General features: G+C 39.5%; 5 protein-coding genes, 2 non-coding genes and 1 pseudogene across 11 annotated transcripts; 4 read left to right on the top strand and 4 right to left on the bottom strand.

Moving 5' to 3' along the window:
* Positions 1-94280: 94280 nt before the first annotated feature.
* DOCK4 (dedicator of cytokinesis 4) lies at positions 94281-570918 on the bottom strand. Of its 2 annotated transcripts, XM_060305397.1 has the most exons (53): positions 570576-570918; positions 366771-366854; positions 364177-364217; positions 362123-362178; positions 358078-358174; positions 352223-352371; positions 343832-343916; positions 336658-336809; positions 313378-313459; positions 312789-312849; positions 308688-308820; positions 304790-304878; positions 271581-271706; positions 262263-262387; positions 261296-261458; positions 255115-255221; positions 232857-233013; positions 227469-227566; positions 227277-227360; positions 227000-227100; positions 224839-224920; positions 223633-223803; positions 216448-216640; positions 202211-202338; positions 199803-199937; positions 187753-187851; positions 176446-176540; positions 165806-165881; positions 163794-163894; positions 162989-163047; positions 155087-155235; positions 153311-153396; positions 148349-148375; positions 148109-148204; positions 147186-147246; positions 142755-142848; positions 135566-135714; positions 133212-133298; positions 131298-131402; positions 125951-126092; positions 124412-124578; positions 121585-121671; positions 113042-113218; positions 112200-112283; positions 109003-109122; positions 108523-108644; positions 108075-108195; positions 107006-107087; positions 106748-106857; positions 104765-104837; positions 102910-103023; positions 100136-100197; positions 94281-96903 (listed from the first exon to the last, which is right to left on the bottom strand). In XM_060305397.1, exons 1-53 carry the CDS (start codon positions 570610-570612, stop codon positions 96469-96471), a joined length of 5916 nt encoding a protein of 1971 aa, XP_060161380.1. In that variant the 5' UTR covers positions 570613-570918; the 3' UTR covers positions 94281-96468. The 2 variants fall into 2 exon arrangements, with proteins under 2 accessions (XP_060161380.1, XP_030713440.1); XM_030857580.2 differs by lacking the exon at positions 148349-148375.
* On the bottom strand, positions 288528-288634 carry LOC115853952 (U6 spliceosomal RNA). The gene has a single exon (XR_004039796.1). It is a non-coding gene; the product is annotated as a U6 spliceosomal RNA (small nuclear RNA).
* A 267-nt stretch (positions 570919-571185) lies between the features above and the next one.
* On the top strand, positions 571186-687060 carry ZNF277 (zinc finger protein 277). Of its 3 annotated transcripts, XM_060305396.2 has the most exons (13): positions 571222-571297; positions 616059-616113; positions 632400-632601; positions 640285-640373; positions 640636-640718; positions 661051-661142; positions 665413-665523; positions 667539-667671; positions 680461-680528; positions 682737-682833; positions 684424-684466; positions 685481-685655; positions 686426-687060. In XM_060305396.2, exons 1-13 carry the CDS (start codon positions 571259-571261, stop codon positions 686610-686612), a joined length of 1374 nt encoding a protein of 457 aa, XP_060161379.1. In that variant the 5' UTR covers positions 571222-571258; the 3' UTR covers positions 686613-687060. The 3 variants fall into 3 exon arrangements, with proteins under 3 accessions (XP_030713446.1, XP_030713441.1, XP_060161379.1); XM_030857586.3 differs by lacking the exon at positions 616059-616113 and having other exon boundaries at positions 571186-571297; positions 632404-632601; XM_030857581.3 differs by lacking the exon at positions 616059-616113 and having other exon boundaries at positions 571189-571297.
* Positions 687061-770905: 83845 nt separating this feature from the next.
* Positions 770906-771106, top strand: LOC132597870 (uncharacterized). Its single transcript, XM_060305395.2, has one exon. It carries the CDS (start codon positions 770951-770953, stop codon positions 771104-771106), a length of 156 nt encoding a protein of 51 aa, XP_060161378.1. The 5' UTR covers positions 770906-770950.
* IFRD1 (interferon related developmental regulator 1) lies at positions 771102-796090 on the top strand. 2 transcript variants are annotated; one of them, XM_030857587.2, is made up of 12 exons: positions 771102-771240; positions 775813-775917; positions 776061-776145; positions 776910-777034; positions 779023-779180; positions 782277-782327; positions 782410-782588; positions 782678-782786; positions 792386-792520; positions 793019-793147; positions 793590-793685; positions 795768-796090. In XM_030857587.2, the coding sequence occupies exons 1-12, from the start codon at positions 771150-771152 to the stop codon at positions 795855-795857; spliced, it is 1353 nt and encodes a 450-aa protein (XP_030713447.1). In that variant the 5' UTR covers positions 771102-771149; the 3' UTR covers positions 795858-796090. The 2 variants fall into 2 exon arrangements, with proteins under 2 accessions (XP_030713447.1, XP_060161377.2); XM_060305394.2 differs by lacking the exon at positions 771102-771240 and adding an exon at positions 772945-772965.
* Positions 787526-787632, bottom strand: LOC115853946 (U6 spliceosomal RNA). Its single transcript, XR_004039791.1, has one exon. It is a non-coding gene; the product is annotated as a U6 spliceosomal RNA (small nuclear RNA).
* An 8406-nt stretch (positions 796091-804496) lies between the features above and the next one.
* LSMEM1 (leucine rich single-pass membrane protein 1) lies at positions 804497-810942 on the top strand. The gene is made up of 3 exons (XM_030857589.2): positions 804497-804623; positions 806981-807109; positions 810812-810942. Exons 1-3 carry the CDS (start codon positions 804497-804499, stop codon positions 810940-810942), a joined length of 387 nt encoding a protein of 128 aa, XP_030713449.1.
* A 69217-nt stretch (positions 810943-880159) lies between these two features.
* On the bottom strand, positions 880160-881403 carry LOC115853535 (vacuolar protein sorting-associated protein 37A pseudogene; annotated as a pseudogene).
* Positions 881404-1007458: the final 126055 nt, after the last annotated feature.

The following is a 1007458-nucleotide window of genomic DNA, read 5'->3' as shown; positions in this document are numbered from 1 at the left end:
CTGTCTGTGGAGTGTGTTTCTCTCTAAATAAATCCACTTCTTACATATCACTTTGTCTCTCACTGAATTCTGTCTGTGATGAGACATCAAGAACCTGAGCTTCATTAAGTCCTAAAACCAGATGTGTGATCTCAGTTGGAAGACTGTGGGTTTTGGCCGAGTCCCGGCCACATGGATTCAAGTCCCAATGTGGGTTTTGGCTGGGTTCGAGTCCTGGCACGTGGGTTCAAGTCCCAATCTGAGGTGCACGGTTTCAGCTGGCAACCACGAGGGGACAGTGATAAGGTAAGAAAATGTTGAGAGTTCGGTCTTGGTCCTAAAGAGGCCCGTGGGATGCCATGAGCCAGGTATACTGGGGAAGACGCTCTGCCGATGTCTGCTCATTTTTGACCAGCGGGTCAACCCCGTATACTTATGCACATCCAACAGTAAGTCCAGGACAGAATTATTAATCTCTATACTCTTCAATTTGACTCTGAGGTTTTTCTCCTACATTCTTGTATTCTTGTTCATTCCTGCTCTATTTCTTTCTTCTATTAACCCCAGAAGACCTGTGTGACTACCAAGGTGTACTTTTTATTGCTTTTACTCCCCTTCCTCTGACCCTTACAAGTGCTGACCCTTTATTCCCAACTTATAGCTAGACCAACTCCAGCTCATCATCAACACCATTGGGGATGTCTTCTGTGCCATTTCTTTGCAACTCTTGGGGCACTAAAACCTGGTTGGGAGACTACCTTGGAAGGGATAGCATCTAAAATCGTAAGTGCAAATCTTGACTAAATTGCACGGTGGATTTTGACTTGAGAGTAGAACTTTTGATAGCCCGGGAGTTAGAGATGTCACCTCAGGCTTGTCTGAAGTGGGTCAGGCTGCATCAATCCCAACCAATACCCTTCTGGGCCATATACACCAGGGTTGGGAAAGATTTGGACAACAAGAATTAAAAGGAAAGAACTTAGTAGGTTATGTAATCAGGTTTGGCCACAATATGAGTTAGGAAATTTAAAATGGAGTTAAGTACCTTATGTTCAAATTTTCATGGCCTTCTATCTAGACAATGGAACCCAAAAGGAATTTAAGGCATGTGTAGTTCGGGAGAGATAACTCTGAAAAGGACACAGCAGACATTAACTGACCCACCCTACAGGGCCATGGATCACAAACGAATGTGGATCCCTCCTCCCCCAAGGTACAGGCCCTTTTGGCTTTGCATTTCATAGCCCGGTCTGCCCCAGATTTCAGGTGCAAAATTCAGAAAGCAACTGCTAGTCCTCAGAGTCCAATGAATGATTTGTTCCAACTGGCTGCTTTGGTTTGCAGTAATAGGGATATGACGAAAAAGGCTGAACACACCCAGAGAAATATGCAGAATGGCCAAATGATTGCAGTGTCTGTGTCCGCTCAGAGACGACCCAAATGGCAGCCAGCTTTTCTGGGCCAATCTGGCCCTGGCAGACCACAAGGCCCATGGTTACCCATACAAGGCTAGTGGACCCTGTGTGGACAAAAGGGGCACTGCTGGGAGGATTGTGATCCATGTGTCCCTTGCAAACAGCCAGGTCACTGGAAGAGGGAATGCCCCAGATGCCAGAGAGCAATGCCGGCCCCTCGGCCATTGATGGTTTTGCAATCAGAAGACTGAAGGGACCCAAGGCCTAGAGATACCATCTACATAACTAATGTTGAGCCTCGGGTGGTCATTGATGTGGCAAATCAATGTGATAGAATTTCTTACAGACACTGGTGCAACCTTCTCGGTCTTCACCCAAAGGATTGGAAACCTTAGCAATCATAAGGAATATGTAATGGGGTTGTCAGGGAAGAGACATGGGCACACTTTCCTGGAACCCTTTTTATGCAAGGTCAATGGCCAGCTGTTTTTACATTCCTTCCTGTTTGTGCCTGACTGTCCCATCCCTTTAATGGGAAGTGATTTATTAACTAAGTTAGGGGCCACTCTGTTTCTCGAGGGGCAGGGGAACCACTCTCATCACCAAATGGTTCTAACAAAAAGCAAAAAGGAACAGATAAAGTCTGAAGCTAAAATAGAAGCCTTAGTAGACCCTGGAATGTGGAATATCGAGGTTCCGGGCTTGGCCAAAGATATCCAGCCGGTGATTATTAAATAAAAAGGATTATATAGTGTCTAAATGTAACGTACAAATTTCTTAAACGTAGGGAAGATCCTTAAAAATGTTTGTAAGTAGATTATCAAAATAGGAGGTCACTGGTCTGCGTAAACTGACCATAGCTCATATTCAGAGCCTGGTAGGAATTTTGGAAGAGGCCTTCTCCCCTAAGCTAAATGAGGAAAAGTAAAACTTTCCAACATAGGTGAATGAATATGTCAGTCCTTCAATATCATTGAGGTAACCACCCAATTCTTTGAAAAAGAAAACAAAACTGTCCTTGTTTTACAAATGTAGTCTATATAGGACCAGAGGTGTGGCTCCAAAAATAATCCCAAACCCACCAATCCTTTTACCACTCCCCAGACCTTCCCTATTTATCTTAAGAGCCCTGTAAATATTAAACAAAGGGGAAACAGAGTCATCCTAGGAGGAACTTGCCTGTAACTTCGAGATGCAAATGTCCTATCTGGTCTTCTCAGGAACGCATATCTCTGCCATCTTTTTAAATGCAAATTTTAAAGTAAATTTAGAACTTGACTTGTCAAGGATCAATAGAAATCTTAAGTATCCTTTCTGTAAAAACTAGTAAAAAGGGTTTAGCCATCTAGGTAGGTGACCTTGATTTGTTCCACCTCCTAGAAGCCCAATTTGAATCCAACCCCTTGTAAATGATAGCTTTTATGTTGTACCTGACTCAGGGCTGAATTTTGGAATGGGAACTGTGTGGCCTCTGTGTTTGTTTGTGTGTTCATATGTATCTATATGTGCGTTGTAGTTGTATGGTATTGCCAAAAATTATTTTGTAAAAGAGTTCTACTTAATTGGCTTTTAAAAATTTAAGCGCTTATATAAATACTCAGAAATAAAAAGCAATCTGGCCAGAATGAATTTCAGGTTCATGTCATCTGGAAAATATTCAGTACTAAACTGATATCTGGTATTGAACGTGGCTTAAGCTTGTTGGTTTGATTAATATGGACATGTTAGAGTCATCCATGTTAAGTATAATACTTCTGTTGTACCTAGGTTTATCAGAGGTCAAATAAGACCTTATTCTGTTACAAATTTGTCAACAAGAAAAGTAACACAGTGTGAAAAAAACTTTTTTTTTTGGGGTGTTAGGGAATTCCTTTTTTTTTTTACATCTTTATTGGAGTATAATTGCTTTACAATGGTGTGTTAGTTTCTGCTCTATAACAAAGTGAATCAGTTACACATATATATATGTTCCCATATCTCTTCCCTCTTGTGTCTCCCTCCCTCCCACCCTCCCTAACCCACCCCTCCAGGCGGTCACAAAGCACCGAGCTGATCTCCCTGTGCTATGTGGCTGCTTCCCACTAGCTAGCTACCTTACGTTTGGTGGTGTATATATGAAAAAAACTTTTAAGAGAAGTACGATATGTATTTTTAGTAAAAAAAAAAAAAAAAAAAGGTGTGAAGAATGAAAAATACTGAAAAGAGTTATGCATTATCAGGATTTTCTAGGACTGGATTGAATTTAGTTGGGTAAATGGATTTTGTTTGGAATGGGCTAGAACGAGACTGGATTTGGTTTCTCCCTCCAGAGTATTATTGAAATGATGCTTTTGACAACAGATTTTCTTTGCCTCTAAGTGACTTGTATTTGCTTTTGGTTAACTTTGGTTAAGGAATAAGTATTGTCTCACAGTAACCTATGATCTTATTTGACCAAGTGTTTCAAACTTTTTTGACAAACTTCGCAAATATCAAATTTCAATTAAGTTTCTTTTGATTTCCAGCTAACTTTGGGGTACTTTAGAGGTCCCCTGAGGTACCTTAAAGAGAAATATTTAACTAGGATTATTTGGTATGTTCAATGTAATCGTTCGTAATTGTGGTTATTGTAACCAAGTTTCTTTATCGATTACACTGTAATCAGAGGTTTAACCATGCCTTTTAAGTCTTTTGTCATTTATGGATATTTTTGTACTCTGATGCTGTTATAAAAAGTGCTTCATCTTCAGAGAGATTCATAGAAAGGCAATGGAAACAATTACAACAGTTCTACAACAAGATGATGGCTATGCGAGGATTCCAGCCCATACTGACTTAAAACAGGGATCTGCCCTGCCCCTGGGGCCCCTAGATCAGGCATCCAGAGATTTTTACTCCCTGACAGGCAGGGTCGACTCCCCTACTCTGCCTTGAAGCAGTTACAGAAGACAGACCATCACCCTTCTGCTTCCCATGACAATATGGGAGTAAAATCTCTGAGGGGTAATGAAACAGGAGGGAGAGAGGCAGGGCACAACCTTTGAAAGAATGACATAGCCCGAGGACATGACATAAACTAATTAGAATCAAATGGGTCCAAGATGGCGGACAAGTCGACTTCCGCTAGACCTTGAGCCTCAGTATATGCTCACGTCAGCAACCTAAATGACACACCCACAGGCTCCATGACAGTTCCATCAGGATCAAAAAGTGGGTGGTGGCCCAATTCCTAGAAATCCCCACCCCTTCCTAAAATAGCTGGAATACTCCTCCCACTCTTTAGCCTATGAAATTACCCACCACTATAAAAACTGACAACGCCACACCCTTGTGCCTTTTCTCACGTTCTGAGATGGCGCACACTCTGTGGAGGGTGTTTCTCTCTAAATGAATCCACTTCTTACCTATCACTATGTCTCTCACTGAATTCTGTCTGTGATGAGACATCAAGAACCTGAGTTTCATTAAGTCTTGAAACCAGGTGTGTGATCTCAGTTGGAAGACTGTGGATTTGGGCTGGGTTTAAGTCCCGGCTGTGTGGATTCAAGTCCCCAGTCTGGGTTTTGGCCGGGTTCAAGTCCCAGCCTTGTGGGTTCAAGTTCCAATCTGAGGTACGTGGTTTCACTTCCACTCCTCTCCCTCACACTTTGCTTTTCTCTGGTCATACTCCATTCCTAGGTACATATCAGTGTATTGGCTGGAACTCTCCAAATTGTACCTCTACTCTAGGAAGAGCTATTCTTAGGGCTATAATCTGGAGCTCATTGTTGTGTGGGTTGTGGCAGGGGTTTTGTTTGTTTTTGGCTTTTTTCTCTTGTTAGGAAAGACTAGTCTATTGTGTGAGTCCATATTTGATGGCTAACTCCACCTATTCAGGTTGATGTGAGGGGGTAGGCATTTGCCTCTTACTAAATGGAAAAGTGCCATGTTGGCCTCCCTGTGCTATCCTAATTCCTAGCATTGAAATCAATTCTTTTTTTTTTTTTTTTTTTTTTTTTGGCGGTACGCGGGCCTCTCACTGCTGTGGCCCCTCCCGCCACGGAGCACAGGCTCCGGAAGCGCAGGCTCAGCGGCCATGGCTCACGGGCCCAGCCGCTCCGCGGCATGCGGGATCTTCCCGGACCGGGGCACGAACCCGTGTTCCCTGCATCGGCAGGCGGACTCTCAACCACTGCGCCACCAGGGAAGCCCAAATCAATTCTATTTTTAAAACGTAATCCTGTTTTAAATAAAATGGATTCCACTTTGGACACACTTTAGTATAAATTCATTGATTAATAACAAGCCCCAGTTACTTTCGTGAGGTCACAGGGCTTTGTTTCTGACTCTACACAAGTCCTCCACACAAGGCAATCATCACGACTCTTGTTCCCTTCACTAATTTTCAGTGGGGACTAGCAGTAGAAGCCAGGGATACCCCTCCCCCAGCATGCGCATGGAAACACATCTTTTGCGGTGTGTGTGTGTGTGATGGATGTGATTCAAAAAACTGCTGTCTCCCCAATCTGATATGCCTTGCTAGAAAGTGAATCCCACTCTTAAGAATTTCTAATCTATGAGAATAAAACCTGAGAGAGGAGCATATAAAATTGAGGAGGTGGGAGGGACTTCCCTGGTGGTCCAGTGGTAAAGAATCCACCTTACAATGCAGGGGATGCGGGTTCAGCCTCTGGTCAGGGAACTAAGATCCCACATGCTGTGGGGCAACTAAGCCCATGCACAACAACTAGAGAGAGAAAACCCACATGCCACGACTAGAGAGAAGCCCATGCGTCGCAACGAAAAATCCCACATGCCACACCTAAGACCCAACGCAGCCAAAAGTAAATTAAATGAATAAATAATAAATAAATCTTTTTTAAAAAAAGAATTGAGGGGGTGGGAAAGGTGAGAAGAGAGGGAAAGGGTATAAAGATGGAGTGTTGCTCAGAGAGGTTAAGCCTGGACAGGACATCAAAACGAGGGGCCTCGATGGACACCGGAACCTGGGAGGGGGAGGTGCATGTGGCAGGAGAAGACCTGCCGAGCACCCAAAACATATTTAGCCCACTTTACACTTTTAGCCAGGGCCAAGTTCATCCACCCTCAGGAGAGTCTCAGCCTGGGGAAGAACAGTTCTGTGAATTTACATGGGAAAATAATCGGTATCTCCCTGCATCTGAAAGTTTTCCCGAAAAGGAGAGTCTGTAGCCTTCACAGCATGCCAAAGGGATCAGTGGCTCAAAAAATAGTTTAAGAACCTGAGTCTCAGCCATTTTCTCATTACCGTGTTCCTTCTCATTACTATGCTCTTGCAATGCCATTTTCTTTTCTTATCAACCTCCTCTCTAAAAACGTTACCAATTTATTCTTTTGAGAAAACTTTATATCTTTGTGGATGTCTGATACTGCCCTTAGATGAACTTCTTATGAAATCTGTCCTGGTTTGTGGGGACTTGGAAAGAATGGGCTACCTGGTGAAAAATATTCACAGACTAAGGTGCAGCTAAGGACAAGAGCCCTACTTCAGTTTAGAGCACGGTGGAGGACTTGTTGACAGTATCGATGGTACATTTAAAATCTGCAAAATATTTTACTAACACATCCACCAGGTTTTTCCCAAATGCCAAAGAAGAAAGGAAAAGAACAGACAAAATACCTTTAACAGGAAGACATTACAAGCACGATGGTGTTCAGCTCTGCTGCCATGTATCTCAGGCTGTTCAATGCTAACCTCAATTCATCTTCTCCCGGGAAGGAGTGTTTGTAAATTGCATCAAAATGATTCCAGACTATCAGGCAGGCTGGTTGGCCTGGACTCCTGGAAGCAGATAAAGAAGCTCTCATTTGTAATGTCATGTTGGTTTCTTATTATTTAATGTCAGCCAAGGGGAGAAAATGCCCAGATATTTCTGCTCACAGCAGTATGTGATCACATCTCTTCTTGTAGGAAGGATTTTAAGGGCTTCCCTGGTGGCCCAGTGATTGAGAGTCCGCCTGCCGATGCAGGGGACACAGGTTCGTGCCCCGGTCCAGGAAGATCCCACATGCCGCGGAGCGGCTGGGCCCGTGAGCCATGGCCGCTGAGCCTGGGCGTCCGGAGCCTGTGCTCCGCAACGGGAGAGGCCACAACAGTGAGAGGCCCGCGTACCGCAAAAAAAAAAAAAAAAAAAAAAAAAAAAAAGGATTTTAATAGGGAGATGACTACCTTGAAGTGCTTGATTGTAAGAAATAGGTGCATATCTGTCATTGGTAGCTCATAACAGAGTTTTTGGTTAACTTTCTGCTGCAGATGTTTTTTAAGCATTCTACTCCACATTATTCCAGCTGTGTAGTTTCAGATTTTAATGGAAACAACACAGTTCAAAACACATTCAAAGTATCTTAGTGATTAGAGAGCAACTTTAAATTCTGTTTACCTAAGCATTTTAGAAATGCTAGAAAAAAAGTAATTATTCTCTGAAAGACTGTTTCACACTCTGTCAAGAATATTCAAGAGGAAAGAACACAGTTTCTGTTTCTAAACAATCAAATAATAACTGTTCACTTATTTTGTTATCTAATATATATATGTGTGTATATATATATATAGTATTATACAAAAGTATACATAAGGCTAAAAAATGTCAATGCAAAATGCTTTTAGATATATCTACCATTTTTCATATTTTCTTAAACCTTTTCATATTTAATTAACAATGTATGTCATCAGACATAAATCTTGCTTGTGAATATAACAAATCTCCATTATTTAGGTTCTTTAGCCTGTTGATATCTTTGCTTTATTTATTGACAGGTTGCTACAATTTGAAGAACATTTAAGAATCTAAGACACCTGTAGATGAGAGGCAATTAAGTTTTTGCTCTCTAGTATTACACTAACTCTTTCAGGCTATAAGAATCCCATTTTCTAGATTACCTTTTCTAATAGACTTCCCAGTACCCTAGAACCAAGGTTAGTGACATTTCAGGGAGTGATTGGGATGGGAACACCAAAGAGCATTGTTAGAAGCCTAAAAATCAATCAAGAAATCACTCACTTATGAGTTTTCAGGTTCAAAAGACATTTGAGTTCAGCCCGAGCTTGCTGGTAAGAAGCCAGTAAATTGCTCTCTTTTGAGAAGGGTATGATTTTTTTTCCAGGACAATTTGAACTGGTATAGTAAATTACTTTATTTAAAAAAGTAGAACTCCTCAACTAGAGTTCCTTTGAGTAACATTCTAACAGTGAAGTTAATGACCTTCTAGACACCCCCTATCTACCTTCAAAGGGGACCCCTGTATGGACCCTGCCCAGAGTTGATGAGACTCTGAAGAATTTTCTAATAAACTGCCACATTATTCCCTTAAACAGCCAAGGGACTCTTAAATCAAAATTAATGAAAAACCATAGCCTGCAGAAGGCTCTGGGAAAACTGGCAGAAGCCAGCAAAAGTAAGAATTCTTACCAGAGCAAGTTCTCCCAAATCTCTGTCTGTAATGCCCAGTTGTGAGAGGGAAATAAAATTTCACACTGTCCCTCCCTTTCCAAATCCAAACCCATTGTTTATTGATCCTTTCTCTCCTAGGGATAGTTATTGCCTTCTTGCTTGTCTTGTTTTACATCCTAAGTACCTGGACTTGGCTTTCTGCCTGCCTGGGCCATGCAAGTTGTCAGTTCTTTCTTTTGGCTACCTTTGGGAGTGACTCTAGATCTTGCAAAGACAATGTGTTTTGCACCCTTTTGGGAGACACCTCTTGAGTCCAAGAGGTTGTTTAATATTGCCAGAAATAACCATTGCTTGTCCCAGCTGAGACCTGACAAGATATTTAAAAGGATTTCATAACTTTATAACCAGAATTCTGGCCAAATTGAAAACTGATATTCAGAGGCTGAAAGAAAAAAATTTTGTGACCATCTCCTCTTAGCTAAATGTAACCAGAGAGAAATATTCCAACATAGGTGGGTGGGTGTGTCAGCCCTTTAGCACCCAGGCTACAACCCAGTTCTTTGAGGAACTGAGATCAATTCTCCTTATCTTATAAAACTTTACATAACTAGAAATATAGCTCTAGGAAAGAAAAAGGGAAAAGGGGACTATTATGAAATATGAACTGCTATAGAAGCACCCTCGCACAAAAACCTAATTCAAGGAAAATATTAAAACAAAAACTATAAGATCTCTGTTTACCTTTGTCTGTATGTTCATTTGTGTCTATAAACGTGTTGTAGATGTGTGGTATTTTTCTACCTTCAGATGATACTGATAAAATAAATTTGTAAGGAGCTCTATTTAATTGGTTGAACAAATTAAGAGCTTTTATAAATTTAGTATTAAAACTAACTCAAATGCTTTTCAAGTTTACGTGATCTGGGATAAACTTTAGTAAAAAAAAAAAAGCTAGTTTAACTTTGTTGGTTTAATTAAAGGGGGTATGTTTTTAGAGTTGCCAACATTGAATATAATGCAGGCATACAACTTTTTATTCTACCTGATTTGGTAGTCAAATAAGTTCACGTTATCTCTTACAAAATTTTCTGCCAGAAAAATAACCTAGAATGATAACTGACTTTGTCTAATGTCTCATGAAGTTTTGTGTGTGGTCTAAACATAATTTTTGAGAATAATTAAATGGGTGTAAGGGAGACAAAAGTTTCTAGGTGAACTTTTGAAACTAGTTTTCCTAAATCCTTTTGGTACGCTGAAACCTTAAAGTTTTGCTAAATTAACTTAAATGATGGATAGTCGTTGAATATCCAGATCACTTCCAAATAAGATAAAATACTGAAACATCAATTACTGAACATAGGTTTAGTCATGTTTTACTTCCTTTTACAGAGGAATTAAAGATATTTTGGTCTATTAGCAAACATGTTTAATGTCATGCCGAGAAGCATGTTTCTAGAAACTATAAAAGTATAAGTCTGCCAATCCGCAGAATGCTAATGTAAAAGTTCATAATTGATTACTTCTTAGTTTTCACTAGAAACTAAAGGTTTCTAAGGATTAATAATTCTAATATATGTCATTAAAATTACTAGAAATAATAAGGAAAAGAAATTTTATGTGTGGTGAGGACTGGATAAGATTGGAATAAATTTAATTAAGTAAATGAGTTTTAATATCAAAAGTTATCTGATGGGGACTTCCCTGGTGGCTCAGTGGTTAAGAATCCGCCTGCCAGTGCAGGGTACATGGGTTTGACCCCTGGTCCGGGAAGATTCCACATGCCGTGGAGGATCTAAGCCCGTGCGCCACAATTACTGAGCCTGTGCTCTAGAGCCTGTGCGCCACAACTACTGAAGCGCGCACGCTCTGGGGCCTGCGTGCTGTGAATAGTGAGCCCGTGTGCTGCAACTACTGAAGCCCACACACCTAGAGCCGGTGCAACAAGAGAAGCCATCGCAATGAGAAGCCTGCACACCGCAACAAAGAGTAGCCCCCACTTGCCACAACTAGAGAAATCTCACGTGCAGCAACGAAGACCCAACACAGCCAAAAAATATATTAAAAAAAAAAGTCATCTGATACAAAATTGGAATTTGTTTTTCTCTCTGTTAAAAGGACAAAGTTTCTTTTTTTCTTTTTTTTTCTTTTTTAAACTCTTCTCTTGATAATAGGATCTTATGGAAGATTTTTCTTTACCTTTAAGTAATCTGCCTAGAAAAAAAAAAGATCTTGTGTCTAATCAAAATAATCACCTATGTTTTATGTTGTTTTTATTAGATCTTGTATTACTTGAATTTACCCAATCCTCTTAATATTAAAAGAGCTAGGTTTTGCTCAGTACTGTGTAAGCTTTTAAATTTGCTATGAAGTCTTTAACTGTTATTTTAGTTGAAGAGATAACTAAGTATTGTTTCACAGTAACCTATGATCCTATTTGATCAAGTGTTATAAAACTTTTTTGACATTTTTGACACCCTTCCCACAAATCAAATTCTAAATGAAATCTTTTTGACCTTAAATTAACTTTGAAAATTTCCAGAAGACCCCTGGAAGATTTTAAAAGATTTGTTCTCCCTCTTTATAAAAAAGAGAGATATTAAACTAATTAGACTTATTTGATATGTTAAATTACATGGGAAGCATTGCCTAATGAGAAGTACTACAAATCCTTCTTCATGTTGTATTTATATAGGTATATGTTATAAGTATTTCAGAAACTATGAAATTCCTAGAAATCTGATATGTCCTGGTATAATGTTGCCAGATGTAATTCCAGTTATTATCTAAAAACATTGTGTGTCACATAAATAAATAAATTTCCTTGTCAATTCCATCAGATCTTTAATAATGGGTATTTTAGGTATTTTGTCATTTAGAGAGAGTTATTATTCTACTCTGATTCTTTGGAAAAGTGTTCCTACAAAGGTGTTTCATCTTCAGAGAAATGCAAGAAATAGACTTTTTGACAGGTACAAGTCTGATAATTTTAAGATCGTAAAACTGAACTGGCAAGAGCAAACACTGCCCTTGAATCTCCTTGGAAAGGACTACACCATATTCTCCTCACCACCCAGATGGCAGTCAAACTTCTGGGATTCGAGCTTTGGGTACACAGTTCACAGCTAAAGAAGAGTCCTCTTGAAATCTGGTCACATCTAAATGCTGGAGACCTAGTCAATCAAATTGACTAGGAAGAGAAGAATCTGACATCAAGGTAGACTGCTTCCTCCCAAGACATCAGATCAAGACTTGATACTTCAACCAAACATGAAACATTCTCTTCTCTTTCTTTTCTTTACTCTGGCGTTGGCCTGGAAAGATAATGCCATTGTTCATATCTCCCAGGCCATTGCTAAGGGGAGTAACCTTCCATACTGCTAGACTTGTCATTAGAAACTATGATCTGTTCATGACGCTAGAGACCCCCTGTTCTGTTTCCCTGTCTCTGCTTAACACCCCAAACTTGGGAAAAGAAAGGAACACAAGGCAAAAGTAACCCAAATAAAACTACCTCCATGGCTGTCATCTTTCCAGTCCTGAGCCACAGATTCAAACAGAAATTATCAGGAGGCATTCATGATGCAAAATTAGCTTCCTTTGACAGATCCCTAATTCCTTGGTTAGGAGTAAATGTAAATAAGGCTATGATCAGGAATCTATTGTTAACTCTTGAAAACATTCCAGAATCTGCTGCTAAAGCAATAACTGTCCCCCCAAAATCCTTAGACTCTCTGGTGAAAGCTGTTATTAATAATAGGATAGACTTCCGGGAGGATGGCGGAGGAGTGGGACGCGGAGGTCGCCTTCCTCCCCACAGATACACCAGAGGTGCATCTACGCGTGGAACGGCTCCTACGGAGCACCTGCTGGACGCTGGCAGAAGACCTCAGACCTCCTGGGGGGCAGGGAACCCCCCACGTACCTGGTTAGGGCAAAAGAAAAAACTAAACAGAGACAGGGGGATGGGGACGGGTCCTGCGCCAGCGGGAGGGAGCTGTGAAGTAGGAGAAGTGTCCACACACTGGGAAGCCCCTTCGCGGGTGGAGACTTCGGGGGGCGGAGTGGGGGAGCTTGGGAGCCGCGGAGGAGAGCACAGCGGCAGGGGTGCGGAGGGCAGAGCGGACAGATTCCAGCGCAGAGGGTCGGGCTGACCGGAACTCACCAGCCGAGGGGCTTGTCTGCTCGCCCGCCGGGGCGGGCGGGGCTGGGAGCTGAGGTTCCGGCTTTTGTCGGAGCGCCGGGAGAGGACTGAGGTTGGCGACGTGAACACAGCCTGCAGGGCGTTGGTGCGCCGCGGCTGGCCGGGAGAGAGTCCGGCGGGGGGTGGGTCTGGACCTGCCGAAGAGGCAAGAGACTTTTACGTCCCTCTTTGTTCCCTGGTGCACTAGGAGAGGGGATTAAGAACGCTGCTTGAGAGAGCTCCAGGGACGGGCGCGGGCTGCGGCTGAAGGTGCGGGGCCCAGAGACAGACATGGGACGCTAGGGCCGCTGCTGCGGCCACCGGGAGGCCTGTGTGCGAACACAGGTCATTGGCCACGCGCCCTTCCGGGGAGCCTGTGCAGCCCGCCACTGCCAGGGTCCCGGGATCCAGGGACAACTCCCCCGGGAGAACGCACAGCGCGCCTCAGGCTGCAACGTCACGCCGGCCTCTGCCGCTGCAGGCCCGCCCCACACTCCGTGACCCTCCCTACCCCCCGGCCTGAGTGAGCCAGAGCCTCCGAATCAGCGGCTCCTTTAACCCCGTCCAGTCTGAGCAAAGAACAGACGCCCTCCAGCGACCTACACGCACAGGCGGGGCCAAATCCAAAGCTGAGCCCCTGGGAGCTGTGAGAACAAAGAAGAGAAAGGGAAATCTCTCCCAGCAGCCTCAGAAGCAGCGGATTAAAGCTCCACAATCAACTTGATATACCCTGCATCTGTGGAATACCTGAATAGACAACGAATCATCCCAAATTAAGGAGCCCTGTGGATGAAAGGCTCTTGGTGCTGCAGCCAGGAGTCAGTGCTGTGCCTCTGAGGTGGGAGAGCCAACTTCAGGACACTGGTCCACAAGAGGCCTCCCAGCTGCACATAATATCAAACAGCAAAAATCTCCGAGAGATCTCCATCTCAACGCCAGCACCCAGCTTCACTCAACGACCAGCAAGCTACAGTGCTGGACATCCTATGCCAAACAACTAGCAAGACAGGAACACAACCCCACCCATTAGCAGAGAGGCTGCCCAAAATCATAATAAGTCTACAGACAAACCAAAACACACCACCAGACGTGAACCTGCCCACCAGAAAGACAAGTACTAGCCTCATCCACCAGAACACAGGCACTAGTACCCTCCACCAGGAAGCCTACACAACCCACTGAACCAACCTTAGCCACTGGGGACAGACACAAAAAACAACAGGAACTATGAACCTTCAGCCTGCAAAAAAGGAGACCCCAAACACAGTAAGATAAGCAAAATGAAAAGACAGAAAAACACACAGCAGATGAAGGAGCAAGATAAAAACCCACCAGACGTAACAAATGAAGAGGAAATAGGCAGTCTACCTGAAAAAGAATTCAGAACAATGATAGTAAATATGATCCGAAATCTTGGAGATAGAATGGACAATAGAATGGACAAAATGCAAGAATCAGTTAACAAGGACCTAGAAGAACTAAAGATGAAACAAGCAACCATGAACAACACAATAAATGAAATTAAAAGTACTCTAGATAGGATCAATAGCAGAATAACTGAGGCAGAAGAACGGATAAGTGACCTGGAAGATAAAATAGTGGAAATAACTACTGCAGAGCAGAATAAAGAAAAAAGAATGAAAAGAACTGAGGACAGTCTCAGAGACCTCTGGGACAACATTAAACGCACCAACATTCGAATTATAGGGGTTCCAGAAGAAGAAGAGAAAAAGAAAGGGACTGAGAAAATATTTGAAGAGATTATAGTTGAAAACTTCCCTAATATGGGAAAGGAAATAGTTAATCAAGTCCAGGAAGCACAGAGAGTCCCATACAGGATAAATCCAAGGAGAAATACGCCAAGACACATATTAATCAAACTGTCAAAAATTAAATACAAAGAAAACATATTAAAAGCAGCAAGGGAAAAACAACAAATAACACACAAGGGAATCCCCATAAGGTTAACAGCTGATCTTTCAGCAGAAACTCTGCAAGCCAGAAGGGAGTGGCAGGACATATTGAAAGTGTTGAAGGAGAAAAACCTGCAACCAAGATTACTCTACCCAGCAAGGATCTCATTCAGATTTGATGGAGAAATTAAAACCTTTACAGACAAGCAAAAGCTGAGAGAGTTCAGCACCACCAAACCAGCTCTACAACAACTGCTAAAGGAACTTCTCCAGGCAAGAAACACAAAAGAAGGAAAAGACCTACAATAACTAACCCAAAACAATTAAGAAAATGGGAATGGGAACACACATATCGATAATTACCTTAAATGTAAATGGACTAAATGCTCCCACCAAAAGACACAGATTGGCTGAATGGATACAAAAACAAGACCCATATATTTGCTGTCTACAAGAGACCCACTTCAGATCTAGAGACACATACAGACTGAAAGTAAGGGGATGGAAAAAGGTATTTCATGCAAGTGGAAACCAAAAGAAAGCTGGAGTAGCAATTCTCATATCAGACAAAATAGACTTTAAAACAAAGACTATTAGAAGAGACAAAGAAGGACACTACATAATGATCAAGGGATCGATCCAAGAGGAAGATATAACAATTGTAAATATTTATGCACCCAACATAGGTGCACCTCAATACATAAGGCAAATACTGACAACCATAAAAGGGGAAATCGACAGTAACACATTCATAGTAGGGGACTTTAACACCCCACTTTCACCAATGGACAGATCATCCAAAATGAAAATAAATAAGGAAACACAAGCTTTAAATGATACATTAAACAAGATGGACTTAATTGATATTTATAGGACATTCCATCCAAAAACAACAGAATACACATTTTTCTCAAGTGCTCATGGAACATTCTCCAGGATAGATCATATCTTGGGTCACAAATCAAGCCTTGGTAAATTTAAGAAAATTGAAATTGTATCAAGTATCTTTTCCGACCACAACGCTATGAGACTCGATATCAATTACAGCAGAAGATCTGTAAAAAATACAAACACATGGAGGCTAAACAATACACTACTTAATAACGAAGTGATCACTGAAGAAATCAAAGAGGAAATCAAAAAATACCTAGAAACAAATGACAATGGAGACACAACGACTCAAAATCTATGGGATGCAGCAAAAGCAGTTCTAAGAGGGAAGTTTATAGCAATACAATCTTACCTTAAGAATCAGGAAACATCTCGAATAAACAACCTAACCTTGCACCTAAAGCAATTAGAGAAAGAAGAACAAAAAAACCCCAAAGTTAGCAGGAGGAAAGAAATCATAAAAATCAGATCAGAAATAAATGAAAAAGAAATGAAGGAAACGATAGCAAAGATCAATAAAACTAAAAGCTGGTTCTTTGAAAGGATAAACAAAATTGATAAACCATTAGCCAGACTCATCAAGAAAAAAAGGGAGAAGACTCAAATCAATAGAATTAGAAATGAAAAAGGAGAAGTAACAACTGACACTGCAGAAATACAAAAGATCATGAGAGATTACTACAAGCAACTCTATGCCAATAAAATGGACAACCTGGAAGACATGGACAAATTCTTAGAAAGGCACAACCTGCCAAGACTGAATCAGGAAGAAATAGAAAATATGAACAGACCAATCACAAGCGCTGAAATTGAAACTGTGATTAAAAATCTTCCAACAAGCAAAAGCCCAGGACCAGATGGCTTCACAGGCGAATTCTATCAAACATTTAGAGAAGAACTAACACCTATCCTTCTCAGACTCTTCCAAAATATAGCAGAGGGAGGAACACTCCCCAACTCATTCTACGAGGCCACCATCATCTTGATACCAAAACCAGACAAGGATGTCACAAAGAAAGAAAACTACAGGCCAATATCACTGATGAACATAGATGCAAAGATCCTCAACAAAATACTAGCAAACAGAATCCAACAGCACATTAAACGGATCATACACCATGATCAAGTGGGGTTTATTCCAGGAATGCAAGGATTCTTCAATATACGCAAATCAATCAACGTGATACACCATATTAACAAATTGAAGGAGAAAAACCATATGATCATCTCAATAGACGCAGAGAAAGCTTTTGACAAAATTCAACACCCATTTATGATAAAAACCCTGCAGAAAGTAGGCATAGAGGGAACTTTCCTCACCATAATAAAGGCCATATATGACAAACCCACAGCCAACATCGTCCTCAATGGTGAAAAACTGAAAGCATTTCCACTAAGATCAGGAACAAGACAAGGTTGCCCACTCTCACCACTCTTATTCAACATAGTTTTGGAAGTTTTAGCCACAGCAATCAGAGAAGAAAAGGAAATAAAAGGAATCCAAATCAGAAAAGAAGAAGTAAAGCTGTCACTGTTTGCAGATGACATGATACTATACATAGAGAATCCTAAAGATGCTACCAGAAAACTACTAGAGCTAATCAATGAATTTGGTAAAGTAGCAGGATACAAAATTAATGCACAGAAATCTCTGGCATTCCTATACACTAAGGATGAAAAATCTGAAAGTGAAATCAAGAAAACACTCCCATTTACCATTGCAACAAAAAGAATAAAATACCTAGGAATAAACCTACCTAAGGAGACAAAAGACCTGTATGCAGAAAACTATAAGACACTGATGAAAGAAATTAAAGATGATACAAATAGATGGAGAGATATACCATGTTCTTGGATTGGAAGAATCAACATTGTGAAAATGACTCTACTACCCAAAGCAATCTACAGATTCAATGCAATCCCTATGAAACTACCACTGGCATTTTTCACAGAACTAGAACCAAAAATTTCACAATTTGTTTGGAAACACAAAAGACCCCGAATAGCCACAGCAATATTGAGAACGAAAAATGGAGCTGGAGGAATCAGGCTTCCTGACTTCAGACTATACTACAAAGCTACAGTAATCAAGACAGTATGGTACTGGCACAAAAACAGAAATATAGATCAATGGAACAGGATAGAAAGCCCAGAGATAAACCCACGCACTTATGGTCACCTTATCTTTGACAAAGGAGGCAGAAAGGTACAGTGGAGAAAGGACAGCCTATTCAATAAGTGGTGCTGGGAAAACTGGACAGCTACATGTAAAAGTATGAGATTAGATCACTCCCTAACACCATACACAAAAATAAGCTCAAAATGGATTAAAGACCTAAATGTAAGGCCAGAAACTATCAAACTCTTAGAGGAAAACATAGGCAGAACACTCTATGACATAAATCACAGCAAGGTCCTTTTTGACCCACCTCCTAGGGAAATGGAAATAAAAACAAAAGTAAACAAATGGGACCTAATGAAACTTAAAAGCTTTTGCGCAGCAAAGGAAACCATAAAGAAGACCAAAAGACAACCCTCAGAATGGGAGAAAATATTTGCAAATGAAGCAACTGACAAAGGATTAATCTCCAAAATTTATAAGCAGCTCATGTAGCTTAATAACAAAAAAACAAACAACCCAATCCAAAAATGGGCAGAAGACCTAAAGAGACATTTCTCCAAAGAAGATATACAGAGTGCCAACAAACACATGAAAGAATGCTCAACATCACTAATCATTAGAGAAATGCAAATCAAAACTACAATGAGATATCATCTCACACCAGTCAGAATGGCCATCATCAAAAAATCTAGAAACAATAAATGCTGGAGAGGGTGTGGAGAAAAGGGAACCCTCTTACACTGTTGGTGGGAATGTAAATTGATACAGCCACTGTGGAGAACAGTTTGGAGGTTCCTTAAAAAGCTACAAATATAACTACCATATGACCCAGCAATCCCACTACTGGGCATATACCCTGAGAAAACCATAATTCAAAAAGAGTCATGTACCACAATGTTCATTGCAGCTCTATTTACAACAGCCAGGACATGGAAGCAACCTAAGTGTCCATCATCGGATGAATGGATAAAGAAGATGTGGCACATATATACAATGGAATATTACTCAGCCATAAAAAGAGACGAAATTGAGCTATTTGTAATGAGGTGGATAGACCTAGAGTCTGTCATACAGAGTGAAGTAAGTCAGAAAGAGAGAGACAAATACCGTATGCTAACACATATATATGGAATTTAAGAAAAAAAAAATGTCATGAAAAACCTAGGGGTGAAACAGGAATAAAGACACAGACTTACTAGAGAATGGACTTGAGGCTATGGGGAGGGGGAAGGGTAAACGGTGACAAAGCGATAAAGAGGCATGGACATATATACACTACCAAACGTAAGGCAGATAGCTAGTGGGAAGCAGCCGCATAGCACAGGGAGATCAGCTCGGTGCTTTGTGACCGTCTGGAGGGGTGGGATAGGGAGGGTGGGAGGGAGGGAGACGCAAGCAGGAAGAGATATGGGAACATATGTATATATATAACTGATTCATTTTGTTGTGAAGCTGAAACTAACATACCATTGTAAAGCAATTATACTCCAATAAAGATGTTTAAAAAATAATAATAATAATATGATAGCACTTGATTATCTTCTAGTGGATAAGGAGGTATCTGTGCTGTGGCCAACACCACCTACTGCACCTGGATTAACGCTCCTTGGAAAGTGAAATGCAATTACATAAGGTCACTAAGTAAGCCAATTGGCTTAAAAAGTGACTCCTTCAATGAGGTCTTTCTTTGACTTATTTGATTTTTTTGATTGGTTTCATTCTTGGGGACGTGGCTCCAGAGTGCACTGCAAACATTGGGAATTATCCTGCTTATTATAATCATAATAATCTCCCTGGTGCATTGTATTCTCTCAACAGCTTTAAATGTGTGTTCACAGCCACTAACTACCAAGCAATGATCTCTTCAATACTGGAATGTAGAAAAGGAATGAAGAAATTGACCAGCTTAAAGGCTGAACCTGAAGCCATGACCTGTGAATATCACAGGGATTAAGCAAAAACATCATGACCTGCGAATACCACACAAGGGAAAACAAAGCTGAACTTAAGAGCAGTAGCTGAGAGTGGCGTGAAAGCCTTAAGTTTTGATTACATCTCTCAGTTAAGATGAGAGTCTGATCAAAGGGGGGAAATTGTTAACAAAGAAACAACAGGCCCCAAATGGATTCACTTGTGCTGAAATCAAGACTGAATACCTAACTTAACTGCAGTTACAACCTTCCTCAGGAATGTAATCCTAATTGGTCAGTTGGTGTGGAAATTTCTGGTCAGCTCTAATGAAGCAATCTGTCACATGGGCCCTCTCCATTCCCCAAAGGATGATGAGGTAATCTTCCACATTCACCCTTTCCATCCCCTGTAGGTAGGTTACCTAAGCCTGAAATAAACATTTCTGTTTATGGCTTCCTTGCCTTGCCTTTAAAAATCTCTCCCTTTCCGTAGAGTCCCTCTGTTCACTAGATGGGGTGCTGCCCAATACATGAATCATTCAATAAATCCAATTAGATCTTTAAAATTTGCTCAGTTTAATTTTTGTTTTTTAACACTACCAACTGACTTTAGGGCTTGAAATTTCCATCTTAGTTCAATCTTTGGATTAAGGAAACAAAGGGTTCCTGTTACAATGCAATTCAGCTACTGGTACTTTTATGCATATCGTTTATCAGATTGGTCCAAATCTCTAGTAGAGTTAACATTTGATGAGGAAACCAAGATTCTTCCCAGGCAGAGCTCTTTGTTGAGGGCAGCCTCGGGTAAGGCACCACTAAAAGGGATCCCAGGCAGCTGTGGAAAAAAAAAAAAGGTTGGAATGCCCTGAAAAAGAGGTGGCTTGTGCCCCTTTTTTGTTTATAGCTATGACATTTGAGCAATGCCTTGAAGGATCAACTGGGTTATATGTGGCAGACTTTTCCGCTTGTCCCCAGGCCTCCAAAATATGTCATCAGAGATGGAATTAAGTGGAACTAGCTGATCAGGATTTACAACTCGCTCTAAATCTGCCTGGCTCTTCTTTGTGCTGTCCGCTGTGTTTTGCTAAGTCAGTTTTCTGGCAGACGTGAAGCATGAGAGGCTGACTTCTATGTTTGCCAGCATATATCCTGTCTTCCTTTTGACCACAGGACTTACAAACATTCTCCAGGCCAGAGAAATGGCAAACACAGTATGAATCATAATGCAGAGAATCGACTCAGGCCCTCCCCGGAGTCTTGTGTATCCCACTTCACATAGTAACACATTTTGAAAAGTTTGAAGAAAACCACACTCTTATAAATCAAATTATATTCTGCCATTGATTTTTCATTTTCTAAGGTATATATTCCCTCACAGCATAAATCTTAACTTCAAAAACATTGTGAAAGATTCATATTTTAAACTGAAAAATAAAACTTTATAATAAAATAATAGCATTAAATAAACATGATTTTAAATATAACTGCTGTCCTAATGAAAAAGTGGTTGTTGTCAGTGAAGAATAGGAAAGAACACTAAGCCTTTTTTAAAGGTTCTCAAAGAACAGTTTTTCTCAGAGTACGCTTTCTCATCTCAGTTTTTAAAAATAGGTTGGTTTCCTTCCAGTAATCTTTAAACTAAAATTAATAACGGCCGACAAAAATAACAACAAAACCCCCAAACCAAACCAAACGACAGATAGCTCCCAACCCCAATAAGCATTTGCTGTGTGCAAAGCACTGTACTAAGAGATCTACATGGACTCTCTAATTTTATCCTCACAGCAACGTACTATTATCATTACTGCTGGTGAAGATATCCAAGACCTGCAGAGGTATGAACGTGAAGTATCAATTAGTTGCTCTGCGGTATTTCTCAAAGTATATTGCTCAGACTACCTGTACCAGAATCACCTGAGACGCCATTAAAAATTCATTTTTTTAGGCTCCCAACATGCAGAGGTTTTAACTCAGAGGTTTGAGGTAGTAATCTGGAATTTGCTTTGTAATAAGCACTTCAGGTGATTCTGGTGCACAATAAAGTTTATCACTTGAGAATATTCATTTTTAATGTAATGTTCATACATATTTTAATAGAGACACAAAAGCAAGTAAAAATGGCCCATAATTCTACTCTTGTTATAAAAATTAAAATGTGCATTAAATAATTCCAGTAAAATAGAAAGTTAGAGGTAAAATCCCCCTCTGTACCACACCCTTCATCACCAACATCCCCCCAACACACGTGTAAACACTCCTGCTCCTCTAAATAACCACTCTCAAGTTTCTTGTTACCCCCAGAAAAATGTTACCATATATATGCATATACCTTGTATTGTGCCCAGAAAGTGAATCATACTATGTTTACTGTTCTCCATCTTTTTAATGTATCACTCAAACTCTCTATACTGTATATAGGGCTCTACCTCATTCTTTTAAACTGCCGCACTGTATTTCATTAAATATATGCACTAAAGTTTAATACATTTTTATCTATCCAGTTTTTATTATTATAAACAATATTGCCCTGAATATTATATATGATATATATTTATATAATATGTTGACTGTGCTATTTCAAACTGTAAATCTGGTATTAAAATTACCCAGGTAGAGACTTCTATGTTTTCTAGAAGATTTAGATCCCTCTTTTAATCTCATTTCTGTTAGAATGAAAAGAAAGATTCTTAGTAAGCATGGTTCATATTAAAGAAGTGAGTGTTTTATTTGAGTTAAACTTAATTACACATAATTGTAGAAGCACATAATCCTATCATTTATTAAATTAATGGGACCACAAATGCAAAAGAAAGAATCAACTAAATTGGAATATGGCAAAATGGAAGAAAACAGAGCAAACTTAGCAAAACTGTAAGAAGGCAGGATTAAAAGAGACCCAGAAAAGAAAACTTAACGCAATAAGAGTTATTAAAAGGAAGACTATTCAAGCAGTGGTGATTATTTCAAACATACATAATAACATTTCAGTGAAAGTTAAATGTATTCATTTGTTCATTCATTCATTTATTCAATAAACATTTATTGTTAGGCACTGTGCTGAGTTTGAGGCTGTATGGAGGGAAAGATATAGATAGGTCTTACCCTCAATGAGTTTACTGTCTATAGCAATACAGATACAAAATACATACACAGATCAATACAGGGCAATTGCTTTTAAAAAACAATTTTAAAAAATTGCTTTTAGAAAAAGTCAGGGATATTTTTAGAGAAGGGGTTTCCAGGCGGCATAGAGGAAGTAACATGTGAAGTCACTGAGGATTATAAGAGCAGGCAGGTTAGAAATCAAAGTGTAATTCATGTTGCTGGAGTGGAAACTGCAAGGTGAGAACTGGAGGAACAAGAGATGAGACTAGATAGATGACACTAGATAGGGAGATGGGGTAATATCATGAAATGTCTTACTTGTCACGCTCACAAGCTGAGTATTTATACTATGTGCAATAGGGAATGGCCAAGAATTTTCAATGGGAATATCACGTAATCAGATCCTCAGGAAATTGGATGGAGTTGAAATAATCTAGTTCACAGATAACGAGACCCTGGTGAGCTACAGCAATTGTGGTGGTAGGGCTGGAGATGACAGGACTCTTCATGGGTAGAACCAACAAGTCTTAGCAATGAATCATCTGAAGAGAGGAGGCAGAAGGAAGAATTTATGATGTTGCCAAAATTTCTGGCTTGGGCAAATAGGTGTCTGGTATTCTTTGAAATGGAAATTAATGAAAGGGGAACAGATCTTTCCAGAATCTCTTTCAGATGTTCTCAGTTTATCAAGACCCAACACACTTGTTTTACAGTAAAAAAAATTTTTAATATCCCCTGCATACACTGAAAATTTATGGATAATATAACCTACTTATATAGAGCATTCTTAAACTTTTAACATAATGGCCCAACAGTAAGATAAAGTATAAACTAAAGGAAAGTAATTGAGGACAAAATATCTATATCAACATGCAAATGTTCAGGCATGGCTATGAAAAACCATTAAGAAGTAGTCAGAGGTTTAGACCTATTTGTGAAGTCACTGTCAGTGACACAGCCACACACATAGATCAACACACTCCACTGTACTTCCCACTACACCACCATGTTCCAGAATGTTAGAGGAGAGTTCATCTTGGCTGCAGTATTGGAGAGGGCTTCATAATGCTGGTGGCATTTCAGTTTGGCTTTAAAAAGAAGAATAGAATTTTGAAATGGAGAACTAGAAGAAGAAGAAAAAGGCATTCCCAATACAGAGAACAGTACAAAGTGGGAATAAAAAAGGGAAATACAGGACGATCTTTGGCTTTGGCTGTGGCAGAAGCTACATGGAGTTGGCTTATGAAGCTGAAGAAGTATGTTCTGGTTAATTCAGAGAGAACCTTGAGAGTCTACCAAAGAGTTGAACTTGAAGCTTGCTTTGGTAAGTTATTTGCATTAATCAGCAGCTGGAATAATTTTATTTTCCCATAAATATTGAACAGATCATCTTTAAGCTAACCCTGCCCAAATTATCTCATATTCCAAGGTGATGAAGTACAAATGAATGAGATTTTATTGTCCAAATTGATAAAGCTACATTAAAGAGAGTTTGAAGGTAATGAGTGGATATAAAAATAGATTGCTTGTCTTTTCTTTTAATGTCAGACTTGGAAGGATCAAATGAGGTATTTTGTACTTTTTCTTCTGGATAATAATCTGGGAAGCGGACATTTATGACCTCTGCTGGCAGTGATGTCAAGAGTAAAAATCACATAGGGGATAAGCGCCAGCTTGAGAGAAGAGAATGAATTCTGTTAAATAACTTCCTAAGAGAGGGCCCATGTTAACATTCTATCATTGAAATCACAGTTTTCTTTTTAAAATATAAAGATGTGCTACATAATAATATCTAACAGTTCTAAGAGGTTTGTTAATTATCCTTGCTAGAAGACAATAAAAGTTCTATTCAAACAATATTCTTCTGAGAAAAATTAATCTCTCTCTTTTTATTATTTTTAAATTTTATTTTATTTTAATTTTTGCCTGAAATGTCCCATTAGGTTTTCAAAGCCTTATCTACCTACCTTCTCTTCAAACATCCATTTGAATAAGGAGTCAGCCCACAGAAATCAGGAATAGGACCGTTAAACTACTTCCACACATTTTAAATCTCATAAATAATTGAGATAAAATGGATGGTTGCTAGGCTGCAGTTGATTTCATCCTATCCCATTGTAATGTAATTTATCTTTATTGGTGGTTTTTTTTTTCTTGTTTGTAAACCTACAGGGAAAAGCTTTTGGTGATTGAACTGCTATATATGTAATAGTACCTATTCTAAGGCAATGACTTTGAGCTATTCATGTCATTTCTTCTCATATCTTTGAAAAAAGAATGTAAAGAAATCCAATGCTAGCCCCAGCAATGTCAAAGTTAGAGAATGAGTAAAGCCTGAAACTTGCTCTCCTTGGTCCCAAAGTGACTTTTAACTTCAAGACACTCAGAGCAGAGGGCCCCAAACTAAGGTAAATCAGCTCCTCAGGTGGAAATCAACACGTGAAAGGAGTCAACACTTAAATGTTGTAGCATCCTGTACTTCAGCCCAGGAACAGCAGGTGGGTCCCATCTTCAGACGGCAACTCTGATTGGTGGTAGGTATTTAGAGCAGGCACCTGCAAACGACAGCCAGTAAACCACAGGACTATAACCCATAGGCCAAATCCAGCCAGTCTTTTGTTTGTAAATAATGCTTTGTTGGAACACAGCCAGGCTCATTCATTCCTTATTGTCCGTGGCTGCTTTCACCCTACAGGGGCGGAGTTGAGTAGCTGCAACAAAAAACTGTATGGTCCGCAAAGCCTAAAATATTTACTGTCTAGTTTGTTATGGAAAATGTTTGCTGATTCCTGGTCTAGAATATTATGTTGGGAAGACTGCTGTGGCCTCCGCTAGTCTTAGAAGGAAAGAATGCTAAGATTTATTTTTTTTTTATGTCTGCTATGTTCACAGAGGAAGAGTGTCGTATATTTATCAGGCCTGCTCTGTGCCCTGCCCAGAAGTCAGAACAGCGTGACGGGAGGTATGAGATGGAAAAGAGTAGCTTCAGTGTCAAATCCAACACCTAATGATCTCCACCAGAAATGCGAGGATGTTGAATAGGAAGTCAAAAAAGTTGGTAACAAGGAGGGGGGGAGTGATGTCACAGAAAAGAGATGACTTGTCGGTGGGGATGATAGAAAACATAAAACCAAGTCTATCATTCCAAATAGAAGTGCATTAAGTTTAGTTTTCTATTCTGTGGATTGAATTATACTCATTGGCGATATAGAAAATTTGGAGGAAAAATCTTTCTGAGTTTGTTTAAGGGAAGAAAGCAAGGCATCGTGGTAAGAAAGAATTCACCTTTCCTTGAAAAAGGATGGCTCTTTTTCCTCCGTACCATCCTTCGTGTGCACACACATACACTCACATGCTCAGTCCTCCTCATCTCACAAAACTGGCTGATTTCATACAAATAAGAACTCTTCTTGGTCCTGCGATATTGCAGTCAGAACTGGACAACGCTTCTCTAGTGGCCAGTACTTATTTTTTTGAAATGACCTTAAATACAGGACTTGTGAATGGACAGAGGGAATATTTTCACTACTCCCTGGATCCTAAGGGCTTATTCCTATACCTCATAGAATCAGAATAGAAATTTAATGAAAGACAGTCTGAAAGTGTCCAGAGATTTTTAGAACATGGTGTTAGGGATGCTTGCAGTTGTCATGCAAAAACCTCAACTTGTGGCAAGATACAAACAATCCATTGACTGGTAAATTAACAAAATAAGAGGTGTTGAGTAGTCACCTACATATCTTTAGGAAGGAACCAGCCAAGGAAGTTTAATTTCTTTCTTTGACACACTGACAAAGGAGAAGTAAGAGATATAATATATCCAGACTTCAGTAAGGCTTTTGGTACCATTTCACATGACATTTCTTTTCAACAAGCTGGTAATACATAGCTTAGATCACTGGGCTGTCAAGTGGCTGAAGAGTTGCAATCAAAGAGGAGCTATCAGTGACTTCTTGTCATCCTGAGGACATTTATCCGGGGGTGTCCATCCATAATGGCTGGTTGAGGGCCAGAGTCATCCACAGGGTGATGGAAGTGAGCATAAGTTCAATAAATTTGCTGATAACACCAATCTGGAGCAGCCTCTTACACCTGGCAAGATGGGGATAGTTTTCAATGACCTTGATTAAGTCGGGCTGGTAGAGTAGAACAATCTCGAAGCCAGGATGCCAGGCCAAGACACAGTGGGCAGATTTCCTATTCAGGAGGGCTTACGGCATGTTGCAGTGTAACGCGGCAGTGCTTTATTTCGAAAATTTTCTGAGGCACTGTAATTAATTAACAACTCTCCATGATGCCAGTGGTTTAGAGCTACTTTTATTGTACCAGTTTTCTAATTTGCAAAATAGAAACTCAAAGACATGTCTCACCATATTCTTTTAAAATTTAAATAACTCCTTGAAAATGCCTGACAGATATTGGATGCTAAATGTTAGTTTCCTTCCTCCTCCCTGTTTTCCCACACTTGTTATAGTGGAACCAGCCCCAGGAAGGGAAAGCCCTGAATTCAATATAGAAATTCAAAAGGAAAAAAGGATCTTCCAAGAAACAAAAATACTGGTATTGAACCTTAAAGCACCCTCTGGCACATCAAAATGTTACCCCTTAATAATATTTTAACGATCAAGTAGAATACTTTTTCAAGGATGAGCAGTTATATGAGTAGTTATAAGAATTTTAAGAAATTTACCTTCAGCAGTTGAGTCAGAGAATTATTGCTTCTTTTACTTCACGGATCTTATAAAAAATTAGTCCCATGCATACAGTGAGTACTCAACAGGTACTTGTTTTATTTTCTTTGTAAGTTGTCAGGAGAAATGAGTTTTTAAAAATGAGTGCTTAGTAATAACTCCAAAGCAGGTGTTCTTAACTCCTTTGGGGATTAGACTTTCATTTGAGAACAAGGAACAAGTAGCAAGAGCCAGTGCAGCACCTGTAACAAGTTTTACTCATAAATTCTTTTTTTTCCATTTTAAAATTTATTTTATTCAAGTATAGCTGATTTACAGTGTTGTGTTAATTTCTACTGTGCAGCACAGTGAGTCAGTTACACATACGTATATACTCTTTTTCATATTCTTTTCCATTATGGTTTATCCCAGGATATTGAATCTAGTTCCCTGTGCTATGCAGTAGGACCTTCTTGTTTATATGTTCTATACATAATAGTTTTCATCTGCTAATCCCAAACTCCCAATCCATCCCTCCCCCAACCCTCCTCCACCTTGGCAACCAGTCTGTTCTCTATGTTTGTGAGTCTGTTTCATAGAGAAGTTCATTTGTGTCATATTTTAGATTCCACATATAAGTGATATCATATGGTGTTTGTCTCTTTTTGACTTAATTCACTTAGTATGATAATCTCTAGGTCCATCCATGTTGCTGCAAATGGAATTATTTCATTCTTTTTTATGGCTGAGTAGTATTCCATTGTATATATATATACCATATCTTCTTTATCCATTCATCTGTCAATGGACATTTAGGTTGTTTCCATGTCTTGGCTATTGTGAATAGTGCTGCTATATTTCCCTCTTTATTGCTAGAAAATGATAGCCTGCTGGAATTTCATAAAGACATATCAGTGACACACTGTGTATGTTTCCAGGGCAGAGTGGGCACATCTCTGGTCAACACGTATACTAAATGACAGTCGTGCTCAAAGGCTCAGACCTTACTTGAGCAAAAAAGTTATTATTCATCAGAAAGGTACTGCTAACAGGACCACTCATAAATTCTTATCTAGGTTGAGATAGAAAAAGTCAAGTTTGTATTCCCATTAGTAATGACACCGGACAGACCCTGGGGCTTGGAACAGTGAAAGCCAGGTTAGGCAATGAGAAAGCTGGCAGGTGTTCTTGGTCAATCTCTTTCCAAAGTAAACTCAAAGATGTTCTCAACTGTAAACACCTTCTGCTTGTAAAGGATTAGATAAAAAGTCTCCTTCTCCCAATTCCTTAAATTCAACTACGGAAAATAGAGAACCACTGCCAGAAAAGAAAGTTTCTGGCATTTAACATCTCTCCACTTATCTTCTTTCTCGGCTTACCACTTTTATTTCACTGAAATAAATTGGCCAGTTAAAGGAGAGCTTCCCCACACTTCCACCACCAAATCTACCAGCCTCTCTGCATCTTTGCCTCTTTCCCTATCTAATCCAACCTTGTGCACTGATTCTATTCCTTTTCACCCCTGCCTTATCAGTTGCCCCCTGCCCCCCCACCCTGATCATCCCCATTAGGTTATATGCTTGTTGTTAAGTCTCTAACCTAAAAAATTAAAAATCCAAAAAACATTTTTAAAAAAACCCTCCCTAGATCCCTCTCCAGTTAACATTTCCAGAACTCCATTCTCTGTTCCCTTTTAACTCTTTGTTGAAAAGAGTTGTCTATATTTTTGTCTATACTCTTCTCCTCTAAGTCACTCTTGAATTAGACTCTGATTAGGCTTTTGTTTCCTCTACTGTACTCAAATTCCTGTTAACAAGATTCTGATAAACCTCCACATTGATAAATCCAGTGTTTAAGTCTCTGTCCTCATTATACTTGACCTGTCGATCACTTTGCTTTATTTGAAACACTTCCTTCACTTGTCCTCCAAGACCTCACTTTCTCTGAGGTTTTCTTCTACATCATTGGCCGCTCCTCCTCAGTCTCCTTGCCTTGACGGAGCTCTTCTTCTGACCTCTAAACACTGGAGTGTCCCAAGACTTTGTCCTCAGACTTTTCAATTTCTGTATTTATCTTCAGGGGCATTTCATCCAATCTCATGGCCTTTATAAACCACCTAAACACTGACAATTCCCAAATATATATCTTGGGCTGAGACCTCACCCCTGAACTCCACACTCATGTACCTAACTATCTTCTTGACACTTGTACTTCATTGCCTAATTGACGTCTCAAATGCAACATGTCCAAAACCAGATCCTTAATGCATTCTCCTGTGCCTCCACTCACACCCCTCCCCCGCATTGTTCCTCTCCCAGACGTTTCGGTCTCAATAAAGTCAACGCCATTCTTCTAGTTGTTCAAGTCAAAAAACATGAAGTCATCCTTGACTCCTCTCTTTCTTTTTCAGTTCTGTCAGCTCTACCTTTGAAATATACCCAACTCTACTGTTCCATTATCATCATTTCCTGGTAGGATTATTGGCATCGTCTCCAACTAGTCCCCTTCATCCACCATTTCTCTCTCTAACCTTTGCAAATGCTCTACATACACACGTACTCTGTTCTCCAGAGTAGCTTAAGGGAGCCTGCTAAAGCTTAAGTTCAATTATGTAAAGCGTCTGCTCAAAACATTCCCTTTGTTTTCCAGCTAATTCCAAACAAAATCCTAAGTCATCTCCATGACCCACAAGGCCCTACATGATCAAGTCCTGGGAACTTCTCTGGCTTCATCTCCTATCACGCTCCCTTGCTCACTCCTCTCCAGACACACTGCCCTCCTTGTGTTTCTCTAATACCCTGGACACATTTCTGCCCACAGCGCTTGCCCTTGATGCGCTCTGTGCTGGGATCTCTTCCCACTCATCAATCTGCATGACTCTCTTTCACTTCATTTAGATCTCTGCTAAAATGTCACTTACTGGGCTTCCCTGGTGGCGCAGTGGTTGAGAGTCCACCTGCCGATGCAGGGGACACAGGTTCGTGCCCCAGTTCAGGAAGATCCCACATGCCACGGAGTGGCTGGGCCCGTGGGCCATGGCCGCTGAGCCTGTGCATCCGGAGCCTGTGCTCTGCAATGGGAGAGGCCACAGCAGTGAGAGGCCTGCATACAGCAAAAAAAAAAAAAAAAAAAAAAAAAGGCACTTACTCCAAACACTCCATATAAAATCCTACAAACACACCTTATCTCATCACTCTCCAGCCTAAAGCAGGGTAACTATTTTAGTTCAATTCTCTGTACTTATCACCACCTGACTAATATAAATTTGTTTCCTTTCTATCTCCTTCCATTAGGATATGAACTCCATGAAAGCAGGGATTTTGGTCTCTTTATCCTCTGCTTTATCCTCAACATTTAGAACAGTGCTTTGCATGAAATAGGTATTCCAAAAATATTTGTCGCATAAGTACTGCCAATGAAATGGCTCATAGCTGCAACCTTTGCTTCAGAAGATTGAGCTGAAGCTAGGATTAGTTAGAATACTTTAAAAACCAATATATAACACCCAAATTTTTCTCTAGAATAATTCTTCAAAGTAAGTGTGAATTCTAGGCCAAGACTTTTGTTGTGGGTGTTACTTCTACTAAAATATAAAAATGGCTTTGGTAGTATATTCATTAGGGTTATCCAAAGAAACAGAACCAACTGTGTGTGTGTGTGTGTGTGTGTGTGTGTGTGTGTGTGTGTGTGTATGGAGAGAGGGAGAGAGAGAGAGATTGATTTCAAGGAATTGGCTCATGTGATTGTGGAGGTTTGGCAAGTCTGATGGGGGAGGCCAGTAGGCTGGAGACTCAGGGAAGAGTGTAGTTTGAGTCCCAAGGCAGTCTGCTGGCAGAATTCCTTCTTGCTCAGGAGAGGTCAGTCATTGTTCTATTAAGACTCAACTTTTTGGATGAGGCCCTCCCACACTATGGAGGGTAATGTTCTTTACTTGAAGTCTACCAGTTTAAACGTTAATCTCACCCCCCAAAAAAAAACACCTTCACAGAAACATTTGGAATAACATTTGACCAAAATCTAGTCACTGTGGCTCAGAAAAGTTGACACATAAAATTAGACATCACAGATAGGTTATTCTGAATATATATATATACATATAGGCTTTGCCTGCTTTGTCTCTTCACTTATTTATAAGCTCCCTGGGCACACTGGTTTTCAGGAGAACAGGTGATTGATAGATGTGAGGTGACTTTCATATAATGAGGTCAAGGAAACATGGTGAATGACAATGAAAAATTTACTTTCACCATGAGGGGTCTCCATCATGTTGGGGAAACGCTTGCTAAATTGCTCAGTCAGTTGTTTTTCCAAACAAGATCATATTTGATCATTTATATCCTTTCACAAGCTAAGAGGTGAGTATGGAAAATCTTCCAACATCAACACTTCCACTGGAGGTGGCCCAACAGAGTCTGGGTTCTTTAATTGACAGTGGCCTAGAACATCAATGTTACATACAGCTCTTTTTCGCTTGGACGAAAATGTGAAGCCGTAAGCCCAGGGCAAAAGTCTTAAGCCACACAAAATGTCCACAAAGAGGCTATGATCGTTGCAAACTGCAAAAGCTTAGCAACCGTTATGATCAATGCAAACTACATGGCTTTGGAGATCATTGTAAAACATGTTGATTCAGAAAATAAGAGGATGTGTGTGTGGGTGTGTGTATGTTTGTGTGTATGCTGTGCATGTGTCTTTTTATTTTATTGAAAAGAGTGTTCTTGAAGAGTGAACACTGATGCCATGTGGTATTTTGTAGTTGACCTCTAAAAGGTGATCTGTCACAGAATAAGGCAATGGTTTGTATTCATTCAATGTGCCAGCATAGATTTGGAAGTCAATAGATGCTTGACAGTAAACAACTAATTAAATAAACCATTTTAAAGCCTTCATGTGTGTAAATCTAATGCCATGAACTGCATTTTCCCCGCTGTTGGTACAGTGTTTCAGCAATGGCTGTCTCTTATCAAAGAAAAAATTTGAGTGATCTTTTAACAGACTTGAAGCTCTTACTCTCTGTTTAGTATGGATTCAGCAAGAACTACCAAAATATGGGTTCCAGAAAATACTAACAATAAGAATACAGCTCTCTCAACATAGACACCAGTAGCTCTAATTTCATATTTCTATTTTTTTCACTTGGATCCCTGATAAATTGTAATTCAGATATCAGCTGAGGTCATCCTGCCCTTTCAGATTTAAATAAAATTGGTCTAAGTCTTTTTGTTCTGCCCTGTGGGAAGTCTAATGCTTTCCCTGATATTTTCACAAAGATCTTAGAACTCACATTTCTATGGACGTATCTGCTCTGAGTTCCCACTTCTGCTGAACTCTTAGTGTCACTTTTGTCTGGTCCCCACCCTCACTCCTACTCCACTTTTTTCTGCTGAGTGCTGACCCAGATGTGGACAACTGCCCCATTTCCTTCTTGAGAAAATCTCACAGGTGAGGAATTTGAGTGTGTAGCAGTCTTTATCGATGATTTGGGGAATTGGTGGTTAAACCACAGCAACAAGGCACGCAACTTTAACTTTTTCCAGCTCTAGCCATCTAACATGGCTTTTTCCTCTTGTATCTCCTAACCCCACCTTTGCTTCCTTCCCTTCTCTGCTTTCCCTCACCACCAAATTTCTGTTATTTCTTATTCAGAGCAGTTCAGTCTTCTTATAGATCACACCCTCAGGGCCTTATCTTCCTCTGAGGGTGATCTTTCAGTGTGTAGTCTTAAACCAACAATAGCAACACTGCCTAAATGGTCTGGTGCCAGCTGTTAAATTAGTTTTTCCATCTATATCTGAAAAGGTGACATGAGAAGCTCCAATTCCAAATCTACCTGTCTCTGAACTTGTTTCTTTTTTTTTAAATTTATTTTTACTTTTGGCTGTGTTGGGTCTTCATTGCTGCGCACGGGCTTTCTCTAGTTGTGGGGAGCAGGGGTTACTCTTCGTTGCTGTGCGTGGGCTTCTCACTGTGGTGGTTTCTCTTGTTGTGGAGCACAGGCTCTAGGTGCACAGGCTTTGATAGATGTGGCATGCGGGCTCAGTAGTTGTGGCTCGTGGGCTCTAGAGCACAGGCTCAGTAGTTGTGGCACACGGGCTTAGTTGCTCCACGGCATGTGGGATCTTCCTGGACCAGGGCTTGAACCCCTGTCCCTTGCATTGGCAGGCGGATTCTTAACCACTGTGCCACCAGGGAAGCCCTGAACTTGTTTCTTTATGCACCAAAATACTAAAGACTTGCTGTAGTTTTTTGCAATTTCGTCCTTCTCCTGATTCCATGATAAGCATCGCCTTGTAAATGTTGAGTGTGCTTTTAAAAATTCTACCTTTATATTCCTATACTTATAAGCAGATCATGATGTAAACTCTTTGTAAGCTGAGAAGCAGCTAATGCATCTGAACTGACTTATAGACGGACTTTCATTAGAAATATTACCTATTCTACCATCACAGTTCTCTGCTTACATTATTTAAATCATTCTATATCCAGAAAACTAGAAAGCAGAATCTCAGTGTCATACTAGAAAATTTCGGAAGCATCAAGTTATAAAGTAAAGATGCTTGAATTTGAACGTCCCTCAGTTAGTAGGTGGGGACTGTTTGGGTACCTCCAGCAACATCACTAGCAATTGTTTATTGGTAAATCCAAAGACCTTAGTTTAATAGTTGCTCAAAATAACTTTTTCATTGGAGCAAAAAGTGCATTTTAAGAAATAACTTGGTGGAATATTTGGATCCAAATGGAACTTGCAGTTCCTCAGAGGATCCATTTCCTTTGTTTTGGCAAAAAAATACATTTAAATGTTTACTATGTGCCAAAGACTGTGTTAAGATGTATATGAATTAAATAATTCAGTCATCATCACTGCCCCATGAGGTAGCTATTTTTATCTCCATTTCAGATATGAAATACTGAGGTTTGAGAAGGTTAAGTAACGTGTCCAAGATCATGAGATGCTGGCGCCCCAGGTGTATCAGACAGGGCTCTGGCCAGACAAGGTTGGCACACCTAAACCGGATAATGGAGGAGAGTTTAATGAAGGAAGTGCTTGTCGAGGTGTGGGCAGGGACAGGCAGGATCAGCAATGGGAGCCATGACAACTCCTAGGCCTCCAAGGCCAAGGGCAGGGAACAGGAGAGGGGATTCCCAATAGACCCTGACATCTTGGGGAGAGGAAAGCGGACACCGCCCAACTGAGCCCCAAAGGGGTGGAGAGTGACAGAATATATTCCTCGAGCTCTCATCAAACCCTCTGATCTGCCAGTGCATCCCATTGTCCAAACTCAACCCTGAGGCAGAAGACAGAGGCACCTGTGAGATACAGCTCGTAAAGGTGAGACTTTTTTAAGAGTAGAAACGTAATGAATGTAAACTCCTCTTCCTCTTGGATTGTGCATCGTGTGTTTCTCAACACATGATCTAAAAAGCCCCAAATTTTACTGTTGAGAGAAGGGCCACAGCTTTGTCACCAAGGCAACAGGGCTTTCATCAGGCTGTGCGTGATTTGGAATGTAAATCTCCAACAGTAACAGCTGATGAGAGTAGACTGCAGTCATCCTGTAAGCTCTCAATTACCTGTGTTTTGGTAAAACAGGAGCACTAGGAGGTCGTTATGGTGCTATGAACTGAATGTTTGTGTTCCCACACATTTATGCTTTGAGATCCTAACCCCCCCGTGTGATGATATTAAGAGGGGAGCCTTTGGGAGGTAATTAGTTCATGAGGGTGAAGTCCTCATGAATGGGATTAGTACGCTTATGAAAAGACAGGAGAGAGCTTTGCTTCCTCTCTCTCTCTGCTCTTCACCATGTAAGGATATAAGAAATTGGCAGTCTGCAGCCCAGGAGAGGGCTCTCACTAGACTCTGACCAGGCTGGCGCTGCTATCTCAGACTTCCAGCCTCCAGAACAGTGAGAAATATGTTTCTGCTGTTTACCAGCTACTCAGTCTATGACACTTTGTTATAGCAGTCCGGGCAAACTAAGACACATGGTGTATGCAATGAGCCTGGCATGCTTCTGTATAAAGGCCTGTGGTAGGCAGCATAAATGCCCCCTAAAGATGCCCACATCTTACTCCCTGGAACCTTTGAATTTTTCTTACATGGCAACAGTGACTTTGCAGGAATTGTTAACGTTAAAGATCTGGAGAAGGTGGGAGTAGTCTGGATTTGCAGGTGGAACCAATCTACTCGCATGAGTCTTTAAAAGCAGAGAACCACTCTCAGCTGCTGAGAACCGGAGGGCGTGAGTGGAACCCATTTTGCTGGTTTTGAAAATGGAGGAAGGAGGCCGTGAGCTGAGGAACGTGGGAAGTCTCAGGAAGCTGGAAAAATAAGGTAACCAATTCTATTCGGGAGCCTCCAGAAAGGAATGCAGTCCTCCCAACACCTTGATTTTAGCCCAGTGACCATTATATCGGATTTCTGACCTACAGAACTATAAGGTAATAAGTTTGTATTGTTTTACGCTGCTGCAGTTGTTTGTTAGGGCAGAAATAGAAAAGTAATACAAGGCTCTTCATCTTTTTGTTTCGGGTTAGAAAGCAAGCCTCTCGGTATATACATTTCTGGATGTGTGACGACTGACATCAAGGTGTTCAATAAGCGCCAAGCATCAGTCTTTAAGCATCGGATCTATGCAGATTCTAGGGTAGAAGCTGTTTTCAATTGCATACCAGTGTCCCTTGAGAGTAGGCTGATGCTTCACACTGTTGTTTTTTTAAATATCTACCTCATCGTTAGAAAAAGTTTTGTTTTGGGTGTCAGCAAAACAATCAGGGAGAGTAGCCTTTGAAAAACAGTCCCAGAACTAGTAGCCTAACTCCTGGCCGTGTGTAAGTAGAAGAACCAAAACTCTTTAAAAAAACACCAACTGGGGCTTCCCTGGTGGCACAGTGGTTGAGAGTCTGCCTGCCGATGCAGGGAACACGGGTTCGTGCCCCGGTCCGGGAAGATCCCACATGCCGCGGAGCGGCTGGGCCCGTGAGCCATGGCCGCTGGGCCTGCGCGTCCAGAGCCTGTGCTCCGCAACGGGAGAGGCCACAGCAGTGAGAGGCCCGCGTACCGCAAAAAAAAAAAAAAAAGAAAACAGCAAGTGGATCACAAGGCCGTCAGTATACAGCACACCATTTCTACAACAAAGTCATTGTTGGTTTGCATACACTCATGCCTGTGGGGTTCCTGATCAATCTGTGTTCACCACGGAGGAAATAAAATGCCAATGCTCCTCAGGTACCAGGGACGCTAATGGTTTTATGGAGCCACATAGGAAGTGTAAACCGAGTTAAGCCCTAAGCCACCTGTGCCTGAGGGGTAAGAAGGGTAAGAAGGGTTTGCGAAGACCTGAGTTATCCAGGTATGAACCTTAATTCTTCTCCTCTTGATGTATATGTGAATATAGACCTCAGACCTTCCGGTGTACTGAGAGGTAACTGCCACAAGAAGCACGTTCTGGTGTTTTAGCAACTGCAGAACACGGAAAGCACAATTCACTCCACAAAACGAAGCTCATTTCCAGATTCTTCCCTCTGTTTTGCAAGTGGAACCACCTGAAAGGATGAGAATCTGTCTTGATATTAAGCTCCATCTGCTATTTTTGCTTCAGACACAATTTCTGAGTTTGAAGTCCCAGGATTTTAGATGAAAAGAATTCTTGAATTAGTTAAGGGGTGGGGGGAGAGTCACTGCATGAGAACACCTGTTTCCAATCTCACAGAGTGACCACACGCTGAGGGCCTGATTAGACAAAGGCCACAGAAGGAAAACAAGAAAAACCATCGGGAAGGAGGATCAGAGTTTCACTGTGGTTGAAGCCTATTTATTTTGTGTTTGTAATCAGTTTCTCAAGGGAGAAAGGGGAAATGTGTCACTCTTATCCCAACATTGTTGCAGACCGGTCAGGGCAAAATGCAGGAGTATCCTGCAGAGAAATGGGGCAGGGACACAAAATGTCACCCTCTGTACCTGTGCATCTGGCTGTTCATCTGTATCCTTTATCATATCCTTTATAATAAGCCAGTAATTGTAAGTCAGTGTTTCCTTTGAGTTGTGTGAATCATTATAACAAATTATTGAACCTGAGGAGGGGGTCATAGGAAACACCAATTTGTAGGCAACCTGGGAACTGAGTACTTGGCATTGGCATCTGAAGGAGGGAGCAGTTTTAGGAGACTGAACCCTTAACCTGTGGGGTCGTGTAATTCCCTGTGCATAATTGAATTGTAGGACACCTAATTGGTACCCAGTCAGTTGGAGAATTGGTTGGGGTCGGGAAGAACCCCAAGCACTGGGTGTCAGAAGTGTTGTTGAGAAGAGAGGAAAAGCGAGTTTTCCCTCACTTTTTTTTTTTTTTTTTTTTTTTTTTTGCAGTACGCGGGCCTCTCACTGTTGTGGCCTCTCCCGTTGCGGAGCACAGGCTCAACCACTGCGCCACCAGGGAAGCCCCCCTCACTTTCTTTTAACTTGAAATCATGCATGTGTGCGCGTGTGCACGTAGTTCTATGCAGTTTTATCCCATGTATAGGTTTGTGTAATCATTACCAGAATTAAGGTAGAGAAATTTTCATCACCACAAAAGAACTCCCTCTTGCTATCGCTGTATATTTTCACCCAATCCCTCTCCCCATCCCCTGACAAGCATTAATCCATTCTCCATATCTATGGTTTTGTTATTTCAAGACTGTTACATAAATGGGATCACACTGAGTAAACCTATTAAGATTGGTTTTTTTTCACTCAGCATAATGACCTTGAGGTCCATCCAGGTTTTTGCAGTAGCTCATTCCTTTTTATTACTGAGTAGTATTCCATTGTATGGATATAAACCTTGTTTGACTGTTTATCTGTTGAAGGTCATCTGAGTTGTTTCCAGTTTGGGGCTATTAAAAATAATGCTGTTGTGAACACTGATGTACAGACTTTTGCAGGACATAAATTTTCATTACTCTGGGATAAATTCCAAGAGTGATCTTGCTACGAAGTATACTCTTTGATTCAATTCAATGTCTAATATCACAAAAATGCAAAACTTAAAAAAAACTTCATTTTCTGCAAAAAGATATGATTATTTAGTTTGTTTTTACACAGAAGTTTTTCTCCATGTTTACTGAGGTATATTTCACAAATAAAATAGTAGGGTTTTTAAAGTATACAATGTGATGATTTGATATATTTGATAAATGTATATACATTGTGAAAGAATTCCCCTGTCAAGTTAATTAATACATCCATCAAGTCACATATTCACTTTTTATTTGTTTGTTTTGATGTTTGTTTTTTTGAATTTTATTTTTTCTTTATACATCAGGTTCTTATTACTTATCTATTTTATACATATTAGTGTATATATGTCAATCCAAATTTCCCAATTCATCCCACCCCCACCCATGCTTTCCCTCCTTGGTGTCCATACATTTCTTCTCTACATCTGTGTCTCTATTTCTGCCTTGCAAACAGGTTCATCTGTACCATTTTCCTAGATTCCACATATATGCATCAATATACGATATTTTTCTCTGACTTAATTGACTCTGTATGACAGTCTCTAGGTCCAGCCACACCTCTACAAATGACCCAGTTTCGTTCCTTTTTATGGCTGAGTAATATTCCATTGTGTATATGTACCACATCTTCTATATCCATTCGTCTGTCAGTGGGCATTTAGGTTGCTTCCATGACCTGGCTATTGTATATAGTGCTGCAATGAACATTGGGGTGCATGTGTCTTTTGAATTATGGTTTTCTCTGGGTATATGCCCAGTAGTGGGATTGCTGGGTCATATGGTAATTCTATATTTAGTTTTTTAAGGAACCTCCGTACTGTTCTCCATAGTGGCTGTATCAATTTACATTCCCACCAACAGTGCAAGAGGGTTCCCTTTTCTCCACACCGTCTCCAGCATTTGTTGTTCGTAGATTTTCTGATGATGCCCATTCTAACTGGTGTGAGGTGATACCTCATTGTAGTTTTGATTTGCATTTTCCTAATAATTAGAGATGTTGAGCACATTTTCATGTGCCTCTTGGCCATCTGTATGTCAACTTTGGAGAAATGTCTATTTAGGTCATCTGCCGATTTTTTGATTGGGTGGTTTGTTTTTTTAATATTGAACTGCATGAGCTGTTTATATATTTTGGAGATTAATCCTTTGTATATTGATTTGTTTGCAAATATTTTCTCCCGTTCTGAGGGTTGTCTTTTTTTTTTTTTTTCTCGGTACGTGGGCCTCTCACTGTTGTGGCCTCTCCAGTTGCGGAGCACAGGCTCCAGACACGCAGGCTCAGTGGCCATGGCTCATGGGCCTAGCCGCTCCACGGCATGTGGGATCTTCCCGGACTGGGGCACGAACCCGTGTCCCCTGCATCGGCAGGCTGACTCTCAACCACTGAGCCACCAGGGAAGCCCAAGGGTTGTCTTTTTGTCTTGTTTATGGTTTCCTTTGCTGTGCAAAAGATTTGAAGTTTCATTAGGTCCCATTTGTTTATTTTTGTTTTTATTTCCATTTCTCTAGGAGGTGGGTCAAAAAAGATCTTGCTGTGATTAATGTCAAAGAGTGTTCTTCCTATGTTTTCCCCTAAGAGTTTTATAGTGTCCGGTCTTACATTTAGGTCTCTAATCCATTTTGAGTTTATTTTTGTGTATGGTGTTAGGGAGTGTTCTAATTCTATTCTTTTACATGTAGTTGTCCAGTTTTCCCGGCACCACTTACTGAAGAGACTGTCTTTTCTCCACTGTATATCCTTGCCTCCTTTGTCATGGATTAGTTGACCATAGGTGCGTGGGTTTATCTCTGGGCTTTCTATCCTGTTCCATTGATCTATATTTCTGTTTTTGTGCCAGTACCATATTGTCTTGATTACTGTAGCTTTGTAGTGTGAAGTCAGGTGAGTCTCATTCCTCCACTCCGTTTTTTTCCCTCAAGACTGCTTTAGCTGTTCGGGGTCTTTGTTGTCACCATACAAATTTTAAGATTTTTTTGTTCTAGTTCTGTTAAAAAAAAAAAAAATGCCATTGGTAATTTGATAGGGATTGCATTGAATCTGTAGATTGCTTTGTGTAGTATAGTCATTTTCGCAATATTGATTCTTCCAATCCAAGAACATGGTATATCTCTCCATCTGTTGGTATCATCTTTAATTTCTTTCAGCAGTGTCTTATAGTTTTCTGCATACAGGTCTTTTGTCTCCCTAGGTAGGCTTATTCCTAGGTATTTTATTCTTTTTGTTGCAATGGTAAATGGGCATGTTTCCTTAATTTCTCTTTCAGATTTTTCATCATTAGTGTATAGGAATGCAAGGGATTTCTGTGCCTAAATTTTGTAACCTGCAACTTTACCAAATGCATTGATTAGGTCTAGTAGTTTTTTGGTGGCATTTTTAACATTCTTTATGTATAGTATCATGGCATCTGCAAACAGTGACAGTTTTACTTCTTTTCCAATTTGTATTCCTTTTACTTCTTTTTCTTCTCTGATTGTTGTGGCTAGGACTTTCAAAACTATGTTGAATAATAGTGGCAAGTGTGGACATCTTTGTCTTGTTCCTGATCTTAGAGGAAATGCTTTCAGTTTTTCACCATTGACAATGATGTTTGTTGTGGGTTTGTCGTATATGACCTTTATTATGTTGAGGTAGGTTCCCTCTATGCCCACTTTCTGGAGAGTTTTTTTTATCATAAATGGGTGTTGAATTTCGTCAAAAGCTTTTTCTGCATCTATTGAGATGATCATATGGTTTTTCTTCTTCAATTTGTTAATATGGTGTATCACACTGATTGATTGGCATATATTGAAGAATCCTTGCAACCCTGGGATAAATCCCACTTGATCATGGTGTATGATCCTTTGTTTGCTAGTATTTTGTTGAGGATTTTTGCATCTATATTCATCAGTGATATTGGTCTGTAATTTTCTCTTTTTGTAGTATCTTTGTCTGGTTTTGGTATCAGGGTGATGGTGGCCTCATAGAATGAGTTTGGGAGTGTTCCTTCCTCTGAAAATTTTTGGAAGAGTTTGAGAAGGATGGGTGTTAGCTCTTCTCTAAATGTTTGATAGAATTCAGCTGTGAAGCCATCTGGTGCTGGACTTTTGTTTGTTGGAAGATTTTTAATCGTAGTTTCAATTTCATTATTTGTGATTGTTCTGTTCATATTTTCTGTTTCTTCCTGGTTCAGTCTTGGAAGGTTATACCTTTCTAAGAATTTGTCCGTTTCTTCCAGGTTATCCATTTTATTGGCATTGAGTTGCTTGTAGTAGTCTCTTAGGATGCTTTGTATTTCTGCAGTGGCTGTTGTGACTTCTCCTTTTTCATTTCTAATTTTATGGATTTGAGTCTTCTCCCTCTTTTTTTGATGAGTCTGGCTAGTGGCTTATCAATTTAGTTTATCTTCTCAAAGAACCAGCTTTTGGTTTTATTGATCTTTGCAGTTGTTTTCTTTGTTTCTATTTCATTTATTTCTGCTCTGATCTTTATGATTTCTTTCCTTCTACTAACTTTGGGTTTTGTTTGTTCTTCTTTCTCTAGTTCCTTTAGGTGTAAGGTTACATTGTTTGAGATTTTTCTTGTTTCTTGAGGTAGGCTTGTATAGCTATGAACTTCTCTCTTAGAACTGCTTTTGCTGCATCGCATAAGTTTTGGATCGTCGTGTTTTTGTTGTCATTTGTCTCTAGGTATTTTCTGATTTCCTGTTTGATTTTGTCAGTGAACTCTTGGTTATTTAGTAACATTGTTTAATCTCCATGTGTTTGTGTTTTTTACAGTTTTTTTCCCTGTAACTGCTTTCTAACCTCATAGTATTGTGGTCAGAAAAGATGCCTGATACGATTTAAGTTTTCTTAAATTTACTGAGGCTTGATTTGTGACCCAAGTTGTGACGTATCCTGGAGAATGTTCCGTGTGCACTTGAAAAGAAAATGTAATCTGCTATTTTTGGATGGAATGTCCTATAAATATCAATTAAATCGACCTGGTCTATTGTGTCACTTAAAGCTTGTGTTTCGTTATTAATTTTCTGTCTGGCTAATCTGTCCATTGGTGTAACTGAGCTGTTAAAGTCCCCCACTATTATTGTGTTCCTGTCAATTTCCTCTTTCATAGCTGTTAGCAGTTGCCTATATATTGAGGTGCTCCTATGTTGGGTGCATATCTATTTATAATTGTTATATCTTCTTCTTGGATTGATTCCCTAGATCATTATGTAGTGTCCTTCCTTGTCTCTTGTAGCATTCTTTATTTAAAGTCTATTTTATCTGATATGAGTATTGCTACTCCAGCTTTCTTTTAATTTCCATTTGCATGGAATATCTTTCTTCATCCCCTCACTTTCAGTCTCTATGTGACCCTAGGTCTGAAGTGGATCTCTAGTAGACAGCATATAGATGAGTCTTGTTTCTGTATCCATTCAGCCAGTCTATGTCTTTTGGTTGGATCATTTAATCCATTCACATTTAAGGTAATTATCGATATGTACGTTCCTATTACCATTTTCTTTATTGTTTTGGGTTTTTTTTTTGTAAGTCCTCTACTTCTCTTTTGTTTCCCACTTAGAGAAGTTCCTTTAGCATTTGTTATACAGCTCATTTGGTGGTGCTGAATTCTCTTAGCTTTTGCTTGTCTGTAAAGCTTTTGATTTCTCCATCAAATCTGAATGAGATCCTTGCCAAGTAGAATAATCTTGGTTGTAGATTCTTCCCTTTCATCACTTTAAATATATCATCCCACTCCCTACTGGAATGTAGAGTTTCTGCCGAGAAATCAGCTGTTAACCGTATGGGAGTTTCCTTGTATGTTATTTGTCATTTTTCCCTTGTTGCTTTTAATAATTTTTTTTGTCTTTAATTTTTGTCAGCTTGATTACTATGTGTCTCAGCATGTTTCTCCTTGGGTTTATCCTGCCTGACACTCTCTGTGCATCCTGGACTTGGGTGGCTATTTCCTTTCCCACATTAGGGAAGTTTTCGACTATAATCTCTTCACATATTTTCTCAGGTCCTTTCTCTTTCTCTTCTCCCTCTGGGACCCCTGTAATGCGAATGCTGTTGCATTTAATGTTGTCCCAGAGGTCTCTTAGGCTGTCTTCATTTCTTTTCATTCTTTTTTCTTTATTCTGTTCCACAGCAGTGAATCTCACCTTTCTGTCTTCCAGGTCACTTACCCATTCTTCTGTCTCAGTTATTCTCCTATTGGTTCCTTCTTGTGTATTTTATATTTCAGTTATTGTATTGTTCATCTCTGTTTGTTTGTTCTTTAATTCTTTCTAGGTGTTTGATCTTTAATTCTTTTATGTCTTTGTTAAACATTTCTTGCATCTTCTCGATCTTTGCCTCTATACTTTATCCGAGGTCCTGGATTATCTTCACTATCATTATTCTGAATTCTTTTTCTGGAAGGTTGCCTATCTCCACTTCATTTAGTTGTTTTTCTGGAGTTTTATCTTGTTCCTTCATCTGGTACATAGCCGTCTGCCTTTTCATCTTGTCTGTCTTTCTGTGAATGTGGTTTTTGTTCCACAGGCTGCAGGATTGTAATTCTTCTTGCTTCTGGTCTCTGCCCTCTGGTGGATGAGGCTATCTAAGGGCTTGTGCAAGCTTCCTGATGGGAGGGACTGGTGGTGGGTAGAGCTGGGTGTTGCTGTGGTGGGTAGAGCTCAGTTAAACTTTAGTCCCCTTGTCTGCTGGTGGGTGGGGCTGTGTTCCCTCCCTGTTGGTTGTTTGTCCTTAGGAGACTCAGCACTGGAGCCTAGAGGCTCTTTGGTGGGGCTAATGGCCGACTCTGGGAGGGCTCGCACCAAGGAGTACTTCCCAGAACTTCTGCTCCCAGTGTCCTTGTCCCCATGGTGAGCCACAGCCAACCCCCGCCTCTGCAGGAAACCCTCCAACACTAGCAGGTAGGTCTGGTTCAGTCTCCTATGGGGTCACTGCTCCTTCCCCTGGGTCCTCATGTGCACACTACTTTATGTGTGCCCTCCAAGAGTGGAGTCTCTGTTTCCCTCAGTCCTGTTGAAGTCCTGCAATCAAGTCCTGCTAGCTTTCAAAGTCTGATTCTCTGGCAATTCTTCTTCCTGTTGCCTGATCCCCAGGTTGGGAAGCCTGACATGAGGCTCAGAACCTTCACTCCAGTGGGTGGACTTCTGTTATAATTGTTCTCCAGTTGGTGATTCACCCACCCAACAGTAATGAGATTTGATTTTAATGTAATTTCACCCCTCCTACCATCTCATTGTGACTTCTCGTTTGTCTTTGGATGTGGGGTGTCTTTTTTAGTGAGTTCCAGTGTCTTCCTGTGGATGATTGTTCAGCAGTTAGTTGTGATTCCGGTGGTCTCGCAAGAGGGAGTGAGTGCATGTCCGTCTACTCTGCCATCTTGAACCAATTTCCACTAGTGAGAATAGTGAGAATATTTAAGTTCTACTTAAATATTTCTAGTGAGAATATTTTCTCTAGTGAGAATATTTAAGTTCTACTCGCTTAGAAAAGTTCAATTATATAATAGTGTTATCAGTTATAGTCACCGTGTGATATATTAGATCCTCAGACCTTATTTGTTTTATAACTGTATAACTGAAAATTTGTACCTTTTCACAAACATCTCCCTATTTCTCCCATCCACCAGCCCCTGGCAACCACTTTTCTACCATTTCCATGAGTTTGACCACATTTTTTCCCCCCATATATCATATTTTCTTTATCCATTCATTTGTTGCCAGACACTTAGGTTGTTTTCATACCTTGCCTATTGTGAATAATGCTGCTATGAATATGAAGGTGCAGATAGTTTTCCGAGATGATTTCATTTCTTTGGGATATATACCCAGAAGTGAAATTGTTGGATCATATGGTACTTCTAGATAAAATTTCTTCAGGAAACTCTATACTCTTTTCCATAGTGGCTGTACCAGTTTACATTCCTACCAACAGCGTACAAGTGTTCCCCTTTCTCCACATCCTTGCCTTGTTATCTTTTTTAAAATAATAGACATCCTAACAAGTATAAGGTGGTAGCTCATTGTGGTTTTATTCTGCATTTCCCTGATGATTAGTGATGTCAAGCACCTTTCCATGTACCTATTGACTATTTGTATGTTTTCTCTAGAAAAATGTCTAGTCAGATCCTTTGTCCATTTTTAAATTGATTTATTTGCTTTTTTTTGCTATTGAGTTGTATTCCTTATATATTTTGGATGTTAACCACTTATCAGATGTGGTTTGGAAATATTTTCTTCCATTTCTTGGTTGCCTTTTAATTTTGTTAATTGTTTCCTTTGCTGGGCAGAAGCTTTTAAGTCTGATAGAGTCCTACTTGGTTATTTTGCTTCTGTTGCCTTTGCTTTTGGTGTCAAATCCAAAACATCATTGCCAAGGCTGATGTAAAGGAGCTTACTCTGTTTTCTTATCTCTCTGTGTGATACCTCCAGGTTTAGTTCCTCATTCTCATGATCCCTTAGGCAATTCAGGTTCTTTTGTGGTTCCATACAAATTTTAGGATTGTTTTGTCTATTTCTGTGAAAAATACTACTGAAATTTTGATAGGGATTCCACTGAATCTGTAGATGGTTTTGAGTAGTATGGATATTTTTGCAGTATTAATTATTCCAATCTATCAGCACAGAATATCTTTCCATTTATTTGTGTTATTCAATTTCTTTTATGAATGTTTTATAGTTTTAGGAATACAGATATTTTACCTCCTTGCTTAAATTTATTTGTAGGTATTGCTTTTGATGATATTGTAAATGGAATTATTTGCTTCTCTTTCTGTTAGTTTGGTGGTGGTATATAGAAATGTGAATAATGTTATATTGATTTGGTAGCCTGCAGCTTTACTAAATTCATTTATTAGTTCTAACAGTTTTTTTGGGGGGGGTATTGTCTTTTGAGCTTTCTATATTAAATGTCACGTAATCTGCAGATAGAGGCATTTTACTTTTTCTTTTGCCATTTGAATGCCTTTTACTTTCTTTTCTTGCTTAATTGCTCTGGCTAGGACTGCCAGTACTGTGTTGAATAAAAGTTGTGAGAGTGGTTACCCTGATTTTCTTCCTTATCTTAGAGGAAAAACTTTCAGCACTTTAGCATTGAGTATGATGTTAGCCGTGGACTTAACTATATATGGCCTTTACTATGTTGTGGTAAGTTTCCTCAATACCCAGTTTGTTGAGAGTTTTTATCATCAATGGATGTTGAATTTTGTCAAATGCTTTTTCTGCCTCTATTGAGAGGATCATGTTACTTTTATCCTTCATTGTACAGTATTAACATGATATATCACATTTATTGATTCGTGCATGTTGAATCACCCTTGCAACTTTGGAATCCCACTTGATCATGGTATATGATCTTTTTAATCTGTTGTTGAATTCAGTTTGCCAGTATTTGTTGGATTTTTGCATGGTCAAATATGACACTATTAAGGGCTTCTACTTGAAAACAAAGTTAGGGATAGGTGTGCATGATACATCTAAGGTGCATTTAAATTTAAAGTATTAATTGCTTTTTAAAAGTTAGACCTGATGCTTTTTACATTTGTCCTAGGATCAAGCTGGCAATGATATTTGTTTTAAAAACATGATCCCCTCTTAAAAAAGGTGGTGGTGAGATTCTTTTCAGCTAAAGTTATATATCCCCTTCACAATTTTTGCTATGTATGTGTGCTAACTCTATTATTATCTCTTTAAATCAACTCATATTTGCTTAAATGTAATTTATGAAGCTCTAAATCACTACTGTAAACTGGATAACGGTATTGCTTGTCATGAGGAAAAGATAAATACACATAAAAACTGTTCTTAAATTCCAGCTGGTTACCACTGCTTCCTAAATTTTTTGTTAGAAAGAGATATTATCAGTACCAGAAAGATGTTACAGACTTAGTAACACCAAACTGAGTCTTCCACCTTGGGAAATCAGAAGGTAGAATTAAAAGAATTTTGAATATTAAGAAAACTGAAAAAGAATAGAAAAAATTATAATTCAACATATACATAATGCCATTTCAGTGGCACCACCTAAAACCAAAAGGAGTATCAAACAGCTGTGAAGCAAAATGTCCCCTCTTTTTCACAACTAATATTGTACATCTTCCTCCATTAAAATTCATGTAGAAAATCTGACTTATCAAAAGATTTATGTAGGGGATAGGAGTAAAAAATGTCTTACTTCACTAAAAGCTAATCTAGGTAACATTTTTGGGATCATCCCAGCTGACCTGTTTTGCAATATTTCTGCAAACTGTATTTATAGTGTGTATCCCTTGACCCATTGACCTATATTACCACAGCATCTGCCTTCTGCTCTTCAAAGCTAAGTTCATTCCCCTCTGCAATACTCCTTTGGCTCAACAAGGGCTCTAGGCACCCAAGCCTGGAATATCATCATGGGGGTGGCCGACAAAGCCTGAGATGGGCACTAGGCAATGCCCCAAGGATTATACATCAGCAGGAACATAACTTGACCTCAAAGGTGAGAACAGATTCAGCCCAGGCAGTCCTTCCCTACTACTGGCCAATGTTTCAAGCCAACAGCCAGGTACTTACAACATGAGAAAGATGGAAATTGTAAAAGGCAGCATGACAAGCACAAAGACTTTAAAAGGTTTTAACAGCAGACCTTTCTGAGAATTGGTCACATAGTCATTATCCTGCAGGGGAAGCTTAGCAGCTTCATCTGATTCCTGGGAAGCTCCACAGTTGCCCCCCAAGGGGCATTAACCACGGCTGCAGGTATCAATCACCTGGGGACATTTAAAATGCCCACAGCCAGCCTCATTCTTAGAGACTGTGTTTTAATTGGTGGGGAGTAGGTACAGAAGTATTTTCAAAGAGCTCCCCAAGAGGTTATGAGGTACAGTCAAGGTTGAGAGCCAAGAAGTCATCATACTTAACAGACTGTGTCCACTGCTGGGGCTTTAACAGCAGTCAAGGACCCCAGCCTGGATTGGGGATGGGAAGGTGAAGCAGGCTCCTCCAGGGTTAGATGCCAAGACTGTGCTGGTAGCTTGATTAGGCCAGCTGTGTTGTCTGTCTCCTGAGAAACAGGCAGCCTAGATTCCTGGGCCAGGGGTGACCACCGTAATAACTGGTAAAATAACATTGGAAAGAAAGCTAAAAAAGAATTCCCATGTAAATTTTAACTTAGCTAAACAAATTAAGGATCTAGTTGTTTAAGCATCTTGATCTCTCCAGTTCACATCTCATGGCTAGAGAAGGGTCATCGACTTATCCAGTTAGTACCTTCTTTTCTTCATTTCTCCATGTGCCTGTTTTTTTTTGGTGTTTGTTTGTTTGTTGTTTTTTTGCTTTGCTTTGTTTATTTTTCTTTTTTATATTTATTTTTTAATTGAAGTATAGAATCTCTCTTTTTCAGATTCTTTCCCCATATAGGTTATTACAAAATATTGAGTATAGTTCCCTGTGCTATACAGTTGATCCTTGTTGTTTAAGTGCCTGTTGTTCTTAAGCTAAGGTTATATATGTACCTTCAAAGGTGGGATGAGATCCATGTGTATCTAAACGCAGACACTTCTCTCTATGCTCTGTGTAATTTCTCATTATCAAATGGTTGGTTGCATAAAATTTAAAGTGGTGCTACTGAAACAATATATATGAATAGAACAGTATAGGTAGAACATTGAATTTCAGCTGATTTCAAAACATTAATGAAAAATCAGATCAGTTATAATCCTAGATAAAAATAAATCTTTATAAAAGTGAAATGATTTAATAGGAAAAGTCACCCCATCTTCCCGTTGGAGCCAGCAGAGGCATCATAGTGTCATTTGTAATTCTGGCAGAATCAGCACATCCTCTCCTCGCACAGGTTAGAGCTCCATGTGCTGATTCTGAGTGACAGGAACAAATGTCATTCCAATCACCCTCTCTGCAGGAGGAGGACTCCTGGGTATGATGCTGGTCTTCTTCCTTGCTGGGGTACTGCAAAGCTTGATTAATGTTTGCAAAACACTTGGAGGACCTTATATAGAATTACTATGTAATTGCAAAAGATTACTGTGAGGGAAAATGTTAGTAAATCTTACTAGGAGAGGAAGAGGGTTTAATTGGTAAACCTTATGCTTTACTTTGAAAATTATATCAGACAGAAGTGCATTGATGTTATAAGCACCCAGGAATAAAGGGAGTTATCTTAAGAATAATGGTCTATAAATCCAAAGTATTGTCTCATGGCTCTGTTTAATTTTGTTTAAACTCAAGTATTAGTACAAACCTAACCACCTACATTAAAACCATTTGTTACAGAGATTAAGATCTGCTGTTTATATGATATCTGTCTCCTAAAAACATGCTTGTGCATAAGGATATTTAGTTTTCTATGAATTTGAACCAGAAAACATACCCCAGCCACCAAGATCGTAATTGGATTTACTTTGAGGTCTTTCTTTCTCCACATATCTTTTGGATGTCTGTCAGAGCTGCATATTGTGTTTGTTGGATTATTTCTTGGCAAACTTCAGCAACATCAGAAGTGACTTGCATTTTATTAGTTTTGGGTTTTTTTGAAGCAGAACATCTGAGCTGAACTTGTTTGTCTGATAACACAATTTCATAACCATGTAACTTGTAGTGGTTTCCCCACCCCCCAGACCATTTTATGGTTCAATGTTAATCTTATCTGTTGATTCTCACTTCAGGGCTAATGGATTAAGTAGACTCATTATTCAAGCCAATTCATAGAAACCAAGGTTTGCAAACCCCAGTTACTGTGTGGCTCAGGGCTCGAATGGCTGGGAGTTGAGCAACCCAACTCAAACGGTGCTTTCTCTTGGGTCCAAAGACACTTCTGCTTACACACCAACCTACAGGAGCTGGAGTCTAGATCCCAAGAGCCAGCCCTTGCCCAGTCTGTGGGACAATGCCCCCAACTGTTGGGAGAGCAGCTGGGTTGCTGCAGCAATGCAGGATTTGCCAATAACTTTCTTTACCCAGGAAGGGCTGTTGATCCAAGACATTCCTGGAATGGATTAGAAGCTCTGGCCAGGTGTGAGACGGAGGGGAGTGAAAAGATAATGTTCTCTAAGAGAACAGGCCAAAATATGGTGGTGATTTTGTTAGGCATTGAAGTTTCAGGTGTGTGCAAGTCTCAGGGCAAGAGGTAGGAACTAGAGACCCCTGGTCATCAAACTAAGACATGTTGCTTGGAGTGGAATCCAGAGAACCCAGAGATGATGTCAAAGACAAAAGTGTTGCTGAATTGAACTTGGTTCTGCTCTCCTGCCTTGTTGTGAAGCCAATTTATTGACACCTGGCTGTAGTGAAGGCAAATACAGCGTTATTGCAGGCTCCAAACGAGAACAGGCAGCTTATGTTCAAAAGACCTGAGATCCACTGTGGCTTTCCGGGAAGGATTTTTAAAGGCAAACTTAGGGGTGAGGACTGCCAGGTCCATGGCTTTCTTCTGATCCGTTGGTAGTGAGGTAACAGAGTGATGTTTCGGGAATCTTAATAATCAACCTTCTGGTTCCAACCAGTCTGGGGTCACCATCTTCTACCTGGACCAGCATCTTTAGTTTCTCAGAACAACTCAAAGATATGAGTCAGATTTTTAGCTATATTCCTTGAGGAGGAACTAGGATTGTTTTATTGCTGAACTATTATCATTACTTCTCTTGATAGAGAGGTTAATCTTAAACTTTGCAGGGGAGCTCAGTTTTAGGGGAACTCAGTTTCAAAAGCAAGGAACAGGGGCCAAAGGCAAGTTTTTCTGATGGGGCAAGTAATGGCAGCTGGGTTGCTTGTACTGTTGCTCTACAGCACTCACATGATTAGGTCTCCCTCCTGCTTACAAACCTTGAGTACCTTGAATATCCTCTGTGGTACAACCAGGCTCAAATCTGACAGTCCTGAACTCTGTCTGGGTTCCATGCTACCCAAGGCAGCAGCGGTAGAGAAACCACCCTCCTATCCTTGTGATCCTTCTGTGTTCTGAGAAAAGACTCACTGAAGGACTAACCTGGGCTCGCATGGTCCCAGATAAGACCCACCTCCACCTTTCCTCAGGGACTTGCCTATTTTATAAAACCTTGTTTTCTCCCTCTCTGAGACCGTCCTCATTAATGAATATTCTCTCTATTGAAATTGCCTGAGTAAAATCATTTCCTTAACTGTTGGATGCATTTTCTTTCACAAGTCCAAACTCTTTAGCATTTCACAGAAGGCCCTTCATGGTCCAAGTCCAGGCTCCTCTTCTGCTGCTCTTCCAACAAACCCTGTGCTCAGCCCCATGGTCTATTCACATCTTACAATTAGCACCACGTTCTCCTGGGTCTCTCTGCATTTACACAAGCTACACCAACTGGGCAGAACTCCTTGCCCACTTCATCTTTCCAGCTAGTCCCAAATCATCCCTCAAGACTAAACAGAGCTATCCCCTCCCTTCTGGAAGCCTTCCTCAATCCCCTCCACAACTCATAGCACGTTGTTTACCTACATCAGAGTACTTACCACACTAGTTTGGGCATATTGTGTTATAAGTCTCGCATTTACTTACCTTGAAACAGATAAAACCCTATTAGACTCCAAGGTAATGTGGTATGTGGTGAGAAAGTACTTAATAAATGTTTGCTGGAAAAAAATCTGCCTGATTAATGATCATAGGGTTAAAGTGGATGGGCTATGGCAATAACCACCTTTGTGCTGTTTATGTGGGAATGAGCATTGCTGCTGTTCTGATTTGATTGATAGCTCTCACCCTTTACAGATGAGAAGCCCTAATTAAATGTCAAAAGAGACTAAATTGTAAAGCATGAATTGTCTCGTAATTAAAGAGAGAAAGCAATTGCATTATATGATCTGGTAATCGTTTAAAGTGACCATGCTGAATTCTTAGATTCATCCTCAGTTTCTTTCCGGCCTCAGCTCCAGATTAGAGCTGGGGGACAGGCATTGCAATGTCAAAAACAGGGCCCCGAGAAGGAAACCTTGGGCTACCTAAATGAGGGTCTCCCTCCCTACATTCTTTTCTCTTTTGCCTTCCTCTTTTTTCTCTTTCACATTTTAGTTCACTCTTGGCCAAATTTTAGTCATTACCACAGAGGATACTTCTAAAATTTCTGCCAATTTTACGTCCCATTTATATTTTTATGTGGCTCATGTCTTATTTTCTCATTTTCTCAATGCACACAAAAGGCAAACTTGATGTGACTACCTTAAACAGTAACCAGTATTGCTTGTCATGACCCAAAAGTCACCCCCAAACTATATAACATATCCTAGGTTTCTAGCCTGCCAGGAAATCTCCACCCTGATGGAGCAGAAAAATTCCAAAGGGGCCCCTCCCTAGGATCCTGGTTACCTCTAGAGGATTCTCTGCTTTGCATGAGCTGAAAGGCTGTGTTTAAAATTACCATTCAGGGCCTACCTAAAGCCAGGTAGCTTACAAGTCATCATTTTAAGCCAAGGCAAGAAAAATTTAAACAAAATTTTTCCTTGCCTGTTCTCTCCCTCCCCTCTAGTGTGCCTTGTGCATCTGCATTATGTGTTAACCAGACCTCCTCAATGGCAGAAATACCTGCTCAACCATGAAGATCAGTTTTTCTCCTTCTGGTGCCAGCCATGTAACTCCTTAGATGATAATATTCCTTTCTAAATTCTGTAAGGGGTTACAATGACCCAGCACTCACCTTAAATATGCAGACATCTTTGGTAAACTTTATGTAAAATGCCAATATATCATTGCCCTTAGAGATAGCAACTGGTGCAGAACAGACTGGTTAGATGACCTAAGGAGGTACGAGGCCTCACCTAATGTAAGTTCTTAGCTTAAATACTTAATTATGACCTATTCATGTCAGTAGCTATATTACTGGCATTCTGCCTATTTTACAAGATTGTTTCTTGCATTACCAAATGTGTGACTGAGCCTCAGATACAATTAATGATTAGGTGACTTGAAACAATTGACCAAATATATAGTTCTATAAGATCAATGATTGTAATAGTGTAACTTTCGATATAGGAAGAAGCAACTAGATGGAAACCATTTCCTGGACCATAAATGACTAGTAAGACAGGTGATTGAGAGGCTTTTGGCTACTGTTAACAGGACCTAGTCCAGTAATAGCACATTGAGTGGCCCATCAATGAAATCCTTGCCTTACCTGGGAATGAGCATTCCCAGCACCATGGGACAAATTGGTCACGAGACGCTTCCCAAATTTGGTTGAAATTAAGATAGAAAGGGAAGGGATTGTGGAATAATGTTGCCCACCATTCAGTTCTACAAGAATCGAGCCATTAGCCACTACAATCGTTGACTTACAATACACACTGAAAGGAATTCAGGGCAAAGATCAGGATGAAGCACTCTGTGCTCTAGGAAAACTGGCAGAACAGGGCTTCGGATAGTTAGATATTTTCAGGAGCTACTTTTTATGAACCTGGATTCTTGCATCTTAGAAAGCACTAAACCTTTAAGCTATCTGTTCCTAGTGGCAGCAGCAATCTTCTCCTGAGATTGCATGTACTCCTTTGCCAAAATCACATAGATACTGACCTCCCCCTTTATCTTTTTGTACCAGTTCTCAGAACTCTCTGAGAGACTCTCTCCCAGGTTATAATCCTGTTTGGTTCGAATAAAAATTCCCATTTTTTCTTTAGATCGACCATTGATTAATTTTTTCATTGCCATCAGTGGTGTCACGGACCACTGCTGATACATGTACCATACTTTGGATGACATTGCTGGAGTTTTCAGTCTCAAAATAGTTGAAAACCTTGTTACTATCTGTGTCGAGTAGTACAGATATTTTTCACTTATGTGCCACAAACAATTCTGATTACTTTAACATCTTCCCTATTTTACTTTCCATCCCTTTTAACCACTTCAGATGTGTTGCTCTGGGCCTCCCTCCATGTCCCTTTAAAAATTGTGCAGTTAGAATTTGGAACTGACGTTTAGCAAGCACCTATTTTAAGGTAATTTACATGGTCTGTCTCTATTAATCCTCATAACAAACTTGAGAAATAGGTATCATGATCCCTACTTCACAGATGATGTGAAAATTCAGCTGATCAATACAGAGCTAGGATTTAACTGGCCCATTTGTTCACCCCTGCTCAGTGCTGCCTCTGAGAATGAGCTGAAGTTTTTTCAGTAGTCAAGTCATGGCTGAGGATCGCGGTAGCCCTGCCTCGAGGTTCCTACTTGCTATATTCCAAGTGATAAAATCAAATCAGTATGCCCATGACTCATTTTCAGTTTGGGATCACTATGACCATTTCATTCAGAGATGACAGATAGGTTTCATCTGAATGTCAATGCCAAACAACAGGCAGAAACTACCTAGGGCTCTGCATTGGGAGACTGTTTCAGGGTTTCTCAGGAAAGGATGATTAATTAGAGATGTCTCCCACAGGCTCTGGAGCAGGGAGTGGCAGCATGAGTACTATGCATTTGCTATGCTTACTGTAATCTTTTCTGGAAATACATATGTGCTTGGTCATTTCCCAGTTAGCATTTACATGCTTTCAATTTTCTCCCCTTATTTATAATGTAGCAGTTGTCTTTTTGGTTTCACATTACTTCTTGGGCTACCCAAGTATGAAATTTAAATTCAGTTTTGTGAAGGTGCTAGCAAACCTCATTACTTCTCTTCTTCACGTAACCCAATATTATCTACCTACCTAAGGTGATATAGCATAAACTAATACAGGTACCTGAGAGGGAGAGCAGCATACGCCACTCCAAAATGTACCACTTTGGCACGTGGACTCTTTTGAGCTAAAGGCAATTAAGACCAAGCAGACTCAGGAAAAGTCTCTTTGCCTCTCTCTTAACTGCCTAAAAGAATTTAGATAGAGGGCCTGTACCAGGAGAAAGCTAGTACCAAAGATAACTTTTTATATCAGAAAGACTCATCGGCATGGCTGGGCATACATTTGTTTCCCAAACATCTGCTCTTGTCATCTGCCTCTGATTTGTCTTCTTTCCCTTTGAAGCCCCAGAGCCCTCTTCCATTTTTTAGCTCAGGATGGCACATAAGCATCAATTGCCTGACTGCCTTTGAGTCTGATATTTTTATGGGACTTCAGCATTTACAAAGTTTTTTTTTCTCCTTCAATCTGTATTATGTCAAATTAATTATTAGGCCAGCCAAATAACCTAGAAGGTGTCAGAAAGGGAGAAATTATCCTCTACACTTCTAGGTTCTTCTGGTCTATGAATTAAATTGACATGAGACAGATTAACAGGAGAAAACCAAACTAAAGTTTAATGACACGTATACATGGGAGAGACTCAGGAAAACTGAGTAACTCACTAAAATGACTGAAACCCTCACATTAAATACCATCCTCAGCTACAGACAAAAGAGGATGTTGAGAATGGGGAGTCAGTTAGGGAGGTTACCAGGAAAAGCACAGTAAATGAGGGTAAGTTTGTTACTCTGATGTAAGTCCTGGCCTTCTCCATTGTTAAGTTCCTGGAGGTTCAGTTCTCCTCCTCTTCCAGGAACAGGGAGGGAGATACCCTTACAAATGGAGATTTCTCTTATAAGTGTTTCTTACAAAATGGTAACTCCTACCTGGTTATCAGTTTTTCCCATGTCTGTTGTTTCTTAGAAAATAACCAGCTTAAAATAATTAATATGTCAAAGAAACATATTTTGGGATGGCAAATTTTGCTCCCCTACAAAGGGAAGAAGGGAAAGTTTTCCTGCCTTACGTATTTCACAGAAACAGCCACTAGAACTGTATGCCTCCATGAGATTTTATAATCTGTTAAAAATAAATTTCACAAAATACACGATAAGGTTTTGCCAATTTTTGTGCTTGTGATTCCTTAATCCAAAATTGTTTGCCTCTGACTGCACAAGTCCAAAATAAAATGGATTACATAATTCATTTCCAATTTCATATATCATATTTTTCCAAGTTTGAAGACCAGTTTAAAGGTTCAAAAACAGCTTTGGTCTTTTAAGAATTTTACCATTTAATTTGTTAACTGGAATTCAGTAAAAGTGATTTTGAAAATTTATCTATGGTTTTTAAAGCACCAAATCACCATTTTTCTTCCCTTTTAAATGTAAGTAGTCCCCAGATAACCAGTTTGGAAATAGATTTCCAGTGAGTATCTAAGAACGTCTTATTTTCTAATATTCATACAGAGAAAATAAAATTCTTTTCCCTGATATAATTTTTTGATATAAGTATGGAATATATATGAAAGGGAGTAAAAACATACACATATTATGGTTGAATTTAAAATTCTTGTAGGGAATTTTAGGGAGTAGGGAAAACATAGTAACTTTTTCCCTACAAAAACCATCTTACTCATAATTTAAGAGGATGAAGTTCTAAGAACTATTTCATCTTTGTGAGTTATTCATAATTAGAATATTCTAAGCTTTGTATTTGCATACTGATTCTTAGTAAAAAAAAATAAAATAAAATAAAAAATGTTGGTCCTGGCAACTAAAATTACCTGCTCCAAATTGTAGTCTTTTCTCTGAGAGTTTTGCTTTTCTGTTACCCCAACCAAAGGCAAATGAAATAAGAGACAGCACAGTCATGTGGCAGTCTAAAGAGAAAATTCATTTTAATTGCATTGATCTTACTTCATAAGGTTAAATACAATTGTTCCCCAAGTCGTATATCATTTTTATTGAGGTTAATGTTGAGTCAAGATCTAATTTCAGCAGCTCCTTAAAGTTATTTGAACTGTTTCCTCCAGCTACATGATGATACTTATTGTTCATCTGAAATTCCAATTCATGACATCTTATTCTATTCATAAGTAGTTGGATATGATTTTAGTAAATTGTGTTTAAAAATAAGAGTATGTGCTAGTCAAGTAAAGAAACTTAAGAAGACTTCAATTTCTGAACTATGGTAAACATGATAACATAAAATAAGCTTGTGGTTGTTTAGAAAGCTTTTACAATATGGCCTCACATTCTTTGAATCTCCTCCCATTAAGAGGTGAAGTATATACCCCTCCCATTGAATTTGTGTAGGTTTTGAAGATTTCAACGATATAGTTCAGCAGCGACATTAAATGATCTATGAAAACCTGAAACTTGTTTGCTGGCAAACTTGCTCTTGGAGCCCTAAGCCACATGTAAGAAGTTCAGCTACCTGGAGGGCATCATGCTTCAGAAGCTCCCTGTTAAGTTTTCTAGCTGACAGTTCTGGTTGAGTCCAGCCTTCCTGCCATCTGCACAAAGCCTCCAGACATGAGTAAAGATGTCTCCATAGAACTCTGGTCCCCAGTCCTTTGAATCACCTCCAGCTATTTACATCTCCGCAGCTTGAGGTCCCAGACATCACGAAACAGAGACAATCCATCCTCACCATGCTCTGTATGAATTCATCACTTACAGAATCCATGAGCACAATAAAATGCCTCTGAGTTCTAGGGTTTTTTGTTATTCAGTAATAGTAACTGGAAGGTAGCTTGGTACCTGAAAATGGGGGACTATCATAATAAAACCTAAAAATGTTATATTGGTTTTGGGGCCAGGGAGCAGATGGAAGCTTGATGGACATTGGGGGACTGAGGGGAAATATTGAAGGAAATTGAGAGAGATGTTTTGGGAAGTTGAAGGAAAGAGGATCCTTGTTACTCTTAGTGGAAAGTTTGGTAACACTGTCACCTGTGGTAATATAGAAAATGGAAAATATACCTAATGAACTCAGTGATCTAGCTGAAGAGCGTTCTGTGCAGAATATCAAAGGTATCTCCTGGCTTCATCTATCTGCCTGTTTAAAAATGTGATAAAAGAAGGATACACTAAAGAGTAGAGTTTGGAAAAAAATGAAAAAGACACAAGTGAGTTTTCCCAGCTAGTAAGTAGTAGTGTTCTCAAAGTAAGAAAGGACCTCAGAAGAAAGATCAGATCCTAGCTGCTGTCAGGAAAATGGGAACATGGGGAAAAGACAGTACTCAGGGTGTGATTTATAAACCTGTGTTTAAAACTCACAAAAATTTAAGGTGGGACCTCACAGACTCTTTCCCAAAAAAACCCCAAATATTCTAGGGATCTTAAAGGTGTGCCTTACAGACATTCTCCATTAAACATAGGCTTTCTAAGAAGAACAGCTGAATGTAATGATAGACAAACCTAAGAACCTTAAAGGCATTGTTCCACAGCAGGCTCAGAGGAGGCCCAAAGTAGAGAAAGGCTTCCTAGCAGAGATTTCTAGGTATGTCTAATGAAATATAAATGGATAAACAGGAAACATAATTTTTAAAGAAATTATATGTGCTTGGAATAAAAGGGACAGAAATAATATAAAATGAAAGGAGGGCTTTGAACCCATGAACTTCTATGGGCATGAAGCAAATTGAGAATACTTAACAGATGCAAAATTGGATGATTTATTTTGGGAAAAGAAGGATGACATAGAAAGTGAAACCATGAACCCAAAGTATGGAACCTAGAATCATGATGATCCACTTCCAAGAAGACCCTGATCAAGGAACTGGCAACATGGGCTTGACTGGTTTCAGAATTGCTATGGGCCAGTGACTGCTGTGTGCCTCTGGTTCTCCCCACCACCCCCTTTTTTTAATTGACGTGTGGTTGACTTATAACATTATATTAGTTTCAGGTGTACAACATAGTGATTCAATATTTTTAAAGATTATACTACATTTAAAGTTATTACAAAATAATGGCTATGTTTCCCTGTGCTGTACAATATACACTTGTTTATTTATTGGTTCCCTTCTTTTTCTTTTTTCTTTTTGGTTCCCCTATTTTTGATCAAGAGTATCACAGTAATTCTAGACCTGTCCTGCCTCTGTATGTTTGCTATATAGGGGGCAGATAACTTGTCCCTTTAGTTCACAGGTTTTTTTTTTTTTAATTAATTTATTTAATTTATTTATTTTTGGCTGCGTTGGGTCTTCATTGCTGTGCATGAACTTTCTCTAGTTGCAGCGAGCAGGGGTTACTGTTCGTTGCGGTGCACAGGCTTCTCATTGTGGTGGCTTCTCTTTGTTGTGGAGCACAGGCTCTAGGCTCACAGGCTTCAGTAGTTGTGGCTCGCAGGCTCTAGAGCACAGACTCAGTAGTTGTGGCGCATGGGCTTAGTTGCTCCACAGCATGTGGGATCTTCCTGGACTGGGGCTTGAATCCATGTCCCCTGCATTGGCAGGCAGATTCTTAACCACTGTGCCACCAGGGAAGCCCCAGTTCACAGGTTTTTAAACCAGGAAAAATCATATCTGAGGACCCCAGGGGTCTCATCCACATCTGGACCTGATTTAGATAACAACATCCTAGACCTCAATCCTGAACTTAATATTGTAGAATCATGGGACTTTTGTGAGTTCTTGACAGAGAGTATGTTTTGTATGTGGGAGGAATGTAAATACTTATGGCCACTGGGCCAATTGTGGCAGTTTAATAACGTGGCCACAAATTCTTTGACACTTTTCTTTCTTTTTTTTTTTTTTTTTACATCTTTATTGGAGTATAATTGCTTTACAATGGTGTGTTAGTTTCTGCTTTATAACAAAGTGAATCAGTTATACATATACATATGTTCCCATATCTCTTCCCTCTTGCGTCTCCCTCCCTCCCACCCTCCCTATCCCACCCCTCCAGGCGGTCACAAAGCACCGAGCTGATCTCCCTGTGCTATGCGGCTGCTTCCCACTAGCTATCTACCTTACGTTTGGTAGTGTATATATGTCCATGCCTCTCTCTCACTTGACACTTTTCTCTTTAAAAGGCGAGGTGCCATAGACTTCCAATCCATGAACACAAATATCTTTTCATTTATTTGTGTCTTCTTCAGTTTCTTTCATTAATGTCTTATAGTTTTCAGTGTATAGATCTTTCACCTCATTGGATAAATTTATCCCTAAGTATTTTATTATTTTGATGCTATTGTAAGTGGAATTGCTTTTTTATTTCTTCTTTGGATAATTTATTGCTAATGTATAGAAACACAACTGATTTTTATATATCGATTTTGAAACCTGCAACTTTGCTAAATTGGTTTATTAGTTCTCAGTTTTTTGGTGGAGGCTTTAGGATATTCTGTATAAGATTATTTCATATGTAGATAGAGAAAATTTTACTTCTTCCTGATTGTTTGGATGCCTTTTATTTATTTATTTTTTCCTTGCTTGATTGCTCTGGCTGGAACTTCCAGCACTATTCTTTTTTTTTTTTTTGCGGTACACGGGCCTCTCACTGCTGTGGCCTCTCCCGTTGAGGAGCACAGGCTCCGGACACGCAGGCTCGGCGGCCATGGCTCATGGGCCCAGCCGCTCCGCGGCATGTGGGATCTTCCCAGACCGGGGCATGAACCCGTGTCCCCTACATTGGCAGGCGGACTCTCAACCACTGCGCCACCAGGGAAGCCCCCAGCACTATTCTTAATAGGAGTGGTGAGAGTGGGCACCCTTGCTTTGTTCCTGATCTTAAGGGAAAAGCTTTTAATCTTTCACTATTGAGTATAACGTTCTAGCCATAGATCATAGAACATCTGGTATAATGTAGGCTTGTCATATATAGACTTTATTATGTTGAAGTATGATCTTTGTATACCCAGTTTGAGAGTTTTTATCATAAATGGATATTTAATTTTGTTAAATGTTTTTTCTGCATCTATTGAGATGATTGTGATTTTTATCTTTCATTTTATTAAGTGATGCATCACACTGATTGAGTTGCACATGTTGAACCCTCCTTGTATCCCGGGGTGAATCCCACTTGATCACAGTGTATGATAATTTTAATGTGCTGTTGAATTGGGTTTGCTAGTATCCTGTTGAGAATTTTTACATCTAATTGATCAGAAATATTGGTCTATAGTTTTCTTTTCTTGCAGTGTTGTTATCTGTCTTTGGTATCAAGGTAATGTCAGCCTCATAAAATGAGTTTGGGAGTGTTTCCTCCTCTTAGATTTTTTTTGAGGAGTTTGAGAAAGATTATATTTATTTCTTCTATAATTGTTGGATAGAATTCACCAATGAAGCAATTTTGTCCTGGGTGTCCTTCTATGATTGGCTTATTTCACTTAGCGTAATATCCTCAAGCTTCATCCATGTCGTAGCATATGACAGAATTTCCTTTCTTGTGTAATTACATATAATTTCCATTAATATAAATACCACATGATTCCACTTATATAAGGTATCTAAAATAGTTGAACTCAGAGAAACATAAAATAGAATGGTGGTTGCAAGGGCTGGGAGAAGGAGGAAATGGGAAGTTGCCGTTCAATGGGTTTAGAGTTTCAGTCATATAAGATGAAAAAGTTCTAGACGTCTGCTGTACAACACTGAGCTTATAGTTAATATACTGTACTGTACACTGAAATTTTTGTTAAGTGTAGATCTCATGTCACTTATTTTACCACAATAAAAATAAACACATAACTAAAATAAAATCAGTACATCAAAAAAAAATGGTTAAGGCACTCAAAAGCTGCATATATGTCTGGAATTCAGGTTATTGTAAATAATGGTCTCTCTTAAAATGTGCCTAACTGTATATGATATTCCAGATCCTCTCAGAGCACACCAGAACCTCACTTCGGTTCTGAGCACACTGTGGAGGAGATGACGTTAGAGCTTGTCTCAGAGTACTAAGGGGTCCTGGATCCATGGCACACAGAATGTTTGAAGGAATATATAGTCTGGCACCCAGCCAACTAAGTTGTATTCAAACACATGAAGAGTTGTCCTTGGGCAGAGAGAGACTGGTTTGCCAAAGAGTTAGACTTTAGTGGGCTAATGTTGCAGCAAGAAAGCCTTTTGTTCTGTCAAAGTGCCCCAAAGCTCCTCAGGGAGAGAATGCAATTTCTCATGAGGGGGTGAGTTGAGTCAAGTAGAGGCTGGGTGGCCATCTGCTAGGGAAATTATAGGAAAGTCCCTTCAGGTTCTGAAACTCATTGACTAAATGACAACACTTATCAATTAAATTAACAAATTATTCTGTGTTAAGCACTGAAGGTTCAACAAGGACTCATTCTCTGCTCAGTGATGAATATTAGTTGTGACTCAGAACTTGAAAAAAAAATGTTGAAACCCTCTTTAGAGACATCTGTGTGCATTGACATAGTGTCCTGACACTCAGGCTTTCTGGCCGCTGCAGTTGGGGCGATGTAACCTCCTGCTTGGAGAATCGGGCTCTTGTGTCTGCGAATCAAAGAAATTTACTTCAAACCAGCATAGGAAAAATGTGGAATTTTTCTTAAGTTGTTTTTTTATTTGTTTGTTTTTATACTGCAGGTTCTTATTAGTCATCAATTTTATACACATCAGTGTAAACATGTCAATCCCAATCACCCAATTCAGCACACCACCATCCCCACCCCACTGTGGTTTTCCTCCCTTGGTGTCCATACGTTTGTTCTCTACATCTGTGTCTCAACTTCTGCTCTGCAAACCGGTTCATCAGTACCATTTTTCTAGGTTCCACATACATGCATTAATATATGATATTTGTTTTACTCTTTATGACTTACTTCACTCTGTATGACAGTCTCTAGATCCATCCAGGTCTCAACAAATGACACAATTTCGTTCCTTTTCGTGGCTGAGTAATATTCCATTGTATATATGTACCACATCTTCTTTATCCATTTGTATGTCGATGGGCATTTAGGTTGCTTCCATGACCTGGCTATTGTAAATAGTGCTGCAATGAACATTGGGGTGCATGTGTCTTTTTGAACTATGGTTTTCTCTGGGTATATGCCCAGTAATGGGATTGCTGGGTCATATGGTAATTCTATTTTTAGTTTTTTAAGGAACCTCCATACTGTTCTCCATAGTGGCTGTATCAATTTACATTCCCACCAACAGTGCAAGAGGGTTCCCTTTTCTCCATATCCTCTCCAGCATTTGTTATTTGTAGATTTTCTGATGATGCCCATTCTAACTGGTGTGAGATGATACCTCATTGTAGTTTTGATTTGCATTTCTCTAATAATTAGTGATGTTGAGCAACTTTTCATGTGCCTCTTGGCCATTTGTATGTCTTCTTTGGAGAAATATCTATTTAGGTCTTCTGCCCATTTTTGGATTGGGTTGTTTGTTTCTTTGATATTGAGCTGCATGAGCTGTTTATATATTTTGGAGATTAATCCTTTGTCCATTGATTTGTTTGCAAATATTTTCTCCCATTCTGAGAGTTGTCTTTTCGTCTTGTTTATGGTTTCCTTTGCTGTGCAAAAGCTTTGAAGTTTCACTAGGTCCCATTTGTTTATTTTAATTTTTATTTCCATTACTCTAGGAGGTGGATCAAAAAATATCTTGCTGTGACTTATGTCAAAGAGTGTTCTTCCTATGCTTTCTCCTAAGAATTTTATAGTGTCTGGTCTCACATTTAGGTCTCTAATCCATTTTGAGTTTATTTTTGTGTATGGTGTTAGGGAGTGTTCTAATTTTATTCTTTTACATGTAGCTGTCCAGTTTTCCCAGCACCACTTATTGAAGAGACTCTTTTCTCCATTGTATATCTTTGCCTTCTTTATCATAGATTAGTTGACAATAGGTGCATGGGTTTATCTCTGGGCTTTCTATCTTGTTCCATTGATCTATGTTTCTGTTTTTGTGCCAGTACCATATTGGCTTGATTACTGTAGCTTTGTCCTATAGTGTGAAGTCAGGGAGTCTGATTCCTCCAGCTCCGTATTTTTCCCCTCAAGACTGCTTTGGCTATTCGGGGTCTTTTTTATCTCCATACAAATTTTAAAATGATTTGTTCTAGTTCCGTTAAAAAATGCCATTGGTACTTTGATAGGGATTGCATTGAATCTGTACATTGCTTTGGGTAGTACAGTCATTTTCACAATATTGATTCTTCCAATCCAAGAACATGGTATATCTCTCCATCTGTTGGTATCATCTTTAATTTCTTTCATCAGTGTCTTATAGTTTTCTGCATACAGGTGTTTTGTCTCCCTAGGTAGGTTTATTCCTAGGTATTTTATTCTTTTTGTTGCAATGGTAAATGGGAATGTTTCCATAATTTCTCTTTCAGATTTTTCATCATTAGTGTATAGGAATGAAAGAGATTTCTGTGCATTAATTTTGTATCCTGCAAGTTTACCAAATTCATTGATTAGCTCTAGTAGTTTTCTGGTGGCATTTTTAGGATTCTCTATGTATAGTATCATGTCATCTGCAAACAGTGACAGTTTTACTTCTTCTTTTCCAATTCGTATTCCTTTTATTTCTTTTTCTTCTCTGAATGCCGTGGCTAGGACTTCCAAAACTATGTAGAATAATAGTGGTGAGAGTGGACATCCTTGTCTTGTTCCTGATCTTAGAGGAAATGCTTTCAGTTTTTCACCATTAAGAATGATGTTTGCTGTGGGTTTGTCATATATGACCTTTATTATGTTGAGGTAAGTTCCCTCTATGCCTGCTTTCTGGAGAGTTTTTATCATAAATGGGTGTTGAATTTTGTCAAAAGTCTTTCTGCATCTGTTGAGATGATCATATGGTTTTTCTTCTTCAATTTGTTAATGTGATGTATCACATTGATTGATTTGCATATATTGAAGAATCCTTGCACCCCTGGGATAAATCCCACTTGATCATGGTGTATGATCCTTTTAATGTGTTGTTGGATTCTGTTTGCTAGTATTTTGTTGAGGATTTTTGCATCTATATTCATCAGTGATATTGGTCTGTAATTATCTTTTTTTTGTAGTATCTTTGTTTGGTTTTGGTATCAGGGTGATGGTGGCCTCATAGAATGAGTTTGGGAGTGTTCCTTCCTCTGCAAGTTTTTGGAAGAGTTTGAGAAGGATGGGTGTTAGCTCTTCTCTAAATGTTTGATAGAATTCACCTGTGAAGCCATCCGGTCCTGGACTTTGTTTGTTGGAAGATTTTTAATTGTAGTTTCAATTTCATTATTTGTGATTGTTCTGTTCATATTTTCTGTTTCTTCCTGGTTCAGTCTTGGAAGGTTATACCTTTCTAAGAATTTGTCCGTTTCTTCCAGGTTGTCCATTTTATTGGCATAGAGTTGCTTGTAGTAGTCTCTTAGGATGCTTTGTATTTCTGCAGTGACTGTTGTAAGTTCTCCTTTTTCATTTCTAATGTTATTGATTTGAGTCCTCTCCCTCTTTTTCTTGATGAGTCTGGCTAATTGTTTATCAATTTTGTTTATCTTCTCAAAGAACCTGCTTTTAGTTTTATTGATCTTTGCAGTTGTTTTCTTTGTTTCTATTTCATTTATTTCTGCTCTGATCTTTATGAATTCTTTCCTTCTGCTAACTTTGGGTTTTGTTTGTTCTTCTTTCTCTAGTTCCTTTAGGTGTAACGTTAGATTGTTTACTTGAGATTTTTCTTGTTTCTTGAGGTAGGCATGTATAGCTCTAAACTTCCTTCTTAGAACTGCTTTTGCTGTATCCCATGGGTTTTGGATCATCATGTTTTCATTGTCATTTGTCTCTAGGTATTTTCTTATTTCTTCAGTGAACTGTTGGTTACTTAGTAACATATTATTTAGCCTCCATGTGTTTGTGTTTTTTACGTATTTTTCCCTGTAATTCATTTCTAATCTCATAGCGTTGTGGTCAGAAAAGATGCTTGATATGATTTCAATTTTCTTAAATTTACTGAGGCTTGATTTGTGACCCAAGATGTGATGTATCCTGGAGAATGTTCCATGTGCACTTGAGAAGAAAGTGTAATCTGCTGTTTTTGGATGGAATGTCCTATAAAGATCAGTTAAATCTATCTGGTCTATTGTGTCATTTAAAGCTTCTGTTTCCTTATTTATTTTCATTTTGGATGATCTGTCCATTGGTGTAAGTGAGCTGTTAAAATCCCCCACTATTATTGTGTTACTGTCGATTTCCTCTTTTATAGCTGTTGGCAGTTGCCTTATGTATTGAGGTGCTCCTATGTTGGGTGCATAAATATCATGGTGCCCTGACACTCAGGCTTTCTGGCCTCTGCAGTTGGGGCCATGTAACCTCCTGCTTGGAGAATCGGGCTCTTGTGTCTGTGAATCAAAGACATTTACTTCAAACCAGCATAGGAAAAATGTGAAATTTTTCTTAAGTTTTAACAGAGGTATTTCACAAAATACAAGGCAGGAAGTACAGTCATGTATGATGGAATCCAGACTGGGAGAGCCATCAGGCAGCCACTGTTTCTCTCCATGTCTGTCTCTCTGTATATCTTGAACACTGTGGCCACGTGGTCTTTTTATACCTGTAATCAGCCCATTAGCTTCATTCTTCTGTCGGCAGATGAGCTATCTTGGCTTTTCCACACACAGTGCTGCCTCACAGTTCTACATGCAAGCTTAAAGCCATTTCCAAATTTCTAAATTTCTTGCAAAGATTTTTGATTGGCTGAGTTTGGATAAGGTATGCATACCTGCTCTGGATGGTCAGTGGTGTGTGGCATAAATGTGGTCTTGGGGTTTGTCTCTATAGGTAGAAGTTAGATCTCAGAGAAAGAGAGCAGTTAATGAACAGAGAAGATACCTAGGTGATAGGAAGTTTTATCACAGTACTTGATACATAGTAATTGCTAAATAAATGTTAGATTTAGATTAATTACAATTAATTAATTATAATTGTATAATTACAATTATGTAGAACATAATAACAATTACAGAGGACAAAAATGTTGACCTGAGATAGGGATTCTGCATGGGGTGAACTAGGCTCGTATATTAGTTAGGTGACTGGAAGTTCATGGAATTCAAATTTGTGTCTTAGCCATAGAGAACAGACTTGGTTGCCGAGGCGGGAGGGGGAGGGATGGATTAAGAGTTTGGGTTTAGCAGATGCAAATTAGTATATATACAGGATGGATAAACATCAAGGTCCTGCTGTATAGTACAGGGAACTATATTCAATATCCTGTGACAAACCATAATGGAAAAGAATATAAAAAAGAATGTATGGGGCTTCCCTGGTGGCTCATTGGTTAAGAATCCACCTGCCAATGCAGGGGACATGGGTTCAAGCCCTGGTCCGGGAAGATCCCACATGCCGCGGAGTAACTAAGTCTGTGCACCACAACTACTGAGCCTGCACGCCACAACTACTGAAGCCCACATGCCTAGAGCCTGTGCTCCACAACAACGAGTAGCCCCCACTCAACACAACTAGAGAAAAGCCCACGCACAGCAACAAAGACCCAACACAGCCAAAAATAAAATAAAATTTTAAAAAAACGAAAAAATAAGAACGTGTGTGTGTGTGTGTGTGTGTATATATATATATATATATATAAAACTGAATCACTTTGCTGTACAGCAGAAATGAACACAACATTGTAAATCAACTACAATAAAAAAAATTGTCTTAACAAAGTTCCAATTTATAATATCGCAAACTTGCAAGATCACTATTAATAAGTCAAGTTGGATTTTTAAATTCAGTAATGTCAGAGATATAATTCTCTCCTAAACACATCCAACTTATAAAAAAGAAAAAGAGCCAAGAGTTCAATAGGCAGTTCCTAATATGTAACATTGATTTTTGGTCAAATAAGATAGAGCTAAGCTACTTCCTTGAACATTTCAAGTTTGTTCCCACATAATGACCAAAAAAATAATTTAAAAGCAACAAGAAGAATTGTTGAGTATGTTACATCTTTGAAGTCATTTTTGGAAAGTATTAGGTAAACTTCAATATTTTACTTACAATCATCCATCACTTCTCAGTAAAACTTTCACTGGGAATATTGAAACCATCCCAATGGGGTTAAAACAGGCCCAGAGGCTCAGAAATTTGCTTTATAGGAAAATATAATCTACAGAGCTCTAAGGTCTGAGTTGGTGTGATTTTTTTTATATGACAAAGCCAATTATAGACGTATTTACTTTCTACTTACTGAGAGCTAATTTAAGCTAACATCATTTCATATAATATTCCTTGGGAACTAAGTCCTTTGTTTTGTAGGTAAGTAAAATTGTTTTTGACTTCAAAAGGAGTTTTGCCCATCTTAGAAACCAGATCATGTTTCTAGGCATATTACCCTTACGTGATCTCCCATTTCTCTTTACTTCTTTTTAGTTCCTTGATGTTTGAAAATTCTGGTGGACTGTGTATTAATGGATAGGTACAGCTCCCGTGATAGTTTGCATTAATGTCTCTCCTCTTTGCTTCAACTGCATAGATTTTAAGAAAAATTCTTTTGGCGTACTCCTGACAAATTGCACATTGTAATACATATAATAATAAAAATATACCAGCATGTATTTAAAATACTAGGGTATGTGTTTTATAAACAGCTGTACAGTCCACAGCATTGGCAGAATGCACAGATAAGATACATGTGTTCTGTTTTTGCTCTGTTGCACTAGTAAATTGCTTTTGAAATGCAGGTATGGGTCATGTAAGAGGGTAGAGAAGCTATACCAAAGGGTTGAATTTTACCAATTATTTGATATCTAAGAATTGATGGGGCTTCCCTGGTGGCACAGTGGTTAAGAATCCTCCTGCCGATGCAGGGGACACGGGTTCGATGCCTGATTAGGGAATATCCCACATACCGTGGAGCAACTAAGCCTGTGTGCCACAACTACTGAGCCTGCTCTCTACAGCCCGTGAGTCACAGCTACTGAGCCCACATGCTGCAACTACTGAAGCCTGTGCGCCTAGAGCCTGTGCTCAGCAACAAGAGAAGCCACCATGATGAGAAGCCCACGCACCGCAAGAAGAGTAGCCTCCGCTCGCCACAACAAAAGAAAGCTGGCATGCAGCAACGAATACCCAACACAGCCGAAATTAATTTATTAATTTTAAAAAAATCAACTGATTAAAAAAAAATTGATGAGGGACTTCCCTGGTGACACAGTGGTTAAGAATCCACCTGCCAGCTCAATATCAAAAAAACAAACAACCCAATCCATAAATGGGCAGAAGACCTAAATAGACATTTCTCCAAAGAAGATATACACATTGCCAACAAACACATGAAAAGGTGCTCAACATCGCTAATCATTAGAGGAATGCAAATCAAAACTACAATGAGGTATCACCTCATACCGGTCAGAATGTCCATCATCAAAAAATCTACAAACAGTAAATTTTCTCCACCCTGGAGAGGGGTGGAGAAACAGTAAATTTTTGGTAAAAAATCTACAAACAGTAAATTTTCTCCACCCTGGAGAGGGTGTGGAGAAAAGGGAACTCTCTTGCACTATTGGTGGGAATATAAATTGATACAGCCACTGTGGAAAACAGTATGGAGGTTCCTTAAAAAACTAAAAATAGAACTACCATATGACCCAGCAATCCCACTACTGGGCATATACCCTGAGAAAACCATAATTCAAAAAGAGTCATGTACCACAATGTTCATTGCAGCACTATTTACAATAGCCAGGACATGGAAGCAACCTGAGTGTCCGTCGACAGATGAATGGATAAAGAAGATGTGGCACATATATACAATGGAATATTACTCAGCCATAAAAAGAAACTAAACTGAGTTATTTGTTGAGACCTGGATGGATCTAGAGACTGTCATACAGAGTGAAGTAAGTCAGAAAGAGAAAAACAAATACCGTATGCTAACACATATATATGGAATCTAAAAAAAAAAAAAGGATATGAAGAACCTAGGGGCAGGACAGGAATAAAGACACAGGCATAGAGAATGGACTTGAGGACACGGGGAGGGGGAAGTGTAACATGGGATGAAGTGAGAGAGTGGCATGGACATATATACACTACCAAATGTAAAATAGATAGCTAGTGGGAAGCAGCTGCATAGCACAGGGAGATGAGCTCTGTGCTTTGTGACCACCTGGAGGGGTGGGATAAGGAGGGTGGTAGTGAGATGCAAGAGGGAGGGGATATGGGGATATATGTATACATATAGCTGATTCACTTTGTTATACAGCAGAAACTAACACACCATTGTAAAGCAATTATACTCCAATAAAGATGTTAAAAAAAAAGAATCCACCTGCCAATGCAGGGGACACGGGTTTGATCCCTGGTCCTGGAAGATCCCACGGGCTGCAGAGCAACTAAGCCTGTGTGCCACAACTACTGAGCCTGTTCTCTAGAGCCTGTGAGCCACAACTACTGAGCCCACACGCCACAACTACTGAAGCCCACACACCTAGAGCCTGCACTCCGCAACAAGAGAAACCACCTCAATGCGCCACAACAAAGAGTAGCCCCTGCTCACTGCAACTAGAGAAAGCGTGTGTGCAGCAACGAAGACCCAATGCAGCCAAAAATAAATTAATTAATTAAAAAAAGAAAAAGAATTGATGAAATACATTCCATTGATGCTTGGAATTCCTTTCAAATGAAAATGCATAATCAGTCTTCCTTGCTTCTCTGAAGAGAGAGCAGGTATCAAGGTTTCTCTCTTGACAAGTCAAGGCTAATTTCACTAGATGGATTTATGCAAATTGATATTTTAGATGAAGATATCTAAAGTCAAGGTCAAGACCACACCCTGAACTGCATTTGGTTTCAGAGGGCAAATGGGAACTCCAGAATCATTTGTTTTCATCATTATTTTGCTGCCCCCACAATACACGTCATAATCAAATTCAGTCTCAGCAGAGAAGGTTGACCATAGCTCCCTGATTTGTAATGGTACCTGGCTCTAGAATCAAGGTATATCCATATGACAAACATGCTCCGTCCCGTCCCCCTCCTTGCTGTCAGTCATCACTTCATTCCTGTTCAGGAAAGTAATGCCAAGCTCAGTTTTTTGAGTTGTTTTCTTAATTAATTGAGGTTATGTGATCATAAAGATTTTGGCAGCAGTGGCTAGAACAGACTTAGTAATGATGATCTATTATGACCAGGTGGACTCTTTGACAGCTGATTTTTACCTGACAATGTGTGTAAAGCCTTTAATTAGATAAATATAGCTAACAAGCTGACCTCACCATCTGCTGTCATTTCTCTTCCTGGGTAGAGCATATTATGCTCTATGAAATGTTAACGCTGTTTAGTGCAGGCCCCTTCAAGCAGCCCTGCACAGAACTTACAGTTCATCTATCAGTATAATCCAAGGTTGCCTACGTCTCAACTTATTTATGGCCCCCTAACCAGAAAACAATTTTCCAAAATCAGTTGGTGGAGATCTAAACAATTCCATTCTTGCTCCAAACCCAAGGAAGTAAATTAAGCCCTTTTCTCTTTTATCCAGTCAATGAATCGCTGCACATCAAAGAATTCTGAAGCTTGAAGTGCTTGCTTTGCTGTGATAACTGGCTCCAGCTATGGTGACATAGCATAATAATGGTAGTGAGGCAGTGAGACAACAGGCAGAGTAGTGAAGCTGCTGTACCTGACTCGGGTCCTTTTCAGGACTAAGCTGTTCATTTCCCCAGCTGCTGGGAGTCTGGGCAGGGATGGCTCACAGATGTGCTCTCCCACCTCCCCCAGGAACTGCCCTTAGTCAAAGGCAAATGCCTGTCTCTGTTACATGACCTCTGCTACAGAGGTCCCCATGGGATCAGTTCAGGCTCTTTGGCAAGATTATCTCAGCTCAACTTCTCCCTCTGCCTAATCTTGCTTCCCTTACCCCTTACAACATTGTTCCTGAGTTCCCCAATAAAATCCTGCACCCAAATCTCTTTCCCAGAGGCTGTTTCCTGGACACCCAAGCTATAACATACAGTTAGGTCACAAGGCCTTGCTTGCAGAAAAATGTTGGACTTGTACCAGGCTGATTTTGTTTGTTTGCCGTAAGACTTTCTCCACATTTTTCTGTCTCCTCCCTGTGGGTAAGAGAGATTGTGGCTTTATTATGTGCTTCATTATGGATAGAGTATGGTGAGGGCTATATCTTATCTGGATTCACACACACTCTCCCAATGCATAAGTCGTATCAGATACAACTAAAGCACTTGTGCATTCAGTCAAGGATTTCAAGGGCACAAATTGACCTTGGAATGTCTCCTGTCTACATCTTGTCCGTTTTTATGGTGCATCCCTCTATTTTCTCCCTCCCCAGTGGTCACCTACTCAAATTCCTAGCAGCTCTCCTAAGCTATAGTTTTGCTCCCAGTAGAGTTTGTGTATTTCGTGTGCTTCAAGAGTTCGGTTTTTGGCAAACTAAACCTAAGATGCTTCTAAGATATTCAAGAAGAGATTTCAAGTAGGCTATTTGATCAAGCAATCGTGAACTTGGAAAAGAAATGCTGATGTTAGTATAAAAGTGCTATATGAAACCATGGGAACGGGTTGAGGATATTCTAGGGAGAGAGGAAAGACAGAGAAGAGAAATTAGGATGAGCTTGAAATCTCCTTTTAGAGACCTGGCAGAGAATGTAGGGCATGCAAAGGAGACTGAGGAAGAACAGCCACATAGAGAAAATTAGGAGGTGGTGGTATGCTGGGAGCCAGAGTGCTTCAGGAGGGCTGGGGTGGTCAACTGAGGGTTTTTTTTAATAACAGCTTTATTGAGAAATAATTCACATACCATAAAGTTTACCATTTTAAAGTACACAATTCAGACACTTGAGCATCCATTATCACTATCTAATTCCAGAATATTTTTATCCCACCAAAATATCAATTGACCTATTCTGGACATTTCATGTCAATGGAATCATACAATATGCAGTCCTTTATGATTAACTTCTTTCACATACGTTTTCAAGATTCATCGTGTTTTAGCATTATTGATACCTTCTTCCTGTTTATTGCCAAATAACATTTTATCACATAAGTATACCACACTTTATTTATCTGTTATTAATCCGTTGATGAACATTTGAGTTGTTTGACTTTATGGCTATTACAAATAATGCTGCTAGGAACATTAATATATAAGTTTTTGTGTGGATACGTGTTTTCAGATCTCTCGGGTATATTTGGAAGTGGAATTGTTGGGTCATACAGTAGCTCTAGTTTAACTGTTTGAGGAACGGGTAGACTGTTTTCCAAAATGGCTTCACTATTTTATTATTTACACTATTTTACTCTCCCCAGCAGCAGTGAACAAGGGCCCCAGTTTCTCCACAACCTCATCAACATTTGTTATTGTCTGTCTTTTTGATTATGGCTATCCTAGTCTATGTGAAGTGGCTTTGATTTGCATTTCTCTGAGGATTACTGATGTCGGGTATATTTTCACGTGTTAATCGGCCATTTGTCAATCTTCTTTGGAGAGATCCTTTGGCAGCTTTTTAATTGGGGTATTTGTCTTTTATTATTGTAAGAATTCTTACAGTCTCTTACCAGATATATAATTTGCAAATATTTTATCTCATTCTGTGGGTTGTCTTTTCACGTTCTTAGTGATGCACTTTGAAGTATAAAAGTTTTTAATTTTGACGAAGTCCAACTTAACTGTTTTTAATTTGGTTGCTCGTGCTTTTGGTGTCATGGTCAACTGTGCTTTGCCCGCTGGGAGAGATCAGGTAAAGCAAAGACAGAGAAATAGCCACAGGTTTGGCAACAGGAAGTCATTTGTGACCTTGGAAGAAGGTTTATAAAATGCTGAGGTTGGACTCCTGCTGGAGTAAATTGTGAAGGACTAAGGAGAACACCTAAGCCAAGTCCTGGTCCAGAAGTCCATGGGGTATAAGAGAAAACAGCCTCCACTTGACAGGGCTGTAACTTGCAAGGGCGATGTCCTGAGGTGTCAACTTTTTACTTAAGAGAGAGAGTCAAGGGAATATTCAGGAAACAGGTTAAAAACATAAGACAGTCTGTTGATCAGTGTTGGAAAGTTAGAGAAGGCACAGGAAAGGGTTATGGGGCTGTGGTATGACTGGTAGATTGGGCCACTTTGAAAGCAAGCCTGAATGAATTCTAAATGTATCCTTTGTCTTTGTGTCACAAGACCAAGACTCAAAATTCTGAGACGATCCATCCAGTTAAAGAGACCTCTTTCTTCCAGGGAGCAGAGAGAAATAAGGTCTAGCACTCTTGGCTTATATAGTGGGAAACTGAGTACTACCTCCTACCAATACTACCCACAATGGAGGCGTCCACAATTGGGAATGGAAATTGGATTCTGGGTTGCTATTCCTCCCCAAACAAAAAATACATAGACTATTTGTTAAATTTTTGTGTCTACTTTAAAAGAATGCTTTAGATAAAATTCTCTTGGCTAAGTGACAGAGATTCAATATAAGTCAAATTCACATATAAATATCTGATTTGCTGTCACTTGTAACTATAGGCTTAGTCTAGATGGTTTGAGGTATGAATTAGATCAGCCTAGATTGTGGGGGGAGAGTGTAATCTTCAAAAGTATTTTTAAGGCATCATATGTTCCTGGAGTTAAAGTATTTTCAACCCATGCATCCACATATAAAGAAGATTCATTGAAAATAATCTTTCCTGTATATGTAAAAATATGCTAGGCATCTGCTTTGATTTTTCCCATTCTACCTATGGCTGCTTGCCGCAGTATAAAAATCCAACAAGAAGCGCTTGGCAAACACGGTTTAATTTTACTGACACACTTGCATCAATTCTCTAATTTAAATTCTACATGTGCTGGTTAGGGTTTAGCCTAAGCTGCTTAAGTTCTGTGGATTAAATTGGATGTTTTTTTTTCCTTTCTCCCCACATAATAATCCAAATATTCAAGGATGGGTAAATGGCTCTGCTCCATACTAGTAATCTTTGCTCTCAGTGTGTGGTTTCCATCTCCAGACCCAAGGCCACTGCTATAGCTCATCCCATTTCCAACTGGCAGTAAGGAGGAAAGGCTGTGGTCCAGGGCAAGCAACTTGTCTTTACATTAGAGTTGCCCCAGAATTTGCATTTGCCCCAGAATTTACATCACTTATGATCACATCCCATTGCCCTGAATTTAGTCACATGGCTACTCCTAGCTGAAAAGGAGGCTGAGAAATGTCTTTGCCATGAGCCCAGCTAAAAGAAACAAGTTCTAGTCCTCAAGGAAGAAGGAAAAAATGGATACTAGTTTAGCAACCTTCACCAAATCAGGGGACAGCTAATGTGTGAAAGTTTACCAGTTTTTCCACAGTTAACTCAATTCTTGTTACAATAAAGTGCAGAGAAGAATGTCCTATTGAACAAGGAAACTCTTCCTGTCTGCTCTTTAGAGGAAAGAAACAATTGAACATTAGAGTCAAGAGCATGGGAAATCTCTGGGTTGATAATTCAAGTTTTGTTATGTACTGGCTCTGAGACTTTGAGTAAATGACTTCACTTTTTTGTGCTTTATTTCCTCATAAGGATGATAGAAATGAAAAATGCTTGGAACGGTGCCTGGGTTATTGCAAGCATTCAGTTGATACTAGTTTATATCCTAGCAGCCACTGGGGGTAATTAATTGCTTTTTAGCTAACATTTTTAATTATTAAAATATCCTGAAACTGCTGTTTGTATTAATATGAACATATACTGGGCTCCTAATAATTGTGAATGAATGGATAATAAGTCACTAAGACCAGGGAAACCCAGAGGTCAAAGTAAAAACAGGGCTTTATTTTCAGAGTCTGTCTTCTGAACAGCTTCAGGGAGTGTGGTCTGGTTGTAATTGATAAGGAAAATAGGAGTCTTTAATTCTTTCCAGTGCTGTCTTGTCTGATTAACACCATGATTTATGGCTGTAGTTCCATGGGGGAAAAATGATCTCAGCATTTAAGCTAGTGATTCCAAATGTGACACAGATGATCTGGACACCTCATGGTAGAAAATAGGAAAGAAGCTTAATGTAAAATCCAATCTTTGAGGCCTTTTGTGGTCACCTCTGCTACTCAGAATCCACTCAGGCCTTATGGGCACCACATCCTGGGTTTAATGCATGTATCTGGTTGATCAGATGTTTCTGGGATCATTATATCTCATGGGGTTCCCAAGGCTCTGAAACTAAGCTGCTTTGGGCTTTTTTTTTTTTTTTTAATAAGGAGAGGAAACAAACATTTTCATCTTCCTATTGCTGTTTTTAGTGGAATATCAACATTCTGGGGGGTCATATTTGAAGTGATGACTAGTCAGTAAGAAAGCACTGGAGCATGAAGAAATGCATAAGAAAAGATGGTACAAAGAAATAGCAAATTGTCATCTAGAGACTAAAAATATAGGTGGAGGGGCTCACTTAGGACCAGTTCATGAAGAGAGATACCTCTGAGATTGTACCTCCATGGGCTTGAGTCAATAAAAGTTCATTGGATTCACTGTCAGGTCTTTGGAGATAGAAATGTTTGAAAACTTGGCTCATTTCCACTGAAGAAGAGTTTTTCAGCAATTCCAAACAAGGGTCCCAGAGTCCAAAACTTCCTGTGATGAATCTATCAAGGTGTTATAAAGAAACTTCCCAAATGTAGGTTAAGGTCTGAAGAAGTCTACAGTGTGTATCAGTGAGTGAGCCAGGAAACTCCACCTCATTCTCCCCGCCACTCCCGCCTCCCAGAAATTCTGACTCTACAGAATAGGAGGAATAATTGAGTATTCTGACCAATGGAAAATAAAAGCTCTCTAAAGACATGAGCAATAGTATATTTGGGGTAGGAAATTGTATTAGTCTTCAAATAATAAAACATCAAAAGTAAAGTATTCCAAGAAAGACTGCATCAAGGGCCATTACAGCAATCTACATTAGAACAAACATTAGTGTTATATATTGTGCTGTGTTTTGATTTCTGACTTTCACTTCTCCTTAACATCAACCACTCCCTTCCACTGCATCCTATGGACTGCTGATCCCCCAGAACTGCTCTGAAATAATCCCCAATACTCTACCCTTGGCCCACCACTTCCTCTCCTTCCAGTTCTCACTCCTTCCACATCCTCTCTTTGGCTTTATCTAAACCTCCAGTCACATTCCTCCAAGTCTGTTAGACCTCCACAAGTTTTTACTTCCTTCCCTGCCTGGCCTAGCCCAATGACCCTTTGCTTTACATGTGTCTTTGGGCTTTGGTCTTTCATGCCCTACTAATCCTCAACTATGATGAACCAGGATAAAGGCAACTTTCATCCGCCTTCCTGGGAGCTAGACCTTGGCCACTGAATGCCCTTGGAGAAAGTTACAAAATTGCACCAACTGGTGCTATCACAAAATCAGGATCTCTAATTTCAGTGGGCCCTCCACTGCCTGGTGATTCTTATAGGTTTTAAGCATCACTGACTCTAACAAATTTGGCCAAAACTTCGCAACTCTCCTCAGGCCTACTTTACCAACTCACTGTCCTTACTCTCAGTAAATAAGTCTCTTCATGCTACATGGATAAAAGAGGGCCACTAGTAGTAAACTGTATAAACTCCTGCTACATCTCTACTGTTCTATATTCAGCATCAAGAGTTCGAGATGAATAGGCATCCCTCCTTTTCATCCACCCTCTGGATTCCTTCTCATCCTCAGGAACATCTTCACCTGCCCTATAGGCCAAAGATTTCTCTCTCAGATGTATTCTGTTGCAGACAGATCTGTTCTGTTTGTCCTTCCTGCTTCTCCACAACTCTGCCTTAGGTCAGTCTGACCTTCCTGCAAACCCCCAAAGGAGCCCCTAGCTGGTCTTCCAGCCTCCTCCATTCTTTGCTTCTTCCAGTCTATCCTCCTCACCACTGTGAGTAATCTTGCACAGCAATCTTTCTAAAACATAAGTCTGAGCATGCTTTCCTCCTGCTTGAAATCATTTAAACGCTCCTCATCACCACTAGAAAAAATGTCCCAAGATCCCTGGCATGACAAACCATGCTTTTCATAATCTGTCCCTGCCCACCTCTTTAGCTCCATCTCTCTACTCTTGGTTTGCTACCAGGTGCTCCTGCAGTCAGAGTCCACTTAGCATCCCCTAAACACTACATGCTTGCTCCCAGGTCTCTGTTGTGCAGGTTTCTCTTCCTGGAATGTCTTTTCCCTGTCATGTCATTCCTGGTGGCTCTTCAAGTCTTTGATCAAGAGCTACCACCTCTGTGATGTCTGCTCTGTCCCACTTTACCCCAGTACCCCCTCACTCTAGGTTAAATGCCTCAAAACTACCATAGCATCTTCCTCATGATTCTTTTATAGGCCTCATCATGCCTTATCATTTATTCATCATTTTAGCTAGTTAGTTTTTACAGAAGTAAATCAATCATAGAAAAATGTAAAATACATATAAGCAAAAAGAGAAAAACCCAAACCTAAAATTCCTCTACCTAGATTTAATCAATACTAACTTTTGGGCATATACTCTAGAATATATTTCCAAGTATGTATGTGTAAATAATTATTTGATAATGGGCTTATATTGTATATATTATACTACACTTTTTTTAAAAAACGTATTTATTTATTTATTTATGGCTGTGTTGGGTCTTCATTGCTGCTCGGGCTTTCTCTAGTTGTGGCGAGCAGGGCTACTCTTTGTTGTGGTGCATGGGCGTCTCATTGCAGTGGCTTCTTTTGTCGTGGAGCACAGGCTCTAGGCACGTGGGCTTCCGTAGTTGTGGCGCACAGGCTCAGTAGTTGTGGCTCGCGGGCTCTAGAGTGCAGGCTCAGTAGTTGTGGCACACAGGCTTAGTTGCTCCGTGGCATGTGGGATGTGGGATTTTCCCTGACCAGGTATCAAACCTGCGTCCCCTGCATTGGCAGGCGGATTCTTAACCACTGCGCCACCAGAGAAGTCCCTGTACTACCCTTTAAAAATAAACATTTTATATCATAGTTTTTGAGTTAGCAGTGTTATAAATATATTACCATGTCAAAAAAAATACATACATATCATAATTTTTAATAACTGCTGAGAATTAGTGTATACATATTTTATTAAAGCTATTCCCTACAGTTAGCCATTTAGAATATTTCAAGTTTTTATTATAATCAGTGTTGCAATGATATGCATAAATATTTGTGTACATTTCTGATAAGCGTATTTTCTTAGAATAAATTTTTAGAAGTTCAATTTCTGGATCAAGGAGAATTTTAGAGAGTGCTGGTAGTTATTTGCCCAATAGGAAAATCATCTTTTGTTTAAAGATTGGTCTATTTCTCTTCCTTCCCATCAGGGTAGAGACTCCTACAAGCTGGACACATTGTCTTGTTATTTTCCGTGTCCCCAGGACCATACTTGGGAGTATCACTGCCTCACATCAAGCATGTCAGATTCATGCCATTTGGCTGATCGCCCTTTTCTAGGAATAAGAAAACACAAAACAGGTCAAGATCATTAGCCCTAGACAAACTTAGTTCCAGTGTTTTCATGGAAATAAATCAACACCACAGTCTGATAAACAGGGTATTTGAACATATGTTTTTTTTGTTTTTTTTTTTTGCGGTACACGGGCCTCTCACTGTTGTGGCCTCTCTCCTTGCGGAGCACAGGCTCCAGACGCAGGCTCAGCAACCATGGCTCACGGGTGCAGCCGCTCCGCAGCATGTGGGATCTTCCCGGACTGGGGCACGAACCCGTGTCCCCCGCATCGGCAGGCACACTCTCAACCACTGCGCCACCAAGGAAGCCCTGAACCTATGTTTTGAATGGGATATATATCATGTAAATTCTGCATCTATGGGCCTTGCCACTCCTTTGGTGATTAATCACTTGTGCATGCTCTCCATGGCACTTCTTGTGATTTTTTTTTTTACTAGTTAACATACATACCTCCATTTTTTCTCAATTAAGAATAAATTCCTGGAAGACGCGGATGATTATACTTCTTTGTATGCGTGTAAGTTTGTGCCCTCAGTAGGCCCTCAATAAATATTTTTTAATTACCCCAATACATCTAATCTTGATCATGAAACTGCTAGGGGGAGGGACATGGGCCTCATTCTGCTAATGTTTTCACCCCTCATAAAGGGCCAAATAAGAGAATTAGCTGCCTTTCACAGTGAGCCCTCAGCATCCTCATTAAATATAGTTGGAACTGACTGCTCAGCGTCACTCACGGGTGGTAATGAGTGGATGGTCTTGCCTGAGGCAGCTGGTGGGCATTGCTAGGAGTCACATAGGAGGTCAAGGACAATTTCAGCACCTCAAAATAAATGCATAGTTACTGTTGTCACCCAGCCCCCACCCTTCAGCCCACTAGTTTCTTCACTATGTTCCTAATACATATATATATATATATATACATATATATATATATTTTATTTATGGCTGGGTTGGGTCTTTGTTGCTACGCATGCGCTTTCTCCAGTTGTGCTGAGCGGGGATGCTCTTCACTGCGGTGCATGGGCTTCTCACTGTGGTGGCTTCTCTTGTTGCAGAGCACGGGCTCTAGGCACATGGGCTTCAGTAGTTGTGGCACGTGGGCTCAGTAGTTGTGGCTCGCGGGCTCTAGAGCACAGGCTCAGTAGTTGTGGCGCATGGGCTTAGTTGCTCCGCAGCATGTGGGAATCTTCCCTGACCAGGGCTCAAACCCGTGTCTCCTGCATTGGCAGGCATATTCTTAACCACTGTGCCACCAGTGTTCCTAATATTTTATGCGTCTGACTTGAACAAATTTTCTGAATAACACACAGCCTTCCACCAATTTAAAGAATATGGGAATGTTCTTTAAAAGCCAGTAGCAGGAATATGGGAGCCATTACCCCCTCAACAGGTTGCTCAAGTGCTTTTGACTTGAAATCTGCAGCAATCAAGCACTCAAGGTTCAAAATGAACCCCACGATCTTAGTCTAGAAAGTCTTTGAAATCACAGCTGAGCATGATGAGGTAGAGAGGAAGAAGTAAAACAGGTTGAAACTTACTAAATAACATAAAATTACTATTAAGAGGCTACATCTCACTAAATACATGAGGTCAAGGTGATAACTAATCAGCTCATTTCTGAAATTTTGACTTTTATTTTTTAAATTTTTTAATTGAAGTATATAGTTGATTTATGATGTGTTAATTTCTGCTGTACAGCAAAGTGATTCAGCTACACACATGTATATATCTATATATATAGATAGATACATTCTTTTTAAATATTCTTTTCCATTGTGGTTTATCATAGGATGTTGAATATAGTTCTCTGTGCTGTACAGTACGACACTGTTTATGCATTCTATATATAAAAGCTCACATCTGCTAACCCCAACCTCCCACTCTATCTCTCCCCCACCTCCCTCCCACTTGGCAACCACCAGTCTGTTCTCTTTGTCCGCGATTCTGTTTCTGTTTCATAGATAAGTTCACTTGAGTCATATTTTAGATTCCACATATAAGTGATATCATATGGTAATTTTAGATTCCACGTATAAGTGATATCATATGGTATTTGTCTTTCTCTTTCTGACTTACTTCACTTAGTATGGTAATTTCTAGTTGCGTCCTTTTGACTCTTGGATTAGGAGTATTAAAAGTAGTTTCTGGGGACTTCTCTGGCAGTCCAGTGGTTAAGACTCTGAGCTTCCAATGCAGGGGGGATGCAGGTTTGATCCCTGCTCGGGGAACTAAGATCCCACATGCCATGCGTCCAAGAAGAAAATAAAAAAAGGTATTTTCTGCATCTGTCCCATCTTATTTCATCAAGAGTAATGGAAGCCCCAGCCCCTAGTCACCTACCCACACCCAAACAATGCTCCACTCAGAGAACTGGGCTACCACCTCCACTCCTCTTACCCTACTTCTCAGCCTTTGAGGTTTCATGAAGCAGTACAACAACAAAAAAATGGGGGGACAGTGATAAGGTTGTTACCTTTTAATTGTGCAAGTAAAGATATTGCGGGGAAAATACCTCATCTACTACCACTAACAGTTCAAAAACAGAATACTGTAATACCCTAGATAAAGAAGATCCCACAAAGAAAAGTTCTTCGCAAGTTAAGACAATTGGAAATTTAAGCCAGTATATAAGCCAAATATATTTTTCTCATTTTACAAAAAATGTGTGAAAACTTCATAGTGGAGCAACATTGGCGTTTGAGGAGCTCCATTAGTCTGCGCTGGTTTGCTTGTCACTTTTCCCAACCACACTCCTTTCTTTCTGTTTCCAGTCTATTGTTCTGGGCCACCACTCTCCTGCTCCCCTCCCCAAGTACTTCTCCTCCTCTGCTTACACATCTTTTTTCTTGAAGCCCGTGGTGCACTGATTCTATTGTGGGCCAGTACCCCTTTTTCTTGCCTCTTAACTCTATTTCTCCCCAGTCATCTCCTTTAAGTTGCATCCCAGATATCCTGATTACACCCCATTGCCAGGGGACCCCAGCATTACTGAGTAGGAGGAATCAGTCTATCCCACTCACTTCTGGGAGATTGATGAACTTGACCAGATCCAGGCCTGAGGCTGCTCCTGCTTCTCCTGATCCAGAATTTACCCATTTCTAGATGATACTCTAAGTTGGTTGTTCCTTGGCTTTCTCGTCTAATTCCATTGAAACTTAAAAATATATATAAATAACTATTTGTTCATAAATTTAGAAAATTCAAAATAAAGACGTCACCCATAATTTCACTCCTTAAAACAACTATTACTAGTATCACTTTGGTGTATTTTTTAAGTATGCATCTTTGAAAACACTGCTGTAATCATAGTTTGCATATACTTTTATTTATTTATATCTTCGTTAATCAATTATACTCCAATATAAATAATGTTGTGTTAATCTCCTGTGTACAGCAGAGTGGTTCAGTTATACATATATATGTATCTATTCTTTTTCAAATTCTTTTCCCATTTAGATGATTACAGAGTATTTAGCAGAGTTCCCTGTGCTATACACACACACTTTCACTCCTGTGGGACAACTTCTGTTGTATAATTGTTTTCCAGTTTGTGGGTTGCCCACCTGGCATATATGAAATTTGATTTTATCGCGATTGTGACTCTCCTACTGTCTTGTTGTGGCTTCTTCTTTGTCTTTGGATGTAGGGTATCTTTTTTGATAGGTTCCAGCACTTTTTTGTCACTGGTTGTTCAGCAATTGTGATTTTGGTGTTTCTGTAAGAAGGGGTGAACTCACATCCTTCTACTCTGCCATCTTATCTCCTTCTCCTATACCACCAGTGTGCATATACTTTAAATCTTGCTTTTTTTCATTTCAAACACTATTAGTTTTTCCTTCTTGTTCCTATTCCTTAAATACATTTTTCAAATTAGCATATACCATTCCTTTTTTTAAAAACATCTTTATTGGATTATAATTGCCTTACAGTGTTGTGTTAGTTTCTGCTGTATAACAACGTGAATCAGCTATATGCATACTTATATCCCCATATCTCTTCCCTCTAGCGTTTCCCTCCGACCCTCCTTATCCCACCCCTTTAGATGGTCACAAAGCACTAAGCTGATCTCCCTGTGCCATGCAGCTGCTTCCCATTAGCTATCTATTTTACATTTGGTAGTGTGTATATGTCCATGCCACTCTCTCACTTTGTCCCATGTTACACTTCCCCCTCCCCGTGTCCTCAAGTCCATTCTCTATGTCTGTGTCTTTATTCCTGTCCTGCCCGTAGGTTCTTCATAATCTTTTTTTCCCCTTAGGTTCCATATATGTGTTAGCATACAGTATTTGTTTTTCTCTTTCTGACTTACTTCACTCTGTATGACAGACTCTAGATCCATCCACCTCACTACAAATAACTCAGTTTCATTCCTTTTTATGGCTGAGTAATATTCCACTGTATATATGTGCCACATCTTCTTTATCCATTCATCTGTCGATGGACACTTAGGTTGCTTCCATGTCCTGGCTATTGTAAATAGAGCTGCAGTGAACATTGTGGTACACGTCTCTTTTTGAATTATGTTTCTCATGGTATATGCCCAATAGTGGGATTGCTGGGTCGTATGGTAGTTCTCTTTTTAGTTTTTTAAGGAAACTGCATACTGTTCTCCATAGTGGCTGTTTCAATTTAGATTCCCACCAACAGTGCAGGAGTGTTCCCTTTTCTCCACACCCTCTCCAGCATTTATTGTTTCTAGATTTTTTGATGATGGCCATTCTGACTGGTGTGAGATGATATCTCATTGTAGTTTTGATTTGCATTTCTCTAATGATTAATGATGTTGAGCATTCTTTCATGTGTTTGTTGGCAATCTGTATGTTTTCTTTGGAGAAATGTCTATTCAGATCTTCCCATTTTTGGATTGGGTTCTTTGTTTTTTTGTTATTGAGCTGGATGAGCTGCTTGTAAATTTTGGAGATTAATCCTTTGTCAGTTGCTTCATTTGCAAATATTTTCCCCCATTCTGAGGGTTGTCTTTCGGTCTTATTTATGTTTTCCTTTGCTGTGCAAAAGCTTTTAAGTTTCGTTAGGTCCCATTTGTTTATTTGTGTTTTTATTTCCATTTCTCTAGGAGGTGGGTCAAAAGGATCTTGCTGTGATTTATGTCAGAGTGTTCTTCGTATGTTTTCCTCTAAGAATTTTATATATAGAGTCTGACCTTACATTTAGGTCTTTAATCCATTTTGAGTTTATTATTGTATGGTGTTAGGGAGTGTTCTAATTTCATTCTTTTACATGTAGCTGTCCAGTTTTCCCAACACCACTTATTGAAGAGGCTGTCTTTTCTCCATTGTATATTCTTCCCTCCTTTATAAAAGATAAGGTCACCATATGTGTGTGGGTTTATCACTGGGCTTTCTATCCTGTTCCATTGATCTATATTTCTGTTTTTGTGCCAGTACCATACTGTCTTGATTACTGTATCTTTGTAGTATAGTCTGAAGTCAGGGAGTCTGATTCTTCCAGCTCCATTTTTCTTTCTCAAGATTGCTTTGGCTATTTGGTGTCTTTTGTGTTTCCATACAAATTGTGCAATTTTTTTGTTTTAGTTCTGTGAAACATGCCATTGGTAGTTTGATAGGGATTGCATTGAATCTGTAGATTGCTTTGGGTAGTATAGTCATTTTCACAATGTTGATTCTTCCAATCCAAGACATGGTATATCTCTCCATCTGTTTATTTAATTTATTTAATTTCTTTCATCAGTGTCTTAAAGTTTTCTGCATACAGGTCTTTGGTCTCCTTAGGTAGGTTTATTCCTAGGTATTTTATTCTTTTTGTTGCAATGGTAAATGGGAGTGTTTCCTTAATTTCTCTTTCAGATTTTGATCATTAGTATATAAGAATGCAAGAGACTTCTGTGCATTAATTTTGTATCCTGCTACTTTACCAAATTCATTGATTAGCTCTAGTAGTTTTCTGGTAGCATCTTTAGGATTCTCTATGTATAGTATCATGTCATCTGCAAACAGTGACAGTTTTTTGTCTTCTTTTCTGATTTGGATTCCTTTTATTTCTTTTCTTCTCTGATTATTATGGCTAAAACTGCCAAAACTATGTTGAATAACAGTGGTGAGAGTGGGCAACCTTGTCTTGTTCCTGATCTTAGAGGAAATGGTTTCAGTTTTTCACCATTGAGAATGATGTTGGCTGTGGGTTTGTCATATATGGCCTTTATTATGTTGAGGTAGGGTCTCTATATGCCTACTTTCTGGAGAGTTTTTATCATAAATTGGTGATGAATTTTGTCAAAAGCTTTTTCTGCATCTGTTGAGATGATCATATGGTTTTTATCCTTCAATTTGTTAATATGGTGTATCACATTGATTGATTTGCGTATACTGAAGAATCCTTGCATCAACTTGATCATCGTGTATGATCCTTTTAATGTGCTGTTGGATTCTGTTTGCTAGTATTTTGTTGAGGATTTTTCCATCTATGTTCATCAGAGATATTGGCCTGTAGTTTTCTTTTTTTGTGACATCTTTGTCTGGTTTTGGTATCAGGGTTATGATGGCCTCGTAGAATGAGTTTGGGAGTGTTCCTCCCTCTGCTACGTTTTGGAAGAGTTTGAGAAGGATAGGTGTTAGCTCTTCTCTACATGTTTGATAGAATTCGTTTGTGAAGACATCTGGTCCTGGGCTTTTGTTTGTAGGAAAATTTTTAATTACAGTTTCTATTTCAGTGCTTGTGATTGGTCTGTTTATATTTTCTATTTCTTCCTGGTTCAGTCTCAGAAGTTTTTGCATTTTTAAAAATTTGTCTATTTCTTCCAGGTTGTCCATTTTATTGGTGTATAGTTGCTTGTAGTATTATCTCATGATCCTTTGTATTTCTGCAGTGTCAGTTGTTACTTCTCCTTTTTAATTTCTAATCCTGTTGAGTCTTCTGCCTTTTTTTCTTGATGAGTCTGGCTAATGGTTTATCAATTTTGTTTATCTTCTCAAAGAACCAACTTTTAGAGTTACTGATCTTTGCTATTGTTTCTTTCATTTCTTTTACGTTTGTTTCTGATCTGATATTTATGATTTCTTTCCTTCTGCTAACTTTGGGGTTTATTTGTTCTTCTTTCTCTAATTGGTTTAGGTGTAAGGTTAGGTTGTTTGAGATGTTTCTTGTTTCTTGAGGTAAGAGTGTATTGCTATAAACTTCCCTCTTAGAACTGCTTTAGCTGTATCCCATAGGTTTTAGGTTATTGTGTTTTCATTTTTATTTGTATCTGGTATTTTTTGATTTCCTCTTTGATTTCCTCAGTGATCTCTTGGTTATTTAGTAGCATATTGTTTAGCCTCCATGTGTTTGTATTTTTTACAGTTTTTTCCTGTAATTGTTATCTAGTCTCATAGGGTTGTGTTCGGAAAAGATACCTGATATGACTTCAATTTTCTTAAATTTACCAGGGCTTGATATGTGACCCAAGATATGGTCTGTTCTGGAGAATGTTCTATGAGCACTTGAGAAGAAAGTGTATTCTGTTGGTTTTGGATGGAGTGTCCTGTAAATATCAATTAGGTCCATCTTGTTTAATGTGTCATTCAAAGATTGTGTTTCCTTATTTATTTTCATTTTGGATCATCTGTCCATTGGTGAAAGTGGGGTGTTAAAGTCCCCTAGTATTATATTGTTACTGTTGATTTTCCCTCTTATGGCTGTTAGCATTTGCCTTATGTATTGAGGTGTTCCTATGTTGGGTGCATAAATATTTACAATTGTTATATCTTCTTCCTGGATTGATCCCTTGATCATTGTGTAGTGTCTTTCTTTGTCTCTTGTAATAGTCTTTATTTTAAAGTCTATATGAGAATTGCTATATCCGATATGAGACTTGCTATACCAGTTTTCTTTTGATTTCCATTTGCATGGAATATCTTTTTCCATCCCCTCACTTTCAGTCTGTGTGTTTCCCTAGGTCTGAAGTGGGTCTCTTGTAGACAGTCTGTAGACCAGTCTTGTTTTTGTATCCATTCAGCCAGTCTATGTCTTTTGGTTGGAGCATTTAATCCATTTATGTTTAAGGTAATTATTGATATGTATGTTCCTACTACCTTTTTCTTAATCGTTTTGGGTTTGTTATTGTAGGTCTTTTCCTTCTCTTGTGTTTCCTGTCTAGAGAAGTTCCTTTAGCATTTGTTGTAAAGCTGGTTTGGTTGTGCTGAGTTCTCTTAGCTTTTGCTTGTCTGTAAAGGTTTTAATTTTTCCGTTGAATCTGAATGAGATCCTTGCTGGGTAGAGTAATCTTGGTTGTAGGTTTTTCCTTTCATCACTTTAAATATGTCCTGCCACTCCCTTCTGGCTTGCAGAGTTTCTGCTGAAAAATCAGCTGTTAACCTTATGGGGATTCCCTTGTATGTTATTTGTTGCTTTTCCCTTGCTGCTTTCAATATTTTTTCTTTGTTTAATGATTTTTGATAGTTTGATTAATATGTCTTGGCATGTTTCTCTTTGTGTTTATCCTTTATGGTACTCTCAGTGCTTCCTGGACTTGATTGACTATTTCCTATCACATGTTAGGGAAGTTTTCAACTATAATCTCTTCAAATATTTTCTCAGACCCTTTCTTTTTCTCTTCTTCTTCTGGGACCCCTATAATTCGAATGTTGGTGCATTTAATATTGTCCCAGAGGTCTCTGAGACTGTCCTCAATTCTTTTCATTTTCATTCTTTTTTCTTTTTTCTGCTCCCTGGCAGTTATTTCCACCATTTTATCTTCCAGGTCACTTATCCGTTCTTCTATCTGAGTTATTCTGTTACTGATTCCTTCTAGAGTATTTTTAATTTCAGTAATTGTGTTGTTCATCACTGTTTGCTCTTTAATTCTTCTATATCCTTGTTAAATGTTTCTTGTATTTTCTCCATATTGTTTCTGAGATTTTGGATCATCTTTGCTATCAGTACTCTGAATTCTTTTTCAGGTAGGTTGCTTATTTCATCTTCATTTGGTCTTGTAGGTTTTTACCTTGCTCCTTTTTCTGTAACAAACTTCTTGTTGTTTCTTTTTTTTTTTTTTTGATGGATGGTGCTGTATTCCTGTCTTACTGGTTGTTTGGCCTGAGACATCCAGCACTGCAGTTTGCAGGCAGTTGGATAGAGCTGGGTCCTGGTGCTGAGAGGAGGACCTCTGGTAGGCCTTACTCCTATTGATATTCCCTGGTTTCTGAGGTTCTCTGTTAGTCCAGCGGTTTGGACTCAGAGCTCCCACCACAGGAGCTCAGGCCCAACCTCTGGCTTGGGAACCAAGATCCCGCAAGCTTTGTGGTGCAGTAAAAAAAAAAAACAAAATGGAAGAAAGGAAAAAAGGAGCAGTACAACATCAAAGAATAAAAAACAAAATAAAATTAGATAAAAAATACATTAGGAAAAATAAAAGTATAATTGAAACAATTGCAACAAGGTAAAATAGAACCACAACAGAAAAAAGAAAGAAAAAAAAGGCGGGGGGAGAACAAGCCAAAGGAGAGATCACTAACAAAGTATAAAGAATAAAATAAAATTAGAAAAATAAGCTTATTAGGAAAAAGAAAAATATAAAAGAATCAACAACAATGAATCAACAAGGTAAAATATAACCTCAATCTAAAAGAGGAATAAAGAGAAGAAAAAAAAGAAGAAAAGCCTTGGTTATGGGGGCAGAGTTTAGGTGGGGGTTGGAACTTAAGCAAGGCCCGTGTTTTGGGTGGGGTGGAACCTAGGTGGGTTGGAGGGTGACGTTTGAGCATGGGGTGGGGCCTCTGCTTAGGACCTGCGCAGAATGGGAGAGGCAGCACCTTGAAAGGAGGGCCTCTGGACAGTGGGTTTCTGGAGTTTGGAGGTAGGGCTCTGAGTGAGGGTGTGTAGGTGGGGTTTAGGCCCAGCTTGTTGGAGGGTGTCTCTGAGTGTAGAAGTAGGGTCCTGGGAGGGGGTGTAAGAGCGGGATTTGGGCTCTGTGCAGCAGGAGGGAGGCTCCGAGGGCAGAGGATTAGGCCCAGGAGCCCAACAGGCTTCCCAGTGCCTAAGTGGACAGGCCCCATTCCCTTCCATTCCTTCATTCCCTCCCCCACTGTCTCCCCCAGGGTCTCCCCCATCACCACTGGACCCCTAACCATGGGTGGTAGGTGTAGGAACTCCTTCCCTCCCCCAACCACCCTTCAGGGGTCCTGGTCTGGAGGTCTGGCCTTTACTTTTGCTCCCCCTTCCTTCCCTCCCACTCCCTTAGGACCCACATGGATGGAGGGGGCCTCGGTGGGCAGAGGATCAGGCCCGGGATCTCAACAGGTTCCTGGGTGTCCAAGTGGACAGGGGAAACATGGCCATGGTGCCTTTTGATCCTCTGACCTCCCAATGGTTCCCCAATTTCCCCCTTTGGGCGTGGGATCCCTTCCCCTCCCCCACCCACCCCTCAGGGGCACCAGTCCCATCCCGCCTCCGCTTCTCCTCCCTCTTCACTCTCCCCACGCCCCACGTCCTACCCAGTCGCTGGGGCTTCCTCCCGTCCCCTTAGGGGTCCGTGGTCCCCCACCGGTGCCCTAGTTGTGAGGAGATGTGAATTCTGCATCCTCCTAGTACGCCATCTTGACTCCACCCCCCCATTCTTTTGATTGGATGTTATATTTTATGTAGCCATCTCCATACTAACGTTTCTATGACTTTAAATTTTTGCCTGTTGTTTCTCCATATACCCATGTTGCATTTTGAATTATTTTCTTCTCATAGATTTCCAGTCATGAGTTACAGCTCAAAGGACATGACCATTTTTTAGATTCTGGATCCATACTGCCAAATTGCATTTCAAAAAGGTTATCCTAATTTAGTGCCACCAGCTAGATCAATGAGGACAACTTATCACCATACTCTTCCCAGAATTGGGTGCTGTCATTTTATACATATAGCTAATTTCATAAGTAACAAATGTTACTTTATTGTTGTTTTCATTTGTTTTTCTTTGATTAGTAGTTCAGTTAGTTATTTTACTGTTTGTTTATGGTTCATTTTTTGTAAATTATTTATTTGCCTATTAGCATATTTTCTCCCTTCCTTTCCAATACTTATGTCTCTTAACAGTCTTAATTATTATTTTGAAAAATCAATTTAGGTGAATTCTTCATAAGGATATTAACATTGTCATATATGGTGCAAATGTTTTTTTAGTCTGTTTGCTCTTTCATCTTGGCTATATTCTTCTCTTACATAAGTTTTGAAATTTCATGCCAACTTGTAAATTCTTAAGCTCAAGACAGTTGCGTTACCAAGAGGAATAAAAAAGGGAGAAAAGAAAAGTTAACTGAAGTTGGTAAACATTTAGTTATATTTGTTCTTGTCTTCAGGCCCAGCCATCAGATCAGTTGCATTAATTCGATCAAAAGTCACAGCCAGATTCCCCCTCATAGATTCCTCATAGATATGGAAGGATTCAGAGGGAGGTGAGGTGGGGTCAACTCATGGGTAGAGAGCATAATCCTGATGAGGGGAGCCCCTTCTTCTGGGTTTGGAACAAGGACTTGGGTAAGTTGTAGGTGGTGAGGCAAGAGGTTGAGGTACAGTGAGGGGAGGGATGATGGATGTACCAGGAGACCCTCTGCCAAGTTTCATTACAGGCTTGAAGTTCTTTTAATGCTGTGTATTTACCTTTTTTAAAAGAATTAATTATTTTCTAATAAGCTAATTTTCTCCCTCTTGGAGGGAAATAATGTGGGACTGTCGCCTCTTGTTCCCAAGTCAGTCACGCTAAGACCTGTGTGTGCTTTTTTCAGGATGAGAAAATTCACATTATTGACACAAATGGAACTTGTAAACTGGGGATATGTGCAGAATTCTTTTCAGACCTGTCTAAAAGTTGTTTCTATTGGCTGCTTAGTGCTGCTGCTAACGAACAAAGAGGAGCCAGCCCCTTAAACCTATTGCAAATGACTTAACAGATGGGCTTTACTCATGAATGGAATTAAAATTTGCTTGTATTACTGCCAACCACTTCTCCCAGAGGAGTTTCATATAGGATCAGAAACTCCTCCCCTTCACTTCCTACTATCTGCCACATCCATGCCTTTGAAGTAGAAATCTCCTGGCAAACTCTGCATGTGCTTCGCAAAGAGCTCCAAATCCACATCTGTTTTGGATTTGGAGGGGAAAAAAAATAAGTGAAACCAGTGTAGTGGTATCTGAATGAATGTTGTAGAAATCATTTTTAAAAATCTCTTAAAATAAATCAGTCAAATACGCATACAGTTGTTTAAACCATTGTGAAAAACAGGAGTTTCCTGCAACATTCCTGTCCTGCAGCCATTTTCACTCCAGAGGGGCCATCATTTTCAAGTTATTTCTTAACTTTTGCTCTTTTATCTAAATTAAAGTATATTAAATTGCTACTTTTTGCTTGTATTTAAATTTTAGGCATTACTGATTGACATCCCTATATGGAAGATGAGAATTTGTTATTCTCCACATACACAGATTCCTTCCTTACCCTCATCCTTCCAATATAATTTGGAGTTAGACCAATATATATTTTGCATTTCCATGACTATGTAAATATTACGTATAGCTGACCCCCATGGTATACTATAATTACGTTACTTATCTAAACTTTTTTTTTTTTGTTTTTTCTGGAGTTCATTTTTTCCCCCTTGACTTGCATAGCTTGCCAGGTACCTCTCTTATCCATCCCTCAACTATCTTACAAAAGTATAATCTCCTCTCGGTAAATTGAAACACATCAAGCATTTCATTAGCCTCATCTTCTTTGGGACATTGCACTCTGGCATTTATTATGGTTGCTCAGGTCAGTGCCCTCACTTCTAGGTTTTTGGCTTCTTCACTGATTGTGAATGACAGGGGTAAACTGGATAAGTGAGATGGTACTTGTGTTCAGAATGTTGGGGATTTTCTAGTATTCTATACAAATAGAGAATCTAAAATGCCTTCCTAGCAAGCTCTTCTCTGAGATGAAGTATTTTCAGTAGACGCTATACTGTTAGTGCCTGTTACTTTAATGTTGTCTCATTTCTCCTTTTCATTTTCTTTGTAGGGTATCAACTTCCTTACACACAATTCTGTAAAATACTTACCTGGTTTAGTAACATTTTCTCAAAGTTTAGGTAAGGCAGCAATATTTTCTTCCCACACGGCAAAAAATCACTCCATCAATATCCAATCTTGGAAAAATATTGCTGGTGGCACTAAAATTGGTACAACTCTTTTGGGAAATAATTTGCCAGTATGCAAGGTAATACAAAAATCATCCTTCCCTTGCCTTTGCAATTTTAGTCTAGGACTCCATGCTAAAGAAGTAAACCAAAACATGGAAAAAGCTGTATGTCAGAAGAGTCCCAGTGGTATTATTTGTAGTAGTGAAAAAGTGGAAACGATATCATGTCCATTAATAGGGGAATGGCTAATTAAATGGTGGGAATATATACTTCGCTTTTTATGTACATGTAATAACATGAAAATACTTACTGTAACGTTAAACAAAAAATAAGAGTAGTCCATCCAGGTACACCGTGATTAGCACTATGTAAAATACACATGTTGAAAACTGAAACCATCTACTCTATACAGCTTATGTCTACATGAACATGACCTCACTATTCCAATGTTTGCTGGCATAACTTTACTCTTCCAGGAGTCTCTCTGCCAGGTAAATAAGTTTATTTTTCATAACGTAATTTCTCAACAGACCCATCAAATTGTCAATAGAAAGTATCAGTTAACAGAACCCCTCAAACCTGCTGTTTCTAACCAACCCTCAACAATTATATCATGATCTTTACCCAATCTTAAGGTCTGCTCATTGAAAGATCTACCTTAAACAAAACTCCAGAATTTCAATAAAATCTGCTTTTGCCCTTGCCTCTCTAAGACACTGCCAAAGCTCTGTTGAGGTGGTGCTCCCCCTTATGGCAGTGGGCAGTGATCTCAGCCCTGTATTATCATTAGATTGTGTTGGGATACGTGGGAAACCAGCACTCAGCAAAGGAGGAAAACTATGCCATATATGCATAAAGAAAAAGACAAAAGGAATATGTAAAAATAATAGTTATGTTGGGGGATTGGTATTCTGTCAAATTTTCAAGTCTTTTGAACGGTATCCTTATGTAATGAGGACAAAGTTTATTTCATTCAGTAACTAAGAATTTATTTATTCTGATGATAAAGCCATCTTTTAATGTGTAAAGATCAAATAAAGGCAAAGCTGTGTAACTTGTTATGTTCTTTGTTGTTTTGTAGAGAAAATATCAATCTGAAGAGAAGACTACTAAGGTAGGAAAAGAAGCTATTCATATTGTAATGAGGCTTGTAGAATCGAAAGACTCGTGGGTTCAGTGGTAATGAAAATGATCCCCAAATGCTCTAAAAATCACTTAATGTTGAGAAATAATCAGGAAGACATGGACATGACCTTTAAATGGGTTTTGGTATTTAATGGAACAGAGGCTTTAGACAGGGGCTTGCTTAGCACTGAGTGACATAAATGTTGTAAATCTAACATAGCATTGACGCATCTCACAAAATTAAAAGCCGGGGTTTATTAACAGACGTGGTAGTCAGTGGATTTTGCAGTATTAAATGTATTTCCTATCAATCAGTCATTTTATGAAAATCAGGAGGAAAGCAGGCAGGCAGATAGTTTGCCCAACTGGCAAAAGCAGCACTCAACTAACTATTCCTTTTGTACACTGGGCAGTTATTTACACAGCTTCTGTTCCAGGTAAAGATATGCTGATGACAGGAATAAACACAAATGTCAAGATTAATCAGGTAATTTTATTTAATATTTACCATTCAGCAGCAACCAACATGAACATCTAGGCTAACAGAATCTCTTGAAATGTTCTGCTATATAGCTGCTTCAGAAATACATACACATGATCAACTGTTCATTGCCAAAAAAAAAAATTTTTTTTAAATGGCTTCAAGAGCAAATAACACTGATTTATACTGTGCCCAAGCACTAGTCAAGGAATCTATTAAATTACAGAGGAAAAGGAAATCAAAGAAGCTTTGTTATCTTATGCATGTCACCTTATTTAAATGGAAGGAAGTCTTCTTTAAAGCAACAGAAATACGGATCTTCATATATATATATATATATTTTTAAGGATGTGATTACAAACACAAAGTGTTATCATCAAAAGCAAAAGCTAGTTCAAGAAATTTTCAACCGAAAAACTTGCAAGATACAAAGCTAAAATTCATGTTCCTTTTCTCTATTATGAATAATTTCACTAAACATAAATATTTTAACATATATTAATTTTCTGACATTCAAAATTGTAAAGTCAATATGGCAGAATTATTGTTAGAAGCACATATGTACAAATATTTTTTTTCTGTACATAAAGTATTTGGCATAATTATAACAATCATACTGCATCCACAACAGTTTGCTTTTATTTTTACTTTTTTTTACACATAATGGTATCTCTTATTAAAATTAACCAGTTATGTACAAAAATACTTGAACATTTATTATAGAAAACCTCTATAACCAGCCTCAACAGCGTATACCTGCTGAATGGTTTCATTAAGGGAATATAAAAAAGTTGTCACTGCCTTCCAGGTAAGCTATCAACAAAAACATACACAGTTAAACTAAATTGAGCTTCCCAACAAAAGAGGGAAAATATTCAACAGTATGATTTAAAATACAGTTCATATCTATTGTCAGTTGAGTGTTATAAACAGTCAGTAAAGAAAACAAAGATACAAAATACGTTACCACATACAAGGTGCTTTTTTCACACTCCTATGACTGTGGCATGAGCGTCCCTATCTAGATCTAAGATGCTGTGTTTCAGTATTCAAGCTAGAGTGGTCTACGGCCATCCTCCTTCAACAAAAGGACAACAGGATTAGCTAAGAAGACAAGCTCCATCAGTAATCATGGAGAGTTGTGAGGAATTCCTTATTTTGTGCAGGATTGAAAGTTAATGCCCTTGCCTTTTCAAAGTCCTTTTGCCATTTAATCATGCTAATATGTTTTCTCTCTGTTTCTTCATTTACTCTATTAATTTACTGCTGTCCTGTATTGATTCCTGAATTCTTGTTAATGGGACACATTAATTTGTGCCTACTTAACACATGAACATCTGTTCTTCTTTAGTGACAAATTTGGTAGAGGAAACTATCAAGTGAGGAAGCACAAAATTCAAGTAAACATTTCTCCTAGGGTCTTCTGCTTCATCTACCCGATTGGAACTCTGGAAGTAAATTGTACCTTGAAAAGAAATACAGTAGATACCATGGTGCCAGGGTACTAAAGGGTTTACCAACCCATTGGTAAAGTAGCGTTTTAAGAATGTAGACATCAGCCAAGGTCAAAAGCAACCTTAAAGAAGTATTTTGCTTCAAGAACAAAACCGCTTCCAGTCCCAATCCTTGCAACCCCTTAAGTTTACTGTCTCACTAGCTTGCTTTAACTTTTAATTCTGAAGATGTGCACTTATCAATCTGTTCATAGAAAGAGCCAGAAATCTCACCTTATTTACAGAAGTCTTCTAAAATAAGGACTATTGTGTTTGTTAGGATGTACATAGACTTAATAAGCTTTCTTGAAGTATCAAGTATTCAGTAAAAAGTATACAACATTATCACGCTTCGTATTGTTCGACAATATTCTATTGGTTTTAAGATTAAACTATGTAAAAAAAGTGAACATAAAAAGATACAAAAGAAGGCTTTATTACTATTTATCACTTCCAAATGAGAAACGCTGTAATGAAAATTCAGCCATACTTGGAACACCTGGCGTTTGAGATCAGTAACTTTTAATATTGTGCAACATTCTATTAACAAGTGAGTTTTAATTCCATTCATCTAAAGACAAATCTGAGTAAGTTATTAAAGTGCCTACACTAAATGTCTTCTCACCATACCTCTTATTTCTTGTAAACGGCAGAGAATTCATGGCAGGGAAATAGAAAAGGGACTTCTTATAACTGGGAGACTTTCCGGGGCAGGGGTCTGGGCCGCGGGCCGGGGTCCGTCCTCCTGGTCCCATTCTCCAGGTGTCCCGATCGCGCCGCCAGAGGCTTGGGGGGCAAGGCGGGCGGTTCCGCCGTGATGGGGATGGACAGGCTGTGAGGTAGCGGGACCGGGCGCCGCAGAGTCCGCTCGTACACGCTGTACGGCGGCGGCGTCTTGCTCTCCTTGCGCACCAGCTCTTCAGACCCACTGTGGCCTGACCCCGACCCCGGCGCCACCGACTGTTCGTTCACCTGATTTTCAAAGCCTGAGGTTTCCGACGTGCTACACCGGCTGAGGGACGAAATCCCACTGCTGTAGCTGCCGGACAGGACGGGGGAGTTGGAGATGAGTCCTGGGGAGTGATACTCCACCGGAGAGGGGGTGAAAGACTGCATGGATCCCTGTGCGGAGTGGAAAGGGAGGGGTGGGGGAGACACAGCAGAGAGTCACTGACAGACACTGTGATGAGCTCAACTGTGTCCCCCACCCATCCTTAGGTTGAAGCCCTATCCCCTGACCCCCACCCCCCACCCCATGTGCCTACATTTGGAGATACAGCCTTTAAAGAACGAGTAAGTGAAATTGAGGCCCTCAGGATGGACCCCAACCCAATCTGGTATCCTTTTAGGAAAAAAAATTGGACACAAAGAGACACCAAAGACGCATGCACACGGAGAAAAGACCCTGAGGACATAGGGAGAAGGTGGCCGTCTGCAAGTCAAGGAGAGAGGCTGCAGGAGAAACCGAGAATGGTGGCACCTTGATCTTGGACCTGTAGGCTCCAGAACCGTGAGAAAATACATTTCTGTTGTTGAAGCCCTCCCAGTCCATGGGGTTTTGCTCTGCCGGCCCTGGAAAACTCATGCAGACACCCAGACTCAAATCTGAGTGCTGGCGTGCCTCAGAACCGCACATATACATCAGGCATTTATCTGCCAGGGCCGCCAGTCCATTCGGTTCACCTCACTGCCCACTTTACTCTTTATCATGGTCAGGACAGAAAGAGGATAAAAGTACTCAGGGAGAAAATGCAGAGGCATATCATTAGTCCCATGGTTTGAAGGATAGGAAACTGGCAAAAACCAAAACAAAACCAAACCCGTTGGAGATACCATTTCCCTTTCTAGCTCAGCAGAACCACTGGAAGTTCTAGCAACAACTGCTCACTTTCTCTTACTAGAGATATTATTTTGAAGCTGAGCAGGGCTGTCCCCTTTGGATGGGGCATGAATTCTTCACTTTCCCACCATTCCCACCCCAACACATTGAAGCCTCCTGGCCTCCTTCACTCATTTGTTCGCTGTCTAGCCCCGCTGGCATTGGAATGTGCTACTTCCCTAAGGGTTCCACCGGGAAATACTGCCCCCTACATACTCCTTGAGTCCATTCAAAGCATATTAGCTTCTTAAGGTCTTATAATAAAGCAACCTAAATGACTTTGTTCAGCCCAGTGTTTCCTAAACTTATTTGACCATAGACCATTTTTTTTCATGTATCACATAAACGGCCTATAAAACCAAGAAATGTTACCCTAGACTAACTTTACCTTGGTCTCTCTTTTGAAACAAAAACAATGCTAGTAGACACAAATCCTTTCATTTAGCAGGAGCCTAAAGTTAAGCATGGCTAGTTAAGAGATCCAAATTCACTGCAATTTTTTGTTAAAAATTAGACACTAAGTTCAAAATAAGGCAGGTAAGCTGAGTCTTCACAGGGTTAATTCCGTCATTTATTTGCTGATAAAACTATCAGTCAAGGAGTTTTCTGCATTCTAAGCACAGCAAAGCTTGTAACTTGGTAGCACTACGCCCTCTAATGTAACCCAGGAGTTACAACACAAATGTTCCACCCATTTTCTCTTCAAACCTATTTTGTAAAAATACGGCTACGAAGCTACCTATGGCCGGTAAGAACATAGGCAGGTCTGTGGAGAGACAGTATACACCACTTTGCTAACTATTTGGTGACTACCTGAACATTTTCAGCCCTTCGATTCTTTCTATTTTTTAAGAATCAATTCCTAGTCTTATTACTACTCTACACAATCAAGTTAAAAAATGCATGTGTGAATTCCATAGCAACACGAGGGGCTCTTTGCAAGCAAGGGGAAGTGTAACGATGCGGAAACACCATGTTGCTTTTGTTCCCATCACATCAAGATGACAGTCAATGGCTCAGGGTGAATGCAGTCCCATGTACTTTACAATTAATAGCTGCTCTACAGAATGACAACCAAACTAGCAAATAATTTGCACCCACCAGCAAATTTTGACATCAGCAATGTTGGCAATGCGAACAAAATCACACTTCTTTGCAATTTTCTCCGTTTGGGGGGGGTTTCCTTCCCGATTCTCAATTTCTACCAGCAACAATCCTTAGCACCACAAATGTATGGGATCACAATGTGATCCCATGTGTTTGTAGAAGCTAATTTGTCCTTTTATTTTACATTAGTTAGAAATGTCTCATCAACAAAAAGGACATGGAATGTGTAAATCCTAAGTCATTCAGGTACAAAATCATTCTTTCAACACTCACTTCAACCTCATAGTAGCCTCTGGCATAGCAGCTCTGAACACCTACCTCTGAATGGACTGACAATCCTTGCAGCCAGTCTGATTCAATTTGGATACAGACTAAATATTCTTTTTTTAAAAATTAATTTTAAAAATTTTCGGCTGCATTGGGTCTTCGTTGCTGCGCGTGGGCTTTCTCTAGTTGTGGCGAGTGGGGGCTACTCTTCGTTGCGGTATGTGGGCTTCTCATTGTAGTGGCTTCTCTTGTTGTGGAGCATGGGCTCTAGGCGCACGGGCTTCAGCAGTTGTGGCACGCGGGCTCAGGAGTTGTGGCTCACGGTCTCCAGAGCACAGGCTCAGCAGTTGTGGCACACGGGCTTAGTTGCTCCGCGGCATGTGGGATCTTCCCAGGCCAGGGATCAAACCCGTGTCCCCTGCATTGGCAGGCGGATTCTTAACCACTGCGCCACCAGGGAAATCCCTAAATATTATTCTTTACCTTCGTGAGGGATTCTGTATGTTTAGAGATGTTAAGAAGCCTATGTCTACGTATCAAATCAAATGTCTGACCTTTAAACCTTTCCAGTTTGTTTCCCAGAAATTTTAAAATTCATTTTACTGCCTTGTTTTTCATGATCAAGTATGTATCTCTAATGTAAACGGAAACCTTGGTGTAAAATATTACAAGAGGAAAAGTTGGCTTTGGCGTTTTCAAAATGGGTGAGGCTGATGAAAAAGGCACTGGAGAATAGTTAGTAGATCTTGATGATTGTTTTTCAATATACGTGTTTGTTTTTGATGTCCCTTAAACCAAAAGACCAGGCTGAAAATGCCCTAGGAGATACATGGGGACCATTTCTTTCTGAATTCAGTGTATATTCTCACTCTAGTTTGTACATTCTCTTGCCACCATTTGGAGAAAAAGCCTAATAATCTGAAAACAAATGGCAGGCTCCCCAAAGGGAAAGCCTAGTGCTGTTTTCTTACCCATCTTCCTCTCCCCCTTCTTTATAGGTTCTTTGCCTGGTCTGTGCAGATGAAAGCACCTCATTGATGTACCAGGGAAAAAAGTAACGTGGGGCCAATCTCTAGCCTCAATCTAAACAAGAGCCTGTACCTTCAATGGAGATCGCCCAGCAGGCGATGGGGATACCGACGTCGTGTGTCTTGCTGGTGAAGCTGTAAAGACAGAGAGATAATTTCAATTCAGAAAACCATACAGCTGACTACCTGCAAAAGCCCTCTGTGTGTACATACCCATATAGATGATCTAGTGCACAAGGGTCTAGGCAAGGGGGTGGGGAGCGACTAAATGGTGCCCACCCAAAACAGATTCTTCACAAAGGATGGCAGCTCCAAGACATGGGGTAATTAGTGAAAAGTCACCAGTGTATACATGATGCTTTAACCACAGTGACAGGACCCCAAGCTGGTCCAAAGTCCTTCCCGCTTCCTCAAAGTCCAGATGCTTCTCTGCTGCTTGGTCTATTTCAAAAGGTGCTTTTAGGTGTGAGGTGCCAGGGAGCAGACTTCGGGAAATAACTGCTGACTTTGGCCCTGAGCAGGAACGGGAAGACCCAAGTCATCCAGACAGCTTAAAATAGGTCCCAGGAATATACTGACATCAGCCTCCCCTTCCATCCCCCAATATTCCTGAAATGGACAGGAAAGCCTTGGCCATATCATACAAGAGGTAAGAAGTTTTCCATTTTTCTCCCTAATGTTTGTCCTCGGGTCTTCCCTTTATCTCTGGGAGGTGGTAGCCTATGGATTTTATCATCAAGGCCAAGAAGAACCCTCTCTTTGTTTCTCCCACCAGATTTTCAAGCCCTACACCCGGGACACAGCTTGTTTGATGGTACTGCTCTGTGTGTGCGCTTGTGGGTCAAATCCAGCTCTCTAAAGCATAACCACACATACTAAAAGCCTGCCGTGACACCGTCAACATGGTGCGTATAAGCCAGATTTCCCAATTCTGCCTACAGACGTTTCAATGAGCTCAGAGTTTGCTGCTCTGTGATGAGCTGCCATTCTCCCAGATGTCACAGTGAGGGCTGTAACTCATAAGAAAACTACAGAAAGGCTGAAGGGAAGAGAGACAGTTACAGATCCCCCCAACAGTGACCACACATGATGACATGAGGACAGACCATGACAGCAATCAGTGCAGAAGGGAAGGCAGCCCTGCCAAGTTAACTGGGAAGAGGTACGGTCGTCCGTGTACTCTGAGCCTAAGGGACCAGGAAGAGTGGCCGGTCCCCACACTGTGGGGTTGTGTGGCCTCCATCTTACACGCTAGGGCATGCTGTCAGCGTGTGCCATGTTCCATCACCACTGTTAGTTCTCCTACGGCATCAATTGTGGGTGATGAGTATGGAAGAAAAACATGCACGTATAGAGAAGCAGATCTTGATTGGGACTGGTATGTCTGGCAGAAGTCAAGGTTTACCATTACTTGGGACCCTCTTCCTCTCAACTTAGGCATTCCCCGGTACCGTCACTGTGGGATGCGCAGTAGCCCCTGTGCGTACTGCATGTTTACAGTGATGTTTCTCTGGAAAGACCTAAAGTAGTTCTATCAGTGTCCTTGTCTACAAGTCTGAATCAGCAGGAACCTAGATACCATGAATATTGCTGTTCCTTAGAAAACGCTTTTTGAGTTCCCAACTTTAGGTACACGCCAGGTTTAAATTGGAGGTTGCCTGAAAATATGGACATCATGAATAAAATACCAATTACTGGTTGATGAGTTTTAAACTCTCATGGTCACACTGACCTACTTATGCAGAGTATCAATTAAGGCTAAAGTTATTTCTTTTTCTGTTTGGAGATCTCACATGTCTTTCCAAATCTATTGGTGACTTTTTGCTTTGGCGAGTATAAAACAAACTGGGCAGCACATAGTTTATTTTAAAAAGAGAGTCATTTTTCTTAGTGAAAAAAGAAACTAGAAAGATGAGATGCTAAAATACAGCAAATGAAACATGGACAATCAAGCCAGAAAAATCCATGAAAAACACAGTGTCATATTTTCTCTTGCCTTTAGGCTGTTGTATTTGTAAAGCTTCAAAACTACTCTAAATATATGTTAAGTGTTGAAAAGTCTCTCCCCATCACCAGGATAGGATAAGTAAAGCAGGGCAGCCCCTCTTAAAAACCGCCCCCATATGCAGGTCACCAAGCAACGGCTTGTTCAGGAGGAAAGGGGAACTAGTATTGTTATAAACTCACGAAGGAAGTTTCTTAAGCATAATTTTCAGTGGTTCTCAAGTCTAGAAAGGTGTGGTAAAATACAGATTCTAAGGTCTTGGCCCAGAAATAGTAAAATTCTGATTCAGTAGGTCTGAGGTTAAGCCCAAGAATTTTGCTTCTTAAACCAACACCCTAGGGGATTCAGTGCCTTGAATGAACCCTTTGAGAAATATGACCTTTGAATACAGACGTGTCTAAGCAGCAGATAACTACGGATGCACTGTTTTCCATAAGCCTATCCAAATCACAGTTAGTCAATCCTATTTAGGGGCTACTGGAAACTGGGGCATCAGTCCTGACGAAAGTGGCTAGACTTAGTAAAGGTTGATAAAAATGAGGTGACTCAGGATAGCATAGAAAAAAATGCTAGTGTCTCAGCAAGGTTAGGGTACCCCCTAAATTCTGAGGATGGCATGTAGGAAAAGAACATTCTACAAAATCTGTGGGGTTTATTAGGAATGGTGCACTGCTTGACTTAGTGTAACAGGAGTTCAGGAAAGAGGGGGAACACTACAAACAAATTATATAGCTACTACTAAGGACACCAAATGCCTACCTTTTTGAGGAATTCAGGACAAGCTGGAGTAGTCAATAAAAGTTATTTTATGAAAGTGATTGTTAAGTGCTTCAAATACCCACCAGTCTGTGTGGGTCTTGGAGGGACAGGGGGAGAGATAAGTTTCCCACCGTCTGACATGTTCTTGGCTTCCTTCCCACTGTCCAGGCTCCAGCTGCTAGGGGTGGGATTCACAGCTGGAAGGGAAAAACACAGCTAAAAACACATGGTCTACTTGGCCCTGTAAACACTCTAAATCTTAGAAGAAAGTCAGAATTATCCAGAATGAAAAAATCAACTGGATTAAAAAAAACCAACGAACTTCCTAAATACCGAACTTTTACTTAATTGCCTACCTCACAGTTATAGTTGATATTTAATTGGGTGATAGCAGGTCTCTTTCTTTCCCTCAAGCAGTCGAACAGAACTGTACATCTCTACACGAGAGTGTGGAAACTTGTTGAGAATTATAGATCTGTTTAGATGCTGGATAACAGATGGAAGGTGTAGTCACTAGACTATTGTAAAACTTGATTTTTAGTAGAAATTTCTGGACTAGTGGCACCCTGAAAGGGGGAAGGCAGTGGCACGCTAATATCTCCACTGTCTGGCAGAATTAGTGGCAAGAAACAGCCACGCCACACCATCCTGTTGGCCCTTGTTTCTAAAGTCAATGGGCTATAGTGAAGAATGTCCTAAAAAAGTAATTTGGAGTACTGACGGTATCATTCCTTTTTTGTAATCTGCCTGCTCCATGCTTCAGCAAGATGCAGAAATATGGAACAAACCCGTTAGGAACCAGGGCAAGACACACAAGGTTATAAGTAGCCGCTCTGTGATGAGGTTTACGACATCAAGCCTTTAGAGATTTCCAGTAGCTTGCTGCCTGAACAGACACTGCCACCTGATGGACATATCTAGAATTTCAACATTTTACCATTCTTTATATTACCACTTTCATCGGATGGAACTACCACTCGTAAAATACTTTTCCTCCGGTCCTTTTAAATGTGCTTTGTGGTTTTCTTTGGCATAAAAGGTGAGAAAAAGACCACGTTCCTAAATTCTCCCGACAAAGATCAATATCTGACTTGTAACTTTAAAGCAAAATGTGTGTTTTAAAATAACTGGCTACAGTTCCGCTGATTTCTATTTCGCAAGGAAAGTTTTAATGTATCGGTGTACTCAAATGATGATGCAGTCGAGCTCTTAATAAAGACAGTTACAATGCGCTTTACAAGGATATTTCGTTAGTGACTTAATTCACTGGCCCGGGGACTGCTCTGATTTTTTGAGGCCTGACCCTGGGAGGTGAGCGGGTGCCTTGCTGCCAGCCCTGCCCCCCCTGGCTGAGGAAGTCGCATTTCATCTGCTCTTCCTCTGCTGTGTTGCACAGACCGATGCTAACTGGCTATGAACTGCTAGGCATGTGTTTGTTTCTCATTTTTTCAGGTGACCTTGAGGCAGGGCACACTCCATCATGCCCGGGATTGCAATTCTTAAAGAGCATCTGAGTCCCCGCAAACGACAGATGAGCTGGCAGAATGAACTCTGTAAGGCAGACACAAAGTGGGACCAGGGAATCGATCTGAGAAGGTGCTTTCTTTCATTGCGCTGAACAAGTAGCCTAATTGGCCACTTTGTTTCAGGTAGCGCAGGCCTTGCCTCGGTGACTCACTGAATGACACCAAAAGTCATTAAACAGAGGAGTCCCTACCTTGCTCAGATTCTGCTGTTAAATCCTACAAGAACACAGTTTGTGAAGAACGCATCAGAAATAACTGTCTTTCATTCATCTCCTAAAGAGCAAATTAGTCCAGATCGTTAAAGGTCTGGAGATCTGCCTTCCGCACAGACACACGGGAGACTGGAGGAAATGAGGACAAAACAAACCATTACACATTCCAGGACTGATGAAGGGGCTGGCTTTATACCTACCTTTCTCAGGCGCAGAAAGATTTGGGTCACTGCGTGGCAAGGCCCCGTCTCCAATATGATTAAACAGCAGCCTCTGGAAAGGCACAAGAATCTATTTTTATGATGCAATATGCTAACATGTGAGACCTTCCAGAAAATAAGATGATTATCTTATTACTGAACCTTTTCATTGAAAAAAATGTTTTTATATGCTGTGATGAGGCTAGAAACAAAGAATTCAATTATATTTAAGGGAAAAAGGGCAGAGACCCTTAGGGCTCAAACAGTGTTTTAAAAGTCTATACTAGGGCTTCCCTGGTGGCGCAGTGGTTGAGGGTCTGCCTGCCGATGCAGGGGACACGGGTTTGTGCCCCGGTCTGGGAAGATCCCACATGCCGCGGAGCAGCTGGGCCCGTGAGCCATGGCCACTGGGCCTGCGTGTCCGGAGCCTGTGCTCCGCAACGGGAGAGGCCACAGCGGTGAGAGGCCCGCGTACCACACACACACACAAAAAGTCTATACTAGATTTCAAATATAAATGGCAAATAGGTTTTGTAATAAAATGCAAGGAAAAAATAAACAGTAAGCAGTTAAGTTATGGTGCTCTTTGTAAATACAAATGCTAGACTGGCAATACGAAATGCAAGTAAGAATTAAAGGAGGACTATTAGCTCAAAAAATCTCTAGTGAATGGACCTTACATTTTAAATCCTAGATTAGGTTAAAACATATGAAATGGTCAATATGTTACAATTTTTAACCCACAAAAATGCCAGTTTTACATGGTTCTACCTAACATATTAAACAAAAAGGCGCAAAGTCCTTAAACGTAGACGCACCAGAGCAATGTGTATTATTGAAATTTTGGCAACATGCACACTGTTTCAAATTTGACCCAAAGCAGAAAATTCGAGAGGCTAACCAGCAAGTCTTTCATGCTAACCAGCATGCTGGTGACATGCTCTCCAGGAGCAGATGGAACAAACGCAACATCAAGTGACAAAGGGAAATTAAACCAGTTAGCTGGTCCAGCCAAATGCACGCAGATATAATTTCTGCGAGACATCAGTGTCGTGTGGATGAGGTATCCTGGAACTTTGGGGAAGATCACACAATCAGCAAAGATAAACCCATCAAGCCAAACCCCACTCACTCTCATCCCTTTCCAGATGTAGCTACAGACTTCTGCCAGGATGGCATAGAAAAACAGAGAAACGAGCTGGAGGATAAATAACTATTATCCTCTGCTCCCAAGTTTTCCCCAAATAATCGGTAAAACTCAGGGCTCCACATGAATCTTATCTTTGAAACCCTCCTTCAAAGCGCTTGAAGGGCCCAGAGGGTCAAAACCTTGGCCCTGCTCTCACTCGGACTAACAGAGATCACTGCAAAACCAAGTCTGGGGTGGGTGGTGAGGGCCACGTGCCTTATTCCTGAGGGCTGCAGGGGAGGCCCTAGGATTCAGCTTCCTCCTCAGTGCATCAAAGAAGAATGGCAAAGGTAAAAAGACATGTTCCTCACTCTTGGGTACCTCAGCAAGGAATCCATGGCAGCTCTCTCGAGTTAGGTAGAGGCAAAAAGAAACGCGGCTGGGCAGCCATGCGTCTCCTCAAGGGTCTTTGGCTAATGTAAGAAGTTCCTCCAAATTTCTGTTACAGACACATGCAGACAGACACCCCCCAACTCATTTACCCAATCAATCACCCCTCCTAATGTTCAAGTAGCAGCAACGAAATTAGTCTGATCAAGGTGGGTAAAATCATTTCCCATTTCCCTATCAGCTTTCCTGCTCAGGCAATTACCCACGTATCCACATCAGACACATGGCTCACACAGAAATTCCTAACAACAGGCGCAGGGCAGAGGTGTGCTCTTCACCCAGCTGGACCCGTCAACACAGCCTATCTGGTGGCCTCTGGCAGCTACCGTGAGGTTCTGCAGAGAGACGTACGCAACAAGCAGACGTTTCCTCGTTTTCTAGAATTTCCATCCCACAAGAACTACCTGAGAAGGTTCCACAGGTGTCGGGTAGATGGCACTGCATGGCCGCTCTCTCGGGGACAGGCAAGAGTTTTCTCTGGAATGTTTGTGTTTGTCAGACAACAAAGGAGAAGCTGGCAAGAGAAGGAGAGAAAGGCTCATCAGGGTGGTGGGCTGGGCCCGTTTGGAGGAGAGAGCCTGAGCATGCGGGGGCCACCACAGCTCCTGGGGGCTGGAAGGTTCTCTGGGCACCCTTAGTCCACCCCACACCCTGGCGCTGACCTCTGGCACTCGACGGAGCAGAACTTGTCACATTAGGCGAGGCAGAGTGAGTAGAACTCAAGCTTGAGGTAGATGGACTTGGCTGGAAAACATGGGAGCTGTTATCAAACATGGCTTAGAGGCTGCAGAAAACGCTGACACATTTGAAACAAAATCATCAGTTCTTTCTTCAAATTAGAAAAAAAAAAAAGTCCAGTAAGAAACATGGAAAAAATCTCCCTAACTCAGACTGATGAAGATGCCTCTGAATTCATCAAGAATCTGCGATTTTGACTCCTGCCAAAGGACTGCATTTGTGTTCATTTCAGCTACATACATCCTATGACTGAGGAGCAGTTAGCAGCGGCTCCCTGACTAAAGCACAAGCACAAAGACTCCCAGCCTCGGGCAGGTCAATAGGTGAGCGCTTCTAAAAGGCAGAGAACACACCTTTGCATTTTCTCCAATGTAATGTGTTCAAAGCATGAATTTGGCAATACGTATTATGCCCCTTTTCCAAAGACAGTGGTGAGGAAAATTTCCGCTGAATCTTACTGAGTTACTATCAACACCTATCAGCCAAATCTAAATACAAATTTTGGTTGCAAGAGTTACACTGACGCTAAAATCCCTAAAATCTATGTTTTTTATTTTGTAAAAAATGTGTTATTATGGGAAATTTCCAACATGTACCTAAGTGGAGAGATCTTACAATGGGCCCCTAAACCATATCTTCTTAAAAGGAAAAAAACAAAACACTTAGAAATGCTAAGAGGTCAGTGGTGACAAGCTCCAGGAGTCCTAACTGAAGACCCGACTCAGAGGCAGAGCTCAAAGTGCCCCCCTTCACGGCCTGCCCGGGCTTTCCCATGGCTCGCTCAGGTCTTCTTACAGTGGATGGGGGAGCTTTGAGAGAATCATCTTTGTAGACTCCAGAGACCAATAAGGCAACAGGAGTGTTTAAAGGTTTGTCCTTAAGTCAAGTGCTCGCTCATAGGTCTGTTCCTAAGCACAGCAGAGTGAACGGAAACACTCATGATTGAGACAGAAAGGGAATAAACAGGACCAGACAAAAAAGCTAATCAAGTACCTGCATGTTAAAGACTTCATCAGAGCTTTCTGATTGCCCTGTAATATTGCTTACTTCAGCAGAAGCTTGTGAGGACAGTGAGGAAGAAGAATATCGGTTGACAGCTGGGTAACTTAATGGGCTGTTTTGGGGGGAAAAAAAATGGTTGTTAACTCAGTCTCTGAATTGTACTTTATCACATGCTGGCATGGTATAAAACCAAAGGGGAAAAAAATATGCACATCCCATTTTGTTGTCTCCTGTTTGCCTCGATATGATCCAATGTCTGAGTTTATTTCTCATGCTGTTGCTGTTTTACCAGTGGCAGATGTCTGCAGCTGCCTCGAGGGTTAATTATTTCATTAAGAAATTGCGTATTTGACAAATTGTGCCGCAAAGAACAAGAGAATCATTCCAGATCATCTTGTGGGGATGCCAGAGTGTCAAGATAATTCAGAATATGACTTACCTGCGTCTAGGAATTACCCTGGTACCATCTGGGCTCATAGAAGCAGGTGCTGAGTTTCTACACACGCGAGGGCTTCCATTAGGAAAATGGACTGGACTGGCTTGTATACAAGCAGAGAATTCCTAAAGAGGCAGTAAAGAAAATATTTCAGAATAGTAATTACAAGGGCAAAAATCACTCGTGAGGTATTTCGCTGCACTAGATGTGCATTGTAATTGTCATGAAGTCTTTCTATAGGGAACTTATAAAGGTAAGTTTCATTATTATTAAGCTTTCTCTCATTTACTTTTTTGTTTTCATAAAGGTTGAGAGTGACAAACAGAAGTTAATGCAATTTTAGTATTTGAGGGCTCTCTGGTAAAATGGTGCAGTTTGGTAGAAAAACCAAAAGATGTCACTATTGGATATTTCACAGTCCCTCTACCAAAAAGCAAATGGCAGAGGTCAGACTGCCCCCCCATGGACACTTTGTGTACTTACCTGTATTCCTAAACTGGACTTCATCACAAAGAACTGGTCGACCAGCTTTTTGTGAAGCGGTCTCATATCTTGAGGTACAAACTTCTCATGCACGGCCAAGCCAAATTCCAAAATCTGTGCCTTGATAGTAACAGAAGGAGAAAATCCACATCAGTGGGTACCTCCTCTAAGTGCCTGCTAGGGGATTCAAGCACGGTACCATGCATTTTGCATGCAATATTGCTAGTCTCTCAATCTGACAAGATAGCAACAATCCTTAGTTTACCGGGGAGGACACCGAGGATCAGAAAATTCTGCATGTACTATAAAATTCTGCATGTACTAAAATCCTGCATGTACTAAAATTCTGCATGTACTACAGGACAAATGAGGATTTGAACTTAGGTCTCTCTGATTCCAAAGACTTGATTTTCCTACTACCTCAAGTTTCTTTCCCATGATTTTCGACCTATAACAACCACCATTTTAAAACAGTTAAGTGTTTCTTTGGCCCCTTCCTGCACTTCTCAGGATGGGGCAGGGAATGGGGGTTCCCTGTTAGGAGGGGCAGGTGGGTCTCCCCCAGGGACCTCTTTTCTGGATGGCGCCCTCTCTGCCACGTTTCCCTTCTCTCTCCCATCAGGTTCTTCTCCCTCCCTCTCTCAGATTTTCAAAATCTGTCAGGGAGGAAGGGACAAGTGAACGGAAATTCCCTAACAGTTGCAATGCTTCTTGTTTTTGTTAAAAAAAAATAGTATTCTTGTTCACTTATTCTAATGCAAAAAGGAACAGCTCCTATCTTTAAAAAAGTTTTCCTGCTGTGAGAACCTAAACCAAGATGAATATAAACATGCAAGTTTTCTCTGTACAGGTATCAAAAGTGCTTAATTCCTTTGATTTGAGTAGCAGCTGTCTTTTACATTTTTCAAAAATTCCCCATGCTATAGTGGTCAAAAGAACAAATTCCAGAGGCTGAGAGGAAAACAAATCACATGTCACCACAATGGCACTTTATCTTTACAGCCCGTGAAGGTTCAAGTTTGAAAGCCAGGGCAGACAGTACTGACTCTGGGGGGTGAGAGCATCCAGCACCTTCCAAAGGGGTCAGAACTGCGGTAACTTCTGCTCTGGATGCCCATCTGCCACCAGCACATTTGCATAAAGATAAAAATACCTTGAAATAAACATCAAGGACAGCTTGAAAGGAACAGCTTGAGTGGAGCGTATGTCTGAGGCATAAAGGGCGAGCTCGGTCTCTGTGGGGAGGGTAGGAGGGATGGAGGAGCTGAGCCTAAGTGTAGATGCCTCAGTCCTTTGCATCTTAGACACTAGCTGGGAGGGGCCCTCCCTTTTGTGCAGATAACGTCGCAGGTTGGGTTCTCCCAGAAGTAGGCTCCAGCATGGAGATTAGGCTGTTTACTGGGGTGTATCCTTGAGATCACTGCCTGTGGGAGGGAGGGAGGGAGGGGCAGAAGTGGGACTTGACCAAAAAAGGAACTGAACTGGATGGCAGCCTGGCAGCCTTCTGCCAACCCCAGGGGAGCTCTGGACCTTTAACAGTCTGTCACAGTTGTACTATGTTGGGCCCAAATGGCCAGGCTCTGTCTCTCCTCCCCAGTCACTGGACGCAGGTCATCTAGGAAGGTGGAGATCTTAGGCTACGTGGCTCTCTGCAGCAGAGGCAACGCCGGAGGACCTGAGAGCCTAAGGTGTCTTCTAGCAGGTAGGGCCACAACTCCCTTCCAGAAGGGGCACTGAGGCAGTGCATCTCCATGTCTACTAGACAGTTCTCTGAACTACCTCACAGAGGTCCAGAGGACGGTGCCCAACCCCCTTCCTATGGTCCCACAAAGACATGTGACTTGCCCAAGGTCACATGGCAGTCACTTGCACTACACGGCCTATGATAGGATCTAATGCTTCCTAGGCCATAGCTCTTTCCACAAGGCCTCATGAACACAATCAGGCAGAATGTGGAGGAAACCAAGGTCCCTCAATTTTTATTTTTCTTGAGAGACTTCTTAACCCTTTTGATTTTAACTCGAGGGAAAGAATTCAGTCAGACTGAATACAGCAGGAAAGTATCCTGGGGTGAGGCAAATCACTCATAAGAGACTGCTGGTAAAATACAGACTTTTAAAAATCAAAAAAGGCTAAAGTCGTTCCGTAATCCTCAGTACCGGATAACCTAAGCTGCTCACTTCATTTCGAGAATCTACGTCACCCCCAGGGCCACAATGAGAATTTAACTTATTCTATATTTCCTTGCAGGTCAACTGTAAGTAATTCCTCTCTCTTTTTCAGAATCTGTACAACTGACCCTCTTCCAGCCATGGCCCTTGTCCATGGCCACTTCTCTCCCTTCAGTATTAAGTTTTGTGGACTACGCCTTCAGAGCATAAAATATGGACTAAAACCAGATACAACCTCATCATTTCTTAATTCCAAACAGCATGTTTTATTTGTTTTTTAATTTGGTATTATCAAGTGGAGAGAGATGCTTTTGTCACATTTTATCGTACATATTCCATTTTTCACGGGTATAAAATTTCCTATTGAACCCAGCCTCCCAACCATAATGTCGCCCACCTCAGAGGTTTTCAAACCATTTTCAGGCCAAGAGCTATCAAAAGGGGCACAGCAGGCAACAGATTTTTCACTCTGGTTCTTTGTACTTGATGGAACCAAAGAAGTAAAAACCAACTATGCTTCCGTAATGTTGAAAATGATGAGGTTGTATCTAGTTTTGTCCATATCATATAATCTATAGGCTTAGTCTGCACAACGGGATACTTCTAAAGCAAAGGGTATTGACTGCCCACTTCCTTATTCTAATATTTAAGTAAGAATCTCATTCATTCATTTATTTATTCATTTTGAGTTAGCCTGAACTTATTTGATCCCAAAATCTTGAGTGAAAAGTTGGCATCAAGTCTTTGGGGAGACTATTCAAATAACGTTCCAAGAGATGACGTGAGGTTGTTTGTTGTAAGGGGCTGCCATAGTCTACTCATTGGTTTTTGGTTTTGTTTTGCATTAAAGTGGGAAGAAAACGTAGAAATTAGCAAGTTAGGATACATTACAAGTGAATCTGTAACCCCTGACTGCTAGCTTCAGTTAGATCACTGATGTTGAAAACCATGTAGATGGGTCTCCAGTTAAGCAAGTATGTATCTACGCAGAAGAGGGGGAAGGTGATGGGCTTCTGCTCCCCTTACCTGCTCAAGCATCAGCTCTCTTAACCGTGCAATTTTCTCTCCATCTTCAGGGTGACTTAAGATATATTCTTTGACAAAGAATGCCTAGTAAGAGAAGGGATAGTCAGTTTACTTCAGGAGAGTTACAAAGGAAGTGAAAGACACCGTTGTTGTTTTTTAAAGTCATCTTTAAAGAAATGATACCATTATACACCACTTTTGGGGGACAGACAGTGATTCTGAGTACGGTTAGCTGGTCAGATGGGAATATAAGGAAATGATTGTTAACAGGAGATCAGAGATTGTATAAACTTTGTACCTTTGGTAAAACAAATAGCAAATCCAAATCAATAAGCTTTATGACATTACATCTTAAAATAAATTGCCTTAAGACTCAGAATGATCAAGATGGTGGCCTCACCTTCCAAGCTACTGTACCCTTCTGTTTAAAACTAAGACAGCAGATGAAAAATCCACTTAAAATATCTTCTAAACAAGATCAAATTTTTTTATGTCCAAGAACCACTCTTTGCTCAGGGAAATGGGTTTAGGTAGACATTCATTAAACAATCCCGATACCCTCACTTCTTTTATTCATCCAAGAAAACACACACACACACACACACACACACACACACACACACACACACACTTTTATCCTCAAAATATCACATTTTGGGAAACAGAGTAAGTGTGCATCACAAATTACTGTATTTTGCTCTATCTAACAAAGAAATCTGGTTGTGTTAATTGTAGCCCTATGATAGCAGGCTGATGTGATGTGTGCATATTTTGAAAAAAGATTTCTGAAACCTTAAGAAATCACATATGAAAACTTTCAAATGACAATATCTAATCCTCACCTCTTGATACCTGGAAACTCCACCATTAACCGCAGCATCTATAACTCCATTCAGGCACATGGTCAGGGGATTAATATTCTGCATCTGTCTTGTCTGACACTGACTAATCAGAGTCTTCAGCTGCTGATTCTTATTTTCCAATACTTCAGTTGCATTTTCAAGAGGACTCATTTCTACCTGAGAACAAATGAGCATAAATATATATTGGATTTTGTGACATTCAGGAAGAAAGACAAGGGACTTCCCTGGAGGTCCAGTGGTTAAGACTTCATGCTTCCAGTGCAGGGGGCACAGGTTCGATCCCTTGTCAGGGAACTAAGATCCTGCATCCCGCATGCCGTGAAGTATGGCCAAAAAAAAAAAAAAAAAAAAGAAAGAAAGAAAGAAAGAAAAGAAAAAAAAAGAAAGACAAAGTAGATTATCCGTGTTCTGAATTATCTGTGCTCCCCCTTGGCTCCCATCAATATCTCTACCAGGGGCCATAGTAGAATAGACAAGGATGTGGAAGACAAATTAGCTGTTTGTAAGGTCTGGGAAGAGAAGGTGATTCTATTCATTGGTTGAAATGTGGTTTGGATAATCAGCACTAATCAACTACATATTAGCAATGCAACAATCAATTTAAACCTTAAAAGAAAATTCAAGCATGTCTTTTAAAACTTGTTTTTCTTTTCTTTTGAAGGCTAAGTGTTCAAGGGCCCTGCATATTATAACGTCTTTCTAGATACTAAATGCAAAGTACCACAGGAGATACAAAGATGCATTTACAGATCCTCTGATGTCAAGGAGATTTCAGCCTGGTTGGGAAGATGGAACATATGCCCATATGAACCCCATATGCATATATAACAGCACCATAAGGTGGCACAGGATGCCACACAGTTGGGAGTTATAGAAAATAAGATACTCATATATGCCGCAGGATTTATTTGTTGAAGGAGAGCCAAATAGAATCATAATGACTTAACAATTCTCGGTTATGGGAGGCCTAATTGTGAAAATGATGAAAGTGCTCTTCAAATGTATAGCACTGTGACTGTTATTGTCACTGACGTTCTCTTTGAAGAGAAGGCCTGCTAAGCTCTCAGCTGTACAATAATTCAAGCTTACTGTAAGCACATTTCAATACTGGTTCTTTCAGTTAAGGAACGTTTTTAAAGGTCACTTAGATCATCTTAAACCAACACTGAAAAGTACTAGAATAATTTGACTATGTCAAAATTAAGAATATATATTCATCAAAAGACACAATAAAGGAGAAGGAAAGATAAACCAGAAAGTAGAAGATATCTGTAACATGTAAAACCGTCAAAGAGCCTATGTCCAGAATATATAAAGAACCCTTATAAACCATTTAAGAGAAAGGCAAACAGCTGAATTAAAAATGGGCAAAGAAGTAGCCACTTTACAAAGGAAGAAACCCAAATGACCAGTAAACATATGAAAAGTGTTGAACCTCATCTGTGATCAAAGAAGTGAAAAATAATACCACAATGACATACTATTAAGCACTCATCAGTATGGCAAAAATAAATATGACACTAGCAAATGAGAGTGAGAATGTGAGCAACTGAATCTCTCAGTTTCTGCTGTTGGAAGTTCAAATTGGTTCAATCACTTTGGAAAACAGTTTGGGATTCTGTATTAAAGATGAAGATATCTATATATTATATTTTATGATCCAGCAATTCTACTCCTAGACATATATCTGAGGAAAAGTATGTGTAGCAGGAAACATGTACAAAAGTGTTCATAATCATCTCCAAAACCTGTATGTCCATCAAGAATAGAATGCATAAGCATATTGTAGGATACAATGGAATACTTTACAGCAATGAAAACAAACAAGTCACATATAATAACATGGACTAATGTTACAAATAATACTGAGTGACAGATGCAAATTACAATAGAATATATATAGTATGACACTGTTATACAGGCATACCTCATTTTATTGTACTTTGCTTTATTGTGCTTCACAGATGCTGTGTTGTTTTACAAATTGAGGGTTCACGGAACCCTCTGTTGAATAAGGCTACTGGCCTCGTTTTTTTCAACAGCATTTGCTCACTTCATGTCTCTGTGTCACATTTTGATAATTCTCACAATATTTCAAACTTTTTCATTATTATATTTGTTATGGTGATCTGTGATCAGTGGTCTTTGATGTTGCTATTGTAATTGCTTTGGCATTCTTTTAGCAATACAGTATTTTTAAACTAAGGTATGTACATTTTTTCTTAGACATAATGCTATTACACACAAAACACTGCAGTATAGTATAAACATCACTTTTATATGCACTGGGACACCAACAAATCTGTGTGACTTGCTTTATTGTGGTGGTCTAGAACTGAACCAGCACCATCTCCAAGGTATGCCTGTTCAAAACCAGGCAAAACTAAACTGACTTGTTTAAAGAGGCATATATAGGTAATAAACGAAGCAAGAGAATGGATACCATAAAAATTATGATAGGGAGGGAGTAGCAATTGGGAAAGGATACATGGGAGGCCTATAGGGTGCTACTGTCAATGTTCTGTTTCTTTACCTGAGTGGTGGTAAACAGGATTTTATTTTCCAATTATTTAGGACATTAAACTTTTGTTTTATGATCACAAAAGCTAAATCATAAAGAAGAAGTCTGAGAGCTCTGATGAACTGAAAGTTAAAAAGTGAACAAAACATTTTAGAAACAGAAAGTAGAACAGTGGTTGCCAGGTGCTGGGGGGAGGGGGAAAGGGAAATTGTTGTTCAATGCATGGTGCACAACAACGTGCTGTAGTTAATACCACTGTGCTATACATTTAAAAATGATTATGATGGTGACTTTTATGTATTTTTGACCATAGCTAAAAAAATTCATGCTCAACATTATAGATTCGAATGCTATTAATATGAAGAAATTTAAAAAATAAACAAGATACAATAAACACAGACAAAAAACAAATAATAACTTCTGAAAATATTTCCAACATATATTTCAGCTGAATTATTAATATATCTCAAATACTGAAGAAAACTACACGAAGAATATAATCAGTAAATTCGCAAAAAAAGAGTCAATAAATATATGAAAACATATCGTCTCCACTAGCACTCAACAAATGCCAAAAAAAATCAACCCTACTGTGATCATTTTTGATCTATTATTTGGAACTTTTAAAATAATATTCAACAGGGCTTCCCTGGTGGCGCAGTGGTTGAGAGTCCACCTGCTGATGCAGGGGACACGGGTTTGTGACCTGGTCCGGGAAGATCCCACGTGCCGCGGAGCAGCTGGGCCCGTGAGCCATGGCCGCTGAGCCTGCGCGTCCGGAGCCTGTGCTCCGCAGCGGGAGAGGCCACAGCGCTGAGAGGCCCGCGTACTGCAAAAAATAAAAATAAAATAAAATAAAAAAATAATAATATTCAACAGCCAGTGCTGAAGAGAATGCTGGGAAAATGGTTATTCCCAAGAACAGCTATATACTCCAGACAGGGCATAAACTGATACATGCCATTGCTGATCAATGAATCAAAGGTTATACTGTGGACCCTTTGATAGCTCAATTCACTTCTAGGGAAATTATTCTAAGGAGATGATTAAAGAAGTGTGCAAAGAATAATGTGTAAAAATGTTCTTCAAGGAATTATTTTCCTTTATTCCCAGTTTGTGATCCTTAATTCCCATTTACCACTAAAAAGAATCAGGAGTCATTGGAGAAATGGTTGCTTTCGGGTCTGGGGCAGGATTGTACAAGTGAGCCTGGACTACCCAGCCATACCAGTAAGCAAGGAAGGCAGCTGGAGGAAGGCATTAGAGCAGCTGGCCTGTGGTCCATTCACTCTCTTTACTGGAGGGATGTCCTTTGGGAACAGAAAAGAAAGCAGGTGACCTGGTCTTATCTCCTTGTCAATTGAACCTTCAAATAAAAAGACTAACTGCTAGGAGGAAGAAGTGGTATCTATGGAATGCCCTTAGCGGGAAGTCCCCAGCTAAAGGATTGCTTACAGTAAATAAACCCAGAGTCCATAAGGCACACGTCCCTAGAGAATGTCCCAGAGAAGCTTGACAACTCTCTGGAGTATAAAATGGAATATTTCACAATTTAAGTTTCATAATTGAAACGTGCCCTTTGTATGAGGAACTCTGTGAACTTCACTTGGACACTCTGTCTCTTAATCAGGATTATTACTGACGTGGAGAAGAAGGACGTGGAGGACAAGACTTGAGGTCTCAGATGTCTCTCTGCTTCATCTGAGCCTCCTGATTGCCTAAAAGTTATTAGTAAAGCTTGATGCTGATTCCTATGCTTGATTTGACAAACCGGTCCTGTGTGTTAGCTCAGTAACAAAGACAACTTGGATACTGTCAAAAAGACTGAGGAACCAATTTGAAGAGGCTCCCAATGGGCAAAATGGAACAATTTGAAAAATGATGAGTCATAATTGCAATGGATTGAAACAAAACAAACACGTTTAAATCCATGAGTTACTACTGATACTAAAACCCAAACTAACCAAACAAAAGCCTCTTTGGTCACTTTTAAAGGGCGTTAGGGAACCAAATTATTATTTTGAAAACTGGCAGGGCAATTCCATGGTGGGCCGGTGGTTAGGATTCTGCACTTTCACTGCTGAGGGTGCCCTCTGTGTGAGGAACCAGGGTTCAATCCCTGGTCGGGGAACTAAGATCCCACAAGCTTCGTGGTGTGGGAAAAAAAAAAGAAACCATGAAAACTGGTAAATAAAAGGAAAGAATAGAGCATTATCCTTCCTTTCCTATACCTTAGGGTAATCAAATCGGTGATGAGGGCATGTTTCTCTTTACAGAAGTATTCCAATCAACAAACAAAGAAAGAACGATAAAATACCACCATTTTGTAACCCTTAAGAGATGACTGGATGGGGGCAACGAGCGTCACTGGCTGCCAACCAGAGCATATAACACAACCCATGAAGTAGTCTTGCAAAAAATGAAAAGATAAAAAATAAAAACAAAATAACATCTTATCAAGCTTCTAGATCTAACTGCTAATTTACAAAAAAAAAAAATAGGAAGAAACATGTTAAATGATCCCACTGATTCACAGTCTGCAAAATCCATACTTAAGGAAACACTTCAGGATAAACAACCTGGATTCTTCAACCAAAAAACTTCAAGGAAAATAAATTAATTCGGGGGAACCTACAGATCAAATAGGATCTAGGAGGTATTTCAACCAATTTCAATGTGTGGCCCTTATTTGGGTCCAGATTCAAACAACAGATGACAAAAACAAACAAAAACCTATAAAATAAAGACTTGGAGAACTGTGAATAAACTGGATATTTTATGATCAAGGAATTATTGTTAAAATTTTTAGATGGAATAATGGTATTACGGTTATGTTTTTGGTTAATATACAGACTAAAATATTCTTACATAGCTGAAATGATGTCTGAGATTTACTTCAAAATAATCCAGTGTGAAAGGGAATGGAGGGAGGTGTAGATGGAACAAAATTGGCCTTTTTGATAGCTGGTGAAATAAAATGATGGGTAAACCAGGTTCGTTATATATTTTCTCTATTTTTATTTGATATAACTTTAGATTAAAAAGGACACTGGGGCTGTGTACAGAAGTGATTGCAGCAGGGGGAGGGCAGAAGGGCACAAGGTGACCTCTTATACTACTGCAGAAATCGGGCACTAGATGGCACTATCAGTAGGGAGGTGAGGGGTGGTCGGATCCTGGGTAATTTTGAAAGTACCATAGAGCCACACGATTTTCTGATGGATATGATGTGAAGTGTGATGATATTGTCATTATCTTTAGAGTTCAAAAAATCATTATTTGTACATTCTATTTTATAGCTTTTTCATCGTGTTTAAAAATTTTTAAATAAGCTTACTTTTTAATCAAAAAAATAAAGATCCTGTTTGTTTTGAAAACAATAAAAACAATTACTGAGGAAACAATTGTTCAAAGGCATTATCATCTTTGAAAGAATGGGAGAATATGTTCAATAATATGTTCTGGGGTTACGATTTAGAGAATAAAGGCCCGCAGTCTCATCTGAAATCTCTGCTGCTACATGTTTTCAGAACTCAGAATATTTCTGATTTTAGAAAGGTAACATAGGGTGCATATAGTATATTATGTAATCCTCAAGATGTGAAAACATCTTTTGGTATTCAGAATCCTTCAGATTCTGGCATGGCACATAAGGAATTTCAATTCAGTGTGGCATATATGTATTGAGTACCCACTCTGTGCCCAGATCTTCAGGACCTTCCACACTAGGAATTAAAGCAGTAAACCAGCTTTAATAGAAGGTGGGGACATGCCAGGCAGTGGGAATAAGCGAAAGACATGAGGTTGTCAGAAGTGGGCTGTGTTCAGGGAACAGAATAGCCCAGTTGGGTTTGTTCTGTTTGACAGAATATAAGATTGCATATTCGAATGAAGTAGGCAGCTGACGTTTGAAAGGCTGTGTTTAGTGATTCTCCTTTAATCGTTATCAGCACGCTGCTTTTTATTAGCGGGGTGTATGTGTGTGTGTATATAATATTTCCAAGGTTAGGAACATTGGTGAGTGTCACAGAATTTAATGCTCTCGGTAGCAAGCAGCTGACAAAGCTCTCTGAATCATTAATGCAGCATGGATGACTAAGAACATCTCTGTGGGTTGGGCCCATGCCATTCAGCAGGAAGCAAAACAATAAGACTTTCTGAGCACTGATGTCAGCAGCCTCTCCTCTTCCGCGAAGGCTGCAGGGTCCACCATGTAAGCAACCAGCTTTGTGGACCCTTGACTCAGACCTGACAAGAACACAACCACACTGATGTAATCTGCTGGACTGAGTTCAATTTGTTAAGGGAGCTGTATGAATTTTTCCACCCAGCAAAATGAAGATGCCATTAAATCCTTAGTGTGATTGAATAGGATAAGCTGAGGGTGGTTTCAATGCTTAGAGAGATTTCAGGTAGGATAAGCCATTCTTGGAAGACAATTTGGGCAAGAACTGCTCTTTCTTGTTCATTGACAGAGTGGACTTGTTACTTAAAAAAAGGAAGGGGTTAAATGGTGTTTTCACAATTGGCACATTTTCTATTAGCCAGAGGACAGTGGCTGGCCCGAGACATGATGGATATACCAAGGGTGGGAGAAGGGATGCTTGAGATTGCAGGGCTGTGGCTGACAGCAAGGTGCTGGCAGCTTGAAGAGCAGCCCAAGCACGGGGCGGGGTCTCAGTCCGGATGTGGCTACCTTCGGCAACTGCTCTCTCTGTTTCCACAACTGGGGACTGGAGCTGGGAGGCGTGCTTTACAACCCGAAGGCTTCTTGGCTGCTGTGGTTTCCAGGTTCTATAATGACACCCGCTGATTTCTCCACTGGTGCCCAAGGAGACTAACACAGCAGCATCCCTTCTACTGTGAACTGTGACAGCATGGACGTACTGTGTGTCAAATACTGTGCCGGGGCTTGACACTGGCTTCGTGTTGCCTTATAAGGCTAGAAGTGATAAACATAGCTGGCTTTGGAGTCAGAAAAATCTGGGTTCGAGTTTATCTTTTTTCAATATCTTGCTATGGAACCTCTGGCAAAGGCTTTTAACCTCTTGTCAAAACTTGTGAAAATGGGGATAAGAATACATACCTCAGATATGGAGAAATGAGAACCCTAGTCCACTGCTGGTGGGAATGTAAACTGCTTCAATCACCTTGGAAAATAGTATGGAGGTTCCTCAAAAAACTAAAAGCAGAACCACCATATGATCCAGCAATGCCACTCCTAGCTATATAGCCAAAGAAAATGAAAATACTAATTCAAAAAGATACATGCACCTCAATGTTCCTAGCAGCATTGTGTACAATAGCCAAGATATACAAGCAATCTGAGGGTCCAGCCACAGATGAATGGAGAGAGAAGATTTGAGATATATATATATATCTACACACACACACACACACACACACACACACACACACACACACACACACCGGAATATTACTGAGCCATAGAAAAGAATGAAATTCTGCCATTTGCAACAATGTGGATGGACCTAGAGGGTATTATACTTAGTGAAATAAGTCAGACAGAGAAAGACAAATACTCTGCTACCACTTATATGGGGAATCCGAAAGTAAAATAAATGTGTATAACAAAACAAACAAAAAAGAATACATACCTTGTAGCTTTAGTATGGTGATTAAATTAGTTAATGTAGATAACTTTCTTCCAGTGGCCTGGCACTGAAGGTAAGCAGTGAAGGTCACATAGCTAGAGTAGTTAGGAGAGCTGGAATTTCAGTTCTTCTAACTCAAGGGCCCGAGGTGTTGACATGCTGCAGTCATTGCTATTTTTGAGGAATCCCTCTGGCTGGCTGGGCTAGGTCAATGGTAATGTTCCCCTTCCAGCTTTGGTCACAGTGGTCAATAAATATCACAAACATTCACTAACTTACTATGAGTGTTTCCAGGGACTTCGAGTCCCAAGCAGAAGCAATAAATATACAGACTGACACCTGATGAGGTGATGAGAAAGTTCTTGAGAATAAGCTCTGATCCTTACCACTTCACGCTTCTCCACTTCAAACCAGCGGGAAATTCCGGGTAAACTCTGCACCAAGTATAATGATGTTCTCTCCACCCAGAGACTCTACGAAATACAAAACAAATTAAGTCCCCAAGTTACCTTTTTTCTAGTTACTGAGCTATGACTAATGTTTGCCGTTCAGTTTTATCAAGTTTTCGGTTTTGTCAGCTTTTCTTTAGTATTCATTCCAGTACTTCATCAACCCCTTTGCACTCAGAAAGCTATCACAGTAAGACACACTGAAGCTTATGTAAAGTTCATTGTATATCATCTGAAACTTTTTTCTGTGTAGAATAAATCATCTACTCCAGACAGCATGCTTAAAAATATAAAAACAGGTCATCACATTATTTTTTTTACTATTTCCTCTAAGTTTCTAATTTAAACTCTCTCTACTCTGCAAGGGGTCTAGCCATTTTTATTTGGAAGAGGTAAGTAGTAGTATCAGCTATTCGACACGGGATTAGAATCACAGAATCCTCAAGGAGGAAAGGGCTTTAGGAATCACACAGCCTGATCTTTCTGTTTTAAAGATGACAACACTAAGTCTTCAAGAGGCATGTGACCTGCTCAAAGCTACCTTCCCATCACCTGTAGAGCTGCCCCTAGGACCCCTGCACTAGAACTTCCGACTTCTCCGTTGCTACAGGCACTGTGCCACGTTTTCTCGTGCCGATATTCACTGCTGTGATCCAGGAGGATCTGTATGTAAGAGCCAGGGCTCCCCTGGCCAGGATGAGCACCCTCGTGACACGTGAAACCATGGCTGCCTTTGGTAAGAGCTGCTGTTGATGACGACTTTCTCTTTTGTCAACCAGGCTTCTGGAGGCTTCTGCATCTCTGCCTCATGTTTCTTACTTAAACAAAGCGTATTCCTGCGTGGATAATAAACTTGACAAAATCCCTGAAATAGTGCCATTTATTCAACAACAACAACAAATGGAAGTATTTCTTTGTGCCAGCCAAGACCTACTGCAATGAATAGGGCAGAGGCCTGGTGACAGGGGCCCCGCGTGCTCTGCTGGTGACAGGGGGGTAAGCAGATCCAGAAGGGTTCAGGGAGAGGAGAAAGGAATGCTCCAGGTGCTGGGGGAAAACAGAGGAGAAAGCAGGCGTGCCCAGCACCCTGTGGGAGGAGGACAGCGCTTCTCAGAGAAGGTGACACGTGAGCGGAATTTTGAAGAGCGAGTAGGAGTTTGCCAGGCAGAGAGCGGGGGAGACAGTGCAGGCAGCAGGAAGCAGCAGGCGCAGAGATGCGAGCGGCTTGTGAAAGGGCGGCTTGTGAAAGGGCATGGCAGGAGATGGAGGGAGAAGCTCGGTGCTGCAGGAGCTGACAGGGAGGGTGGGTGAGTGCAAGGGCAGTTTGGAGCCAGATGCTGAGGGCTGTGAGCACAGGAGTGAGGAGCCAGATTTATTTATTTATTTTAGGAGGGTTGCTACAACACTGATAAATATTTAACGTGATGGCCAAGGGGAAATGTGGTGCAGCGGAAAAAGCAATGGAGATGGCATCAGAAGGTGCGGGTTCTAGTGCAGGGTCCGGGGTAATTAGAACGCCACTCTGAGCAAGTCATCTGTCCAACTCTGGTGGATCTTGGACTTTTTACCTACTGGAAACTTGCAATGAAAACTCTATTACACATTAATGATCTTTAATTGGTTTTGGAAGGGCAAAAGAAAAATTAAGGTATCCAAAAGGATTAGAAAATGGTCATGGATCTTTTCAATAACATCCTAGTGCTATTTTCCAGTGGTTTCCTGGCCTTGATATTTAACCCATCAACCTCCTTGCCCAAAGGACTATGCTTTGCTCAGTCCCATCATAACAGTGCAAAACAATCCAGCTTTCCCTCTGATCACTTGGCTGTGAGTAACTCCTGCAGTTGCTGCTGGGAGCACTGGGGACTGACACTTAGGCAGGGGTGACAAGGCAAGTTCACATCAGACAATCACAGCTGATAGGAGAACATCTCCCAGCTTAAGTAGAGACGCTGTGATGAAAGAAGCTAAGCCAAGTCACCCACAATCCTACATTCATTTTACATTCTCTGTTTAGAGGGAAATACTGACTAACTGAGGATCTGTGTGGTTTCACTTTGTCCCTGTTAACAAGGAAAGAGCAGATTATAATTTATCGGTGGAACAATCTTGCCCCTTTCCCCCAGGGTGGCTGTGAGAAACCTTGCCCTTTCCGGCTGAGAGAGAATTAGCAAGGCATATCGGAACTACTGAGGATGGAGGACTCAACCCGTGCAAACAGTCTATGGTTTGTTTTTATTCTGGGTCCTCTCAGAAGTTCTAGTTACACACCATTCTAATAAGAAAATGCAGCAAAAGATAGCACAGAACTCTCCCACTGCACCAGCAGGCTCCCCAGTGGTTCTGTCTCAGAATCCCCTGTTCCTTCAGTATCCTTTACTCACGGCAGTCTCTTGTAACTGAGAATAAATATCCTGAGGTTCCCACAGTTGGTTAAACGTGAATGAATGAGAGGACTGAGATGAATCATGAGAGCTCAAAAACTGGACCGAGGACCACTGCCATTAGAATCGTCATAAACGTCAGGGCTTCCTCTATGACCCAATGAGTCAGAATTCCTGGGCTAAGAAATCTGCTTGATGAGAAAGCACCCCATGTCACCCTGATACACGGTAGAGTTTGAGAACAACTAGACCACATGATTTCTGGTCCCTTCCAGCTTTATCACTTGACTCTATTCTGAGTAAATATTTATCAAGCATTTTGCCCCCAGGAGTTCACAGTCTACCTGAGGAAACCGCGTGTCATAAGAACGACCTAGTACCTTGAATTCATTCTCTTTATCTTTAGTGCCTTTGTGAAATGGTCTGTCGTAGCGGAATTTCCAGATGTGATTCACTTTATAGAAACTTTTGATGTTGTCCGGGACACCCTCTCTCTGCAGGACCTCTTGGCTGTCCGGGATGGGAGTCACGGCATATATCTGCAAATCTAGGATTCAAGAGTCAAGGAGGGAACCTGACTTGGCAAACTCTGTGGCAGTCTGGCTCGAGCTGAGCTGTGGCAGAGAGAAGAGGCTGGGGAACAATCTGGTGTTTCTATCTGGAGCCAAGTCAAAACTGCCAAGAAGGCGCCAAGAACTCGGTTCATAGCAAATCACCTCTCAAACTACAAGCCTTCAAGTAGTTTTACATAGGTGATTCTGACAAAGTATCAGTTTGAAATTTCTATGTCCTGTGAATTTATTTATCATTGACTTTTTTTTCTCTTTGGTTGGGGGTGGGTGGGAATGGCTTGGATCTCACATACTCAAGATTGGTTTAATTTTAATCCTGGGTCATGAGACACTCTGATCTTTAGTGCATGTATGGTCTTTTTAAAATTTGTTTGTTTGTAAAACAATGTACAAATACCCATGCAACCAAAGACAGTAACCAGTACTGATAGTAACGCATATGCTCCTGTCTCCAGCCTTCCCACATTTGTGGTATCCGCTCTCTCAAGTCTTGTATTGACAAGCAGAGTGTTTAGTTGTAGTTGATACTTTTAAAAACTACTTTAAAGGCTATCGTATTTACTTGTATGTTTACCTTCTTCTCTTCTCATTCAAAGAAGGATAGCAAAATGTTTTCCTTACATAACTTCTTGCTTCTGGTGCATTTAAGTTTCTACTTTGAAATGGCATCTGTAATTTTCAGGGGGAGTTTCTGGTCTTCTTTAAGATCATCAGTTTCAGAAAAAGACAGAGGAATTCAGAAAAGAGTGCTGGGGTGAATTCCCTTTGCCTCTAATGCCTGTGTAATTTCAGTTGAGTTGTTCATGTTTAGACAATGGGAGTGTCAATTATACGGCAATTATTAAATGATGAAGTGCTGTCCAGGATGCCATGGCTAAGAGTCCCTGGAAGATACGGGGCGGGGGGGGGGGACTCTCTCCCCTTCCATCCAGAATAAAAATAGCAAGGGAAAACGGGGTAATGATATGTCCCAATAAACATACTGCTATCATTTCCTTGAACTGAATTCAAGTAGTTTCTACAGGGGATGCCAGAGGAAAATTATTCTAAGGGAAATCCCTAAAAAGGAGCTTTAAAAGCAGGGCTGAGATACAGAAAAGTGGTAACTAAAAGGAGGAAAATTCTTTAACAGAATCCTTAAGGGATTTCTTTTCAACTAAATCATGAGAATAACTATCATAATTCTGTCTGGAAGGAGCTAACCTAAAATTAAGACGATGAGAAAGAGGGAGCGTAAGAACAGAGCTACTGAAAAGGGATCGGTAGTTGAACCACCTGCATGAAAATGCTCTGCAGCTAAAGGCCCGTGTGATCTAACTGGAATCCAGCCCTTCTAGGTGTGGATACACTGAGCTTCTGCCTGGAAGATGGTCTCGTCGGGCTGGTTGGCATGCTGCATGGCGATGGCGTGGGGGAACTCGTTCAGCATTCTCTGCTGGAAGGCCTCCAGCCTTTCGTAGTCATGCCCTCGACACACAAACTCTTTATTCTGGAGGTGAAATCAGAAAAAAAAAAAATTAGGACCATATAATTGGGTGTTTTAATTACAGAGAGAAGCCAAAATAAATGACACTGGCGGTAACTAAGCATAGGCCCAACATCAACAGACTATAACCAAAAAAATACACTGGAACAGTCTAAAGAATTTACCCAAATATTAAAAATGCTAAGCAAAGGTCATGAGCATAACTCTCTATTGCTTTTAATAAGTTCCAGTAGCATGCCTCACTCTTCTGGGTTCACCTGCATGAGGTGCAAAGGGGCGTCTGATTCTCAGAGCACCGAAGCGCAAAACAAAGCAATCCTGTTCCCTCCAATGTTAGCGAACACATGTGTTACAGATTATTTTCATAAACTGGATATCAAGTTAAGTGGATAAATTTTCAATCTGGAAGAAAGCAAACTGAGTGCAATCTCTAAAAATACATTTTACTGCACTCTTTCTACAAAGGTCACTGAGATCGCCCTTAACACGTTCATTCCTAGATCCTTCCGTATAAAGGAAGACTAGGCCTGTCTACATTCCAGTTCTCAACAGGGCTGGCACCGGATGCTTCCCTGCCATCCCCAACTCAGCTCAGCCTTCTGTAGCCAGGAATCCTGTTAACTGGCTGAAGCTAAGATTTGGGACTTTTAAGGTCTTGCTAAATTTTTGTCTGTTTTTGGTTTTGTTCTTACAATATGTATAAACATTCTGTGGTTAGGACTCTCTCTCACTGAGGAAAGAATGGTGAAGGTCATCCTTGATGGAGGCTACAGAGCTGGAAAGATGGGCACGTTTCTAACAAGTGCCTTTATGATTCGGTTATCGATAAGGAGGAACTCTTTCTGACAGTTTAATGATAATGAAATTATAATTGTTGAGCACAATCATTGACTAGGCTCTCTGCACATACCTTATTTAACTCAAATAAACTTGAGAGGTTGTTACCTCCGCCCCCCATTTTATAATTGAGAACCGAGGATCAAAATGGTTACATACTTTGTATGAGATTTAAGCTCAGGTCTGAGTCCAAGGCCTGAGCTCTCTCTGTTCTGAATGTGGCCTGGTACATCCAGGAAAAACTCCTAGGAGCTACTGAGACCAAGAAAGATTGTGGGATAACGTGCCTTGCAGATCTTTAAGAAATACAGTGATTTGTGGTCTGGGGAGTTAAGGCCCAAGGGTCTCAGTGTTTCTCAGCTCTGTGAGGTTTCTGTGATTGCGTCTGTGATTGTGTCAAATGCCCCAAGGAAGAAGTCTGGGCCAAAGTGAGGAAGTTAAAAACCACCCGTGGGCAGAGGGCTCGGGGTTGCAGCTGAGAAAAAGCAGCTGCAGGCACGCAGAGGAAACAACAGCAGGACTGGGTGCTGAGAACCTGCCACAATTCCCCACAAGCCTCTCACTAAATCACGACCCTTTGAAAAACACAAGCTAAGACAGACTCCCTAGAAATTAAGACCCCCCCCCAAACAATCCTATATTTAAAACTTTCTTGATAGAAGTTATACCTTCTGATGCTGTATTATTTGTTTTTTTTCTACTCAAAAGATAATCAACAAGGACCTACTGTATAGCACAGGGAACTCTACTCAATACTCTTTAATAACCTGTATGGGAAAAGAATCTGAAAAAGAATAGATGTATGTATATGTATAACTGAATCACTTTGCTGTACACCTGAAACTAATACAACATTGTAAATCAACTATACTCCAATATAAAATAAACTTTTTAAAAAAGATAATAAATTTGCTTGATAAAATAAGATAATACATACCTTCCTGCATCTTACAGAAGTCCCCAAATAAATATCTGAATACTCAAAAAACTGAAACAGTTCTTAAAAAATGCTTATACATCACAACAATTTGTAAAATCAGGGGAGTTCCTCTAAGTGTAAAGTCATTCAGTGGTATTAAGAAATCATTTTGGAATAAACATAAATTTTGTGTCTGATTTTTGAGTTTCTGAGAAATAAAGAGGAATTAAGCATTTCCTCCATCAATGCTTTTTTTTTTTAAACCACAGCTTTACTGAGATGCAGTTCACATACCATAAAATTCACGCTTTTGAAGTATGCAATTCAGTTGCTTTTAGTATATTCACAGAGTTGTGCAACAATCAGCATTATCTAATTTCAGATTATTTTCATTACCTCAAAAAGGAACTCATGCCCATTAGCAGTCACTCCCTAGTTCCCCTCCCCTCAGTCCTTGGCAACCACTAATCTATTTTCTGTTTCCATAGATTTGCCTATTCTGGACATTTCATATAAATGGAATTACATAACACGTAGCCTTTTGTGACTGGCTTCTTTCACTTATAATATTCTCAAGGTTCAACCGTTTTGTAGCATATATCATTATCTCATCCCTTTCTTATTGCTGAATATTCCATTGTATAGCTGTACCATATTTTGTTTATCCATTCATCAGTGGATGGACATTTGGACAATTTCCTTGTTTTGGCAATTATGAATAATGCTGCTATGAATACTCGTGTACATGTCTTTGTGTGGCTCTATGTTTTCAATTCTCTTGATTATACATACCTAGGAGTGGAATTGCTGGGTCATATTTATTATTAATACTTACTTTTTTTTAATCGTCTTTTTTTTTTTTTAAAGGAAATACATACCTGTGGTATAAAGAATTCCCAAATAGCACAGGGCATACAATAAAAAGTAAATCTTTTTCCCATCCTTGACCTCAGTCATTCTCCTTAGACAAATCATTATTCAAACATATTCTATGCATATAAAACATTGTCAGTAAAGAACCCATTTTCCATGAGGGTAAAAAAACCCTACTTTGATCATACAATCATATAAATATATTAATTTATTTGAGCTTTAAACATTTTCTGGAAATTGATCAAACAATGAAAGGAAATTTTTAATGTTGACATTTGTTTGTTTTTAAATCAAAGAACAGACTAGAATCTGATTTCCTAAAAAAAGGTCTAGCCTCATGATTCCAAAGGGTACAGTGCTCTTTAGAAACCAATAGAGGGTGACCCTTCTCTTTCATTTGGAAGGAAATGCCATTTATTTCTAGAAAAACTGTTTCGAAAGAACAGTGATACAGAGATTGATTTATTCCAATGGACTTTTCAACAAAATTCATTTTATTAGCCGATGCAGTCCTCTAATTTGCTAAATTCCCTTTAAAATTATGGCTCCTAAACTGCTTCTGATTTTACACTATTAATTAACACTAATTGCACATACTAGATAGACATCTAGGATACTTCATAATACACTTGCAAGCTGAATTCAGAATTTGATCAGGGCTACAACACTTTTGTGGGCTGCTTTCTCTATAAAAAATATTAAAAATCATATTGTATGACTCATTTGGTATAAAGACAAATAGATGAATAATAATCTAATGTATAATATACATTATAATATATACTATAACATTTTCTTTAACCTAAAAGTTCACTTTTTTCTGGGACTTTCCGGGCAGTCCAGTGGTTAGGACTTCACCTTCCAATGCAAGGGGTGTGGGCTCCATCCCTGGTTGGGGAGCTGAGATCCCACATGCCTCATGGCCAAAACACCAAAACATTAAAAAAAAACAGAAGCAATATTTTAATAAATTCAATAAAGACTTTAAAAATAGTCCACATCAAAAAAAAATCAAAAAAAAAGTTTACTTTTTTCTTCTGATTTTTAAAAGAAATTAAAACAGTTTTATGGGCCATCTAAGAATAATATGGTCTCTAAACACTGTAGGTACTGTGCATAATGGATTAGGTAGCCCTGAGTACGATAAGAAAACATCATCTTTGCATGATTTTGAACCAAGAGAGGAAGGGGATCTGCAGCAGCAGAGTCATGTCTGGACCCTCCTGTGGGGTCTCGGCCCTTTGTGCTCCTCACAGCTCTAGAACGTCCTTCCTTCCCCTCAGAACTTGGACCCAGGCCCTGTGTACTCTGTGGGGAGTGGCTGATCACAGCCTAGGACCAGCATGTCCATTTTCAAGATGTAGTCTTTCAAATTCAGCATGTGTTCTGAGTTTGCCACTATTTTTTATTTGGAATCAAGTTTTCCTTTGTCTTCAGGCAGGTCCATCTCCTGAGCCAACAATGTGACCGGGTACGTCACGTGGCTCCTCTTTAATCCAACAAAGAGATTTTACTTATGTCTGCGTGGCACCCAAATACACGGTCATTTCAATCAGCTAAAGATGACTGATTTGTTATTTGAGCATTCGTTCTACGTAATACTAAATCAATCTTTGCCTATGGTGTTTGGGTATTTTATATATATGTATGAATAAAGGTTTTATATATATTAAACCTTTATTCTGAAAGGCAGGTAAGTTAATGATTATTAAAGAAAAAATGAAGTCAAACCTTTCTTCTCTCTGTTCGCCTTCAAGTACCCCCATCCTGTATCTATCCATAGGTACTGACAGTTAAAGCAAGGTATTTAGGGCAACACAAATACCAAAATATTTGTATATTGAGATTTAAAGTTTGTAATGAATTCACTCAGTGTTACAAAATTATCCTAGATACTTCTCCTTAGTTGCCTGGGGAGGTGAATTCCCTCTCCCAACCAATGCTTTTAGGCAAGCAAGTGTAAGTGGGATGTTACTTATCGAAATGTTATATAAGTATTCAAGCACCTAAGAGACTACTCGGTACAGTGTGTACAACGGTGAGAATGGAATCAAGTATTTTACTATCCAGTAGGTACCTTAGAGAGTCTGGAAAATTTTCCTTTGTAGAAATAGTTTCTACTAGCAATAAACTGCATCTCTTTGCTGGGTGCCATTTAGCTTTTCACAGAATCGACTAGGCCAAACAATGCTCTTCACGTGATTCTGGAGGAAGAGTTTGCATATAATGTGAAACTGCTATGTTTTCTGCAACTCCAGCCACTTCTCTTGAATGTTAACTCTACGGAAACCGCATTCTGAAGAGAGGCTCTCTATCACACAGGGGAAGCAACTGTAATTGCCAGAGACCGCTCATGAGGTATAGTAAGCTTAGAAACTTAAGAAGAAAAATCAAACGATTGTTTGGAATCTTGGGAAATTACTAGATGAGTGTGTTTGCAAACTACAAAGTTAAAAGAAAATCTCATGACGTTATTTTACCCTGTCTTAAAAGGATAAAATGTCATTCAGATCTTAGTTTGCTTGATTGGGATATCTATATTGGAAGTATAAAAGCAAATTAAATAGTATATTACTTACTCTTAAGAAAAATGGAAATTTCTTCCCATAAAATCCAACTCTGAAGAACTCTGGCTCAAGACGTTGCTGGTCCATAATTTTGTCATACAAAGAGGCTTCCATCATCTAGCAAAGAACAGGGGAAATTTTAATCATTTTATCTCATCTTTTAGCTCTACCACTTTATAGAAGAGGATATTTCTTCTACAAAAAGGAGAACATCATTTAGTTCAGTTTGCAGAAAAGAAGGTTTGACTCCCTTTCTGTGCTTTAAGGCAGGGATCAGCAAACTTACTCTGTAAATGACCAGGCGATAAATATTTTAGACTTTGCAGGCCACATGGTCCCTGTCACAATTACTCAATTCTGCGAAGCACAGAGGCTGCAGTTTCCCAACCCCTGCTTTAAAGGATCAAGTATGTTATTATATGTTCTTACCAGAGAGAATGATTTCTACGCACCTGGTCTATCGAGGACATATTTTCTTCACAGTAAGATAAAAATTAACATGAACTGTTAGAGGCAAATTCTGGAGAATTCTCGTACGCACCTGTGGATTTGGTTTTCCTGGGTCATGGTAATTTGGGACATTTGGAAGGTGCAACCTTGTACAGGTTGGACAGGGATAAACCAATAAACCAAACCAAAGGGGGCCCATAGTGCAAAGTGCTGTCTGGGCTGAAAGCTCTTAAATGTGTCTTTGACAAGGTTGGAACTACGAAGTACATAAAGCTTATGGTTCCCCATTCATGGTATTATCATCCCCAGGGTTTCCACAGAAAGACTAATAATTCACTTGAAAACATTCCCCCTTCCCCCGCCCCCAGTAACAGCCCCCCAAAGAGCAGTTGGCATGAAGTGCAATGCTTTGCGTTTATAAAAATCTTAGTGACTATGGCACCCAAGGGCTCTAATGGGTAAACACTGTAACCTCGATTCTATTCCAGGGACAGGATGCCAAGAGAAGCACAACAACATTTTTATATAAAACTGCAGTGCCTGCCAGCGCCCGCATGATGAACTGAAGTTAAAACAAGGTTTTTCCTCCTTGGTTTTGATGTTAGGAGAAATATCGATGAACTGCTGACATGAAATACTACGCCCAAAGTACAGGGCCAGCTCCCGCCAGCTGAAAAAGTTACTGGTGGTATAAGGGATTTTGAGCTGTTAAAGGTTTACGAGATCATCTCTTAAATTGCTACCTCAGAATTAAAAGGAAACATCATCATCTTTTTAAAAAATGTATATATAAAGGCTGATGATCCTGTTTTAGAAACCCTGAAGAGCTTAAGTGTTACAAGATGACACCAAATGTTCATGACTTTAAAGAATAGGACTTGGAGTACCAGAGGGACTTGCATGAATTTGAAATAAAAGAAGGTATAAAACATTTGTTCAGGGACACAAAATATTAAACTCCTTGGGCTCTTGGGTACTAAGACCTTGGTTTCCGTTTAGCAAATAAAAACATATTTCTGAAGTGAAAAAGATTTGACACCTATAGAAGTTAACCCCCAAATAGTTAAAAACGTGTCAGCTAGTCATTTTTACTATTTTGCTGCGCAGATTATGGGACTAAGAATGGTACATTGTTACAGAGATTTGTGTGCAAGTGGCAAGCTCTTCTAATAGTGTGGAGAGTTTCCTCAACAAACTGAAAGTATTTATCTTGGGTTAAATTTTATATTTCATATGTCAGATGTGTTTAGAATAGATCAAGGGCTCCCTTTTTGTATATTAATCAGAAAAATCACACAGATCAACATGCTATTTCTCTGTATAAATAGAGGAGTATGCTTCAGAGGAAAGGCATCTTTAAAAAGCTTTCTGCAAGACATATCAAGACTATCACAAAGCTAATTTCATAGCGCCATGTTGGAAAGCTAAGCAAAAAAGAATTCCGTAACCCGATTAGGATGCATCCAGGTACCTTACCCTCATCTTGCTCAGGTTTCTATAATCATAATAACTTTCGTACTGCTCTGCAATCTTCCGGCACAAGATGATGCCATTCTCCCAACACTGTGGACAAGTGAATGACATAAATGTTCATGATCTCACAACATTTACTAACTCCCACCCAGAGGTCAGGAGGTGACTGCTTTCAGATGATCAAGCCTTACTTCTTAACCTTTATAACCTACCCTTAAGGTACCACTGCAATTTTATGCATGAAAACAGCATGTAATTAATGTGTTAACTATTAAAAATCTTTAGAGAGTGGGAAATGATTACCCACCACAAGTCATTAACATATGGCACAAAAACAACATTTCCTGGCATCATTTCAAAATTATCATGTTGAAGATGTGGTGTGTATATATATATATATACATACATACATACATACAATGGAATATTACTCAGCCATCAAAAATAATGAAATAGTGTCATTTGTAGCAACACAGATGAACCTAGAGATTATCACTAAAGCAAAGTAAGTCAGGCAGAGAAAGACAAATACCATATGATATCACTTGTATGTGGGATCTAAAATACAACACAAATCAACATAGCTACGAAACAAAGAAAGACTCACAGACACAGAAAACAGACGTGGTTGCCAAGGGTGTGGGGGTGGGAGAGGGATGGAGTGGGAGTTTGGGTTTAGCAGATGCAAACTAGTATATATAGGATGGATAAACAACAAGGTCCTACTGCATAGCACAGGGAACTATATCCAATAGCCTGTGACAAACCATAATGGAAAAGAATATGAAAAAAAATATATATGTACAACTGAGTCACTTTGCTGTACCAAAGAAATTAACACAACATTGTAAATCAACTCTACTTCAATCAAAATTTTTTTTAAAAGTAATAATTTATAGGTAAAAAACAAAGAAACAAAATTATCATCTTGAAATAACTGCTGTTCCACAATGGTCAAGGAGACGAATAAACAGGCCCTCAACGCTGGGGTGGGGGGAACTGCCACTGACCCCTAAGGCCCAATTATCCACAACTGGCACAGTGGATTCCTTGTTTGGCCCAATTTCACTTGGAAATTGTGAGGGTTTAACCCAGCTGGTTACTCTAAGGAGAAATGCAGAAATCCTTTGATCTAGCTCAGGTATCGGCAAATTTATTCACCAAACAGTAAATACTTTAGGTTTTGTGGACCATACAGCCTTTGTCACAACCACTCAACTGCTGTTAAATCATGAAAACACATCCGTATAGACACACATGAGCTTGTCTGGGTTCCAATAAAACTTTACAGACAATGAAAAGGGAACTTCATGTAATTTTCTCATGTCAAATCATTCTTCTTTTGATTTTGTTCAACCAATTAAAAATGTCAAAGTGATTCTTAGATTGTGGGTCAAACAGAAACAGTCAGTGAACCATTTGACCCATGGGCCGTAGTCTCCAAGCCCTGATCCAGCACAAGCTCCTGAGAATGGGCCAAGAGATGCAGCCAGAGGTTTTGTAACAGCTTATCTTAAGGGTGGAAACTTCACTGCAGGAGGGCACAGAGGCATTTCTTTGCTATTAACGTAACGAACGATATGTCAGTGTAGTTTGATAAATAATAGAAGAGGATAGGAAAGAAGCAATTCCCTTTCATCAAATTTTTAGGTGTACCCAATTATGTCTTATAAGAGAATGACAGCCACTGGTTGTATTTTAATTTCCTGTTTAACCTTGGCACTTTGGAAGATATACGTAAATCTAAGACACATATCACCAAAGCATCCACGTGTTCAAATCAACTGGGGTCAGATTCACAATTATTTTTCTTCAAGAGCACTGCAAACCCTTGAAGAGGGAGCAGGGGGCAGGGAGGTGATGTGCTGAATTGCCTTATTAGCTCAGGGAGGTTTTCAGCACCCCATGGCAACTCTCAGTATATGACAGGATGCCATAAAATGCTGTAAACAAATTTAGTTTCATTTATTTTACCTTAAAAAGAAAGTGGAAGGAGGCATATTACTACATGCCAATCTGGGGAGCTGAGTGAGGTGTGATAACGGTTTTTCAGAAAATAAAATGCCTGGGTGTCAAAACCTCTAGATCAGTGTTTCTCAAGGTGGGGTCCCATGTTCATACACATTGGAAATTCCTGGAGTCCTTGTTAAAATTGCAGAATCCCTTGCCTCAAGCCAGACTTACTTAATCAGAATGTCCAGGAGTAGGGCCTGGGAATCTTAATTTCAATAAACTCTTTGGAGTCTTTAATGCACATTGAAATTCGAGGGCCCCTGCTTGAAGAGGTGAACATCAATGAACTAAAGGAAATGTGACAATCACCTTGCGAGATGCCACGGGTGGGCGGGGCCACCTACCTTGCCTCTGTCAAAGTTCTGGATGATGGCGAGGTGCAGGTGCTCCTTGCGCTGCCATTCTGTCTGCATGGGGTAGGTCAGGAACTCCCGGAGGGGCCGATCAGACCATTCCAGCAGCTCATCATATAACAGGAGAGTATACGCGGCCTCTGAAATTCAAGTGGGAAGGTGATGATCGAGACAGGACCCCAAAGAACCTCCCTTCAAACGGGGCTGGTTTGGGACAAACTGGAGAAAATAACTATTTTCTGAATGTCATGATACTAAAGAAAAAAATGTCCAGAATATATGCAACAGAAGGTTAATGAATGATGAGTTCCCCTGGGAGATGGAATTATCAGAGATTTGTGTTTGATCTTTTGGTTCTCTTTATTCTCTCTTTCTCTCCTTCCCTCCTTTTTTTTCCCCCATAACGTTCATATGCTACCAGCATATGATAATAAAAATAAAAATGTTTAAGGGTATCTCTGTAGCTGGTTCAAAGATGTAGGCAGGGGAGACATGCCTTTGTTTGCTCGGAAGTTCACGGGTAAATCCCTTGGAGTGGGACTATGGGCATCTTCCAAAGGGCATGCTTAGGAAGCAAAAAATGATAGCTAAATTCTCCTGGATAATAAAAGCTGAAAAATCTGAGAGTGGTGTGTGTGTGTGTGTGCGTGTGTGTGTGTGTGTGTGTGTTGGGGGGGGTCGGGGTACAGGCAGAATTTGGGAGGGGCAAAGCTAGAGAGGACCCGAGCTCAGAGAAGAAAAATTTTTGAAATCTAGCAACAGAGGAAGGACAAGAAAGAGTAAAAGTATTGGATAAACAGTGTGTGTGTGTGTGTGTGTGTGTGTGTGTGTGTGTGTGTGAGAGACAGAGAGGGAAAACAAACTGCGGGGGCTGTGTGCTATGACCCCCATGGTTAGTCCCAACAAATCTTCAGTAATGGCTACTGAAGTCATGACATGTTTGGTGTGGTTGGAATTTCTTGGGGAAACATGAAAAGAGATGACATTCTATACACATGTGTGAAAATGGTGACCCACAGGCTTAAGCATAGTTGACAGGTAGTGTATTTAACAGAATACTTGCTATTCGGCAGGTCTCTTCTTTTCCTGAACCATAAATATGGCCAAATACATCAAGAATAGGAACCAGAATTCACTGTCACCGATGAAGGACTATAATAATAATCATTGAACACTATAACAGCCAACTCATTTACTGCATTGAATAAAATGAACAAACCCTTATGTTATTTATCTATTTAACTACCACCTCCACACACGTCTCAAAAGACACAGTAGGAGCTTTTGCCACAATATCCATAAACGGTTAATTCTTTTTTTCACTTATTTGCTTGAAGGGTAACTACACATAAAGCTCTTAAATAACATGTTAAGTTCTAGTACTATGATTTGGCTATCTCAATGTATCACATAGAGTTGCGATACAGAGCTAGATTCCTATCACTTTTCTCTTTTCTCCCAAGTGTAGAAGTCCTGTAAGGCACAGGCTCTGGCGGTTCTTCCTCTTTAATTACCTTTGGTGAGCTCAGTCCTGCAGCTTCAATGACTGTAGCAAAAGCTTTCATCACCCGCCAGCGGTCTTCTATCCCCCAGCATTCAGTTTTGTGCACTGTTACCAATATGACTTTCCTTCACTGCAAATGATCACATTGCTCCCCTGATTAAAACTAGCCAATGACTCTAAGTAACTAACAGAACAAATTTATATTTCCTAAAGTGACAGAGAAGGCTGCCCATGATATGGTCCCTCCGCTCACATATTCCCACTGTTCCTCCACTTATTGCAGGTAAGAAGGAGCCCACCACTGTCTCTCCTAAGAAGCCTCCAGCCCCCTTGACCCCATTATCAGCTTTTGCTGAATGAAACAAGATGCATCCTGACCCAGAGGCAGCTGCCCACCAGGGACAGAGGTGGCTTCTCTTGCTTGGGCACTGGACAAACCCTTTCTTGTGGTGAGATGGAGAGAGGGAATATCCGCTAAAGGGTGTTGGTTAATAAGTGGATGCAGAAACAGCTGAATTGCCACAACGTAGGTTGCCATGGAAGACTGCTTTACAGAGGACAAGAATGGCGATGATAATAACCAGATCATCAGAGCTGTGCTGTATTTGAATAGCCTTCTACTTTTCTCTGAGGCCTCCTGAGATAATTTCCTAATCTTTAATTACCCACATATTCTTATCATGCCAAGCACCTAAGAAAACCCCACGTGTTCTTTGTTTTTCCATCCACACTCTTTGCTCCTGTTATCCGAACAAACTAAGGTTCCCCTCACTTATCACACCAGCTGACACCTATGGTCCTTCACAGCCTGTTCCTTCAAGCCTTTCCGCTTTAACTACTAAATAACTCCTATTTTCTCTTAGTGATGCAGCTCAGGAATTATCATCTTTGTCTCTCAAATTTCTTGTGTGTCTCCCTGAGCACTCAAAAAATACCCTTAAGACTAACCATGTCACAGTGAAAAGGGGGAGGGGTGAGGACTGAGGGTCCTCACTCCCCACAGTTGAAGCCTGCAGCTGACCACAGGGTGGTACCTAAAAGGCAATGAAGGTCAAATTCACAGAGACAGAAAGTAGAGTGGTGGTTCCCAGGGACTGGGGGAGGGGAAAATGAGAAGTTATTGTTTAATGGGTACAGGGTTTCAGATTGGACAGGTGAAAAAGTTCTGGAGACAGATGGTGGTGACGGTTGCACAACAATGTGAATGTACTTAATGCCACCGAACTGTACACTGAAAAATAGGTAAGATGGTAAATTTTATGTTATGTATATTTTACCACAATAAAAAAGGGGGAGCAATGAAGAGTTTCTAATCCCTAAACTGCTTTCCAAATCATGTTTGCCCTGGGAAGGTCCAGGGGATGGCTGGAAGGTCACGTGTGGGTGACTTGCCCCTGGGAAGTGTGGAAAAACAAGTAAGCATTGGTGTGCCAGCAGAGGAAGCTGAAAAATGACGGAATGGTGACATGGGAAAGGTGTGAAAACAAATTACACCTGTTTTAGAATTTGATTCGGGAAAATCATGATGAATACCTGAGGTAAACAGTGTGTGTAAAGGAAGCATTAAAGGAAACATGTATGCCTTTGAGGTGTTAACAACAGACTACTAAGGTTGTTTGAATACATTAACAAATTGTAAATGTTTTATTATATGTTGTATACTTATTCCTCTATATCTTTAGAAGACAATACTACATATTGAAAAGAGAAGGATGAATCACATCCAGAATTTCCAATAGACAATGTTTTTAAAAGTGTTTATAATTCTGAACAAAAGGCATCATCACATAATTAAATATGGGCTATCTCATTCCATCGTTTTGAGATGTGTACAATGAGGACACCAATATGCAAAACGAAATAACACAGGAGAAGAGTGGAGATGAATCAAGTAATGGAGGGCACTGTCACAGAGGGCTGGAAAGGGTTAAGCCATTTAAACTGCATCCTATAAAGATAGAGAAGTTTTTCCATCAATTTCCCTTTCTCCAAGGACACACAAAAATGAGGACAGAAGAGAAATAAGAAAAATGTTATATAGGAAAAGAAGTTATTTCTTATGACTTTGGGGAACATAAAAACTGCAAGCTGAGTAAACAAATTAAAGAAAAAAATTTATTCGTTTCCAAAATAGACAGATTTGGATTTTCAGAAAACGAAAATGTATCTGTTACATATCTGCAAGAGCTTGCCCTCACTTCCCTCTCTCATTTCTTTTTTTTATGGACTTTAAAATAAAAGAAGTCTACTAGGTTGTTTTCAAAGATAGATAAACTAGGTTCACCATTTCTCTCAAAAATTGGCTACAAACTACTTTAAAATGACCACTTAAACTCCCAGACAACAGAGTTAGCTCAAAAATCTTAGTTTATTTCATCAAAACTATCAGCACATCTGTGTGAAGAGATACTGGGGCTTCCTCAGTGATTAAGGAATTAGCAATATTGAAAGAGAGAAATCTGCTCTCAGGGTATTAAAATCTCATTGAGTGCATTCATTAGTAATGCAATTATTTAAGTCTCACACTGCTAGGCACTAGTCAAAGAACTGGGAAGACTAAGAAGAAAACATCATTTCTGTCCTCAAGGAACTTATCCTTCAACTAAAGATCTCTCTACTACCTACCTATGTACCTATTAACACACACACACACACATACATACACCTTATATAACTATGAATAAAAACAACATGATAAATGTTTTAATGGAAATCTGAAAAAATTGCAGTGGGAAAAGAGTTGGAAATATCAACTCAGCCCATGGCAGGGAGTGCTGAGTCATAGAGTTGATGAGGGAAGTGAAGGAAGGTAAACACGCGCGTCCGGAGCCTGTGCCCCGCAATGGGAGAGGCCACAACAGTGAGAGGCCAGCGTACCGCAAAAAAAAAAAAAAAAAAAAGTGAACAGTGATGCTCTTAAGTGATACAGTGGAACTGTAGCTAGAGGCATATTTAAATTCTGGGAACAAGAGCACCACTTCAGAAAGGTTCCTTTACTCTTTTAGAGCTGAGGGAGGAACCATGATTCAGGAGTTCTTTGGAAGAACAGTGTGGCAAAAGACTAAGATTTGTAGTTCCTAAATCCAATTAAAGGGTGCTCATTCTCGTTAAGATGTAGTAAGCACATTCTCGTGTATCTTTCCCACTGATTCAACTAAAAACCCCAGACAAAATATGTAAAGCAACTATTGGAGAATTCTGAACAGTAAATGAGAAGGTAGACAGGACAGTAAAATCAATACTCAAAAGAAGGACCACAGAGTGGTGAGTTCCTTGTTTTTATTTTTTGCCTTTTCTATCTCCTGGCTTAGCCTTCCCTGCCTCCTGGAACTGCAAATGGAAACAGACAGAAAAAGCTCCAAGAAAAGCTCCTCTAGTCAGAGGACTGGGAAGAGGACCTTCTGTGGGATGGAGTACTTTTTTTTTTTGCGGTATGCGGGCCTCTCACTGTTGTGGCCTCTCCCGTTGCGGAGCACAGGCTCCAGACGCGCAGGCTCAGTGACCATGGCTCACGGGACTAGCTGCTCCGCGGCATGTGGGATCTTCCCGGACCGGGGAACGAACCCGTGTCCCCTGCATCGGCAGGCGGACTCTCAACCACTGCGCCACCAGGGAAGCCCGGATGGAGTACTTTTGACTCTTCTGGTCCACTCTGAGTCCCAGGGACAAAGCTGTAAACCTGAAGTGTGACAATAGGGGCAATCACAGTGGCAGCAGCAACAGCTTCCATTTTTCTCTTTTCTTTCACTGCTTTGTCCCCAGGGAGACCAACTGTACATAGTACATCATAGTGTGGAGGATCAAGCCTTGGCTCTGAGTGCTTTGGCTTGGATCAAGTGAGAGTGCTAGGAAAAGGAGCCCCTGGGAGATGGGAAGAGTGAGAAATATCAGAGAGAGGAAGGAGATGGAGGAAGGAATTTTTAAATTCTGTGTATGACTTCCTTGGGCTCACCCCCAAGCTGCACATGTGCAGAATGAACTAGAATCAACATAACAAAGATTTTGATAAATGAATTATGGTATAGATAAATGTCCATGTCCCAGACTCTCCCTGGGTGACATACATGCAGGAAAGACCAGGAATGTGCTGCAAAGGCTTTGATAACTAAACTGACCTTCAAAAGGTGGCTCAGGACTTGAGGTCCGAAACTAACTGATTTTCTGCTAAAATAAAAATAGTCAATATTCTCCAGAAGATGAACTCTCATAATATTCAAAATGCCCAGGATATAATCCAAAATTACTTGACATTCAAAGAACCAGGAAAACTAAACAAATCTCAAAGGGAAAAGGCCATAACAGATGCCAATTCCAAGATGATTCAGTTGTTGAAATTATAGGCAAATACTAAGAAATAGCTATTACAACCATGCTACTTGAAGAAAAAGTGAACACTAGTGAAATAAATAGAAAGATACATGTTCTTTGCAAAGAAATTGCAGCTATTAAAAAAACAGCCAAATAAGAATTTTAGAATTATATAATAAAAATAACAAAAACTAAAATTTCACTGGAAGGGCTCAATAGTTGAATGGAAATGATAGAGGAGAAGCAAAGGACTTGAAAATGGATGAAGCGAAATGATCCAATCTGAAAAACAGAAAGAAGAAAAATTGAAAAAAAAAAAACCTCAAAAAACAAACCAGGGTCTGAGAAACTTATAGAATGATACCAAAAGGTCATAAAACTGGCCATCCATAAAACTGGAGTCCCAAAAGAGAGAATCAGTGCAGAAAATATATTTGAAGAAATAATGCCTGAAAACTTCCCAAATTTGGTGAAGGAAATAAGTTTATAGATCCAAGAAACTCAGCAAACCCAACCAGGATAAACTTAAAGAAAACCATGCCCATATATGTCATAACTGAACTGCTGAAAAACGAAGAGAAAATCTTGAAAGCAACCAGAGACAATTACACATTACATACAGGGGAACAATTTAAATGACTACAGATCTCTCATCAGAAACAATGGAGGCCAGAAGAAAGTAAAACAACATTTTTAAAGTACTGGAACAAAGATACTGTCCAAACAAAGACACCATCCAGCAAACATTTCCTTCAGGGATGAAGGTAAAATAAAGATGAAGGAAAACTAAGAATTCTTCACTATTAGATCTGCTCTAAAAGAAATACTAAAACAAGTTCTTTAGGTTGAATGAAAATGTTAACAGAGGAAAATTGAGAATTTCAGGAATGAAGAAAGACCAACAGAAATGGTAAATATCTGAGTAAATATAATAGATTATTTTTAACCTCTTAAATTCTTTAAAATAGATATGACTTAAAAATTATGACATTATCCGATGGAGTTTTCAATGTACCTAGATGTAATACCTATGACACTACAATGTAAAGTGGGGAGGTGGTAAAGTTCCTATATTTAACTTGAAGTGGTGAAATACTCACTTTAAGTAGACCATGAAAAGTTGCTTTTTATAATTCCAAAAGCAACCTCTAAAAAACTACACAAAGAGATATAGTAAAAAAAAAAAAAAAAAAAAAGCCAATATATTAAAAACATAGACTACTTAGAAACATAAATCTAATTAAAAATAAATTCCACTTTTAAAGGAGAAATGCTTGAGTCCTCAGCTCTAATTCAAAAAACAGAGGAGTTTTTAATATACCAGTGACCTGCCCACTTCCCCCAACCTGAGCCAAAAGACACAATTACCTGTGAAGTTCTGTGCTTTGAGGTGCAGATCGTAGAGTTTGTGGATATAGCGTATATACATCTCTTCCTTGTTCAGTTCAGTCTTATAGAAGTTCTATAAAAAAGAGTACAAGCATGGATAATTCCTCAACAATTAGGTTGTCAAGTATCTGCCTTTTACTCTGCTTGAAGTTTGATATCTTGAACCAAGAGAACAGATGAATTTTTCTGTATAAATGTCTTTAAAAAATTAAGTAAGGAGACCCAGTGACATATTTTTAACTCAGCACTGTCTGTATTAAACATTACTTATCATTTATTGAATAGGCTGGTAATTCCTGGAGGGATGTTATTACCACTGATTCACATTTCATTTGTTACTTTCTGTTGTTTTTTTTTTTTTTTGCGGTACGCGGGCCTCTCACTGTTGTGGCCTCTCCCGTTGCGGAGCACAGGCTCCGGACGCGCAGGCTCAGCGGCCATGGCTCACGGGCCTAGCTGCTCCGCGGCATGTGGGGTCTTCCCGGACCGGGGCACGAACCCGTGTCCCCTGCATCGGCAGGCGGACTCTCAACCACTGCGCCACCAGGGAAGCTTAGTTTAACTGCCAGTGGACAATCAGCCTATTCAACTAAAAATATTAAAAATATGTAAGAGATTAACCTGTTTATTAAATTTGATCATGGATAGTCAAAGGATAATTTCTTTAATTTTAAACTTATTTTAAAGGTTTCCAGTTTATGACTACAACATAAAGGGATTAATAAGAGATTTTATTTCAAATTACTGTTACAGGGCTATGCTTATTGAAAATATTTGGTTTATTAAAAAAAGGTATTTGGATCTTATTAAACTTCTCTAAAATGTTTTAACATTTGTCACCAAAAAGTCAACTCTGACTTACCTGGACACATTACATTGCCATTCTAAAGGTACACTTTATAGGCATCCACATACACTCCTTTTCCACATCAGACAGTACATTAGTCCTCACTGAACTTAGTAAACATACGAGCAAAAGTGTAAGAAGTTGGAGTCCAGCAAAAGCATGATGCTGTGAGACTCTACATAAGGCAATTTTAGAAAGCAGATCATTGTACATTTTGAAATCCCTGCTAAAGCCATCTGAACTGCTATCATAACTACTGCTGTTGTTATTTATTTTATTTTACTTTTTTGCTGTTGTTATTTTGACAGATGTTACTTGGTGTGTAGAAGAAGGGAAAATGAATAGTGATGGGGGATAAATCTGCTGACTTGAAGCAGTGACAGGCTTTTCTAGCGGGGGAAAGTCCAGGAATTCTAAACGTTTTTGAATTTGATTAGCTAGAGAGGTGCTTTGGTAATGGACCAACTAGCCAATGTGGCTGCTTAAATTGTACTTGGGCTCAAAGCCTGAGGAACTTCTGTCAATGTACTTTCTGGCCACTACCTAACAGGTGTCCATTCTTCAGTATGAGGACTCTTCTAACCTTGAGACACTGACATTTAGTTGAACGCATCATAAAAAATATTTTTTCCAATTTATACCATTATCCTTCCCCTTTTCGTCTTGTGCCTTGTAGATCTTGGCATTCTTTAAAAAGCTAAGTAAACAATGCTCTTCATATCTCTACTATAACCAAAATCATTTTAATTAGCAAGAATTGTTGTACCATAAACATAAATTTAGCAACCTCATAGCAGGCTTTTATGTTATTAAAGGATAATTTGTTCTAATAGCTCTCTGGTAAGAAGCGTATTTCTTTGGGAACCAAATAAGTGATCACTCTGTAAATGAACAGTTCTTGAAAAAAAAGCAAAGCTCTCTCCAGTCAGCAGATGAGAATCTTTCACATGTGTCTGGCAAAACTAGTGACACAAAGAACAAAACAATAATTACATTTCCTTGTATTAGTCATGTCAAAGATTACCCATTTTTACCAGCCTAATACTACAGTTTAACTCTGATCTTGTAAAGAAAGCCAGAGCTCTCCCGAAGACAATCTGGAATTGATCTTTCCAAAAAGTTAAGAAAAATCTCTAGGAGGGAGGGAGTGGTTAAAAAGAACTATATTGCAGCTAGAAATCAAAAACTTCCCATATGGAGTAGAAGCTAAAAAGATTAGCTTCAAAGTTATATATTTTGTCCTTTAATAATAAGTAGTCGGGTGCTGGTTGAAATTAGAACAGCTTTCAAAGCGTTAGCATTTTCTATACGGATATTCTTTTTTTAAAAAATAAATTTATTTATTTTTGGCTGTGCTGGTTCTTTGTTGCTGTGCGCGGGCTTTCTCCAGTTGCGGCGAGCGGGGGCTACTCTTTGTTGCGGTGCTCAGGCTTCTCATTGCGGTGGCTTCTCTTGTTGCGGAGCACAGGCTCTAGGGCACGTGGGCTTCAGTAGTTGTGGCACACGGGCTCAGTAGTTGTGGCTCGCGGGCTCTAGAGTGCAGGCTCAGTAGTTGTGGTGCATGGACTTGTGGTGCATGCTCCATGGCATGTGGGATCTCCCAGGACCAGGGCTCAAACCCATGTCCCCCCTGCATTGGCTGATGGACTCTTAACCACTGCGCCACCAGGGAAGTCTGATAAGGACTATTCTTGGTCAGTGAAAAACTAGCAAGATAAATTCATTGTCTCAGGTGGATATTGACGGGGCCACTGATTTTATTTATTAAGTCTCTGGCTTATTCCTACTGGGAAACTAGAATAAACACATTTAGGTGGAAGTATTCATTCTTTCATCCGAGGAAATGATCTCTCCTGTTATACCGGTTGAGGAAATGAACCTAGGGTCTACATTTATTCGTGTACCTCTAAACAGAGGACGCTGTGAAAGGAGATGGAGACAATGGAAGACGATTCCTTTGGGAAAAGGTAAAGGCTTTCCTTTGAGGCTATTTATGAGACTTTGTGTTTGGAGTTGGGGTAGAGCCAAGATTAAGGAGATAAACTGAGAAAACCTGAAGCTGACAGAGCACTTGGCTTTTCTCCCCAGTTACTGATGTACAAGCAGGGACGTGGAAGGAGATCAGGCTGAGGACCTTGACCCTGGTGAAAGGCCCGCAAAAAGCTGGGAAAGCACAGAAAGGAAATTTAAAAGTGGAAATGACTGTGCTCAAGGTTAGAAATAAGTGCTAAGAGTAGAGATAATGGGTTGACCCAGTGAGCTTGGCCTGATGGCCTGCAGGTTACTGTTGGGTCTGATGATACAAATTACAGAAGAAACTGCATAACAAGAGGTAGCCTGATAGAGGATGATCAGGTCTTACTATTTTTAGCAACTGATATTGGAGGTGGAGGTGTAACAATTAAATGCAAAAATGAAGAGGAAGTGGTAGGCGTGGTAAAAAAGGATAAAGTCATATACTCAGAGATGTAGTACAGTGAGAAAACAAATTAGTGAAACAGATTAAAAAGACAGTCATAAGAAAGCAAAAAATCCTGAGCTCTGAAGTGGGGCTGTGAGGGGAATAAACAAAACAAAACAAAAAAACCTGAAATCGATGAGCTAAGACAGGACAGAATCAGAATGGGGGACAAAACAAATTTTAAGGTGCAGACAAATAGAGAAAAAAAGGCATGTGACAGACTCATGTGCATCAGAGTAAGAGTTAGAATTCTGTCTGTGCAAGTACTTAGAATAGATGGTGAGGTTTCATCTATTCTACAAAACAAGAAAAACAAACCATGATATTCACTAATTTAGAACCAAAGCAGTCACAACGCATTCCTGTATTTTAAATCTGATTAAGGTAAATTATCAAAAGCATCAATTTATACTATATTAAAATTTGAAAAAGGAATGTGAATGTATAATCCTTCTTTTGCTCTGTAGTGAGAATACCATTCTATTTGATAATTAGTTATGAGACATTTCAGTACAAATTTTGTGTTCCTAGAACTGTTCTGGTGTAGCCTATTATCCTTACCCAATATTTATTTTTATTCTCAAAAACGTCTTGTTTGGGTGAGAAATTATGTGGTCATCCTAGTTATAATCCACAACTTAACAACAGCAGTATTATGGATTTAATTTGCAAAGAAGCTAGAGAGTGAAAATTCAGGTGCTAAATAGGAAACTGTCATTTGTTCAGAAAAGAACATTAATATTTATTGAAACCTAGAATACATATAAGAAGGGCAGAAAGAAACTGTCTACACAAAAGTGAAAAGACTTTTCTCCAGGGACATCATGCTTTTCCCTAGGAGAGCAACAAAAGACTCCAGGGCAGAGGAGCGATGCAACAGGAGAAGCCTGGCGTCACTCTGGGATTTTACAGTGGGAACATTCTGCAGTGTTCGAAGCTCAGAATTTTCTGGCATTTAATTCAACCTGAAGCAAAAACATATCTAAACTCTTTTAAGAAACACCCGGATAAAGACACATGGTAGCTGATAAACAAAACATAGTATTTCTGTGAAAAAGCAAACGTTAGGATATAAGGAGGAAAAGGGAAATTGTTTACGAACCAGGAGGCTCACGGTGCAGCCAATCTTTTTGCCATCTACCTCGCCCATTTTCATGCAGTCCCTAAAAACAAAAAGCAAGAGTCAGAACACAGAACTTCCTTCCTAGGGGTGAACACAGTTTGTTCTTTTAGGAAGAAAAAATAAAAAAGGATCTGTCAGAGACTAGAGGCATTTGCAAGTTGCTGTTCAGATGAGGCTCAGCAGAATAGAGGCAGTGCCCCAGGAAGCGTGAGCTTGGGAGGGGGGCGGTCAGACCCTGCTGAGCACCAGTGTCGCTGAGAATTTCACTGCCAGGTGGACTGTGCTCCCTCTCAATAGACGGGGGCTCCAGGAAGGGGAGGAGTGAAGGTGTGTTATTACACACCTCTTACTTGGGGTGAGAAGGATCTGCTAAGCCTGGCCATCAGCAGTGAGAATGAAGCGTTTATTCTTAAAACACCATGCCTTTAAGTGGGATGAACTGCTTCAACAGTTTAGATCATTTCCAAATCAAAAAATGACTCTGAAAGCTAACGGTGTGAGTTTCATCCCCCCTCTCCTTTTCTAAGAAAGCAGCATGGTTGTACAATTGTTGGTTTCACTGTCGTCACCCTAAGACGAATGGATCTACTGGTTCTAATGGGTGAGTCTAAACATCAAGAAAAAAGATTTCTTTAATAACAGGACTGTCTCAATTCACTGAGACTTTAAAAGAACTGTCAAAACCCGTACAACAAAACATAAAAAAGGAAAAGCAAAGAAAAAACTCAGAACCAGCTAGTTAGAGGTCTGTTATTTTACTGCTCAAGGTTCCACGGTCTGATTATCAATTCTTTGAGTGATTAACCCAAGGGCAATATCGACTGTATTCTAACTCTCAGACTTTCTAAGGGGAGCGCGGCATATCTGGAAAACCGGGAGGGCGGGGGGTGGGCTCGGCTTACCTGTAATCTAACAACCTCTCCATTAGACGAGTTACAGTGGCGATTAACGAAACACCACTCTCCCTCCATGTTTCCCGCTCAATTTTCTTTAGTAGACTGGAAAAGAAAGAACCCAGGGCATTTTCAACATTTATTTTTATCAGTCACCATGACAACCATTTTACTTTCATCAATACCTTAAATGCCTTAGCAACCACTGCAACATCTCACAAGTAGCACAATTTGCAAACAATGTCTTACCTAGGATAGGGACCAAATAGTGGAATTCTAATCCAGGAAGCATTGACAAAGCAAATTGATTTTCATTATCCAAGTCATCAAATACGAACACATGCATATAAATCATATTTTCAAAATATGCAAGCACCTCACAGCTCAAAGACATTGTTTCCTAGCTTCTCTCTTCCACTAACAGAGGCTTGCACCTCACCACACCAAACCACACTGCGAAAAGCGAAAACAGGAGTGCCTCTAAGTTTACTTTTAAGTAAGATCTTGCTTTATTCACATAAAAATGTTTTCCTACCTCTCAGTGGAATGCATCTTCATCCAAGCAATTTTACTGCAATGCAACTGCTACAGGAAAATCCTTGTACAGACGGTATGACGTTTTGCGTTTTTTCCTTTCACTTAACATTTGCCCACTCAATACATATTGTACTATCTGTGCACTCACTCAACAGTTTCATTCATTTTGTCATTAATCACAGAGGATTTTCTATGCGGTTGTTACAGCAGATTGATGACAAGTACCGAACCACATCTCTCCTCCTACGTTTTCCCTAATCTTAAGCACCTTGGAGCAGAGGCACTGCTATGTAAACACAAAACAATAACAATCATAATAATTAGACTCTGTTTTACTTTGACTCCCACCTCTCGGCAAATTAACCATATACTTGGCAAAAACCTTTACGACTGAACTTTCCCCAAAAGAAAAAAGTAAGAACATAGGCATGACAATATGAGGATACTTTGCCCTCCTGAATTTAATGATCATTATTTCTAAAATGTTGTTCCCCTTTCATCTTGGTTTCAGGAATAACATAGAGAGAAACCATTTCGTACAAGTACCATCTCAGCCTCTCCTATACTGTGCTTCGTAGAAAAAAAGCTATTTTATCAAAGCTGTTTTTTTTGCTCTGTGGCTACGTTCTCTCTCAATCTTCCTTCCCACTCCCCACTGCTTCTTGCTATTACCATTCCAGTGCCCAGCCCTCTGTCTTATCTCCTCATCTGGTGTCTATGCATCCCTGATCATTTGTTTTTCTGGTTTATTCCGAACTGTTTCCTAGATTAAGGAGGGGAAGATGGGAAGAAATAGCACACGAAGGGATGGAACTCGCCCTGACTAATCCCCCAGGGAAAGGTCCCCTAGTTTGTTCTAAACGTGTTTTCTTTTAAAAAGCCTCTGAGAAGCACCTGTTTCAAGCTTAAATGCCAAACTGGTATTGAACCAAGTACTCAAATGAAAATCTGCCTGCCAAAGCAATGCAGGATGATGGAGAAATCTTCCCAAGTGACAGCCCACACCTCATATACTTTAGAGGCTGAAAAACAAAGAACTCAAGTTAGGTAATAATTCTAAAAATATAGAGAGACTTCTTTTATAGGCATGAGTTTCATTAATTTGCACAGTCTCTGGCTGCAGGAAGAAATCTGAGCTACAGAATCCTCTTGTAAAAAGAGGCACAGCTCTGCACAGCCTGTTCCCTTGACTAACACAAGACCCAAATATCAGGACCAAGCCTAGAACCCAGTTCATCTGCTTTCTCGGCCAGGCTAGTTCTTTCTGTGGGGACGCTTGCCCTCCCAGTTTACCTGATACACATTGATAGGGAGAAGCTATCGGACAAGAAGAGAAGAGTCTCTCTAGATAACTTGGGTGACACTGATCTATAATTTGGTATATTTCTATTTGGTCTATAATCAGGCTGATGTGCCCATGGTGAGCACACAGGGAACTCATCTAATCACAGTGAAAGGTGATTTCTTCTTTTCTTTTTCTGAGGCACTAAAATGATGAATGGTTGCTACATGAACTAATGCACTAGACTTTACATACATGTCAAAAGAGCATTAACTATGCATCGTTCTTTTCTAATGTTTTTAAACCATTTTTAAAAACTGAAGTATAGCTGATTTACAATGTTGTATTAGTCTCAGGTGTACAGCAAAGTGATTCAGTTATATATATATATATATATATACATATATATGTATATATATTCATTCTCAGATTATTTTTCATTATAGGTTATTACAAGACATTGAATATAGTTCCCTGTGCTATATAGTAGGTCCTTGTTTCTATTTCATATACAGAAGTATGTCTATTAGGATAAATTAGGATAAACTCCTAATTTATCTCCCCCCCCCACTCCAAGGTGATTTCTTATTGCTAATTGATAGGCAATGGGACTCCATAACATTGAACAGCAGGATAAGCCACGGTCCTGCAGGATGACACCCTGCCCAACAGGCTTTTACTCTGTGAAGGAATATGAAGGGTGTAGAATTTGACCCTCAGTCTACCTCTCTCTGTAGCCTAACAGGATTGTGTGGAGGCCAACACTTATATGAAACACCTGTGTCGGTGCACACTCTTCTTAATCCAAAGAGAAGAGTTAGATACCTAAGTATGTGCTACACAGCGAATCCTCTGTCTGCAAACTATAATTAAATGTGTGATCACATTTAAGCAAAGATCTATGAAATGATTTGGAGTCTTTGGAGTCTACTGAATTATTTAGAGCAACACACGATAGAGCACAGTAAAGGACTGAGGTGGAGGTTACCTCTTCCGGAAAGCCCCTTTAGAACCCCCAAGGCTACTGGTACCCCCACTGTGTGCTCCTACAGCGCAGTCACTGCTGCATCTTCAGCCTTAGAAGAGCGCCTAGCACAGGGAGATGCTCAATAAATGAAGCTGAATGAGTGAATGAAGTGGATCCAGGGAAGCAGAATTTCATTCTGATACCTTATTCTGAATATCACATGGACGGCAATGATCCACAATTTCAGCATTATCAAAAACAATCAATCCTGACCCCTATTTATTTCAAAAAGATGTAGCGTGGGTAAATGCAGATAACGTGAGGGTCAGCGAAAGATGAGTTCTTAGGAAGGAAGTTACTATATAAATTTACAGTCTCATTCTAAGGAGGCTACTTTGGCAAGTACATACTACATTTTCAGGAAGCAGTGAGCTCCTTTCAGCTTCTGAACAAATTTTAAGAAGTTTTAGACATGAAATACAGAGAACAAATGAGAATCTGTACCATAGTGGCATGTGTTCCTAATTCATAATGTGTGCAGTGACTCACTGTGATTATACTAATTCATTGTGATTTCTATTGCCAGAAAAGCATTTTATTGTTTCCTGAAATATAGTTGGATTTTCACTTTCTTTTCTGAGCCCAGGTAGTAATGAAAGAAAAATATTTCTAGCAATATTTCTAGTAATATGTTAAAAATCAACAAAAGAATAAAAATCTCCATGGAATGAATCAGGCACCTTAAAATAGTCCTAATTATAGAGGCTTAATATTGTAATTATTGGTTTGATTTTAACGTCAAGGTACATCTTCTATTTCAAAGCCATATTTACACACAAGCAATCCAAACTGCATGCTATCAGGCCTTTATTAAAGTTGATAAGAGGCACTATGGAGCTATGTGAGTGTTTATTAATCTTGTGAATTTATCATAAATAATTAATCACAAATCTCAAGAGATTCATTTTACTGAGTGCTTTCTCATTTTAGTTCTTTGTTCAAACCAAGGACTAGTAACTGAACTGAGAGTGGTTTTCAAAAGCAATTTATTATATTGGATGAGGTTTTAATCAGAATTCTTGCTAAACTCCAGCTGTCACGAAAGACAGATGCTTTGTACACTAGAATGAACGAGGGCTTGGTGAATAATTATTAAAAGTTCCAGTTTAATTACAGTATCAGAGGAAAATGGCGTTGTTCAGGACTCAGTACAAAGAATGTATTTTATCATCCACCACTACCACAAGAAATCTGTGTACCCCTTCTTGGCTTTTCCTTTCAATATAATTTTCTTAAAAGCTTCAAGAATGATTTTGAATCAGGCAAGTTGAAATCTATCAGTCACTAGTAATACTTTTCAATATATATTAAAATATATTATATATTTTACTATATATATATTTTACTATATATTAATGTATCCACTGCCCTAAATTTATGATCATAAAACGAATTACAGAATTTTGTATTTGGCTATCAGTACTAAAGCATTAATATTTAGTTTTAGGTGACACTTGGGTGTAAATATAAGTAAAAGCGTATTTTGTGATAGAAAAATGTATTGCTAAATTGTTTTTGCACTTATGAAAGAACTGCAAACATTTCCCAAGCACAAAGAACTGGTTCTTCCTTCAAAAAGAAACACTTCATAAGTATAAAAGGTTTGAAAATGACTAAGATCCATAGAAAGCTGTAGAGGAAACAAGTGCTAGAATTAAAATCCTAAAGCACTAGAACCTTCTTATGTATCCTCTCTGGCCATTTCACACAGTGGATGAATACTTGGTATAAGCACTTCATCTTATGATAGTGATCACATTCTTTCCTTAGTAAGATAACCTCAAAGTCTCCTTACAATATTATTTCTCTATCCTCCATACAAATCCTAATCACAGAATTTACTAAAAACGACTTGCTTCTGTGATATTCTAATAAGAAACATTTAGGAAGAAATTAATAATGCTGAATGAGCAATAAGTATCGATGAATTAAATCAATTGTTGAAGAACAGATGCAAACTAGGTTAATTTTCCCAACAGCAAATCAACCAAGGATATCTCGTTTCGGAAAGCACTGTGCACAAATACAACAATCACACCACTATTGTGTCTTTTCCTCTCTCACTCTTGACCCTATTTAAAATCATTATCTTGCAGCCCCAGTTTAAAAATTACTAGGCACGAAAAGAGTGGAATTTGTTATATAACACTTGCAACCTGCCCTAATCAGAGATTAATACAAGGAGATATGTCTAATCATCAACATAACAAGATCCATTCACCAGTTAAGCAATTATCCTTTATTTCACACTCCACAAAGACAAAGCACTCCTGTGAGACCCAAGCTGTCTTTGTAGCTCTCAGCTGCTTAGCACTGACACCAAATCCCCGGAACAGAATCCACTTGAGATAAACATGTTACTCACATACTGTTGAAGAGCTCACGGTATGTTTCATCACCTTTGCCTTCTGACATCAGGCTGTCCAGTTTGTCAATGAGCTTGGCTTCCACCTGAAACAGACCCAAATGTTACTCTCTTTCCTCCCTTTCACAAGTAGGATTTTCTAGGCATATTGAAACATATTTATTTCTGCACAGGAAAAAGCCATAGTAAATTTTGTGAAAGCGACATTATCAGCTGTGGTTAACAGGAGACACCCCCTTGGAATTCTAGGGGGCCAATTCAGATGCAGGCACGTACTTCAAACTCCCGGTAGGGTAGCATGTGCTGTCGCCAAAGACTTCTATTTGTTGATTCAAACACAAATGCCTGCAGCCCAGCTTAAATGTTTGAATTCTTTATTTAGGAGCTGTAAAAACTGGCAAGTCTCATTTTTTTTTTAATCATGATATATATAAGAACATCAGCAAACTACCATATCCACAAACATTCATTTAAATCTTTGATGTGTTTTGTATCTATTTTCTTTCTCAAAACAGCTCGAGGTCGCACTAAATCTTTGCTAAAGTTGAGAATTTGTCCTAACCATGTACAGATGGTAGATCCATAGACATATTCTAAGTCAGCAATAGGCAGCATGAGAGAGAAAGGACATATTTCCTGAAAACTGTAGTCAAAACATTTATATTTTCAAGAACATAAATCCTTTAGGACTTCAGTATCAGGAAGGCAGAAATAAATATCCCTCATCTGTCGGAGGCAACAGAGGAGACAAAAAATGAAGAATCTCTGCCTGGCCAGAGAGAGTTAAACAACTAGGGGTAGGGAGGGATATTTGACTTTGGCAAGGGACTAAACACAATTATTCCCTTTGAATCAAATTTCAATAAGGGGATAAAGAGAAAAGGGAAGAAAAGTGGGTCTTCCCCAATACAATTTTTAAATAGCCTTTCATTCAGGTATTAGCTTTATTGAAAGTAAATGTAGATATTGATACAGATGAAATGCCATGCTCTTGGCAACAGGAGGGTCCTATGTATGCATTCAGCTTGCTTGTACAGTTGACAATCATTTCTAAGACTTGAGAAGGCCTTCATCTGGAGAAGCAAGAAAGATCCTTCACACAGGAGAGTGCACATAGGTGAGTGCAATGACTGTGTGAAGAGATAGTAGGTCTGCTGTCTCCAATAGGAGTGACTTGGCATGGCAAAAGCAGTTGATTTCTGCTATGAGAACTGGTTTTGGAATAAGAACGTCTGTCTTTCCAAAACTGGAGCAGAGCTATTAGATTCTATGTCAAAGAGAAATGTTAAGCTCATCTCCTCAGAATTTCCTTTACAACAATTTCTACTGCTTTTCCCTTTAAATTAATTCTCAATGCTTCAAGCAAAGAGCAATAAAACATACTGTGCATCAAATGTTCAAAGCTAAGCCATTCACCAAATGCAATGGGCAGACAACTGAGAGGTCAACGATTTTAAGAATCATTAACCTTCTGATTCCTCCGTGTTGTGTCCAGCTGGGAGCAAATAACGTCTCTGCCAGTTCTTAAACACAGACCTAGGAAATCACAGGATTTTTTAGCTGAAAGGGAATGAAATGTTTTTTTAGGGCTTCTCGGAGACCCAGTGAAACACACTACCAGAGAGGTGTCCGAGGCTACGCAGCTTGGGAGTAGGCAGCCCAGGCTGAAATCTGGTTCGGTGCTCATTCCGCAACTCAGAGTTGAATGCAGTGGCTCAGAGATGCTCAAAGAGAACTGAAACTCTTCCAGCTGCTCCGAGGAGCACATCCGCCTACCTGTTTAAAATTGCCACTTCGCCTCTGCTCCCAGTCCATCATATCGTGAAAAATAGGAATCATGACATTCCGGAGATCTGGCTGGGGTATCAAGGTCACTTCCAGGAAGGGGCCAATCAGGGCAGGGATGAAATGAAGCTTGTGTTCTCCTAAATTGAATACAATATTTATGTTTCAGTATATTTAGTTTGAATAAGATTTCAGAAAATTAGTATTATACAGTTTGTTTAAAACTGTCGTCACAAGAATACATTCAATTACAGTTGTATCCTCAAGCAAGAAAATATTCCCCTAAACAGATATATAAACAGTACATTTCCATATGTTAATATTTCTTCATTATTTTTAATTAAAAAACTAGGGATTTACCCTTTTCACAGTTTAAAAAAAGCCATAAGATACAATTAAACATTACATAAATCATTGGGAATTGGTTATGTATACTATTGTACATTCACACATTAAAATTCTTATGCAATCATTAAAAATGAGGTTGAAGAATAACACAAGTTTTTCAATATAATTAACTGAAAAAGCAAGGTACTATACAGTATGCACAGGTACATCTTTCATTTAAAATGAAAATATATATAAGAGTCTAGAAGATTATATCCCCTAATACTAACCACAGTGGTTATCTCTGGGTGATGATATTACTGGTGATTTTTATATATGAAGAAAGGTGGTTCCTATCTGTATTATATAATTTTCTTGCTTTTTTATATAATAAACATACAGCCTAAATAAACATTTAAATGTTGGTGCAAACAAAAAATAAACAATTTTCTGAAAAGACTACAATGTGATAATAGTGAGCTCAAAATGGTGTTTAGCAAGTGCTCCAAGGTATGGTATCAATAATTCAGAGGAAAGGAAGGTGGAGGGTGGGCTGGACGTAGATGATTTTGTCTAGCATATGAGTGTTGAGTTCAGTCCATTATCCTAGTCATCCATGTTAAATCTCAAGAGTTTCTATTTTTTTTTTTTTTGCGGTACGCGGGCCTCTCACTGTTGTGGCCTCTTCCGTTGCGGAGCACAGGCTCCGGACACGCAGGCTCAGCGGCCATGGCTCACGGGCCTAGCCGCTCCACAGCATGTGGGATCTTCCTGGGCCGGGGCACGAACCCGTGTCCCCTGCATTGGCAGGCGGACTCTCAACCACTGCGCCACTAGGGAAGCCCCGGATCTTTGTTTTTAATCTTTCCTGAGTCTGGCATCCCTTGACCTCTCTAACAAAGAACATCATTAGCATGCACTTATTTTATTTACCACTATTTCACTGAGTATTGTTGAATCTCCTTTTAAAAACTGTTTTCCATTTATAGACATTTTACAATGTGATTTTCTTCTTCTAAAAATTTTTTACTATGAAAAATCTCAAATGTACACAAAATTACAAAGATTAGTAAAATAAATCCCCACATAACCATCATCTAGCTTCAATAATTATCAAAATTTTTTTGCTAACCTTGTTTCACCTATCAACCCAACTATTTTTTTCCCTGAGAAATTTTAAACCAAGTCAGAGACATCATAACATTCTACTTGTACAAACATCAGTAAGCATCTTTAACAGGTAGGTCATTTTATAAATATAGAATCATAGTGCCTTTAACACTCCTTCAAAAAAGGCAAACAGTAATTCCTCAAATTAATCTAAAACCAGCCTATATTAAAATTTTCCTGATTGTCTTAAAACATGTCATTTACAGTTGGCTTGTTTCAATCATAATGCAAACAAAATTCATATGCTCTATTTTGTAGCCTGATTTTCTAGGACAGTAGAGAAGCCATACCCACATTTAAATCATTGTACAGGAATGTATGAGGCTAGCCTTCTTTACTGAAAACAGTTTGGGAACAAAGAATCTGTGCAACCCGTACAAGCCTTCCACCATAGAAAATTTTACTCTTATCCAATCCGCAAAGCAAAATCTTGAGCTATGTATAGCAATGGTAAAATAAACTTCATTTAGATTATTTCTTTTTAAATCACAGATTTAGTATACTTTTCCCATCTCTAATTGTCAGCCACATGGTCTTGTTTTGAAGTATTTAGGGCACCTGCTACTTGGGCTGTTGTATATTTATTCACACAGAGCAGCCTGTTAGGGAAGTATTGATTTTTCTACAGCAGTTACAAGACACTGTGTTTGCAAATGTGGAAGAGAAGCCCACTTTATATTTAGTAAGAATGTTAGTTCAACTAAAAATAGAAAGAAAAAACTTAACCTTGCAGCATGATGAATGGCAAAGGTGGGACACAGCAGTAAAGAATAACCTCTTTCTTTGTAGACTATCCTTGCAAGTATAAGTACAAACATATAAATTTGGGGGAGAAAATTCATGCCTTCCCCCCTCTCGTTTTTTATTGAGGTAACAGTGGTTTATAACATTATATGAATTTTGGGCGTACAACATTATATTTTGACTTCTGTATATGCTACAGCAAGCTCACCACCAGAAGTTTAGTTTGCATCCATCACCATACAGTTGACTCCCTTTACACATTTCACCCTCCCCCACCTCTCTTCCTGTTTGGTAACCATTAATCCATTCTCTGTATCTATGTGTTTGTTTTTGTTTCATTTTGTTTGTTCATTTATTTACTTTTAATATTCTGCATTAATGAAATCATATGGTCTGACTTATTTCACTTAGCATAATATCCTCAAGGTTGTCACAAATGGCAAGATTTCACATTTCTTATGACTGAGTAGTATTCCATTGTATGTACACACAGTATCTTCTTGATCTATTCATCTGTTGATGGACACTTAGGTTGTTTCCATATCTTGGCTATTGTAAATAATGCTGTAATGAACATAGGGGTGCATATATCTTCTCAAATTAGTGTTTTTTTTTTTTTTTTTGGTATTCTTTGGATAAATACCCAGAAGTAGCATTACTAGGTTATATGGTAGATCTAATCTTAATTTTTTGAGCAATCTCCATACTATTTTCCATAGTGGCTGCACCAATTTACATTCCCACCAACAGTATAAGAGCATTCCCTTTCCTTCGCATCCTGTCCAGCACTGCTATTTCTTGTCTTTTTGATGACAGCCATTCTAATGGGCGTAAGGTGATAGCTCATTGTGGTTTTGATAGGAACTTCCCTAATAATTAGTGATGCTGAATATCTTTTCATGTGCCTGTCGGCCATCTACATATCTTCCTTGAAAAAGATGTCTATTCAGATCCTCTGCCCATTTTTTAATTGTTTTTTGTTGTTGTTGTTGGGTTGTATGAGTTATTTATATATTCGGATATTAACCCATTATTGGATGTATGACTTGCAAATATCTTCTCCCATTTGGTAGGTTGTCTTTTTGTTCTGTTGATTGTTTCTTTTGCTGTGCAGATACTTTTTAGTTTTATGTAGTCCCATTTGTTTATTTTTGCTTTTGTTTCCCTTGCCTAAGTAGACATATCCAGGAAGATATTGCTAAGACTGACGTCAAAGAGTGTACTGTCTATGTTTTTTTCTCAGAATTCTATTGTTTCAGGTCTTACATTCAAGTCTTTAATCCATTTTTAGTTAATTTTTGTGTATGGTATAAGATGGTGGTCTAGTTTCATTCTTTTGCTGTCCAGTTTACCCAGCACCATTTATTAGAGACTGTAGTTTCTCCATTTATGTTCTTTGCTCTCTTATAGTAAATTAATTGTCCATACATGTGTGGGTTTATGTCTGGGTTCTCGGTCCTGTTCCATTGATCTGTGTTTCTGTTTTTATGCCAATACCTTGCTGTTCTGACTACTACAGCTTTCTAGTTTAATTTGAAATCAGGGAGTGTGCTACCTCCAGCTTTGTTCTTTTTCTTAGGATTATTTTGGTTATTCAGGGTCTTTTGTGGTTCTATACAAATTTTAGGATTGTTTGTTCTATTTCTGTGAAAAATGTCATTGGGATTTTGAGAGAGATTGCATTGAATTTGTAGATTGCTTTAAGTAATATGGACATATTAACAATGTTAATTCTTCCATGAGCATGGGATAATTTTCCATTTCTTTATGCCACCTTCAATTTCTTTCAACAATGTCTTACTGTTTTCAGTGTACACGTCTTTCACCTCTGGTTAAATTTATTCCTAGGTATTTTATCCTCTACTCCCCTCCCACTGCAACAGAATATTTTTTAGTCCTTCAACTAATAAATTGAAAATACTGAGGAATAACACACCTAAGAAAAGGTGTTCACTTATCATTATTTGTTTTATTCTTCAAAAATAAATTGTTTTATCAAAACCACAATGAGATACCACCTCACAGCCATTAGGGAGGCTACTGTAAAAAAAAAACAAAAAACAAGACGAGAACAAACAAAAAAAACAGGACGTAAGTGCTGGCAAGGACGTGGAGAAACTGGAACCCTGTGCCCTGTTAGTAGGAATGGAAAATGGTACAGTTGTTATGGAAAACATTATGGTGATTCCTCAAAACTTAAAAACAGAATTACCATATGAACCACTGCTCACAGGTAAATCTAGGAGCTATAATGATCAGATTTGAAAATCCTAAAGCTTTATGTTTTGTCTATAAATTTCTGTATGCAAACTTGTATGTATAGTGCAATATTTATATTATGTATCGATGATATATGAACTCTTGATATACATGTTGTATCAAAAAAAAAGCTTTATGTTTAAAAGTAGACTAGTCCCTAAATTATATATGCCCCTTTTTTCCTTGTCCTCAGCAGAACGCAAAAACTAACTTATTTCTAGCATATGGAAGCGTTTCCACACTTCTGAGGTAAACACCAATGACCAAAATCTGATTTTCATATATTGTCCAGTAAAATTTGTGTTTCTAAATGAGACCAACTGGAAAGTTTCAACTAATTGTGTATTTAGTGACTCTGGGAATTTCCTCTACTCAATTTATTTTCCAAAACTTAGTGCTTTTTGTATCTACTAAAAACTATTGGGGATTTTAAATTATGAAATCATAACAGTTTACTTGCTTTACGAAAACATGGTGAATATGTCTTTATCAAGCTTTTTACTGCTCCACACAAACTGGACAAAAAGTTTAAAATATCAGATTTAAAAACTAAGCTTTTAATAGGCATGGACCATTTTTTCTTTTATCCCTCAAAATAACTTGCACATGGCCAGTGCTTTATGGATTATGTTAAATTGAATCTATCGGCCTGTTCCATTAAAAATGAAAATCTATAATTATCTGAATAAATTTTCCTTTAGCATTCAAAATACTCAATATGACATATTTATAGGTAAACCAAATTATAACTAATGTATTTTGATATTCTTACGTAACAAGCTGACTTAAGCTCTACAAAGGTGTCAAAATACCCTGAATACTTAATTTTTATTATCATATCATATTTATAAAAATATATGTTGGAAAAGAGGTTTTAACATTTCTAAACATTCTCCAATTCCAGTTGTTGTATAGTAGCAATGACCTTTAAAATTCACCTGATGTTTTGGAAGTCTCAGACCGCAACTCTAGGGAAATAATGCAGAAAGGAATGAAGTGAAGATGTACACTCACCCTATCCTTGAACTATGTCATGCTGGGAATCTGTACTTGAGTATAATAAGTCTTTTCTAACACAGTGCTAGAGCTAGCCTTTAGGGCTGGAAAAACAAAGGAAGGGGAGAGCGTTGTCTAAAGCAGTGCCTTTTAATCTTTAGCCAAGTGCATAAGAATCACCTGGAGAACTTGTAAAAACTCAGACTGCTCTGCCCGTCTCAGAGATTCTCAGAGATTCTATTCCAGTGGGTCTGGGGAGGAGTTAGAGAGTTTGCATTTCTTACAAGCTTCCAGGTGATGCTGTCTACTGAGTATCACTGTTCTAAGAGCACTGACCTCATAACGTGTTATGGGGACCAGTATGCTCCAGACATTTTTCACATTCTATAGATTTCTGATGAAAACTAAGACATAACATAAAACCCAGAGGGGTAGAAATATTTTTGTTAAAGACAAAACAGAGGAGAAGAGTTCATGAAGTACACAATGACTTCTTTAGTGAGACAAAAGGTGCCAGCTTTATTCAGCAAGCCATGGGTCATGGGCCTAAGGGAACAAGTATGACGGCTTGAAGAAAGATTTATGTGGAAATAACCATACAGGGCAATGCTGAGATTTATCTAGAAGAGGTTAACCTGCCATGTTTTCTAACATTCTGTCAACTTAAACGAATCTGTCCTGGCCTTATCATTCTGTTTTTTTTTGCGGTACGCGGGCCTTTCACTGTTGCGGCCTCTCCCGTAGCGGAGCATAGGCTCCGGACGCGCAGGCTCAGCGGCCATGGCTCACGGGCCCAGCCACTCCACGGCGTGTGGGATCCTCCCTTACCAGGGCACGAACCCGTGTCCTCTGCATCGGCAGGCGGACTCTCAACCACTGCACCACCAGGGAAGCCTGTCCTGGTCTTATCATTTGAGCTCCAACAAGAGCCTAAACCACAACAGCATTTCAATGTAGCATTCTTTGGAAAACACTTTGCTAAATTAATGCCAAATGCAATAGGGACATTCCAAGGGTCTTGATCTGTTTTTGAAAAACAAACACATAAAGAATCAATGAAATATGAAGACTGAGAGGAGTGTTCTTCAAATAAGACAAACTGATTTTTTTTTTTTTTTGTGGTACGCGGGCCTCTCACCGCTGTGACCTCTCCCGTTGAGGAGCACAGGCTCTGGACGTGCAGGCCCAGCGGCCATGGCTCACGGGCCCAGCTGCTCCGCGGCACGTGGGATCCTCCCGGACCGGGGCACGAACCCGCGTCCCCTCCATCGGCAGGCGGACTCCCAACCACTGCGCCACGAGGGAAGCCCTGATGTTATTTTTGAGCTGAATCTAAAGATACCTCCTAGGCTTCTTCTGGCTGGTTTTAGACAGTTGGAGGTTACTTTCAAAGATGCTAACTCGCTTTTTTTTCCCTGAAATTATCAGCAAGCATTGAACACTGGGCTCAGTTATATATAACAAGGCTTCCTCAAATTGCCTTGTATATATTGTACATTTGAGGGATATCCTGGTCAAAAATCACTCTGTAACATGAATTGAAGTAAAATGATAATGGTTCTATTTTCACTTACAGAAAACAAATCCTGCCATCTCCAAGTTGTGCTTGGATGAGCCCAAGAGGAAAGATATAATACTTTCAGGTCATTATATATTCAATTCAAATAGGTCCATCACTTTAATAAATCACAAGGAGGAACTACAATGCAGTAACAGCAAATGAATACTATAAACTTGCACAGTTAACATACCAAATTAAATACGTTATGACTTTCAATAAAGAAACCCTATGTCAATGAGATTTTAAAACAGTTTATCTTCTAAATATTGTTGTTTTCTACGCAACCAATTTGCTAGATAATATGCTCTATCTGCTGTGGCAGATTAACACAATTGGATCTAATTGTTTCTTAGCAACTGCAGATGCTTTAAAATCCTTTGGCTATACTCTTCATGATATAGGTCATTGGTTTTTAAGTTTCTAAGAGTACAGATGTTCAAGTCAATGTTTCATAAAGTTTATTCTAAATTTATTGTCATTCAGAGCCTCAATTCAGAGTTCTAGAAATTTTGAGCTGCTACAATTCCAAACTCTGAAAGGTTAGCTCATTGCTAGAATAGCATGCATTATTGGAACAATGTTAGATTATAAAATTTGTCATTCAGTAATAATGAAACACACAAAAGAAAGGTGATTTTTCAGACAGACACCAATTTACAGAATTAGTTGTAACCTTATTCAATGCCAAAGTGTCAGTTAGTCTCTATATAGATTTCTCTATTGATTTAGACATTTGGTTTCAAATGCTGTCATTGGTAAATTGGCCTTCTTCATTTGTTCACTTAAAAGGACAGTGATAAGCTAAAAATCGAGGTGCTTCTTTTTTCATCACTCACCTAGGTTCTGCCACATGCTGAAAATTTCACAACCCATCGTTACCCGCATGTCACCATACCTGAAATAGAACAAAAATCAAACCTGTGAAAAAGATTCCAGAACAAAGAAGTTATCTGTGTCTCTTTAGGACACAATCTATCATTCTGAATTAAAAGGCAATATGTTTTTAATTGAAGATGTTTAATGCAGGTGACTTTTCATTGAGGTATAACTGATATAACATCATATTGGTTTTAGGTGTATAATGTAACAATTTGAATATCTGTATATATTGCAAAATGGTCACCACAATAAGTCCAGTTAATATGCATCACCATAACTAGTTACAAATTTTTTTTCTTTTGATGAAAACTTTCAAGATTCACTCTCCTAGCTACTTTCAAATATGCAATACAGTATTATTAACTATAGTCACCATGCTGTATCCATGCTGTACCCACCATGCTGTTCCCACCATCCCCATGACTTATTCATTTTATAACTGGAACTTTGTACAATGTACATGTCTGATGCCTCTAATTCAAATCCTCATATAACTCCTTTAGTAAAACAGATTTGTCTCATAATTTTTTGCTTCTATGGTAATTTTGAATCCTGAAAGATTGAGGACAAAAATGTTTAAATAAGGTCAAAATAGTGAAATTTCCAGAAAGGACTGCTTGTTGTCCTCTTGGTCAATGCCTCTCCACTGTGATTTCTAGTTATGGAGATCTGATTTATGAATCACTTGAACTAAAATACTCTTTAAAAGGCACCACATTTTATTTGCCTCATATTCTTACCCGATTATACACTGGTACTTACTTTTCTAACACCTTTTTCTTTTTGGAAGGTGTAAACATCTCTAACTGCAGACACAACTGGTTTATAAAAATGACTGCAAGGTAAAAGTAGGAATCCCAGATCTAAAACGAGAATGAGATATTTAAATACTATGGGGTTACAAAAATATTTACAGGTGAAGTGACATGATACCTTGGATTTGCTTCAAAAGTGGTAAGTGAATGGGGGGTATAGTTGCAATAAGATTGGCCATGAGTTAGTAATAGTTGAAGCTGGGTATGGGTACACGAGGGATTCATCATACTATACTCTTTACTTTTATATATGTGTGAAATTTTCTATAACAAAGAAGTAAACTAACTAAATAAATACTATCTATTATTGTATTGCTTCAATGTTGTATCCCAAGCTTCATGAGCTCTCTGGTACATGCTAAATGGCAGATGTTTTGTTTCTCTTATAACACGTCTGCGTGTCTCCAAGGAGGCTGAGGTATAAGTTGGATTACTTTACTCCTGTGTGATTTCATTTTTGGAACCCCTTTTCATGTAGAACTGAAAAAAAAGATACGCACACTCTTTTGGATATGCTAATTGCTTTAAATTCAGAGAGTATATAAAAATTCCCTACCAAGACAAATCTTCTACGTTCTCTTATACTAAAAACAGCATCAGAAAGAGATCAGAATAAAATTTCCAAAAATAAACCTAACCAAAAACATGGAGGACATCATGGAAGGAAACTACTTTTCTACTGACACCATGTAAAATTAAAGATAAATAGGAGAAATATTATAAAGAGTTAGTATCTTTTATACATAAAGAGCTCTCACAAATAAAAAAGAATATAACACTCCAAGCAAAATAATGAACAAAAATCAAGAACATATTCTTTACAAAATACGAATTTTAGTCAATAATTATTCAATACTAATAACTAGTTAATAACTAATAACTAATGAATAATAACATAACTAGTAAGAAATGTAAATTAAAGCAAAAAAAAATTGTTCCCTTTATCAAATTGCCCCCCTAAATTGTCTCTTCTAGTGTTGGCGTATATATAGGCAATCAAATATAATTGGTACAGTCTTTAACAATATTATCACTTACAAATATTTATCCAAAGGAATAACTAGGAATATATGCCAACTTTTATTTTGTAAGAATACACATAAAAAGAGTAATTTATAAGAATAAAACAGTAGAAACAACTTGAATATTACAAAGTAGCACTGTGATTATGAAATTTTGATACTTTATTGTAAAGTATAAAGACATATTATGGAACCATTAAAATTTCACTGGTTTCTATTGTACTTTTTGTATTTCCTAGTTACCTGATAAGGACATTTTATTAAATGTTTAATATAAAAGAGGTTATTTTTAAAAGAATAAGAAACAAAGATGTAAAAAACATAAAACACCACTAAGAAGGGAAACCAGGATAGGCACTGCCCATTTTTATTTATCATTTCCCATTTTAAAAATGGTGTATCGAGAATTCTTAGAGACCCATGCATATCACATTACATTGCAGACTTACATAGAGATCTGTCTTAAAGAATCTTACTAATCTTTCATTTTTTATTTCTTTTCACTAATTCATTCTAAAAAATGGGAAGAAGGAGAAGTAAAGGAACTAAAGGGTTTACTTTGTAAATACATTCTTCACATAAACTCTATTTTAAAAGATGTCTTAAAAACATTATGCTCGAAGTTCTTTTTGTCATGCATGCATAGGGATCAAAAAGAATAAGAATTAAAATTTACAGTAACAATAAAGAACTTTCTCTCCTCTTAAGCACTATGATTTCCACCAGGTTGATAAACATATTTATAGACCTAACTTGTTCAAAAATGTAATGAAAAACTCTTCTAACATTATTCATAAACTAATAGGGCCCAAGATTAATTTGAGGCAGACAGAATAACTTTCTCTACTACTAAGAGAAAAATACTTGAGGTAATTTCCTGAGGGACAATGTGAAACCTTTTAGCCCAAGTAGGATAGTCATCTAAATGGATACTCACCTTATAATCAAAGTTTTCGTTTAAGAAGTTCTTACGAAGTGCATCTGACAGGTACAGAACTGTTGTAATAATAACGCTAGTGATAAAAGAGAATACATTTTAAGTTGGAAACCACGTTAGTGAAAATCATTTATCAGGCAAGAATAAAGTAACTAAGAAGAAAACCTTCAGTAAGCCTGTGGAACTATACTAGATAATTCATATTTGAAATAAAAAAGAGAACAGATGCCCAGGAAAAAAAAAGAAGGAAAAGAAATCCATCACTGATATGCAGAAAAATCTATGAATTCATATGACTCAGAATTATATTAATATCTTCATGTTTTGTAATTTGTAAATTTCCAAAGCAAAAATGATTTAATAAACCTATAATATTCTATATTTTATTAACATGGAAGAAAGTCAGACTTTTAAAAAATACAGAAAAAGAGATGGAGCCCAAAGATGAAATGGATAGGATAAAACGACAGACCATATTGAGTATTTATTAGATATCTTCTCCTGCTCTCTCCCGTTTAAGGTGTTAGGGGGCATGTAAGAGCTATGGAAGTCAGATTCCTTCTCTCATGGTGACAGGATTGCCACTAAAGAAACCATTACAGACTGTGAAATTGTCTATAACCCAGTACTAAGCTATGTGAAACTGACAGTGAGTGTTACAGCAATTTAGAGAATGGGGCATCTCTGAGCTGGAGAAATTAGGGAAAGCCTGTCAGAGGTGGCATATACAGTCATATGTATTTTGTTAGGGAGATTAAAAAAGGAAGATTTGGTGAGTATTCTTGGTTAACTCTTGAGTTATCCATTTTGTTCAAAATCTGCTCCTTTTTACAGCTACAAGAGTATATATTCAAAATTGAATGTATTTCCAATTGGTTCATTTAATGTTAGATATAGCATTATATTGAAACAAGATAGGTCACTCCCCAAACCACTCAAAACCAAGCACCAACGTATAAATGATTGATATTTAAAATGTCTTTGGCCTTTTTTAAGACGCATGCATAAGTAAGTGCTTGTGATGTGATGAGACCCCAGCTCTCGTTACGGGATTTGTAACTGAAGGATATAGCCGTCTGACCCTACAGGTAAAACAACATGAAACAAAACAAAACTCCCCCACCAACCTCACACCTTGGTTGTCCTACTAGTAAAATATAGATTAGAAGAGCATTTACTAATTACAAGAATATTTATAGTCTCTGAAGAACTTAAATGTTCATTATTGTAATCTGCTGGAAAACTCACTATTAGAGTCTCCTTGTGGGGCAGGAGAGGATTAGCGAGGCTAAGGAGTTGGATCGTTGAATGTGGAAGCTCAAGGTAAGAAGAGGAAAGAGAAGAAAATCACCATTTTCATGGGCACTTGCTCTACCATGAGCAAGCACTGTGTTACATACATGTGCCTTTTATATGTCATTTACATCTTTCAGTGAATCATCCTATGAAAATTAAGTATAAGTAAAGCCTATGAGATTGAGAAGTCCTGTGGTTTCTTCTCCCCTCTCAAATGGCAGATATCAACAGTGAATTTCCTATCAAAGAGACAAATCACCTGCAAGTAACAGGTGTGTAAAGTGGCAATTGTCCAGACACTGGTGAAATCAATAATGCTAAGTTTCCCAAGTAGTTAATTCAAATCTTACTATATGAAACTAAAGCTTACTTGTCAGAAAATGAAATGCTATCAGGAAAGGAAGGGACTCTTTGCCCAGCATCTAGTAGATTGTGGGGCTTCTATTTATTTATTTATTTACATTAAAAAAATTTATTTTATATTGGAGCCTAGTTGAGTAAAAATGTTGTGTTAGCTTCTAAGTTTAAAAAAGAAAAATTTGCATCCTTAACAAACGTTCTGCTTTGACATCCAATGGAGAAACACACACAGTCCCACCACATCTGAGTTTTACATCAAAAACCACCTTCTGGCCCACAACTCTAGCTTGGATTGTTGTTCAGAAACAATAACCTCTAATGTTAGTGAAACATGACATATCTGGGATTTGGGTTATTGTGCCCAATGCTCCGGAAACGAACCACCAAACTCAATCTTCCAAGTGAGAGAGATTATTCCATGGCAAAGATTACTCACTTGTTACTTATATGCTGGGTCCCAAACACATATACAAAATCCACGGCTTCGGGCTTCCCTGGTGGCGCAGTGGTTGAGAGTCCGCCTGCCGATGCAGGGGACGCGGGTTCATGCCCCAGTCCAGGAGGATCCCACATGCCGCGGAGCGGCTGGGCCCGTGAGCCATGGCCGCTGAGCCTGCGCGTCCGGAGCCTGTGCTCCGCAACGGGAGAGGCCACAGCAGTGAGAGGCCCGCGTACCGCAAAAAAAAAAAAAAAAAAAAAAAAAAAAAAATCCACGGCTTCTTGAACTGTGCTTGCTGGTAAACAATATGGAGCCTCTCTGGCTTTACGAAGGACCCGTGAGTCTCAAGCTGGCCGCTCACTGGAATCACTTGGGAGCTTTAAAAACACAGATGTCAGGATCACACCCCCAGAGATTTAATAACTGGGCTGGGGTGCGACCTGGACATCAGGATTGGTAAAGCTCCCCGAAGAGTCTATGTACACCCAAAACTGAGAAACACTGCTCTAGTCTTTTAAAAGTTAGACAAACTTTCATGGGTACCTGGTAATCTAGTTAAGATGCAGACTATGACTCAGCAGGCCTGGGATAGGGCCTGAGGTTCTGCATTCCTAACAAGCTCCAGGAGATGTTAATGTTGTTGATTCACGATCCACCCCTTGAAGAGTAAGGCTCTAGAGAGGTAGGTCTGAGTCAGAAGCACATTCCAAACAACACTGCTTCACATTCTCCTGCCTTCTAGAATTTTAGGCCAATGACTACTGTGGTTCTTTAATGGGTCTTGCATCCTTGCTCTGGATTGAACACCTCACCCTCTTATCTTATCAAGGCTGCTTTATCATCAGGCACAAGAGGTACAGGGCGCAGGGCCTTTGGAAAATCTTGAGCCCTGAAAAAGTGTTATGGAATCAAAAACTAAAACTGCAAAATAAAAACTAAAAGAAGGTTCATAACATGTCCACAGAATGCAACATTATCATTTTCATTAATTGTCTAATTTAATATTCATGCAACTTCTTTCATATTGAAAAAACTAGAGGTTACTTTTTATAACTTAACAAGAATTCCTAAGTAAACAGAAGTGCTGAGAAATCACAGGTAAATGGAATTAAATGATTTACTCCATAGGCCAATAATTTAAAAAGCAAACTGTAGAAATTGCTTTTCATTTTGGCATGTGGCATGTGGGTCTATTTAATGTTTGATATGATGAAAGGTAAGACCTCCAAAAATAAGACTCCTCAGGGCTAGAAAGATCTTAAAATGACTCTACTTCAATTGCTTTTAATTTATGCTCATAACATTCAGCCCAAGTCACAGAGGCAGCTCCCAAAGCTTTTTATGTCTCAGCACTAAGACAGTTTCCTGGCACACAGGTCTCCAAGCCAGCTAAAGGCATATATACATTATTACTCCTTCACTGTAGTGGATACCTGTAGCGTTTAAGGATTTTTCTTTACTTGTTCTAATTTATCCAAAACCGTGTGGCTCCTTTGGTTTTATTCTTTTACTCATGACTCAGTTTCTGAATATGGGAACATTTTAAATCTCAGCACTCCAACTCAACAGCTAAGAAAGCCCTTGCAATCTTTTACTACAAACGGTCAAAATACTGATGTCTGCTACAGAAATGCAGGCATAAGGATCACTTTTGACAACCCTAATCTATGGCACAGCATGATAAATGTATACATAAAAGAGAAACTGGTGCAAAGAAATCAAAGCTTTCTTCAAGTTTTCCAGTTGCCACTTCATTCCTGGCATTTAGAAAGTAATTTTTAAGCAACGCTATGCCTCCTATAGAAACTTCATCTCCTATAAACTGTCCTTTTGAAAACTACTCCAACCTAATAATCTGCTGAAGCAAAAGCCCATCTCCATAAATTATAAATGGATTGAGAGAAGCACCTTTTGGATAAACTTGGCATCAACAAGGCTGATGTTTGCGCACTGAAAAGCTATGGAGATCTAAATTTGGAGTATGACAATTTCCCTACAACCTGGCAGGTTAAGAGGGCAGAAGAAATCACCACAAAGACATTGAGGGCAGATAAAAATCCTGGACAGCCATCAGGGAAACTGATCTGAGCTAGTGGTCCTCAAATGTCAGTACATGAGCAACACCTGAAGGACACATAAGACTTTAGGGCCTCACCAGTGCCTACGGCTTGGTGAGATCGCACCGGGGCCCAGCCAGGTGATTCTGATGCATGTGACAGTTCATTCTGAGGTCTGGTGTTACAGATGGAAGAGAAGACAAACAAGGGTTGGAACTTGGAGAGCAATGACATTTGGGGAATTTGTCCTTGTTAAACACTGCATCACCAAGGGCCTAGCCCAGTGTTTGTTGAATGACTATAGCCTCAAACCTGTATTTAAATGTATGCTTTGTAATAATTACTTGCTGTACTAGATAATTCTAAAATGTAAAGCTTGTAGAACTTTTTATACTTTTCTATAGATATTTTGAAGAAGAGACTGAAATTAAGACAGGTAAAGCTGATGGAGAAAGGCACTCCAAGTGGAGAGCACAGAATCTGCCAAAATGGGGAAGAAGTTAAAGGATCAGTAATTTTGCTTTCGGTGAAGGAAGCATGCAGTGAGGGTGAGGTAAAAAGAAAGAACAAGAATTGAAATGGAAGAATTTTTTAAAATTCCTTGACCTCCTCCTCCAGGCAGTATTGGCAAAAAATCACTCATGTCACAAAAGCCTCAGTTTTTCTGACCTATTAGGCTTAAACCTTAATGTATTCTTGCCTTTCCTCATGTATTCATTCTCTCTACCAGCTCCTCACAACTCACCTGGAGATGCAGTGTGCAGGCAATTCTTGTGTAAATATTTGCTATAACTATCAAAGTTTTTGGTACATTCATCTCAGTAATATATAGTTTTGATAAAAATCACTATCTTTCCTCCTGGACAGTAAAAGCGTTTAAAGATAATTACCCTAATAGAAAAACACCACCATCAACAAAAAACAATAGTACAATGGGTGTTCAACAGATCAGCTACTCTAACATAAAACTTTTCATGGTCAGTGTCACATACTCTGTCTTCCTTCCTGTTACTATGGAAAAAGTATCAATGCTCCTAGCTAAGGCCAAGCTTCCTTGTGTGCACTAGATCAGTGCTACTCTGAGTGTGGTGAGCTTCCTTCATTGAGAAGTCTCACCACAAAAAAACAACGTCAGATGAACTAAACTGCATGCTTACACAGTTGATTTAGTTTCCAGTGCAAGTCGATGGTGGACAGGTGCCACCCCTTAGGAAAGCTGACAGACAGGCACAATGAGAAATACTTGCTCTCATCCCTACTTGCCTATCCAAGGACACCGTTCCTTCACTTGGGCCTGATTTCTTTAGCACCATCAATATTTCTCTTTTCTGTGCCCTTCCTATCAGTGAACCAACATGCATAATATTCCAAATTTAGAAATGAATCCTAGTACTCATATCTCCTTCCAGATATAGCCCCATTTCTCTGCTCCCTTTTACAGCAAAATCTTCTAAAGAGCTGATAATTATTGCTTTCACTTTCTCAATTCCCATCTGTTCGCAAATTCACTCTAATGAGACTTTCATCTCCAACACTCCATGAAACAGCACTTGTCAAGGTCACCAATATCTACACCGCACTGCCAAATCCCAGGGATAATTGTCAGTCTTCATCCTCCAACCTCCCAGCAGCTCTTGATACTCCTTCCTTCATGAAATATTTTCCTCATACGGTATTATACCCTTCTGGTTCTCATCTTTCATCACAGGCTACTCCTTTTCAGTCTCTGTTGCTAGTTGCTTCTCAACATTCTGGCCTTTGAATGGTTGGCATGTTCTAGGGCCCAGGCTTAAGTAGTCTTCTCTTTTCAATCTATACTTTCTTCTAGGGTGCTCTCATTCAGTTTGATGGCTTCAAATACTACCCAATGCTAGTGACCCTCAAATGTATGTTTCTAGCCTTGACTTCTTCTCTGAGCTCCATACAAGCATGTCCAGCTGCTTCTCCTACATCTCCACTTGGGTATCTAGGAGCATCTCAAACTTCTGTTCAATACAGGATTCCTCACCTCTCCCACCCCTAACGCTACTCCTCTCTCAGCATCTTCCATCTAAGTGAAAGGCACCATCATTTGTCCTTCTGTTCAGGCCAAAATTCTAAGAGCTATCTTCAAATTTTTTTCTCTCTTGCCCACAGCCAGTCATCTGCAAGTCTTATCATCTCTGTCTTCAGAATTGATCTTCTCACTACCTTCATTGCAATCTACCTATTCAAGCCATCATCATCTCTTACCTGGACTGCTGTATTAAGCTCCTAACTGGTCCTTCCTGGTTTCTCTCTTGTCTCTCTACCCCCTAATATCTGGACCCTGTCTTCTTCCAACCTCATTTTTACTTGTTCCTTCCCTCCTGACATTTCTGCCACACAGTCTTTCAGCTCCTTGAATGTGCCATCTTCACTCTGACCACAGGGCCTTTGTATATGCTATTCCTGCTGATAAGAACAGTCTTCCTTTGCTATCTGCCTGTTAACTCCTGCTTTAGATTTCAGCTTCAGTCTCACTCCTTCAAAAAAACTCCTCCTATCCTAGTCCAGAACAAAGTTCCTTTCATAACCCCTCTCATAGAACTGTGCTTTTTATCTCTATGACATTTATTTTTACACGTTAGACACTGGAAAATATGTACTGAATGAATAGGTCAATGAATGAATGGATGACCTTCCTTAAAAATCTTTGATTCAATAAATCACTTATTTGCTACACAGATCTCATTTGAACGCTAAACTGGTGAAGGCAGTAATCAGCTAAACAATTCAGTGTTTGGTGGGAAAAAAACACACACAAAAAAGTATATGTTTGAAGCCAAATGCACACAAGATAAACAAAATAAGGGCCTGCAATTTCAGCTGCAGGGCCAGGGAGTTTTTACTCTTCTCTGTAAGTAAGTCTGTTACAAGATTTATCTCCTTGAAAATATGTATAAAGCTGTAACTTTATTTTTGTACTGTATTTTGCAATGTGTATGGAAGGGGGTGGAGAGAAGCTTGTCTCAAAGTGTCCTGTATTTTTGGTACTTAATTTTCATCTCCCTTATGTTCTCTTTCTCAGATTGAGCAGTTGTCCTCATCCTACCAAGAAATTACAGTGGACAGGCACAATAGAGCTTTGCAAGCAGGCAGAAGTCAAGTTTCTTATCCTTGTGAAATTTAGCCTGGACGCACTTACTACGTTACACAATGTGAGACATTCAGGTAGAAATAAACAAAAGACCATACTAATCGCCAGGTGTCTGTAGTCACAGCTTTCGGCAGGACTTCACATAAAGCAGGGAAGCTACAGGATTTGGGACAGCACAGTTGATGGAAGAAAGTTAAGGGCATTTAACTGACTTGAAAACACAGGAAGAAAGGACCAGCACATAACATAACATATTTTGCAGGATGAGCTATTCAGTTGAGTTCAAGTGTGGGGCAATGATGACTTCTCGGCCAGTTACTATAAATTTGACACGTATTAAGCAAACAAGTGGGTAGTAAAAGTGGGAGTTCAGGTTGAAATGCCTCTTTGAGGGGCCCTTATCAAATATTTGTCTAAGAAAGTTAGTATCATGGAAGAAAAGGTGGTCAACTTCAGGGACCTAGATCTAGCTTCTGCAACTTGCTTCTATACAGTTTAACAAAGTAAAAACTTTTTCCTTCTGGTGTGTGCTCTTTAACATATTTAAAATATCCTTAACATCTTTCAGAAATTTATTTTTCTACCAATATTACTGAGGTTAATATTTTTTGCAGATAAGGCACAAACAGCCAAAGGCTCATCTCTGAACTACACTGCATTTAGAGCACAAGAAAGATCCCACAGGCTTTCATAATTTGAATGGGAAATGGCAGTTAAATGAGGAGAGGAGAGGGAAACTGAACAGCAAAGAGCAGGTGGTCTGTTCCAACCTGGCAGGTGCTTTACCAGGCCCTGGGGTCCTGGTCTGTGAATCAGGTTGGATCTGCCACAGCCCTTCATCGCCAGTGGAAACGTAGTGCCAGATTCCTATCGGCACTGACTTGGGTGGCAATGGAATGATGTTATTGCATTCAGCAAACGCTTATGGCCTTTTTTCTTGGGTTTGCTATGGGACTAATCTTCTGTTTAAATGCATTACACAGAGCTCATCTCTAACAAAATCATGTTCCTATTTGGTTAACATTATAGATGAAACTCTTGAACATCATATGTTTACTTAAAAACAGAATCTAGACTTCCAAGTCTTCTACCCACTCATGTGACAATAAAGTCTTCCTAAATGGAGTAGAGATTTTTAGGTGGGGCAGAGCGTGATGGCATCTCATATCAAAAGCCACATGGTTGCCATGGTTTTCAGAAGCTCAAGCACCGCCTTTGTACAAAAGGAACAAAATGTTAAATTTACTTTCAGTTTGAATTTTTGCCACTGAGAATTCTTTTTTTTTTTTAATAACAGCTGCTGGTTTTCTTTCAATTTAATTAATTAATTAACTTATTGGCTATGCTGGGTCTTTGTTGCTGCGCGTGGGCTTTCTCTAGTTGCAGCGAGGGGGGGTACTCTTCATTGCGGTGCGCGGGCTTCTCATTGCGGTGGCTTCTGTTGTTGTGGAGCACGGGCTCTAGGTGTGTGGGCTTCAGTAGTTGTGGCTCACGGGCTCTAGAGCACAGGCTCAGCAGTTGTGGCTTGCGGGCTCTAGAGAGCAGGCTCGGTAGTTGTGGAGCACAGGCTTAGTTGCTCCGCAGCATGTGGGATCTTCCCGGAACAGGGCTCGAACCCTTGTCCCCTGCATTGGCAGGCGGATTCTTAACCACTGCACCACCAGGGAAGTCCCCCACTGAAAATTCTAATTCAACTCAAAATATCCCTCTGCACACAGGGCAGGCAGAATGGCCAAATGATGATGCTGTATGATGATGATGTCAGCAGCCTGGACCCCTTCCCATGTGGCTCCCTGGACCACTCCATAGCCCTTGCCAGGTACCCGGAATACTTGCTCTTTGGTAATAAGGGCAGATCCATGACCAACGGCTCCCACTTAAATCTGTAGCATCTGGACATCCAGATGAAGAGATATTTGATTCTACTCACAGATATCAAACTAAATATGCTAAACTCTAAAGAGAGCTATTTCAGGAGTCTCAATTAGTCTTCAAAATGGAAAAGCTGTTTCTGTACTTATGTAAAATATAATATGCCATATTATACTGTTTGTTACTTCACCAAGTTTTTAACACAGCATTTTAACACCTCCCCGTTTATAAATGTATACTGCAGCAGAAGCCATATTAGGCATATCTAATCAAAATCAAACCCTATTTTCCTGAGGCTGTTACCACCATCATATCTGGGCATCTGGGGAGGACATACAGCATCCTTGGCCTATGAATAGATACCTGGAGAATCTAACCTTCATCCTAAGCATGGGAGTGCTGGGGATGGGAGAAAAGGAAGAAGGAGAGGCAGGCATATGTGGGCTTGAAGGAAAGAATGCTTATGAAATAGGGTAAACTACAAGTGTGGAGATCAGGCCACTTTCCTAAAACAACTTCATCTTCATTTTGTATCCTGAGATACTAGAGGCAAGAAGGGTGACAGCAGATAAATCCATGACACTGTGCCCTCCAGGAACAGCTCCTGCCATTCTGACCATCCCCTACTCTCCTTTCCTGACTCCTATTCATCCAAGTATTGACCTCAGATCATTCTACCTCCCCCGCCCCCCGATATACTTAATACAAGCTAATCTAATCAACTCTCAGAGATTCACTTTTACATCAATAACTTCCCATATGTCTGTATCTAGTTCTGAACTTCCTTCAGAGCACTATTTCAGCCTTCTGCTGGTCACATTTCTCAGGTGTATAACAGGATCTTCAATCTTCATGTGTCCCACTCAAGGGTCATATCTTATTCCCAGTGCTCAGTACATGGGAGATGCTTAATGGATTCTGCTGAGTTAAAATGAATTAAGAAAGATCAGAAACGACTCAAGTGTCCAGCAACAGGGCTGGTTAAATAAACTATGGTACGTCTAGTTAATAGAATATTATACAGCTACAAAAGAAAAAGAAACCATAAATGAATGAGGAACTTTCTATGTGTTGATTCGGAAAGACTGCCAGGATTTAAGTGAAAGAGAGATGTGCAAGGGAGTTTATCTATTGTGCTACCTGCTAGGCTCTGCATAAAGGAACAATGGAAGGACATGTTAGAAACTAATAAAAGTGGTTACTTCAGGCTGGGGGTAGGTGATAAATAAGGTAATGGGAGGGGGACTTCTCAAGGCATACTCTGTTATATTGTTTGATTTTGAACTATGTTAATATATTACCTATTTAAAACAAATAGTAATCATTAAAAATAAACAAGCAAAAAACCAAAAAATGAGTGAGAAATTAATTCAGAGGCAAAGAAAAAGAACTCCAGGATTTGGAGGTTTCAAACTTGAGACCAAAGTGAAAAGACTGTTTTGCAGTCTCCTCTCCCCCATGCAATGAGCTGCAGTTATTATCAACGTAAATGTCTTACTTGTTAGCCACCAAGCGCATGACAGTCCAGTCCTTTGGGAACATCTCTGGGCGTATCAATATTCGGAACACAGTAAATATCTGCAGCAGGAAATCCTTGGATAAGGAGGAAAGAGACAATTTTACTGAGTTATTATAACTGTCAACACACACACACACACACACACACACACACACACACACACACACACACAGTGCTGTTGTTACCATTTCCAAAGCAATTACAGAGAAGGGAGCCCTATTTCAATAGTTTACCCAGGAGAGGGAATCATTACCCTTCCCATTCTTAGCACCCAGCTGGTTTGCTACCCTTCCCAAATGTTCCTTTTTCCTTCTCTTTCTCATGCACAGTGGAAATGACTTTTGGTTTTTCTTCACAAGCTCCAAAAATGTAGGTTTTAGAAATAAAATGGAAAACTAGTTAACAGAAGATTAGCAGGGAAATGTATTTTCTTTCTTCTATTACAGTGTCCTAAACTTCAGAACTTTTCAACTCAAGAGAACTGTAAATGGTCCTGGTTCGATTTTGCTTTCCTTTAAGTGGGTGTCAAAATTGAGAAATGTTTTGCTTAAGATGATTTTATGTTCATTAAAAAGCATCTTAAGCAAAAATCCCATATTTCTTAGAGGGCATTCTGAAGATGCAGTATTAATGGGATGCATGCAGTTTTATAGAATCTGAGGGTCCTATGCAGAATAAATAGAAATAATGGATGTACGCTAAGCTGAGCCCAGTGACAAGTCCTTAGAAGCTAAGAGAGTGTCAAGGTATTCTTCACAGAGATGCCATACCAGGGGGAGTGGTATTTACGGAGATGTTATCTTTAAACAGATCACCTGGAAACACTCTTGACAAGAAGCTATTGTCAGGCATGGAAATATTTCTTAAAACGTTACAAGAGATAGGTTCAAAGTGCTGGAGCACATTATATTTAACAAGGAATCAAGAAGATAACACACCGTAGGTAATGAATAAAATGGAGCTTGCCCTACTCCAAAAGAGATTGGCTCAATCTAGCTATCATTTAGATTTATTAACTAGAAAACTTAAAAAATTTTTTTGTAACTTAAGTACTGCTAGGAAAATATATTTAACAATCTGATTGAAGGCAACAGTATGGTTTTGCTTAGAAAAAACACCCCAAACACATGAGTTTTATTTATCAAACCCAACAATACATTATGTTAAGCACGTAAGCTGCTTGAACATAAGATTACGATTGTCACTCATACCATCAGAAGACAGAAAGATAGAAACTAGAAAACTAAGAAACAGGTGGGAGCTGTGTGTGTGTGTTTACATATTCTAACAGCTTTGATCAAACCCATAAATATTTTGACAAGAATTTATTTTAGCTTCTTTGGCTTCAGCACACATATGTTGATGTGTAGTACGTGCCATGTGCAAACATGCCCAATAGGTCATCTTTCTTTAAATGGCCAGACAGATCCTCCCTGTGTTGTCAGAATCACCAGTTTCCCAAATGTATTCTACTACGGGGTCAGATAATTTTGGGAAACACCTCCCATTCTAGCCCTCCCTTGGGATAGGAGGTCATTAGCTCACTAAAACTGTGAGAAGCCCTTTTTAATGCATTTCTAAAACTTATTCCAAATGGTTTTCTGGTTGACTCTTTTGAGTTTCCCAGACATGAACACATATAATCCCTGAGAAAAATGATGTTTGCATTTACCTTTCAAAGTGTTACAGCTCACTTTAGTTTCCTGTCTTGTTGCATTTGCTTAGATAGATATTAAAGAAAAAATCATGAAGGTGGTGAGTTGCTTGTTTTTTCACAGTCTACAAGTACTTAGGAATAGTTTAAATAAATTCTAAAATACTGATGTTTCATCTTTTCTCCTCCAATCTTTTAACGGAATTGGAAATTGGAGGCAGCACCCTTTGCGGGGGGAAATAGGAGAGTGTGATGTCCATTGCACTGAGAAAAAAACTGGCTGAAAAATTGGCGGCAGGAAGCAAGATATCTATCTTCTGGGCTAGCAACTTGGATCATTTTTTCGTAGTGCAGGGGACAAAGGTGACGTTATTCCAGGTATAGGAGCGGAGACAGACAACCTGTTTCTGTACCGTCTCATTTTTTTATTCCCACTTATCTCACAAAATATAATAAAAGGCGTGCCAGCATGGGACCTTGTGCCAATGCTTATGTATTGACATCAACCTTTATTTCCCTGAAGAAAACTTTTCAGTGTCTCAAGTAGGTTTCCAAGCTTTATCTACCTTTACAGAACCAAGGACATTCATTTGTAGAAACCTTACAATGAAAATAAAAGAACATTATACTGAGAATCAGGAAATCTAGATTGTAATCCTGCCTCGGTCATTAACTGGCTCAGTGACCTTGTTAATTTATTTAACCTCTCTGGAACTGAGCTCTGAGGAGAAGATTAAAAATAATTAATATGATCACGTATCTATTCATGCAGTATGCAAACATGTTTCTTATTTCTCAACTGTAGGCTAACGTTTTAGCAGATGGTAACACAAACACCCTCCACTGTGGTACTTACATGTAATTTAGTTCAGCAAGTATTTCTTGTCAGCTGCCGTGCGACAGGTTACATTTCAAACTCAGTTCCAGTGTTTTAAAGCACTAAGACCTGAACGCTAGATTCAGCATCCCCTCCCTTCCCTCCCCCAATACAATGGTATTTCCTTGTCTGTTCTGAGTACTTTTCAGCTCTGATTATTTCACTAAACAAGAACTTCTGCATAGATATGTGAAATTATTTTGCACACATAACGATAACTGAATAACAGATTTTTTTATAATCTAGAAAAAGAATACTGGTGTGATAATACTCCTGTTTGGACAGCACACAGAAATAAGTGTTTCATATGCCATCACTTCAAAATTGGCCGCCTGGGAGCAGTTTCTTTTCTGTTTGTTTACTTCAAATAGCACAACATGGTTACTTAACTGTATTCCGGTAATTATTCAAATAAGGGTTCAAAATAAAAAAAGACAAACAGGGAGGTGTTACTTTACAGAAACACTTTTTCTGCAGTGTAAAAGGTTCAAGTAAGAACGTTCATATGAAAACCTTCAAAAACAATAAAAAGTCTCACATTCAAATAGAAAAGAAAGCCGGAGCAGTTGTTATGATGTTACATTATCATTAACACTTATTCATTTATAAATATCGGGTCCTTTAATATGTGCCGGGCGCTGTGTAAGATGCTGGGGACACCTAGTGGGGTAAAATATACTCTTTCATTTATTCATGCAATAATATTTATGGAATGCCTGCAACATGCCACACCAGAGTTAAGTTAGTTGAATGTGACCTTTGCCTTCCTGGAGCTCAGAGTTTTGTGGGAGAGACAAATGCTAATCTATTTATGCACGTGGTACAAACCAGGATACATCTGAGGGCCAGGTATTCCACACAGAGGGAAGGGCACCTCCAAGCCTCAGACTCAAGACAGAGGTTGCCCAGGCTGCAAAGGGGAGTGGCAAGAAATGGGGCTGGTAGGTAAGTAGGGATAAATAAAAGATGGATAGGGACTTCCCTGGCCATCCAGTGGTTAAGACTCATGCATTCCAATGCAGGGGGAGGGGGTTTGATACCTGGGTGGGGAACTAAGATCCCACATGCCTTGCGGCACGGCCAAAAATTAAAAAAAAAAAAATTAAAAAAAAGATGGATAAATAGAAAGATAATGATAAATAGGGACCAATCAAAGGTAAATAAATAAATACAAGGTAAATAAATCTCATACCTTTTCCCTGGTAAGCAGTTTGGAAATTTATCCCAAGGGCGATGTGGAGACACTGAGGGGCTTTATGCAGACATGTAAGAGGATCAAATTCTGGTTTTACAAAGATTTTCTGACTACAATATATAACACATTGTTTTGTGTTTACATGTACTATAGTATCAGAATAGCACAGACAGAAATCAGGTGTATGAAACAGAACTGGGGAGGCACAGAAGGAGGCCTTTTGAGATCATGAAACTTGAGTTAAGGGATTTGGGAAAAAAGCATCATGAGGTACATAGACAGCCTGCAACACTGTCTCCTTATGTCAAGAGCAATGAATGGGACAGAGCCTTCTAGATACACATTTCCTTTACTTATGATTTAGACTATAGTCAATCTTATTTTAAAATTTTGCCAAATATTTCAAATGTGTAACACCCTTGATGCAAGGTCTGAATTCAATTAAAGAGTGTTAATAATCGTTATCACATTGAAACTAATATCCTTAAAATTGACTATTTAAGTACATCATGCAAAAATAACTCTCAAATGGTCCTCAATCCTCAAGAACTATAGAACTATTTTTCTGTAATAAAATAAAGACTATAAGTTGAAATAACTGTATGGAAAAAGATGGCTTCTGAAGCAGGCAGACATTTATTATGAGGGTTGATTCATTCAACAAAGATTTAATGTTCCAGGCTCTGTGCTTAGGACACAAAGACAGAGCCCCTACTCTCAGAGAGCCCACAGTCATCAAGAATACAAGGAAACAACAAATAATAACATGTATTGTTGCACATGCTGTCACAGAGGGGGACTGCAGTCTATGAAGGCTTCATTTAAAAAAAGTGATACCTGGGCCGGATTTTACTGCAGGAGCTGAAATCAGGGAAGGGATTAACGGGGTACAAATTAGGCAATGGACGTGAGGTGTGGTGGAATAGGCATTTCAGGTAGACAAAAAAAAAAAAAAAAAGACCCAGAGGAATTAAAAATTATCTATATGGTTTGTTAGGAATATACAAGTAATCGTAGTAATCTTAAGTGACTGGAATGAAAGGTATTTGGAAAGGGATGGAGGACAACGAGGATGGAAGGTAGACTGAAGTTAAGGAAGACTTGACGAAAAGACTGGACTTTGTCCTGCAGTTAATGTAAAGTCCTCAGAGTTTTAAAGTTGGCCTGAGACTTGATCAGATATGATTGTTGAAAGCTAGTGGGCCAGTATAAGGGAGACAATGAAAGGTAATAATAATGTTGTACATAACTTCCAGAACATGTACACTGTCAGGCTTAGAGCAAGATCACCACAGTTCTATATGAAGTCACAATCAACATAAAACAGGAGTCTTACTGCTCTCTATATGCATAAAATGCCAGGAATATGGCCCCAGTAGAAGGTAGGTGTATAATAAAACATTACTGACTACAGAAGAAGGAAAAAAAAACCCCAATCACTGCTTAGTTTTTGCTTTTGTTCATTTCTAAAATAATGGCATGTTCTAGAGAAGGAAGGAAACAATGCAGAGGACCAGCGCTCAGGTCCGCGCTCCTACACACTTCAGGCGACGCTGTGACTCACAAGTACTTGAGGACCAAGGAGAAGAAATGGCCTACTGTTCACAATGCTGGAAGCCACTCCAACAGTAACCCTGGAGACACCCAGGTTCTCCAAGCAAGAATGAAGTTTAAAACTGCACTAGGCTTAGCAGATACTTGAGAATTACACACTTTCAACCTTCATTTTGACTTAGAGACCCATGGGGAAACGCTAGGCCAAATCTCTCTTTGAATTGATAAGAAGAGAAAAAAAGCAGTGATGCTAGGCATAAAGAACAACCAAAAAAAGATTCATTTGAAAATCTCAATATATAATTTGTCAGTATCAATTAAGATTAAAATGTATATATCCCATGATCCAACAGTTCTACTTCCAGAAATTCATGCTACAGCAATAAGGGCACAAATCCATAGAGATATATGTATCAAGATGTACACCACAGGATCCTTTCTAATGGCAAAAATCAGAAACATCCTGAATGCCCACTAAAAGGGAAATAATTATGGATCATCATATAATGAGATTCAGAAGAATGAATAATGTACTGGGCTATATAATGTCCATGGTATATTACTGTGTGAAAAGACGTGCAACCAGTATGATTCCATTAAAAAATGCGCGTGAGGATACAGCATAGAAAATAGTCTATGAGGATACACCCCTATGTGTTAACAGCAACTATCTCTGGGGAACAGAATCATGTGTGTGGAGGAAAAGAGGACATACGCTTTATTACTTTAAACCAATAGGGTTATGTGGGATTTTTAGTGTCTAATCCCAATAACAGTTATCATTTTTCATTAATATCACTCTATTAAGTTGTACCTTTCCTTACTGATCATTCCCTTATTTACTCAATTTCTAACCTAAATGTAGATACAAAAAAATCTGCCCCCCCAAATCCCAAACTCTCCCTCTGCCAATTTAGCCTTTTTAGACGTCCTCACTTCATGACTAGAACTACCTCATTACTTTTAAAGAGCTGACAAAGCAAATGTTATACAATTTGATAGCAAAGATTTTCGTTTAGGGAAGTTTATTGAAGTGTAGGCAAAAGCTGAGTTTAGCTGCCTGAGCAAAGAACTGAGACGTTAATAGAATTCCTAGCCCTCGCAATTACTTGGGAATGATGATAGTATCAATCTTCATCGCAAGGGGTAGTGAAATGAGATGCTGCAAGAAAAGAGTTTAGCGCTGCATCTGCTTCATGGCTGAGGGAGTGGGGCTGGGGAGGTACTACGTAACTGTTAGCCATTATCACTCTTGTTGCTTATACATATCACACTCATTTACAACTTATGATTTAGATGCCCCGATAACATTAAGGCATTAACAGAGATCGGTTTATTAGTCTTGATATTCCCAACATCTAGCCAAGGTGCTCAACAAATGTTTACTGAGTCAAGCAACTGACATAATAAAATAATAATAATAGTGCTTACCTCATGGGGTTCTTTTCAGGATTAAATGAGTTAATATTAATCAGCCTCTTAGAACAGTGCCTTACATGTACTAAGTTCTATATAAATGTTTGCTGTTTGAGGTCGTCAGTTCCTTTACCACAATACCCAAACCCCACAGTCCTCTAAGATTTTTGGTTTTATAATACATTTGGCAGCAAAACCTTACCCAAACTACTCATAGTCTTTATTTATCCCACCTAGAGCGAATATTTTATTTAGCTGCAGAAATACTGAGATGTTTGATTATACAGTTGACCCTTGAACAACATGGGTTTGGACTGTGCAGGTTCACTTATACAAATATTTTTTTCAATAGTAAATACTACAGTACTACACGATCTGCAGTTGGTTGAATCCGTGGATGCAGAGCCATGGATGTGGAGGAAACATGGATAGAGAGGAACCACGTGTACAGAGGGCTGACGCTAGGCTATATGTGGATTTTCAACTACACATAGTTCAAGGGTCAGCTGTAGTTGCTACCCCCAATTCTACTGGAGGTGCTATATGATACTATACAGTATATGTGCCATATTATCTTTCTGAAATCTCAAAAATTCTGATTTCTGCAATACATTTGGTAGAAGGACTTCAGACAAGGGACTAGAGATCAGTGCTATCATCTTCAGAAAATCTTGTAACATAGATTTCAGTACCATAAATATGGATACTTGACTTTGAAGAAAATTGAGAACAGGAAAACTTTACTTGTTAAAAGGTGGTATCTGAACTTTTAAAATACAGATTAAAACCAGCTGACTAATTAGCCTTTAGTAAAATAAATGCCCTCCAGTCTGCCTTCACTCCAGTTATCCCCCTTCCATTCTTACACTGGGGAAGGTGTCCTTCCTCCCAGTCAGTCCTTCCTCCCAGTCAAGGCTAATTAGGTCCCTCCTGCTGCTTTCTTAGAGACCTCCCCCTGTGAGTTAGGACCTCTTTTATCTTCAGTGTCTCCCTCTCCACCAGCTCTGATCATTTTTATTTAAATATGTTTAAGTCTCCTCCATGATAAATATTCCTCTGACATCCCAAGTTCTCCTTCAGTAGATACCTTATACTCCTCTTCTTGAAACACTGTCTACATCCATTATATCTTTTTCTTTTTTTTTTTAAAATTCCTCAGTCCATGACATCTTGGCTTCTACCCTCACCAATGCATTGAAAATGCTCAAGTTCACCAAACATTCGATAATTCAATAGTGCAACCAGATAGGTCTTTCTTAACACAAATGTGATCATGTCTGTCCCTTCTTAAAACCCTCCATAGTTTTCCAATGTCCTCAAAATAAAGTCTATGCACATTCACAGAGCCTTATGTCTTACATCTCTCTTCCTCACACTGTACAGTCGGTCTATCAATCTACAAATGTTGCCTGAATGCCTACAGCATGCTAGGCAAGTTCTGCGATCTGAGGATACAGCAGTGAACCAGCTGTCGTTTCAGACATCAAGAAGTTTATAACCTAGTAGCTAGGAGTTGGGGATACAGATAAACAAATAAACAAAAATATTCCAGATTCGAATAACCGTTATAAAGGTGGAATGGCAACTGTGGTATGTCAGTTAAGGATATTCAGGTGATGTTTTAGTTGAGAGATCTGAATGTCTCAGCCAAAGATGGACAGCACACGCCCACCCAGCTCTCAGCTGAGACCTCCCTTGGGGAGTTTTCCTCTAGCCTTGAATTGGGGCTGGCAGCAATTCCTAGATGCTCCAAAGCACTGTGTGCTTACTCTGTGTCTTCACCACTCTCATTTGCCTATGTTACCGCCCATTACCAGTTTGACTCTTCCCCCTATAGGAACTGGCCTTTTTGTTTCTGGTTACATAATAATGCTGGTAGCACTTGGTACATCGGAATTGCTCAATCTGAAGGACAGATAGAGTAATTAATATTGTTAAAAAAATTTCCTTGGCCTGAAGGCCCAGGTTTTTTTCTTATTTTTTTTTAGGCCCGGCTACTTTGAAGTGGGAAACATGTGTCCCTTGAAAAGGTGTGTGGCTGACTGAAATGAGGGAAAGCCACATAAAACACTTTATTCATTACTTTCATTCGCTTTATTATTGTTAATATGACTATTAAAGCATAAAACTCAATAGCTAGATTAAACAAATCATGTTTTTCAACTTATGCTTTTCTACTATTTTTTTCTCATTCCCAGGACCTGTGAAAATATGTAATTTTTCCTATGTGAAATTTTGAAATACGAAGTCATAGACTTCTTGAGTAAAACCTAATGGTTCCTCAGCTGTGTTAAATATTCAACTTGTGATGAAAATTAATAACTGCACGATTATTTTCCTTTTTAACCATATGGGTTTCTGTATGTAAGTGGGTAAGTTCTAAGATCTTTATCCATTTTTAATTCTAAACTCAAGATTAAATATAAGCACGAAAACCATGATATTTTCAGGCTTGGGCACATGCTAATCAACTGTCAGATAGATTACATCTGCCCAAACCTATTCTTTGTTTCATATGACTCAGCTTGTCAACTGATCCAAGGTAACTGAAAGATTCTTCTGAGATGATACAACAGTTAAAAGTCAAAGATAAGTGATCCCTATGCGTTATCTATATTGAAAAAAATCTAGAAATCTTCCTCTAAGGCACTATGAAGGCTTGTAATCATGCAAACGTTACACCTATAACCTATAGGTGCCTATAACCACTGTCTTATAATTCTCCATCCCCAAGTGATAGGGATAGAGTAGGATAATTAAATAGTTTGTTTAGCAATCCCACTAGGGAAGGGAATTTTAAGGAAGTCTGGGAGACTGTTGTAAGCTAATGACCACTCAACAAAATAATCCAGTAACCTAGCAACAATCTATACTACCTTTTAGGAAGAGCAGGTGCATTCAAGGGCCAGGCACACTCAAGCCACAAGTCCTGATAGTTAAAACACAAGAGAGTAGGTATGGGATCTGAATCATGTTACACGAAGTCAGGGAATTAATGGTCCTTGAAGACTAGCATTCTGCATGTAGCCAAGACAGGAATATAGGTGAAAGGGGAAAGAAACCAGGTGAAGGGGGACATTATACCAAAATCTGAGATGAACTACCATATTTAAGTATATGTTAATACACTTTTGCTAATACACATATGATTTAAATAGCGCCATGACAGTCCCGGTTAGACCATAGGGGGTCAAAGGAGGAACTAATGATGTAAGCCTTGACATCTACCCAAAAATGAGGAAGAAGGTCGTCTTCTCCCCTCCCCACTTTTTCTTTGATTATAAAAGTGTAGCCCTCTTTGTTCTTGGGGCCATGCTCCCTTGCTGGCCAGCTTCTATCTCTCACAAGCATCCTATGCTAATAAACTCACTCTTTGCCTATAGCTTTGCCTCATGCTGACTTCTTTCTCTTCTGAGACAAAAGAACCTGAGCTTCAGTAGGTCCTGATACCAGGTGAGTAGTTTCAATTAAAAGACAGTGGGTTCAAATGTAAAATAGATAGCTAGTGGGAAGCAGCCGCATAGCACAGGGAGATCAGCTGGGTGCTTTGTGACCACCTAGAGGGGTGGGATAGGGAGGGTGGGAGGGAGACACAAGAGGGAGGAGATATGGGGAGATATGTATATGTATAGCTGAATCACTTTGTTACAAAGCAGAAACTAACACACCATTGTAAAGCAATTATACTCCAATAAAGTTGTTAAAAAGAAAAAAGACAGTGGGTTCAAGTCCCCTCCTAGGTCAGAGACGGTGCGTTTAAGTCCCAATCTGCGGGTGACTTGGGTTCAAGTCCCAGACCGTGGGTTCGAGTCTCAATCTGAGTTTTGGCTGGGTTCAAGTCCCATCCGAGAAAGAGTATGGTTTCAACAGCACTTAAGTGACCCTTCCATTTTGATGGTTTATGTATGAAGCTGTCTAGAAACTGAAGCGATGGAAGAGAAATAAAAGTAAATACGGACAGAAGATAGGTCATTCCTGTGACTGAGGACAATCAGCTTCTAAGGTTTTAGTGAACACCATGAAGGAAGTGTTAAAGTCACCTAAATCTTAGCAAGGATTGGATTTTTACAAACCCAGCATCAATATCTTCCATTTAATGTCACTGTCAGAGTAGCACAGCATATTGATTAGACCAAAGCCCACAGAGAATGGCAAATACAGCTCTGCCTCCCTAGTCAGAATGTTGTAGCCAGAACTTCTCACTGTGTTTTTAGAGGGATGAAATCAGCTAATATTGTAATACATACTCCCTTATCTGCTATTAAGGCAATATTTCTAAGTCCACTTAACTAGACTCAGTCTATTTGCTTTTGTCTCATTAGTTCTGTTATTCTGTTTCTAGGTTACTGGACTTTGATGGCAGGCATTTCAAATCCTATATGCTTGTCCAAAGTAAGAATTAATTGCTTGGCTTGAGTACAGAAATTTTAAAGAATCAAGACAGAAGAGCAAATCTGTGCATAAATCTGATAAAAAACAGAATTGAATGGAATCAGGTAAAGCAATTGTCAAAAACCCATCTGAACCATGATGAATAAGAACAAGAGAAACTAAAAAGATATATTAGACACTTTAAAAAATGCCACTTACCCTTAGTTCCTCTTTCGTATTGAAACTATCAAGAAGCTGTTGATAATGTCTATCTGTCATTTGCCGTAACAGGGACAGGAGACAAGCAACAAACTCCCCCTAAGAGAAAAAAAAGGAAGCATGTTTTTTACTAAGTACATAAAAAAACATCAGTAACTTACCTTCAACTGATCTCAAATAGAACACTTGAAAAGAAAACCCACTATGATCCAAATTTACCCTATGATGTTGTCTTAATCTAAATTAACCATAATATTACAGTAAAATTTCTCCCTGTAATGATTACCATTTACTTGGTACACATGCATTTTACAATTTAGAGTGGGGACTTCCCTGGTGGCACAGTGGTTAAGAATCCACCTGCCAATGCAGGGGACACGGGTTCAATCCCTGGTCCAGGAAGAGCCCACATGCCGTGGAGCAACTAAGCCCGTGTGCCACAACTACTGTGCCGCAACTGAGCCTGCAAGCCACAACTACTGAGCCCATGTGCCACAACTACTGAAGCCCGCATGCCAAAAGTACTGAGCCCGTGCGCCTAGAGCCCATGCTCTGCAACAAGAGAAGCCACTGCAATGAGAAGCCCGCGCAACACAATGAAGAGTAGCCTCCGCTCACCACTACTAGAGAAAGTCCGCACGCAGCAACAAAGACCCAACGCAGCCAAAAATAAATAAATAAATAAATAATGAAAAAATAAAATTTAGAGTGGATTTTTTTTTAACTTGGGTGGAAGCTTTTCAGTAGGGAAGTAACTCCACACACTTAAAGAAGATAATGTACTGAGGCTCCTGACCATTTATTAAGCATTTACTATGTCTTCACTCATTATACTGTTTGAGCCTCATATCAGTGTTATAAGGTAGGGGGTATAATATTAATTTTTCTTTTTATTGAAGTATAGCTGATTTACAATATTGTGTTAATTTCTGCTGTACAACACAGGGAATGCTAATTTAAAGAAAGTAAAATGTAGGTTTGGTGGGCTAAAAGACTTGCCCAAAGTCACACAGCTAGAAACTGGCAGAGCTGCAGTTATTCCTGCGGTTTTCTACTCCAAAGCTCTTCCTGTACCTTCATGCTCCATTTTTGAACTCACATGACCTTCTCCAGCTCATCAGTGTTCATCTGCTGACTTGTTGGGTGTCAAAAAAGCCATACATTGCATAATGTTTGTTTCAATCTCCTTTTAAGAACAGTTTAGTTATTTTTTTAAATTTATTTTATTAAAGTCTAGCTGATTTACAATGTTGTGTTAATTTCTGCTGTACAGTAAAATGATTCTGTAATACAGAACATATATGTACACACTTTTTCTTATTCTTTTCCATTATGGTTTATCATAGGATATTGAATATAGTGCTATATGGTAGGACCTTGTTTATCCATCCTGTATAAACTAGTTTGCATCTGCTAACCCTAAACTCCCAACCCACCCCTCCCCCATCTCCCCTCCCCCTTGGCAATCACAAGTCTAAGAACAGTTTAAGTTAACTGTGATTCTTTTGTGCTTGGGTGCTACGTGATTGACTCCTACAAAGTCCAAATCTTAAAAATTAATAATGAAAAAGAAAAAATATATATAGCATCCATAGATTTGAAGACTTATAAAATTGCTATCACTTGTATTTCCTGATGCATTTCTAACTTAAAATATATGTTTTCAATGCAAACTTTTTTGCTCAGCAAAGAATTTATCTACTTTTAGTTACATTTAAAACAATACAAGCACAACAGGAGAAGTAATCAGTGGTAATTGACTGTGCATTTAGAGAAATTCAGTTTAATTGGGAACTGGTTTCTTTGAGTTTACATGGAAAAAGATTACAGGCTCACATGTAAAATCTGAGACTAAAAGCCCTGAGTAATCGGATTTACCAAGAGAGGCAGCTAAGTCAGGACAGTCAAACGTATCCCCACCAAGGCCATGGGAGGCCTGAGGATGCTACTTAATGGCCATGTCAGGGTAACCAGAGATGCAAGCTGGCTCCTTGCATGTGGATAATCATCTGCAACACACAGATATGACAAGTAATTATCCCTACATACTTTTTAGGGCAAATATTTAAGAACTAACCAGTATGGGCTAGCAGAAATACCCTCTAAGCTCAACATATTACTTTGTTAATGCACAAAGGAATCCTTGATACTTAACACAAGAAATAGAAAATTTAAGGGCACAATCATGAATATTTTAGTGTATGTGTATGAAGAAATAACCCAAGGCTAGGAAGAAACTACTTGAAAGGACTGGGAGCTCATACATGACTGGTGCTCATATATGACTGAGAATAGTGTTTATTCTCACCAGTCAGACTGAAAAATCCTCACTACTAATAGGGCATCAGGGCATCAGTTAGAGTACTAAAAGTACTCTTTTCCTCAGTAGTGGGGAAAAATTACTCCTAGAATAAATGCTGCTCTGATCCTACCTAAAAAAGTTCAAAAGCAAGACCTGGAACAATCTAACGTCCCCAAGAAACTGCCATCCTCATCCCACAGCAAAGGTCAAAGATAGTTTTTGGAATTAAAAAAAAATTCACCTCCCAACAAGGTAAAATTTACAATGTCTGGCGTTCAATAAAAAATTACTAGGCTTACACAGAAATAGGAAAAAAAATGATGAAACAAATGAGAAGAGAAAATAATCAATCAATAGAAACAGACCAGAAATGACACACATAATAGAATTAGCAGTCAAGGACATTAAAATAGTTTTTAGTACTGTATTCTATATATTCAGGAAGCTTGAGGAAAGACTGAACATGTTAATTAGAGGCATGTAAGATTTCAAAAGGAACCAAATTAAACTTCTAGAGATGAAGATTGTCATGTATGAGATGAAAATTCACTGAATGGGACTAATGTCAGATTAGACTGTGGACAAAGAACGTCACCTGCCGTTTCAGTAAACAAAGGCTGTTGAGTCATCATCTACTACAGCCACCCCTGATGGTGCACCCTGAGGGGAATTCAGGATGGAGAAAACAGGATACTGGTCCTAGATAGTTAAGATGGATATCAAAGGAATAATTTCAATAAGCCCAGACTCTTGAATCTTCTCATACATAGAAAAGCACTAAAATCATTTACTTGAGATGTCTGTTTTTTGTGATTAGCAATAATCTTTCGATGTTCGACTACATTTTTTTTTTTTTTTCAGTAAAAACTCCTATATATCCTGGTTCCTCCCTTACCTCTTTGGGACAGTCCCTCAGAACTATCTGAGAGGCTGCCATCTGGGGCTATACTCCTCAGTAAGTCCACTAAATAAAACATAATTCTCAACTTTTAGGTTGTGCATTTTTTTTCAGTCAACAGACAATATAGAAGAAGACAGCATAATAGATATCCTCCAAAATGAAACAGAGGGAAAAAAAAAAAACTAAAAGAGAAGAAAAAAGCACAGTGAACTCTAGGACAACTTCAAGTAGCAAAATATATACGTAATTGCAGACCTCAAAGAGAAGGGGTCAGAAAAAGTAGTTGAAGAAATAAGGGGAAAAAATTTCAGATTCTTTGAAAAGCATAAACCTATATATCAAAGAATTTCAACAAACCCTAAGCATACAAAGCATGAAAAAAATTACATCAAAGCACAACATAGTAAAATTGCTGATAGCCAGTGATAAAGAGAAAATCTTAACACCAGTGAGAGGAAAAAAAAGACACATTATATCCAGAGGAAGAAAGATAAGGATGAGAGATTTCTCACTGGAAACAATACAAACTAAAGATAAATATGAGAGATTTCTCACTGGAAACAATACAAGCTAGAAAACAGTGGAGCAACATCTTTAGAGTACTGAAAGAAAACAACTATCAACTAAGAATTTGTTACCCAGTAAAATTCTTTCAAAAACAAAGACAAAATAAAGACTTTTCAGACATCCCAAGACTTGAACAGTTCACCACTTCTACTCAACATTATAGTGAAGGTTCTAGTAAGTGCAATAAAGCAAGAACAAGAAATAAAGAAATACAGATTGGAAAGGAATTTTAAAAAAGCTGTCTTTATTCACAGACAACATATTTGTGTACAAAGAAAATGCTACAGCATCTACAATGAGCTACTAGAACTACTTAAGTGAGTTAATCAATGTTTAAGAATACAAGTTCAGTGTACAAAAATCAATTTTCTGCATAATGAAAATGAACAATTAGAAATTGAAATTTAAAATAATATAATTTATAATACCATTAAAATATGAACTACTTAGTGATATATATGACAGAATATATGTAAGATCTGCTGAACACTACAAAACCTTGATGAGAGCAATTAAAGATGACCTAAATAAATAGAGAGATATACTATGTTCATAGACTGCGATTCAATATTGTTAAGATGTTAACTCACTCCAAATTGATATATAAATTCAATGCAATCCCACTCCATATCATAGCAGGTATTTTGGGGGGCAGAAAGTGACAAGCTGATTTTAAAATTCATATGGAAGTGCAAAGGACCTGGAATAGTGAAAACAACTATGAAAAAGAACAAACTTAAAGGTCTTAGACTACCTGACTTCGAGACTAAACTATAACACTAAGGTAATCAGGATACTGTGTTACTGATGTCCAAACAGAAAAATAGATAAATAGAACAGAAAGCCCAAACCAGAAACAATCCAAACGCTCACGAACAGGTGAATGAATAAACAAATTATAGCATATCCATATAATAAAATACTATTCAGCATTAAAAAGAAATGAACTACTGATAAACAGAGTAACACTGATGAAACTCAAATAATTATATTGAAGAAGTCAAAATGCCCTCCTCCTTCACCATTCCCCCAAAAAACCACCAACAATAACCACATACTGTATGATTCCATTCATATAAAAATCTAGAAAATGCAAACTTATCTATGGTAACAGAAAGTAGGTCAGTGGTTGCCTGGGGATGAGGTAATGAAGAGGGGCAAGAGGGAGGGAATACAAACAAGCACAAAGAAACTTGCAAGAGTAATAGACATGTTCATTATCTGGATGGTGATGAAGGTTCACAGGTATGTATATTATGTCAAAATTTTATCAAACTGTAGACTTTAAACACATGCAATTTTTTGCATGTCAATTATATCTCTAAACTTTAAAAAAATAAGACATTATGACAATATTATCATTTATGGAACTATGTGTAAGTTGCTGTATTTTGATTATATTATCAAGTTTATCCCTCACTAGAGCCTTGTTGGGTGGACACTATTAACTTAACGTTACAGTGAGATCTATTAAAGTTAATAACATATTTATCCCACGTTCCACAGTCAGAAAATGGTGAAGCTGGGGTGTTAACCTAGGTATCTCTGGCTCTTCTTCCTGCTGCTCAGACTGATTTATTTTATTGAGGAAATATAACTGAGCTTGGGGGTTATATTTCAAATACAAATAGGTATATAAGAATCTGTCTGTTGATAACCAATGTCTGTACCTTTTAGCCTGTCTTATGTCTTGACATGAAAATGTAAATCTAGTTGGTAGAAATGCATTCAATGTTTCATCTCTTAGTTTTTCTACATCCTATCTACACTGTCTCCAATGCAGCTACTAGATCAATATTCTTATTTATTTCAACATACATTCTGTGAATAGTGAAATATCTTAAATGACATTATTTTTAATAATTTTAGCAATAATAAAAATTATTCAAAAGTGAATAGACTTTCATTAAATCTTTACAGTCACCATACCTAGGAGAATACCTCTTTGAATCCATATCCTATTTATATCTGTCACATCTGGTTTACGCCTAATGCAAACAACTTGTCATCCTGATATCTAATCTTGGCACAATTAAGACATGTTGTCAATCCCAATATTTACTGTACAATGTCATTTTATTTATTCACTTCATCAATTTAGGAACTCCAAGCACATTTAACCCTGTTAAGAGGCCTAGACGTCCAATATTTTTTACCCGTAATGTAACTTTGTTTCTAAGAGATTTTTAAGTGTCTACATGAAAACCCTAGACTCACAATTTATTAAAAAGAATAAATAAAAAACCGCTGTTGGCCAAGATTCACTTCATTTTAGTGCTGGAACTTTTTAATGTACAAATCACCATCAGAAAGAACTCTACGCTATAGTGGCTTGCATCCATTTTACAACTAGATGGAGCACACTGGGCATTTCCACCAATAACTGTGAAGAAGATTATTAGATGGATACAACAGTCTTCAAGAAACCTTCTATTATACATACCCACAATTTTCCCCAGAAACATCTCACAGAATTCTCCTGCCTTCTTCTCCTTCCCCCAACCACAGCCCATGGTGCGCAAAAACTTTCAATAAATGCAGAGTATATCTTAGACGTGGCTCCTGCTGAACTGAGTCACCCGCACTATAAATGGTGCTGAACAGAATTATGGGCAAAGAAAAGAAGCATTTATCACTTGTAAGGAACTGTGGAGTCCAATTAGTTTGAGGGTGTGAACAAACAGCCATGTATGCCCCTTTATAAAATCTGCTTCCACATACAATTAGATGTTTGAAAGGAACCGATTACAATGGTGCTGCTTTTTTTTTTTTTTCCAGCTAGAGAGAGTATTTTAAACCTAAAAGAGCAGTTGGTAGAAGAACAAAAAGTACAATCCTTTTAGATAGTAAAAATAAGGCTACTATTATCTGGAATTATGACAAGAGTGGAAGCCGGTCATCCTGTTGGTGTTACTGGGAGGCAGGGTGACAGCCGTGGTACTCACAGAGAGCTGAAACACTTCACCACGACACACTGTGGGACCAACTTTTACCTACATTATGTCTGCTTACTGTGGGCACCTTTTCTGTAAAGACTGAAAGGTGCTCAGGGTAGGACTGCCATGTAAAGACTCCCTATTCAGAAAGCCTGTTCTCTACATAAGAGAAAATGATGAAGAAATTAGACAGGTCTTCAGTGCCCAGAGAAATGACCTTGTCAATGACCAGAACATATTTCTCACCATAGAATTCATTATAATGCAAGCGCTCTTTACAGGAAACTGCCCTGTTTGCTATAAGAGCAGGAAGCCCCTTTTCTTGTCACTTTAGCAAAGCTATATTGTAACTAACTTTTAAACCAGGGACCTCCATGCTCTACTCATCTCCAGCCCAAGCACACATTTCAAATCTTTTAATCACACAATACCTTGCCTAACTTGTCAGTTCTTTCCGTACATCAAAGAAGTAGAAATGAAGAATAAGTAATTAACAGATGACCAGATCTCTTCCCTAGCTTTCCCTTCAGTAATCTCCCGAACAGAATGTGTGACCACACTGTATGAACAAGATAACATCCAGAGGAAGATCACAAGGGAGTTGACAAGCCTGCACACATTGGGGATGGCAATGACTCTGACCCGCATCTCAGTGATGAACTGAGATTACTACCCTGTTTCCCTTTAAACCCTTTCATGGCTGAGCAGAATCTTCAGAGGTGGTTTTTGAGGGATGCTGAGTCCACCATCTCCCCAGATTGCCGGCATTCTGATTAAAGCCACCTTTCTTTTCTATATTTGTGAGTATGTAATTGATTTTGGTTAATTGGGTAACAATAACAACAACAACACAGGTATTACTTCTGTGATAATAATAATAATATTACGGACCACTGTTGCTACCACAATTACTAACGGCTAAAATGTACTGATATTGTTTAAACACTTTTACAGATTTGATGAAACCCTCACACTAACTTTGAGATAAGTAAAATTATTTTCTCTATTTTAAAGGCAAAGAAACAGAGGCTAAAGATACTAGGTAACTTGCCCAAGAGCATGCGTAGTTAATCAAAGGGAAGAGTAGGATTCAAACCAGGTCTGCCTGAGGACTCAAAAAAAAAAAAAAGAGCCTTAAAGCATAAAACTAAGGTGCCAAACAATTTAAGTGCATGTTTTCTCGCAAACTTCATCCCACATACCTAGAGTGAGCTTGGTTTTTCACACAGCAAGGGGCACAACAGAGCTACGTGGGGGAAGGTTTCACTTTATGTGATTTTCCTAAAATTGTAGCACACCGGACGATCAAGCTGCCTGCCCAAATCCATCCACGAGCTTCATGCATTGCCTTCTCAAGTCTCTTAATTTGCACTGATTATTACACTGTGAAGCCCTACAGGCCATGCATGTCCCAGAGAAATTTGGTAGTTTCAACCCTGCCTATGGATACAAAGCAGTTTGAAAAAGTGTTCTAGCTTTTTACCTCAGGCAGTCTTTGACCACATGGAGCATTTCCTATGATTTTGTTTGCTCTGCCATTATAATTTTAGAATTGTGTTCGAGCTGTATTGCCAGGAAGCAGTTGAAATGTTACCATCAAAACCAAAATGAAGGAGCCTTTCTTCTGCTTTTGGGAAGGTGGAGTATATATGTTTTTCCCAATTCCTCCTGCCAAGTACAACTAAAACCCCTCCATTATATATAAAACAAACAGAATACAACTCTGGAAGGTGGAAAGAAAAGACTGGCTAGAGACTCTGGACCCAAGGAAGGACACAGTGCTGAGTTCTCTGGGTTTTCTTTTTGCCTCATATATCCCACCCCTGGAGCCGAAGAAGCTGGCCGTCTTGAAACACCAACTACTGCAAAGAAAATTCCCCCCAAAAGCCTATTCTCTTGGGCCAAAGGATCAGGAAATGGGCAGTTTAAGAAGAAAAAACTTTTAGCAGTCATTGCTCTACTGCAGCTGAATTCTACAAAACACTTTGGCCTTTCTCACACCTGCAAAAGCCAAATGGGGAGCCAGGACTTCCATCCTCACAAGGCTGTGATGAGGCACCCAACATCTCTCTCCAGAGCGGACAGCAAGATAGGGAGCAGGGACTTTCATGACAACTGGTCTGTGTCAGTGAAGACAATGCGAGGAACCTGGACTTCTACCTCCATCTGGCCATAATGAATTGGCACCCAACCCCTTACCCTGCCAAGTCACGTGACATAAGGCCACCTGAAACAGGTGTAAATAAGATCCAGAGTCTTATAATACAAAAATGTCCAGATTTCAATTGAAAATCACTCATCATACCCAAAATCAAGATATAAAATTGAATGAAAAAAGACAAGAGATGTCAACACTGAGGTGATAGAGATGTTAAAATTATCTGACATAACTAATACAAAAATCAACTTAAAATGGTTCATGGACTTAAACGTAATATAGAAAACTCTAACACTTTTTAGGAAAAAAGAACTAGGAGAGAGCCTTCACGATACAGGGCTAGACAAAAAGAGTTCTTCAGCTTGACATCAAAAGCATGACCTGTAAAAGGAAAAATTGATAAATTGGGCTTCATTGAAATGAAAAATTTTTGCTCTACAAAAGACCTGTTAAAAGGATGAAAAAAACAAGCTACAGAGTGGGAGAAAATATTTGTAAACCACATATTCAATGAAGGACAAGGATCTAGAATATATAAAGAACTCTCAAAACTCAAGAGTAAAAAGCAATCCAATCAGAAAATGGGAAAATGACATAAAAAGACATCCCACTGAAGGGGATATATAGATGGCAAATATGTGAAAGATGTTCAGCATCATCAGCCATTAGGGAAATGCAAATCAAAATCATGATAAGATGTCACTACCTACCTATCAGAACGCCCCCATCCCCTCTCCACTCTTCAAAGTGAAAACACCAAGTGCTGACTATGGTGTTGAGAAATTGGATCATTCATCATACACTGTGTATATGAGAATGTAAAGTGATACACCCACTAGGGAAAACAGTTAGGCCATTTATTACAAAACTAAATATGCAACAACCATACAATTCAGCAGTCATACTCTTGGGAGTATTTAACCTGGAGAAACGAAGATTTATGGTTAGATAAAAACTTGCACACAAATGTTTATAGTAGCTTTGTTAGTAACAGCCAAATTCTGGAAACAACCAAGATGGCCTTCAACGGGGATAGTTAAACACACTGTGGTACATCCATACCATGAAAACTACTGACTAAGGAAAAGGAACAAATTATATATAGATACACACACACAATGACCTGGATGAATCTCTAGAGGATTATGCTGACTTAAAAAAAAAAAAAAGCCAATCACAAAAGGTTATATACTGTATGATTCTATTTGTACAACATTTTTTTTTTTTTAAAGAAGATGTTGGGGGTAGGAGTTTTATTAATTAATTAATTTATTTTTGCTGTGTTGGGTCTTCGTTTCTGTGCGAGGGCTTTCTCTAGTTGTGGCAAACGGGGGCCACTCTTCATCGCGGTGCACGGGCCTCTCACTATCATGGCCTCTCTTGTTGCGGAGCACAGGCTCCAGACGCGCAGGCTCAGTAGTTGTGGCTCACGGGCCTAGTCGCTCTGCGGCATGCGGGATCCTCCCAGACCAGGGCTCGAACCCGTGTCCCCTGCATTAGCAGGCAGATTCTCAACCACTGCGCCACCAGGGAAGCCCACGTACAATATTTTTTTAATTAATTTTTTTAATCGAAGTAGAGTTGATTTACATTGTTGTGCCAATCTCTGCCGTACAGTGAAGTGACTCAAATACAACATTCTTAAAATGACAAAACTATAGAAATGGAGAATAGATTTTGTGGTTGTCAGGCTTAAGAAGGAGGTGAAGATGGGAGGGAAGTGAGTTTGGCTGTAAAAGGGCAAGATGGGGGATTCCTGGGGTGATGGAAATATTCTGCATCTTGATTAATGTCAATAGCCTAGTTGTGATACTGTTCTATAGTTCGATAAGAGGTTACCACTGGGGAGACTGGAGAAAAGGCACGTGGAATATCTATGTTATTTTTTGCAACTGCACGTGACTCTACAATTATTGCAAAATAAAAAGTTCAGAAAAACATGAAAAGACAGAACAAAAAAATTCAAAACAAAACCCCCCAAACTTTCAAACCCATAATGAACTCCAGTGGTTTTCAGGAAAAAACGACGTTTTGAGCATTTACTATGAACCAAATAATAGCTAAATACACAAAGCCAACCCTATGAGGTAGGCAGCATTTTACACATGAAATTCCATCAGACCATGAGAAATTAACTGCTTGCTCTTCTTTTCTTTTAATGAGGCAGTACAGCTATTACACATATTAGGAAGTTTTTTCATACTCTCTTTAACCTTAGTTTGTTAAAAGAAAGAATTTAACTTTACTTCCCAAACCCAGGGCTTGGCAGGAGGAATCAGGTAAATCTTAGCTCTGAAAGCAGAGAAAATAAAATTCAATGCAAGATGGCCATCCTTAAGCATTCAACTCTGGCAGGAGAGCCAGGGTGGACTTTTTATTTTTTTAAGTAAAAACAAAAATTATTTTCATCAGGGGCTAGGCAAACATTCTTAAGACAGGGGTTCTCTAATGCACAATTTGTAAAAATAATGGCAAAATGCTGACATTTTTGTAAATAATCTATATGTGAAAACTATAGCATCTACTGCCATTTTTGCAAATGGTATTTGGAAGAATGTTCTTAATCAGACCTAAAAAAAAAAAGTTTGATCAATTGAATGTGAGTTTTAAATGGAAATCAATTTATGTACCAATCCATCCATCTACGTATCTCTCTCTCGCGCTCTCCACACACACGTATAAATATATACACAAATGAACTATCACATAAATTATGTCTTAATATTTCTTATAAATCCTGTTATATTAGATTCATAATAGTGGAGCTTGAAGACATCTTAGAAGTTACCAAGTCAAACTTTCTCAATTCGTAGCTGAGGAAACTGAGCCCCCCTCACCCTACCCCAAATTAAGATTCTTACTAGTCATAGTGAAAAATTCAGAATCAGAACTCAGGACCCCCAGCTGCTATTGCTCTATTTCACTATTCTCACTTCCCCAAGCAATTTGATAGATGAAAAAAAAGAATGAAAAGTTATCAAGAAGACTGGGGATTTAGAACCAGGTTAACTTAAATTGGGCAAAGTGAAAATAAACTGTGCCAATTTGGCCTTTCTGTAATTAAAAATATCTTATATTAAAAATACCCTATATGCTGTTTATAAACAGCAACCCAGCCTCAAAGCAACTGAGGCTTTAACAAGCACAACTATGCTGTTTGGTGTGCCATTTGCTTTACGGCCTTACCGTGACATCCTGGAACTGGAGACGCATGGTGGAGCCGGATGGCTGTGGTCGACTGGTGATCTCCAATATGGTCCTCAGCAGGATGTCCAGCAGGCTGGCCACTATCACATCTATTTCCTCCAGCACAGATTTTTCCTTAAGAAAAAAAATAATGTGTTCAGGAAATTGTGGCTTAAAGTATATATTAACCTCTCTTTACTGGAAAAGGGGAAAAAGCACATTTCCAAATATAGAATCAAAGAGTCAGAGAACTCGAGAGCTTGACAGACCTGGACCTCTCCTAACACACCTAAGTGAATGACCTTTGTTTACAGATAACAAAGGGCACGGAGATGTTAACAGCTTATCCAAGAGCATGCAACTCCACTGTGCAGTGGGTACCTGAGATACAAGATACACCTGAGTGATGTTCTGGAAAGCACCCCAGACTAATTCAGAACACCAGCTATGTCACTAACATGGTGTGTGTCCCTGTGCAAGTCAGTTTGCCTTTCTGGGCCTGATTCTTCACTAAACGTCCCTCTTGGTTTTAAGAGTCCATAATTTTTTGATTTCAGTTTGTGCTTACATTTACTCTTCTCATTACTGGAGTTGCACAGGTCATTTTCCAAAACTCTATTTTAAGTGCAAATGACTATTTCTATAAAAATGATTTTTTAAAATCCCTACATGTAAAGGTTAGCAAACAGCATTCAGTCTGGGTGAATAGTTAGTTACAGACTGGACTTAATGTCATTGGTCATGGTGGGACTGCTTCCCCAAAGCAAAATTAGTACTATCTAAGCCCCCAGGACTTGAGTGAGAAATGCAAATTGCTCTGCACTGACTGTATGTAGTGGATTTGAGTTATTATACCTGCACCAGACGAAGCACTATGATTATAAATACTTTGTACCAAGGAGATTGCCTTTGCAAAGAAAACTTTTAGAAAGTATGAGTTTAAAAGAGCTTTTTGGCTAGGATTTTATGATAAACTTTCTTACACTTGTAAGAAAACTACTAAGGATTTTCCCCCAGAGCAGAGTTTCTGCTCTGAATTCCTTATCAGATAAGTACAAAAATTGACTGCAACTTTAACAATGGGAGAAAAAAAAAAAATCACCTCTACTATCACCTGATGTTTTCAGTTTTCTGCAGTGAACTTTTGAACTTACTTTTAACTCTCAGCAGTTAAGAGTTAGCAAAAACATTCTAACTAGGCCCAGCGTAGCTATGCTTTATTCAATTGGGTGTGTAAAAAGCAATGGTCCTTCCCATGCAGGTGTCTTATACCATACTTTTATTTATTTTTTTCAATTAATTTTTATTGGAGTATAGTTGCTTTACAATGTTGTGTTAGTTTCTACTGTATAGCAAAACGAATCAGTTATACATATATCCCCTCTTTTTTAGATTTCCTTCCCATTTAGTTCACCACAGTGTATTAAGTAGAGTTCCCTGTGCTATCGTACTACACTTTTAGACACAGAGCTTCTGGCCTTTTTCTCTCAAGGGCCAACTCTGTTCCCACAGCACTGGGGCCCTATCTCCACCACCACTGGAAGTCCATGTCAGCTGACTGCTGAGCTCTTCAGAAGGTCATAAGTCAGAGGAACAAAAATGGGGAAACTGTAGCATAGCAGTAAAAGGGAGACAGAGAAATGAATCTTAGCACTCACTGCCAAACCCTGCTTTGTAAAGCTTGTTACAGATGAGGCTCCTTAGTGAACAGATGCAGATTGACAGAACTGAATAGGGCATACTTCATATGTTGACTTCACATCAGAGCCCTGAGCCATGAACATGCATACTCCGAGTTGTCCCTGTTTATAAGCAAGCATGTGGTTTTTCTCTATTGACATTGCATTGTCTAGTGCAATTGTATTGCCTCCAGAGTCAGGAACACGACAGGAATTCCTAAAGCCATAACAATTGAATGATTACTGTCAGGTGAGTAACAGTTGTGGTGCAAGATACCCCCAGGCTCCTAAGGCTCTCCTTTGCTTTCTCTATCTCCAGGGGGCTGGGCCCAAGGCTCACGGCCAAGCTTGGACCATCATCATGCAATCTTTCACATAATGGGCCCAAACAGGCTGTCTTTGCAAGCAATAATTTATTCTCGCCACAGAGCATTCATCAAGATTAAAGACACATGTGGGAGGCTTTGAGATTTCTAATTTTTCTCATTGGGTATTCAGTTCTTTCTTGAAATACAAGTTTAGGAAACCCAGGTTATTTGGGGTTACAGCGATGCCACAAGGTTAAAAAAACATTCCTTTAGAAGAAAAGTAAAAAGTCCAAAGCAGCTGGAAATAAAAGTGAGAGTCTCAAAGGATGACTCTTTGGTGTGGTTTATCTGAAGACTTTTAAAATTTTATTTCCAGAAGCCATTTGATGGGAACTACATCTTATAACCTGTATTTACTTACTGAGCTATTTTTCTTGATGAGACAAAATACGTTGCTAAGGATCCGAGCGCACATGATCAGGTCCTTCTGTTCTTGCAAGTGCATGTGGAGGTGATGTAACACGACAGGTAAGAGAATATACCGGGAATCTGGAAGGAGAAGAAGCATTAGTGTCACATGGAAGAGTCCCGTGCAAACCTCGTGCAAATCCTTATCTACTCTTTAATCTAATTTTAATTGCTAAATTATTAATACATGTAGTTAGAAAGGTACTAGCTCTACAAGGTTGATATTGAAAAACAGTAGTCTGTTCCCCAACCCATGATTCCTGCACTTGAGAGACCTTTGACTCTTTTATTGAAATAGGTGTTTTTTCGGGTTTTTTGTTTTTTCTTACTTCCCAATACCTAAACGGCACACTTCTCTTGCTATTTCCAAATTTTTCATTGAGATGGATCATCGACTGACTTCCTAATATGGTAGATGAGAATTTAGTTTTTTCACCCCCTTTTCTTCTCCCAGCCTCTCAAAAGAGCTGTTACAATTTCTGGCTAAATGAACACTTTGCGTTTGCTGTTATGGTGACTTCCAACCCTTTGTCCAAGATCAGATTTTTGTTGTATTTTTGTTTTTCTCTCTCTGAAAGCTTTCAGGAAATTATTCTTGGTAATTGAAACTTTCATGACTATATGACTTGCCTTGACTCTTTAACTCTATAAACCCATGTCCTTCAGAGCTGGGAACTTGCCTTGAATTATTTCTAGGATTATTTCTTTCCCGCTATTTCTTCTGTCCTCTGTCTGGAACTCTGACTACATTCACGTCATGAATCTCTTCAGCTGTCTTCTACTTTTCTTGAATATTTTTTTCATCTTTTGTCTAAAATTCTGGGCAATTTCCTTACTTTACCTTCCAACCCCTCTATTCAATTTTCTTATTTACACTATCATATATTTAATCTCCAAGTGTCCTTCCCATTTCCAAGTCCAGTGTTGTGGCCATACAACCTGTGCAGTCACACAGATCCCTGTGCCCACAAAGGCCCCGCGCTTGTGTGGATGAAAAATTGTTTCTCGCCATCTGCCTCTACAAGGATGAAGCCACTAGCCACTGCAGTCGCTGACCCTCAACACACCCTGAAAGGAGTTCAGGGTGGAAATCAGGAATGAAGCACTCTGTGCTCTGGGAAAAACTGGCAGAACAGGCCTTCAGATAGTTAGATATTTTTCACAAGATTTTATGAACCCAATTTCTTACATCTTCTCATATCTAGAAAAGCACTAAAATCATTAACAGAGACATGTGCTTAGCAGCCACCTCCTACCAAAACGTGTGCTTGACTGCACATATCCCCCTTCGCCCGCCAAAATCACATATATACTGACCTCCCCTGCTACCTTCAGAGCAGTTCCTCAGAGCTATCTGGGAGGCTGTCTCCTGGGCTATGGTCCTCATTTTGCTCCAAATAAAACTTAACTCACAGCTCTGGGGTTGTGCGTTTTTTTGTTTGTTTGTTTGTTTGTTTTTTTGTTTTTCAGTCGACACTTGGTGTAATGTTCTGCTGCAGCCATCATGAAATTCTTAATAACTTTCAAACAAGAGGTGTTGCATTTTCATTATGCAGCCATTCATCTTTATTTCTCTGAATGATCTCTTTATAGCTTCCCATTCTTGTTTCATGGATACACTATCTTCTCTCTCTGGGGAAATCAGAGACAACTTTTTGATTTTTTTTCTCCCTTAATTATCTTTGTCTTTCAAGTTCTTTTTGTTTGTTTGTTTCATCCTTTTGGCCTCTGCCTTTCACATTAGAGGTTTTTCTCCAGTATTTGGTGATCTTTTATTGTCCCTTCATCTTTTCAAGGGAGGTACTGAAATGCTAACTGGGAAAAAAAAAAAAAACCTGTGTGCCTAGGTAAGCTTGTGGACTGATGAGGCTTCACCACAAGGAGGCGAGACATGCAGATGGGGGACCCCATCATCAGGGGACCCCCAAATTTCAGAATCTGAGATGTCTGCTCTTGGGCTGGTCAGTTTCTCCAGAGAGAAATCTGCTAATCTCCTCTCTGGGGAGCATGAACCCATCATTTTCTGGGTAATGTGGAATCAAGACGGTAAGTGGCCAGTGGGGAAGTGGCTGGTAGGGGTCCCTCTGTTTAATCTGCTTACAGTGTGGAGCCTCAACCCCCAAATTTAGCATTGTCTGATTCTTCTGAATCCAGGCATGTCTCATTGACTTACTCTAGAGAGTAAACTTTCCATTTCTTGCTAAAATAGAGGAGGGATTGAGGTAGGGTGGATGGGATACTAAATATTCCTTCTAAAGATTTAAAAAATTTCTAGCACCCTTAATCTTCAGCGATACCTCATATTTTCAATTCCTGATCCTTTCTGATACCATCCTGAGTTTTCTGCAATTCTGTGCTATAAACTAGTTTGTTCCTTGGCTCTGCTCCAACTCCATAAACCTGTCTGTGTTTCAGCCTTCTCTTGTCTGCTGTCAGACTTTGTAAAACTGTTGATATCTCTTATGTGTTGCCATCTCCTCTCCCACTCTCCTGAACTTGTGAGATTCCATATTTTTTAAAAATTCCTTTACTGACCATAGATACGAAACCACAATTCAAAAGTTTAGCAAATCAATGCCAGCAATATATAAAATAAGTATTACTTCAGGACCAGATGAGGTTTATCTTAAAAGCAAGGTTTGTTTAACATCTAAAGCTCATATTCATATTCACTTTCATCAGGGAAGAAAGATACATAGAGTTGATCTCCTCTTACGCATGGTAGTTCGTTCCTAAAAAGTCACTGGGAACAGTGAAATGGCGAAAAGGGAATCATTTCTCCTAGGAGAAATATATAGGTACTTGTGTATACCTCACAGAGATTACAATCTGAAATCCTAAAATCAACTCATCAAGGTAGATTCTATTTTCTTTATTTTACAAAAGAGAAAACGAGGTTCAGAAGTGTGAAGTGACCTGCCTGAGGGAGCCCCACTAACAGGGATAAGAGTTGGGAATTAAACTGGCCCCAGAGCTAGAGCTTCCTGCCCTCTGCTGCCTCTGCCCTCTGCTCATCCCCACGTGAGTGGAAACGGAAGCAGAGCATCGCCTTGCTGGACCTCAGCTGGGAATGTGTGCATCCCGGAACTCAAAGTGCTCACTACTCTGTGCATGCCCGTGAATGAACATAAAAGTGCCACAGTACTGATTCGGGGGCTACAAATAAGTTTCAGTGAGTCAGTCTGTGAATAATAAACACATGTGTCAATCCTCCCTTAAATGGAAGTCTTATCTCGATCTCTAACTTGGCATTAGTATTTGAAATAGTAAGGTAACAGTAATCTAAAAATTGACTTATGCAGTATATATTTCAATCTTTTGAAAAAGTAACAGTGAATACGCTTATTGTCCTGAAGGTTTATTTTTCAACATGATGTCATGAGCACAAAATTAGTGCCTACCGGGGGCCAATAATGGGCATATTATTTACGAGATGTGTACTTACAAATGCCCCAGCCCCTGTCCTGCTCTGCTTGATTTTCTAAAAGATGTCATCTGTGCAACAATTCAAATGGATTAATTTTGGTTTATAAAAAACCATGTGTCTTATAAAGAGTTTGCAATAAATTATAATTCCACTTCACTCATTCAAGGAAAAGTGGATAATCTAAATAACTCTATACCTATTAAAGAAACTGAACTTGCTGTTAAGAGCCTACAAGGAGAATTCTAGACTCAGGTGGCTTCTATGAATTCTATGAAGCAGTTATTGGAAGAAAGAGTATCAAGTCTGCACAAATCCTCCCAGAAAATAGAATAAACAGGGGATACAACTAACTCATTTTATGAGGCCAGCACTATCTATGCCGAAATTAGCCAAAGACATTACAAAACTACAGATTTGACATTTCTCATCAACACAGATGCAAAAATCCTTATAAAATTTTAACATAACACACACACACACACACACACACAATGATTAAATAGGATTTATCCTGGGAATGCAAATTGATTTAACATTTGAAAGTCAATCAATCAATGTAATTCACCATATTAGCAGTAGATGTAGGAAAAATGCAAAATTCAGCATCCATTAATGATAAAAGCTGTCAGGAAGATAAGAACAGAAGGTAATTTTCTCAAATTGATAAAGGGCATTAATGAAATGCCTGCCATTAGCTAACATAATAATAGTAGAAGACTGGATGAATGCTTTCTCCTTAAGATCAAAAATAAGACAAGGATGGCCAATTTCACCCACTCAGTTTAACCATGCACTGGATTCCTAGACAATAAAATAAGGTATATCCATAGGTGAAAAAGTATATGACCCTGTATCCTAATGAAAATCGTAAGAAATGCAAACAAAGTGTTCATGATTCGGAAAGGGCCTTCAGCAGCGTTTGCCTGACTTCTCTTACTGTCTTCTTTATTTCTTTTAGGAGTGAGGTTAGAAGTCTCATATTTCTTTTAACACCTGCCACCAGGCTACCAGCACAAGGAGGTATGGCCTTAGGTTCACCATCAAAACAAAACACATAAGGCACAGGCACACTTCACTTTAAGAAAACGAACGCGGAGTATTAAACCCAAACTTGTAAAATAATTCATTGCAGGCTTCCTTTCAACAGGAAGCGTGATCAGGGAACTTAAATACTTATTTACAAATCAATTACTTGAGAAAAAGAACCAAGAAAAGGAAACTGAAAGCTTAAATGACAGGAGTCACTGTCTAGTGATGCTTAATTAGAAAGGAAGATAAAGCTTATCTGATATGTTCTTGCAGCCAGTGGGATTTGATGTCTAAAAATTCAATTTGCAGCCAACTGTTAAGAAAATCTCTACTGCCAAAAAAGTAAGTAAGGTAGACAAATAATTCATGTGTGGTGTGTAGATTTGCTGCTTCTCCATTAGTAGGGCAGTATCAGCCAATGCACAGGATAGAATGGATGGGTAAATGCCCAACAAGCTGACTGGTTAAAATGCTAACGCTTACCTTTAAAAGAAAATACCTGGATTCATCAAGAAGGCTCAAAGGAAAAAGAAGGGACTTCCCTGGTGGAGCAGTGGTTAAGAATCCGCCTTCCAATGCAGGGGACACGGGTTTGAGCCCTGGTCTGGGAAGATCCCACATGCCATGGAGTGCCAAGGCCCGTGCGCCACAACTACAGAGCCCATGTTCCTAGAGCCCGTGCTCCACAACAAGAGAAGCCACCGCAATGAGAAGCCAGCACACTACATTGAAGAGTAGCCCCGGCTCGCTGCAACTAGAGAAAGCCCGAGTGCAGCAACGAAGACCCAATGCAGCCCCCCAAAATTAATTAATTAATTAAAAAAAGAAAAAAGGAAACCCATAGTTGAACAAACACTAACTTCCTAAACATTTAAACACAGTATCCGTTATACAGCTCCTATCCTTGAAAGGGTCAAAACATTCATATTATGTATCTCATATAAAGCTCACTGTATTGTGTCTCACTTTCTGTTTTGCCTGTACACACTTGAGTGGATAAAGCCAGCTCCTGATAGCAATTTCCAGTGGGCGTGGGGCTAGGAAGGAGGAGAAGCAGCTAAAAAATGCTGATGAATTTCCTCCTTGTGGTTGATTTCGAGGAAAGTCGTCATCTTTGCCTCCTCTATCAACAAAGCTTTAGACAACAATCCCTGTAGCCGTCTGTCCCCACGGGAGTGAGGTCTGTGAGTCCTGTGGTGGCATGCAGGGTTGCTGGCCACTCTCCACAAACTGTCCCAGCGTGGGCTGGACATCAGCAAGGACACCTAAGCAGCTGCTCTGTGGCAGCCTCAGGACGGGGAGATGGTAAATCAGGTGGGCAAGGGGTCCAGCTGGGGCACAGCTTTGCATGTAGCAGAGCTGCTGGCTGCAGGGAAGCACCAGCCGCACAGGAAGCCCTGAAATCAGAGCTGGGTTAGGTCTTTGTCATCAAAGCCACCAGGAATTGAACTGCCAATGTTACAGCAACAGAACCTGCAAACAAGCCCTTCAGACATTAGAGGACAGACAACATTCAGAATGGAAAGGATCACAGATGACTTAGGGGCTACATGCCATGCAGACAAAGTCAGGATCACAGAAGAAAACAAAATACAGGGCTAAGGATGATCTCTCTGTGTTGTTCTTACCCAGTGGATTCAATCCCCTCCCACACCCCGCACCTAAAGCAAAATCCTAAGGAATGCAAAGTATCCATCAGTGGGAAAGTGCCTTTATCTGTGTTTGCCTGTCTTCTCTTAGTGATTTCTTGATCTCTTTTGGGAGTGAGGTTAGAAGTCTCGTATTTCTTTTAATGCCTGCCACAGGGCTACCAGCACAAGGAGGTCTGGCCTTAGGTGTACTTTTTACTTTTGTCAACTGTGCTCTGCTCCTGGTCTGGGACTCCAGCACTGAACACTGTTCTGTTGTCATGTTCATGCTCAACCTTAGCTCAAAAGTTGCTTCTGTAATAAAACTTTCCTTCTTTAATGCACATCATTTATTCAATAGCTATTGCTGCTCCATCCTGATCCCTAGCCATGACCCAGTACCTAGTATTCACGAAACGTTTACCAAGCAACTATTATGTACCAGGCACTGTTACAGAAGCTAAGATAAAACTGTCATCAAGATAAATATAGCCCCTGCTCTCTGAGGCTTTCCTTCTGGGATGAGGGTAGGAGACGGACATTAAACAACTAAATCACCAATTCTTTAGTTATTACAGATGTGTTAGGTTATCCAAGAAGTAAAAAGCCAAAGAATGAGAGTAATAATGGGGTGGGTGAGACAGATAGAAGATTTCTGGAGAAATGAGAGTTCAACTGAGCCCTGAAGGGTGCATGGGGGTCAACTAGGTTCAGAAAGGAAGAGGAGAAAGTGGGTTCCAAGCAGAGTGAAGAAATATGGAGATGGGACCAGGCAGGTGGGCCGGGCCAGATCACAAGGCCTGGAGTGTGCCCCCAAAACAGAATAAAACAACTGGGATGTGAATAAAGGAACTGGGTGGGAGTGACATCATCTGGTATGAGTTTCTGAAAGGGAACTATGGCTACACAGATGGACAGGAGAAAGGAGATATGGGGAAAAAGTATAGAAACCACTGAGGCAGGTCAGAGCAGGTGGCAGTCTGTATGGAGAGGTGGGAGCTGGGGAGGGGAGAAATGGCTGGGCATGCAAGACGCTGTGGAGGCCCAAGAGCAGTGGTGGTGGTAGGTGGAGACGAAGGGCAAAGGGAGAAGAGGGCTTCAGGAACGACTCTGAGGTCTCTAGGTGGAGAGCGTTGCCACATAGACTGTATTGTAATTTGCTACATTACTTGTAACCTAATACCTGGAATGGAGTCTGCTCACAATAAACATTTGTTGAATGAATGAATGAGCTACACCATGAGTTCTACTGGATCTGACAGGCAACTGAAATGGACCTGACATTTCTGTGTTCATGTTTTAACCCAGCTTAAATGGGAAATAAGTAGGTTGCACATCACATTATCACAGTCCAGTTTGCAGCAACTCCATGGGCTGGCACTCGCCCTGGGCGCCCAGGAGAAAGCAGCTATTCCTAACACCATACTTCAACGCAAACCAAGGCAGCTGCTTGTGGCATTGGAAACAAGACACACATCCCGGCTCTACTCCCCCACCCCCCGGAAATCTGTGCATATGTGATTGAGTGACAGATAAGAAATGAAAAGATAGGGGTCCCCCCTTTCTCCAGAAACGTGCTTGCTCATTCAATCAGTATTGAAGAGATCAGAAACAAGGTCAGAGAACAAAGTTGAAATTGGATGGTGAGTAGCCCAAAATATGTACATTTACCTTTATTTTCAAACGCCACAGATAAAACTTAGGGTTGGCTACGATTTTGGCGATGCATATTTTTCACCTTAAGTTCTATGTTCAGAGTGGCGCATTACCTAAAACTCCTAATTTTATCGTTTTCTCTTCTAGGGAAAGATGTGGAAATTCTTTTCCAAACAAGCCCCTTTCTAAGTACTTCTTTAAGAACCTGCACTTTAACATGGTTTTAACTAATATATACACCTTAAAAATTTTATGTGTGCCAATCTTTAATAAAAGCCAAGAATAGAGATTGAACAACTATGAAAACTATGAAACTCTCAGCAAGTGCTTTCAGAGCTCCCTGATGGTGGAGGCCACCCAGAAAGGCCTTCGCTCCTAAGTTTTTCCACTTTGAGCAAGGGGACCTGGGGGAAAACACAGATAAGGGCAGCGAGCAGGGAGTGGATGAAGGAATTGAGACTAGAGGGGGCAAAACACTAAGGATATTTTAACAAAGGCTTTCTTGAGGTCTCAGGGGATTTAAAAAAAACCCCAAAAAAACTATTTTTATATTGGCTAACCAACATGAAATCTACATTAAAAAAACTAAGGTCTTTACACTTCTTCCAGTGGTCCTGCATTATCATTCTACTTCTAGGGAAAAAGTGCAGCCCTTATTCATGCAGCTCTGCTCATCTTTGTAAGGCGCATCTACTACAGTGCAAGCTCTGGCTAATAGAAAAGCTTTAAGCAAATGGCATTTTCAAAAGTGAAAGAAATTTAATCACTTGCAGTGCCAGAGAAGTCAATACTCAATTACGCTTTAACTATAGTTCTAAGAAATAAAAGCTACCAGGCACCCGTCAACTGTAGTAATATTTCCCTCTTAAAGTTGTCAAATTAACAGATAAACCATCACACATCCTTCCTTTATATTATGGCCTAAAATGGGAGGTGGAATGGGGAGGTGGAGGCATTCATTCCCAGAATAAACTGTAAAAATAGTCTAATAGTCCACCTTCCTCCCTCTCTCCTTTACTTTCATTGCAGCCTTGTATCAAACCCACAAAAGAGCTAACAGGGACCGAGGAGTTTCTGGTGAAAAGGAAAAAAAATGACTTTTGGATGCTTTCTTAAGAAATCCCTACCCTAAGAAATCTGATTCTTTATTTTGTAGGAAAAGAAAGTACCACTGTCATGTGTCTCGTCATTACACACTCAGTGCACTTATGCTCACCTCTATTATCTGCGCTGAGGTTTTCCTGATAAACTGCTCAATTATCCCAAAGCAGAAATGTATATGACTTTTTCTTAGCAAGCAAATAGCTCAGCAATGACTACAGACCTCTGCTGAACAATTCAAGTGACAAGCAACGGAGCCCAGTGCAAATCTGATGCAAAACCACGGTCTCCCAGAGCCTGACCTTGCTGTCTGAGAAGACTCAGCACCTGCCCTCTCACCCCCATTGTTCAAACCATCCCTCTGCTCCCGCTCTCCACACTTCCCTGCCCCAACCTCTATACTTCAAATCTACTCTTTTTGCCATTGCTAAAGCTGTCTTCTCTAACATCATTGAGACCTTTTCCTGGCCTTCAAAAAACAGGAAGAATAGAATTGTGGGGAAAAAGGGAAAAGTCAGTTGTTCAACTTTTATACCTTAAGTACGTCTGACTGGACCCCACATGATTTAGACATCAAATAACAACCTGCTTAAATTCCAAATCTGAGCTAAGTCTTTCAGGTCTGGCCAGATGCCCTAGACTCTCACCTTGAGGGTACAGCTCAAAGGGGTTGACTCAGTCCTGCCTGGCTGTGGAATGCCTCCAGCCCTGAGGCTGCCCCTTGGCCCTTAACTCAAGATGGCTTGAACCTTCCTATCGCTTTTTTCATTCCCTTTTGTGGTGCTGACCTTGTATTCTGTATGTATTAATTTCTAATCTAAGCTCAACTAGAGGTATTCTGCAACCATGCTGCTTCCTTTGTGTGTCTCCTCCACTTTTTTTCTCCTTGGGATTTGTAATGGTTACTTTTATATGTCAATTTGACTGTGCCATGAGAGCCCAGATATTTGGTTAAACATTATCTTGGGTGTGTCTGTGTGAGTGTTTCTGGATGAGAATAACATGTGATTTGGTAGACAAAGTAAAGCAGATTGTCCTCCCCAATGTGGGTGGGCCTCATCTAATCCGCTGAAGCCCTGCATACAAGAAAAGGTGGAGTAAGGGAGGGTTTACTCTCTCTGCCTGTCATTCAGCTAAGAAGTCCATCCTCTCCTGCTTTCAGATTTAGACTGGAATTTATACAATCACCTCTCCTGGTTTTCAGGCCTTGGGACTCAGACTGGAATGACACCATCTGCTTTCTTGAGTCTCCAGCTTGCCAACTGCAGACCTTGGAACTTCTCAGCCTCCATAAGCACATGGGGCAATGCCTTATAATAAATCTCCTTACACACACATACACACACATACACACACGCACACAAACATACACTATTGGGTCTGCTTCTCTGCAGAACCCTAATATAGGATTCTAGTACTAAGCCAACTTTCAGAACTTTCTCTCTTTCCTAGGGGCTTGTAACATCTACAGTTTTGTTCTCCAAAATGTTTTGAAATTTATTTTCTTAACGTGTGGGCCAATTGTGCTCCACATTCCTTTCTAGCTAATATGAACCCCCAGAAAATGAGGTCACTTTCTCAGATTCTTCTCACTTCTCTATCACTAACCAGTTCATCTTTGCTAATCAGAATTCAGCTCAGAGTAGCAATTATCTTTGCCATACACCATGTCCTGAGAAATGGAACTGTCATTACGGCAGTCAAGAATTAAGTACTTTGTCTTCAGCTGAATACATAGCCAGTTGATACCCTGTAACATACTTATCCCTACTTTATTTTGCCCTGTTCAGATTTATAATTTTAATCAGAAAAGTGTCATTTGTAACTTCCATCTGGCCAAGATGTGTGTACTTACATGAATGCAGTACTTCGTGTTCCATTTATTTTACTTTCAATAAGTAAATAAAATTCATAGACTTCTGAGTGTTTTTGACCTTCTACACCATCACACTGCTTCTGAACTGTTTGTTTTACCCATATGTAGTAGGCAGAATAAACGGCTGCCCCCAAAGATATCTACATCTTAATTCTCAGAACCTGTGAATATGTTATGTGAAAAGAATACGTTAGATGAAAGAGATTTTGCAGAAATGATTAAATTAAGTATGTAGAGATAGGCAGTTTATCCAGGTGGGCACCATGTAAACATAGGGGTCCTTACAAGTGAAAGCAGCTAGACAGAGTCAGAGGGAGATGTGAAGATGCTACACTACTGGCTTTAAAGATGAAGGAGGGGGCCACAAACCAAGGAATGCAGGTGGCCTCTAGAAGCTGTAAAAGGCAAGAAAACGAATTGTCCTCTAGACACTATACAAAGGAACGTCACTCTGTTGACACCCTGATTTTAGCCCAGTGAGAAGCATTTTGGACTTCTGCCCTACAGACATGTAACATAAGAAATTTGAGTTACATTAATCCACTAAGTTTGTGGTAGTTGTTGTAGCATCAATAGGAAACTAAGAGGCCAAAACTATATGTAAAACACGAGTCTGATTTCACCATATTTTGGTGATGTTATTCTTTTTTTTGGTTATGCTTCCTAGGTAATATTTACCCATTCTCTGTCATTTGGTTATAGGTATTTTGGGGGAAATAAGACAAAACTGGGGCAACCAAATTCCAAACTCCCTTTATAAAAACTCCTTTCCTTGTTTTAAGAAGTGTGTGTACTTTTTTTTTTTTTTAAGTAGAGGTCAAATGTATTAGACTTAATCCCTTTACCTGCTGTTCTCTACCAGAGCCTCTCTTACTATGGTTCTCTGCACCCACACAATGCCCTTAGTTACAGTTTTATATTGTCCCTTTTCTTCTTCCAATTAGACAGAATCTGCTCATTTTTGTGAGATTTGCCATGGCCCTTGTAGGGTTCACACTCTCCTCTTAACCACCAGCCAAGACCTCCTACCTGATTCTTTGACACGGTCTACGGAGCCAATGATTTGAACTGCACATCTTTGCCTCCAGTATCTCATCTTTCAACTGGACTACACAGATGTGCTCCATCTATCCCCCAAGTCCACAGTTTCTGACTTAGAATTTCAGAGTCACTAGAAGTACTTTCTAGGTTTGCTAACACTATTGCTGGGTCCCATGTGATTTAAATAGAGGGTAGTTTGAGCCTTGGAAGGCTCTCAGAAATGCCTGCTGTTTTTCTCCATGAAGATGGCCTCCTTCCAGATGCGCCCTGCCATTTATACATGACGACAGTCTATCTTCCTCAGTAGTGAGTCACTAAACAGCAAGCTAATTCTATCTTCCTGGGGCACTGACAGAAGTCGACCCTCTTACTAACATCTGCACATGCTTCTAAGTGTTCCATTGATCGGGAGCTGCTTTGCTTCCCAAAAGTTTATGCTTCTCCATAATTATCCTCCATGGTGACTGTCCCACATATCATGAGAGGTAGGTTCCCCCACCTCCCCCTCCTCCTCCACACCAGTGTCACCATCACTAAAGCCCAGCACTGGCTCTGAGTCTCTCCTCCAGATCACAAGCACGGACCCTCCAGGGTCCACACATCCTTGGTCTCTTGAGTCCCTCTATCCTGGCCCCCTAAATAATCTCATCACCTCCCACAGAGAGCTGGTATCTTTTCTTCCGGCTTGTAGCAGCTACTTTTTGTTTCTCCTAAGTTCTGATTTCTCTACCACCTCCTGAGCATCAGTAATCAATAAGAAACTGAGCCCACAGACAGAACACATCTCCCAGGGGCAATTAATGAACACAATCCCCCCAAATAATTTCCGTATATTTGAAAACCGTTTTCAACATGTTTTCATGTTGCTCTTTTGGTGTCAGATTTTAACCTAACAAAGAATTATCTGGCCTGTGAGGGAGAAATATGGTAAAAGTCATCTATTCTTCTGAGAGGGGAATGAACTCTTCTCAGTTCGGTAAAAAAAAATTGAAAGTCTAGTCAAATTGGGATGCCTGGTCTGGACCTTAACCCTTCCACTTCACACCACCTTTCCTTAACCCTGGAGGAAGGCCTAACCACTGAAGCAGAACCTCTAGGGCTCTCAGGGACAGAGTTTGAAAACTACCATGAGAAACATCTCTTTTCCAGGATGAGATGTATTTTTATGTGGAAAAATCAGAAGGTTGAACTTTCTCTCATGTTGATTCAAGCATTGTTTATTTCAGGAAAAAAATCAGAAACATACTAACAGTCTATCAACAGGAGAAAAAATAAATTAACCATTATACACACACACACACACACACACACACACACACACACTCAGTGGAATACTATACAAGAGTAAAAAAGAACTGCAGCTATATCTAATAGCATGGATAAATATAAAAGTGTAATATTAGTCAAAAAGACGCACTCTACTTAATGACATTCAACATAATGTCATCATATAAGACTAAAAGATGAAAATATTTTCAAGAGGTTAAAAAAATATGTTTTTATAGCTACAGAATAAAGGCATAGAAAATAGAAATGGAATCTCTGATAGTGGAAACTTCTATGAAGGAAGCAAATATATACAAGAGGGCCTGAATATTTCTATAATGACAAATCTCTTAAAAGACCTAGAGCAAATATCTGATATTGCTGAGATTTACTCATATTATGCTCTATTCTTCTTTGTATGTTTAAAATGTTTTACAATAAAATAATGTAAAAAAGGTTTATTAAATATATTTTAAACACCATTTAAAAAATACTGCACTATACACACATATCTGCATTCATGTGAAAACATAATTCTCAGAAGAATTTCTAAAAGTTTTTGATTCAGTGATAATGACAGAAACTTCTTAAACTTTAAAATGAGACTGGTATTTTATTATTTTTTTCAGAAAAAAAACCAGAAGAAACAAGAGGCAATGGGATTTAATAATAGATATTATGACAAAATCAGTTTAGTAATTAGTCACTTGCTATTAGGATAAAATAAAAAACGACAATACACTGAAACTTTCACCCAGTTTCAGAACACAAATTGATGGAAAACTTTTAAGGACAAAAGAGACAAATAAACAAAGATCATAGCAGGTCCCTGTAAGCATCTCTGAAAGAAAAATGTTAAATTTTGTTGAATGTTAAAAAAAAAATCTAAAGCAAGGAAAAAAAGCATGCCCTATACTACAACTTGTTATGATTAGAATTAATAATTTGATCATTAGAGTTTTCATTCTTTCTAGAAATAAAGTTTGAAGAGCCATACTTTTGTATCTGACTATTTAATAAACTTATTCTACCATCCAAATAAACAATGCTTTTGAGAAAGTAGTTTTTAGTTTCTTTTTTTAATTGCTTCTGCTGACCTATAACGACAAAATGTAAATAATGGCTTTCTAGAGACACTGTTTCATCCAAGAGACCCAGCACCTTACCTGGGTTTGTATACAGCTGGCTTTCCACGGTTTTGCCGATGCACTGCAGTTTAACAGCTTGCAGGGCGTCATCCACGTGCACGATGGTCGGCAGACTGCCCAGGGTGTCCTGTACCAAGTTGGCCACTTCCCGGACATCAAAGAGCTTCAACAGCTCTGAGTACACAGCTGGGAAGGAGCTCAGAAACACAGCCTTAAAGAGATGAAATTTAAATCAATTCCCAGATACGACCTGAGAAATCAGCTATAAAATGTCAGTGAGTTTAAGATTGTGACAAATATTTTTGAATGCTAGAAAAATGAATGTAAAATGTTTCTGGTACTGAAACTAAAAAGACTAAAAAGGTTAAAAGGCAAAATTTAGAAAAAAAAAAAGTGTACCAAAATAGAGCAACTTTTCAAAATATGCAAAGGTACAACAGAGTAAAAACTGGGAAATTCTGTAAAACTACTGACATTAGCAAGATGATGGACAATATGCCCAGAGAATCAGCAGAATGCAGCATGATCAAATGGAAAGAATGCTCAACCAATCACAAGCACTGAAACTGAAACTATGATTAAAAATCTTCCAACAAACAAAAGCCCCAGACCTGATGGATTCACAGGAGAATTCTAATAAACATTTAGAGAAGAGATAAAACCTATCCTTCTCAGACTCTTCCAAAATATAGCAGAGGGAGGAATACTCCCAAACTCATTCCATGAGGCCACCATCACCCTGATACCAAAACCAGACAAAGATGTCACAAAAAAAAAAAACTACAGGCCAATATCACTGATGAGCATAGATGCAAAAATCCTCAACAAAATACTAGTAAACAGAATCCAACAGCACATTAAAAGGATCATACACCATGATCAAGCGGGGTTTATCCCAGGAATGCAAGGATTCTTCAATATACACAAATCAACCAACGCTATACACCCTCTTAAAATGAAGGATAAAAACCATATGATCATCTCAATAGATGCAGAAAAAGCTTTTCACAAAATTCAATACCCATGTATGATAAAAACTCTCCAGAAAGTAGGCATAGAAGGAACTTATCTCAACAAAATAAAGGTCATATATGAGAAACCCACAGCCAACATCATTCTCAATGGTGAAAAACTGAAACCATTTCCACTATCAGGAACAAGACAAGGTTGCTGACTCTCACCACTATTATTCAACATAGTTTTGGAAGTTTTAACCACAGCAATCAGAGAAGAAAAGAAATAAAAGGAATCCAAATCGGAAAAGAAGATGTAAAACTGTCACTGTTTGCAGATGACATGATATTATATGTAGAGAATCCTAAAGATGCTACCAGAAAACTACTAGAGCTAATCAATGAATTTGGTAAAGTAGCAGAATACAAAATAAATGCACAGAAATCTCTTGTACTCCTATACACTAATGATGAAAAATCTGAAAGAGAAATTAAGGAAACACTCCCATTTACCACGCAACAAATGAATAAAATACCTAGGAATAAACCTACCTAAGGAGACAAAAGACCTGTATGCAGAAAACTATAAGACACTGATCAAAGAAATTAAAGATGATACAAACAGATGGAGAGATATACCATATTCTTGGATAGGAAGAATCAACACTGAAAATGACTCTACTACCCAAAGCAATCTACAGATTCAATGTAAGCCTGTCAAACTACCAATGGCATTTTTCACAGAACTAGAACAAAAAACGTCACAATTTGTATGGAAACACAAAAGACCCCAAATAGCCAAAGTGATCTTGAGAAAGAAAAATGGAGCTGGAGGAATCAGGCTCCCTGACTTCAGACTATACTCCAAAGCTACAGTAATCAAGACATATAGTAGTTGCACAAAAACAGCAATATAGATCAATGGAACAAGATAGAAAGACCAGAGATAAACCCACGCACATATAGTCACCTTATCTTTGATAAAGGAAGCAAGAATATACAATGGAGAAAAGACAGCCTCTTCAATAAGTGGTGTTGGGAAAACTGGACAGCTACATGTAAAAGAATGACATTAGAACACTCCCTAACACCATACACAATAATAAACTCAAAATGGATTAAAGACCTAAATGTAAGGCCAGAAACTATATATAAAATTCTTAGAGGAAAATATAGGCAGAACACTCTATGACATAAATCACAGCAAGATCCTTTTTGGCCCACCTCTTAGAGAAATGGAAGTAAAAACAAAAATAAACAAATGGGACCTACTGAAACTTAAAAGCTTTTGCACAGCAATGGAAATCATAAACAAGACAAAAAGACCACCCTTAGAATGGGAGAAAATATTTGCAAACAAAGCAGCTGACAAAGGATTAATCTCCAAAATATACAAGCAGCTCATGCAGCTCAATATCAAAAAAACAAACAACCCAATCCAAAAACGGGCAGAAGATCTAAATAGACATTTCTCCAAAGAAGATATACAGATTGCCAACAAACACGTGAAAGTATGCTCAACATTACTAATCATTAGAGAAATGCAAATCAAAACTAAAATGAGGTATCACCTTACACCAGTCAGAATGGCCATCATAAAAAGCTACAAACAATAAATGCTGGAGAGGGTGTGGAGAAAAGGGAACCCTCTTGCTCTGTTGGTGGGAATGTAAATTGATACAAGCACTATGGAGAACAGTATGGAGGTTCCTTAAAAAACTAAAAATAGAGCTACCATATGACCCAGCAATCCCACTACTGGGCATATACCCTGAGAAAACCATAATTCAAAAAGAGTCATGTACCACAATGTTCATTTCAGCACTATTTACAATAGCCAGGACATGGAAGCAACCTAAGTGTCCATCGACAGATGAATGGATAAAGAAGATGTGGCACATATATACAATGTTATATTACTCAGCCATAAAAAGGAATGAAATTGAGTTATTTGTAGTTAGGTGGATGAACCTAGAGTCTGTCAAAGAGTGAAGTAAGTCAGGAAGAGAAAAACAAATACCGTATGCTAACACATATATATGGAATCTAAAAGAAAAAAAAATGGTTCTGAAGAACCTAGGGGCAGGACAGGAATAAAGATGCAGACGTTGAGAATGGACTTGTGGACATGGGGAGAGGGAAGGGTAAGCTGGGATGAAGTGAGAGAGTGGCATGGACATATATACACTACCAAATGTAAAACAGATAGCTAATGGGAAGCAGCCGCATAGCACAGGGAGATCAGCCTGGTGCTTTGTGACCACCTAGAGGGGTGGGATAGGGAGGGTGGGAGGGAGATGAAAGAGGGAGGGGATATGGGGATATATATGTATACGTGTAGCTGATTTACTTTGTTATACAGCAGCAACTCACACAACAATGTAAAGCAATTATACTCCAGTAAAGATATTAAAAAGATAAATAAAGTAAACAAAATAAAATACACTTAGCCCCACTTTATATCACAAATATTTTAAAAATACTGAATAATCAATTTTTAAACAAATTCATTGCATTTGTGATGTACCAGGAATTCAGAATAGTCAAATAAAGCAACGATTAAGTCTCTGAAAAAAAAATAAATAAAAATTAAAAAGAAAAAAAACTGGTCTAGGATTGTACATCTAAACAAACTCAGCCTTTTAAAATTCCACAAAAGGAGGGCAGTGGAAGGAAAAGTCGATCAGCCTCAAACACCTGGTGAAGGAAGGTATTACATTTTGTAATATGAGATTCAAGGGCTGGTGGGTTTACCATTGAGATCTGACACCAGGGGAAGGTAGGTCAAGTCTACAAGTGCTGATGATTCAAACACAGAACTAAATTCAAATTCATGGAGTTTGGTATTTACCTGTATAGCAGCAGCAGAAATTGTAGAAGAGCCAAGACCTGTGTTTGATGCCAGAATCATCAGAATGCTTAAGGTGCTGGGGTCAACAGCTATGTTTTCCCCTTGACTCTTAAAAATTATAGATTTTCTTGAATGTACTTAAAATTAATAAATTCCCTGGTAAAGACTATATTTATATAGCCTACATTTCACTCTGCAAAGAGCTGAGTCATACAGATGAAATGTAAAAAAATTAAAATAAAATGAGCCCAGCTTTCTGGTCACTAAAGTCACCTAAGTTGACTTTCCTCAGGAATCCCTTAATTTATCCATCAATTCTTTATTTATACCTCTTTATTTCAAAAAGGTATTTGAATGTGCTTGCAGTGTAAGATACAATTATTAAAAAGGATAAAGGAACAAGGACGTTGTGATGAGGGCAGAAAGACAGCTGTAATAGCTATCTAAGCTAAAGATTTTTACTGAAAATAAAAATAAAAACATGATTTTGTTTTGACCTTCTTGGTAGCCAAGGCAAATAGAGAAAGATAATTAATAGGAACTTGGGGCAGGGTCTTGGGCCTCAACTCCTTCCGCCATTCCTCTTTTCTTGGGGTTTCCAAGGTAGAGACCTGTCCTTGGAATGGGAAACCAAGATCCACTGTATATAGCTGACTAAGCCTTCAGTCCTGCCCAGGGCAGGGCTCCTAAGGACAGAGTCATTAACAGGCTGGGCTTAGGCCAGGAGTACTAAATGAACGTCCTAGTACCAGGATGGCCAGATCTGTAGAGCAGCCATCCATTGATCCAACCTGAAGGATTGCTGGGATGGCTATTCTACCTCCAGGAGATGGAATTTGCTCTGAGTTGTAGCTCACATGGAAAAAATGCAAAATGGAGCAAGGATACTGGGTTTTTGTCTTTCAGGCAAGAATCTTTAAGGACCAGTGGGTAACCTTGGCTCTGGACATGGTAGGCAGAGTTCTAAGATGATCTCCATGAACTTTGTCCCCTGATGCTGTTCCCATGCAGAAGTTTTCTCTGGCTCGTGGTGGGGGAACTCAGAGATTTGAAGCATGAGAAGGATTTGACAAACTGTGCCTGGCTTCGAGGATGGAGGGGCCACACACCAAGGAATGCAAGTGGCCTCTAGGAGCTGAGAGCACCCAGATCCTCCTCCCACCCCTGGGTGACAGCCAGCATGGAAATGGGAATCTCACTCACAAGGAAACTGATGCCTGTCAAAAGCCTGAAAGATCTAGAAAGTGAATTCCTCCCCAGAGCCTCCAGATAAGCCAACACCTTGATTTTGGCTGTAGGACCAAGACCTGACCAAGCCTTCCAACCTACAGAACTTGAGCTAATAAATGGGTGTTATCTAAAGCCACGGTGGTCATTTGTTATGCAGCAACAGAAACCTAACTGTTGGATCAATCAGATTAGTGACACCTTCCTTCTCGGAAGAGAGAGCTAAGAAAGTGTGGGGTCAAAGGGGGACTTGGAATGGGAAGAAGTGTTTAGCATTCTCCCAAAACATAAAGGAACAAAGTCCTCATTGCTTAATGAAGAAAACTAACTGCTTCATTATTTTGTATAAATTTTCTCTTAGCATTAAACTAAATAAAATTATCATTTCAAAATTTTCAAGTATAGGATACTGCATAAAATAATAGAGAACGACTTCAGTAGAGTTTATGAAGATATTTAGAAACTATTATATATTTTATATATCATCTCTTGATAAAAAGCTAAGGGCCAAAAAAGAAGAATCAAATATGATTCTTTGAAGGTGCTAAAGTTGTTTTACTATCTTGATGGAGGGGTAGAACTCAGAGAATCAAGAGCAGTTGGAGTTCAGTATGTTAAACAAAGAAAAGGAGGCTGCTCTATATTGTGGTTGTACCTCAGCAGCCGAAATCATCTCAGGGTGACTGCTAGGGTTCGGTGGAAACACAACTAAGGTAAAAGAATATTTCTCCAAGGTTAAAGAAGAGAAAAATCTCTTGAGTCCCTACAAAGGCATCTCATTAAGAAACCATGACTTAAAGTTACTCTTAAGAGTAAGAGAATATTTTTCAGTTATGGATTAAGTAAGTTTTATCCCTGTAACTTATAAAGGTTTGTTTTGTTTCAGAAAAATCTCAAAATGAAAACTCAACTTTTCAATAGCTTTTGTAAAAGTAGTGAACTTCTGAGAACTTTCGTCTAAAGGAATATATGTTAACCTGTTACAGTATCCTTTTCAAATATCAATGGCTGATAAGTAGGGTCTGGTTAGTGGGCAACTTGACACTGAGGCTTCTGGCAAGTTTCCTAACGTGCAGTGATTGTACTGTTGACAAGAGAAGACAAAATGACATTAAAAGAGCCTGTATCCTTAACCAGATGGAAGATGAGTCCACCTCTGCAAAGAAGAAAGTAACAAGAATAGCCCCCAAACAGTCAGAAAAACATGGCTCTATTATTGGGGGGGGTGGTACATTTCTAGTGTTTTGCCATTATATATAACGCCTTCCAAATGTCAAATGACACCAAATTACAACAATACTCTTAGGGATCTAGTTTTGTCTCCTAATCTCCCATTTTATATCCCAACTCTCAGTGATTATAAGTCTCAAGTCTCCAGGGGATGGTGGTAAAGAGGTTGCTTCTCCATCTGACAAGTTATTAAACCAAGTTATTAGAATTAAACATGTACAAGAAGGATTAAGAAAGTGTAGAGAAAGATATTCAGAATTATCTCTCGGCACATATTCAAGGCCACGCTATTTGGAAAGTGCATAGATCCTGTTCTTAAACAAAACACGGGCAGCTACTCCTGGTCATAGAATTTGGCAGCAACCGCTCAGCACTGGTCATAGCAGATCAGTCCCAGGACGATTAGCGTCAAGTTAAATAAGACAAAACAACACGCAATTTAGCTGAGACCAATATAATGAGTCTCAAGTCCACAGATTAAAATGCAGTACAAGGGAGTTCTCTGGTGGTCCAGTGGTTAGGACTTGGCGCTCTCACTGCCGGGGCTCGGGTTCCATCCCTGGTCGGGGAACTAAAAAAAGAAGCAGCACAAGGCCTGGGGAAAACAACTGCAGCAGATTGGCTAGAGCGAAATTCCTTCTCCTTGGCTGACGGTGTGACAGGGTGTCTCTATCAGTATGTGTTCTAGAAACTGGAATGGAGGCTGGTGCAAACCAACAGGCTCTCCATTCAGAGCGAGAACAGTCCGAGGAAAGACAACCTAACTTCTGCTCTGCTGGCGTTCGGAAGCTGAGGGACTTTTTAGAAGTCTCAGTTAAGCTACAAATATAAGCTGGAGCTACAGGTTGCTGATGGAGAAAATATTCACTTATGCGGTTGTGTAAAAATAAATAAATTGGACTCATTTTTCCTCTCTTCAGCAGAGATGAAAAAAAAAATTACCTGTGATTGAGATAATGCTCCAGACCCTTTGCTTTCTTGTGAAAGAAAAAAACGGACTGACATGAGGAGCTCCTGAATGCAGCGGCGAAATTCTTCCTCATTCTGTCCGCCGGTGGCGAGGGAAAACAGCCTTCGAGACTGAACGATATACTTAAAAATATATTCTTGGGCCTTAAAACAAAAGTTTTAAAACATTAGTTTCAAAGGAAACCAAAGGTATTTATTTGACAAAGACACAGCACAAAAACCATAGCACAACATTAGACTTTTAAAATATTGACTTAAATACTAAGGCCCCGTGAGATTTCTGAACAGTATTTACTTGTAGGGAAAGAGCCATTTTTCTCTGATGCCTAATGAGAGAAAACGTATAGATAATTTTTAAATTCTATGTAATTCTTGAGAGGTATGAACATTAAATGTTTCTGATCCTCAGATGATTTTTTAAATTTAATCAACAAATCTGTTTTTCAAAAATTATTTTGCTTTGCTGGTTGGTACTCTTGCCACTTGCATTTTACCTTCAATTGGTCCAAAATGACAAATTTATAATGAGTAAAGTGCTTGTTTTTTAAAATGTACACCTGTTTACTTTTATCTACTGACATCAAATAGGGTATACTCAATTATAGAAATCAAAAGACTGCCAGAGCTGTTATGGGCAATCCTTTTAAGAATCTATATTCTTTACGAACATGTTTGCAGGTAAGGTATCAACATCTCCATATATACTGAGCACACAGGGCCCAGAGATATGGGCAGTGTTAAACCATGATAGCCAGTAAAACCTCAGGTTTCCTCACTGTGATCCCTGCTAAGCCATCCTATTATCCTCTCTTAAGACAAATGGCCCTCAGATGGTCTCTGTCAGGGTGGTGGAAGCAAGAGCCAGGAACTTCTAAGCTTAACTGCCCATCTGCAGTCTTCTTTTCAACCCTTCCTCCTGCCAATCCTAGACTTCAAGTGTTCAGAGCCCAGAGGAGTAAGGATTCAATGCCAGGCAGGTTCCAGTGGGCAAGCTTGGCAAAGTCCCTTTCAAATTTCATCAGCTCTGGAGTAGCCATAAACTGATTAAGATCCTTGAATTGGAATGTCAGTAATACATCATCACCAGTTACTGTCTGTGTAGAGGAAACCAATTCGTTTAGGTATCACCACGCAACAGCACTGTTAGACGGTGATCTGTTTTTGACAGCGTGTCATTACCTTCAACACCTCCTGGATGTGCTCTTGTCTCTCCGCTTCTGTGATCCTGTCCACATACCACTTGAGCACTTTGATGAGATCTCTAAAATACAAGGAGACGTGCAGAAGGTAGAATTGCTCTCATTCTCAATTAAATGCCAACAAATCAAGTGCTTATGTTTATCATGAGGAAGCTTCATTTCCCAACAGTTCTCACATTTTTCTGTCAAACTGCCATAACATAATAATTTTACAAAGTCTGCCTATCAACATCACTACCCCTTTTTTGAAGCTGAAGAGAGAAACAACGCTTCCTCCCAGCAAGATTCCTTTCAATCTGGACATATTCCATCAGCCCTGCTGTTTCTGGCAGTGCTTCCAATGGGTGAACACAAATATCTGAGAAAAGGACTCCGGCCAAGGGAGTGCCTAAATATGACTGTCATGGTCAATCTCGGACAACTGCTAATTGGGATTTCCTCCCCAGCGACTACGTAAACAGTTGGATGAAATATTCTGCTGGAGGCAAAAGAGGGTGTGGGGAGGGATGAAGGTAATACCTCTCCATTTTAAAGCACACCCCCATGGAGTTATCAAGCCAATTCTCTGACCTGTGGGAAGAATGAGGCTTACTGTCAAAGTATGCCTTAGTAATTTCCAGAAAACGCGTCTCATTGTTTTAAGAAACAAAAATTGAATTAACCTCCACCCCCCCAAATTCTCAAGATTGCAGTTGTGTGACCGTTAACACTGGTCAGTTCTTGGTTTCTAGGAAACAGAGCAGTTTTTAAAAATGCTCCTCTTTTCTGTCGGGAGAGAATCTATGGATGTGCCAGTAGGCAGATGCTGCTGGGAGTGCTATTTTGAAGATGATCTGTCGGTGAGTTTCTGGCCACCCATAGCTCAAGACGATTCCACAGGCCTTATCTGTCTTATTAGGACTTATTAGCTGCCTTCCTGGCCAACCTGAAATTTAGAAATTACACCCTCTTTCTCTACCTTCCAAGGATAGTCTCAGTTGGAGGCGGTGACCACCTCACACCAGAGCCCAAATTGTTAGGCCAAGGGGCAAAGTCGGGCCAACATTTCAAAACTATCCCTGTTGTTACATTTCACCCTCTGAAAAACTCATGTTGGCAGAGGGTCGAGTCTTGCAAAAATGACTCCATTCATTTAAACGTCAGAGGCGTAAATCTTACCAGGCCATGGTGGGGAATACCCAAAGGAACGGGATCAAACGCTTAATTGATTACCTACTATCTTTTATACAATACATAGATGGGGAAAATCCTGATTCCATGTTCTTTAAACACACCTCTGGGAACAGATGATTGTGCATGTACATACCCATAGGTGCTTAAAGTATAAGGTAAAAACTTTGGCAGAATAGCAATGACAAGAGTGTAATGGGGAGATAGAACTTTGGGGTACATTTCAGGGCTGTATTTAAGCAAGGCCCCAAACCGGGAAGATGTCATGATAGGACAGAAAGAGGGACATTGCCACCTTCTGGCAACTATCACCTGGGCTACGTGGAGGCAGGAACCAGCTAAAGCATGTCATTATTCATTCACTTGTAGCCTGCTTGCCTTATCTGAGCTGACAGGAACGCACCAGCAGTTAAAATGGCAGCTGGTAACGAAGGGCAGAGTCCAATGACTGAACTGCTTGCAGCCAGGGACCAGGTCTTCATATGATCAGCACAAAGCATAGTGCCTGGTATGCAGTAGGCACTCAGTAAATATTAACAGATGAATGAACAAATGACTTTAAAATGGTATGATGGCAAAGATCCTTTTCCCATCATATTTCTTTCTTAAAGACATCTAGAATCATCAAGGAGTCTGGTGATTAAATGGGGCTCTTGACAGCCAAAGTGAAATAACCAGATATTTTAGACTAAAGAATATCAAATGAAACAGAGACAAGAAGAAAATACCTTACATTTTAGGTTTCAGGAATAGAATTCAGGAAGTTCTTTTTTTTCCCCTTTTACTCAAAAGAAGTTCCAGCCATTAAAAGAAGGTGTGTGAGAAAGGAGGAAACTGTCTCAAGAGACACTTCAGTGGTTGTGCTTCACTTCTTCCTACACTCCCTTTTAAATTTTCCTATATAGTTGGTTCTGCTTTAAAAAGCTCAAAAGAAACTGCTTCTACACCAATTACAAGATAAAGGGCCTTACCTGTATGCAAGTGCCCCAGCAAAATGACTCTCAATATAAGTGTCCATTACAGGTTTAAAATGATGAAATTTGCTATCTTGCAGCAAATTTATTATGTGAACCTAAAAAAAAAAAAAAAATGGAGCTTTATAAAACGGAACACAAAGCAAGATTTTTTTTTTGGTAGAGGGGAGGGGGACGGCTTCTTTGCAAGTAAGCTCATGCTATTATGTGCACGTTTATGAACAGCTTCAGGAAAGTCAAAATTAAGAGACAATTAAAGTGAATTTAAACTCACCAAAGAATCAAACACTTTAGACCCATATTTTTGGGAATTTTCATCTAAAATTCCAAACAAGGTATCCAGTGTATCTTGCAGAAACTGTTGGATAAAGAAGTAAAAGCATAAATAAAATATCCTCTGTCCTTCCCCTCTAAATATTCTTTAACCCATGAATTTCCAAGAGAGGGATAACAAAACAGCACATACCTTTACTATCTCTGAGCCGTCAATTTCTTTTAATTTAGAGAGACAGCCTGTGATCTTGTCTGGGTGGGTTCTCCATTTCAAAAGATCAAGCATATCACCTTTCCAAACAGAAAAGGAAAATTAGTTGCCTTGATAGAGAACACGAAAGTGTTCTACTGTAAACGCTGAATTCTTACACACATTGCCTCTTGGTCACCCAAGTTGCAGGCTCCCAGGCCCTCCCACTAGCCCTCTGAATGGCATTTATTACAGTGTATTCTAATTATTTCTCCCTTCCCAATGCCCTTGACTTACAAACTCCTACTTATCCTTCAGTTCTCAGGCTAGCTATCTGTCTTTGCCCCCACTAGACTGCAAATTCCAGCAGAACAAGAGAGTGTGCGAGTTTGGCCCTAACATAGTGCCAGCATCTGGAACAGGGCAGGCACATAGCAGGCACTTGGTAAATACTGGCTGAATGATTTTCTGCCTCCTCCCATTAAAGTGGGAGATTCTTGAGGGCTGGGAACCCACTTTATTCATATTTGTGCCCCCAGCATATAGCACTCTGCCTAGCAACAAATTCCACTCGGCAATGAAGGTCTTCTTGACAATGTGGCCCAAACCTGGCATGACTAGAAGGTCCCTGCACAGTGATGACAAAGCCAGTCAATTGTCAGACCATCTAGTGAGCCTTTGGACCTGAGAGGGCCAGTTCCTGGACTCCATGATCATCTTCCATCCTAGACTCTGGCCCAGCTCTTCAATTTCCTCCTTTCCCTGAACTGATAACACGTGGGTCCTGAGTCTAGCAGGGCCCTCAGGAAACCTCTTCACCTCGTGAGGGAATAAATCCTTCCCTCATCCTTCCTGGGCAGAAGGTCCTGAACATGGTGTCCAGCTTCACTGGTCTCCAAAGGGATCAGGGAGATGGTGGTGTCTGGAGGCCAATGAAAGCAGTGAGAACTGACAAGGCACGTGCGAGCAGGATGTGCCCCGGGCAGGGGAACCTGGCAGGGCTGGTCTCCTGGTACTCAGTGGGGCTGAGAGACTAGAACGGCCAAGAGAGAAGCCAGGAGGGGTTTTCTACTTCAAAGCACTTGTTTCAAGAAAAACCCAAATGGGACTTGCTGAGAGACAGAAAGACCGATGTGGAAACAAGAAACCAACCAAACAAACACAATCCAAGAGATCAAGGAAGAGTAGTTATGATGAGAAAGAAAATATGATGTAGTGAATAAAGATGTGAAAAAAGCATAAGAATCTCAAGAGGAAATAGAAGCAACTTCTACCAAAGTCAGATTCAAAAGAAAAACTTTACAAACAACTTAAAAGAAAGAAATTTGGTACTAAATGAAAATATTTGCCTATAACAAATAGGGGTAAGAGGAGGAGGCGGATTCAGAACGAGAAAAATGAGGGAATTTTTTTTCAATATTGACAGTGAAAAAGAGATTTATGACTATTTTCATAACAGAAAATCCTGAAAATGTTAAATATTCATGTCTAACTCGGATACCCTGGAGGTATGATTGAAACCTTTTAAAAAATGATTGGTCAGAGCTTCCCTGGTGGCGCAGTGGTTGAGAGTCCGCCTGCCGATGCAGGGCATGCGGGTTCGTTCCCCGGTCCGGGAAGATCCCAGATACCGCGGAGTGGCTAGGTCTGTGAGCCATGGCTGCTAAGCCTGCGCGTCCAGAGCCTGTGCTCCGCAAAGGGAGAGGCCACAGCAGTGAGAGGCCCGCTTACCGCAAAAACAAAAACAAAACAAAACAAAGATCTGTTGTGTGATGAAACATTTTTTTTTCCTTAGCAAAATGTCATTGTTACAGAATTAAAATAAAAAAATTAAATACTTAAAAAAAACCTCATGTATGCCAAGAACTCAGAATCAAGTCAAAATTGTCATCTCTTAGGCCTCTATTTTAGCCATTTGAAGATATATTAGTTGCAAATTTGGAGCTAGGACCTACTTCTGAAAAACGTGAATTTTATAAATTCCATTCAATTATCATTTACATGTATACTGACTGTATGCCTAATCTACCAAGAGCTATAAAATAGGTAGATGGCATGATCCCTACTTTTGTTTTTTTTAAATCACAATCTCAGGAAGAGACTGAATAAACCACCCACCACTGGGGGTAGGAAAGGGACGTAGGGCAGTCAGTACCTGCACAAATGTTAGACTTAATTTAAGCACTGTTTTTATTTTCTCATAACTTTTTAAACAGTTGTGTTTAGCAGTCCAAGGAAGCTGACAAACAGTAAAGTAATTCCTTTTCTGATCCCCACTTTTAAGAAGCTTAAAATATCTACTTGATTTAGCAATCACAGACGTCTAGCTGAGTGCTCTGGCCTCGGTATGCTATCTAAGAATGACATTGGAACACAGAGAGTGTGCAGACACACTTTAGAAACCCTGAAATGCAAATCTGCTCTAGGAAACTGTTCCTAGAGACCACATCACTTACTAAATGCCCAATTGTAATGGTAATGGGATCTGTAAACTTTCCAAGTCAAGTAAAATGAATACAAAGCAATTTAATTCCAATTTGGAACTGGATTACTTCTACACAGAGACATGTGTCTAGCATGTAAATTTCAGAAAGCTCAACTAACTTCCTTCCTCCTTCCCATGTCTGAAACACACTATTCATTTCCTGCTTCATTTTGAGCTGTCTTACACTGACAAGGTTAATCAATGTCAAAATGATAATCAAGCACTTATTAGTCTTCAACAATGAGTCAAGCATTGCCTTCCATATAGTGAGATGTTTAATATAATGGTTTCATGAATAGTTTATTTACCTGAAAATGTTCTCTGCTTTTACAAAGTAGCAGCTTCTAATTATCAGGATTTTGTTCCCTCTGTCTTATGTTCACAATTCTAATATCCTAAACCCTAGAACTAGAAAAAGTGAAGGATGCAGGGCTGAATATTCTGACAGCAGATAATCTATTGTTAGATTTGTGTCATTGGCAGAATAATGGTCCCCAAAGGTGTCCGTATTCTAATCCCTGGAACCTGTGAATATGTTTATCTTGGCATGGCAAAAGAGATTTTACAGGTGTGATTAAGTTAAAGATCTTTTTTTTTTTTTTTTCCGGTACGTGGGCCTCTCACTGTTGCGGCCTCTCCCGTTGCGGAGCACAGGCTCCGGCCGTGCAGGCTCAGTGGCCATGGCTCATGGGCCTAGCCACTCCGCAGCATGTGGGATCTTCCCGGACCGGGGCACAAACCTGTGTCCCCTGCATTGGCAGGTGGACTCTCAACCACTGCGCCACCAGGGAACCCCAAAGATCTTTTAAATAGGGGTATTATCCTGGATGATTTGGTGGGCCCACTCTAATCACAGGGGTTCCTAAAAGATGGAAGATGGTTAGAGTCAGAGAGATTTGAAGATGCTATGCTGCTGGCTTTGAAGATGGAGAAAGGGGCCAGGAGCCAAGGAATACAGGTGGTTCCTAGAAACTAGAAAAGGTAAGTAAAAGGATTCTCTCCAAGAGATTTCAGAGGGAATGTGGCCCGGCCGACACCTTGATTTAGGCCCCATGAAACTGACTGCAGACTTTTGACCTCCAAAATCGTAAGATAATAAATTATTGTTGCTTTAAGCCAATAAGTTTACAGTAATCACTACAGCAGCAACAGATAACTAATACAAGCTGAAATAGTCTAATGGAGACAATCAATTAAATGTGAACTTAGACTCTATAACAGACACACAACTAATCCACATGGGATGAATAAAAATTCCACTGAAGGGAGTCACTAACATGTTGATTTTATTATCTTCATAACCTCCATGGAGTTACACTGTTCCCACAAAAAATGCCTGAGGTAAATGCTTTATAGTCATTATAGAGATCTGTCAATGAAGGTTTTATTTAAGTAAAATCATTAACCACTGAATACTGATAAAGTCTGGTATAATGACATGACTTGGCAATAGCTACTTTCAATCAGATTTACTAAAAATGAATTACGTAGTTGATTTTTAAAAATATTTCCCAAAAATACTTTTGGAAGGGGAGAAACAAAACCCAAGATAAATGTGAAAGAATCATTTGCAATTTGCCAACTTCTACATAAATACAGTAGCAATGCATGACAAATTGAGGGGTATCTTAAAAGTGGTCATTATAACAATGCCACAATTTGCTTCTTTTCTCATTCCATGTTCTAAGAAAAGAAATATATTTCTTACTATGTGACACAGAAGAAAGAATTAATAACACAAAAGTTTAAGCACAGGAGCATTTTTTGACACAATACAGGGCCCTGACTTAGGATGGTTTGACTTAAGATTTTTTGACTTTACATGGGTGTGAAAGTGATATGAAATCATTTAGAAACCATACTTCGAATTTTGAGTTTTGCTCTTTTCCTGGGTTAGCCACATGCTAACACAGGTCCAATACCCTCTTGCGATGCTGGGCATTGAGCCCCAGCTCCCAGACAGCCACGTGATCTCGAAGGTAAACAACCAACACCAGTTACAACCATTCTGTACCTGTACAACCATTCTGTCTTTCACTTTCAGGACAGTATCCAATAAATTACATGAGATATCCAACACTATGATAAAATAGGCTTTGTGTTAGATAATTTTGCCCAGTTGTAAGCTAATGGAAGTGTTCTGGGCATGTTTAATGTAGGCTAGGCTAAGCTATGATGTTTTGTAGGTTAGGTGTAATAAATGCATATTCTACTTACCTTATTCAGGTTACCATGGGTTTATCGGGACGTAACCCAATCCTAAGTCAAGGAAGAGCTGTGCCTTATTATGAAGTGATTCTCTTCAACATAATGAATCTGATTTTATTAATATGGCATTCAGGATGCTTTCCAGAAGGCTTACATGGCAACCATGAAGAACTCAAAAATGTTTAATTTGCTTCCTTCATTATAGACAATGTTTTCACGACAGTTTGCCAAGGAGAAGAGCTTGCTTTATTAATCATAACTTGCTAAACAATCACTGACATAAAAAGTAATGCTAGAATAGAAAGCAATATCCACCTAATTAAACAAAAAACAGCCTTCACTCTAAAGTCTGCAATTAGCACTGTCTATGGAGCTATAAAGCAAGAGAAATTAAGGTGGTGGTAATCCTGGTCTTTTTTTTTTTTTTTTTAAAGTAGCTGGGTTTGACGGTTTATTTTGAAGAGTTGTGTACTTGGGTTCCAATACTGGGATAATTCTATAGTCCTTAAACTACATGCATTTAAGAGATCATTGGGTCACAACTGTTTTCACATTATTGGAAATCACAAACAGAAAGATCAACATTTTTTCTAGTGCAAAGTTATTATACATAACATTGACGTTTATTGAATATCCTATCAAAATTCACATGACTACTTAAATACAAGGGCTTTCAAATAAAACAGTATTATAATTACCGTTTTGTGTGAGTTTTGTGGAACAGAGAAAAGATGTTATCCAAAAAGACTCCTTTGTGGCCTTCATGGCTTGATTATTATTCCCAAGGAGAATGCCCTTGGAAAAAGGAAGTTTGAGGTAGCGGGCAGTATCCTGAAGATTTGTGTTTTCTTCACACTGCAAAAAATATTTTAAAAAATGGGATAGGGGAGAGAAGAGACCTCATGAGAATTATTAAGCATGATATCCATCTCTAGTGTTTATGAACTGGGAAATATTCCAAATATTATTACAAATAGAATTTGGCTTTTAAGTAAAATGCAACAAAAATGTCTAAGAGGAATTACGCACGGATTTTGGACTCAGACCCATTTGGGTTTGAATCCTATCTCTGTTACTTCCCACACAAGTAACTGTATCAAGTTGTTTAACCTCTTGTGATTTCCATTTTCTCTCTCTATAACCTCATTGTGCCGTCATGAGAATTAGATTACATAAGGCTTTTATCATAGAGCCTGAAACATTGGAAGTGCTCAAGAAATCATACTGCAGTGACCATCGCATTTAAAAAAAGTGCTTACATTCTTCCCACATCTCCTCTGAGGCGGATATTAAACAACTCCTTACTTTGAAAACTGGCAATTAAAGGACTCTGTATTTCAGGATAATCTAATAGCTCCACTATGTTGAGAAGTCTCTACAGAAAATGCCAGCCAACAAATGTAAAAGGAATTATAGGTTTTAAAAAATACAGTTTCATATTCCTAGTGTAATTCTTATTTTAGTCAATGATTGTCGCTAAGTGCTAAAACCAGCAGGAAAACTGTTGATGGGGAAATGAACATTCTTATGATGCCACACAGGTTACCTCCTACTGGCCAGACGACAGACAGATGTCTGTCACGACAGATGTCTGTCAGGACAGATGCCCGTGGGGGGACTGGATTGTCAGCCCTCAAACGCAGGGCAATGCAAAGAAACACATCATCATCTGCAATGTGTTCTTACAAAGCTGTGGAACCTGAATCTGTTACACCTACAGGTTCAACTTCTACTTCACAGGAAATACGAGGGACAGAGCAACATGCTGAATGTTAGGGGGAAGCAACCAGACAAAGCCAGAGGCAGCACTTTCTGTAGGATGCTTGGCTTTGTACCTTCAAGTCAAGTTTTGTGAAAAAAAGGATTGTTCTAGACTTAAGAGATAGATAGCCAGATACAATGTAATGGTCCTGGATTTGGACAAACTTGCTGAAAAGGATTTTTTTTTTTGAAATGTATACATTGACTAAGTTCTAGATGAGATTAAAGAAAAATTAATGATTGGAAAAGTCATTAACTGAAAAAAGGAAATTAAAAAAATATATATAATGAAGCAATCTAGATATCCTTCAGTACATGAACAGATAAACTGTGGTACAACCAGAAAATGGAATACCATTCAGTGCTAAAAAGAAGTGAGCTACGAAGCCATGAAAAGACATGGAGGAACCTTGATGCATATCACTAAGTGAAAGAAGCCAATCTGAAAAGGCTACATACTGTATGATTCCAACTATGTGACATTCTAGAAAGGGCAAAACTACGGAGACAGTAAAAAAGATCAGTGGTTGCCAGGGGTTTTGGGAGTAGGAGAAAGGATGAACAGGCAGAGCACAGATTTTTCTAAGGCAGTATGATATTATCATGATGGATACATGTCACTATACATTTGTCCAAACCCACAGAATATACAAAACCAAGAGTGAACCCTACGGTAAACTATGGACTTTGGGTGATGATGATGTGTCAGTGTAGGTTCACCCTTGGTAAAAAATGTACCATTCTGGTGAGTGATGTTGCTAATGGGGGAGGCTCCGTATGTGTGGAGGCAATGGGTGGAAGGGAAATCTCTGTACTTTACTCTCAACTTTACTGTACACTAAAACTGCTCTTTAAAAAAGTCTATTAAAAATATGTATCATTTGGGTAAACGAAGTCCATACAGAAAAACATTCAGAAAGATATACACTAAGGGGTGAACAGTTGACATTGTTTGGGTAATGACAGTCTGGTGTTTTTATTTTATTTATCTATATACTGCTTTTATAATGAAGGTGATTTTATATTAAAATTCTGAGAAAAAATATTGTAACAGATACAGAGATGGTATAGCTTAGCTTATTTTGAGTATAAACATAGGAACCTTATTTCTTTAAATATTTTCAAGGCTAGTGTCTTGGGAACAGGTAGGAAATTAAGCACAGAATCCCTCTGGTTTTCTAGACTACTCTGTGTGAGTTACAAAAAAATTTTAATAATAAATCTTTAAGAAAGACCTCTCTAACAAGTTGAGAGAAACAGAATCAGAATATTACACGATGTTCTTCCCAGCACACCTGTCCAGTAACGGGAGGACCAACACACACAATAAACAGCCTCCATAACTCTCTTCTCATGTTATGACTCCAAATGCTTTCTTTTATTACTGCAAGATATTTCATTTAGACAGAAGAATGCATATATAGTTTAAAGAATAATTATAAAGTGAACACTTCAGATGCTTTCCTGAGAAAAAGTGCTTAGGGAAAGTAATGTTCTGGAACTTGGGGTCACCGTCCCCTCTCCTCAATCCTGTTCTTGGTATCAGGGCTTGGAGCACAGCAAGCTATAACGTGAGTCACAGCAACCCATACTGGACCTATTTCCTGCCTGGATCTGGTCTATGGGGTCAGAAACATGCTCTGGTCTGCCATCCCCAGCCTGACTTATGCTCCATTTGTCGAACCATACCTCCTATTGGGACTGAAGTCTCATGCAAACCCAGTCTAGACACTGTCTAGCTATTTCCAGACCTCCTCCCCAGAAGCTGGAGTATGCCCTGGCCTGGTATGCTCCATTTGTTTACAGAAATCCTGCCCCTATAGATAGATCTCTTAGCTCCCTTCCCTCCAGCTAACTAGCTGCCTGCTCTTGAGCACTTCTGGAAGCCCCTTAGAATTCCTGCTTGCTGAGCTCATGTAGTTCAACTGGCAGTCAGGGACCAGTCACTGCTGTGTCGTGTCCATAGCGGGCAACGTGAATAGAAGCCTTGGCTGCCTTCACTGGGGCCAGTCACTGTGGCCAGGTCAGTGTCACCTTTTCTAGTTCACTGCACTTCTCTCCCAGCCTGGGGGACCAAGACCTCAGCATCGGAGTCTCTCTGATTCCGAGATGTGACACCTTGAGAGCTTCTTACAGCTAAACTCTATCACCCTTACTCAATGCAAAACACAGTAACTAATACAAACATTACTCTGGACACAAAAGTTATCTGAAGACCTTGCACCAACAATACTGGTGTGCATATGTGTGTGCTGTGTGTTGCTGTTGGTGTGGGGAGCAAGTGGGGGGTGGGTGGGTAGGAATTCTACCCTTAAATTCAGTAAAGAAAAGTACATAATTACCCTTTGGTCTCTGTGAACCCTTTACTATAATATTTACCAGGAGTTCAGAGCTGGTTTTTTTGTCCAGTAAGAGTCAAGGCCATACGCTAGGTATGGGGTTAGAGTTTTAATCTATTTCCAAAGAACTTAAGTGGCCTGCAGAGAAAATCTCATGGCCTATCTTTTCTTGTCCTCTGAGGTTTTCAGCATGCACCCATAACACATCACACAACACTGCAGCTTTTAAAGGCAATCCAAGCAACCACCATTTAGGCTAAGCACTCTGTGTGTATTTTCTTATTCTGATAATAATCCTATGAGGCTGGACATTGTAACCTGGGGAGCTTATGTGATTTCCTCAATATCACAGTATTAGTAACTATCAGAGCCAGGATCTGCACCAAAGTTTGTGCTTACAACTACTATACGACACAGTAGTTATGACAACAATGACTCTTCCAATGACTCTTGTTTTAACCAGGTTTTGAGTTTTGCTATAACAAATTTAAAATGTATCAATTTATAGATAACATACTGAATGGTGGGTATGTCTAAGAAAGACCCCCCCCCAAAAGTTCATTTTTCAAAAAACATGTATGTTTGTGGAAGACACCCTGGGAGAGAGCTTAGAGTGGTCTGTGGATCTGAAATAGTTTCATACATGAAATGGCTATGAGTCCTACAGTGAAATGGCTAGTTCACGTTCTGAAACCACTCAGGGAGCAAAAGGGATCACGTGATCCGGATGCAGTGGGGAAGAGGGGCAGGTAAGAGCAGAGAAGGCATGACATGGGAGACTGGAAACACAACAGGTGAGATAGAGATCGTTCGTTCAGTCACTTGATGAGAGAGAATTTATGGAAGAGAAATGAGGTTGAAGATCAGTGAAGAATAGAAATGGGTTCCAGAAGATGGGCCTGTAAGGCAGGGGCAGTGGTCAGCAAGGGTTTAAGCCAAAAAGGTTGTCCAGACTCTTAAGAGGAAATACACAGCTCACCAGCAGAAGCCAGGGAATGAGCAAGAGTCAGCAGTGAATCCCTCGATTCTTCTGCCGGGTGGGAGAAGGGTCTGCACTGTGAGAACCACAGCATGGACGGGAGAAAACAAACAGGAATGAGCAATCTCCTTCCAGCTGAAGGGCTAAGAGTTAATGAAATCAAGGAAATGGAGCTGGTAAAGGACAGCATGGCGCTGCCTGTGTTTTAATTGGAAAAACAGTACAAAGGAGTTGTGGCTGGGTGTCTGAAGGCCTGCGAATCTGAGCAATGTAGGCTCGACAGCAAGAAACTGCAGTTTTGCACAAAATTACACTGCATGTAGTTGATAGATGGTTTTGTCACTGCAGTGGAATCCAGTCACACCCCTAAACTACATGGAGGGTTAAATGTGGATCACTTGCATTCCGGGGAACACTTGGAACACAACTGATTTGGTGTTGGCATAGGGACGATTTTTTTCATCAAATCCAGTGCAGGCATGGAACAAGGCAATATGGATATGAGAATAAGGACTGTCCTCCCTGTCCTCTTGCGACAGACACAGACACAGCTGAAGTCTTCCTGGCGTTATGGTAGATGTATGATGACAGAGAGATGAGGGAACGATTCACTGAGCCATTCTTTCTAGGAGAGACAAGGCGACATGACCACAGCCTCTTGAGGCTGCTACTGGATTGTGGGAACAAAACAATGTCATTGTCGTAGGAAAGGACAATTCTCTGTGTTTGCTTTGAAAGGCTGGGATCTGTGCAAGTCATTTTAAAATGGCATGAAGTTAATTTATTACAAATTAGAGAAGAGGGAGAATAAAGCCAGCCCTTTGCTTTACTCGACATGAATCAGATCTGACAGGAGGGATGTGTTCCCTCAGATTCTTACAGAAGAGTTAAAATGCAGGCTATGTGGCAGCAGGAGTAGCCTCTGTCTTCTGTGAGATTATATAGCATGGTCACAGTCTATTTCTTTGTCCAGAATTAAAATCAGTTGGTACAGCATTAAATGTTGCATCACACCCCAGGCTACTTTTTGACCACTGTCCTAGGCACAAGAAAGAGATGCAATGGTCAGTCATAGACACTCTTCCAGAAATGTGGTATCTGCAATAATGCAAGCTATGTGATTGAGAGAAATAAATTAAAAATTTCTTCAGAAATACACTGGTACAGAGATTCATAGTATATTAATCAAATTAAGGGGCCTGTAATTTGCAGGAAGTAGAGAATTAAATTAAAAATGATAGCAATTTAGACAATCCAGTTGAAACGATATATTGCCAGTTAATCGAACCAGTTGTGGCAGCAAAATACCTTCTTCTGGGGATACTTTCAATATGATTCGTCATCCTTAATATCACTACTAAACATTTATTAAAGTCCTACTATTCGACAGTCCTTTAATTCGGTATAAGGAATGTAACAAGGAAATAAACACAGTCCCTGTCTGTGAGGGCATTCCATGCCTGACCTCTGCATTCATCTGTTAATACTGATTACAAAGCTGTGATAAAGATCCCTGGATTCCAGCTCTGCCAGGGAAGGGAAGGGAAACCTTATGGGAAAGAGGCTATCTGACCTCAGTCGCAAAGAGTAAGGCTCGCCAGGCAGGTAAGGGAGAGAAAGGCAGGTTATGTGGAAGAAACGATACATAGAAAGACACCGGAGGAAAACCGTACATATATAAGACTATGGAGATATGGCAACTCAATGCAATGTGGGATCCTGGATTAGATCCTAGACTAGAAAAATAACATTACTGGAAAAACTTGTGAAATCTAAATAAGTTTTGTGTTAACAGTATTATACCAAGGTTAATTTAGTTTCAATAAATGTGCTATGGTTATGTAAGATGTTAACATAAGGAGAAGTTGGGTGAAGGGTATATGGGAATTTTCTGTACTATTTTTGCAACTCTTCTGTGAGTCTAAAATAACTTAAAAAACAAGTGTTTTAGAAAGTACAGGTGTAGTCAGACAGCTATATGTAGTTTAGTGTGGCTAAAGGCCGTGATTCTTTTCAGTAGCAAAAAAGCCTTGGGACTACCGTAAACATCTTAAATAAAAACTCAAGGTGATTCTGACACCTGGTTTAAATTCCCTAGATTAAACTACTACCAAGGAGGGCTTCCCTGGTGGTGCAGTGGTTGAGAATCTGCGTGCCGATGCAGGGGACACGGGTTCGTGCCCTGGTCCGGGAGGATCCCACATGCCGCGGAGCGGCTGGGCCCGTGAGCCATGGCCGCTGAGCCTGCGCGTCCGGAGCCTGTGCTCCACAACGGGAGAGGCCACAACAGTGAGAGGCCCGTGTACCGCAAAAAAAAAAAAAAAGTACTACCAAGGAGGGGAGGTGGCACTGACTGGTCGTGAAACCAAGCATTTAGATATGGGGATGAGTGTGAGAAGTCAAGAAAAACTGCAGGGTTCTGTTCACCGCAGGAGACGATGGAGATGGCATAAAGAACTTAGTTTTGGACAAGCTGAGTTTGAGGCATCTCTCGTGAACCGAACTGAAGATGTTCAGTAGGCTGGTAAAAGTTCTGGGCTACAAGCCCATAGCTGGCTGTCAGCAGCAGAGATGCGGCAGGTTAATCCACAGAAGTGCATGAGATGGTGTCCAAGGATTAAATCCACGATAGCACCAACATTTAAGATGCAGATAAGATATAAACTAATATATATATAGGATGGATACACAACAAGGTCCTACTGTATAACACAGGGAACTATATTCAATATCCTGTGATAAACCATAATAGAAAAGAACATGAAAAAGACTGCGTGTATAGCTGGGTCACTATGCTGTACAGCAGAAATTAATACAACATTGTGAATCAATTATACTTCAGTAAAATTAAAAAAAAAGATGCAGATAAGAGAGAAGAGTACTCAAAGGAGAAGAAGGATGAAACTAAGGTGAACACTGGAATACGGGATTTTCAAGAAGGGTAATCAATAGTGTTTCATGCTACAGGGAAGTCAAATAAGGAAAGATTTAGAAAGGGTCCAATAGTGTTGGCCCCCGCGTTAATGTTAGTGACCTCAAGGGAGAAACTTCATTTGAGCTGCGGGGACAGAAATAGCCTGAGGAACAAATGGAAGAGAGTGGCGGGAAGTAGAGACAGTGAGTGAAGACTGGCCTTTCCTGCAGGTGGCTGAGATGGGAAGGGAAAAGGCAGTGTGGTAGCTATTACAATTTTGTTTGTCTTTAAAGAAAGAGGCTTGAGCATGTTAAAAAATCTGAGACTACTGCCAGAAGACAGGAAACATAGCTGCAGGAGCAAAAGCAGACATTGAGAGGAGCAAGGTCCCAGGGGACTCGGGAGGGAGGAAGATCCTGAGGGAAGCAGGTGGAAGAATCAGCCTTGGAGGGAAGGAGTCTTGCCCCATCCCCTGAGACAGGAAGCAGGAAGGAAGGGAAGGATGCAGATTAGTTTGCAGACGGCAGAGGAGAGAACACAGGAAGTTAAGGAAGTTCCTGTCTGATGGCTTCTGTTTTCTCTGTTAAGGACACGGGAAGCGGTGAGGTAGGCAGAATGGCACAATCTTGTCGATAGCTCTTGTGGGGACTGAGAGGGGGAGCTGATTAGTTGGCCTGCAGTGTGGATGGTCCTGCCTCTATACCCATCAGGCTGATGCTAACCTATAGGAACTGTATAATTCCCTCCACTAATTAATGTGTAACCACCTAAGGAGGAGTAGAGGAGGGGGCAATGTTGACAGACTGATCTAGGGCTGGGTTTTACTTCCCATGCAGGTACAGCAGAACTAAAGATTAAGGGATAGTCTGAATAATAAAAAGAAGAAAGTGAAGTCAGGGGGGGTTTATTGGAGCAGAATAAGACTGAAAAATAGGTAGAGTATTAATAGAAAATTGGAAGGTTGAAAGGTTGTGGTCAGGAGATCAAGAATTTACGATTTTTGATTAGAAGTGGCTCTGGATGACCTCATTCATCCGTGCGTGCATCCGTCCGTGCACCCACGCATGCACGCATCCAGTATTTATTTAGCACACATGGGAGGTCCTGCTGGCTGGGGATGAAGGATGGCCAAGAGAGACCACAGTGAAGCAGAACACAAATGAAGGTCGCTGGAGTGGAAGTGACCAAGAAATAAGAGGAGAGGGCACTGGACAGGTCAACCAAAAGGAGGAGACAACTTTGAACTAGGGGCTAGGCTGACTGTAGGAAAGGGAACAGCCACCCACCACCCCATCCTCCCCTCTTCTTTGCTGGCCAGGAATATCTATACAGGTAGAAGGCAGTAACTAGGACAGGTAGAAAGTTGCAGCACTGTATGGAATGAGCCTTATGGAGGGCAGGGAAGCTCTTTACAAGAGGGTGGAAAACCAGTATCTTTAAAGGCACTGGGGCATTTAGAGACGTCCAGACACTAGACACAAGGCTTCAGAAGATGAGCCCTCTACTCCAGAGGCCACACAGGAAGCTCTCTCGGCAGGAGAGCCAAGGGTTCAGTTGAGACAGAATGAAAGGGCTTCCTGCACGTCACATTAATAGCCTTCAGTGTTAAGACCAAGTCCACTTATGAAATTATCTTAGACTTTTTTTTTTTTGGCTTTGCTGGGCGGCATGTGGGATCTCAGTTCCCCGGCCAGGGATCAAACCTATGCCCCCTGCAGTGGAAGTGCAGAGTCCTAACCACTGGACCACCAGGGAATTCCCCCATCTTAGCCTTTTTTAGCCTTTTTTTTTTTTTTTCCTGTTCAGCTTCTGTGTTCAGTTTGGCATGCTTTCATGCTAAACTTACCAGGTTATCTACTTTTTCATTTAATTTTGCAGGTGTTTACTATTTAATTTCTCTCACAGTGCATAATAAAACAAGGGTTATATGACCGATTCTCCTATGCCCAAGCCCACGGTGGACAGATGTGTTTCAGGCTTGTCTAAGATCTACTGATCATGGTTACAGAGGCGTCTCTTTCAGAATAGTTGGAGCAGCATGCAGAGTTCTCTGGAGAGCAAGATGTCCTATCAGTCTATCTGAATTTTTCAGATTCCTCTCATGTTTTTCATTTTACTTATAAATATAAACATATTCTAGGAAAGGGTAAGTGGAGAGCAACTCAATCTGAGAAATCTACCTCAAAGACGGTAACAAGTGCAGAGGGGCTGTGCTGGACTTCCATGGACTAGGTGAGGAACTGGGATGTAGCATAAGAAAATGAAAAGTTGCAGGGAAAAAATATGAGCCACAAAGTGTTTATGAACAAACTTTTAGGGAGCAAAAGTGAAATAAACAAACACATAAAAGACTCTTGCAATCTAGGCCATACATTAACTTAATCCCTTTCCAACCAGGAAACATGATCATCCTCTATTTAGCTGACTTCTTATCTGGCCCTTCTCTTGCTCAGAAGCAATAGATCCCACTCTAAGGGATCAGATTCTCTACCGAGCAAAACCCCAGGCTGGCTAAGTTGGGTCACTTGAGCCATAGTGGTGTTAATCAACAGTAATGAATTTGCAAAACTCCAATTTCTTTAAAGGTAGATTGTATTATTATTATTACTTGTTTATGCATCCATCCTAGACCTGACAGTATTTTATTTTATTTTTAATTAATTAATGAATTTATTTATTTTTGGCCACATTGGGTCTTCGTTGCTGCGCAAGGGCTTTCTCTCCTTGCGCCAAGTGGGGGCTACTCTTGGTTGTGGTGCACGGGCTTCTCATTGCAGTGGCTTCTCTTGCTGCGGAGCACAGGCTCTAGAGCGCAGGCTCAGTAGTTGTGGCGCACGGGCTTAGTTGCTCCGTGGCATCTCGGATCTTCCTGGACCAGGGCTCGAACCCGTGTCCCCTGCATTGGTAGGCAGATGCTTAACCACTGAGCCACCAGGGAAGCCCCTGACGGTATTTTAGAACGTACTTCTAAGAACTAAAAATCCTTCACTGGAGTAAGTCAGAATGGAGACTTGAGTGCACAGCTATTAACTTTCTACCCTCCTTCTTTGGATTCTCACACTATTCTCCTTAAGAGACTTGACTTCCAGAAAATGAATTATCTTAAGCTCATTATTTCAATGAGCTTAACTTGCTTTTCTTAACTTTAACTTTTCTTAACGTGCTTTCCAGCAGGTAGCTGGCGGGGGGGTAGCCAAAAATATCCCTACAAAGTTAAGGAAGACAACAATCCTACCGGAATGCAGCAAAATAACAGAACTTAGTAAGATTAGATACTGTTACTAGCAGGTTAGCAATTCCAAAGACAGGTTTTGGGTTTAGCCATCAAACACCTGGATATATTACTGATGTTCTGAGAGCTGAAACGGGACTCTGGAAGCACAAAATCTTTAATGCTGACTAATCAAGTTCTTTCACTTACCTTCCTAAAGCTGTAACATTCAGATTTTTGTAGATTTCAGAGTTTATCTCCATTGAACACTCCTCCAAACTTATTATCAATCATGTAAAGGTGAAAACGACCTTGAAACGGAGCTTTGCCCTTAGAATTCTTTAGCTCTTGCCATAAAGGATGAGTCCAGGTCCTTGCCACACTACTGACTGTTAACTCTGTGAGAACCATTTCCTTAAAACACACTCAGAAGAGGAGTCCAGCCATTGTCACAGAGGGAGACTATCTCAGGCCCAAATTAAGCTATTAAACAGTCTTCAACACAGCAGCTTTTTTTCTTGGCTCACCACAGGATTGAGTCTTTCAAACTAATACCTTACACAAGGAGCAAGTAGATTTTAAATCTAAATAGCCTACTATGAGCCACAGTTATTCTCTGTGTCATATCTACAAGGAGTTAAGGACACTTTATTTAAAAGCATTTTTTTCCGTCTTTCATCAACCTTAGATTTCATAGACAGTATCTGTCAATGAATGACATGGAATATGGTTTATAAAGATCTGAGACAATTAATGTTTCTTCAAAACCTTCCCATTAACAATACTGTCAAGATTTTATGACAGAAGAATGGCCTTTAGTTAGATCAATCTCCATAATTAAATGGTATAAAACAAAGCTAAGTACAACTTTCTGTCTCTTCTCATTTTTACTTTTTCAAAATGAAGATTTTAATGTCTTTAAATGATATGTGCCCACTAATAAAACCTTTAAGAAATGTAAAAATACTTTTGTGCCCAGGAGTCCCACTGGGTCCTGCTTGGTTTCAGTAAGGGCTCGAAGCCAGGCATTTTGCATGCACTTATTCTCCCAGCAAAACTGAGTGCTAATCCTGACTGTTCTGAAGACAGGGAATAGGTTCAGAGAGGTCACTGGGGCTGAAGCCAGGCAGGATTTGGGGGGCACTCAGGATCCTTCTGATGGAGCTCTGCATGTGAAGCCTGGATGCAGGAATTTTCAGAAGAGGATGGTGCTGTGCATGACGGCTCTTTGGCTTGACAGACAGACCCCTGAGTCACAAAGGACACTCTGATGTCACCCATGGATTTCCCCATATACTGCACTGACACATGGCACGGTGTCCTACTTTTCAGAGAGGAGACTGCAGAGGATTCCTCTCTTGCTGCCATTGCTGAGATTTTAGAGGCCACTGCTTTCAAGTAGACTGAAGCTGGGGGCGCCTTCAAGATGGCGAAGGAGTAAGACATGGAGATCACCTTCCTCCCCACAAATACATCAAAACTACATCTACGTGTGGAACAACTCCTACAGAACACCTACTGAATGCTGGCAGAAGACCTCAGACCTCCCAAAAGATGCCCTCAGGAGACCTACACTCAGAGGCGGCACCAAATCCAAAGCTGAACCCCGGCAGCTGTGTGAACAAAGAAGAGAAAGGGAAATCTCTTCCAGCAGCCTCAGGAGCAGCGGATTAAATCTCCACAATCAACTTGATGTACCCTGCATCTGTGGAATACCTGAATAGAAAACGAATCATCCCAAATTGAGGAGGTGGACTTTGGGAGCAACTGTAGACTTGGAGTTTGCTTTCTGCATCTAATTTGCTCCTGGTTTTATGTTTATCTTAGTTTAGTATTTAGAGCTTATTATCACTGGTAGATTTGTTTACTGATTTGGCTGCTCTCGTCCTTTTTTAATTTTATATATATATATAATTTTTTTTTCCTTTTTCTCTTTTTGTGAGTGTGTATGTGTATGCTTCTTTCTGTGATTTGTCTCTATAGCACTGCTTTTGCCATTTGTCCTAGGGTTCTGACTGTCCGTTTTTTCTTTTTGTTTTTTTTTTTATTATAGTTTTTAGCACTTGTTATCATTGGAGGATTTGTTTTTTGGTTTCGCTGCTCTCTTCATTCTTTCTCCTTTTTTTATTACCTTTTTTATTTTTAATAATTTTTTTCTATTTTAATAACTTTATTTTATTTATTTATTTATTTCCCTCCCTCCCTCCCTTTTCTTCTGAGCTGTGTGGCTGACAGGGTCTTGGTGCTCTGGCTGGCTGTCAGGCCTCAGCCTCTGAGATGGAAGAGCCAAGCTGAGGACACTGGACCACCAGAGACCTCCTGGCCCCGCATTATATCAATTGGCGAGAGTTCTCCCAGAGATCTCTGTCTCAACACTAAGACCCAGTTCCAGTCAACGACCACCAAGCTACAATGCTGCACACCCCATGCCAAACAACTAGCAAGACAGGAACACAAAACCACCCATTAGTAGAGAGGCTGCCTAAAATCATAATAAGTTCAGAGACACCCCAAAACACACCACAGGGTGTGGTCCTGCCCACCAAAAACACAAGACCCAGACTTATCCACCTGAACACAGGCACCACTTCCCTGCACCAAGAAGCCTACACAACTCACTGAACCAACCTTAACCACTGGGAGCAGACACCAAAAACAATGGGAACTCCGAACCTACAGCCTGTGAAACGAAGACCCCAAACACAGTACGTTAAACAAAATGAGAAGACAGAGAAATACACAGCAGATGAAGAAGTAAGGTAAAAACCCACCAGACCAAACAAATGAAGAGGAAATAGGCAGTCTACCTGACAAAGAATTCAGAGTAATGATAGTAAAGATAATACAAATTCTTGGACAGAGAATGGAGAAAATACTAGAAATGTTTAACAAGGACCAAGAAGAACTAAAGGGCAAACAAACAATGATGAAGAACACAATAAATGAAATTAAAATTCTCTAGAAGGAATCAATAGCAGAATAATGGAGGCAGAAGAATGGATAAGTGACCTGGAAGATAAAATAGTGGAAATAACTACTGCAGAGCAGAATAAACAAAAGAGAATGAAAAGAATTGAGGACAATCTCGGAGACCTCTGGCACAACATTAAATGCACCAACATTTGAATTATAGGGGTACCAGAAGAAGTAGAGGAAAAAAAAGGGACTGAGAAAATACTTGAAGAGATTATAGTTGAAAACTTCCCTAATATGGGTAAGGAAATATTCAATCAAGTCCAGGAAGCACAGAGAGTCCCATATAGGATAAATCCAAGGAGAAACACCCCAAGACACATATTAATCAAACTATCAAAAATTAAATACAAAGAAAAAATATTAAAAGCAGCGAGGGAAAAGCAACAATTAACATACAAGGGAATGCCCAGAAGGTTAACAGCTCATCTTTCAGAGAAAGTCTGCAAGCCTGAAGGGAGTGGCAGGACATATTTAAAGTGATGAAAGGAAAAAACCTACAACCAAGACTACTCTACCCAGTAAGGATCTCATTCAGACTCGATGGAGAAATTAAAACCTTTAGAGATAAGCAAAAGCTAAGAGAATTCAGCACCACCAAAAAAGCTTTACAACAAAAGCTAAAGGAACTTCTCTAGGCAGGAAACACAAGAGAAGGAAAAGACTTACAATAACAAACCCAAAACAATTAAGAAAATGGTAATAGGAACATACATATCGATAACTACCGTAAATGTACATGGATTAAATGCTCCAACCAAAAGACAAAGACTGGCTGAATGGATACAAAAACAAGACCCGTACATATGCTGTCTGCAAGAGACCCACTTCAGACCTAGGGACACATACAGACTGAATGTAAGGGGATGGAAAAAGATATTCCATGCAAATGCAAATCAAAAGAAAGCTGGAGTAGCAGGTCTCATATGAGAAAAAATAGATTTTAAAATAAAGATTATTACAAGAGACAAAGAAGAACACTACATAATGACCAAGGGATCAATCCAAGAAGAAGATATAAAAATTGTAAATATTTATGCACCCAATACAGGAGCATTTCAATACACAAGACAAATGCTAACAATGATAAAAGGGGAAATCAACAGTAACACAATAATAGTAGGGAACTTTAACACCCCACTTTCACCAATGGACAGATCAACCAAAATGAAAATAAATAAGGAATTACAGCTTTAAATGATACATTAAAAAACATGGACTTAATTGATAGTTATAGGACATTCCATCCAAAACAACAGAATGCACTTTTTTCTCAAGTACTCATGGAACATTCTTGATTTGTGACCCATGCTATGATCTAGCTTGGGTCACAAATCAAGCCTTGGTAAATTTAAGAAAATTGAAGTCGTATCAAGTATCTTTTCTGGTTACAATGCTATGAGACTGGATATCAATTATAGGAAAAGAGCTGTAAAAAGTACAAACACATGGCGGCTAAATAATACACTACTAAATAACCAAGAGATCACTGAAGAAATCAAAGAGGAAATCAAAAAATACCTAGAAACAAATGACAATGAAAACACGATGACCCAAAACCTGTGGGATACAGTTAAAAGCAGTTCAAAGAGGGCCGTTTATAACAATACAGTCCTACCTCAAGAACCAAGAAACATCTTAAATAAACAACCTAAGCTTACAACTAAAGCAATAGGAGAAAGAACAAAAAAACCCCAAAGTTAGCAGAAGGAAAGAAATCATAAAGATCACATCAGAAATAAATGAAAAAGAAATGAAGGAAACAATAGCATAGATCAATAAAACCAAAAGCTGGTTCTTTGAGAAGATAAACAAAATTGATAAACCCCTAGCCAGACTCATCAAGAAAATAAGGGACAAGACTCAAATCAATAGAATTAGAAAGGAAAAAGGAGAAGTAACAACTGACACCACAGAAATACAAAAGACATGAGAGATTACTACAAGCAACTCTATGCCAAGAAAATGGACAACCTGGAAGAAATGGACAAATTCTTAGAAAAGCACAACCTTCCGAGACTGAACCAGGAAGAAATAGAAAATATAAACAGACCAATCACAAGCACTGAAATTGAAACTGTGATTAAAAATCTTCCAACAAACAAAAGCCCAGGACCAGATGGCTTCACAGGCGAATTCTATCAAACATTTAGAGAAGAGCTAACATCTATCCTTCTCAAACTCTTCAAAAATATAGCAGAGGGAGGAACATTTCCAAACTCATTCTGAGGCCATCATCACCCTGATACCAAAACCAGACAAAGATGTCACAAAGAAAACTACCGGCCAATATCACTGATGAGCATAGATGCAAAAATCCTCAACAAAATACTAGCAAACAGAATCCAACAGCACATTAAAAGGATCATACACTATGATCAAGTAGGGTTTATCCCAGGAATGCAAGGATTCTTCAATATACGCAAATCAATCAATGTGATACACCATATTAACAAATTGAAGGAAAAAAACCATATGATCATCTCAATAGATGCAGAAAAAGCTTTTGACAAAATTCAATACCCGTTTATGATAAAAACCCTCCAGAAAGTAGTCATAGAGGGAACTTACCTCCACATAATAAAGGCCATATATGACAAACCCACAGCCAATATCATTCTCAATGGCGAAAAACTGAAACCATTTCCACTAAGATCAGGAACAAGACAAGGTTGCCCTTGCCCACTCTCACCACTATTATTCAACATAGTTTTGGAAGTTTTAACCACAGCAGTCAGAGTAGAAAAAGAGATAAAAGGAATCCAAATCAGAAAGGAAGTAAAACTGTCACTGTTTGCAGATGACATGATACTATACATAGAGAATCCTAAAGATGCTACCAGAAAACTACTAGAGCTAATCAATGAATTTGGTAAAGTAGCAGAATACAAAATAAATGCACAGCAATCTCTTGCACTCCTATACACTAATGATGAAAAATCTGAAAGAGAAATTAAGGAAACACTCTCATTTACCATTGCAACAAAAAGAATAAAATACCTAGGAATAAACCTTCCTAAAGAGACAAAAGACCTCTATGCAGAAAACTATAAGACACTGATGAAAGAAATTAAAGATGATAGAAACAGATGGAGAGATATACCATGTTCTTGGATAGGAAGAATCAACACTGTGAAAATGACTCTACTACCCAAAGCAATCTACAGATTCAATGCAATCCCTATCAAACTACCACTGGCATTTTTCACACAACTAGAACAAAAAAATTGCACAATTTGTATGGAAACACAAGACCCCGAATAGCCAACGCAATCTTGAGAAAGAAAAACGGAGCTGGAGGAATCAGGCTCTCTGACTTCAGACTATACTATAAAGCTACAGTAAATAAGACAGTATGGTACCAGCACAGAAACAGAAATATAGATCAGTGGAACAGGATAGAAAGCCCAGAGATAAACTCACACACACATAGTCACCTTATCTTTGATAAAGGAAGCAAGAATATACAATGGAGAAAAGACAGCCTCTTCAATAAGTGGTGCTGGGAAAACTGGAGAGCTACATGTAAAAGAATGAAATTAGAACACTCCCTAACATCATACACAAAAATAAACTCAAAATGGATTAAAGACTTAAATGTAAGGCCAGACACTGTAACGCTCTTGGAGGAAAACACAGGCAGAACACTCTATGACAGAAATCACAGCAAGATCCTTTTTGATCCACCTCCTAGAGAAATGGAAATAAAAACAAAAATAAACAAATGGAACCTAATGAAATTTAAAAGTTTTTGCACAGCAAAGGAAACCATAAATAAGATGAAAAGACAACCCTCAGAATGGAAGAAAATATTTGCAAATGAAGCAACTGACAAAGGATTAATCTCCAAAATATACTAGCAGCTCATGCAGCTCAATATCAAAAAACAAACAACCCAGTCCAGAAACGGGCAGAAAACCTAAATAGACATTTCTCCAAAGAAGATATACAGATTGCCAAGAAACACATGAATGTATGCTCAACGTCACTAATCATTAGGGAAATGCAAATCAAAACTACAATGAGGTATCACCTCACACCAGTCAGAATGGCCATCATCAAAAAATCTATAAACAATAAATGCTGGAGAGGGTGTGGAGAAAAGGAAACCCTCTTGCTCTGTTGGTGGGAATGTAAACTGATACAGCCACTATGGAGAACAGTATGGAGGTTCCTTAAAAAACTAAAAACAGAGCTACCATATGACCCAGCAATCCCACTACTGGGCATATACCCTGAGAAAACCATAATTCAAAAAGAGTCATGTACCACAATCTTCACTGCAGCTCTATTTACAATAGCCAGGACATGGAAGCAACATAATTGTCCATCAACAGATGAATGGATAAAGAAGATGTGGCACATATATACAATAGAATATTACTCTGCCATAAAAAGAAATGAAATTGAGTTATTTGTAAAGAGGTGGATGGACCTATAGACTGTCATACAGAGTGAAGTAAGTCAGGAAGAGAAAAACAAATACTGTATGGTAACACATATATATGGAATCTAAAAAACAAACAAACAAAAAAAACGTTCTGAAGAACCTAGGGGCAGGACAGGAATAAAGACACAGACATAGAATTGGACTTGAGGACACGTGGAGGAGGAAGGGTAAGCTGGGATGAAGTGAGAGAGTGGTATGGACATATATATACTACCAAATGTAAAATAGATAGCTAGTGGGAAGCAGCTGCATAGCACAGGGAGATCAGCTCGGTGCTTTGTGTCCACCTAGAGGGGTGGGATAGGGAGGCTGGGAGGGAGATGCAAGAGGAGGAGATATGGGGATGTATGTATATGTACAGCTGATTCACTTTGTTATACACCAGAAACTAACACGATTGTAAAGCAATTATACTCCAATAAAGATGTAAAAAAAAAAAAAAAAAAGAGAAAACTTTCGTGTGAACCACTGAAAAGGAAGAAAAAAAAGAAAGAAATGTAAAAATAAAGTCGTTGTTAATATTTTAGGACATCCTTCCAAGCATTGCTATGCACACATATACATGTGGACATGCAGTTAAATAATTTTATAAAAATGGTCTTACACTAAATGTATGCATATATAAAATGCTGTTTATCAATATATTATAAACATTTTTCTATGCACATAAAAATTTCCACTAGACATTATTTCAATAACTATGTAGTATTTCATTCATTATATGGATATAACTAACTCATGTATCTAACCAGACCTATGTTATTCGTAATTTAGTTTACTTTCAAGTTTTTCCATATTTTAAGGAATCTGTATTGATCATCGTTGAATCATGTTTGCTTACCTTATCTGATTATCTTCTCCCAATAAATACCAAGATGTGGAATGGCTGAGCCAAAGGATATACACATTTAAAATATTGTATTGCCAAACTGTCCTACAGAAAGACAATACTATTCACATTTCCCTCTATGAATGAAAGAGAGTGTTCGTTTCCCTTTAGTCTTCTTTGCCAATTCTCAGTTTTAAAAGTCTTTACCAACCTAATAGGCCAAAAGATTTCCCATTCTTTATTTAACTTACATTTCTTTGATTATTCATATATTTATCTTATATTCTTGCGTTTATTATTTTTGAATAGCTTGTTTGTAACATTTAGCAAATTTTTTCTTTTTTTTTTTAACTTATTTATGATAACTTCTGGTAAACTGGGAATAGTCCCCCTTGGTAAGCTGTGTTGCAACCATGTTTCAGTTTATCATGTGTCTTTTAGCCTTGATTATGATGATTTTATCAATAAAAAGGTTTTAAACTTTATTTAGACAAAGTTACACATTTTTTTGTACCTGATTTGTAACATTTGAGAGGCATCATTAGAAAGGCCCTCTTTACCTAAACTTTCTAAAAATGTTCACTCATAGTATGTAGGCTCTTACAGATTTATTTTTTACATATAATCTGGAAATTGCTTTGGTATAAGAAGCAAGGTAATGATCCAGCTCTTTATTTTTCCCTCTAACATGCACTGTGGTCATCTCAACACCACTTATTAGATGGGCTATATTTTTTACCCAGTAATTTGAAATCCACTCGTCTCCCTAACTTTGTTTTTTTCGTTCAATTTTTCTTTAATTAATAAATTCCAGGCTGCAATCATCAGGAGGCTGTGCTCCTTCCTTCCATGGCAGAGGAAGGGTAAGCATTATGCTCATAATATGGGTTTATAATCATAACCTGCAAGTGGCCTTAAGCTGAAACTGAACTTCTTGGCTCAGTGCTATGAAAAAGAAAACCATGGCATCAACTAAACGAAAAACGTAAGATGTTATGCTTGGCAGGTATTCCATACCTCTTTAAGCAACAATAACCCTAATCATAAGACAACTCAGCTACTTAGGGTTTTTCTGTGGAGCTAATGCTTCCTGATGGATCTACAGAATGTAGGTCTGCCTCAAATTAGATGATCTACAGATACCATCCTCAGCCTCCTTTGTGATGGAGAAAGATCATTGGGAACCTGCCGTTTAAATTGTTGACGCTCAAATAAATTTTCATAATGCTTTATGGATTGTAATTCTGAGTATTCAGTGAAAATTTGTGGAAGGGCTTGAGATGATTCAAAGCTCTACTTCTGAGAAAAATGGCCCCTGGTAACGGAGTAGAATGATTGTCTGGGAATCAATACCAGTTGGACTCCTAAATGCTCACATGGAGAAGGAAGCTCTGCTACTTGTCCTCCCGGCATTTTAAGTATATGGGTATCTCTAATTAGCAAATAAGAATCTTGGTGTTATTCATACCAGTTTAGAGGAAGTCAACCTGAACTTGACTGGAAACTTAGCACCTGCCCAAAAAACACCCTCTGACCCACAGGTGAGAGAGCCCACATGGTGAAATGCCATAAAGAAGTGATTTATTCTTCTAAATATTATTAGGAAGCTAATGATAACCTTAGCTCTTGCCTTTTCTGTGTGAAGATTTAATGGTATGCAGAGGCAAGATCACAAACATTCATATCAAGTACCATTAATGTCTTTTGGAAAACTGTAGCTGAAGACATTGGCTGTCATGTTACCCGTATCACATAAAGGGGCCTCAGACCTAAAGGTGATATAAATAGATTCTCAGGTGTCTAGTGCATTGAGCTCCTCTGTTTGCTTTAGTGGTTACTCTGTTTTAAAATATTTTTTCTTTGTATTTTAACACTGTGAGCTCCTTTAAGCCACTTTTGAAGTCTAGAGCATGTAAGTGTCAGCAATGGAGGGACTTTAACTGTTTTGTTTGCCACTATATTCCCAGTCACTAGAAGAGGGCCTGCCCTGCGGTTTGCAGTCAATGTGTTGAACAAACAATTAGAAAATAAACGATTCAAGAAATATACACATACACATACATACACAAACAAAAACTGCCAGGTGTGTTGTGCAGGGACACTGATTTTACTAGCAATAATCCAAAGGTAAAGAAAGTTTTTGTTTGTAATCTCCTTCATTCATTCAGTATATCTTCACTGCGTATCTGCCGCATGCCAGACCCCCTCTGACACAGCTGTTGCTCCTGAAGGGCTCATATATCTACCAGAGTTAAGTCAAGGGATCACCAGACAATCATGGGACAATGTAATGAGGACAATGGTAAGAGGTGTGTGCAGATATCCAGGGAACACATGGGAGCGCACTTAGCCAGCTGGAAATCCAGGGAGCAGGGGGCTGCGGCGTGGGGACCATTCTCCTGAATAAAGGTTCTGGCCAAGGTGCGCCTCTGTGGATGAAGAAGTGTCAGCTGTGGGGAGACAGGGGGCGGCAGGTGTGCCAGGAGTGCCAGGTGGAGCAGGGGGAACCAGCAGGCAGGAGGTGAGGAACCAGAAAGAGCTGATGTGGCTATGGCATTAGGTAGACGACCGGAAGTGCTGAGAGGTGAAGCAATAGGGAAGAGGCAGCCTGACACATGCTAAAAGCCTGCAATTTTCCCTCTTGGCAATGGGGAGCTTTTCAGTGGGTTTATATCAGAAAGGGGCCTGGTGAGATCTGCACCTTAGATGGGTCGCCCTGGCTGGCTGGAAAAAGGACTAGAGGGAGATAAGGTGCAGGTCGGCAGGACTAGTTAGCCCAGGTGAGAGCTGACAAGAGCTTGGAATAGCATGTGCTTACAGAAACAGAGAAACGCAAAGGAGAAATATTTTGGAGAAGATCATGTACTTTAATTCTCTCTTTCATAGTTGCTAGTGTTTTTATTCTATACTTCATTATTACTGGTATTCTCCGATAACTTCTAAGGATCTCTTGTTTTGTGAGTTTTCTTTTTGTTGCCTCCTACACTATCCTTTATTCCAAATGCTTTTAATGACAATTCTTGATGCAAAAAATAGAAAGTAACAACCACTAAAGTTGTCACGACAAAGAACAGCCATTTCTCTGCTTGCTTAGCGAGAGCAGCAGACAAGAAAAATGTAAAGCTGACCTTGCTTAATTTGCTTCCGGGGGTATACAGATCTTCAGATAAGAAAGCAGGTATTGGGAGTATTTAAAAATTTCTTTGTAAGGTTTATCTAATCCTATCACAGCAAGAGAAAGGACTTTAATGTCACCCTATAGACTTACCCAAATACCTACACTTCAATTAAGATGAAAAAATAAATCATCCTTAAAATAGGTGTTAGAATATGACAGAGTATAGAGACAATATTCTCAAAAGTCACTCTCCCTGTCAGCAATCTTCCAGAAGAGTATCTTTGCAGTCATTTTTTTCTCTTTTCCACAGTGAGGATAAGACAGTGAGCTAATAATTCAGCCCTGTTTTTCACAGCTGCCCCCAGCATCTGACTGACGTTACCTTATGCACAATGAGCTCGTGAGTGCCATCTGGAAGAGTCCTACCATCTTCCTGCATCAGGGGGACAAAGGAGAAGCCAAACAACTTCTTCTCTCCTTTCTCCTTTGCTGTAGGGGAAAAAAAATTAGTCAATTTTTTTGAATTAATTGAAGTATAGTTGATTTACAATGTTGTGTTAGTTTCAGGTGTACGGCAAAGTGATTGTCATATATATATATATTTTTTCAGATTCTTTTCCCTTATAGGTTATTACAAGATACTGAGTATAATTCCCTGTGAAAATCAGTCAATTATTTAAGTGTATGCTTATACAACTGTGTTCAGATACATAGACTGTGACGATGCGTGATCATCAAGAAATATACCCCCCGACACACACACACACGCCAGCTCCTTTTACACAATGAAGAGCAGCTTTTATGATGGGACCTCTATGTACAGTAGTCACCCTCTAACCCCATATTCCTGCCTTATAATCTGCAAGTTACACTCCTTGACTAATTTGCTTCATGGGATTCACTATCTGAAATTATGGTGTTTTTTTGTTTTTTTTTTTTAATTTGTGGATTTCCTGTTTCTTCTCCTCACAACCTACCCTCCACTCCTGAACATAAGCACCATGGAGGGCAGGATTCTTGTCTAATTAAGTTATTCTACGCTTGGTCTCTCAAAGAATGCCAAGAACATAGTAGGTTCTCAGTAAACGTACAGTAAACAAATGAACGAGTGAATGAATGAATGTGAAATGCAATATTTTGCTTACTCCTCCTGGAAAGGGAGGCTCTCAGCTCTGCTTTGGTCCATGACAGAACTCTCCCTACAGCCACATGTGCAAACACAGAGCCCTACGGAAGCCACCTCCTTGGAATAAGGCATGCTGAAAGACATAAACAGCATTCTATAGTTTGATAAGAGCTTACTGCAGTAGTATTCTGGAAGTCAGAAATGAGGCAATGAGGTTTTCAGAGGCCTAATTGTGAATTACAACAGCTAGAAATGTCAAGGGTCATTGGCAATTGTTTATAGAGAAGGAAATTGAGATCTTACAATGTCAGGTAACCTGTTCTAGATCTCTTCAGTACCACTGCAGTTCTTTCCACACACCTTCCTTTTCTCCAAGAATGGAGAAAGCATGGAAAGAACCTGGTTTGTTCAACTGGACCCTCTCCTTGTATTTAGACGTGTAGGGAAGAGTTGCAGGGCTGGCAGCCATTATGGGCTGGACAGTTATTCTCTCCCACACAAGTGCGTAAGTAGAGGTTATACTTGATAGAGAAGTCCAGCTTTGGGATGCAGTAAGACCCTCACTAGAGGTGTCAGATATGGTGATCCTGAGGATTAGACAAGAGGCTCTAGCAACAAACATGCTGCTTCTGGCATTTAACCACAGGGACATGGAACCCTGCACAGAGAGTAGTAATTCTGGCTGGCTAGCTTAGGCCCCTAGCACGAGGACATCCCTGAAAATGTGATTATAGCAACGGTTCTTCTTTTTAAATCATTGATTTCAACCCCAGAGGTAAACTGGGGAAATATCAGTACTCTTTAAAGTTAAACAAAAGTCACAGCAAAGATCTCTGGGAAGAGATTTCTATGTCAATGAGCATGCTGGGTATGGAACTTATGATTTAGGGAAGACTTATTTACAAATAATTTTCTAAGTTGATTTGACTGTCATTTTGGTGTGGTTTTTGGTATTCAATTCAGAAAGATAAAAAGAATCCAAGATGCATAAAATTAGCAAAGATAAGGAACAAAGCAACAGTTTCCCCCAATTTGCCTTCTGCTATAAAATAAAAATAAATACCAAACAAAGTTTGAAGTGCATGGCCTTTTGTCCTGAGCTATTAGATCAGGATTAATAAACTGAATGGACTGTTATGTATAATATGCATAATACGATCCCCTTTTACTAATAAAAACCCTGAGTTCATGGATTCTACCTCCTAACTTTTCAATTCATTCTTTCTTGTACCTCAACTCCAACAGTTCTGCCCCCTGGGACCCCCAGTTTATTGACCCATCCCTCCATCCCCTCCACTCCAACTTCCCATTTCTGTGGTCCATCATTCTAATCACTTCCTTGAAAATACCCTCAACCCCTCCCCCTTCCACACTTCCACTAATAACACTGCACCCTTGTAAAATCCAATTTGTGGCTCATTCCATGCCTACACTAATCTAAGTTTAATTAATGTGCACTAACCACAGAAGCACCCCGGGATAGGCAAACTTCCTACATTTACCTAATAAACTCACTCTTCTACTTTTCCAGACAATAATTTCATCCAGTCTCCTCTCCTCTCAAGCCTCCAATACCTCGACACTTCCCTCACTTTCAGCTCATGTAGAGAGAATTCCCACATGCCCTAGCATCCACCTATTACCCACCTGCATCTGTCTTCCTGTACTAGGTCTAAACTGCTCTTACCCAAGGCGAATTCTTAACCTTGCGCACCGGGTCCCCTGCTCCTTCCCCAACTCAAGGACACTGCTCCTACAGCTGTCCCCACTCTTCTACATCAGTTTCTCCTCTCTACTGAATGATTTCTCTCTAACAAACATGCTTTAAATGCTTCATCTTAAAAAAGAACACCACCAAAAAACCAATTTCTGGTGACCCACTTTTTTTTATAGCTACTATCCCATTTCTCTGCTCACCTGTATTCTTTATAGCAAAGTTTCTCAAAAGATTTGTCTATACTCACTGCCTGCCCTTCCTTTTCTCCAGCTTATTCTTTGACTCACACCAGCCAGGCTTTCAACAGCACAAATCTACTAGAACAACTTGTCAGGTTCAGTGACCTCCATGATGCCAAATCAGGTGATAATTTCTCTGTCCTTATCTTATTTATCACTGGCACCTGACACATCTGATCAATTCCCTCTTGAAAAACTTTCTTCATTTAGTCTCCTGGATTCTATTCTTCCTCGATTCTCCTTCAACCTCACTGGCTATTCCTTCTTAATCCACATAATGGCTACTTTACATTCTCCCCAAATCTAAAGGTGTCAGTGCCCCAGGGATCCATCCTTGGACTTCCCTTGCTATCTAAACTTACTTAGACATCTCACCAGTCTCATGGCTTTGAAAATCTTCGACGTCTGTGATGTGCTGGAGCTGGCCTGTACTGGCTCACAAGAGCTGGCAGTGTACATCTTTCCCCAACTCCAAGATCAGTGACGTCATGTTGGCAGCTTGAAATTGACCATGGTGGGAGTATTTACCCCATGGAATCAGCAAATGCTATAATTTAGGGCTTCCCCTCCCCTCTCCATCACCCTGAGTGCTGGTTAAATATTTACAGCACACCACTGAACTATATGTTCTCATTGTCAAGTGTAAGTCTTCAGCTTGGATCTCATTCAACTGCCTACTTGATACGTTGAACGTCTAATAGACTTCTCAGCCTTAACATATTTAAAATGGAATGTTTGATTTTTGCTCTCCAAACAGATTCTTCCTGTTGTCTTCCCCACTTCATTAAATGACCACTTCATAATGAGGCCAAAATCTTGGGGTCAACCTTGAATTTTCTCCTTCTTTCACATCCAATCTGTCAATAAATCTGTAGACAAGAATCAAACCATTTAAATCTCTTACTTTGAGGACTGCATAAGCCCCCTAAATGGCCTGTTCCCATCTGGCCCACCTACAATCTATCATCCATATAGCAGCCAGACTTATCTCCAAACTAAAGCCTCTAATGCCTCTTCTCACTCCAAATAAAGTCCAAAGTCCTTCCCATGACCTAAAAGACAACAGGGGATCTGGCTGCCCTGCTACCTCTCTGGTTCTCACCTCCAAACTCTCTCACGTGCTCATTCTGGCCTCCTTGTTATTCCTTGACAGTGCCAACCATGTTTCATGCCAACCATGTTTCAACCTCAAGTGTTTTATACTTACGGTTCTATATGCCTGAAATATTTTTTCCCCAGATACCCAAAGGCTCACACCTTCACTTCTTTTATGTTGTTGTTGACACACCTCTTTATCAGAGAGCTCTATCCTGACTGCCCTATGTAAAACAGCAACATAGCACCACTGCGTTCTAGCACCTGACTCCAGTTTAGTCTTCTTCACTGTATTTAACCCTACTCGATATATTATAGATTTATTTGCTCAAGTGTTGTCTGTCTTCCCTCTTTAGAGTGAAAGATCTATGAGAGGAGGTATTTTGTTGTGTTCACTGACGTATTTCCAACGCCCAGTAAAATGGTTGACATACAGCAGGTATTTAATAAATATTTGTTTCATGAACAAATATTTTAAAATAAATACATGCACACACAAAGAACACTTGGAAGTTCATGTGATAAAATGACTACACTGATTGTTTGTAGGGACTTTCTTTCTTCTTTACATGTTGCTGTTTCTTCTGAATTTTAACAACAAACATTAAAAACAAAACAAAACAAAACCCTGTGGACAAGGTTTGAAGTACAAGGACAAGATGGCAGAGATCTAACAGGTTCTACTGAAAATCACCTTTAGTCCAGTTTCCAAGTTCTGAGTTATAGTAACTTTCTCCAAATGTTCTTCCTCCTTTTTCTCCCATTTCACTTTTATTTTCCTCTTCTTCTTCCTTAAAGCTCAAAGCTCATCTTAGGCCCAAGTGAGAATTTATAACAAAGATTGGTGGAAGGAATGGTGTGGCACCATGGAAAGTCCTTTATTTTTTCTCACTTTAAATCCTACCCATGAAACTCTTCCAGGAATTTGGAAGAATGGTAAGACCCTGCTAGCCATCTCCCTATATTCTGAAACATCCACAAAAGCATAACTTGTGGAGCTTCTGAGCTAATTCCAAAACATTCCAAAGTCCCAACAACAAGACAAAGTCCTTCTCCTCTCCCTGAATCTTGGGCGAGTTACATAGCACTCAGGCGATGTAACAGGCACATATCTACTGGCAATGCCTCCATTCCTTTCAGACTGGAGAGGAGCCTGCTGCTTCCCCAATAATGTGGTTCTTCTCTATCTCTTGATTTTATTTATTTATTTATCTATCTATCTATTTATTTATTTATTTATGGCTGTGTTGGGTCTTTGTTGCTGCACATGGGCTTTCTCTAGTTGCAGCAAGAGGGGGCTACTCTTTGTTGCAGTGCGTGGGTTTCTCATTGCAGTGGCTTCTCTTGTTGTGGAGCATGGGCTCTAGGCGTGCGGGCTTCAGTAGTTGTGGCGCACAGGCTTAGTTGCTCCACGGCATGTGGGATCTTCCCAGACCAGGGCTCGAACCCACGTCCCCTGCATTGGCAGGTGGATTCTTAACCACTGTGCCACCAGGGAAGTCCCTCTCTTGATTATTATACTGCTCTTGAAGCAAGATTCACCAGAACCTTCTCTGGTCACAATGTACACTACCAGAAGTGCACACTTCTGGGGCACAGGGAAAACCAGAATATCCCTAGACTGGGGGCTGGTGGAGGCAGGGAGTGGGGGCTTCAGAGGGTGGTAATGAATGCAAAAGAATTAAAATAGAGACAACAGGAAATGATAACTTTATGGATAAGTAATGTCCACATGAATAAATCCTGTAACGTCTGTACGTCTTGGGTTTTTTAGATCTATAAAATGGGGAAATTACTTCACATCATCTCTAAGACCTGTTTGAGTTGACATTACTTGATCCTCATTTGAATACTGTTTGAGGATGCATGGTGATGTAGATATATGCAAATCAATATGAATTGGAGCCAATCAGAGGCTTTTCTAGTGACTTCACATGCCTAGGAAAGTCCCCGAGGGTTCCCCTGAGTTGTCTGAGAGCTGGATCAGCTCTTGGCTGGAGAGACAGCAGATGGGTCAGGACTGCCTAAAACCACCTGAGCCAGTCAGGTCTTTACTGCTGCATCTTCTCTTTCTATCTAGTCTTTCCAGACTGTGAGAGTGATGGACTGGGTTTTATGAAAGTGACCAACTTAAGAAGAACCCTGTAGATTTCCATAGGTATTCTGTTTCCTTCCCCTCTTGCATCTATGTTTCCACAGAGGTTATTGGTTCTTCGAGAAGTGAGCCCGTTCACTTCCCAGGAGTTCACTCACCTTCGTTTCTCTCTTGTGCAGGTCTCTGGTTTGTCACACACTTTCTACAGATTAGCCCACACTGTTGTTTCAGCTCAGTTAGCAGACTACCCAGCACAACAAAGCCATGGAGACAATCCTGCCAGACACTTACTGGAACAATGCCGGAACTCGAAGCGGATGTGCGCTCCCCTGAATTTATCCACAGGGATAGGAAGTTTCAGTAGCTCAGACCACCTGGGACTGTTGTTATGATAAAGCACAAAGGAGTGGTACTCGCTAGCTGGTGGCTCTCCAGAGCCAAAGGAGATAAAATCCTAATAAAGGAAATATGCAGGTTAAAGACAGCTTCATTTCAAGATGATGTGGGGAGGAGCAGAGCAATTGCTCTGCTGTATCTGCCTGCTCCCCAAATAGCATTTCAGGTGAAATTATCTCCTCAGTTCTTTACGGGCCTGTTTCTACACTTGCTTCTGCTGACAGGCTGTGTCTGTTTCATCCTGAGGCTGGTCTCCCAGGGTCTACTCGGCTAAGGGAGGACCTCAGTGACATGAGTGAGATGGGCCACTGTGTGCCCAATTTGGAGTCAACGACATGATGAAATTCTCAACCTGCTACAGCCAAAAGCCTGTTCTGTGCCTTCTTGTAAAACTCACTACGCCCTGGGCTCACATGAAACACTTCTTCCATAAAGGAACCTGATATTATAACCCCAATTAGTAAGAGCTTAATCCTCATGCCCTATTTTGGTTAAAATGAAAATACATAGGATGACCTATGATTTTTGCTTTGTTTTACCAATTGCCAAAAGCAAAAGTATGCATCTTCAAAACTATGACAGATGAAAGGGGAAAAATGAAATGGCATAAAAATGCTGCATTTAAGGAATAGCTGTTAGGAGGACATTGCTGACACAAACAAACTGTAAAAGCCTTTTTTTTTTTTTTTCTACTTTCTTTTCTAAAAGGCATTTTCATAATTTAAGAAAAAACTACACAGGGGTGGAAAAGAAAAATAAGATTGGAAATAATGCAAATCAGAAATTAACTGATCGCATTAAAGATGAACCCAAAGCAAGGATGTGGAATTGTTTTACCAAAAAGAATCCAGCATTAACGTACCTTCAAGGTCTGGCCGCTACTCTCTACAATGAACATCGTAACTTCCACATTTCTGGCCACACTCTTTCCTCCTTTCTCAAATTCTCCCCTTTCTATAGTGATGTATAAATCATTCCGCATTTCACCTAGTAGGAGAGGAAAATTGAAACCATGTTATATATAGTAAAAAGTGTAATAAAGTACTCTATCAAGAAAAACTTCAGTTCATAAAAATAGTGTTATAGCATACATATAAAAGTAAAATATACAATATTTATACTTTTATAAAAAGGTCCCCACCCTTACTACCAACATCCAAGAAAAGCAAAGGGCAGCTTCTGCTAGTCTGAGTTAGCAATAGAGTTGCTAGTCTGAGTTAGCAATAGAGTTGCTAGCCTGAGTTAGCAATAGAGTTGCTAGTCTGAGTTAGCAATAGAGTTGCTAGTCTGAGTTCGCAATAGAGTTGCTAGTCTGAGTTAGCAATAGAGTTGCTAGTCTGAGTTAGCAATAGTTAGAAGATGCACATTTAGGAAGGACAGTACTGGGCCTGGGTAGGAAGGTGTTGTCAAATTTCACCATTTTTCAATATTTCCCTCATTTCATTTATGAGGTGCGATTACAAAATGACAGCCTAGCAGGGGTGGCTCAAAGAAACTAGTCTTAATACGTTATAGTCACAGCATTTAGAGAAGAAGAAATACCTAAGTGGAAGAAAATGATCGGACTGCGAAGGGTACAGTTACAATTTAAATCTTTCCCAAAATTCGTGGATGAAATGACCTCACTACTGGAAGAATCCAGAGTAGTGTTTATGAACAGATGTAGAATAAGTCAGTCATACAGACACACTTGGCTTAATATTTCTTGCCATCAAGCTATAAAACAAATGAGAAGGGCCCCGGATTCAAACTGACATAGTCTATGTACACATATATCATCTATTTTTGTTTCTCCGTTAGCTATTTATAAACTTGAATGCTGTTTCATCTTGCCCCCCTTTCTTATTCCTGCAAGAAAAAAACAGAATATAATGCCAGCTAGCAGCGTGAGGCGAACACGCTCGGCAGCACGCTTTGATCTCTCCTTTGAGAATTAAATTAGGGGTAAGCAGTGAGTGGATACGGACATGAGAAGTAAGTAAACCAAGTGTGGCTAGAAAGTCTTTGAAGGTAAATGTTGGTGAGGTTGGCAAGGTTGAGTTTACTTAACATAGCTTTCCAACATTTGAAGGCCCAAACGCAATATATCTTTTTGCTAATAAAAAATCTCTCCTTAAGAAAGTAAATCACCGGAAGGAACAATAACCATACAAATATGCCCACACCTGGGAAATTTCTCAAACTTCCTGACCAAAGTGTTTCTAAGAAAGTACCCTAGCTTTCAAAAACATGGAGGAATACAGGTGTGCCTGGTCACCTTCCTACATAAAGACCAACTTTTAATGAGAACATCATTTGCAAATGACTTTGGCGGAACAGGAAACAGATGGGCCATAAAAGAGAGAAACTGAATAAGTTCTAAAAGGGATGACGTCTCACCCACCCTTTACAAAGAGTATATAAGGAATACATTAGTGGAAACAACTAATACAGTGGTCTCTGTCTTATGAATTTCTCAGTACTCTCACACAACTCATACAAATCAACCTGGAAAGGCAATGAACTTGGAATTCCAGGAGAAAAGCAACGTATTTCAACACATGTAAAAGTATATGTGTATGCTTTGAAGGTTTTTTGTTTTAACCATATCCATTAAAAAAAAATTTTAAGAGAAAATGGTCCAGTAAATTTTACAAGTTTTCTAGTTTTTTTATAACTCAGTTCATCTAATTACTATAAAGTTATCATTTTATATATATGTATTCATACATACATAACACACATTCTCAATGCTATTTATTTTAACAATTACATTATAGAATAAATAAGCTCACAAACTTTGTCCTCTGAAGCCATCAATTTCAACTCAAAACAGGTCTGCAACGCTAATGGTCTGCACACGTGCTATTTCAACAATCCGAGAGGAAATTCTTGACAATAGTTTTCCCGCGAACAGACTCGGCAGGTAAAAACACAACACAAAAATCAAGGTACTTCAGAGAAAAAGATGTTAGTTAACAGTAGTAAAATTCCTTTGCTTCTTGGAGGAGGTGACACATGATGAGTGGCCGTGCTTACACACAGACTATAAAACACACACTGATTAATGGGAAGTACAGCTACAGGAGTTTTTACCTTAGAAATTTCTCGTAATGAGTGATTAGCTTGTCCAAGCTACATGGGGATTAACTGTCACGCAAAATGGAGAGGAAGTGTTTCTTGGGAGGGGGACTTCCAACTCTCAGCTGTTGGAAGGACCGGCAACTCTGACTTAAGCAAAGACGGGGGGTGGGGAGCGGGGGTGGTGAGGGAGGTTTGCAAGGCAACCTGTCTCCCCCCCCTCTGTGTGCAGGCTGGCCCTACAGAAGAACAGGGGTGGGGGGACAGTAACATACTGCCAGTGCCAGGAAATTCTTTCTTCGTGTATTCATTCAGCAAATATACCGTGAGCACCTACTATGTGCCAGATATTATTCTAGGCCCAGTACATTCAGCAGTGAACAAAGCAAAAATGGCTTCCCTGTGGAGGGATTCTAGTAGGAGTAGGTCTTGAACAAAGAAGTAAAACACAGAGCACACTGAATAATGCTAAGTGCCATGGATAAAAGTAAGAGGAGACGGGGTGTTGAATGGAGGAGAGGGGGTGTCACATGAGAGAGGCCCTCACTAAGAGGATGAGACATCTGTGGAAGCTATGGTGTGTTCCAAAGGGACCAAAGTTAAAAATGGCCTTTGCTTCCCAAATGGACCCCTAGAGCTGGTTTAGCTTATAACTTTGCTGGATTCTTCTCTCTCTTCTGAATTCAAATAAGCCTAAAAAAAGGTAGGGTCACAGGAAGACTGGAATAAGGAGATCTGGATTCAAGTCTTTCTCTGCTACCGTCTATTTTCTGTGACATTAGTCTAGACAGGGTAAGATAAACCCTGGGGCCTCAAGTTTCTGTGTTATGAAAGTGGGGAAGGGGTAAAGGCAGAGAGGTAGGGATGGGAGAGGCAGTAGGAGGGCCGAGACTATTATGTCATGCTTGCTGTTTCTGTGACTTACAAAAGAAGTTCTGGACTGTAACACACTCATAAATTAAAACACCTTATACATATGTTTTAGTTTTCTGTTCTTTAACTGTCACTGTCCCTGTCCCTGTAACCCTCTTTATCTTTTGCAAAACTTTTAGACTAAAATAAGATTTCTTTGAAAAGAGAATACATGACAAGAACATTTCTCCTGAATGCCATTCTGCCTGTGTCCCCCCAGGAATCTGCAGCTTGTTATGTTCTAATACTGCAAGGTGCCACATTTTGCCAAAATACGCAGAAGGATAAAGTTGAAACAAGTGCTAATTAAAGTCAATACACTTGAGGTTGGCTCTGGAGAAAACTAATAAGCCCAAATGGTGTTAAGAAAGCACCTTGGGTAATTAGGAGAGAAATCATAAACTAAGTATGAAATGGAGTCATAGCACCAATCGTGAAAAGCTACTTGCCTGACAATGTTTATTAATACCTTGCACATCTTAAATTTACTGCTCTGTAAATTTGATGTGCTTGACACTTCTCTCTGTTTCACAGGCCCACTGACTGCGAAGCCTTTACACATGTGAAGGCTTCTCAAAACATCACTGTAGACGAGATAGACATAAGGCCACAGCAATAGGAACAAACTCAAAAAGAGTTCAGTGACTACAATCAAATGAGGTTGATTTATGGCTTGATCTCAACAGGCAAGAGGTTTTTATCAGTAGCTGAAAACCTGATCCTTGATTCTGTCCTATGAATGAACTGGATAAAGGCATAGAGGACATGCTCATCACGTCAAGTAAACCACTGTCCCCAGCCACAGGGGCTAGTCCAGTGCCTTTTCTGTGCTAGATATTTGCTGTTATTCTTGGAACTGGAAAAGAAAAGTTCCTGTCCTTCTTAAAAACAAAAGAACATACATAAAAGACTCCGGGTTTTTGTGAACTTAGATGATGATGATGATGACGATGATGTTTAGTAGTAGATAGTAGCAGATAGACAGTAGTCAGGTACTTATAGCCAAGTGCTACAAGTAGAATATCTCATTAAATCCTCATATTAACCTTATAGAAAGGCCCTATTATTTCCATTTTACAGATGAGGAAACTGAACTATAGAGATTAAGAATCATGCCCAATGTACTATCCGTATCTCTGCTTTACCCATGAAAATGTAATTCAATAGGATGAGAACATCCATCAAATAAGCTAGTGCAATTCAGCTTTTGTCTCCAAAAGACTAGTGCCTTGAGCAAGGAAGGTAACAGTCCCACCCTGACTGGTCAGACCAATTATGAAGCACTGATTTCATTTCTAGGACAGAGACAGACAGAAACGGTATCATCCAGACCATAAATGATATGGAGAAGGGACCCATCAGAGGAGAGATGAGGGAGACGAGAGTTAACTGAATTTTAAAATGTTGAGGTTAAAAGCAGAGAAACTCAACCCAATGGATAGAAGGTAGAGGGAGACGAGTTCAACATGAAAGAGGTCATTTTGAGAGAAGATGTAAGATGTGATGGTGTGATCTTGGCCATTATTAATACTCAAGTACAAGCCGGAAAACCATCCTCAGGGACCTCAGGAGGACATTCAGGCACTGGACACATGGTTGAGCTGGATGGCCCTTCATGTGTGTAGCAGGCACCCCGTTACCTCCCCAAAGATGTCCAGGTCCTAATCCTGGGAACCTGTGAATAGATTACTTTACACGGCAAAAGGGACTTCACAGATGTGATTAAGCTGACAATCTTGAGATGGGGAGATTTTCTTTGATTATCAGGGTGGACTCAATATAATTACAAAGGTCCTTATAAGAGGGAGGCAGAAGGTCAGGGTCAGAGAAGGGGATATGATGAGAGAAGCAGAGGTTGAATGATGTTGGGCCATAAGCCAAAGAGTACAGGGAGTCTCCAGAAGCTGGCAAAGACAAGAAAAGGCATTCTCCTTTAGAGAATGCATCAGAAGAAATGCAGCCCTGCTGACACCCTGATATTAGCCCAGTGAGACTCACGCAAACTTCTCATCTCCGGAACTGTAAAATAGTACATTTGCATTGTTTTAAGCCACCCCATTTGTGACGATTTGTTACAGTAGCCATAGGAAACTAATATAATATGCCATTCACACCTAGGCTTCTACTACTTCAGGATACCTTCAGGGCAGCGGTGGAGGGGGGGAGGGGCAGGGTAAGGGATAGGGGCAAGATTCACAAGTAACAGGAAATCAAGGCAGACCACACACAGGGAAAACTTATGCATGGGATGAAAAATTAACCTTGGATTTCTCACATAGAGTACACTTCAGTAAAACATATCTGTTCTCGTTTTTGTTTTGCTTTATTTTAAAAGAATACTCTGAGATGTTAAGCTTTCGAGGGGGTAGCTTTTTAATTTCTGTTTATGACTATCAAGCAAATGATACAACAGCAGCCATGAAGGACTTTCCAGACAGTGGTGCACAAAGACAGGAGCAGGGATGGGCTGCCCTTCATACTCTAGGACAACGCATGCATTTCTGGTAGTGTCTGTTGGGGAAACCCTACACCCTTGGGCAAGTGGGGCATGTAAGCTTTATAATTTGGGGGCAGCAGCCTCTTCCCCAATGTGATCTGGGGCTGGGATCCAACCTCAGGGTGACACGCCTCCCCCTCTCTTTGGTCACTGTGGCATTCCTTGGGTGAAAGACCACCACTCCTTGGTGACATGATCAGGGGTTCAGATCTAAGCAGAGTAGTTGCACCTATATGATATGGAGGTCCAGTGACTTGGACTGGGGCGTGGTGACCTTTGGTTAGATTTACGATATATTTTTAGGGAACATCAAATAAAGCAGGGTCCCACTTGCTTTCTCCAAAAGAAGGATTATTTGAGGCAATTCCATCTGGTGATGTACATGTCTCTATCAGTAAGTGGTAAATAATAATAATAATATATATATTTAAAAGAGGAAAATTATATATCTTCTTAAATGGGAGGCAAACATCTCTACAACATTCTTCTTACCCCAGTCTTATAAATCACTATCTAGTCAACTTTAACCAAATAGAAATTTGACTTATTTGAACTACTGCCTAAAGACCAAAGGAAAAGGAGGCTTACTCTGGAAAATACTTGTAAAATAAACTTAAACAAATCTGGAAATCACTATCACAGCTACTACTGCTGGCAACCATTTGAAACATAGGCTCTGTTCATCGTTTTCAGTGTGAGCCTCTAGCCTCCAAATCTCAACCCTTCCCTCCCCTATCAGTCCACCACTTTTCCTTAATTCTTTTTAGGATTAGGAACTGCCAAGATGTATTAAAAGTGAATGCAATGGAAGGTATTAATTAAGTGTTCCTTAACAAAGAGGGATAGTTTTACCAGTTGATATGTGACAAGTCTCCAGGAGAGAGGGTACAGGTAGGGAAGATAAAGTAGGGAGACCATGATGATTGCCTAGAAAGAAGCATCAACTCAGAATAAGAATGGACCCTTAGGGTGGGAGGAGGACACCGCCTCACCTCCCATGACATTCCTGACACATCAGCCAGCTTTGTTCCAAAGCGTCTGGTGGATGGAAACTTAGTCCTTCCTGATATTCAGCAACGGCTCGAGCTCTGCTTTGTACAGTCTGTTAAGACATTTAAAGCTTGGCTGTCCAATCCCATAACGACTGCCACATGTGGCAACTGAGTCCTTGAAATGTGACTTGGCTGGAAAGAGATGTGCTGTAATGTATAGTAGTTACCAGCCTTCAAAGACTTAGGTTGAAATAGTGTAAAATAACTCATTATGAATTTTTTATATGGATTACCTATTAAAACGATATTTTGGATGCATTGGGTTAAATAAAATATATTGTTAAAATTAATTTCATCTCTTTCTTCCTACTTTTTTAAAAATGGTTACTAGAAAAGTTAAAATTACATTTGTGGCTCGCACTGTATTTCAACTGGAGAGCATTGACTGAAACATTTTCACTGCCCTCCCTCTCATGGGCTCAGAGGCCAGACCATGGAACTTTCTGTAGAGTTATTTGGTTCGTAGGTGGCAGTGATGGAGCTTCACAGAGGGTAACTTTTCTTCTTTGGAAACTGGGTACTCTAAGAAATAAAGTGCTGAATGACTGACCCTTAGCAACAGGAAGGGTTCGGAGGACTTCATGACAGGCCGAAAGCACATGGGCAGGTAGTCTCCTTATACCAGGTGACATTCCCGAGACCAGCCCATGCAAAAGCCAGACCAAGGGGAGAATCTCTGTTTACACGGTTTTCCCATCCCAAATAGAGTTTGGCATTGATGACATTCTGTGATCCTCAAGAAGAGTTTTGTGTACGTTCCTGTTAGTGTCAGGACCACAGATAATTCATTCTGCAGAAAGGCAGTAACTAAGTTAATGAAGGTCCTGTAGGTATAAACACGTGCTTCACCCATCCTGACCCCTATTCACAATACTAACTCTGAAGGACAAGTCTAGAAAAACAAAAGGAAAACAAACAAAAAACCCCATCATCCTAGCAGACTGTCAATATAACACTGGGATCAGAAATGCTGTTCACATATATTTTCTTATTGAAAACTCAGCTCAAGTTTTCATCAGAGCCACCAGTGAGAATTAACTGACAAGTCAAAATTCTAAAAAATAACAAAGGAAAACAAAACAATGGCTGTTATGTTTGCCAATGTAAAACATTCCATTGAGTTGTAAAGTTGCTTTCAGCTGTTTAAGTTAATACACACATCCTTCCCTTCTCCATCTAATTTGAAAGACTCAAAAGCCAAAGAAGAAAAAATGAGAGAAGAAAAAGAAGAAAGTGCTTTAAAAAAAATCTCTTGCAGTCTTGGGCACTGCAGACATGTGTCTAGGAGGATGATTCCCTGGTCAGCATGAACCTCGCCATAACGTGGTATGAGAAAGGGACAGAAGTGAAACTTATTCCACAGAAAGCTCATTTTCATCATTAAAGCCAGACAAGAGCTGCATGAGCACAGCACACCCCAGACAATTATTCAGCCAGTGAAGTGTCATGTTGCTTAATATTTTTCCATTTCTCAATGATGCGGCTCAGAGACCAAGCTGAGGAATTCTTTTAGCAGCTGGCTGCATTCTGTTCTAAAATATGCTTTTTATATTAGATTTACCCATCAATTTGCTTCCCAGTGGGATGAAATTTTTTTCTTTTTTGTTAAAGAGGAAATACCGGCTATTTATAGCAACTGAAGGAAATAATGAATGGTTGCAAGAGCCACTGAATAACATGCCACCAAGTAAACAGTGCTGTAAACAGTCATTTTCGACAATAGTTAACAGAAGATGCTCAGGCAGACTGGGTCCCTAAGCTAGGTCAGGCCACCTCAGGAAACTTTCCAGGCTGTTCTCTTAGGCTTTCCTGCATGAATGCATTTCCGTCAGGAGATCACAAAATGCTGCGACAGTCAATGCCAGTCAGTTTCTGCATCATGTTAGGTCTTTATGGACAACAGTCCTACCATCAGTCTCATAACTGCGCCAGAGGCCTGTCAGATGCAACTTCCATTGCTTGCTTTTTACACATGGGATTTAAACAGTGATTTAAAGGATCTCATTTCTAAAACTACTGTCGACAATTTGAGACTATTTGGTCTATTTTTTTTTTTTCTTGGTTGTGGAAAGTAGGATGTAGAGCCCTGAGAAAGACTTACTTGGCATTTACTTTGTTGGTGTGAATCTCCTTAACTTCTACCATTTCCACTCAGAAACAAACACTTTTTTGGAGTCTCTTTTGGTTGCTAATATAGATCTGATTTATATATACAAATAGAAAGAGGAGATGTATAGAAATGCATATAGCGTCTGCATATGGCTGCTGATTTATATACACACATACACACATATCTCTGGCGGAAAAAGCCTCCAAAAAAGGCTAACCATTGCTTAATAACCATTCTTGCCAAAACCTGTAAGGATTTCCCCTAAGTGACTTCAATAACACTTCCCACCAGAGGGTAAAATATTTTCTGTATTCAACTTCAGTTTTCCTATTATGGCCATAATGAAATGCAACCATGACCCCCACAAGTTATCCACCCTAATATAATAAAAATGTAAAGATTTTTTTAAAAAGGAATTAAATATCTCATTTTATCCTTAAGCATGGCCCATTTGAACTCTTTGAAGCTGACAATTTGAAAAATTTCTCAAGCGTCAAAAGCAGACAAAGTAGCCATATTTCATCATGGAGTGCATCCCAAGTCACTTACCAGGCATAATAATATTAGAAAAACCCAACTTCCGGGTGATGGATACTCCATGAGAAAATACTGATGAGTATTCCCTTCTGATTTGTTCAATGTCTCCATGCAAGAGTTGTAGGGAAACTGCTAAACCTAAAACAAAGGAGACCAGAGTTAAAAAAAGGACAGAAACAGCATGAACAGAAACTGAAATTGTTTCAACAAGCCCAAATCTATGGTATCATTGTTTTAAACTGAAGATTAATATTCAGACAAAATTAATGGAATCTATAAGACAAACATCTAGAGAACACTTTTCCAACTTGACTACCTGAGTTTTTCCACTTACAAAGAAGGTTCCAAGAAGCTAGAAAAAAACCTGAACAGAACACTAAGAAGAGGAAGTCTGGCTTCCAGTCCCATCACCCGCTTCTCCAGCACCCTGCCAGACAGAAACACCCCTGCACCAACCTCAGCCTAGCAAATGGCAGGGGCTATCCAGCCCTGGAAGATATTGATCTTAAAAAGGGAGTTCTAATTTCTTTAAAACTCTATAAGGCCTGTGAATAATTACTAATCAAATGTCATAAACATGAACACAAAGCTAAACACATAAAAATTCAAGGATCTTAAGGATATTCAGAGATTTTTAAAAAAAAAATTTAAGAAAGGCGATTGTAATAAAACCAACATTATATTCTTAATATTATATACAGTAGAAACTCATAATCACATTATTTTCTACTGAGCAGAATTGAGCAGGATGCAGGCCACTTTGATAAACAAGAGGGAATTTAGTCAGTAAAATAGTAAAATTACATTTTTTTGTTACCCCAATTATACTGACATTACCACAGCGGGATATACTGAGGACATTGAATGATACGTTTTTCATACCTTATTCTCCCAACTCTAGCTATAGGAAAAAATTAATGCCCTATCTTTTTGAATACTTATGTTTGCCTATTTCCAACATGCTGTTTCTCTTTCAGTCTTTTAATTCCCTGTTCCTTTTCTCTTCTATTATTTTAAAACAAAAAAGACAAAAAAAAAAAAAAGTCCCTCACTTACGTTAGTGATAGAAAATGAAACCAGTCAAAGGTGACTTATTTTTTTAAAAACTTTCAATCATCATTAACCTGAATTCAATTTTAAAATGAATTTGGATGGTGGATCAAGAGAATGATAAATCTGTACTCCAAAGATCCTCCATCTACATCATTACTTATCACCCTTTTCACTCAGTTACATACATACAATTGTGGAAGTAGTCACTCCCAATTCCTAATGCACAGCACTACAATGTTATCTGCAAACATACACCATAAGCATGGCAACAATCATGCTGGGATGCAACAGAAATGCAAGACATTTGCCATGCATCTAGATTGGAATCTTCCTTTCACTTGTCTTCAGTAAAATGAAGAAACAAACAACAACAAAAGTAGTGTGTTGTTGGTTTGTTTGCTTGCTTTTCAATTGAGTGGGTAAAACATCAGGAAAATTTGTTTTTATAAAAAAGTACTAGGTTCGGAAAGAAGATGGAGCCTTTCCTGGGGTTCAAATCTGACCTAGATGAGGCATACCCAAAAAGGCAATGACATAAGAAAAGAAGGGCAGGATGTGGCTGCATCACTGTGTCCTCTGGTGTGTGGATCTAATAGAATGCTGGTGTAAGAAAGTTGTGAGAATTAGATTAAATCTGGCAGGCACTCAGGAACTTTAATTAAATCTCCATCCTATTTTCACCTAACTATCCTTTAGCTCCCTCCCTGCCCCCAGCCCACACGAGATGGATGACTGAGGGTGATAGAGTGGAGGAGTGTCAGTCCTCTGATAGCCACATGGAATGAAACAGGGGAGAATGAGTCATCTGGATGGTTGGATGCGGACAACTTGGATGTGGTACTACTGGTTCCTTTTAAAACCCAGAGGCTGGTGACTGAAGATAAACTAACACATGTTATAATCCATCTGTCCCAGCAGCTATTTCTTCCTGATTCACGCTCTCCCGGTACCCCCACCTCATTACTGGTGTCTCTGTTCTCCTCCTACTTCTGTCCTTTTGCCTTCAAAACACTCACCCACACTGTCATCATCATTATGAACATCAGCAGAAGCTGATATCTGTAGAATAGCAGTGTGTGCCAGACACAGTATATAATAACCATCCCTCCTGCTGGGTAGAACACTGTTCTAGTACCCCAGGACACTATAAGCAATGCTTTCACATAGAGAATCACAAGCACTAAACAAAATTCTTGAGGTCCTGTGATGTTTTGCAAGGACAGATCATTTTACTAGAACTTCTCATCAAAGGACCTGATCAGAGATACTAGCAACCTTATGTGGTATGTACAATGTAAGAAAAAAACTAAACAGTAATGAAAAAACAAAGAGATCATGCTATTCAGGGTAGAGACTGGAGGAAGGAAATTGACCAGAATTCTTGTTTTGCTCTATTGGAGCCAGAATTCATTTAACCATCAGTGATTTATTTTATTTTATTTTTTACATAAGTTGAACGCAGAGGATATGACAATGAGAAAAGAAAGGCATTCTGTCAATGTGGATTCTAAAGACAATTAAAGATAGGAAATAGAGAAAAAATAAGTTTTGTGGAAAGACAGATAGATGTAAGCATGAACAAAGAAATGCATCAATGTTCTCGAGATAGCCAGAGCCATTGAGATGAGAGAAGGCAAGAGGATAGAGAGGACCCAAGTAGAAGACAACAGACAGAAAGGAGCCAGCTAATGGATAAGGGAAGGCAATGAGGAAGTGACAGGGGGAAAACAGACAAAATAGTAGAGGGGAAAGAGGAAAATTAGGCATTCAACAGTTGAATGTATTCTAAAATTCAGTTAGAAGATATGGTAGTTTTCAATCTGAAGGTTTAGAAAGATATAGATGAAAGCCCCAGGCATAATGATTTCATTTGTCTGGCCTACTGATATCAATTTGGAGGGGAAGGTATTATTGAGGTGACCCAATTTCTTCAGAATGAAGAACTCACCGAGAATCAAGAACTGGAAAGGTCAAGTGGGCCAAGGGCTTGACCACAATGTACTTGGCTCTTCCCAAATCATCAATTCAATTTCCATTAAAAAACCACAACACTTAACAAAGAAACATCAAAGAGGGGGTGTACTTTCAGGAAGACAAAGAAACATGACATAGTAGTGAATCTACAGGGACCAGCCCACCAAGAGCCACTGCAATACTATTTATTTTTCCATCAGGGAAACTCCTGATCCTGTTTTTATAGTGGTTCTTAAATATCTCGACTAAAATGAACAGGTTGGCTAAATGACTCACTAGACAATAACAAATAATGTATGAAGACAAAGAAACTATTCTTCACTACAAAGGGGAGACTTATCAAATATTCGCCCATTCCAATTACCTGAGATTTAGTCCTATCCTTTCAGGAGTGTAGCTTATGATACAAGGTATGTTCACAGTGCAGTATTTTTCTTCCTATTCTCTTTCTTGTCATACTTCACTGTCCTCGCCTTACCTGTTACATCTGGGGCTGGAGCAACTTCTAAAATTTTATCTGCACACTTTAACTTACTCCTTCCGCAATTCAAACTGCCCACTTTGGGCCAGGCAGTAACCTCCCGCTTGAGTGGAAGGTGGAGGGTGAGAAATAAGGGTGTACACAATAGGGTCTCTGATCCAAAGAAGCTGATCATCCAATAATGAAAGTAAGACACACACACGTAAGTAGAATATGAAGCAGCAAGGGTTAAGTGCATGATAGGAATATTAAAATAAGGAAAAATTATGACTGATTGAGGGAATTTGAAAGTGCAGGGAAGATTTTTTTTTTAAACTGGGAGTTATGACAACCAATAAGCTAAAAATTACGTTAAATTTTTAATTTCACAAAATAGATCAATAATGTCCCACAATCAATTTTTTTTCTGGCTGTTAATATAAATCCCCAAAAATGAAATGGCTAAGGGGGAAATGTTCCTCTTATTAGAAGAAACAACCACGAAACAAAACTTTTAAAAATCAGTCTAGATGTTTAAGACCCAATTACAAAGATTTGATATCTAATTTTAAACAGAGGCATAGTCATTAATTAATCTAGAGTCACAAAACAGTTTTTCATGATTAAACTCAGCTTACGGAGCAGAACTACAGGAAAGAAAGGCTTGGTATCTGTTAAACCAAATGTGGTTGATTTTTTGGTAACTCTAATTTCTTAGGAATCGGAGCTAACTCACTCTATAAGATGATTCTTTTGAAATTCATGAAATTCTGCACTTTTACATAAAAAAAGGCAAGCACAGCATGCTTTATTAAGTAGCAGGCAAAATTAAGTTTAGACTAGATCCGCCATTTTGCCACCAATGAACCAACTAACACCTAACTGCAAATGTACAGCAACACAAAAATGGAAAATAGTGACAAATATATTTGATAAACACATGTTGTGATTAAGTGTGCCGTTTAAGAAGTCTATCATACAGCATCATGACCCCGTCTCAGCATTAACTTCTCTGTGCTTTGGTTTCCACATCTTTAAAATAAAGATGATAATGATACCGACGCCATAAAATACTTTGGGCAATACCTGGTATAAAGGAAGTGCTCAAAACTGTTAGCAGCTGCTACTACACTACCACTGCCACTGCTGTTCTATCACATTATTCTCTCTCTTTTCAGTTTGTGCTCATTTGGTATTTAAGCAGTGCACTAATTTTCCTTAAAAACAATTTTAGAAATTCTATTTAGTTCTTTCTAACCACTAGAAGCTAAGCACCAAGAGGACAAAGATTTGTCTTTGCTTTCCTAAATGCTGTATTACTAGTGCCTTGAATAATGCAGACATACAGATGTTCAATATTTTTTTGATGCATGAATTTGAAACTCTCCTTGTTCATTTTTTCATGTTTTCTTTTTCACTATGAACCTATTTTTCTACCTTTTATTTAGTCTTTTCCTGATAGTTTATTATCTGAACTTCTAGGAGATACAGCTTAGAGAATATACAAGTAATGCTTAGAAGTAAGTCCTCTAATACTGGGCTTGAAAGAACTGTTCTCTGTTTTAAAAAGGTGATGAGGGTACATGATTCTCTGGTGAGATAGAAACTCCAAGCTTAAGCTAAATTAACTCAGTAGTTTGGAAAAATCCATAGCTATAAAATCCAAGGTAAGTAACTGGTCCCAGTTGAGTAGCCTGAAAACAGTAAATGTATAATCACTCCATACTGTCACTTTCACACCCACGGTGCATAGGATTCCTATGAAAAAAAGCAACACCCACTGAAGTTGAGTCACAACAAAATGATAGTAAAAACAACAATCAATCGTGAAATAATCAGCAATGAGGGAGAGGGAGCAGATATAACAAATCATGTCTTGACTTCCATGAGACATTTAAAACTTAAGCCCCCAGTCATCAGGGCCTATATTCACACCCCCCTTTCCTGCTGGAGTGCCTATTTGAGTGTTTACACTTCTGGTATGGAGCTCCCTCTTAACGTCAGCAAGATGTCCCTTCCTTTCTTTGAAGCTTCATTTTCTATTTCTTACCACGTCTTAGTTGTAATTTATCCAGCATTTTTATGTGTTTGAAGGGGAGATTACAAGAGTCAGTCTACCATGTTTCAAAAGCCAATTTATTTTAAAATCCTTGAAATCCCTATTGTTTTACAATAACACAAGCAGTCTTTGAAGAATATATACTAGTGTGTCTTCAGTGTACAATTAAATTGTAATTGTAAATGGGTAAATTAATTAACTGAGCAAAAATTTACTCTACTTATATAGTATTTAAGAACTATCAATCTCGTCAATATTTAATTCAAAAACTGTCCTTTGTTTCAAAAAATTTGCAAATGTGCCAAATTAAAGTATAAAATAAAGTCACAATATTGATTAAATAACTGACTTAAATGTAAAAAGTACTTAACATTACACAATTACATTTTTCTTTTTAATTCTCCTGAGTTTCTATACAAGTATAGAAGAAAAATCGTAGAATATTAAAGTATATGTTCTAAAAATACATGTGTTAAGAACATCTGAGCTAAGAATAGATGTGCTAATAGTGCAAAAATATTTTCACAAGTGGGATATCCAAAGGTCACATTATAAACCCAAACTAATAACAAACAAATCCCTGAAGTGACGTATGGGGGAGGAAACAAAGAATACAGTTGGCATATATCTATTAATCCTTACTCATTTAATTTTCTCAATCAGAATTTTCATGAAGTTTGATGATCAAACTGAAATGGGCTTTTCTTTCCATTTTCAGCATTTAAAAATATCCACATGCTAAGAAAAGACCAAAAAAATTGCTTCATTTACTTTTTCTCAAAATAAAGTGTCAAATAGAGAACGCTGAATTAGGCTCTTTATCTCAACTCAGCCAGAATATTCTAAAGTTTAAGAAAACTCATTTTAGAAAATGGGAGTATTTGAACAAGACTAAAAAGATTCGAAAAAAAATCATCATATATAACATGGCAAAATCTAAATGAAAAAAGGCAGGGAATAACTTATCAAAGAAGGTCATTTTTTTAAAGAACAGAGTACGGAGAGGACACACAAAATACAGCATGGAGTTGTGAGCAAAGACAGAAACACATAGAATAGGTAAAAGAAATGTCTTTGCCCTGTTTTGTTTTGAAATCACTGAGATCTTCTGATTCCTAGTAAAATTATTGAAGGCTGTATCACTAGTTCGATTTCTAATAAAACTGTCATAAAGGCATTCACTTCTGGGGTATGAACATTTATAGTATCACAACTCTGTGTGGCTACTAATACCACAATCCAAAGAGGGTTATGTTGGGCTGAAGGCAGAATGTAGGGAGAGGCAATGAAAGGGAGACTGGGCCAGATTTTGGAAGCTTGCCTTGCAACACCACAGGAAGGGGCCAAGCTGGCATCACAAGTTGATGAATCAATAAAACTTGAAATGGGGCGTGAGATGAAGAACAGATTTTTATTTGGGAAAGAGGATTCTGGCAGTACAACAGAGGAAGATTTGGCAGGATACATATTACGGATACATTTAACAGTATAGGTGAGAATTAGAGAGGGATTAAACTTAATATCATAGGTAATTATAGAGCATGAGAACTTCAGCAATTATCGTGAGCACACAGAGACTGTGAAAGTAAACCTACATTCTAAAACCAGTCTCTTCCACTCAATCCCCAAACAATTTCTTCATCTTTTTCCCACTTTTATTAATTAATACTGAAGTTCTGAATCTACAGGTTCCAAACCTTCGAAAAATCTTGATATCTTTCTTTGATGTCCTCAATAAACTGTCTCAAGTTTTATTCCAAAATGACAATCTCAGCTGCTTTTTATTTTGTTAATGTGGCAAAATTCATTAAGAAGCTCACATTCTCCCTTAATAATCCCATTTCTAAGGCTTTTAAAAAAATTTTTATTGTAGTTGATTTACAATGTTGTGTTAATTTCAGGTGTACAGCAAAGTGAATCAGTTATACATATACATATATCCACTCACTTTTTAGACTCTTCTCCCATATAGGCCATTAAGAGTATTCAGTAGAATTCCCTGTGCTATATAGTAGGTTCTTATTAGTTACCTATTTTATATACAGTAGCGTGTATATGCCAATCCCAATCTCCCAATTTATCCCTCCCCCACTCTAAGGTTTTACTTTAAAGACATATTCCAAAATACAGCAGACGTTCCACACATTATTACTTATAAATGTGAAAAACTCCAAAGCATTTAAGAGTCCAACAGTGAGGGTTGGACACATAAATTAGGGCCTTAAATCTCAAAGCTAGGAAAATAATGCAACCTCCTTACGACACAGTAAATTGTTTTACCTTCTAATTTTTTTTTTCCTATTTGGTACTAGGAAACCAAAGAAACAAACTTGAGGCAAACAACTGATAATTGTGTTTTTTATTCATTTGTGAAACAGATACTGAGTGTCTGATAAACACTGGGCAATTTTAAATTTAACTAAATGTAAAAAAATTTTTTTAAGTAGTACATGCATACATACAAAAGGTTCTATTATGGAGGAAAATGTACTTCCCTACCTCAGTTACTGAGTTCTGTTTACTAGAATTAATCAATGTTTACAACTTCTTGAGTATCCTACCACAGTTTTCCTCTTTTAATTGTGCTAACTGTTATAAAGAAGATAAACAAGAGACTGAGATAAAAATAATAAAGGCAAAGTGGTTATAGAAGGCATTTCTGAGAGAGTAACATTCAAGCTTGGAAACAGAAAAAAATGGCAATGCAAAAGATGGGGAGACGGGAGAGGGGAAAGATAGCAGAAGAGTTAGACATGGAGATCACCTTCCTCCCCACAGATACATCAGAAATACATCTACACGTGGAACAACGCCTACAGAACACCTACTGAACGCTGGCAGAAGACCTCAGACCTCCCAAAAGGCAAGAAACTCCCCACGTACCAGAGTAGGGCAAAAAAAGAAAAACAGAGACAAAAGAATAGGGATGGGACCTGAACCAGTGGGAAGAAGCCATGAAGGAGGAAAGGTTTCCACACACTAGAAGCCCCTTCGCGGGCGGAGACTGCAGGTGGTGGAGGGGGGAAGCTTAAGAGCCGCGGAGGACAGCACAGTCAAAGGGGAGCGGAGGGCAAAGAGGAGAGATTCCCGCACAGAGGATCGGTGCTGACCAGCACTCACCAGCCCGAGAGGCTTGTCTGCTCACAGGCCGGGGTGGGTGGGGCTGGGAGCTGATGCTCCGGCTTCGGTCAGAGCGCAGGGAGAGGACTGGCGGCGTGAGCACAGCCTACAGGGGGTTAGTGCACCACGGCTAGCCAGGAGGGAGTCCGGGGAAAAGTATGGACCTGCCAAAGAGGCAAGAGACTTTTTCTTCCCTCTTTGTTTCCTGGTGCGAGAGGAGGGGATTAAGAGCGCTGCTTAAAGGAGCTCCAGAAACGGGCGCGAGCCGTGGCTAACAGCGCGAACCCCAGAGACGGGCATGAGATGCTAAGGCTGCTGCTGCCACCACCAAGAAGCCTGTGTGCGAGCATAGGTCACTCTCCACACCTCCCTTCTGGAGAGGCTGTACAGCCCGCCACTGCCAGGGTCCCGGGATCCAGGGACAACTCCTCCGGGAGAACGCACGGCGCGCCTCAGGTTGGTGCAATGTCATGCCGGCCTCTGCCGCCGCAGGCTCGCCCCGCACTCCGTGGCCCTCCCTCCCCGCGGCCTGAGTGACCCACAGTCCCCGAAGCAGCTGCTCCTTTAACCACGTCCTGTCTGAGCGAAGAACAAACTCCCTCTGACGACCTACACGCAGAGGCGGCGCCAAATCCAAAGCTGAACCCCGGGAGCTGTGCGAACAAAGAAGAGAAAGGGATATCTCTCCCAGCAGCCTCAGGAGCAGCGGATTAAATCTCCACAATCAACTTGATGTACCCTGCATCTGTGGAATACCTGAATAGACAACGAATCATCCCAAATTGAGGAGGTGGACACTGAGAGCAAGATTTATTATTTTTCCCCCTTTTCCTCTTTTTGTGAGTGTGTATGTGTATGCTTCTGTGTGAGATTTTGTCTGTATAGCTGTGCTTTCACCATTTGTTGTAGGGTTCTATCCGTCCGCTTTTTTTTGTTGTTGTAGTTGTTTTTTTTACTTAAAAAAATTTTTTTTCTTAATAATTATTTTTTAATTTTAATAACTTTATTTTACCTTACTTATTTTATTTTCTTTTATCCTCTTTCTTTCTTTCCTTCTTCCTTCCTTCCTTTCTTTCTTTCCTTCTTTCTTTCTACTTTTTCTCCCTTTTATTCTGAGCCGTGTGGATGAAAGGCTCTTGGTGCTGCAGCCAGGAGTCAGTGCTGTGCCTCTGAGGTGGGAGAGCCAACTTCAAGACACTGGTCCACAAGAGACCTCCCAGCTCCACGTAATATCAGACGGTGAAAATCTCCCAGAGATTTCCATCTCAACACCAGCACCCAGCTTTACTGAACAACCAGCAAGCTACAGTGCTGGACACCCTATGCCAAAAAACTAGCAAGACAGGAACACAAAGCCACCCATTAGCAGAGAGGCTGCCTAAAATCATAGTAAGTCCACAGACACCCCAAAACACACGACCAGACGTGGACCTGCCCACCAGAAAGACAAAATCCAGCCTCATGCACCAGAACACAGGCATTAGTCCCCTCCACCAGGAACCCTACACAACCCACTGAACCAACTTTAGCCACTGGGGACAGACACCAAAAACAACGGGAACAACGAACCTGCAGCCTGCAAAAAGGAGACCCCAAACACAGTAAGATAAGCAAAATGAGAAGACAGAAAAACACACAGCAGATGAAGGAGCAAGATAAAAACCCACCAGACCTAACAAATGTAGAGGAAATAGGCAGTCTACCTGAAAAAGAATTCAGAACAATGATAGTAAATATGATCCCAAATCTTGGAAATACAATAGAGAAAATACAAGAAACATTTAACAAGGACCTAGAAGAACTAAAGATGAAACAAGCATGATGAACAACACAATAAATGAAATTAAAAATACTCTAGAAGGGATCAACAGCAGAATAACTGAGGCAGAAGAACGGATAAGTGACCTGGAAGATAAAATAGTGGAAATAACTACTGCAGAGCAGAATAAAGAAAAAAGAATGAAAAGAACTGAGGACAGTCTCAGAGACCTCTGGGACAGCATTAAATGCACCAACATTCGAATTATAGGGGTTCCAGAAGAAGAAGAGAAAAAGAAAGGGACTGAGAAAATATTTGAAGAGATTATAGTGGAAAACTTCCCTAATATGGGAAAGGAAATAGTTAATTAAGTCCAGTAAGCACAGAGAGTCCCATACAGGATAAATCCAAGGAGAAACACAGCAAGACACATATTAATCAAACTGTCAAAAATTAAATACAAAGAAAACATATTAAAAGCAGCAACAAATAACACACAAGGGAATAAATAACACACAAGGGAAAAACAACAAATAACACACAAGGGAATCCCCATAAGGTTAACAGCTGATCTTTCAGCAGAAACTCTGCAAGCCAGAAGGGACTGGCAGGACATATTTAAAATGATGAAGGAGAAAAACTTACCACCACGATTACTCTACCCAGCAAGGATATCATTCAGATTTGATGGAGAAATTAAAACCTTTACAGACAAGCAAAAGCTGAGAGAGTTCAGCACTACCAAAGCAGCTTTACAACAAATGCTAAAGGATCTTCCCTAGGCAAGAAACACAAGAGAAGGAAAGGGCCTATAATATCAAACCCAAAACAATTAAGAAAATGGGAAGAGGAACATACATATCAATAATAACCTTAAATGTAAATGGATTAAATGCCCCCACAAAAAGACACAGACTGGCTGAATGGATACAAAAACAAGACCCATATATTTGCTGTCTACAAGAGACCCACTTCAGACCTAGAGACACATACAGACTGAAAGTGAGGGGATGGAAAAAGATATTCCATGCAAAAGGAAACCAAAAGAAAGCTGGAGTAGCAATTCTCATATCAGACAAAATAGACGTTAAAATAAAGACTATTAGAAGAGACAAAGAAGGACACTACATAATGATCAAGGGATCAATCCAAGAAGAAGATATAACAATAGTAAATATTTATGCACCTAACATAGGAGCACCTCAATACATAAGGCAAATACTAACAGCCATAAAAGGGGAAATCAACAGTAACACATTCATAGTAGGGGACTTTAACGCCCCACTTTCACCAATGGACAGATCATCCAAAATGAAAATAAATAAGGAAACACGAGCTTTAAATGATACATTAAACAAGATGGACTTAATTGATATTTATAGGACATTCCATCCAAACACAAGAGAATACACATTTTTCTCAAGTGCTCATGGAACATTCCCCAGGACAGATCATATCTTGGGTCACAAATCAAGCCTTGGTAAATTTAAGAAAACTGAAATTGTATCAAGTATCTTTTCCAACAACAATGCTATGAGACTAGATATCAATTACAGGAAAAGATCTGTAAAAAATACAAACACATGGAGGCTAAACAATACACTACTTATTAACGAAGTGATCACTGAAGAAATCAAACAGGAAATCAAAAAATACCTAGAAACAAATGACAATGGAGACACGACGATCCAAAACCTATGGGATGCAGAAAAAGCAGTTCTAAGAGGGAAGTTTATATCAATACAATCTTACCTTAAGTAACAGGAAACAGCTTGAATAAATAACCTAACCTTGCACCTAAAGCAATTAGAGAAAGAAGAAGAAAAAAACCCCAAAGTTAGCAGAAGGAAAGAAATCATAAAGATCAGATCAGAAATAAATGAAAAAGAAATGAAGGAAACGATAGCAAAGATCAATAAAACTAAAAGCTGGTTCTTTGAGAAGATAAGCAAAATTGATAAACCATTAGCCAGACTCATCAAGAAAAAAAGGGAGAAGACCCAAATCAATAGAATTAGAAACGAAAAAGGAGAAGTAACAACTGACACAGCAGAAATACAAAAGATCATGAGAGATTACTACAAGCAACTCTATGCCAAGAAAATGGACAACCTGGAAGAAATGGACAAATTCTTAGAAATGCACAACCTGCCAAGACTGAATCAGGAAGAAATAGAAAATATGAACAGACCAATCAGAAGCACTGAAATTGAAACTGTGATTAAAAATCTTCCAACAAACAAAAGCCCAGGACCACATGGCTTCACAGGCGAATTCTATCAAACATTTAGAGAAGAGTTAACACCTATCCTTCTCAAATTCTTCCAAAATATAGCAGAGGGAGGAACACTCCCAAACTCATTCTATGAGGCCACCATCACCCTGATACCAAAACCAGACAAGGATGTCACAAAGAAAGAAAACTACGGGCCAATATCACTGATGAACATAGATGCAAAAATCCTCAACAAAATACTAGCAAACAGAATCCAACAGCACATTAAAAGGATCATACACCATGATCAAGTGGGGTTTTTTCCAGGAATGCAAGGATTCTTCAATATACGCAAATCAATCAATGTGATACACCAAATTAACAAACTGAAGCAGAAAAACCATATGGTCATCTCAATAGATGCAGAGAAAGCTTTAGACAAAATTCAACACCCATTTATGCTAAAAACCCTCCAGAAAGTAGGCATAGAGGGAACTTTCCTTAACATAATAAAGGCCATATATGACAAACCCACAGCCAACATGGTCCTCAATGGTGAAAAACTGAAAGCATTTCCACTAAGATCAGGAACAAAACAAGGTTGCCCACTCTTACCACTATTATTCAATATAGTTTTGGAAGTTTAGCCACAGCAATCAGAGAAGAAAAGGAAATAAAAGGAATCCAAATCAGAAAAGAACAAGTAAAGCTGTCACCGTTTACAGATGACATGATACTATACATAGAGAATCCTAAAGATCTTACCAGAAAACTACTAGAGCTAATCAATGAATTTGGTAAAGTTGCAGGATACAAAATTAATGCACAGAAATCTCTGGCATTCCTATACACTAATGATGAAAAATCTGAAAGTGAAATCAAGAAATCACTCCCATTTACCATTGCAACAAAAAGAATAAAATATCTAGGAAGAAACCTACCTAAGGAGACAAATGACCTGTATGCAGAAAATTATAAGAAACTGATGAAAGAAATTAAAAATGATACAAATAGATGGAGAGATATACCATGTTCTTGGATTGGAAGAATCAACATTGTGAAAATGACTCTACTACCCAAAGCAATCTACAGATTCAATGCAATCCCTATCAAACTACCACTGGCATTTTTCACAGAACTAGAACAAAAAATTTCATAATTTGTATGGAAACACAAAAGACCTCAAATAGCCAAAGCAGTCTTGAGAATGAAAAACGGAGCTGGGGGAATCATGCTCCCTGACTGCAGACTATACTACAAAGCTACAGTAATCAAGACAGTATGGTACTGGTATAAAAACAGAAATATAGATCAATGGAACAGGATAGAAAGCCCAGAGATAAACCTACGCACATATGGTCACCTTATCTTTGATAAAGGAGGCAGGATAGTACAGTGGAGAAAGGACACCCTCTTCAATAAGTGGTGCTGGGCAAACTGGACAGCTACATATAAAAGTATGAGATTAGATCACTCCCTAACACCATACACAAAAATAAGCTCAAAATGGATTAAAGACCTAAATGTAAGGCCAGAAACTATCAAACTCTTAGAGGAAAACATAGGCAGAACACTCTATGACATAAATCACAGCAAGATCCATTTTGACCCACCTCCTAGAGAAATGGAAATAAAAACAAAAATAAACAATTGGGCCTAATGAAACTGCAAAGCTTTTGCACAGCAAAGGAAACCATAAACAAGACCAAAAGGCAATCCTCAGAATGGGAGAAAATATTTGCAAATGAAGCAACTGACAAAGGATTAATGTCCAAAATTTACAAGCAGCTCATGCAGCTCAATAACAAAAACACAAACAACCCAATCCAAAAATGGGCAGAAGACCTAAATAGACATTTCTCCAAAGAAGATATACAGACTGCCAACAAACACATGAAAGGATGCTCAACATCACTAATCATTAGAGAAATGCAAATCAAAACTACAATGAGATATCATCTCACACCGGTCAGAATGGCCATCATCAAAAAATCTAGAAACAATAAATGCTGGAGAGGGTGTGGAGAAAAGGGAACACTCTTGCACTGCTGGTGGGAATGTGAATTGGTACAGCCACTATGGAGAACAGTATGGAGGTTCCTCAAAAAACTACAAATAGAACTACCCACTACTGGGCATAAACCCTGAGAAAACCATAATTCAAAAAGAGTCATGTACCAAAATGTTCATTGCAGCTCTATTTACAATAGCCAGGAGATGGGAACAACCTAAGTGTCCATCATCGGATGAATGGATAAAGAAGATGTGGCACATATATACAATGGAATATTACTCAGCCATAAAAATAAACGAAATTGAGCTATTTGTAATGAGGTGGGTGGACCCAGAGTCTGTCATACAGAGTGAAGTAAGTCAGAAAGAAAAAGACAAATACCGTATGCTAACACATATGTATGGAATTTAAGAAAAAAAAAATGTCATGAAGAACCTAGGGGTAAGACAGGAGTAAAGACACAGACCTACTAGAGAACGGACTTAGGATATGGGGAGGGGGAAGGGTAAGCTGTGACAAAGCGAGAGAGAGGCATGGACATATATACACTACCAAACGTAAAATAGGTAGCTAGTGGGAAGCAGCCGCATAGCACAGGGAGATCAGCTCGGTGCTTTGTGACCACCTAGAGGGGTGGGATAGGGAGGGTGGGAGGGAGGGAGACACAAGAGGGAAGAGATATGGGAACATATGTATATGTATAACTGATTCACTTTGTTATAAAGCAGAAACTAACATGCCATTGTAAAGCATTTATACTCCAATAAAGATGTAAAAAATAGGGCTTCCCTGGTGGCGCAGTGGTTGAGAGTCTGCCTGCCGATGCAGGGGACACGGGTTCATGCCCCGGTCCGGGAAGATCCCACATGCCACGGAGCGGCTGGGACCGTGAGCCATGGCCGCTGAGCCTGCGTGTTAGGAGCCTCTGCTCTGCAGTGGGAGAGGCCACAACAGTGAGAGGCCCGCGTACCGCAAAAAAAAAAAAAAAAAAAAAAGTAAATAAATAAATAAATGAAAACAGTTTAGTAATGGGTAAAAAAAAAACATGGGGAGACGATGCACCAGGAAGAGAAAAGAGCCCGTGTAAAGGTCCTACAACAGGAAAGAGCTTGGGGTGATGGAGAAAGTGGAAGAAGGCCACTGTGTCTGAAGCAAGAGGAGTCAAATGAGGCTGGAGGGGAGGCAGGAAATATAAGCAGTAGTCACAGAAGCCATAATTAATTACTCTTATTCTAAATGCAACAAGAAGCCATTGGAGAATTTTAAGTAAAGGAAACATGATCCAATTTGTGTTTTAAGAAAGTATTCTTAGGGTTGCCTGGAGAATGGGACTGGAAAGAGGAAGAGTGAAACTGATGAGTCATTGAGCTTCTTGGATGTGTAGATTAACGTTTTCATCAAATTTGGAAAGTTTTTTGTCAATATTTAAAAAAATATGTTTCCTGCTCCTTTCTCTCTCTCCTTTCCTTCTGGTACTCTAATTTTATACATGTTGCTGTGCCTGGTGGGATTTTTCTGAGGTTCTGTTCATTTTTGTTTTCTTTCTTTTCTGAGAAAAAACACTTTTCCCCCCAAAATCTCCACTGTTTTCAAGAGTTCCTGTAGGCTTAAATTTCTGCAGACTCTATTTCAAATAAAATCATTTCCGTTCAGCAGAGCTTGTGAGTTTTCTCTCTTTATTCATGGCCTCTTCCCTGGGCCAAGTCTCTGACCCACCGCTCCAGAGCTGGAGGTGGGTCCATTCTTTAGAGTGACACCTCTGATTTATGAGCCAGTGCTAGGCTGGGCCAGTAACCTCTGGTCTCCTCCTGTGGAACCTCTACCCAGTATGTGAGCTGGGGCAAGGTCAACTGATGCCCCCATATTCTTGGCTTGCTATGTCTACGATGGAGCCCCTGCCCTATGAGTGGGGTGGGGTGGTAGAAGGGAGCCCCCAACCTCTTAGCCACTTTTGCTAGGAATTCAGCCTCTGCAACTCAGACCTAATGGAGATGAGAAACACTGGAGGCCTTCAGCTTTTGGTCAGATACAGTAGCCCTTGATTGAGAGCTGAGGGGAGAAGCAGCCCCATCTTCTTGGCCACAAGTGCCTAGAGGAGAACTTCCATCACACTGAGCAGGGGCAGGTGGGAGGGAGGAAGTGGGTTGTGACACAAGTGTCACCCACTCTCTCTGTTCTTATCAAGATTTGGTATTATTCTTTTTTGTTGTTTTTTACATCTTTATTGGAGTAAAATTGCTTTACAGTGGTGTGTTAGTTTCTGCTTTATAACACAGTGAATCAGCTATACATGTACATATATCCCCAAAATATGGAACGCTTCACGAATTTGCGTGTCATCCTTGTGCAGGGGCCATGCTAATCTTCTCTGTATCGTTCCAATTTTAGTGTATGTGCTGCCGAAACAAGCATAAGATTTAGTATTATTCTTGAATAAGTATTTCTTCATTTGCTGTATGCACTTAAAAAATTTTTCAGACTTTAATGCTTTTTAAAAATATGATCTTTGGGCTTCTCTGGTGGCGCAGTGGTTGAGAGTCCGCCTGCCGATGCAGGGGACACAGGTTCGTGCCCCGGTCCGGGAAGATCCCACATGCCGCGGAGCGTCTGGGCCCGTGAGCCATGGCTGCTGAGCCTGCGCGTCCGGAGCCTGTTTTCCACAACGGGAGAGGCCACAACGGTGAGAGGCCCGCGTACCGCAAAAAAAAAAAAAAAAAAAAGATCTTTACCAGTTACAGCTGTGCTAATTTTGAGCGGTTTCATGCAGCTCCTTGTGCTGCTGTTCTGGGGCAAAACTCTAAAAACATTATTTCTTGACAGTACTTGCATACTTTGTGGTTGGAAGGTAGGGGGCTAAGGGTAAAACGTAACTGCTAGGACTTCTAAACTTGAACCACAAAATTACTAACGTCGTGAGGTGTCAGCAAAACATCCTAAAGATGATATTATTAGAGTCTATCATAAATTCATCTTCAGTAAAATTTGTTCTTTTCTTAAATCCTAAGACCTCATTATTATCAGAGCAAGAATTTTTACTTCTATTGCCTTCTAGGTGCTTGATTTACAAAATCTGTCATCTGATTTTTGCTTTGGGTACTAGAATATTCTATATTGTGTCTATAAGGTAAGGTAATTGACTTCTAAAATAAAACACCAGAAGCATATATAACTTTCAGGGGTACATCCTGGCTGCATCAAACAGTAAAATCCTGAAGGGATGAGGTGAGGTGTTTATACAGGGAGGTCAGAGACAGGGTCTGAGGGTCTCTGGAACAGAGGGAAGAAAGGAAGCCAAATGTCTGTTAGGAGTGGTTCAAGTGAGACAAGACAGTTGGAAAATGAGTCAACTGAGGAAAATCCAGAAGCATTAGGAAGAGATGAGAGTGTAGAAATGGGCCAGGTTAGGTGAAGAAATAAAGTGTGAGCTGTGACAGCACTCTAGGCCTACTGAAATGTGTGTTCATTATATGAAGGAGGGCACCAAGCTGCTCAAAGCCTCTCTCCAGCAGGACCAGATTACCCAAAGGACAAGTGTTCTTTAACATTTCTTTCTTTCTTTTTGGTTAAACAAAGGCATTTAAAATAATTCTTAAGGATCTGATCTAACAAACTAAGAACTGGGATATAAGAATGCATTTTATAGAGAATTACACAACTTTATGGATATGTTCCATGTCTCAATATATGTAAATGCAGCATCAGTTTACAAAGAACGAAGTTTTCCATCGCCAGAGGTTTTCCAATTATAAGCGTTCAAATGCAGGGAACATATGTGCTTTTTTAAAAAAAATACAGTTTGGCAGATAGCCTCAGAAGTGTTTTAGCCTAAAAAACATGTTTGGTGACTTACATGGTGTGACTAAGGCCATCCTCCCAGCATTGGCTTCCTCCTCCTTTTGTACAAAATCTCTATGATCTATGAACTCTGCAGCAAAGTCAAAAATTATAAACACTACCAGCATCATCACCTTCCCCATGATCATTTTAATAATGGAGTTAATCTTATTCGAACTTCTTTAAACTCCACTACCATTAAACTGTTTTCCACTAAATCTATGGCATAATTCTATATCATATATTAACACATATATGTGGAACCTTAAAAAATGGTATAGATGAACTGGTCTGCAAGGCAGAAATAGAAACACAGATGTAGAGAACAGACATATGGACACAAAAGGGGGAAAGTCGGGGCAGGGAGTGGGATGAATTGGGAGATAGGGATTGACATATATACAATAATATGTATAAAAGAGATAACTAATAAGAACCTGCTGTATAGCACAGGGAACTCTACTTCACTTTGTTGTACAGTAGAAACACAACATTGTAAAACAACTATACCCCAATAAAAGAAAAATTTTTTAAAAAGACCTTTAACATTTTCATATTGAAAACCTAGACACTTATGTAATTAATGGTGCTACTGCTCAGATTTGGAGATGGATCTCCTCTTACCGATGCACTTTAAAAGCCAATTTAAAGGTTAAAAAAAAATTACTCTCCTTTCTAAAGAATCACACCTTGATTTCTGATTTTCAGCCAGCATTATTCAATTTGTGAATACGCCTATTGCTGACCATTTTAACTGTTTGATGAAATAAAAATTCATATTTTAAGGCAAGACAAGAAAACTTTAAATATAAAATTTTTCTCTGCCCTTTTGGGCTTCTGCCCTCCCCTCCATCTTGCACTTTGCATCTGCATTATGTGTTAACAAGACCTCCCCAATGGCAGAAATACCTGTTCAACCATGAAGATCAATTTTTCTTCTTCTGGTGCCAGACACGTAACTCCTTAGACGATAACATTCCCTTCTCAATCCTGTAAGGTACCCAACACTCGCCTTGTGTGTGTAGATATCTTTGGTGAATTTTATGTATAGTGCCAATATATTATTGCTTTTAAAGAGAGCAATTGGTGAAGAACAAACTGGTCAGACAACCTGGGCTGAACCTAAGTGAAATTCTTAGCTTAAATACTTACTAACGATCTTATTAATGTTACTAGCTATCCTACTTCTATTTTGTCTATTTCACAAGATTATTGTTTCTTGCATTACCAAATGCATGATTGAGCCTCAGATAAAATTAATGATGATTAGGAGACCTGAAACAATTGACTAAACATATAGTCCCATAAGATCAAGGAATGAAATAGTGTAACGATAGACATGGGAAGACGCAACAAGAGGGAACCATGTCTTGGACCACAACAGACTAGTAAGACAGGTGGTCAAGAGGATTTTTGCTACTGTTAACAGGACCTAGACCAGTAATAATACAGTGAGTGGCCCATCAACAAAATCTTCGCCTTTCCTGGGAATGAGTATTCCTAGCACTGTGGGACAAACTGGTCATAAAATGCTCCCCAAACCTTGGTTGAAACTAAGACTGAAAGGGAAAGAATTATAAAATAAAGAATGTTGCCCACCGTCCTGTTCTACAATAATCAGGTCATTAGCCACTGCAGTTGCTGACCTACAGCACAGGGTGAAGATAAAGATGAGGTACTCTGTGCGCTGGGAAAACTAGCAGAACTGGCCTTCACAGAGTTAGATATTTTCAGGAGAAAATTTTATGAACCCAATTTCTTGCATCTTCCCATACTTAGAAAAGTACCGTTGACTAAGATATCATTACCTCAAGAGCAGCAGTAACCTTCTACCAAGATGCTTAATTGCATATACCCATTTGTCAAGGGGGTATATGCAATATGTATAGTGCATATATATACTGATATATATATGTGTGTGTATATATATATAGATAGATAGATAAATATGTAATATATCACTTACATACTGGCCTCTCCCTTTACCTCTTCAGAACAGTACTCAGAACTCTCTGAGAGACTGTCTCCTGGGTTATAATCCTCAGGTTGGCCCAAATAAAATTTTCCATTTCTTTTTTATTTTTTTTAAGATTAGTATTTTTTAACATCTTTATTGGAGTATAATTGCTTTACATTGTTGTGTTAGTTGCGGCTGTATAATAAAGTGAATCAGCTATACACATACATATCCCCTCCTTCTTGCGTCTCCCTCCCACCCTCCCTATCCCACCCCTCTAGGTGGCCACAAAGCACCGAGCTGAACTCCCTGTGCTATGTGGCTACTTCCCATTAGCTATCTGGTTTACATTTGGTAATGTATATATGTCAATGCCACTCTCTGACTTCGTCCCAGCTTACCCTTCCCCCTCCCCATGTCCTCAAGTCCATTCTCTACGTCTGTGTCTTTATTCCTGTCCTGCCCCTATGTTCTTCAGAAACACTTTCTTTTTTTTTGATTCTATATATACATGTTAGCATACAGTATTTTTCTCTTTCTGACTTACTTCACTCTGTATGACAGACTCTAGGTCCATCCACCTCACTACAAATAATTCAATTTCGTTTCATTTTATGGCTGAGTAATATTCCATTGTATATATGTGCCACATCTTTTTTATTCATTCATCGGTAGATGGACATTTAAGTGCTGCAGTGAACACTGTGGTACATGTCTCATTTTGAATTATGGTTTTCTCAGGGTATATGCCCAGTAGTGGGATTGCTGGATCATATGGTAGTTCTATTTTTAGTTTTTTAAGGAACCTCCATACTGTTCTCCAACAGTGGCTGTATCAATTTACATTCCCACCAACAGTGCAAGAGGGTTCCCTTTTCTCCACACCCTCTCCAGAATTTATTGTTTGTAGATTTTTTGATGATGGCCATTCTGACTGGTGTGAGGTGATTCCTCATTGTAGTTTCGATTTGCATTTCTCTAATGATTAGTGATGTTGAGCATCCTTTCTCATGTGTTTGTTGGCAATCTGTATATCTTCTTTGGAGAAATGTCTATTTAGGTCTTCTACCGATTTTTGGATTGGGTTGTTTGTTTTCTTCGATATTGAGCTTCATGAGCTGCTGGTATATTTTGGAGATTAATTCTTTGTCATTTGCTTCATTTGAAAATATTTCCTCCCATTCTGAGGGCTGTCTTTTCATCTTGTTTATGGTTTCCTTCACTGTGCAAAAGCTTTTAAGTTTCATTAGGTCCCATTTGTTTATTTTTGTTTTTATTTCCATTACTCTAGGAGGTGGGTCAAAAAGGATCCTGCTGTGATTTATGTCAAACAGTGCTCTGCCTATGTTTTCCTCTAAGAGTTTTATAGAGACTGGCCTTACATTTAAGTCCTTAATCTTATTTTTGTGTATGGTGTTAGGCAGTGTTCTAATTGCATTCTTTTACATGTAGCTGTCCAGTTTGCCCAGCACCACTTATTGAAGAGGCTGTATTTTCTCCATTGTATATCCTTGTCTCCTTTGTCATAGATTAGTTGACCACAGATGCATGGGTTTATCTCTGGGCTTTCTATCCTGTTCCATTGATTGATATTTCTGTTTTCTGCCAGTACCATATTGTCTTGATTACTGTAACTTTGTAGTATAGTCTGAGGTCAGGGAGCTTGATTCTTCTAGCTCCGTTTTTCTTTCTCAAGATTGCTTTGGCTATTTGGGGTCTTTTGTTTCCACACAAATTGTGAAATTTTTTGCTCTAGTTCTGTGAAAAATGCCAGTGGTAGTTTGATAGGGATTGCATTGAACCTGTAGATTGCTTTGGGTAGTAGAGTCATTTTCACAGTGCTGATTCTTCCAATCCAAGAATATGGTATATCTCTCCATCTGTTTGTATCATCTTTAATTTCTTTCATCAGTGTCTTATAGTTTTCTGCGTAGACGTCTTTTGTCTCCTTAGGTAGGTTTATTCCTAGGTATTTTATTCTTTTTGTTGCAATGGTAAATGGGAGTATTTCCTTAATTTCTCTTTCAGATTTTTCATCATTAGTGTATAGGAATGCAAGATATTTCTGTGCATTAATTTTGTGTCCTGCTACTTTACCAAATTCACTGATTAGCTCTAGTAGTTTTCTGGTAGCATCATTAGGATTCTCTATGTACAGTATCATGTCATCTGCAAACAGTAACAGTTTTACTTCTTCTTTCTGATTTGGATTTCTTTTATTTCTTGTTCTTCTCTGATTGCTGTGGTTAAAACTTCCAAAACTATATTGAATAATAGTGGTAAGAGTGGGCAACCTTGTCCTGTTCCTGATGTTAGTGGAAATGGTTTCAGTTTTTCACCATTGAGGACGATGTTGGCTGTGGGTTTGTCATATATGGCCTTTATTATGTTGAGGAAAGTTCCCTCTATGCCTACTTTCTGGAGGGTTTTTATTATAAATAAGTGTTGTATTTTGTCAAAAGCTTTTTCTGCATGTAATGAGATGATCATATGGTTTTTCTCCTTCAATTTGTTAATATGGTGTATCACATTGATTGATTTGCATATGTTGAAGAATCCTTGTATTCCTGGGATAAACCCCACTTGATCATGGTGTATGATCCTTTTAATGTGCTGTTGGATTCTGTTTGCTAATATTTTGTTGAGGATTTTTGAATTTATGTTCAACAGTGATATTGGTCTGTAGTATTCTTTTTGTGGCATCTTTGTCTGGTTTTGGTATCAGGGTGATGGTGGCCTCAGAGAATGAGTTTGGGAGTGTTCCTCCCTCTGCTGTATTTTGGAAGAGTTTGAGAAGGATAGGTGTTAGCTCTTCTCTAAATGTTTGATAGAATTCGCCTGTGAAGCCATCTGGTCCTGGGCTTTTGTTTGTTGGAAGATTTTTAATCACAGTTTCAATTTCAGTGCTTCTGATTGATCTGTTTATATTTTCTGTTTCTTCCTGGTTCAGTCTCGGAATGCTGTGCTTTTTTAAGAATTTGTCCATTTCTTCAAGGTTGTCCATTTTCTTGGCATAGAGTTGCTTGTCGTAATCTCTCATGATCCTTTGTATTTCTGCAGTTTCGTTACTTCTCCCTTTTCCTTTCTAATTCTATTGATTTGAGTCTTCTCCCTTTTTTTCTTGATGAGTCTGGCTAATGGTTTATCAATTTTGTTTATCTTCTCAAAGAATTAGCTTTTAGTTTCATTGATCTTGCCTGTCATTTCCTTCATTTTCGGTTTCATTTATTTCTGACCTGATCCTTATGATTTCTTTCCTTCTGCTAACATTGGGTTTTGTTTGTTGTTCTTCTTCTTCTTTCTCTAATTGCTTTAGGTGTAAGTTTAGGTTTTGTTTTTTTTTGAGATGTTTCTCGTTTCTTGAGGCAGGACTGTATTGCTATAAACTTCTCTCTTTGAACTGCTTTTGTTGCATGCCATAGGTTTTGGGCCATCGTGTTTTCATTGTCCATTGTTCCTAGGTATTTTTTAATTTCCTCTTTGATTTTTTCAGTGACCTCTTGGTTATGTAGGAGCGTATTGTTTAGCGTCCATGTGTTTCTATTTTTTACAGCTCTTTTCCCGTAATTTATATCTAGTTTCATAGCGTTGTGGTTGGAAAAGATACTTGATACAATTTCAATTTTCTTGAATTTACCATGGCTTGATTTGTGGCCATTACCAAGGCTTGATTTTTGGCCCAATATATGATCTATCCTGGAGAATGTTCCATGAGCACGTGAGAATAAACTGTATTCTGTGGTTTTTGGATGGAATGTCCTATAAATATCAATTAAGTCCATCTTGTTTAATGTATCATTTAAAGCTTGTGTCTCCTTATTTTTCATCTTTGTTAATCTGTCCGTTGGTTAAAGTGGGGGCTTAAAGTCCCCTACTATGATTGTGTTACTGTCGATTCCCCTTTTATGGCTGTTAGTATTTGCATGTATTGAGGTGCACGTATGTTGGGTGCACAAATATTTACAATTGTTATATCTTCTTGGATTGATCTCTTGATCATTATGTAGTGTCCTTCTTTGTCTCTTGTAATAGTCTTTTAAAGTCTATATTGTCTAATATGAGAATTGCTACTGTAGCTTTCTTTTGGTTTCCATTTGCATGGAATATCTTCTTCCATCCCCTCACTTTCAGTCTGTACATGTCCCTAGGTCTGAAGTGGGTCTCTTGTAGACAGCATATGTGTGGTTTTGTTTTTGTATACATTCAGCAAGTCTGTGTCTTTTGGTTGGAGCATTTAATCAATTTACATTTAAGGTAATTATCGATATGTATGTTCCTATTACCATTTTCTTAATTGTTTTGGGTTTGTTATTGCAGGTCTTTTCCTCTTCTTGTGTTTCCTGCATAGAGAAGTTCCTTTAGCATTTGTTGTAAAGCTGGTTTCGTGGTGCTGAATTCTCTTAGCTTTTGCCTGTCTGTAAAGGTTCTAATTTCTCTTTCGAATCTGAATGAGATCTTTGTTGGGTAATCTTGGATGTAGGTTTTTACCTTTCATCACTTTAAATATGTCCTGCCACTCCCTTCTGGCTTGCAGAGTTTCTGCTGAAAGATCAGCTGTTAACCTTATAGGGAATCCCTTGTATGTTATTTGTTGCTTTTTCCTCGCTGCTTTTAGTATTTTTTCTTTGTATTTAATTTTTGATAGTTTGATTAATATGTGTCTTGGAGTGTTTCTCCTTGGATTTATCCTGTATGGGACTCTCTGCACTTCCTGGACTTGATTGACTATTTCCTTTCCCCTATTAGAGGAGTTTTCAACTATAATCTCTTCAAATATTTTCTCAGTCCCTTCCTTTTTCTCTTCTTCTTCTGGGACCCCTATAACTTGAATATTGGTGCGTTTAATGTTGTCCCAGAGTTCTCTGAGACTGTCCTCAATTCTTTTCATTCTTTTTTCTGTATTCTGCTCTGTGGTAATTATTTCCACTATTTTATCTTCTAGGTCACTTATCTGTTCTTCTGCCTCAGTTATTCTGCTATTGATTCCTTCTACAGAATTTTTAATTTCATTTATTGTGTTGTTCATCATTGTCTGCTTGCTCTTCAGTTCTTCTAGGTCCTTGTTAAACGTTTCTTGTATTGTCTCCATTCTATTTCTGAGATTCTGGATCATCTTTATTATCATTACTCTGAATTCTTTTTCAGGTAGACTGCCTATTTCCTCTTCATTTGTTTGGTCTGGTGGGTTTTTACCTTGCTCCTTCATCTGCTGTGTGTTTTTCTGTCTTCTCATTTTGCTTAACTTACTGTGTTTGGGGTCTCCTTTTCGCAGGCTGCAGGTTCGTAGTTCCTGTTGTTTTTGGTGTCTGCCCTCAGTGGGTAAGGTTGGTTCAGTGGGTTGTGTAGGCTTCCTGGTGGAGGGGACTGGTGCCTGTGTTCTGGTGGATGAGGCTGGATCTTGTCTTTCTGGTGGGCAGGACCACGTCTAGTGGTGTGTTTTGGGGTGTCTATGAACTTAGTATGATTTTAGGCAGCCTTTCTGCTAATGGGTGGGGTTGTGTTCCTGTCTTGCTAGTTGTTCAGCCTGGGGTGTCCAGCACTGGAGCTTGCTGATTGTTGAGTGGAGCTGGGTCTTTGCGTTGAGACTGAGATTTCTGGGAGAGCTCTCACCGATTGATATTACGTGGGGCCGGGAGGTCTCTGGTGTCCTATGTCCTGAACTCGGCTCTCCCACCTCAGAGGCCCAATCCTGACACTCAGCTGGAGTGCCAAGACCATGTCAGCCACACAGCCACGTTTGTGGGGAGTTTCTTGCCTTTTGGGAAGTCTGAGGTCTTCTGCCAGCATTCAGTAGGTGTTCTGTAGGAGCTGTTCCACATGTAGATGTATTTTTGATGTATTTGTGCGGAGGAAGGTGATCTCCATGTCTTACTCCTCTGCCATCTTGAAGGTCCTCTCCATTCCCTTTTTAGATTGACAATTTTTTCGTTGACATACTTAACTCTTAAAGGATGCAATTTTGACAACATGGAGGATTAATCAAAGGGTATAACTACAGGCTTAACCTTCTGAAGATCATGTCCTCAAGATCTTTGAACAGGTAACCCTATCTACTGGGATGCTTACTTTCTAACATGTAAAAGGTATGATAAGTATGAGCAAATAATCTTGTGATTTTAACTGCTGGTCCACAATCTGCTATTTCAAAGTTTTGGGAAGGCTTTTATGTTTTCTTTAAAGAAGTAGTTAGCCTATGGCTAACAGTTATTGAGAAAATATGACTGAAGTAATACATAGTAAGTCATGGAATGTCAAACTAAGGAACATAAGTGACATCTGAAGTTGTTTACTTTCATTGAGTCTCAACCAGAAAAGAAATTTATTGACCAGAAATGAGAGATGAAGAGGGACCGTTGGCACATAGTGAAAGCTGGATGAGACCACGCAGAGAGAATTACCATTTCTTTTTTAACAAAGGAGATGTTCACCTTAAAGTTTCCATCTTTATTTCGGATTTGGGATATCAACGTTTCAGTGGCATACACTGAGGATTATGTCAAGGTTAAAAAGGTTGTTTGTTTGTTTGCTTTCTACTGTAGCTATTATTACTTACTTGCAATTTTTTCAAGACATGAAGCATATAGTAAACCACTGCCTAAAAATAACTTTTAAAAATATAGAGAGAGCACAGCATATTTGAATGTAATGTAATATCTGATTCTTTTAATTTACTGAAATACTTGTTATAAACTGCAAATTTTTTCTATGCAGCAAATCTTCCAAACAGTATTGCTAGTGATTATATCTAAATTAGCAAAATATAAGTAATTTAGAGAATAAAATTAGGCTCTAATCAATACTTCCATTAGCTTATAATTTGGGTTTGAATTTGCGTGTTTTTTTTTAAAGTACTGCATGCAGCTTTGCAAATATCTTAAAGCATATTTTAATATCATATTCTCAACTATATCTTTTTTGTTCACTGTCATTAAAAGAGAATGGTTTAAAGGAAACTAAAAAGGTGTGACAACTGCATGCAACACAGCTTGAGTTTGTTTTGTTATAAAGGACATTGAGAAAATTGCCAAAACCTGAATGAGATCTACAGATTAGATAAGAGTATTATATCACTGTTACCTTCCTGATTTTGATCACTGTACTGTGGTTATATTGCCGTGCCACGGAGTAAGCAGGGGTAGGAGGAATAATTCCTGCAATTTGTTCTCAAATAGTTCAGGTGGGGAAAAAATGTATATAAGTGTGATATATATGTATGTACAAGTATATATATGTATATGTGTCTGTATGTGTATGTATATACATATATATATAAACATCAGGGGCATTAATGCATCCCTTAAGAATTATACCAATTAAGTAATATTAAATTACTATATAAAGAGTCTATATAATATACACAGATATATAATTATACACACATATATACATATATACATAAAGCATGTGTGTGTGTGTGTGTGTGTGTGCGCGCGCGTGCGCACACACAGAAAGAGAGAGAGAAGGATAAGCAACTATAGTAAAATGTTAACCTTTGAGAAATTAGGAATTCTTTGTACTATTCTTGCAACTTCTCTGAAAGTAAAATTAATTGAAAATTAAAAACTCTAAAAGAATAAAAAAGAGAGCATGGTTTAATAATTACAAAATTCCAAAAGTGAGCAAAAAGACCACACACTATATGTCTAGCCAATAGGTGGTGCCAATAAGTACCAGTTTTCTTTAAACAATATTAGAAAGCAAAGTTTCTAAAGGTGGTGTTCAAAAATCAGGAGTATTGGGCTTCCCTGGTCGCGCAGTGGTTAAGAATCCACCTGCCAGTGCAGGGGACACGGGTTCGAGCCCTGGTCTGGGAAGATCCCACATGCCACAGAGCAACTAAGCCCGTGTGCAACTACTGAGCCAGTGCTCTAGAGCCCGCCTGCCACAACTACTGAGCCCATACGCCACAACTACTGAAGGCCGTGAGCCTAGAGCCTGCACTCCACAACAAGAGAAGCCACCACAATGAGAAGCCTGCGCACCGCAACCAAGAGTAGCCCGCACTCACCACAACTAGAGAAAGTCTGTGCTCAGCAACAAAGACCCAACACAGCCAAAAATAAATAAATAAATTTATTAAAAAAAAATCAGGAGCATTGACACAATCTTTAAGAATTACACCAGTTCAATACTATTGAATTAAACGACCACCTGACTATGTGAGGCTCAATCCCCCAAATGCAGTCTAACTCTCTCAAAAGCCTCCTTTCACCTCAGCTAAATAAAGAACACTGTTCGCTTCCTCCACAGAGTCAAACTGCCCTCCTTCTATGTGTGGGCTCCTTAGCCAGGTCAGTTTAGATTGTAGAAACTGACCTGATTAGCAAATATGATTTCTGCTAGTTGTAAGTTACATGTGCAAACTACAGGAAATAGGATTTCATAAACACACAGATAACATGAAAAGATTCTGAATTTTCTCTTAGTACATACTGAACAGGAGCCAAGGATTTTTACACAATTTATTTCAAGTCGCAGAACCGAATGTGTCTCAGTAAATCACACCGGCTCAGTCTTATTTCACATTCCTAGAATTCGATTGCTAATGTCTATCAGAGGTGATGTTTACAATAACAAGTTGCTGGACAAACCTAAACCAGGCTCATTTTAATGACTATTTTTAGAATTTCAAACTCTCACAATATGATTTTTGGATTTTAAAATTCCCACAGAGTACAACTTTGGAAATTTCGAATTACCGAACGTAACTAAATCTAACCATACAGATTTGTTAATTCAATTATATTTTTATATTTAAAAATTAAACGAATCACTTGAAATTTTCTCCCAGTTTCTAATCTCAATAAAGATAGTGGTTAATGTACCTTCGCTATGTAAGTCTTAGGTTAGAGGGAAAAAACCCAGTTATCTAGACAAATCCTTTTATCTATTAAAATGACAAGATTACAACTCCAAGAGATAGGAGGACATCAATGAAGCATAAAAGGCCTGGAAAGTAGGTGGTAGAATTTGATTCTAAAACTAATTTCAAAGTTGTTATTTTTTTCTTTTTTTAGTACAATGACCAAATAACAGCAGGGAAAAAACAATACTTTGTTGAGTGAACTCAATTCTCTTGAAAATTCTCTTTGACTGCACTGTTTCCATTTAATCAACTACTCCATGGTCCAAGGAGAAAATGTCAACGTATCTCACCACTGTGAAGTTTAAACATCAGGCACCCCAATTTCCAACTTTAATTTTGTATACCCTTGCTTCCCCCTTAAGTAAGCTATCAGATGCCTCCCTTTCAATAGTAAAGCCGAGCAGCTCCTAAAACCCTATCTGCTGTTTTTATAACTGCCTTCCCTCAAGACAGGTGACAACAGAACAATGACCCACCAAGACTGAAGAGTGGAAACTTAAATGGAAAGAGTAAAGGGCTAATTCATTAATTTTTAAAAGTTTCTTTCTGAGCTTTCTCTCTCTGGAGCAGCATTCTGGAGTGATGAAGCTTAGGACTGGGTTTGCCTTGCCTTGAGAGAGCTAGAAGAGACCAGGAGGAGACCAAAGGCATACAATGCAGGTAGATGCTGGCTGCATGCCGCTGGCTGGAACTCAGGCTTGAAAGGAGGTGGATGGAGACGGGTGAGTCTTAAGGACAGGAGAGCAGACGGGGCTATGCAGTAAAAGCCAAGGATAAAGAGTATACATTCGGCTGCCAAGAAATCTAAGCATCAAACGGTAGGCAGCAAAATGGAGGACTGATACTGCCGAAAGGAGAGGAAACCTGGTAGACAGGGCTCTACGGTCTAACGGTTTCTTTTACGCTTTCCAAAGATGCACAAGTAGTTTTTCATTTCAGCACAATGGCTGCAAACACAACAGGTAACACCCAGGGAATAACATGGCTTGGATCTCACTTTCTGGTAGCCTCACACAGGATTCCAGGAAGGATAAGTGGTCAGTTAGCTGGTCAATAAAAGTGACAAAGCACATGGAACATGTGGAGCATGTCTAAGCACTCGGAGGACTTCCCAAGGAAATAGAATGTGCTGCCCTTCCTTCCTGGAGTTAATCTATGTAATCAGAAGGAAGACCTGGGAAGAGATGTTAGCAGTCAACTGGGCACTGATGAGATGTTCGAAACACAGAGTAGAAAGGGTCAGTTCAATGATTCAACCTGTCAATAATCCAGCTGCATTATTCTCAAAGTCTCCATTTAGAAGATCAAATCAGGATCCAATCTGAGAAAATGAAACAAGGAGACTTGACTAAAGAGGAAGGGGTAGAATATTCTAGATGATTACTCCAAAGTGAGTAAAAAATAATAATAGTTAACATTGAATAGACACTTATTATGTATTAAGTGCTGTGCTACATGCTTTGCATATGTTTTCTCTTTTAATCCTTCCAATAACCCTTAGAGGAAGACACTACTATTATCCCAGTAAAACTTGCTTCAAACTTAGGACATCCCACTTCCAGAGGCAAAGCTCTTGGGGCTATACTCTCTGAGATGACTCCCATATGTAAGTAGAGAGAAATTTATGCTTTGGCTTGACTGGTATCCTGATCTCATGGGATACAGGGTCAGTTATGTTAAAGGAATCTATATGGACGTATAAGTCAAAGCCCGTCATTGGGTACTTCACCATGATTCAAGAGGCAACTGGGTATCACCTCGGTCTGGACAATGATATATTCAAATGACCCAATAACAGAAGGATTTTAAGGCATATCGGAAAGAGGAAAGGCTTGCGAGTTGACAAGGAGTTTGGAAAGAAGTATATTGGAGGAGGCCAACACACCCTGCTTAGTCAAGACTGAATCAATGATGGTAAGGAGGGAAGGGAATATATGGGAAAAGTCAGAAGGTCAGGGTTAGTTTTATATTTATTTATTCACATAGGAGGCAAATGCAAGCAAATTAAGAGTAATGGGACTCATGGGGAGAAAGAAAAAGATATACAATGGTTATAGACTTCTCCACCCAAAGTTAGTGGGCAGAGGAAAGGAGCAAAGCATAATGGATGTTCGTGAGGCATCAAAAGAACTCAAAAAGAAAACTCTTTAAATCAAGTCTAGAGCAGCACTGCATAACTGAACTATGATATGAGAGCAGCACTGCATAACTGAACTATGAGATGAGCCACCTATGAAATTAAACATTTTCTAGTAGCCATATTAAAAAGTAGAAAGAAAGAAAATTAACTTCAGTAATATATTTTATTTAAACCAATATATCCACAATGTTATCTCTGAACATATAACGAACATAAAAAATATTAAAGGGATGTTTTATATTCATTTTATATGTGTCAAGTCTTCAAAATTGAGTATGTAATTTACAGTTACTGCACGCCTCAGTCCCAGTGCTGTAGTAGCCTGTCTAACGCTCAATGGCCACAGGTGGCTGGTGCCTATTGAAGTGGACAGCACAGGCACAGAATACAGTTCATGATATAGTTCACGGTATCAAGAAACACCAAAAGGTCTAACAAAACTAATGGATTTGGCTAGAAGTTTGCCAATGAATTTGGCAAGGTACGTTTTTAAAAAGCAGCAGCCCTACCATCTTATTGAAGGCACATTTAAGATAAATCATTTGGTCCCTACACAGTAAGCACTATTTTAATTCTTTCACAGAAAAAGTGAAGACAAGTGTACATAGCAGTTTCTGAAGTATTCGTATTATTTCGTGTTATAGTCACTACTAAAATCTCCTGGTCCTTCAGAGACTCCTCTGCCTTCAACAGTAAGTGCAAGTCTTCTGTTTATTTAGTGGTAGATGTAGGACTTCGTGTGAATCAAAGAAAAGCCAAGTGACCTCCCCAGCTCTTGGGAGAGGGAAGAAAAAACTGACCTCACCATTCACTGCGGCCTGAAGCGCTGCCACGTGTGAGCTGTGGATACTTATGGCTCTCATGGGACCGAACCACAAAGTTTCTGTCTGCAGTTACTTTTTCTTTGTGGGTTGTTTTGGCCTGGCAAGATGTGCACAGGTCTGAAAAAAAGGTGGTCTAAATTTAAATTCAGGTTCTTCTAATTGCCAGGCAAGTGGGACTATCACACAAATATCTGTATTCAGGGGACTTTAAAAATCAGCCACAAAAAGCAATGCATTCAGTTCAAATACCAGCTAATTTGATTTGAGGTTTCTTTATGTAATTAAAGCACACAACTGCATAGTTTATTTTGCTTCAACATGGGTTTGAAGGTGGGATAGGGAGCAAACAATATTCACCAAGTTTTTGTCTACTGATCAAACTTTAAGACATCACTCTATATACTATATAATCTAGATATGCTATATAATATAATACAATCTATAGTATATTACTAGTATAAGACTACGTGACACATAATGTATTATATATAACTTATAATGCTATAGTACATTTCAGTTCCTGCTGGACAGGCATGCACACATTTTTCTATACATAAAACTGCAGCTATAGGCAGTGAAGCATGTTTGCCCTGGACCTTACTGACAAAAATTCCTGCTTATCAAACCCATTCCACACAGCAGTCATGAAATCAGGCATATTTGTCCTTTGGTTTTTAGCAATCAGTAACAACTTGGAGGTCCCAAGACATGGTACTATAGAACAAATGCAGATACTCTACCTTGATTCAAACCAGAACAGAATATATTTTTTAGAGTTACAGCTACAAGCCTATCGTAGAAAAAGGAGACATACCAGAATGCTGACTGAGCATTTTTAGGGAGTAGAGGAAAAAACAAAGGGCTGATCGTTTCCTTCTTCACAGACAAATAAAAGAAAGCACCTGAAATGAAAAGTGTAGGGACTCAGCCAGGTCTATTTACTCACCTGCGTTGGAGCCAGTCAAATTATAACGCGCATTCAACTTCTTGATGATGTTCTCATGGATTTGGTACCACTCACTCTCTGTATTACACCTATGAAAACATGACCACTCTGTTAAGTTTTGATGATGCATGAGATGACCTTACTAGCACACCTGCCCTTTTTGTTATAACCACTATAATGTACTTCCTGAAACCTCCTTGTAGACCTCAACAACCCACTGCAAGTGACTGTCAGTTTTGGCATAGTTGCCTCAAGATGAGCAGGAATGACCATTTCCGGTAATGCATGACCAACTACTTCATGCCAGAAGTGGCTGGGATGAACAATTCAGATTATGAGAGCTCCCCATTCCCCCAGTCTCAGAGAACAATGCATACACTGGAAGGAAGTACTGACTAAGAGTCTGACTCCCTGGATTCGAATCCTCACTATTAACTGAGTTATGTTCTTTGGGGAGTTATTTACTCTCTCTGTGCCTTGACTTGTTCATCTGTGAAATGGGGGTAAAATACTAGAACACTAAACAAGCTTGGGCTTAGGATAATGCCTGGCATATAGTAAATGCTCAAAAAATGTTAATTCTCATTAGTGAGTCTCCACCTATTATATCATGACCAAGTTGGCTAGCATCAAAATGCAACTAATCAAGCAAAATGCAATTGAGGTTAACACAACTGGCACTGGCAAAAGGCTGGCAGGATTTACCGAAGGGTAATTAAGGTAACCCTTCCAGATTTTCCACTTGTAGGCCAAAAGGCATCTCTCCATCTTCTCACTCTGACAACCATCTGTACCTTGGTCTTTCAGCTCTTGTCAGTCACTGACTCATGCTATCTTTGTATCCATGGTACATTCACCTAGGAGACACTGAAGGTTCTTGAGGATTGAATCTAGGACTGGTAGATATCTGTGTTCCCCTGAGTACTTTGAACACTGTGGGTGCTTAAAAAATACCAGCTGCATGAATGACTGGATGGATCTCCCTCTGACTGGTAACTCCTGATGGTTCGTAAATATCTGGGTCTGCTATCTCCTTACTGCTGGGCCTCCCCCAATTAGGCTAGGGAAAGCCTCTCTTATCTGGATGTGTTTGTGAATTCACCACTGTCTTTCATTAGCCACAAAGGCTCCCTCCCAAGAGTCCTGAATACCAAAGGTTCTATACACTATCAATCAAAATGTTCCAGAGTATAGAGTCCTTTTCCTCACAACCTTGTCTATAGCCAATAATTCACAATTTGTTTACATATTTATTTATTTCATCACTATCAGCTTTTCCAGGATGAACAGGATGGAGGCTGTTTTTGAACCAGTTAACAGTAGGATACCAAACAGACCACTGACTCTTAGAAGGCTGGAAAATTAAGATGAAATGAAACCATTCCACCTGCCCAGTTGTAAGATACAAAATTGCCATGTACTACATTCTGTCCCCAGTTTTCTTAGTTCAACTCAGTTGGGAAGGGAGAAAGATGGTTTGCTTCTTATTAGATAGATAAGTCATAACTTCAGAAGTCATGCTTTTAACCTACAAAACTCCTAATAAAATAAAAGCTCCTAAAGTATGTGACTGAAATATCTTCCGGGCTCCAATGAGGTATTTGTTATTGTTCTCTGTTTTGAGTCCTAGATGGGCTAGGGATTCGGTCACCTTAACAAATAGAAATTTCTTCCAATTTGTTTCTAACAGGCACTTCCCTAAAATGTTTCACTATATTCGTAGTTTCTTCTTAATCTACAATGACTGTTTTGACTGCCTAGCATCCTTCCTGGAACAGATTTGTAATTTGCTGAACTGGAATTTTTAAGGGATCTCTCTTGCAGCAAGAACAACCCCAAACCTTATTTGATATTTATGAAAAAACAGACAATAACAACCACAAAGAGCAGTACAATTTATTTTTATGGGCGTGAGTGTCTATCACAGAACTGGAATTTATGTGTCTTCCTTTGCTGGCTGCATAATCAAAGGGGATGCATGGAACTTCAGGTCCCTCAGTTTTCCCAGTAGCGAGATAAATCCAACACTTGCTACCCACACCTGGAAAGATCACTCTAAGAAACACTGAGACTGTGCTTGTAAGGAATTTTAGTTTTCTTGAAAAGCAATGCCAGCTAACAGCATCACTGTCACATCACTAGACAGTGGTGTGAAATAACACCAGGAAACATACAACCTTGTAACATGAGAGCTCAGGTTCTGAGTCAGACAGTCCTGACTTCACATCTGGTTCCTGTTCTGATTAGCCAGGTGACTTTGGGTGTTATTTAGCCTCTCTCTTCCCTTATGTGGAAACGGAGCCAACAGCAAATGCTTCATGGGTTTGTCATGAGGATAAAGTGACATGACACATGCAAAGTGCTTAACACGGTTCCTTGCATGTAGTTAGCACAAAGTAAATGGTGGCTATTATCATTAGTATTATTGCAATTAAATTATGTTTTATGAACATCCGTAGAGTTTAGAAAGGGGATTATCATGGATTTAAGCCCGACCATATGATAAAAAGAATAGCGTGCTTTTACTACCCACTAGTTTCACTAGAAGTTTCCAAGTTTAAACTCAAGGTCACAGATTTTATTGCTCTTAAAAGAGATAAAGAGAGTTTCCAGTCCTAAACCACAGGCTGTAAGCAAATCTTTGTCAACTAATTAGCAAATGTGTGGCACGGGTCCCAGGGGCACTGGGTAGAGGATGGATAAATCCATGAAACCCTGCAGCTGTGGTCAAAAAGCAATTTGAAGTATATGTCCCACAGGCAGTGCGCCACGTGCGTTCCCTCCACGTATGGAAAAACTATTGGCACACACTGGATACATCGACTCAACAGCCAGAACAGAAAGCTAAAGCAAGCTCGCTCAGAGGAGGTCAGCCGTGTGGTCCTCAAATCGGGAATGTGGAGAGCAGATCCCCCATCCTTCAGCCCCCCATGGGTCTGCTCTGAGGATGTCACTGTGTGTCAACTCTCAATTTTCAGTCCTATGGGGAGGTGCTCAGGGTGGGGTGATCCAAAACCATGTGCATTTTTAAAAACTTAGGATTTGGAATACATTAAGTGAGTGTTTGAGCTGAACTGTGTCTGTTCCCACTGACCCTCAAAAGATGATGTAAGTCCTAACCCACATTCTGAGGACCTTATTTGGAAATAGGGTCTTCACACAGTTAATAAAGTTAAAATTAGGTCATTAGGGTGGGCCCTAACCCCATATAACTGTGTCCTTATAAAAAGGGGAAATTTGGACACCGAAACAGACGCACAAGCAGGGAGAGAGCCATGTGATGATGAAGCCAGAGATCAGGTGACGCATCTACAAGTCACCGGAAACTAGGAGAGAGAGGCAGGGGACAGATTCTCCCCTCACAGCCCTCAGAAGGAATCAATGTAGTCAACACCTTGATCCAGGATCTGTGGCCTCCATCACTGTGAGACAATGAATTCCTGTGGTTTAAGCCTCACTGTTTACGCTGCTTTGTTAGGGCAGTCCTAGCAAACTAATAATACACGAAGTAAGAGGGAAATCACCTGACCTGAACTTCCTTTTCCTAATTCTAATTAATTTATATTAAAAACGATTTCCATTTTCCAAGGACAAATGAACTCTCTGAGGGTAAAGACATGTTAGGCTTTAAATTCACGGGAAGTACTCTATGCAGTAGATGGTCCACCCAACTGATAAACTGTCTGTATTTTCTGGTTCTTGATTTCATAATTCCTCTGACAGGCAAACGTTGATTTGTGGGCTCACTTGTAGTGAACCTACAGATTATTGAGTTTTTGAGGAATGAACGCAACCCATCCCTGGCTCTTCCATTACCCACGAAAAGCAGGATTCGCCACGTAGGGTCCCCATGTACCTCTGCGCCCACCCCAGCCCCCAGCCCGTGCAAGCTTCTTACATGTACACTTTCAGGATGAGGTCATCTTTAGTCTCTCCTGTCAGCAGGTCAGCAATGCTAAGAACCGCACAGCCAAAGGGTCGCCGGTACTGAACACTACAGGCATTCTTTTTTTCTCCTGCCCCCATCCGACCTGTTCAATTAAAAAGCACATATGGCCCAAGGAGCCATTTGATTAATCCACCTTAAATAGAGATACATATAGATATAAAGTAGGCCATATAAAATGTAACTGGGTGATGGAAAAGACACAGCTTTGGGGCAACTGAAGATGTTGCTTCAGCTCTGGACTCTCCCCTCCAACCACCTAGCATGCCCAAGGTCACGCAGCGTAAACTCTGGCCATCACCTGTTATCTATAAAACATGAAGATGGGAGCTGAGCCTATGTCTGGGTACCTTCCCCCAAGCATTCATGAAGGCATCCCAGGAGGCTCACATCAAAAAAGGCAGTAGTGGTGCCTATCTCATTTTCTACTTTTTAAAATTGCCATATTTAAAAACCTTTTCAAATATTTCACCTTTGAAAGGAAGCAGTTTGAGATTCCCTGAAGGTATAGCAAGTAAGCACAGGTGATCAAATGAGCACGCTCTTTCCTGACTCCGTACCCAGGCTGAAATCTCCAGGGATGTTTTTTACTCTGACACAGTTTCAACTTGTTTAACTTGTTAGACATTTTTAAATGTGTGGTTGAGATACTGTTTTAATTTATCATTGCATTTAATTACCAGTGGGTTATTTTGAAGACTGAAAGCAAAAAACACACTGGAGCTGTAATATAGCAAGTTAATGTGAGGAAAAATAATGAAAAAAGTCTGTAAGTCTGTTTCCAGATGCTTGGTAATGGATCCGTAAGTTGTTTCCATCTGAGTGAAATTCTCCAAGAGCACATCTGCATGACTCTAGCACTCCCCAAATCCAATGTTAAATAGAAAAAAAAAAAAAAAAAAAGGAATGGCAACATCCAATTTAGCTTTCATTCTTCAGTGATAAAGGAGAATTGCCTCTGCAATATATCATCTTTAGAGAAATGCTTATAAATAAAAGCTGGAATACCACTTAAGGTGATAAAAAGCACAGAAGATACCAGTAAAAAGAGGACCTCTGAAATAATGGATTTTTCCCTATCGAAGTCCCTTTTGGATGATTGATGTGTGATAGCCTTGAAACATATTTTCTTGGATGATGTCTTGTCATCATTGATATATTATTAATATATTGGTTAACAGGCCTAAGGATAATACGAATGTTGAGCTAAAATGGATTCATATGCTAGATCGGATACTATAAGAGCCGAGAGGGCTCCTCTGGGGTCAGGAGCTGGCGTTTACTACGTGACATGCATGGTTTTGGTGGGTCATTAGGTATTACCATGTAGGTAAAGGCTTACTAATAGGGTTAATACGTAAACTTGACTACTGTGAATTCAAGAATAGTAAGCAAAATAAGAATAATAAATGTAATGAAGATTGTAGTAGAACTAACGATTATTAGGGCTAGCGTTGCTCCTCCGATTAAATGAGTTAGTAGGTGCCTGGCCGTAATATTAGCTGTTAGTCATACAGCTAGGGCTACTGGTTGGATGAATATGCTGACAGCTCCAATAATTACTAATATACTGATGAAGAGGGATGGGTGTTCCTGGCGGTAGAAAATAGGTTAGAGATGCTTTTTTTTTTTTTTTAATCGCAGTATGCGGGCCTCTCACTGTTGTGGCTCGTCCCATTGTGGAGCACAGGCTTCGACGCACAGGCTCAGCGGCCATGGCTCACGGGCTCAGCCGCTCCGTGGCATGTGGGATCTTCCTGGACCGGGGCACGAACCCGTGTCCCCTGCATCGGCAGGCGGACTCTCAACCACTGCGCCAGCAGGGAAGCCCCGAGGTGCTTTTGTTTTACGGTGAAAGCCAGGAATGACTATTCGTGTTCAGACAGGGATAGCCATTCCTAAATTTATTGAAAGGCGTGGTGGGTACAAATGAATGGTGGTGAAAGACCTCCTACGTTTGTTGAGCCGATAAGTAAATGATGTAAATATTAATGTTCAAGTCTGTCCTTCAGAGTTATGAATGGCCATTGGTTTGATGTAAGTTGAACTAATCACTGCTGAATAGAAATCATACAGTTATTCACGAATCTGGCGTGGGGAAACTATTTATTTCTCTTTGTTTCCTCCCCTTCTTTCCAATCAAAGATCAGGGCTTAAATTCTGAGGCAGGTGCTATTACTTCCTGCTCTCTGCAGCCAGTGAGGGTCAGCATGCCCTTTTCCCATTAAACAGTACGAGGAATACTCTAGAAAAATTAAGAGGTATCTGTCCCTGATGGACAAGAATCTTCCACTCCTTAATTTCACTGCAGCAGACTAAGTCTTAGTCTTTCTTAGAGTTTCTTACCTTCAGTCTTATGGAGTAATCATCAGACAAGTCTTTGTAGTAATGTCAATAAAGAATTAATTTGACCAAAGCTCAGGGAAGGAGGGTAGATAATTTCTAATTCAACATTCATTCTGATGACTTAATGATCATAAAAATCTTAGTAAAAAATACAAAATCAAATGCCAGGTATTTGAAAGGCAGCCCTGTGATGGGTAATACTGTGAAGTGGTTTCCTCAGCTCTATCCTGGGAGTGAAGGACAGAGTTGCCCAGGCCATGGGCAAGCAGGGCATGTGGTCACTCTACCGTGTGTGTTTCTACCACCGAAAACCTATAGATACCTTTTTAAAAGTTCTGAAAGCTAAAGTGGTTTACTTTTTTTCTCAATGCTGTAGAAGATTATATTCAAATTTTAGCAATGTTTACATGAAGATATCCAGAACCACATTTTACATTAACAATTGCTATTATAAATTTGAATAAATTTTTAAAAAACACAAAGAATTACATAAACTGCACCCCTGCCATCCTGGGAACAGAGGCTTTATCTCATAAATACACAGCAACACGCATTACAACTTTTCCAACGTTTTGAAAGATTCTTTCCAATTTCCACCCCACCCCATAGTCATCTATAAAAAGGAAATTAAAACAAAACCAAAAACCATTTACTTTTTTATTTATTTCTATTGTCCCTCAAATATAAAAACAGGATAAAATGAAATGGGTTTTCAGAACAGATTTTTATGAGAAAAAATACTTAGAAAATCTATGTTGAAATGACATGTTTTATAGTCTCTCTCAATGCACAATGTGGTTATCATGTGCATAAAATAAAAAACTATAAAAATAAAGATCACTGTGCAGGACCGCATGGTGAGACATCACGATCCTGCAGAAGTATCCCCAGCAAGTCATGTAGCACAGTTAATGAGGAAGCGGGAACCAATTTCCAGTATCGGCTGGTTAGCTGTAATGGAAAAATGATGTAGGCTACACCATATAGTTCCTCTGCCATAAAATGCTTGCTTTTAGATGCCTTATATGTGTAAAAACTAGTGACCACATTTTGGCTCTGATGTGCAAGTTCACTGTAGAACACTCAAAGTGTGTTCTGCAAGATGTTAATAAATGTTACATCATATAAATGTTTCCACAGTCAAATCAAATTTGGAGAAAGCTAGGGTCAACAAAATTAGAGAAGCATTTTTATATTTCCCTGTAGGACTTCTCAGACCCTTTAATAAGCTGATGAAATTATACAAGTGAAAAATATATGCAAAGTTTTCAGTATTTCATAACTCTTTTCTTATAGCACTTTCTGTAATAATGCTCTGCAGCCTTCTGTACTTTGGAAAATGCCAATTGGTTTCATAAACCTGTAGGAAATCCAGCTCCTAGAAGTTTAATTTATGCTGTTAACAGAAATTAGAATAAAAAAAAAACAAATACCAAGTGCTTGAATCAAATATGTTTAGAGAGTCCAATAAAACAAAATGAAACACAACAAACTAACTAATGACTTATACGGAGAGAGAACAAAATCTATTTATGGTGATATGAAAGTCTGGGGAGACCAGGGAACAATTCCCAAATTCTGTAATTACTCGATTCAAATGTGGCCTTGACTTCTTTCTGACCTAGACATCACATAAATCACAACTACATAGAGACCTCTCAGCAATTCTCCCTGTCGTGCTCCTGTCACACCAAGTATCATACCTACCAATTCGGATGATGTGCACGGTGATGTAGATGTCCCTTCTTAGCTCACTGCTACCCAAATCCTACCAAAAAACAAAGTCTGGTCATTTTAGAACTCATAATTTATGCAGAGGCATTTAAAAGGCATACGTAGCACATAATCTTCACAAATAACAGAAGAAAGACAAAGATAAACATAGACATTCTTAATGGAATTTCTGTAGCAGAAGCATAAAGTTCAAATCTGTTCTAAAATATCACTACAATCAACTTTACTGTAAGTCTATGATGTCAAATAAGACTTAAAAGGAAAGCCCATTCTTATTTCAGTCTCTCACTTACTCATTCTTTAAACACTTATTAAGTACATACTAAATACCACCTGCCACACTGAGCCCTATCACCATTGGGCTTTGGCCATAGTGTGACAGGCTCTAATACACACTAAGGGACAAAGGTGTGACTGTGAATGCTGGTATTCAGATTTTGGGGAATCTATTTACAAAGTTTAAGCAAATCTACTCTGTTCTCTCACAATAACTTATTTCTCTTAAATAAGATAAAGTACTTAAGAAAGAATCTGCCTCCTGGATAAAACAAGATCCACTTACCACAAAGAGAGAGCACTGTCGTTCTGGTTTATCTGGGGCTTTGGGAAGTCCATTTCTATTCAGCCTCAAGAAAAATCTCTCACTACAAGAGAAAAGAAGTTTAATATTTTGAAAATTATTTAATATGTAAGGACTCATTACCTTTCTAGCTGCTCTTCATCCTAAGAGTTAAACTCAAAACTTATTAGGTCTTTCATTTGACATCAGAACTGCGGATATAATTTAGGAGAGAACCCAAGACAATAAACATTTGCTTCACTTCGGACAAAACTGGCAAAGAGGCAAGTGCAAAAGCAGAAAACATAAATATATATGCAAGCAAAAAATTAACTTTGAAAAGAATAAGCTTCTATATCAGTGATATCATTATTTTAAAAAGTAGAAAAAAGTACACTAAAAGAAAACATGTGACAATGTGTTTTGTGTATTTGTACCTAAGATTTTTTTTTCATGTTTTGTGTCATAGTATTTAATAAACATTATACAAGGGCACCATTCTGAGTGGTAACCATTCATTAGAAGGCTTAATATTTTATGCTCTTATAAACCTATAATCCAAGACACAAAAGGAGAGACCAAGAAATGAAACTTGAATTTTCTTTGGTCCACAAAGGAACAGAAGACCTCGCACTGTCTATAGAACTTGCATTGAAAATACAGTGACACCTAGATTTAATGTAAACACAAATAATGCTGTTGATCAGCCACTAATTCAAGTCAATAAATACTTGTGGACACCATTTATACCCAAGATAATGTGTTACACTATTTATGTTCAAAAAACTAAAATGAATATCACCCTCGCTCCCAAATTAATCTACCAGCTACCACAAGCTTCTGAATTTTAATACCCTGGTGCCCACAATAGAATCAAATGGCTGGCTGCCTCAGGAAGAGAACACACAGCCAACATCCCCAAAATGTGAAATTAGCACAGGGTATAGACTTGGTCAGTGTAGCTTCAGCCTAGGCATCAAGCAGGGAAAGGGAAGGTAGGGCATTAGTAAGGTTCAGACCCTTCCAAGTCTCCAAGCTTATTTATCACTTGGTCCTTGCCGTAAATAATGGCTCTGTCATCCAAAATCAGCCTTCTCCCCTACAGGGGGAGAAATGAGGACCATAATCAGATCTCTAAGGAAGCATATGGATTTGAATTTATGGTTGTTTTGGAACATTTTTATTCTCTTTTGCCATCTAAATCTAGATAGCTATATTTAACAGATTCAACTACCTGGCTCACCCTGTCCTTTTCTTATATTATGCCTATCCCTGATCTCTCACATGAGAAAGGGCAACCAATACACATTTCTACGGGGTCATTTCCACACTTATTACCTATGTCTTGTTCCACAGAGCAGTGGCTGATGAGATGTGAATGAAGAGAATATAAATTGCTGCAAGGATTCTCAAATGAAGACTATAAAGTTCAAATAGGAAATAATTCTGAAGTGGAGGCTGGAAACGACAGATCCAACCTCGGATGCAGAGTTAAATCAATCTTATCCAATTGTCATTTACTATAATTCATGGCAAAGCACTGCAAACTCTATTCAGAATGGAAGAATATTTACTATTATTTCAAATTTAATATGTACTAAAAGGAAATGTGCAAAAATTCACCTTGGGATAAATGAATTACACTTTAAAATAGTCATTATTAGGTAATACTATTTTTTTGAGAAAACAGTATTTTTTTGAGAATGGGCACTCTGCTGAGGACTTTACATGGATTAATTCCTTTTATCCTCACTATGCCTTTAGGAAGTCAGTACTATTATTATGCCATTTTATAGTTGGGAAAACTGAGAAATAGTAAATAGTTTTGCCCAAGATTACAGAGCTGTTGGAGAAAAGACAGTCTCTTCAATAAGTGGTGTTGGGAAAACTGGACAGCTACATGTAAAAGAATGAAATTAGAACACTCCCTAACACCATATACAAAAATAAGCTCAAAATGGATTAGAGACCTAAATGTAAGACCGGACACTATAAAACTCTTAGAGGAAAACATTAGGAAGAACACTCTTTGACATAAATCACAGCAAGATCTTTTTTTGATCCACCTCTTAGAGTTCTGGAAATAAAAACAAAAATAAACAAATGGGACCTAATGAAACTTCAAAGCTTTTGCACAGCAAAGGAAACCATACAGACGAAAAGACAACCCTCAGAATGGGAGAAAATATTTGCAAATGAAGCAACTGACAAAGGATTAATGTCCAAAATATATAAACAGCTCATGAAGCTCAATATTAAAAAAACAAACAACCCAATCCAAAAATGGGCAGAAGACCTAAACAGACATTTCTCAACATCACTAATTATTAAGAAATGCAAATCAAAACTACAATGGGGTATCACCTCACACCAGTCAGAATGGCCATCATCAGAAAATCTACAAACAACAAATGCTGGAGAGGGTGTGGAGAAAAGGGAACCCTCTTGCACTGTTGGTGGGAATGTAAATTGATACAGCCACTATGGAGAACAGTATGGAGGTTCCTTAAAAAACTAAAAATTGAATTACCATATGATCCAGCAATCCCACTACTGGGCATATACCCAGAGAAAACCATAATTCAAGAAGACACATGCACCCCAATGTTCACTGCAGCACTATTTACAACAGCCAGGTCATGGAAGCAACCTAAATGCCCATCGACAGACGAATGGATAAAGAAGATGTGGTACATGTATACAATGGAATATTACTCAGCCATAAAAAGGAATGAAATTGGGTCATTTGTTGAGACGTGGATGGATCTAGAGACTGTCATACAGAGTGAAGTAAGTCAGAAAGAGAAAAACAAATATTGTATATTAACGCACATATGTGGAACCTAGAAAAATGGTACAGATGAACCGGTTTGCAGGGCAGAAATTGAGACACAGATGTAGAGAACAAACATATGGACACCAAGGGGGAGAAGTGGCGGGGTGTGTGTGTGTGTGGTGTGCTGAACTGAGTGATTGGGATTGACATGTATACACTGATATGTATGAAACTTATGACTAATAAGAACCTGCTGTATAAAAAAAATAAAAAATAATAATAAAAAAAAGATTGCAGAGCTGGTGTGTGGCTGAGTAGGAATTCTATGCCACATACAATTCAAAACGCTCGTCCTTCATTTGAATGCTATAGAATAAATTCTTTCTCTGCTTCATAGAATAATTGAGCAAATATTTACAGAATACTGAGATAAGGGAGAAGTCATTCATCCTCCGCGACTCCACTGACTCAGTCAAACTTGGTCCCAAGAGGGACCCCACGTCCTTCCTGGGGTAAGAGGAAAGGAAGAAGTAGAAACCCTGATTTAGCAGGTTTTCAAAGCCATCCCTGGTTTGAAATTGTTCCTTGGTAGTTTTTTCAATGAAACATACTTAGAAAAATGACTTGAGAAATAAATTATTTTACTAAACAAATGCAAACCTCCAGAAAGATTTAAGTATTTGGCTTTAGTTGGTCAAAACTCCGGAGGTTTAAGACCAGTGTTTGGTTTTCCTTCTTAGTCATCAGTCACCTACTAACATATAACGTTTATTGATTGTATTTTAGCCCCAAACGCAAGCAGTGTGACTATTTTCCGCCTCCTGATGATGGACCGTGTGCTCTTTTTTATATGTTTGAGGCTTTTCTTTATCCCTACTGAAACATTTAAAACAAATGTCACTTTACCTTCTGACAGGTCAGTCAAAAATGATAAATAACAATAATATTAATATATAAAAAGTCAACATGGCATTCTACATATGGAGACCTTAACTTTAATACTGATATAAAATACCATTCCATATTCACAAATTTCATCAATCTTCTGGTTAAATAATGTTTCCTAAAGCATTCTATTTCAGACACTCCTTTTGCTCTGTCACTATTTTAATTTCACTAGTCTAGACAGAATCCTGATTATGCAAGAATTATTATCATATCCTATTACAGAAAGAATACCAATATGTACTAAGCCATATCCCTTAGCTTAAGCATGCCTTAAAGGGGAGATAAAAATAGACTGAATATGTACTATGGAGAAATAAGTCATGTGCAATTTTTTAAAAACCAGACTTCTTTTAAAAGGAAAAAAAAAAACCTTTTATGGCCAATCACATAAAACCTTTTTTATTCATTTGGTGAAAGTTGTTGGTATACAAACTCAATCAATTTCCCTTCAGCTTTGGTGATACAGCAACCACTAAATCAGCAAATGGTTTCAGAGAAAAAAAAAAGAACTACAGCAACACATTTCAGAATCTTCAGATTACAATAAATACCACCCACACGCTCACACACGTCTGGAAAATGCCAAACTGTTGCCTTCAAGGCGGGGGGACTAAACGAGTGTATGACATTTCACTCCGGCACATCTTCCAAAATTCTCTCACAGACTTTTGTGGCCACACACAAAGGTATTTTCAACTCTCTACTGTAAGTCAAAGAGTGGCACCTCATCAGAAAACAGAACTAGCTTTTGTGAATTTAAGAAGTGTCCTATTATAAGATGTGCATACCTACATTACATCATTTACACTTTTTCCCCCCTAATCATAAGAGGTATGTGTTTCTTTCCATTACACTGTGACTAACTAGAATACAGGCCCATGACAATTAACCTTTACATTCCCAGCTGCTAGCCAACGATTTGGTACCTCCTTAGTGTTTAAAGACTGAACAAATACAATCTTTTAGGAAAAAATACAGCAAAATATAAATTATTGGGAAGCAACTTTTGCTCTCTTCCCTATAATATCTTTTACTTCACAGTAGTGAAATGTATGAAATTCTCCAGAGACATTTCAATCAATGGCACCTTACCACCAGATGTGAGAGTCACAAAATTAACTTCACGGCCCCTCCAGATTCTAGATCATGCCATTTAACTCTGCCACGCATATCCTATGTCTTTATTACAGTAAACATATAGTAATGGAAATATCTATGGTGACATAATATGTTTTCAAATGAAAATACTGCCTTCTTCATCAGCAAAGAGTGAATAAGCACATAGAACACTTCTAGACACATTAAGAAATGAGAGTTGACATTATTACCAGCAGAGAAAAATCATCATTTGACTTCCTGTTATAGTGTCATGTCCTCCCAGAGGAAATATCACTACCAGAGAAATTTAGTGTCCACCTGAATTCCTTGTGTGAGCCACTATAATTCACCATATTATAAATCAACAATCTCAAATTCTTTCTTTGGAAATAAAGAACAAAAAAATCACAATTATTTATTATTTATAACCTGCCTTCTTCTACAAAGGATTTGAGAGAACCAAGATAATGAAATAAGAATGTGCAAGAGTATCCCCAGATATCCCTGGGGAAAAATAGTGAAAGTCAAAATATACCCTGTCCTGGTGTATTTATATATGCTTTACATGGATTTTCTCATTTAATTCTCCCAACCACCCTATAAGGTAGGAGCCCCTCGCATCCCCATTTTACAAATGAGAAAGGTGGAGCTTGGGGATATTGGGTAAGTTGGCCAAAGTTGCACGGTCAGTCAAGGTTGGAACCAGGAAATTAATTTCCAGGGTCTGATTCCAAAGTTTCAGCTCTTAACCACAATGTTATGCTGTTTTCAAAATAACAGAACACCTCAAAACAGACAAAAAGAACAAGCCTACCCATGTCACGTGAACCAAGGATTTTATTATGAATATTTTCAATAAAATACAAAAATAATAATTAAAAATGCATGAAGCCAGACAAAAAAAAAATAAAGCCACGAACATATCTGTGTTTAGGGAGTTTATGTCTGTGAACCTGCTCAGCTGCACTACTGACCTTCTGATGTACTCAAAACAACCTCTGATAATAAAGGGTGTACTTCAACAGCATAGCTTGGTAGAAAACTTTTTACCAGTGATGCAAATAATATGGGAGGCACAGTAGGGTTCTGAAGACCCTAATGGCTTCTCCTTCCCCTTCTCAGCAGGATAGGATGCTCCTATCTTCCCACCCCCTCCTCCTATCATCATAACACTCAGAAGCAGCTGTCCTGTAGGAAAGGCCCTACCTAGGGTCTTGGAGGCCTCCAGGCCAGATGTGGGAGGGTCCTCCCAGCCTTCTGACTAATCACATAAAGTGGCTCTCCCATATGGCACTCCTAGGACAATCATTTGCCTTCAAAGAGCAATGCACTTAAAGTTAGGAATGACCAACGCCAAGGAGATTTTTGTATTTCTCTATATGGATTCATGTTTATCACTCTATAGCTCCCCTCTCACAAGAAACAAAACTGCCTAGTGGTTTAATGTTTGTGGAAGTTACACACTGTACACTTTATCCAAAAATACGTGATTGGATAATATCTTGGGTTGAAGTCTGATTAATCTACAAAAAATTACAAAGAATATTTCCAAAATCATTTTGAACAGTTAAGTCACTGAAATAAATTTATGTTCTCCAAAACTGACAGAAACAGGGCTTCCCTGGTGGCACAGTGGTTGAGAGTTCGCCTGCCGATGCAGGGGACACGGGTTCGTGCCCCGGTCCGGGAAGATCCCACATGCCGCGAAGCGGCTAGGCCCGTGAGCCATGGCTACTGAGCCTGAGCGTCCGGAGCCTGTGCTCTGCAATGGGAGAGGTCACAACAGTGAGAAGCCCGCATAACACACACACACACACACACACACACACACACACACACACACACAAAGTGACAGTAACAAAAGAGAGCAAACACTTCAGTGGTCGTATTCTGGTACACTAATTGGAAAAAGAACTGTCTAGTTCTTTTATGCTTACACTTTTTTATTTTTATTTTTTTAATTAGTTAATTTATTTTTGGCTGCGCTGGGTCTTCGTTGCTGTGTGTGGGCTTTCTCTAGTTGTGGCAAGTGGGGCTACTCTTCGTTGCAGTGTGCGGGCTTCTCATTGTGGTGGCTTCTCTTGTTGCAGAGCACAGGCTCTAGGCACATGGGCCTCAGGAGTTGCAGCACATGGGCCCAGTAGTTGCAGCACACAGCCTCAGTAGTTGTGGCTCGCGGGCTCTAGAGCACAGGCTCAATAGTTGTGGCACACGGGCGTAGTTGCTCCACGGCATGTAGGATCTTCCCAGACCAGGGCTCGAACCCGTGTCCCCTGCATTGGCAGGAGGATTCTTAACCAACATGCCACCAGGGAAGTCCTACGCTTACACTTTATAAAACAATTGTAAATACCAAAAAATAGTAGTGTCTTTGAAAAAGCCAAGTTCCTTGTCTTAAATTTAACTATGCTGTGTGTGAGGACAATTAATATCTACTCTACACTGAATAGTAGTGCAGGGAGATGCACCAGCAGTCAGGGAGGAAACAGTGGGAGCGAGAAGACGGAAGGAGAATAGTGAGAAGAGGTAGGAGAATGTTTTAGCTGCGCTGACTCTAGGCCCTCTACCCAAAAGGCAACAGTACACAAATAGAAGGTGATCTCAGTGCTTCTATTTCACTGCTCCTCCTGCATTTTCTCAAATGCTTTCTGATTGACTAACAGTGTAAGACACTTCCAACCATCTGTGCAGGGAACTGTTACTGTGTTCTTTCCTAGAACGAGTGGCAAAGGACAACTCAAGGAGCATTCTAAATTGTCATAGTAACGCCCCCAGGAGCCAGCTGCCCTGGGGTAGCCACTAGACCAAGAGTTTTGGTGCTCACCACGGCACAGAAAAAGGGGCTCTCATCCAGGCCATCTCCGAACATGGGTGTGTACAACATTCTCCTGGGAGCTGTATAAAGCCCAGGCCCTAGCCTGGGGATCCTGACTTACTATGGACCTAAAAGCTCCCTGTGTGTTTAAAGACACAGTCATATTTAACAACCACTGTTTTGACCCAAATGCCTAGGCACTAATGAGTCAGAATTGTTGACTGTCTTTTATGATTGTCATATACAACCAGAAAACAGGCAACAAATGCCTGATATCTTCAGGTCAACCATTTCTCGCCTTTCTTCTCCCAACCATATGACTGATACAAATGAAGTTTTTCCTTGGCAATAAATGAAAGCAACTCCTCAAGCAAGTCTTCCTAGATAAAGTTATTAATGTGCTTTCTAACTTTAAAACGAAAGCAACGCAAGGGTCATGAGCTCTTCTGATTAAAGGGAAATGAAACAAGAAGGATCCTTGATACCAGGGTTGCCACAGTAGTTTACCTAAAGAGCAGAAAGACTCTGAGTTTTCTTTTTTAATATTAATACCCAAGTCCAGATTCGCTTTACAAATATTTGAGGTTGAAGGACTAAGCAACCAACTAATGGGTTGGCTTTGTCAGGACAATAAAGGATTTTGCTTTAGTTGAATGATGAAAGGGGAGATAATTTTTTAAACTACAGTCAACTCTATTGCTAATGTTGAACATCAAGCTGATTCTTTCTTATTACTTAGAATGACTTAAAACCACTTCATGTTACTTTTCTTTTCAGAGAATAAAGCTAACTGAATCAGAATTCCTTTTGGGAAGGTAAAGTTCAAAGAAAAAGGAATGCAATGCTTTCTAAAGTTATAAATAAGTGATGTACAGATCACCTACTGATTGACGGATGAATTAAAGAAAAGATTTGGATCAACTGTTGATTTGAGAAAAACAATAATGACTCTAAGTTCTAAAGACTTGAGACCCTAAAAATCTCATTGTTGAATTCAAGTAAAATCCTTAGAAACAGCTAAACTGTTTAACTGAGCTACTCAGGAAAAAACTTGCTTATGTCTACCTCTAGAGAACTCATTAAGAATTTCACTAGAAAACAAGTTTCTTAGAGAAGTAACTAAGAGTAGGTGATGATAGGATCTGGTCAACAGAAACAAGGACTGTGAAATAAGAAGACCTGTTTACAGGCAGGATGTCTTATGCTTATTGTTCTTGGAATTTACATAATTTGATTATGGTAAACACTATACCTTTGACATTTCATGAGGGAGGAATCGCTCTGATTTATATACAGTACTTATTCTGACCTTTTTAACAATGCCTCTTTTGTTAGAAAGTATCTGTAGTAAGCAATCTTGAAAGTAAAGCAAACCTGAGCTCTTTATAACTACGCTGGGTTGAAGCATGCAGTTCTTTGCAAAGGCAAAGAAACCTTAACGAAAACAGACTAAATGAAAAAAGTCTAAGTAATTCAAGCCTTGAAAAAACAGTAAGTATAATGTCTTTCATACATTTATTATCTCAAAAAACTGTTCTAATTTTTAAAGTGAAAGAAGCCAAAATCAAATATCCCTTTCAACAGCTTACTGATAGATTCTTTATATTCATTATAACTTAAAAAAATGAAAACTTATGATTACCAAAGGGGAAAGGAGTAGGGTAGGGATAAATTAGGAGTATGGGATTAACAGATACAAACCACTAGATATAAAAATCGATAAACAATAAGGATTTTCTGTATAGCACAGGGAACTATAATAACCTATAATGGAAAAGAATCTGAAAAAAAATATGTACATGTATAACTGAATCATTTTGCTGTATACCTGAAACTAACACATTATTATAAATCAACTATACTTCCATCTAAAAAAAAAGAAAAGTATCTAAATCATCATTAAATACTATTTATTAACAAGATGACCCATGCAATTGGACTTTCTAAAGGTCAAATGCTTTTTCTTTTTAATCAGGGAGCTACAAAGCCTCTACACTGATATGCAAATGTTCATGTGTATGAGGATAAGTACATTAGTTTCTGTAGAGCTCCATAGTTTTTAAGTTTGAAAATGAACTTTAGGCACTGAAAAGTTTAGGAAGCATTGCTTTAGATACCACAAGTATTTTTGGTGAAACAAAAACAGCAATACTGGTTACCATACAAAGAGAAACTCTAGCCTTTAAAAATATTTCTTGACTTAAAGCTTAATAGTATTTTGAACATCAATAGAATGTAAGTTCTGGGAGGGCAAGAATTTTTTTTTTTAATTCATTTATGTGTCCCCAATGCCCAGATCAGTGCCTTTCCCCGAGGACAGCAGTACTTGTTTGCTGAATAAATGAAGATCAGTAATTCAACAGCAATAGTGTGAAACCTCTGTTGCCCAATGGAAATAAAAAGATGCAGTCTCTGTTTAACTTGTAGTCAAAGATCTCTAAATGGAAATACTTAGGAGAAGATGCTACACAGATACTCTTCAACTTACAGGGTTACGTCCTGATAAAATCATTCAGCTTTACAAGAGCATTGTACCGAATATGGCTAGCCCAGGGAAAGATCAAAATTCAAAGTACAGTTTCCAGCAAATGTGTATTGCTTTCACACCACTGTGAAGTCAAAAAATCCTAAGTCGAACCACTGTAAGTCGGGGACTGTCCATAAATTTATCTGCTAATTTTTATTTACTTTTTTTTTTTTTTTAGCAGGACAGAATTTTGCAAATGATGCTCCCCTAGAGACATGTCTGACAGCAGAGTTCTGATTAACACAGAAGAACCTGAAACAAATCCATTACCATTGCTGATGCACTCAACCTTGAGTTCTCTCTTATTAATAAGCACATCCCCACCAGAGTGGAAGGAAGACAGAAAAAATTAAGACAATAATGACACAACCTTTTAATACTTTGCCTCAACAACAGTGAGAGACTTGTAAACTTCCTTTAACTGCATCGATGCCCAGTCTGTGTAGGGCATTCTGCAAGGTGCTGGGAACAGAAAGATAAGGAGAGGGTAAAGTCTTATCTTCAGAAAAGGAACTAACGAGGACCGTATCATGAGTAATTCCTTTGTCAATGGTGAATCACCTTACAGCACAAATGGCAATGAAGAGCAAAGAAGTCATTGTAAGGTGGGTTGCTATGTGTGAGCGTGATTTGATTGGTAGTGAATTTAGGAAAACTAAATTAATCTGAATTCTCTATAGGCAGAAGACACAGGGCAGAGGAGAACAGACAGAGACGACCAGAATCCTCGTGAAAAGAACACCCATCTGCTCATCTTTTAAAACACAGGAATAGGGGTGGAAAGCCCTTCTGATCAATTTCTAAAACTCTGCACTGTTTAAGTACAATGAGACAAATTGGCTGAGTAAGTGTTTAGAGCTAAAGGGGATGAGAAAGCCAGTTCTGAATACATTTACTCTATGAGTTTTTGGTTTTCTGCCACTTTAAAGTTCCAGCCACTTATTCTTATAATAATGTAGTAATTTAAAATTTCAGAAGTAATTGGAATTGTGTGGCTCTTAAAATGCTACAGAGAAAAACTGTGGATCACTTCTACGCTGGGTGTTCTCAGCATGAATAAAGTTATTTGTTTGCTTGTTTTTGTTTTAATTTAGATCCTCCTCCTGGTCCATTTCTTAAAATCTCTCCTATTAACATCACTACATCTTAATTTTTTTTTTTTGTATGCAACAGAAGTGTGACCAAAGGGGGAGCAAACCACAGAATCTGATTAACTTCGAAGTGACAACAATCCCAATTTTCATGCACCTGCTAGAAGAATCAAATGATGGCAAAGAAGGGGGAGAGTGGAAAGCACTCATGCCTTTAAAGAGGAAGCCTGAGGGAAGGTCACTGTGGGTCAGTGATGTACAGACACCCACAGGGAACTCTGTGCCAGCATGTCTACACACAGCAGGAAGCACTCTGGGCCACATGGAATTGTTGATATTGCCACAGTCCAAGGAGGACCTCTGAATGCCTTCTTCTATGTCTGTTCTCAAATAGAGTTGTGCTCCCTGCATGCATGGCCAGTCAGACATTTTCCCCTCCATTATTGCTGTACTTTGGAGAGGTTATAATTTTGAGTTAATTTTATAACATAAAACTGTAAAAAGAGATTTACGCCAACTATCTTTCTACGTTCAAAACAACAAATGCTCCTAATTTATGTAAAAATATAGAGACTGAATTTGTGTGATCACACTATAATAAGTTGTAAATGAGGTATGAAATGAGAAATTCTAGCACAGTGCTCAGAGGATTAAAGAATCATATGTGCTCCCTTAACTGTGTTATGTACTATAATATAGACACAAAAATATTAGCATTTTTTCCAAGAGTGGGCTAAATAACTACTCTCACCAACAGCTCCCTTCTGTAAGGTCTTTAAAAAGTTTCCCAGTAACTAAGTCTTTTCAAAAGAAGCCCTAATTCTTTAATTTCCTCTTAAAAATGAAAGGCAATTAGATCACATCAGCCTCTGAAGAGACCAAATGGAAGCTACCGTTGTAATGTCTTTAATTCTCCTCCTCCTGCTAGATTCCCAGTCTCAGTTTTTTCCAGCTGTGATGTGTCAGACTCCAACTCTACCACCTGATACCTCTTTTCTGAGCACACCTGGCAAAAGCTGTCTAACTGGGGAGCCAGGATTCACCACCAATTTCAGATGTCTCTCTTTGGAGGTCCCGTCCTGCACTCAGCAGTTCCATTTTTCATCACTAACTCACTTCCTATCACATTTTTGCTCAAAGGCTGCTGACCTTGTTCCTGCAACTCACTTTCAGCCCTGAACTCCCTTTCATTTTCTCTTTTGCTCTCCAGCAGCAGCTCATCTTGTTTCCCCACTTTCCTTATAAAAGATCAAGGCCACAGACCCAGTCCCTGTTTTCCATTTCAATATCTTACACCCATTTCAGCGCCCTCCCTCCCTCCCTCCCACATTGGTAGAAGAAGGGACCTTCCTCCTTCTCGAAATAGCTGCCTTCACATGTGTCCTGGATCCCTTCTGCCATCTGCTCCAGGAGTCACCTTTGGGTCTCCAGCAGGGCCTCACGCTGCTCGCACACAACTGTTACTCCTGTGCACTGTGTGATGTGTGAATGAATGAACAAGGGAGTGGTGAGTGGTTTCCTCACCTTTGGGAGAACAAATCTCTACGTTTTTTAAATTATTTTTTAAAAAATTTATTTAAGTATAGTTGAGTTGAGTTATAATGTTGTGTTAATTTCTGCTGTACATCAAAGGGACTCAGTTATACATATATACATTCTTTTTCATTATGGTTTATCACAGGATATTGAATACAGTTCCCTGTGTTATACAGTAGGATCTTGTTTTTTAGGACAAACCTTTATTAATTCAGAGTTTTGGGGAAGCTGGTCCTTATACAGACACAGGATTTTGCTTAAGCATATAAGGTATTCCCTCTCACAGAACATTAATCCTCTAAAAGTTGCCTATTTTGTTTTATATATGAGTCAAAGCTTATGGTTTAAAGATAATACTATTGTAATATATGTGTTATTATAATACTGAATGCCCTAGACCTTCAGAAAACATTCCTGTTAAGTTCTGCCAAAAACATTCCCAAAAATATCATTGTCAGTTCAAAGGAACCCAGGATTATTATTCAAGGCAGAATGGAATCCAAACCATGTATGGGGCTAGTGACTAGACCAGATTAATAAACCCGTCTTCTTTCGAAGAGATTGGAAAAAATGCCTGCCCTCATGGCTTTCCTGCCCACATGCATAAAACATTGATAATTTTAAGGAGGTAATTCATTAACCATACATACTATAGGCTAAAAGGTAAAGCAAACACCCACAGGCCTGTCACAAGGAATTCACAACCATTCAATTCTGTCACACCGCTCCGCCTATCCCTTTGCTCTTTCTTTGTTTTTCTCTCTTTTTTTTCCTGTTGCTGAAGTATTTTAAAGCAAATCATATCCTTGATGCCATTCGACCTGTTTACTAGTCTCTCTAAATCTTATATAACTATAATAACACATACCTTAAAAATTAATAATAATTCCTTAGACTGTATGATTTCTTTAAGAATTCAAGACCAAACACCACATATCATTTCTGGTTATGTTAAAGTACAGTTCCCGTTTTTAATCATCATCATCATAGCTTATAATTACTGACCAATGACCCGGTGTCAAGCATTAGACTAAAAAGTATATGCATTATCTCATGTAATCCTCAAATAATCCCATGAGAGAAGTACTATTATTATCCTCTTTTAGCAGATAAATTACAGACGTAAGAGACATGAATTAATTTGCCCAGGCTGATGTAGCTACTGAATGGCAATGGCAGATCCTCTGACTCTAGAGCCTGGCCACTTACATACTATAGAGTGGTATCTGCACAAGATACAAGATCTGAGTCTTGAGGATGGAGAGAAATTCAGATATAGTCCAGAAAGAGTTCATATAAAAAAAAAAATCTGTGCCTCACCAATAATATTCACTACTTTTTCGTAAATGACAGAACTGGAATATACTAAAAAAGAAGGTAATTTTAGGCAATATAAAATTTATATGGAAATGAAGCATTTAATGAAAATGGAGAGTTTAACTGTGTGATGATAGAAAAAGCACATAACTTCAGTCAAGTATGTGAATAAGGTACCAGCAAGAAAGTCAACTTTATCTGAACTTAATTACTATGAAAAGCCTTTTTGTATTTAATCACCAGGATAAGACTTTTTAGAGAAGTACTACTCTGTGCTATTTTCTCAAATAAAAGCCTAAGCCAACAGCTTACACGTATATAAGCAGCCCTATACTAGGCTGAGGGCTCACTGGTGGAACTTAGGTCCTATTAAATATATCCTCTGATGAGAATGAAATACGATAACAGATCAGTCCTGAAACTTAGAATATAGCACTAACCAAAGTACTGAAAGTTGTAAGGGAAATAGTCAACAAGTGGACTATGTCATTTTCATTGGCCCATGTAACTTATACTCTATTGTAGATTAACTGACATATTAATATGTCAACACAGGAAAGATAAGAATACACACATCCACAGCTGCACAGACTATGAAAAACATAAACGCTACGACTATTTCTATCACCAAATAGTACAACATCCAATTTTAAATGCAAGCTGAAAGAAACATTTGTAGCATATGATGCTAAGTACAAGCAGACCTCATTTGATTGTGCTTCGCTTTATTGCACTTCACAGATATTGCATTTTTTACAAATTGAAGGTCTGTGACAAACCTGTGAAGAGCAAGTCTATCGGCGCCCGTTTTCCAACATTTGCTCATTTCAGGTCTCTGTGTCAGGTTTTCGTAATTCTAGCAATATTTCAGACCTTTTCATTATTATTATATTTGTCATAGTGACCCATGATCGGTGATCTCTGATGTTACTACTGCAATTCTTTTGGGGCATCTCGAACTGCGCCCATACAAGTTGGGTGTATGATCTGACTGCTCCACCATCATGAGATGTTCCTCATCTCTCTCCCTCTCCTAAGGCCTCCCTGTTCTCTGAGATACAATAATACTGAAATAAGGACAATTCATAACCCTACAATGGCCTCCAAGCATTCAAATGAAAGGAAGAGCCGCATGTTTCTCACTTTAACTCAAAAGCTAGAAACGATTAAGCTTCATGAGGAAGGTATGTGGAAAGCTGAGACAGGCTGAAAGCTAGGCCTCTCACACCAGTTAGCCAAGTTGTGACTGCACAAAGGGAAAGTTCTTCAAGGAAATGAAAAGTGCTACTCCAGTGAACACATGAAAGGTAGAGCAAAACAGCTTTATGGATGATATGGAGAAAATTTTAGTGGTCTGGAGAGAGATCAAACCAGCCACAACATTCCCTTCAGCCAAAGTCAGATCCAGAGAAAGGCCCTAACTCTCATCAATTCTCTGAAGGCTGAGAGGGGTGAGAAAGTTGCAGAAGAAATGTTTGAAGCTAGCGGAGGTTGGTTCATGGGGTTTAAGGCAAGAAGCCGTCTCCATAACATCAAAGTGCCAGGTGAAGCAGCAAGTGCTGATGTAGAAGCCGCAACAAGTTATCCAGAAGATCTAGCTAAGATAATCCATGAAGGTGGCCACACCAAACAACAGATTTTCAAGGTAGACACAACAGCCTTATATCATAAGAAGATGCCATCTAGGACTTTCATAGCTGGAGAGGAGAAGTCAGTGCCTGGCTTCAAAACTTCAAAGGACAGGCTGACTCTCCTATTTGAGGCTAATGCAGCTGGTGACTTTAAGTTGAAGCCAATGCTTGTCTACCATTCTGAAAATTGTAGGGCCTTTAAGAATGATGCTAAATCTACTATACCTATGCTCCATAAATGATACAACAAAGCCTGGATGACATCATATCTGTTTACAATATGGTTTACTGAATATTTTAAGGCCACTGTTGAGACCTAGTATCCTGGAAAAAGAGATTCCTTTTAAAATATTACTGTTCATTGACAACGTACCTGGTCACCTAAGATCTCCGATGGAGAGGTACAACAAGACTCATGCTGTTTTCATGCCTGCTAACACAACATCCATTCTGCAGCTCATGGATCAAGGAGTCATTTCGACTTTCAAGTCTTACTATTTAAGAAATACAATTTGTAAGGCTATAGCTGCCATAGATAGTGATTCCTCTTGTGGATCTGGGCAAACTCAATTGAAAGCCTCTGAAAGGATTCATCGTTCAAGATGCCATTAAGAAAACACTTGTGCTTCATGGGAAGATGTCTAAATAACATTAACAGGAGTTTGGAAGAAGTTGATTCCAACCCTCATGGATGAGTTTGAGGAGCTCAAGACTTCAGTAGAGGAAGTAACTGTAGATGTGGTAGACACAGCAAGAGAACTGGAATTAGAAGTGGAGACTGAAGATGTGACTGAATGGCTGCAATCTCATATTTAACCTCGAAAGGATGAGAAGTGGCTTCTTAAGGATGAGCAATGAAATTGGTTTCTTGAGATGAAATCTACTCCTGGTGAAGATGCTGTGAAGATGGCTGAAATGACAACAAAGGATCTATAATATTATATGAACTTAGTTGATAAGGCAGGGTTTAAGAGGACTGACTCCCATTTTTGAAAGAAGTTCTGCTGTGGATAAAATGCTATCAAACAGCATTGCATGCTACAGAGAGATCGTTCATGGAAAAAAAGAGTCAACTGATGCAGCAAATTTCACTGATGTCTTAGTTGAAGAAACTGTCACAGCCACCCCAGTCTTCAGTGACAACCACCCTCATCAGTCAGCACCATCAATATGTCTTGCTGGTGGCAAGACACTCCACCAGCAAAAAAGATGAGGGATCAAATGATGGTTAGCATTTTTTAGCAATAAAGTTTTGTTTTGTTTGTTTTGTTTTTTTGCGGTACGCAGGCCTCTCAGTGTTGTGGCCTCTCCCATTGCGGAGCACAGGCTCTGGACGCGCAGGCTCAACGGCCATGGCTCACGGATCCAGCCGCTCCGCGGCATGTGGGATCTTCCCGGACCGGGGCACGAACCCGTGTCCCCTGCATTGGCAGGTGGACTCTCAACCACTGCGCCACCAGGGAAGCCCAACAATAAAGTATTTTTTGATTAAGATATGCATTTTTTTTTCAGACACAAAGACTATAGTATAGTGTAAACATAACTTTTGTATGCACCAGGAAACCAAAAAATTCCTGTGACTTGCTTTATTGTGATACTCACTTTATTTCAGTTGTCTGGAACCAAACCTGTGGTTTGATTTCTTTATACAAATCCCCTCTCCCCTGATATTCCCAGTCCTATACCCCAGTTTATGCACATCCACTCTCTGCCCTTTCGCCCTTTCTCCAGTCCTTGGCTCATCTTCCCACCTGCAATTTCAAGGTTGTTTCCTGATGTCTTCTAAGGGACCTTGATCCAGCAATGACCTCCCCTCTCCCATGAGTGTAACCTCTCCCAGGTTACTGGATCCTTCCTGTCAATTCTTAATAAGCTCAAGCCTCTTCCACTTCAGTTTCTTAAAAAAACAAAACAAAAGGAAAAACCCTCAACAGACCCCTTGCTATACACTGGTGAGTAAAAAATTGGTTGCGGAAGAAAACAGATTACTATTAATATCGAAGTTTATGAGAATGGGTATAGAAAAGTGATTAAGGACAGTGATGCCTGATCAGACTGCATGTTAAAATACAACTCCACTATATACCAGCTGTGTGGCCTTGGGCAAGTTATTAATCGCTCTGTGCCTCACTTTCCCCATCTATAAAAAATGGGGATATAGTCAGCCTTCCGTATCTGTAGGTACTGCATCCGCAGAGTCAATCAACTGCAGATAGAAAATATTCAGGAAAACATATTCCAGAAAGTTTCAAAAAGCAACTATTTAAATAGTATTTATATTTTATTAGGTATTATAAGTAATTTAGAGATGATTAAAAGTATATGGGAGGATGTGTGCATGTTATATGCAAATACTATGCCATTTTATGTAAGGAACTTGAGTATCTGTGGATTTTGGTACCTGAGGGAAGTCCTGAACCAATTCCCCACGGATACCAAGCGAAGACTGTATTAATATTACCTACCTCGTAAGGTTGTTACAAGGGATAAATAAGTTAATATTTATTAAACAGCTTAGAACAGTGTCTGGCACATGGTTGTGTTATATGGCATATAAGTGTTAGTTAAATAAACTGAATAGAACTGAATAAAATGAAATTACAGATGCTATCTAGGGAAATGATTCTCTGACTCTTCTAGCTATACCTTTACAGCTTGGAGAAATTATAAACTTTCAACCAGATAGATGCTCTCTAAAAATATTTTACTCATATAAAACTTAATTTGGCAAACATTTTTTTTAACTAAGAAATTACCTTTTACGGTGAGAAATCATGTCAAAGAGTGTGCAAAACTCACTCAAATAAACTAACGTATGTTATTTCTGATGATAATTGAGTCCAAAGTAGCTGTACCTGCCAGGGGCTCTGTCTGGGCAGATGCTGTTACATGAACAAATGAGGAAGGAAAAAAGGAAAAGAAGTACAGGGTAGGTGTATGTTAGCAAGATGCTGTCAGAATATGCCTGCATCTTTCTGGTACAGTAACAGGTGTCTGAAACATGCATCAGAGGCTTAATATTCTAGGTCACCTTCAGGCAGAAGCTGTTTCGAATAATATTAATGGGCTTTCTAAACACAGCTCAACATCAATGACTAATTGTTTTAAGTCTCTGTCAGAAAACATACCCTTCCTGGTACTGAGGAAATACCATGTGCTTCATTTCTCCACACAGTGAACTAGAGGGGGTAATTTTCATGTGTTGACTCCTTTTGCATTTGACATCTCCAGGTACTGAATCTAAGATTCTGATCACTGGCACACAGTAAGAGTTGATGCTTTTTTGCTATTCTTAAAGTATCTTGAGAAGGACTCAATTTGAAAAACCAATTTCTATAGCATAGGATATTTCTGAGGCCCTATATTAGTTTCAGTGTTATCACTATCAATAATTTATAACAACTTATTATTAGGGCTATCAGTCTCTGAAGATCTCTCTCTGGGCAATAAAATCCTGCTCAATGATGGAAATGTTCAGACAAATATTGAAGCCCTTGAGGAGGAACGTGGCTGAGGCCAACGCAGGAAGAGGGTGTTCACAGGGCAAACTCTGGGGCCAGATCACTGGCTCGCAACTCTGTGCTTTGCCTCTTGCCAGTTTGTAAACTTAGGCAAGTTCCCTAACCTTTCTGTGCCTTGCTTCCTCACCTATACAATCAGTGCTGATAATATATTTAAAGCATTTAGAACAAAGTCTGGCAGGTAATTAGTGCTCAATAAAATCCTGGCTGTTTGCTTCTTAGAGGAGGTAAGTTAAACGAAAAAGTCCTAGCCAGTTGTCTGCCTTGTGAGAGGAATAAACATCTATCTTTCCTAATCAAACTTCTACAGGGTTTGTACATGTTGGCCCCTCCACTTGTACCTGGACAAGGTAATTTCCTGTGATTAATGGTCAGGGCAACACCATAAAGATTACACTTAGATTGTATTTTATTTTCTGTAAATTACAGCACTAATGATTCTATTTAACAACAAACGCATTCCCTGAACTATACCATCTTTTGCCTAGTAAATTTTATGGTTTGGATTGGACTTTGAATGCTGAAAAAGAAATAAAAAAATCAAATTATCCATTCTCTTCAACAAATAAATTATAAGGAATTTAAGAGGGAGAGGGAAAGGGAAAATACAGCTGCAAAGTGACTGGCAAACTTATCAGCCATGCAATGGATGGACTTTATTTGGATCACGTAAATTCCAAATTTGGAATCTGTAAAACAATATACATCAGTCAACAGCAGAACTCTGAATAGACTGGAAATGGATAACTGATGATGTTAAGGGAATATTTATTTTGTGGGTGGCAATTTCTTTAGAGCACCTTTTTTTTTTTGCAGTACTTAGGCCTCTCACTGTCGTGGCCTCTCCCATCGCGGAGCACAGGCTCCGGACGCGCAGGCTCAGCGGCCATGGCTCATGGGCCCAGCTGTTCCGCGGCATGTGGGATCTTCCCAAACCGGGGCACGAACCCGTGTCCCCTGCATTGGCAGGCGGACTCTCAACCATTGCGCCACCAGGGAAGCCCTTCTTTTTTTTTTTAACAGATAGGTACACCCCGTAATATTTACATATGAAAATTTGATGTCTGGGATTTGCCTCCCATAAGCTGGGGGCAAAGAGGAGGACTAGAAAGGGATGTGGTTAAAACAAGATCAGCCCTGAGTCAATCATTCTTGTCACTGGTGGCAGGTCCATGAAGCTTCACGATACTATTTTACTTTTTTATACATCTGAAATTTTCTAAAGTAAGAAGTTTAAAAAAGTAATACGAGTTGATTTTAAAATACCCCCACATCCCACACTGCATTCATTGTTGCACATAAGAAGAAACACAACAATGCCTCAAAAATCATATCTTGCATTTATAATACCTTTTTCTGTGAAGATGCAAATACTTTACACTCATCAGCTACGCCAGAAGCAGTGAGGGAAGCAAGACTTGTCACCAGTTTCAAGATGAAGGAAAAGACAGAGGTAGGTGAAAGGATCAGGGCAGCAGCAGTCAACTGCAGAGACAAGAATCAAGCCCAGTCCTCAGATCTGTGCATCCTAAGGCCTCTTCAAAAGGTAATGGTGACACCACCCTGTGCAGCGTGAATCCGAGCTACTCATAGCAAGGTTTTGAACACTCCCTAAAAGAATAATCGCTGTGCTATCTGAGGCCTCAGAGAGTCAAGAAAAGAAATCTCAGATGGTTCCAAACACCTAGTAAGCGGGTGTTTTCACTCTTACTCATTCTTTTGTCAATCACCTTTATAGTGATTATGAGTTTGGGAGGTGAGAGCCGATGGCCAAACTCAGTGAGTAGAAGCAGGGGAGAGAAATTCAGGCTTGATTTCTCCTAGGGTCATTCTGTATCAGGTGTGTGCGACAGAGGGAAAGGGAGATGGGAGGGAGCGGGGAAGCAAGAGGGGAGGAGGAGAGGGTGGAGGGGAAAAAACCAGGAGGGGGAAGGAGGGAGGGCAGAGGAGGGAGGCAGGCATGTAAGGCAGCCCAACCACATCCAGAGCAGGTAAAAGGCCCAGCTCCCGGCCTGAACCTAGGGACCACAAAAACAATATTTTAGGGTTTCTGTAGCCAGGTTATTTTCCTACTTTCACCAAGTAAGTAGGAATAAAAGAAAGGGAATTCTGTCGATCAAAACCTAAAAGAACATTTTAGAAAATCTGAAAATGTTTGTAACAAGACAAAACTGAAAGACCAGCTAATATTAATCCTACATAAATGCAATTTGAGTGGCAAAGGGGAATGTATATTCCTCAAAAACTTTAGCTGAACAGCAATGAGCAAAAGAGTGACCTCATTTCTCCCTGTTACAATCCATAACAAACAATAGCTTGTTAAATATTTTAGAGACCATACATTATACAATGTTATGAAGACTTTGGTTAAACTACACTACCTGGAAACCAAGCTTTCTAACACACACTTCAATATGTAAGCAGGCATTACCTCTAAATAATCTTTCACATGTCTAAAGCCAGTGCTAAGCTGTAACTTGAATCCTTTTCTCAGGCCTTTATCTTCCCTTTTTAGTGGTGTTGATTTGGGAAGGGGGAAGGGTTTTTTAACTCACTGATTCATTTTCTCCAACAGTATATAAAGTCGATTTTGAAACTGAATTACCATTGTTATTTCCACACCTCATAAACCCTGTCCTTGCTGCACAAAACCACCACCTTTAAATTCTATGAACACAGGACTTCCCTGGTGGCGCAGTGGTTAAGAATCCGCCGGCCAATGCAGGGGACATGGGTTCGAGCCCTGGTCCGGGAAGATCCCACATGCCGCAGAGCAACTAAGCCCGTGCTCCACAACTACTGAGCCTGCGCTCTGGAGCCCACGAACCACAACTACTGAGCCCACGTGCCACAACTACTGAAGCCTGAGCGCCTAGAGCTTGTGCTCCGCAACAGGAGAAGCCCGCGCACTGCAACGAAGAGTAGCCCCTGCTCGCTGCAACCAGAGAAAGCCCGCGCACAGCAACGAAGACCCAATGCAGCCAAAAATAAATAAAATTTTAAAAATTAAAAAATTCTATGGACATAGTCCACTGTCAAGAAATAGAAAGTATACTTTCTAGTAGGTAATGAATAACATATAAGTTAATTCACCAAAGATTTTATGGCTATAAATGCACTAAAAATAAACTTCACACATATTTCCTAGAAAAAGATTTTTTTTTTACCAGAAAATACTCCAAGATTATTTTATATTTACAAAACAATATATGTGGCTCATTGTTGCTTAAAATTGTCAACGTTTATTTTAGTAAGTATTATTTCTTTAAAGTGTGGTACAATTGGGTCATTATGTGTAAGTTGTGGTATAATTTTAATTCCAAATTCAAATTTAAAAATTTTAATGTAAAAGATGGTGTGGATTGTGCTCAACTTTAAGACTTAAAAATTTTTAAACATACAAGAAGTCTCAAAAAAAGTTGAGACCTTTGGATAACAACCAAAACGTCCATTGTAAGCTTCTCCTAAATTTTGAAAACTTGCCATAAGAGAACTACAACAGGTAAGACAGAGAAAGAAGAAAAATGAAGGTGAAAATTGTTTATTATTTCCCAGCTCTGAAACTCTCATGGGAAGGTTTCCAAGTATTTAGTTGTCTCTCAATATTATTTGATGCAGACAGGGTAAGAATAATATAATTGCTTACTGAAAATTTGAAAAATACAATGTATTGAACTTGATAAGCAAACTTCAGATTTTAGAGATATTATGTCCTCCTTGCATTATCAATACAAAATAACTCCAATAACAGACCTGATATCAATGACATACTTTCATTTAATAATAATTATGGTTCCACAGCCCTTTTGAGTTTTTCAAAAAACGTTTGCATGCATCATTTCATCTAATTTTCGGGGAAACGCCTAGAAGTTAGGCAGCTTAGAAATTCACAGAGTTCTACAGATGAGAAAACAGGCTGATAGAGGAAAAATGTACAAGGTCATATATCCTGAAGCCTGCCAGTTGCAAACATCCACAATTCCAACATTAAGAAGTTCAAGTCATATCTCCACATGCAGTTACCTGATTGGTCGATTCTCTTTACTGTCAAAGAGTGAAAAGATGACCTCAAGCTCCTCTCCCAGGTTGGAACACATGAGGCTTTTCATCTGCACAAAGAGGTGATGACTGCTGGCCTGCACTGGGGTATCTTTCTTCCGATGTCGATGCTCCATCTGAATGACACCCCCCCAAAAAACATGATCAGCATGGACTGAATTAAATAACGGAACCCAACAAGCTAGTTAGCTATGGTGTGATTATGATGTCCTGTGCTTTTTGTTGTTGTTGTGTATTTGGTATCTAGTTGGATGTTAAATTCCAAATTTTCTCCCAACCACTAAAATAAAAAACTGAAGCTTGCAGACCATCAAGGAATCCTGCTTTAAGATTTGTTTCTTAATCATTAATGTTAAAATGATATCAACTCACTGAGTAGATTCAGGCAGCGTGAAGTTCAAAGGATGCTATCGGTCCCTCGTCAACTCCCAGGGTGAGAACAAGTTATTAACCATCTTTTAAAAATCAGACTAAATTGTATCTAGCTGATCATTTCGCTGAACAATGTAGCTATGACTTCACATTTCTCATAATTAAAAATTCTTTTAAAGCATACTAAATTTCAAACTTGTGGTAGTTTTCTGAGGCGGGCAGTATCAAAAGGTATTCAATCACTAGAGCAAGAAAATGTTTCTAACTTGCTGCGGAGCTACAGGGAAGCAGACCTAAGAAAGCCAGTGAGGGGTCTAAAGGCAGGAACAGAGTCTGTGTCCATCTCTTATTTCCGTCCTTAATACAGCTAACCTAGGCTATACTTGGGAGGCGGGACCGGAAGTAAGAGTTCCCACAAGTTGAGGAAGGAAAGGAATCACCCATGGTTCCAGGGGTGAGGAGAACATGAGAATGATCATTTAGTCAACATATACTTGTTACGTATCTATTATAAGCCCAGCACTGGGAATGCAATGATGCGTAAACACAGAAACAGCCTGCCTTCATAGAGCTTTTCTACTAGGGGGAGCAGACATCAACAAAATTTTCCCACAAACGGATAGAAAACTGCAACTCTGATGAATGGAGAATTTGACTTGTGTCTGGGCAGTCAGGGAAGGTTTCTTGGGAAAATGACACTTTAGCTGAGAGCGAAAGAGTGAGCGGGAATTATGAACCATCTAGGACAGTACTTCTCAAACTACCTGCAGTGAAGGACCAGGTTGGTTTTTCCGCCTAACCTACCGCAGATTGATATTTTCATAAAATATCATAAAAATGCCATGGCAATGTCAAAATGTTATAAAGGTTTCTAAACGTTTACTCGCCATTTTTGTACTTGGGCCAGTTACAAACAGTTCACGGTCCAGCTAGTTCTTGGACCACAGTGTGAGCAGAACTGACTCAGGGTGAGAGCACAGGGAAAACATACAGAAAGGCTGTGAATTAACAGAACAGGTGCTAAGAATGTGTAAGAGTATTGCTTTCATAACACAGACTACTAAAGAGGCTACTTCTTGTGGATCACTTGACAATTAAAAAAATATATTAATAGCTCAGGGATTAACTCCAAAGGAGTCATATCCTTTGTTGAGGTTAAGGTACAGAACTCTATGTCTACATCAGCCATCTTTTTATGTTTCTAAGTATAGTTCAGTAACTAATGACTAACTAAGATTTGAATGCAAAGAAATGCCATGTACAATTATAGATGCAGCAGCATAAAATCACCAGAAGTTTTTCATGCTTTTATTTTTTAAATTGAACCACTTGAAAAGTAGACAGCTAAAAAAATGCAATTAACCAAGTGCATCTATAATTATTGTATACTCAGCAGGTACACTGGACACGCCTCTGTGAAAGTGAAGAGTAAGTGCATTTTCTTTTAAAGTTGACCTCAGCATTGTGGTATGTGTTGGCCATAATTACTAGAAAAGGCTTTCTGCAGAGAAATATTCTAACTAGAAAAAAGCATAATTCTTTTTTTTCTATGAGGGTTGCTCTATTTTGGGCTTTAAAAATCCTTTATAACAGGGCAAAGGAAACATAATGCATTCATAAAACTACATCTCTTTAACTTCTCAAGCTTTTTATTTTCTGAAGTTGCTAACTTATTTACTGATTTACTTAAAAGTTCAGGGTAACAATGAGCAAACTGCTATGGAGAAATGAATAACTACTAAAGGCTAGAGCTGAAAAAACAGATATAAAAACATTATGAATAGAACAGACCTCAAAGAGATGTCTGGTCTTTACTTCAAACAGTGCAAAGTTCCCAGCATCATTCATGACATTCACTAAAAACTGAGGAGAAAAATTAGCTCCCTTATTCCTGCAAAGAATCCAATCTATCTAGATCAGTGGTTCTCAACCTTGGCTGCACTTTAGAATCACCAAGAGAGCTTTTAAAAAATACTTATGCCCAGGTCCCATCCCAGAACAATTAAATTAGAATTTCTAGGGGATGGGGGTCTGGACAGTGGTAGTTTTAAAAGCTCCCCAGGTGATTCTAATGTGCAATGAGGGCTGAGAATCACTGATTGAAATCATGTGCAGGGAGATGCAAATCCTAGAAGAGTGAAAAACCTATTGTTGCATCTCTTGTATAATTACTGCCTTGGTCTTTGCAGCATGCTAGTAATAAGCCCACTTAATTCTACCCTTTGTACGTGTGACGTGGGCCCTCACAAATGGCACTGAAATCTCCTCTCTTCCTCACCCACCATCCTTCCATGCCTGAGACAGATCTGAACTTACATAGGTTAGGATGTCTTGTTTATCTTTTGGTAATTCACTACTTTCGGGAACTGCTAAAAAATCTCTCTGTGAATATATTATTGCAGTAGCAAAATTTAAAAGGTGTGTCCACACTTCAAGAACTGTGATTTGGTAGTTATAACACATAGACAAAAATCCATCTCTGAAATAATGTATGGTTACAAAGGCACCTAGCAGTGACTCTACATGTGCTCACAGTTTAACTAGACTTTTGATTAGGAAAAGAAACAGATGCATTCCGAAGATTTATTAAAGTGATACAAATCATTAACCCTCACTAATGCATTAATTACTGGGTGAATGGTCCACACCAGGGTTCGCACCTTCAGCACTACTGACAATTTGGGCTGGTAATTTCTCTGTCGTGGGGCTGTCCTGGGCTTGGTAGGATGTTTAACGTCTTTTTCTGGCATCTACTCTCCAGATACCAGTAGTACCTCTCCCCACTCCCCACCATCCCCAATTGTGACAACCAAAAATGTCTCCGGACATTGCCAAATGTACCCTGTTCTCTGTTGGAGAACCACTGGCCTACCCACTAAGTATCACAAAGCAAGCAGCTAACCTGATCTTATTAAAACCAAGAAAGGTTCCTAAAAAGATACTCCTCATGCCCAAACAACCAGAGAACCCAGCCAATAAAGTCCTCTTTACTACAGAAGGATTGAGCTCTGGTTGTTGGCAGTAAACGGTATGTTCCAACGGGACGTATGTCAACACGGTGAGGTTTAGCGCATTTTACTGCTTAGGTGAACAAAATCAGGTGAGAAAGATCTGCTAACAGGACTATCAAAAACCCAAAACAAGACATTTTTTTCCTAATGATGCAGTAGGGAGTGTGTAAGATGCAAACACCTGTGTTTCAAATATTACGGGGAGAAGACATAGTAAAGAAAGAGAAGTGGCAACAATTAATCCAGCATCCTGTGTTGGGGCATTTTACCTCCATGCCATGATCCTTGATCTAGGAGTGACAATAAATCACCACCCCACTCCCACCTTCGCCATAAGGGATTGGTGGTGGTGCCTGCCAACTCCCCCTGGCAAAGTCAATACAATCAGTCACGTTTAGGTTGCATAGAGAAAAGGGCCAGTGCTACAGAGAACCTGATTACCGCTGGGCCAGGACATAAATAGGAACTTGAAGCTGCCTTAAAGAAAAAACATGTCCTTCTGAAGCTTATAATCATTTGGGGTTCTCTTGGGCTATTGTCTTTGCTTTAGAAGCAGTAAAATGCAATCACTATGGAGGAGAAATTACAATTTCATGTAAAATTACAATGTTTTATTTTCCTCATCTGTCAAATGAAGACTGTGGACTAGGTTCTGAGCTATAAAATATGAAAAACCCCCTCCAATGGCAGTCATTGCTAATCGATCACAGCCTGGAAGAGACCCCAGAATCTTATCAATATAACACTCCCAACAGCCACAACTAACAAATCGGAATGTTCAAAGAGATGAAATAAATTTCCCATCCCATATATGACTTTAAGTAAAAAGAAGAGAGATAAAATCACATGCATACAAAATCAAACTTGGGAAAATAAAACATATTTGTGACAGACACTGTTAGTTGCTTCTCAAATATTTGACATCCCTAGCTAAATATGGCCAATGAAATGTGAGTGCAAGTATTGTGTGGTAGTTCCAGGAAGGCTCATTAAAATAGTTGAGTCAACTGAGAGAAATCTTTCTCCTTCTTAAAGCTGGAGAGCAAGGTCATGGCTAGAGTTCTTGCAGCTATGGTGTACTTTGAAGTATCCTTGATGATGGAGCCTTTTTTGCTCTGACACCATGAAACCACAAACAAGCCCAGGACTTCCTGCCTCTGGGCTTGCATACTGTAAAGGAGAAATAATTTCTATCATGTCTAAGCTTCTATTATTTACTTATTTCATTGAACACAGCCAAATCTAATCTTAAGATTTAGCACATAAGGCTGGCATTATTCTTGCCATCTTACCTCCTTAATGAGGATGAAATAAAGATGACAAAGGAATGAAAACTGACTGAATGCTTAGGTGCTTTGCAAACATTGTCTGTCAAGGAAAGGCATTTTACATGCATTTCTTATTTAACCTTCCTAACAAACATGGTTAGAATTATTTTTCCATTTAATAGACTAAGAAACTGAAGCTCTGAAAGATTTAGCAGTAAGTCCAAGATCAGAGAGCTGGTGGAAGGAAGAGATGAAATTTAAACCTAGTTTTTTGGATCTATGCCCATAGTCTTCTCATAATACCGTAGTAACATCAAAATCATTAAGTGATTGCTTATTAAGTGCAAATCACTGAACGAGATTATGTTGGACATAACAGAGGAAGTATCAATATAGGACATGGTGCCCACTCTGAAGAAACTTCAAATTGAGTGAGAGATTAAAACAAAAGTGAGAGACAAAATCTGATGCCCAACAGTTAAATAAACTATAATAAAAATGTCCCATTAGAGGATGTCGCTGACAAATCAATTCTAGAGATTTTGTTTGTTGCATAAGCTAAGAGTTAGTGGTGACTTTTACTGCGAATATTCTCCTTGTGTGCCCTTCCTCCATCTCTGCCCTCCTCCCTCCAACCAAACTTCAACTGTGTTTTTGCTCTGGGCCTGATACCCTGCTTAGCACTGATGCCACAGAGGGGTGCGGCATGAAACATCACCCTCAAGAAGCTCAACGTAAAGCAAAGGAAATTCTCCACAGAAACGGAATTTAGTCCAATGGAAATAATGAGCTGTAGATAATCTGAACAGATTGATGATGAAGGGGAAAACTGAAAGCGGTATTAAGAACTGCTTTCTCAAATCAGACATACACCTGATGGGTTTACTGATGATTTTTTCCACCACATTTTTCAGATAATTTCAGATGAAGAATAATCTGCAATTCTATGAAGAATACTCTAAGCTTGGGAAGCTATCCCCGGAGAGGTAGGATGTTCCAAAAAGGAGTCAGCTATTTTCCACAGTCACTCCTCCTTGGAACGTGGGGTAAGATGCAGTGGTAACTAGAGCAAAGCAAAGAAACGCCTGGGATACTGGCTTCTTTGATTTGAGGTTTTAAAATAGCTCAGTGAGTATCTAGAGATTAGGTAAAACTTTATACAAATATTAAGAATACGAGGCTACGGGGGCTTCCCTGGTGGCGCAGTGGTTGAGAGTCCGCCTGCCGATGCAGGGGACACGGGTTTGTGCTCTGGTCCGGGAAGATCCCACATGCCGCAGAGCGGCTGGGTCTGTGAGCCATGGCCGCTGAGCCTGCGCGTCCGGAGCCTGTGCTCCACAACGGGAGAGGCCACAACAAGAGGCCCGTGTACCGCAAAGAAAAATAAAGAATACGAGGCTAGAGACTTCCCTGGTGGGGCAGTGGTTAAGAATCCGCCTGCCAATGCAGGGGACACAGGTTCGAGCCCTGGTTCGGGAAGATCCCACATGCTGCGGAGCTACTAAGCCCATGCACCACAACTACCGAGCCTGCACTCTAGAGGTTCGGGATGATCCCACATGCTGCGGAGCTACTAAGCCTGTGTGCCACAACTACCGAGCCTGCATTCTAGAGCCCGTGAGTCACAACTACTGAGCCCGCGTGTTGCAACTACTGAAGCCCATGTGCCTAGAGCCCGTGCTCTGCAAGAAGAGCACCGCAACGAGAAGCCCACACACCGCAACGAAGAGTAGCCCCCGCTCACCGCAACTAGAGAAAGCCTGCGCACAGCAATGAAAACCCAACGCAGCCAAAAAAAAAAAAAAAATACAAGGCAGATGGGACCAGATTCGGGGAATCTAGATGCCAAGTAAATAACTGAACTTCAACCTACCATGTAACTAGACAAAAAACTCAAGTTATGGGTGAGGCCACAATGGGCAAGATGACCAAATATCTCAGGATTATTAACAAGTTTCAGCACTTAGGGATGGCCTGGGGTTTGGGAGAGGTGGGGGATAAGTCTAGCATTTGGAGACCAAGGAAGGGATACTTTCAGGAGTCTGTGCATACAGTGATAGCAGGGCAGGGAGGGGAGCTAACATATTGGTGAGCACTAACTGGAAACCATTAGTCACAACAATATCCTGAAACAGAACAGATAAATATGTATGACTTGTAACCATTCCACTAGACTAGGCAAAATACAAAGATTTCACTAGACTAGGCAAAGTACAAAGATTTGCAAAATAAAACTTAAAACTTCTTTGTCTTTACTTCCTAGTGCCTGGGCATTGAGGGCTCAGTAGGAACGTCAGGGCGTTCTGAGGTGGGTAAATTATCTCAGTTTTGTACTTGGGGCATGGTCACCTCAGCTCTCAATTCTCTTTACTTGCTCCAAATTAAACCGGGAACATCCTGTTCTTACAAAATCAAGCAAGTATGAAGAGTGTCATGGAAACCACAAAATTAGCAGTGAGGCTGTGAGCCAAGGATTCCTATACCTACCAATCGGTAGAGCTCAGTAATGCTGATGTCCTCTGGATCCACCATCGCGTACTCTTTCCTAGGCACCAGGTCCAGTCCCAGTTGTCTAGAAAACAGATTGCAAACATTTGGCGGAAGAGTTACCTTGATAGGATATATTAAAAATAATTATCTTTGGGCTTCCCTGGTGGCGCAGTGGTTGAGAGTCCGCCTGCCAATGCAGGGGACACGGGTTCGTGCCCTGGTCCAGGAAGATCCCACATGCCGCGGAGCGGCTGGGCCTGTGAGCCATGGCCGCTGAGCCTGCGCGTCCAGAGCCTGTGCTCCGCAACGGGAGAGGCCACAACAGTGAGAGGCCCGTGTACCCCCCCCCAAAAAATAAAATAAAATAAAATAAATTAAAAAAATAATTATCTTTACTGTATCTCCCTAACATTTGATATATCACCCACCATGCTTCTCTCACCCATATTTTTTACCTTATATTAACCTCTCACTGTGATTGGAGTAAGTGACTAGGCTGAACACTGGTCATAACTTGAGAAACAGAAGATGACAAAGGCAAGTAAATGGGGTCGGGTAGGAATGGGCTGGCACTCTTGGTGGAGCACTCCTGCCACTGGGGGCCTCGGTACTCTATGGTGGGGAACCTTTAGCACCCTACAAGCTATTACCACAGAAACTCTTCCTCCTTGTACTGGGGTGGAAACTAGAGATAGACATAATTTTGTTCTAGAAACAGAGTTGAGGAGAGGGAAATGTAGCCTTTAGGATTTGACCTGGCACCAAAATTCCTAGTTATATCCAGAGCTAACACATTAATAATGGGAATCTCTGGCAACACGTGCATGGTCCTTATTCATAGCAAGTTCTGGGGTCAGTCATTAGGAGAAACTCAGTAAAGGCAGGGGACAGAAATTAGGACAGCATAGGTCTACGCCTGGGGTAGCAAAAATGGCTTAATCTCTTATGTCAGGTTTCATTGTGACTGATACGTGAATTACTATGCTAAGAAATATTCTAACGTTATATCCAGCCTCAGTGGGACCAAGTATGGTATCAGATTTGTGATGTCTTACCATGGACAGAGGAAAATGAGTATAATCTTGCCAGTTTCCCTCTAGTGACCTTGATAACATACTCCTCTCCAGGCATCCACCTTACTACACTGATGTCAAGGCTGTATAATTCTACTCATCTCCGTAACCATCACAACTATCCCAAAGGCTTCATGATGTCTCTCTACCAGACTCCCCTCAATTATCCCACTCCAGGTCACACACTTAATTCTCTGAGGATATTTTGCTCTACATCCCTTCCACATCATTACTCTCTCTAATACGGAAGCCTTCCTGCATGGCATTTCCAATTATACAACCAAAGCCTTCTCACTTTTGTATTTTAAAAATATCCTAAAATAGATGGAGAGATATACCATGTTCTTGGATTGGAAGAATCAACATTGTGAAAATGACTCTACTACCCAAAGCAATCTATAGATTCAATGCAATCCCTATCAAACTACCACTGGCATTTTTCACAGAACTAGAACAAAAAATTTCGCAATTTGTATGGAAAAACAAAATACCCCGAATCGCCAAAGCAATCTTGAGAACGAAAAAAGGAGCTGGAGGAATCAGGCTCCCTGACTTCAGACTATACTACAAAGCTACAGTAATCAAGACAGTATGGTACTGGCACAAAAACAGAAAGATAGATCAATGGAACAGGATAGAAAGCCCAGAGATAAACCCACACACATATGGACACCTTATCTTTGATAAAGGTGGCAGGAATGTACAGTGGAGAAAGGACAGCCTCTTCAATAAGTGGTGCTGGGAAAACTGGACAGGTACATGTAAAAGTATGAGATTAGATCACTCCCTAACACCATACACAAAAATAAGCTCAAAATGGATTAAAGACCTAAATGTAAGGCCAGAAACTATCAAACTCTTAGAGGAAAACATAGGCAGAACACTCTATGACATAAATCACAGCAAGATCCTTTCTGACCCACCTCGTAGAGTAATGGAAATAAAAACAAAAATAAACAAATGGGACCTAATGAAACTGCAAAGCTTTTGCAGAGCAAAGGAAACCATAAACAAGACCAAAAGACAACCCTCAGAATGGGAGAAAATATTTGCAAATGAAGCAACTGACAAAGGATTAATGTCCAAAATTTACAAGCAGCTCATGCAGCTCAATAACAAAAAAACAAACAACCCAATTCAAAAATGGGCAGAAGACCTAAATAGACATTTCTCCAAAGAAGATATACAGACTGCCAACAAACACATGAAAGAATGCTCAACATCATTAATCATTAGAGAAATGCAAATCAAAACTACAATGAGGTATCACCTCACACCGGTCAGAATGGGCATCATCAGAAAATCTACAAACAATCAATGCTGGAGAGGGTGTGGAGAAGAGGGAACACTCTTGCACTGCTGGTGGGAATGTGAATTGGTTCAGCCACTATGGAGAACAGTATGGAGGTTCCTTAAAAAACTACAAATAGAACTACCATATGATCCAGCAATCTCACTACTGGGCATATACCCTGAGAAAACCATAATTCAAAAAGAGTCATGTACTAAAATGTTCATTGCAGCTCTATTTACAATAGCCCGGAGATGGAAACAACCTAAGTGCCCATCATCGGATGAATGGATAAAGATGATGTGGCACATATATACAATGGAATATTACTCAGCCATAAAAAGAAACGAAATTGAGCTATTTGTAATGAGGTGGGTGGACCCAGAGTCTGTCATACAGAGTGAAGTAAGTCAGAAAGAAAAAGACAAATACCGTATGCTAACACATATGTATGGAATTTAAGAAAAAAAATGTCATGAAGAACCTAGCGGTAAGACAGGAATAAAGACACAGACCTACTGGAGAATGGACTTGAGGATATGGGGAGGGGGAAGGGTGAGCTGTGACAGGGCGAGAGAGAGTCATGGACATATACACACTAACAAACATAAGGTAGATAGCTAGTGGGAAGCAGCCGCATGGCACAGGGATATCGGCTCGGTGCTTTGTGACCGCCTGGAGGGGTGGGATAGGGAGGGTGGGAGGGAGGGAGACACAAGATGGAAGAGATATGGGAACATATGTATATGTATAACTGATTCACTTTGTTATAAAGCAGAAACTAACACACCATTGTAAAGCAATTATACCCCAATAAAGATGTTAAAAAAAAAAAATCCTAAAATTCTGTGACCTGCCCAAAACCTCATTAGAGGTTTCATAAGTAAAAACCTGTTATTAATTCAGCACATACTTCAAGCCAGGTACTTCCCCAGCCACCCTGAGGGATTGTTGGTTTTAAGATTACAAGACTGTGGCCCTCTTGACGGTAGGACTTGGCTTTTAGATACTAAAACAGTTTCTCACTTTTCTTCACTTATGTTTCTCTTTAACAAGCTTAAAAATCACACTCCCATTCTCTAATTTTTGTTGAACTTTCAAAGCACAAACTCGGTAATTCATTTTCAAAATGCCCATGTCTCCCTGTTAGTTTCTGAACTGTGTCCTCCCAAAATTTGTATGTTGAAGCCTTAACCCCAATATGACTATATTTGAAAAGAGGGACTATAAGGAGATAATATAGGTTAAGTGAGGTCATTTGAGTGAGGCCCTAATCCAACAGGACTGGTGTCCTTAGAAGAAGAAGAGACTCCAGAGATTGTCCTTGTATGGACACAGTAAGAAGGTAGCCATCTGCAAGCCAGCAACAGAGTACTCACCAGAAACTGAATTTGCTGGTACCTTGCTCACGGACTAGTAGCCTCCAGAATTATGAGAAAATAAATGTCTGTTGTTTAAGCCACCCAGTCTGTGGTATTTTGTTATGGCAGCCTGAGCAGACTAATAAATCCCCCTTGCTATACCTCATCAGGGGATTCTGATAGGGTCTGTTCCCCATTCTCCATCCCGTCCCAAGAGAGGACCACTGCACTACAACGTAAGATATCAGAAGACACCAGGTGAGTATTGCTGAGGAAAGATTATCTAGCAAAGGAAAGAGGATATAGGCATACCTTGTTTTTACTGCACTTTGGAGATATTACGTTTTTTTACAAGTTGAAGGTTTGTGGCAACCCTGTGTCAAGCACACCTGTTTGCGCCATTTTTCCAATAGCATTTGTTCACCTCATGTCTCTGTGTCACATTTTGGTGACTCTCAAAATATTTTAAACTTTTTCATTATTACATTTGTTATGGGGATCAATGATCTTTGATGTCACTATCTTAATTGTTTTGACATTTTTTAGTAATAGAGTATTTTTAAATTAAGATATGTATATTTTTAATACATATTGCCATTGCACATTAATAGACTATAGTACAGTGTAAACATGACTTTTACATGCACTGGGGAATCAAAAAATTTTGTGACTTGCTTTATTGCAATATCCGCTTTATTGTGGTGGTCTGGAACCGAACCTGCTTTACTGCGGCGGTCTGGAACCGAACCTGCTTTATCGCGGCAGTCTGGAACCGAACCTGCTTTATCGCGGCGGTCTGGAACCGAACCTGCTTTATCGCGGCGGTCTGGAGCCGAACCTGCTTTATCGCGGCGGTCTGGAACCGAACATGCTTTATCGTGGCGGTCTGGAGCCGAACCTGCTTTATCGCGGCGGTCTGGAACCGAACCTGCTTTATCGTGGCGGTCTGGAACCGAACCTGCTTTATCGCGGCGGTCTGGAACCGACCCTGCTTTATCGCGGCGGTCTGGAACCGAACGTGCTTTACTGCGGTGGTCTGGAGCCGAACCTGCTTTATTGCGGTGGTCTGGAACCGAACCTGCTTTATTGCGGTGGTCTGGAACCGAACCTGCTTTATTGCGGTGGTCTGGAACCAAACCTGCTTTATTGCGGTGGTCTGGAGCCGAACCTGCTTTATTGTGGTGGTCTGGAGCCGAACGTGCTTTATTGCGGTGGTCTGGAGCCAAACCTATCTCTGCAGTGTGCCTGCATACAACCACATGTGAATCATGGCACTCACCTCCTTCCCCATGTCACGTTCCATGAGGAGCTGCCCTACCATACTTTCTTCTGGGAGGGGCAGGGGGCAGCTGAAGTAGTTTAGTCATCTGACCATCTCCCCTTCCCGAGCCACACCTGACTGGCCCACAGGTAGGCACCTGACCAAAGGACAAATAATCCCTGGACTGGCCAGCAGCTCATGAGCAGCTGGTATAAAATGCTCAGTTTGAACATGAATAACGGATACTGGCTGTCAATGAGAACCTAGAAATTCACATAGCATCAACCATCTGAGAAACATGAAGGACAAGTGATCTACATCACTGCAGAATGACTGAGTTAAGACCAACCCCAGCAGCAGAGGTTCTGGAGTAGGTGTGGGATCCAGAACCTTCCTCAGCTTTGGGGCCCCAGGAGCTGGTGATCTGCAAGTCTTTTCCTCTCATAAGGCTTGGATTATTCAACTTCTGCTGGCTTCCTGGAGTCCTAGCTGTGTGAAGAGACTTTGATATGTTTCTATTTTGTTCTGTTAATTCCTAGGTATATCCTTAGGATAACCCTCCCACTGTGTGAGGTTTCTAAGCTCACAGAAGAGGATCAGGACAGTGCTCTAAAAAACAAGAAGAAATGAGGCAAAGAGGGAAGGAACAGGATGGAAGGAGAGGACCTAGGACATGGGAAGCCAGAAAGGGAAATGGGTGGGTGGGGGGTTAGTTTTATATTAACTCAGTCACTGAACTGCTTTGGGACATCAGGAAGGAAGAATGAATGGGTACTCCCTCCTGTATCATTACCACAGGAAAATCAAAGGACAGCACAGGACTCTACGGAGAACTGACAGGTGCTATTATTTTAAGTCTGTTCGAGGCTTCCAGGCGAGAACACTTCTTCTGATGGGTTCAAGGAAACCCATGGGTTATCTCCTTTAGGGAACAAGATGGGTTATCTCCTCCCTCTCCCCCTCCCCTCCCCCTCCCCCCAAGCTTCCTCCATCTAGAGGGCTTCTCTTCACCACTCTTCAACAGTTTGACATACAACTTGAGATTGAACACATCTTTCACTTATGTTCATCCTGAGATCTACATGCTGACAGACAATTTTGCAGAACAACTTAGTTTAATATGCAAGAGAATTATCTGAATTTGCTTTCCACTTTTGCTTTTCCATTCAGTACGAAAACTATATTTAAAGGAATACAGTAAATGCACAATCTGTAAACTGTAAGTCATTTTAAATAAGTTGTCAAAGAAATTCAAAGGAAACAGAATGAGACCTCAGAAAATTCATGAATTTGAGGATGATCTAAATAAATTACATTGCTCACTTTCATGCATCAATGTTTTACCAACTTACCATAAATTAGCCAAAGAGCTGCCCAAAGTACAAGCTAGAACTTACATGAGTCCAAACTGAGCCATGATTCAGTCATAATTAATGTTTTTCCCTCCTTTCCCTTCTTTATATCATCATCTTCCTTCCTAAAACTGAAAAAGTATCATCTTCTTGCCTGCTCTATATTTCTAAGCTATTTTTGATAAGCTAACTTCATCCAACTTTCTTCCTATTTACAAACTAGTCTTTTAAAGGAGGATCAGCACAATGACTAAGAGCCAATATAATTCAGAGAAAGCTCAAAGTTTTCTCAAAACAGACAAACAAAAAACACATGAAAGATGGGCAGCCTAAGTCATGGTCAAACAGTCTTCAGGGGCTTCCCTGGTGGTGCAGTGGTTGAGAGTTCGCCTGCCGATGCAGGGGACATGGGTTCGTGCCCCGGTCCGGGAAGATCCCACATGCCGCGGAGCAGCTGGGCCCGTGAGCCATGGCCGCTGAGCCTGCGCATCTGGAGCCTGTGCTCCGCAACGGGAGAGGCCGCAACAGTGAGAGGCCAGCGTACCGCAAAAAAAAAAAAAAAAAAGTCTTCAGATCTACCCCTCAAAGTGCTACCCCATCTCACACAGCGAGACCGGAGGCTCCATGCATGTGGCTGGCAAATCATCTCTCTCAGGAAATGCTATGTGCTTTGAATCATGTTGCCCTGGAGTGGAAAGAGGCCTTGGATCTCTTCTAGCTCAACTTACTCCTTCGACAAGTGAGGAAACTGAAGTCAAGGAGGGCTCTGGAATTTGCCTCCCATCGTAAAAAAGCAGAGTTCCGAGTACAATGTCTTGCTGCATTCCAAACCTGCTCTTGTTTTTGACTCCCCAGAATGAATAAATCTCCCTGAGATAAATGAATTAGGGCTGCTCTCCCGACTGTCGGTAAAAGGATGAATGGCACAGCTCACTCAACGAAATACCAGAAGGACTCTGGATGAGACAGAGGTTTAAAATGTGTTAGTGGGTCCACGTCTTCATACCTGTAGTATGTGATATCTTGGCAGGAAACAAAACTGGCTTCTGATAAAGCGACTTTCTATGGTTAGAGGAAGCACACTCTCGTTTCAGATCAGTTTTTCCAGATTCAGCAAGAGGCAAATTTATCTGTGGTGCACATTTTACTGCCTTTTCCTTTTTCTGTCGGCTTTTCTTTTATTCTGCTGCCCTAAGATCCTTTGAAGGTCCAAATAGCAAATGGGGATTTGGGGAGAGGAAACGGAGGGAGGCTATGACCTTGTAGGATACCGAGGGACCATTTACCGTCCTTAAACTTAAGCCCATACAAGCCTAACTAACATCATAGTCAAAGCTGGTTTATTCTAATTTCTCCCCCATATATTAACATTCATACTTAGCACAATCAGCCTTCATCAGAGCTTTAAGTGATTAGAGATACTATTTAAAGTGCTTGGCTGTTATTGTAGATTAGTCACTCACAGTTTTATTTAAAAGTAAATCTTGGTCAAGAGCAGCTTTTTTACTGAGCTCTCCCAAGTAGCTCCTCAAAGAGACTAATATGTATACACAGGCAGAATCAGGGCAATAAGGAGAGCACGCCCCCTCCCACCCAGGGTACCTGTCCTAAGACTTTTAACAGAAGCTATTAGCATTAGCGTATCCCTCCAGATTACACCAACGACCTACTGCCACAATAAAGAAGAGGAATATATTTAGAAGGAAATTCACATGCCAAACCTAAAGCCTTGAAACAAGATGAATTTTTAGCAGACGCCATATCTGATTGACCCCAGTGAATACTTTGTATTTCATGAGCATTTGCACACTGTCAGAGCACACAGGGCAGTAGAGAACCGACAATGTCCTGGGACCCCCACCAGCCCTAGAGGATGCAGTTCTTGACTCTACTAGTGAGAGTTTGCACTAAGCCCCCCAAAGCGGAAAGATGGAAAAGCCTCCTCTGGTGTCTTCCAGAGATAGGACTGCATAGTGGCTCACACCTGTGTTGCAGTCACATCTGCTGTGTTCAGCCACCAGAGACCACCCCCTCAGTGGCCAGTACTCACTCGTTGCCCCAGTCCAGGCGGGCGGTGATGTGGCGCTTCACATCCTTCATCCGATCGTGGGTGAGATGCCCCACAAGCACCTGCCGCCGCAGATCCAGGATTTCATTCATGATGTGCCACAGCCGGTGGAAGAGATCGCCTTCATTTCTCTGGGAAATACACAAATGCGGAAATTCAATGATCAGTCACTGAGACATGGGGTAACCACAGAGGAAATGGGGGGCAGTCCTGCTTACCCTCTGTGTGCTGGCCACTCTGTGGACAGATTCTCCATTAACAGACAAACTCTCCCCTCGGGTCCTCAAATGCACTCATTGCTCTACATGCTTTCATCCCATTTCACAATGCTGTTCTCCTGCCCAAGAACCCAACTTCACTTCTCAGACTCCCCAACACAGACATTGTGTCCCAGGGTCCTCACTAAGCCTCCACACCCAAGCTTGGTCTCTGGCTTTACTTACTCTGCTTCCGTTTCCACCTCAAATCCTCTTTCTTTAGCTCCATCCAATTCTACTACCCTTCAAGGCTCCACCCGACCTCCACCTCCCTCAGGAAATCTTCCCCTTACAACTCTTGCTCACATTCTTTTTTCCCCTTCTCTGAAGTATGCCTGCATGTAATTAAAGCCAATTCAACAGAAAACACGGTTTTCCAATTATTTCTTACATGTTGGTCTTAATGCTTTACTGTGTTCCCATCAGAAGCTGGGTACACAGAGGGCTCTCACACTTGTTCATTGATGAATTTTCACTGCCATTATCTGGTCAGTATTTAGACTTAAAAAGAAATGTTTTCTTTCTTACTTGTTGAACATTCATGTAAATTCAGGCTAATCTCCTGTGAAATTCATCAAGCGAGGAGACTTAGTTGGAAAAAGTACAGGTTAAACTCCTGGCTTCAAATCTTGGTTTTGCCACTCACTAGTTTTATAGGCTTTGAGTATGGCTTTTGCCATCTGTGAAACAGGCACAGTACTAACTTCCTGTAAGGTTATTTTATGGATTAGAGATAACATTTGTGAAGAGACCCCAAGAGTATACTGATTAAGAGCACAGACTTGAAAGACAAACTACCTCAATGTGCATTGAAATTTTGCCCTTCACTGAGTGAAAAACCTTTGGCAGTGTATTAACCTCTTTGTGCTTCTTTTCTTATCTGTAGAATGGCTATCATAGTACCTATCTCATAGGCTTGCTATAGGGATTGATGACTTCATATATTAAAACTCTGATAACAATGCTTGGCCCAGAATAAATATCATGTAAGTAACAGCTGCTACTAATGCTGTTATCATTAATGTTCTGATTCAGAATAAACCCTCTTATAAATATTGTGTCTTTATCAAAATCTAAATGTATGTCTCTTCCCCAGAGATATTTAAGGTAAACCTTTTATAAGTATTTCATCTTCCATCAACCCTTCATCTTTCTTAAGAAGAAGCCATGCTTTTACTTTCTACAAAAATTATTAGTAGGCTATGTGAATAGTGGTACGAAAGTATTGAGATGATCGTTCATCTAAAGTCCTCTACAGAGATACGCTGCCAGAAATACCAAGTTCTGGGTGATGGGTAAAGATGGTCAGTCATAACATTCTTTTTCTTTTTTTCTTTTTTTGGTAAAAAGTAGTGATGGATCTTCTGCTTTATCAATGCTTGGTGACTGGAAGAGCATTTTCATGTACTGCGCAGGTTAGGCAATGTGCCAGCTGACCAAGAAGGATTCTCCACGACACCATCCCTGTCCTCTGAGATATCAATAATCTTGCTCTCAACTCCTAGAGCATTTTCTTGAGCCTGTTCTTCTATAACCTCTCACTCTTTACTCACGTTATACACTCCCATACAAGTCATTCCAAAGGTGCTATAATGTTTTAAGTCACTGGTCAGTGTCTGTGTTCTTCACCTGGTGTAAGCTCCCAACCACAATGGCTGAGACTGCACTACGTAGTCCCAGCAGCTGAAGAATGAAGGAAGGAATACCTTGATTTAGAGCTGTTAGTTTTGGTGGATCTTGAGAGGTGGGTTCTGTTTAGATCATATAAAAGAACAAGCAGGGAAGATCAAGAAAAACTTGAGGAGGATGGACCTAGAGATCATCATACTAAGTGAAGTAAGCCAAACACAGAAAAACAAACATCATATGATTTCACTTATGTGTGGAATCTAAAAAAAATGTTGCAAATGAACTTATTTACGAAACAGAAGGAGACTCACAGACACAGAGAACAAACTTACAATTATCAAAGGGGGAAAGTAGGGGGGATAAATTAGGAGTTTGGGGTTAACAGACACATACTACTATATATAAAACAGATAAACAAGGACCTACTGTGTAGCACAGGGAACTATATATTCAGTATCTTGCAATAACCTATAATGGAAAAGAATCTGAAAAAGGATATATATATATATGTATATATATACACACACACACATACATATACATATATATAACTGAATCACTATGCTGTTCACCTGAAACTAACAACATTGTAAATCAGCTATACTTCAATTAAAAAATTAATTTAAAAAATTAAAATTAAAAAAAAAAACTTGAGGAACTCTGGTCAGAAAGAAAAGTTCACTTGAGTCAAAGAAATTACATAAGGAAAATATAAGTCAAATCTCATGCAGCTGGGGAGAGAGTCAGCTCTGCTTAAAATGACTGTCACAGTGTGAAAGTCACTTGTCCTGCTCTTGGGGAAGGCGTTCTGCAGTTGTCCAGAAGAATGGGCTTGATTTCCTAATAATGTCGCCTCTAGTTCTTAAGTCTAAGAGAACATTGAGCTGAGAAGAAGTCAGATCCTTTATAAAAGGAAAACAAGTTGGTCCGCTTTCCCTTTCAGGAAGAGGTGGCAGGAACAGTGACATACTGCAGTCCTGACCAGCAAACCCTCCCTACTCGTGCATGAAAACAGTACATACCTGTTTTGACAGCTAGTCAGAAAATGATGCTTCTTTAAAAACTGGATTTTAAAAATTGGATAGTTATGAAGACTGTTCAGGAAACGGGAAGAATGCTTTTGATTTAATGTCAAATGAAAAAGGTAGGGTACAATATTAAACACTTAAAATAGAAAAATACCTAAACATTTTTACAATATATCAGAAAATTTCTGCAATATTTTTTGCAAAAAGTGAACTGTAAATATTTTAGTGTTGTAGAGAATGGGTAAGTTTTGATTTGCCTCAAGATGAAAATAATATAATTTTTGGAGCAGCAGACCTCAGTTTACAGCCAGGCTTTCCCACTTAGCATGGGACTCTGGATAGATTATCTTTGATGAGCTTCGAGAATAAAAACTACTGGCAGAGTCCCACAGAAGACAGATGTGAAATACCCACCCAAAGGCCTGCACAAAAGTACTTGGTAAAAGATGGCTGCTGTATTTCTCCTAAACGTTTTGTGGTTAGATTACTGATACTTTATTAAGTGATATTTTAAAGGACATTAAATTAGGCCATTACCAATGTTATTAAAAAGAGCAAATAGCATTTCTCAAGCATCTGCCATGTGCTTTTTTATGCTAAATGTCCTACGTATATTAAGTATATCTCATATACTACTTACAATTAACAAGATATTAGTGGCTCATCAAGCACCTTCCAGTGGAGAAGCTTCCAGTGGAGAAGCTAGCCTTAAAACTGTTAGGAAAGACCACAGACAGTACCCCAATACACTCAAGCATGATGAACCTGAACTAAAACATTTAGCAAAGACGTTTACATCAGGAAAAGAGAAACCAAAAGGTCCAACAGAGTCAAGTCAGCCTCCTTCTCAAGGTCAAAAATCTGGTACTTCCAGGTTAAACTTTATATTTTTTCCTAATAGAACTGACTACCATTCCAGTATCCAAGGAAACTCTGAAAAAATTCTCTCTCTGTTTCCGTCACTTAGGACGGTAGGAGGTGAGAAGGTTACTCCTAGAGCTTACAACACATAGGTTTTCAAGCCAATCAAGTATGTCCCCAAAATAGATGCTCGCAGCCTCAAAAGCAGGCAAAAATAGCTAGATAAGGAAGAATCAAGTGGAAATTCAACTCTGTTCCTCACCAGCAGCTACATAAAAGGACAAGTGCTGGTGCCTTAGCTCAGCTAATGGTTGACACTTACACTGTCATTATTTTTACAGTGGGTACTTAGGATGCAGTGATTTGAAAATTTCACATAGTTTCATTTTCCATGTTAGTGTCAGGTAAAATATTAAATGAAATAATACTTGGGTTTTATATTCTTTCCAACACAAATTTTTTTAAATCTAAAAAGGAGATCTGCATTTCCTTTGTAGTCTCCCAGCACAGAGCCCTTGAGTTCAGTTATCTTGACAGTGCATTTACCTCACCCCAGCAAAGCCTAGACACTGTGTTTCATCTAAGATCATCTTGTGGATTTTAGTAGTGAGTCCTAATGCCACCAGCTCCAGGAGGGCATGGTCAGAGAAATCCAACATCAAAAGGGTTTTTATTAGTGACTTTTAAAGATTTTCTTGCCTCAATGAACTATCCTATTGCATTTTCTTTTTTAAATTAATTAATTAATTAATTAATTAATTTTTGGCTGCACTGGGTCTTCATTGCTGCACGCAGGTTTTCTCTAGCTGTGGCGAGCAGGGGCTGCTCTGCGTTGCGGTGCGTGGCCTTCTCATTGTGGTGGCTTCTCATTGCAGAGCATGGACTCTAGGCATGCGGGCCTCAGTAGTTGTGGCTCGCGGGCTCAGTACTTGTGGCTCACAGACTCTAGAGTGCAGGCTCAGTAGTTGTGGCACACGGGTTTAGTTGCTCCTCGGCACGTGGGATCTTCCCAGACTAGGGCTCGAACCCATGTTCCCCTGCATTGGCAGGTGGAATTTTAACCACTGCGCCACCAGGAAAGTGCTCCTATTGCATTTTCTATGTAGCAGAAAATAAAAACGGTCATTTTGTGCCCATGTCCCTCACTAATTTGGATTTTCTCTTTGACAGGCTATTTCAAATCATTTTGTCAGGGTAAGTACACCTTTGTATTTTGAGCACATCCCTTCAAATGATTAAGCTGTTCTATAAATTCCTTTGAAAATCAGAGAAGAAATAAATTCATCTTCCCCAAAATGTCACCCCCAATTCCCCATATACAGTGGTTCAGAGTGAGGGGAGGGTACTAGATTTACATCGGAATCCCAGCTCAGCCATTTTCCAACTACTTGGCCTCCAGCAAGTTCTTCACTCTCGGCCTCATTTTCCTCATTTGTAAACTCAGGATGATCATAGTCTTTTATTTCCTTGAGTGGTAGTAAGGATTAAATGAGATACTACATATAGAGCACTTCCCACAGGGTTTGCACCACAGAAGACTCTCAGTAAGTACAACATGTAAATAGGTATATATATATATACCCAAAACACTGACCCCTTTTTTCCCCAAGAAACATTCCTTTCTCTTGTATATTTAGAACATTCTCATTGATTCTGGCTAAGCAGCCTATCATTTTTATTATACTTGAATAATTTATAGAGAATTAGAACATAAAAAATACCACCAATATGAAAATTGTATTGAAAATAAGTTTAGTTCCCCCTGAAAATTAAATGTATTCAGAAAGCCTGACCCTGGTTCCATGTAAACCATCCTATTTGATTAGATGCCAGGAAAGTGATCTTTTGCCTTCGTGCGGCTTGAAAAAGAACTTGCAAAATCCATTCTAGATGGACACAGGGATTAAAACAACACTGAGTCTTATTAAGCTCTCTATCCCTAATTCCTGGAGGAGTACTAGTGACTTACAGCATGTGCTCAAATGCTAGTTGACACTCCTGTTCAGATATTTCTTAAAACAATTCTTTATCGGAAACATGATGCCATTAAAAAGTTACGTACCACATAGAGTTGTTTCCACATGGTTCCCCAGTCTCTTAATGTTGATGTCATTTCTGTGATGACAGAGTCTTCAGTGGGAATAACCATTTCAAATTGTCTGTGAAATTGAACAACAACAACAAAGTGTATATGCAAATGACATAGGCAATAATCTTAAACACTCTAAAAGGCCAACCAGGAAAGGAAGCTGCAGAGTTATTTTTGGTTCTGCAGACAGTAACCAGGATCCGATCATGAACTTGTGTGAGGAATGTAAAGTGGGTTACGGCAGTACCATAACAGAACGACCAGCCACTTTATCCAGATCAAGTCTGAGCAGTGTGGTGGTGAAGCAACAATAGCAGAAGAGTTCTGCTCCAGCCACAGTTTGACCTCTAAAGAGCAACTCGTTTAACTTCTCCAAGTCCCAAAGTCCTTGTGTGTAACATGAGGTCACCAGGCTACAGAAACTGTGAGATGGCTTTTGCCTTCCAAGCTCTATGACTATAGGACTCAAACGGAGGGACAGGCTCATTCAACGATCAGGCTTTGATGGCTGCAAACATCTAAACTAACTCACCGTTATAAACAACTAGACACTGATATACTGACTGAACACTCACTTGTTCTCATTAACACTTCATTTTCATGACTTGCCAACAAGACCATGAAAAATGATTACTACTATCAGTAATGTTGTCATGCATCACAGAACTTATTAAGGGTTTGACATCACAGATATTTGAATATCCATTGCAGAACGCTCCGCTCCATGATTAGGGTAATATATTTCTCCTATTTCTTTTCTAAACATCAGAAACTACACTTGGAAAATATTCATACCAACATCTAACAGGGTATGTATGGTGGTCCTAATATTAAGGAGATATAGAAGGAGATGGAGGGAAAAAACAGAAGATTGAATTGGTCTTCTGTATTCTATCTTTGACATACAATAACCTTTTCTTCTCGTCTCTAGTTTCTTTTTTCAAATTCTTCCAGTTTTTGCGCAGCTTAAAATGGGTAAGTGCCTATTAATACTACAGCTTCTCAAAAGAATGCTAACTGACTGTACTGATGGGCATTATCTCTTCATTTGAGTATTTTTTTCCAAGGACAATATCTAATATGTAGACACTGAACCAGGTTACATGGATGATCAAGGGAAAGTTACTTCGTAGCATGAGGCTAATAACTGCTCTGCATTCCTTTTTGACGTTATGTCCAAAGGGCATATAATTTTTTTTGTAAAGTTTTCTTGACAGCAAGTATGGGAGTTAAAATCTTGCCTTGATTTCTTCACCAACAGAGCCTCTTCTCCTCATTTCATACTGCTGCTAAAGTACTGACCCTGTGGATGTTTTACTGCTTTCTAGAGCTTACACACTGCTGAAAACATAAAGCTGGGCTGTAAAACTAGAAATAAAAGTAAACAGTAATATATGAACTGTGACATATATAGAACCTTTTATCAAGTCTATATAATATGACATTTTTAAATGGTAGTGCATTTATTTTGCTTTTGAAGCAGCTGTTGCAATTTAAAGGATGAATATCTGGAGACAGAGACTATAAAATGATAGAATGCAAGGTCAGGAGGGAACAGTGAATTTCCCGGAAACTCAACAACCTACTTAACATCTAAAAACTGAAATGACCTCAGCAGGAATTAAACAATAGAGAAGTGACCTCACAAACTGTAACTTAAGGACCCCTGTCAGTCCTGCATTGCTCTGAAGACCCAGGAAAGAACATAAAGGCAATTCAGTCTGTGGGAAGTTGATTTGGGGTTTGTTCAACCAAAATGTAAATTTTTAAGAAGCACAGAATTGCCATTTTAGGTGAGGCAGCTGTTTCCTTTTAATTATACCAAAATCAACATTCAAACAGTCTGTCATAAGTAGTTGCCCCTGAAATTATATTTTGTTCAGTTATTCTGAGATGAACTTTGCAGCTATTTCATCCTGGTGGGCAATCAGGGTGCTAATCCCCTGAAAATAAGGCAGGTAACATCAAAATCCCAAAGAGGTTCCTCTCTGGGAAAGCAATCACCTGGCAACACGTGTTCTTGAATGTTTTCAGGCTAAAGTTTTTCTTCCAGTTAATAGTCCTAGAACCTAAAGTCTCAATGAATTCCAACATTTTTTTTTTTTAAGAAAATAAATTTTGGTTCTACCCTGAAGTTCTCTTGCTGTATAATGCTTATCATGCCCTCTTTCAGGTGGAGAACCCACAACCAAGTCTTACACTTATACGACCAAATTCTGAGACACCTTTATCCATATTTAAACTTCCTCGGACTCAAGGGAGCCAGATACTCACCACTTACTGGCTGGGACAAAAATAAAAATAAAAAAATAAAAGAAGATGCTTATTTCAATTAAAATTATGTCCCACCCCAATACAGTTTGAGAGAGAAGACTTTCACTGGGTGAAGTGATGCTTGACGTTTTTGCTAGCATCTTCTCTTTTCTCTTCCTCGGTCAGAGTGTAAGATGGGGGCTAGGTGGCTCTCTGCTCTGGAGAGTTGAGGGGATCAGGGTGGGGCTTGGGGCAAAGGCAGCAAAGAACTCTGGCTGCAGGGGGTCTGCTCAAGTGGATTCTTTAAGGGACAGGGTAGAAACCCTGGGTTTCAACATTGCCTAGACCAGATCACTAGGGCAGAAAGGTCAGAACAAAGAGTAAGCATGTGTTTTCTGGAGTGTCCCTTGGTTTACTTGAAGGGAGCTGGATAGAGCCTGGTGGAAGAATTCCAAAAGGATTAATAACTCTGCTTGACTCACTTCTGGTGGATTATAACTGCACAACATTTCTGACGGACACACATTTTTTAAAAGAGTAATAGTAGTGGTAATTATTAGTATTAGAATTATGTTTTTAACCTACTGTTTTAAATAATTACTACTACTATCAAAATAATAATAATAATACTGCTTAAAGTAACTGACATATATAAGACATATAACATAAGGATCTCCTAGACTCTTTAAGTTTTATCCACATACTCAAAGTAGTTATACCATATACTCTCAGCCACCTGAAGAAATTATTTCACTGAGCTAAGATTTAATACTCTACCTTTATAGAGAGTGGATATAAGAATCACCCATTTGAATAGCCTCCATGGAACTTTTCCGGTAAAAATAAAGTTTGAAGATATAATTTAATATGCTTTAAAATGTGCTTTAATAAATTCCTATTTTTTGCTATTTGATGAATAATGAAATTTTTATGGTACAACCTGCATTGTTTCTTTTGTCATAAAATGAAAATTATTCAGTGATCCAATGCATATTCCTTGTGACACTGGCAGCAAATATTTGGATTCACTTAAAATGAATAATCTGCTTATGTTAACCACTTAAATAAGCAAGTGCTACTCTTTCATTCTGTGATATTGTATTTGAATAATCTTTTATCATAACAGCTGCTTTAAGTCCTTTTGGACACAGACTGGGAAAAACTTTTCAAATATATCAGAAATCCTAAGTGATCAATGAGCTCAATCAAACAAACAGCACAGAAATGATGTTCTCTGAAGCAGAATAGCGGCTTTGTGAAATGGTCACACAAGGATATGGTATTAACCCCAAACAGGAAAATAATGGCAGGCTTGGCTGCTTATAATTCAGTAGTGAATCTAGGAAATTCCTGGGGTTGAGACATGACTCAGCATTTGATGGGTGTGACTGCCATGCTTCCCTACACAGCAGGAAACCAAGAAAAACCAACTCCTTTTGCTTAAAGCAGAAACTAACACACCATTGTAAAGCAATTATACTCCAATAAAGATGTTAAAAAAGAAAAAAGGTTAGGCCGATTCCATGATTTCTGGACAATGAGAGACCTCCAGAGCCCTAGATCCTACTGTTGTCCAACACACAGATGTGGTTCTTGAATTTTCTCCGCCAACTGCCTTAGTGTAATCTGTCTTTATCAAACAACACAGACAATGGCATGCTTTTCTATAGTTCATTTTTCAAGACAATTACTAAGTCTTCAAATTCCAAAATAAGTAATGGTTCTATGAAAAATCCTTCAACTATTAATAAAATTCATTTCTTACCCTTTGTTCTTTACACATGCATTTTTCAAGTGAACGTAGCTGGAAGGAAATATACCCTGGAAGAGAAAACATGCAGGTTATGGTTCTAGCTGTCTATTACAGCAGAGTTAGTTTTGTAAGTCATATGTATAAAATATAGCCACACGACCATAACAATACTAGGAAGAAGGAATCTCTAACATATTCTTTAGGCTAAATCTATTGTAGCTTAGACCCATTCATTTTATTTTCTACTACTTACCAGTGTACAAATTTAGAGATACTTTAAAATAAATATAATCAAAAAATTAAATCCCACTCAAAAGTATATTCTTTATAGAACAGAAAATTTTTATATTTTCAAGAATTCTATATAGAAAGCATGTTGAATAAGAATTTTTTTTTAATACTCCAGTATTGAAAGAAGGGGGTTTTTGTTTGTTTGTTTTTGTTGTAGTTCTTTTTCTTCTCTCCAAAAATACTCATGTGTCTATTTAAAAATATATACTAAAAAATACCACTATGAATCTGGAAACAATCTGTGTATTACATGTTAGGGAAGATCTTTGATGAAAACATAGCAGCAATTAATCACCAGGCTGCCATTTTGACGGAATAAAAATTAAACAAAAGAAGCCACGCTAGCTTAAAGCCTTTTATTGTAGGGAGAAGCTAGGGCAAGGAAATTATTCCTTTGTTCTAAATGAGAAATTGAAAAAAACAACATTAAAAAGAAGAGCATCAATTTTATTATCCATTAAACAACAATATTCTCTGAATGATTTTTTAGGTACAATTAAATGACAAATTCAATTAAATATTTAGGAAAACAAATGTCATTTGAATACATTATCACCACTGTGGATCCAAGGATAATATAAAATTTAACTAGCAAGTTCTGTAATATACAACAGTAGTAAATACGTATATAGGTTAAAAAAATAACTTTTTTTTCCTTTGGAATTTAAATTTACCTTAATATGGTAGGAATAACAAATAGAGTAATTATAGTAATTAACAAGAAAAAGTCAGAACTTGAGGTTCAAAGGGTAACAGAAGTAACAAACCATAACACATTTTTTCTCAAGCATGTACTAAATGAAAAATTAAATACTGAAGCTACATTTGCATGTGCCTGCAGATGCCCAAAGATAACTTTAAATGAGGGTAAAAGTATCAGGCTCTCCTTTAGAATGGCCTAAAATAAATGAAATAAAGTAATAAACACAGTTGGATGATCCGGAAAAAAGGTATATTTAAGCAGAAAGGCAGACAAAAGAGTTTAGATTACTTATATTAGACTTTGGTAATGAGAAATGATACAATTTCTTATCTACAATCCTAGTAAAACCAGAATTAAACCGAAAAATGAACATGACATGTAAAAAAATATTAGAGAAATGTGGGTAGCATGGGTAGATTAGAACAAAGTATTAGAAAAAATATAGATATTAGCGAGGATTAGTGTCAAAATCATAAACTACATAAATGAAAGGTAAAAGAAAAATCATTATTACTTCCTACTATAATTCCTTAGGATTTATATAAATATATAAAGGATAATAAGTCTTAGTTTTTGTTGGTAATGGTAAGAAAGATGGATTCTTTATATGATTTTCCCACATTTCAGCTCCTCAAATCCAAAGGGACTCTTAACATACCCTACAATAAACCTGTTTTGCCACACCAACTTTTTACAAATGATACCACAGAAAACTTAAAGATTAAATACCTCTATTCAGTGTTTCTTTTGGAATATATATATTTCCGCTGCCTGAATTTTACTTTCACTCTCTGTGAAACTAACACTTCAAAACGATTTTTTTATATATATAGTAAGCCTATTAAGGTCTTCTCAGTATAAATTTCAAGAGCTACATAGGATTATCATTTGGATAGCATGTCTTAACTATAATCCAAGTTCAAAAGAATTTCCAAAATTATGAAAATCTGTATTGCCATTTAGTATTTCAACTAAGAGTCCCAACTGTAATTTCAATTACATAATGAAATAAAGAAAAATAACTGTCTTTCTTAAAAATTCCATAATTATGGTTAAAAGCAATAATTTTTACCTTGATATTTGGGTTTTTTAAGGCAAATCCTCTGTACCAGCCTGTGGAGAAATAATCATGGTCATATTTCAATAAATCATTACAATACTTTGAAGAAACGATTAGAAATCAATCTGTCCTTTACTGATGGAATTTTACCCTACATATAAATATTCTAGGTATAAACATAATGGGGGTTGGGATTAGGCTCGACTAACAGTCAAGTGACTACTAGTTTAAGTCTTCTATTAATAAAATCATTTACAAATTGTATTGGAAACGTACATGAAAAATAGAAGCATGCATAACGGAAATAAAGGCTTTGGAATCAGAGTATTGCGCTTAAATTCTGGCTTTGCTACTTATTAGCTGTTGAATCTTGGGCAAATTAATTGACCTCTCTGAGCTTAGTTTCACTTCATTTTATAAAACGCTACACTACATCCCAGGGAAATTCAAAAATCTACACAAGATTTAACACAGTTCCAAATTCTCTTTGCCTGACTACAAAGCCCAGACTCTACCATCAAAGCATAGTGCTCAGCCAGCTGTTCTGTAGTGAATTCACACATGTCTTCAGCTTACTGTCTTGGGTTAGGATCAGTCTGATAGCCTAAGAAGAGTGAAGCCAAGTCTCATCTACTAAGAGAACTAATGGCACTCTGTCATCCACACATAGTTTTTATTCTGTAGAATGCCTATTACTTAATCTCCAAGGAACTCTGAATCAATTTTACGGCACTATCTTTAATGGGGAACATATCTTTTTATAGTTTAAAACAATTACAGGGTGTGTATATACATATACATATATAGATAGATAGATACATACATATATTTATATGGTTAATATATAGCCCCCTATAAATGTATTATTTTCAATTTATTTTTTCTTCAAGAACAAAAACCATTTTGCTTATTGGTAAGAAATTATTTTTATCATGTAACAAATGTTCTATGGAACTGAATCTTTTTTTGATTAATTGAACTTTTAGAAAGAAGTATTTGAGATTTGCATTTAAATATTTTTGTTCCTCAAGTTTTCTCAAAAGAATATATTGTAAAACATCATTTTGAAATCAATCTGGAGAAAACAGAATGAATTGAGAAATGGAATCTCTATAATGTCAGGGTTTACTATATCCCTTAAAGACATCCATCCAAGAAATATAGCCATTCTTAAACAACTATTTTAACAGAAACCAAAACTTTTTGATAATTGCAGATACGTCATAGAGAGGTCTCTGTCCAACTACAGCATACAGAAAGGTTTTCAGGTTATAAAACAGCTCCCAGGGGCTTCCCTGGTGGCGCAGTGATTGAGAATCTGCCTGCCAATGCAGGGGACACGGGTTTAAGCCCTGGTCTGGGAAGGTCCCACATGCCGCGGAGCAACTAGGCCCGTGAGCCACAACTACTGAGCCTGCGCGTCTGGACCTGTGCTCCGCGACAAGAGAGGCCGCGATAGTGAGAGGCCCGCGCACTGCAATGAAGAGTGGCCCCCGCTCGCTGCAACTAGAGAGAGCTCTTGCACAGAAACAAAGACCCAACACAGCCAAAAATAAATAAATAAATTAATTAATTAATTAAAAAACCGAAAATACAGCTCCTATAGTTGTGAAGCCCATTTTCACCAATTCAAAACAGACTTTATATTTATCTGTAAAGAAAATAGAAACAAAATATATCTGGCAATGACAGAGAAAAACTTTATTTTTATTAGTTACATTGGACAAAATAAATGTCCATGTATCACCACAATTTAATAACAGGCTCTAACTAAAAGTAATAGTTCTATTTGGGAGAACACAATTCTGTCAATAATGAACCTTGATATGATAGAATCTTACCATATTATAAATTCCTAATGAGGACAATATATTAAGAGGAAAAACAGTCATCTTTGGATATACTGATAGGACTTTACAATGTGGCCATTTTGATAAGAAAAAAAGAGTAGTCATTTCATCTGGGATCTTTTTAAGGACTAGAGTTTAAGGATGTTTTGTTGACCAGGAATAGAAGCATGTGAGAATATACATATTAGGTCGATTGAATGAGATACCTGTTACATAAATTAATCATACAAGTTCATTTAACTTTTCAAATGCAGTGAATAACTTCAGCCCAGATTTGAGGGAGGTGAGGAGATGGCTGCAGGACTAGAGCAGAGTTGGCCTGGGCAGGAATCCCACCTGGAGGCATCTGGTTACCCAACCTGGGGTAAGGCATTTCTGCTCTAGACCTCTTTCTTTCTGTCCTGGGGAACCCACCAGACTCTTGACATTCTAAGAAAGGCCTTCTTGTTTGGCCCCAAGTCATGAACTCTCACAAATTCAATAGTCTCAATTGCTTTCTATGTTGGCATCTAGTGAATATAAGTAAATAATATTAGGAAAAACTACAATCAGCTTAAAAATACCGAATAATGCTTTCCCATAAGCCAAACATTCAATATGCAAGAAAAAAGTTTTGTTAAAAATGGTTCACTGTGACTACTGGGGAAATTCCAGGGATTGACAGAAGTATGGAAACAATCTGTAAACTTTATGAACTGTCCAGTGTTGCAGGAGATTGTTTATACAACCTCAAACAATCAACACTAGTCTACTTACCATCACACTTCTCCAGGATCTGAACTGTATCTCCAATTTCCAATGACAGGCCATACGGGACAGTTCCTCGAAAACTGGCAATAACTGTAAGAAATGATATAGATTATATGGAGATGATCATCATATCAGTTATAGCCAGTTATACTGCTTACTATTTTTTTTTTTTTTTTTTTTTTTTTTTGCTGTACGCGGGCCTCTCACTGTTGTGGTCTCTCCCGCTGCGGAGCACAGGCTCCGGACGCGCAGGCTCAGCGGCCATGGCTCACGGGCCCAGCCGCTCTGCGCCATGCGGGATCTTCCCGGACCGGGGCACGAACCCGCGTCCCCTGCATCGGCAGGCGGATTCTCAACCACTGCGCCACCAGGGAAGCCCATACTGCTTACTATTAAATGTTATTGACTAGGAAAAATGAATGTGAGTAGGAAATACACATTGATAGCTAGAGCCGGCTGTCATATCCTAATTTGACAGATTCTTGAAGAAAGTCAATCTTTAAGTTTACATAATTCGCCAACTTCTTGGTCGAATAAGTGTTATTAATACAAATTTCAAAGATGTGGAATTGGGCTTCCCTGGTGGCGCAGTGGTTGAGAGTCTGCCTGCTGATGCATGGGACACAGGTTCGTGCCCTGGTCCGGGAAGTTCCCACATGCCGCGGAGCGGCTGGGCCCGTGAGCCATGGCCCCTGAGCCTGCATGTCCAGAGCCTGTGCTCCACAACAGGACAGGCCACAACAGTGAGAGGCCTGCATACCGCAAAAAAATAAATAAATAAAAAATAAGTAAGGAATATATTTCTTACTTATTAATAAGCTTGGTTTGCCTTTCTGCTATGCTGTTTGCAGGATATTTCTTTTCCAGAAAGTCCTCAAGAGAAGGGACTGCACCTATTTGCTCATTAATATGTCCCCAGGGCCTAGCCCAGTATGTGGCATTAAAGCAGTCTTCTGCTTCTGTAGTAAGCAATGGTGATGCCTGGACCTCTCCCCTGGGTCTAAACACACGGCCACCGTGACAGTTCCCACATGCCTCAGCTCTCAGACCGTTTGGAATTGAGGGGAGTCACCATTTAGCCTTAACCTAATGGTTACAGATTGATTGGTTTCTGAAACATTTCACAGGGCTGGGCAGGACTAGGATACCAGAGAGAAAGAGTGCACAGATTAACCATCCCTAGGTGATTTGAGTGGTTAAGGGAGAATAAAAGCACAGTGATTCTCCCCGGGAAAGTAACACTTGAGTCATAAAGGAGACAAGGATAGAAAATTTTAAAAATGTACCTCAACACACGAAAAGAGAAAGAGACATCTCCTGTTAAATACTATACACGCTGAAACCACCTTGCAATTCACATCCAAAAAAATGATAGTAAATGCTTTGACTGCATGATTTTTAAAAGCCCAAAATTTTGGAAGTGAATTTTATAATTCTCTTTCAGATGGTGAGACTTAGATACAACTCCAATCCCCAAAATAAATTATTGTTATTGCTATGAATGTGTTTTAAAAGCCTGAAGGAATACATGAACCTGTCAATAAATGAAAACATGCCAATAAGTAATGGGCTTTCAGAGAAGTCTAAAGCTGTTTTACGATCTCAAAACAAAATTAGCGGTAGCAGTCAAAAAACAGGACAGAAAACATAACCTAAAGTACATGAGATAGGCAAAAATAACTACATAGTAACCAAGTTAGAACGTTTTAGATAAGCACTAGTTCATGATGTCATTTTCTAACTATAACCATAAATACCCTATGACCTCATGTTGATGTCCTAGAAGACATGTCTGCTTGAAAAATAATCAAAGGTCTGTATATCTTGACAGATTACTTCAAATAATAATTCAGAGACCTCTTCTTATAAGGGATCAACAATTGAATAGACAGCAGATTGAGTACAATTTAAAAGACTCCAAAGCAAGCTTGTACCCAGAATTGCCTGTCTACACTCTTGAAGTTACCTTAATCTCTCACAACCCTAGTGTCTCAACCCTGCACTACTGATGCTTCTATGAGAGGTCTATGTGTACGGGCACCCAACCCAGCTCTGTGTACAGCTCTTACCACTCACAAATGCTACTGTAACTCCCAAGGCTGCCATGACTACGTCCCCTACTGCTGGTCGCTCTGTCTTACCCCTCATCACCTTCTTGAACATGGCAGCCATTCACGAATTCCATTTCTTCACCATCCCTTCATGCCTCGGCCCTTCACTTCACTGTGTTCTGAAACTGCTCTGTTCCCTAACTGTGACCACATTCATATTGCCTTTCAGGAGTCTATCTTCTTTTGAATCTTCTACTGCTTCTCTCATACCCTCCAGCCTTCTTCTGTAGACCTTCTTTCCCTAACCCTCTTCTTAAATGTTGCTGTCAAAAAGGCTGGGTGTAGGAAAATAACATCAAACTTGGCATCATGAGACGTGGGTTTGAACCCAGATCTGACCATTTATTAGCTGTGTGACTTTGGTCAATATACCAACCTCTCAGAATCTCCATTACCTCATGAGGAAAATGCGGGTAACAATGAAGAAACTGCAAAAGGTAGTGGAGGATTAAATAAGGCACCTATCAGAAATAATTTACCACACTGTCTGGTATACTCTAGCTATTTAAAAATATCTCAATTGTAAAACTATACTTTTTTTCCTTCGATCCATATACATTCTCCCTATTTGGAGAACGTGCTAAGACTTCCAGAATCACCTGTCGCTATATGACTTGCCAAGTCTCTCTCCAGTCCTGATCTGTGGCCTCAGCAGCTGACACAAACTTCCAACTTGTATATCTCTATTTAGAGGTCTAAGCACCTAAAACTTAGCATGGCTTCAACTGAATTCATTCATTATCTCCCCTCCGCCTCCAGCCAAATCTAAGCAATTTTCTCCCTCCCAATCACCCACTCTAAAATGTTAGTCTTCTGCTGTAAGTCCTGCTTTCTCTCGCTAATCCTAGGTGGATTTCTCTGCATCACTCCAAAGGGCCGCTGGAAAGCCTTCCCGGAAGGCTCCCTGTCTCCACGGTTGTCCTTCCTCAACACAGCATCTATGAGACACCAGAGGTCCCTTTGATTCTGTCACACCTGTACTTAAATGCTTTTTGGATATGTGGCATCAGGAAAATTTTATTAGGTTCAATTTCTTTTCTTTAAAGGAAAAGGTAATAAGACATATCATGCCATATCAGACAACAGTTTGATGGGGTTGTTTTCCTTTTATTTCATGCCACCATTTAGCTGATACAATCCTTACATGTCTCCAAGCCAGATCCTCGTCCATTGCCCCCAATTCTGTCGAATGGTAGCACTGTGTCCAACGACTCTACAAGCCAGAAACCCAGGAGTCATTCACATGCCCCCGACCCACATAGCCAGTCCAAGACCCACATCACAATGGCCTTATCTCTTTGATATCTCCCAAAGCCATCTTCTTCTCAACTTCTCCACTCCCACCGCTGCCCTAGCTTCGTTATCACCTCTTGCCTGGCCTTCTCTAGCAGTCTCCTTATAGGGCTGTGCCCATATACTCAGGTTCCTCTCCAATCCATTTCTCACACAGCAGTTAGAGAGGTCTTTTCAAAATTCACATTTGATGATGTCATCATCCTCATAAATATATCAAAGCTCTGAGAATAATAGAAAAAATCAGTACTACAGCCTGTAAGGTCCTGCCCTTTTCTCGTTTCATCCTGTACTTCTCAACCCTGACTTTCTATACTCTGGTCACAAAGACCTTCCTTGTTATACTCCCTCCCACACAGGACTTTGCCCATGATCGACCCCTTGCAAGGAATACTCTTCCTTTCCCTCCCCACCAAGTTAAGCTGTATTCACCCTACAGATGTCGGTTCACTGGTCACTTCTCAGAGCAGCTTTCCTCGACACACATCCCCTCACCCCAACTGCACACTCTCATAGCACCATATACCACTCAACCATCCCCTCTTATTTGTGCAAGTTTTTGAATGATGTCTCGTGCAACAGACTGTAAGTTCCATGGATATAAGGACGAGGTTAGTTCTAGCTCCCAACTGTCTACCTAATTCAGTTCAGAGCCTGGCACACAAACTGAACTCGGTAAATAATCGCTGAGGGGATGAATGAGGGCAGAGCCATTACTGTTATGTGTTCTGGTCTTAGGCAGTCAGGTTCCTTTAATATGGGCAATTCTATTTTAAGAGGGCGCTCAAAATTCTAAGAACCAAACTATATTACCTGTGAAAACTCATTCTTTCATAGGAGCTGTTTAAAACTGGGAGGACAGGTTGTCTGGGTCATAACAGTGTATCACCTCATTTCTTACCCAAGAAGTCTGCGTGGGTGAATCCTGACTTCACTCTTCAGCTATATCATATTTGATAACTATTAAAGGCAAGCTATTAAGTTCTTCAGTCTCACTGGGCTTCAGATGGCTCCTCTATAAAACAAAGGAGCTAGACAAGGTGAACTGAAAGGTCCCTGCCAGCCTGCAATTCTGAGAGTCTGGAAGAGGCCCTTCAGCTCAGCACTACAGAGCATGATATATAACTGAAGCACTCTGTCCCCAGACCAGCCTTGCTTTGGTTTTAGTCACTGCCTGAGTTCTGAAAGAATGGACATCTGTCCCCACCTGCAACAGCCATCTGATGAAGCAGAGGGAAAGCCTGTTCTCAGTATCTCCTACAAAGTCCTTTACCACTGCTCTCCTGCTACCTTTCCAGGCTCCCATCCCAGCTACCTCTCCACACACTGCCCTCCACACTGTCATACCTAATTTCTCATCAAGTTCTTTCATGCAGGCCTCAGTGCCTTTATACATATTATCCCCTTTGCGGGAGTTGCATTCCCCAGCCCTTCTACACTGGATACTGCAAAGTAGCCTTAGTTTTAGGTCTAGCTCCAAGGTTAGCCCTTTCAATTTCCTACTTCCTCTTCCCCATCCTTGGGCCCAAATGGAATCATTTACTCTTTCATCTGTGCTCCAAGGGCGCTCTGACCACACCTTAAATAGGGCAAGGTATCACATACTATTTAGCACTTTATTTATCTGTGTCTTTCTACTTGAGAACTTGAACTATTTTTTCTTTCTTTTTTTATTGACATATAGTACTGAGTTTAAGGTGTACAGCAATAATGATTTGACTTACATGCATCATGAAATGAGTATCACAGTAAGTTTAGTGAACATCCATCATCTCATATAGATACAAAAATAAAGAAATAGAAAAAAGATTTTTTTTCTTGTGATGAGAACTCTTAGGATTTAGTCTTAACATATATATATAACATATAGCCATGTTAATTATATTTATCATGTTGTACATTACATCTCTAATATTTATCTTATAAATAAGTTTGTACCTTTCACTGCCTTCATCCAGTTCCCCCTTCCACCTATGGTAACCACAAATCTCATCTCTTTTTCTATAAGTTTGTTTTTTTGTTTTTGAAGTATAATTGACCTACAGCACTATGTTAGTTCTTGGTGTACAACACAGTGATTCAATATTTCTATGCATTTCAAAATGATCACCACAGTAAGTCTAGTTATGATGTCACCATATATACATACCCATAGTTATTTATTTTTCTTTTCTATTATGGTTTATTATAGGATATTGAATATACTTCCCTGTGCTATACAGTAGGACCTTGTTGTTTATCCATCCTATGTACAATAGTTTGCATCTGCTAGTCCCAAACTCCCAAGAGAACTGGAACTATTTTTAATTCATCTTCCATAAACCAGCACACAAATGTGTCAGTGCATGAATGGAGAATGAACACACATATGGAATGAATGAATGAAGCCACTGAAAAATGGTAGTCAGGTTTTAATGGATTCAGATTATGTCAGGGACACCTCTCATAACTTAAAACATCTAAAATAAATATTGAACTGCAGATCATATTGGAGAGTAACACTTTTTTAGGCTACAGTTCAAGGCATGACTTTGATCTTTACCTTCTAAAATGGCAAGTCATTTCCAACCTTTGAATTACACAAGTAACTCTACCTTGCAATGTATGAAAGTCATGAATGGATGGATGAATGCTATCCTCTTTAAGTTTCAGGTTATGAAAAAGAATGTTGAAAGGGGAAGGCAGTTCTAGGTAAAAGAGCAAAAGATCTGAATACATGACTGGCTCAAATTTACTAGTGGTAGTACATAATGTATCATAAAGTAAGGAAAACTGGTTTATTAAAGCAAAGATTCAAAGAAAACACAGGCATTCATGAAACCTCAGTTTGCATTTCCATCAAGTGCACTTGAAGAATATGTTATGTTTAGATTCCATTTTGGATACAACTTTCCAACTAAATTCCCAAATCCTCCAAGCATTTTTGCATGAAACAAGTCCACAGTTGAAAATTCATCTTGTCCCAGTTGTTGTAAAGTAGCTCTGTCTTTATCCAAAGGTCTTCTCATCCTACACTTTCCAGGGGCATTTCCCCACCAGTAATATTTGGGTTTACTGAACATGACCACACATTGTCTTGATCCCTCGATTTTTTTTTTTGTTTGTTCTCTTATAAATTGAACCACTTTAGTAGCTACAGAAAAGATCATAGAGAATGAATCATTCATAGAGCTGGAAACATAAAGGTTCAATACTATTGTTTCAGTCCTAAGGATCCTGGGAGTACAGTTTTAAACAGCACATAAAAACTACTATATGGTATTGTTTTCATCCCTGCCCCTTTGCTACTATATAAAAATTTATTTGGGGGGCTTCCCTGGTGGCGCAGTGGTTGAGAGTCCGCCTGCCGATGCAGGGGACACGGGTTCGTGCCCCAGTCCGGGAAGATCCCACATGCCGCGGAGCGGCTGGGCCCGTGAGCCATGGCCGCTGAGCCTGCGCGTCCGGAGCCCGCGCGTCTGGAGCTTGTGCTCCGCAACGGGAAAGGCCACAACAGTGAGAGGCCCGCGTACAGCAAAAAAAACCCCAAAAAACTAAAATTTATTTGGATTAACAAACATGCATGTAAACATAGCTTATACTCAAATCCTTTAAAATTGTATGTGGGGAATTCCCTGGAGGTCCAGTGGTTAGGACTCCACGCCTCTACTGCATGGGGCACGGGTTAGATCCTTGGTCAGGGAACTAAGATCCTGCAAGCCACGTGGCACGGCCAAAACAGAAACAAAAACAAAAACACTGGCTAACATTATATGTGTAAGAAAAGTGTTAAATGTATAGGGTAACCATCTTGAAAATCATATCATGAACAGCTGCCTCTTACCACTTATTGTGTTATTCGTTTATATAATATCAGTTTAGTACCTAGTGACAGTTTATTAAAAATTAAATGTCTGTGAGAAACATCCTCATATAAAACTCACGAGTGTTTTCTATGAAGATGGTGGAAAAAAAAGCAAAATTGTGCTGTGAAACAGGGACTCATTTCTCAGTTTCAGAGACACAGCTTGCTCATTCAAAGAACAAATTCGTACTTTTAAACTTAGTACAGAGAAACTCAATCACAGAGTTCTATGACCTTTAAAGGCAAAAAAAGAAACAAATTATAAAAAAACTACTAGATGACAATCATGTAGCTCTACATCACAGATGATAACATATTCATCATCATGGTCAAAATAATATTTACCACGCTGCTACACACCACGATTCACGTCAAGCCTGGCAAATGCTGCCCTTGCCCTTTACGGGTTGACAATTTAAGACGAATGGAACATAATACAGGAAAAAAAAAATAATGAAATACTCTGTCCCTTGTGACACGAAGGAAGGAAACTCATTCCTCAAAGTCGGAGTTCATCTTTCTGATAAAAGGATCTCCAACTCAGGAACAGGCTGTGGTCTGAAAGGTCACTTGTGAGCTATTTACAACACAGAACACGATGCTATTATTCTCAAGCTCTGAGATTATCCCATGGAATCCCATTTAATACAAAAAATGAAACTCCTGTTTTTCACAACAGAAATGAGCTATGACTGCATGAGAATTTAAATAAACATTTCTATGTGAGTAGTTGTAAAATTCTGAAAGCTGGTACTTGAAACATGGCAGCGACAATGAGAAGGCAGTGAGAAAGCAGCGCACTGTGAAGGAACACCGTCTCTCAGAGGACATTTAAAAGTGGTCCTTCCTATGTCCACGTGCATTTCACACTGTTCTTGGCTTTGGTTGGTCATGGATGTATCTGCGTTTAGGTTTATCAGTTTTTATGAGTATCATTGCAGCGGGGGGGACACAAATGGAAAAAAGGGGAGAAAAAGGTAGAATTTCTGAAGGATAAGAAGATTTTTTTCTGGATAAGAGCTGGAGGAAACAGTGAAAAGGGGAAGTGGATTAAGGAGAACTAAATTCTTTTCAGGGATTTTATTTCATAAAATAGTGAACTGTGGAAAAAGAGGACAAGGGGTCACCTCCTCTGCACATGCACAAAATTCTCTTGTAGGGAAAGATGAAATAAGGTGGGGAAAAACAAGTTAACAGTCTTATCAAAGACACTATCTGTTTTCTAGCTGTCTGGATAGAGCTTGAGGGAGGCTGCAATAGAAGTCACCTGGAGATTTCTCTTGGTACGATCACTAGCACAGGATGGAACTGTCTTTCTCCCGTATCCCCCTCCATCTTGCCCCTCATGAGATGAAGTGAAGAGCAAAGTGTCATTTCTAACTTGAAGGGACTCCCAGCTGGTCATCAGTATGACAGTAGGGCCATGGGAGCAGGCTGTCCAGAAAGACTGAAAAAAAGAAATTCAAAGGAAACGTGTGAGGGGGAGACGGGGTGCTAGCTCCTGAACACTGCTTTGATGCTGAAAATGAACTCAGTAGGAAAATCAAAGAAACGCTTGCTAGGCTCCATCTTCTCTGTCCCTTGGACTTGCCATGCATTTGAGATCAGCCTCCATTCTGGTAACTGTCTATGCAGGTCTCACACAACTTGCATGCACGCCTGAGAGGCAGACATATGCACGTCTACAAATAGGACCCCATTCTTATGCCACAGGTACGGTCAGGCCTTGAGACAGGTCACAGGACTCTCTCCGGCCCTAAGTGACTTTGAAAAATCAGAAGCACACTGAATAAAATGTATTCATTTTCTGACATTTTACAAGTACCACCTTGAAAATACACTGCTGTCCTTGACTGTTAAGAGGACATTTCTACCAACTGCAGAACTTCACTCTGCTTGAACCACTGCCCTTTGGACTCGAGGTAAACGTAAAGGACAGTGGTGGGTGCTGCCACAGCAACACCCCTCTTCAGAAATGGATGACTTATTTTCCCAGCTGCCGAGAGCATTAGGGCATGCGGCCAAGGGGCAGCCTTCTGGGGTTGCCTCAGCTGAAGAGAGCTGTTTTGCCCAAGGCCATGTCCTCTTCCCAGGGTAGCCTGCACCCAGTGACTAGGAGGGCCAGGCCCTCCTGCCACAACTTGGTACAATTCTGAAGGGCCACTCCAGCTGAAGTGATGACGGCCGTCACTGGGCCGGCATCACAGGTCATCTATTCCCTCTCTCCAGTTCTGCTTCTCCTCCCTCCCTGCCATCGGTGTGACAGCCAAGAACATTCACTGATAAACATCCTGCAAGCTAACCTCCATCTCAGAGTCTGCTTTCTGGAGAGCCAAACCTGCTCCAAGCTTACGACATCACCCATTCAGAATCGACTTCTTGCCAGATGCATTTTCAAGGGAGAAGGAGAGTAGCATGACTACAGTACTATCTCGTGGTTTTAGTAAGTTCTTTATGTATTATTTCTAATCTTCTATGATGTAGGTGTTTCTATTCCCACCTTAGAGATAGAGAAAAAGAAGAGGAAAGAGGCAAACAAGGGAATGAATGAACATCAAGAGGGAATTGTTCCCCATTAAGATTTATTTGAAGACATTGTCACTGCCGCAGTAAATGAACACGTTTTATTCCCCAAAGAGTCATAAACATACTCTTCCCCTTGGTTTTAATGTTACAAATGCAAAGACACGTTCCTAAGTGGCTAAAGGTCAAACAGTAAAACTCTGAACTGATGACTGCATCCACCCATCAGTACTTTTAAAAACAACTTAATATGATCGAAAAGGTTATGGTTTTGGCCAACTGCCAGTCAGGAGGAGCATCTTGGAAAAGACAAGAGTTTAAACAATTATCTCAGAAGTATCCCAGCACTTAGGAAAGGGAGATAATATTAAGAGCTCACAGCCCATCCCCGCTTTTTTTTCAAAAATTTTTTTGGCTGTGTAGCATGTGGGATCTTAGTTCCCAACCAGGGGCTGCATGTGCACCCCCTTCACTGGAAGCACAGATCGCCAGGGAGGTCTTAACCACTGGACGGCCAGGGAGGTCCTCTAGGGAGACAAATACTGAACAGGGCGATGGAGGCCCGGGGCTTAGCTCCACCACTTACGAACCATATAGTCTTTGGGCCTCTACCGTTTGCAGGCAGGATGACATGACCTGCCCGGCCTACCTCACAGAAATGTCATGAGGATCAAATAAATGTATGAGAACTGGATTTGTAAGCCTATAAATGTAAGTAAATATAGGATATTATTTTTCCATCATCACTGCTAACTGGAAGCTTGGAGACTAGATCTGAATCTGTCATGGGTAAAAATAAGGTTTCTGTGTACAATTGCATAAATCAAAAACCCTTGCTCTGTTCTGTTATTACAGATTCTTGGAAATCATTATTAACAAGTTAAACTTAGAAAGATTCAGGTTCAACCGCTCCAGAGGGGTAAAAGGCTGACACTATTGTTTTTTCTAACAAAATGGGAAAAAAATCTTTGGCAAATGAGACAGATAAAAAAAAACAGTAACAGAGTTAAGAGAGATTTTCCTAAAGTGCTAAGGCAGAGATAGGAAGGGAAGGAGATTCAGCTTTTAATACTCCCTCTGCCAAACAGCGCAATATTTGTCCAAGAGATACTAGACAGCATCGGGAGGAAAAATTACAACACAGACTTCATGTCACAAAGTGGAATGAAGTTACAGAAAATAATAATTGCTTCCCCCACACTCCAAGGGAAAATTTTTCACTAAGAAGTGAAATACCATTCTCCAAGCAAGCATAATAAATCTACCACCAAGTATTTGGTTTACAAAATTTATATATACATTTTATATACATATATAAATCTACTTAAATAAAATACATATCCTTTTTCCAGCGTGAGATGGCTAATGTTAAAATTATATTATTTAAGAGAATTTTTGAAACACAGGATTAAGTTTCCCGACCCTTTTTTTCCCCTTAATGTCTTGCTATAAGGGAAGAGAGAGAAAAAAACGGTTACATCCTTCTGTGCTTTGTTCTGATTTATCTCTCCAAGTACTAAATACTCAAAGTCAAAAAACAGCACAGGAGAACTGAAGTGGTACACCTGCACCCAGCCCTTTCCCCCTGCACCAGAGGGACTCACAGTTTGCCCCCAAATGGGGAGAGGTCAGCTTGTTCTCACAGCCTCTTCTAACACCCTCTCTAATATTCAGCCCTGCCTCATCTGGTCATTCATCTGCCCCACACAATAAAGCACTCGTATGTCTAACTTTCCCTCCATAGGCTTTTCTTTTTCAAACTTGAATTTGACTGCCATTCCCAAAGCTCACTTCTCAAGAAGTCTGCTAGGATACTACCTACAAACCGTGGAACTTCCACCTAAAGAGAATCAAATCCTACATTCTTACTATTCATCACTCCCTCTTCTGCTCTAATGACTAAGCCAGTTTCCAGTTTTGAACAAACACTAGTTTTGACTGGTTTTGACCACTGAAAACCAGTCAAAAGCAATTTCTCTAGAAAAAGGGGAACCAGTGAACAGGTCAATGGAGAAAAGGAACGAAGTTCAAAGTTCTCTAAAAATCTGGTTCCTGCACACTTTTCTAATCTCAGCCTTTACAAACCACATTCAACAGTCACACTGAACCTCTCATCTGGGCCTTAGCAAGTGCTGCAAATGCTTTACGCTCTAGTTGGGATTCCCTTTTGCCCTTCCCCACGGGGTGTTCTTCATATCAACTCCACCTTCCCTGACTCCACAGTACCCGCCTCCCATTTACATCTAACACTGACTACACCCAGGGTCTCTAGGTCTGAGGCCCCTCTATGCTCCCAACACCACCTAGTGGCTACTCAATAAATAATGAACGAACGCACAATGTAGTTTACTCATTCATTCACTTCTATGTGCCAGCACTGTGGCAGGCACTGGAAAGACAACAGTGAAGGTAACACCTTGCATCTGTTTCATCTAGCTCATTAGTCTCGAGAAAGAATGTTTCCTATGTCTTTTTGTTCCTACAAAATACAATGCTGAATTTCGTATCCCCAGTGATTTTTAAATGTATGCACAAAACTGACACACTTATAATTCTATCATTCTTGTGTGGGGGAAAAAATTAAGATTATTGTCCATTTTTTTTGAACTTTTAACTTTGAAATAATTGAAGATTTATAAAAAACACAAAAATAGTATAAAAATCGATTCAGCCTTAAGTTAGCTTCAGCAAATGTTAAGATATTAAATAAATAAAGCACACTTACCAAAACCAGGAAATTAACGTTGATACAATATTCTTAACTATCCTACTGATCGTATACAATTTTCACCAACTGTCCAACCAATGTCCTTTGTCTGGTTAAGGATCCAACCCAGGATTCCACATTACATTCAGTTGTTATATTTCTTTAGTCTCCTCTCATTTGACAGGTTCTTTGTCTTTCATGACCTTGATGCTTTCAAGAATACTGTCCAGTTATTTTGCAGAATGTCTCTAAATTTAGTTTTGTCTGATGTTTCCTCATGATCAAGTGTAGGATGTGCAATTTGGGCAAGAATACCACAGAAGTGATGATGTGTACCTGCTCAGTGTACCTTAACAGAAGACATATGATGGTAATGTGTCTCATTGCTGGTGATGTTAACCTTGATTGCTTGGTTAAGATGATTTCTCCACTGTAGAATTACTACTTCCTTTGTAATTAACAAGTATCTCGTGGGGACATACTTTGAGACTATGCAAATATACCATTTTTTTCATCATACTTTATAGCAACCATTAATGACTCTTGCCTGCAACCTTAGCAAATTTAACTCTGACATTTTTTCATAGGGTTATCCAGACACAGCTGGTTTATTTTAATTGCAGTTAAAACCTATAATGGGTCCTTTTTGAAGGTGGCACATTATCCTGACTTTAGCCTTGATTTACTAAGCATAAAGCATAAAATTAACACCACTACCACAGGTATTCTTGAGACAACCTACTCATCATATCAAATAAAACCTCAATCTCAACATTTCATTCATTTCAGAAAATCAACAGAATTAATATTTTTGCTTAATTTCCAGTACACTACATGGTCTCCTTATATACTACTTTCTTAACCAAAGAACGGATATATGTGTGTTTGGTGAAAGATAACTTTTGAACTGTTTCAGCCAACATTTTCAAGAAAGACTGAATGGATCTTGTCATTAACTATAACCATCCACAGATGTGAATTAAGCCTTTCTGTCTTTACCGCACTTATGGGTCACCGATAAGGGAACTGTGGTAAAATTTTCAATTTCTTTTATTTCAGGGAAGGAATCTAGCCTCTAGCCTTCTGTGATGGCTAGTTTTATGTGTCAACTTGACTGAGACACAGAGTCCCCAGATGAAACATTATCTCTGGGTGTGCATGTGAGGGTGTTTCTGGAAGAAATGAGCATTTGAATCAGTGGACTGAGTAAAGCACACTGCCCTTCCCAATACGGGTAAGCATCATCCAATCTGCTAAAGGGCCTGAATACAACAAAAAGGTGGGAGGAGGAATTTGATGTCTCTGCCTGTTTGACCTGGGACATCAATCTTCTCTTACCCTGACTAGGACTTAAATCATCAGCCCTCTGGTTCTCACAACTATATCACTGGCTTTCCTGGGTCTCCAGCCTCCATCGTGGGACTTCTCTGCTGCTATAATCATATGAGCCAATTCCTTATAGTAAATCGTATACATATACATACACATATATACATATACATACGTATACATATACATGTGTGTATGTAATACACATAATACGTACTCATGTACATACATATATTTATATGTATGCATGTATATGAACATATATATGTATGTATATGTATGTGTGTGTGTGTGTGTGTGTGTGTATATATATATATATATATACATATCCATCCTGTTGGTTCTGTCTCTCTGGAGAACCCTAATACACCCTCCTAATAATTTTGTATGATAATACTGATTTTTAACTAAAGTCTTGGGTTTTACTGATGTTCCCAACAGTTCTTAAGTTATTAATTCTGTTGCATACTGTATTTGAACCGGTTATAAAAATCTTACTTAAAATAAGACGTTGACTACAAACTAGAGTAAGTCTTTAACTTACAAGTGATTTGCATTTTGGAAATTTTATAAAGTTGGTTACTTAGAACACATGGATTCTCAAGCTACCACATGATAGTATACTTGATTGATGAAGCAGCTGAAACAGTCATTTCACATGCAATGAAAACTAGGGGATGGAGGCACTTATAGTGGGGGAGGTATACTACGGCAGAGGTGGAGAGGTACTGGCAAATGTGGAGAGACAGTAGGCATAAGCTAACTCCTTCCCAACACCATGCTTCTCATCCTGGTCTCCTAGAAAACCCCAAGCCCAGAGAGGGCCACTGTACCTCAACTTTGCCACGACCTGGTGATCCATCCACACCAGTCAGTGCCCCCAATACAGACTGTATAATTATGAATACATGTTGGCCTTCTTTCACCATTTCCTTTTCCCCAAGGAAACGTAGTTGTTATCAGAACACCTCTCTCAACTTCACTCCCACCCCTATCCACAGGGCAAACCCAGCAGCTATCTGACCAGTGGGATGGGAGTGACTGAACATCCATGTTCTCTGGAATCTGGTGGAAGCCCAGCCCAGCCATTCTTTAGATTTACAAAGTATTAGGACTGGAAGGACTTTATAGGAATGATCACATCATTATATACGCGGTATTTGTAAACCTGGTATTCCTGTGGCTCATATTATCCAGGAAATTCATCTAAGCCTGATATTTCCACTTTATAAATTCTCCATGAAACCTTTCTGCTTCTCCACAATGACTATTTTTAAAATTAAAAGATAGTAAGAAAAGAATGCTGCTAGTTTATCATTGAGATTTTAATGACAAGTTAAGGCAAAACTCATGAAACTGTAATAGCCAAATCAGGGAACCAGGATAAAAATGAACATTACTGACTCAGCACTTATCAATTATAAATGAACTTTAAAATCCTTCCTCAGGGTTTCTAGAGGGCACCAAGTTCCCCTGGGGATCATGCCCTCTGTTCTTCGCCTCTTCCAATTTTATAAACTAATGAAGCAGTTGCTTCCCGTGCCTTTCTTCTCACTAAATTTCAGCTAACTATTGCTCCCAGATGTTGTCTACAGTAATTGAAATCTGCATTCTTTGTTAGCAAATTGATGCACTACTGAAAAGAAACTTTTAAAAACTATTCTCCATCCCCAAATATACTCCCTTTTTTTCTTTTTTTTCATAGAGATTAAAAATCACTGTGCTTGGCTAGGGTTAAAAATCTTTGTAAATATTTGTCCTTTACCCCTTCTACAATGAAACTTGCCAAACAAATTCGGTAAGTTTTCCAAAATATCTTCAAAAACAGACAACAGGCCTGGTGTTAGGGCCAAACCCCGTCATTTGTTTCATAATATGTTAATAAGGAAGAATCCATCTATTGCAATTCTTTGGTTTGAAGGATAATTTTGCACTTGTTTCTATTTTTCTGAGCATTACTGGAGATGACTCAGTCTGTTCATGAACTAAATCTGACAATGTGAATGCCCTTGGGGGTTATGTACAAAGTGAGTGACTTTAATATTCCAGCCAACACAGAGTGAAATAACAAGTGCCCAAAGATGATAAGATTAAAAAGAGAAAAACATTTCAAACAACAGAGAAATTTTTATTTTTTGGAAGATAACTCAAATTCCCAAAAAACCACCTCAATGTAAAAAATGAAATTGAAAATGGAATGGATTCTTCCACAGGTGTGTGGGAATTTAAAGATAATTCCATTTAACAGAAAGAAAAATGAGTATGTCAAATTCCTAAGCATCACTAGAAGAAGTTACATCTACATGAAAAGTACATATAAGAAAATATGGCTATTTCTTCTTTTATTCATGTCTATAATTAAAAGTATCTTATTTTAGAACCTCTGATAACAACCATGTGTTAGTTATGCTTTATAAAGTATTGACAATTTACTAAAAGTTTCACTATTAATAATAATAATAATAAATGTAGGTAAGTGTAGTGAATTCTTGAAGTTAAGAAGCTATATATTCATCTATATAAATGAAAAATTAGGTATTTCTAAATATAAATAAATGGATCAAAAAATTGATCGTAGGCTATCCAGATCCCATAATAATATGCTTAAAAATCCTGAATTTATGAACTTCTTGTAAACTACAAATACAAAAATTTAAACAAATAAGTAAACTAATGTTCCTGCCATCTCTCCTAGCTCTAGCTCTGACATTTGAGTAAAGTATTAGCAAAAGATTAAGATACTTCTTCAAAGAGTTTTCAATCATTGAGTTTTAAGGTCATTTTGTGTACTAAATATTTGTGCTTTTTTTTTTTTTTTTTTTTTTTTAACATTTTCAATGAATCCAGAGTAGCAGATCTGGCTAAAAGAGAACGCAGTTTTAAAAAATGCTGCATTTTTCTATAAGTTCTTCTTAAAAACATTCACAGCTAGCAAGGTCAACTTTCTATTTGTTTGTTTATATAGGAGATATTTATAGGACTAAGTTATTTCATGCCAGGAAATTCCAATTTACAATTAGAACTACACAGTTAAAAATACCAAACATTGGGCTTCCCTGGTGGCTCAGTGGTTGAGAGTCCACCTGCCGATGCAGGGGACATGGGTTCGTGCCCCGGTCCGGGAAGATCCCACATGCCGCGGAGTGGCTGGGCCCGTGAGCCATGGCCGCTGAGCCTGCACGTCCGGAGCCTGTGCTCCGCAACAGGAGAGGCCACAGCAGTGAGAGGCCTGCGTACCGCAAAAAAAAAAAAAAAAACAAAAAAATACATTATAGGGAAAAACTTTCCTACACTGTATTTGAAGCTGTGTGACAGATATATGTCTTAACTGTTTCTCAATCATCTCCTCTCCACCACCTGCCCCAATTCTGACACAGTTAAGCAAATAGGACATATTAACCAAAATCTCATCAAAATAGATAAGATGTACCTATTCTTCCCTCCATCAAGCTAATATTTTTCTTTCTTTGCCATAAGACTGAATCTTTTTTAGTTCTTAAGACATATGTAAAAATAATAAATCATTCTGTCAGCTTCCCAAAGACTAGTGGGGTTCCGCGTGAAGTAACATATGTCAAACTACTTAATATGCATGAATCTCAAAGCCCCGAGGTGAAAAAGTTCAGCTTCATGCAATTCCTTAGCCGTGGCAGGTCCTTCTGTTTGTTAAAAAACAAAAAAACAAAACAAAAATATCTCGGTTTGAATCTCTGATGCCCTTCATTTAGTCTGCGGCTTGCACCTGCTGGCCTTACGAAAAACAAATGTCTGACTTACATTTGTTTTTGGAAAATTAGAATAGACGTCAATCATTTCTTGAAAACTAGTCTTAGGCTTAAATGATCAAAACTTCAGTATCCCAAACCCGAGGGCCTTATAAGATCATGTGGCAAAGAAAATAGGCTGAAATTGATTTTGTTTTTTATGCTAAAGACCCACTCATAGCCTACACGTAAAATTTTTAAAAGAAATTTAATGGATGAGCAAAAAGCTGGGCAAGAGAGGGAGCTAGAAATAATGAGAGGGTGTGGTAGCCACTCACCACAACGGCCTGGCTCTACGTGAACATTATGTCTAGAGATTAGGTCCTAAAGACTTTAGGGTCTATACAATAGTGTAGTTTTAAAAAACTGCAATCGACTCATATAATCAAAAAAGAACATCCCTCACTTTGTATTTCTGCTCTCTCCACTCTCCACTCCCCCTACTCAACAGGATACTGTCATCAGTAAATTTTAACATCAGGAAATTTGGGAGGATGGTTCTTGGATTTACCCATCCACATCTCATTCTCAGGCTGGACAATATGTTCACATATCACTGGGCTGGCCAAAGTGACAGAGAAACCGAACGAACTTTTTGGCCAGCCCAATATCATCTGTGTTTTTCATTCTCAGTAATTTCCTGTGCTCCTTAGCCCTCCTCCCACTGAGGCAGCTGCATTTCTTCATGGGGACAACAAAACAAAGGAGACGATGCTCAGTCTTCCACTTCCCAAACAGATGTGGCTCATTTCCCAGGCAACAGTAGGGAAGGTCAAGGCTTCCATTTGCCAAGGCTTTCATTAACAAGAGCCTGGCTTTACTGGGAGAAGGGTCTTCTAAATTCCGAAGGCTGTCCTTTAAATACCCAGAGTAGAATCTGGAGAACTCAGACTTTTGGTATAAACCACAGAGCATGAAAGATGCAGAAGGGTTTCCCAACATTGGAAGGAGAAAATCTCTACCAATCTAGAAAAGGAGAGAAGGGGACGGGGAAAAGAAAGATGTGACCCAGGGGGGTGTATACAAGCATAGCGCCTGCCTGGTATCCTACTGGGGCCAAGACCCAGGAATGGGGAGAAAGGTTGAATAGATTCCCTAATGGAGTTTGGAAATTCCAAAGCAAAGCGGTCTGAGCTTCCTGTTCCATGGTACTTTGCAAAGGACCTCAATAAGAACAGTAGCCAAAGTACAGTAGAAATGAATTGGGTCTCAGTAAGGTAACCTTCCTCCCTCCCCTCTCCAGGGGACAGTAGAAGGCAGCTGAGAACACAAAAATCACATTTCTGCCAGGTCTGCAGAGTCAACAGCCCAGAGACTGCGCTGCATGGAGTCTGCAAGCTGAGTCTTGAAGGGTCAACAGCACCTGCTAGACCTAAGGTGGAGGCCAAGTGAGGATGGGAAAGGGCCCATCACCATGTCCCACTCATGCTGGGAGACAAACACGGAGGGTACACAGAGGGCAAGGGGTAATACCCAAAGCCATTGTAATTTTTCTCCTCTAAATTATTTTGGTCCAGAAATTATCCCTTTAGATTTAGACATGACAGAGAATCAATAAACTGCTAGAATGAGTATCATGAGCTTTAGAGCATGGACTTCAGCAAATCTATCCTGTTAGTTCGGAAAATTACATGTTAGTTCTTGCCCATGTGGTATAAAGGCGAGGTGAGTCTCAGAGACATGGGATGTTACAGATACATAAGACTAGGTACCTGTCCTCAAAAGGCCTCTACCTAGGTGAAGAAAAGGGCAGGTACAAAAGAAAAATAAGTAAAAAAATCAATCCTGTCAATCCTTTGACTAGCTTATTAGAAAAGGAAAGAAGTAGTACATGAAGTTCATACGTAGTTCTCCAGTATAAACTGAATGAAAACTTCCTAGGTTACTTGCAATTCAGGAGGAAGTATAACATCTTCCATCAGGCAAGTTAGACTAATCCAACTCCATGAGTCTGAGTGTTAACTTAAGCATTTTTTATCATCCACAAAGGGTCTCATCATCATTTTCATAAATTCACCAAATCTGCTCAGTAAGCTACTTTTCCTGCATCTTTTAACAGCTTCCTTAAAATCTATGTCTTTTCGTTTACCTACTGCACAGAGAGTTCTGGTCTAGTATTTCCTTAGACGATCCCCAAACCATTCCTATGTGTCAAACACGGCTCTACACAAATGGGCCACAGCTCTTTCTTACAGGTGTCCTGCCCAGCACCTTCTCCCTAATTTCCCAGTTTAAATAAGCCAGTTGGTCTCCACCACCCACAGACTACCGGGCAGGCAGCTGGAACAATCTCCAAAAAGCCCAACATGTTCAGGGCATACAAAATGCTATTTTTATCAAATATGTATTTGATTATTTATGCTAATTAATGTCAAAATTGTAAGTAGAGAAAGACCACTAGCTAATTGCAGGGACGTGCGTTACTTAGTGCTAGTCTGTATCATGATGGTGTGAGAGACACTTCGAATGGAAAGTTTTACCTTTCCCTCTTCACATGCAATCTCCTCTGTCCCCACCTGAGTTTCCCCACAGAGGATGCTACGGTATGTGCTTAGCCCATTAGAATCACCCACTCAGTAAATGTTTATTAAAGATCTACCACAAAACAAAACAAAAAAAGAGATCTACCATAGACTGGGCACTGCTCTTGGTACTGAGCCAGGAGCGTCCACAAATGTATTATAATGACTCCTCTCAGCAACTCTGCAGTAGGCACTTTTATCTGTATCTCACAGAGGAGAAAAGCTGGGCTTAGACAAGTGAAGTCATTTGCTTAAGGTCACAAAGCTTGAAAGTGGTACCCAGGAGGGTTCAAACCTCAGTTGGTTAATGTATGTTCCAGCTGTGATTACTGCTGCTTGAGAGGAGAACAGGTACCACAGCCGTGGGGAAGAGCACTATTCGGACTTTTGCATAGGTGAGCTCAAATCCCATTTCTGTTACGTATTCACCAAGTGCCCTCAAGCAAGCTATTAATCTTGTTGTGCCTGAGTTTCCTCAAACTGTAAAAGTGAGGTGATAACAGTTATCTGCCTCACACGGTTATGTGTCCATGGAGAACAGGGAAGGCATGCACCACAGTGACTGGCACACCTGCACAGTCAGTATCTGTGAGCTGTCACCATGCTATCTCTCCTACCACCACTACTACAATCACAGGGCAAGTCACTAATGTCAAGGAATGTTTCCCTGACAAAATGCTCATTTCCTAAATTTCCAACCTCTGTGATTTACTGGCTATAATTTTCTACTAATAAGCACTCAAAGCTAAAGGTCCACAAGTCGCTCCAGAAATAAAGTACAACTTCTATCAAAAAGAAGCGTTTTCTAAGGAGCCTTCCCGACAGAACTTCCGGAGTCCCTACCAGAAGCCGAGGGAGGCATGTAGAAGTAGAAGCCCGGAAGCTGTGACATGTACTATGACATGGTGCCGGGTTCCTGCAGGGCACATTGCAAAGGCCTCTGTCTCCCTGCTAAAGATTTGGTGTTTACGCCCATTCAAATTGTAAAGAGCATCTAAGAAAACCAGCATCTTAGAAAACCATCTAAGATACGGGGCAAAGTTGCACTTCTCACTCATCAAGACACATCATCTGCTTCTCATGGGTCGAAATCTCAGTAAGAAAGTAAACTATTAGATAACATTAGGCCTTCTCAATCTGAGAACAGAGATTTTAGGTTATTGTGCTTACTTTTTTTTTTTTTTTTTTTTTGCTGTACGCGGGCCTCTCACTGTTGTGGCCTCTCCCATTGCAGAGCACAGGCTCCGGACACGCAGGCTCAGCAGCCATGGCTCACGGGCCCAGCCGCTCCGCGGCATGTGGGATCTTCCCGGACCGGGGCACAAACCCATGTCCCCTGCGTCGGCAGGCGGACTCTCAACCACTGTGCCACCAGGGAAGCCTGTGCTTGCTATTTTTAAAATCAGTAATGGTGAAGGCTTTTTCCCCCCTAAACTTTGTCATTGGAATCTAACTAGAATTTCACTAGAATACTGAAAGAGAGACGGGCATTTTGTACTCCATTCCCTGAATGATGGTAGTATGTAACTTGTGCAGCATTATTTCTGCAACTTGAAAATCCACAGGGAAAATCCCCAACATGGCAATTCATGATATGTCTTTGAGAATTATTTTTGTTAATTCCTCAAAGACAGACTTGTTCTTTAATTCACATTCTAGCTCTTTTCATGTCATTACAAAATAAAACTTTGATATTTATTGTTGCTAACTGCTAGCCAGGAGACCAAGTGATACAAGCACATAAAAGTATTTCTTTCCCTTGATTTGTCAGTCATATGCTGGTCAATAGCTTTCCTTCCTAAACTGCTTTGTTTATGCCTTTCATAGGCAAGAAAATGTTCATCATGTACATGTTGGTTTGTCTTCCAGAAAGATTACTTATGTGCACATCTTTTAAAAGACATGATCAAGGATATAACGCTTTCAATTTTCTAATAAAATGACTTCATAAAAATAATCAACTTGCCCTAAAAACTTAATAAGTTTATTATCCAAATGTTTCAAGAGACCTTTCTCAGCCTCCTGGCTTTATATATCATCTAAATGCTAATGATTCCCAAACTGATCTACCTACTTGGGACCTCTCCCTTGAATCCCAGATTAGTATATTCAACTTTCTGCTTGATTTCTCCATTAAACTGAACTCTTAATCTCTCTTTCCCATACTACCTGACTCCACAGTCCAAAACCTGTTCTACTCTCAGCCGTCCATCTCAGGAAATGAACTGCATCCTTCCAGCTGCTCAAACCCAAACCTAAGAGTCATCCTTGCCCCTCTTCTCTCACATCCTTTAACCAACCCATCAACAAATCCTGTCCTCTACTTGTAGCATATCTCAAGTCTGATCACTTCTTGCTTACCCTCTCCACCAATACCTACCTGATCCAACCACCATCATCTCTAACCTGGATTATCCCATTCACCTCCTAAAGCTCTCCCTGCTTCCCAAACCTTGACTTTCAAGCAGTCAATTCTCCTCATAGCAGCCAGAGTGATTCTTCTAAAACCGAAGACAGATCATGCCATGCCTCTGCTCCAAATAACACAACCTCTTCCTTGACTGTCCACTGACATTGGTTATTTTCATACATTTTGTTCTTGCAGTGCTGCCATCAAAACTTGTGTTCTTAGCCATGTAAAAGTAGCAAAGTGATACAAAATCTTTCACAAAATTAGCAAAGTGATACAACTTCTTCCTTCGTATTTCATGCTACTAAATACATTTACAAAACAACCAAATTTCCAAGTTTAGAAACTTGGTTTGCATAACACACACAGCTGGTCACTGAGAAAGCACTAATCAACAGAAATGTTGAAGACCAACCTAAAGTCTTCAGTGACACTGATGATAGTACAGATGTCTTCCAAATGCTGACACAAGCCCAATCTTCAACGTTCACGCAGTACCACCGATATGGCAGCACCATGCTGGGGGCTAGGAATCCAGTGATGGATTAAAAAAAGCTGCTGCTTCTACCTGATCCTCACTGAGTTTCCTCAGCTCTCACAGAACTCCCAGTTCAACTCTATATTATGCGTGTGAAACCACCACCAGCTCAGAGACACCCTGGATGAAGACAAGGATTAAAAACACACCCAGCTTCTGATCTAAATTGTGGGTGGTAGCGACACATTGTTCATTTGAGCTGTTTTGGATATTTCTTGACCTTTCTGTCTCAGTTCAAAGTGCTTAGTTATCAGACCAGCCAAAGAGAGGATAACCTACTTTACCAGGATGATAAACTCCTTTTTCAGCGACCCTCCGGCTGTCTCCTGCCTCAGTACCTCTGATGCTGTCTCCTGCCTCAGTACCTCTGATGCTGTCTCCTGCCTCAGTACCTCTGATGCTGTCTCCTGCCTCAGTACCTCTGATGCTGTCTCCTGCCTCAGTACCTCTGATGCTGTCTCCTGCCTCAGTACCTCTGATGCTGTCTCCTGCCTCAGTACCTCTGATGCTGTCTCCATTAAGGTGCCAGCATAATCTACCCCAAGCTGAGCTGATCAGGTTTCTGCCACACAAAACCCTTCAATGGCCCTCCACAACTGCTATCATAACGTTCTTATCCTCTGTGGCCTGGCCCCACTGCCTGCTTTACTTGGGATCTCCTCTCTCACCATCCTTTATTTTCCATCAGCAACATCAGTTCCTTGTATTGATAGTTCTGCTCACACATGATGCTGTCTCTTAACTCCTACTGGCTCATGTGGGTCCTTCTGCGGGGAAGAGCCTTCAGCCCATTCACTGCTTGGTTTATTCTAAATCATTTTAAATTCAGCTAAGAGGGTGTTACCTCCACCCAGGCAGCCTTCCCTGCCCATCTGGACACACACAGAGCTCTCTCTTTATTCCCTTAGGCTGACAACCTAACAGGTGACAGCAAAGGTAAGAAATGGATCCCAATCTTCCTAGAACGCTATGAAAACATACTACTTTTCCAAGAGCAAAAGCATTTTGTTGGCAGAGTGGAGGCCAGAGCGTGCGCCAAAAGGACCAATCAGTATATGTTTGAAAACTGCTACCCCACTGTTCCTAACACAGGACTATCTCATCTCACTAGCACTAGTTCAGCATAAGTAAATGGCCACATTGCAATTGCCTAGTAATGCCTTAAAAAGATGTAGCTAACCTCTTCTCTTAATCATCACATGGCTGAAATCAAGCGGGAAAAAATTTAACCCAGAAGGAGAGCTTTCTGAAAGGACCTGGATCAAGTGAAATGAAAACTTCGAGAAGAATGAACATCTCCAATCATCCTCTACACAGCAAGTCACAGCGGTACTCTGAGTCTAATTGCCTCCCTGGGCTTCCTTCATCCATTTCTCGCTCAGCATGGACAACACACATTTCACACTGAATCATACCACAACTCTAATCATTTAAAAATAATAATGCTAGAGCTAGCATTTTCCAACTGACTACCCAAAATGTAAGTCAGATACCCAGCCAGGCTGGTCCTGCAATATTATGATGCAAGCAAGGTACATTCTGAGTTTTCCCCCCTTTCTCTCAGCACCCAGCTCCTTCTAGCTGCCCTCGAAGGATCTATCACTGAGCTGGTGGCCCCCAGCTCAGAAATATGCCTTCTCATTCCTGGGTTCTGTGTCACATCACTGGACCCACAGGATCCAAAGCAAATCTGATAACTTAATCGTTGTGAATGTGCAAGTACAGAAAGGCTAACCAGCCACTCTCAGGGAGCACAGTCACCTCAACGATAGCCTTCTGGGTGAAGAACACACACCCACACCCCCACTCCAGCGCGTCTGACACCCTGGGCACCCAAAGGAGGAGGAAGAGCCTTTTGGACCTCTCAAACTATGCAGCATAGAACCCCTTCTTTCATAGGTACGTCCTGGATCTAAATCTGCTTTGTCAAAATGAAAATCCTAAGCAGCTTCAAGGGATGAAAATAAATGGGGAAATATAATTCATAAAATGTCACCATCCATTTTCTGCACAGGACCAACGGCTGGTGTCGGCAACATCTTCTGCAAAGTCAAACTGACATTGGATGAGAACTCTTATTAATCCCTGAACCTCCATGCTAATGTGAAGGACAGAACTTGTCACTTGAGTTTGGATAATCTAAAATGTCAGCCAACAGTTGCTCTTGAACCTACATGGAAATTCATTAGTTCCAACAGACAGCAGTGTTAATAAAGACGATAACTGTACTCACTGGGTGGTTTGTTTGCTTGTGTCGACAGGAGATACTATTATGAATGACTCTGATCCCACTTAATCCTTGGAAGTACAAGGGTAAACTACTGATGCATTACAGAAAGAAATTATTTGTAATATGGCTGAACCTAAACAGGATCACGAATAATTGTTTCTCTAAACATTCATGACAATTAAATAGCTGCAATATTTCAAAAAAGATCCAGATGTCTAAGTCACTGCAAATGTAACTTTCTGGTTCAAAACGACTTTAGGAATTCACTTTCTTAATATAAGCAAAGCAGTTAAGTGCACAAACCACTACATGTACAGGAAAAACTGATGTCAAGAACTGTGATACTGGTGTATCGTGTCTCTAATTTAAATGTTGGCTTCAGAGTCATACTGACCAACCCAAAGAACCAGGACCTTGGTTTTGCAGAAAGCAATAAAGATGCACTTTTAAGGCTAAACTAGCATGTGGGCATGGAACAGCAAATTCTACAGGTATCTGTTTCTTAATGAGAACACACATCAAGACGGAGAAGAGGGCCGGCCTGGGAGCTCAGGCTGGGTCTGAACAGTGAATGCTCACATCTGTGGCACACACATCCCACTGTACAAATACAGTCACTGTCCAAAGCCAAGTACAGAGAACCTTTGGTTATGTTAATAGTGCCTCAACTAATGCAGCTAAATAATGGATTCACGTTTCCCAAGTGTTTCTAAACCACAATGAAACTACAAAAATCATGAAACTCTAACAAGATGGCTGTAGTGAACACACTTGTACAGTGTGCCTCTCATCTTTTCTAATCACTCTACACGGTCCATGTAGTTTAAGGGGGAATGCCCCACACATTTGACACCCCTCCAGCCCAGCAATGAACAAGGTCTAACAGATCCTTCCCCTTTAGCCAGAGCTGATGAGAAAGAAGATCTTTCATTCTTTTGGGACTTGGAGGTCTAAGAGACGTGAAAGGCTAGAGCCACAGAGACAGAGCTTACTAGAAAAAGAAGTCTTCCTAGAGGGATGAAGAGAGCTCTGATGGTACACTGAACTCCTGGATCCAGGAGTTGCTGTAATGAGAGTTAGCACTTCAAATTTCACAGTTTTAATGAACATTTTTTAAGCTCGTGTGAATTTGGGGGTATTGACACTTGTAACTAAGAGTACTGGCCATATACCATGGCACATACACAGAAAGGGATGCAATGGAAGACAAGGGATGGAGCTTTATGAGGCAGAAGACATTGTAGCCTCTTACGACTGGTATTCTCTTATGACTTAGAGTTCTTCATGCCGAACACATGCATGTTGGTGCCCTTCATTTAGTGCCACCAAGCCAGAATAGAGCAGAGGGGAAAATAGCAGGAATATTATGTAAGTAGCAGAGGCATTATACAACCATGGTCATTACCTAATAACAACGAGGCAACAAAATCAGGCATACCAGCAAACATAAAAAAGCATGTAGCAATGACACTGGATCCATGGATGCTGAAAGAGGAGCTGGTTCAGATCCTGCCTTAGTCAGTTTAGGCTGCTGTACCAAAGGACTTGGTGGCTTATAAACAAGAGAAATTTACTTCTCACAGTTCTGGATGCTGGAAGTCTGAGATCAGAGTGCCAGCAACATCTTCCTCGTTTGCAGATGGCCAACATCTCATTGAATCCTTACATGGTGAAAAGAGAGTGAGTTAGCGCTGTGGCCTCTTCATATAAGGACACTAAGCTCATTCATGATGACTCCACCCTCACGACCTAATTACCTCCCAAAGGCCCCTACCTCCAAATAATATCACATTGGGGTTAGATTTCAACATATGAATTTGGAGGGAACACAAACATTCAGCAAGTAAGATACCCAGCAAGTACGGTTGGCCTTCACCTCAATTCACTGCTGACCCAACTAAGATATCTTCCATGCAGTCAATGGATTCCCTTTCTTCTCTGCTGATCTTCACTAGAGCTGCAGTATCACTCTCCCACCTATTAAGGTTAGATGCCAGAGAGTTTTTTCTTTAGAAAACCTTAATTCCATTCTCTTATTCTTCACAGTACTCTCCTTCCTTCCTTGCTCCCTTTCTTCCCTCCCTTCTTTCCTTCCCTCTAAACTGTCCTTCATATGAGCTTTATTTTCTTAAAGATTAAATCTTCTAGAACACCAGAATCACAACTAGCTGCTGGACAATCATCAACAGGAAGACACTAGAACTCACCAAAAGAGATACCCCACATCCAAAGACAAAGGAGAAGCCACAATGAGATGGTAGGAGGGGCACAATCACAGTAAAATCAAATCCCATAACTGCTGGGTGGGTGACTCACAGACTGGAGAACACTTATACCACAGAAGTCCACCCACTGGAGTGAAGGTTCTGAGCCCCACGTCGGGTTCCCGACCTGGGGGTCTGGCAACGGGAGGAGGAATTCCTAGAGAATCAGATTTTGAAGCCTAGTGGGATTTCACTGCAGGACTTCGACAGAACTGGGGGAAACAGAGACTCCACTCTTGGAAGGCACACACAAAGTAGTGTGTGCATTGGGACCCAGGGGAAGGAGCAGTGACTCCGGGGGAGACTGAAACAGACTTACCTGCTAGTGTTGGAGGGTCTCCTGCAGAGGTGGGTGGTGGCTATGACTCACTGTGGGGACAAGGACACTGGCAGCAGAAGTTCTGGGAAGTACTCCTTGGCATGAGCCCTCCCAGAGTCCGCCATTAGCCCCACCAAAGAGCCCAGGTAGGCTCCAGTGTTGGGTTGCCTCAGGCTAAACAACCAACAGGGAGGGAACCCAGCCCCACCCATCAGCAGTCTAGCAGATTAAAGTTTTCTTGATCTCTGCCCACCAGAGCAAAAGTCAGCTCTACCCACCACCAGTTCCTCCCATCAGGGAACGTGCACAAGCCTCTCAGACAGCCTCATCCACCAGAGGGCAGACAGCAGAAGCAAAAAGAACTACAATCCTGTAGCCTGTGGAACAAAAACCACATTCACAGAATGATAGACAAGATGAAAAGGCAGAGGGCTATGTACCAGATGAAGGAACAAGATAAAACCCCAGAAACACAACTAAATGAAGTGGAGATAGGCAACCCTCCAGAAAAAGAATTCAGAATAATGATAGTGAAGATGATCCAGGACCTCAGAAAAGAATGGAGGCAAAGATCGAGAAGATGCAAGAAATGTTTATCAAAGACCTAGAAGAATTAGTGAACAAACAAACAGAGATGAACAATACAATAACTGAAATGAAAACTACACTAGAAGGAATCAATAGCAGAATAACTGAGGCAGAACAACGGATAAGAAATCTGGAAGACAGAATGGTGTAATTCACTGCTGTGGAGCAGAATAAAGAAAAAAGAATGAAAAGAAATGAAGACAGCCTAAGAGGTCTCTGGGACAACATTAACTGCAACAACATTTGCATTATAGGGATCCCAGAAGGAGAAGAGAGAGAGAAAGGGCCCGAGAAAATATGTGAAGAGACTGTAGTTGAAAACTTCCCTAAGAAGGGAAAGGAAATAGCGACCCAAGTCCAGGAAGCACAGAGAGTCCCATAAAGGGTAAACTCAAGGAGAAACACACCAAGACACATAGTAATCAAACTGGAAAAAATTAAAGACAAAGAAAAATTATTGAAAGCAGCAAGGGAAAAATGACAACATAAAAGTGAACTCCCATAAGGTTAATAGCTGATTTCTCAGCAGAAACTCTTCAAGCCAGAAGGGAGTGGCATGATATACTTAAAACCCATGAAAGGGAAGAACCTACAATCAACATTACTCTACCCGGCAAGGATCTCATTCAGATTCGATGAAGAAATCAAAAGCTTTACAGAGAAGCAAAAGCTAAGAGAATTCAGCACCACCAAACCAGGTCTACAAAAAATTTTAAAGGAACTTCTCTAAGTGGGAAACACAAGAGAAGAAAAGGACCTACAAAAAAAACCCCAAAACAAATAAGAAAATGGTCATAGGAACATATATATCGATAATTACCTTAAACGTGAATGGACTCAATGCTCCAACCAAAAGACAGAGGCTTGCTGAATGGATACAAAAACAAGACCCATATATACGCTGTCTACAAGAGACCCACTTCAGACCTAGGGACACATACAGACTGAAAGGGAGGGGATGGAAAAAGATATTCCATGCAAATGGAAATCAAAAGAAAGCTGGAGTAGCAATATTCATATCAGATAAAATAGACTTTAAAATAAAGACTGTTACAAGAGACAAGGAAGGACACTACATAATGATCAACGGATCAATCCAAGAAGAAGATATAACAATTATAAATATATATGCACCCAACATAGGAGCACGTCAATACATAAGGTACTGCTAACAGGTATAAAAGAGGAAATCGACAGTAACACAATAACAGTGGGGGACGTTAACCCTCACTTACACCAATGGACAGATCATGCAAAATGAAAATAAATAAGGAAACAGAAACTTTAAATGACACAACAGACCAGATACATTTAATTGATGTTTATAGGACATTCCATCCAGAAACAGCAGGTTACACTTTCTTCTCAAGTGCATATGGAACATTCTCCAGGATAGATCACATATTGGGTCACAAATCAAGCCTCAGTATATTTAAGAAAATTGAAATCATATCAAGCATCTTTTCTGACCACAATGCTATGAGATTAGAAATGAACTACAGGGAAAAAAAAGTAAAAAACACAAACACATGGAGGCTAAACAATACGTTACTAAATAACCAAGAGATCACTGAAGAAATCAAAGAGGAAATGAAAAAAAACCTAGAGACAAACGACAATGAAAACACGATGACCCAAAACATCTGGGATGCAGCAAAAGCAGTTCTAAGAGGGAAGTTTATAGCTATATAAGCCTACCTCAAGAAACAAGAAAAATCTCAAATAAACAATCTAATCGTACACCTAAAGGATCTAGAGAAAGAAGAACAAACAAAACCCAAAGTTAGCAGAAGGAAAGAAATCATAAAGATCAGAGCAGAAATAAATGAAATAGAAATAAAGAAAACAATAGCAAGAATCAATAAAACTAAAAGCTGGTTCTTTGAGAAGATAAACAAAATTGATAAGCCACTAGCCAGACTCATCAAGAGGAAGAGGACTCAAATCAATAAAATTAGAAATGAAAAAGGAGAGGTTTCAACAGACACCGCAGAAATACAAAGCATCCTAAGAGACTACTACAAGCAACTCTATGCCAATAAAATGGACAACCTGGAAGAAATGGACAAATTCTTAGAAAGGTATAAGCTTCCAAGCCTGAAACAGGAAGAAACAGAAAATATGAACAGACCAATCACAAATAATGAAATTGAAACTGTGATTAAAAATGTTCCAAAAAACAAAAGTCCAGGACCAGAAGGCTTCACAGGTGAATTCTATCAAACATTCAGAGAAGAGCTAATACCCATCGTTCTCAAACTCTTCCAAAAAATTGCGGAGGAATGAACACTCCTAAACTCATTCTATGAGGCCACCATCACCCTGATACCAAAACCAGACAAAGATACTACAAAAAAAGAAAATTACAGCCCAATATCTCTGATGAATACAGCTGCAGAAATCCTCAACAAAATACTAGCAAACAATTATGACATAGTATGAGTGTGTATTATGTTTGGTAACTGCAATCATTGTTGCTTTTGTTGTGATCATCCATTTACAAAAAAAAAAAAGAAAAAAACTAGCAAACAGAATCCAACAACACATTAAAAGGATCACACACCATGATCCAGTGGGATTTATCCCAGGGATGCAAGGATTCCTCAATATACACAAATCAATCAATGTGATAAACCATATTAACAAATTGAAGAATAAAAACCATATGATCATCTCAATAGTTGCAGAAAAAGCTTTTGACAAAATTCAACACCCATTTATGATAAAAACTCTCCAGAAAGTGGGCATAAAGGGAACCTACCTCAACATATTACAAGGCCATATTCGACAAACCCACAGCAAACATCATTCTCAATGGTGAAAAACTGAAAGCATTTCCTCTAAGATCAGGAACGAGACAAGGATGTCCACTCTCACCACTACTATTCAACAGAGTTTTGGAAGTCCTAGCCACGGCAATCAGAGAAGAAAAAGAAATAAAATGAATACAAATTGGAAAAGAAGAAGTAAAACTGTCACTGTTTGCAGATGACATGATACTATACATGGAGAATCCTAAAGATGCCACCAGACAACTACTAGAGCGAATCAATGAATTTGGTAAAGTTGCAGGATACAAAATTAATGCAAAGAAATCTCTCGCATTCCTATACACTAATGATGAAAAATCTGAAAGAGAAATTAAGAAAACACTCCCATTTACCACTGCAACAAAAAGAATAAAATACCTAGGATTAAACCTACCTAGGGAGACAAAAGACCTGTATGCAGAAAACTATAAGACACTGATGAAAGAAATTAAAGATGATACCAACAAATGGAGAGATATACCATGTTCTTGGATTGGAAGAATCAAAATTGTGAAAAAGACTATACTACCCAAAGCAATGTACAGATTCAATGCAATCCCTATCAAATTACCAATGGCATTTTTTACGGAACTAGAACAAAAAATCTTAAAATTTGTTTGTATACACAAAAGACCCCGAATATCCAAAGTAGTCCTAATGGAAAAAAATGGAGCTGGAGGAATCAGACTCCCTCACTTCAGACTATACTGCAAAGCTACAGTAATGAAGACAATATGGTAATGGCACAAAAACAGAAACATAGATCAATGGAACAAGATAGAAAGTCCAGAGATAAGCCGAGAGATAAACCCACGCACCTATGGCCAACTAATCTATGACAAAGGAAGCAAGGATATACAATGGAGAAAAGACAGTCTCTTCAATAAGTGGTGCTGGGAAAACTGGACAGCTACATGTAAAAGAATGAAATTAGAACACTCCCTAACACCACAGACAAAAATAAACTCAAAATGGATTAGAGACGTAAATGTAAGACCGGAAACTATAAAACTCTTAGAGGAAAACATAGGGAGAACAGTCTTTTACATAAATCACAGCAAGATCTTTTTTGATCTACCTCCTAGAGTAATGGAAATAAAAACAAAAATAAACAAATCGGACCTAATGAAACTTCAAAGCTTTTGCACAACAGAGGAAACCGTAAACAAGATGAAAAGACAACCCTCAGATCGGGAGAAAATATTTGCAAACAAATCAACGGACAAATGATTAATCTCCAAAATATATAAACAGCTCATGCAGCTCAATATTAAAAAAACAAACAACCAAATCCAAAAATGGGTAGAAGACCTAAACAGACATTTCTCCCAAGAAGACATACAGATGGCCAAGAAGTACATGAAAAGCTGCTCAACATCACTAATTATTAGAGAAATGCAAATCAAAGCTACAATGAGGTATCACCTCACACCAGTTAGAATGGGCATCATCAGAAAATCTACAAACAACAAATGCTGGAGAGGGTGTGGAGAAAAGGGAACCCTCTTGCACTGTTGGTGGGAATGTAAATTGATACAGCCACTATGGAGAATAGTATGGAGGTTCCTTAAAAAACTAAAAATTGAATTACCATATGATCCAGCAATCCCACTACTGGGCACATACCCAGAGAAAACTGCAATTCAAAAAGACACATGCACCTCAATGTTCACTGCAGTACTATTTACAATAGCCAGGTCATGGAAGCAACCTAAATGCCCATCTACAGACAAATGGATAAAGAAGAGGTGGTACATATATACAATGGAATATTACTCAGCCATAGAAAGGAATGAAATTGGGTCATTTGTAGAGACGTGGATGGATCTAGAGACTGTCATGCAGAGTGAAGTAAGTCAGAAAGAGAAAAGCAAATATCATATGTTAGCGCATATATGTGGAACCTAGAAAAATAGTACAGATGAACCGGTTTGCAGGACAGAAATTGAGACACAGATGTAGAGAACAAACGTATGGACACCAAGGGGGGAAAGCAGCGGGGTGGTGGTGGTGGTGGTGTGATGAATTGGGCGATTGGGATTGACATGTATACACTGATGTGTATAAAATTGATAACAAATAAGGACTTGCTGTATAAAAAAATAAATGAAATGAAATTTAAAAATTAAAAAAAAAAAGAATTAAATCTTCTTACAAACTTCTCAAGAAGAAAACCAGCCCTGGTTTTTACAAACTTTCAGAGTGTGCTCTGCTTTCTAACCTTTAATCAAGTCAGAGCCTCTTCCCTCACTGCTCACCCTCCTCCTTTTCCTCTCTTGAGCTGTAACTCGTGGACTGGCTTCTTTTCAAAGAGAATTCATTATGTGTAGTTCATCATTTCAAGCCTCTTCAAATTAATCTCATTGCTACAGGGTGATTTCTTGCTTTACTCCACGAACATTTTTGGAACTATTAGATTAACCCTTGAAAAATACAGCCTTATAAGTAAAAGTGCTGACAAACCAGAATTAAAGTGAGGTGAACATATCATTAAAATGTTTCCAGTCAAAATACCAAAAGATACATGCAGGGTACCTTAGAAACTCAAATCAACCAAATCAAATGATACTGCTTCCTGAGAGTCACAACACAAAGCATGTCTACCAAAAAAAGAAGGCAGTGGGTTTGCATGACAAGCCTGGCCATTATCTCCATAGGAACAAGACTGGAAATCACAAAGTGCAATTGCTGAATCCACTGCAGTCTGCCGCATGCAACTCACCAGAATTTTTAATCTTGTTATAAGACCCTTAAGTAGGTCATAGCAAGCTTAAAAAATTTTGACAGCAGTAAAGTGTGATGGGTGACAATGTGTACATCATCTTGGAGGGAAAGTCAGTATTTTGTTATTCTGACCAAACCTCAGCTGCATTAAAATTATTAAATATTTAGGAAGAGCATGTACAAAAATATCTACTCTAACAGAGAAACTAAAAGACGTATTATACCACCTTCAAATAAATATCTGATAACTAATTAGGTTTAAGGTGCTGCTTATCTAAAATTGGAAATTCTAAGTGAATGACTATAAACACCAAATACAATTAAGAAGTTATTTATACAAATGAACTGATTAAATAAAACTAAATCTTTAATGTCTTATTAGAGTGACATGTCACATAAATGCTGTCCTTGGCTTCCACATCTAGGGCTGCTTGCTTTGTTCTTAATAAGGGCCTTTTGGTGTTTTGGTATTCCTTGCAAGGCACCAAAGCATTCAGGAAAGATCTGTCTTAATCTGAATTCCTCCCTACATGATAGTGTGTTACAGTAGATTCCTCTGTGTTATATGAACACCATATAAAACAGCAAGTAAGGAAGTGGCTGAAAGGTAGACTAGGTTTTATTCCATTCCACTGTGACCCGACCTTAGTTACTTTTCTCTCATTTTACCCCAATGTCCCTCACTCACCTAAAAAGGGAGGATGGGTAAGGAAGGGGTGAAAACAAATGTCCAGTTGTCCCTCAGTATCTGCTGAGGATTGGTTCCAGGACCTTCTGCAGATACCAAAATCTGAGGATGCTCAGGTCCCTTCTATAAAATGGAGTCGTATAGCTGGCCCTCTGTATCCACGGTGGGCTGAATCCACAGATGCGGAATCCACAGATATAGAGGATATAGAGGGCCTACTACATTGCCTTTTATTCGTAGCTTCAAATTAACATTTAAGTATTAATTGAATAATTTTCTCTAATATATTATAAGAAGAATACATTCTAACCTCTGAGGAAAAAACAATCTTTATTACAATACCCCCAAAGGGAAGGGTAAGGGCCTTTATTTATTTAGCTAACAAATGTAAACAAAATAAAACTCACTGGAATCACCTCTGATTACATTCTAAATGTATCTCATTTTTTTAGCTGTAATAAATCTGAACAAACAATCCAATGAGACATAAAGGTACATTTTAATTTTTTATTTTAATTAAAATAATCGTACGTATTTCTGAAAAGCTCAATATAAAGTAAATAATGCTAAAAGAAATACAATATACAAAGACAGATAAAACAGAATTTAAAAATAGGCCAAACTCCCTTACCTTTCTAGACTAGAAAAAACAGGCTAACAAAAGCAAATATAAAAACGATTATTTCCCTTGTTAGCTATTGTTTGAAACTTGAAGAGAAAGATGAAAAAGCATAAAACTTCAAATTTATAAGTGAAGTTTTCAATCCTCCCAGCCCCTTCCCTTAAAACAAAAGAAAGCCAAACACAAAACCCTCCTCAGGAGGGTAGAGGTAAATGTCTTTTACTCTGACGGAACATGCTATGTCCTACTAACAAATTCAGCAATACTTTTCAAAGTGTGCCTTCAACTTCTTCCTGAAATTTACTTGCAATGCTTTCTCACCTTCATTCAATACTTCAAACCTTCCCCTCTTTCAGGCTGTTATCACTGTAGAATTGTTTTCCTGACCATAACATTTAAGACTGGGCTTCTTTTTCGACTTCACCACTTATGACTGCTTGATCAACTTTAGAGGACACAAAATTCTTCAAGCAGTTGTGCAAAGGACATGGACAGAGAGCCAGCACTAGTTTCCAAAGTTCATACTCACTGCCCTGAGTAGCACAGTCCTTGGAAATTTGAGCCACTACTTCACTATTGGGGGATCATAATCTTCTTTATACTTAAAAAAAAGACAAAAAAAAAAAAAACTTAAGAGAATAAGTAAGCTCAACATAAAACCCACATTGGCATTAATGTTTCAGTGTTAAATATAGTGCTCAGTCTGGAAAAATCCCTGGAAATAGAAGTCTTAAATGATAGCATCTCAATTGACAAATCTCGCAATAAAGGAGCTCATTTTCAATTCATGGGCTAATCTATTATGCTTTTGATTGGGTTTTGGTTACAAGCCTACTCTCAAACCTCTATTTTTATTTAAGGGGCCTAATATTTTCACTTGCATACATGTATGAGAAAGAGAAAATGAGAGAGATGTGTGTTTTGGGAGGGGGGAGAACAGAAGAAGATGAGAGAGAATATACAAGGATGAATCATTTGACCAACTTTATCAAACTTTTATAATGGACTGGGTAACAGCAGAGGAATCAAACAGGATTACTGAATCTATTTCCTCAAATGGCTAAATGGAAATTTTAAAATATCCTTTTAAAGTAACTAAACAAAGAAAGGAAACTAACCATGTACCATCTTTTGAAAAGTGCAACTGGAGGGATGGAGCGAGACTCTGAGCTCCATCCAGCACAGCTCTGAGTCCTATTCATATACTCTGCCTCAGAAGTGGTAATGAGGAAAAGGATGAGCTGATGAAACTCTCAACATTCTCACTTAAATGATCGCAACTGGAGAGAAGCTGACTTGGAATTAGAAGTCCTAAAGAAAAAAAAAAAATCCATGAGACTAGAAGAGTCCTGTACTTCCTCAAGTGCCCCAGGTTTGCCATATTCCAGGATACTAAGGAAAATTGGGCTCAAGCTGAACCAGCTGCAGCTAGATGGAGTGGACGGGGCCTAGAATATTTAAAAATTAGTAGAAAATAAAGTCAATTCAGATAGGTTGACTAACCATCCTGGTGTGCCTGACACTGAGAGGGTTTTCTGGGATGTGGGACTCCGGTGTGAAATTTGGGCAAGTCCTGGACATACTGGGATGATTAGTCACCCTAGGTCCAGGTCCTCCAGCAAAGACAGTACTCAGCTCCAGTTGAGATCTTACCACTCTTGCGCCCTTGGATTATGAGTCCTGCAGTGAAGCTGACAGCCAGCCCTCAAATTGTAGATGGGAATTTAGAAGACAATTTAGTCCCAGATAAAGCAGAAACAGGATCAAGTGAATTCACTTCTACTTGATCAGAATAAATAGATGATGTGGAGAGTGGCCTCTATCATGCATGAGTGAGAAGAAATAAGAACAATTATAAAACTCTGCTAAAACAAAAAAATGTAAGAAAAGGATCCAGCATGTGAATAACAGATGTGGAACTAAGACTGTAAGGGGGACATCCCTGGTGGCGCAGTGGTTAAGAATCCACCTGCCGATGCAGGGGACACGGGTTCGTGCCCCGGTCCGGGAGGATCCCACGTGCCGCGGAGCGGCTGGGCCCGTGAGCCATGGCCGCTGAGCCTGAGCGTCCGGAGCCTGTGCTCCGCAGTGGGAGAGGCCACAACAGTGAGAGGTCTGCATACCGCAAAAAAAAAAAAAAAAATTTTTCAGACATCAAGTATAAAAAAGCAAGTCATCTAATAGAGGGAGAAAGACAACAAAACTAGGCTGACTACAGACATTGTCACAATAGTATTCAGTGTCAGAAGTCAGTGGGGCCATGTCTTTAAACGACAAAATGTATGACTGAAGAATATTAAATCCAGCTAACCTACAGTTCAAGTGTAAAAGCAAAAGGCAGACATTTGCAAACATTTGAAAACTCAGGAAATAGGATATCCATGAGTCTTCCTTTAGAATAAACAAACCAAAAACAAAAAACTGCTTGACCATGAAATCTGGATAAACAAGAGATGAATCCAAATAAAGAACTCAGAAATGGAAAAACTGTGGCCAAAGGACCCATGGTTCTATTTAAATATAGAACTAAAACTAAACAACTAGGGCATTATGATTGCAAATCAGAGTATGAATGTTGTGAAGCCTGAAAAAAGAAAAACTAATATAAGCAACGTAAGGGGAAGTGGGAGGAAGCCCAAGTTTGTTAATTCCTCTCGTTTCCTAACAGGGAGATAATCCATGTAATATCTAAGATGTTTAAATTTAGTTTGTTTTTAAAATGTTTAAGTTGAGATTTAATTATATATAATAAAATACACAGATCTCAAGAGTACGTTTGATGGGTTTTGACATATATATACATTCATTTAACCAATATTCCAATTAAGATATAGAACACTGACATCATCCTAGAAAGTTCCTTTCCAGTCTATACTCCATTCACCTCATAGGCAACCTCTCTTCTGAATTCTATCACCAGAGAAAAGTTCTGCACGTTCTAGAACATAATATAAATGGATTTATGGAATATATACTCTTTTGTGTCTGTCTTCTTTGCTCAACAATGTCTATGAGAGTCATCCGTGTTGTTGCATGTCTTAACAGTTCCTTCCTATTTTATGATGTATGCTATTCCACTGTATGAATGTACCACAGTTAATTTATGCACATTGTTTCTAAGCGCTTATGAATGAATCTGAAATGAACCTGCTTACACAGATCTTTTTGTGGACATGGGTTTTCATTTTGGGGAGGAAATAACAGTGGAATTACTAGATCCTAAGATAGGAGTACATTTAATTTTATAAGAAGCACTTTCTCATAGGGTCTGAATCATTTTACATTCCCACTAAGAGGGTACAAGGATTCCAGCTGTTCCACATCCCCATGTAAACTTTGTATTTTCAGTATTTTTAATTTCAGCCATTCTAATGGGTGCACAGTATTCAGTGGTAATACTGTGACGGCTCCAACCTCCTAATGCTTCTTAACTCTTCCTTACCTTGGAGGCATTATTTTAGATATTATTGTTTTTACAACACAGAAACTTAATCACAAGTTCAAAAATTCCTCCAGTTTCATTTCATTAAATATAATGCTTTAAATTTTAAAATAACATGTATACACACTGTTATAAAATTATTGGTGCCCATCTACCTATGTCCATTCATTCATCTTTCTATCCATAAATTTTCAGATGCTCATATTCCCCAAATGATAGCATTTAATTTCTGGCAGGTAAGATTTGGAGGTGATTTTAACCGTCTTTGTATTTTTCTATCTTCTTTGAATTTTAGAAAAATGAGCATGTCTCATATTTTAGAAAAATTGTAAAGCTATTTTTCATTTAGTGGGGATTGGACACCATATAAAGGCACAGAGAGAAAAATATGGAGGTGAAATCTAAGTACTTTTGAAAAATTAATTAACAGACATATCAACAGGTCATCTGTACTTTGGGGACTTGTGATTCTTCAAAGACTTTGTAGGAGGAGCAACAGAAGAGGTTTAGTGGTGATGAATACTAATGTCATTCTGCCACACCAATGGATGAGGACACAGATCAATATGCCAAGTGAGGTCAAGAACAAACAGCTTGGATGTGGCAGAATTGTCACGCCAGTGCCACCGCTGGCTGGGGAGCTTCGTCTACACTCAGGACAGGCTACACCCTACTCTGTCATTGAGTGTGTCTCCTGAAAACCAACACCAGTAGGAACATGTTTCTCCTCGAGGTGACAAAGTGACAAAAATATAAAATCCAAGTAGAAGGTGAGTAATCTTCAATCAGAGATGTAAATCAAACCCTATTTAGTTCTATGGAAAGGACATAACTTTTGGCACCAGCTAGAGCCCATTTCAACCCTTGCTCTTAGTTACCAACTCTGATGTTTTGTGACTATAGAGAGGATCATGTCTATTTCACTCAGTAGGAACTTTTTAGAAAAGCAGCATATTGGACCAATGTCACTACCTTCTGGGCCTAAGAAATGGTGCATATCAACAAGTTCACTCACACGGAGGTCCTCATGTCCACCTTAGTCAGGTCCTTGGCTTCTGAGAAGTGGTTTAGTCTCTTCACAACACAGAGTAAATAACAGGAAAGGGATATAAACAGGGGAGCCAGACAGAGAAGCTGAGTGTTAACATTCATACATCATGATATATTGTATTGTTTTAGGCTCAATGAATTTCCAAGATCTCCCAGAATCATCAGCCATATTTAAACACAGACTTCAAATGCTCTCCACTCAAGTACAAGGATGTCAAAATTGTCTCCAACTCTTACATTATTATTTCAATGGAAAGATATTTACTGATTACCCACAGTGTAAGGAACCCTGCCATAATTTCTGCTGATAAGGCTGAATTATCAAGCATTTACTGTGCTAGATAGAAAACTGAAGATTATATACCTATCCTTTTTTTTTTAAGGTATGATTGTCAACATTAAATAAAAATCTAGATGGCATCACAAAGGATGTTTGGACTTGCTGGATTTCACATCTCCGGGTGAAATGGGGATTCACACCTCGGTCTTCATACTCTCAATCGTGAGCTCTTTCCATTAACCATTGCCAATAATAGTTTTCACAAACATCTTACTTTGGTTACATGTCATTCATGTTTTCCAGAAAACTGCACAGGCCAGGGGAACCAGAAACCTGGATGTGAAGGTGCCCCAGGTGGCAGGATGTTAAAGACAACTGGTTTCCACAGCCCCTTTTTGTCTGATGCTTGTTGGCTGCAGGAACATTCCCCACTGCAAAGGTCACATCTCAGGGTAATTGGTAAGTTTCTGGAAGGTAGTACCTGGGGAGGTTTCATCATCTGAATATTATACCTATCCTTAAAGTAACTCTGGAAAGATGGATGTAGGAAGCAAAGCCTTCTCTTTCTGAAGGATTTCCTGATCTCCAAAGAGCTGAAGACTTGCCAGTGGGGCTACCTCTACATAGACCTGTGGGGTAGATTAGATCCACAGATGTCTCTTGTTTCACCTGCACTGTGTTTTAAAACAATTTAATTATTACCAACGTTTGAGAATTAGGAGTTTTTCATAAATCAATTTAATTTTCAGCTTTTCTTGAAAAATGAGAAAATCCAGTTAATCGAGTCCTTATTGCCCATGCTAACAACTGATTTTGATTTAAATAACAGTTGACCTCTTCAGATGAAAAAGATCCCTCCAGCTACCCCTGTTGCTTACCCCTGGCCCTTTGCACTCAGGCCTGGCACCAATAAGCATTTGAATTTCCAGCCCCTCACCACACGTCAGGTGTATTCTACTGGTAACTGCCTTGTTCATACTGCATACATGTTCATTAATAAAATGTGAGTGACTTAGACACGGCCTCAAGCCATCTTGTATGTAGCCCACTAGCTGGAAAAGCAGACTCTCCACATATGTATGCTGACCCAATTTAAAGTGAGGTCAAAATGTTTTACAGAGAAAATTTAATGAAATCAATACGAAAACCAATAAGTGATTAAATGGGGGCTTCCCTGGTGGCGCAGTGGTTGGGAGTCCACCTGCCGATGCAGGGGGCATGGGTTCGTGCCCCGGTCCGGGAGGATCCCACGTGCCGCGGAGCAGCTGGGCCCGTGAGCCATGGCCGCTGGGCCTGCTAGTCTGGAGCCTGTGCTCCGCGGCGGGGGAGGCCACAGCAGTGAGAGGCCCTCGTATCCGCCAAAAAAAAAAAAAAAAAGTGATTAAATGGAAATCCTCCAACAGGATTCTCAAACGATCGAGATTAAATCTCTAGTTTCTATGCTATCAAATCTTATCTTCTAATTGATCAGAATTCTAAATAGAAAGGCCCTCATATTTAAGTGACACAAATATGGGAAGTTATGTCACAGGTAGACTCTGCACTTTTCTTTTAAAATGTCCAATAATAGAGGTTTAATTAAATAAATCTTCACGTTCCATACAGAAGGATACTAGCATTAAGAATGATGTTATAGAAGGAAATTTAACTACATGAAAAACTGGTATCATTCGGTGAAAGGATCACATTCTAAAATAGTATGTTCAATGTAAATCCTTTTAAAAAATGTATAAACTATACACACATGCATTAAGAATGGACAGTTGTATATATTAGACTCTATAAACATGCATTTAAAAAGAGAGGAAGTACATACAATGTCTAAAGTAGTTATCTCTGGGTGGTGGATTTAGAAGTACTTATTATTTTTCTTTTTTTTTTTTTTAACATTTTAACAGTAACTAAATATTATTGTTTAGTAAGACAATAACATACCAGCTCAGGCTGAGATGAAGCCCTAAGTTGAAACCATTAGGTGAAACATCTTATGAACTATTTTCCTTGGGTTTAACAGGAAAACATTGATGAACACTGCCGATAAAAATCCTTCCAGAGTCTCAAGTACCCATCTATTGTGACAGGAAGGTCACAGAATGCCCAATTATTATAATTCTTTTCAGGAGAGGTGAGACCCTGAGGTGTCGCTGTCAGAGTAGATAAGAATACACAATTATAGGAGTTAAAAAATGTATTTCCTCTGACCTCAAGGAAATGGGGAAGAGAAGAAAATGAGGTCAAAGTATATTTCCATATTAGTCAACATTTTTCATCCAGTCACAGCCTGAACAAATTTTAAATATCAAAATATGATATAACTCAATGAACAGACAACAGACAAACTTTAGAGGAAGGCAGGGTCATTGACAGATCTACCATTCAATGGATAACGAACAATTTCAAAAATGATTCAGTTGGGACTTCCCTGGTGGCGCAGTGGTTGAGAGTCCGCTTGCCGATGCAGGGGACACGGGTTCGTGCCCCGGTCCAGGAGGATACCACGTGCCGCGGAGCGGCTGGGCCCGTGAGCCATGGCCGCTGAGCCTGCGCGTCCGGAGCCTGTGCTCCGCAGTGGGAGAGGCCACAGCAGTGAGAGGCCCGCGTACCACACACACACAAAAAAGATTCAGTTAATTACTTCAAGTCATACAACTACTATGTAACAACAGACCTGGGCATAAAACCCCTAGTAAACCTGATACTATTCCTACTCTATCACTCTATCTCTTGCTCCATTTCACCAGCAGGGTAACACAGGACTAAAAAACTTTTTAGTTATGGTCCCTGTACTGCTATTAACTCTCATTTTGCCAAAGACACTTCCCATTTATGAGTTTCCTTTCCTCATCAGTAAAATGAAGAAGCAAACCTACATGATATCCATGACCCTCCCAGTCCTAGAATTCTATGATTCAATAGCAAACAGAAGACATTTGCTTGGGCCCCAGACTGCCCCCTTTTGCACTGCATCACCTATTTCTGGAGCGCCAAGCTGTACCCCCATTGGTTTAAGAATGCCAGCATATGGGCTCATAGGGGAGCAGCTGCCAAAGTAAATATTCTCCAGTTCATGACAGAATGAAAATACCAACCAGCTGCAAGGTGATAAAGACTAATAACCCCTGAGGATGTTAACCTATCATTTTAGTGACTCCCCAACTCTACTCACTGGAACAGACATCACTGTAGTCCAGAGGGGTCAATGATGGGGAGATGAAGACATTATTTTCATGCCTTTTTTGCCTTGGGACAGGAAGATCAGGTCAAAAATATGAAAGAGGATAGTGGACCACGGACAACAAGAAAGGATCAAGAAGTTACCAAACACCACTGGTAAAACTCACATCCAAGACAGCAAAGATTAATAAAACTTGTAGTTATATGGGAAAAAGCTAGGCCAGTATGTGCTGAGTGAAAATTCCATGAATGCCACATGACAAAAAATAGAGCTAATACAATGGGGGGAGGGGAAGGTATTTAGTTGATAATGTACACACTATACAAAATTATATCTTTGCTGTCCAACTGCTTGCTACAGGAATGACCAATTATCCATGGACAATAATGGCTCTATTCACTCACCTTACTTGTCAATTAGCATGTCAGGCAAAAGTGGAAAATAAACAGACATCATCACCTAGCCAATGAAATAGAGAGACGTTCACTTGTCTTGACCAAAACAGTGTCATTAAATCTCTTTTATAATCAAAAAGAACCTAATCAATAATCTCATTATTCCCTCTGAAATACTTAACAGTTTCACTAACAATCATATTCAATTCTTCTACACTCAAGAAACTGCCACAAATCAACTCTTAACCACAAAAGTGGGGCCTTAAAAACAGGAGCTTACTTGTTTTGATCCAAATACGATGATGCATTGATAACATAAAAACACACAAACATCCCAATCCAAAAATGGGCAGAAGACCTAAATAGACATTTCTCCAAAGAAGATATACAGATTGCCAACAAACACATGAAAGGATGCTCAACATCACTAATCATTAGAGAAATGCAAATCAAAACTACAATGAGGGACTTCCCTGGTGGCGTAGTGGTTGAGAGTCCGCTGCCGATGCAGAGGACACGGGTTCGTGCCCCGGTCCGGGAAGATCCCACATACTGCGGAGCAGCTGGGCCTGTGAGCCATGGCCGCTGAGGCTGCGCGTCCGGAGCCTGTGCTCCGCAACGAGAGAGGCCACAACAGTGAGAGGCCCGCGTACGGCAAAAAAAAAAACCCAAAAAACTACAATGAGGTATCACCTCACACCAGTCAGAATGGCCATCAACAAAACATCTACAAACAATAAATGCTGGAGAGGGTACGGAGAAAAGGGAACCCTCTTGCACTGTTGGTGGGAATGTAAATTGATACAGCCACTATGGAGAACAGTATGGAGGTTCCTTAAAAAACTAAAAGTAGAACTACCATACGACCCAGCAATCCCACTACTGGGCATATACCCTGAGAAAACCATAATTCAAAAAGAGTCATGTACCACAATGTTCATTGCAGCTCTATTTACAATAGCCAGGATATGGAAGCAACCTAAGTGTCCATCGACAGATGAATGGACAAAGAAGATGTGGCACATATATACAATGGAATATTACTCAGCCATAAAAAGAAACGAAATTGAGTTATTTGTAGTGAGGTGGATGGACCTAGAGTCTGTCATACAGAGTGAAGTAAGTCAGAAAGAGAAAAACAAATACCGTATGCTAACACATATATATGGAATCTAAAGGGAAAAAAATGGTTCTGAAGAATCTAGGGACAAGACAGGAATAAAGACACGGACACAGAGAATGGAATTGAGGACACGGGGAGGGGGAAGGGTAAGCTGGGACGAAGTAAGAGAGTGGCATGGACATATATACACTAGCAAATGTAAAACAGCTAGTAGGAAGCAGCCGAATAGCACAAGGAGATCAGCTCCCTGCTTTGTGTCCACATAGAGGGGTGGGATAGGGAGGGTGGGAGGGAGAGGACGCAAGAGGGAGGAGATATGGGGATATATGTAAATGTATAGCTGATTCACTTTGTTATACATACAGCAGAAACTAACAAAACAAAACAAAAACCGCACCAGTGAGAGGTTATGGTGTAGATAACCAAGACATTGTTTAAAATGTTAAAGGCAAGATTAAGATCTCTGTTAAAAAGGCATCCATAAAAGCCATCAGTGGAAAGAATGAGGTGTCACAGAATCATGAATGTTTAATGAAGAGGCAGATACGCCATTCTCACAGAACACAATCAATTTAAAGAACAAAATGATGCAAAAGAGCAGAGTTTGTTACCAACTTATTATGAGCACCAGTATATCCAAATGTCATGAAGAGAACAGGAAAGCCTGGTTAGAAGGGATACGAGAATATCTGACTTCAATATGGTTTATATGTAGTATTTGAATATGCCCAGATACTAGCCAATTCTGGGTCTCCCAGAAGTTGTAATAAAAGCTCTTAGCTTCAGAGTACTTCTTACTCTGAAATAAGAATCTTAAAGACAACATTTAGCAGGATACATTATTTTGCATGTGAGCCATGTACACTCAGGTTAAAAAACAGGCTTGCTGAAGATCCCCCAACTAGTTAATTAGAATAATAATAAAATTAATGATAATAATTGTTGTTATTGTTATTATTATTGTTGCTGCAGCTTCACTTGGCTAGCACTAAGGTACTGTTTGAAGTGCTTTATATCTATCCTGTCAATTAATATTCCCATTTACTCTATGAGTTAAGTATTATTATCAATCCCACTTACAGATACGGAAACTAAAGCACAGAGAACCTAGGTTATTTATTCAACATCACACACAGGGTGAGTGAGAGAACCAGGATTAGAACCCTAGGAAATCTGCTCCAGAATTTACGCCCTTCACCACTGCCCACTATCCTTGGCTTTTATATTAGTGGGGTTCCACCTATTCTATTACTATAGCAACATGGATGGTGGGCTGTGCACTAAGATGGAGATAGTACTAGCTGATGAGTTGAGTGACATGGGTTCCACCAACATCCTGTGTGTCCTTGGGCAACTCACTCTACTTTCCTGGCTTTAGAGTCTTCATTTGCAAAAAGTGTGTTCTGTGTTAGATAATGCCAAATATTTTTATCTAGTGCTCATCAATGTGCATGAATTTGTTTCTTCCACTTTCATGATAATATGCCATAACACATTTTTCTCTCTAGCCCAAACTTCTCCTCTCACTTTACACTCATATATCCAAGTATCTACTTGATATCTCCATTTATGTCTAACCGATATCTCAAACATACCAGGTCGAAAATCACAGTCTTTCTTCCTACCCACCCTCTCCAAATCCCCTGATCCCACCCCAGTCTTAAACTCCCTACTAAAAAGAATTCTCTTCTACCAGTTGTGAGGTCCAAAAACATTACAGCCATCCTTGATTTCTTTCCTTTTCCACACTCTACATCCAGTCCTTCAGCAAACCCAAGAATGGGTTCTTCAAAATATATCATGAATTCCTGAATTGACCACTTTCACCATACAACTAGCCCTACCCGAGACAGAGTTCTCCATATTCTCTAACCTGGACTATTTCCATAGCTTCTCACTGCCCCTGACCGCCTGCAAAGCTTCCTCCCTTGCTTCACAGGACAGCGACCAGCGGGATTCCTTCTAACACCTAAGTTCCTCAGATCTCTTCTCTACGCAGGATCCTCCAAGTGCCTTCCCATCTCACTCACAATGAAAGCTCACATCCTTCCCACCAGGGTAATAAAGCCCAGCTGATCTGGTTCCTCACTCTACCCCTTCTTTTTGTGGTGCTCACTTTCTGCCATTCTCCTCTTGCTCATTCCACTGGCCACTCCACTCTCTTTGTGATTGTACAATCAGCCTCAAGCACGCTCTTCCATTTCTAGTTTTTATACCTACCTCTGTCTAGAACACTGTTTCCCCAGATGGCTGTGTGATTTGTCCTCTCACTTCTTTTAAGGTTTCTGCTCAAATGCCACCTTACAAAGAAAGGCTTTCCTAACTAGAGGAAAATATATAGAAACTTCGCACTGTGAAGATCTATCCCTTTACCCTAATTTAACTTTACAGCATTTACTATTTCTCCTTCCCATCATCCCCTCATTGAAATGTCACTCCATGAGACTAGGGAACTGTTTCCTGCTATGAACACACAGACTGTAATAGTATCTGACACATAGCAGATTCTCAATACATACTTTTTAAACAAATAAACCAGTAAATAATTATCACAATGTGTTATAACGATCATTTGACACTAAACGCTCCTTGGCGGAGGACAAGGATCAAGTCTTTTCATCCATATGCGCCCAAAATGTAGCACTTACCTGAAAGATAATAATTGCTCAATAATAGTTATCAAACACGTCAGGGCATTTTCCTCCTGAAACATACTAACTCTTTTCTATGACATGTTAGGAACTAGTAGATTCAAAAGTCATGCCTCTAAATCTGATAGGGGTGAAAGTTTGCCTTTTTATTCAAGAGAGCACTGTTACTGCCCCGCCACCCCCCCCAAAAAAAAGCCCTAACAGATATCAAAGGCACTGCAATAGAAAATACCATTTAAAAGACGAGGGAATAAATGTCAATTGCCATTTGGCAAAAAAAAAAAAAAGTACATTAAAATGTATGCCTCGTGGGCTTCCCTGGTGGCGCAGTGGTTGAGAGTCCGCCTGCCGATGCAGGGGGCACGGGTTCGTGCCCCGGTCCGGGAAAATCCCACATGCCGCGGAGCGACTGGGCCCGTGAGCCACGGCCGCTGAGTCTGCGCGTCCGGAGCCCGTGCTCCACAACGGGAGAGGCCACAACAGTGGGAGGCCTGCGTACCACAAAAAAAAAAAAAAAAAAATGTATGCCTCGTGATATGAAGTTAAGAAAAATAACAGTACTTTTTCCATGGAACAAAAAGCAAGCAGTTTCCTCTTAGCTATCATTTATCATTCATACGTTTATATTCATGGTATATTGAACTACTGCTTAGGGAAATCATTGTTCAGTACGCTATCTCTTGAATAACAACTGTACTTTAAAAAGACAGAAAAACTTGTCAGCTGAAAACCTACATCTGATTAATCACATCCATGCAAGCAATCATCACCCATACAACCTTGGAATTAACAAAAAGAGCGTCCATCGGGGAGCGCTGGGTACCCGTTGGCCTATGTTCAAGTCTGGTGCTGGTGCCAAGAACCAAAAGTCTGTCTCATTTGTCCCACCTTGAAATATTTAAGAAAATTCAGACAGTGGAAAAACTAGATTTAGGGAAATTGTATTCTTGTAATAAAAGGTAAAGGCCAGTAATAAAAAAGTAAAAACCAAGCTAAAGGTAAATAGTCTCCCAGGAAGCTGCCAAAGTGGAAAAGAATAAAAAAATCCTTCAGTGAAAATTTACACCTGATACTTCTGTTTCCAACTGAGATGGAGTAATAGGAAACAGATATAACCTGAAACAACCAAAAAACTGAATAAAATATATGTAACGATTTCAAGACAATGGACATGACACATCAAAGGACAGTAATCCTTGAGAGAGGAGATACACATGGGGTGAGCCTTATGATTTTTCCAGTTTTCTGCCTTAAAAGATGGTCCAGGCCATGGCACCCTGAGGAGAAGCCTGAATGGAGCCCAGCAGACTCTCTGAGTTGAGGAAATAGAGTTGGGAGTCTGGGGAGATCAAGGAAGCTTACAGGAGCAGAGAGGACAGAGATACACAGAAAGAACTGCAAAGCTCTGCAGAAGGTTTGCCTCAAGTATTCAGAATACTAATCAGTACATGCATGTGAGGAAACTAGGTAAATCTGGGGGAAAAAAACACCCTGAAGGATTAGCAGGAATAGTGTCTGGAACTCACACAAGACCTGTTCCCAATAGTCAGACTGGAAATCCTCATAATCCATAGGGTATTAGGTAGAGAAGGGTTTTCCCTCAGTACAGAAGCAAAAGTAGCGCTAGACTAACCACTTCTCTATTCTGATAAACAAATCTTAAAAGCAAGACCCAAAAGGATCAAATTAACTTAAATGCATCCCATAATGAAGGTTAAGAATATGTATACAAAATCAAAATGTCCATCACCCAAAAAGGTAAAATCTACTGATATGCAATTTAAAAATTATCAGGAATGCAAATAAGCAGGAAAATACGGCCTTTCATGTTAAGAAGAGTTAACCAATGTAAAATGACTCAGAAATAATACAGATGTTAGAATTAACAAAGATATTGGAATAGTATTATAACTACACTCCATATGTTCAAAAGTTAAGTAGAAACATTAAAAAGAAGATATTAGAAAGACTTAAATTTCTAGAGTTGAAAACTACCATGTGCAAGGTGGGGGAACAGAGGGAGAAGAGCCAATAATGGGATTAACAGTAAACACTGCAGAACAAAGGTTAAAGAATTTGAAGATATAAAAATAGCAACGATCCAAAATGAAATAAAAAGGAAACATTTTTTTTAATAAACACAGTATCAGTGATCTATGTGACAACATCAAGTGGCCTATTACATGTGTAACTGGAGTCACCAAAGGAGGGGCAAGAAAAAAACATGTATTGAATAAATAATAGCTAAAATTTTTCCAACTTTGATAAGAACACAAACCCACATACCCATTAAGCTTAAATAAACCCAAGCATGAGAAACATGAAGAGAACTACACCACCCACATTATAATGGGATTGCTTAAAACCAATGGTAGAGAGGACATCTTAAAAGCAGAAAGATAAAAGACATGTACAGAGAAATAAGGATACGAATGACAGCAGACTTTTCTCAAAAAACAAAGGCTAAAGATTTTCCAGACATACAAAAGCTGAAAGAATTCATCACCAGCACTACAAGAAATATTAAAGGAAGTCCTTCGGGCAGATCAGTATGTGAATGTACTCAAAGGAATAGAGCACCAGAAATGGAAATTACATGGGTAGATATATTTTTAAATTTTTCTATTATTTAAGTCACTTTAAAAGTTAATTGACTGTTTTAACAAAAATAATTATAATGTATTCTAGAGTTTAAAACATATGTTTAAATAAAATATATGACAATAGTGCAAAGGTCTGGAGAGGAGACATAGAAGTATATTACTGTAAGGTTCTTATACTATATAGGAAGTGGTACATCACTTGAAGGTAAACTCTGATAAGTTAAAGATATATGCTAAAACCTTAGAGCAACCAGTAAGTAACCAAAACAAAGAGCTATAGTTGATAAGCCAACAGAAGAGATAAAATACAATCATAAAAAGAAGACAGAAAAAGAGCGAAAGGGACAAAAAAATGGATGGGACAAACAGAATACAACACAGCAAGATGATAGATTAAAATCTAAACATATCAACAATCACATTAAATGCAGATGGTCAAAACACCACAATTAAAAGGCAGGACTGTCAGATTAAAAAAAAAAAAATCAAGACCCAACTATATGCTGTCTATAAGAAAATCACTTCACTATAAAGGCACCAGTTAACTTTAACATGGCAACAGTAACCAAAAGAATGCCGGAGTAGCTATCAGGCAAAGTAGATTTCAGAGAACAAAATATTAGCATGAATAAAGAAAGTCATTTCATAATGATAAAAGAGTCAATTCATTAAGAGGATATAACAATCCTAAACATTTACATACCTAACAACAGTTCTTCAAAATACATCTAGTTACAGTTCTATCAAGTCATATGAGCTGGAAAGAGTATGGTGCTTAGAGGCCTAGAGACTTAAATCTGAATATTAGCCTTACCACTGCCTTTGTGACCCAGGGCAAATGAAAAAAACCCTCAGAGCATCATTTCTTTGTCTCTATTACAGACATCCTCAAACTTACCTATTTTACGGATTTAGGAGGGTTTGTCTCAACACTTAGCATGTCTGATACAGAGCAGGAACTCAAAATTGGTTATTCTCCCTTCCTTTTGGAATGTCTGTTGCAGCATTCCTTCTAAAATAAGAGATTCACCATCAGAAATAAAATCTGGCATTTCCCCCCAGAACTTAAAGAGACTTCCCTCTCCTAAAAGTCTTGAAGTATTGGTCATGTTTGGACCAGCTTCGTTTTTCTTTAAATTTTATGGGCAGCCTCCAACTGAGATAGAAGGAAAGTGGACTAGGGTGGTAGCTCTGTTGCCATCCAATGCTAAAGTCACTGGGCTTATTCTCTGACTTTAACTGTACACAAATCAGAACAATCCTCAACTTGATGTTTACTCGCTCAAACACCCTTTTAGTATTCTGCTTCATCTGTATAGGTTATAGAACATTACACTGATCCAGAAAGAAATACTTTTGGGTATTGAATTCAAATTGTTCTTCCACATTGTCAAACAACTATTTATGTAGAAAATTAAAGGTAGCCATTGATACGAATGACTTATAAAAGTAGTCATGATAATACTTTTCTAAACAAAAGCCAAATGAAATTCACTGGAGAGTCATTTAAAGAAACAAAACAAAACAAAAAACAAAACGGAGAGCTCTAACTCCCAGTGCAAATTTCCTTTCACCATTAACTATCACAGTAAGGAAACTGCTGGTCTCAATTCTGATTTTTCACTGATTTAAAAGTCTACATAAGATTTCATCTCATCAAGACAAACTAAGATTGCCAAATATTACTAAAATGCAAATTTTGAAGCTAGAATATCTATGGGCTGTTTTTTGTTTAGCTCAGTATTTCACAATTAATAATTTCTGATTATGGCAATATACAGATGAATCAATGATTTGCAAAAATCCTTTGTGGGTTTGCAATATGGCCTATCAGGTATTTAATTCTAAGTGTAAAATATGGCCATTACCCAACGTTTAAAAAAAAGAAAAAAAAAGACACTATTAGGTACACGTATATATTAGTGCTATGTAATACTACTGTACTATACAGTACTATACTCATACCTGCATCAATTAGTGGAACAACGAAAAATAAGGTTATTGTTAAGGTTTAGAAAGGTAGGGCAATGAAATAGCAAAATGAGGGTGGATGGGCATCGTAATGAAAAGTTTCATGAACATGTTGGGAATTCCTCAAGGCTTTGCGGGAGGAAGGTTAAACACTCTCAGAGAAGATGAGGTAGGACATTTCAGCAGCAGGATTTAGTCATATGATGGAGGGTAAATTCAGTGGCATCAGATTACAAAACACCTTGAAGTTTCTTCATACACATTAGTTATACATTTTAGATGGGGAAATATCAATGACACTAAATTACAGATTCTTTTTAAAGGACCTCTTTTATTGAGGAGAAGAGGAGCCAGGAAGAGTGAAGAAGGAGTTAGGAGAATAATAAGCAGGCTCAATACATTTTGATGTTAAGTTCTGAAATAATATCTAAAAATGATTGCAATCATTTTCAGAGAAGCCATTCATAGGTCAGAAAAAGATCAGAGAAAAGAATGACATTTCGTAATAATAAAAAAGTTTAATTTGCACCTGGCTGCAAATATTTTTTCAATAAGAACTTGAGGGTATGAAGGAAAGAACCTTGGGAGCTGTTCAAATGATTATGAGATGATTTGATATTGCTATGAAAATTATTCTGGCATTTTTCAAAAAGGCAAAACCAAAATACTCTTACAGTTTCCCCAGGCTATTCCAATTTATTTTTCAGAAGACTTACTTTTAATTAAAACCTAAAAAAAGGTCTATCTAGATAGATCTGTATATATTGATATCTATATTTACAGATCTATACCCATAATATTTATATTTATGTAAATATAGAGAGACAGGTCTTTGTTAAATTTTATTCAAGTATAGTTGATTTACAATGTTGTGTTAATTTCTGCTGTGCAGCAAAGTGATTCAGTTATACATATATATATAAGACAGGTAGTTTTATACATATATATATATATATATAAATATATATATAACACACATGCACATGTATATTTAGTCTATCTTTTAACATCCAAACCCCAATACTCTTAAAGAAAGCTCTATAAATATGTTTTGCATTCAGTAGAATTTTAAACTTTCATTCAACAGTCTTTCCTATTTCCCCTTTCTTCTCCTTTTTGGGGCATATGATGTATTATAGATTTCCAAGCTTTATGTCTTTGAAATCCATTACAAGGTTATGTTAGTTCTGTGCTGGATCACCAGACCTATGTTGGGTCTGACCTGTTTCCAAACATATCAATTTACCATCTGTATCTCCACATTATGTCATAATGCCCTAGACCCAGCCCCAAGTTATTGTATAAAAAGCTGGGCTTCCCTGGTGACGCAGTGGTTAAGAATCCGCCTGCCAATGCAGGCGACATGGGTTCGAGCCCTGGTCTGGGAAGATCCCACATGCCGCAGAGCAACTAAGCCCGTGCGCCACAAGTACTGAGCCTGTGCTCTAGAGCCCGTGTTCTGCAACAAGAGAAGCCACCGCAATGAGAAGCCCGTGCACCACAACGAAGAGTAGCCCCCGCTCGTGGCAACTAGAGAAAGCCTAGGCGTAGCAACAAAGACCCAACACAGCTAAAAAAAAAAGCTTTGCTGCTTCCCACTCACCCACTAGCAATAATGGTTACAGCTTCCTCACAACAGCAGCTGGACTTGTACACCCACCCCCTCCCACCACTCCCCTTTGATATGTCCCTACACTGATTTAACACTCCTCTCCAATATTATTATTAAGCTCTTCATTCTTCCTCTCAACACTCTCATGTTACTGTTTTACAAACTAAAGCCCAATGAAATTTGCCTAAGTCGCACCATGTATAATAAGGTCAGTCTGTTTTAGAATCAATTGACAGAACACACCCATATGATTCCAGTTTCTTGCTCTGCTTTCTATATCACCGAACTGACAGGAGTTAAAAAGCCAACAGAAAGCCAGTTAAATACTACAGTTTCTCCTACCCAGTGTTTATTCATTTCAATTATTGTTATTTCAAAGGACTCATATATAAAGAGACTCAATTCTCTTAACCATTCAAAGCCTGGAGCTAACAAAGGCACTGATTCTTACTGACCGGCCATCATTCTGGAGAGGCAACAGCAGGCTATGAACCTTACTAATTATAGTATAATATTTGGCCACATGCAAGACCCTAAGGTGCTATTTATATCCTACTCCTCAGATCAAGTTCAAGGGTTTGAAGTTCAAGGGAAGAACAAGCGAGGTGGCACAATCAGACTTCACCACTGCAGACCATACCACAAAGCAAGTAAAAACACCCTTGTTCATCTCATTTTTATGACTTAATCCACGTGCATATCTTTAAAAGGGTTTTCTGTAGGAAAAAAAAATTATTCCACTCATTTCCTCCCTTCTCTAATACCTATTTCTCAAAAGTTCAAGAAGTAACTCTGCCCTCTCTCATGAAAGAAAGCACCACTAACTACTACAACCCAACAAGGCATTATCCAGCTTAATTACAAAGTGTCACAAACATCACAATAACAACAACAAAAAAGGCTCTTTCTACACAACTGACAATACTCAACTTAGGCTATAAAATAGGAGGATTTGTTTCCATAGCTTATTTAGAATTTTGCTTGCTTTCCCACTCAATGATATGCATGCAATTACTAGGTCTTGCAAAACCACTTATGTGTCAGAACCTGTAGGAGAAAGATCCCAGGGAAAGGCAGTGTCAAGCAATGTCATCATCATCACACCATGAGTCAACCCCTTGGGCTGCAAGCTGACCCAAACACCTGGGTAAGTAAGGAGTAAAGAAGGACAAATCGCAAATGAAGAGGGGAGCTGGTCCCAGGAGAGGGGGCAATGGTTGCTGGAGGGGCCAACAACAAACGTCCAGGACCTCAGCCTCCGAGCTTCTCCAGCTCCCTCTGCGGGTGAAGTCTCAAGCCTTCTTAGGAAGCACGCCTCTGATGGGACCAATGAACAAATTAATGTATTCAGAAGGGAAGTTCAGAATACAAGTTCCTCCACTTCTGAGCTGGGTCACAAAATAATGACTCGCTCAGCATCAGGTTTGGGACTACAAAATCTTTAATTCCTTGGATAAAAGTTATTTAATATTGCTTTCCTATTCCAAAATAACGAGATCCATCATTACATATACTTTGGTAAATCTCCATTTGTACCCACCAGAACTGATCCCAGTTTTCAGAGAACACAACCTCTGTTCTCCAAGTAATCCCAGCATTAAACCCCTGACCCAAAACTACACAGAAGTCATGACTATATTAGCTGCTAACGTAGAATGAGAGAGCTTGGGTGTTCCTCTTTTCTAAACTAGCCTCTGAACTCAAGAATTTCTGACCTAAAAAAAAAAAAAAAAAAAAAGAACTACAAAATAAAGAAATAAAAATGATGTATTTTCCATTTCTTACAGGGAGAAAAAACAATTTTCATGTAACATCAAATTTACCTGACTTTGCTCTCAAAGTAAGCCTAAGTCATTCACTACATTTTGAATTCGCTTATTTTACATTTATTTAGAACTTTCCTTCCAAATGTCGTAAGGTTGATTTTTGAATAACAATAAAACAGGTGCTATTTTCAGAGCCCTTGTACTTATTCCAAAAGAGATTAAAGTAATTTAAGCTATATATATATATATTATGGGAAATTAAAATAAATTTAACTTGTTTAATACAAAAAGAAAATGTAAATTAAATATGAAGCAAAGGAAAATAAAGGTATGAAAGCAAGATAAAGCCAGGAGCAGGGCTGGTATCAAAAATGTATCCCATGCATCTCCATATACTGCAAAAGATACAACAGATGGAACTGAACACCGTACTGCTCGGTACCAAAGATGGAGTTGGCACTAACCTCTTCCTAAAGGAAGGCAAAGAGGAAAATGTGATCACTGACAAGAATCTCAGGATCCGGGGGAGAAAAACAAAGAGACAGCAAAGGAGAAGCACAGTGAGATCTGATACTAACATCAGAGAAGACTTTTTCCTTCCTATCTTGGTCGAACTGTGCTCTGCTACCTTTGCCTGGGATGGGGGAGGGAGGAGGGGGGAGGGGGAGGCAGGTGGGAAAGGGATGAGGCATGTGAGATCAGGTGAGACCTCAGCCCTTCAACGCTGCTGCCCCAAGAATAGCAGCTCTGGGTAATCTTACATAATTGGCCTCTGCGTAAGAAGTTATTGGGGTGGGGGGAAGGTTAGGTGGCTTTAGCTTAAACAATAAATTGACAACCGTTGATAGAGTTGGGTCCACAAGATGAGCCACTGAGGCATAGGAGAACAGATTAGAATTTCCGTGTGTCTGTGTGTATGGTATGATTGATATATATATATATATATATATATATTTTTTTTTTTTTTTTTTTTTTACCTTAAAAATAAAGTAAGCTCTCCTAAAGTCTCTTGTTTGAATTTTCCCTGGTGCATTCCCTAAATCACATGATACTGGAACTGTGAGGCATGGAAAGAGAAAAGGGGATTCTGCCTGGAGGGACGAATCCATGCAGTTCTTCACTCCCAGCATATGGTGAAAGACTGCAACACACCTGGGCCTGGCTAAGAGGATGTACAAATAAAATTACATCAGTTTAACTGAACTCTTTTACAAATGTACAAATGGCTTAAAAAGATTCCTACGAAGGAAACATGGATTAAGGATAGCACTAATAACATAAGCACGTGCAAACAAACAGAAAATGGTAAAATGGACCCTTCTATGTATTTACCTTAATCAGCCATATGTTATAGGTAAAAATTGAAGATCTAATCAGACCTGAAGATAAGAGGGCAAAAACAAATCATGCAACAGAGGCTGAATCATCAGGAAAACTACTTGAAAAACGGATTATATACCCACTAGCATTAATTATGAATTGTGTCCTAACTATCACTTGTGTTTTAGACATCAGCTACTAAAACCAGATATCAAAATAAACTACTTGGTCCAAAACTCATCAAACTACATACTTTAAAATAGGTGCAGTTTTCTGTACATAAATTATAAAAAGAAAAATAATGAGGCAAAAGATATAACCTTCGAATGCCTGTATCACAAAGAAGCAAGCTTAGGTTAAAAATAATGAAGCATATTTAATCACACTGCTCTCACTAAAATCATATAATTTTGTTACATGATTAAAAGGGCTTTACAGTATTAATAAAAATTAAATAATAAAGTTTATTTTACCTTTATCTCCTCTTATAAAATCTGTTTTTGGAAGTGCTTTATATTATGCTTAATAAGAGTATATAGTATATACACATAACTTGTAAATAAAAATACATGCTTTATGAGTGCAGACTCCAATGTTCTACCAATGGAATTTCACTAATACAGGAGATACTGTATGAATTATGAGAAACAGAAATGTTTGGAAAGTGTTTGGATAGGTCCTTGGAGAGAAAGAAGTCCAGTAGCAGTGACAGCACCTTATCTTTGCATCCTCCCCCCCCCCCGCTTTTTATTCCTCTATCTTCACCCCTACCATGGCAAATGTTTTTTTATAATATACGGTCTAGCTAATTCTTTTTTTAATAAATCATTAAAACCTCTGTTATAAGGAACAGCAAGCATAGCCTCCACTACTCCTGGAAGGTTCCAAAAGCAAAATGCAGGGATAACATAATGTCATGTGCCTAAATTATTTTCGTAATACGAATTACCCTAGCATAATTCACATTAAATTTCATTTGTGACCTTTCATCTAAGCCACACTGCTTGATTAGGATCTCTGGTATGTCTTTTCAGCCCTTTCAAATGCTTACTGTCCTGAATGGGCCTTCCATAAACTAAATTTGTCACCTGCTCCGTTTCATTAACCCAATCATGAATGCATTAAAAATTGAGTCCCCTGGGCAAAGGCCTCATGTAACCAATTCTCAGAGCTTTAGTAAGGCAAGTGCCTTGATTACAGGCTTGTTTGCAGTCTCAGAGGTGGCCAGATAATGAGTAAGAAGGCAATAAAGTAAGCAGGAGAGAAGAACGGGAGAGAGGAGGAAAAGAAAAAAGCCAACTCTGGAAGTGGGCTCTACAGGAATACACTGACAAAGGTCAAAGACTGCTTCCTCTTCCTCTTCCCACATCTCCAAGGATCACACTGTGAAGCTGGCAAGCTATGGTTCAGAGAGGAGAGAAAGCTCTTTCTAAGTCATAGGTCAAAACTCTGAAGGAAAAGCTGATTTGGGTGAAAGGTTAAGCTCCACTCTGAGGACATCAGGGGTTTCCTCATCCAGCATGGCCTGAACTTCAGAGGATTCAGGAGTTCAATCTTCTTTTGAACCACTCCTGATATTTTTAGGCAAATGAAATCACAATAATGTTCTTAAATACACGTAACAATTTCACATTCATAAAGTTACACTACATTTCAGGAGTGGTTTTATATTCAGTGAATATAAAACCATCACGGCCAAACTTAGGGACCTATTCTCTATCATGTATCAGGTCAAGATGTAATGATAACAATCATCCTATACTTACCTTCAATTTCATTTAACAGCAAAAGTGATATACAATTATTTCACCAAGTCATGATATAATTGATCAAAGAGAATTCTAGATATGCAGCCCTAACCAACCCTGTCTCCTCAAAGAAGTCTCACCATTGGATTTAACAGGGATAGTTGACTAAAGGAATATATTTTGATTAATATAAAACTTAAGATAAACATGGACACATAAAAAGAAAAAAGATAAAAGCCATGGGACATGGACACAGTTATAAAGATTAGGATATGAACACTTTCCCATGGCTGTGTCTAAAACTTTGAGAAATCCTCCTTTTCAGACGCTAGCATTTTCTAAACTCCCTCACAGTGCACTGAACAGATATAACCACTCACAGGCACTACTGTCAAAGTCTACACCAACTCAAGAAGAAGAAAGAGAATACATTTAAGAGCCAATAAAATTTTTTCTTTAAAATTAAAATTAAGAATTTCTTTAACTTTTAAGAGCAAACTTTAGAAAAATTCTTAGTTGTAGCAGAAAGAATTAAGATCATTTCCAAGTGGGCTTCCCTGGTGGCGCAGTGGTTGAGAGTCTGCCTGCCGATGCAGCGGACGCGGGTTCGTGCCCCGGTCCGGGAGGATCCCACATGCCACGGAGCGGCTGGGCCTGTGAGCCATGGCTGCTGAGCCTGAGCGTCCGGAGCCTGTGCTCCGCAATGGGAGAGGCCACAGCAGTGAGAGGCCCGCGTACCGCAAAAACAAAACAAAACAAACAAACAAACAAAAAAAGATCATTTCCAAGGTGGTGGCTAAAAGGAGCACCACATTCAATTCAGGAACTTCAAAAGCTTGACCTCAAGCCCGGGTAGCACATTTCACAGGTAAGCAGAGAGAAGACACATCTGCAAAGCACTGCCAACTCCAACAGAAAGACGATTTCATCTCTAACTCCTTCAAGGAGACTTACAGAGAAAAAGTGGATGAGCTTCCCTCTTTGATTTTAAGCCATTTAAAGGTTAAACGTACAATCTAACAGGAAAAGAATGGCCTGGGTTCATAAGGTTACGAGGTATTTGAGATAACTGTTAATAATCCCTCATGTCCTACTTTACCACTTGTTCTCTTTTTTTGCATTCCTTCATTGCACACAAATGGACACTTTCCAGTATAAAAGGGAACAGATGGAGTTAAAAACTACTCATCTCCCCCGACCCATCTGCGTGTCTTTCCTACAAAGTGATGGTCACACACGTGTACATCATCATTTCCATTAGTCACCACTATGGATGGATTCGAGGCTGCAGCCCATGGATAGAAGGGGCTGCTGTGCACCCTTTGGAGGACAGCTGCATCCTGCCCCAGCTGGCCTGCCCAGTGCCCAGAGGACTGCAGAAGTGGGTCAGACGAGCAGGCAGTGGCAGAATTAAACCACAGAAACATTCACAGTCACAAAGAGAAAGAGGGCCACACTGGAAAAGACTGTCCCAAAGTGACAGGCTTTGGTTTATGGGGTAGCTCAAGACAGACGCCCAGGAGTTTGGATGCAGACAAGACTTCCTTCAAGGGAGGTGAGCCCTGGGCCTGCTACACACCAGCCTTTCTGTCACCTGATTTCCACTATCCCATCCTTCCATGTGATACTGAACAAGGGTCAGCACACACAGCAAAGTCTTTTTAAGCTCTCTCTGGCTGCTTAAAACGTCTTCAAAATAAATAGACCAAAGTTTTCCTTTAAAAAGAATTATGAATGTAACTTTGACTCATAGTAGCCTTTCCCAAATTGTATTTTGTGGAACAATACTCTAGGAAGATGTTAATAATGTTCCATACACACCCACACAAACAGGTTGTATAAGATTTTTTAAGATGTTAAGAGATTCTTTTGCTGGAGAACTTCCCAGTGTCTTTGTTATGTTAATCTTCACTGGGAATTTCCCAGGGAAGAATAAAGCGGTGATGGTGGTGGTGACAGAAATGATTACTGAGTGGTTCAACAGAAACCAGATCAACATCATCTCATTTTTTTTTTTACATGAATTCGCTTATTTAATCCTCAAAACAGATCTATTTAGTAAGCAAAATTGTACAGTATAAAGAGGAGGAAACTGAGACTCAGAGAGATCATCATAACGCAGCTACTAAGGAGGAAAGCAGGAACTTGAACCCAGATCTGGCTGAAGAGTACTGTTATTCATTCATTCATTCATTCATGCATGCATGCAGTGAGCGGGTAAATATTTACTGTGTGTAGGACACTCCTAAGATGTATTTTTCTCTAATAATAATGTTGCTAATTATGACCAACATCTTTCCTCCTACCAACTTGATATTTTTAAAAATGTCAAACTTACATGAAAAAGCTTAAAAGAAAACCCCAATGAATATCCATTCCTCCTGCCTGTGAAATTCACTTTGTATAGAGTAAGTTTCAAAGAGGAAAAGAACATAAGGGAAGTCACGGAAGTGGGAAAAAGCACTAAACATTCAGAAGACATTTTGAAGGGTCAGTTCTGTCTCCAATAAAAGCAAGGCTAATTTCTTAAATCTTATATTTTATACCAAAGTAAAGGCAGTTGTCAATACGTGTGTATTTAGCTCATGCCTTAGACAGCACCTCTTGATGAATATATTGGAAGGATCATTAAGATGTGCTAATATATCTTTATCGCTGCTCTATCTCCAGCACCAAAAACAGTGATACCTTGAGTGATAGCTGAGGGTCAACACTAAACAATTGAATTTGCAAACGTGTGCATAAATAGAAGTATATATTCTGTGAGTTTTACTGTGTCCTTCCTGATAGGACAATAGCACTCATTGCCTTGACCTCACCTGTATACTCAGGTGTGGCTGAGCATCTGCACACAGGTGGTCCCCCCTCCTCCCCTCCCCACCAAAAGATAGAGAAGTTATAAGCAGAAAACTCATTAACAGAGTCCACTTAAAAGTCACAAAGCATGAAAAATTCCCCAGTTTAAAATAAGCCACAAAAGGCAAAGACATCTACAATACCTTCCAGTCCGACCAAACTGGAAAAGACTATCTCGAAGATAAAGCTAAGGTTTAGAAAAGCCTCAGGACAGAAGCCCGGGGGGGCTCCAGAATGCTGAGTCTGCACTTCCTACCTGCCAGCCTTTCTCTCACAGCCTTCTACCCTCCTTCTCTCCTGCATAATACAATCATAAAAGTGAAAGACATTTACTGATGGGACGCTTACGCTCTCTCCATGTCTCATCTCCTACTTGATGCTCTTTGTATCTCATTTGCACCCTCGTAAAGATGAATAGATAATGAATATAGACTCTGCTTGTGCCCTACAATTTTGCCAGTGTACGGTTAGGAGACTTACACTGTGAGCAAATTTTGGAAGGGGGGATAAGAGAGGAGGACACCTGTTACAGGACATCTGGGGCATTCAAAATCTTCTTTCTTGTCTCTTTTGAAGAGGAAGGGGCTATCTTCGACAGCTCCCTAGGCTGTGAATCCTCCCTTCTGTCACTCAGATGTGAGTTTTGATTAGGAAGTAAACTGTGTGAGGAAAGAGCTAGGCCCTGGACACCCTTTGTGCTGGCACAGGTGATGGCAGAGGTGTGAGTACTGAAGTCAGACGTGCAGCAGCTTCGTGGGTCACGGCAGAGGCAATGTGGCTCAGGGGTTGGCAACAACGGCAGCTCTCTTGTCCTTTCAGAGTCTGTAAGCCAGCTAATATCCCCTAACAAATCCCATTTAAACCAGCCAGGGTGGATTCTATTATCTGCATCAAAGAACTCTAGCAGATACAGAACTCTCTGGTAATGAAAGGTTTTGAAATTGCAAAAGATTCCAGTCAGTGGAGCAAAAATTTCATAAACCAGTTCCACACCCCTCACATCTACATTAGAGGTTGTAAGGACACTAAGCCAGTCTTTTGCTTAGGGTTCTTTTAATCCAAAAAAGTAATAGAGATTTCTCTCTTGGGGCTACTAGCAGAAGAGAAACAGGTGCTTTGTCTTGTTAGACAAGCTCCTATGATGATGGGGGACTGTCAGCTACAAGAAGGCAGCTCTTACTGGCTGAATTGTGTGTTCCTCCCACCTCAAAATTCATATGTTGCAGCACTAATCCCTAATACTACAGAACGTGATTATATTCGGAGATCGAACTTTTAAGCAGGTGACTAAAATGAGGAGGCCAGGATGGGCCCTAATCCAATCTGACTGGTGTCCTCCTAAGAAGAGGAAATCTGGACACACAAAGAGACACCAAGGAGGAAAGATCATGTGAGGACACAGCGAGAAGGCGGCCATCTGCAAACCAAGGAGAGAGGCCTCAGGAGAAAGCAACCCTGATGACACCCTGATCTTGGACTTCCAGCTTTCAGAAATGTGAGAAAATAAATGTTATTTAAGCCACCCAGCCTGCGGTCTTTCAGTATGGCAGCCGGAACTGCCTAATACAGCAACATAAAGGGCATTGATTGGACACGCAATCAACAAAGTAGGTTCTGGCCTTTATTCTGCCAGTTACCAGTGCTGGTTCCTGGGTACCTAGTTAAAACAACTTCGAGCTCGTCTGTGCACTCTTCTTCTCTCACTACACTTCAGACACACTGCCCTCTCAGTTCCTGAAACATGCCAAGCTTTCGCTCTTACCAGGGCATCTGTGTATGCCATTCCTCAGCTGAAGCCTCTTTCCCACGCTCTTCATACAGTTGGGTCTTTCTCAGCCTCAAGTTCTGAGACTTGGTGTCTTTTTCTGAGAGGCTGTGCCCGACCACAGCAGCTAAAGTCACTCTCTCTTGCTGCTTTATCTTCAAACTACATACCATGATTTTAATGATTATTTTTATTTGGTATTTTGCTGTTTTCCCTGGTAAGACATAAACTCCAAGAGGGAGGATACCATGTCTACCCTGGCCATTATATTCCTAAAGCCTAGCAGAGTGCCTGGCTCCCCATTAAGCTGTCAATAGATATTTGGTGACTAAATCAGTGAACTGGCTCTCAAACTCTAGTCCACTGAACGGTGCTCAGCTGAGCTGCTGGTAGAAACTGCCTAGGCACCTTACTCTTCTCAGGCTCCATCACTAAGATTCTGAATCAACTGGCCCAGGATGGTAGCAATTTAACAAGTTCCCCAGATGTTCTCATGCACAGCTGGATTTGGAGCTACTGGATGAGACAACTTCCAAGATCCACTTTAAAACTTATTTGTCTCCATGGTACTTTCATGTCACGGTATTTTTCCTCCCTCATGTCATCATATAAGCTATTCTAAGATAAAACAAACACTGTTGGCAGAATTATGAAGGGAGAATCACTGTCATCACCATGTAATGACACCAAGCATGCAAAATGGGGCTTCCATCCAAGGATCAAAAACATTAAAAGAAATCCATGGCATTCCCACATGATAAAACTTCAGGTGTTCAGCTTCTGTCCAAAGACAGAACACACATAAAGAGTGACATTCACACCTGACGCTAAAAGCAAATGGCCCAAAATGTTAACTCTGGTTATCTCCAGATGGTGAGTTCATGGGTGATTTCATATCCTTTCTTTTTATCTCTTTAAAAAATGTTACACAGTGAACATTATTACATTTATAATCAGGAAAAATAATCACGTTGCTTAAAAATAATCCTACTCCTAGAATCAAACCGGAAAGTACCATGACACCAAGCAAACAAAACACACCGGCATCCGAACGTCAAGGGCCTGGCCAGAAAGGCCATGGAGGCAGGGCATCCGACCCCCTGAATGGTTGGCCAGAGCAGTGTGAGGCATTCAGAGATGGGCAAGAGACAGGACTATGGGTACGAGTCAGCCGGGGAGGTATTCCCAGAGCAGGTTCAACTTCAGCTAAGTTGTAAAGGAATGGAAAATGTACTGAGCAAAAAAATTAAGTCTTTTACATGCTCATTGGGTGATAACTGGAAGGCTAAAAAACAAAACCAAAAACGTGTAAATGACAGTGGTAAAGTACTGGGACTGCTGACTGCAGCTGAGAGGCATTCATTTCTTGCAGGAAACAGGCAGGGATGGGTTTCCTGCCAGCCGTTCTAGAGCTGATAGCTTTGACTCGCCTCCAGCACCTATGGGGAAAAGGAAAACTCCCCAGAGCAGCAGAGGTGTACAAAACATGCCTTCAAAGGCCACCATTTGAAATCCCCAGGAATTCTTACACCCTTGCCTTGTGATTGCCATAGAAATCTACAACATACACCTATCAGATGAACTCTGGCTGTCTGCTGCCACTAGCAGTTTAATGTCTGCTGCATTATTAGCATTTTTGGTGAAAGATATTGAATGACTTTGACTGCAGGGTGACTACATCCCAACTCAGTCCATTACTCACTGCACTTAGAGTGTTCATCTCAAAGCAGGTATGTAATTATATACAGAGCCAAGAAAATTATGCATGGCCCACACAATAAGGGGAAGGAAAAAATGAATTGAAGGAAAATATAATAAACTCTAGATTGCTTTGTTCCTGCATAATAAGTTGTTCCTGTTTGTTTCATTGCTACTGGGAGTTGTATTAAAGACTGGACTGCTATGTTCACAACCCAGTATCACCAGTTAGTAACAGGAGTATAACTTCACTGCAGACAATCCCTCTGGGTCAGTTTCTTCAACTGTAAAATGGAAAGAGTGTCTTGTATCCCTCATTGAAATGATCATTGAAATGATCAAATGATGCTAAAGCATCCTGTAATTAATCTGAAAGTTCTATTTTCCTAGATTGCTTTGGGCCAAATAAGGAGGTAGACTAATACAGGGATTAGAGCACTGGCTTTGAGTGTGATTCCAGCTCCATCCCTTCTAGGTATGTGAATGTGGACAAGTTATTAACCTCTCTCTAAGCCTCAGTTTCCTCATCTGTAAGACAGAGATAATAATATCTATCCCATAGGTTTATTGTGAACTTAAAAAAAATAATTCACATAAAGCGCTCGGCACAGTTTCAGGCACATTACAAATACATACGAATTATTATACTAATGATAACTTCTGTCTAAAGCAAGGATCAGCTATAACGCAACCTAAAGCAAAACACACCATACCAGATAGATACTTTCAGGAATCCCCCCTCTGGCTGGAGGGAGACTCACCTTTCTAGAGACACAGGTGGTGTCCTATTCATCCCTGTATCCCCAAGCATCTCCTACAGGGCCCTGCACTTGGTGGGTGTTCATACTCTGGTCCAATTAATGGTCCCAAGATCCTTCTTGTTGATTCAGAGACCCTCTGATAGGAAGCAGGGTCTCTGTCTCCTTGGATTACCCCCAAGTGGTTCACCAGGAAATCACTTCTTTAATGAGTTAAAATGAAAGTACCCGCGTGAAACAGTTAAAAACAACAAAAAAGAGCGATATTAATGAATGATCTCATTAGGATGATTTCCCAACTTTCATCTCTAATTCCTCCGTGCTACACAAAACTGTGTCTCCTTCAGAGCAGTAAATGTGCCTGCCATTTAAAATGCACTCTGAGAGCCTTGAATAACACTGACTGGCTATTCTGAGCACCCAAATGATGACCTGTTGCCTGACATGAGTACTGCCAGACAATGAATAAACCGATAAAACAAATCACCAGGTGGATGCAGGCTCAATTCTTTTCTCCTGAGAAGAATGAGTTATCTTTGGCTCTGTAGGCTAAATACATTTATAACACTCACACCTTTGCTAGTCTTATTCAAGCAGTCATTTGACCAGCTATTAATGAAAGACACAATTCTTGCTTTCAAGGGGCTCTCAGCCCAATGAGGGAAGCAGCATGGGGTCACTGTTAAAAGGCAAGGCTCAACAGTAAGAATAACTTCTTGAAATCTCAATTCTGCCTCTTGTTGAAGACTTAGAGAAAATGGCTTAACTTCTCCAATTCTCAGTTTCCTTATATATAATATGGGGAAAATAAGACCTACCACTCTCATAAGAAGAGATCAGAGAGCTACCTAGCTCTCTTTCTGTCTCGTAAAGACACAGCAAGAAGAGCTCTCTGTAAACCAGGAAGACGGCCCTCACTAAAGACCCCGACCATGCCAGCACCCTGACCTCAGACTGCTAGCCTCCAGAACTGTGAGAAATGCATGCTTGTTGTTTAGGCCATCCAGTCTCTGTTAATTTGTTAGAGCAGCCCGAACTAACTAAGACATGATTATCATTAGCAGTCGTGGTGGTGGTAGAGGAAGATGTGCCACTGACAGACGTGGGCTGGGGTCAGAGCACAGATCAAGGGTACCCAATTCAGTGGGAACTCACAAAAAAGACTTCCTGGAAAAGGAACTACTTACCTCGAAATAGTCAAACAGGCAAAGAAGAGGGAACAGGAAAGATGGCAAACCAAAGATGGCATTTGCCCGCAGGCGTTTTTTACTTTGAAGGTAGGAAGAGGATGTAGCTGGGGGGTCCACACTTGCTTGGGTTTTTCTTTGAGAAGCTGCCACTGCTCACCTCAGGCAGGCAGGTGTTTAGAGTAAAGCACTGGGGCAGAAGATGTTTCGTTCTATAGAATTTCTCGCAAACAAGTCAGTGTTTTGGGTGACATGACAGATGGAAAAACATTTTGTTCTACAAAGCCATTCTGTTTTTTAAAATAACGGCATTGGTTATAAAATGATTTTACCACAGCCCACAATGGGGCTCTCCTTCTAAAATAGCTGGCATTTTTATTGATATCTGATACTGGCATCTTACACCACTTTTTTCTGCTCTTCTTAACCATTATTATTTAGTTCTCCTTCATTTTATCTTCCTCCCAACTAGCAGTTTTAAGTATTTTCGGATCAGGAACTTCTTCTACCTTTAGTATTTTCCAAAGCCCCTGCCTGGCAGGGTGTACTAAACATGTGAGAAGCATCAATAAATGTTGTCTAAAGAAAAAACAAAAGAATTTTTAGCATCATTAAGGATAGTTTGAAATTTACATGACTCTACCAGATTTAAGTTATAAATCTTTACGGTTCCACCACCTGAAGGCAAAAACTGTTTTTTTTAATTATAGTTCTATTACTTCTCTAATTGGAATGAACTCAAGAATGATCCTTAGGGCTTCCCTGGTGGCGCAGTGGTTGAGAGTCCGCCTGCTGATGCAGGGGACACGGGTTCGTGCCCCGGTCCGGCAAGATCCCACATGCCGCGGAGCGGCTGGGCCCGTGAACCATGGCCACTGGGCCTGCGTGTCCGGAGCCTGTGCTCCGCAATGGGAGAGGCCACAACAGTGAGAGGCCCGCACCGCAAAAAAAAAAAAAAAAAAAGAATGATCCTTATATAAAGCAGAAACTAACACACGATTGCAAAGCAATTATACTCCAATAAAGATGTTAAAAAAAAAAAAGAATGATCCTTATTTCAATAGGAAGGCTATACAAACTGTCAAAGTGTTACATTCCCAGAGCAGTCTTCTATCTTCTCAAAGGAATGCAAGTATAATCTTCTTAAATGTTTTCTAACTTTTGAATTGATTTTTATTCACAATTCCCTGCTAAATACTTACCTTCTTACTTGAATGTCCTTGCCCTTAACATAGAAAACTAAAAGTACACTAGCTTTAGAGAAATGTACCAGGAGCAATATTCAATACCATCAGAAATAAAGCTAGAAGGAAATTACCACCTGATCCTTGTCAAAGTAAGGGGAGCCTTACTTGATATTTTCAGTTAAAAAGATTAGACTGATGATACCCTAAATTACTCCTCTTCCTACATGTTTAAAATTTTAGTGGAATTTTCTTGACTCTCTTAGGTTCAAGTGAAATACATACCCCTTCATCCTGCTGAAATCACTTTACTATAAACCGTTAGGAAAATTCATTCCTGAGTCATAATCTGCCAAACGTCATACAGACTGGGATTCCAAAATACCTTCAGGTTTTTTCTCAAGGGCTCTAACTAAAGAGCTTCCACTTCCAGTAGGAAAGCTCTAATAAACCTTAATAGTTCTGTGTACTCAGGAAGTACAAATGCTCATAAATTATCTCTTCAGAAATTCTCCTATTTAAAAAAAGCTATCCAAGACCAGATTATCAGCTTGCAAAATAACATGACAATAGCAAGTCAGTCAACAATTTATTTGCATTTCACTGAATCTTTACTGAACACCTCCACAAGATGATAGGGATGCTAGGCCCTTGCGATCCAGGATCACTTATCAGAAACCTCAGGATCAGATGTACTGTGTAATTCAGTACGTTTCCAGGTTTTGCCAAGTAAGTTGGATTAAATATCATGTTTTACTAACTCTCCCAAGCAGATGTGGGTCAATGTTAATATCTCTGCACCAACATGTATGAATATCATATCAACAAGTTAGATTAGGTTTTACTGTCAAATGAGTTATGGAAAGATGTAGATCTTAGAGGGATCTAGGGATGACAAATAATATACTACTCCTATATCAAGGAGCTCACAGATAAGAGGAAGATATTTATTTATCCCTCTGAGTCAGTTAATAAGCCAGTACCAATCAGCCCCAAGTTCAGCCTTCTACACTCTGTTCTGGGATGCTTGGCTCAGCAAACCCCATTTCTGCATTGCCAGCTGCTGGCTCTTCTGTCTGCCAACAAACGATGTCGTGGGAGACTGGAAGACCAGAGAGGGAGAAGGGACAAATTCCTTCCGGTGGATGGATGTTCCCATGCTACCTCCTGTCTGTTGGCAGTTCCTGTGAGTATCATCCAGGCAATGCTTCTCCCCTGGGCAGCGGCAGGTCCCTCCAGGAGCACTGGAATCCAGTTGGCCGGTTTCTCCACAACAGGAGAACCCGCCACACCCAGAGACCTCAGCAGGAGCTGGATCCCAGCCCACTGGGACTCTCTTCTCAGGGCAGCACCCTCTCCTCAGGTCTGCTTCAGTTCTGTAAGGCCCCCCTCTACGTTTCTAAGTTTTAGTAACCAAACCTCTTCCTCCAGTTGCTACATCCCTGACACTGTTAGTATTCTCTTCTTGCCTTGTCAGTTTCCCACGTCACACCTTTATACCTAGTTAACAATTCTTTATATTAAAGTATCGCTGTTCAGGTAACTAGTGTGGTTACTATTCCTGATTGGACTCCTGCTGATATGCAATTCCCAACTTGTTATAATAAGCCTGGAAACACAGATTATGAAAGAAAATATTACAACAGCAGGACCAGGGAAAGATTCTGAGGGGCTAATGTCGATAGTTGAACTAGAACCTTACAAGACAAGAAAACAGGGGAAAGGGAAATTCTGACAGAACATACAAAAGAAGCAACCACACAGTAAAGGCAAAGCCCTGCTCACAGAAAGAGTTTTTGTGAGGGAGGGAAAAGAGGCAAGGCTGCAGGAGAGTCTTCTTGCTAGTGCTAAGAAATGTTTTCTGGAGACAAGAGAGAGTTGTTGGAGGTTCACATGCAGTTCCCTGTTTTGTGTGGCACAGCACTGAGGGGAGTGTAGAGGACAGCTAACAGGGGAGTATAGCATAGAGGAGAGCTTGGAAATCAGGTAGAAAGTTATGTGCTAAGACAAAGTCTCTCCTCTAAAAATTTATATAATAGCAGGAAATTCAGACACAACTCACTAAATACTGTATAATTATATATAAATAGATCCCAAATGTTGAGCCACACTCATTGGCAGCAAACAATGGAATTTTAGTCCACTTCAAAAAGCGGTATGACAACTTTAATTTCTAAACTAAAAGTTTTCATTAAAAAGTAGTTTCACATAGGGCTTCCCTGGTGGCGCAGTGGTTGAGAGTCCGCCTGCCGATGCAGGGGACGCAGGTTCGTGCCCCAGTCCAGGAAGATTCCACATGCCACGGAGCGGCTGGGCCCGTGAGCCATGGCCGCTGAGCCTGCACGTCCGGAGCCTGTGCTCTGCAACGGGAGAGGCCAGCGTACCGCAAAAAAAAAAAAAAAAAAAAAAAAAAGTAGTTTCACATAGATCCAACCACCCTCCCACATACACACATAACCATGATGAAACTTGTGATTATGCAAATGTCAGTAGGGCTAAAATCTGCATTTATTAAAAAAGAAAGAAAGAAAGAAAAATCCTCTAGAGAAATAAATATGTAATATAACAGGAATAAACTCTTCCAGTCCAAAAGAAGTACCCAAATAAATTCAGTGACTACTGATTTCCTAACTTGATTTTCTTTGGACTCCTGTAGCACTTCTAATTTTAATACAATTATCATTGACTCATGTCCTTGCATTACCTGTTATTTTATCTTCTCTTTTAAGCTAGATCACAAAATTACTCTGTCAAGGGGAAGAATCACACATGACACTTTTGCTATATTCTCCTAGAATCTGTCACAGTGAGTAGAAACTCCTAAAATATTTGTTGATTTGTATGCTAAAATATATAGTATTTTCAGATATCCACTTAAAGAACTCTATAACAAATATTGTGAAATTATTTTGTCAGAATAGTTCTCAGTAATTTGAATAGTGTGATTTATTTACTTTTATATTCCCTGAAAACAAGCATAACCTCTTGCTCATGGCAGCAATGCAATAAATATTTGCTGATTTGAGTTGACTGAGGAAGAGAATCAAGGGTCATTTAAATATTTTGAAATCAAATTCTTCATTAATTTAGGATCTGGACAACCAGAGTTAATAAAGACAAACTGGACTTGAGAAAAATAGTTACAACTTTTGGAACTCATTTTCACATTAAATAGCTTATTTAAAAAAAAAAAACAGATGAGGAAAGCTTAGGACACACTGGCACACTTCCACAGATTATTTGATGATCAAAGACATCTGGCTTCTTTGATGATTTATGGAATTCCACCCTTAAGGCCCACTTGATAGTTCCAAAATATGTTTTGCAATATTTGGACATCGCCCAGGTGGCTGGTTTAATTCACATTTCCCCAAACACTCATCTTATTGGGAAGTTTATTATTTCTTTATGGTTACAATTAAGTCCTAAATTCTAGGTAAAGTTTGTTCAGGGTTTTATGAAACAAAATGAGATTTTTTTAAAATTCATTTTTAATTTAAAATTGAAATTAAGCTTAGATCTGCTTAATTTTTCCTAAGTCTCAGTTTCCTGTGTATGATGTAGGGAAGAACTAAACATTACACAGAATTTCATTTTTCAGGAAAAAATACATTTAATCAAAAGATAATTAAATACACTACTTCTTAAGGGTCGACAAGTACAAGTATTATTTCCAAGAGTAAACAGCAAAATAGTATAGTTTGGAGATTCTTTTCTCCAAGAGATCTGTTCAACGTAAATGTCAAGGTGTATATAGTAAGTAAAGTAGTTACACGTTTGATTTTATTCAATGTGATGCCAAATGAGAAAAAGGAAGAGAAAAGTCGATAGGACAGGGAAAGAGCCATTGAATGCCAACCACTATGCAACAAGTAAGGTTAATCTCTGTCAGTAGCCAGAAGTTCGAAATCCAAAAGCAGTACAGTTTTCTGACAAAATTGACCTTTGGGATAAATCTTCCCCTCAAACCCAACATGGATGATTACAGAATAAATTAATCCAAAAAGGAAAGATGCTATAAGACTTAGCCAAATACCCTACTAGCCAAAAAATGCAACGTATTTGGGCTTCTTGGAACATTGAGAACAAAAATGCAATGGTATTCACATCTACACAATGGGAAAAATAAACCATATAAAAGGAAACCAAATTAGAACATTCTTTACTTTATAGTATAAAAACATTTTAGGAATTCACTGGTGGTCCAGTGGTTAGGACTCTGTGCTTCCACTGCCAGGGAACTGGGTTCAATCCCTGGTCAGGGAACTAAGATCCCGCAAGTCATGCAGTGCAGCTAAAAAAAAAAAGAAAAATAATTTTTTAAAAATATTTGTAGAAGTTAGCACGTCTTTTAAAAAATATGTTGTTTACAAAACAGAAAATTATAAATTTGTAGTGCCATGTACTTAAGAATGATGGAATAGGATTTTGGTGGGACCTTCAAGATGGCAGAGGAGTAAGAAATGGAGATCACCTTCCTCCCCACAAATACAACAAAAATACAACTACATGTGGCACAACTCCTACAGAACACCTACTGAATGCTGGCAGAAGACCTCAGACTTCCCAAAAGACAAGAAAATCCCCACGTACCTGGGTAGGGCAAAATAAAAAAGGAAAAACAGAGACAAAAGAATAGGGACGGGACCTGCACCTCTGGGAGGGAACTGTGAAAGAGGAAAAGTTTCCACACACTAGGAAGCCCCTTCACTGGCAGAGACGGGGGCTGGTGGCGGGGTGGGGCGGAGGGGAGGAGTTTTGCAGCCACAGAGGAGAGCTCAGCAACCAGTGCAGAGGGCAAAGTGGAGAGATTCCCGCACAGAGGATGGGTGCCGACCAGCACTTACCAGCCCAAGAGGCTTCTCTGCTCACCCACCGGGGCAGATGGGGGCTGGGAGCTGAGGCTTGGGCATGAGAGGTCAGATCCCAGGGAGATGACTGGGGTTGGCTGCCTGAACACAGCCAGAAGGGGGCTAGTGCGCCACAGCTAGCCGGGAGGAAGTCTGGGGAAAAGTCTGGACCTGCCGAAGAGGCAAGAGACCATTGTTTTGGGGTGTGCGAGGAGAGGGGATTCTTTCCCTGTCTGCTCAGAGAAGGCAGAGCACTCCCTAAACAAGCTCCAGAGATGGGCAGGAGCCACAGCTATCAGCTGGGACCCCAGAGACAGGCATGAAATGCTAACGCTGCTGCTGCAGCCACCAACAATCCTGTGTGCAAGCACAGGCCACTGTCCACAATTCCCCTCCGAGGAGCCTCTGCAGCCAGCCACTGCCAGGGTCCCTGGATCCAGGGACAACTTCCCTGGGAGAACATATGGCGCGCCTCAGGCTGTTGCAATGTCACACCGGCCTCTGCCACTGCAGGCTCGCCCGCATTCCTTACCACTCCCTGCCCTGGGCCTGAGTAAGCCACAGCCCCCAGTCAGCCTTGCTTTAACCCTGTCCTGACTGGGTGGGAACAGATGCCTGAGGGCAACCCACATGCAGAGGCAGGGCCAAAACCAAAGAGGAACCCCAGGAGCTGTGCGAACAAAGAATAGAAAGGGAAATCTCTCCAGAATCTTCAGGAGCAACGGATTAAATCCCCACAAACAACTGGATGCACCCTGCCCCCACAAACAACTGGATGTACCCTGCGTCTGTAGAACACCCGAATAGACAAATAATCAACCCAAAATTGAGGCAGTGGACTTTGGAAGCAACGGAACACTTGGGGTTTGCTGTCTGCAACTGACTTGTTCCTGATTTTTCATGCTTATCGTAGTATGGTTTTTAGTCATCGTTATCATTGGTGGAATTGTTTATTGGTTTGGTTGAGCTTTTTTTTATAACTTTTTAAAAATTTTAATAACTTTGAAAATTTTTTTATTTTTATAATTTTATTGTATTTTTAAATTATTTTTTTCCCTTTCTTTTTTTTTCCCTTTTCTTCTGAACCATGTGGCTGACAGGGTCTTGGGGCTCTGGCCTTGTGTCAGGCCTGAGCCTATGAGGTGGAAGAGTCGAGTTCAGGGCACTGGACCACCAGAGACGTCCCAGCCCCATGTGATATCTATCAGCGAGAGCCTTCCCAGAGATCTCACTCTCAAAGCTAAGATCCACTTCCATCTAATGGCCAGCAAACTCCACTGCTGAACGCCCCATGCCAAACAACTAGCAACACAGGAACACAACCCCATCCATTAGCAGAGAGACTGCCTAAAATCATAAGTTCACAGACCCCAAAACACCACCAGACACAGCCTTGCCCACCAGAAAAACAAGATCCATATCCATCCGCCACAACACAGGCACCAGTCCCCTCCACCTGGAGCCTACACAAGCCACTGAAGCAACCGTACCCACTGGGAGCAGACACCAAAAACAATGAGAATTACAAACCTGCAGCCTGCGAAAAGAAGACCCCAAACACAGTAAGTTAAGCAAAATGAGAAGACAGAGAAATATGCAGCAGATGAAGGAGCAAGGTAAAAACCCACCAGACCAAAGAAATGAAAAGGAAATAGGCAGTCTACCTGAAAAAGAATTCAGAGTAATGACAGTAAAGATGAACCAAAATCTCGGAAATAGAATGGAGAAAATACAAGAAACATTTAACAAGGACCTGGAAGAATTAAAGAACAAACAAACAATGATGAACAACACAATAAATGAAATTAAAAATTCTCTAGAAGGAATCAACAGCAGAATAACTGAGGCAGAAGAATGGATAAGTGACCTGGAAGATAAAACAGTGGAAATAACTACCACAGAGCAGAATAAAGAAAAAAGAATGAAAAGAATTGAGGACAGTCTCAGAGAACTCTGGGACAACATTAAATGCACCAACATCCGAATTATAGGGGGTCCCAGAAGAAGAAGAGAAAAAGAAAGGAACTGAGAAAATATTTGAAGAGATTATAGTAGAAAACTTCCTTAATATGAGAAAGGAAATAGTCAAGTGCAGGAAGCGCAGAGAGTCCCATACAGGATAAATCCAAAGAGAAACATGCCAAGACACATATTAATCAAACTATCAAAAATTAAATACAAAGAACAAATATTAAAAGCGGCAAGGGAAAAGCAACAAATAACATACAAGGGAATCACCATAAGGTTAACAGCTGATGTTTCAGCAGAAACTCTGCAAGCCAGAAGGGAGTGGCAGGACATAGTGAAAGTGATGAAAGGGAAAAACCTACAACTAAGATTACTCTACCCAGCAAGGATCTCATTCAGATTCAATGGAGAAATTAAAACCTTTACAGACAAACAAAAGTTAAGAGAATTCAGCACCACCAAACCTGCTTTACAACAAATGCTAAAGGAACTTCTCTAGGCAGGAAACACAAGAGAAAGAAAAGACCTACAAACAAACCCAAACAATTAAAAAAACGGTAATAGGAACATGCATATCAATAATTACTTTAAATGTAAATGGTTTAAATGCTCCAAACAAAAGACACAGACTGGCTGAATGGATACAAACATAAGACCCATATATGTGCTGTCTACAAAAGACCCATTTCAGACCTAGGGACACATACAGATTGAAAGTGAGGGGATGGAAAAATATATTCCATGCAAATAGAAATCAAAAGAAAGCTGGATAGCAATACTCATATCAGGCAAAATAGACTTGAAAATAAAGACTATTAGAAGAGACAAAGAAGACATAAAGATCAAGGGATCAATCCAAGAAGAGGATACAACAATTGTAAATATTTATGCACCCAACATAGGAACACCTCAATACATAAGGCAAATGCTAACAGCCATAAATGGGGAAACTGACGGTAACACAATCATAGTAGGGAACTTTAACCCCCCACTTGCACCAATGGCCAGATCAACCAAAATGAAAATAATTAAGGAAAAACAAGCTTTAAATATGATGGATTTGATTGATATTTATAGGACATTCCATCCAAAAACCACAGAATACACTTTCTTCTCAAGTGCTCATGGAACATTCTCCAGGATAGATCATATCTTGGGTCACAAATCAAGCCTTGGTAAATTTAAGAAATCTGAAATCATATCAAGTATCTTTTCCAATCACAACGCTGTGCGACTAGATATCAATTACAGGAAAAGAAAAACTGAAAAATATACAAACACATGGAGGCTAAACAATATGCTACTAAATAACCAAGAGATCACTGAAGAAATCAAAGAGGAAATCAAAAAATACCTAGAAACAAATGACAATGAAAACATGATGACCCAAAACCAATGGGATGGAGCAAAAGCAGTTCTAAAAGGGAAATTTATAGCAATACAATACTACCTCAAGAAACAAGAAAAATCTCAAATAAACAACCTACCTTACACCTAAAGCAATTAGAAAAAGAAGAACAAACACCCCCCAAAATTAGCAGAAAAAGAAATCATAATGATCTGATCAGAAATAAATGAAAAAGAAATGAAGGAAACAATAGCAAAGATCAATAAAATTAAAAGCTGGTTCTTTGAGAAGATAAACAAAATTGATAAACCATTAGCCAGACACATCAAGAAAAAAAGGGAGAAGACTCAAATCAATAGAATTAAAAATGAAAAAGGAGAAGTAACAACTGACACTGCAGAAATACAAAGAATCATGAGGGATTACTACAAGCAACTATATGCCAATAAAATGGACAGCCTGAAAGAAATGGACAAATTCTTAGAAAAGCACAACCTTCTGAGACTGAACCAGGAAGAAATAGAAAATATAAACAGACCAATCACAAGCACTGAAATTGAGACTGTGATTAAAAATCTTCCAACAAACAAGAGCCCAGGACTGGATGGCTTCACAGGTGAATTCTGTCAAAAATTTAGCAAAGAGCTAACACGTATCCTTCTCAAACTCTTCCAGAATATAGTGGAGGGAGGAACACTCCCAAACTCATTCTACGAGGCCACCATCACCCTGATATCAAAACCAGACAAAGATGTCACAAAAAAAGAAAACTACAGGCCAATATCTCTGATGAACACAGATGCAAAAATCCTCAACAAAATACTAGCAAACAGAATTCAGCAGCACATTAAAAGGATCATACACCATGATCAAGTGGGGTTTATCCCAGGAATGCAAGGATTCTTTAATATGTGCAAATCAATCAATGTGATACACCATATTAAAAAACATAATAAAAACCATATGACCATCTCAATAGATGCAGAAAAAGCTTTTGACAAAATTCAACACCAATTTATGATAAAAACTCTCCAGAAAGTAGGCATAGGGGGAACTTACCTCAACATAATACAGGCCATATATGACAAACCCACAGCCAACATCATTCTCAGTGGTAAAAAACTGAAACCATTTCCTCTAAAATCAGGAACAAGAAAAGGATGCCCACTCTCACCACTATTATTCAACATAGTTTTGGAAGTTTTAGCCATAGCAATCAGAGAAGAAAAAGAAATAAAAGGAATCCAGATAGGAAAAGAAGAAGTAAAACTGTCACTGTTTGCAGATGATGTGATATTATACACAGAGAATCCTAAAGATACTACCAGAAAACTACTAGAGTTAATCAATGCATTTGGTAAAGTAGCAGGATACAAAATTAATGCACAGAAGTCGCTTGCACTCCTATACACTAATGATGAAAAATCCGAAAGAGAAATTAAGGAAACACTCCCATTTAGCACTGCAACAAAAGGAATAAAATACCTAGGAATAAACCTACCTAAGGAGACAAAAGACCTGTATGCAGAAACTTTAAGACACTGATGAAAGAAATTAAAGATGATACAAACAGATGGAGAGATATACCATGTTCTTGCATTGGAAGAATCAACACTGTGAAAATGACTATACTACCCGAAGAAATCTACAGATTCATTGCAATCCCTATCAAACTACCAATGGCATTTTTCACACAACTAGAACAAAAAATTTCACAATTTGTATGGAAACAAAAGACCCCGAATAGCCAAAGCATTCTTGAGAAAGAAAAACGGAGCTGGAAGAATCAGGCTCCCTGACTTCAGAGCATACTACAAAGCTACAGTAATCAAGACAGTATGGTACCGGCACAAAAACAGAAATGTCGATCAATGGAACAAGATAGAAAGCCCAGAGAAAAACCCACACACATATGGTCACCTTATGCTTGATAAAGGAGGCAAAATTATACAATGGAGAGAAATAGCCTCTTCCGTAAGCGGTGCTGGGAAAACTGGACAGCTACATGTAAAGGAATGAAATTGGAACACTCCCTAACACCATACACAAAAATAAACTCAAAATGGATTAAAGACCTAAATATAAGGCCAGACACTATAAAACGTTTAGAGGAAAACATAGGCAGAACACTCTGTAACATAAATTACAGCAGGATCCTTTTTGACCCACCTCCAAGAGAAATGGAAATGAAAACAAAAATAAACAAATGGAACCTAATGAAACTTAAAAGCTTTTGCACAGCAAAGGAAACCATAAACAAGATGAAAAGACAAACCTCAGAATGGGCGAACATATTTGCAAACGAAGCAACTGACAAAGGATTAATCTCCAAAATATACAAGCAGGACATGCAGCTCAATATCAAAAGAACAAACAACCCAATCCAAAAATGGGCAGACGACCTAAATAGACATTTCTCAACATCACTAATTATTAGAGAAATGCAAATCAAACTACAATGAGGTATCACCTCACACCAGTCAGAATGGCCATCATCAGAAAATCTACAAACAACAAATGCTGGAGAGGGTGTGGAGAAAAGGGAACACTCTTGCACTGCTGGTGGGAATGTGAATTGATACAGTCACTATGGAGAACAGTATGGACGTCCTTAAAAAACTACAAAGAGAACTACCATACAACCCAGCAATCCCACTACTGGGCATATACCCTGAGAAAACCATAATTCAAAAGGAGTCATGTACCAAAATGTTCATTGCAGCTCTATTTACAATAGCCAGGACATGGAAGCAACCTAAGTGTCCATTGACAGATGAATGGACAAAGAAGATGTGGCACATATATACAATGGAATATTACTCAGCCATAAAAAGAAATGAAATTGAATTATTTGTAGTGAGGTGGATGGACCTAGAGTCTTTCATACAGAATTAAGTAATTCAGAAAGAGAAAAGCAAATACCATATGCTAACACCTATATATGGAATTAAAAAAAAAAAAGGTTTTGAAGAACCTAAGGGCAGGACAGGAATGAAGACACAGACGTCCTAGAGAATGGACTTGAGGACACGAGGTGGGGGAAGGGTAAGCTGGGACGAATTGAGAGAGTAGCATTGACATATATACACTACCAAATGCGAAACAGACAGTGGGAAGTAGGTAAATCGCACGGGGGGATCAGCCTGGTGTTTTGTGTCCACCTAGAGGGGTGCGATAGGGAGGGTGGTATGGTGACGCAAGAGGGAGAGGATGTGGGGATATATTTATACATAATGCTGATTCACTTTGTTATACAGCAGAAACTAACACAACATTGTAAAGCAATTATACTCCAATATAGTTGTTTAAAAAAAAAAAGAATGATGGAATAAGTATTTCGAAAAAGTCTTTCACTAATTTCTAAGCATTCTGTTATGAGCTGTGGTACCATGTATTATAAAATCTTATTTTAAGCCATGGTTTGTTAACAGATTATCTTCAAAGAGTACCTATCATTTATTTGTATATGTGTATGTGTATGCATTTTTTAATATGCCAGTTATTTGTCTGCAATATTATGGCAACATTTTAAGCTCAATGATACTAGAAAGCACTGAGTAATACTTATAATTTTCTTTATAATCCTCTCAAATTTTTATATAATATTATTCATTTTAATACTTTTGGGAAGTAAAAACTATAATCAGTAAACTTAATGGATAAAATGTAGCTAAGAAATATCAAAGCAGTACCAGAAAGAGCATAAACATCAATTACGCTGTGGTAGGTATGAATTAAAAGTACAAGCCAAAGTGAGTGAAATTCTGACTACTATATTTATTGAACACATTTTCATAGATGCTATACTATTTATTGATAACGCTGACAAATATATAAAATTGTTTTCTACTAAATAGGATACTGATAGATGGATTTTATCAAATTCTTCTTAGAATTTTAGGCTTATCAGTGTATGAATATAATTTTCTCTCTCCTCCTTTTTTTAAAATTAAGAGATGTTAAAAGATGCTCAATTAATTGACACCTAAATTGGAGCTTTTCTTAAAACAAACAAGAAGTGCCCTTCCTCTCACATTCTACCCCATTTCTCTTAATATATTCTGCCCCCAGCTGTATTTAGTATCACTAAAGCTGTTATATTTCCTTACATGAAATAGAAATAGTCTACACTTGCCCAGGAAAATACATTTTCCTATTATTAACTCTCCCACTTTGATTATTGTGAGCAAAGTATTATGAGCAACTGTTTTATTATTTTGGGAGAAACTTTACAGCTGCAAGCAGGGCACAGAATGACATGGTGATTTAGGAATAGAGTATCTATTCCTAAATAGATTAGATTTAGGAATAGAGTACCAACTGCGAAGACAGGCAGAGGCTATAGATGGTCCAGGGGCTCACACATCATACACATGCTTTCCCTCGGAGTCTGGGTCTCTGTTCTCAACACATATTACTACTACCATTACGATATCTTATAAAGCATTATACAAGATGATATCAGGCAGGAAGAGTGAGGTACAACAAACACTTCCTAAAAATTATACAAATAAACAAAACAAAACAAAACTGTATGTGTACAAACTGAGGGAGACTTAACTTACTTGCATTTTGTGTAGATAGACACCCTAGAAGTTTTATCTGACTAAAAGTTCAGTCTGAGGCAATGGTGTTATATGGAAGTATATTCGCCACAAAAACAAACAAACAAACAAAATCTCATGTAAGGCTTGGGCCACTATTAGAACCACAGCATCCAGTACAAAGGCCATTAAAAATCCTGCTGTTCCCTGCTTATAAATTATACTACATGTGAAGCCAACTTTTAAATTTTGACCGTAACATATTCAAGGGCACTGGCAAACTACAGCAAGCCCAGAGTTGAGCGAAGACAAAAAGGGGTCTAGAGACCTTGTCCTGTAAGGTATAAAAGAAGGAGTTGAAAACTTAGAAGACTACAAAAAAGAAAATACTTCAAGAGTTGACAGAGAGATGTGGCCTTGGTTAAGCTAAATAATGCCTTCATGCTTCAGTTTCCTAATTTGTGAGACAGAAATCATAAAAGCACCTATTTTATAAGGCTGTTGGAAAGATTAAATTAATTAAAGCAAACACTAGAACAGTGCCTAGCATGTAATTGATCTCAGCAAGTGCTATCATTAATAACATCATCTTCATTGTTTTCTTCTATAGCCTCCAGACGACAGAATTAGGAGCAATGGGGAAACGTTAAAGGAAAACCAATATTGATTGAATATTAACTATAAATCCTACTTTCCTATATCAGGGATTCCGTCCAGTCTCTTCATTTTAATCTAATCAAGTTGCAGTCACGTCAGCTTTTAAATGCCTACGCTTCCTTGGTTATCTAAGTTAAATTTCTATCACAAGAACTAAATTTAGAGCAATTGCTTCTGTAAACATTATTTACATTTAAAAAAGAATAAATACTCTAACTTACCTAGTAGGTAAATATAGATCATTAAACTTTTTTAAAAGTAGGATTTCCAGATAAAAATACAGGATGCCCAGCTAATTATAAATTTCAAAAAAATTACAAATAAGTTTTTAGTATAAGAGGGTCCCCAAAATTGCACAGGACATACTTTTACGGAAAACGTTTTCATTATTTACCTGAAATTAAAATTTAACTGGGTGTCCTGTACTTTTATTTGCTAAATCTGGCAAGGGTTTAAAAGGGTAAATGTTAACAAAACGCAAAGTAACTGAAAACATTTTTTTTAAACAAATTTTTGGAAGATCCTTTTATATGTAGGATGTTTTCTAACATGGATAGGGTAATGTCATGTACCTACCACTTTTTGTTTAAACATCATTTAAGAAATTTTTCCTCCCTGACACATGCTTTAGTCATATCTCAGATTTCCAGTGCCAGCTGAAAGTGATCCAGAGGAGGTTATCATCAGCCAGGTACTTGTGGCAACTTGTAGGAACATCACTTCCCACTCGGCTAAAGGAAGACAGACCTTGTGGTCGATTTCTGTTTTCACCTCTGTTAGGCACAGATAGCACAGTTCCTCTGCTCTAGGAATATTTACACGACCAATGTGTCCAAATATTTGAAATGACCATTGTCAAAGAACACATCTTCTGTCATTTTCCTCAGGCTCTACAAATAGATCCACCATTACCTGAACACTATAAACTAGTAACTAGTAAATGGAGACAGTAAGATAGTTTGATGTTTCAACAACATTTATATTTATGCCATTAAAAAGTTATACTGTGGAAAGTGAGAAATGAAAAAGTAGATTTAGGTAACTTCTAGCTATTGTTCAACAACGTAAAAAAATTTTAAAGATACAAGTGACCAGGGCTTCCCTGGTGGCACAGTGGTTAAGAATCCGCCTGCCCATGCAGGGGCCACGGGTTCGATCCCTGGTCTGGGAAGATCTCACATGCCGCGGAGCAAATAAGCCCATGCGCCACAACTACTGAGCCTGCGCTCTAGAGCCCGTGCTCTGCAACAAGAGAAGCCACCACAATGAGAAGCCCGTGCACCACAATGAAGAGTAGCCCCTACTCGCCACAACGAGAGAAAGCCCGCGAGCAGCAACGAAGACCCAACGCAGCCAAAAATAAATACAATTAATTAATTTAAAAAAAAAGATACAAGTGACCATCGAGGGGTATTTCTGGAGGGTCTGCCAGGTGGCCCCTAGGCCATGGAGGAGAAGCTGCCACCTGAGGAGACAAGGGTGAAACCAGTAACAAATGTGCTGAGATGTGAAGGGGAGCGGGGCTGCTGCAAGAAGCCCATGAAAGAAGAAGTGAAACAGGAGGAAGGAACCCCAAGTCAGAAGAATGCAAGTCCAGTGGATAATTCAAGGAAGCAGTGAGGTTTGGAGGAGCCTGGCAGAATGTGGGCAAGCTGTATTTACATGACTCAGTTTCGGTATGACTGCTGCTTCTCAAAGTTATAGGGAACAAACAAGACAATCCATGTGAAAATATCCTGCACACCACAAAATCTACAGGAGATGCTGGTCGTCATGATCATGAATCAGGAGGGCTTGAACCCAGGGCTCAAGGTGAGGGTAGAGACCTCTAAGTAAAGTCTGAGGTGGAAAGTGCTCACAGAAGTATTCTTTATGTTCTGCAGAACAGACCAGATAGACAAAGAACATGAAAAAATGACCTGCAAGTGGGACTCTTCTAGATAGTTCCCTTGAAGGAAGCCATCACATCTTCATGGTCTTTGAGATTTATTTTTATCTTTCTTATTTTATCAGCTACCTCAAATGTTTTACAGACTGTAATAGAAAAACAAAAAAACCCCAAATTTTTGTAGCTCCAGTTCCTAACACAGTACTCCTCACGCAGCTGATGTTTAATACATGTCTATTAAATTAAATGATTAACTAATGGTTGTGCCCTTTAGCAGACCAAAAAGAAAGAACTAAACTTGGGACTCAAGAATGAAAAGAGGGAAAACTGCCTGAAGTACCATAATTCGAAATGTGAAGACCAAAGGAAGCGGATCACAGAGTAATGGGGCACATGGCATAGTTCTCACAGGTACAGCCTCGACAGAGACACACACTTAAACTGGAGCCCTACTCTGCTTCTCACCAGCCATGTGACAAACTGGGCAAACTGCTGATCCTCTCTGTGCCTCCAAATCCTCGTGCATCCAATGGGTTGGAGGAACACTTACCGAAGAGAGCTGTGGGAATTAAATGAGATTTCTATACATGCACAGTCTAGGAATCCTTAGCACAGTGCCCAGCATGGAATAACCCCTCAGTAAATGATAAGACGAATAGTAATAAAATACTGAAAAACAAAAAACATCTTTTAAAAAAACCTATGTCATGACTAGGGTGAGAGAAAATCTATGCCAATTGAACCATGCTTTGTGGGATCTCGAACACAAATTTTACCCTGAAACTCTCATAAATCATAATGTCAGCAGTGGTAACAGCCATCACCACGCCCTCATCTGTGGGTCTGGAAGACTGAGAACACACCAGGTAGGGATTGGTAATTCCACAGGAAAGTCATGGACAGAAGAATGGCTAAAAATAGGGGTAATGGTTTCTGTGGTATAAAATCTTCCTCTTTTAAAATCTCTACTGGGGGATGACAAGATTGGAAATCCCTCAGCAGGCTGGGATTTCCCATCAAATCAAACATCATAGTAGTTTATTACAAAATTCTTTTCTCTTCCTGTAAGAAACTGAAAGGCCTAAGGAGAATTTATTGTGTTTTTTTTCTTTGTTATTGTTTTTATTGATTTTTTGAATTTTATTTTAGTTATTTTTTTATACAGCAGGTTCTTATTAGTTATCCATTTTATACATTAGTGTACAGATGTCAGTCTCAATCTCCCAATTCATCCCACCACCACCAACAACCCCCCCCCCGCCACTTTCCCCCCCTTGGTGTCCATACGTTTGTATGAGAATGTACTGTTAAATTAAACCCCTAGCTAATGGAGATAGGGAGGCACTCATGGAGGTGACAGCTCCTCCTCTCTCCCACTTAGATTACATCACATTCGCTACGTTTAAGGCTTTATATACACACACACAAAAAAAAAGAGAGAGAGAGAGAGAGAACTCGAAGGGAGAGAAAAATACTAGCCACCAACCATATCACTTGCTGAGCCATTTCATATCAAAAGTAACTATATGAGATTGGCAGTGCTTTCCCTGTGTGTGAAAAATACATAATTTTGTAAACATGGTAAAATCCTACCCATGGGATTTAGTTAAAAATAAATTTTGAATGAAGAAAATATGATTTATTGTGAAACATATTTAAAATAAAAAACATTCTATTACTTTTAATTCATTGTGGAGATTGTGAATTTAAAGTTCATTGGGTCTGCTTTGTGAACAGATTAAGCACACTTGAAATTAGCGCTAATTATAATTAGCAATGATTATACCCCCAAATAAATGTTCTAATTTTTATAATGTACGTTTTTTCAGTAGGTTCATAACACTAATTTTTTTAAATAATGCCTTTCTCCATTGACTGCACTAAGGTAAAGTAAATTTCAGTGCCTCTCAGGCAAAATAATTAGAAATTCGAATTTTATATTAATATGATTTTAAAATAGTTGAAAATAATTTTATTTGATATTTGATTGCTACCACAACTCCTCAAGCTTTCATACTGATCATCTCTACTGGTTACACTTACAAGCACCCCCAGGCAATTTGCCCCTGTTGTTCTGTAAGTCGGCTGAAGATAAAAGATTAGAATCTGAAAATCTAGAGTTACTGGTAGATTGCATGACCCAGTTACTGTAACAAAATGAATTAACCTCTGTTTCCTAGAGGTTTACCTTTACAGACTGAGTTAACCTCTTACTCCCAGAAGTCAAATTTCTGGCAACATCAGGGATTCTTTTTAGAACAAATTATATACAGAAAAGTAAAGGAAAAGTTTACCAAGTATCCAAAATAGCCATGAAAATGCTTCACTTCCCAGGAGAAGGCCTTAAATCCTCACATAGAATTTATTTATCCTTACCTAAAAATGAGTCTTAAAAGACTTAGTTATCTGTGGTACAGAATGAACAAGGTGAAAGGTAGGATAAAATAATTGTACATATAAGGTAAAACCATGTGAGATAATCATATCAATGACCTTGGTTAGTATCATCTACTGTTTAGCAAACTCTTTCCTTCCCCACATTTAGGAATGAGATATACTTCCCTGTGCCACTGATGTTAGGCTCAGTAAGGGACCTACTTTGACCAATGGAATGGAATCAGATGTGATACAAGGAGAGACTTGAAACATGCTTGAGCCGTTGGGCTAGCCCTCTTTTATCTCTGCCATCGCCATAAGAAAAGCTTTCCTTGGTTTGCTGCCCCTTCAGATTGGGCCCCAGACCCAAGCCCAATCCACAGTGAGAACACAAGCTCAGATAGGCCTGCAACATAACCTAGAATGACCCCCAGCCAATCAGCATCTGGGGAAAACAGAATGAATGAAAATTATCTTAAGCCACTGAGTTGTGGGATTTGTTACGTAGCAATAACTGTCTGATGCAGTCATAAAGAAAAGGTTAAGAGATGTTTCAATTGTCTTCGCTTACATTTTTAGTAAAACTTTTATCAAAAGCTATCAAAATATTTTTAAATTTTATCATTTGAAGAGTGTAACTTTTAACTGACTGGAAAATTCATTTATATGAAAAGCATCCCCAAGCCACTACTTAACAATGTAATGCATAGTTCTTAAGAGTTGTGTGTCCAGAAAAAGAGAACAAGCACTTTCTTTAAATAAAGTCTGCTTAGCTTTGCTGAACAGTTGTACTGAACCCTGAGTTAACATACTTCCATCTGAGGTTTCACATTGTTAGTCAGAAATAAGCAACAGTCGCATGATGCTGTGGACTGAGAAAATGTTTTCTTCTATTCCCACAAATCAACCAACACAGGAAACTTCAAGACCTGCATAATGAAAATGAAAGAAAATCCTTGTTTTCTCAGAAAATCCTCCTTCATGTCTGCACAAAGTGAAGTAACAGATTCAGACTTAATGCCAAATCCCATGGCTATGACTTGCTGCCATTTTTAAGCTACCACTTACTGAACATTTCCCTTGTGTGGCAGGCTTTGTGCCGGGTGTTTTACTACTTCAAGTAAATCATGCAGCCACTCTAAGAGGTACGTATTATTACCATCTGCACTTTAGAGAATGAAAAAATGGAAATGTGAAGAGTATGAATAACTTGCCAAAGCTGTAGAGCTAGAAGTGGTCAGGCAGGGATTTGGAGCCAGTATATCTTACTCCAGACCAGTGCCCTTACTCATACCCTATTCTATGAGAAAACAGTTCCATCATCTTCATTTTAACATCAGAACCTGCCATGGAGATCTTACCACAAAGCTACCTTCTAATTTTTTCTCCTCAAAATGAAGACGATCTAACATGGTAACATCTGGAGAAATACTTCATTGCTCCCTCTCAATCCCCAAATGCCTACTTGCCATCAGATAGTCAAGATGCCCACAGAGTTATTTCAAGCACCCTTTAGAAATCAGTAAACGAGATTAGAGATTAAAAATCCATACTTGATCAAAGACTGATAAGACTGTGTCAAAAAGACACAGGGGTCAAAGTGGCCTAAGACAGGGCAACTTGAGCAAAAAGAATAATGACTGCAATGGATTGAAAGATATTCAATGTCTAAAAATTCATGAGTTCATGATAATACTTATGGGGAAAAGTTAATTACTCCTTACTGGAGGTTCCAAGGACACAAATTTATTAATCCCTAAATTTATAAAAATGGTAAAAGAATCAAGTATTTATTTTGCCTTTTCTGTGCAAACTATATGTCAAGGTAATCAAACTGTAGATGAGAGGGAATTCTTCTTTATAGAATTCCAGTCAATAAATGTTGAAGAAATGACAGAATTAGAAAAATCACCATTTTCTAATTCTGAAGAGAAAGAATGGGCAGTGATTATCAATGGACACCAAGTCCATCAGGTGAGAGAATGATGGGGAACTTTATAATGGAATCAGGCTGACAGCTTCTGCACCTCCTTGAGCACTGCCAGTGAAGGAAGGACAGCCAAACATCCTGTCCTTGTTGAAGGAAGGTAAACATACACAGCACCACCTATGAGATATTTTTCCCAAAGTAAATAAGTAAACAAAAAGGCTGAATCTAATCACATCTCTAGACCTAATATCCAACTTACAGAAAATACAGGTTACAGAGGAACCAGTGAAAGGTTAACACACCATGAGAAAACCATCAGCCAACTCCACAATATGGTACATCTGAACCTATCAACGAGCTTTTCTGCCAACAAGTCAAAGGCATAAGGTGAAGAAACCAGAATACCAGGGGACAGAAGGAAATAATAAAAGAAAAGACTTAAGAGACCCAATAAGCACTGCAAAATGTAGACTCTGTTTAGATCCTGAATTGGGACGGGGACAGGGAACAACGATAAAAACATATCCTTGAGATCACCAGAAATATGGACTGCTATATTAACCCTTGAAATTAACGTTCATTATATTAGGTGTGATGAGGAAATAATAATTCATTTTTAAAAAACGGTCCTTCTCAGTTAGAAATGCATACTGAAGGCTTCTGAGGTAAAATGACATACTATCAAGGATTTGCCTTAAAATACTCCAGAAACAGGAAAAAAAAAAAAAAGGACGTGATGTGATGTTAGATAAGTAAGATTAGCAAACTGTAGCTAATTCTTGAAGTTCAGAAAGTATGTGAAGATATATTATACTACCTTTGTATACATATGTGTTCAAATTGCCACAATAAAATTAAGGCAGAAAGGGAAATAAAAAACAAAAAAATTAACCCACGACAGCTAATGCTCTTTAAATCTGGGGACTGTTAAGTCACGTTTCAGTTAGTGTTTACCTGCTCGTCTCTCTTGTTTTTTTCTTTATTTTCAAAATCATAATTTTGTATTAAAATAACTAAATTTGGGAGAAGTTGTGTTTTCTATAACAAGAGTGTCAATGAAACAGAAATTAAAAAAAAAAATAGAACTGAGAGCACCAAAATTCATTCATTTAATAAATATTCACTGAGTCCCTACTTTCTCCTCACCAGTCCAGGGCTGTGGGGAAACCTCAGTGGAAAAGACAAAGGTCCCTCTTGTTAAAATCGTGGTTGCTAAAAATGTGGCAAATATCAGCTTCCCCATTAGGGTCAGGAATAAGGATGTGGTAACAGGTGCAATTTCCCAAATCAACTTTGGCATGTAAAATGTCAATAAAACCTAACTCCAAAGTCACATCAAACTGATCCTGACAGGGTTCATGCTGAGCCCAGGCCATTCTGCCCCAGCTCATTAAATGTTAACTGTGAATGAAGCCCACACAGGGGAATTAAATAATATTCAAAGATCAGAATGTCACAGTTTACATGGTCAGGAACACCAGGGACAGGAAAGCAAAAGCACTCAGGAGGACTGGAACATTCTACCATCACCACCGCCACCACCACTACCACCCCACCCCCAGAGGAAAAAAAGATCCATAAAAGACAGGATTTCAGTGAGGAACACTGCATGCTAAAGCCAGCGCAAGAAGGAAGAAAAGTCAGAAAAACAAAGAGGAAACTCTTAGGACTATCGGTTCTACATTTTGTGGTGCAGACAAAACAGCTCACTACAGTGGGGCTGTGGTAAAGGATTCCGTTTTTTACATTCCCAGATGCCAGTTTAGATGATGTCAGTCTCCAGCATTGATCTCTCTTTTCAATGGCAAAGTTCCACTCATTCAGTATCCTACCCCGAAGGATGGTGTTAACTGAGGCAGGATGACCTGCTATTAACATCACACATTCTGGAGTTGGATTGCCTGAGACTGTATCCTAGCTTTGCCACCTAGTTGCTCTATGACCTGAGGAAACTTCCTTAACCTCTCTGAGTCTGTTTTCTCATCTATAAAATGGGAATAATACTAGTACATAAGGTCTGACATTTAAGGTCTGATTAAATAACTTAACGCATTTAAAGAGCTTACAATGATGCTTGGTAAGTACTAAGTGTGCAACAGCACTTGTTATCATATGTTGTCAATGTAAAAGGCACACTGGATTTTGAAGATTTGATTCTAAGAAAACAAAAGAATATAGAATATCTAAAATTTTTTTATGTTGTTACATATAGAAATGATAATATTTTGAATATACTGGGTTAAATAAAATAGTATCAGAATTATTTGTACCTTTTCTACTTCTATTACTTTTTAGTGTGGCTACTAAAAAATTTAAAATAATATGTGTGACTTGCATTTTATTTCTATCGGTCAGGGCTGCTCTAGAAGGTTGATCTTTGAAACTAGAGATCCATCATCTCTCCTCCTATCCAGAGCTGTAAGTTAGGTTTACCTGAATTTAAGAATACCTGTGTATATACGATCAATAAGGTAATCTCCACCACACCCACCCATTCCAGAGCCCTGAAAAGAACAGAAGATATTCACAATCATCTTTCCCAGGTCTTTCTTCACCTAAAGAAGGCTCTTACCCATCTAAGCCCCCAGTTAACGATGTACATGCTCTTGAGATTTGAAATGAATGGAGGTCCGTAACTGACACCCAGAATCTTTCCTGCACCTTTTGAAGGCATCAAGAGCTGAAAAGCATCAAACCTATGAAGTCTATTGCATAAGCTTGTTATCTCTTTCTGAGTATCATCAGAGCAACCTAACCAGCCTCCCCCTCCCACCATTTGATCACATCAGCAAGTCATTCTGTCCTAGGTGGGATGCTCTCAATGACTCACAGAAAAACCAAACCTGAGCACTCCACAAGCAAACTGCTAGAGATTTCTGTGTGTGTCCTTAATAGAGTCAGGCCTGCTTTCAGCTCTGCTCTCTAACAACCCACGTCCTTACCAAGGCTGCTTGTGCAGTAACTTTGTTCAATCAGTGAAGATGTCAGAGACTGCCATGAATTATTTCTTGCCTGCATAACACACTAAATATTCTCATTCTGCCTCATGCTCATCCACCATGGAAGATGCTTGCTACACTGGTCTGTCACATGCAAGGAAATAAATGAATATTTATTGAGTGCTTATCATGTATGAAGAATTATTTTGGGTTATCACATTTTATTTTTTAATCCCCTCAACAACCCTGTGAGATATTTTTACCTACACTTTACCACAGATGAAGATGTTAAAATTCAATTATAGGTCCACAAAACAGGTCCCTGTAGACCTGACTTGTGCATACTTTTGGTGTCAAGGATCAGAGAACTCTAGCCAAGGGAGCGACAGCCTGTCTCCACCTGAACAGGAAGAATCTGGGCTCTGGCTTGTCCTTTGGCCTACACGAGGACTTTCAGCCCCAAGCTTCCAGTTTCTTCAAAGCAACATCTGAAAGCACCCAAGTGAAAAACAGTTTCTCCAAAGGGTACTGCAGCGTGAAACAGCTAAAGATGACCTGGCCTCAAAGAGACGGTGATTTGCCTTAAACTTCCCTTCCTTTTCTTGTTTAACATGCCGGACAGGCAGCAGTAGATCAGAAAGCCATAATCACCATTCCAGTTTTGAAACTGCACTGTCCTCCTTCCCCAAGAAGACGGAATAAAAAGCACAGCCAGCAGGCTCTGGGTACTGGTAAATTATATCCCCACACACCTCAGGATGTCAAAGAGGTGTTGCTCTCAGGTGGGAATTTGGGAGGAGTAGAAACAGAATACTGAAATCCCTACCAGCCTAGAAACTCAAGGTGTCCTGAGGAATCAAACCCCACTTTAACAACAAAGGATTTACGTTTTCTATCTTTTCCATATTGGTGTCATGATGGACGATTTGAGCACAGGTGGAGATAATTATATCAGAAGGCAGGAAAGAAAGTAGCCCAAACACAGTGAAGGTGTGTTGCTGAATTCTTAAATAGGCAGATAGTTACCCTGCTGCTTGAAAGGATACAAGTGGGTATCTTATTACCCAGAAATCGCTTAATGGTCACCTGATCACAAATAAACATTAAGGGGTTCTTGTCATATGTGCTCTTTCTCAACGCCCCTTCCATGTGCTACTCCTCCACAAATCATTATTCTTATTAAGGCGGTAATTAATTCTCTCTGGGCAACTAACTTGTTAAAAGTATCATTTAAGCTGGTCTGCAAACCATCATTAGTACCCTCTTCACAAAAATAACCTATCACTTAATACTACAGATAAAAAGTCATCACATGTTTCAAAAAGGGAAAAAAACAATTATATTAATACTACCACTTTGAAGTTAGTTATGACTATGCCCCTGATTGATTCATGTGGGCCAAGAAGTCTAAGCAGGACTGTATTCTCTGTGTTAAAACATTCCTGCAGTACAGTAGAGCTGGCAGTCAGCAAAGATGTTGTTTCTTTTCAATGAGAAATGCTGTATAAGCAAAATTACCTTTCCATAAGGAAACTCTCATTAGTGTAATATAATGATTATTATAGATAATAATGGCAATACAATGAGAAAGAAAGGCAATTGTATTACCTCAAAGAAAGGCAATACAATGAGTTGAGAGGATAATGCTGAATTATGGAGGAATGGATAAAGACATTCAGTTGCTAAAAGAAAATAAAAGGCTAATCTCAAAGACTAGTACAAAAAATCCAGTGATTTTGCTCCTCATTTATAAGAAACAGAATGTCCCATACTCATCTAATATGAAGTTAGCTTTATAAACCTTGCCTTTTAAAAAAAAAATTCTAGGGCTTCCCTGGTGGCGCAGTGGTTGAGAGTCCGCCTGCCAATGCAGGGGACGCGGGTTCGTGCCCGGGTCCGGGAAGATCCCACATGCCACGGAGTGGCTGGGCCCGTGAGCCATGGCCGCTGAGCCTGCGCGTCCAGAGCCTGTGCTCCACAACGGGACAGGCCACAACAGTGAGAGGCCCGCGTACCGCAAAAAAAAAAAAAAATATATATATATATATATATATATATATTTAATAGAAAACGACAGAATCAGCAACAAAGAAAATTTGAAAACTGACCAACTCTTAAGGCTATATTTCAATGATTATAATAGGGGCTTTATTGTTAACTTTTGTACAGCAATAGAATAATTTGTAATCCTGAAAAAAAAAATCCCTCTATTTTACTTACCATTCATTGATCAGCCTTTCAAAAGCTTCTTTATTTTATACAGAACATGGACAAGATGGAGTCAAAGAAAGGCAATACAATGAGTTGAGAGGATAATGCTGAATTATGGAGGAATGGATAAAGACATTCAGTTGCTAAAAGAAAATAAAAGGCTTAAAAAGGAAGAAATAGGAGACAGTAAGGGATTTCAAATGCTGTAAGAAATATTTAGTTTAGATTTACTTAAAAATCAAAGGAGAATGGTGAATAGGACACAAAAGAGAGTTAAACCCCAAAGTTTTAATCTATTGAGAGACAGAATATGTAATTAAGTGGCCCATGACATTTCTTGAAGTTATTGAGCTCTATGAATCCTATGGATAGAGAATTCAGCAAACATTTCACAGAAGTCTTCTTTCTCCTATTGTTACAGGGATAAACCCATCAAAAAATGGCTTCATTCTTTCTAAAACATGCATGCTAATTTGAAATACTTTTATAAAGCTCACTGATGTAAAGAGGGACAAAAATAAAAGCAAGAAATTTTAAGAAATCATAAAACATTTCACCAAATTCCCTTAAGAAGACTGAATGAGCAAGTTTCATGAATTCAGGTATATCCAGAACTGATAAAGCATGGGTATAATTAGGTCTTTCTGAAGCAAGTTCTACAATTATGTAAAATTATGTGTGTGTATGTGTGTGTGCTTCATTTTTTTAGGCCATTCCTTTACTCATCATGTATCATGTACCAATTTTATTTTGTCCTCTCAACTGATTATGTGGCTCTAGAAATTGGGATCAGGTCTCACTCAACTCTCTGTCACAATACAAAGCATTGCCTTATACCCAGCTGGTGTTCAATAAATGTTTATTCAGCCAAAATGAATTCTAATACCTTTGAATTCCACCCAGGAGCCAAGGCAATATTAATTGTCAATGAGGTACTCCACAGTGACTGAGATTTGGTGCTGGCCAAACCCAAAGACCAAGATGTAGCTGATTGGTAAAGATCCCAGTGAGAAGATCAGAAAGACACAAGCCAAGCCAGCATGGAGATGGGCAACAGGACGTTCCAGCAATGGATCACAGGGCACAGCATTGGGAAATTCAGGAACAGAAAGTCAACTGGTGTTGCAACAGAGAAGTAAACAGTCCATGTAAGAGAGGCACAGTGGCAGGGGTTTAGGGGCAAGATTCAGTCACTGAGGGGGTCTGTCTATAGAAAGGAGGGTACCAATACAGAATAAATGGAACGCGTATCAGATAGAACACACCAAGGCAGGGCAGAGGAATGAACACAGGACCTGGTAACTACAACTAGAGCCAACTCGCACTGAAAGGAAAAAAAAAGAAGGCCACTCAATAGAACCCAAGTAACCAATCAGAAGAAAACAAGTGGTGAAGAATACTGGTCCTAAGTCATAAAAATGAGGATTCTTAGACTTCTTTGGCTAGGAAAAGGATTACTTTCAGATCTGAGGGAAGGTCCAAACTGCTGAAATGTTTAAAAAGCTCTAGGGGGCAGTGGTTAAGAATCCGCCTGCCAATACAGAGGACAGAGGTTTGATCCCTGGTCCAGGAAGATCCCACATGCCGTGGAGCAACTAAGCCCGTGCGTCACAACTACTGATCCTGCACTCTAGAGCCCGCGAACCACAGCTACTGAAGCCTGCGTGCCTAGAGCCCGTGCTCTGCAACAAGAGAAGCCACTGCAATGAGAAGCCCGTGCACCGCAATGAAGAATAGCCCCCACTCGCCACAACTAGAGAAAGCCCGTGCACAGCAACAAAAGACCCAATGCAGCCAAAAATAAAATAAAATTAATTAATTTTAAAAAATAAAAAAATTTTAAAAATAAAAATAAATTAAAAGCTGTAGGTAAAAGGATGAGGATTCAGGTTGTTCTATAAGCCTTCTGTAGACTAAACTTATGTTTTGAATATTTTTTAATAGCAATGCGGTATGCTTAGCCATGCATACTTCTGGAGATTGCAGAGGTGAACATGTGAACAGAACTCTTAAGAAGCTGTGCGTCTATAAATTTAAGGCCAATTGGTACCCCCTAAGCTGAGAACAGCTTATTAATAATTTTCCTGTCATTAGGCCAAGATGCAGGAGGGAATGCTGAATGTCAGAATGCCACACTAACTCCCAATTCTGACAGAGTTTAGGACACCAGAGGTTTGCCCATAGGAAGCTGAAAAGTTTTGGTAGAACTCAAAGGATTCCACTGTGTATTTCAGCATGGAAATTTTGTTATATAACCAGGGCTTTAAATATGCCATGAAAATAGTATGCTCTTTTAGGAAATGCTTTCTTTCTCTTCCGCCTGTGTCTCAAATGTCTCCATCCTGCACAATTATTAGAAACTGCTTACATGTGAGCAAATGCCAAAATTAAAAGTCCTAAGTGCTAAAAAAAAAAAAGAACAAAAAACAAAGATAATCCATATTCCTCTACTCAAATTCTCGAAAAAATAAACTATTTACCACTAAAGGAAATTTTATTTTTATTCTATAAATTATATATATTTTATAATTAAATTATATCACTTCCTTTAGCAGTGAATAGTTTAATATCACATCACACAATTTGAGATAAGATAAATACTAGACCCAAATTAACATACACTGAACTTTAAATAATCCAAGAAATACTTTCACAACACCTAAAAAGAAGAAGTGCAGAAGAAATTTAAATTCCTAAAACTGACTACCACCATTTACAGTCTAGAAAGGCAAATAAATAAAAGTCCACAGAAATAGCAGCAGACATTAGCCCTGATGACCACGTCTACAGTATGATCCTCCAGACACATGCCTCTCTTTAATAATAGCCCCTTTTACTCTTCAACAGGAAAAAATAGTTTACTGTATTCCTAAGCACAATTGATAATTTGTATTTACTTGTTTGTTAACTTATTCGATGCCTGTCTCCAGGATCTCATTGTAAGTTCCATGAGGTAAGGGAAGGTGACAGTTCTGTTCACCACTAAGCAACTATCCTAACACATGGTGGGCATTCATTAACATTGATAGAATGATTGACTGAATCCATGAAAAAACACTATTTTCTTTTAGGTTGACAGACCTTATACAGACACGTCAATCAGAAAAACTTGTCTTTTAAATCAACAAAGTACGAAGAAACCCCATAATATGTACACATAAGAAAAGTAACAGGGCTTCCCTGGTGGCGCAGTGGTTAAGAATCTGCCTGCCAATGCAGGGGACACAGGTTCGAGGCCTGGTCTGGGAAGATCCCCCATGCCACGGAGCAACTAAGCCTGTGTGCCACAACTACTGAGCCTGAGCTCTAGAGCCCACGAGCCACAACTACTGAAGCCCATGCGCCTAGAGCCCATGCTCTGCAACAAAAGAAGCCACCGCAACGAGAAGCCCACGCACCGCAACGAAGAGTAGCCTCCACTCACCGCAACTAGAGAAAGCCCGTGCACAGCAACGAAGACCCAACGCAGCCAAAAATAAATAATAAATTAAAAAAATAATAATAAAAGATGCAATTAAATAGACAAGTAGCTAGATGGACACAATAGCAGATAAAACTACCCCCTCTCTCACATTTATAAATATATTTGGAGGTATTTGAGCCCATTAATATATTACTACTGACATAACTGTTGGAAAGATGTAAAAATTAAAAATCAACAAAAAAATAATGAACAGGTTTTGTTTTTGTGGATTTTTTTGTACAAATTAAACACTGTTAAATATTTGCAAAACAAGGACTCACAAATAGTATTTTATCCTCTTAACTCTAGGTTATTATAATTTTACAATCATATCTTTATTTTTAGACTCCATGGAGTAGTATAACAAAAATAAATTCTGGCAATGAAAATGAGCTGTGTTTCAAACCTACATATGCCAACTATCATACCTCCTTCCAACTTTGAATAAGGAATATTATATTATGCATGAAGCATTTCATAGAATGTTTTGATATAGTTACAATTCAGGTATTGGTAACTATGTAAAGCACTTGTTAAAAGTGTGAGGGTCTCCCCGGAACTGAATGTGTGTGTGTGTTATGGAACACACACAGTGAGAAGATTTCACTTTTGGCATCACTTCTAAAGGTAAGAATTATTACAGTCAGCAATCCACCAAAAAACAAAAACAAAAAATCACCTACTAAGAATTAACAAGCAATTTTATCACAGGCAGAGAGGGCCCAGGTATAAATTCAGCACCATTATCCCAGTATAAGGTCATGCTGACTTACTATATATTTCACATGCTAGTTAAGAAATCCGTCTATAATACATACCTCAAAATGTCTTTTGAATCAAGATGATGGTGACCCTGCCTACATCATAGCTCTGGTCCCCAGGGAGTTGAAGTATGTGCTATGAAGAAGGAAGGCTTGATTTTTACATGCGGTTGCTTAGCACCAAGTACTTTTATGTCAAAAGACAAATGGCACCAATAAAACAGCTTATTACAAAGGCTACCAATCAGCCCTAGAAAAGTCATGACCCAGTGCCAACTTCCCGAAGCAATTCTCAGTTGAATTTGATATTTATTGTTGTTATGATTCTCTACACAATGAAATCCCTCAGAACCCCTCTCTCCTGGTATTTTTAACTCCAATATTTCACTTCCCAACCATAATTTTTTTTGCCTTTCCCCTATTGGCAAATACACTCACTCACTTTTCCTTTTGCCTTCAAATAGAACTGTAGTTCATTCCTGAACTTTCTACATTTTATGCCCACTGACTAACATTTCCTAAGGTCTTTTTTTGCCCAGCCCTTATCCTTCGCCTTCCTTTATATGCTGATGCTCTGAGGTCTTTCCTGAGATTCACATGCTCCCCCTCTTTCCCCAACAGAGTAGGTCTGTCTTTCTCCTCTCAACCTCTCCAACAGTTCTTGCTCTACTTCCTGAATTCAAATGCTCCTTGCTCTACAACTATTTATGTATCTGTCTCCCACTGCTAGTCTGAGGTTTTTGAGGACAGGACATATACTCAACCACACCACCTAATTAATAGCGGTCTCAGTAAATGTAAGATTAGTGAGCAAGTGGCTGAGACACTGAGAAGTGGGTGAGGAAGAAAGAGAAAGCTAGAAACATTGTGAGTTCTAAAAGTAAGCACAGCACAGTGATAAAGAAGAAAAACTCCACAACAAACTGCCAAGGTTCAAATCCCAGCCCTGCCACCTTCTAGTCCTTAGGAAAGGTACCTAGCTGGTGCATGTCATGAGGAATAACTGAGTTAATACACGTTAAACACTTAGAAGGTTATCTTTAAGCATTATGAACATGCTGCGTGTTGGAAATTAACATTTACACAGTGGATTGGCCCTTTAAGAATTCTGGTTACTCTATACTAATAAAATCTTTTAAAGTATTAATAAAATCACAAGTTCAAATTTTTTTAAAGGGTTTTCTTATTGAAAGGAAGCAAACCCACAGATACCTAGACTTCTGCCTCTGGTAATGCTGACTTGTGCACATGCATGAGTTCACCTATGACAGCAAAGAAGTCACTTAAAATAGCTACAAAATTAACTCAAGTTACATGAAACATTGCCATTTTTTAAACTTATCAATTATACCCATTTTTCCCACAATACTACAGGACAATAGCACATGATTCTCTAATTTCTTTCTTTCTCTCTAATTCTCAGGTTAAAACCCCCAAAGTTCAGAGAGCCAATGTAAAGTAAGAACAAGGTGGAATTTTCCTGTGACTACGGATGCAAAAGGACTGAAAAAGGAGTGGGAACTTGAGTCCAGAGAAGTCATAATCACAAATTCAGATCATCTCCTTCCTCCCTTTCTAATGCCAGCCCCAGGCCCCTGAGAGCCAGTGGGAAAGCCCAGTGGGCCACCTCTTAGCCTGGGCAGGAGACCTATTTACTCAGGGGAATCAGAGCTGCAGAATATTTGTTCATGGCCCTTAAAACCAAGGGCTCAGTCTTGGGATAGGGTAGATTGGTGAAAGATGGTCCATTTATAGGATTTTTTTAAAAAGATAAACTCATGAGTGCTCCTGCCCTAAGAACAGCCCTAAACAATCGCCCTTTTTCTGAAACCAGGGGCCCAGTCCTGCCTATCCCTTCGGGACATGACACAGGGCCAACTTCTCAGAGGTGGACCCACCTTACCAGCCTGAGGACAAGGAGAGTAAACCCAAGCTCCTGCACCCCGTCCACAACACACTTCTCCCTGCTGAGGCCAGTGCCTGCAGGGCAGGCTCTTTAGAAAGACGACAGTACTGAATTTTTTCCTGAAATTGTGGTCATTAGAGAAGACAGGGTTGGTAGGTTAATGCCCTCTCGATCTTATAATGGTACTTTCACAACAGATGTGTTATTGCTACTGTGTGTTCTGGAATATGAATCATAACACGCAGCAATTATTACTGAATTACTTTTAAGTACACCACTGAAATAGAATGCCTCATTAACCAGCCCTGCTCTCTCCATTAGCAAATTAATCATAGAGTAGGGAGGGCCCTCTAAGAGGAAGCGGGGTAAAACTCCCAACTCACAACCTTTACAGCTTCTTTGCACATAATTGTAGGCCACGGCTTATGAAACTTGGCTCTCTGACTGCAGGGGAAGCGCCAAAACTCACGATTAACCTTGGCTGCTAACAACCCCAGAGAATCAATCATCAGAAGGAATCTGCTCCGCCCGCTCCCACATATTGTACAGCACGACTTAGAATGGACAAGTATAAAACAACACTTTTTAGGAGAAAAATATCCAAATGACCTCCTGCATTTTAAATCTGTGCTAAGGAATATAGAAATAATATAAAAAGTATAAGGCAGAAGTTTCAAAATGCTTATAATCTGGGGTAGGGGACGGCGGAGAAAAGACTAGAAAGTAACTTTGGAAAAATATAAGATAGTATATAATTACCCCAATGCCAAATGGTGTGATCTATCAATACTAAACAGTAAATGGGTTCCAACAAGGGTGAGATCAGTAATGTTTGGGGGATGACAGTTTCAAGAATATTATGACTCAAGCATTATGAACATGCTGCGTGTTGGAAATTAACATTTACACGGTGGATTGGCCCTTTAAGAATTCTGGTTACTTTATACTAATAAAATCTTTGAAAGTATTAATAAAATCTGTGCTAAGGAATATAGAAATAATATAAAAAGTATAAGGCAGAAGTTTCAAAATGCTTATAATCTGGGGTAGGGGACGGGGGAGAAAAGACTAGAAAGTAACTTTGGAAAAAGGGATTAAAGCATCATTTTCGATTATTACCTTGAGACTATTAGCTTAATAATCTACTGGATCATTAAAAAACAGGAAAGACTGGCCATTAACAGAAACACGTCAGAGACCATATTGAGGACATTATTCTATGCTTGTATCTGAGGAGAAAAACTCCTAATCCCTTTCACCTTGGAAGGTGATCTGAAACATGCTTAAATTAACTCATACATGACAGATCCTATTATTTTTCCTTATTCATCAGCTTTTTTCAACCTTTCTCTAAATGAATTATGGAAAATTACAATCAAGAACCGAGCAATAAGTTTATGCAAACAAATTTAAAATTCAGTGTGAAAATCTAAAATCTCCTAAAATAAAACATGAAATTTTTTTTTTTTTTAAAGTAGACACAGGGCTTCCCTGGTGGCTCAGTGGATCCGCCAGCCAATGCAGGGGACACGGGTTCGAGCCCTGGGCCGGGAAGATCCCACATGCCACGGAGCAACTAAGCCTGTGCGCAACAGCTACTGAGCCTGCGCTCTAGAGCCCACGAGCCGCAACTACTGAGCCCGCACACAGCTACTGAAGCCCGTGCGCCCGGAGCCCGTGCTCCGCAACAAGAGAAGCCACCGCAATGGGAAGCCCACGCACCACAAGGAAGAGTAGCCCCCACTCGCTGCAACTGGAGAAAGCCCGTGCGCAGCAACGAAGACCCAACGCAGCCAAAAATAAATAAATAAATATTTTTAAAAAAAGAAAGAAATGAAAAAAATAGACCCAAAGCATGAAAAAAGCTGAGTAATGGGTACACAGGACTTCTTTGTATTATTTTCACAACTTTTTACTGGTGTATAATTATCTGAAAATAATCTTTTTAAATCATCAGGAGAACAAAATTAAAATGCAAACATTATAACTACATGAGTTGAATAACCATGATGAAGTTTCAAATTTGGTGCTAAGCTTCCTTGAAGCAAAGGCATAAAGCCTCCAAACATTACAAGAAATATAAGAATCTTTACGGTTCTATGAAGGATGGGAAGGCATGTAATGGGCAGTGGACTCTACAGCAGATTCTAATGGGCAGTTCCTAATTGCCGGTCTGAATAATTATGTCCCCCCAAAATTCATGTGCTGAATCCTAACCCCCAACATGATGGTATTAGGATGTGACTAGGTCATGAGCGCAAAGCCCTAATGACTGGGATTAGTGCCCTTATAAAAGACAACCGAGAAAGCGCCCTACACCTCCTTCCACCACGTGAGGATACAGTGAGAAGACAGTCTTCTATTAACCAGAAAGTGGGCCTTCACCTGACACCAAACCTGCCAGTGCCTTGATCTTGGACCTCCCAGCCTCCGGAACTGTGAGAAATAAATGTCTGTTGTTTATAAGCCACTTCGTTTGTGGTATTTTGTTACAGCAGTCTGATCAGACTAAGACACGTATGCAGCCTTTAGCAAGAGAAGAGAGCAAAATCTTCAGGATCAGCTCAGGGGGGCAGCCATAGAATCTAAAGGGACCTGATACTTTGAGGTGTGAACAGATACAAGTCTTCAGGCACACTAAATGCCCCTTTCTCCTAAGGCAGGTTTCTGATAAAAGCTGGTTGTCAGAAAGGCTGAGGATACACTCTAATGTGCGCCCAGAAACTGATATTCCTCTGATGAGGACAACTCTATAAACACACAGAGGATCAGACTAGCAGACGGCAGAGCAGGACCTTGCAAATCAAGTTGAGAAATTGAACCAGACCCTTGCAAACAAAGCATCCACACAGACATGGGGCTCTGAGGAGACTGTGGGCTGAACAATACATCTTCTTGGGCAGCAGCAAAAATTCTCCTCTGACACACAGACATGTATTTGACAGTGCATCCAGGAATCCACACATTGGAGGTTGGCAGAAATGCTTGGAACCTTGTGGGTTTTTAAAATGGGAATAATGACTTTCTTAACCTAACCAATGATAACTTTAAAAATATTCCCAAGGAACATCTAATTCTGAGTAACATGGCTTGCTGATGAGGCCTTTGATGTCACTAGCTACAGAGAGCTGAGTGTACTGGCTTGTTACACTCAAGCGTTATTTAACATTTGCCAGTCGAAAGCAGAGAACGACTGCCAAAGGCAGCGAAGATTCCTGTATGGATTTAAAAGGTACATGTATTAAGTTCTGTCTTGACTTCTATTTTCACCTTGAGTTTAGAAGACCGAGAGAGGATATGTGTGCAAAAGAACAATGAGCATTACTTAAGTCTGAAGGAAAAAGCAAGAGAAGAGGAACATAGTATTCTGGCAATGTTTTGTTTTATAAATTACTTGGCAGCATTTGGCTAAATCCATAAAGAAATTTTAAGTACCCTGTTTTGGCCACAGATCATTTCCTTAAAAGCATAATAACTACACTAAATTTTTGAAGAGTTGATTTAATTAACATTAAATCCAGCAGATATTTATTGACTATTTATTACGTATAAGGCATTATACTAAGATTCTATAAGCCCATTTGTACAAGGCCTTACCTTCAAATACCTCACAATCTAATCAGAGAAATGAAAGAGGAGAAGACATGTAATGTATACAAAGAGCCACTGTTTTGGACTGAACTGTGTTTCCCCAAAATGCATATGTTGAAGTTCTAACCCCCAGGACCTTAGAATCTGGCTGTATTTGGAGACAAGGGCTTCAGAGAGGTAATTAAAGTTAAATGAGGTCATACGGGGGGGCCTTACCCAGTCTGACTGATGTCCTTCTAAGGGGAAGAGATCCCAGGATACAAGGGAGATGTATGCACAGAAAAAAAAGACCATGTGAGGACACAAAGGGAACTCTGAAAGTCAAAGAGAGAGGCCTCAGGAGAAACCAACCCTGCTGACACCTTGATCTTGGATCTTCCAGCCTCCAGAACTGTGAGAAAATAAATTTCTGTAGGTTAAGTCACCCAGTCTGTGGTATTTTGTTATGGTCACCATGGAAGACTAATAATAAAGCCACTCTGTAGGGGGAGTAATGATACATACCATAAGAGGAAAGTGATATTTTATTTAATTAAAGGAATCAGGAGAAATTTCATGGAAGAAGCTCATGGGATGGATGGGTGGAATTCTGAAACATAAAGGGGCGGGAAGAGTGGGGAAAGAAATCATTCCAGGAATAAGCCACAATTCCAGGGTAGCAAAGAGTAGGCCATTTGGAAAGCAGCCAGTAGCCCAGTTTGGTGACACTCTGTTTTCCTGTGGGCAAGGAAGTGAGACCCTATTAAAGTCATACAGCAAAGGTCTTTGAACGTCAGCATGAGGAATTTATCCCGAATTTCGTAGAGGCAGGGCCGCACATAAAAGAAATAAATTGTCAATTATACAGCCTTTGAGTGCAACACGAATGATTATTTCTCAATATGGAGAAGAGTCTTGTATGAAGTTAATAAAGTTTCTCAGTTTTTCTTTTTCAAAACACACACACTAAAGTTCTAAGTATACATTTATTATAAAGAGTCTAAGATTAGCATAATACAAACACTTCTCGGATTACATCCTTAGATAGACAGTGATACTATTTCACTGCAAGCTCATCTGAATTCTGAAGAGCTTGCAAAAATAAATGTCACTCTCTAAAAAAGGATACTAACCCGAATTCTAAATGCATAATCGTTACATAATCCGTTAGGTGTCACACACTACGCTGGAGTGATACATATCCTTCTAGGAAACTGAATAGAAAACGACTGAACTAAACAAATCCCTCATTAGAAGCACACTATGCTTCTAAGCTTGACAGTACAAGTCAAGGAGACACACTCCTTCAGAACTGAAATTTCTACCTCAATTATTACACCTTCTCAATAAATGAGAAGGTGTAATATTTTAGACCATTAACTACACTATTTATTATGAGAGCATTGAGGATACTGTTAGAACACTGTCCTGGCAACAAGTCATTTATTTATACTCCCTTAATTTGCAGACCCCAGTGAAACTTAGATAATTAAAAGAGTATTTAAAACTTAGGTCACTAGAAGAACATTGGCCAAACACAGTAAGTTTCCACTGATATCAAAACAGACTAAAAACCTACTTCAGGAGCTAACCTTTCATCACATCCTTTCTATTTATTGAAGACAAATATCAAAATACCCATATTATTGCATTCCAATGTGAGGAGAAACCCAACAACTGCTAAATCGCATCCATGAAAATGGATGCTGTAATCCTGCTTCTTAGGGATATAATCTAGTAGAATGTAGGGAATTTTAATGTACAGTAAATAAAGTGAGACACCTTATTTCTGCATGCTGCTAGGAACCAGGGATGTAAAGGTGACCAATCACTTCCAGTACTTGGTCTAGTTTTATTTATTGGAGGAGGAGAAAAGGAGAGAGAAAAAAACTCTAATCATAACCCCATTTCAAATGACTGATGTGAGAAGAAAGTGCTTTGTCGTTCTTGAAGGATTTCTCTCAGAAAGAGAAGTTTCCTTCATTGAAGAGAAAAAACCCACCTCTCTGGCCACTTGACAACATCCCAGTGGTGTGGCCAGGAGGCCGAGGTTTCCCCAAGTGGAGCAAACGGGCAGGCAGGGTGCCCACGAGCACTGTAGCACTGGCTCCCAAAAGCCCTCTTCCCGCCTTCCGCTGCCATTTCCACAAGCAAAACAAACACACACCCAAAGGTGAACAACAGGGGAACTCTTTCCCGATTGCCAAACAGACAAGATGAAAGATCTTTGCTGATCAGGCTTCTTCCCTCCAGTTAGGATTAAGGAGGAGACAACACTGAGGGCTAAGCCACTGGCCAACTCAATTCCTCCGCAGCCCCAAATGAGACACAGAGAAGGAAAAAAATATATATGGTAAGCCTAAAATATAAAAAGCAGGACTGTTCTCTTGAAGAAAATGCTCTATAAAGTCAGGCAATCCAACTCTCACATAAATGCAACCAGCTTTCAGGATAGACTCCTGGGCCACCTGCTCTCTCAAGGTAAAACTACTGAACTAAAAATAAGAATGTATTGATTTTTAGGGATATTGCATCTCAGCAGAAAAGGAAGGTCCTCAGGTTTTAAGAAAGTTAGGACAGGCTGGTTATTGAACAAAAGCCACATATTTGTGAGCAACCAGGGTGCATTTCTATATATAGCAATCTTTTTCTGTTAAGCTGCATTAAAAATCATCTTTGGATGCAATATTGTATCCAGAAGGAAAGTCATTTGTGGATGGCCTCCCAGAAAAGCCAAAGGACCGCCAAACATGAATATGAGCCTCCAATCTCCTGATACTGGGTTTTGTTTTGTTTTGTTTTTCATTAAAATGTAATAAATTAACAGATATCTTTCCAATAAAGGTTTAAAAAATTGAAATACTAGGAAATCTTGTCTTAAGACACTGTTAACACTTGCAGAACTCCATTATGATTAGAATAAAATTCCAAGGCAAAGAATATTTCATAAAAATATGTACAGGGACATTCATCACTCACATGCCTCACTCTGTGGACTGAGTCTGGGGTGATGCAGGTCTACCATGCACCCATCCATCTCAGAGCCTTAGGCTTCAAAGACATGACTAGATTATTATATGTCAAGAAACTAAATTAAATAGAATAGGAAACATTTATGCGTTATTACTCCGGTATCAGGCCCTGGACACTGGGCCTGTCTAGGGAAGGGCCACGTGGCAGACAGATCTCCAGGCCACCTTCATCAGCAGATGAGGCAGGTTAAAGGCTGAATCTGTCAAGCATCATGCACAGTGGGGGTCATCCTTAAATCTCTGAGCCAAGAAGACAGTGGTCCTGTTTTCAGAGGCAATGTTGTTCCTGGTTGGCGTAACTTGCTGACTGCAGCCTTTTCAGATCAGACACTCCCCACTCCCATCCTTTAGACACTCTCACAATAGACCCAGGGTCCGTGCTCAGGGAAATCAGACAGGTATTGAGCTGGAGCGTGGGTGCAGTTCACATGCTACAGGAGGAGCCTGTCCCGTGGGCTCCATGCAACTCATCTCCCACAGTGAGATGCACATGCAGCTGCCTGCATCTTCCCCATTCGGAACACGCCTGGACCTCAGCAAGAAGTCCCACCTATGTCCCATCCATCCCTCCCCTCCAAGCTCCTCTCACCCTTCCGACATCCACCCTCGGGTCTTCACGTAGCAGAGTGCAGGATGTGCAGGTGACCCACATGAGGAAAAGGGTGCAGTCATTTCTGAAAAGCACCCACAACACGTGATGTCACCTGGGCACAGGAAGAGTTGGCCCTTTCAGCTCTGCACATCTGGGGCACCTGGTCCTGCCTCAATACCTGGTTCTTTTTTTTTTTTTTTTTTGCGGTACGCGGGCCTCTCACTGCTGTGGCCTCTCCTGTTGCGGAGCACAGGCTCCGGACGCGCAGGCTCAGCGGCCATGGCCCACGGGCCCAGCTGCTCCGCGGCATGCGGGATCTTCCCGGACCGGGGCACGAACCCGTGTCCCCTGCATCGGCAGGCGGACTCTCAACCACTGCGCCACCAGGGAAGCCCAATAGCTGGTTCTTGACAGCATTCACATAGACCAGATGACACTAAGGAGGGGATGCGAGCTCCCTGGGGAAGAATGGAGCCACCTCAAGGGTCCCAGACTGGCTAGGAATGTCTTGAGGTGTGAGCAGTAGACATGAAGACACTCCCTTATGTGGGGAGGGGATAAGGGACTGCCTTAGTTCCAGTTATTTCTGCCTGCTTGTCCTCAGGACATAGGTGGGAGTCCTGGTCTCAGTGCAGTTTCCATCAGGCTGAGAAAAACACTGCCATTTTACAAACTGGTGGAAATCATTAGTTTGCATTGACATCAGTTACCATACATAGAACTTCTGCCTATGTGGGGCATTTTTGCTAGTCATTTGTTATCTCTTTATTTAATTCCAACCAGTAATTTCTATTTTACATAGTTAGACATCTTTTGCAATTTTTCATTGAATAGTTTTAATGTTTATGAAGTGTTTATTCAGAAAACCTATCACTCCATGATACTTCAGTTACCATCCTTGGCTTTTGCTCTCAGAACTCCAGTGATAGGACACTGGAGAGGCCCTGGTTCTATATGTAAGGGTCAGGGCTGAAGTTCCTCTTCTGGACAGAGCATGATCTGCCTGTCTAACCTCAGATCACTAGCTATTTTCATTAAGCACAGACTTCTTCATTCATAAAGAAGAGAAATGAGTAGTCCAAGGGCCTACACGTTGCTCCTCAGCCCCAACCTGGAAGAAGAGTTTTCCACATTCATCAAGAAGATTCCTGGGACTCCCCTGGTGGCGCAGTGGTTGAGAATCCGCCTGCCAATGCAGGGAACACGGGTTCGAGCCCTGGTCCAGGAAGATCCCATATGCTGCGGAGCAACTAAGCCCATGCGCCACAACTACTGAGCCTGCGCTCTAGAGCCCACAAGTCACAACAACTGAGCCCACGTGCTGCAGCTACTGAAGCCCGCGTGCCTAGAGCCCGTGCTCCGCAACAAGAGAAGCCACCGCAATGAGAAGCCCACGCACCGCAATGGAGAGTCGCCCCCGCTCACCGCAATTAGAGAAAGCCCTTGAACAGCAATGAAGACCCAACGCAGCCAAAAATAATTAATTAATTTAAAAATCGTGAGGTACTTTCAAAAAAAAAAAATAAAATTCCTCCAAGTAAACTGTGAGGAAGTGAATTTTACTAAAGATTTCACAGAGAGAAGTGAGAGGAGTGCCAGTGTGTTTATAAGAGGTCTTTGAATCTCCTTGGCTTTTGTCCCCCCTCGGGGACCTTTTCAGGGACCTCTCAATCTCCCCCACTTTCTTATACAGAAAAACTTAGTTCTATCCCAGTTTCCACCTCTTATCTTGTACCCTTCACCTGGCACTTAACACTGTCTTCAAGGACATGACAGGCTATCATTGTGAGAGAGCTGATTCTGTGCTCAGCAAACCACAGATTTTCCACAACTAGGATCCTTGGAAGGCAGTGGTGGGTTACCAGTAGGAAAATAAAAAATTACACGACCACATATTCAATGAAAACAAGCTTGCAAATTAAAAACAACAAAAACAAACAAAAAAACGCAACAAATTAGGTCAGAGGCTATGGTGAAAGACTCCATTATTAGGGAATTCCTGAGGCAAAGTGGGGCATAGGCCAGTTCTAGCAATTTAAAAACCAGGGAGATCTGCTCCGGAGTTCTCAAATACAATGACCAGTGTCTGAGACCAGGAAGAAAAGTCCCAAGTGAGCAGAAGCAATAGAAGAACTGGGACTCTGGTGAACCAGCAGGGCTGCGAAGGCAGCTATGCAAAATTCAGGGGTTCAGACAATGAGGTCAGTAGCCCAAAATGGGTTGATTTTTGGCACCATAAAAGATTTTAAAAGGCAACGAAAAGGAAAATTATGACTATTAACGTAAGAAAAGGAAAAAATCTTTGAAAATTGATTTCTCTATATCTAACTCCATAAAGTCATCCCCAAACAGAAAAGCTTCAATAAGTTTAGCTTCTTTTCAGAAGATGTGATGAAGGACTAAGAAAATTTCATATCAGGATCCAGCCAAAAGCAGAACATAATTTTCCTTTACCCTCCCCCCTCCCCCCCCAGCTCCCCTGGTTGACTTCCATTTTTCATTAAAAGGGCTACTGCTTTCTAAGTCCATGAGGTCAAAACATCTGTGTAGTTTTGGGCTTTCTGACTGACCATCCCTCATGCAGGGGCCAAGTCCTGCAAATTTGACCTACCTCATTGTGTTCCCTGAACTAAGGCATGAATACACAAGCCATCCCGGTCAAGCCCTCATGACACGGTCACTCCCAATGACTAATATTAGAAAACACTGGTTCACTTAGTAATACAGCACTTGCAAATGCTGATGCATCTCATTATACAATAACAAAATATCATAAACCTCATCCAAAAAGTTTTAAAGTATTGGTACGCAATACGATCACAGAGGCAGATACAGAACTTTTTTAACTCTAATTTTTCTCAAGAGGGCAAATCTTATCATTGGCAATAACTGCTGTCAAATGTCTTGAAGTGACAGGCTCGTGATGTTCATTTCCAAGAAAAGGTGTGCCAAGTCCCCAAGACTGAGGGACTATAATATGTCGGTTTGTCTTCCATGTAAAAAGGACGTTCCTTGGAATAAAGCAGCTAGTTCAGCTCGCAACTCAGACATTTGCAGAAGCGCTTTTCCTCAAGACAACCAATGTTGTTCAGCATGCAGCAGAAGGGCTTTAGGAGGGAGTTCCCTCGTGGTCCAATGGTTAGGACTCCACGTTTCCAATGCAGGGGGCACTGGTTCACTCCCTGGTCAGGGAACTAAGATCCCGCATGCCACACGCGGCACAACCAAAAAAAAAAGGTGCTTTAGAAAAGTGTTTCCCATTTTGTCATACAGAATATTAAAAAGATGTGAACCTGAGATTTGAGATTTTTACTGGTCCATCAAGGATACTCTTAAGTGAAACTAGTATTTTTTTCTGTAGGTGCATGGGAGTGAAAAATACAAGGACTACAGCTCCATGCCACGGCCTTGATTTGTACTAAGGCACCAGAAGTTTTCCCAGCATTGCTTTGGCACCATCAATACAAATGCCAAACCCAGTGGAAAAGGCAAATAACATCTTAGTATTATGAAAATAGCTTTGTCTTTGCAGACCCTCCCCAAAAAGGGTCTAGGGGGACCCCTAGGAGCCTGCAGATTTTACTTTGAGAAACTCGGGTCTAGACCCTTAAAATTCATCCCTTACGGGCCTTCCTTTCTCCAGTGATCTATACAGCAGATCATTTCTATCTCAAAATGCTGCCAGATTCACCTATCTAAAGCACAAATATCTATTCCTCCTTCCCCCATCAAAATCATTTGAGTCCTCCCCACTGACAACAAAATTAACTGCAGATTCCCACACTGACATGAAAGATGCCCAGTGAGGTTGCTTAAGCTGCTTTTCCTGCCTAGCTCCCCCATCTTTTGCATTCATATCCTTCTCTCTAGTCAAACAGAACGTAGGTTCTTCCCAGCTGGGCATTTCCTTCTTTAATTTCCTCTGCCCGGAATGCACCTGTCAATATCCCACTGTTCCTTAAACCTGTGGTCTTCACTCTGGCTGCATATGAGAATCCCATAGGGGTCTATTACTAAGCCCCGCCTTCCAGAGATTTTGATTTTATTTGAATGGGGGTCCAGGCTCAGGGATAGGTAGTTTTTAGAGTTTCCTAGGTGATACTCAGTTGAGAGCCAGTGATTCCATCTTATGTGCTACTGTCTAAAGGAAAGACTTTTAGATTCCTCCAGAAGAAACAGTTTCACTTTTTTTTTTTTGCGGTACGCAGGCCTCTCACTGTTGTGGCCTCTCCCGTTGTGGAGCACAGGCTCCGGACGTGCAGGCTCAGCAGTCATGGCTCACGGGCCCAGCCGTTCCGCGGCATGTGGGATCTTCCCAGACCAGGGCATGAACCCGTGTCCCCCGCATTGGCAGACGGACTCTCAACCACTGCGCCACCAGGGAAGCCCCAGATGCACTTTTTTTTTGCATACCTGCAGCTGACTATTCTCACCCCCTCTGTGGCATATTTCATTTCTGCCTTGTAATCTAGCTCTTGTTCCATTTATCTCATCTCCCAACTAAGCCAAACAATCCTTTGAGACAGCACCTCACCACACTCCTCACTGTGTTCCCTGTAGTGACAAGGACAGAGCCCTGCCCAGGACACAGATTAAAGATATGCTGTTGCCTTTTTTGTGTGTGTGTGTGTGGTAAAGTACATATCACATAAAGTTTACCATTTTAACCATTTTAAAGTATACAATTCAGTAGCACAAAGTACAATCACGATGCTGTTGCAACCATCACAACTCTCTAGTTCCAGAACATTCTCATTACCCCAAATGGACACCCCATATCCATTAGCAGTCATTCCCCATCCCCTACCTCCCCCATCCCCTGGCAACCACTAATTTGTTGTCTCTGTGGATTATACAGAGATATGGTATATATGCCAACATGTGTATATCTATATACAGTTGACCCTTGAACAACATGAGTTTGAACTGCAAGGGTCCACTTATATGTAGATTTTTTTCAGTGGTAAATACAAGAGTACTACACAATCCACTGGCAGTTGAATCCAAGGACGAGGAACCTCAGATACGGAGGCACCCAGCTACAGAGGGCCAACTATAAATTATATGTGGATTCTCAACTATGTGGAAGGTAGGTGCCCTGACCCCCACGATTCAGGGGTCAACTATATATTTTATATATCTCCATACGATATATGATATATATAAGCCACACACATCGATGACTTCCCACAGAGTTCTCATATCTCTCCTTCCACAATAACTCCCACGCTGTAGCCCTCTGGCGCTGACATTCACAAGCAAACTTCAGGTCTTTGTCAAGGGACAGTGCCACATTTTTTGTATTTATGTATGTCTTAACCACTTAACATGTGTAAAACCATGCCCCATTTTTATTTGGTTCCTGTCTTTTTCAAAAATGTGTCATTGATGACATTTTTGAATGTTGGGTCCCAGTTTTTCCCATAAGTGCTGTGGTTTGGATTGTGCAACTTTGTGCGGCATGGTGATTCGGGGGAAGGCAGAAGTTGCATTATAGCAGAACTGACTGGATGGCTTTTACTTCAAAGTAGAAGCTTGGATCCAAGACCAAGTTTTCATGACCTGCTTCTTCCTTTGACTCAGTCCTGGACATCCAAAGAAAGATGTCACTGCACTTATTAAAAGTGCATTCAACTCACTTTAAAACTTATTTTCACATCACCATAAGTAGGAACGGCCCTCTCCTCCACAGTCAGAAAAATCGTGCAAGATTTCTCCTGCACAAGATGCAGTGCTGTTGTGTGAAGACACTCTTCGCGCTTATCAAATCATCCCCGTTTTCCACAAAATCTGTGATCTGCTTGCAGATCTCTTGTTTACAAAGGAATGACAGCAGAACCACAGACACAAAATTTTAAAAATCGCTTCTCTGAAAATCCCTGGGGCTTACTTATGCCGTACTCCATTTTCTCCTTCTTAAATTTTAGAGAATTTATTGAGTAATTTATTACCACACTTAACAAGACTTAATTGGACTACTTCAAATGAAAATCATCCAGAGAGAGGCAAGGTGACAATTAGAAATTTCAGATTAATTTGGGAAGAACATTTCAGCCTCGCACTGTACCCAAATATTCCAGTAAAATGAAATTCATACTTCACATAAAAGTAGAGTAAAAAATACTCAATGGCTCTACACCATACCCAGTAATAACTGCCCCAAAAGCCTTCCTCCAGACCTCATAGTCGGGTGGCCACTAGGCCTTCTCTGCTTACTGCGAATTCCCCTCCTGCCTTCCTGCTCTCTGCAGCCCAAGAGGTTAAGACTATCATCTTTTCTAACTCCTAGAACCCCAGACCAGGGCCTGTTCTTCAACCTGTGAATCAAACAGGCCTATCTGTCAAACACAGGCAGGGCAAGGAGGGGAGAAAGCTCTGGTAATTGTCAGTCCTCTACTCCACCCCTCCTGCTGCTTCCCAAACTTTACATCTGCTGTGTACATGGAGTTGCAGCCCAACTGCGTCAACGACTACCCAGAAGATTGCACAAAATCTTCATTTCCCCCACAATGTAGACGTGTCTTTCCCCAGAAATTGAAATGTTCAGTGCCCACAGATGGCTCTCATATGTCTTCATCTTTTCCTAATGACCTTGTGCATCTAAAAAGAGATGGGATGGGGCCAGAGATAGTCACTCCTGTTAGCTGCCTGTTTCCAACAACTGTTGGCAGTAGAAACATCCTTAGACAACAGACAAGGAGTTATGTCAGTTCATCAAGGCCCCGGGACAAGAGATAGGAATTCCACTCAAGAGAAGAAGTGGAAACCATAGCAGAAAACGCAGAGGAGAATAAAAGGCAGAGGAAGATAGGGCATTGACTGAACTGCAGAATCCCAGAGGTTTTGTTAGAAGCCTATATCTCACTCCCACCAAAGCCCAGAACCCTTAGCCTCTGTCCCCACTGCTCTGCTGCAGTAGACCACCACCAGCCCAGGCAGTAGGTGGAGGAGTGCAGGAGAAGGTAGAAATGCCTGAGAACAGGACAGCACTGTAGAGAGAGTAGCTCCTGGCCCTCCAAAGTGAAAAAGCAAACACTGTCTCAGGATATCAGAATGGCTTTGAGACCTATGGTGCTGTTGACACTTGGATGCCTCAGAAATGTTAAGGCTGGCCCAAGAACCTAACACTGATCAGAACACAGCGTCTACGGCAACCTGTGTGCCAAATCCATTCAACTGCATCCTAAATGAATTTTGGAAACGCAGTCCTTTCATATAAAAGCAGTCAGGGCGGTGATGAAGTGTGGGCTCTGATGTCAGACAGCATGGGTTCAGTTTCTAGCTCCATCCTCTGCGGCCTTGGCTTCAGGCAGTCAACTTACAAAGGATGGATTAGTGAACCAGCAGCACTCGCATACTGAGCACCTACTGTATACCAGACACCACGCTAGATGTGTTACATATGTTCTATCCTCATAATCAAACCGCAAGATTAAGTAACTTGTCCGACATCACATATGTAGAAAATGGTAAAGCTGGGATTTGAACCTGGTCAACCTGACTCCAAATCTCATGCCTCCTTCCTGTCTCAAAGAGCATTTCTACATTATATATGATAGCTTCTGTATCTCTCAGGAAAGAGCCTCTAAGCTCCAAGCGGTCTTCTTCCTTCTGGGGACAGGAGCAGGACTTCATCCTGCGATTAGATTCAAAGAGTCCTCCTCTGTGCTCTGCTGAGCACAGGGTCCAAGCACTGATTAAGGAGGTCCACACGCACTCTCAGACATTTTGTCAACACTGACAAAATGTTTCGCACAGTTTCCTACAAATCTACGGGGGGCAACGCTTCTTCTCCTTTTGTCCACTTTATGCTCTCACAGTCACAAACCTGTTGGCATTAGGTTCGATTCCCTTGAACTTTCAGAAGCTTCTCACTTCTATTATTTCATCCTCCTTGTCTAGGAACCCTCACCTACTCCTACATGAGACAGAACAGAAACACACTGTTTGAGGACCTTTACTGTTCACAAATTAGACTGCATTTGCACAGATCAGTAGAGAATACTTCTAGGCAGGAAGACTCACAGACCAATATGTAGATATTTTAGTCTGTGGGTCCCTTCTTTATGGTTCCCCTTCATTCCTCTCCGTGAGGCATGTGGTTTTTTTAACATCTTTATTGGAGTATAATTGCTTTACAATGGTGTTAGTTTCTGCTGTATAACTAAGTGAATCAGTTATACATATACATACATCCCCATATCCCCTCCCTCTTGTGTCTCCCTCCCACCCTCCCTATCCCACCCCTCTAGGTGGTCACAAAGCACCCAGCTGATCTCCCTGTGCTATGCGGCTGCTTCCCACTAGCTATCTATTTTACATTTGGTAGTGTATATATGTCCATGCCACTCTCTCACTTCGTCCCAGCTTCCCCTTCCCCTTCCCTGTGTCCTCAAGTCCATTCTCTACATCTGTGTCTTTATTCCTGTCCTGTCCCTAGGTTCTTCAGAACCATTTTTTTTTCTTTTAGATTCCATATATAAGTGTTAGCATATGGTATTTGTTTTTCTCTTTCTGACTTACTTCACTCTGTATGACAGACTCTAGGTCCATCCACCTCACTACAAATAACTCAACTTCATTTCTTTTTATGGCTGAGTAATATTCCATTGTATATATGTGCCACATTTTCTTTATCCATTCACCTGTCAATGGACACTTAGGTTGCTTCCATGTCCTGGCTATTGTAAATAGAGCTGCAGTGAACACTGTGGTACATGACTCTTCTTGAATTATGGTTTTCTCAGGGTATAAGGCATGTGGTTTTGACCCCACCCATCCACCAAAACTGCTCTCACCAAAGTTGCTGATGATGTTCTGGTGCAGAATGAAAACTGAACTCTTATTTAACATAGATGAAGTTACCCTGTATTTGAATACAGAGTATAAAATTTCTCCAGCACTACTACACTTTGATCAATTTCTCCATCTACTTCTATTAGTATTTGATCTACACTTATTCCTAAGTAAAAAAAAATGCTGCAAGCAATATTAATTAAATTCTGCTTTGTCTGATACTAATATTGTCACATTTGATTCTCACTGGTCACTGCTAATAAAGTTTAACTGGTCTTTTTAATTTTGACATGTCATTATATTTGTCTACTTGTGGCTAAAAATACAACATAAAATTTTCCACCTGTACCAATTTTAAGTGTCAGTGCAGTGTGTAAAGTATATGCATATTGTTGTGAAACAGATCTCCAGGACTTGTTCATCCTGCAAATCTGAAACTCTATACTCATTAGACAGCAACTCCCCATTCCTTCCTTCCTTCCCCCCACCTCCTGGAAACCACCATTCTACTTTCTAGTTCTATGAATTTGATTACTTAAGAGTTGAGTCATTATGTTTTAAGACTGTGTCTTATAAACAGTATTTAGTTGGATTTTTTTTTTTTTTTTTTATTTAGAGACGGGGTCTCGCTATGTTGCCCAGGCTGGAGTGCAGTGGCTATTCACAGGCGCGATCCCACTACTGACCAGCACGGGAGTTTTGACCTGCTCCGTTTCCGACCTGGGCCGGTTCACCCCTCCTTAGGCAACCTGGTGGTCCCCCGCTCCCAGGAGGTCACCATATTGATGCCGAACTTAGTGCGGACACCCGATCGGCATAGCGCACTACAGCCCAGAACTCCTGGGCTCAAGCGATCCTCCTGCCTCAGGCTCCCGAGTAGCTGGGACTACAGGAGCGCGCCACCGCGCCCGGCAAGGATTTTTTAAAACCCAATCTAAGTCTGAACCTTCTAGTGTTTAGTCCAAATACATTTATTAAGATGACAGATATGTTTGCATTTATTTTTGATATTGTATTGAATCCTTTTTGTGTGTTTATACACTATGGACTTTATCTTCCACTTCATTATAAAGACTAGGTTTTTGTCTGCTTTTATTGACTTTAGTCTTTTGGAAGTTGAAATCTTGTTTTTATTTTACTGGTGGCTATCGTTAAGTTCTCAAATAGACACTAAACCCTCTAATGATGCAGTCAAGAGCAAGATCACTTGCAGTTGTCTCACAGCCGGGATAAGAAAGTTAGGATCACAAAAGAGTGACCTGAAGGGATGGTCTTTGTAAAAAGTACCATGAACAAACTTTTGACCCCAAATCAAAATAAAGGTCTAGTTAACTAAATTTAGTTTCCATCAATCATTTCTATAATTCAAGCAAATAGCATCTGGAGTTTTACCTATCAAGATAGGAAACCTCTTACCCCTGTATAGAAGAGGAAATAATTTTCTGAATGACTCTACCCACTGTATCAATTATCTACTCAATAAAGTGTCCACCATTTGCCCATGGAATATTCATGGTAAATTGTACTTTCTGGATCCAGTATGCCCTTGAACTATCTTCTTACTATGTCCTCCTCTTAGAATTCAAGGCAGTCAAACTAATTTTCATTCTCCCCTAAATCAGCTGTAACAGGGAAGGAAAATCTGCTTTAAAAACTAAAGAATATATTCTAAATCCTAATAGAAGGATTCTGTCTAGATAGAAGGAATTTGTCCAGAAGTAATAGAAAGGACATCCACAGTTAGGTGGCACCCCTACTGCTCTGTCCTGGTACTAATTATAATCAAGAGTTTATCATGAGAATAGGGTATCCGTTTTTCTGATCATGGAGAAGACATTTTAGGTGACATCATAAACCAACAGTCTCTACAACTTATTTTTATGTGTAACATATCAGATAAGTGAGAAGTGGTAACGTGGACACATTTCATCACTATCATTTAGATAAGAAATGAATTGGTTAGAGTATTCCACCTGTGACCTCGTGACCACATTAAAGGATACTCCACCAGCCTCTTTTGGCCAAGGACCAAATCCCAGCTCTATTTCTGCTTCCTCCAGTGTAACAGAGGGAAGATCATGGCCTGGAAACAGAAGAACAATAAATGAAGAAAGGTTTAGCCACACACTGGCCACGTGACTTGGGAAACCTCGTTTTCTGATTTATAAAATGAGGATATAATATTACCAACTACTTCATAAGATCGTTTTAAGGATAAAATAAAATAATGTATTATTGACTACCTAGTATGGTGCCTGGCCCATAGCAGGTATTCATTAAATATTGTTTCTTAAAAAATAAACAATACTTGGTCAATTTCCTTGTTTTTAATATAAAGAACAAACCCACATTCATTAAGGTAATACCTTCATTGACACATTTCATGTATAACTTAGATTCTTTTTTTTTCCATCACTTTCCTAACTACAACCTGCTCAATCTTTTAAAAGATAGGTTGTGTTTGCAAATGAACTTATTTACAAAACAGAAACAGACTCACGGACTTAGAGAACGAACTTAGGGTTACGGGATGGGGGGAAGGGATAGTTAGGGAGTTTGGGATTGACATGTACACACTGCTATATTTAAAATGGATGATAACCAACAAGGACCTACTGCGTAGCACAGAAAACTCTACTCGGTATTATGTAACAATCTAAATGGGAAAAGAATTTGAAAAAGAATAGATACATGTACATGTATAACTGAATCACTTAAAAAAAAAAGATAGGCTGTAATTGAATCTATTAGCGTGCTGATAAATGATAAGAAATGAACAGACTTAGATGAGACATTCATACCAAAAACGAGTTTGGCTTACCAAGTATCAAAACCTCTTTTCTTAAGGAAGCTTCCTGTGTGAGCACAGCCCTAAAACAGAGTTAAACCAGGCCTCCCTGTAAAAAGAATAAACCTGAAAGCCCACAGCTCCACCAAGTTTGAAATTATAAACAAGAGTGAATTATACATTTTAAAAGTTCTGTGCCTGATAAAAAGATGGGTGAGTTGACTCTCAGGTAATTGTAATATCTAGTACTTTCTATAATATCTTTATGATTTAAATTACAGTGTGTGGGGAAAATCATATGTTTTAGAGACAATGCCTCCCTGCCCCCCCCCAACAGGGTGACCCAAAGCCTTCTCTATCACGTCATTTAGAGCAATTATCTTGCCTCTCAAAAATCCAAACCAGCTATTTAAAAAATACTAAGGTTAGTTGGTTTTTTCTTTCTGAAATGTGAGCTGATTTTGTATGTGTGGTTGCTTCCACCGACCAGTAGACAAAGCTTAAAAGCACTTCTTAGTGGAGTTGGCTCCTAATGAACGCAGTGAGTGTACCTGGCACTTCAGTTATCACTACACTGTGCAGAGAACTGCATTTGAAAAAGCAACTGACGCTAAGGAAGAGGTACAGGTTAATGACGAGAGAACTAGACTCAGACTATCTAGGTTCAAATTCCAGCTTCCCAAGATATGTGACCTTTGTCAAGTTAATTAACCTCTCTATGCCTCAGTTTCCCTCATCTGAAAAATGGGTATTATAAGAATACCTAGCCATGGATCTGCTGTGAAGCTTAAATGAGACAGGTAATTCCCACTCATCAAGCATGGCATCACACTCAATATGCTACCAGTAATGGAAGGCTCATCATCACTATTCTTTTTTTCTTTTTTTAAAATTTATTTTTGGCTGCGTTGGGTCTTCATTGCTGTGCGCAGGCTTTCTCTAGTTGCGGCGACCACTTCTCATTGCAGTGGCTTCTCTTGCTGCAGAGCATGGGCTCTAGGCATGTGGGCTTCAGTAGTTAATGGTGCGCAGGCTCTAGACTGCAGGCTCAGCAGTTGTAGCGCGTGGGCTTAGTTGCTCCGCAGCATGTGGGATCTTCCCAGACCAGGGCTTGAACTCGTATCCCCTGCATTGGCAGGTGGATTTCTAACCACTGCGCCACCAGGGAAGTTCATCATCACCACTATTCTGATTGTAAAGAATTATCAGTGAATTTTTCTCTCTTCTGGAAAACTAGAGCTAATCAAAATATTAGCTATTTCTAATCATCATACCAATTAATCAAAAAGGCATAACACTGAAATCCTCAAAGACAGAGAATCTCTGAGTACCTACCATAATCCAGGAAAACAGGCTATTATCCTGTTTAATCCTCCCAAGAGCCCAGTGAATTAGGTATTATCATCTCCAAAATAAAGATGGCGCTAAAACTCAGATAAATAACCACAGCTAAAATGGGGAAGAGCTGTGAGTTAAACACCAACTCTTTCACTCCCAAATCTATATCCGCACATGAGATCAGGTTGCCCCCTTGGTGTCTGATACTAGCATATTAGACTAAATGTTTGCCAATGAAAACACTGAATAATATGAACAAAATAAATCAATATTATATAACCAACAAGTACGTGCACATGTGTCTTTGTAAAGAAAGCCTAAGCTATGGCTCACTTACTTAAAGCAACATTCCATTAGACAAACAGCACCATAAACACATAATTTAGACAGTTCCTTAATATCTCTTGGCAAGGGAAGATTCCAGTACTATCCTTCTCTAATCCTAGACGATTCTGAATCCTGTACCCAGATGACTTTCTTAGTGTACAAATTACTACCACCTTGAAAACTGAGCCCTCTCATACATTGCTGGTGAAATGTAAATGGTAGAGTCACTCTGGAAAGCAGCTTGGTAGTTTCTTATACAACTAAACATGCACTTACAATATTACCTAGTAACTGCACTTCTGAGCACTTACCCCAGAGAAATAAACACTTACGTGCACACAAGAACTTGTATATGGGGACTTCGCTGGTGGCGCAGTGGTTAAGAATCCACCTGCCAATGCAGGGGACACAGGTTCCAGTCCGGGTCCGAGAAGTTCCCACATGCCATGGAGCAACTAAGCCCGTGCGCCACAACTACTGAGCCTGCGCTCTAGAGCCCACGAGCCACAACTACTGAAGCCTGTGTGCCTAGAGCCTGTGCTCTGCAACAAGAGAAGCCACCGCAATAAGAAGGCCGCGCACCACAACGAAGTGTAGCCCCGCTCGCCGCAACTAGAGAAAGCCTGCTCACAGCAACGGAGACCCAATGCAGCCGAAAAAACCCAATCAATCAATCAATAAAAAAAAAAAGAAGAACTTGTATATGAACACTCATTTCAGCTTTATTCCTTATAGCCCCAAACTAGAAACAACCCAAATGTCCCTCAAGGGATGAATGCTTAAACAAATTCTGGTACAACCATACTATGGATCAGTACTCTGCAATAAATAGGGATGAACTACTGATCTGTGCAACAACGTGGATGGATCTCAAGGCATTATGCTTAGTTCAAAAAAAAAAAAAAGCCAATCTCAAAAGGTTATATACAGTATGATTCCAATTAGATACCATCTTCAAAATGACAGAATTATACAGATGGAGAACAGACAAGTAGTTACCAGAGGCCAGGGCCAGTGGAGAGATGGGTGGATCTATAAAGGCGAAGCTTAAGGGAGGTCCTTTGTGGTGATGAAATGGTCCATATCCTGATTATGGTGGTGATTACATGAATCTACACATGGGATTAGATTGCACAGAACTATACACATATACACTAGCACATGTACAAACTGAACAAGGCACATGCCAATGTCAATGTTCTGGTTTCAATACTGTATTACAGCTACATAAGATGTCATCATTGGGGGAACTGGGTGAAGGGAACATGGGTCTCTTCATGTAGGAGTAACCTTCTATGAGTCTATAATTATAATTATTTCAAGAGTAAAAGTAAAAAAAAAAAATCCCAAGCAGCTTTTTAGCTCATCCTTATGTGGATACCTCTAAACAGCCTGAGCAGCATTCCTGTTTTTATGAGGTTGCAATTTCCCCAAAACGCCTCAAACTAGCAGCAGCCTGGAGACTAGAACCCACGCCACCTAACTCACCATCCAGTTCGCCATCACACCTTTTATAATGGAAGACAGTGAACACACAAACGTATTAACATAGCCATAGTCTCCGGCTTTCAGTAATGCCATTCCCTTGGTGTCAAGTCCTTGGGAATCCGTCCCCAAATGAACAAGCCCTTGAATACATCTAGACTTGGAAGCAATTGACTCTGCCTGAAAAGGTCAGGGGAGGCTTGTTCCAAGAAGAGAAATTTGAGCCGAGTTTGAAGGTTAAGTAGGACGTCACCTGGCAGAACTGGAAGGAATGAGCATTCCAGGAAGCAACAGGCCTGGGACAGCACCCCAGGTTTAGAGGGCTGCAAGGAAGCGGGAAGAGGGTATGACAAAAGTGCAACGTAGCCGTGGGAAAGAAGCAGGCACCAGGTCTTAAACGTCCATAGTGCTGTGTTACAGGCAGAAAGTTTTAAAGTTCAAGGTCACACACCGACCACACTCCACTGATGACAGGAAGTCTCTTAACACTTCTTCTCTTTATATTTGTTTACAATACCCGCATGATATTTCTTTTCCTCACATGCATCCCTTCTGCTAGTTAAGATAAACAAGATATCATGGTTCTAACAATTCTCCCAATAATTATGATAATGTGATGCTTTGTCAGTTTGTCCTCTAAGCAAAGCAAGTAGATTCTTCTGGGGAAGTAAAATTAAGCCAAGGAGGAATGATATCAAAATCACTACCCCAAATTATACACAGAAGCTAAAGGAATCTCATGTAACATATTCCAAGCATATTTATTTTTATTCAATCTTGCCCTTTCTCGAAGCTTGTCTATACTCGCAAAATAAACATAAGCCATGATTTAAGTTAGTAAATTGGAAAAAAAAATGTACAGGGGGTGAGTAAAAATACAGAGAACATCCTACCAAAAGGAACCAATAATTCTTGATTTAAATTTAACAGCTTTGTTCACTGTGGCAGTAAAATATTAATGGCATTGCAAAGTTGAATTCACATGGGCAGTAATTCACAATTTCTGGAAGAGTCTTTATTTTATGTCAAGTCACGACATCAGTAAAAGTTACCAAAAATAAATCCATTTGACTTCCAGTATTTTAGACAATAAATAGAGCCATTTCTCCCAATGTCAAGTTAGCTTTGAAATACACAGGCTTATAATAGTGAAAACCTCCATGATATCAAAGAAATGGCATGCCATATGTCATAAATATGTCTCAAAACTAACAAATGTGATTCCGCTTCTTGTAGTTTTTGAGGTGTCTTCTGCTCTTTGAATTAGCCTAAAACTCCGAGTATGAAATATATGCTGTGTGCTGAATGAGATCAGCTCTATGTTCAGCACTTTAGATCGTTTTCAAATGTGCTTTGGCCCGTGACTGATCAATCACTTTGCAATGACTAGAGAGCATCAGGTACATGCAGTCATGTGATCCCCTGTGTACCTGGGGAGGGCAGAAGGAGGCAAGCAATTCCAACAGGATACAGGGATGCCAACTTAAGGGTCAAACAACAGAGTAGGTCATTCACCTACGTGAGGTACTAAATGGCCCCCAGCTTTATAAGAAAGGAAGGAACCAACTACCTTCACATCTAATAAACCATGGGCTTCATTAGGAATAAGTCTTATCCCTCTTCATAGTCTCAGTCCCTAATATGATGCCGCTTAATACATGTGTGTGGACTAAATGAGAGACTGATAGAATGAATGCATGCATGGTGCATTGCAAAAAAAAACAGTTAAAAGGTGGTACATACATTATTAATTCACTTATTTTTGTTATAAACATTTATCAGGTGCTTGTAATGGGCCAAGTGCCATCCTAGCTAATGAGGAAGAGACAATAGGAAAGAGCAGATAGGTGACAGCAGAGAAAGACAGGACCCAAGAGAGGAGAAAGGGAAAAGGACTAACTATGGTTTGAACAAATGTCATGATTTCAAACTGATATACTGCTACAGGGGCAAAAGGAGATGCTTTAATTCTGTCCCTGGAAAGAGGCTGATGTCCCGTGGGGAGGAGAACATGCAGGGTCTAGGGGCAGAAGACTAGCTCACACACAAAGGGCCTTCATCATCACCGTGGGTCTGAAAGCTTTAAAAATCTCATTTCAGAAGTATTTATTAATACTGCATAAGGGCTAAGATAAAAGGGATGTGGGGAGGGGTGCCGGCGGCTCCACAGACCACTAGGAAAACAGTGGTCTGTCGTGGTGTCTGGTTTAGGAGACATGTAACCCCATGTAAATTGGCCCCCTACTTCAGAACCAGAGGTCATTTTCTCTGTGGTCAGTTTGTCTTAACTACAGGGATTCTTAAAGAGGTTTCAGCCACACAATTTCAAAGGCACAGTTTTGCTTGACATTCGGTTCAACACAGTCAAAAAACAGACTGCCATCCCAAAAGGACTTCGAGCTATCATGAACAAAAGAATGGAACTTAACCAGGAAAAACCTGGGGGGGGAAACAGGACATTTGGTCATCCCAGACTGGTGGCAGCTCGCACAAAGGATGCAATGTTAAAAATAGAATCAACAAACATTCACATGGAGATGGTATCTAGAAACAGCACAAAGATTGATGGCATCCCTCCCCTGAAAGGACCTTGAAGGAGGAAGCTACAGACCACAGGCATGCATGCACACAGCAAGACATTTGGAGAAACGCTTTAAAGAAAGAAAAAAAAAAGGCCTTTGGTTTTGCTATTTCATCTACATTCAATATGCTTGGTTACAAAGTAGGAGGGAGCATGGGACAGACAGAGGAAGATTATTGAAGGATGAGCAGAATACTCTCTGACCTTAGGGACATTTATTCCTGGTTTATACTGCTCCGTGGGCACTTGGTCCCACGGCCTGACAGTCCCGGTCTCCTTGCAGGATTCATTAAGCAGAGAGGCCCACACAAACCCACCCTTATTCTTCGTCAGAAGTTCCAAGTTTTACTCCCAAGTTTCAATTGACAATGGATGGAAGTGAAATGGATGAATCCAGACGTTTAGTATTCAGGTTCCCCAGAATTTAGAAACCCAAATTCCAGAATCACCACATACCCTTAAATTCCAGAAGAATTATTGACATCTGTAATACCGAAGTACCCCTGAGACTTCTATTTCTTCATTCCAACCTAATTCCCAGAATACGGACACAGGTCATATCTCTTTCTCTCAAGTGTTAGAGGATGAGGAAGATGTGGCTACCTGTGAGAGCCACCAAGCCTCCAACATGCAGAAGCATGTCTAGAAAGAAACCAGAGTAGAATCCAGGACTGACGGAGGCAGAATGTATCTTGCCAGTCCATAAATGTTTCTGTCATGAGTCTTCTCAAACTTCCTCAAATACATAAGCCATGCTTTCTTGTTTAATCTTATAATGAGGATTTGGGTCTTACATCTCCTTGCCTGAATGAAAAAAGGATATGGTATAAAAAGGCTGCTTGGAGGTACACTTATAAAGGACAAAGATTGCTTTTCGGAAAAGCATCATATACAGGCAGGTGTTTATTACTCTGAATCGATGGTTCTCAAACTGTGAGTTGTATCTCATTGATGGTTCCTAAAATGGTTCGTGAAATCAACTTTTTGAACGGAATAAAGTGCAATGGAATGGAAGAGGATGGAAAGGAATATATTAGAATGTATCACATATTGTCAGGTTAACTATTATTCGGTGAAACTTTTACCATAGTGCTGAACAAGATTTGGTTTTTAAAATAAAAAGCCACTACTTTGGATGATATCAACTTGATATTTTGAAAAATATAAATGCACTATTCATACTATTCACATTACTTTGAATTCTTCACTCCATTAGATGTTTCAGAATCATTTCAGCTGTAATTAGATGAAGCCCCAAACCCTTTACACTTTAGTCTCAAGATAAAGAAAATTAATAAAATGGGCTGAGCCTTTACAATAACAACATTCCTCGTCCTTGAGGCGTGGAAAGCCTGCATAACAGCAACAAATTGAAGAAGGGGTAAATCCACCATCCAAAACCATCAAGATCCTGTATCTCTTAAAGCGATCTGTTCTAGAGACATCAGACTTGAACATGGCGTCCTGACCCCATGAACTGCGGGACTGACCCAATGAACCGTAGAAGGGTTTTTACTAATATTTCAAATGACTTTAAAAAATTAAAATAGATAAAATATCTAAGACCAGAAAAGTAAAGAAGTGGATACTAAAATGGTTAAGTGTATCAAGGTATGTTTCAAAAATCCTGACATGGGGCTTCCCTGGTGGCGCAGTGGTTGAGAGTCCGCCTGCCGATGCAAGGGACACGGGTTCGTGCCCCGGTCCGGGAAGATCCCACATGCCACGGAGCGGCTGGGCCCGTGAGCCACGGCCGCTAAGCCTGAGCATCCGGAGCCTGTGCTCTGCAACGGGAGAGGCCACAACAGTGAGAGGCCCGCGTACCGGAAAAAAAAAAAAAAAAAAAAAAAATCCTCATGTGTGTTATCTTTTTAGTAAGAAAAATGCCTGACCTATGATTCAATCAGGCATATCTCAGTGTAGCAGTAATGTATCATGATAAGAAAACATTTACTTCCATAATTTTCTTAATCATTTATCCTTGATTGCTATAAAACTTGTTTCACCCTTAGAACATATATACACAAATAAACTTTAAATAAAAATACAATCTTTATTGAATAAAGTCCTTTCTGTATAATTCACTATTTCTAAATCCTTAGTCAATCAATTTTGCCTTAACTAGGACATAATTTGCTTTAACTACGACATAATTATTCTGATTGGGGCTCTTTAAATGGATTCTTTTACACTGCTAAATTAAAAGTCAGTGTATTTTTCAAGTAAATATGATTCAAGCTTATTGATAAAGCTCATTGATTCAGATGGACTGAACTTTAAGTCATTTAAAGATAGCTAAAACCATGGAAGTAAATGGCTTATTATTATCCATTTAAGCTTTTCCTTTCTCTCCTTTTTATGCTTTTGTCAAAGCTAGGGCATTAAAATATCCCTATCTATCTATCTATCTATCTATCTATCTATCATCTATCTCTTTCTTTACACATCCCTGACATACAACCATATATATAGTAGGTATTTGAGAAAAAAATTACTTTCTGAATGGAAAGATTACACAAGACACATTAAATTTATTCTAATATCCAATTAGCCTAACTTATTTATTAAATTTTATTCCCTAAAGCAAGTTCTTATTCGCTCCACATCCTATTTCCCTTAATCAACAGAAAGCCATCAATCCAAGAATTGACTATTATATCTGCTCAGTTGACAGCCTGCTGTCTTAAGCTGCATGCAGACTATGATGCAAGGAATTAAAGAGCATATAGAATAGAAATTCAACCACCAGAAATGTTTAAAAAGCAAACAAAAAAGCTTTTTCTAACTCTCTTTTCCAAGGGTTATAAAATTCTAATCATTCCTCTCATCAAAAAATTAAACCACTCTAAATTACCCCAAATATATAATGATGAAAAACAATTTTGTTGCTTGCCCAGGAATATCTGAAAGGCCAACTGAAAAGGCCAATCGTCATAGAAAATAATATAAAACATCAACCATCCCTATCAGTTCTCTTCCACATTCATCCTAATCACAGGCCACCTGCCCCAAAATAATCATCTAAATCTGCAGCCAAAAGGAGAAAACCAAGCATTAGGCAATAGTCAAGAACTAATCAGATTTTTCTCTCGTGTCATACACCACTGCCATAGGTTTAAAGGAGAATTATTTGGGCCAATTTCCAAAGATGTCACTGTAAATTAAACATACTCTCAGAAGTTTTTAGCTCACTGTAGTTTATAACCCAAATCAATAGCTTGCATAATTTCAAAGCTCTGAAGAAATTGAGAACAAAATAAATGAAACTTGTTTTATGTCTAATAGAAGTGTTTTCACTTTTTTTTTTTTTTTTTAAATAGAAACTATGAAGGACTAGCAACACACAAAAAGCCATTATCTGCTTGTGGATTTTTCTCTCTGTGGTTTATTTCATGTCTGCAATCCCAGGCTGTCTTGTAAATCACTCAGCCTAAAATCATGCCACAATTCCCACTCCCACAGACAAGTACAATGCGCTCAGGGAACACAAAATAATTTTTGTTAGCTTAATCCAGACATTTACGAAAAGAGAAGTCTGTCATGAAATGCCGTAACTCATTCACTTATCCACATACTTCTGTGACACCTGCTACATGTCAAGGTCTCTGCTGGAGGATGACGTGGGGAACAAGATTTGCCTCCGCCCCTCCGAGTTTATAATCAGGTGGTGGACAAAAGACCGGAAACGAGAGTTCAAGGTCAAATGTTGTAAACGCCATCAGGATGAAAATAAACAGAGTACTCTAGGAGTCAAGAAGAGGCAGATTATCACCGGTTTATGAGATCAGGCAGGGTTTTCTGGAGGAGATCACATTTAAATTGGGTCCTGAAGGATGAACAGGATTTTGAAAAGCAGAGATGGATGGATAATTTGAAAAATGAGAAGAGACCACTGACATTTCCCAGAGGTCTAGTATGTATGCTGACACTGGGCTATGAGCTTTTATTTATGATATCTCATAATTCCTTTTCAATGGGGAAGCACAACGGGATTCAGCTGTAGGATCTGGGAAAGAAGCAAAAAGGCAAACAAGATGAGGTGAGTGCAAGTGTAGAATATCCCCAGCGCTGAGCCAAAAAGTCTGAACTTTACCAGAAAGAAAAATGGAACTCAGTACTTCAGTTCCCTCATCTGCATAATGGGGCTAACAGCCATACCTGCCTCACAGGCTTTTTGTATGATAAGTACATGGGATAACACATGTAAAATCCTTTGCACACTGCTTGACACGCAATCAACATTCAGTACGGTGTTAGCCATTATCATCTACCTCTAGACTAAATAATCCACTCCCTACCATCATCCTCCACATGACATGGTTTCTAATAAAACACCTGCCCACTTCTGGGTCACTCCAACCTGTCAACATCCTCCTAAGATATGTTTTATCCAAAAAGGCACCAATATACTCTCAGTGGTTTGGCTGGAATATTATACCGAAGGACAATTATTGCCCTTACTCTTGACACTGAATGGAGAGCACGGGCTTTATTCTCTTTGGTAGAGCTAATGTAGAAAGACCAAGAGAGAATCTGCAGAAGAAATGTTACAATTTATATATTCAGGTAACACACGTGGAGCTCAAGGATGAATACCAGAATGGCAGAACACCCTACAGGAAGAGGCCATGAGTGGTTGCTGACTCCAAATAGATTGGAAAAGCTCATTACACAACCCGATTGTGAGAGGAGCCGCTCGCAGCATCCCTGGCCACACCCAACTCCACCACAACTGCCTGCCCTGCAAGAAGCTGGCAGCACCACCAGCAGGAGCAACTCCTGCAACCAATTTATACACATTCAAATCCTCGGCTTCCAGCTGGTAGCAGCTCTGAAGTCAGACAAGCAGCGACTCCTGGGCCGTTGCAGGAGGATGGTAAGTCCAGGGCCTACATGCCGGACTGGCTTCCAACACCCCCCTAGATAATCAGCTAAGTCCAAACAGGACTTCATAAAGGTGCCCGGGTCTCAGGCCAGATGGTATATCTAGATTAGAAAAAACAGAACATGCGAAGCTTGCTCAGCCCTGGCTGAAGCAGACAGAACAACAGATCAATAAGCAGTTTTCATTCCATATGTCATTTCACCTGCCTAACAACCCCGAGAAGGGTTCTGCTGACTCTGACCCTCGCTATGCCACGAAGTCCCTCCATGCCTCAGTAACCGTCTTTGTAAAGTGGGGACAATAAAAGCACCTATGTCACTTTCTAAAAAACAAAAACAAAAAAAACCCGGTTCTCAGGGATTCAGGAAACAAACTGCAAATGGCATGGAGTCTAGCTACCTCTAAACTGACAAAAAAGCTACCTCCTGGGTGTAAAGTAGGAAGCACGAAAATACCCCCCAAGAGGGGTGATTCCTTTGAATAAAACCATTATGAGTCCCCAAAGCCAGGCAGTCTGCCACAAGAAAAAAGAAGTTCTAGTTCCAGTAACCATTAATCACAATAGCAGGCACTCCCATTGCTTCTTTATGCAGTAGTGTCCTCAAAAGTATTTTGAGGATTTGTGAAATGTTAAGGACAACATGTGGACAAGACACAGCTTAGGAAAAGGGCAATAGCTAAGTCTAACCTTAGAATACGTGAGAATGCAATTTCATTTTATCTAATCTAAAATGAGAGGGAATGGGAAAAGTATCACATTAACAAATTCAGCAGCAGGCTGGTAATTCTGTGGGGTGTGACAAAACAGTAAGTGCTTTACAGGTTAACAGTGATAATTAAAAGTTTTCCGGGCGGGGGTGGTGGTGGCGGGGAGTCAAAGCCATACAACTAAGGGAACCAACAAAGATATTCTGAAAGGACAGTAAAGTCCTTGAGGAGGAGAAACGCAGATAGCTGAGTCTGGGGCTTGAAGAGAGCAAGAGAATGGAAATACTGACAAGACAGCAGGTGATGCGCTAGACCACAGGTCACCACTAAATAAAGAGAGGATGTTAGCTGAAGGAAAAGTAGAGGAATCAGGGACTGTGAGAGACTCCAACCAATTTACAAGTTTTTGCCAAGGAGCAGTTTGTAGAGCAAGGAAAATATAGTACCTCCAGAATTTTAGTTACCATCCCATTCAACCCCCTTGTGGTTAAGAGGAGGAAGGAAAGGCCCAAGTGACCTGCCTAAGGCTGTGAAGTTGAGGTACCACTCAAGCCAAGATAGGACACCCAGCTCCCAAGTCCAAATTCACTGCCCTTCCTTCCTACTGACCTAGTCCAAGAATAAAAATTAATGCAGCTGGGAATTCTCCCAAGAAAAATCAAGGCTAACCTGCATGGTTCTAATGAAGGATACAAGTAGAAGATCAGTTACAATACAAGGCTCTACGCTCGCCATCTGTAGGACACTGTCCCTCACGCCAAGCAGCCAATGTCCAGACTACACCCAGAGCCCACGAACATGGCTCCTACATGCTTGCTCCTCGGTGGCTTGGTATGTCCTACACAGAACATACTTTTTGAGATTAAAACTCTGAGGCTGAGCTGCTGGGGTTTTTGTGTCATTCCTTAAGATTAACTTTGGATCTCCTAGCCAGTCTATTTTTTCACAGAAATAAAACACAAATATTCAGGATTTTAAGTTGTTGTGAATTAGCACAAGACATGTAGAAATGGAGTCTTGAGGCTTTATTCAAACTCCCTATTCACCTACTCTCTGCAAATAAAAAGCTAAGCTCAAAATCATCTTACCTGATGCATTACAAAAAATAATAATGCAGAGACAAACACACATGGAAGATTGTTTCTGCCTTGCCTTTCAGCTTCTCTTTAGCAGTTTTGCAAAAAGCTCTGAGAAACAAAGAAGGCTTTGGGAGAATTCCCTTTGAGCTTTGTTGGCAGCCTTCCAATGCACGAAGCCATATGAGGCTAACAGTGGGTACAGGTACTCAGAACCTGCATTAATACCTCACCTGAAGCAGGAACAGCACACACCTGTACACCTGGTTTGTAGGAGGCTCTACAACTGCTATAGAAATCTAGTTCTTCCTAAACACCCTGTTTTCCTTCAAAACTCCCCTGAGAGTCTATGCATGATTATTTCCAACCCTGAGTGGCATAGGCAGTGCTGCCAAACCCAGGATCTCCTGTCACACCCCACCTGGAGGAAGCATTCTGCATCATCAATCACCAACATGCAGCCTCTTAGATCCCAACCCAGACATAACAGCTTTATTTGCAAAGCTCAGAGGTTCTCAGAGTTTTTTACACTCAACTCCTTCAAAATATCCTAAACGCCACCACCATCCTCTACTATAAAGGACAGAAAAAAGTCTATAGGTGCCACATATATATAAGACTGCTCTAAAAAATGTAACCTGTGATGGTTAGCTTCATGTGTCAACTTGGCTAGGCTATAGTACCCAGTTATCCAATCAAACACTGATCTAATCAAAACTAACTGCTCTGAAGGTATTTTGTAGATATGGTAATATCTGTAATGAGCTGACTTTGGTAAGACAATTATTCTTGATAATGTGGATAGGGCCTCATCTGACCATTTGAAAGGCCTTAAAAGAAAACACTGCGGTCCTGAAGAAATTCTGCCTCAAAACTGCAGCATCAATTCTTGTCCAAGGGTTTCCTTATATATAAAGGGATATAACAGAAATATAAATAAATATATATATATAAATATAAATACATATATATATATATATAAATCTCACCAGTTCTATTTCTTTGGAAAGCCCCATTACATAATGGGGTTCCCTATTTGCATCACTACAGACCTTTTAAAATCAGGATTGTAAACACAAATGCCAATGGGGGCCAAGTAGGTAATGTCACTGGGGAGAGTGGCTGTTAGACATCAGATAGCAATGAACAGGCTGTCTCAGTGCCCAGAAGACATGAGGGAGTTGCTGGGAATTACACTGAACAGTGGACACTTCTACCTACAGGGGACAGCAGTGTTGCCAGGCTGCAATGGGGAACCAGTGCCAGTAGATGTTCCATTTGTTCAAGAGAAACCAGAAATCCATACTTTTTAAAGGTAACCTCCCCCCAGTCAAATTTAAAGCATCCTGTAATCCAGTCCTACAGAGATCAAATAAAACAAGTCTGTAAGCCAGATGGGAGAGAGAAGGAAAACAGGCTCTACGGATCCTACATGCAGTAATTCATTTAGTCTTGAAAACATCGCCATAGGCAGGTACTATTATTATGCCCTTTTTGCAGATCAGGAAACTGCAGCATAGAAGGTAAGGTCACATGACTGGTAAGTGGGGCAGCCAGGACATCAATTCTGGCAGAATACAGGGCCACAGACAATTTTGCTTACCTTTTGTCTACAGTCCTCATCCTGAAGCGTTTGATGCTCTGATTTTTCATTTCTGGATGTTAGAATAGGCTCGTAAAGGCAGCCATGGAAACTTTACAGGTGGAGAAAATGTGACACAGAAAATGAAAGACATACTGAAGGGCTCACGCATGTAAATGAGCCAGTAATTCAACTGACGCCTCTCTCCTCTGCCTTTCAACTCAGAAGGTGCACCATACTCGTAAGTATTTACCACTTATAGAAGAAACCGGAATCCTGAATTTTGTGTGTATCATTCACATGTCTGTGGCAGGGTTTACACTGTTACTTCACATGCATGTATAGCATCTAATACCGCTTTGCATGCTTTTAAGCCTGAAGTAAATGGTATCATAAGGTGTATACACCCTTCTGCAACTTGCTTTTATTTTCTCGCTGTGATGCGTTTGACATTTATTTCTTTCCGGATTGCATAACATTCCATTGCATGAAAATAACACAGGGTATTTATCCATTTGTTTGCTATTAGATATTTAGTTCACATTATGCACAATGCAAGAAAGCACATTCCTACACGTGTCTTCTTGTGGACAAGTATGAGGCTTCCTCTGGGGGTGGACAAGTGGAGGTGACAGTTATACTATGGTAATGCGTGAGAGATGTAAGGGGATTCTGTATAATTTTGCAATTCTGTAATTCTAAAATTAGTTCAAAATAAACGGTTTTTAAAAAAGAAAAAGAATACATTCTTTGGGGCCACTCAAAGCAATCTCCCCATACGACTACAAAGCTGTGGGCTAAATACCAGATACAGACTAGAGGCTAGCTCCTCAGTACCCAGGCCCAGAAATGTCACAGCTCCGCCATGTGAACACAGCTGTTTAGAACGCCTCAAATAGTTGAGCTTACATATGGTCAAGCTTACATATGAACTTACATATGTTAAGTAAAAAATCAAAGCAATTCTTTGAATATTTATGAACCAAGACAGGAAGAAGTTATTTAAATTAAAAAGACAGCAAAAGTTCATTAGAGTCAAAAAGCCTCTCAAGTTTTAGCACTTCTCTGTCCAATATATGTAATGACTTGTCTTTTTCATAGGGTTAAACTGAATCTAAGATTTAACTCTATGCATGTAGGGGCACATCTAAAAGTTTGAGGTCCCCTAAAGTATGAGGGGGGAAAAAAACCCTCTGAGTTCAAACATCTTTTACTTCCTCTTCTTTCCAACTAGGCAGATTCCTTGTGCTATGAGAAAATTGTGTTTATGTAAAGGTCCAGAGAGAGGGACTGGGAAGAGCTAATGGGCCAAATCCAAGCCCAGCCACCTCCCCTAGGAAGCCTGCCAGGACTAACCTCATCTGAACCACATCACTCAGCTCCTTCTCTCTCCCTTCGGACTTGCACATCGCCTTTGGCCTCAATCACTTAGCACTTGTAGATGTTTTGATTTGGATCATCTGTAAGTCCCTGTTATGTTTTCTCTTCCTACACAGACTGTAAACTTCTCAAGGCATTATGTCAATCCATCAGCAAGGTCAATTGCCAGAATACAGCAGAAAGAAGCCGAACTGGAAACGAGGAGAAGGCGTGGTTTCCAGTAAGATCTCTGCAACCACAGCCTAAGTATGTTATCATCTTTGTGGGGACTTAATTTCTTCAATGGTTTTTCTTCAAGATCTTTCTTCAGTAGTTTCTTCAATAGTTTTTCTTCAAGATCTTTCTTCAGTTTCTAATACGATTGTTTCCCATTCGATTCTATTTCTAAATCATCCATTCATTTCACCTTCTGCTGCTGACAGTTTATTACATGCAAGATACATGAACCCTGGGAGATACAATCCTTGCCAATAAGAAACATCAGGTGATTTTATTTTTTGATACCTCCCACAATATGAGTAGCTCACTATCAAGCAAAGACTACTTAATAAGTGTTGGTTAAAGTAACCAAGTGATAAAGCCAGTGGCTGGGGAATAAACCATCTCAGCCGATCCTTTCTGTGAAGTGTGTTTTCTCTATCTAGCCTCCTCAGTCGTGGCCCACACTCAGGAACAGTTTGACATTTTAGCACCATATGGCTCAGTGAGGCTCCAAAGGCCACCTAAAACTTGCCAGGCCTCTTGGCATTTCCCACACTTGCCAATGTGGATGGTAGCAGGCACCCAGCTCACAGCTGCAGCTTGAGTCAGGTCCAGGCGGACCAGGGGCTCTCCAGGATGCCAGGTCAGCAAGTAGCAAGAGCAGTGGCCACAGAGCTTTGTGGTTCAGTGCCACGATGCCAAAACTAATAATCTAATGCTCATTTACCCAGATTTCTGGCACAGCTGGGAAAATATCCTGGTGGTTTTGGAACCAAGTGTCTTTCCATCAGAGGTATCCCGGAATCGTGCCCTATGCCGAAATGCCATCCCTATGAAGCACTCTGCGGTATGCTCACTCTCCTTGGAATGCTTGCCAACATCAAGGAAGCTATCGGGACTATCAGGACAGACAAAGCACCAAGGTGTGAAAAGAGGGATCCCACCCCCAAAGGACCTCCTTTTCCAAAAGCCTGGGTTTCATCATCAGAGATTTATTTCCTACTGGGTTATGAAACACTTTTGCTTGTTAAAATTTTAAAGAGTGCTATACTTTATAAGCTATAAACTCAGACCTCTTCTTGGGCCTCTGTAAGGGCAGCTCCCTCTGTGAGGAAACAATATTTATGTTGTGAGAAGGAGGGACACTGTAGGAGCTGAGGCGGGGACTGGGCACCTTGGGAAGCGATAAAGGTAGTAGGTGTCAAAGGGGAAGGGAACGAACAGCAAGAAAGCAGTGCAGAAAGGCAAGGCAAGTGTGAATGGAAGACAGCTCATCTACTCAAGGTCTGTAATGAGGGTATTCCATAAACGTAAGTGTTCAAGATCAGGCTGTGATCATGAAACCACATCCCTAAGCAATGCTTTGCTCTAACTGGCCACGTCTCATTACTCCAGGCCTTAAAACCTCTCTTCAACAACATACACAGGCACATACACACAGACTAATAAACTCCCATCCTAGACCTGAGATTGGTCCAGCTCACGTAAAACCGAGCTACATGCAAGCATATGTTGTTCAGGAAAAGGGCCTCAGGGTTTCCAGTACTGCCGTGTTATATATTCAGAGATATAACAGAAGTCCTCTCAGTTTATAGTGCCAAAACTGGCTATTCAGAGGATGAGAAATTCCAGACGGACTTACCATTCCTTACTTCATAACAGTTAATTTGTATAAAAACCTAACAGGGTCATTAAACTGGATTTTTATACTTCCTTCAGGCTCACCTAATTTCATCCTTTTCTCTAGTAAACTTTGCATTCCACTAGACATACAGGCACTCCAGGGATGATTTTAGAAACATGATTTGCATGGAAATGCTTATTTTCATCTGACTTTGCCTTTCAAGTCGGAAGCCCAGGTCACAGCATCCAAGTCAAAAAATTAAAACAAAGTGGGGGAAGGGTAGGAGAGGAGGTATGCAAAAATATATTTATGACAATCTATTATTTGATGTCATCTAGCTTCTCTTAAACTGCATACTTCATTAGAATGTGTTCAAATGTTATTTCCAAAACAGAAAATTAAATAGACTGGAAGACATGATAGTCTAACAGGATAAAATGTGCCTCCTACAGTGAGTGGCCCACGTAACAGATCCAAAGATCCGACATCTAAAATCACAGTGTGGCAGCATTTATCACACTTACAACATCCATCAGTTTTTGCAGCAGGAATCCAATGTGACTTTACAGAGGGACTCAGCTTTGGGAAGCAGTTGGATGTTAAATGCTTCGCCAGAAAGCTTTTGTAAAATCAGCCTTTTCTAAGGCTCGCATGGGGAGGAGTTTTGAAATCTCCATCACAAAGCTACAGAAGTCCCCAGAGCTTGGTCATCCTGCAAGGCGTTTACCAAGGCTTTCCTTAATAAACTGGCAAAACTTGATCCCCCTCCTTTCTGGTCACCCCAACTTCAGGAATGCCAAACAAAAGGCAGGAATTTCAAGGAGATCTGAACCTAGGCTCAGATCTATTACTAGAATAAACATTGCTATTACTGGAATAAACATTTTTTTAATTCCTAGATTAATCCCTAGAATTAATTTTTAAGCACAGCCATTTATAGATATATCAGTACATGCGTGTCACTTCACATTCCGGCCTCACCCAATTGACCTGTAACTTTTCTCTTTTGGCTTCACAAAGACTCAACATTCTTATTGTTACTGGATAGTCTGCCCAAAAATATTTTCTTCTGGAATTATTTTTTACCCATTTCCATGCCCAATACCTCGAAATATCCTCAAAGGTAGACAATATTTCCTACAAGTCAACAGTTGGCCTATTTTGCCCGGTTTGGTATAAAATCTGGTAATACCACATCAGAAGATTCTGGCAACAACGTGAGCTAAAATAAGGGAGTTATCTGGAAGGTAAGAGAGCCTTCACAGAAAGCCTTGAGTCACAAAAGCTCCGTACTGAAGTGATTATAGACACAGGTGAAGAATCCATCCTTAGCTACACAGGAACAGTTCCCAGGAACAAATGTAGATTTTGATAAGGAGAAGTCTCCATCAGGAGTAGGCTGGAAAGCCTCAATTTAATTACCTCTCCATCTTCTTCTTATTCCACTCGACTTCCTATTTCCCCATCTCATTTCACAGCCTCCACCAGCTCTCCCCTCGGGCCTCATATTATCCCTTTGTACAAGCACACATTCTCGTTCCCCTCCTCTACACTCCCATGGCTAAATGTTCTCTGCTTTCTGGGTCTTGCTTTCACAGCGTCCAGCTTTCCAATAAACTGTCATGAATCAGCACCTTTCACTAGAAGTTTCTGAAGACAGTACTGCCCTAGAGAGGCAGAAAAGCTAAAGTCTCCTCTTATTTAAGACATGTAAACCACAGGCAAAGCCAGACAAAGAATCCTTGTTGCCAGAGTCAAGAATATAGAACAGATTCTAGAGACGGGATTGATGCTGAACTTTTCAAAGTCCGTATCTCAGCTCTCGCGAGTGCAGGCAGAGAGACACGGTGCAGAAGAAAACATAAGCATGGCTAAGAATCAGGACCATAAGAGAAGCAAACTACCAGAAAACAGGGTTCTTAACTTTTTTACCCCAGAGCCCTTTGGCAATCTGGTGAAATCTAGGGCCCACTTCTCAGAGTAATGTTTTTACAAGCATAAAAAACACAGGATTAAAAAGGAACACAGGGCTTCCCTGGTGGCACAGTGGTTGAGAGTCCGCCTGCCGATGCAGGGGACGCGGGTTCGTGCCCCAGTCCGGGAAGATCCCACGTGCCACGGAGCGGCTGGGCCCGTGAGCCATGGCCGCTGAGCCTGCGCGTCTGGAGCCTGTGCTCCGCAACGGGAGAGGCCACAACAGTGAGAGGCCCGTGCATCCACAACGACAACAAAAAGAACAAATTCCAATATAGTTGTACTTGTGCTTCTTTATTGCCACAGTGAATAACAGGATGTAGTAGCATATTTCATAAGTACTATAATTTCAAAGGCTAAATGCTACTATGATTGTTGCCTACATTCATACTTAAAGTAAATTCTAAGTTTTATTTAGGAATCAGTGAAAAATGAAATTTTTTTTCCCATCCAAGTTCAGAGACTCTAGAATTCTATCCATGGGCTCCCTGATTATGAACCCCTGCCTCAGTTATTCTTCCCAGATCCTAAAATGATTAAAGTTCTTAAAGGAATGACCTCTAGGTTCGTGTCAATACAAATCCATTGCCACATCCAATTCAGTGATTATGGGTCTCACAACTAGTGGACCAAAAGGTGTAACATTAACTCCAGTGTTTTGTGAATACAATGAAGCCTCTGGAGCTCTAAAGTCTGATGCCCGGGAACTAAGGTGAAGGCTCTGGCCACTGAGTATGCTGCTCCTCCCTTCAACAGGTAGGTGTATCAACTCCCTTATTCCTAGACATTAATTTTGTACTTTCCAACTGAAGATACATAAGCACATTTGTGTGGACTCATGAATCACTATGTTTCCTATTCAAAGACAAGATCAATGTTGTAAAAAAATTGCAACATTAATTAAATAAGAGCTTTATGGGGGCAGGGGGAACACTACATTAAGTACATCTATGGATTTTAAGATACATACAATTTTCAGACATTAAAGATTGTGGGGGGACTTCCCTGGTGGTCGAGTGGTAAAGAATCCGCCTTCAAATGAAGGGGACGCAGGTTCAATCCCTGGTCGGGGAACTAAGATCCCACATGCCACGGGGCAACTAAGCCCGTGCCACAACTAATGAGCCCACAGGCCCCGACTAGAGAGAGAAAACCCAACCCACACACCACAACTAGAGAGAAGCCCACACACAACAAAAGATCCCACGTGCCGCAACAAAGATCCCACATGCCACAACTAAGACCCAGTGCAGCCAAAAATAATAAAAAAATAAAAAGATTGTGGGAAGGAGCAGAATGCCTCAGACTTAGAATTGAATAAAGAATATAAGTGATTTTATGTTATTCTGAGTATGTCAAATATTGTGCTTAGGCTGAAGATATTTGAGAAGTGAAACATATGAAGTTTCAAAATATTAGCCAATAGATTTTATGAATCATGGAATCTATTTAAGCAATGCTTAATTGTGTTTTAGTCTTACGCAGAAACATGCCAACCAACCAGCTCAGCAAATACCCATTATTATCATTTTCAGTATTTAATATTTAACAAATACTTACATAGTGCCAGGTATCATTCTAAACACTTTATAAATGTTAACCCTGTTAATTTTCAAGATAAGACTATGAGATAATAGCGAACATCCGCATCTGTATGATGGGGCACACAAAGGTTGAATGACTAGCTCAGGGTCATGCAGCTACTAGGTTGCAGAACTTGATTCGAACGCAGGCAGTGTGGCTACAGGGTCCACATTCTCAATTATGCTCTATTGCTTTGTCTTGCTCGGTTCCTGGTTATTTGAACAACACTTTTTAATTTCTTTTTCTCACATTTTAAGAGGTGCTATTTGCTAACACTTCTCTTTCTGGCATGTGGATATAGAGACTCTCCATGGAAATTTTTCATGCCAGTCAACAAGGATTTATGATTATTTAACATCTGTGGAGTAAAAGATGGTGCAGCTGCAGGACCAGTCCCACGCTCTGCAAGAGAGTGTCACTGCCGTCCCTCTGTCATTATGAATTCTTGGCTTCCCACTTGAATATATCACTATTTCTATGCTCAAGGATTGAGCCCGTAGGCTGATATAACCCAGGCACTATGGGGGGAAAATGCAAAACAATCATGTTTTCAGCAGTTGGGCCCTTCAGAGCACAGATTTAGAGCACACGTAATAACTTCTCTGTTATCACATGCCAACATGGGTCTGTCTCTCTGTGTATGAAAATATTGGGTCTTAAAGTTTCTACAGAAAAGAAAGAAACATCTTAGGATAGGAAAATTAAAATAAAAGGAGAAGAAAACAACATTATAAAAAGTATACAGAGTATCCTTATTTTGCAGAAAATAAGACTACCAAAGAAGAGGACATTCTATCACCAACAGGGGAACAGAAGTTCACATAAGCTGGGAAAAGAAGATTAATCTCATATTAGAAGACATCGTTTCTAAGGTACCTATTCCCTGGATTCAGTACATCTGGAAGAAGGATGAAAAATACTGCTAGAGAAAATAGGAACAGAATAGAATAGAATCTGGCCAAGCCACCAGATCTGCTTGGCAAGTACGCAGAGGCTTCTGAAATATGCCCTAAGGGCAACCCCCAGAGGTGTCTGGGTCAGGTTCAACGGCATGTGCTTGGCACATCCTTGTGGAGGATGGGAAGAGGCAATAGCTGCTGACGTTCAATGAACATTTACTATGGGCCAGGCAAGGTACCAAGTGCTTCACACGCACTATCTAATCCTCACAAAAGCACTACTGTCCACCGTTTTAGAAAAGAAAACATTGACTTAAGAGAAGTTAAGTAATTTTCTGAAAATAACAATACTAGTAAGAGCCTAGGTCTGGATTTGAACCTAACTGGGACTCCAAAGCTTTGAAATACTTCCCTGCCTGAGGAATTTCTCCTCCTAGGATCCTAACACTACCTTTTTAACCAAGCATCTCCCAAAATGACAAATGCATATTGCAACTGCAGTGGTAAATGCATAAAAACATGCAAATGTTTTACTATAGTTGGCAGAAATATCAGAGTACAAATTACCCAACAATTAGGTAGTTTATGGATAAATGGTTTCAATATTCTCAATTATCTTTACTTCAAGAATGAGTCTTTTTTCACAGACATAGAAAACATACTTATGGTTACCTGAGGGGACAGTGTGGTGTGTGTGTAGGGGGAAGGGGAGTTAGGCGATAAAATAGGAGACTGGGATTAACATATACACACTACTATGTATAAAATAGATAAATAACAAGGACCTACCGTATAGGGAACTATACTCAATGTCTTGTAATAAACTATAATGGAAAAGAATCTGAAAAAGAATATATATATATATATAACTGAATCATTTTCCTGTACACCTGAAGCTAACACAACACTGTAAGTTAACTATACTTCAATTTTTTAAAAAACTGTTTAAAAAAGAATGAGTCTTGGGGCTTCCCTGGTGGCGCAGTGGTTGAGAGTCCGCCTGCCGATGCAGGGGACACAGGTTCGTGCCCCGGTCCGGGAAGATCCCACATGCCACGGAGCAGCTAGGCCCGTGAGCCATGGCCGCTGAGCCTGTGCGTCCTGAGCCTGTGCTCCGCAACGGGAGAGGCCACAACAGTGAGAGGCCCACATACCGCAAAAAAAAAAAAAAAGGAAAAAAAGAGAATGAGTCTTTCTGAGAAATGCAAATCAAAACAACAATGAGATATCACCTCACACCTGTCAGAATGGCTATTATCAAAAAGTGTACAAATAACGAATGTTGGAGAGGATGTGGAGAAAAGGGAAGCCTCATGCCACTGTGTAAAACAGTATAGTTTCCTCAGAAAAACTGAAAATAGAACTACCATATGACTCAGCAATTCCACTCCTGCGTATATGTCTGGAAAAAACAAAAACCCTAATTTGAAGAGATATATGCACCCCAATATTCATACCAGCACTATTTACAACAGCCAAAATATGTAAGCAAACCAAGTACCCACCAACACACAATTAGATTAAGAAGATGTGGTACAGCTATACAATGGAATATTACTTAGCCATAAAAAAGAATGAAATACTGTCATTTGCAGCAACGTGGATGGACCTAGAGAATGTTATGCTTAGTGAAATAAGTCAAACAAATACTGTATGATATCCCTTCTCTGTGGAATCTAAAAATATATATATAAGTGAATGTATATGCAAAACAGAAACAGACTCAAAGACTTTTACAGAAAACCAACTTGTGGTTACCAAAGGGGAGAGGGAAGTGGGGATGAACAAATTAGGGGTATGGGATTAACAGATACAAACTATAACATATAAAATAGATAAGCAGCAAGGATATACTGTATATACAGCACAGAGAACTATAGCGATTATCTAGTAATAGCCTATAATGGAGTATAGGAAGAAGGGGAAGGAAGGAAGGAAGGAAGGAAGGAAGGAAGGAAGGAAGGAAGGGAGGGAGGGAGGGAGGGAGGGAGAAAGGAAAGAAGGAAGAATTTTTCCTGTCAACACTGGTTCCAAGGACTTCCCTCGTGGTCCAGTGGGTGGGACTCCCCGCTCCCAATGCAGGGGGCCCGGTTCCATCCCTAGTTGGGGAACTAGATCCCACACGCATGGCGCAACTAAAGAGTCCACATGCTGCAACTAAGACCCGGCACACCAAAATAAATAAATAAATAATAAAAAAATAAATAAAAATTAAAAAAACCTCCACCATCATCCTTAAAGATAACCTTGTCTAGTCTTTTTTTTTTTTTTTTTTGGCTGCCTTGGGTCTTCCTTGCTGCACGCGGGCTTTCTCTAGCTGCGGCGAGCAGGGGCTACTCTTCGTTGTGGTGCGTGGGCTTCTCATTGCGATGGCTTCTCTTGTTGCGGAGCACGAGCTCTAGGCACGCGGACTTCAGTAGTTGTGGCATGAAGGCTCAGTAGCTGTGGCTCATGGGCTCAGTCGTTGTGGCTCGCAGGCTCTAGAGCACAGCCTCAGTAGTTGTGGCGCACAGGTTTAGCTGCTCCACAGCATGTGGGATCTTCCCAGACCAGGGATTGAACCTGTGTCCCCTGCATTGGCAGGTGGATTCTTAGCCACTGCGCCATCAGGGAAGCCCCACCTTGTCTAGTCTTGCTTTACCCCTCACAGAGTCCTGTACTGAACTGTTTGCTTCAAAAACAGAAACAATGTCCACCATTTCAACAGCAAGTCAGTCTTGCTCTCGCTTGTAAACCTTCTGATGTGGGACTGCTCAGCGTCCTGGTTTCCACTCACAGACCTTCCCCACTTTCCCAGCATCTGGTCAGCTTACCCTATTGCTCAGCCCTTGAGCCTAGTTTCTGAATGGCTCCAAGTCCTCTGCTCCAGCATGCCTCACAGCCCTAAGCTCCAGGATGACTTAACAAACCCCATCCCTAACCTCCCCAGAACGTTCAAAGTCCCAATGTGGGACTCACAGTGCCTTTTCGGGGCTTCCATCCGTTCAGATGCCAATTCCTAGCCACTTTCTTCTAAAACATTAAAAAGACTAACATCGTCTTCACGACTTATTTAAAAGGCACTGCTTGGCACCAGCCAGACTGAAAACCTTAGGAAGGAATATCTTCAAGATTAGCCTTCCAGAGTTATTAAGTAGAGGGTAGGAGTACCACTTCTATATCTAAAGCACAGCACAATATAAAGTAAGTGGCATTCAACTACGTGGGGAATAACTTAATTCTGGATACTTTTACTCTACCCTGGAGCCAGTTCCTAGGAGGGATGATGCAATAGCCATCTCTGAAGCAGTTTTACAACAGCAAAGATCTGCACTTACAGCTAGGTCAGTTTAGTGGCTGAAGCCTGAGGCTACGGCACCTGAACCCGAGCAGGTAGCCCATACTCAGCAACTACCTTAGTTTCTTGCAGCCTCAGTTTCCTCACGTGTACAATGGCAATAATAATAATACCTACCTTATAGGACTGTAGAGGGCAAATAAAATAATGTATGTTAGGTACTTAACACTCAAAATATAGCAGGTATTACTTACTAGCAGTAGTTAAAAAAAAAAAAAAAGAAGTAACTCAATACATATACACTGCCCCACAAGGGTCACACAGCCAGGGTAAGAAAGACACCTGCAAGATTCATTTAACTTTTAGTTCAGTGGGAAGGCAGGCACATTCGAGATGCAGATGGACACCCCTGTGTCTGGAGCTCACCACCAACACAAACCTCTGAGTCATGCACAGTAGTGGAGCGTCTTTTCCCAAATCCCGCTTTCATGCTGAGGTTAAATCCAGCAAACATAAACTTCTGTTATTGTGGGCCTCTAAATGCTTTTCTCTCAGAGGGCTCTGCTGTTTTTGTTTTTATCAAATGGATATATTTTTCAATAATTAGGAAAGTTCAGCCAACTGCAGGCATGTGGTTGAGCATAAAGGTTTCTAAGAACCAACCACCTACACAAATCTGATCATGAAAAAAGGACCCATGTCTGGCTGTAAGCAGTCACACACAAATGCAGAATGTAGAATATATTTAACTACAGCACCAAACTGCTGCTGATTTGTTAGAAAACAAACTCCAACTGATTGACGCTATTATGCAATAAGTTGATGCTCAGTTGTACTTGAGACAGAGGGGAAAACTAAAATCCATTCAAAGACGTACAAATGAAAAATGAATGCTATTTCCCAAATACTCTATTTATATAAAGGCACATGCTCAACTTTAAGTTGAGAAGGCCTCAAGAAAAAAAATAACTCTTCCATTTACTATGAAAGTAACAATCTCAGAAAATGGACAATTAGACCACTCCATGACAGAGAATATTAGCATTTAACAAACTCTTCTATAAATATAAGCAATAAGCAGTTTCAGCACAGCTGGCTTCTGAAGGCTTCAATATCAACAAACAGACTTAATATTCTTGATTTACTACAGATTTTTCCATCAAGTGAAATCGTCACGAGGATGATAATTGGGCCCACGTGCCTCCCAAGGACAAAGCTCGGTGGTGTGATGGGGGGCAAGCCACAGAGCCCCAAAGGAAGACCATGTGTACAGCAATTCTTAGCTTGCAGTATTGAAAAGGCTCTGTCTCCTCAATTCAACTAAAAATAAACAAATGGGGGTATATGCAGTCCCAATGTCCCCATCACAGATTTTAAACCACAAAAACTCATCTGTTACTCAAAACATGCCAAAGATTGACACTTAAGAGTACTTTCGCAGTTTATATCCATCAAGCTGAAGGATATATCTTAAGTAGTATAAAATGAAACCATCAACATTTATTCAAACAAAGGTCCTGTTAGAGTAAATGTATAGAGTCGATGATGTAATAAGAATTTAAACATATTTTCATGTTGAGCCATTTCAAAAACATGTCACAAATAGGATGAGTATTCACACAGGATACTGATGTCAGTTTCAAGAGTAATTTAAGGACTACAGTTTGGAATGGCAGATGGAAAATATCTATATAAAGTAGTCTTTATAGATCAACATTATTTTACAATAAATTGTATTTACCTTTTCAGGATGTAGCACAATAAATTCTCAGATTTATGTCTTTGCTACCACTACTATGTATTGTCTTGTTGAATTTTTAAGGAATTCTCTTTACAACAAAGGAAAAACAGAAAAACAGTGTAAATCAATGAAATGAGACCATTTTAAAATTATATCTAATCAAAAGGCAGAAAAAAATTTAAAAACCACAGCGCTAGTTTTTAGCAAAACTTTGACAAATAAACAGGCAACATTAAATTTAGCTCAGCATCCACCAGTTGTGAAATTTTGGGTTGTTTTAGATTGCAGGTTAAAATTCCTATGAAGGAAGGTCATTCATACACTGAGAAGTCAGAAATAACTTAAAAGGTAAGAGATACGATAGTTATTTGTAAGTTATATTATAAAAATGAACAGGCAATTCCCAACTTACCAACATTAAGTTATTAGCTGTGTAAAATTTAGCTCTGAGTCAGTTTTTGAGAGCACCTCCAGATTCCAGCAAATATGTTTCTCCTTCAGCTAAACCATATTATGGGTTAATTTAGCTTGGTGGACCATTCTGGGAACCCATTATTTATAATATTATTCCAAGTGGAAAATTAATTGCCAGTTCCAATATAGAATGCGGGGTGTGTGTGAAGGACACACTGTCCTAGCAAAACAAAGAAATCACCCTCCAATGTCTACCAACCGCAGTTACTGCATCAGCAAGCGATGTGTGCAAGCCATCATACGAGGTACCTTGGAGGACCCAAAGCAATAATATTTCGGCAGAGTCAGCCTTCAGTTTAAAGGCTGGAAATAAAAAAGAACCACTGAGATAGAGAGAACAAACTTCCTGTCAAAATAATGATGTAGCAAATTTTTAATATTGTTCTAGGTTAAAAGAATAAGTAATCTTTAAATGACACCATACCTGAAGAAAACCCAGGTTTGAGAGTTACAGTTATCACTAATAAAGACTCTGCTGCCTTCCCAGCTAAGAGCCACATCTCCATTCTGCTTAGATTTTGTCTGAATGACTCCTTTTTCTTTGCACTTGCTTTCTGAAATACAAATCACTGGGAAATTCTACAATGTTGTTCTACATTTGTCACACATCCTTCTAGGCCCAACTAGTGAAAGTATTAGATAACTCCCCCCTTTCATGAATAAAGATGGCAGCTAATACATAGAGCACTGTCTACTCTATATCAAGAAAACTGTTCTCTGCTACAGATGTGCTAAGATGGAGGCTGGTATTTATTCCTTCATGAGAGAAAGACTCTCTCATCTCCCAGGAACACTGGCTCAGGGTGAACGAGTTAATAAAGTGAAGACAGCTCATGTAGTCCACGGCATCAAGACTCCTCCTCCCCAAAGCATTTTTCATCATGTCAATCGTATCACTACTGACCTCTCTCAAGAACAAGATCTATCACTGCAAGTGCATGCCAGAGACATGAAACAACAGAGTGCCCTGAAGGAGAGTTGGACCTCATGCAAAACCTTGCTGTTCTTTAGATTTTAAAAGGATTCAGAAAATAAAGAATCCATGACATGATGTCATATTGACATTTGCAAAGCACCAGTAATTTCCCAAGCACTACCACAAACATCACTTCATTTGCGTCTCCAATGACTCTGACAAGCAAGGCAGACATTATTGTTCCAAGTTATTGATGAAGAAATGGATAAGGAAATGGATAAACCTTAGAGGAGTTAAACGACTTCTTAGAGATCCATAGTAAAGCATTTTTTCTTTTATAGGACACTGCCTCACTTGTCAAAATGATCTCTTTTACTGAACTACTTTTGAAAGCCATAATAATAAAATACATAGACATTAGGTTATATCTCCTTTTATGTAACCACCCTCCCAAAAAAAGTCCTTTAAAAACTCTATCCCAGGGCTTCCCTGGTGGTGCAGTGGTTAAGAATCCACCTGCCAATGCAGGGGGCACGGGTTCAAGCCCTGGTCCGGGAAGATCCTACATGCCACGGACAACTAAGCCCGTGTGCCACAACTACTGAGCCTGTGCTCTAGAGCCCGCGAGCCACAACTACTGAACCCGCGTGCCACAACTACTGAAGCCTGCGCGCCTAGAGCCCGTGCTTCACAACAAAAGAAGCCACCTCAATGAGAAGCCTGCGCACCACAAGGAAGAATAAACCCCGCTCGCCACAACTAGAGAAAGCCCGCTCACAGCAACAAAAACCCAACAGAGCCAAAAATAAATAATAAATTTTAAAAAATAAAAAATAAAAAGTCTATTCCCTGTATCAGAAAAATGTCCTGAGGAGAATGCTAAGGATTTTAGCATTCGCCACAGTACACTCTGAATTTCAGTTCTCACTAATTCTTCCCCATTTTGGTTTACCCTTCCCCAACTGAATTAAGACCCCATGTTGAGAAAGTACTAAGCAAATATAAAAGAATAATTTGTACCTGGGAGATACACAGTTTATCATTTATTGGGCAAAGAAACAAATCATTACTCTTCTCATGGTCTGACCTACTCAAAATAAAAATGCTCTTTGGGTAATATTCCACATATACTAGTATTATAGTTATGCTGCAATCCTCAACCAGTGGGTTATGCAAGCCCTCTCCCTTCCTCAGTCAGGAGGCTCCAGACTATGGACAATGTAGATTCCAGAGTTCAAAGAGATATGAGAGTGCATGAGTAGCTAAGAGTGAGTAGAACTCAGAGTCCCAAATAGTATTTCTAGGTGTATTAGTAATTCTACCAATGAAGACAGTGGATGGTAGCCTATAAGGACTTTTCCAGAGGCAGCCTCCAGGCCAGCCTTGTCCAATAGAACTTTCTGTGACAAGGTATCCAATGTAGCACTCCCTAGTGACACGTGACTACTGAGAGCTTGAAATACGGTTAGTGCGGCAGAAAACTATTGGGTTGGCCAAAACGTTCATTCTTTTTTTTCCGTAAGATGGGTCTAGTAGAGCTTAGCTGTCTTTAACTTCATTCGAAACAATTTTGCTAGACTGTATTGTGACAGCTGTCATATCAGCATGCATTTTTAAAATAGGACATCAAAATTGGTGGATTTTTGTGTAGCCATTTTAATATTGAAGATGGAAGAAAAAAAGGAACTTTTTCAGCCTATTACACTTTATTATTTCAATAAAGGTAAAAACACAACTGTAAAAAAAGATTTGTGCAGTGTATAGAGAAGGTGCTGTGACTGATCAAACGTTTCAAAAGTGGTTTGCAAAGTTTCGTGCTGGAGATTTCTCGCTGGACGATACTTCACGGCCAGGTAGACCAGTTGAAGTTGATAGCGATCAAATCGAGACATTGATTGAGAACAATCAATGTTATACCGCGCAGGAGATAGCCGACATACTCAAAATATCCAAATCAAGTGTTGAAAATCACTTGCACCAGCTTGGTTATGTGAACCACTTTGATGTTTGGGTTCCATATAAGTTAAGGGAAAAAAACCTTCTTGACCGTATTTCCGGATGTGATTCTCTATTTAAACTCAATGAAAACGTTCCATTTTTAAAACAAATTGTGACGTGTGATGAAAAGTGGATACTGTACAATAATGTGGAATGGAAGAGATCGTGGAGCAAGTGAAATGAACCACCACCAACCACACCAAAGGCCGGTCTTCATCCAAAGAAGGTGATGTTGTGTATATGGTGGGATTGGAAGGGAGTCCTCTATTATGAGCTCCTTCCAGAAAACCAAACGATTAATTCCAACAAGTACTGCTCCCAATTAGACCAACTGAAAGCGGCACTTGACGAAAAACGTCTGGAATAAGGCGATGGAAAACGCATAATCTTCCAGCAGGATAATACAAGACCACATGTTTTTTGATGACCAGGCAAAACCTGTTACAGCTTGGCTGGGAAGTTCTGATTCAACCGCCATACTCACCAGACACTGCACCTTTGGATTTCCATTTATTTCAGTCTTTACAAAATTCTCTTAATCGAAAAAATTTCAATTCCCTGGAAGACTGTAAAAGGCACCTGGAACAGTTCTTTGCTCAAAAAGATAAAAAGTTTGGGGAAGATGGAATTATGAAGTTGCCTGAAAAATGGCAGAAGGTAGTGGAACAAAAGAGTGAATACACTGTTCAATAAAGTCCTTGGTGAAAATGAAAAATGTGTCTCTTATTTTTTCTTAAAAACCGAACGCACTTTTTGGCTAACCCAATAAATTTTCAATTTTATGTAAATTAAATTAAATGTAAATGTAAAGACCCACATATGAACAGCCCCTCTCAAGAGTAATGACATCACCCTACACAGGAAGCACAGCCCAGTTTGTTATCACAGGGCTGAGACCCATGTAACGAAACGAGCTTGGGCTTTGGAGGCTGGCAGACTAGGGTCTCTTACAAGTTGTATCACCTTAAAAGTACTTTATTGAGCCTCAGCTTCTCCATCTCTATGGTGGGGATCTCAACACCAATTTCTCAGGATGGTTGGGAGGAAAGGGCTTCCCTCCCACTATGTCTACCACACAAAACACTGTAAAACATTAGTCTCTCTCCCCTACCACGCCTCCCCCCATCCTCTCAATCCAAAAGAACTGTACACTTGGAACCTACCAGGCAATTATGAGATATAATGTCATGAACAATCAATAAAAACATCTGAGCTTCTTAGAAGTAAGCTAAGAAAGAAAAAAGAAAATCACATCTGGGCTTACATCTTAACTTGGCAAAAAGTTTTATGGCATCAAAGCATTATAAACTGTACTCGTTTTTCAATATTTGGTTAATTACAACTGCGCTTTAGTAATGAGCCAGAAAGCTAAAGCATGCTCCTCTCTTATCTCACAAAGCATAACATTCTATAATAGAGACTATAAAAACCACATAATGTTGTTTAAACATTACTTTATATGATACAGTCTTCCCAAGAAGCAGACTGAAAATTCTCTACATTCCCGTGTAAGGGATGAACTATCCAGCATTGCTCTAGTGCTCAATAAATGTTTGCTTGATTGTAAAGTAGATAGAGTTCATGAGTAATTACTGACATCCTTAATTGTATACCTGGCCTTAGCGATTATTAAAAGACTATTCACACACACATACATTATTCACGATATTCAGTGTAGTTTTATTTACAATGAATAAAGTGAACAACAACTTTAGCATTCCACTACAGTGGAATTATGTAAGTAAGCAAAGAGACCTTCATTCAGTGGAATTTTTTTTTTTTTTTTTTTTTTTGCGGTACGCGGGCCTCTCACTGTTGTGGTCTGTCCCGTTGCGGAGCACAGGCTCCGGACACGCAGGCTCAGCGGCCATGGCTCACGGGCCCAGTCGCTCCGCGTCATGTGGGATCTTCCCGGACTGGGGCACGAACCCGTGTCCCCTGCATCGGCAGGCGGACCCTCAACCACTGCCGCACCAGGGAAGCCCTACAGCATAATTCTTTAAATTAAAAATATACATAGAAAAAAGGTGAAAAAATTAATAATAACAGCTATTTTCATTAAGAGATGGAGCAACATATAATTTTTCCCTCATATGTCTATCTTCCTAGATTTCGGTAACGAGTACGTATGACTTTGAGAGTGGGTGGTGGGGCACAAATGCTTTTAAAGTTACTCATTTTGGTGGAGCCCCAGTCATCTTTGTTTCCCGTCATTTGAAAGCAGCTCACCATACTGCGGAAAGACAAGCACTCAACCACAATACCTCAAATATGTTTTGGTCCCCTGCAGCCTGGCAACCAGGCAATGAGAGCGATTACAGAGCGCTCGGCCCATGCCCTCCCTGTGGCCACCACTGGCAACATCACCTTCTCCTCCCTGCCCTGAATGTTGGCACACCAGGTTCTGCACCAGCTCTTGGCTTGCTCTCCAGAGACAGGAACGTATTAAGGGTGAAGAAGTACCCTCCTATAGCAACTACACACCTAAGTAACCTGCGTGAAAAGTCTTCATTGAGTCCCAAAGTTTTTTAAAATAGGAAGTCTATGGTCTAATAATTTTTGGAATGACTATTTGGAGGAAAGAGCTCAGAGAATGGAGCTTCTAACCTAGCTTGGGTTGCTGAGGAATACCTAGCTATAGAACTTCTGTGTGAATATAAGTTCACCAGGCAAGGAAGAAAGGGAGGAATGTTCCAGGTAGAGGAACAGTCAGTACAAAGGCGAGATGTCACAGGACAGTCAAAGAACTGTGGAGTAGCTTTGGCTGAAGCCAAGGTACAAGGTGAAAAGCTGAAAAGCCTAAGGGAACCTGGAAATGCAGACAACGTCTAGTCCATGAAAACTTCTTGCAAGCCATTCTAATGAATTTGGACTTGATCCCATCTGATCGGTGACTGATTTGAAGGAGTTAAATGGCCGCTAAGAACCATCCCTTTGGCTGCAGTGGGGAGGATGAATTGGGGGAGTAGAGAGCCTGCTGAGAGGCAGGGTACTTAGGTTGTGACTGCAATAGTTTAAGAAGGAAATGAGTCTTAAGCTAAACAAACAAGTGGGGATAAAGAAGAAAGGGCAGATTTGAGAGATACCTCAATGGCAGAATCCACAGGATGTGATGAACTGATAGATAAGAGAGAAAAGGAGGAGGGAGAACGGAAGGAATGTATGCCCACGGGATTCCTAACCAAGCTCTTCTGTGCCATGAACCGCTTTTGTAGTAGTGAGGCCAAGAATGTTTCTCAAAATGTTTTTAAGTGCATAAAATAAAACACGTAGAATTAAGAGAAACTAATAACACCGAAATACAGTTCTCCCCATGGAAGCCCTAAGAGCCTATGGCTTTCAACATTTAGTCCATCTCAGAATCACTAGGAGCGCTTGTTAAAACAGACTGCTGGTTAAATAAGCTACAAGGGTATATTGCACAACACAGGGAATATAGCCAATATTTTATATCTATAAATGGAATATACCCTTTAAAAATCGTGAATTACTAGGTTGTACACCTGAAACTTATAAAACATTGTACATCAACTACACCTCAATTAAGAAATAAAACAGATTCCTGGCCCCCACCTCCAAGTTCCCATGATGCTGATGATGCTGGCCTGGGGAACACACTTAGGAACCATTGTACTAGGGCGATGCCCAGGTTTCTGGCTAGAAAGCTAAGTAGACTTGGTACTGCTGATATGCTAGCTTACCTCTGTATCCCTAGAGCATATAGCTTGGTACACTGTATGAATTCAACAAATACTTTGTGAACAAATGAAGCAGCAATACAGATATAATAGTGAATTTAGTGCTTAATGTTTGGCTAAGTTATACCTTCACTTGGTTTTTGTTATGCTTCCTCTGTAATCCTTGGAAGTCCTAACGACAGCGGATTACACTGTTTTGATCTAATTTACAAGTCCTTGTTAGATTCAAAAAATGGCCTTCAAGTAGCCAGTTATATTCCTCTATAAATAAGATAAACACTCAAGAGTACGCATTTACATTTCAAAATAATTCTTGGCCAATCCGTGAAAATGCTGAATCCTCTTTATTCATATATAGGGAATCTCTCTATTATTAAGGCTTACAGTATCAAACACTGAAAACGTCAAAGAAACTATCACTTTTAACAAACTCAGCACAGTTCAAAGAATTGCCCAGTAAAAAGTTTTTAGAGAATCTTTTGTAATAAATGGCTGAAAACTATTTTCAATTAGCATCTCAATAGTTTAGTAATAAATGGTTGTTTCTCTATCTCCTGACAGCACTTAAAAAAAGCATTTGTTTCCATAATATTTTAAGTATTCTGGTCCGTTCTCATTTACTATAACCACCGTGTAAAGTTGACACTTAGGTAAGATTTAGCCCAGCTTCATCTAAGTTACTACAAGCCAACTAAAAGAATCCCACTACTGGGCTTCCCTGGTGGTGCAGTGGTTGAGAGTCCGCCTGCCGATGCAGGGGACACGGGTTCGTGCCCCGGTCTGGGAAGATCCCACATGCAGAGCGGCTGGGCCCGTGAGCCACGGCCGCTGGGCCTGCACGTCCGGAGCCTGTGCTCCGCAACGGGAGAGGCCACAACAGTGAGAGGCCCGCGTACCGCCAAAAAAAAAAAAGAATCCCACTACTGAAGTCCACATGTATTTGTAAGGTGGCCTGCTCTGTGCTGGTTGCTACGGAGATTACAGAAGCCAAAGAGAAAGTCAGAGACAATTCAGCTCTGTGAGCAGCGTTACCAGGTCCCTTTGGTATTCTACCAAAAGGTGTACCTCCACAAACACGTCCTTCTCTGAAATATGTTATCTTCCCTTGGAATGAAGTTCCAGGACCTTTCCAAGTCCACACCACTCTACAAATTACACACCCCCCCCCAACACTTGCCTGGGGCTGTCTTTTTTTCCTTCACATCTGCATTTCTCCCCCCCACCCCCACCCCCGCCAGCTCCCATCATCCCCATCATCAGTACCTATCAGGCAGGCCTCTGCGGCTGTCCCTTATCTTTCTCCTCCTCCCCAGAAGCTCCCTGCTGCACTCCCACTGCACGGCCTTTATCACATCACTCTCTCCCTCAGACACGCTCCTGGGCCAACCGAGAGCCTTGATCTGGCAACCAAGGTCCGTCATCATTTGATCCTAACCTGAGTTTCCGGCCTAGTTCCTTCCTGCTTCTCCAAACTCTTCACTCCAGCCAAACTGTCCTACTTCCTCTGATCAAAACATGCCTTTTGCTTCCATATTTCTTTTGCTCTGTTTCCTCCCTGACAATGATGCCCGGCATCTGTGAAAGTTTTACCCATCTATTAAGATCTAGCACATGAATGACCCCCTTCTCCCCCAAGAGACTTCCTCATCCCAATAAACAATCTCCTCCCCACCTTCCGCGAAGTAAATTGTCACATATTTCAGATACCTGTGCACACGTCTCTTCTTGGCGTGACTGTAAGCTTCTACACAACAAGGATTGTGTGTCACACTTAACAACACCCATCCATCTGTTCAGCACAGCACACTTGCATTGAGAGTAATTCTCCATAAATACCTAACCCCAGGAACCACATCTCTGGGCCTCAGTACCTCTGCAAACTAGGATCCTGTGGTACCTCTCTCAAAGGGCTTTGGTGAACTTCAAATGACATAACAAAATATTTCTTTTGAAAACACTCTACAAATTGAATTGGAAGGATAACATAATTGGGGAGGCAAATGTGCATTCACACAATACCAAGGACCCAAACAAGACCGCATGCCCTCAAGCTCTAATGGTATCAGATGGCACAGGAATTCCAAGACAGCAAGGACCACTCCTGGCTCCACAGGATTCCTAGGGAAAGTTTTCTCTGGAGAGAAGAATTTGAGGTAAGCCCTGAGGGAGGTATAGGATCTCTATTAACAAACAGAAGAGGAGCAGCTAGGACAAAGGAAACCTACCAAGCCTGCCCAGCCTCTCTGAAACATCATAATCCCCTAGTTAGTCATGGAGAATCTGAACAGGGCAGTCAGAGGTTACTTAGAAATCTTTGGAACAGTACTGGGTGGTCTCCTTAGACAAACACCACCACTTCCCCATCCAGAGGTCAGCGGCCACTGCAGGAAAGGAAACAGAATGTTCCTTCAGTGGGGAACAACAATAAATTTGTTAAACTTTAGCTTTCTATACACTTATCTTTCTAAATGACTTACTTGTACTTGGCTACGACCTCTATTAAAGAACCTATCATTGCATTCATCAGCCTACATTTCACAACTTTTTCCTGAGAATGCAGGCTTAGCAAATATGTTCAGGGGCCAACATGGACTCTCGGTTCTGTAAAGCAGGACCCGAAGCCCACCACCAGGATCACCACCATGGTCCTGCATTTCCTCCCATGTAGACATTGAACTAATATTTGCAGGGAGACAGAATTAACAACTAAGGTGAGTCATAGGATTTTAATTACGAAGAAATAGCTTTGAAAGCAGATGTACAGAAAAGGCCAACCAGTGGCAAATTTCCTATTGTTTCCTTTCCTGTTATGTCTACATGGTGATAGCTAGCTAGTCTCCAAAAATACCCCATACACAAATATTTTTAGAATATTTGTATAACATGCTTATCACTACCTATATAAGTTTAATATAAAAGAAAAGGTTGAGAAAACACTTCTGTGGACTAGTGAGCTTGCTATACTTGTTTAGAAAACTGAATAGCACATATGCCTGTTGCAGAATCCAAATAAGACAGTTTACATCACTTTACCAAGTAACCTAGTAGCTAATAGCAAGAAACAATCTGGCTAGGCACACAGTAACAAGAAGGAAAGCTAAATACATTTTTCATGCCTGGCATGGAAAATCTAATGGAAGGCTACATTTCCTATAAACTCTAATTAGACGAGAAAGGGAAATCAGAGGATTTTGCTTTGATCCTGGGATCTGTCTTTATCATAGTACCAACCTGTGTAACACAAAAGCAGCTTATTAATTCTGCATTCCAATTTCACACAGCAAAGCCTTTTAGGCTAAAACAAAATGCAGTCCATGCTGACTGTCTAGAGAGATTGGGCTAATTTACGTGATGTAAGGGATGCTTTATTCATAGAAGGAAGGTAGGTTAAGCTCTCCGGAGGTAACAACTTCAGCTCTGGAACAGCCGCTCTGGACCACTTAAGCAATATCAACAGTTCACTTACGACACTTACACATCTTGGTTAATGTGGCATAACAAAACTGGAGGATCTTTACGCCAAAGTAATTTTTTCCTCTGTGACGGTAAGAAAAGGATGACAAAAGCCTTCATCCTGAGCATGCTAACTAAAGAGTACAGTATACTAAAGTCATAGTTGCTACACCCACCCAGACTGGTTTCAACTTTTCTCTTAAGATTTGGAGGGTGGAAAGAGGGTACATCATTTCCAATGTAGTGGTTAAAAAGCTCGTGAAAAAAGGTTCACTTTCCATTATACTATATGTAATAAAGTTTGATTAAAAATGATAGTGTCATTTTTTTTAATGCATCACAATTTTTATTTTGCATGTTCCCAAAGGGAGTAACTCCAAAAAGTGTGAAACCTTATTTATCTGGCATCAAGAGAGGAGAGCTCTGGAGGAGTGGTTTCCTGAATAACAAACACTCTGCCATTCATTTGCCTGGAGTGGAAGTGTCTCTCCTGCCAGCACTCCTCCCTTCTGGGCCTCCCCTCCTCCACTCTGCCTGGCCAGGCTGGCTGTCACTCATGGCATCTCAGTCACCTGGCCTCAGAAGTAGCATGTGACCCAAACTGGACCAATCACAGCCAACACTCCCTGGATATCGTGGTACATCTAGAAGTAGGCATGTGACCCAAACAAGGTCTGTGCCCTTTCACTTAATTTTGTGTACAGACATTGAGAGGAAGAGAGTTTGTTTTCTTCTTTATCCAAAAGCCCCAACCTTGTAGATTTGGAGCAAAAACAACAGAACCCTAAGAAATTCCACTTAACCTCCTGAGTACTGCTTTGCCCCAAGCCAGCCATACGTTTGAACTAGTAGTTACACGATCAACATTTTCAAGATGGGTTTTTATCGCTTGCAACTAAAAGAATTGTGATTCAATGTCTAGACATCATCTGATTTAAAGTTACCTGATGTTACAGGAACACTTCCCCAAACAAACTGCATGCTTCTCTACCTTAGTTTAAAAAAAAAAGCCATAGTCAACGTAAATTAACCTTTTCTTACTGATCTAGTCACTTACATCGTAACATATGATATTCTCGAGCCCTACTGTATTATCCAGGGATAACTGACTCTTCACTACATAGGTCAGTACTGCTTTGTAACAGATTCCTGTGTTTATGACATTGTAAGCAACATAACACTGCCTGAGTGTGTGGGAGCCAGATGTGAATTTGTCCTCCCTTGTAGCTGCCTCTATTGCCATATCCCACGACAACAGACCATTTACTGACCAGAAACCATTTACTAAAGGGGAATAAATTAAGACATGCCAAGCTAGTTGCTGTGAATGACTAATCACACCCCGCCCTTTGTTTACACAAGAAACAGAGCTTCACTCAAGTTAAACGATAAACAAACAAACAAACAAAAAGATGGGGGGGCAGGAAGTACAGGCTACCCAAAGGCAGCCACTGTAACAGAGCCCAGCCCCCCACTTTCTGCCCCCCATCTGCTTCTGTCTGCACAACACGTACCACCCTCACCACTGCCGGGGCCGGTGGCAGCCCTTGTTGCCTCTAGTAGCCACCCTTTTCTGGGCAGTGAATCACCTTTCTCACAGCTAATTGGCTTCTTTTCTCAGCTTCCCAAGGGTAACTTCCTGGAAGAGGAATGTGGTTTAGCTCTTCTTTTTGAGCTAGACCAACATCCTGCCAACATCACCCAAAATCAGCCAGCTATCTCTGGCTTGTGTGTCCACCTGGACATAATCAGTGGTAGCCAAAGAGAGGTCCCTTTTATTTACTTATTCATTATTTATTTAATAATTTATTTAACAAACATTTGCACAGAACTTAGTAGAAGCAAGGCAAATACTTTTCTTTTTCTTTTTTTTTTTTTTGCCGTATGTGGGCCTCTCACTGTTGTGGCCTCTCCCGTTGCGGAGCACAGGCTCCGGAAGCGCAGGCTCAGTGGCCATGGCTCGCGGGCCCAGCCGCTCCGCGGCATGTGGGATCTTCCCAGACCAGGGCACGAACCCGTGTCCCCTGCATCAGCAGGCAGACTCTCAACCACTGCGCCACCAGGGAAGTCCAAGGCAAATACTTTTCTAAGTTCTCTTCAAATATTCATTAATTTAATACTCATAATAAACCAATGAGGTAGGTACAATTATTTTCCCATTATACAGATGAGAAAACTGAGGCATACAGAAGTAAATAATTGCCCCGAGGTTCACAGTTAATAAGTGGATATGAGATGAGACCGTCTTGGGGGAAGAGTTTATACTGTTAATCACTAAGCCACAGAAAATTTCACAATCAGTTAGGACTGCATGAAGCTGGGCATGCACACATTCTGAAATGACTTTAATATACATTCATTCACCCATTCATTCATTCAAACTTTTTGAGCACCTATTATGTGCCAGACACATTTTAGTCTCTGAGGAGATAGCAGTGAACAAAACACACAAAGACCTTGCCTTGAAGGAGTTTATATCTGATCATATTAAGATTACCCTGCTCATCTTTATTGGTGATGTAGCACACTTAGTGTACTTTAAATACATACTTTTATTCTTGTTCTGTAGTCTATATATAGCCATATTAATATGGTATGCATTTGTTAGACTTCCGAAAAACTGAATAAATAACAACAATCAGAGTTGTTGGCTCTAACCTATCTGGATTACTTAATCACTCTGTCAGGAACTATACTAAGTGTGCATTCTTTAATTTACACATATATACTCCAAGCCTATGTGCTCTATCTAAAGTTCAATAGATGGACATCTAATCTACCCAATCTTGCAACTGTCCTGAGAGCCTATCTCATGCTCATTATTCACAATTAATTTAAAAAACCTTTCCATAGCGTGCCCCACAATGTATTAAATGCATTGCATGTCTTACTTCATTTAACATTCATGCCCATCCTGAGGTGGGTACTATTATTCCTTTATACAGAAGAGGAAGCTAAGGCTCAAACGCCTAGTAAGCGGCAAAGCCAGAATACAAACCAGGATCTGCTTGAGCTCCACTATAGACCATTGGGAAAATATCACCCACTGTGATAGACACGTTATTACAGCCTCATGGCACAAAGAACTATCTGCTAAGGCGTAAAATAATCTTTATCTTTCTAAATACTATCATCAGCATAAACTGCCTAATTAATATTAATTTTCATATTAGTCAATATGACTATTAATTAATTAATATTAAGCAGAGTATAACCTTGGGCTTCAGTCTAAGAATACACACAATAATTGTCCACTACATGGTTTATAAAGTGGATTGCTTTCTTTGGGTGATAAACTCTGGTATGAGATTACTCATAATAATGAGTAATTATTAATGTAATGTAATGGAGAGGATATGGAGAAAAGGGAACCCTCCTACACTGTTGGTGGGAATGTAAATTGGTGCAACCACTATGGAAAACAGTGTGGAGGTTCCTCAAAAAACTAAAAATAGAACTACCATATGACCCAGCAATTCCACTCCTGTGTATATAGATGAAAAACACAAAAACACTAATTTGAAAAGATAATGCACCCAATGTTCATAGCAGCATTATTTACAATTGTCAAGATATGGAAGCAACCCAAGTGTCCATCAACGAATGAACGGATAAAGAAGACGTACAGATATATACAATGGAATACTACTTAGCCATAAGAAAGAATGAAATTTTTCCATTTGCAGCAACATGGATGAACTTGGAGGGCATTATGCTCAGTGAAATAAGTCAGACAGAGAAAGACAAATACTGTATGGTATTACTTATATGTGGGACCTAAAAAGTACAACAAACTAGTGAATATATATATATAACAAAAAGGAAGCAGACTCACAGATATAGTGAACAAACCAGTGGTTACCTGTGAGGAGAGGGAAGTGGGGAGGGGCAATACAAGATTAAGAAGTACAAACTATTAAGTATAAAATAAGCTACAACGATATATTGTACAATACAGGAATACAGCCAATACTTTATAATAACTATAAATGGAGTATAACCTTTAAAAATTGTGAATGACTATATTGTACACCTATAACTTATATAATATTGTACAGCAACTATACTTCAATTTTTAAAAATTCTTCTGTTTTCAATAATGGCAGTAGCAATGAAAAACAGATTAAATATTTAAAGTAACTTCTCTTAGGTCACAATAGTTGCTTGGAAGAATAAATTCTGATAATTATAACTGTTTAAATTCTCATTACTTTAATGAAACCTACTGCATATTTATTGAGGCAGGTGTTGAAGAAAAACAGGTGAAATGGTTTATAATTTTCAAGGTTTCCATCAGACACATCTCCAATAGTTCACAGCTACAAAAGAATTCCTTAGTGGACAAAATTTCATTCAGTCAAATGGCCTATAGCTGGACCAATGTCCCGGGGTCTCAATTAAGAGTTGTTATTCTTCAGGGAACAAAGCCAGGAACAACGATCAACCTTTTGGCTCCCCTTTCCAAGTTCTTCCAAGGAATTTTTTGGAAACTGATGTTGATGCCCGAAGAACAACAAACAACCTCCATTTGCAAGTGGAACAAAAAATCAGAAGCAGGTGGTCAAGTAGCTAAACTGGCAACGGTTCTAGCCAGTAGCTGGATGGCCTGACTTCAGTCTTGGCCAAGGTCACCAGTGACTCCCCAATGCACAGCTGTACAGTGGCCAGTCCTTCCTCTACAAGAAAATGCTTGTGCACCGCAGTGAGAAGCCCGTGCACCACAACAAAGAGTAGCCCCCGCTCGCCGCAACTAGAGAAAGCCCGCGCGCAGCAACGAAGACCCAACTCAGCCATAAATAAATAAATACATAAATAAATACATAAATAAATTTTAGAAAAATGCTTGTGAAAGACAAGAAAAGGCATGGCTAAGAAAACACACACCTGAACATAGAATCTGCTAGTGTCATAATGGCCATTAGAAGATCAGCCCCTTGATTTAAAATGCTCATGGCAAAAGAAGGAACAGCAAAGATGCACAGAAATTCTTGGTGGGGATGGGTAATTTATATTCAAGGAATTTATTTTAAGATATCAATCATCAAAACTGTCCCTCTGTCCATCCCTCACTCTTAGTGATCATCCTTTATACAGTTCATAGTTCCTTTTACGTGACTCTAGGACTTTGTACTGTTGCCTTGATCGCTGGTTCACACATACCTGAGCAAACTTAAGAAATTCCATTACCACACTCTGGGCCTTGATAGTTTCTTCAGGAAAAAAAAAAAAAAAAATGAGGTACAATTGACCTTTGAACAACAGGGCTTTGAACTTCACTGGTCCACACATATGCAGATATTTTTCAAATACTGCAGTACCATAGGGTCTGCAGTTGATTGAATGAATCAGCAAATTCTGAATTGCGGATATGGAGGGCCAGTTATAAATTATACTTGGATTTCTGATTGCACAGAGGGTCGGCACCCCTAACTCCTGCATTGTTCAAGGGTCAGCTGTACTAGACTAAATAATCACTACGACTTGTTCGAGCCTTTCCATTTCATCATTATAAAATTAAAACATCTTGACTTTCTCCTATGCCAGCAAATTCCTCACCAGTCCCTCCTCACTCTCCATGACTCTACATAACAACTGTCCTACACTTTAAAACCTATTGACTAGGATGCATAATACAGTCATGATCATGGTTCACTTAAATTAAAATTTGAAAACCATACCACAGTTTTTTTTTTTGTTTTGGGTTTTTTTTTTTTTTGCGGTACGTGGGCCTCTCACTGCTGTGGCCTCTCCCGTTGTGGAGCACAGGCTCCGGACGCGCAGGCTCAGCAGCCATGGCTCACGGGCCCAGCCGCTCCGCGGCATGTGGGATCTTCCCAGACCGGGGCACGAACCCGTGTTCCCTGCATCGGCAGGCAGACTCTCAACCACTGCACCACCAGGGAAGCCCCATACCACAGTTTTGAATCATTGAATCCATCACACATTACATTCTCAGGCAGAAAAATACTACTCTTCATGAGTATTTGAAGATAACCTCTCAGTTCGGAATAAAACCTATCTGGTACTTCCTAGTTAAAAAAAAAAACCCAAGTATTAATCAAGTTTTAAATGCAACATTTTAGGCCCATCACACCCATTCTGGTGTCTGGATATACTGTTTGGAGCTGTATAAGTCAAAGTGTCCAGAGAAAGAGACTCGTCAATTTTGGACGAACTGCCAGCACGTATACAAGATGTTTCTCTGTAAACACGGTTAAGCAATACAAGGAATTAGGCAAGGTAAGTGCTGCCCATGGCTGATGAAAAGAATAATTTTTAATTCTACTTACAGCTATATTTGTAAATCACTGAAGAAGAAAATCAAGTACATCTGTTTTCCCCCATTTGGGTCAGAAGTCCATGAAAAATTGCAAGTTAACCATGGTGATCTGAAAAGAACCCAGTACCCTGGGTGGTCCTTTTTAGGAAGGTACACACACATACATTTATGTTATCACTATCACTCCAAAGCTATAGTTTTCCAAGTAAAACGTCAGTAACACAGTTTGAAAGATGAAATTTTATAAACCAAAATTAAGATGCCTCTTAGAACAAGCTCATTTAAGTCTTAGAAGGATTAAAATGAGAATTTTACAGCCCAAATATTTGATCTTTTAAAGGAAGCACTTTCTATGGAGGAAGATTATAAACTATTCTGTGGTTTATTCCAGGAAGAAATTTTTGAAAAATATGCCAATAGCTAAGGGATGTGGAATTAGGCAGATAAGTCTAAATTATGCATTTGTGAACCATTTCAGGCCCTTCCCTTATAGCCTTGGATGAGACTTTTGGCCTCTACTCCAAAGCACAAATCAAGACTGAGAGAAGCAGAAACTTTTATTTTTCAACTGCATCAATGGTCATAGCTGATAAGAGAGCAGGGAGACAGATCACCTCTGCGCTTCACCAACTCCAACTCGGGGAGCTGACCAGCACCAGCACTGGGTGGGGATCACCTATAATAGGCACCCAGTGGAAGTTATATTAATCTGAACAGGTGAGCGACTCAACTAGCTACCACAGAGGCCATTAGCACTTCTTCCTGAAGCAGAGTTTCTTAGGCCTCTCAGGTCACTGATTTATACACAACCACTGTAAGTTCAATTATTACAATCTCCATCCCCATAAGCAAAGCAGAAGCAGCAAACTACAAGGAGGGAAGCGGCTACAAAAAGCGGCAAAGAAAATTCCAAGTGATAATCTGATAACAAAATGGGAAAGGAAAAAAGTAAAAGGGCAAGGAAAACATTCAAAAATCATATATATTTAGGGTTATTTATTGTAGGAGCAAACTCTACCGATCTCAATACCTCCAAAGACATCACTAGATTGCAGAATAAGAGATGCTTTCATAAATAATGATGATCTTGATTAATGACACGTAAGGTCAAGCTACATTCAGAATAGCTAAGAGGGAAAGGATAATTAACATGTTTTACAAAAATTTTCTTAAGACATATTTTTAAATTAGGGTGCTAAAGGGAGAAACTTAGGTATCCACAAAGCCTGATAAAATGCTTTAATCTAAGAAATGTTAGTAATCTAAGAAATGTTAAAGCCCAAAGCTCCCTATGAATAATTATATAGATATTGAGATACGCAGAAATGTTGTCAGCTACTGCCTCAGAGGATAGAATACTCAGAAGCAATACCATATGTGCCAAAAGGGGTGTTTTTCCAGCACAATGCTCCAGTCAATTCTACCTTGAAACCACTGCCATGAATTTCAAATGTGATTTATCAACGTGCGAAATCTCTAGAGTCACAGTACCAAAAAAAGGCTAAACTGACATGAACATGGATTGGACCCCCTTTCACTAAATGCCCACACCCCGACACCTTACTCTACAGGTTATGGGAAATAGTTTCAATTCTAAATGTTAGAGAAACTTTCACAAACAGTCCTGACCCTCCTTCACAGCAGATATTTTAGGATCACGTGTAAACAGCATAAGCTTCTGCACTTTCATATCACATGGGCAAGGCTGAATGGCTCACTTCTGATATTAATTTTCTCCTTTAATGGAAAAGTAACTAATCTATTCCCCATAAAGAAATAACTAATGAATACCATTATGACTCGCTTGAGAGAACAGACTAGCTATTGAAAAGAAAAACTATGTAAATGATAGCAATGAGAAAGTAGTCTGACCATGTCATATTCTATTTCACTAAATATAATCCATATAAATGTTTTTTTCTTTTTTTATATTCAATGTTTTTTTCTTTATCTTTAATATAACGTTTGATCATGGAAAATAACATAATGTTAAAAAGATATAAGTTATAAAGCATGATAATGCCATGGAACACAATGAACAGACCACAGGATCCAAGAGGTAGATCTTTACCAAAAACCTGCATCATCCAGGTGCACCTCTCCCTGATCCCTGGCTCCTAAGGTGATTTGTTCACATCCACATAGAAATGTTCCCATATTATTATATTTGGAAAATATATTACCAAATATTTCAAACGATTCTTCTACCTGCCTTATTAGTTTGCTTGGGCTGCCACAAAAAAAAAAAAAAAACCCCACAGACTCTACGGCTTAAACAACAGAAATTTATTTTCTCACAGTTCTGAAGGCTGGAAGTCCAAGGTCAAGGCAGTTGGTAGGGTTGGTTTCCTCTGAGGTCTCTATCCTTGGCTTGCAGACGGCCACATTCTTACTGTGTCTTCACATGGCTGTCCTGTGCACGCACACCACTGGAGTCTCTGCATGCATCCCAATTTCCTCTCCTTATAAGGACACCAGTCAGATCAGATTAGGGCCCACTCTAAGACCTCATTTAACTTAATCATCTCTTTCAAGGCTCTGTCTCCAAAGACAGTTATTGATACATATTCTGAGGTACTGGGAATGAGGGCTGCGGCATATAAATTTTGGGGGGACACAATTCATCCCATACCACTGCCCAAATGAAATTCAAAGCAAATATTCCAGTAAGTTTCTGGTGCTGTGCATCTCAGTATTCTTCAAAGCAAGTTAAGGAAATGTCCCACCTAGAAGGCTAACATTCATTCGGCCACAAGAAATGCCCACAAGGGGCTTCCCTGGTGGCGCAGTGGTTGGGAATCCGCCTGCCGATGCAGGGGACACGGGTTCGTGCCCCGGTCCGGGAGGATCCCACATGCCGCGGAGCAGCTGGGCCCATGAGCCATGGCCACTGAGCCTGCGCATCCGGAGCCTGTGCCCCGCAACAGGAGAGGCCGCAGCAGTGAGAGGCCCACGTACCGAAAAAAAAAAAAAGAAATGCCCACATAAACAATATAAGCACTTCCAGAATAAGAAAAATGTATCTCTTCTTTGTGGGCTTACTTTATGTGCCAGCCTCTCTCTTTGGGTCCTATAGTAGGTCCCTGTAAGTAGAGGGTTTTGACCAAATCTCTGAGATCTATCCTCTCTCTACCTCTGTTAGACAGCAAACCATTGGAAGCACGTGATCTCAAATAAAGGCCACGTAATGCCATTTCCAGTGTATGAAGAAAACAAGTGACTTTTAGTTCCTCACTGTCAGTGTTAGAAACAGAGGTAAAAATCAGGGCAGATTGCTCCCTCCAAAGCCAGGCTACGTTAATTAACTAAAATTACAGTAATTCACATTTTCAAGTGTTTATCTTCTGCAATAGAGATAAACTCATTAGCTTACAATCTATCGTTAAGTGGAAGAACCATAATACCAAATGGTGAATATTATACAATACTGTTACTAGAGAGAATACATCAAATATAGAAATAAAAAACACAAAGACAGAAGAATAAAAGAATAGACCTTAAAAAATAACAGTAGGTTATTTCTGGTGGTGGGATCACAGATAAATTTTGATCTCTCTTCTTTACACTTTTTGATAGTTCCACATTTTCATCCATGAAGTGTTAAATCTTATTTTCGGCTATGTGGATGCACAGGTCAAAATGACAGCCTACTGTGCTGAAGGACCCTCATGGGTAGACCTTAGCCCAGACGACACAGTCTCATATCCAAACAAAATCTGGGAACTAGCAAGAAGCTTAATCACCTCCTGTGAGCCTTTCATGACAACCAGTCTGATCACATGGACATTTATCATTTCACTGATACAAAGACATCTGGCATGTCAACAGCTCAAAGGCCAACCAATGATTACCCAGAATCCAATGTAATCCCTCTGACATTCTATACATTTGCCTGATTAATTTAGTGTCAGATTTTTATGGGGATTCTGTTCAAAAACCAGGGAGGAAACTGCTAAAAAGCATGATCTCCCTTGTGCACTGTGCAAGAAAGAAACAGCAAAAGGGGTGACACCCCCCATGCCCCAATTTATAATTACTTTTCCATGTTTCAACACAACTGTTTCAACTCAAGGGAAGGAGGGAAATGTCACTTCTGGACAATAGCCCTTGTTGTACTAGATTATTTTCCATTGTCTCTTTCTAAAGACTTAGTGGCGAGGCAGCTGTCTTGTAGGCAGCAGGTCCTCTTAACCCGGATCCCTAAGGAATCACTTCCTAAAGAGATTAATAACAGAGCCAAACAGAAGTGGCTTTGAAGCTTACACTGCTCTTTTAAAGGCAGGCAGCACTTAGTTCAAAAGGGTTCCACTGGGATCCAGTCTGGCTTTCCAGATAGTTATTAGTTGGGCAATATTTAGAAATCACCTGCTCCCAAAGGCTACCGAACACTCTGAATACACTACAAAGACCTGCCAGACACCCGAGTCATAGCTACACCGGCTGAGGGAAGGCTTGGAAACACCCAAGGGCAGGCGCTGGCCCAGCACAACCCCACAGCAAGACACTTTCCACTGGCAATTCCAAGTGGAAAATGGCCCCCAAGAAAGTTACCTGAGCAGCGTTACATCCAACAATACGGTGACCAAAATTAGTCAAGAGAGCAAGCAGGGTATCTGTACAACCTGACAACAGGGGGACTGGGCCTCCAGGAGCAAACCCAACAGGTGACCCACAGGACACCTCAGAGAGGACAGCTCTGGCCCTCCTAATGCAGGCTTTCCCCACCTCCCCTCCTCTACACCAATTCCCTCCTGGTTCTTCACCTCTGGCCTGCCAGGTATGGTTTGGACCAAGGCCAGGACCATGCCATCTGCAGACTCCCAGTCTTGACCAGCTGAAGCCCTTCAACCTTTCAGCTGGCTGGGAGAGACTGTGGGATCCCATCAGACATTAGTACACAATCTGAGATGGCCCCTATCATCTAAAAACAGAAACTGTTCACAGATGCAAGCATCATCTGGAAAAGACCGCCATGATCCTTGAATCGCACTCCGCCTTTCCTACCTTGATCTGTTCTCCCCCAAAGACCTTAATGACTGAGAAGCTCTTCCAACTCACTGCTAAAGGGTCAGCTGTGGACATTCCATCACAGAGAGGTATGTGGATGCCGCGTTACACACAATCACAAACACACTGATTTTTACTTTTGCTAAAAGGACCCCAAAACCTTCTCTGTACCATCACACCAAACAATGACACACACACACACACACACACACATCCATATATATGAAAGAAAGCATGATTTTAGGGAATAAAGGCAGGTCTTAAATAACAGCAATAATAATAATTATTATTATTACTATTTTCATTAGAAGTTTTCACCACCTCCTTAGGAGAGTAAAAGATGCTTCTCCCAGCACCTTCCTTCATGTGACCCTAAAGGGCTCCAGAGACTTGTAACATCTCCTGATTTTAAGGCTCTGTCACTTCCGTATTATATTCCAGGATGACTGGCACCTGGTTCTCACTAGATGATGCTTTATCTCAACGTTTTCCAAAAAGTTTTCGCTTGTATGTCTGCTAAAAGAACGATGACAACTATGTTTCCCCTTGCACATGTTTAAGTTGACACCTAAGGTTTTTCATCTCAAATTTCAATAGTTGAAAGAATCAAATTCCAAGGAATCATATAATGACATTTGAAACTTAAAGTGTAACATGATTCTCTAAAATGTATCCAACTGAATCAAAACACCAGAGCTATTTGCTATCTACCACTATTCATTAAAAAAAAGCTGAGAAGCTCTTGTATAACAAAAATTTTCATTGTTCCTTATTCCCTTTGAATTTATATGTCCATTCCAGCATTCCCACAGAAATTTATCTTAATGTAAATATTTTTGTTTGAAAATTTTATGTCATTCTATCATATACCTCTGCAAATTAAGTATGAACAACATATATGCATAATTTACAGAAAATTTTATATATATGTAAATACCTTGTGGTCTCAAGAAACTTTAAAAATTTACATATAAATATAAATATTGTGTGGTGACAGGATCTTTTTAAATTTACATACATAAAAATACAAATGTGAATATCTAAGTTTCCTATAAGCATAAGTCTCATTTTTTTATCTGAATTGATGTACATTAGTTATTAGTTATATATAACTGATAAAACCATAAACATTATAATTTTATAAATGATTATTAAAATAAAAACTAGTTGTTAGAAATGCATCACTTAATGAGATGAATGAGCCACTTTTTCCAATTAAATTATGCATCTGTACATACATATTGCTAAAATGAGACAAAATTCAGCATTAGTTTTATTCCTATCTGGCTCTCCCCCTTTTTTAATCTAAAAGCTGAGAAATCTTCTTCACACAACTAACTACTTGGAAATTCAAATTTGTTGTAGTAATTTTCCTCAATAGTTTGAATTCCTTCTGGGACATATGCCAAAAACAATCTCAGGGTGATCTGTCATCAAAATTATTTTTAATGATCAACTGAAAACTCAATTAAGTCCTCTCTCAATTTGTGGAAAATAAAGGATTGGACGCCACTTGAATTGCAAAAGTATTTGTTATTCTGTCATTAGAGCCATTAATTTTCATCAACACCAACAACACTATTTCAATCATCCTTTTGTTTGGAACACAGGAGTTTTTCTACCTCGGGGTCTGAAGGGTCCCCTAGTAAGATTAGAGATGGGTGGGAGATTGGCCTTTCTCTTGTCCAGAGGTAGATCTATCAGGGAAAGGAGTACAGTGCGAAAGGAGACTACAGGTAATAAAGAAAGAACACATATGAAAGTTGAGATCTAGAAATAGATTCCCTGAAATCCACTCATACCCCTCACCACGACCTCATACTCATCAGTAGCCTATGGGTCCGTGAACCCCTGTCTGAAGATTTCCCCTTGACGCTGCAATGTGCTATTTGGTCATAACTTTGAAAACAACACAGGGCTGGGAGCTTTGTTCTTCACTCCTACAGTAAGGCAATTGTGTCTGCATCACCTCTCATTTTACCTTCCCATTATTAATAATACAAAACTTTTAATGGCTTTCAGTTTATTAGGGGAAAAAAGCTCATATAAACAATGCCCTTATTGGGCTTTTTCAGAATCAAAATAGAAAACCCTGTATTTTGTACAGACCAGCCAATTACTGTATTTGTTTTGTTTTGTTTTGTTTTGTTTTTGTTTTTGTTTTTGTTTTGCGGTACGCAGGCCTCTCACTGCTGTGGCCTCTCCCGTTGTGGAGCACAGGTTCCGGACGCGCAGGCTCAGCGGCCATGGCTCACGGGCGCAGCCGCTCCGCGGCATGTGGGATCTTCCCAGACCAGGGCACGAACCCGTGTCCCCTGCATCGGCAGGCGGACTCTCAACCACTGCGCAACCAGGGAAGCCCTGTATTTGCTTTTTTAACATCTTTATTGTCCAAATTATTTTTTTAATTTATTTTTTTACATCTTTATTGGAGTATAATTGCTTTACAACTGGTGTGTTAGTTTCTGCTTTATAACAAAGTGAATCAGTTATACATACACATATGTTCCCATATCTCTTCCCTCTTGCGTCTCCATCCCTCCCACCCTCCCTATCCCACCCCTCTAGGTGGTCACAAAGCACCGAGCTGCTCTCCCTGTGCCATGCGGCTGTTTCCCACTAGCTATCTATTTTACATTTGGTACTGTATATATGTCCATGCCACTTTGTCACAGCTTACCCTTCCCCCTCCCCATATCCTCAAGTCCATTCTCTAGTAGGTCTGTGTCTTTATTCCCTTCTTACCCCTAGGTACTTCAGGAGATATATTTTTTCTTAGATTCCATATATATGTGTTAGTATACGGTATTTGTCTTTCTCTTTCTGACTTACTTCACTCTGTATGACAGACTCTAGGTCCGTCCACCTCACTACAAATAACTCAATTTTGTTTCTTTTTATGGCTGAATAATATTCCATTGTATATATGTGCCACATCATCTTTATCCATTCATCCGATGATGGACACTTAAGTTGCTTCCATCTCCTGGCTATTGTAAATAGAGCTGCAATGAATATTTTGGTACATGACTCTTTCTGAATTATGGTTTTCTCAGGGATTATGCCCAGTAGTGGGATTGCTGGGTCATATGGTAGTTCCATATTTACGTTCTTAAGGAACCTACATACTGTTTTCCATAGTGGCTGTATCAATTTACATGCCCATCAACAGTGCAAGAGGGTTCCCTTTTCTCCATATCCTCTCCAGCATTTATTGTTTGTAGATATTTTGATGGTGGCCATTCTGACCGGTGTGAATTGATACCTCATTGTAGTTTTGATTTGCATTCCTCTAATGATTAGTGATGCTGACCATCCTTTCATGTGTTTGTTGGCAATCTGTATATCTTCTTTGGAGAAATGTCTATTTAGATCTTCTGCCCATTTTTGGATTGGGTTGTTTGTTTTCTTGATATAGAGCTGCATGAGCTGCTTGTATATTTTAGAGATTAATCTTTTGTCAGTTGCTTCGCTTGCAAATATTTTCTCCCATGCTGAGGGTTGTCTTTTCGTCTTGTTTATGGTTTCCTTTGCTGTGCAAAAGCTTTTAAATTTCATTATGTCCCATTTGTTTTTGTTTTTATTTCCATTTTTCTAGGAAATGGGTCAAAAAGGATTTTATTGTGATTTATGTCATAGTGTTCTGCCTATGTTTCCCTCTAAGAGTTTTATAGTGTCTGGCCTGACATTTAGTACTTTAATCCATTTCGAGTTTATTTTTGTGTACAGTGTTAGAAAGTGTTCTAATTTCATTCTTTTCCATGTAGCTGTCCACTTTCCCCAGCACTACTTATTGAAGAGACTGTCTTTTCTCCATTGTGTATTCTTGCCTCCTTTATCACAGATAAGGTGACCATATGTGTGTGGGTTTATCTCTGGGCTTTCTAACCTTTTCGATTGATCTATATTTCTGTTTTTGAGCCACTACCATACAGTCTTGATTAATGTAGCTTTGTAGTATAGTCTGAAGTCAGGGAGCCTGATTCTTCCAGCCCGTTTTTCTTTCTCAAGATTGCTTTGGCTATCCAGGGTCTTCTGTGTTTCCATACAAATTGTGAAATTTTTGGTTCTAGTTCTGTGAAAAATGCCAGTGGCAGTTTGATAGAGATTGCATTGAATCTGTAGATTGCTTTGGGTAGTAGAGTCATTTTCACAATGTTGATTCTTCCAATCCAAGAACATGGTATATCTCTCCATCTGTTTGTATCATCTTTAATTACTTTCATCAGTGTCTTATAGTTTTCTGCATACAGGTCTTTTGTCTCCTTTGGTAGGTTTATTCCTAGGTATTTTATTCTTTTTGTTGCAATGGTAAATGGGAGCATTTCCTTAATTTCTCTTTCAGATTTTTCATCATTAGTGTATAGGAATGCAAGAGATTTCTGTGCATTAATTTTGTATTCTGCTATTTTACCAAATTCATTGATTAGCTCTAGTAGTTTTCTGGTAGCATCTTTAGGATTCTCTATGTATAGTATCATGCCATCTTCAAACACTGACAGCTTTATTTCTTCTTTTCCGATGTGGATTCCTTTTTCTTCTCTGATTGCTGTGCCTAAAACTTCCAAAACTATGTTGAATAACAGTGGTGAGAGTGGGCATCCTTGTCCTGTTCCTGATTTTAGAGGAAATGGTTTCAGTTTTTCACCATTGAAAACGATGTTGGCTGTGGGAATATCACATATGGCCTTAATTATGTTGAGGTAAATTCCCTCTATGCCTACTTTCTGGAGAGTTTTTATCAAATTTGAATTTTGTCGAAAACTTTTTCTGCATCTATTGAGATATGGTTTTTATCCTTCAGTTTGTTAATATGGTGTATCACATTGATTGATTTGCGTATACAGAAGAATGCTTGCAGTCCTGGGATAAACCCCACTTGATCATGGTATATGATCATTTTAATGTGCTGCTGGATTCTGTTTGATACTCTTTTGTTGAGCATTTTTGCATCTATGTTCATCAGTGATATTGGTCTGTAGTTTTCATTTTTTGTGACATCTTTCTCTGGTTTTGGTATCAGGGTGATGGTGGCGTTGTAGGGAGTGTCAGGGAGTGTTCCTCCCTCTGCTATATTTTGGAAGAGTTTGAGGATAGGTGTTAGCTCTTCCCTAAATGTTTGTTAGAATTCGCCTGTGAAGCCATCTGGTCCTGGGCATTTGTTTGTTGGAAGATTTTTAATAACAGTTTCAATTTCAGTGCTTGTGACTGGTCTGTTTATATTTTCTGTTTCTTCCTGGTTCAGTCTCAGAAGGTTGTGCTTTCCTAAGAATTTGTCCACTTCTTTCAGGCTGTCCATTTTATGGGCATATAGTTGCTTGTCGTAACCTCTCATGATCCTTTGTATTTCTGCAGTGTCAGTTGTTACTTCTCTTTTTTCATTTCTAACTCTGTTGATTTGAGTGTTCTCCATCAATTTTGTTTATCTTCTCAAAGAACCACCTTTTAGTTTTATTGATCTTTGCTACTGTTTCCTTCATTTCTTTTTATTTCTTATCTGATCTTTATGATTTCTTTCCTTCTGCTAACTTTGGGGGATTTTTGTTCTTCTTTCTCTAATTGCTTTAGGTGTAAGGTTAGGTTGTTTATTTGAGATTTTCTTGTTTCTTAAAGTAGGATTGTATTGCTATAAACTTCTCTCTTAGAATTGCTTTCCCTGCATCCCATGGGTTTTGCGTCATCGTGTTTTCATTGTCCTTTATTTCTACGTATTTTTTGGCTTCCTCTTTGATTTCTTCAGTGATCTCTTGGTTATTTAGTAGCGTATTGTTTAGCCTCCATGTGTTTGTATTTTTACAGTTTTTTTTCCTGTAATTGATATCTAGTCTGACAGTACTTTGGTCGAAAAAATACTTGATGTGATTTCACTTTTCTTAAATTTACCAAGGCTTGATTTGTGACCCAAGATATGATCTATCCTGGAGAATGTTCCATGAGCACTTGAGAAGAAAGTGTATTCTGTTATTTTTGGATGGAATGCCCTATAAATATCAATTAAGTCCCTCTGGTCTTATGTGTCATTTAAAGCTTGTGTTTCCTTATTTATTTTCATTTTGGATGAACTGTTCATTGGTGAAAGTGGGGTGTTGAAGACTCCTAGTATGATTGTGTTACTGTCGATTTCCCCTTTTATGGCTGTTAGTATTTGCCTTATGTATTGAAGTGCTCCTGTGTTGGGTGCACAAATATTTACAATTGTTATATCTTCTTTGATTGATCCCTTGATCATTATGTCTTCTTTGTCTCTTGTAATAGTCTTTATTTTAAAGTCTATTTTGTCTGATATGAGTATTGCTACTCCAGCTTTCTTTTGATTTCCATTTGCATGTAATATCTTCTACCATCCCCTCACTTTCAGTCTGTATGTTTCCCTAGATCTGAAGTGGGTCTCTTGTAGACTACATATATACGGGTCTTGTTTTTGTATCCTTTCAGCCAGTCTGTGTCTTTTGGGTGGAGCCATTAATCCATTTACATTTAAGGTAATTATCAATATGTATGTTCCTATTACTGTTTTCTTAATTGTTTTGGGTTTGTTTTCGTAGGTGTTTTCCTTCTCTTGTGTTTCCTGGCTAGAGACATTCCTTTAGCATTTGTTGTAAAGCTGGTTTGGTGGTGCTGAATTCTCTTAACTTTTACTTGTCTGTAAAGGTTTTAATTTCTGTGTCGAATCTGAATGAGATCCTTGCTGGGTAGAGTAATAGTGGTTGTAGGTTTTTGCCTTTCATCACTTTAAATATGTCCTGCCACTCCCTTCTGGCTTTCAGAGTTTCTGCTGAAAGATCAGCTGTTAACCTTATGGAGATTCCCTTATATGTTATTTGTTGATTTTCCCTTGCTGCTTTTAATATCTGTTCTTTGTATTTAATTTTTGATAGTTTGATTAATAAGTGTCTTGGCATGTTTCTCCTTCGATTTATCCTGTATGGGACTCTCTGCCCTTCCTGGACTTGACTATTTCCTTTCCCACGTTAGGTAAGTTTTCTACTATAATCTCTTCAAATATTTTCTCAGACCCTTTCTTTTTCTCTTCTTCTGGAACCCCCTATAATTCGAATGTTGGTGTGTTTAATGTTGTCGCTAAGGTCTCTGAGACTGTCCTCAATTCTTTTCATTCTTTTTTCTTTATTCTGCTCTGCAGTAGTTATTTACACTATTTTATCGTCCAGATCACTTATCCGTTCTTCTGCCTCAGTTATTCTGCTATTGATTCCTTGTAGAGAATTTTTAATTTCATTTATTGTGTTGTTCATCATTGTTTGTTTGCTCTTGAGTTCTTCTAGGTCCTTGTTAAACATTTCTTGTATTTTCTCCATTCTATTTCCAAGATCTTGGATCATCTTTACTGTCATTACTCTGAATTCTTTTTCAGGTAGACTGCCTATTTCCTCTTCATTTGTTGGGTCTGGTGGGTTTTTACCTTTCTCCTTCATCTGTTGCATATTTCTCTGTCTTCTCATTTTGCTTAGCTACTGTGTTTGATGCCTCCTTTTTGCAGGCTGTAGGTTCATAGTTCCCGTTGTTTTTGTTGTCTGCCCTCAGCTGGTAAAGTTGGTTCAGTGGCTTGTGTAGGCTTCCTGGTCGAGAGCACTGGTGCCTGTGTTGTGGTGGGTAGGGCTGTATCTTGTCTTTCTAGAGGGCAGGGCTGCATCCTTTGATGTGTTTTGGGGTGTCTGTGAACTTAGTATGATTTTAGGCAGCCTCTCTGCTAATGGGTGGGGTTGTGTTCCTGTCTTGCTAGTTGTTTGGCATGGGGCATCCAACACTGGAGCTTGCTGGCCATTGGGTGGAGCTGGTCATAGCATTGAGACAGAGATGTCTGGGAGAGCTCTTGCAGATTGATATCACATGGGGCCCAGAGGTCTCTGGTGGTCCAATGTCCTGAACTCAGCTCTCCCACCTCAGAGGCTCAGGCCTGACACAGGGACGGAGCACCAAGACCCTGTCAGCCTATGGAAGAAGGCATTTCCACTCAAACGAATCTTTTAAAATGAATATTCAGTATTTACTGTATGATATATTCTCCATTGCAAGTGTGCACTCAGGTCAAGGGAGGTGTAAGCTTTCCAACCAAGAACTCAAGTGCACGACCAAGAATGCTGTTGGATCAAAATGCTGGTGTTACCTCCTACTATCTTTTAATTACAGCACTTTTTACCCTCCGGAGTCTTCTAACCACCAAGTCCTGCTCAGTAACAATGTTGGAACTGTCTCATTACAGTAAGCTGTCTCCTGAGTACCTACTTCTTTAACCAAGTTCATTTGCTCTGAGAGCACAGTACTTAGTGCTGAGACTGCACTTAAAGACAAAAGTAAGTTTAGTGATTGTTGTTGGTTGTTTGTTTAACAAAATTGCTGCACAGATGCTGATCATCTAGGTGTAAGCAGCCTGCTATACCATTTTGCATCAAGACCTTGGGTACGGTCATCCTTTTGGGAACTAGGTTGCCCTAGATTATAGAGACAGTGAGGTGGGGTGAGGGTAGGAGGGAAGAGAGTTCTCCTGCCAACCAACTTCCAATTCCAGTCTTTACTGTCAGACAATTAAGCTCCTGGGCACATAATCACAGTCAGACCAAGTAGTTAGGCAAAGACAGTGGGAATATGTGTTGTCCCTAAGAAGTGACGCCTGTCTTGCAGTTAAACACACCAGGCCACAATCAGGACAGGCTGAGGGATTTGTTACGAGTTTATGCTCAGGAATCAGACAACCCCAGGTGCGAAGATTGGTATCATCCCTTACTTTACCTGTGACTTTACCTTGGTCAAGCAACCTTTCCAAACCTTAGACAGCTCTCCTGAAATACAGGGATGATATTAATAGCACCTACTGTGAGAAGTAGACAAGGTAATAATCCATTTAAAAGCACTTAACCCATTGACTGACAAATAGAATTACTCATTTAGCAGTAGCTATTATTGTTAAGCAAAATATTCTTACATATTTGCAAACCAATTTTTCTTAAAATTAATTCATAAATGATATGTCAAATACAATAGGGGAATATTGATTTTTTTTTCACAGGAATTTGAAATAAGCCCTTTCACAAGATTAAAAAAAAAAAAGAGTCACCCTTTTGGGGAAATCCAGATCTTTATCAACATGACATTAGGTTTGCTTAAAAGAAAGGATACCTGCTTTACGGAAATTCTGTTCTTCTTCATGCTCTGGGGACACCATGGGCAGCCTCTTGGCTGCCACCAGCCGTCATCTGCTTAGCATAAGCTGTGTGTGTGTGTGTGTGTGTGTGCGCGTGCGCGCGCATGCTTGTACATTCAGGCATGCACACACATATCCTAAGACACTCATTCCCTGGGACTTTCAAAGTGATAGTAAAACAGCTGTGGAACCATGGTCAATCCAATAAACAAATTGTTTTAAGGAGAATCCCAAAATGCTTACTGATGCCAGAAGCGTTCTCTCATTCCCTAAGACCTTTCTAAAGACTGCTTCTGGTCTCATTTTCCTTCATCACATTTATAGATGAAATGCAACACAGTATTATAGTCATGGATGCATTAAAAGTTGCCGTGTTTCTGCTTCAAGATGTAAGGAGGAGCCTGGTCATATCACTCGCCTATGTACCTACAAAGTGAAGCTTATGGTATGCCTTTCTGCTTATTTAATTGTGAATGGTCCTAAATCATTCTATAACATAAATGAATAAAGAGCTTTCCCAGAAGAGATTCAAGGAGGGGAGAAGACAAGACATTAGCAAGGGAGTGAGGGAGATGTGAGAGAGAAAATCAGCAGCTATAGTACCTCTGTCTCCCAGCCATACCCATTCAAAAGACTCACTTAGTAAAACTTTTCAACTTCTCTGCTTCCAGCCTCTACAATTTAGCCAGGAACAGAAACACCTACCAGAAGGAAACTGCAGAGAAACACTGGCAAAAGAGCTGAACTGAGAATATACCATCTCCTCCTATCAATCTGCAAGTACCAGATACACACATCATACTCTGAGTCCCAGCCTTACAAAGGAGCTGCCTGAACTACAATGACAAGGACATCATTTTGTTGCTGCTAGCAGCTGGTCATGTGGAAATGATTCACTTGCATGCTTTGAAAAAAAGTGATCCAAGAAATAAAAATAAATTTTCTATCCATCATGCATCACACTTCCCTTTAATCGTCCCTTTCATTCTCAGTTCAGAACCACAGAAGAGCTCACACATGGAATATACGTGCAAAGAGCAGCAGACTGCTTAACTAGAGGCTTTTGTAAGATCTCAATACACTTACCGATCCACAAGAAATCAGGACAGTATTCATTATAAAGGTTACCTGAAAGATGCAGCAACTTCAGACATAAAATGAACCTATGATGGTAAAAAGAATAAATTTTTTAAAAAATTGTGTTTGCCTATAGCCAACTCCTCAAAAGTTATAAGTACCCAAAAAGTTAGAACCCTTATTTAGGAATAGAAATAGACACAGAGGTGACCACAGGAGAAAAGTTTCTACGTGAACTCTCTAGAAACCCTCCCTTACAGATATTGAGAATACAGTGTTAATGTATCATTATTCATTAGAGAGTTTCAGCAAAACACCCAACACAAAAGAGTTTTCTTTTAAACCTAGACACACACATACAAAAACCTGAATTAAATATGCTTGGCACTCAAAGAAACCCTTCAAGAAAACAACTGCTTCTAAAGGAAGTTTTTCTAGAATCACTACATGATTTTTAACTGACACATAAGGGCACCTCAAACCTTTCCACAACTTACAAAAACCTAGCTTAATTAGAAATATGGAAATAAAACTGGCAGTTCTGTCAAGATTTAGGAGATTAGGATAGCTTTATTGAAAAGCCTCAAAATCAGGAATGTGCCAATGAAACAGGTACCTGAAATGTGTGATGAATATTAAACTTACACTCGTATCACTTTTGCATATGCATAAACACTTTTCAGTTTAGACTCTTCCTATTATATGTACTTCTGGCATGTCGTTAGGAAACTGACAAGTTGTCAGTTCAGTTTTAAAGGTGGAGGGAAGGGACACAGCATCAGTTCCTCGTTCTGTAGGAAGTCCAAAAGTCTAAATTTAATAGAACGTGACTAGCAAACAAAATTCCAAAGTAAAAACTAAAACTTGAGAACTTCAAAGTCAACCTGAACGGGATTCCCTGGTGGCACAGTGGTTAAGAATCCGCCTGCCAATGTAGGGGACACGGGTTCAAGCCCTGGTCTGGGAAGATCCCACATGTCACGGAGCAAATAAGCCCGTGCACCACAATTACTGAGCCTGCGCTCTGGGCCCGTGAGCCACAACTACTGAAGCCCACGCACCTAGAGCCCGTGCTCTGCAACAAGAGAAGCCACCGCAATGAGAAGCCCGCACACCGCAAAGAAGAGTAGCCCCCTCTTGCCACAACTAGAGAAAGCCCACGCGCAGCAACGAAGACCCAATGCAGCCAAAAATAAATAAATAAATTTAAAATAATAATAATAAAAAAATTCGATCTGAGCAGTTGTCAGTACCACATACCTGGAGTTCATTAGGCAGAAAACTGACCAGACAAGAGAAACGGCATCCACTGAGCCCAAGGTTGGGCAGCAGCAGAACACAGCAAGGAAGGACCCAGCTCACCCCAACCCAGAACTCCCTGGTGGCTGCAAAACCTCTTCGCTCCCAAATCACCTAACAAGCGATCAAAGGACCGAAGACCTCAGAGGCACAGCACACCCTGATACACAAAATTCCCCTCTTCCTTCAGCAAACAACCTTGTACCCCACAGAACACAATCTGGGATCTGCCAGGCAGATCAGATGGAAATTCTGCTCTTCCAGGCATGAAAGTTACTGTGAGTTGATCCTCTGGAGTCAAAGAGTTCGTAAATGAATCTGTGGGCATGTAGTTAAAGGCACTGGCGTTTCCTTAGAAAACACTCAGAGAAGAAAGGCGCTGGTGATAAAAGCACAAGCTGGAGAGTCACTTAACGAAGCTTTCTCAATTCCACGATGACAGCATGAGCTTCCTGTCAGTTTGTGTGAGGCACTGTCCCAATGACGGCATCCTTCTTTTGAGTAGCTGGGGAGCCCACAGTGCCGCCCGGGACTTTGTGGTTACACACTGCTTCTCTGCCTTCAAGGGAGGGGTTGGCAAAGTGGGCTGGTTGTATAAGTATAGACTCCCTCCCTAATCAATAATAACTGCCTGGCCCTAGTTTAGGAAGCATTCCCTGGTTGTGATGCAGCAAAGGCAGTTTTCCTAAAGTAGGTGAAAATGACACATGATAGCTGCACTTTAAAGGAAAAAGAATGGAAGATAATTCTTAGTAACACAGAGTGTTTCTGCATAACTTACACATAACTCTTCTTGACCAAGTGAATCCTAGCATGACTGGATAAGCTAAAAGATCACCAATGCCAAATGTTACTGATTTTGCTCATTTGGGGTATTGACATCACTTTTATACACTGATAAAACACTAGCGATAATATCCAATGTTGGCACAGGAAGAGGAAACAAGTACATCAGTCAGAATATAAATGGTAGAGACTTGGGGGAATATAATTTGTCAAGACCTATAAAAAGTTTAAATGTGCATCCCTTTTGACCAAGCAATTGTACTTTCAAGAATATTTTCTACAGAGATATTCACACATGTGTAATTACATGATTGCATATAGTTGCAGATTAATATAAATGCGGACATCTTTGAGGCAATATTGTTTAGAAGAACATGATATTGGAAACCACAAAAAAGAGGTGTTTAAATAAATTATGACACTTTCTAGTGTGGAAGAGTATGCAACTATTAAAAAGAATAATTATTCACAATAACCAAGATGTGGAAACAACCTAAATATACATTGAGAGACGAATGGATAAAGAAAATGTAGTATACACATACTTCTTTTTTTCCTCCTTAAAAAAAGAAGGAGGCAGACTCTGGGACGGCTCACACCAAGGAGTGCTTCCCAGGGCTTCTGCTGCCAGTGTCCTTGTCCTCACGGTGACATGCAGCCAGCCCCAACCTCTGCAGGAGACCCTCCAACACTAGCAGTTACATCGAGGAGGAACCAAGATGGCTGAGTAGAAGGACGTGCTCTCACTCCCTCTTGCGAGAACACCAGAATCACAACTAGCTGCTGGACAATCATCGACAGGAAGACACTAGAACTCACCAAAAAAGATATCCCACATCCAAAGACAAAGGAGAAGCCACAATGAGATGGTAGGAGGGGCGCAATCACAGTAAAATCAAATCCCATAACTGGTGGGTGGGTGACTCACAGACTGGCAAACATTTATACCACAGAAGTCCACCCACGGGAGCAAAGGTTCCGAGCCTCACGTCAGGCTTCCCAACCTGGGGGTCCGGCAACGGGAGGAGGAATTCCTAGAGAATCAGACTTTGAAGCCTATTGGGAATTGATTGCAGGACTTTGACAGGACTGGGGGAGACAGAGACTCCACTCTTGGAGGGCACACACAAAGTAGTGTGTGCATTGGGACCCAGGGGAAGGAGCAGTGACCCCAGGGGAGACTGAACCAGACAAACCTGCTAGTGTTGGGGGGTCTCCTGCAGAGGCGGTGGGGGCGGGTGGGCTGTGGCTCACCGTGGGGACGGGGACACTGGCAGCAGAGGTTCTGGGAAGTACTCCTTGGCATGGGCCCTCCCAGAGTCTGTTATTAGCCCCACCAAAGGGCCCAGATAGGCTCCAGTGTGGGGTTCCCTCAGGCCAAACAACCAATAGGGTGGGAACCCAGCCCCACCCATCAACAGTCAAGTGGATTAAACTTTTACTGAGCTCTGCCCACCAGAGCAACAGTCAGCTCTACCCACCACCAGTCCCTCCTATCAAGCCTCTTAGATAGCCTCATCCACCAGAGAGTAGACAGCAGAAGCAAGAAGAACTACAATCCTACAGCCTGTGGAACAAAAACATTCACAGAAAGATAGACAAGATGAAAAGGTAGAGGGCTATGTACCAGATGAAGGAACAAGATAAAACCCAAGAAAAACAACTAAATGAAGTGGAGATAGGCAACCTTCCAGAAAAAGAATTCAGAATAATGATAGTGAAGATGATCCAGGACCTCGGAAAAAGAATGGAGGCAAAGATCGAGAAGATGCAAGAAACGTTTAACAAAGACCTAGAAGAATTAAAGAACAAACAAACAGAGATGAACAATACAATAACTGAAATGAAAACTATACTAGGAGGAATCAATAGCAGAATAACTGAGACAGAAGAACGGATAAGTGACCTGGAAGATAGAATGGTGGAATTCACTGCTGTGGAACAGACTAAAGAAAAAAGAATGAAAAGAAATGAAGACCGCCTAAGAGACTTCTGGGAAAACATTAAACACAACAACATTGCATTATAGGGGTCCCAGAAGGAGAAGAGAGAGAGAAAGGACCTGAGAAAATATATGAAGAGATTATAGTCAAAAACTTCCCTAACATGGGAAAGGAAATAGCCACCCAAGTCCAGGAAGCACAGTGAGTCCCATACAGGATAAAGCCAAGGAGACACACGCCAAGACACATAGTAATCAAACTGGCAAAAATTAAAGGGAAAGAAAAGTTTATTTATCTCTTGTAAAAATTAAATACAGTGTGTGTGTGAAACCAAAAAAAAAAAAGAAGGAAATCCTGCCATTTGTAACAATATGGATGGACCTAGAAGACATTATGGTATGGTAAATGAAAGAAGCCAGACACAGAAAGAAAAATAGTGCATGATTTCATTTATATGTGGGATCTAAAATATTCAAACACATAGAGTACAGAATAGAATGGTGGTTTCCCAGGACCAAAAAAAAAAGGTAACAGGAAGTAGGATTACCTGACTGAAATGGATGGGAACCTCAATTGTCCCTATATCACTAACTTTTTGCACCTTTTGAATTTTATACCATATGTTGTCAAGTATATTTAAGAGTATGCATTCTGGATCCATGCCACCGGCTTCAAATACCAATTTTATACTGTTGTCCTGCATGATCTTAGACAAATTACCTGATCTTTGTGCCTCAGTTTCTTGAGCTGAAAAATAGTACTAACAATACATATCCTGTAAGGTTGTTCTAATACATGTTAAGGTCTTAAAACAGTGCAGGCACACAGTAAGCCTCAAATTTAAGTATTATATTATGGTTATTATTATCATTATAAATAATTTTTCAAATAAATAAATTTTAAAATAAGTTTTTAAAAGAGCTAGATTTATAATGCACTTACATGGACACATATTTTTTTAAAGTTGCAGAACATAAAAAATGTGATCACATTTCTAAAAATATACACACCAACAGAACAGGAAAGGATCTAAGGCTCCACCCCAAAGCAATACAATGATAATTTCTAAAAAAGAGAGTGGGGGAAAGAGGTAAAGGGAGACTTCAGCGTCATAATTTACATTCTTCTATACTGTTAAACTTTTAATCACAAGCATGTATAAACTGCATGTGTGTGAGAGAGACAAAATTTCGAGCTCACAGAGCACCAACTAAGGTCCTCATTTCACTAAGGAAACTAAAGATCATATAAAGTAAAAAGTAGCACCCCTTTCATCCATTGAAGAAATAGAGGAAGCAGGTCAAACCAATGGGGATCAAAATGTCAGCTTTTGACATTCAACACCAGATGGAAGGACAAAACTGGGTGTGTAGACCTTTGGCTCACTACCAAGGCAGGGCATGCAAGACCTAGAACATTTGACACGGAACACATGAGAACACAAAGGTGCCCTCTGGGGTTACGCAACAGGGTGGCCACTGGACTACACGATGTCTCGTTCAAATGAGCAAAAGGAACTGCTTGGGTCCCAGCGCAGCTGGCTAGGCCCAGCAGAGCTCTGGCTGGCTTCCAAATGCCACTTTCTCCCTTTGTGCAGTACACAAACCACACCACTGTACAGAGGACCCAGCTAACACTCCTCGATATTGAATTTAGGTCATGAACATGCAGGTCTCCCGCACCATCACTAACCTCACAAATCAGAAGGCAGACTCTCTGCAGAGGACAGCTCCCAGTGGAAAGGAAAGACTGAGCCAGGCCAACCTGGTGCGCAGTCTCAAACTAGCCAGACAACTGCCAATCAAACCAGGCAGGGAGGAAAGGAGAGAAGGGGCAGAGAAAGGGCAGACAGTTTCATTAACAGAGTTCTCCACTTGGGAACAGGAGGAAAATTAAGTGTTTGCTCTTAACAAAGATACCAGCTACATAAGGTATTATCCAGAATTTTATAAGGCAGAATAGTAATGAAACTAGAAAGTAATATAGTAAGTAAAAAGAAAAATAGTAATGGAAACTAGAAAGAGCAAAAGCAATTTCAAACATAAGAATAGTAATGCAAAAAGCATTCCAGACCCTACTGATGACCTACAAGCTGTGGACTTTGGCTTTTGTGTCTTAAAAAACAGTAGGCATAACTCACTGCCTTGTTACCTCATGACATGATATTATGTCTATCAGGGCTTTGCAAGGAGTACGTCATAGGCATTTGAGATGGGAGGGTTCTTCCTTCTGAAGGCATGTAAATAGCATTCCTGGCCCTGCCCAATGAAGGCCACCAGGACTTCCCAATTATTCGTCAAAAACAACACATTTCCAAATACCCCTGCGAGTAGGGGTAGAAGGTGAGTGATTCAAGTTGAGAGACACTGATCTAAACTGGAATAAGATAATGTGTCAGCTACATGTAGCAGTATTAAGATGATGACAGTTTATATGAGAGTCACCTATGTGCAGCTCCCCAGACATTCCACACACACCTTTAGCTTACTCGCTTTTACTTATACTATTCCTGTATCCAGGAAAGTCCGCTCTGATTTCTTCCACCTAGTTAACTCCGACAATTCCACTCAATTCTATTCAGATGCCACCTTCTCCAGGACACTTGCCTGCCCAGACAGAAGGGTCCCTTCCTCTGGGTATGCCTGTCTCTCCCAGGACCACAATCAGTGATCCCTTCTCTGCCTTCTCCATGCAGGTTTGAGGTCCTTGGAATTCACCATTCATCTCTGTACCCACAGCACACTGCATGTGCCTAATGCATGCACCTAACACATATTTAATGAAGGAGTGAATTTTTAAGCTTCCTGAGGTCCAAAACGCCTTCCCAGACTGATGTTAACTCAGCACAGTGCCTGGCAAAAGAGGAACTCATAAATCAGTGACTATCGCAGGGATGTAGCTGCACGGGTGACCATCACTTGCTAATACATCTGGGTAGGATCAGGTTATTCCAAACCTTCCTTCCCTCCCTCCCTCCCTTCCCCCTGAATGATCACTGGGCACTTCCCGTGGGTACTGTTCTGGGCAATTTCTTCACATTGCACTGTACTCTCCACCTCAGCTTCATACAGGAGCAGTACATAGGAAACACTAGCATTTGGATTAACTCCAACTGATTCAAGGTTTAATAAAGCATGTGCTCCAACTTGTCTTTCATTTCTCTTCTTTTTTCCTTTTAGAGCAAAAGGTACAAGCTACTGTATTTGTTTTGCCTCGTTCCAGGCAGCATGGCACTCACCCCCCTTAGCAACATGCAGTCGATCCCTGGAAATCAGCTAGTGACTCCTTCCTAACAGTGAATCTCTGTTCCTACGGTCACATGCCTTGGATACTGGCTCCCAGAGTGTGACCCAGTTCTTTCCCAAGGGGCTTTAGAAGTCTCTCTGCTCCTTCACAAACACCTGTGTGACCCCCATACCTCCCCATGGGGCCTGGAGAAGGTCTTGAGAGAAGGAGATATGGATGGTATCATGACCAAGTATTCTGACTAGTGTGGACTTCCATCTTGAACTCAAGGTCATCCATAATAATTCCTTATGCTTGTAAAGTCCTTTATGATTTACATGGCTTCACAAGAATGGTCTCACCTGATCATGATAATTACACTGTGAATAAGCAAGGCAGGTATTACTATCCCTGTTTACAGAGCAAGGAACTAAAGCTTTCCTTGAGTTTCCCTTAAAAGGACCCTTCCCACACTTTACAAAAAAAAAACTGGGACTTCCCTGGTGGTCCAGTGGTAAGGAATCCACCTTGCAATGCAGGTGACGCCGGTTGATCCCTGGTCAGGATACTAAGATCCCATATGCTGTGGGGAAACTAAGCCCTCGCATCACAACTAGAGAGCCCGCCTGCTACAAACTACAGAGCCCACGCACTCTGGAGCCCACATGCCACAACTAGAGAGAAAACCTGCATATCACAACTAGAGAGAAGCCCGTGCACCACAACAAAGAGCCCGTGCACTGCAATGAAAGGTCCCGCATGCCACAACGAAGATCCCGCGTGCTGCAGCTAAGACCCAACCCAGCCAAAAATAAAACATAAAAAGTAATAAAAACCTGACATGGGCTATAAAAACGATAAAGAATCCATAGGACACCAGTTATACTGAACTTCAGAGCAGCCAGTATACACAGCACTGGCAGCGTAGTGCTGAGGTTGGTCTGGGGAACGCAGCAGCAAAGTACAGGCTACACACTGGTGTTTACATCTAAAGATGGTGACTACCCATCAGGATCTTATTGGATCAACTACCTAGACACACGTGCACAAAGCAAGTTCTGCAGACATGGAAAATGAGTGTACAGAGAAACAAACTGAGATAGTTCTTCAAATGAACGGCAGAGCTGGGCTGTCTTGACTGGTGACATTTGATTTACACTCCACTAGTCACTTCATTTGCTGTGCCTTCACCATCTCATCCTTAAAAAAGGAACAACTCCCTCCTAGCCATGTTCTAGGAGGCTGAAAGGATCTAAAAGGACAAGTGAGAAAGCACCACAAATAGTTAAAAGTCCCACATCAATGCAACGGGGTATTATTATTCTACACACAGGAAAGTTATGATTTCAGCAGTCAAGTCATTTTCTATCAGGCCCAGTGACTTCACAAGAGAGTTGGAACGTGGGTCACACCCTCAGAGGGCTATCTGGGGCAAAAGTCACTTGAAATGAAAGAGACACTCAGTCTGACCACAATCCTTGCTTGATGGTTTATGGCTAGTTTTCCCTGGTACTGCCCAGATCCCCCCAACCCCACCCAAGGGCCCAGCAGGTCTCTACTGTCATGCATTCTGTTTTCCTAACCTGCCTTTCCCACATCATGACAACATAGTCCTAAACTGCCTTTCCTAAGCGGCACCTAATCTTTTATACAGCACCTGACACATGACGACTACCACCAGGTAGTATGACTACCCACAAGGGCACCGGCCACTGCTGGCTGCAGCTGAGGGAAAGGGTCACTTCGATGGAGGGGCCATCTCAGCTGCACACTTAGGGATGCTCCAACCCCAGGCTCATGCAAGCACTCCCTGATGGGCTGAGTCTCAGCCCACACTTCTGATGAGGCCTGTAGCAGTGATGGGCTGGGCTGGGCTGGGCTAGAGAACCTCTCTGGGACATCATGGGGGTTCTCAAAGGGAACAGATGGTCAAGGGCCCAACCCAATGCAAAGGTTTCAAAGTCACAGGCTGTCCAACCACTAGCCTTGGCTCTGTGTCAGGAGCCACCTTACATCTCTTTATCCCAGTGGACCTGCCTGTTTCCAAAAAAAAAAAATTAAGTGCTGCAGTAATAACTATGCCTTATGTTGACAGATTGCCTTGAGGGTAATTTACATGCTCCAGTCCTACACTGCCACCAGCAAAACCAAAACAAATCAGCAACAAAGACCTGACCAGGGAGACACTGTGACACAGTGGTGAAGGCATGACAGCAAATCATAGTTCCACACCTCATTAGCCTTGAGATCTCGGGCAGGTGCTGTAACATTTCTTTGCCTCAGTTTCTCATTTGTAAAATTACGGGCAATAATAAGAACAGCACCCACATCATGCAGTTGTCATGAGCATGAAATGAAATAACATGTACACAACCTTAGCATGATGCCTGACACACACTAAGAGCTCAGTAAATACTATTATTATAAAAGCAAGGTACTGCCTGTAATCAACTATATCATCACAAAATATGGTTGCATCAACAATTTGACATCAAATTAACATGAGCACTAAGGTAAAAATATAAATGCAAGAAACTTCCCATTGTGCTTAATGAGACACTCAAAAAAAAGAAAAACAAAAACAGCAGTATCATGACAAATATGTCATAATAGTTTTCCTTCTTTGAGATATTAAAAACTCCAAAGAGGGCTTCCCTGGTGGCGCAGTGGTTGAGGGTCCGCCTGCCGATGCAGGGGACACGGGTTCATGCTCCGGTCCAGGAGGATCCCGCGCGCCGTGGAGCGCCATGGCCGCTGAGCCTGCGCGTCCGGAGCCTGTGCTCCGCAACGGGAGAGGCCACAGCAGTGAGAGGCCCGCGTACCGCAAAAAAAAAAAAATAACTTCAAAGAGGTGAGTACCCTCTTTAAAGTGCAGCAAGAGCTCTGTGTGAAGGGGGACAGAACTTCAGGGACACATTAAAGAAGTTGATTACATTAGAGAAGCAAAAATCTTCCAGCAAAAATGCCATTACTATTAAAAAAAAAAATGGTAAGGGGATGAAGAGGTGGTCTCTAATCACACATTTTTGTACACATGCTTATATTTGTTTCTCTTTTTTAAAAAAGCTAATACAAGTTAATATTGATGCCCAGAGAAAAATATATTTTTTTAAAAGCTAACCACAAGATAGACTAGCACTTGTCAGTTACCTTTTTCTTTTAAATCCTGCTTAAAATGTGCAATTGCCCAAGTAAATTTTAAGTATGCCAAAACACTAAGAAATTACAAAACTCAACACCAAAATAATTCATGTGTTACAACCATAATTACTTCTATAGTTAGGAAATTATTATCCTCATAAGAAAATCCTGGCAAATTGCTTAAAACATTTCCCTTCTGAGTGGATCTAGGAGGAACAAAATGAAAATTCAGAGTTCAGTCATTTTGATGTCCCCATGCCTAAGAAGACTTTATCTCCGTCAATTAGCTACCTGCAATAATTTTAAATGTCTATGCAATAGCCACATTTCCTTGGTTTGTGAGATCTTCCTTCCCTTCCCCCATTTTCATTTTCACAGATGTTTCTGTGGAATACAAAATGAAGGAAAGCTTTCTTCTTCTGTTTCTGTGCCCTCTGCTTTTTTAAGTCTTTGTCTGATCTACTCCACAGAGCTACAGCCAGAAAGAAAATGGGAAAAGAAAGTGGAGAAAGGAGGGCTTGGTTTTGCCCTTAGAAGCCACCATTTCTCAGGTGGAAAATAAGATTGTCATGCCATGATAACATTTTGCCTTGTGTCACAATGATTAATAGTCCTAATTTTTTCCAATTAGGGAAGTAATCGCAACCAGTCGATAGAATCTGACCAATCTTGTACAGTGTGGTCTGTGAGTGCTATAATTTCAGTGTGGAATAAGATCTAAGATGATTCTTTTCCTTTGACAGCTAAGTGTTATATTGTATTTCCATCCTTGAGTTCTTTTTTTCACATCTGACAAAAGAAAGAAGCTTTTCAGAAATAAATTATTTCCAAATCTGACCCTTTTCACAAATTGGCTTTCTTTGAATTGGTACAATGTGACTCAGAAAGGGAGTATGGGGCTTAGTTTATTCATTTGAATATGTTAATAGCCTTGGCAATCCCTTAATAGGGATAGAAAGACTTAGGGGAATAGAGGGTTTTATATGATATTTATAAACACTTACCAAAATTCACAGAACCAAATTCTATAGGGAATTGCCCAAGAGCATCAAGAAACACACAAGGCTGCAAACTGGCAGAAGAGAACACTACAAAGGGTAAATATCTCATACACTTCACCTTCGGTTACCTAAACACAAACCAAAACATTTCAGATACAGAATAAGACAGTTCCACTGATATCTAGTCAGAGGAGTGCCCAAGGAAATCTCTAACTTTCAGTGAATTTTAGAATTTCAAGGAAACTTGGAAATCACCTCATCCAACTCTCATTTTACAGAGGCCCTAAGAAGGCCCTAAGAGAGAAATGCTTCCATACAGTTCAGACAGTTATTATGAAGGAACCAAAATTAGAACCCTAGCCTCTTACTTTCATAAGATAAACTTAGGTTAATCCTTTCAAATAAGTAATTTATAGCATGATGGTATCAAATGGTTTTTTCAGACATGAATAGCTTTATTACATCAATATAAATCAGCTGATCAGGAGAATTCCGACAGGAATTTCAAAGCTCGCTGTAACAGAAATTTACCTGTGATCCTCCAGTCTTATTTCAAGGCATTCTGCCATGTCAATGGTTTTCAAATTTTGGTTTTCACAGTAAAGTTTTCCTGTTTTTTGTCTTTTAATGAACTCTTAGATAGAACCTCAACATCTAACATCAATAAAATCAGCATTTTATCCTAATCGATTTATATTTTCAAATTTTTATCTGCTCAGCATCAAATCAGTCAGCGAGAACACTGAGCAGGGCTCCTGTGAGCCCATATCACACCACTGTGCAAATCAGAAAGAGGACATCTCTCCTTCCCAGCAGAGACTTGACCAAATCCAGCCACCTTGTGCAGAGCACATCCTGCAATACCATACGTGGGGTATGACAGATGGCTTCTAATAAAAAGTTCTAATGAATAAGGCTGTTCCCATGAACACAAAAATTTTAAATGGGAAGCTATAAATGACAACTGTAGTCTATCTCTTCAGCAGGCCATACATCTCTATATTTTGTTTTGGTTGCACAGTAGAGTGAAAACTGCTGTTTCTCGCCAACAGCTAATTGCGTATTTGGTAGCAGTTTTGTTTCTGTCTTTTGATAGTAGCTTGCCTTGCAATCTCAGGATACTCTTATTCTGAAAAAGCAGGGGTAGGAAACTTTTGTTGCAAAGTTGAATCACTAAAAAGTTGGAAATGCACCCCAAACTTGCAGGAAGTTTGCTAAAAATGTCTAAGATACATTGTTCGCCAGAATATTTTCTACAATTGACCAGTACATGGTGACCAGAGCATGTGAAAAACAGATGTGCCTGAACATCTGGTGTTTTAAGTGGAGTCCAAGAGCCATATGCTATTGTGAAGACTTCACTTATAAACACTCTTAAAAATTTAGACCTGCCCATGCTGACTCAAATAAATTTATTTTATTTTTATATTATAAATTACAATTTCTTACGTAGCAAATATTACCCAAAGAACAGAAAGTACAAAAGAAAAAAAAAATCCAGTCCTGTCTTCATGGAGTTTAGTGGTTAGCAGTAGGTTTCTTCATGAAATAGCACTCACAACTTTCTGGGTTTTATTCTCCATCTGGATTTTTGGATGCCAACTTTATACAGTCACAGAACAAATAGAACCATGCCATATGCTTCGGGATTTCTGTAGGTAATTCCATATACTTTTGACAAGTTCTGTCACTCTGACAAATATCTGTCTTCATCTAGATCAGCCCTGTAGGATGTGGGGGGCAGGCCCTGGCTAGTCCGGTTGACCTCATGTCCTCAGAGCCTGGTTTATACAGTCTGGACAACCTGGTAAATAAACTTAACAAAAAACTACAACACACTGAGCTTAGAGCTTTCTCCCTCATCCAAGGAACCCACTGATTATGGTCTCAATGATCGTTTCCCCCTACATTTATATATTGAAATCCTAATGCCCAATGCGATGGTATTAGGAGGTGAGGCCTTTGGGAGGTGCTTAGGTCATGAGGGCACTGCCCTCATGAATGGGATTAATGCTCTTATAAAAGAGACCCCAGAGAGTTCCCTAATCCCTTCCACCATGTCAGGATACAGCAAGAAGTCTGCAACCTGGAAGAGGGCCTTCACCAGAAGCTGGCCAGGCTGGATCCCCAGCCTTCAGAACTGTGAAAAATAAATTTCTGTTTATAAGCTACCCAGTCTGTGGTATGTTGTTATAGCAGCCTGAATGGACTAGAATACCATTTATTCATTGATTCATTGATTTACTGAGCCTACTAAAAGCTAGCTCTGTATTACCCCCGCAGGAAGTCAAAGCTGGACAGCACAGCATCTAGGGCTTCACAAGCCTGTAGCAGAGGTAGACAGTTTCAAATGGTAGTAACAAGAGCCCTGAGAGAGGCAGCTGCGGGCACAGATGTGGAATAAAGAGCAGTTTTCATTTCTGCCAGGAGGAGTCAGATATGGAAACTCTTAGAGAAGAGACACCACAGTTAGGTTTTCCAGGTAAAGATGGCAAAGGAGGATGGATCGGCCAGGCAGAGTTCCGGCAAGTGCAGAGACCGAGAGTTCAGAAGCAGCATGGCACCTCTGAAAAGCTCTACCTGGTTCCCTAGGATAGAGCACAGGGTGCAGGAGGAAGAACTGTCTGATACGGGACTGGATTGCAGTCAGGGGCCAATTTAGGAAGGGCCTGGTGTGCTTTGAAATGACTTTGGACTCTATCCTGACTGCAAAGGAAACATTACAGGTATTTTTGTGTTTTCAGATGAAGCACAGCAACAAAGTTGCTCTATAAAAAAGATCACTTGTGGTTAAAATGCAAGGCATGTGCTAGAGAAAGAAGAGACTCTAGGTAGGAGACAAATGAGGAGGCTACCACAGTAATCAGACGAGAAGTACCAACCCAGCCCACCCAGGTTGCCATGGCATTGGATCCTTGGCCCTGCAGGTCGAGGCTTCCCTGAGCATGGATGGGGCCCAGGTCCATGCAGAGCAAGGACTTCCAACATCAGAACCACCAGCCTCAGAGTTTAGGGTTTCCATGGCTGCTCCAATCAATGCTGGTCAGCGCTCCCTTCTAGCTCTTTCTTCTAGTCCCTCCATCACTGAGAACTTGTATTTTGCTCCAGCGTTCCTCCTTGGCCCCGGTCACACTTGGCCAAGGTCCATCCTCATTCACAGATGCACATTTTTACTCCCTTCCTGTCATGCAGCCCTGTTCGGTCCTTGGCTCTCATTCCCCCATTCCCCCCACCCCTTCTGGTACCCATCCATCTCCTGACCCACCTCATGACCCCTCCAGCACCACTGTGCTCCACATCCCTCACCCACATGCAGGCAGCACATGAGGGGCCTGACCATGACCACCAGAGGCTAAGGCTGAAGTAAAAAGACAATGAAGGGGCTTCCCTGGTGGCACAGTGGTTGAGAGTCCGCCTGCCGATGCAGGGGACGCGGGTTCGTGACCCGGTCCGGGAGGCTCCCACATGCCGCGGAGCGGCTGGGTCCGTGAGCCATGGCCGCTGAGCCTGCGCGTCCGGAGCCTGTGCTCCGCAACGGGAGAGGCCACAGCAGTGAGAGGCCCACGTACCGCAAAAAAATAAAAAATAAAAGACAATGAAGATACTTATTTCATATAATACTGGAATTAATACAAGCATCTTATTCAAAAAGTAAAGTATGGTGAGCAATTTCTTCACCACTGTCCACAGGCCCCAAAGCTGGGCCTCCAGATTGCAGCCATAGGCCTGTGTGTGCAGAAGAGTGTGGTACCATGACAGGGCCACAGGCTTCAGACCTAGATAATGTGTCCAAATCTCACCTTGAACAAATCACTCACTCTCTCTAGGTTTGCTAAGGCTTCAGTGCGTATATCTGGGGTCAATCACACAGGCCTAGCCCCTGGTAAACATTCATCTTAAGCCTGTTTTTTCCTCTGCCTAGCCACTCTTAGTTAATATTGAATCCATCTTTCTTCCTCTGCCCAGTCTTAGGAGGAAATCACAAAAAAAGACAATCCATTGTCCAAGATGCTTAACATTGGTCAGGTGACAGGAATGAATCCAGGGTTGGTGGGGGGTGGGGGTGGGGGAATGGGGCGGAAATTACCCAGTAGGAAGAGGAAGAAGGTTTTCCAGCTATTTAAAGTACAACTCTACTCAGGTGTTTATACTGGACAATCTCAGTAGCTGGTGACTCACTCTATGGGAAGTATCTTAAAAATGAAACCTCTATTCTTCTGGACAAGTTCTGAGTTTTCCAGGATATGAGACACTCCCTCCTCGGGGCTATTTCCTCAGGCTCACAAGTAAATAGCATCACCATTCCAAGTCCTTATCTTCCTTTTAAAGCTTGAGGGAAAATATGTCTTAACCTTCACACTGATTTCTCTATGATACGTTTATATACTGCCTTACTAAGTGAAATTTAAAAAAAAAAAAAAACAGGGATAACACCTACTTTGAAAACAATGTTGTGTAAATTAAATAGAAAACTATGAAACACTTCTACCTTCTTCACCTGTCCAGGGACTCAGTTCTAAACCTCTTCGTGTGCCCCCAAAAAGCTAGCATGATTATAGACAGCAGGCATACCCAATAAATAATCACCCAACATACGTTTTTCCATCAATGTGTCATTAGATATGCCTTTATACTTACCACTAAGGAAAACAATATGCAAGTAAACTCTTAGAGGGATGTACTACCTATCAGGATATGCATATTTAAGGACAGAAAATGGACAAAAAATTCCCCCAATATTGCTTTATTCTCCTCAGGGACTTGGCATTTACTCCCCAGGCAGGCCTTTCAAAAACGAAGTACACCTAAAGTGATGTCTCCAACCAAATTTCCATATAATAAAACTTCAACTACCTATTCTAAATGCTAACCCACATGGTCAAAACTATTACCCCTAGTTTCTCATAAATAATTGTAGCAGGGAGAAATGACTCATTTCAAGACCCTACTTCTATTAGTTGCTTTGAAGGCACCCAAATTGATTTAACGACTTAAGACAATATGAGCAACTTTGCACAAATGCCATTATTCAAATAAACATATTCCTGGAGTTATCAGCAGATGACCAACATCAAACACTCGGACTCAATTAAGTCTGTGCTTCCGAGGGTGGACCAAGGGAGTTAGTTAGATCTCAGACCATAGACAGGGGCTACAGTGATTACATCTATTAAACAGAGGCTCAAGATTCTGCTTCTATTTTCTTTGTTCCTCTTCCTACAGTGCCTAAAACTGCTCTAATCCATTGTATTAGTCAGCTCAGGCTGCCATAATAAAATACCATAGCCTGGGTGACTTAACAGCAGAAATTTATTTTCTCACAGTTTTTGAGGCTGGAAGTCCCAGATTAAGGTCCAGTAGGGTCAGTTTCTGGTGAGGGCTCTTTCCCTGGCTTATAGACAGCTGCCTTCTCACTTTGTCCTCACATGCCCTTTCTTAGGTACGTGCATGCTTGAGTTCCTGAAGAGAGCTAGTAAGCTCTCTAGGGTCTCTTCCTATAAGGACAGTAATCTAATTGGAACAGGGCTCCACCCTTATGACCTCATTCAACCTTAATTACCTCCTTACTTCAAATACAGCCAGTCTGGGGGTCAGAGTTTCAACATAAGAATTCTGGAGGGACACAAACATTCCATCCATGACACCCATAAATAAGCAGTTATTCCCCATAATTGCTAAATAAAACCTCTTCAAGTTCTTGACTCTCTACATTGATCAATTTCTCCTGCATAAATTATCCCAGGACCCACAGTCTCACTGGACAGAGTTTACAGACAATGGAAAGTGAGCAGTGACACCAACATTCATCTTCTAAACAAACACTTCTTGGAGAGAACAGTATTTTTATCTTAGATGATTTGTTTGAAGCTCTTTCTCAAAGAGGGATTAGGGCTCTTTTCCAAAGATTTGTACCCCACAGCCATCTGAAAACACAGCTTTGTGACTACTGGGAAATAAAGCCGCAACATCACAAGTAATCAAGCAGGCATATAGCAAGGAAAGCCACTTTGAAACTTTGGAACACAGTACTTCCTGGGAATAAATGACAAAAGAAATTCAGGCCTTCCAGATTCAACTTCAACCAGTCTAACCTCTAATCCTGAGAGGAAAACTCTATATAGGAAATAAAGCTCGGTTTATAAAAGAGTTTATATAATTATTTCTGATTACAAAAGCAATTCATGTTACTTTTTGGAAATTATTAAAAAGTAGAAAGTATAAAAAAATAATGCCACCTCTCAACTGTAACAACTGGTTTTAACAACACTGCAACATGTAATTTTGTATCCCAGTTCTTCACTTCTCATAAGTATTTTCTCATTTTAAAACTCATTACCATAATTTTTACATAATTTATACACAATATTTCCTCTTCCAACTTGGGGCCAAGAACATAAATGGTTGGTTTTCTGAATCAACTTACATAAACTATGGATGGGACTATTAAATGAAATGTAGGATGCAATTAATACAAATATAATTTTCCTGAAAAAAACAACTTTTACCTGTGTGTGGAGTTTTATAAGAATCCTCCTATCTTGTCGTTAGTGTTTATCATCCAGATTTCTGGAGAAAAATCTCAGATATTTCTCCTCTCTTAGGTCTTTACAGAACTGCCTATGCATGTTTGGATTTTCCGATCTTCGAGAGCCTGGCTAAACCCTAAGCCTGTTAACAAGGAAGCCCTACAGACTCTTCAACCAACTCTGGACACCCTCGGAGAAAGGCCAACAGGTTCTTTCCTCTCCCCAGGATAGTGAGTACTGTTTTCTCCAGAGCCTGGGTTAGGGCTATTTTTAGTTGCCTCACAAACATGCATGCCCATGTTCCCAAACATGTTCACCTCCAGTCACCAAGGCAGACAGGATTCTTTCATTTTGGATAAAAAAAAAAAAACCAAACCTCTACATTTCTGCTTAAAGATTTCAAGGAGATCTTTATGTTTAGATTAATGCCCAATTAAACACTCAGAAAATCGAACAATAAATTGTTTGGTTAAGAAAACAGTTCACTAGAACTTCCCTGGCAGTACAGCGGTTAAGACTCCGAGCTTCTAATGCAAGGGGCGTGCGTTCGATCCCTGGTCGGAGAACTAAGATTCCACATGCCGTGCAGATCAGCCAAAAAAAACAAAACGGTTCACAACTTGGGGGAGTAATGGTCATCAAATTCACCCAGGAAGACGTGCGACTTTCATAACCAGAAGGGTTCTCACCAGCCTCCATCCACCAACCTTCTCTTTCTGGCACACACACAGGGGACACGAATGGGGGTGGAAAAGAAATACACATGTGTAACTGGCAGCTTCCCAAAGCCTCCCATGCGAATGTCATGCTTTCCCTCTTCCTCCCCAGCTGAGAAGCAGCCATGTTTAGTTCATTACAGAGTGACAGATGCCTGTTTCTGGATTTAGCGGCTTTCCTTCTTCGATAGGGATACAAATGTGATCACTGACTGATGCAACCTGAGTCTTGAACCTCTCTGCAGTACCAAGGATGGGGCTAAAAATAAAGGTGTGGGTTTGGTCCCACTTACAAGTCTTCCTTCCTGGTTGAAGTGAACAGCTCTAAGCCAAGTTCCCAGTGATAAGTCATCAGGTGCCACGGACCATGGTTTTTGGCAATTCAGACAAGATTATCTCTTATCCTACCATGTCTTTCTCTGTCACCAATAGATTGCAAGCAAAACTATAAAATCCAGCATGCTTTGTTACTGCCATACTTCAAAGGTGCCTACAAAATCAGATTTTTTATGAAGACCGCAGTACACCTGTCAAAGACAAGATGGTGGGCCTCCCTGGTGGCGCAGTGGTTGAGAGTCCGCCTACCGCTGCAGGGGACACGGGCTCGTGCCCCAGTCCAGGAAGATTCCACATGCCGCGGAGCGGCTGGGCCCGTGAGCCATGGCCGCCGAGCCTGCGCCCGGAGCCTGCGCGTCCGGAGCCTGTGCTCCGCAGCGGGAGAGGCCACAACAGTGAGAGCCCCGCGTACCGCAAAAAAAAAAAAAAAAAAAAAAAGACAAGATGGTATTCTCCGTAGACTCCTTTCCACCCAACCAACCACCCACCTTCCTGTCCCAGTTGTTTCTCCAACTGGTCATCTCTCAAGAAATACAAAGATGAGATGGAACGAGAAGGACCATAGAGGCCTCAGGCGGTAAAGGACACATACCAAGTTGAATGTATTGACCTGGCCTCGAAGGTGGTGACTGTGGGGAGGGGCAACGGGTCTTCCTGCCCAGGGCACTGAGGTCACTGAGGCTGCTCTGATTAATGAGGGAAAGCAGAGGGAAGCCACCAAGTGGTTTTCATAATGCAGTTCCTCCTGCCTTGGAGAAATTCCTCCTGAATTTCGGCAACAGGTTTTCTGTCAGACTTCATTTCTAATATTATCAATGTTTGCCTCTTTGCGTACGTTTATTGATCTTTCCGCGGGAAGTAATGCAGGCTATATTAGGGGAAGGGAGCCTAATGTTATCTTAAGCTGGAATCCCTTACTTAAAATCACATAGTTTTCAGGAGTACAGTGGTATAACTTTAAGAATTCTAAATTTGACCTTGGGGTTCCTAAGAGTTGTTACACATTTACTACACACACACACACACACACACACACACACACGCAGTTTGTATGCACAAATATATTGCTCTGGATATCTGAGCATTTTCCCATTTGTGGATGTGTATATACACCTATATGCTGTTTGAGGGATGTATAAATTTTGCTTATTGAAATATTATTTGTGGTTTCTGTTTTTCAACGTTCTGTTGAGGAAATCTCACAAACATGCATAATCTGGCATGAGACATTTGCTTGGGAGAGAACTGTCACGGAAATAGAAATAACTTATGCCTTAACCAGGCAATGCACTAATAGGAAGCAAGAAAAGACCATAAAATCTAGTTTCCTACCAACTCCACATGGACAGCTAATATTTCTTATTTTACAGTCCCCATACCCATATTAATAAAGTGCTTCAAGATGACTGAACTTTGAAAATTTAGGACCTGTCACTTTAAAACTTAGACAAGCTGACTACATTATCAGTCAATACAATTAATAAAGTGGATCACTTCAGTCATCACACACAAACCAAATGACTCTCTAATCATGCTCTTTAGTCTAGAACTTCTCTCCTTTGCTCCAGAGTGATATCCTATTCCTGTCTATGCAGATATCGCCGCCTGAATGTTTGATGAGTATGGACAACTCTAGGCCATCACAAACTCTTAATCTTACACCATAAACCTTCCCCACCTACAAAAACGTCTCTGTCGTTGAACAGCACTTATGTTTACCCAGTTGTTCAAGCTGGAAACCAGGAAGACACTAAATTGCTTCCTTTCCCTAACTCCTCACATCCAGTTACTGTTGTTTCCATCTCCTAAACATCTTAGATTATCCACATTACACCATGCAGGATGGCTCACCGGGTTCAGGTACTTATCTCTCACCTCATCTACCGCAATAATCTCTCTTAGACCATTTTTATGCCACCCCTGTCATTCAAAAGCAACAATATGTGTGAATATTGCTCATATCTCCAACCAAAAGGAATTCTTAAAAAAAGAATTTGCTGGTAATCATTATAGTCTAACAATTCTTATCTGTGCATTAATTCCATCTTCTCCGTATGCTACACATTAACCACATCTTCTCTATAATGCTACACTTTTTATGTAGTTTCAATCACTGTCAGTATTTCTTTGATTTATTTTGTCACTTGACACTACATACCTGGAATGTATTTCAGAAATAGCATTATTTATGGAATTATTCCCTTTCTTGACTATAAATACCCTGCTGTGCTGATAATCAGAAGTGATTAAAGTATTCCTGTATTAGAATTGATGTTGTTTCACAGACAACATGGCAAGGAATAACTCTGTGCATGAAGTGTTGTGTCCCTATTGATTTTTTTTTCATGTAAACTTTGAGGGGTGGGATTACTGACTCAAACGCCTCCTAATGACTGTCATGTTAGGCAATACAGAATAGTGGCTAAGGGAGCAGGCTCAGTCTAAAACTTTTTGGGTTCCAATCCTAGTTCCACCATTTCTGTGTGACCTCAGACAAGTTACCTAACCTCTCTATGACTCAGTTTCCTGTAAAATATGAGTGATAACTGAACCTTTCCTCATGGAGCTGTCATGAGGATTAGACAGAGAACACATGACAAGCTCTCAGAACTATGCTTGGCAAATAGACAGTGCTCCACAAAGGCTATTAAATACATACATTCATTTCCAAAAGTATCACATTAATATTCAATACAACCAGCAGGGTAACGCATATCAGTTTTACTGCAACTTTGTCACCAAAAGGCATTAACACTATTTTTGGTGATTCTTATTTACTTAGTAGATATCCAGTGTATCTTAGCACACATTTTTTTTAAATGCCAGAAAGTAAAACAGTTGTTCCTTAAGTACATTTAAATTGCTTAAATAAAAATAGGCTTGAGGAACTTTACTTTATTCTTTAATATTATATATACTCTGACCAAATAAGCTTACCAGTTTAGATTTTTAAGAAAACAAGTTACATGAGCTGCCTTGTTTCTTCTACTAGTGGTCAACAATATGTAAAAGGGTAGAAAAGAATGGTGCTGGTAACGCTACAATTGGCAAACTCATTAGATCTGTTATATTTATTCTTCTGCTATAGTGGCCAGAGATCACTGTCAAAGGAAATTATATAGAAAAATCCAAAATTGGTCTTTAGGCAGTTGATCCCAGCCCTTGTCAAAAAGATCCTAGTAGAAAGACACATGTAATGTTAAAGAGACAATTTATACAATGTATCTGATGGCTTTGTATACTTCTTCCACTGTAAATGAGAAACATTATATAAAAAGACAGATTTTGACTTATATTGAAAGAAAAAAGTATGATTAAAGTTTAAGCTAAAATAAACACAAATATATATTTGTCAAAAAGCAACAACATCATGAATGAACTTAACTAGAAACCCAACAAGGTCTAAGTTCCAGTCCTTCCTGTTTCACAAATGTGGTATCTAGAGCAGTGCTTTTCAAACTATGGGTCAGGACCCATTAATGAGTCATTACGTTAATGACAACTTTTTTTTTTTAAGTTTATAAATAAATTTATTTTATTGAGGTATAATTGACATACATTATATTAGCTTCAGGTATTACAACATAATGATTTGATATTTGTATATATATTTTTAAATGAAAAAGAATAGAACATCAAAGAAAGTATGAGCAAATATTGTTTCACTTATATGTGTGTGGGGTGGTGTTGGTGGTGTCAGGAAATAAAATGTATTTCCTATTATGGATGACAGTTAAACAAGATTAAAAGCCACTGATCTAGAGTACAGGCATATCTCATTTTATTGTGCTTCCCACTTACTGCATTTTTTAAAATTTATTTATTTATTTATTTTACAAATTGAAGGCTTGTAGCCACCCTGCAATGATGGTTTGCATTTTTTTTTTTTTAGCAATAAGGTATTTTTGAATTAAGGTATGTACATTGTTTTTTAAACATAACGCTATTGTATTCTCAATAGACTACAGTATAGTGTAAACATAACTTTTATATGCACTAGGAAACCAAAAAATTTGTGTGACTTGCTTTATGTGATAATTCACTTTATTGTAATGGTCTGGAACCGAACGCACAACATCTCCAAGGTATGCCTGTAAGTCACTTAACTTCTGTGAAGTTGTTTCCTCATGTCTTAAATGGAAGTTATCATTCTACTTCAGAGAGCAGACCCAAATGAAATAATTTCACAACATTTTTTTACCTATAAAACATTGTATTAATATGGTAAGGTTATAGCATCTTGGTTGGGTTTCCTTAGAGTTTAACGTTTCTCTGTTATATATGCTAACAGCATAAAGTCACTATGCTAGAAATTTGGACATACTGTAAGAAATTCTGAAAATGTAGTCTCCTAAGAAATGGAGCTAGAGACAGGAAAGCCTTAAGTTTCTTGAAATTTTTATTAACTCCTTTGTAGTACTTACCATACAGCCTCTGGGGAAAAAAACAAGACTAAAGAAGAAAGGCAGCATCTTTGTGTTACTGTGGGGCCTCATGAAAGAATCATCACTTAGGAGAATGACCAAAAGGGGGAAACGTTTATAGGCTATTCCCACAGGAGGCCAGATCAAGAACGTCAGCTGCCATCCCACTGTCTGCACAGCCCTTCAATGGTACTTTACTTGTAGGTATAAATCACTCCTCTTTGCTTCTCACTGAAAGTTTAGAATCCTGTGCCAGGCTCTAAATGCCACAAACAATTCCAGGCAGCACATCTTTATCTAGCTACACATGTTATCTGCACACATCACAGTACCACAAATAGGAAACATTTTAAGGCTGCTAGCTAACAAACTGAAAACAGCTAAGAGGAAAGGTACACTCCCTCATAACTCTCCCACACAGGCTACCATTAAAGCACGCTTCTGAAGGAAAAGACATTCTAAAGATCCTGTGTAAATAAGAGACGGTACCTCTCCCCCTAAAAATAGAAGGGGCTTTAAAAAGGAACAGAATTCCTACTTGGATGAGTTCAAAAAGCACTTCAGGATAAATGGAGGACAGGAATGTTTGTGGGTACTCAGTGATACTGGTACTATAATAATTCATTTTTTAAATGACATCCATGACCTTCAGATCAGCTTGTTCTGAGTTTTGTTTCTTGTAAGCCTCATGGATTTTTTGCAGTGATCAATCCAGCCCATATTCCCCCTCTAAGCTTAACTGGATTCACACATGTAAAACAACTGGCTGGATGTAGAGGAGCAGTTTGCAGCTCAGTAAGGCTACTGGCTCACCTGGGAATGCTGCATGAATGCCTGCTGAGCAAATGAATGTAGAAACAGATCTGCAATGGTCCTAACTTTCTCTGTGACTAATTCCCACCACTTTAAGGGAGGGGACAGGGGGTATGACAGATGAGGACAGGCAGAAGGCAGACAGTGGGCGTGAGGTAAGTTGTGAAGAGGTGATCAAGAATACTTTAGTCATTGCCCACGGAGTTCCTGCTGGACAATCAAACAGACTGAAAAAGCAAGCAACCATCACCTTGGTTCTGGCAGCTTGCCAGGTAGTTTGCTTACCTGTGATCTTAGTTGAAAACCATGTGGGATGTGTCACAGCAAAAGTGTCTTTCTCATAACAATCTTGACACAATAGAAATGTCTTTCTTACCAAAGGACACACTTGTTTGGAAGAGCTCTACAGAATCAGTACTGGGAAGGATCTTGGATATCATTTGACCATGATGTTGAGACCCTAAAAAGTTAAGCGACTTACCTAAGGTCACACAGCTGGCAGCATTGTCTAGACTAAGACCAAAAGCTAAACAGAATCTCCCAAGATAAAATATGCCTATCATTGTGCCTACTAACATGTTTTTAAAGAGACAAGGTTCCCTATCACTCAGGACTCTAGCTTTATCACTATACCTGTCTAATTCCTTAGAACACTTAGGTATATGACTATGTACACATTGTTTTAAGACTATTCATCAGTTAAATGGAGGAGATAGTGCCCACACATCAGGTTTGAAAAGGAATTTCTATCTCTGGTACACCTTACTACAGGTATGAAATTTAAGTCATTTTATCCATGTTTACAATGTGTTGCTTGATACTGAAACACTAATATATAAAGACACATAATTATCTCATACATAATTGATGGTAGATAAGAAGTATATTAGAAATATACAATTTGCATGGAAACTTCAGGCACTCAAAGTCACAAAGACCAATTTATTTCAAAGAATGAGGAAAGTGAATTACTACTACACCTGATATCAACCAAACATTTGTGCCCATAAAACATCTTCTCCTTAGTATTTATAAAAAACTAGACAAGAAAAGCACATACACTAACCAAGTTTATAAAAATAAATAAATCAATAACAACTTGCAGCATAGGCAGCTACAAATAGTGCTCTCCGTGGTGAGAAATAAAGTACACACCTAAGAATCCTAGCAAAATTTTCACCACACACACACACACACACACACACCTAACAGATGGATTCTAAAAAACAGCTAAGCATTTCATAAGCCAAATGCTCAAAAATTAATAATAAAAGATGGTTAACATTCCATGTTATGTGTGATATTGTATAAATGAGCACAACAGACAACCCCTGCCCCACCGCTTTCGCCACTCATCTCACTCAACCTTTTTCCAAATGTGTGCTCATCCTTCCGCCTCCCCTACTCTGCAACCAAATCACAGCCACCCAAAGGCGAGGTGTCTGCTGCAGCCCAAAACACTTGAGTGATAACATCCAGTTTGCCATTCCAGGAAATCCCAGAGTATGTTTTAATCCTCTGCCCACAGCTTGCAAAGAAAGGTGAGAGAAGAACTAATCGATACCAACACCCCAGCTGTGACCTGGCGCATAAAGAAATCAAGAAAGTAAATCCCATCCATAATCTGTATAATTTAACACTTGGAAGAAAGCAACATCTGGGATCAACTCCAAGCGGGACTGTGTTGCTGGACGTGTCTGTGCTTCCTGCACTGAGTGATAACCCGGTGACAAGGGAACACTCCAGGTCCTCACCAGTTCAGCAAAGGCAATGTATTTTCCTAGCCAGGGGTAATCTACTCCAAAAAAGGGGTGAGTGAAGGGAAGGAAACATCTACTCCTTGCCAGTAGAGTGCCTGGCAAAGGCTCCCCTTACACTTCAAAGAGAGGGAAAGGTGGAACCCCTCCCCAAAGGTGGGTCCTGGACAAACTATTGTCTTGCTAGCCAGTCAAAATCCAGAATGAAAGCTAATGTAATATACAGGAATGACTTTGTTTAAACCTTTCAGGGGACTCCAAAGTCCTATCCCCAGGCGAAGTTGGAAAAAAAAAAAAAATTCCCTGTAACTATGACTCCCTGGAAAGGCTTTCCAGATTTTTTAAATTACAGGAAAATGAAAAAAATAATTACAGGAAAATGAATTTAGAACATAAGCAGATACCTACACATCATCTAAATCACTAGATCTATACCCAATTTTAAAAAAAAAAAAGTACACCAATCAGCAGGACGGGGCATTATAGGAAATAGAGATTGTTAGTAAAATCCATAATGCTTTCTCTCTGTTAAACCTTCTGAGAGGTTATAATTGCACTTGGCTGCTGCAGGCTTGTCAGAGAGCCTGGCTTAATAGTCGCAACCTAAAAGGAGTAACTGCCAAGGGGCGACTCAGCTGAAATCAAACAACAAAAACGGGAACTGTAATCGGCCTGAAATGGAAGGAGGGAAAGGAAGGGAGACTCCTGTATTCATCAGTCAACATTAATGTCCTTTGTTGTTCACCTTTGCACAGAAGAGCGAGCGCTACCCTGCTCCTTTTCCTCCGAACACCAGTGTCTGGGTAGTCCTTTCCTAAGAGCTGTCTCCTTGCCTCGAAGACCCAAGCTTTCCGATTCCCTCTCCCCATTAACACTCCACAGCTGTCCTCCACCACCCCACCCCCCAACCGGGCTCACCCCGGGCAGAGAGGGTGGTCAGAAGTAAAAACATTGCTGAAATACCCGTTCCCCTCCAAAGACCAAAGAGCAGAGCTGCGCAGATGTTGAAATTTACCAATTTCCCCCCGCCCCTCAACACACTCGGTAACCCGGGATGGAAGGGAAGAGGGAGGCTCGGGCCGGACTCTGTCAGAGCGGCTCTTTTGAGGACGGTGCCACATTCCGCTCTCCGGGAATGTTGAAGGGAGGCAGAGGGAAGGTTTTGCGCCTCCCTTCTGTTTTGGGGATGTTCTCTCTACGCGACTGTTGTTGCCTCCTTTTCCACCCTGGGAAATCGTCACAGCCCTTGCAGTCTTTAGGGAAAAAGGAGAAGGAGGGAGCGGAATGCCGTTCGCCCTCCTCTTCCAACTTGACATACACACGCCCCGTCGCCACTCCGAACTCCGCAGGCAGAGCCCGCAGCAGGCGGACTGGCGGCGCGCTCCCCTCAGCCGTCCGAGCGCTCCCTCCGGGAGCCGGTGCCTGGAGCGCCCATCCGGCGTTAAAGCGCGAGACCCCGACGCGCACCCCTCTGCCCGGAGCTGGCTAGGCAAAGCCCGGAACCCGCAGCGCGATGCTAGGATTAGGCATTTCCAGCCGGGTGGAGAGAGAGGGGCGCGGGGGCAAGGACGCGAAATACGCACACGCTCCGGCCAGAGCGGAATAAAAGTTCGCCCAGCTGAGACTCACCCACGCCGTATTTCTCGTGCTCCGTAGGTATCCACATGGCTAGAGAGGGGTCCGGGGTCTTCGCGCTTTGGAATCCCCGCGCCCCTGCTTCCGACTCACAACAATGCACAGCTCCCGAGTAGCGGCTGCAGCGCTGGAGCCCGGCGGCTCCGCGCGGGCTGCAGGCGCTGGGCAAGGTCTGCGCTGGAGGCTCCCGAGCCCGGCGTTGACACCGCGCGGCCGAGGCTGCGCCACCCGCCGCTCTCCCGGCGGTAGCTATTCACACTCCTCCGACGCGCTCCCGGGAACCCGGAGGCGCAGTCATTGTTCTGATTCACTGAACTAAGCGAACACGCCGGGGCACTCTCGGGCGCACCCCCTCCCGCCAGCGCCTCTTCCAGCCCTCCCTGCCTAGCGCCCCCGCAGCACCCTGGGAATTGTAGTTCTGGGCCACTCCGTCCCGGAAGGAGGAGGGGAATTAGCGGCTGGGGGCGGGGATACGCTCCGCTCGCCACGTCCTATTGGCCCAGATAGTGACGGCGCGGCGTGGGAGTGGAGGAGACGCCGCGTCGATGGGGAGTTCATTTCCAATCGCGTTTCCATTGGTTCCGCGCCTGTCCGCAGCCCTCCCTTTTTTTTCTTCAGCCGTGTAATGGCTGCTCCCAAGACACAGGGGGCTGCTACCCAAGGAGAGGAGGACGGTGATGGCAACCGTGGCGGAACTGGGGGTGTCAGTTATGAGGGTGAGTACGGTGCCTCTGAGGTGTCTTCCTTTCGCTCCGACCCGGAGTGCTGCTGACTGCTGGGCGGACCCTAGCTCTAAGGCCACCTGAGCACGAGGGAACCTCGGGCAGGGCCCAGCGGGATGGCGTGGGGTCGGAGGAGGCTAGTTGTTGGGGGCTGTCTGGGAGGGAAGAGAATATGAGATGCCATAGCCTCCGCAGCCGGGGAAGTTCCCTGGGCGTCTGTCCCACATTTGGAGCTCCCACCTTTGCGCTCGCTGCTGAGTGGGCGTGGGTCATGTCACGTTCGTGCGTGGGTTATTGTAACTCTGGGATTAGCCACTCTCTTTTCTCGCCAGTACCCTACCCCTGCCTTGGTTTGCTTGGTTTGGCCTCGGGAGATAGGTTTTATTTTGATTCGGGTGGATTTCCAGTTGCAGACTGGTTGGTCGCTGCTATCCACTCTACAGATTTTCTCAACTGCTGGCTGGAGTAGCCTCTGAAGGGAAAGTGTGTGTGGCTCTCACAGTTTACCCCCTCGCTCTTTGACTGCCCCGGGCGTTCTCCAGGATTGAATGTGGAGCCTGGGAGGTCTTCCAGACTGGGTCCTCAGAACGAGAGGAAGGGAAGTGGTAATTTGCAGTCATGGTTCCAGAGAAAATCATCACAGCTACTTCGGCTTCACTTGACTTTCAAGTTGTCTTCTGATCCAATATGGAGAGCAAAAATCACACTTTGAAAGCTGCAGGGGGATTTTCTTTAGAATTCCTAGTCCCATTCTTTTACCTTTAGTCTGTCTATCCCCATCCCACTCTCTTCTTTTTTGATTTGTTCATGTAACACAGCTACTTGTCTTTTTCTAATGGACATGGTTTGGGGCTTAAATTTGGTTCTCCGTCCTTGTTGGGTTTTATAAAAATTTCTTTCTTTGTTTTTGCTTTCATGGTTAAATTGACATTTAGTCTTAAGTTTTTGTCTTAGCACAGAGATTTCTTCCCACTTCTTATCAATGGAACCCTTAGCTTTGAAATTATTTCAGTACCTCTACCAAAGAAATCTTTGGCTAAGCTCCATACTTAAATATTGTGTTATATTCACACCCTAAACAGTTCATTTTGGGGTTGGCCATATAGTCAACTCTTATCTTGTAGTAACATGCTAAAGGTTTTCCATATTCTCAAAGTACCAGAGGGCTACCAGTTTAACATTTGAAGGTGAAATCTTTGGTGAATTTATCTCACAGATTAACTCATAAAAAAGAAAATTGGGTATGCCTTTCAAAAACATTGTATAACTTTTAAATGTCATTAGTTACTTTAAAATTATAAAACTTTTCATCATAATCAGTTCAAACCATTCAGAGATGTGTAAGGTAAAAAACTGAAAGTTCCTGCACCACACTCAGTCCCACTCCCAAAGTAACAACTTTTGGGGGTTTGGTGTGTGCTTTTTCTAATAAATTTTATATATGACACACATCTGTATGGTTTTGATTTTTTTTTTAATAAAAAGTGATCATTCTATGTAAGCTTAAAGATCTGCCACCGTCTTTCTCCCAGTGTTCTACTATAGACAGCCTTCCCTATCAGTATATTTGTTAATTCTTTTTAAGGACTGTGCCCATAGTGTTCCATAATATGGACGTCCCATACTTTAACCATTCCTCTGTTAATGAACATGTAGGGTAGCTTTAGTTTTTCAGTGATGTAGTGAACAGCTTTATATACATATCCTTGTCCACCGGGTGTGTATTTCTTGAGGAATTTGGTCAAAGGTGACACATGTTTAAAATTGTGATGTCAGATTTTCCTCTGAACGCGTGTGTGTAGAGATTCCTACCAGTAATAATATGAGTGTCCTTCTCTCCATATCATTACCAAACTGTGATGACCAGTATTAATTCAGGATCAGTGTTTAGATGACTATTAGATGGAATTAACTGATAGAAAGCATAATTTTAGGTTGCAGTTTGCTGTCAACAGAAGTATTGAGCAGTGAATTTGCTGTATCTGTAACAAAAATTTCCTCACTCTGGTTCAGAACTGCCCATCAGTGATTAGTGAGAATCAGTATTCTCAGTAATTGGTAGCAATCAATGGGAGAGCTTAATGGCTGATTTTTATGTCATTCTTACAAGGTAAAGTTGTCATTAAAAATTCCCTTAATACATGTATACACTAATAAGTATAAAATGGATAACTAATAGGAACCTGCTATATAAAAAAATAAATTAAATTTTAAAATTAAAAAAAAATTCCCTTAATAACCTATGTATCATTCTGTGACTTTATCCACATTCTTTTCAAAGCCTGCAAAGTGTGATACAAATTTTGGGTGGAAATAATGATGTTAAAAGTATGCATATTCATATTTTTTGTTAAGCAGCCACTTCAGCTATCGAGTATGTCTTTCCCTGTAAAATCATTAATTTCTTGAAAACTGCCTCTTTTAAAAGGTTTCCCTCTAATTCTAATTAAAATGTCAATCTGTGTGTTCAATATTCTGGGACAGAAGGGACTAGGGAGTCTTTTTATAGAAATCTGTGCAATTCTACAAGATTTCTGCTAGAATGAGTCACTGGGCAGTATGCAGGCAGGTACCCCTTCCCTGAGGTCTGTGTGCCAGACATCCTGAGGCTCCATCTCTCAGGGAAGCCCTTGCTTTCCAAACATTTGAACGGTAACTAGGATTTCATATTGTCCCCTAAAATTAAGAACATGTAATAGACTCAATATTTCTCACATTTGGGGATGTTACTGGGGAAATTTTTCTGATGGCAGTGATTTCGTCTGACAGTGTTAACCTGTGCTTCCATATTGTAGTATTCTGACAGTCTACTTTTTTCCCTACAAATGCATGTCCACTAGATGATGATCATGGTAATGCCTCTTTGGATTTATAAAGCTTTTCGTCTGGAGACCTTATTAATTCATTTGTGATGTCTCTAGAAGAAATGGGGATAGCAGGTGGCGTCAACTCCTCATTCTTGTATTTCCTATTTTAATAAATGGCGTCAAGCCTTTTATAGAAACCGAGGAAGCACCCTTGATTCCTATCTTGCCCTCAGGTCCTGAATTTGATCAGTTACCACACCTTATTTTCCTGTGCCTGAAAGAATCTTTTGAATCTGTTCTTTCTCTCCATCTCTTCAAGTAGCCACTATTCTGTTTCTAACCCTCACTGTTGCTGCTGAATTACCTGTGTCTCCACGCTCCAGACTGTACTCTTGGGGACCAAAACCGTGTCGTTTGTTTTTGTCTGCTTGACCCTGTTCTTGGCACCTCGTCAGTGTTTAATAAATGTTTGACCAGAACTGAATTCTAGCCTGGATGATTGCAAAACCTTCCTATTGATCTCACTGACTTTTTTTTTTTTTTTTTTTGGCTGCACTGGGTCTTTTTTGCTGCGCGTGGGCTTTTCTCTAGTTGCGGCGACAGGGAGCCACTCTTCGTTGTGGTGCATGGGCCTCTCATTGCCGTGGCTTCTCACTGCGGAGCAGTGTCTCTAGGCACGCAGGCCTCAGTAATTGTGGCTCACGGGCTCTAGAGCGCAGGCTCAGCAGCCGTGGCACAGGGGCTTAGTTGCTCTGCCGCATGTGGGATCCTCCCAGACCAGGGCTCCAACCCGTGTCCCGTGCATTGGCAGGCGAACTCTTAACCTCTGCACCACCAGGGAAACCCTGATTTCACTGACTCTTGATTTTCCTTTTCTTAATCCACCTTCCCAAACTCAAATGTATTCATGGATCTTCACTTCAAATCTTCGGTGTAACTCTAACGTGTTACATTTAGGTTCCAATCTACTTTTCCAGCCTCATGTTCAGTCACCCTGCTTTACTCCCAAATCTCCATTATCACACTTACACCATATCACACTGTAGTTATTTGTTGGCAGTTTTGTCTGCACCAGTAGACTGAACTTCTTGAGGGCGAGAGTTGTCTTATTTTAGTTTTGTACATCCAGTGCCTATCAGAACTGTGTGTAGTAAACACTCTATAACAATTTAATGGTTAGAATCTTTGAAATTTATCCAAAGTACTTGAATGACTGCTATTTTTAAACAGAGGAATTGAAGTAGAATAAAAAACTGAGTAGATGTTGTGTGCTTGTGAAAGTTATGCATACCAACGTGTACTTGTGAAAGTTATGCATACCAACTGGAAAATTCAGAATGTCATCATGAAGTATCAACTTTGTCAGAGATAATCATAGTTAGCATTTAAGCATAGTTGTTCAGTCTTTTTTTAAGTGAAGTGTTAGTGTTTACATAATGATTAAATATTTAAGAGAATACTTCAAATCTGTCCTTTATAACCTTGAACCCATAACTGAGTAAACTGCTACAGAGACCTTGAAATCTGTCTTCCATCATCTGTGTGGCTCTTATCTAGTTTTCCACAGGTTGTCATCTTACTTCCAGCATTAAGGCTTAAGTCCAGCCTTGTATATTTGGCATGACAGTGGAAAGAGGACTAGACCCTATCTTGGAAAAACTGTATTTAAATTTCAATTCTGATTTTTAGTAGCTGTATAATGTAGATTTATTACATATCTGCTACATTTATGAAAATATAGCTATAATATCTACCTTGCAGAGTTACTATGATTATTGCATTGAATTATACATTTAGGAAAGCCCAACATATTTCCTTTTATAAAGTTGGAACTCAGTAAATATCAGTTGCATTCAATATAAAGATATGCCTAATTGAACTGTAAAACTGCCTGCTCTGATTAACTTAGAAGCTATCTAAATTGCGGTGTAACCAAGGGGAAGCTTAAGAATGTGGTGGTGATAACTGCTTAGGCTGCCCTTGCATTCCTAGGGGTTGTCAGGGTGTCTGTTGGTGCTCTGTACTGGTATTGCAACTATGTGCTCTGAAGGCCTTTTATATTATCTTCTATACCCTTTCTCACCCCTGCCAAGAACTGCCCTCTCATACCCAGCTCCCAGCTCTTCACACATACACCCACATTCAGAGTCAGCAAGAAGCTTAGATAATCTTACATACTCAGATGGCCTTGCAAGGTACAGGCCAGAGGGTGTCAAGGAAGAAAAAGAATTATAGATACTAGGTTTGGTGTAAGGTTCTGAAGGGGCCTACTTCAGAACACCCTTTTGTTTTCCTTTAAAACATACATGGGACCCAGCTTGCAGGATATTAAGAGAAGATATTATAAAAGAGGTATTATAACAATGATGATACTGATGGTAGCTAACATTTGTAGAGCAGTAACTGTGCCAAGTACTGTTTCAAATGCTTTTAGAGATCATTCTGTCTTAACATCCCTGAGATAGATACTCATATTATCCCCTTTTTATTTAATACAAATGAGAAAACTGGTGCAAAGAGCAACTTGCACAAGGCCACACAGTAACTGAAAGAGAACTTTTAACCCAATTACGACTATAAAGATGTCACATAGTAACTAAATTCCATTGAATGAGGTCTCAAACATACTTTCCTTAAACATAACTTTGTTCTAAAGTTGATGTTACTATAGAAAGATAATATGGTATGAAAAAAGAGGTCAGGACAACTTAGGATCACATCCTGGTTACTCACCAGCCACAGGCAAGTTAAGCAACCTCTGAACCTTAGTTTCACATCTGTGAAATGGGTAATAATCATATCTGTCTTGCTGGAATGTTGAATTGAGTAGTGGGATCATAATTATAGTACCTAGTCTTCAATAAATGGTGACTTTTACTTCAGTCATAGGTTTAGGGACATCTTTGGCATGTGTGCCAGAGGTGATACAGGTGATGGTTTTGAGTGCTACAATCTTAACGTGTCTTTTCCATTTTAAGGCCAGGTTTCTGTTACAGGATTTGGTAGGTACTTGTAGTATCAGACACTGAGTTTACATACACTTCTAATTGCATTGACATAGATCTTGCGTTCATGCAGAAGAATAGCACTGTCCTCCACAGCACGTTCTCATACACGTCCCATCTTGAAAAACTGAAGATGATATTGACCAGATTGATGTAATAAAAATCATACTTTCTTCTAAATGTAAATCCATGAGTATATAGAAATAAGAAGTACACCTAAACTGCCCTTCCAGTGATGGAATTTTTAAATACTTCTATTAGTTGTTCATGGAAAACTTTACCATAGAGTTAGGATTCCGTTTTGCTGTGATTTATTTAATAAACTTATGAGACTGAATGGATTGGCATTTCACTGACAGTTCCTTGAAGAACTGCCATCTCTTGCTGAAATAAGTGTGTTCTACTGACTTCATTGACCCAAAGGTGAGCAGGACAGTGAGTGGTGATGGATTTGACTGATCAGTCTTCTGCCTTTCTTTACATCTCAACCAATGGTCTTTGTGACCAGTGTCGTTATTTGTAAGGTAGCCAACTGGGACTGGGTGTTGTCTTTAGCTCTAGGCCTCAAGTAGTTTCTGGAATTAAACAGGACTTAAACCTTTGCTCGATTGTGGGGGTGGAGGGAGGTTGGGAGGGGTGTTCAACAAAAAGTGGTAGAATATTTTAAGTGACATAAGCTGATGTGGGATACTTTGGGGCTTTCTTTATGTGTAATATATTTAAATTCATCAATACATTGAGTTAAAATGTATGGAAGGAAAACCTGGATTAAGAGTCAGAAATCTGGGTTCTTAGGCTGCTGCTTTGTGGCAGTGTGAATTTCGGGAAAATCCTTTAACCCCTCTGAGCCTCAGTCTCATAAAAATGCTGCAGGTAAGTACCTTGCTGATATTACTGGGAGGTTGAGTGAGACACTGTATATGAAAGCACTCTGTAAACTTTGATACACTATGAAAATGTAGGGATGAATGATGCTGATGAAGGTCTGTCACAAGAGGCAGTGGTGAGTCTTTGGAATTGGACAAACTGGATTCCAAAGTAGCTGTCGGTTAAAACCTGTGTAACCTTGAGCAAGTCAGGTGACCTCACTATTATTATCATCACAACTGCTGCTACTACTACAATAATCTGGAGATATGACTTTAAAATGATTGCAGACTAATTAACATTAGAGTTTGAATCAAGACATATCCCTGATTTTATAATATACCCTTTGAGGACAGGGACTGTCACATATAGCTTTGGATCACCTCATCTTCTGGGACAGTGCCATGCTGTGTTGGCATTTGGTGTTGGTTGAGTGGTGACTGTGGATGGGCTCTGTGTTGGGTGCTGTATGGGGCACAAATGAAGAAGAACCCCTGGCCTTATCCTTGGGGACTTTTCAGTGTAATTGGTGGGGCTCCACATTCATATTTTACCAGAGCTAATTGGAGAGTCCTTTCTGTTTCCATACTACACTCTGGGAAGAACTGGATACATTTGAACCTGCAATTTGTATTCATTGACTGAGGAGCCGAGCAGAGTAAAGCTTTTAAATGTGGTTATTTTTAAAAGAAAGGAAATGCATGCTCATCTCCTGGTTTCCCTAACACTGTCCTTATTTTGTGTTTTTTCTAAACTGAAAGATGATTACAGAGTAATTACAAGTAATTACAGAGGCCCTGCCTTTAACAATTTTTTTTTTAGTGTTTTTATTCAAAAACTTAAGATTTGTTTCTTAAGAGAAAGACTTCGGAATTGTCATTGTGGTTATTGATTTAACACAATCTTTCTGTTATGTAACAGGCTGCTATTCACCAGTAATAGCCAATTAGAAAGGAAAATATCTTGTACCACAAATCGTAATTACCATTTTAAAGCAATTAATAGCAGGAACTGTTGCTGAACAGTAACATAACATCAATCAGGCTGTCTTTGCTAAAGCACCATACAACTAATTTCCACAAATGGAGGAGGGGAGAGGAAGTTCAGTGAAAAGGAGTCTGAAAGCTTATTGGACTTGCTTACAAACTAGTTGATGGATGGCTTTTGAAAGCTTTATAAATATGCACCCACATGAAGGAAAGTAATGCTGATAATCTACAGGGACTTTGAGTTATTTTTCCAACATCAGTGATCATAGACTATATTGTTTAGTGGAAAACCCACTGGACAAGGAGTTAAAAGACCTGGATTTTAATCCCACTTCTGCTTCTGACTGGCTGTGTGATTTTAGAGAAGTTATTTGCACTTGTATTTAAAATTTCCTGGTTTGTAAATGAGAGAATTCTTTATATTAGCATCCTTTCAACTGATATTCCAAACATCAATAAAAGAGAGAGAAGGTAGACTTACAGCTAGGGAGCCCAATTATACATATCCTAGAGTCTGTGTAGAAAGAAAGAATATATATCTGGATTTTTCCCTTAAGAATTAGTTACACATTATTTGCACATGTGAATGTCACTAATCAGGTGTATCAAGTTAGAAAATTGGTGGAGAACCACTGGCAATAGATAACTTCTAGGGTCTCTTAATCCAAAAGATTATGGATAGATCATTATGATGCATCCCATCTTCCCCATCTCCTCTCCTTTCCATGTTTTAATAAACGATGCAAATCTGAAAGAGCTTTGATAGAACTGAGAATTAGTTCATTCAGAAAATTTTATTAAGCATCTGCTGTGTGCAAGCTTCTATATTTTAGATGCTATAGAATACAAAGATGAAAATAAGATAGGTCTTGCCATCCAGGATCTTATGGCCTAATAGGAAGATAGTAAGTGCATAAATAACAGTATTACAAAGTAGAAAGTGTAAGGATCATCAGAGTGATCAAGATGGAGTTGAGCAAGAAAGAGATTGTGCGCAACAGGTGGTACTAGGTCTTGAAGTTGAATAGTATTTGGACATGCTGAAATAAGGAAAAGCGTTATAGACCTAGGCAAAGGGAGGGAACAATAGAAAAACTAAGGGCATCTACAGCAGGTAACAAGTCAAATTCATTTTGCCTGGAGAAAATGTTAGGTAAATGGAAGCAATGAAAAGTTTGGACGGTTTGAAGCTAGATCATGTAGCCTCAGACATTAGACCCTGACTCTGCAGACTTGAGGAAAGGGAATGACAAGATCAATGTTTAATCAGATAACAATGTCCTGAAGAGGGAAAGTTGAGTCAGGAGGCAGGGGTATTTGCCAAAGAAAAAGATAATGAAGACTCATACTAGGCTTTAATAATATGCCCTTGTTAATGAAGTCAGGTGATTAATCAGTCCTGTAAGGAAATTCCTGAGATTAGAGAAATATGCCAGGACAGAACAGGTTATATATAAAGATTCTTTCTTTGATAGGTTGGGGTCTGCTTGGGCTCTGTCATAAGGAAGGCCCAGGGAGTACAGGCAGAGAACACCATATAGATGACAAAACAGGCAGCAGGGTACAGACAGGTGGAGAGATCTGGGAGCAGATAGTATTAAAGAAAACCAGAGCTGGACAGTAGTTAAAGTGGTAAAGAACAGAGTTTATTCATCAACAATTGCAATAGAAGGGAAGAGACCTCTGTATAGAATTGGGCTCAATTCCAGATTCAAGGAAAGGTGGAGATTTTTAGACAAGGAGAAGGTTGGGGAGGTTGGGTGATGGAAAATTACTAATAGGAAACATCAGGGGGATCCTGGTGTAACGGAGCAAAGGGTTCATGTGCCTGTGGTGCAGAAAGCCAAACTCTGACAGTGGGAGTTTGCAGCAAAGTCAGGATTTATTGCAGGACGCCAAGCAAGGGAGTGGGAGACAAGCCTCAATCCACTCCAATTTGGTCTTTGAGTTAGGGGGTTTTATTTAAAGGGAAAGAACAAAGAAGCTGGGGGTAATCATCATCTTGTGACATTTCTGTGACATTCCTTTTTTTTTTTTTTTTTTTTTGCGGTACGCGGGCCTCTCACTGTTGTGGCCTCTCCTGTTGGGGAGCACAGGCTCCGAACGCGCAGGCTCAGCGGCCATGGCTCACGGGCCCAGCCGCTCTGCGGCATGTGGGATCTTCCCGGACCGGGGCACGAACCCGTGTCCCCTGCATCGGCAGGCAGACTCTCAACCACTGTGCCACCAGGGAAGCCCTCTGTGACATTTCTTAATCGTCATTTTGGGAGTTAGGATGTCTGGTTTACAATTCTCTGGCCATGTGGTCCATGGCTTGGGGGTCTGTTAGCTCATGCCCTGGAGAAATGACCTGAGTTTGTACATTAATGATGATATCAGCGACAGCAGTTTTAGTCATCTGATTCTGGTTGATTAGTGTTCAGTTAGCACAGGATTGAGGTCAGAGGGGGACAAGAAAGGGAATAAAGTTTCAGATAGAGAGGTTAATTATAAGCTCAGCAGGGCAACTCCATTTTAGGGGGACACGGTTTCACTGTCTAAATAGACTCAACAAGGTTCTTGCTGCAGGCCGGCCCAAGTAATATCACCTGGAGGATAGTAGAGGCAGAAGAGCCCCATCAGAGATGGAGAGTGGGGGATTCTCTCCAAACTGATTTAGCAGGATTCTTGCTAAAACCTGGCTATGCAGGTCTAGCATGGCCTGATCCAGAAAAGGGTTCAGAGGATCCCGACTAAAGTTTGGTCAAGGAGAGCGCCTTTGTCATTAGCAGGAACACAACCACAGTAAACTGGACTTAAGAGACAGGATTCAAGTCAGTTCAAAAGCCTTAGAGGAACATGGATTCTGGGTGAGGCATGGATTCTGGTTTATGGTATCAGGGCAGCAGGTTGAAGACTCATTTACTAGAAAAGGTATACAAGTTGAGGCTTGGTTCCAATAAATTAGTCACATGCCCCGTGACTAGCATCCCAGACCCAGATGGAGATGAAGCCAAGAAGACTGGGTTGGTATAGAGCCACTGGCTTGAGGTGGTCCCCTGCTGGAGCAGAGCCAAACTGCTGGTGAGCTTAGAGATCCCTGCGGATGCTGATTGGCAGTGTTAGCAGGGGCCTAGCTGCAGGCAACTCATTACAGTTGCCCATATGGCCACTGAACTCCTAACCCTGTGCTCATTAATCCTGAATAATCAGCCAGTTGTAATATAATTCTCAAGTATAGGGTGATAACACCCTTTCTTTTTCATGACCCCTAGACTACATGGGTATTTGATACCACAGAGAAAGATTCCTGTTCTTGATCTTTTTCCTTTTGAAACATCTTAGAGCTTATTGACAAAAGAGATTAAAGTATGTTAACTATTTCCCCCATTTGTAAGGTATGTTTAAGTATCAGTTGTTATAGTTGTTTCCATAAATAGAGCACAATTCTGTTTTCCTTACATGAGTCCCAGAGTACATCCAACCATATAGATTTACATGTTCTTAGAGTCTAAATGAATTTAAAATGAATAAAACCTTTAAGTAATGAACTGAAAAGAAATTCATTTCTTTGATATCATACTTTTGAGATACATTCACAGAAAATTGTGTTCTTGTTTTTGTTCATCTATGTGATGGAAGTAGGTAGGGCTAATGTAAATTTAATATCTATTTATGTTTTTAGGGACAATATTTCAGGACTCCATAGAATTCTACGACAGAAAAAGTATTAATACCGTTTTACACAAAGAAATTTTCATGTGCAAATACTGAGGTAAATAAAGCTACGTAGCATTCTTACTTCAGGACTTTTTAGTATGCAAATTTTTGTGACCATCCAAGAGATAAATATTACATTGCAGTTTCCCAAATATTTAACTACACTACCTTTTTCTCAAATAACACCTATTAACATTTAATGGGATGCTAGTGTTCTGTGGAATTTGATTTGGCAAATGCTAATCAGGGTCATCTTCCCTTAAACAGATCATATTTATTAAGAACTTAGACACACCCAACAGTTCCATCTGTAAACATCTTCAAGAAGAGATCATTCACCCTGTATATATAATAATAACCATTGTCATTCATTTTATAGCTTTCCTGTTTTACTTCCAGCCCTTAGTGGGGAAAGAATGTAGGAGTATTAAGCCCAAGGTAAACACAACAAATATAACTATTTGTTCTGTCTCAGAGAGATGTGACATCCATCCTCTAAGTAGCATTTTTCCCCCTTTCAAAAGCTAGAATTTTTTTGAAAATGTTCAGGATAGCCTTGAAATAAATATTTGTATAAATAAAACCTACCACTTTAGCACAGTATGAGGACTCTTCAAATTGTCTTTTGTTTATTTTAGTGTCTCTTCCTTAGTACATTAGAATTAAGATTTGAATATTGAACGATAAAAAAAGGAAATTGTTCCCAAGTAACCAATTTCTGATCTGCTGTTCCAGAGCACTCAAGCCTGTGCTTCTTTTTAAAGCCAGGTAACCATAGCTATTTAATGCATTATTTAAGGTTATAAAATTTTAATTCACATTCTTCTATCAGCTTTCTTTGACTTCAAGAATGTAGGTTAGTTGCAATTTTTTTCTAATTGCCTGTGTTTGGCATCATTGTCAGAAATGTCAGTTTCTGAATTACTGTTTATTAATGAAATGATGAATCCAGGCATCTCTTTGATGTAAAATCCACAACTAGTGTGATATAGAGGAATTTTTTAGTGAAAGGTTTTTTAAACAGCTTAGAAATGATTCATGGGACCATTGTTATTCACGTCTAGTTAGCAGTATTCAGAGCCAACTGGCAAGTCTCCATTTCTTCAGGATTCTCACTGTTACATTAAATGTGGTTTCAAAGTAGACTGATTTAGGCAAGCAGCGTATAAGTGAAATAACTGGATTGCTCTCTTCATCTTCTCACGTTTTCTAAAAATTACGTTTGCTGATATCCTTTGTGACAATACATTAATGAATCCGATTCTGAATTCATCTTATAGATCGTTATCAAAAATAACGTTATTAATATTAGCTGACCGTTGGACCCTGCTGTGAAGTGCACACATACTTGTGGAAACTCATACACATTTTCATATACTTATGGGCAACATTTTTTAATGTTATATCCTTCATAAGTTATACTTCATAAATATTATAATCCTCATAAATATATAACCTCCTCCCTTTCTCTTTCTGGGTTAGTCATATTCGTATTTCAAATCTTAGCTTAAATGTCACTTTTTATGTGAAGCTATTCTTGAAACATAGTGTGAATTAGCTACACACTTCTTTGTAGCTTAATCATATTATACTATATAATTATCTAGGAGAATCCCATTACCTGCTTTGTAGAGAGAAAAATTTTAATTCTAATAGTTCCATTGATATATACTATGTTACTTTTCAAGGGCTGCCTGTAACAAATTACACAAACGGGGTGGCTTAAAGCAGCAGAAGTTTGTTCTCTCACAGTTCTTAAGGCCAGAAGATGGAAATCAAGGTGTCAGCAGGGCCACACTCCCTCTTCTCTAGAGTAGAATCCCTTTCCTTGCCTCTTCCAGCTTCTGGTGGCGCCAGGCATTCCTTGACTTGTGGCAGCATAACTCTACCTCCGTCTTCAACCTGTCTGAGAGGTTAGATAGGCTTCACGAGGGAGGTGAGACCTAAGCAGTGGTCTTTGCCAGGTGGGGTAGGTCTTCTTGATAGAGGATGCTGCATGAGGAAGGGCTTGGAGAACCTCTACACCTGCATACTATCAAAGCCTGAAATGATGTGGTAGAGTAGGAGACAAGGCTAAAGAGGGCACACAGGCTGTATTAAAAAGGAGCTTGTGGGCCATGCAGAAGAACTTGGGTTATGGCCTACATAACGGGGAGTGTTTTAGGCGGGTGAGAAACATGAATCAGATTTGCTGGATAGGAACAGCCTTGTGGCAGTTATAATGTGAAGATGAATACAGACTTCAGAGGCTCTTGTGAGAAAAGCACATTCCTTATGTAGTCCAAACTGGGTGCCAAGCTAAATAAGTCTCTCTAAAGTGTGTAAACCATGATGTAACCTTCCAGCTCAGAAACCAGATATAATTTCTCTGTGCCTATAGGAAAAATCCCAAAATGAAAGGATATCTTTATTCAGGACTCCTCATTGCCTGACCCCACTAATTTAATCTGCTGCTTCTCAGCCACAGAGATGGCTGTGAGTTTTCTTTTACTGCCTTGTTTGTAACCACACCTCAGGTGTGAGTCCCACAGTAGAAGAATAATCTAAGGGGCACAGATGGGAGAGTAAAGCCTGTTCATTGTGTGCTCACTTGACTTTGTCATGTGGAAATCTGCACTTTTAAATTTTATTTTCTAGATGACAGTGAATTTTTAAAGTTATGTTTTTCTTATTTCCAAGAAATTTTTTTTTTCCAAGAAAAGTTGGTATTTTTTCCATAATTAAAAACGGCTATATACCCCTGCAATTCTGTATTTTGTTTTGATCCATGGCAAGTTTTACCAGATACTCCTAATTAAGCTCCAGATTTTATATAAACTTCTAAGAATTTTCAAACAAGATCTTACATCATTTGGGAGAGGGGGTGATTGTGTTTCTTTAAAATTGTGTGCATGCACATGTGTATATGTAAAAAAAAAAGTTGATTTGTTGTAAACATTTTAAAATGTTGATGTGTTAATTGGAGTGAAGTTTAGTCTGATTAACCAGAAAGGGGAAACGCTGCTTTATTGCTGTAATTTTTCTCTTATTGAAAACTTTTTACATACATATCTACTGCAAATCCTTAATTCTGATTTAGCACAACTGATAAATCCAAGGTCATCCTTTCAGAGGCATTTAATCCTCCACTGTAGTACCTCTTTTTAATGATAAACTGCATTTTTATGAGTAGCCCAGTTACTTCTGAAGACTCTGATGAATGCCATCTGGTCCTAATGATGGATTGCAACTTCTCAGATTGCTTTTTTTGTGTGCTTCCATCTCCATGTTCCCCTATTTTTTCCATTTTGATAATTTATTGTTGTAACAGATTACTTCATCGCCAATAAGTGTTCTTTACTGTTTTTCTTTAAATTTTCTTTAACATGAATGACATCTCCTTTCATTTCTGAAAGTAATCAAACATCAGCATGGTACTGTTTTATATCATGTATTAGAATCAAGTCACCCATAGGACTCACTAATTAAAGGAATCTTTCAGTTGATCATTATACAGCTTATCTTATATATTCCTTCCTAATATCAAGTGTATTTGCTGGAAATCAGTAATTTGGGGGAGGGGAGTCTAATCTACTCTTTCAGAAACACAGACAAGATAGTAGTTTCCACTTCATTAGGAAAGATTGGTATTAATTTAAAATAGTCTGCTGTTTTCTCCAGCTAGTTCCCTTGGTAAAAACGGAGCAGTATCCAGGGACTGCCACCCCCTTCCACCGAAAAAAAGGTTTTTTTCCCCCTTAACTACAGTGATTTCAAAGCCTTTGTCCCATAAGTGTCATATATTAAAGACTGGACAGATGATTTTAAAAGTGAATAATGAGATCTGGGGAATTGAGATTGGGAGTCAATATAATTGGAATTAAAGTCTCAGGGGAAGACAACATGAATTGCAGGAAAAAGGAACAAGGTATCAACGAGACAATAGAAGAAACCTTGTGAAATCAAGATGTGTTCATTTGGAGAATTAGAACAACTAGTCTGGAATAGTTTGTAGATTAACACTTAAATTCATGTAGGATAATGCTCTGAATTTTCAAGTGTTCCTCTGTAGTACCTGTTTTGAGTTGATTTGCCTTCTTTGAATTAATTTGAAAACCAGATTACAAATGAAATACTGAGAATTGAGGCCACTTCTCTGAAGTTACTAGAAGTGTAGACATGTGTATGTGAACAAACAATAGCACAACTACTAGTTGATGATAATGTAAGTGCTGCAAGCAATGGGCAAGAGTTGAAACTGCATGCTGTCTGGGATGTCCTCTCCTCAAGATCCCCTTAAGTCCTGAATCTGAGTAATAATTTAATAGCAGTTTTGTCGTTAGAGCGGTTCTGAATCAACTGTTGTATACAGTGTCCAAAGCAAGAATCTAGGGATGCAGTTCTTACCCTGTCAACCTCACTACACTGCACTTTTGTCTGTCACTGGAGTACCTTATAATCTTGAGAGTGATGGCTGGTGATTCCAAAAGCCTACAGTTACTTGAATAGTCCACTTCCATTATCCCTGCATAGTTTGAGAAATTTTGTCATCTTCTGACCAGTCTAACCCTAACTCGTATTCTCCCTGGCTAGAGTATCTTTTCCCTGCCTTTCTACTTTACAACCCCTACTCATTCCTCAAGAGTCAGTTTAGATGACACCTTCACCTTTTCTGTGAAATGTTCTTGTTGACTCCTTGTCTCCACCTGAAAGTTAACCCAGCATTTTCTGTTTTTTTAAAAAATATTTAGTTATTTTATTTATTTTTTTGGCCACGTCAGGTCTTAGTTGCGGCGCACAGGATCTTCGTTGAGGTATGCAGGATCTTTCATTGCACCACGCAGTCTCTTCATTGCAGTGCTCAGGCTTCTCTCTAGTTGTGGCATGCAGGTTTTCTCTCTCTAGTTGTGGCGCATGGGCTTCAGGGCGCATAGGCTCTGTAGTTTGTGGCCCTCGGACTCTCTCGTTGATGTGCATGAGCTCAGTAGTTGTGGAGCACAGGCTTAGTTGCCCTGCAGCATGTGGGATCTTAGTTCCCTGACCAGGGATCAAACCCACATCCCCTGCATTGGAAGGCAGATTCTTTACCCCTGGACCACCAGGGAAGTCCCACATTTTCTCTTCTTAATGTTTTGTTTCCATCATCAGTTTCTCGTTTCAGCTGCCATTTTGGGATTGTGACCTCAATACACTTTGCTCCTGTATTTTTTTTTTTTTGGCTGTGTCAGGTCTTCGTTTCTGTGCGAGGGCTTTCTCTAGTTGCGGCAAGAGGGGGCCACTCTTCATCGCGTTGTGCAGGCCTCTCACTATCGCAGCCTCTCTTGTTGCGGAGCATAGGCTCCAGACGCGCAGGCTCAGTAGTTGTGGCTCACGGGCCTAGTTGCTCCACGGCATGTGGGATCTTCCCAGACCAGGGCTCTAACCTGTGTCCCCTGCATTGGCAGGCAGATTCTCAACCACTGCGCCACCAGGGTGCTCCTGTATTTTATGTTCAGATGCTCAGTCAGTGATGCCAGCATTACTCCTCAGTTGACACTTGACACTTGGATGGGATTAGACATACGTCTGCTGTATATCCAGGGCTGAGGCACCCCTAGATTCATCTTCTTTCTCCTGCCTTTCATCTGTTCGAAGCTACTGTCCTTGCAGAGCCAATACTACACTGACTGTCCTCCACAATCCTCCCCATATTTTCCGAGTCATATGGAAAGTCACAGTCCTTCAAGTCATATTTTCTGGAGCATGATTCCATGCTTGATCTCATTCTATCACTTCAACTACATTTAGAAAATAAGCAAGTTACTGAGCAAAAAGCACAAGTTACACAACTAGTTTTTAGCAAGCAGTGCTATCATTGGAACCCCTATATCTATTTACTCTTAGTGCATTATCATTATACCAAACCACAAATTCTCTCATGCTATCGTTTTAAACATCTCTGCTTTGAATGAATTTTTAGGTAATATTTGTGTATGGTATAAGGAAATGGTCCAGCGCTATCCTTTTGCATATGGACATCTAGGTGTTCCAGCACCATTTGTTGAAAAGACTATTGTTTCCCCAACTGAATTGTCTTGGCATCCTTGTCAAATATCAATTGATCATAAATTGTGAGGATAAATTTCTGAACTCTCGGTTCTCTTCCATTGATCTATATTGATCTTTTCTTATGCCAGTACCACCCTGTCTTAATTACTGTAGCTTTTTAGAAAGTTTTGAAGTCAATTAAGTGTGAGATCCTCAACTTTGTTCTTCTTTTTTTTTTTTACTTACCTGCTGATTTTTTAGCATTCAAGAACATCAAAAGAAAGACAAATACCAGCAGTAACCCTTTGTTTTACCATAAAAATTATCTCTTGAAATCTTTTCTTAATTGGCTATTTGCAGGTACTATGCTTTGATTACACTAGACCCAGGTAGTAATCTGGGGCAGGTGGTATCTGAACCTTTCTGGGCTTTAGTTTTTTCTGGTGGTTAGACATTGAGTCAGATACCCTTCCAGGCCCCTGGTAGCCTTTAAAAATCTGGAGCTAATTTCTATTTCCTTTCTTCTCTAGTGAACAGGTAAGTAAAGTATAGGCAAGAAAGAGGATTTCCTGGTGAGTCAGTATTAATGGAGCACCCATGTTGTACAATTCGCAGTATTAGAATGAAAAGCTTAAATGGTTACGAGTGCTATGGTAAATAGCTTAAGTTTTGTTGACCCTAAAAATTCTACAAATCCTTTCACTAACAATCGTTCACCTTCCATGTTTGTAGTTAAGCACAATCTAATATTTTAAACTAGAACCCAAATGACACTTAGAAACATTTACACTGTAAAAGGGGGTCTCTCTGTGCAAGTAAGATATAGTTCCTATGACAATGAATGCAGTATTAAACCTGATTATGTATGATATTTATATTTCTTTGTCACCCATATTTCTCCTAACAGGCATTCTTCTAGGTTCTCTATTTATGTAACCTATTGAGGTTTGAAGTAGTGTTTTCTGTTGTAATTTTAGATCATTATATACTTCTCTTCATCAAGTTGGACCCTTTGACATTCTGGGTACCAGTGACTTCAACTTCCTTAGAATTAAAACAGAAAAATTACTAGCGTGAATTTTTATATACAGAAAAGATACACAGAGTTAAAAAAAAGAGTAGATACATTTTCTTTAACCAGATGGTTTTTAAATATATATATATGTATATAGTTTTCTTTATTATATCTTTCTGATAAGATACTTGATGATATCTATCTTTATGAAGTCACTTAGTTGCCTAATTGTATTAATGTATCTAGATTAGAATTTATGGTCATGTGATTAGTTAATAAGCTTCTTAAAACATTAATCTACATTTTCTATTATAATCTTGATATATGCATTAAACATAATTTTTATAATTTAGTAGTTTAAAGCCTAATAATATGCAGTTATTTGTGTGATTAGAAAAAAATTTCAAAAGGCAGTTATGAACAATTTTCAAAAATGTAATGTGTTGTACACATTGCTAACCTAGGAAAAGAAGCACAAATCCTGTTATTTTATTTCACTTTGAATACCTGGTTACTGGCAAGGAAGAGGTCAAATTATATGTCTTTTGAACAATTATTTCTGTTTATAATGTCCAAAATAATTTTTTTTTTCTCATACATGCTCTTCTTAACTAACTTTCTGTTCAGAAACTTACTCCTCTTCCTGGCTGTCTGATGACTTAGTAACTACTCTTCTCCCAGTTATTTTGGCTCATGGTTCTTCAAGTCCTCATTTCCTGTTTTCAGTTGTTCCTTCACCTCCACCCCAAGCCACTGACAGCAGTTAACCCATACGTTGCTTTGGGATCCCTGGGCTCTGAGGGCCAGTACAGCTGGGTGAAGATGAGAGAGAATGCTAGCTGAAGCTCCAACCACCCTTCTCTCTTCCTGGGGTTCTCACACAGGTTGAAAGCGGAAGAAGGAAGAGCAGGCAGAGGGAAGGAAGTGACGAAGAACTTGGGCTCTATGTGGTTGCAACCTCTTAGATCCTGTTCTGATGTCCTTTGCACGCCATTACAAGGGAGAAGCTCAGGTCCGCGATTGTGGGTTATTAGTTTGCTATGGCTGCCATAACACAGTACCACAGACTGGGTAGCTTAAACAAGAGAAATTTATTGTCTCAGAAGTTCTGGAGGCTGATAGTGTGAAATCAAGGTGTCAGCAGAGTTGGTTCCTTCTGAAGGTTATGAGGGAGAATCTGTTTCCTACCTCTCCTAGGTTCTGGTGGTTTGCTGGCAGTCTTTGGCATTTCTTGGCTTATAAGTGCATCATCCTGATCTATGCCATCAACCTCAGATTGTATCCTCCCTGTGTGTGTGTGGCTTTCTCTGTATCCAGATTTCCCCTTTTTATAAGGATACCAATGATGTTGGATTATGACTTCAAATGAACTCATTTTAACTTAATTCTATAAAGATGCTGTTTCCAAATAAGGTCATATTCTGAGGTACAGTAGGGATTAGGACTTAAATGTATCTTTTTGGGAGGACACGATTCAACTCATAACTTTGGACATCTTATAATAGTCAGTGCCCATAGCATCCAAAACTGAGACACTCACCTTATTTCTTTGATAAGCAGTTACCACCATGGAAGGAGATTGAGGGCAAGTGTCATTAGAAAATTAGTGGCTCTGAGCTTCCCAGGTGGCGCAGTGGTTGAGAGTCTGCCTACCGATGCAGGGGACGCGGGTTCATGCCCCGGTCTGGGAAGATCCCACATGCCGCGGAGCGGCTGGACCCGTGAGCCATGGCCGCTGAGCCTGCGCGTCCGGAGCCTGTGCTCCGCAACCGGAGAGGCCACAGTAGTGAGAGGCCCGCGTACCGCAAAAAAAAAAAGAAAGAAAAGAAAAGAAAATTAGTGGACCTTGATTGTTTATGCATCATAGTTCGCCTATGGTTTAGAAGGATGTCTATAGTAGAATTTTAGACTTCACCCAATTTTAGCAAACAAAAATGCCAGTCTCCATGGAAGTTTCTCCACATTTTCTGTTTCAAATTTTAGTTCTTTGATTTTAGAAGAAAATCAAACCGCTAAATTCTTAATTATATTTATACAACAAAGAACCAAGATTTATCGTACCTCAAATTTGATGTTGAATGCCTAGCAACGTAGACTTCAAATAAACCTCCTCTTGGAGGCTTCTCCTCTGTGAAGACTTCAAAATCATATTCACCTCCTCCCTGAGTATTCCTTGTCAAAGATACCTGCCTGTCACCTCCCTTCACAAGACACCACTCATTAGACCATCTTGGGCTTTGCCTGGTTACAGGCCTGCTTTCTGCTCTGGAACTTTGTCAAGGACAAAATCAATGTTTCTTTCATTGTTCTATCCCCAGTAACTAGCCCAGTTCCTGAGACACTCTAGGTGCTTTGGAAATACTCTTTAGTTCATTTGTTTCTCTGTGCACTCACTCTCCGACTTTACAAAGCCTGAAATGCTGAATATCTTTAGTGTCTTACTGGATCTCATGGTCAGGATCTTATTCATATTGTCACTGCACTTGAATACAATGGCCTAAACACATTTGAGGAGTGTGCTTCGTCACTACTTTTCAGGTAAGGAAACAGAAGCAGGGAAGGATCAAATGTTTTGTCTGAGGTCCAAGGCTATCACTGGCAGAGAACATTGAAGGTCCCCAGATTCTAGGTTTGCTATTCTACCTTGACAGACTTCAGGAATCAGGCAAAATTGGTTTTCTCCTGGAGACAGTATGGGCATATATGTATAACGTACCCTTTTGCCAGAAAAGAGTTTTGGTTTTGTTTTGTTTGTTTTGTTTTGTTTTGTTTTCTCTCAGTGACTCAAGAAAACCACAGCTCTACTCCTGTACTGGATGCAGGAACAATATTACCATGCTATCCTGCTCTGTTCACTCACCCTTTTAAGGAAATGCTTAAAGAACAGCAGGACCTTATGGTGACAAAGGCACTTTATTCTCTGTTCAGTATTCCACTTGGCAGCCTTGTCTTTCTTTTCCTTAATTGCAATAAGCTAACCTCTTGCATCTCAAATATAGTTGTAATCCAAAGGAAATAACCAAAGTGAATGTTTTATTAGTTGTATATTTCTTAATGAGCTAAGAAAACATAAATAACGGGTCTTGGCAATGCATGTAGTTTAGCAAAATGTAGCAGTTCATATATTTGTGCATCAATGTACAAAAAGTTATGTAAACCCAAAAGGCATGAATAGGATTGGTAAGTTAACTATATGTCCCGAAACTGACCCAGTACCACAGACTGCTAATTTAGGTGGTCTGATTTGAGAGACATTGAAAAACTTCCATTCCTCAAAAATCTTTTTTGTTTGCTGCTATTAAAAAATCGTATCTTTATCAATCCATTGCTTTGCGTTACACACCACCCCCTGTGAAGAAGCACTGTTTTTAAAAATGTGAAATATTCATCGCAGGGAGGCAATACATTGTGTCACTCACCTCAGTAGAGGTCACCTCAGTATGAATTTTACCAGATCATTTACAAGATGAATTTTTAAATGAGTCGGTCAACAAAACAGCATTTTACTCATTGCTGAGCTGAGCACAATGGGGAAAAGAAAGATCAGCTTATTTTAAGGAGCTTCCAGTATAATTTATGAGACAAAACATATACACATAAAACAAAAATGCCAGTAACAATATTTTCTTGAGTGCCAAATGGTTTGGTGCATTAGAGAGCAGTATTTCTCAAACTTTTTCTTTGAGCAATGGACCTGTTTTCCAAATTATCTTACACAAAATCCCATTATATAAAACCTATGAAAATTGGGCTTCTTTAGTTCGAGAGGGTGAGGGGAAGCCAAGGGAGCCGTCTGCTCCAGTTGTCCCTTCATCCTTGATGAGACTCCTTGGGATCTAAGGCATCTGGGATCACAGTTAAGAATCATTAAATTTAGCACATAAACATGGGGTAAGTTGACAGAAGGGAAAATCCACTCTGGGTCTGAACAAGAGAGGAAAACCCCAAGTAGGAATTCGTCCTCGAGTTGGTATAAAAAAAGTCATAGGGATAGTGAGAAAAAAGTTGGGTAAAGAAGGTAGGTAGACATTAGCTCAAGCCGGAAAAGCAGGCAGAAAAGTTGAGATTTGTTGAGAAACAAAATAGAGAGACACTGGGAACTGATGTGGTGAAAGCAGACTTGAAGAAGGAAGACTGGTAGCAGGTGCAAGATGGTTTAGAAAGAGAATTTATTCTTATTCTCAAGTTATTCCTTCCTCTCTGGCTTTTCTCAGTTTCATTATCTGAGACACTGAGAGGAGGCCATCCACCTATCTATCCTTCCCGCTTTCTCAGTCCCCAGAGCTGTGTGTTGTACCTGCCTGAGCCTTCTATCTCTCATTCTGTGCAAAGCTGAACCCAGTTGAGCAAAATGCGCATCCTTTCCACATAGTCCCTGGCTTCAGGGTCATCATGACTAACTGATGCCTAATAAACCCCATGATGCCACTTTCCTTTTCCTTTTTTTTAAAAAGGTTTTGTTTTTATTTCCCTCCCTGAATTGCAAAGGGATTATGCATCTTCTGAATTTGGAAAGATTTATATGTGAATCTTTATAGATCTACTTATTAAAGGAGAATTTATACCTTAAGTTACATAAATGCCAGAAAATTAGCGATATGACTTGACTTTTATTTTCTCAGAAATGTTAAGTTCTTTTTTTTTTAATTCATCAATTCCCTCTTTTCATTTTCTTGTGTACTGATGATTCCTCTCCAGTTGGTCCCCATAGCAACACTGGATAATGCTAATGAAACTGCAACATCTTAAGCTCTCCCACAGAGCATCTCTGTTAAAACTGCCATGAAACACAGTTGCTTTATTTTCTTTGCTTAAAAGAAATCGATATTTTGGGATCTTTCCCATGATGGAGGCTTAACTTCCCAAACTCTCTGGCTAGAATTGGAGCCTCTAATTTAGAGAAGATTTTTCGAAGATGATAAACCACGATTAGAATACCACTTCCTCCCCTTCATTCATGCCCCATGTTGGTGTACAGTATGAAAGTGGTTCTCAAAATGTGATTCCGCAGCAGCATCTGGGCATTCGTTAGAAATGCAGATTCATGTGCCACACCCCAGCCCTTTTGAATCAGCTACTCAGGATGGAGCCCAGTGCTCTGTTTTAACAAGTCCTCCAGGTGATTTGGATGCACACTGAAGTTTGAGTACCACTGGTGTAGACGATAGAACTGTAGTAGGCAACAACATCACATCCAGTTTGATGGATTTTGCTAATACGATTAGAAATTATTTTACTGTTTGTTTTTTATATCACCTAGATTTATTTATACTATGAAACATTAGCTAAATGTCAATTTGTGTTAAGATAAAATATGGCAGTGGAGAGTGTAATTGATTTGAGCTACTGAATTATTTATCCATTATTAACAAGTATTAGAAAGGCCAAGTAATTGCCAGTAAGTCTATGGTAATAGGTAATGGCTCAGACTATAAAAGCATGTGTTTTTTTCTGTTTCTTATGTTTAATGTATGGATGCTGACAAGTATCCGCCTTTTAGAAAGGAGTACAGTTGACCCTTGAACAACACCATGGTTGGGGCTCTGACCCTCCACACGCTGGAAATTCAAGTATAACCATATTCACAGTTCCACATCCGCAGATTCAGCCAACCTCAGATCGTGTAGTACTATAGTATTTACTATTGAAAAAAATCCAAGTGTAAGTGGACCTGCACAAGTCAAACCCATGTTGTTCCAGGGTCAACTGTATTTTAAATAGTGCCTCTTCTGCTTGTAGTAAGTAGTTCATCCTTTATGTGCAGAAACACACCAAAAGCAGGCAATAAAAGCAAGAATCTTTTTGATGCCATGATTTAGAGAACAAAAAATAGGAATCAGATGTAGTAGAAAATTACAAAAAAAGGACAAGTTTATTTTGTTATCTAAAGTTTTAAGTGGCAGGTAGGCCCCAAAACATGGATATGAAGGCAGAAATTTGAGCTGGAGAGAGACACTCTGAAAGTTATTTAAAACTGCTGGTTATCACAAAGGTGAACCATCTGTATACAAGGATGTTGGAACAGAACCTAAGGAAGTTGTACTTGTTGGTGGTCAGGTCCGATCTGAAAGCCAGGCTGTCAGGCATTACAAAAAAAGAACCAGATGGGGTTCAGAAACCAATATAAGTAAGATACCCCTGGTCAGGAATCCAGAGAGTCCAAGCAAACAATACAAGCAGAGTGATTCTTATCAGCACCTGACATTTGCTCCTACCTCTTGATCACCACTGCCCTATTTCAGATCCTCTCTGTATCTCACCAAGACTGTTCTTATTGCTTCCATATTGTGGTCAGATCCCTGAATATTCATAGTTCCCTGAATATACTGTCTCTGCCTTTCTGCCATATTACTCCTTGAAGTGCCTGGGAGCACCCTGCTCTCTCCAACTAGGTTAGCTCCTCTCATTTACTCATTATTTGCCCTTAAGGTCTTAGTTCAGATAATGAACTTCTTCACCTTTGACTGGCAGACTTAGGTCCTCTGTATACCCTGGATTTCCCTTATACCTTGTACTTACCATTATAACAAATGCCATGTATTGTAATTGTTTGTGTCTCTACCTGTGCTTTGGTAGCTGGATCCATATCTTCATCTCTAATCCTTTCTCTTCTCTTGGTGCCTAGCACACTGTAGATTTTCAATAAATATTTTTTAAATGAATGTTTAAGAGATTTTTATGTATTATAGGCATGGCAAACAAATTATGGATTTTCTGAAGTCTGATTTGAAATTTTTTTTTCCTTTTCTCTCAGCTACTGTAACTTCAGCTGTTTCACTGCCCCAAAATTTATCTCCTAAGTGTCTTATATGCAGATATAACAAAAATCCTTTGAAGTTATTATATACCAGGGATCTGGAAAGATGGAAAAGTGTATCTCTGCCCTTGGGGGAAGGGTATGTTAGCCATTTAAGAAAATCTCCAGGGAAGTCTGTTAGTAAAATCTGAAGGTGGGGGCTTCCCTGGTGGCGCAGTGGTTGAGAGTCCACCTGCCGATGCAGGGGACACGGGTTCGTGCCCCGGTCTGGGAAGATCCCACATGCCACGGAGCGGCTGGGCCCGTGAGCCATGGCTGCTGAGCCTGTGCTCCACAATGGGAGAGGCCACAACAGTGAGAGGCCCGCGTACCGCAAAAGAAAAAAGAAAAGAAAAAAAAAATCTGAAGGTGGGATGTTGGAATAGCGTGTTTCTGTGCTTGTTAGAGGCATTTAATTAATATAATTCTTGGACCGAATTGTTCAAACCTTATAGAAAACCTCTTCTGTTCTTTCCTCTCTTTGCATTTCCATGCTATTCCAAAATTCAGAGTACTAGGGGAATGTGGTTGGAATTGAGAGATAAAGAGAAATTCTAGATTCTTTCCATGGGTAATGGTTTATAATGCCCTTTAATTTATCTGGCAGCATCTCAGAAAACAATATGTTTTGTTTAAGTAGCTTACCAGGTTTCTGAAGATTATTACATTGAGTAGTTTTTCAAAGGGCTATACATAACTGACTGCAAACATCATGTCTTGATGACTATCAGCAGAATAAACATATTTTTACTTACTGATTCCACTCAAATATTCCTAAATAGCTTTACTTGTTTTGCTTTTTGTTGCCATAGTTATTCTCCCTCTTTGATGATCATTCATTTATTAATCAAACAAATATTCACTTAGCATCTACTGTATGCTGCACACTGGGCTGGGGGGCTAGAACCAGAAGAATGTATAAAGCGGACAAACTTCCTTCCTTCTTCAAATTTTAAAACTAGTGGGAGAGGGGCTTCCCTGGTGGCGCAGTAGTTAAGAATCCGCCTGCCAATGCAGGAGACACAGGTTCGAGCCCTGGTCCGGGAAGATCCCACATGCTGAGGAGCAACTAAGCCCGTGTGCCACAACTACTGAGCCTGCACTCTAGAGCCTGCGAGCCACAACTACTCAGCCCGCGTGCTGCAGCTACTGAAGCCCGCGGGCCTAGAGCCCATCCTCTGCAACAAGAGAAGCCACCGCAATGAGAAGCCCACACACCGCAACGAAGAGTAGCCCCCGCTTGCCGCAACTAGAGAAAGCCCACGCGCGCAGCCAAAAATTAAATAAATTAATAAATAAATAAATTTATTTTTAAAAAAACTAGTGGGAGAAATAGACTTTAGCAGAATTTCATCTTCTCTCCATATCATAATTTGTGGCTTCAGATCTTTGGTGGAGAGAACTGGGTATAAAATGAATATATATAGCAGAACCCAGGCCACAAACTCAGTGAAATTCAAGGGACTGCCAGGTAACAGAAGTGCTGGAAGTGGGGTGGAAAACGATCACTTTGAATTGCTGCTACTTTCAGCTTGATTTTGGAATAATAGGGGGTGGTGAGGATCATGGCAAATGGGAACATACCTACCCTGCCTGAGGAAGCAGCCATCCAGATCTGGATTATTGACATGTGGAAATGGACTCCCAGTGTTATCAGAGTCTGGAAATTTTTTTAATGTGTACTCTTTCAGTTTTAATGATGGTAGCTAATTGAAATTAAAATACTGTACATATCAAATAAAATATATCAGAGGGGTAGATTTGGCATGAGGGTTGCCAGTGTATAGACTCAGAGTCTGAGCTCCCTGTGAGTAAACTGCATGAGTTTTAGCATCTAATTTGAATACACAGAAGCCTTGTTTTCTTCCTTCCTTGTTAGAATTACCAGATTAAGCAAATGAAAATAAAGATTGAGGACCAATTATATTTGCATTTGAGATAAGCAGCTAATAATGTTTTTAGTATATACCCCAAATATTGCACAGGATGTGCTTATACTATGCAATACCATACAGTATTTGGGACATACTTATACTAAAACAGTATTCGTTGTATATCTGAAATTCAAATTTAACTGGGCATCCTATATTTTATCTGGCAATCCTGTTCCTAGTACTGTCTACTGTTTTGAATTTAAGTTTGCCAAATAAGTGGCCTATGGGTGAAATATTTACTTATGTTCCCAATTTATTAACAATTAATGTAAATAATTAAAATTTTAATTTTTATTAAGTGATGGCTGTATGCCAAGCTGGGCATACCTTCAAATAGGAATAGGGTTTTTTTGTTTGTTTTTTTTGTTTTTTAAATCTGGCTGTCTATGGGGAAGCCTTCTTATTTAGCCTTTATATATAAACTTCTCAAAATGTTTTTACAGTGTATTATTGTTTTGGCACAAAAATAATAATTCTTTCTATAGTCCAAATGAACATTTTTATCTACGTATTTATCCCCACACTACCAACTTGCCTTTATAACCTTTAAAAAAAAAAAACTTATCTTTGTAAATGTCCTTTCCACGTTAGCACATTGATTTTTATTTTAATCTTTGAAAAGCTAAGTTCTGAGCACTTTGCTTCAACTAGTATTCTCCCTGATGCCCACGTCACTGTGCAATTTTTTTTGTACTTTTTGAGATTCTCCTATTCTTCCCTTCGTGATACTAACCATCTATGTTAATGAGTTAATAAACCAGGCTTGTTGCTAATGAATCGATTCATTCAACTCTAGATTTAATTAGAAAGACATTTAACATGCCAGCAGATGTTCTGGTTTTGTTTAATTGTCCCCAAATATAATAAAATACAATGAATTTTTATATTTTTGCATAAATTAAACTAAATCAAGATTTTTTACTCTATCATGTATTATAAAAGGCTAACTGATGCACTTTTGTTACCATTGTATTCCAAGTATCAGAAGGAAAATCAGTTTCCTTCTAAAAGCACTCACCTAACTCTTAACTGGCACAAGAGTAGGGTCTAGGAGTGAAGAGTATCCTGACCCTCAAATCTATATAAAGGAAACTAAGCCATAGATGCATCCCAAAGTGTTGGGTTTTTTTTTTTTTTTCTGTCAGTACTTTGATAGGGGATGCATCTTCTAAATTAATTAACCAATAAAAAAGTTACTTAAGAACTGTAATTCCAGAGACACTATCTAGTGAGTTCTTTTAATTGTTTGCTTTTCATGGTTTTGCTTGCAGTATTCAGAGGGACTTTTACTTTAAAAAAGAAAAAGTCAGAGTTTTAGGAGAGATTTTAATGTTCAGGGCTTTTATTAGAGATATTGGCAGGGAAGCTTTTAAATGTGTTAGTGCATGCACAAAAGTAACAGCTCAGACAAACTGAGCAGTCCTCACTTTGGACCTTCAGCCTCTAGCCTGCCCTTCCTAGAAAAGAAATGAAAGGATTCTATGCAGTATCCCAGATACCAAGTCAGTAGATGACATGAATTAAGCAATACTCAGATACAAAGGAAATTACAGATACATTAGGAAAAAACTGTCTTAAAAAAATTACCAAATGGGTAAATTCATCCATCCTGGGCACACTTCCTGAGGTAGGGTTATAAAGACTTGCAGAGTAGCTAAAGAGGAGGAAGAAGACAATAGAATTCCTTTCACCCTTCCAGGTCAGCTTTTTTGTTTTTTTCTTTGGTAGTTCCTTTTGTTTAAAAATATGTATTTTTTAAAAAATAGGGATCGGGCTTCCCTGGTGGCGCAGTGGTTAGGAGTCCGCCTGCCAATGCAGGGGACGCGGGTTCGCGCCCCGGTCCGGGAGGATCCCACGTGCCGCGGAGCGGCTGGGCCCGTGAGCCATGGCCGCTGAGCCTGCGCGTCCGGAGCCTGTGCTCCGCAACGGGAGAGGCCACAACAGTGAGAGGCCCGCGTACCGCAAAAAAAAAAAAAAAATAGGGATCATAGTATAAATACGGATTTATACAGTTTTTTTCCTGAGTATTTCCCCATGCCACTAAATCTCTCAAAACACATTTTTAATGACTTGTTTAATGTCTATAATTCATTTAATCATTCTCTTATTGTTGGATATTAGGTCATTTTATTTTTTTCTATCATTAAATTAACATCAATAGGTATTCTTTAGTAAACCCCCCAATCTTGCTTTTATAGGGTAGGTATTTCTGGGAAGTGATCAGCCTTAGGTACCAGTTAAATTTTGATTTTCACATTACATTTCAGAGTGTAAGGAATGCAACAGTTTTCTAAAACTAGGGCAAGAAGAGAATGAAATCAGGCAGGTAGGCCAGGCAGAGAGCAAAGGTGATGGAACAGAAAGTTGTACCTACTCTGGTTTATGTACCATCCCAACTTCTGCAATGAAGTTACAGCATAGAGTGATTGCTTTTTTTTCATCTGAGGTTCACTTCTTACAACTTTGCAATATTTTTCTTTTAGTTTTAACAGTTCTTTCAAGGATTTGGTAGGATTGTTAATACCATTCATATACAACCACAGAAATGTGTGTGAGACATAGAGATTAGACCTTGTAATGATAGGCTACCATAATCCCTAATATTTAATAGTCTCTAAGTAGAACTTGTCTCAGTGGTTCTCCTACTTATAAGTTTGCTCAGGCAGCTTGGAGAAGATTCCAACCACCATAAAAACTTGAGGCATTAAGTAGCTTCGTGAATTTCGAGTGTCTTTCTGGGCGCTACACTAGCATCTTTGAATTCCCTTCTGGGTTTCCCCTATATTCAATACTGTAGGCTGTCTGGTGTTGTTAGCTTCAACCAGGTGCTTGGGTGATTGGAATGAAGGTTCAGCTTTGACATCTATTTGCCTTCAAAACTAGTAATAATGTACCTGGAGACCAACTGTGTCTCATTTCACAATTTGTAAAGTCAGTTTTACCTAACAGCCAACAATTAGGTTTTCTGCCTATAAAAAAAAAATGAGAGGATACAAAATACATTTGCTAAATCCCATAAAGAGCTAATGAATGACATTTTATATGCCTAGCTACGTCTACTTTCTGGCTGTGTTTTTGATTTTTCAGATTGAGAAAGGTGATTGTAGTTAACCCTTGAACAACAGCTGTCTGAGCAGTGAGAGTCTACCTTTACCTGGATTTTTTTTTCTGTAAATACTGCAGTACTACATGATGTGCAGTTGCTGAGGTTGCTGTGGAACCACAGGTAAGGAGGGCCTGCTGTAAAGTTCTAGGCTGATTTTCAGCTGCGAGGATGCCGCCCCAATTTCCGCCTTGTTCAAGGGTCAACTCTACTTCATTTGGGTCCTTATTTCGTGCTTTTTCTGGCAGAAAAGAATAACTTGTATCGAAGGTGGAAACAAAATCTCATTTTTTAGAGATTTTTAACCTCTCCCCTAATTTTTTTTTTTTTTTTTTTTTTTTGCGGTACGCGGGCCTCTCACTGTTGTGGCCTCTCCCGTTGCGGAGCACAGGCTCAGGACGCGCAGGCTCAGTGCGCTCCGCGGCATTTGGAATCTTCCGGGACCGGGGCACGAACCCATGTTCCCTGAATCGGCAGGCGGACTCTCAACCGCTGCGGACTCTCAACCGCTGCGCCACCAGGGAAGCCCTCCCCTAATTTATTTTTGTGCTTCTTGTCTGAATTTTACCACATGTAACATTTTGCCCCAAATCCTTATATTCTTTAACCTTCATGGTCCCTTTAGAATTGTGTTTTTAGGAGTTTCTTCATAATCTGCTCTCCATCAAAAGACACCAGTGCTCATTTGTTTAATCCTCTTGAATATCAAAGCCTCTAGTCAAAGCTATTGTGTCATTCTGCTTGCTTTTACTTGAATATTCTGTAATAGAAGACTTTTTTAAAGCAAGGTGACCTGAACTACCCTTTGTTCCAAATAAAGTTGCTTCATTTTTAAGTAACATCCTTTGACTTATACCAAGACAATAAACATTTTAAAAGTCTACTTAGTTTTTTAAGTGCAGTGCTACAAGTTTAAAGTTTTATCCTCTACTAAACATTTATTCTTCTGTTCAGTGTCTTGTAGCATGGGAGTACCAAGGGTGTATTCATTTTCTGTAGAATTTGGTGTTCCCTAACTCATTACTTTATATTTCTCTACAGTGAGTTCTGTACACTGCTCTCAGCCTGCCTGCATAGCTCTCCTCCTTCCTACAATCTGCCCTTCTAGTTTTGTGGCCTCAATAGATTTCATCTCCCTTCATGTTCTGTCTTCCAAATTACTGACATTTTTAAAAGCAATTAAATTTAAAAAGATTATTATTGAGCCATGCGTATAGACTGCTTGCCCAAATTTATGGATCTTAAAATTGTCAAGCTGCTGGCCAGGAATTTTCAGCCTTTTATTAAACCTCAGAAAGAAAGCCAAGGGGAGAACAATGCAGGGAGTATTGTCTTACAAAGAGAACTTTGGACTTAAAGTTCCCATTGTAAATAATATTTTTAGTTTCAGTTTTTTTAAGAGTTTTTTTTTTTGGTCTATTTGCCTTAAATACTTTTTATTTACGAAAAAACTACTGCATGTGATTTATTTTCTCAATTAATATGTTAAAAGCCTAATAAGTGAATTATATTAATAAAGGTAATTTAATGACATAAAACATTTGTTCCATGGGATTATCTCTCAGAATGTTTTATAAATGATATAGAGGATTATATATTTTTAAAATACATTTTGTCTTATTAGTACAAAAGTATGCTGTTAATCATATTTAGATACTCTTCAAAGCTTAGTATTTAAGAGGCTATTTTGCTTTAGATTTGTTTCAATTAAAAATATGGATACTTTTGGTTGTAAATGTTGATGAATAATACTGCCTAACTTCGTGGGGACTCTGCCATTCACAGTGTCCATTAAGTAGTAATAAGATTAGAAAGGAGCAATAATAAGTTACTATACACCGTATTTAAATAACAACATATATATGGTCATGAAAGGGTGGGGGCATCAAGGTCTCTCCCTCATAATCCAGAATATTTGCTCAGGGAGAGTGTAATGACTCCAAGGTTAGGCTCTGGAATCAGACTGCCTGCATTCCAGTCCTCTGTGAAACCCTTTGGTCGAGGAGGTCATTGCTCAATCTCTGAATCAAAAAGCTGGATTTACTGTTGCTGGACAGTGGAGACCTGTACTTAAAAGGCATAGTCTTTCTGACAAAGCAGACTGCTGATCTTGTTTTGGGTTTTGGGAATCATAGAGCTCAGAGACCATTAGACTCTCAGAAGCAGTATTGTGTGGGGATTGGTAGACCTTTAGCTATAGCAATATAGTTGCTGAATGAAGCCTTTGCCAGTTAACTGACTTTCAGAAGTATCCTAATGGATTGAGTTGTCACTAACCCACTGGTATAAGTTTAAAACTGTGATTCTCTTACTACCTAACAATAACAAAACTGCCTTCCTCATAGAACTTTTTTTGATAATTAAATCAGAGATTGTGTATAAACATCCTAGCATAATGCCTAACAAAAACAAGCCATCATCGGGGCTTCCCTGGTGGCGCAGTGGTTGAGAATCCACCTGCCAGTGCAGGGAACATGGGTTCGATCCCTGGTCCGGAAAGATCCCACATGCCACAGAGCAACTGAGCCCGTGCACCACAACTACTGAGCCTGTGCTCTAGAGCCCGTGAGCCACAACTACTGAGCCCGCATGCTGCAACTACTGAAGCCTGCGCACCTAGAACCCGTGCTCTGCAGCAAGAGAAGCCACCGCAATGAGAAGCCCGCTCACTGCGATGAAGAGTAGCCCCCGCTCGCTGCAACTAGAGAAAGCCCGCGCGTAGCAACGAAGACCCAACACAGCCAAAATAAATAAATAAAATAAATAAATAAATTAAAAAAAAAACAAAAAACAAGCCATCATCTTCATCAGTCTGGCCTTTAAGAGGGTAGACTGTAAAGCCTTTAGAGCATTCGATCATCATATTGGGTCAGTATAGCACCTCACATTGGCCTCATTCTCCAGTGTTATATAATACATACTGTTCATTTTCACTTTTTTTTTTAAATATTTATTTATTTGGTTGTGCTGGGTCTTAGTTGCAGCAGGCGGGCTCCTTAGTTGTGGCTTGCCAACTCCTTAGTTGCAGCACATGAGCTCCTTAGTTGTGGCATGCAAACTTTTGGTTACGGCATGCATGTGGGATCTCATACCCTGACCAGGGATCGAACCCAGGCCCCCTGTATTGGGAGCGTGGGGTCATAACCACTGCGCCACCAGGGAAGTCCCCATTTTCACTTTTATGTGTGCTTAATACACGGCTCTACAGTGTCAACATTTTATGCAGTGTTTATTTCACTTTTAAATAGATATCACTTGCTTTCTAGACCAGTGGGCTTTTTGTGGGTTTGGTTTGGTTTTTAAGCTTTTGTGAGAATCACAGATCTCTTTGAGAACCTGGTAAAAGCTGTGAACTTTTCCCCTGAGTGATGTTTCTGTGCATATACATATGTTTATATACAATTTCTTAAATTCTCAGATTCCGTGAAAGCTCAGGCCCTGCTCTTCAAAACTACCTCTGTTCCAAAAGATATAGTTTTCTGTGAGAATCTTTACATCTAGAAGCATAGGTTTCAGTTGTAGGACACTGGGTAATACCAATAAAAATAGCCCTTTATGATAGAAAACATAAAATGTATCTTGGAGATTGAGGGTGAAGGTTGAAATGGATTAGACAAAAAGGTGCCAGTTCCTGGAGGCCACAGTGGCCCTTTCTAGGCAACAGTGCAGGCTGGGCAGTAGCTTTTGAACATTAGTATACAGAAGCACACCTGGGATCCTGCTCTGGGCCCAAAGCCCCAAATTTGATTAATTAGATCTGGCACTGGATGATTCTGGTCCTAACTACTGTTAAAGGAAAACTGAAGTTATCAAATCCAAACATTGTTATGATGTAGCAAGTTCTCCCCACTTTCCTCTCCAGTCCAATTTTTTTTTGTAATATCTGTCGCTCTTGCACTGTAAGGAATCCTCTGAAACAGAAGTGTTTCACTAGAAGATTTTGCGGTGTCAGGTCACTAGGCCTTTGGTTCTTAAATTGCATCACCTGTTAAAACAGGTTGCTTGCTAAAGAGCAAATTTCTGGGCCCCACCCCCAGAGTTTCTGATTTAGTAGGTCCTGGTCTGGGGCCCAGTGATTTGCATTTCTAACAGCTTTTCAGGTGATGCTGATGCTGCTGGTCCAGGGGCCACACTTCAAGGACTACTGCTCAAGGCATTGATGTATCATTGGTCCTCTAGGCCCACTTACCACTAGTCACAAACACGAGATTGTTTATACCAGCTACTCAAACTCAATAATTTGATTTGTGTTGAGTAATTATTTGTAATAACTCTAGGTCAGTTGATAGGGATAATTGCTCTTGGTTAGTGCCTAACAGTCAATAAAAGTGTTGCAGAAATGTCTTCAGGCTTGAGAGAATGGGACAAGGGCAGAAAGAAACTTCTAAGTAAATTATTTAGTAAGATTAAAAAAAAAAAAAGGAACCACAGCAACCCTGACTTTAAAATGCAGAGTGCTTCCTCTGGACCCTAGCCTGACTCTAGTTGAGAGAAACTTTTGAGCAAAGGCTGCATCCGTAACCGGGAATAGGTCACACTTATAATATGGCCCTACCTAGGTTATGCTTCCCTAGAAAGGAAATAAGGAGCTTCTATAGCTAGAGAGATTGTTGACCATCTTTTCTGACTCTCTTCATATCAGAATAAAAGAAAGAAATCAAGTTCATGTTCAAAGTCAAAAATTATGATATCTGGTTACCCCTGCTAATCTCACCTCTGAATTGCTAATGACCAGACTTTTCTTTTTTTAAAGAATCAATTTTATTTATTTATTTATTTTTGGCTGCATTGGGTCTTCGTTGCTGCACACAGGCTTTCTCTAGTTGTGGTGAGCGGGGGCTACTCTTCGTTGTGGTGTGCGAGCTTCTCATTGCTGTGGCCTCTCTTGTTGCGGAGCGCGGGCTCCAGGCGCACAGGCTTCAGTAGTTGTGGCACACAGCCTCAGTAGTTGGGGCTCATGGGCTTAGTTGCTCTGCGGCATTGTGGGATCCTTCTGGACCAGGGATCGAACCCTTGTCCCCTGCATTGGCAGGCGGATTCTTAACCACTGCGCCACCAGGGAAGTCCCGTGACCAGACTTTCTTTAACCACTTCCATAACTAAAGATATAAATGATCCACATTAAAATATTGGTACCCTTTGACCTAGAAATTCTACTTCTAATTAATCCTAAGAAAATTACTATTTTAAAAAGAGCAGAGATTTAGCTAAAGGTATATTCACTGCAATTTTGTTTATAATAGCAATAAGTGTGTACAATTGGTTAAATAAATTGTTATATTCCATTGTTAGAATACTCTGGTTATTTTAAGTAATTTTATAGAAGGATATTTGGTGGTGTGGAAAGTTCCTTATGGCATATTAAGTGGAGGGGAAAAAAACATGTATCAGGAAAGTATTTTTGGGATTTTTAATTAAAAATGTGTGGCGATATATATGAAGAAAAATCATCATAATCTTAATTGTGCTTATTTCTGAATCGTGGGATCATGGGTGCATTTCCCCTTTGTTTTGCTTAAAAGTCCTACAATGTACTCATTTTTGTTGTCTGAAAATTTTGCTTTAGAAATCTGTACGATTTAAACTATTTTAGTGAGAGTTTTAATCAAGTATTACACCAGTCAACCAAGAAGTACAGAAAATACCTGAGAGCACTTTCTTATATTTTGAATAAGAAGAAAAAGTGAAAGTCTCAGAACAGTACTGGATGCTTCTCCGTATTTAAGAAAGGTCAGTGCTGGGAGAGGAAAGGATGCAGAAGGAAGCTGTTGAAGACTGCCCTATTAGCCTTTAAATGGTAAAGGCAGACAGAGCTAAGTGTAGTATTGCCATCAAACTACAGAGAGAACTCTGCCTGTTAACAACATTTCTACACTTATTAGTTTAATTCTTTTTTTTTTTTTTTTTTTTTTTTTTTGCGGTACGCGGGCCTCTCATTGTTGTGGCCTCTCTCTTTGCAGAGCACAGGCTCAGCGGCCATGGCTCACGGGCCCAGCCGGACCGGGGCACGCCCCACATCCCCTGCATGGCAGGCGGACTCTCAACCACTGCAACACCAGAGAAGCCCTAGTTTAATCCTTAAGATGACTGTACAGTTACTCTCTGGCCAGTGGATCACTAACAATGGTCCAGGGTTATCACTGGATATAAAATCACAGACCAAGAAATGAAGACTTTTTTTGGACATTGGGTAAGAGTTGTAATAACTTCGACAATTTCCAGTAAGATATTTGAAGACCTCACCAGCGTATCATAACAAACCTTTGAAAATAATTATAAAATTTAGGTTTGTTGAATACTGAAAACCTCACTGAAATCTCTAAAGTTTTACTGTACTCCTAAAACAATTGCTTACCAGAAACTAGCAGTGCCAATAATTTGTTTTGTAAAATATCCCTTGGCTATTTGTAGTTGGAGGTCTTCTCTTATGGAGCTCTTGGTGTCACACATATATGTTAGATTTAAAGAGCTCATCCTTAAAGTTTCTTAATCCTTAATGCAACAAAAAAAGTATATTTATCTTTTAATGAATGTAGGACTCATCTCTTTAATATTAATAAACTTTCTACTCTTTATTCTTTTTTAAGTAAGAATTTGTTCAACCCAGTGGCTTTCATCTGGATGAGTGGTTTATGAAGCTTCCCAAATTATTATAACAATATCCCTTTCCCCCACTGTAAATTACATGTTTGGAGCACAGCAGAAATGACAGCTGGCAGTGAGATTCAGAGTGAAGCACCTTTCTGCTCTGTAATAGATTCCTTTGACCACTGCTATATCCTCTTATATTTAAGTATATTGGGTATGTTGAATAGAATTACTGTCCCATTAGCTTATTTTATACAGCCCAAATAACTTATTTTGTGGGGTTTTTGGCGGGGTTTTTTTTGCAGTACGCGGGCCTCTCACTCTGTGGCCTCTCCCGTTGCGGAGCACAGGCTCCGCACGCGCAGGCTCAGCGGCCATGGCTCACGGGCCCAGCCGCTCCGCGGCATGTGGGATCTTCCCGGACCGGGGCATGAACCCGTGTTCCCTGCATCGGCAGGCGGACCCTCAACCACTGCGCCACCAGGGAAGCCCTTATTTTGTGTTTTATATTTTATTTAGTAGCTATCATGCATGATCAATAACCAACGTTGAGTGGAGTGCTAGGATTTGGGAAACCTAATGTCTTTTGATGCTGATCTTATCTTTATTGATTTTATCAGTCAAATATTTCCCTATTGTGTTTTAACTTTAAATGCATTCTGTTCAAAAAATCTTATTTCTTAAGTGCTTTACAGCTTTATAGAGTCAGAGCTGAGAATGAGAAGAGGTTGGGGAATGGGCAGAAGAGAGCAAGGGTGATGAACAGCCCTTTTAAGAATTGCTAACATTTGACTAGCTTTGTTGGCTGTTTGGGGTTTTTTTTGTTTTTGTTTTTTTAATCTCTTGTCTGATTCCAAAAGTCCCCTTCATTTTTTTTTCCCTTTCCTGTTTTTCCATTCTTTTTTGTTAGTGCACTTCTAATTGCTAGGCCATATCTGCTGACTGGAAGAGGACTAGGAGGTTTGAGTCATCAGACCTAGGAAGCATAGAGGAAGGCAGGGTGTTCTCTACTGCTGACATCTCCTGATTCCACAAAGGGGATCTGAGCCCACTGCACTTTCAAAATAACAGTGGTGGCAGCTTGCCCTATCACAGACCTTCCCCAACATTTCCCTGGATGCTCCCTCAGATGATTGAAATTCTCAAGCAACTGGAACTCACCCTCTCCTTTCATGGGGAAAGCTATAGTTTTGTTAACTAGCCCAGTGTAAGACCCATCCAAATGATTCTGAATGGTTTTGAGTGTCATTTCTGGAAAGTCAAAAGTACCTTATGACAATTTGACTTGAAGGTGAATTTATCTATATGTTCCTTAAGGGTTTACAATGTGTTGCTTTTCTGTCTTTTCTGTTCTTTTTGTACAGAACTTTATCCCACATAGAATCATTTGGTGAACACTCGAAATTTGGAATGAATTTATAACACAAGAAGTACAAAAATAATTTATAGATCATTGCTTCTGAACTTCTTTTTTTTTGGCACGTCCAAAATTAAAATCCAAAGTGGATTTTGTGGAATTATTTATCTTCAGATCAAAGTAAAACATACCGAAACTATGGATGGGTTGCTGCTGTTTTGTCAGTACATACACTCTTTCCTTGGCTTGCTTATTTTGAATTGCTGTCAGTTTTTTGAAGATAATTTTGTGTACCTATTTTAGGTGGTTTATGTAAACATCTGGTGAGGTTTCATTGATTGCCACTTAATAACTTCAAATACACAGTCATTTAAGCATTTTGTTTTAATCTAGATTTCTTGAGAGGTTTCTTCACTGTTAAGACTCTGCACCTCTTTGATATCAGTGTTTTTTTATTCCGTGAGTCAATACACTGAATCTTACAGACTGGCACTCCTGAGTGATACTTATTATCTTCCTCTATTTAGTATTTTTCTCTCTCAGAATGGCAATTTTATATCTGGATTTTGGGGGATAAATCCATTCCAGTAAAATTGGTTATAAAGCATGTTTTGATAAAACAAGTGCTATTTTCTCATTGTTTTGCAGAATAAAACTGGAACTGCATTGGGGAAGGACAAAGCCTCCTTGTTGACTTGGCTGTAACGTGATGCAGAAACTGTTAAGATGGCCAGTTATTTGGCATAATGAACATTGGCCTATTACAAGAAGGCTTGTTGTAACACTTTACTAGGGAGGCAAGATGCGAAGTAGAAAATAACTTCTAGGTTATAGTTTTCTCATCCCTGAAGTGGAGTTTTGATTCTAGGTCCTCACTCGCTGTAAGCTGTGATATACTATACCAGAAGCACTTTTTCAATATGTGGAGTACTGTGATTCCCTAGTCCCACGTTCTTTTATTAAGGGTTTTTAAGTCTAAAAGCTGAGCTATGTTATCAGTAGATGCCCTCATCTGTCCCGGTGTATTCAGCCCTAAAAATACTTTGTTATATACAAATAACAGAGGTGCTTCTACTCTAGTAACCTTATGCATTCCTGAAAAACTGCATTCTACAGAAGTACGCGACACAAATAACAGGTCTTAAGCGTGGCAGGGGGTGGGGGATTGGGTTAGGGATAGATCACTCAAAACCAATAGAACTTTGTAAACCATAGCAATCCTAATAAAAAGAGCAGCATGGTTAAGTCTCCACTGGATTTACAGTCCAGTTAATTCTTTGCATCATTGAACTCTGGAATTCATGCTGCCTCCTTCAAACTATAGTTCCTTGGAGACATTTACTCCTAATGAAGACCAGTTTTATCAAAATTAAATACCCAACTCACTGTGTAGACTGCTGTCAATCAGGTGTTTTGTTTTGTTTTTAAGACTTTATTTTTTTAGAGCAGTTTTAGATTTACCACAAAATCACAGAGGTACAGAGGTTTCCCATATACTCCTTACCCCCATACATGAATAGCCTTTCCGATTATCAGCGTTATTCACCAGAATGGTACATTTTTTACCAAGGATGAGCGTACATTGACCTATCATAATCACCCAAAGTCCATTGTTTACTTTAGGGTTCCCCCTTGGTGTTGTACATTCTAAGGGTTTGGACAAATGTATAATGGCATATATCCATTTTTATAATATCCTACAGAGTATTTTCACTGCTCTAAAAATCCTCTATGCTCTGCATAATCATCTGCATAATCTGCATAATCATCTGCATAATCATCACCCCCATCCCAGCTACCACTGATCTTTTTATGGTCTCCATAGGTTTGCCTTTTCCAGAACGGTATATAGTTAGAATCACAGTATGCAGCCTTTTTAGATTGGCTTCTTGTACTTAGTAATATGCATTTAAGATTGTTCCATGTGTTTTTATGTCTTGATAGCTCATTTCTTTTTAGTGCTGAATAATATTCCATTGTCTGGATGTACCAAAATTAATTTATCCATTTGCCTACTGCAGGACATCTTGGTTGCTTCCAAGTTTTGACAATTATGATTAAAGCTGCTGTAAACATCTGTGTGCAGGTTTTTGTGTGGACATCAGTTTTCAGCTCCTTTGGGTAAATACCAAGGAGTACGATTGCTGGATTGTATGGTAAGAGTATGTTTAGTTTTGTAAGAAGCTGCCACACAGTCTTCCAAAGTGACTGTACCATTTTGTGTTCCCACCAGAAATGAATGAGAGTTCCTGTTGCTCCACATCCTCACCAGCATTTGGTGTGTTCAGTGTTCTGGATTTTGGCCATTCTAATAGCTGTATAGTAGGATCTTGTTTTAATTTGCATTTCCCTCATACCATATGTTGTGGAGCATCTTTTCATATGCTTATTTGCCTTCTGTATATCTTCTTTGATGATGTTAATATCTTCAGCCCCATATAATATTGTAAATCAACTATACTTCAATTAAAAAATAATAAAGATCTTCAGCCCATTTTTTAATCCGGTTGTTTGTTATCTTATTGTTGAGTTTTAAGAGTTTTTTGGTATATTGTGGATAACAGTCCTTTATCAAATGTGTCTTTTTTTTTTTTTTTTTTTTTTTTGCGTTACGCGGGCCCCTCACCGTTGTGGCCTTTCCCATTGCGGAGCACAGGCTCCGGACGCGCAGGCTCAGCAGCCATGGCTCACGGGCCCAGCCGCTCCGCGGCATGGGGGATCCTCCCGGACACGAACCCGTGTCCCCTGCATCGGCAGGCGGACTCTCAACCACTGCGCCACCAGGGAAGCCCTATCAGGTGTGTCTTTTGCAAATCTTTTCTTCCAGTCTGTGGCTTGGCTTCTCATTTTCTTGATACTGTCTTTTTCAGAGTGGAAGTTTTTAATTTTAATGAAGTTCACCTTATCAGTTATTTCTTTCAGGGATCCTGTCTTTGGTGTTGTATCTAAAAAGGCATCATTATGCTCAAGGTCATCAAGGTTTTCTCCTATGTTATTATTGACTTAAAAATGCACAACATAAAAGCTGTGAGTCTGGTTTATTCATTTTCTTACTAAGGACTGTAGCCCTGGAGACTGCCTCTCAGATAGCTCTGAGAAACTGTTCCAAAGAGGTAAGCAGGGAGGTCAGTATATTTGTGATTTTGGCAAAGGTGGTCTGTGCAACCAAGCACACCTCTTGGTAGAAGGTTGCTGGTAGTCACGAGGAGCAGATATCTTAGTTCATTGTTTTAGTGCTTTTCTAAGTATGGGAAGATGCAAGAATCCAGGTTCATAAAAAAGTTTCTTCTGAAAATATCTCACTATCTGAAGGCCTGTTCTGCCAGTTTTCTCAGAGCTCAGAGAGCCTCATTCCTGATCTCCACCCTGAACTCCTTTCAGGACGTGTTGAAGATCAGCAACTGCGGTGGCTAATGACTCAATCCTTGTGGAGCTGGGTGGCCAGTGGCATTTTTTAGTTGGCATTATTGTCTAAGAGTTTTACAGTTTTGTGTTTTACGATTAGGTCTGTGATCCATTTTGAGTTAATTTTTGTGAAGAGTGTAAGGTCTGTGCCTAGATTGATTTTTTTTTTTTTGTGGGGAGGGGCCTGTGAATGTCCATTTGTTCCAACCATTTGTTGAAAAGACACTCTGTCAGTCAGGTGTTATTTAAACACGGGAAGAAATGCCATTGCACCTTGTTCATCTGTATCATCAGCTTCCTTGAATAGCTTAACATAATGGAAAGAATAGCAGTTCTTGAAGTCCCTACTTGCTGTAAGGAAGAACTTAACTAGATTTTCAGGAGTTTTGTTAAAGATTGTTGTATATTGCTTAGGCTTTCTTGAAATAATGAGAAAGCATGCCGTGATTGCTTCAAATCACTATTTTGCTGGAAAAAAATGCACATGAACTAATACAACTTCTGTGTTATGCTGGCGTTATTCTTCAGTTTATCAAATGTGTATGAGCAGATTCACAGTAAAGAAACATATTGCATCAATGACTTTAATTTGATTACCTTTCATAAATAAAGTGCAAAGATGTTGTTTTTCCCAAAACCAGAAACCATTTTTTAACCTTCCCCCATAAAATGTCTATCTTTTTTACTCTTACATTAAATTATGAAGTCATAGAATTGATCATAACAGGTTTTCCTTAGAACAGTAGTTTGTGGATTCACATAAAACATGTACCAGTCACCACAGAATGATTACATTAGAATCACTGTGTGGAAAACATCATGTTTCCAAAGCTCCCTAGTTGATTTATATGTACTATCAGGTTTGAGAATCACTGCTTGAAAATAAAAATAACAAAAGATATTCATCAAGTATCATTTTTAGTAAAGTTGCATTTGGACATCCAGTGAAGCCAGTGCTAGTCAGATGAACTGCTGACAAAATTCTGTGTTTGCTGTTGCATGAGTAATTTGCAACATGTACTATTTTATGTTAACTAACTTCCACTCATTCTTTTAAGGATACAAGATATATATCACTTTTTGGATTAATTTTTGTAATTATGAGGTAAACCATGGGAAATTAGTACTACATCTGAAATTCTAGGATTAAAATCTGTTGTATGTTTTATTGTCCAGCAACTTTTTATTTCCTCTTCCTTTGTATTGGAAGGCAAGTGATTTTTGTGATGTAGTCACATTTAGAGAAGGTTATTTTACATCATGGAGATGGGATTTATACTAAACTCACTGAAGATACGGGAGAGGTTGTCAGTAGACAAGTAAATTGAGAATTATATTTTTTTAAATGTCCTGAAAAATGATTGGATCACAAGTGTTGTGCAGAAGCTTTAAAAGACTACTCACAACTGTCTTTATAAAAGCAGCAGCTCCAGATAACTTGAAGAAAAAGGATTTGTTAAATACCTCAAAGTAAGACCAAACAACTACCCAAGCAGTCTGGCATGTAACTGGAACTAAGGAAGTGCATCCAGTGCTTCAGTATTTCGCTTGCTGGATATAGGCTACCTTACCATTGTGCTTTGTTCTTTTCTCTCCTCTGGTGCTTCTTACATTCTAGGTTGTGTGAGATGTATCTGTGAACTTGACCAGCCTCCCTGGTGGAAAAGATGTGGATTCCTTGAGAGCAGGGTCGTTCTTATTCTTCTTTATTTGCTCTCCAGTATCTAGCACAGCTCTTTTGCTTGCAAGTGGGCTGGAAGGAAAAATTACTTTCTAGGGAAATATTTTTATAAAACAGAGTGATACAATGAATATCAGCCAAGACTTCGCCTAACTTTCAGAAAGTTTCTATTTCAATATCAGGGCTGAAAAGTAATCTGTTATTATTTTCATCCTCAAATCCTTTAGAGCCTTGCTATTACAGAGCTGCTTTATTGCTGAGAAGGCTGTTATAAAGAGGTCTTTTACTATTTCAACAATTAAAATCCGTCAGATGGAATCTCAGCTGACTTAACCAGTGCTGGATAATCTAGTAAATACTGTAATAGCCAAGATTCACTGTATTAATAATAGATTTTCTTCTAAAGAAGTTAGAATAACTTAGTAATTATTAACTTTAACATATCACCCAAAGAATTAGCAAATTTTCTTAGTTTTATAATTTGCCATGATATTTAGTGCTTCAGATAGCAAAATTGCTTGTCAGAAGAGCAGAGAACGTATTCAGTGACTTTTCTCCATGTGAAAAATCCGTTCAGCATAGATACTGATTTGAAACTACTGCTTGATTTTATTCTAAATTATTATGTTTGGGACATAAGCCAAAGAGAGAAATGCGTTTGTAGAGTTGTTAACAAGACAGCACTTTCATTCAGTAAAAGACAAAAACTAATTTTTTTCAAGGAGCTAATTGATATCTGATATATACATACATATATATGTATATAAGTGTGAAGAATTAAACTGTTCTAAAACAAGAATTTAAATCAGTGATTATGTGGTACTTTTGAAAAGTTCCTATTAATTAATGTGCTTTTCTGTGCCTAAAAATAATTATTCTTAACAAAACTATTGTACTAACAAATTATTCATACTGATGAATTAAGATATCAAACATTAAAATTAAAAGATGACATAGCTATTTAATTTTTTAAATAGAGATATGCTAGTCCCACAACTCGAAATTTATGATTCTATCAAAAACACTAATTATACTTAATAGGGAAATATCAGATAGGTAATTTAAAATTTTCTAGTTGCCAGCCCATTTCATTAAAATATTGACTAGAATACTAATTCCAAAGTAATTGCCTGTCAAATCAAATCAATTAAATTAGGTTAAACCCAGCCTCTGTGGATGCACTGTGAAATCTCCACTGGGCACTACTTACTTAGAAAGCATAAGGTAGGCCAATAACCAATCAGGTGTTTATGAGTCAGAATTTACCCTTCCTTCCTTTCCATCTTTTCCCCCATAGATATCAGTAAATAAGAGTATTCATCAGTTTGCTTTGTTTCTCCCTTCCTGCCAAAAACTCTTATTATTTGTCAGTATCTTTTGTTACATTGGTCTCCTGTCAGGATCACCAGGAGATGATCCTATGTTTCAAATAGGTTATCCTGGTTAATTAAATTTTCCATTAACTGAGGTGAAAATTTTATTACCTTTTTTGTTTATTTCCAGATTTATATTCCCAGATTCCTGATGTCTGCCTCCTGCCTACTACTGCCTTCTACTGGTAAATGGGAGATAATGTTGAGGACTTAGTTCCAATTTGTTGTTACTTAGAATGAAATATATATATACCCAGCCTTGAATTCCAGTTGGAGTCCCAGCATTCCTATCAAATAAAAACTTGTAGTAGTTTTACATTTAAGTACTGTGAAGTATCTTTGATAGTGTAGAGTAGGAGCAGTAGAAGATGTGAAATATCAGTGATGTGAGAGAGAGAATAAAGTAATAAGACAGTATGTTTTTTTATCTTTCATTCCAACTCCTTTTGGATTCTAAATCTCTCATTGCCAATAAACTTTAGAGTTAGAGAAAATATTTCCGAAGAAATGAATATACTTAACCATGTATGTTTTAAAGTGCTTTTTTTTTTTTAATATGGTAACTCTTTTTATTTTTTTAAGGAACCTCCATACTGTTCTCCATAGTGACTGCACCAGGTTACGTTCCCACCAACAGTGTAGGAGTGTTCCTTTTTCTCCACACCCTCTCCAGCATTTATTATTTGTAGACTTTTTAATGATGGCCATTCTGACCAGAGTGAGGTTATATCTCATTGTAGTTTTGATTTGCATTTCTCTAGTAATTAGCAATGTTGAGCATTTTTTCATGTGCCTGTTGGCCATCTGTATGTCTTCTTGGAGAAATGTCTCTTTAGGTCTTTTTTTTTTTTTTTTAAGATGTTAGGGATAGTAGGAGTTTATTTATTTATTTATTTATTTTTGCTGTGTTGGGTCTTCATTTCTGTGCAAGGGCTTTCTCTAGTTGTGGCAAGCGGGGGCCACTCTTCATCGCGGTGCGCAGACCTCTCACTATCGCGGCCTCTCTTGTTGCGGAGCATAGGCTCCAGACGCGCAGGCTCAGTAGTTGTGGCTCACGGGCCTAGTTGCTCCGCGGCATGTGGGATCCTCCCAGACCAGGGCTCGAACCCATGTCCCCTGCATTAGCAGGCAGATTCTCAACCACTGCGCCACCAGGGAAGCCCCTAGGTCTTCTTAAAGTACATTTTTAACAGTAGAAATCTTAATCTGATTTAAATTTACAAATAATCGTTTATCATATTAATAAGGAAGGATTTGTTTTTATCCATTTACTTTCTCTTCCTAGGATTTATTTCCCTCTGAAATGTCATGAACTTATGTTTCAAACAGCTATTGCTTTCACATTATTGTTACTACTGCATTATTAAAGTAGACACTACTAATTCCTCTTTGTGGAATGGATTAAGATAAGAAGGTATCATGTGTAAACCAGAAACAAGTAATCGATAGCCAAAAAAGCTGCCTGAGAAAGGAAACTTAATCACATTTCACTGTTAAGTAGTTTTGAAAGTAGGAATTGTAGCATGGAAAGGGAGGCCCCAGCCAATATTTTAGATTCTGCAGTGCTTTCATATTACAGTAAGGAAAAGGAGCTTAATTAATATCATCTCAGTCATAATCTGAGCAGGAAATCAAGTCATTTCTGCATCCTCTAGTCTACTACATCATTTGTTCCTGAGTTTCATTTTATTTTTAGTAACTCCTAAACTAATTGAGAGTTTTCTAGACAAAAAGAGTAGATCTACAGGGGACTTCCCTGGTGGTCCAGTGGTTAAGAATCCACCTTCCAATGCAGGGGACGTGGGTTTGATCTCTGGTCGGGGAACTAAGATCCCACATGCTGCGGAGCAGCTAAGCCCACACGCCACAGCTAGAGAACCTGCGTGCCGCAACTAAGACCCGACACAGCCAAATAAAAAAAATTAATATATTTTTTTAAAAGAGTAGATCTACAAGTAACCAACTTCCCAACCCACCCTCAGGGAATTTAGTAGGATGGACAGTGGTTTGAGGATGTATGAGAAAGCAATTTCTGAGTATTTCTAGAAAGATTGGACCTGTTAATAGCTTTAATATAACAGTAGGATGGTTGCCACACGTTCTCAGTCTTTTCCTGACTTCTCTTTGCTATTGATTTTGCTTGCATACAAATTGAACAAACCTGTCTCACTAGAAATAATCAGGTGATAGCATATGCTATAGAACTTAACACTTACAACACTTACAGTTTTTCTTTATAGAATGGGAATGTAAAAAGGAAAATCTTTGAGGAACAAGAGAGTTAATTGTTAATCCTAATTCTATGTGAAAAACATTTTGCCTTTTCTCAAATAAATCTTCACTGTAGACAGGATGCAGTAATCTGGTCCTATTAGAAACTCTCTGGAATATATATCCCCACAGGTAAAGAATCCCTCCTATTACATCTGTTCTCAGTAAATTCCTATATTTATATAAAAGATACCATATATTTTACTTTCAAAAACAGTAGTCCAGCGGTTAATGTTAATGGTGGAGATTTCAGGCACTGTGATAACCAATTTAAAAAATTACTTTTGCCAGGGAATTTGTTTGTATATTATACCCTATATTATACCCTATATAAGTATTGCCTGTTCTGTCTTCAGGGTGTCTCCTTCTGCTCTGCCTGCAAAGTGAGGTCATCTAAATCCTGTTGCAAAATGGTGGTTCATTTAGTTATGTAATTGCTTGAAATCCCAAAATAAGGACACTATTCACATACACGTTGTAAATAAAAATGTTAGACTAACTGATAAAAAATATAGTGTAAGTGACAGGATGCATGGTTTTAAAACTTTTTGGAGTCACCAGAACCCTTTAAGAATTAAATCAAAAGACCTTCCTAGGGCTTCCCTGGTGGTGCAGTGGTTGAGAGTCCGCCTGCCAATGCAGGGGACACAGGTTCGTGCCCCGGTCTGGGAAGATCCCACATGCCGCAGAGAAGCTGGGCCCGTGAGCCATGGCTGCTGAGCCTGCGCGTCCGGAGCCTGTGCTCCCCAACGGGAGAGGCCACAACAGTGAGAGGCCTGCATACCACAAAAAAAAAAAAAAAAAAAAGACCTTCCTAGAAAAATTCATACACACATAATTTTGAATACAATTTCACATTGAACTCTACAGATTGAGTCTGAATCGTGTAGGTGTTCATGGACCCTAAGATTAAGGTCTTCTGCATTAATTAGATCTGCTCTGTCAAATATGATAGCCAATAATCACATGTGGCTATTTAATTAAAATTAAACAAAATTGAAGTTCCTCAGTCTCACTGTCCACATTCTCAATGCTCAATAACCACATGTAGCTAATGGCCACCATGGACAATAGCCAATAGGACAAAGCAGATATAGAACATTTCCTTTCTCTCAATAGGTTCTTTTGGACAGCACTGGGTTAGGTGTTTCTAAAATACTCTATTTAAAAATCTTATCATTATGTGTATTTATGTATAAGTATTTCTGTAGAGCTGCATGATTTGACAACCCAGAACATATATGTTGTAAGAAAAGTCAAGCTCTTTTTGACACAATACAGATCTGTTCCCGAAATATAAATAGGACTCAAAGTAAGGCAGCTAGCTAACCTCAGCTGGACCTTCAGGACTATTCTACAATGATTTTTTTCTAAATTGCATTTTCCGTTAGTAGTAGTTGTAAATCTTTTCCATTTTTTCCTTAAGTTCTTGTCTTCAGTGTAGTTGGAGACCTCACCTCCTATGTTCAGAAAATTGAGGCTGTCAGTATAAATTCCTTCAACTTCCCTTATCTCTGTATAAAAATCTCATCGTGTTTTCTTTTATTGTAATATGCTACAGAAATAGCAAGGTGATCAAGAGAATGCAAAAGCCTTTGAATTTTAACTATATAATCAGGACTTAAGAGTAAATAGACAGTTATGAAGTGAGCTTATTCTTTGTTAGAAGTCTGGGATCCACTCTTACATGACTTGGTGCTTTAGATCTACTTAAGGACCATGGAATGTGTATTTTGAATTAATGTACAGGAATTGTAGTACACCTCAGTGCATATGATGCCTGTCTCTCTCCATCCTCAAACTTACAGCCATACTCATTATTATCAGTAGTAATAATGGGAGCTAACCTTTATTGCACTAATGTGTCGACCACCCATGTGCTTTACATCAGTTTCCTCAATTAACCCTCATAACAACTCCATCAGGTAACTAGTATAATTAATCCATTTTATGCTGTAGAAACAGACTTGACGTTAAGTAACTCACCCAGGATTGGTTAATGGGACCAAGTGTACAGTATTTTTAAGTATATGCACATTGTTGTATAGTGGATCTCTAGGACCTTTTCATCTTGCATAACCAAAACTCTATACTCATTGAACAACTACTCCCCATTTTCCCCTCCTCCATCTCCTGACGACCACCGTTCTACTTATGCTTCTATGAGTGTCACCACTTTAAATAACTCATATAAATGGAATCATGCAGTATTCATCCTTTTGTGATTGGCTTAGTTCACTTACATGTCTTTCAGGTTCATCCATGTTGTACTGTATGACAGAATGTCCTTTTATAAGGCTGAATAATGTTTCATTGTATATCTGTACCACAACTTCTTTATCCGTTCATATGTCGATGGACACGTAGGCTGTTTGCACCTCTTGGCTATTGTGAATAAGGCTTTGTTGAACATGGAAGTGCAAATCTCTTCACATCCTGTTTTCAGTTCTCCTTGATATATACTGCTGGATTATATGGTAGTTCTGTTTTTAATTTTTTGAGGACCCTCCATCCTGTTTTCTGCAATAGCTGTAGCAGTTTACATTCCAAGAACACTGTACAGATTTTCTTTTTCTCCATACCCTTGTCAACACTTATCTCGTGTATTTTTGATGATAGTCATTCTAACAGATGTGAGGTAGTATCTCATTATACTTTGATTTGCATTTCCCTGGTGATTAGTGATGTTGAGCACCTTTTCATATACCTGTGGGCTATTTGTATGTCTTCTTTAGAGAAGTGTCTATTCAGGTCCTTTGCCCATTTTTTAATTGGGTTATTTGTTTTTGCTTTTGAGTTTTATGAGTTACTTGGGTATTTTGGATATTAACCCTTTTGCAGTTATACGGTTTGCAAATATTATCTCCCATTCCATAGATCGTATTGTTGTCTTTTTTTTTTTCCTTTGCTATGCAGAAACTTTGTAGTTTCATGTAGTCCTACTTATCTATTGTTTTCGTTGCCTACACTTTGGTGTCATATTCAAGAAATCATTGCCACCCTCAGGGAGAAAATATTGCCACCCATGGGAGAAAATATTTGCAAATGAAGCAACTGACAAAGAATTAATCTCCAAAATATACAAGCAGCTCATGCAGTTCAATATCTAAAAAACAAACAGGGCTTCCCTGGTGGTGCAGTGGTTGAGAGTCCACCTGCCAATGCAGGGGACATGGGTTCGTGCCCCGATACGGGAAGATCCCACATGCTGCGGAGCGGCTAGGCCCGTGAGCCATGGCCGCTGAGCCTGCGCGTCTGGAGCCTGTGCTCTGCAACGGGAGAGGCAACAACAGTGAGAGGCCCGCGTACCGCCAAAACAAAACAAAACAAAACAAAAACCAATCCAAAAATGCGCAGAAGATCTAAATAGACACTTCTCCAAAGAAGATATACAGATTGCCAACAAACACGTGAAAGGATGCTCAACATCACTAATCATTAGAGAAGTGCAAATCAAAACTACAATGAGGTATCACCTCACACCAGTCAGAATGGCCATCATCAAAAAATCTACAAACAATAAATGCTGGAGAGGGTGTGGAGAAAAGGGAACCCTCTTACACTGTTGGTAGAAATGTAAATTGATACAGCCACTATGGAGAACAGTATGGAGGTTCCTTAAAAAACTAAAAATAGAACTACCATACGACCCAGCAATCCCACTACTGGGCATATACCCTGAGAAAACCATAATTCAAAAAGAGTCATGTACCACAATGTTCATTGCAGCCCTATTTACAATATCCAGGACATGGAAGCAACCTAAGTGCCCATGGACAGATGAATGGATAAAGAAGATGTGGCACATATATACAATGGAATATTACTCAAGCATAAAAAAATGAAATTGAGTTATTTGCAATGAGGTGGATGGACCTAGAGACTGTCATACAGAGTGAAGTAAGTCAGAGAAAAACAAATACCATATGCTAACATGTATATAGAATCTAAAAAAAAAATGGTTCTGAAGAACTTAGGGGCAGGACAGGTATAAAGATGCAGACATATTAAAAAAAAAAAAAGATGCAGACATAGAGAATGGACTTGAGGACACGGGGAGGGGGAAGGGTAAGCTGGGACAAAGTGAGAGAGTGACATGGACATATATACACTACCAAATGTAAAATGGTTAGCTAGTGGGAAGCAGTTGCATAGCACAGGGAGATCAGCTCGGTGCTTTGTGGCCACCTAGAGGGGTGGGATAGAGAGGATGGGAGGGAGACACAAGAGGGAGGAGATATGGGGTTATAAGTATATGTATAGCTGATTCACTTTGTTATAAAGCAGAAACTAACACACCATTATAAAGCAATTATACTCCAATAAAGATGTTAAAATAAATAAATAAAATAAAAATTTAAAAAAAATCATTGCCAAGGCCAATATTAGGAAGTTTTTTTCCTATATTTTCTTCTAGGAGTTTTGTAAGTTCAGGTTTTATATTTAAGTCTTTATTTTATTTTGAGTTGATTTTTTGTGTGTGGAATAAGGTAAGCGTCCAGTTTCATCTTTTACACGTGAATATCCAGTTTACCCAATAATAGTATTTTTTAATGAATGGTTGTTGAAAAAGCTATCCTTTATTGCACTGTAGTCTTGGCATCTTTGTCAAAGGTCATTTGACACTATGTGTTTGGGTTTATTTCTGGGCTCTCTATTCTGTTCCTTGATCTATATACATCTCTCATTAAGCGAGTACATGCTGTTTTGACTACTGTAGCTTTGTAGGATGTTTTGAAGTCAGGAAGTGGAAGACCTCTAGCTTTGTTCTTCTTTCTCAAGGTTGTTTTGGCTATTCACGGTCCTTTGTGTTTCCATATGAATTTTAATGTTTTTTTTTTTCTATTTCTGCAAAAAAAAAAAAAAAAAAGCCAAAGGAATTTGATAGAAATTGCATTGAATCTGTAGATTGCTTTGGGTAGTTTGGACAATATAACATTTTACATCTTCCTATCCATGAACATACGCTGTCTTTCCAATTATATTTGTATCTTTCATCAGTGTTTTGTAGTTTTCGGTGTACAAGTCTTTTTGCCTCTTTGGTTAAGTTTATTCCTACATATTTTATTCTTTTTGATACTCTTGTAAATAGAATTGTTTTAATTTCCTTTTCAGAAAGTTCATTGTTGGTGTATAGAAACACAACTGATTTTTGTATGTTATTTGTCCTGCAACTTTACTGAATTTGTTTATTAGTTCTAAGCATTTTTTTCTGTGTGTGTATACTCTCTATAGTAATATAAGATCATGTAATCTGCAAACATAATTTTACTTCTTTTCTGATTTGGATGCCTTTTTTGTTTGTTTGTTTCTTGTTTGTTTCTTGCCTAATTTCTCTAGTTAGGACTTCCAGTATTATGTTGAATATAAATGGCAAGAGTGGGCATCCTTACCTTGTTCCTCATCTTAGAGGGAAAGTTTTCAGTTTTTAACAGTTGTAAATATTATGAGCTTTTTATATATATTGCCTTCATTATGTTGAGACAGTTTCCTTCTTTTTCTAGTTTGTTGAGTGTTTTTATCATGAAAGGATGTTGAATTCTGTCAAATGCTTTTTTTCCATCTATTGAGGTGATCCTGTGATTTATGTCTTTCATTCTGTTAATGTGGTGTATCATATTGATTGATTTTCATATGCTTAACCATTCTTGCATCCCAAGGATAAATTCCACTTGATTATGGTGTATGATCCTTGTAATGTGCTGTTGAATTTGGTTTGCTGGTATTTTGTTGAAGACTTTTGCATCTTTATACATTAGGGATATTAGTCTGTAATTTTCTTGTAGTGTCTGTCTCGCTTTGGTATCATGGTAATGCTGGCCTCATAAAATGAGTTTGGAAGTGTTCCTTCCTCTTCAGTATTTTGGAGGAGTTTGAGAAGAATTGGCACTAATTCTTTAAGTGTTTGATAGAATTCTCCTGTGAAGCCATTTGTTCCTGGGCTTTTCTTTGTTGGGAGTTTTTTCATTACTGACTCAGTCTCCTTATAGTTACAGATTTTCTATTTCTTCAGTGATTCAGGTTTGGAATATTGTATGTTTCTAAGAATGTATCCATTTCTTCTAGGTTATCCAGTTTGTTGGAGTATAATTATTTATAGCAGCCCCTCATGATCCTTTGTATTTCTGTGTTATCAGTTATAATATCTCCCTCTTTCATTCCTGATTTTGAGTTTACCTTTTAAAAAAACACCCACTCTGGGCTTCCCTGGTGGCGCAGTGGTTGAGAGTCTGCCTGCCGATGCAGGGGACACGGGTTCGTGCCCCGGTTTGGGAAGATCCCACATGCCGCAGAGCCTGCGCGTCCGGAGCCTGTGCTCCACAGCGGGAGAGGCCACAACAGTGAGAGGCCCGCGTACCGCAAAAAAAAAAAAAAAAAAAAAACGCCAACTCTTATTTTTGTTGATTTTTTTCTATATTTTTTCTATTCTCTATTTCATTTATTTCTGTCCCAATCTTGTTTCCTTCTGCTAAATTGGAGCTTGGTTTGCTCTTCTTTGACTAGTTCCTTGAGTTACAAAGTTTGTTTATGGGAGATCGTTTTTCCTTTTAACATACTCATTTACCACTATAAACTTTCCTGGTTTTCCTGCATCCCACAGGTTTTGGTATCTTGTGTTTTCCTTTTGTTGAGACTTGTTTTGTGACTTAATATGTTGTGTTACTTCCTTGATTAAAGACCATCAGGATCTACTCACAGCTTTCAAATTAAATATAAATCTTTGGCCTGGCATTAAGGCTCACCAACATGTGATCCATCTACCTTTACAGCTTTTTCTTACTTAGACTCTAGCACTATTTGGACTATTTTGATTTTTTAACTACCCATATGTACTTGCTGGAATTCTTTACCATTTCAGGAATCCTCTGTGATGACTACCCTTTATTTCTCCAGTTTTAAGGGTTTTTTTTCCTCCCTATTCTAAGCCCTTGATTTATATGGTCAACTTCACATATGTTAACCTGTATTATAATTGTTTGTACAGTTGTCTCATATTTTCTTCTAGACTAACAATTTCTTCAGGATAGGTATTTTTATTAATAATCTTTGTATTTCTTTTAGTATCTAGAATTAACGTGATGCATAATAGGCATTCAATTTTTAAATGGTAAATATAATCAAAATTTTTCATCTTAGATCTTAAGACTTAGAAAGTGACTGAATAAAACGGTGCTTGCTCTACTGCTTTCTCTTATCTGTCACAGTCACATTTAGGAACTCATCAGTTGGCATGCTTTTTATTTAAGAATTTTTCAGTGTTAAAAAAATTGGGGGCAAATAAATGCATTCATAATCTCATTGTTTTGTATATTCTCTTTCAAACCTTGTACTTGCATTTGAGTGTATGTACATGTATGTTTATAATTGCCAGTTAGCAAATGCATAATGTTATATAGCACAGATATGCCAGATATTATAGAACAGTTTTCATTTGTGTGACATTTAGGTTGTTTCCATTACTTTACTTTATAGGTGATGCTGTAATAAAGTTTTCATAGCTTTTTGCCTGTTAAATTAGCTTCTTTAATTTTCAAGCATGGGTTTATTAGGTTTAAGGGTTGACTATGTTTGTAACTGTTTTCATACCAGAGGAAGTGGCAAACTTTCCAGCTGTATAGATGAGTTCTAAGTCCATCCCCCAGCCTTCCCACTTTTAGTAGGAGTATAGTAAATTAATCTTTTATATTTGGGGCCTCATTAATTTACAAGATGAATTATTAGCCCAGGGGTAATTAAATAAGGGTGTTGTATTCTTACTCTGAATTTAAGAGATTGATAATGGTTAAAAAGACTAGACCTGGTCTTTGCAATTTTCCAAATGCATCTGCTGGGGAGCCACTCTTAGAAATCAAAGAACTGACTTGTTTAGGAAGTAGAAGGCCATTTTTTGGTGTAAGAGCAAAATACTCTCAAGAATTTAGAAATAAAGTTACCTTCTTGGAGTTTAATTTTTAGAATAAAATCAACATATAATCAGTGAGATTGATTAGGCATTGAAATCCTATGGAAATATATGATATCTGTCAGATCAAAAGCTTAGAGAACAGGCCTGAAAATATTATCCAGACTTGTTAAAATACGGAAGTGAGCTATAATCAAATAAATTACACTAATATATATAAAGAACAAATGTAAAGGAAATGTTTACTTTGGAAACTAGAGTATGTTTACAGTGTTTTCAGAATTAAAACAGTAAAAACAAACAAAAACACTCCACCTATCTCGATATTCCAGTTTTTATGATAGATATCAATTAGATGGTCAGAGTGTGATGAGAGTAGCAACTAAATCAATTTTATCTGGGTTGAGTGTATCACCAAATTACTGCTTCGTTTTCACAGTTTCAGTGGTGGTGTGATGATAATGTTTGCAGGGACTTCTTTAAAGGGGAAATGATGTGTGAGGTGTTCTACAGTTCTTTACGATGGAATGCTGTAAAAGTTCTTATCAATTATTTGTTGATCTGGGCTTTTCTCCTCTCATTCAATTTAAGGGAGACAGAAACCTCAGTCTTCTTATTTTTTCTTCAAAGCACCAGCAGCCAGCTATTTGTTTGGCAGTAATGATACATTGCAAAGTCTAGAGCTGCCTATTTTAGCATATAGGTATATTATGAATTCATGACTGGTTTGTTCCCTAGATAGAACTTTGCTACTCAAAGTGTGGTTTGTGAATGAGTGGGCTGACAACATCTGGGAACTGAGACATGTAAAATTTCAATCCTGTCTACCTCTTAGGCCAACTTTGTTAGTTCATGTACTCCAAGAAGCACACACTAAGATGGAATTTGACGTTGAAGAGATTTGTTAGGGAAGACGCCAGAGGGAAGAAGGAGAGGTAGGTCTGACCTGTGTGAAGGAAAGAGGTTAAGGAGGGTTGTGTAGGAGCTCGGAGTACAGCACAGTTCTAAGCAAGTTTCTGGCAAGCCAGTGGGGAGTCCTCCAGGCAGTGTCCCATGTCAGTGAAGTTCCATCTCTCACAGAAATGAGTCTGCCTTGCTATTTCTGCTGCCTCCAATCATTTAATGAAAGCAATGTATGGAAAGCTTGGCTTCAGTGCAAGTGGGATTTCAGAGCACAGCACCCAAGGCCTTCTTTTCATTATGGTCACAACAGCAAGAGATTTGATTGGCACAGTTCCCTGGCCGCCACACCTACTGAATCAGGTGCATTTCAACAAAATCTCCAGGTGATTATATGCATATTAAGCTTTGAAAAGCACTACCCTAGAATAATAATTTGACACTTTGACGATCTTACCCAGAGTCAGTAAAATTGTTTATAATCAGCATAGGATCTCCTCAAAAACTCAGCTCTTTCGGAGTGGTATTTTTTACAGTTCATTTGAACAGAGTTGCTGTTCAAAGTGAGAACTAGAGCAGATAATTTGTTGTTAATTTGTAACAAATGTGGGAAGCAGATTTTGAGCCAAAGCAGAATTTCCAATGATACTTTGCCTCTTTGCTGAAAAGAGCTAGATATAATTTACTTCCTTTGGCCTTTTAGAGTTCAAAGTTCTTGTAGCAAAGAATTACGTATTTCTGCGTGTTGTCTTTTTACCATGTGGTAAGATGTAGATATGATTCTTGTGGTGACAGCTGGAAATAAACTGTTAGATCTTACTGAGTTTCCTCTGCTGACACAGTGCTTAGCATTTGAGGGGCTCTCTCTAGGACAGACTACACTATAAAGTTAGCTTTGCCACAAGGCATTGTCACCTAACTTATGGATTTTTCCATGAGTCCAAGGTATCCACACTCTGGTATATATATGATCAGGAGACCCACAGTCCCCATGTGATCATCCTCTGAACCACTGATTCCCAGGCTTCAGTGTAGAGACTACTGCTTGGTAAAAATTACAGTTCCTCTGTCTACAGTAAGGTCTTGAAATCAGTACTTTTAAAAAGCCTCCCAGGTGATGAAACTTAATTTGGAAGTCACTGCTCTAAAGTAAAATATATACAGAGGATTGGGGTCTATCCCACAGAAACATCCTCAGATGGAGTGGTTATAACTGACTCAGCATTCCAAATGATGCTTGTTCCTTGTTTACTAGAGAGTATCTTTACATGAAAAATTAAAAATAATTTTGAAATCCCTAATTAAAGATGAAATACTTTTATTACACTCAATAGTATTTATTGTTATCTCAGAATTCAATGTAATTTTTACATCATTATTTATTAATTAGCAGTGGGCCTGTTAACACCAAGGCTCACAGGACTGAATATCTGGCTATAATGATAGTTGGACTACTCTCAGTCCTGGGCAGAGAAAGTTCTCCTAAAGACAGACAGCCAGAGGTGTTCCCTAAAATAGAATTTACCTAGAAACTGAGTTAAAGGTGTAACTCTAGTTGTAAGTACCTCTGGTCCATTATTCATTCTTTTATTTCTTTGTTCAGCAAACACTTGTGAAATACAATCTATGTTTCAGGCACTGTATAATCGATACCAGAGACCTGAAAATAAGTAAGACTTAGTGCTTGACCGTGAGGAATTCACTAGACTACCCTAGTGGCAGAGATATACATGAAAACAATTAATTACAACAGAGATATTTGTATTGTTGAGCATGGAGAGATGGAGTAGGTCAAGCCCACAAGCAGCCGTGGGGCGAAGGTGGGGGGACAGAGTGAGGGACAGCTGGCAAACACAAAGAATAGCACAGGTGCATCACATGAGACACCAGTTACTGCTGCCTTTGTCCACAAGCCCTGTCAGGAATATCTAAATTCTGAGCAGATCACCTGAGCTATCTAAAACTTAACTCATTATCCATCCCTCTCAGAAAACAAAAATTCTGCTTCTCTACATGTATTTCTAGATTTGTGACTGGTACCCCCATTCATACAGTCTTTCCAGCCAGAAACCTGGGAGTCTTCCTCATCTCCTTCTCCTTTACTCCCTGTGGCCAGCCATTAATCAGGAACTGTCAGTTTCATCTTTGTAGCCTCTTCTCTATTCCTCTCTTCTAAGCACTGCTAACGTTGCTGCTTCAGACAAGCTCTCAAACTTGGACATCTGCAGTAGTCTCCTAACTGGTCGGTCTCCCCATCTTTAGACTTGTCCTCTTTCCAATCCATTCTCCCCATATCAGTTTAAAACAGGAGAGACCCCTCCTATAAGGAAAGGTCTAAACTCCTTAGAGTTAGGTATAGGTTGAGAGTGCAAATGCTTGAGCCGAACTGCTTGGATTCAAATCCTGACTCGACCACTTACTAGCTATCTGAAGGGCAAGTCACTTAGCCTTTCAGTGACTAAGTTTCCTCAACTGTAAAATAAGAGTAGAAATTGACTCTCTGTCATAGGATTACCGTAAGGGTTAATTGAATTAATACTGTACCTGTAAAGTGCTTAACAATGCCTGGCACAAAGTAAACACAGTGATGGTGGGTACTCATGGTAGGATAATAATGCACAGTATTTGTGCCAAGTAAATAAAGATGACCAGGACTCACCTTGTCTTCCAGAGACTAACAGTCTGAAGGTAAACAGATTACTTCTTATGATCAATGCTGTTATAAATTTGAACACAGTGCTAAATGATTATGGAATCAGGAGAAAATTGTAGAACCTTGAGATCTAAAAATGTTTTTTTCTATTAATTTTTTTTATTTTATGGATGTATAGCAACTCAAGTTCCCAAATACAACTTAGTACCTCTCAAACCACAAGTTCCTCATACATGAAATCTGTAGATTCATGATTTTGCTCCTGTACACCCTTACAGTGACAGTAAGCAATTTGGTTCTAGTATGTGTGAACATTTAGGTCCCTTCTCTGAGGAATAATTTGAAAAAAGAGAAACTGGCATTGAACAAACAAAAGGGAAGAGACATGAGCCACAGAAGAATAATAGAGAGTTTGCAGTAAAGTCTCAGGAAAGAAGACAATGGTAGAGTACCCAGTGGTTTTGAAGGATGTGGGCTACTGAGGTTTAAGAGTTGCTGGTGGAGGTGGTATGGGGGAGGCTGCAGGACACGGCAGAATGCATATAAATTTAGTATGACTTACAAGTACATATGAATTCAAAACAGCACTGAACATAGTTTAACAAGAAACACAGTTGAGGAATTGCCTTTTGGGGTTGGAGGCAGAAAAATGTAGTGTTTGAATTTAGGCTCAAATTAGTAAGTTTAGACTATTTACTAACACTGTGACTTGGGGAAATTATTTAACTTTTCTAAGTCTCAATTCTCATCTGGAAGATGGAGGTTGTAATAGTACTAATCGAATAAGGTAGTTAGGGTTAATTGAGAAAGTGCCCTAAAACACTTTGCTGGTAATTTACAAATAGCAAACACCTAGTAAGGTTAGTTCTTGCTGTTGGTGGTGATTATTAATATAGTGTTTGCTTTCTTCAGTTAAGAAAAATTAATTTACAGATACCTCAATCAAATTTGGGAAGAAGAATATAGTACAGTACTTGTTATTTCCTAGATGGCAGGTAATGTTACTAACGTTTATTTAGAATATGCTGCCTTTTGTTTTCCTATTCTAGGGAACGTAAAATATTATTACAGAGTTTCATGAGTATATCACTTACCTTTTTCCCCATCCTATTTTTCACATGCAGGTTTAAGTTCCTGCAGAACTTAACCTATAACTGAAAAATATATCCTGCAACTAAAGAGCTATAGCATTCCAGAACTTGATTTCATTACCTAATTTAATGAATATAATAATGGGTAACACACCAGTCTTACTAATAGTGCTTCTAAAGTGCTTAAATATTTTTAATATTCTCCCTATTGTCATGTGTACCCTGTTTTCTTCTTTCCAGGTATTTAATAATTTTAGGTAACTAAGATAAACAGTTTGATTTAGCCTACTTTATTATGAGTGATGTATTAGAGGACATCGCTTATGGGACACGTTCCCTCTCCAGCTCACTTAGGTGACTGCTGTATCCCCATGCTCCCATAAATCCTATACATTCTCGCTCTCTCTTTATCCTTTTAACTTATCTTTACCTTCAAACAAATTTCAAGCAGTTAGGCCTTGATGGTAAGAATAGTGTCATGCAAAGTCAAGCAGGAAAAAACTCAGTAGATACTCAGCTAATTTTTGTTAAGTGAGTGAATGAATGCTGCCCTCTTACATCATTTATCCAGTTCTTAGGCCATGGTCAGCAGTGTACCAGTAACTGATTCAATTAATTATTCAATTAAGAAGGCCTTTAAAAATAGGTAAAGTAAAATAAAAATAAGGAATAAAATTTAACAGTAGAATTAATAGTAACCTAATTCCAAAGATTGCTGTTTGTGAAATAGCTGTCTTTCTTTCCAAAGAAGGTCTCCTGCCCTTCCTCAGATGCCAAATGCCTTACACTAGTTACCTTGTTGCTGACTACTCAGTAGTCTGCGTAAGGTGACAGGTCCAGCCTTCCACCCTAGAAGACTGAAGAGGACTACTGACACAACTGGCTATAGTTTGAGGCCCTGAATTCAGAGCTGTAGACCTTACATACTTCAACTCTTAAGGATACTATAGGTGACGTTAGGAAAAGGAATAGTGTAGACAAGAAAAATGTTTAGCATGTATGTCTAGTAATTGAGCATTCATCTCTTTGTTTGCAAGAACTTGAATTATGATACATAATTATATAATCAAATGATAGATATAAATCAACATCAAAAATTGCCACCTGGGCCACACAGCACATGCTGTGTTAACCCAATATGAGACCTGTCTTCTTCGCACATGACAAATAATCAGAAACAGGAAAGAGTTTGCAGGTGTAACAGGAAGCAGCTTAAAAGATTGTCCTGGCATCACCTGTAGCCTCAATATATACCATTTGCCTCCCAGCGTGATGACTTTCAGCCATAGGTCACAAATGGGCCTTAGAACCTTAACCCAGTGTGTTGCAGCCTTCCCCCTCCAGGTACCCCTAGATTTGCTGCCATTGGCCGGTATCCAAGAAGAAGGCTTGAACAGCTGTCCTGACAAGTGGGTTTTCCCAATTCAAGCTGGCAAATGGGGAGTTTGAGCTGCTTTGTTATACTCCCTGCCTCTGGGTTACAGAAGCTATTTAAAATGGTAATAAAGTATCGTGCTCTCTGGTACTGTGTATTTTCTTTTTTGGAATTATGTAAATATCTTTAGGATCCTTTTAATGCAGGAGGTGAGAAATCATCCTTCTAAAGAGAGTTGATTTCAGCTTTTTTTTTCTTTTTCTTTTTGTCTCTCCCAGACAGTAAGGATTGTATCCTGGAGCCGCTTTCCCTGCCAGAAAATCCAGGTGGCACCACCAGTTTAGAAGGTTCTCCATCTGTGCCTTGTATTTTCTGTGAAGAACATTTTCTTATAGATGAACAAGACAAACTTCTGAAGCACATGATCATTGAACATAAGACTGTCATAGCTGATGTTAAGTTGGTTGCTGATTTCCAAAGGTAAATTTTGTTTTTATCCATAAAAGAATTGTTTATTATTTCTTAAAGGAAAGGCATAGCATATATAAAATTATTCCTATAGAAATATGAAAATTCATATTATCAGGTTTCACCTTAGTCTTTTTTAAACTTTGTACTTACTTGCCTTCATGAGTGTGTAAGTTATGTTTGAAAATGTCACATACCTTTGCATGTCCTACAAATTCTGCAAGCAGACCAACTTTCCGAAGAGTCAATAATATTCCCTTTACCACATTCCATGAAATTTTGGACATTGTTGATCTCTATCAGATTGATGTTCTTTTCATGTTTCAGGACATATGCATTCTGCAGCTAAGTGAGTTCTTCCAGAAAGGTGAGAATAGACTTGGTAAAAGGCCACCCAAAGGGCAGTTTTGGGGGAAAGAGATACTTGGAGCCTTTTAAGCCAAAAGCTTATCATCCAAACACCTGTCAGCTTAAATGCTGTTATATGGTTGAAAACCAGGAAAATATTGAGTCTTTCAACAAGCCAGAGGGCTATAAGAGTAGACAGCAATTAAGGTCAGTGACTGAGGTACTTAGAGGAAGAGGATGAAGAGTAGATGTGAGTAGTTGAGGAACTGCCAACATTGGGCATGTGTGAAATGTAGGAACCTGACCTATACAACCAGGCCCCCAAAGTGAGCTAATTATAGTCACTAATTCTAGACTAATCCTTGGTAGTGATTGTCTAAGAGAAATGCCTTCTCTTAAGCAGATATAGTGGAGTAGTTATGTACAGGTCATTATTAGTTGAAATTTGGAATAATTTTCCATATAAACAATATCAGTGTAGTTAACTGGCTTTGTATAGTTACTGAAAGCACATATTTTGGTATATCTGGTAGGGTCCCATTTTGAGATGTTCTGCATTGATTTCCCTACAAAACGTTAGAGTAGCCCAGATATTATAAAATCCCTGCATCTAAACTCTGTATCTCCCAGACCACATTATCTTAGCAAGCAACTTGTTTCTTAGAATGGGTTTTGGAAGCAACAAGCTGTATTATTAAGAGTAGACTGTGAAACCTGGAAGGCCTAGGATTGAATGCAGACTCGGTGACTTTCTTTACCACATGGCTTCCAGCAAGCTACTTACCACTCTAAGCATCAGTTTTCTCATCTATAGAATGGGGGTAACACCAGCCCTCATAATATTATTGAGCATTATATAAAACAGGGCATGTATAGCACCAGTGTCTGAGGTATCTTTTATACACAATAAATGGTAGCCAAATTTTTAATTATATTTTGATTACAAAAGATATATTTGAAGTCTTAGCTTCCTGCAACGGTAGCTTAAGATTTCAATAGGCATTTATGCTGGTCTGAAGACCTAATTATCATTTGTAAAATTTGTTTTGAGAAATTTTCATTTAAGTTTCTAAGTACTCTAAACTTCTAGAATGGCAGTTTGTTTTTAAGGACAAATAGCCACAGTGCTCAAAGGGGTAATATTAGCTATTCTCTAGCCCTTCTTGGCCTTCTCAGATGCATAGCACCAATAATGAATGTCTGCTGTGTGCTGTCTCTGTTATGGCCCCTTATATCCATCCACTCAGCATTGTTACTTGTGAGTAGACTTTGGGGCTGTATGGTTAGGGGGCAGAGACAGAATAGGGAAGGAGAGTTATATGAACAATATATGCCACCAACTACTGGAATAAACTAATTCTTACAAGCCTTCAGAGGAAACACTCTGTGCTTCTCATTCTCATTCATTATTCTTTGTTTTCAATTAAAATTTGTATGTGTGTATATATGTATATACACGTGTGTGTGTTGGGAGTATTCTGGGAGTTTTCTCTTATATGATACCTAGTTATAGGTGGTCATATCTGTCGATTTTGTTTTAGACATTTCTTAGGCTAGAGAGCTTTGAATTCTTCTCTTATTCAAATAACCATTGACAGGACTATCAAAAGAGTTATTGTTTTATAAATTTCCTATCACTTGGTCTTTCTTTGATGTAAAACTTTTTTTTTTTTACTCTTTTTTACCACATAAATGCAAATTCTCCCTAAGGAATTGCAGAAAAATATGATGATCAACCAGTGATAATTGAGTAATGTTAAGATTTTCTTTGTCTTCTTCTAAAATCTGTGAGAAATGTCTGAATCAGTTCGTATTTTATCCTTTGTACTTATGTATGATGGCTAAGTGGCTATATTTGTACTAATCAATCTCTCTTTTATCATTGTTGTCAATCTCATCTGTATGTGGGCAGGAAAATCAAATTATTTACTAGGTCTCAGGGCTTAGGAATTAATAATTAAATATTGAGATCAATCACACTATAAATGCAGTTATGTAATAAAATGGATGCTTTAATTAAAAAGAAAAAGATGCATGTCTGATATAAGTGCTTTCTAAATAAAGTGTGTAGTTAACATGTACTTTAAATTTGGAAACCTAGATTTTCCTTGTCAACTCTCCTCCTAATTAAATAAAAGTTTCACCCTCAGGAAGTAAAAATGTGATTAATTCACACTGACCAGGAATGGATATGGCTAAACTTTGTTATTTTTAAATACCATTTAATATATTAATAGTGTTGTGATTAACAATGTTGTGTTAGTTTCAGGTGTACAGCAGAGAGATTCAGTTATACATATACAAGTATCTATTCTTTTTCAAATTCTTTTCCCATTTAGGTTCCACAAGGACCTACTGTATATAGCACAGGGAACTCTGCTCAATATTATGTAACAACCTATGTGACTTTTTCTTAGCAGTTATTGAGGGGAGGGAGGGATAGTGAGAGGTTCAATTGGCATGAGTTAATTCACTCAGAACTTCTTTATAGGTTGAATAATTCTTATATATATATAAAACTTCTCAGAGAGGAGTTGTTGCTTCTGAGTACAATAAGTAATAAAGACGATAAATAATAGATAAGAGATGGACTTACCTTGTCCTTTGTAAGAAATAAGCTCTAAAGTTTCAGTTTAAATATATTTAACATTTTCTTTATTGGAACAAAGTAACAGTAAAATTTTCTCAGAGCAAATAAAACAAAAACAAAAGTAAAAAGTCTCTCCTTTGAGCCGTTTATTAACATAGTTATTTATACTGAGCTACTTGCTAGCTTTAGTCAGTAGATAAAATTTTTCCAGAAGAAAAATGTTAACTCCTTAATTCTTGCCCCTTTCTATATTAGAGTCCACTCATTCAGTGCTACTTAATTAATGACTGTATCTCAACTCTTTATGCTTCTGTCAATAAGCACGCCAGTTACAATGGGGAGCTGGGCAGGCAAGATGATATTACTACAAGGATTTCTTGTGAGATGTGATTAAAGTTCTTTTAAAAGAAAGTATTTGCTGGTGACCTAATAATTACTTTTATGGCTTTTTAATAAAATATGAAATGCTGTGATAACTGTCCTCCAAATAAAGGGTTCATACCACATATTATTTCTTGGCTTCCTTTATATATTGAGTGGTTTCTTTAAACAAACTAAAGAAGTAGGAAAAAATGAAGAAGTACTAAGTGATACCTTAACATGGAACAATAAATTTTAGTGGGTGGGAAAAAATGCCACCCACATCTGTATTGAACATCTGCTATCTTTAAAACATCTCTCAATTGAATACAATTTATCTGAATGCTTTTACCAACCACAGGGAAATGGACATATTGATACCTCTTAATTTTAATTATAAACTAAAAAAGTACTATTATATGATAACTAGGATACATCTTAAATTTAGACTTAGGTCAAAAGTTTGTTGCAATTCAGATCTATTTATATAGTATACCACAATAAGATATGATACATAATTGTATATGTTTAAGTTATATGGTAGTTTATGGTTATATTTTGCTTTTGTAACATGATTCTTTTTCCCTTTGATGTTATTGTCACCCAGCCTTTGGTCAGGAGGAGACCACTCAGATGACACCTTTGTGCCTATTGGACTGGCCTACTACCTGCTTTATCCTTCTTTCCCCAGAAGCTACCTAACAACATCTCAGAGATGCTCTTAGAGATGGTGTCTGAAAAACATCCTTTCCAGAATTCATGACCACTTGTTCATGAAGCAATAAAATAGCTTTTAACCAATGTAAAGACTGCCAGACATGAGCATATAACAGTATCTTCTCTCTCTTCATCCCATTGGACGCCTTAACTATTTGAAGAGGGTAACTGAAGTTCTGTCAGACAGAATCTCCCCATGATTTTAAGTCAGCCGATGTTAGTAATCACTTCCCTTGTGCCTACCACACTGAGGTAAACTGTGATACAAAACAAATACATGATGTGAGCCTTCTCTTCAAAGATCAAGGAGAAAAGGACTCAACATGGAAGTCCTTAGAGACTAAGAGCCATTGACTTTTGGAATCAGGACATCAGAGGGATCAGTGCCTCTGTAGGTACTGTACCTTTTGCTTAGTCAAGCAGTTCCAATTCAACAGCCCCAAACAGCTGGTGTCAACTTTCAACACTTGGGCAGGAAGTTAGGAGCAGTTCAGACCAAGAGCTGCTTTTAGGTAATATGCTTTTCAGAAAGGGAAGACCTTCCCTCTCCCTTCAGACTTCATGTCTGTACTTCAGTTTTGCCATGTCAAAAAGCATTCTCCTTGGTCTCTAAGGAAGAAAATTCTTCAAGTATCGCAACTGTAATTCTGGAGGCTTTCTCCTGTTTCTCTGAAATTTTTCTGAAATTTTTCTGAAATTCTTGTGTAGATTGGTCCTCACGTGACATGAGAGGCATTGTGTTGTAGGAGACTTGAGTTTGGATTTGGAGACAACAGATCCCAATTCTAACATTCTAATTGTGTGACCTTGGGCAGGTAGGGTCTCAGTAATGGTAGCTGCTAATAATTGATATCCTTCTGATCACCATCATCATCATCACTCTACTCTTCCCCGCCTCAGCCACATGTGTGTGCCCTCTGACACTACTCATATAACTATTTTAATTTGCTCATTAAATGTTTGATGAAACGTTATCATTGTTGTTTTTGTTGTTGTTTTAGATACCAATATTTCTCTGGAATAAATTCTTTACTACTTTAATCTTATCTAAATATGTTACTTTTTCTTATAATAATAACTTTCATTTATTAAACACCCAGCATGGTGGACACTGCTTTACATGTGTTATCCTGTTTAATTATCAACAGTCCATTTTGCAAATAAGTAAGCTGAGTGTCAGAAAGGTTAAAAAATCTTTTAATTCAGGTTCATATCTCTGAATGCAAAGTCCCTGCTTCTCTCTTCCCTGTTGCCTGCAGGGCTGGTGGAGTCAGTTAATAAAACGTCAGCCACAAGGGTTGGACCATCGTCTTAATTTAAAAAGCACAACTACTTCTAGCTCAAGATCTGTGCAGATAAGAGACTCTTATTGTGTTGACTCTGTTAAAGAATTAGTCAGTGACAATTCAAAGGACAGTCTGGTCACTAGTATCTGCTCTTACCTGGTCATCTACTTCATGTAATTTTTTACATGTAATTATCACTGCCTTTTAACGAACTGTAGGCTCATAGTGGAAATAATATAAAGGGCTGACAACAACTGTTCTGTTTTCTCCAGAGGGTGGCACCCACAGAGCCTTCAGTGGAGTAGTAATCAAGAGTGATGAACCTCTCCTTGGTGTATTCTAGTGGTAGCCATGAGGAAACTCCAGATAAAACTTGACTCCCTTTTCTTTCAGTTTCCCCTGGAGGGGAAGGAAAAGCAACTAGTGGGGAATGGAAAAGAGGAGAATAAGAGTAACTATGTAAGATAACTGGGGAGTGGAGGGTGCTAAAGCTGGCCAGGATGGCAAAGGGAATAACGTGTCAGCCTTTTGTAGGTGCTTTTCCTCTTTTTGTGTACTCTGATGGACCTGAAATGCCTTCAGCTCTGATACTTCTAATGTGGGAGCCAGGGAGCTAGACATAGGGTCATGGTTCATCATTTATAGTATTTATGGTTTGAGACTGAGCTGGAGCCTCAGATACATCATTTTCAGATCTCTTAAAATAAGGTCTAGCACTGTTTTATAAGGAAAGAGTTCTACCCCTTCTTACCCATCCAGGTTGCCAGCATGGTTATACATGAGAAGGAAGAGCTAAAGCATGTGGTTCTATTGTTATACATTATTCTTTTACTTCTTTTTTTTTTTTGTAAATTTACTTATTTTTATTTATTTTTGGTTGCATTGGGTCTTTGCTGCTGTGCACGGGCTTTCTCTAGTTGCGGCGAGTGGGGGCTACTCTTGGCTGCGGTGTGCGGGCTTCTCATTGCGGTGGCTTCTCTTTTTGCGGAGCACGGGCTCTAGGCGTGCGGGCTTCAGTAGTTGTCGCATGCGGGCTCAGTAGTTATGGCGCGCGGGCTTAGTTGCTCCGCAGCATGTGGAATCTTCCCAGACCAGGGCTCGAACCCGTGTGCCCTGCATTGGCAGGCGAATTCTTTACCACTGCACCACCAGGGAAGCCCATCTTTTACTTCTTTTACTTATATATTCTATATTCAGTGTTGTCATCCATTTATATTTTATATTAGCTCATGTCACGTTTCTCTCTTTCTCTCAGACCTCTCTCCCGGCACATTTTTTTTTTCCTAATGTATAATGAATGCCCTTTCTATAGAGCACCATGGGTTGGGAAAATAAGAAAAAGAGATTAAAAAGGAGTCAAAATATTGGGAGCTGGAGAACTACTTAGAGAACCTTACAGGAATCTTCAAATGCTCTTCTACCTCTTTAAAACATTTAGTGTGGACCTACTATGTGCAGGACACAGGTGCTATATCAAGCCATTTAAATATACTCTTTCTGTGTGCTTTGTCTGTTTAACTAAGTTCCATCTCTTGTGCACGTTTTGATCCTTTGTTGTAAGTTTCCTTTTTTATCCATCAACATGTAGCCTGATAAATTGTCAACTGCAGAGTCAACCTTTCCATTTCCTTTTTCCCCCTTGAAGCAGATCACATTCTCTTCTTCTTCTTCTTTGATAAATGAAATTGTAATTGTCAATATAAATCTTGTTAGATAAATGGAAAGATGAACAGCTTGTTGAATCCTGTCATCTTACTCCCTCTTTCATCAAATAGTGCAGGTCTGGGTGTTATGCTTTGCTTTTACGTATAGCCAGTGTCCTTCTTCTAACTCAACTCATTAGATACAGGAATTGCAAGCTTGGCTGTTATTCTAAAAGCTAAATTTCAGACACAGTGTGGACGTATGGAATTGTTCTATCTTGTTATATAGATATTGAATTTAGACTGACTTCTCATTGCATTATCATGATCTGTTCTTTTGATGTATAAGATAACCACCTAACTTTCAATTTATTGGAAAATGTGTGATAAAGCCTATTTAATCATTGTTGCATTTTAAATTCATATAAACTTAGATGTGATTTCAAAAAAACTTCATTATCACATAAAAATAATTCATTTTAATTTTTCCATATGTCTCTTTATTGAATTTGGGGATGGTAAAATTTAATCATTTTCATGCCTTTACAGGGTAATGTCATTCATTAAATATTTATTTCATATTTCTACAATGCTCTGCTGCCTTTCTAGTTACAAATTTTCTAGCTAGAAGTTTTCAGTCAACATTTGATTTATTGCTTTAGGGTAATTAAATGTTCTTATAAAATCCTATATTCTAAAGTAAGTAGTGTATTGAGTCTTCTCACCATTCTTTGTTTTTGATTGTTCTAAGGTACATTTCATATTGGAGGAAAAGGTTCACTGAACAGCCCATTACAGATTTTTGTAGTGTGATAAGAATCAATTCCACAGCTCCATTTGGTAAGTGTACATCTTGACTACCATCTTTTCCCTGCAATCCAAAAATTCAAAGGAATAATCTTTCTTATAATTCTCTTAAATAGTAGCTAAAATTAAATTGCTCTGTTCATGTTGTATAACTTCAGTAAAGCTAAAACAGAACTATATACCAGAAGAGAGATCATCATAGACATAGATAGATATATTTCTCTTAAGAAAGATAAATTTTTTTTGAAAAAGTGATAAATATCATTTCTTATTTATTTTCCTGATCTCTCAACAGAAGAACAAGACAATTATTTTTTGCTGTGTGATGTTTTACCAGAAGATAGAATACTTAGAGAAGAACTTCAGAAGCAGAGACTGGTAAGAGTTATTTTAAAGAATGAGCAGTGTGTTGGAAACACATACAAAATCATTTTTGTTATTGCCCTTTTTTGTTTGTTTTTATTCTGGAAACTTTCAAACATACACAAAGAGGAGATAATACATAAAGATCTTAAAACAGGAAAGGTAGACACTTGATTGAAGAGTAAAGCATTTCATGTTAAAAATGCAGAGAGAATTTTTGGCTTTGTTTTGCTTCCTGGATTATCTCTAAAATAACAACAGAGCTTACACATTTTAGTGTAATTTTAGCTGCCTGACACATGCTAGGGTTCAGCAATCGTGGAAGAATGCCCTCAGCTAAAATTGAGTTGAATTGATTAACCTTTTTTCTCCCCCTGGAATGTGCTATGCACTAGCACTTCTTTTGTGCCCCTTTATGAATTAAGCAAATAGTTTGATCATAATAGTCTTTCTCATTTTCAGCCTTAACGATAAGGAAGCTGATTTGAAAATCTCAGCATCTTTAGTCTTTTAAAAAGATAACAGCATATACAGGTGTGAAAATTTTCATTTTCAGAAGTTGAACAGAAATTGGTTAATTTTTTGAAGTTAGTAATTTTATTTAAAAGTATCCAGTTTTCCATTATTTGTCACTAAATCTCAACTATTACTTGAAAATGACTTGCTCTTCCTTTAGTGGTTACTTATAACTGTTCCCTGTATCTTTGGACTTGGCTAGATACGTTGTGAAAGAAAACTATGATTTCAGTGTTTCTGCTAAATCCTCAAGAGATCTAGGAGGAAAATAAATCCTGTCTAACAAAGTCGTAAGATTTGAGAAAGTCCCCTGAAGCACATTATATTATGTAAACATGAGATGATGTTGTTGGATACTGATTTATGTAAGAAAAAGTATGCAAACCCAATGAAGAAACAGGACTTCCTGAGTTTCTCTTCTTTCCCTATTGTAATATCTAAGAAATCTGCAGAATAAGGATAAATTGACTGTAAAATTTTATGGATTTTGTTTGGTAGTACTTATTCATAATTTTTTATTTCCATGAGTTTTTTCACTCTTACTCACAGTGGTCTTAATCAAAAATGATCAAACTGACATAATCCTAGTACCCCTATGTATTTCTTTATAAGAACTCAAACTAACTCAGCAGCCATTACTGTTACTCGATACACAGAATCTTTGTTGTATGTCTGTAGACAGACTCAAGTCCCTAGAAATATCTACATCTATAAAACTTAGGTAACCTTTTAAGATTGTGAAACCACCTCCAACATGTGGGTTCTTTCCCCACACCACCACGCAATTCTCTGACACCAGCTGCATGTTCTACAATTCAACGCAGTCCTGACACTGTCTACTCAAAGATAGCATCAGATCCCACAGGTTAAGGGCTCAGTCCCACAAGACTGCTATCCACTTCATATACCAATCGCAAATCCAGGTTGTCACCTGTACTTCTGACCAACTGGCTGTGAACCCCTATAAAGGTTCTCATGACCCTCCTTTCTTGGGTTTAATTAATTTGCTAGAGTGGTTCACAGAACTCAGGAAACTAGTTTACTCAATAGATTACTGGTTTATTACAAAGGATATTAATGAATGTGAATCAACAGCCAGATGAAAAAATACATAGTGTGAGATCCTGAACAAAGAAGCTCTGTCCCCATGGAATTTGAGGCCCACCAAGGCAGCATGTAGATGAAGTTCAGAGAGCTTCATCCACCTGGAAACTCTGCACCATGTCCTTTTGGGTTTTTAGGAAACCTCATTACGTAGGCATGATTGATTAAATCTTTGACCATTGAGGGGGATGAAAGTTCCAGCCCTCAGAAGGACATAGCTGGCTCTCGTCCTTAGGTTACCTAGTATTCTCTGAAAGTCAGCTCGTTAGCATAACAAGAACCACATTTAGAGCTCTCAACACTGAGTAATTCCCTGGATTTTAGGAGCCAAGTGCCAGGAATGGGGGCTAAGGCCAGATATACATTTCTCATGACAAATCACAACATCCCATCTTTTTACCAACTTTATACTTTGTCAGAGTAGTAGATTTGATGAAAGTGAGTGTTATGGCAGCTTAAAAGAAACAAAATATGATGAAATTGCAGTCAGTGTATACATACATTCATGTTCATTGAATTCCTGCTTAACTAGATGATCATACAAAGAAGCACAAGGCATGGTCATGTCATAAAAGAGTGTACAATCTAGAGAAAAACCGCAAACGTGTTCTTGGGAATGGAGATAATGATAGAATGTAGGGCTTGTGAAGATTAAGTGAGATAATGCTTGTGATATACTTACGATAGTATCTGCTATGTAGAAAGCACTCAATAAATGTTGCCAGTAATACAAATAACAATATAGTGTGTCTTAACAGTGAGATGGATTTGGGTATTTGGAGAGTTGTAGAAAAGGGAGGAAAATACATATGGATCTGTATGTTCAAGGTATATTCAGGAAAGTTAAGTCTGATCTGAAAGATTTTGGGAGGAGTGTGAGATAGGTTTGAAGAGGTAAGATGAAGCTAAATCATGGAAATCCTTTGGTGCCAGGATTGACTTTCTAATGAGAAAGACCCATTGATGTCTCTTCATTGCCCATGAGAGTGAAATGAAGAAAAGATGATAAATGTAGCTGTATAAAAATCCATTTAAAGCTGGCAAGTTCTCACTACAGACCAACTTGGAGATGTGGAAAGAAACTAACAATTACTGAGTGCCAGCCATACGCCATGCCTTTGCATTAGATCCTTGCTTCATAGCAACCCTGTGAGATAGCTGTTAAATGCTGTTCTACTGATGAGGAAACTGTGGCATAGAAAGATGATTTTGTCCAGGAGCACTTAGTGAATGAGAAGCAAAGCTGAGGCTTTAAGCTAAGTGATGTGCCTAATACCTGCCTTTTTAAGCCATGCCACGCCGTGCGAGTCTAGTAGTTATTTACTCTGCTTCCCACAACTCTTGTACTCTTTTTTATTCTAGGCTGATAGTTGCTCTGTCCTGGATGCTCATTATCTTATAGGTCTGTGTAGGGAGGGGATTCAGGCTAGGATTGGACTTTCAGGAAAGCGGAGGAGGCTTACAATAGGCTACCACTGGGAATGGTGGCTAGAAGATCAACAAAAAGAAAAGATTTGCCAAGTAACAGGAAGACAGGCTGAATTTGCAGTCAGACATTTCATTGTAATTTTATGCTCTGTAGTGTGGAAGCAGGAGGTTGGTGTGGGTGATCTTTCTTTGGGAGTTGGCAATAATGACAGGATGTCTCTCTTTTTTGTACAACGAGCTCTACAAGTCAGTAACAGACATTTCCAGAAAGAAGTCCAAATGATCAAATGAACCAGTCTTCAACAAAAGTATCAAGTTAACAAGATTTGAGAACAATAACACTAAATGGTGGCAAGAGTATTAAAGGACAAGCACTTTTTCAGCCACTTAAAAGAGTGTGAGTTGGTGTACCATTCCTGAAAGGCACTTAAATGTAGTTTAAACCATTTAAATTGCTTCATGGTAATGGGTATATAATCCAGTCTGTGTTTTTCAATGAACTCAGCTCAGTGTCAGTAGGATCTCAAGTCCATGAGAGAGGACCCTCAAACTAGAGTGGCATTTGCTCTCCTGATTTGCGTTAGTGATGACTTGCATAGGTATCGTTCATATGTACTCTCTCATTTGGAACTCTAGGGAATTTCCTAGCGGTCCAGTGGTTAGGACTCTGTGCTTCCACTGCAGGGGGCACAGGTTCGATCCCTGGTCGAGGAACTGAGATCCCGCAAGCCACGTGGCATGGCCAAAAACAAATTTTAAATAAAAAGTCATTTGGAACTCTAAATAAAGGATTTAGTGTAAATACCTGTGTATGATTTGCTGTTAATTCAAAATGACTTTGTAATTTCTTTGAGGTAGGAATTATGTCTTATATTTAAATATCCTTCATTAGCACTCACTATATTGCTAAGTTCACATTGGTGTTTTTTCCAAGCCCCATTTTTTGGGGGGTAAAAAAATCTGTTTCTGTGTGAGTGGCTGGAGGCATATAGAATCTAAATGATCCACTTTTTCCATTCTTTTTTAGACCTCACTGGTTCCTTGTGACATTTATGAGATGTGTCTGAGTTCCCAGTTTTCTTTTTGAAGAGCTTGATTCCTACTTGACACTTTTTGAAATTTTTCATCTGTACTCTGAAGGTGGAACTACAGAATTAGGAAAGATTCTTGAGGGTTTGAATAGCTTGTATACCTTCCTCCCTTTTAGCTTCCTTCTTTAAAAATATTCCCTTGATCCCATCATTCTACCTTAATCTCCTCCAGTGGTTCTTTTCCCTCTTTTCTTTTAAATGGGTAAGTTTTCCAAGGTCCCCCATCCAGGGGATGCACTCTCATCAATACCACTGCTATGCTCATGGCTTAAATTTTGGTCCTGGCACACAACAGGCAGTCAGAGTAAATATCCATTGATTGGTTCATCTCCAGCTTTCTTCCTGGCTTACCTCTAAACTCCAGTTCTAACTTGCATTATGTTGAACTTTTCCATATGAATTTTCAATCAACACCTTAATTTTAATGTGCCTAAAACTGAACTTATTTTTTTCTCTACCAAAATTTGTAGTTTGCTTGTGTCCCTTTTCTTATATAATAGTACCACCATTCCCCTGGTCACTCAGTTTGGAAGTTTCTGGAATCATCTTTAACTCATCCCCATACCTAAGTCATTTGTCAAGTCCTATCAGTTCCACCTTTGAGTCCCATATACATCCTTTTCTTTGCACTCCTAGTGCCTTTTACCTTGTAGGTGGAATCACTTCTCTAATCAATTAGCATTGCCTCCAGAATTTTAATATTAAAATACATAGCAGATCATTTTACTCTCCTAAAATCTGCAGTGGTCTTTTTCATCTACATATTCTTAAGCTTTTCTGGGCTCAAACTGCATTTCCAGTATCTTTTCCCATTTTTTCTTTCAATTACCCAGGGTCCAGTTTATTCATTTATTTAATAAATATTTATCTTTCCCCAGACACTGTTCTAAATTCTGTTGATATAGCAGTGGATGAAATAAGCCACAGCCCCTGCCCATCTAGAGATTATACTCTCGTGAAAACACTACTTGTCTCACAGTTACTCGTTTGTTAGGTGGTTTCAGGAATCTGCGTCATCAATCAGGAATGCCAGCCCCACCTGTGTAAATAACATACGCCTCAAGACATTGTTCAAATACCATACTTTCCACAAAAGCTTCCTGATGCCACCAGTCAGAATTAATAACCTCTTCTAAGCTCTATTAATACAGTATTTTACTTGGCTTTTCAATTATAGTTAGTTGTTTAAAAATCTTTCTTTCTTACTGGATTAGATGCCTCTTAATGGTTGGGACTGTCATGTTCAGTTTTGTATCTTCTCTGAGCCTTGTTCATAAAGTATTAACTTAAATTTGATCCTGGAGTATTTGTGTGGCATTTCTATAGAGCCGTATAGTCAGATCTCCCTGATTTAAGGAAGAGAGGTGAAATAACCGAGGCAGACATCTTTAATCATGGGTTACACTTTTCACACTTTTCACATAAGCATAAAAAAATACTGGTTTTTACATTTGCCTACAGTAGAAGATAAATGGCAGTCATAAGCTCCCAGAGCAAGATATAACTTTTAATTAAACTGGGACGAGGGGAAACATCTATTTAGCTGCATCAAAGTGGGTTTTTTTAATCACTATTATAAATGTCAGCTTGAGAGATCATTCATGACAGCTATAAGTATTTTATGAAAATTTTAACCTATATAACAATTTGATCCTCTAGAGAGAAACAGTTTTTTTGTTTTTTTTTTTACTGCTACTTCATATATCCCACCTCCCCCAACAATAAAACAACAAAATGAAATTACCTATCTCCCACTAAGAAGATTATTCTCCCTTGTGCCACTTTTCTGTATAGATTTCAGAGATTTTTAATAAAAGATCAAATTATATCAGTGACTTATAAAGTATAATGTTATACCTTTCCTGCATAATTCCTAGCTTTGTAGCACAAATTTTCTAATTGCACCTACAGTAACTTTCCCAAATATAAGATGATGTTTCCCATTGAATGTAACATTATTATTAACAGTGCAACAAAGATCAAGTTAGCTAGAGTGTCCACTGAGTAATATTAACCTTCAGATTAATTAATGTTTTCATTTAGGAAACAAATGTAAACCCAGTCTGAAACAATACTAAACTGAATCCTAAAGTTTACCACTTTGAACTTCTTCAACAAGAACTTAAATTTTGCATGGCATTTTTTATATACATTGGCTCTGTGAGATCACTAAGGCAATATCATTATCTCTGTTTAGATGGAAAAACAAGTTTGAAGATATTAGGAGATATGCTCAAGGCCACAGTTATATAATGTATTAAATAGGAAGGGAGGATCTCAAACTCCTGTTTTCCAACTCTAAGCACCATTTCTCTATCGGGATTCTTTATCAAACTGGATCTTCCTTCTATAAGCAAATGTGACATTTTCAAAATAGTCAGTTTTTAGAATTAATAAAAATGGATGAACAGGACATAAATACATATGTAAACAAATAATAGTGTTCTGTTTCCATTGCTAAGAATTTTTTTCATCTACTTATTATCTTAGGTCAGTCATAGATAGGAATTTCTTATTCCTTTGGGCCTAAGCTGCTTATATTTTCTTTTAACACTTGAAGATAGTGTGTTTTTGGAGTTGCCTCTATCTTTAGAGAAACATAGGGCTATACCTGAGCTTGAGTTTAGCCAGTAAAATACTTCCTCGGACAGATAATACTATACTGATCCATGCCATGCTGATAGCTTCTCTTTTCTTCAGTGTAAATTATTTTGCAGTCTCCCATAGCCACCTTTCCATTTTTAAAAGTCCTCGTCGTCTTGCCTGGGCTGGATTCCCTTTTATCTTGAATACAAATAGAAATAAGGCTTTTCTAGCTCTCACGTGTTTAACTCTTGCTTTTTTTGTTCTGTATTTCAACTTCTCTTTTTTTTATTATAATTTTTTTCTCCACTAGTTAATTTGCTAAAGATGTTCGGTCTATTCTGTTTCTTCCTTACTCTTCAAAAGCCACCTCATGGAGATTCAAAGTAGGAGAAATATACTGACTGTGTATCCTATGTAGCAAGCAGATGGTAATTGCCTTTATCATTGCAGTTTCAAAAAGGGTAGAATGGGGCTTCCCTGGTGGCGCAGTGGTTGAGAGTCCGCCTGCCGATGCAGGGGACACGGGTTTGTGCCCCAGTCTGGGAAGATCCCACATAACGTGGAGCGGCTGGGCCTGTGAGCCATGGCCACTGAGCCTGCGCGTCCAGAGCCTGTGCTCCGCAACGGGAGAGGCCACAAGAGTGAGAGGCCTGCCTCCCCCCCCAAAAAAAAAGGGTAGGATGTACTGATATCTTTCAAAAAGGTGAGATATTAGATCAAATCTCATGGATTTGGGGGAGTATATCATCATCCAGTTAAGAAATTTCTCTCTGGCTTTTTTGTTTTACTGTTTTTCTTTAGTCATTGACATGTGTTTTCTTACTCATTTAAGATGTCTTGATATTGCCATAAACTTAAGTTTCCCTCATCTCAAAATGCTGAGAACACTGGGTTTTATTGTATTTTAAGAAACTGTATTGTGTCATGATAATCCTTGTTTTAATACAGTTATTCCTGCCTCTACATGCAACTCATCCTCATGTTTCTTTGCCCTACTCCCAGTCTTTCTCCCGAGAACTTGGAGGAAACCTGTGGAAAAGAGCTGGATCCTTTTGTGTCCAAGGCTCCCAGGGACTTAGCCTTTAAAAACTTCTTTAAAATTTTAGCTATTTTCTTCCTACTTGCCCTTTTCGTCTCATGCTCTGCCAAAGGTGAAATAGTTCTTGAGTCCCTGCCTCTCTTCAGAGAGCTTGTCACCTTCTGGAATTCAATTTGTCTTTTTGCCTTTTTTTTTTTTAAGATTTATTTATTTTTATTTAGGCTGCACCAGGTCTTAGTTGTGACACGCAGGATCTTCTTTGCAGCATGCAGGATCTTTTAGTTACATCATGCATGCAGGACTCTAGTTCCCTGACCAGGGATCGAACCTGGGCCCCCTGCATTGGGAGCACAGAGTCTTACCCACTGGACCACCAGGAAAGTCCCTTGTCTGGTTACCTTTTGAGTTCAGCTTTTTGGAGTCAAAATAAGTTGTGTGGGGCTTCCCTGGTGGCACAGTGGTTGAGAATCCACCTGCCAGTGCAGGGGACATGGGTTCAAGCCCTGGTCCGGGAAGATCCCACATGCCACAGAGCAACTAAGCCCATGCACCACAACTGCTGAGCCTGCGTTCTAGAGCCCACGAGCCACAAATACTGAGCCCATGTGCCACAACTACTGAAGCCCACACACCTTGAGCCCATGTTCCGCAACAAGAGAAGCCACCACAATGAGAAGCCCGCGTTCCACAACAAAGAGTGGCCCCCACTCACCACAACTGGAGGAAGCCTGCACGCAGCAATGAAGACCCAACGCAGCCAAAAATAAAAATAAAATAAATTTATTTTAAAAAAAAAAGACAAACATGATTGGCACAAATTTATCCCAGCTTAGCTTATAGCTACAACAATCAAAAGTTGCATGAGGGCTTCCCTGGTGGCGCAGTGGTTGAGAGTCCGCCTGCCGATGCAGGGGACACGGGTTCATGCCCCAGTCCAGGAGGATCCCATGAGCCGCGGAGCGGCTGGGCCCATGAGCCATGGCTGCTGAGCCTGCGCGTCCGGAGCCTGTGCTCCGCAACGGGAGAGGCCACAACAGTGAGAGGCCCGTGTACCGCAAAAAAAAAAAAAAAACAGTTGCATGAAACTCAAATGGTCAACAATAGGGCAATGCTTTAATAAGTTACAGTTTATCCATATATTGGAGTATAATGACAGTGACCCCTGCTCGTCGCAACTAGAGAAAGCCCGCACGCAGCAACAAAGACCCAATGCAGCCAAAAATAAAAAAAAAAGTTGTGTGTGGGTTTTTCTGTTTGTTTTTCTAGGGTTTTTTATTATCCACCTTTTTCTTATTGTAAGGATATTCTCTTTTGGCTTTCCTCATCCTAAGCAGAGTGAAATTCTTCCTCCTTCTGCTTTATTTTAATTAATATCTTAGTGATTAAGTGCCACTTTTGGTTAAAGTAGATGCTTTTCCTCTTTTCATACAATTCAGAAACACATATACATACATATGTATCTGTCTACTAAAAGAGACAATTGGCTCTACTAACTAGTTGTCGTAAATAAATTCCAAAACCTGTTATTGTTTAGTATCTAATCTTGGACTTTTGACCAAGGTATCAGTGAATATTGTATCAGTAAATTACCACATTTAGTTACCTTGGTATACATTTTGCTAGAAGTTTGTCTTTGGAGTATATGCCAGCAAATTATGTCAGTCACTGTCAGGTGTTCTTTGAGTACATTCCTGACAACCCCCCACTCACCCACCCAGTCAGAGCTAGGCAACTGGTGACACCTTCCTTAAAATTTAATCCATGTTAAAAATTGTGACTATGATAAATTAAGTACAACTTTGGAGACTAGTAATTGGTGTTGGGAGGGTGAGGTAGGGATTTAAAATGATTTTTCTAGGGGACTCTTTTGTCTGGTGTGTGGCTATCCCCTTGAGTCATTTTTGACAAAGAATTAAATGACTTTCCATGTCAACTCCAGTCCACGTTTAGGACTATGCAGTTTTTATAAGAGAGTGTCAACTCAGATGTCTCCTGGTTACCTTCTAAGTCCAGTGGCTCTGCATCCAAGTGAGAGCTTAGAAAAGTAACATTCCAGCTACTTGACTGGAAGGACAAAGTCAAGAATATTATCAACCGATATTTATAAAAACGATGTTCAGGGAAAATTGTTTTGGGAAGTTCATAATTTTTCTAGGAAATCTTAAACTCTCAACCTCTAATCAAGAGGAAGCAGGTATCTGTATTGCATCATGACAGTTCTTATCCCACCCCTCTGTGTTGCTTTCACTAAGTTTTGGGATATGCTTTGGCACGAGAGACAGCTTTGGAGAATCAATATGAGAAACAGTCCATCTTGTTTGGTCTGTTTATTCTTGGTATATTGCCCATTATATCACATAGTATACTTATTTTCAATGACTTCTAGCTTCCCAGTGTTAGGCCAGACTTCACAAGACTATCCTCACTTCAAACATCAGCCACAAGTTGGGGGATCCCCAGGCCACCTTCACTTCTGACCAGCTGGCTACAAATTCAAGGGGTTCCCACTAACACCCTCAGTTTCATTAATTTGCAGTAATGACTCACAAAACTCAGGAAAGCAGTACATTTATGATTACAGTTTTATTGTAGAAATAGGTCCAAATCAGAACCAGCCAGAGACATACATAGGGTGAGGTCTGGGAGAGCCCCAAACACAAAGCTTCCATTGTCCCCAGGGATGTATTGCCCTTCTGGCACATCCGTGTGTGTCATACACACAGTATTGGCAACCAGGAAAGCTTACCTGAGCTTTGGTGTCCAGAGTTTTTAATGAAACTTCATTAAGCTTGATTGATTGACTAATTGACCACATGGTTAAACTCAAATTCAAGTTCCCCTCCCCTTCCTGAAGTCAGACTGATATCCTGTGGCTCAAAGCCCTAACCCACTAATCATATGGTTGGTCTTTGTGGCATGGCAGTCCCCATTCTGAGTTATCTCATTAGCATAAACTATCAGATGGAGTCAAAGGGCCCACCAGGAATAACAGAGACACTCCAGCCACTCAAGAAATTCCAAGGCTTTAGAGGTTATCTCCTAGGAACAGGGGACAAAGCCAGCCAAATTCTTTGTTACACAAACTCCTGTCCATCTGTTTCACTCATCTAAGGAAGCTGATAGCCAAATTTGAGGCCCACCTATAAGTGTGAATGTGTGGGTTTGGGTGTGTATATACGTGTACACGTATACTTCTTTTTATTTTTTATCTTTAATTTATGTGCCCATCCCACATGAATTTTTCTTTCTTCCTTTACTCATTTTTATGCTACATTGTTTTGTAATCACCTGAAATACTTAAATGAAATCATTCCAGATACCTCAGAGATAATACATGGTTCTAGAAATAGAAAGCAGGAGGAATAAGGAGTTCTACTGCCCTTCTGTGGAGCCTTTGGTCCACTGCTCTACCTTTATTAGGGAGATGTGTTGTGTTCTTTATTGGAGGAGGGCAACTGGGCTCCTGGACTGAGAATTCCTGGAAGGTTCTGCCATGCTGCTGCCTTTGAGCTAGGTTGGGAGGGAACCTTCAGAGTGTGCGATTTTCTCTCATAGTCACTCATACAGCCATTTAGCCAGGAAACTATTGTGAATCTAATATGTCAGTATCAATAAAATGTTTTTGATATCTGTAATTAATAACATCAGCCTTAGTTTTACTTCCTTATGTTAATGCAAGCTGTTTCCATTGGATTTGTCATTTAAGCATCAGTTTTTTCTTTCCTGTGTACAAATACTTATAAATTGACATTTTCTAAATTACTTTTTCCCAAAATGGATGATTTTTATAATTTCCAACCTAACTCACAAATTTCATTTTCTACCTATATGTCAGTCCCCTGTGACGGTGTTGCATGCCATCTGCTATGTCTGCTGTTTCATTAATGTTTCCTCTGCTTCGGCTTATGAATAAAGATAAAAGACTATGCACTGACCCGTTTGCTACCATTCTTGACATTTTAAACCAATTACATAAACATACAGCTTGTTATTATGACTCTTTGCCTAATACCTCAGCTGTATTCTTACAGCTATGGTTTTTATCCAAGCCTATTTTGTAATGAAAATTTTATCTGATTTCGTCAGCTGCTTTGAGAAGTTCCAACGTATAACATCTGTGACATTCTCTTCATCCCTCTATTCTGTAAATCCATGAATAAAATCTAGTCTATCTACCTAGCATGGGATTTTTTAGAAAAATAAAAGCACAAAAATGGTGGCTTGGATTTGCACATCTTTGTGATGCTTTCTATGGATTGTTCTCCTAATATTATATTTTTCTGTTCATAAGTGACTTCAAACATATGCTATGATTAATCCTATCAGATACCAAGCTTAAAGGAAGAAAGGAAGGAAGGGCAGGAGGAAAGAAAAAAAATTTGTTCTTGACTGCCCAAGTGTCTTCCACCCAGTTTCTTCCTCACTAACGCGTGATCAGCAGCAATCAACATGTGTGCCACAGAAGGAGGAAATACAGAATCATTAAAGCTCAGTGTTGTTTTGTCACATCATACCAAGTTAGCAGCAGTGGGAATAAGGGTGGAGGGACATAGTGGTGATGTGGCTCTCTTTTACCTAGATCCCTCCTGACTGTTCAAGGGGTCTGAGGAAGTAGAGACCATAGGAAACAGAGCACTTCCATTCAACAGTTATTGCTTACTCCTGTCGGTGAGGCACAGTAGGGACTACAAAGATGAACCAAGCAGTTCTGCCCCTTGGCAAGCTTTTTATCTGGTGGGGTACATTACATAAAATTAGTAAAATTAACAAGGTTTTCCTAGCAGTCATCCATATACTTTAGAAGACCATTATTGAGTTGGGAAAAGTTTCCCTTTACCAGACTTCAGAGCCTAAGTCCCAGGCTGGTTAGTTATTTTGTGGCTTATGATTTAGAGAGTGGGGGAATCGGATGGATGAAAAAAAGATTTTTTTTAAGAGGAAGGGGAGGGGGACAAAGATTTGGCAGCAGGGCACCCAGCAAGCAAATGAAATGTGTGAACCGATGATGGTCTTGGTGGGAGTTGGGGAAGAGAAGAACATTAAAAGACATTCTTGGGACAGTTGAAGAAATTTAAATATTGCCTGGATGTTACATACTATTTTGGAATTATTATTGATTTTCTTAGGTATAATGATAGTGGCACCATGGTTGTATATAGGAGAAAGTCCTTATTAGAAGAGGGATGCTGAAGTATTTGAGTGAAGTGTCATGAGGTCTGCAGCTCACTCTCTTACTTTCAAATGATTCAACAAAACAGAAGATGTTTAGTGGTAAATATATATGTGTATAGTGTGTGTGTGTGTGTCTGTGTTTGTGTGAAAAGAGAGGGAAGCTGTGGTGAAATGTGAACAATTATTGAATATATATATTGAGTATAGGAATGTTCATTGTACTAGTCTTTCAACTTTCCTGTTTGTGAAATTTTTCATCATAAAAAATGGTAAGAAAATAAGAGACACTGACAGAGTTACATGACTTGAATAGCTTCCAGGTTTACTAACTCGTTTGGCATATCCTGACATAACTGTCAGCAAAGCCAATTTCAACAAATAAATGAGAACTATCTTCTTAATTTACTGAATTGATTACAACAGGATGATGAAAGCTATTATAGGATATAATAGTTGCAGAATTAAAATAATTTCTTTTTCATCTTCACATGATTTATTTTATGTATAAGTAAAATTTCACTAAAAGTATATCTATATATTTCATGTTCCTATATTAAGAAATAATAATTTCCTATTTTATAATGTACAGACAGACATTTCATAGAGTAGGCTTTATTAGAGTAGATAAGAGGGAGAGTGTGTTGCCATTATTTTATTTCTTAATATGTTTAAAGAATAAAACAATAACATTCTACTTCAATATACTTAGTTTCCTTAATTGTTGGATTTAATAATTATCATTCTAGTTCATTTCCTTATCTTGACTTGCATCTCCTGTTTCTCTCAAAAAGTCATCTTAGAAACATGAATTGATAATTATGCTTTTAAGATATATACTTATTAAAAGTATATATACTGTATTAAAATGAAAGCATTTAAGTGAAAAAAAGTAAAAACTTGTTCTCCAAATTCCTATCCCATAGCAATCTAAAATTCTGTATGTAACTCTTTATATTTCTAAAAATTACCAGTTGTGAGTTTTTTAAAAAAAACAGCTACTTTAGAACTTTTAAATTAATAACCGTAATAAATACCATTTTTTAGGATAGTTTACATATACAGTAGGCTATTATCTTTGTTTAAATAAATACCAACTTACTATTGCTGTGGAAAGCTCTCCATTTTATAGTCTATATGAAGTGCCAGTCCTATATGAGTAAGAGATAATCAATTGTTTTATAAACTCGTCTCCTTTGAGAATTTCATTCTGATTTTCAGGAGAGCATTCACATTTGTAGTGTGTATGTTGTTGCACTGGGGGTGTAAATGTAGTTATCATGTATTATTAAGAGTCTACTCTAATAAATTGTGTACATGTGACATAAAGAAGCTCCATGTTCTCTTAGTAGAGATGGTTGGGACATAGTTTTCTTGAAGACCAAGCAATGTAGATGTCTATGGAACACTACATACTGTGGTGGCAAAAGAAGATACTTGTAGCACAGAAGTGGTCAGGGTCAGTCCACTTTATGATTTGTAGAATGTTTCAGAAGCAATTTAGAGATCACCAGAACCTAAGTCCTAGAGAAGTGGCATGCTTAAGGCCACATTTAGAGCTAGTTAGTCACAAAACCAGGACAAGAATACACATCTCCTGAGTCCCCATCAGTTGTTGTTCCCACTCACCACAGAGATGTAGTGTTTGAACTGAGCTCTGAAGGATTAGGGAAGAGAACTCCAGTTGGCAAAGGTGGGTGAAAAAAAGAACAGTTACTCCAGACCATTGAGTGGCCTGAGGAATCACAATAAGTAATTGAGAACTGCTATTGAGAAGAGTAATACACAGATTATAGCAGATGTTCTTGTTTTTCCCTGTAACAGAGTTTATATGGAGAAGCAATGCAAGAGAAGGCTTTTAAAAACCTAGAATAGAATCAGGTACAAAGCAATGTGAATGCCATTCTAAAGACTGTGGATTTTATTCAGTAGAAAACAGGGAGCTATTTCATGTTACTTTAAGTACCAGTTCTAATTGTTTCACTTTCAGATATAGTCATTACATATTTATATACTAGGGTTTTTTTTTTAAGGTCCATTTACAATCAGATTTTGACTTCCATCTCTCTGGACATGCTTTGGATAAACATACTTTTTAAATGTGTGTGTACAGGGAAAGTCTTTCCTATAAATCTGTCCATCTGGTATCTGGTAACCTCAGTAGATCCAAATAGCACAGAGGACAGAAATCAGAGAAAAAGCATCCCTATGAGGTAAAAATAACTTCCACAAAGCCCATCCAAATACTGGGAGCTCCTCTTTCTCAGATACCAAACAAATTTGACTTAATTTTATCCGTAGAATTTGATTATCTATTTTTCTTTAGCTGGATTTTAGGAATTCCTATAATCTTGTTCTAGTTTAAGGAGAAAAACAGGAGGTCTATGCAGAGGATAGCAAATGAAAAGGAGGTGTAGATGGCAGAGCCAGTTGGTGGGTGCAGAAGTAGACTCACTGACAGCGATGACCATAAAAGAGTGAGAAGGAAGGCCAACCAGAAGAGCACAACAGTTTAGAGTCATTTGTAGGGACAAAGAGATCCTGAAAGTAAATTGATACGTTATAGCACAATATAGTAGTAATTGTTCATAGCAAGGACCCTACATCATACAGAAAAGGTTAAATCATATCTCAAGTTTTGAAAGTAGGGAAAACATGAGAGGTGTCTTGGAAACCATTTTGTGTAAAACTATTAACCCTTTAAATACCAAATTAAAATTTCTACGATCAAGAAAATCAACTTAGCCAGTATACCTCTTTTTATAATTGTCAGAAATAAGGCATGATCACATTTGTATATATTATCTCTCCTGTTATTTTACTGTGTTCTAAAGCCTCAAATGCTGAGAAGTAATCCATCTAAGACATCTAAATGAAGTTTTTGCGTGGATATTTTGTAAGAAAAATTTTTATGTTGCCCTACCTTTCCAGATATCTATCCCCTGGATTCTGAACTTGTTTGTTCACTAAATAGAAAGGTTATTGTTATATGCTATGTGTCTAGATATGCTACAGTGGGTACGTTCTGAGGAAAAAAAAGCAAATGTGGTATCCGGATATGGCACCAAGTAGCTTTGTAGCTTTAAACAGGTCACCCTAACATCTCTTTGTAGGGAGTTAGTCCGTAGTTTCATGAGGTCCCTTTCAGTTCTCAAATTCTAAAATGCCAGTACTGAGCAGCATTGGTCAGAAGGAAATCTTACTGGAGAGGTTAGATGTGGTTAGTAGAAATAGAATATGTTAGTGGGGAGACAGGAAAATAGCCAAGAAGGAATAGGTAGAGTATTCATGTTATTGCAACGACAAGAGTCAAATATGGCAAGAATACAAGTTGGAGCTGAACAGTTGCAGCAGAGAATCCAAAGCTGAACTGCCTGGTGGCCATGTCCATTTTTCCCAATTATAGAACTCTTTCTTACATTGATGTTATTAAAATGAGAAAAGTCTTATGCAAATGAAATAAACAGAAAGCAGAGGTGAAACAACGAATGGTTTAAGTAGCTCCCCTTGGCAGAAGGTCTGGGAAAGAGTTTAAAAAGAGTTTGTGCAGTGAACAGAAGGCAGATCGTGAAAGAATGAACTTAGATAAAAATGAAAGGAGTTGTATGGAACCTGCCAGATTAGGGACGACACAGGTACTCTAGAGCCCTTGTCTCTAGGTAGTGCAGATAAACTAGCAGAGAATTCACAGTGCCACCTCATCACCATATGAGACAACCTCCAGAATGCGAACAAAAGAACAGCGTGGTTTTAGTTACTTGCCATTAAAAAGTGGCTTCTTGGGGACTTCCCTGGTGGCGCGGTGGTTAGAAATCCGCCTGCCAATGCAGGGGACACAGGTTCGAGCCCTGGTCCGGGAAGATCCCACATGCCACGGAGCAACTAAGCCCATGAGCCACAACTACTGAACCTGCACTCTATGAGCCCACGTGCCACAGCTACTGAAGGCTTCACGCCTAGAGCCTGTGCTCCGTAACAAGAGAAGCCACCGCAATGAGAAGCCCACGCACCACAACGAAGAGTAGCCCCTGCTCGCTGCAACTAGAGAAAGCCCGCACACAGCCAAAAATAAATTAATTTTTTTTTTAAAAAAGTGGCTTCTTGCTTTAGTGCCCTGTCTACTCCATGCTCCTTCTAATTCACCAAAATGTAAATTAGGCTCTCCTAAGAAGAATCAATTTATACACAACTTCAGGTGTCTACACTCAGGTTGTGCAATTCAGGGTCAACTGATAAAACTTAAATTTGGCCAAAGAAAACTGTAGATGGCTCAGTATCACTCTGGTTTAGACTCACAAATCTGTTATATTTGTGCTGAGTCAAAACCAAGGAAATATTAAGTTGAATAAGATTTTTCTTTAGCCAACTTTGGGTTATATCATCACCAGCCTGAGAAATATGAGATGATGATTTTTAATAAGCATTAACAGGTCTTGTAGGCTGAAAACAGGAGCAGACAGAGAAAGTATTGCTCAGCCTTACTGTGGGATGTTTATAGTGATCTTTATCAAGAGCTTTATTGGGTTTTTGGTTTTGCTGCTACCAAAGTTGTAAATATAGGGCTCTGAAGCGTGTTTTCTTTTTTAGTCGAACTATACGTTTGTAAAAGTTCGGTTTTCCTTTAATTTGACTTTTACTGTCACTTTCAGTTTTTATGTAAGATTCACTTAAAAAGCAATAATTCCCTGGTGGCACAGTGGTTGAGAGTCCGCCCGCCGATGCAGGGGACACAGGTTCATGCCCCGGTCCGGGAAGATCCCGCATGCCGCGGAGCGGCTAGGCCCGTGAGCCATGGCCGCTGAGCCTGCGCATCCAGAGCCTGTGCTCCACAACGGGAGAGGCCACAACAGTGAGAGGCCCGCGTACTGCAAAAAAAAAAAAGCAATAATTAAAATTGTCTGATACATCAACCTTACTCCCTTTATTTCTTTTGCTTTTATCTATCCACTTGCTGCCAGCATAAAGCCCTAAACTTCATGAAGTAAACAGTGTTCTTTTATATTTGCTGTGTGCCTGAAGTGTTGAGCAAGGTGTCTCCATTCTGTATGTCAAAGCTCCAACATATTCCAGTGCTGTAATTTCCAGAATCTTCACAGACCCTGGCAACTCCTTTGTAAAGTCTCACAGATTCTGCCCTATACATGTACAGCTCAGTATTTGGACCAAGGTAAAAAGAATCCCAGTCCAGGTTTCTTGAGCTCCTCCTCTGCAGCTCTCTTCTTTCTAGTACCTTGTCCCACAAATTCCCCTTGCTTTTGTATCCTGAATGCCAGTCTTTTTTTCCTTCTACACCAAGTGAGGTAGATACATAACCTTCATTTGGGTTTAACTTCCCTATGTTGCAATTTGGAAAACACTACCCAACAGAAAACTGGCAATGTATTATTTTTTTTACTCATCAATCACAGCCATGTGCTATTGTCCATTTTCTTTTTGTGTGGTGGAGGGGGGAGGCTGTGTTGGGTCTTCGTTGCTACGCGTGGGCTTTCTCTAGTTGCGGTGAGCGGGGTCTACTCTTCGTCGTGTGTGGGCTTCTCACTGTGGTGCATTCTCTTGTTGCGGAGCACAGACTTCAGGCACACAGGCTTCAGTAGTTGTGGCACGTAGGCTCAGTAGTTGTCACTCGCGGGTTCTAGAGCGCAGGCTCAGTAGTTGTGGCGCACGGGCTTAGCTGCTCCACAGCATGTGGGATCTTCCTGGACCAGGGCTCGAACCTTTGTCCCCTTTACTGACAGGCGGATTCTTAACCACTGAGCCACTAGCGAAGTCCCTATTATACATTTTCTGAAAAAAGGTAAGATATATGAAGCAATTTGTTTTACAGTAGTTTACAAGGGGAGGAGAAGTGTTATATCCATTATTTCATCATGGCTGAAACCAGAAGTTGATTGAATTGATTTTTATCCTGGCAGCTTCTTAATTTTTTTCTTCAGTGGATTAATAATTCTAAATGTTTGGTGATACATTTCCAGAAATGCCACATGGAATTTGTTAAGCTTCTAGATACAAGCTCATTTTTTATGCTGTCCTACAGATATTTACAGAATCAGCAATAAAGTTTATGAAGTTCGTGTTTTGAGCTTCATGTTATAAGAATAGCTGGAGAGTCATATGCAGGTGTAAAATAAGAACAGCATAAAGACTTTCTTTTAATTTCAAAGAGTCTTCATATCCATTTGGAAGATAAAAGCAAGCAAAAGAGATGACGGTAAAGCAAGTTACCAGTTATTGGGGAATTGACATCAGGTGAGCTCATTAGTTACCAGGGAAACCAGTAGAGAGGCACACACCTCAGCGCCCCTTTGATGAGAACAATCACTAGCTGGGGCCTGGGGCAAGTACACAAGAAGGTCAGTCATGTGCATAGGGTATAGGTGAAGCAGGCACTGGTTGGTCAGGGGATGTACAGAGAGCAAGAGAACAGCCATCTTGAGTGGCTTGACCATACACATGCACAATTTGAATTCTGTACATAAATTTCTGATTTAATCCTATAAACAATGCTATGAGGTAATATTTTCATTTTCATCTTAAAATTGAGAAAATTGAGTATTAAAGATGTTAAATAAAATATTGAGTACAGGTGAGAGCCAGATTCAAATCTAGTTCTATTTGATGTTTCAGAGTCTGAGCTCTTAACTATTGTAGTCCAGAAATGACTACATGGCAGAAATGGGGATCAAGTTGGACCTTAAAGAACAGTTAATATTTATAAGAGTGAAACAGCAAAGAGAAATAAAATTACCTCATGGAAAAACAATGTGTAGAAGAACCACCATGATTAGAATAGGGTGTTACCAATGTAAATTTTAAATTATTAGAGTTGGAGAGTAACAGGATAATTGTACATGAAAATAATTTTAAGAAGTTTTTCTAGCAACAAAAGAGAGGATGGATATGATAGAAAAAAAGGATTGAAATAAGGCAGACCCTCTAAGAGACTTACTTACAGTAATCTCATAATGACTGATTAAAGACTGGATTCAGGGTGATGGCATTGGGAATGGTGGAGAGAAGTAATATGAAAGTCCAAGTGAAAAATTGATCAGAACTTGATTACAAACTAAACTGAGAATTACAGAAAGGAGCACATTTTTGCTTTTGGAAGAGAGTGAGGTTGGGAGATGATTAATAAAGACAGAGGAAGGACAGAGTAGTGAAGGATGGTGAGACCCTATTGACTTCAAGTTTCCTACATAGCTATCCTAATGGTATGTTGTCTGGCATTTAACAGTATAGACTTGGAGTTTAGGTACAAGGACAGGAATGGAGAAATTCAAAATATCATCAGTGTTCACATACTTCCTTTTATGCTTCTACCCCAATTTCCTCCCATCCAGACTATGACATTTTTCATTAGCTAACTATGGATTTATTAAAGATAATATCATATATCTGTGTTTCTATTTTACAGAAAGAAATTCTGGAACAACAGCAACAAGAGCGAAATGATAACAGTTTTCAAGGCAGTTGTATGTTTTGCAATGAGGAATTCCTCGGAAACAGGTAGCAATTATGTATGTCTTTAAATTTTACTGTTTTTCATCTGAAGACTTACCAAAACATCCACAATGGCTATATAGACTAAGTTCTATGGATTGGCTCAGAACCCTTTCATATATCCACAGTAATTTTTTTTTAATCCACCAGACATCAAAGATGGAATGTAGTTGCTCTAAGCAGAGTAGGGGGATAAATTTTTTAGATGCCAGAAATAGAATTGTGTTTAATGTTGTAGGGCTTTTTAAATTGTCCGACAGGCAAGACCACGTGCAGCAAACTACAACAGACATGCCCTTCTGTATAAACCTGTTAACGCTAAACCTTTGGCTGGGACTTCCCTGGCAGTCCAGTGGTTAAGGCTCTGTGCTTCTGCTGCAGGGGCCACAGGTGTGATCCCTGGCTGGGGATCTAAGATCCCAAATGCTGAGCCAAGTGGACAAAAAAAAATCCTTTAGCAGTTTTTGGTGTTTCACTTTTGAACATTAAAAATGATAAAGATCTAAGGGGGAAAAAAATGGGGAATTGGTAATTCTGTCACCAACCCCAACTGGCCCAAAACCAACTGGTGTACTGTAATTCAGTTCTAATGCTAACCACCCAGAGTTCGCATCAGACTCTGCAGGTTTAAGGGCATCATCCCCAACAAGCCTGCCCACACTTCAGACACCAGCCACAAGTTTAGGGGTTCCCCAGGACACCTGCACTTTTGACCAACTGGCTACGAATTCATGGCTACCCACCAATAATTTGCATAGGTTCATTAATTCACTAGAATGGCTCACAAAACTCAGGAAAGTGTTTATCATAAAGGATACAGATGAGGAACAGTTAAATGAAGAGACACAGAGCAGGGTCTGGATGGGTCTTGAACACAGAGCTTCTATGCCTTCTCCTTAAAGAATCAGGATATATCATCTTCCTGGCACATCAGTGTATTTACCAACCAAGAATCTTCACTGAGTTTTGGTATCTAGAATTTTTACATGCTTCATTATGTAAGCATGATTGATTTAATTATTGAACTTAATCTCCGGCCCCTCTCTCCTTTCTGGAGGTCAGGGTGGCTCTAAGTCCCAACCCTTTGATCACATTGTTAGTCTTTCTGGTAACCAATCCCCATCCTGAAGCTTTCTAGGGGCCTACCACAAGTCACTTTATTAGCAAAGGTAATCTGATCATAGAGAAATTCCAAGGATTTTTGAAGCTCAGTGCCTGGAACCAGGGACAAAGATCAGACAAATTTCTTTTTATGCAACAGTAATATTTACAAATGTACATTCACTTAAATATAAGTCATGAAGTTGTAACCTCTAGGAAATGGGAATAGTTTCAGTGACAGCATACAATGGACAATCAGAAAAATATCATTCTCCCACCCACTTGAATGAAAGCAGTCTTTAGTTTCTAAAAAAAAAAAGAAAAGCCTAGCACAAACTGACATCGTTGTCTGAAAAACATTGAAGAGGAGAGGGTAGCTATTTGTTTGAATTTAGAAAAGGGTTTGGATGAAGCATCAATGTTGAAAACACCAGTGATGAAGATTTGATTCTCATATAGAATCAGTTAGCATGGAGAAAAATCTGTGCCAAGGTCACTAATTATCCTCTAACCCTGTCAGTTTCAAAGGGCTTTATGAGGATGGCAGTGAGGACCACCTCACTATCAAAAAGTTTACCAAGCACTGCTACTTCTTTTTAGCATATTGTTTCTGATTTTATGTTAAAACTATTATTAACCTAGTGAGGAGACGTGTGATTATTATTAGGAATCTCTAGTATTAAAAAGCTATAAATATTTTTATATTTATATAAAGTTTATTTTATAAAAATATTTTATATTTATATAAAGCTTAAGTTTTTATGATAAATGTAGGGACTGATGTGATTTGAAGTATATGTCCATATGATATGAAATTATGATAATATTGGTATTTCAACTTACTGAATATTGGTGCTCCTATAATTCCTAATATAATCTTCCTGTTATTTTCTACCTGTATCTGTATTCTCTGTTGACTGGGGTGACATGGGAATTAAGTGAACTCCTCAGTAGTTTTGATTGACTATGTCATTGTTCTCTAATAAACGAAATTTTTAAGAAATTAACCAATGACAAAGATAAGCAGCATCTCATTTTTATAAAGTGTCCCCTTCTGCAGTTCTTGTTTATGAAAAGGTCAGTTTATAATAAAAGATTAAAGATATAACCTGATTCCAGCTATGTACGTTATTAGCAATACTTAGGGATTATATTTGTGTCCTCCCAGCCTAGGGACATAAAAAGAATAGAAAGACAAAGGACATGGGTTAATGATAAGGATAGAAAAATAAGTACTTTCTTGCTATCCTACATCTATCTCCCCTCTCCTATACACTTTTGACTCTGGAATATATGAAGCTATTTCTTTCAATCTTAATCTAAAATGTGTCTCCTGTAAACAGCATATAGTTGGATCATGTTTTTTAATCCATTCTGCTAATCTCTGCTTTTTGGTTGGAGTGTCTAATTTATGTTTAATGTAATTACTGATGAGATGGGATTACTTAGACCAGTTTGCTGTTTGTTTTATGTTTTAAGTTTCTTTTTTTTATTTCTCCCCTCCATTACTGCCTTCTTTTTTGTTAAATAGATATTTTCTAGTGTACCATTTTTATTCCTTTGTTTCTTTTACTATATTTTTTGAGTTATTTTGTTAGTGGCCCATTCACTATCCACTACAATTCACTGGAGATTACAATTAACATTTTATTTATTTTTTTATAAATTTATTTATTTTTGGCTGCACTGGGCCTTCGTTGCTGCGCATGGGCTTTCTCTAGTTGCAGCGAGCGGGGGCTACTCTTCATTGTGATATGCAGGCCTCTTATTGCGGTGGCCTCTTGTTGTGGAGCACGGGCTCTAGGCATGCAGCCTCAGTAGCTGTGGCACAAGGGCTCAGTAGTTGTGGCTCGCAAGCTCTAGAACGCAGGCTCAGCAGTTGTGGCTCACGGACCTAGCTGCTCCATGGCATGTGGGATTCTCCCAGACCAGGGCCCAAACCCACGTCCCCTGCATTGGCAGGCGGACTCCCAACCACTGTGCCACCAGGGAAGCCCCTAACATTTTAACTTAAAACAATTGAGTTCAGATTAATACCAACGTAATTTCAACAGTACACAAAAACTTTGCTCCAACGTAGCTAGCTCTTTCCCCACTCCTTTGTGCTATTCATACAAACTACATCTTTATACATTATAAGCTCATTAACATGTCTTTAAAATCGTTACTTCATGCAGTTATTTTTACATCAGATATGGGAAGAAAAGATTTGTAAACAATAATTCATTTAATACTGCCTTTTATATTTGACTGTGTAATTACATTTACTGGAGCTTTTTACTTCTTTATGTATGTTTGAGTTACTATCTAGCATCCTTTCATTTTAGCCCAAAGGACTTCTTTTAGTTTCTTGTTGGGCAGGTCTGTTAGCAGTGAATTTTCTCAGGTTTTGTTATCTGGGACCTGTCTTGATTTCATCTTCATATTTTTTCTTGGTATGGGTCTCTCTGATTTATTATACTTGAAGTTTATTGGGCTTCTTCTGTTTGGATTAATGTTTTCCATCAAATTTGGGAAGTTTTTGGCCATTATTTCTTCAAATATTCTTTCTTCCCCTATCTTTCTTTGCCTTTTGGGAATCCTATTATACAGATGTTGGTAGATGGGATGGTGTCTGAGGCTCAATTTATTTTTCTTCATTCTTTTTTCTTCTGTTCCACAGACTAGAAAATCTAAATTTATCCTCAAGTTCATTGGTTCTTTGTTCTGCCAGTTCAGTTTTTCTTTTGAGACCTTCTAGTGAATTTTTCATTTCAGTTACTGTACATTTCATCTCCAGATTTGTATGTTTTTTTTTAATTTCTGTTTTTTTATTAGTATCCTCTTTTTTATAAGATATTATTCTCATACCTTTTTTTGATTCTTTAGACATGGTTTTCCTTAATTCTTTACACATATTCTTATTGTCTGATTTAAAGTCTTTGTCTGACAAGTCCAATATTTGGGCTTCCTCAGCAACAGTTTCTGTTGACTTTCTTTTCATATGATAGTGCTTATGTGCATACTTTTTTTTATAACATGTCACTCTTTCATAGCCCAAATGTGTGTTTCAGTGTTTATTAACCTTTGCTTGTACTTCTAATTAGTGTTGTTATCATTATACAAACACTACTCATGACCTGATTTGTTCCTAGATAAGTTGTAAATAATGCAAATTGCTCAAATTTCTTCCTAGATCTGTCCTTTTGAACCATATGGCCAGAGAACACACTTTCAACATTGGGTTGCCAGACAACATTGTAAACTGCAATGAATTTCTGTGTACATTACAGAAAAAGCTTGACAAGTAAGTACTTTTTTATGAAACACGACCTGAAGCTGTCTCAATCTTGGATTCTGTTTTGAATTTTTAAAAATTAATTTAATAGTCAGAAGTAACTCAAGAAATGGAATTTTCTCATTTCTCGTGTTGGAGGAGTTCACATTTTGTATGACAATCCTTATTTTTTGTAGATCATATTGCCTTTTAGTAGTTTTAAAATATAAATGTCATATATACCAAACAATGTATATGCCATTATAAGGTATGTTATTATATAGGATATGAAAAATACACTTAACCAGCCTAAGAAAGAGAATGTTATTATTTCCTTTGAATCTCGCTGTGTGCCCTTCCTCATTAGTATCTCCCCCAGAAACCACTATTCTTCATTTCAGATTCATAATTTCTTTACTTTTCTCTATAATTTTTCTACACATTTAGTAAAGTAAATATATTGTCACATTGCTAGATGTTATTCAGTTTTATGTGAAACATAACATACTAATTGCATTCTTTTACCTTTTAGTATTTATTCACATTTATATATCATAACACTCCACTTTTCTCAAGGTCATATTCTGGCAACCGTGAGTATCTAGAGTTTAGCTTGTAGAAATAGGGAAGGAAATTCTCTACATCACCAAAATGGCTTTCAAAAATCTATCCTCTTTTCTTTCTAGGAAAGGGCCCAAGATTTTACTCTCAAAACCTAGTTTTATTCATTTAATATAATACTAATGAATGTGGTCTCTCAGACCACAACATTTGGAGCAATAACATTGAGAAAGAAATACCCATTATAAAAAGTTCTGAATTCAAATTCTGGTATCAATAGTACATTAAAACAAGTCTCTTTACTCTTTTATTGAATGACCATTCATTTATAAAATAATACCAGGTGTGCTTTCTAGCAAGATTAGCAGTAATGATATCCCTAATCAACTTATTGCCCATAAATTGTTTACTATAAAAGAATATAGTTACTTCTGTGGCATAAGAAATAATTGAAAGGGTGTTTAGTAAAGATGAAAAAGAATTCAGAATAGAAACAACAACTGATTTCAGTCATTTTGTTGTCGAACCCAAGTTCAGTGCCCAACACACAGTGAGGCCAAACAAACCAAAACATCAGAGTTTTGGTTTTTGAATAAGTTTTCATGTATACTTATTCTGTGTTACTCCAGAAAGTAGAACTCTAATGGCTGTTGGGTAATCCAGGCAGTATCAACTGTCAAGCTTAGTATGAGAAAGACATTTTGTTAGTAATCTGTTCAAAACTGGTCATTACTGCCTCATTAGGTAATGAATTCCCAGTCAGTGGAAATATTCTAGCAGAAGATACATGCGAATGATAAGATAGTAAAAATAGCACTTACTGTATGCTATGAATGTGCTAGGTATTTTATTCGTATATATATCAATAAATTAAACATGTATACATACATTTATATTTTGTGTGAATTGTTATCATGATTATGAACTTATGTGCACATATATGTATACATTATCGTAAAAATTCTCTAAAATGTATGTTTTATCATCAGGTTAGCAGAAAATGAGCGGTATCAGAGGCGTCAAGTAACTTGACCACGTCCCACAGCTGGCGCTAGGAATCAGACCTGCAAGTTAGGTCACAGGATATATCAAACCATGGACTAATTGTTATACTCAATGGAGGCAACCAAAGCTAGTTATCATATATTTATTTGAAGAACATACCTACATTTTCATTTTTAGAATAGGTAATTCGATTAGTAAAGCACCAAAATCATTTTTGGATAATTACTATCTATATCACAGTTTTAACTAAATAGCCAAGTTGGCCAAGTTAGCCGACTACAAAATAAACCACAGCATGCATCCTCTAAAGCCAAATGAATAAAATGAAAGGGATTCCAGAAGGGTATCATATGCCATTTGAAGATTCTGTGAGTCCTAAAATGAATAAATTATAAGACCCAATAATAATAATAATAAAGGGCTATGCAACAACTATTTCAGAGACTTATTTAATCTCAACATTTGTGTCTTTCTTGTAGCTTGCAGTGCTTGTACTGTGAAAAGACCTTCAGGGACAAAAATACACTTAAAGATCACATGAGGAAAAAACAGCATCGTAGGATCAATCCTAAGAACAGAGAATATGACCGATTTTATGTCATCAATTATTTGGTAAGGCTTTCTTTTCTCTTCATAAGTTACAATTTGATTGCATATCTACAAACATCAAAATGTAATTGAGGGATTCTTTCAAGCAATGATTATCTTTAAAATGGTTAGTTTACAAAGCGTAAGTTGATTTGATTTGTCTTTGATTTGCCAGATGTTTATATAGTAAAAAGGTCATGTCTCTACAACTCATAGTGATCTTGATAAAATAAATAAATAAATAACCATACATATCTGGATAGCCATGCATTGCCCCCATTGATTGTCCATTACCATGAGTACAGGGACTTCTGTACTCTACTCAGAAAACGTTGTTGACTTCTGGATGTGCTAGATGCTATGCTAGATAAATGTTTACAGACAGTCTCTTCACTTATTCCTTTTTCCCCCATTAAAATATCTTCCCGTTTCCCATCAAATAAATAAATAAATAATAAAAATTTGTCTCTGTCATTCTCTTGGGCCAGCTTATTTCTAATGGAAATTTTAGAGAAACCAAGTGATTTCACTCAGCAAGAGGACTTTCATTTTTTGGACTAGTAGGATGGACTAATGGGGATACCATGTCAAAGATTTTAAATACTTTCAAAGCTCTCCTAGCCCAGAAACCTCAGTACCATTTGCTGGCCTCTATAGATTACAGTCACTTTTATTTAAGAAGACGTATTCAGTTGGAGACAAATGTCCATCTCTACAGGGGCATTTGGAAATTTGAGAAGGGAATTTTGATTAACACAATGACTGGAGAGTGCCCCCAGTCTGCTGATTTTTTTAGGTATACATAACAAAGGACGGAAACTGTTGCAGGAAGGGACACCCCTTCCAGGGCCGAGAGTGGGCTCTTATCTAACACTCAGAAATGTATTGTCCAAGGAGACACACGTGCTGACAAAGCAAGAGACTTTAGTGGGAAGAGGCACCTGGGTGGAGAGCAGCAGAGGGAACCCAGGAGGAGTACTCTGCCACGTGGCTCACAGTCTCAGGTTTTATGGTGATGTGGTAGTTTCCAGGTTGTCTCTAGCCAATCATTCTGACTCATGGTTCTTCCTGGTGGCGTGCACATCTCTCAGCCAAGATGGATTCCAGCAAGAATGATTCTGGGAGGTTGGTAGGACATATGGACTGGCATCTCCTCTCTCCTTTTGACCTTTCTCAGATTCTTCCAATTGGTGGTACTTTGTTAGTTCCATGTTCCTTACCAGGATCTCCTATTGTACAATAAGTCATGCAAGTGGTTATCGTGCCTATCCAGTGTGGGCAGTTTCAGTCAGTGGTTCCCTAACAAAACTACTCATGAAAACAGAGGGAGTTAAGTAGTTCTCCAGTAGAATTGAAATAAAGATCGGCCCTGAACCAAGATGGCGGAGTAGAGGGATGTGCTCTCACTCCCTCTCGTAAGAACACCAGAATCAAAACTAGCTGATGGACAGTCATTGATGGGAAGACACTGGAACTCACCAAAAAAGATACCCTACATCCAAAGACAAAAGAGAAGCCACAATGAGATGGTACGAGGGGCACAATCACAATAAAATCAAATCCCATAACTGCTGGGTGGGTGACTCACAGACTGGAGAACACTATACCACAGAAGTCCACCCACTGGAGTGAAGGTTCTGAGCCCCACGTCAGGCTTCCCAACTGGGAGTCCGGCAACGGAAGGAGGAATTCCTAGAGAATCAGACTTTGAAGTCCAGTGAGATTTGATTGCAGGACTTCGACAGGACTGGGGGAAACAGAGACTCCACTCTTGGAGGGCACACACAAAGTAGTGTGCACATCGGGACCCAGGGGAAGCAGCAGTGACCCCATAGGAGACTGAACCAGACCAACCTGCTAGGGTTGGAGCGTCTCCAGCAGAGGCGGGGGGTGGCTGTGGCTCACTGTGGGAACAAGGACACTAGCAGCAGAAGTTCTGAGTGTGAGCCCTCCCAGAGTCTGCCATTAGCCCCACCAAAGAGCCCAGGTAGGCTCCAGTGGTGGGTTGCCTCAAGCCAAACAACCAACAGGGAGGGAACCCGGCCCCAGCCATCACCAGTCAAGCGGATTAAAGTTTTACTCAGCTCTGCTGACCAGAGCAACGGTCAGCTCTACCCATCACCAGTCCCTCGCATCAGGAAACTTGTACAAGCCTCTTAGATAGCCTCATCCGCCAGAGGGCACACGACAAAGGCAAGAAGAACAACAATCCTGCAGCCTGTGGAACAAAAACCACATTCACAGAAAGATAGGCAAGATGAAAAGGCAGAGGGCTCTGTACCAGATGAAGGAACAAGATAAAACCCCAGAAAAACAACTAAATGAAGTGGAGATAGGCAACTTTCCAGAAAAAGAATTCAGAATAATGATAGTGAAGATGATCCAGGACCTTGGAAAAAGAATGGAGGCAAATATTGAGAAGATGCAAGAAATGTTTAACAAAGACCTAGAAGAATTAAAGAACAAACAAACAGAGATGAACAATACAATAACTGAAATGAAAACTACACTAGAAGGAATCAATAGCAGAATAACTGAGGAAGAATAAAGGATAACTGACCTGGAAGACAGAATGGTGGAATTCACTGCTGCAGAACAGAATACAGAAAAAAGAATGAAAAGAAATGAAGACAGCCTAAGAGGCCTCTGAGACAACGTTAAACGCAACAGCGTTCGCATTATAGGGGTCCCAGAAGGAGAAGACAGACAGAAAGGACCACAGAAAAAATTTGAAGAGATTATTGTTGAAAACTTCCCTAACATGGGAAAGGAAATAGCCAGCCAAGTCCAGGAAGTGCAGCAAGTCCCATACAGGATAAACCCAAGGAGAAACACACCGAGACACATAGTAATCAAATTGGCAAAAATTAAACACAAAGAAAAATTATTGAAAGCAGCAAGGTAAAAATGACAGATAACATACAAGGGAGCTAGCATAAGGTTAACAGCTGATTTCTCAGCAGAAACTCTACAGGCCAGAAGGGAGTGGCATGATATACTTAAAGTGATGAAAGGGAAGAACCTACAACCAAGATTACTCTACCCAGCAAGGATCTTATTCAGATTTGATGGAGAAATCAACAGCGTTACAGACAAGCAAAAGCTAAGAGAATTCAGCCCCACCAAACCAGCTCTACCACAAATACTAAAGGAACTTCTCTGAGTGGGAAACACAAGAGAAGAAAAGGACCTACAAAAACGAACCCAAAACAATTAAGAAAATGGTCATAGGAACATACATATCGATAATTAGCTTAAACATGAATGGATTAGGGCTTCCCTGGTGGCGCAGTGGTTGAGAGTCCGCCTGCCAATGCAGGGGACACGGATTCGTGCCCTGGTCCGGGAAGATCCCACATGCCACGGAGCAGCTAGGCCCGTGAGCCACGGCCGCTGAGCCTGCGCGTCCAGAGCCTGAGCTCCTCAACGGGAGAGGCCATAACAGTGAGAGGCCTACATACCGCAAAACAAAAAACAAAAAAAAAAACATAAATTGATTAAATGCTCCAACCAAAAGACAGAGGCTTGCTGAATGGATACAAAAACAAGACCCATCTATATGCTGTCTACAAGAGACCCACTTCAGACCTAAGGGCACATACAGACTGAAAGTGAGGAGATGGAAAAAGATATTCCGTGCAAATGGAAATCAGAAGAAAGCTGGAGTAGCAGTACTCATATCAGATAAAATAGACTTTAAAATAAAGAGTGTTAATGTTAGAGACAAGGAAGGACACTACATAATGATCAAGGGATCAATCCAGGAAGAAGACATAACAATTATAAATATATATGCACCCAACATAGGAGCACCTCAATACATAAGGCAACTGCTAACAGCTATAAAAGAGGATATCGACAGTAACACAATAATAGTGGGGAACTTTAACACGTCACTTACACCAATGGACAGATCATCCAAAATGAAAATAAATAAGGAAACAGAAGCTTTAAATGACACAACAGACCAGATAAATTTAATTGATATTTATAGGACATTCCATCCAAAAACAGCAGATTACACTTTCTTCTCAAGTGCGCACGGAACATTCTGCAGGATAGATCACATCTTGGGTTACAAATCAAGCCTCAGTAAATTTAAGAAAATTAAATCCTATCAAGCATCGTTTTGGACCACAATGCTATGAGATTAGAACAGGGAAAAAAACGTAAAAAACACAGACACATGGAGGCTAAACAATATGTTACTAAATAACCAAGAGATCACTGAAGAAATCAAAGAGGAAATCAAAAAATACCTAGAGACAAATGATCCAAAACCTATGGGATGCAGCAAAAGCAGTTCTAAGAAAGAAGTTTATAGCTATACAAGCCTACCTCAAGAAACAAGAAAAATCTCAAATAAACAGTCTAACCTTACACCTAAAGGAACTTGAGGAAGAAGAACAAAAACCAAAGTTAGCAGAAGGAAAGAAATCATAAAGATCAGAGCAGAAATAAATGAAATAGAAACAAAGAAAACAGTAGCAAAGATCAATAAAACTGAAAGCTGGATCTTTGAGAAGATAAACAAAATTGATCAACCATTAGCCACACTGATCAAGAAAAAGAGGGAGAGGACTCAAATCGATAAAATTAGAAATGAAAAAGAAATTACAACAGACACCTCAGAAATACAAAGCATCCTAAGAGACTACTACAAGCAACTCTATGCCAATAAAATGGACAACCTGGAAGAAATGGACAAATTCCTAGAAAGATATAACCTTCCAAGACTGAACCAGGAAGAAATAGAAAATATGAACAGACCAGTCATAAGTAATGAAATTGAAACTGTGATTAAAAATCTTCCAACAAACAAAAGTCCAGACCAGATGGCTTTGCAGATGAATTCTATCAAACACTTAGAGAAGAGCTAACACCCATCCTTCTCAAACTCTTCCAAAAAAATTGCAGAGGAAGGAACACTCCCAAACTCGTTCTGTGAGGCCACCATCACCCTGATACCAAAACCCGACAAAGAAACTACAAAAAAAGAAAATTACAGACCAATATCACTGATGAATATAGATGCAAAAATCCTCAACAAAATACTAGCACACAGAATCCAACAACACATTGAAAGGATCATACACCATGATCAAGTGGGATTTATCCCAGGGATGCAAGGATTCTTCAATATACGCAAATCAATTAGTGTGATACACCATATTAACAAAATGATGAATAAAAATCATATGATCAAAAAAACATATGATCATCTCAATAGATGCAGAAGAAGCTTTTGACAAAATTCAACACCCATTTATGATAAAAACTCTCCAGAAAGTGGGCATAGAGGGAACCTACCTCAACATAATAAAGGCCATATACGACAAACCCACAGCAAACATCATTCTCAATGGTGAAAAAGTGAAAGCATTTCCTCTAAGATCAGGAACGAGACAAGGATGTCCACTCTCGCCACTATTATTCAACATAGTTTTGGAAGTCCTAGCTATGGCAATCAAAGAAGAAAAAGAATAAAAGGAATACAAATTGGAAAAGAAGAAGTAAAACTGTCACTGTTTGCAGATGACATGATACTATACATAGAGATTCCTAAACATGCCACCAGAAAACTACTAGAGCCAATCAATGAATTTGGTAAAGTTGCAGGATACAAAATTAATGCACAGAAATCTCTTGCATTCATATACACTAATGATGAAAAATCTGAAAGAGAAATTAAGGAAACACTCCCATTTACCATTGCAACAAAAAGAATAAAATACCTAGGAATAAACCTACCTAGGGAGACAAAAGACCTGTATGCAGAAACTTATAAGACACTGGTGAAAGAAATTAAAGAGGATACCAACAGGTGGAGAGATATACCATGTTCTTGGATTGGAAGAATCAATATTCTGAAAATGACTGTACTTCCCAAAGCAATCTACAGATTCAATGCAATCCCTATCTAATTACAAATGGCATTTTTTACGGAACCAGAACAAAAAATCTTAAAATTTGTATGGAGACACAAAGGACCCCAAATAGCCAAAGCAGTCTTGAGGGAAAAAAACAGAGCTGGAGGAATCAGACTCTCTCACTTCAGACTATACTACAAAGCTACAGTAATCAAGACAATATGGTACTGGCACAAAAACAGAAACATAGATCAATGGAACGGGATAGAAAGCCCAGAGATAAAGCCTCACACCTATGGTCAATTAATCTATGACAAAGGAGGCAAGGATATCCAATGGAGAAAAGACAGTCTCTTCAATAAGTGGTGCTGGGAAAACTGGACAGCTACATGTAAAAGAATGAAATTAGGACACTCCCTAATAGCATACACAAAAATAAACTCAAAATGGATTAGGGACCTAAATGTAAGACCGGACACTATAAAACTCTTAGAGGAAAACATAGGAAGAACACTCTGACATAAATCACAGCAAGATCTTTTTTGATCCACCTCATAGAGTAATGGAAATAAAAACAAAAATAAACAAATCGGACCTAATGAAACTTCAGAGCTTTTGCACAGCAAAGGAAACCATAAACAAGATGTAAAGACAACCCTCAGAATGGGAGAAAATATTTGCAAACGAATCACTGGACAAAGGATTAATCTCCAATATATATAAACAGCTCATGCAGCTCAATATTAATAAAACAAACACCCCAGTCCAAAAATGGATAGAAGACCTAAATAGACATTTCTCCAAAGAACACATATAGATGGCCAAGAAGCACATGAAAAGCTGCTCACCATCACTAATTATTAGAGAAATGCAAATCAAAACCACAATGAGGTATCACCTCCCACCAGTTAGAATGGGCATCATCAGAAAATCTTCAAACGACAAATGCTGGAGAGAGTGTGGAGAAAAGGGAACCCTCTTGCACTGTTGGTGGGAATGTAAATTGATACAGCCACTATGGAGAACAGTATGGAGGTTCCTTAAAAAACTAAAAATGGAGTTACCATATGAACCAGCAATCCCACTACTGGGCATATACCCAGAGAAAACCATAATTCAAAAAGACACCTACATCCCAATGTTCATTGCAGCACTATTTACAATAGCCAGGTCATGGAAGCAACCTAAATGCCCATCGACAGACGAATGGATAAAGAAGATGTGGTACATACATACAATGGAATATTACTCAGCCATAAAACAGAACGAAATTGGGTCATTTGTTGAGACATGGATGGACCTAGAGAGTGTCATACAGAGGAAAGGAAGTCAGAAAGAGAAAAACAAATATTGTATATTAATGCATATATGTGGAATATAGAAAAATGGTACAGATGAACCAGTTTGCAGGGCAGAAATAGAGACACAGATGTAGAGAACATACGTATGGACACCAAGGGAGGAAAGTGGCTGGGGGGTGGGGGTGTGATGAATTGGGCAATTGGGATTGACATGTATACACTGATGTGTATAAAATGGATAACCAATAAGAACCTGCAGTGTAAAAAAATAAATTAAATTTTAAATATTTTTTTAAAATTAAGGCTCAAAAAAAAGATGGGGAATTCTGGTTCTGACACTTTTCTAAAGCAAATGGAAATTGTTTTTTGCTCTGAAATTTGAATTTTAATCCGAACCCATTGGCCACGAAAAGCATAATTGATAATAATGAGCCATTTTATGTATTGGACAGAAACAAGCATATTCTGGATTATATTGGAAATCTCTGCTTTAGGATAGAATTTTTGCCTGTTCTAACTAATCCTTAGCATATTAAAAGAAAATTCCCCTTGAGAAACAAGTGGAATAAGGGTGTCTGAAGATTGGCTCTGAGAGGTCGCCATGGTTTGCTACACATGTTTTACAACTAGCTACAGGCAAAGGCACCCTTTGAGTCTTTCAGTCTTCTCTTGAAATCACTCAGTCGTTAATTCCTAGAGCAAACGCTGCTTCAGGGCCCAGCCCAATCCTACAGGGGGTGGACTTCAGTGTTAACTCTAAGAAATATTGAGCTACTGCCGAAAGCTGTGGAAGCAATTTAATAGCACTTCTGGGGCTCTTTTAAACTAATAGTCAAGAGCTTGGGGCTAGCAGAACATTGTGTATAGCTGGAGGTGTTTATCTTTTAGAGGAGACTTCAAAGAAACTGCTCACTCAAATTCTGCTGTCACTTTTAGAAAAGTTTGATACTTCATTCCCTGGGCATCAAGTAGTGTGACTGTGAAAACTGAAATTATCCGTTGGGACCAGCTGTCTCTAGATGAGTGTGCTAGATTGTACTGCCCACAGAGTGCCCAGATTTCATGTGGGATGAATCATGACTTGAGAGAAGTGCTTCAAGAGAATGTAAAGGCTTCAGTAACATATAAAATGAAAATTAAATCATTTTAGGGTAATATCGTTAGAAGTTTTTGGTTTGGTTTTAACTAGGAGCATTTGAGTACCTGATATGTGCCAGGTACTGTCTTTGGTATTTAAATTAAGTCTTTTACTCTTAACCACAGCCTTATGACACAGGTTTTGTCATTATCCTCATTTATAGATTAGGCAACTACAGCACAGAGAAGTTCAGTAATTTTCCCAGGGTCACATAGCTGGAGCTTTCTGCATCAGTTTCCTTCAATTTTTCCTCAGTTTTTACAATTGAAATAATAGTAGTACCTACCTCTTATACTTTGGATTGGGTTTTTTGGTCAATTAATGGTGATAAATTCATAATGATCTACACACACACACACACACACACACACACACACACACACACACAGACACACACACACACACACACACACACACACACACACACACACACACACACACACACACACACACACACACTTTTGCCTATTGTCTTTTACACCAAACTAGAAAGTGAAGCAAGGTCAAGGTAAAACTAATCAGCTCCTTAAGGGCTCTAACCCACAACCTTAGCCATCTTAGCTATATGCTTTCCCATTGAGGCCAACAATAAGATTTGTTTTTTCTTTTTTGCCCACGCTGCGCGGGTTGCATGATCTTAGTTCCCCGACCAGGGATTGAACCCAGGGCCCCGGCAGTGGAAGTTCAGAGTCCTAACCACTGGACCACCAGGGAATTCCCATTTTGTTTTTTAAAAAGCTAAAAAAAAGAAAAAGAAAAGAAATGAGAGACATTCATTGTTTATTCCTCTGAGGGAAAAGGCTGACATAAGTATGTGGATGTGGGTAAAAGATTGAATTGTTGTGTTAGTAACTGGTGTCTGCACATCCATTTCTCACATCCTCTTCCCTTCAGAAGCAATTTCATTGGCTGCATACATTCTACAAATGTTTGAGTGACTTCTAGGTACCAAACACTGATGGAACAGAAAGAAAAATATGACAGAACAGGTGGTTGATTTAAGCCACTACTTTCAAGGAATTTAGAGGTTGGTATGAGAACCAGACATGTAAACACATTAATTTCAGCACTTTGTAATGGTGTGTACAGAGTTAATGTTTCAACCTCTCCTGTAGCAGATCTATATAGTCGTTGAGTCATGCATCCACAGTGTCTCACCTCCAAGGAGAATTTTCAGACCAGCAGTAATGGAAGCATCCAGGATATTCCTGGCAAGATACGCTCTGAGAGTCATAAAAGGTGGGAGAGCCATAAAAGGTGTCCCGATCCCTGGTCGGGACAAGAGGCTGTTTTTGGTCTCTTCTCAGCTCAGCAAATTGATAAATTCCTTTTTCTTTCTTGGGTGAAATAATTTCCATGTTTAATTACTCATATCAGTTTTTTAATATTAACAGACTTGCAAATAAGTATATTAAAGGTCTTTTGCATGGTCTAGATTATCTACTTAGAGTTCTTGCTTTATTTTCTCACAAACAGAAGGGTTCAGTGGAGAGTGGAGCAAGCTAAGGGGACGAGGTCCCAGGCAGTTTCACATTCAAATACCCCTGCCTCAGAGGGCAGCAGACTGCTTAACATCATCACTGAGGCTTCACCTACATATTCCTAAAGTGCTCACGTTTCAAGCCCTAAATTTTTCTAAAGGGAACTATTTTTACAGTGATACTATCATTTTGACTTAATTTTTTTTTATTTTTTAAATACACAAAGCCATTTGTAACAAAAGTAGGCTCTTAACCTGTTTTTCAGTTTTGTTATAGTTCTCTCTCCTGCAGTTATTAATATTTACATTTAAAACACTGTTTCTGTTTCTCGTGGATTTCTTGTGTAAGCATGTGTTAAGTTTTTTCCATGTTTTTTTGCACCCTGTCATTGATCATAAGCCAGCTGATGCAGAGGTTTGAGGAAGGAAGTGTTCTGAACATCTTTACTGGCATGCCTTCCAGACTTTGTTTTTCTTATATTCTTTTCTTTCCTAACATGATTCATTAGCAGGCACAGTGTCTTAATTAGAGACTAAATTTTTTTTCTCTTTGGGTCTTATTCCTGTAATAAGTCATATATTTAACTGTACCAAGGCAGAGCACTCTAGGAAAGTCTCAGCCGCTGTCGCATGCAAATCACTTGTTTCCTATTCTAATGAACACAGAGTTCCATTTTTCTCTCAAATGGTAAATGGTTAGTGCTGTATTGCCTAGATAAATCCCCGTGTTGTACTTAATACTGAGAAAACTGCAAAGTAATGCTTTGACACTAGAAGTTTGACAGTGAAAGATATTTTTCATCATTTGGGGCTCAAAACATTTATTGATAAGTAACATTTGCCTGTATTGTTGAGAATGATAGTACCCCAAATGGCCCATCAGGGTATTAGTCCAAGTCCAGAGAGACACAAAAGATTTAATTCATCACCAAAAATTCCATCTAACAAGGATCCTGTTGGCAATGGTGAGGCCATTCTTGATGTTCATAATGATGCTTAGACACTTCATGACTACTCTGGGAAGTACATTATAGAGTCCAAATTAACTATCTCTAATGACGTTATGGTAAATCTCTGCATGTCTGAGTTTATGCGTCATTTAGCTGATAGGTAATGACAGCTTCAAAACCTCTCATTAAGTTGATGAATGATAGCTTTTCTCTAAATCATAATGGCTCTTGTAGTTCTTTGTTTTTAGTTAAATGAATACCTTTTTAGAAAAAAACAAATGTTCATGAGGTGAATTCTGGTAATGTTTTTCCAAAAGAAGGATATCTGTATTATATCAGGTGAGGTTGGACTTGACAGTTGCCATAGTTTAACTGCTTCAAAAAGTGCCCACTAGTATTTCTACATCCTTCTTTAATGCACTGTCTGCTTTTGCATGGCATGGTGGGAAGATTGAGTGGAGAGAAAAGAAAGGACAAGAGAAAGAAAGAAAGGACTCAAGGGATAAAAGAGACATGGTTGGGCCAAAAGAAATCATTCCTTCTCATCACTACATAAAGTTTTGCTGAAACTATGACTAAATTTTCCAGACATAGCCCTAAAAGGGTGGAACTCCTCCATGAACTGTAAGAGATAAAAGGGATTTGAGTAGATATTTGAGTACCTACTATTACCTGGTACCATGTACCATGTGCTTTTTATACATTAACTATTTAACCACATTACGAAACCTTTTGAGGTAGGATCTAAATTGACATCATATTTTTTAGATGTTTTCAGTTAAAATTCAATTCAAAATATACTTCTAGTACCCACTGTGTGCCCGGCTCTGGAAATGTAACAATGAACAAAGGCCATGTCCAAACAGACATTCTAGTGGAAAAGACAGAGAGCAAATAAGAAAACAAATAGATACACAAAATGATTTCAGGGTGTGATCAATGCTTTGAAGAAAAATAAAACATCCTAGAGGAATAAAAAGTAACTTGAAGGAGGGGTGTTTTAGACAGAGTAGTCAGAAAAAGAGGTAGTAGCGTTTAAGCAGAGACCAGGATGACTGAGCCATGTTAGGATATGTGAGGGAGCAGTGTTTCAGGCAGACGATGCGACAAGTACAGAAGTAGCTGGGTGGAAGTCAGCTTGCTGTGTTCAAGCAATAGCAAAAGAGCAGTCTGGCTGGAGCCGGCTGAGCAAGAGAAAAAGTGGTGGGACATAGTGATGGAGAGGGAGCCAGGGCAGAACATGGAGGCCTTATAAGCCATGGTAAGGCCTCTGAATTTTGTTCTGAGTGTGTGAGAAGCCCTGGGAGGGGTCATACAAACAGGGAGGTACCCTTTAGAAAGCTCACTGTGGCTGCTGTCTGGGAAATAGACTGTAGGGGACCTCAAATAGAAACAGAGTCCAGCTAGGAGGATGTTTCAGAGTCTCTGTCAAAAGATATTAGTGGGGTTTTGTTTGTTTGTTTGTTTTTTGCGGTACACAGGCCTCTCACTGTTGTGGCCTCTCCCGTTGCGGAGCACAGGCTCCGGACGCACAGGCTTAGCGGCCATGGCTCACGGGCCCAGCCGCTCCGTGGCATGTGGGATCTTCCCGGACCGGGGCACGAACCCGTGTCCCCTGCATCAGCAGGCGGACTCTCAACCACTGCGCCACCAGGGAAGCCCATTAGTGGTTTTTTTTAAAAGATCCCCAAGAGATTCTTATGTGGATCTAGGGTTGAGAAATGCTGATTAACATTTAAGAGAAAAGAATTTCACTGAAAGCTTATTACTGCTTCTTCAAAAAGAAAAACATATGAAAATATTATTAAACATTTTTGCATATTTTTAAAATGTTTGATTTAGGATATATCCCAAATCCTAACCATTTAGGATATATCCTAAATCCTAAAATTCGATTATCATTTCTTATCCGTGAAATAACAGCTTTAATATATTCTGCTTGTATTATTTTAAAACCATTTGCGTTTGGGTTCTGTCTTGTTTTGTTTTTGAGTTCTGTGTCTACTTTCTCCTTTCGCCTCTTCCTCCTTCACCCCTCCTGTTTATCTCTAATCCTTCTGTTCTTCCTACAAAGGAACTTGGAAAATCCTGGGAAGAAGTTCAACTAGAAGATGATCGGGAGTTGCTAGATCATCAGGAAGAGTAAGACTTATTATTGATGCTACTTAATTACAGTGGTTTAAGAGAAGGAAAACAGTTCCTTAGTTTGATTTAAAATTACCATTCTGAAAAGACAGAGTAAAACGAAAGAGAACCTTCTCTCTAAGCCATGCATCATTTCATGTAATATAGTAAAAACTTGAATTCAAAATAACTTCTCATACCAGTCAGAATGGCCATCATCAAAAAGTCTGCAAATAATAAATGCTGGAGAAGGTGTGAAGAAAAGGGAACCCTCCTACAGTTTTGATGGGCATGTAACTTGGTGCAGCCACTGTGGAGAACAGTATAGAGGTTCCTTAAAAAACTAAAAATAGAGTTAGCATATGATCCAACGATCACCCTCCTGGGCATATATCTGGAAAAGATGAAAACTCTAATTTGAAAAGATAAATGGGACTTCCCTGGTGGTCCAGTGGTTAAGATTCCTGGTCAGGGAAGTTCCACGTGCTGTGAGGTGTGGCCAAAAACAAAACAGAAAAAGAAAGAAAAAAAAAAGGTACATGCATCCCAATGTTCACAGCAGCGCTGTTTACAGTAGCCAAGACATGGAAGCAACCTAAATGTCCATGGACAGTTGAATGGAAAAACTGTTTGTGGTATACAAACAATGGAATATTACTCAGCCAAAAAAAAGAATGATATAATACCATTTGCAGCCATATAGATGGACCTAGAGATTATCGTACTAAGTAAAGTAAGTCAGACAGAGAAAGACAAATATCATATGATATCACTTGTATGTGGAATCTAATAAAATGATACAAATGAAAAAATAAATAAATAAATAAAATGATACAAATGAACTTACTTAGGAAACAGAAATAGACTCACAGACATAAAAAACAAATTTATGTTTACCAAAGGGGGGAGGGGGGGTAAATTAGGGGTTCAGCATTAACAGATACACAGTCCTATATATAAAATTGCTAAACAACAAGGCCGTACTGTATAACACAGGGAATTCTATTCAGTATCTTGTAATAACCTATAATGGAAAAGAATCTGATGAAGAATATATATGTATATAAATATATATGTATATAAAAGAATATGTATATATGTATGTATATAAAAAGATTTTATACATATGTATATAAAAAACTGAATCACTTTGCTGTATACCTGAAACTAACACATTTTAAATCAACTATACTTCAATAAAAAATAATAATCATAATACCAAAATAACTTGGACATAAGAATCACTAAAGCACCTGTTATTCCAACTAAATAGGTGTTTTGCTACTAAAGCTATTCATTGAACGCACAGGTAGTATATAATTCAGAGAAAAATATATTCCAAAGTGCTTTGCTTATTAGTCCATTGGTCCCTAGACCTTAAAGTGATATGATCTTTGAACTCTCTCTCCATGCTGCTTGCCATTGGAGTAGTGAATATAACTCAATGGAGGTTAACCTTGTTCTGTGTTCATCCCGTTGATGACTAATGTAAAACAGTCACAGCTTCTTTGTTTGAAATTATAAGCTTGAGAAGTATTCTTTTCAACCTAAAAGGATTCCCTGTTACTCATTCTCTTTTCGTTCAAAGCTGTTCAGCCTTTTGTCTCTCCCAGGATTTTGGTTCTCCTGGTTTAGGAATGACAAAAAGTTGACAGTATCTCAAAAAATAAATGCAATGAGGGGAGAAAATAGTAAAAAGGGCCCTGTATGCCTTTTGATTTCTCTATTTGCCATCAAATTTAACACTTTGCCCCATTTAAAATGATCAGTATTTCCCACATGATAGATAAGGGTTTGCCTTTTTAAAATACGCCATTTATCATGCAGAAACACACTCCCAGCACTGCACCTCACAGCATGCGCACTTAGTGGTCATGGTTAATGAGAGAGAGCATACGTTTCCTGATATATCTTCTCTGCAAATTAAAGCTGGTTTTCTCAGAAAGACATTGCACTGATCTCGTAGTGAAATAGCTGCTCGGAGAGGCAAATGTAAGAAAATGGAGCAGCACCTGTTTGCTATTTATATTAATTTCATGGTGCTACTTTGAATTTCAAAAACTGTATCAAAAAGTCATAATATGATATGACAGTCTTTACAGAAATGTCAGAGTTGAAAGAGAATGGCAGGGTTTCCTAGGGAGCAGAAAGTAATACCAAGTCACTGTGCAGGACGCCCTCTTAATGAAGAGAATCTCCATGTTTGCTGTTTTCTTTCTAACACAGTGACTGGTCTGATTGGGAAGAACACCCTCTCTCTGCTGTCTGCCTATTTTGTGAAAAGCAAGCAGAAACAATTGAGAAATTATGTGTCCACATGGAGGTGAGACGCTTTTATTCATTTGAATTTTGTTTCGTTCCAACAGGGAGAAGCTGATGATAACTGCAGCCTCATCATCTTACACCTTTAGTTTCTCAATTATTTTCCCCTTCCTAAAAGTGCTATAAGCAAAACAGAAGAGACAGGGCAGGTCCATGGAGGAGAACTAGAACTCAGGGCGGTTAAATACAACTGACTGGACCTGGGTGAACTGTTAGTTTGGGATTTCACAGACCACTGATGCCATCCCACCTCTGAGATGCTTATGAGATAGTTCTGGCCTAGACTGTGGGATCTGCAACCACGATTAACAATACCCAGGATACGGACAGGTTCTGAGTCTTTTTCCAGTGCTTCCCATGCTGGTGAACAAGGAGAGCAGAAAGAGAAAAAGATGCCGTTTACAGAGCCCTTGGGGGAAATGGGGGTGGGGGAGCCATGGAGGTGGAGAGGGTACAGGGTGTGGTCTTGCAGCTCCTTCAGTTAAAAGTATTTGGAGAGAAGAAATTTGAGGACATTTCCAGTTTGTGCTTTCCTTTCTGGAGGCCATCTTTATGTTATATTGGGAGTAGAGAGTTGAGTGTAATAGAAAAATATTACTGTATTATTCTGATGTCCCCTCCCTCCCCTCTCGCCACTCAGCTCTGTCATAGTGGAGCAGACTCTCCTTTTTCACCCATGTTCATTCCATTCTCATTCATAAAAACAAGGACAAGGTGTTCAAAAGGCTATGGGTATTTACTCAAGTGAAAACAGAGTCATTTTGTCTGAAACAGGTTGCCACTAGTATGTGTGTATAGTTTCCAGTGTTTAAATGTAACTCATAATATCCTAGTATCTTTGAATTGAAAGGAGCCTTGGTCCCCCTATCCTGTATAAGAATTCCCTTTGCAGTATCCTTGACTAGTGTCCTCAACCTCTGCCCAGTTACTTTCAGTGGTAACATATCATGGAATTCTTAATTATCCTGACTGTGATACTACACTGAATACCTTCACGGGGAGTTAGACGGTCTTTATTCTCTGTGAGCTTATAAGTTGAAGCATTTACCCAGATGGGCGATTGCAGGGATGGAACAGAATAAAAATAAGTCTATGCATCGTGAAAATCAAGACATGTAATTTGTGGGAAGGTATGAGTGAAGAGAAACTTGCAGATTTAAACACTGTATTTGACAGCATAAAACGAAGAGCAGAATTTTTTAAATTACCTATCTGCTTGTGGAGCAAAAGACCTATATTCATAATTCTAGTCCAGACACACAGTACAGTAGGGCCACATCTTACCTAGCGACTGAGGACACTTCTGTCAGACTGCAGAATGCATACAGAGTAAATTTGTAAAGACTGGAGATACAAGCTGTGAACAATTAAATGTTTTAACTGATTGACATGACTTGTTTGGACTGTGCTTTATAAAGCAGTTGGATGTGGGGGGAAGCAGTTAGATTTCGAAGACTTCAAAAGCAGATGATGAACCGAGACTGAGTTTCTACAGTGTTCAAACTCCTGTGAATAAGCTGTCTGTTTATAACTTCAGCCTGAAAGATTAAATAATTTATATGCTCACAGATATATTCATTCCTTTTTTTAGGATGCACATGAATTTGATCTCCTCAAAATAAAGTCAGAACTTGGTAAGTTTGATTCGGAAGTTGTTTTCCATGATGCTGCATTTTTTTATACACCATCCCGTAAACGATGCCTGCGTTGCACAGTTGTGATTGGAGAGTGCACAGCCAAAATGTGTCTCTCCACAGATGGTCTCAACAGAACTGCCTGAAACCGTGATTCACAACCATTTTGAACTATAATATTCACATATGGTTTTGATTTCATATAGTCTTTCTTCTTTTCTACATATATGATTGCTTCAAATAAAATACAGGTTAATGGTTAATATCATAATGTGGTGGGGACTAGTGGAAAAAACGTGGATTTTGAAGTCACACTAGAGTTCATATTCCAGCTCTAGCACTTACTGGCTGTGTGACATTGGGCCTCGGGTCAGCAGAATGTTACAGAGAGTGGATAAGAGTGTGTAAAACACCTACTGCGCTGCTTGGTAGTGTAGCTAGATTATTTATTATAGATGTACCCAATTGGATCACTATGATAGAAGGATTAGGGTCATGAAGACATAAAGTACTGACTTGCTAATGTATCCAAGACCATAAAAAGCTCACTTCCCACACCTCAACTCACCGACTACTTTCCTAGACTCTTGGACATGTTACTTTACTTTACCGCTCTTATAGGCATGTGTATATGTTATATATGTAATAGATTAATAGTCAAGAACATGGGCTGTGGAGCCAAAAGCCTGGTGTCAAATCCTGGCTCTACACCTACTGGCTGTGCAATTCTGGACAGTTTCCTAATGTATAATGTGGATACGGTAACACCACCTATATGATAGGGTATTGCGAGGATTAAACGCATTAATGCATGGAAAGTGATTAGAACAGTGCCTAGCACATAAACCCTATATAAGTATTGGCTGTTATTATTTGATATCTATTAATATGCTTTAAAACTGCACTGCCTCTTCAGGTTGGTTAATAAAGAGAAACGGTTCTTTTAAAAAATTATAAAAATGCAAAAATGGGTCTGACCAGTTGTCTGATGGTTCTATGTACTGTCATTTTCAGGACTGAACTTCTATGAGCAAGTGAAACTAGTCAATTTCATTCGGAGGCAAATTCACCAATGTAGATGTTATGGCTGCCATGAGAAGTTCAAGTCCAAAGCAGACTTAAGGACTCACATGGAGGAAGCTAAACATACTTCACTGCTTCCTGAAAGACAGACATGGGATCAACCACAGTGAGTACTGCTCAACGAGACATACATGTCTTTGCTCCTTCTCCATTATTTCATCCCTTTATTTAATTCCTCTTTAGAAAAATCCCAGATTTATGAGAGGCAAGGTCAGCCCTGGATTGACCTGAGACCCTGTTCCTATAATTCTCATTCAGGTCGAAACCTTTAGATTTCAGAACTAACTACAAAGTGTGTCCAGAGAAGGAACCAGAGTAATAGACTTAAAATTCTTTAGATATTTTAATGTTTGATAATTTATAATGAAGGAAATAGTGATGATTAGGTTGGGGGTGGGAAAAAAAAAACCTCACAAGCAGAAGCAGTTGTTTTTATCGGATACAACTGATAAAAGGAGCAGTGTATGAAAGAGTAACTGTATTTGAACTTTGTTAACCTTAGGGAAGAACCGGGCCCTTTGAGTAGAAATGAGAGAGATGTCATCTTTAGCTTTATCGAGGAGGTATTATTTAATAGCTAGAGTTGCCTGATAGTGGAGTAGGCTGCCTTTTAAGATAGTGAGTGTCTTGTTATGGTAGATATCAAGCCAAGGCTGAATTGCCAACTACCAAGGATATAGTAAGACTGATGTCAGCCAGTAAAGGTCAAAGTAAAAGTAATTCAGGAGTTCTCTCCCTTACAGCCTTTGCAAAATGCAGTTGAAATTGTTGGCAAGAAACCTAGCAAAATTATAGTGATGTGTACATTCAGCTGCCTAGAAATTTTCTGGATAATATATAGTTTTGGTTATTCAGTATATCTGTGGTTGTTTTCAGGTATTATTTTCCAACCTATGAAAATGACACTCTGCTATGTACCCTGTCTGACAGTGAAAGTGACCTGACAGCTCAGGAACAAAATGGAAATATCGCCATCATTAGTGAAGATACATCTAAACTGCATGCTTTGAAACAAAGCAGTATTTTGAACCAGTTGCTACTACATGAGTCCTTGAAAAACTAGAAGAAACTGCCACATAAGCAATGTTTCATGTTTTCTCCAATGAGACAGATGCAAAAGAATACTTTAAATTTGAACATCAGCAAAGGATTAGTCTTTGGTAAAATTTTTTTTTTTTTTTTTTAATTGGCTATCTTGGGTCTTCATTGCGGTGCGCGGGCTTCTCATTGCAGTGGCTTCCCTTGTTGCGGAGCACAGGCTCTAGGCTCGCAGGCTTCAGTAGTTGTGGCTCGTGGGCTCTAGAGCGTGGGCTCAGTAGTTGTGGCACACAGTCCTAGTTGCTCTGCAGCAGGTGCGATTTTCCCGGACCAGGGATTGAACCCGTGTCACCTGCTTTGGCAGGCGGATTCTTAGCCGCTGCATCACCAGGGAAGTCCAAAATAAACTTTTAAAAAACTAATTTTTTCCCCAAAAATAAAGTAGAAACTAAATAAAATGAAGACTTTTTGTATATGGGCTCTGAAGTTTTGTTATGTAATCATTGTAAATGATCTCATTTCATTAGACTCATATTTATCTATAATAAGGAAGACGTGCCAATCACAAAGAAGTGAAATGTTCAAATTATTTATAAACCTAATTTCAACCAGTAGTTTCAGTCTCTTCCCCACAGGCTTTCGTCATCCAGCAAGTCACAAAATTTGACAGACGTGTGCTTTCTGTACTACACTGGGTCAGCTCTGAATGTAGTGACCAAAAGAGGAGCCACAGAAGAGAGGAACAGTGGTCAAAGTCCTGGATGATGCACAAATCGGACACTATTTCGGAAAAATCAAAATCTGACTATGGTATTATTATTGCTTTCCACCTGGAGTTATTAAACTCCCTAGAAATGGACATCAAGCCAAATAACTTCACTTTCCCCTACAGTGTATATATGGCTAACAGATGAGTACTTTTTTAAAAACAACCACAATACCATTATGACATCTAACAAAATTAACAATAACTTCTTAATATCATATGTTTTCAGTTTTCCTTAGTTGTCCCAAAAATGTCTTTTTACAACATTACCAGTTACAGGACAAATATTGTATGCCTCCTGATAAGATGCAATGAGGAAGACAAAACATCCCTTTTCAGGGTTCTTCCCCAAAATGTATAATGTGAATATACTGAAGAAACATCAACTAAACCCAAGTGAGGGACAATCTACAAATAATTGGCCTTTACTCTTCAAAAAATCAAGGTCATGAAAAACAAAGACTGAAGTAACTGTACCAAATTAAAGAAGACTAGAGAGGTATCACATTGTGTAATCCTGGATTGGATCCCGGACCAAGAAAATATGGTTTTCTTCTGCTGTAAAAGATATTAGTGGGACAATTAGCAAAATTTGAGTAAGGTCTGTAGTAAATGTTATGGTATTCATATTAATTTCCAGATTTCAGCAATTGTACTGTAGTATGTGTAAGAATGTTCTTGTCTTTAGAAAATACACACTGAAGTTGTTAAGGGTAAAGGAGCACTTTGTTGGCAATAAAAAACTAATATGGGGAATTCCCTGGCCGTCCAGTGGTTAGGATTCCAGGCTTCCACTGCAAGGGCCCTGGGTTTTTTTTTTTGGCTGCAGTGGATCTTTGTTGCTGTGCATGGGCTTTCTCTAGTTGTGGCGAGCGGAGGGCTACTCTTTGTTGTGGTGTGCAGGCTTCTCATTGTGGTGTCTACTCTTGTTGCAGAGCACGGGCTCTAGGCACGCATGCTTCAGTAGTTGTGGCACGTGGGCTCAGTAGTTGTGGCTCACAGACTCTAGAGTGCAGGCTCAGTAGTTGTGGCGTATGGGCTTAGTTGCTCCGCAGCATGGGAGATCTTCCCGGAGCAGGGCTCAAACCCGTGTCGCCTGGATTGGCAGGCAGATTCTTAACCACTGTGCCACCAGGGAAACCCAGGGGCCCGGCTTTGATCCCTGGTCAGGGAACTAAGATCCTGCATGCCATGCAGTGCAGCACCAAAAAAAAAAAGAAAACACACACACACACACGCGCGCGCGTGCGCGCACACACACACACACACACACACACACACACACACACACACACACACACACACACACACACACACACACACACACACACACACACACACACACACACACACACACACACACACACACACACTAATATGGGTATGTATATAGAGAGAGAATGATAAAGTAGATGCAATAAGATGTTAACATTTGGGGAAATCTAAGTGAAGGGTATGTGGGAATTCTTTGTACTATGGCAACTTTTCTATAAGTAAAAATAGATTTTAAAAAACTTTTCAAGATGTCTTTTTACTTGGTTTGCTTAAATCAGGATTCTAGTGAGACACATACTTTGCATTTGGTTGGTGTGGTCCTTAAGGGTCTTATGTATAACAGTTTATGCTGTTAAACTCTTTCATTTTAACTGCCACTTACTTGTTAAAGAGATTAGGTCATCTTTCTCACTTTCTGAATTTGGATAGCGTATCCTCTTTGTGTCATTTAACATGTTCCTCTATCACCAGTTTTTCCTGCAAACTGGTATATCTAGAAGCTCCATTAAAAATTTGTGTTCGGGCTTCCCTGGTGGTGCAGTGGTTGAGAGTCCACCTGCCGATGCAGGGGACATGGGTTCGTGCCCCAGTCCGGGAGGATCCCACATGCCGCAGAGCAGCTAGGCCCGTGAGCCATGGCCACTGAGCCTGCGCATCCGGAGCCTGTGCTGCACAACGGGAGAGGCCACAACAGTGAGAGGCCCGCATACCACAAAAAAAAAAAAAAAAAATTTGTGTTCAAAAAAATTTTTACAAAAATAATTCGTAAGAGATGTGTGCTTTCTCCCACATCACATCAGGCACATGATATCTGATGTGCCACTTATAGAGATGTGACAATTGATCAGTGCGTTCATGTGCTGTCAGTCTGGTGCATCATTATAAAGTTCCCCATCAAACCATTTTAATATCCACTGGTTTATGTTATCTAGAATTTTTTTTAGGGCTTGCAAAATGGTGATCTTCTAATTCTATGATTTCTTTACCAATGGGTACTTTACACAGCATGTGTACTAGAGAGCACTGGAGTCTGAAGTTCTAGTTTTCAACTGTTAATGCAAGCCTGTATAGGCAGTGCACCAAGACTAATCTTGAAGTCATGTGGTACAGCCTGTCCAGAATCTCAAGAGTAATCTCCCACCATGTGATCCACAATTGACTGGATTTGTAAATTATATGAGCTGTGGCCAACGCTTTAGAATCCAAGCCTCGAGCTGTGCAGACACCCATACAATTCTTTTCATTGAAAACCAGCAAACAATAAATAGGAGCCTTTATTTAATGAAAAACCTACCGTTGTTTTAAAACCAAAGATCAAGAAGGAAGTTAGTCCTGTGCCTAGAAACTTGTGTCTCTAGGAATCAGATTTGTTCAGAAAATCAAGGAATATCTGGGGTGTTTCTAGAATGTGCTTCAGTCTTAGAACAGGAGCAATGACAGGATGAGAACAAAATAAATGAAGAGTAATTAAGCTTGAGAAGGAGAAAGCGTTTTTGGAGATAAAGTTGAGATTTTAGAGAACAGATCCAACAGATATTAAAGGAAAAATGAAATTGAAAGACAAGATAAAGGGACAGGATACTGTACTTGGAGTTTCATTCATTTAAGAGGTTTTTTTCTTAGGTTGGTAGATATTTGGGGGGGATCATCTGGAACATAAGGACAGAAATAATAACTTAGTTCCAAAGAAATTGAACAAGAGTATAAGCAAAGTCTCAGCAAACTGTACTGACTGTCCCAAAGGGAGCGCGGATACAGGCCACTACTGGCAAAGTGCTCTCTTAGAGCCACGCAGAGACTCCTTGGGAAGAACCATTGGTGGATTGCACCTTAAAGACTGGGACAGTGGTGCCAAGTGTACCTCAAAGTCTGGACCATTTGAGAGGGGAATAGCAGTCAAATGCAAGTAGACTGTTCGGGGGGTATTGAATGAGTGTCCAGATGTTGCTGTGATTGTAGGTAAGGACGTAAGTGCTGCCTGTGCCCAGAGTGGGCACACCTGAGAAATTCTGAGCATTAAGACTCTAAAGGAGGGCAGCAAGAAAGATGAAGCATAATAGAAGAGAGTGAGCAGGGCAGTGATAAATGGAATCCAACCCTGGATTGGCTGTCGGCCCAGTCAGAAAATACGTGCTGATTATCTCACTCGGAAAACTGAGAGTGCTCAAGATTTTTTTTGGACAGTAGTTGCCTTTGACAGACCGGAACCTAGTGACTCATCTCTCAGAACAGAAGACCCTGTTAGACAAAATCTAGATGAGAAAGGTAGCATTATCTGGGCCAGAAAGGAGAGAAAGTTTAAGAAAAAAAAAGAAGGAAGGAAGCATCAGATCCTACAAATACTGTTAGGCCTATATGTGTTAGGGAAGGAAAGGGAATAACTTAAGAAATAAATTATACTGTGACAAACTCAGCTGCTCCTCCCAGAAAGGTGCAGAGGGAAATCGAGCCCTAGGACATATCCACTATTGCTGGAAAAGGCAGAGCCAAGAGAAATACTGCTGGAGGCTGGACCAGTCCAAAGCAGGAGAAGGTGGTGTGCTGAGGAGGGCTCTCCAGAAGTATGTGTCCTCACCAGTGCAATTAGTCTGGTAGTCCAGTTGCCCCCAGTATTTATATATGTCTTTAATAATAATAAGTTTAGTTGGGTATATGGCTGCCTAGAATGAAGACTGCATTTCTCAGCCTCTCTGGTAGTTCAGGGTATAGGCTTGTTTTATTGGCACTTTACTGTATTGCATTTTTCAGATGCTGTGTTTTTTACAAACTGAAGGTTCATGGCAATCCAGCGTCAAGCAAGTTTATCCGCGCCGTTTCTCCACCAGCATTTGCTCACTTCGTGTCCCTCACGTTTTGGTAATTCTCACAGTATTTCAAACTTTTTCATTATTACTATATATGTTATGGTGATCTGTGATCATTGATCTTTGATGTTACTATTGTCATTGTTTTGGGGTGTCATGAGCACCCCAAACCAGCCCATCTCTCTCCCTCTCTTCAGCCCTCCCTATTCCCTAAAACACAACAATATTGAACTTAGGCCAGTGAAGAGCCCTACAATGGCCTCTGAGTGTTCAAGTGAAAGGAAGAGTCACACATTTGTCGCTTTAAATCAAAAGGTAGAAATGATTAAGCTTAATGAGGAAGGCATGTTGGAAGGTGAGAGAGACCAAAAGCTAGACCTCTTATACCAAACAGTCAAGCTGTGACTGCAAAGGGATAGTTCTTCAAGGAAATTAAAAGTGCTAATCCAGTGAACACATGCATAATAAAGCAAAACAGCCTTATTGCTGATATGGAGAAAGTTTTAATGGTCCGGATAGAAGATCAAATAAGCCACAACATTCCTTTAAGCCAAAGCCTGATCCACAGCAAGGCCCTAACTCTTCCTTCAGGAAGCTGCAGGAGAAAAGTTTGAAGCTAGCAGAAGTTGGTTCATGAAGTTTAAGGAAAGAAGCCATCTTCATAACATAAAAGTACAAGGTGAAGCAGCAAGTGGTAATAGAGAAGCTGCAGCAAGTTATCCAGGAGATCTAGCTAAGATAATTTATGAAGGTGGCTATACCAAACAACAGATTTTCAATGTAGACAAAGCAGCCTTCTATTGGAAGAAGATGCCATCTAGGACTTTCATAGAAGTTAATGCCCGGCTTCAAAGCTCCAAAGGACAGACCGACTCTCCTGTTAGGGCTTAATGCAGCAGGTGACTTTAAGTTGAAGCCATTGCTCATTTACCATTCCCAAAATTTTAGGGCCCTTAAGAATTATGCTAAGTCTGGGCTTCTCTGCTGGCTCAGTGGTTAAGAATCTGCCTGCCAATGCAGGGGACATGGGTTCGAGCCCTGGTCCGGGAAGATCGCACATGCCGCGGAGCAGCTGGACCCATGAGCCACAACTCCTGAGCCCACGTGCCACAACTACTGAAACCCGCGCACCTAGGGCCTGTGCTCTGCAACAAGAGAAGCCACCTCAATGAGAAGCCCGCACACTGCAACGAAGAGTAGCCCCTGCTTGCCGCAACTAGCGAAAGCCCACATGCAGCAACAAAGACCCAATGCAGCCAAAAATAAATAAACTTATTTTAAAAAAAAAAATTATGCTAAGTCTACTCTGCCTGTGCTCTGTAAATGGAACAACAAAGCCTGGATGACAGCACATCTGTTTACAACATGGTTTACTGAGTATTTTAAGCCCACTGTTTAGATCTGCTCAGAAAAAAAGATTCCTTTCAAAATATTACTGTTGGGCTTCCCTGGTGGCACAGTGGTTGAGAGTCCGCCTGCTGATGCAGGGAATACGGGTTCATGCCCCGGTCCGGGAAGATCCCACATGCCGCAGAGCGGCTAGGCCTGTGAGCCATGGCCGCTGAGCCTGTGCATCCGGAGCCTGTGCTCCTCAACGGGAGAGGCCACAACAGTGAGAGGCCCGTGTACCGCAAATATATATATATATAATTACTGTTTGTTGACAGTGCACCTGTTCACCCAATATCTCTGATGGAAATGTGCAATCAGATTAATGTTTTCATGCCTGCTAATACAACATCCATTCTGCAGCCCATGGATCAAAGAGTCATTTCAACTTTTAAGTCTTACTATTAAGAAATACACTTTCTAAGGCTATAGCAGTCATAGATGGTGATTCTAATAATGTATCTGGGCAAAGCCAATTGAAAACCTTCTGGAAAGGATTCAGCATTCTAGACACCACTAAGAATATTTGTGATTTACGGGAAGAGGTCAAAATATCAGCATTAACAGGAGACTGAAAGAAGTTGACTCCAGTCCTCAAGGATGAGTTTGAGGAGTTCGGGACTTCAGCGGAGGAAGTAACTGCAGATGTGGTGGAAATAGCAAGACAACTAGAACTAGAAGTGGAGCCTGAAGATGTGACTGAATTGCCACAATCTCATATAAACCTTGAATGGATGCAGAGTTACTTCTTAAGGATGAGCAATGAAAGTGGTTTCTTGAGATGGAGTCTACTCCCGGTGAAGATGCTGTGAAGATGGTTGAAATGACAACAAAGGATTTAGATTACATAAACTTAGTTGATAAAGCAGCAAAGTTGATAAAGGATTTAGAATATTACATAAACTTAGTTCATAAAGCAGCAGCAGGGTTTGAGAGGATTGACTCCAATTTTTTTTTAATAAATTTATTTATTTATTTATGGCTGCATTGGGCCTTGGTTGCTGCACGCAGGCCTTCTCTAATTGTGAGCAGGGACTGCCCTTCATTGTGGTGCGTGGGCTTCTCATTGCGGTGGCTTCTCTTGGTGCGGAGCACGGGCTCTAGGCATGTGGGCTTCAGTAGTTGTGGCACATGGGCTCAGTAGTTGTGGCTTGCAGGCTCTAGAGCGCAGGCTCAGTAGTTGTGGTGCACGGGCTTAGTTGCTCCGCGACATGTGGGATCCTCCCAGACCAGGGCTCGAACCCAGCTCCCCTGCCTTGGCAGGCGGATTCTTAACCACTGCGCCACCAGGGAAGCCCCTGACTCCAATTTTGAAAGAAGTTCTGTGGATAAAATGCTGTCGAACAGCATGCGTGCTGCAGAGAAATCATTCACAAAAGGAAGAGTCAATCAATGAGTCAGACTTCATTGTTGTCTTATTTTAAGAAACTGCCATGGCCACCCCAGCCTTCAGCAGTCACCCTGACCAGGCAGCACCATCAACATCAAGGCAAGACCCTCCACCAGCAGAAAGATTACAGTTCACTGAAGGCTCAAATGATGGTTAGCATTTTTTAGCAATAAAGTGTTTTTTAATTAAGGTATGTACATTGTTTTTTTAGATATAACACTATTGCACACTTAATACACTACAGTATAGTGTAAGCATAACTTTTATATGCACTGGGAAATCAAAAAGTTTGTGTGACTTGCTTTGTTGAGATACTTGCCTTGTTGCAGTAGTCTGGAACCAAGCCTGCAGTATCTCCAAGGTATGCCTGAACTCGTGTGTCTTCTTTAAGAAACGACACAAGCACCATTTGCTTTACTTACATCCTTTCCTACCTTATTTCACTTAGGATGTAGATATTCTGCATATGAGACAATGAGGTCCAAGCCACGCATGGTGGGGCAACAGTGTCAACGGAATCTGGATCCGTGACACTATGGAAGGGTACACCAGCACTGGAATGCTGACCTAGACATTTATGTGAGCAGAATAAACTTCAACCTTCCCCCTGTTATTTTGGGTTTTCTGTCATTCATATCCCAAACTAATCCTAACACACCTAGAGATTCAAGCTGCAGAAATGTCAACAACAGCTTTAGTTCAGGAATCTGCTGAGAATGTTTTCCAGCTGAAACAAATAAGGAAATGAAGGAGAAACTCACCTTGCATGGCAGGCTTCACATGCCCTAGCAATTTCACAACAAAAGGCAACAGCAGGAGCCACTGTGTCATTATTTAGAGCCCAGGTTCCATGGATCAGGGAATGTTGGAGACGGGGGGCTCAAAGGGGAAATGGAAGTTAAGAGGCATTTAATATTCAAGCTGGGAGAGGGACTTCCCTGATGGCACAGTGGCTAAGACTCCGTGCTCCCTATGCAGGGGTCCGGGTTCAATCCCTGGTCAGGAAACTATGATCCCACAACTAAGAGTTCACATGCTGCAACTAAGGAGCCCTGGAGCCATAACTAAGACCCAGCATAAATAAATAAATTTATTTTTTTTTAAAAGGTTCAAGATGGGAGAGAAAGATCTCAAAACAGACTAATGACTGGGCTTGCCATCACTGCTATTTCTAAACTTTGCAAGAGTGTAAAAATCTTTTGGGGAAGAAAATTCTCATCTGCCCTCTTAGGTTCTCTGGCTGGGTCTGCAAAATAATCTGACAACAGACATATTACTATGAGAAAAGACAGACAAATTTCTTTGATTTTAAAAGGTTTACATGATGTGGGGTCTTCCTAGAAAGAGAGAAAACTTACAAAGAAACAGCTAAACTTGGAGGCCTTTATAGCATTTGAACATAAGAGGTTACATTTAAAAAGAAGTGTCAAGACAAATGGAAAGGGCTTCGAGCTTCTAGGGGCAGCAAATTGTAGGAAGGCAAATATATGGGAAATTAATGGTAGATAAGGCCTAGTTGGTAAGGTTTGTTTGTGTAGACTCTCGCGGGGCCATCCTGTCTCCTGTATCACTGGAAGTTGTTACTCCCTTCCCACAGACAGTGGTGGGGTGGGGTGGCAGTGGGGAGACACCTTCACAAGGGGAATTTGTGATCTTACTTTCCAGAAGATAGGGAACAGCAGAGAGCTCATCCTGTGCCTGCTTTTTCTCAGTTGCCTTCAGCTCAAAATAATCCTTATGCCAGAGTGGCCTATATTGGGATGGTGTATTCTGACCTCCTACAGTCGCATATGTCACCCTGAGAGAAATATGTGTTGATTCTTCCCATAGGAATGATAAAACATGTTGCCGACGTTAACTTCTTGAGGGAGCTTCCTCCTGGTTGAGTTTGTTTACGGATCAAGGATTTCAGATAACTTACACAGCATCCTGGTGAAGCCCAAATCAAGATTTCACTGTCTGTTTTATGGAAAGTGCAAGGTTCTGGGAGCACCACTTTGTCTTGATAATTACTTGAAAATCTTGGTATTGGTTTTTTTTCTGTTGTTTAATTTTGTTGGTGTCGAGTACTTTGATGATACTCTTTAAAAAGTGAGGTGTAACAGAAATTTGGTGTTTAACTTCTGAGACTCTGAAAAAAAACCACACTAGTGGTTCTAGTGAGACCCTGTCCAGGCTGCTGAAAGAACCACAGTGCTCTTCAGGTATGAAGAACCCTTCTGGTTCAGAACGAGCAGAATCAGAAATTGGGAAGGATGAGTTTTAGACTTTAATGCCTTTTAACTTTAACTCAAGCAGACAAGAGAATCTAATCTTAGAACTTTAATTTTTCCCTGGGAAATTCACAATGGTAGAGGGGTTATTTTTAAATTGGGGACATCAGTATTTTACTGGAATGTTTTTTATTGAAGCATCTTTACAGTATCATATAATCTCTTTGCAGAACCTCTGATAGACTGTTCTAAACAACATGGTTAGATGTAATTTAGAATGAAAAGTGAACGGGGAGCTTTCAGCTGGAGTTCAGCGTGGCCTGTAATTACTTCAGTCGATAAATTGCCTTCCGAGGGCAATAGCTACCCTCTTCGCCACCAGGCTCAGGAGAACACACAAAGGAAGAGTAGTTGGCACTTGGGCGGGAGGGGTCGGGGGTGTGCTCATGGTAAGGGCTGCACTGTCATCCTAGATTGTTGATCTCCTCCTGCAGGGGAGACAGGCACACTCTCAGTTGGCCTGTAGTTTAATGGTTAAGCCTAAGGAGCTAAGAGAACACAAACCTGGAGAATATGGGAAAAGGGGAACTCCTTTCCCCTAGCCTCTTGTTTCCATGAGAAAGGAATCCATTACAATAACATTCTGGGTTTCTTTCTGACCCCTCTCATTCCTGAAAGGGAGGAATGGCAGAACAGGAGCTTGGTATGTGTGACTCAGCCCCTTCCTCCTTTTTCTCTTTGGGATCTGTCTCTGCATACGGAACGCATCCTGTTCTGCTCCTACTTTCTGCAAACTTTAGACTGGCAGGCTCTGCCAGGGCAGTTGGAGGCCTTCAGTTGTCCAACACTCTCTACGACTGTGTGGGTAAGTGTGCCTGACTTTGGGGTTCAGTGTTAGAAAGCTCACTTGCCCACAGCTACAAGCCACATTCTCCAGTATCTTTATTAGCAATAATGGTGATATTTAATCTCCGTCTGCTTGACTCACGTTTCAGCTGGCCCTTCTATAAGGTATATGGTCTCTCAGGGTATGGTGGGCGTGGCCAGAATTACTTGGAGACCACCTCTCAGAGAGTTACCCCTAAATACACTAAGTCCCAGCAATCAGGACGCAAAGTAGACTTAGTTCCATCCAGGGATAAGGCTGGGCGATAAAGCCAGAGAATTCTAGCATGTCATCGGTGAGCTAGCTGCACATATAGTTTTTGAAAGACCATTAGAACTAGGGTGTTAGGTTGAGTTCCACCAGAAACAGACTTTAAGAATTTGAGGGCAGGTCATTCGTTTGAGAGGTAAACCCAGGAAATACCAGTTCAGGAAGTGAGGAAGTAAAACATAAAATGGAACACAAAACTGTGCATTAATGAAGTTACTACTATGGGAATGCGACTTAGCTTACTGAGGACCTCTGGGAGACTGCATAGGACACTTCTTGGAGTTGTGCCACACCTACCAGCACCACCAAGGGGCAAAAGGCTGGGATATTTATCCACCAACTCCACTGGCCATGGGTTGAGGACTGCTCTCAGGGGCATAAATTCCCTGGCACTTCAGCCTGCCTTGCACATTGGTCTAGTGTCCTCAGGAGGCTGGAGAAGTCCCTCATACGAAGACTGAGGAAGCGGTAATGTAAAAGGGCCCCAACGGTAACTGCTACAACTGCAGGTGCTGCATTATCACAAAAGTAAAAGTTTTATGGAGACCTTAGCAGTCCTCACAACTTTTCCATATATCATCTCACTTGACCTTCAAAACAATGTTGTGACGTATCTAGTCAGGAACTTGGATCCTAATCAGGGGTAAAGAGAGGATGAGAACACTGAAGATCAGAGAGATGGGGCAAAGCACAACAAAGTAATATATGACAAAATAATATATGGAAACTTAAAATGAGACCAAGCCAAGTCCCGGACTTCTTCAGTGAATGGAGAAATAGCGGTTCTTTTTGAGAGGATGGAGTCGAACTTGAATGAGAACAAGAATGAATTCTTTAATGTAAGTGCTTTGCTGAATTCATATGCAGAATTGACATACCAGTCCACTTCCATCAAGGGCATCAAGTTGCAGCTATTGTTTGCTTAGGCTGCAAAAATAGTCACCCTATATCCTTGAAGTTTAATTCAGCTATCTCTGTAAGCTTTAGATGATGGATAGCTAAAGGGTTAAACCAGAAGCTGCCGTTGAACTCTCATGCCTTATAATTGATATTTTGAAAAGCTAAAGCACATTCAATTCCTGAGGATAGCAGTTTGCAAGATTGAATGGCATTGGAGCATGCTAATTCAAACTGGAAACATTCAGCTAAGTTAATATTAATCTCAGAGTATTCTAAGATTCAAGTGAAGATGTGTCCTTTGGTCCTTGTAAAATTAGACTACAAAAAAACAGATTTTTGAGGATATTCTCAGTCACTTGGATACACAGTGAGCAGTAAATAAAACTCTTATAAAACCATAGATTCTGATTTTGGTGTTTTCATCATCTGGCAAACATTACAAGAACAAAAGAATATGCTGTGGTAAATTGTAAAAAGTAAAAAAAAAAAATTTAAGGAGAAAGAGAAAGTGAAAGGCAAACCAAAAAAATAAAAATTATTAATCTCTTACTCTCACAAAAGGCAGCCCACTTTAACACTTCCATCGCTGTCAAGATGAAGTCCGAAACCTGGTATTTGAGATCCCGCAGAGTCGGGCCAAAACTACATCCTCCAACACCCCATCCATCACGAAGTCCAGTCAATTCTATCTCTAAAATGCATCTCAGTTTCTACCACCATCATCTCAGGACTGAACTACTGGAACAGTCTCCTAACTGGTCGCCCTCCTTCCTTGCTGGCTCCTGCAACCTGTCCTCCTCAGAGCAGCTTTAAAAATCCTTCTCTGGTATAATGAACTTTCTTGATTACCTACCCAGCATCTTCCCCTTTCTTCCTTTGCTAATAGTTTCCAAATTATTTGGGGGAACCTATTCTACCCTTACTAAGTAGCAGCCATGCCACTGGGATTGACTCCAGCCCTAGCATCATGGGAGTCCTGATTGGAATAAGAACTTCACTGCAGAGCTACACAGAGAGGTTATGCAGAGAGGTTATGCAGAGAGGTGCATAGCAAGGGCCCGCCCACAGTGACTGGTCCAGGCTGAACCAATCAGAGTGAAGGTGAGGAATTCTGTTACATTCCTCACCTGCTTCAAGAAGCTAGACCCTCCCTTTCCTGTTGAAAAAAAGACACCCGTACCCTGGTTGCTGCCAAAAATCATCTTGCCACCCTTGAGAGAAACTAGCTCAAGGCCTCTCACAGAAGAGCAAAGAAGAGAGTTCCTGAGAAATGAAGCCAGAGCCGTCACCTCAAGGTCCTCTGAACGTTTCGGTTACTCGGGTCAATAAATCCCCTTTATTGTTTAAACCCTTGACATGGGGTTTTCTTTCTCATACAGTGAGAGCTTCCCATTGAATATGGAGGCAAGTCTAAACTTCTTACATGATCTACAAGGCCCTCAGGAATTTCATCTCCACCCTTGTTTCACGTCACTCTCCTGTGCCCGCTACTCTGCAGGCAACCAGGCCTCCTTGTGTTCATTGAACCAACCGTGCTTTTCCCAAGTCTGTGTTTTCAGCACTTCTGTTCTCTCTGTACTCTTGCCCCAGCTCTTTAATGTCACCTTGTCATCCAGGCCTCACTTTGACTCTCCCCACCTGCTGGCCCTGTCCACTTTCTATCCCTGCACTAACGCTTCTGCTTCCAGTGCAGTTTCAAATTCAGCACCCCATAAGACAAGCAGAGGGGGACAGTCAGGCCGTGAGTAAATAATAATCTTGGGTTCCACAAGCAAAAATTGCATTTGTTCTCCTTCCACTGTCACCTCTAGGAGGAAATTATACAATAGATTTGTGGGGACATCAAATTTTTCTGGGGCTAAGATGGAGAATTTTATTGCCAAGAATTCCAAGAGGCTGCTCCCCATGAGACAAAAGCCAAACTGCACTTTGATGCCAGTTATGTGGGTCTAGAAGGTCTCAGCTGAGAGCTAATAGGGGTGGGACACGAGGAGAAGGTGGAGGGAGAGACAGCAGCAAGGCACTGAAAGGTGAGGGAGGTTGCAGGGGTCAGAGAGAGCAGACCATTCAGCACCGGAGAGAGTTGAAGAGGACTTAGAAGATATTTTGATGCACGATGCCTGGTGCACAGTTGTCTCCTTAAAAACATTTCATGGGAAACAGAAAACAGACTAGATGTTACCAGGGGTGAGGGAGGGGGCATGGGAGTTACTGTTTGATGGTTACAGAGTTTCTATTTGGTGTAATGAAAAAGTTCTAGAAATAGATAATGATGATGGTGGCACAACATGTGAATGTAATTGATGCCACTTAAAATGTCAAAATCGTCAATTGTATGTTATATATATTTTACCACAGTTTTTAAAAATACCAAAAAAGAAGAGATTTTTTTTAAAACTAGCTAACTGTGTATAGGATGAACTGGAGTAGGTCAAACTTACCAAGAAGGAGGCTGGCACATTAATCTAGTCAGGAGGTGATGAGAACAACTAGAGCAGTGAAAGTCAGTCAGGGGAAAAATTAGAAATAGAATGGTCAGGACCAAAAGCATTTGGTTTGGGACCTGCTGAGTTTGAGGCGTGTGGTGGATATTGCCCAGCTCTCTCCATCAGGACTGAGGTCTTCATTCCCTCAGCTGGCCTGGATACAGGTAGATAACAGCCCACAGCTGCAGCCCTCTCTGGAATTGGCCGTTGGCCAAATGAAGCTGCATTGTACAAGGGGTTGTGGAAACTTGGGAAGAAATGATTTCTACCAGAAGGAGGGAGTGATGGGCAGAGAAGGCAATCTGAGAAACTCCGTTGGATTTGGCAACGTAGAGGTCCTTGGTGACCTTGGCAGGAGAAGTATATCTGCGGAGGGACAAGGTCTGAATTGCAGTGGGATGGAGGCCACAAGGGAGGCAATGAGGAAGAGCTGGATCTGCATCTGGAAGGAAGGGTAGGAAGTATGGCACGGAAAGACCTGCGAGGCAGGGAAAATGGTGTGAGCTAGGAAACCCAGGCTGGGGAATCACCCAGTTTAACTGGAGGAGGTCAGGGGAAGGCAGGAGGGATGGCTGGAGAGACGGATCATGCCCATGCATGGCTGTCTTCACTGGTAGGCTGTGGGGTTTGAGCAGAATTAACAAGGCTGTTTCCACACTTGTGCCTGAGTTCCATTGGGTTCAGGAAACTGCCTTCTGGTGGGAACTGGGCATTCTCTCGCCAGAGTGTGGGCTTGACCATTTGCACCAGCTGAATGTTTTGGCTGCAGTCCCTTGGACTCCATGTTTATGAATGCATACGTAATACATTTTCTGAAGTGAATTCCATTAAGCCAGTTTAATTCATGCATCAATCCTATTCTGTCATGTAAACTTGTATCTAATACTTTTTACTTTTATTTTTATTTTACTAAAATTATTTTCAAAGGATTTATTTCTGTTTTGTATGAATTGTACAGGAAGTATTTAATACATCTATCAAATTGCATCCATTATAGCTTCTGCCATTGTATATTTTCTTTTGTGACCTGTGTTTTTATCAAATCCAATTTCCCTAGACAAATATTTGCAGATCTAAATTTTATTAAGTCTCCCAGGAAAGCAAGGATTCTTCAATATACACAAATCAATCAATGTGATAAACCATATTAACAAACTGAAGGAGAAAAACAATATGATCGTTTCAATACATGCAGAAAAAGCTTTCAACAAAATTCAACACCCATTTATGATAAAAACCCTGCAGAAAGTAGGCATAGAGGGAACTTACCTCAACATAATAAAGGCCATATATGACAAACCGACAGCCAACATCATTCTCAATGGTGAAAAACTGAAACCATTTCCTCTAAGATCAGGAACAAGACAATGTTGCCCACTCTCACCACTATTATTCAACATAGTTTTGGAAGTTTTAGCCACAGCAAGCAGAGAAGAAAAAGAAATAAAAGGAATCCAAATCAGAAAAGAAGAAGTAAATGGGAGATGATTTGCAGATGACATGATACAATACATAGAGAATCCTAACATGCTACCAGAAAACTACTGGAGCTAATCAATGAATTTGGTAAAGTTGCAGGATACAAAATTAATACACAGAAATCTCTTGCATTCCTATACACTAATGATGAAAAATCTGAAAGAGAAATTAAGGAAACACTCCCATTTACCACTGAAACAAAAAGAATAAAATACCTAGGAATAAACCTACTTAGGGAGACAAAAGACCTGTATGCAGAAAACTATAAGACACTGATGAAAGAAATTAAAGACGATACAAACAGATGGAGGGATATACCATGTTCTTGGATGGGAAGAATCAACATTGTGAAAATGACTATACTACCCAAAGCAATCTACAGATTCAGTGCAATCCCTATCAAACTACCAATGGCATTTTTCACAAAACTAGAACAAAAAATTTCACAATTTGTATGGAAACACAAAAGACCCTGAATAGCCAAAGGAATGTTGAGAAAGAAAAACAGAGCTGGAAGAATCAGGCTCTCTGACTTCAGACTATACTACAAAGTTACAGTAATCAAGACAGTATGGTACTGGCACAAAAACAGAAATATAGATCAATGGAACAGGATAAAAAGCCCAGAGATAAACCCACGCACATATGGTCACCTTATCTTTGATAAAGAAGGCAAGACTATACAATGGAAAAAGACAGCCTCTTCAATAAGTGGTGCTGGGAAAACTGGACAGCTATATGTAAAAGAATGAAATTAGAACACTCCCTAACACCATACACAAAAATAAACTCAAAATGGATTAAAGACCTAAATGTAAGGCCAGACACTATCAAACTCTTAGAGGGAAACATAGGCAGAACACTCTGTGACATAAATCACAGCAAGATCCTTTTTGACCCACCTCCTAGAAAAATGGAAATAAAAACAGAAATAAACAAATGGGACCTAATGAAACTTAAAAGCTTTTACACAGCAAAGGAAAACATAAACAAGACGAAAAGATAACCTTCAGAATGGGAGAAAATGTTTGCAAATGAAGCAATGGACAAAGGATTGATCTCCAAAATTTATATGCAGCTCATGCAGCTCAATATCAAAAAAACAAACAACCCAGTCCAAAAATGGGCAGAAGACCTAAATAGACATTTCTCCAAAGAAGATATACAGATTGCCAACAAGCACATGAAAAGATGCTCAACATCACTAATCATTAGAGAAATGCAAATCAAAACTACAATGGGGTATCACCTGTCAGAATGGCCATCATCAAAAAAATCTACAAACAATAAATGCTGGAGAGGGTGTGGAGAAAAGGGAACCCTCTTGCACTGTTGATGTGAATGTAAATTGATACAGTCACTATGGAGAACAGTATGGAGGTTCCTTAAAAAACTAAAAGTAGAACTACCATACGACCCTGCAATCCCACTACTGGGCATGTACCCTGAGAAAACCATAATTCAAAAAGAGTCATGTACCACAATGTTCACTGCAGCTTTATTTACAGTAGCCAGGACATGGAAGCAACCGAAGTGTCCATCAACAGATGAATGGATAAAGAAGATATGGCACATATATACAATGGAATATTACCATAAAAAGAAACAAAATTGAGTTATCTGTAGTGAGGTGGATGGACCTAGAGACTCATACAGAGCGAAGTAAGTCAGAGAAAAACAAATACCGTATGCTAACACATATATATGGAATCTAAAAAATGGTTCTGACAAACCTTGGGGCAGAACAGGAATAAAGATGCAGACATATAGAATGGACTTGAGGACACGGGGAGGGGGAAGGGTAAGCTGGGACGAAGTGAGAGAGTGGCGTGGACATATATACACTACCAAATGTAAAATAGATAGCTAGTGGGAAGCAGCTGCATAGCACAGGGAGATCAGCTCCGTGCTTTGTGGCCACCTAGAGGGGTGGGATAGGGAGTAAGGTAGCAAGACGGTGGAGATATGGGGATATATGTATATGTATAGCTGATTCACTTTGTTATAAAGCAGAAACTAACACACGATTGTAAAGCAATTATACTCCAATAAAGATGTTAAAAATAAATAAATTTTATTAAGGCAGTTTGATCTTTTTTAAAATCTCTAACAAATTGTACAGTGTGACATTTTAACCATTATCAGTTCTATTTTGAGATTATTCCTTCTAATAAAATTCATTAAGACTAGGGGGAAAAAATCCTTGATAAAAATCTGTTGTCAAGGCTTCTGGACTTCATCTGTGTTCTTTTTGGATGTGTCAGTCAGAAGGTGGAACCAGGACAGCCTCGTGGTAGTCCAGTTACAAAGGGATAAACAGAAACTTCAGGGTGATACTTAACGTATCCTGTTATCAATGAAATTCTGAGGCACTAATGAAAGAGTTCTTTTGACTCTCCATGCCTCTGCCTTACAGTCAATGAATGATTTAAGCTCTGAAGAGAATCTGGCTGATTACTTTATAGGATAGCTTTCATCTTTGTACATTCTTCTTTTCCTCAGAAGGTGACAACATAGTTATTTTAAATCTCCCTTGAAACCAGTGATAATATTAATCATGTTTTTTTAAATGCCTTGCTTAGTGAAATTCTTTCAGTAGCATGTTACTATCCCAGGCATTGAAATAACCTGGTTTAAATTATTAAAGCAAGCTCTCACCATGATGTATATAATAAGCAGACTTATAAGTAGGTTGACCCCCACAAAATCCCTTAGCATTTAGAACCTAAAAAAATGGCAGATTCATGTGACTCAAGCTGAAAGACTTGGTTTTCAAAGTTAAGGGGTTGGGGGGCTTCCCTGGTGGTGCAGTGGTTGAGAATCCGCTTGCCAATGCAGGGGACATGGGCTTGAGCCCTGGTCCAGGAAGATCCCACATGCCGTGGAGCAACTAAGCCCGTGCGCCACAGCTACTGAGCCTATGCCCTAGAGCCTGTGAGCCACAACTACTGAGCCCATGTGCTGCAACTACCGAAGCCCACGCACCTAGAGCCCGTGCTCTGCAACAAGAGAAGCCACTGCAGTGAGAAGCCCACGCACCACAACGAAGAGTAGCCTCCCAATCGCCACAACTAGAGAAAGCCCACGTGCAGCAACAAAGACCCAACGCAGCCAAAAGTAATAAATACATTTATTTTTAAAAATTTTTTTAAATTAAAAAAGTTAAGGGGGGCAAAAATTATCCGGCAGCGCACAACATGCCAAGATGAGATTATCTTCATGTTAGGATAGAATCAGAAATCCTCATGTCTAGGCAGTAGATCTGATGTCAAAGCCTCAGTTCCCACAGCTCCATACTTAATATGAGTGAGTGAGGTGGGCTGGGCAGACTGCAGCGGCCCCAAGGCGTGCCTGGCATCCTTCCCTCAGGGCTCACTGCTGGACTCGTGCCCACTTTCCCTGAGCAACCCCTGCGGATCGTTAGATCAGAAACTCTGGCCCAGGTGGCCAAATCTACTATTTTTTCAAAAGAAGTCAGAAATCTGGATTTTTATGTGAAATTGTCTGACTTTTAATTCCTGCCTGAGGGCTAATTCCAGTTTATGACTCTTGATACGAATGACATGATAAAATAGAATAGCGAAGTCATGTTGTACTGACTATAGACCAGTGTTCTCAAAGGGCGAGTGGAGTGAATGCACTCAGGAGATACTTTTAAATTTGTATTGTGAAAAAAAAAAATGGTTCTGAAGAACCTAGGGGCAGGACAGGAATAAAGACTCAGACATAGAGAATGGACTTGACAAGGGGAGGAGGAAGGGTAAGCTGGGACAAAGTGAGAGAGTGGCATGGACGTATATACACTACCAAATGTAAAATAGCTAGCTAGTGGGAAGCAGCCGCATAGCACAGGGAGATCAGCTTGGTGCTTTGTGACCACCTAGAGGAGTGGGATAGGGAGGGTGGGAGGGAGACGCAAGAGGGAGGAGATATGAGGACATATGTATATGTATAGCTGATTCACTTTGTTATACAGCAGAAACAACACACCATTGTAAAGCAATTATACTCCAATAAAGATGTTTTAAAAAACTTTGTATTTGTGTGTATATATATATATATATATGGCATACATAATAATTAGAACAATGATATCTATATATTAAATGGTAAAGAGTAATTTATAAAGAATAGATATAATTTGGAGAGAGAATGGGAACACACAGGAAGACATTTTAAAACATTTTACAGATAAAGGTGTAGAATCAAGAAAGTTCAGAGAACTTCTGATGAAGAAGTCCTGGGGCCACAGTTCTCAAACTTGGATGTACCTAAAAAACTTATTTCAGATGCATATTCCTAGGCCTCACACCATGGTATTCTCATGCACTAATCTGGGATGGGAGTGAGAAATCTGCCTTTTTAACAAATGCCCTACTGGTTTTGAGTCAAAAAGCCCATGGACCAGACTTAATAAACACAGGCATATTGTTAGCAGAGGCTCTTCCGTCAAAAGATACTGGGTTCAAATCTTGCCTCTGACATTGATCAGCTACAGGGCTTTGAGAAAGTGAACTTTAACGTCTCAAAGCCACAATTTTCTCATTTGTAAAATGAGCATAATAATAATAATGGCTACCTCATAAGTTTGTAAAACAGTGCTTATCACATAGCAAAGGTTTAATAAATATTAACTATTTCGTTATGATGGATTAATTCTTAAGTCCTGTGGGAGGCATCACAAATGTTCCTAGGGCAAGGTGAACCATCACCCTTGTGGCCTTTGTCATCCATCTTACAAAGAGACTTTGGGTACGACCCGTCCCTTTTATCCCACCTTCCTTTTTCTCTTTTTTCTCAAATTATTTTCCTCTTCAAAGCTGCCCTTGAAGTTCTTTTTAACTTGATTTCATCTATATAAACATATTCAGACATGGGCACTCGTGATACTATTGTCTCTACTTATGAATATGTTAGAACTTTTCCTTAATAATAAGTTTTTAAAACACATTATTCACTTGAACTGCTCCAAACATCCTCCCTAAGGATGGCTCTGACTAATAGCACGTGAAATTCACACCTGGGCAATGAATTTCAGGCACCATCTCTGGAACTACTACCACATGTGAATCACTGGAGAGCTGATATGACAACAATACCTACAAGGTGTGAGGCTTATTCATGTCCCTAGCGGGGCCCTCTGTGAAGAATGTCAACCATCCCAGCACATACAATGCCAATTTGTCAGAGCTACGGGAGTCAGTTTTTCCAGGCAGACTGTGATCTCACTGCTGGGATAATCCAGCTTACAAGGACCTGTCTGGGGCCCTGGGGCCAAATCTCCAACTCCTGTCAAGACTCCCCACATGGGCTTCCCTGGTGGCGCAGTGGTTAAGAATCCACCTGCCAATGCAGGGGACACGGGTTCCAACCCTGGTCTGGGAAGATCCGACATGATGCGGAGCAACTACTGAGCCTGCGTTCTAGAGCCCACATGCCACAACTACTGAAGCCTGCGTGCCTAGAGCCCGTGCTCCTCAACAAGAGAAGCCACCGCAGTGAGAAGCCTGCTCACCGCAACATAGAGTAGCCCCCACCAGATGCAACTAGAGAAAGCCCGCGCAGCAATGAAGACCCAGCACAGCCAAAACTAAATATTTTTTAAAAAAGACTCCCCACAGACAAAAACAGATGATTATAGGAACAAGGTAAAAAGAATGTAGACAGATGATGATGATAATAATATTCATTATTACTAGTGGGAAAGAAATTTAAAGCACTTGCCTGAACCTCCATAGCTCAGTGCCAACATTTTTGTAAAAAGGTACTAGATCAGTGCCTCTGCTTTCTTATGTGTATTTTGGAAATAATAATAGAACGTATCTCATAGGTTGTCATAAGAAATAAATGAGATTGTATTTTTAAAGTGTGTCCCTATCAAAATATCAATGGCATTTTTGCACAAATGGGAAAACTCTATCCTAAAATTCATATGGATTCTCAAGGGACCCAAATAGCCAAAGCAATCTTGGAAAAGAAGAACAAAATTGGAGATATCACACTTTCTGATTTCAAAACATATCACAAAGCTACAATAATAAAAGCAGGGTGGTGTTAGCATAAAGACAGACACCAAAATCAATAAAATAGAATAGGGAGCTCAGAAATAACATAGTTTCCAGCCTGTATGTATGAGGCATTTAATAAATGTACCACCATCACCGTCACTAAGCTTGATTATAATTACCCATTTTTCTCCCAGGCTTCTTTTCAGTATGCTGCACACTGATGCCAGTCATTTATTTCAGGTTCATTTCTTCACTTCACTTCTTTTATAGACTTTGAGTTTGGCAAGTGTTGAGTAGGTATAAGGAGACCTGTGGTTCAGGCAGGGATTAAGTGAGGAAGAACAGGTTCCAATCTTATTAGGCCCCAAGGACTCAACCTGACAGAATCTTTTCTACCTTCCAGGGTTTTGAATAGAAATGAAGGAACTTATCTTTGTCCCACCATTGGGAGTTACTAGATGAGCAGTGGTGGTCAGCAAGTCTATAGGCGAAGCCATAGCTCACACAAGGCCAATTATGACCCCTGGGTGCTGTTCACAACTTTATATAGAGTCTTCAGCAGATGGGAGGCCAAATGGGGTTTGTGCTCTTAAATGTCACACTCCTGGGTACATTCTCAATATCTGACTGCACAGAGAATGAAACAGCCAAACAGTGTAAAGGAGAATTTTATTGTGCCGGTAATTTCAGAGCATCCTTGAGGTCAAGGAATAAAATGTTGGGCAGACAACTCAGATGTCAAGGCCTGTGCATGTGTTTTTCACTGCCTTCAGCTACAACTACTCCTGGAGTTCCAGAGGGGCTTAACAAGAGCAAAGAAAATTTCCGAGGTTTATTGGCAACTGCCAGAATTCTGGGTTGACATTCTCTCTGAGCAGTTTTATTATTTTTTTTAATTTTTATTGAAGTATAGTTGATTTATAATATCATGTAAGTTTGAAGTGTACAGCACAGAGAGCAACGTTATTTGATGTCCCAGGTAGAAGCTGTTTGCTTTTTTCTTCCCTAATATAGCTACAATTTAAATATAGTCAATTGTAATGACCAAATTTGAGTTTCATTTCATGTTGCAAAATTTGTTAGTCCCACCTTACTTCACTCATGCCATTGTAAAAGTCTACTGCTGCTGAGTTTTGTTTAAAGGTCTATGTGTGGGAGATGGTCTGTCTTCAGTCCTGTTTTTCACCAGGAGATAATTATAAATTCATCAACCTGCAAGCAGGTATAACTCTTACAAACACAGCCAAGGAAGGGGTGCCAGCCATGACGTGCTGTCGATGCCATCACAGGTGGATTCTATTGAAGCTTCCCCTCTCTCATGGCTCAACCCTACCTGAGGCGGCTGGTGACTGTTCCCACACTCACACACTATAACAGGGAGCTGTCACCTCACTGATTACCCAGATCCTTGGTGTCTGCAGCTCTATACTGGAGACCCTAAGGCAACCTGAGCTTTCCAGGGAATTTACACAAAGAGAGAGTTTTCTGTTTTCCCAGGAACTGGGCCATGATGAAAATCAGAATGATACTGGTGCGCCCCCTCACCACCTGCCAAGGAGTCATGGGATGATAAGCATTTAGGTAAATAAATAGGTACCAGCTGCTGGTGTGCACAGCTCTGGACTTCAGTGGACATGAGTTCTGGATGTCTTAGAGAAGCTGACACCTCAGGGGCTGGGTCTGTGCTACAGTCTCAACTGGAGGTTAGTAACCTGGGGTTCCTGGGCTCTCCCCAAGGGGTCTCTGAATGTGAATGGGAAAAAATGACCTCTATATTGTCATTAACCTTAAAGTCAAATTTGGCACTTCCTTTCACTGTGAATGTAGGCAACAAATCAGTAGAATTAGCAGTGCTTTTTTTTTTTTTAAACTTTCATGGTTTGGATGCTTTTTTTTTTCAAATTTATTTATTTATATTTATTTTTGGCTGTGTTGGGTCTTCGTTTCTGTGCAAGGGCTCTCTCTAGTTGCGGCGAGCGGGGGCCACTCTTCATCGCGGTGCGCGGGCCTCTCACTATCGCGGCCTCTCGTTGCGGAGCATAGGCTCCAGACGCGCAGGCTCAGTAGTTGTGGCTCACGGGCCTAGTTGCTCCACGGCATGTGGGATCTTCCCAGGTCAGGGCTCGAACCCATGTCCCCTGCATTGGCAGGCAGATTCTCAACCACTGTGCCACCAGGGAAGCCCTAGCAGTGCTTTTGGTAATACAAACCACAGACATATTCATATTACACTCAGCTGTCTCAGACATCTCAAAATATCATTTACACTCTTACTAATTCAACAGTTACTGTACCCACCACTGGATCTTGTTGTTGAATGCATTAATAAAGATGCACATATATTACAGTATCTTAACTTTTATTAATATTTTATAACTATATTTAACATATTTTGTTTCCTCTGTATTTAATTTTATTTTTGAAAGCTATTACTCTGAAAAAATGTCCATAGACTTCACCAGGTGGCAACGGGCCCATGACATGCCAAAAAAGCTTTTAAAAAAAAAGCCCAAGTCTAGAGGAAGGATGTCACCACTGCAGTAATCATGGGACAGCTTCTCTCAGAGACTGGATTTAACTTCAGAATCCTACTCAACACAGTGCATCAGACAACCACACAGCAATCAACTGGAGTTGGCCTCTGAGATGATGTCTATTTACCATCTCTGGTCAGTAAGAACAAACTGACACAATGACAGGCCATCTCCTGGTTCTACAAGGTTCAGGTCCACTTGGAGATTAAGACATAGCCCTGGATTATTATATCTGTCCTGGGATTCTTCTGCCAATGGGGAAGTGTTTTGAACTTTTGCTGAGTATTTGCAGTGAGTCCCCAGGTGTCTACAAAACTCCTGAAGAAGACTGGCCCCTGGAAGGAATGATCAGTCACTCAGGGATTTCTGGTCACAGCACTGTGCAAAGATCTTCCAGTGTTCCTTAGGAAGCCATCCTGTGTCCATGTGTCATAACCAGGGCTGCTCCCAGTACAGCAACGAGCATTAAGAAAATATTAAATGCTCCTTACTCGTTAGTGAATAGGCACTGGCCCGAGCTCCCTGCATGCCCTTCCACCTCTCCAGACACCCTGGCCCCAGGAAGCCCTCGTGGGCGCTAAAGCAGAGGACCCCTGGAACTGGCTAAGTCTCCAGCTGCCTGGGGTTGTCTTGCATGTCCCCCCTCCTCCACCCACCTTCTACCATTGCTGCCAGAGCATGTCAGACCCCAGCCTTCCTGGGAGAGGGACTGTCATCCTGTAGGGAAATATGCCCAGTGCCCACCTGGACACCCCAAGTCTGTAGTGTCCTGCTTGCCTTCCCTCAAGGGTCACTTTTGCATGGCCTCATTAGGTCCATAGTGTTGAAATATTCTGACTGTCCTCATGGTCATCGCTACCCTCCCCTGCCCCTAAATCGCTGCCACTTTCACAAGGGAAAGTACTTGCTGAGATGATTGTGTAAAGGACCCCAGTGTCACTTCTCTACATTTTTCTAAAAATACTACCACCGGATGAACTGATTGAAATTCACAAGGAAGGGCAATGTTGCATAGAAGGGGAGGCAGCTCATAGGCACTTTCCCTCTACCATGTCAGCTGTCATTCACTGAACCAAACCTCTCACTGGGACTCAAGCACTGTGGTCCTTGGAGGACTGAGGCCATGGCATTCTCCTTGGTTCTGAGCACATGTCTAAAACAACTGAATCTACTAAAATCTAGACTCGGACCTCTGAGTGAAAGTGGCTAAATAGCAGCTCTCCAGCACCACCTATGACACCTCCCACCCTGAAGTGGGGGCCTTTTTCCTAACTCACAGCACACGTATAGGTAGATGGCTTCATTCTTGCTTTAAAGTAAGGAAATTAACACAAAACTTTGGAAATTTCTCTGTCGATCCAAGAATGTCCCACCCAAACATTTTCTTCACAGTCTGGTATATTGTTTCAGACCCTAAATGATGAACAATGCCTTCTGGACATTATTCAACAATAAAATGTGTGCCAACCTCTGTGGCGTGCTGCTGAGCTGTTGCTAAGGCAGCCGTGCTTGTGTGCCAGCCGGGAGTGGCTTTCCGGCTGCTTTAGTGGGCTGGGCACTGGAGGTCAAAATAGCTGAGTGGATTTTCTCTCTGCCACTTCCCAGCTGCTTTCCCCTGGGGGAACACTTGGGTTTCCAAGCCTCAGCTATTTATCTCACCCGAAGTTGGTGTGAGGTCTAGAGGAATGTAAAAGGCCCAGCCCAATGGCTAGCATATAATAAAGACCCCGTCATTTGTTATTTTTGTTGTCTTAATGCTCTTTGGTATTTGACTGAGCCAAAGGGCTGAGTGCAGGCAGAGGAATGGTGCATTTTGAAGGATACAGGGAAGGCTCAACCCTGTCATTATGTCATTGTTGCCTGAAATTCTCCATTAGAGAGGCATTCTTGGGGTTAATAACTTTTTCCAAAACACAGATAACTCTAGGGTGTAGTTCATTAAACTATTGGCACTCATTTGCACTGATAGGATATGTGTGATTGGGACAAAAATATAACATGTGATTGTCCAGAGCTTCCCCTCCCCTGGGGATTGGCGGTGAATGAGGTGAAATATGATTTGAGAGAGAAAGAGAGAATGGGGGAGGGGCGGGCCTGAAGTCTGGAGCCCACCTTCCACTGTGCGGCCTGAGAAGGAAGAAAGAGTGCTTTGGAGAAGCACTAAAAAGAGAAAATCTGAAGCGGTTAAAGTTTAGGAAGAAAGTTGGGACAAGGGGGAAAAGGGACTCTGATGAATCACAATCCTTGTTTCAGTTGGGCTTCTCCAGAACCAGGGCTATGATGGAGCCTCGGTTGCGAAGATTTATCAGTCCGTACACCTGGGAAGGGACGTGGGTGCCCTTGAAGGAAGGACTGGCCTGGCCTCTAAGCCTCAGCCAATCAGTGTGGAGCTCGTCCAAGCCTCGGCCAATCACTGTGGAACTCAGGCGAGGCCACCACCCCCAGGCCCTCCCACTCCGCCTCTCTCAGTCTCCATCCGTCCCTCAGTCCCTCCGTCCGTCTGGGAAGAGCTGGCTGCTGACTAGACTCCTCGGCTCTGTGACTCTCACATCCTCCCAGCCCAGGGCTGGGAGCCCCATTTCCGCACCCACTTGTTGTGCGCTTCCTCCATTGCTCCGTCGTGAGCCTCGCTTCCTGAGGGAAACCTGGCAGAGGGAGGTGAGTGGACAGAAGGCAGCCACCACCGCTGGGCTGGTCACAGTGGCAGCTACTATTCATTGTTGTCCTCCTCCACTGTCCATTCTAAGCTCCCCTCGTCCCCAGCCACCCCCTCTGCTGGCCTCGGTGGCCTAGCTGGTGCCACAACTTACCCAGACCTTTATTTCCAAGAGGCCTCAGGTTCTGGTCACCATGCTCTTCTTGGGTGGGGTCTGGTACACATGCCCATTTTACCGTCACGGTTGGGCAAGGGAATGCCAGCGAGTGCCCAAGGGGGGCGCACCTATATTCCTCACGGTCCCCACTGCGTGACAACAGGCCAGCCTCCTTCTGATGACAGAGGCAATTACCTGCACCAAGATGCTTAAGTTCTCTTCTTCCTGTTGGTCCCTGGACACAAGGAGCCCAAACTGCCCCAGTGGAAGCCATAGCTTATAATTCAAGAGACTCTTGCTGTGTCCCCTGGCCGGAGTGTGCCTGCTTTGAGTACCAGGTCTTCTAACCCTGCAGAGCCCGGAACTGAAGGAGCTGGGTCACTCAGAGTGACAGTGAGTGGGTCAACTCCTGCTTCCACTCTTGTTCCTGATCTCATCTATTCTTTCTCTTGGAGACAAAGCATGTAAGTTCTTTTATTTGATGAGTATGCTGCACCCTAGAGATTGGGACCCTACCCTGTCAGAGTAATGCCTCTGATGGTGCTTCAGCTGTGCCCTTAGCAGGCTGTTTCAGTGCTCTCGCAGGCAAGCAGCTTCTGAGAGATGTGGAATGTGCTGCAGCCCATGGATCCCATGATCCCGGGCCTACCCTTGCTCCTCCTTTGCTGGGAAGTTGTCCCATGGTCTGATGTGATGTTATATAGAATCTCATACCAGTGGATCAAACACTCTAAGCCCTTAGAGAGTGGTCTTGGCTGAGGCCTACAGGTGGGAAAGACACATCTGTATCCAGAACACATGTATATTCCTGAACTTCTGGCTTTTCCCAGATTGAAAGGGCCCAGTATAGTCAATTTGTTGCCAAGTTAGCCACTTGGTCTCTTCAAGGAATGGTACCATACTGGGGGCTCAGTGCTGGTCTCTGTTCAACAGTGGCAATTTTTAACCGTAGGCCTTTTTTCTTCCACTGAAAAGGGATGACCAGTAGGTATATCAGTCTTGGAAAATGAGGGTGCATACTGCTGGCCCATGCGTCACCTCCATCTTTGCCACTGTGGTCAGAATGGCTGCTTGCATCGCAGCCTGGGCCTGCTGTAGAGCCCTTTCCTGCTTTGCAGCGCTCAAATCCATAGCCACTCACCTCACTCAGTACATGGACCATGAAACTCTCACTAGCTATAGAACACAACATCTTTAGAACCCAAAGAGGTGTACCAGGCATTGTGTGTCCTTCTTCATGATAAGTGATGAAGGATGTAATAATTTGTCTTTCCCCTAGGAGGGGATTTCAGCATGCCCCTGACCACTGGACCATAAAAGTTTAATGGATGAAGCAGGCCCCTATATATTCAGTTTATCTCCCATCTTCTGGAGCACCTGTGAAGGTCTTACCAAGTCCACTAGGCTGCTGGTCACTTCTTGTTCATCTGGCCTAATCAACATAATGCCGATAGATGTAACAGGTAAATATCATGTTCTGAGGAATACCAGGATAGTCCAGATATCTCCTGTAATATATCTATGTAATATATATGACAGAGGGCAGAAGTTTACATAGCTCTGGGGTAAAACTTAAAATGTATATTGTGGTCCATTTGTTATGAATGTGAACTATCTCTGATCCCCTTTCTTGACTGTAATAGAAAAAAATGCATTCACCATGTCAAGACCACATGCCATATTCCCGAGGCCATGTTACTTTCTCTAGCAAAGATACCACATCTTGCCTGGTGGCTGTAATTTAGGCTCTGTGTGGCCGTGCTTGTTGTGGTCTGTAGCAGGAGTCAGCAAACTCGAGCCTCAGCGTCAAATCCAGCCCTCTGCCTATTTTTGTATATAAAATTTATTTTATTTTAAAAATATGTTACTGTGTTTTTTTGGGAGCCACTTTACAAATTGTCTATAGTTGCTTTCATGCTACAACAGCAGAATGGAGTAGTTGAAACAGAAACTATATGGCCAGCAAAATCTGAATATTTATTATCTGGTCCTTTATGGAAAAAATTCATTGACCCCTGATCTACAGTAATCTTCCACGATCCATCTGGTTTCTTCAGGGCCTGGATTAGCAAATTAGATGGAGGTATTTTGGGGACCACCACCCCTGCATCTTTTTTATCCTTAAGAGTGATGCTAATCTCTGCTTTTTCTCCCAGGATGCAGAATCACTATCTTGAGGGGAGAAGGGGTTCAGAGCCTTCCGTATGGTTTTTCCCATGACAGCTGTTACCTCACAGACCAAGGACTGGGAGTTACGGCAACTGCCAAGTATGTCAATCCAATGGTACATTTGGTGAGAGCGGAACAGAGCACAGGGTGGGTTCACTGACACAGTAGACCACTAAGCCAGGACTTGGCTAGGATTTCATTTATTATCTAGTCTCCATATCACTTCACTGTAATCAAGGGCCTATGGTAATGTTTCAAGTCTCTGTGTATCAATGTCTACTCAGATCTGGTTCCAACAGTCCTTTAAATGTCTAGGAATTCCCCTTTCTCCATTGCACAATTATGTGACAAATGCCACATGATGCCCTCAAGAGGGAGAGGTTTCTGCTTTGTCTCCTGGGGTGGGGAGATGGAGGGGTAATAGCTCTTAGTAGTGTAGATGAGCAGCTTCTATAAGTCTGTAGGCTCAGCAAGTTCAGAGAAGTCTGAGAGTCAAAATCTCAGGGGCCTTCACTGGGTTGAAGCCTGCTGAACTTGGCCCTTGGCTTTCTCCACCCTCCTAGAGGAGACGAGACCTTCTTTGTATACACCTAAAGAAGCCCTCTGGCTTCCATGCCTGGCTTTCAATTGCCTCTTACTCAGCCCTTCAATGTTCATTATATTTCTGTAGAGCATCATTGGCACTTAGCAATCACTCCAGTACTCTTATCCATGCAGCTGCTCTTTTCTCCATATATCTCAAACGCCTGATAAATCATTCTAGCTAGTTCATTCCCTTCTACCAGTACATGCTCCCACAGGTGAAAGTTTTAAGTTGGGCTGCCACCTTGCCCCAGGGCTGTCTGCGTTCCTCCTATCACCAGTGATTGGTGTCCACACTGCCAGCCCAAGGTGATTGATTGACAAACTGCTCCAAAACCCCGTCTTATTGCCTACTTTCTTGGACCACTCTTGGTACCAACTCTCATAGCTTGGCTTCCCTGGAAGTAGATGCTGAGATGGAGTTTGGAGTGTAGGGTGTTTATTAGGAATCAACACCTGTGAAGGGAAGAAAACAAAAACGGGACTGGAAGAGGACAAAACTGAACTGCAGTGCAGGCTCAACATAGCCTTGGCCAGTTGGCAAGGAGCTGTGGGGAGAGTGTTCTGTGCCGAACCAGAATGAATGTGCCTTTGAATCCCCAATTTGCTCAGTCAGAGTGTGGGCTGCCTTGAAAAGGGAGAGAACTCAGGAGAAGCAGCTCCCTGCAGTTGACCGCACCACATGTTCCTTCCCCAACTCCCAGCTGGGAAGCAAGTCCTTTAAAGGGGGTCTGGGCCACCCCTCTGTGTGTCTACCCCAGCCCCTTTCTCGGTCAAGGAAAGAACTTGAGTTATTGTAAAATGATGTTTTGGCTTGTTAACCTTTGCTTCTTGAATGTGATGCCCCTCAGAGTCTTCAAGGAAAAAGCATAATGGCTGAGGAACTGAGGAGGAATCAGTGCTCTAGAGTTTGGGGAACAGCAGCGTATAGGAATGGAAAGAGACAGGGCACTGGGAGAGGCACTGGGTTCTTGGCAGAAGACCTAGTTAGGAAGGAGAGGGAAGAAAGGGGAAGAAGAGGGTCCAGGAGTCAGAATTTGCCTACCTTACAAGACTGCCTTGTGTTAAAAAAAAAAACCAAACAGATAAAAACAGGGGTGAACGAGGATGAGGAGCAGTTGGAACCCTCACACGTTGCTTTGGAAAAGAGTCTGGCAGTTCTTCAAAGGTTAAGCATAGAGTTAACGAATGACACATAAATTCCACTCCGTTATATACCCAAGAGAACTGAAACTTTATGTCCACAAAAACTTGCACATGAATGTTGACAGCAGTATTATTAATAATGCCCCCCAAAATGGAAACAACCCAGCTGTCAATCAGTTGATGAATGGATAAACATAATGTGATATGCTCATGCAATGGAACAGTATTTGGCAATAAAAAGGAATTAAGTATGGATACATACTACAACCTAGATGAACCTTGAAAACATTATGCAAAGTGAAAGAAGCCAGTCACAAAAGACCACGTATTCTCTGATTGCATTTTTATGAAATGTCCAGAACAGGGAATCTATAGAAACGGAAAGGAGATAAGTGGTTTCCAGAAGCTGGGGAAAGGGGAAATGAGAAGAGGCTGCTGATCAGTGCAGGGTTTCTTTTTGGGGTGATGAAAATGTTCTATAATTCATTGTGGTGGTTGCACAATTCTGTGAAAATACTAAAAACCATTGAATTGTGTACTTTAAATGGGTAATTCACACGGTATGTGAATTATTTCTCAATAAAGCTTTAAAATAAGAAAATATTTCAACTAAAAAAAGATGGCTTTGCATTGACCCTGACCAGAGCTATCTCTGAAAGGCCTTAAAATCTCAGAACTTGCCCAGCCCTTCCTGAAGTATGAATACCATTGGTTTCTTTTAAATTGGGAGACTATATAAATCAAAATAAAATAAATTATGGAAAAGCATCTGTAATACTTAAAAACTCGAGATTGATAATGTGTTGCCAATTGTGAGAATGTGATGTATTTTATATCAGTTTTTAAGTTTAAATTTCTAAGATTTCTCTTCCAATACTTGGAATTTTTAAAAGTTAAACACCAGAAATTTGAGCAAACTGTTGCAAAGAGGTTAGCGATGTCTGAGAGATATTTGTGACTGTGACATTGGCAGTTGAGCTTCCCGTGGGTATGAGGAAACTTTCCTATTTATTGTAGCCAAGGATTGTGCAGCTCCCTAACACCAGAGATGCATGAGCTAATCCACTCCCCTACCCACCCATCCATCCATTCATCCACCCACCTACCCATCCACCCATTCATCCATCCAGATACCAGTACCTACCATGTGTTAGACCCTGTGTGATTATTGGAGACACAATGAAGAACACAGTAGTCACCATATTTCTCCTTAATATTAGACTGTAGTGGTAAAGAAATCAGATAAAAAGGTCGTTGCAACACAATGCAGTTCACATGCTATAAGAGGTGAACAGTTATGAATAAACATAGGTCCACCTTGATAAATCAGTCCACTCAGTGCTCACCTCATCCAGTCATCTTTCTGTATAGATGAACTCCTTCAATATTCTCTTCCTCTTGCTCTTTAATAACCATTTTCTCTTATTCAGTTAACTTTAAGATATATTCTGTTAGTGAGTAATCAGAATATCAAGTTCTAACTGTATATATTAATAAAGTACTCCTGTGATATTATAATTTTGTGTCAGATCCTTGCTGCTATGCTATAAATAGATGACCATACTGTCAAGATCACAGTCACATGGATGTTCTAGAAATATTTTAGCAAGAATCTCAAGTTTATTGAAATAATTGTATTAATTGCCTTCTCTTCTGAGACCTGGGATTTTTCTCCCCCTAGTAACTTTCTTCAGAGAAAGTTTTATTGCCTAGCCCTATGTATTTGTCTCCATCTGTCTTAGATGGCTGTTTGGGGTTTTCCTATGTGCTTTTAGTGGTTCTGTGAAATTGTTTGCCATTACTTTCTCAGCTCTGTCATGATTTGAGATACTTTGAAAGAAGAGTAGTTCATTGCTGTCTGCATTATGCTGACCACATCCTCACCTGTATCAATTTACTTCAGAGTTCCTTTTTTAACCACAGTATCAATCTCGAGATTTTAAATATTACAGATGCTTTTCCATAATTTATTTTATTTTGATTTATATAGTCTCGCAATTTAAAAGAAACCAATGATATTCATACTTCAGGAAGACCTGGGCAAGTTCTGAGATTTTTGAGTCCTTTGAAGCAGGGCACTGAAGGAGGTGTGCTATTTCTAGTTTTCTTTGTAATGTCTCAGCAATGAAAATTTGGAAGTGAGAAGAATTTAAGAAATACTGTATAGATAATAGATATCACTTTGAGAGGTGATGAAAAGGGCAATTGAGGGCTATTGATTTATATGATAAAATTTAAATATTTTAAAATAATTTTTGCAATAAAGACCCCATTATAATGTTTGGACATACTATTTAAATTCCACGGTTTGTTTCCAATCTAAGTATTGCTTTAAAAAGTTATTGACAATTCTAGTTGTTTCTGCCTCAGCAGGGCAGTTTCCTCAAATTGAAACTAATTAAGGAAAAAACTTTAATTATTCAAGAAAGATTGTCTAATATACTATCAATAGAACTGAAAATATGTGAAAATCTTGATTAGAACTACATAATTAGTGGTTCTATTGAAATAAAGGCCAAAAAATAGTGTGAAATAAATACAAAACACATTGCAAATTATGCACATCGTTATTTTATTACTCTTCCAAACACCACCAAACCATCCATTATACACAATAATTTAATTCTTTTGTGTTTGGTATTTTGCCATCTTTCAATTTTACATTTATTTATCTGTTTTTGTCATTAAGAAAGTTTATTTTTCAAGGTAGGAGAAGAGAACATGTTTTATTTAGCAGTTTGTTAATTTGATTTATAGCTTCTACATAGTGTATGGCCATACCACCCTGAACACGCCTTATCTCATCATGTAACTTCTACATGTTTAGACTTAGAGTCCGTGGGCCTTCATTTGTGCTCTTGGCCCAGATTCCACAAAAGCTTGAGGGAAGCCTACCCCCTCATTCCTTAGTTAAAAAAAAAAGCACAATGTTCACATGACTCTAATTTTTTTTTAATTAGAAAAAGGCAAACATTGAAAAGTCTAATTACCACCCTGTCCCATCCACCCCATTCCTACCTCTGCCTGCAAACCCTTTCCCACATAACCATATTTATTAATCTCTTATATTTTGTACATGAATAAAACTATATGTAAATATGGCTTCTTTTCTACCCCCAAATATTAGCATACTATGTACATCACTCTTTTTCCACGTAATATACCATTTTGCAAATCTTTCCATATTAGCATACGGGGAAGTTTCTGAATCTTGGTAAACAGCTGCATAGCATTCCATCATTTGAAAGTACTGCAAATTATTATTTAGTCCCATGTCAAGAAGGACATTTGGTTTATTTCCTATCTGTTACTATTATAAAGAAAACTACATTGAATAAACTTCTACATTTATCATTTTGTTTGTGTGCAAGTAAGTCTGTGGGAAAAAAATGACAAGAAGTGGGAATGCAGCGTTAAGAGTTATAGCAGTGTTTCTCTCCTAGTGACCTTAAGGGAGTGCAAATTCGTCATTGTTCAGGACTGTCCTGCTTATTGTAGCGTGTTCGCCGTAGCTATTCTTCCTCTGCTAAATGCCAACAACACCCTCTAGTCTCAGAGGTCAGCTGATGTGTGCCCTCTCACCTTTCCAGCTGCCTCCGAGCAGCTACCTACCAAAACGTACTAATGGACCATTTGTAGGGAATTGGTTGGATAAATTACGATATATCCTTATAACGAAATATCATTTGGCCTGTAGTTAAACGTTCTTGTATGTTAAATTCTGTTCTGAGCACTTTAAATCTTAATATGCCTTTGATCTTCAAGATACTCTTATGAGATAGATGGTGTTGTTACATTCTACAAACATAGAAACTGTTGGATCCAGAGATTAAATGACTTGCCCAAGGCCACGTAGCTGATAGGCATGGGAGCTGGGAGGGGAACCCAGGCAGTCTGACTTCAAAGCCCACATGTTTGACCCCTCCTCTGTCCTCTCTTAAGAAGCATGAGGCACAAAGCAATGTGAATGTACTGAACACGACTGAACCGCACAGCTAAAAATGGTTAAAACGGCTGATTGTATGTTATATATATTTTACCACAATTTTTTTTATAAATCCTATTTTTTAAAAAATAGGAAAAAACGTAAAGTGAGGCAGATCTCGTCCTAATCCAGAGAGAAGACCATGAAGAAGTAAGTGGAAAGGGAAGGGGAGAACAGTAAGTAAAGCATCCCTCATTTTTCATTGTCTAAATAATTTTTTGTGTGTGTCTGTAATGTGAGTATATATGAAATATACATTCATAGGTAAGGCATCATATATGCACAGAAAAATATCTAGAAGTTAAACATCAAATTGTTAACTGTGATGACTTGTGGTTAGAGAGATTAGAGAGGAAGGATTTTAAAACTCATATGCTCCTTTAATTTTTAGGAAAAAAATTACAGTGAATGAACATGACTTTGGGAATGAAATAGACAGAGAAGATATAATAGGGGCCCGCAGAAGACACCCATCTCTACATCCCACACACCTTCCTCTCCCAGGGGCTTTCTTTCTGTCCTCCATCCTCTGCTTCTTTACCAGGGACAGGGGCCAGTGTCCGATTGGTCAGTTTGTCTGAGATAACCTATCGGAAATCCCCTTTCACTCTCTGGGTTTGCCCAGCACTGGACCTTGGAATTTCTTTGTCTTCTTCCCTTATATACTAATCTGTCTTGGAATATTCCAAGGGCTGATTATAAAATGGACATTTTGTATCCTACCAATAGTAGCCGGTGTATGCTTATATGTAAAACAGCTTAAAATTTTAACTAAAAGCAGACCCTGCATGGAACACAAATGCTACAAGTGGTGGGGCATGTCTGGCAGAATGTTCCCAAAGATAGTGTCACCTCATGATACAATAAAATGAAAACAACTCATTTCTTTGGGTAACATTTTAACTTTTTCTTTATGAGTCAAAAATCATAATTTTCCTGGGCTATAGAACCCTCCAGAGTTATAAGGTGGGCTAGAGGTTTGGCTCTCCGACACCTGCGTTCATATCCCCTCCATCTCCGTGACAGCTAACGTTGCCTCGCTGTCAGCAAATGTGGACCCTGTGTTCCTTCCTCTGCTCCTCATCACACCCCTCCCACCTGTGCGCCTGCTGTCTTCATGCTGCCTGCCTTCCCTTCTTTTCTCCTTTCTCTCCTCTCCCACGCTTCCCCTGCTCTTCTCCACTTGGGTGCCATGGCATATCTGGAAAAGAGAACATTTTAAAGATCATTTTGTTCCAGGAACTGATACCTGGAATTTTATCTTTCAGGCTCTCTCTGTTCTGTCTTATTCTTTCTCTCCTGATTCTCTGTCTCTCTCTTGCAAAGTTTTTTGCTATCTGGCATCGTATCGTTTGTTTTATCAAGTAAGGGGAATGTTTGGTTTTTTGCTAGTATTTGTTTGCCTGTTATTATGAGTCCATTCAAATACATATTGATGCAGTATTTTCTAAAATTTTCTTAGGCTACAGCATATATAAATTTTCTTTATGGATTCACACTCAAGCATTCATTGCTTCTTAACATTGTTATGCCTGTTGGTATAATCCACTAGTACATGTGATATTTTTCTTTTATTGTTGCAGAAAACATAACCAAAACTATAATTAGTTGATTGAACAGTGCATGAAATGTGCAACATCATAATCTCATGCTTAGATATTACTAATTATAATCCAGTATAATGAACTTTTTTAAATTATACATTATTATTATTTATTTGGGCCACAAGAAAGCATACTCTGAGGTTTTTGGCTCTCTGCCTAGACATTTCAGTGTGGATGATAAAAGTGCCAAATTCTATAGTAATATATGTATGTACACACACACACACACACACACAGGTGCATGCACACACATATTTAATTTTTTTTCACAGATTTCATCCTTGTATGAGGCAAATGTTCTACCTTATCAATTAAAACCCGTTAGTGAAACTGCTCATTTGGGTAAGGAAACATGAAGTACATGTAATACCCTGAGGTTTAATAGGTAGTTTCTAGAAAGTTGCATGGCTGTTGCTGTGTAACTGTTACTACAAAGTTGTTATTACTCGATTAGCTCACTGCAGAGAAGTCTTCTACTGAGATTTTGCCATGGATCACTGTCTGCATTTGATAGCTTGTCTCCTCAGCTGTAGGAGTAACCCATCAATTCCCTCTGGAGGCTCAACCCGGGGATGTTGCCATCTTATGCTCTAAGGAAGCATCCCAAGTGTGATTAACCTCTTTTAGGCTGGTTAAAAATGAATTTCCAGGGCTTCCCTGGTGGCGCAGTGGTTGAGAGTCTGCCTGCCGATGCAGGGGACATGGGTTCGTGCCCCGGTCCGGGAGGATCCCACATGCCGTGGAGCGGCTGGGCCCGTGAGCCTGCGCGTCCGGAGCCTGTGCTCCACAACGGGAGAGGCCACAACAGTGAGAGGCCCGTGTACCACAAAAAAATAAAAATAAAAGTTTCTAAATGTGTTTAAAAAAAAAAAAAAGAATTTCCAGGGCTTCCCTGGTGGTGCAGTGGTTTAGAGTCCGCCTGCCGATGCAGGGAACACGGGTTCGTGCCCCGGTCCGGGAAGATCCCACATGCCGCGGAGCGGCTGGGCCCGTGAGCCATGGCTGCTGAGCCTGCGCGTCCGGAGCCTGTGCTCCGTAACGGGAGAGGCCACAACAGTGAGAGGCCTGTGTATCACAAAAAAAAAAAAAGAACAAAAACAAAAAAATGCATTTCCACAGCCTAATTTGGAAAAAGAAAACACTTTTTTTCTTACTTGTTGATAATATCAGAAACAACTCTTAAATATGTAGAAGAAATATAACCATTTTCTTGAGTAGTTAGAAACCTGGTGAAAAAGTCACTTTTGCTGATAGCTGTCTGTCATTAAAGGAACCCTTCTCTTGTCTTTTGCCTCAGACCCAGCTCCTAGTTTTGTTTGTTTTTGTTTGTTTGTTTGTTTTTGTTTTTTCCGGTATGCGGGCCTCTCACTGTTGTGGCCTCTCCCGTTGCGGAGCACAGGCTCCGGACGCACAGGCTCCGGACGCACAGGCTCAGCGGCCATGGCTCACGGGCCCAGCCACTCCACGGCATGTGGGATCTTCCCGGACCGGGGCACGAACCCGTGTCCCGTGCATCGGCAGGCGGACTCTCAACCACTGCGCCACCAGGGAAGCCCCTAGTTTTGTTTTTTAATACAGTTCTATAATAGCTGTTTCTTGCTATTTGCCTTGGTATGCAGTATCAAGCTTTCTTACTATTTTTTTCCAGCATCAATACACTATAATTTATTTAGTTTATTTTTAAGGTAACACTTACTTGCTTTGTAAAACCCAATTACAAAAATAATAGGTACTCAGAATAAAAAACACGGGGATCAAAGATCCAGAGAGGAAAATACAAATCACCTCTAATCCCTCTTCCAAGAGATGCCTATTGTTCACATATGAACCCGTGCTGTGATTGAATTATACATAGCTCTACTTTACATATTTTAATTAACAAAATTCTCTTTTATTGCTTCCCTTTGGAGGATATATTTAGAAATAGAGAATAGTTTCAGACACCTTGTGAGTTCTGAAGAGTGGTGACATGTCTGAGGAGCAAGTACTTTTTCACTTAGTTTCCGAATTAAACATTTTGCTTTATTCCTTAAGCCTCTTGTTCAAGTAGCAGAAACCACCTCTCGATAGATTAAGCAAAAAGAGACTCTACCAGAAGAATATAGGTGTCTCCTGAGATTGAAGAGAAGCTGAAGAACAGGGCTTATAATGGACAGAGATCTAGAGGTCCTGGCCTGGCCTGCCTTCCTTGCTTGCCCATCTCCCCTCAAAAATCAAAGTACCAGGAGAGAGTAGTTTTTGTTTTGTTTTCTTTTGCTGAATTTAAGTTGTATAAAACTAGTTGTGGGAAATTCCCTGGTGGTCCAGTGGTTAGGACTTGGTGCTTTCACTGCGGGGGCCTGGGTTTGATCCCTGGTTGGGGAACTAAGACCCTGCAAAGTGTGCAAAAAAAAAGAAAAGAAAAAAAAAACTGATTGGACTTGATGATAGACTGACTATGGGTGGAGAGGGAAAGAAAGGGACCAGGAATGATCTCCACGTTTCTGGCTTCCATAAATACATTGCTAATGGTGCCATTTCCTAAGATTAGGAACATGAAAGAGGACCAGGCTGGCTAAATCTTGGGAGGGGTTAGATGAATGGTTTGGTTTGTTGCATGCTGAATTTGAGGTGCCTTGATACATGAAAAGATGTGAAGTAGGCAACCGGATACATAGGTTGTGCTGCAGCTTTTCTATCTGCATTTCCAGCCTCCTCTCTACCCTGCCTGCTGTCCTGGGAGGCTGACCTGCAGCAGCCAACTCCCTTTGCTTTTGGCTTCAGATTGGGTCGGTTCAATGGAGAGCAATGGCAGGAGATCAGAGGAGGAAAAGGAGTGAAGTGGGTCTTTATTCTCCTGGCTTCTTCCCTGCAGAGTTGCTGTGGGCTGGCTGCAACCCTGAACCAAAGATCACAGCTCTTGTCGGACAGCCTTCTCCACCAAGCCCTCTCTCTCCAGGGTCTGGCTGTGCCCTTGCTTCTTTCAGAATACTGTGCTACCTCTGACAATTTCCCTATAGTCTGTCCACCCACTCAAGTTGCACCAATCTGAGGGTATTATTCATTTCTGCCAGAGTCCTGACTGATACACCCATGCAGAATTCAAAGGACAGGTTCAGGCTGGAGATGTATTTTGTGAATCACCTGTTTGTAGATGTAGCAGAAGCAGATGTGGAGATTAAACTCCTTTGTGGGGGAACAGCGTGGAGAGTGTTTAGGATAGAGCTTCAAGAATCTCTACCTTGCCTCCCACTGAAACAGGGCAGTGAGAAGAAGCCTCACTGAACAGAGCCTCTGGGACCCCCTTGGGTCATTTAAAGGGAGGCTAGGCATCTAGTCTTGACCATCCACCATGGCATCACACAGCAAGAGAGGGACAGTTCACTAAAGGGAAATCAGAATGATATTAAAATGGGAGAATGGATGCTGGGTGGCTGGATACAACACACACACACACACATCCACACATACATGCATACACACCTACATACGTTTATTAAAATGGGATACACATATTTCTGCTTTTTCAGCAAGATTATTTCTGCTGTAAGTGACAGAAAATCAAAAATGGTAGTAACATAAACAAGGTAGCAGTTTATTTCTCTATCACGTAAATGAAGTTTGGAGATAGTTCAGGGCTGGTATAGATAGCACTCATGGTTTAAGGATTAAGGTCCCTTTATCTTGTGGTTCCACCATCCTCAGCATACAAGTTCCACTTCATGGTTCAGGATGGCTACTTGTGCTCCAGTCATCTTGTCTGCATTCCAGCCAGCAGGACGTTTTTCAGATGTTGCACATAACAGTTATATCGATACTTATATCTCATTGGCCAGAACTGAGATATATGACCATATCTACTGGTGAGCTATTGAGGAATATCTTTGCTTCAGATGGCAGTGTGCCCAGCATAAAGCCAGGAGTTCTAATATAAAGGAAATAGGGGAGAATGGAAATTGGGACACCACTAGTGGTCTTTGCCAAACATGTTATTGTGTAACTTGTTTTCTTTTTCATTCAGAAATTTTTCCAACTTTTGATGACTCTTTACCAGTCATAGCTATGCTGTAATATCCTTCCATGATGTACTGTGTCTTCTAATCCAAATCACCCATGAAAAATATTAGATGACATCAAGGATCCAACACACGGCTAGCACAGCTTAGGAAGATTTCTTAAACCAATTCAGCTCAACTCCACAGATCTTACAACATTAGAGTCAAAAGGGCCTATAGAGAACATCCAGTCTGGGAGATGGAAGAGTGACAGGTCAAGGCACATATTTCAGCAAAGTGCAGCCTGGCTGCAAAAGCCTGCCTCCTGCAGCTAGTTCTGACTTTCTGTGATTTAAAAATTCTAGGGGATCTTTGATGCATGGGCACATTTTACACCGTGCTTTAGGCAGATGTGAATGTGCACATGTTACCCCTGGCTACACATCAATTTCTAGACAGGAATAAACTACCCATTGCCTCTTTTTCTAGGAGGCATATGATGCTGTGGTGAATGGGGCCATAAATTTCTGTAGGAGATGAAAATCCCACAGTAGGCACTCATTACTATGTCTTTGGACTGCCTTTTCCCATAGCAAATACGGTCAATTTTGTTTTGGGGGCTGGTAGGGAAGGTAGTCGTTGGCTCAAAGAATTTGGCTCATTAAGTCAGCGTAAAGCAACCAAAAAAAAAAAAACAAAACAAAAAACTTAAGCGATGTGGAATAGAAACAATTTCAAAGTCCAGCCAAAGGTAGGTTGGGAAGTGGGTAGGGTATCAGGATTTTTCTCATTATGATGGATCTATTTACTTCTTATGCAGGCATTTCGTGGCTTAAGGGATCAACAACTACTCTGTGGCAAATTGTCTTTGAATTCTAGAGTTATCAAACCTTGTCTTAGATACATGACAAAGAATGTAGCATGGTGAAAGGGGCTTATAATAAAAATGGTATCTAGTATGTAAGATTTTTGGTGAGAAACAAATGAAACTGTGAATGACAAATAATATTATCAACTTTAGACTGCTCCACCAGTGTTATTTTAATCATCATCTTCTTTGTGTCATGGCTCCAGCCCAGATGTTACTGTTTAGCCAGCAGGAGTTATATGTATTAGTCTCATGTAATATTAGGTCCTAGAGAGTCCTAGGTTATTAGTCCCAAAGATCTATCTTAGCCAGATGGCCAAAAGGTTGTGTGCAGCTCTGTTCAGTGGGAGAATTAGTGAGTCATCATGAATTCTACCCATTTGTGTGGGTAGAAAGTTGTTTAATATGAACCTAGCATCAGCAATTAAAGATATCTCTCTGGAACACTTTTAAAAGAACCTAATAATTCTCTAAGGTTGTAAAACAGTAACAAGAGTTGGATAATGCCAGAGTTACTTTGGTTCCTGGTAAATTCTGTCCTCTTACCACATTGCTCATTGGTGACAATAGTTGAATAGATCGTGGTGCCAAATTATTACAGATTTTGAGTCTCCATGTGATAGCTTGCCACATGCTGACTTGTTTACCAATCCATGAAAATACCATCATACACAAAGTAGCAAGTAGAATGATTGCCTCATATATTACGTAGAAAGTGTCTTCAGGATTTCTTTATGAATAAGATACTGAAACTGCTGAATAATAGCTGTATTAGTTATCCTCTGCTGTGTAACAAATCACCCCAATCCTTAGAGACTTAAAAGTATTCCTGCAGGTCAGGAATTCGAGCACAGCATAGTTGGGTGCCTCTGGCTGCATGTCTATCAGGAGTTTGCAATCAAGCTATCAGCTGGGGTTGTGATCTCATCTAACAGCTCAGCTGGTGGCAGTGCTGGGGTCCACCCTAAAGCTCACTCACACGGTCATTGACAGGCCTCAATCACTTGCCATTAGGGCCTTTCCATGGGGCTGCCTCATGACATGGCAACTGGCTTTTCATGGGGCCAGTGAGAGAGAGAACCAGAAGCTAGTCTTTTATAATTTAATCCCCAAAGTAACATGTTATCACTTCTGCCATATTTCATTCATTAGAAATGAGCCAATAAGTCCAGTCCACAGGACTGGAGGGAGTACACAAGGGCATGAATATTAGATAGTGGGAATTGTTAGGGATTTTCATAGAGGCTTCCTACAGCAATGGCATTGGAGTTTTATAATTTTGAAATAATAGTTTGGCAGATGGCCTTCATTTTTAAAAATTATTTTGCTTTTACATAGTAGCTAATGTTGAATATTTGTTATTGAAATGAGGCTCTGTGAAGTTAGGTATCTGCTGATAATTTCCTAGAACGTGCTTAATGTCAGCTAAAGTTTTATGGAGGTACTGAGCCTGTAAAATCTACATAGTATTTTTTATAGGTTCATTACAGTTCATCTAGTAAATTCTCCTTCAGTAAATTAAATAATGAACTAATTTCTACTCCTCTCATTTTTTTAAAATTAATGAACAGAAAGTACATTTTACTTGGTAAGAATTTGGCTTATTGTATATTTGGCATGACTGGGCTAAATGTCACATATTCTTCCTAAACATAAGACAAATGTGTGTTTGTGTGTTCATGACTTTAATCTCTAGGCACTTCTATCAATTAGCAGAAGATACATTATGATAAAACCAACCAATATCATTTTCTTTGCCTGAAGAGCTTCATTTAATATTTCTTATAGTGCAGGTCCTCTGGCATGAATTTTCTCAGTTTTTATTTATCTGATATTTTCTTTGAGTAAAGCATTCTAGCACAACAATTTTTTCTTTCAGTGTTTTAAAGATATTGTACCAGTCTCTTCTAGCCAGCATAGTTTCTGATGAAAAGTTTGCTCTCATTCTTATCTTTGTTCTCTGTACATATGTTTCATAATTTGGCTTTTTTTTTTTTTTTTAATGTATGTTCTGCTTGGAGTTTGTTGAGATGTTTGGATCTGTGGATTTATAGTTTTCATCAAATTTGGAAAATTTTCAGCCATTATATCTTCAACTATCTCCCCTCCCCCTTTCTTCTGGCATTCCAACTACACATGTATTACAATCCTTGATATTGCTTAGTCACTGATGCTGTGTGTGTATGCACATGTATGTTAGTCTTTTTTCTCTCTGCTTCATGGGTAAGTTTTCTATTGCTGTGTAACAAATTACCACAAAGTTTGAGACTTAAAATAACACCCATTTATTAACTCACAGTTCTGTAGGTCAGAAGTCTGGCACAGTATGTTTGGATTCTCTCCTTAAGATCTCACAAGGCTGAAATCAAAGTGTTGACTGGGGATGAGGTTCTCACCTGAGGCTCAGCATCCTCTTCCAGATTCACTGGTTGTTGACTGGTTCATTTTCTTGGGGTTATAGAATTGAGGTCCCCATTTCCTTGCTGCTTCTCAGCACGTTGCTGGTCTTTGCAAATGGAGGCTGCCCACTTTCCTTTCCACATGGGTTTCTCCATTATCAAGTCAGCAGCAGTACTTTGAATACTTCTCCTGATTTTGATCCCTGACTTCCTCTTTGTGATCACCCAGAGAAGCTCTGTGCTTTCAAAGGGCTGTGGTGCTCAGCTCAGGCCTACCTGGATAATCCCTCTTTCTTAACATCATCAGTGTCCTCGGATATAACAATCACCAGGGTGGAATCTATCATATTCATAGTCTTGTGGATTATGTTGGGGGTGTACACCCAGGGCACAAAATCTTGGGGGGACATCTTAGAATTCTGCCTACCATGGATAGTTTTACTGCTATTTCTTCAAGTTCAGTTATCTTTTCTTCTGCAGCATCATACCTGTTATTAATCTCATTTAGTATATCTTCTATCCAGACATTGTATTGTTCATCTCTAAAAGCACCATTTAGGTCTTTTAAAAACCTCCCATTTCTCTCCTCATAATGGTCCTGTTTTCCTCTACCTTCTTGAATATAGACCATATTTATAATAACTGTTTCAACATCCTTGCTAATTCCATCATGTTTTTCATTTCTGGTTCTATGTTTTTTTAATCAAAATTTCTCTTGGTTATAGATAATATTTCCTGCCTCTTTGCATGCATGGTGATTTATGGTTAGATGTTGGACACTGTGAATTTTACATCTCTGAATGTTTGGTTTTGTTGTATTCCTTTAAATTGTGTTGGATTTTGTTTCGGCACACAGTTCAGTTATTTGGAGTCCGTTGGATCCTTTCAACTTTTGCCTTTAAGTTTTGTCAGGGCAAGTGCTGAGCTGCCTTCAGTCAGGAAATAATTTAGCCCTCCCACTAAGGTGGCACAGTTTTGATAATTCTTCATAATGCCCCACGTATTAAAAACCTTTCCACCCAGGCTTGTGCAACACAAACCATTCCCAGCCCTGTGTGATCTCTGGGAATTGTTATGCCTTCGCTTTTTCAGTGGGTCTTTTCCTGGCCTTGGGTAGTTTTCTTTCACACAGCAAACAGTAGAGCTCAGCCAAATACTTGAGGGTGTTTCTCTGCAGATCTCCAGAGCTCTCTCTTTCTCAGGAGCTCCCTCCTTTCTGGTAATTTGTCTTGGAAATTCTACTTGCCTTAGCCAATATCTGCCTTTCAACTCAGCAAGACTTTTGTGGTCCCTTTGGGTTCCCTGCTTTTGTACTGCAGCCTGGAAACTACCTCCAGGCAGTAAACTGGTACAATTGTAGGGCTGACCTTGTTTATTTCCTTTCTTTCAGAGATGGTAGATCTGCTCTGCCTTTTCTCCAATGTGTGAAAATAGTTGTTTCATATATTCTGTCCATTTTTCTAGCTGTTTAAGGTGAGACAATAAATATGGTCCCCGTTATTCCATCTTGGCTTGTAGTGGAATGTTTATGATGAAACCAAAATAAATATAGAATTTTACTTTTAAGAACTTTTAGAGTATAGAATAATCTTCATTTTAGGTCTAATTGAGCTCTGATTAGTCTGCCTTTCAAATATACAGCTAGTGCTAAGTATTAGGGTGTAGTTGCTTTTCTATGTCTTAAATAGCAAGGAGTTCACATAGGAAGAGGGTGTGTAGGAGGTTTTTGAAAGAGTGGAAAAGTGTTAAGAAGAGCATGGAAGAAGATACCATGTCAAGGGGACTGTTGCACTGGCTGGGCTCATTGATTCCACAAGTATTCCCTCAGCAAACATTTTTGCCAAGTACCTGTTATCCTGGCTTTCCCACAGCCTGGAGCAAGCTAAGGAGCAGGTGCAGCTGGAAACTTTTGACTACCAGGCTCTCCGCTTGTGCTCAGGAGCTGCTGTGGCTGCTTCCCTCTTTTCGTCCTTTGGATGCCATTTTTAAGGATCAGGACCATCCTTAGATCCAGGCAAGATGGTTTTTCTGTCCTGAGCCCTGTGCTTTCGACATCTGTATTTCACAGATACAGAAAACATACGTTCGTTAAAAACACACCCTATCCTGTCACTGGGATCCAGAGCTCGGCTCTGGCGTAGTACAACGTGCAGCATTACACATCTACTCTCGCGACTAATACTGTTCAGAACCCAGGGAAACACTTACCCACAACTTTTGCCAAAATTGCTTTTAAACAACAGGTGCTGGTAGCTGAGTGCCCTGAAGGTCTGTGTTTTACCACAGCAGACGTTAGAGATGGACGCTGCTTTGGCATGAGGATTTGAGTGGCAGAAATGTGTAGTAAAGAGAAGACAAATTAACTGTTGAATGCGTCCTCTCGGATAACTTGAATGCAATAGATTCTCGCACAATGAAACATCATTTTCCAGTAATGCCGCGTGTTCATGTTCTTGCTTCTCCTCATGTTCCAATCCGTGGTTCCAGAGCGCAGCGTTCACAGCAATCGCCTATGGCGGCCGAGGAATAGTTTGCAATATTAATTCGTATTATTTTAAAATTTGTTTGTATGTAGGCCTAGATGTAACATGAGTAAAATGCAATACCAATGCTTTGCACTGTTGACTAAATGGATAATATTGTGCCAGTTTGAGTTTTCCGGGAAGCAAATGCCAAGACAGAGTCAGAAGAGCAAGAGGTTTGTTTGGGGAGATGCCTGTGAAAGATACAGGGAAGAGAGAGAAGAGTGGGCAGGAAAAGCCTTCAGACCACAAAGTAGGTCTAACACCGATGAAAGGAGACGGGAAAGGAAGGAAGTTTGGGTAGGAAAAGTCTCAGACTGAAATACAGCTCGGAGAAAATCTTGACCAGCCCAATCAAGAATAATTTTTAGTTTTACTTGGGCCCTTGGTCCTACAAACATTAAAGCCTGCCAAGTTTCCATTTCTCTCAGAGCTAGACCTCTCTGCCCTAAGTGTAGCAATCTGACCCTATCGGCCTGTTTTTTTAGGCCCACTTTGTTGTTTCAGAAATCTGATTCTTAACTATAACTTGTCCCAATTCATTTAAAATGTGCCCAAACCCCTTCTCCTGGCCCAAGCTGGGTCAAATGGACAGAGGGAGGGGCAAATTGGGAGGAATAAAATCTCAGGGGTGGGTAGAGCAATGAGACTGGTGGTATTTGGTGTAAATGTTGCCAACATTGAAACTAGCAATGAAGAGTGGGTGTTATAAGGCAGGAAAAACATACTGTCTTCAGAGGAAATTGAATAGTGAACTTAATGACAGCACACAACTGACATATCTGGACTTTTCATTTATCTTAAAGAGAAAAATAGCATAACGGATTCGCTCTTGACATATACTTTCAAGTGTCATTTTAAGATGTCAAACAGATCAGTGCATGCTCAGAAATATTAATGAGAAACCTTGAATTCATTCTCAAGATTTTCATTAAGTCAGACTCGCCTGGCTCTGTTCCTCTGTTTTCAAAAGGCTGAATGCTTGGCAGAAGATGTAGGTATTTGGGGAAATTTTAGAATTGCATATATTGGAGCAGATTGGTTGTGTCCAGAAAGTGCTGTTACTGGGAGCACTGAATTATTATGTTACTGTGCAAATGAATACAAAATAACAGGCCTGGCTGGGCAGCGTCCAGATGGCAGCCCTTACAAGCTGTTTGGCTTTGGAATAGTCACTTGACCTCTCTGTACCTTGGGTTCCTCATCCCTAGCAAGGAGGGAAAATGATAGCTCTTATCTCCTTAGACTACTGTGATGATGAAATGAGATTATACACGTGAATAAAATAGTAGAACGGCACCTGGCACATACCAACCATTCAATAAATATTCTTTATAATGATTGTTTCTTTATCCGTGGGTATTTGCTCCCCTCCGTGGATTGATTATACTTCTAAGCTTAGCTGGCTGCCTTGCAATATGTGTTCATTAGGAGAGTGTTGAGTGGATCAGTTTAAACTCATTACCACTACAAATTACTAAAATAAAACAGCTCAAGGATCCTGTGATAATAGCAGTGGGTCACCCTTGCAGCAAAAGACGAGGTGGATGAGGGTGGATCGTCCGTTTAAAATCACTGCCATCGGGGCTTCCCTGGTGGCGCAGTGGTTGAGAGTCCGCCTGCCGATGCAGGGGACGCGGGTTCGTGCCCCGGTCCGGGAGGATCCCACATGCCGCGGAGAGGCTGGGCCCGTGAGCCATGGCCGCTGAGCCTGCGCGTCCGGAGCCTGTGCTCCGCAATGGGAGAGGCCGCAGCGGTGAGAGGCCCGCGTACCGTAAAAAAATAAATAAATAAATAAAACCACTGCCATCAATCTACCACACAGGTTTTGAAATGATTCTTCTAAAGGGCATAAAAGTAGCTTATTTTTCATGCCTGTTCTTGTAATATGCTACAGATGCTATGAAAAACAAGCACAAGAAGTGGGAGGCAGGAGTTCTTAGATGAGATTTAAGATATTACTTGCCAAAGGGTTTTGGTCTTGCGTTCTTATAATTCAAAATTGTTTCCCACAGGTCTCAGTAGCGACATCTTGAAGTTGGTTGAGTGGCAGATGAGAAAAACATACGGTTCTCTCTGACACTCCAGGGCCTCTGCTCTGCTACTATCCACCGTTCACCCCCAAAGACCGAGGAGCCATGGGACCAGAAACCCCCATATTCCTTTGGAATTCCGAATTGGTAATATCAACAGGGAATATGGGAATTCGGGGGCCTTGAAAGTAACTTGAAGTCAGTAAATCAAATTCTATTTGACCTGCTTAGATTTGCTAAGATTTCTTTCTTCCATTCTGGCCAACCTCACTATGGATTAGAAGCCAGAATCCTTCCCATTCTTCCCCAGGAGTCAATTCTGAATGCTTTTCTTTCTTGAGATGCAGACCTAGGAGAACAAAACCTAAGATATGCAATTCCATCCTTGCCTGCTTCTCATCCCACCTTTGAATTCTAGTTCCATGTCTGAAGAATTATTCCCTCCTTGACACTGGACATTTCAAGGGAGAGGAGCTCACCAGAAGGGAATGGCCTTGCGCGTTAGGTCTAAGGATAACCATCTCTCCTAAAAGATAACTTGGGGTCAATTTGACACAAAGGTTCTTAAGACAAAACTCTCCACCCTCTAACACTCATAGTGGCTGGCGTGCCATCTGGAAGCACACATATGACTGCCACTATGAGACAGGCCACAGCTCTCAAAATGCATCCCTTAAGTCTCTTACAGGCTCGACATCCCAGGTTTCTTCCACTTGCTCATGCATCAGGGCTTGGAATCTTCTTCCTCTCCTGTTTACAATTCTTATATTACTTTGAGCCCACTTGCCTCTAAAGGTGAGGCCCCTGGAATGAAATCCTTGACTCCAGGTGTGTTGTGACAGGGCCAGGTAGATAAATGATAACCAGTGAGGTAGATTATTTCTGCTCAGGAATCTTGTGGAGAAATCCTAGACTAGACTATACTCAATAAATACTTTTGTCTACTCTTAGGATGGTTAAGGTATCCAAGCTGTCATTTTCATCTTCCTGCTTTGAAATTCCAGGGAGAACTTGATGTCACCTACCATTAGCCACTCTCTTGAATTAAAAGTCTTCTCCATGTCACCCAAAATCCTGCCCAAGAATTCAAACACTTTGTGTTCTAGGAAAACTGACAGAACTGGCCCTCAGGCAGTGAGATATTTTCAGGAGAAATTTTTCATGAATCTGGATTCTTGCATCTTCCTGTACTTAGAAAAGCACTAAGACATCAACTAAGATGTTTGTTCCTCCTGAGTAGCAGTGACCTTCTACCGAGATATATGCTTGGTTGCATGTACCCCCTTCACCAAAGTCACATTTATACCAACCTCCCCTCTTACCTCTTCAGAGCAGTTCTCCGAGCTCTCTGAGAGACCACCTTCTAGGTTATAATCCTCAGGTCAGTTCGAATAAAATTTTCCATTTCTTTTTTAGATTGACTATTGATTAATTTTTTGTTGACATCCTCATCCCAACTGATGTTCCTTTGGGGTCTTAGGAAGATGATTTCAGCATGGTGGCCCTCTGTGATGTCAAGTTGGCCCGTGGGAAACAAGCACCCTTGCCTACCGTTGGTGGGAGTGTTGCTTCCACTGCATGTCTCTTTTCTTGCTCTAGCAGCTCTAGCCAGTCCCTCACCTTACATCCCCGCAGGTGAGAATCAAGTACCAATTGCCATATTCTTCAGTCTCTGGGGGACGAGTGTCAAGCAGTCTTACTTCGGTCTCATGGCAGTCCCTTCACTGGCATCTCTCTCCTCCTGTAAAGCATTTCACTGTAGGCTGCCAGCTCCTTCACGAAAGTTCTCTCTGATCAATTTCCTTGAGAGTAATTCTTTTTTTTGTTAGTTACTGGGGAACTCTTTAAAAATTTTTTTTATTGAAGTATAGTTGATTTACAATGCTGTGTTAATTTCAGGTGTATAGCAAAGTGATTCATATATATATATATATATATTCTTTTTCAGATTCTTTTCCCTTATAGGTTATTACATAATATTGAGTATAGTTCCCTGTGCTATACAGTAGGTCCTTGTTGGTTATCTATTTTAGATATAGTAGTGTGTATATGTTAATCCCAAACTGCTAATTTATCCCTCCTCCCGATAGTAATTTTTTTTTTTCTGGCCATTCCATACGGCATGTGGGATCTTAGTTCCCTGACCAGGGGTTGAACCTTTGCCCCTTGCATGGGAGGCACGGAGTCTTAACCACTGGACCTCCAGGGAAGTCCTGTAATAGTAATTTTTCATTGACCTGTACTCAATATTTTTTTAATTTTCTGCAAGTATGCTAAACTTCAATAAAGAAGTTTATTTGAACATTTATCTTGCATTGGCAGTTACAACTTAGCTTCTAGTTGCTTAGCTACAACTCCTGACAAGCTTAGGAGCACACACATGTGAGTAGGAAGTGTCATTAGCTATACAAGGACATGCCACAGGGTTTCTTTAAAGCAGTGGTGAGCATACTTACGTGACCTAGGGGTTCATTTGCAATCACCATTAACCAAACTAATGAGGCAATGTCTGTGTACCCTGGAGAGTGTAACAGAGGAATTAGAGGTTTTCAAGAGCTACAAGCTGCAAGTGAAAGAACTCCAGCAGCTAAAAGGCTTGTGATTTGATAATGAGAATGCTGCGGTGTTTGTGTTTGTTTTGTAACTTCAGACTTGTTGAATAGGTTTTTTAGAACTGAGATGTATATGAACTCTTTTGTTGAAATTAAGAAGGGTCAGTTCGACTGAAAAGTAAGCTAGGTGACCAAAGGGCATTTTATCGCCTCAAATAGAAATATCTACTTTTATGTATGTGTATGTATGTGTATATATATATATATACGCATTTTTGCCTTATCGCTTAAATAGTAAGGATAGTGACAAACACGTTAGACCTTTTATATCTTGCCTCTCATTAATCACTCCCTCAAAGAAAGTGTCTTACCCCGATAGAAACAAAAACTTCCCTTTGGGGAGATGATTCTGTATTTTAAGTGTTAGCAATTGTCTGGGTACCAGTGGTGGTACCATGCTTTGGTTGAGTATCTCTGACTTAACCTAGAGCACCTCTTTATCTCATTGGATAACCTTGAAAGTCAAGCCATGGCCTTGTCTTTGGGTGTTTCTTTTTAAAGAAAGATGGTTAGAGAAGGTGACCTTCTGGTATACTCCTCATGGTTTAACATGAGGCACACCAGCTGTGTTCTGTGAAATAAGCAACTTTCCCAAACAATGACCCTTATTCATCATTAAGGCCTTCACAGTTAAAAATAGGTTAACCAAATTTGCCGACTACTCATTTTAGTGTACTGTATTACTGTGCAATTTGAAAGATAGAAAGATACAGTCTAATGGCTTACAGTGGAGAATTTGCTCCTAGGTTGAAGACTTTTTGATGAGCTATAAATGAGATTTCACTCACAGGGGCAAATCTCTCTTGTAATCCTGAAGGCATTTTTTTTTTTTTTAAATGCAGTTACCTTATGCACAATAGTTTTGACATTTTATCAGCATGCAATTAAAGTCCCTTTGTCTAAGGTGCTAGCTCTAAACTCTTGAATAGATAGAAGCTCAGAATGAACTGTGTTGTGCGTTTCAAGAAAGAAATTAATTTGACAATTGGTGCAGTTCCGTCCCCAGGAGGGAGTGAGCAGTGCAGTGCTGCTCTCTGTCGGGCCGCTGCAGAAACATACAGGATGCATTTTGTTTGTCTGCCAAGAAAGTCTTCCCGAGGAAATTTTCCCAATCACTTCCCTGGGAATAATCTGGCTGCTTATTCAACACAGAGACTACTTTCAGCCGAAGTGCAAGAGAAACCCAATAAGCTAAGCAATAGAGCGGAAAACAAAATACGTTAAAACTCCTTTGGTGGGCGCTGAATGTTTGTTTCCCCTCAGATTCATATGTTGAAGCCCCAATCCCCAATGTGATGGTATTTGGAATAGGGTCACTGGGAGATAATTAGGATATGAAGGCACAGCCCTCATGAATGGGATTAGTGCCTTTGTAAAACAGATGCTTTCACACAACACTGTAAATCAACTATACTCCAATACAAAATAAAAATCTAAAACAAAAAAAGGCCTTTTCTGCATTGATTGAGATGATCACATGATTTTTCTCCTTTATTCTGTTAATGTGGTATATCACTTTTATTGATTTGTGATCGTTGACTCATCATTGCATCCTAGTGATAAATCCCACTTGATCATGGTGTATGATCCTTATATAATGCTGTTGAATTTGGTTTGCTAGTATTTTGTTGAGGATTTTGCATTCATTTGGTACCTTGATCTTGGACTTCCCAGCCTCTAGAACTGTGAAAAATAACTGTGATCTAGTTCTGGCCAATGAAATATAAGAGGAAGTCAGGGGGTGGGGTGGGGGGAGAGATTTTCCTTCCTGGTAAGAACAAGAGATGCATGCAGGAGAAGAAAGTTAATTTGCCCACTCATCCCTCCCTGTTTATAAAGCTGGTATGTGAGGCTGGGCTGCCTCGAACCTGGCAGACATCTGGTGAACATCAGGTGTTAATTCTCTGGATGAAACCACTGAGCTGCTGACCACCCTGGAAGAGCTAGCTCTGAATTTCTTGTTCCTTATGGTTTAAGCTTCTGTGGTTGACTATTCTGTTAATTAGAGCCGAATACATTGTAGCCACTGCAGATGGTCTAATGTCTGGGTAGGAGATAATGCGTCCTCACACTGCAGCCTACAGGAATACTAGAACTGGCTGTCCTACCTTCTATTCATTCTCTTAGTTGCTACTTTGATTGCTCAGAGACCTAAGAGCCCTAAGGATTACAGTTCAGTGAGATTCAGGGATGTGTAAAAGCAACCTGTATATCCAAGCTGAAGCTGGCCTCTAAAAACACGGTTTGAAAGGCACCAAAATCCTCCACCCAGCATATAAAATAAAATAAAATGAATTTCCTTATATCCTGCTTTCAGGTCTGAAATTCTATCGGTAGAGATTAATTTTCTCAGGGTCTTCAAGAGTCCTTTCTTGAATTACATATTTGCTTGTGCAGAGACTAGCATCTCACACTCTTATTAGCTCAAGTGTTAACTGAGATGGGGAAGTGTAAGATGGGGACAAAATGAACAGAATCTTAGGCTCTGTGAGTTAGTTGGGATCTTTGAGGTCACCTGGCCTCACACCTTTCTTTTGTAGATGAAAAATACTATGGACCAGAAAGGTTCAGTGGTTTACCCAGATAATCTCCACCTTAGAGCCAGAACCCTGGTTTCTAGACATCCAACCCAGGGGATTTTATACTCTCCTACTATCCCCAAATTAAGTGGATGGCACATTTTAGACACCTGGAGGAACTTTGCTGCAATTTCTCTAACTGGGTCTGGAATCTGTGGGCTTGAAGCTCCATTTGAATACTAAGTACAGTTTTTGCAACACTAGGAGAGCTGATGGACCCTGGAGAGAGCAGACACGTGGCCAGTGGCCTCAGGATTTTGCTGAGGTCTAAGCCTGCTCTTGCCCTCTATCCACTGGAAAGGGGAGCTCTTCCCCTCACTCCTCCCACCTCCACTATTACTTACCTGGTAGATTACACATGTTTGTTTTTAATAAATACCCATTTAACGTTTTGACATTTGTTAGCCCATTTTAACAGACATGCTATATTTACAATAGCATCATGTTCTTCAGAGAAATCTATTTCTGAGACTTATCAAAGTAATCACTGCTACGTAGGCTTATTAAAGTTTTTAGAGACTGTATCATTTTTATGGGATCTTCAAATGAAAGTGTTTCTTAAAATATTAGGTCATATATTCAGACATAGTCTCATATTTTTGTCAAGCAGTTAAGGATTTATAAAGAAATGCATGCATCATTTAAAGAAAGTCTGACTTTTTATAAAAGAGCAAGAATTTGTTGCAGCATCAACAGTGATAAGTCTCTGCTTTAGACATGCAGTTTTAAAATATATTTGTTTCAAAAGAGCCACATTTGTCATTGTTTTTGTTGTTTGCTTTTGCAAAGACACCTATACAGTCCTTCGATTCCAAACATTTCTAAGATCATAAATCCTGGAATGGTTTCTGTGTTCTCTTGCCCTCTGCTGGCTAAATTGAGACCTTCTTTGGAAACGTGTCCGTCAGCTACGTTATGGTCACCAATGTACACCCTCCATCTTGTTCATTTTTAGGTCCATTTGACAAAAGCCTCCTTAACAGTCTTTATGCCGGAGATAAAAATCTAGCTTGAGGCCACCACTTCTCATCAAGATATCCATGACCAGCTCAGGACATCTGTCCATTCTCAAGCATCTTTTGTATTTACCCCTGCATCCTATGATTAGCACCTTATTATATACTGTACTATTCCTGAATTGTCTCTACTGAATGATTTAACAGATATATCAGTGTGTAAATATAAGCTGTATCATTCTGTCTTGGTTATTAATTGCTTGGTGTTTGTCTTGTTTTCCCAGTGTGACTGTCAATTCTCTAGGACTTCAACCCCCTCAGCTGAATTTAAAAGAGGCCTCGGCCATGGAAACTAAGCCCTCACACATCCCCTACACTCTCATGGAGTGATGAGGGAGCCCTCGTTCTTGCTGTGACCCTGCCATGACCAGGCATCCTCCAGTCTACTTGCAGTAGTCAAGATGGAGCGCACACACTTGGATAAGGTCAGCGCTTCCCTGGTGAGCCCAGAGGAGGAGAGGGAACCAGCTCACAGTCTTAGATCTGATCCCCTCACTCTCCTGCTGGTGGTGAACCCCAGCTGATGTTATTTAGGTTCTGCTGTCCCTGAGAACATGCTGCTCTCTCCTCTCTTCCACGTTAATTCTCACAAGTCTGATGTTCTGGGGAAACTCTGAGTGATTGCTGCTCTGGATTTCTACTTTCCCATTTACATCTAAATTGCAATCCGCATTATTCTGTCTCCTAGTTATTCCGAAGGTGCAAGCTTCTCTCTCTCTCTCTCTCTTTTTATTAATCTTACCTTTTTTTTTTCCCCAGAGGGAGGGTGGGTGGATAGATTTGAATTGGGGAGGCTGGCATTATTATCCTATGGAAAAGCTGCAGAAGTTCTCTTCTGATTTCTTCTGAGTTTTTGTTTTGTGTTGTTTTCTCGGTAAGGTAGAAAACAAGTCAATCAGCTGAATGAGGATGGGGGAGGAGAGAGGAGAGGGTATGAATAGCTATCTGGGAGAGCCGGAGACTGGAGGACAGTATGACTGCCTAGGAGCGTGAAGGCAACACTTGAGGTTTGTGGTAATAAATGTAAAGTAAGACCAGTCAGCCACGTTCCGTTCAGCTGCATCCTGTTGTGGTTTTGCCAGATGAGTACAAAGAAATGTGCAAAACAGCTAGGAGGAAAATTTCAGAGCACTCTGGTGAACACGAAAATAAGAGTTGAACAAATAGGGAGACATGCCATGTTCTTGGATTAGACAGCACAGCGTCAGGAAGACACCAGTTCTCCCCAAGCTAATACGTACATTTATTGTGATTGTGTTAAAAGTGGCCATTTATTTTTTTTCTGGAATCAGAAAAGTTGATTCCAAGCAAGAATACTCAGGAAAGCCCTGAAAAAGAGGCACAGTGGACTAAAGATATGAACAGACTCTTCAAAGAAGAAAAAAAAAAGAAAATGGCCTTTACATAGTAAAGAGCTACTCAGTCTTGCTTATATTAAGAGAAAATTGAATTAATAAGTATTTTAAAATATGAATGCTCACCTATCTGATTGGAAAAACTCAAAAAGTTTGATAGTACCCTCTGTGAGTGAGGCTGTGGAGAAACAGGTGCTGTCCTAATTGTTGGGAGTGCAAAATGGTCCAGCCTCTAGAGAGAGTAATTTGGAATTAACTAATAAAGCTACACATGCATTTGCCTGTTGACTTAGCAGTTCTACTTTTAGGAATCTCGATAAATTCATGACTATGTGCAAGGAGTTAGTCATTCTGACATTATTTATAGTAGCAAAAGATTATAAACAATCCAAATATCCATCAGTAGGGGACTTGTTACATAAAAAACAGAGCAGCTGTTAAAAAAGAAAAGGAGAAGAAATGCTCCCTAAAAGAAAGATTCAGAACCACAGATTAGATAGATAGATAAAAGATAGGTACAGAACACTGTCTTTTATGTAAGAAAGGAGGAGAAATAAGAATGTTTGCTTATTTTTGCCCCAAATTAAAGTCTTGGAATGTTGAGCCAAAATTTAGTAAAAATGGTTTCCTAGAAGGGGCAGGAAAAAGGGCCTGAGAAGACAGAGGTGGAGGTGACACTTCTCTAAATATATTGAACAGTGGAAAGTCTTACTAACCTTAAAAATAATAATAAAGTAAAATGAAAGAGGAAAAGCAAACCCTAACGTTGAAAACAAATTAATTTCATGTGAATAACAGATTGAGGGACCATGAGCGTCTTTTTGTTGACCTTCCACTTGTGAGCTTCCCCAGTAAGTCTTGCTCTTCATCCCCAAACCATGGAAAGCTGTGAATTTGCACAACTTGCCTCAATTATGTTTACTGTCTGTTGTCTATCTTTTCCTGCTGAACAGTCAGCTCCACAGGGCAGGGATCTATATTTGTTTTGTTCACTGATATATCCAAACAGCATATACTGTGTTTTGCATATAGTAAGTGCTCAATAAATATTTGTTGAATGAATGAAACTCCTGTGGGCAAGGAAGCCATTTCTTCTTCTTTTTTTAAAAATCCTTTTTTAAAAAATTGAAGTATAATAAGGACCTACTGTATAGCACAGGGAACTCTACTCAATACTCTGTAATGGCCTATATGGGAAAAGAATCTAAAAAAGAGTAGATACATGTATATATATAACTGATTCACTTTGCTGTACACCTGAAACTAACACAGCATTGTAAATCAGCTATATTCCAATTTTTAAAAAAACCAAAAAATAAAAACTTTAAAAAAATTGAAGTATAGTTAATTTACAATGCTGTGTTAGTTTCATGTGTGCAGCAAAGTGATTCAGTTTTATATAGATAGATAGATAGATATTCTTTTACAGATTCTTTTCCATTATAGGATATTATAAGATATTGAATATAGTCTCCTGCGCTATAGAGTAGGTTCTTATTGTGCATCTAGTTTATATATAGTAGTGTATATGTGTCAATCCCAAACTCCTAATTTATCCCCGCCCCTGCCCGCAACCCAGCTATCCCCTCAGGTAACCATAAGTTTGTTTTCTATGTCTGTGAGTCTATTTCTGTTTTGTAAGTAAGTTCATTTAAATCATTTTTTTAGGTTCCACATATAAGTGGTACCATATTGTATTTGTCTTTCTCTGACTCACTTCACTTAATAAGATAATCTCTAGCTCCATCCATGCTGCTGCATATGAAGGAAGCCATGTCTTGTTTGTACTTTATTTAATGCCCCAAGGCTGGTAGTGTGCTAGCACAGGAATTACTAAATATATATTTTTATCTGAGCCCAGATGTTTTTAGCAGAACTCCAACTACATTTCTGTCCTCACTGTCATTATTCACGTCTGGCCAATAGCCTGGGACCCCACTGCCGTGACTTTATTTGCAGCTGGCAGTCCCTGGCAGCCAAGACATTGCCCAGGCCCGTGCTGTGTTGACTGTGGCCCAAACTGCTGAAGATTTACTCTCCTTTCTCCTTTAGTGTACAAACTTCCAGCTGAGCTGCTTTGCTATTTCAGAGGTATCTCTCCACTTCTTTCTAGTCAGCTTACAGTGACAAGAGTGATGTTTTGGATTCAAAAAGAAATAAATCTTTTTAAAATGACTATATACAGCTGAAGAAATTTCTTTCAGTAGGTTGGATTTCATAATAAACTGGATAGATCTGACTGTGCAGTCTCACTAAGAATAGCATTAACCTGGTGGTCCAGTGGTTAAGACTCTGTGCTTCCAATGCAGGGGGGGTGTGGGTTTGATCCCTGGTCGGGGAGCTAAGATCCCACATGCTACGTGGTGCAGCCAAAAAATTTAAAAAAAAGAAAAAAAGAATAGCATCAATCTTCCCACATTCCTCTCTCATCGTTTCATTCTCTCCATAAAACCGACTGAAAGGCTTCAGTGTGGAGTCTACTTTTTAGAAAATTTTGCTCTGGGAGTAAGACACGTGGCTTTGAACTAATTCATCTTCCTGGGGCTCAGTTTCCACAATTTCAGCAACCCCTATCTTTCCAAGTTGCTGGAAATGCAAGCAAATATATATGTCAGTCTCCTAGCACAGTGCCCGCTCCTGGCTGAAGAGTACTTTTAATAAAAACAGGCCTCCTATTCCCACTAAAAATTGTAGGAAAAAGAGATGGGAAGGAAATATATCAAACTGTGGACAGTTATTACTGTGGCGTGTTGAGATTATTGTGCCTTTTATCTTGGTGATTTAAACTTTCCTGGGCTTGTCATATCTTGTAAAATGATTATATAGTAGTTTTATAATCAGAAAATGTGAATAAAAATGATAATTTGTATAATCCTTAACAGTTAAAAATTATTTCTCATTCCATGATTCTGTCCCATTTCTCAGTAATAATTCACAACAAAAATCGAACTAAATAAGGGAATTCCCTGGCAGTCCAGTGGTTAGGCCTCTGTGCTTTTACTGCTGAGGGCCTGGGTTCGATCCCTGGTCAGAGAACTAACATCCACAAGCAGTCCAAAAAAAAAAAATCAAACTAAATAAGAGAATTCGTGTCGGTTCATTTCATGTACCACCAAAAGAATTAATATGAACACACAGACCCAGGGCCCAAAAAAAAAGCAGCCTGCAAACAAATGTGAATAAGAATGAAAACTGAGGACTTGATCTTCGGCAGGAACGTTGAAGTTGGAACTTTTAGGACTTAGTGAGCCGATGGAGAGTCTTTTAAAGCGTTGGCCGACAGAGTGGCCTCTGTGAGGCACAGAGCAGAGTGGGGTGCACGTCTCCTGTTGAGAGCGGCACCCTCTCTCTGCAGGGAGGCATCCTCTTCGGTGGCCCTTTCGGAGGGTCATGCATGGAGCAGCCAGGTGGGAAGCACTCAGCCACACTGCAGCCACCCTTGGTGATCAGCACAGAGAAAGGTATCACAGCCAGGTGGGGGCAGGGGGCAGTGGACAGTCATCAGAGATTGGAACCCGAGAGGGAAGGAAGTGGCAGAGTTGGTGGCTGCTGCTCTTCGGACCTGCCAGCCACTCCCCCCTGCTGTCACTTGCAGGGGCTGTGGTCAGGGTTGCAAGAGGAGCACCGGGGAGAAAGGAGGCATTGGTGGCCGCACAGACCTCGTGCGTGACACTTCTGACCACCCCGCATTTCACAAGCGAGGAAATAGGAAGTGAGGGCCTAGAAGGGGACATGGGGCTGGCAGCCGTACACTCAGGACTTCAAAGGGCAAGCATTTTTGCCAGTACAGTTCTCCGGTAAGTGAAGGTGCTGAAATTCATTTCCCGTGTGGCTTCTTTTATAGAGTGCTGACCAGCCCTCTAACTCTGGGCATCTGCAGTCTGTCGCAGAGCTTTGCAGCCTGAAAACCAAAACCAACCATTCATCTCACAGGCCTACCACATAAAGCAAGGGTCAGTGAGTTACCAAAATTGATATTTATTATGGGGAGAATTTTTTTTTTTTTTCTCAGTACGTGGGCCTCTCACTGTTGTGGCCTCTCCCGTTGCGGAGCACAGGCTCCGGACGCGCAGGCCCAGCGGCCATTGCTCACGGGCCCAGCCGCTTCGCAGCATGTGGGATCTTCCCGGACCGGGGCACGAACCCGTGTCCCCTGCATCGGCAGGTGGACTCTCAACCACTGCGCCACCAGGGAAGCCCTATAGGGCGAATTTTTAACAGGAGATGGCAAGCCACCTTTATAAGTCTGGCAGCACCCTCAGACTGCACAGATAGAATTAGGAAATTAATAAAGTAGTTGCACTCATCTGTCTTCTGCAAAACACATTGAACTTTTCCCCTTTCCTTCGCTTTCATCCATTTCCACTATGAGCAGGTTTTTAAATTTGCTTCCTCCTTCCTCTCATTTAACTCTTTTAAAGGAAGAACCTGAGCAATGTTCCCAGGAAGAATGTTAGCACCTTTCTCTGCTCAGGGCCTCCCCTAATTAGCAGGTGGAAATTCCCAGATAAGAGCACCTGCCCATTTGGCTGTGGCTCAAGAACTGAGGTTGGGAGGCTTGTGCCTACGGAAGGAAAATAACCAGTTGGATCAGTGGGTGAGAGATGAGAGCATAAATAGGGCTGAGACAAAGAAAAGGTCAGCTGCAAGTGGGTCAGGAGATCAGAGTGGACGAGTAGGCCCTGGAAGGTTCTGCTGGGAGGCCTGCCACAGAGGATTTGAGTCCCCACCCCACTCCAGGGACAGAATGACTCAGCATTTCCTATTACTATTATTAAGGCCAACCCCAGAGGCCCTAGCAAGGCTGACTGCTGTTAAAACCGGACTGTTCTTCTGGCCCCTGGTTCATTCTAGGTCTACATAGTAGAAGGCTATTCCAGAAGGGATGTGTAATTCATCCTGGTAGTTAATGCTCTTTTATTACTTTGTTTTTAAAACTTCAGCCAATAGGCTGAACTGGTCAGGCTTTGGGCTGACATCTGCTGCTTCATCTGGTTGCATTGTCACATAATAATAAAGAACCTTTATTTGTGATCATCAGGGGCTGACATTTTGTGAAGACTTTACAGGAACATCCCCTTTAACTCTCAGAAGCAGGCCACGAGGTAGGTATTGTTATCTCCATTTGCAGATGAGTGAGCTGAGGCTGAGAGATGTGAATTGCTCAAGGACTGAGAAACTAACTCAAGCCTTTTCACTTAAGACTCTGTGTTCTTTACCTGTACCCTCTACTGCTTGGCAGAGATTAGGAATGGTTTATCGAGCTGAAACACAAATCAGAAGGTGATCATAGGCAGGAGAGCATGGAGAAAATGAAAAGCAAACAGTGGGGCAGGAATGTGATGAGAAGAATAGAGGGAGGGAAGCATATGCTGTGGCAGAAAATCAAGGTGGGAAAACCATTGGCCCTTTATGGCCACGTAAGGTCCTACCTAGAGGTTAGGTTACCTTGTTAACATGTCTTCAAGATGGCCAGGTTTTGTTATCTCTGTTTTATATGTATGCATTCCATGGATTTATTACCTAGATCTGTATTCTTCCAGCTCCCAAGGGACTGGTGTGTATTCATTGTGGCTGGAGAGACATCTGTCATACTGTTGCCCCATCTCATACCCTCCCTGAACTTTCACTCTTCAAGTAACTGGGTGAGGCTGTGGAGGCTGAGCACTGTCTTCAGAAGGTTATTGTTGAAATGTACATGTTGTCCTCAAATTTAAACTCCATGAAGGCAAGGATTTTGTCTTGTTGCCTCGTATCCCTAGGGATGTAGAAGGTGATATTTATGTATGAAATTAAGAATGTATAAATAAATGAATTCAAGAAGTGAACAGTAGGCAGAGTGTCCCTTGAAGCCTTTGTTGATACTCCTGTCTAGCTGATTCATTGACTTTGCAAAGTAGAAAATGAGGAGGAATGGGTCACAGGTAATATGTTGGGGGGAGGTGTGTTTGGGTAGGATTAGGGACGGGAAACTTTGGAGCTTGGGGCTCTAGAGCAGGAGACCCTGGAGAGCTGGTGAGAAGTCTCAACTGCCCAATCCACCTTCCTCCGCACTTCAACATCAAGGTACTCTGTACTGTCCTGTCATCCTTCCTTCAATTTCAGGAGCAGATTTCTGATTTACCAAGGCTTAAATCACAAGTTTTAGGCATTCTCCAGCATTTTTGATCTTTCTTTCCACTGACATCTTCAAACAAGCACAGGTATTCCTCCTTCAAGAAAAACGAAACAGAAACAAAACCTGGTTTGACTCTTATTCTTTCTAAGTCATCACTCTATTTCTCTTCTTCCATTTACTGTTAAACTTGAATAAATGATCTGCACTTTTTTTTTTTTTTCCTTTGCGGTACACGGGCCTCTCGCTGTTGTGGCCTCTCCCGTTGCGGAGCACAGGCTCCGGAAGCGCAGGCTCAGCGGCCATGGCTCACGGGCCCAGCCGCTCCGTGGCATGGGGGATCTTCCCGGACCGGGGCACGAACCCGTGTCCCCTGCATCGGCAGGCGGACTCTCAACCACTGCGCCACCAGGGAAACCCTGATCTGCACTTTTTATCTTCATTTTTCCACTACCTAAAACTCTTAATCCCTTGAAATCTGGCTTCTCCTTCTGTTTCTACTACAATACTTTACTAAAATATTCTTTTTCTCTCTCTTTTACAGAAAACAAACAGAACAGAACATTACATCAGAACGCTAGTTGTCCCTGGTATTCCTTTCCTGTTCTTCCTTTTAATGAATAAAACTCTCCCGAGTTTTAGCTGGGCATATGGGTGCCCAACTAGAGACTACAATTCTCAGTATTTTTTTGTAGCTGGATGTGAGTATTTGGCCATCAGCTGGGAGCAAATTCCTGCTTCTCTGAGAGCTAACTGTGCTGTCTTTCCTGTTTTGTTCTCACTCTTCCTTGGAAAAGCAGCCTTGGAAGTTGGTGGTCAAGTTGGCGGGGTTGGCACGTTGAGGGCAGCAGTACTGCTCCACCAGCCTGTGACAGATCACCTCTGGATCTCTACATGAGACAGAAATAAACTTATACTGTATTTTAATCATTCTATTTGGGGGTCTTTTTTTGTTAAGCAGCTTAGCCTGTACTCTAATAAACTCCTTTTTCTTATTTAAAAAGTAATATGCAGGGCTTCCCTGGTGGCGCAGTGGTTGAGAGTCCACCTGCCGATGCAGGGGACACAGGTTCGTGCCCTGGTCCGGGAGGATCCCACATGCCGCAGAGCGGCTGGGCCCGTGAGCCATGGCCACTGAGCCTGTGCGTCTGGAGCCTGTGCTCTACAACGGGAGAGGCCACAGCAGTGAGAGGACCGCGTACCGCAAAAAAAAAAAAAAAAAAAAGTAATATGCATTCACTGTAGAAACTGAATGATAAGTAGAAAGAAGATGACCCAAAAATTCCTGTTGATCCTCCTCCTTTTCTGATTGATTATTCCCACAAGCCTATGCCCAATTGCCTTCCTTTCTTTCTTCCACCTACAATCTTGGGCATAGCCCAGCATTAAGTTCTCTACTCTCTTGTCTCTCTGTACTCTGTCACAGAGAATAGCTCATATAGTGATTGATTTAGTCATTAATTAGTTCATTCATTTCAAAAAATGTACTGAGGCCCTACATTCTGCTAAGTGCCAGGGACCTACCTTCTGCTAAAAATTAACTAGACATGTCTCCTCCCCCCAAGAAGATCACCAGCTGGAGAGGAGAAGGAAAGGCAGATTATAAACAAATCCTTTGAACATAGTGTGCTGAGTACCTGATGGAGCTCTCATGTGAGATTACAGAGGGCACCTGACCGGCTAGTTGGTGTGGAGGGCTGGGTATTGATGAAGGCCTCCAGGAGAAGGTGAGCCTGGTAAAGAAAGGTAAAGAAAGAAGGAGGGATGAGGAGAAAGGGAGATGATTCCAAGCTAAGAGGTCAGCGAGGAACCAAAAGCTTGGAAATGAAAACTTTCAAGGTGTTTGCAAGGAACTATAGGCCACAAGGTGCTGATACTGTGAGAAGTTTTGCTGCAGGTGGAGAGATGCAGGTCATGGAGGCTTTGCTTGTCATGCTAAGGAGGCTTGGGCTTTCTTCTGAGGAGACCTTACTGAAGGGTACTCAGCAGAACTGTGAAATTGTAGATCTACCTTTTAGATAGATGTTGTATTCTGGGTGGTTGGGTGAAGGATAGATTTCTGGGAGGTAAACAAAAGTGGAAACAGGGTACTGGTTAGCAGGCTATTTGCAGTGGAGTAGGTAAGAGGTGGTGATGGCTAGATCCAAGGTATTGGCAGGAAAAATTAAGAAGGAAATGAATCTGAGAAACATTCAAGAAATAAAATGGCCATGGCTTGGTGACTGAAGAGAAAATAACAGGAAGGATCAAAGATGACTCCCACGTTTCTAGTGTGGGTGCTGGATAGATGGGGGTGACGGCGTTAGTGGCTTTAGCTGTCACCCCTGAGGTAGCTTATTGTGAAGGTAAGGGAGCTTAACCTTCAGGCCTCCTTGCAGGCATGGGCCCGTTCAAGGTCTCTGGGACTGGCCCTAGCAATTTTGTATTCTTAAGTCTGTATTCGTTTTCTTAAACAGGGCCCAGACCCTCTTTAAGCTGGTATTAACTTCAGTGCTGATTACCACTAGATTAATCCTCCAAAGAAAACCGTTGATGTCATGTCATTCTTCTCCTCAAAAGCTATTGTCACAGTGTCAATGACTTTTTGCCTACTTGACACTTTTACCTTGAGGTTGCCTTTTACTGAAATGCTCTCCAACAAGTGTTTATAGTTTCAGACATCCCTGTCTACCAAAGGGTCTTTGGCCCTTCAAGACCTATCTACTAGTAGAGCTGCTTTAGTTGCAATTACAGTTGATCTTTGAACAACACGGAGGTTAATCCGTGTATAATTTATAGTCAGTTCTCCGTATCCTCAGTTCCTCAGCATCTGCAGATTCAACCAACCACCAACCGTGTGGTATTTACTATTGAAAAATATCTGCATATAAGTGGACCCACGCAGTTAAATGCCGTTGTTCAAGGGCCAACTGTACTCTGTTGAACTTTGTTTACTACCAGTCTTCTTGCTTTAGTTTTATACCAGTTGTGGCTTTTCTACCTGAAATATGTGTCTAATCTCTGACTTGGCCTTTCAGTGGTGACTGGTGCCGAGAATGTCTCATACCCACAGAAATCCTCTGGCATAAGCAAACATCACTATATAGTGTGGCCCTGGTGGACATCCAACATGTGATGACACTTTAACATTCTGGTTTTTGATAATGTTGAGTCAAAGGCAGTTTGTACTCTAGAATGTTCACTCTGGGCTATAAACCCTTGAACATTAGTTATTCAATAGTTCTGATATCTGGAATATGACATGCAGTCATCTGCAGTCACAGAGCTGTCCTGGACCATCCTCTCATCTGAAAGAAGAGTTGTCTTCAGTGTTCGTTGCATTGCTGCCTGATGAGTGACTTCATAGGATTTTTCTGCTATCTGAATAGCTCCTACTCCGGGTACAAAAAATCTAATTCACTTCCTAAGCTTTTTCCCCATAATGTCCCTTCTGCTTCAATAGATTCTCACTCAGACACACCAAAATGGGACTCATAATATCGATTTATTATCTTAGCAATCTCGGTAAACAAGGCAGTCTCACCGTGTTCTTTCTCCTTCAGGGATAAGGCGGGCCTAGCATCTACCTAAAAAGAACATACTGTATGGCCTCATGTTACAAAAATTGCAGCTTGGTTAAAATTTCCACTGACAGTCCTTCAGTTTTTTTTGTAAGGAGATAACTTATTATGGAGAAATGTTGTTCTATAAGTAAAATAAAGCTATAATGTTACTATCAGGAGACAGTTCTGAGCCCTAGAGCACAGTGCTGATGTTTCATACCGGATCTTTCTCACCTCCTCCTTCTCAGCGTCTTTGTACTCCTTCAGTCTCTCCATCTCCCTCTTATATGTTAGCAGATACAAATCAAAGGTGTGGTGAGGCTGACAGCACCTGCAGAGGCCCAAGGCCCTCCCTGGGACAAAGGGATTTGGGTCTGCCCACTGTAATTCTGCAAAAGGAATTATGAACCAAGGAAAGTAAAACTTATGATTCTAAGTGACATAGAACAGATGCAACCTGGGGAAGGAGGAGGATTTGGGAGCCCAATTCTCTTTTGGGAAAATACTGTTTTCTATGTTGTAATTCTCTTCTGTTAGCCCGAGCCTTCTGATCTCTGCAGCTTTGAAGGGTTCAGGGACGCGTATGCGTGGGTGGCTGAAGCAAAGCAAAAAAGGAAGGCTGGCAGCAGCCTGGGAAGGTGGTTATGAGATGGGAGAGGTGACCTGCTGAGAGCTGGGACTCGCTCCCTGCCACTCCCGGGGGACAGACAGCAGCTGGTGCAGAGGTGGGAGTGGGCGAACAGCCCTCAAGGATTCTCAGAGGAACCTGGAAGGAGAACCTGGTGAAAGATAAAGTTCCTTTTTGTCACACATGACATGAGCTCTAATCCTTGTTGCCCTTGGAAGACTAGAGAGGTCTTTGACATCTGGCCTGCCCAGGATAAACACTGCTGAGCCCATGTCCAGGAATGGGGCTATTTCCCACCTCCCATCCACACACACACTCACTCCTAGCTGCCTTTCATGCCACTTCTGTCTCTTCCAATGGGGGCTGCCCAAGCAGGAGGAGAAAACTAGAAGGTATTTTACATAAAGGGAGCAAGGAGGATATCAAAGACTCACATCACCTGTTTGCAGCTTGCTACCCCCCAGAAGTGGCCTTGGGCACTCATGTAGCCTGCTGTCTGAAATCAAGGATTCCCCCAGCATCCTGTTTCATATAGGTCAGCATCATGTTTCTCAGCTAATTGATAAGACAACCCCCAAAGGCCAGTGGGAGTGGAAGGGCTATTTCTCAGACCTCCTTCAGCTCAATGTTTTACATAATTAATCCTTGAGATGGATGGAACTTGTTAGGTTTATTTATTATTTCTTTCCTTTCTCCCTCTCTCTCCTCTCATCTTTCTTCTCCTCTTCCTCCCACCTTCTCTCTGCCCTCCCTTCTTTCCTTCTCGCATCGTTGGTCCTAGGAAGTTTTCTGCTCATTATCTTTCAAGCAGTGTTGCTGCTATTCCTAGTGTCCTGTGTTCCCTGCAGTGGCCAGACATCTGCTCCCATCATTAAAGGCTTGGAGAGCACAAAGGGAGCTGAGGAAGCTTAAGTCTAGGCTTCAAGGTTACTGCTTAGATCTTTTTGCCTAGAAATGATTATATGAAGACATAAAACGTTGTTTTAACTCTATGTCCTATTATATGTTTTGCATTAAGAATCTCAATATAGAGACATGTAAAATTCAAATTGTTAACTCAGCCTTGGACTTTTCCCTCCTCTTCGATCAGTAGTACTCCAATATGGTTTATGGAGTCTGCTTTCCTATCTTGGAGGACAAGAATGACATGCATCAATTTGGAATGTTTTAGGTGAGATCACCTAGGAGCCAGGTTACAGATGAAGTGTAATCATTTATCTTTAGACTCCCAGCTTTGATTTACCCGCCTTCCACCCAGTCCTCATATCTACGTAGTCCCATCTTGTACTAATGGGAGGGTAGTATCCAGGGCAGTAGGAAACTCCCTTGTCCTGACCTCCATAATCTGTGTTTCTATGCTATCTGTATTTGTGACAAAAGGCATAGGGGCTACCTCCGTTTGCCTAAATAGGTGGGAGAAGAAAGGTCACAGTTATGAAAGTAGTATTTGAAATAAAGAGAGAAAGGACAGGTATTCTGTCTGTTCATTATGCTCTTGTTGGAATCTCTTTTTACATGGAAATTCCAGTCATCTGTGATCTCAGATTCTTGGAAAGCAAGCACGTCCATGTTCTGTCCCTGATATAGACGTATTTATTCCTAAATATTTTATCCACCTTGGTGTTCTCCACATCCTTAGTGCTCCATAAATAGTTACTAAACGAATGATTCTTGCTGCCTGTATCAGTGTTGCATTGGGGGTGTGAGCACAATTTAATAGCAGAAGGCACTAGTCACTGGCCAGCCACGTAGCCATGTCCTCTTATCGCCTCTTCCTGTAATTACAGTTTGGTTTTATGTAATAACATGGATTCAATAAAATTTTCTCTTTTTTAGTAAGAGTATGTGATAAATACATGGGTGTGGGTGCTCATAGAATTTTTAATCCTATTTTTTCACATCTATTTGTTTTGACAATCAAAAATCAGTGTGGCTTACTATGTACCGGGCACAGTAACCATGACTGGCATTTTATATATACATTCTTTGTAATTCTTGCAATAGTGCTGTAAGGAATTACCGTCATTTTTCATTCATTCGTTGGTCCGTTCATCAACTGCTAGGTTCGCTGTTAGATGGTAAGGACACATCAGTCAATGAGACAGACAAAATCTAACATTCACAAGGCTTAGAAGCTGAGGCTTAGAGAAATGACTTGTAGTTAGGGGACACACTGAGTGACCAAGCTGGGATTCGAATCTATCTGATTACAAAACTCATGCTGCCTCCAAAACAGCGATAGTTAGTTACAAGGACCCTAAGTGCCAGTCCTGCACAGCCTCACTCGTTTTCAAACCTTCAGACCAATCTCATATGTTCGGTGTTATTATCTCCATTTTACAAATGAGGAAATGGGACTTGGAGAGGCTGAGTAACCTACTCATGATCTTGTAGCTGGTAGACAGCGGGGCCGTGATCTGGATGCAGGGTGGCCTGGCTCCAGAGCCCATTCTGCTTCCACTTGACCGTGCTGCTGCCCCATGTAGCAGAGAAGACCATGGTCCACAGGCCCTGCCCTGCTGGAGCTTACAGGACAACAGGCAAGAGAAGGTAAAAGACAATTACAGTACAAAGCAGAAAGGAATAAGGCCACAAGAAGAGTATAAACAAAGTGCTTTGGGGTTGAGGAGGGATTATTTTTAGTCTAAGGAGTACTTGAAAACAGAGGACAGGGGAAGTGCTCTATGTGATAAATCTTCAGGGTATCATTTTTCAAGCAGGAAATAATCTGTTATTCTGAGTGAAAACATAATAAATAGAAGTTAGAATTATTTCACTTCCTTTTTTTTTTGGTTTAGTAAGTATATTCATTATATAAAATTTATTGAGTGGCTGACTGGGTATAAAACTGTAAGAAACATTTCAATTTCAGAGATATTAAATTGCTAAAAAATATGCATCTTAAAATCAATTAAATACAGTTTTTTTGTGTTTTGTTTTTAGTAAGAGTATGTCTTGGTCTATGTTCAAGGTATTTTAAGTAGAGAAAGTAGAAAAGAGTCATAATATATTTTCACTTTCATTGGGGTCCCCGCGGGACTGCTGTATACAGTTGTACAATTTGTGTACTACACGAAAGAACCCAGCTGAGGGGGTGAGAGGGGGCTGAAATCCAGTCTGCATTTCCCATGCCGAACAATGCTCCCCATTGCAAGACTGCCTCCCTCCCAAAAGGAAGGACATCTTGGTGCCTTTTTAAATTTTGTAGGAGTTAGAAAAGATTGTTTATGGGTTTGCAGTAACCCTGGGTCCCACAGCAAGAGCAATAGTAATGGTGCTGTAGCAGCCATGGTTGAAGTGTGGTGTTAAATATGACAGTTTTTTTATATGTCTACTGTAGACTTTAAAATACTGTAGGAGTTTATTAAATTCTAAATTAAATTTAAGATTAACTCAGTAATTAAGTAATGACTAACAACATTGTAGAATCTGTTAATGAAAAATTTTATTGAATCCATGTTATTACATAAAACCAAACTGTAATGTGGGATAGAATGAAATATTATAACATTAAGTCTCAACTACACAGTATTTTTGCATATAATTTTAGGCATTTCACAGACCATCTAAATCCCATTTTGGACCTCAGATTAGCATACCTATATTATGGTACAGAATGATTCAAAAAAGAATTGACAATATAATGTATTTATGTGTTTGTAGTATTTGTTTATAACAAATATAAACATGTGGTCAAAACCTAATACTTTCCCTATGGCTAGACACTTAAAAGGTCACCCACATGACGTCTATTTACTGGGTACTGAGTAGTCCATTTTGGAAGTGTTTAATTCTTTTTGAATCACCCTGTGTCATTTAACAGCTTCCTCTGGGAGGGTTTAAATGGCAACTCAGCACCCCGGGTTCTGGGTGCTAGTGTGCCATGAATACATATTTACTGTGGCTCACTTTGCAGGGTGCTTTCATAGGTTGGGTTAATGGTGAACAGAATAATGCTTTATCAGATGACAATAATTTTCCTTTAGATTTCAATGAGTGATGGTGCCATTACCCCCCACTACAACGCTCCCTCAAGGTCAGATCCACAGATCCAGAGTGTCTCTGAAAGGTTCAGAGTTGTCACAGTGACCATGAAATTACGAGCTACTCCAGGGCTCATTCTCATAGAACGGGAAGTTTTCCTGGACTATAAGTCATTATTAAAGCATGGCTCCCTTATTGGACCAGCCAGTGTGCGACTGTAAAACACGCCTCTGGCAGTGTGGTTATCATCACTAGCCAGAGCTGTCTTCCACATCACAGGCTATGTCATGAAACTGTCATGTTAAATGTTTGTTACCTTGTCACATGTCACCTTTAAGAAATGTTTCATTGGAGAGTTTGCTGAGAAGAGACTGGCTTGGGATTTTTATCATGAGCCAGATGAAATCTGCTGCAGGTGGATGGGGTGGGGGACCACTAACTAGTTTACTAGTTGAAAATGCCCCGTGATCTGACTGCAGCCACATACGTGAGCTGCATCAGCGAGTATAAATTAAAGCTGACCTTAACAGCAATATACTTATCTGGTCAATTTAGAGAATAGCTCTTTATAAAGTTTTAACTGACTCTTATTAATATGAACATTCATACTTGAATATGTCATTAATATTGAAATGTTTTATTTATTTTACTCTCTATCAATGTTTTTCTTTTTGAAGTTATCAAATAATGGTGACTGATTAAAGTAGACACTATTTCCTTAAATTTTTCCTTTGTAAAAAAAAAGGGGGGAGGGGCTTCCCTGGTGGCGCAGTGGTTGAGAGTCCGCCTGCCGATGCAGGGGACACGGGTTCGTGCCCCGGTCCGGGAAGATCCCACATGCTGTGGAGCGGCTGGGCCCGTGAGCCATGGCCGCTGAGCCTGCGCGTCCGGAGCCTGCGCTCTCCACAACGGGAGAGGCCACAGCAGTGAGAGGCCCGCGCACCGGAAAAAAAAAAAAAAGGGGGGGGGAATATTTGTTCAAAGAAGACATGTTTTAATGATGAATGACATTCATGAATGACATCATGAATGCAAGAAATGCAGTATGAGATCACCAGGACACTTGCCAAGCATTTTGCTTCACCACCTTGAGCAGCAGGGATGAAAGTGATTGCAGGGGGGGATTTGTGCTGGGGATATTCACTATCAATGATTCAGTGGGTGGCTGTTTTCCTTGCCTTATACATAGAGGATCCATAAATATGTATTGACATTTTATTCATTCAAAAACATCTGGTGAGTGCCTCATCTGTGTCAGTCATGGAGATGGGTGGTTGGGATACAAAGATGAATAAGGCAGAGCCTCTGTGTGCTGAGTCTTGAGTCACCCGTGCTTCGCAAAAGAGGCAAAGAGTGATGTGGGAGCATGAAGAAGGGAGGGATCAGCTTTAGCTACAGGGTGGCCATGAAGTCTGGAAATGAAGATACCTTATTTCATCCTGTATTGTAATATAATACCAACAAACAATTTATTATGTATTTGCCTGTGTTTTTAGACTTGCTGGTTATCTGTAAGAAGGTCAGGAAAGACTTTAAAGAGAAGATACTTGATGGGTCTTGAATACCAAAAGAAGTTCACCAGGTTTGGGGAAAGGGCCTGGAAAGACATTCAATGCGATCGAAGGAAATGTATGTTTGGGGAACTGCAAGTGATCTTGTTTAGCTGGAGTGTAGAAGATGAGGCATATTAGATGGGGAGGAGCCAGATTTCAGAGGTTTTGCAAACCATGCTAAAGAGTGTGGATGTTATACTACAGGCAATCAGGAGCCAATGAAGTGTTATGAGCCAGGCAGTAACATGGTCATTCAATCAAAAAGCAATTTTCAGACCAGTGCTAGGCGCTGAGCTACAAGGATGAATTAGGTATAAGAAACTCAAAGCCTACTAAAGAAAACGATAAACAAGTTAGTGCAATGGAAGTCATAGATTTTCTGAAATAGTATCATTATTATTATATTTATTGAGTATTTACTGTGTGCCAGACATACGTGCACAGTGCTGAGTGCTAAAATGCATTGTCTTATTTAATTCTCCCAATAACCCTAAAAACCACTATTGATTAGTGCCATTTTATAGAAGAGGAAACTGAAGCACAGAAATTTGATACCTTGCCTCTGGTAAGTGGTGGAGCCAGGTTCAAATCCTAGTGGTCTGACTCCAGAAAATACACTTTTACCAATAAGGACTATGTTGTTTCCCCATGACAGAAATCTGTCTGATTTCTAAGAGTACTAGGGGCCACATTATCCATTCTGCAGAAACAGAGGTAGGGTTTGGAAAGTCTTCATGGAGATAGTCATGGGATTTGTCTTATGGAAGATCACTCTGTCAGCTTGGAGCTGGGCAAGGCCAGAAGTGGGAATGTGAGTTAGGAGGCTAGGTAACAGTTGGTAGTATCAGTGGGAATGAGGGGAGAGGATAGAATCCAGAGATATTTTAGATGTGAAATGGTTTATTGTGCTGGAGGAGGTTAGGTTTCTGACTTGGATATAAAGGTGGATAGTAGAGCCGTTAACCATGATTCATAATACCAAAGGAGAAACAGGTAGGTGTGGGGTAGGGGTAGAGTAGATATGTACATTTTTAATTTGTTGAATCTGTGGAGTCTGTAGGGCAATAAATATAAGTAAAAGCCAGTGACTGAATATACAGTTCTAGAGTTTAGGAGAAATATCAAAGCTAGATATTATATTGGGTGTCACTTTGAAGATTTAAAAACTAATATATTAGTTAATTAAAGGTATCTCTCTAAATGTCAAATCATAACTATTGATTCTATCCAAAAAATTGGGTCAAATACAACAAATGGATAATACCACTAGAAAGCAAATAGTGAAGCTGGCAAAATGGACCACCCCATTTTAAAAAAAACATGTAGGCAGGTACTCTAGCTTCCGGAGCTGTGAAAAAATGGTATTGTACTGTGCGTAACTTTGGGTGGGCGAACACCAGGGATGGGGAGAAGGTGGATTAAGATATAAGAGGTAGAACTTCAGAGAACAAGAGTAGGGAAAGAACATTACTGAATGTTGCCTTAATCATATGGAAAGCACAAAAGTATAAAAGTTGTTGGTTTACTTCCTATTTTGAGAGTTCATTGATCAACCTCAGGGGACAAAGGCAAATTTGCATGGATGCATGAATGGAAATAATTTGAGACTAGAAGATATCTCTTATACAAAAAAGACTAGGCTATGGAAATCAAGCCAACAAAAAAATACTCTTCAAAGAAATTACATTTATGACCTATATATTTAGAATTAAATTAACCCCATTATCATGTGGGTAGAATACATTTTGTTCCCTTGGTCTTTAGAATATAGAGAGGACATCATTGCTCACCCATCATGGCAGCCCTTGTTTAGAAGGAAAACTACCAGTCATGAATCATTAACCTAAGCATAATGAAAGTTAGCCACCTGGGATACCATTGACAGAAAAATTGATTCTTCTCATTGAAAGATGTTTCAGTTACAAAAATTCTGATGCCAATTAACAGCAACAAACGACCCTATTAAGAACCATTAAGGGAAATAAAAACTCTTAATTAGGAATGCCAAAGATGGAGAAAGAAAAGGATACTGGGAAAAAAGCCCACAAAACATTCGTGCATGATAATGGTGGAAGTGGAGGAAAGGAAATTCTCCAAAGAAAGAGTTTTAACGGGGTGTTCTTGGACAGAATTCTGTGGAGGCAGCATGAAGTGGCTAGTGGTGCTGTGTTGGTACATTCTAGGTACAAAACAGCAGATGACAGGAATGTGGATTTCAAAGACATTTCCTCTCTTAGAACATATGGGACTTTTAAGGGTTGCAGGGGAATAGTTGGGGGATTTTTTTTTTAACTCACTTTTGAACACATAGAATGTTAGAAATTGTCAAATGCTACCACCTTTTTAAGGGGATTGTTAGATATAACAGTATCACTTGGGATACTTTCAGCCCCAAGTCACAGAAATCTCCAGTTAAAATTGACTTAACTATATAGGGCCTTCATTATCTCACAAAATGGGTGGTCTAGAGGTGGTAGGTGGTGCCGGTTGGTGAGTGATCGGGTGAGTGATACAAAAATCTCTTATGGGTTCTTTAATCCTTCCCTTTGGCCATTCCTGGTATTTTAGCTTTGTTTGCCCTCATGGTCACAAATGACAACATCCAGAGAAACAGAAAACCATCTTTTCATTTGTATTTCTCTTGGAAAGGAGAAATCCTTCTGTAAAACCCCTCAACTCTTATACTTCATTGGCTAGAATTATGTTGCATGTCTAAGACTACACAAACCATTTGTAAGAGGAATCAATCATGGGATCAGTTATGACCCGATTCCTGGAGCTGAGGCCAGGTCCAGCTTTCCCTGAAGCACATGGCCACTCATAGCAGGTTGGAAATCTGGACAAAACTGGGGTTTTGTGAATGAAGAAGGAGGGTTGGATAGTTTGGGGGTAGGCAACCAATGGTGTCTGTTACAAATGAACTACAAAAGTCTTTTTTTTTTTTTTTTTATTTGTGGTACCCGGGCCTCTCACTGTTGTAGCCTCTCCCGTTGCAGAGCATAGGCTCCGGATGTGCAGGCTCAGCGGCCACGGCTCACGGGCCCAGCCGCTCCGCGGCATGTGGGATCTTCCCGGACCGGGTCACGAACCCGTGTCCCCTGCATCGGCAGGCTGACTCTCAACCACTGCGCCACCAGGGAAGCCCAAAAGCCTTTCTTGAATGGAATGAAAAAACATTTTTCATTAAATGCTTCTTACTAATAAAGTTTTTAGTCTTTAACTATGTGTTCAATGGCCAGTTTTCTCTTATTTTTAGTAAAATAATAAAAATGATAATTTTAGAACTATTTAATATAACTGTTTCAGTGTGATAAACCTGGTATGGTCACTTTAGTTTGGCTTAAGTTTTTTTTTTTTTTGTTTGTTTTCCGGCCACACCGTACGACATGCCGGATCTTAGTTCCCTGATCAGGGATCCAACCCAAGCCCCCTTCAGGGGAAGCGCAGAGTCTTAGCCACTAGACCACCAGAGAAGTCCTAGTTTGGCTTAAGTTTTCTAAAATACCTTCTCAGAATTCTTTTGGCTGGGTTGGTTCACATTAATATCACTGATGATGGATGAAATTTGGCAGTTCTCTCATTCTCCATAATTAGGAAAAATGCTAACATGCCTCCAAAGTGTTGCAGAATCTGTTCCTACTTCCTACTGCGTTTCATTGGAGACTAAAAGATAGGCTTTGCAAGTCCCATTTGCAACTACTTGGACAGTTTCCTGGGTTTTCCAAAGATACTAGACTCAATAAAACAGGGGGAGCACTAAGAAGAATTATCAGTTACTCTGGCTTGCAAGAAATAGAAATCAACTGGACCTAGCTTAAGCATAAAGAAAGAGTTCGTTTTAATAACAGTTCAGGGGTGTCTCCTGGAACCCGAAGGCAGGAATTCAGTTGAGTGTTTGGAAGTTCTGCTGCCTGGAAGTGGAGGACCACTGGAAGCCGGGCTGTTCCGTCTCTTGTCTCTGCTTCTCACTATAGTCCTATTTTGTTCTTTTCTTCCTGCAAATACTTTCTTGTTTTATCATGTCTGTGGTGGGCAGATGAGAGCCACTTTTTATTCCTTGACATCACTTCTCATGTCTCTCAGACCCTCAGTGTCTCTCAGTTCTAATTCTGAATTCCCAGGCAAGAGAATCTGATTTACAAATGAGGAAACTGTGGCTTAAATGAAGCATCACCCAACTCAAGGAAGGCTCAAGGTGACCCAACTAGAAAGGCTTTTTTTTGGCCAAGTTCCCCCACCAGAGAGCAAAACTGCGCCCCCTGCAGTGGAAGCGGAATCTTAACCACTGGACCACCAAGGAAGTCCTGATAAGGCATTTTGACTCTAGGTCTGTTTGGATCTTAAATGTGGTGACCTTCCAACAACATACGTGAACACCAGTGAGATTTTCAGGAGCAGTGCTTGATACCTTGTTGACTCAGTCCAGTCTTGTATTTGTAGGTGAGCCTGATTTGGAAGCTTGGTACAGTTCCTCTTCTCACTGCCTCTATCAACGCCCAGCCAAAAGATCTTCCCTTCCCATCATTAGAAGAGTCATTTCTTTCTTAACACAAGGAGTATCTCATCGTTATAGAGTACCTGACAGGTTCCAAAGACTACATGATGATCTCCTTTTATTTTACAACAGTCCAGTGATGTGGTTGGCTGGAATTATTTACTCCCATTTACAGATAAGGAAATGGAGGTTCACAGGGGCAAGGTGATTTGCTCTAGTAGAGAGGACTAAATTCCCTGGGGAGGTGGACTGGTTGCTTAGGAGTAGATGAAGGATCTTCTTGGTCATGTCCCTGGGGGACCCAGGTGGGCTGACAGGGCAGGACAGCCACAAGCCACCTGGTGTTGAGCTTTCTTGCTAGACTGGGGACTTCTTGAGGCCAGATACCTTGTTCTCACTCATCTCTTTGTCCTCAGGTTCTAGCACAGTATTTGGTACATAGCAGACTCTTGCTGAATGTTTGTTGAAGGAATATGAGACTTTCCTAAAAATGATAACTTTTCAATATTGGAATGAACTGCCTTGAAAAGTTGGGTGATTCCTAGCACTGGCAGAGTTTAAGAAAAGATGGATAAATATCTGCTTGCTCATAATAAAGGCTAACATTTATTGAGCACTTGCTATGTGCTGGGCACTGGGTTAAGTGCTCTACATGTATTATTTCACGTATTCCTCACTCCATCCCCCAAAACAGTTTCTATTATTATCCTCATTGAAACCGAGGCACGGAGAGGCGAAGTGACTTGCTTAAGAATCCATTGCAAGTTGTGTGGCCATGATTTGAACCCTAGAAGACTGAGTTACAGATCTGGATCCTAGTCATGTTGTCGAAGTGTTTCTAGATGAGGCAGGAGATTGAGGTAGATTAGCTCTCAAGTATTTTCAACTTTGAGATTCCCTGATGGTTTGGCCAGGAGATTGGTGCCAACACATACAGAGAAAGCAGGGAAGGAGAACTGGTTGTATAAGGATAGAGGGATCGGTAGAGAACAAGTTGATTTTGATTATGTTTGGTATGAAGTGTCAGAGGATATCCAAATGAAAAAAGTCCAACGGTATCTTTAGCTTGAAAGAAAAGCTAATTCATACGTGTGCTGTTGCCATGAAAAGCTCTTTCAACACAGGAAGTCATAACTATTACTGCCTGGTTGTGCATATAATGGTAGTTACGGCTCACATTACTTTTCTAACACAGCCTTATACTGTATTAGGGATAATACCATAGCTTTGTGAGATAAGGAACATTCTCTTTTTAGAAAAAGATAATTGAACTTACCCTTATTGTCTTTTATTTGTCAGAAATTTCATTAGATAAAGTGTATGCAATTTCAAAACTGAACACCACAAAGAAATATCTCCTAAATAAGAAAAAAGGCAAACAAAATATATTTTAAGGCTTAAGAGTTCTAACTAAATTTGCCACTGTATCCTTTCTTAAAAGAAACAAACAGGGACCTCAAATTTAGCATGTTGCATTATCACCATTCCTGACAATAAAACAAAACTTGCAAATGTTAAGAAAGCAATGTAACCAAAAACATAACAAGTGATAATCCATTTTTAAAAAAGTATTTGATTAACATTGCTATTTGATAATACAATTCTGCTACAGCCTTAGAAATATCAGAAAATTCTAAATCTGCTAGTCATCAGGCAGTCAACAACACTAGGGGCTGAGAGACACTGAAAAAAAGGAACAAGGCAAGATTTTGCCCAGATAGGCCTGTCCTAGCAGGACTTCATACATAACCCGTGACTCCTGGGAACACGCAGTCAGGTTCCCGTGTAGCCAAGGCCAGCCAGGGACAACCTTGAAATCAGAAGGGCCTGGGTTTTAATCACAGGCTCACTGTTTACCAATGGTATGACCTTGGGAAAGTTGCAAAACTTCTCTGAGCCCATTTCTTCATCCACAAAATGGAATGACTAATCCTTCCTTCATGGGGTGTTGTAAGAAGTACATGAGATGTGTGAAAAGAACCTAGAATGAAATGTTCTTAACACACAAGTACACACGTGTGCGCGCACACACACAAGGGTGAGAGGAAACTTTTGGGGATGATGGATATGTTTACGGTATTGATTTGCTGATGGTTTCATGGGTATATACTTATATCCAAATTCATCAAATTGTATACATTAAACATGTACAGCTTTTTATATTTCAATCATACCTCAATAAAGTGGTTTAAAAAAAAATACCCTAGGGCTTCCCTGGTGGCGCAGTGGTTAAGAATCCACCTGCCAATGCAAGGGACACAGGTTCAAGCCCTGGTCTGGGAAGATCCCACATGCCGCTGAGCAACTAAGCCTGTGCACCACAACTACTGAGCCTGCGCTCTAGAGCCTGTGCTCCACAACAAGCGAAGCCACCACAATGAGAAGCCTGCGCACCGCATTAAAGAGTAGCCCCCACTCTCTACAACTAGAGAAAGCCCACGCGCAGCAACGAAGAGCCAACACAGCCAATAAGTAAATAAATAAAAAATTAAAAAAAAAATACCCTAGAATAGTACCAGCGACAGAGCAGGCTTTTGATAATTGCTGTCTCATTCATTCCCCCACCTTAGTTTCTTTGCCTTTAAGAAACTAAGATATAGAGGAGATTCACTCCCTCATTGAATTAAACAGTTAGTGTCTACCAGGGCCACCATGTACAGGTGCACAGGTTGCTCCCTGCTGAAGTGAGGGGGGTGCATTCCAGCCCACTAGCACTCATCAAGCTGGGTGCCCTGGCTCTCTTTCTAATTTGCAGAAACGTGCTACGTGTGCTTGTAAAGCCCCGGCATCTGTTTCAGGGATAATAAATTTGAACTTTGCCCACTTTGTGACTGATGGGACACGGACAAGTAATCAAGGGTTATAATACATATAATTAATGCTATTCTAGGGAAGGTACTATAGGCACACAGATAGAGACACTTAAATGAGATGGGGTGAGGGATGGGATAATCAGAATCTGTGACTTAAAGCAGCGGTCCCCAGCCTTTTTGGCTTCAGGGACTGGTTTCGTGGAAGACAGTTTTTCCACAGACGGGTGGTGGTGGGGGAATAGGTCAGGCCGTCATGCGAGCGATGGGAAGCAGCAGATGAAGCTGCGCTCACTCGCCGCTGCTCGCCTCCTGCTGTGTGGCCTGGTTCCTAACAGGCGCAGACCAATATCGGTCCTCAGCCCGGCGGTTGGGGAACCCTGACTTAAAGGATGAGGGGGGAGATTGTGGACAATGTTTCAGGCAGAGCAGTGACATTCAATCATTTATCCATTTATTCATTCAGTAAACACAAATTGAATAGCTACCAACTTTCAATACTGAACTTGAAGAAAGAGCAGTAAATAAAACAAACAAAACCTCCTTTCTCATAATCTTAACATTCTGGTAGGGCAGAGAGACGATGATAATTGAACTAGAAAAATATTAGGTAGTGAGATGTGCTTTGGGATAATAACACAGGCAGGGTGGTGGTAGGTTGGGTGAGGGGGTATATGAGAGTGGAGGGTGGGACAGGCATTGCTAGGGAGCTGTCATTTAGGCTGAGATTTAAATGGCAACTGTAGAAAACTCAGCTGAAGATCTTATCAGGTGTGGGGAGGAGCTGTTACAAAAGTCTTAAGGGGGAATGAACTCTGTATTTTGAGTTGGCAAAGAAGATGCTTGAGGTGTGTTTGAATTGGCATGGGTGAGAAGAGGCTCCTGAGACGAGAAGGAGAGGTGGGCAGGTCCCAAACCTGTGTGAGCATGGTGACCTCACAGACCTTCGAGGCATCCAGTATCGCAGGAAGGAAGGGCCTTGTTGTTAGGCGATAAGAGGTGAGTCTAGAGAGACAGGCAGGAACCGGATGATGACAAGTCTTACATGGAGAATCTGGGGCTTCCCTGGTGGCGCAGTGGCTAAGAGTCTGCCTGCCGATGCAGGGGACGCGGGTTTGTGCCCTGGTCCGGGAAGATCCCACATGCCGTGGAGCGGCTGGGCCCGTGAGCATGGGCCCCTGAGCCTGCGCGTCCGGAGCCTGTGCTCCGCAATGGGAGAGGCCGCAACAGTGAGAGGCCCGCGTACCAAAAAAAAAAAAAAAAAAAAAAAAAAATGGAGAATCTGGGAGGCATTTATTTCTGCTTAAAGCTATGCAAAGAATCCCAAGGAAGCCATGACTAAAGTCAGTCAAAGAAATCCTTTCATGATCATGTCTTCAAGGGAGGTTTGAATACCAAGTCTTGTGTTACTTGTTCTTGAACCAAAATCCTCAATATATATACCCCATGAGAGATTAGAACTCTTCTCAAGTCCACAAATTCAGATTAGTGTAATTTTTGCAACATCTGAATATACTTACCATGCTGTTGATATCTGTTAGGTGGAATGTTAAACTGGATTAGGTTGTGTTTATAGGAGGAGGATACATCTTCCTATGAGTAAGAGGTATGAGGGAGCACATAACATCAAGTTGGTAACAAATATGTGATATTTATTAGAGCATTTCAAGGGAGACCTTTGCCTCGTAGTACCTGAGGGAGACACTGCTAGCTGCCTGTCTTATAGGCGTGATCTTCATTCTCTTCGACAGAACCTCAGATTTGATTATCAACGAACTTAATTAAAAATACTTTTCTTCTAGACTCCCTTGTGACTAGGAATCGTATTTGACAAAAGTGTAGCCAATGAGATATAAGCAGAAGTCCCTGCAGAGGCAAAGTCTGGCTAGGAGAAAATCCCTTTGTCCTGTTCCTCTTCCCTCCTGGTTAATTGTAGTTATTCTGTACTTATTTGATGTTGTTTGGAGTCTTCTAATTTCTTCAAATATATTGCAAAACCAATATGTTAAGTTAAGGACTACTGTTTTATGACATCTATGGCTAAATCTTTCTGGTACTTTTACTGATCTGGAACTAAACTATGGACATAAAGACAGTAAGATGATTTTATCAAAAATATCTCTCAGAGTTCATTATACTAAAAGTAACACTCCATGTATGTAATGTTGCTGCCTTTTCTTGACCCAGAAAAATCTAGTCAACAAATATTTCTTGAACATTCATTTAACATATACTGACCCCCTATAATTTCAAAGATAACACTTCTTTACATGCCATGAGGGAAAGCGATGATGCAAACAGGTTCTTGTTTTGGGGGAGTTGACAGTTTCATGAGATGACAGATGTGTTTACAAACAAATGTAAAGCAAGTATGTATATGATGTGGTAGGTCATAGCTAGGCCTTCCCAATAAAAACCTCCAAGTGGATGTGAATGGATGTAGATAAAAGGAGCATGCCCCAAATGTAGGCAAAGCACAAGTTACAAGGCCTGAAACCTGGACATTAAGCCTGGGTGATGTGGCTCACAGGGTAGCAAAATTATTGCCTTACTTGTAGTATGAGTTGTTTCTGGATGACCAAGAGCCTGGGGTTATGAAAGGTATAATTCTATGATCCTCCAATCTGGGGTCATCTCACTCAGTGTGGGCCAAGGCCACTGGGCTTCAGACGTACAGTCATCTGAAGGGATGATATAAGGGCATCAGTGGGAGCTGTGTCCACCAACCGGCATCCTTATCTGGTTTACTTGCAGCTTCAGGATTAAACAAAGTAAAAGCAACGCTGAAATAATGCCCTTTGAATAGCATCCTTGAATAGGCTGTGTGGCCTGTGCGGGTGTAATAAGTGCCATTAGAGCATTACAAAGAGTTTTAAGAGTTGTGAGGAAAAAGAAACAATTTTGGTTGGAGGCTTTAGGAAGGAAGGAGGTTGAATTTGAGCTAGATCTTGAAAGATGGATAAAATTTTCCAAGGTGAACCTGGGAGGAAGGACATTACAGAGCACTGGACAACGTGAATGATAAAATGGAGGCAGGACAGCAGAGCTGTGTACTGGAAGCGAGGAGCAGTGCAATGTGGCTGAAGCACAGGGCATGTACCAGGAAGCAGTGAAAGAAGGGCTGAAGAGGGAGTCCAGGCCAGGGGAAGAAGGTTGGCATTGGATATATTGGTAATGGGAACCAAGGAATGTTTTTGAGCAACTACTAAACCATGTGAATTAGTAAAATAGGGGATATATGAATAAATCTGGCAATATTATCATGCATTAAATATGGTGAAATGACTGGCAAGATCCCTTAAAATGCTCAGGCACCAACTGAGGTCATGTGTGATCGGAGAAGAGGACATGAATTTAGGTGTTTTATGGTAAAACTGATTGTTTTTAGGGAAACCAGGTATGACTTTGAGTTCTTGAATTTGGACATATGGGAGGACAGTAGTACTGTGAACACACAAAGGGAAGACAGGAAGAGGGAAACAGTATTAGAGATGCTGGACTGAGGTGCATATGGAACATTCAGGTGAAAATGTGCTACCTGCCATTGAAAAGAAAATAAGAGGACTCAGGAGGGAGGTGGAGTGGGAGATGAGTCACCTACATTGAGGTGAGTCAGTGAATTTGTCTGTCATAAGCATAATACATGAACTTAAAAACAGGTCCTAAATACATGACAAATGTAACAAGGAAGACAGAGATCTTAGGCGCACCTTGGAAAATAAAAAACACTGAGAGTATTGGTATTCATAGCTCATGTTTATTTTACCAGCTGTTAAATTCCCAAAACCCAATCCTTATCTCAGATTGACCTCCTAACTGGCAGGAAGAATTGACAAAGGACACATTCTTGTATAGAAATCTGAATCGCCAGATCTTTCTAGTCTAGAGCAGGAGAAATACAGGAACTACATGACTAAGTAGATTAAAGCACATCTTTTTCAAGGGGGGGCGGCACATAACCTTGAACCACAATTAATTTGAGATTTTTCTTGTTTCTTGAGGTAGGATTGTATTGCTATAAACTTCCCTCTTAGAATTGCTTTTGCTGCATCACATAGGTTTTGGGTCGTTGTGTTTTCATTGTCATTTGTTTCTACGTATATTTTGATTTCCTCTTTGATTTCTTCAGTCATCTCTTGGTTATTTAGTAGTGTATTGTTTAGCCTCCATGTGTTTGTATTTTTTACAGTTTTTTTTCCTGTAATTGATATCTAGTCTCATAGCATTGTGGTAGGAAAAGATACTTGATATGATTTCAAATTTCTTAAATCTACCAAGGCTTGATTTGTGACACAAGATATGACCTATCCTGGAGAATGTTCCATGAGCACTTGAGAAAAATGTGTATTCTGTTGTTTTTGGATGGAATGTCCTATAAATATCAATTAAGTCCATCTTGTTTAATGTGTCATTTAAAGCTTGTGTTCCCTTATTTATTTTCATTTTGGATGATCTGTCCATTGGTGAAAGTGGGGTGTTAAAGTCCTCTACTATTATTGTGTTACTGTCGATTTCCCCTTTTATGGCTGTTAGCATTTGCCTTATGTATTGAGGTGCTCCTATGTTTTGAACCACAATTCAATAATAAATATTGATGATCGCTAAACTAATTCAACAACTAAAACCATGGAAACATACCTAAGGAGGGGTATGGCTGAGCCTGGGCAGAGCCCACAGGCAAGTAGGGTAAAGGTTAAGGAGAAGAACACGAGCTTCTGGAGACAGACCAGCAATGCGGATTGCGTAGCTCCCAGCTGGAAGCAATCCCAGTTGGAAGCGGGCTGTCCTCATTCGGCATGCTCCTCACTGGCTACCACCTCCGTCAATTCCAAGGCGGGGCCACGGGGCGGCAGGGGAAGGGTCTCGAGAAACAAAGGAAGCGCGTAGAAAAGCCCGTTGGGAGGAGCTGGGAGCCGGCTCCCCAGGGCTGACTACATTTCCCAGAATTCAAGACGGCAACGAAGACCGGCTCCGGGCCGCCGCTGGAAGACTTGTGGCATGGGATCGGTAGTCAGCATCCTTCGGCCGCCCTAAGTCCGCCTCTGGTGGGGAGGTCTATAGGGATTGGCTAGTGAGAGTTCGAGTCCCGCCCACGTATGGTGACGACAGGCGGCGGTCTTGCTACTTAAGGCGTCGTGGCCTCGCCCGCCCCGCCTTAGCTCCAGCGCTAGAGAGAAACATGTATCGTTTCCGATTACAGCTCTTCACGGGGATTTCTGCTGCCGCCACCGCCCACTCTTACCCGCGCCGCTTCTCGCCTCTGTTAGTCGAAAACTCACCTCTCAGCCGCCCGCCGCACAGACGCACGAGTAAAAAGTGCAGCTCCATCGGCTGATCTTCGCTAAGCTCCGAGTTTAGGCGGCACCGGGCGTCCCACGATGCCGAAGAATAAGAAGCGGAACACTCCCCATCGCGGTGGCAGTAGTGGCGGCAACTCAGGGGCAGCTGCAGCGACGGCGGCGACAGCAGGTACGAGAGTATCCCCGCCGCCAGCGTCCCAGTTGCCGGCCAGGCTGGCAAGTCTTTTAGCCTTGGGTACCGTGGGAGGTGTAGTTCTTTTCCTCTAGACGTTTGCGTCGGCGGGGCACCTGCTGTGGCCGGCGAACTACACTTCCCAGCGTGCCCCGGTGGCCGTACCTCGCGCGATTTGGATCTGGCATGCGAGTCGAACTCGGGCCCGGGTCGTGGAGTCTGGGAGGGGCGAATGGGTCCTTGGGTCTGGGAAGGGGTTGGCATCGGGGGTGACCGGGAGCTGGCAGGAGAGGAACTGTTCTCAGAGGCAGGTGCTGGCTCTCTAGAGCTCTCCTTGACGGAGAGTGGGGCCGGGCTCGGAGTTCCGTCCATGCTGTCACTGGTCACCTTTGACCACCCGGCTCCAACATGGAGTTCTCGGGAATGCCAAACGTCCGACGGGTTTGGACTGGCTCTTGCGTCACGCGGCCTGGGCCTAACGTGGTGGGGCCGGGGTGACGCAGAGGTGCCCATGTGGTATCCCGTTCTGCAGCCTTCTTTCGCATCCCGCGTGTCCACCTGGCCTGGCGGAGGCGTCGGAGGCTGGGGGCCACTGTCCCAGAGTAGGCTCTACTCCTGTCCCTATCTGGCACCCGAACAAATCCCGAGCCCCCAGCTCTCCTGTGACCAGTCGAGGCGACCTCCTGCTCCTCGGAGCAGAAACCACGTTCTCTTTTGTGCCGTATTCTATAGGTTCTCTGATGGGAGCCCGGGATAGGCGGGAATGGTGAGGAGCTCAGACTGCAATTGGCCAAAAGTTTAGGGTTTTCTGTCTCCTCTTTGCAAAGTTAAAGCTTTTCCTGGATGGGTAGGTGCTTAACTGAATTAATGATTCTTTACTCCTAACCATACGGCTAAGAAAAAAGGACTTAAAGCAGAAAGCCCTACGAGACACAGCATACTGAAAGCTAGTGTTAAACCGGGTAAAATCAGCACGTTTAATAATTGCTTTGTTGAAACTTTGAAATTAAATGTTGGAATATCCTCAGATGTTACCACATCGGAACTACTACCAGCCACATATACTTGTCAGCACAGTTGCCACTTTGACCCTCAGAATATGCCTTTGTTCTTTAGCAAGTAAATAGGCCAGTTTTCTTGTTAAAGATGATTGGAAGCTGGTATTTTAAAAGCTTTCCTATAGGATTTATAGCAGCACGAAAACTTTGTGATCATGTATTAAATGTTTAATAATTGACAAGAATGAATTATTATAAATGTAGTTTTTTCCCTTTTCTTTATATCGCTCTTTATTTTGATTGAATGCTCTCGGGGTTCATGAAATTCATTCTTGATCAAGATATAAAATACATAGTTTGTTGTGGCATCTAGTTGCTCTGTGTGAATTGAGGATACATACCTCTCTACCTTTCTGCTTCAGCTTTCCTCATCTGAAGTAAACATTTAAATTCTGTCTAGAAGGTCCGTATTAATTTTATTCTTCTTTAAGTTTACCTTTTGTTGATGGAACAAATTATGGAGATGCAGCAAGCTAAAGTCATTTTGAAAATGGTAATGATGTTACTAATGGCTTCCTTGAATCACAAACAAACCTTTATTCCCTTCTGGAGCTTCCTGTCCAGCCTCCTTCCTTCCTGGTACTTAGAGAATAATATCAGGAGGCAGTGGGGGATTGCCTTTCAGATTTTACCATGAGGTTCATTTGCGAACTTTCATCATCAGGTAAAGAATTATTTGATTAGTTTATAAAACTATACATGCTTTGACTATCTTTGGAAGTTTACACTAGAACTTATTAACTGTGCTTGCCTCTAATTGGGCCTGGGGGGTGAGCTTTACTTTTTGAAAAGTTTCGTTTGGTTCTTTATGAATATTACTTAAGTCAATAAATGAATAAATAATAGTTGAGTAGAAGAGGTGGAAAATTGTCACAAACTTGTACTTAAAAGTCTTATCTTACTGGTATTTTTAAGTGACATCTAGAAGAAATGGGATTCAAATGAGATCTTCCCATGTACAGCCGAAAGATAACCAACTTCTCTATCACTTTGGGTTTCCCATTTAAATTCTCTGCTTTTTAAGTTAGTGGACAGGTCTAGGAAACTAATAAAATTGACCTTTTGTTCAAGTGTGCTTATTTTTCGTGACACTTAATTTGAAGAGAGCATTTTTAGGAAAGAACAAAACTTTGTTAATACATAAGCCCTCTAAGAAATAAGGACTTTATGTGTCTAAGTGCCACCTCATTAATGGTACTTGGGATCACAAGGTGGGTGAGTATGACCTAGATATCAGACATTCATACAGGATTTTTTTCCTCATTTTTTTTTTTTTTTAATCTCTTTTTCCCTCGAGCCTTGGGAAATCATTGAAACTTAGAGAAGGGAGCTGTGTAAGACCTGGATAGGAAACTCTTCTTGATAGTTTAAAAATAGGCTGAATATGAAAAATAAAAAACGTAAATTGATTTGTGAATAAATGTTAGTAAAAGTTAAGTAGATGACTCAACTGTTGCCACGACTTCGAATCATGAAAACACATGAAGATAGATCCAGAAATAGAGTATGATGGCATAGGTCTTTCCTGTCCTAAGCACTATGATTAAGAAGTTTTGGGATCTTGGTTTCATTGCTTATTCTTTATGCTTCACTACTTTGATTGGCACACTTTATTCTCTTTGAGATAGCCGGCAGGTTTGAAGGCCACTTGCTTCCTGTGTTGATTTAAAAATCTGCTAAAGTCTCACCTCTGTTGTGATTTAAAAAAAAAGACAACCCCCATTTTAAAAAAAACAGCAACAGGCTTAATTAAATTTAGAGAATTTTTGAAAAGCTTATCTTATGATATAGTAAATGCTACAGATTTCTTGAATATAGAGACCTAAGTGATACAATCTTAGGTTTGTATTGTATCATTGTACCTAAGGATACAATTTTAGGTACAATCTTTGATTCGAGCTCAGAAGTAAATCAGATGACTCAAGTCACTTTGGGGGCAGAATTTGGGACTTATTTTAACTCAGTGCTCAATGTAATTGATGACTAGGTAATCTTTTTATTAATATGAAATTCCCACAAAACAAAAATGACTAGAAATGACAGTGACCAGGAATGTACATTTACTCCTTAAGTTAATGAAGGTGAGAGAAAGATTCTAGCTTAAAAAAAAGGATTTTAATTTTTTAGTAATAGGGCTGATATTTTAAAACTGTTGGATTTGTTAGAACCTTTCTTTTAAAGGTAATTTATCTGTCGGGCTTTTATCTATCTTTTTATGCTACATCAAATACCAAAACTTTTTTTTTTTTTTTCCTTAAATCTTGGCTCTTTATTGCTGGAAAATACTCACACAGATTTTAAAAGGGTACTGTCAGTTTTCCCAAGGAAGCGACAGGAGTGTCAGCACTTGTGACTAGGCACAAATGTTCACGTGTGCACCCATCGTAGTAGGAAAGTCATCATCCAAATTAGTCACTAATCACCACAGTAAAGTGGGTTTTTAAAATACTGTAGTCACTTTTGAAATCGGCATGTGAAAAAAGTCAAATCTTAAACATTGCTCACCTAAATAATTCAAAATCTTCAAAGCAAAGTCCCAGTTTTAAACACACCATGTCTACAGTCTTGATCAGCTTGCAGCTTGCCCATAGTTCTTTACTTGCAAAAATGAGGCAATTCTGTAAAGACTCTCAAATTGATGCTTTCTATCTCCAGTGGATGTGGCCCTGTGAAGTCCGCCATAGAGTACTGGCCAAGAGAAAGGAGGACCTCTGTGCAGTGCTTGAGGACCATTTAAGGGGTCCTCACTTAAGAAGCCCTGCCTCTTAAGTGATTCACACGCTAGTTCACACGTCTTCTCAGCTCTTCTGACTTGCATGACTCAGGAACAAAAATCCTGTAGTTCACTGCACTGGGCATCACCCAAATAGCCCATCAGAGCTCTTTATAATTTCATACACATCTCATCAGCACTGTAGTTCTTTAGTGATCAATTACTTCATCCAATTCCTATCATTACTTTCTATGCCATTTTGGATCCACTTCTCAACATCCCCATCCAAAACTTCATTTTTAAGCCTTTGTTGACCCTCTCAATTCAAGTTGTCTTTAAAACTACCATCCCTTAACTTCTTAAATTCCCCTTCACATAAGACATGTGTAACCTAAAAACTAACCCATTCACCAGTTAATGTTTGCTAAGCCCAGTTATTCTCATTGGAACATATATTCTTCTTATTCTTATGATGGTCAGTTTTCATTGTCTTCATGATTTGAAGTAGTTTTTTCATCTGTAATACTTTTTGTATCACCAAAAATGGGTGCTGCATGTTAGATGATTGATATATTTCTGAAGTTGATGTATATTGTAAACAGTTGGTGCTCTGAAATACACATTAGGTGAATTGACTTATGTTAGGAATTTAAGTGTATTCTTTTGTAAAAAATCATCTCATAAATAAGTTTGGGTTTTTATTACTGGATTTTTTGTAAGTAAATTTTAAAATCCCAAGTTAAGTATTTGCATATATGACAACAAAATCATTTACCTTTACCCTCTTTTACCTATTAGGTGGCCAGCATCGAAATGTTCAACCTTTTAGTGATGAGGATGCATCGATTGAAACAATGAGCCATTGCAGTGGTTACAGTGATCCTTCCAGTTTTGCTGAAGATGGTATGAGTTTTCAGTTAAGATTTGCAACGTTAGATAAAAGGATGATTTAGGTGGAGGAATTCTTGTAGCTAAGTATACTATTACCGCTCCCTATCTGCTTTTTTCTATTTAAATTACAGTGGTTGGTTTTTATTATTCCTTAGGACCAGAAGTCCTCGATGAGGAAGGAACTCAAGAAGACTTAGAGTATAAGTTGAAGGGATTCATTGACCTGACCCTAGATAAGAGGTAGGAATTACTGGAAACTCTTTTCTTCTGGGTGATTTCTGTCAGCCACTTTTTATTTAAAATATGTGCAGTTCTTTCATTTAACATTATGTTTTTCTAAAGCTCGATTTGTTTACTTTGTATATTTTAGTGTTTCTTATTCCTTTGGACTTTTAATGTATCAGTAGATAGGAACATGCCACTAGAATTTAGATTAATAGCCTAAGATTAGTCGTTGTTCAGCATAGGGGACATAACTGTATTTGATAATTGAAGTGGATTTGTTGAATTAAAAGTTAATCTTCAACTAGAAAGTATAACTAAACTTCGAAAAGTATCAAAGCTAAATTGTTTTCTTACTTAACAGTAACTCTAGAACCAACTTAAAACAAATGGAATTAAAAAGCCCAGAAGATTCAAACAAGAACTCTAGACTTCTGTAGTGTTAAAAAAATGTCTGAGTTTACTTGAATATGTAATGTAGGAGAACATGTCTTATACATTGAAAGTATAAAATTCTATGTGGTCATTTAACATTGTGGTTATTGAACTAATAAACAGAAAACATGATATAGAATAGCTTAAAATCTTTTGTATAATAAGGTGAGTTGTAGATGAAAATTAAATTATTGTTGAAGAACTGTGAGAGCTTGATGAAAATTAGATTTTAAATAATCTATAAATAGAAAAAGTTGAGAGGGAAGTAAGCTAAGTTTTTAAAAGTCTCATTGACCAATGGTATACTCCAATTGGATATTCTTTCTCTTACATTTTGTTTTAAATAGTGCGAAGACAAGGCAGGCAGCTCTTGAAGGTATTAAAAATATACTGGCTTCAAAGATGCTTTATGAATTTATTCTGGAAAGAAGAATGACTTTAACTGATAGCATTGAACGCTGCCTGAAAAAAGGTAATGTCCATATTTTTGAGTCACAGTCACAGAACTGAAAAGGAATTTGCTACCTTCTGTGCAGTAATATTTGTTAATAGCACTTAGAAGTCTGGCTCACTCTTATAACTTTGTAATTGGCAGGGAATATGCCAGGCTTGTTAGAACTCAAAATCAAACTTGTTAGCTTTGTTTTGTTTATGTAATAAACAGTTTGAAACTAGGAAGGATTGGGGTGGATTATCAACTTTAGTTGTATCAGAAGAGGTGTTTGCCATTCTTTTTTTTTTTTTTTTTACGGTACGCGGGCCTCTCACTGTTGTGGCCTCTCCCCTTGCGGAGCACAGGCTCCAGACGCGCAGGCTCAGCGGCCATGGCTCACGGGCCCAGCCGCTCCGCTGCATGTGGGATCTTCCCAGACCGGGGCACGAACCCGCGTCCCCGGCATCGGCAGGCGGACTCTCAACCACTGCGCCACCAGGGAAGTCCTGCCATTCTTTTGTATATAAAAAAGGCTTGAAACCATGTGTCAGATGTCAACAAAAAGTATTATTTATAAGCCATCCTACTTCATTTTTCTAAAATTAAAAAAGTATCAATTATCTACCTCATTTTCTTATTTAAAACATCAATCATACCTGTCAATGACATCATTTCAGGATATCCCTTGGAATATTTGAATTCTAGAACTTTGTAATGGAGATTCTGGAATTCATATTATGATTGTAGAACTTTTATGATCATAGAACTTTTAAGAATGAAGAGAGACCTTAAAGATTAAGTCTAGTATTATCAAACTTGCAATTTTAGGAGCTGCCAGATTTAAAAAGATTTGGGGCTGCCAGCTTAATTATTTTGCCAAGTAAGAACATTATGAAAATAATTAGCTTCAACTATCATTATCACTTTATCAACAAAATATTTCTAGTACCAAAAGTGTAGGAAGCACACATGTTCCTTTAAATTGAATGTGCTTAGCTTTATGTTCTTATTCTCATTTTGCTTCAGGTGGAAGCTTTGTCAAGAATGGGTGTTTGGAAACCTTTGATCTAATCCACCTCTCATTGTATAGGAAAAAGAAAGGCCTAGGAAACAGGAGACTGGTCTAAAGTTATATACCTTGTTACTGGTATAGTTGATAACAGAGCCAACTTTTTTGAGATATTACAATGGCTTTGTTAAAAGTGTTAACATTGAAACTGTATCCACAAGGTAATTGGACTAGGTGACCTTTAAAAATTTCTTACAACCTGCATAAATATTTAATTTATCAGACAATAACTTAAGTTCAAAATTTGCCCAAATCCTTTGGTGTATACAGTTCTCAAGAGTTAACTTACATTTACCTTTATATTAACGTATTTTCTATAGTTTTAAAGAATCCCTTATTTTTTTAATATTTTTAGTTTTTGGCCGTACCATGCAGCTTGTGGGATTTTTTGTTCCCCGACCAGGGATGGAACCTGAGCCCTCGGCAATGAGAGCTCGGAGTCCTAACCAGTGGACCACTAGGAAATTCCCAAGAATCCCTTATTTTGAATCCCTTATTTATTAAAAAAAAAATTAAAAAAACACTGGTGGAGGAAGCCCTGACAGTTTAGTTTACCTCATGGGCTGTGTTCATCTGAAATGCTTGTCAGATTAATTCAAGGGCTACTTGAGCACTATTCTATAAGTACCTGAAGGATTTGGAAGGTCAGATCAGCTTGAAATGCATTATCTGGCTGAACTGTTACAGTAATCCCTTAAAATTGGTGTTAATCTCCATTTCACAGATGAGGAAATGTTTTGAGAATAAGAGTAATTGGTTGAAGATCATTTGGCTAATACATGGTAGATCTAGGATTTGAGTGAGGTCTAGATTTATCGCTCATGTCAAAGCCTTGAGCATATTACAAGTTTCATAATTGGTAGATGCTGTTTTGAAATTGAACAAATTTGGGAGATTGCTGCCTTAATAAGTCTGTTGAAAATGATTTGTCATAGTTGCATTGTGGCTTGTTTTATAGGTAAAGGTGATGAGCAGCGTGCAGCTGCAGCATTAGCATCTGTTCTCTGTATTCAGTTGGGCCCTGGAATTGAAAGTGAAGAGGTTTTAAAGACTCTTGGACCAATCCTGAAGAAAATAATTTGTGATGGAACAGCTAGTATCCAGGCTAGGCAAACTGTAAGTATAGGATTTTTAAATTTATAGATCTATCTAGGCATGACCGCCAGACCTTGTGATGAATGATATAGGAAAATAGCATCTTTAAAAAATATAGCAGGTTTTTTATTAACATTTTATTCTCATTTGTCCCTTTGTTTTTTGAATTTTATTTATTTTATTTATTTATACAGCAGGTTCTCATAAGTTCTCTATTTTATCCATATTTGTGTGTATATGTCAATCCCAATCTCCCAATTCATCCCACCACCACCCCCATTTGTCTTTAATTTTAGTGAGCAGGCTCAATACGACAATTGCCCTCTTAAATTTTCTGAGACTCAATAGAGCATCCCGTATAGAGAAGATTTCTACATCTTTGAAATTGAACATCATTTGCTGATATGAAATACAGTGCTATGTTGAGTTATTTAGGATGATCTAGTTTTTATTGGAGCTTAAAGAAATGGTCCTGACAATGTTTATTGTGTGGTTATTTTTTATTCTAAGAAATGTAATGGAGTGGTTTTCTTAAAAAAATTCTGGCTGTTGTGGCCTAAAAGTCCTTATGAGAGAGCTGAATGCTGTAGTTACACAGGTGGATTTGGTAGATGTAGGAAACTCTGAAACTCTGACTTGTGAAATATTCATCTGGTTTTGGGGTTTGGAAAAGCTTTCATTCTCTAATTGATATATACCACTTGCAACACTTAAGACTGTGGGTTTTGTTTTTGGCTGTTGGTTTTTGGTGTGCTAGTAAGTGATTTAAATGATCACATGAACATGTTTTGCTTTATTCACAGAAACATGAGGTGGTTGTAGTGGATTTAGAAAGTGGATTTGAACCTTAATGAATTTTAAGATTTGAATGTTATGGATCTTAAGAATCTTAAGAGTCTTAATAGATCTTAAAAATTTAATTTTAGTGGATTTGAATCTTAAGCTGTTTTCCTAACAAGAGAACCATTTTAAGTTTAAAGCTTTTCATACTGATTATTCAAATTAGCTTCCTCTTTAGTATTACTTATGGTACATGACATTAATCTTTGTATCAGATAAACCCTGAAGGCTTAGTGGCTTAATAAAAGTTTACTTCTTGTTCATATCACTGCCCAGTCAAGTCAGCAGGGTCCCTAGGCATCCATCCTGCATCTCTGCCCTACCTCTAGGTCCTTTCAGATGGCAACTATGGTAGCTAGATGGGGAAAGCTAGAGGACAGAGACACATCGCTTCTGCCAAGAGTTCCTTGGTTTACCAACTGTATGGCTGCTGGGAATAGTCTAGCTCTTTCTCCCAGAGGCAAAGGAATAGGAGTTTGGTGACATTATAGGAATCTCTGCCCCCCAATAGTTAGCAACCCTAAAATATTTAATCACGCTTTTGCTCTTTGCCTTTCTGTTCTTCCTTTTTGTGTAGTTTCATGCAACTTTTAAATTGTGCAGGAGTATAGGGGTATTTGAAATGTTTGACAGAAAACACTATTGATTAGATATTTGAGGTGATCACTTAATTTTGGTTGCATGTGAGTTTGTTGTGGTCATCTAAAGGCCCTTTATTAATCCTTCTCACTCTTTCTGTGAATTAAAATAAAAAATAAACTAGCATTCTTCTGCATATTAGCAGAAGGAATCTTTATTAAACGTAGACAGTCCTAATTTTTAATCTGCCATTTCTCTTAGTAATCAGAAGGAGAGATGTGGCCTTGCTTCTGCTGCTTACTTAGGAGAAGGGATGATAGATTGAAATTTTTCTTTACTAAGAATAATGCATAGGCTACTTTTGAATTTTAACAATGTCCAATTTTTACCAGGATAAACTAATGAAAATAAAACAGTGACACCAAGCAGATTAATATTACAAGTGTCCTCATATTACTGGAACAGAACTAGCTGAAACCTGGGCATATGAATGATGACTTTAAAGACTTAAGCTTTAAGCTTTAATGGTACTTGGAACAACATGAGGGAATTTTAGTAATAACGTATGGGGAAAAGGGAAATGAAGAATAATAAAGCCTTACGAATTTCAAATTCTGTTTTTTTTTTTTTTTTTGCAGTATGCGGGCCTCTCACTGTTGGGGCCCCTCCCGCTGCGGAGCACAGGCTCTGGACGCGCAGGCTCAGCGGCCATGGCTCATGGGCCCAGCCGCTCTGCGGCATGTGGGACCCTCCCGGACCGGGGCACGAACCCGTGTCCCCTGCATTGGCAGGCGGACTCTCAACCACTGCGCCACCAGGGAAGCCCTCAGATTCTGTTTTTATATGATTAATTTGTTAGAACAGTGTTCTGAGAATTCATGGCTCCTATTTATGTTGCAGGTAGATTGTATATAGATATTCTGATTCTGTTTTATTAAGTAAGATTACCTTGGGGAGCTTCCCTGGTGGCGCAGCTGTTGAGAGTCCGCTTGCCGATGCAGGGGACACAGGTTCGTGCCCCGGTCTGGGAAGATCCCACATGCCGCGGAGCCGCTGGGCCCACGAGCCATGGCCGCTGAGCCTGCGCGTCCGGAGCCTATGCTCCGCAGCGAGAGAGGCCACAACAGTGAGAGGCCCTCGTAAAAAGAAAAAAAAAAAAGATTACCTTGGTAATCTTGGACTGTGTACTCACTCGTTTAGCATCCCCCCCCCAAAATAAACAATTATAGGATTCCCAACCTCTTTTCAACATATTCCAAAATAAGTAAAATCTGAGTTAATGAGATCCTTCTTTAAGTCGGAAGTTTGAGGACAGCTATTTAAATTTTTTGAGATTTGTGTTTTAAAGGTTTTTAATAGAGTAGGTTTCTTTATCTCAAATGTCCACACTTCATCTCTGTCTTTGAGTTGAAGTTTGAAATGATCTGCTGGATTAATGAAGGAAAATCTGAGAGAAATGGAGTAACTTTCCTAAAGTCATACTCTGAGTTTAGTAGCAGACCTTAGTGGCTTTTAGCCAAAATCCACTTCCCTTAACTTTTGACCTTATATTCTTTCTTTCTTTTTAATACTGTACTTGGGACCTAATGTAGTCATGTGGTTGAGAAATTTTTCACATTGAATTATAAAAGCAGGAAGATGTAGAATTAATAAGAAAATGGCAAACATTAATGTCTGTTTTTGTTTTGCTTTTTTTAGTGTGCAACTTGCTTTGCTGTTTGCTGTTTTATTGCCACAGATGACATTACTGTAAGTAGACAACCTTTTGAATCCAGTTGTTTGCACATTTCTCATTTAAGGTGGTATCTTATTTCCTGTTCTTATGCATTAGGAGCTGTATTCAACTCTGCAGTGTTTGGAAAATATCTTCACCAAGTCCTATCTCAAAGAGAACGACACTAATGTTGTCTGCAGCACCCCTACTACAGCGCTTCATATCAGCTCACTTCTCGTGTGGACATTATTACTGACCATATGCCCAATCAATGAAGTGAAGAAAAAGCTTGAGGTGTATGTATTTTTAGTTTCTTACTTTATAAAATCAACATTTATTGACATAATCGGTTGTGTTCACATAATAATGACTGACTATTTTCTAGGCATTTCCATAAACTTCCAAGCCTCCTCTCTTCTGATGATGTAAACATGAGAATAGCTGCTGGTGAATCTCTGGCACTTCTGTTTGAATTGGCCAGAGGAATAGAGAGTGTAAGTATCTGATAGGTGAAACAAAAAGCTTGCATCACAAGGACCATTATTCCATCATAATCCTCACAATTAAGAAGTGGATTGTAACTTTAGAGCATGGCCCACTGAGAACCTAGTGATCGATCGTTCTGCTTCTTGGCAGTGGTGATGTAATACTTTTAAGAGCATAAATCAATAGGGGTTGGTAGAGCAATATTTAAGTGTAGTTCATTATATTTGATTGTTGCTGCCTACAGAACTGAAGTTTAGGTACACTCTTATTACTCATGGAGAGAGTTGTCCCGTATAATCTTTTGGATCTGCTAGGATTTCTCAGACATCAGACACATTAAGGTAATTCATGCATGGATGCTTTATAATAAATGTTGGACAAATGGATGAAATATTAGGTCAACATAGGTTTGGGATTAAGTCAGATGAGTTTAGTACTGTTAGGTTTAACGTTTAAGCCAAAGATGGAAATAAACATAGCCCATTACTCTGGGACATGTGCTTTGCAGTTCTCTACCACTGTCGACTCATAGTTGTTTTTTTTTTTTAAACCACAGTTTGGCTTTTGAAGGTATTTGAGTTTGTGATAGGTGACCAATAGGTGATCCACCATCCTGATGGTATTCCAAGTTTAGCACTGAAAAGTCCTGTGTTCTAGGAAACCCTTTGTCTTAGGCTGTATGGGACATTTGGTCACCCTGGTTTGTGACCTCTGTTGTGAATCTTGGGTTACTTACTAGCTGCTTCTTAATTTAAGGAGAAAGACTATTTCTGGAATGAAACTTTGTCTGCAATTAAAGAAGTTATTTAACAGTGGATAATTCTAAATAAGATTAATACGTGTTCTGGGTTGCCTTGCTTATTCACATTCCATTCTAGGCCTGTGTTTCGTTGCCCCCCACATCCCTCCTTACTTTGAAAGAGAGCAGGTACGAGGTAAAAGTAAGTTATTAATGCTGTCAGTAGCTAATGAGTCTCCTTATGTGAGAAATTAGAAGACAGAAGTTTAGCAATCCATTTAATTTTATTGAGCTACTTAATGGCTCCTTAACCTCAAGGTACAGAAGCCAGATGTCCCCATTTTTAATCTTGTATTCCTCTACTGACTAGAAATGGTAAATTCTTTTCTTTTTCCTTTGAAATGCATCTTAAAAGTGAACTAATGATGCAGTTTAAAGTATATGTGTTGATTTGTTTAAATTTGCATAAATGTAAATATATTATTACCTGCATATCTTACATTATCTGACTTAATAAATAATATGTGATAGCCAGGAGAACTCATCCAGATGTATTTAATTTGACTGAAGTCCTTGTCAAAGACAAAAATGAACTGGGTTATAAAACAACCTAGTGTTTTGTTTGCTTTTTTTTTTTTTTTTTTTTTGCACTAGGAATTTTATTTTGAATTTTTTGAGGAACATCCATACTATTTTCCAAAGTACCTGCACCAATTTACATTCCCAATAACAGTGCACAAGTGTTCCCTTTTCTCCACATCCTCACCAGTATTTGTTATCTCTTGTCTTTATGATAGCTATCCTAATAGGTTTGAGGTGATTCCTCATTGTGATTTTTTTTCTAACATCTTTATTAGAGTATAATTGCTTTACAATGTTGTATCAGTTTCTGCTTTATAACAAAGTGAATCAGTTATACATATACATATGTCCCCATATCTCTTCCCTCTTGTGTCTCCCTCCCTCCCACCCTCCCTATTCTACCCCTCTAGGTGGTCACAAACCACCGAGCTGATCTCCCTGTGCTATGCGGCTGCTTCCCACTAGCTATCTATTTTACGTTTGGTAGTGTATATGTGTCCATGCCACTCTGTCACTTTGTCCCAGCATACCCTTCCCCCTCCCTGTACCCTCAAGTCCATTCTCTAGTAGGTCTGCATCTTTACTCCTGTCTTGCCCCTAGGTTCTTTGGACTATTTTCTTTTTTTTTCTTCTTTTTTTTTAGATTCCATATATATGTGTTAGCATACGGTATTTGTTTTTCTCTTTCTGACTTACTTCACTCTATGACAGTCTCTAGGTCCATCCACCTCACTACAAATAACTCCGTTTCGTTCCTTTTTATGGCTGAGTAATATTCCATTGTGTATATGTACCACATCTTCTTTATCCAGTCATCTGTTGATGGACACTTAGGTTGCTTCCATGTCCTGGCTATTGTAAATAGAGCTGCAATGAACATTTTGGTACCTGACTCTTTTTGAATTATGGTTTTCTCAGGGTATATGCCCAGTAGTGGAATTGCAGGGTCATATGGTAGTTCTATTTTTAGTTTTTTAAGGAACCTCCATACTGTTCTCCATAGCGACTGTATCAATTTACATTCCCACCAACAGTGCAAGAGGGTTCCCTTTTCTTCACAGCATCTCCAGCATTTATTGTTTGTAGATTTTTTGATGATGGGCATTCAGACCGGTGTGAGACGATATCTCATTGTAGCTTTGATTTGAATTTCTCTAATGATTAATGGTGTTGAGCATTCTTTCATGTGTTTGTTGGCAGTCTGTATATCTTCTTTGGAGAAATGTCTATTTAGGTCTGCCCATTTTTGGATTGGGTTGTTTGTTTTCTTGATATTGAGCTGCATGAATTGCTTGTATGTTTTGGAGATTAATCCTTTGTCAGTTGCTTCATTTGCAAATATTTTCTCCCATCCTGAAGATTGTCTTTTCATCTTGTTTATGGTTTCCTTTGCTGTGCAAAAGCTTTGAGGTTTCATTAGGTCCCATTTGTTTATTTTTGTTTCTATTTCCATTTCTCTAAGAGGTAGGTCAAAAAGGATCTTGCTGTGATTCACGTCACAGAGTGTTCTGCCTATGTTTTCCTCTAAGAGTTTGATGGTATCTGGACTTACATGTAGGTCTTTAATCCATTTTGAGTTTATTTCTGTGTATGGTGTTAGGGAGTGTTCTAATTTCATTCTTTTACATGTAGCTGTCCAATTTTCCCAGCACCACTTATTGGAGAGGCTGTCTTTTCTCCTTTGTATAGTCTTGGCTTCTTTATCAAAGATAAGGTGACCATATGTGTGTGGGTTTATCTCTGGGCTTTCTATCCTGTTCCATTGATCTATATTTCTGTTTTGTGCCAGTACCATACTGTCTTGTTTAACTGTAGCTTAGTAGTATAGTCTGAAGTCAGGGAGCCTGATTCCTCCAGCTCCGTTTTTCTTTCTCAAGGTCTTTTGTGTTTCCATACAAATTGTGAAATTTTTTGTTCTAGTTCTGTGAAAAATGCCAGTGGTAGTTTGATAGGGATTGCACTGAATCTGTAGATTTCTTTGGGAAGTATAGTCATTTTCACAATGTTGATTCTTCCAATCCAAGAACATGGTGTATCTCTCCATCTATTTGTATCACCTTTAATTTCTTTGAACAGTGTCTTATAATTTTCTGCATACAGGTCTTTTGTCTCCTTAGGTAGGTTTATTCCTAGATATTTTATTCTTTTTGTTGCAATGGTAAATGGGAGTGTTTTCTTAATTTTACTTTCAGATTTTTCATCATTAGTGTATAGGAATGCAAGAGATTTCTGTGCATTAATTTTATATCCTGCTACTTTACCAAATTCATTGATTAGCTCTAGTAGTTTTCTGGTAGCATCTTTAGGATTCTCTGTATATAGTGTCATGTCATCTGCAAACAGTGACAGCTTTATTTCTTCTTTTCCGATTTGGATTTTATTTCCTTTATTTCTTTTTCTCCTCTGATTGCTGTGGCTAAAACTTCCAAAACTATGTTGAATAATAGTGGTGAGAGTGGGCAACCTTGTTTTGTTCCTGATCTTAGTGGAAATGGTTTTGGTTTTTCACCATTGAGGATGATACTGGCTGTGGGTTTGTCATATATGGCCTTTATTATGTTGAGGAAAGTTCCCTCTGTGCCTATTTTATGGAGGATTTTTATCATAAATCGGTGTTGAATTTTGTCGAAACCTTTCTCTGCATCTATTGAGATGATCATATGGTTTTTCTCCTTCAAGTTGTTAATACGGTGTATCACATTGATTGATTTGCATATATTGAAGAATTCTTGCACTCCTGGGATAAACCCCACTTGATCATAGTGTATGATCCTTTTAATGTGCTGTTGGATTCTGTTTGCTAGTATTTTGTTGAGGATTTTTGCATCTATGTTCATCAGTGATATTGGCCTGTAGTTTTCTTTCTTTGTGACATCCTTGTCTGGTTTTGGTATCAGGGTGATGGTGGCCTCTTAGAATGAGTTTGGGAGTGTTCCTCCCTCTGCTTTATTTTGGAAGAGTTTGAGAAGCATAGGTGTTAGCTCTTCTCTAAATGTTTTATAGATTTCGCCTTTGAAGCCATCGGGTTCTGAGCTTTCGTTTGTTGGAAGATTTTTCATCACAGTCTCAACTTCAGTGCTTGTGATTGGTCTGTTTTATATTTTCTATTTCTTCCTGGTTCAGTCTTGGAAGGTTGTGATTTTCTAAGAATTTGTCCATTTCTTCCAGGTTGTCCATTTTATCGGCATGTAGTTGCTTGTAGTAATCTCTCGTGATCCTTTGTATTTCTGCAGTGTCAGTTGTTACCTCTCCTTTTTCATTTCTAATTCTATTGATTTGAGTCTCCTCCCTTTTTTTCTTGTTGAGTCTGGCTAATGGTTTATCAATTTTGTTTATCTTCTCAGAGAACCAGCTTTTAGTTTTATTGATCTTTGCTATCGTTTCCTTCATTTTTTTTCATTTGTTTCTGATCTGATCTTTATGATTTAAAATATGGAATGCTTCACGAATTTGCATGTCATCCTTGTGCAGGGGCCATGCTAATCTTCTCTGTATCGTTCCAATTTTAGTGTATGTGCTGCCGAAACGAGCACTCTTTGCTATTTTTGTTAAGTTTTTTGAAAGGAGGGGAGTGTCTGCTGGTGGGTTAGTGTGGTTACAAGGTGTTCAAAAAAATTAGTTAAACCATAGGTTGATTTAAATTAGGTTTTTGTAGCACAAGTGTGGCATCAAATTATTCAGAGCCTTTTGCTAACATTAATTATTTTGTGTTATTATTAACCTGGAAATCTAACTATGTGATGAAATCAGCCTGGGAGACTTAGTAAAAATCTCTCTGAAGAGCTGGCTTTTAGGTTGGGTTTTAAAGAATGAGTTGGTGAAATATTAATAATAGCTATTTGTTCAAAGTTGATATGAAGAATTAGTAATCCTTCGTTTGTGAGAGCTCCCTTAGTTTACTTTGTGTGTCTGCCATGTAACCAAGCAGGTAAAGAGTGTACTTAGGAGCTGCTGTGCCTGGGTTCAAATTTTGTCTTCCACCCTTATTACCTGATGATGTTGGGCAACTTCTGTATGCCTCAGTATCCATATCTTTACAATGGAGATAGTAATAGTCACTACCTAATATGGTTCCTGGGAACACATGCCAAGTACAGTGTAAGTGGTAGCAGTTCCTGCACTATTAACTGAATCATGTATTACCTCCCTCTTACTAGTACTCTAGTAGTGGCCTTTTAGGAGCTCTCTAGGGTAACTTAAACTAAGACAAGGACTATTTAGTGAGTGGAATTATAGGTCTGAGATCCATGTGATATGCTGATTCAGGGAAATATATCAAAATGTAGTATAGTCAAACCTTCCCTAATTTTCCCTGCTCTATCCCCCACCTAAGCTGACAGGGGAAGTGCTTCAGGACAGAGAGACAGAGCAGAAACAAAGAAAAGAAAATTTGAAGACTCACAACACACTCCCCAGGCCCTAAATCACTTAGATTTTATATTTCCAGAAAGGACAACCCCACGTGCTTCTCATTTCTTGCCTTTGTTTATAGGATAACTGACTCATGTAAAAATGTCTCCATACCCTGATGGAGACATTCTGCCTCAATTAGCAGGGAATGAAAAGAATAAAAGTCTTTGTAGTTGCGTAGAGTCAGATAAAACCATTCTAGAAATAGTAGTCATCACTTTGCAGTGAAGTGGGGAGACATCAAATTCTGTGTTAATGTTAGGCTTCCCTGTTAGGATTATTTTTTAACACATAGGACAGCTGTGCAAGATCCAGCTTATTTCATTTTGTTTACAGTCAGTGCTCCAGTAACTTCTGTATAGAAATAGTAGTTTGGGGGTGATTTTTGTGACCTTAAGCATCTCATCCTGTGTATTTAAACTCTTCTAAAAGTTTTCTGTGGTTTCATTTCATTCTAATGCCACTCAGCCTTTGAAACCATTTAACTTATAGTCATTTTAGTATGAAATAATTATCTTTAGCTGACCTGTTTGAAGCATTTATATTGTTATACTGAAACAGGCTATATCATAAAAGAGCTGTAGCATAATGGATGTTTATGTACTGTGTTTTATATATTTTTAGAATATATAAATATATTTTACTTAGGCCTTAAATAAACCTGTGAGATGTGGGTTGTATTAACTATCCCCTTTTTATATCAGAGGACCTGAGACACAGATTGCTAATGTAATTATGCCCAAGGTTATATATGTCTAAGTAATGGATGTTTGTGATTCAAACATAGATGTTCTGACTGCAAAACCTGTTTTGTGTGACAATAAACTTCCTCATATAGCTGTAATTACTACACTGATTTTTTAAAAGTCCAATTCTATGTAAATTCCTCTAAATCTAGAATACTGATGTAATAGTTCATGCTTCATAATTTATTGGGCAAATTTATATTTCCTGTCTTATTTAATCCTTAAAACTATCATGTGGTGGGAGGGTGGTGGATATTTTCATTTTACAGGTGATGAAACATATTTGTAATTTTTAAAACTTGGTGTAGTGAGTAGTAGGCTTGAGGTTCTGATCTAGGACTTTTGACCCCGTTGTGTGGCAATGACTATGCAATTTTCTTTTCATTATTGATAAGAGTTAGGTATTTGTCCCTCTAGGAGCCCATTTTTCATTTGTTCCTGAGTGTGAAGTTTTACTATGCAGTTATCCCAAGCTTCAGTAAATTGGCTTTTGGATGCTGTTTATGGACTATTTTTGTTATATTTTACGTTTTCTTTCTTTTTAAAGCACAGGCACTTTATGGAGACATTTCCCTACAGTACTTAATATTTATTTTCACAAGTACTATATTCAACTCAATGGTTCAGACTCTGTAAACTAGATTGAGTTTTATTGATTGCTAAGATTATTTACCATGGAGTTTCTCAACTTCAGCACTGTTGATACGTTGGGCTGGATAATTTTTGTTGTTGGAGGGGGCGCTGTCTTGTACATTTCAGGATGTTTAGCAGCTTCCCTAGCTTCTACTCGTTAGAGGCCAGTAGCACCTCCTGGCAGATGATGATAACCAAAAATGTCTTTAGAAATGGCCAGATGTATGCTGGGAGGTAAGATTGTTGAGACCACTAGCAGTAGTTCCCAGTTCTTAGAACAAATTAAGGTAATGCATAAAGCCTTGTTAATTTTTGGTGTATTCTCCCATATATATTTTTTTAAATCTTCCATAAATTTTATTTTTGAGAATAATACAAAAGAACAAGTAGTCAATGAAATGAGTAGAGAACTTCCAGTCCTTGAAATGTATTTGTTTCTAGCAGTAAAATGATTCCCGTTTTTTTATGATGGAATCAAATTCATTGGAATTTAAATATACAGATCAAAGTATCATTGGACTGTTTTAATCACATCTTATCAGCTTTGGTACCTGCTTTTCTAGATGAAAATCTTCTTGACAGATGTTATTTCCAGCTAACTCAGACATAGGAAGTTGAATCAGAACATTTGAAGAAAACATTGCTTAGAACAGTTAAGAATATACAATCTCTAAAATACTGACAATGAGAAAATACTTTAAATTAAGAATATCTGGGGCTTCCCTGGTCATAGTGGTTAAGAATCTGCCTGCCAATGCAGGGGACATGGGTTCGAGCCATGGTCCGGGAAGATCCCACATGCCGTGGAGCAACTAAGCCCGTGAGCCACAACTACTGAGCCTGCGCACCTAGAGCCTGTGCTCCACAACAAGAGAAGCCACCGCAACGAGAAGCCCGGGCACTGCAACAAAGAGTAGCCCCTGCTCGCCGCAACTAGAGAAAGCCTGCGCACAGCAAGGAAGACCTAACGCAGCCAAAAATAAATAAATAAATTAAAAAAAACAAAAGAATGTGTTAATTTCAAGCTTATTTTCCATGAGTGTAATAATTTTTTTCATTTTAGACGTTAAAAGAAATTATATTTTTTGAGATTGAACAATTATGTATACAGTGTGAAGAATGCCTAGAATAAGAGCTGCTTATTTTATGTTTTTATCTTTGGCTGCGCTGGGTCTTTGTTGCTGCATGTGGGCTTTCTCTAGTTTCGGCGAGCGGGGGCTCCTCTTCGTTGTGGTGCGCGGGCTTCTCATTGCGGTGGCTTCTCTTGTTGAGGAGCATGAACTGTAGGTGCACGGGCTTTAGTAGGTGCAGCATACAGGCTCAGTAGTTGTGGCATGCGGGCCCTAGAGCGCACGGGCTCTAGGGTGTGTGGGCTTCAGTAGTTGTGGTGTGCACGCTCAGTAGTTATGGCTCTCGGGCTCTAGAGCGCAGGCTCAGTAGTTGTGGCGCATGGGCTTAGTTGCTCCATGGCATGAGGGATCTTCCTGGACCAGGGATCGAACCCGTGTCCCCTGCATTGGCAGGCGGATTCTTACCCACTGCGCCACCAGGGAAGTCTGAGCTGCTTGTTTTAATAGAATAAGTTAAGTGTTACCACCAATGCAAAAAATCTTAAATAGGCATTAATAACTAGAACTGGAGATGGGTCACCTTCTGGCTTCCATGCGTGTCTGCTCTAGTTTTGGTCAGCTAAAGAACTTGGAATAATCTTTTAGTTTAATGTGGTTGTAAAATTTAATCAGGGAGTAAAAACACCCAAAATAAAGAGACTTTCAAAGTATAGCCACTTAAACTGTAAAAAGGAAGCCCATGGTCAACTTAAGGTCATAGCAAATAGTAATACATTTTGTGGCTTCCCTCCAAAAGGGATTAAAATATCTTCCTTTCTTAAATAATTTAATCACTTGAGTTGTGCACCTGATGTAAATACTCGGTTGCTTATTTGAAATATGGCCAATAAATTAGAAATTAGGTGCTTTAAAAAGCATTACTGATAGCTTGCCCTTTTGGAATAAGAATATTTGGAATTCTGGGAATATGTGCTTTGGGTACTAGGGAGCCAGGGGTAGAAGCTGTATTGGTTTATGTGTATCTGACTATCACTGAACTTGTGTATCTGAACTATCACTGACTATCACTGAACTATTGGTTTGTGTGTATCTGACTATCACTGAACTTGGAAATCCCAGTAATGTCTTGAATACAGTAGGAACACAGTAAGCATTGGTTGAATGCATCTGGTTATACTTGGAAGAGGAATGTTCATTGTTTGGTGGTAGTGTATCATCTTGTAGGCAACATTTCTGGATTAAATTTTTGCATGACAATAAGTGTTTATGTGTGTATCTGTGCGAAGATCTCTAAATAGCTCCAAGATTTGCGTTGCTCTGTGTAACCCTGTTGGATATTTCCAAGGTGGACTGTTTTTTGTTAATTCTAGAAGAGGGTGGGGGGAAAGAAACAACAAACTACAAACCAAATTTTTTTTTCTGACCAGGACTTTTTTTACGAAGACATGGAGTCTTTGACTCAGATGCTTAGGGCTTTGGCTACAGATGGAACTAAGCACCGGGCCAAAGTGGACAAGAGAAAGCAGCGGTCGGTGTTCAGAGACATCCTTAGGGCGGTAGAGGTAGGCCACTTAATGCTGTAATAGATACTCCTTGATGGTTGGTCTGTAAACCCCATTTATCTTCCCTACCTTTCCTAGATTTCTGTTTCCCCCAATTTCACCACTGGCTTGTGAGGATATCTTGTCTTTCTGACTTGTCCTGTAACCTCCCCTCCCTCCGCCCCTGCCAACCCTAGACCAGTACAAATACCTGACTTTTCACCAGTTTGTTGAGTGCTTTTGAAATTTAAAAACATTCACAACAAGGTGGTTTTGCCATTAATATTTATCCAAACTTAGTTGTGTCTTTAAGTCTACCACAACTAGGCAAATTCTACACCCTTATATGTGGGATAGTACTTCCACTTTCTAGTCTATTCATATTTCAGGGATGGAGGTATCGGTTTAAACCACATTATTCATTTCAGCACATACATGTCTATTTAGAAATTGTGTTTATGTAGGATCTCTTTAGATCATTTTGGTTCCTCTTACAATTGTTGTTCTTCTATTGGCCAGGAACGGGATTTTCCAACAGAAACTGTTAAATTTGGTCCTGAACGCATGTATATTGATTGCTGGGTCAAAAAACATACATATGACACCTTTAAGGAGGTTCTTGGATCAGGGATGCAGTACCACTTGCAGGTGAGTGGGTGACATCCTTTCTGGATGTTTGCTTTTAAATTAGGGAGGAGTTTTAAATCTACCTTACTTAACTGGCTTTTGAAGTTAGTTTGAATATACAGAATGTTTTCAGCATATGATATGCAAAATAGCAAGTTTATTTTTAAAAGTTAAATTTAATAAACATGAAACTCTTCTTTTTGTTTTTGTATTGTGTAAGCCTAGTGGAGCATCTATATAGCTGTTGGAACACTTGATATCTTTGTAGGGAAGCAGATAGTTTGACATAGCTTTCTTGAATTCAAGGCATTGGAAAACCATTTGGTCTTACGAGAAACAGAAAGAAAATAAGTGACTTACATTCATATACATAACTTCTGTTAACCAGATTTCACTTTATGTAGTTAAAAAAAAAGAGCTGATATTTAATACTGAGACTTATTGCATTTCTCTTTTATTTAAGTCAAATGAATTCCTTCGCAATGTTTTTGAACTTGGACCCCCAGTGATGCTTGATGCTGCAACACTTAAAACAATGAAGATTTCTCGTTTTGAAAGGGTAGGTTTGGTTTTTGTTTTCAATAGAACTAAATGCACAGAAGAAAAGTGGAGCCAAAGCTTTGATTCTGCCAGGTGATAGGTATTTAGCTATGTCTGTGAGATTTTAGTTCTTATGATGTTTCGGACACAGAGTAGCTGGACTAAAAGTATAGAAACTTCACTGCATTTAGAGAATGGAGGGTTATGATGAAAAATTTTTATCCATAATCCTATTAACATAGAAGCTATTTTTATCTTTTGTTTCCTTTTGCTTATGAAGTTTATATAGTTAAGGATAAATATTTACACAGTGCTTCTTTCGTATCAGATAACTGAGCCTAAACTTAGTAAGTACCAGATTCATTTTACAAATGAGGAAACAAATGTGCTCAGAGAGTTTGTAACATTAAATAGTGGTTAATATTTTTATTTAACATTTCAAAAACCCTTATATTTTAATTTTTTTTTACTAAGGTAAAATTCACATAACATAAAAAACTATTCTACACTGTACAATTTAGTGGCATTTAGTACACTTACAGTGTTGCACAACTGTCACCACTATCTAGTTTCCAAACATTTTCACCACCTCAGAAGGAACCTTATGTCCATTAAGTATTCATTCTCCATTCCCTTCCCCTCTTCTTCCCCCAGCTGCTGACAGTCACTAATGTGCATTCTATCTATGGATTTACCTATTCTGGATATTTCATATACATAGAATCATATAATGTGACCTTTTGTGACTGGTTTTTTCATTTAGCATAATGTTGCCAAGGTTCATCTATGTTGTAGCGTGTCATTGCTTCAGTCCTTTTTGTGGCCAAATAATCCTTCATTGTGTGGATATGCCACATGTTTATCTGTTCGTCAGTTGGTGGACATTTGGCTTGTTTCCACTTTTTGCCCCTTTTAAATCGTGCTGCTATGAACATATATGTACAAGTTTTTGTTAGAGCACCTGTTTTTGATTCTTTTAGTTGTATGCCTAGGAGTGGAGTTGCTTGGTCACGTGGTAATTCTGTGTTTAACTTTTTAAGGAACCACCAAACTGTTTTCTACAGTGACTGTAGTGCATTTTGCATTCCCACTAGCAGTATAAGAGTTCAAATTTTGACATCCCTACCAACACTTTTTTGGTTTAATTTTTGTTTTAAATTATAGCCATCCTAGTGGGTCTGAATTGTTTAATTGTATATTGTAAAGAATTTTTACATTTGATCATTTTGATGGCCATATAATAGTTGGGTATTTCAAAAATGTTTTGAATAAATACTAATATTTTTACATAATTTCTCTTTTGAATTATTTCTTGGAAGAAATCCTTGCATGGGACTACAGGGCTTGATTATGATTTTTTTTTTTTTTTTTTTTTTTTTTTGCGGTACGCGGGCCTCTCACTGCTGTGGCCTCTCCTGTTGCGGAGCACAGGCTCTGGACGCGCGGGCTCAGCGGCCATGGCTCACGGGCCCAGCCGCTCCGCGGCATGTGGGATCTTCCCGGACCGGGGCACGAACCCGTGTCCCCTGCATCAGCAGGCGGACTCTCAACCACGGCGCCACCAGGGAAGCCCGTTGATTATGATTTTTTGATATGCATTGCCAAATTACCTTCCAAAATAATTCTATCATTTTTAATTATTTTCAGTGGTGAATGAAAGCATGTAGCTATTACACACATATTTGACAGCATTGGGTTTTATAATTTTAAAAATTTGTTAGTTTGAATGAAACCTTATGATAGTTTCCCTTATTATTTTAATTAACAGCAAAGTTGAGTATTTTGTTCACATTAATTCATGATTTGTCTTTTCCTTGATCAGAATAAATGTTTATATACTTTAAAAAAATTTTTTGGCTGGAATTTTCTTGGTATTTTACATGTTTGGCTATTTTTTTTCATATAGAATAGCCATGAACTATAATGTGTTAATTTTCCCCCTCATTCTTTGTGTCTGTCTTATAAACATTTAAAATATTTCTAGAGTCAAATTAGTTCATTTCTTTCCTTTGTGATTTTTTTAATTATCTTTTTTTTTTAACTTTATAAGAATATCTGAAGCCTTAGTGGCTCACCTGTATTTTCCTTTTCTTCATTTCAGCATTTATATAATTCTGCCGCCTTCAAAGCTCGAACAAAAGCCCGAAGCAAATGTCGAGATAAGAGAGCAGATGTTGGAGAATTCTTCTAGGCTTTTAGCATTTGAAGACCACTTTCTAATTTCCCTTTTTTTAAAAAAAAAAAAAAAATAATTTCTAATGTATTTAAACTCTAGAGACAGTTTTTTATCTTGGGTCAAGAGATAGCTTTTGTAGTAGGGGTTATATTATAATTTAATGTGTAGTATTGCAACTGGTGAGTTCTGGTTATTGAATATTCTCTGTATATATAATCAGTAAACATTAATAAAGTGTTTGTAGTGTGTGGTCATTTTCTATTTATGAAGAGAGCAAAAATATAGTATTTCACTTGATTTCATGATGAGAAAAACTATTAGCTGAGGTTAAATTTCTTACGTTGTGGTTGTCAGAAATATTGATTATAATGATATAGATATACAAGGTATTTAACTTAAGATCTTAGACAGATGAGTTCTGGATACAATTTTGGGAGCTAGATCTTCTGGAAAAGCTGCTATTATTTTCAATTTTAAATGGAACCTAATAATTTTGTTACTGGGATCAACAAAGGGAATTATACCATGAGACCCTACAGCTGCACTTACAGGCCATTCAGTCCATCTGTTATTCATAATGAATTTGTATATGCCAGAAAATTTGCTAGCCTTGACCTCTGAGGGCAGTAACACTAATTTTATCTGCTGTGTAAGACCTTGTGCCCTTTATTTTGAAATAAAGATCTTTTCACACTAAAAGTGCTTCTTTTTTAATAGAGGAACATTTATGGGTTTGAAGTTCAGAGTTCAAAGTGATGAAATGGGGTAGGGAGAGAGTGAAACAGAACTTGCTTTGTATATTTGGAAACATGAAAATAAATGAAAAACTATAGCAATATATCATTGGCCTTCCAGCTATTAAGACTGTTGCTGCTTGGTTGCCCATGGGGTGATTTTTTTACTTTATGGGAAGTTGTGAGCATTTTGACAATGTATTAGGGTTTTGTTATTATTAAACTTTATATTAAAATTACATTGCACAAGTAATACCTGCAGTTTAGAATTCATAGATTTATTTCTTTATATTAATGCAGAAAATAGTGATGAGGGGTGGGGAAGCATGTAGATAAGGACCAACATAGAGGTATTTTTTCTAAACTAGCATCTCTCTGCCACATCTTCAACCTCTTCTGGAAGGTCTGATGTGCCTCTTCATTGAAAATCATTGGCCGGCCTGTGCAACCACTATTGCTTCTGGGAGTATGAGTTCTATCCCTCAGAAACAGTGCAATGGAAAACAGACTTGGAATCTCGAACCTGGCATTGTGTGTTGTCACCTCTTTATATTCCAAGTAGGTTAGAACCATGGAGAAGAGATTGCAAATAATATTTTTTTTCTAAAATTTCAATTTCATATATGTATATTTTAAAATATTAATGAATTTTTATTTTTATTAAAGTGATATATATGTATATATACACATAGTATAATAGTATTTCAAGGCTTATAAGGAAGTTAGCTCCCTGTGCCATCCTTTCCCATTTCTCAGGAGGCATTTCATTTCAGCCTTTATAGTTTTTTTTCCCTAGCACCTTGGTTTCAGATTTCTAAGTAGTATGCTTACACAGCTATTTCTTTATTCGATAGGTGAAGATTTCTGCCTTTTTACTTTTCCCTTCTCCCATTTTGTTTTGGTTTTTTGTTTGTTTTTTTTTTTGGTTAAATTAGCATCGTTTGCATTGTAGTGACCATATTTCTATTCATTTCTGAACTAGATGGTTTACTATGCTTACATTTCCATTCTCATAGGACATCTTGTCTTGGTTTTACACACATATCGCTAACTTTTCCAAAATAGTCCCAAGTAAATTTGTAAAATTCTTCTTTAATCTACCTTCCACATGGTCAAAGCCGAACAGAGTACTTGTTTCAGTCTAGACTAACTTCTCTCTCATCTTAGTATACAGCTGTTTCCTGAGACTTCATCATCCTGGGATTTGTTTTCCTCTCGCGAGTTGGATTACACATCTCCTGGACCCCCTGTGTTCGTTATTAGGTTACTTTCCTGTTAAAGTGGAACACTTCCTTCAGTAACTTCTGGAAATGAGACTTTAAATGTCTGACAGATACTTTGGCTTGGTATATAAAATTCTAGGTAGAAAACCAAATTCAGGATTTTGAAGGCATTGCTCTATTCTAATTAAAGTGTTGCTGTGATATCTGATGGGATTTTAATTTCTGATTTGTTTCCTTTTCCTTTGGTTCTTTGAATCTGTACTGTTCTAAAAGCGGGTGGTACTGTGCTTTGGTGGACTCTGGCAGGCTGGAAAATACTAAGTTCTTGACCTCCCCTCCCCCTTCACACACATACACTTTTCTTTGATCTGGAACTCTCATGAGATGCTAGAGCTGCTGGGTTGAGTGTCTGGCCTTATTTCTTTTTCTTGGGAGATTTCTGTAACATGGTTTTCCAGTCTTCTTATTGCATTGTATTTTCAGCTAACGTGAAATTACCTGCCTGTGTTTAGCTCCATACTTCACTTTTGCCTCCAGTTCCTGAGCCTGCCTGAATTCTGCAGGGTCTGTCACCTCACTCAGCAGTGATGGTCCTCCGGAGGTCTGCTAAGGCAGGTACCAACCACTCTCTCCTTCCCATGTTTGATACATTTGTTGAAATCTTGCTCAATGTTGTTTCCTCCTATTTTTATACTTGTGGTTTTATAATTTTTATTCTGCCTTTTTACTGGGATTTTAGGAGGAAGAAGATATAAACAAGTGTTAATTTGTATATTAAATTTATAGACGGGTGCCTTTTTTTGTCAAATTGATGGGTAGTTGCTAGACAGGATAACTGGGGATTCAATGTGAAAGAATGCTTGCGTTTTCTTCAGGGCAGTAAAATGGTATATGAGAGACCAATTCATTCCTTGATTCTTGGTTAATCTTGCTGGCTTAAAGGAATTTAAAATGGTCCCTGCCTAATAAGTTCTTCGAGGTTCAGTCATTAATTTTGAACCAACTGGTATCTTTGACTCAAGTCTTTGGTAGCATGTTTTAATTTCCTGGGAATGAGATATAATATTTGAAAGAAAAAGCAAGAAATACTTGAAAATATCCCCAGGTTGAACAGTTCATGTGAGAATACCTATTTTCTTTTTGTGACTCAAAACTTCTGGATGTGGCCTTTCAGATACAGAGTAGATAAAATGAGATAGGTTGTCTTGTTTTGTTCTTCACTGGTTCTCCAGAAGTCTAACGGCTCATAAGCCATAAAAAATCTCATCCCCCTCACTGGTGTAAAATAGGGTTGAATTCAGACTTTGGCAGGAGGAGTTGCTTAGTCTCCATTTTCCTCACCTTTGAGGCGGAGTGGAGGTGACTGATACTTCAAGGGTTAGGTTTACAGGAGAGAGAAAAACAGTCAATGTTCAAAATGAGGCCATCCTATTATTTTTTCAAAGAATAGATGATTTAAAACAGATGAGGTAGTTGGGAGATTAAAGCTGAATATGATAATTAAAATAATAGCTAACATTCTCATTTTCCAAGAAATTTGGTATCGATTTTAATATATGCTTCTAAGAAAAAGTTACTAGTTACATTGTCTTTCTTCATGAACTGGTCCTCAGGTATAGATGAAGCTTTGAAAGATGACACTCTTTTCCCCCAAAAGGAGAGTGAGGTCCATACTGAATACAGACGTAAAAGGAATTTTGTGGAGCAAACATTTTCTAATTGACATGCAATATGTCTCAAGGATGAATTAATGTCTGTCTAGCAATGGCAATGGAGGGTAGGATTATAAAGGGTTATATATCCGTTTACCACTTAACCCTCAGTATCCTGCTCAGATAGTCAGGGGGGTAGGCTTGTGGTACAGTCTACTCCTCACTGTGCTGCTTTTATGTACCCCAGAGGGCAGATGGTCCTTGGCATGTGTGAGAGGGAACCACGTCAGAGGCTGACATTCCTGAGAAAGGAGGATGCATTAAAAACTCACAGAATAAAGCCTTTGAAAAGGAAAGAAAGTTGATGAGATAAAGCGCCTCCACTGCCGGCAGTGGGGGCACTGGGTCTGTAGCCATGCAATCTCCCACGCACAGTCCGCTTCTGTAGCTACTGCAAGCCCTAGGCGTCCTCTGATCTTCCCTCATCCTGGTTAGACGGTCAGCCTTATTCTTTTCCTGTTGACTGGAGTCCTGTGCAAGTTAGTTGTCAGAGTGGCAGCTCCAGCCTGCTACCCGATATTTATATATGAGAGCACCTCCTGGCAGAAGTGCAGGAACTGTGTCAGTTTACACATCTGCCAAATAAGGACGTAAATCTCAGTCCAATCAGAACCTCATCAGTTACCATTTAAATCAAGGCATGGTGGTTTTTTTCTTTTTAAAGCATAGTCCCAGTACTATATTTACTAAAAACCTTAGGCACTGTGAAAAAAAGTCACTATTTGGAATCTTACACTGCTTGGCTAAGTTAACACTAAATATAGACCAGCAGTTTCATGCTGGGGTTTATGGGCCTTATAGGAGCACCGTGTGCTGAAGGGAGGCAAAGAAAGAGCTACAGAATTTCTAGAAACTCATTATAGTTGCTTCTGAATAATTTGTTTTTCCTGGTAACCTAGCAGTCAAAGCTCACATTTTTGTAAGTAATTTGCATGCTATTACTCTACTGAGACTGAATTATGATTCTTGAGGCTGGGATTTTTTTGTTGCATGTGCTCTGTGCTTTTTTTTTTTTTTTAATTTTTTAATTTATTTTATCTTTGACTGCATTGGGTCTTCGTTGCTGTGCGCGGGCTTTTCTCTGGTTGTGGTGAGTGGGGGCTACTGTTCGTTGCAGTGTACAGGCTCCTTATTGCGGTGGCTTCTCTTGTTGTGGAGCACGGGCTCTAGGCACACGGGCTTCAGTAGTTGCGGCACGCAGGCTCAGTAGTTGTGGCTTGCAGGCTCTAGAGCGCAAGCTCAGTAGTTGTGGCCCACAGGCTTAGTTGCTCCGTGGCATGTAGGATCTTCCAGGCCCAGGGCTCGAACCCATGTCCCCTGCATTGGCAGGCGGATTCTTAACCACTGCACCAGCAGGGAAGCCCTACTCTGTGCTTTTTAAACTTTTGATACAGATGATTTAGACTTGATTTTAAAAATTACTTCCTGGATGTGAAGAGGCACTGACTCTGAACTGGAATTATAGAACAAATTTCCATGACTTGCTCAATAAAGCTTCCTATTAGCTTTGAATTAAATCCTATTATAACAATTTTTATTTTGTGGCAAGCAGTGCTGGTTTGAGTTATTTCTCTGGTTTGATACCAAGCACCTATGGTAAAAAGTAAAGAGCAAAGCAAATTTTCAGAGACGATGATATTGGTCAGAATATTTATTAGTAGGTAGTCAAAGAATTCTTAAATGACAAAAAGAATCAGCTGTTAGCATTGATCTAAACTGGAGGAAAATAAAATTACTTACATGTTTCAGCTCAAGGTATTAGAAAGGGTTCCATGAAAAGGATGCTACTTTGGTTGGTCAATCTTAATGAGCAAATTTGCACACCGCAGTCAAGGAGGGTCAAGTTAGTGCAATGCAGAATTTAGTAACACTCTGGCTGCTCCAGCACTGCTGGTTGTTCCCAGATGCTCTCATGTGGAGATGCAAAGATAGCAACAACTGGGTGTCAAACAGCTGTTGGTCCTGGCTTGAGGGCCATGTGATCCTGTATCCATTTACTCACAGGGTCATTTGCAGGCTCTTGGCGTCCGTGAACCACACTCAACTCAGTTTTTTCTAGTGGCTCTTTATTTTTCATTTGCATGTTGCATTTAATTAAAAATGCATTGAAATAGCATCTATTTACATTGTGACTTTACTCAAATGAAGAGATTTCCATTCAGAGCACTTCAGAGTTCACTCTAAGTTGTTATGTCAGTGCTTCTGGGTTTGATGTCGCATTGAATCACCTTTAGAGTTAGCAGCAAGGCCAGTAGTTTGGAGATTTTATTAGTCGTGCCGCTCTTAAGTCAGTTTTTGTAGCTATGATTTTCTAGCTAGTCCTCTACTTTGTAAACACTGATTCAAGCCTCAGTATGAGATTTAAGCAATAGTAATTACATCCCTAGAGGGGAAGCTAAGGCTCAAGAATGTCAAGTCAGAGATCCAAAAATGAACCATGTGTCAGCCACCAAGCCTAAAATAGATGCTGTGTCTGGAACGATGATCCTATGATGGGACACAACCTTTATGCCTCATCAGATATTAGTGTTTGGGATAATATATAAAGAGAGGATGAAATATAAAACATTTTTAAAACAATAGGAATCTGTGACCATGCATCAGTCAACACTTTTGGTTTTATCTGTAAAAGGATGAGATTTGATTGATCTCTAAGGCCCTTCGGTTCTATATGCTGTTACTTTTTTTTTTTGTCACTTAAAGTCATTCCCTTAGGAATGATCCATGAAGTACATTTGGAATTCAGTAATATCTATATCTAAAGTGCTTCGGTAGTATCTTACCTAAAATATTCAGGGAGTTAGGTGTTCTTGTTAATTAAAATTTCAGCATAACTGAAACACCCTTTTAGATTTTTACTTTGAAAAAAAATTTAACTAGTTCATGGCTTTTCGAGCTCACTGTTTTTCTTAGCTAGGGTTCTGGGGGAACTTTTTTTTTTTTACAAGTACTAGTAGGTTTTTAGTTATTACTGGGAAATTGTTCGGTCTTAATATTTTAGTGTGCTGTTTAATCTGTTTAGTAAATGGCTGATACTTTTTTTTTCAGATCTTCTATAGGTGTTCATCTTTTTTTTCCTGAATTTGGTTTCTCCTAACTCTAATCATATTTGCCTTCATTCTGTAGCTGGGCATTAAAGGAAAATTTTAAAATGTTAAGAGGAAGTCAATAGTGTGTTGCCACATATAGGCAGACGTGAAGTTTTCTGCATTGCTTTTACTAAAGTCCAGATAGATATGACACGAGGATTCTTAACCTCAGTTTTATGTTAGTGTACTTATTATTAACTGCCTCAAATTCTTTTGGAAATAGTGAGATTTAAATCCTAAATAAAATATTTTAGGTGTTCCAACTTAACATGAATCACTGGCTTCTAAACTTGGCACTGGGCATTTGAAGAATAGGATTGGAGATTACCCTATGGAGTGTTCAGTCAATTGGGAAAATCAAAGATGTAGGCAAATAAATGCGATAAAATAGAACAGATGTTCTGATAGAAGAATGTACAGTATCCAGCAACAGCACAAGGAAAAGACTGGTTGATTCTTAATGGAGGTGAGGTTTGAGCTGAGTCTTGACAAAGGATTCGGGAAGGGTTTGGAGAAGAAAGGTAACACAAGGGAAGGGGCAGTGAACTCTGAAGCGTGAGGCCTGCTTCCAGCCCAGCAACTAGCTAATGTATGATCTTGGGCATTTACCTTCTGAGCGTCAATTTTCTCATTTGTGGAAAGGATGGGGGCTAGATGAGAGCATGTCTAAAGTCCTTTCCCGATCAAAAAATCCCACATCCATTATTAGACTCATTTTATGAAAAGGGATAACTGTGAAGAAGAAAGCTTTGATAGCAATCAGAATTTGTCTTCCTAGAACCTTCTTTTCACATAATTAAAAGGTCACAGTTTCTTTGTGCTAGAGAGACATCTTAAAATAGAACTTTTTAATCCATTCAGATTTTTCAGTGTAGCTTGAACTTGTGCTATCATTAGAGGATATTATCTTCAATGTAAACCACAATTTTAGAATTACTTACTACGTAAGTGACCGCACTCTAAGGAAACACAGAAGGAAGAGACCTGAGAGGTCCTGAAGTTTAGCCTCCAACAGCTGCAGTATTCATCTCCGTACTCAGTTTGCTAAGATTTTTGTCTTGAGGTCTCAGAGCCAGTCTGTAATGACGAAAGGATACCTTTAAGGTGGGGACTCCTATACCATATTGAGGGAGAATATAAAAAGTATAGTTTTGTATTAAAGCCTCATCGATTAGAATGGTTCACAGTAACATTTTCTTCTTCTCAGAATTTTTATGGCCACAGGCTGCCTAGCTTAATTTTATCTTTTTATGTGTTTATACATCGTCTTCTTGCACAAGGGATTTGAGAAGTCTCGCCAGAATACGAACAGTGTAATAAAGAGAAACATTCAAAAATCAATTACAGGGCTTCCCTGGTGGTGCAGTGGTTGAGAGTCCACCTGCCGATGCAGGGGATGCGGGTTCGTGCCCGGGTCCGGGAAGATCCCACATGCCGTGGAGAGGCTGGGCCCGTGAGCCATGGCCGCTGGGCCTGCGCGTCTGGAGCCTGTGCTCCGCAACGGGAGAGGCCACAACAGTGAGAGACCCACATACTGCAAAAAAAAAAAAAAAAAAAAAAAAATCACAAAAAATTAAAAGAGGCCCAGGGTAAATATAGACAGAATTGAGAAATCTGAGCAGGAAGAAAGAGCAAGTGCAGATAAGCAGGGTATTAAAGCGTTAAAATTGGGACACACACTTGACTCTGAGCTTCCAGGCAAGCAAAGCAAAAAGAAGAGTTTCAATATTGTCCCCAAAAGGAACAGCTAAACTTTTCTAGCCCTTCATTTGGCAGTAGTATGTGTGGGTGGGTCTTCACATGCCAGCCCAACTTCCTGTGGGCTGTGATCCATCTGAAGGCCGGCTCCCCAGCCCCGCCTCTCGTGTTTAACAGCAGTGTTTTCTTCCAGGGACAATGAATCCTTCTTCCCAGGACACCGGCTCTGGCGGCATTCCTGAAGATAGAAAGCTTTATGTTGTGGATTCCATAAATGACTTAAACAAACTAAACCTCTGTCCTGCCGGATCGCAGCATCTGTTCCGTATGTGTGCCTTCCCAGGCTTGGCCGCCCGTCCGGGCTTCTTGGCCACCTAAAAATAGCGAATGCTGAGCTGGACCTGTGGTCGTGGGCTGGGGGCAGGGTGGGCATTAGGAAGCCTCCGCGTTAGAGATGCTGTTTAGTATTAGGCAATTTTTGCTTTTGTTCTCTGAATACTTGCCAGGCTTGTGGGCTTTCTTGGCTGTTAAGCAAGATTTGAACTCTTGTCTTTAAAACTTCTAAGAAGTTCCCTGTGGAGTTTCTCTCCCTGGAAAGCGGTGGAGGCTGCTGAGATGAGGCTTACTCATCCCTCCTGGCCGCTTTTGTGCCTTCTAGTGACCACAGCCAGGTCACCGAGGGTGCCCACTTTCCTAGAGAGGTCTTACTTCGTAGCGGATTGTTCCACACGTTTATCTAGTTTTAAAAAAAATCATTAAGATTTTGTTGGGCAAAAAAGTCAGCTTCATTTTTTTAGATTACAGATTGCCTCAAAGCATTAGAAAGAGGAGGGGGAACACAAAATAAAAAGCTGCTGAATACTAACTAAATACTACATGTGTATCTTGTCCCTTAAATATTATAAATGAGTTCTATCAGGTTATTCTGAGCCCCATCTTTTCTAGCTTAAATGCTGACATTCCAATACAGGTGATAAATGCCCACTTGCTGTTTGTTTCACATGCACTCGAAACTCTTACTGTCCCAATTTTATGTCCATTATTCCCCTTCTAAATCCTTTTTGTTTTAATTTTTTTTTATTTATTATTATTTTTTGGCTGCATTGGATCTTCGTTGCTGCACATGGGCTTTCTCTAGTTGCGGCGAGCGGAGGCTCTTCATTGCAGTGCATGGGCTTCTCCTTGCAGTGGCTTCTCTTGTTGGGGATCATGGGCTCTAGGTGCACGGGCTTCAGTAGTTGTGGCATGCAGGCTCAGTAGTTGTGGCTCATGGGCTCTAGAGCACAGGCTCAGTAGTTCTGGTGCATGGGCTTAGTTGCTCCATGGCATGTGGGATCTTCCCGGACCAGGGCTCGAACCCGTGTCCCCTGCATTGGCAGGCAGATTCTTAACCACTGCGCCACCAGGGAAGCCCCCTAAATCCTTTTCGAATTCTTGTTTTTCTCTTCATTTTAATTTGTTCAGGTTTTCACCTGTTTTTACTGCAGTCAGTCTCAATAAATGCAGGTGTTTGGGTGCCAGCTTATGCCGTGGCTATGATTAGGAAGGAAAAGCTCTGGAGGGTGTGACACAGGATGTCCCTATAAAGCACAGGACCTAAGCCCCCACCTCTCCATAACCAAGTAGCAGAGGGTGTGGGACTGATACAAAGTAGGAGGGATTACAGAAGGCAATTCAAGGATCTCCATTACCGCAAGTTTCTGTATTTCTTTTTCAATTTAATTTGGGTGTTATTAGGTGTTTAGGCAAATAGGCCTTACAAAACAGTGACCAAATGCAGACAATTCATGGTTTGGGTGAACCAAGCTGTTTTATAAGCATGGTTGCATTTCAGTTCAACGGTAAAACATTTAAGAGAACCTTGCTTCCAGAGCGTGTCCATCCTGGAAACAGCTTTTAGAAACCAAATCACATCAGGGTCATTTTGATGTTGTTGTTTAAATGGATATAAGCATAACTGGTTATTTTAAAAATTTTTTTAAAATTTATTTATTTTTTTTTGTGGTATGCGGGCCTCTCACTGTTATGGCCTCTCTTGTTGCGGAGCACAGGCTCCGGACGCGCAGGCTCAGCGGCCATGGCTCACAGGCCCAGCCGCTCCGCGGCATGTGGGATCTTCCCGGACCGGGGCACGAATCCGTGTCCCCTGCATCGGCAGGCGGACCCTCAACCGCTGCGCCACCAGGGAAGCCCATAACTGGTTATTTTTATAGGAAATAAAGTTTTCTGGGAGATATCGCAGAGTGTTCAGCCTTTCACCCAGAGTAAGCGACCCACAGCCAGCTGTGTTTTATCCTTGGCTCACTTTGGGAAAAGGGCAATAGAGCCTCCAGCACTCGGAACCCTTAACTTCTTTATTCCCTGCCCACCACCCACCACCACCCTCCCCCAAGCAAAAGAAAAATCCAAGTCTGGCTACATCAGTGTTAACACGGTCTTCAAAGAATTTTCCAAATAGGGGCTGAGGAGATAGCTTGACCTGACTTGTTCTTTGGATACTGATATAGAAGAAGGTGAAAAACTCTCAAAGAGCACCCGATCCAAAGACATTCCTCAAACATAAGTCTCTTTCCAGAGTGATCAGAGGGAAAATGGGCATATCCCTTACATCTCTCTCTCTCTCTCTCTTTTTTTTTTAATGCTGAGGAGTTTTTGTCTTTGTTGTTGTTTGTTTCACATTAGCTCTAGAGGAGAAAATCCCGGACGTCGGCACTAACTCAGGAAATGGAAACCACAGTCTGTTTTTGGTGGGGCTGATCATCGTGCTGATTGTCAGCCTGGCACTGGTTTCCTTTGTGATATTTCTGATAGGTGAGTACCATCGACACACTTTTCATCACTGCTGTGCACTTACTTTGTAGCTGGTTGTTTAGCTTTGCTCCGGGAACGAGGCAGTGCTTCCTGGCAGTCAGTGCTGCCGCTGAAGGCTGAGGGGGCGTGAATGCCTAGGGTACCTGCTGCTCTGGGCCGGGTCGCTGGGGCACACATAAGCCCTCAGTGCCAGGAGTTCGCAAACATGGACATTAAATGTTTCTATCATGCTTTAATTTCTCATCTGGAGGCCCTAGCTGCCAATGGTAGGCAGCTTATTCTAGCTAACTCGGGGTTTTCTTCATCCAACACATGGGTTCTCCATGAACTCAGGTCTATAATTTTCAGTCACAGTCAGGTTCACCCCCTCTTCCAGGTTCCCTGGCTTCCCTGAAATCCATTAGAAGCACTCTGGGCCCTGGCAGTGCTGGGATGGGAGGAGACTGCTCCTGTCTGACACCGCCCAGGCTGGCGTCCTGCCTGCCCTTGGCCTGGGCCCTGCGTGTCCACCCTTGAGTGGTGACCCAGGCTTTCCCACACACCCCTTCAGCCAAGAGATCCCCTGAGGTCTTGGTGCCACTCTCCTCTCTGCCTCAGATCGGGGAGGGGTGCTGTCCATGCTGAGGCACGTTGCCCTTTCAGGAAAGCCCACCAGCATCCTCCCTGAGCTGTCCCCTGCAGACCACCATCTGGGGTTACTTCAGTTCCCTCCCACCCCTCTTAAGAGTGGACGGAGCCTGAGAGAAGGAGTTGCGCTTTATACCCTTTTGCCTGGATCCACCACACTGTCATTTCTTCTGCCCTGCAGGCCTTGTAGCCTTCAGAACTCCTAAATGAGCGGTGGATCCCATGGCTCTGAAATGCCTCTATTTCAGATTCGTTCAGGATCAGTGGAGGTAGCAGTGGTGGTGATGAGAAGTGGGCAGAGGGCATGACTCTTACTTACAGCTTCTAACCCCTTTTCCTCCCCAAAACTTCGTCTCCCTTCCAGCTTAAAGGTCTTTTCCTGGTATAGGTTTCAGAGCTGGCGCGAAGCGGTGATGTTTAATTGCTTCTTTGTCACCCTGCTGATGCCCTTTTGCACTTAGAAGCTACAGCGTGAACTCTCCTTACAATAGTGATGTCCTTGCATGTGATTATTCTTTGGAGGAGGGTTGGCCCTGAACCTGCAGGAAAGAGCATACGGATTACTCTTCTGAAATGTTATACCACATAAGTTGATGCTCCGAATATCATCCTGCCTCACCTGCCCGGGAAATGACTAAGTTAAACTATTGAGAAATTGTAGGTATGCCTACCGACTTGGAAGCACCCCAAAGGGACTGCTGTTTTTTGTGGGAAAATAGGTAGTAAGATTTAGGGCAATGATAATTAAAAATGTTATGGATTGGGTGCCCACTCTGTCCCAGGCACTGTGCTAAGCATTTATGTCTGTTTGCTCACCACCTCATAACAACTCTATGGTGTAGGACCTATTGTTATTTTGGTTTTATCAATGCTGAAACTGAAGCTTAGAGAGATTAATTAATATGCCCAAGGCCAACAGACAATGGTGCCTAATCAGGGCTCAGAGACACCCCTGCCTGACATCAAAGACTATTCACTTTATCACCGTATTACACCCCGTTGTATGAATAAGATTTATTTTATGTTTGCTTCTAGTGTTTTATATTGAGGGCAAAGTATCAAGAAACAGAAAGAAGGGACCTCCCTGGCGGTCCAGTGGTTAAGACTTTGCCTTCCAATGCAGGGCGTGTGGGTTTGATCCCGGGGAGCTAAGATCCCACATGTCTTGCCGCCAAAAAACCAAAACATAAACAGAAGCAATATTGTAACAAATTCAATAAAAACTTAAAAAAAAAATGGTCCACATCAAAAAAATCTTAGAAAAAAAAAAAAGAAAATGTGAATAAAGAAGAGTGTCTTTTTATTGGACAATTACTCTTTGCCAGACACGTTAAATTCATTATCTTAAGTCCTTACTCTATCCTTCAAGGTAGTGTCTAATATTTCTATTTTACTGATGAAAGACTGAGGCCCAGAGAGTTTAACTCTCCACATTTATCCAGCTAGTCAGAAGCAGAACTGGGATTCATACCCTGAGCTGTCTGTCTGCAGACCTCACTGGCCCTCCACTGCCTGTGTTGAAGTAATAATAAAGGCTTCCTGTGGTTTTCAGATAAACCTTAACCCAACCTAAGACCAGAGTTGGCACAGGCAGCTATAAATGAACTTGGCCTGTGCTCATCTTTAACAAGGAAACCTTTTTGCTGTCAGTGGGGTTCAGTGCAAATTTGTGTCATTTTAACTGAAGTGTAAGAACTTCTATTCTTTATAACCCTGACATTTTTATGCAAGAGAAATAAGGCTATTTTATACTGATTACCTGTTGGACCTTGTGTTTTTGTCACAATCCCTGTCCTAAAGAGGAATAACGGACAGCAAGGATAGGTTACCGTGGGTGCCTACCTGCCTCTGTAGCAGTTTCCAGTGGCCAAGCAATGTAGATATGTGGGATGTGATTAAGTATTGCCTTAATTTTAAAAAGGGTTCTATGGTCAAATGAGTTTGAGAATTGCTGGGTTAGTAATACTTAAGGTATTTTATTTTACTTCTTATGAATTTCCAAAAGGCAGGTCAGGCATGATTTTTCTCTAATGTTTTTGCGTATAGGAACCTTTTTCTCTTTTGGAATTTAACTTGGAACCACTGTATTGTGGAACAGCCTTAGTCCAATATGGCTGCTACTTCCTTCTGTGTTTGACTAACGTAGAAGGTTCCCAAGAGGGGAAGTATGTCCCATGCTCTGGATTTATTTGTTTCACACTTTTCTCCAGAAGCAAGTGGTATCTCTGCCTGGCTCTGCATCAAAGCTCAATTAAAACCTTTCTGTCATGTCTTGGACCATAATTCATCCAACATAATTTTTCAGATATGGGGGAAAGGCAGCTTCTGGGCAACAGTTTGTCCCAAGCCTGGAAGGTGAGGCTCTAACACTTTCCCACGTTAGTTTTTGGCTAAACCCAGTAGCAAGTTACCACCATCATTAGTTCCTGAAAGATATCTCGGAAAAAACTTGCCTGCAGTGGAAATGATAAGGTGCTCACATGTTAGATACTGATTTTGTGCTGCTTTTCTTGGACATTTTAACTCATAAGCAGACCTCAGAGTATTCCATTCCCTGACCTACTCAGTAACCAGGGGTTCTATTTATTTTGGAAATATGGACTCTCTGCTCTCAGGGTGGTCTGAGGGGAATTATTATACATTCATTATGGGCTGGTCATTTAGAGCCAGGAGAGCTGTGTATATCAAAGTAGTCTGGAACCCAAAATATCCCACCTCCCACATGTGGAGTGAAAAACCTTTTCTGAGAACGGGTCTCAAAATGAGACAACGTAACAGTCACTTCTGTGGGGATAATCAGACGCTGGTGGTTTCCTTTGGTTGCTCACAGCAAAGTCTTTCTTAGCGAAAATCTGTGTGGAGTCTGCAAAAGGTAGTCAAGTCTTTCACCAAGAAGTCGTAAAAATAATTCACTTGATAGGTAACTTCAGCCTTCATCAATTTCTCTTCTGGGCTTCTGGGCTGCGTGGGATACTGGAGCAGGGGATTTGCCACGAGGGCCTCTCAGCTCTCAAGCCGAGTCCCGATGGAACACACTGGAAACCAGTGTAACACTGTCTGTTTTTCATTTTAAAGTTCAAACTGGCAACAAGATGGAAGATGTGTCAAGACGACTAGCAGCTGAGGGAAGGGACATAGATGATCTTAAGAAAATCAACAGCATCATTGTAAAGCGACTCAACCAACTGGACTCTGAACAGAACTAAAGGAATGATCTTCCAAGAGCAACTGCTAACACCTGAGCTTCTCGCTGTCCTGGGAGGGTACAGGGTTAAGAACCGACCAAGGGCATATCTGTAGGCAACAAAAGGCCAACTTTCCACTACAGGAATGGGAGCAGCTCCAAGGCAAGGGGGGCTGGGGACAGCCGCCAGAAGGGGGCTGATTTTGTGGTAGGGTCCTTCAGCTTTCATGGGGTTGAAGGTGGCTAGCGTGGAAGAGAACCAACAGGAAACAAGAATGGGAATTTGGCTCTGTATGTACAGCTTCTTTTACGAAAGGAGCTTTGGCACCAGAATAAGTTCACTGTGGCCAGTAAATTTCATGGCACCTCGTGTAACTTTATGAACTCCCTCGAAAGCCTAAGGAATTCACTGAATTATTTGTGTTCAAGGGAATCAGGTGATGACTCTTTGCAATAAAATAGATTCTGCTCAGGTGATTACACTTTGACTCATTTCTCCAGGGACAGGGGTGTGGGCGGCCTCCAAGCTAGTTGCCTACTGGTACTTGCTATTAGTAGTTATGTGCCTATGGTAGGGTGGGGTCAAAAGAGAGAGCCCTATTTATTCAACTAATGTTTATTGAGCTGCTGCTTTGTACAAGCCACCATACTCCAGAGAAGCTTACATTCAAGTGAGGAACAAAGGAGATGTATAGTTATGTGTAGATATATAAGCTTTTTGACTTTGTTTCTAATGGGAAAAAAATCCTTCAGTACGCTGCTGATTAATTGTGAGGAAATCTGATAGGTTTGTAGCCTTTATTAAACTACAGTGGGAAACCATATATTTGGAATATTTGGAACCTGCCTTGTTTTAGCACAAAAGGTAAGGCACAGAATTTATGAAATTGGATATGTTGTGATATAAATCAGCTTTAAAAGCATGAGTCTTAGAAAATCTTGTATTTAATATAAATATATTGTGTAAGTCTGTTGTGTGAAGTCTATTGCAATTCTATCGTTTTGGGTTCATCAGAAACATCTGGGTTTATTCTAAAGTTAGACACATACATAAACACACATTTTATAACACTAAATAGTTAATGAAATAAACACAAGACATTTCACCTATCCATTTTTGCACTCAAAAACATTTGTACTGCATACTTAATTTTTAAAAATTGATATCATGCAGATTATTTAAAAAATCTGATTTGTATTTGTTGGAAAATTCTTATTGACCTGTTGATGGGGTGTGGCAAAATAATTTATCAGGATTTGCTATAACATTGTTTTACAAACTACAGATGAGCTGATGCAACAACTCTTTTTAAAAATACCCATTTCTTTCTTTGAACCCGTTTGGTCTTGTTATGCCTTTTTTTTCTCTCCCCTACACAGTGGATATTTTGTGCTCAGTAATAAATGATCTTTATTCCAAGGAATTTATGATTTTTATAACATGAAGTAGTGTAGTGTCTGATAAATCATTTCATCCATCTTTTTGCATCCATCTTGTTGGATCTGCACTGTCCTGCCTGTATGGCATCGATGGAGCCATGGTCACATACACAGCCTGGGGAACTCCAGGCATTACAGCTCCTCGTATTTGAATTCACAGATTCGCAACTTCTATTGATCCTGTTTTAAAATATTGGCTGGCTACATGTAGTCTTTTTTTTTTAACACAGGGATTTAAATTTGTTATTAAAGCTATTATTGGAACAACTGGAATAATCTGAATAGGGTCTGTAGACTAGATAATAGTATTATATCAATGTTAATTGCCTGATTTTACTAATAGTATCATGGTTATCATGAGACAGTTCTTGGTTTTAGGAAACACACATGGAAGCATTTAAGGATAAAGGGACATCATGTCTTCAATTCCAAAATGGTTCAGAAAAATAAAAGTGTGTGTGTGTGAATAGATAACTAATAAGAACCTGCTGTATAAAAAATAAAATTCAAAAATTCAAAAAAAATTTATGTGTGTATAAAGCCACTATGGTAAATGTTAACATTTGGAGAATTTTTGTTTAATAAAATCATCCATTTTTTTCTTTCCTTTTTCTTAAAAAACAGCTTTGAGATATAATTGACATATAAAAACTGTATATATTTAAGCTGTATAACAATGTTTTGATCTATGCATACATTGTTAAATGATCACCATAATTAAGCTAATTAACATATTGATCACCTCTACATAGTTACTATTTGTATGAATGTGTGTGTGTTGTGTGTATGGAAAGATCTAAGATCTATACTCAGTAAATTTCAAGTGTACAATACAGTATAGTTAAACTATCGTCACCATTCTGGACATTAGGTCTTGAGAACTTGTTCATCTTGCATAGCTGAACCTTTATACCCTTTGGTTACATGTAGTCTCACTGCAGTCAAATATGGTGGTTGAGATATGGGCTGGGGAACCCAACTGTCTGGTTCGAATCCTGGTGCCACCATTTACTGTGGCTTTGGGCAAATTAACCTCTTTCCTCCTTTATCAGTGAAATTAGATCATTATAAAATGTTTTTTAGTATTGTTGTAAGGCTTAAAAGAGTTGATAAATGACTTACACTGTGTCAGAAACAAAGTACTCAATAAATGCTAGTTATTGTAATTATTAATGTTAAAAGTAGTAGGTGTTGTATAAGGGAAATAACCCACTAAATTTAACATCTACTGATGGGGACTTAGGGCCAAATGTTTTTCTGCTGCACTTAAGACCATAGCATCCTGATCTGATCCGACCAGGGATGGTGGGGTAAGAGCTTTTGGCAAAACAACGTGTTAAGCTAATTTACAAGAGCTGATCAATATAAGCAGGAAGGTTTGTGGTTTTCCAGACGATCTAGTCTGAAGAACATATCAATCCACATTTGCTTCTCTGAGGTCTGTCCTGGACCAAAGCACAACGTGCAATGGCAGGAGGGAGCCGGGACAGTAATGTGAGGCAAAGGAGTAGAAAAAGAAAGAAGGGACTGCTGAACTGAGACATGTCCTGATAGGGAAAGAAAAGAAAGTTTTGCGTCTTTCTTTGGACTTTGTACATGTTCATAAGAGGCTCAGAGAGAGGTGATTTTTTTCTGGCAATGGGCTCTGTCTGCATGCCCTTCCTGGTGTTGCCGTGATAGAAGGATTATCCACGTCTTCTGAGCCCAGGAACAATGCCATGCACTTTTCAGTCCACCATGATGACCCTGGGAGAGCCTTCCTACAGCTCCTCAAATTGTTCTGATTGGCAACCACCTGCAGGTGAGCCGGCCCCAGGCCCACCCACCACACTCTGCTGTGACACCTGGAGGCCATTGGGGTGTGGAACAACCCGGAAGAAGGAGGCTTCAGCTTCCCAGTGTGGCTGCCCGGCCACAGATTAGGGAATACGGGGTACTTCTCTCTCCTGCAAAGACCAGGGTCATCTGGCCAGGACTCTGCCAGTGGACACCAATCTCCAAAGTAAGGCTCTTAGGTAAGAACAAGAAAACCAGGAGGGTTAAAAATAACACAATTGAGGGGCTTCCCTGGCTGGCCGGTGGTTAAGACTCTGCACTTCCAATGCAGTGGGGGCGGGTTTGATCCCTGGTCAGGGAACTAGGATCCCACATGCCGGGGGGCCGGAAAAAAAAGAAAAACACAATTGCTTTTTTTTTTTTTTTTCTAACAGCAGTCTGTGGTGGAAAAGAGAAAAATTTTGGTGTGCGTGACATTTGGACTGAGGTGTCTTGGGAAATATTGCACAAACCATTGTGTTATAATCCATTTTTATTGCTTAGAAAGAGAATTTTAATGGAAACAAGGTCTCTCTGAGTCATGGTGTATAAAATAATTTTATTCCCGCTTAAAATAATGACCCCATTTAAATTCAGTGGAGGATGGCCAAAAGAAACATCATAAGAAAAGACTGGTAATCTATCCCCTGTGTGAATGAGTTTGCTCAGAAGAAGCTGTGAAAAAGCATTAGGACTATGAGCTATCTTTCCACAGAATCAGGAAGTGTATTTTTTTTAAAAAAGAGGAAATTAAACATATTCTTATTGGAACCCATGTGTGTACTTATTCTCATTTGGTAAAGATAAAAACTTCTCAGTAAATTTTTTTATAGGCAAAACCTTACTGAAATATAATTCTGCTTTTCATGATGATGAAAAGGATTAAAAAAAAACAATGACAAGCAATTTAGAACAAACTTAATTCCCTGTAACAAGCAGGTGTTGAGCGTATATGTGGTGCCCGCCTGTGTGGGCTGATGGTACAGAGGATTCAAGAGGAGGCTAGTTGGTCGTGCAAATAAGACAGGTAAGAAGCCAGTAATGACCTGTAATAGTGAACAGGAGAAAGCAGCTGTCCAAGGGTCAGCTGGGAGGCTTAGAAAGACCCAGGTTCTTGGATCCTATTCTCAGATATTCTGACTTAGCAGGCAGGGCGGGTGGGATTGAGAATTCATGATCTTAAAAAGCTGCTGTGATGAGTCTGACTCTCAGTTTGGTTGAGTGGCTGGACAAATGATGTATTCGGAGTAAACTTGTGTTTGGATTCTGGTTCTGCGCACAAGTTACAGTGAGGCCCTCACCTCTCTTGCCTCTGTCTTTTTTTAAAAATTTCTTTGTTTTGGGCTGCAATGGGTCTTCGTTGCTGCATGCCGGCTTTCTCTTGTTGCGGTGAACCGGGACTACTCTGTTGTGGTGCACAGGCTTCTCATTGTGGTGGCTTCTCTTGTTGCGGAGCACGGGCTCTAGGTTCACGGGCTTCAGTAGTTGTGGTGTGCGGGCTCAGTAGTTGTGGCTCACGGGCTTCTCCTTGCGGTGACTTCTCTGTGTTGCAGAGCAGGGGCTCTAGGCGTGCGGGCTTGGTAGTTGTGGCTCGCAGGCTCTAGAGCGTAGGCTCAGTAGTTGTGGCAAACAGGCTTAGTTGCTCCGCGGCATGTGGGATCTTCCTGGACCAGGGCTCGAACCCGTGTCCCCTGCATTGGTGGGCGGATTCTCAACCACTGCGCCACCAGGGGAGTCCCTTGACTCTGTTTCTTAACCTCCCTGACTTTTGGGAGTTTCGTCTGTATAGTGGGAGGGTGTTGCTGCTGGTGAGAACAGCGAAGTTGACAGAAAGTCTTTCAGGCTCTGTGCTGTTTATATGCGGCTCATAAATTGTATGTTAAAGAGGGGGCCCGATTGTGCATGTTATTTTTAATCCTCAGGGAACACTATTAATCTCTTGTCAAAGGAACCATAAAAGTCTTCAGAAGAACCCTCCACTTCCTCCCTCACCTGTCTGTTTTCTTTCCTCCCCCTTCTCATCTGTGCTTGGTTGAGGATCCAGTTTAGGGGGCTGTTCAATTTGACTGAAGAGCTGGTTGAGGGCCGTTCTGAGAGCAGAAGGTGTCAGTGAGAAGCTGGGAATGCTGAAGGGCGAGGAACCTAGGGAGAAGCCAGACAGAGGGGTCTGCTCCACTTCCTGCCCCAGGAGAGCAGAGAAGAATTATTGCCATAGAAGCTTTGTGGCGCCGTGACCTAGGGGCTTCCTGGGAATGTGAGACACGCAGGCCTGGCTAGGCTGGTAGCCTGCCCAGCAGTTTGTCTTTTCACATGTTGGAAAAATTGTGATCAATCTTGATCTCAAGACACAAATGATTCAGATTTCTGTTTTGTTTTGTTTTTAAGAAAACTAATGCTGTTCAGGGCCCTAGAGTCCTGTGAGTGGCCTAGTAGCACCTTAGAGTGGCCTGGTAGCACCTTAGAGTCCCCCCTGCCCTGGCCCCAGTTGTCAGGATCTGCCTCCTGGTCATTTGGAATGGGAACCTCCTGTCTTGGATATTTTCATCTGAAGACGTTTTATAGGTCCTTTGACAGAATTTTGACATTCCCTGGACATTGAGAATCATGTCTGGGAATGGTCGCCCTCCTCTTTGATATAACAGTTATAAATGACTCAGAGTTGGTGGGATAAAAAAAAAAATCAATACCCAAATATTCAATAATCACCTGAAACCAATGACAGTTTTGGGCCATGAAGTGAGGCAAATAATTAGTTCAATCCTCAGCACCTGAGGAGCAAAAACAACAGTTGAAACAGGGACTAGGCCAGGTGCAACTCTTAACACAGCAAGGATTAGAAACTTGTCTTCAATTTAGGTGCATTTTCTGTCTTTGCAAGAGTTCATTTGGACACAACTTGTGTTACCCCTGAATTTCTCACCACCTAAGAGAAATCAGACTGCCCCTAGAGGAAGGCACGTTATTGGTCAAAAAGAAATCAAAGAAACTGTTAATTTTGTTTCATTTCTTCTTTCTCTCTTTTTTTGCCTTCAAGGCTGGTCTTGCCAATAAAATACGTAGGGATTTTTCTGTAGACATTTGCTTTTAGACCAGGAATGTGAGAAGTAGGATGTGAGGGTAAATAAGGGCAGAGAAAGCAGCCCTGGAGTGAAGTATAGATCCCACCTGTCAAGCTGTGGCGTTTTAAGTCTTCCCGGATAAAGGCAGATGAGCTCTGTCCCGCGTCATGTACATGAAGAACGAATGGGCTGTAGAAAGGAAGTCATGATCCTAATTTCTCGTTGTTTCTTGGCCTCCTCTGACTCTCACATCCCCTTTCAAATTATGAAACATGATTCATTCTTCATGCATGGATCCTCAAAGAAATGGATTGTAACAGCTTATTCCATGAGGAATATCCTTCCTGAATGTGGAATACTGCTGCCACAGAGCATTTATTGCCTGATGCACAAATGGGGCAGGTCAAACAATTGAAAAACCAATTAATAATCTAATTATGGCCTCTCAAATGCTAAAAATGTCTAATGTTCCATGTCCCAAAGTGGTTTTAAATATTGCCACAAATAGACTAAATTAGAATTCTACCCACGTCCTTCTCCCTCCCCCCAATTTAGCAAATTTCTTTAATATTGATGAGTTGGGGTCAGCTTCTGAATTACTATAAATCCATTCAGGGGCTCAAACAGTTTCTTACAGGCTCAGAAAACACAATGATGGAAAAGACATTAGGTAGCCTTTGAGGTACATTCCCTGACCTATGTTTAACCTTCATTTAGTACAGATGAGAGAAAACCCAGGTTCTTTCCATATTACTTGTAGAAGTCACAAAGGAATCATTCATAATTTTTTCCCCAATGGACACAATGCAATCCTTTGAGCCTAGAACTTCATGTGAGCCTCTCAGATTTTGCCTTGTCATTGTGTACCTGTGTTGTACCCTTTGCATGATGTTCTCATCTGGGCATCCTCGGGCTATAGTGATGGCTCAGTAATGGGAATTTGTGTAATTAATCTAGGACGGGTTTCCATGCTGCCTGCATTGCCTCTGACTTGTAATAGAGCCAAGTGCTGCTCACTAATAAGAGGGGAGACACCTGGTGGCAGTTGGTTATTTCAGAGGAAGGAGGTCAATTTGAAAGGAAGAAAGAAGGCAGGAGTTAAAATATAGTGTGTGATGCTGGAGGGAGAGTGAATGGTTGCATCAGACATAGGACGGCTGGGGGCTACATGTGGGAGAAATGGCCACCAGGCTAGGAGGCCACCTTGATGGTGGTGAAGACCATGGGCTTTGGAGTCGAAGGACCTGCCTTTGAATCTGGCTCTGTTGCTCACAAGCTGTGTGACCCTGGCTAAGTTACTTACCTTTTCTGAGCCTTGGTCACCTCATCTGTAAAATGGGAATAATACCTGCCTCACAGTGTTGCTGCAAAACACCTGGTGTTTGGTAAGCTCTTGATTAATGAGAGTGGCTATTACTTCCCTTGTTCACATAAAGAAGGTGAGAGCAGGGTTTGAGGTGAGGGAGAGGTTTTCTGCTGGCTCTAGTGAAGGGCTGATAGTTCTTTATAATCTGGAAAAATTCCCTGGAAGGGGCCTCTCTGATCCTACTTTTAGGAAGGTCCACAGAAGGTAACTTATTGTCAGGCCTCTGTTGGGAAGTATCTTCCCATGAAGCAATAGGAATTTATTAATTTCCAATGTCTTTTCACTATGCAGACATGCTGCCCTCATGGAGCTTACCCCTAAGTGGGGAGACAAGATTACCAGACAGATGCAAAACAAGAAATAAGGAGGCATGGTTAAGTTCCCAATTTTGTGATCCAGAGAATAAGATCTGGAACAGTTCAGGGGAGGAAAGGCATCTTCCTGAGCTGACAATAGGCTGGCCATCTATCCTGGGAAAGTCTTCATTCCCTGGCAAGCTGGGATGGTTGATTATTCTACCTTCAGAGAGAATATTGATGCCGCCAGAAGGGTTCCTCTGGATGGCTACCTTCTCTCTCTGCAGACTTACCTACAACTTCACCCCAGCCATGGCTTTTCCTCAAGAATCAGATCAAGGTGAACTGCCTCCTATCCTTGATCCCAATCTCTTTTCCTTATCAGGGACCATGTTCTATTTAGTCAGTCTGTCCCTTTCCACTAGCTCCTTTTCCTATAGATACCCATTTAAGTCTCTCCTATCCTTGTAAATCCTTCTCCAATTACCCCCAATGGCCACTATCTTTTTTTCTTACTTTCCTTGTCTAGACTTCTCAAAAATGGTAGGCTGCACTCATTGTCTCTTACTGTTTAACTTCCCATCCATTCCTCAGAGATGTGACATTCACCCCCACCTGTCTACTGAAACTGTCCTTGCTAAGGTTATAACTGATGACCTCATTGCCAGATCCAATGACTATTTTTCAAACTTGTTGTTAATGGATCTTTATGTTGCATTTGACATTGTTGATCATTGCCTTCATGAAACTCCTTAGACCCTTGACCTCTGGGTCAGCACTCTCCTGGTTTTCCTTGGATGCTTCTAGGGTTTCTATTCTATTTCCTCCTAGGGCCCCTCTTGCTCTACCTGCCTCTTCAATGTTGCTGTTCCTGCTCTTCTCTCTCTACACACTATTTCTGGGTTAGTTCATTTTATGGTTTCAAATGCCATTTTTATTTATAGATGACTTCTACATCTATTTCTTCAATCCAGATCTTTCCACTGTGCTTCAGATATAGAAGAAATTGCCTGCTCAGTATCTGGACCTAGATAAACTCAACATGTCCAACACAAAACAGATTGCCTTTCCTCATGAAAATTTCTCCTCTTCTTGTATCTCTTTGCTTAGTTGGGGGCATCACCAACTGCCCAATTACCCAAGCCAGAAACCTGGGGGATCACCTTTGACTTCTCTCTTTTCCTTACTTACCATTTGTGGTTAGTCATCAAGGATTTTTTATTTGACCTTCTAAATCATTTCTCAAATCCGTCCTTTCCTCTCTATCCCTCCGACCTGTGCCCAACTTAAGGTCATCATTGCCCTTTGTCCGAATGATCACAGTATCCTCCTAACTGGCCTCTCAGACTCAATGTTTATTTCTTTCAAGTCTTCACTCTGCAAAGTCATTAGAATAATCTTTCTAAAAATATAAATCCATATTCTCCCCGGTGAAAAATCTTTAATAGTTCCCAAATCCTGCTTTGTGGGTCCTTACAGCATGTCGTTTCCCCTGCAATGCCTTTGTTCATAGAGTCCCTTCTGTCTGGGGGACCTTTTCTAATCCCTCCATCTCAACACCTCTTCTTCAGATATCGAGGCTTCTCAGACATAGTCTCTAAAACATTTTTGGATTTATCACCTCAAGGAGACCTACCCTAATATTTTCAGGCACCAGAAAGACTTAGAGTCGGGTATACTGGATTAGTATCTTAGGTCTACTTCCTGATAGTTGCATGGCCTTGGGAAGGAAACTTAACCTCTCTCCACCTTAGTTCTCTCCTCTATACAGGTGAGAATGATAATCATCAACCCCATGGTGTGTTTGAAGGGAGATGACATGTTCTTGAAGTACTTAGCACAGGTCTTGGCTCATAGTTTTACCCTGGACTCTAGCCACCATGGCAGTAGAAACCATGTCTTTTTTTTCTTTAACCAGTTAAGGCAAAAAAGGGACATTATTGGCTCACAGAACCTGGGTCTCAGGGACAATTGAGACTAGGAACTCAAAAGCCATCAGAACCATCCCACTCCCCTCTCAGTCCTCTTCTTCCGTGTGTCGGTTTTATTCTTTTTAATTTTTTTTATTCTCCTGCAGATTGATCCTTCCAGGTATTGGAACTATGACACCAGCAACTCCTGCCTTAATGTGAAACCGTGTCTATCTTATTCACCCTTGAATCCTCAGTGCCTGACGGTGTCTGGCAACAGAAGGAGACTTTTTAAATAAAAGAATAAAGAAATTGTAGCTATTAGGAATGTTTTTATGTACATGTATCTGTCCTACAATTTTCTGCTTATTCATAATGTTTTGGGATAAGAAATCTATAATTCTCCTAGGCCTTGAAGGGCCACTCTCCTATTTAATAGTGTAGCTCTTTACTCATCACATTCATTCTGCAAGAAGAAAGGTGATTTAATATGGAAAGATTAGAGATGTCAGTTGACCAAAGAAGGACTTTGTTAACATGTAGTGACCTCTCTGGAGGAACTCATTGCTTAGTGGACTCTGACCAGGCAGCTTTTGCTGTTAAGGCACATCCTCTTTAAACATGTGTCTGCTGTCCTGGGGCAGGATGACTGGGGGAAGCTCAGTCAACAGGGAACACAGGAAGGGGATCTTGCAGAGAATGGAGGTGAATGGATTGTCCTTGTTCTTGCTTTAGTCTCTCTCCAGATTTGTCTGTTATTTCAGAGGTGGGGAAAAAAAGACCTTTTGCTAATAGTGGTGAAGTTATTTACAATCTGAATGTATTGAAGGATCAACTATATAATTTGTGGGGTCTGGTGCAAATTGGAAATGCAGGCCCCTTGTTTGTAGATTACTAAGAATTTCAAGATGGCAACAGTAGAGCATTAAACCAAGCCCAGGGTCCTGTGCAAATGTATGAGGTGACCACCCATGAAACTGCCCAGGTTTAGAGGCTGTAACAGTGTTGGCAGATAAGAAAGTTGGTGTGTTCCTGGCATTTTCTACTGTGTTCAGCTCAATTCCTGACCCATGAAGTTTAGAAAAAGAAATACCCAGCCAGCAAGTCCTCTCTCCTTCATAAAGCTAGGCTGTGTTCCCTATGATTCACACTCTTTGTTTGTTTGTTTTCTTGCCCCAAACCCTCAAAGTCCTTGTATTATGGGTTTTGCAGGTTTAATTCTTTTGTCCTCATGCCCTTGTTCTGCTCTCATCCTTTCTATTAAGAATTTGTGTACTGTTTTTATTATTAGATTTCATCTGTGCATCTTTCCTTCTTTGTCTTTGCTGTCTTTAAACCAGATTTTCCATCTTTAATTCATTTAGATTGTTTTAGAATATCTACCCTTCTCTGGTCCCTTTTAGTTTTCTTTGGATTCCTTCCTATTTTCACTTGGTCTTCAGCAAATAAAGTGGATGTGTAGGCAGTGCTAGGCTGCCTTATCTCAGGAGACCCAGCTTATCAGTTGATGGCTCACCAATTCCTAACCATTGTTATGACCCAAATTATATCCACACTCTTTTCTCATAATTGGCTCCTCTCTCACAATATACTTGGCATCTCCTCTTTTCAGCTTTTCCTATATCTATTCAGTATCAGTTTCCTACATAAAGTTTCACTTCCAATTGTTTTTGTTAGCACTCACCTTTAGTTAAATTTTGATTGATTTTTGTGTCTATTTCTCTACGGTCTTTGGCTCTGTATCAACTTATTTTTTGGTCTTTATTGTTGTCCTAATTTAAGAAAGGCCACCCTTTCTAAGAAAGGGTTAGATCAGAGATTTATTTAGCTTAGAATTCTGCCTCTGACTCTCAAGGATACTTTATGGGTGAATACAGTGGTTCTCCATAGCTCATCTGAGTGATTAGAAATTAAAAACACATCATGGATCTGTAGTCTGTGATATTACTTGTATTCTTCTTTGTAGTTACTTGTTTATATATTCTATTTTATTTTGACTTTTGACTTCCTGACATCCCCTGCCAAACTATGACTTATACCAGGGATATAAAATGTCCCCTGCAATCAGCTCTCTTTTGCCCCTTTTTAGGAACTTAGGTATACATGGAAGGATGCTAATGTTGAGTATTCCCATGCAGACTGTCTGGTCTGCATCTTTCCCCCCAACATCAGGAGAAGAATAGTTACCTTCCCATGAAGAGATTTAAAGGTACAGGAGAAAAAAGGATAGTTTTGCATATTTTTATTTTAAAAATTCATTTAAAAAGCACATGAATTCTACTTGTTCAATGTATCAGATATTTTGCTTAGGCAAAAAATGGAATTTCTTTGAAGGACATTGGTTAATATGAAGAAATCCAAGAAAAAATTGACAACAAGACTTAGGAAATGGGAGCTGGTACTTCTGCTTCTGATCAAGACTGAGTAACTAGGACTGGATTCCCCCCTCCCCCGCCACCTGAAAATATATGCAGCTATGATTTCAAGACAATTGGCATCAGGCATTGAGCAACTGTTATTTCTAGAGACTGGAAACAAACAAGGTGAGCCTACAATTGTCCCAGTGTACTGCCTTGAACTGTATTGCATATGTTTAAAAAGCTAGAGACAATAAAAATATTAAAAAGACCTAAATTAAAGCATATAGAGATAAAAACTATGTGTGTGAGATGAAAACACAGTGTGTGGTATTAACAACACATTAGACACTGCCGAAGAAATTATCAGTGAATTTGAAGACATAGCAATAGAAACTATTTAAAATGAAACATGCAGAGAAAAGAGAATTAACAAAAGGAAATAGACCATCAGTGAGCTGCAGGACAACTACAGTTTTGTCCTGCTGCAGGACAAAACAATATTTGTGTAGCTGGAGTCTTCAAAGGAGAGGAGAGAAAAAAATGTATGAAGGAATAAAAGCCAGACATTTGATGGAAAGTAAAACTCCACAGATCCAAGAAGCTTGACAAAACCCAAGCACAAGCTAGATGAAGAAAGCATATTATAATAAATTTTCTCAGCCAGTAATAAAGAGAAAATCTTGAAAGCAATCAGAGAAAAAAAGACAAGTTAAATGCAGAGGAATAAAGATGACAGTAGATTTCTCATTGGGAAAAATAGAAGCGAAGGGAGGGATAAATTGGAAGATTGGGATTGACACATCCACACTACTATATATAAAATAGATAACTACTAAGGACCTACTGTATAGCATAGGGGACTCTACTCAATACTCTGTAATGACCTATATGGGAAAAGAAGCTAAAAAGGAATGGAGCCGCATAGCACAGGGAGATCAACTCGGTACTTTGTGTCCACCTAGAGAGGTGGGATAAGGAGGGTGGGAGGGAGAGGCAAGGGGGAGGAGATATGGGGATATATGTATATGCATAGCTGATTCACTTTGTTATAAAGCAGAAACTAACACCATTGTAAAGCAATTATACTCCAATAAAGATGTTAAAAAAATAAAAGTAAAAAAGAGTGGATATATGTATAACAGATTCACTTTGCTGTACACCTGAAGCTAATACATTGCAAATCAACTATACCCCAATAAAAAATTTTTAAAAAAAGACAGAGTGAAACAACATCTTTAAAGTACCAAAATTTAAAACAAAACACAAAACCTCCAAACCCAGAAAAAATGTCTTTTAAAAACAAAGAAGTAGGGTTTCCCTGGTGGCGCAGTGGTTGAGAGTCCGCCTGCCGATGCAGGGGACACGGGTTCGTGCCCCGGTCCGGGAAGATCCCACATGCCGCAGATCAGCTAGGCCCGTGAGCCATGGCCGCTGAGCCTGCACGTCCGGAGCCTGTGCTCCGCAACGTGAGAGGCCACAACAGTGAGAGACCCATGTACCACAAAAAAAAAAAACAAAAAAAACCAAAGAAGTAGCATCGTTCAGACATACAAAAGCTGAAAGTATTCAGCACCAATAGATCCACACTACAAGACATTAAAGAAAATCCTTACCAGAAAGAATTGAGAGGTTCTAGAGACAAGGAAGACTGATGGAACACAAGCTTCTCATCAGTCTGTTTCCTGTGGGAATATGTGGTTCTTCTGTCTCTGCTTCATTCTTCTGTCTCTGCAGACCAGTCTTGGCTTTACTGTGGAATAACTTCTCAACAGCTTCTGAGTTTATATGTCCTTAGCTTCAGAACAATCTGGCTCTCTTTGACCCCATTCCAAATTTCTAGGAGAATCTGTGGCTTAGCTTTTACCAAGTGACCGACTATTTCTGGTCCATTCACCTGTGGCTGAATTGAGGTGTGGGGTCATACTATACAAGCATGGCTTTGGGGGGGTAGTTCTCAGAGAAAGAGTTTTATTATGAGCTGGACATACACCTAAAGGTGACTGATTGAGCCTTTAATTGCCTTATATCCTATCCTTTCATTGAAAGTGTCCTAGAAATATCTCGATCTGAATCAATCCTAAAAATCTATTGAGAAATAGGAATGCCAAGGAGAGAACATCAAGGATACTTGGTGACCATATTTTATGGCAGAGGGTGAGAAGGGAGAGAGAACATTGGTTTGGGCTCAGATTTGCCAGAAGCAAGCACATAAACCCTGAATGTGGGTAGACATTGGTGTTGGTGACTCCAGGTGTGCTGTGACATGGACTTCAGAAGATGGGAGTGGAAGAGGATACTTGTGATCTCATCTCCTCATTAAGACAATATAATCCAGAAGAGATTAAAGCTCCATTTTTTTTTTTTTTTTTTTTTTTTGCGGTACGCGGGCCTCACTGCTGTGGCCTCTCCCATTGCGGAGCACAGGCCCCGGACGTGCAGGCTCAGCGGCCATGGCCCACGGGCCCAGCCGCTCCGCGGCTTGCGGGATCCTCCCGGACCAGGGCACGAACCCGCGTCCCCTGCATCGGCAGGCGGACTCTCAACCACTGCGCCACCAGGGAAGCCCTAAAGCTCCATTTTAAAAGGCAGGGAGGGAATCTGTTGACAGGAGGCAGCCAGCATTTTCCTCAACAGAGGAGGCAGGAAGAAAGGGAAGACACATTTAAGATAACAGGGCATTCATACATGGTGTAAGGAATGGAGGTAGATGACTTTTAGAGTGTAAAATGTGAAAGTAAAAGATGAACGGGGAAACAGGACACTATTTCATGGTGTAGGAATCCCAAGGTGAATGAATCAAATGCCAGGTGATGTGTAAGCACCTGGATATTCCAGCAGATAAGCAGACAAGGCATAACACATACCAGGCAGGATGTTGGAATACCAGAAGTATTATTCCTATGTCCCTATTGACAGGTGTTTTTTCTTCTACCTTGTCTGGAGTCATCTTGGGCTGGGGCCAGTGATGGCATGAACTAAACCTAAAATTCCATCTGGAAGATGGAAGGAAATGTGGAGAAGTGCAAAGACCTTGTGTTTCTTTTTTTTTTTTTTTTTGCGGTACGCGGGCCTCTCACTGCTGTGGCCTCTCCAGTTGCAGAGCACAGGCTCCAGATGTGCAGGCTCGTCGGCCATGGCTCACGGGCCCAGCCACTCGGCGGCATGTGGGATCTTCCTGGGCCGGGGCATAAACCCTTGTCCCCTGCATTGGCAGGCGGACTCCCAACCACTGCGCCACCAGGGAAGCCTGACCTTGTGTTTCTTTCAATGTCAACTCATGCTGATTTAGTGTTGAAATAGACTGAGGTCTCCCAGGAAAATTAATCAGTTTCCTCCTCTTCTCTTCTCTTTCTCTTCTCTGTTACCTTAATCAGATCATTGGTCCTTAATTTCTGTGGCAAGTTTTGTGCCTTCAACACTATTGCGTGTGATGGAGTAGCCAAGCTAAACAAAGCATCGGAAAATTCATGTCTATGAATAAACAGAATTGTTTACTCATTGTAAGCGTGTAACCTCAAAATCTATTGAAAAAATGGGACCCTGCTTCACAGACTTGAAGAAGATTTTGTCTTTTCTCTCAGTTTGATTGACTCCCAGAGACAGATGTGGATGTGAATTTATGCTTAACATGTGCAAGAGGTTAAAACCATGCCTGATGTCACCCACTTGTGTTGTCAACACAAAACACAAAAATGGAAAAAAGTCCTAACAATGGAAGTAGATCTCTGCAGTTCCCAGTAACTACTGCCCATCTAAGAGGTGGTAACATTGCTGAAGTCTATGAGGCCAAAATTTACACAATCCTTCTTTGATTAAAGGTGTTTTTAGCATTCCTTTAAAACTTGCATGTGTAGCTAATGGCTAACAGCTAATGCATTCTAAATTCTAAAAAGGATTTAGAGTAAAGAATGGAGAGTTTTTCTACTAGGTGGTAGGCCATGGTCCTAAGTCTCAAAATGCTGGGAGGAGGGAAAGTAACTTAAAATTAGAAAGAGTTGAATCAAGAAGGAAAGTGACTGTAATAATGACACTACACATTGATCGAATAGATTTTTTTTTTCTTGGTACAAACACAGGAAATTACTCCTAATGCTCTTCTTGAAGTAGGCCCAAAATAACGCAATTCAAAGATTCTAAAATTTCAGAATAAAACTGTGACTTTAAAGAATACTCTTGGAGGGAGACTTAGTTTGTAGTTTATGCTCTTTAATACTGATTGAATTTTTTTTTAAATTGAAGTATAGTTCATTTACAATGTTGTGTCAGTTTCTGGTCTACAGCAAAGTGGTTCAGTTATATGTAATCTTTTTCATATTCTTTTTCATTATGATTTATTACACCTGTTGAATTTTATATCATGTGTGTTTTACACATTCAAAAAACTTTGATTCTTTTAACTTTTTAAAGAACCATCTTGAATCTTTGCAAGACTTCAGTCCTCTCTGATTGTCTTTTAGCAAGTATGTCACCCTAGCATTTGCCAGAATTGATTATTTTATTAACAACATCTTTTTAACATTAGTACTTCTGAGAATGAAAACTCAGACAACTGGAGAGAGAAAAATCTCAAAAGATAAAATTCTTTACTATCAAAATAGTTTTTATTGAACATCTAGTTTCTTGTTAAGGAAATCATTCTAAATCAACCTCCTTTGTCTGATTTACTTAAATGTTATTGTGTTGATAGCAGTAATTACTGTACATCCCACAAAACATGCTTTTAATCCATTATTCCTAGTTCTAATGAAGAAATAAGATAATATTCCCTGTTTTTAAAGTTTTTTACTTGGCCAAGGAATTAAAGTGTTTATATTTCCATCTAGTTTCTCTGAATAGAATCTTGTCTCCTTAGCTAAATTCCTTTAATTTTCCTTATCCTTTCATCGTTCCCCTGGTGACACCCTGGCCCTTTTCCCTGGATCTTTTGAGCACCATAGAAGACTCTGTTGAAAACAGGTTTCAGCTCTCACCTCAATATATTTGGGGCAGGCTCTATGACTAATAATTTCAGGCCTTAGATAAAGGCTGGCTAGACATTGGTCTAAACTCACAGTATAATTTGCCATCCAGAGCCATAGGCCCGAACTTTTGGCTTTTCTGCTATCTGGGTTTTTCTTCCAGGGCAGAGCTTGCTTTCCTTTCATGAAAAATTCACAAATTGAAAGCTATTTTTGTAGTGGAATTGGGCTTAGGCTCTTGTTAACCCTCACACTGACTTGAGGTGCTTCCCTTCATACAGTAAAATGATACATCTGACTCACCGGGTGCATGTTCTGGACAATTTTTCCTGTTGTGTGATGTTTTGGGGAGGTCGTCTGGTGCTCTTGGGGCATTCTGTTGTGGGATATTTGTTGGAAAATTATTATTGATTGCCTTTTTTTCGCCAGACACTGCAGAATGCTGAGGAGACATAGATGTGTAATGTGGTCTCTGACTTCACAGATAATATCTAGCATGGGATAAAGATGAGTGAGTTGACAGTGATAATTCAGTATGAAAAGTTAGGATGGGAAAGGCACAAGTTGCCATGGGAGTCCAGAGAATGGGAGTCTAATTCATACCTGGGTGGCCAGGAAAGTGTATGAGTTCCTAGTGCTGGGTAACAAATTGGACCAAAACTTAGTGGCATAATACAACCATTTTATTACACTCAGAATTTGTTGGGCAGAAATTTGGGAAGGGCTCAGTGGGATCAGTTCTTCTCTGTTCCACAATGTGTGGGACATCAGCCAAGAAGACTCGAATGGCCGGGGGCAACTCAATGGCCGAGGGCTGAATCCTTGGTGTTTTCACTCACATGTCTGGCACCTGGGCAGAGGGTATCAACGGAAACACCCACATGTGTGCTTCCTCACAACATGACAGCCTTAGAATAGCTGGATCCCTTATGTGGTCAGCTCAGGGCTCCAAAGAGCATGTGGGGTAAAAGGTATCATTGTGTCCATCTTTGGAAAATCCTTCCTAACTCAGTTACTATCTAGTGCCTCATAAATCATACATCACCTTATCTGATGTGGCCCAAGGCCTCCAGCTAAATGAAGGCACTCTCATCAGGAAGGACATTCCAAGGGCCTAGAGATCACCTTCCAGGAGCCAAGGGCAAAGGCCAGACCTCTGTTTGGGTGAGGTTAGTTCTTTACTACACAATGGGTTTATGGGTAGGGTTAGTGGAGAGAAAGTAAAAAGTCACTTGATGGTTTCAGTCTGGTGACTGAGAGAACTCACGTGCTATTGTCAGAAGCAGAGCTAAGAAATGGACCTGGTTATGAGACGAGGACAGGAGGAAAGGAGTATATTCCTGAATTCAGCTTTTGCGTTTGACACGGTCCAGCATCCAAGAATGTTAACTGACTTCAGAATGGCAGTGGTGGTGGAGGTGGCAGCCCTGTCTCAGTAGCGTGGGAGGTGGAGGCCAGCGGCTCAGGTGGGAAGGGCAGCTGGTGTCAAGGCCCTGAAGAGAGACAGCGAATGGAGTAGCTTCTGGGGCACCAGGAACCACCGCTTACCCCACCCACAAGTCTCAGATTAGGAAAATGTCCTCTGAATAGTCCTCCTACCAGGCACTGTGGGGGGAATTGCTCTTGATAAATGCCTCCAGTGACAAACCTGTCGCTCTGTTTGGGCCATTCTGATGTGCTGTAAGAAAGTTTTATCTACCATATTGATGTGAATGATTTTCTAATCAATAACATCAGTAACAGCTTTGAGGTTTATTTCTCTTCAGGTATTCCCCCCCCGCCACCCCCCCCCCCCCCCCGCCCATTTCAATTTACAGCTTCTTCAATATCAGTGGTATCTGCCAGATAATTCAGTCTTTATCCAGAGCACAGGGTATACAGATCTGGCTTCTCTCAGTAACGTCCAAATGTTCATTTTCCTGGCAGACCCATAACACTTTGTGTTTACAATATCCCATACTTAACTCAAGTTTAAATTTGCCTTTAATTTCTCTTTATAAAGATGCTTTGGGGATGAACAGAGCTAAAATGCCTTCCCTGGGTATGCTTCTGCTTTCTGTTTCCCCCAACCAAGCAAAATTTCCCAAGACCCCTGGACCCTCTCATCTACAGTCATTGAATTGCCATTGCTTTTGCCCAGAGCCTTCCTGATGGTGGCAGCAAAACCATAAATTAAGTCAAAGCCAAAGCCAGGGATTTAAATGGGACTCTGCAAAGCCCCAAGCAGATGTTCCTGGAGCTTGGAAAACAAACATACCCAAGATCCTAGGGAGGTAACAGGCTGGGCTGAGGCAGGAGACAGGGGAACTTCTCCTCCCCTTTCCTTGCAGGGCGCGGAGGAAACAATGCACCGAATCTTTCATTCTGAAAGGCTGCGAATCTCCCTGCTGTTGACTGTCTTCCCTCCTTGCAGGGATGTGCTGGCTACATGCCTCTCAGAGTGTGGAAAGGAGATGACTCCCTCTATGTGCTGTTTCTCAGAACTTCCCATACCCTTGGTAGAGTCTGAAGTTGGCAGGAAGGGACCTACTGAGGAGGGGTCCCCCAAAGCCAGTGTCTCTCCCACACTCGCCAGGTACCTGGCCACTGTTAACATCCTCGCTGTGCCCTGCCAAGTGCCACCTCCCCACATGCCCTCAACCCTTCTCCCAGAATTACCTGTACATAAATTTAATTAATAGGTCTCAACATGGCAGAGGCCAGACTGGTAAATGTGTATCTGTGTCACAAGGCCTAGAACAGAGACGCAGCTCTATCTGGCATATGGGGTGACAACCTTTCCCCTCATGCATCCTTCTGCCTCCCCTTGTATAACAAGGTGTCCCGTGGGCTGCTTTCCTTGAGTCTTTTTTGTTTGAGAGAAACTGCCAGCTGTATTCTTAGTGAATGGAATCACATGGGACCAGATCTTTCATTGACGGGTCAGTGGAGTGACTCCACTGCTTGACTGTCATGAGATTCATACGCAACAGAAGAGGAATTGTTCCCCCAAAGAAATAGTCGCCGGCGGGCAAAAGTAAGAACCAGCTACTGTTGCTGATGGATAGCGAGATGTTGGGTAAAGAGTTGAACAGCTTCTCTCTCTACAGACCTGTGCGCTGTGGCAGTAGATTCAACCCATATCTTGGATGCTGCTTCTAGAATAGGTGGGGGAAATCCCCAAATGTTGACTCCTGGAGATAAGAGTGGTGAAGGGCGGAAGGCACCGCCTGTGTGACTCGGCTTTCCTTCTGTGGGTTTGCAGATGAATTATTGGGTGCTGTCTCTGCCTTTCCCCTGGGAGTGTCTAGTAGACACTGGTGCAGGGCAGAGAAGGTGAGGGGCCCAGGGCACGTCCCAGCAGCTTTGTCTCATGAACTGTCACCCACACAGACCTCCCTTGTCTTGCACACACTGTTTCTGTGCGGGGTTTGGAGACAGAGCTCCTCCTGGTGCAGTGAGGAGACACTGGATTAATCTGATTCATTCTGTTTTTTAAAGGATTATTTTTATCAGCTGTGGGTGATTCAGAGTTAGAAGGTAGTTGACACGGTTTAGGTTTGAGTGGTAACCTGCCTCCTATTTCCATTCACTGTAATTGGATGTGGATGGGTTTTTGAGGAGAAGGTAGGATGAGAGAGGGCTTAAAGAAAGGAGGGGAGGACCCACGATGGGAGATGGCTCCAGGCAGAGCAGCTAGAGAGCAAGGAAGATTTATAGCTGGAGGCGGGTGAAGCCAACAGAAAGGGCAAGGAGGAAAAGGCATCTTCCTGGGAGGGAAGGCTGTGGATGGAGATGGGTGGAGATGGATGGAGATGCACAGAGAGAGGAAGGTGCAGAAAGAGGGGCCGATGGCAGAGTTGCCAGCCAGGAGTGATTTAGTGAAGCGGCCATATGGAAAAAAGGATTTGAGGAGAGTTGTGACATTTGTGAATCAGCCATTCAGATAAATAATTTTAGCTGTCATGGTAGAAAACGCACATCACAATTTATGGGGTGTACAAAGTAAAATCTAGGATGGAAAAGATTGCAGATGGACGTCCACTGTCACTGTAATTTGGTAATTTGATTCTGTGGCCCCTTAACAGGAGCTAACTCACATTTATCCAATGTTTACTTTGTGCCAGGCACGGGGCTAACCATGTGACCAGGATTATCTCATTTACTCCTCATAGCAACCCTCTGGAAAGGCACTATCTAAGCAGCCCTATGTTATGGATGGAGGAACAGGCTTGAAGAGCTAGCCGATTGTGTAAGATCACAGGCTGAGTTTTGGAGCAGGGTGGCTGGATTCCAGTGCCAGGGATGGGGCCTTCCTCCACCCACTCAGACCTTCGTTGGCCCAGTGTATATTTCCCAGGGCTGCCATCACAAAGGGCCACAAACTGGGTGACTTAGAACAACAGAAATTTATTTTTTCACAGTTCTAGAGACCAGAACTCTGAAATCAAGGTGTCAGCAGGACCATACTCCCTCTGAAGCTGCTAGGGAAGGATCTGCTCCAGGCCTCTCGCCTAGGTGCTGGTCGCTCCCTGGCTGGAGCAGTATAACTCAGACCCTCATAAGGCATCCTTCTGATACATGTGTTTGTCTCGTCACATGGTGTTCTTTGATAGACATCAATCATACGGGATTAGGGACCCACCCTCCTCCAGGATGACTTCATCTTAACTAATTACATCTGCAACAATCCTGTTTCCAAATAAGGTCACATCCTGATGCACTGGGGATTAGGACTTCCACATACTAATTTTGGGGAGACAATTCAACCCCACAGACAGGGGTCCTGCGTCTAGGCAGTCCTCTCGGCCTATTCCCACCTCTGACTGGACCCCTGGCAAGGTCCCCTTTGCTGAAGAAGCAGGTGTCCCTCTGGCTCTGCTGCTGGCTCTGGGGCTCAGCTGTGGCAGGCACGCTGTAGCCATGGCCTTGGCTGGATAGACTGGAGTCTCTGCCAGGGCCAAATGTTCTTCCCCTGCCATCACTGCTAGCTGCATCTTTGTCATCACCATCATGTCTTGCTGACCTTCTGGAGGACCTCCTGCTATTCTCTGTTCACCATTCCTGTTTGTCATCTGCAAATAGACTCCCAGCCTCCATCTGTGTGCTTGTGCGTCTGTGATGCCTGTGTAATTGTTTAATAAATGCTTTTGGAAAATGACTTCATCCCAATTGCAAGTGCCCCAGGATCCATTTCCCTCTATCTCTCTGTGGCCTTAAAATGGGTCTCCTCCTCCACCTGCTAAGACCCCAGGAAGGCACATGTAAACAGCATACCTGCTTGGGGGTCCCACTGTCTTTGAGAATGAAATTATAAGCATCCTTTCTCTTTCTTGGACTGACTTTAAGAGTGGAGGCCTGTTGATCTAATTTCCTGGCTGGTTTCTATGCAGCAGCGTATTTGATAGGAAACTGTGATTTGAATGATTCTGTTACTCCCCAGAAAAGCCAGCCTTTTTGTTATCCCTCGTCTTTCTGATTTGGAAGTCTGCAGAGGACACACAGGCACATTCCTCTTTCCTGTAGAATGTTCCAATCAGCAGCCAGCATAATGAAATCCAATTAGTGTGTTAGGCTGTTGTGATTCTAAAAATATTTCACTTCCCTCAGAGGGGCTGAGGAAATTGGGGAAATCAAGGTATTATAGCCAACCCGTAATTTGCAGAGAGGTTCTTCAATCATTTTGCAGGTGGTAGATTTGTTCTTGAGAAAACAAAAATAGATCACCTCTCCAAAATGAGGCTGTCCCTGAGATCATTTCGGTGATCCTTTCTTCAGACGCCAGCCCTTGTGTGCAGTGTAATGATCCCTTGGTTTGGATATATATGAATTATTAAGGTCAGTTAATTAACACATTTTTCTTCTGCTGAAGCAATTAGATGAATAGAGCTCTTGCCCTCTTTTTGGCTTTACTGCCAATTGCTCAGGGCTGAATAGAGGCAGTAAACATATTGCCACACAGATGCTAATCAGAGAAGTAATTTTTAGGTTTCTGTTTGATTTCTGAAGCGTCATCCTGCAACCCAAGGCAGCTTCCACCTGGGGAGAACAGGGGGACGGCAGTGGGGAGCTAGAGGGGAGAGGAGAAGAGAGGAACAGGCAACAAGCCCTCACACAAAGCTGATGGAGAGCATCTTCTAGATGCCCAGTATTCATCTGTCATTCCGCCCAGTTTTAGGCTTTGCATTTTACAATTTTGTCCTTCCCTCACAAAGCCTCTATGTCATTTCTCCACAAGTTATCCAACGTGGATAGTTATTACAGCTGCATGTATTAATATTCCAAGGTCATTTTCTTTCTGTCTCCCGTGTGGCCACAGAGTTCATAGTTGCCAGAAATTAGAATTTGGTAGGTTTAAAGTGATTTTTTCTGTAATCTGTGTTTCCTGATTTTCTAGGTCATTGGTTCCCGAAACTGCCTATGTGAGAGTCATCCGGGGAGCTTAACAAAGTGCAGATTCCCGGCCTTCACCTCACATCCGTGGTCTCACAGGCTCTGGGGATGGGGCCTGGAAATCTGGATTTAAAAAATCTCCCAGGGTTAGGCTGATGCTCAGTCCAAGTTCGGGAACCACTGTTCTTTGTAATAACCATGGAAATGGCAATACTTAGCATCTCTCCTGTTCTTTGCTGACGGGTAGCCTGCTGTCATTCTTCAGGTGAGGCCTGATCTCCAGTCCAGGAGGTCCCTTGATCCCCAGGCAGACACACAGAATGGCTTGATTTGTGGGTGTGAGAGGTCTTTGTCTGCATCACTTGACTTCTTTTCCTCTATGGCTTCTGCCCACCAAAACAACCAGCATTTTATGGAAATTACCAGCTGTGAGAAGGCTGGCTGAGTGACGAGATCATGACCATAGAAAAGAAGGATAAGACATAGGTACCAACCACCAGACTTCCCACAGCTTCAGTTTCCTCGCCTGTGAAATAGATTTAATGATAGCAACCCCGTGTGGCTGTGAGGCAGAAACAAGGTGACGTATGTAAGAATCCTAAGTAGATTTTAAAGCACTGTATCATGGAAGCATGATGATGGTGATGGTGATGATGATTTAGCAGAACTCTGATTGAGGCAACGGTGCAGAATGGAGGACCGGAGAAGATAGGAGGAAGACACTGTGCTGTCTTAGGGTAGGGCAGGTGGACAAGGTGCGCCATGCCTGGTCCATGGTATACAGTCAATAAATGTTTCCTTGCTGACCATTGTCTCACTGAGGTTTTATGTGGTTTTCCTAGTATTTTTCCCCCATCTTTTACATTTCATGCTCACTTTTGCTGATTTTTACAACATTTTGCTTTGAAAAACATTCTGGATGCAGGAGAAGGTCTCCCATGGTGTGATTCGCCCCAGCTTCACACCTCCCACGATGGCCCTGCAGACAGGTCTATGCATGGGGGTGAGGGCAGGGCTGTTCACTAAGACCCACCTTAGGAATTTGGAGACTGTTTGCACAGACTTGCTAGGGCTTCCAAGAAAAATGGTGGCGGGCATTAGGATTGGTGGTAGGGCTCAGAGACTGTAAAGATTAGAATTCACGATGAAAGGGGTGATTGAAGACGTCCCCCGCTTCGGGAGCTCTTTGAGATAGCAGAGTTGAAGCTTGGGCTCTGTAAGTGGGATACTGGGTCATGTTTGTTGTCAGGCAGGGGACTATCAGATTCCAAGTGCTTTGTATGCAGCACCTCATTTATGTCTTAAAACAACTCTGAAACAAATAATATCATTATAAGAGGGGCATAATCCCTTATCTGTAATTCTGAAATCCCCAAAGCTTTGAGAGTTTTTCTTAACTCATTTGAATGTAAAACTGACCTGAAATCTTTTGACAGGAAAATCTGACTTGAACTTATATGAGGCTATTTATAGTTTTGACTTACCCCACTCAGTGTGAATATGCATATGTTTTGCTGCAGAAATATTGATGGATTTGATTATACAGGACTGCCTTAGACCTTGCTGTTTGCGTAGGTAACATATGATAAGGGTAATGCGTTTCTGTCCTATAATCCAGAAAATCTGAATTCTGGAAACACATCTGACTCCACTCTGAGTTTTGGAAGAGGGATTTTCATTCTATCCTCTGCTTTTATAGAAAAACTGAAGCTCAACGAGGTTAAGTAATTTGTCTGGGGTCACAAAGCTGCTACATTGAGAGCTATGGTTCCAACATAGGTCTGTTTTGAGCCATTCGGCTAAAAGTTGGTATTTCTGCCTTGGTTTTGAATCACGTCCCCCAAAGCTGCCCTTTTTTGTTATCCTGGCTTGTGTGGCAGGCCCCAGGAGGAGGGTGCGTGTGGGTGTGTGGTGGAGAGTGGAGTTGTCTTCTCGCTGCGTTACCCACACTGGTTCTGCCCTCCATTCTGGAAACACTTTACGTTTGTCCTAAAACATAAGTCTGATCATTCTGCTCATCTGCTTGAAGTCTTTCAGTGCTGCTGGAGAGTCCAGTCCAAGCTCCTTAGGATGGGATGTAAAGTCCACTCTGAACTGGCGCTCGCCTGACTATAGGAACAGTGCTTAAGAGTGTGGACTCGAGCTGGGTCAGGGGGTAAAACCCCCTCTCTGCTGCTCCCTAGGTGTGTGTGACCTTGGGCATGTAACTGATTCTCTGCCTTAGGTTTTTTTTTTTTTTTTTACCAGAAATGATATCCTTTATTATAACATACAAATATTATGTCCTTATTTTGAAATTTTTAGATATGACTTAAACTTTTTAGAGGGTTTCATAATTTTAAAAATTATTATTTATTTATTTTTACATCTTTATTGGAGTATAATTGCTTTACAATGATGTGTTAGTTTCTGCTTTATAACAAAGTGAATCAGTTATACATATACATATGTCCCCATATCTCTTCCCTCTTGCGTCTCCCTCCCTCCCACCCTCCCTATCCCACCCGTCTAGGTGGTCACAAAGCACCGAGCTGATCTCCCTGTGCTATCCCACTAGCTATCTACCTTATGTTTGGTAGTGTATATATGTCCATGCCTCTCTCTCACTTTGTCACAACTCACCCTACCCCCTCCCCCTATCCTCAAGTCTGTTCTCTAGTAGGTCTGTGTCTTTATTCCTGTCTTACCCCTAGGTTCTTCATGACATTTTTTTCTTAAATTCCATATATATGTGTTAGCATATGGTATTTGTCTTTCTTTTTCTGACTAACTTCACTCTGTATGACAGACTCTAGGTCTATCCACCTCATTACAAATAGCTCAATTTCGTTTCTTTTATGGCTCAGTAATGTTCCATTGTATATATGTGCCACATCTTCTTTATCCATTCATCCGATGATGGACATTTGGGTTGTTTCCATCTCCGGGCTATTGTAAATAGAGCTGCAATGAACATTTTGGTACATAACTCTTTTTGAATTATGGTTTTCTCAGGGTATATGCCCAGTAGTGGGATTGCTGGGTCATATGGTAGTTCTATTTGTAGTTTTTAAGGAACCTCCATACTGTTCTCCACAGTGGCTGTATCAACTTACATTCCCACCAACAGTGCAAGAGTATTCCCTTTTCTCCACACCCTCTCCAGCACTTATTGTTTCTAGATTTTTTGATGATGGGCATTCAGACCAGTGTGAGATGATATCTCATTGTAGTTTTGATTTGCATTTCTCTAATGATTAATGAAGTTGAGCATCCTTTCATGTGTTTGTTGGCAGTCTGTATATCTTCTTTGGAGAAATGTCTGTTTAGGTCTTCTGCCCATTTTTGGATTGGGTTGTTTGTTGTTTTGTTATTGAGCTGCATGAGCTGCTTGTAAATTTTGGAGATTAATCCTTTGTCAGTTGCTTTATTTGCAAATATTTTCTCCATTCTGAGGGTTGTCTTTTGGTCTTGTTTATGGTTTCCTTTGCTGTGCAAAAGCTTTGAAGTTTCATTAGGTCCCATTTGTTTATTTTTGTTTTTATTTCTATTTCTCTAGGAGTGGGTCAAAAAGGATCTTGCTGTGATATATGTCATAGAGTGTTCTGCCTATGTTTTCCTCTAAGAGTTTGATAGTTTCTGGCCTTACATTTAGGTCTTTAATCCATTTTGAGTTTACTTTTGTGTATGGTGTTAGGGAGTGTTCTAATTTCATTCTTTTACATGTACCTGTCCAGTTTTCCCAGCACCACTTATTGAAGAGGCTGTCCTTTCTCCACTGTACATTCCTGCCTTCTTCGGGTTTTTTTTTTTTGTCTGTAAAATAAGGGTAATGGAGTCATCTACCACCTGAGGTGGTGTGAGGAGTGAATGATTTAAAGCAGTGTAAGCTATGTAGTGCACACGATAAGCACTCGGTTGATATTATTGTTAGGGTTTCTCCAGCCTTTTAAAAATATCACCCAGGGCTTCCCTGGTGGCGCAGTGGTTGAGAGTCCGTCTGCCGATGTAGGGGACAGGGGTTCGTGCCCCGCTCCGGGAAGATCCCACGTGCCGCAGAGCAGCTGGACCCATGAGCCATGGCCGCTGAGCCTGCGCGTCCGGAGCCTGTGCTCCACAATGGGAGAGGCCACAACAGTGAGAGGCCCGCGTACCGAAAAAAAAAAAAAAATCACCCAGGTTTACTGAGATGTAATTGACACATAACACTGTGTAAGTTGAAAGTGTACAGTGTGCTGATTTGATATCTCGAACCTTTTCTCTTGCTGCCCAGACTCCTCCTTCTACCCCCAACCCCAGGCTTCGACTGTCCTCCCAGAATGAGGAAGACCATGGTCGCCTCCTTGTCTCACTAATGCTGTTGCCTTTGTCCTGTTGCCCGCCTGCATGTCGACCATCTGTTTATGTTTTACAGCGCAGCTCAAGAGCCATCTCCTTGAAGATTTTCTGAACTTGCCCTCCTTCCCCCTATCTGCTGGGCCCCCATGATGCTGCATTTGTATTTCTGTCATGGCCATCTACGATATTTTAAAAGTTCTTCTTGGTTTGCTGATTTGTCTCTTTCCCTGAATTTTAAGGCCCTTGAGAACGTCCTGTCAGTGTTTGCATCCCCATTCCCTGGCAGAGTCTGACACAAGCCACATAATTAACGTGCGTGGGTAAATGCTATGGAGAGAATTCTTTCCTACTTGGTAGGAATTTCTGCTTCAGATGCTACTCGGAATCCACTCTTGCTAATTTGAGCTGAAAAGGAATTTATTAAAAGATATGAGGTAGCTCACAGGATTTCCAAGAAGCTGGAGAACGGGACTTGGATTTTTTTATAGCCAGGAGGAAGATGCAAGCCATGGCAGTTCATTGTTCCGGTGGAGGTCTTCCTACCATTCTAGTCCTGACACTGAGTGTGGGCACTGCTTCCAGACCATCCCCACTGCTGCCTCTGTAAGCTGATGGTCTCTCTTGCCACCCTCCTGCATCCTTGCCGGCAGGTTGTCATGCAGTGCCCAGGTGTTGCCTTCTAATTGTGTGGCTTTCTCCCACATTGAAATCTCCATGGATGTACCTGACTGGTGGAGTGTAGGTCACATGCCTCTCTGTAGCCTGCAAAGGAGGCCGGCGAGGGGAAGGCATCTACTTTGAGAAAGCATGGGTTCATTTACTGGGCATGCCCAGCAAAGACAGGAGTTTCAAAGGTACTGAGGGGCCAGAGTGTCTTGGCGAGAATGGCAATGATGGCCAGAATTTATACCATGGCAGCGGTAGAGGTGAAGGGGTGACGGGTGAACAAGGTCGTGAAGGGGTGGAGGAAGAGGGTTTCCTGGGCAGCAGAAGGAGAATTTTCATAGACTTGGAGTGGGCAACTTCTAAGACTATGTGGAAAAAATGAGGGAGACATTCGAGCTTAAAGTTCCAGACCCCTGCTTTTCTTACCTGTGCTCGTCACTGTCCTTTCCATATCAAGACGGATATTGTCTGGAGAAGTGCGGCTCGTGCTCACACATCACAGTTGCTCTCCTCTCTGAACTGTTGACTGTGAGGCATTCATTGATAACAAAGAAAAGGAAGGAATTAGTCCTTGTCCAAATAAGTGCTGTTCAACAAATGTTCTATATCTGCACCGGCCACTGGCCTCACATGGATAGCACTTGAAAGGTGGCTAATGTGACTGAGGCACTGAATTTTTATTTATGTTAACCAATTTATTTAATCAGTTTAAATGTAAATAGCTACAGGTGGCTATTGGCTACCTTGTTGGCTAGTGTAGGTCTAGATAATTTGACCTGTTTAGCGAGGCACAAGGGATCACTTTTTTTTTAATGTGAAAAAATATGTTTAAATGTATCACAGACTGGCTTATAATCAATTGTTGCTTCTTGGCAAGTAAAGCCTTTATTGATAGAAATATTTCGTGGCATGTTGATTTAACAACAAACAAGTGAATGGTGAGATACTGGATTTAATCCTCAGTAGTGAGTCCTCACTTGAAGGTTTGTTAAACTAAGAATCTAAAAGCTAGAGTTTGAATAACAATATTTTCCAAATAAATCACTTTGGAAAATGCTATTATTTGCCAAAAGTAGAAAAAAGGGCAACGTTTAAGACAGTGAATCTCAAACCACTCATCAGAGTCACCTTGGAGGGCTTGTGATAACACAGACTTCAGGGTCTTATCCCAAAACCTTGGATTCTACGGGTCTTGGGTGGGACAGCAATTGACATTTCTAAGTTCTCAGGTGATGCTCCTGCTGCTGGGCTGGAGCCACACTTCAAGGACCTCTGGCTTAGGAAATGCTCTTTTCAATAAAATTAAACCAAGTTTTTCATTGTAGGACATCTCTGAATCTTTCATCTACAAATATTACTCTGAAGCTCCCAGGGAGAACTATGTATGCGGCACATCACACACTGATTTGTTCATTAAAACCCACTTCCCACTGAGTATCCCGCGGACTAGAGTTGGAAAAACACAATTCTATGAAATTCCGCTGAGTTAAATATAAAGCTTAGTTTTCCATTCTTCCACTTCCTCTATCTAGTCACAGAAATGGTGTTCCCTGGGGCTCAGTTCTGAGAGGCTTTTCTTTTCTATCTGTCCTCTGCTCACAGGAGGGCTCATCTAAGGCCGTGGCTTTAACTGTGGATGGACACCCAATTTGACACCTCCACCCAGTCTCTCCTCTGAACTCTACAGAGTGTACCACAGCCTACGTGGCATTTTCATCTCAGACAGAACACATCCTGAGCTGAACTCATGTTTACAGCTCCCTACTGACCCAATCTGACTCCTCCTGATTTCCTCTTCTCAGTAAATGGCATCCACCGCCTGGACTATCATCAAATTCATCAGCAAGATCTGTCATTTCTGCCAAAAAAAAAAGGCGTGTATAAAAGTGTGTATGTGTATACACTTAGATATACATGAAAACAGCCATAATACATATGTGTATTATGGTTCATAAACATGTATATCTCCTTTTATTCATCCGTATGCCATACGCTAGTCCAAGATATGAGCCATCTTTGATTACACCATCACATTCTTTTTTTAAAAATGTGATGATTCCTATTTCCCTGGGCCATGCCATCCTGGAGGTTATAATGGGGTCATAATGCAAGAGAGGATAGAAAGGCATTTCTGTAGCTCTGCTCCCATCTATAATTATGGAAACTCAGATGGTTCCCAGACCTTTCCAGCTGGTTCAGGGAGATGCTGAAATGCTTTGCGTGTGCTCAGGAGCCGGTCCTCTCTGCCAACGTGCCCACTCTTCCTGCCTTGGCTGTGGCGATCTCGCCTGTCACCCAGAGAGGAGCCCAGACGCATGTTATTCTCTCCTACTTCTCTGTCCCAGGGAGAGGTGAGTCCCACTTTGTGACCAGCCTGCTCTATCCCTCTGCTCTAACGAGCTCCATCCACATTCCTCTGACAAGGGATATGAAAGGGTACTGAACTCCTCCATATTGCTTTTTATGTTCTCCATCTAACTGGAAATTTAATGAAATAGACCTTCTGTTTTTCCTTTCTTGCAATTCAGGCTCTTTTTCTGAGACTCAGGCAAACAGCTGTCCCTAAATCTCCTCTCCCTTCCTACCCCTACCTGGTGTCCTTGGATCAAGTTTATATGACGTTATTCTCCTTTCTTTAGGAAGACTTTTCAAAAGTGGGTTCTGATTCCTCATACATATAGAACCATGGGGGTCTGTCCCACACTGGCCTTTCTTGTTTTCTTCCTGGGGTGAGCCCAACCTCTTGCTTACCTTCCCCCCAACATGGACATAAATGTTCACATCTCTGTGCATGTGTGTTATATATAAATTATATGCCTACTTATCTCCATTTTATTTGCATCACACCATAAATAAAATCCAGGAGTAGGCTCCACTTCTTGCCCCCTTCCTTTTGGACTGTCCTGAATTGTTCTTGGTTACCTTCAAAAACAGTGTATGAAAGTCAGAGAAGTAGATTTTGTCCTTCCGACCATGTTGGAACTCTAAAGCCCATTAGGCCTCTGAGCACAGGTTCTTCAGATTTTACTGGCTTTATTTACATCGAGGGAAGGAGCCAAACTGCAACCTGAGCTTCGAGGAGAGCGCCGTGGAAGGGCATCTCCACCCGCCTCGCCCTGTCCACGCCTCAGGTGCGCTGCTTCTAGAGGAATCGCCCTTCTCGCAGTGCCGGGGGCGCACGCGGGCTGCAGAGGCTGCCAGGAGTCCTGCAGGGGGAGCGGGGCTTTGTGCACAGCTTCGCTGCCTTGATTGCTCATCAGGAAGCTGGGTGGACAGATGGAGGCTCTTTTCAGTTTCTCACTTATTAGCAGTTTGTCACGTAGCATAATCCCACTTAGGCAACTTGGCGCAGTTCGGGCTCTGTAATTTAAAAGATCAATGAGGGGGGCTTCCCTGGTGGCGCAGTGGTTGAGAGTCCACCTGCCGATGCAGGGGACGGGGGGTTCATGCCCCGGTCCGGGAGGATCCCACATGCCGTGGAGCGGCTGGGCCCGTGAGCCATGGCCGCTGAGCCTGCGCCCGGAGCCTGCACGTCCGGAGCCTGTGCTCCGCAACGGGAGAGGCCACAACAGTGAGAGGCCCGCGTACCGCAAAAAAAAAAAAAAAAAAAAAAAAAAAAAATTTCTTGCTTGTCTGGCAAATAATTGGTGGGACACCATGTACCTACCAAATGCCTTCATTATCATTAGTGACCATTATTAATGAATTGTTTCCAAATAGAATCCTTCAGAAAGTATTGCTTCTTGGCAAGTACTGTGCATTGCTTTCAGAATTATATCAGTTATTTTAAGAACTATTTCGAGTCCATTTGGCTATGATTTATTTTATGATGTTAGTTATTCAGTTTAAATTTCAGCAGTCTGTAATAAGCATGGTATTTCAAAAATATGTATATACGGTTGTTTGCTTCTCTTTATATAAGTAGGTAAAAACATAATCAGTCTTTTCTTCTCTAGAAGTGACATAAAGGAAAAATGTAATCTCTATCCTCATGTTAGTATTTTGAGAAATGGTTTGGAAATCAGTTATTTAAATATTAGTCACAAATGTGCTTTTTTTTTTTTTTTTTTTTGGTGCTACGCAGGCCTCTCACTGCTGTGGCCTCTCCCACTGCGGGGCACAAGCTCCGGACGCGCAAGCCCAGCAGCCATGGCTCATGGGCCCAGCCGCTCCGCGGCATGTGGGATCCTCCCGGACCGGGGCACGAACCCGTGTGCCCTGCATCCGCAGGCGGACTCTCAACCACTGCGCCACCAGGGAATCCCGCAAATGTGCATTTTTATGAACATTTCTCTCCATTTGAATGTTCAAAAATCTAAAAATTCTCATCATATCTCTTCAAAGAGTGATTAGAGGAAATAGAATCCTCTGTTTAAGGCAAAAACAACTTAGAACCTTATCAGTTTTTCCTGTTACCGTGAAGCTAATTTGAATAAATTTCTTTTTTTACAGTGTAATAACTCTGATTTAAAACTCACCATTCAACTAAAGGACTAACATCACCTGTGTACTCATTAAATTTGAAATGGTTCTGATTATGTCAACTTCTTTTTCCTACCTTGGACCATTTTCTTTATTAGGAGACAACTCTTCATCCCCTGTCAGGTGCAGATCCGTGCCTGATAGCCAATTGCATGAGTAGCCAGGAGCGGTGATGTTTCTGAACTCACAGAAAACTGAGTGCTGAAATTACTTGCTGCCCCTTCTATTTCACACTTGATTTCCTAGTGAACCATTGATCACATTCTACTCAAATCCTGTTAATAGCATTTAAACATCTCTTCTTGCTCTCTATCCTCCCTTTTTAAAGATCGTGGTTGTTTTTCTTTTTCTTCTTTTCTTTCTTCCAAGTTAAGTTGTCTCTGAAATTCAGAGCTTTCTTGCAGGAAACAGTTTTTCTCGCAGCAAACAGTTTTTACCTTCAGGCAGTTCTCTCTGCCGGAAGCACTTTGTACCTCGACTAGAAGTAGACTCCTCTGGGGTACCTGCTTAGCTCACAATGACCACCCCACCGCTGCTTTCATTTGGGAACAGTCTCCTGATCCGTAGGGTGGCCCCCAGGAGCCAGGTTGATACTAAGAGTCTTGACCATCTCTTCTAGCCATAAGGGTCGACACTTGACCCACACTGGGTCTACTGTAGTCTCTCTCCTCAGAAAGTGAGGGTGGGACTCGGACACAGAGACTTAGTCTCTGTGAGTGACTTCCCAGCCTCCAGAACTGTGAGAAATAAATTTGTCTTGTTTATAAGCCATCTAGTTTATGGTATTTTGTTACAGCAGCCTGAATGGACTAGGACACAGGGCAATGGCAGAGCACAAATGTACACGCGGAAGCGAGGCAGGCCTTACGAGCCGGGGTTTGGAACTGGCATGCTTTCACATCTGCCTCATTCTGTTTGCCTGACAAGTCAAGTGTTGAACCCAACATTAAGATGTAGACACATATACGCTTTCCTCTGGAAGAACTGTAGTCATAGGCACATTGCATGGATATGAGGCCCAAGGGGTGAGTGGTGGGTGGTGAGAAGAATCAAAGCGAATGATGTAATCTGTTACACACGTGAACTTGGGTTTATCTGTGGGGTGGCCCACATACCCCTCCATGTGGGCTAGAAAATAGAGAGAATGCATCTGCCCTGAGAGGGAACAACAAAGCAGATACAAAGAATCAGAAAGGAGGGATAGAGAGTTCTGATGACTTCCCTGTTCCCTATTCCAGGTCCTTTTTTTTTAATTGAAGTACATTTGCTGTACTATATTATATATTACAGGGGTACAAGATAGTGATTTGCAACTTTAAAGGTTATACTCCATTTATAGTTATTATAAAATATTGGTTGTGTTCCCCATGTTGTATAATACATCCTTGTAACTTATTTTATACCTGATAGTTTGTACCTCTTGATCCCCTGGCCGCCCTATATTGTCCCTCCCCTGCCCCTCCCCATTGGTAACTACTGGTTTGTTCTCTATATCTGTGAATCTGCTTCTTTTTTGTTATATTCACTAGTCTGTTGTATTTTTCAGATTCCAAATATAAGTGATATCGTACAGTATTTTTGTCTTTCTCTATCTGACTTATTTCACTTAGCATAATGCCCTCCAAGTCCATTCATGTTACTGCAGATGGCAAAATTTTGTTCTTTTTATGGCTGGGTAGTATTCCATTTTGTGTGTGTGTGTATGTGTGTGTGTGTGTGTGTGTGTGTATGTGTGTGTATGTGTGTGTGTGTGTGTGTGTATGCCACATCTTCTTTATCCATTCATCTGTTGATGGACACTTAGGTTGCTTTCCTATATCGGCAATTGTAAATAATGCTGCAGTGAACATAGGGGTGCATATATCTTTGTGAATTGGTGTTTTTGTGTTCTTTGGATAAATACTAAGAAGTGGAATAGCTGGATCATATGGTAGTTCTGTTCTTAACTTTTTGAGGAATCTCCATACTGTTTTCCATAGTGGCTGCACCAATTTACAGTCCCACCAACAGTGCATGAGGTTTTTCTCCACATCCTCTCCAACATTTGTTATTTCTTGTCTTTTTTGATGATAGCCACTCGAAAAGGTGTGAGGTGATATCTCACTGTGGTTTTGATTTGCATTTCCCTAATAATTAGTGATGTTGAGCATCTTTTCATGTGCCTGTTGGCCACCTGTATATCTTTTTAAATGTCTACTTAGATCTTCTGCTCATTTTAAAATCAGGCTGTTTAGTTGATTTAGCATTGAAGAGGTTCTTGCTTTAAGATTAAGCAGAAGTGGCAGCAGGCTCTTTTTGAGGGGTCTTAAGCAAAATTTCAGCCTGAAATGTTTGCCTGGATGTCAAACCCAATTGAAACAAAAAAATTTTTTTTACTACTGCACCCTTTGTTTTATATCTTTTTCCTTTTCTGCTCTCTTTCAAAAATACCCTGGCAACTCATATGTGGATGGATATCTTCACAAGAGAGTGTCCACTCTCTTTCATGTCTGAAGAGAAACTAAATTTTTATTTAATACAGTACTGAACATTGTAGAATTAATGAATTGTCAAATACTCTGAAGCCTTACCGTAATACAGACTTTGGGAGTTGTGTCAAAGAATTATGGATTCATTAACATATAGTGGAGTGATTTCTTTTGAGAATTACAATCTATGGTACCAGATCCAAGACTGAATTTTGTCTTATACCAATTTTCAAGCTTTATGGGGCTGGGTTATAGTGGTAACCCTCTAGCACCCTCCTTGTGGTTTTAGGGTAGTCACTTAAATTGATGGTGGGCTGGTATGTGTAAAAAAGAGAAAAATGACTCTTTTACAGTCTTCTTGAAAGACCAGAGAGGAACTCATGATTACAGTGTTTTATTTTATTTTTTCTTATTTATTTATTTTTTAATTTTTGAATTACATTTTATTTTTTTCTACAGCAGGTTCTTATTAGTAATCAATTGTGTACACATCAGTGTATACATGTCAATCTCAGTCGCCCAATTCATCACACCATCCCCCCACCCCCCTTTCCCCACTTGGTGTCCATACGTTTCTTCTCTCCATCTGTGTCTCAATTTCTGCCCTGCAAACTGGTTCATCTGTACCATTTTTCTAGGTTCCACATATATGCGTTAATATACAATATTTGTTTTTCTCTTTCTGACTTACTTCACTCTGTGTGACAGTCTCTAGGTCTATCCATGTCTCAACAAATGACCCAATTTCGTTCCTTTTTATGGCTGAGTAATATTCCATTGTATATATGTACCACATCTTCTTTATCCATTTGTATGTCGATGGGCATTTAGGTTGCTTCCATGACCTGGCTATTGTAAACAGTGCTGCAATGAACATTGGGGTGCATGTGTCTTTTTGAATTACAGTTTTCTCTGGGTATATGCCCAGTAGTGGGATTGCTGGATCAAATGGTAATTCTAGTTATAGTTTTTTAAGGAACCTCTATACTGTTCTCCATAGTGGCTATATCAATTTACATTCCCACCAACAGTGCAAGAGGGTTCCCTTTTCTCTACAGTCTCTCCAGCATTTGTTATTTGTAGATTTTCTGATGATGCCCATTCTAACTGGAGTGAGTTGATACCTCATTGTGGTTTTGATTTGCATTTCTCTAATAATTAGTGATGGTGAGCAGCTTTTCATGTGTTTCTTGGCCATCTGTATGTGTTCTTTGGAGAAATGTCTATTTAGGTCTTCTGCCCATTTTTTGATTAGGTTGTTTGTTTTTATAATACTGAGCTGCATGAGCTGTTTATATATTTTGGAGATTAATCCTTTGTCCATTGATTCATTTGCAAATATTTTCTCCCATTCTGAGGGTTGTCTTTTTGTCCTGTTTATGGTTTCCTTTTCTGTGCAAAACCTTTGAAGTTTCATTAGGTCCCATTTGTTTATTTTTGTTTTTATTTCCATTACTCTAGGAAGTGGATCAAAAAAGATCTTGCTGTGATTTATGTCAAAGAGTGTCCTTCCTATGTTTTCCTCTAAGAGTTTATATTATAGTGTCCAGTCTTACATTTAGGTCTCTAATCCATTTTGAGTTTATTTTTGTGTATGGTGTTAGGGAGTGTTCTAATTTCATTCTTTTACATGTAGCTGTCCACTTTCACCAACACCACTTATTGAAGAGACTCTCTTTTCTCCATTGTATATCCTTGCCTCCTTTGTCATAGATTAGGTGACCATATGTGAATGGGGTTATCTCTGGGCTTTCTATCCTGTTCCATTGATCTATACTTCTGTTTTTGTGCCAGTACCATATTGTCTTGATTACTGTAGCTTTATAGTATAGTCTGAAGTTAGGGAGTCTGATTCCTCCAGCTCTGTTTTTTTCCCCTCAAGAATGCTTTCGCTATTTGGGGTCTTCTGTGCCTTCATACAAATTTTAAGATTTTTTGTCCTAGTTCCGTAAAAAATGCCATTGGTAATTTCATAGGGATTGCATTGAATCTGTAGATTGCTTTGGGAAGTATAGTCATTTTCACAATATTGATTCTTCCAATCCAAGAACATGGTATATCTCTCCATCTGTTGGTATCATCTTTAATTTCTTTCCTCTGTGTCTTCTAGTTTTCTGCATACAGGACTTTTCTTCCTTGGTAGATTTATTCCTAGATATTTTATTCTTTTTGTTGCAGTGGTAAATGTGAGTGTTTCCTTAATTTCTCTTTCAGATTTTTCATCATTAGCGTATAGGAATGCAAGAGATTTCTGTGCATTAATTTTGTACCCTGCAAGTTTACCAAATTCATTGATTAGCTCTAGTAGTTTTCTGGTGGCATCTGTAGGATTCTCTATGTATAGTATCATGTCATCTGCAAGCAGTAACAGTTTTACTATTTCTTTTCCAATTTGTATTCCTTTAATTTCTTTTTCTTCTCTGATTGCCATAGCTAGGATTTCCAAAACTATGTTGAATAATAGTGGTGAAAGTGGATATCCTTGTCTTGTCCTGATCTTAGAGGAAATGCTTTCAGGTTTTCACCATTGAGAATGATGTTTGCTGTGGGTTTGTCGTATATGGCCTTTATTATGTTGAGGTAGGTTCCCTCTATGCCCACTTTCTGGAGAGTTTTTATCATAAATCGGTGTTGAATTTTGTCAAAAGGGTTTTCTGCATCTATTGAGATGATCATATGGTTTTTATTCTTCAATTTGTTAATATGGTGTATCACATTGATTGATTTACGTATATTGAAGAATCCTTGTGTCCCTGGGATATATCCCACTTGATCATGGTGTATGATCCTTTTAATGTGTTGTTGGATTCTGTTTACTAGTATTTTGTTGAGGATTTTTGCATCTATATTCATCAGTGATATTGGTTTGTAATTTTCTTTTTTTGTAGTATCTTTGATTTTGGTATCAGCATGTTGGTGGCCTCATACAATGAGTTTGGGAGTGTACCTTCCTCCGCAATTTTTTGGAAGAGTTTGAGAAGGATTGGTGTTTGCTCTTCCCTAAATGTTTGATAGAATTCACATGTGAAGCCATCTGGTCCTGGACTTTTGTTTGTTGGAAGATTTTTAATCACAGCTTCAATTTCATTACTTGTGATTGGTCTGTTCATATTTTCTATTTCTTCCTTGTTCAGTCTTGGAAGGTTATACCTTTCTAAGAATTTGTCCATTTCTTCGAGGTTGTCCATTTTATTGGCATAGAGTTGCTTGTAGTAGTCTCTTAGGATGCTTTGTATTTCTGCAGTGTCTATTGTCACTTCTGCTTTTCCATTTCTCATTTTATTGATTTCAGTCCTCTCCCACTTTTTCTTGATGAGTCTGGCTAATGGTTTATCAAGTTGTTTATCTTCTCAAAGAACCAGCTTTTAGTTTTATTGATCTTTGCTATTGTTTTCTTTGTTTCTATTTCGTTTATTCCTGCTCTGACATTTATGATTTCCTTCCTCTGCTAACTCTGGGTTTTGTTTGTTCTTCTTTATCTAGTTCCTTTAGGTGTAAGGTTATATTGTATATTTGAGACTTTTCTTGTTTCTTGAGGTAGGCTTGTATAGCTATAAACTTCCCTCTTAGAATGCTTTGCTGCATCTCGTAGGTTTTTGATCGTCGTGATGTCATTTTCATTTGTGTCTAGGTTTTTTTTTTTTTTGCGGTACACAGGCCTCTTACTGTTGTGGCCTCTCCCGTTGCGGAGCACAGGCTCTGGACGTGCAGGCTCAGTGGCCATGGCTCACGGGCCGAGCCGCTCTGCGGCATGTGGGGTCTTCCCGGACCGGGGCACAAACCCGTGTCCCCTGCATCGGCAGGTGGAGTCTCAACCACTGCGCCACCAGGGAAACCCTCTAGGTATTTTTTGATTTCCTCTTTGATTTCTTCAGTGATCTCCTGGTTATTTAGTAACGTATTGTTTAGCCTCCATGTGTTTGTGTTTTTTATGTTTTTTTCCCTGTAATTCATTTCTAATCTCATAGCATTGTGGTCAGAAGAGATGCTTGATATGATTTCAATTTGCTTAAATTTAATGAGGCTTGATTTGTGACCCAAGATGTGATCTATCCTGGAGAATGTTCCATGCACACTTGAGAAGAAAGTGTAACCTGCTGTTTCTGGATGGAATGTCCTCTAAATATCAATTAAATCTATCAGATCTATTGTGTCATTTAAAGGTTCTGTTTCTTTATTGATTTTCTGTTTGGATGATCTGTCCATTGGTGTGAGGTGTTAACGTCCCCCACTATTATTGTGTTACTGTCTATTTCCTCTTTTATAGCTGTTAGCAGTTGCCTTATGTATTGAGGTGCTCCTATGTTGGGTGCATATATATTTATAATTGTTATATCTTCTTCTTGGATTGATCCCCTGATCATTATGTAGTGTCCTTCCTTTTCTCTTGTAACATTCTTTATTTTAAAGTCTATTTTATCTGATATGAGTATTGCTACTCCAGCTTTCTTTTGATTTCCATTTGCATGGAATATCTTTTTCCATCCCCTCACTTTCAGTCTGTATGTATCCCTAGGTCTGAGGTGGGTCTCTTGTAGACAGCATATATACAGGTCTTGTTTTTGTATCCATTCAGCGAGCCTGTATCTTTTGGTTGGAGCATTTAATCAATTCACATTTAAGGTAATTATCGATATGTGTGGTCCTATGACCATTTTCTTAATTGTTTTGGGTTTGTTTTTGTAGGTCCTTTTCTTCTCTTGTGTTTCCCACTTGGAGAAGTTTCTTTAGCCTTTGTTGTAGAGCTGGTTTGGTGGTGCTGAATTCTCTTAGCTTGTCTGTAAAGCTTTTGATTTCTCCATTGAATCTGAATGAGATCCTTGCTGGGTAGAGTAATCTTGGTTGTAGGTTCTTCCCTTTCATCACTTTAAGTATATCATGCCACTCCCTTCTGGCTTGTAGAGTTTCTGCTGAGAAATCATCTGTTAACCTTATGGGTGTCCCCTTGTTTGTTATTTGTCATTTTTCCCTTGTTGCTTTCAATAATTTTTCTTTTTCTTTAATTTTTGCCAGTTTGATTACTATGTGTCTTGGTGTGTTTCTCCTTGGGTTTATCCTGTATGGGACTTGCTGTGCTTCCTGGACTTGGGTGGTTGTTTCCTTTCCCATATTAGGGAAGTTTTCGGCTATAATCTCTTCATATATTTTCTCTGGTCCTTTCTCTCTCTCTTCTCCTTCTGGGACCCCTATAATGCAAATGTTGTTGCGTTTAATGTTGTCCCAGAGGTGTCTTAGGCTGTCTTCATTTCTTTTCATTCTTTTTTCTTTATTCTGTTCCGCAGCAGTGAATTCCAACATTCTGTCTTTCCGGTCACTTATCCGTTGTTCTGCCTCAGTTATTCTGCTATTGATTCCTTCTAGTGTAGTTTTCATTTCAGTTATTGTATTGTTCATCTCTGTTTGTTTATTCTTTAATTCTTCTAGGTCTTTGTTAAACATTCTTTGCATCTTCTCGATCTTTGCCTCCTTTCTTTTTCCGAGGTCCTGGATCATCTTCACTATCATTATTCTGATTTCTTTTTCTGGAAGGTTGCCTATCTCTGCTTCATTTAATTGTTTTTCTGGGTTTTTATCTTGTTCCTTCATCTGGTACATAGCCCTCTGCCTTTTCATCTTGTCTACCTTTCTGTGAATGTGGTTTTTGTTCCACAGGTTGCAGGATTGTTGTTCTTGCTTCTGTCGTCTGCCCTCTGGTGGATTAGGCTATCTAAGAGGCTTGTGCAAGTTTCCTGGTAGGAGGGACTGGTGGTGGGTAGAGCTGACTGTTGCTCTGGTGGGCAGAGCTCAGTAAAAGTTTAATCCACTTGCCTGCTGATGGATGGGGCTGGGTTCCCTCCCTGTTGGTTGTTTGGCCTGAGGGAACCCAACACTGGAGCCTACCTGGGCTCTTTGATGGGGCTAATGGCAGACTCTGGGAGGGCTCACGCCAAGGAGTACTTCCCAGAACTTCTGCTGCCAGTGTCCTTGTCCCCACTGTGAGCCACAGCTACCCCCGCCTCTGCAGAAGACCCTCCATCACTAGCAGATAGGTGTGGTTCATTCTCCCCTGGGGTCACTGCTCCTTCCCCTGGGTCCCGATGTGCACACTCCTTTGTGTGTGCCCTCCAAGAGTGGAGTCTCTGTTTCCCCCAGTCCTGTTGAAGTCCTACAATCAAATCCCACTAGGCTTCAAAGTCTGATTCTCTAGGAATTCCTCCTCCTGTTGCCAGAACCCCAGGTTGGGAAGCCTGATGTGGGGCGCAGGACCTTCACTCCAGTGGGTGGACTTCTGTGGTATAAGTGTTCTCCAGTCTGTGAGTCACCCACCCAGCAGTTATGGGATTTGATTTTACTGTGATTGCGCCCCTCCTACCATCTCATTGTGGTTTCTCCTTTGTCTTTGGATGTGGGGTATCTTTTTTGGTGAGTTCCAGCGTCTTCCGTTGATGATTGTCCAGCAGCTAGTTGTGATTCTGGTGTTCTCACAGGAGGGAGTGAGAGCACATCCTTCTACTCTGCTATCTTGGTTCCTCCCTATTGTTGTTGTTGTTGTTTTTTTGTTTTTTTGTTTTTACTGTATTTGTAATGGCTTTCATCTCTGGAGTGTGAGTCGGTATACGTGTGTGTGTGTGTGTATCTGTGTGTGTGTGTTTAAGTAAAAATTTAGAAGAAGATGGGAGAATTTATATCTGGTAAGGCAAGTCTCCAACTTGTTATCTTCTAAAACTATTTTGTCTTTTCTTGATCCTTTATTTTTCTAGGTGAGTATTAGCGTGAGCTGATCACGTTCTGTGAGAAGTCCTGTTGGATTCGCACTGATTGCACATACATTTTGGAGAGAAGTAACACTTTGTACATGTGTGGAATTTGTATCCAACCACCTTCCTAATGCTAATATTTTGTCTATAGGGTCTGTTGGATATCTATGTGGGCAATCATATATTCTCTGCAAGATGACAACTTCATCTCTGCACATCCTATTTTGAAACTTCATACAACATTTTTTAGTGTTCTTGAATCAATTATGACTTTCAGTATACCTTGAATAGTACAGGGAATAGTGGCAATTTTTCTGGTTTTTACTTCAGTGAGGGAATGTTGCCAAAGATGTATCCTTTGCTGCTGGTTTTTGATAGACTACTTAGAGTTGTTCCAGAGCAGTGATTCTTATCCTGGATGCACATTGGGCTGTCCTGGGAGCTTTATAAAAGTACCGATGCCTGGTTCCAACCCTAGGGACTCTGGTCTAATAGGTTTGCGATGCAGCCTGGGCTTGGGGACTCTTAAAAACTCCCCTGATGCTTCTAATATGCAGCCACAATTGAGAACTACTGTTCTTGATTAATGCCTACATTTATTGGCCAAAAGTCTATTAGTGATGGGTGACAGAAACACAACTAGCTGAAGAAAAATAAAGAGGAGAAAGATTTATAAGTTTATAAAGTCATGGAAGTTGCAGAGCTAGGAATAATTGAATCCAGAGGTAAGGCTGTCTGGATCCTCTTTTTCTTCATCTCTTGTCTCTGCCCTCTCTGTGAGTGGCAATCATTCTCTACTACAGCAGTGGGCTATCTCCAAAGACTAGTGGAAAGCTCTGAACTCGTCTTGTAATAGCTTCAGTGATGAGAGCATCTCTTACCTGATAGCTCCAGCAGGAGAAGTCCCCAAGAAAGGTTCTGATTGCTTGACTTGTATGGCTGTCCTCCTCTAAACCAAACAGTTTGGCCCAAATATGGGCAGGTGACTGGGGGGAAGGCTTGTTGGGCAAACAGAGTAATTTATCTAACATTTAGACTTTGGTTAACTTTAACTTTCTTGAGTTTAGTCATAAACCTGACAGTAAGAACAAGTCTCTAAGAAGGCGTGAAAATAATATTCACAAGAGAGATGTGAAGACATTCTTAAATATTGCGTTAAATTATGTTACTCATTTAATAAAATTGGTAATTTGGTTTTCCCTGGCAAGTTGCTTAGGTTTCAGAAAAAAGATATTAGGAGAAGGGAAGGATTACTGCTGAAGCTGATATATTGAAAAGTGATCATTGGTATCAAGGGAGGACAGAGGTTAAATCATCCTGTAAAAGCTCAGTAACCTGGCCTGTTTCGTTATGGGGTAAACAGTCCCTGAGGGAACCCCCATCAAGAAATAGCTATAAAAAACAATTTTCAAAAGTTGGAGGGGAAAGCACAGGAAGGGAAATAGGAAGGCTTTGGAATCAGACACTACATATAAATTCTAACTAAAGATATGTTTGATTTTGAACAAGTTAATCTTTCCAAACCTCAGTGTCTCTATCTGTAGAATGGAGATGGTGCCTAGTGTATAGGATCGTTGAGGAAGTTAAGTGTTATGCATTAGGCACATAGCAAGTGCACAATAAATATTACCTCTCATCCTTTATATCTTTTACCATAATAAATAATGTTCATAACAATGATCCTGAGTTTGCAAGCAAGATTATATTATGTCTAGTGTACTGTGTATTGGGAAGGTAGGGAAATTTTAGTGACAAAACGATGGCTAAAATTAAAGGTTTAGTTCCTAAAGTAGTAAACTTTATCTAGAAAATTCACTCATACAAATAAGGCATTGTTCTACTACTATAACATAGAGGAATTTGAGGGTGCCAACTTTATATTTCCAACAAAGCTGTAATCTCTAACTTATTTGTTAATAGGCAGGTGGTTTTGTCAACCTTCCATGATTCCATGCTTTTTAAGAGTTTTCCCACTGAACTGAAGCTGCCGTTGGCCAGCTGCTGAACAGTGGGATAAATTCTTTCTGCTTCAAGGAAACCACGGGCCTTCTGGCTGACCTGAGATATGAGGAAAGAGGAGAATTTTCTGTCCTGGGCCATTGCTGTCATGGAGGCTTCCAGGAAGCCTGCACCCCAGGGGCTGCTCTTGGATATTGGGCCTGAGGTCCTAGAGAAGACTCAAACCTTGTTCATTTCTAGACAAAACTCTTGGGTTGATCTGATGAGGAAGGAACACCTGATCAGGCTTTTCTCTCTCAAATGCTTCCCTTTTTCTCCTGTGTCACTATATCGTCCTGGTTTCCCTGCAAGCTCTCTCGTCTTCCTTCCCACCACCCGTCTCCCTTTTCTACACGCTGTATGTTTCTCTTGGTTCTCTCATTCTCATTTACACTGATGGCATCAACTACCAATTATGTGTGGCCACTCACAAATCTATGTTTCTAGACTGCAACCCCTCTCCTGACTAGTTTTCACATATGCAACATATGCGTGTTTCCCAAGTACCTCTAACTCAGCATCTTTTTTATCTTCCCTTCCTCTCACCCAAGCCTGTTTTTCCTTCTGTATTTCCAGCCCAGTGAAAGGCATGTCTACTTAAAAGTCACGTAATCCAGAAACCTGGAAGTCATCCCTATCTCTGTTTCTATGCAGTATACCTAATAATACTAATAGCTGTTATTTCTGTTAGTCTTACTAAGCCAGAATTATTAATAACACAGAGCCATAATTCACTGGATCTAGAGTCCTGCTCTTAATTGCTCTACTTTAACTGCCAGTCAGTTCTCTGGTCTTACTGACTCTACCTGGCTATTATATTTTAGACCTTTCTTCTTAATGTGTGACATATTTGACCTGTCCTTTCTATCCAACTCTTACTGCCTTAATCCAGTCCTCTAAATGGTCTCTCTGCTCCATCTTGTCCTTGTTCAACCCTTTCCACACTGCAGCACGATCTGAACCGCTTTCTGAGACTGACCACAAACCAAGTAAGCTTTTGGCTTATACCCCTCTATGTTAGACTACTCCTTTATACACCCTCAAAGCAATGTCTCATGTAATACTTTACCCATCTTCTCTTTTCTTCTACAACCCCAGCGTGATAAACATTTTAATGCATTTTAAGCAACTGAAACAGTAGCTAATCAGCTGTCCTTTCAGAGCTTTGTCTCACTGTATTTAGTATTCACAGAGGGTTCATTTCAGCTTTTCTCAGCACCTTGCTGAGTTCCTCCCAGCTACATGTCTCATTGATGGAGATGAGTGCTGTGGGCAAGGGAATAGATGAAAAATCGTCTCATAATCTCCATTGACACAGGGATTGAGATGATACATTACCATGGGAAGGAGGACTCGGTGGAGAACCATGGGAGAGCTTCAGAAGAGCTGGTGCTAAGCACAGATAGGCTTATTTTCAAGTAGAGATGAATGCTACATACTAGAATCCTCCCCATGGAGCTATCGTGGTTAATTAAGAATATGTTCAGGGTCATAATATCCTCAGTAACAAACAATAAACTACTATATGGTGGTTGGAAAATAGAGGTAAAATTTCTTTTTTTAGAAAAAAATTAAGATGAACAAAAAGAAAAGTTTGTCAGAATTTGTTAACTTGCTACAATGTGGAATGACTTTTAATGAGATATAAAAAACAAATTACATGTTACAAATTATTTTCTAGAGGATTTATGGAATGCATAGGATTTTAGAAACCAATCTTTTTGAGTAAATAATACACAGACATAGAATACAAAATTCAAAAAGTGAAAAAGGGTATACTATAAAAATTAAGTCTCCTCCCCAGAGGTAAACCTGTTAACAATTTCTTGTGTTTCCAGATATAGTCTGTAATAGAATGAATTTTGAGTTAAAGTTTTTATCAAAATAAGCCTCTCCATTTCCCCAATACCTAATGTGTTGCCTGTTTTCTAGTAGGCATTCTATAAATACTGATTAAAGGACACTAATTCTGAGGAATGTTTTAGCCAATTTTATGAAAGTTGCTTTTTTTGGCTGCAGTGAGTGGCTTATGGGATCTTAGTTCCCTGACCAGGGTTTGAATGCACGCCCGTGTCAGTGAAAGTATCCGAGTCCTAACCACTGGACCACCGGGGAATTCCCAAGTATTTTTTTTTTAATATCTTTATTGGAGTATAATTGCTTTACAATGGTGTGTTAGTTTCTGTTTTATAACAAAGTGAATCAGTTATACATACACATATGTTCGCATATCTCTTCTCTCTTGCGTCTCCCTCCCTCCCACCCTTCCTATCCCCCCCCACCAAGGTGGTAACAAACCACTGAGCTAATCTCCCTGTGCTACGTGGCTGCTTCCCACTAGCTATCTATTTTACATTTGGAAGTATATATATGTCCATGCCACTCTCTCACTTTGTCAGAGCTTACCTTTTCCCCTACCCATATCCTCAAGTCCATTCTCTAGTAGGTTTGTGTCTTTATTCCCATCTTACTCCTAGGTTCTTCATGACTTTTTTTTTCTTTTCTTAGATTCCATATATATGTGTTAGCATACAGTGTTTGTTTTTCTCTTTCTGACTTACTTCACTCTGTATGACAGACTCTAGGTCCATCCAGCTCACTACAAATAACTCAATTTTGTTTCATTTTATGGTTGAGTAATATTCCATGGTATACATGTGCCACATCTTCTTTATCCATTCATCTGTTGATGGATACTTAGTTTGCTTCCATGTCCTGGCTATTGTAAATAGAGCTGCAGTGAACATTTTGGTACATGACTCTTTTTGAATTATGGTTTTCTCAGGGTATATGCCCAGTAGTGGGATTGCTGGGTCATATGGTAGTTCTATTTGTAGTGTTTTAAGGAACCTCCATACTGTTCTCCATAGTGGCTGTATCAATTTACATAACCACCAACAGTGCAAGAGGGTACCCTTTTCTCCACACCATCTCCAGCATTTACTGTTTCTAGATTTTTTGATGATGGCCACTCTGACTGGTGTGAGATGATATCTCATTGTAGCATTGATTTGCATTTCTCTAATGATTAATGATGTTGAGCATTCTTTCATGTGTTTGTTGGCAATCTATATATCTTCTTTGGAGAAATGTCTATTTAGGTCTTCTGCCCATTTTTGGATTGGGTTTTTTGTTTTTTTTGTTATTGAGATGCATGAGCTGCTTATAAATTTTGGAGATTAATCCTTTGTCAGTTGTTTCATTTGCAAATATTTTCTCCATTCTGAGGGTTGTCTTTTGGTCTTATATATGGTTTCCTTGGCTGTGCAAAAGCTTTTAAGTTTCATTAGGTCCCATTTGTTTATTTTGTTTTTATTTCCATTTCTCTAGGAGATGGGTCCAAAAGGATCTTGCTGTGATTTATGTCATAGAGTGTTCTGCCTATGTTTTCCTATAAGATTTTGATAGTTTCTGGCCTTACATTTAGGTCTTTAATCCATTTTGAGTTTATTTTTGTGCATGGTGTTAGGGAGTGTTCTAATTTCATACTTTTACATGTACCTGTCCAGTTTTCCCAGCGCCACTTATTGAAGAGGCTGTCTTTTCTCCACTGTATACTCTTGCCTCCTTTATCAAAGATAAGGTGACCATATGTGAATGGGGTTATCTCTGGGCTTTCTATTCTGTTCCATTGATCTATATTTCTGTTTTTGTGCCAGTACCATACTGTCTTGATTACTGTAGCTTTGTAGTATAGTCTGAAGTCAGGGAACCTGATTCCTCCAGCTTCATTTTTCATTCTGAAGATTGCTTTGGCTATTCGGGGTCTTTTGTGTTTCCAACCAATAGTGAATTTTTTGTTCTAGTTCTGTGAAAAATGCCAGTGGTAGTTTGATAGGGATTCCATTGAATCTGTAGATTGCTTTGGGTAGTAGAGTCATTTTCACAATGTTGATTCTTCCAATTCAAGAACATGGTATATCTTTCCATCTATTTGTATCATCTTTAATTTCTTTCATCAGTGTCTTACAATTTTCTGCATGCAGGTCTTTTGTCTCCTTCGGTAGGTTTATTCCTAGATGTTTTATTCTTTTTGTTGCAATGGTAAATGGGAGTGTATTCTTAATTTCACTTTCAGATTTTTCATCATTAGTGTATAGGAATGCCAGAGATTTCTGTGCATTAATTTTTTATCCTGCTACTTTACCAAATTCATTGATTAGCTCTAGTAGTTTTCTGGTAGCATCTTTGGGATTCTCTATGTATAGTATCATGTCATCTGCAAACAGTGACAGCTTTACTTCTTCTTTTCTGATTTGGATTCCTTTTTTTTCTTTTTCTTCTCTGATTGCTGTGGCTAAAACTTCCAAAACTATGTTGAATAATAGTGGTGAGAGTGGGCAACCTTGTTTTGTTCCTGATCTTAGTGGAAATGCTTTCAGTTTTTCACCATTGAGGACGATGTTGGCTGTGGGTTTGTCATATATGGCCTTTATTATGTTGAGGAAAGTTCCCTCTATGCCTACTTTCTGGAGGGTTTTTATCATTAATGGGTGTTGAATTTTGTCAAAAGATTTCTCTGCATCTATTGAGATGATCATATGGTTTTTCTCCTTCAAGTTGTTAATATGGTGTATCACATTGATTGATTTGCGTATATTGAAGAATCCTTGCATTCCTGGAATAAACCCCACTTGATCATGGTGCATGATACTTTTAATGTGCTGTTGGATTCTGTTTGCTAGTATTTTGCTGAGGATTTTTGCATCTATGTTCATCAGTGATATTGGCCTGTAGTTTTCTTTCTTTGTGACATTTTTGTCTGGTTTTGGTATCAGGGTGATGGTGGCCTCATAGAATGAGTTTGGAAGTGTTCCTCCCTCTGCTATATTTTGGAAGAGTTTGAGAAGCATAGGTGTTAGCTCTTCTCTAAATGTTTGATAGAATTCGCCTGTGAAGCCATCTGGTTCTGGGCTTTTGTTTGTTAGGAAGATTTTTAATCACAGTTTCAATTTCAGTGCTTGTGATTGGTCTGTTCATATTTTCTATTTCTTCCTGGTTCAGTCTCCGCACATTGTGCATTTCTAAGAATTTGTCCATTTCTTCCAGGTTGTCCATTTTATTGGCACAGAGTTGCTTGCAGTAATCTCTCATGATCCTTTGTATTTCTGCAGTGTCAGTTGTTACTTCTCCTTTTTCAATTCTAATTTTATTGATTTGAGTCTTCTCCCTTTTTTTCTTGATGAGTCTGGCTAATGGTTTATCAATTTTGTTTATCTTCTCAAAGAACCACCTTTTAGTTTTATTGATCTTTGCTATTGTTTCCTTCATTTCTTTTCCATTTATTTCTGATCTCATCTTTATGATTTCTTTCCTTCTGCTAACTTTGTTTTTTTTTGTTCTTCTTTCTTTAATTGCTTTAGGTGCAAGGTTAGATTTTTATTTGAAATGTTTCCTGTTTCTTAAGGTAGGATTGTATTGTTATAAACTTCCCTCTTAGAACTGCTTTTGCTGCATCCCATAGGTTTTGGGTCGTTGTGTCTCCATTGTCATTTGTCTCTAGGTATTTTTTGATTTCCTCTTTGATTTCTTCAGTGATCATTTGGTTATTAAGTACTGTATTGTTTAGCCTCCATGTGTTTGTATTTTTTACAGACCTTTTCCTGTAATTGATATCTAGTTTCATAGCGTTGTGGTCAGGAAAGATACTTGATACGATTTCAATTTTCTTAAATTTACCAAGGCTTGATTTGTGCCCCAAGATATTATCTATCCTGGAGAATGTTCCATGAGCACTTGAGAAAAATGTGTATTCTGTTGTTTTTGGATGGAATGTCCTATAAATGTCAATTAAATCCATCTTGTTTAATATATCATTTAAAGGTTGTGTTTCCTTATTTTCATTTTGGATGATCTGTCCATTGGTGAAAGTGGGGTGTTAAAGTCCCCTACTATGATTGTGTTACTGTCGATTTCCCCTTTTACGGCTGTTAGTATTTGTCTTATGTATTGAGGTGCTCCTATATTGGGTGCATAAATATTTACAACTGTTATATCTTCTTCTTGGATCAATCCCTTGATCATTATGTAGTATCCTTCCTTGTCTCTTGTAACATTCTTTATTAAAGTCTATTTTGTCTGATATGAGAATTGCTACTGCACCTTTCTTTTGATTTCCATTTGCGTGGAATATCTTTTTCCATCCCCTCACTTTCAGTCTGTATGTGTCCCTAGGTCTGAAGTGGGTCTCTTGTAGACAGCATATATACAGGTCTTGTTTTTGTATCCATTCAGCCAGTCTGTGTCTTTTGGTGGGAGCATTTAATCCATTTACATTTAAGGTAATTATTGATATGTATGTTCCTATGACCGTTTTCTTAATTGTTTTGGGTTTGTTTTTGTAGGTCCTTTTCTTCTCTTGTGTTTCCCACTTAGAGAAGTTCCTTTAGCCTTTGTTGTAAAGCTGGTTTGGTGGTGCTGAACTCTCTCAGCTTTTGCTTGTCTGTAAAGGTTTTAATTTCTCCATCGAATCTGAATGAGATCCTTGCTGGGTAGAGTAATCTTGGTTGCAGGTTTTTCTCCTTCATCACTTTAAATATGTCCTGCCAGTCCCTTCTGGCTTGCAGAGTTTCTGCTGAAAGATCAGCTGTTAACCTTATGGGGATTTCCTTGTGTGTTATTTGTTGTTTTTCCCTTGCTGCTTTTAATATGTTTTCTTTTTCTTTAATTTTTGCCAGTTTGATTAATATGTGTCTTGGCATGTTTCTCTTGGATTTATCCTGTATGGGACTCTCTGTGCTTCCTAGACTTGATTAACTATTTCCTTTCCCATATTAGGGAAGTTTTTAACTATAATCTCTTCAAATATTTTCTCAGTCCCTTTCTTTTTCTCTTCTTCTTCAGGGACCCCTATACTTCGAATGTTAGTGCGGTTAATATTGTCCCACAGGTCTCTGAGACTGTCCTCAGTTCTTTTCTTTCCTTTTTCTTTATTCTGCTCTGCAGTAGTTATTTCCACTATTTTATCTTCCAGGTCACTTATCCGTTCTTCTGCCTTGGTTATTCTGCTATTGTTCCCTTCTGGAGTCTTTTTAATTTCATTTATTGTGTTGTTCATCATTGTTTTTTTCATCTTTAGTTCTTCTAGGTCCTTTTTAAATGTTTCTTGCATTTTCTCTATTCTATTTCCAAGATTTTGGATCATCTTTACTATCATTATTCTGAATTCTTTTTCAGGTAGACTGCCTATTTCCTCTTCATTTGTTAGGTGTGGTGGGTTTTTACCTTGCTCCTTCATCTGCTGTGTGTTTTTCTGTCTTCTCATTTTGCTTATCTTAATGTGTTTGGGGTCTCCTTCTTCGCAGGCTGCAGGTTCTTAGTTCCTGTTGTTTTTGGCATCTGTCCCCAGTGGATAAGTTTGTTTCAGTGGGTTGTGTAGGCTTCCTGGTGGAGGGGACTAGTGCCTGTGTTCTGGTGGATGAGGCTGGGTCTTGTCTTTCTGGTGGGCAGGTCCACATCTGCTGGTGTGTTTGGGGGTGTCTGTGGCCTTATTATGATTTTAGGCAGCCTTTCTGCTAATGGATGGGGCTGTGTTCCTGTCTTGCTAGTTGTTTGGCATAGGATGTCCAGCACTGTAGCTTGCTGGTCATTGAGTGAAGCTGGGTCTTGGTGTTGAGATGGAGATCTCTGGGAGAGTTTCACCATTTGATATTATGGTGGAGCTGGGAGGTCTCTTGTGGACCAGTGTCCTGAAGTTGGCTCTCCCACCTTAGAGGCACAGCTCTGACTCCTGGCTGGAGCACCATGAGCCTTTCATCCACACGGCTCAGAATAAAAGGGAGAAAAAATAGAAACAAAGAAACAGGATAAAGTAAAATAAAGTAAGATAAAATAAAATAAAATAATTAAAATAAAAAATAATTATTAAGAAAAAAATTTTTAATGTAAAAAAAAGAAACAAAGAAAATGGACGGACAGAACCCTAGGATAAATGGTGAAAGCAAAGCTATACAGACAAAATCTTACACAGAAGCATATACATACACACTCACAAAAAGGGGGAAAATAATATATCTTGCTCCCAAAGTCCACCTCCTCAGTTTGGGATGATTCGTTGTCTATTCAGGTATTCCACAGATGCAGGTACATCAAGTTGATTGTGCAGCTTTAATCCACTGTTTCTGAGGCTGCTGGGAGAAATTTCCCTTTCTCCTTTGTTCTCACAGCTCCCGGGGTTCAGCTTTGGATTTGGACCCGCCTCTGCGTGTAGGTCGCCTGAGGGTGTCTGTTTTTCACTCGGACAGGGCGGGGTTAAAGGAGACGCTGATTCGGGGGCTCTGGCTCACTCAGGCCCGGGGGAGGGAGGGGTACAGAGTGCGGGCCGAGGCCGACATGATGTTGCACCCGCCTGAGGTGCGCCGTGTGTTCTCCCGGGGAAGTTGTCCCTGGATCCCAGGACCCTGGCAGTGGTGGGCTGCACAGGCTCCCGCGAGAGGAGGTGTGGAGAGTGACCTGTGCTTGCACATAGGCTTCTTGGTGGTGGCAGCAGCAGCCTTAGCGTCTCATGCCTGCCTCTGGGGTCCGTGCTGTTAGCCGCTGCTCGCGCCTGTCTCTGGAGCTTCTTTAAGCGGCGCTCTTAATCCCCTCTCCTCGCGCACCAGGAAACAAAGAGGCAAGAAAAAGTCTCTTGCCTCTTCGGCAGGTGCAGACTTTTTCCCGGACTCCGTCCTGGCTAGCCGTGGTGCACTAGCCCCCTTCAGGTTGTGTTCACGCCGCCAACCCCAGTCCTCTCCCTGCGATCCGACTGAAGCCCGAGCCTCAGCTCCCAGCCCCCGCCTGCCCGGGCTGGTGAGTGCTGGTCGGCACTGATCCTCTGTGTGGGAATCTCCCCGCTTTGCCCTCCGCACCCCTGTTGCTGCGCTCTCCTCCGTGGCTCCAAAGCTTCCCCCCTCTGCCACCCACAGTCTCCCCCCGCTAAGGGGCTTCCTAGTGTGTGGAAACCTTTCCTCCTTCACAGCTCCCTCCCACTGGTGCAGGTCCTGTCCCTATTTTTTTGTCTCTCTTTTGTCTTTTTTTCTTTTGCCCTACCCAGGTACGTGGGGAGTTTCTTGCCTTTTGGGCAGTCTGAGGTCTTCTGCCAGCATTCAGTGGGTGTTCTATAGGAGCAGTTCCACGTGTAGATGTATTTCTGAGGTATCTGTGGGGAGGTAGGTGATCTCCGCATCTTACTCTTCCGCCATCTTTTCAAATCTCTCCTCCCAAGTATTCTTTTCCAAGTTAAAATTTCAGTTTTGTCATCACATAAAAGCAAAAACTACACAAAAATAAGCAATGATATAACACAGTGAAAAAGACGTATACATAGTCTGAATTGTTTTATTACAAACCAAAGCCTAACATCATATTCAGCAATGAAAGCATGGGAAAAGAACCTAAAAAAGGATGGATATCTGTGTATGTATAACTGATTCACTTTGCTGTATACTGGAAACTAACAACATTGTAAATCAATTATACTCTAATAAAAATTTAAAAAACAATGAAAAGTTGGAGGTTTCCTGCTAATATCAGCAACAAGACAAAGATGCCCACTCTCCCCACTCTCATTCAACATAGTACTGGAATTCCTAGCCAGAGAAATTAGGAAGAAAAAGTAATAAATTCATCCAAATTAGAAAGGAAAAAGTAAAATTATATCTGATTGCTGATGATATAATCTCATACATAGAAAATCCTAAAGACTATCAAAAAAACTGTTAGAACCAATAAATGAATTCAGTAAAGTTGCAGGATACAAAGTTAACAAACAAAAATCAACTGTGTTTCTATACACAAACAATGGACTATCAGAAAAGGAAATTTTAAAAAATCCCATTTACAATAGCATCAAAGATAATAAAATACTTAGGAATAAATTTAACCAAGGAGGTAAAAGATCTATACACTGAAAATTATAAGACATTGATTAAAGAAATTGAAGAAGACACAAATAAATGGGAAGATAATCTGTGTTCACAGATTGGAAGAATTAATATTGTTAAAATGTTTGTATCCAAAGCCATCTTTAGATTTGGTGCAATCCCTATCAAAATTCCACTGGCATTTTTCACAGAAATAAAAAAAAGAAAACCTAAAATTTTTTTGGAACTAAAAAAGACCCCAAATAACCAAAGTTATCCTGAGAAAGAACAAAGCTGGATGTATTACTATTCCTGATTTCAAACTTTATTACAAAGCTATACTAATCAAAACTGATTGGTATTGGCATAAAAACAGACACATAGATCAATGGAACAGAACCAAGAGCTCAGAAATAAACTCCCACATATGTGGTCAACTAATATTTGACAAGGGATCCTAGAATACCCAGTGGAGAAAGGAGTCTCTTTAATAGGTGGTGTTGGGAAAACTGGATATTCACATGCAAAAGAATGAAACTACACCACTCACGAAAATGAGCTCAAAATGGATTAATGATCTAAATTTAAGCCCCAGAACTATAAAACTATTGCAAGAAAACATAGGGAAAATTCTCCCTCACATTGATCTTAGCAATGATTTTTTGGATACGACACCAAAACGCAAGCAACAAAAGCAAAAACAAACAAGTGGGACTACAAATTATAAAGCTTTTGTACAGCAAAAGAATCAATCAACAAAATGAAAAGGCAACCTGTGGAATGAGGGAAAATATTTACAAACCATCTATCTGATAAGGAGTTAATATCCAAAATATATAAAGAACTCATACAATTCAATAGCACCAAAAAATCCAGTTAAAAATGGGCAGAATAAATAGATGTTTTTCCAAAGAAGACATACAAATGGTCAAACAATACACAAAAAGATGTTCAACATCACTAATTATCAGGGAAATGCAAGTCAAAACCACAATGAAATATTACCTCACACCTGTTAGAATGGGTATCATAAAAAAGAGATAACAAGTGTTGGTGAGGATGTGGAAAAAAGGGGACCCTTGTACACTATTGGTGGGAATGTAAATTGGTGCAGCCACTATGGAAAACAATATGGAGGTTCCTCAAAAAATTAAAAATAAAACTACCATATGATCCATCAATCCCACTTCTGGGTATATATTCGAAGGAAATGAAACTACTATCTTGAATAGATATCTCTACTCCCGTGTTTATTACAGAATTGTTTACAACATTCAAGACATGAAAGCAACCTAAGCATCTAATGATGAATGAATGGATAAAGAAAATGCAATACACACACACACACACACACACACACACACACACTATGGAATAATATTCAGCCCATTGAAAGAAGGAAACCCTCCTTTTTTGTGATGACATGGATGGATCTTGAGGGCATTATACTGAGTGAAATAAGTCAGACAGAGAAAGACAAATACTATATGATATCACTTATATGTGGTATTTTAAAAAGCCAAACTCATAAAAATAGAAAGTAGAGTGGTCATTGCCAGGGGTTGGGTTTGGTTGAGTGGGAGAAAGGGGACATTGGTCAAAGGGTACAAATTTCCAGCTGTAGAATGTAAGTTTTGGGGATCTCATGTATACCATGGTGACTATAATTAACAATACTGTGTTACATACTTGAAAGTTGTTAGGACAGTAGATCTTAAATATTATCACTACACACACGCACACACAGGTTATTTGAGGTGACAGGTGTTTTAATTAACATTATTGTGGGAATCATCTAACAATATGTACTTGTATCCAGTCATCACATTGTAAACCTTAAATTTACAAGTATGTGTCAATAATATCTCAGTAAAGCTGGAAACGAATACCTTTCAGATGAGTCAAAGATTTTAATGTAAAAATAAAACTATCAAAGTTATAGAAGCAAACATGAGAGGGAACTTCCTGGGGGATAAGGAGTCAAAGAGGCTTTTCTCACTGTAGACTCTTGTGCTTTATGAATGTTGTACTATGAACATGTATTACCTAGTCAAATATTTTCTAATATAAATGAAATAGTTAATAAGGATATTGTCTTGCCCAAACAGTCAAGTCTAATTTCTACTTCAAAAGCTGAGTACTAACTCATTTCTTTCCAGCTTCATTTCTGCTGTAACTGCACAAACTTGAAGGCAGTGAATATAAGACATTTTTTGTTCTTGCTGCTGCTCTCTGAATGAGGAGGTGACGGGGGAGGAATTACAGTAGGGCAAGAGGAAATACTGGAAGTGAGAAATAAAACACATTGCATAATATTTCAAAATATTTACCTAGACTGCCCCTCTCTCCTCACTACCTTACCTCCTCGAGAATATTTCTGTGTTTTATTATCTAGTGGTTCAAGAGGATGACTGCATTATTTGGGCTTCCTGATCAGTGAGTCTGTTCTGATCTGTGTAATTCACAAATATAAGAAACTTGGTAGAAATTGTTTGCTGTGTTTATATTGTTCTTCCCATTTCAGATTGTAGCTGACTAAAACTAAGATGTTATCTTAGTGCAAGCACATGAATAGATAATATTCAACAGTTTGAACCGCGAAAAAGTTGATAGAACTTAGAGCAGAAAGGATCTCTAATTTTTGCTCTAGATTTGTTAATTATTACTTTAAAACTTTCAGGAATTTGTTTTTAGTAATAATGGAGACATGAAGTGGTCCCATAAATTCTGAGCAGATAATTATAAAATCTTGTTAAATAGTTAAAAATTATTTAAAGATTATGGAAATTATCCAAAGCAGATGAAAGTCAGAGGAGTGTTTAAAGGGGTAAGAAGTGTGAGTTTGTCTAAAACCCAGAATAGCAACTGAGGAAAACTACAAAACACTGCTAAGAGAGATTTTATAACATACATTTATTTATTTATTTCTGAAGTATAGCTGATTTACAGTGCTGTGCCAATCTCTGCTGTACAGCAAAGAGACTCAGTTATACACACATAAATTCTTTTTTATATTCTTTTCCATTATGCTTTCTCACAGGATATTGAATACAGTTCCCTGTGCTATACATTAGGATCTTGTTTATCTATTCTAAATGTAATAACTTGCATCTACCAACTCCCAGTCCATCCCTTTCCCTCTCCACCTCCCGCTTGACAACCACAAGTCTGTTCTTTATGTCTTTTGAGTCTGTTTCTGTTTTGTAGATAGGTTCATTTGTGCCATATTTTAGATTCCACATATAAGAGATATCATATGGTATTTTTAAAAATTTATTTATTTATTTTTGGCTGAGTTGGGTCTTCGTTGCTGTGCGTGGGCTTTCTCTAGTTGTGAGTGGGGGCTACTCTTTGTTGCGGTGTGTGTGCTTCTCATTGCAGTGGCTTCTCTTGCTGTGGAGCATGGGCTCTAGATGCGCAGGCTTCAGTAGTTGTGGCTTGTGGGCTGTAGAGTTCAGGCTCAGTACAGTAGTTGTGGTGCATGGGCTTAGTTGCTCCGAAGCATGTGGGATCTTCCCAGACCAGGGCTTGAACCTGTGTCCCCTGAATTGGCAGGTGGATTCCCAACCACTGTGCCACCAGGGAAGCCCTGTCATATGGTATTTGTCTTTCTCTTTCTGACTTCACTTAGTATGATAATCTCTAGTTGCATCCATGTTGCTGCAAATGGCATTATTTCATTCTTCTTTATGGCTGAGTAGTATTCCATTGTATATATATACCACATCTTCTTTATTCATCTGTCAGTAGACATTTAGGTTGTTTCCATGTCTTGTTTATTGTGAATAGTGCTGCTATGAACATAGGAGTACATGTATCTTTTTGAGTTATAGTTGTATCTGAATATATGCCCAGGAGTGGGATGGCTGGATCATATAGCAATTCTATTTTTAGTTTTTTGAGGAACCTCCATACTGTTTTCCATAGTGGCTGCACCAACTTACATTCCCACCAACAGTGTTGGAGATTTCCCTTTTCTATAAAATTTAAATAAATGGAAAGAAAGGCCATGTTCATGGATTGGAAGATGTAGCATAATTAAGATGTTAATTATTCTAAAACTGACCTATAGATTTAATAAAACCCCAATCAAATATCTCAGTGGGCATTGAAAAATATAAATAGAAAACTGATTCTAAAATTTATATGAAAGTATAAACTACCTAGAATAACCAAACAATTTTGAGTGAGCAAAATTGGATAGCTTTTGAGTGAGAAAAAAGAACAAAGTTGGAGAACTCATTCTACCTGATTTCAAGATTAACTATAAAAGTTACTGTAATCAAGATAGTCTAATTGGTGTAGGGATAGACAAATAAATCAGAGTCCAGAAATAGACCTATACATACATTCAAGTGATTTTTGACAAATGTGCTAATGTAATTCAATAATGGAAAGAAAAGATGTTTTTTCAACAAGTGCTAAAGCTATTGAATATCCATATGTGAAAATAGTAAAGTCCACCCTAACCTCAAAACATATAAAATTTTCGACGTAGGTTAGATGATAGTCCTAAAGGTAAGAGCTAAAACTATAAACGTCTAAAAGAAAACATAGAAGGAAATATTTATGACCATTTATTAGTCAAAGACTTCTAAGGCAGAACAGAAAAAGCATGAAGAAAAAAATCGATAAATTGAAATCCATTACATTTAAAAATACATGTATTTGATGAGTCATCTATTTTCTCTCAGCTCCAAACCCACTCTTCTAGTCCAGGCTTTGTAATAATGGAGCTGCAGCTGGTAAACATTTCTTTGCCAGTTAGTGTGATGCTAGGCTCAGTAGAGGGCACTGGAGTAATGATGCAAAATGATAGCAGCAAGAACTTTTTGGGGTGATGGAAATGCTATGCACTAATATGGTAGTCCCGTATCACATGTAGCTGCTTAAATTAAGATTTAACTGAATTAAAATTAAAGTTAATAATTCAGTTCCTCAGTCCCCAAGCCACATTTCAAGTGCCTAATAGCCAGTGTGGTCAATGGCTACAATATTGGGCAGTTACAGAACATTTTCACCAGCACCAAAAATTCTATTGGATAGTGCTGCTCTATATCTTCAATCTTCATTGTGTTGAATGGTACACTGCTGTATATATTTATCAAAACTCATCAAATCGTACACTCAGAATCAATGAGTTTTGTTGTATGTAAGTTATACTTCAATAAAAATTACTCTTTGGTTGAAAAGGTGTTAATGGGCTAGTCTAGGGTTTTAGTCAATTTTATCACTGAAATTGCACCATTAAATAAAAGTCTTGCAAAGCTTAATGTTGCCTCCCACCTTTTTGTTTGTTTGTTTGTTTGTTTTTTGAGCCAGGGTCAAGCAGTGCTGCAGTGCTTTACAGTCTTGTGTTAATATTTATTCTGAATTTCCATTTTTAAACCAGATTTTCAATTCTTATTTTGCTTTAGAAAATTAAAAACATATCCTTTGGAGATTTAAACAATTTTGTAATCATTTTTCAATGCTATTCATAAAGTTTAATATCCTAAGAGAACTGCCAACAATTTAAATGTTTTTCTAAGATGGTTTAAGCAGTTATTAAAAAATTATTTGGTACATGAAATAAAATATTCCTCTCTAGTTCAACTCCAAGATGCTAGATGATTGCCTTTCCCAGAAAAATGAATAGCTTTTGAGTGAGAAAAAATGTGGAGATGATTCCATGGAGAGGCAGAAGCTGTGTAGGTTTTGTTCAACGAATTGCATCTTGAGCACCTGAACAGAACCTGACAGTCAGTAAACTTCTGGTGAATGATTGACTGAGTGAATGAATGAATTCAGGTACTGGGGGAAGTCTGTGATTAGTTATGGATTTTGAAACATATACCACCAGCAAAGAACAGAAGACAACTGGGAAAATGCATAGCTATTGTTTTTTAACTAAACACTCACCCCCAAATTTCTTTTGACTGAGTACCTGGGAAAATTTCCTAATATCTTCTTGTAAAAATATTTATTTGGTTGCGCTGGGTCTTAGTTGCAGCAGGCAGGCTTCTTAGTTGTGGCTCACTGGCTTCTTAGTTGTGGCTTGCCAGCTCCTTAGTTGCGGCTCAAGGGCTCCTTAGTTGTGGCTCACCGACTCCTTAGTCGCAGCATGCAAACTCTTAGTTGCAGCATGCATGTGAGATCTAGTTTCCTGACGAGAGATCAAACCCAGGCCCCCTGCATTGGGAGTGTGGAGTCTTAACCACTGAACCACCAGGCAAGTCCCAAAATTTCCTAATTTCCAAATCCATTTCCTATAGCAAAGAACAAGCTGGAAGCCTCATTCTAGGCATTTAAAATAGCAAATACTGAGCTTCAGTGTGTCTATGTAGTTTAAATATTTGAAACAGACAACTGAACTACTACCTCCAGGACTTCTATCCAGCTACCTGCAAAGCCACTCCCCTTGCTATCCCCTAGACACCTCAGTGTCAGTGTGCTTCAATCCAAACGCTTCCTCTTTGCTTAACTCCCTCTCCTGGTCTAATTTTTGCATCTTAGTGACAAGAACTACTACTTTACCCAGTCACCCTTGCTAGAAACCAGGAAGTTACTAGAAGAGGAATCTTCTTCTCTCTTTCGACTTTCCAGAGTCAATCAGTTGCCAACTCTTGCTAATACATTTTAAACTGGACTGTCTCTAGTTGTGTTCAGAAGCATCGCTGAGGGTGGGTGAACACTAGAAGGACAGACGGGAAAGTTGGAATTGATGGTAGCTGGGAAGCGGAGGCTCCCTTAGGGCACATTCTCAAAAAGTGGTCCCCCATTTTTTCTGCAACAGTTGTTAAAATTATGATGAAAAATTCTTAGAAGAAACAATGTGAAGTAAAGACTCTGATATAGAGAAAGTAATTGGAGCAATAGTGCCATTTTAACTTCTTACCTTTTCTAAGCAGCCAGTGACAGAGAGAGGTTCATCCTTTGTTAGAATACTTTGTCTCTAGTCCCACTTCTATTTAATTCTTTTCACATCTTGATGTCAGTGTCATCCTCCTAAAACTAAAATTTTTATTTCTTCCCTTTTTAAAAACCTTTACCGGTACTCCTTGATACCCAGTAGGATGGCTAGAATAAAAAAGACCAATAATAGCAAGTGTTGACAAGGATGTGGAAAAGTTGGAACTCATACACCACTCGTAGGATTGTAAAATGGTGCATCCACTTTGGAAAGTAGTCTGGCAGTTACTTGAGTGATTCAATATGAGTTACCATATGACCCAGCAATCTCACTCCAGGGTATACACTCAACAGAAATGAAAACTTATGTCCACAAAGAAACTTGTACATAAATGCCTGTGGCAGCATTATTCATAATAGCCAAAAGGTAGAAACAACCCAAATGTCCATCGAAGGATGAATGGATAAATAAAATATGGTAAATCCATACAATAGAATATTATTTAGGCATAGAAAGTTATGAAATACTTGCTACATACTACAATACAGATGAACTCTGAAAATATTATGCTAAGTGAAAAAAGCCAGTCACAAAAGACCACATATTATATGATTCCATTCCTATGAAATGTCCAGAACAGGTAAGTCTATAGAGACAAAAAGTAGATTAGTGGTTTCTTAGGGCTGGCAGAGGGCATAGGGTATGGGGATTGATAGCTAAAAGTTGTGGGGTTTCTTTTTGAGGTAATGAAAATATTCTAAAATTGTGGTGATAGTTGCACACATTTGTGAATATACTAAAAACCAATGAATTGTACATTTAAATGGGTGAATCATATGGTATGTGAATTGTATCTCAGTAAAGTTGTTAGAATAAATGAAAATTTTAAAACCTTTAGTGATCTACATAGTAAAGCCCAATCTCATCTCACCCATGCTGCATTCTGTGCAGGGCTGGCTTCATGGCCGCATGCTTAGCAGTACACCATCACTGGGCTCCACAATAATGCAATCAGTCCTGACTCAGTGTTTCATCCCCACACTGTCCCTGGATGTTCCAGACTGCTCCATGAGTCCAGTTAACTCTCGTTCATGCTGTTTCCTTTGCTCAGAATGTCTTTCCCAATTGCCCCTTCTTTCTGAGTTCTGCCAGGGAAACACCTACTTATCTTCCAGGTTTATTCACTGGTCACCTCCATTTTAAAACGTTTACCCAACTTTCCCAGGCTGATTAACCACTCTGGCTTTTGTGGTCCATTCTACAAACTTCTATCACAGCATCTCTGGAGCTTGTTTGCTCATGTGTTTCTTTCTTCCTACTTAGACTGTGAGCTTTTCATTGGCAAAGATATTGCCACTGTGTTTTTCTTCTGCATCTTTTCACTGCTTGACTCTGTTTGACATCTGCTGGCTCATCCCTGCCACATACTGAAATTGAAGCTTAAGAAGAAAGATCAGGCAGTTCTATCTTGGTTTACTTCACACCCTGCCCCTGCTGCTCTGTGGTCCTATGTGTTCTGATGATTGCAGAGGGCCTCCTTCCAGATTATCTATTCAAATGCTGAATCTGAATCTGAACTCTGACCCATGCTAGCAAGCATTTGGCTATGCTGTACACCCTGGCTGGTGTCTGTTGAACATATACCTCTGGAAGTTGACTGCAGAACTTGTACTGGACTGTGAACTTTGCCAGGCCTCTCCAGTTCAGCTATCAACTCTGCTTTGATTTAAGACTGATGGGACCAAGGTCCATAACCTGAGCACTTCCCAAGCTGTCCCAACCCAGGTCCTGGTTCTGTGTTCTTAGTCAGGGTTATCCCATGTTAGCTGTGGCTTGGCACATTTTCCTCTAATCCTAACCGCACCCTCTCCTATCAGCACAGTTTTCTCTGACCCTTTCTGTCTTTTAAAAAAAAATAAAACCCTTTTAGAATCTTTTTAAACATTGAAGTATAGTTGATTTAAAATGTTGTGTTAATTTCTGCTGTACAGCAAAGTGATTCAGTGATACTTATATATACATTCTTTTTGTATGTTCTTTTCCATTATGGTTTATCACAGGATATTGAATATATTTCCCTGTGCTATACATTAGGACCTTGTTGTTTATCCATCCTATATATAACAGTGTGCATTTGCTAACCCCAAATTCGCACTCCATCCCTCCTCCTCCTCCCCCTTGGGAACCACAAGTCTGTTCTCTATGTCTGCAAATCTGTTTCTGTTTCATAGATAAGTTCATTTCTGTCATATTTTAGATTCCACATGTAAGTGATATCATACGGTATTTGTCTCTTTCTGACTTACTTCACTTAGTATGAAAAATCTCTAGTTCCATCCATGTTGCTGCAAATGGCATTAGTTCATTCTTTTTTATGGCTGAGTAATATTCCATTGTATATATGTACCGCATCTTCTTTATCCATTCATCTGTCAGTGGACATGTAGGTTGTTTCCATGTCTTGGCTATTGTGAATAGTGCTGCTATGAACATAGGGGTACATGTATCTTTTTGAGTTATAGTTTTGTCTGGATATGTGCCCTGCAGTGGGATTGCTGGATCATATGGCAATTCTATTTTTAGTTTTTTGACGAACCTCCATACTGTTTTCCATAGTGGCTGTACATTACCATTAACAGTGTAGGAAGGTTCCTTTTTCTCTGCACCCTCTCCAGCATTTATTATTTGTAAACTTTTTAATGATGGCCATTCTGACTGGTGTGAGGTAATACTTCATTGTAGTTTTGATTTGCATTTCTCTAATAATTAGGAGTGTTGAGCATCTTTGCATGTGCCTGTTGGCCATCTGTATGTCTTCTTTGGAGAAATGTCTATTTAGTTCTTAGTTCCCATTTTTTGATTGGGTTGTTTGTTTTTTTGCTGTTGAGTTGTATGAGCTGTTTGTATATTTTGGAAATTAAGCCCTTGTCAGTTGCATCATTTGCAAATATTTTCTCCCATTCTATAGGTTGTCTTTTCATATTGTTTATGGTTTCCTTTGCTGTGCAAAAGCTTGTAAGTTTAATTAGGTCCCATTTGTTTATTTTTGCTTTTATTTCCATTGCCTTGGGAGAATGACCTAAGAAAACATTGGTACAATTTATGTCAGAGAATGTTTTTCCTATGTTCTTTTCCAGGAGTTTTATGGTGTCATGTCTTATATTTAAGTCTCTAAGCTATTTTGAGTTTAGTTTTGTGTATGGTGTAAGAGTGTGTTCTAACTTCATTGATTTACATGCAGCTGTCCAACTTTCCCAACACCCCTTGCTGAAGAGACTGTCTTCTTCCTGTCGTATATTCTTGCCTCCTTTGTCAAAGATTAATTGGCCATAGGTGTGTACGTTTATTTCCGAGCTCTCTATTCTGTTCCATTGGTCCAGATGTCTGTTTTTGTGTCAATACCACACTCTTTTGATTACTGTAGCTTTGTAGTATTGTCTGAAATCTGGGAGGGTTATGCCTCCTGCTTTTTTGTTTTCCTCAGGATTGCTTTGGCAATTGTGTGACCCTCTCTTTCTCTACCTGCCCACAGCATCCTATGTTTACACCAAGTGCTTATGACTGCACCTAATGGACTATGCTGTAATCATTGTCTGTCTGCCTGTTTCCCTCTCCCACTAGATCTAGGCTAGAGCTTGTCAACAATTTTTTCTACTTTAACACATGATAGTGATTTTCATTTGCTGGCACACCTCCATGGATTTATCCAGATGAATCGTAACTCTATCCCTTCTATTCCTACTCAAGAATGTGTATCATGATGCCAGTAAATGAGTACAAAGTTATTATAAGGATAACCAAATCCATTCTAACCTTTTAAAGTAAATATTTCACCAACTTCAGTACTTTGTTATTAATAGCAAATCACTTGTGCTAGCCCTCTTGGGTGGCTGCACTACACCAATGTTTTATGAGGGCCTCTATGCAGAATCATGGGTTCCCAGGAGGTGGAGCTACATCACAGCTGTCTCTGTAAACCCAGTGTCTAGCACATTTTCTGACAATAGCAGGTACTCAGTATGTGGTTGTTAAATTGGTCGCTGATGATGAATTATAAAATAAGATTAATTTTTTTACAATTCCCTGGGTTTTCATAAAAACAAAAAGGAGACAGAGGGTAACTATCTCCAGATATGTCAGCTGTCTAATGGAGGCAGCTTCTAAGGCCAGAGTTCTTTAGAATTGGGTTTCCTTTCACAATAAGGCCATGAAAGAGCTTACTGTTCAGGAGAAGTAATACACAATGTAGTTAATGAGCCGGTCCACTCCTGGAATATTGTTAATTTTACACACGGATGAGTGGTTTCCAGTCTGTAATTATGGATCTCTTTTGGGTATCCGTATGGAATCCACTACGTGAATCCATAAATCTGTTTCATATTCTTTTGGTCAGATGCTTACATAATAATACTTCTAGGGTATTATTACTCCAAGGAGCTCACAATCACAAGTAGCACAGTAGAAATAACTTCTGTCTTAAAGAACATGATTCTAATACTGTGTTCACTAGTATCAAAAGTGTGACTTTAGCCAAGTCACTTTGCTTTGCTGAGGCTTTAAAATGGGAATTAATTGAATAGTCTCTAATCTCCTCGCTCACTCTAAAGTTCCTGAGTCTAACAAGTATTGAAAGACTTTAGAAAGTACATGGACAGATCGTCCCCCTACAAAATGAGAATAAAAAATTGTAAAGGTTAGTCAAAATATTTATGTAGCCTTCCAAGGAGGAGAGATTGGTGCCTTAGCCCCCAAGTCACAGGAGACACTGGGCTCCCTTGTCCATTTCTATACAGAATGGGTACCTAGCCAGGGATGGGGAAAAACAAAGTAATTATGGCAAAGGTTCCAGATTTGCCACATGGCTGATACACATGGATTGTGTCTTGGAGTGGCTCCATAATTAGGGCCAGACAAGATCCTTTGGGGAGGGTAGTAGGGTTTGGATTGTGGTTTAGACAGAGCATTGCTTCTTCTGGCATTTAGGGTTCACCAGCCTATAGTTGTCCTCACCAGTCTGTGAGATTTGTGAGAGGGCAGCCTGTCTAACTTGAAAGAGTGATGTGACGGGAACTGGAGTCCAAAGGAAAGATGAGCCTTTGAAGGCAGAGAGACACAGCTTCCACAGGAGGTAACAGGAGGAAGGATGGAGAAACAGGTATTGACACAGGTAGGTTTCACATATGGAGGTGAGAATGTGAGGGTGTTCCCATCTAATAATATCTGTTTCCTCAAAAAGTCAAGAGTCAAGGTCATCAACTGAGAATGAAAAGGGAAGTGGGTGTAGGAGGTTTTTTGAGAGGGAAGGGGTATGAAATAATTGTCTTAGAGAGTGGGAAAGTGAGCTTGCTAGGGAAACACTGTAGACTTTCCAGGATGTGTTGCATGCCCATTTGAGATATGTATTCATGAATTTAAGTGGTGCCCTAGCATCACCAAGATACAGGAAAAGAGGCTATTCAGGTTCAACCAGGGTTTTGTTAGGATTGTACACTCAAAGGTGAAAGCATAAAGGGAGTGATAGTCTTGATGATTACCAAAATAGATAGCTGAAGACAGAACAAGGGTATGTTAGCAATAGATAGAAGGGTCATTGAAAAATTGTAGCAGTGGAGGAGGTTGTTAAGAGAATAAGTGAGCTCAAAGAAATAGAAGCTGGGAGCTAGAAATGGGATGTTTGAAACAGATTATGGGAATGGCTGGCTGAGGTGCTGTGGAAGAAAAAGTCTCTGGAATTGAGTGGGTTGAGATATTGAGACACTGAGGTGTATGATGGGTCATCTGTATGGATGTCATCATCACTAAGAATGATGACAGAAGTCGGAGTGATAAGGAAGACTCTGGTCTAGGATCTAGGATCTAATCCTGTCAAAGAAGGAGTGGGGTAACTAGGAGATAAGAATATGATAGCATTGGGGAGGTAGAGCAGCTAGTATAGTGGGCTGGCATGAGCTTCAAATTCATAGAAGGAAGGGGGAAATGATTTCATGTTGCAATGGAAAGCATGGAGGATAATCTACCTTCTAACCCTTTTGTATGTGCAATGTGAGAGGGGAAAAAAATCACCTCTACTTGAGAAGATTACAGAAAAAGCAATGCCGTTAAGAGGTAACCTGGTTTCATCTAAGGCAAAGAGAAGGGAATGTTCAGCGAAGACATTGAAGATACAGTGTTTACTAATGAGGAATTTTAGAGAATTCAAGAGCAACATTTGGAAGGGAAGGTAGGGTGGTGTGCTGGGTCAGACTCAGGGATGTATTGGGCAGAGTGGGGGAAATTGACGACAGTGGAAGAGTGTGGACTTCTAAAAGGGCAGGGATAGAATCGTAGATGTGAAGTCTCTACCCCGAGAGGGCCAAAGGGTCTCAATACTTATCTCAGTGGTAAGATAGCTTAGGAATCTTACCTTTCTGTACTTTCTATGCTGAATTGTGGAGGCTTTTAGGTAAGAGTAAGAGTAAAGCAAACCTCTGGGGCATGAACTTATTTTCAAGTTATAATTATGAACTTGTGGTTCAGTAGAACTTGTTTAATAAATATACTGGTAGAAACCGTTAGAGCTCAGAAAATGATAAGGCATTGGCAGTAGGAGACTGTCTAATAACATACAATATCACTGGTTGATAAGTGAAAAATCACTGTTTCTTCTCCACCATAAGTTCTTCACCTGGTGCAGATTTTCGGGAGGGAGAATCCATAACTTTCACTAAATTCTCAAAGCAGTCTTTGAACCTCCAAAAGATTACCAACCACTGGTCTACATGATCAATCAAACATTGGATGAGTTTCTTTTTCTCTGAATTAATTGAAATTCAGTCTGGATTTACCAAGCTTTTTGTCATCACTTGGACACAAATGTTAATCTTTAGTTTACATAATCGAGTTCTCTGTGAACTCTTGTTGGAGTATAATGAGAAATACTATGCAGAGGAAGCTTAGTAATTTCCCATAATTCCTAAGAGAGCCTTTTCAATGTACTGCACTTCATAAATCAATGAGTAAATAAAGAGACATGGTTAACAGACAACGGCATGTTGTCCCTATGAATATGCTTGATTGCATAAGAAAAAAGCCTCCATGAACTACTTGGGATACACATTAATGGTTTGAATAGTACTCTGCACAAAAACAAATACCTCATTAACAGACTTCATTGGAATCGATGATAATTCTGACCTGTAGTCAGAATTTTTATGTCTTTGCATTAAGAAAAATGTGTTTGATATGAATATTAATCATATAAACAAAGGAAATGAACAGCTTATTTGAATGAAGTCCTTTAGTCCAATAAGCTATTTTCAAAAGCATTTGGAAAACCATAGAGTTTTTGAATAGTACCGATGAATATGTTAATGACAAATGGTTATTTATTTACTAAAGAACTCATAAACATTTTCTAAGAACCACAGCCCTACTTCACTACCCTGCCAGTCAACAATGTGACTATAGGTCCTCACGCTATAAGCCCCACATGCGCCCTCCAGTTAGTGTATATTTATTAAAGTTAATCAATTTTTTCTTTTCTCTCAAATCCATAAATATAAAAATAGACAATAATTCTATTGTAAAAGACTATTTTGACACAGATATTCAGCCTTGTGAGTTAATGAAACTAATAGTTTCCTTTGGCTTGTGATAATTTCAAATGCTTTGAAACGATTCGTAGATGGTTGGATAAATTGGTTTTTTTGTTTTGTTTTGTTTGTACAAACAGCTGGTTTATTCTTTTGATTTATTGTATGTATTAAAAGTTACTTCCTTGAGATGGCACATTGGCAGTTTTGCTGTTTCCTGACACTGTGAATATTTAAAAACAAATTATTTTTGAAAGTTTTATCATCCAGAAAGAAACAGGAAGAATAAGAGTTTTTCTACAGTTGAAATGGTAATTTTTCAAAAAACGTTGAGAGGAAAAAATATAAACCATTCTTGATAAAGCAATGAGGCAGTTTCAAATTAAAATTACAAATTTAAATGAAGTAATTTTATAAAATATTGAAACTAGCTAAAATTACATGCATAAGTATTTAATCAATAGTAAGAGATGAACAGCAGTGGAACTTAAATATGATAGGATTTATCAACAATAAATAAATATTTTTAGTGCAAATAGTGCAGGAAAATTTCTCAAAGCAAAGATCATAGCAATCATTCTAATCTGTACAAAATTAGTCTCAGTTCTGTATACAATCTATATAGTTTATCTATGAATTCAGCCGCTGTGATGAAATGCCAATTTTCAAATCATAAACATAAATGTGCTTAGTTTTGTGTCCCATTCCTCTCTTGGCAGTTCATGTTTTCAGGAAAATCTACAGTGGAGCATGAAATTGGCTGTGCATTGCTATCACTTGTTGAAGTTTCTCTCCCTTGGCTCTTCTACAGTGGCAAATAGTTTTCTTTTCCATGAAGCTACTGAGAAAATCATCTATATCAGTTTTTCCCTCCATGAAATCTTCTGCAGTATTATCAGATTCCTCCTCACCTTCATGTGCAGCTACTTTCAATTTTGCCTATTGGGCACTCTCACTACAGCTCTTGCTAAGTTCGTGTTGCCTTTGCATCTTCTTTTCAAAAGTTGATTTCTTTTGTGTAAGTAATTCATACTCATCTAAAACAGTTTGCCTTTTGGCTTGCAAGCTGGGCTCCAAAAGGAGATGTTTTCTTGCTAGTTCCTCAGTACTTTTTACTAAGTCATCCTTGTCAGTAATAATTTGTTTTAGTTGAGGCAAAGTCGGAAACTGTTCTAGTAATACCTCCTCTTGTTCATTCATATCTGTAAGTTGTGATACACTTAGTTCTGAGAGTTCTGGAAATGCATCAGGGATATCAGGCATCTTGTAACCAAAGGCATTTTGGCTTATCGGTGCTGAAGTGTCTGTTGTGGGAATTGGCAATGGCAGATTTGAAAGGACACCAAATGAAGGAGCAGCAGAGCGGATTTGGCTGTTGTATAGCTTGTTGTTGAAGAGGAAACAGTGTCAGCAACAGATAAAGAACTGATGGTCCTGGTAGCTTCTTGTGGGGAATATGGAGGAAGAAATGGAAAACCCTGAGAAGCATAAGGAGGAATCCCACCTGGGTTACTGTGCAGGTATGGGAATGCTGTTGAAGCAGGAACTGAAATTGGAGGATTCTTCCAAAACTCATCCAATAGACTCTGAATAATTTTCCCAAGGTCTGAGCGCATTGTTAAAATTGTTTCCTAATGAAGAGGTAACATACACTCCTTGTTTATCCACTAAGTGATGTCGTATTGGTGGATAAACACTGATCACTGGTTTTTCCTGAGGAAATTGTGGAGGAAGCAATATATTAATGCTAATTGTCAGGGTGTTTACAGTGAATGGCAACCTGTATTCCACATCTTTCTGTATTTCAGCTACACTGGGGTGTGCGTTCCAGAGGGACTCGATCAGGTGCCACTTCTGCTGTTGGAGGCTGGGGAGACTACCGCGGGGTCCCACCACAGGGGAGGAGGTGCTGTTGGTCAGGGAAACAGCCAGCTCATCCTCCACGGGTGCCCGGGCCCGAGGCCCTAGAAGGCTCTGGCCTGCTTCTCCCAGCTGCTCAGCGCGGCGGTTCTCCACTGACAGAGGGGGAGCGGGCGGGGATGCCCCAGCTCAAGTGCTGGGGAGCCGCGTCTTCTCTAAGCAAGCCAGCCGGGGGTCCTAGCTCAGGGGGCCATGCTCTGACTGGGGACAGCTGGAGACAGGGAACTCGCCGCCTGGGACTGGCAGTCCTACCTTCACGGCCCTGACGGCCCAACCAGCCGATAAACTGAAGTTTTCAGATAAGGTTTTATTTTACTGTTCTTAGGACAATGAAGGTAAATCAAATTGTATAATCTTAGAAGCTAAAATAATAAAATTTGGAATACAAATACAAAACGCTGTCTATAATATGAGCTAGATCGTCTTTTATTCCCTATATGTAACAGGGCCTGGCTCATTGTGAGTGCTCAAGGAATATTTTCTATAATGAGTGAGTAAAATATAACAAATTATTCACACTTTTTTTTTAATACAGAAGGTTCTTATTAGTCATCAATTTTATACACATCAGTGTATACATGTCAATCCCAATCTCCCAATTCATCCTACCACCACCCCATCCCCCCGCCACTTTCACCACTTGGTGTCCATACGTTTGTTCTCTACATCTGTGTTTCAGTTTCTGCTCTGCAAACCAGTTCATCTGTACTATTTTTCTAGTACATACATTTTCCACATATATGCGTTAATATACGATATTTGTTTTTCTCTTTCTGACTTACTTCACTCTGTATGACAGTCTCTAGATCCATCCACGTCTCAACAAATGACCCAATTTAGTTCCTTTTTATGGCTGAGTAATATTCCATTGTATATATGTACCACCTCTTCTTTATCCAGTTGTCCATTGATGGGCATTTAGGTTGCTTCCATGACCTGGCTATTGTAAATAGTGCTGCAATGAACATTGGGATGTATGTGTCCTGTTAAATATGTTTTTCTCTGGGTATATGCCCAGTAGTGGGATTGTTGGATCATATAGTAATTCTATTTTTAGTTTTTTCAGGAACCTCCATACTATTCTCCATAGTGGCTGTATCAATTTACATTCCCACCAACAGTGCAAGAGGGTTCCCTTTTCTCCACACCCTCTCCAGCATTTGTTGTTTGTAGATTTTCTGATGATGCCCATTCTAAATGGTATGAGGTAATACCTCATTGTGGTTTTGATTTGCATTTCTCTAATAATTAGTGATGGTGAGCAGCTTTTCATGTACTTCTTGGCCATCTGTATGTCTTCTTTGGAGAAATGTCTGTTTAGGTCTTCTGCCCATTTTTTGATTGGGTTGTTTGTTTTTTTCATATTGAGCTGCATGAGCTGCTTGTAAATTTTGGAGATTAATCCTTTGTCTGTTGCTTCATTTGCAAATATTTTCTCCCATTCTGAGGGTTGTCTTTTCATTTTGTTTATAGTTTCCTTTGCTGTGCAAAAGCTTTGAAGTTTCATTAGGTCCCATTTGTTTATTTTTGTTTTTATTTCCATTACTCTAGGAGGCGGATCAAAAAAGATCTTGCTGTGATTTATGTCAAAGAGTGTTCTTCCTATGTTTTCCTTTAAGAGTTTTATAGTGTCTGGTGTTACATTTAGGTCTCTAATCCATTTTGAGTTTATTTCTGTGTATGGTGTTAGGGAGTGTTCTAATTTCATTCTTTTACATGTAGCTGTCCACTTTTACCAGCACCACTTATTGAAGAGACTCTCTTTTCTCCATTGTATATCCTTGCCTCCTTTGTCATAGATTAGGTGACCATAGGAGTATGGGTTTATCTCTGGGCTTCCTATCTTGTTCCATTGATCTATGTTTCTGTTTTTGTGCCAGTACCATATTGTCTTGATTACTGTAGCTTTATAGTATAGTCTGAAGTTAGGGAGTCTGATTCCTCCAGCTCCGTTTTTTTCCCTCAAGAATGCTTTGGCTATTTGGGGTGTTTTTTGTCTCCATACAAATTTTAAGATTTTTTGTCCTAGTTCCATAAAAAATGCCATTGGTAATTTTATAGGGATTGCATTGAATCTGTAGATTGCTTTGGGAAGTATAGTCATTTTCACAATATTGATTCTTCCAATCCAAGAACATGGTATATCTCTCCATCTGTTGGTATCATCTTTAATTTCTTTCCTCTGTGTCTTATAGTTTTCTGCATACAGGTCTTTTGTCTCCCTAGGTAGGTTTATTCCTAGGTATTATATTCTTTTGGTTGCAGTGGTACATGTGTTTCCTTAATTTCTCTTTCAGATTTTTCTTCATTAGTGTATAGGAATGCAAGAGATTTCTGTGCATTAATTTTGTATCCTGCAAGTTTACCAAATTCATTGATTAGCTCTAGTAGTTTTCTGGTGGCATCTGTAGGATTCTCTATGTATAGTATCATGTCATCTGCAAACAGTGACAGTTTTACTTCTTCTTTTCCAATTTGTATTTGTTTTGTTTCTTTTTCTTCTCTGATTGCTGTGGCTAGGACTTCCAAAACCATGCTGAATAATAGTGGCAAGAGTGGACATCCTTGTCTTGTCCTGATCTTAGAGGAAATACTTTCAGTTTTTCACCATTGAGAATGATGTTTGCTGTGGGTTTGTCATATATGGCCTTTATTATGTTGAGGTAAGTTCCCTCTATGTCCACTTTCTGGAGAGTTTTTATCATAAATGGGTGTTGAATTTTGTCAAAAGCTTTTTCTGCATCTATTGAGATGATCATATGTTTTTTTTGCGTTATGCGGGCCTCTCACTGTTGTGGCCTCTCCCATTGCGGAACACAGGCTCCGGACACGCAGGCTCAGCGGCCATGGCTCACGGGCCCAGTCGCTCTGCGGCATGTGGGATCCTCCCGGACTGGGGCACAAACCCGCGTCCCCTGCATCAGCAGGTGGACTCCCAACCACTGCGCCACCAGGGAAGCCCGATCATATGGTTTTTATTCTTCAATTTTTTAATATAATGTATCACAGTGATTGATTTGTGTATATTGAAGAATCCGTGCATCTCTGGGAAAAATCCCACTTGGTCATGGTGTATGATCCTTTTAATGTGTTGTTGGATTCTGTTTGCTAGTATTTTGTTGAGGATTTTTGTATCTATATTCATCAGTGATACTGGTCTGTAATTTTCTTTCTTTGTGACATCCTTGTCTGGTTTTGGTATCAGGGTGATGGTGATCTCATAGAATGAGTTTCGAAGTGTTCCTTCCTCTGCAGTTTTTGGAAGAGTTTGAGAAGGATGGGTGGTAGCTCTTCTTCAATGTTTGATAGAATTCATCTGTGAAGCCATCTGGTCCTGGACTTTTGTTTGTTGGAAGATTTTAAATCACAGTTTCAATTTCATTGCTTGTGATTGGTCTATTCATATTATCTATTTCTTCCTGGTTCAGTCTTTGGAGGTTATGCCTTTCTAAGAATTTGTCCATTTCTTCCAGGTTGTCCATTTTATTGGCATACAGGTGCTTGTAGTAGTATCTTAGAATGCTTTGTATTTCTGCCATGTCTGTTGTAACTTCCCCTTTTTCATTTCTAATTTTATTGATTTGAGTCTTCTCCCTCTTTTTCTTGATGAGTCTGGCTAATGGTTGATCAATTTTGTTTATCTTCTCAAAGAACCAGCTTTTAATTTTACTGATCTTTGCTATTGTTTTCTTTGTTTCTATTTCATTTATTTCTGCTCTGATCTTTATGATTTTTTTCCTTCTACTAACTTTCGGTTTTGTTTGTTCTTCTTTCTCCAGTTCCTTTAGGTGTAAGGATAGATTGTTTATTTGAGATTTTTCTTGCTTCTTGAGGTAGGCTTGTATAGCTATAAACTTTCCTCTTAAAACTGCTTTTGCTGTATCCCATAGGTTTTGGATCGTCGTGTTTTCATTGTCATTTTTCTCCAGGTATTTTTTGATTTCCTCTTTGATTTCTTTGGTGATCTCCTGGTTATTTAATAACGTATTGTTTAGCCTCCATGTGTTTGTGTTTTTTATGTTTTTTTCCCTGTAATTGATTTCTAATCTCATAGCATTGTGGTCAGAAAGGATGCTTGATATGATTTCAATTTTCTTAAATTTACTGAGGTTTGATTTGTGACCCAAGATGTGATCTATCCTGGAGAATGTTCCATGTGCACTTGAGAAGAAAGTGTAATCTTCTGTTTCGGGATGGAATGTCCTCTAAATATCCATTAAATCTGTCTGGTCTATTGTGTCATTTAAAGCTTCTGTTTCCTTATTAATTTTCTGTTTGGATGATCTGTCCATTGGTGTAAGTGAGGTGTTAACGTCCCCCACTATTATTGTGTTACTGTCAATTTCCACTTTTATAGCTGTTAGCAGTTGCCTTATGTATTGAGGTGCTCCTATGTTGGGTGCATGTATATTTATAATTGTTATATCTTCTTCTTGGATTGATCCCTTGACCATTATGTATTGTCCTTCCTTGTCTCTTGAAACATTCTTTATTTTAAAGTCTATTTTATCTGATATGAGTATTGCTACTCCAGCTTTCTTTTGATTTCCATTTGCATGGAATATCTTTTTCCACCCTCTCACTTTCAGTCTGTATGTGTCCCTAGGTCTGAAGTGGGTCTCTTGTAGACAGCATATATATAGGTCTTGTTTTTGTATCCATTCAGCTATCCTGTGCTTTTAGGTTGGAGCATTTAATCCATTCACATTTAAGGTAATTGTTGATATGTATGTTCCTATGACCATTTTCTTAATTGTTTTGGGTTTGTTTTTGTAGGTCCTTTTCTTCTCTTGTGTTTCCCACTTAGAGAAGTTCCTTTAGCATTTGTGTGGAGCTGGTTTCGTGGTGCTTAATTGTCTTAGCTTTTGCTTGTCTGTAAAGCTTTTGGTTTCTCCATCGAATCTGAATGAGATCCTTTCCGGGTAGAGTAATCTTGGTTGTAGGTTCTTCCCTTTCATCACTTTAAGTATATCGTGCAACTCCCTTCTGGCTTGTAGAGTTTCTGCTGAGAAATCATCTGTTAACCTTATGGGAGTTCCCTTGTATGTTATTTGTCGTTTTTCCCTTGCTGCTTTCAATAATTTTTCTTTTTCTTTAATTTTTGCCAGTTTGATTACTATGTGTCTTGGTGTGTTTCTCCTTGTGTTTGTCCTGTATGGGACTCTCTGTGCTTCTTGGACTTGGGTGACTATTTCTTTTCCTATGTTAGGGAAGTTTTTGACTATAATCTCTTCACATATTTTCTCAGGTCATTTCTCTCTCTCTTCTCCTTCTGGGACCCCTATAATGAGAATGTTGTTGTGTTTAATGTTGTCCCAGAGGTCTCTTAGGCTGTCTTCATTTCTTTTCATTCTCTTTTCTTTATTTTGTTTGTCTTTATTTTGTGAATTCCTCCATTCTGTCTTCCAGGTCACTTATCCATTTTTCTGCCTCAGTTATTCTGTTATTGATTCCTTCTAGTGTAGTTTTCATTTCAGTTATTGTATTGTTCATCTCTGTTTGTTTGTTCTTTAATTCTTCTGGGTCTTTGTTAAAGATTTCTTTCATCCTCTTGACCTTTGCCTCCATTCTTTTTCCAAGGTCGTTGATCATCTTCACTATCATTATTCTGAATTCTTTTTCTGGAAGGTTGCCTATCTCCAGTTCATCTAGTTGTTTTTCTGTGGTTTTACCTTGTTCCTTCATCTGGTACATAGCCCTCTGCCTTTTAATCTTGTCTATCTTTCTGTGAATGTGGTTTTTGTTTCACAGGCTGCGGGATTGTAGCTCTTCTTGCTTCTGCTGTCTGGCCTTTGGTAGATGAGGCTATCTAAGAGGCTTATGCAAGTTTCCTCCACACATTTTTGATGTCTAGAAGACATTGTCAGTTTGGAGAGATGTATTCTAAGTCTTTTTCTGTGGCTCAAACTGTATATAGTTAAAAATACATATTTAAATTAACTTGGTATATAGGATTAAGGGCTTTCTGACTGGTGTGCATTTTGTAAGCCAACTGTACATGAGCAGCAAATACTATAACAATTTTTACTTATATACATATGGATGAAGAAATACCAAATAGTGAAGTAAATCATGGTGCACCAACCAGATTTTCTGTATCTAAAAAATCTTGTGATATGTTTCAACAGCAAAAAGACAAATAACCAAATTTAAAAATGGACAAAGGAGGTGAATAGACGTTTCTTCAAATAAGATATATAATAGGTACATGAAAAGATGCTCAACATCACTAGTCATTGGGAAAATGCAAATTAAAACCACAATAAGATATTACCTTATACCTGTTAGAATGGCCATTATCAAAAAGACAAGAGATAACAAATGCTGGCAAGGATGTGGAGAAAAGGGAACCCTTGTGAACTGTTGGTGGGAATGTAAATTAATGCAGCCACTAGGAAAAAGAGTATGGAGGTTCTTCGAAAAATTAAAAACAAAGCTATCATATGATCCAGCAATTCCACTTCTGGGAATGTATCCAAAGGAAACAAAAACATTAACTCAAAAAGATATTTGCAACCTTGTGTTCATAGCAGCATTAGTTACAATAGCCAAGATATGAAAACAACCTCAGTGCCCAACAACAGATGAATGTATAAAAACGTTATGAGATATATATATACAATGGAATATTACTTAGCCATAAAAAATGAGGAAATCCTAACATTCTCATCAACTTGGATGGACCTTGAAGGAGTTATGCTAAATATGTCAGACAGAGAAAGCCAAATACTGTATTATCTCAATTATATGTGGAATCTAAAAAGAAAACAAAGCAAAGCAAAACAAAATAAAAACCAAACTTATAGAAAAAGAGTCAGACTTGTGGTTACCAGAGGTAAAGAATTGGGGGAGGAAAAATTGGAGGGAGGAAGTGGTCAAAAGGTACAAACTTCCGGTTATAAGATAAATAAGTACTAAGGATGTGATATATCCAATACAACATGATGACTATGGCTAACACTGCTGTATGATATATAGGAATGTTATTAAGGGAGTAAATCCTAATTCTCATCACAAAGAGAAAATTTTTTCCTTTTTTCTTTCCTTCTTTCTTTTCTTTTTATTTTATGTATATGAGAAGATAGATGTTAACTGAATCTATTGTAATCATTTCAGAATATATGTAAATCAAACCATCCTGCTGTATACCTTAAGTTTATACAGTGATGTACGTCAATTATTTCTCACCAAAACTGGGGGAAAATCTTATGAAAGATAGAATTAACTATTTCAATTGTATTTCAAGGACAAATAGAGGGGAAATGCATTTAGGTTGTAGTTACTGGGAATGAAAACCTTCAATACATTTTTTAAAAATTTGAGTTAATTAGGTCTACAACTTGGAGCCATAAGAAATTGCTTAAACACCAAGTTTTCTTACAGAATTAATAGATGCTGGCAGAATTTATAATTAGTCATATTACCTGGTGTTGGTAGAGTCCATATTCCCATTACTTTCTTTCCTTGTTTGTATGGATTTCATTAACAGAAATGTATTGGGGAAATGTACACAATATTAAGTGAATAAATGAAAAATGATGAAGGAAAATGATTTTGTAACCTATTTTTACAGTTGAATGTTCTGGTTTATTCATTTAGCAAATATTTATTGAGCACTTACTTTGTGCTGGGCACTGTCCCAGGACTGCAGATACGGACACAGTGGAGCCCAAGTTCCTACCCTTATGGCACTCACATCCTAGAGTATCAGGCTAGTCCTGATGGAGTGCTTAGTTAGTGCCTGGCAGAGTTCTACTACATTACACATATTAACTCATTTAATCTCCACAAGTGCTCTATATTGTTGGTGTTATTATTATCCATCGTCATTTTACTGATGAGGAATCTGAGGGTCAGAGAAGTTGAGAAACTTGCCTATAGTCACACAGTTAATAGGAACTGACAAGTTCAAACCCAGGCAGTATAGTTCCAGAGCTGTCTCTGTGACCTGTTTATGACTACAGGAGAAAGTAAAATATGAATAGGTTTGGTGATGAAACTCCAAAAGGGCAACTATTTTACTAATGGGTGAAAGTTTTATAGTAATTTAGTGTCCACTGTCAATCAAAAATCTTTTCACATGTATTGCTTGAATAATTGAGTGACTCTTACTAGACACTGGGTGAAAGTTTTGACACTAGTACTTAAGATTCTTGGACTAAAATTTCTCTTTATAGACCAATATGACAATTCTCACTGCTTTGTTTATATATTTTTTAAAACAAAGAGAGTGATAATATATTCTGTCAATATATTTTTCTTTCACAGTTTAATTCTAAAGATTTGAAAGAGTGGAGGTCCTGATAAAGAGTAAATAGAAGGATATAATGCCATGTTAGACATTCCTGAGTGGTAATAATGGGAGTAGAAACTTTTAGATATTATATTTCCAAAGGAGTTACATTAAATCTATTTACTATAATGCAAAGAAATGTGATTTTTTTTGCTTATTTTTCACACTTTGACCTGAATTGGAGATTGCTTTTTCATGTAATTTATAAGTATATATAATTTCAGAGCTATAGTAAGATGCTAGCATTATGGCTAGAGAAATGACGAAGGGTGGAGTTGGACTATTTTGTTGATGTCTAGGCAGCTAGTCTGGGCAGGTTAGGAAAGAAGAGAACTGTTTGAAAAAGTTGGAAAAAGTGGACGGAAACCTTGAAAGACCTACACAGAGGTGTGTGAAGAACAGTAAAGAAAGGTGCTGAAGAATAGATATTAATTAGCAAGATTGCAAGCTAACTTCACTAGGATGAGAGGAATAATACGTAGTATCCTTAGATAGGCTTTTCTGGCTCTAAAGTTCCAGAGCGTTCACAGGGGAACAAGCTGTTGCTGAAGCAAGAAGCTTGATATTTTTTAAATTCAATATACATTCTTTTTTTTTTTTAATGTTTGAGAACCAGTAGTTAATGTAATTTAATTTAGTTTATTCGTCTGCACTGCACAGCATGCAGGATCCCAGTTCCCTGACTAGGGACCAAACCCAAGCCCCTTGCAGTGGAAGTGCACAGTCCCAACCACTGGACCGCCAGGGAACTCCCTTGATGTCCTATTTACGTCCTCACCCAACAGTTCTGAAGCACCGGCTGGCCTCTTCCTCTTCTGTAAGCACTTGGGAGTAAGCTGCAGAGGCAAACAGGGGCAGGATGGCTCAACAATGGCTTGCCTGAGCCCAGACCACACTGTGTTTTTCTGTTAGTGTTTGGAACAGAATTCGAAGTCCTTAAGATTTTATATTATTTAGCCTTCAATAGATTTTCAGATACCTGAACTTTAAAGTATCAGTCCTTCCCTTTGCTTTTCCATGATTGGGCATATTTATGAGGACAACTGAAACTTTAAATCTCCTACTTTCATTGTCAGTAAAAGCAGCAGAAATGACAGCAATAAAAAGTCTTGGCTTCTATTCTAATCGATGACCAATCCTTTCCTATCTAAGCAAGCCCATGTGACAGAAAACAGTGATCTGTAACACCATTATCACTAAAGGCCAGCCAGCGATTTTGTTACAAAACCTTCTGAGGCAGTTTGTAATTTGGCTGTTTTAATTAAACCTTACCAGCCCAGATTGCAGAGGGAAAGTACTGGGAATTTTCCACTGAAATGTCACTCTTAAGACAGTGTTTTACTATAAATTTGATATCAGAAATCATAACAATATTTAATACCAGATAATTGGCATAACAGTGATCTTGACTGACAGCTTGTGAACTTGGGAAGCTAAATTAAAATTGATATGCTTATTTGTCTCTTGAACTGTCAAATCAACACAAGTACCTTTTGCTTTTTCAGCACTGCTACAGCTTCAGGCAGTTGGCTGCAATCCATAGTTAATTCTGTGCATTTTAGCAGGAGATGGGATTTGAGTTCATTTTTCTCTTTTCTTCTTGTTTTTGACCTTAGAGAAGGATAATGAGAATTATGGTATTGGTAAATTTACCAGTACAAACTGGGGCCATAGAAATCTAAATGTCTATAAGAATATTTTCTTGGCTTAATTCATCTCTTCAGAGAGTTTAGGACATGTAAAGCAGCTAATAATGGCAATGGCTACCATTACTGAGTGTTTACTGTGTGCTGGGTACTAGGCTAAAACCATTCCTGCATTTACGACTATAGAACCACTCTTACAGAGGAAGATAACAGCACCACTTCATAGATGAGGAAATTTGCCCAAATCCCCCAGCCAGTAAGTGGTGGATTTGTGATTTTAACTTTGCTCTGCTTAACCCTGGAGACCATGTTTTAAACTATATCATAATGCTTCCTGTCACAAACTACCCCCTTTCTACCAAAAATCAAATTCTTTTTCCAAGAGTCTAAGGTGAGGTTTTTCTTATATTGTCTTTTATCTAAAGGGAAGCTATTTATTCTAGAGCTACATACAAAAAAAAAAAAAAAAAAGAGAGATAAATATAAAACATTCAATTCACCTACTTTTAGCTTAAGAACAGTCATAAAACAATATAATTTTACAAAAGTGAACATTATTATTTTTATTTTATTTCTATATTACAGCTGGTTGGGAGAGAGAGAAGTAAGGTGAAGCAAAGAGAAGATGAAAAGGAGAAATGAAAAGGAGAAATGAAAAGGAATGACCAGGAAGTTGTGGGGAAAGGAAGATTGATGGAAGTGAGGATAGTAAGCAAGGAAACAATTCCTAGAAACACTGAGGAAGGCTCTTGTACCATCTTTGACCTTCACCACTGAGAATTTTTTCCGTGTCTCTCTTTAATCAAGTTCTTTCTTTTAACATGATCAATTTCTTCCCTCCATTGACTTCATCTTCTTTGCCTTCAAAAATACACAGCTCTCTTCTAACATGAAGAAACCTTCCCTTGGTCTTGAGCCCTTTCTATCACTGGTTGAATTAGTGATTGACTTGAGAACAAGGTCTGGGCATCCATTTACCAGGCATTAGCTGCTAAGTCCTAGGGGTACAGAGAAGCACCAGGACAGGCTCTTTCCTTTTCACAAGCAAACTTTCTGAATGATTGGAAATTAATCATGAGCAGGTAGATATATCTAAGACCATATTTTATAATGACAAATCAATTAAGAATAAAAATCTGCCAAACCAGCTTATAGTGTTATGTAGATAGATCAACTACTATAGCAATTGTTTTCCCTTTTTCAACCACTTATTTCTTCTTTTTGTGGACTGTGATTACTACCTTCATTTCCTTTCTGTCCTCTCATTGTGACAGTTTGGTACATGACTATCCCCCTTCTAAGTTGCATCCTTGAATGTCACCAGTTACCTCCTTAGTGAAAAATCAAATGTTTCTTTTACTTTCATACCTTCTCTTCTTTCTATTGTACACATTGTGTGTATATATTGTATGATTTCCTTCAGCTCTTCTCTCCACCCTCAAATTATTTCCTTCTAGAACTGTAGCTCAAATCATTCTGGTTTAGAATAGTTTTATCTCAAACTGGATAAGCTTGGTTAGAAATGCTTTATCTTGAACAATCTAAGTTTGGCTTGCTAAATTTGGGGCAAGCCATTCAAGTTGAGGTTCTGAGTATTCTAAGTCATATATTCAGGTCATAGATTTCATTCTTTTACATCTGGAATATACCTTCAAATGATGATGGTTTCTCTCCTGAAAGGAGATAGGGTCTTGTGTGCAATTTTTCAGCTGGGGGGATTATTTTATATTTGATACACATATATCAGAAGTAAACATGGATTTTAGAAACCTCACTTTTTAAAAACATTAATTTTATTGAAGTGTAGTTGACTTACAATGTTGTGTTAATTTCTACTGTACAGCAAAATGATTCAGTTGTACATATATATACATTCTTTTTCATATTCTTTTCCACTATGGTTTATCCCAGGATATTGAATATAGTTCCCTGTGCTATACAGTAGGACCTTGTTGTTTATCCATTCTGTACATGATAGTTTGCATCTACTAAACCCAAACTCCCACTCCACCCCTCCCACACCCCATTCCTCCGCCTCGGAACCACAAGTCTGTTCTTTATGTCTGTGAGTCTGTTTCTGTTTCATAGATAAGTTCATTTGTGTCGTATTTTAGATTCCACATTTAAGTGATATCATATGGTATTTGTCTTTCTCTTTCTGACTTACTTCACTTAGTATGATAATCTCCAGGTCCATCCATGTTGCTGCAGATGGCATTATTTCATTCTTTTCTTATGGCTGAGTAGTATTCCATTGTATGTACATACCACATCTTCTTTATCCATTCATCTGTTGATAGACATTTAGGTTGTTTCTATGTCTTGGTTATTGTAAATTAGAAATCTCATGTTTTGATATCCAATGATTCAGGCTTTTTGGCTTTCTGGGTATAGGGTTTGGGGGTTCAGGGGGAAAGTCCAACTTTGCTAAAAGTAATCTAAGTTGAGTTCTAACTTTGTCCCATCCACCTTCTCTTACTTTAGAGGGAAGACCACCAAACTCCCTGGATTTACCATAAGAACTTCAACAACAATATCTTTACTATAAAGGCACAGATTATCTGCTCAAATATTAGGTAACATTTTGCATATTTCTTTTCTCCATTTTGTGTATACTCATTGTGGAGTTACTTATTTTGGGAATTGAATATCCCATGAAGGTTATCAAATTTATTATAGATATAGTTACTCTTTGCCCTTCTCTCGTTAGAATTACAAAATTTTGCATTTTTAAATGATTCTGTAGGTTTTGCTTACGGACATAGTAAAGAGATTTGGGTTGTGTCCATATAAAGAAAAAATAAGTGGTTGAAAAGAGGGGAAACAGTTAATATGGTCATTTATCTATCTCTATGGCAGTAAACAACTGGTTTGTCAGACTTCTGTTCTTAATTGATTCAGTTATCATTGTAAAATATGGTCTTAGATATCTACCAGCTGATGATTAATTTCTGATTCATAATGCTGCCTCTTCTGACAATTTGCTCTTAGAAATTTTCCAATAGAAATGAAATCTTGAAAAATAAGTATTAGCTAATTTGAAGAACTTGGAACCCAGATGAAGGAAATAGAGACAATTTATATAATGAGGCTCCAATTTATTCAGCTTTAAAAGACTATACAACATTTGGGTTCTGGAATTCTTAAGAATATGGTTTAGACTTGGATTTGGTAGTAAATATCCACATTTACATTCATTATGTATAATTATTACTCCAGTAGAGCCGGTGAGGTCTGAGTTTTACTAGCCATGAATAAAGAGTGAAAAAAGAGATAACACATGTAAACACACTTAGTGAACTGTAATTTCTATGTATCTGTTAACAACAACAGTTACTGTCTTAACAGACAGGCTAACTCTCTGTAGTCAGTGGAAGAAGCATGCAGTCCGTGGCAGCTTCTATCAGTCAGGATGCAGACAAAAAATAAATGACTTGCTTAAACCAAGAAATAGAGGAGGGCTTAATGAAAGGACTGTTTACAAAGATGCATGGAAAGTAGGCAAGGTCAAAGTGAACCAGCAGGGAATGATGCAGCACAACAGGACTAGCAATAGTAGGGAAATATCACCTCCCTAGGCCTGAAGCAACAAGACAAGGGAGAAGTTACCCGAACCCAGAGAGAGAAAGCAGCTGTAGGAGTAATTTTGACGGTGTTGTGGTCTTTAGTAGAGGGAAAGAGTCCAACCATGGTCAAGAGAACAGATACCTAGTCTCACTCTCCTCTCACTCACTTTGACCTACTAGTGTCTCCCATTGGCTGGACCCAAATGGAGGCCAGAAGACAACACAGCCCATTGGTGCACTTCATGTACATCAGCCTCTGGAACACAAAGTAGGGAAGAGAAGCATCAAGAGTGAATTTGCTCTGGAAGAGCAAGTAAATACATCCAGCTCACAGGCTAGGCTGATATCTATGGCCTATATCAATTCATTTGGAGTCAATTAACTTTTATTGGCCCGGATAGCATCACTCCTTCCTTTGAATGTCACCAATTACTTCCTTCTTGACAAATGTTTCTTTTACTCTCACACTTTCTTTTCTTTCTATTGTACATACTGGATTATCTCACCTACATTTTTTCCACCCAAGTCATTTATTTCTAGAACTATAGCTCAGATCTTCATTCCAGTTCAGAAAGGTTGTATCTTGAACTGGATGAGCTTGGCTTCCTAAATTTGGGACAGGCCACTCAAAAGGAATTGAGGTTCTACCTGATGCTTCCCTCCCAAAAGAATATGTAAAACTTAGAAGACATCATTGCCTTGGGTAGACAGTTGAACCGTGACTTATGAAGTCTATGAATACTGTGAGTTAGACGCATGACAATATTGGTAGCATGCCAAAGTACACAATACTTGTCTTTACAGATCACTATCCACTGTACCAACCTCTCCTGAGACCGTCACGCAAGTGGGAAAAAGGAAAAAAAGTCATACATCTTAAATTTACACAGGAACTGCTGTATCAGGAAGTGTTAAGCTGTTAGAAGATTCTGAGTCTTAAAAACACATCTTATGCAGCCATATTAGCTTTGTCTTCATGTGAATAGAGTCCATTGGATAATGGCTCTTGTTGAGTTAACCAAGATGGCTTTGCCAAGATGAGATTACCTTGAAGGAGGAGTAATTTGGCCCCTACTTTCTCTTCAAACTCATCTTTCGTTATTCCCTCTAACACCCATAGTGCACATGCACACACCAGACACACACCCTCAGACAGACACACTCCACCCCACCATACTAAGCCTCCCTCTTAACTCTGTTTTGTACATGCTGTTCCTACTGCCAGGAACACTCTTTCTGCTCCTTGTTATTTCTCACCTCCCGCCACTCACCATATTATATTGTATTTGCTTACTAATGACATTATGCTGTGAACACCCTGAGAATAGGGGCTATTTCTTACTTATTTGTCATTAAATCTCCAGGACCTTTTCCAGTGTTTGGCATATAATAGCTTCTCATTATCTGTTGAATTAATAAATGAATGAAGGAAATAGTAATGGGAAAAACTTTACTCACTGATATTTATTCTCAAGTTAGTTCTGCTTAGGATGATCTCATTTGTAAAGGTGAAAGAAAATTGCAAAGTGCCTGAATAATTTACAGATACAGTGTAGGTCCCAAATAAGCAGCAGAACAATAGCCAGCCTATTGTTGCATTGTGAGGACTCCAGACTTGTGAGACAATGGTGAGGAAACTGGCTCTGCCAGTGCCGTCCAGGTTAGATGCCCATCAGAATCCCTTCAGGTTACTTATCTCAATTACTGAAGCCAGGCCTTCTGCTTCTCAGACCTTCTGAGTCAGCACCACAGGGGGTGTGTTCTGAGAGTCTGTGTTTCAGCATCTGCCCCCACGAACCCCCAGGTGGTGGTTCTGGTGCACACTCTAGCAAGAGAAGCTTTGCTTGATCCCTGAAAAGTCTTGAAGCTCCCTGAGGACTTGTGATCTTGCCATGGGCATGAGTCATTAACAATCTTAAGTTTGTAAATGATATTTGTAAATATTCAGTTTTACATTTTAATTTTTTATGACTTGTCGGCTTTTCCCTAGGGAGATGTTTAACTTTCGTTTGCTGTTTTGTATTGCAGGGCCTTATTCACTTGATTAATTTTTAATTGAAGAATCATGCTGAGCTACTTCTGGACTCTGAGTGGAGACAGCGCAGTACTGATTTCCCGGTGCAATTCTCATTAATGCACCGTCTCTGTGGTCCCTGCGGATCACCAACTTCCTCATCCTCCGATTCTATTTATTCTGTGGAGAGGAAGGCAGAAAGTTGGGGAAAGGTAAGCACAGCTGAGCAGTGTTGAGATATGCTGGGTAGCAGAATGTTAAAACCTACTTTTGCATGTCTGTAGGTAGGAATCTACTTGTGTGTTTCCATGGAATCATCCAGTATAGTTCTGCCTCTTTGTTTTCACAATCACTTGCTTTTATTGGAAAACTGGTTATTCTAAAATTAAGCATTTAACTTCAGCCGAGACCTCTGCTAAAACTTCCTAATATGCATCCCAGTCTTGAAAATGATTGTTAGAGTCATTTAGTTAGATGGTTCTGCTGATTCTTCTATTTAGGCTTGTTACTGAAGCCAAGTGAGTCATTTTCTTATTAGAGCTCATTGTAACTTAACAGATGATCTTCAGAATAGTCAACAGACCGTTCCTGATGCTCACCTGGGGGCTTTGCTGTTTCTTCATGTGAATCAGATTTTGAATGTTGTACAAAGCTGCACGAAAATGTTAGATATAAAAGAAGCCTGACATATAAGATTACGGAAGGATAGTGGATTATTACCTATTTCTATGTAACAAATTTCCACAAAGTTAGTGGCTTACCACTCATTTATTAGCTCAGAGTCCCATAGGTCAAAAGTCTGGCAGGGGCTTGGCTGAGTTCTCTGCTTAGGGTCTCTACAAGGCGGAAATCAAGGCAGTGGCCTTGTGGGAGAGGGGCATTTTTATCTGGAGGCTCTGGGGAGGAATCTACTGCCACACTCACTCAGGTTGTTGGCAGAATTCAGTTCCCCGCAGCTGTGGGATTGAGGTTGCCATTACTATGCTGGCTGTTGGCTGGGGGTCTTCTTAGCTCTTAGAGGCAACTATCTAGTCCTTGCACGGCACCCTCTCCATTTTCAAGGCCAGCAATGGTGCATCAAAATTTCTTTCAAGCTTCAAATCTCTCTGGCTTCACCCTCTGCTACCAGCTAGAAAAAATCCTGCTTTTAAAGGATTCATGTGATCAGGTCAAGCCTACCCATATATCCTCTATATCTTAGAGTCAATTGATTTGGGACTTTACAACTTAAAAATTCCATTACAGCAGTACCTAGATTAGTGTTCAGTTGAATAACTAGGGGACAGGAATTTTGGAAATCCGTCTTGGAATTCTGGCTAAAACAGACAGGGATGGCATTTAAATGATAAAACAATTATTATAGTTTATAAATATATATAATCTATATTATATATGCAACCTATATTATTCGATTTTAATTGGCTGATAATAGGCTGCTATCTTTGGGAAAAATACTAGTTGTGACAGTATATAATATCATTTGTATATTATATGTAAGCCAGAAATTAGGGTACAAGAATGTAAGATCTTTTACCAAATTTAAAGGTATACTTCCTCTTGAATTTTGAACGAAATATTTCATCTCTACAGGCAGGACTTTCAGGTCATCTAAATGCTCACTTCAATGCTGAAATCTCCTAGAAATTTCCCAATAGTTACCTGCCAGGCATGAGGACTCATTCTTTCCTAAGTCTGTTGCCCAGTATCGAGAATTCATTTATGGACCAAGATAGCTAATACAAAATTCCCATTCTGATTGGCTTATATTATGTTTAAAACAAGTAACATTTTGTGAGAAGTCCTTTTCCTGACCACTTCCACAGGCCAGCTAGCACACTGTGTCAAAGTTGTTACTAAACATATACATTTTTTTTTCTTCAGTAGCATTGAGTGACAAGTAAAGGGGATCTGTTTACGATAATGTACTTAACGTCTGTGAGAGAAAATAGTTTTTACAATGAGTAGAATCATAAGAACTGGGTCAAAGATTAGCACGTATGGTTGAACTATGGATTTGCATATTGACCTTGGGACCAAGAACAAAACTATAGCAATGTGTGCAAAGAAGAGGGGAGAATCAGCAGAAGGATAAGACCAGCAAAGTGCCAAGGGGAGGATGGCTAAGCATAGCTAAGGACTGGGATGAGACGAGTTGTCCAAACTGGCTAGAGTGAGGTTGTGCTTCTATATCTGGGCACATCCTGAAGCTTGAGTTTGAAGCAAGGCAATGAATGAAACTGGAAAGAATGCAGAAACCAGGAGAACACAGATAATGGAGATCAGTGGATCTTCACTTCTAATAAAACCTATCATCTCCCTTTCTAAAAAAAAAAAAACACACACACACACACATACAAAACCACACATACAGTTTTGTATTTAATTCTGGATCCCATAGGAATTGGGACTCTGCACAAATGTTTAGGTCAGCAGTCACCCAACACAGGCTCTGGATTAGATGCAGACCCAGAATTCAGGGACAAGCCCTGAAACCACCTACAGAGCCATAATGGGGCAGCAATCAGCACCAGGCACCACTATCCTTGATTCTGAAGTTACCCTCTTCTTTCACCAAGAATCTTACACACTCTGGTCATTTAGAAGTCAGTCTTACAGCTGGACCCCCGCAAGGTTTAGAAGGAGTGAGATTACAGAGAATGGACTTATGCATGTAAGATAGGAAGAAGGGTGAGTCCTAACATCTAGATTATATTCTCAAGCAGATATAATGGATACTTAAACTGGAACTACCTTTCATTTTTTCCTTTACAGATTCTTATCCTCCTCACACATTTCTGGCTCCTTTATGATCTAATTCTTAAACTTGCCCATCTGAGAAAACTGTTAAAAGTCTTTTTAAGCTGGATGTTCACACAAGCTTATTTAGTTTATATTCCTGAATTAAGCTGGATGTTCACACAAGCTTATTTAGTTTATATTCCTGAATTATTTAAATAATTAAAAAGGAGCCTCAAGAAATTGTCAAATGAAATAGATACCTAATAACTGATGAAATACAAATGACTTTGAACTAGAAAGACAGAACAACAGCAGATTTAGCCTCCAAGGGAAGATAGTCAAGAGGAAGCATTAGAAAATATCGTTTGGGTTTTGTCTAGGGACATTTGCCAAGAAGTCACTAAAGTTAGAGTTTTAAGATGGCACTGTCTTCTCTCCCCTTTATCAAATCTGTAGCTGGAAAAACTAGGCCAGTTGAGAAGTTCATTGATTATGAGTATCTACACTGCGTCCAGAGAGGCCTGAGAATTATCCACATAGACTGTTCCACCAGGGTGGACTCTCCTGGGCCATCTACATGTTACACTCACACTAGGGATTCAGTGTGTCAGTTATTCTCTCTGACTGGTATCACCATCAGTGGTTAAAATTTAGCTTCAGGAAGGAACAGTTTGGGGAATTTTGGTTCACTAAGCATGCCATAGCTGTCATAACTGAAGGTTAGTCTGTGTTCTGAGCTCAGTTTCTCTTTAGGAAGGAGACATTGCTACTGATGAGGAACATCCTGAATGCTTGGGACTCCTTCTTAGGTAGGGGACTCATGTATAAGGACAGATCAAGAAAGAGATTCCAGAAATGAGGCTGTGTTGGGGAAATCTATTATTAACATGTTTGGAAAGATTCAACTACTCTTCTAGTGAGGAATCAGTTGCATTGAACATGACCTAATTGATTATAAGTGGCAATTATAATTCATAAATCATTTAATATTTGGTTGTCATCCTTTCTGTGTAGGTGAGCAGGTGCATGGTTATAGTCCTAAGTCTCATATGTATTCAGGATGTAGAGTGTTCTTAGCCGCAATATTTCATGGATGGTTATAACTCTCTGAGGTAGGAAGGGACGTTATTAATGTTGTTATCTCTAACAGATGTATAACTGGGGCACAGAGGGATAAAGTAACTTGGCCAAAATTACAGATGTTGTAAATAACAGACCTGGGACTTGTACCCTGTCTCCTTACTCTTGCATGCCTGTAGAGGCACTTCTCTGCCACCATCCTCAGGGAAGGTGCTCTGTGATTTGTTTTTCCAGAAGTGATGATAAAATTGTGCTTTTTAGTGGTGCCTTGGAAGCCCCATTAGCAATACCCATGTCAAGAGTGAGTGGCACAGCCTGTGCACCTTGAATGGGGCTTTTCTTCAGGTGGCAATTAACAGCATATCATTATGATCAAAATCATGTTCTATTCAACTTTAGTAGATGAGTGCAAGCCAACCTCACTGAAATGCCTAGAATAGTGCCTGGCACTTGATAGACACATAAAAACATATGTTGAATTTACTGTTATTAGTGTTACATATATGATTGAAACTTTTATAGAGTAGGTTTAGTCAGAAGAGTTTATTCATTAATTCTGTGCTTGGCATTGCTCTGGGCTCTAGGAGTTCAATGGTGAGACAAAGGTTCCTGCTCTCATGGAGCTTATTGTCTAGTACAGAGAAACAGATATTTAATAAGTAAGAAAATGTCATAAATGGCGAGTGATCCAAAGAAAATTTAAATGAATCAGGAAATAAAATGACAGGCCAGGGAGTGGGCAAGCATTTCAGAAAATTCCCTTCTGAGGTGGTAACATGTGTATGACATGTGTGCTGAGGTGGTAACGTGTGCTGAGACCTGAATGATATGATGGTGCCTGTTGTGCAAAGATCTGGATGATGAGATTTCCAGGACAGGACTCTTAGAAGTTAATAAGTTGGGTGTGGTTTTTTTTTTTCAACATCTTTATTGGAGTATAACTACTCTACAGTAGTGCATTAGCTTCTGCTGTATAACAAAGTGAATCAGCCATAGGTATACACATATCCCCATATCCCCTCCCTCTTGCGTTTCCCTCCCACCCTCCCTATCCCACCTCTCTAGGTGGTCACAAAGCACCGAGCTGATCTCCCTGTGCTATGCAGCTGCTTCCCACCAGCCAGCTGGATGTGTTTAAGGGAACAAAAACCCCAGAGGACCAGTGAAGTTGGTGTGTCCTAACTGAAGGGACAAGGAGAACACGGGGAGGATGAAGAGCTAGTCAGGGCCTTATGGACCATGATAGGAATTCGAAATCTATTCTAATTATACTCAGAAGTTGTGGGAGGGTTTGAAGCAAGGTAGTCATAAATCTGATTTATAGTTGAGATGATTTAGACTCTTGTGTCATGAGTGGACTGTGGGGGGCAAGGGAAGTGGGTTCAAGTGAGGGATGTTGTTGGTGGGGCAGAGAGAGTGTCAGTGGAGGTGGTGAGAAGTGCTTGGGTTTGACATGTGCAAACTAGAGGTAGGACTAGGTTGATGTGATTGACTGTGAGGGGGGCACAGGGGAAGAGATGAATCCAGGGTGATTCCTAGGGTTTAGGCTTGAGCAACAGGTGGCTGGTTGTGTCTTCATTGGAGGAGCAGGATTTGTGTGTATGGGGTGGGGATGGAGAATCAAGAATTATTGCCCAAGACACAAATGAACTTATCTACAAAACAGAAACAGACTCATAGACAGAGAACAGACTTGTGGTTGCCAAGGGGTGGCGGGGGAGGGAGAGGGATAGAATGGGAGTTTGGGCTTGGTAGATGCAAACTATTATATTTAGAATGGATAAGCAACAGGGTCCTAATGTATAGCACAGGGAATTAAATTGAATATCCTGTGATAAACCATAATGGAAAAGAATATAAAAAAAGAATGTATATATGTGTATAACTAAGTCACTTTGCTGTACAGCAGAGACTGGCATAAAATTGTAAATCAAATATACTTCAATTTTAAAAATTAAGAAGAAAAAGAATTATTGCCCAAGAACATCCTTGCCACCAAGAAAACTCTGCTTGTAAAGGGAGAAGCTGAAGAACGGGCAGAACTAGGATGTCAGAAGATTGAGGCTTTCTTTGATCTCTCCCTGTTGCGTTACGTAGGTCCAGGAAAGTATATTCTTAACGCTTTCTGTCTATTTCCTTTCTTAAGGAGGCGAGGTTAAATACATAAAAGTGCGCATGCACAATAACCTTCCCCAAGAGTTTTGAGCTCCTCGGGTGTCGGTGTTATACAAGTGTAACTGGTTTCCCCAAAGGTCACGCGGTGTATCTCCTCGAGAGTGATTTATGTTAGCAGCTCTGATTGTTTATCTCTTCAGCAACTCTGCTGCCAGGAATAGAAAGAAAATCCTGAGACATCTTATTCTTCATTAGGTGGCAGGGGAAGTGGTTTAAAGTCCCTGTCAAAGTTATTAATTAGCCACTTAGCTCAGTTCTATACTAAAGTATAAGGAATTCTTTCTCCTCATCTTGTAGGAATATTGAAGAAAGCAAAATATATAAAATAAGCAATATGAGTGTGTAGGTTACTGAAAAATAATACTTGTCTCCTCGCCACAGTTGTCTCCACAAAAGTAAGTCAAGGCTTTGAGCATCCATTAACAGTTGGTTATGATTTATTCAGCCATTCATTCACTGTGGTAAAATAAGCTGTCACCAGGAGATGATACTTGGGGGCCAAATGACTTCCCTGATTTCGTCAAAGACTCTAGATGGTCTTTAGACTGGTGCTAATAATAGGAGTAATGAGTGAAGTCAGTCAGAATGATCATCCCCCATACACTGATGTGGAATATTTAACACTCAAAGACCGCCAAGCATTTTTAAGACCCTAAACTTGTGAGACTTGACAGCTGAGAATTTGAGGCATTGAAGGGGTGGAGGGCTTATCTAAAGTTAGGCTGGAATTAGACTCTGAAGAATCTAAGTATTGTGGGTAAAAAAGTGGAAATTTACTTCCAATGACTAATGACCCCACCTCCCTTATCTGAATCATTCCCCTCCCCAATGGACCAGGGCCTTACTGTGTACACTTCCTGGACCTCTCATTTCAGAAGAAAAGGTTATGATTAATGAATTCATGATTGAATCAGACTGGTCACAATTTAAAATGTTATTCCTCCAGACAGGATTCAAAATTTTAAGAGTATATACTCAGGGAAATGCTTAGCTTAAGGGGAAAAAATGAGTCTTTGATAGTGGACTTTTATTCACATGACGAATCAAAGATCGCCAGCTTTATCATTGTTAAGACTGGTCCTGGTGCATCTTCCATTGATGCTCTGAAGCCCAAGAACAATAGAGACTGAAATCTCCACCCCACCACTTGAGGGCTTTCTGTAAAACAAAAAGAGTATTTTTACTGAAGCACCCTCTATTAATCATTATTTACATAAATGTATTTTAGAAAAATAGTAAAATGCTTCTTTCTTAAATTCTTTCTGCCATGCTTCCTCCTTACCTAAATTACCTCCTACCTTATTTTACCTCCTCCGTACATAAATAAAGATAGCTGGTTAGATTAAAGCCAATACCTGGCTGTACGTCAATGACTGAGAGCTTACTTCAGCATGGTGGGTCTCAAACTTGAGTGTACAATGTTCATCAGAATCACCCAAAGAGCCTGTTAAAACACAGATTGCTGGACCCCATTTCTGGAGTTTCTGATTTAGGAGGTCTGGAGTGGGCATTGAGAATTTGCATTTCTTGTCAGTTCTGAGGTGATGCTGATGCTTCTAATCTGAGGACCACATTTTGGGGTCTACTGGCCTAACCTTCACTCTCATCTGACTCCCCTCATTTGAGTCTCTGTTGGAATAATGAAGAGTGGATGTTGCAGGAACCAGAACTTTTCACTTTGAACCAAAGGACCTTAAGTCTCAAAACTTAATCCCTAAATTATTCCCTACCTTAATTTTGTCAAGAACATCTATTTCACATGACTTAGTTTTTAAGAGTTAAGAATTGTATTCACCTAGACAACTCTCCCAACTTGTTATAATACCAGTTCTAGAGACCCCACAGAGCTCAATCAAATGTACTTCTCTGTCTCCTCATGGACTAAGTTTCTCTGACATGTTGGAAACTTGTGTTATCATTTGGTTTAAAAATTAAATTGCAAACTGAGCTTAAGGTGTGTCAGTACTCTTTAGTGGGTTGATAAAGATCAAATTACCTGGTGTCACAATTCCCTTCAGCTGCTTGTGATATAATTTCCTCAGGAGCTATTTCAAATGTCACCTTTTCATGAACCCTTCCCCATTTTTCTCAGGCAAGAGGGAGCCTCCCTTGCAAGGTCCACACCGCACTTAGTTCACACGCTGCTGTTTATCACAGGGAACTACAATATATTAAATGACTTTGCGTTTTTGTTTGTTTGTTTTGACAATGCCACACAGCATGTGAGATCTTAGTTCCCCGACCAGGGACTGAACCTGGGAAGCATGGAGTCTTAACCACTGGACCGCCAGGGAAGTCCCTCACAGGGACCTACAGTATATTCTACCACAGGTCTTTTACCTTTCAGTAGATTGTGAACTGTTCAAGGAAGGACCAACTGTAATTTTTTGTAACATCAGGGCCAATTATAATGCCAAGTATGTAATAGATAAATAAATGTTGCTAAATGAATGGGATTTTTAAAAGTTATTGTGAGGCAAACATTGATCAACAGCAGAAAAGAAGAACCACATTCTATCAATAATAGTATACCATTTCCCTTTTGGACTAAATAATAAACTCAATAACAGATACAGCTGATTAATCTTGTGGCTGTTTTGAAGTATAAAGATGAGTGAACTGGTGATGAATGAACTGGATTCGACTATTAAAATGGTGACATTTATTATAAAACTAATATATGTTTATTGTAGGAAATCTGAAAAATACAGAAAGGATGATCTTTTAAAAGTCACCCCTGGTTCCACACTCAAATTCAATAACAAATATATATAGTTAAAACAGAAGTCCTTTTTTTGTCTCCTTTCTCCCTGAATATATCATGTTAATGATTTGGTTTACCAGTTTCACATGGATGAGATCCTATTTATACATTGTTCTCTCACTTGACTTTTCACTTAATATTCTATATTTTGATTACTCTGGGTGCCAATATCATAAATTTACATTTTATTCATCTGCTTACTGTCAGGATGAGAATATTCTCATGTTTCTGCATAGTTTGAATTCCTAAGCAAAGGAAACTGACAAGCTACAGAATGTCTCCATTTTCCCAGATCCATTTGCTCCTCACATTCAAGGGTTTTAGACCTGCAGCCATCTGCTCCCATCCAAAGAGTAATAAACTTATCTCCTCCAAACTGTGGAAACATTCCAAGATTGTAAACTTAGAGATATTTGTCCTATCATCCCTCTGGAGACATTTATTTATATTCCAAAGGGTAAGAGCCTAGCATCCCTTCCCTTTTGTTCCCAAGTAGAGTTTGCTTATTTTAAGGAACAAAGGTTTCTTTCTTTCTCAGGAGAGAAGCAGGGTGAGCAGCTGTTCCAGATTCATGTTTATGGGGTTCCTCACCACATATGTGGGATGACATCTGTCAGGCTCTCATTCTATCATCCCAAAAAGGGGAGGAATTGGGACAAGGGGGAGACACTGTGGTTATTGTAAGTAGTAATCTGTCCCTGCCCCAGAAAATTTTTGTCTATTTTTAGGATACTATGACTACATGTAGATATTAAAAACTGATCACTTGTTATTTTGTGTAATGGCCATACCTAAGTTATTTAACACTTTTTCTTCTTGAAAGCATTTAAGTTGTCTATATTTTTCACAATCACAAATCATACTTCATAAACAGATTTCTGTAAGTCTGATTCTTAGAAGTGAAAATGTTCAGTTAAATGGCATGTGCATTTAAATTTTTGTCAGATGTTATCAAATGGCCCTCCAAAAAGGCAACACTGATTTGTACTTCCATCAACTGTGTATATTACCAGTTAAAAAAAATTTTTTTTTATAATATGATTGATAAAAATCACATTACCTTGTTCCAATATGAATTTTACTCTTTACTAGTTGGGTTAAGAATATTTTCTTTATTTTTCATGTATATTTCTTTTTTTCTTCATTGCTTGCTCTGATGCTTTGTTCATTTTCTACTGTATTGTTTTTCTTAGTGATGCAGAGATCATTATATAATATATTATGAGCATTGATGTTCATCTGCTCTATATATTGTATATATTGTATTTTGCTTGTTTTTGTTGTTTATTGTATTTTGTGTATGGCTTCTATTGCTATATCAAAATTTTAAATTTTATGTAGTTCATTTATCAATCTTTTCCCTATGGTTTCTGAGTTTTCTATCTATCTTATTGTGAAATGAATTGTAAATAAACCCCCTTGGTGAAATTCCAGCCCCCTTGTAGCATGCCTTTCATGCTAAAGGCTAGAAAGTAGAAAGGCTAGAATGTAAAAGACTATATTTTATAAAATCCATCAAAGCTTGAATTCTACATGTGAGCTAGTAATTCCTAGCAGACAAGAACCTTCTCCCCAAGATTTAGAAGTTGGAAGTGAGGTGGATCCACGCCTGTGCTATTCTAGCTGGTTCCACAGGTGGGCATGGTGGAAGGGGCACTTGGTTTTCAGAGACAACAATAGTAGAAACCCCAATTCCTGGTTTTTACTTTCATGAATATCAAGAAACAAGGTGGATGGGGTGATGGGTTCAGTTAGCTTGTATGGGAAAGGCTGAGGTGGAGTGGTCCTTTTTAAAAAATTTTTATTTTATATTGGAGTATAGTTGATTAACAATGTTGTATTAATTTCAGGTGCATAGCAAAGTGATTCAGTTATACATATACATGTATCAATTTTTTTTCAAATTCTTTTCCCATTTAGGTTATTACAGAGTATTGAGCAGAGTTCCCTGTGCTATACATTAGATCATTTTTGGCAGTCTATTTTAAATATAGCAGTGTGTACATGTCAATCCCTATCTCCCAATCTATCCCTCCCACCTACCCTTCCCCCGGTAACCATAAGTTTGTTCTCTAAGTCTGTGAGTTTGTTTCTGTTTTGTAAATAAGTTCATTTTAATCATTTTTTTAGACTTAACTGATATCATATGATATTTGTCTTTCTCTGACTTACTTCACTTAGTATGATAATCTCTAGGTCCATCCATCTTGCTGCAAATGGCATTATTTCATTCTTTTAACGGCTGAGTAATATTCCATTGTATATATGTACCACATCTTCTTTATCCATGGAGTTGTCTTAAAGTTAGCCGATTCACCCACTTTCTGATCATGGAGTTTTCTGATCACAGCAGAGTTAGTTATTGATAATTTTGGTGGGCCAGATCTGCAGTGATGTTCTAGAAATCTTTTTGAAAGTTCTACTTAGATCTTGCTCCACAAATCCCTTCTAATAATTTTCAAAGCTTTAGGTTCTCTGTATTTAATTTTTTTCTATTTAAGCCAGTTAGAATAATTTCTGTTATGTTCAACTGAACCCTGATTAATATACTTGGCAATGCCTCCTTAAAGTTGGACATTCATTCTCATATTTTCTTCTAATACTTTTGTAGTTGTGGTTTTTCATTTAAATTGGGACTACATCTGGAATTATTTTTGTGTTTGGTGTTGGGTAAAGATATAATGGATAGTTATTATTTCCAACAAAATTCTTTGAATAATCGATTATTTCCCGTGGATTTCAAATGTTACATTTATCTTACGTAATATCCCACTATACAGATATAGGAGTCCATTTATGTCCTTTATTTTATTCTATTATTTATTCCTTGAAAGACTTGTCTATTATTTTAAGAAATACTACAGTGTTTTAATTACTGAAGTTCTCCAATGTGTGCTTTGAAATCCGGCATGGCAACTTACCCATCATATTCATAAGTTTTCATAATGTCCATAGATAATTTTAACATTTATATATATGTAGATGAATAAGAGTTATCTTTTTCAAGCTTCATAAAAGTCTTTTTGGGATTTTATTTAGAACTGCATTGAAATTATAGAATTTGAGAATGGACATATTTTTTATTAATAATGATAATGATTATATTTTAGTTTACATAAATTAATCCATTTAATTCTCATAGCAACCCAGTGAACTAGATACTGTTTTCATTTCCATCTTACCAACAAGGGAGAGAAGACACAGAAAGGTTAAATAATTTACCCTACTTACACAACTAGAAAAACAGTATATCCAGAAACATAGTATGTCATTTCACTTAATCAAGTGTTTATACATTTCCTTCAATAAAGTTTTATGATTTTTTTTCTCATAGGTTTAACACATTTCTTGTGATGTTTATTTCAAGATGTTTCGTAAGTTTTGTTGCCAGTGTGAGTGAATATTTTCCCCATTACTTTGCAGATTTGTTAATGCTGGCATGCAGAAAAGCAATTCACATTGACATGTTGCTCTTATATTTGGCCATCTGACAAAATTCTCCTGTTCTCATAGTTTTAAAATATTTTTGCAAGTATTATATATTCACTGTGATAACTGATAAGCGAAATCCAGACTATCACACACAGCTGTGTACATACACATAAATGTGTGTGCACACATGCATACCCAAAGGACACACATGCATACACAAGCACACATGAGCATGAACGGTATGCTGCAGAGCACAAAGAACCTCAACAGGCATCTGGGGTCTCAGCCCTGCTGGCTCAGTGTCTACATTTATTCCTCCAGCAATAGGATCCCTGCCAAATCCGAACCAGAGTGACATACCAGTTGGCTTAGGTCATTCCACACCCTTCAAGTCACTACCTCTCTGAAAACTGCAGTGTTTTCCTCGCTTGAGTTCTCAGTCGAGCTGTTATTCCTTTCAAATTCCACCAAGTCAAAGCCCTTCTCTTGGATAGTTTAGTTTAAATACCCCAGCGCGGGGGTGGCTGGTGGGAAACCAGATCTTCTAATCCCAGAGACTGATTGATTATATCTAGGGCAGCCAGTACTTGAGTGCTAACTTCTCATTCACTAGCCTGGAAACACAAAAGCTCCATCCATGCTAGGGTTAGGGAGAACATAGACCATAGCTCGGTTGTCCTGTTGGGAAGGGGTAACAATTTCTTTTATTCCTAGCTAACCAGTCTAAAGGAGTGGGAACAAAATTCACATTAATTTCTTACAGAGCATCCAATTCTCATCCTATTCCTAGATTACTAAATTTATTTCAGGAGTAAGATTGGGGTTTTTTAACTCCTTTTTTCAACATCTATTGCAAGATCATATAGAATTTCTCTGTTTTTCTATGTATACAAGGAATTAATACATATCCCATTGTTTAACCATTTAACCACACTTTTATTCTTACAAAAAGTCCTACCTGGTCATGATATATTCTTGTAATATGCTACTAGTTTTGATTTATAATTTTTAAAAAGATCTTTACTTTTATAATTTTATGTGAAAAGGCTATTTTGGGCAATTTTTGCTCAATTTGGTGTTAAACTAGTTTTATAGAACAAAAAAAGGAATTTTATATTTATTCTATGCACTGAAACAATTTAAATAAAACATGAAAAAACAATCCATTATTTCAAGGTTTTGTAGAACTCACCCATAAAACAGTCTGGGACCAATGCCTTTACATCTTTTCTGATATTATTCTAGTAGTCTATATGTCCTGAACAATTCTTTCCTCTAAAATTTATTGGTGTATTAGATAAAATTCTCTTTTGATTTTGTAATTATTATCTTTATCTTTGGCTATGTTTTAATTCTTATTTCTGTTCTTATTTCTCTCTTCCTCTCTGTCATCAGAATTACCAGAGGCTTATGAATTTTACTGGGCTTTTCAAGAACTAACTTTATTTTAATTAATCTAATCTGCCTTTGGGGGTTATTTTCTATTTAATTTATTTCTGTTTTTATCTTTTTAAATTCCTTCCTAATTTTTTGTTTGGTTTGGTTCTTTTTCTGCATTAAAAGAAGTATAATGCATTTATACTTAAAAGTATAATGCATTTATTTTCTGTCTTTCTTGTTTTCTAGTAAATGTACTTAAAAATGTACATTTCTGCTGATTATTGCTTTGGCTGCATGCCATACAGGAGAAGTGCTGTACACTCACTGATGTTCATTTTATCAGTAATTTTAGATGTGATTTCTCCTTTGATGCAAGAATTACTTAGAAAAGATTTTAAATATCTCAAAATGCCTTTGTTTTACCCTCCCACCTGTTTTTCAATAGATGATTTCAATTGTGCTCTTTAAATATCACAAACAGGTAGTGAGTGTCGTTCAGCATTTCATTGTTTCTGTAGCTCGGCAACTCCCAGATATTGTTCATCTGCCCACTGAACTGTTCCTTTATCAGAGACAGATACCATCCAAAACCTTTCTGATACCCTTGTTTTTAACTAGCATGTTTTTTTAAATGGAAGCAGCTTCAATACAAGTTTAAAGCTGTTTCCTTCAAGAACTAACTCATCTTTCTCAGCTTGATATATTAAACAAGTAATAGCCTGGCCTTATCCCAAATCTGTGGATATATTTTTCACCCAAGCAATTTCAAGATTTCAAGAAGAGAGATCATCATAATGATGCTGATGGGGAAGTAAGGACCTCACCTTATAATGAAAAGACTGATGTTGCAGCCTTGATGATGTTTTGTACATGACGACAGAGAGGGGGAATGATGCATAGCAAGTTCCTTCCTACTTCCCCACTCTTCATCAACCAGACCTTATTCTTTTCTTTCTAAGGAGATTGAGTTCTATGCTGTTGAAACTGAGTCCTTCTGTGGTGTTCCTGTGTGGCCTTTTGTAATAAACGTGCATCCCTTCAAGTTAACTAAACTCTGTGTTCTTGGAGTTCAAGAAAAATAAAATACAGTCTTCCTAAAAGAAGCAAAATGCTAGCAAAGAGTGTCATTCTCCCATCTTCCAGGACAGGGAAGATTGCCTGGCTCCTCTGTAGTTCCTCAGGGGACAGAGGGAACAGCAGCCTTCACCCAGGGGGCCAAGGATCTCCACTTGCCAAGCTTTCTCTAGAATACTCAGCCTGGTCTGCTCTTCCTCCTAAGCCTTTTCGCTACTGGTCCCCAGCTGTTCCTTGGGTTCATCTCTCTCTTTCAGGACTGGCCAGAGCTGCAGCCTGCCCACACCCTCAAAGCCCAGGAGCCATTTGGCTGGAAAGTGGTGTGGCAGTTAGATTGAGGTGAGGGCCAGTGAATATGAGAGCACAGAGACCAGTTCAAACCACCACCTTCCTCTCTCAGACTTTTAAGTTTTTGCCAGTCATAATGACCATAAAATGGCATTTCATTGTGTTAATTTGACTTTCTTTAATGACTAGTAGGTGAGCATCTTTTTATATGACCCTTCTCTCTCTTTTTAAAATTGCTACTATCTATTCCTTCCCATTTTCCTGTTGGATTGTTTATTTTTTTCTAAATATTTGTAGTTCTACAAATATATATATTCTGGACTAACCCTTTGTTATTGTTTCAGTTTTATTGAGATGTAATTGACATACAACACTGTATGAGTTTAAGATGTATGGCATAATGACTTGACATATATATTGTGAAATGGTTGCCACAGTAAATTTAATTAACATCCATTACCTCATGTAGATATAAAATCCATCACCTCATATAGATATAAAAAAGGAGAAAGAAAAATATTTTTTTTCCTTGCATTGAGAACTATTGAATTTATTCTCTTGGCAACTTTCAAATATACCGTATAGAAGTGTTAACTGTAGTCATCATGTTGTACGTTACATTCGGTACTTATTTATTTCATAACTGGCAGTTTGTATCTCTTGACCACCTTCATCCAATTCCCTCATCCCCCTCCCCCTGCCTCTGGTAACCACAAATCTGATCTTTTTTTTTAGATTCCATATATAAGTGAGATCATACAGTATTTGTCTTTCTCTGACTTATCTCACTTAGCTCAAGGGCCTCAAGGTCCATCCATGTTGTCACAATCTTTTTTATGGCTGAATAGTATTCTATTGTATATGTATATGTGTATATATCACATATATATCATATTTTCTTTATCCATTCATCCATCAATGGACACTTAGGTTGTTTCCATGTCTTGGCTACTGTAAATAATGCTGTTATGAATATGGGGGTGCAGGTATCTTTTTGAATTAGTGTTTTGATTCCTTCAGATAAATACCCAGAGTGGGATTGCTGGATCATATGATAGTTTTTTAAGAACTTTTGTTTGCAACCTCCATACTGTTCTCCATAGTGGCTGCACCAATTTCCATTCCCACAAACAGTGCACAAGGGTTCCCTTTTCTCTACATCCTCACCAACACTTATTATCTCTTGTCTTTTTTATGGTAGGCAACCCTTTATTGTTAATGCATCATAACTCTCAGTTGGTGGTTTATCTTCATTTTGCAGTGTCTTGCTGTACACAAATTTTAAATGTTAATCTAAGTAGCTTAGTTTTTTCTTTATGAAGAAGGAAATAAAATTGACTGAGGATGTTCTATCTTCTCCACTGCCTCCAATTCCTAAGAAAATGTTGAAAGGGGAAAATTGATGATTCAATTCTCTGACTACAATAATAAATAATAGGCGATGTTAATAGGAAAAAAAACCCAGGCTGTTTTAACATTTTTATACAAGAGCTTTGAAAAGCTGCTTAAATGCCAATTTGCGCTAAATTACAGGCTTTAAAAGGGGCCCACAAAATTAACTATCAAGGTTATAAATCCCAAGAAAAAACGCAGACCTTAGGTCACATCAACGTCTGCCAGGACTGGGTAATTTTCACTTTAACCACTTTTTAGTTAACAGGAGTAATCTGTCAATGTTGGAACCTTATTATTTATAGGACAGGGTGGCTCAGTCATTTTGATAGTCAGAGCAAAGAGTTTAAGTGTGTTGTGGATCACCTTAATGTTGTAATATTAATGGGGAAGACACATAGAAGGAACAGAGTTGAAAACAATGGATCTGAAACATTAATACTCATATTTCATCTACAGAGAAGGGAGGGGGCCACCATGGTAACTGTTTTTATATGAAAACTCATTATCACATAAGGATGCAGAGTAGACTAGAAATAATAAAGATGCTATTTTTACATTTCAAAAACAAAAGTGAATCCTTTCATACAAAAATGTTTTCATGATTATATATCTTATGGTCCCACATCCTCACCCCAAACTGCATACATAACTTGATAAAAGCATGCACATGTTTCTAGTTGACTAATTAATTTTGACAACTTGCTTATGACATTTTTAATAATTTAAAGCAGTGGCTTTGGCTATAATTAGCATTATTTTTTATATCAATGCATGACATTGGAAAAAACCTTAAAATAATCAACCTCTGAACTAATAATTTAAGCAATTTATTTCTCTAATCTTTTAAAAGTGACCTCCTGCAAGCTCCTTTCCTCTTCCCAATCCTCCAGGGCAAACTAAGCCCTATGTCATGAGATGGACCCTTCTTAGAGGGCTGGTCTTTTATTGGCTCCCCTTTGGGGAGCCAGCAGGCCAGGTGCACCTAGGGTTGGTCAGCTACCTCCTGTGTGGTTTCTGGATGATGATCTGGCACCTGATTCTACATGACCTTGACCCTAGTTCCATCTTCTAACTTCTAGACTTAATCCACCCTGGACTTGGACTTGGACTTGGACTTGGACTCTGGACAGTGTCAGGCAGCCTCAAGTGTTCTGCAGGTGGTTCTTATTTCTTCAACCCTGGCATCAACCCCAAGCCAGTTCTTCAACCTTTTCTAAAAGGTGATAGGTAGCAGCTTTAAATCACTATAAAGATGTTCTTCTCTCCTAACAGTTTGTTCTTTTTAATTGGAAATGTTGACGTGTTGATGGGAATGGGGAACAAGTGTCCCTTTCGGCTCCCTTAGTGCTCTCCGTCTCTCTTGGGTAGGTTGTTTCTACCTGCTTCAATGCTAGGAGCTCTTTTCCCTCAGACAATCCAGCTCTGGGGGCGTCTCAGCTTTCAAATCAAAGGCTTCATATTCTCATCCACAGTGAGGGAAGCTCCAAATTCTCCAACCCCCAAGCCCAAGCTACTCTCTTGGACGGGAAAAGAAAAATGCCTTCCTATGAGGACAGACAGGACTGGATGGAGTGGAGGTGGGGCACCCCGAGCAGGTTCCCTAAATGATACAAAATCTAGTGAGGCTGTTGTCATAGCTGTTGCTGTTATCATTGTTAGTTTTTCAGGTTGCACTCAGAAAACTGTTTTCTCTTCCAAACACACCTGAGCTTCCAGGGTAACAACAGTTAATACGTGTTAAGTTCTCTCTAAGGGCTTTACGTGCAATACCTCCATCTATCCTCACAGCGACCCTATGAAGGATGGTACAGGAACTACTACCATCATCCTCCCCATTTCACAGATAAAGACACTGAAGTCTAGAGATGCTGAGGAGTTGCCAAGGTCACACAGGAGGTGATGCCACAGGCAGTTCAGAAACTGCTATCAGGAGGGTCCAGGGGCCATGTTCTTACCTCCAAGACAAATGCCTTGCAGCTGCACCCAACTGCTGACTGCATCAGGACCTCTCCTTTCTTCTGTGCCCCATGCCAGACTCTTCCTTCTCTAGGGGTGAATTCTCTCTCAGGGACTCACCTGGATTCTCTTAACTTCCCTGCTTCTGGCTCTGGTTCATCAGATGAGTGACTTGACAATGATAATGATGAGTCTTTGAGCTCTGTACAGCTGAATTTGACTTGTGGTTTGAAATTTTTTCCCCCAAGAGCCTCCTTCAGTCCTATGTAAATCAGAGGATGAAAATAAGTATTTACTTGCCAAGCAATTCCAAGTTCTGGCTATAGTCTAACCAGAACCTCTGCTACATGTAGGAATCATAATCCTAAAATGCAGTTACTTCTCCCTCCCTTCCTCTCTTCTTCCTCCTTTTATTCCTTTCTTCCTTCCTGGAAGTTTTGTATTTTCTCCTACTCACCAGTCTACAGTGCAGAAACGTTACATCAGGTGAACAGTAGCACACAGATTGCATTTTTATGGTGTGAATATAGATTGGGTTCACTGAAAATACGAGTAGCCATCTTTACACTAAAATCACTCAATCTATTTATCCATCTATCTATTACCTATCTATTTATATCTTATTTTCCTGGCAAAGCTGATATCCAGGAGGCATATATTGGTATGACCATAGTGGTTGTGTGCAACCAGCTTCTGTCATGGTTAATTGATGTTGCATTAGTTGAAATATTTAAAATATCATTCCTGTATATGTGTACTCACAGAATTATATATCTATCTCCATTAAAATAACAAATCCATAAACTTGGAATCATATAATTTTAGATTTTAGATTTATATACTCTGAACCATCCAATGAGAAACAAACTATCAATGGCAGCATTTGGAAATGAGAGTGTTTTCATGGCTTATCCAAGGAGACAGAACTAATAAGAGACGGAATCAAGCCTGTAACCCATATCTGCCTTATCCTTAGTTCAATGGCACTCTGCTTTCTCTTGACAACTTCCATGAAATATCAAGGTTTAAAGAAAGATAAACATCTAGGTATGCTTAGGTAAGCTGCCCTCTAGCTTTTAACAGATCTCAATCATTTTTATTCTAAGCTTTGGTTTTTCTGACCTTGGTATTTTAACTACAGCTAACAACAGTGGATACAAATACTTCAGTGTAGGATATTTTCCTCTCAGTGACAGTTCTCTCATCTTCCATCTCCTTCTCCCTGGCTTCTTCCTCTTTAACATTCATAGAATTCGCATTCTGTGGAAGGTGTCTTGCTAGTAAAATGTTCTCCCAGACCTGCCTGGGTCATCCTTCTCCACTTGAATTCCTATACCTAATTTTTTCCCCCATACAGAAACAGCAATTCTTTCTTTTTTTCACTTTCCCTTCCATCTAGTTCTCCTCTTTCTTTCCATTATATATTTACTTTAAAATACCATATAATGGTTAACTTGGCTTATTTAAGATTTCCTTTATCAATGTCTCTTTCCTAAATTTTTTCAGTCTGTCCTTTGTGATAGATTGATTTTGAAAGACATTGGAGATACAAAATGGCAGTTTGCCCCAGGTATAACTTTTAAAAGTACATTTAAGGAAATATAATAAGATTTTGATAAGAATTTTTTCACATTTATTTCTAGTCTGATAACTGAACTGATTTCCTACGTACAGCAGATTCCAGAACCCCTAAAATCATTTAAATCTGAATGGAAGTTTTTCGTCTTGGTAAATCTTATGATTTAATTCAATTTTGGCGCTCTTCCCATCAGTCTTCTGTATTTTAAAATCACTATCAAAATATTTATAAAGAAACTCATTTTCCTCCTTTTCACTTGAGGAAATGGAAGATGAGCGACGCCAAGCATATAGCAACATGGGGAGAGGTGTGTATTATGGAAGAAACTCTCTGGGCTATAAAAAAACTTACTAAATTCTATGTGTTAGAAGGATTCTGCCACTGAAAAAGATGAAGAAGCCTCATCTCTCCTCAAGGAAGGTGGTGTCATCACCCTTTGCTTCTAAACATAAACAAGTTTAATAACGATGTTATTTAATGATGTTGTGCATCCATTTGAAACTGCAGGGCTGTGCTTATAAAGGTGTGTTTATTCATCAGACATTTAAACTCTTATATCTTAGTAAACTCTGGACCATACAAGAGAACTAGAGGACATAGCTCTTATACTTACGGATACTGTTTCTAGTTTGGCAGACAGCTACATTGAGCTTATTTAAACTCCTAACGTAAAAATATAAATACACACAAAATCATCATATCAACAATCTTTTCACTAAGTGTCTGCCAAGTGTGAGATAATGATACTCTGTCCTCACTCTCCCCTTTTAAAAACTTTGTACCTTGGGCTTCCCTGGTGGCGTAGTGGTTGAGAGTCCGCCTACCGATGCAGGGGACACGGGTTCGTGCCCCAGTCGGGAAGGTCCCACATGCTGCGGAGCGGCTGGGCCCGTGAGCCATGGCCGCTGAGCCTGCGCGTCCGGAGCCTGTGCTCCGCAACAGGAGAGGCCACAAGAGTGAGAGGCCCGCGTACCACAAAAAAAAACAACTTTGTACCTTGTACCATATAAAAGTTTATGTTTTGGTGTTGTCCAACTTATTAGACTTTTTCTTTATCGTTTCTGGGTTTTGTGTCTTGCTTAGCAGGACCTTTCCCTTACCAAGATTTTGAAACTTTTCTTCGTTTTCAAATTCTTTTGTGCTTAGATATTTAATTTTATGTTTGGTAGGGAGAAGAGATTGAATTCTCTGCAACTTTAAGGTATAGCCAGTTATTATATTTAGGAAAGTTCATCATTTCCACACAGATATTAAAAATCAACCTCATCAAGTATTCCATTATGGAAATGGAATACCATGGAATACCATGGAGCATCTGAAGAGCAATTTCTGGACTTTCTAGTCTGGTTCATTGATCTGTGTTTGTATATCTCAATGCCAATTCCACTCTGTTTTTATTATTGGGGCTCCATAGCATATTTGAATACATGTTAGGGCAGCTCCCCTCTTATTCTTTTTATTTTCGAACATTTTTTGATACAGTTGAGTATTTTTTCTTGCAGGTGAACTTTAGAATCAGCTTGTTAAGTTACATACTCAACAAAAATCCTGTTGGGATTTTGAATAAAATTATATTAATTAAATTAGTAATAATTCCCTTGGAGAAAACCATTCAAGAACAATGTGGGCCTCTGAATTTATCAAAATATAATTTTATGTCCTTCAGTTGAGTTTTGTGTACTTCATGTACTTTTTGAGCATTTTTGATAGGTGTCTTCCTATATATTTTATATTTCTTTGGCTATTATAAATGGTAGGGGTTTTTTTACTATATTAAAATAATGGATTATTATTAGTATATCACAATGTTATAGATGTTTTTATACACCTATCTTATATCTGCCTATGTTACTAAACCTCCTTAAAAACTAACAATTTTTCAGTTGGTTTCTCTTGATTTTCTAGGTAAGCAACTGTATTTCTTTGTAAATAATGAAAATTTGATCCTTTTCTATTATTTATCTCATTTATCTAATTATCTAATTGCATTGGGCAGGATCTCAGGTACATGGCTGAATAGTCCTGGTAAGACTGGACATCTTTGTCCTGTTCATGACTTCAAGTGGAATTACTTCCAATGTGTTCCACTTTGGTATGATATTTGTTCTCTGTTTCTGGTAGATATCCTTTATGAATTAAGAAAATTTGGTATGACATTTGTTCTCTGTTTCTGGTAGATATCCTTTATGAATTAAGAAAATTTCCAACTATTCCTAGCTTGATAAGATTTTATTTTGTATTATTTTTAGTCAGTAAGAGATGTTGAACGTCATCAGTCTTGGGCTATAAAATTGATGGCTTTTCTTTTTTCAATCTGTGTAGTGAATCATATAGATATATTAATATTAAATTATCCTTGCATTACTGATATAAACTCTACTTTGTCAAAAAATTAGTCCATGTTTTTATTTGCAAGCAACAAAACCAAGTCATGCTAAGTTAAGCAGAAAAGCAATTTATAGAAAGTAATCAGAGAGCTCCTGGAATCTCTGAGAAGTCAAAAGAATCAGGCTACATGGTCCAGAACAAAGCCTCACATTATTTCATAGAAGTGGTCCAGCAAAGATACACTGCAGAAACTGCAGAGCACAGATACCACAATTTTTATCACTTAAGCTGGTCAGCAGATACTTCCTTTGTCCCCACCATCCTTGTGCTTGGATGTAACCTCTACTGCCCAAGATGGATTCTGAGCAGTCTCTGCTTCTTCATGTCTGTTGCTTTCAACTCAAAGTCTGGAGTGGTGCTATCTGATGAGCAAAGCTTAGGTCATGTACTTCTTGCTTTAGCTTGTGGCATGGGAAGCCTCTTTGATAGGAGATTGGGAATTCCCTAAACAAAGGACAGGTTGTCAGATACCAGGTAGCCCAGAAGAATGACTAATGTCCCTGATAGTTCTGACATATTACTTTTAAAAAAAACTGTTGGATTCTGTTAGATAATATTTTATTTAGGATTGTTACATCAGTGTTTTAAAATGAGATAAATGAGATTATTTATAGCTTTCTATTTTTGAGCCATCCTTATTTATTTTTGATATAAAGGTAAGCTGTTCTTATAGAATGATATGGGAAGATTTTCATGATTTCTATGCTCTGAAAGAGTTTATATAACATAGTAATTACCTGCCTTTTATAGATTTAGTAAAACTTATAAAACCACTTGGGAGTGGAGCCTATTTTTAGGATAGAGCTTTGACAACTCTTGCAATTATTTTTACAGTTATTGCTATAGTCACACTTTTTTCTTCTCTCTGGTTTAGTTTGATAATCTATATTTTTAGAAGAAAATAATTTCATCTATATTTTAAAATTAATTGGTATTAGAAAATCAGTATCCTTTTATAGTATAAACAATCTCTGTATTTGTAGACATATCTCTTTTCTCATTATGAATGGTGTTTATTTTTTCTCATTTATTCTAAACAAAAGATTCAAAGCTGTTATCTATTTTATGGGACTTTTCAAAGTGCTATGTTTGATTTTATTGATCAATTTTACTCCTTCATGTTTTCTATTGTATTCTTTTTAATTTAACTTTATGAATTCCTTTTTCTTCTTTCTCTGAAGATATTTTATTATTGTTTTTCTAGCTATCTGACCTGAGAAATTAACTTATTTACTTTATTTTTTCCTTAAAATTATAAATTATATCAAGCAAAAAGAAGAGTTTAGAGAAGGATATGTCTATATTCTTCATACAACTTACATAAATCTTAATATCTTGCCAAATTTGTTTCAGATAGTTTTTTTAAGGAATAAAATATTTCAGTCAGCAAGTCCCTTATACATTCTTCACAAGAGAAAACTACTATCCTAAGCTATCTATCACGCTTTTCTATTTATACGTGCCCACAAGCAACATAGAGTTTATGTAAAGTTTTTAAGCTTTATATAATTGGATCATACTGTATGTATCCTTTTGCAAATTGCTTTTGCTAAACACATTATGTTTAAGATTTATCTATCAAAATAAATGTAGCTCCAGTTTATAAATTTTGGCTACTCTATAGCTTCCTTTGATGAATGAGTCACAATTTATTTACAGTACCTTGTTGATGAGTTTGAGGGGAAAAATGCTTTATCTGGAATAATACTAAAAGGAGCAGAAGAATGACTGTAGAAAAAGATATTAGAATTCAGACATTGCTATAAGAGTGCAGGCAGAACTTCAATTGGCATCATGCTTGGAAATTGATGAATTTCTTTTGCTGTTTCTTTGTCAAAAGATTCAGAAATTTTTTTGTGGAATCCAAATGGAAACCACTTGGATAATGTAATCAATGGTATTAAAGTTTATTTTTCACTCAATGGTTACAAATTTTGTAAAGCCTGTTTATTTCCAGTTTAAAATTAGAAAAACAAAAATAATTTCAAAATGGTTGGATTTTCTGAGGTTAGGTAGGGATGATTTCAAGTAATACTGGTGAATCCACTCAACTTTTGTCCTTTCAGGATGTGATAAATACCGAATTTTCATCTACCTACTTTCTTAGATTTTCCTTTTTTTTCCCCTCTCTCTCTCTCTCATCTGTTACACTCTAACCTGAATATAGTACAAAGGTAAAATATAGAATGGCTTGATGTTCCCTGTTCTAAATTTAATACAGAATATTTCTATTTCCTCTTTAGTATAAAAATTGCTTTTTGATGGATTTTTCCTTAGGTCAGAAATCTCAATTTAAAAATGTATGTATGTGGGTCATCTGATTTAAGGATTTGAAACTAAAATAAAACACCTGAAATTGGTGGCTTGTATTGTTTCACAGAAGCCTTGTTCTATAGGGTTGACCTAAGCTGGATGGTTTGTCTGTATCATGGCATCAAACCTTTCATTAAAAAATTCTGCAATGTCTACACATCAAAAATATATATATATGTATTTTATATATATTTATATATATGTACACACATGCATATTTATATATATATTTTTTAAGATTTCAAAACAACTTCTGTCCCTAGGCATTTAGGACTCAAGAAATATATACAAATTATTAAGAATGGATTATCTTCTTTTTAACTTTAGGCATGTTGTTATAGAGCCAAAAAAAAAAAGTACTAACTATATGTTGCTAATGTTGGAAGACTAAGAAAAAATGGTTGACACACGGAGAATAAGAATGAGCTATAGCGCACTGAACAGATTTTGGCACCTGTCTTTTTCCCTTCTTCCCCACTCCAAGTTATTTAAAATAAATACAAAGTTTAACCCATAAAAAAAAAGAATGAGCTATAGCGTTTTGAAATGTATTATCAAAATATATTTTAAATTTGAAAACAAAACTTAAAAGAAAAAGTTAGGCTCCAAGGGAAGGGGTCAGAGTATTTGAAGAGAATCTCTGCCATTCATAAGTGTTCCTCAGAGGAGATGCCGGTGGGTGAGGAGAGCAGAGAGGTGGGTTTCACTTTACTGCCTTCTCTTGGCAGCAGAGCTAGACTTGGGAGAACTCAGGAAGATAGCCTGAAGTTCCTACTCACTTCTTTGTGACTTAAATCATAGTATTGAAGTAAACTGCTGAGACTTAAGTCATTGATGTGTTGAGTGTTTCCTCTGTGTCAGGCAGCCCCTGTGCTATCTTCTGGGTATACACTGGTGAATTGAATAGATATAGGTCCTGCCCACAAAGGGATTTCCTGTCTGAGCCATTCATTTGTTTGGGTATAGCAGGAGTTTTTTGGTTTTTTTAAACCTCTTCTTTCTAGACTGGAGGCTTTTTACTGCTTTGCTTCTCTATTAAAGATCTGGAAACTGTCATTTGTCTTCTGCTTAAAGGATAAATGTGTTCTCTGTCTTCTTTAGTGGTCTTCCAGAGACAGACCCAATGAGCATAACCCAGTTAATAGTAGTAATACAGCCAGGTGGGAATGTGCACAGTGTGAGCTCTTCCCATACCCTGGCACCAGACAGACACTGGAGGACCGATACATGTTGGAGGGCTGATATCTCATCTAGTGGGCAAAATACAGTGCCCAAGAATAACAGCAAACACTTCCATAGCACTTAATATGTTCCAGGTGTAAATAACATCAAGTGTGTATTAACCTGTTTACTGCACATCACAGCCCCATGAGATAGATGCTAGAGTTTGCCTTTCTATCTTAATTCAGGAACCAAACAGATTCAAATAACACAGGATGCCCTCTTAATTAATCCCATTTTAGGGACGAAGAAACTGAAGCATGCAGAGGTTAGTGACTTGCCCAAGGTCACATGGAGAACTCAAGGTTCAAATCCAAGTAGTATGGCTCTAGAATCTGTGCTCTAACCCCTGCACTACCACCTTCCCCACCAACCACCATTAGTCTTTTTTATTGAACTTCCAAAACACTTTTCACCCCAGGCTATTTATCCTGCCTTCAAGGCCTCAGAGTGGTGCTGCCCTGGAATTGGCTGATGCCTTAGGAAGTACCAGGGGATTTTGAATAGGATAGTAAGGATCTCTAACTATTAAGGAGGGTTTGTGATTGTTGCCCTGTGGCTATTGTACAGTTTATTTGGAGAAGGCAGGGGTGAGGAGGTGGAAGAGCTTTGTGACTCCTTGGCCTTTAGGGTTATTTTTCCACTGTGACAGTGGGTTGCGTGAATGTGTATCCTGGGGGCAAAATGATGGTCATGCCTTGACCTTCAGTCTTTTTGAGTGTTCTGTTTCATGATCCCTAGCTGTCCAGCTTATTGGCCTGGGTTCTGACTCCCCAGCATCACCCAAAGTTTTGATCTCTTAGATTTCTTATTTCTTCCTTTATCTGATTTCTTCTACAGCAGAAATCAACCTGGGATCATGTACTCTTTTTTTATTTATTTATTTATTTATTTTTTAACATCTTTATTGGAGTATAATTGCTTTACAATGGTATGTTAGTTTCAGCTTCACAACAAAATGAGGGATCATGTACTCTTAAGGCATTGGGTCGAGGTAGGGGGAGCCTGTGAAAACTTCTTACATTGTATATGGACTTTTATGGGTATGTGCATGGATGCATTTCTTTTTTTTTTCTTCAAGGTGGAAAGCCTACAATGTATTAAATTCTCAGAGGAATTTCTGTGATATACAACCCAATTTTATAATCTGCTCATTTTTCACCTCATGTGTATATTCAATAAGCTGCCTTAAATTCTTTTTTTTGAACGATATATGAGACAAATATATATAATCATAACTTATTTGAAGGATTCATCATTAATTCCTTGTGTCAGACAGACTCTAATGTTGTGCTAAGGGTTGCATTAACTATGCCCAACTTTAAATTCCTCATTTATTTTCAGGAATGTTTAAAGCAATTGTGACCCAAGATGATATCAATCTGTAAGCATCTGTAGTCTACCTAATGGGTAAAGGATTTTGAAGTTTAAGATTGAGGGAAATGGTAGAAAAAGATGGGACAGAGAACCTTGGAAGATGACAGATTTTGAAGGAGGCAGTGATATCTTATCTGAAACAAAAGAAAGGGTGTAGGTAAAAAGAGATATTCTAATGGATAGAAGGTGAGATGAAGAAATACACAAGTGACGGCTCAATATTTTCAGGAAAGAAAGAAGTAAGGGAAAGATTTTAAGTAATCTGTGTGAAAAAGGGAGGGACTGGTCTTAGTTCTGATATGAACGTCTCATTGAGGTGACAGGACTCGATAAAAGAGTAACAAAAAAAGTGGGGAGGTCAAGTCAACAGTTCAACAAATTTTCTATGAGCATTACTGTGGTAGGATACCGTGTAGGCACGGGGTCACAGAAGATACAATCCCTTTTCTCATGGGTGTCATGCTTAAGAGGAAAGCCACTACCAGGGCCTGGTGGAAAGCAAGTTAAAATGAAACATTAGCATAACCCCATGACAATCTTCAACAATGTTTGTTGGATTTAGGAGGAGAGGAAGTTAATAAGGTCTATGAAGATTCAGCCTTGGGACTATTCAAGGCAACATTGACCTTTGTGAACATGACATCCAGACTAGGAAAGGAGACGTGTAGACTAAGGGAAAGCACTGCTCCTGTGTGGAGGGAGTGGAATAGGTGTCCAGAAAGGTGGTGCCACCTTGAAGGGGTCCATCAGAATAGAGATCTGCTAAGTGATGAGAGGCCCCACAGTTAAACCCTGATGGTGGGTCACCGAGGCAGTGTGGAGGGATGCAGATGAGCAAGAAGTGTTCTAAAGATGTAATAAGGGCTTACCCATGTCATAATATGATCTAAACAAATAGGAAGTACACAGAGGTGGTGGGGAGTTGGCTTCCCCGCAAATCTGAGAGAGACCAAGACATGTAAGATCCTGCTCAAGCTTGAAAGTCTTTAAGTACGGGAAGACTGATTCTAGAATCATCTCCATTTCTATTGGTTTAGGTTTTTGAGACACTTAGCTGTCTATGAGCTGTCTTACTATGAAGATTCATTACCTTTTCTTAGCTCTTCTTTCCTCTGGTCTGTTATCTGCCGCAGGTAAGACTTTAGCAGTAATAAGGGAAGAGCTGACATAAACGAGAAGTCTATATGAAATGACGCAACAACCATCCATCTCCAGTGGTACTTGGTAGATGCTCAATGAATGTTTTGAATGACTGAATCGTTGTTTCTTTACAGATAACCCCTTGAGAATTGAATAGAATTTGGAGAATTCTAAGATTCCCTTTCTTTTTCATACCAAATTTCTTATCTCAGCCATGAGGTAGAATCTTAAGATTGTTTCCAAGGGGAAATTTTAAAAAGAATGATTTTGAGACCTTGAATCCAGGTCCTCTGACTTCCAGTACACCATGCAAATTTCACTGTCACTGCTTTGTTTCTCTGCCTATTATAAGGAAGGTACAAATAGTGTCCATTTCACAGACTTTTATTGTGACTCTTAAATGTGTTAATCTATGTAAAGGACCTTTAAGAAGTACTTGACAAATAGTGTTCAAGAAACATTAACTGTTATTATTATCATTATTACAATTTTTACTTCTCCATTAATTTATCCCCTTTAGTAATTTTTCCTTTCAGTTCAGAATATCCTCAATCAGGATAAGCTCAAAAAAGAACTGTGACGTTATTGTTTATCTTTAGAACTTCAGGTGCCCATGAAGTGATAAGGCTTGATAGGGTTGAGAATGGGAAGCAAGGGATGGAGGAGAGAGATAATATCAGGAGGATCAAAACATTGATGGTGGGCTTCCCTGGTGGCGCAGTGGTTGAGAGTCCGCCTGCCGATGCAGGGGACACGGGTTCGTGCCCCGGTCTGGGAAGATCCCACATGCCGCGGAGCGGCTGGGCCCGTGAGCCATGGCCGCTGAGCCTGTGCGTCCGGAGCCTGTGCTCCGCAATGGGAGAGGCCACAACAGTGAGAGGCCCGCGTAATGCAAAAAAACAAAAAAAAACATTGATGGTACAGGGGACTTCCCTGGCGGTCCAGTGGCTAGGACTTCACCTTTCAATGCAGGGGGTGTGGGTTCGATCCCACAAGCCTCGTGGCCAAAAAACCAAAACATAAAACAGAAGCAATACTGTAACAAATTCAATGGACCATTTAAAAATGGTCCACATCAAAAAAAAAAAAAACCTTTAAGCCAAAAAAACATTGATGGTACAAAGGTGAGAAGAGGGAGGGAGAGTTAGCATTGGCACTGGGGATTAGGCTGAGTGTTTGAGGAAGTTTTGGTGCCATTAATAGAAACGCAAATGCAGGGGAAGGGAGCTGGTTTGGGGATGAAGCCAGTTAAAATGATTTTAGAAATGGTTACTTTGAAGTGACAGTAAGACATCCAAGTGGAAATAATCTAGTAGACAGACAAGTGGAGATATGGAACTAGGAGAAAGCTTGTGGCTGAAGATAAACATTGTGGGACCTTCCTAAGAGTATGATAGTTGAGGTTATGTGAATAGATGACTACTTCAAGGGTAATTCTCCCTCTCTCCTCTCTCTTTCTCTCATGCATGTTGTATTCTGGGCATGGTGATGACAAGCACTGTGTACTAGTGGAAGACAAGGCAACACAGCAAACCATCATTCTCTTTTTCTTTATCCCCCTCCTTCCTACTCTTCTCCCCTTCACCTTGCTCTTTCTCTATATATTTTTCTATTTTTCCTGGTCCTATACATATAAGGAATTTTACAAATTGCATACAGTAAGTTTTTTCAAGCTAAATAATTAGGAAGAAGATTCCAGCAGAGGAAAATTAGCTTAGTAAAAAGTAATTTGGAGCAGTGATGATACTGTGCTCCAAAATGATCCCTGGGTGAGGCAGCTGAAAGTGGAGGAGAGAGGAACTCCTTGATGTGGATTTCAATTAGGAATGGAGTGGTAACTCCTGAGACACTGCACTGATGCTTTCTGACCCTGTTGTCCTCACCTGCCTGGAATGGCAGGACATCCAGCAAGATGTGATCTTCTAGAATATCTAGTATTGACCTTTCTCCTAGGATCGTCCCATAATGCTGGGCTTATTCAGTCCAAAAGGAGGGTGATCAGTCTTCTACACCAAGTCAGGAGACCTGTAGTCTCTGTCAGTTCTTTCTAGAATGTATTTTTAAAAATTTGATTAAAAACTATTTTGTTCCCATGGGCCACTGTCACTGATAATTCCACAAGTTTTTATATTTGCAGTCTCTGCTAGAGCTTTGTGAAATATCTGCAAATAAATGTAGTCTCCTGTTTTCGCTTATGTGTTTATATATCTCCTTATTTTTAGGAACTGAAGATGGTCATGTCATCTCTAGCTTTCTGGAGTGTAAAAATCAAACACTGTGTGATTCTTCAGATGGAAAAGAAAGCTGCTCTTATGCTAATAAGGAGGTTGGAATATGTGTCTTGCATCTCAGAAAACATGCAAAGCAAGTAGTCATGAAGAAATAGAAAATTAGGGAGACAGGACAATCAACTCCCATGTTTTATTAAAAAAAGTCGTCTTCCTTTCTCTTTTTGTCTAAAGTGACATATTTACTGACAGTTTAGATAAAAGTTTGTCAAGGAATTATAATGAGAGCCAACATTTCTTCTTTCATTCCAACAGATCAAATATTTTCAAAGATTAAGAAAACAAAAGAATCCCTGGTCTCTCTGAGTTGGGGTGAAAAGTTTGGGGGGAGTGTGAGGTTCTAGAGAGAGGACCTGAAGGGGGCATCTATAGTGTGTGTATGAGATACAGAAAGGGCAGGTGGGAACAGACATTACTAAATTTTACTGTAGATTATGAAGTTTTCCCTCCCTGTTTGCAGATTTTGGTAAAGTCTTACGTTACTTTTTAATGATTATTTTGGCTCAAAATCTTTGATTGTAATTATCATGTTAGTGTTTGTATCATAACCTGTGATTCCTTTTCCTGACTTTTTATGTCAAATACCCAAACACCACCGGGACCTGGTAAAGTAGGAAAGTGATTCTTTTAGCCTGGGATTCCTTTCCATGGCCTCTGGTGCCTATGAGGTCCATGCTATCCATAGCAAATATAATCCCCTGCTTGGCGTGCTGAACAGGGCTATCTGCCCCCAGTACCTTATCCACCAAAGTTCACTGATTGCGCTACACCAGCTTCCCTCTGAAACCGCTCTCTTAGCCTTTTAGAAAAAAACGTGATTGAACGTATCCGATTTGGGTAAAAAAGACCGTCTGTATTTTAAATAGAAAGCTTAGTGCTTGTAGGTGAATTTTAGACTGTATAACGACAGTGAAGAATTTCAGGCAAATATGCGTATCAGTCGGGGTTCAGGCTGGAAACAAAGGAGACATTCAAAGAAGTTCCCAAAGGTCTGGGCGAGGCTGTGGTCCTCAACCAGCGCGGGGCGGTAAGGGGTGCGGGGCGGGTGAGGGGGAAGCAATGTAGGAAGAAGCCTTTCACTGACGCGCTGCACCTGGAGGCCCCGCAGGGAGGCTGGGAGGAGGAGTTCCCAGACACTAGCTCTGGAATATGAGGGAGTAGCAAAGGAAAAATTAGCAAGGTAACAACAATGATTTGTCTCATTATTAATAGAACAGGGGGCAGCAGTAGGCTAATTAATGGAAATGTTGGTCCAGATGTGCTTAGAGGAAAGAGTTTTTGTTTAAAGAATTCAGGGTGGCCCCCCGCAGGCCCTGCCTTTGGGGTCTAGGTGGCCTCCTAGAGGGGCGCTGTCCCTTCTCAGGGTCTGCCCCTCCCTAGGCGAGCCAGGTCCCCGGGTCCCTTTGTGATTCTGATGAAGGTGCCCAGGAGGGGGATGTAACGACAACTCCCTTCCATGCCCATCTTCAGTCTTCTCGCCTGTCGCTGACCCTCAGGCCCAGCCCCAGGGGGTCAGATGTCCCTGTCTAGCAGGTGTTGGTCTCGGAGCGTTGGGCGAGGCAGTCCCAGCTGCAGCACGCGGCCTCCGTGGCGCTTCGCAGGGCCCTGGTCAGGGAACGCAAGCGCTCCTGGACGAAGGTAACCGTGCGGGACCCGCGGGGCTGCGGTGGGAAGGCAGGGCCCCCAGGTGCTGCAAGGGGCTAAGGCTGGGCGGGGCTCGGCTGTCGCAGTTCCCATAAAGCCCTCTCTGCCCTGTGGATCGTGGAGATTATAGCCCTGTTCCCAATGTCCTGTGTACTTTAGAAGCACCAGTGCATTAAAAACAGGTAAAATGTACTGTTCAGCTTCTTGCTGCTATAAATGCATCGTTTTTTGTTTCTATACTTAACTCTGCAGCCGCACCCCTATCTCCCTGAATTCCCAGAGATGACTGCACTAGTTTTCCAATTGGCCTCCCAGCCTCAGGCTTACTCTCAGATTTATTCTTCAGTATCCCACCAAAAAAGGAGTGTGTGTGTTTGAAGGGGAGAGGGGGAGAGGGAGAGGGATCCTATTACTTAGCTATTTCTTAGGGGGAAGACACTGAATTTTATATGCACAGACTCATGTGTTTACTGGTGTGTAGACTGAGTGTACACGTAGTGTCACCTACATTCTCTGGGAAATGAGTGCCAGAAATTCCCATGGACCTTGCTTTTGCTTTGGCAAGCCAGGCACACCGAAATCACAGTCCCTGAGTCAGCGAGGCCAATAAATTAGACAGGATGGATGGCTACTCCTACCATAGCTGTGTTGTAAGCTAGATGGAGTTGCAAATAGCACGTTCCTCAGCTCCACCCCCCCACCCCCCAAACAAACAAACAAGCAAACAGTAAAACTGAAAAGCAATGGCAAAGACAACCGGGCACAATGATGATAATTAACACTTCCAGTACTTACTCAATTACCTGTGTGAAGTAGCTAGTATTTATCACTTGTGTACTGATAAAGAAACTGAGGCACCTGAGAGGTTATAGAACCTGCAGGTTGTAAGGAGTGTTGCCAGGATTCCAATCCAAGCAGAAGCTTTAACTAATTCTCCCAAGAAAGCAACTGGAAGCAACTGTTGCTTCAAGTGTATAACTTGAAGGTATACAAGTTATATACTTGTTCCATAACTGTTAGAACAAGTTCATAGGAGGCAAAGCCAACTAGCTTGAGTAAGTAAAAGTTGGGGGTCCTTTCATTTCTACACAAGGAGACGTGTTGACCTTTTAAGTGGAGCAGTAGGAAGCTGGAGACAGCAATAGGATCTGAAGGTATTATACAGAGTAGGAACCACTTTTAAAACAGAAAAAGTACTTTTAGTCTATAATATCTCAAAATGTAATGCATTACAAGAGACTGCAATCTCTTTTAAGAAAAATAATCATGTACATTAATATCAGAAATATATCATTTGGAACCCTGATCTAGTCATATTAAGATTCAATGGTGAAGCCAAAACTTCTTATTGCTCTTAAAATAAGGCTCTGTCATGGTAATTATAAGGGTGACAATCAAACTCTAGAAATTAGTATGACCAAGCTAGACAATTTATTAAATTTTTTCCCTTCCAATTTTAGGTTGTTGAATATTACACTGAACTACTGGACATTCTAAACCAAGTGGAAATATACCAGATATACAACCCTGACATTCCTTTAGCCCTACTGATGATTTTTAACTTTCTTGCCAAAGAGTATTATTTTGGGCGGTAATGAGATCATACTTGAAAATAGAGTTGAATTTCTAGAATGAAAAGTGCAAACTATGTATTATGATTTTCATTATTAAGTGTTGTTTATTATTATTATCCTAAGAAGTACCCAGTCGTGGATACAAAGTAGGGTTTCTTTGTGATTCAGAAAAACTAGTGAGACTGGATCAGTGCCATTATTCGGCCTCCTTAAAGGATATTTATGCAGCATCATTCTGTTGGACTCACCTTTGCAAAGAATAGAACAAAATAGAAATCAAAGTAGAAGACAGAAAAACCAAATCTATCCACTCTGCTCAAAGAGTGTGAACCTAATGACGCTGATAAACATATAAACTTTGTATTGTTAAGAGCACCAATCCTCCAGAGCAGTGCTTCTCAACAAGGGCTAAACATTAGACTCACCTGGGGAGCTTGTAAATGTTCAGATGCCCTGGCTATACATCAGAATCTCTGGGGGTGTGATCTAGGTTGCACATTTTTTAAAGCTCCCCAAGCAATTTCAATGGTCAGTGAAACTGGAGAATGAAGAATAACTGTAACACCTTATTAATGAATTTCATCCTTTTAAACCTTGAGAAAAGCCTTTTAAATATGAACCTGAATTTAAAATACATGTAAATTTCAGACAGCAGAAGCAAGAAGAACTATAATCCTTCAGCCTGTGGAACAAAAACCACATTCACAGAAAGATAGACAAGATGAAAAGGCAGAGGGCTATGTACCAGATGAAGGAACAAGATAAAACCCAGGAAAAATAACTAAATGAAGTGGAGATAGGAAATCATCCAGAAAAAGAATTCAGAATAATGATAGTGAAGATGATCCAGGACCTCGGAAAAAGAATGGAGGCAAAGATCGAGAAGATGTAAGAAATGTTTAACAAAAATCTAGAAGAATTAAAGAACAAACAAACAGAGATGAACAATACAATAACAGAAATGAAAACTACACTAGAAGGAATCAATAGCAGAATAACTGAGGCAGAAGAATGGGTAAGTGACCTGGAAGACAGAGTGGTGGAATTCACTGCTGCGGAACAGAATAAAGAAGAAAGAATGAAAAGAAATGAAGACAACCTAAGAGGCCTCTGGGGCAACATTAAATGCAATAACATTCACATTATAGGGGTCCCAGAAGGAGAAGAGAGAGAGAAAGGACCTGAGAAAATATTTGAAGAGATTATAGTTGAAAACTTCCCTAACATGGGAAAGGAAACAACCACCCAAGTCCAGGAAGCACAGAGAGTCTGATACAGGATAAACCCAAGAAGAAACACACTGAGAAACATAGTGATCAAATTGGCAAAAATTAAAGACAAAGAAAAATTATTGAAAGCAATAAGGGAAAAATGACAAACAATATACAAGGGAACTCCCAAAAGGTTAACAGCTGATTTCTCAGCAGAAACTCTACAGGCCAGAAGGGAGTGGCATGATATACTTAAAGTGATGAAAGGAAAGAACCTACAAGCAAGATTACTCTACCCAGCAAGGATCTCATTCAGATTCGATGGAGAAATCAAAAGCTTTACAGACAAGCAAAAGCTAAGAGAATTCAGCACCACCAAACCAGCTCTACAACAACTGCTAAAGGAACTTCTCTAAGTGAGAAACACAAGAGAAGAAAAGGACCTACAAAAACAAACCCAAAACAATTAAGAAAATGGTCATAGGAACATACATAATGATAATCACCTTAAATGTGAATGGATTAAATGCTCCAACCAAAAGACACAGGCTCGCTGAATGTATACAAAAACAAGACCTATATATATGCTGTCTACAAGAGACCCACTTCAGACCTAGGGAAACATACAGGCTGAAAGTGAGGGGATGGAAAAAGATATTCCATGCAAATGGAAATCAAAAGAAAGCTGGAGTAGCAATACTCATATCAGATAAAATAGACTTTAAAATAAAGAATGTTACAAGAGACAAGGAAGGACACTACATAATGATCAAGGGATCAATCCAAGAAGAAGATATAATAATTATAAATATATATGAATCCAACATAGGAGCACCTCAAGGTTACATAAGGCAACAGCTAACAGCTGTAAAAGAGGAAATCGACAGTAACACAGTAATAGTGGGGGACGTTAACACCTCACGTACACCAATGAACAGATCATCCAAACAGAAAATCAGTAAGGAAACAGAAGCTTTAAATGACACAATAGACCAGATAGATTTAATTGATATAGGACATTCCATCCAAAAACATCAGATTACACTTTCTTCTCAAGTGAGCACTGAACATTCTCCAGGATAGATCACATCTTGGGTCACAAATCAAACCTCAGTAAATTTAAGAAAATTGAAATCATATCAAACATCTTTTCTGACCACAATGCTATGAGATTAGAAATCAATTACAGGGGAAAAAACATAAAAAATACAAACACATGGAGGCTAAACAATACATTACTAAATAACCAGGAGATCACCAAAGAAATCAAAGAGGAAATCAAAAAATACCTGGAGAGAAATGACAATGAAAACACGACGAACCAAAACCTATGGGATGCAGCAAAAGCAGTTCTAAGAGGGAAGTTTATAGCTATACAAGCCTACCTCAAGAAGCAAGAAAAATCTCAAATAAACAATCTATCCTTACACCTAAAGGAACTGGAGAAAGAAGAACAAACAAAACCGAAAGTTAGTAGAAGGAAAAAAATCATAAAGATCAGAGCAGAAATAAATGAAATAGAAACAAAGAAAACAGTAACAAAGATCAATAAAATTAAAAGCTGGTTCTTTGAGAAGAGAAACAAAATTGATAAACCATTAGCCAGACTCATCAAGAAAAAGAGGAAGAGGACTCAAATCAATAAAATTAGAAATGAAAAAGAAGTCACAACAGACACTGCAGAAATACAAAGCATCCTAAGAGACTACTACAAGCAACTCTATGCTAATAAAATGGACAACCTCGAAGAAATGGACAAATTCTTAGAAAGGTATAACCTTCCAAGACTGAACAAGGAAGAAATAGAAAATATGAACAGACCAATCACAAGTAATGAAATTGAAGCTGTGATTAAAAATCTTCCAACAAACAAAAGTCCAGGACCAGATGGCTTCATAGGTGAATTCTATCACACATTTAGAGAAGAGCTAACACCCATCCTTCTCAAACTCTTCCAAAAATTTGCAGAGGAAGAAAAACTCCCAAACTCATTCCATGAGGCCACAATCACCCTGATACCAAAACCATGCAAAGATACTACAAAAAAAGAAAATTACAGACCAGTATAACTCATGATTATAGATGTAAAAATCCTCAACAAAATACTAGCAAACAGAATCCAACAACACATTAAAAGGATCATACACCATGATCAAGTGGGATTTATCCCAGAGATGCAAGGATTCTTCAATATATGCAAATCAATCAATGCGATACACCATATTAACAAATTGAAGAAGCAAAACCATATGATCATCTCAATAGATGCAGAAAAAGCTTTTGACACAATTTAACACCGATTTATGACAAAAACTCTCCAGAAAGTGGGCATAGAGGGAACCTACTTCAACATAATAAAGATCATATATGACAAACCCACAGCAAACATCATTCTCAATGGTGAAAAACTGAAAGCATTTCCTCTAAGATCAGGAACAAGACAAGGATGTCCATTCTCACCACTATTATTCAGCATAGCTTTGGAAGTCCTAGCCACAGCAATCAGAGAAGAAAAAGAGATAAAAGGAATACAGATTGGAAAAGAAGAAGTAAAACTGTCACTGTTTGCAGATGACATGATACTATACATAGAGGATCCTAATGATGCCACCAGAAAACTACTGGAGCTAATCAATGAATTTGGTAAACTTGCAGGATACAAAATTAATGCACAGAAATCTCTTGCATTCCTATACACTAATAATGAAGAATCTGAAAGAGAAATTAAGGAAACACTCACATTTACTATTGCAACAAAAAGAATAAAATACCTAGGAATAAACCTCCTAGGGAGACAAAAGACCTTTATGCAAAAAACGATAAGACACTGATGAAAGAAATTAAAGATGATACCAACAGATGGAGAGATATGCCATGTTCTTGGATTGGAAGAATCAATATTGTGAAAATGATTGTACTACCCAAAGCAATCTACAGATTCAATGCAATCCCTATCAAATTACCAATGGCATTTTTTACAGAACAAGAACAAAAAATCTTCAGTTTTTTATGGAGACACAAAAGACACTGAATAGCCAAAGCAGTCTTGAGGGAAAAAACAGCTGGAGGAATCAGACTCCTTGTACTCAGACTATACTACAAAGCTACAGTAATCAAGACAATATGGTAATGGCACAAAAACAGAAATATAGATCAATGGAACAAGATAGAAAACCCAGAGATAAACCCACGCACCTATGGTCAACTAATCTATGACAAAGGAGGCAAGGATATACAATGGAGAAAAGACAGTCTCTTCAACAAGTGGTGCTGGGAAAACTGGACAGCTACATGTAGAAGAATGAAATTAGAACACTCCCTAACACCATACACAAAAATAAACTCAAACTGGATTAGAGACCTAATTGTAAGACCAGGCAGTATAAAACTCTTAGAGGAAAACATAGGAAGAACACTCTTTGACATAAATCACAGCAAGATCTTTTTTGATCCACCTCCTAGAGTAATGGAAATAAAAACAAATGTAAACAAATGGGACCTAATGAAACTTCAAAGCTTTTGCACAGCAAAGGAAACCATAAACAAGACAAAAAGACAACCCTGAGAATGGGAGAAAATATTTGCAAATTAATCAACGGACAAAGGATTAATCTCCAAAATATATAAACAGCTCATGCAGCTCAATATTAAAGAAACAAACAACCCAATCAAAAAATGGGCAGAAGACCTAAATAGACATTTCTCCAAAGAAGACATACAGATGGCCAAGAAGCACATGAAAAGCCACTCACCATCACTAATTATTAGAGAAATGCAAATCAAAACCACAATCAAGTATCACCTCACACCAGTTAGAATGGGCATCATCAGAAAATCGACAAACAACAAATGCTGGAGAGGCTGTGGAGAAAAGGGAACCCTCTGGCACTGTTTGTGGGAATGTAAATTGATATAGCCACTATGGAGAACAGTATGGAGGTTTCTTAAAAAACTAAAACTAGAATTACCATATGATCCAGCAATCTCACTACTGGGCATATACCCAGAGAAAACCATTATTCAAAAAGACACATACACCACAATGTTCATTGCAGCACTATTTACAATAGCCAGGTCATGGAAGTAACCTAAATGCCTGTCAACAGATGAATGGACAAATAAGATGTGATACATATATACAGTGGAATATTACTCAGCAGTAAAAAGGAACGAAATTGGGTCATTTGTTGAGATGTGGTTGGATCTAGAGACTGTCATATAGAGCGAAGTAAGTCAGAAAGAGGAAAACAAATATCGTATATTAATGCATATACGTGGAACCTTGAAAAGTGGTACAGATGAACCGGTTTGCAGGGCAGAAATTGAGACACAGATGTAGAGAACAAACCTATGGACGCCAAGGGCGGAAAGCGGCAGGGGGGCGGGGGGTGGTGTGATGTATTGGGAGATTGACATTGACATGCATACACTGATGTGTGTGAAATAGATGACTAATAAGAACCTGCTGTATAAAAATATGTATATATATGTGAGAGACACAAAAAATAAAATAAAATACATGTAAATTTTAATGTGGGGATCACAGAGGCAAATGTGGAGTTCTTTGCATACTGTTTCTCTGACTGAGAATGGGAAGAATTAGGAACCAGATGGTATGAATTTTAGGCAAGAAATCAATGTGTAAAAAGATTCTTAATTCATTGTGATACTTCAAAACCCAATTCCTTAGATTGGGGGAAGGAAACATGTGATGAAAACTTGTTTCATGGCAGTCTCTGGAAACATGCTCATCACCATGACTTGAAACCTGAGTGTGAAAAGAAGTCTCATCCAATCCTGTTGTCTTTTCTGTGGAGACTGAAACAACTAAGGTTGTTGATTTTACAAGCACTCACTGTTTTTTTTTTGGCTGGTGGGCTCCAGATGATTTTCATTTATTCATATATTCAGGCTGGAGTAACTCTTCCAGTTAACTTATTTTCTTCCTCTTAAAAATATTGAAGAGGTAGAATTAAAGCTATGCCAAGTGGTTGAATGTGCACTTCGAGGGCTGTATCTGAGTATCTTCTGTGATGATACCCTTTGTTTTGCCAACCAGGTCTTCTCTTAGAATCTTAGTGGTACTCATCCTCCTCAGAAAGCCACCCACTTATTCTGAGCTCAGTAGCAAGAGATGAGGTTTTCGTGCTTATGAGCCATGATTGCTTGTCAAAAGCTCATTGGAAAAAAGCAGAAATTAGCCCCAAGGCATTTTCCTCAATAAGTCTCTTCCAGTCCTACCACCATTAAGTTGGGTTTAGACATTTTTAATAAATCATCTTCTAGCCCATTAATTACTAAAAATTATTCGAGGTTTTGAATTCCTCACTTTTATTAAATACCATAAATTTTGTTGGTCTCATTTTTTAGGAAAGAATAACAAACCCATCTAAATTTATTAGGTAGCATGTATTTCGAATTTTTTTTTAACTGTGCTGAAGCTGTAGTTTCAATCAGTGCAATTCAACATGCTTTGTAAATAATTGGTTTCCATAAATATTATTCCAAGTATGTATTGACAATGATATCTGATGGAAATATTATAAAACAATAAAAATGGCAACTGTTATGCTTAAATAAAAAGTATTTTGGACCATATTACCAAAACCATCTTGGGCCTGATCACTATTGAAAAAACCCTGTTTGTTGAATTGCCAGTCAGATTTAGAATTCCTTGCAACCTGGCTTTCTATTCCTCACAGTGATAAGGGACATTTTTCAAAGGTCATGGTTGCCTTTCATGATACCTCAAAAAGCTAAGCTGTCACTCAGACATTAGGTTAACAGATGAGAAAGTATGATTTTTCCAAGCAAGTAAATATACAGACAGAAGAGCAAAGGAGAAAGAGCTGACCTTTATGGTAAATACAGGGTTAAGATGGGAGAAGTGGAAGAAAAGTCAGAGAGAAGCAGTCATAAAGGGGGAAGAGAATGAGAGTAGGGCTAAGACCCCACCCAGTAGAGACTTTCTTAAAAGATGAGCAAGGAATAAAAAAGGGTTAAGTCTTTCAAAGAAATGGAGGAGAGTGATGAATGAGAAAAAACAGATTTGGTGACCTCCATGAACTTATAAATACTAAGTATAAGTAGCATTAGATATAACTACACTTTATTTTGTCTTACTCATTTTTAAGTTGTATTTTGTCTCATTTCTGGTATTTTATTGTTTGTTTTTGGCAACAGAAAGAGTGAATTATTGCTTCTCCGAGTGTTTCTGGGTCAAGCCCCAGAAATCTTGCCCAGAACTTAGGCACCAGCAAAGTCGGAAAACCACAAAATATTAGCATTGAGAAGGCCCTCAGGAGTGTGTCCTGGTTCATTTCATCTTATTGGTGGGGAAATTGAAGTACAGAGTGGTTGAGTGACTCCCATCTGAGAAGCTCCCTAAGATGAGCCTGGAGGTCTGAGCCAGATCCAGGTCCCTCCTCTTTCTGATGTGTCTCCATGTGGCTTTGGAACAATCAGTAGCGTCAGCTAAAAGCCTTAGGCTCTCTTCTGACTTACGTATTCAGTCCTTCCTTGGTTTCTACAGGGGTTGGTTCCGCAGCCAGTACCAAAATCCTTGGATGCTCAAATCCACCCCTTAAATAAAATGGCATAGTATTTGCATATAACCTATTCACATCTTTCCATATATTTCAAATCTTCTCTAGATTACTTATATTACCTAATACAATGTAAATACTATGTAAATAGCTGTAAATACAGTGTAGATCTGTGGATGTGGAACCTGCAGTTTCAGAGGGTGGACTGTATCTCGACTTGCATCAATGTCACATAACAGAGGGAGACCCTAGACCAAAGAAAGATATTAAAAAAAAAAACTTTATTGTTGAATCAGAACACTGATCTGTGTCTGGTTTGTTTGGTTCAATGCTTTGACTGCCTCAGTGCCTCTTTTAGACATAACAACATATTTAGAATCAGTAGTGTCAGAATGAAATACATACTTTTTCTGGAAATGGATATATATTTAAAGACTTTAAAATTGTGGCACATAACTTACAGCATTGGAAAATGTTGAAAATAACAGTGGTTGAGATTTTAAGAATGAATTTCTGTGTAATTTTGTGTAGTTTAGCACATCATGGTAGAAGACGGCTGCTGGAATCAGCCCTGTTATTTTTCTACCTCTGCTGCCTGTCCTTGTGGCTGTTAATATATCTGTTTACTCACAAGCCAGGAGATTTGCTCTTACATGGTTAGGAATGTAAACTGACGGACAAAAACTTTCACAGTATCCAGGAACCTATAGGAAATGTGTTGTCATACTTTCAAGAGGGAACTGTAAGCTAGTTTGTACTACAAGAGAATGTGTCTGCCATTTCAAACCACTGAAGTCCTAGACTAGTGAGGGTTTGGAGCTGTACTGTGTAGGGATCTATAGATGCGTGTCATCATAGACTCATGAGCTTACTTTGGTTTATGTGTCTTTGGACTGGTCTGTTCTCAGTGGCACTGCGGAGACTGAGGCAACTTCCCCTACATCATGGATGACATTAGTAAAAGGGCAGAAATAACTTCTTTTTTTATAGTTTAAGCTTAGCCAAAAGCTTGCTACTTCAAAAAACAAAACAAAAGCACAGAAACCTGGAGTATTTTGACACCACTTTTCTCTTCCAGCTCTATGAGCGTCATTTTCATTTAGCCGTTGCTCTCCAGAACCTGAATCTCCACAAGAAAGCCACCCAGCTATTAACAAATGCCTCAAGGATTGCCTCCATACCAAAGGTAAACCTGGGGACTGTTGCTTAGAATTTTCAAAAAGGTGCAAATTGTAGGAGTGCAATGTGCTATTTGATGGCAGCCATGTGTTTCCAGCAGCTATACATGGTATCATGTAAAAGACATGAAATGCTCCAACCCAGAAAACACAGCACATTATGTGGTTCATATCAGGCATCACTATCAACCATTTTTCTGAATATTTTATGCTGCTTCATGCTTTGTTGTTGTTGTTGTTTTAAGTGACTATTTTTCCAGTTGTAGAGGTCATATGTATTCTGTGTTGAGAATTTGGAAAATGAAGAAAGGTACAAATCTCATCAACCATAGTATCTTCTGAATCTCCTAAAACAATGATATCACTCTCAAATAAGTAAATGAGAGACTTTTGTTACGAGTGGAAATTTTCTTTTCTTTTCCATTAAATTTGTGTCTAGTAGAGTAAGTTTAGGGAGAAATTGGCTCTTCTGACTGTTCTGTAGTGTCATTTTACTTACATTTACTTATATTATTATTACTACTAAAAATGAACTTTCTCCCTGAGCACTTGACAGGTTTGGGACAGAATGCTAAGCACGACATGTGAATTATCTCACTTAGCCCTCACGAGAAACCTAGGAGATTGGCAGGATCCCCAGTAACTTAATACAGGTGGATTAGTGGAAGCAGAGTGAGAGTATAACGAGCCCAAAGTCAGGCAGCTGGTAAGAAGGAAGGTGGATTCACACTGAGTCCTCTGCAATCATTCCACTACCTAATTGTGAAAGGAATGGAGGGAAGGAGGTGATTTATGGAGCTTCTCCATTATGTAAGGTACTGTACTGGTTACTTCCCTTGCTGATCTCGGTCCATCCTCACAGCCTCACAAGGTAAGGCTTGTCATTTACATTTGTCATTTACAACCATGGAAACTGAGGCTTTGGGAGATTAAATACTATATTAAAAGTCACACAGCTAATAAGTGGCAGAGCTAGGAGACAGACTCAGCTGTTTCCAAAGCTGTCATTCCTAGTCAACCACACACAAAAAAGACTTTTTGTACAAAAAACTATTTTTGTATTTCTTTTTCCCACATGGATTTATAGGACACAAATGGCTTTCCTTTTTTTATATATATATAAATTTGTACAGGATAATATGCACACTGGATCTGAAAACTCATTAGCCCTGTAGATTCATGCTGACTTGGATTTTGAGGTCCATCTTGAAGAATTTCACCACAGATTCAACATAATGCCCGAAGATTATATTGAATGCACAATCTAATGTCTTGATATTTTAATGTTGAATGTCAATTTAAAATAAATTGGAATGAATAGATTTGACACTTTATAAGAGATAGCATTTTAAATATGTGTAGGAGGAATTTCAAGCACATTGCTGAAGTTTCCCCAGTCAAAAATGTTCTCTCATTTACCGATTAGATAACAAATGAAAATAAATAGATTTGTCATAACTTAGAATATATTTTTGCCTATAAAATAATTTTTTAAAGAAATTATAAACAGTAGAGAAAAGTGATATGAGAAACCTGGCTTAAGAGTGGTATCATAGTTTATTCAACAGTTATCTATTGAGTACACTTTTCTAGGTGCTGAAGGTACAGCAGTGAAAAAAGCAAAATCCCTGCTCTCGAAGAGATTACTTCCTAGTGGCAAAATGCAGACAGTAAACATAAATAATATATCAGATGGTGAGCTGTGCTATGGAGAACAATGAAGATGGATAATGGGGGATAGGAAGTCTGGAGTGTAAGGGGAGGTTATTGTTTAAATAGAGAAGTCAGAGATCCCCATGTAAAATGGAAACTACAATTTCTGCCTTAAAGCAATGTTGTAAGAATGTGGGATAAATAAAGGTATCCAAAGCTCCCTGTACTGAGAGGAAGGTTATATTATATTTTATAGATGAGAAACAGATGTGGAATAACAAGGTTGAGTTCACTCAGTTACTGCTAATTGGCAAAACAGGATTTAAAATCAGTTTTTCTGACTCTAGAATCTGTGATCGTACCATTTCACTTTGCAGTTGTGCTGTTTCCCATGGGTACTGATCGCCCTTGGACAGACATTGAAGATAATATTTGCTTGCAAATGAACCTAACATAAATGCTTATTTTTCATTTTCATAAATTTTTCTGTGATGCATTTTTGTTTTGAAAGTGTATTTACTGTTAACTGTAATTTTTATGTCTGTTAAATGTATTTTAAAAATTATAATCTCTAAGGATGTGAATTGATTTATATTAATGTGTGGCTAACGTTACAAGTTTTTAAAACAACCTCTTGAATTTTCATGTTGTTTTTAAAAAGCGAGTGTTATTATAGGAAACATTTATGGAATGATGGCCTAAGTCAACCCTAAAGGAATAGCAAAAGTCCTGGAGTAGTTTTGTAGAGACCTGTCAAGATTAATAAGGATGGTGATTTAAAACAAAGAACCTAATACTTTTACATGTACCTGTCCAGTTTTGCCAGCACCACTTATTGAAGAGGCTCTCCTTTCTCCACTGTACATTCCTGCCTCCTTTATCAAAGATAAGGTGACCATGTGTGCGTGGGTTTATCTCTAGGCTTTCTATCCTGTTCCATTGATCTATCTTTCTGTTTTTGTGCCAGTACCATACTGTCTTGATTACTGTAGCTTTGTAGTATAGTCTGAAGTCAGGGAGCCTGATTCCTCGAGCTCCGTTTTTTGTTCTCAAGATTGCTTTGGCTATTCAGGGTCTTTTGTGTTTCCATACAAATTGTGAAATTTTTTGTTCTAGTTCTGTGAAAAATGCCAGTGGTAGTTTGATAGGGATTGCACTGAATCTGTAGATTGCTTTGGGTAGTAGAGTCATTTTCACAATATTGATTCTTCTAATCAGGTACATGTAAGAGTCTGAGATTAGATCACTCCCTAACACCATACACAAAAATAAGCTCAAAATGGATTAAAGACCTAAATGTAAGGCTAGAAACTATCAAACTCTTAGAGGAAAACATAGGCAGAACACTCTATGACATAAATCACAGCAAGATCTTTTTTGACCCACCTCCTAGAGATATGGAAATAAAAACAAAAGTAAACAAATGGGACCTAATGAAACTTCAAAGCTTTTGCACAGCAAAGGAAACCATAAACAAGACCAAAAGACAACCCTCAGAATGGGAGAAAATATTTGCAATTGAACAACTGACAAAGGATTAATCTCCAAAATTTATAAGCAGCTCATGCAGCTCAATAACAAAAAAGCAAACAACGCAATCCAAAAATGGGTAGAAGACCTAAATAGACATTTCTCCAAAGAAGATATACAGAGTGCCAACAAACACATGAAAGAATGCTCAACATCATTAATCATTAGAGAAAGGCAAATCAAAACTACAATGAGATATCATCTCTCACCAGTCAGAATGGCCATCATCAAAAAAATCTAGAAACAATAAATGCTGGAGAGGGTGTGGAGAAAAGGGAACACTCTTGCACTGCTGGTGGGAATGTGAATTGGTACAGCCACTATGAAGAACAGTATGAAGGTTCCTTAAAAAACTAAAAATAGAGCTACCATGTGACCTAGCAATCCCACTACTGGGCATATACCCAGAGAAAACCAGAATTCAAAAAGAGTCATGCACCACAATGTTCATTGCAGCTCTATTTACAATAGCCCAGAGATGGAAACAACCTAAGTGTCCATCATCAGATGAATGGATAAAGAAGATGTGGCACATATATACAATGGAATATTACTCAGCCATAAAAAGAAATGAAATTGAGCTATTTGTAATGAGGTGGATGGACCTAGAGTCTGTCATACAGAGTGAAGTAAGTCAGAAAGAAAAAGACAAATACCGTATGCTAACACATATATATGGAATTTAAGAAAAACAAAATGTCATGAAGAACCTAGGGGTAAGACAGGAATAAAGACACAGACCTACTAGCGAATGGACTTGAGGATATGGGGAGGGAGAAGGGTAAGCTGTGACAAAGCGAGAGAGAGGCATGGACATATATACACTACCAAACATAAGGTAGATAGCTAGTGGGAAGCAGCCGCATAGCACAGGGAGATCAGCTCGGTGCTTTGTGACCACCTAGAGGGGTGGGATAGGGAGGGTGGGAGGGAGGGAGACGCAAGAGGGAAGAGATATGGGAACATATGTATATGTATAACTGATTCACTTTGTTATAAAGCAGAAACTAACACACCATTGTAAAGCAATTATACTCCAATAAGGATGTAAAATAAATAAATTAATTAATTAAATAAAACAAAGAACCAATTGTGCTCATCCATTACAGTATAAAATTATTGTTAGATTTGTTGCGAGGGATTTTTATATTTGGCAATTCTAGCTGACCACTAAATTGCTCTGAAAAACTGTGCCACCAAAGAAATGACAAAAGTATTTTAGTGTATGTAATCAGAGCTAAAGATGACATATGAAAAGTACGTTCAGTTGGAAGCAGAAAGTTGTACCCCAGTATAATTGGCAAACACAAAATTTCATCCAAAAAGAAGTAGAACTATTTAGGAACCAGTAAAAATGTTTGTGGTTGCTACTAATCATAGAATAATATTAAAAGTCAGAACAAGTTATTTTTCTACTCAGATTAGTTGAAGGAAATGGTTGAGAAGAGACAATGAAAATGGTATTTTTATACCTTGCAAGTGGGAAGACAAATGATACAACCCTCATGAAAAGCAATGTGGTTACAGGAACCAAGAGCCATGAAAAGATTTGTAGTATTATTATTATTTTTAATATACAGGATAGCCCATTCTCAAGGCTCTGACCTTTATTTATTTTTTAAATTTATTTATTTATTTTTGGCTGCATTGTGTCTTCGTTGCTGCGTGTGGTCTTTTCTCTAGAGGCAGCGAGTGGGGACTACTCTTCGTGGTGGTGCGCGGGCTTCTCATTGCAGTGGCTTCTCTTGTTGCGGAACACGGGCTCTAGTCGCATGGGCTCAGTAGCTGTGGCCCACGGGCTCTAGAGTACAGGCTCAGTAGTTGTGGCACATGGGCTTAGTTGCTCTGCGGTATCTTCCCGGACCAGGGCTCGAACCTGGGCCCCCTGCATGGGCAGGCCGATTCTTAACCACTGCGCCACCAGGGAAGTCCAAGATTTGTAGTATTTTATCCAGCAAGTCAATTTATTGAATTTATTCTGTAAGAGTAAACTAAAATAAGGGAAAAACCTTGTTGAGGAAGATGTTCATTAAAGTGTTATCGATAACAGCAAAAAAAATTAGAAGAAAAAATATCCCACAATAATATCATACTAGGTAAATTAGGGTGGACCTACTTGTTAGAAGACTGTGCAATTAGAAGAAATGATCGTGAATGTAACATAGCAATGTAGAAATACCCTTAATATCTTAAGTGAAAAATAAGTACAGGAAGTAGAATGCAGGCTATTATGATAGCTATAAACAATTATATAGAGAAGACGGAAAGGAAACATAAAAAATTGTTTGTAACTTATTTAAGGATAGTGGGATTATATATTTCCCCATCGATTTTTCAAATATTCTGCACTATTGTTATAGTGCTTTAATAATAAAATGTTAATTCAAAGATTATTAATAAAATTCTTCATTTATTTCCAGTATGGCTATAATGTTGGCTGTAAATATGAAACTTTCTTCCACACACCAGTATTTTCAAGAATGGCATATTCTCATGCAGTATGTGGTAAAATGCATTGTTTCTCTCTGGATTGGGCTGATATATTTTCAACCTAACAAACCTGTTTCCTCTATGAAATTAAGTTTCCACTGGAGACCTTACACTCACTGTATATAAGCAGTAGTTAACAAAAAGCCACTATTTTGAAATGTCAAGTGCTTCCTATACTAAGATGTTTTTATATATTGATAAGTTACAATCAGCTTGATTAAAGCACTGCATCTTAAAAGTGCATTGGGACAACATCTTCATATGCACAGGATAAACCCAGAGGTTCAAATACAGAACTTAAACACAGAGGTTCAAATACAGAACTACTATTTTTGAGGGAGGTACCACTTAGGAAAACCATGTTTTGTAGGCCAGAAGAGATGTACTTAAATCCAAGGCTTTCATCCCTTGGAAGATGAATGAAGATCCCTTTGTTTTTATCCTTCACCTCCTAGATTTCCCAAAACCTGACTTGGAGAGAAGTCTGCTTCTGTGGATTGAGCAGAGAAGGGTGCAAATAGCTTGAGCTCAAACAATAATGCTGTATCCAATTTCATACAAGATTCCACATTCCTGAGACTTTCTCCTCAAGTCTGCATCTCTTCCTGTGTTCCCTATCTTGATTCATGGCTCCATCTTTCAGGAATTTACCTCAGAGAAACACTTCAGAGATATTCCAAGGCTTCCGTCTCTTTCATCCAAAAACTGTCAACTTCTGTCAACTAAACCTCTAAAATGATTCTTGAGTTGATTCCCTGTTTATTTCTATACCTGGACTATTGTATTAACTTTTTGATAGGCTTCCACCAGAGTTATCTTCCTCAAACACTATTTCAAAATTTCCACTTTTATATTAAAAATCTTTGATGGCTCTTTACTGGCTGCCAAAAAAGGTCCATATTTCTTTTAATTTGAAAATTAAAGCCTGGGAATTCGTCACCCGCCTTTACCTCTTCTAGCTGTGTTTTTTCCAATGCTCCCTTATGCATTTCACATTTAATTTCGACACAGCAAATTGTTTTAATTTCCTCAAACCAGGAGGCCTTTGCATGATTGCATGCCTTTGCTTGCATAGTTTTGATAGCACATTACAAACACATGGCCATAATCTGCTTACATCTGTCCCCCTCACTAGATTGTCAGTCACTCAGCACAGAGACCATCACTGGATATCAAGCAGCTAACAGAGGTTGCATTAGTTGAGTGAATGAATGATTTAATAAATCCTATAGTGTAGAGTGCAGATAAAGTTAATGTGATGCTCCAAAGATATGACTCTGGTTTTCATTGTGGGAAACTTTGGGAGGGGAAAAGCTGGGAGTGGGGAGTGTCCACAGACATGGCCCAGATTAGAGCTGGAAGCAGAGCTCTGACAAGTGTTCTAAAGCTAGGGAGGAGGGGACCAGACTAGGAATGTGGTGGGGCTGCACTGGAGGTCAAGAACCACGAACCAAAGATACTGACTGAGTCAAGAATAAAATTGAATATAATTAGAGAAACATAGATCCTGTATTATCTTTCCTATAGCCTCCCATAGATACTCTCTTGGAGCAGATGGGACCAAGTTATTTTTTTTCTGCTAAGAACTTGAGGTAGACAGAACCTGTGTAGGGAGAGTAGAACCAAATATTTTGACAGACAGCTGAGTTAAGGGCAGAGCTGACTTCTACTCTTGAATGTTAAGGAACTTAACCAACACATGCATGCATCGCTGGCTAGAAGTGGACTGAAGACATTCCAGTTAGAAGAAACAGAATGTAGAAAGGTTCAGAAATGTGAAGGTGTGTATTATGTTTGAGGAATTTCTAATAGTTTAGACTAATTTCTAATAGTTTAGAGAGTTTAGACTGAGCTGATGCTATAATGCAGTGAGACTCTTGGGAATCTTAAGAAGAGAAAAATGTATTTTGCATGTGGAAGAGATGTGAATTATTGATGCCAGAGCATGGTCTATGGCAGACTCTAAGGCGGCCCCTATGACCTCTGTTTCCTGGTGTAATTACCTCCTCTTACAAGACCTGTGACTAGCTTGATTCTAACCAGTAGAATATAGCAAATGTGATGGAATCCCACTCTACTGATTGTTATGTTATACTAGAATCTGTCTTGCTAGCTGACTTTCTCTCTTTCTCCACTTGTAGTTTTAAACAAGTCAGCCTCTATGAATCCTATAACCGCAAGGAAGTGAATGCTTACAGCAATCACATGAGTGGGGAAATGGATCTTTCCCCAGTTGAACCACCAGACCAGAGCTCAGCCCTGGCCTGGGTCTTTGTATTGTAGTAATTTTTTACTCAGCAATAGATAACTAATACATTAGCATAGGAGGCAAAAGCCCCTGATAATCTCTACTTTCATCCCCAGTCTATAAAAATGGTTAAAATATTAAGTTTGAGGGGGAAACAATTATATTTCATCTTATCAAGATTTGTCAAATCTTTCTGAAGCATTTTAGTAGGCTTCTATCCAAAGAAGTAAAGAATTATTAAAACCAGTTTTCCTCTCAGATTAATCTTCCATTTTCTTCTCTAGCTCTTTTACATTGCTTATCTTCATCTCCAATTCAAGCTATGTCCAAAGCCAACCCTGCTGGTCTGATTTGAGGTGATAGGCCCTTTACTTCCATCAGGTGTATTTAGATTACTTCAGTGGCTCATTTTTATTTTAAAAAACCTTTTCTCACTTTATAAATCTGTAAGAATTTCAGCATGTCCTGCAGTACTTTTCAGTAAATCGAAACTGTCTATGCACATGTCATATAAATGAATATCAGAATATTATATGCATTTATTATCCAGTTTATCCTTGGCAATGAAATGTAAAGAGAGACTATGGAAAAATATACTTACTTTCCACCTTCTCTACATTGATTTAGGACAGATGAGAGAAGCAATAAAGGATGCTAATAAAGCTATTTCTTTGGGCATTCTTAACCCGGTAGGTTTGATACATTTTAATGTAAATAAATGACTAATAATAGTGTACTATTCCTATGATTCTTTCCTTTGTAATCTCTGCTTGCTAGTTGTTAGATACTGCAATTACCTCTCCCTATTTTTTTTTTTTTTTTTTTTTTTTTTTTGCGATACGTGGGCCTCTCACTGTTGTGGCCTCTCCCGTTACGGAGCACAGGCTCCAGACGCGCAGGCTCAGTGGCCATAGCTCACGGACCCAGCCGCTCCGTGGCATGTGGGATCTTCCCGGACCGGGGCATGAACCCGTGTCCCCTGCATCGGCAGGCGGACTCTCAACCACTGCGCCACCAGGGAAGCCCCTCTCCCTATTTTTATGTATGTCTGTACCACTATGTATCTCCTTGACTAGTTTTGAAGTCAGTGAAAACTGTGCACCTTGGGATGCACAATGAAATCCCAATGAAATTTAGGAACACTTAAGTTAAAAACTAGTATAATCAGTAACACTATACTATAGTGATTTACTACCATACGTCATTTTCATAGAATGTGCCTCTAAAAACTTCACTTTCTGTGAAATAGATTGATAAAATGTTGCATTAACATTATTAACAATTTATCACCAAATGGCATATGCAGTTTTCTGAAAACATAGGCAGAGCTAAGGAATGTAGTGAATGAAAATACATGGAGAAGATGGTTGTAAGTCTATAACTTGAGAAGCCTGAACGATATCTGTTGCAGTTGTCTCACTTTGCAGATGAAGAAAGTAAATCCAGGGAACTGATTGGTTAAAGTTATGTGGGCTCCAGGGCCACCAGGTTGTGAATGACAGCAACCTTGAGGGGCACGATTCACATGATCTAAGTTTGGAGCATGTGAATGGTGCTCCCGAGTTTCCAGTGCACAACCTGCGTGGCTGCACAATTAGTACAACCCTGTTAGTTAATGGAACTCATGGGACGAAATCCAGATTTCTGAACTCATGGGCTGGGGCTCTTTAAACTATGTTACTCTAACCTGCCTGTTTCCTTTTTACTTGTTTTGATTCTTTTTTTTTTTAAGCCTAAAGATTAACCACATTTTAAAAAATGAGTTTTATGTTTTCCAGGATGTGTACTGTGTTAGACCTCTCGTGTGGAATTCATGCAAAGAAACCAAAAGAGCCGTTTATGATTTAAACTATGGCTTCAAGCTAAATCCTTCTCACATTTGTACCTTAATATTAAGAGGGGCTATCACATAGTCTATTGGAAATGAAAATGATCAGTTTGATGAGAATAAAGATCATGAAAAGGTAAACAAAATTTTCAAAAAGATTTTGACATCACAAATTTGAAATTAATACTTTTTCCTTCTATGATGTCTAAAATTTTAACTCTAATAAGAAATGTGATGTGAAAAGCACTAAATTAGTAATTATAAATTTGGGGGGAGAAATGTAGAAATTATTGCATCATGATAACATTACCTAAGCCACATTATAAAACAAAGTAAGCCATTGTATACATGAGTGATGTAAAGGTATATCACATAAACTCTCAAAGTATAATACACTAACATACACTTTTATATATTAATTACCTTTGAAAAAAGATATTTAAATCTTTACACTTATAAATATCTTGGAAAGAAATGCATGAAAGAAATGTTTTATTGTGTTTTTTTTGGTTTGTTTGTTTGTTTGTTTTTTGCGGTACGCGGGCCTCTCACTGTTGTGGCCTTTCCCGTTGCGGAGCACAGGCTCCGGACACGCAGGCTCAGTGGCCATGGCTCACGGGCCCAGCCGCTCCGCGGCATGTGGGATCTTCCCGGACCAGAGCACAAACCCGTGTCCCCTGCATCGGCAGGCGGACTTCCAACCACTGCGCCACTAGGGAAGCCCAGAAATGTTTATTTTTATACCTGTTATTTCATTGTCACATTTATGGCATCTATCCATTAACTAAGCATAAAATGAGTTGCAAATAGTCCTACTTTTACCACAAGCCCACTTTGCAGAGTCTGAAGCTACCTTTTGGCATTATGGAAGAGGCACTCCCATGATGACTCTGAAGTAATCTCATGGAATGATTTTGAGTGCAACTGAAAACACTTAGAAAGCTTAGACTTCTAGTCCTTTTGTTTCAGTTGGATCTATTGCCAGTAATCATACTCAAACCTCTTTTATGGACATAGTTCCTTCACCTCTGTTACTGGGAGAAGGCAGATCTAACCTGATTTTCACCACACATCTTTACAAGGCTTCTCAGTCTTAGCACTACTGACATTTTGAACCAGTTTTCTTTTTTATCCCCAGCTTTATTGAGATACAGTTGACATGTAACCACGTGTAAGTTTTAGGTGTACAACGTAATAACTTGATATATGTATATATTGCAAAATGATTACCACGATAAAGTTAGTTAATACATCCATCACCTCACATAGTTACATAGTAGCTCTTTTATTGGTGGTGAGAACTGTTAAAATCTACCCTTCTAGCAACTTGCAAAGACACAGTACTGTTAACTATAGACACCACGCTGTACATTACATCCCCAAAGTGTATTTATCTCATAACTGGAAGTTTGTACCCTTTGATCCCCTTCATCCATTTCTCCCACCCCATCTCCTGTCCCTGGAAACCACCAATCAGTTCTCTGTTTCTATGAGTTCAGGTTTTTAGATTCCACAATTATGTGCGATCACATGGTATTTTTTTCTGATTTATTTCACTTAGCATAACGCCTTCAAGTTTCATTCATGTTGTTGCAAATGGCAGAATTTCCTTCTTTTATGGCTGAATAATATTCCAGTATATAATGTGTGTATGCATATCCATTCATCCATCAGTGGACACTTAGGTTGCTTCCATGTCTTGGCTATTGTAAATAACGCTGCAGTGAACATGGGGGTGCAGATATCCTTTTGAGTTCGTGTTCTGTTTCCTTCAGATAAATACCCAGATACAAGATTGCTGGATCATATGGTAGTTCTATTTTTAATTTTATGAGGACCCTCCACACTGTTCTCCATAGTGGCTGCACCAATTTACATTCCCACCAACAGTGCACAAGGGTTCCCTTTCCTCCACATCTTCACCAACACTTGTTATTTCTTATCTTTTTGAGAATAGCCATTCTAACAGGTGTGAGTAATCATCTCATTGTGGTTTTGATTTGCATTTCCCTAATGATTAGTGATGTTGAGTACCTTTTCATGGACCTGTTGTTTGAATATCTTCTTTGGAACAATGTCTATTCATATCCTTTGCCCACTTTTTGAATTGAATTGTTTTTTTGCTTTTGTCTTATTTATTGTTTCTCTGCAGTTGTGCTGTATGAATTCCTTATATATTTTGGATATTAACCCCATATCAGATATGTCATTTGCAAATATTTTCTCCCATTCTGAGGTTACCTCATTTTGGCGATTGTGTCTTCTGGTGTGCAAAAGCTTTTTAGTTTGATGGAGTCCCACTTGTTTACTTTTGCTTTGTTGCTTGTGTTTTGGGTGTCATATTTATAAAATCATTGCCAAGACCAATGTCAAAGAACTTTTTCCTGTGTTTCCTTCTAGGAGTTTTATGGAGGTTTCAGTGAAGTCCTTGTTGTGTAGGGCTTTTCTGTGCATTGAAAGGTGTTCAGCAGCATCCCTGGCCTCTACTTAGTAGATGCCAGTATCACCCTCTATCTCAGTTGTCAGAGCCAGAAGTGTCACTAGACATTGCTAGGTGTTCCCTGTGGGGGGCAAAACTTCCTCCCAGTTGAAAATCACTGCTTTATTCCCCTATTTGGATTCATGTAAGGTTTTTGGAAAAGGCTTTAAGTAAAAACAATCTTATCTCCTGCTGTCTGGGAGTGCACACATTGTTAAACTTTTCCAACCTTGTCAAGCCCCAGATTTCTAGATATTGTAGCCCTTTACCTCTTGCAAACTGGCCAGTTCTTGCCTGATCTCATATATCTCTCTCTTCTTCTCTCTCTCGTAATAACTTGCCAAAAAGTGGCAAGGAGCTGCAGGTGCATGGTGACATTCTGGCTTCCCCTAAAGCAGTAGGCATGTAGGCATATGATTTGCCATCCAGATTATCATGGGAGACACTGTTACCAAAAGTTTTGCTGTAGCATAACAAGTCACAAGATTTTTAGCTTGCAGTGTCTGTGTGCTTTATTCCTGCCATCACACTGCTAAGCCAGTACCACATTTTAGGCTTTTATAATGGCAGCACTCCACTTCTGAGTATCAGTCTCTGTTACAGGAAAAGATAAGCCATTTGAGGGTTAAGGAGAAGACTTGAACAGAAGGAACAGCTAGTAGAAAGGTACAAGAGTGGGAGCATACTTGGTCTAGTTGAGGAACCAAAAAAAACCCAATGTGGATGGAACTTAGTGGAAAAGGGGTGGAGCAATCTGAGATGAGGTCACAGAGGTAGGCAGGGCCTAGCTCTAGTTGGGCTTTCTAGCCAGTGTAAGAAGTACAGATTTGGAGCTTCCCTGGTGACGCAGTGGTTGAGAGTCCGCCTGCCGATGCAGGGGACACGGGCTCGTGCCCCGGTCTGGGAAGATCCCACATGCCGCGGGGTGACTGGGCCCGTGAGCCATGGCCGCTGAGCCTGCGCGTCCGGAGCCTGTGCTCCGCAATGGGAGAGGCCACAACAGTGAGAGGCCCGCGTACCGCAAAAAAAAAAAAAAAAAGTACAGATTTGTTCTAGGAACAATGGGAAGCCATTGGCATATATTAAGGAGGAGGGGAAAAAAACTTGGATCATTCTGGCTACCATGGGAGAAATGGGTTATGGGGAAACAAGAGCAGAAGCAGGGAGTAGTCCTATAAGAAGTTCGTGTGAGATATGATAGTTGTTTAATTGTGGACTGTAGTCAAAGAGATGGAGGAAAATGGATGGGTAAGGGATGTTTCAGAAATAACACTGGAAGACTCCTTGATAAATTGAATATTCAGTGTAAGGACAAAAGAGGGATGAAGGATAATTCCTGGACTGTGACTTAATTACCTGGAGGAATAATGGTTTAATGTATTTAGCTGAAAAGGATTCAGAGATAAAAACAAGAGTTTTGTTTTTGTTTTTGTCAAATTAAATTTGAGATGCCATTCATCAACCATGCAGTTATATTAAGTGGCCAATTTGCTATATGATTCAAAATTTCCAGTAAAGGTGTAAGGAATAGAAATTTTGACTGGAGAGTTGTCAGTTTTTGAGGATATTGAAAGCCATCATCCTAAATAAGGTCATTATTGGAGAATGGAGAAGAGAGGGGAGCTTAGGATAGGTTCTGAGGCTTGCCGACATGCAGAATGTGAGTACAGTAGGAGGAACAAGCAAAGGAAACTGACAAGGGGCAGACAGAGAGGTAGGAAGAAACAGAGAGATTGGGAGTCTGGAATGTATAATGAGAGGTGAATCTTCTTTCTTCTTCTGATTTCCAGTTCTCTTGTCAGTAGCGGTTTCAGGTATATCCTTCCAGGAGGTGTAAGCAGGTAGTTTTTTCCTAGAGGATTCATATTCTTTAAAGATACTCAAATCCAAATAGGAAGATACCACAATATTATTTTGCAACTTGCTTTCTTCACAGTACATCTTTCCATATTAATACATACACATTGACCTCTTCTTTTCTATGACTTCATAGTATTTGAAACTTCAAAGTCTAAGCAATGCTCCAATTTTCAGATGAGTCTTTTTAAAATGCTCTGTTTACACACGTACACACACCCCAATGATATACTGAATAAGAAGCTACCAAACATGAAGCAATTTCAATTTCAATTAATGAGTTTCAATTAATGAATACTTGGAGGATCAGCTCTGACCTTAACTTAAAGATTTAATAATTGCCAAAACTGAGGGTTATAGAAAACCAGCCACAATGTTTTCCTCAATCTCCAGAAGAGAAAATGTGGAAAAACAAGAGAAAATGTTCCTTATGCAAGTTTCATGTGCTCAGAAGTAATAGATAAATGAATACCCTCTGACAATGCCATGGAATGGAGAGTTATTTAAGCCATCCAATCATAAACCCAGGCTGCTGGAATCCTTGCTCCAATTAAGTAAATACAGCAGCTTATTTTGGTTTTATTGAGTTATAAGTAGAAAAACTCAGCCTGCTGTTTTCTGAAAAAGTTAATAATCATGGGTCTAAAAAGTTTCTTCTCCATGTATTACTGAACAATGATGTTTCTTACTGCAGTGAAGCAATGCGATGTGTAAAAAAATGAATCACTGGATGCTTACATTACCATCAAACTATTCAGATTCATTTATTAGATTCCTTGTAATTGGAAAACAGCTTTTTGCACCACAGAAATAGACTTTGTATAATAATAAGTATACAATTAGTCGCCATAAACAAACAGATGACTTAAAACAGTAATGACTTTTGAGATTAAAAATTTCTCACACTTTTGTTCACTCAGTGATCACTGCATTTAAGCATCATTAATGAAGCATTAGCAATTCACATTAATGCAGTTGAGATGCCATTTTTTTCTTTAATAGGTTTGTAAAATATGCCCAACTAATAAGCATGTCTTAGATGTTACAGACTTCAACAGTCCTAAAATGGCTGATTTCTATGACAAGTAAGTGGTGTAACAGATGAGAAGAATTTAAGTTACTTTTAAAAAATTCATTGTTATAATGAAATCAGCTTAATTTTTTTTCTGTCTGTTAGTATAAACATGCGTCAACGCCAAGGCCTGAGAGCCTGGGGAGGGAAGGGGACTCAGGCCTGCCTGAGCAGCTGTATCAGATCTGCCATGTTCTTTTCTCTTGAAATTATGTTCCAAACGCACACAAAGGCCACCCCATGACTTGAGGTCTGTGTCTTCTCCAGAAGGGCTCTCATTCTGATCTGATGCACAAGTCATCCAGTGGCTTCAGGCTTTGCCTTACTCTCATTTTTCTCCTCTCCATCTGGTCAAGCTTATGTATTCTGTCAAGAACATTATCCTAAAAATTCTTTTTCTTATACCCTCTTTGCTTGTCTTCTCCTGCTAGAAAGTTGTTTTGTTTTGTTTTGTTTTGTTTTTGCGGTACGTGGGCCTCTCACTGCCGTGGCCTCTCCCACCGCGGAGCACAGGCTCCGGACACACAGGCTCAGCGACCGTGGCTCACGGGCCCAGCCACTCCGCGGCACGTGGGATCCTCCCGGACGGGGGCACGAACCCGCGTCTCCCGCATCGGCAGGTGGACTCCCAACCACTGCGCCACCAGGGAAACCCCGCTAGAAAGTTTTAAAGAGCAGAATCTGTGTGATTCTTTCAGCCCACACCAAGTCACTGTCTGCTGATCATAAGGAAGAATTCTTCTCGGGGTGTACTTTGTTTTTTTCACAGATAGCCACATGCCCCAGTCTCATCCCTCAAAGTAGAGTTTATATATATATTTTTTTGTTGTTGTTGTTGTTGTTTTGTTTTGTTCGGTACATGGGCCTCTCACTGTTGGGGCCTCTCCCGTTGCGGAGCACAGGCTCCGGACGTGCAGGCTCAGCGGTCATGGCTCACAGGCCCAGCCACTCCGCGGCATGTGGGATCCTCCCGGACCTGGGCACGAACCTGTGTCCCCTGAATCGGCAGGTGGACTCTCAACCACTGCACCACCAGGGAAGCCCCTTTTTTTTTTTTTTTCCAGAATTTTGTCTTCCTTCTTCAGCGCACTGTACTGTTTTCCCAAGAGGCGTGTTGATTTCTGGCACTTTTTTCACTTATTTCCAAATTGCTCTGGTTTTAGTATTTCTCAAAATGTGAAGTTTGAGTTTTGGACTCTTTCCTGTTGGCAATGCTGATTGTTATTTGTTATTTTTGTTGCTGTTTTTCATCTGGTTTGGGGGATGGGCTTCTTCAATTCGGCACCAAACTACCAGTTACCAAAATACAAGCTCCCTGAGAGCAGGGATCTTGTTTTATACTCCACTCTCTGTCCAGTACCAGACTAATTTTGAATAATGAATGAGTCTTACACAATAGCTTTGGGGATATATTGAAAGTGACAGGATGAATCAGTTATCCTACAAGTCTCTGGGAACTATATTCAGTGAGTGACGTGGACCTACTAGACTAAAAGCATCAGGGTGTGGATGTTTCCATTACCACCTACAGCTCCTCATCCAGGTGAACAGTCCCTCTTGCCAATCCATGGTCTCTCCTGCACATCCTCCTTCTCACCAAAGGCTGCCTCTGGACACCCTCAAATCTCAGCCAAGCACTGAGAATTGCATTTTAGGCACTTGGCCTGACTCAGATGAACACTGTATGCTAAATAGTAAATACTTATATACAGTTCCTCTGCAGAAGCTGTAGCAAAGGCTCTTCCTCAATTGTGTAATATTTTTTTTCTCAGTGTGAACAATTGTGTGTGTATCGACTAAAGAGAGATGTGCCCTGCCTGCCCGCTCTGTGTCTGGCCTTGAGTACAATCATGACTAAAATAATCTCTGCCCTCAGAGGGTTTATGGTTGAGTGAGAGAAAAAAAAGTAAATACAAATTATATACATCTGCAACCTGCTTTGATGGATTGGGTGAAAAAATTTCAAATTAGATAACATCCTGCAGGATTCAGGGATTATTGATAATAGAGATGAAAGTTCAGAGAAGTCTTTATGTTTTATTCCCTTACAGATTGGAGGAACAGATTTGTGATTGTTTTTTAAAAGTAAAATGCTTTCGAAATTTTGGCTGAAATTCAAATGAAAGTTTTGCATAGAATTTCTGGGCTTCAGTGAGAAAAATAATATTTGGCAACGTGAGTATCTATTGTTGTGTGGTTAGGAATCTTTTAATATCCCTTTTGTATGCACTTAAAAGTCAAATATTCACACCAGCTATTCAATTCATTGAATTTAACAGCTGTGTCTTCTGCTGAATTACTAGTTTATTTTTCCCTTGCTCTTTGAAAGTGAATGCTGTATGCAAATTGCTAGGTATACTTGGTAAGGTGTAGGCGTAAATGGTATAGTCTGAAATTGTTAAAATGCGTTTTACCTATACAGCTGTTCCATGGAAGAAAGTTAACAATGACATTTTATTTACTATACCAGGAAAACGCTATGTTTATCTTAAATCATTATCATTTCAAGATGGTATTTGCAACGTCTTGTCAAGATTTTTGCAATAGAAAATTTAAATTCTGCATTGTTTTTAAAATAAGCATTTTTCCATTCCATTTCTATTTCATTCCATTTTCCAAAAAACTGCTAATTTCATTTTCTTTGAGAAACAAAGTACTCGTTCATCTTTAAACTGGTCGTCTTTTTTGTTCTCAGTAGCCTGCTCGGAACCATACTCTGCTCCCAGGTTTTTAGATATTTGATCTGGAATCTAATGGAATTAGAAAACAGGAACCTGTAAAACCATTACTTTATCATTATCTGTCTTCTTCTGGTAACACTAGAGAGAGATTCAAAGCATGTCCTATTTGTGTGTGGCAGCCCTCAATGCTTTCCTTGAGAGAGGAAGAGTAGTGTAATCCAAGGTCATCTGCAGGTTACTAGGGCAAACATTCTGGGTCTACCTGTAATCCTGTGAGGAGAGGAAATTGCATAGAATGCTGCCTGTACCTTTATCAGGTCCTGTAGGTCTTCGCAGAAATGCAAACCTGCAGAAGCCTGCCCTACACAGATTTCTTTCAGTCCCATATCCGGGTCTCAGGAAAAATGTGCAAGTAAGACAAGAAAAATAGAATCCCACAACCAAATATTTACTTGCTCACCCTTCTCTGTCTTGGGTCTTACCTTAATTCATCTTTACTGCTTTGAGGTTTCAGGTCCAGGTAGAATGGCAGGTAAACTATTTGGAAGTGTTCTACATGTGGGAAGGTGTATCAGTTAGAGGTTGTTGGTTGCAAGCAACAGGCCAATAAAAAAAGAAACAGACCATTTTTCTTCATGTATTTGAAAGATTAATACATTAATGTACTGTGGCAGTGGCCTCATCTTAACACTATAAATGTAATTTAAAAGACTCACCCCCAGAAAAAAAAATCCAAGTAAAACAGAATGTAGCACACAGAAAAAAACCTGTTACTCCTGTTTTGGGAAGGTAACCTGGCAATGTGTATTAATAGCTACGAAAATGATCATGCCCTTTGACATAATCTTAACCTGTAGCCATCAAAAAAGTTTGTTATTTATTAAGTTTACATTCTTGGTAAATTTTCAAAATGCATTTAACCTTGACTTTCATTTGGAGAATACCTTCATAAATTATGATTCGGTGGAATTCAACATTTAATCAACATTTCAAAATATTTTTTGGATAGCTCTGTGACTATGGAACTTTTTTTGTTTTTTGTTTATTTTTGTTTTTATTTCCATTACTCTAGGAGGTGGGTCAAAAAAGATCTTGCTGTGATTTATGTCAAAGAGTGTCCTTCCTATGTTTTCCTCTAAGAGTTTTATAGTGTCCAGTCTTACATTTAGGTCTCTAATCCAGTTTGAGTTTATTTTTGTGTATGTTGTTAGGGAGTGTTCTAATTTCATTCTTTCACATGTAGCTGTCCAGTTTTCCCAGCACCACTTATTGAAGAGACTGTCTTTTCTCCTTTGCCTTTTCTCCCTTTGTCATAGATTAGTTGACCTCAGGTGCGTGGGTTTATCTCGGGGATTTCTATCCTGTTCCATTGATCTATATTTCTGTTTTTGTGCCATTACCATATTGTCTTGATTACTGTAGCTTTGTACTATAGTCTGAAGTCAGGGAATCTGATTCCTCCAGCTCCGTTTTTTCCCCTCAAGAGTGACCATGGAATTTAACACTCTCAAATTTGTGACTCAGAGTTGCAGTAATCACTCCCAAGGGGTACCATTCCCAAAGATGTGCAAAATATGAATCGTTGACTCAGGCAAAGAACCTTAATGCACAGAGAGCTGGTTTAGAGCCAGCTCCCTGAATCTGAGACTCACAAACATACCTCTGCCTTTAGCTGAGAGTGCTTTTAACTTGGAATTTGAATCAAATTTAGCACCAAGTCTTCTGAAGTGAAAGGTCAGCTATTTAATGGAATAGTTTTAATTAAATGATACTGGCTTTTGTGTTATATAAAAAGAAAGTAAGCAAATTCCAAAATGGAAGACTGAATAGCTAATTCTAATGAGGAAGTCAGACTTATGAACACAGACAACAAAGTTCTTATTAATTGCTTTCTTTAATGAAAATTTATTTTGTTCCATTTGCCTCTGTATTAACTTTTATAAGTAGAGTATATTTCCTATATTTATATTAAGTTTTTAATTACAATAGGTTTTTCTGAGTCATCCTACTCAGGATGTAAAAAATAGAATGAGAATACTGAAGTTAAATTTTTACTGGGACTTGAGATAAACATTATGTGCATTGATTAAAACTCACTTTCAATATGCTTTATTTTAAAAAACAAATTTTTAAGCCAGATGTAGTATTAATTTAAAGTCAAAATTATTTTTCCTCCAAAATTAGCCATTACTATCTCAAAACTGAAAATATTTCTCATTTCTGTGGATAGGGTTTTGTATGTTCATTACTGAGTTTATGGTTACTATGATTAATTTAAACAATAGAACCCAGAGCAACTTTGAGAAGATTTGCACTCAAGTGAAATTAATAATTGAGTGATCAGCAACTTTAATGTGCCCATACCCAGGTATGCTTACCACTGTTTATATTGGGATGACCTGTTACTGGGTGTGTTACCAACTCGGGTCCCTGGACATTTTAATCAATAGAAATTGATAAGAGGCCAGAGGAGAAATTCAGGCAAGGCCTTATTGAGACTCCTGCTGCAGCAAAGGGGAGAGAAAACAAGTAAGAGGTGTCCTTGCTCGCTCCCTGAGGAGCGTGTGCTGGTTCCTTAAATGGAGGGCGGGTAGGGGCGGATAGGTGGGTTGGGCTGGAGGGGTGGCTTAGTTGGTCTGCCCACCTCATTGGTGGTGCTGTGTGCAGGGATCCTGTGCAGTACCCTGCTTTTGCTGCCGGCACCTCAGAGGTGGCAGTAGGTTTGGGCCTTTTTGTATCTTATTGTTCGTAGTTTGCCCCAACTGCACATGTACAATATGTGGTTATTTTTAGTCCCTTATAGTTCCTTGTGTTCTATTGCTCTAGGAGACATCTGTCCAGGTACAAGCACTCCAGTAAAGGGCCCCGGGTCCCAGCCTATCTGAGTGGCTTCAATCTTTTCAACATTTATCTATCAACAGCCTCCATTTCTTTCTTACTTTCATCTTATATAAAAACTTTAAATCTGTCTTTTAGCCAAATTACTCTATTGAAAATGTTCTGAGAAATCCAGTGATTTTTCTAATTGCCAGTGCCAATAATTTTTAATACATTTTAAACAAGTTTAACATAAAACATTGAAAAATGCACAGATCATAACTATATAGCTCAATGAATTCTCTCTTCTAAAGGTAACCACTAACCTTTACCTTTATGGTTTAGTTTTGTCTGATTTTTGAAATTTATGTAAATACAACTTCCCCCCCACCCCTGCTTCTTTTACTCCACACTGTATTTTTGTCTGATTTTTGTCTGATTTTTGAAATTTATGTAAATACAGCTTCCCCCCACCCCTGCTTCTTTTACTCCACACTGTATTTTTGAAATTCTCCTATGTGATTAGGTGTAGCTATTTATTTATCTTTCTATAGAGTATTCCTTTATAGAATATAATTTACCCATTTTACTGCTGTGGGACATTTGGCCTTTGATCCGGTTTTGGCTATTATGAATAATGCTTCCATGAACACTTTTGTGCACATATTCTATTGAGTTATATATTTAGGAGTAGACTGCTGTGTCATAGCATGAATATTCTCAACTGTCGTTGACAATACCAAAAAGTTTCTTAAAATTGTGGTAACAATTTATGTCTCCACCAGAGCTATAGGGTTCTATAAAAACCGTATTTTGAGTCTTTTAACTGTTTTGGTAGGTGATTAGTTATATCTCATTGCGTTTTTAATTTGCATTTCCTTAATTACTAGTGAAATGTGTCACTTTTCACAAGTCTGTTCTTTACTTGGATTTCCTCTTTTGTGCAGCAGTGGTTCAAGGCTCATGCTCATTTTTAAAAAATGGGTTGTTTGTCTTTTTCTTATTGATTTGTGGTTATATGTGTACACATATCTCCTCCTAGTCTGTGGCTTGCCTTTTACTGTCTTAACTGTGTCTTTTGATGAACATACATTTTTAATTTCAATAAAGTCATATTTGTCAATTTTTCCTTTATTGTTAGCACTTTTTATATTTTGTTAAAGAAGTCAGTCTCTCATCCCGAAGGCATGAGAATATTTCCTATATTGTCTAAATATTTTATTGATTTACCTTTTAAAAATCACTTCCAGGCATTGTGGGAATTAAAGAACAAACCAAACAAGGCTTGTAGGAACATTATTTACGAAAAGTGGAGGATCTTAAGTTCGATATAAATGGCTCTAAGTCAAGGGCTCAAGCAGTTTTTACTTAAAAAATAATATACTCCAAGGTTCAGAAGAAGGAAGATATAAATAGCATTTTTAGGAGCAATGGTGGCTCATCCTGGCAGCTGTGGGCTTTGTGATTTTCCACTTAATTGGATTACAATATTCCTGAGTGTGCTAAAGAGTGAGTTGCTTGGACATGTCAGGAGTGCAAGCCCAGCTTCACTGAAGATCATCAACGGGGAGCCGCATACCTCATACAGAGGAAGGGCTTTGAACTTGCAGGAAAGGCAATACATCTCAACTAAAATATATGTGTTTGGAGAAAACTCATAGTCCTTGTTTTTTTTCCATTCAGTTGGATTTTTATCTTAATTCTGGTGTATATATCACTGAACAGAAAATAAAACATGAGCCATTTACCTGAAAGATAAAAGTATTAAGGGAAATCAACTTCACTTTTACTTAAAATGGAATCAGTTCTACAATTTGGTTTCTTTTTCTTTTCTTTTTTTTTTTACAACTCCTATTTTACACTTCCAATTAGTAATACTTTCATGAAATATCTAACAGATGGAATAAAAGTATATATAGATATGAAGATAAATATACTTACTGGTCCCACTTGCCTTGTTAAGCTAACTTTCTATCAGACAAAATAGTTCCAGCGTTCTTGGTTAAATAAACTAATAATGATTAAAATAGTCAGGATTCCCGGAAAGGGGCAAGACTTGAACTCAGTCTTGAGTGAGTTTAATTTTAGTCATTTGAAAGAACTTGAGTAAAGAAATCACAGAAGTGTGAACCACCTGGTTTGGGCTGGGTTCTTGAAGGGTGGTGGATGGTGGGGAAAGTCCAAATTTAAGTGACGTCTGATTTGGAAAACATCAAAAACTAGGCAGACGGTTGTGGATTTGATGCATCAGGAAATGTGGAAAGCTGTTAGAGAAATTGAAGAGTGATGAAAGCATTGTTTAAGAAATGCTAACTGTGCAGTTGTGCGTGGAAGGAACTACAGTGGTGAGATTCTGTGAAGGGCAGGCCGGCTGAGGATTGATCATGTGGACTGCACAGGGGCTTTCAAATCAGAAAAGCCTGGCTGTACTCCCAGCTCTACCACCCAGCCTCTCCAAACCTCCTTCTCCTTGTGTTAATCAGTAATCTTTTGCTGGCAAGTGACTGAATCTCACTTCAATCTGTGTTTAAAAAAAAAAAAAAAAGTGTTGGACAGTAAACTGGACTGACTCCCAAATCTGAGGGAAAGTTGAACAACCAAGCTTTGGGAAACACAAACCAAGGCAACTGGGGGGGACTCAAGAAATGAAACTAGAGATTTAAAACTGCCCGGATTCTCTCTTCCCCTCTGGGGAAGGGATGTGAGCAGATTTCACTGTGAAGTAAGGGATGTGGCTACTGGTAACTGTAGCTCTTTTAGCTCCTTCACCAAGAGAAAAGGACTCTTTCCATAGCTATGGTTCTTAAGTTTTAAGAAAAGACTAGCTCACAACCTTAGGCAAGTTCTCTCTGTGCTTCTGTCTCCTTATCTGATAAATGGGAAGAGTACTGGCACCTAAGTCATAAGGTTGTTGTGAGAATTAAATGCCTTAAAATATTTGGAATAGTTGCCAGCACAAACCTATCATTTTTGCTGTTGTATAATTGTCATTAGCTCATCCCTGGACCATCATTATGGTTCCATGGTTGACCTAAACATGCCTGGGAGGAGGGATAAGTGCACTGTCATTGGCACCACTGGGGAGGTGGGAGATAATGCCCCAAAAAGCTGTGAGGGGAAGAAAGGGGTGTCAGGCAGACAAAAGCAATAGCTTTCTTCCATTCTTCATTTGTAAAAGCTTTACTATTGAGTTATAATGTAAATGTATTAATAATAATGAATAATAACAATAATAATGCATATAAAGTATCTGTCCCATCTCAGGCCTTCAAGATATGTCAGCTATGCAGTCTGCACGTGAAAAAACCCAGGCCTGGGCTGGATACCAGTAATGCAAATTAATGAAATAAATGTTTTGAAGGAAAATCAGATAGACTTGGATTGGCTTATGGATTGTACTGATGGTGGACATGGACTGTCACTTTGGATGTTTTATCTCTGGCTGTGCCTTGCAGCAAAGAGCAGTCATATCATATATGTTACATTAAAAATATAAGTTTTGATCCTTTCTCCTACGGGTGGGAGGGTTTCCAGTAAAAGGTGCAATCTCTCCAGCTGAGTGGTATTCAGTCTGCTCTAACAGAGTCAGACCTCAGCATCCTGCCGGTCCCCTGGGACCCTGGGTTATAGTTCCTTCTGTCATCAGGTCCCAGTAGAGAAGGCAGTGTCCATGCTTGGCCAGAGAGACCTTGCTAATCCAAACAAGTTCATGGGAAAGGAATCGTCTTTTTATGAGGCTTATGGGGTATTGTGGCTCTTACCAGTTACTACCAGATGATCCAGTCATTTACTCTTTGCTCCACACAAATATTCACATGATTTGAAATGCAAACCAATATTTATATCATCATATTACATTGTTTACAAATTTGAGTCTATAGGCTTCTACTAATTAAATCAGTACTCTTGTGGTTGTGTTTTTAAAAATCCATTATATGGTGCACTGAGAAGGGAAATCAGGCCCAAGAGTGATAATCCCAGACCACTTGCAGGCTCAGAAATAAGAGAGAGGCCTGAGTCAAAGATAATTCCAGGTTTTTCAAGGCTTCAGTTGAGAAGTAGGAAACTATGTTTTCATTTCAAAGCCTTCGGAATGTGCAAATAAATAAGCATGCGAAGATCTCTATGTATATGATGTGCTCAAAATGAGCAAGGAAAGCTACAGGTTTCAGCAAAACTCACCATTGTGACATTGCTCTGAAAAAATTTATGTGAAAGAAGGAGTTGGGTAAGGATTTGATTGACACAGATTATCCCTGCAGGAAAGAAAAAGCCTAGGGAGACAATGAGGCAGAGAAACTGTACTTGTGAGTTTTTCCTACAAGAGCCCAGCAGACCAGAGGGAATTAAAGAAAGGAGGTTGGGAACGAAACAGGGAAGGTCAAATGTAGGGGGTAGAAAAAGAAGCTGCAGAGGCTTCTGTAAAACAGGAGATTGTGAGATACCTTTGCTTCAAAATGATACTCTCTAACATGCAGAAAAGTAAAAGAGGGGTTGTTATTTGAGATGTTTATTTGACCTCGTGTTAATCGTTTATGACACTCATTGACCAGAGTTTTATTTGACATGAAAAATGCCTAGCCTGTACCTCACCTTTCTCATGTCTTTACGATCTTAATAATCCCCGGGGCTGCCCTATGTACACAGTCCACCCCTGTCCCTCGCCACACACCTGTGTATATGTGTATAAATATAATAATTCTTTTAGAGAAGGAAAAGGCAATGCTGATCACACCCATTTTGGGAGTGTGCCTGTGGAGCACGTAGCTCATTTACTCGTATGTCAGCTTCATGTGAACTTTATTATTAATGCATCAGCTCACTTTGGAATTCAAGTCTTCTAAATTAGCTAATTATATTGACTAAATGAATTAATAAGCACCAGTCACCATCCTAGTTAATTAGCAGCAGGAGCAGCAGCAGTAACCATTTCCAGCTCTCTAGTATTTTATAATTTACAAAGCATTCTCACAGATTTATCTCATGGGATAAACGAGCGTGCAATGCGTGCAGCATGCCGTCGACCGGCTCTTTACGTAAACAAAATGATATATTTAAATAAGGGTAGGTAACCCTTTTCTCACAACCATAGAGATCGACTTCTGTCCCAAGGCCTATTTCAGTAAAAAGTTTATGTGGACCAAATGTCAGTCGCAACATGAATAACAGGTTTAATTAATATGAGAGACACAAAGAGAGCAGTTTAACATGCAAAATTACAGTGGCCTACATGCTGAGCATTGGACTGTGCTAAAGAAGAGTACAACGAGCTCCACTGCTGCTGAAGATTAATTGGAACGATTCCTATGTAGTAGGAAAGTGTGGCTCATTTTTGCTTGAAAAATGTTAAATGTACTTAGCACTCATTCCTTTTGTGATTAATTTTTGGCTGATCATCATTTAAAAACAGTTCTTGGCCTAAGTTTCTAACAGCTTTATTGAGGGTTAATTGACATATAATAGCTTATATTTACGTGTACACTTTGATGAGTTTTGACATACGTGTGCTCTCGTGAAACCATCAGCACAACCAAGATAATGAACATATCCATCATCCTGAAAATTGTCTCAGTGCCCCTTTGTAATTCACTTCCCACGCCCCCCCCCCAGGCAACCATGGATCTTTCTGTCATTACAGAGTAGTTTGCATTTTCTAGAGTTTTATATAAATAGAATAATACAATATGTACGCTTTTGGTCTGGGTTCTTTCACTTAGCATAATTTTTTAATTAATTTATTTATTTTTGGCTGCGTTGGGTCTTCGTTGCTGGGCGCGGGCTTTCTCTAGTTGCGGTGAGCAGGGGCCACTATTTGTTGTGGGGCGTGGGCTTCTCCGGTTGCAAAGCATTGGCTCTAGGCGCGTGGGCTCAGTAGTAGTGGCTCACGTGCTCCAGAGCACAGGCTCAGCAGCTGTGTCGCACGGGCTTAGTTTCTTCACGGCATGTAGGATCTTCCCGGACCAGGGCTCGAACCCGTGCCCCCTGCATTGGCAGGCGGATTCTTAACCACTGCGCCACCAGGGAAGCCCAGTGTAAATAATTTAAGATTTGTCCATGCTGTTAATGTGTATACATAGTTATTTTCTTTTTATTGCTGAGTTGTATTCCATTAGATAGTTTATGATTTGGTTATCATTCACCTGTTGATGGACATTTGGTTTTTTAACTTTGGGTTCTTGCAAGTAAAGCTGCGATGAACATTTATGTACAAGTCTTGGTATAGCTATATTCTTTCAGTTGTCTTAGGAGTGGGATAGCTGGATCATACGGTAAATGTATGTTTAACTTTTTAAGAGACTGCCAAACTGTTTTCTAAAAATGGAAATCTAGCAGATTGTTTAAAAAACAAACATTTCTTCAACATAAATTTTAACTTGCCACTGTTTGAAACAATTGATTCCTGGTGTGTTTGTGTGTATTGTTCAAATTAATTAATACAATTAGTCTTAATTGAGTTGATACATGTTTTAGAATTTTTGATTCACATGCTAAAGTTTGCTCCAATAGATTTTTTTCAATCTATTTAGAGCTAATATGCCAAATATAATCTCATTATCCATGTGCAGCACCCATTCCATTGTGTGGGCTGTCGCATGTCAGTCACTTGCTCTGCTTCTTCCCTTGTTTATTTTGAGGTTAATAGAAAGATCGTTACTAAAATATCCACATGAAGATTTGCATTATATGGAGATTTTAGTTATAAATACAAATTAATTGAAATGAGGAATCTCAGAAAAAGATTTATTTCTGGAAATACACATCTCCTTAGAAACCGTAAGTAACCAAGTTTGACACACAAGCCATAGAACATAGAGAGAGTTGAATGCAAATTTACAGATGCCTGTCCCCAGCCCCGCTCTCCTGCTTTATGGGGTTTTCTTCCTTTAACGTGAAAATTACTATCATCCCCATTCCATGCATGGAACCAGCAACCCCGCCCCTTCCCACGTTGCTGAAGATTTGGGGGCCTGTGTTTCTCTTGCTTTAAGTTCCTGCTTCCTTTGAGGTCTTGCTCTCCTCTGTGTCTTGCCTCCTGCAACTGGCTTCTTCTGTCTGCCCCAGACCAACACAAATACAGAGCAGCCAGCTTTTCTTCAATACAAATGCAGGGCTCTTGCCTATAGCAGAGTAGTAGTGCAGGTTTGGATACATAGAGGACATAGGATGTGAGGGGCAAGGGATTGTTTCACAGCACAGCAAACAATTTAATTGAAAATGAAACATTATTTTTCTGGAGGTCTTTAACCATCTGCCTTAGAAAATTTTTGCCCGACACCATATTGCTCTCCCCCTCCCCCTTTCTCCAGACCCTTGTCAGTCTCCCCTTCTCTCAGCTGTCTAGAATCCCTTAATACCTAAAGCGTTTCCAAAGAGCCTTCATTTTCTTTTTTTAACATCTTTATTGGAGTATAATTGCTTTACAATGTTGTGTTAGTTTCTGCTGTATAACAAAGTCAATCAGCTATACATATACATGTATCCCCATGTCTCCTCCCTCTTGTGTCTTCCTCTCACCCTCCCTATCCCACCCCTCTCGGTGGTCACAAAGCACCGAGCTGATCTCCCTGTGCTACGTGGCTGCTTCCCACTAGCTATCTATTTTACATTTGGTAGTGTATATATGTCCACGCCACTCTCTCCAAAAGTGCCTTCCTTTTCTCGCATAGACTAAAGCAGTCCTTCTCAATTTTAATGTGCACCTGGATCGTTTTAAAATACAGATTCTGATTAATATGTCTGGAGTGGGGCCTGAGATTCTGCATGTCTAACAGGTTCCCAGGTGACGTTGGTTCTGCACGTCGAAGGGCCACGCATTTAGAACTACTGGCCTGGAACAGTCTAACTCTGGTCTGTATCCGTGTCTGAGCCTCCCTTTGTCTATCCTAGTGGTTTTGAACTTGGGTCAATTTTGCCCCCCGAGGTACGTTTGGTGACATCTGGAGACACCTTTGATTGTCACAGCGGGGGGGAGAGTGCGAAATGCATCTCATGGTAGAGGCCAGGGATGCTGCTAAACGTCCTGTAATGCGCAGGACAGCACACCTCCTCAGAAGGAAGTATCCAGTCCAAAATGCCAGTAGTGCGATGGTTTACAAACCTCGATTTATTCCAATGATCGAAACTACTTTGCTGAATGCAAGACCGCCTACCAGTGTCTCCACCCTTAGAAGAACATTTATGTGGTGACTTTAAGTTTTAATAGGATTCAACTTGGAGGCTTTGCTTCCTTAGCTCAGCTGCTAGTTTCTATGTGGAGGGTCCATCTTCCCCTTCTATCTCCTCTCCCTTTATCTGAAGGCAGAAGCAGCTGAAGTCAGTTTGTTGCTTTTGTTTGTTTTAAATATCAATAAAAACATTTCCCTGCCAAGTACAAGTGCAATATAAATGTATATTTATTGTTACAAACGTAAAGGAGACCTCAAGCATCCTGCTAGCATAATAAAAAAAATTATTTTATAAATGTATGAGGAAAGGAACTAATTTACCTGACAGAGTTCTGGTTTAGGCTAAAGAATAATTCTCTCTGCTTTCCTCAGCTTCTACCTGTGACCTACCAGTTACCGTTCTAGTTACTTGAAGGTCTGTTTAACTAGAGTATAAAATCAATATGCATGATAATGAATAGTCCCTGAATAATATAAAAGAATTGACCTTGATGAAATCAGGGACTTACCAAGAGTGAGCTTGGAGGGGTTGGTATTGCCAACATTCCTAGGAATAAGCCCATGGGGACAGGAATTATGTAAAAGGAAAAAGTCCTAGATTAGTATAATGGTTAAGGGTAGGGGCTGGAGCCAGAGCGCCTGGGGTGGAATCATAGCTACACTGACTACTCGCTCTATCACCTTGGCAGAGAAACTGCATATAGCAGTGTAGGGTGTCTAATGGCACGCCCTGGAGTTGTGCAATGCACAATCTGCATGTGTATAGTCCTGAATCTTGGGCACCTTTAAAAATTATTCTGTGCCTCTTTTTCCTTATTTGTAAATGAAGGATTTAGAACAAAGGCTGGCATATGGTAAACATCCAATAAATGCCATGCCATTAATTTTCTTTACAAGGTTAGCAAAGAGGTAATAGGGATTTCCACGAAACACAGGATTTTTTGGTGACTTTGGGAGGAACTACAGAGAAGGAAATAGAGGGGATTGAAGACAGAAGAATATTTGATATATACCCTTATTGTTAATGCAAAAATAATAGGACAAAATTCTATGCAGTTAATAATTATGACTCCAAATACCCAGCTTCAGGACTCTTGAGTCAGAATGAGAGACCGTCCCTTTACTTAGGAAGAAATTAGGTCAGGATCAAGAACAGTAGAGATAGCTAAAGGAGCAAAATGTGGCAAGACTTTCATTCTACGTTATTCAACAAGTATTTATTGAACACAATGATAGGCGCCAGGGATGCAGTGATGAATGAGATGACAAGGTCTTGACCTCTGAAACTTATCATTCAGCTGGAAAGACAGACAAGAGAACAAGCAATTACAGTGTGTTAAGTAGGACAGGGTGATCTGAGAGCACGCATTTTGTGTTCAGCCTAGGATTTGCTATATGTTTTTCTGAAACTTTTGAAGGGAAGTGTTTTAAAATTTTTAATGGTAACAACTATAAGGGAGGAAAGTTGTAACTATTAAATACCCTCTTCTTAAGATTTCACATGGCTCATGCTTCTTTCCCGCTATCTCCAGGTGGAGCATAGGAATGCCGCCAAGCTCACTCCCTCAGCATCCCTTCACCTCCCACACCACGCCAAGGAACAGGTTGGGAAGGGGCCATGTGTGATAACTTCCCATTGAAATGAAAGGTGGTTTGGGTTCACTTTGTGAGGATTCTGTGAAAGTAATGGACTAGTTGTTCTCTGTCAATAAGATTCCAGAGAAGATGGAGAAATGGCCAGAGGTTCTTGAAGAATTGTGACCTGCTAGCTTCACTTTCACCTTGTCCTCTTGTTCCTTGACTCTTGAGCCAAGTCTTAGCATCTCCCTTTTTCTCTAGAACGTGGGTTGGGTATCTCTGGTGCAAGGAGGGATACGCTACGGCTTGGAACTCCACCTTAGTCCAGCTCCGCGCCCTAGTCCTGAACAGGCTCATTTATCATCCTACTTGATCCATACCGGCCTCATTTCATTTAGAAAAGCCTTCATAGAACTATGATAACACCATGCCCACAGGTTTTCTTAAGTGGTGATCAATGCTTTGGCCACATGAAGAGCATTTTTTTGCATCTTTTTAAGGAACCACTACTGAGAGTGTATCTATTACATTACTCAGTAAAGATCACTGTGATTTTTTTCCAGAATTTACTGCCAGGCAAGTGATGGTCTCTGGAGAAAATAGTATAGATAGTTACAGCTGTGAAGCCACCTGCCTCAGCTGCAAGGAAGTTCAGAGCTAAATTTAGTACTCAAGCAGAAGATTACATCATCCTGTTTCCTTTTTTTCTGTTAATTTAGAGTCTGTCTTAATTTTATTTCCCTATGTACGTGCCTTTTCTATAAGAAGACTGGTTTCTTTTTATGAAAGTAGGAAAGATATAAATTATACATTTATTTTTAAGGTAATAATATATTTGATAATGTCTTCACGATTCTTCAGGTCATCCAGGGTCAAATCTTATACTCCTCTCTCCCCCACCTCCCTCATTCCCTAAAGCTATGTCATATCAGTTTTTTCTCTAGAAAATCTTTATAGCCATTTTCCCCCCTCCATCCCCATTGGTCCTACTGAAGTCCAGGCTCTTACGATATTCCACCTGGGTTATTACAGCATCCTGCTATCTGACCACTTGGCCTTAAGTGTGTCTCCCTGAATCTAGCCTCAATACCCACATTCAGTAAGTGCGAATTTCATTATGCTACTCATATGCTCAAAAACTTACAATGATTCTCCATTCGTTTGCTAAGTTTTACCTTTGGCAAGCCCTTTGGCCATATCTTGCTTCCTTGTCTCTTATTTCCATCTAACCTCTATTATTCAAACTCCACTCTTGTTTAGCTTGTTTCCTACCACACCGTACCTGTCTCCAAATTTTCTCTCACCAAAAATGCTTTCCTTCCTCCTTCCCCTGCTCAGTTGAAATGCCTTTTTTTAAAGTAGTATTATCTTAACAGGTGGTATCAGAGTTTCTCTTAGGAAGAGAATCATCTTTGTTTAGGAAACATAAAAACCAAACTTTGATAAGTTGCTTGGAGTGAAAGATGGGACCTTGTGGGCATGGGTCAGCAGCAGGTAAGGCAGAAAAGGAATACCTGATGCCTCTGCATTACAGATGGGCAGAACTAAGAATGGAAAGAGCAGAGGACAGCAAAGGGGCAGCTTAAGCAACAGGTGGAATGCTTTACGAACAGGGAGGTCTGATATTCAATTTGAAATTCTTTTCTTTGCGGTGATGGAAACTCCCTCCTCATTTTCCCCAAACTTCACTTTGACTGGCTCTTTACACACAGGCCTAGTATGAGGGTTTCCTCATAGAAATCACAGAAATGAGCTGTTTCTCCTTTGATTCAATGCAGAACAGAATATTGTTTTCTTCTGAGCTAGATTTTAAGCTCCTCGAGGGCAGAAGTTACAACTTAACTTCCTTGAGATTCTTCACAGGGTGAAGCACAGAGCTGGGCAGTCACCTACCCAATTTACCAATGACAAAACTGGCCCTCAAGTAGATGTGATGAACAGTTCCCAGGGGTATATACAACGGGCAGAGTAGGTAACATACTCACATGTAAGAGGCAAGTAAATTGTTGCAAAACCTGTTTATAGGAAGTGAGCTACAATGTTCTCATTTATAGCAGAGGTTGGCAAACTTTTTCTATAAGGGCCAGATGGTAAAGATTTTTGTCTTGTGGATGATAATGTCTTTGTCACAAGTACTCAAGTCTGTGTTGTAATGTGAAAGCAGCCATACACAATAGGTAAACAAATAACCATGGCTGCGTTTCAATAAAACTTTATTTATGGACACTGAAATCTGAATCTCATATACTTTTCATGTGTCATGCAATATTCTTCTTCTTTTGATACTTTTCAACAGCTTTAAAATGTAAAACCCATTCTTATCCTGTGGGCTGTATTAAAAACAGGTGATAAACCAGATTTGGCCCTGAGGCCTTGGTGGGTAACCCCTAATTTAGAGAATCTATCTTGCTTGCTTGTGTTTTATGAAGTAAGCTCTTATTTTTTAAAAAAATCTACACTCTAAGCTCTTATTTTTAAAAATCAACACTCTACCCTGGGAATTCCATGTATAATTTTGTTTGAAAATAAAGTTTTCCTGCTTTAAAAAAAGTATGAGAACTCATAATAATGATTTTAGACCATCATCAAATGGTTTTATTTCCCTTGAGTCACTGTTAGAACTATGAACTGCGTGTCAGAGCAAGCAACTATAAATGTCTCAAACACATGGGTTGAGAGAGAACACATGTAGGGCCTGAATACCTAACATTTGTATATTTGATGGCCACATCTCATAGACTGTTTTCTTTTTCTTTTTTCCCAAATCTCTAGAACAGTTGGAGACTCTGTTTCAATTAACTGTATGCCCATTTGCATCTTTGCCACTCTTGGATAACTTAAAATGTGTCTACATTAAATTTGTGCAACAACCCTGAGATTGGTATCTGGTGTCTGGTGACTTTAGGAAAATTATTTAAGTTTTTAAGCCAAAATTCAGAAGAATATTTTGACTTCAGACTGAAAATAATGCAAGGTTGTAATTTTCTTACAGAAATTCCTAAAGTTATAGCTTGACTTGCCTAGGGAAGAAATTAATAATTCAGGAGTTCCCATTAGTTTTTTGGAAGCCCAGAAAAGCTTGAGTCTAATTCATATACTATCAAATTTTTGTTGTTGTTGTTGAATTTTTCCCCACCATGGGTCATTTAACTATAAAGTCTCATTAACCATTTTCGTAAAGATATCACAATACACTGAAGAGATTATTGTAACATTAAAAAAAAATTATTCTGATAACCCATTTTACACTGATTACACTCCTGACTCACCATAGTTAGAACACATTCTGTTCTAAATTTGTCCAAAAGGGCTAGAGAAAAAAAATTTTTTTAAGATAGAAAAGGATAATGATACCAGAAAAGCGAATACACTTCAGTAAAGCCACAGAAAAGAGCCATAGGTATGCTCGTGCCAAATAAATGTGAATGTATTGGAACCAAATATAACATGAATCATAACCTGAATGACCTCCCCACTCCCATGTATATCAGTGTGATTTGCCTTCTTATTGCTATAAGGTTTTCTTAGTTTTCTTAGTTTGGGTTTTCTTAGTTTGTCTTCTTCCTGACTACACCTATCTGTTTGGAGAAGATAACAATTTCTTCCAGTTTTAATGTTTTTCTTTTTTCCTATTGTGAGTAGCATTTAATCTTTTTGTGTTAAAAATGTATGGAGTTCATATTACATGTAAAATAGCCAAAACGGTAAAGAAAATTGAGGCAAGTTAAGAAAACAGTTACGTTTGGCTTACTAAAATTGTCTTTCTTCTAGATTCTAGTGGTCTCTGGACATCCCTTACACTATCACAGTGGTAAAATTATCAGAAAGACATACTTCATCTTCTAGCAGAATGTATTCAGATCTAGGTATGCATGCTTAAAGTTGGGGGTAAATGTTAATTAGATAAATGTTGATTTTCAAGCTATTAAAACCAATGATGACTAAATGAAGAAGGGAATGTGTATTTCCAACCAGAAGCAAAGCTACCAGAAGTCTCTGCAGGAAAAAAAAAAAAAAGACAAGTTTGGGTCCCAGCTATGCATATGGGTGATGATGTTTAGTATCAGTTCAGTTTTGAAAATCCAGTGAAACTAATTTATAAACAAGTAAATTTATAATTTGGTAGGTTGATTTTTTTCACTTTTTCTTAACCAGTTTTATGTTCCTTAGCTACAACCTACGTATTAGAAAGTAACACAGTGATTGGAAGTGTAAGGTTACGAATGATAATAAATCAAAGAAAGAAAGAGAGAGAGAGAGAAAAGGAAGAACTTGAGAAAGGGAAGAAAGTTTCTTATCTGGGTCCCCTGGGAATGATTAGATGATCTTTTCTTCCCCCACTGTCTAGTTTTCAAGATTACAGTGAATATAAAATTCACTCAGTTGAAGAGGATGAAAATCAAGGCAGTTTCATAGCAGTCTTGAAGTTGGATAGCATTAGTACTCCAACTTTGCTCTTCTCCTTCAATACTGTGTTGGTTCTTCTGGGTCTTTTGCCCCTCCACGTAAATTTTAAAATGAGTTTGTCAATATTCACAAAATAACTTGCTGTGATTTTGACTGGGATTGCATGGAATATATAGATCAAGTTCTGAAGAAGTGACAACTTGACAATTTTGAGTCTCCCTATCCATGAACATTTATCTCTCCATTTATTTAGTTTTATTTGATTTCATTCATCACAGTTTTGCAGTTTTTCTCATATAGCTCTTGAATGTATCTTGTTAGATCATGCTAAGGATTTCATTTTTAGGGGTGCTAATGTAAATCACACTGTGTTTTTAATTTCAAATTCAATTTCTTCATTGGTGTATATGAAAGACATTGACTTTTGTGTAATAACCTTGTATCCTGTAATGTTGCAATAATTCCTTATTGATTCTAGGAGCTTTTTATGGCAATTCTTCAGGATTTTCTACATAGACAATCATGTCATCTATGAACAGACAGTTATGTCTTCCTTCCAAATCTGTATACACTTTATTTCCTTTTCTGCCTTATTGAATTAGCAAGGACTATCAGTGTGATGATAAAAAGGTGTGATAAAAGGAGATATCTTTGCCTTGTACCCAATCTTAGTGTGAAATGTTGTAATTTCTCACCCTTAAGTGTGATTTTAGTTGTAGGTTTTTATCAAGTTGAGAAAGTTCCCCTCTATTCCTGGTTTACCTAGAGGTGTTTTTTTGTTTGTTTGTTCTGTTTTGCTTTTTTAAAAAATCATGAATGGGTGTTGGATTTTGTCAAATGCTTTTTCTGCATCTATCGATTTGATCATATGATTTTTTTTTTTTAGTCTGTTGATGTGATGGATTACATTAATTGATTTTCAAATGTTGAATCAGCCTTGCATACCTGGGATAAATCCCACTTGGTCCTGGAGTATAATTCTTTTTAAACCTTTTTGGATTTGCTAATATTTTCTTGAAGAATTTTTGTCTACACTCATGAGAGATATTGGTCTGCAGTTTTCTTTTCTTGTATGTAGTGAATTTTTCATTTCATTTTTTAACTCCAGAATCTTCATTTTAAAAAATAATTTTTAATCTATTGATATTTTATATTTGATGCAACATTATCATACCTTTATTTACTTCTTTAATCATGATTTCCTTTAGTTTTTGAACATATTTATAATGACTACTTTGAAGTCTTGGTTAATTCCGGTGATCTGGTTGTTTTCACAGGTAGTTACTGTTGCATGCATTTTTAAGATATTGATCATACTTTCCTATTCCTTTCTGTGTCTCATAATTTTTTTGCTGTTGTTAGAAACTGGACATTTTAGAAAATATATTGTAGCGACTCTGGGTGCTGGTCCCTCTCATCCCATACCAGGGTTTGTTATTGCTGTTTCTTTGTTGAGTCGCTGGCTGCATTTTTTTAGTGAAATCTATTTCCTCCCTGCCATATGAAGTCTCTGATGTTGCTCCAGGGGGGATGGGAGGTAGGGGGTTAGGGGCGCAGGCTTGGGTAGGCCACAATCACCCTGGGTTTTGCCAGGGTTTTCTTAGTTTGTCTTCTTCCTGACTATACCTATCTGTTAATTTTCAGTACTAGTTGCTGGCTGACTGCTCTATTGTTTTCAACATGCCCTGGGCATAGATTGTACCATCCTCTGATCCAATCAAATTCAGGCTTCTCTGAAGGGGTGCTCCAGATGTGGGTGCTTGAGATTTTTACTGGGCCCAGGAGGGCTCCTCCCAGATGTCTCTTCCCAACTGTCTGCTCTCTCTGACAAACTAGTTGATGTACAGTTTAGCTTTTATCTCCAATGAATCTATCAATTTCTTCCCAGTTTTCTTTCACCAAACCTTCACTGCTTTTGAGAGGATGCTTAGACTTTAACTTCTCTACAGTCTGTTACAAATGGAGTCAGTTAGTTTAGGACAAGATTTGGAGCTGTCTATTTTATGGCCTGCTTCTTACTCTGAGCAAAGTCTCAGAGTGGGGACAAGTTTGCTTTTCTCTCTGAGTGATACATTCATTCCAGGAGCTGAGCACTTGGTGGAGGGGGTGACCAGTAGCTTCAGGTCTTCTCAGCTTGCCTCTCCTGGCTTGGAACCTCTGATTTACAGACTACAAATGAGTCATGGCAAAGGCCCCAGCATTCTTAGTATTCCATACCAAAGGTAGAGCCTGCATCACACCAGCGGGTGATGGATAGAAGACAGCCCCCAATTCTCAGCTACATTCACCCAGAACTTAACCTCAGCACCAGGTAGCTGGGGGCAGGATGAGAAATGTTGACATTGTGCATCTCTTGGATGACAGCTCTCTAGCTGGGACCTGTGGGGAGATGGAGCCCTGTGTAATTGTCTGAACCAGTCTGGAGAGGAGTTTTGTCTCACTGAGCTGGGAGGGAATAGCAAGGAAGTAAATACTGGTTCAAATACCACAGCCTCTGTTGTTACTAAGTTTTAGTAGATTTTGAACTCTTTATTTGCTGTATATCCTTCAGATCATTTCCCATGACTTTAAATGGTGGGTTGTTTTTTTTAAAATAATTTTCACCAATTTCACTGGTAAAATGGAAGTGGGTCTGTGGAACTCCTTACAATATCTTGCTGGAAGTAGAATTTGATTTTAATTAATTGGAAATCACACACACTCACACATACACACATGTGTATACGTACATGTATATATATACACACATGTTTTACTAATACATTATGCATATTAGAAATATTTATAATTTACTATATAAATTTTTGAATGATAAAATTATTTCAAATAAACTTTTTAAAAGGTACTTTGTATTTGTGGTACAAAGTATCATATTGCTCTTTTAAAAAATAGGTTATTATATTATAAGTGATTAAATTATACTAATATTTTTAGTGAGAGTAGTGTGATTGAAATGCTTCTTTGTTTTTAAAGTCCTAGTTCTGATACAGTTTATTTTGATGCTTGGTTTTAATGGTGCCTTAGCTGGGAAAATACCTAACAAAGAACTCTAGATCTGAATGGATGAAGTACGTGGCTGGATGTACTTACTAAATCACTCTTAATCCTATTCAGCAATGAAGCAAAGACTTGTTGAAACATGACTAGTAAATTTCCATCTCCCATCATGCCTATCACTTGTTTTTGCAAACTAAGTTGGATGGTTTTGCAGTTTAATATTTTTTTGAAAAGAGGTTCGAGCCCAATGAAACTCTTCATTTGAAAGATTTTAAAACAAATAATAAAATTGTTTCCAAGTTTTTAAAGTGTTCAGACATAAAAATGTACCAGAGTGATAAATTACATTGGTTTTGCCCCAAACATTGCATAGCAATGGGAACATTTTCAAATATGTGTTTTCATAGTACTGTTTCTATAGTACAATTTATTTTGAAAGACTTTCCTTCAAAAATCTGGTGCATTCTCTCTCTTTTTAACTTTTAAAGGATGGATTAGGTGTGTTCATGCGTTTGAAAACATTTGATGGATAGCATACTATCAAACTGCCACCAGTCATCACACTCGTCTCTGGAAAAGAGAAATATCCACCGTATTTAAATCCAGATAGCCAGTCAACATCTGCTTGAAATTTAAAATTCACTATCAGCTGCTCATCTTTTTTTTAAAAATATTAGGGATATTCTATATTTCAATGTCCTGTCTTTATATAATTAATTACATTGCTATGTGTTTTGTTCACTCCTGACTTTAATACTTTTCCTGTAATATTGACCTTGAATAATCTTTTGAAAATTGTTCCAGTTAAAGTTGCAGCTCCAACTAACACAGTTTTCCCACAAAACATTTTTTCAACCTAAGAAGTTACTGTGGAGACTATATCTTTTCTGATGCATCTTTCATTGGTTGACTCACAAAACAGGAGCTCTGTGTGTTTCAGAACCTAGGGGCTCATTCCTAACAATTGTGGATGTATATACTCATATTTCAAATAGTATTCTTGGTTACTTCTTTCTTCTTCTTTGGCTGACTTCCTGTCAGATCTAATTTCATCATTGTTGTTTCTACATTGCAATGTGGCTACGAAGGGCTTACATTAGGAATAGAAGAATCAGGTCTGCCATTTTCTTACTGTTTGCCTGTACTTACATTATTAAGTCTGTCTTTATTCCTCATTTCCTTTGCAGACATCTTTTAAAGATGTTTATTCATTTTGTGAAGGTTAGTTTCATTAAAATTAGAGAATATAATCTGGACACTCTATGAGGTATGGCAGTTTCTATTAACAGAAGGACTTGCTGGGGGGGAGGGGTAGGGTGGATTGGGAGATTGGGACTGACATACATACACTACTGTGTATAAAATAGATAACTAATGAGGACCTACTGTACAGCACAGGGAACGCTACTCCATGCTGTGTGGTGACCTAAATGGGAAGAAAATCGAAAAAAACAGTGGACATATGTATACATGTGACTGACTCACTTTGCTATACAGCAGAAACTAACACACCATTGTAAAGCAATTATACTCCAATAAAAATTAATTAAAAAACAAAACAGAAGGATTTGCTAACTCACCAGAGGAGTTGTATTTTACCAACTTTATATAGCACTTACTATGTGCCAGGGTCTATTTTAAGCATTTTAGACATATTATCTCATTTAATCCTCATAATGATCCTATGGCATAAGCACAATTATTTTCTTACTTTACTTAGTAGGGAACCGAACCCCTGGAGCTGGGAGGCTGTCTGGTTCTTAACTAGTACACTCAGCTGTCTCTGCCTATTGAACAATTATTAGAAAAGTGTAATTCAAGTTTGGAATGCAAATGGATAATCAAGTCCTGACCTTCCTTCCCAATCTCACTCCCACCAATTACAAGGTTAGAAATCCTTTTGTGCTTCATTCTGGATAGGAAACCCTCTCAGAGATTATTCTGTTTTCTCAGAATAAGTCTATTCTAGGGAATGGTCTGGGAATACAAGTGGAATTAGAATATTATTTTATTCTGGTTAAAATAATATTTATCCTTGGTAGAATAAACTCTGCTCTTAGGAAAATCAGGGTTGGGGAGACAGGAAGTTATTACAAATGAAAGAAAAAAGAGAACCTGTCCACCCAGGTGATTAAAAAAAAAGAGAGAGGAGGAAGAAAACCAAGTATGCTTTGGAGGAAAAACAAGCAGGGCTCAGTACATTTCCTATATGTTTGAGGTCGTGGGGAGGTGAAGGATAGCAAAATGACAAAGATGAAGGAAGAAGGGTTTGTCAGCAAAATTAGAGACATGAGAAGGAGGTGTAGATTTTTAAAACTTAATTTCATTTTTAATCTTTAATTTTTTAAAACCTTTTTGTGATGAGGAATTTTAAGCAAATACCAAAGTAAAGATAATTATGTGCATGACCCCTTGTGTAACCATCACCGGCTTCAACTCATGTTTTATCTTATTTCATCTATAACCCCCAGTCCCTTTCCTGATAGAGGATTTCAAAGAAAAATCTCACACATCACATAATTTCATCCATAAATATTTTAGTGTGCATCTCAAAAAGATAAGGACTGTTCTAAAACATAACTTCAATACCATTATCACACATAAACTTTAGCAGTAAGTTCATGATATTACAAATTTCCCTGATTGTACCATATCTTTTTCCAGCTTTTTTGAATCAGGTTCAACATATGATCCACACAGTTGATATGTCTCTTAAGTCTCTTAATCTATAGGTTTCCCTTACATTTCTCTCTTGGCTTTTTTTTTTTTTTATAAATTTATTTATTTTATTTATTTTTATTTTTGGCTGCGTTGGGTCTTTGTTGCTGCGCGCGGGCTTTCTCTAGTTGCGGCGAGCGGGGGCCACTCTTCGTTGTGGTGCGCGGGCTTCTCATTGAGGTGACTTCTCTTGTTGTGCCGTACGGGCTCTAGGCTCATGGGCTCCAGTAGTTGTGGCTTGCGGACTCTAGAGCACAGGCTCAGTAGCTGTGGCACACGGGCTTAGTTGCTCTGCGGCACGTGGGATCTTCCCGGACCAGGGCTTGAACCCGTGTCCCCAGCATTAGCAGGTGGATTCCTAACCACTGTGCCACCAGGGAAGCCCGCTTTTTTTTTTAAATTGCAGTTTACTTGTTAAAAAATAAAAATGAGGGGGGTATTAGGGTAAAATGACCGATTTGGTGTTGCTCATGTTGTGTTGGAGGTGCCTGTTGACCATCCAGATGGAACTGCTCTGGAAACAGTTGACAGTGTGGGTCAGGAGCTTAGGTCAAGGCGAATCATATTGATCTGGTAAATATTTGAACTGAGGTTTATATTGCAGCCATAGGAGCAGATGAGATCACCTCCTGAGAGGACACAGGGCAAGAAGAGGACTGGGTCAAGAGCTGGGCTGTGGGGAGAGCGAGGACAGGCAGGGCCAGAACAAACCAAGGGAGGTAAGTGCTTCAGGAGCTGTTGTCAGTAGTGCCCATCTCTGAACCAGGACTAAGGAAGACGACTGACCAATGAATTCAAGTGTACAGTTATTCTGAGATCTTTGGCAGTAAAGAGGAGAGATAGCACACAATTAGAGGGAATTGTGTTTTGTTTTGCTTCTAGAATACTGGAACTCTGGTGAACTCAGGAGAAATAACCTGTGGAGAAGGAGAGACTTATGGCTTCTCCCTGGAAAGGGAGAGACAGTGGAGATAGGAAAAAGTCACTGAAGGAGAAAGGTCTTGGAGGTTCTGATTGACCGCGGAAGCAAAGACACATGTAGAGGAGTTGGCCTTGGGAAGATAGAAGGGCCTGTACCCTCTGAGTGAGGAGGGAAGTGACACAGGATGGATGAAGGAACAAAGAGCTTGGAGTGGAGAGCAAGGGAAGCTGAGGGAGCCCACATGGAGTAGCCTTCACCTCCCAAGAGACGAGGAAAGTGAGGGTAAGGTTGAGGACGTGAAGAACAGTAAATAGTCCTTTTTTCTGCTAACCCTGTTCTCTACTCCTAACCTTGTAATTAATACCAACCTGAAGGACAAAGAAGTGAGGAGTTAGTATGCGTCCAAATGTTGAACTTAAAAAACTACCTCACAGGGGGCTTCCCTGGTGGCGCAGTGTTGAGAGTCCGCCTGCCGATGGAAGATCCCACATGCCGCGGAGCGGCTGGGCCCGTGAGCCATGGCCGCTGAGCCTGGGCATCCGGAGCCTGTGCTCCACAAAAAAAAAAAAAAAAAAAAAAACCTACCTCACAGTCCTTTATTCAAGCCATCTTGCTTTGGTGCTCATGCTGAGGCAAATTTCAGTTTCTGCAGATTTCTATGCTCTTCTAAAACTTTTCACCCTCTGATAAATGATCTGCTTGACTCTCACTCTGGTAAATTTTGAAGCATGGAGCAGATCTCACCATTTGAACACCCTCTACTAGAGAGGAGAAGACTACTGTTATGAGCTGAATTGTGTCTTTCCCATCCCCTGAAATTCGTGACCCCAGTACCTCAGAATGTGACTGTGTTTGGAGATAGAATCTTTAAGAGGTAATTAAAGTAAAATGAGATCATATGTGTAGGTTCTAATCCAATATGAGTGGTGTCCTTATTAAGAAGAGAAGGTTGGGGATGCAGAAACACAGAGGGAAGACCACGTGAGGGCATGTGGAGAAGACAGTCATTTACAAGCCAAAGAGCGAGGCCTTCAGAGGAAACCAACCCTGCGGAAACCCTGACTTTGGACTTCTAGTCTCCAGAACTGTGAGAAATAAATAAACTTCTACTGTTTAAGCCACCCAGTCTGTGGTACTTTTTAATGGCAGCCTTGGCAAACTAATACAAGTACCCTGTTGTGAAAGTTCTTTGCATCCTGCAGACATTGGAATATGGCTCCCTACAGCAAGGGCCACAACTGCAGGAACATAAATAATCATAGCCTCAGGTACCACTCTACTGGAGAGCACAGAATTGTCCCTGCAGGCTGAATAAGTACCCTCCCTGAAGTCAGCGCAGCTCTCTCTGGAGAAGTCATCAGAGCAAACAGGGCACATTTAATAAGGCTGATTCAATGTGGAAAAAACACTAAAAGGAAATTGATGTATTGTGAGAAGTAAAAATGGATTTTGGAGAGCGAACGAGTAAAAGACCATTTAATGCAGCGTTGTTGTTTTTTTAACTTACCAAATTACCATTAGATTTCTTTCACATTTACCAGATGATTATCAAGCCTGCAGGGCATTGCTTTTCCCTAACATGCAAAATCTAGTCATAGTACTTTTTGTTTCCTCCTTTGTACTGCTAATTCTTAAGGTTCCTACTTTTCCCCATTTAGTCTCCTTACTCTCCTCAGACTACATTTTTATTTTTCAAAAGATCATTGATAAGGAATGGAAACAAGATAGGGAAATCATCTAGAGAATTGCAGTGGACCAACACATTGATGTGGTGGGGGGGATTATGTACATTTATCATTTTTGTGATTATCTTAAAAACTCTTGAATCAGAAAAAGGAATTTACCAAATGGCAAGGTCAAGAATTAGGATTAGGGCTTCCCTGGTGGCGCAGTGGTTGAGAGTCCGCCTGCCGATGCAGGGGACACGGGTTTGTGTCCCGGTCCGGGAAGATCCCACATGCCGCGGAGCGGCTGGGCCCGTGAGCCATGGCCGCTGAGCCTGCGCGTCCGGAGCCTGTGCTCCACAACGGGAGAGGCCACAACAGTGAGAGGTCCGCGTACCGCAAAAAAAAAAAAAAAAAAAAGAATTAGGATTAGTTAAACTGAAAAGAAAGTTTGTCTTAAATAAAATTTGTCCTCTGGTCAATGGACTCATTCCAGTTGAGATTGATAAGATTGCAGTATGATCTTTAGGGCTCCCCACTGAGTATACTATCAATTGTTTGACATGCATGACTAATTCACTTTGGTGGTTGCCAATTACCCTAGATCAATTGTTTGACATGCATGACTAATTCACTTTGGTGGTTGCCAATTACCCTAGAAGAGAGCAAAACCTCTCGGTCAGACAAGACTCTAGTGAAGATCTGTGTCTCCAGAGATGTTTAAGCATTTTCTTAACTGGTGAGTCCTAAATCTCCTGAAATGCCTCACTCGGATTAGTTTCCCTCTTTGTAGAAATAGAACATTGTCCTCCATATATATATAGAGAGGGTAATAGACAGAACTGATATCCCCCTTTGGATGCAGTTATAGACACTGGGGAAAATCTAGATCGGTATGTCCTCTGAGAAAGCTTGTTTAAAAGGAGACAAAAACCAACTATTGTTAACTCTCTACTATTTAATGCAGCATGATTCTTAACATCTTTATGCTGCACTGAATTCAGTTTGCACTGATATTGATATCTTTCTGTTCTGTTTTAAGAGCTTCGTAGGGATACTGTTAACAAGAAACAAATAGGAGTTCTTAATTCTTGGATAGATGTGACATCAAGAGACTAAGTCATGGAAAAAGTGTGTGAGTAATTTGGCATAGAGGAGGCCAAGCATATTAGTTTAGCCAAAACAATTTCATATAGAATCATGAGAAATGTGAATAAGTGCAACCTCCTCTCATCTTTCAATCTGGTGACCTATTAGCCTGCTTCTGGTAATTGTAGGAGAAGGACAAGACGTAATGCTGAAAAGGGCGTGCCATAATTATCTTCTGGGTAGCTATTTCCTGGAGGGATGGTAAGCCATAAAGCTAGTGGGAAAACAGTAAAACCGGGGCACTACCTTGCCTTGCTGATACCAGAGTGGATAGTTCCCATTTTGGCCTGTAGGAAGATATCACTCACCAGCTAGTTTCCACTCCACCCTCCATCAAAAAACAAAAATAAAACCAAAAAAACCAAAATAGAGTCCCACAGCCAGAAGACACACTCTGCTCAGCAAGTGCAAGCGAGCGAGGGGGCAGGGTTCCAACTGCAGCTGCCCACTTGGCCACCCTAAAATGTGCCCAATGAGCTCCTTTCATTCCTTGGGTCCTTTGACTCTGAACTTGCAGCTTCCCTGAAACTAACCCCATGGCCATAGCAGTCTTCTCTGCGTCTTGCTTTGGGCTATCATTTCCTATATTTACCTCAGAGATCTGATCTTGTCTACTTTCTATTTTTCAAGTATTTCTCAGAATTTTTGATCCCTTTATTATTATCTAGTGCTGTTAATAATTTATTCTTTTCAGAAATACATTTTTTTCTTTCTTTCCTGGAGGTTGGAAGGCATAGGGAAACTTGCCATCTTGATCCAACTAAAGATGAAAATTTATTTTTGAAAGGAAATCAGAGTTTATGGGAAAAAATCCAACTATTTACACTGGGTGTTAGGCTATCAACTCACCCATGAGTGCTAGATATTTAAATGACTTACACAAATATTTTAGAAAACTATTTTCTAGGAAAGCATATATCAAGGTCATAAAGACCACAGTTACTAAAATCATGAGATTATTTTCAAATTGTATTTTTCTAAAGAGGCTACCTAATTTATGTAGAATTAAAATTCTTCCATGTTAAAGCAGAGGCAAAGTTTATTTATAAAACAGAGGGACTAGCATTTTATCAAGTTTACCAAACAAGTGCTTACATAAATACTCTTACATTTTCCTATCTACTCTAGTTAGATGTTCTATATTGTAATACTTTGCAACCAGTTTCCCTATACTTGCTCCATGTTGAAAGTTTTAGCTGGTAACTGCTCTAGAATGTCAGATGTAGCAAGTTATTTATTGTTAAACATACATATATCCATTGGACTCTTTTCATTATACTTCAAATTTTAGATATAAGCAGCTGAAATACTGTGGGTACAGCAATAATGCTGCTGGGGTACAGGAGGGAGAACTAGTGTGGAGTTTTCTTCCACTTGATTGAGAAAACACCTGGAGAGCAGAACAAACTCCCAGGTAAAGGACCAAAAAGCAGAGGACCCTGGGAAGAGCTTGGCCTCAGAAAGCTATGGACCTCCCTGGAGAGATAAACATTAGTCCAGCATGAACATGACCTACTGTCCTGACTCCCCAAAGTCCAAGAAGTTGCTGAATGGGTGAGCCAAACCTGCCTTGCCCCTGATGCTGGGGGTCGGATACAGGAAGACGAAGTTGCCGAGAGACTTTCACCAAATACCTTAGCAGGAAATTGGCTTCTTCCTTTACTCCATCAACAGCAGCCGCTACAGGGGTAGAGATCACTTTGCCTGCCACCACTCACAGGATTGCCGCCAATTTAGGGTACCCCAGAATCAGACCTGAGCTCCAGTCAGTCAATTAAGAAAAATACCGCTGAAGGGAACCTACCACCCAGAAATGAAAATTAGTCACACTATAAAACCAAATGCTTAGTGAAAGACAGCTGTTAGATTAAGACAGATTAAAAACTTGAATTATGGACTTCCCTGGTGGTGCAGTGGTTAAGAATCTGCCTGCCAATGCAGGGGACATGGGTTTGAGCCCTGGTCCTGAAAGATCCCACATGCTGCAGAGCAACTAAGCCCGTGCAACACAACTACTGAGCCTGTGCTCTAGAGCCCGCGAGCCACAACTATGGAGATTGTGTGCCACAACTACTGAAGCCTAGAGCCCATGCACCACAACAAAGAGTAGCCCCTGCTCACCGCAACTAGAGAAAGCCCGTGTGCAGCAACAAAAACCCAAGGCAGCCATAAGTTAATTAATTGTTAATTAAAGAAAAACAACTTGAATTATAAAATATCAAAGTGAATTAGGGAGATTCTAGTGGAGTCCATTTAAAATTTAAAAACAGTAATCAAAACATATTTTTTTAATGACTCAGTAAATAAAATGAAGTAGACTAAAATTAGTGACCTGAAACATTTAGTGGAAGAACTATCTTGTATTAGTTTCCTAGAGCTGCTATAACCAATGAATTGGGGACTTATAACAACAGAAATTTATTCTCTCACAGTTCTGGAGGCTAGAAGTCTGAAATCAAGGTGTTGGCAGGATCATGTTATCTCTGAAGGCCCTTGGGAAGAATCCTTCCTTGCCTCTTCCTAGTTTCTGGTGGTTGCTAGCGGTCTTTGGCATTCCTTGACTTGCATCCCTCCCGTCTCTGCCTCCATCAATACATGGCTTTCTTACCTTTGTGTCTCTATGTCTCCAAATTTCTCTCTTTCAATAAGGATATCAGTCATTAGATTTAGGGTCCACCTCATCATAACTTATTTACATCTGCAAAGACCCCGTTTCCAAACAAAGCCACATTCAGAGGGACTGGAGGTTAAGATGTCAACGTTTCTTTTTAGAGGACACAGTTCAACCCATAACATATCTCAAAGCACAAAGCAAGAAATATAATGAGATACAAATCATCAGAGAAAAGATAAGAGAATTGGACGATATATATCTAGGAAGCTAAACATGGAAACAAAAGCAGTTCCAGCTGAGAGAGAAATTCATACATAGGAATAAGGCTGTAAGGAAAGCAAGAGAGGAAGAAAGTGTCTCTGAGTAAAGAAAGATCTGAATTTTTATATTGAAATATTCACCAAGTACCTGGTCATATTCATGAGGAGAGACATATACTTAGATATATCCTAGGAAGTTTCTGAATTCTAAAGATAAGTTGAAAATATTGAAAGCTTTCTGTCAAAAAGAACAAGCCAACCATAAAGGGGAAAAAAAGGCCTGTAATACTGGGTTTGAACTTCTCATTTGCAACACCAGAACCTAAAAATCAATGGAACAGTATCTGAGGACTATTGAGAGAAAAGAATTTCAATGTGAAACTCCTATATACAGTCAAGAAATTATCCACCTGTCAGAACAAACTAAAGATATTTAAAGATATGCTAGTGTTCAGAGAGGATAATTCTCAAGAAAAGACTAACGAAAACAAAAAATAAATGTCACAGAACACAACAGAAGCCTAAGATGGGGAATCAAAGACATGAGAGGACAGTGATAAGAAATGAAGGTTTATACATTAAATCAACATTGCTTATGCAATTGAAATCCAAATGGATAAGAAAGAGCATTGTAAAGTAAATGCTAAGCAAAACCCCTAGAAACAGAAGGAATGTAAAATAATGTAAATTCTAATAAAAGTTTTTAAACTTAAATGTATTAAACTACCTTAGCAAAACTCAAGAGTTAGTGAAGAGTACAGAAGGGTAGGGATGGGAAAGTAAAAGCACTCATTCATAGGGAAAGTGGAAGAGGAAAGAAGGGATAACATATATGTTATTATTATTTTACTTTACAATTGAATTTCTTTGAATTCAAGCAGAAGCAAAAATGGATATTGGAAAGAAAATTAACTTTAAAACTCAGTTCTATAGGAACTTGCTAAAGAAAGCCATTTTTTTCCCTTGCCAAAATGTGTTCCATCCCTTCATTTCTGAGAGCTATGATGCCTTCCATCATTCTCCTGTAACTGTTTTCTCCAGCACAGCCTCAGCCCTTGGTCTCTCAGAGGAGGCAGTGCTTCCCACAAGTGCCTGATAAGTACATGAAAACTGCCTCAGTGTTCCAGACATAAATGATAACTTAACTGGAAGCCTCTCCCCGCCTCCCTTCTCAGCATTTGCCCTACCTCCCAGGTCACGAAGGATAAGGATTCATGACTCAGGAAATTTCAGCTTAGAGATCAGCTGCAATGTTTATTCCTCTCAGTTAAAAGTCTAATGTAGAAGAAATCAGTGGTGTAATTGAAAATAAAATTATTTAAAAGTCTCACTTCATTGAAGAGAAGAGAAGTAGGGAAAAAACAGTTGTTGTGGCATCTTGTTTTCAAATGGTAGTAGAGAAGTATATGCATTTTATGAGACCAGAGAAGGGGAAAATAATATTAAAAGAATTTTTAAAAACTTTAACATTCAAATTAATAAAGGGAAAAATTGAATGAAGTACAACTTGATCAGTCCAATAAAAAATAAGAAAAAAGAAATATAAAACAACAATGTAAAAAAAGTCATAGGTAACATACATGATGGAAGAGTAAAATTAATGTCATTACACTAAATATGAATGAACTAACTCCTATTGAAGGGCAGAGTATATCCAGTTGAGTAAAAAAGTAAACCTAGTTGTGAACTCTCTATAAGAAACACACTTAAAATACTAAAGAAATGTTGAAAATATGGCACGAGAAAAAGATATATTAGATACATTTAAAAAAATGTAGACATGACAATGTTAATATGAGATAATGTAGAATTTAGAGTAAAATTACTAAAGATATGGAGGTAATTTCATAATGAAAAAGATACAGTCTACAGAAAATACACAGTCATAATTCTGTATGAATCAAACAATATAACAGATAAATATATAAGCAAAAACTGGCAGATATACAAAGAGAGCTTTTTAAAAAATAAAGTTATAGTGGAAAACTTTAATACATGATAGGACAGAATGAGCACAACTTAGAGAACTGAATCACATAATTTAAAAACAATGTGATGGATAATGTGTGTATGTGTGTATACATATTTTCTAGCCCTTTACTAGAAAATAAGCTTTTTATCATGTATTTCTGAAATATTTATAAAAATTGATTGTGTTATCAACTAAAAAGGAAACCTTAATAAATTTGAAGCAGTAGATATTTACAGGTCACACTCTTTTATCATGATCCAATAAAACTAAAAGTATGTTAAAAAGAGTGACTGAAAATATCATAATTCTTGGAAATAATCTTTTTCTTTTTTAATCTATTTTATTTTATTTATTTATTTTTGGCTGCCTTGGATCTTTGTTGCTGTGCATGGGCTTTTCTCTAGTTGCGGGGAGCGGGGGCTACTCTTCGTTGTGGTGCGTGGGCTTCTCATTGTGGTGGCTTCTCCTGCTGTGGAGCACAGGCTCTAGGTGCGCAGGCTTCAGTAGTTGTGGCTCACGGGCTTTGTTGCTCCGCGGCATGTGGGATCTTCCCAGACCAGGGCTCAAACCCGTGTCCCCTACATTGACAGGTGGATTCTTAACCACTGCACCACCAGGGAAGCCCTAAAGTAATCTATTCTTATAAACCTTATTTATATCAAAAAGGAAATCAAAAGAAAATTTATGAACTTTTAGAAAGCACTGAAAAGAAGAACATTTCATTACACTTCATAACCAGAGACCCAGTGAAAACTCAGAGGAAAATTTAAAGCCTTAAATTTTTTCATTATTAAAGAAAATGGAGAAAAATTAAGACACTAAGCAGTTCTTACTGCAGTGTTTAAGAGGACCCAATAAATGACATTCCTTTTCCTGCCTAATAAGAGAAAGTAATAAGATAGATGAAGACCATAATATCAACAAATGACCTTGATCACTTCCATTCTCATTTGATTGGCCAGAGCAAGTCATTTGACCACACCTGAGGTTCAAGGGGACAAGGAAGTGCATTATTGCCTTTTACCCAGAAGTAGAGAAAACAGGAATATTTGTGAAAGCCCTAAAGACTCCCATATTTCTTAATCCCAAATGTCATTTGTCAGGAATTTAGATAATATATTCAAATTTCCAATCGAAGCCTATTTAATACAAAATGTAGGTGAAACAGGAGCTTTTAACCACTGACAATTCCAGTGTATTAATCCTGCATTTCCTTTAAACATTCTTAAATCTCTCTAGGTCTGATAGCTGAGTTGGAGAAGTCTGTATTTGCACAGCTTTCTAGGCATTGGTGAGTCAAGTGTCTAGTGAGAGAGTAACAGCAATTCTATCTCTGTGTATGTCATTATTAGGTCAAATTTTAGTAAATTAGTGCATGTACACCTTATAGTTAATGAGATCTGTAAAAAATCTCCTTGGTTAGAAAGTACTGGTCTGAATATAAGTTATTTTATAACGTAGGCATTTCTGTATTTAGTGATAGTTCAGTGATGTAAGTAAAGTACTTTTGTTGAAAGGGGCAGCTCGCTATCTTACTGAATTAATAAGCAGGGCTAATCTGAAATGTAGCAGTAAAATCATTAACAATAAGTGTTTATTTGCATTTACATTTGCTACCCAATTTGTTAAAAGATTCTGCTTATAGTCGTGTGTTAAAATATTATGGAAATTATTATTTCTTAGAAAACAAATTTATGTCAGATGGTTGTTTAGCATTTCAACAAAACACATACTGAATAATCATTACTAAAGAAAAAAATTCACAGTTTGAAATTGAACACTGCTAACAAATACTGAAGTATAAAAATGATATGATATAGAAAATTTATAATGATGCAAGTTTTCAAAGACAACACAAAGAACTCCAGGACCATCTTCTGTATCTAATAATAAGGCTTTCATGACTCACCAATGACAAAATTATCCACTATTTTTTCAGGTAAAAGAATAATAAAAAATATTCTGATTGAAAACAGAATGAACATGGAAACAATTCACTATATGTGGTATGTATACCAAGAACTATGATCTCTCTCGATACAGATATAATCTTATTGCTTTGTTCTTTATAGTAGTAACAATAAAACCTGAAAACTTTAAAATCATTTCAACTTAGCTTTTTCCTCCACCTTGTATTAATGTATCAGAATATAACTGATTTTCTTAATTTCTTGGAGGCTAACACCTTATGTAAACTCTTACAATCTCATCAGACATTCCGTCTTTTTTTAAATTTTTAATTAATTTTTAACATTTTTATTGGAGTACAATTGCTTTATAATGGTGTGTTAGTTTCTGCTTTATAACAAAGTGAATCAGTTATACATATACATACATTGCCATATCTCTTCCCTCTTGTGTTTCGCTCCCTCCCACCCTTCTAGCTGGTCACAAAGCACCGAGCTGATCTCCCTGTACTATGCAACTGCTTCCTACTAGCTATCTATTTTACATTTGGTAGTATATATATGTCCATATATACACTACCACTCTCTTACTTTGTCCCAGCTTACCCTTCCCCTCCCCCTGTCCTCAAGTCCATTCTCTAGTAGGTCTGCGTCTTTATTCCCATCTTGCCCCTAGGTTCTTCATGACCTTTTTTTTTAGATTCTATATATATGTATTAACATACAATATTTGTTTTTCTATTTCTGACTTACTTCACTCTGTATGACAGACTCTAGGTCTATCCACCTCACTATAAATAACTCAATTTCGTTTCTTTTTATGGCTGGGTAATATTCCATCGTATATATGTGCCACATCTTCTTTATCCATTCATCTGTCGATGGACACTTAGGTTGCTTCCATGTCCTGGCTATTGTACATAGAGCTGCAGTGAACATTATGGTACATGACTCTTTTTGAATTATGGTTTTCTCAGGGCATAAGGCATTCTGTCTTGCAATTACAAAACTACTGATTAGCCTTAGTTCATTTCAACTCTACTCAGAATTTTTCTAAATGGTTTTCTCTCTATTTCACTATCCATTTTATTTTTAGAATTCTTAAATTTTGGGAAGATCTTTACAAGTATCACTCTGTAGTATAAAACTTTCCCCTCATTGTCCTTCCCTCCCCCTAAACCTGGGAGAGATTGCTGTGTTTGATCCTCAATTTACCAAATGTGCTCAATTATAATGTCTTTAAGCCAAACAATTTATTTAGAATTCCCTAAATAATTTTTTTAACTAATTCCAGATTTTTAAAAGAGGTGTGATCAGAGTATCAAAGAGACAATAGAATCATAAAGTGCCTAACTGGAATGAGAGAAATAAATCCGTAAGTTCCTTTAAATTTATTTGCTTATAATTGTAGAGGTAGTGTATGATCATTGTAGAAAACTTGGAAAAACCCAAGGAAGAATAAAGAATAGAAATCACTATAAGTTCTCCACCCAGATAAAAAAGATGTAATATTTTGATTGAATTATGTTTTAAAATAGACTATAATCTGCAACAGACTTCCATAAGGCAATAAAAATAAATGCCTTTCTCTTTCAAATTGTTTCCTTTTGGAGACTCAGAAGAGCGATACTAAGCAAAGGAGAAAAGAATGAGAATCAGGAAGAGGAGAAATTAAAGGCCACCATGTATGTAGTGTGCCAAAAGAGAACCATTCATGTGCTTTTTCTGCAACAATATCTTCCTTGGAAAACAGTCAAGTTCAGCTGGTACTTCTACTTGGCAATTTATATTACAGCAACCATGATATTAACAATATTGTACTTTATGATACTGGTATTTGGTATTTTTGGTTACAAAAATTAAGCTGGAATGATTTAAATGTGTCTGACACATGAACTGAGCTTCTATCTTAGTTTTTCTTTGTTTTGTCTCAGTCTACCCACTATTTCAGCTCCTTTAAGCGAACATCTTTTTAATTGCACTTTTGAAATATTATCAAGCAAGACAGTGTCAATATCAGTAGGTTTACCTGTGCTATGAGGTTTAGGGAACATCTGGTCTCTAGGTCAGGCCTTTCTCATCTGTTTCCTCTATCTCTGCACTTAGGATCTTTTCTAACACAGGTACATACCTTTGAAGGATGTTGGACCTTCCTATTCAACTGTCTCTTCTTCAGGCTATTCTTCACATAATTTTTCCCTGAAGTCCAGTTTCTATAAATGAATAATTTTTGTTGTTTCCTTCAAGACTACCCAAAGATAACTTTCCCTGTCTCCTTCAATCTTTACTTGAAAATAAAATATTATTCAAGACAAAAAAATTTTTTGACTTAAATTCTCCCACTACCTGGGCCACAAGGTTTTATAATAGGCGAGTAGCTGGAGACTTTTAAAGTCAGGTCAGGTGCTTACCCTTCAATCCTAATTCCTTATCTGCAAATCTCTTTCTTTCTTGTTTTCTTTATCTTATTTTCTTCATTATAAAATATTCTTATCACCCTTAAATAGTTCACTGGATTATGCTTACATTTAAGAAAAGATCTTCTGCCTTTTCTATAATAATATCATATTTAAAAACTTTCTGTGATATATATTCATTTCATTTTCAGAAAATATTAGCAAGACAGTATTTTCAATGTAAGAGATAAATCAGAGCTTATTAATTGAGAAATAAAATTAGACCCAAAAAGAATGAAATGGCTTTTATTTAAATTAACTGCAGCGTCTAGAAATTTTACCTTGAAAACATATACTACCTGATGTTATAGAAATAAATAGCTTGAAGAAAATGGTTTAGAAAAAAAGTATTGTCTTATTTTTATATAAGCTCATCTAAATACGCTTTAAAAAAATAAAAAGATGAACAAAAATAAAAGACTGGTTAAATTATTCTTCTAAAATTTATCTCTAAAAAGCAAATTGATTACTTCATCACATAGTAATAATAATGTATCTTAATGACATAATTAATTGATTGATTATAATGCCCAGAAAAATTATGTCTGAAGTAGGGAGCAAAGTTTTAAAAATCCTTAAAAACAGATCGATTTCCTCAAAACTTAAAAGATTTAAGGGCTTCCCTGGTGGCGCAGTAGTTGAGAGTCTGCCTGCCGATGCAGGGGACACGGGTTCGTGTCCCGGTCCGGGAAGATCCCACATGCCGTGGAGCGGCTGGGCCCGTGAGCCACGGCCGCTGAGCCTGCGCGTCCGGGGCCTGTGCTCCGCAACGGGAGAGGCCACAACAGTGAGAGGCCCGCGTACCGCAAAAAAAAAAAAAAAAAGATTTCAAAATCTGTCACTATCCTGTCAGTTGTCAACATTCAAAAATACACATGAGTAGAACATTGAAATCTAACAATTACTATAAATCAGAATATTATAAAATACATATATGCCTTGATTTATCTTGGAACTAGTTTATTAATTATATGATATGTAACGTGAATTTCAAACCAGAAATCTTGGCTCAGGCTTTTCAGTAAGTATTATATTGACAAATGGAGAATACCTGAGCCATTACTGAGTAAGTTTTCCCCCCAGAGATATTAAGCCTAACTCCTAAATGTTCTGAGTTTGAGTCAGATTCCATACTAAAAGGTTTCATTTGCTTGAGTACACTGATATCGTCACTCCTCCCAAACTCTCTCAAATTCATTCTTTCTCCCTTTCCTCTATTTTCTCCCTTCCCTGAATTCATTGATTTATGTATCATTTCATGTGTCGATTTCTTCCTGATTGCCTCTATATGCCAAGAACTGTGCCAGACAATGGGAAAACAGTAACGAATAAGAAGCATTTCTGCTTCTGACTATTACAGAGTAATTGGCACTAGATTAGCGTTTATGTTATAAAAAACCATATAACTGTGTAAAATATATGAAGCCATTGTTTTCAGGTATTGGACAAGGGACAGCACAAGATTGTGATCCCTGAAAAGAAAACTCATCGGGTAATATCCCATAATCATTCCAGCTCTCTGCCTGGAGACACTTAATTGTGGCTCAGTGAGCTAAAGTCTGAGCAGAGCATGGAAGTCCCAGTTAGAAGAATAAGAATTGGGGTAGATATAGTCACCGGAATGTGCAGGGTAGGAATTGAAGAAGGAGCAGAGTCAGGGAGGGCACAGAAGTTCTGGGTAAGATGACACAGGCTCACCAGAGAGCATTTGCTGTGAGGTAGAGATTGAAACAAAGAATCTGGGAGACATTGGAGTTCCAGCCCAGAAAGAATGTTGACAGGCATCCAGATGAGGCAGCACAAAGGCCAGGCCTTAAGACCAAGACCTATGCTGTTAGAGAAAGTCTATTCTAGAGCTACCCTAGTAAGGCTGAAAACCACCAGCCTAAAAGTCTGTATGTAGTGAAATTATCTTTCAAAAGTGAAGGAGAAATTACCACCTTCTCAGGCAAACAAAAATTGAGGGTATTTATTGCCAGTAGACTTGCCTTGCAAGAAATGTTAAAAGAAACTCTTGAGAAGGAAGACAAATAATATGGGTCAGCAATTTAGATCTTCATAAAGAAAGGATGTGTGTCAGAGAAAGAATAAATGAAGGTAAAATAAAATTGTTTTCTTTTTTTTCACTAATCCTGCAGATAAAAATTTGTTCAAAATAATAATAGCAACAATGTATTTGGTGATTGTAGCGTATGGATAAGTGAAGTAAATGACAGCGATGTTACAGGGGACAGGAGGGATTAGGAATATTCTGTTAGAAGGTACCCATACTACTCATGAAGCTGTACAGTGTTATTTGAAAGTGGACTTGTATTGGTTGTAAATGTATCTTGTAAACTCTAGGACAACAACTAAAAACATTTTAAGAAAGGCTATTGATATGCAATTAAAAGCAGAAATCAGAGAAGGCAGAAAAAGAGCAAATAAAAAGAAGAAGCAGAGAAAGAGGAAGAGGAAGAACAACAGCAACAAATAACAGCAACAACAATAATGGCAATGAATAGAAAACAGATACAAATATGGCCAATATTAATCCAACAATATCAATAATCACTTTAAATGTGAATGGGCTAAATAAACCAATTAAAATACAGAAACCATCAGAGTGGATACAAAAGTAAGATCCACTGTATGTCTACAAGAAACCACTTTAAATAAAAAGATGCCGATAATTTAAAGTAAAGGAATGAAATAAGATATACCACAGTTAACAGCAATCAAAAGAAAGCTGAAGTAGCTATATTAATCTCGGACAAAGCAGACTTCAGAGCAAGGAAAATTATCAGGGATAAGGAAGGGCATTATATAAGGATAAGGCATCAATTCTTCAAGAAAACATAAAAATCCTTAATGTCTACTTGCCTAACAACAGAGTGTCAAAATACATGAGGCAAAAGTTGATAGAACTGCAAGGAAAAATAGATAAATCTACTGTTATAGTTGGAGACTTCGACACCCCTCTATCAGTAACTGACAGTTCCAACAGGCAGAATATCAGTAAGGATGTCGTTAAACTGAACAGTAATGTCAATCAACTGGATCTAATTGACATTTATCGAACGCTTCATCCAACAACAGCAGCATACACGTTCTTCTCAAGCTCACATGGAACATTCACCAAGATAGACTACATTCTGGTAATTAATACAAATAAAACACACCTCAGCAAATCTGAAAGTATAGAAATCATGCCAAGTAGGCTCTTAGACCACAATGCAATTAAAGTAAGAATCAATTGCAGAAAGAGAGCCAGAAAATCCCCAAATATTTGGAGATTAAACAACAGACTTCTAAATAAAATTTGGGTTATAGAAGGTTCAAGAGAAATTTAAAAATTCTTTGAGGAGAATAAAAATGAAAACAGAACTTGTCAAAATTGTGAAATGCAGCAAAAGTAGTGCTTAGAGGGAATTTTATAGAATTGAATGCATATATTAGACAAGAAAGATCTATAATCAGTAATCTAAGTTTCCACCTTAAGAAACTAGACAAAGAAGAGTAACATAATCCTAAAGCAAGAAGAAAAAAATAGATGACAAAAATTAGAGCATAAATCAATGAAATTGAAAATAAATTAATAGAGAAAATTAACTAAATCAAAGCTGGTTCTTTGAAAAGTTAAAAAAAAAAATTGATAAACCTCTAGCCAGGTAACCAAGAAAAAAGACAAGACCAAATTACTACTATCAGAAATGAGAGAGGGGCCATTACTATTGATCCCATGGACATTAGAATGTTCTGTTCCTCTGGTGGGATCCTGAATAAGAAAGGTACACACATTAAGTTCATACATGTATGTAAAATACAAGGTGTGAAAGGATATTCACCAAAGTCAATAAAATGGTTGTTTGGGGGGAAGAACCAGGATTAGAGTTGGAACTTAGAATTGGGTTTTAGGCATCATTCTTTTCTTAAACCAAGAGAAGATTTCTTGTGCAATTAAATAGCATTTTCCAAAGAAAAGAACAGTTGAAAACCTGGATAATCATCTAATCAACAATACACAAGGCAAAGGTAAGTGTTGTTAACATAAGAGTGCAAAACATCAGTGTGAGAAGAAAAGCTTTCTATCATTTCTGATGGCATAATACATGTTCGGTAAACGCTCGCGATGTGCCAGCAGGATACTAGGAGTAAAAAAAGAAGCATAGGGCTTCCCTGGTGGCGCAGTGGTTGAGAGTCCACCTGCCGATGCAGGGGACACGGGTTCGTGCCCCGGTCCGGGAAGATCCCGCATGCCGCGGAACGGCTGGGCCCGTGAGCCATGGCCGATGAGCCTGCGCGTCCAGAGCCTGTGCTCCGCAGCGGGAGAGGCCACAACAGTGAGAGGCCCGCGTACCGCAAAAAAAAAAAAAAAAGAAGCATATATATGCGTTAGCATACACCATTTGTTATATGGGGATATATGTATGCATATGGCTGATTCACTTTGTTGTATAACAGAAACTAACGCAGTACTGTGAAGCAATTATCCTCCAATAAAGATGTATTTTTAAAAAAAAAAGCAAAATGGTGTCTGCCCTCCCAAGACGGAGACATCCTCATCGATACCATACTCTTCACACCTGCTTTTATTCCTAAGCGTCAGTGTTTACTGAGTGCTAACAAAATGCCAGGCACTGTTCTAACCTGTTCGTCATGTTTTACACGTGATTTTCCAGTCAATCCTCATAACAGCCACATGGACGTAGGCATTATTTTTATTATCCATGTTTTAAAGATAAGGAACTAAGCCCCACAGGTGAGTTACTTGCTCAAGGTCCCCCAGCTAGAAGCTGGGATTTAAACTATGCAGCTGATCACAAGGCCTAGCTTCTTAACCAATACTACTTTGTTATCTCGTTTAATCCTCACCCAAACCTGGCCACCTGCTACCCATTATTTACAAATGGGGAAACTGAATCCTGCAGAGGCTGTGGAACTGGCGTAGGTTACGCTAATGGTGGAAGGCAGACCAGGTTTTAAACCAGCCCTTCCTCTATTATTCTTCAAGAGGTTGTTGAAATAAATAACTGTAATCACGTGTCACAGAGGTTTGGCTAACAGACACTTCCTTGGTGACTACGGAGCTTCTTTGCCACAATGTTTCTCCTGTACCTTTGTCGGTTCCCCTCAGTGTCCTTCCCTTGGCTCCTTTACCTGCCGTTTCTCTGCATGGATTTTCTCCTCATCTGCTTGGTGGCTGCTTTCTCCCTTTCCCTTCTGTCTGCCTGCCTCTCTTAACTCCACCTTTCTGAATACTTATACCACACACCTATGTTAAAAAACAAAACTCTTCATACTTCTCAGTTGAGGGAGGGGCAGGAGAGGAAGCATTTATGGTCTTGGTTAAATTCAGGTCTTTGTTGATCAATTCCTTCCTGAAGAGTTAACAGTGTTTTTCTTCCTGTTCAAATTCACAATCATTGTGCTTGCAGTGGTTTTATGTGCATCTGTGTATCCTTCTACATGACATACACAAGTGTTGACGGCATACTGCTTTAATTGGTAAAGAACTGCCCGTTGGTGCCTGGGTGCTTAGACTGACTATTGCTTTTGAATCCTGTGCTGAAAACTTCATAATGAAACCCAAATGACAGAAGCATAAACACAGCTGCTTATGCCTATAAAGTAAGTGGCTTACAAGGGAAAGCATAATCAGTGGAATCTAGTGTTTAGTCAATTACATTAACAGCAGACAAATAGAAATCATATGTATTTGACAGGAGGCCATTTTAAGAAACTGTATATTTGTATGCTGCAAACGTAATGAGACATCTTACAAGAAATGTGATCCATTATTCATGAACTTGAATAAAATACAAAGAAATCACCCGAAAAACCAGAAAATTTAAATTCTGTTAAAAATGTGAGGTTTTCTTTTTTATTGAAGTATAGTTGATGTACAATATTATATGTTACGAGTATACAATACAGTGATTCACAATTTTTAAAGGCTATAGTCCATGTATAGTTATTATAAAATATTGGCTATATTTCCTGTGTTGCACAATACATCCTTGTAGCTTATTTTATACATAATAGTTTGCACCTCTTAACCCCCTAGCCCCTCTATTGCCCCTCCCCCCTTCCCTTTTCCCACTGGTAACCACTAGTTTGTTGTCTATATCTGTGAGTCTGCTTTTTTTTGGTTATATTCAAAAATGTGAGGGTTTTATTTTGGTAGTTTATTTTATTTCTTAAATTAATTCAGAGGTTTTTTTTTTAAGTGATTACAACCAAAGAGATTTAATATATCTTAAGTATGCCGTAGGTATTATTTCAAAAAACACTCTATTTGGGTGTTTTCCAAGGCTGTAAGAAACACAACCAATATCAGAACTTGAACTGGGTTGGAGGAGGGCCATAGTGAATTGTCATCCAGCAGAAGGTGGGAGGTGATTAAGGAAATTCCTTAAATGGATGATAGAAGGTAATCAGTGAAGGCAGCTGGACCATCGGCGCAATCTCGTAGCGTGTGAGGGTCAGAGGTCAAGCCAGAAAGCTTAAAAGACCCATTGCCAGCTCATTGGTGGAGTTTCAGCCCTTGGGTTCAGAACACAAAGAAGTCGCTGATGAAATTGATAAAGGAATCTGGAAAGACCCCTATGCTGGGACGTGGGTACAAGGATGCTGCTATTGGAATTGGGGCTCAGGCAGGAACTTGGTACGAGGACAATTTCCAGGACATCCAGACCTAAGGTACAGTGGTGGTCATTTGTTTCTTAAATTCTACTGATTAAGGACTGTTGTGAGAGCCTGGACTGGGGCCTAGTCTTCAGGTACCAGGTACATTGTCACAGTTACAAGTCCTGTGGGGAGCGGGAGAATGCCAGTTGCAAATGAAATTTTACTAATTTGGTATAACTGCAGTGGTGATAAATTGATAAAGTTCCAGTGTGAACAACTAGTAATTGCAAATTTCACAGGGCATTTTTTTTTAACATCTTTATTGGGGTATAATTGCTTTACAATGGTGTGTTAGTTTCTGCTTTATAACAAAGTGAATCAGTTATACATATACATATGTTCCCATATGTATTCCCTCTTGCGTCTCCCTCCCTCCCACCCTCCCTATCCCACCCCTCCAGGCTGTCACAAAGCACCGAGCCAATATCTCACAGGGCATTTTTGAAAGCATTCCTAGATTTCAATTATTACAGGACTAGAAGTCCTTAAGGTATCTGTTAATAACTAAGTTAATAATAAATAAATGGATAAGATGCATGGTTGTGTAATTAGCAGAGATCCCCCAACAACTATGCATGAATCAGTTGCATCTGAAACACCTGGTGTTGCTTTAAGACATTAACTCCCAGGCCCACGAAAAGCCTACAGAATCAGTATCTGAGAGAAAGCCTAGAAATCTGAATTTTCTCCAGACTCCCCAGGTACTAATGACAACTCCCCTTAGAACCCTGTCAGGTTTATTCCAAATAGCATTTCAAGTGCTTCAAAGAGTTTGAAAGTTTGAAGATTTTGTTAGCGCAAATAGTTTAAGCATTCTTTTCCCATAGTATCCAATAAATACACAGATAAATACAGCTTCTTGGTATACCACAGTGTGTAGCTTTAGCTCAGTGCTTCCCAGAATTATCATGAATTCCAATTTAGTAAGCCTAAATTAGTGAACTCTTAATTCCAGAAAATCATCCCCCTAAAATCCTATTCCTCTGCAGTTGCTCCATCCACCCCTGGGGTGCATATTTCCATGGAGACAGTGTCCTTGAATAATCCCGTCTGTATCTTTATTTTGTGTACCTTATTCTTCACTATCTTTCATGTCATGCTGAAGTGACTTTTGTCTGGTGTTGTTGGGAAGTGAGGAGAAGCCTTGATCCACTTCATCAGAAGGCAAGGATTCTACATCCAGTCAGATTATTGTTCCAGCTATAGGTGAAGATGCAGGTGCATAAGACTTTGCCACCTGAGTGCATTTCCTACCACCTGCCCTCTGAGCAAATCTCTCTGCCCAGCTAGCAGCTAAAACTGTTTTCTAAGTCTGTTCACGACCCCTGGTGATCCCAGACTCCTGGATGGGGAATCAGGAGATTCCTGGTTTTGCCTCCAGGACTAGCCAGCTGTATAGCCTTACACAAATAGCATCACTTCTCTGGGCTTTATTTTATTTTAGTGGTAGGATCAAAGGTTTGAATCATGACTTCACTTACTATTTGTGTAATTTGGGGCAAATTATTGAACACCTAGTGCCTTGATCTCCTTACTTATAAAGCAGAGACAATAAAAGGACCCATCTCAGAGTAGTTGTGGCAATTTGCTCAGATATTGCCTGCTAAGTACTTAATACAGTGCCTGGCACAAAGTAAGTTTTCTGTAAATGTGAGCTATTATATTTAGGAAGATGTGAGATATTAGATGTGAAAACACTTTGAAATGGTTCAAAGTCCAGATGTACCTAAGATAAGTGAAAAGTATTAGTATTAGCTATTGAATGCTGTATAACAAATGACCCCAGTTAGCAGCTTAAAATAGCAAATATTTATTATCTCACACAGTTTCTGAAACTAACTGGTTTTGGCTCAGGATCTCTTGGTGTCAGGAGCTTAGCTAAGCTTGAGAAAGAGCTGAGCTGACAGGTGTTGGAGTAGCTGGTTAAAGCACAGGCCTGAAAAGAATTAACAGTGGACCCTTTAATCACTTACTGCTATGATAGAAGCAAGAGTCTAAACCCGGAAAAGGTGTCAACTGCCCCCATTCCATTTTCTCCCATAGGGGACTGTGCTGGTCATGCATGAGGCAGGGAGGAAATGAGGGATAGGAGTGGAAAAGTACAGGGTACTGAGTCAGAGTCTGAAAAAAGTATCTTCAAAGTCCTCCCCCATAGAGGCACCTGAGGAATGCCTTGGCGGAAATGTGCCTGGGTTGGCCAGACGGGCTCCAGTTCTTGACTGAAATGCCCTTCAGAGACTGTAATGCCTTGGCTGTGCACCAAGTCTGACATAGGGAGAGCACCAATCCCCCGTAAGGCCTACCAAGCAAAGCCTTTGTCATTGCCTACAGTCAGGCCTGAAAAGTCACACATGGTTTTTCGTCAGCAGCTGGACTCCTCGGTTCCCCCAGATGTGATCTGCTGGGGTCGTAACACCACACCGCATGCAAAAGGCAGGTCTCAGTCACAGAGCAGCTGAAGCAAGAAGCTACAGCCCACTTGGATGAAGGGTGCAGGGGGAACAGAGGGCAGGGCCAGATAGATCAGTTCAGATAGACATACAGAGGAGGTCAGGTGAACAAGGTGAGCAAATATCAGAGGGCCAAGAGCCAGAGTAACTCCCCAGTCAGTCAGAAACAGGGACCTTAGAGCGTTTCTCCATGTGTAGTGCTGGGACAATCTGTGTCGTCACCTGACAAACTTGCTAAGCACTCCCGGCCCCACTCGCAGTTTCTCACTCACTAGTTTTTTGTTTTTTCATTTTATTTTATTTTGTATTTTATTGAAGTATAGTTGATTTACAATATGGTGTTAGTTTCAGGAGTACAGCACAGTGATTCAGTTATATATATATGTGTGTGTGTATATGTACATATATATATATACACATATATATATTCCTTTTCAGATTCTTTTCCCTTTTAGGTTGTTACAAAATATTGAGTGTAGTTCCCTGTGCTATACAGTAGGTCTTTGTTGGTTGTCTAGTTTATATATAGTAATGTGTATGTTAATCCCAACCTCCTAATTTTTCCCTCCCCCACCCCCCTTTCCCCTTTAGTAAACATAAGTTTGCTATGTCTGTGAGTCGCTTTATGTTCTGTAAATAAGTTCATTTGTATTATTTTTTTAGATTCCACATATAAGCGATGTCATATGATATTTGTCTTTCTCTGTCTGGCTTACTTAGTATGATGATCTCCAGGTCCATCCATGTTGCTGCAAATGTCATTATTTCATTCTTTTTTATGGTTGAGTAATATTCCAGTGTGTGTGTGTGTGTGTGTGTGTGTGTGTGTGTACACACACACGCCACATCTTCTTTAGCCATTCATCTGTTGATGGACATTTCAGTTGCTTCCATGTCTTGGCTATTATAAATAGAGCTGCAATGAACATTGGGGTGCATGTATCTCTTTGAATTATGGTTTTCTCTGGGTATATCCTCAGGACTCACTAGTTTTAAAGTGGAATCGGAAATTTTTTTAAAAAAATGTTTTTAGGAAGTTCCTCTGTGATCTTGATGCAGACAACAATTTGAGAACCACTAGATGAAGAGGTCAGGAAGGACCAAGAGAGCAGGTCAGAAACAACCAGAGAGACCAGGCAATGGCAAGGTCATTGAGCACCAAGGCAAGGCTGACTAAGCCCCATGCCCACTCTACTAGGTTTTAGTCCCCTCTTTTCAAGGTGGGAATCTTCCACCTTTGGTGAGATCTAGCCTGGAAACAACACAAGAAATGGTAATTGTGTGGGGATTTCCATTTAATTCCCATTAAATGTAATTGAGAATGGCTAAAAAAAAAAAACAGGACAGGTGTGGCTCTTAATATTGGTACCTGGTAATAGCCCAATAACCCGAGCACCAGGGCTCTTCTTTGCCTTCTTTCTGGCTTGGGTTTTCCATCCCAGGTGGGAAATGCAAACTTTGATTGACGTGTGAACCCTTTAGGCTGCTTCTCACACATGATCTGCAATCATTGTTACAGGACGACTTAGTTTACGTGGTTCAACATCGTAGAAGTATTTCAGGTTTCACTGAACTCATGCTAAAGCAAAGTTAATTTGCTCTGTGAGAAAGCCAGCTGGACTTCAGTTGTCTTCTGAGATAGTTAATTGTTTTAGTGGCGTAGTGATTGTGGTCACTGGTCATGATGCAGTGAGTGAGTAGTTAGTAAAGCATGCAAAGCCTAATGACCAGTGGCTGTCTAAGCTAAGAGAAGAGAATCATCGAACTGAGAAATTCACAACCCTCATTCTTGGTAACATGCTATAGAGCACCATAAGCATTTGTTATTTGTGTCTGCTGTCCCCACTGGCGACAATCAACAGTTTAGAAAATCCGGGAAAGATGATTCATAAAACCCTAAAGATTCTTAGGATGTTAAAAAGCCCAAGGGCATAGCCTAGGAAATGTGAATGAGACTTGTACTCACCTACTGATTGCTTTCAGACCAGATTATATGTTACACAGAAGTCCAATTTAATGAAAAGAGAGGTCTCATAGTGGGGCTCCATTTGGGGCAGTATTATGGGTCAGATATTCTGAAAAGCTATCCTGCTGAAGTACAGATAGATCCTGAACAACGAATATATTTTAAAAAATGACTGAGTTTGCGAGAACGTAAATTCCCAAGAACCAAAAGAAAAAACTGTGAGCTGAAATCAAGGTTATAAGTAAATAAAAGCCTGCCCTATCATGGAACACATGCTAATACCTGGAATCTAAAGCTTTGGGGCTTAAAATTGCTAAAGAAATGAAGGGGTAAGCTTTGTTTCCATGCGAAACAGGGGAACAGAGCCTGAGATGCGAATATAAAGTCAGGACCCTTTTGAAGGGGCTGTGACACCAATGAAATAATGTGTAAGAAGACAAATCTGACAGCCAGCAAAGGGCAGGTAAGGAAATTTATCTGGGCTGCAGCACTGGATAAAAAACAATAATAACAAAACAACAATATCATCCCTTCTGAGAATTTTTAACCTTATCCATTTGTGATTTGGGGGTTTAAATTTATACTATTCATTGAATTTATACTACTGACAAACAGGAAAATCCCAAACTGAAAAATAAAATAGTTCCCGACTGGAAGTATTCCTAGTACCTGCCATATACAAATACAAATCCTAGAGACAGCATCTCCTCCATGAGGCCTTGAGAATTCCAACATATTAGATTAAAACAAATAAAAATTCCCAGTGAAAAATTAACAAACTCTTGTTTGAAAGTCTGCAAACACAACAAATGATAGATTTAGATAATATGGAATTCAGACAATGGGATTTTCCAATATTGGCAATAAATAACTACCTAAAGAAATAAAAGACAAAATAAAAAGATTGAGAATGCAAAAACATATTGGCAAACAGAATCCAATACCACATTAAGAAACTAATACATCATGACCACATGAGATATATTCCCATGAATGCAGGGTTGGTTTAACTTTAGGAAATTCAGTAATATAATTTACCATATTAATAGTTGGAGGTGGATATACACTTCTTAAATTACACTTCTTTATTGAGATATAATTAACCTACAATAAATAGAACATATTTTAAATGGGCAGTTTTGTAAGTTTTGACACATGTGTATACTCATGAAACCAGCACTAAAGTCAGGATAATGAATATATCCATCACCCCCAAAAGTTTCCTCCTGCCACGTTGTGATCCTTTTCTCCCTTTCCTTCTTGTGGGCTCCCTCCCCATCCTCTTGATACCACTGATCTATTTCCTGTCACTATAGATTAATTTGCATTATCTGGAATTTTATGTAAGTGGAATCACATAGTAAGTTTGTGCTCTTGTCTTGTCTGGCTTCCACTAGGCATGATTATTTTGAGGTTCATCCATGTTATGTGTGTCAGGAATTCATTCCTATTTATTGCTGAATGTTGTTCCAATGGTTGGCTCACTTTAGAAAATTACTGGTAAGTCCTCTCTAGTTGAGTGGGCTCTAGCAATGCTGGAAGCTAACGGGCAATGGAAGAATAGGAAAGACCTCCACTTGCTTCTTGAGACTTGGCTCAACAGCCATAGGCCTGTGTGAATTCACAAGCACCAATAATCCTTAAGTTTGGACCATCTCCTTGAACTGAGTAGAGCTCTTATTGGAAGTAGGTCTGTGGCTCTAACTTGTCCTGGTTTGTGTTTACAGTGAGGCAGGAAACAGGGTTCATGTGCTGTACTCCTAGGTGTTTCCATTGGTGGGCATGCTGGGGGACCTTGCCACAAAGGCTGGATTTTCTTCTTGATTTCTTCTGAAGAACCAAGATGAAAAACCTTGGTCAATCAACTCTGTATAGGCTTGGGCCCCTCCCAGCTCCATCATGGGAGACCAGAAGGAAGCTAACCCAGCGTTTTTGCTGCAGGTTGTATTGTAGGGAAGGAGGGAAGGAGAGAAAACAGTTTTGAAATGGGCCACAATGATTTATACCCATCTACCTACTAGCATGCTCATCATTCCTTCCATTTCTTACGAAACGCTCAGGCAGGGGGAGGAGGATACAGAGCAGAAGGCAAGAAAAGAATTCAGGAGGACTCATAATTGTCTTCAAAGACATAGAAACCTGTGGGTCCACAGCAATTTCCTCAATCATCTTTTATACTAAGGTGCAGCCAGCAACAGACAGGCCTACAGGACGGCAGAACCAGAAAAACGGTCAAAGGGCCTAAGTAAAGACTGTAGATTTGAGAGGGGGTCAGAACGGTCCAGAGACAGACTCCAGTGATCAGCCTGTTCTGATATTCCAGGAAGCATTGAGAGGAGCCAGGACAAACATTGGCTGAGGGTCATGAGGACAAACTTTGAGTAGGCCTAGGGAAAAATGAAGGGTGGGCCAGGAGACAGACAACTGGCATTTGACCATTGCAGGAAAGGTAAGAATGACTGATAATGGAAAACGTCAATCAATGATTTTCACAGCTGAGACATATATTAGCCAAGGTTATTGGCCATGTCAACTCTTGCCACAAACTCCCTTCCAACACAGGCTGGAACCAGTTCTCAAATAGGCTGACACAGGCAAACTGGCACAGCTGCTAGGGGAATGTGGTGGCAGAAGGGAAATTTACTTTCTTAGGGGTAGTCCTGAAAAAGCAATTATGTGCTTAAAGAAGTTTTTTGAATAGTGGCTCTTCTAGTGCCTTAGAAATATTTGATTTATGTACAGAATTCCCGCTTAGTACCCAATGTAACATATTTTTAAAAATACAGTCGTCCCCGCTTAGCCACAGTTTTGCTTTCTACAATTTCAGCTACCACAGTCAACCACAGTCAAAAATATTAAATGGAAAATTCCAGAAGTAAACAATTCATAAGTTTTAAATTGCATGCCGTTCTCTCTCACCAACCTGCCCATCCTGCATGGGACATGAATCATCCCTTTGTCCAGCATGTCCTGCCCATTAGTCACTTAGCATCATCTTGGTTACCAGATGGCCTGTCATGATATTTTAGTGCTTGTGTTCAAGTAACCTTTATTTTACTTAATAATGCCCCCAAAGTGCAAGAGTAGTGATGCTGGCAACTTGGATATGCCAAAGAGGAGTCATAAAGTGAGAAGGTGAAAGTTTCAACTTAAGAAAAAAAATCATGTGCTGAGGTTGCAAAGACCTTTTATTGTGATTTTGTGGAAAGGGAAAAAGAAATTCATGGTAGTTTTCCTGGTGTACCTCAAACCACACATGTTAC

Source organism: Globicephala melas, chromosome 9 (genome assembly GCF_963455315.2).
Source record: "Globicephala melas chromosome 9, mGloMel1.2, whole genome shotgun sequence".
Taxonomy (NCBI): Eukaryota; Metazoa; Chordata; class Mammalia; order Artiodactyla; family Delphinidae; genus Globicephala; species Globicephala melas.
Note: the sequence above shows the minus strand (reverse complement) of the source record. Positions and strands in the feature narration are given on the sequence as shown.

Bases quoted from the DNA above. Each gene is read 5' to 3' on its own strand.
- LSMEM1 (XM_030857589.2), top strand. From the start codon at position 804,497: ATGAATCCTTCTTCCCAGGACACCGGCTCTGGCGGCATTCCTGAAGAT. The intron at 804,624-806,980 runs GTATGTGTGCCT...GTTTCACATTAG, and splicing joins CGGATCGCAGCATCTGTTCC to CTCTAGAGGAGAAAATCCCG. The intron at 807,110-810,811 runs GTGAGTACCATC...TTCATTTTAAAG, and splicing joins CTTTGTGATATTTCTGATAG to TTCAAACTGGCAACAAGATG.
- ZNF277 (XM_060305396.2), top strand. From the start codon at position 571,259: ATGGCAACCGTGGCGGAACTGGGGGTGTCAGTTATGAGG. The intron at 665,524-667,538 runs GTAAGTACTTTT...TCTTTCTTGTAG, and splicing joins TTACAGAAAAAGCTTGACAA to CTTGCAGTGCTTGTACTGTG. The intron at 685,656-686,425 runs GTGAGTACTGCT...GGTTGTTTTCAG, and splicing joins CAGACATGGGATCAACCACA to GTATTATTTTCCAACCTATG.
- IFRD1 (XM_030857587.2), top strand. From the start codon at position 771,150: ATGCCGAAGAATAAGAAGCGGAACACTCCCCATCGCGGTGGCAGTAGT. The intron at 775,918-776,060 runs GTATGAGTTTTC...ATTATTCCTTAG, and splicing joins TTCCAGTTTTGCTGAAGATG to GACCAGAAGTCCTCGATGAG. The intron at 793,148-793,589 runs GTGAGTGGGTGA...CTTTTATTTAAG, and splicing joins GGATGCAGTACCACTTGCAG to TCAAATGAATTCCTTCGCAA.
- DOCK4 (XM_060305397.1), bottom strand. From the start codon at position 570,612: ATGTGGATACCTACGGAGCACGAGAAATACGGCGTGG. The intron at 304,879-308,687 runs GTAAGAAGCTTG...ATGTTTTCATAG, and splicing joins CTCATCCTGAAAGTGTACAT to GTGTAATACAGAGAGTGAGT. The intron at 187,852-199,802 runs GTAAGGCCGTAA...TTTTTCTCTTAG, and splicing joins TCCAGTTCCAGGATGTCACG to GGGGAGTTTGTTGCTTGTCT.
- LOC132597870 (XM_060305395.2), top strand. From the start codon at position 770,951: ATGTATCGTTTCCGATTACAGCTCTTCACGGGGATTTCTGCTGCCGCC.